This window comes from Gopherus flavomarginatus, chromosome 4 (genome assembly GCF_025201925.1).
Source record: "Gopherus flavomarginatus isolate rGopFla2 chromosome 4, rGopFla2.mat.asm, whole genome shotgun sequence".
Lineage (NCBI taxonomy): Eukaryota > Metazoa > Chordata > Testudines > Testudinidae > Gopherus > Gopherus flavomarginatus.
Genome location: NC_066620.1, coordinates 117,495,002 through 118,524,476, shown reverse-complemented (window position 1 = coordinate 118,524,476; position 1,029,475 = coordinate 117,495,002). Strand labels below are relative to the sequence as shown.

At 41.6% G+C, this 1,029,475-nt stretch overlaps 6 protein-coding genes across 26 annotated transcripts in view; 1 reads left to right on the top strand and 5 right to left on the bottom strand.

Annotated features, from left to right (window-relative positions):
- The window catches only part of PTPRK (protein tyrosine phosphatase receptor type K), a 616,176-nt gene extending 511,354 nt beyond the window's left edge, over positions 1–104,822 (bottom strand). For 5 of the 12 annotated variants that reach the window (XM_050949447.1, XM_050949436.1, XM_050949438.1 and 2 more), the window contains exon 1: positions 104,652–104,822. In XM_050949447.1, the coding sequence (XP_050805404.1) occupies positions 104,652–104,754 (103 nt within the window). In that variant the 5' untranslated portion in view covers positions 104,755–104,822. The remainder of the gene's footprint in view (positions 1–104,651) is intronic. The other 7 variants (XM_050949439.1, XM_050949440.1, XM_050949442.1 and 4 more) reach the window with 2 other exon arrangements.
- LOC127049316 (histone H2A type 2-C-like) lies at positions 61,412–61,801 on the bottom strand. Its single transcript, XM_050949966.1, has one exon. It carries the CDS (start codon positions 61,799–61,801, stop codon positions 61,412–61,414), a length of 390 nt encoding a protein of 129 aa, XP_050805923.1.
- A 67,977-nt stretch (positions 104,823–172,799) lies between the features above and the next one.
- LOC127049214 (vesicular inhibitory amino acid transporter-like) lies at positions 172,800–213,840 on the bottom strand. The gene is made up of 2 exons (XM_050949788.1): positions 213,760–213,840; positions 172,800–173,978 (listed from the first exon to the last, which is right to left on the bottom strand). The coding sequence occupies exons 1-2, from the start codon at positions 213,826–213,828 to the stop codon at positions 172,827–172,829; spliced, it is 1,221 nt and encodes a 406-aa protein (XP_050805745.1). The 5' UTR covers positions 213,829–213,840; the 3' UTR covers positions 172,800–172,826.
- Positions 213,841–259,094: 45,254 nt separating this feature from the next.
- Positions 259,095–774,833, top strand: LAMA2 (laminin subunit alpha 2). Of its 5 annotated transcripts, none has more exons than XM_050949373.1 (64): positions 259,095–259,210; positions 415,507–415,680; positions 420,081–420,193; positions 456,432–456,674; positions 481,460–481,639; positions 486,737–486,826; positions 488,152–488,269; positions 489,958–490,136; positions 492,458–492,557; positions 497,109–497,269; positions 503,986–504,126; positions 505,590–505,763; positions 567,939–568,040; positions 568,633–568,844; positions 576,097–576,208; positions 580,623–580,736; positions 589,139–589,266; positions 594,169–594,255; positions 602,238–602,449; positions 607,236–607,342; positions 608,034–608,297; positions 611,573–611,753; positions 616,133–616,269; positions 618,976–619,212; positions 620,576–620,719; positions 625,869–626,048; positions 626,909–627,097; positions 627,190–627,323; positions 631,543–631,660; positions 641,340–641,474; positions 642,548–642,672; positions 647,150–647,236; positions 648,531–648,586; positions 657,793–657,935; positions 658,472–658,570; positions 665,410–665,521; positions 671,685–671,847; positions 673,344–673,554; positions 675,234–675,350; positions 677,079–677,242; positions 681,683–681,821; positions 687,469–687,571; positions 710,825–710,941; positions 714,379–714,561; positions 716,682–716,836; positions 719,623–719,766; positions 721,119–721,252; positions 728,133–728,292; positions 734,526–734,650; positions 736,368–736,530; positions 738,307–738,451; positions 739,602–739,740; positions 744,106–744,226; positions 747,165–747,341; positions 749,202–749,350; positions 752,810–752,986; positions 753,660–753,891; positions 762,643–762,755; positions 764,012–764,201; positions 767,124–767,279; positions 769,701–769,854; positions 770,165–770,295; positions 771,121–771,343; positions 774,279–774,833. In XM_050949373.1, exons 1-64 carry the CDS (start codon positions 259,102–259,104, stop codon positions 774,434–774,436), a joined length of 9,540 nt encoding a protein of 3,179 aa, XP_050805330.1. In that variant the 5' UTR covers positions 259,095–259,101; the 3' UTR covers positions 774,437–774,833. The 5 variants fall into 5 exon arrangements, with proteins under 5 accessions (XP_050805330.1, XP_050805329.1, XP_050805331.1 ...); XM_050949372.1 differs by having other exon boundaries at positions 648,531–648,724; XM_050949374.1 differs by lacking the exon at positions 608,034–608,297 and having other exon boundaries at positions 648,531–648,724; positions 774,279–774,832.
- Positions 774,834–805,932: 31,099 nt separating this feature from the next.
- On the bottom strand, positions 805,933–941,537 carry ARHGAP18 (Rho GTPase activating protein 18). Of its 6 annotated transcripts, none has more exons than XM_050949610.1 (16): positions 904,850–904,947; positions 878,924–879,219; positions 862,484–862,683; positions 860,192–860,427; positions 857,189–857,264; positions 848,693–848,862; positions 846,039–846,204; positions 841,306–841,397; positions 837,122–837,199; positions 834,725–834,884; positions 832,754–832,836; positions 830,832–831,038; positions 829,778–829,924; positions 821,886–822,010; positions 820,490–820,551; positions 805,933–808,455 (listed from the first exon to the last, which is right to left on the bottom strand). In XM_050949610.1, the coding sequence occupies exons 2-16, from the start codon at positions 878,935–878,937 to the stop codon at positions 808,364–808,366; spliced, it is 1,908 nt and encodes a 635-aa protein (XP_050805567.1). In that variant the 5' UTR covers positions 878,938–879,219; positions 904,850–904,947; the 3' UTR covers positions 805,933–808,363. The 6 variants fall into 6 exon arrangements, 5 of the variants coding, with proteins under 5 accessions (XP_050805567.1, XP_050805564.1, XP_050805563.1 ...); XR_007773889.1 differs by lacking the exon at positions 878,924–879,219 and adding an exon at positions 813,269–813,429 and having other exon boundaries at positions 808,362–808,455; positions 904,850–905,477; XM_050949607.1 differs by lacking the exons at positions 878,924–879,219; positions 904,850–904,947 and adding an exon at positions 941,308–941,537.
- A 16,525-nt stretch (positions 941,538–958,062) lies between these two features.
- Positions 958,063–977,838, bottom strand: TMEM244 (transmembrane protein 244). The gene is made up of 6 exons (XM_050949967.1): positions 977,806–977,838; positions 969,685–969,770; positions 969,011–969,084; positions 961,814–961,939; positions 960,008–960,052; positions 958,063–958,157 (listed from the first exon to the last, which is right to left on the bottom strand). The coding sequence occupies exons 1-6, from the start codon at positions 977,836–977,838 to the stop codon at positions 958,063–958,065; spliced, it is 459 nt and encodes a 152-aa protein (XP_050805924.1).
- Between the last annotated feature and the right edge of the window lie 51,637 nt (positions 977,839–1,029,475).

Genomic DNA, 1,029,475 nt, shown 5'->3' with positions numbered 1-1,029,475 from the left:
TTTTATTCACCTAATAGAATAAATGAAAATTATTTCAATGGACAATAAGTGCCCTGGGGCTTGTACTACTTGTCACTGTATATAAAAAATCCTTATTAGGAGAGAATCTCTTATTGTTCTATATTGTGGTCTAAAAAGTACAGAACCAGTCTCTTAGTTTTCCTAAATATACAACTCTGTGGCTAAAATACCATATACAATATGGAGCAAACATAACAGGGAAATGCTTCATAAAGATCAGAAATCAAAAAAACTGTAAAAATGTTTAATATAAAAATCAATATTTAATAACTTAATACACACATAATGCAGACCCAATAAAGAAAGTTGCAAGCATAACAACTTTGTGCTGATTTTAAACAGACACATGGAAGCACCAAAAAGATATTCACAGCATATAATAAAATCATGCAGCCTTCAATTGATTTTTGTCATCCTATATGTGACAACAGTGTGAAAGGGGCTGGGAGGGTGGGGCAGCTCCTTGTTCATTGATGTCAAATTACAGTGTATTTCCAAATCAGCAGACAACAAGCACCACATAATTCAGGAGTGTGAGAAGGAAGATGTAAAGAACTGAAAACAGGTCACTTTGACACAGTGAACCACGCTCTTCTTGAAATCTTGTCCTCCCTTTGCTTGAGTGACTATCCTTTCCCAATTCTCCTCCTCTCTCTCTGTAATCACTCTTTCAGCATGGTCCTTCAAAGGATCCTTTTCATCTCCCCCTGAAGGTCCTGCCACCTTTCTCTGGGTGTTCCACAAGGCTCTGTCCTTGGTTCACTTCTCTTCTTCTACATCCCTAATCTCACTTCTCTTCTTCTACATCCCTAATCTCTGGTAATCGTACCAGCAAACACAAATTGAACTGCCATCTCTATGCTGACAGCTCACAGATCTACCTACACTCCAGACTTGTTTCCTTCTGCCCAAACTAAAAGCTCAGCTTGCCTCTGAGATCTTCTCATGGATGTCTAGACATCAGCTCAAGTTCAACACAGCTAAAACAGAGCGCTAAATGCATGGGCAGCAGATCGCATAGGTTGGGGGAGACACTGCCTCCCCAAACAGCCAGGACTGTGACTGCTCTCTGAGTGTGGCTCCATTCCTCCAGCTCCAGCCCCCCCAGTGCTCCATGGCTGGGGCTGCACGCCGCCCGTCGCCCCAACACTCCTTTGGGGCGGGGGGCTAGCTGCAGGACTAGGTCAATAGCTGTGGGGGTGGGGGCCTCTCGCCTCCGGTGAGGGGGGCAGAAGGTGGGGCTCCAGGGGTGTAGCTTCATGCAGAAGGGGAGGGGCTGGAGGCTAGCCTCCCCAACCGGCAGTTCACGCACTGCCCATGTCTAAATGTATATTCCTTTCTTGACCAATGTGGATATCACTACCATCCTGCCTGTCATTCAGGGCCAGAACCTGGGCTGCATTTTAGACTCTGACCTCTCCTCCAGGTTCTCAAATCCAGACTGTCTAATCCTGCAGATTTTTCCACATAACATTTATGATAGGCCATTTCTATCCATCCACACAGCTAAAACTCCTCTCCAGGCTCACATTGACTTGTGTCTTCCTTACTGGAACTTCTTTTTCTCTGGCATTGACAAATGCAGTCTTGCCCAGCTAATATCCATTCAGAATGCTCTTGCAAAGATCATTTTCCTAGCCCAACACTTAGACACTGTGACCCCTCTCTTTGCATCCCTTCACCAGCTCCTCCTACTCCACTGTATCAGTCACAACCTGCTTGTCTTCACTTATAACATCCTTCACAGCTGATCCCCAGGCCCAATCACCTCTCATTCAGTAATGAAATATCCACTCCTGCCTCTAATTTACCTTTGACACCAGCCTCCATGATTCTTATTAAGTCTTCAAAGAGCACCTTCATGCTTTCTTTCATGCTGTCCCTCACGCTTGGGCCTAAATATCCACAAAGCTGCCTCCTTCTAAACCATCCTTTACCATGATGCCTACAAAAAAAAATTGACAATTATAGGGTCGTTGGTGTGCTGAGACCACTGTCTATGATGCTGACCAATACTGTCTCGTTCTTTCCTTCTACTCCCCATTTATCTGTATCCATCTGTTGTCTCTTATATTTAGATCTCTATACTGTTGTCTTATACTTACACTGTAAGCTCTCTGTGAAAGGGAATATCTTTTTTGTTCTGTGTTTGTACAGCACCTAGAATAATGGGGCCCATGGTCAATGACAAGGGTTCCAAAGCATTACAGTAAGATAAAATAACAGAAGTACACATTTTAATTCCTTCTCTGAACAATAAGGGACCCAATCTAAGGAATACATTTACTTATTAGGCAGTTGATGACTAAGGGAGTAACTAACTCAATTCATCAAAGAAATGTTACTCATATGCACAAATGTTGGCAGGATTGGGCACTGGTTGATTACCAAACTGCAAAATAGGACAATACTTTTTTGGGAAAATATTCTCCGTTTTTTCCAAGTTTAAAAGTGGGGGGAGGGTGGAATAGGTGTTACAAAATAAAACAGTAACCAAAAAATCCCCACACCATCAAATGTATCTGCAATATTGAATGAGTTTCACTTATCCTTTTAAAAAAAATGTGCTTCATCCGCTTGCAGGATGTATTAGGAGTCACCATTAATGTTTTTTTAAATCTTGTATTTAGTTTTGTTTGTTTGTTTTAAACAGCTCCTTTAAACAGTTCACTCTTTCCTGTTCACTCCTTAGAGCAGGAACTATCACTAACTTTTGGCAGAGAACCAAATTCCAACCTAGGCTTCACCATCAATGGATGTGCTAGTCAGCTTCTCAGGATTCTATACCACCCTAGAAATGAGTTTTGGTCTCCTCTCTTAACCCATCAATTAAAGCATCATTTCCTACAGAGAACTGCACAGCAGATACGAATGTTCTGAAAGGGCCTCAGTGAAACTGCAGCCATTTTAAGGAGGCTCACAATATTTTAAAACTACATAGGAATGTCTGTTACAGCTATCCCCTATTCCATTTTGTTTCTTACAGCTGTCCCCAGACTCCATTTTGTTTTCTCTTCTCCTGTGGCCGCCCTTCCCTGGCTGTTAAGTTGTTTACCAGGGCCACTGCTCTTCTCAAAGGGAGGGCCCCTTAAGTTGTTTAACAAGAGCCATTGCCCTTCCCAAAGGGATGGCCACTTGTGCTGCGTGCTAAGTGGGACCACTGCCCTGTTCAAAGGGTTAGTCCTGTTATCACCTCGTTGAGCCTGGGCTTGGTGTAGGGTAGGCAATGTCCAGAGCTGCAAGACCTAATGTGTTTTTAAGATCCTGGGCATGAGTCATAGGCCTCATGTGCTCTTGAGTCACCTATTGCACAGGACTATGTCCAGGCATGTCTCTGGGCTTACCTTCTGTTTTTCCCCGGTGCCCCCTCCCCTGTGACAGAGGGAGCCTATCAGGATTACTGGCGGGAAACTGCCCAAGTTTGCCTTTAAAACCAGACATTTTTGAAACACACCTCAGAAAGGTTCCTGCATTGCTGCCTGGTCTGATCAGCCAGGGGTTCTGGGGGGGTCCTTTCTCCGCTCTCGTTTTATTTTTGAGCGTACCCCCGTTTTTTGAACGCCCCCCCCCCCCCCCCACGAAGAACGAATTGCTACCTGAGAGATCTTCTGATTATTGAGACTGTACTGAGCCCTCCTTGCCTCTTCTGATGTTGCTGCTGCTTCTGCCTTTGCTGCTGCCTTGGGGACTGGTAAGAATCCCTCTGTAAAACTTTCTATACTTTTATTTTATTATTTTAGCTGCTGGCTCTGTTTCCCCAGCACACAGACTCAAGCTAAACCTTGGTCTGTGTCTTAAAACCTCTCAAACTCCAGAGCTCTTTGCCGCTAAAAATAAGTTTGTGCCGCTGCTAAGCTCTGCTCCTGTGGGCTTTGCCTTGGGGCTCTCTGCTTTCAGCTGTATCCACCGCTGTAGCCACCATCCCTTGGCTTCCTTGGGAGCTGGGTCCTGGACACATACCATTCTGCCCTCTGTAACCTCCCCATAGCATAAGGTGCACCATAGGTCTTGTTTTTTTAGTTTAATAAGTCATAGTTTGTTAAGATTGTAGAGCTTCTAAGTTTCAACTGCCTTGTTATAGTTTACTGTTTTGTTGCTCCGTATAGTTGCTTGTTATAGATTTGCTTTGAATTGTGATATTTGTTGTTTTGCCTAGTCGTTGGTTAAGATAGATAAGGTTTTTTGCTGCTTAAATTCGCCTTCCTGCTGTCCCGATCTCTCCCTGAACTTTCCCATGTCTGTTTTTCCCCCGCTCCAATCTCCCCCTCTGTGTGCTCCTCCATGTCTCCCTGTTATAACCCTTTGCTGCTTTTCCCCCGCATCTGCACTCCCTCCGAACTTCCCAACCCCTTGCTGCTTCTCCCCCTGTGAAACTTCCCAAACCCTCTGCTGTTTTTTTTTTTACCTTGGTTTTTGGTGTCCGCTTGTTGCTTAAACCTCTCTCTAGCCCTTCTTTACACTTCTCCGCTGCCTCTCCCCTACTGAAGATCACCATCACACTGCTCCGTTGTCCTTGCCCTGCAGGGCTTCAGAGTCTCTCGCTGCTTCCAGCCACTCGTCTGCGTACCACTAATCACTCACTCCCCCTCCCCTCCTGTTTCTTGACCCAGCCTTTACATTGATATTGTATTGTTGTACTGTAACTCAACATTGTACTTGTAATTATAACACCCCATTGGTTGCCTCCACTTTTCTGATATACTTTGTATTTACATTGATGCCACTGTGTTACATTGTGTATCTAGCTATTAACTCATATAGAAGCTACCATTTTATTTTGCATTTCTTTTGGGTACGCTTTGCATTTCCACACTGTATCTAGAGTTGCTTATTGACTGTACTGTATCTCATTGGGCTGAACCCCACTTGCTGTAGCCCACTATTAGAACTCCCTACACTGTTCAATAAGAAGAACCCCCCCATCGTTGTCTATTATAAACACCCTATACACCCCATCCCATCGTATTTTATTATTAAATTCCCACCACTTCCTTTTTTTTCCTTTAATAAAGAAATTAATTGGAACCCCAGCTGTGTGGTAATTGCTCCCCAAGAACCCATATACCTGCAGGCAGGGACAAGGAACACAGGAATTACCATATTAAATACAACCAATGGTTCATTCAATCCTCTCTTTGACATTGTCATTCAATTCTCTCTTTGACAGTGCAACATGTCAGCTCCTTCAGATGAAGGCGCGACACATTAGGCAATTATAGGACACTGTGCCCTACCAGGGAAGTCTCTTTCTACTCCCCAGTAGAGGTTGGCTAATAGTCTAAAGCATGACGTTTTATATCCCTTCCAAAACTCATTTTTAATTTTTAATATTACTATTATATATCACTTGATATTCTTATTATCCATACTAATATCTGTTCTTTTTTAATCCTGCCAAACTGATATCCTAGGTCACCAAGGTCCACTGGTTAATCAGTAAATCTAATCTTTGCTGTGTGAGTGCTTTTCCCTGTGTTGTCAATTCATGATTTTTTATGGGTTTTTTTAAAGCCCCGTCTCCTGGTGAGATGTTATTAAATGAGAATCTGAGTTATTTTAAATTATGGAAGTAGAGCTCCTGGCCCTCATGGCTGTGGAGAAAAGCTTCAAGATGTGAACCCTAAAGGCTTGAAAACTCTCAACACAGAGATGGCACATAAGAACCACCCAGCATTATTCAACAGTTTTATGATTTCTTGTGGCTTGATGCACAGCTTCTGAATGCCTGGGGTTGAAAACAGTGCTTTTACCTGCCACCACTACCCCCTTGTCACACTTCCATTTTAAAAAACACATAAAACATCAGGAAAATCAACATTCCAAGCAAATATTTTCTTTTTACATACTTCGGTTGCAACTTCCCTTTGAAAATGAACTGATTTTCCCTGCACACATCTATACAGAAATTAATCTCAGATATGATACATTAAGAATGTGTGTGAACATTAGATTTTCCTACTTTACTCTTCCTGTCAAGTATCAGAGGGGTAGCTGTGTTAGTTTGGATCTGTAAAAGCAGCAAAGAGTCCTGTGGAACCTTATAGACCAGTGGTCCCCAGTCGAAGGACCACCGCAGCAGTGGAGCACCTGCCGAAATGCCGACAAATTTCGGCGGCGACGCCTCTTGATGACGCCGCTTGCCGTCGACAAGCAACGTCAGCGAGAGGTGGAGGTGCCGAAATTCGGGAGAGACGCCTCTCGATGACATCACTTGTAGACGGCAAGCGGCGTCAGCGAGAGGCATCCCCGCCGAAATGCCGGCGGGTGCTCTCCCGGGGTCCAGGACGCGGGTGCATTAAGACATCCCCGCAGGCGCCATGGCGCCCACGGGCACCGCATTGAGGGCCACTGTTATAGACTAACACGTTTTGGAGCATGAGCTTTCGTGGGTGAATGCATCCGACAAAGTGCGTATTCACCCACAAAAGCTCATGCTCCAAAACGTCTGTTAGTCTATAAGGTGCCACAAGACTCTTTGCTGCTCTTACAGATCCAGACTAACACGGCTACCCCTCTGATACTTAAGTTCATTACAGTGAAGCATTACAGTCAACCAGCGTAATACAGAAGTGTATTTTTAGAAATTCAATTAATTACCATGCATATATACAGTAGCCAGTCTTCAGTGTAAACAAGCCATTTTAAAATAAAGAATACCATGAAGTTTATGTTTATTTTAGTAAACTATAGAGCCCAATTACGTGAAATGCGATAATCACCTTTTTGCTTCCTGCCCCCCTCCAAGCCTGTCTAGCTTAAAAATGCTGAAATCCAACTATCACTTTCCAATTGCTCTCTTATGTTACATTTAGTCCACAATAAATTTTTTACAGTGGTCTTTGAGCTTGAACTCCTGAGAACACTCAGGCATAATGCAGTATGTTAGGGATTCTTAACTTTAGTAACATTAGCAAGTACTGATTAATATAATAAAAGGGAACTAACTGCTGGAGAATTTAACATATCATTAGAAATGGATTTCCACCCTCATACATTATACGTCTACCAATATTCTTAACAGAGTAAATATTTTCAAATCATACTTAGGCTATGTAACTCTCCCTTCTGTTCCATTTGAAAGACACAATTATTCATGTGAAAGGAAAAAAACAAAAGGGAAAGATAACTCCTCAAGAAAATTATGATTCTACCAAATTCTTCAAAATGTTTTGTAATAGTAATTTTGGTAGTCTCAGACTACAATGCTTCTTGATCATCCAATAAACATAATTAACTTGTATGAGTCCCACAACTCAGTTTAAGAAATATTTTTCCAATCACTCACAATACACAAAATGTAAAAAATGCAAGAACACACAACCTCACACTATAAAGAATATATAGTCAGAAATACATCCTATTCAGAGACCATTTCAAAATACTAGAATTTGGGGAAAAGGGGAGAAGGAGTTGTGGATATTTTCTTTAACAAAATATTTTTAAGGTTAACCTGAAAGATATGTATTTGCCAAGTCCTGACTCAGGGTTCCGGTATTTTTCCCTCCAAACACTGTATGATATCACCGCACCTAAAATAGAAACATTTGTATTTCTTTGCTGCTTTTAAGTGAAACAAAGAATTCGGCACTGTGGTTTTGGAAGGTAAGCAAAGGAGGATTCCATTTTAGTTATATGAATTTAAGTTCACAAACATCCTGTAAATTATTCACGTTTTAATTGAAGAAATGGTCAGTTCATGTTATTCTGAAATGCAACTTGTAGAAGATATCACAGGACACTTAAGTTATCCGCTACTCCTTATTCATGAAAAGCATAGGTTTAGCAGATTTTCTGAAAAAAAGTGGAAAAATATAGCCAAATATACCAGTTCATCTTCTTCTATAAAATATAAAATACCAAGCATATAATGAAAACCTCACTGCTGTCAATGAACCCCGCCACGATTCAGGAATTGCAGCAGCAGTTCTCAGCATAAGGGTTAATAACGGAAAAGTACTCTGATTGGCCAAAGGAGATGCCAATCTCACAACTGTAGAATAACCACCACATGGCTCTAAACTATTAAGCCCAACCCTTTCTATCCAACACAAAACTAACCAGTGGATCACCTCACTCTGTGTACATGATCTGAGGTAACTGCTAGAAGAACTTGGCCTTGTACCTCATAACTGCGCACCTCACGTGTGTGATCTCAAATAACCATATACTTGGTGAAATACTATTCTTTGCATTTATACTATAGGCACAATTATCACCATCATTCTGAAGCGAGCAGCTGAGGGGAAGAATATCCTTGCAATTCTGGACCAATCTGTTGCTTTGCATCAGGATTTGAGCCTTCAGCATTGTGGCTGACGTAGAGAATTCTAAAAGGGAAAAGGTCAGCTACCAGATTAAGGTGAGTAAAAAGCCAAGGTGCCCCACTCAGAGAACCTAATACATATCTCCTCTGAAGTATTCAGAATTCTCTTGTCACTCATCTTTAATTGAAAGATGTAAAAACATGAATTAATAACTAGTTTGTTGCCCTGGCTTAGGCCACGTCCAGACTAGGAAATAAAATCGATTTTAGATACGCAACTTCAGCTACGAGAATAACGTAGCTGAAGTCGAATTTCTAAAATCGAGGTACTCACCAGTCTGGACGGCGCGGCATCGATGTCCGCGGCTCTCCGCGTCGATTCCGGAACTCCGTTCGGATTGATGGAGTTCCGGAATCGATGTAAGCGCGCTCGGGGATCGATACACCGCGTCCAGACTAGACGCGATATATCGATCCCCGAGCAATCGATTTTAACCCGCCGATGCCGCGGGTTAGTCTGGACGAGGGCTTAGAAGATATTGGTATGAGGGACAGAAGTACAGACTGCTAACCAGATTGGATGACAACTTTTTAACAAAGTTTTTCAGCGGAAAAGAGGTGGTGAACACTAGGTTATCCCCCCTGCACATACATATTTTTAGAGCAGCAGGGTTTTTGTTTGTTCCTCTCTTTCTTTTTACGTCAGCCACTTTAAAAAACTGAAAGGAAGCATGAGTGGGAGAGGAGAGGAAGATAGCATGGTCTGACGGCAAAGAGACAAAAGAAAAAACAGGATGAATTTTAATTTTATTTATTAAGACTGGGAAAGTGTATGGAAAATGCCACATAGATTATGTGGCAAATTCCCTCCACAGATTCCAAACAAAGCTTTATTTTTCTCCACATCTGAATAAGCAGCAGCATCCTTCTGTAAACTGACAGGATTAAAGAGAGAGGGATCTCAATCAGCGATCTTCTCAACAAACATCCAGACACATTTGCAGTAAGTGGCTGATGTGAAAGCATTCGTTGACTAGAATATCACTGGTACTTTCAAAACCAAAAATCTTCTGGCCTGATTTCCTTTGTTTTTTCACATGTGCCATTAATAAGGCAAACCAGGATGCATTCATTTTAAAAAAATAATTAAATAATGTAAACACTGATACAAATTCAGAACGCATATTGTGCTAAAGAATGATACCATCTCTTTATGCAAGCCAGGATGGGGTGATGTAAAATACCCAGGATATAATGCAAAATGTTCATGTCAGGAGGAAAATTTTCAGCCACCCAACGCAGATACACCCCTCCAGCGATTAAGTAAGGAATAACAGTTGCTGAGACACACTGGGCTCGACTTTCATGTACCCTAAGTGGCATCTTTTAGACCACTCTGGCACTATAAAGGGGCCCTTAAAGTAACTTACTTGGGTTAATTTACACTGCCAGGATGATATAAAAGGGCTTTCATGTAGACGAGAATCTGGCTCACTGTGTTCACCCCCAAAATGTTATGGCAATGAGGAAAAAAGAGGATGGAGGAATGGAAAAAAGGAGTGCTGATAGTGGCTGAGCTGGCGAGCAGAGAATGAGTCTGAAGAATAAAAGACCAGGAGTACTTGTCGCACCTTAGAGACTAACACATTTATTTGAGCATAAGCTTTCGTGAGATACATCTGATGAAGCTTATGCTCAAATAAATTTGTTCATCTCTAAGGTGCCACAAGTACTTCTGTTCTTTTTGCGGATACAGACTAACATGGCTGCTACTCTGAAACCTGAAGAATAAAAGTAATTTGAAGCTTGGATTTTGTGTTTTATGACTCTCCCAGTACTAAGTAGGTCTGGATCCAGTTACTCTTCTGAGTAAAAACACCTTGCCCATATTAGCCAATACCTCATGATTCCTACTTACTGGTCTGTGCAAACAGAAATGCATGTACAGTGCTAAGCAACCTGCAACAGCTAACTACCTTATGCCACAGCGCCTGCACCTGGAAACTAATGGGGCTGCATGTATAGCCAGATCTGCAGTACCAGTTTTAAAAGCAGAACATTTTACTTGAGACATTAGATGTAAACGAAGGTTTTAATCTTCCTGTACTGTGATTTACAGTTTAAAAACAGCTTGACACTGTACCAACCCCCAGAGCTGTCTTCCCTTTAGAAGCAAAGGCACCACCTTCCTAAAACAAATTTCCTCCTTTTGAGGCTCTTTATATTTTAAAGTTGGCCGAGAATGGCATGCCACCATTACCAGTATTTTTTTTTTTTTTTACAGAAATTTCACCTTTATGACAATTTATTCTGAAGTCCCTATACACAGCTAATTCACTGACAATACCACAGAGCAAAAGATTATTCGAGACTTAAGTTTTCTGCCACTGAGATATCACATCATTCATGCATTACAAATTGTGGTATGTTGTCAATTTGAGGTAGGGGGTTGGATTTGCTCTCAATCCTGATTTTTTCCTTTCTTAAACATAAAATAATTTACACTTAAAGGGCTAGATCCTCAATTGGTTTGAATTGGCATAGGACTATTGAATGGAGCTACACCAATTCACACACTGGACGAGGATCTGAACAGAACAAAAAAACCTCAAAGTTACCCTAGTGTTGGTGCGTAACAAGAACACCAGGAAGAAATATTACAATGGATCCTTTAAATCACTGATTCAAAAACTCAGCAAAGTACTAATGACAACTTTGGATAAACCCAGGTTGTCGGAAGACCATTTCTTGAATCAGGAAGTGAACCCAGCAAACAGAAAGAGATGTTAAAAAAGAAGATCTCTCTCTGAACCATGGGATGAGGGGTGTGTTTTTGACCTCCAGGGAAAAGGAAAAATCTCCATGGCCAGCTGAGGGCAACAGAAAGGGAAAGATATGCAACAAGAACTGGTACCAAGGCCTACAACAGAAGGTATACATGATGCTTCCTTCTTAGAAGATGAATGCATCTGTGGCCCAAAGGAGGAAGGGGCACCCTAGTGCAAAAGATAAGGGATCTCTAGAGTTTCTTGTTATCAAATTGATCTATGGGAGGAGTATTCCAAATCTCACAGGCTAGAGTTAGAGAAGGCTGATGCGTGCAGTAAGAGTGACGCACACAGGTGTGCTGCTATAAGACAAATTTCTTGACCTCAGCTACATGCCATTGGTCACTTACAAGTTACAAGGCAGTCACATGGCAGGGGGTCAGTGGTCGTTCACTCCAGTACCTAGTGCTATGATTTTGTGCAGTGGCCCTCTCTTGCTTGGATCTTAGGTTGACTGCAAAACAAGAATTATACTCCAATCCCAAAGGGCAGCATCAGGTATAAATTACTTCCCAGAGGCCCTGCAGTGATATAATTTCTTTCCCCAAGTCCCCACACACACCTTTTTAAAGATTGTTTGTATTCTCACCAGTGTATGAATTCCCAAACAATGTCAGAAAATTTCCCCAAGATCTACCATTTAAAGCATTCCATTCACCTTTAGGTCCCACAGCAATTATATTAGTACTGAGTGCAGTAATGGCTAGGACTGTACTACAGTACCAACTTTATGAATTGTGTCATTATCCTTCAGTGCATCAGCACTATCCTTTTCTAGACTTGTTCATTTGTACAATCTCTGCTAAGGGACTGGTACACCATGCCTTATTTTCTGAAGGGAAAAAAGTCACTCAGGTGGAATAATTGTTCATAAGAAACCAGTTTGCTTTTCTCAAAGTTCATCCTGAATCCAAGGTATGTCATAAGACTCACTGAACTCTGGACTGCTGCAACAACTACTTGTTAGGATACTGCTGCTAATAACCAGTTTTTCTGGCGTGCCAGAACATAAAATATCTAATCATAACAACTCACAGCCACTACGTTGGAATCGCACCAGTGATGAATTACAGCGACAAAGCTTGCTAGTAAAGATGCAGCCAGGGGAAATAAAAGTATCTAATTGGCTTTAAAATAGTACAAACAATAAGGCAGAAAAATATTTAGGATGTTCTATTTTTACTCTTACAGGCTATTAACATGATAAAAAAAATCGAGTGCAGTGTGCTCAGATGCCACACAACTAGCCCCACATAAAAAACCTAGGTATGTAGGTTGAAGCTTAATACTATAAAATGTCAACACAACCACCTATTTAATAGCTCAGCCTTCTAGCAGAGAAACCATTGTAATAATAGTAGCAGATGTGGCATGAAAAACAGCATGAAATTACTGAGGCAGGAAACAGTGGGGCAAGGTTTGCTGGATTGGTGTATAAGGGATTCAAACTCCACTCATGTCAAACTTAACCTGCCTACAACTTGCCCAAAAAGAGGAGAGAATGAAAAGATGCATGCCTTCCAGAATCCCAAACTGGAGTTCCCATGTTTTCCTGGGTGAAAAAAGTAGCAACTACTCTCTCCCCAGCTATGAAAACCTCATCTTTCTTTAAACTATTTTTACAGTGTTGTTACTGATTGTCAATATGAAAACTTGTAACATTAAAATTTGGGGCAGTATAAAAAACTGAATTTATTACCAAAATAAGATGCTGTACTGAACTGGAGAAACAGTTATGCATAATGTAAGGGTTTCCACCACAATTCAGGGATCCCTCCTACATAACATGCAACATGGCTTTGATCGTGATAGAGGAATTACACCTCTTAACACAATTTTTTCAGTCTGATTCATAGCTAATATTATACAGTAAATGGTAGAGAAGAATGAACAAACAACACTTCCGACTACATTACAAATCCAAATACAACATCCAGCATCTACACAAATCCCCTTGCATGTTGCTTAGTGTAAGAGAAGCTTACCAGAAGAGGCAGAGATTATGGAAAATTGTAAAATACTGAGAGTGCTATTTCTCTTGGACTATGGCAGGGAATATTTCAATTTCTGTGGCACCCTCAATATGCAGCTATGTTTTCTATTATCTCCTCATCTCAAGAAAAGATATACTGGCATTAGAAAAGGTTCAGAGAAGGGCAACTAAAATGATCAGGGGTTTGGAATGGGTCCCATACGAGGAGAGATTAAAGAGGCAAGGACTTTTCAGCTTGGAAAAGAGGAGACTAAGCGAGGACATGATAGAGGTATATAAAATCATGAGAGGTGTGGAAAAAGCGAATAAATAAAAGTTATTTACTTGTTCCCATAATATAAGAACTAGGGGCCACCAAATAAAATTAATGGGCAGCAGGTTTAAAACAAATAAAAGGAAGTTCTTCTTCACACAGCACACGGTCAACCTGTGGAACTCCTGGTCTGAGAAGGTTGTGAAGGCTAGGACTATAACAGGGTTTAAAAGAGAACTAGGGTAGATAAATTCATGGAGGTTAAGTCCATTAATGGCTATTAGCCAGGATGAGTAAGGAATGGTGTCCCCAGCCTCTGTTTGTCAGAGAGTGGAGATGGATGGCAGGAGAGAGATCACTTGATCATTACCTGTTTGGTTCAGTCCCTCTGGGACACCTGGCACTGGTCACTGTCGGTAGACAGGATACTGGGCTGGATGGACTTTTGGTCTGGCCCAGTATGGCCATTCTTAGGTTCTTATTAGATTGTGATACACCACAGATTTAGAGATTTCATCCAGCTAATAAAAGCCACTATTGCACACAGTTAAAAGTTATTCACCAGTCCAAATGGACTTTCAGCCAAGTAGAACACCCAACGCTCATATCTGGAACTGGACTTTATTCCCCAACCTTGGTAGATGTCAGACATAACAAAAGGTATCTGCTAAGTCTAGGTTGGGTCATCTGGCCTTTTCTTGCCACAGCAGCCCAGAGATGATAGTATGCGCAGTTAAAACAACCATTACTATATGCCTGGTTGTAGGTAAGGAATAGGAGTAATTATTCATACTTGAGATTTGGGGATCAAACGTGTTAGAAGTGCAACATGCTTCATAACTAATATAAATTCCCAGGATCACAATGAAGGAAATATTTTCAATTTACAGAAAGGAAATAGCCTCTTCAGAGAAAGGCTAATGTAGATGCAGCCAAAGAGTGAATTGAAGATGGAGCTGGTGTTCACAATTTTGTTGCTAGTGGCTGAAGACCTGTCAAACAGACAAAGTAAACAAGATTATAATCTCCACAGAGGCCGAAAATTATAGTTTAAATGAGAATTTAAAGGAAACATGGTGAAAGCTGTAAGGTTAAAAATGACCTTGTGTTTGGTTTGTTTCTATATAAAAAGTAATTGCTAACATACACTTCTTTCCTCCAGAAACAATAGTATATAGTCTCTTTTTTGTATTGAAAAATAATATATCTAACCCTTACAAACAACTCTTCAACACAAATATGACAGTAAAATACTGGTAAGGTACCCCCGTTTTTTCAGTTAGACGTTCCTGAGTTTAAAAGACTGAGTTGAAGTCTAAGACTTCTTTATTTCTATATTTAAGATTTGACAGAAAATGTATACAATACACTTTTTTGCAGTCTTTACTTTCTCATGATCCCACATTACATAAAACAAACATCAGTCCTCTTAAATGTGACAGCCTGTCAGGAAATGTTAAAAACATTAGTACTCAAATTTTTAGCAGTAAGTATTTTTGCTATCCCAATCACTCTAAAAGCAATTTTGTCTTCTTTCCTCTAACTGGAATCCCAGCATTTCAAATTAAGAGAGCCCCTTCTGGCTAATAAGAAACACAATAAACTATATTATATTTACTCATTTAATATACAATTTTGCCTTTTGATACAGAGTTTTTTTTTTGGGTGATAGGAAAAACAGCCCAAGTTTTCTTCTTAGGGCAGAATCAGGGTAACATAATAAAGCACTCTAAAGCTGTGCCTACACTAGAGAGCTTACAGTGGAATGCCTGTACCAATGCAGCTGGGCTGCCATAAGATCTCTCATGTAGCTAATCTATGCTGACGGGAGAGATGTCTCCCTTCAACATAATTAATCCACCTCAATGAATTCTCCTGCTGACGTAGCGCTGTCCACACAGGCGCTTATGCCAGTGTAACTTATGTCACTCCGAGAGTGGCTTAGGGTATGTCAACACTGGCAGAGTTACAGCCATGCTCAGAGAGCACTGAAGGGAAACAGCTGTTTGTTCATACTGTCAGCTACTAGAGCAATAGCGTGTTCACACTTGCGGTATTTGCAACGGTATTCAGAGCGGTGAACTCTGGACAGCTATCCAACAGAGCATCTCTTCCTTTTCTGCAGCTAAGAGTTGTGAGAAGGCAGATGGGGTTGCGGGAGATCCTTAGTCCTGTCCCAATGCCCCGTGATGCACTGCTTCGCATCCCAGCAATTCCTGTGTTTTCATCCGCATTTGGTGCCATCTTTCAATGGTTTGTGTACTGCGCGCTCTGCTCTGCCTCTTCGGTCTTCAGGAATGGATCCTGCATTGTTGACAAATATGCTGCTCATTCTCACTAACACATCACAAGTGGCAGTAGAGTGACTCCTTAAACTACAAGGGCAACCGCAGTTTGACACTGATCTCACCACGTTTAGTAGCTACGACACAAGATTGCTTGTGGCACTCGTAGAGGTGCTGACCACAGTGGAATGCCGCTTTTGGGCTCAGGAAACAAGCACTGAGTGGTGGGATCACCGGGGGGGGATAGCTCAGTGGTTTGAGCATTGGCCTGCTAAACCCAGAGTTGCGAGTTCAATCCTTGAGGGGGCCATTTAGGGATTTGTCCTGCTTTGAGCAGGGAGTTGAACTAGACGATCTCTTGAGGTCCCTTCCAACCCTAATAATCTATGATTCTATTATTACATTGTGATGCACGCCTGGGATGACGAGCAGTAGCTGCAGAACTTTCGGATGAGGAAAGCCACGTTCACGGGACTGTGTGATGAGCTCACCCCAGCCCTGTGGCACAAGAACATGAGAATGACAGTTGTCCTGCTCCTGGAGAAGCATGTGGTGATTGCACTGTGGAAGCTGGCTACTCCAGACTGCTCCCCATCGGTCACTATCCACTTTGGAGTGGGAAAGTCGACCGTTGGACTTGTGTTGATGGAAGTGTGCAGAGCCATTAATCGCATCCTGCTCCAGAAGACCATGTCTCTGGGCAACTTGCGTGACATTGTGGATGGCTTTGCACAAATGGGCTTCCCTAACTGCGGAAAGGCAATAGATGGCTTGCATATTCCAATACTGGCACTAGACCACCTAGCCACCGAGTACATTAATCGGAAGGGGTATTTCTCTATAGTTCTCCAGGCACTTGTGGATCCCTGTGAGCATTTAACAGACATTAACACAGGCTGGTCTGAAAAGGTGCATGACGCATGCATCTTTTGGAACACTGGCCTGTTCAGGAAGCTGCAAGCCAGGACTTTGTTCCCATTGTGATCCTGGGAGACCTCGCTTACCCCTTAATGCTGTGGCTTATGAAGCCATACACAAGGCAACTTGACAGCAGCAAGAAGCAGTTCAACAACAGGCTGACAAGTGAAGAATGACTGTTGAGTGTGCTTTTGGCCATTTAAAAGCCCACTGGCAATGCCTCTATGGGAAGCTGGACCTGTCCCCACACTTTTCACAGGTTGTTCTCATTATGGAAGCTATCTCACAGCTGAGGATCAGCAGGAAATAAAGGGAGGGTCTTCTCCAAGGCTGCAGCTTCCACCCTGGCCCTTATGCAGCTCGCTTGTGTGCAGCAATGGTGTCCCCCCCCCCCATGATGGCAGAGTAGCACAGGAAAGTTACCCGTAATGGAGCAAGAAACAAAACAACTGTGACAAAGAACCTGTGGCAGCAGATTGCCCAGTATCTCCAGGAGAGTTTTGTGGAGATCTGTGAGGCAGATGCCCATGAAGTGAGGGAGTCACACAACACCCTGTTCCACCGCTCGGACTAGGCATGTGGTGGTACGCGCATCATACAGACATAAGCCTGCTTTCTGAAACCCTTCTGCCCCCAACAACTTGCTTCAGCAATTCCCAAAATCAAAGCCACTTACCAGGGGCCTCCTCTCCTGTTTGCGCTTTGCCAAGCTCCAACAGCTGTGACTGGCTAGCCTCCTTCAGGGTAGAGAAGAGCTCCTGGCTGCATGCATCTCTGACCTCCGAGTTGTCCTGCCTCTGAGACCCCTCCCCTTCCACATCCTCCTCCAAGATTTCCTCCTCCTGGATCAACCCACTCTCAACTGCCATGCGAGCCACCGAAGTATTCACAGTGGTCTTCGCAGTGGAGGTGGAGTCACCACCGAGTATCACGCCCAGCTCTTTGTAGAACCGGCAGCTCGTAGGCACAGCACTGGAGCAGCGGTTTGCCACCTGCGCCTTGTGGTAGGTGTTCCGCAGCTCCTTCACTTTGACCCTGCACTGCAGTGTGTCCTGGTCGTGGCCCCTTTCTGTCATGCATTGTGAAATCTGTCTGTAGGTATCATAATTCCTATGGTTGGAGTGCAGCTGGGACTGGACAGCCTCCTCTCTCCAAATGCTGATGAGGTCCAGCAGCTCGGCATTGCTCCAAGCAAAGCATTGCCTGGTGCGTGGAGCAGGCATGGTCACCTGGAAAGATGCATGGAGACCACTGCATGCATCACCGAGCAAACAGCAAGGAGACTTTCAAAATTCCTAGGGAATTTAAGGGGTGGGGCTCACCCTGAGGGCAGGGCAGTAGAGCTCAAACTGATGACAAGAGAGGCGAGAATAGGCATTGAGGGACACTTCCCGGAGGCCAATCACAGTGCTGTAATTGACCAGGGTGTCTACACTGGCACCACTGTAGCCCCAGCACAGAAAGGTCTACGCCACTCATTGGGGTGGGTTATTATTTTTAAAACAGTGCTGCAACTGCGCAGTTTCCACGCACTAAGTGTTTAGCAGTGTGTACACCTCAGGAGTTACAATGCAGAAAGCTGCTTTACTGCACAGAAACTTGCCAGTGTAGACAAGGCCTTATTCACATCCCTGAGCAACATAAGTTACACCACCATAAGTGGTAGTTTAGACATAGCCTTAGTTTGACTACTACTTCACCTATTATTCAAAAGCTTATTTGGAAAAAAACATCACTTTCAGTTGAGAAGGATCTAAGGACATGTCTACATTTAAAATACTGCAGCTGTGCTCATGTAGCGCTTCAGTGAAGATGTTACCAACACAGACAGGAGGGCTTTTGCTATCGGCATAGGTACTCCACCTCCCCGAGAGGCAATAGCTAGGTTGATGGGACAATTCTGCTGTCTACCGAGTGCTTTCTACATAGCAGATTACGTTGGTTTTACTGTGCCGCTCAGGGGTATGGATTTTTCATGCCCTCTGCAACAGTTCTATCAACCTAATTTCTTAGTGTAGACCATGCCTCAGTCGCACTTCCATTTGTTTATCCCGTTAACTAATTAACAGGAGCAATAAGCCTTCTTTGAGAGAACAAAACACAGTTTCAGCTGGAGAGCTAGTTTCCATGAAAAGCCAGTGCCTGAAGAACAATCAAATCATATTCAAAAAGGCAGGAAAACCCAGGGCTCCCATTTACATTAACAAGCTGTCTTTTTGTAAGAAGTTGAATTACCATGTAAAAAAAACAGTCTTGGGGTAAAGCACTCGGACGCCAGGATCACTACATAGTAGTAGTCACATGTGGGGGCACAAACCTAGTTCAGAGCTATCCATGCCCCACAACAGTGATTACCAACTCAATTAAAAGCTGGAGTGCAGACAGTGTTCTAGAGGATACATTAATAAGCAAAGAGTTCCCTTGGTAAGTGATGTTGATCTGTGGGGATGGATGCTTTGATCAAGATATCTAAAAGGCATCTTTTGAATGGTCTGAAATGAAACCAGTACCAAACAGTGCAGCTACTGCTCACATAATTTTATTTGGCCAGAGAGTTTCCAGTTATGATTGAGGCCCTTCAAAATAAGGATCTGAGCCACTAGCCACCAGTGGTGCTGGAACTAGGAGAGCTGCCGCATCCCCTCCCACAGCTTGAAGTAGTAACAACAGCTCAAATACATGGTTTCCTTACCAGCACTCCCCCTATAAAAATTTTTCCAGCGCCCCTGCTCACCATGTACGAAATACCTTCTCAGCTCTCAAAGAGTTCGTGTTTTCTCCCTCAGTTTCTGGAAAATGCTCTATACCACCTTTGAAAATTGTATTATTCATTCAGATGTGCCACCCTGAGTACCTGAAATATAGATTCAAGGTGACTGTGAATCTACTGTTCCACAGCAGGTGGGGCACTCCAAGTAAAGCCTGTCTACCCAGGGGAAATTTTCTAACTGGATTTAAAAGTGATAACTAACACACTAACAACATAGCTTTAGCCATCTTAAAGGTTGCCTTACCCATTTTTACTGAACCAGTTTCTTAGTAGAAAACAGGTCAGATTGCCTACCACAAGGACCATACTACAGCTCTGGCCAGTTTTAAAACCAGTTGGGAAACTCTCAATGTAGACAGCCCCAGAGGCAAGGTAATCCATTTAAATCACCTGGCGAGAAAAGAAAGTGAATCACAGTGCTATCTGAGCTCCCTTTTGCTGGCAACAGTAAAAGGTCAGTGAAACTTGCCTTATTGGCACATTGCAAGGGAGAGGTGGTAAAATGAAGAAGAAATTAAGCCCATATGAGATCTGAAGTTATTTTGCTAGGGGCTGGAGGTAAAGGGAGAAATGGGTGAGGGTTTTTTCCTACCAGGCTTAAGATTCACCTAAGCACAGAGAGAAAGAACCCATATGGTGAAAGCTTTGAAAAGTAACATATTGAAAAATGGTTTAATCTAATTTCTCCTCTTGCACAATTACCCAACAACCCCTTTAAAAAAACCTTCAAGTTTAAAGTTTAAGTGAAGTGACAGTTCTTTATATGGGAGAACTCAATTAGAAGATTAATAATGCCCTGCTGGCTACAGACAAAAAAAATTAAGTGTTTAATTTTTGGACTTCACCATGATTTCTGAAAACTTTATTTTTCTGTTTCTACTGCCATTACTTAAATAGTGTGTGTAGGGTTGCAGCATCTAAGACACTGTTAAAGTGGAATCTGCAGGGCTGACAATATAGTCTTTTTCCCAAAGTACTATTAGTACAAGCCTCATGACAACTCTAATAGCAAAGTCTTTAAAAACAAGGCAGAGACTACTTCTGCACCAGTTAATCAGATTCAATCTCATGGAACACTTAGCCAAGGTGTGGCTGAAAAGACACCGAAAAGCAACAAGGATATTTCTATTTAAAACTCTTTTGTTATTTATATCAGAATAAAATTTAGAAGTGCATAAATCGATACCCAAAGTCCACTGGTCTATACAGTTATGTCTATTAGCAGTTTTAGGCTGTGAATAAGGCTTTCCAAATAACTACATTTTCCGCTGATACCTAACGCTGATCTATACCCCTGGCTAAACAAGCCCTCTCGACATTCTTTTATAGATATGGGTGCTATATTCAGCATGAATCAGGGACTCTAGATAAGTATTCAGACTAAGCCATGAAAAGGCCATAAAGGTAACATGGAGGTGAAATACAATTCAAAGAAGATGAACGTCATAATATGATGCATCTGTTTGCTATACTCACAAAGAATGTACTGCAAACTGCCATAAGCAGTCAAGTATTTGGCATTATTACGAAAATTTAATTTGACAAAGAATTCAATTAAAACCATGCACTGTTCAGGTTAGGAACAGTGGCACGTTACAGCTAATGCAGGATCTGGATTCTAATTGAGCTAAAGATGAGAGAGTTAAGTGGTCTCAATGTCGTATAATCTATAGCAGATGCCTGCCAAACTGTGGAGAGTTTTTGTGGTATGGATGATTATCTCTATTATTAAGCAGTTCAGAATGCAAAACCGCAGGTCAGACTCAAGAGTCTGGCAGAAAAGTATACACTGCACCTGCCTATGCCTCTGGCTCTACTCATTGTTATCAATCCTTCATTTCAGTAACAGCTAAAACTACCATCTTTTCCTACTCACTCTTCATGGCAAAAAATGCATAAAAATCTGTTCCTTAATATTCTAACATCATGTTTCATGTTATACGATATTCTTCACTCATTAAGTGCCAGAGTTTCTTTGATGCTCTACGGGCTTTCATCAGAGACATTACCCATCAGTAGCCAACTCTCAATTTCAATTCATTAATAGACATTTTACTTGCGCCATAAAGCACATTCAGGAAAGGTTTCTAACCACAAAGTCATACCTCTATTTCTGTGAGAGATCAAGGTCTCAGTTACTGAAACAGGTTCTCAAATAATATCAGCTAGGACAAACTTGTCTCCTTCACACGTCTGCTTTTTCTGTTCTGCTGCTATTTCATTCACTGTTGTTCTATTTATTGGATTCCAACTGACTACATTAGCTTGCCAACACTGTATCTGCTGAAACTAGTTATTGAATATGAGATCATGACCTACTAGCACTAAACTGTCAGCCCATGTCTCCAAACACTACATGTAAGTGCCCCAGGCTTAATTGTTTTTCCTTTAATGAGGCAATGGTTTCCTGTGAAAGTTGAATTTAGTACACGAAGCACATAAAAGAGCTAAATGCTCATCTTAAAACCAGCTTAATGACACCACAGTGCTGCCAGGTGAGAGATGGAGGTTTGAGAAGTTGGAATGACCTCTGGGCCAAGTACAATGTAGCATGCTCACTGGGATGGACGGGGAAATGTCAAAGAATCAGAGGGCAGGGTATGTGGAAGAGCCAACAAATACTGCAGACACAAATTTAAAGGCTCAACAGCAAGGCCTAGTACAAAAAAAAAAATTCCTTTACGATGAAAAGCCCATTAAAAATGGTTTCCCCGCCCCCCGCCTCTTTCCACTAGTAGTAGACTATAAGTGATTCGAGGATGAACATGTTTGTCTTGAGGGATGTGTGTGCTCTCCCATCTATCAATATTTTTGTGGACCGCCAACACTCCTACTGGTATATCTTGAAATTGGCTTAGTTTGATAGATATGCTTAAAGAGTTTTGTTGTTCCTGACTGAGGATAAACTAGCCTAAGGGAGAAGTAGGGTAACAGCACCGTTTAAGTCAAAAGGTATGATTCATTAAAAGGTCAATCAGCACATCTAGATCAAGTCACAGAAAAGCAGAAGAAAATGGACATTTTTTGAAGGCTGGATCTTAGTGCCTTACTGAACTATTTTAAAGCTACTTCTGCACCACAGCTGGGACTTTTTTTCCCAAGGCTATTCAATACGGAGAATTTGTACTCCTTCCAGCTGGCTGACAGTGGCATGAAAGTATATTGAGAGAAGTCAAGGCTTTTTTGATCATCTCTACTCCCAGTGCAACCAGTGGTTCAGCTGCAGTGACAGGAGCCCCAGTGTAGATAAGGTCCTCGCAGCTTCAAGCATTTTAACCACGTTAGTCAAAAAACAGAGCACTCCAGTCACTGAATGATCCCACTTAACATGCAGGTACACTTCTCTTGTGACTCAGTTCAAGCAGTGGGAAGGATTTTCCAGCCAAACAGTTGACCCAGAGGAGCAATGAATCAGTTGAACTCACTACCATGAAATCAAAGTAAGCAGATGAGGACCTCACGACACAACTTATGAGGAGTTGTGTAGAAGGCAGTAAGGCATTCCAGTCAACAAGGCTGGGTAGGGCAATCAGAGGGAGAAATGCAGTCGGGGAGAAGAGGGCTAGCTAATATGGAGCTTTAGAAAGGTCATGCTAATTAACCAGGACAGACACCCCTTAAGAGTCCTGGGAGCTCAACTGAAGAGGACAAAAAAACCCACACATGTTCACCTTCTCCCAAAGCCTATTAATTAGTAGTACGTAAGAAGGGTCTCCTGAGAGAACTTTGATAGCCCAGCAACAGTGGATGCACCAAAGAGAAGGTCCAGCAGTTAGCGAGCAGAGCTGCTTACAAGGAAAAAACTGCCTGAAAGTGAGAGTACATGTTAAGGAAGGGTGGGGAACCTTTTTTCTATCAAAGGCCATTGACCCACAGGAAAAAAAAAAAAAAAAAATCAATCGCAGGCCACACAAAGCCCCATGTGGGGGGAGGCGGGGTTTGAGGAGGCTCAGGGCTCCCCCTAGGCTCCAGGGTGGGGCCAGAAATGAGGGGTTCAGGGTGCAGGAGGGGGCTCCGGCTGGGACATAGGGTTGGGGTGCAGGAGCGGGTGAGGGTTCCGACGGCAAGTGCAGGCTCTGAAGTAGGGCTGGGGATGAGAGGTTTAGGATGCAGGAGGGAGCTCCAGGTGGGGCCAAGGGGTTTGGAGTGTGGGAGCAGGCTCAGGGCTGGGGCAGAGGTGCAGGATGACATTCGGGGTGCAGGCTCAGATAGAGAGTTTGAGTGCAGGAGGGGGCTCAGGGCTGGGGAGGGGGTTGGGGTGTGAATGCGGAGTCTGGGAAGGAGTTAAGGTGAGGGAGGGGGTTTCCTACTTGGGACAGGGGGTTTGGGCTCCGACCGGGTGGCGCTTATCTCAGGCAGCTCCCACACAGCTAGGCTAAGGTAGGCTCCCTGCCTTCCCTGGCTCCACGCTGCTGGGGGAGGGATCAGGGGGCTCTGCGCGGTGAGCACTGCTCATGCCCACAGGCATCGCCCCTGCAGCTCCCATTGGGATTTGCTGAGTCAGCGCTGGGGGTAGGGGCAGCGGGCGGAGCTTCCCTGATTGCCCTCGCTCCTAGGTGTCGCAAGACATGCCAGTCGGTTCTGGGAGCAGCGCAGAGCCGACTGGACTTTTAACACCTGGCAGCCCCAGCTTTCCCCCACAACAGGGCAATCCGGCGCTTGTGGCTCCAGCCCCATGGGTGGGGGGCAGGGGCGCCAAGGCTCGAGGCTCCTGGCCCATGGTGCAGAGACTTGATACAGGTCGGATTAAATGAAGCAGCGCGCCACAGGTTCCCCACCTTGTCTTAAGGGTTTAGAAAAAATCAAAAGTCAATGCCCAGAATAGAAACCCTGAACCTAACGGCTTGTCTACCCTGGGGTTTTTGCAACAGTATATCAACAACACAGCTGCACGATTGCAAAAAACTCAAGATGCAGCACACCAGAAAAATCGAACAACTGGCACAGGGTATCCAAGTTTCAAGCAGTGCAATATGTCAAGTTCATGGGTTTTGCACTAGTGCAGCTACATCAGCACAAATACAGACAAGTCCAGAAATAGGATCCTGTAAGAACCAAGACAGCATAAACCATACACCCCAACCATTCAAGCACAAAACACATGCTCAACATCTGCAACACACAGCATGAATAGCATTTCAGAAGCTGGGACCTAGTCTACACGTAAGCTGCCTTACGTCAACCTAACTGTGTAGTTGTCTACACTACGATGTTCCTCTTGATGCTGTTTAACTCACCCACTATACCAATATAATAAATCCACTTTGGCGACAGGCATAGTGCTTAGATCTACATCGTTAGGGAGACACAATGTCAATGTAGACACTGCATTGCTTATGTCTACTTTATAGCCTCCGGGAGGTGTCCCACAATGCCCTACTGTGACTGTTCTGGTCACTTTTGAACTCCGCTGTCCAGCAGCCAGATACACAGGTGCACACCCCTCCCCTTTTAAAATCCTGGGGATTTTTAAAATTCCATTTCCCTGTTTGCTTAGTCATGGAGATCTAACATTGCAACTGCCCAGCTGACCACGCTGGCTCCACACAGCAAACACACTCCTGCCTCGAGTACGCCACAGGTGGTGGATCTCCAGGGTCTCTGGGGAGAAGAGGCTGTGCAATAACAGCTCTGATCCAGCTGTAGGAACTTTGACATCTATGGCCAGATCATTTGGGGCATGGTGGAGAAGAGCTACAAAAAGCTACCAGATGGCAAGAGAGGCAAACAGTCGCTTTGGTGCATATGTAGTAGTAGGATTTTATGTTTGTATTAATATAATTTAAAATAAAAGATAGAGAAGAATAATGTAGCATGTATTAAATGTATTGGTGTATGATTTATCATATCCTGCCAGCCAACTTTTTGAATGAAAAAAAGGAAGGCCAAAATGACCATTGGTAGAAATACATAAGCCAGAATCTGTATCTGATTTCAAGGCAGCAACAGACCTTTGAGGGTCACCAATTTGTTGTAGGTTTAGCTTTTTAAAATCAGGAAAAGAATGCAATGATTGTCTCTCTTTTGCATTGCAATCTGATGTTCGTGTTCAAAATGTTGTGTAAATTAATTCTGTTTTGTGTGTGAATAAAAAATTTGTGTTAAAAAATAAGTGCAAAGGCCATCACTGAACCAAACGTACTAGAAAAGAACCAGAGACAGACACAAGGGCGCCAAAAGGCTCCAACATGTTCCTATTGAAATGTCAGAGGAAGGCAAATTAATGACCCTAAAAATAAAACAGGCACCTATCAACGGAAACAAAATAGCTGTAATAAAAAACAAAAATGAAAAATCAAGCACTTGTCAAACAACAATTAAATACAGCATAACAAAGCAAAACTCATTGATCCCAATAAAGGAAAATCACTATATAAACAGGGTGCCTTGTCATGAAACTTTGGGCTTGCCAAGACTTCCCCGGAGCATCGTGTCACGACCGATGGAACCCAGCTCCTCCCTACCGATGATCAACCCAGCTGGCCACCAGGTTGATCCAGACGGTAACTATAACATCGACTGGTGGGACAGTGCGTACGGTGTGTGTATGTATAACTAAAAAGCATATGCTAACTACTGTATTCTCAATAAATGCAGTGTGTTGCCTTCTCCCCTATAAAAAAAATCTTGTGTGCTTTGTATAAGCATAACATTTTTGGTGACAATTGCAAAAAAGAGGCAAATAATACTATAAATTTAATACAAATAGGTCTGGTAAACCTAAAAGCAACATAAAATATGTGGCAGTGGCTAAACACCATCTCCTGGCTGCTATATAAACAACAAATAAAAGTAAAAATTAAAACTGCCTTGGCCATAAAATGTATTAAAATGCAAATTATTAGTTTAGCATCACTTAAACACAAAATGTTTTAAATCTTTTAAAGGAACAAAAAAGGCCCTTGTTTAACAGCTACAAATATAAATACATGCTATGTTTCCACCATGGTTAAGCCTAATTTGTTATTAAATCAAATTATTGTTAAAATTGCTCACCAAGTCTGTAAAAACAAAAATATAAAAAGTAAGCCCACTCCCAAAATTAACCATGGGATCCCTTTAGCTACCCTGAGTTAAAGGTCAGTAAGCATAAAAAAAAATACCCAAAGATGAACAAAATAAAGCCCTCAAAAATGGGTGTGTTTATCACTATGTCACCGCAAAACCATATGGGGGACAGGCATCCAGTGGCCTGGCGAGACAGGACCTGTTTTTGACTCTTGAGCAGTCAAGCATTACCAGCAGTCCAGTTCTGGTGAGCCAGATGCAGGAGAGGGGACCTCTGGTAAGTACTCTGTTTGCTTCAACATGGCAGGGACACATCTTTTCATATAAATATATTTTTTAATTAGGCTAGAAGAGGTAATGAGATAACCTCTGGAGGCACAGTATCAGAGGGGTAGCCATGTTAGTCTGGATCTCTAAAGGCAGCAAAGAATCCTGTGGCACCTTATAGACTAACAGACGTATTGGAGCATGAGCTTTTGTGGGTGAATACCCACTTCGTCGGATGTAGCACAGTTGCTAGCTGCTTCCCATTCCCCTGTTCAGCAAGGCAGAGGAGGCTCTGCAGAACAGTTTATGTGCACTGGGATGTCCCATGAACCCTCCGCAGAGATCTCTAGGAAATTACTCTGCAATCCTCTGCCTAAGATTTCTGGGAGGGCTGCCGTAATTCTTCCTCTCCAGGTAGAACACTTCCCCATGCCAGTCAGCAATTACTTCAACAGGCACCATTGCAGCTCTGGACCCGCTCTGCATCCAGACACAGGCAGTAGCTGTTCCCTTTCAGCCTCAGTGACCTTAATGAGTGAGGTATTAGCTAAAATCACCACCACCTTTGGAAAACGGTGCAAGCATTCAGTTCAACCGCCCTATCCACCTGTACTGATGCCCGAGTGCTACCCCCGCTCTCCGCCCAGTAACTTATTGTACCGACTCACCTCCCCCTCCCTGGGCCAAACTCATGAGGCTAGGACTGCTACCATGCTCTATGAATCCCAAGTGGAAGTGGAATGTTGTGCTTTTAAATCAAGGGGAGTGAATGTACTCACAACAGTACCTCTTGTCAATTGTTTCTTTAGCAACTGCAAAAGTGCCCTTGAGGGTCTCTCCATCCACACCAGTGGAGCAGCCCGGCCAGACAAGGAAGAGAAAAAGGTCAAGGGAAGACATGTTCCAGGATGTCTGCTAGCCTCTGGTGCTTCAGGTTACAAGCAAAGGGATTGGAGGGTCACTGTCGGTGACAAAATTTAGAGGGATAGTGAGGGCCGGAGAAATGGTCAGCAAGAGATGACAGCATTGCTAAGGGAACAGACATGCTGCAGTCCCTGGTGGAATTCAGGCTGAACACAGCCATGCTCCCCTCCCCTTGCAGCATATAGAGAACAGCATTCCAGGGCCTCCCCACACTTACCCCCACATTCCACGTATCTTCCAGAGCCACAGCAATACCACAGCCACTCCCCTGCACGGGAGAGCATACACAACAGCTGCACGTATACCAGTGTAGACTCTCAGCTGGGTGTGAGTGTTTGTGAATTCCCTGTTCCTTCTCCTTTAAAAGATACTTTTACCCATGTATATGAAGTTTATTTCTGCTTTAAACAGGTATATCTGCATGGGTGGAATAGAAGTCTATTTTTGAAAACTTAATTCATCTTTATTAGTCTCTAACATATGGTGACCAACATACAAAGATAACATCAACAGTTGCATTTGCATTGTTATATTAGCACACACAGATCACTCATTACTAAGTTCATAGCACAGTACAAAAAATAAAAAATGCCTGGCACAGCATACTACAGCAACACATATTACTGTGGTTCATTGTTAAAATGCTCCTTCAAAGCCTCCCTGAGCTGAACAGCCCAGCCCATATCCATTCTCCTTGGCCATCACTGAGCCCTTCTTATAGCTCTGATATCTGGGTGCTTAAAATCAGCAGATAGCTGATCCACCTCCGTGCTCCATCCCTGCACAAACATCTCTCCCTTTGCTTCACAGATATTATAAAGCGCACAGCAGGCACCTATGACCATGGGGATACTGTCTTCACTGAGGTCTAATCTCTTGAGTAGACAGTGCCAGTGACCCTTCAAACAGCCAAAGGTACATTCAACTGTCATTCTGCACTTGCTGAGCCTGTGGTTGAAGTGCTGCTTGATGTTGTCGAGAGGCAAGTATGCAGCTTCATTAGTCGTGGGAGTAAGGGTAGGCAGGGTCTCCCAGGATCAATACTGGCATTTCAACATCACCAATGGCAATCCTTACATCTAGAAAGGAAGGCCCTGCTTATAGCTTTCTATACAGGCCTGTTTTCCTAAAGATCAATGTGCCATGCACCTTCCCTTACCAGCCCACACTGATGTCGGTGAAAACCCCAGTGATCTCCAAGTGCTTGTAACATCATAAAAAAGTATCTTTCTGTTGATGTACTCCATTGCAAAGTGGCCTGATGCCAAAAGAGAGATGTGTGTTCCATCTATCCCCCACAGTTGCAAAACCACCACCTATTTCCAACATATTTTCCAGAGTCACAGTCTTCATAGCAGGATACCATTAATGGCCCTGCCCACTTGTACCACCACAACCCCCAAGATGGATTGATCAATTCCAAATTGATTACCAACTGATCAGTAGCAATCTGACATTATCAGCTTCTACAAAGCAATCGCCACTTACTTCTGCACTGTCAGTGCAGCTCTCATTTTGGTGTCACTGCGCCAGAGGGCTGGGGTGAACACTGCACACAATTACAGGAATATGGCCTTGCTCATCCGAAAGTTCTATGGCCACTGCTCATCATCCCATACTTGCATAATGATGAGATTCCACCAGTCAGTGTCTGTTTCTCAGGCTCAAGACCACCATGTGCAGCTGCTCCGTGAATGCTAAAAGCAATCTTGAATGGTTTCTTTCCATGATGCAAAGCAAGGCAGTCACCAAGGAATCATCATCAGACTCGCAGCTCATGAAATACTGCAGGATCATTTGCATTGTGTTCGTAACGCTCAGCACAATACTGAAGAGCAGCACAGGATCCATGCTTCTCACAGAGATGGCAGATGTGCAGGGTAGCTGAGCTTTTGAAAGTGGTGTCAAACATAATAGGACGTCCTTGAAATGGAGAAAACTGCATCATGAGACACTGAACCCATGTCCCCAGTCACCCTTTCATGATACATTTCTATCCATGAGGCATTGCAAAACCTTCCCAAAACACCCCACACTAGATAGTAGCAAGGTGCACAGTGGGATAGCTATCCACGGTGCACTGCTCTCTGTGTCGATGAAAGCACTGCTACTGTGGACACACACTAGCTATACAAGGAGCACAGCATGGACGTGCAACAGTGGTTTAATTGCTGCAGTGGTTGTGCATCAATGTAACTTAAGTTGACTTAATTCTATAGTATGGGCAAAGCCTCAAACTATTGGGTGTTTATTTAAAAAGATGCCATTCAGAGCTCCTGCTCTCCCATGAATATTAGCATCAGAAAGCAACAGTTAATGGGAACAGTTGAGCAAAAAAAATGGACTTTGGTGCCAAAAATATTTAATTTACAACTTGGAACCATTTAGAACAGAGACAGGTCCTAACACAGCATTAGAGGTATGGCTGAACCACACAATTAAAGCAAAAAGGTCCATTTTCTGCCTGAGAGGGAGGACTCAGAACAGTGGTGTATTTACTGAAACTGTTGAGGCAATTAAGAAGGGAGGGAGAAGAGAGTGTTCAGGATCCAACACTCTCATTCATTCATTGATTGACTACTGCATTTGCAAGGCACTAATTTCAGTAATTAGGGTGGGAAGTCCATTAATACACTGTTAAATAATGATCAGTAACCTTAATGGCTAATTGAAAATTACAAAAAAGATTTATTGTAGAAAGCATTCAAATTCAAGTCAGCATCAGTACAGAGACCAAACATTTATATGTTGTGTATTTTGAGGTATATACTATATACTGTTAATCATATACAAGCACATACACAGACTCCCAAACGTACATTTTACAGAAGGAGCAGACTGTACTTCAACAACATTACGCTAACCTAAATTCAAAGTGTTCCTTCTAAATTTTAGGATGAACCCTGCAAACTAGCAAACATACAAATTCCTTTCTGTTTGCAATGTTATTGTAAACGTGTTGGTCCCATGATATCAGAGACACAAGGTGGGTGAGGTAATATTTTTTACTGTCTTAGCAACTGCATGTAAACAGACCTCAAGAGCTTTACGTAGGTCCAAAGTTTGAGACTCTCACCAAGCAAAGCTGGTCAAATAAACAATACTACCTCACCTATTTTGTCTTTCTAAATTCCTTCCTAGGCATTTTGAATATCAGACAAAATAGTAAACAGTGTTCAAAAAAAATGAACTAAGTCTTCTAAACAGATATTCAGGTACATGTACATACATAAGCATATAATATAATTTTTGTACTGCACATGGAGGCAGATTTATATAAAGATGAAAAAAACAGCCAGTAAAAACTCACCCTTACAGATTATTCTTCATCCATGGTCTCATGCACTCTGACTTTCACACACACAGTTCTTCCAGTTAATAGAAACTCCGTTTAGATTGCCATAAACTATCAATTTAATGTAAAATATGTATCCAAAAAAACATATAAAGACATATTTAGGCTTACATTTCCTTTTCTGGGTTATTCTTAATTCTTTTTTTAAATTACTAAATTGACATGTAAAAAGTTGACTGGCAGGCCATAATTACCAATATACTCATTCATAAGCTGAATATGTTTGGTAAAAAACTGATGCATCAAAGAGCAGGGGTCAGCTTATAAACGGGTCTACACCAAAATTTGATTATTTTAAACTCTATGGAATAACTGAATTGAATATCTAATACATTGTTGTTTTGTCTACCTGGAGCGTCTGCAGGCATGCTGCCCCTCAGCTCCCTGTGGCCACAGCTCGCCGTTCCCAGCCAGTGGCGCGCCACTACCCACAGCTCCCATTGGCTGGGAATGGCAAACTGCAGCCACTGGGAGCTGAAGGGCTCCGTGCATGTGAGCACTCCAGATAAACAAAACATCCAGGCCCGCTAGAGGCTTACCCTAATGGGCCAGGAGCCAAAGTTTGCCAACCCCTGAAATAAAGGGTCAGCTTATGAAAAATTCTCACAGTTTTTGCTATTTTTACCTAGCCACCTAAACGAACAGGCTAATAAACGAGTATATAGGGCAATTTAGTTATGTGTACCCAAAGAAAGTTTATTCAGGACCTGTTTTTTCCACTGACTTCAGTGAGCACAATATCTTCTCCAAGGGCCTGATTCTCTCTTTGTACTGGCTCAGTTGACAATCCTGTGAAGAAGTACTACCTTGTGTACCTATAATAGGGAGCTATTAAAAAGGATTCAAATAGATTAAAAATAATTACAAAAGAGTAAACCTATTCAGGAGCCAAGGTAACAGTTCTTACAAGGCCATCCCTAGTTATCATGGGAAAGAAGATTTTGAGTCCCATGGTAGTTCCTAAGCCCATGGGCCAGGAAGAGCCAGAATCATAGCAAAAGCAGCTCCATCTACCACATAGCAGGGGCTATCCATGCTGATTCACTTTCAACATTTGATAGGCTGCTGAATGAGCTTTTTCTAGGCCATTTTGTGTAAAGAAACAGTCCAGCCCAATTAAAAGGAAACCTTTATACACTTAAGAGAACAAAGCCAAAGTTGTTGGGAGGCAGGAAGAGGGAAGCAAAGAGGTGGATCTTACGTTCTGCATACTGAACTTCGCAAATTCTACATTCCTGCCTACACCGCCACCATAAGGGAAGTGACAACATAGCAGAAACTCAGGCTTGGTCTACACTACAGAGTTTAGATAGACGTAAGGCAGCTTATGTTGACTTAATTATGTCAGTGTCTACACTAGAATGCTGCTTCCACCGAAGTAACTGGACTTCTACACCAACGTAACTCTACCTCCATGAGAGGCGTTGTGCTTATGTTGGTGTAGTTATGTAGTGGGTGACGCTGCATTATATATATCAGCCGCTGGCTGTTGTTCTTGTCAATTTCATGGCTGCCTCCAGCTAAGAGAAGCAGCACAGGGCTCAATGTCACTGCTGGTAGACTCCCTGCTGTGAAATTGAGCCCCATGCAAGGCTCTCAGACGCCCCCTACCCCAGCCAGCAACCAAAGGCTGGGCTCACAGCTAGAGCCCCCATTCCCGACCCTGGGGCGACAGTCGAAGCTGTGAGCCCAGTGTGGGGCTCAATTTCACAGCAGGGAGCCTATCAGCAGTGAAATTGACATTCTTCTCAGTTTCATGACTCCAGCTGTGAGCCCCATCCTACTGCTCTTAGATGAAGGCAGTTGTGAAACTGAGCAGGGCCTGGCTCAGAGCTTGGGCTGTCACCCCAGGTCAGGCAGGGGGCTCCAGGTGTAAGTCCCACATCAGTCGATGCAAGTGTTCTACGCTCAGCTGTCAGTGCCACACAATGCCCCACTTCAGTCGATGCAAGCACTCCTGGTGAGGATGCTCACAATCAGCAGAAGGAAGGCCATGTGGACACCAACAGCCAACTGAATTACTGCCGTGGCTGTAGGTTAACCTAAACTAAGTTGACTTAATTTTGAAGTATAGACAAGTTGCTAATTGATTTTCTCTTTTTAATTTGGATCAGAGGAGAGCCAACAATAAAAAGGCTACGATAAACTATTTTAATCACTATTACAAGACTAACAGCTTTAAAAATACCTTTAGAATTTATAACAAATTGCTGAAAGACCAAGATAAGATCTTCTCAATAGAAAATTTCACTGAAGGGCTCATTCATCTCATGAAAACACACAAGGCTAATTCCCTCAAACTAGGCTTTGTCTACATTAAAGACCTTACAGCAGCATTGCTGCAGCTGCACCACTGGAATGTCTCCCATGTAGCCACTCCATGCTAGCAAGAGAAAGCTCGCCTGCCGACATAATTAAACCACCCCCAATGAGTGGCAGTAGCTATCTTGGAGGGAAAGCGTCTTCCGCCGATATAGCGCTGTCCACAGCAGCGCTTTTGTCAGTGAAACATTTGTTTTTTCACACCCCTGATCCACTAGTAGGTGACAAGAAACTTTTCCATCCTTATTAATATCGAAGATAAGATCAAGTAAAGGAATGTTTGGTCATGAATGCACAAACTGTGCAGTAGGCTAATTTCAAACTCCACTATCACAAATTTAAAAAAAAAAACACTATTCATTTAAAAACCATGTTTAAATGCCATGTTTCTTCATTTAGAAAGCATCTTTGTTTTGGAGCTGCCCTCTATTTATCACTGTATGGTAAGCAATTAAACTTAATGGAAGCTATGGTTCCCAAACAAAGATAAATGGTATTTTGTAATTATCCCTTCTAAGCTACTCTTATTCATATCCTGGCTATTTTAAGAAATTATTTCTAAATAGTGAAGCATTGTCTCTCGCACGCACAGCATCCACCTCAATACAGGTATTATCTACAGCATTTTACTTTGCATTCCCCCAACCACCTATGCAACTTCATTGGGGCGGACAAGCACTAACAAACATGGCACCAGCATTTTCACAAACATGTCACAGTAGTGACGACACTACTGCCCAGTCTACACCAATGCTCCCACCATTGCTACCATCACTGGAGCTCCACCAGCAGCAATCTTGAAAAGAAAAGATAGTGTAAACACAGTCAGATTATTCAGGCTTTGTGCAAAGAACTGTGTGGATTTGGGAGATGGAATGCAAGCACACTCCTGCCAACCCCGAGAAAAGCCACAAGGTTTCAATAACCCCTTCCATTGCCACAAATCCAATTTATGATCTGAAATAGTTGCCAAAGCTCCTCTAAATCCTTCTATGTAGGTGACAGGACTGCTGGATCCACTTAGGCGCACTTCTTGTGGTCCCTCTCCCTGGCCTATTCCCTGTGGTACACTCTACACTAAATTATCCACAGCCTCTCCCCTCTCATTCATGCAGCCACACCGTGTAAGTCAAGTGATGGAGAACTTTGTGTAGACCCACCACATTTGTGAGAGTTTCCCCCCCCGGTGAATAAGAGAGTGAATCCCGTACTGCTGAAACTCCAAATGATCAGATACACATGTACTATTTCCTATACAGCAGTGGTGGGCGACCTGCAGCCCATGGGGAGCATGCAGCAAATCAGGGTAATCTGACTGCAGGCCATGAGACATTTTTCTGATGTTGACCATCCGCAGGCACAGCCCCCCACAGCTCCCAGTGGCAGTTTGCCGTTCTCTGTGAAGGGGCCATGCCTGCGGAAAGTCAATGTCAGCAAAATGTCTCGCAGCCCACAATCAGATTACTCTGATGGGCCGCATGCAACCTGCAGGTTGCCCACCACTGCTATACAGGCTCCAATAAAAAAAGAAAAAAAGCTTGTTACTGAGGAAAGTAATGCCATGCCAATCATGTGCAAACTGTCAAACTTGAACAGCAAGGAGGCTTTAGCACAGACAACAAATAATGAGTGGTTGGCACGTTTGGGCTGGAATAGAAAATTGGCAGCTCACCCACCTAAATGCAGTTAAGTTTCCATTTAACTAAATTACAAGGTTTGAAATTAGCAATGCTTCAAGAGCCCTAGGCTACTACCCCCACTAGAGCACTTACAGCTTTAATACCTGGCCCAGCCTGCAGAGAAGACAGGGAAACAGACAGTAAGGCAAAAACTTCAAATTAGATTTTTAACATCTGCCTTGTTTTATCATAAACATCAGTACTGGCCATGCAAACTATATTATATTTATATTTAAATCGTTCAGCTATCCGCAGTACCAAAAATGACCAGAAGTTTTGCTAGCGGCCTGACTGGACTATAGTACAATGCTACAAATACTCCCCTGTCTGTTAAAACTTTGCTATTACATAACAGCCCTAACATCCCAGGTATGGTCATGTGTCTGTACTGGGCTTTCATCTTTCTAAATGAGGTTCTATGAACACTGTTCCAGTATGGCTTGGCCAGATATGAAATCATCCCATATTAACCAAAACACTAGTTAAGAATAATGCCTTCAATTAGGAGAACAGAGCTTTTAAACAACGGCCTTGTCTTCATTGCATGCTAACCTTCTGCTCAACCCTAGTTTTCTACTCTTAATGAAGTATGCATTTATATACATCCCCATGGCCAGGCAGCCTTCATGTGCTCCGCTATAGGGTAGACCAGGGGTCGGCAACCTATGACACATGTGCCAAAAAGACAGCATGCGAGACGATTTTTAATGGCACGCTGCTGCCTGCCGGAGTCCCGAGGACACACAGCCAGTGAGGGGCAGAGACCGTGCCCACTGAGAGAGGAGCCGCCTCAGTGGCCTGCCCATGGATTCCCGTCTCCCCTCACCTGGCAAGGAGCCCTGCCCAGGGGTGTGGAGGGACCTCTGCCCTGACCCCCCCCACACACACATCCAGCCCTCTGCCCTGACTGCCCCCCTACACACACCCAGCCCACTGCCCTGAGCCCTGACCCCCCCACACACACATCCAGCCCTCTGCCCTGACCGCTCCCCTACACACACCCAGCCCTCTGCCCTGAACCCTGCACACCCTCCATGCCCATGACCTGAGCCCTGTGCCCCCCACACACCCCAGTCCCCTGCCCTAAGCCCTGTACCCACCTCATACACACCCAGCCCTCTGCTTGACTCCTTCATCCCCATGACCCCAGCCCTGACTCTGGCACCCCCACACATATCCAGCCTCCCCGACACCCTGACACTTGCACCCCCCTCACATGCCCCCAGCCATCTCCCCTGACTCTTGCACCCCCTACATACTCAGCACCCCCCCCCATAGCCCATGCACACACACCCCAACTCCTGACTCTTGCACCTCCCATATCCCCTGCCCCCGAGCAACAAACGGGAGCTCCTGCACACACACACACCCCACCTTCTCACCTGCACTCCTCACACCAAATGGGAGCTGCCCAGGTAAGTGCCCCACACTCAAACCTCCTGCCCCAACCCTGAGCCCCATCCCTCATTCTAGCTCCTGGCCAGACCCTGCACCCCCAGCCCTGTGCTCAGTGCACTCCCACCCTCAGCTCAGTGCAGAGAGAGGAAGAGAATGGGCCAGAACCAGGGAGAAGGTAGGTACTCACTGTATGTGGGCAGAGCCAGGACCCCAGACCAGCACTGGGCTAAGGGCGTCCGGCAGCCGGGATCCAAGCTGGCAGAAACCAGCAGATGGAATCCATGAGTGGCAGTGGGCTGAGCCGCTCAGCCCATTGCCAGTCTGGGGTCCCAGCTGCTGGCCCCGCACAGCCCGCTGCCAGTCTGGGGTCCTGGCTGCGACACCCTTGCCAGCCGGGGTCCCAGCCGCAGGCCCTGCTCAGCCAGCCTAAGTGAACAGAACCCCAGACCAGCAGCGAGCTGAACGGGCCAGCAGCATAAGATCAACATTTTAATTTAGTTTTAAATGAAACTTTTTAAACATTTTGAAAACCTGGTTTATTTGACAATACTACACTAGTTTAGTTATATAATATATAGACTTATAGAGAGAGAACTTCTAAAAAACATTAAAATGTATTACCGGCACGCGAAACTTTAAATTAAAGTGAATAAATGAAGACTCGGCATACCACTTCTGAAAGGTTGCTGACCCCTGGGGTAGACCACGAGCAAGCTTACTGAGGGTTTCTACACAGTATTAATGCAGTGAAAATGTGCAACCAGGGGCATCTACAATTGAGATATCATGGTCCTCCAGTTCCTTCCCATAAGCCTACAAAGGCCCTAGAATCTTGTTGCAGCTTTGGGCTGCAGAGAGAAAAACCCTCTTTGCACTATATAAATAATGGAACATTGATCTATTAAGTATGTGTCTCGACAGCTGCTGGCCAATCACGGGATGGAGTAGACTGGACAATAGCGCAGGGAGAAGATAAGGGTGATCAAGATGAGCTACCAGAAAGTCAGAAATAATAAGAAGAAAGTTTAGTGATTCTCATGCAATGTCTGTTTTACAATGGAACGGACCGTGTTCTGAGTACCAAACACTGCCATTTCAACATGGACTCAGCTACACAGCTGGATGGGTATGGGTCTAGAACTTGGATGTCTGCAAAGACTCAACCCAATGCACACCACTGCGGCTGGAGCCCCGGTCCCTTTAATTAGTCCTGAGCCCTGGGGCTCTCAGCCACCTCTGCAGCTAGTAGCTCTGGGATGATTTAAAAGCCCTGGGGCTCCCAGCCACAGCCAGAGCCCCAGGGCCTTTACATCTTGAAAGGCCCTACCTCTTCCTGTTGAGACCATGCCCCTGCTCAGGACTCCAGCCTACCAGTAAGTTCTTTAAGTTACTTTCACCCCTGCACTTCCGTGATTTTTTTTTTTTTTAAATTGCCTGCGACCTGTCTATGACTTTTACTAAAAATAACCATGACAAAATCTTAGCCTTAGTTATAAGCATTGGCTGAATACTCACAACTGGATCAGGCCCAGAAGACAGCTTCTCATCATGTATGACTCCAGAGGGGTTAGGAAAAGCTCTAACAAAGAACCCCTAGTAAGCCCGGGGCGGGGGGGAGGGGGTTAATACACTATAATAAGTAAGTGAGGACAGTGCTAGTTATTAACTAGCAATACCTGAAGCAGTTTAAGGCTGCACTCTGCTCTCTTCACGGTTCTTCCCTTATCTCACTTTGCCATATTTTTTCTCCCAACTACTGGATGAAGCCTTTCTAACCAATTACTTACTGCACCTGGTGCCAAATTCACCATGTTCTCTTTATTTCCCAAACCTTAATGTGAGCCTACAGTCCTACATTGATGTAGGCTGCCATCTTTATTGTTATTATGAAGGATATTACAAAGTATTTGGATGGGTTCTTAGCCTAGCTGCTGCCTCAGTTGGGGGTAGATGCTGAACCTTTGCACTTGCCAACCCTACCCCCACTCACATGTCTAGACAAGCAGAGATAACAATGAAACGTGGCACTTTACTGCAAATCAATCAATAGGGTGGGTTTGGTTTTTTCTTCTTAAATGGAAAGCATTAATATAAAACGTTTGTGACCATATTCTGGCTAAAATATAAACTGCCATAAAACAGTGCTTAAAGGCACTCACTGCCATCCCAATTCACCTGCATTTTAAGACTCTTTGCCACTAATGGAGAAACCAGCTTACTACACAACTGATAATGGTCCATTCCTGGACAGAGTAATAAAATAGAATTTTTCACTCAGTAAAAGTTCCAGGTTGTATCTGAGACCGCTTGGAAAGGCAAGCCACCTATCGCCACTTTTCTAACTTGCTATTTCTGTCACGAAGATTTCCTTGATGTAAATGGAGGGTCTCATCCCCTATGAGTAGCATAACTGGCCTTCCTTCCTTTTACAAGCCTGAGGGAGGGGGCTTTTGTATCTTTACATGAAAAGGTGTCAGTGATGTGGCCCTCGTGGTGATCTGAGTTTAAGATCCCTGCACTACAGCCTTGTCCTGCTGATAAGTGCCCTTCTACACCGTCATAACTCCACTTTCAAGAGAGGCACAGAGCTTCTGTCGGTGTAGTTAGGGTGACACAGGGTCTGTGTGGACACTGCATTACCTATATTGGCTGTCTTGTCAATTTCACAGCTCCATGCCGTGAAATTCACAAGAAAGCCAGGCAACTACAGCCAGGCTGCTACTCAGAGACTCCCTGCTCAAGGAGGCAAGAGGCCTGGGTGGCTGCCCCTCCTTGTTCCTGCCTGGGAGCGGAAAGGCCCCCACACTGCCCCTCCTCCATCATTGGGCGCACTCTTGGTGAGGACCCATATCACCGACAGGAGGGTAATGTGGACATCATTTGACAGAGGACATGGAGCTATAGTTTAGATATGCTCTCAGATTGGTTTAAGAGTGAATAATATCAACTTTGCTTAATTTTAGCTAATGGGGTTTAGGGAATTTTTTTCTTACTTACTGTTTTAACAGTGCTCTGAAATCATGCCAGAGACATCCTCAGAGGACTATTGGTAGCCTTTCAGCATGGTTGTTAACAACACAGTTTAAGCCATAGTAGGACTAGCCCTAAGAGGAGCTTTTGTGAGAAAGCGCTCTAAAGAGGAGTATGTGTTTTGTTCTCATCTTGCTATGATGATTTTTTCCCCCTCCAGCCGAGTAGCTGGAGAGGTTTCATTTTGACTGAACTACTGCCATGCCTCCAGAAGGCATTGAGGTTGGTTTATACAATTTTAAGAATTCCAAACAGAAACATTCTTTTGTTGTTCAAGCCCTGAGACTTCTGAATGAAGTGTCTATGTGTGGATTAGTGTTCCGTTAGCGAGTATTCTCCCATGATTTGTTGCATTTAATTGGACTCCATTTGGCGCTGGTGTGTTTCTCCCCACCTCTCTTGCTATGTCTCATTTCTTTTAATATGAAAGATTAACAGACTGAAAGGAATAAAAAAAACCATTGTGGCTGAGAATCAGAGGGAATTGAGATAAAGTATTTGATGTTGCAAGCAGGGCAGGATAGACACAATTTTAAGAAAAGAACATGCAATAAGGTTCAAATAGCCTTCCCAATGTAAATATATGCACAGCAGTTATACTAACCCCTACCTTGCAGCCAAACATGGATGTTAATTACACTCATCCAAACTAAGCTCATAAGCTGTTGGAATGTTTTAAATTTCCAAACACAGCCAGTACCTATTTACAAGTCAATATTAATCAGCAACCACTAAGTAGAGTCTATCATCCTGCCAGTCATTAATGGCTGCCCATGTGGATGTTTAAAGATGACTTGTAGAGAAAACAGAGAGAGTTTTCTGTGCACCTTTTTCTGCTTTTATATAGAGGTAGTCTCTCTCTCACACACACACACACACACACGTACGTTTACCAACTTAGAACTAAAGGAACATACTTTGTTGCTTCTCTAGGCTGAGTGCACTGCACACAACAGGGTCTCTCTATGCAGCTTTTCATTCCCCGCCCCATAAGCTCCTTGTTTGCCACTCTCCCATACTCTTCTAGTCCAGGGACTCCCTGTGACCCCACCCTTTCTCTCAGGCCAGGGACTCGTATCCCCCCTTTCCCACCTCCTGCACCCTCCCCCATGCCAGTAACTCTGTGTGCCCCTTCATTTCCCAATACCCCCATCCCCTCCCCCCAAAATGCCAGGGCTCTGTGTCTCTTATCACCCCTCCAAAGTACCTTTTCTTCCCCTCAAACTGAAGGGACAGACAGATAGCTGACATCCTTTCCCCCACAGCATGGAGCAGACTTTGTGGAGTGCAGCAAGCTAGGAGGGAGGAAAAACTGAATCTCGTTCATTCTCTTCTCCCTCTGGCTCCCCCTGCTGATTGAACATTTCCCCCACGCCTGTTCTCCCTGTTAATGGTTTTTAGCCATGCCAGAGGTCTGTGCCATTTGCCCCATATTCCTCTAATCCCATCATTCCTCCCCCAGTTGTGCCTTATTTCTTGTCATCTATAGTGCCAATATTTTGAACTTAATTGAGACAAAGGACAAAGATGAGATGGGAAGTGCTGGTATGCTAGAAGGTGTTAATGGCACAATCCGTCAAACTTCCTGTGACTTACAGACAACTGCAGATCTGATTACACCTTCTGGGTCTGCTAACCAGATGCCATGTGTTCCCCATTTTCTCCTTCCAGGTTTCACAAAAATTAACAGAGGTCTGCCTGCCCATTGATGCTAAGAGTATTCCCTGAAATTCTGTAATTGACCAGATGTGGCAATCACGTTACAGATAAACCAAGAAACGTCACCCATTTGAATATATGACCATGCAAGCCAGTCAAATACCTGGTCTGTCCTACTTTTGCCAGAAGACTTCTGAGACCCTAAAGGACTAGATAGTTGGAGAAGAGGAGGACTTCTCCCAACTGTTCATCAGGAATGTAATTAAATTTAAATCATTGATAAAGCAAAAAAGTTTTAAATAGATAGTCTAAATCTCCCCTTGCTTCTAGCAGGTTTCACTCTGGTCTCTTGAGATATTACAATCCCATTAGTTCTACAGTTGACCACGGAGTCCTCCAGCAAAAACTAAGTAAATATAACCTGATATTCTTCACAAACACCAGGAAAATAAAAATATTCAATAATCCTGTATGCATTATGGTGAAAGAAAGAACAAACAACTCTTGACTTTTCCTCTGAAGATCATCTTTAAGTGCAAATGGCAAGAATACATGGCTGATGTCATGAAAGGCCAGCCTTAATTGTCACTGTAAAAGACTGCGATGTCCAAAGATCAGATACTTACCACTGAACTCACTATAGCTTCTTCATTTCCTTCCAAAAGCCCCTACACCTGCAATTAGGGCCTGGGCTATGCTTAGATTTTGTCCCAGTGTAACCATGTCAGTTAGGAGGTATAACTGTTTTACCTGTCTAGTTAAAGCAGCACAAACGCCTGTAGTGTGGGCACAGTTATATCCCAGACAAGTACCTAACACCAGCAGTTTATTCCCCATCCCCCCCATATACTGGTATAACTGCTTCCACACTATGAGGGGTTGTATCGGAGGACACCTGCACGGAGCCTGGGCTGCAGTCTGCCTGAAAGGAGTCAGTTGCAGGATGAGGGCCGTAGACATTTCACTTCCATACATACCCTCAAGGCTTTCAGATGTATCAAACTAGAAAGACATTAATTTTACTCTAGTGTCAAATAGAAAAATCCTGACAAGTCTGGAAATTACAGATGAGTAACATTTACATGAGCCAATTTTTTTTTAATTATTCCCTAACACCACATTAAATGAACCACTGGGCTTCTCGCATTTTTTTCTTTTGTGTCAGTCTTTTAGACTGCGAGCAACTTGTGGTAGGAATGGTCGTCATACTGTTCATACACAGTGCCAAGCACATTGTTAAAGAAATATAGTAAGCTAATTTATTTGCAGTGGAAGCGTGGTTAAATGTCAAAAGTAGCAAATGTAACCCGAGAATACCATAGCCTGGAAGCATCAGGTGACTCACTAAAATTTCCAGCTTTGAAAGATGTGCCCACTTCCGGACTTCGGTAATCATGGGATGTTCTTATGAGACTGTTTTGGTTTTAAGATGACCCTTTGTGTATATTTTTTTCAAGACTAACATTGTGAAGTTTTGGCTCCGCAGAGTATATTTCTAAGTACTTCTAAGTCTTCTCTTTTTGAACTAGTTCTTCATCTTGACTGAAGTCAGATTGAACGGAAACAAAACAAAACAACCCCAAAACACTGAGCAGCTTTGGTTTTGTATCACTGTTTAGAAGCCAACAATGAAATCTAATGAATTAAAAATAACCACATTTTTCTAAAAAAGCAAACTTTGAAGACAACACATGCATGTGCTGTACAAGCTCTAAATATTTACCAGTGATTGGTAAATATATCAAAAAAAGTGAAAATGCTCAGGTGTTTGTTCCAAACAGACAACCTGCACTCACTTTTAAAGTCAATCAGCGATTAAAAACAAGTGTATTATGTAACCATAGGCATAATTCAAGGCGAGTTTCAAATGTAGTTCATTTAAATTTTGTTGCCAAACTGGAGCTCTCGTAGCTAATCAGTCTATTCATTCATATATTACAATACCTTTCTTTAGTAAAAAGACGTAAGGATAAAAACAGACATGCCCTCGTTTGCTCTTCAGCATCTCTAGTCTCGTGACATGTTATATTAAATTAAATACAAAATAAATTACTTGTAATTTCCCGGCCTTTTTCAAGTGTGTGTCACAACCTTTAACAAATGTTAATGTAAAGCTGACATTTGGTTCTGTATTCATGTCATGCATGTACAGAGTGTGGGGGAGATGGAAAGCAGAACAAAGAGTTTAGGACAGAGCGTCAGCTCTGAATGTTTGCCTGGATTTTGTCAATGTCTGTCGAACTTCAGCTTTATCTGGCTTTTGTACCAAATCAAAAAACAAAAACAAAAAATCAGACACTTATTAGCTGTGCACTAAAAATCAAGAGACAACTAGTGCATTTAAGATAAACGTTTGAAAAAGACAACAAGCCAAGAATTTCGGATTAATTCTGGTCTGTCTTGTCAATATATCAGAGGGTAGCCGTGTTAGTCTGGATCTGTAAAAGCAGCAAAGAATCCTGTGGCACCTTATAGACTAACAGAGGTTTTGGAGCATGAGCTTTCGTGGGTGAATACCCACTTCCTCAGATGCATGTAATGGAAATATCCAGGGGCAGGTATATATATGTGTGCTAGCAAGCAAGCTAGAGATAACGAGGTCAGTTCAATCAGGGAGGATGAGGCCCTGTTCTAGCAGTTGAGGTGTGAAAACCAAGAGAGGAGAAACTGGTTCTGTAATTGGCAAGCCATTCACAGTCTTTGTTCAATCCTGAGCTGATGGTGTCAAATTTGCAGATGAACTGAAGCTCAGCAGTTTCTCTTTGAAACGGCTTGCCAATTACAGAACCAGTTTCTCCTCTCTTGGTTTTCACACCTCAACTGCTAGAACAGGGCCTCATCCTCCCTGATTGAACTGACCTCGTTATCTCTAGCTTGCTTGCTAGCACACATATATATACCTGCCCCTGGATATTTCCATTACATGCATCTGAGGAAGTGGGTATTCACCCACGAAAGCTCATGCTCCAAAACCTCTGTTAGTCTATAAGGTGCCACAGGATTCTTTGCTGCTTTTGTCAATATATGTTAACTCTTTAGGAGATCATTAATCCAGTAGAGTGCAACATCTTCCAAGCCATTTTGTACTCTGTGACAGAAACATAAGGAACCATAATTCCATTGGAAAATACATGGAGCAACATCAATGCCAACTGGTATTCAAAATATTATAGTTCAAGTTATTGTGCATGTACATATGTAATGAAAAGACAATGGGGCTGCAGAGGTGTAACTGAGAACCTACTTTGGCCTGCAGAACACTTATTACTGGTGAAGAAGTTGTGCATGAAAGTTGAGATCCCACTCCAACTGGCAGATCCTAACTTGAGTGTGTAAGGCTGACAAATAGAAAAAACATTTACCGCCTATAATCTGAGCACACTTCACATGGAATCAACACCACAATCATGGAACCCCACATTACCATTCTTACAGAGCTGCTTCCCAGAGTAAAAGTTACACTTACGGCAAGTCTACACTATGGGGCTAAGTCAACCTAAGTTATGCAACTCCAGCTACATGAATAATGTAGCAGGAGTCAACATACCTTAAGTTGATTTACTGCAGTGTCAGTCAGACAGGGACTGACCGTTTTGCATTGAAAATGTATGATATGCAATAAAGTTCTCCAGAAACATCCATTTAAATCAGCCCATCCATGGAGATGGGGCAAAAAGAAAAACTAGGTAACATGCACAGGTCCACAGGACACACACCTTCCTCTGACAAAAGACCAGTTGCACTAGAAGTACCGGTGTTTTTTCCATTCGGTCTAAATGAAGATCAGTTTGAATTACTAAAAATGTCCCCCACCACCTCCATTAGCTTACTTAAAAATTATACTCAAGCTGACCGTTATTATTACTTGCGTTATTGTTAGCATCTAGAAGCCTCAGCCCTGGATCAGGACCCCTTGGTGCTAAGCGGTGTACAAACCAGAACTTAAAGATGGTCCCTGCTCCAAAGGGCTTACAATTACGTATAAGACAAGAGATGACAGATGGATACAGACAGATGGGGGAGTACATGTAAAAAAAGAGACAGAATTGGCCAGCATGATAGGCAGTGATATTCCACGTAGTCAAATTCATAAAAACTTCATTTCAAATTTAACTACAAATTCAATGGAACACTGGAAAATGAAATTAATAACTGAAGCAGTGGCACCAACACATTTTTCTCTGGATAATATTTATCAACATATAAACCTCCCTTCTGAGTTTGTGTACGTAAGTGTAATTTCATCAGTGAGAACAGAACATCTGTAATGAGGTGACCAATACAAGGACATATCCTAATTGGAACTCATTATAATGCCCTCAAACATCAAAAGCATTACAGACTTAGCAGCAGCTTGTCATGGCAATGTCTCACTATTGCAGTAACTCTCAACCTAGAGCACCAGAACTACCAATAAAACTACCCAACTCTCTGTCCTTGTCACTCTTTCCTAGGCCAGTAAAGAAAATAAGTTATTAAACTAAATTTCAATATTTTATGTGTACTTTCTGCAAATAAGAAAGCATTTATCAAATGATTTTCAGGTTTGTAAACCCTTACCTACCAGGAGAAATTTAGCTATTGAAATGTGCATTCTTCTCCCCACTGGTAGCAGATTTCCTCTTTAAAGGCACTGAGAAATATTTTGAAAAGCACTTATGTCCCACTGACTTTCAGTGAGATTTAGGCGACTTAAGTGCTAGTGTTAGTGTAGGCATGGCCTATGTGGGCAAAACTTTTGTTGCTTAGGGGTGTGAAGAAACATACCCCCAGCGACATAAGTTTTGCTGGCATAAGTGCTCGTGTGCACAACGCTGGCAGCAGGAGAGACTCACTCACCAACATAGCTACTGACACTCATTGAGCTGGTTTTATTACGTTGACAGGAGAGCCCTCTCCCATCAGCATAACGTGACTAAAATGAACGCTCTTATAGCAGCACACCTTTATCGCACAGCTGTACTGCTGTAAGCTTGTAAGTGTAGACATGGCCTCTAGTCACTTAAAATGTGACTTGAGAGAAATTTTCAAAAGCATCTATGACTAATTTAGATTTAATGTATTTCCCATCCCCCAAAATAAGGAGACAATAATAAGAGGGGAAAAGAGAGCAATATCTATGACATTTCTGATTTTACACTACATTAAAAAATAGAAAATGTTTGTAAGGGGGAAAAAAATCTTCCAACTATACCGACTAGCATTTCCCACCCCCCGATATGTTGTTTAATACGAATACCCCTCTGACGAATTTATGAAGCCAGTATAGAAAGTGATAAACTTTATAATCTTCTTCCATTATCCGCAAGTGCTGTCATATCTGAGCAGCACAGTTGCCAACTTTCATGCGGTAAATACGCACCCTACTTTCACAATAAACAAAAAAACAAGCTAATCCCATTTCAAAACAAGGCCAAAACAAGCCAATCTCCCTAAGAATCCCAAAGCTCTATATGACTAGATCCCCCTCATGTGCATTTTGGGACGGTGATGTGCCCGCTGTGCACCCGACTCTCTCCCCAGCCTTATGCCCCTTGCCCCTGTTTGCTGGGAGCTGATAAAAAAAAAAAAGAAGCTACAAGCAACAAGCCGAAAACTAGCCAAAAGGCAACTTACAAACCAATTAAGCCAAAAACAAGCCCAATTTTTGCCTTTTTTGCTAGTTTGACATGTTTGCTGAGCAGGTTTTATTAAGCCAATATGGGTGCCTGGCAATTTAACAATTATTGCCCAGAAGCTAGTTATCTAAAGGATATAATCAACAAGACAAAAGTTTATGTCGAGCAGATAGCTAGCACTAGACTTACAGGAGTAGTCTGTAGTTTAAACTTAAAAGAGTTTGCATTAACAATCTTTCCTCTTTTTACCAACTGACCCAGATCTAGTGCGGCGTGAATATTGCAAAGTAATTTTTCGTGAGAAGAGCCATTCGCTTAGTGATCAAACTCCTCATGTTTTCTTTGAGTCAGCATTTTATTAAAGTTTACTTGCAGGAACATCCACAGAAGCAGCAAATTCTAAAATACTAGGGGAATAGTTACAGAAAGCAAATTTTGAATATTAACAAGAATATGCACTGGTAACTTGATTTTAAGAATTATTTGTCTAGTCTGAGACAGAAATATGCCATATGAATTATGTATCCAAGAAGTGTGGAAATTCATAAACTGATCAAACCAAGTGCAGACCAAATTATTCACAGACGTTAGCTAAATAATTTAAAACAAATACAGTCAAGAAAAGAATTTTCTAGTGGACACTTCTGAGGTAAAATTTGAATGATCTATTGTAAGTTATCCATCCTTGTAAGAATATGATCCCAAGACAGACAGCAAAACAAAATAATGAAAACAGTGTAAGAGGGACAAATGTAGAATACATAAATTAGGTAACGTTTAGAAGAATAGAATGCAGTTATTTGAGGAAAATGCTATTTTGTGAGGCTTCGCAGAGGATCTGGAGTGGGTGAAGAAAGCCAGTCACCCTCTGCTGACAGGACATAGAACAAGCTAATGGCTTTCATAAAGGCAGGAACTAAAGCTACGTCTATACTACCCATCGGATTGGCGGGTAGTAATCGATCCGCGAATCAACGCCCGTACTCCACCTCGGCAGGAGAAGTAAGCATCGATGAGGAAGCTGAATAGTGGCAAATAGCGGCAAATAGCATAGCTGAAGTTGTGTCTCTTAGTTCACTCCCCCACACACACCCAGTGTAGACCAGCCCTTAGTCACACCGATGACAGAAACTGCTTGGTTGTACCCCTGAAACCTAGCTGCAAGGATAAGTAAATTCTATGTCAGGGTCTGGAGACTTGCTGTGATCACAAAAGCTTACTAACCAAATCTCTGCAATTACTTCTGATGCTAATTTTCCCCACCCTCTTACACTTTGCCTTTTGTAAGATGTATTTGAACATATTTTCCTCCCAACTACAACGAAATTTCTTGTAATTTAATGTCCTATGAAGTCATATATATGGAATTGTGACATCACATTTCATGGAAAAGGCCAATTAAAGACCAAGCAGGCATACATAGGCTGCAAAAGGAAAAATATTTAACCAACAACTTTGATAATTAGCCAAAGTGTAAGGTGAAATTATTAAGCGTGGAAGAGAAAGGGATCTAAGACTTGATCAAGATGTAACTGGATTTTCTCCCAAGCATGAAACTTCTGGCCGACTGTCTCCCCCCACCCACCCACACACCTCTTTTTCAATTATTTCTTGCCTGGTCTACACTACGCATTTAAACCGAATTTAGCAGCATTAAACTGATTTAACCCTGCACCCATCCACACGAGGCCCTTTAAATCAATATAAAAGGCTCTTAAAACCAGTTTCTGTACTCCTCCCCGACAAGAGGAGTAGCGCTGAAATCGGTATTGCCATGTCAGATTAGGGTTAGTGTGGCCGCAAATCGACGGTATTGGCCTCCGGGCGGTATCCCACAGTGCATCATTGTGACCGCTCTGGAAAGCAATCTGAACTTGGATGCACTGGCCAGGTAGACAGGAAAAGCCCCGCGAACTTTTGATTTTCATTTCCTGTTTGCCCAGCGTGGAGCTCCGATCAGCACGGGTGGCGATGCAGTCCCAAATCCAAAACGAGCTTCAGCATGGACTGTACGGGAGATACTCGATCTGATCGCTGTATGGGGAGACAACTCTGTTCTATCAGAGCTCCCTTACAGAAGACGAAATGACAAAGCATTTGAAAAAGTCACCAGGCTATAATAGACAGAGGCCACAGCACAGTGCTGTGTGACAAGCATAACGGAAAGCCAAGGAATCAAATGGACACTCATGGAGGGAGGGAGGGGGTACTGAGGACTCCAGCTATCCCACAGTCCCCGCAGTCTCCGAAAAGCATTTGCATTCTTGGCTGAGCTCCTAATGCCTGTAGGGTGGTGGTACAGGGTATATCTCGTTAATTTACCCCCGCATGAAAGAAAAGGGAAAAAAATCATTTCTTGACTTTTTTCAATGTTACCACATGTCTACTGCATGCTGCTGGTAGACGCGGTGCTGCGGCACTGAACAGCAGCATCCACTCCCCTCCCTTCCCCGGTGGCAGACGGTACAGTACAAAATGACTGATAGCTGTCGTCATCCTGTGAGTGCTCCTGGCTGGCCTCGGTGAGGTCGGCTGGGGGCGCCTGGGTAAAAATAGGAATGACTCCCGGTCATTCCGGCAGATGGTACAGAACAGCTGGTAATGGTCTTCATCATAGCAACTGGGGGCTGAGCTCCATCAGCCCCCCCATTTCATATCTAAAGAAAAGATTCTGTACTGCCTGGACTATCATAGCAGCTGGAAGCTGCCTCCCCCTCGTTTTATCTCACTAAAATCTCAGCGTTGCTTATTCCTGCATTCTTTATTACTTCATCATACAAATGGGGGGACACTGTCATGGTAGCCCAGGAGGGTTGGGGGAGAAGGGAAGCAACAGGTAGGGTTGTTGCAGGGGCACCCCCTAAAATGGCATGCAGCTCATCATTTCTGCAGGATCTGATGCGGAGCGCCTGTGTTCTCTGGTTCTCTGGTACGCTTGCCCCATCTTCTTGGCAGGACTATTTTTAGATGAAACAAAGGAGGGAATGGCCCGGGGAGTCCAGCAGCAGACAGTACAGAACGAGTGATAACCATCATCTCATCGCCAATTTACAATGGCATGGCAGACTGTACAATACGGATAGTAACCGTCTCTGCTACCTTGCAAAGGCAAATGAATGCTGCTGTGTAGCACTGCAGTACCGCCTCTGTCAGCAGCATCCAGTACACATACGGTGACAGTGACAAAAGGCAAAACGGGCTCCATGGTTGCCATGCTATGGCGTCTGCCAGTGCAATCCAGGGAAAAAGGGCGCGAAATGATTGTCTGCCGTTGCTTTCACCTGAAGAAGGATTCATAGATTCATAGACTCTAGGACTGGAAGGGACCTCGAGAGGTCATCGAGTCCAGTCCCCTGCCCTCATAGCAGGACCAAATATTGTCTAGACCATCCCTAATAGACATTTATCTAACCTACTCTTAAATATCTCCAGAGATGGAGATTCCACAACTTCCCTAGGCAATCTATTCCAGTGTTTAACTACCCTGACAGTTAGGAACTTTCTCCTAATGTCCAACCTAAATCTCCCTTGCTGCAGTTTAAGCCCATTGCTTCTTGTTCTATCATTGGAGGCTAAGGTGAACAAGTTTTCTCCCTCCTCCTGATGACACCCTTTTAGATACCTGAAAACTGCTATCATGTCCCCTCTCAGTCTTCTCTTTTCCAAACTAAACAAACCCAATTCCTTCAGCCTTCCTTCATAGGTCATGTTCTCAAGACCTTTAATCATTCTTGTTGCTCTTCTCTGGACCCTCTCCAATTTCTCCACATCTTTCTTGAAATGCGGTGCCCAGAACTGGACACAATACTCCAGCTGAGGCCTGACCAGCGCAGAGTAAAGCGGAAGAATGACTTCTCGTGTCTTGTTTACAACACACCTGTTAATGCATCCCAGAATCACGTTTGCTTTTTTTGCAACAGTATCACACTGTTGACTCATATTAAGCTTGTGGTCCACTATGACCCCTAGATCTCTTTCTGCCATACTCCTTCCTAGACAGTCTCTTCCCATTCTGTATGTGTGAAACTGATTGTTCCTTCCTAAGTGGAGCACTTTGCATTTATCTTTATTGAACTTCATCCTGTTTACCTCAGACCATTTCTCCAATTTGTCCAGATTGAGTGATGACATTTACCCAGAATCACCCGCGACACTGTTTTTGCACCATCATGCATTGGGATCTCAACCCAGAATTCCAATGGGTGGGGGAGACTGCGGGAACTATGGGATAGCTATGGAATAGCTATCCACAGTGCAACGCTCCAGAAATCGATGCTAGCCTCAGTACATGGACGCACACTGCCGAATTATTGTGCTTTGTGTGGCCGCGTGCACTCGACTTTATACAATATGTTTTACAAGACTGGTTTATGTAAAATCGGAATAATCCTGTGGTGTAGACGTACCCTCAGAGAAGCTCTCTTTTTTTAAATGTTAAGTCCACGTAGATCACTTGGCCAGAGCAAGTTATTTTCCTTTGCTTAGTTACATTTTTCTTGTTAACTTTTGTGAACTACATTTTATAATATAATAATATTTTATATATTATATATGGCATAAGCAAGCTCAAAATAAGTTAATGTGAGAAACAAACAAAAAACCACTAACAGGATTACGGACTTAAAGGATGTCTGCAGGATGCCCAGGTTCTCTGATAGCTTCCGAACACACATGCAGGGAATAAAAGCAAATGAGCTCCATGCTTTCTGTCACTCCAAAGATATGTAATCACTATTAGCCAAGAGAAGGAGGAGTGTTTGCTTTTCATGTCTCTACTCCTTCACTTGTGCTTAAACATTAAAAATAATAGACACTTTTTTTTTTTTTTGGTCATTAAAGGCTACCTCCAGAGGTGCATGTAAGTCTCTTCTATCAATAGGGCTGTAATTAGCAATGAACAATCATAACCATACACTTCATAGTTTTAAATATATTTTAGGTCCCATCAATGTATAAGCTTTTTGGTTCACCACCCACAGCTACTTCCTATTATCTTAACAAAGAATAGTTCTTCTCCACTGTAAGCTATTGACACCATCTGTTTAGCCCCAGTACTGTAGCATTAAGACATAGCACATTAACTCCCTAACAATCCCATGTCCTCACACTTCTTTAAATTCTCAAAGACACAGGCAGAGCAGAAGGCAGGAAAATTGGCTTCCCATTATTTGTATTCCGTTTCCTCCAATGTAACTGCGCTGCCAGGCTCCACAGGGATTTACGCAATCTGACAATTTCCCTCCACTTCACCTCAGAAGAATAATGCCAGTTGTCAGAATCGGCAATAAAAAACATCAATCACATACACTAATCAAAAAAAAAAAAAAAGAGTGGGGCAGGAGGAATTTATGCAAGTCGGCATTGCTTGTCATAGGAAATAGGCTGGTTCCACCAACAGCAGTCAAATACAGCAGCACCTGAAATGTGTCTATAGGTTGAAGCCAGCCTCAGAAAGCCAAAAGATTCCCCCTACTTGTGTTGAAGCAGTGTTCCCAAAATTTCTTGAAGGCAAGTCCCCCTCTTCAGGAAAACTGAACCAATCACACACCCTTCAGCTTCACCATGTGGTACTAATGCATACACACACACACATATCTTTCACACTCTCCCCTTAAAACCAACATGCTTAATTTTATTAAACTTTTACAATGTATTCTCTCCCAAGAACTCCAAGAAGTTTGGTTTTGTAACCTTGGTTTATACTTTCAGGACTACAATATCATCTAACCAATGACGTTTGAAAATTGAACACCTCTTTCTCCTCATCTTTTAAATCACCTTTTGTTTTATTTTGGGAGGTTTGGGGACACTTTTTAATAATTATTCCTTTACTTGTCAGAAAAGAGACAGAAGGTCAAGTAATTTAGTCTGACTGTACATATTTAACAGCGGAAAATGCTAAATTGATTAAATCTCAACACATATGGCCAGTGTAACCAAGACAGCATCTAACTATTCATTAGTGTTGCACACAGGCCCAGTCTGTGTAGAACAAACTATAAGATCACCACAGCCCAGTGAAATGGATTTGAGAGAAGCAAGTCGCTCAGCCTCAAGTTTAGAAGCTCCCAGCCACTAAGGTCAGGGGATAATATTGAAGACCCACACACAATTTTAGAGAGTAGAAGCAAATATTCTATATTGTCATATTTCCTGCTAGTGAGACAAACAAAGCAAAACTGAGAATTCAGTGCAAAGACAGCACAACTGCCTGTCTGCCATCTCAACTAATGGAAAAGTACCAACCAGCAACACTATTTTCTACAGAGGATGATCTCAATGAAAGATGATACAGATGTTAGCTGTCATTTGGCCTGTTCCTCTCCTTTCCCTCCCACTAGTTTCCCCCAGCAAGGCCGTAATAAGTCACAGCTTTGAATAATTATGTATCCACTAACCTGGACTACATGAAAAAGGCTACTCAGAATTTATTTTAAAATGGTGTTTTTATTTTCAAGAAACCTTATTAGAATGATCCCATTTTAAAGATCAATAATTTTGCTGCTGAAAGCTGAAAAAATTTGCCACATAATCCTTCCATGAAAGAGAATCAATGTTGCCAAACAGTCACACTGCACAATGTAGGGAAAATTAAACTGATCAGTTTTATTTATTGTCAGTTAGTTCAATTATAACATTCAGCTTCAGAACTTAGATCTTACATTTAATTAAAACATTTCATTTGACAGGCAATTGATATTTCAATTAATCTGAGAGAGAGATACCTGTAACATAACCAGTCTTCCACATATACACTACCTATCTATTCATAAAATCAGCCATGGATATCTTATTAATTAACCATAACTCATCAAGAAGATGCCCATGAGGAAGCCTAAGGAATAACAAGGAACAAAGAATTCTGTCCAAAAAAATGGATACAAATGAACGTAGGCAGCCTTTTTCCCCCAAAAGCTGTTGCCAGTTAAAGCACACCCCAAATGTTGACTTGTTTCATACAGAGCACAACATTTATGGCTGACTGATACACAGAAATTGATTAAGAAAGGCACCCTCCACACCACAGCCTAATCAAGAGCCTTCTGTCATATGTAGCATTAATCTTCTATTTCTCCCTTTTATGAATAAAGCTACTCTCTGTCCCCTCTTCTTGTTACCTACTTCCTGCAGGCCAAGCCTAGAGAAATATTGACATCCACCAACAAGATTCCTGTGAGTCTCCTGTAGTCAATATAGCTCTACATGTTATTGCTGTTTCTGTTAGTTTGGGAATAGAATTACCTGTACTCGAAGACATAATTTTTCCTTTCTGGGTAGCACATAGAAATGGCAAATTATCTGGGAGGAAAGTGATTCACAATGTTTTTATGACAGATGTATTACATATAACCACAGCAGGATAATACAATCTTTTTCCAGACAGCTCACTAGTACAGTCAAACTTCTTGGAAGATAACTCCATTGAAATTTGTGCCAAAGATGTGCAGTCAGATTAAGTAAACATGCATGGAATGGAAAACACCTATTCATTGTTAAATAATCTCCTTGGTAAAAAAGCCCCTTGTTACAAATACAACAGCATTTTTATTTTAAAAGGAAGTGTCCAGTTGGATTTAAAGCAAACATTAAAAGAAAAACCTAAACTCTAAGAACAAATACATTGTTTCAATTTACACAGAAAGCCTGTAAAATATCCAAGTCTTACAATGATGTGAAAACATATAATTACATAAGTCTTTTGAAAACAATACCACACAAAGTAAAATTCTAACTGATGCAAGTAGAGTGATAGTAAATCATTTTTGAGAAACATGCCACCTTAAACTTTAGTTAATTTTAGTTAGTGTCTTACTATAACCACTTCATTGGCGGTTTCACATAGTTATCTTACAAAACTACAAAAAAAAACCTTGCTTAATAAGCCAAAACATTATAGCATCTTTCAAACACTACAGATTTTAGAATTATATCACCCAAAAAGCAATCACTTTATGATGCCAAAAATATTAACTTTATATTTGTACCAGTTTCTACCTTTTAACAGGAGAATAAATCCAACTCATGGCAGAAAAACTGCAAAAACTCTCTTAGCGTAAGTGCAGGAGAATGGATTGTGGGTTTTCGGGGAAGGGGAAAGAACACAGGTTACATAAGGTTATGAACTGAAAAAATTAAATCCAATTTCTTGGTCCTCTCCTGGGTTAGTTTTCTACATTGAAAAATGTTCTCTAAGCTTTTGCCACCGGCAACAATGCCATGATCTCGAGTATTAAAAGACCTGCCGAAAAACAAATACGACCTTTAGTAAAGCAATCAAGTCAAATTTATATATCCCAACAAAAACAATTTGGAAACTTGAGTCAATTGAACAACAGTTCCTGGCTGGGAACGGACAAAAGCAAGAAGGAGATAGAAAAAAAAAGTGGCCTGTAACTACTATGACAATGTAAACTGTCAGTAGAAAGCATACAAAAATGACAGCTAAGCAGAGTACAGATATTCCAAAGTACCAGCAAACACTGTCAGAAGCATTTTTCAGTACTTTTTTCTCCAGATTTTAATCTGACAACTGTTACAAAAACATACTACTCTGTAATGCAACATCACACTTATTACATAACAAGTAATGTAGACAAAAGTTTGCTTCATTACTGCCTTTTCAAAAGTTTTTTTTAAAACCATCTGTAGCCTTTATTTAATTGAATGAATTGATAGTTCTGCGGTAAATTACAGTGAGTCCAGCTCCTGTGATGCTACGGTTTTAAGATCAATACGGTGGAAATCATCCTTAGATTTGGAGGCTATAGGAACACACAAACAACAAATACAGTAACCAGAAACATAGTTATAATGCAAACAAGATTTTTTACTTGTAAGTTATTACACTCACTCACCCATTTTCTCAACCCAAGAGAGCCCAAGCAATAGCCAACGCTGTATTCATCCCCACATACCCAAAGATATTATAGAGTCTGGTGGATCTCTCAGCAGGTGGTCATCAATAGAGGGATGGCTCTTTCTGGGATCTTCCCACCCTATCCATACAAGGGAACCCTTTTATCTTGTTATGAGGATTCCAACCTACTTTTCCTCATCTATACTTCCACACCACATAAATCTTGGGGTGCCCAGCTCTTCATAGGTTGTCCTGTTAGTTCCCCTTTTTCTCATGGACATTTATGTACATATGTTATCATGGTAACACCCAGCCAGAACAGAACTTTCAGTGATGTTACAATCAGGTGTCCTGCAGTCTGAACGGGTACATTGAGGTCTAGATGGGTACATTGTGATATATTTTCCTGGATCATCACCTATTGGCACATCCTTTACAGTAATCTTATTGGCATAGAGTCATTCGTGGATCACCTACTCATGTCAAATCACCTTAGGCCTGAGGCCTACTGTGGCTGAGCTGAAACCTTGCAGGCCTTAGCCTGTAGGTCTTGCATTACTGCCTTACCTTACTTTCATATCTAATACACACTTGTCACTCCTAAATACTTGTCAATCTAATATTCCTACAGTCCTATCCTACTTATATCTAACTTTTATACTGTATTCTCAAAGAGCATCCCATGTCTGAGCACTCTGTTCACACTTACTGAATGCTTACACTAGCCTCTGCTTTCAAAGCTGTTAAAAGAATACCACCCCCAATACCTTCACCCACCCTAGCCCAGATTCACTTCTAATTGCTGGTAACTTTCTGCTGTTTAAAGCAAAAAAGGAGCAAGTGATTTTATGCTTCTACCTCTGTCACCATCTCCCTTTCCACCTCTCCTACCCCCATTTTGAAAGCATTCCAACCAATTTTCAAGTCTATCACCTCATTCTAATCCCTACCTAACACAGCAGGGTCCAGCCTATGGCCCTCAAAGGCAAGCATGTCAAGAAAAAGAATTACTTGATTATTTATTTGATTACAATTTAAAATGTGTTCCTGGAGCTGGGTCCTCAGATTCTGATTTTTAATCTACCCCGTTTAAAAGGGAAGGTAATCGAGGGCACAGCTTTGCATGGTCTCTCCCCTGTTAACATCAAGAACAGCTCTGATGCGAGTTGGGGTTGCTGTCCTTTTCCTGCTGCAGCTGCTCCTCTGCAGGCTGTCTGCTACATCACAAAGGCTTTAGAAGTCGTAGGGAGAACAGGATATGACCTCAACTGGCTCTGCTTGAGTCTGGGGAGTGTTTAGCAAAAGATGGCTCCCTTCCCCTACACAGCCATCAAGGGCAGCCCAGAAGAAAGTTAAAAAAGAAGCCAAGAAACCACCACGTTTTGGCTTCTTTTGTACTCTGTCTGTGGCGCAGGTATAGCAGAGTCCAAGCTGCCCTAACATATACCAGCTAACCTGAATCCCCAAAAGGACCATCTACTAGTTGGAGATAACCAAGGTACAGTCCACTGCACCCACTCCCCTTCCCTACCTCCAAGAGGACCCCATATCCTTTAGGTTGCAAGGAGGGAGGCACAGAAGCCAGCTCTATACCTGTCAGGAATTCACCCAGAGTGGAAGAATTTTTAACTGGGAAAATGCAAGTGATTTCCACTCCCTCTCGACTGTCTGGATGGTGCAAAACAATCAAAATAGGATAGAGAATCTGCCCTCAAATATTGATTGAAGCTCCCTGGCCTTGAAAATGTTGCACACCACTAGTCTAACTGTGTCCCATATTTACCTGGTGGACACCACAACAGCTCAAAAGTAATCTTTATTTGCATGACAGATTACAAGTACCTCAATTCCTCCTCCCCTCCCACATATACTTTAAAAGCTTTTTTAATGTAGGCCTCTAATGTTCAGAATTTGGATTTGGATTAGCGTTCTCCTGTTTAAGCATGACAAAGTCCAAAAGAATGAATATTGCAGTTGGCAATTTATTCATACCAGAGGGTCACTGTTTGTTAGAGTATAGCCTGGCAAAAATATCCCATTAACAGAGTTTTATTTCAACTATATTATTAAATCTATAATCAGTAAATCTATAATCAGTATATTAACAATTATAAAAACCACTACTCTCATACCCAAAATATTCCTTCTCCGTGTCTTTACTCTTGTGGCCTCTGAGCACACAGGTTTTGGTTCAATAAGCCCTTTGATATCCTAAAAGAGCTCAATAAAAGTATAAAAATTAATGCAACTGAGAACTGCTGTGTTTTTAAACACCTAGGGGTAGATTCTGATCTCGCTGACTTCAACTAAGTTACTCTGAATTTATATTTTATGTACCCAAGATCACAATCTGGATCCTAGCCCATAAATTACTACTCTTTACAGCTTCGTTAAATGAGCTTTAGAAAACAGAACAGTTCTTCAGGGTGCCGGGGCAGAGGCAGGGGAAGTTATGCTATACGATTTTTCCTCCTGTGTATGAACCAGTGCAAGTTCTTGTCCACTCTCTAGATAGGAGATTATTTCCTTATTCTTCTGGGGGCTTTTGGAAATCAAAGGGTTTGATTTTGTTTTCTCCTCTTGCATCTTCAAAAAACAGAATTCCTAGGGAAATCAAATCCAGTTTTTAATAATTCAGTATATCTGGTGTATGGAAAACTTCCTGGGATTCAAAAGTTACTGTTTTAATCAATAAAAGTTTTACAAGACTGGAATTCAGTGTTAGCCACTAACGTAACCCAGTTTTTAATTGTTTTGTGGCAGCAATATTTATTTGTTTTGAAATTTTATTTAATGTTCACAATGGCTAAGCTGACAACTGAGAATACGTACGAGTCTTCCATTTATCCTCTAATACTAGGGCAACACAGGAAATGGAAGCACAAACTGCCCTATTCCATTTTGTTAGTGTGTCTGTTTGTGAAGGGATTGCCTAACAGGCAAGAAGGAAATTTAGCCACCATGTCCATTCCTTGGCCTCCATGACCAAAACTGTTAATTAGTATTAATTGTGATGGCATTTTTGTGTCATCTCATTTCACATAAGCTGCCTAACAGAGGTCGCATATTAACAGCTGAATGTGCAACAGATGTGAATGTGTGTTCTCAAGGTGAAAGGTTCTGTATCCCATTATCTATCCCCTATAACATTTGTATGAAATTTGACAAATGCTAGGTTGGCCACCATGGATTCAAATAAAAAGCTTTACAGCAAGTTCACTGTGACAAATTAAATGGCCTAGAAATGTGCTCTCATGCAGTCAAACTTACGTCTCAAATTTATGCTAGACAGCTTTCTATAGCTCTGTCCATCAGAATTCAAGTGCCTTGCTAACACTCCGAACAGCAGAAAAATCACCTCTTAAGAGCAAGACAGCCTCAGGCAAAGGCAGAAAGGTAAATATCTTCCTATTGATGTACAGTTCCATCATATTCATCTCAAGAACTAGACAGATGCCCAAAACCATCAATGACAACAAGGACAAGAAAACACACAGCAGAAAAAGTATCAAGAAAAGAGTATACAAGTCAGACCAGAGGGATCTTTCATTAATCCCTTAATGATTAACTTTAGACAATGAAGTCTATCTTGATTTAGCTTTGATGAACAATTCTGTGTGGACAGAATAAAAAAAAAAGTCTGAGAAGTCTTGCGTGAAGTTCTTCAGATAAACAGCCCCAATATAGACACTATATTTCTATATGAGAAAATCATAGTGTGGTAAAAATGTTTTTATAAATATAAATATCAGTTTCAGAGCCACACTTCAGAAACTTTCAAGTGGAAAATCAAGTCTTATGACAACCCTCCCCTTGGAAAACCCGGAATCTTCACTTCTACTGGTAAGAAATCTCCCATTTCAAGACCTAAATGGACCATGAAATATTGGACCTGCAAATCTATCGATTTAAAAGAGTTCTGGATAAGACCAGTAGCCATAAGCATCTTTTTTAAAACAGTAAGTCATAAATATGGGTGTAGTATAGTACAGACTTCTTAGAACATGAATGGAAGTGCAAAAAAAGTCCCAAAAAGGAACTAATGGTGCAAATGGCCGTTTTAATGTCTTGCTAAATCGAAGTAAATTTATACCAGACACCTTAAAGAATATTTATTCCCAATCTCTCCTATTCCTAATCTCTCCTGTGCCAGAGCTCTTCATTCAGAGATAGCAATTTGGGGATTTTTTTGTTGTTGTTTGAAGTACAGTACTCAAAATATGTGTCTATTTATCTTCTAAACAGAAATAGCTGAACTTATTTTCTAAGACCTTCCAAAACAAATAATTTCTGAGCAAACACATATGCAAAAGCTGTCAAATTCTGAAAGATATAATGAACTGAAAATAGGGGATATAGTAGGAATTATAAGGGAGGCAGTGTAGCCCAGTGTATAGAGCACAGGACTAGGACTCAGCTTCTTATTCTGTAAAATGAGGATAAATGATCCCTACACCTCCTTTGTAAAGCACTATGAGATCTACTGATGGAAAACACTTTGCAAGACCTACCTATTATTATGGTAAAATTTACTACAGGGATCAATATTAGTTCTTCTCAGACTAGTTTTCCTAGTGGAAGGGTACATCATTTCCTGCTGCAACTGTACTTTTCAATCTTTTCCAAAAGGTTGCATCTATATACAGTCACTGTACAAATGGAAGTCAAAGAGCTTCCATGCCTAGCTAAAGTAAACACTCAAAGTTTTAACAACAATGTATATAACTAAATGCTTGAAGATTCCAAACTGTTGTTAGGGTGCTTTCCAAAATAAGCAGTCCACAAGCAGCCACACTGAATTAAAAATTTCAGGAAACCGTGGAGTGCATTCAGAAAGGTCAAGTTTGTTAGTGGCTGCTAATAAATGTTTCACCTACCTATGGGTCAGGATTAAAGGGTATGCTACTTTAACTTGTATATTTGTAATTGAAGGGAGAGAAGATCTTAAGCACAGCAACATCAGATTGCCCACAGCAACCCAAGAAAAGATCAAGGAAACGAGTACTTGTGGGCATGCAAATTGTAAAACCTCCCATAATTAATGTTGCAGTGAGGATTAAATGTAACAAGGGCATTGTGGTAGCAGCTGCACATTGAAGTAATTCTTGATCCACATCCTAAACTTTGTAAACCAGAGATAAATGTAGCCTTTCCTTAGATCTGCTTTACCAGCCACCAGCAAGAGAACTGATCCTTCACTCGCGGACGGCAGAAACAATAGCTGCAGTGAGCCATCAATCCTTTTGATGTCATCAACAGATTAAGTTGTACCATTTCCAGCTCCTGGTAGGGTGGCACCACCTGAACTGGTGTGAACTATTAAAGTGAGAATGGTAATATTACTTACTGCAATTCAATTTTACACCAAAAGGCTTATTTACAATAGCACAAGTGTAAAGTACATGTTTGTATTATAAAAAGGACTTATCTAACGAGAGAAAAAACAGAGGAAACAGTTTCCTTGCGAATGACATTCATCATTTTTACTGAGACGTGAGTAGGATCTCTCATTTTACAAGTGACAGAGGCTGAACTTATCTTAATGAGAATATTTAATTTATGCTGGAAAATGGCCAGCTAAGTTTAAAGTGTTGTGTTATATAATATTCAGGCAAAAGTTCTCGGGTTCCATCCACACTCTCAAATGATAGAGCATTAAAGATAACTAGAAACAAATTTAAGAACAGAATAATTAAGTTGATAAAGAATAAAGGGAGTCTCACCTTCGTTCTAAGCTTACTATTCAATTATAGAATTGTAAATGACAGAAAGAGGAAAATTTACATTCCAAAACATCTGTTTGTATATCTGTTACTTGCTTTTTGCCAAAATATTTTCTACGTTCCTTTTCTCTTTGTCTGAAAATGCATACTGAGTTCAGAGAAGTGAGATCCCTAAAAGGTAGAGCACCTGACAGAATTGTTCCTTTTGGACTGAAGATTTTTGCTTCTTCCTGATTACCTTCACTTGCTCTTGGCCTTGTGGCTCTCCATTTTCTTGGGCAGCAGCACAGCCTGGATGCTGGGCAGGACACCTCCCTGAGCGATTGTCACTTTCCCCAGGAGTTTATTGAGCTCCTCGTCATTATGGATGGCGAGTTGCAGGTGACGAGGGATGAACCTGGTTTTCTTGTTGTCCCGAGCAGCGCTGCCGGCTAACTCGAGAATCTCAGCGGTCAGATACTCCAGCACTGCGGCCATATAGACCAGAGCTCCAGCCCCCACCAGCTCAGCATAATTACCTTTGCGGAGCAGCCGGTGCACTCGACCCACCGGTAACTGCAGCCCAGCCCGCAAGGAGCGAGACTTTGCCTTGGCCCTCGCTTTCCCTCCCTGCTTGCCTCGGCCTGACATTGTAAATCACGAGAAACAAACTGCTATAAGAGTCAGCAAAAGTTCATCAATAACTCACTCTTTCTACACACAGCAGAAAAACAAATACAAGTGACAGAAAAGTTCAGATTGAAACCTTTATAATCTCTAAATCCTTAAATGTATGCCATTAATGTTTGTTTTAAACCAACTCCCCACACTCCAATGTTAAATCTTGTTTTTGTTTAAAACAGAAGTGTGTTATAAAAGAGAATATAAACTCATGATCAAGTTGCAATCTTAAAGGATTTTAATTCTAGATAAGTACAGAATACATTTCTGGGCAGAAGCACTGAACGTTACACTTCAAATAAAAGTACCTTTTACAAAAATATCAACAGAATGCAGGCCATAAACAAGGCAAAACTAGCCCCTTTTTTCTGTGCTGACCATTACATTGTATTTAACATGTCTGAGAATAGCATGCACTCAACTGTAGCAATACATTCCACAGCTGACTGTACAAAGAACATTCAGCAAGCGTTCAGGGTTAAGCTATCACAGATACAGTAAATTGATTTTCAAGCCTGGCTTTTTTTGGGCCAACTCAAATTTCAAAATGGAGAGGAAAGAGTAACTAGCAAAATTGCAGTGTCAAGTTCCCCTGCTCTTGTGCAAACAAACTATTAATGGTCCTGGGAAAAAGGACATAAGGTAAATGGATTATATTTGAGATTCTGCTCAAAGTCATTACTAGTATTAAAAAAAAATCATTTCCCATGACCCCAACAATTACACTGTAGACAACACTCAACAGTTCAACTATTTCTACAGATGTGAGTATTTAAGTTATTCTATTAGCATATATATTTCTTAAGGTGATTACAATTACTAAGTATACGTAATTCAATGCAAAAAATCTAAGTTAAGCAAATGTTAAGGTGCATAGTTAAGTGCATAGTCAAGATATGTCAAAGCTAAGGTTGCATGTGCAACACCCAACAACTTCAGCTACACAACAGAATAAGGAGTAATGATCTTGACAGAACAAGGAGTAATGGTCTCAAGTTGCAGTGGGGGAGGTTTAGATTGAATATTAGGAAAAACTTTTTCACTAGGAGGGTGGTGAAGCATTGGAATGGGTTACCTAGGGAGGTGGTGGAATCTCTTTCCTTTGAGGTTTTTAAGGTCAGGCTTGACAAAGCCCTGGCTGGGATGATTTAATTGGGGATTGGTCCTGCTTTGAGCACAGGGTTGGACTAGATGACCTCCTGAGGTCCCTTCCAACTGTGAGATTCTATGATTCTATGAACTATTTCAACTTTGAAACTGAGAAAAAATATAAAAAGTAAAGAATAATTTTCCCTAAATTTTCCTCATACTCAAAGCAGCTCAACTATTTTTGCTCAAACTTTCATTAAGAATAATTAATCTTTGGGAAGAGATAAAACCTTGAAAATTTAAGGTCAAAAGGTTCAAGTTTTGTGAAGTTGCAGTCAAGGAAGAAGGGGAAGCTAGAATGGAAATGTTTATGCAACCTTAACTAAACTCACTCTCTTTCTCTCTGCATTATATAAACTCCATTTAACAGCATTTCCTCATAGAGCTGTTCAATGTTTTGTAGCAAGAGGACACTATGAGAATATTCTATATAAATTTTAACCTATCTTCTCACAATTTGGGCTGCTACCATCTTTGAAAAATCATGAGAGTTTTCCAGAGCATTTTGAATGGCAATCATTCAGTAATCAAATCAAGAGGTAAAACATAATCAGAAAGATGTGTAAATACTAAAGCACTTTTACAGTCCTGAATTTTGTGGAAACGGAGGGGGGCCAGAGTACACGAGACGCAAGTTAAAGCAAAGAAGCGCAAGCGCTCGTGTGAGTGTGTGTTTTCTGCTGCCACCTGCTGGCCACAATCTGATCTATTTAAGCACAAACACAACAGAGGCTGTATTATTTTAACGGTTTTCACAAAAATATAAAGTTGACAATTTGTCACGAAAATCAAAATCTTTGGTTAAAAAAAGTCCAATTCAAACTTATTGCCAGTTTTTTTTCTTCCCATGCAAATAAAAACAGGCAGATGGAGATGAGAACACGAAACCAAATGCACTGAGGTAGGGATGACTGCAGGAGGCAGACAGGGATGATGCCTTGTAAGAAACAAGTTGGCCTGCTCTTGGGCTGAGTCCACAGACCAGAGCACAGAAAGCAGCAGGGGAAGGAAGCATAAGACCCCCCCAGAGAATATAGTATGGTTCTCTCATAATATGGAGAAGGATACACATTTCTGCCACCTAAATTCTTTGGTTTCCTTCTCGATATTCTCACTGGTCTAGTTACCAGGGCAGGTGCCTTTGTTTCAGCAGCCTGTCTACACAAGCAGCTCCCCTACAGCAAGCAGGGTGGATAGTGCCTGCTTCCTTTCCTGCTTGGGACTGAACTATTCAGATATAGGTGGGTGCAAAACTGGTTGGAAAACCATTCCCGGAGACAAAGTGAGTATTCACCCATGAAAGCTTATGCTCCAATACTTCTGTTAGGCTATAAGGTGCCACAGGACTCTCTGTCGCATTTTACATTCCCAGAGAGTAGTTATCAGTGGTTCACATTCATGCTGGAAGGGTATAACAAATGTGGTCCCGCAGGGATCAGTTCTGTGTCTGGTTCTATTCAATAGCTTCATCAATGATTTAGATAATGGCATAGAGAGTATTCATATAAAGCTTGCAGATGATACCAAGCTGGGAGGGGATTGCAAGTGCTTTGGAGGATAGGATTAAAATTCAAAATGATCTAGACAAACTGGAGAAATAATCTGAAGTAAATATGATGAAATTCAATAAAGACAAATGCAAAGTACTTCACTTAGGAAGGAACGATCAATTGCACAAAATCATTCTGGGATGTATTAGCAGGAGTGCTGTAAGAAAGACACAAAAAGTAATTCTTCCGCTCTACTCCACGCTGATTAGGCCTCAACTGGAGTATTATGTCCATCTCTGGGCACTACATTTCAGAAAAGATGTGGACAAATTGGAGAAAGTCCAAAGAAGAGCAACAAATATGATTAAAGGTCTAGAAAACATGACCTATGAATAGGGTGACCAGACAGCAAGTATGAAAAATCAGGACAGGGACTGGGGGGGTAATAGGAGCCTATATAAGAAAAAGACCCAAAAATCAGGACTGTCCCTATAAAAATCGGGACATCTGGTCACCCTACCTATGAAAAAAGATTGAAAAAATTGTGTGTGTTTAGTCTGGAAGAGAAGCTTGAGAGGGGACATGATAATAGTTTTCAAGTACATAAAAGTTGTTAAAAGGAGACGGGAGAAAAATTGTTGTTCTTAACCTCTTAGGATAGAGAACTTCAGAAGCAATGGACTCAAATTGCAGCAAGGGAGGTTTAGGTTTGACATTAGGAAAAACTTCCAGTCAGAGTGGTTAAGCACTGGAATAAATTGCCGTGGAATCTCTATCATTGGAGATTTTTAAGAGCAGGTTAGACAAATAACTGTTAGGGATGGTCTAGATAATACTCTGTCCTGCCATGAGTGCAAGGAACTGGACTAGATGATCTCTTGAGGTCCCTTCTAGTTCTATGAAATGGGGGGTTGGGGAGAGGACAAAACTCAAGAACTTCTAGACTCTCCCCAAACCCCTAGAGAAAGCAAGGCTATAAATAGTAACATTTTCTCATGGTGAATTTTGCTTACTTTTTCTTTTTTTTAAATACTCCTTGCCTCCACTTTTTAATGGCTCTCTCTCTCTCTCTCTCTCTCATGGCAAACAGGCAGACACCATTGACAGATGTGGCCTCTCCGTGCAAACAAACCTGGTTCTGCTTTACAGCAAGAGTTACTGTCCATGTATGAATACAATTTTGAAGCAGATGCAACAGATTTTAAGTCGGGACATTTTTCTCCCCTATTTCCCACTCTACTGTAAAGAAGAGCAACATATCGGTGTCTGGGTATACATTTAGCATTTTGTGAAGTAGTCCAGTTGATCATAAAGAAAAGCTACAAGTGATCACCATTTAGAAGCTTCAACATGCACTGACAAGAGAAAATTTGATTCTTCTGCGGGCTACACCGTAAGTAAACAGATGGCTAAAATAGTGGCACAAAAATAATGCACCAAGCCACCTTTTTGGTTAATATTAGGGTTATCTTTATAAATAGTTTATAAAGGTAATAAATGATTAACAGATAAGTGATCTGTATATTTTATGAATTCCAATAGATTGCTTGTAATCTTGACTTATAAACATCTACAATGCCTTTTTCTGATGTTCTTACCATCATCAGAATACATACTACAGGTCTGTAATATGCTTATTACTTATTTTAATTGTTTAACTCTTTATATAAAAGATGTATTTATAAATGTCTTACCAAGTATTACCACCTTTTATTTGTTAGAAGTGTAACCCCCAAGGAGATTACCTAGATTCCTGGAGCTCTGTCTGCTGGCAGCTCAGGGAGGGGGAGCCAAGGCAAACCCAGAGTCTGCCCAGAAACCAATAGGGAGTGAGATGATCCTCCCAGGGAGTTCAGAAAAGAGGAGAAACCATTTTGGAGTCTGTTTGGAGCCAGCCCAGGGCAAGGGAGGACTGGCTGTGTGGGGAGCTGTTGAGTCCCAGGCTTGCATGCAGGGTTCCCCCTGAGAACAGGCCTCTAAGGACCTGACAGCAGATCCCTCAGCTGGGTTTTTTCCTTCCCTACTGATGATTCCCAATGTGTTGCGTTTGCTGGGAAGTTTCCCCAGTCAGGCTGAGTTCACCCTCCAGCTCCCTAGGGGAGACTAATCACCACATGGTCAGCTCTGCTCTGGCCGCTAGTCCAGGGAAACTGTCTGTCGAATGTGTGACTGGAGGCTGGGCTAGGAGGCTACAGTTTGGATGTTAGGGTAGTTGTATAACCTACACCTTGAGTCCTGCACCCCTTTGTGGTGAGGGGAAATCCTGGGACCGACGCAGCCTGAGTCCTGCCTGAGGAGGACCCCTGCCAGCAGACTGCAGCCCCTCTGCAGTGACTGAGGAGTCCAGCTTCATCTTCAAACCTGAGGATCATTCACGGAGTTTGTGAGTGCACCATCTTTTAGTCAGTCAGTCAGGGAATTTCTTTTGGGGACATGCTACTCCCTGAACTGTGTCCTCAAGCCAGGGAGTAAGAGTTTGAGGATTTTATAACCTGCATATTACACCTGTGGAGGGATTTACCCCCTCTTCCCACTTGTGAGTCCTTTGGGATGTACTGAAGCCAGTCAGCCACGCTGCTAAACCCCTGCAGAGAAGAATTTTGTGGTTATAGGTCATCAGGGGCCCCAGCAATGCACGCATACCAACGGGACACTAATTTTACATTTGCTATATCAAGTCATGGGTATTTTCAGTGTGGGTACTGGTGACCCTAAAAATAGTGTTTCACCCTGTTATGTTGTATTTGTCTCCTTTTTAATATAATTATTGTGTTGAATATATTTTTGTGTGTTCATGTTATTTCTTGGAAGCCTCCAACTATCTGGCAAGTAAGTGGGGATTACTCTGTAGTTAGAATTTTCCACCCAAGCTGCCCTGGTGACCCTGCCAGGAAGGAACGAGGGGGGTGGAGGCACAGCCAAATAATTTCATAGGAAAAAAAAGCAACAAGATACACCCTGCTGAGTGGGTGGTGGGATCCAAAAGAACCCAGATCTGTCCATCAAAACCTGTAAGCGGATTGGCATTAAAGGAGGTAACCGAGTGGACAGAGGCGCTACAGAAGTATTTACCTGTATAGCATAGGTAACCCAACTCTGCATTCCTGCCTAAAGACAGCTGATTTCTGCTTTCTTAAGACAGATATTCCAGAGCCTTGAAGTTGATTTTACTGAAGTGTATTATTGAACGAGTTATCTTTGGATTATTAGAAAAAAATCTAAGAAAAGATACATAATCAGAAGCAAATAGAAGTTAGAGATTTCTTTGGAGGTCTACTGAAAAGTGTATAGTTCTTTATAAGTCACTGCCCGGCTGACTGACAGCTTTTAATGAGGATTTATGAAATTTAATGTTGCCCCATAAAATTTGCCACTTTGCTCCATGAAGAACAGCTTCCCACACACTTCCCACCCCTGAAAATTAAAACTGTCTTACCGTGTCCCCCAGTAGCTAACATAGGGCAAAAAGCCTTTTGCTTAAATGTTTTGGCGCAGAAGATCCTAAATACATCTAATCTCCCATGCTGCATGTATAGTTTGGCCTTTAAATGACAATGGATCTTGACCCAATAAGTCACATATTGCTACTCCCTGACAGAAATTCTAACTACATAGTCCATTACAGTGGGAAGCAGAGTTTCCCTACACCACCTTATTGAAACATACTGAAGACACCTGAAAACAAAACCATGAATTCTAATGTGCTTAGTTACCTGCAGTTCCTACTTCATTTTCCTCACCTACATTCCCAACACCCTCCTTAGATAACTGCTGATCCATGCATTGTTTTGTCCCTCAGATAGTAAACTCCTCAGGGCAAAGGAATGTGTCTTATTCTTTGTTTACAAAAGTACCATTTACATGTGCAATACTATATAAATGATTAATAACAGGATCCGCACAAATTGTTTTAACTGTTTTGGCCAGTTTAAGCATGTAAATGTAGCATCTGTGCCAAACAATGCAATTTAGACTCACTCCATGTCTTTCTTGGCTGCTCGCCAATTTCTGAGAAACAGCAGAGTAAATGTGATAGAATCTCATCAGATTCCCTGCTGCTACCTAAAAGTTACAGGCCACTGTAGCCAAGAAATTCCTAACAGTCTTGTAAATTTCAGTCTGCTACTTGTAGAACAGCAGAAGTTACAAGAGTGAACTAGGGGCATCCAAAAGACAGATCAAGGAACAGAAAGCAAATATAGAGCAGTTTGAAGCTCAGCGCTCCTCCGCAGCTACAAAGGGTGATTGAGAGAATGAGAAGCAACTGGAGGGGAAGAGGAAGAAAAATTAATCTATAAACCAAAAACAAAACAAAAGCACAACTGGCCCATTAAAATAAAGGACAGCTGCCTCTTGTGAGGCCTACTGAAACCCTATTGAGAGGAAAGAGGTGGTTGTGCACTGGACTTGGACTGAGGAGATCTCAATTCTATTTCTGTGTTTGCCACAGGACTACTGACACACTTTGGACAAATCACATCACCTCTCGGGACCTCAGCTCCGCATCTGTAAAATGCAAGAGGGGGTGGGAGAAGGGTGTTATGAAGTCTAATTGATTAACGTTTTGAATCATTCATATACCATATTCATGAGCATAAAAGACTCCAGTAAATAAGACAGATAAATTTCCGTTCCCAGGCACTAAGAAGAGGCACATTAGGGCCAAGTCTATAGCCCTTGAGCCACCACTATCCTCAAGGACTAACTAGAATTCCTTCAACAGAAAAATCTGATGCAGGAATCTAAGGATATGGTGGACAGCAATCAATCCAGCAGAGGTCGATTTATTGCATCTAGTCTAGTCGCGATAAATCAACCCCCGAGCGTTCTCCCATCGACTCCTGTACTCCAGCACCGCGAGAGGTGCAGGCAGAGTCGATGGGGGAACAGCAGCAGTCAACTCACCGCGGTGAAGACACCACAGTAAGGGTACGTCTACACTATGGGATTATTCCGATTTTACATAAACCGGTTTTATAAAACAGAGATTGTATGAAGTCGAGTGCACGCGGCCACACTAAGCACATTAATTCGGCGGTGTGCGTCCACGGTCCGAGGCTAGCGTCGATTTCCGGCGCGTTGCACTGTGGGTGGCTATTCCATAGCTATCCCATAGTTCCCACAGTCTCCCCCACCCCTTAGAATTCTGGGTTGGGAGCCCAGTGGCTGATGGGGCAAAAATCATTGTCAGGGGTGGTTCTGGGTAAACGTCGTCAGTCATTCCTTCCTCCGGGAAAGCAACGGCAGACAAATCATTTCGTGCCCTTTTTCCCTGGATTGCCCTGGCAGACGCCATAGCACGGCAACTATGGAGCCCGTTCAGCCTTTTTTTTTTTTTTTTTTTTTTTTTTTTTTTAAAACAGTCACCGTATGTGTACTGGATGCCGCGGACAGAGGCGATACTCCAGTACTACACAGCAGCATTCATTTGCTTTTGCATGATAGCAGAGCTGGTTACCAGTCATTCTGTACCATCTGCTGCCAGTGTAATTTGGCAATGAGATGACGGTTATCTGTCCTTCTGTGCTGTCTGCTGCTATCATGGGTGCCCCTGGCTGAGATCGGCCGGGGGCACAAAAGCAAAACTGGGAAAGACTCCTCAAGTCAATCCCTCCTTTATGGTTTCTAAAAATAGAGTCAGTCCTGCCTAGAATATGGGGCAAATGTACTAGAGAAGCAGTGTATCAGACAGTACAGCTGCTCTGTGTCAGATCCTGCAGAAATGATGAGCTACATGCCATTCACGGGGGGTGCCCTTGCAACAACTCCACCCGTTGCTTCCCTTCTCCCCCAGCCTTCTTGGGCTACCATGGCAGTGTCCCCCCCATTTGTATCATGAAGTAATAAAGAATGCAGGAAGAAGAAACACTGAGTTTTTAGTGACATAAAATGAGGGGGAGGCAGCCTCCCGGTGCTATGATAGTCCAGGCAGGACATTAAGCAGTGTGGGGGAGAGGAGCCCAGCATCCCACTGTTATGATAGTTCAGGTAGTACAGAATCTTTTCTTTTCACATGAAAGGGAGGGGGCTGATTGAAGCTCACCCCCCAGTTGCTATGATGAAGACTGTTACCAGCCGTTCTGTACCATCTACTGGGAATGACCAAAAGTCACTCCTATTTTCACCCAGGCGCCCCCGGCCAGCCTCACTTGAAGCCAGGCAGGAGCACTCATGGGTTGATAAGGACGGTTACCAGTCCTACTGCACCGTCTGCCACTGGGGAGGGGAAGGAGCGGATACTTCTCTTCACTGCTGCAGCATCACGTCTACCAGCAGCATTCAGTAGACATAGGGTGACACTGAAAGAAGTCAAGAAATGATTTATTTCCCTTTTCTTTCACGTGGGGGGGGGGGGAGTAAATTGACGAGCTATTCCCTGAACCACGCCGGACAATGTGTTTGAACCTACAGGCATTGGGAGCTCAGCCAAGAATGCAAATACTTTTTGGAGACTGCTGTGGACTGTGGGATAGCTGGAGTCCTCAGTACCCCCTCCCTCCCTCCATGAGCATCCATTTGAGTCTCTGGCTTCCCATTACGCTTGTCACGCAGCACTGTGTAGCCTGTAGATTTTTTTCTCTTTGCTTTGGCATTTCATCTTCTGTAACGGAGCTTTGATAGAACAGATTTGTTTCCCCATACAGCAATCAGATCCAGTATCTCCCGTGCGGTCCATGCTGGAGCTCTTTTTGGATTTGGGACTGCATTGTCACCTGTGCTGATCAGAGCTCCATGCTGGGAAAACAGGAAATGAAAATCAAAATTTTGCGGGGCTTTTCCTGTTTACCTGGCCACTGCATCCGAGTTCAGAGTGCTGTCCAGAGCGCTGTCCAGAGCGGTCACAGTGGTGCACTGTGGGATACCGCCCGGAGGCCAATACCATCGATTTGCGGCCACACTAACCCTAATCCGATATGGTAATACCGATTTTAGCGCTACTCCTCTCGTCGGTGAGGAGTACAGAAACCGATATAAAGAGCCCTTTATATCGATATAAAGGGCCTCGGTGTGTGAACGGGTACAGCGTTAAATCGGTTTAACGCTGCTAAAATCTGTTTAAACGCGTAGTGTAGACCAGGCCTTAGTCAATCTAAGCATGTCGGCTTCAGCTACATTATTCACATAGCTCAAGTTGCGTAATTTAGATCGACCCTCCCTCCTCCTCCCCAGTGCAGACCAGAGCTAACAGAGGTCTGACAAGATAGCCTAACATCCTTGATTTTAAAATATACCTGCTACGGCACTGGGCAATATTCAAATCAAGGATCCTGGAGATCCAGAGTAATTTTGATCTCTAAGTAAGGTAAGAAGAATTTTAGAAGATCTAGAGTTGTAGTTCTAGAAATGATTTTGTAAAAAGAATTGAGGAAATACTCGTTAAAGAATGCCCTATCAGGAAACTGCATTTTTTTAACAATTAAAAAAAGATATTTTGTTGCTTTAACTATCATACACTAAACTTCACCGTTCCCTTTCCTATCTCCTTTGGCAGCATCTTTTCACTGATTATAAGCTTTTAGGGAAGAGAGCCCATTTTCGCTAAAGGTGAGTCTCTAAAGGTATGACTATACATTTTAACAGTGACACTGCTGACCACAACTTAGTGTAACGTCGACAGACCACGGTCGTTGGCATCAAACCTGGGACCTCTTGAGTTTAGTGCATGAGCCTCTACTGCATGAGCTACCAGCCAACTGGCTGGTAGCTCAGGCTGTGGAGCAGACTCATTAATTACTCTCTAAATGGTCTTGGTGCCACTATATGGGACAGAACACCACACCCAGGATGTGTCTAAGTTAAATTAGCACCTAGAATAGGCAAGAACAAGATAAACTCTCACCACAGCCAGCTAATATGTTTTAAAAACACAACTAAGGGCAAAATCATATTTAGTATTGTTAGTTAACACAATTTTCTCAATGAATAGGAGGCCTTAAATATGTCACACACAACCAGTAGTCCTCCCACATCACACACACAATAGGGAATTTCCAAAACTCACCCCCCTTCCTGGGGTCTGCCTTTATTTGTAACTAAAGAAGGAAAGCCCAAAAGCCAGATTGCACTTACAACAACAAAAACTTTTCTCAGCTAGATTTCTATTTCTTTATAACCTTCTCTTCTCAGAGAGCCACTAAATCTCTCATACCACCATGCTGGAGCTCAAGAGACTCAGCTGACCTGGCTTCTAAGGTGAATCAGCAAAATAGCTCTGCATCTTTCCCATATGAATTTACAATCTGAAACCCAGACCTATGCATCAGTAGTGATGCTATAGTTTGTTTAAAAAAAATTAAATTAAATTAAATTTAAAAAACCCACCCTCATGCCCCTCCCTAAAAGGAACACAACAAAGAGTTTTTCATACCACTAGATATACTCTACCTCCAGTTTCCCCAATGGCACAAAAAAATATCAGCTAGTTTTCTACAGAGTGTTGGGAGTGTGGTGGTTTAAAGCACAAAAAGCCTTTGAAACCCAAAGCATAGGGTCACATGCCAAGTTCCAAATCATAACACGATAAAGGATATTATTTTTAAAAAATGAAGCCAGAAAAAATAAGACTGTGAAAGTGATTTTATTGTTGTCCATGGGTAGCTTGTCAAAAGTATATACTATCATGCATACCAAGGTCAGGGGTGAATATGAAAAGAGCTATTTCCTGACTAATCTTCTGTAAAGTAAACTTTAAAGGCCAAAGCAGCCACTGGTGAATGGCTTTTCCTAATGGCTCTAGTAAATACAATCATGGTAGGATGCTAATGGACGATACTGCCAGTAACACAAAAAGGCAATATGAAGCATTCCCTCTCCACATATTTCTGTTAATAGGAGTATCGAAATGACTTTAATTAGCATAGTTTGCTTAAAATCTTTGCATAAAACAGAATGTCAACAATAAAACTCAGTTACAAAAAGTCACTTTTTGTACTATACAACTAATAGACTGCGGTCCCTTATCACCCAACACTACTCTGTTTTCTCCTCCCACAAGAAAAAAAAATTGTTCAGAAGTACAGTAATTGTAATCTGGTTTGTATCTATGCAACACAATGTACATGAAACCCATAAAAATTGAAGAATGATTAGAAAAAGTAATCTGTGCCTCTATATAATATTTATAGGACCACGAATTCAGACAACAGTCTCTGAGCCACAATTAAAAGAATAATAATCGAATAATAAACACTGATCATTTGCATCTTTATTGCCATCCAATAATAAATACCAGCCATATAATTACAGCTGAAGCATGTAATTAGGAAAATTTATTCCAATTAACTAACACTTACAGGTTAATATTTGTATAAACCACTGAATTTTCTTCTGTTCAGCTTATAACATACAAAGAATGGGTAACATTTGTATACACACCTATTTATTATAAAAAACACTAGCCCTAAATTCCCAGATAGAAATCACACTGTTAGCCTTTACAAAGTATTTATTTTGTCCGAGGCCTCCCACGAAATCATCTTCTGTAAAAATAAAAATTATTTCATTTAACTGTTTTTTTAACCTGCCCTTTCTAAGTCTCTCAGCATAAAAATAATGTCATCAGTAACAGACTGTTTCCCTCTCCCTAGATGTCTAACAATTTCTGTGCATTCAGAAGGATCACTGCAAGGCTACATCTACTCTGCGAGCTCCGGTTGCAAATACCCTCCTTGTGTACACATACTGGAGTTAGCTCTCATTAAGCTGGCACAAGTATAAATAGCAGAGTAACCACACCAGCATGGATAGTGGCAGCAGAGATTCCGATGGGTTTGTGCTCTGCATGGCGCAGCCACATCTCTGCTGCTACTACCTGTGCTCCTGCTGCTATACTGCTATTTATACTCCTGCCAGCTCAATAAGAGCTAGCTTCAGTATGTGTACACAAGCAGGGTATTTGTACCTCTAACTCATACTGTAGATGTAGCCAAAGACACTCTCTCACACACGCAGACACACCCCTTTTTAGGTCATGTCCACAAAAGTAAAAGCATTTTCAACATGTGTTAACACATGCTAAAATCCTAGTGTAGGAAAGGCAGTTGTAGTTTTAACATGTTAGCTGGTTAAGGTGAGGTACACACACAAGCTGTAGACTTGTCTTCCCTATGAAAAAAACTAGAGTTAGCACCATGAGATAAAATCCTAATGAAGACAAGGCAGTCTCTATTTTTCACATAAATTATCAGTTGAGTTAAACCCCTACGCTCCCCCGGAATTTATCTCAACCTACTACAAACTCTTGCTTTCACTAGGATTTTACTTCAAATTAGCTAACTTGAGTTAGGAACACACCTTTTATCATAGCTAACACAAGGCCTATGTCAGTGTTGAAAGACATACCCTTTTTGCAATGAAGACCTAGCCACAGTATTATTACCATATCATGTTCATTGATTGCCAATTATCTCGTTAATAAGGGCTATTCTGGACATTCCTTAAACTTTTTTTCTGTCAATACAAACTTAGGATAAAATACAAATGTTTGTATCCCAGAACAGACATTTGAGGAGTGTCCAGACTAGCCTTTAGAAAGGTGTTCCTGACAATCAATTCAAGGTTAAAATCTCTAGTGAAGACAATCTTTTATGCTGTGACAAGAACATTCTCTTCCATGGTTTAAATTTTGGCAGGTATTGTAACTATACCATGCTCTCCTTAGTAAAAGATTTCCAGTAAATTCCCTAGTATAATTAAACAGACTGCCTTACTATAGTTAAATAAATTATCCAAAATTGGGCAGTCAAATTCCTGACACTGACCTTTTATTTCATTGACTGAAAAAAAGCCAGCAGCACTGTATTTGTAGTGTTCTTAGTCCAATAAGAAAGCTTCAAACTGTTCAACAGCAACCTTTTAAGCAACCAATTAAGAAGGGGCATCAATAAACTGTGAAAAAGAGGCCATAGTGGCTGTAACACAGGGTTTAGGATGCCTTCACATACAGCATTAACTTGAGTGACTGGCAACTGGGTCAGCCTAGGCCAGGTGGGAGCAACCCCATTTTAGTTAGTTTAGTCCCCCACCCCTGGGTGCCTCACTCACCCATGTGTGTCACAAGGACTTCTGGGGGGCATATCCCGTGGTTCTTTGTGCTTCGCTTCTTCCCCAGTGAATCGCGAGAGAATGTGTCTGTCCTGAACACATGGGGGGGAACTAGAAAACTATCATCACTCAAGTGGTTTAGCCTGTGTCCCCACTGCAAAGTGGATGGTTGCCAACCCAGCCGAAAGCAGAACCTGGGTTTTTAGCTACAGCCCCTGACGAAACAGCTAGCCCAGATTGTAAGCACCACCAGACTCTGGTGAGAGAAGTTTGTGTGTGAACAGGAATGGGGTTGTTAGAGGTAAATCCCATGTAAGCGCCCAAGCTAACACTGCAGTGAAGGCATACCCTAATCTTATGGTGTTAGGAAAACAAACAAAATCTGGTATGCAGAGGACACAGTCATTTTAAAATGACAAATCTTATCAAGCATAAAGAGATGGTAAACAAAGAAATTTACTATAGGCTTCTACTAATTGAGAGCATTAAATCTACTAGTCTCCAGGATCAATCCTTTAAGACAAGCCTAGTCCCTCTCCACCAGACAAAGAGAAGAATAGAGAATGCTGGGATTTGTACATGGATACTATCCCTGGACTTTGCTTTCATATCGTCTCAGGCTCTCTTACCTGCCTCTGGATACCAGCAATCTAATAAATTCAACTCCACTCTCATCCCTTACTAGAAAGCAAGGAGCAGCTTTCAGTCTTCAGCCTCATGCAGGGCCGTCCTTAGCCATAGGCAGAATAGGCAGCAGCCTAGGGCACCACTAGGTCTGGGGGCACCGCTCTGCCAGGAGCCCAGACAGATGGGAAGCAGTGGAGCATGTAAGAGCAGGGCTGCTGGGTCCTAGAAACAGCAGAATGCTGCACAGTCTGAGGAATGGGATTGGCTGCTGGGGTCTCTGGGAAGGGGAGGGGGTAGGGGTTGGAGAAGGAGCTCACCTGTAAGTGTGACTCTTTCCCCCCGGCTGAGGTGAGGTGAGGCAGGCTCTGCGGCTCTGGAACCAGTATCCTTTGTTGTCCCCCATAACATCCATTCTTCTCCCCTCCTGCCCCACGGAGCACCCCCTCCTTTCTCCCTCCTCCCCAGGAGCATCCCTCTCTCTCTTCTCCATCCCCTCCGTCAGGGCTGGGTTGGGTGAGGTGCTGGGAGGTAGGTGGGAGGAGGAGGCTGGCTGCTTGCTGAGGAATGAAAGTGAAGGTAACTCACTTCCTCCGCAGTGAGCCAGGATTGGAATGTCACACAGGGCTGGGTTGGGGTTAGCCAGATGTGTGAAAAATCAGGACAGGGGGTTGGGGTAGGGTGAGCAGATATCCCTATTTTATAGGGACAGTCCCAATTTTGGGGTCTTTTTCTTATATAGGCTCCTTTTACCCCCACCCCCAGTCCTGATTTTTCACACTTGCTGTCTGGTCACTCTAGGTGGGGGTAATTGGTGCCTATATAAGACAAAGCTCCAAATATCGGGACTGGCCCTATAAAATCAGGACATCTGGATCTGGTCACCCTAGCTGGGGAGCACCTCTCCCCCAGGCTGGCAGCTGCCAGCGATCCATCTCATCCGGGGGGAGCTGCACAGGGCAGGATGAGCTGCTGTGGCTCCATGGGTGACCTGTCTGAGATCAGATGCTATGCTAACTTCACCATGGTCCATAAGGCTGGTGGTGGTGCCCATTGGCGTGTGATTGGACCTCAGGGTTTGCTGCTGCTGTTGCCACTCCGCATCCCAAGAGCTGGATTTTGGGGTCTACTGCAGCTGTTGGACCAGCAGGCTGGGGGGTGAGCCAAGCATGAAAGCAGTACTGTGTTGCCATTTAGATTGTCATTTAACAACTTTGTTTGCCAAAAATTCTTGCTAACAATCCTGAATCCAATGTCAATATTTAAAAAAAATCTTAGCCAAAAACAGAAAATTAAGTTGTTGACAATTATTAGTGACAGGTTAGGTTTGAGGCAGGGAGTGGGCCAGTTTTCATCTGGGGTCCGGCTGCTGCCCTATTGCCAGCTGGGATACCGGCTGCGGGCCCCACTCAGCACCTGCTGCTGGCCTGGGGACCCCCAAGGAACCCCAGGCTGCCAGCGGGCTGAGCAGGCCAGCTGAACCACTCAACCTGCTGTCAGTCTGGGGTTCCATTCACTCAGCTGGCAGCAGGCTGAGTGGGCTGGTGGCGGGCTGAGCAGGGCCGGTGGGGGTTTGAGTGGCTCAGTCTGCTGCCAGTCTGGGGTGCCAGCAGCACTCAGCCTACTGCTACTCCAGGGTTCCGGCTGCCGGCCCCTTGCCAGTCAGGAGCCCAGCCGGTGGCCCCACTCTGCCTCCTGCCAGCCTGGGTGAGCAGAATCCGAGGCTGGCAGCAGGCTGAGGGGGGTTGGCGGCCGGGATCCTGGCTGGCAGGAGTTGATGGTCAGAACCCCAGACCAGCAGCGGGCTGAGCAGGGCATGGGATCCTTGTCTAGGGTTCCAGCCACCAGCCCCACTCAGCCCGCTGCCGGTCTGGGGTTTCATTTACTCAGCTGGCAGTGGCCTGAGCAGGACTGGTGGCCAGGACTTTGCCACTTGTATACCACTGAGTGTACATTCTACTTCTACTTTTAATTCTAATTCTGCATTCTACTGAGTGTACATTCTAATGAGTGTACATTGCCACTCATTCTACTGACAATTCCTGTAACAGTAGCATCAGGAGAACGGAGTTTCTCAAAACTAAAGCTCATTAAAAACTATCTCCACTCTACAATGAGTCAGGAATGCTTAACTGGTCTTGCTATTCTTGCAATCGAACAAGACACGACTTTGTCTTTGTCATACGGTGACATTATTACTGATTTTGCAGCCAAAAAATCCAGAAAGATTACTTTTAATTAAAAACGAATCTTTGTTTCAATACCTCTTCACATAAATTTCCAATAAAATTTTGACAAATTAAAAAAATTATATTATTTGCATCATTCTGTCAAATCAGAATTTTTTTCTATATTGCTACTTCTTTAGTGCTAGTGCATCAGCATTACAGTGTGCTTAATTAAGTTAAACTGGTTTTAATAACATGAGTGTTGCAAGTTTTCCAGTACTGTATGCTTATATTTGTGTTGCTAAGAGCAGATCAGGCACAGGGGCACCAGTTTAATAATCTCGCCTAGGGCACCATAAATCTTAAGGGCAGCCCTGGCCTCACCGCTGCTTCAAAGGGAAGCTAGGTGTCCTCCAATCTCATAGTTGCTCTGGCAGAGTGGGGGAAGAAGAGGTAGGCAAGAGAGAAAGGTCTCTGCTATCCTACCTAACCCACAGCTACTGCTGCTTGAAAGGTCCTCCCCTCTAACTACAACTCTGATGCCTGCCTCCTGAGGCTGCTTATAGCATTCCCAAGCAACAGCAGCATGAAACTGAAACTGTCAAAAAGCATGTCACTTTTGCCCAAGAGGTTCTGAAGAGCAGCTGTGAAACTAACCAGAGTTAGTTATTTCATACTGCTGCTGCTCACAGCTTTGCCAAGTAGCAGAACCACTGAGGCTCCCTCAATACAGACTTAGGAAGACATTATTGCACCAGCATATATTCAGTTGGCATTCATGAACTTTCATAACCAGAACACATGTAAGTGCCCCCCAACACACTTTAAAGGAAGCTTAAATTCTGTGGAATTCAGTGGTTTAGGCTCCCTGCACTCCCCACCTGGTGAGCAAAACTCTGAGATTAGGTGCCAGTTTGTTTTTTTATCTTTCAACAGTAAAAGCAATGGGGGAAAAAAGCTCAAGAATCAGAATACAAAATAAATGTTTTAAATACAAATAATATACACCATAGCACTCTATTTTCTCATAGAAACATGTGGAAAGCATTTTATCCACAAACACATTTTACGGACATTTTGCATGAACCAGGAATTATCTGTAGATAAAGGAAGGTTATTTTTAAAAGTTGATCTGATTCTAGTGCTTATTTCCCCGATTCATGCACAATAATATCCACAGCAACAAACTTACATGAAACAGGCATTACAATTTCAAGTAAGTAATAAGAATATGAAGCCTAAATAGTATCTTGTTTTGTTACTGTCCCCAGTAATAAGATGGAAATAATTACATATAGCCAGGATTGTTTCTAAACAGTATTTTGTTTTTAAATTTTACCATTCAGCAGCAAACTGCTCTGTAAATTACCACATTGAGCACATTAAGAGCCTCTTAGCACAACTTTGCCTGAAAACACATCTTCACACTTCTGATGTTTTTCCCCTCCGTGTTCAGCTGAAAGTATGTAATATACATAACACATAAGGCTAAATAGTGAACTGTGAATTCAACGTACCACTTGACAATGAAGAGAGCCCCAAGGCCCCTGTTTGCAAGAATAAACCAAATCATACTAATCTGGCTCTAGGAATTTAAAGATTGGTATCATATTGCAACTGGCTAAATACGTAAACATGATTTGCTCCTCAGGTTTTTCCTTCCACCTTGTACTGTTGGCAGCGTTAATCATCTCATTCAGGCAGCATGTACAGCTGCTACACCAATTCAAACAAAAAGTACTCGACACTGTATACATACACACAAAACTACAGTGAATTAACCTGAATTAATTTAGAACTATGCTAACCAATTTAGTTTTCACTAGTGAGTTGTAAGTCTTAATACTGTGCTTGAAAGCTTGTCTTGAAAGGTTTTTGTTGGATTTCTTTTAAATAAACCAAGAATGAGAGAGACTTCCTTAGGAATATGAAGAGAAGTTTAAACTAGAAACCACAGTGTTTATTCTAACCACTACAGGACTAGCCAAAACATTTTCTGAACAGGTTGCCTGCATCTGCAGAATTAGATGAAATGAAAGAAGGCAGGGAACACTAATTAAAGTTACAGCATTTTCCCAGGAGTTCAAGAGAATGCTTTAAAAGGTGCGTGTGTTCTAATCTACAAGACATAATAGGTCTAGTATTTTGAAAAAGGATACAGAGCATAGAGCAAAATGAAATATTAAGTTTATTGGCCTTATTAGAAAGGACTAGTGCTGATTAAAATCTTCCCCTTGCAGAGTAGTATATCACACATTAGGGACTTCTGGTGTCACAGCTATGCCAGTCAGTGAGTTGTGATCCTTGCCTGACATAGCTATTCCAGTGGAAGTCCCTAGTGAAGACTTAGGGTATGTCTTCACTACCAGTCGGATCAGCAGGCAGCGATCAAGCCAGTGGGGATCAATTTATCATGTCTAGTCTAGACGCGATAAGTCGATCCCTGAGCGCTCTCCCATAGACTCCTGTACTCCAACTTGGCGAGAGGCGCAGGCAGAGTCGATGGGGGAGTGGCAGCAGTTGACTCACCATAGTGAAGACACCGCGGTAAGTAGATCTAAGTACATCAACTTCAGCTACATTATTCACGTAGTTGAAGTTGCGTAACTTAAATCGATTCCACCCTCTCCCAACCCCCCAGTGTAGACCAGGCTTTAGTTATACCAGCAAAGCTGAGCTTTTATCGGTATAGTTTATTTTATCGGTATAGTTTATTGGAGCGGCAGGAGGGGCTTACCATGCAAAGCACAGCTCTGCCAGTATAGCTGCATCCACACTAGGAGCATCCCATACCAATTAAGTGTTTCTCTTGCTGACATGGCCTGTGTCTTACACATTTAAGGACAGTGCAAAAATCCCTTTGGGGTGACCAACACATCTTAAGGAATTTCCACTTCTCAGTGCCTCCCCATGAGGCTCTCTAGTATTCTAGGCAAACCTTCTTTATTCTTAAAGGTAAAAAGCATTGCAGAGAAAACACTTAAACAACAGAAGAACCTGCAGGCATGCTAGTAAGCCTACCAGAGTTCATCCCAAATCTCACACGGACTCTAAAAAGTGTCAACGCCCCACCCTAAGGCTTCCTTGTGCTTACAAGTTCATCAGAACTAGTACCTTCCAACCCCACAGAATGGACTGAGGTCCTCCATGGACCAAGGGTCCTGCCTGTTTGCCAGATCAGGAAGAAGGCCGAGTCAGCCTAAACTAAGGGGGGTTTTTTAAATCCAAAAAATCTTTCACTTTGTCTATGGGTCTCTGGAGAATCCAGTTTGAACCAGTATATGCATCTCTCTCAAGGGGGCTTCTAAGGCTGATAATGGAGAAACTTTATTAGTATCTCCCTCCCTACTAGAGAAAGTACCTCCAGGTCCACATCACTACCACACAACTGTATTTTTAATACAATGTTCTCCGAAGGTGTTAACCGTAATTCAACAAGGCTTAATTCCATACGTTTGTTCAATATATTACAGGATATTGTCAGTCTTTCATACCTACTCTTGCAGTGGTCAATATGCCACAGATTTTTGTACTGATGTTGTTTGAAGAAAGTTGGAGGCTTTAGTTGCTGGGCAGGCAACAGTTGCAGCTTTGTACAAGGGTACCTCTTTGGTACATTTTGGGATTGCTGAATACGCACATTAGCTGAATGTTTCTGTTAGAATGATCAGCAGTGAAAGATAGCATTTGTTCAAAGTGGTGTCATGATTAGGTTTCAGGATTAGCATAACAAATGAACAGGACAGCTGAACTCTTGTGCCAAGGCTTCTGCAAAATCAGGAAGACATCACTCCACTATGTATCTTAAATTTGTTTTTGCTTTGTTGTTTTTTTGTGGGGTTTTTTTTTACAGTTCATTCACAACAATGTCAAATAGAAACAGTTGGGGGGCTTTTGGGGTTGGAAGAGAAGTTAAATGAAAATTCCAATTCCGAAGCACAGTTCTGCAGCATAGAGTGAATTCTGTAAAAAATTCCTTGGCCAAAAAATACAAATAATAGAGGTGGCCTTGTTCAGAGTAACCCAAACAATATATTCTGGAATATATCTGCAACATTTTTATTTTTGTTTATTCATCATCTGCTTCTAAATAGTTAATGCTGAAAATACCATTAGAATGATGAGGAAATTGTTCTTCTGAATAACAATTCCAAAAGCTGGTTTTAATATAACATGCAAGTTAAGTTATCACATGCAAATGTATATTCTTTATCTTAGCTCTCCCCCATACAACACACTTGTTTACATGTTGATGTCTCCATACAATCACCTCAGAGAAAATACAGCCACAGAAATGGCTCAAACTAGACTTCATCTCTCAGGGCTCATCTCCACATGGACACCGAAAAATTAAAATTAAGTAATCCCCTTTGAAGAGGCATTAAGCTAAAGTGAACTATGGCCATTTGACTTCTGAATGAGAGCACACGCTCAGAGATTAAATATGCTTTAACTTTACACCTTTAGTTAATTAGTCCTAACATCCTGAGTGTTTCCATGTAGACAAACTGTTACTAATACTCTGAAAGAGCATCCTTATGAAATCCACACACTTCACATAGCTATCTCTGAACCGTAGAACATAAGGATAATATCCTAAGCAAGCTCTACCTCCCTCCCCCCAGCCCCCCCAAGGATTTAGGAAACACCTGCACTCCAGACTAGAATTAACACCTTAGTAGATTTATGAGGGCCTCTCTGGATACTCAGTACTTTGAAAGGTAATTTTAAAGAAAGTAGAGGCCAGCCTTGACAAGAAGAATCATTTAACAGACTTCTACATTGTTTAGTTAGAGTCTGCATAGATCAAGAATCAATCCCCTTAGAGGAGTTAGTTTGGATTCAAGCCTCCTTAAGAGGAAAGTTCTGACTTCAACAGTTAGTTTCTACTTCAGCATAGCTCACTGAGGTCAATACTATACTCCCTCATTTGGGGATTATGTCAATTAGCTATGTTGAGGCAAAAAGTACCATACCTTGTCTCCACTAAGATTTTACCCTGAGATATCTATCTTGACATGAAAATATGCTTTATTTGCAGTTGAGAGAGAAGCTAGGAAACACCCAAGAACCAGGGACAAGGCTCACTAGACCTGCATCAAGAATTCAAAATAATCAGTGGAAAGTGTTCCCAGCCCACTGTATTATTAAAGGATAGTTACAGGTATTTTTACCACCATGTCATCTAGACATGTTGTTTGAAGGATTAGAGGATATGGTGGTAAAAATGCCAGTGTTCCATATATGTTAGCACTCCCACTGTCACTACTACTGGTGCAGCAGTACCGATGCTGCAGCAAGGACAGAAGTTTTAGAAAATGACACTGCAGACACAGCCTTGTTGTACAGGTCACTACCCAGCTAGCACCTGTGTCACACACAGACTCATACATAAAAGAATGTGAATCAGAAAGCTCAGATTTCGAGTACGAGTTTGGCTGCAAGCCAATCCTCTGAGAACATTCAAGGAGAGCTGTCAGAGGAACCTTTTCTTCTGAATAAACTTTTTTTTTTTTTTTTAAACCAGTGGGTAGCATTTTACTTGATCAAAACTGGATTTGGGAAGGAAGTGGTGTCAAAGTACTTTTGGCTGTATTTGTGCAAAAAATAAGAGACTGAGAAGAGCAGAATAAAGAACAAATGTTTACATAGGAACATTTCTGAATCAGTTAAAGCAGTGTTTCCCAAACTTGGGACACCACTTGTGTAGAGAAAGCCCCTGGCAAGCCTGGTTGGCTTGTTTATGGCTCCCACTGCCATAGTTCACTGCTCCAGGCCAATGGGAGCTGCTGGAAGCGGCAGCCAATATGCCCCTCGGCCTGCGCCACTTCCAGCAGCTCCCTTTGGCCTAGAGCAGCGAACCGTGGCCAGTGGGAGCCGCAATCGGCCAGGTCGACAGACACAGCAGGTAAACAAACCGGCCCGGCCCGCCAGGGGCTTTCCCTACTCAAGCGGCGTCCCAAGTTTGGGAAACACTGAGTTAAAGGGAAAGGAAGAAACATTTTAAGTAACAGTGGGTATGTCTACACTGTAATTAGATACCAGCAGCTGGCCCATGCTAGATGACTCACGCTGTTTAATTGGGGTGTAGATATTCTGGCTTGGGCTGCCGCCTGAGCTCTGGGACCCTCCCACCTTTCAGCATGCTAGAGCCTGGGCACCAGCCTGAGCCCAGACATCTACAGCCTGAGCCCCATGAGCCCAAGTCAGCTGGCATGGGCCAGTCTCAGGTTTTTATTGCAATGTAGACATGCCCAGTGTGACAAAGTACAATGGGTGACATGTCTGAGTAGAACAAAGTTTTAGCAAAATTAAGCATAAGCATGCAGAGGAACCTTGTCATCTTTCTAGAAAAAGTACAATGTAACATTTAAATTTTAGATATGATTGAATACATTCAGAACTCAGGTTTCTAGAGCTTTTTCTACAGGGGATGGAGAACTTACAAAGTCTCAATTTTTCCCACAGGTATTCTAATTTCTGAAACGCCTCTATGCTTTCAAGACATGTTTATAAAATGAAGGTAAAAACTGTTTGACACATTTGTTGAATAATGGTATTGATCTTTCATTGCTTAAGAAAAGTACTTGGAATTTTCATTGCAACATTAACAATCAATTTTAGTTTTGTTTTTAATCATGCTAAAAGTAACAAGCCCTAATTACCCTGAGGGGATATTTTTTTAAAGGGACAGTAGTAGCCTTTGAAAGAAAGTAAAGCCTGTTTACTATGCAAGTGCTATAGGATCATCCCCTCTTCTGGTTAATGCTTCTTTATCTCCTTTCCAAATCAGATTTCCTCTATTCTATATGATATTAATCTCCATGGGGGCGAACACCTCTGTGAAGATGCAATGGCTCATCCCCTTCTTCCAGTCAATTCTTGTTTTAATCTCATTTCCAGATCACAGTCTTTGTATATAGTGTGATATTAATCTCCATGAGGTGGACATCTCTATAGATGCCTTGGCTCAACTCCCCCAACCAATTCTTGTTTTAATTCTTATTTCCTGCTATTTATACACTTATTTCAAGTTGAATGTGTTCCTCTACATTTACCTCACTGAATTCCTTAACCCTCCCTCCTCCTTTTAAAGGTTTGGCATATTAGTATTGGCTCAGTTTGCATCCCCTTAAATTTATTTTAAACTGGATATGGTACAGGTAGGTCTTATTACCACAGACACTATTTATCCTGGTCTCTGATAATGCTCACTTTATATATGTGGATCAGCTTTCTATGCTGGACTTAAGTTTTACATAGCCCCATTTCACATAGACTTTTATTTTACTTGTTCGTTAAGGGAGGAAGGTTCACTAGTTATCATGCTAGCTTGGGACATGGGAGAGCAAGAAATTGAACCCAGATCTGCCACTGACTTCCTGCATGACCAAATCATGTAGCCTCTCTGTTCCTCAGTTTCCCATCTGTAAAACAGGGATAAGAGCACTTCTAACTCAAAGGTGTGTTTTAAGGAGATATATATCAAAGACTGTAATTCACTTAATTCTTACAATACTTGGGGCCATTTTAGATATGCGAATAGGAAAGAAAAAATACAAAAATTAGCCTTGGTCCCATCTGGTCTCAGTTACTGCAGCCTTCTCCTCTGCTCTCAATAACAAGATTTTGCAGAGAGTGAAGGGGGCAGAGATGCGATGCGATGCTGGGGAATCATTGTCCTTCTTCACATCAATGCTATTATTATTATTATTGATTGTTATGGAAGCACACAGCAGCCTTAACCAGGACCCCTGTGTGCTGGGGCCTGTACATGTAAAATACAGTCCCTCTTCCAAAGAGCTTACAGTGTAAATAAGATCAAGAGGAAACAGCTGAGTGGAGAAGGAAGGGAGTACTAAAATGGGGACAGTTAGTACGACAAACAGGAATACAAAGTTGCATAGATAACCATGTGTGTAATTTACAAGGTGTTTTTAAAAACAAACAAACAAGTAATTTTAAAGGATCTGGAACAGCCTCTCTTCCTCAGACATAATCATATCACATCTTTTCTTGAATTGTCTGGTGCTCATTTCTTCTTTATTTTCCCTACATTCTCTATTTCATCCCATACATTCTCTCTCTCCTCCCTCTTCACCACCACAAAACCTCTCTCTATTCCTGGGGTGTCAAACAAACTCATCATCCATATTTGGCCCTCAGTCTCTGTTCAAATGTACAAAAGGTGTCCAGCCCACAGCAGTCTGTCTGCTTCAGCCTAACAGGGCCAGCAGGGACCCACAGCCAAAATGGAAGGAGGCAACAGCTCATGTCTGATTCCACACAGGGAACAGATTCCCTCTTTCCCAAGCAGGAGCTCTCAGTACAACCACTTGGGGCACAACTAGAATTTTGCTAAGGAGAGGGCTCTAGATTACTTACCTGGCTTCCCCAAATTTGAGTGGCATTGCAGCCAGTTGCAATGCCACTCAATCAAATTTAGCCCCTCCTCCAGTCAGGGCCAATACGGGATAAGGCGGGCTGTCCCCCCACAGCCATTGGTGGCAGAACCACATTGCTTTCTGACTCCCAGCTGAGAGGACACTCCTTTACAGCCTCCCTCATCCATTGTCACCACTGTGAAACCCTGCATGAGGGGACCTCTTCTTCCACCGACTTCTTTACCCATGTCCCTGCCACCAATGGCATGAGAGAAGCTTCATTCCAGCTTTCCTCCATCTCCCTGCTGCCCCCACAGCTGAGCTTACAGGGAAGTGGCTACTTCTCCACACCCACATACCCTCCTTCCCCAACCAGCAACCCCAAGATAGAGAAACCCCCAGGAGAGAGTTTATGTGCATCCACAGTGGACAGGGAGATATCCAAAGTGTGGCAGAAGGGAGGAAAGGTACAATTCACACAAAGGCCACAGGGTTGACTCGTTGGGAGAAGAACACATGGGGGACAGAAACTTCAGTGCACGTATTTGCTTTTTGCTTCTCATCTTTAATTGAAAGGGTAGCCAGGACCTCACTACAGAATGAGGGACCTCCTAATCTATACTATACACAGTACTTCTTTTAAAACTTAGTATCTCCCTCTCACCTCCAGCCTGAACTGGACAATTTTATCAGACATCTAGTAGCCAGAGGACTAAACCTAACAGGAACAGATGGATATAAACAAAATGGAGACACTCACTATTTAGGAGCAACTCCACCCCTCCCCTCAGCTTTCTAGCTACTGAAAAACATTTCTTTTGCTCCTACTTTGATTTTTGCATCTTCCTCCACAGTAAGTTGTTCCTGTGCCTCCCTTGGCTGTTACTCCTAGATTTTCCAAATCACAGAAAACTGACCCTATTACGGACAATACTGAAACTGACAAAGTTCTGAATGGAGTTGGTTGGGACCATTTCAGTGAAGTTTAACTGGAAAATGCCATTCATTAAACCTGAAATGTTTTGAGGATGCATCTCAGGTTCAATGAACTGTCACCTAATCATAGGCATGGTTACAGTGGAAACCACTTTGGTTTCCTGGCAGGCTGTAGAGGAGCCTGAAGCCCTAGAAATTCCTGTTCTAACCAGGACTCAACTCCCATCTCCACAGCTCAAATCCGTTTTCTTAGGTTCCCTGCCATGGAGCTGGGAGACCTGAAGTCTTGAAATGGGCTTCCAAGGTCTATTGCTTCAGGACAGCCATGCCATGAGGGCAGCCCCAACAACGCTGGGGTAACCCTCCTAGCCTCTGACTAAAATTTACATGATTCTTGTCAATTTCAGTGAATAGCTGCCCAGATCCCAGAAACATATTGAATTTTGGAAACTGTGTGTGTTTTCAATTTTTTTTCAAAATTTCTCATGAACAGGAAATCTCAAGTTTTGGCGAGCTCTAATTCTGGTTAGTAACAGTGAAAACAAACAATACTTTTCAGTCTTCACTCTGTAGTAGCTTACAAAAGCTCCAAACAACAACAGAGGCATTGGAGCAGTCTGTCCTCCTAAGTCTGCAGATGACACTATCAATTTAAACTTTGTTTTGTCTTTGGAAAGTTTGCTCTGCAGCTTGCCGGGGGGGGGGGGGGTATGGGGGGAGAACTGAAGAGGGAGGATGACGGGGAGCAAGTTCTAGGGACCATTTCCTACTCAACCAGAGTAAGTGGATTTTCCAAGCCTCCATATGCAAACTTTTGAAAAACAATATGAAAGTTACACATTACATAATTTGTTCTCTATGCACTAGACTGTTAGTTCATGTAATTACATCACGTATTTCCATCTGACACATAGTCCTTGTAATTGCCAACTTGCCAAGCCACTCTACCTTTTGCAGCAGTTCAGCCTGTCTCTAAAACCTCTGTTTATGGCTAGTGTAACCCTTCTATCTTTTTCTTAAAACGGCTATTGGATAATAATTAACCAACTGGTCATATGCACTTTTTCTCCCTCTGCTATTACAGGAATCTCACGTTTCCTCCTATGTGCCAAAATTAGTAAAACTTTGTGTCTGAGAACAAATTGCTCCATTATTTACAGGAAACTACCAACCACATGTTAGAGGAAATAGGGATACTCCAGGGATACCATTTTTTTTCAGGTATTTGTATATCTTAAACAAGTATAAAAAATATATCCATCAAATAGCTGTTGGGCCGGTTTATAAACTAAAAAGCTATAATTTAACATCTACATACAATTTAATAACTATAGCCAACATTTAAAATTTATATTGCTAAAAAGAGAGATAAGAGTCACCTAAATAAGATGCTCACCCAGAAAATTATCACCATCAGCTAAAAAAGGTATATATTTTCATAACTGAGAAATTCTACTTCACAATTGAGAAAATCTGGGGTTTTTTTTTTCTTGGACTCTAGAGCAATGAGTGAGATGACAATCACAGTAATATGAGACAAGTTATTTGATATATTAAAAATAGGCAGGAAAGAAGTACTCAACCATCTTTTTACGTCAAAGGAGCAGTAACAGGCACAAATGTAAGTTACATTAGTTTCTGCTTTTGCAGTCCACCTTTAAAATCTTAATCTTATTAGTCACTGGTGCTTTACAGACGAAAACCCAATTGATTACCTCAAGACCTTTACAGTACATTTTCAGGATTCAGTCTCATCCTCCTTCTCTTCATAATTCCAGATTCTCTTTTCTCCAAACCCTTTCAGTTTTATTTCCATAAATATAAGCAAGAGTGCTACTTTAACATGAGTTGTGAATCCCAGTTAGTCCACTGCTAAGTGATATTTTACAAGGCAATGTAAGTCCAGTGTGGAGGAATAGGGGAGAGTGAACTGGGATTTTAAATGGTTTTAAATAATTTCTATTGCAAAATTAAATAGTTTGTTAAAAATAGCCTGACTCCATGAACTTTGCATAATAATTAGTGACCTGCTGTGACAAACACATATTATTGTTTTGTTATATACACACACAGGTTTTGGGGCCCCAGTGTGCTAGGTATTTTGCACATCCGCTCCCGCTCCCCAACTTTTTTCTCTGTTATGCTTTAACAACCCTTTGTTATGAGTCAAAATAAGACATTCCTATTTGTCCCAAGGTTCAAAGTACTCAGTCAAAATAATGCTTTGAATTTTTTTCCATGTTACAATTTTGTTGTGTTACTTTTATTACAACTTTATACATGTAGTTGCCGGGAGATTTCTATGTAGCCAAAACTATGAATTAAATATCTATTATGTAATCAGCACCAGCCCTCTGATAAAGCCTCAACACAAATCAGGATATTCTTCCAGAAAATAACTAAACATTTACTAATTTTATTCATTACTTGTTGGATCCTCCAGGGACCATCAATATAAGCTAATTAAATTGGGGGTGGGGAAGATTGGTAGTATTTTCATCAATTCTTGATTGCCTAAAGCTTCTTAGTCATCAGTACTGACGCTGATTGCTTCATACTCAAAAACACAGATTTCTCCGCTCAATGCACCATGCACATTGTTCCATTTTAAAGATTTTTCTGATATTAACTTCTATTGTCTTAATTATGCTGACCTTCACAGTTTATCTTAGTTACTTACCCAAGAAAAGGATCCTAAGAGAAAACAAGACAGTATACTTGTAAGAAAGTATTTTACCATATTTTACTTTTCATGAAATATGGCCTTTTGAAACACAAACGAACCTAATACTTATTGTTTTCATTTCTGCACTTAACTATAAACATCTCATCACTGACTGCTATCTGGAAACTGTTATTGTGCACAACCATCTATCTATATTATGTCAGTATTTCTAAGGTCCACAAATGTCATTAATAATTATATATTCAGTTCTTCCACATTCACAGGATCATGTAGCCCACAAGCCACAAACTCTAGATTTTAACATACAAGGTTTCTGTCAATTTACAGATAACGTATACCCACTTGAATGCTTGTAAGAAACACGTAGGCACACTCTCTCTGCTCTAAATGAGCATACTGTGATAATCTCCCCCAAAAACTTACTGATCACTCAACACAATTCCTTATTCCACAACTGAGAGAAATGCAAATAATTAAAGCTACATGTCTTCTGGTGGTTTAAGCCATGTCTACACTACCACTTATGTCAGCAAACTTACGATGCTCAGGAGTGTGAAAAAACCACACCCATGAGCAACCTAAGTTATGCCGGCATAAGTGGTAGTTTTCACAGTGCTATGTCGGTGAGAGAGGCCCACAGACATAGCTACCGCTGCTCATTGGGGCTGGTTTAATTATGTCAACAGGAGAGATTTCTTATCGGACTACAGTGGCTATACAAGAGATCTTACAGCAACACAGCTGCATCAATACAGCTACAGCAGTGTAGACACATAGCCGCAGAAATGCAACACACTGATATAGAGGAAACAGCTGAAGTATGGAATACCAAAAAACGGTTAAGTACATATGCTTGAATGTGGTTTAAATGGTGTATAAACTGACCCAGCTGCCTAATGCGGTTATGCAACCACAGGGCATACAAACCAGTTGTGGGGTCTGACTCATTATTTGGAGGGACTGTGAATATGAAAGCAGTCCATACCTCAAGCTACTCAAGTATGACCTCATGGAGAGCAGTGAACAGGCGCTGAAAAGAATCCCATCCAGTCCTTAGCCCAAGTGGATATAGGAGGACTTCAAAGCAATGTTTCAAGGTAGAGAATAATCAACTCTTTAAGAAGTATGTGGGATCTTCTCCCTCCACTCACACAAGATAGCATCAAGGCTTAAACCAACATCTTTGTCAAAGAAAAGCAAACACGCTAAACAGACTGAGCATATTTATTGATTTAAATTGCTTTTGACATTCATCACCAATACTAAAATACTACCCATTGCCAAGGTCTTATCCAGGGCTTAAATAGTAAACTTGTAACCAAAGAAATTCTCCTTCCCTTTTGTCTTCACCCTATATTACACCAGTCTAATTATGTCATTTCAACAAAGGAAATTATGTTCCCTTTCAGACTGAGCTTTTTCAACCCATTCAGCAATCCAATGGTTATACCATTAAAAGAACTTTGCTTTCATCCACAGCTAAAGCAGTTGTTCCTTGCTTTGAAAACAGAGTTATCTTTTAGACTAAAAAAGAAATTGAAAGATGTTTGAGTGGGGAAACAGCTATGTCCTGATCCTGCCAGTGAATAACTTGATACAAGTAATCCTACTGAGCTGAACCATCACTCCACCCCCAGCCTGGCCCACCCCCAACTACTCATGTACATAAGCATTGAGGCCCTAGTTTGTAGTTCTGTGCATTACCACCAATTCAGTTCCTGGTACAATTTAGGATGGACTACCAATATAACGTAATCTGTAGCAGAGGGCAAAAAAAATTTGGGCTTGTGCCTTTTTGCTTCTTTAAACTGTATAAGGAAAGGCTGAAAGGTTTGTTCAGGTTTATTTTGGAGGATTTCCTTTCAAAGGGATTTTTCCCCCTTGGGACCTGAATTTCTGATGTTAAAAAAAAAAGTCCATCTAGCCTAAAAGAAACTAGAGAATTAATGAAGTGACTTCATCATAGGAGCCAAGGTAAAGAAAGCTGAGCAATGGAAAAGGGAAGTGGGCTTCACTCATACTGTGTATTACAGTGGAGCACCAATTCTACTATAGTTAAGGTTAAGATCAGCTTTCTAAGCTTTCTTTTTGCCCAGATTGCCTTAAAATGTGGTGTGCCTTAAAATGTGGTGTGCCCCATGAGGGTCTGAGCTTTGGTTAGTGATCCAAATTTGGAGCCATCTGACTAAGTGGTTCCTAAGATACAGCCTCCTGAAAGAAACAGCTTTTCCTGAAGTTGACAGGTTTTCACAACTGTTTTTGCTCACAGGAAGAGACCACACCCGGACTGAGATAATCACACCAGGGTCTCAAATGCTTGAGTTATCCCAACAGAGTGCATGCCACCCACTATTTCTTTGGGGGAAGCCAAATTACATTAATAGCTGAAGATTTCGGTTCTCCAGTTAGGCAATTGCCCAGCAGTTCCAAGGCTCACACACCAATAGATCGTACTGTTCTGGACACCACCCCTCAGGAAAGTTGCAGACAAATTGGAGAAAATCCTGAGGAAAGCGACAAAAATGATTGAAGGTCTAGAAAACATGATCTTCAAGGGTTTGTTTAGTCTAGAGAAGACTGAGGAGGAACATGGTAAGTCTTCAAGGATGTAAAAGGTTGTTACAAAGAGGGTGATAAATTGTCCTGCTTATAAACTGAGGACGAAACAAGAAATAATGGGCTTAAACTGCAGCAAAAGAGATTTAGGTTAGACATAAGGAAAAACTTCCTAGAGGTAAAGCTGTTAAGCACTGGAACAAATTACCTAGTAATCTCCATCACTGGAGATTTTTAAAAACAAGATAGACAAACATCTGTCAGGGATGATCTAGGTAATACTTAATCCTGCCTCTGTTCATGGGACTGGACTAGATGACCTATCCAAGTCTCTTCCATCCTACATTTCTACAATTCTATGCTTAAAATTACCGTAACCACCATGTAATACAACTGCCAAGTTCTTGGGACATACATAGGCCAGACCTGAGATTTCTCTCACCAGCTGCTGGCAACCACATTCTCCAAATATTTCAAATCAAGACCACTTTTACCACTCCACTGTAACAAAGGATGGGGGGTGGGGAAAGGAAGGGAGAGCACTTAGGAATCACATAGCAGTTGTGTGGGCCTACTAGAGAGAACAATGGACTGGAACTCAGAAAATCTAGCTCTATTTCCAGCTGTGCCACTAGCTCACTGAATGACTTTGGCCACATCAGTTCACCTCTCTATGCTTTACTCTCTTTGTACAGATGGAGAAACTAATAACGTTTCTCTTCTTGAAATCTACTGATGAAAAAGGCTATTTAAGAGATAGGTATTACTTTACCACAGGAGTGTCTGAACTGCACACATACATGATAACTACTACTGCCTCAGTGACCACCACCGTGTACCAACACTATTTTTCTGTCTGCTCAAAGAACTATAAAATTAAAATGGCAACAAAACTTTATTAACCTACCTTGGGATTTCCTCCGAGACCTCTTTCCCATCAGCTTCCCAAGAATTCAGTTCAACTCCAGATTTGGTCACTCAGAATTTTTTATTTGGCATACAGCAAAGCTCCAATGAATTAATCAGACTCAAGTATGGGGGTGGGTATAGATGTACCACACATTCAATGTACATAATCATGAATCAGTTGATACATGTCTACACTTAATGCATCATATCACACACTTTACAGTTGGTCTACCAGTTTTCGTAGGCAATTCCCATCTAAACCATGAGCTGTTCACATGCTGCATTAAATGCTAAATCACAGCTGCATGTTATCACACATTTACTATCCTACTATTTATTTTCAGTTAGTTACATTTTTTACATATTGACAAAGCTCCTGTAAATTCGTGCTTTGTTCATTGTTTCATGCCCTTGCTCACAGTAGACCTACATTCTAGAGTTAAGGTTGCCCAGCAATAGTTCATGCCCTTCCAGAACTGCACCATTCAGATTGGGGAAAACCAGGAAACACAGGGTTAATGTAGACACCCACACAACCTTAAATCTGCCCTCTCTGAGAGCTCCAAAACACCCATACTTTCACTCTGCATTTTCACTGTAAAAGAAAGATGCAACCTGAACCTACCCTACACTCAACCACTTAGGACAGGTGTACACTAAGAAATTAGGGATGTATAACTACATTACTCAGAGGTGTTAAAAATTCACATCCCTGAGCAATGCAGTTAAGCCTATCTAACCTCCAATGTAGTCAGCACAAGGTTGATGAGAGAATTCTCCGTCAACATAGCTACTGCCTCTTGGGTATGTGGAGTACCTGTGCTGATGGGAGAAGCCCTCCCATCTATGTAGGTAGAATCTTTGCTGCAGCGTTTTAACTGTAGACTTGCCCCTAGTCTACTTTCATGACAAAGTACCATGTTTAGGAAATTTAACAACTCTTCACACTATCTCACAGAATATCATCTAAACCTATACTTTCTATTACCCATTACTAAATCTAGAGACTTATCTCATATTCTACGTCATTACTGATCTAATTATGGTGGTAAAAACCTCCCCCACTCCACCCCCATACCTTGGTACTGAGACAACCTGTACAATTTTGCAATAGCTTGTCAAGATACATATGCTTCCTTTCCTTTACTCAGATACGTACTGGACACAAATTCTGATCTCTTCATATCATAATCAGAGCTCTGGCTCTTCACGCTAATCCCCATCTCTTCAACAAACAAACAAATCTCTAGCTACCTGTTCCACCCACTGCCTCCACCATTCAATAAGCACCAGTTCACACTCTGAATGCAGCTGCAGTACATGCAGATAATTCCCAGTGCTTATTGCCTGCTCTAGGGGGACAGAGGTAACATTAACAGGACATGTTCCTTAATTCTGTATTTCCTGGTTTTTCATAAATTTGAGTTTTGCTGTACTTCACGTTCTGGAAGGGCACGAACTATCACCAAGCAACCTTAACTGTGGATTAATTATTTTTATTTCTTTGCCATTTAATAGCTGTTTAACTTCAGTGACTAACAAACAGTTCACAGAAAGGACATCTATGACTCAACGTCTTCTCCCTTCACTTAAGGTGCAAGTATTAATATTTATCTTCTAAGGCTCTTCAGAAATCCTCCCGCAAAACCTGGGAAGATCAAAGTTGTCATTCCTTGTATTTCTAAAGGTTAAAAAAAAAAAAAAAAAACAAGCAGAGGGGAACAAATAGACCCACATCTTTCAGGCCTTTTTCATCTCTAAAGCAGTAAAGAGGCAGAAGCCTATTATATATATTTATTTGCAGGTCACTTACAACAAGGTAATATTCATCTCTCTGAAGAAGCCCTCCTCCACAGGAAGGAAAATAGAGAAAATACAGAAACTGTGCTTTCAGAGGGAAATCGGAGGTTAGCAGTTGTACAAAATATAAAATTGCCTTCTACACTTTACATTACTAGGTTTTGATGACTTGCCCTTCTACTAAGTACTGAGTGCTGTCTCACTGCTAAAAATCAAAGACTTACCCCTGTATTTCTATAAGAAGGTGAGAAAAATTCAGCTGTGCTCTCTCACAGAGACAGTATCAGGAGGAAGCCTCAAGAATTGCAAAGATATATCTAGCCTCCCATTCTGATTTTAATCCCCCAATCACCATGCAAAGCCTGAAAGATACCAAATGACAAGCTGTTACAAGTGGAAAAATTGTTCTATTACCAGCAACAGATACAGGATGAAAATGACCCAGTTTTTGTAATTTTCACTTGCCACTCTTGATGGGATAACAGGAACCATCGAGTGAAATGTTCGAGTATTAAGGCACTTGTCCTTATCAACTGTAAGGTATGTCTACACAGTAGCAGGGAGCTTGCTTCCTAGTGCAGGTAGGTAGATGCTAGCTCTGCTTCAGCCAGAATGCTAAAAATAGCAATGTGATTATAGTGGCACAGATGGCAGCACGGGCTAGCCACATGAATATTTACCCACAGGGTTGTTCATGTTTGTGCTCAACTAACTAGCCTGGTCGCTGTGGCCACGCTGCCATTTTTAGCATACTAGCACACTCCCAACTTCTGTATAGACATACTCTTAGGATGATGTATGCACTTAAAGTCAATAGGTATTTTAAGCCAAGCTACTAAAAACTACAGAAAAAATAATACATGGAAATGCTACTTAGCAATAATCATAATTAAAAGCTACAACATTTATAAAATTTAGCGCTTCCACTCTACAAAGGACATAATTTATCAGAAGCTGTTAGAAGTTATTTTAATTAGAATCAAATTTGTTTTGTCATGGCATTTTTCTCTGCCAGTTAGTTATCTTCAAAGCCAGTAGTATGGTTATGCTTTGTTATTACAGTAAGGGACTGTGATATCTATATGTATATTTCTCACACATACACACAGAGCATACAACTCAGTGTAGATATCGTATTCAATGTGCAGTAAAAATAACATGAATATGCCTCCATTAAATTACAGAAGAGAGAAAATTTGGCTTTAAAACAAAGGGATAATTCATACGTACCCAAAGTGAGACAGTTGGGAGAGTGGGAAAATATTGCATTTTTCAATTACTTTAGACAACTGTATGATTTTCTGGGACTTGTAGCAGTATTAAACCACATGCTTACAAATTCACATCTTTCAGGGCTCAATCCTGCAGCCACTTACTACCAAAAATGTAGTCTTTACATGATAGCAAGCTTAGATCCAAGCTCAATAGTATAATCATTCCATAAATATGTTACTCAATTGCTTCACTGACAAAACAGGGTTACGGCTATGCCAATATGCATTGCCATGGTATTATGTCAACCAAACCCATAAAAAAAAACCTCTCTCAAGGCATGTAGAACAGCTGTAAATCAATATATTCTCTCTTTCTCAGATGAGATTTAAAACTGTTTTTAAGAGTAAAAACTAGTGTGTGTTCCCAGAAAACAAATTTTAAAAGTTTTGATAAGTACTTTTTGAGTCTATAAAAAAAAATGAGGATTTTTTCTTTGTTTTGCTGGATAAAATCTCTCACTGATTCTGGAAAGTTGAAAGTATTTGTTTTGTGTTAAAAACATGACAGCCAATAAACCAAGACTCTCACTAAAAGAACTTTTATATTTGGGATAGAAGTTACTGAAATGAGGAATCTCACTCTTAAAATACATGGATTTCACCCTTAATATGTAATGGTCCCAATCCTGCAAAATGGACCAAAGGCAGAATTACACAGCTGGGGGTCATACGAGGTTGCAATTAAATTCAAAGAGAGCTGAGGGGTAGTGTCCACAACCTCAGTGTATTCTCAGCTCTGCGTACTGCTGCCAGGTAGGAGACAGGCGGTTCTTAACTTGAATTTTCTTGTTTTCATTTGTCTGTGTCAGCAAGTATCTTTCAATCTATTCAGTATTTTAGAACTGCCAGTGAATTGTTGAAAGTAAGACAAAATCTTGACTCAGACAGGGATTTGGCTATGGAAATGGACACAACAGAGCAAATGGACCATTTAAACACACTTAGGGTATGTCTACATCTACAATTTTGCAGCGCTGGTTGTTACAGCTGTATTAGTACAGCTGTATAGGGCCAGGGCTGCAGAGTGGCCACACTTACAGCAACCAGCGCTGCAAGTGGTGTTAGATGTGGCCACACTGCAGCGCTGTTGGGCGGCTTCAAGGGGGGTTCGGGGAACGCGAGAGCAAACCGGGGAAGGAGACCAGCTTCCCCGCGGTTTGCTCTCGCGTTCCCCGAACCCCCCTGCAAACCGCAGGGAAGGAGACCTGCTTGCACGGGGGTTCGGGGAATGCGAGAGCAAACCGTGGAAGGAGACCAGCTTCCCCGCGGTTTGCTCTCGCGTTCCCCGAACCCCCCTGCAAACTGCAGGGAAGGAGACCTGCTTGCTCGGGGGTTCGGGGAACGCGAGAGCAAACCGGGGAAGGAGACCTGCTTGATTACCAGAGAGGCTTCCTCAGGTATGCTGGGATACCTGCTTATTCCACGGAGGTCAAGAAAAGCGCTGGTAAGTGTCTACACTTGATTACCAGCGCTGGATCACCAGCGCTGGATCCTCTACACCCGAGACAAAACGGGAGTACGGCCAGCGCTGCAAACAGGGAGTTGCAGCGCTGGTGATGCCCTGCAGATGCGTACACCTCCTAAGCTGCAGCGCTGTAACCCCCTCACCAGCGCTGCAACTTTGTGATGTAGACAAGCCCTTAGAGATTCGTTAAGAAAAAACACACCTAGAACTTTTTGTGGAAATTAATTTGAAGAACAAAAGGCAAAACAAAGAAACACCACTGTTCCTCTGGATACAAACCAATCCATGGTGTCAGTGCCCTAAACTTTTACATTGATTTCCCCAACCCACCCCTATTCTGAACAAACAAAAGCAACCAAATTGCACAACTACCTGACAAGTGCTAAACAAAGTAAATGGAACTCCTTAAGTATGTCAACAATCCTCACAATGGTTAACTGTGACCTTACCCTCCACAATTCAAAAAAGATTACTTTAAGAGTCTACTGAATTGCTCAGCACCCATATAAAAGATTAAATAAATATTAAACAAGCAACCTGGGAGGTGGGTGGGTATTGTTTAACTAGAACTATAAACTTTGGCCTCTAACATAATATTGCTGCTGTGCAAGCATAAAGAGCCTATTATTTTAGGAAACACTGCACCTAATGTTGCCAACCCTCCAGGACTGTCCTGGAATCTCCAGGAATTAAGACTGTTGTGTGATGAAATCTCCAGGAATATGTCCAACCAAAACTGGCAACTCTAATTGCAACATGTTTTTTATTCTCAGGCATTTGCATAAATTGCTTATTCTGTTATTATTTCAACAGCATTTTAATAGTTCTTCAAAGTCATATACACTCAATGTGCAATAACAGAGAAAATAATTCTCCCCTCCTGCTTACCACCTACCAAAGTGTACAACACAGGAGCAGCAAGAATATGTTTTGGGCTCTACACTTGATCAGTGAAACACAGTTTCTGCTATAAGGTTTACAACCAAAATTATTTTTTAATGTTATATGCCTCATTTTCTGCCCATCCACCAGTTCATATGACCTATGTTAATGAAAAAAGCATGCACCACAAATAGTAAAGCAACACCATTATTTCAGATGATATCTACGTTTTTAAGTTTTAATAGATGGAAACTAATTAGTAAGTATCACTAATGTCTAGCTAATACAGACTACACTCTGGAACTCTGGAACCACAGCTCACAATTGTAATAGTTTGTCCATTAATTTTGGCCCCACTACTCCAAATAATTATGCAAGATTGGGGCCTGGGATAAACAAACCCACATACAAGAAATTCCAACATACAAAGGAGAATGCAAATACAGTCCATGACAACATCACCTAAGCAGTTTATCAGTTTTTAAACTATTTTTTTTAAAATCTTAATCTTTAAAATTTTATATACACATACAGACTGTGTATATATAACATTTGACTGTATACTACACACAACTTTGAACATAATCAGTAAGAAAATACCAACGAGACTTTAGCTCCTTTAATACTAGAAGGGTCACTCTAGTTTCAAAAACCTTTAATTCCTAATTTAGCATTTTTTAAAAATCTTTTAGTAACTACCTAATCCTTTTACACAATGAGATAAAAATGAAACATTAACAATTTCATTTTACTAAGCCTGGCTAAAGTTTTTGGTATGTTTCCCTATATCAAGGTTAGCTCTTAAATTATTATAAATTCCTTATAAAAGAAATAACACTTCTGTTGCTCTACTATATCAGATTTCGAAGATAGTGATGTTCTTTCTTGAGAAAGAAATTCTATTAAACTTTAAATGAACATTTTAATCAAGGGCCTAATCCTGCAATCCTAACACATTTAGCCTTTGCTCATCCAGAGAGCCCTACTTTGTAGAGACTACTGTCATGTAAAGTTTGCAGGATCATTCCTTAAATTTGTAATATTTTACAAAGTCTTGACCTTTTAAAATACAAGGACCTTATATTTAAGTTGTTTTAATTGTCCCTATTTAAAAACATGTTCTGTGAGATAAAATTTTAAATTTCAGAGCTTTAGGCATATAAGGCTGATCCATCTCTAGGAATTTTAGTCTAATGTGTTGTATTTAACATACTATAAAATTATAAACTGTTGTAATGGATGTCACCTCAGGTAATATAATTATATTGCTATTAAAGCTGGATGAAAGCCAGTAATTATTTTTTTTAAATTTAAGAAGTCTTAACTGCTACTATTTAACAGCATTAAGCACCATCTGTTTATAATGAACAAATTGTGAAATTGATCAGTTCCTTACTGAACTGCAAAAATCATAGATTGAAGAATGTGCTGTATATGAAATAGCTTGACTTCTGTGAACTTCAGGCACTGCCAGAATGTTTTAGCCCAGAGTGTGACAGGCACATACCAAGTTGAAGGGCCATTTCCCATTACATCTTAAAAAAGAAGAAGGATGGAAAGAAACATCAGCATAAAGAAACAGCATATTAAGGGACAGAAATTGTTAAAAATGTGTCTGCCTGCACCATTGCAAAGAAAAAAATTAGATACCTACCATGTGTCATTTATGTATGATGGGGCTGGGGATTCTATGACAGAGAAAATTTCCATCTGCAGCTATTTCCTTTCAAAATCCATCCTGCTCTTTTTTCTTTGCTGTTCTCATTTTCCCTGCATTTCTCTTTAACTTGCTCCACCTCATCTCCTTTCCCTGTGCTTTCGTAGAATACATAGGGAGGGAATGCAGGCATAACAAAACCTATTTGGAGGAGGGCTGCTTTTAACAAGACTGTGGGCCACAGTTTAGCCAGCCATAAAGCACATCACACAATCCTACCTGAATTTTAACTTAAATTGTCTTGAATCTGGCCACTGTTCATAGATTGAAAACTGTGTGAAGGACTTATAAAACAAAAGAAAATATCAATTTGACTAATACGTTGTTGAGGTGTCAGTGGGGTACTTCAGATATTGGTAGCAGACCCAAACTGAGTCAACATCTTTATTAATAATCAGGAAGAAAGGATGAATAGTAACATTGTTTTAAATTTTTATGAGTCGGCAAGTATGAATACAAATACAAAGGAAGCTGGAGTGGAATTAGAATGAGCTTTAACTTGAAAATGGCAGGCTAATACACGGGGAGGGGAGCAGGAATCAGTCAAAGGAATGTACTCAGAAAGCAGTAATGCTGCTAAAAACTTTGGGGTGCTAGTCAGCAGCTAAGTGGATGTGTTTTTGGCTGCATACACAGAGGTATCTCATCGTGGGCTAGAGAGAAAGTCTGTATGGCAGCGGTACACCCTCACCTTGTGTACTGCATATACGTTTGAACCCTTTGGTACAAGAAAAATGTCAGAATTCTGAAGACAATTCAGAGAAAAGTAGTAATTAAGGGGCTTCAGAGACTGGCTTCTGATAGCGAAAGAATAAGTGTGTATAGGTTTACTAAAACTGGGATATTCAAAACTAGACTAAGAAAATTCAGGAAATACACAGTAAGGAACAACCCTGCACTGACAGGCAAATGGACAAGGTGATTTAACAGGACTTTTCAGCCACAAGTGTCTTGATTATGATGCATAAACACAAAATCTTAAACTTCCACATTTTGTAGCTGATGCTGTCAGAACATGCTATTTTTCTTCTAACCTTTAAAAGAGTCTGACTGAGCAGGCTTCTAATTGATGGAGTTCTGATCAGTACAATACATCAGCACATCCTATGCTAAGCACTAGAACATGAAGGCATTAGCTACTGCAATACTCAGTATATGATATAAATTAATCCCATGTCTTTCTCCAGATGTGGTTCTTCAACTCACTCAGGCTTTGCCTACTGTCAGAATCCTACATTCTCTTCTACTCCCTACAAATTCTAAGGTACAGACAACTTTTTGTGGTCTCCGTTAAATACCAAAAGGGTTTCATGTCACATTCTAAGACATGAAATATAATGGGAGCCTAGGACACACATGCGACTACACTTCTATGCAAATACACAAGCTTGTGAAAGCAAGGGTCTTGAAGCAGAAAGCTATATATATACACAGTACATTGATATAACACTGTCAAGTCAGTGTCATTTCATATTGCCATAGCCAAATCATCAGTCTAATTTCTATAGTATAATGCATACATAAAGGTATTTTCTGCCTTAGCATAATACTTTAGCCAGCCCTGTAATATCAACTGTAAGGAAAACAAGTGCTGCACATTTTGTATTCCTCTTCTCTTTTCCCCAGTGAAGACCTTTACCACATAATATATCAATGTTTACCTTTACTAACAATTTCTGTAAGCATATATGAAATTATTATACACCTCCAAGTCAGTCACATAGAACACAAGCCTTGCATATTAGCACAACTTCCATCTTCACCTTATCTTTCTTTTTTAAAAGAAAATTGCAAAGGTTCAAATCTTCTAACAAAGAGGAAGAAATGTATTCAGGAGAACAGAACACCACCTTTCTCTTACAATTAAAATTTTACACTTCAGCTGCAATGACAACAGTGTTTCATATTCTCATGAATACATATACCTTCAATCATAGCAATGTTCTAGTTCAAATTTTTAATCAAGGAACTAAGGTCCCAATAGGATAGGGCCCAAACATCTCTTAAACTCATGCACCCAACTGGGGTGGGGGGGGGGGCAGAGGACAAGGGAAGATGAAACAAGAATCTTCTGTACAGTTCTCCTATGTAACGCTTCACATGAAGAAACCAGTCCAAAATGTGACTTCCATCCTACAGTAGAGATGCATGCACCACATTTACTATTACACTACTTTCTGATCATACACTAAACACAGCAATTGCATTCCGCATATATCACTCCTTGTCTAACATGGTGAGAACCTCTTTTATTCTGTATGCTGTATTTCAAGATCTTTGCTTGACTGAACCTCATGCTGTGCATGCGCTGCCACCTAAATATTCACCTCTCTCTCCCTGGTTGGGTTCCCCCACCTGCACCCCCTTTTGGTGTTGCTTTGCTTTTTAAACTGGGCAAGCCCCACATGTTTTCATTGTGGTGGTGGTGTAAACTCGCATCAGTTATCCTAAGAACAGCAAAAATCTATACACTCCTCTGAAATGTGAGCTCTTCCACGGTCTCATCGTTTTGACTAACTCTTCCGCAAAACCAAACGAACCCACTCCGAGCGGAAGGCACCATTCAAGTGGTTACATGTGAAGGTGGGAGCTTGGCCAGGAAAGTTCTTAGTTTGGCAGACAAGCGCGGACCCGGACCCCTCCTGTTATTTACAAGGTAAACTATGAAGGCTACCACCGCCCAGAGGAGCAGACAGCAGAAACCAACAGCGCTTCGGAAAGTTGTCCCAACACATATAGGAAACCACAAGTGCAAGGGGAAAGAAGAAATCAGCCTGATTCGGGACTTGTTTGCTTATTAAAATCAGACTGCGACGGCCCAATCTCTTTTGGCAGCTCCCTCCCTCTCTTTCGGAGGAAGAGTGGGCGTGGGGGGTTAAAGCTATGTTAATACTGGGATTGTTACAACCCAGTCAAATACCCGCCACCACCCCTTCGCGTTCCAAAGCTGAGAGTTGCAGCTGGGGTTTTCCACCCCTTCCTATTCACACTTCTTGGAGACGACCAGGAGCCCAGCCCCACGGCAGGAAACTTCAGGCTGATTTGCTTTTACATCCCAGATTCCCTGCTGTGTGTAAAGCACAAGCCCGAAAGGAAAGAAACTAGACTACACCAATGTCCAGAACATAGGGAGCTATTCCCCCAGCGCTGGGGCCGGAGAGGAGAAAGTTCCACGAACAAAGGGAGCAGCAAGAGCTCCGGCACAAACGCTACCTGGGAAACTGGTTAGATGAGAGGGAGAGTTTAGGAGACATTTAAATGCCCATGTCGCTCGCTCACTCTCCAAGCCCCGCAGCAAGGAGGCGCAGGCCGGTGAGATCCTCTTGGACACCGAGAGCCCCCCAAGTCCTGCCTTCACCCCGTGCGGAGCTGGGGGGGGGTGCGAGCCCCCCAGCGCCCAGGAGGAAGGGAGCTGCTGGAGGCGAACCCAGGCGGTCTCGCACCGAGCCGGGCTGGAACGCCCAGTCCCCACGAGCCCCGCAGCTCCGGCGGGAGAACCCCAAGACAATGCCCCCTCCAGGGCGCCGCCGCCAGCCACCTTCCCACCCGCAGCTGGACGCCCGGGGGGCTTCCTTACCTGAGCTCCAGCTCCCCTCCCGCTGCTCCGATCCCCCGGGGGAAGCAGCCCGGGCCGGAGCGGGACACCACAGCCCCTCCCCCAGCGCAACAGTGCACCTTGTGGGCGCCGAGCGCCAGCGGGGCTCTTTCCCCAGGGCACCCGCCGCGGGGCCACTTACCTGCCGCGAATTGGGCTCGGGCTGTTCCGAGCTGGGCCGGCCAGGGGCCGGCCAGCAGCACGAGCAGCGGCAGCCAGGCGGCGGCTCCGGCTCCCGGCTCCATGGCGAGTTTGGAGAAGTTTGGGGAAGAGAGGCGGGCTGGCCCCGAGCCGCACGTTCCGCGGGCAGGGCTCGCCGGGAACCCCCAAGCAGCTGCGGCCGCCTCCGCCTCCTCCTCCGCGGCCCTCGGGCCCGCCCCCGAACCACCCCGAGGGCAGCACCAGCCCGGCGCGTCCACGCTCGGCAACTGCTGCTCCCCGTAACTCCGGAGTTACTTTGCTGCCGCTCTGCGAGAGGGGAGGGAGGAGCCGCGCGCGCACGTCAAACCCTCCGGTTCCCAGCGCTGGGCAGGGGGAATGTGGGACTCCAGCCGGGAGCCCAGACGCCGCCAGAGCGGGGCCCACCAGCGCCTCCTGCTGCAGACACGCGGACATGCAGCCTGGCGGGCGGCCACTGGCACACCAGCTGCTGCTGGAGCCTCCGGCCGCCGGCCTCTCTCGTGTAGCAGCCTCCTCTCCCGGAGAGCGGGTGCAGTTCCAGCGGGAGAGAGAGATGGGGAACGCTTCTGTCTCGGGCGATCGCGGTTTGTTTTCTCCAGCCAGGGGAACAAAGGGGAAAGAGGCTGGATCACAAACGCCCCTGCACTGGCAGACCGGAATCATCCTAGCCACGGGTTAGACTTACTCCGCGCTCTCAGTGATTTGCTTTGGCTGGAGTTCTTGTTCTTTCAAAATATAAATATTGTACTGAGGGGAGGGTATTATTTCAATGAAACCCCCAGATGCAAAGCTCGATACATTTTGGAGCCAGTCTGTTATATATAGTTATCATTGGGATGGGGGTGTACATATACACATTCTCTGGCAACACATGTAGCTTGTAATGCCGTTAAGTCTTATTTAACTGCATTGGCAATGGAATAAACCATCTACTCGATTATCTCCATATGTACTATATAGGGGCCTGATCCTATCTCTCACGTGTTGTTCCATTGACTTTAACAAGACTGTGCCAGAGCAGGAATGTGTCTGTTTACAAGATCCAGACCTAATATATGCTATGCAGTAAAAATCCTGATCCTCCTGCACCACTGAATGCCATGGGAGTTTTGCCACTAACTTGAATGGGCACAGGATTAGGCCCTTTAGGTAAAGGCATCAGAGTTCACATTTATTTACACCAGATGACATTTCCCCCCAATTTTTAAATGTGAATTTGCTTACTGAAGTGTGTTTTCCTCCTTGCATAGTAAGTTATAATTAGGGATGTTACGAAATGATTGCAACAAAACCTGAAACCACTGAAAACAGACCGGTTTTGTTACAGGCTCGAAATTCAGCCCAGGTTCATCAAAAGGCTTACTATGGTTCAAACCCCTTTCCAGCCAACTTGTGCCAGTTGATAGGTTTGCCTCTGTACCCTGCAAAATTCATGGTTTCACAGCAAAACCAGGTGAAACACAACATGTCAGATTATTTTCTCATTATTTGAATACAAAGCACACACAAGTGTGAACTCATGTAAATAAAAATCAAATAAAATATTCTCACAGGTCCTGTGTGAGGTAATGCCAAGATTTCTTCTGCTCTTCCTGACCCTTGGATTTGTGAAAGGGAATTGGAATACAATTAACCTACACCAGTATAGCTGTAATTTAAAATCTAGGCCCTAGTCATTTGATCAGTCTTCTCAGGATCATGGCTAATGTTATTAGCTTTCAATAAATGCACAGAAAACCCAACACAAAGATTTTCTCTAAAAAGGAGGTGTTGGCTTTTAAGACTTTTACTGTGTAGAGGATCAGATTATTGTGCCCAGGTAAATGTTTTATTTGGGTGGAGTGATTGAAAACCAATCCAAATGTATTTCTGTGGAATACAAATAACTGCACTTCAAAGAACATTGAGGCTTTGTTTAAACTGACAGAACCAGAGAAATTCAGAGTTATGTGAGGGGGACACATTAACTTCTGATCTAAGTGCACTGGTATTCTAGGTGTTGCAGAAACAATGGGTCATCTACTGATTTTAGATACATATGCTGCAGTTCCTATGAGGAAGGAGAACCGAAGACACTTTGTTAGCTCTAATTTTGAATGTATTGATTTAAATTAAATCATAATATTATCTTCAATTCAGGTTTTTGTATATATACAAAAATAATATATATATTTATTTCAGGGTTTTGTATATATACAAAAACCTGAATTGAAGATAATATTATGATATATATATATAAAGTTGTAAAGTTGTTGATTAGGTCATCTAGACCCCAGTCCTGCAGCTGGATCCCTGTGGCAGACCCCTGAACCCATACTGGCAGATCTCATATTGCCACACTAGCACAGGGGTCCTCCTTTGTAGATCCACTTGCCTGATAGGGGCCTGTAATCCATTCCACTGCCAATGAATACCTGAAATACAGTATATTTACAAGTGATTTATCCAAACTAGTTTTCACATCTTCCAATGGTGGCGTCTTCTGATTTCCTCTCTTTCCTGTCACTCAAAGGCTTCTCATTACAGTCAACATTATTCAGGTTATGGAGCAATAAATGGACCTTCTTCCTTCAGAATGAATTCTGCTTCTTAATTGAGAGGAGGGGTCACCAGTGAATAGAGCAACTATGAAGTATATGGCCTTTCCTTCCCCAGGATATGAGCAGAGAGTCTGTGGTGCTCAGATCCATGTTGGCTCAGAGAGAATTTTTTTTTAATGTGTAATAAACACACTTAAAAATACTGACATTGACATATCAAGTTTGAGATCATTAGTAGTATGATGGGAATGGATTCATTATTCTTGCTTTCACATTGTTATGGCTGTGAATGTTTGCTGCTCTTTACTTTGAATTAAGAGCAAAGTACTATACATTTAAATTTACAGCTTGCACTTCTTTAAAAAAATCTTCTGAGCTAAGAGACCAGATGTCAAGTGTAAGCGTGAGGTCAACCAAAACAGCAGAGAAATTCTCAGATGACTTTCCCCCAGAATCCCCTGGAGGGGAATTCTGCATTGCATTTGGAGCCCTGAGGAAACCACCATCTTTAATCCCAGATGATTACAGTCTCCAACTAAGGTGCAAAATAAATCTCCCCAAACTAGAAAAAGCTTAAATGCTTCCAGAACTCCACTGGATCTCCCCATCCTTTATGTATTTCTCATTAAAGCCCCTCCATTGCACTGTTGGATGCCACTAAATCAATTGGAAACTCAGGAAACTGTGACACAGACAGACTAAAGAAAACTTTTTAAAAAATAGCCACTTTCACAAAGGATGAATTTCTTTCTCTAAGGAGTTGGAGAATATTTTTCCTGATTATGAAAAAAAGCACTTTACTATATGTATGAACCTTGGTTTATCATTGACTTGTTTGGTCATTGACTGTGTGTATAGTAGGTGGTCTTTGTATAGTGACAGGCTGTGGATTCATAGCTACTTAGTTGACTTGCAAATTACTCTAACTGGGGGGCTTTTTATTTCTACCTGTCATCATCTAAATCAGATGCACTTAGATCATACTCATCTGCTGATGCAAGGAAGTGCAAATTCCACCTCTATACTAGTGAGGGCCACCATTCCTGCGAGGGAATCCACCTCTGGCTAAGGGAAGGCAGAATTTCCACTGCTGCCTTCCCCCTGGGGGTTTTGGCAGAGAGGACAATTTTAATCTCTGCCATAGGTGTCATAGAAGCCCCACAAATGGAGGCTGCAACAGGAATATGATGGATCTGCACATCTCTGTTGCCCTGGCTAGAAAGGACATTGTAGATTACTTGTACTGCTGCATTCCTCCTCCAGAAACATTTTTTGCTAGAGGGTATCTTTACTGGAGGAAGCTGACATAGACTGTCAATGAATTTTGTCCCACAATGCCTAGTGAAGGGTAAGTGAGAGATTTTCTTATAAGCCCAAAACCACTTTCTCAGTGTCAAAGATCTAGGATGCACACCAGTCAGGTGCTGCTATAATAATCTAAACAAAGATGCTAAACAGCTGATAGGTATTTTTTGCAAAATATGGTTGCCCTATTGCAATGCAGACAACAGCAAAAATATTTTTTTCACTTAGAACTACCTGCTGTCTCACTGGGATGTAGAAGAGATTCCAAAAAGGTTCAAAGGTATTTTTTTCAAGTGTCAAACTATTATGATTAGATTTTCAAAAGTACACAGCACACAATAGCTCACATCAACCCTTCCCTCTCCCCTCCATTCATCTCCCTCCACTTCATTTAGGTGCCTAAATGGGGTCTGAGCTGTTGTAATATCTGGCCCTTCAAGGCTGCATTCAAGAGCCTTTTGATGGAGACACTCAGGAAGAGAGAGCATTATAGCGATCCAAGTTTTCTTGATAAAATCTAATATTCTCAAGGCAAGGTCTTCGTTTTATTCTGAACTCCGAAAAGAACATCTCAGGAGACCTAGACAAAAAATCTCAGCTAAGTGGATTAGTTTATTGTCCAGGACTCAAGCTAGAATTTTTGAAATTCACTAATTCCATGGACGGTCTATGGCTTAGAACAGACTGCTATAAAGGCTGGAGAAAAGGTGGCAATGCTCAGAATCTACCTGTCCCCTCTGAAGGGACTTCTGCACATCTTCACACAATGGGTTTTTCACAGCAAAGTAGATGAAGGATGGGAGCGGGGCTGGGAGTGGGCTGCTGCACATTAGTGGGTACAGAAGGACTGCAGAGGCTGCCTGAACTTGAGGCTGGAGTAGTTGTCACTGGACAGCTCCACTGTTACTCCATGAACTGGGTGAAATTAATCCTCCCAATTTAGAGCTTCCGTATACGTGCCCAGCTATTCCAGCTGAGTACTGGGAACTGCATTTTTACACCTGAGCAGTAATGGAGTCATCTTATGACTATTCATCCATCTTCGAGGCTAAGGAAGCCTTTGCAGCTCTTTCACATGATCCCCTATCATTACATGAGAATCAATGGCTGTGTGTGTGTTCAATTATAGAGAGGGCTGTGTAAGAGTTCCCATTCCAAGCCTCTTGTTCTGTCTTACTCATGATTCTTTGAAGCAACTTTCAGGCTGAAAGTTTCCATTCTCTGCCGAAAGGTAGGGTTTTTGTTTGGTTTGTTTTCCTTTTATGAAGCTTTGATAAAAAATGATGCAGTAATTTTTAAACAGGAAAATGAAAAAATATGCTTTTCCTATTATCAACCAAATTCTTGCAACTTATCTTTGAGCAGCTTTGCCACCAAAAAGGCTGAGAATTTAAATTTAGCATGGAAATAGCCCTCACAGAGGAGCAATGCATGGTCTTGGTCTGGAAGAAAGTGATTTTAATTTGATTGAGCAATGTCCATTTAGAAATCACAGATCGAGAATGCACAATTACACGTTTTTCTGTAATTTAGAGCTCAATCCTGCATGGTGCTAGTCAGTGGGACTTCCCTTGGGCTGAGGTGTTATTCAATGTGAGTAAGGGTATCAGAATCTGCCCCTTACAAAGCAGCTAAGAAGTGAAGCACGGGGCAAGTATACACAGCTATAGGTACATTAAACTCCTTACATTTCATTAGGTTTTAAACCAGTTCCCACCTAAAGTTTTCAGTATGATTTGGTTTAAACTATTATGTTTCCCCACAGCTCCAAGGAGTCTTTAATCTGTCTACTTCTAGCCCCTAGCCGCTGTGTCACAGCTCCTAAGAAGCATCAGAGGGTATTTTGTAATGCATGCTAGGTAATAACATCAGAGAACTCCCTGTTTCTAAAACTAAACCGGCTCTTTTCGGACAACTATTTACAGAGATGCTGCAACTGAAGCTAGCATTCAAGCCATACGTATACAGATTGATTTCCTGATGCTGTCTCTAAAACCCTTCCTTCCTGCAAACGCTGCTTCACCATCCAAGTTCCAGGAAGACTTCTACAGAAGGAGCAGGGCCGGTGCAACCATTTAGGCGGACTAGGCGGTTGCCTAGGGCGCCGAGATTTGAGGGCGCCAAAAAGCGCCCCCAAATTTTTTTTAAATGGTTGAGCAGCCGCTGCTGCTGGGACAGAGAGGGAGTCTGAGCTGCCGGTGGCAGCCGGCAGCCCAGGGTGTCCCCTGGGTCAGGGCGCCGCCGAGGCAGCCGGCAGCCCAGGGTGTTCCCTGGGTCAGGGCACCGCCGCGGCATCCCACAGCCCAGGGTGTCCGGAGGGGGTGGCAGGCAGCTCCCGTGGAGCTGCCGCCGTCGTGCCTGCGGACGATCGGCTGCTCACGCGGCTCCAGTGGACCTCCCGCAGACAACACTGCGGCAGCTCCACCAGAACCGCGGGTTCAGCGCGCGGGGCGGCGAAATTGCTGTCCGCCTAGGGCGCTCAAACCCTAGCTCTGGTCCTGAGAAGGCGCCTCACTCTGGTGCACTTTATAAGCTCAGCAATTGGGAAAGGCATCAGCAGGAGAGGGGCTCCCTTATGCGGACTTCCTAGGGTATATTAGCTAAGTGACATTTCAGTGCTAACTTGCCAAATACTTCTAAATTATGGAATTTAGAAGTGCTATTTGCAGTTGTTTGCAAGCCAACAGAGCTTCAAAGCCCTAGAAACTGAAACTTTCATGGTTTTTTTTTTAGTCTTTTTCTTTTAACCCATCCTATCATCACCCTCCAAACATAGGAAATTCCATACAAAGAACTGCATTAAGAGAGCATTAACTTTTCATGATTAGGCACTCAAAAATCCAGAAGTGCCCATACAAATTCAGTGCAAATTCACTGGCTAGGAAGGTAGAATAAAATTCCCAACTCAGCCCCAAACCCTTTCCTCTATGCTGACTTAACTTTCAAACGAGTTACGAAACAAATAAACTCAAAATACAGGCTAATAACCATCTGAGGTATTTTCAGATTCCATCAGCTGGGAAGAGAGAAACACCTTTCCCTCTTAGTAGCCTTATCAGGCTATTATGGAGAACCTAGGACTTCTTTGACCCTGGGTTTCTTCTATCTGCTGCCCTACCCCTAAGGCAAGAATCCTTATACAGTACCTGATTTCCTGCATGTCACATGATTGCTCCTTGTCATTCGTCTGCAACTACAGCTCCCAGTTTTAAAGGGCCTAAGTGCCATAACAAGTGCGCTGGGGCATGTACATGTGCCCTGAGGGCCCATGTGTTGTTATAGCCTAGTTTAAGGTTGCATATACAAGTATACTCCTTTGTGCATATCGATTAATTAATATTTTTCAAAACACAATATAACAATGCAAATTTTCTGTAACCTTAACTACACATGTAACTTCCTGTACATTTTAGTTTCCTGTTTATTTAGTAATTTATAGCCTCCAAAGTGTTCTGGGTACTTCACGGAAGACTTAAAAAACTACAGTCCCTTCCCCAAAGAATTTATAAATGGAAAGTTTGATCTCGGAAATACTTGTGCACATGATTAACTTTAGCCACATGATTACTCCTATTGAAGTCAATAGTTCTTCTGACTCTGATAAAGGTTTGGGGGGTCATGGTGAATAATCAATTGAACATGAGCACCTAGTATAACACTCTTGCATCTGACAAAGTGGATATTCACCCACAAAAGCTCATGTTCCAATACGTCTGTTAGTCTACAAGGTGCCACAAGACTCTTTACTGCTAGTATAACACTGTGGCTAAAAGGGCTAATTCAATTCTTGGATGAATAAATAAGGGAATCTTGAGTAGATGAGGAAAGGTTATTTGAGGCAATACAGTGTCTAGTTCTGGCGCCCACAAATCAAGAAGGATGTTGATAAATTGGAGAGGATTCAGAGAAGAGCCATGAGAACCATTAAAGGATCAGACAACATGCCTTACAGTGATAGCCTTAAAGAGTTCAATCTATTTAGCTTGAAAAAGAGAAGGGGTGACTTGATTACAGTCTGTAAGTAACTACCTTGTAAACTGGACCACCTTGTAAACTGGAGTAATAGTAATAGGATGAAATACAATAGTGAAAAGTGCAAGGTCATGCACTTAGGGATTAATAATAAGAATTTTAGATATATGTTGGGGACGCATCAGTTGGAAGCGACAGAGGAGGAGAAGGACCTTGGGGTATTGGTTGATAGCAGGATGACTATGAGCCGCCAATGTGATACGCCTGTTAAAAAAGCAAATGCGATTTTAGGATGCATCAGGCGAGGTATTTCCAGCAAGGATAAGGAGGTTTTAGTACCGTTATATAAGGTGCTGGTGAGACCCCATCTGGAATATTGTGTGCAGTTCTGGTGTCCCATGTTCAAGAAGGATGAATTCAAACTGGAACAGGTCCAGAGACGGGCTACTAGGATGATCCGAGGAATGGAAAACCTGCCTTATGAAAGGAGACTCAAAGAGCTTGGCTTGTTTAGCCTGGCCAAAAGAAGGCTGTGGGGGGATATGCTTGCTCTATATAAATATATCGGGGGTTTAACGTTAGGGAGGGAGAGGAATTATTTAAGTTTAGTACTAATGTAGGCACGAGGACGAATGGGTACAAACTGGATATAAGGAAGTTTAGACTTGAAATTAGATGAAGGTTTCTAACCATTAGGGGAGTGAAGTTCTGGAACAGCCTTCCGAGGGAAGTAGTGGGGGCAAAAGACTTTTCTGGCTTTAAGACTAAGCTTGATAAGTATATGGAGGGGATGTTATGACAGGATAGTTTAATCTGGGCAATTGATCTTGGATTATCACCAGATAGGTCTGCTCAATGGTCTGTGGGGAGATGTTGGATGGGATGGGAACTGAGTTACTGCAGAGAATTCCTTCTTGGGTGCTGGCTGGTGAGTCTTGCCCACATGCTCAGGGTTTAGCTGATCGCCATATTTGGGGTCGGGAAGGAATTTTCCTCCAGGGCGGATTGGCAGGGGCCCTGGAGGTTTTTCGCCTTCCCCTGCAGCGTGGGGCATGGGTCGCTTGCTGGTGGATTCTCTGCAGCTTGAGGTCTTCAAACCAATTTTGAGGATTTCAATAACTCAGTCCTGAGTTAGGGGTTGTTATAAAAATGGATGGTTAGGGTTCTGTGGCCTGCCTTGTGCAGGAGGTCAGACTAGATGATCATATTGGTCCCTTCTGACCTATGAGTCTATGAGTCTATGAGTCTACATTGGGAACACATATGTGTTAATGGTCTCTTTAATCTAGCAGAAACAGGTAAAACATGATCCAATGGCTGGAGTTGAATCTAGACAAATTTCATCTAGATATAAGGCATAACTTTTTAACAGTGAGAGTAATTAACTATTGGAATGATTTACCAAGGATTGTAGTGTATACTGACCATTTTAAAATCATGATTGGATGTTTTTTGTAGAGATCTGCTCTATGAAATATTTTGAGCAAGTTTTATGGTCTGTGCTATACAGAAGTTCAAACTAGATGATCAGAATGGTCCCTTCTGGCCTTGGAATCTATGAATCTATCTTGGAAAGTTAGTTTCATATATTTGCAGGATCAGAGCCAAAATTCTGGATATAACAGAGGGGAGGTTGTCAAAAAATAGGGAACATATGGGGTGAGGATTGATGAGGATAACTAGAATACAATCACACAGAATACTCAGTTGAAGGCATGCACTCATCTTGTGCACAAGCTCAGGAAGGGCATGTCTTCTGTAGGATGCAATATGAAAAAGGGTGCATAGAGGCTTGTGGGAGAAAAGGACGAATGGCCTCAAGGCTGGAATCACTGGTAGAATGGAAGGGCAAGGGGCAATAAGATGAGAGAAAACAAAAGTAAGGCAGGGTAAAGTTATGCAAGGTCTTGTAGGCAAGCACAAGACATTTCCATTTGAAGCAATGAAGACTAAGGAGCCACTGGAGAGATTAAAATAACAGAGTGATCTAGATAGCTTGTCTGTCCAGGAAGATCATGGTAGCAGTTGCATTTTTGGATGGATTAGAAAGTGATTGTCTGGGATATCAAAGAGGAGGAGATGTGGTAATGTAATGGGATATGAGAGCATGGAAAAGAGTTGTAGTTCTCTGGACAAAGAGAAAGGGCTGAATCTTCTAAATGGTATGAAGCAAGAAAGGGCAAATTAAAATGGTAATTTATACTTTATTCTGGTATAATTAGATATATTACACACATCCAGAGTTCTGGCCACTCAGCCATGAAGAAAAGTGGGTAGCAAAGTAGGTGTGTGTATTTGTGATAAATGACAAATACACACAAATACACACACCATTCAATAGATCTGTACATAACATTTTGTAACATTACATTTAAGAAGATATACTGCATAAGCAGCAGGCAGCAAAACTAATATGCCTCTCCTAATGCCAGATCTAATATGCTATTAACAAATTAATATAAAGTTTGCAGATTATTAAGGCTTTTCCTTACTTCTATTTTTCAAATTTTGGACTGAACTTGGCTTAATTTTCAGTGGTAAAGATTCAGTTTTGGAACGTGTTAATGAAAATAGAAATTTCAATTCCGTTGTAAACATTTAATTTCATACAGATTTGGTAGTATTTAGTTTCTTCCATATCTCCACACAGTGACAAATCTTGTCTGGCTGACAAATGGGGATGAAGGGAAAGTGGCTGACTGAAACAGTTATGTAAAGGCACCAGACAGATTCTGGAAGGAAAGGGGTGAATGTTGCCATCAGCTGAGTAACCTTCATGGGTTGTGAGGCATCTCACTACTACCTCCCCTTAGTGTGAGGAAGCCGTTCCCCAACTGCACCAGCCTCTGGTAACACAAGCATTACCGTCCAGGCCTTCTCAAGTCCCTTTCTCTTTTTACCAGTAACAAAAGGTACACTCCAATCCCTGACTCCTCCACACATCCCTCTGGAGTGGCCAGCCCTTGTTCCACTGGGTACTTACAGAATTGACAGTTCTGCTGCTCCCAAAGAATAGTACATACCAGCTTACCACTTTTATCTCAGGATCATCCCACTGCTCAACACACACCACTTAGATATGTTTATAGTAAAAATAAGAAGTTATTAAACAAAGAACAGAGATTCAAATAATAGCAGTAGATGGAAGTATCGGAAACAAAGGGTTGCATATAAAATAAAATCATAACATGCATTCTAGAATCTAGTATTGCTCACTAGCATTTTTCAGAATGTGATCCTTCTTTCCCATGAAACAAGCCACTCTCTCAGCTTGTCCTCTTGGTAAAGAATGCAGAGTGTAACTCTGTTCCTACAGTTATAGTCCAAAAATCTATTGTCTTCATTTGTAAGCAGGATTACCTTCTGCTGGTTTCTGTCTTCCTGTAAACTCCCTCTCTGGAAGATTTCGCAATCCCTTCATTAGCATTTGGCTCGGATTGTAAATGGGTGGACCATACCATACTCAATTTACATCTAGCCAGACTGATAGATAAAACATCTCTTGCCTGAAAGAACCTTGTTTAATACCTTTTGGTGACCAACCCCAAGTCACAGGTCTGCAGAACATAATTTTCAGTATATATGCAAAACTCTTTACATATTATCCATGCATACATTTCACAATGATTATACAGACCAGTGTGACACCGGCTTTCACTGGAGACCTTACATGACACTTTTTGGTAAACCTGTATGTAAATATCAGACCCAGGGGATCCTTGTCATCCCTATGCACCTCTGAGCCCTCTATCAGTTGGCACCAAGAAGTCCATGAGTCACACATACTTTGCACTTCTCTTCTACCTTTCAGTGAAGGATGCCAAAGAACTAATTTATTAATTAATTAAACTCCACAACAGCTTGGTAAACATTGGCATAGAGAAAATAAATGAGTGACTGAAGGTCACACAATGAATCATTAGCAGACCCAGAAGTAAAATTCAGGAGTCCTGATTCCCAGTCTCCTACTGTAATCAACTCTTCACCTTTGTGATTCTTACTTTTGTTAGTATAACTGAAATCTCCAAGTTCTTTTGTTTGCCATACAGAGTAGGATTTTCAAGTGAATTCAGTGTTGACTCCACCCTTATCCTATTGACTTCAATGGGAGTAGAGTTAAGCCAACACTGAATGCTTTGAAAATCATACTCCATTGACTTTTTATCTCTCAACTGAGTAAATACTTAATAATGGTTAATTTATTCTATAAAGGTAGTCATTGTCTCTGCTCACAAAATATCCATATGCCAACTCTGATAGCTTTTCATTTACTTATTCTTCAAAATTATTCAAGTATTTTTGTGTGCATTTTTTAAATTCTATAGATTGATTATAAAAGCTGTCTTTGAATATTTTATATTAGATATTCACTGTTTGAGCTGTGTTGGTTAGTTGTGATTGGTTGGTATTGTTACTGTTTCTTGGGTAGATGAGTGTGCATGTATTTCTGTGCAAGTACCTGCACGTGCAAATTTAAAATTCATGCCAGAAGAATGTGAAGAATTGTTTGCAGAAAGTGAACTCAGAAATAAACATGGAAGGAGTGAATGTATTAGAAATCAAATCAATATGCTCAGAAATTGTTTTACACTGTTCATCCAACTCTAAGCCCTAGAATATTGTGGTTCAGACAAACAGCATTCTAAGGAGATTTTAAACTCATCTCCCATACTTATCACTTGTGTAAGCAGGTAGAACTTCACTTAAGACAGAGCTGAAATAGGGGTAAATGTGACCTAATAGATGGGTCATAATATGAATTTGACCTCTCACTGTGCAACTCCTATTTACAATTATAGTTATCTAATTATAGGGAAGAAGGCTGGTGTACTGATTAGGGCACCAGTGTAGGACTTGGGAGACTCATGTCCAATTCTCTGCTCTGCCAAAGACTTCTTGAGTGATCTTGGGCAAGTCATGTTATCTCTCTGTGCAGGGGCAGCTCCCGGCACCAGCACACCAAGAGCGTGCTTGGGGCGGCAAGCCGCGGGGGGCGCTCTGCCAGTCGCTGCGAGGGTGGTAGGCAGGTTGCCTTCAGCGGCATGCCTGCAGAAGGTACGCTGGTCCTGTGGCTTCGGCGGACCTCCCGCAGGCTGCCACCGAATCCGCGGGACTGGGGACCTCCCGCAGGCAAGCCACTGAAGGCAGCCTGCCTGCCATGCTTGGGGAGGCAAAATGCCTAGAGTCGGCCCTGTCTCTGTGTCTCAGTTCACATCTGTAAAATGGGGAGAATAGCACTTCCCTACCTCTCTGGGGGGGGGTGGAGAATGTTGTGAGGATAAACACATTAAAGGTTGTGAAGCACTTTGAAATCGGCTGATGAAAAGTGTTCTATAAAAGCTAGATATGATTACAGTTAAGAAGTTAAAATTCCGTGCATCAAGCTGAGAATTCTAGAGGTCAATACGTTTAGCATTTGGGAAGACCAGGCTTAAGTCTTGGCTCCATAGAAGTCAGTCAGGGGGTTGCCATTGCCATTGATTTCAACAGAACCAGGATTGGAGTGATTCTGTATGTTTTACACCAGGGATCCCCAACACGGTGCCCGCGGGGGCCATAGCACCTGCTGGGGTGTCTTAAGTATGCCCATGTACTGGCCGGCGGACGAGCATCCACCAAAATGCCACAGAAATTCGGTGGCATTTTGGCGTCGATGTCTCTGGATGATGCCGCTTGTCAGCAGCATTTCGGCAAATGCTCATCCGCCACCATGGTCCTCCGTGGCTCGTCGTCTGGCGCCCGCCAGACAAAAAAAGGTTGGGGACCACTGTTTTACACAACGAGGGAATGAAGAACATAAGAATGGCCATACTGAGTCAGACCAAAGGTCCATCTAGGCAAGTGTCCTGCTTCCAACAGTGGCCAATGCCAGGTGCTCCAGAGGGAATTAACAGAACAGGTAATCATGAAGTGATCCTTCTGGCAAACAGAGGCTAGAGATACTTCAGAGCATGGTTTTGCATCCCTGCCCATCCTGGCTAAATAGCCATTGATGGATCTATCTTCCATTAACTTACTTAGTTCTTTATTGAACATTCAAAATGTAGACAGTTTGTGAGCACTGGTCAATCTGAAATGTCAAACACTTTTATACATTTCTCACAGCTCTTTTATATAAAGTCTAAATGACTACAAGATCACAGCAGCGACATCTTAGACAAAATAGACACCAGAAATGCATTTGTCTGTGTCACAGCCTGGCCCCATTATTAAGAAAAAATCCTGAGATTCATTTTAAAGGTGTGATTTATCGAGCGAAAGTAATGACATCGAAGTTGTCCATAGCCTCAAACCTTTCACAGTGCTATTTCGTCCAGTGGTGCTACATCCAATGATCAGTTTGTTAAGGAGCCTTGGGGGCCAAATGAATTATTTAGCAGTACAATCAATTGAGAAATCAGTTCTTCCTCCTTTAATGCAAATAGCATTCTGGAGATGACTATTAGGTATTTAACACCACATTTTGCTGAACTCTTCTCCAAAAAGAAGAGCATTTAATGTAAACCTTAAAGTGAAATAAAACTTATGAATCAAAAGTAACACAGGAACTGGCTGCATTTAAGCATGTTGGGATTGGTAGTAACTTTGTTTGGCTTATAGAGGCATAAATGTCCAATATAGGTAACTTAAAAGCCTATTAGTGAAATGAAAAAAATCTAGATTTGGGTTGGAGGAGAGTAATTACTCTCCCTAAAATAATTGTTACAGTTATATTGATAGATTCAAGACCTCCTTTATAAAATCCAAATTCTTTCAGCTTTCCACCTCTGGTTAATTGGAAATTGATACATCTCAGGATAGCTGCAGAGCCTCCCTGAATAGAAAATTATCTAAAGAAAACGACACTGAGCACAAAGAAGCTGGAGTTAGTGACACTATAAAAAGCATTATCCATTCCTCTGGCACATTTATCTATTTAAAGGTTCTTTCTGTTAACCAAGGGTTGGCCATGGTTTGAATAAAAAAGAGGCCCAAGGATCCAGTACGATTCAGTCATACTTTCACACATTTTAATGACAGCAGGGGATGAAAATTGTCCATACTCTAGGGATGCGAACATGATTAATGACAAAGGCCAGAATTTTCTTCATTTTACCAGTGCAACCCCACTGACTACAAGCTGAAAACAAAACTGGGGCCCATGTCTGTAAACTGGTGTTCTGTAGCAGTTCTGCTGGTCAGCAGTGGCCTAACAAAGGAGGGTTCCCATGGTCCACGTGTGACTTCATCTTCCATCCATTATTTTGCAATAAGGAATGGATACAAAGGGCCAACCCTCTTTAAGTTAAAGTGCCCCCATCTCTCTTTGGTTCTGCTAAGTGGATTCTAACACTGGGAATGTAGAATATGTTATCTCTTTCTTCCTTTTCCTCTTATACAAACTGAAATTTTGAAAGTTATAAAAGGATATTTGAAGAAATGATTGTTAACAATTCATGGGTGCCATCTTTTCTATCATTCTAGGCAGATTTTAACCCTGAGGGAAATTAACTCAAGTCACATTAATATTTACTCAGCAGATTCACAACTCATTACTGGTTTCCTGTATAGTGATTGCTAGTGTCATTTCAGATAATCTTTCTCTCTCAGAACAGTCTTTTATAAGATACTGCTAAACTTCTCTTCCAGTCCAGGAAAGTCTTAACAGATAAATTTTGCAAACTCATAAGGACTCTGTCTTTTGGGTCCAACAAGGATTTTCTGATTGCCTTCAGAATATTACTGCCTGAACACTACATATTTTTACTGCAAGGTACAGTGTGGCTTTCATATATCATCCTTAAAGAGCAAGGTTTCATTCTTTCCTTTCAAGAGCTAGAATATTTTCCTCAATTACCCTTTGAAAAATAGGCTATTCAATTGAAAAGGGTCCCAAATACTCCAAAAAATAGTGTGTGTGTGTGTGTGTGTGTGTGCGTGTGCGTGTGTGTGTGTGACATCCAAAATACCCCATAATTTCTACCCTATAAGGTTAGTGGCAGTTAAATTACTATGTCTTCTTTGTATTTGCTGGGTGTCAAGTGACTCACTCTGAATTGCAATACATCAGCATATTGGAATCACGTTTAAAAATATTCTATCAGGTTTTTTTTTTTAACTTCTAAATTTAAAACTTACGTTTTCTAAAATCTAGGTACATGCTGTCTTTTAGCTGGAATGTCCCTCCCCACCATCTGCCACACTGCTAGATCTCCCATGTTTTAGAGCATAACCTGGCACACAACTTCAGCAATAAAGGTGAAAATAGCATAGGGAAGGCCAAAACTGTTCAAGACCGAATAATAAAGTTTACCTTAGTAGGGCCAGAAACAAGTGGAGAGTGTTGAAAAGCAAAATCCCTGTAGAATGGAAACAGTGGAATTCCTTAGGAAATTTGCATTTTACTCTATTGTTTTTGCAGAGAGGGAATGATAGCTTTTATTAGAAAAAAGTGTTTTACCAGTCACTATTGTATACTCTAGGTCTAAAAATATATCCCCATTGGCTTAAAAGTTCTTTTGACTTCAATGGAAGTAGGATTATGCCTAAGAGGACAGGTTTCGGTTTTCCTTACATAGCATTTCAAGAACTCTGGATATATTTTTTCCTTACTGTAGTAAGATGGCATGTTCAAGGTATTTTTCTGTCAGTTAAGAATTATCACCATCTGATACTGAAAACTGCTCCTAAAACATTATTACCTATTTTAAAATCAACAGTGGTGGACTTGGGAACAGCACTGTATGCTGCAGAATGGAAGGCCCTGATTCAAGAGCAATTATGGTAATGGAAGCTTCTTGAGGCAGGCAGAGTAGGCATTACTTAACCTGTTACAGACAATGTAACATTATCATCCTTACCTGGTGCGGTAAATTAATTCTGAGCACACCTTTACACTTCTGCAGGTTTGCCTCCTACTTTCAGCCTACATTGACCCATACAGCTCTGGTTCCCTACACTGCAGTGCCTCAGCTGCAATACAGAGGTGCATCTTCTTTGCAGACTTTGATGGCATGTGGGAGAGAGTGGTTTTCATTTGCTGTATGACTGATAACTGACTCCCCCTGGCTGTTTGTCATTTCCTTTCTGTTATTTCTTCTCCTACACATAGATTAGAGAGAAATATATTTTTCTTCTATTTTTCCACAGGCTTACTTTGTGCATTTTACAGCACTTAGTCTAGTCATTTTCATGGTTTCAGGGCTGCCCAGAGAGGTGTGGGGGGGCAAGAGGGGCAATTTGCCCCACGCCCCGGGCCCTGCAGGGGCCCCCACGAGAGTTTTTCGGAGCCCCTGGAGCGGGGTCCTTCACTCGCTCTGGGGGCCCCAGAAAACTCTTGCGGGGCCCTGGACCCCGGAGCTTCTTTCGCTCCCAGTCTTCGCTGGCGGGGGATCCTTCCGCCCCAGCGGAAGGACCGCCCGCCGGCGAATTACCATCGAAGCAGGATCCGCCACCAAAGTGCAGCCGGGTCTTCAGCGGTAATTCGGCGGCGGAGGGTCCTTCCATTCCGGGGACTCGGGGCCGAAGTGCCCCGAAGACCCACGGCGGGGACCTCTGCCGCCAAATTACTGCTGAAGACCCGGCTGCACTTGGGCAGCAGGTCCTGCTTTGGTGGTAATTTGGTGGTGGGGGGGACCTTGCCGCGGGTCTTCGGGGCACTTCGGCAGTGGGTCCTGGAACGGAAGGGCCCCCCGCCGCTGAATTACCACCCACGTGGGGGCCCCCTGCTGCCGAAGACCCCAGGCCCCCGGAATCCTCTGGGCGACCCTGCATGGTTTCCCTTATATAATCAGCTAGGGTCCAATCCTGTAAACGCGATCAGGCTTAGTACTTACCACCACGAATAATCACCATCAAAATCCATATCACCCTTACTAGATACATGTCTCAGTTTCAGTTATAGCTGCACCTGTTTCTCCCTCCATGCTCCACTCCAGGAGGGTCTGGTAAGTTCTCAGACCTTTAGCCATAGAATGATAGAAATGTAGTGCTCAAATGGATTTTGAGAAGTCATCAAGTGCAACCCGTGGCACTGAGGCATAGTAAACATAGTAAACCAAGTAAACATCCCTGACAGGTTTTTGTTTAACCTGCATTTAAAAACCTTCAGGAATGGGGATTCTACAGCGTCCTTTGGAAGCCTATTCCAGAGCTTATTTTTCCTTATAGTTTCTAATATCTAACCTAAATCTCTTTTGCTGAAGATTAAGCCTATTACTTCTTGTCCTACTTCCAGGAGACATGATGGACAATTGATCACTGTTCCCTTATAACAGCCTTTAATATATTGGAAGACTTATCCGGTGCCCCCTCAGTCTTCTTTTCCTAAGACTAAACATGCTCACCCTTTTTAACCTGTCCTCATAGATCAGGTTTTCTAAACCTTTCCTCATTTGTGTTGCTCACCTCTGGACTGTCTCCAATTTGTCCATGTCTTTCCTAGAGTAGGATGCACAGAATTGGACACAGTATTCCAGCTGAGGCCTCACCAGTGCCAAGGAAACCAGGACAGTTACCTCCTGTGTCTTACATATGACGCTCCTGTTAATATACCGCAGAATGATAATAGCCTTTTTAACAACTGCATCATATTGTTGACTCATTTTCAATTTGTAATCCACTCTAACCCCCAGATCAGGGGTGGGCAAACTATGGCTCGTGGGTCAGATCTGGCCCATCAGGGCTTTGGATCTGGCTCACAGGACTGCCAGCCCCGTGGCACTGTGGGGCTAAGGCAGGCTCCCTGCCTGTGCTGGCACCGCGCTACTTCCAGAAGTGGCTGACACCACGTCCCTGTGGCCTCACATCCCCAGGCTACCTCCCCTGAAGCTCCCATTGGCCATGGTTTTCTGTTGCTGGCCAATGGAAGCTGCGGGAGGCAGTGCCTGCATGCAAGGGCAGCGCGCGGAGCCGTCTGCTCCCCACCGGGACCACGAGGATATGGTGCCAGCTGCTTCTGGGAGCAGCACAGTGCCAGAGCAGGCAGGTAGCCCGCCTTAGCCCTGCAGCACACTGCTGCCACCCCAGAGCCACTCCAGGTAAGCAGCGCCAGGCTGGAGCCTGCACCCCAAATTCCTCCTGCATCCCGCATCCCAACCCCCTGCCCTGAGCCCTCTCCCACACTCTGCACTCCTTCCTGCACCCAACCCCCTGCCCTGAGCCCCCTCCTGCACCCCAATATCCTGCCCTGAGCCCCCTAACCCCTTGCCTTGAGCCCTCTGCCGCACCCCTCTTGCACCACAACCCCCTGCCCAGAGCCCCTGCTGCACCCTGCTCCCCTCCTGCACCCCAACCCTTTGCCCTGAGCCCCTTCCTGCACACTGCACCCTCCCACACCTCACACTCTCTCCTGCACCCCAACCTCTTGCCCCAGCCCTACATTCATGGCCCTCCATGCAATTTCCCCACCCAGATGTGGCCCTTGGGCCAAAAAGTTTGCCCACCCCTGCCCCAGATCCTTTTTCAGCAGCACTACCGTCTACCCAGTTCTTCTCCATTTTGGAGTTGTGCATTTGATTTTTATTTCCTAAGTGTAGTACTTTTCATTTGTCTTTACTGAATTTCATCTTGTTGAATGGCCAATTCTCCAATTTGTCGAGGTCATTCTGAATTCAGATCCTGTCCTCCAAAGTACAAGCAATCCCTCCTACATTCGTGTCATCTGTAAATTTTATAAGCATAGTCTCCCCTCCATTTTACATGTCATTAATGAAAATATTAAATAGTACCAGACCCAATACCTGACACCCATCTGGGACCCTACTAGATGCGCCCTCCTAATTTGACACTGAACTATCACCTGTCTCTAGGCATGAACCCTTGTCTCCCTCCCATCTGAACAGTAGTTTTAAGGCTACAAAGTCCCCTGCCTTGCACTGTGATATCCCCAGCAAGCCCGTCTGCCTAAAGGCCAGCCCCTGTGCTGGGCTCTCTCTCCTATGGGTATGAACAGTGTATTGCCAGCAGTTCTAAGTTACCACACAGCTCTTTCTCAGAGTATGTTTACATTAAGGACAAAAGCATGACAGAGAAAGCGTATAAAAAGTCCCATAAGTTTACTCAATATACCAGGAGTCACCCATCTTCCACATGGGGAATCTGGTAGGCCAATGTCCTTTCCAACCCTCCAGAGTTCGAGCCACCTAATACCAAAGGTCCTGTCTGTTTGCTGAATCAAAATGCAGGCCTTGAGTAGTATTTAAACTCAGCTTTTCATATCCAAATCCCATTGTCTCTTGGTCTCTGGAAATCCAGTCTGAATAAGCATATAAAAGCCAGCCAAGAGGGTGGAATTTCTCTGCAATTGTTTACAGTCCCCGGGGTAATCACCTTCTGGAGCAGCTGTGGTAACCCTCCCTCCATGGAATAGAACACAATCATACATAACCCATTCATAAGCTTAATACAATTGTCCCCAAAGATACTGAATAGGGTTGCAATATCTGTCACAGTCTGGTAGTAAGGGTTCCTACGATTGGACTGCTAGCAAGTTTCCCCTGTTGTTTGGGGTCTCTTACATAGAAACAGAGAGAGAAAAATATGTTTGAAAACCAGGAAAATGTGATTGCAAAACTACAAAAAAATGGCAGGAGGACTCAGTGGCAGGTGTAACACTTGAAACTACTTTTCAAAAGTTTGGTTAAAGATTGTTTTTATTGTAAGTTGTGTGTGGTGTGTAAATCACAGAGCCGTGTCATGAACCATTTAAAATGAAATTTGAATGTACATCAGCTGCAGAAGAGATGTTATTGGATTGGCTTATATCAATTGACATATATTCAGCAAAGTTGGAAAACCCCTTCTTGTAAACAAAGAGTGAGTCATTGCTATGACCTATGGTATGTCTACATTGTGATTAAACACCTGCGTCATCTGACGTGGGCTCACAGGGCTTGTAGTGTAGGGCTGTAAAATTACAGTGTAACTGTTCGGGTTTGGGTTGGAGACCAAGTTCTGGGACCTCACAAGTATGGAGGGTCCCAAAGCCCTGGCTCCAGCCCGAACCAGAATGTGTACACCACAGTTTTACAGCCCCGCAGCCTGAGCCTCGTGAGTCCAAGTCAGCTGATCCAGGCCACCCACAGGTATTTAATCTTAGTGTAGACACACCCCAAGAGAAACAAAATTATCTAACCAGTCATAAATTCCAGGTAGTCTCATTTACTTATTTCATTTTAGCACATGCAAGGTTTTTACCATTGTTATAAAGGACAGAGTGCCTGGCATTGTGCACAGATTCCAAAGTGGTTTGTGATCGCCTAATCCTGCTGTATTCAAAGTTCTAGGGTGTCTTGAAGTGAGCATTTGATGGATAGCACACAGTGCTCTGCCACCGGGCTCTGTGAATCATATCACTGTTTCTCGTACTAGTGTACTTAACTTGCATCAACCATCATATCCATACAGACACCTAAATGTTTCTTTTTCCTGTCTCTAAGAGCAAACTTTCTGAGTTTTACTTTATGTTCTTTCTTCATGACTTCTGAAGTGAAATAGAGTTTCAAATATGAAGTTTGCTTTTTACTCTTTTATATAGAAAAATAAATCCTGATTTATGATGAGTTTCTATTTGCAGCGTTCTTTCTTTTATAAGGCAATACCTGTTCTCTCTGTGTGTGAAAGATGACAGAGTGACAGCCCTGGGAGACTGAAGTTCTCTGTTTATCCACAACACGGGCAGTAAAAATGCAAGTTTTTTCCCTATCTGCATTGCTACTGGGAATATTTGTGGGGTGGGAGGGTATTTTAGTTTCCATGGCCATTCAATCTGTGGCCTTTGCAGAGACTGTCCACAACCATGATGGTAGTTTTTGTGATGTAGATACCTGAGAGCATCAGCTCCTTTCACATAGCCATTGAACAGTCATCAGAATGAAGTGACTTTCATTGAATACTGACCTGAGCTGCATTTGATCCAGTGGTTTACAGATCAAAGCCTTTGTGTCTCATATCCAATCCTCTGTGCCATCCAGCTAACTTGAGTGTCCCTCAAGGCTATTTCTGATTTGAAAAATAAAACAAAATAAAAAAAACATAAAAAGGATATATTTTAAATTTCTTGGATTGTTGAAGAAACATTATCTGATGATACATGAGAATGAATGCACATACTTGACTGCCTTCATGTCCTGGTGAAATTAATGATACTGAAATATTTTGCTTTTTTTGCATGCTGCCACCTTTCATGTTGCAGTACCTTTTTCCTTATTCCCCTCTACATCTTGGGCCTGATTTTAAAATCCTTGCATGACTATGAATCTCAGTAAGCACACCTATCTGCGGAGCAAGCAGATGTGTCTGCATAGAATTTTCAAGGGGAATGGTTGGAGGCACCTGATGTGCCTGTGTTAATGGACAAGGTAGTGAAAGGGTGGTTCATCACCCGTTGCTTATTTTCAGATTTGCGCAGGGCCAATTTAGGAGGATTTAGATCACAGAAAATATTGGCAAGTGCAAACCAGGAGGTGTAGATTAGGGAAAGTCTCCATAGTGCCTTCTCTTGGTTGCTTGGCTGGCCCATTCAAATGGAGCAGCAGATAAGGTTGGGGGGATGACACTAAAGTGTCCCTTGCATCTTAGGGCATTGGAGAGTTTCAGGGTGACTGCAGACAGGGTTTGATAGTTGCATCAGGTTATCATACAGGGCTTGGGGAGTCAAGAACAAAATGGAAATATTTTATCTGTGGCAAATGAAAGACAAAAGGCAGGAAGGAGATGCAGTGGGAGGCCCACCAGAGAGCACTAGCATCATTGGGGGTGAGGTGGAATTAATTTAGTTACCTCAACCAAGTTAATCAAGTTTGGAACCTCCTATTTCTCCTCCAAAAACCCAGATGTTAGCTGGCCATGTTATAGACTAAGAAGGAGCTACATCATGACCAACTAATATTATTATTTATAGTAGTTAATAGAAGAGGTATCTGAGCCTCTAGCTATTATCTTTGGGAAATCATGGGAGACGGGGGAGATTCCAGAAGACTGGAAGGGGGCAAATATAGTGCCCATCTATAAAAAAGGGAAATAAAAACAACCCAGGAAACTACAGACCAGTTAGTTTAACTTCTGTGCCAGGGAAGATAATGGAGCAGGTAATCAAAGAAATCATCTGCAAACACTTGGAAGGTGGTAAGGTGATAGGGAATAGCCAGCATGGATTTGTAAAGAACAAATCGTGTCAAACTAATCTGATAGCGTTCTTTGATAGGATAACGAGCCTTGTGGATAAGGGAGAAGCGGTGGATGTGATATACCTAGACTTTAGTAAGGCATTTGATACAGTCTCGCATGATATTCTTATAGATAAACTAGGAAAGTACAATTTAGATGGGGCTACTATAAGGTGGGTGCGTAACTGGCTGGATAACCGTACTCAGAGAGTAGTTGTTAATGGCTCCCAATCCTGCTGGAAAGGTACAACAAGTGGGGTTCCGCAGGGGTCTGTTTTGGGACCGGTTCTGTTCAATATCTTCATCAACGATTTAGATGTTGGCATAGAAAGTACGCTTATTAAGTTTGCGGACGATACCAAACTGGGAGGGATTGCAACTGCTTTGGAGGACAGGGTCAAAATTCAAAATGATCTGGACAAATTGGAGAAATGGTCTGAGGTAAACAGGATGAAGTTCAATAAAGATAATGCAAAGTGCTCCACTTAGGAAGGAACAATCAGTTTCACACATACAGAATGGGAAGAGACTGTCTAGGAAGGAGTATGGCAGAAAGAGATCTAGGGGTCATAGTGGACCACAAGCTTAATATGAGTCAACAGTGTGATACTGTTGCAAAAAAAGCAAACATGATTCTGGGATGCATTAACAGGTGTGTTGTAAACAAGACCCGAGAAGTCATTCTTCCGCTTTACTCTGCGCTGGTTAGGCCTCAACTGGAGTATTGCGTCCAGTTCTGGGCACCGCATTTCAAGAAAGATGTGGAGAAATTGGAGAGGGTCCAGAGAAGAGCAACAAGAATGATTAAAGGTCTTGAGAACATGACCTATGAAGGAAGGCTGAAGGAATTGGGTTTGTTTAGTTTGGAAAAGAGAAGACTGAGAGGGGACATGATAGCAGTTTTCAGGTATCTAAAAGGGTGTCATCAGGAGGAGGGAGAAAACTTGTTCACCTTAGCCTCCAATGATAGAACAAGAAGCAATGGGCTTAAACTGCAGCAAGAGAGATTTAGATTGGACATTAGGAAAAAGTTCCTAACTGTCAGGGTAGTTAAACACTGGAATAGATTGCCTAGGGAAGTTGTGGAATCTCCATCTCTGGAGATATTTAAGAGTAGGTTAGATAAATGTCTATTAGGGATGGTCTAGACAGTGTTTGGTCCTGCCGTGAGGGCAGGGGACTGGACTCGATGACCTCTTGAGGTCCCTTCCAGTCCTAGAGTCTATGAGTCTATGAGTATTTTAGTACCGAAGAGTCCCAATCATAGACCAGGACCTCATTGTGCTCGGTGCTGTACTAACTCAGAACAAAAAGGTAGTCCCTCGGCTGCCCCAAAGAGCTTACAATCTAAGACAAGAGACAACTAGTGTGAGTGTCTAGATGGATATTGGGGGGATGTTTCTTTTATGTTAAACTAATTCAATTGCCCTAACTTGAAACTTTTTTGCATCTTCTAGACATAATCTTTGCTGTAGAGAGACTCTCAATCTTTTACGATCCAGGGCTGGAGCTATTAAGATCTACCTGGCCTGGTTGCTAGGGTAGAGCTTAATTCTCTATCTCCATGCGGGGCTCTAGAACCTGACAGCCAGTCCAAAGGTTCTCAGGGAGGATGAATCAGAAGAAATTACTAGCACCTGGGAAAGGGAGTTAGAGATCTTAGAACAGGGATCGGCAACCTCTGGCACACAGCTCGCCAGGGTAAGCCCCTTGGCAGGCTGGGCTGGTTTGTTTACCTGCCATGTCTGCAGGTTCAGCTAATCGTGGCTCCCACTGGCCATGGTCCACCGCTTCAGGCCAATGTGGGCCGCAGTAAGGGCAGCCAGCACATCCCTCAGCCCGCGCCGCTTCCCGCAGCCTCCATTGGCCTGGAGTAGCGAACCACGGCAGGTGGGAGCCATGATCAGACGAACCTGCGGACGCGGCAGGTAAACAAACTAGCCCGGCCCACCAGGGGGCTTTCCCTGGCGAGCTGCGTGCCAAAGATTGCCGATCCCTGTCTTAGAACTAGGCTGATATACTGAAGCCCCTTTTCAAGATATCTCCGTGTGATTACAGTAGGTCCACCTGCTAGAGCAGGTGCTTCCAGTAGGACCAGTGGGAGGGCACATAGGTTATAAAGAGAGGAAAGAAGGGGGCACATAGGTTATAAAGGGTTGGAGAGTGGCTCAGTGAGAGCAGAGTTAGGGCTTGTCTACATCACAAAGTTGCAGCGCTGGTGAGGGGGTTACAGCGCTGCAACTTAGGAGGTGTACACATCTGCAGGGCATCACCAGCGCTGCAACTCCCTGTTTGCAGCGCTGGCTGTACTCCCGTTTTGTCTCGGGTGTAGAGGATCCAGCGCGGGTAATCAAGTGTAGACACTTACCAGCGCTTTTCTTGACCTCCGTGGAATAAGCAGGTATCGCAGCATACCTGAGGAAGCCTCTCTGGTAATCAAGCAGGTCTCCTTCCCCGGTTTGCTCTCGCGTTCCCCGAACCCCCGAGCAAGCAGGTCTCCTTCCCTGCGGTTTGCAGGGGGGTTCGGGGAACGCGAGAGCAAACCGCGGGGAAGCAGGTCTCCTTCCCCGGTTTGCTCTCGCGTTCCCCGAACCCCCGTGCAAGCAGGTCTCCTTCCCTGCGGTTTGCTCTCGCGTTCCCCGAACCCCTCTTGAAGCCGCCCAACAGCGCTGCAGTGTGGCCACATCTAACACCACTTGCAGCGCTGGTTGCTGTAAGTGTGGCCACTCTGCAGCGCTGGCCCTATACAGCTGTACTAATACAGCTGTAACAACCAGCGCTGCAAAATTGTAGATGTAGACATACCCTTAGAAGGGAAGAGATATGCATGCACAAGACTGCAGGGAGTAAGAAAAGCTCCTGTAGGAAAAGACCCAGGTGCCAGAGTAATTTAGAGGCCATAGCTCAGTGAGCAGGAGGCTTCTGTTAGAAACCCTGACTGGTTTTGACAGAAGATGCCAGCACTAAGTATGAACTCTTGTGCTGTGGAAATGGGCTTTATTTTGGGACCCTGAGGACTGTTTTGATCTGTTTCTGTTATTAAGCCAGCCCCAGGCAGAGGTGGTGTTAACCCAGAGAAGCCTACCTGCAGTTCTAAAGGGGCCTTGAAGAGGGGGGAACAGAGACAGGGTGCTGCAGAGTGATCTCTGGCACAAGAGGGTGCTAAGGAGGTGGCTATCTTTGTTATAGTGCCCGTGACACTTGTGCATGCCTGAACACTGGACACACTCCTGAGAGGCCAAATTTTCAACTTGCCTTAGAAACTTGGCAGCTTTCTGGGAGCACAGAAAAGTGACCTCCAACAAGTGGACAACTAATTCTTTGAAAAGTTGCCCCTAGTGTCTAGCTGATCAGATACACAGTTTTATAAAATGGCTACCCTTCCAGTTTGGGGATGCAGGCAAAAGAATTATTTGATCCCTGACATCTCTTCATCTGCAGCAACCATGGGAAAACTCTTCCTGCCTCTTCTATATAATTAGGAATATCTAGTCCAAATGGGAAAGTCTTTTAAGGAATCTATTTTATGGCTATGTGAGAAATATCTTTGCTACCTCCTTGTCTGCTATTTCATATGCAGTACCTGTTAGTGAGGCTATAAATATGCTGACTTTCTGAAATAACTATGTTGATTTTCTGAAACTCTTGCAATTTGGATACCAGGTCTAGTGAAGCTTACTTATGGTATCCTTTGCATTTCACATGCTTTGCTGAAATATGCAAATTCTTTGGTTCTCAAGACCATCTTTATCAGAAAAGCAGTGCTCATTTACAGATACATTTTATGATTTAATAAAATTGCCATTAGCATACTGAAGTTTTCTTGATGCTGGTAAACTTTTCTATCAGCTCAGCAAAAGATTTAAAGCACTAATTTAATTACTATCATCTGGTGTGTAAATACTGTACTTCATTTTTCCTTTGTCAGGCTATTCAGCGTTTGGTATGATACACACAAAGAAAAGCTATATCTTTTCTGCACTGTAATTGTTTTCATTTCCATTAAAAGAGAAAGGCACAAATAATAGGGAGAATGAGGCGTGCAATCTATGGCATGTCAGTAAATCCTCAATGTCTATTAAAACCCCACCTAAACTTGCAATTCCCTTGACAGAGCACATAGGAAGGCCTTTCTCCCTCTGCTGTTTGGCTGATGAGATGCCAAAAGTCTTTACAGATAGTCTTATAGAAAGGGATGGAAATAAAACTACAAGGACTCATACTCTTAAAGGCAGTATTTCAAGAAAAGGTGAGTGGGTTTATGTATACTAGATCATTGCACAAGGGATGATTTCAAATGATGTTCATTAAAAGTAAAAACTTTATTTGATTGTTATATATTGGTATATATCTAACGGATGTATGAAATGTCCATCAGTCACCACTCTGCTGATTCAAACATCTTCTTGCCTTTAAACTTGCACTCTAACATAAAGTATTATTTTATATTGTTTTTGTTAACTTTTAATAAATTTGTTGTGAGTAGCTTAATATAGTTATTTTAACCTGACCACCACTGCATTATATACTGATTAATAAATGGGAAGCCTATTAAATATTTTAAAAAGTTAAATCTCAAAACAGTCCCAAACGTTTGCTTAATTCTCTTGGAACTTTTCTTTTTTATAAAGAGGTATTACAGCAGAAGACACTACTTAGCTCATTACTACTGCACTGGTATAGAATTAATGTATTTCCTGGGAGATTGCAATAATAATTGTATCATGTTTCTTGTAACATGGTCTAAATTGAAAATCTCTAGACCCAATCATCCTGACATCTTTGAACATGTGTATTGACTTGACGTGTGTGTGTGTGTGTGTGTGTGTGTGTGTGTGTGTGTGTGTGTGTGTGTGTGTGTGTGTGTGTGTCCTTGTCCTTTTTTATTTCTTTTTAAAAAAAGAAAAGACAAATTGGCTTTAGGGTAGTTCCAGATGAGGATTTCTTTGTGGCCATAGTTATTTCCTCAAATTAAAGTACACATCCTTTCTTAAATGCATCAAGCTGCTAAAACAACGCCTATGAAAATAACACTGTCTTTGTGGTTATGGGTGATACATCTTCAGTGTTCGCAGATATAGGTGTAAATTGGCACAGACTAAAACTAGCAAGAGAAAATGGTAAGAATGAAAAGACAGTCTTTGTTGTTTCATTTCCTTTACTACCAAATGCAATCAATACTCTACAACAGGGTTAATGTGCTCTCTTCAAACATGCTATTATTCTTTCAAAAGAGAACAATAACTTTATTAGTTATGCTGTCTGCAGTCTTTCTAATGTGACAAGACTGTGTGGGCGTTCAGCTCATGAGTAATTCTTAGTGCCCTCTGTTGGAGTATTTTCTGTGTACACTAACAATAGCAGCTAGCACTACACAGCTGCTGAAAACTTTAATGGTGGAAGTTCTAATTTTAATTAGTATAATTAACACACACATACAAACCCACACAGAGACTTACTGTTTCTGCTCAGTATTTATTGAATATTCAGATTCTACATCTGCCAACATTTCCCTATTCCTATCTTCTTTCCCTAGATTTGAAGGAGAGCTCTGTGTAAGCTGGAAAGTTTGTCTCTCACCAACAGAAATTGGTCCAATAAAAGACATTACCTTGTCTCTCTAATATAGTGGGACCAATATGGCTACAACAACACGGCATATTTTCCTATTCAAGTGAGGCTCGTGTTTATTTTTTCCTCCAAATACAGTGGCATTGCAGTGCATTTTAAAAGGAGTTTTAAAACACAGCATAAAGACTCTCTGATAAATGGATCCTAATAATAACTGTTTGTTTTACTTTGGGAAAATAACTATTGTGTAAGTAAATAAAATATCTAAGTGTTAGACAGGTGCTCTTGCAATGTCACTTACATACGATTTCAGATGTAAGAAATTACTAGTTCAGAAGGAAAAAAACACCCACCCACACCATACAGTTGGAGAGTGCTTGTATGTGAGAACCACAGTGGGGCGAAGTTGGGAATAGTTTGCATGTGCCAGACACCCTATTGAATTCCTGACTGAGTGTTTGTCCAGCCTTGAGGAGGGTGTGTGTGTGTCATCTTGACTTATTATTCTGGATGACTTCAATATCCATGCCATGTGAACTCTCAGGAGTTGGTTTCTGATCTTATGTTTGCCAGAACAATCAGGAACCCACCCTGGCCAATTTTTCTCTCTACACCTAGGCCTGGGTAAAATTTGAAGTCAGGGCTCACCATTGCTTCCATTTGGGTGGAGGATCTAGCTAAGTGGTTCACCCACAGAGGCTGATGGACCCAACTGGCTTTCAGGATTGAGAAAGAATACCTTCCAGAAGAGGAATGGGATAGCTCAGTGGTTTGCACATTGGTCTGCTAAACCTAAGGGGGGCCACTTAGGAATTTGGGGCAAAATCAGTTCTTGGTCCTGCTAGTGAAGGCAGGGGGCTGAACTCAATGACTTTTCAGTTCTATGAGACAGGTATATCTCCATATATTATTATGGCTGGGAGTCCAGTTTGTCATTGTCATGGCAGAAAATTATAATAATCTTTTGTCCCTGGCCAGAGATGTGGTGGTTTCCAAGCATTATCTACTTAGGAATCATCTTCATGTTCTTAGTGGTTCCCAGACTGTGATATCTGGGTCAGAAATAGACAGTTTGAGCATATCCAGGTATGTACACATGTGGCATATTCTCTGGTAGAATTTAAAGCTTCTTTTTGCAACCTGCAGCTGAACCTATGCCCGTTGTGGTTTGTAAAAGCTAAAAAGGTCTCCTGACAAAGGAGCTTGTTAATTGTCTCTCTGAAAAGGGTAAAGTGATAGCATCCCTCAAATGAGCAGTAGTTAGGCTCTTACTCAAGAACTCATCTCTTCAAGATAACAATTGTGCAGTCTGTTGCCCTATTTCTAATTTTCCCTTTATGGAGAAGGTCATGTTGTCATAAGAAGTACCTAGAGTTCTCTGTCCCTTTTCATTCTAACTTTAAGTCTCAAAATGGCACAGAGATACACATGCATCTGACAAAGTGGGTATTCACCCACAAAAGCTCATACTCCAATACATCTGTTAGTCTATAAGATGCCACAGGACTCTTTGCTGCTTTTAGAGATTATACTAGTTCAGTAGATTATCTCCCACTAATTATGGACAATGCTTGAATGTTCATGCTTATTCTTTAGATTTTTGTTTCAGTCTTTGATATCATTATCTGAAGGCTTATCTATTTTTGCCTGCAGTTGATAGCTACATGGAAGCTGTACTCCATTCTTTCCTCTCTGACTGACCCCAGATGGTGGTTTTGCAACGGCTTGTCTTTACCTAGCTCTTTACCTCAGAAACTGAGCAGCAGCCGTCATGTCTGATGATTGGAACAGCAGTGGTCAGGTCTAGTGGTCAGGCTGGACTGGAGTCAGGGATCAGAGCAGAAATCAAGGATGGGGTTGAAACAAGACTGGAGCAGGAATAAGCACAAGCTGGGTCTGGGTCTTGGACTGGGGCAGTAGCAGGCACAGGCACAGTCTGTCAGAATGACCAGGCAGAGGGGTATACTCCCAAGGGGTAATGATATTGAGTTGACTGGAGTAGCTGCTCTCATTGGGAGCCCATATCCCTGGCATTGGGATGTCCTGGTTAGACCTTGGCCTGTCGATTGGCTGAGCCCTGATAGATTGACATGGAGTCTCAGGTACTCAGGGTGAGGGATAACTCATCAGGATTAATGAGCACTCATGATTCTCAGAGATGATTCATTACACTACTACTCTCTTGTGTGGGGTTCCACAAGGTTCTTTTTTGTCACCTTCTCCTGTTTGTGAACCTGCCCAGGAAATAGTGAGTCAGTTGCAGCCTCATTAGTAAGTAGATGAGACACAGCTCTGCCTCTTTCTCATCAGAGCAGGATAGTGCAATTCTGGACTCTACTTTTCCAAGTGACTGGACAAGATAGGGATCTGAGTTGCAGCAAATAGGCAAAGACCCCATGTGGACAGCTGGAAATTGTGGGAGGGGGAAGTTTTCAGGGAAGGACCTGGTGGTGATGGTTCTTGCTATGATTACTGAGGATTATCTGCAATTTTGCCAAAGGGCTCATATTTCGGTGGTGCTCCTGAATCTACAGTCTCTGTTAGTGAAATTTGCACCTTCTCACCTCTAGACTGGATGACTGCAATGTGTTCTATGCAGGGCTACTACCTGAAGACATCTGAGATGCCTCTGCTAGTTCTCCATGCAGCATCTTCTGCCTTTGTAACTCGCAACTCATGTCTTTCTTAGCTTTGTCATCAGTTTTCTCACTTTTTAGGGTGCAGTTTGAGCATGATCTTTCTTCAGACATTTGCCACAGGACATAGATGGGTAAGGTTATGGGTTGTTTTGTTTTTTCCTGAAAAAGGGACTAAAATTGAAATGGCTTTTTATATGTTCATCCGATAAAAATAAAAATGTAGCTCTTGATTATGTTTACAATATACAGCATATAAATAGATGGGTATTGCTATTTCTTTTGCATTGAATTGTATAATGCTAGCAAAGAATGTAGTGAAACCAGTATTTTAGTTGTGGGTAACCAGGAGACCATTTAGGAAATTTATTAAATGGATTGTAATTCACACAAGATCTATTACACCAGTCCACCAGCATCAAATGGCCTTAGTGCAAGTCAGAATCTGGCCCTGCATTCTCAATTATTCACTCTTAATTGAGTAGCATACCCACCTTCCAGCCCTCTCTCTTTCTCTCTCATTTCTCTCTCTAATTTTTCCTCTCTTTCTCTAATTTTTTTTCCTTCCAGGGATACACTATATTTTCAGGAATAAACAAATGAAGCATCACGTGTAATTACAGCCGTTTTTACACAGCTAAATTTGTGCAAATGAGAATCATCCCACCAAGTTCAGAATATTAAAAAGACAAAGTTATTAACTGAATCCAAATACATGACATTATTGTAGTGTTTTCTGTTTTCTTTTTCTTTTTAGCCTGAAAATGGAGAGTAGTAATCATCTTTAATAGATAGTTTTGAGGGAAAATATATAACCCAAAGCTAGTGTACCACATGTTGAGTTGCAGCTAGTACTTATTTAAAGTACTAAATAACACCTATGAGGAAACAGCACGACTGTCCAGCTCCCATCACAGTTGTCTAAGAGAAATTCTCTTTGGAAAAAGGAAAATGTATGTGTACAACAGAGTTCATCAAGGTATATGTCTCAGAGTGATCACTTGTGTTTTCTGAACACCTGTATGGAATGTTGGTAAGACTATAGATGTACTCGCAACATCGGCTCTGTAGAATGGCATTGTGCTAGATATATTTTTAATGTTTTTGTTTTTTCTATAATCAGTCAGATTTTAATCTCTTAACTCTAGAAGCAATATGCTCTAGAAGCAATTTGACACTATAATTTTCACTAAGTACTGGTTATTGTTTAAAAAACAGGTAGTGAGCTTTCATGCTCATAAAAGTGAGAAACTGATAGTGTAGATCAGTGCTAGGCAAATTAACTGATGTAGATCATCAACATAACTCAGCTGTGAGCTGCAACATGCTTGTTACACCTGTCTCGGTTCTTTCCAGAATAGTAGTTTTATGCTGAGGATTAATGTATCATATAGAGTCGTTTGGGAATACAGTCACACTGTCTGGAGTGGCTCATCGCTGTGAGTGCCTGTTTCAGGGACGGCTGTCAGAAAACAAGGGCAGACACCCCAAACTGGTGGTATGTTCTATAATTAGATTTCACTAAGCCAGTAACAAATATGAAGGCCTGGATTACTATACCAGTCTTACCATAGAGTCACAGATAGTTGCCGCTTATCTTGCACCCCAGACAAACTGAATGTTGTGATAAAAGTTTATTTAAACCTAAAATCACACCATAGCAGGTTGCTCCCAGTTCCAAAGGGCCAACCGGTCATCCTCGATCAATTGGTATCTGGACCTTACACCAGACAACACTGGCAGAACCCAGTTCTATAGTAAACTAACTATATGTTTATTAGCTAAGAAAAAGAATGAAAGTAATTAAGAGGTCAAAGCAGGTAAAATATAACAACAGTAAATCACAGTTTGTAACTCCAAACAGTAGCAGTAATGTAACAGGCTGACAGTTTCACAAAAGTTTCTCCCAGGGCTACCCAGAATAATTCTGGGGAATCCCTGTCTTCTTGTTCAGTTATTCTGCCCTGTTAGAACCCAAACAGTTCAGAGATAAAGGATCTTCCTTTGAATAAGTATTTATAGTGTCTTCTCCAGATAACAATCTGATAAGTGTTTTTACTCACACAATGGCCAATTGCTTTGAATTTAGCACTCTTCTTCATTTGCATTTGATCAGTTATTTTGTTACAGGGATATACACTTGCCATTACATTATAATAAGAATAGATAAGTGAAAACAATACAAGTAACATTCCATTAGTTTTCATCAAGTTCTAACACCTGAATACACTCTTACAAGGTTATTTAATTACCAGACATGCATAATGTAAATGTAATGTAATAGTAAACAACAGGATATAGATAGATGAAAACAATGCAATCAACATCTCCTTGGATCTCTATTAGCACAAGTGAATTTCCCTGAATATATACTAATATATTTAACTCCTTTTGATATTCACACACAACTGAATTGGCCTACGGCTCTGGCCTGAGCTCATCTATCAGAATCACAAACAGCCAATATGATGGCTCTGCAGTAGAGCTGCTTGGAGCATTTTTTACTAAACCAAATTTCACTGAAGCATGAAGACATTCTATATCCTTGTGAGATGGGTATTAAACTGAAGAGTGGGAGATCCAGGTTCAATTCTCTACTCTAGCTGATTTCAGATGTGAGGTGTTTTTGTTTTTTTTTTTAAATCTCAGATGTCACTGACTCAAGCAAAGCAGGGAAGTGAACTTTGGTTTCTTTCATTGTAGGCCAGTATCTAAACCATCAGGGTGCATACTCAGTTCTGTAGTCCCAAACTGAAAAGATCACATTTAGATTTTAAAAAAACCACAACCTTTTTCAACACAATTCTATTTCTGAAACAACATTCAATTGTTTTTTATACTGCACTGGGACAAAACCCAAATTTGAAACCTCACAAGCTCTGCGCTAGTCAGCCCCATTCTTCAGTTGCTATTTTGCTGACTGGATGAGTGAACGTTCCTAGACAAACACAGCAGACAGCTCCCACCCATCCCACCTCCTACAGGAAGGATCCTGAGATCAGGAAGTACTTCTGATATTTGGTGCTTTTTTCTTAAAGCCCCAGCGTCTAGACTGCTGTGAGTGTGAGATTCTCAGCTTTCATCTTAAAAAAAAAAAAAGTTTTTAGCTTTCCTGAGAAAAGTTTGAAAACATGACCCCTGTGCACTCTCAAGGCTCAGAAAACCACCAGACAAATAAACACACACAATGTAACTCTTCTTAAAAATCACATGAGTTGTGAGTGCTTGGGACTGGCAATACTGGGAAACTCATGGATGTGTCTGTTCTGTCCGCTTATGAAACACTGGACAGCATTAGGTAACTTAAACACCTCCAGTTGGAGAGGCACTGCCTCTGTATCCTCTTCCAGTAAGTAATAGATGTGGTTCTCTTGCTTACTCCCCACAGTATTATTGTGAGGATTGTGCCTTTTTGGGGGACTGGATCACAAGTTCTGGGCACTATGGAGTTGGAGGGTTTTTCTAGCCAAAATTCACTGCAGACCCAACTCCCTTTTGGGGCCTTCCTTTTACTTTAAATGGAGTTACACTCAGGGTGAATTTGGGCTATCTTCAGGCCATTAGGAAAATAGCAAGAAGATAGCATTATCAGTGCCAAGAGGATCCAGTCATGCATCAGAGCCCCAATGTCCTAGGCACTGTACAAATAGGGTAATGGTCTACTGCCCTGAAGAGTTTATAATCTATAACATGAGAGACAAGAGGTGGGTACAATGGATGGGAGTAATAGGAAATGTAACTATACTGGCTGGCATGATAGGCAGTGGTCACAGCACACCAAGCTGAAATCACTACTAACTTTTTTTTGTAGGCTTCACGGCAAAGGATATGTACTGGAATAGTTCCAGGCACTTCTCAAGTAGTCATTTTCGTGGCGGCAGCCCTGAGGAAGAAAAATAGCTTAGAAAAAGCACTTCTAGGCACACGAACAGTACGTTCCTGACTTTGTCTTTGGTGGGCCAGCAATAGTTGTAGGCTTGGCAGAATTCATTTTTTTAAATACAATTTCAACTCATAGTATCAGATTTAAAGCATTTTTTCAATTTTTATCATTTAAAATTTTCAGTTGCAGAAAATTATTGAGGGAGCTGCCAGGTAATAAATACCAGTAGTTAATGGCAGACAATGAGTTTCACAAAGTTAAAGCTTTATAATCATTACAATACAGATTTTCAACATCATGTTAAAACATATAATAAATATCCTTAAATCAAACTCTGAGTTCTCAAGCATCATTTTTCTTATTTTTGCCGGTCTGTAAATTTCATTAGATGGAAATGGTTTTCCGTTTGTGTGTGGTGAAATCAACTTTTACCAACATCTACTAACAAGAATCTAATCCTTCCACTCCTAAACACTTGCAAAACATTTTCTCACTGCCAAGCATTGAAGGAAGCCTCTTTGTTTGAGTTTTCTGTTCCTGCTTTTAACATTCTATTTGTGCTTTGTCTCTTGACTTATATAGAGTTATTTATATTTTTTTCCTGGTATAAAAATGCATGAGGGGCTGAAAAATCAAAAGTGAAGCAGTGGAAAAAACAACATGAAAAACCAGCGCATTGCTGCTCCTGCTGGTACTAATGAGTTGATTTCTGCAATTAGATGCTTAGTCTTCTCAGTACCACTCTCTTCTCTTCCTCTCAGGCTCTGTTGTCACTAACATAGAAACCATAGGCTGCATATGTACTGCATATAAATGTAATCTATTTACCTTTTTACAGTGAGTATGCATACGTGCCCATGACACACTTCCATATGGGTAAACATAGAAGGCCAGAACCTCAGCTGGCAGGCATATATAGTTACTGTAGATACATTGATATTAATACATACAGTAAAAATATATTAATGCAACATTATAGCTGCGAATTAGCATACACATTCAAAGATAGATAGTAAATTGCTTCCTTGTACATACAGTATGTGCCAGACTGATGCAATGGCGAAGCAAATGGCTACCAAAAAGAGCCTAACAAAATGATCTACTTCCCCCTTTGGGGATTCATTCTTAACTGACAGCAGTGGGAGACTATTAATTTTCATATCCTGATTGTATTTCATCCTTGGGTAATTCCACTTTATCTGTGGGTATTGCATACTTACATTGCAGCTTCAGAGCTGTGACTATTCATCCCATTTTGAAAACTCTTTGTGGATTGAGATAAATATGGGGAAGGATTTGCTGTTAGGTTTAGGTATTTAAATGAATTGTGCTGATGGTCACCTATGCAAACTTCTCCCACCCCAATACAAGGGCCAGATTGTTCCTCTATCTGGTAATACACAAAGATGGCAGGGTCTCCCCAGCAAGTCTCCTCTGCAATCTTCCACTCGGAGTGAGGGGAGGTTCCTCCTTACATAGAAGAAACTCAGGATCTGGCTACAAATCCTGTGAATCTCAGAGATCCCTAGGGCCACAGGACCATCCTTTGCAGCAATCCTTCTCCATTCTCAGGACCCCCTTGGCCACAGCTATCCCTGGGGCTCCCTTCAATAGATGTTTTGCCATCATGACGGAGGGACTGCAGCAAAATGAATATAGCCTATAACTTCTCTCTAATCTCCAAAGGGCTGGTGATAGACCATATTCACCCACATTGCCCTCAACCCAGTACATTCACCCTTCCCTACCTATTCCTTGTAGTTTTTGCTTTTTACATAACACAAATAATAAGAAACTACAGAGGCACAGTTGGGTCCAAAATAACTATGCTTACTCATGCTACACAAAAATGCCAGAGCTAGCTATATTCGTACTGCAGCTCTATCTGATGTCTTGCAGCATAAAACAGTGAGCACCACTCAAGTGCTCACAAACTATTTAAAGGAATACTGCTCTTTTCTATAGTCTGCATACTCCTTCCCCTTTAATATATTTATATATTATAAAATAAAAGGATATGAAAAGTTACAAATGCATTATTATCACAACTATCACTAAATATATAACATGATACAAATTAGGTCTGAGAGGTAGTAGTCATTCAGAAAGAATCTAGCCTGACCTAGTCAATGACATGCTAGGACCCAATAGATTTCACAGTTCAAACTGCTGATATTTTAGGTATTTCTTTTAAATCAGTAACCAGTTTTTGATCTGAAAAATGGAGAAAAATGAAATCAGACCCATGAGCAAGTACCTCCATAAGAGGGGCTTGACGCTAAAGGAAATCAGGACGTGGTGGCAGTGCTGGGGAATGATGCCCCTTCATATGCCATAGGTTTTTGTTGAAAAGACTGCTGCTGAATTTAAGTGAGGGAGAATCAGCACTGAGGATAAGCTAAGGTCAATTTCCTCAGTCTTATCAGCCTACTCCCTTCTTCCAGCAGGACCTCACCAGATTCCCTAAACCATCTCTTCAGGCCTTCCCCTCTACAGGAACCTATTTTGCTCCTAGCTGGTCCCTTTCTAGCCTGTAACAAGCTTCATTTTGGAACTCTCCCCCTCCAGTTTGATCAGCTCCCTGTCAGTCTCTCTGTGTAGGGGTGGCCTTCCTTCTCTGCAATGTCCCTCTTACTGAGTTTCTAGCTCCCTTTACGTATTTCCCGCCCCCTTCCTTTCTATACCTGGGATTAATCACCACAGTTAAGCTCCCTTACTGGAAGGATACTCTGAGGAGCACTGGATACTGCCGGGGGCTCTCTGCTTGGTGTCCCATTTCCACGACCTGATTTTCGCCTTCACTCCCATCCTTGTTTTTTCATTTGTTGTCCCTAGTATTCAGTTGTGGCCTGGGTTCACTATCCCCTCTCGCCTCAGCTAAGGGGGAGGTCCTTTAGTTACAGGCAGGCTTAGGCCTACCATTTTTCTGGAGCCACAATAGGTACTAGGAAAGGTACTCAAATCAAAAGCCCTTGCTCTGGGCTTAATTAATTATCTTAAGAGGTGTGCTGAGCAGGCACAAGTGCAATGACCCAATCTGACCATCAAGGGCCAGTCACCCCATGACAGGCAGTGGTTGTGATGATTTTTTGGGGGGAGGGTGCTAAGCTGGCACATTTTCTGTGTGCCCCATTTTGTTGGAGTGTCCATTGGGTTTCCATTTGCACTGGATTGTTATTTCCCACAATGAAAGCACATGGTCTTTGCATGATATTATGGTGTGTTTTCTGTTTGACTTGCCAGTTTATTTGTTGCACAGATTACACACTGCTGCTACTACAGTTCTCTGGCATCTTTAGTTGCTGTCTCTATTGATACAGCAATTATGATATCCCTTTTTTCTTCTTATGAGCAATTTACTTACATTTCCAGAGTGCAGGACACAGTTTTCTTTTAGATTCACTTTAAACTGGCCTCTGCAGTCATTCTGTATTGCACTCTATTCTTGGATTAGGATCCCATCCTTGTCACCGATTATGTCTTGTTTCAATTTGCACACCAAAAAGTTGAAGAAATCACACAAACATGCAAGGCCTACTTTCAAAAATACTGCTGCTCTGACAGCTACTAATGCACATAACACAGTGAGCACCGCTACCTGGCTCACAACATATTTTAAGGGATACTTCCCTATACACTACACTCCCCTTTTCCCATGTTCACCCTCTATGCTGCCTAAGGGAAGGGTAAGTGGAATTCTTGTGTGGAGGTATCAGACCTACACCCCTCTCCTCCCACATTCCATATGGGTAGAGGCAGATCCATATGAGGAGAATCCCCTTGGTGCATGGAGCCAGAGGATGAGATCAGGCACTTTTTTGTTGCTGTTTGTTAGGGTAGCTGCCATTGATCTGCCAATTCCTATTAACACAGTCTGCATTTGGAGTGTTTATTTATATTGCATATACTTTAGATGGCTGCTCACAGCAAAAAGGAAAACCGTTTGAGTTTTTAGTTGCATAATTTACCTGTTTTCATGCGTGTATGAAAACTGTTGTACCCAAAAGCTTTGAAATCATGTAACCTTAATGTGATCATGGTGTAGCATTATTCAGTATAATGTGAAAATTTGTCCCTTTCAATCTGTGAATTGCACAGATCTGTCAAGGCCCAGTTTAATCCACTCCTTCTAATAGGATTTGTCTGTAGCTTGAGGAAACAGAAGGTTGTAACACATGGGGCTTACTAAAGAATAGGATGAGAGCGATTTGAGATTTACAAAAAAATCTGTTATATTATCAGTGTATATAGTGAATAGGGCACAGAGGGGCCTAAGCTTTTCACATCACATCCTCTCTATACCTGTCATGGTATAATCCCTCACTCTGAACCTTAGCGTCCAAAAGATGGGGTACCAGCATGAATTCCTCTAAGCTCAATTACCAGCTCAGTACTTGTTGCGCTGCTGCCAACCAGGAATTCCAGTGCCTGGTACACTCTGGTCCCCCCAAAACCTTGCCAGGGGACCCCCAAGACCCAGACCCTCTGGATCTTAACACAAGGAAAGTAAACCCTTTCCCTCACCGTTGCCTCTCCCTGGGTTACCCTGGAAGATTAGTGTGATTCAAACTCCTTGAATCTTAAAACAGAGAGGAAAATTCACCTTTCCCCCTCCTTCTCTCTCCCCCTCCCAGATTCTCTCTGAGAGAGAAAGTAATCCTAACACAGAGAGAAATTAACCTTTCTCTCCCCCTTCCCTCCTTTCTCTCCACCAATTCCCTGGTGAATCCAGACCCCGTCCCCTGGGATCTCACACCAGAATAAAAAAAACAATCAGGTTCTTAAACAAGAAAAGCTTTTAATTAAAGAAAGAAAAAACAGTAAAAATTATCTTTGTAAATTTAAAATGGAATAGGTACAGGGTCTTTCAGCTATAGACACTGGGAATACCCTCCCAGCCTAAATATACAAGTACAAATTAAAATCCTTTCAGCAAAATACACATTTGAACTCCTTCCAGCCAAATACACATTTGCAAATAAAGAAAACAAACATAAGCCTAACTCGCCTTATCACCTAGTACTTACTATTTTGAATCTGTAAGAACCTGTATCAGGGAGATTGGAGAGAAACCTGGTTGCACGTCTGGTCACTCTCAGAACCCAGAGAGAACAACAACCAAAATCTAACAGCACACACACAAACTTTCCTCCCTCAAGATTTGAAAGTATCCTGTCCCCTGATTGGTCCTCTGGTCAGGTGACAGCCAGGCTTACTGATCTTGTTAACCCTTTACAGGCAAAAGAGATATGAAGTACTTTTGTTCTATTAACTCTTACTTATCTGTTTATGACAATACTGTCCCAGGGAAGAATGATAGCAAAAATATGCTACAGCTATTATGCGAGAACCTGGGTCCTAGCCTCCTTCAAAGTTAATATTTATGCAATATAAAGGCTAAACCCAGAAGTCTCTATTCTTCCCTGCTTTAGCTTCTAACACCATTTCCTTCAGAAAAGTGAAGGAACAAAAGCCAGTAATTTTGACTTCCATTTCTCCTACTCTAACCACTGAGCTGCATTCCTGCCCAGTTCTGGGAACAAGATTTATGGGGGTGTGATTTCCATGTTTGTAGGAAACCTTGGATGCAACAGCTTATATTGCTTCCCTGGATACGTATGCATATCCCTTATGCCCCTAATTCTAAACAGAGCAAGACACAGCTGTTGAAATGAAAAAAACATTTGATCCTGTAAACTGCTTCACTTCCTGTGTGACCAGTAGTGAGACAGTTGAAAGTATTTTCAGTCCCACACCTTACTCATCTCATCTCTGACCATCTTGTCAGGAAGCACAAAAATGAAAAGCTTTAATTACTTTTTTTTAAAGGAGTTTTTGATTCTTTAGCTTCGTGGAGTAAAGTTTGTTAAAATTGCCTGTTACAAAGAAGATTAAGAATTGATGATGCCTAAACTTTAATAGGACCACAGCGAAGTTTTCTGCTGGATATGCAACCTAGAAGCCACCAGCATTTGGAAGGAACTATTAGGAATGGAACTTTCCACTTTACATGCCCCTGAGCACTCTGATTCATTACAGTAGAAATAGGAGTAATGTAACTAAGGGTACGTCTTCACTACCTGCCGTATCGGCGGGTAGCAATCGATTGCTCGGGGATCGATATATCGCGTCTCATCTAGATGTGATATATCGATCCCCGAACGCACTTATATCGATTCCGTAACTCCACCAACCCGAACTGAGTTGCGGAATCGACAAGGGGAGCTGCGGACATTGATCCCGTGCGGTGAGGACGGTGAGTAATTCGATCTTAGATACTTCGACTTCAGCTATGTTATTCATGTAGCTGAAGTTGAGTATCTAAGATCGACTTTCCCCCTTAGTGTAGACCAGCCCATAGACACCTCTGCCTGACATCTCCATGCACAGTGATACCACCACAGCCTTAGTACAAAAGTCAGTCTCAAAGACCAGAATGGAACTCACATTTGCTAAGTGTCATTATCAGCCTATGTCTCCAGTAACTAGAGTGATTTAATATGCACACATCCAGTGAGTTGAAACAGCTTGCAAGTTATATCCTTACCTCTAGGGAGCCTACCTTGTAGGAAGTTTAACTGTTTACTCCACTGACTGATATGACTGTGTCTGTCTCAGAACCTATATTCAGATTGCTGATTGAGTCTCAAGTTGCACCCTAAAGTTTAGTGAGTATTCCTTAGACTGTCAGGGCAGGGGCCTTTTCTCTCTTGGGGGATGGTCGCAATTAGTGAGGCAGCTTTAATTTGTTTTCCTTCTGTCACATGCAGAATTTAGCTAGGATGGCAGAGATGGGGAGAGGGCAGCAAATCTCCTCTGAAATTTTTTTGAAGTTAAAAGAGGGGCTTTGGGATTGAAAATTATTGAAGGACGTTGCTATTTCAATGTGAATAACAATAGAAGGAAGGTGATGAAACAAAACGTCATTTTTCCAGAGAGATTTTGCCTAAGAACTTTTCCTTCAGTCAACTAAAAGAAGAAATAAGAATTTCCTTTTAATTAACATGAGTTAATTTAGAAAATAGGGAGGTTCAATTCCTCCTGGAAAGCAATTTGGCAAAGTGATTAGTTTTGGGTTATAGCTCTGACAGACAGAGGAGGAAAGGATATATGTGGTCTTGAGTGTGTATGTTTGAGTTAACATCACGTAACACTGTGGCTTATTGTTTGGAGACAGTTAGGAAATGCACTCTGTGGAGAGATTTAGGTTACCTATCGGTCAAATGTATTCCACTGAAGGTTTTCCCCAGGACCAGGTTAGCAACAGGAGGCTTTCAAGGAATCCAGAGATCCATTAGGGAGCTTGGAAAACGAATCTCAGAAAAGCAGCAGATTGGTCTACTTAAATCATTATTTTGTGCAGTTCGCCTACTCCAGGCCAGAAGACTTGTATGCCATGGGGATTTTAACAGAAGTGTAATTACTTTAATGCAACCTCCAGTACTGATGCTTAAAATGGGGCATACACCAATGCAGCACAGCTATACTGGAAGTTTAGCATTGCGTTTCAATCTTGTTCCCTTGAGCTCCTGAGCGGTGTCCACTTGGTGGTTTCTTTTCTTTTCTTTTTGGTTGGGAACATGGGATATGAAGAACCATCACTATAAAGGTTCTGTGATGTGTGTCTACAAACTCCACATTACACAGGCAGGAAGGGGTTAAGAACCGTCCCTAGCAGCAGGCTGCAAAACAAGCCCTCCTTCAGCTGTGAGAAATGTCAATTATGAAGAGACACTGTGACCTTAAGCACATGCCAATGCCTAATGGCCAGGATTTCCCTGATATGTAACAGTAAAACTCAGCTGGCCTGACCAGCTCAATACATCTTGTACACCTGTTTCTAAAAGGTGTCTTGTAATATATCATTTGAAAACTAATAACAGGTTAGTCATTGATATCACCATGAATTGTATGTAATGGCACTATGTGAAATTATATATACTCTCTGATATTAGGTTTTGGAGTCTGCAAACACACGAAGGAAGCAAAACAGGTTTTTTACACCTTTTTGGCTCAGTTACAAATCAAGCCAGGTGTGGCCAAGAACAATGGGCTATTCATTTGTGCCAGGGATTTCAGGAAGAAATTGTAGAATCACAGGAGACTGAAAAAATTAACATGGAGTCAACTCCCTGGTGGACACAGAAAGCTGAGCCCCCCAGGACTTTGAAAATAAAGATAAACTTGGAGGATATAAGGAACTGCTGAAAGACTTTGGGGATCCATCACTTAGGGGACAAAGGGAAAGCAGTATCTTTTGAGTTCATGCAGAGTGGATCTTCTTGGCCTGGGCAGCTAGAAACTGACTATAGATGAGAAACCTGCTTAGACAAAGATTGTAACTTGATGAAATTTAAGTTGTAGTCACAAGGAAGCAAGTTTTGTTTGGTTTTACTGGTAACCATATCTATCTCTTCTAGTCTTACTTATTATCACTTAAATATCTGTTCTTTATTAATAAACTTAATCTTATATTATACAACCATCTCAGTGCTGTGTTTCAAAATGAATGGTAAAATCCTCAACCAAACTAACAGATGTGTGCATATTCCATCTCTTTGGAGGCAGCAAACTTGAAAACTTCTCTGAGAGTCCAGTGAGAGGGACTGAAGGCTGCAGGGAAGACAGTTTTGGGGAGACTTGGGCAGGGCCAGCCCACAACATTTTGGCACCTGAGGCGAGGAGCTCAAATGACACCCCCATGCCTCCTCGCTTGGGCCAAAACTTTGAAAGGTCTCAATTCTGCCTTCTTCCTGTTCTAATCCTCTCATGGTATTGCTCCACTACCTACGCCGATAAAGGAGAACTAACAATTTAAAATGCCTTGTTCAAAAATTTTAAGTAACACTTAACTTTCAAACACCTGAACAGCAAATGTAACTTTTCTTATCTGCATAGTAAACACTGGCATTTTTATCAGTTTGAATAATCAAAGTGGTGCTTTCCATGCCTTCTTGGTTGCAAAGATTTGAACAGCTTCCTGAATGTCCATAGTCTGGGCCAGCTCATGTTATATTGAAATGGTTGTAAGGCCCACCAGCTTCTCCTGTGTCATTGTGAAGCGTAGTTGTGTTTTTATTAACTTCAGCTTGGAGAAGCTGCATTCTCCACTGGCAACTGTTACAGGAAGTGTTAGAAGTATGCACAGAGCAACAAAAGCATTTGGAAAGAGGGCAGCCATCTTATTTGTACACATATATTCCAGAAAAGCCTTTGGAGTTGATCCTGCTGAAATGTATCTTAAAAGGGCTTTTAGTTCATAACCTAAATCACTCGCATCAATATCACGCATTTCATCATGTGTCAACACTGTCTCTAGTGCCCTGCATTGCTGCTGTAGGTCTTCTTCAGGTATAGTGAGGAGTTTTGGAATATCATACAACATCCCAAATATACTGCTGTGTTCCCTGAGCTGCATGAAACGTTCTTCAGCTGACTATTGCACAGTCTAGCACCTGGTTAAAGAATTAAACTTTGAATTGTTGTTTGGGATCTCTTAAGGGATTACCCCATGCCTCGTAATGAAAATGTCTTCTTCTTTGGTGACTCTTGTATACTTGAATGGGTGGAAAATAACTTCAGTGTGAAGTTCCTCTGCCAGCTTCTGTGCACTCTTCAGAACACTTTGAAACTGGTAAGACTGTAAGTATGACTTTGCTTTGTCCAGTTGTTCCATTGCTCCAGATATATCAAGGTCAACACCTTGGAGTCTCTTGCTCACAATAGTATGTCATGCCACAACACTAAGCCACGCAGAAATTTGAAGTTATGTATGTTTCTGGTGATTCCATTTCCCTTTGCCACTGTTCTCCCATGAATAATTCCTGTCATAGTGTTATCCTTCATAATGGCAACTATGGCATCATCTATCTTCCCAATTTGGTGTTTGATAGGCTTTATTGCCTCCACTTGACTTTCCCATCGTGGGGCACTCAGTGGTTTCAGTGTCAGAGAGGATGTTCCCAGATGTTGCTTCAAAATGTGCCATCAATGAGTTGATGCAGAGAAAAATACATAGATGTTTTGAATTACATTAACAAATTCAGCAGCCTCACTAGAAACTGATGCTGCATCACTGACCACCAAGTTCAATGAATGAGAACTGCATGGGACAAAAGAATCTCAAGGGTTTAACTCTCGGATCTGTGTCTACACTCCTCTGTCCCTGCCCATCCTGGCTAATAGCCATTGATGGACCTCTCCTCCATGAACTTATCCTCCATGAACTTATCTAGTTCTTTTTGAACCCTGTTATAGTCTTGGCCTTCACAACAACCTCTGGTGAAGAGTTCCATAGGTTGACTTTTGTTTGTTTTAAACCTGCGACCTATTAATTTCATTTGGTGACCCCTATTTCTTGTGTTCTGAGAAGGAGTAAATAGCACTTCCTTATTTACTTTCTCCACACCTATCATGATTTTATAGACCTCTATCATATCCCCTCTTAGTAATCTCTTTTCCAAGCTGAAAAGTCCCAGTCTTATTAATCTCCCCTCATACGGAAGCAGTTACATCCCACAAAAGGTCTGGAGAGACTAAATAACACATCACACTCAAATAAAGCCCAAAGTGCATCTTTCTAGAAAAATACTTGACTGATGTGAAAAGAATGTAAAAATTGAGTTGTAGTAGATGTGAGAAAAATCAAGGAGCAACAACAACAACAACAGAAAAAAGCATGATCTGGTCGAGTTCCATAGCAATAATAGAAAATCAGAGCTGCAAAGTTACAATATTTCTGAATACAAATAATCTTAAGGCATATAAATGAGAACATTGCCACCATGAAAACAGAAGTTATTGCTAAATTGACTGAATCCATTAATGCTAGAGGCTCACACAGGATTTTGGCAAATTGTATTTAACGGGGCAAATTTAGTGTTGAGTAATACCCCATATAGTCACAACAATGGGAGCGTAAAGCTGTTCAGAATTCTATCAGAAAAGTCTAGGCCAGACTTTTCAAACATGAGCACTAAAAATCAAGGCTCCTAAGTTCTAAAGAGGAGGCCTGTGTGGAGCCTCACTTTAGAGATCATCATCAGCATCTGCCTCCTCAAATGCTGTAAGAGGGTCTCCACCCCAAGACAAGAGGTGGGAGTTTGGAACTTCCAGATAGTGGAGCCCACTCCCACTCCTGATTTTTAAACTGCTGAGCACTCAGCAGTTCCTGCTGATTCCAAAGCACTTTTGAAAATCAGGCCACTTTTAAAATGCCTACTTATAGATTCAGGAGTTTAACATTAAGGACCTGTTGAAAATCTGAGCAGTAGTTTGGCCAGTACAAGTTTATAAGACTTGCACTTGATGTAACATCAGTATTAGCAGTACTGCAAAAAGGACATAAACTTTTTACATGACTAAGACTAGAAGGCACTGAGATAATAGTAGGCAATATACACACAGTAAGTAGAACATACCATACATTCCAGCTATAAAGGCACAGTAGTAGTAATTGTAGTAATAGAATTAGACTGAATAAAGCTGACCAACAGGAAAAATTACAGTGTAGCCTACCAGTCTGTAGAATAGTCTCCCAAGGGAAGGAGTGTAAGCCACATTGCTTTAAGTAAATAAAGACTAGATTGGACAAACTGTTTAGAGTATAGGGGTGTGTGTGTGTGTGTAATGTATACTTACAATGTCCTGTGCCCAGTAGCACATGAGGCAACCCATTTTCCACCACTGATGTCTGGAAAAACATTTGACTCCATTGTGAGTTGTCTCCATCATAACAGCATCCCTTTCCATCATTCTATGGCAGGTCATTCTTTGTCCTCCATGGCTTCTTTCCTCTTCAGGTGGGATCCGATCTAGGACATTCCTTGTGCTTCTGCCATGGGGTAACCTCATGACATGGTCAAACCGTCATAGCCATCTCTGTCTCATTATTGAGGCCACTGTCTGCTGACCAGTGCAGCACAACACTTACGCATTATTTACGAGATCTTTCCAAAGAATTCCCAAGATTTCTTCTTAAATGATGCTGGTAGAGTGCCTTCAGCTTCCTGTTGTGTACTTCCATCTGCCACATTTCCAAGACGTACAGTAATGTTGAAAGGACAATAGTGTTGTCCAATCTCATTTTACTCTTCCAGATGTTTGACAAATGGGAAAATGATCCATGGGCTTTGCTGATTCTTGCCTTCACTTCTTTAATGAGCCAGCCATTAGCAGTTATTGTACTTTCAAGATAGATTAAATCATTAACTCTTCTGTATCCTTCTCCGTCAATCACACATCTGCCAGTGTTGACAGCATTCTCTATTATCTGCAATTTTGTCACAGTAAAATTATGCGCAAGTCACTGCACAGTCATGATAAAAAATAGATAATTCTTGCTACGGTCACAGCAACAAAATATTATATCGGCTGTCACCCATTAACAGTGTATTAGTTTACTTTGAAATGGGACTAGATAGAAGTGTCATCCCTCTCCAATTATCACAATTTTTAGGAATTTTTGAGGGTAACCCCTCTTCTCTAGTTTTCAGGACACATCTAAACATTTCAGTATCTATCTGATCACATCCTGGTGCTTTACTATTCTTCAGTTGGCTTTAAACAGGGTGGAATGCTCAAAAGTTAGGACCCTAACTCCTTTTGAGTATTCTATCCTTAGTTACCTCCTCAGAAGCAATCACTTCTAGGGATATAGTTAAGTCTGGTATTTCTTTACATCACTCAGTTTGCGCTAGTGGTTCTGGCTGGTTAAGCACATCTGGGAATGTTTCATTCAATGAGCTCTCTATCCTTCCTCTGTGGTTAAAGTTGTATCATCTCGAGCTTTCACAATATCACAATGGTTTGAGAATTGTAATGTCAGTTTAGATACTAGAAAAGGCTTTTTAGAATCCCCTGTCTTGTACACCTCCTAAGCTTCTCTTGTTTTATTTTCCATCCACTCTCTCTTCTGGCTGATCTTTTAACTTCTTTGTCTTTGTCTGCATCTTCTTGTGGCAGAATATCTCTCTTGCTGCTGTCTCAGTCTTGTTGAATTCTCTTCTTTAATTCTCTCCTCTGTTCAACAAGCTTCCATGTATTTGGTTGGAGCTGTTCTTCTTTCTTAGATCTTCTCACCCTCACTGTGGTCCTGCCTGCATTCACCCTTGCGTCTTTAAAAAATTGCTATTGTTTGTTATTCTATGCCATTCATCAGTGTCTAACTTCAGGTCTCTTACTGAACTGTAGTTTGAAATGCACATTAGTGGCTGACTCTACTAACTTTCTAGTATACATACCCTCTGCCTTGTGTGATGATACCTTCTTTAGTTTTGTTTTGTTTTATCCAGTAATGTGATGCTGCTAACATTAGCACTCGTGTACACCCTGGAATACAACAATGATCTTTTCCCAGTGCCTACTATTGGCAACATGGTCAAGTTGTTTCTGGGTGCAGCCATCGTTTAATCTCTATGTCATTATGTCTCTTCTGTGGAAATAGTGGGCCCCCAATGCCAAGACTACATAGGTCGCAAAGTTTAATATGAAATTCTCCATTGTCAGTTTGTCCCGGGATGCCATGTCTGGCCGTAATATGTTCATATACAGTATTATGCATTTACATCTCCCATGAGAATAACAATGTCTTATATATTGATCTTGTCAAGGACACTCTGACATCTTTTATAGAAACAGTCTTTGACCCATTTGGTGCTATTGTTTGTTTCACATAATGCTGAATTATGACTTTTGCCTGGTTTGTCAGAATGTGAACAGTCAGTATTTCTGAGTTTATAGGTCCCCATGCTTTCAGTGCTTTAGTGGCTTGCTTGCTCAGTACTAATCCTAAACCTCCCCTATGTCATCCTCTTTTCCCAAAGATAAACAATTATGTGTTCTGATGATATTTTCTCTCATCCAGGTCACCTCATCTCAATCAAACGTATATTTACGCCAAAGATTTTTCAATTATTAATAACTTGTATCAGTCTACCTGTGGCCGAAAGTGACCTAACAGCCCAACACCTAATTCCTACGTTAACTTTACCTGTGAAGCTACTCCATTTCAGATGAAAAACTTTCTTGTGGCTTTGATTCTCCATCATTATAGTGTCAGCTGGATTTGCTGGTTTGCCAGGTACTATATTGTCTTACATTCAGCAGATTGTGCTTCTCTACAGTTGATGTTTCTATTTGCGAGTCTGTCACAGATTCATCTTGCCTCTGGGTTGTTTCTGTAACATTTTTACATGGAGAAGTTGTTAGCCTGACTCACAACCACCTACCCAGAGTACTGGTGGACTCCCTTTAGCCTGGTTCCTCCCCTTTGACCTGTCTAGCTTGAGTAGATCTGGCAGAAGTTCTAATATCATCAGCATAGCTCTTAGGGTCATTGTAGCATGACCCATCACATCAAGCCTCAGTACCTGGGGAGGGTCAATATAATGGACCTATCAGGAAAATCTTATATAAGAGCTAGGAAATGCTTTTTTTTCACACTCTTGGCATTTTCTCAGAATGTTATAATGGGGGTTCAGGTAATGGATTCCTCTGAATCCATAGTTCTGTCAAAATAATCTCAGATCTCTAGAAAATAGTAGGAGGCACGAATATCTACATAGTTGGCCCCCTGAGCTGCCATGTGGTTCCCAGTGGCAGCTTCTGCAAAATTCTCCCTTTGGAAGTGGGGTTTGCAACTGTGCAGGGACAGCTTCTTCTGCCTGGTTCAACCAGCAGTAATTCCTGAATGGATTTCTACTTGAAAACTCAACTGTTCCATCAGGGACCATGCTTCACAGTGTAGATATCCCACAACTACTCTCCTGCTAGGGTGACCAGATGTCTTGATTTTATGGGGACAGTCCTAATATTTGGGGCTTTTTCTTATATAGGCACCTATTACACCCCAACCCCTGTCCTGATTTTTCACACTTGCTATCTGATCACCCTGTCTTCTGCACTGTCCCCAGAACCCTTCCTCCTTCCAACAGAGACTGTCACTGTGTTCCTCTTTGAGGGCACTCATAGAGCTAGGACAGGGCTTTTGTACTCACCCATCCTCTGCTCCACAACAACCAGACAGTCTGCCACACAGGGTTGTTCATAGGAGACAGAATCCATCCCTTCCAGGATTGTCAATGAAGGAAAAGAAACCAATGTAAATAAACTCTCACATGGACATTGTAGGGCTCTTTTTCCTCAGAGAGCCCTTGGCAAGCCATGGCCTCAGTCCAGCTCCCAGGCCAGTCTACGGTATAGTTCAGGGAGGGAACCATCAGGCAGCAGCCATTCAAGAAGCTTCTGCTTTCACCAAACCCTTCTCCAGGACCTGAGGACTGAAGGTCTGCTCTTCTGTCTGGCCTGCCTGCAACTGTGCAGTGTTCTCTCCTTTTAAGCTCCTTCCATCAAGTCTGACATCTGTCACAGTCAAGGTGGGACAGGGTGGGTTGATCTTTGTACACCTGACCTTCCGATTAGGGTAAATTTTTAGGCCCATTATCCCAACCTCCTGAAATAGCTCATTAATCCTATGTTGACCACTATGGCATTTGTATACCCTATCACAGAGACCCAGACATATGGAATTTGCTCTGTGATGTTTAATGGATTTGTGGGCTTTTCAGATACATAGTTCTTCTTTCGGAACTGCTGCTGAAGGTAGCACATAATTCCAAGTATGGGATATTCTTCCATTGTCTGGTGGCTAGAAAAGGTGACCTGCCAGGCCTTTGCCTGCTCTCCATTCCAAGAAAATGGATGAACCTTACCAATTATTTGAAATAGATTAGTCCGAGGGTAACATCTGCAAATAAACCTCAGTGGAGTTGCTAGAAGAGCAAATAGAATGGACATCGACAAAAGCACAGGTTGCTTCTTATTAAAAGTTTAAATCTCTGCCTCATATGAGATACATTAGATAAAATTCAGTATTTTAATACTGAAACCCAGAACTATTAATCTGCCAGTGAATACTTCATGAGCATAAAGAGTATGCTTCAGAGTTAGTAACCTGTGAGATATAGTTCTAGATAGTTCTTTTCAAACTTCGTTAGCTATGTGCGATATTAAAAGGAAATATTTGTTTGTAGATCCACATGCTCAAAACTCATAATTTCTCTATGGACAAAAAATAAAATAATTATAATTCATATTGGAAATGACCATAAATTCATAGTCAGCCTGTTTAAATGCCAGGTGCAGCTACATCCACAAAAATTATGTTAAAAGTATAAAATATGATGTGAAGGTCCATTATTTCTCTGGCAAAAGGGTGTACACTACAGACACTCTGAGCCAAAGCATGGTTTCTGAAGCCTGAAATGAGAAAAAAACAAAGAATATGGGAATACATGATCTGCAGAGAAAAACTGCTCAAATGTAAAGAGGAAGCAAGAATGGTTCATATGTCAAGAAAATTGATTAATACAGTTTTTAGAGGTGAAACATAGAAAAACTCCTTAGTCCAGAGGTAATTAGAATGACAGATTAAAGAAATCTAAATGACCTAGTCTGAACATTGCAAATTGTTATGTAGAATTCAGTCTTCTTGGTATTACAGGTTCAGATTATTATGAGGGAATCTCTCATTCCCACTGGCGTACAGTGACTCCATGAGTAGTCTTATTGACTCCCTGTTTTAAGGAGTTCATAATCTGGGTCCCAAAATAAGTGTGTGTGTGTGTGTGTGTTTATATTTATATGTATACACACTCAGGGTCAGATTAGCTCTCCTGTGTGCCCGGGGCTATTAGATTTTGTGAGGCCCCAGTATACAAGTCTTTTTCCTAATTTAAAACAAAATTATCACAATTATGGCATCACGACTATACTAAACTTGCCTTTTAATTAACAGAAAGGATTTAGATGGTAACTCATTTGTGCATATTTTTTGCTTGCTTTAACCTTTAAATAACTCTCGTTTCTCTTTCCTAGTTAATAAACCTTTAGATAGCTTATTACAGAATTGGCTGCAGGCGTTGTCATTGTAAGATCTAGGGTACCAGTTGATCTGGGGTAAGTGACTGGTCTTTCGGGAGTGGAAGCACCTGAACATTGCATTATTTCTTTCTCTTTTTTGGGGTGTAAGTGACCATTTACTACTAAATCCAGTTTGTCTGGGTTGCAAGATAGACTGGAGAGCCTAAGGAGGCTGTCTCTGACTCCATGGTAAGACTGGTATCGTGATCCAGGAGTTTATGTTTGTTACTGGCTTGGTAAAATCTAGTTACGAACATACAACCCATTTGAGGTATCTGCCCTGTTTTTGACAGTCTGCCCTGAGGTAGGCAGTCATGGTCATGAGCCATTTCACACAGTGTAACACGGGCAAGGGAGAAATAGAAGGTGAAATTCTGGACCCATTGGAGTCAATGTCATAACTCCAATTGACTTGGGGCTAAGGTTTCACAGACTTCTAATTCTGTTCTGCTCCCTTGGGATATTATTATTATTATTATTATTTAAAGGATTTAGATAAGGGGCATATGCTAAGAATTTGAGACAAAGGTTCTCTAGTGCTCTGAGTTGAGCTCTGTGCATGAAAGCCTATAAGGGAACTGATTACTGCTTTCTGATTTTTAAAAGCAAAGGGCCTGGGACAAGGTCTACTTTACTATCATAACATTCTTCTTGAGATATAACACAGAAATAAACATTGCCTGTTTTAATCAGAAGTATGCAAGAGTGTGCTTGTTAAATTTGTTGCGTACCTTGGTTTTTAGACAGTTCAACATTATATTAGAAAACTTTTAGAGCCTTCTGGGGAATTTTGCAAGGCTAGAAAATGGTCACTGACAGCTAATCTTTTGTTTGCTGGAAATTAATATCAAGCACTTTTACAGTGTGGAGCCTAGGCAGGAAATTGCTATGCCGTTCTGTAGAAAATTGATTGTGTAGCTCATTACATTCCTTTTGAAAATTTGTATCCTATGACTCTGATAAAGGTAAGATCTACAGTCTTTTTTGTAACTAGGTGAGTCATTGTAGTATGGATGTTTCCCACACATTTTCTCTGGACAGTGGTTCTTTTATATGGTTGAGCACATGAAAACACATTAAACCTATCTGAATCTTGTCTGTAGAGCGTTCAAGATAAGCATCATATGAAGAACTTTACCTACCGTTTCTTCTGCAACTCACAATCCATGGCTTTTAGCCATTTGCTTGAAATGTTTGTTCTACTCTATCAGAATGCTATATGCAGCATCTGAAGCACCCCAAGGTATTTTGTTTCCATTAACTTTCTATTGATTTTCATTTATGTGTATAGATTGCAGCATATACATGAACTGTAGCTCAGAAAAGTTCTGACTTACAAGAGTTTTATCTTAATGACAGTGCCTTTGCATCTAAATATTAATCAAAAGAATCTGACTCCTTAACATTTAGGGCCGGACAGTGACATATAGGTGAATCCTAATACCAGTCACATGGACTCAATCTACAGAAAGTAAATAAATCAGAGTGAGGAATGTAGCATTTTATACGAAAGTATGGACAGAAAGAATTCAGAGGGCAAGAAGACATGGATAGAATGGCAAATGAGCTGAGGCTGAGTAACATGGCAAAAAGGTAAACTATGAATAAATCAGTCTAAAAAGTAGTGAGGGAAAGAAGAAAAGCACATATGAAAAGGTAAATGAGGTTAGAAAAGGGACAGTCAAGTGTTTTTTTCCTCCAAATTTCATTTTTAAAAAAGATATTGTTTTAGAAAACCTAATTTGAGTAGAAAGTTGTTTTAAAAAGAAAATCAGTGAAAAACAGTTTTTAAATAGTGAATAAATGAAAACCTCTCTGATTTTCTAATCTCAAACAAAAAACATTGAACTGGCCTAATGATTCAGAACCAGAAAATGAAACTGACTAGAAACGTGGAATGAAATGAACCAGTTTTGTTTCATTGTCCAAGCTAAGTGAAGCGTGAAAAGCAAACATAACATAAATGACAGAAAGGAATTTGTATTTTGTAGTGACTAAGGTGGAAAAATACATCTTGACTGTGTGCTAATACATTTCCCCCAGTAAAGTCCTACCTTGTTCAGCTGGTATTTAGGCCAATTATTTAGGTTTTTTCCTTGTCATAGTCTCTCAGTTAATGGGTGCACACTTAAACATGAAGTAAGTATTCAAGTCTGGTGGCTTAAAAATACTTTAAATATCATAAACTTAAACCCTGTTATTGAATAATGGGGATGATTGTTAGCCACTTAGACCTATAGGAGTCATTTTTTTCATATAAATGTTAAAATATGAATGAAGCCTGAACTGTACAATACTTACTCACATTAGTGAGCAATTATCTCACACTAATATTTCTATTATAGTTGTAACCTTTTTGCCAGGTGTTGTCGGTGGCCACAAGGGCAGGGTTCACACAGCTAGGTGTTCCTCTTAAAATTAACAAAACACCCCTGGCTCAAGCTCAGATCACTAAATACCGTCCCTGTGCTCCCTTAATAGACAATACCTCCCCACTTGCAAACATTGAGTCTGCATATGAAGCAAAGAATTTTATTAGGGGCAAACAGAATACACTATCAACGTAGGGAAGCACAGTTACAGTAAACCTATATGAATGGGTAAGTAAAATACTCCCCTATGTTAACTTTGGCAATAATCTATTAAGTTGGTTCCCCACCCACCAGTGTGAATGTCTTGGAGGGAAATATCTCTTTTCCACATCCCTTCCCCATCTGCAAAACCCCACTCATAGTTTGGTGTCTATGGGTAGCATATTCCCAAGGTGCTTGCAGGCAAGCCTGGCTCCAGTCCCTGGGAAATGCTGCTGGTCCTGTACTGAGGTGCCACCATTTAATCCTTTCAGCTTCATTTAGTGGGATTTCAGCTTTATTTAGTGGCTGAATAGGAGGGGGCTCAACAGAGTTCACTCAGCGCTGGTGCTGTCCTGTGCCACTTCAGCAAAGAACCTTCTCTGTGTTGCACCAGTTCTTGTCATCTCTGACTCGCTTTCATCTCCTACCGCAAAGCGCTCAGTCTGCATCATCTCTCTGTGCAAAGTCCTTTCAACAGCTCAAGATCTTCAGTGGAGGGGAACCAGTAGTATCTAGAACCCTGGAGCAGAGCCCTTGCCACAAAGTAGGAATTGTTTTCTCCTGTCACCATTCAGTTCCAGTACACAAGCAGTCTTGAGTTTGTGTAGCTCCCAAAGTGTCACTAGAAACATGTTGTGTAGAAAGTTTATGCAAATGAAGCTCTCTGTAGCCACATAGTTCACCCTATTCACCACTAGACAGGGACAGAGAGCAGCCTCTTCTCTAGAGCTTTTGTCCATCTGGAATTCTGAGTAAATTGCTTATGAAGATGAAGCAGCTCTGTGGGCCTTGGTGGTGTTTAGATGTTGCTTGTAATTATTAGAACTGGGAGCACAGGCTGTTGGGAGTCTGAAAGGACAGGAAACAGGAAGAAGGGGGGAGGCAGAGGGAGAGTTACAGAGGGTGCAACAGCAGCTTGCAACCCATCCCCACTCCATGACATTCACTGCCAGCTCAAATGTGGGTGGAGGGTACTTGCTGACTCCTATATGTGTGAATACTCTACGCAGGGGTAAATGGGGATGGGGGATTTTAGTTCATATGTCTTGTGTAGGACTGGGTGAAAAGTCCAAGTCACACTCTACTCATCAGTCATTATGTATAAAGGTGGCCAGATGCTGGGATAGAGGGCAGAGGAACTTATGCATGTTCTAAATACTGGACCTCAAGGGTTCATGCTATTTCATTAGACCCTGGTTAAGTCTACATCGATTTTAACAAGAATTTTCTTGAAACAGTAATACATCAGTTTTTGTGTTGATCACAGTCCTACCCCACTTGGAGTACAAGGTTCTGCATGACAATCAAATATCACAAAATGTAATGAATAAAATCAGAGTTAAACCCAAATGCAGAGAATTCTTCAAGCAACTAACACCTGAAGATGAGAAAAAAATCCCAGATCATTCTTGTGTTTGGATGTAAATGTCTTTCAGCATGCACCAAGCTACGGATAAATCATCTTCCCCAAGGTCTAATATCTATATATCCCTGTGTCATTACAGGGCTTTGAATTCTATCAGGAAAGAACTATGACAATAGAATGCTGTCACTGAGTCGGAGCTGAAATGTTGATTTAGCAAAAGGCCTTCATGTGGCATGTGTTTGGATGTTCCCCACAGATGGATTCCTGTGCAAGTGAGGAAAAAGAAAAACCTCTTTGTCACTTGTTTGTACTTTCACTTCCGATGAGTATTTGACTCTCATGACAACCATTGCATTCAAAGTAAAAATTCACAATGTAAGCAACCAACATCTGGTGGCTTTTTGGGAGCATGCATGAAATGAGTTAGTTGTCTTATTTCAGTTCCTAGTGGGCAATCTACATTCAAACAAATTAGCACAGTTAGCATCAGTTGACATCTTTGTTGGCTGTGTCAAAGAGTGACTGGCCCCTGCAAGAATGGGTCTGGTGCTTGTGGAACTATTAGGGACTGCCCAATTAGGCTTAAGGGAAGGCTTCTGGGCTTTATAACCTGCAGACCATGCACAGAATAAGGAGGCTTCTGTGGGGCCTTGAGACAGCAGGGGAAGGTACCAGCTGAGAGAGCCTGTGGAGAAAGCCAAACTCCACGCAAGAGGTGCTGGGAGAGCAGGAAGATAGACTGTCAGGGAGGACAGGCTGTGCCCAGGCTGGGACTGGGATGAAGACTTCTGAAGATATAAATTTCCTTTTAAAAGACTTTGTATTGAACATCATAAACTGGACCTCAGCCAGGGGAATGTTTTGAATGTTTGGTCTGTGTGGACTTTTTAATGGGAGCCTGCATTAAGGAAAAGCTCTGGCAGGCCTCAGTAATGCTACTTGTGGTCAGAGGGGAGTGCTACAGGGCAGGTGTGACTTTTGATAGGCAATCTCAATGAAAGGGTTATGGATTGAATGGTCTAAGGTCTGAGCTTTCCCATTCTCCCTAGTGATAGTCCCTCTGGAAAAGGTTAAGTCTAGAGTTTGGAGACAGTGTGTACTGATGCATGGATGCCTACAGCTGTATTTTAGATAATTGTATAATAAGTGGATAGTGCACTGGACCGGGAGTCAGGAAACCAGATTTCTATTCCTAGTTCTTCAATTTGTCTGCCCTGTGACCGCGGGCAAGTCACTTCACAACTCTGTGCCTGTTTCCTTTCTCACCTTTTCTCTGTCTGTAAGAGAATGTATTACTGGCACACGAAACCTTAAATTAGAGTTTAATTTTAAATGAAGTTTCTTAAACATTTTGAAAACCTTATTTACTTTACATACAACAATAGTTTAGTTATATATTATAGACTTATAGAAAGAGACCTAAAAACGTTAAAATGTATTTTAATGTAATTAGACTGTCAGCTGTCTGGGGGCAAGGACTGTCTCTTACAGTCTGATGGCACAGTGTTTGTATAGCACACGGGTCAGCGACCTTTCAGAAGCGGTGTGCCGAGTCTTCATTTATTCACTCTAATTTAAGGTTTCGTGTGCCAGTAATACATTTTAACGTTTTTAGAAGGTCTCTTTCTATAAGTCTATAATATATAACTAAACTATTGTTGTATGTAAAGTAAATAAGGTTTTCAAAATGTTTAAGAAACTTCATTTAAAATTAAATTAAAATGCAGAGCTCCCTGGACCCAGGTGGCCAGGACCCGGGCAGCGTGAGTACCACTTAAAATTAGCTCGTGTGCCGCCTTCGGCACACGTGCCATAGGTTGCCTACCCTTAGTATAGCACAATTGGTTTCTGATATCAGGTGAGGTCTATAGGCACTACTGTACTGTACTGTACATTAATACAAATAAAGTGGGTCCACAAAGTTCTGGGGGGTTGATTTGGTTCATTACTGAGAGAGGGGCTAGTTGCAAAGTTTGGAACTGGAAAGTTTGAGGGTATCTGAATCCAAGGTTTAGGCTTAAGTCCATCTCTAAGTAAATTGAAACAGATGAGGTAGTGTGGAAAAAGTTTGCATTACCATTGGCTGCACTGTACGTATCACTCTCATTGTAGTCAGTGGGCAGCGTTCACTCCTAGGTCTGTGCTGGCTTCCGTCAGCACAGACTGTGGTGGAATCACCAGCAATGAAAAGTCCATGAAGAAAACTATAGACGGCCAGTGAAGCCCAAACAGTGGAGGCTATTGGCTAGACAGTCTGGAGATGGGCTGATTCAGTACCACCTCTGAGCAGCCCCTATTGACGAGCTAAGAGTTAAGCTCTGACCACAACTAAAGCATTCCTCCTACCCAGCATATACCCAAAAGGGAGGGTAGAAAGGGGCAAAACGAACTCCCTTTCTTCAGGGTGATATATATTTTTTTAATGATTCAGAGGGATAAACTGGTGAATATAATTTTCTCCTCCCTCTGCCAGCTAGTGCCTATGTAATAAGAACAGTAGATCTGGGCTCTAACCCAAAAGTACTTCATTTTGCAATGGCAATGTTAGTCTGACACACTTCATAACCACTGGTTTTTAAAATTAATTTTGAAATAAGAAGCAAAAAGCTATGATGGATACACAGTGCCAGCAACAAGCTAATAGGAAACAGCCTTTACAACCTAAAGTGGATGAGCCCTCATTTGCCAATCTCACACTCATTCCCCTGTTGGCATGATTGGATTATTTCCCAGATGGGCATTAATGTGTTTTAGGGCACATTCAGTTAAAGGGTCAAGGTTTATTGAAGCTGCAGATATTGCATTTGCTCTGAGCATATAATTATAACAGCAGATTGCTCTGTGTTCTGCCTTTCATATAGTGAGTTTTATTATAAAACAGCTCTGGATAATTTCACCACCTGCTTTTGTCAAGAGCTTTAAACTAGCATATAATATAACACTCCTTATTTGAAATGAAATTGTATTTTTCCGTAAACCTCATTTCTGAAGATTAAGATTTATATGGTAGACTGTGAGGTGAAACATCATATTCCCTCAGAGCTCCACAACTTTGAGTTCTGACTTTGGACTTCTCCTCAGAGCTCACTGTTCCAGTGTGTAGTATTTCATTTGGTGAGATCTTCAGTGACAGAAATATGTGATCATAGCAAATCCACAGGTTTTCTAACCAGGTGGTATTGGACATACACAGTCACATAAAAGCAAAGTCTGGATTGTTAGTGAACAGTCAAGATCTTACCACACTTTTTGTAAGAACAGGGTTGGTAACTCTTGTGTCCTGGCTAAATTCAATTTTGGGCACATCCATGCTGTCTTCCTAAATGATCCTTTCAGTGTCGATTGGATACAATATTCTTTGTCATTTGCTATCCTGAACTGTTCTGTTGCATGGCTGCATGTTCTATGGTCACTGCTATGTTCCGTTCTAAGGGGACTACAGTGCAGTGGTGAATGAAGTGATTAGAAATTCACTCCTGAGATGCAGCCATCTTTTAAACTGTAACTGTTTAACAGCATAAAGCAATACAATGCAATGACCCTGGACAGAAAATATTGTATCCATTAGCTCAACTCAGCCTTCCTACTCATCCAGGCAAAGTCAACACATGCAGACTCTGCCTCCCGGCATCGTCAAAGATAAAGTCTTAGAGCAAGATCCCCAGCTACAGCCAAGGATCCCTCAGTTAGGATTATGCAAATAACTGATTTTTTTTTTGGTTCAGTGACCAAACAAAAAAAAATTGTTTGCATTATTTTGTATACCAAATAAGTAAAAAATTGTTTTGGGTTGAACAAAACACTTCATTTGAACCAAAACAAAATATTGTATATTATTTTGGGGGGGGGTTACTAACCTTCTTTTAAAAAAAATAAAATCCATGTACAGTTTGAAACAAAAGGCATTACACATTTAAAAAATTATACATTTTGTTTAGAAAAATGTCAAAACTGAGCATTTCTACTGTTCCAGATATTTTTTCCAGCTGAAACATTTTGCAGATGTCTAAGTCGACCCAAATCTGTGTTTTCTTAGGTGGGGTGGGGTGACTTTCAGTTGAGAAATTTCACCCAGCTCTACACTCCACACAGATGAGGAGGTGAGTGTAAAGGCCAGCTTTGTGGCCTCTTGATCCTGGTGCTGTCAGGCTGCCAGGTCTCTGGCACAAGTGAGAGCATTGTGAAGTCTTTAATTTGTGCTGGATGGCAATAACTGCAAGGAATCATTCCAGCAACAAGGGATCACCAAGGAATAAAGAAGCCCTAGTCATTTTTCATCCCCCCAGGCAACCCCCCTGCAAGAGCTGGAATGGGGGCTGTTGAGGAGCTGCTGTGGCATTTCTGGACTATACAAGGCTCCCCCGACACAACATCTGGGGGCTCCTCCTGGGCTGCATTTGCTAGCTTTAGTGCAGCTGAGATGCACCAGTGGACAATGTCATAGATAAAGTCAACTTACCTGGATGGGCAGAGAGGTTAGGCATGTAAGCTGTTACCCTGAAGTGGCATTTGAGGATTTCTAGTATGCAGGGTGGGGATATATGAGCAGAATTTTGGGATGTGCAATTTGACACTTTACTTTTGTGCATTTATTTAGGAGATGTACTTCTGAGCTGCTTACATGGAGTGTTAGGATGCTGCAGGATCTCTGGTTTCTGCCCTGCCCCTTATTGACTTGTGGTGCTGAGAAGCCCTACAGAGTCCCTGGCTTTGCTTGCCCTGTGCAGTTTAAGAGTGGTCATCATGATGATGAACATTAGGGGATGGAGCCATGCTCTACATTTCCCTTACTTCCTGTTTCATTAGGAGGAGTTTTTGCCCCATGCTCAGTTTGTTATGATATAGTTGAATAAAGCAGGAAGTTTTGCAGCCTCCAGTCTAGTAAGTCGTGGTGTTCTTATTCCACCAAGCAGACCTCTTAAAAGGAACACCATAGTTTGCTTAGTTATTCCTGTGGCTCCACCCTGGAACAACCATTAGACACTCATCAAAGGTTCACATTCAGTAGGATTATGTTGACTGGTGAAAGTGACTGTGGATTTTTCCATTTGGGTCAAATAAGAAAGTTCAGGAAAGCATAAGAAAATGACATTTCTGGAATCCCAATTTATACTCAAGGGGTGTAATCTGTTTCATGGTGCTCAGCAGTGGGGAAATATGTAAACTGAGTAGTATCAAATCAATAGGCTAGTAAAGTTCACACAGTGCAGACTATCAGGTGTGTAGTCAGCACTGCCGAGAAATGCACAGCTGCTGTGCAGATAGCCTACAAGAATACAGATGAGGGTCATACTTACCTGCAAAGTATGGATATCTGCAGGATGCCAGTCTGTATGGTTCATAACTTTTAACAATGCATGCACAAAAGAGCATGTTAAAATAGCAGCAAAGGGAGCATGCCCAGTGTGGAAAATGCCTTTTCTCTTATATAGTTTAGTGTACGTGTTTACAATGTAGAACTGGGCTCAAGGATCCACTAGTTGCTGTCATGTTATGCCGCAGTTAAGTCCTTGCCTGTGACATGGTTTTTGTTACCTTGATGCTATAGGTTGGGCATATAGGTCCCATTGCAGGGTGAAAGGAGTGGTTACTGAATGACTGGAGATGATATAAGGAGTCAGCTATTTTTTATTGAAATGATCATTCATCATAATTCCCCCTCTCACATTGTAGTTGACAAGTGTTCAGAGGTGGGTTTAGTGTTTACTAAACAACTGATGACTTGATGCATGCTCTGTGCTCCCATTTGATTCCTTAATGGGCTACCCAATCCCATCTGTGGCATTGTGTGACCTGCTGTGACTAGTTACCAGCAGATTACATCACTAGCAACTGCTTTAGGGTGCTCATGTTGATGTGTGGCTCTCTAGATCTGTTGGGCTAGGGGGCTAACCCCACTGACAGGTGCTGTGGTAGATATTTTCTGCTGATGGAAGTTATGTCTCCTCATGCACCTGAGTAGCTCACTCTGAGTGTTATGTACAAAGATCCCAGTCACAGATGGCAGTGGGGGTGCAGCTGTCCAAGTGGGGCTTAGTATTCCTGAGGCAGCTATAATGAGAATTTGGTGCTTGTAATGTGGCCTGTGTGCTTAGTGTGCTCCTCTAATCTTGCTGCCTTCATCTTATCTTTTATTACATTATTACTGTATTTATTATACAAACTGATTATTTGCTAAGCTCCAAAAATGAGTGGCAATCTGCGGACATGGACACTGGCCCAGGTGTTCTGTGGGTTCCTGGCCTGCTGCAGCCTTTTGTTCAATGTTGATTACCAGTTAGTAATGCTGCTTCTCTCTGTGTTCTTATTTCAACCAGGAGTGGAAAGTATTTTATGACTAGAACAGATGTGTCAAGCTCATTCTAAGGAGAGAGAGAATTCCAATGCTGGTCCATGGGGCAGGGCATAAATTTACATTTAAGTACTTCCTTCAGTCCACAGTGCAGCTCCCACAGAAGTCAATGAGAGTTTTGTACAAGACCAAGGGTAAGATACTGCTTTTATGTAACAATTAAATATCAGTTATTTTTAGATAAATCACATTCAGTTTCACACGGTAGGAAATTAGAACTACCACCCTTTCTTCTTTTGTTTCATCTACTTCCTTATCCTCCTTTCTCTCTTCCCTCTCCCTTTCTTTTGTCTCTCCTCTTTTCTTCCACCTGCATTTCCTTTCCTGGAGCAACTTCCTAATTCCTCCCCCTCCCCCGTAAGATTCATTTCCACCCCATTTCTCATTCCATTTGGTCACCTCATAAACTATTCATCTCTGATCGTTTGAGTTGTCACCCTTATGCTTTAGAGTGAATTTCTCAGTGTGACTGAGGAATGAGGAAGTTCACACCTCCCGGGGCCATTGTTTCAGGCTGTTTGCAGATTTAGGAAGGCAACTTTATGTCTGAAAGGATAACTTTGCAACCATGAGGACTAGAAACTTGCTTTTTTAAAAAAATCATATTTTGCAACATCTGAGCCTGTCATATGGGCCATATGAATATATATCAGCTAGTCTGGATTCAGCCTGGGAGCTGCGTGCTTGGTACCTTTGACCTAGACACCTCTCTGTAACTTATGGTAGGGCTGTGCACAGTAAACTCCACTTCACATTGAAGCTTACACCAGTTTCTGAGGAACATTCTTATGTGCCCATCTCTAGGTACATTTGAATTAATGCACCACTTTATATAATTGGACTCCTGTGTGTATATTATCTGCTTTATGCAGGGAATTAGTCCCTGCCCCCACAGCTTTTTGCAGCCTTGATTCTGAGGCTTCTAGAGACTAGTTCAATACTTGGTTCATGTTAGGACAACCCTAGGGGCTGCTCTAATTTGTTCCCTGGCTTCCATGGCCCTTACAGATGTTGTGGCATCTGAGAAATAGGATCACCACATTGACATCCAACATGCACCTGGCCTGGCCAGAACACTCTCTAAGTCCAGGGATTTTAGGGGGGGTGCAGTGCTGACTCTGCACCCAGCTAAGAGAGGTTCCCTGCACCAGTGACCTCACTGCAAGGGGCTTTATTCCTGCTTTATGGTCCTTTATGGTGGTGCATCAGGAAAACAATGAATTGGGCCCAGTGGGTATTCGTGAACTTATAAAGGTGGGGAGGAGAGGGAAGAGCACTCAGAGGAAGGGATATATAATAGACTGAAGAGAAATATAGATTTTTAGAACATTTTTATTTAGCAGTTTGTCAAAAGCCTTTGGAAAACAGAGAGCATTAAACATAGAGATCAACTCAAAGAGCTAGCAAAGATTTTATTTTAAAAGTTCCAAGCTCGTGAGTGCTTTGGGGGACTGAACAAATGGAGAACTGAACCCATACAGGAAATAGCTCGCACCAGGCAGCAAAGCTTGAATTACTACTAGCAGGTAACTGTGATCAATTTCTTAGGGTGGTGGGATTCCAACACTGAAGGCAGCTCCCCGTCTTCTCTCTCATCTTCTTTTGTCACTTTTCTCTTCCCTTCCTTTCCCCTTTCTGCCCTTCTGTTTCCCTCATTGTTCCCGCTGTCTGTCCTCCCTTCCTTTCACTTCTTCGTTCCTCCTCTTTTCCCATTCATCATCTTTATTCTACCATTTCCCTGTCTCTGGGTTCTTATCCATCTCCTTTTTTCCTTTATTTCTTCTAGCTTCTATTTCCTCTCCATCTTTCTTTCTGCTCTTCTTTTCCTCTTCCCCTCCCTTCCCTATTTCCCTTTAAAATATCCTTCCTCCCCCATCCTCTTGTATTCATTTCTTCAAGAAAAGAAAAGATTGAGTAGGAAGAGCAACATTAGCATAAATGGTGTGGACCAACCTCCTATATAGTTCACCATATTATATACCGTAATCTCAGGGGGACATAAATTGGCAGAGGAGAAGGAGGAAGGAAGGGGAGCTGCCTCTTATATTAGAACCCCACCACTGGAAGAAAGGATAGTCTGTTGGTTAGTGCATTAGAAACCCATGGAACCTGGGATGTTGAATTTCTTGCTCCACCACAGAGTATTGTGTGACCTTTACAAAGTCATGGAATCTTTCTGTGTTTTGCACCCTCATCTGTAAAATGGGGATAATAATCCCTAGTTCACAGAGGTATTGTGAGGATAAATACATTATTTTTATGATTCTCTCAAAAGACTGTGAGGTGATCAGGCACTACAGCAATGTGGGCTATATACATACCCTAGATGGATAGCTCACAAGTAGCTACAGATAGCTAAACAGTGGACAACAATACTTAAAAGTTTTCAAATGGTGTATTTTCAAATACATGACAAACTACTACAGAACACAGTAAATTTCCTAACGTTTTATTTCCCATGTGAGCTCTTAGGACTGTAAATCTTAAAATACCATCAGAATACTTTTTTGAGCTTCATTTCCTTTTCAACTGAAATTTGGAAGATTAAACATTTTCTAGCGGTGATAGATCATCCAGTTATTAATGATAATGCAGAAGAACAGGGTAAATGATTTTCAGCAATCAGTCACCAGTTTTTAAAGTTTTATAGTTCATGAATGGGAGTACTGAATATTGAAATTTGATTTAGTAGCAGACTAGTCTTTAAAGCCCAGACAACATACCTTATTTCCTTCTACTCCACATGCTTTTTTTTGTTGCACTTTTTCAGAGTAACTGATTAGTGTAGAATGAATTTTGTATGTGTGATTCAGAATTCACTTCAGAGAATGAAAAGCAAAATGCATTATAATCAGGGGTGAACAGATAATAAAGTGGTTCTGGCCTCAACACTGGCCTTTTAATACCCTTTCCTGATCTATTGCTGATGTTCTGTTATCACTAGCAGCAGCAGGGAACACATTTCTCATTGCTGAAAGAGGAGAAAGAAATATAGTGGTGGAGAAACAATTCCCAGTTAGGAAGTGAAGTGATTTAAAATGGACTGCAAAGTTTTTGTTACAGAATATCATTAACAAATTGTAGGTGTGATCCTGGTTCCACTGAAGTCAATGACAAACCTCCCATTGACTTCAGTGAGTCCTGGCTTTCACCCTACGTGTAAATTTAAACATTAAAATACACTTACAGAGTCAAAGAAAATGTTTGGAAGCTGTTCCTATTTATAGCTCCAGTTCTGGGAGGTACTTAAACACATGCCTAACTTTAAGCATGTGAGTAGTCCCAGCGGCTTGAGTGTGCTTAAGTATCTTCCCCAACTAGGATGTATATGTGCCAAGTGCTGAGTTCAGGGCTCTGTTTCCCTTAAACCCGCTGATGATGCCACAACCATCTCAAAATTAACAGGGAGAGATTGTTTTAGCTGGTACTAATGATATCATCACTGAAGGGGGAACTTGGAATCTTGCTACCGGACAGATGCTGCTAGGTGCAGTTAGTAAAGGAGGAAAACAGTTGGTAGATATATCCTTTCAAGACTATATTTATTTGCAATTTGATTCTCATCACTTACTCTGATGGATGTTCCAGTTAATGCTGATCGTTGGCTCTTAAAACAAGTTTTAATAAAAGACTAGCAGGGTAGTGGATTGGAACACCAAGTAAGTCTGTCTGTCTGTCTGTTTTTTCTAGCTGCAGTGATTTTAGTTATTAGTATTTATTCAGTGCCCGACTGTGTGCTAGTCATTTCACAGACATATAGCGTATCCATATCCCTTAAATGTCCCAAATAGCTGTATGGTGATAGACCCTGTAAGTACCAATATAACTTTTTCTTTTTGAAATTGAAAAGTTTTTGTGTATTGGTTTTTCAGGGTGGTTTTTTTTCTCCTTTTTTCCCCACACATTTTCAGTGGCAACATAGGAGTGAGGGAGGGGACACAAACAGCAACTGAAAAACAAAAAAAACTGAAAACCATAATATTTCCATTTTCAGTTTAGAAAAAAACAAACCAAAATCATTTTGGGGGGCATTTTGTCCAAAAACTAAAAACATTTCAAAGTGTTTGCAAAACCTTTTGAGAAAAACTGAGGGTTTTGTTTTGTAATTTTTTTAAAAAAAATTCTTACTACTTTCCAACCAGTTAAAATATTCAAATTCATGTGAAGACTTCCGAGTGGTACATTCACTGAGGCAACTCTAAGAAATCTCTGAAGAATAAAAGACAGAAAGCAATAAAATAAAATGGGATAGAAAAAAAAAGCCTGTGCAATTTGGTTTGGAGATTTGTTGAATAAACTAAGCTCAAGAATTCTTATGCAACACTTCAAACTATCTTCTTATGTCCTCAGACACATAAAGGATAAAATATAACTAATACCGTTCTTGCATGTTTACTTATTTGAGAATGTTCTCCACATAAAAAAGTAATGATACCCTTTCATTGGCATCATCCAAGGGATAATATCCTTTTGTCTATGTCATTGGGGGTAATAATAACCTTTCAACTACTTCAGTGAGCAGCACTTTTTTTTTTTGCCATTCTACACAAAAATGAAAAGACTATACTTTTAAAAAGTAGATAGGGACAAATATTCTCCTGTTTACACCTCCATCAATACAGAATAACTCAACTGAAGTCGATGGAATTAAATTGGTGTAAATGTGGAGCAAATGAGAGCAGAATTTGACCCATAGTTTTTAAGAGTACACAAATGCTAGAAGACTCTAGTTGCTTTCTTGTTTGTGCTGGGGGTTTTGTTATATAGCAATTTTGTTTTCATAATTCATTAGCGTCCTATATTTAATGCTCAAAACTTGACAAGTGTATGTTATTCCATTAGTTACCAGAAAGAATACAAAGGAACAGACTGATATACTTGGTCTTATCAATAGTGTTGATCGCTTAAGTTTAATTGTGGACCATTTATCATTGAACAGGTTAGCCTTGAGAAGCCACTGTCGTTCCTGCGGGCCAGTAGCATTGCTGATAAGATATTATAAAGAAAAATATTGCAGTTAAACAGTTATTGTTGAGGTTTCCACTTTGTGCATGCCAACATATGGTTGAATCAGATTCTCCTTCATATGACTCAGTAAAGGGTTGCATGAAGCTGTTCATACTGAACATTTTAATTTTCTTCTTTCAAATAATTACTTTAATTCCTAACTTAGCATAGCTTTAGTATAATAAGAGATGTATTCATTAAAGTGCCCTGACTAGATTGCTTCCTATCATGATGACTTTTCACTAAAGTGAAATACATTGCAATGCTGATCTCTTTATTAAGCTAATATCTTTTAAAATTAAAGATGACGGCAAGTTATACAGGATATTAACTATGTGTCTGTTTGTTGAACTTGATTTACTTCATTTCAGCTTTTAATTTAGTCAGATAAAATAAAAAGATCAAAGAAATTTTCTGCCTAATATAGAAAGTGAACTGCAGATTAACTTCTTCATTCTAACAGTAAGACATCTTGTAATCCAACCAATAGGATAATTGCATTGCAGGGGAAGGAATCTTAGAAACTGACTTCCAGGAAAACTGCACTGATTAGCTAGAACAGATATACACATAAATAACTATGAATTAAAAGTGGGAATGGTCTATTAAAAGTGCTTCTGTTTTTCTTGTTATAGCGCTGTTAATGTTGAACGTGAGAGCAAATGAAACTCCCATTTCAATTCAATGACAAAATATTTCAATTGTAAACCAAGTTGTTTTTCTTTCTTTACTCATTTTAAAAACAAGTAATAGTTCTTATATTAAAACAAACTTGAAAGTCTCTGCTGTATGATATATTAATTTTGGAATTGCATTCGCAGTGGTAATACTCAAGAGTATATTATCAGATTTTCAAGATGGCCTTTCTACATTCTTCCAAGTGCTTCAATCAGCCCTTTTATTGAGCAGGCTATACCCGCTAAGCTGCAAAGGAAACCCACAATAAAAAGAGAAATGGCTGCACATTTCTCCAAGAACACTAACTTTCCCCATTTAAGTTTTAAGTGGAAAAGAGAAGGAAGAAGAAAAGTCATAGCAGCACCTGTTACACTGCCTGTTAAACCCATTAGCAGAGCAAAATGTGGTATGAACAGGGCCATCAGCAGAGTGAACAAGAGGGCCAAGCCTCTTAAAACTACAATAAACAGAGGGGCTCTGTAATCAGAATGATTACTGCTAGATATGCAAGTATGCAGTATTTCTGTGACTGCAAAAAAGGGCAATGGGTAAGACAGAAGAGCCTTGGCTAAGAAGCACAAATTCACCAGGGTTTTCAGGGATGATGGCAGGTTGTCAGTAATGACTTCCTTTGTCTCTTCGCCCCAGGTCAGTAATGCAGTCAGTGCAAAGGCTGTCTTGAAGAGACAAGCAAAAAAGTGAGTCCAGTTCAACATACAGCTAAATTCTTTTGGGTTTTTCATGTTCCCTTCAAGAGTAGGAAGAAATATTTGTGAAGTGTAACTGAAAATGATCACCCCCACTGAGACCAGGAAATCCTCAAACTCAATAGAGAGTCTAAATCTTGTCCAAGACCACTGATGTATTTGTGTCAGACAGTAACTCATCACTATGAAGATGATAATGAAATGGACTAAGGAGCAAAGCAGGCTGAGTTTGGAAACAATGCTTAGAGTTTTGATAAACACACAAGGCAGCAACGTTACAAATGCAATTACAGACCAAGTTTTCTCCGTCACTCGTAAATATGGAAAACTATGTGACAGCAAGTTCCCACTAACAACCAGATACAAAATGCACGTCATGATCAGTTCCATCACCTGGATTACATTGACAACTATGCCACCTAGTTTGGGAAATCGCTTTTTACAGCAAGCATTAGCAATGTCTTCATAGGTGTCTCTCATTCTTATGATGTGCCCATCTTCATTTTCTTCGTACAAGCAAGCGATTAGAATTTTGCCAGTATAGCAGCAGAACACTGCAGCCAGGATAATAAGAAACAGCCCACTGTATCCACTGTGGAGAAGAGCATATGGCAATCCTAGAACAAAAATTCCCTGGAGAGAGAAAGAAAGAAAAGATAGGACAAAAAGCCTTGAGGCAAAATGTTTACCAGAAGCAACACTTTCAAACCTGCATCTGTTGAGCATCACCTTTTCCATGGTGGGAGACTTCTAAATAAATAACAATAGCAAAAAAAGTGTTTATTTAGGATGAATGAAGTTATCAGCAGAAATAACTGCTCGCCCAAACACACATGTACAGATAAGCTAAGAAAGAGAGAATGCAAGCAAATGGTAGAGACGAGTTCCTGTTTAATATTTAATGCTGATGTGATTAGGAGCATATTTTAAAAGGTTCATCGGCAGTTATTCAGTCAACATGCATATTAATGGAGCAGGTTCAGTAATAAAATCGAACAGCTGTAGCAGCTGCTGTATAAGTTTCATCCAAATATTAAAATAGTATCTTAGGCAAATCCAATAATGACACGTGGCTTTGGTTTAAAGATTATACGGGGTCATAGTTAACAGTCATCTAGAAATAAAATGCCATTAGTGTTTGAATGGGTTACTTCTGCAGCAGGCTGAAACCTTATGGGTTCTTTGCTGTTGTATTCATTCCTGACGTGAACACTCTTGTAGCTGAGTGGCTAGAAATCTTGGCCTTATTAATACGTCTAAAAATGTATGGCAGGAATACACATACTTTTCTTTGAAAATTTTCTCAGAGGAATTGGATTATATTCGTTTTATCCAATGCACAGTCCCACACTTCAGTTTCATGAAACACCATGTTCATTGTCTTTTTCAAATGTGTTTTTATTGCTTTTTAATTCAGATCCATACAAAACTATCAAATTCTTGAACCCAATAGGCATGCATACAAAAGATTCAATTTAAGCTAAAAGGTATCCCTGACATTTCTCTTTTTTCCCAGGTGGCAAAGTTGAAGATATACAATGTACATTTGTCACACTCTCATCAGTGTTTTGTGTTCTTGGTAATTAAAATAAAATAGAAGGGAAGCAAAATAAAGCTAAATTCATTACATTATTTTATATTATGTCTTACAGCATTATAGGTAAGAGTAAAATGTAAGTATTAACACATTTAACCAGGCCCGGTGGCCCAAATCATGAGATCCTTGCTAAGAGTCATGTGCCATCAATGAGGCTATATGCAAAGTAATCAGATTAAATCTCTTGGTTTGCAAATGCTTAAATATATTCTTAACGTTACTCACATGTGTAGTCTCTTTGTGTACAATTAATCATACATATAAATGTTTATATGATCAGGGTCTTCATTTGTGCTCAGCATGAGTAAAAGTGGCAGGATATGTGCCTCGTTATTTACATAGGGCCTAATTCTGTCACTCTTATTCAGTTTGTGTGGTAGTTTACTCAGTGATTACATTGAGAGTAAGCTATTACTCAAAATGAGTAAGGGTAGTGTAATTGGGCCTTTGCACCCAGAGTCTCAAAGGTGTTTAGGAGCCAACTCCCTTTGGAATCAATGGGAGTTAAGCATCTAAATATCTTTTGAAGATCAGGGCCTTAGTCCTTACTCAGGCCAGCTCCTGTGGATTTCAGTGGGAATTTTAAAGATCTCAGAATTAGGTCCATCATGAGGTTTAGGTGGGATAAGCACAACTTGTATGTTATTTGTAAGGGGAAAAGGTAGAAAAGAGAAGGTAAGTACAGATCTAGATAACAGGTTCAGGGGTAGGGGAGAAGAGAAACTAACGGTAAACTATTGAATGTAATAGAAAGCTATCTCCTTCTTGTCTCCCAGCCATAAACTAACATACATTGTAAGTCAATGGCTACAGGGGACAGTCAATAAAGGAGAAAGATGGGCAGCCAACAAATTACAATGGCATCTTTACACTAAGTTACTAAGCAAGTTAGATCATTAGACCAGTGGTATTTATTTTACTTGACTTTACTGTAGGTACAGATACCTCTAAAATACAGTTGAATTAAGACTGCAGGATTACTCTTAAAACATGGGTACAATTAAGGATGTATTTAACTGTGTATGCATTACATCTCTTATTATTGCTCAAACTGTTGATTGCACTTTACTTGGGGTTGGGTGGGGGAGTGTTTTTAAGTCTTTGGGAAAGCCATTTTATTGAGGTATTGTAATGTTTGATCACCTGTTCATCCCACTCTTCACAGTCACCAGGACTTTCCAAAGCCAGACAGTGACTGCAGTCAGTGTCTTAATTCAGTTCTATTTAGGTTCTTATACAGTCCTCATTACCATAGTACCTGAGTGTCATAAACAGATAGCTAAGGGTTAATGTCTCTTTCACCTGAAGCACCTGACCAGAGGACCAATCAGGAAACCGGATTTTTTCAACTTTGGGTGGAGGGAATTGAGTGTCTCAGTCTTTGTCTGCCTGCCTGCTTGCTCTGAGCTTTGGAGAAGTAGTTCTACTTTCTAGTCTTCTGTTTCTAAGTGTAAGGACAAAGAGATCAGATAGTAAGTTCTATGGTTTCTTTTCTTTGGTATTTGCATGAATATAAGTGCTGGAGTGCTTTGATTTGTATTCTTTTTGAATAAGGCTGTTTATTCAATATTCTTTTAAGAAATTGCCCTGTATTGTGTCATCTTGATACAGAGAGACTATTTGTATTTTTTCTTTCTTTTTTATATAAAGCTTTCTTTTAAGACCTGTTGGAGTTTTTCTTTACTTCAGGGAAATTGAGTCTGTACTCACCAGGGAATTGGTGGGAGGAAGGAATCGGGGAGATCTGTGTGTTGGATTGCTAGCCTGATGTTGCATTCCCTCTGGGGGAATAGGAAAGTACTTTTTGTTTCCAGGATTGGGAACAGAGAGGGAGATTCACTCTGTTTGGATTCACAGAGCTGGTGTCTGTGTATCTCTCCAGGAGCACCTGGAGGGGGGAAGGGAAAAAGGATTATTTCCCTTTGTTGTGAGACTCAAGGGATTTGGGTCTTGGGGTCCCCAGGAAAGGTTTTTCAGGGGGACCAGAGTGCCCCAAAACACTCTAATTTTTTGGGTGGTGGCAGCAGGTACCAGGTCCAAGCGGTAACTAAGCTTGGAGGTTTTCATGCTAACCCCCATATTTTGGACGCTAAGGTCCAAATCTGGGACCTAAGGTTATTACATGAGTGGCAGCGGTGGGAGATAGACAGAATCCAGAAGCCAGTAGAAATATTGTATTTTTCTTTTCTCTGCTAAGGGCTTTTTAGCAGAGAGAAGCAGTTGGTTTTAAAAGGGAACCAGAGAGAAATTTTTTTTTTCTGCTCTCTCTGGCAGTTTGTGGCTTGCATGTTAAGCAGAAGTCGTTAAGGACTATTAACAGTCTTTTGTCACACAATAGCACTCCCATTGAGAGTCATACCAGCACTATATGAATGCAAATAAAGTGGTTTTTCAGGTTTACTTGACATTGAAGATTAGCTAGAGAGAGAAAAGGAAAAAAGCACTGTTGCTAGGCAGACTTCAGGAGGCAACAGAGAACCTGCAGTTCAGAAGATAAACACCGGAGGGCACCCCAACACAAGAAAACAGGAATCATGACTTCTAAGGCAAAAATTGCGGCCGAAGAACAAATCAAAGAAGCTGAACACAGGCGACAGATGGAGATGAAAGAAAGAGAAGAACAGATCAAAGAGGCAGCCAAAGAGGCAGCACACAAAAGAAAACTAGAAGAAGAAGAGGTGGCCCACAGAAGGAAGCAAGCAGAAGAAGAGGCAGCCCACAGAAGACAGATAGAACTCCAGAGGGAAGCCCACCAACAGGCCATGGAATTAGAAAAGGCTAAGCAACAGACTCCAGCCAACCCTAACAACCCGGCGCCACATATTGCTCCACAGCCCAGGAAATTTCCCACCTACAAGGCAGGTGATGACACCGAGGCCTTCTTGGAAAATTTTGAAAGAGCCTGTCTTGGGTACAGCATTCCCGAAGACCAGTACATGGTAGAATTGAGGTCACAGCTCAGTGGACCTTTAGCAGAGGTGGCAGCTGAAATGCCTAAGCACCAAATGAATGACTATAAACTTTTTCTAACCAAGGCCAGATACAGGATGGGGATAACCCCAGATCATGCCCGTCGGCGTTTCAGAAACCAAAAGTGGAAACCAGAGGAGTCATTTCCCAAACACGCCTACTACATTGCAAAAAACTATGAGGCCTGGCTAACAGGAAACAACATTCAAACCTTGGAAGAACTGAACCTCCTCATACAAATGGAGCAGTTCTTGGATGGTGTTCCTGAAGACATCACACGGTACATACAAGATGGAAACCCCAAGAATATCGCTGAGGCGGGGGAGATTGGAGCCAAATGGATGGAACTGGCAGAAAGCAAGAAAGCTACTGTCAAGGGGAACGATTACCACAGGGGGCACACAGACCATAAACCCTACAACCGAGGACAGCCAAAGACCCCACATACCACCCAAGTAAAGCCACAGATACCCTACCCTTCAACCTCACCAGTCTCCAGTAACTCACCTCGGCCCAGTGACCCATCAGATGGAAGATGCTTTAAGTGTAATGAACTGGGACATATCAAGGCCAAGTGTCCCAAGAACACCATGCGAGTGCAATTCATTACACCACCATCACACCAAAGATCCCCAGGCCCGGATGCCTCTCAAATACCCTTAGAGCGAAGGGAAAATTTGAGAGTGGGCGGAAAGAAGGTTACTGCGTGGAGAGACACGGGGGCACAAGTGTCAGCTATCCACCAATCCTTCGTTGACCCCAAATTCATCAACCCAAAGGCCAAAGTTACAATTTACCCCTTCATGTCACAAGCTGTAGACTTGCCTACAGCTCAACTGCCTGTCCAGTACAAAGGCTGGTCAGGAATGTGGACTTTTGCAGTCTATGACAATTATCCTATCCCCATGCTACTGGGGGAAGACTTGGCCAACCAGGTGAGGCGGGCCAAAAGAGTGGGAATGGTTACACGTAGCCAAACCAGGCAAGCTTCCAGACCCATTCCTGTTCCTGAACCGTCCACAGAGGCCCCGTCTGTGTTACCAGAGACCCAGACAGAGGTAGTGGACCCGGATTCCATGCCTACCACTGAAACAGCCACAGCATCTCCAGTCCCAGGCCCGGAACTGGAACAGCAACCAGCACCAGCAAGTGCAACTACATCTTCAAACTCAACGCCAGAGGGCGCCAGCGAGCCAAAACTGGCAGAAGCAACAGACAGCCATACCCAAAAGGCTCAGCCAGAGCCTGAAATACCCTCAGGTGCACCAGCGGAGAGCGGTTCACCAGCAACGGACACAACCCCATCACCTACATCGCTTCCAGAGGGACCAAGCCCAAGTCCACAGTCTGAGGAAGAACTGGTGACCCCAGCCTCAAGGGAACAGTTCCAGACTGAGCAGGAAGCGGATGACAGCCTTCAGAAAGCTTGGGCGGCGGCACGGAGCACCCCACCGCCTCTCAGCTCTTCTAATCGATCCCGGTTTGTTATAGACCAAGGACTTTTATACAAGGAAATTCTTTCTGGTGGACACCGGGAAGAATGGCAGCCGCAAAAACAGTTGGTGGTTCCAACTAAGTACCGGGGGAAGCTCTTAAGCTTAGCCCATGATCATCCCAGTGGCCATGCTGGGGTGAACAGAACCAAGGACCGGTTGGGGAAGTCCTTCCACTGGGAGGGGATGGGCAAGGACGTTGCCAAGTATGTCCGGTCTTGTGAGGTATGCCAAAGAGTGGGAAAGCCTCAAGACCAGGTCAAGGCCCCTCTCCAGCCACTCCCCATAATTGAGGTCCCATTTCAGCGAGTAGCTGTGGATATTCTGGGTCCTTTCCCAAAAAAGACACCCAGAGGAAAGCAGTACGTACTGACTTTAGTGGACTTTGCTACCCGATGGCCAGAAGCAGTAGCTCTAGGCAACACCAGGGCTAACACTGTGTGCCTGGCCCTAACAGACATCTTTGCCAGGGTAGGTTGGCCCTCTGACATCCTTACAGATTCAGGGTCTAATTTCCTGGCAGGGACCATGGAAAAACTGTGGGAAACTCATGGGGTGAATCACTTGGTTGCCACCCCATACCACCATCAAACCAATGGCCTGGTGGAAAGGTTCAATGAAACTTTGGGGGCCATGATACGAAAATTCATCAACGAATTCTCCAATAATTGGGACCTGGTGTTGCAGCAGTTGCTGTTTGCCTACAGGGCTGTACCACATCCCAGTTTAGGGTTTTCACCATTTGAACTTGTGTATGGTCACGAGGTTAAGGGGCCATTACAGTTGGTGAAGCAGCAATGGGAGGGGTTTATGCCTTCTCCAGGAACTAACATTCTGGACTTTGTAAGCAACCTACAAAGCACCCTCCAACACTCTTTAGCCCTTGCTAAAGAGAACCTAAAGAATGCTCAACAAGAGCAAAAGGCCTGGTATGACAGACATGCCAGAGATCGGTCCTTCAAGGTAGGAGACCAGGTTATGGTCTTGAAGGCGCAACAGGCCCATAAGATGGAAGCGTCATGGGAAGGGCCCTTCACGGTCCAAGAGCGCCTGGGAGCTGTAAACTACCTCATAGCATTTCCCAATTCCTCACTAAAGCCTAAAGTGTACCATGTTAATTCTCTCAAGCCTTTCTATTCCAGAGACTTACAGGTTTGTCAGTTTACAGTCCAGGGAGAGGATGCTGAGTGGCCTGACGGCGTCTACTACGACGGGAAAAAAGACAGTGGCGTGGAAGAGGTCAACCTCTCAACCACCCTGGAACGTCTGCAGCGGCAACAAATCAAGGAGCTGTGCACTAGCTTCGCCCCACTGTTCTCAGCCACCCCAGGACGGACTGAACGGGCATACCACTCCATTGATACAGGTAATGCTCACCCAATCAGAACCCCACCCTACCGAGTGTCTCCTCATGCCCAAGCTGCTATAGAACGGGAGATCCAGAACATGCTACAGATGGGTATAATCCGCTCATCTACCAGTGCATGGGCATCTCCAGTGGTTCTGGTACCCAAACCAGATGGGGAAATACGCTTTTGCGTGGACTACCGTAAGCTCAATGCTGTAACTCGTCCGGACAACTATCCAATGCCACGTACCGATGAGCTATTGGAAAAGTTGGGACGTGCCCAGTTCATCTCTACAATAGACTTAACCAAGGGGTACTGGCAAGTACCGCTAGATGAACCTGCCAAGGAGAGGTCAGCATTCGTCACCCATGCGGGGGTGTATGAATTCAATGTCCTTCCTTTCGGCCTTCGAAATGCACCCGCCACCTTCCAGAGGCTGGTAGATGGTCTACTAGCTGGACTGGGAGAATTTGCAGTTGCCTACCTCGATGATGTGGCCATTTTTTCAGACTCCTGGCCCGAACACCTACTACACCTGGAAAAGGTCTTTGAGCGCATCAGGCAGGCAGGACTAACTGTTAAGGCCAAAAAGTGTCAAATAGGCCAAAACAGAGTGACTTACCTGGGGCACCAGGTGGGTCGAGGAACCATAAACCCCCTACAGGCCAAGGTGGATGCTATCCAAAAGTGGCCTGTCCCACGGTCCAAGAAGCAGGTCCAATCCTTCTTAGGCTTGGCCGGATACTACAGGCGATTTGTACCCCACTACAGCCAAATCGCTGCCCCACTGACCGACCTGACCAAAAAGACCCAGCCAAATGCAGTTAAGTGGACTGATGAGTGTCAAAAGGCCTTTACCCAACTTAAGGCAACGCTCATGTCTGACCCTGTGCTCAGGGCCCCGGATTTTGACAAGCCATTCCTAGTAACCACGGATGCATCTGAGCGTGGTATAGGAGCAGTGCTCATGCAGGAAGCAACAGATCACAACTTCCATCCTGTCGTGTTTCTCAGCAAGAAACTGTCTGAGAGGGAAAGTCACTGGTCAGTCAGTGAAAAGGAATGCTATGCCATTGTGTACGCCCTGGAAAAGCTACGCCCATATGTTTGGGGACGGCGGTTCCAACTACAAACTGACCATGCTGCACTAAAGTGGCTTCATACTGCCAAGGGGAACAACAAGAAACTTCTTCGTTGGAGTTTAGCTCTCCAAGATTTTGATTTTGAAATTCAACACATCACAGGAGCTTCTAATAAAGTTGCTGATGCACTCTCCCGTGAGAGTTTCCCAGAATTCAGTAGTTAAAAAGTGTTCTTAAAATGTAAAAGTCTGTTAGTTATATACTTAGGAGTATATGTAAAGGTGTATGTGTTGTATTAATCTGTTTATTTTCAAGTTCTAAAAGGAAATCGCCGCCAGTGAGCTTCCCCACTGTCTGCAATTTGGGGGGCGTGTCATAAACAGATAGCTAAGGGTTAATGTCTCTTTCACCTGAAGCACCTGACCAGAGGACCAATCAGGAAACCGGATTTTTTCAACTTTGGGTGGAGGGAATTGAGTGTCTCAGTCTTTGTCTGCCTGCCTGCTTGCTCTGAGCTTTGGAGAAGTAGTTCTACTTTCTAGTCTTCTGTTTCTAAGTGTAAGGACAAAGAGATCAGATAGTAAGTTCTATGGTTTCTTTTCTTTGGTATTTGCATGAATATAAGTGCTGGAGTGCTTTGATTTGTATTCTTTTTGAATAAGGCTGTTTATTCAATATTCTTTTAAGAAATTGCCCTGTATTGTGTCATCTTGATACAGAGAGACTATTTGTATTTTTTCTTTCTTTTTTATATAAAGCTTTCTTTTAAGACCTGTTGGAGTTTTCTTTACTTCAGGGAAATTGAGTCTGTACTCACCAGGGAATTGGTGGGAGGAAGGAATCGGGGAGATCTGTGTGTTGGATTGCTAGCCTGATGTTGCATTCCCTCTGGGGGAATAGGAAAGTACTTTTTGTTTCCAGGATTGGGAACAGAGAGGGAGATTCACTCTGTTTGGATTCACAGAGCTGGTGTCTGTGTATCTCTCCAGGAGCACCTGGAGGGGGGAAGGGAAAAAGGATTATTTCCCTTTGTTGTGAGACTCAAGGGATTTGGGTCTTGGGGTCCCCAGGAAAGGTTTTTCAGGGGGACCAGAGTGCCCCAAAACACTCTAATTTTTTGGGTGGTGGCAGCAGGTACCAGGTCCAAGCGGTAACTAAGCTTGGAGGTTTTCATGCTAACCCCCATATTTTGGACGCTAAGGTCCAAATCTGGGACCTAAGGTTATGAGCAACTTCCAGAAGCACATTAAGAACACGATTAGAATCCCATATGTATATTTAACACAGATTCTTTGGAAATGTCCAAAGTTTTCCCCATTTCTGGTCACTACTCATCTTTATTGAAAAGACTACAAATCTGGCTATCCACAAAATGCAAAAGGTGCATGTGCAACAGCATTTTTTGAGATCATGCCCCTTTCTGGTCCATGCTTTTTATTGGATGCTGCTGGTCAGGCACTTCCCCAAAGAACAATTTTCCTTGACTATGAAAACAATCTACAGGGATTGCCCCAATACCAGAATGGGTCTGATAGCATCTTAAAGAAACCATGTTCGTAAGAAAATCAGTAGAAGAATCTAGACATGGAGGCTTTTTTTGTATCAGCATGCAGACCATGCTGTTTCCTTAGTTCATTAGCGTGTAGTAAGCTTCTCTCTTTTCTTCTGCATTCATAGTATTTTTTTTTTTAAATTATGGAATCCCAAGCTGCAGTTGGAAGTTTCAAGCGTATCTGCTGACCCAAAAAGATGACAATATAATTAAGCCACAGGTAGGTGTCAGAACAGGCCTTCCCCACACAATAGCTTCTCCTCTGCTGAATTTAGTCCATTAACATTTATATAACTCTCCTGATCCCAGACTAAAGCGTAAGTCTTTCAGACAACATTATCACATCCCACAGCCACTGACAGCTCTCCCCATAGTTATCTGTTTTCATTTATTTAACTGTTACTTTAATCAGCGCATGGCATAACTAATTTCTAAGATCCCCTTGCTATTTACTTATATCTGATGATGTTTCTTTGGTTGCTAACTTGGGACACAGTTGTGACCAAGGCCATATTTTTCTGTCTTCTGAGCTCAGGCCTAATTACTCTTTGGAAAAGCTGGAAGAACAGTTACATAGAAATAATCTCAGGATTTGGATAAACTGTCTAGTCTTTTTTAAAATAATCCACAAAAGATTGCCAATTCAGTGTACCTAGAAGCTAGATTGGAGTTGATAAATGGAAGTTTATACTGAACATTTCCACAGTAAGCCAAGTTTTTCTCCGCAATTGATAGTGTCTGAACTCCCTCTTTTGCTTTTATTTTTTAAAGGTATGAGTATGGAGGATGGTGCTCAGAGATTCAGGGACTTACTGTCTCTGCTTCCTTCAGCATCCTTTTGATAACGGAGAACAGCAAGCCTCTAGCCTCCTGGCCATAACTGGCTGTGTAGTCTTTTCAGTACAGAGGATGATTAGTAACCAGAAATGAGCATTTGGGATACATCCATAATGTATGTGTTAAAATAAAAAGTGGCACTGCCTCCATTGTATCTCCAGAATTTGTTTTATTACTGACATTCCTTTTTAAAAACATTTTCACCAGTGTCCTTTGGCAGAAGGGTGTTGGTTTTTTACCATACGTCCAAAAGAGTTAATGATGAAAAGTGAGAGTCCAAATAAAGAAGGATCTCAGCCTCAATCTCCTGTTCCTAACTCACTACAAGTGATAATTACTGCAAGGACACTTTCTGCATGTCATCAAGTTTAAAAGTAGAAGTTTCAAAGGAAAAGATACCTCCAGTAAGCACTTTTTCAATGACAATGTCACATAACTGCAGAGATAGCAGGCCAGATTCTGTGATTTGTTAAGGCTGTTTCATTGTAAAGCAACCTGAAAAAGCTTAACTTGTCCATGGAAGATTCCTCCCACATAAATAAAACCTCAGGTGTAAGGGTGTTGTAACAGCTCCTATGCTACTGTACTTCCCAGACACGCATATAGGGGTTGAGTCTAATGGAAGGGAGGGGGGTTAGTGTATCTCAAAACCCTGGTGATCATTGGCTGCTGTAATGGGGCCATAGGCAGATAGGCATAAAGTGGAATACACGCTGGGGTTTAGACTGGCGATTAGACAGCCTTTGCAACAAGGACCAGCAAAAGTTGATTAAAGCAAGGGAGCATGAGGCAAGCCACATCCAGAACTCAGCCCTCAGCTAGGGGCCATCAGCTCAACCAGAGCATTCCCATCAGGAAGCGGACAGATCTCCCAGCCATCCCCAGAGGCACCAACCCAGTCACAGTTCCCTGCCAAGTCCAGGACAAGTAGTAACCAGGGTCAGAGTTAGCTGGATGCCAGTCCAAAGAGATGACAGAGTCTGGCAGGAGCATGGCAATCCTACAGCTTATTCAATGCTGCAAACTTGTCAGGCATTAGTTCTGCTCACTAGTTTGCCTTAGTCAGTTATGTAAATAAGGTGATACATATTCACCAAATATACAAATTAGTGTTATATCATTTAAAGAAACTCTCCAGATTTCTGAATTTCCAGCCTTAACAGGGCTTTGTCATGCATGTCATACCGACTACTTAATTTTACAAGCGATTTCAGCCTATAATGTACCACACTCCTGTAAAAACAAAGCAGTATCCCTCATAGGGAGGGTAACCTGGCAGAAAGAGAAGAGACCAAATCATGCTAGGAAGAGAATGAAGTGAGAAAGGAACAAAAAGAATGATGTAAAAAATTGGTTCAACCTTAGGGTTAAATTAAACGAAAAAATAAAGTAGGAAGTGAAGTAAGTACAAATAAATGGATAAATTAGTTAGTAACAGGTGCCCTGAATATCAGCTGTATTGGCTTAATATCAGAATAGATGGCAAAAAGGCCAGAATGCTATGAAGGTGCTAGGTTAATTCTAATAAATCGTCCAACATTTGCAAATATTATACAGAAGTAGTATCATAGGCTAATCCTAATATTTCTGCAATCATATACTTGGGTGTCTATGTGAATCTGGGTTAGGCATCTCCTTGGAAGGGCAGGGGGATGAACCTATGACCCCCCCCCAAACATACTGTCATACAATGCTAGATTAAGTTGTTTAGGGATATCACCTCAGATATGTTATTTTTCCTGTATTTACACAAACATACACTTCCACACTATTTATATAAAAATATAAATAAGCGCTTATTTGAACCAGAGCTAGGTTTTGAAATACAGCAAATCCCTTAATCTTGTGCAGTTAGAACAGAGCCATTTGTAATAGAACCTGGGTTTGTTTTGTTTTCTTAGCCTCTTCAACAACCTACTTGGACATATCAGTGTCTTTCGCATCATCATTGTAGAGGGACTTGTGGTTTTCTATTTTATTTTTAATTTTTAAACAGTAACTCCAAGAGCATCACATAGAACAACTTGAATTTAGCTTTCCTGTTCTTTAGTTTGTTTTAAATAGGGATGAAGGCTGCCCTGCAACTCTGGGTCTCCAAAATGATGTCTGAGAAAAGAAACTCAGGGCCCTAGTAATTTTAAATTTAGTTCTGTAAAGAAAAAATATAAGTACACATTTTCTGTGCTGGTATTTCAAGAATTTAATTCTTGTCTTAGCTTGCATTATTTGTGACTCAGAAACCTGTCTGAGCGATAACTGTGCCCACTGGAAATAATAGCAGAAAGAGCATTTTTATGTAGTCCTCTCTCAAGCTTCCAGAGATTCTTTTCCCCCCAAGCTTTTAAGGCCAGAAGGAGAAAGTAGTTAAGGACATTGAGGTCAATGGTAATTGGGACAAATTACAACACGGTTTTACTAAAGGAAGATCGTGGCAAACCAACCTGATCTCCTTCTTTGAGAAGGTGACAGATTATTTAGACAAAGGAAATGCAGTAGACTTAATTTACCTCGATTTCAGTAAGGCATTTGACATGGTTCCACATGGGGAATTATTAGTCAAATTGGAAAAGATGGGGGTCAATATGAAAATTGAAAGGTGGATAAGGAACTGGCTAAAGGGGAGACTACAACGGGCCGTACTGAAGGGTGAACTGTCAGGCTGGAAGGAGGTTACTAGTGGAGTTCCTCAAGGATCGGTTTTGGGACCAATCTTATTTAACCTTTTTATTACTGATCTTGGCACAAAAAGCGGGAATGTGCTAATAAAGTTTGCGGATGACACAAAGCTGGGGTGTATTGCTAACACGGAGAAGGACCGGGATATCATACAGGAAGATCTGGATGACCTTGTAAACTGGAGTAATAGTAATAGGATGAAATTTAATAGTGAAAAGTGCAAGGTCATGCACTTAGGGATTAATAATAAGAATTTTAGATATACATTGGGGACACATCAATTGGAAGCAACAGAGGAGGAGAAGGACCTTGGAGTATAGGTTGATCATAGGATGACTATGAGCCGCCAATGTGATATGGCCGTTAAAAAAGCTAATGTGGTTTTAGGATGCATCAGGCGAGGTATTTCCAGCAAAGATAAGGAGGTGTTAGTACCGTTATATAAGGCACTGGTGAGACCTCACCTGGAATACTGTGTGCAGTTCTGGTCTCCCATGTTTAAGAGGGATGAATTCAAACTGGAACAGGTTCAGAGACGGGCTACTAGGATGATCCGAGGAATGGAAAACTTGTCATATGAAAGGAGACTCAAAGAGCTTGGCTTGTTTAGTTTAGCCAAAAGAAGGCTGAGGGGGGATATGCTTGTTCTTTATAAATATATCAGAGGGATTAATATTGGGGAGGGAGAGGAATTATTTAAGTTTAGTACCAATGTAGACACAAGAACAAATGGGTATAAACTGGACACTAGGAAGTTTAGACTTGAAATTAGACAAAGGTTTCTAACCATTAGAGGAGTGAAGTTCTGAAACAGCCTTCCAAGGGGAGTAGTGGAGGCAAAAGACATATCTGGCTTTAAGACTAAGCTTGATACGTTTATGGAAGGGAAGATATGATGGGATAGCTTAATTTTGGCAATTGATCTTTGATTACCAGCAGATAAGTATGCCCAGTGGTCGGTGACGGGATGTGGGATGGGATGGGATCTGAGTTACTGCAGAGAATTCTTTCCTGAGTGCTGGCTGGTGAGTCTTGCCCACATGCTCAGGGTTTAGCTGATCGCCATATTTGGGGTCGGGAAGGAATTTTCCTCCGGGGCAGATTGGCAGAGGCCCTGGAGGTTTTTCGCCTTCCTCTGCAGCATGGGGCATGGGTCACTTGCTGGTGGATTCTCTGCAGCTTGAGGTCTTCAAACCACAATTTGAAGACTTCAATAACTCGGACATAGGTTAGGGGTTTGTTATAGAAGTGGATGGGTAGGGTTCTGTGGCCTGCTTTGTGCAGGAGGTCAGACTAGATGATCACATTGGTCCCTTCTGACCCTAAAGTCTATGAGTCTATGACCCACTAGATCATTTAGTCCAATGGTTTTCAACCTTTTTTCATTTACAGATCTCTAAAAATTTCCAATGGAGGTGCAGAGCCCTTTGTAAATTTTAGATATAGTGTGCGGACCCCATAAGTTGAAAACCACTGATCTAGTCAGACTCCTCTGTAACAAAGGCTATAGAACCTAGTTACTCCTGTAGTGAGCCCAAAACTTGTATTGGCTAAAGTATACTCCCAGAAAGGCATCCACGCTTGATGGGAAGATAGCCAGAGATGGAGAATCCACCATTTCCTTAGTAGTTTGTCCCAATGGTTAATCACTCTCACTTTTAAAAATGTCTGCCTTATTTCGAACATGATTTTTTCTGGCTTTAACTTCTAGCCATTAGTTCTTGCTAAAGTATGGAGCCCGTTAGTGTCCGCTGTTTTCTCCCTAAGGTACTATACATCATAATCAAGTCACCTCTCCATTTTATTTCTCATAAACACCAGACCAGCTCTAGGCACCAGCAAACAAAGCACATGCTTGGGGCAGCACAAATCCAGGGGTGGCATTCTGGGAGGCTTTTTTTTTTGCTTCGGCAGTTGCCCTCTCCGAGGTTTTTTTTTTTTTTTTTTTTTTTTTTGCTTGGGGCAGCAAAAAAACTAGAGCCGGCCCTGGCTAAACAGATTGTGTTTTTTCACTCTTCTCTCCAGCCCTCATGTCATTACTGTATCTATTCTCTTCATTTTCTCCAATTTTTCAACATCCTTTTTGAAATGTGGACACCAGAACTACAGACAGTATTCTAGTATCAGTCTTACCAATGGCCATATATAGAAGTCAAATCACCTCTGTAGTCTTCTCTTTATACCTCTAGGCTTTGCATTAGCTCTTTTTGCCACAACATCACAATGGGAGCTCATATTTAGTTGTTTGTCCACTATGACACCTAAATCCTTTTTAAAGTCACTGAATCACAGAATACAATCCCCCATGCTGTAGGTGCGGCGTGCATTCTTGGTTCCTAGATGCATAACTTTGCATATGACTGTATCAAAACACGTTTTGTATGAGTGGGCCCAGTTTACCATGAAATCCAGATCATTCTATACTGCCCTGTCCTTATCATTATTACCACTCTGCTAATCTTTGTCACCAGTCATTTTGTATTTACCTCTAGGTAATTGGTAAAATATTGAATGGCATTGGGCCTGGTACTGATCCTTGCATAACCCCATTCAATGATGAATCCACATTGACAACTACTTTTAGAGATCTATTAGTTAGCCAGTTCTTAATCCATTGATTGTGTGCTTTATTGGTATTGTACAGTGCTAATCTTTTAATCAGAATGTTGTGCATTACCAAGTCAAAAGCCTGACAAAAGTCAAAGTATATTACATCTACAGTTATCTTTATCGGTCCAACTTGTCATCGCATCAAAAAATGAAAGCAGGTTTGTTTGATAAGCTGTTTTCCATGTTTCTAGCCGTTAATTCTGTATTGATTGAATACTATAGCAGCTTTTCCATTATTTTGCCTAGAATTGTTCCATCCCATTTATCCTTTTTGAATACAGGCAGGATATTAGCAGTCTTCCAGCTTTTTGAAATTTCTCCATTATGTCAAGATTTATTACATGTATTATTGTTTTTTATTTATTTATATTACAGTTGTGCCTAGGATCTCTATTGTGAACCAGGAATGTGCTAGATGTTTTGCAAACACAGGACAAAACAATGACCCCATCCCCAAGGAGTATACAATCTTTACTCATCAGCAGACCACAGGTTTCCTCAGCCAATTGCCCCTTCACTTTCTTGCTGAACAAGGATGGACTTTTAGTTATTTTCTTGTGTGGGGAATTGTGGCTTTCTAGCCATCTAATGAAGTCTTCTTAAACAACTCTCACTTTTAATTCACATTTTTCTGTCTACATTTTTATTCCCAATCATTTTTGCTATTAATTTTCATCAGCTTTGGGGAATTAGCCCTTTGGAAGCACCAGGAATATATATTTGATTGTTTGAGACTGTCCTCTGTTTGCCCATAATTAATGTAATTGAAGCCAATGGTTAATTCATCTTCATGTATCATAATGAGGTCCAGAACTGAATTACCTCACACTGGGTGCTACACCCGTTGTGTTAGAAAATTACCAAATGTGATTTTTAGAAACTCTAATATTGTTCTACTACTGGTTGCATGAGATCTCTGGAATATGTCCCTCAAACTGAAGTCCCTCATAACAGCACAGGTTTCTTTAAACACTTTACAAAGAAGCTCTTAAGAAGCAACTCATCCTATTCTCTGGTTTGATTCAGTGGTCTATAACAGCCCCCACCAGTATCCTTTCTTGGTTTAGTTACTGGGAATATTGATCCATAAGCATTATTCTGATTTATCAATAACTCTGAAACAGGTAATGGTGTCTTTAATGTACAGTGTCATCCCTCCACATAAACACACATACGCCACTTCTTTTACCCACTCTAACCTTCCTAAACTGGCTGTAATCAGTGATTTTAACTTTCCAGTCATGTGACTCAGTAATGTCAATTATATCAAATTTCTTCTCATCAGTGAGAATTTCCAATTGCTTTTGCTTGTTACCATACTCCTAGCAGTGGTATTTAAACAGTTGAAAAACATGTCATCACATTCTTTGCCACCTCAGTTCAATTTGTCCATGACACACTGAGTCTGAGTTTGAAAACACAAGGAGGAGTTCTCCACAACCTCAGTTTGTTCCTGGCTGGTATAATCTTATGGATGGATCCAGCTCTTTTTAATAATAATTGAAAGACTTCAGTGGGAGTTTGATTAGGCCCTTAATTCCTAACAATATCCCATTTTTTTCCTGATATTTCTGCTCTCAGCCAGTACAAGCCTGTTTCCAGTTTCAGGGAGGAAAGTGACACGAGTGTTTATTCTGTGATTAATGCCTGCAATTACTTCATGTACTGAGAGAACTTTGTTCAGAGCTGTTGGTCTGTCAATTCTTCAGCTCATGTAAACAGGTACAGATTGTGATGAGGCAGATAGACTGCTTGGGATGGTATTGGAGGATATTGAGGGAAATAAGCTGCTTGGTCTGCATTCATTGTAAAATGTGTACGTCCATTTGGTTGATACAGTAATCACTGAGTTTACTCTTCCATGAATAGCCAGAATTATTTGTGAGAGTCTCCACTGAGATTAAAAGGGGGAGGGGGAGAAAGGAAATGTCTCAACAAGAAGTGATTGCTGCTGTTAAATGCAAGAACTTCCCTCCACCAAAGAAGTATGCTGGTTTTAAATATTTGTTCTAAAATTGAAATAATATGCTTGTGGCTTAATGCTGCATGATTTCATGGAAAATGCTAGTGGTGCAAAAGTTCCCAGTTTTCTGTCAGAATATACTGAATCCCACAAAATATAATGTGCGAGCAAATTACTTGTTAAGGAGAATACATTTTTCCTTTAGTCCCAGAGGAGAAGGCAGGCACAGTAGATACTGTAGCTAAAGGAATTTGAGAAATGGTATTATGCATTGCATATGGAAGCAGGGAAAAGAGAATAAAGAGGAAGGTAAATTACACCCATAACAGCCATCACTTTTGAAAGTGAGTTGTACCTAGCAAGCTGGTATCACTGTCCACTCATCTGATTCAAATTCATCGGTTCATAATATACTTATATAATAATTGACAGGAATAATATAACATTACAGTTATATGCCTTTCATCCAGAAGGTTCCCAAAGTACTTATAGACTGAACCAAATCCTCTCTAGCCACTACTGTGAGGAGGAAGATGGATGTTGCCAGGTATAGCCTCCTCTCTAGGTACCATGCTGGCCTGGACAGGAATCAGCATGGGCTATTGAGTGCATCATAAAAGTTAGCTGGCTGGATATAGTGCATACCTACAGCCTATGCTGCTCCATTTCTCAGCACAGCCCCCACACTAAGGGCACCCCTCAGTAGAAACCTGTCCTGGCCAGCATGATCCCTAGAGCAGAGGATATACTGGCAGCATCCCTCTTTCTCCTCACAGCACCAGCTAGAGAGAGTTTGGTCCAGTCTGTAAAGTACTTTGGGAATCATCTGTATGAAAAGCATGTAGCTGTAAAGTTATTTTGTTCCCATTAATTATTATAAAAATGTTTTGTGAATTGATAAGTCAGTATGCACTGCCATGGCTGCTACATCTCTTCTGGAATCCCAGGGAAATATCTGGCTGTGCAATTTGAATAGGGAAGGGCAGAAGTTCTCTATACCCTCTTCTCCTTCTCCCCCCTCAGACCTCAAAGGGCAGGAGCTCACCCACCACTAAATACAGCCACCTCTGAAATTAAACACAGCAGCTGTTCTTACTCTACACAGTTTTAGGATAAGAAATTATGGAGTGAGAGCAGCTGCTCTAAATTGAGTTTGCAAATGAGTTATAGGCCCAGTGTTGGGCCTCTTCCTTCAACAAGCAACAAAAATGTCATATTGGCATCAAAATTGGTAGGTTATATCTGGGGACAACATTGACTATTTTAACAAAATGCACATCCTAAAATAAAGAGGGGAAAAATAATCAGAAAACAGGAAAGAAATACAACTTAGTTTAATGGACTCCCTAGCTGAAATCTAACACTCAGTGCCAAAATAGAGGGTTTTTTTTCTTTTAATATTTTTTTTAAACTAAATTCAGGGAACAACAAATGATCAAACAGGAATGGGAATGAGGGTTACAGGGCCATAAGCAGGGACACTGGGTTGCAGAGCATGTACTTTATAAAAGTTATTACCTTTTGAATTTGGAATGTTATGTACTGCCAGCTCTGGCATATGGTATATCAAATGTCTGCTGAAGACTTAGCCTTGCTTTAAAAAATAAAAAAGTCTCAAGTCAAAGTACACTTGGAAGGTAGGTCTTTCAGGCAGGAACTGTCTTTTCATCTTTGGTGTAGAGCGCTGGGGTAACATGGTCCTGATCCCTGGTTGGGGTCTGTAGGTAATATTATAATACAAATCCTACTACTTCTAAAACAATCAGTGTGGAGGCTTGTCAATTAAAAAAGAGAATTAAGAACATAAGAATGGCCATGGTCCATCCAGCCCAGTATCCTGTCTTCTGACAGTGGCTAGTGCCAGATGTTTCAGAGGTACTGAACAGAACAGGGCAATCTATTGACTGATCCATCCCCTATCATCCAATCCCAGCTTCTAGAGCAGTGGCTCTCACCTTTTCAGACTACAGTACCCTTTTCAGGAGTCTGATTTGTCTTGAGTACCCATAAGTTTCACCTAACTTAAAAACTACTTGCTTACAAAATCATACATAAAAATACAAAAGTGTCACAGCACAGCATTACTGAAAAATTGCTTACTTTCTCATTTTCCATATAATTATAAAATAAATCAATTGGAATATAAATATTGTACTTACATTTTAGTGTTTATATAGAGAGCAGTATAAACAAGTAAGTGTCTGTATGAAATTCTAGTTTGTACTGACTTTGCTAGTGCTTTTTAGATAGCCTGTTGTAAAACTAGGCAAATATCTAGATGAGTTGATGTACCGTCTGGAAGACCTCTGCATACCCCTGACTGAGAACCACCGTTCTAGAGGATTAGGGACACCCAGAGGATGGGGTTGCATTCCTGATCATTTTAGCTAACAGCCACTGATGAACTATCCTCTATAAATTTATCTAATTCTTTTTTGCACCCAGTTATACCTTTGGCCTTCACAACATCCCCTGGCAATGAGTTCCACAGGTTGACTATGCATTGTGTGAAGAAGTACTTCTTTTTTAAACTTTCTGATTGTTAATTTCATTGGGTGACTCCTGGTTCTTGTATTAAGTGAAGGGGTAAGTAGAAATTCCTTATTCATTTTCTTCACGCCATTCATGATTTTATAGACCTCCATCATATCGCTCCTTACTCATCTTTTTTCTAAGCTGAACAGCCCCAGCCCTGTTAAGCTCTCCTCATATGGAAGCTGTTCCATATACCTTAATCATTTTTTTGCCCTTTTCTATACTTTTTCCAATTCCAATATACCTTTTTTGTGATGAGTTGACCAGAACTACATGCAGTGTTTAATGTGTAGATTTACCATGGCTTTATGTAGTGGCATTATGATATTTTCTGTCATATTATCTATCCTTTTCCTAATGGATCCTAACTTTCTGTGACATTTTTTTGATTGCCACTGAACATTGAGCAGATGTTTTCAGAGAACTATCCACAGTGATTCCAAGATCTCTTTCTTGCGTGATAACAGCTAATTTAGACCCCATCATTTTATGTGTAGAGTTGGGATTGTTTTCTAGTGTGTATTAATTTGCATTAATCAACATTGAATTTCATCTGTCATGTTGCCCAGTCACCCAGTTTTGTGAGATCCTTTTGTTACTCTTCATAGTCAGCTTTGGACTTAACTATCTTGGGTAACTTTGTATCATCTGCAATCTTTGCTACCTCACTGTTTACCCCTTTTCCCAAATCATTTATGAATAAGTTGAACAGTACTAGTCCTGGTACAAATCCTTGGGGGACCCTACTATTTACCTCTCACCTTTGTCCACATGGTTGTTGCCCCTTCAAACAATTCTAATAGATTGGTGAGGCATGATTTCCCTTTACAAAAGCTGTGTTGACTCTTCCCTAACATATTGTGTTGATCTATGTGTCTGGTAATTCTGTTCTTTACTATAGTTTCAACCAATTTGCTTGGTACTGAAATTAGGCTTACTGACTTGTAATTACAAGAATCACCTCTGGAGACTTCAAAAAAATTGGCATTAATGTAGCTATCCTCCAGTCATCTGATGCAGAGGCTGATTTAAGTGAGAGGTTACATAGCACAGTTAGTAGTTCCTCAGTTTCATACTGGAGTTCCTTCAGATCTCTTGGGGGGACACTATCTGGTCCTCTTGATTTATTACTGTTTAATTAATCAATTTGTTCCAAAACCTCCGCTACTGACACCTCAGTCTGGGACAGTTCCTCAGATTTTTCACCTAAACAGAATGGCTCAGGTGTGGGAATCTCCCTCATAATCTCTGCAGTGAAGGCTGATGTAAAGAATTCATTTAGCTTCTCTGCAATGGCCTTGTGTTCCTTGAGAGCTCCTGTACCACCTTGATTATCCAGTGGCCCCACTGATTGTTTAGCAGGCTTCCTGAATCTGATAGTATTTGTATCTTTTGCTAGTTGCTCTTCAAATTCTTTTTTGCCCTGCCTAATAATACTTTTACATTTGACTTGCCAGAGTTTATGTCCCTTGCAATTCACCTCAGTAGGATTTGACTTCCAATTTTTAAAAGATGCCTTTTTTTGTCTTTAGCTGTCTTTTGTACTCTGTTTAGCCATGATGGTATTTTTTTTGATCCTCTTGCTGTTTTTAAAAAATCTGGGGTATACATACAGTTTGAGCCTATATTCTGGTGTTTTAACATTTTTTAATGTAGCTTTCAGGCATTTCACTTTTGTGACTATTCCTTTTAATTTCCATTTAACTAGGCTCCTCTTTTTTGTGTAGTTCCACTTTTTGAAGTTAAATGCTATGGTGGGGGGTTTCACTGGTATTTCCCCCCTGTGATGGGCTGTCCACCCCACACAAGGCTTGAAGGGGTTAAAATGGCCAAGGGGGCCTAATAATCATCTAGGCTTCTCCTGGAGGAAGAAACGGGGAGTAATGAGGGAGCTCAGCTGGATAGGAACAGGAGGGCCTGTATAAAGTTCTGCAGCTGAGAGTAGAAGCAGGCTGCAGAAAGAGAGATGCTCAGTTACTGTCAAGGTGAGACGACAAAGTAGAAAGTAGCCCAGGGATACAGTAGTAAGGGATAAGATTGTGCTGACCTTGACTGCTATTTGTAGGGTCCCTGAGCTGGAACCCAGTGGCATGGTTAAGGTTGCAATGAAAGAGAAGACTTAGATGCATGCAATATCCTTGGAGGGCCAAGCCAGAAAGTGGGAGCAGTTGAATTCTAAGAGAGTGAGACTGAGAGAGTGACGGGGTGCAACTGCAGGAAGCGGTGTTGACCTAGCAGAGCTAATCCCCAGATGCTGCCAGAAGGAGGTGCTCCAGTAATGCGTGAAATGCCCAGTGACACCTCCCCCCAAGGATAGTAAATTTAATTACATTATTGTCATTATTATGAGCTGTTCAGCCATGTTCACCTCTTGGACTAGATTCTTTGTGCGTGGGACAGGCTGTACCAACCCCATACTGATCAGGCAGGGGTTAACCAATTACTTTGGGCCCAAGTGGCCACTCCCTCTTGCCCTTGCTGTGCATGCTCCCAGTGGAGGGAGCATATAAAAGGAAGCAGCTCAGCTTGGCTCAGTTTGGTATGGCTGAGGAGGAGAGCGAATGTGTGCTGTAGGCTCCTACAAGACTCCAGATGGCTGAGACCAAGGACCCTGTCTATGCTGCAGAGAACCAGTTGACTGCAGGGATAGAAGGGGACACCGAGCTGCTGCCAGCTGAGGAGATGCCTGAGGTGAGCTCAAGGGTAAGAAGCAACCCAAGGGATGTGTCAGGAGACATGCAGACCTGATCCTTCCTTTGAGGTGATTGGTTTCATAGAGCCTTGGGTAAGAACCTGGTGGAGTAGGAAGGGCTTGGGTTCCCCTACCCTCCCTGCACTGCTTGGCCCTGCTGTCTAGTAGTATTGGTACTAGAGGCTAATGCCTTGGACTACTGATACTGGGCATTGCTTCCCTGAGAGAAAGGGTGGCCTCTGTGGACATGTGCCCCATGGCATTGCTGCCCTGAGAGAAAGAGCAGCCTTGGGGACCTTTACCACTAGATGTCACAACTACCACAGAGGGGGCAGTCCCCTGTGGACCCTCATGGCACCCCCTGGATAGTGCCACTTAGGACTAAATCAAGAATCACCTCTCCCCTTGTGGGTTCCAGGACTAGCTGGAGTTTTCTGCTTTTGTAGCCTCTCTAACCACTACCACAACCGCCCCCACCACCAGTGTGACCTACTATGTCATTTCTATATAGTTAGTACCCTGATATCACTGTGTCCCATTGATTATCATCATTCCACTAAATTTCTGTGATGCCTATTATATCAATATCCTCATTTAATGCAAGGCTTTCAAATTCACCCATCTTAATATTTAGACTTCTTGCATTTGTACACTAAGGCTTATGAAAATTGTCAGTATTTAGTTGTCTGCCTTCAAGTGACGTAATTGAATGGGGCTCTTTTTTGTTTGATTGCTTCTCTTCAGTATCTACTTGTACTATATCAACTTCTATCCTGTCCTCTTTAATGGGATATAGAGTATCCCCTTTAATAAGTCCTCCCCAAGGGATGCATCTGAACTGTGTGCTCCTCCGCACCTGTCAGCTTTCCCCCAGCCCTCAGTTTAAAAACTCCTCTCTGACCCTTTTAATTTTACATGTCAGCAGCCTGGTTCCATTTTGATTTAGGTGGAGCCCATCCTTCTTGTATAGCCTCCTTCTTTCCCAAAAGGTTCCTCAGTTCCTAATAAACCTCAATCCTCCCTCTAAACATCATTGTCTCATTAACCCATTTCATTCACCCATTGAGACCCTGCAATTCTGCCTGTATTACCGGCCCTGCACATGGAACTGGAAGCATTTCAGACAACACTATCATGAAGGTCCTCGGCTTTAATCTCTCACCTAATAGCCTAGATTTTGCCTCCAGAACCTCTCTCCTACCTTTCCATATGTCATTGTTACCTACATGTACCATGACCAGCAGCTCCTCCCCAGCACTACATATAAGTCTGTCTAGATGTCTCAAGAGGTCCACAAACTTTGCACCTTGCAGGCAATTCACCACACAGTTTTCCTGGCCATCACAAATCCAACTATCATTCTGATTTTTCATGCAAAGGTTTGCAAGTGGATGCAGATGCATCTTCTAAGTCTGGCTGGGAGATCTGCCCCTTTGCAGATCTCAGTATGGCCAGCTGTCATGATTTTATTGCCTGTCTTGCAATGTTTAGGCTTTTTAGGGGTTCACATTAGTGTCTAATGTATGCTTTGAATCTTGTGAAGTTTCGCCTTTCTCCAGAATGGCTGTCATCTCCCATTATTGTCTTTGGGACTGAATCCTCCGCATGCTGGCTCCTATGTCTCATTAATGTTTGCAGGTGGAGGTGAGACTGCCCCCAGCATTGGCTTCCCTCTCCCACTGTTTCCAAAGGGGCTGAGCGGACTGGACTCAGGAAGGATGGTAGCCTGGTAGTCAGCATTATGAGATCCAGACATGGGACAAGAGACTTTGAAAGTGACAGGAAACAGATTGGGGGGAGGGGTGTAGCTGGGAGTGGAGAGGCACAGGACAGGAAATTATGAGGAATCAAGGGGAAGTGGATGGAGCAGGAGGAAGAGTGAGGTGAGTGGAGGGGGATATGGGTGGTAGTTGGGAAACTGATAGATGTAGGGGAATGTGAGGGTAAGAGGCAGTCTGGGGGAGCAGGGGAATGTGGCATAGTAGAGACAGAGAAAGTGATGGGTAGGAAACTAAGGGAAATATGGGAAGTAAGTGAATGTAGGGATAGATGGGAGACAGGAGGCTGCGTGGGGCCATGGAAAGAAAATACAAATAGTGCAACAGCTTATCCTGCCTAGTTAGTGTGTGTGTGTGAAGGGAGGGGGGAGCTCCCAGCAGCCAGGGGATAGCAGAGGGGAGGTAAAATCCCTCCCTCGCAAGCAGCAAAGAGGGATGCCTGCATTTTGTGCACATATTTTAGATTGAATTTTAAATCTGAGATGATCACCAACAAATTGGAGGTGGGTGACTACCCATTAGAGGTGGAAAAATCAGAAGGCAGCAAAAACAAGAAGAATGGGAATGGAGAGCCCTAATGAGACACCCCATGAAAAGTAATTTTTCAGGCTTTAGACTTGGGATTTCCATTAAACTTCTAAGTCTCATAAGAAGAGCACCGAGCTGCAGAAGGTCATGAAGAGATATTGAGGAGATTTTAAAACAAATTGAGAGGGAATACCCGCTCAGTGCCAAAACCCAAATGTGGGGCAAAGACTGAAAATGAGAGGCATGATGACTATTAGTATAGGAAAGTTAAAAGGATGTTGGAGTCATCCTTTGTTTTATCCATACACATTTTTTCTCATTTCAGTTGAATTATTCATGATTTCTGCGATCCATATATGTAGATTACAGTAATCTAAGGAAGAACAACTGGTCCATGTGGAACACAGGTACATTTGGGTATCAAAATAAGGGATGTTCTTCATACAAGGGACTGTTGAGTGGTACATGAGCGTGGACCCAGCTTGAACAAAACATGTTTCTGGAGGGGAAAACAGAATGATAAAAAAGTGTTTGTCACGAGGGGCAGCTCTCTTGTAAAAGAAAGGGCTGCAACTCTTGCAGCAGTTGGCACCATACAGCCACTAAAATGCTAGCTGAGGGGGCTGACAAAAACATCTATTTGTACTATAATTTGTCTCAACAGAGGAAATAGCCCGAAAGAAAATGAATGTACAGATAATGTGTATATGAGCTAATATGTGTTGTTTCATCCACTTGGATTCATGTATTTATGTTTTCGTGAAGTACATATTAGATTCAGATGTTGAGCTGGCTGTTTGGTAAAAGCTATATTTTCCATATGGCATGATGCTACTGGCCAAGCAGACAGGGATATGTTTCTGCCAAGTAAGAAACACTGTCAGGAAAAAAAGCTTTGATTTCTTCCATGTAGCTTTAGGTGCATTTCATACAGCTCACTATTGCTGAGTCTAGGGTACAATTTGTCATCCTCAATAAAGTGCGTAATCAGTGTTTGGGGCTTTTCCTTATTTTCTTGAATAGCTCCATTTGCTCATTGAGGCAGAGCTTGTGCCTTTTCTAGTGAATCTGCTGCTGCTAGAGTTACACGCCCGGGGTGAATTGTAGACTAACCATGTATGCATGGTGGGGAAGAAGTTTTGCCATTTGGAAATTCTTTTAATATAGCACTAATACTAATTCTACTAATAATAGATAATGTAGTAATTTAGGTGCATGTCACTTACAGCATTGAATTCTTCAACTTCAGCTTCTGTAATGGGGAAGATTGTTGGTTTGAATCAATCTTTATTTCTAGACAAACACTAGGGGTCACCCTTCTTTATTTTAAGACCTTGTTCACTGCCCAGTTCCCACAGACAATTTGTTAATTGTAGGGGAGTGTGTTACTATAGAGTAGGAAAAAATTCTTGGCTGTAAAAGTGCTAGCCTTTCTGCTGTCTATCACTGTTTTCTGGCATCTATGTTCTTTAGCTTTACTCTCTTAAGAGGAATGAATTGTGTGTCTAAAAGTTGTTCATTAAAACAGATTAGTTCTCTGAGATTTCAGATAGGATATAGTTCAGAGAGTAAGAAGATTTATGGTTTCAATCAAATGTAGTTGTGTACCAATGTGGTTTTTGGCCTGCAGAAGTGCATGTGTGCACACATATATATCTGAGGTGTTTTATAGCATAGCTGGAGGACTGCGTATGAGGAACAAGTAATTGTAATTTTGGCTTTCATCTGAAAGAAAACTAGATAGGCCACAACATTCTTAGTAAGAGAGGAGTTTCTTGAATATCACAACTGTAAAAGGAAGCAGGTAAAATAAATATCAGTTACAGAAATCCAAACTTGCCTGTTACAGTACTATAAAAAGCCTGGAGCCAACTGAGAATAAGAGGGAGAAAAAGTGCCAATTCATTTTTATGCAGCTTCCTACAAAGGTTACAGAAGACTGATCAGCCAGAAATGTAGGCATTACAGTGACTTTTGTTTTTCTGCAGCAGAAATGTGGATCAGCTATTTCCTTGGGTTGAGGGAGTGAAGGATCTCTTTTCTGCACCAAGTCCTAGTGTTTTCAAAGTTGGGAAAGCCTTTGGAATGAAGTGAGGGTCTCTTTAAAGTTTGGGGCTTTGACCGAGTGATCTATTCAATCCAAGCTTACTCTGTCTATAGATCACAGCACATTTATTGTCTGTGCAAAACCCTTGTCATGGTACGTGAACACTAGTTTGTCCTGTTTATGATTTTTACAGTTTTAAATGGTGTAATGCCTATAAAATAAAATGTCTATTACTGCAATGTTTTGCACTCATTTGATGAAAATCTATTTTAGCCATTACTTATCTTAACTATTTTGGGCTGAATCTGCCACCCTCTTCTCATGTTGACTATGTGTTCATATAAAAAGGGAATCCCTATCCTGGCAGCAAGATATTCTAAAGATTGTTCTATCAGTAGCATGCTCTTATACATATAAGTTCCTTTCATTCCTCCTCACAACAAACTATGAATTGCAATGGGTCACACTTCAAGCACTTCAGAGTTAAAAAATCTGGCATTGCCTATTGTCCAAGAAACCTTCATTAGGTCCATTTGTATGTAAATGAGTTTACTGAGTGCAAGGTAGTTGGGATTAGGTCCACTCTCTTCAAGAACGCCTCCTGGGATGGTCTCCTCCTTCCTATCCTCAAGCACAGGTCTTGTCTACATGAAAGATACATGTGTAGCTACACATTGCAGTCCCTTTTGTCCCTGTCAGAATCTTTCACTGCAGCAGGGAAAGGCTCTGGCCGTGGGACACTATGCTGCTGAAGTTAGCAGTGTAGATGGATAGGGAGGCACTGCATTGGCATGCAGAGAGCTGTGTAGGGTCCATATCTTAAGATACATCTTTACTGTACTCCTCTTAGCTGTGCCTTGCTGTCTACACTGCTGTTTATACCTGTGCTGAGAGGTCATGCAATACATGTACTCTACATGCCACCTTAAGTGTAGACACACCAGAGGGTGAGGCATGGCAGAAGAACTGCAGTTCAGCATCAGAAATACCATCTTTATAACATCATCATAACACTGCTTCCAGCTATTGCTATCAAAAAGATGTAACATTAGATAGTTTTATTCACATAAAAATACATTAAAAATAAAAGATTTGTCTTAAATCAGCAATAAAGATATTCAAATTTAAAACTGAGCCTGCATTTTAAATTCAATGTACTTGTATTCAATATTTATCAGACCTCTGATAACTGACTTAAACTACATAGCAAAAACAATTTGATTTACCAATGGAATGGTTAGGTTTAAGCCAAACCCTGAACATAATTGGAGTTCCTGTGTGGGGAAAGGTTATGTAACTTTTCCGTTTGCATATTAAAATATAATGGAGTTGGCCTATGGTACAGGGTAGCACAATCCTGAGGACTGTGTAATGGCTTTTATGGGTGATTCTAGTGGCTGGAAATAGTCAGAGCATTGGAATACCCTGGCAAAATTCCTTCCCCTGACAATACTCATGCCCCATGAACTGGTGGCATCAGTGGGGTGGCATAGATCTGTCCAGAATCCTTGCCCTAATAGAACGTATGTAATGGTGGGCTTGCCCTTTAAGGCTTGGAGGCCTAGAACTGACCATCCCTGTACAATTAGCCCTGCCTGGCACCCCAATGGAGTGTGGCATTTATTTAGTAGTATGAGCTGGGTATGGAGGAGCTGATTCTCCTGTAAAGAGCTGCAGGAAGCTGCAGAGAGAGAGACTGCAGAGTCTGCGACAGTGGCAGAGGCCTGCTAAAGCAGGGAACGTTGGCTGGGAGCAAGTAGACTCCAGCAGGGGACCCTGAGTTTTCAGGGAAGAGGCCCCAGGAAAGGAAGGCCTGGGAGACCCACAACAAGAAGACTGGGAGCATGGACTTGCTGAGATTTGAGAACTTTTATTTTGAATATTTTGTTATCTTAATAAATCAAGCCCCAGGGAGCTGGTGTTGAACTTAATAGTCTGTTTTGGTAATTTGACTGAGAGAGCCCTGGCCTTCGGAGGTGGCTGGCTTGTTCACAAGGGAGAAGAGAGAACCAGAGACACAGCCTGCAGTCACGGTTCCCTCATCCCTGAAGTGATGTTATGTTGACAATGTATTACATAATGGTGACATTCAATCAGAGATTGTAATACAACTCTGATTTGAGAAAGGTGCTCTCCGGGCCCCAAACTTTGTTAGGATTGCTGATCATAGATGTACTCTGAGTGCAAACCTGTAAAGCGTGGAGGGGCCAATATTGCCAGGGCTGGTTGAGGTAGATTCAGGTTGATTGGTCTCTGTACACTGCATGCACATTACTCTGGGTTTGGGCTTTGCTTTGTGCAGGCCATCTTTGGGAACTGAAATGTTTGTTGATTGGCTGCTTCTGGATCAGACTCTAGGAAAGCTGATTGTTTCTATCAGCAGGAGACCTCTCCGTTTGAATTCTCAAAACCAGCCCGTGATGGGAAATGCTGTTGTATCTTTATTGCTCAGGCTTCTATAAATTCTTTCAAAGTATGACTGACTTACTCTAATTTCAGTGTGTAACCCAAACGCTGCAGTAGCTTTACTTACTGCTCTGGTCAGAAATACTGGAGTGGGCCCTTGTTCTTCAACTTTGAATATGGAAAATGAATAATTTGGGCCAAGCTCTACAGTGGAGTTCTAAGGGGTATAAATTAAGCCCAGGTGTGTAAACTACTTGAATTTAAGGAGGAAAATCTATGTTGGGATTCTGTGGTGCAATTAAGGACCTGGGGACAGATTTAAAAGGCAGCTAAAAATGCAGATAGGCACCCTGTGGGCTTTAGGGTTGCAAACTTTCTAACCTCAGAAAACTGAACACCCTTGCCCCACTCCTTGCTGGAGGCCCTACCCCTTCCACATCTCTTCTCCGATGCCCCGCCCTTCATTCATTCCATCCCGCATCCCTCTGTCTCTTGCTCTTCCCCACCCTCATTCACTTGCTCATGTTCACTGCGCTGGGGCAGGGGGCTGAGGTGTGTAAGGGGGTGAGGGCTCTGGTTGGGGGTGGGGCCAGGGATGAGAGGTTTGGAGTGTGGGAGAGGGCTCTGGGCTGAGGAAAGGGATTGGGGTGTGGGAGGGGTACAGGCTCTGGGCTGCGGTGCAGGCTCCTGGTGGGGTCAGAAATGAGGGGTTCAGGGTGTGGGAAGGGGGATCAAGGCTGGGGCAGGGAGTGGGTAATGGGGGAGTAAGGGCTCTGGGGTTGGGGGTGCAGACTCTGTGGTGGGGCTAGGAATGAGGGGTTTGGGATGGAGGAGGTGGCTCAGGGATGGGGTAGGGGGTTGGAGTGCAGGAGTGGATGAGCATTGTAGGTTCCAAGCAGCACTTACTGGGCATGGTTCCTGGCCAATGGCAGCTGCGGTGCCAGTGCTTGAGGAGGGGGGCAGCACATAGAACCACCTATGCCTACAAGCCAGAGGGACATGATGGCTGCTTCCCAGGAGCCATGCAGAGCCGGGTAGGGAGCCTGCCAGCCCCACGCCATCTGCACTTTTAATGCCCTGGTCAGCGGTACTGACCGGAGCTGCCAGTGTCACTTTTTGACTAGGTGTTCCAAGTGAAAACTGGACACCTGGAAAGCCCTACTGGGCCTGAATGTCTGTGCAAACCTGATCCCTGGTCCTTGGAGGTGCAGGTCCCCTGCACATTCCATTTGTGGTGTTCAATGTCTCTAAGGATTTAACGTTATCGCTAGTGTGATGAAGGCAGCTGAAACCATGGAAGAAAGAGAAATATCAACTATCACATCTACTCAGGTGAACACCATAAAAGGTCACAGATAAAAATTTATCATCATATACCCCTATATGGAAACTATATTCTCATCAATGAGAACATTAAATATTAAAATTGGATCCATGGATTCCTTTTGTTTGTATGCCAGAGATGTTGTAACTGTATGAATTCTTTATAGCAGTGGTTCTCAAACTATTGTACTGGTGACATCTTTCAGACAGCAAGCGTCTGAGTGCAACCTCCCCCCTTATAAATTAAAAACACTTTTTTATATTTAACATTATTATAAAGGCTGGAGGCAAAGCGGGGTTTGGGGTGGAAGCTGACAGCTCACAATCCCCCATGTAATAATATCATGACCCCCTAGGGGTCTTGACCCCAGTTTGAAAACTCCTGATTTATAGCTACAAGTTCAAATGCATATATAAACCAGATATAAAAATATAAAATTGATACTCTGACTATGGTATCATTATCCACAAATGTAATACGATTTAATACTGCATCTATTGGAATGTATTGTTACATGAGACAGGTATAAAATATAATCAATACATTTTACAAAACATATAGAATAAGGTCTTAGGCTGCTGTCAATCAGTAGAGATCCATTGAACTCAATGAAGTTCTGCTACTTTACACTAGGTAAGGCTCTGGCTATGTATATATGGTTAATATATTTTCAGTAATTGAACATTTATACATTACACTGTTGTGACACACAGGCACCCCAATATTCACCACTCTCATGTAATTAGAATATGTTTTGTACAAAGTATGCCTTGAGATATCATTCTAAAATTCTTGATCTGCTAGACATTAATATCCTGCTGGAATGTATGGGCTATCGTTGTATGTGAAGTTATGAAGTTTAGCTATGTATGTGTTACTGAAACATGTTGTGAGGTTGAAAACACCCACAAGCAGCCTTTCAGGTACAACAGTAAAAAACACAAACAATGTTAATGGCTTACTGAGGAAATGCACACAAGCACAAGTGGATGGGGTACCAGCATGAATTCCTCTAAGCTCAATTACCAGCTTAGAACCTGTAGCGCTGCCACCAACCAGGAATTTCAGTGCCTGGTACACTCTGGTCCCCCCAAAACCTTGCCCGGGGACCCCCAAGACCCAGGAACTGTGTACAATAGAAATCTCTCAGAGATAGCACTACACAATAGGAGCTGTTTGACCCAGGTCACAGCAAAAGAGCTTTCCAGTTAGTGGGAAGAAAATATAAAAGGGTGAAAAGGACAGCATAAGGGGAACTCGCTCTCCCTACAACAACACACCTGGAACCACATGAGGAATAAAGACTGAACGGGGGGGAAGTGATGTTCCCAGGCTAAAGGGATTTCTAGTCTGTGTATGAAAACCTGGGAAATCCAAGCTGGAAAGCCCAGGCAGCTTGTGCCTTAAGAATCTGCCAGTCTATCACTCAGGGTAAGGATTTGCTAATTCATATCTGTCATAAACGGATAGTTAAGAGTTAATGGAACAGAAGTACTTCATATCTCTTTTGCCTGGAAAGGGTTAACAAGAACAGTGAGCCTGGCTGTCACCTGACCAGAGGACCAATCAGAGGACAGGATACTTTCAAATCTTGAGGGAGGGAAGTTTTGTGTGTGCTGTTAGTTTTTGGTTGTTGTTCACTCTGGGGGCTCAGAGGGACCAGACGTGCAACCAGTTTTCTCTCCAATCTCTCCGATACAGGCTCTTATAAGTTCAGAATAGTGAGTACTGGGTAGATAAAGCGAGTTAGGCTTATGGTTGTTTTCTTTATTTGCAAATATGTATTTGGCTGGAAGGAGTTCAAATGTGTATTTGGCTGGAAGGAGTTCAAATGTGTATTTGGCTGAAAAGATTTTAATTTGTACTTGTATACTTAGGCTGGGAGGGTATTCCCAGTGTCTATAGCTGAAAGACCCTGTACCTATTCCATTTTAAATTTACAAAGGTAATTTTTACTGCTTTTCTCTCTTTAATTAAAAGTTTTTCTTGTTTAAGAACCTGATGGTTTTTTTTATTCTGGTGAGACCCCAGGGGACTGGGTCTGGATCCACCAGGGAACTGGTGGGGAGAAAGGAGAGAAGGGGGAGAGAGAGCTTAATTTTCTCTCTTTGTTAGGATTACTTTCTCTCTCAAGGAGAGTCTGGGAGGGGGATGGAGAAGGAGGGGTGAAGGTGGATTTTCCTCTCTGTTTTAAGATTCAAGGAGTTTGAATCACAGCGATCTTCCAGGGTAACCCAGGGAGGGGAAGTCTGGGAGAGGCAACGGTGGGGGGAAAGGGTTTACTTTCCTTGTGTTAAGATCCAGAGGGTCTGGGTCTTGGGGGGTCCCCGGGCAAGGTTTTGGGGGGACTAGAGTGTACCAGGCACTGAAATTCCTGGTTGTTGGCAGCGCTACAGGTTCTAAGCTGGTAATTGAGCTTAGAGGAATTCATGCTGGTACCTCATCTCTTGGACGCTAAGGTTCAGAGTGGGGAATTATACCATGACAATATCCTACCTATCTAGTATATTAAGCTCAGTTTGTGATTTTGTTTATTTACTAGGTAATCTGCTTTGAACTGTTTGCTATCACTTATAATCACTTAAAATCTATCTGTTTCTAGTTAATAAACTTATTTTATATTTTAATCCAAACCACTGTGCATTTGACTAAAGTGTCTAGGGAAAATCTCAGCTTGATTATCACTAGTGTGTCTTCACATTGACGGAGAGGCAGAGTGGGTTTAAACCCATATTCTGTCCAGATTTGACCAGGGCAGGATGGTACTGCTCTGGGGTCCTAGGGTAAGTTCCCTCTAAGCTGTATGGCTGCACAGCCATGCAGTTGCCTATAAAGTGCCATGCAGGCGCTCAGGGCTGTGGTGGGGAGAGATGCCTCTCTCCAAGCCCTGAACCAGCTGTGCTGCCCCTCCCCAGGCCCTGACCCAGCCCAGCCCCAGACCTGCTGCGACCGGGGCATAGGTGCCCCTCCCCCAGCCCTGACCCAGCCTGACCCTGAACCTGCTGTGGCTGAGGGACAGGCACTCTTCCCCTGGTCCTGACCCAGCCCAGCCCTGAACCTGCCAGGGGACAGGTGCCCCTCCCCCCCAGCCCAGGTGCTGCTGCAGGGAGAGAGGGCTGGGAGGAGTCCTCTCTCCCCACCATAGCCCTGGGGAGCCCCACTGTACCCCAAGCTCCTCAGCCCCATCCCAGAGCCCACACCTCCAGATGGCACCTTCACCTCCCCAAACCCCAACCCCCTGCCCCAGCCTTGAGCCCCTCATCCCTGGCCCCATCCCAGAGCCAACATCCCTATCCACAGCTCACCTAGCCTGAACTCCAACCCTCTTCCCCAGCCCTGAGCCCCTCATCCCCAGCCCCACTCCAGAGCCCACACCCCCTGCTGGAGCCATCAGCCCCTGCACCCCAACCCTCTGCTCCCAGCCCTGAGCTCCTTCTCGCACTCTGAACCCCTTGGCCCCAACCTGCTACATAAATTTTGTTATTCTCACATCACACATTACCTCCATATTGGTGAACGTAACAAAATTCATTCCACACATCAATGGAAAAAATTAGAGGGAACACTGGTCTGAGGCTGGTGCTTAGAGAGCTTGTAAGTGACTGCAGCTGGGTGTGTCCCTATCTGTGTGAATGCTGGTGAAAGTGCAAGCTTGGAGGGGCTTTGCAATTTGTCATGGCAACATCGTGTGAGAGGGAGCCCTGGCTGGTGGGTCAGATGGCTCAGTGATACCCCAGTTCCAGGTGGCACCTGGAGGGAACCCATCCCAACTATATTTTAAATGTAAAAAGGAGTGAGTTTCACACTATTGAAAGCACTTTGAAACTGTTTGGTAGGACAGATGAGTTTTCTGCAGCCCTGAGCTTTGTCTGTGCTGCTGAGAGTTCTGGGGAAGCCCATCTCAATTGGGTTATAAGTTAAAGTAGTGATGGGATACTTTATTTTACATCTTCCTAATAGCTGTTTTCTGCCCACTTGAACTACTTCAGGACACAGTAGGCTTAGTGGGACTTTTATTTTGACATTATTTTTCTTTGGCACACCACGTCATCTCTTCTGAATACACTCCTCTTCCATGCTGTTGGTATCTAAAGACTCCTTTGGTACACCTCTACCTCGATATAACACGACCCGACACAACACGAATTTGGATATAATGCGGTAAAACAGTGCTCCGGGGAGGTGGGGCTGAGCACTCCGGTAGATCAAAGCAAGTTTGATATAATGCAGTTTCACCTATAACATGGTAAGATTTTTTGGCTCCTGAGGACAGCATTATATTGAGGTAGAGGTGTCCTACCATATTGTTAGAATCTAGACTACTGTGAAAACCAGTGTAAAAGTTTGCCATTTTGTTGCTAGCTAGAAGTATAACTTGAACCGCTCTACCAGAGTATACTTTTCTTCATTCCTTTATTTTATAATTTTGGGTTATGTCTTTTCTTAAATGTAGTTTTAACTGCACACAGGTTTTCATTTGCATGTACAGTGGAAGAATATGAAACATGTTTCCTTGGAAACTTTACATTTCTGAAACAATCATTTACATAAACAACGCTATCATCAAAATTTCACATTCTTCAGTTGAAGGAAAAAACTTAAACATTTCTAATGCAAATAAGTACTATTTAATAAGCAATCTAAAAGAGTCCCCTTTATTGAATTTCATAATGACCAAAAAGTTACTTATCTTTAAAATAATTCCAGATTATAATATAATTTCATTTGTGGATTAATTGTGTGCACTTAAATAACTGCTTAGAGTGTTTTCAAATTCAACTTAAACATTTATCTCTAATTGCCATGCAAAATATCATTGCCCTTTCCTCTGGGTAAGGCAAAAACAACTGTCATTCCCATTTTAACAGAGCTTGTTTCCACCTGTCAAGAGCATTCTGATTGCTTTAATCAATCTATTCATAACTCCTGGTTTTTCCCTTATAAGGTTTGCATAGAAATTCCCTCAAATTCTTATATGTTCAGTGAGCTGTGTCAACTCAATATTTTTTTCTGCCTTAGATACCTATTTTATAGTATTCCCCTAACCAGACATAAAGTTTTTTTTTCATACTTCAGAGAAGTTCAAGAAAACACAAAATGTATTTCACATCTGCTCTGTTGCACTTACCCACATACAATATATCCATTAGAAAATTCCAACCGTGTTAGTAAATAAATAATGATTCCCTACTTTGCCACCTTCATGCTCCCCCATAAACAAAACACAGAAAAACTGTAGCTTGTCCCCTTTTGCTGTTGTGTTCTGTTTTAAAATACTGGACCAAACAAGACTAAGTAGCAGGGTTTAAAGCTGTAGACACTAAGGGCACATCTACACTGCAACAAAACACCCACAGTTCATCTGGGTCAGCTGACTCGGACTTGCAGCGCTTGGGCTGTGGGGTTATAAAATTGCAATATAGATGTTCAGAACTTCTGCTGGAACCTGGATCTGGGACTCTCCTGCCTCGTGGGGTCTCAGAGCTGGGCACCAGCCCAAGACCAAATGTCTACACTGCAATTTTATTGCCTTACAGCCTGAACAGCCCTCCTATCCTGGCCCTCATCTGCAGGGGTGAGCTGGAACCGGTTGTCACTGGTTCACAGGAATGGTTGTTAAATTTAGAAGCAGTTTTAGAACCATTTGTTAACTGGCTTCCCTGCAAGAGAAGCTTTGATGGGCTCGGGCTGGGAAGCCTGTATTCCTCTTCCCGGTGGCCAGGGGGCGCTAAGATGCACTGCGGGCTGCCTCCTGGCCCTGTTGCTGCTGCTGCTCCTTGGACCTCTGGCGCTGGGGCTCCTGCTGCTCCCTGGTGAGTCCCCAGCTGCGTCCTGCTGCTCGGACTGCTCCCAGCCACTCTCCCTGTGTGAGTACCGCCCCCTCCTGCCCCCTGCCCACACCCCCTCCCACAGCCACCCTCTGCCTGCAGCCACCCGCAGCCACCCCCTGCCACAGCCGCCCTTTGCCCACAGCCACCCGCAGCCAACCCCTGGCACAGCCAGCCTCTGCTATAGACACCCGCAGCCAGCCCCTGCCACAGCCACCCTCTGCCTACAGCCACCCCCTGCCACAGCCGCCCTCTGCCCACAGCCAGCCGCTGCCGCGGCCACCCCCTGCCACAGCCACCCCTTGCCACACCCCCTGCCCGCAGCCACCCCCTGCCACACACTCTGCCCGCAGCCGCCCGCAGCCAACCCCTGGCACAGCCAGCCTCTGCTATAGACTCCCGCAGCCAGCCCCTGCCACAGACACTCCCTGCCACAGACACTCCCTGCCACAGCCACCCTCTGCCTGCAGCCACCCGCAGCCACCCCCTGCCACAGCCACCCCCTGCCACAGCCGCCCTCTGCCCACAGCCAGCTGCTGCCACGGCCACCCCCTGCCACAGCCACCCCCTGCCACACACTCTGCCCGCAGCCACCCCCTGCCACACACTCTGCCCGCAGCCGCCCCCTGCCCACAGCCGCCCGCAGCCACCCCCTGGCACAGCCAGCCTCTGCTATAGACACCCGCAGCCAGCCCCTGCCACAGCCGCCCTCTGCCCGCAGCCGCCCTCTGCCCACAGCCAGCCGCTGCCGCGGCCACCCCCTGCCTCAGCCACCCTTTGCCACACCCCCTGCCCGCAGCCACCCCCTGGCACAGCCAGCCTCTGCTATAGACACCCGCAGCCACCCTCTGCCTGCAGCCACCCTCTGCCTGCAGCCACCCTCTGCCTGCAGCCACCCGCAGCCGCCCTCTGCCCGCAGCCGCCCTCTGCCCGCAGCCAGCCACTGCCATGGCCACCCCCTGCCCGCAGCCGCCCCCTGCCCACAGCCACCCGCAGCCAGCCCCTGCCACAGCCCCTGCCCGCAGTCAGCCCGTCTGCATCACCTGCCCACAGCCAGCCCCTGTTGCAGCCAGCCCGTGTTACACTCCCTGCCTCCAGCTAACCCTGCCCCATGCCCCTGTCTGCAGCCAGCCCCATGTCCACTGGTGCCCGCAGTTCTCAGGGCAGTAACCCTGCACACCTGCTTCAATGAGGGGGTGCAGGGAGCAGCTGGGACCCACACATGTGCACATCCTAGGGTGACCAGACAGCAAATGTGAAAAATCGGGACGGGATGAGGGGTAATAGGAGCTATATAAGAAAGAGACGCAAAAATTGAGACTGTCCCTATAAAATTGGGACATCTGGTCATCCTAGCACACCCCCTTGGAGTGGCAGCGACCCACACATGTGAAACAGAGCTCAGTTCTAGTTCAAGCCCATCTTTTTAAAAAAGAACTTTAGGTAGGGTTAACATACATCCGTATTTTCCTGGACATGTCAGGCTTTTCGGTTCTTAAATTGCTGTCTAGGAAAATTCCTCCTGGGAAAATACGGATGTATGGTAACCCTATTGGTACAAAAAGTACATGCTGTGGCACATCCCTTAAATCAGAACTTTTTATAGGGAACTGGTTTTTAAGATTTTAGCAGCTCATCACTGGTCATCTGCAAGCCTGAGTGAGCTGACCTGGGCCAGCCACAGGATATTTACTGCAGTGTAGCCAGACCCTCATTGAAGCCCTTCTTCCTGAACTGATTAGCTACTTTGTCCTTTTAAAAAATCTTTTAATAATCTGCCATATGTAAGTAGTATTGCTACTGTATTGCTAAATATCTAGTTCTATACTGGAATCTATAATAATTAATAATATGTAATATAATATTATATTTAAATAGATCCAGGAGTCTTAAACTACTTTGAGCGACTGAAATTATTACCTACATTTTTCAGATGTGGAAACAATAGTAGAGAGGTTAAGTGACTTGACAAAAGTCACACAACAAGGCATTGATAAAACTGGATCTAGAAACAAAGTCCCTTAATCTCAAAAGTGAAATGGTTTCATTAAAGTCAATGACAAAACTCCCATTGACTGTGCTGGGGCCAGGATTTCACCCCGAGCCCATTGTGCTGATTGACAGACCATGCTGAGAGGCTGCAAGAACTGACTTGTCACCAAAATATATTTCCATTGTTGTATTAGGATTGCAAGTCTATGTTCCTAGTTAAACACATTTAGAATATGATATGTTGCTTTGACTTAAATTTTATTGTATTTGTATTCATTTTAAATTAGATATAGCATGGAAACTTCATTGAGACATAGACAATGTTTAAAAGATTGGGGGGGGGGGGGGTTAGAAGAGGATGAACAAAAAAATGTCCATTAAAGTTATCAGAGTCTCAACAACAGTGGAAAAACTGTTTTTTTTTGTTTTTTTTCCATATTTAAGGTGTCATGAAAATTTGCAAGCAAGCTACTGATTAGTGTATAAACAATGCTAAATGTGAAATATATCTGTAGACATTTGTTTCTTACTGTATGATGTCTCAAATGAAAAGAAGGTGGGAGAGAAAAAGCAGTTTTTAAAAGAAATGTATGGATATGAAAAAAACACTTTTTCCATCAAGAAAATTATGGAACCAAGTTTAAATCTGATGTCTAATAAAAAGTGTTATTTTATTATTATTCTCTTTGGTCCAAATTCATAGTCATCAGTTAAGTTAGACCTGGGATGAAACTGATCTTAAATACATTGTCTCTGGTTTTGTGAGATTTACATATTGTATCTCAGATTTATTTCCACCTTCTTTAACTTGCTGATTTTCTCTGAATACAAATGTACACATGGAAAGGCAATTCCAAACCCACAGAAGCAGTTAGCATCTCTTTATTTTTACTTTGTTTAATTATTTTCAGAATCTTTCTATCTTTTGATAATGTCCCTACTTCCCCCAGGACTCCCTTTTGACCTTTGTTCCCTGTTTTAAAAGTGTGAGTTTCATGTAAAAAAAAGTTTAAATATGTCAGTAATAAATTAATTCACCATCTGAGATGAAATAAAAAACCTTCTGAATGTTGTGAAATGATGATATAGTTAAAGCAAAACAAAACTGAGTAAGTGTTTAAAATTATGATTAATGTGAATAGATAAGCATTTTACCTGAATAGCATTGGTAACATTCCATCCAGCTTCCCAAGTGGTGATCAGTTTGATCTGGGCACCTTGCATGTGAGCCTTGGATTGATATCCTGGGTCCTGGTGGGAGACATTAAACTCAAGGGTCACGGTAGCATCTTGTTCCTCTTTTTCCTCGCTGTGGGTCTGGTTAAGCTCATCCCTTCTGGCAAAATTCACATTTTCTTCATCAGCATCTAGGCAACCTTCCCATTTCACCAGCCTGAAAAATAGGGATTGTGTACCCCTAAAGCAATGGGGAAGAGATGAAAGAGCCTGCTTCAGGTAAGCCATCCTGAATACCAGCTATTAAAATAAAATCTTTTCCTGGCTGTCTTTATTTTTTGCAGTAGTTGTGTGTTATTAGTCCCTTTGTTAGATTGGCATTGACACTGTAGCTATGATTTATGTGGTCTGTTGGCCTTCAGTCTTTTATTTGTGTCAGTTTCAAATGCCAAACTAAAGGAACATCCCCAGGGTCTTCAAGGTGCTACTCAGAGTCAATGAGGTTTAGTAGCCTGCAAGCTGAAATTTACAATTCAAATCCTTTTACTTATGGTAAGTACATAGATCAGTCACTCGTGAAGAAGCCACAAGTGGTTGCAAGAATCTGTTTCTGGAAATTATGCAAGCATGTTTTTCAATACAAGTAAATATTCCTCCAAAAAAACCCCAACCTACTGCATTAAAAAGCAGCACTGACTGACTGATACAAACAAAATAACTGTAATATACATAGAAGTTAATAGAGCAGGCTACTGCTGGGTTAAATTAAGGTTTATTACATTGTCCATGAGCTAAGTAGTCCCATCGTATTTAGACCAAATTATATCATTCATGTGTAGAGTTATAATAGCACAACAACTTTAAAAAGAATAATTTATTCAAAATTAAATAGAGAACAAGGGGAAAATATGTATAAATAACTACCTACTTCTCCAGATGTGAGAATTTTCTGCTCTTATTTAGTGTCTACAGAGGTCAGTAGAACTTTAAAAATGTTTTAAAAACATAAGCTCAAAGTTTAAAATCTTCTAGCATATTGATAACCATTTCTATTTCATAGTATTTTTCTGAGGAGAGAGAGCAGAATTTTTTTAATGCTGTTTAGCTCTGTCTGTTCATTCCAGGGCTATAAATAAAGTCTTTACACACCATAAGACCATAAAAACGATATCTATTTTGTTTCCCTTACTTTCATGGAGAAGCATCTGAGATTTGTGCAAGGACGGAAAAGAAAGGGAGTGTAGCTGCAGGATTCACTGATTTTTAGTGTCACCTCTGTCCGTTTTCTGCAGAGAAAAGCAATCTTCTCCTGTGAGTCTGGTGTTAAGGAAATCTGCCAGTATCCCTTTGTTAAATCCAAAGTGGTGATATACTGGGCTTCTCCCAGTCAGTCTGAGTTCGTCTACCCAAGGCATGGGGTAGACATCAAATTCTGAAACTGTTAACCTTTCTGAAGTCTTACAGAAATGTAGTGAGTCATCTGACTTTGGAACCAGCACAAAAGGACTTCTCCAGTCACTTTGGGATATCCCAAGTTCTGACATGACCTTGAACTCTTTCTTGATAGCCCTCCTCAATTTTGGGGGGATTGGTTGCAGCTCTTCTGTATTACTTTACTGGGTTCCATATTAATGTGATTGTGGCCCATGTATATCTTCCCAGGGTGGGCTGAGAATATCTTTGTAAAAGTGGCCACCAATTGGAGTGCCTGTTTTTTTTTTTTTTTGCTTCTGGTTAGGTTCTCTCGGAGGGTCACTGAGCTTTCTTTCAGGCAATCTCTAATTTGAGGTCCCAGTTCCTCAGCATATGACATGATGAAGTGGCATTCCCTCGCTTCAGCAAATTTACATGGTCATTTTGTCATTCCTTCACACCATTCCCTGCTTTTGTCTGATTAAATAGTTTGCAGTTCCTACCTCCTTTACCGTTTCATAAAGGCCTTGCCACTTGGCCATCAGCTTTGATTCAGAGATTGGAAGAAGCAATAGAACTCTGTTCCCGGATTGAAAGGCACATAGTCATGCCCCTTTATTATAATGTAACTGTTTTTGTATGTGTGCTCCTTCCTGTAGCATAGGGCCCCGTAGCTTCCTGTCTCTCATGTAACTTTAAGACATATTGTACAAGGTTTTTGGTGCTTGGAGCCTGGCTTTCCCATGTCTCTCTCACCAGGTCTATTATACCTCTTGGCGGTTGCCCATATAGCACTTGCAGTGGTGAAAATGCGGTCAAAACTTGTGATACTTCCTTAATGGAGAAGAGTCAGGAGTAGTTGGTCCCAATGTTATGAGTCTTGGATAATGAATTTCTTGAGAATTCTCTCTACCATCTGATTAAGTCTTTCCACTAGGCCATCTGTCTATGGATGGTACACAGATGTGTAGGGGCCTTACCAAATTTGCAGCCATGAAAAACGCGTCACAGATCATGAAATCTGGTCTTTTGTGTGCTTTTACCCTATACTATACAGATTTCATGGGGGAGACCAGCGTTTCTCACATTGAGGGTCCTGACCCAAAAGGAAATTGCAGAGGGTCACAAGGCTATTTTTTGGGGGTTGTAGTATTGCCACCCTTACTTCTGCGCTGACTTCAGAGCTGGGCGGCCAGAGAGTCGTGGCTGTTGGCCAGGCACCCAGATCTGAAGGCAGCGCCCCAATAGCAGCAGCACAGATGTAAGGGTGGCAATGTCATACCATGTCATCCTTACTTCTTCCCTATTGCCTTCACAGCTGGGCGGCCAGAGAGTGGCAGCTGCTGACTGAGGGCCCAGCTCTGCAGGCTGCAGCGCTGAAGAATGGCAATACCATTACCATGCCATCCTTACTTCTGCGCTGCTGCTGGCAGTGGCCCTGCCTTCAGAGCTGGGCTCCTGGCCAGCAGCCGTTGCTGCCCAGCTCTGGAGGCAGTGCCGCCGCCAGCAGCAGTGCAGAAGTAAGGATACCAGTACTGCAATCCCCCCTACAAGAACCTTGCAACCTTCCCCCACAACTCCTTTTTGGGTTAGGACCCCTACAATTCCAACACTATGAAATTTCAGACTTAAATAGCTGAAATAATGAAATCTGTGATTTTTAAAACCCTACGATTGTGAAATTGCTAGGACCCTACAGATGTGTATAATGCTTTGACTTTTAGTAGGCCACAGAACTCTCTTATCAGCCAGATTGTAAAACCGGTTCCCTCATCCATCAGGATCTCTTTGGGAATCCCTACCCAGGCAAAGACCTTCAGCAGCTCATTAGTGATAGTCTTGTCATTCATTGTATGGAATGGTATCACTTCTGGCTATTGGGTGACAAAATCCATGATAACAAGGATATGCTGGTGTCCAGAAGTACTCTTCTCTAGGAGGCATATAAGAATGATTATTGTTCATTTAGAGAAGATCTCCATCAAGGGAAAGGGTACTAGTAGAGTCCATGGGACTCCTTTGGTGACCACTAGTTAGCATTTGAAGCATGACACACATACATTCTCAACTTCTTTAAGGACCCTGGGCAAAAGTATTGGGTCAGGATCCTAGACTTTGTCTTATCCTTCCCAAGGTGTCCTGCACATAGTACTGTGTGCACTAACTGTAGGAGCTCAAGATGATATAACCAGGGCACAAGTAATTGCATCCATATCTCATGCCTCTGCTTGTCCTGGTCTAGATGTAGTGTTCTGCATTTTCAGTTTTTATTTGTAAAAAAAATTCAGGGAATTTGTCAGTGTTTATTTTCCAAACATTAAAACCAGGATGAAATCAGGTTAAAACTAGAATTAAAAAAATCGGGGGAGTGGGGAGGAGAGACAGGGACTTTTCGTAGTATACACATTTTACTACAGTATAATCGAAACCTTTTTTTAATGTTCAAAGGTATTTTTTGTCTCTCTGAGCTAGGAATGTTTCCAGAAATCCTGGTTTGTATACCCTTGCATAATTTTCTTCAAAGTATCCTCACTCATATAGGGCCTCTTGCTGTCTTGGAGGTAATCCAACTTTGAAAATAAGTGCTCTGCATCAATAGATCCAGGGGGTACACCCAAAGCTCACCTTGCCAATTTGCTGGAGATGGGAAATGTGTTTTGATGACTGGTCCAAAAAGCCAGCACATCTAGTTTCATATTATCAGGGTTAGGCATGTTCAGATTTGAGATTTCATCTTTAGTGGCAAATAGTTGAAACATTCTGGAACAACAATCATGGTCTGCTGCAAAATTCACCTTGAGGAAGGGGTGCAACACCTGGATGACATTCCAAAAAGAATCTTTAGCACCAAACATTTTGGGGATCAGTTTATGGGCTACAGTCATCCCCCATTTCTTGTAAGCATTGGTTTTGAATGCATTTTTGGTTTTCTTGTGTTCTCGGATCATAAGGATTTTCAAAAACAGCTGGGTTTTCTCACTGTATGTTTCTCTTGAAGCTTTTGTGCTCATTTCAGCTGTGATTTTGGTTGTCAGGATCTGGAAAACATCTGAATTGGCAAACGTTGACAGTAATCAGAGAAAACTCCAATGTTTTCTGTGTCACATGGTGATTCCAAGTTTTCAACAATAAATATTACCTTGGTGTGCAGAGTCTGGTGGTCATTTTGGTTATTTGCAAGTCTCTTCAGAGTTTCTGCTTTAGAACCAACAAACTCAGGATGCTCCAGGAGACACATTAGCGCAGTCTGTGCATTATTTACAAGACAGGCAGCGAAATACAAGCTCATTCACCTATGTGGTACACCAGGGGTAATTGGCAGTTGGCTTTGCACTCATCTCACACTGTGTAAAACAAAGCCTTAAACTTGTTTGCATGCTTGAAAATGGCTCCAGATCCAATGATGCAAGATTTCACGTCTTTCATTTCTTCTGTACCAGTAGCTACTGACAGTGCAATACTAATTAGGTGAGTAGGGCAGGTAGTACAAAGCAGCTCCAGTTTCTGATTGAGTTTAATCTCCTGTGCAAATTTAGCCATGTAGGAAGCAGAATCTGTGTTAGTTGTAGCCAGATTTTCCCAAGTTAGTTGGTACATATCAAACATGTCAGTTATTGCTGCATTGACAAAATGGCTATCAGCAGAGAGGATGAGTGTCACATCAGCACAAAACAGTGCAGGTTTATTCACTTTGAAATCAAAAACAAAAGGCCAAGAATTGCACAGTTCAAAGCATCAGGAGACTCATCAAAAATCAGACTAGACGCCATATTTCCATCAGTTCGTTCCATCAGTCTACATACTAAAATATCATCATTTTATTTCAGATACTTACACGTGAGGTTGTCTGCATTTGGAGCAATTTTTGCTGCTGCACAGTATTATCTCACAAAGTCACCAATAGGCCTCTACAATTAACAGCGATTGTCTGACAAAACAAAGAGCATGCACAAATTCATTGACACAATCATGCTGTGTCTTCTCCCTTTCATTAAAGCCGCAGTGAAAGCCATGGTGACTGTTTATCCCAAAGTTCACTTTCTTCTTTAAGCTTGCTTTCGACATGCTCCTTTATTCTGTCAGCACGAGCACTGACCTCAATGCTGCAGTACTTGCAGCACAATGCATCCTCTTCACTCCAGTCTACTTTTCTTGAAATTTTCTAAGCACTAATTTTCTTGTTGGTATTCAAGCATAGATTTGTGTTTTCACCTCATCTTTACCTTTTTACCTTATCTTTATCTGCAGATGATTGATTATTTGAATTCAGCACCACGCTAAATGGACTCAAAGAAATAGGTGGGCAACATCTCCTTGTGAGCCAGTCATAGTGTGATAATAACATTGTTTGATTTTTCAAACCTCCACCGTGTGTGTTCTATGTTTTACACCAGGGGTAGGCAACCTATGGCACGTGTGCCGAAGGCGGCACGCAAACTGATTGTCAGTGGCACTCACACTGCCTGGGTCCTGGCCACCGGTCTGGGGGACTCTGCATTTTAATTAAATGAAGCTTCTTAAACATTTTAAAAACCTTATTTACTTTACATACAACAATAGTTTAGTTATATATTATAGACTTATAGAAAGAGCCCTTCTAAAACTGTTAAAATGTATTACCGGCACGTGAAACCTTAAATTACAGTGAATAAACAAATTTGGCACACCACTTCTGAAAGGTTGCCGACCTCTGTTTTACACTGTAGAACTGCTTCAGTCTCAGAGCTCCAGGACATAACAATCGCATAAAGCATTCATTTTTTTTTTTAAAAAAGTACCCCCAAAAATATTGAGTAGATTGATAAAATGGTATAAAGCAGTAAAAACCAAACTCCTTTAATAAAAAACCTCGTAATTTATTGGTGAAAATTGGTGAAAACTGAAAATGCAAAACACTATCTACATGATATGACAAGTCTGTTTTAATGACAAAAATGAGGGTATGGCCATGCTCTCAGGCGGTCCACCTTCCCATCGTCTATCACTGCTTCTTGTTCAATGACCCGGCTCAAAGTATCATAATTTTTTTGCTCCATGCAGAAATCCAAGAAGCCTGTTAGCCTCTCTGGGTCCAGTTGCAGAGAAGCTGTCTCATTTTGGCCTATGGAATGCTATTCTGAAGCATCTTCTGGATTGACTATAGAGTCTGTCGTCTTCATTATGACTATGAAGGGGGTTGCCTTTATCACCTCTCTCTCTGGGACTTCTTCCTTCTAGGCCAGGAGGTAATTAGATTAGGGTCCTTGTCAGTGCATGTTGAAGCTTCTAAATGGTGATCACTTGTAGCTCTTCTTTGTGATCAACTGTACTGCTTCACAAAATGCTAAATGTATACCCAGACACCGATATGTTGTTCTTCTCTACAATAGAGTGAGAAAGAGGGGAGAAAAATGTCCTGACTTAAAATCTGTTGCATCTGCTTCAAAATTGTATGCATACATGGACAGTAACTCTTGCTCTAAAGCAGAGCCAGATTTGTTTGTTTACACCAACAGTAGCCACATCTGTCAATGGTGCCTGCCTGTTTGCCATGAGAGAGAGAGTGAGAGTAAACCATTACAAAGTGGAAGCAAGGAGGATAAAAAAAAAGTAAGCAAAATTCACCATGAGAAAATGTTACTATTTATAGCCTTGCTTTCTCTAGAGGTTTGGGGAGAGTCTAGAAGTTCTTGAGTTTTTGTCCTCTCCCAGAACCCCCATTTCATAGAATCATAGAACTGGAAGGGACATCGAGAAGTCATCTAGTCCAGTCCCCTGCACTCAAGGGAGGACTAAATATTATCTAGACCATCCCTGACAGGTGTTTGTCCAACCTGCTCTTAAAAATCCCAGTGATGGAGATTCCACAACCTCCCTTGGTAATTTATTCCAGTACTTAATCACTCTGACAGTTAGGAAGTTTTTCCTAATGTCCAACCTAAACCTCCCTTGTTGCAGTTTAAGCCCATTGCCTCTTGTCCTATCCTCAGAGGTGAAGAGGAACAATTTTTCTCCCTCCTCTTTGTAGCAACCTTTTATGTACTTGAAAACTGTTATCATGTCCCTTCTCAGTCTTCTCTTCTCCAGACTAAACAAACCCATTTTTTTCAATCTTCCCTCATAGGTCATGTTTTCTAGATCTTTAATCATTTTTGTTGCTCTTCTCTGGACTCTTTCCATTTGTCTACATATTTCCTGAAATGTAGCACCTAGAACTGGACACAGCACTGCACTTGAGGCCTATTCATAGAATCATGATTATTACGGTTGGAAGGGACCTCAAGAGATCATCTAGTCCAACCCCCTGCCCAAAGCAGGACCAATTCCCAAATGGCCCGCTCAAGGATTGAACTCACAACCCTGGGTTTAGCAGGCCAATGCTCAAACCAGTCAGCACAGAGTACAGTAGAAAAATTACTTCTTGTGTCTTGCTTACAATACTCCTGCTAATACATCCCAGAATGATGTTTGCTTTTTTTTGCAACAGTGTTACACTGACTCTTATTTAGCTTGTGATCCACTATGGCCCCCAGATTCCTTTCATCAGTACTCTTTCCTAGGCAGTTATTTACAATTTTGTATGTGTGCAACTGATTGTTCCTTCCTAAGTGGAGTACTTTGCATTTGTTCTTAGTTAATGTCATCCTATTTACTTCATACCGTTTCTCTAGTTTGTCCAGATCATTTTGAATTTGAATCCTATCCTCCAAAGTACTTACAACCCCACCCAGGTTGGTATTGTCCACAAATTTTGTAAGTATAAAATGGTAGACTTCACCTATTAACAGTCCTGGGCTGTTGCATCTTCAAGTCCCTAAGATGCTGCTTGGGTTTCCTCAGTGAGGAGTGGAGCAAGCCAGATTGCCCACTTGGCTGGGGGCCATTGAGAGGTCATGGTCACTCTTGCAAAAGGTGCCAAGAATGAGTGGTTCCCTGAAGTGTAGGGGAAAGTGGTGGGACCCTGAGGAGTTGCAGCTGGTACCAGGTCCACCATCCATTGTAACAACTGTTGCTGGTGCAATGCCATCTGTCTGAACAGTTGTTGCTGCCTCTGTTGTTGCTGTGCTTGAGTCAGACAGCCATAGCAGAAGCTGATTGACCTCCAGAGCTTCCCTTTTCTGCTGAGACAATTAAACTCAACCTCACTTCTGGTACCATAATGTAAAGAGCTCTAGAGGCAGTCTCTTTAGAGGTCCCAGTTTTCTCCTAGCTGTTTTTCCTCTATTCATCTCAAATTAGCCCTGTCCATCAACTTAACCTGACATGAGTCAATTAGCCTGTGACTGGTGGACTAAGTCCAGAGGGCCCCTGATGGAGGCTGCATGGCCTACCTCACCCAGCCCCAGAAAAGAGAAGAGGAGAAGTCCTCCAGGCAGCCAATCAGAGGAGCTACTGGAGCAGCCAATCAGAGACCATAAGTGCCATATAAAAGGAAGCAGCAGTGGCCAAGCTGTCAGTTACTGCCTGGAGCTTGAAGAGGGACAACTAGGTGCTCAGAAGAGCAACAGGACCATGGATAGTTCACTGGACGCAGGACTTAGCCCAGGGAAGGCTGACAAAGACTATGTGCCTAGCTGTCTGGAAGAGCAGCAGACCATAGACAGGTCAGTCTGGGCAGACTGAGCCCAGGACCCAGCCAGACTAGGTGAGGGTACTTTGATTGGCCCTACCGGTCTGGTTGAAGACTGAGCTCAGGGAGGGCTGTCAAAAGGATATGAACTGCAGGTACTGAGGTACTGTCCTGTTAGGCTATTAAAGAAGACAGTGCCACTGGGGAGGATACCTTGATGCTATGGCCCAATACCAGAGCCATGTGAAAGAACTAGAGACTATACACTCCAAAAGGGAGGGGAGCAGTGTGTGTGACTCAGCCAGAGGACTGAGTCATTGAAGACCTGTTGTACAACTATTGGTCAGGGGGATGCTCGTGAGAGTTGAGTGCCACCCTATTGTAAGAACTAAATGAAAATCTGGCTCACCCCTGATCAGAAAGAGGGTGCCTGTAAGAGGTGGTGCTGATGCCATTACACAGCCCTTAAACCCCAGGGCTTGCAGTCTTCCTTTATCTCCTAGACAGTTTCATAGAGTCACTCTGGCATGGGAGCTGTTGCCTTCTGCTATCCCTCAGGCCTTTCTACCTTCCCAGTGCTCTCTCAATCTGTTCTCTTTCCTTTATAGCTGGGCTTGTTTTCCATGTTGGTCCCAGCTGTGAGTGCATGCCTCCAGGATTGGCAGTACTGGTCGCTGTGCTGGGGTGTGCCCAGCCTGGTTGCCTGTAAGCAGGGAAGACTTTCCTCTCCCTTCTGTCTGTGCTCAGTATAGGGTTTGTAAACCCCAGCAGAGTCTAGATCTTTCATGCCGACAGGATTTCCAGCAGCAGATCTGGATTTTAACAGCTATTCTGTATATATGGGGCCAGACTAAGGTCTGGTTTAAGTGAGTGCAACTGCTGATTTCACTAAGAAGTTTACCTACCTATACTAGCTCTGAATTTAACTTCATGAGGTCACATTATGCCCTTATTTGAACCAATGTAACCAAACTGGTCTCCCAGTTAGCTGTAAAATCTGTCCTATCCTGTACTGAACACAGAGGTCATTTGTATTATCTCCCTGGCAGATGTCTTTGACCTGAGTGTTCCTCAGGACCTGCCAGCTTTCCCAATTCCTAGTTTAAATCACCCCTTCGCGCCCCCCCCCCCCCCAAGTGATCCATTTTCTGTGCCAATCATGCGTTTCCATTTACGTTAATGTGGAGCCCATCTCTTCTCTTCTGTGCAGCCCAGGCTCTTCCTTCTCCAGCTTTCCTCAGGCTAATAAATTGAAATGGCTCATGTTTACACCATCTTCTCATCATTTCACTGAAACTCTGAAGAACCTCCCCACCCCATTTGGTTGGCCTCATGCATGAAACTGGAAGCTTTTTTTAAAAAAGGTACCGTAGAGGAATTGGACCTAAGTCTTTTCCCTAGCAATCTAGATTTAACTTCCAGGACTTCTCTCCTACACCTCCCTATGTCAGTGGTATAAGCCTGAAGGGTGTGAGTATGTTTCCAAGTACATACTGTACACAGCTCTCTAATCATCCAAGATGTACCTCCCCAATTACACTGATATTTTTATCCATGTAATGTCTAGCTGCCTCACAGCTGTTGCAGCCATTCTCCAGAAATACCCTAGCAGCAGGGAAATGCTCTGGTTGCAGGGAGGCAATGGAGAAAGGCTCTGGCAGCTCCCCACAGCTGGAGCCTTCCTCCACCACAGGAAAATACTCTGGCAGCAGGGAAAAAGCTCTGGCAGGAGGAAGCTACTGAACTTACTGAAACCTTTCACTGGCATGTGAAACTACACACTGTGGTGTGGACGCAGCCAGCTTTTCACTGCAGTGTGTAGCTACGTATGCGTAGTCAAAAGGGGTGCATAGTGTAGATGTAGTCTAGATGTCTGGTGAAATTCACCAGTTTTGCTCCTGGTTGGCAAACAGTTCTCATGGTCACAGTATATTCATCTGTCGATATTGCTAATGACTGAGGCCCATACTGCGATAGCCTGTCTGCATCTCTCAACCATATCAGCATCTCTTGGAGTAATCTCATGGGTGCATGAAAAATAGAAATAAAAAGTTGGTCATCTATCAACTAAGGGAATTTGTTCCTCCATTCACCTTGGTTCCCTCCCATCATGACACCACCTTCCACAAATGAAGGCTCAAGGTTGCCACTTTTGAAGTCAGTTACTCTATAGTGTCCCTCTGTTTCTTATGTTCAACAACTCCGGTCTCCAGATCTGAGAAGCGGAGATAATGCTGGGTTGAATTCACCAATGTATATAGTGTGCTTTGTATTTCTATAGTACCTTCCATTTAAGTATCTCAAAGTTATGATGTACCATTCAATGTTGTCTTTCTAACTAAGCATTGTTGATGTAGATGTTTACATTTCTGGGCAGAAAACATTTGGTTGATTCATTGACTAAGCCTTCTGTGGAAGGTATAATCTGGTGAAACGTGATTAGCATTTTAAAAGCCTTTTTTTTAGATTAAATATGGAGAACTACTTTACCACCCTTCACTGAGAATCTGAATTACATCAAATGCAGCACTCTTATTATTCATTTTACATTTGATATATTACATGAAAAATTGTAGTTCGCCCACTGCTTATAGATGGATTTATTTGTGCTGTTTTCAAAAGAAGTCCTAAAGATACCAATCAAAGTGCTGTTTTGGTCACCTCCTCCTCCCCCTTTGCAATATGTTCAGTATTTAGTGTGGTTATCTTCATTGGGGAAAGAGCAAATGGGCTCAGAAATGATCAGATACTTCTGAACACAGAACTACTGTATTTGCCTACCTGTGGTTAGGCCAGGTGTCTAGGCCACTGAAGTCAATGAAAAGAGTCCCATTAACATCATCGGGTTTTGGATTAGGCACCTTGATTACTTGCTAGCCAGTTACATACTACTAGGTCTGGTAAGGCAGAATAATTTAACAACTATTAAAAATACGTTTTTCACTTTTTCATGATGACATTTAAAACCTATTTTAATAGCGACATTCTGGTGGCTTTATGCAAACTTATATGAAACACTTTTGCGAAGGCTCGTGCCTTCTGGCTACCAAATACATTGAAAGACAGAATAGAAGGGTACATGCTTAAATCTGAATAAATAGAAAACTTCTGGGATTTTTGGACTAATCTCCTATTGAACTAACTTCATTAATCTGTCAGAGTGAAGAGCATATCACAGTATAGCACAGGACAATACAGCCCAGCATAGTTTAATGATTTTATCACTATTATTTATATTACAGAACTGCCCAGAGGCCCCAGCTGAAATCAGGACTTCTTTATGTTAGGTGCCTTAAAATCAAATAATAGTAGACAATTCCTGCCCTAAAAAGTTTACGATTAAATAGACAAGACAGAGGCTTGTCCTTATTCTTTGACTACTGGACATGGATTTTCCATTTTATACATAGGCATATCTCCAAGAACTGGAAGGGACCCTGAAAGGTCATTAAGTCCAGCCCCCTGCCTTAACTAGCAGGACCAAGTACTGATTGTCTCAGATCCTTAAGTGGCCCCCTCAGTGACTGAACTTGTAACACTGGGTTTAGCAGGCCAATGTGCAAACCACTGAACTATCCCTCCCCCTTACATCAGTCACCACTTTGGTTTCATAATCAGTGGTCCAAATTCTGTTCCCAGTTACACCAGTGCAATTCCACTGGCTGTTTCATTGACCCAAATAACAGAGGAAGGAAGGAAGGAAGACCAAACCTTTTTCTGTTGTGTTTTGAAAGAAATGTGTTGGTAATCTTGGGCAAATTTCATATTTATTATGCTAAATTTACATAAAATCTTATACTCTTAAGCAAAGAAATAGTAAATTCATATAATTCCTGAACTGGGGCCAGTCACTCCTAGAGATGGCCCCAGCCTGGCCCCCTTTTGAGAGGAGGTAGGTAATCAGCATGTGGAATTCACTGCTGCAAGAGGTCATCAAGACAAATACTTTGGCTGTAAAACTGGACAATTTTATAACCATCGACATCTGGAGCTACACAAACAAAGACTATGTGACTAATTAAACCTCCATGCTTTGTCTTGGCACAAGTTTCTTGATCTATGGGAGCCAGTAAATACAGCTGTTATCATCCTCTTTGGCTACAACTAATCCACCTCCACCCTTGTCTATTTTACCACCTATACTCTTCCCAAGATTTAAATGGGAGCTAGTTACAAGTCAGGTTGCCTTCCTCGAATGATCTGCTAGTCCCTTTACTAACACACCAGCTGGTTGAGTTGTCTTCTGTCTTCTCCCCCTTTAAATCCAGGCCTTGCTTCTTCTTTCTCTGTTCTCAGTTATCCTTATTCTATCTCCATGTGTATTCTTACACTTTTCTAACCCTTTCTACAGCTCCCTTTTCTCTTCTCCTTTTCTCTCCAGTTTCCTCCATCTTTTCTCCTGTCCCTCCACCACAGAAGCTCCTCTTATCCCCTTTTGCAGCAGAGCCAATGAGACACCCCTGATCCTTTCTCAGCTCTTGGTGAACAGAGTACCTTCCCAGACAGAGCTGAGCTCAATTGAATCATCCAGCCTGGTCTCAGTTAGAGAAGCATAGCTGAAGTCTCTTCCACGGGACTGTGCTTTATCCACTTACTCCAAGCTGCCTTAATCATGGGGTGGCTGGGCATAATCTCATCCCCCAATGAAACTGTCTGATAGTGTTCAGTTTGGCACAGTCAGTTGGCTTCAATGTTTCGTTGGGTCACTCACTCCATCTGTCACTCTGCTGGGGAGATCCCCAATACACAATGGGATTTCTAAGTCTTCCTCAAGTCACATCTTCAATATACAGCAGGAAGAAGGGAGGAGCACAGAGCCATGGATTTCAATTTGGGAGAGGTGAAGTTTGATGGCTGCAGAGGAGGTAGGTAGCCACTACTAAATTGGGGAGAAGACCCTCTCCTCTGTACATGCTTTGGAGATCACATGGGTCAAAATCTGGCCCATACTAAATAGTGTAATGTTTAATAATATACTATGAAGTCATGTTTATCGGGACCTAGTTTATTGGCACTTACCAGCTTCATCAGTACTCACATCAGACTGAATATTCTAGAAACATCTAATTCACACTGAGTAGCTTCATAGGCTTAGCACAACCAGTACCATAACTACAACATAAGTAAAATGACACCTCCTATAAATAGTGCTAATTAAATCTATTAAAATACACTAATAGTTTGGTATTAAAACATGTTACATGGCCTTCCCAGGTGAGTCTGGCTACCTGTGTGTCTAAGACTTGTACGCTGTAATGTTCATTTGCTTTTTTTGAGTGCTTGAGTTCTTTTATTAATAACAGCACTGTTACAAATTCTACTACTGTCTTTAGTCATTTCAGATGAAATAAATACTTCTGCCCATCGTGTTCTAGAAGCTGTTATTGAAGGAGTGGTGCAGCATGAGTCCTGGAAGGACTCACCACAAGCTGATGCAGATGTTTCTCTTCAGGTGGGTGGATTCAGCTACTTCCATAAAGGCTCAATGCCAGACTTCTGCAGCTCCTTTTCTGTGAGGGTGAGGCAGGCCGGCAGCTGCCTCAGTGATTCCATAAGTTGGACAAGTGCTAAATTGCAGAAATGGGAAATATGTGCATAGTGTTGAGAAAGCTAGTGCTGCTGCATGCCAGGATTGGATTTATACTACGGCATTGATTGGTGGGCTGTTCCAGCAGAAGCCACTGCCATCTTATGCTGATGCCGCAGTGGAATGATGTCTAACCTCACCATGCCTGACACAATTCTAGGAGTCCTTAGATGATAATGGGAAATGCTTCATCGATATACCTATATTAGCATGTTTAAATGCTTTTAATTAAACCTCACAAATGGGCTTTAGGAATGCTTCAACACTGGCACCCTGTTGTGGTGATTGGGTGGAGGGGAGGTGCTGATGTTTATAGAGGAAGGAACAGATACTCAAAAACTCAGTTCAACCACAAGAGCTTTGTTTTTCCCTCTTATTGTGACAAGATTTGTGGAAAGTCTTGTGCAGTTTCTACTCTTGGGGGAATTTCTGTGCAGAATTTTAAAATATTTTGCATATCTTTGTTAAAACACAATATAATCATGCCCGTTTCAATTATTTTGGTAACTTATTTCAAAATACCTTTCAGCAAATATGTCTGTAACAATACAGACAACAAAAAAGATTCTGGCAATGTGTTTTTGACAAATAGATTCCTTACTAGGCATATTAATACAGAATTCTCAGTAATTCATTTAAACAGTACAGAAACGTATTTCCTGCATGCCTCAGAAACAGTGCAAAAGCTTGGGAGAGGGTTAGGGTAACAGAGGAGCTGAAGAAGGGGAAAGTAATTGCTGGGAAGGAGCCTGGGAGTGAACCTGAAGGGTTGTTGGGTGTGGGTGGGAGAAGTATGGAATAGAATTTTTTTTTTTGGGTGGGGAGAGGGATTTTTGGGGAGCCTCCCTCATGCAGACCCTGGCTGACCCCTAGCCTCTCCTATTCAGTCAGGCACATCTGCCCCTGTCCCCATCTGTCCCTGCACCCCCCACCCCTATTCCCATGTGGCCCTGCACCCCCATTAAGCTCATGTCCTCCACTAGCCCTTCTGAACCCATTACCCCAGTGACCTCCCCCAGTAGCCCTGTGTACCCCATTCTGTCTGTTCCCCCGCCCCATACCCTGTGCCTCCTAACCTGGTCTCACAGGCTGTGAGGAACACTGCTGGCTGCTACTGTCGGTGCTCTGTTCTGGTGCCACAGCAGCCCCGGGTGGCATAACTGCAGCATCTCTCCAGCAGAATGTATCTGCTGCAGAGAGAAAATCTGCAGGGGACATAAATTCTGAGCATATGCAGTGACGCAGAATTCCCCTAGGAGTAAAGTTCGTGGGTTCCCTCTGCTTGTTCTTATATAGACTTAAGACTCTTGTGGAAGAATCCAACCAAGTCAGGTGACATCAGTCAGGCTTCTTATATTAGTTTAATTTAGAACTGACTCTTTGAGACCTAACCTTCTTGTACTATGAGCTTTATAACTGGTGCAACAGCAGATTCTCTCCAACTGCTGTATGATCGAGCAACCACATTGTGAACAGCACAATTGGGCCTACATTTTTGAAAGTGTCCACTTTTTTTTAATCCAACATGAGATACCAATGGCCTGACATTCAGAGCTGCAGAGCACCCATAATTCCAAATGAATGCAGTAGGATGTGTCTTTCTACTCTGTTGTACTGATTACCTCTGCCAGTTTCATGTGAACTGCAGACCTTGCTGAATATTTCATCTTCCATATCACTGCGATTAGAGTATACTGTGAAAAGTACTGGGCTAAACACAGGGTCTATGGCATTATGCTTACCATCTCTCATTTATCTGATCTATAACCACTGTTCTTTGGCTCTTGTTATTAAATTTTTATAAAATATGTTTTATACTCTCCCATGTAAATCACATATTGTACCAAAAACTGTCTTGATGTTCATGAAAATTATCTCCCCTTCTTCACAACTTTCTCAGAACTTCATAAAGTGATATTTCTTTACCTTTTATTAAGCAGTTGTGTGACTTTATTGATATGGTTACCGTCTTGCTACATGGCGCAAAAGAACAGAATTCAGTCTTCTATTCTAGATTTAGAAACATACTACTTGAGTTAAAGGAGACACTCTTTTTATAGAAGAACTTATATCATTTTAATTTTTTTCGTAAACTTGTTTCAAATGACTGAGTAATTGTATTATCTTTTGATGAACTCCCTTTTCTTGCTCCCTCATTTCCCACCCACTATTATATTGCCCCTTCTCTGAGTCTTTTCTAAAAGTAGACTTCAAACTCTTTGGGGGCACAGATCACTTGTAAAATTTTCAAAAGCACCTAAGGCCCAGATTTCTAAAGGTAATTAGGTATTGCTGTGCACAGCATTGTAACACCTAATTGATTTAGGACCCTAATTCTCATCTTCAAAAGGATTGAGGAGCCAAAATCCTAATGACAGTTGATGGGATTTTGACTCCTAAATCAACTGTCATTGGGATTTTTGGCACCTAAATGCTAAACCCTTTTTGAAAATGAGATTTAGGCTCCTAAATCAATTGGGTATTGTCACACTGAGCACAGCAACCCCCTGTGTCTTTCAAACTCTGGGTCTAAATGTCTTAAGAGTCAAAGTCCCATTTTCAAAAATGACTTGGATGTTGTCAAGGCAGAATCCCCACTCTGGCACTTAGAGTACAGAAGGTGGGGGCCCGTAAGGATTTTTAAAATCAATACTGGCCACTCCAGGTTTGTATTGAACTCCCAAGGTGATAACTTTTCTCTGACATTGGCTTGGTAAATGCTGCCACCAGCCAAATGCCAAAAAAAAACCCTTGGACCCAGGAAGGAGAACTTGGGAATTCCTCCCTCTGGGGTACCCTCAAGCCCTTTTGCCTCCCTCCTGCTCCAGGAAAGAGCTGAGAAAGAAAACAAAGGAAATCAGCTGTTGCCATCAGCTAATCAAACATGCACAAACCTCTTAAAACATCAAAAATCCAATCATGTTCTTAAAGGTATTTTTATTAAATTTACATCTGGAACTTATGCTTTTGCTAGATTTTAAAAGAGCAATTCCAAAATAAGCAACCCAAATAGCTTTCTTGGAGGTTAGATTAAAGGTTACAAGCAAACAAAAAAGCATCTGGGGTTAGCACAGAGGCATCCACAAGCCTTAAAAAATAAATGAAATAAACCTAATTGCATCTTCCTAAACATTCATAATTTACTTACATATTTGGGTTGTTAAAAGTAGTTCTAGATATGATCTGATGGTTTTCATATCTTGTTCAAACTTTACACAACATTCCTGCTGCCCATCTCTTCAGACCAGAGAGAACAACAGAGAGGGAAAGTTTCTTTCCCAATTTTAGAAAGTTCTATCTTCCCATTGGCTCTTTTGGTCAGGTGCCCATTTTCTTTTCTTTACCTGGGGGACTTCTAACCTTTTACAGGTAAAGCAAGTAGAGAACAGCTACCAAGAGGGATTTTACTGATAACTGGCTGGCTGGGTGTCCATCAAAGGGAGCTCTCCCCACCTCTGCACTTCATTTATCACAGAAGTTTTGACTCGAAGTAATTTGTTCTTAGACTTGTAAGTCACTTCTGAAAATGGGACTTAAGCTCATAAGTCACTTAAGCACTTTTGAAAATTTTACCTCTTGTCTAGTTTTTCTATCTGATGAGCGTAACTTTGGCACCATAAATATATTAAATGTCCTGAAAAAAGGAAAAATCTCAGTAAAGTGAGACATTTGCCATCTAAAGACTTGTGCATGTCATTTGACAGGTCTTCAGGGAGAAGCCTATAACAAACACACTCATGCTAGTTCTTAATCAAAATATATTACTACTTTTTCTTATTGGCCCCACTCTGCAACAGCACAATAACGCCTCTTTTTCAAATGAGGGATGAGTGAATAGTTGACAATTCATGATTTATCTAATAAATTTAGCTTTTCTATTCATGCAGGATCCTCAAGTTATTAGAATATCACTGAATGTGTGCATTATTCAGTTAAACCCCTGAATTGATTGATTTCAGTCACAACTTAGATTGTAGGCTTCTTGGAGCAGGGACAGTCTTTTTGTTCTGTTCATGCAGTCTCTAGCACAAAGGAGTACTAGTCCTTGCCTGGGGCTCCTAGCTGCTATGGTAATACAGAGAACAGCAGCAACCTGGGCCTGTCCTAGTCTTAGGCACATCTGTTGTGACTAGATCCAACCACTGAAGCCTACGTGTGTTAAAGTACCCTGGGTAATGATTGGTCACTGTTTCTGGCTCTGGGGTCTCAGGTATAACCCCAGGTGCAGTTCCCATGTCTGACACCCTTCTTGGGCAGTGGGATCCTACTGTCCAGCCACCTAGATCCTGGAACTTGGGCCTTAGCCCTCTCATCGAGTTCCTTAGATGTGTTCCCTTCCCCTGAATTCAGCAGGCTGAGAGCTCCAGTTAAGGCTTTCATGGACATTGTGGCAGCCAAACAAGCAAACAGACTTAGCAAAGGAATTTCTTAACCACAAACATTAACTTTTAAACAGCACGAGTGTAACAGATATTAGGAAACAAACCATCTCCTAAATGCAGTCTCTTTGAGTCTGACCTCATTGACCTTGTGAATCCCAGGTTTGGGCTGAATCCTAGGGACAGACAGCTCTTATGCCTGCTTTGCCTGTTATTCTGCATGTGTCCTGTGATGGGGTAGTCTGCTCCTTAATAATCTCCTGTGATGGGGTAGTCTGCTCCTTAAGGAGCTCCTTACTGGTCAGTCCTCGCTGTCATGTGACATGACCCTTTAAGAGTTTGTGGTGGTCTGATACACAACACCTGAAGAGATATGGGAAAAGTGGAAAGGGGTCCTAGGAAGAATTAGCAATTAGAAGGAATCACCCAACCAATATGAAATATACTGGAAGGGGCGAGTATAAATGCTGCCTCCTTCATACTGGTGCAGCTATCTGTAAAGTGCTACAGGGAGTGAGAAGATTTCTGCAGGGCCCTTTGTTAGCAGAGATAAGATAGTAGTAGGGGAAAGTCTGCCTCCTGAGCCCTCCTAACCTGAGGGTGGAAGGGCTGGCTGGGAAAAGGGACAGCTGAAGGAGAAGTTACCTGAGGCTTTATAGCTGACCTAAAATACAACTCCAGCTCTAAGGAGTAAAGCTTGGAGACTCCTATGCTAAGAAAAGGGAGAAAGGGATTGTCTGAAGCAGGGGCGGCTCCAGGCCCCAGCATACCAAGCGCGTGCTTGGGGCGGCATGCTGCGGGGGACGCTCTACCGGTCGCCAGGAGGGCAGCAGGCAGGGTGCCTTTGGCGGCATGCCTGCAGAGAGTCCGCTGGTCCCACGGCTCCATTGGAGCCGTGGGACCAGCGGACCCTCAGCAGGCATGCCTGCGGGAGGTCCACCAGAGCCACGGGACTGGAGAGCAGCGGAGCACCCCTCGTGGCATGATGCCGTGCTTGGGGCGGCGAAATGTCTAGAGTCGCCTCTGGTCTGAAGTACAACCCAGCCTTGGGAGAAGGCTTGGGACCTGCAGAATAGGGAAACTGCCCAGGAGTCTTTCATGGATCTGAAGTGGATGTGAATTTGAGTGGCTAAATAAGTGTCTTATCCTCTGCAGACTGAGTGACTAAACCATTCCCCATGAAGAGGGTGTAGTGCGGTTTGGCCGCAGTTTGTCCCTCAGCGGGGGTGTGGGGTATCCCACCGCCTCGCTCTAGTCCGACGGCTGGTGGCTCCGCTGTCCTGGGGAATAGTGCACACTCGATTAGGGGGGTTCAGACCCCGAGTGGGGCTGAGTCACTAGTCTGAAACAGCTCAGGCCCTAGGTCAGGGCGGGACAACAAACACTGAGAATGCTCAGGCCCTCAGGCAGGGCTGAGCAATAGTAGTTAGGTAGCAGCCCAGGCCCTAGGTCAGGGCGGGGCAGCAAACAAACAGTCTGGGACTCGGGCCTTTCAGCAGGGGCTGAGTCAATAGTCAGTTAGCAGGAGGTCCTAGCCTCCCCAGGCCAGGGAAAAGGGGGAGTCTGCCACGCAAGGAGTGGGTGGCAGGGGGGACGCAGGCCCTCCCACTCCACTGCATCCCAGCCTGGGGCCCTAGCAGCGGCAGAAACTCGCTGCTGTCAGTGGGGATCCTGGCCGCAACACACTGACACTGGCTCTGGCAGTGTTGCAGCCAGACTGGGGTCAGCTGCCCCCGGGCTACTTCCACACTCCCCCTTGTCGGGTACCTGAGTCGTCGTAGCATCACCGGCGGTCTCCAACACCATCGGTTCTTCTGGGTAAGTAGCCGATGGTAGGCTCAGCGGCTCCTCAGGGTAGCTGGCAAGAGGCAGGCTCGGCCCTTCCTTGGGGTAGCGAGCGCGGGGCAGGCTCGGCCAGTCCTCCTCGGGGTAGCAAGTGCGGGGCAGGCTCGGCTGGCTGGGTGCAGGCTCCGGCTGGCAGCGGCCGCAGACATCTGGTCCCTGCAGTGGCTGGGCCTCGACTGAGCTCTGCAGGCGTCCTTTTATACTTCCAGGTCTGTGCTGTGACCTCTGAGGGGCGGGCGCAGGACCCAGCAGCTCCGCCCACTGTGGTGGTAGGGGAGGTTTGTCCCTCAGCGGGGCTGTGGGGTATCCCACCGCCTCGCTACAGAGGGGTTTAACTTATCTGGTCTGGGTAATTGACTGAAAAGACACACAGGGTGTGGAGTGCTATGGGCCTGCAGGGCCATGACAGGCCACAATGGAGCATGCTACAACAACTCTTCTCAGAGAAGCAGCCTCTATCAATAAAGTCTCTGTTCTGTAGTGAGTTGGTCAGGCTGGGCAACTGCAGATTCCAGCCACGTACTTAGACTGGGGGACTCCATCCCACTCTGCAGAGAGGTTTCTATGTCAAGTCCATTGCTTCCTACTGGCAGCAAAAAGAAGAATTGTTCAGAGTTAATAGCTCTTTCACATTAACTCTTTAGAAATTATCCCATCCCCAAGTCTGAGCACACAATGTCCCAGAATAGAATGTCTTTATCTGGACTTGATTGTCTTGCAACACCATTTGGATGTCTTAATCTTAACCACAGATTCTTAGATTCCAAGGCTGGAAGGTACCTTGATCATCTATTCTAACTCCCTGTATAAGACTGGCTATACTGGAGGTTACAATGCAAAATAAATGTTACAGAAGCTTATACTGGTGATCAGACTAGATTATCTCACTCATCCCTTCTAACCTATATTTTATGAATGATTACAGGGAAGGTTACAATCAAAATGGCATTCACAAAACAAAATGGAGCTTATAATTTGACAGACATACCCCCCTATCTGTCAGTTACCTGTGAATATTCATTCACTATTTGCACTATTGGTTAGTTGTGATTAAGATTAATCACGTGGTATTTTTTGTCCTAATACAACACTTATGGCCAAAATATTCATGCCTGCAAAATGAAAATGTAACTTCTGTGACTACTCAGATATGTGACTAAAATTTATTTTCTGCAGGCAGTGTGCAAGTGAAACTTGATTGCATGAATGATTGTGAAAAGCAAATACAAAACAGCCATAGAACATGATGAGAGGTAATGTAATTATACATATGATTGTATGTTTGGGGAAAGGTTGTTGCAGCATTTGATAAGCTCCATTTTTAGGCTTTCAGGAGCGCTGCCTATAACTTGCTTCCAATATATTTTTCTACCAGCTCTTAAAGCAGTTCTTTCAAAATTATTCTGCTTATATTTTTAGAAGACTGTAAATGTACATGGCACTTCAGAAGTACATAAAAGATGAGGTCCCTACCCTTAGGTGCTTAAAGTGTAATTCAGTCAGACAACAATTAAGGGGATAATTTAATACAAGATGGTAGGGTGGATGTCAGTGAACAGTTAAGTACTGGGAGGCTTCTTGAAAGAAGTGGATTTTAAGGGAGGATTTGAATAGAATGGCTCTTGTCAGATGAGAAGTGGGAAGCTATTCAAAGCCTAAGGGACAGTGTGAAAGAAGGCGTGAGAGTGGGACAGACAAAGAAAACAGGGAAGAGGATTGGAAGAAGCATATATATGGAGAGAGTGATTAGGAAGAATGACAGCAGAAGCATACAAGCAGAGGAGAAATTACATGGAGTCCAGGCTGAGAAGAGGATGGTCTAACAGTCAGGAAACCACTGAGATAATTATAAACCTGACAGCAATCGTTAATATTCCACACACAATGTTATAATAAGGAGTACAATAAAAGTCACCATATTAAATAGATTACTGAATATTATTTTCAATGACTGAATCCTACAGTCTCTTGTATGCTAATATTAGTTCTGTCTCTGCTATTGAATTGGAGGAAGCAGAATCTATTCTGGGAATTGTCATAGAAGGGATGACTTCATTGGAGGAGGGACTTCACTGGAGGAGGGATGACTTCACTGTGGCTCAAGTTGAGTATTGGCTGTCCATCCCATCACTCCTCTCTCTCTCTCTCTCTCTCTCCCCCCCCCCCCCGCCCCAGAGAGAGAGATTTCTATCTCTGTGTTGAAAGTTAAGGCTACAAAGTCAAGCACATCAAAGATAGGAAAGTGCACAGGCTGCATGGGGCTCGGGGAATGAATCTGGGTTATGTAGTGAATGAATCTGGGAATTGCAGGATGAGAAAGAATGGTCTCATGGTTAAGGCACCTGAATACTTACCTGGAGAATTGGATTCTATCCCTGCCTCTGCCACAGAGCTTCTATGTGATGATGCTGGATAAAACAGTTTTCACAAACGGCCACTATGGGTATATCCAGGCTGCACTGGGACTGTGCTTCTAGCTAGACATGCACTAGCTCTGCTTGAGCTAGTGCGCTAAAAATAGTATAGCTGGGGTAGGATGGGCAGCATCCTGGGCTAACCACCTGAGTACAAAACTGCTGAGTCCCCCTGGGTATGTACTTAGAGACTAGCCTGAGCTGCTGCCCGTGCTACACTGGAAGCTCACTCCCAGCTGCAATGTAGACATGCCCTTTGTGTTCCTCATTTTTTGGGTACCCAATTTAAGATGCCAGGGTTTGACTTGCAGAAGTGCCAAGCACTTGCAGCTGCAAATGCAGTCAATGAACTGTGCTTTGAAAGTATAAATGCTAAGAGCTCTGAAAAAAAAATCATATCATATGCATCTCAAATTGGGCACCCAATTAGTTGATATTTTTGACACTCTTGACTTTAATCTCTGCCTCAGTTGTAAAACGGGGATAATAATGCCACCTCACCTGATAGGCATGTTGTGATAATAAATTCAATAAGGTTTGTAAAGAACTCATACCTCTATGAAAGCACCATAGAAAAGCCCATAAGGAAATTAATAATTCTATATTCAGTGCAGGGTTGAATAGTGTGTAGTAAGTTATCCATGAGGCCACACACTGAACAATGAGGATAAAAAGAAAATACTGCCCATTCACAGAACACTGTCCATCTTGTACAGTCAGGGGTCCTGTGAAAAGTGTGTGATCATGTAATTAAAGACAGCATCATAATGCATACACAGAGGGGGACGAATTCAGGTTGCACAAGCATTCTTAATTCTGGACCTTCCTAACTTTTGAGCACCTGACTTTCCAAATGTAACTTCAATGTAGGGTTTTTTAATATTATATACACATTTGAGGGGAAGAGGAAGATGGTTCCAGCTTGCAATATAGCAAAGATCTGTTTTGCCACTCTTGTAAAATTTTACTTGTCACCTCTCAGGGTGAGTAATTCTTTTAATGAGTGGGTAAAATACCATTCATTTGGTCAGTAACACCCGTTGTAGTGGTAAAGGGCAAGCTAGTCACTTTTGTATCTGGAGCTGGATAACTTTAATGACAGTTTTGCAAGGATGAATTAAATGTATGCATATATATAATAAAATTTGATAATGTAGAGAGGGGGAGAGAGCAAGCCTGAAATATTGTGCTTTAGCTCAACATACACGGACTAGTATACCACTCATTGCCAGTCTGAGAAATTGTAGTGAGGGTAACAGTATCATAGGTCCACTGTCTCTTCACCTACCTCCTCTTCTTCCTCCATGAAATAAACTCTGAAAAGAACAAGACAGTGTTTGCTAATTCATAGTGTCTAATTACAGCCCAAGCAATCTGCCACCAGTACAGAGGGATAAGAATGTAGTGTGGTATAAAATCAGGCAAAAAAAGTGAACATGGTGTCTATGCTTCAAGTACTGAGCCTGTTATGAAGATGATACTGTAATTACTGACATTGGGCATGAGCAACTCTTTTGTAGTATATGCGAAGGTATTTCTTGCTCGTTATGAAGAGCTGGTATATGCAGTCTGAAATGCCTGTTAGATTGCTGTGTGTACATGTGATCTGCAGCATCCATCACATATTAGATTCTTTGCTTTGACTCAATAGTAATGGGGACCTTCATGAGAGAGAGATGGCCCCAGCAGGCATGCTGTTTTCTGGGGGCACCTGGACTGGTACATTCTCCAGTAGCTTTCCTTCTTCCAACAAGTTCTGGCAGCATCTAAGCTCCCCTACTCAGCAAATCAAATCTCCACCTGCATTGCAAGCTTCTCTTCACTTGAGGTTTTGTATGGGATCCCTTCAATGTAGTGTCCAAAAGAAATATGCAAGTGGGTTCAGAGAGGATTTTACACCAATCGTATTGTTATGTCTGTGTGCTTCATTTGGTGCAGTTTGTCAGTGAACCATCATGACCTTTTCAGTTGGGGAAGGCAGTGTGTGTCAATGTGGCATCTCCTGCTGGCTGTCCTAGAAACTAGCTTACTCTGCCCATGCACCCTCATCTGGTGACATCTCACCACTGTCACTTCTGCCTCAGGAAGTGAATTGTTCCAACAAACACCATGTCTTCCTCAGGACACAGCCCTCCAGCTGTGTCACCCTCAGTTCTCACCCTTCCAGGGGAACCATAGTCCACTGTCCAGCCACTTCCTCAGTGGCAAGTAGGGGTGGGGGGGACCCTAGGCTCACCCATTACTCCAGGTACCAGCCCAGGTACACTGTAGATGGCAGTCACACGCTGTGTTCCATCAAACCCCGCAGTCTACTTCCCTGGGCCACGTCCCTGCAGTCCCAGCACCTTCTCCACCCTTGTCTCAGGGCCCCAGCAGTCAGCCAGGAGCTGACTTTCACTCCCCTGATTCTGCCCAGCACTGCCCTGTCCAAGGTGCTTGCTGCCCTATGCCTGCAAGGCAGCCACTTGTCCCCTCTCCCCAAGCTCCAGGGAGTGACTGAACTACTTTGCCCTGTGGCTCTTCTTATATGGGTCAGACTGGTCTTGATTGGTTGCTCCTCATAGCCCTTTCCAATTGGCTGTCTCCTGCACAGTCTCCCTAGGGTCCTCCCCACTTGGCTGCCTGTTGCGCAGCCTCCCTAGGATTCTATTAACCCTTTATGGGCTAGTGTGGGGCAGACACCCCATCACAAGGTGATTTATAATGTTCTACCAGCTCATAGGTATCTTTGCAGTTAGGAAGTTTACCTAGCTAGACCATGCGGAAAATTTAGATGATTAAAATAAAAAAAATTTCTGCCAAGTTTTTGATTCTTTCCATGGTAGGACAGAGAGAAGGGTACAATCTTTGCCTTGATGAAACAGTGGTTAGAACAGGAGAGTGGAACACTTGTGATGTCCCTAATGTCAACTCCTAGGATGAAGATCAGGCCTAGCTTGCATCCACCTGAGTATAAACAAGAGGAATATGACAAATATGGTGTCCTTAGTGTTAGTGTTGTCTGAGTAGACAGGGCCAGTCCTAGGCATTTTGCTGCCAAGAGAAGAAAACTTTTTTGGAGCCCCCATAAACTGACTGGCTGCTCAGCTCTTCTTTTTAACCCTCAGTGTAGTGCTCCCACTTGCCCCCACCCCCTCCCAGATGCTGATTTGGTGGATCTGGAAGTTGTTGTCCAGGGCAACTGCCCTGATTGACTGCCTCTAAAGCTGGCCCTGTGTGTGGGGGTTACTCTGTTCTTGGTAACTGTATCTTAGCAACTCAAACACTTTAAGGGACAGCAAGTTTATTACTTCCTCCACAAAATCAGCAGACTCTAGCAAAAGTTCGAGGTAGGGGGTGATTTCAACACTGCCGATGAGTATGTTAAGAAATACTTTATCAGATGATGGTACTAATTCGGGCCCAAATTCTGAGATCTTTCCTTATTTTCCCCCCATACTCTTACTCAAGCAAACTCTCACACTTTGGACAGTAAAGGGATGTGACACTCTTTACAATCACTTTCTTTTTTGCCCCATTCTTAAAGTTGATCAGAAACCTAATTCTAGACATAAAAAGTGGAATATTGATTATACGACAGGTGGGACCAAATATAAACACGTTAGACAAAGATCACTGGAAGGGTACTCTGATAAAGAAAGAACTGCAAACCATATAGTTGTCCTTTGTTTCCACTATGAACAGATGTGACCAGGTGCTGAGCTTGGTCACACTTTCCCAGCAGAGGCTGAATAGCTGCACTGCTCCTGAACTAAAAGAAAGTGCCTTACTATTACGCTAGAATAGCAGAAACATTATGCAAAGATTAAATTGAAAGAAAGTTAAGGTTAAAAGAAATTAAATCGGAAATAAGGAGTGATAAATAAAGCAAAGATGTTTGCAAAATGGAAGATCAGAATGGCCTTCCTCTGCTTGCACTCACTTTTATTCCATACCCTCCTGTCCTCTGCTCCCTACATTAAAAATGCATCAAGGCTTAGAAGTTCCATCACTTTATTTTTTCCCTTTGAATGGTGATTTTTTTCCCCTTATCAAGAACTCAATTAAGAAACAATATCTTTTTATTTCTTCTGATCTGTACATCTCTTGATGAGTTTCTTTAATCCAGTGCTCCTTTGGTAAATGGAATGAGGCAATGCTTAGTCCAATGCCAGGCAGTGCTTTCTGATTATTTGCACTGGTGCTAAACATGTGACCCACTCTTGTCTAAGTACTGGGCATATTAGGTTGCTGCATTATGTTCAAGTGTTTGTGGGACGGTATCTGCAAGTACTTTGGCAGAATCACAACTGCTGTCTCTCAAAAGAGGAGGAAAAAAACATGAGAAAAAACAAATTAGTATTACTTCTATGTCTCTAGCATGCTTAATTTACAAGAGGAAATATTTTCTCAAGGCTTCTTTCTTAGCTTACAACATTACCACAAGGGTACATGAGATGTCCAGCTAAAGGAATGTCTTAGTCTGGTTAGAAATTTACTAAAGCTAATCATTGTAAAATGGTTCTGCTGGTTCCATTTTACTAGGGTGCACAAACATTCTGCAGGCTTTTTACATTGTCTTGAAGTCATTGTGCACAGCTTTGATGGCACTGTTGAGAAACTTCTCTCCCACACTAAAAAAAAAAAAAAAGATGTTTTCCATTAAACAGACCATTAATAATTGTTTTCAGAAATATTTCTGAAGATTGATTCATGCATAAAAATGCATTTAGTCAAGGATTTCTTGTTTCAGCAGGGTTTTTTAGCCTCAGAATTTTCCTCTTGAAGAAATATCTTTAATTACATTGGGCACTAGACTGGGATTTATGCATATATTGTAATTATGTACTAGTAAAACTAGAAAGCTCTTTGTTAAGAGAAAAATCAGACACATGACAGCACTTCACTACTGAGATTGGAAGAGGAATTGTGTGGTGGTTTATTATCAGTATTACATAAATAAAATGGCACTCTACATATTGCCTTTGCTGACATAGTGTTTTAGGAAAGAGTAGGCTGGCTTTTATCATTCAGAGGAGAGTGCAAATAACCTCCAACAATAAAACCAATGTAATTAATTCCACATATTAATAATATACCACCTATGCTACTTACAGCATGTAAATGGTAAACATTTTCCTTACAAGCCAGTGATTTTTAAAATTGTTGAATGTGTGTGTATGTGTGAATATATATATATAATACAAAAAGGACATAAGCTAGGAGGTCTGTTCATCCCTAGCCTCTTGAGCATGAGATCTAAGTCACCACCAATGTGCACATGTAACTCCTATTATTGTTAATAGAATTATACACTCCTAACATGGGGAGAATATATACCATGGTATCTGTTTAAATGCAAGACTTTGTAATGAAGGGTTTTTCCAATGCTGTAAACAAAATGAACAGCTGGAGCACAGGCTTTGTTACAATACATTGTAATGATAATACAATAGGCATATTGTTGGTTGTAAAGATTATGTATAAAGAAGTTATTCAGTTTTAAAGCATGGAGTTGCAGAGGGCTCATTACCAGAACTGCAGACTGGTGCACAACTCCCTCTGAGTTCACAACCTCACTGCTTTTCACTTCTTAGGCTCAATCTTCACTGTAAAATAACAAAATAGGTTAGGCTCACGAAGCTGTTGGGCAAGCAATGGAATCTGGCAGCTGACTCCAAACTTCCAGGAGGCAACAGAGGACTAGGTTAAATATGTGCCAAATTTAAGTCAAAATGCAAAATGCCAAAATGCACTGCATACGAGAGAGACAATCTGTACACACTAGTCCAAATTCTAAAGTCCTTACCAAGGTGGCATTCCCACTTGGCCAAATCCTAAGGTTCTCTCTCATTGTCTGAAGACCATGTTATAGGCCACTTATATCAGATAGAATAAAAAATATGATGTCATAAAGATCTAATGTCTTGGGCCTTCCCACCTTGACCAGCATGGTACTTCCTAAACTATTCATTTTGAGCTAGATTGAGAGTCAGGATAGTACCTTGATTTCGTAGGGACTGCTTGTGGAGTAAGGTACAACTTGCTGTGAATATCAAAATGTGGCCCTGTTTGCAAGAAAATATCATCTCATGCATAGCTTGAGTATCACTGAAGGATGAATAAAAAATCAAGTATTTACTCATCTTTGACATGTCCCCTCTCTAATACTAGTGACAGATGGCTGCAAAGATAGGTACTTCCAGCTTCTCTTAGACTGGCTTAAAAAAACTCACCGTCTCAATATATTTTTGCTGCCATAATTATTTACCTTTTAAAATTATCTATTGGCTTTAATTAACCTCTCCTGGCTCACAGACTGGCAATCTTTTAAACTTTTTCCATAATCATATGGATGTATGGCATACACACAAGAACAGACATACCTCAAGCATTCATTTTCTCCATATTAAGGATGTTTAATGCCAAATTTTCCCCCTGCTATGACTCCACTGACATCAATGGAGTCATAGCAGGGTTGAATTTCTCCATTTGTGTGTGCACACGTGCGTGCCTGCTTTAGAGGCAAAATTTTGACAGAGAGACATGTCAGTTTGAATGAGAAGTGCAGTGGTGGCAACCCTGGGAAAGAAAAGTTAAAAATGATCATTGTGTTGCAGCAGTTCATCTGTAGAACACAGGTTCCCAAACATTTTAGTAAGGCAGCCCACCACTTGCATTTTGTCTTTTTTGGGAGGACCTATCATTTACCCTACTGCCCCTTCTCCAGACTCCTACTTGACCTTGTTTTCCTAGCCTGGCCCCTGAGCCCCCTGCTTGGCTCCCCAAAGCCCCTTGCTCTCACTGTCCCAACCAGATTCTCTCCCTGTGGCTGAGCCACAATCATTACCAGGCTGCTGACTGTCTGCTCACTGCCTCCGGCCGTGTCCTCCACACTACAGCTGCCCAGATCCTGCTCCCGACGCTGCTGCCCGATGTCCAGGGAAAGTGAGAACATGGTTGCAGGGGAGGAGAGCATCTCCAGGGCATTCACAAACCACGTAGACCATTCCTGAAACCCACTGGTGGGTCAGGACCCACGACTTTGGAAACGCTGATCTAGGAGATCTCCAAAGGCCATTGTCACTCTTCCCAGCTAGAAGTTCCTGGCTGAAACCAGGAAAATGGAGGGTTAAAGAGGCACCAAAACCTAGCAGCATCTTGGGGATCTGTATGAGATGCATAGAATTGATGCAGATACATCTAGAACAGAAAATTAAAACCATGTATTACAATTACTACACCAATATGTATATAAACACATACTTTATATTTATTAAAATGTAATACATGGTATTATTCATTTAGTATTTGTATTAATTTCTATTGCATCAGATATACTGAACACTGCAAAACTAACAGTTTAATTATGTCATATACCTCATTACCCATATATATAGAAACAAATATATTATAAACTCAGTAAGTGGATGAGAGCATGAAAAATAGAAGTTTCAAAAGTGGCTCTAAATTGGAAGATCTGCAGTACTTAAGCAAAAACCTGTAAAAAGAAAAGTAATTTATGAAAGAGTGCCTCTTTTTTCATAAGACCATCCACAACTTACAAGGGAAAGGATCATAGTATCTGAATAACAGCCAACTGGCCATATGCACGTGAACTGGTTAGCCCAAGACCAAAAAGTAACTTTCCAGCTGTCACGGTTGCAGGGAAATGATGCAAAAAATCTTCAGCCATTGCATCTGCCTAGTACAGATCCTCACTGGCTACAGCTGTTTCTTTGCAGTTCAGACATAGGGCTAGCCAATCTATAGTCCATATAGAGAATTACTACTGAACAGAAAAAAAATTATTGAGATTAGGACAAGCACAAAGAAGAAAAGGATTTGGCACAAGTACTTTAAATATGGGGGGAGAGGGATGAACAATTGTGACAGCACTGTTTCTCTAGGGCAACAATACAATAAATAAATAAATAAAACAATAATTGATGTAAAAAATCACAGAAGAACTCAGTCTAGAATAAAGGAAAACTAAACATACTCTGCTCAATCCACCACCTTTTACAAACTCCAAGTGAACAGATAAGCCTTGCAGCATGTCCTGAAGGTCAACAAACTTGGGTTCTACTGGGCCAAGTGTGAGAAGCAAATTGCAGACCTGACATCCCTCTGAGAATGTCCTGTCACCAGCACCACGTATACAAATCTAGGATGTTGCTTGAGTATCCCAGTTGTTGAACAAAGGCACAAATAAATGATTTGTAATATACCTAATGCCCCAATCATAAAGGACCATAAAGATAGCACATGACTTGCTATCCAGCTGTTCCACCAGCAGAATTTCCTCCATATGATTCAGTTTCTTCAACATTTTCATTGGCTTGGAGTTCCAGAAGATGTAAGGAATGCCTTTGTATCAGATCCATAGCTACATCTGTGGGTAAAGCCTTGTGCTTGCCACAACATAAGCTAAATATTTTGAACAAATTTGGTTTTCATCAAATCCACTGTAGGATAAATTCCAGACAAAACAGGTTCTTAGTTCCCTTAAACTGAAGACATTACTTTAATCTGGCCATTTTAAAAGTCTAGTCCCAGAAATCTGACACAATGCTAAAATAGTGGCAATATATTAATGATTGGTATTCCTTTCATCGGAGAATTTCATGTTGTAGCAGGGTGGTGACCCTGCTTGGGCTTGGAAAGGGTTAAAAGCTGGCCCTTGAAGAGGGTTGGGGCTGAAAGCAACTGAGAGAGGCTGATTGGGTAGGCAGCCACAGGTGTGGCCACACCCAGTTAGGGTCCAGCTGACCCCGATAAAAGGGCTGGGAGCTAGATGGTGGAGTCTCACTCCACTGGTGGAGTGGGAAGTACTTGGCTAGAGTAAGGTATCTCAAACAGTGCAGTTCTGGGGAACTCTGGCCAGGTGAGTCCCCAGGCTGAGTCTGTGCTAAAAGGGTCTGTGGTGGTACTGAGGCTGAAGCAGTACAGTTAGGCCAGGGAAAGGCAGCAGACCCAGACCCAAACCCCCTTGCCAATGATGAGCAGCCATTTTAGGCTACAGTTTGCCCCTGTGACTGGAAGGTGGTTCCCCAGGAAGGATCCCTTAGTGTGGGGGAACTGCTGTGGGGCAGTACCCCAGGGAAGGGGCACCGTGGACCAGGAGGGACATGGAGCCTGAACTAAAGGGGTACCTGAAGAAAGGGAGAAGCAGATGACAGCAAGTGAGACACTGGCCAGGAGGAGGTGCTCTGAAAGAGCTAATTCCTGGACCAACCAGCAGGAGGTGCTGTGCAGGTGAGTGGTCTGCTGTACGACACATGTTAAATTAATTTACTTAACTTCATGATTCCCTGCAAGATAAGCAATATTATACACAGCTTCTAAATGAGTAAAATGACCCACAGAGAGTGTTGTGTGTCCCAGGTCACAGAGTAAATCCTGGGTCATAGACCCATTTTCTAACCAGCAGACAACATTACATCCTGTCAGAGAGATTACTGCCCTCAGAATTCTTTCCTTTGCCTGTCTTTCCTCCTCAACAATTCAGTAGTACTGTTCCACAATAATTTTCTAACTTCCAAGTCAAGTGGAGTAAGAATGCAAGAAGAACTAAAGCTCACTGGCTCAGGAGCTTCTGTTACTGTAGGGATATGTACAAGTGTAGTACTGAGGTTGCTGATAAAAGTTCTGTATGAGACAGACCTGGAGGCTGCTTTGTTGGTGCAACGTTATGATGTTGTGACAGGAACTAACTAAATCCAGTTGTGTTCTTTAGTCACAATGAATAATTATACAATTGGGCAACAATATGACCTTTCCTTCTCTTGACTTTATTCTCCAGGATTTCCCAACACAGTCATATGAAGTGTGTAGTCTTACATGAAAGCTGTTGCAAAACAGGTGAGAATGACTTTAATGTCTGTCATTTTGGAGTATGTCTTCAAATGTCCTTTTAAAATACTCTTTCCTGGCATCATAGCTATCTGTTAGAGATGCTTGGGACTGAATTTACTAAGTCCGTTGACAAACTCACCAATAGTTTAAAGAATTCATTATTTTTTTAATTATTATTATTTATTTATTATTCCTAGGCACTTTGCTGAGCCACAAGCTTCGTCATGCTTACTGGTCAAACTAGCAAATGTACAAAGAACAACCAAAAACAAATGTGAAAGAACGATATACAAGTTTAACCATAATTTCTTATAATGTAGTCTGTATCTTTTTTATCTGGTCACTAGATAGAAATAATGTACATAGTGTTGGATTACACAGCACTTTCTTTTCCACTGATCAAATGCCTCAGCTTTGCACCTGCGTTTAATTGAACACAAGTACCACTTATTGCTTTGTATATTGGAATGCCATGGACATTATCCTTTGTATAATTGAATTATTAAATCTATGTGAAATGCTTATTGGGAATGTAATTTTAAAGATTGCAGTGTGATTTTTACAAATCACAGTATGGTGAAATAATTTAGGTATAATAGTGTGAATTAAAGACAGAGGGCCAAATTCTGTTCTCAATTACATCATAATCAGCAACTCATTAATTTTGTTTGAATGTTCAATTCTTTCTTCTGTAGCTGTAAATCTTATTAATACAAAAATAACTGTAGTTTAATGTAATATATATAAATACAACACCACAAACTGTACTAACATCTTTGGATTAAAGTACTAACATTAAAATACTAGCAATGATTTGGATCTTTTTACTCACAATTGATTTAGTCAAATTAAAATATTTTTCTGGGTAAAAAGTGCACCATAAACTTAAGGGATTTATGCAGTGTTACATTTTTCTGAAGATGTAAAAGTTTTTCATAGATCACGTAACTTTTCAATACAGAGTTTCCTGTTTGTGTATAGTCCTGGAGCATGAGTCTGATCCCATAGTCTAAATGTCCTATAGAGACGCTAGTGAGAGTATGACAGGCAGTAAAGGACTCAATCCTGACAGATGCAATGTACTATGGCCCAATTCAGTAAAAAACTTAAGCATGTGCCTAAATTTGTGTGTGAATAGTCCCATGGATTTCAGTGAGATGCAGTCTCATTGACTACTCACATACTTAAAGTTAGGCACATAAGTGCTTTGCTAGACTAAGGTATGAGGCCTAATCCAAAGTCACTGAAGTCAATGGAAAGAGTCCCTTTGATTTCAGTGGGCTCTGAATCAGGCCTTATATGACTATCCTGTTATAAAGCCCCTGTGCCTTTGCCAGTTTATTATGTGTGAAGTTTTTGCTTTAAAAGAGAAGTCTTTAGAGAACATCAGAACTTTGTTCAAAAATGTGCCTGCCACTAAATCTAACTAATAAAAATGTATAGACAGAATGACTAGAAATTAAAATGCAAGCACTGGAGTATCATCCACACCTGAAGAAGTGTTTGGAAGCCTAACACACGGTTGGTATTCAAAGCATAAGTTCTTAACTGAACCTCTGTTTATTTACAGTTATGCTGCAGTGTCTTTCCCACATGCTTCTTTGGTTTCTCTATTTTACTGTCTTATTTTTTCTGGAAAATAAATGTAAAAACAAACACAAAGCATATATAGTTTATCAAGCAGAATTGCTTTGTAATAAAAGGAGCCCATCATATGACTGCTGAAGACTTTGATCTCCAAACATATGAACTTGAAATGTAGCATCTTGTGAATTGAATCCCACTCTCACATCGCTGCACCTGCTCATGGACAGAATACTGCTCCTATTTGGGTAGATTTTCATTGCAAAGAAGAATGTCACCAAAATAATCTTTAGGACACCAGCAATACTTTGAAGTTGAAATGTGGAGAGGGAAACATATGGGCAATATCTGGAATTTTATTTGTCAGATATTACCCATCTGCTTCTCTCCCTGCCTGTATTCCTTGCAGTAATATCAATTTTCAGGAAGGCAAGTCAATATAATCCTATAGAACTGATTTAATTCCCCCCACCCCACGAAACTCATCAGCTGCTGGCAAGGAAATATAAAACCGAGACTTGATGACTAAGCCAAACAATCCCCATGTCCATTCCAGGAGAGGCAAAGATATAGATCAGGGTAAAATTAGTAGACAGAAACTCCCCTTGTTAATGATATCTAGCAATTTTGGCAGTTTCTCATGCAACAGACTTACTAGTTGAAGACTATTTTTAAATATACTTTTAAATTGAAAGTCTCACAGATCATTCAGAGTGGGTTATAGTTTTCCTTGGTGAATAAGTCTATGAAAATCAGTACTTGTTCTTTGGCAGTTATCTGATAATATAAAAACATACTCATTGAGTTCTCTGCAACAAGTGAATATTTGCTTAGGGTGAGTAGATGTTTTGTTTGTAATAATTAAATGTGTATTAAGTAATCCTAAGACTTGTCAGCTGTTTATTAGGTATCTTTTCCTCTTTCAATTGGCCCAAAAGGGCAGCAAGTAGATTGAAAAGGGACTCCTCAAGAAGCCAGGAGTATGGCTTTTGCCCTTTTTGGATGCACAATCTGAGATCAGGCAGGTCTACCACTTCTCTCCCCTACTTATCTGCATCTACAGTATAAGAATCAACATGGTTTAAGTATCATGTTTCATAAATGCTGGTGCACATGGTAGGAGAGTAGTGGCCCAGGGTGAGGGGATAGTCCTAATGAACAGTGGGGCTGCAGTGGGTCATGGGGTGAGTTGAGATATGTTTAGATAGCAATGGAAAATGTGGGGCTTGAGCTGAGAGGGGCCTGGAAGAGAAAAGATCTGCACTTTGAGCCATCTGAACTTTGTCAGACCACAGCAGTTCTGAGCTTCACTTCTCCTCCTCTTTGCTATGCTCTCCTTCACTCAACCTGTCATGCCCACACATTCCTATTCACCTCACTTGACCCCTATCCCAAAACCTACTCAATTCTGTCTCTCCTCCCCATCTTTCCTCCCATCTATTTCCTCTTTCCTTTCTCCTCTGAGATCATAACCTTTCCTTGTTTCCCACCCATCTTGAAACAGGCTTCCTCTTGTGCCTCTCTGCACCAACACATTCCAGAGTGCAACTCTGGTGGGATTAGGGAAAAGTGGTGATGCTGGCCATGGCTGGGTTCTTAGCTACCTGCATATGACAATGGTGCAGCGACAGGCTCAGTGGAGTTTAATGTACACATTAGGGAGGGCTGGATTGAGGACTCATGTAGGGAGAGGTCAGATAAGCAACATATGATGGCAAGAGTGGGGGCAAGCTTGAAAGTGCCGACCTACATAGCCATCCTGCTGTTAGTTTCAACTTTAGAGATTTGGAAAACCTGACACTCTAAAATTTTTCTAGAACTGACATGGATACTTAGACAAGCCCTGAAAAGGCAATATTCTCAGTTTTCAAGGTCACATAGTCATCTAGGAGCCAGCAACCTGGGAAGTTGCATGAGTAAGGAAGTGGCCAATACACCGTGGAGAGACTGAGCTATAGGAAGCTCAGAATTGGCAGCAAGAGAGCAGCAGGCTGCTTACAATAATGAATTTATCCCCATAGCTTTGGATTTTAATAAGAGGTTGATGGCTTTTGAGTGTCCTTGAAAGTAATACTATAACACAGTTTGGCTTTTTGACCCCTATAGAGGCTAGATCACATCTGAGCCTGCTACTGCCTGTTAATAGACCTTCCTTTAGCTCAAGCAGTAGAGGCTCATGCTTTAAGGTTCCAGTTTCAATCTCCAGTGACAATTCATCCACAGTGAGCAGATAGCAAGTGTGAAAATCAGGACAGGAGGTTGGGGGAGGGGGTAATAGGGGCTTATATAAGAAAAAAGTCCCAAATATCAGCACTGTACCTATAAAATCAGGACATCTGGTCACCCTAAATCCATCCAGCATTGTGACAAACTGTAACTAGCACAAGCATTTGCACTGCTGTGGACCTCTGTTTGGGTTGAATGTTCCCAGCCGGAGGGAGTATGCAATCCATGCTAACATGGTGTGGCCAGGGGTGAAAGTAACTTGCAGGACTTACTGGTACTGCTGGAGTCCTGAGGGGGCATGGCCTCATCTGGAAGAGGCGTGGCCTCTCAAGATTTAAAGGCCCTGGGGAACCAGCTGTGGCTGGAAGACCCAGAGCCTTTAAATCAACCAGAGACTCCCAGCTGCAGAGGTTGCTGGAAGCCCCTCAGGGCTCAGGGGCAAATTAAAGGGCCCAGGGCTCTGGCCACCAGGGGGAACCCTGAGCTTTGCGGGGCAGGGGCAGGGATTTAAAGGGCCCAAAGCTCCTGCTGCTGAGGGAAGTCTGGAGCCCTTTAAATCCTGGTCCCAGCCCGGCTGTGTAATAAACAGATAGCTAAGGGTTAATGTTAACCCTTTACAGGTAAAAGAACAAAGGGAACCAAACACCTGACCAGAGGACCAATCAGGAAACAAGACTTTTTCAAATATGGGTGGAGGGAAGCTTTGGGTGTGAGTCCTTTGTTCTTCATCTGTTCTCTTTCTCATCTCTGAGAGTGATCTTTCTATCTCCAGGCTTTCTAATTTTCTGTTTCCAAGTTGTAAGTACAAGGATAGTAAGACAATAGTTTATATTGGTTTTTTTTGTATTTACATGGTTTATTCCCCTTTGTTGTGAGACTCAAGGAATCTGAGTCTTGGGGTCCCCCAGGGAAGGTTTTGGGGAGACCACATTGAGCCAGACACTGGAATCTTCTGGCTAGTGGCAGCGATATCAGATCCAAACTGGTAATTAAGTTTGGAGGTTTCATGCTAGCTTCTCATGTTCTAAACTCTAAGGTTCAGATCTGAGTAGGACAGTTATGACATGGTGGCAGAGGTGGGATAGATAAGATCCAGAAGCCAGTAGGAATATTATTTTCTTTTTCTCTGCTAGGGCTTTTATGCACAGAGAAAGGGTGGTTTTAAACAGAGCCAGAGATAATTTTTTTTCTGTTCTCTGGTTGCAGTTTGGCTTGCATATTAAGCAAGGAACTATTAAGGGTCTTTTGTTAAACTATAGCACTCCGATTGAGAGTTAAGTACCCAGCACAACACACATGCAAATAAAGTGGTTTTTCTGGTTTACTTTACATTTAAAAGATTAGCTAGAAAAAAAAAAGGCACTGTTGCTAGGCAAACCCCAGGAGACAACAGAGCCAGCAGTTCAGACAATAAACACTGGAGGGCACCCCAACACAAGAAAACAGGAACCATGACTTCCAGAGGCTGGTAGATGGTCTACTAGCAGGACTGGGAGAATATGCAGTTGCCTACCTCGATGATGTGGCCATTTTTTCAGACTCCTGGCCCAAACACCTACTACACCTGGAAAAGGTCTTTGAGCGCATCAGGCAGGCCGGACTGTTAAGGCCAAAAAGTGTCAAATAGGCCAAAACAGAGTGACTTACCTGGGGCACCAGGTGGGTCGAGGAACCATAAACCCCCTACAGGCCAAGGTGGATGCTATCCAAAAGTGGCCTGTCCCAAAGTCCAAGAAACAGGTCCAATCCTTCTTAGGCTTGGCCAGGTCCTACAGGCGATTTGTACCACACTACAGCCAAATCGCTGCCCCACTGACCGACCTGACCAAAAAGACCCAGCCAAATGCAGTTAACTGGACTGATGAGTGTCAAAAGGCCTTTACCCAACTTAAGGCGACGCTCATGTCTGACCCTGTGCTCAGGGTCCCGGACTTTGACGAGCTATTCCTAGTCACCACGGATGCATCTGAGCGTGGTATAGGAGCAGTTCTCATGCAGGAAGCAATGGATCACAACTTCCATCCTGTCGTGTTTCTCAGCAAGAAACTGTCTGAGAGGGAAAGTCACTGGTCAGTCAGTGAAAAGGAATGCTACGCCATTGTGTACGCCCTGGAAAAGCTACGCCCATATGTTTGGGGACGGCGGTTCCAGCTACAAACTGACCATGCTGCACTAAAGTGGCTTCATACTGCTAAGGTGTCATAACATTTCTTCCCAGATCTGGACCTTAGCGTCTAAAATATGGATGTTAGCATGAAAACCTCCAAGCTTAGTTACCAGCTTGGACCTGGTATTGCTGCCACCAGCTAGGAATTATACAGTGCCTAGCTCACTGTGGTCTCCCCAAAACCTTCCCTGGGGGACCCCCAGACTCAGATGCCTTGAGTCTTACAACAAAGGGAAATAACCCCCTCCCCTTGTTTCCTTGTTTCTTCCTCCCAGGCTCCCCTCCCTAGACGACCCTAGGAGATTCCCTGCTTCCAGTCCTGGAAACACAAGTACCGAGAGATCTAATCTCTCTTCCCCCTCACCCAGAGGGTATGCAAAGTCAGGCTTAGTAAATCTAATGCAAAGAGATTTTCCCCCTGACTTCTTCCTCCCACCAATTCCCTGGTGAGCTGCAGACTCAATTCCCTGGAGTCCCCACTAAAGAAAAACTCCAACAGGTCTTAAAAAGAAAGCTTTATATAAAAAGAATGAAAAAGGACATTAAAAATAGTCTCTGTATTAAGGTGACAATATACAGGGTCAATTGCTTAAGAAAAAAAGTGAAAAAACAGCCTTATTCCAAAGAATACAATTTAACACATTCCAGCAACTACACACATGTAAATACAAAAGAAAACAATATAAACCTATTGTCTTACTATCCTTGTACTTACAAGTTGGAAACAGAAGATTAGAAAGCCTGGAGATAGAAAAATCACTCTCAGAGCCGAGAGGGTCAGACCCAAGACAAAGAACTCACACGAAAAACTTCCCTCCACCCAGATTTGAAAAAGTCTTGTTTCCTGATTGGTCCTCTGGTCAGGTGTTTCAGGTTACTGTTTGTTAACCCTTTACAGGTAAAAGAACATTAACCCTTAGCTATCTGTTTATGACACAAGGGGAACAACAAGAAACTTCTTCGTTGGAGTTTAGCTCTCCAAGATTTTGATTTTGAAATTCAGCACACTTGAGGAGCTTCTAACAGAGTTGCTAATGCACTCTCCCGTGAAAGTTTCCCAGAATCCAGTAGTTAAAAAGTGTTCTTAAAATGTAAAAGTCTGTTAGTTATATACTTAGTGGTATATGTAAAGGTGCATGTGTTGTATTAATCTGTTCATTTTAAAGTTCTAGGAGGAAATCGCCGCCAGTGAGGTTTCCCACTGTCTGCTATTTGGGGGGCGTGTCATAAACAAATAGCTAAGGGTTAATGTTCTTTTACCTGTAAAAGGTTAACAAAGGGAACCAAACACCTGACCAGAGGACCAATCAGGAAACAAGACTTTTTCAAATCTGGGTGGAGGGAAGTTTTGGGTGTGAGTCCTTTGTTCTTGGTCTGTTCTCTTTCTCGTCTCTGAGAGTGATCTTTCTATCTCCAGGCTTTCTAATCTTCTGTTTCCAAGTTGTAAGTACAAGGATAGTAAGACAATAGGTTTATATTGTTTTTTTTTGTATTTACATGTGTGTAGTTGCTGGAATGTGTTAAATTGTATTCTTTTTGGATAAGGCTGTTTATTCATTTTTTCTGTTAAGAAATTGACCCTGTCTATTGTCACCTTGATACAGAGACCATTTTATGTCTTTTTCTTTCTTTTTTATATAAAGCTTTCTTTTTAAGACCTGTTTAAGTGTTTTTCACTGGTTAAGGCTAAGAAGCGAAGGGAGGAGGAATATCTCTTTGTGTTAGAGTTACAAAGCCTGACTTTGCATACCCTTTGGGTGAGGGGAGAGAGAGATTTGATCTCTCGGTACTTGTGTTTCAAGGACTTGAAGCAGGGAATCTCCTAGGGAACCCAGGGCAGGGAAATCTGGGAGGCGGGGGAAGGGAAATGGTTTATTCCTCTTTGTTGTGAGACTCAAGGAATCTGAGTCTTGAGGTCCCCCAGGGAAGGTTTTGGGGAGACCACATGGGCCAGACACTGGAATCTTCTGGCTGGTGGCAGCGATATCAGATCCAAGCTGGTAATTAAGTTTGGAGGTTTCATGCTAGCTTCTCATGTTCTGAACTCTAAGGTTCAGATCTGAGTAGGACAGTTATGACAGGCTGCCAGAGCCGTGGCTGCGGTTCAAAGAGCTCTGGGCTGCCCGTAGCCACGGAGAGCTCTGAGCCCTTTAAATCCCTGCCCCAGCCCAGATGTCAGAGCCGCGGCCAGGATTCAAAGGGCTCTGGGCTGCCAGCAGTGGCGGGAGCTCTGAGTCCTTTAAATCTCAGCCGCAGCCAGGATTTAAAGGGCTCTGGGCTGCCCGCAGCGGCGGGGAGCTCTGAGCGCTTTAAACCCCTGCCCTAGCCCAGCCGCCGGAGCCACGGCTGGGATTCAAAGGGCTCTGGGCTGCCCACAGCTGAGTTTAAATTGTTCTTTTGCAGGCAGCAGCAGCAGGCATCTCAGCCAGTCTCCCTACTGCAAGCTAGAGCCTAGAGGAGAACCCCTGCTGGCAGAGGAGGGAGGAATGCAGAGCCTTATCTGCAGCCTGGCTGGAGAAGGGAGAGAGAGGAGACAAGAAACCAATGTGACAGTGAGTTTTCCCCCTCCACTTGCTTTTATTAGCTCTGGATTTAAGCTGTGCAGCCAAATGCTCGTATTTGTTGTGTATATTAGTATGAGAGAGATCCCCTCATCCCGGGGGCGAAAGAGGACTGCCCTTGCCATGGTCAACACACCCTCCCCTCAGCTACTGTGAGTGAAATTAACAAGGATGCCAGAAACCTAGCCCTGAGGGCTGAACCATCAGGGAACAGCCGAGTTTAAACTAATCTTATGCATGGAGCAGGCTTCTTTCTCCCTCCCTCAGTCAGTCTTCTTTTCTTACCGGTCCTCCGTACTGGCCTGTACCAGCTTACTTTCACCTCTGGGTGTGGCTCTTACAGCAACTTAATGAATGCAGCTGTAACTGCCTCTGACTTAACAGGCCTGGTACTTTAGCTTATGTAGTTGAGACTCATTCTTATATGAAAAAACAAGTCCTTATGGCACTTTAGAGACTAACAAATTTATTTGGGCATAAGTTTTTGTGGTCTAAAACACACAAGCTTATGCCCAAATTTGTTAGGATACGTCTACATTACCCGCCGGATTGGCAGGTAGTGATCGATCTATCAGGGATCAATTTATCGCATGTAGTGTAGACACAATAGATCGATCCCCAATCGTTCTCCTGTCGACTGCTGAACTCCAGCAGTGCAAGAGGTGGAAGCAAAGTCAACAGGGGAGCCACGGCCATCGATCCAGCGCCGCGAGGATGCAAAGTAAGTAATTTTAATTCAATCTAAGATACATTGACTTCAGCTATGCTACTCTTGTAGCTGAAGTTGCGTATTTTAGATTGATTTTTCTCCCTCTTCCCCTCCCCACTCTCAGTGTAGCCCAGGCCTGAGTCTCTAAGGTACCACAAGGACTCCTCGTTGTCTTTGCTGATACAGACTAACACGGCTACCACTCTGATTCTTTTATGAGTGATGCGAGTAGTTTTCAGATGCCCTGATTACAAAATGTGAACTGCTCCATTTTGGAACTCCAGGGAATATATGTGCAGTGAACAGCTTTGAGCTTTTAGTTACCTTGCATTTCAACAGTGTACTTTCATCCTCATGCTACTTAGCAGCCAAAGTTGTGTGTCTTGTTCCCTGTTCCCTGAGAGGGATCAGCAAGAGATACTATTTCCCATAAAGCTCTTAGACTAAAATGTGACAGTGAGACTATGCTAGATTGGTCTGACTAATTTCCTTCTAACATGCCACTTATTACATACACTATTGCAACAAAGCAATTAACTTTCAACTGCAGAACTATCAATGCTAGTCTTGAATTTGGGTTTTCCAGTAAGATCTGCAGAATGCTGGTACCTCATCACTGGGAAAGTGGAGGGTACAGTGTTTTCTATTTACTTAAGAGTGACAAATGGCTGACAGTTGAAGGAATTTAGCTGTTCTCATTTTACTGAGAGAGAATGTGTTGAATGTATTAGAAGTAATGGGAGTTTTCAAAACAGTGCACATACTCGAGCCATGTTATTTTCAATAAAACCTCAAAATGATCAGTTTTTGCAAGGACAAGAAACAGCTCTACTAAATGTGGAGTAATAGTGAAAGAAATGCATGGGCTGCATTGTTGGATATAACAGTACAATCTATTATCAGCAAAATACAGTGCTCTCTTGAGTGTGAACCTGAAATGTCTGAAAAAAATTATCAACAAAGAAGTTCATGACTTTAAGAGATGAAGTAGGCATACCCAGATTTGTGGGACTATGGCAAACTTTCCATGTCTGAAATTGCTTGACAAATTCATTACCCAAACTCCATTTAAACAGGAACTGTCATAGGAAGTTCAGATAATGATTATGGACTTCAGTGCATAAACACTTATATGAGGGTGTATTTATGCCTGACTTGAGCAAATACATATAATTGTTTAATCTGAAATCTGAAGATTAATTTTAAAAAAGTTAAGAAAACTTTATGGATGCACTGGTAAGCATTCAAATCAGGAAGTAGTTGAAAGTGCAATCTTAACTACTCAGTTTTGTGTGGATGAATCATAATGCAGTCTCTACTTGCATTATTAAATTCCATTTTTCTAATGCAATCTATTATACATTTTCTACTTCAGATACACATTTGTAGTAACTTTTATATGTACACTATTTTCATTGTCAGAATGGCTTAACCTGTCTTTGACATATTCAAGTCAACAAAATTGACTTGAAGTTCTTTTTCCCCTTTCAAGGGATATAGTTTAATTTTAGTCATCTGCCATGTATTATACATTTTATTTTAATCCAATCTCACAACCTTCTTTTTGTGCACTTCAGGAGATAAGGCAGTTAGCTATAGAGGGCACTACTTGTAAATTGATTTTACAATGCCAGCAAATTTTGAAAGTTGTAATTAATTTGTAATGCTGTGTAAGTATTGATTAGTTTGTAATTTTCATAAAAATGTTTTTCATGGCTCTTTCTGACATATGTATAGTAGTATGCACAGATGTGTGTCTAAGATAGCAGGAAAATTATACATGGTATACTTGCATTTCCTGACTTTTGATTGCTTGACTAGGTAACTTTAACTTTCTCTTAATTTAGCTTTTTGGTACAGATAGGATTTTCCAATTATTTTAAAAAAGGAAAATTAGAAGAAAACACTTTAAGAGGAGAAGCCCCTCTCTCCAGCTCTTAGATACTCTGCTGGCTTGCCAAAGATCTGTGTGCTATTAAGCCATCACTGGAATACCCTAGTGAAGGTTGGTGGAGAAGGGGGTGGCCCTGCACAGGATTAAAAGTAAAATGCTGTTGCACCCAATGCAAAGCCTCCTTACTCAGCCTTTGTATGGGGTGAAGCAGCATTTCAAAGAAGATTAGGCTTGGAAGAGACCTCAGGAGGTCATCTAGTCCAATCCCTTACTCAAAGCAGGACCAACGCCAACTAAATCATTTGACCTTTAACCCTGTATGTGCCCAGTTCAAGCATATACAGTGCTCCATGTACCATAGGAAACAAGCCCAAGTGGCAGGGAGATGGATTCCATGGCATGATAGGTCTCTCTTCCTTAATTTCCACGATTCTAAGACATGACTGGAGATGGGCTTTGCACCATATTCTGTTGATAAATAGTCCAGCATAGCCCAAACCTGGTAGGGGAAGCAAATTCCGGAGTTGAGGGCCCTTCGCAGAGAACTGTCCCTCCGTCAGCCACAGACAAACATGAGAGCTGCCAGGTCATGCCTGCTGTGGCTGGGGACTCAGGGAGAAAGTAGTCTCAGCTTGGGCTCATGACTGGGCAACACCTTGGTTTTCACCTGGCAGTGCAGCAGTTCCCGGAGAAGCAGGGTAGCCCTGGGCTGTGGCTCGCACCGCTCTGCAGCACGCTCTGCACGCGCTGAAGCGGAGACCAGGGGCGCCCCCTGCAGAGCCCGTTGGCATCCCCTCTAGCGGCCCCCAGACAGTGGGAGAGCCCGGGCCATAGCTTTTGCCTCTCAGGGGTCCCTCACTCCTGGGGCTCGCCTCGCTTTTGGAGCCACCCGTCCTGGCCGGACCCGCAGGACCCTGTGCCCTAGAAAGCGCCCCTGGAGGCTGGCTGGCCCGTGCCCCTTGCGCGCCGCAGGGCGCCCCTCGGCGTGGAGCAGCTGCAGCAGGGCTCTGCAGGACAGAGCAGGGAGGGGAGGACAGGGGTGTGTCTCCCCCCCCCCCGCCCCGAGGCTGTAGGGTCTCTGCCTCCTCCCTCCGCTCTCCCAGGCGGCGGCTCACTCGCCTCGCTGACCGGGGGAAGAGGCAGCGGCTCGGGAGCAATGGCACGGGGAAGTCTGGGTCTCCTCCTGCTCCTCAGCGCGCTGGCCGGCCGGTGCAGCAGCCGAGCTGAGCAGCAGCAGCAGCAGACGCCGCCGCCGCAGCGAAGAGGTACCGGAGGATTGGGGGCTGGCGAGTTGCCGCCGAGCTCTGAGCGGCTGGGCTCAGGGGCGCCTTTGCCCGCAGCTCAGCACTCCCTGATTCCGGGGCAGGCGGGGACTCGGGGACCCCAGAGCTGGCTGGGTGGTTTAGCCGGAGTGGCGCTGTTGGCATCGCCAGTGGGAGGAGGAGAGACTTTGAGGTCAGGCTCCAAGTTTCCGGGCATTAAGCTGGGAGGCAGCGCGCTAGGGTCCGACCCAGCTCAAGCCAAGCGGCAGTCGGCTTCTTGTCCTGGTTTCTCCCGACCTGCACTGATCGGAGCAGGTTTGGTTCTGGTTCCCAGCCCTCCACCCCCACCTGTGCTGTTGACTGACACTTCAACTTTCCAGGCACACCGTGCAGTGCAGGCTCTTTCACGTGCCAGCTGAGAACAAATCTGATTCCCGACTAATTCCCTCCCGCCCCACAACACGCACGCAAATCCCTGTTTCAGGAAAAAGCCAATGCCAAGCATTTCTCCTTATTCTCGTTTCAAAATATAGGGGAGATACAGCTCCCAGCACTGAGAGTGAGCATTTCAGACACAACACCGAATGGGATTATTGCTGTTTGAGAAATATACTGCCTATAGCTCCCGTATCTCTAACTCACTAACCCCCTCTTTTTGTCCAGTGACTGCAGCGGTATTAATGCAACTATGTCTTGAAAGGTCCCTTACAGTATGTGATAACTACTTATGCTAAACAATCCGTTCCACCTTGCATGTCCCTGTGGTGCTGGGAGTATCTTTCCCAAACCTGAGGAAGAGCTGTGTGTAGTTCAAAAGCTTCTCTCTCTGGCCAACAGAAATTGGTCCAATAAAAGATATTACCTCACCCACAGTATGTCTCTGAAATACAGGGATAGTCACTCAAAGTGTGATATTTTCTGTTATACTCAGGTAGTTTTCTATTGGATTTGGTAGGGATGGACTTGAATATGACTTCAGTTCTCCTCTCTTCTGTCCAGCCCATGCCTCATCTAACATACATCTACAGGCATCTCTGTGATTGTAATGAAATACATATTGAGATCTATGTAAATACATGCAGTCTTTATATGGCATTCCACTTTTAAGCAAGATCGTAGGCTGATGCGGTAGTTTCATGATAGTTTAGAAGACATGGTGGTGTTATTCAAACTCATATGCATCCGACGAAGTGGGTATTTATCCACGAAAGCTCATACTCTAATACATCTGTTAGTCTATAAGGTGCCACAGGACTCTTTGCTGCTCAAACTCATAGTAATTTTTAAAATAGAGAATATTACCTTCGTGGAAGTGGGATCATGCCCTTCCCAGGTACACAAAATGCTGCACCTATAGTAATATTTTTTCAGCTATACAGTGCTTAATTAGTAACTTTAAAATGAAAGGACTAACTTTTTCTTTCTTTTTTCTTGCTAAGTCTACTACTGTAGGTGGAAATAAGATATGAAAGAAATGTTCATAAAAAGCTATATAAAAGAAATAAGCTAAACAAAACTTCTAAAAGTCTGTTTTCTAGTACACACTGTATCACTTCTAGAGCCTGTTCTTCCTACCCTAACATTTTTAGCTCTGCTATTTAAAAAAAAAGAAAGGAATTCAGTAAGGAGATACCATGGGTGTGTGATGATAATAAATCTCTGATTAAAATAGCTAGAATAACAATGAGCTCCTAAATGACCTTGATATCATGCTATAGCCTGAGAATAACACACAGCTTCAGATTTGTCTAGGGTTTTTTCCTCCATTCAGGTTTTGGGTACAGGGATTTGACACCTACTTTATAAAATATGATGTATTGTCTCAAGCAGCTGACTCCTTAATGCTAATTTTAACTCTGAAGATAGATGACAGTTGACTAAACTTCTTCATAGAACTTAAATAGTTGTAGTAAACCAAGAAAATCTCACCCAGCCATGCTGACTACATTTGGAACTTGACTCACTGTAAATACTGAAGAGTAAGGAAGATCTTCAGAAAGTAAAGATACAGCACTACATGCATTTGCCATAATTTGCTTTTGCTCCAAAGAATTTAATTCTCAGCCAAAAAGACACTCATTTTGGCAGGGTTTCATTCCCCACCCCCACCCCCCAACCATCTCTTATTGCTGGGGAATGTGCTTTTCTTTAATCAATGTTTTTGGTTTTTGACCTCCATGATGAAGAAACTTGCTCATTACTTTCCTCTTAGGAAGGAAGTGGGAGTCTTTGGTTTTAATCTACTTCAGCTGTTCTGATTTCATTGTATCCGACCCCCTTCTGACAACAAAAATGACTATTCCACCACAGGAGTAGGGGGCTGAAGCCTAAGTCTACCTGAGTCCCACCACCCCGCGTTAGGAGGCCTGTAACCTGAGCCGTGCTGCCCACGGCTGAAGCTCTTGGGCTTTGGCTATAGCCCCAGGCAGTGAGGCTCAGGCTTTGGATTTGGCCCTAAGCGGTGGGGCTTGGGCTTTAGCCCTACCAAGTCTAATACCAGCCCCGGTGACCTCATTAAAATGGGGTCCTGACCCACAGTTTTAGAACTGCTGATCTACTTTATTTTAGGCTGCCACACTGTTAGTGTTATGCTGTATGAGTCCTATTAATTCAAAGAGGAACTCTAGTACTTCTTGTAATGGAATGTTAAACTAAGTGTAAATGGGACCTTTTAGACCTCACTGCTGAATTCCAGTACTGGACTGACAGTTTTCCACTTTATTTATACTTGTCTCTAATCTCTTTTTAAGCTGCGCTACAGCTGCTAGGAGGTTCTAACACACTATAGAGAGATTCTCTCTACTGCTGAAGAATGATAGTCAACTGTACTGTGATTTTTAAGGTCCGAAGTCTGATCTCTGTGAAATCCAGTGAACATTTTAACACTGACTTCAGTCGGACCAGAACTGGCCTTAAGTTTGTAAGTTTATGTTCACAGTTTTTGTTTTTCAGTTAATTCTTTATTTAATGAATAATACTGTATGGCTAATGCTACTCTGTGACTTTGGCAGCGATCTGAGATTTTGGAGGGGAGGAGCAAGCTATGCAACATGTCTTAAGTGCTATTTTCCAAATTGTTCAAGACCTCGCATGAAAGTTCCATATTGCCCTTTAAAAACGTAAAGTTCAAGAACATCTTGTACCTCAAACATGAACAGTCTGTAATTCCATATTTTAAACTGCTTGGAGATTTACTGTGGTCAGAAGCCTGGAGTTAATTTTGTATTTTGTTCTCTGCTGCAGATGTTGTTGTTTGTTCTGTAGACTGAACAGTAAGTATTTTTGTAGAATTCCTCATAAACTGGCAGCATCATGTCTGGCTCACAATAAGCTCTGGTCTACACTACAGAATTAGGTCAACATGAGGCAGCTTACATTGACCTAACTCTGTGTCTACACTAAAATATAACTCCATCGATATAACTCTCTCACAACACTGACTTAACTCCACCTCTATGAGAGGTGTAGTGCTTAAGTTGATGTAGTTGCTTAAATTGACAATTGCTGCCTTTCAGAAGCCATCCAACAATGCTCCACACCGACAACTAAATTGGTGCAATCACTCCTGGTGAGGGCACGCACTGCTGACATAAGGCACATAATGTGGATGTGTAAAACTGATTCAATTACTGTGATGGCTGTAAGTTGATATAACTTAGGTCAACTTAATTTTGTAATGTAGACTTGAACCAAGTGTTTTTTACAATGCTATTTCTTATAGGTTTGGGTATTTTATAGTTCAAGCAAAAATGCCAAGCAGATAGACAGTAGCCCTTTTTAACACCCAACTGGGCTTCATTCTCCTCCAGAATATTAGAAATAGACACATTGGTGGGAATTCAGAAAGGAGCAACAAACATCCCTGTGATCTTGGAGAGAGTGATTTTAACAAGGAGAGATTGAAAAACTAAGTGTCTTACTGGGGAGTGAACATAATCCTGCAATAGTTGAAAGGTGTAAGCACGAAGGACCAGAACCTGAGACTTATGCTGAGGTGCACTGTACTCCTTACTTGTGGAGTAAGGTGTCCCTGAACATGACAAATGGCATCAGAATCTGAGTCCAAATTACTTACAATGCCACCTATATGAAATAGGAAGATATAATCTATATTTCTCTTTCATTTAAGTATCAGGAAAAACATCCTGAGGCAACTCTATTAGGAATGGAACAGTGATACTTGGTCAGTGGTTCTAGAGTTGTATGCAGTTCTTTTGTGCATCACATAGGGTTTTCCTGGAGTCTGATGAAAGCTCTTCTGTGTGCTGGCCTGGTCTCATGTCATTGTTGATACCTGGAGTCACTAAAATTCCTTCCTCCTACTGTCAATAGGAAAGAGGAAAGGTAAGAGATAGCAGGCTTGACCCCACCCCATCTCAGTTCCAGTAGACAGGAGTATGCATCAAATGGAGTTGCAAAGAGCCATGAAGTATGCTGTCATTTCATTGTGATGCTGTCAGTGCACATAATAATGCAGAGTAACAGTGATCCCCACAATTATTTTGTCGCTATCTGCAGCTCCATTTAATGGCATTTCTGTGATTCTACTTCATGTATTATTTCTTTGCCTTCTCTTATCTACTGGAAATGGTGTAAGGAAGGGGACAAGCCTGCTATCTCTAACTTGTCCTCCTTCCTGACTGCTGACAATAGCAGGGAAAACAACTTTCCCTAGTCTCTATACAGATCCAGAATCAGATGGCAGCCCACTTGTTTTTATTGTTGCTAAGGGTCTGTGGTTTTCCCGACCTGTTCAGAAAAGTTATTACTCTATTTATATAGAATGACTGCCACACAGCCTATTCATGGGTCCAATTCTGCAGAACTCCCATGAGAACTCAGATACCAATGCAGTGGGCACAGTAAAAGAACCCAGATATTAGGATCTTGCCCCAAAGCATAGAAACTTCAGGGAGATGGATTAATAAGGATACAGATATATCTGTTAATATGAAGGTCCCATTACAAATATTAAATCTTTAGAGTATTATGTGGATTTAGGCTCTGAAGCATCTGGTATTGATTGGTGTTTTAGACAGAATACTAAACTAGATGCACTATTGCTCTGACCTACTAGGGCAATCCTTATATTCTGATATAGAATACTCTCTGGAGGATTTTATTCTGTCAAAGAATGTTAGAATCTTGTAACAGATCTAATCCTGCTCTGATATGTTACATGATACTTAACCCCTTTGCTGCTGCTTCCTGGTGCAACATTACTTGGAAGCATTGGGTTTCAAAATGACTACTTTCGGTATGTGAAGAAGTACTTTAGATGTTTTTAATTCTATGTACTAGGCATCAGTGAGAAACTGTATATATTTTCCTCACACTGGCATACTGAAATTAAAGCAATCAGTTCACATCATGGATCTTAGAGGAGCAAACTCATTTGGCACAATCTTTTGAAACTGATTACTTCTAGGATGAGCAAAATACAGAATTCTTTGAAGTTTCTTCATTCCATGTGGAAACCTGGTCCAGCTTTTTGAAGCAATAGATAGATGGATTTGACTTACCTCAGTCAAGGGGACAAAAACAAGTCAGTGAATCTCCCAGTTTCCTTCTTACCCTGTGGATGGTTGGATTTGGCAAACACTAACTCCCCCCCCCCCCCCCCACACACACACTTGATGCCCTTCCCTTACTATTCCACTAGCTGCAAGAGACCAGAATACCAGTGAAGGAAGATAAAATAAAGCACTAAACTAGAGTTCAGGTCAAGTTCCTTTCTTCAGGTCTGGCTTTATTAACAACCACAGAAGCTGTTTCAGCACATGACCCCCCCCAGATCCTGTTGCCACCACCTCAGTAGTCACCATTGTGGTAGTTTTTATAGCCCCATCCATGTGCTAGTCAGTGAACTTGCATTCTACATGTAACTCCTTTCACACTGGAACCTATGTAGCACCTGTATACCTTGCCACACTCCCATTTATACTCCTGCATCAATGAACCCCAGGCCCTAAGAGGAGGAGATGCTGTGGGAGTCTGATGAGAAACAAGCTAGTTTACTGCTGCCACATCATTGCAATTGTTGGTGGTGGTTTTGTTTAGTGAAGAAAGCAAGCTTGAGGCTGAATCTTGTTGGATAAATGTTGGTGCTCTCTTTATTAATGTCTATCAATGGCTCTTAGGCAGGAATGGTGTACCTAGCCTCTGTCTGCGAGAAGCTGGGAATAGGCTACAGGGCATGGATCGCTTGATAATTACCTGTTCTGTTCATTCCCTCTGGGGCACCTGGCATTGGTCACTGTTGGAAGACAGGATACTGGGCTAGATGGATCTTTGGTCTAACCCAGTATGGCCATTCTTATGTTCTTATTAGAGGGATTCCAGCAGTCTACTCCAAGCACTAATTGCTCATGCACTAGAATAACTTTCACTAGAACTAAGATTCCAGATTATAGTTTGGTGGCCTTAAAGGGAACATATCATAACTGCTTCCCTCTGGTTGCTGAGTAGCTGATTAAGGCTCCATGCCTCCTCCCCTTAAGGGAAGCTGCTTCATCTCTAGGGAATATAGGGGAAGGAGGGAAAAAGTAGCACAAAGAGTGGAAAGGCTGAGGGGGAAGCCCACTATTGGCGATATGAAGCAAAGGTGGTTCTTGGGTTGACTACCACTGCCTCCAAAGTTAGTGTCCATCTGCACCTCCAGCTATAGGAAATCAGCCTCTGGCTACAGAGAGATGGGTTGGGTCTGTGTTTCTAGATGAGCAGCAAGAGCTCCCAGTCATCCTCAACCTGTCTTCCGCTGCCTAGTCATGCTAAGTGCGTTTCCAAAGTGAGAGGAAACTATCATCTGGTCTACTGTCTTCGTTTTTGCACTGGAAAGGTCTGGCCACAGATACCTTTCTTGTAATTTAGCTTAGTGCCTCTGCTTAACTTTCCTTCCTGGTCACAGCATGGGTAGAGGAATTCAGGGATACTTTGCCACTTTTGAAGATGGCACGGGAGTGTGTTCATATTTTCCCACACCTGACCTGGTATGTGTATCATAGGCAATGTAATTGTATGTTTTAGTTTGGTGACTTATGTTAATACTCCCGGTTTTATCTTTTGTAGTATTGGCTTGTGGAGATGACTGCCATGATAGTTCTGAGGAAAATCTGAAGACTTTAAAATTTAAAAGCTCAGATTTTAGGACTAGAAATGGGTTTTGTCAATCAGTCTCAATTTTTTTGCCCCTCAAATTGATATTTTTGAGATTACACATAGCACAAAACAAATTAGTGTGAATTTTATTATTTTTCACCAGTTTTGCTTTGTCCTGTTTGTAATCATGTTCTTAAGGCAACTATATATCTTTGTCTTTACTACATACTGAACATTGGGAGACATCTTAAACTTTTGGAAGCAGTTGACAACTTCCTGAATAGATTGGTTTCTTTGAGGTTGCTGATACCAGAAGCAATAGTTCTTTAGAACTTCAGAAAGATTTTTTGGTGTCACCTTTCCTCTTTATATCCTTTAGGCACAGCAGGTCCTGGTTATCTAATTCAGAGAAAACAAAAGATACTTGAAAGAGTCGAACAAAGGCTTCTTCTGATCTCAAGAGATCAGCCACACAACCAGGTCAATATATAACTCCGCTCTTACTCAATAATCATGCTGTTGCCAATCCTTTACTAACTAAAATCTAAAGGTCTAATTTTAAGAGAAAAGAAGTAGAGAGTTAACATAGTTCAGGAAATCCTGTACATACAAGTGACTGCAAAGTTCTTATATCAAGTTCGAAGCATTGATTGAAGAAGCTGCTAGTTTGCAAAAGTCTCTCTTGAAATTATCCAAACAGCTTGAGGGGTCCCTCCATTGTTCAGAGCTTTCCTGTTAAAAGTCCAGTCCAGAGAAATGAAAAGGGAAATGATGACAAAATGGAGATGTTTCTAGAGTCTTTTATACCTTTTCCCATGTGGATGGAATTTTACTGTCCCAAACCAAGCTCACAATGTAAGCATGTGGAAAATTACAGGCACAAGCTGGAGTCCAGGGTCACATGCCCTTAAATGGCTTTGACTCACAGGAGCAGCCATTGCCCACGTGGAGGCTAAGGCATCCACAGGAAGATTTAATGGGAGGGACGAGTTTCTTCTGTGGCTCATTGAGAGAGCCAATTGCCTTTGATGGACCATCAGTAGAAAGCTGTCTGGCTTCAGTGTTGGGTTTTGGCTGGTAGGTGTTACCCCAAGAACAAACACATTTGGGATACAGATCTATGCCCAATAATCATAACTTCAGATACAAAAATACATGCATAAAAACAGGATAATCATACTTGGCTAATCATGACTTTTCCATTGACACCTTACATGATATACTTTGTACAAATTTTGCTGCAATTGTCTAACAGTGGTAGCAACAAAAATATACAGTAACTGCTCATTTAACATTGTAGTTATGATCCTGAAAAACACTACTTCAAGCAAAATGATGTTCAGCAAATCCAATTTCGCCATAAGAATTATTGTAAATAGGTGGGCTTTAGATTCCAGGGAAATTTTTTGCCAGATGAGACATATATAAACACACAGTATAAGTTTTAAACAAACAATTAATACTGTACATAGCAATGATTGTGATGCTTGGGTGAGGATGGGGGTGGAGTCAGAGGGTGGGATATTTCCCAGGAATGCCTTGCTGCTAAATGATGAACTAGCACTTGGCTGAGTCCTCAAGAGTTAACACGTTGTTAATGTAGCCTCACACTCTACAAGGCAGCATGAACAGAGGAAGGAGACACAATAGCCCATGGCAGTGGTTGCAAACATTCCCTGTGGAAACTGAATGGGATGATGAACCCACACTATCCCACTGGAACTCCCCACTCCCTCCACTTTCCAAAATGATGGGGGGTGCATGTGTATGTGAGAGACACACATTGCCCCTTTAAGTATGCTGGCTGCACTCTAAGTACACTGCCTTTTTAAGTAGATCATCAAGTTGATACAGCAGCTGCTGCTAGCAAGCTCCCTCAGTCCTGAGCCCTGTCATGTCCCCTGCTGCTCTGTGGAGGTGGAGTACAGGAGTGGGGGGCAGGAGTGTGGGGAGGGGGACACCCTGACCTCAACACCACTCTTCCCCCTGATCTGCTGCACAGCAAGCAGGAGGCTCCTGGGAGCAGCTCCAAGGCAGAGGTCTGGAGCAGCACACAGGACACGTGAATTGCCTGGCAATTTATAGCCTGCTGAGCAGCTGCTGCACAGGGAACTTAAGGGGGCTGCCAGCCCACCCTGGTTCCAAGCCCCAACCAGCTAGCTCCAATGGGCTGCTCTTCCTGCAAGAGGTGGAGAAAGCAGGCAGCTGCCAAACAAAGTTATAAGGGAGCATTGCACAATTTTAAATGAGCATGTTCTCTAATAAATCAGTGAGGAGTTACTGTATATGGTCACATTTCAATCAGAGCATCACCGACAGTTGAGGCTGGACAATAGGAAAAACTTCCTAACTGTCAGGGTAGTTAATCTGTCATTGGGGGGTTTTAAGATTAGGTTAGACAAACACCTGTCAGGGATGGTCTAGATAATATTTAGTATTGCCATGAGGGCAGGGGACTGGACTAGATGATTTCTTCAGGTCCCTTCCAATCCTTCAATTTTTTTGATTCTCCTTTCTGAGATTTACACTGCAGTTTCAGACAATTTGTCCCTTTGGTTAATAAGTGTCCAATTACAGCATCCACTAATTGCTTTTAATTAATTCAGAATGAAGGAAGGAACTCCACCCCCACAAATGCCTTCACAGTCAATCTGGCTACTTGGACTGATAGTACTTGGAGAAGATCATAATTCTGAATAGAGGAAGCAGGACTTTCTCCTAAGTTCCAAATGCAAGGGTGATAATGCTAATGAGCCTCAAATATATGTATAATAAAATGTATATATTTTGTCTCCATCTCTCCCATCCTTATGTTACTTGTCTTTTTAGACTGTAAGCTCTTTGCAGCAGAGGCTTTCTTTCTTTGTGAGGGTGAATCATGTCAAGCATATTTCTGCTAACACCCACATGCTACTACTAATTGAGGTTGCTGTCAAGGCTGAAACAGAACACCCCTCCATTGTAAAATAAACAGACAGAACGGACTGCAATCTGTATATTAAATGTCTTTGAAGCAGCAATGGGACTCCTTTACTGCTGCCACTAATCTAGTTCATAGTAAGCATCCTACTAGGAGCTGCATATCATTGTCGCTCCAAACCAGCTTCTGTAAGCAATCATAGATGGCAGCTTGGATGCCCTTGTCAATCAAGATGAGCATATAGTAATTGATGACATGTCCCAAAAGAATTTGATAACTCTTAGAATATTGTTGCACTGTGTGTGAGATAAAGAGTGAAACTGTGGCTAGCTTGAACATTATAATTGCTATTACACCAGTGTTCTTACTCAGGCCTTTTCTATTGACAGGATTTCCAAGAAAAGTAATGTAAATTAATGGGGTTTTTTTGTCCTGTCAAGTAATAAGATAACTTAATATATAAAAGTCATCTGTCATTGCAATCAGTTATTTTAGCAGAGATTACTCATCATCATCATCAATAAGACTTTGACAAGGACTGAACTCACTGCCAGATTCCTCCAGCAGAAAATCTGACTCAGTGTAATGTCATTACAAGGTCTGCAACAGCTGGAGCAGCGATATGCCAGTGAACACTTGTGAAACTTTATAATGAATAATAAACATTCTTTTACAGGATCCTATCCAAATGCTACTAGTACGCCTTGTCCTACTCCTAACTGCCAATAGTACATGCATGTATTTGGTTGACTTGGGTTCATGGGTTTGAGTCATAGTCATATTAAAAAAAAAAATCAAGCAAAGTTGAGGTTTGACTTCATGCCCATAAGATCCGGTCGTTCTCCACTGCTTCAGGAATAGGCACAGTTACTTTGGTGGCAATTAACAGTGGAGCCACCATTAGACTTACCAGTCTGTAATTGCCGGGATCACCTCAAGTCCTTTTTAAATATTGGTGTTACATTAGCTATCTTCCAGTCATTGGGGACAGAAGCTGATTTAAAGGACAGGTTACAAACCATAGTTAGTAGTTCCGCAATTTCACATTTGAATTCTTTCAGAACTCTTGGGTGAATGCCATCCATTCCCGGTGACTTGTTACTGATAAATTATCAATTAATTCCAAAACCTCCTCTAGTGACACCTCAATCTGTGACAATTCCTCAGATTTGTCACCTAGAAAAGTCAGCTCAGGTTTGGGAATCTCCCTAACATCCTCAGCCATGAAGACTCCACACCTCATCTGTCTCAGATTGTGGAAAGCACTTCAGATTCTTAAACTTTGGGTTGAGTGCTGTAGCTATCTTTAGAAATCTCACATTGGTACCTTCTTTGCATTTTATCAGATCTGCAGCGAAAGTGTTCTTAAAATGAAGAACATCTGTGGGTTATCATCCGAGACTACTATAAGATGAAATATATGACAGAATGTGGGTAACAGAGCAGGAGACATACAATTCTCCCCAAAGGAGTGGAGTCAAATTTAATTAACACTTTTTTTAAACGAGTGTCATTGGCATGGAACATGTGCACTGGAATGGTGGCTGAAGCATGAAGGGGCATACAAGTGTTAAGCATATCTGGCATGTAAATACCTTGCAATGCTAGCTACAAAAGTGCCATGCACATTTCACTTGACATTGTAAATAAGAAGCAGGCAGCATTATCTCCAATAAATATAAACAAATTTGTTTGTCCTAGTGATTGGCTGAACAAGAAGCAGGACTGAGTGGATTTGTAGGCTCTAAAGTTTTACATTGCACTCAAACAAAACAGTTATGTAACCAAAAAAAAATGTCTAGATTTGTAAGTTGCACTTTCAGGATAAAGAGATTGCACTATAGTACTTATATGAGGTGAATTTGAAGTCTCTATATTTTTACTGGAAATATTTCCACTGTAAAAATGATAAAGTGAGCACTATACACTTTGCATTCTGTGTTGTAATTGAAATCGGATGTTTTACTCCATATTTATGAAAACATGCTTATAATATGAATGACATAACAGATATACCTTACGCAAGATGGCCATGCAAGAGGTAATTGGAAACATGATGATTTATTGAATGTGATTATCCAGTCTGTATATCTGTCATTTCTATATCTGAAGTTGCATAGTTAATATTCTATCTGTATTTCAAATGTGTTACTTTGGGTATCACCCCAACCAGTCCTTGAGGTACAACAATGAAAAAGCCAGACAGGGCTAATGGGCCATTAATAGAGACAATGGATTGTGAAGAAGCATAGTCTTCCTGTGAACGCTCCAGATGGCCTACGAGTAATGGCTGCCACAGCCCTGCAGAGACATGGGTCTGAGTCACCTGGTACTGGTGACTGGTTGGCCACAGCATCACACTGGAAGCTCATGTTCAGCTAATTATCCTCCATGACCCCAAATCTTTTTCAGAGACATTGCTTCCCTGTTGGGAATCCTCTATCTTGTAAATATAGGCTACATTCTTTGTTCCTAGATGAATATGTTTACATTTAGATATATTAAGACCACCCAGTGTTTGCTTTTGCCCAGTTTACTAGGCAATACAGGTAGTTCTGAATCAGTGACCTGTCCTTTTAATTATTTGTCACTCCCTCAACTTGTCATCTGCAAACTTTTTCAGTGATGATTTTATGTTTTCTTCCAGGTCATTAATTAAAATGTTAAATTGTGTAGTGCCAAGAACCTATCCATGTGGGAACCGCCTGGAAACACACCTACTGGATGATGGTTCCCTGTTTTAAAGTTACATTTTGAGACTTAGCAGTTGGCCAGTTTTTAATCCATGTAATGTATGGCAGGTTAATGATATATTTTTCTAGCTTTTTAGTCAAAATGTTATGCAGTACCAGGTCAAACACCTATATTACATTAACACTGTTACTGTTATCTACCAAACATGTAATCTCATGGGGAAAAGAATACCAAGTTAGTTTTGACAGCATCTACTTTTCATAAACCCATGTTGATTTGCATTAATTGTATTACCTACCTTCAATTCTTTATTGATTTCCAGATCAGCCAGTCAATTATCTTTCCTGGGATCATTGTTATGCTGACAGCCCTTTAATTACCTAGATCAGGGGTCGGCAACCTATGGCAAGTGTGCCAAAAGTGGCACGCGAGCTGATTTTTTTTTTTTTTTTTTTTTTTTTTTACTGACACGCTTCTGCCAGCTGGGGTCCCGGCTGCTGGCCCAGCTCAGCCCGCTGCCTGCCTGGGTAAACGGAATCCTAGGCTGGCAGTGGGCTGAGTGGGGCCAATGGCCAGGGCCCTGGCTGGCAGGAGCTGGGGGCCAGAACTTCAGACTGTCAGCTGGCTGAGCCGCTCAGCCCGCTGCCGGTCTGGGGTTCCATCCACCACCCCACTTGGCCAACTGCCAGTGTATGGTCCTGGCCACCAGCCCCTTCCCAGCTGGGGTCCTGGCCCTGCTCAGCCTGCTGCCATCGTGAATGGATGGAACTGCCGTCTGGCAGTGGGATGAACGGGGCCGAGACCCCGGCTGGCAGGGGCCTGCAGACAGAACCCCAGACCGGCAGCGGGCTGAGCGGGGCCGACGGCCAGGACCACAGCTGGCAGGAGCTGATGGACAGAACTCCAGACCAGCAGCGGGCTGAGCCGCTCAGACCGGTGGCAGGCTGAGGTGCTGGACCCTAGCCCTGCTCAGCCCACCACTCGTCTGAGGTTCTGGCTGCTGGCCCCTGCCAGCCGGGCTCTCAGCCCCGTTCAGCCCACTGCCGGCCTGGATGGACAGAACCTGGGCCAGCAGTGGGCTGAGCAGGGCTGGTGGACGGAACCCCGGCTGGCAGGGGCCGGTGGACAGAACCCCAGACTGGCAGTGTGGGTGGCAGACGGAACCCCAGGCCGGCAGCAGGCTGAGCCGCTCAGCCCACTGCGGGTCTGGGGTTCCGTCTGCTGACCCCTCCCCGCCTGGGTCCCTGCTGCCAGCTCCACTGACCGGGCCGGCTTTAGGCTGATTTCCTGGATTATTTTTGTTCCTAATATATTTTAAAAACTCCTTTTTATTGTCCTTAACTCTGATGGCCATAGAGTTCTTCTTGTGTCCCTTGACTTCCCTTATTAATTTTCTACTATTCCTGATTTATATTCATTACTATCAACTTCCCCTTTCTTCGATTTGTTTTGTTTAATTTATAAATATCTGCCTTCACTTTCTGTCTAAGCCTGGTTGATATTTTTAACCAGCATGGTCTTTTCCCTCAGTTGTGAGATTATGGCTTCTTAATAAGGTGTTCTTAAATGATTCCTAATTATTGTTCACATTTTTGATGAAAGTCTTCTTCCCAGCTGATTTGGCTTGCAATTGTTTTCAGCTTTGTGAAATTGGCCCCATTAAAGCACCAAGTATATGTATTACTGGTCTGGACTCTATTCTGTGTGCACATTATAAATGTGATCAACTCTTGATCACTTGTATCCAAGTTACCATTAATTTTTAGTTTTGTGATCAGTTCTTCTTTATCTGCTAGGACAAGGCCTAATATAGAATTCCTCCATGTTGGCTACAACACTTTTTTTGAGCTCGGAAATTGTCATATATAATGTTTAAAAAATTCCAAGGATGTTTTAGTCCTGACAGTATGAGATCTCCAGCATATGCCACTCTAATTGAAGTTCCCCATGATTACAGATTTCTCCCCCTCTACACATTAAAGATAAGTGTGCAAGGAGGTGGTCATCCTGTTCCTGAGTGTGATTTGGTGGTCTGTAGCGGACACCAGCTAATACCCTAACTAATACACTAACATGACCCAGGTTCAAGCCTCTGCTTTGCCCCACACTTCATGGGCTGGAAAAGGGAGTTACATACCTAGGTTATTTTAAAAATTCTGCTTGGCTTCTGCATCTTGCATCTGCATCTTGAGGTGCTTAAATACCTTTTAAAAACTGGCCTTTGGTTGCTAGTTACCTCAGTTCCCATCTGTAAAATGGTGGGGTTTATAGCACTTCGCTATCTCACAGTGGTATTGGGAGTAAATCAGCATGACTAACTGTTTGGTGTGGTGTTTTTTTTTTTTTGTTTTTTTTTTGTTTTTTTTTTTTTTTTTTGCTAAACTGAGAAATTGGGGGTGGGGGAATCATTTTGTGTTGACTGGAAATGAATTATTTTTGACAAACCAAAGGAGTTTAATTTTTGTTTTGGCTATTCAACCCAAAGTGAAATGTTGCTAGGTTTTTTCCTTTGAGTTTTTAAAAATTAAAATGTAAATAAAATTGAAAGTAAAATTTGAAATAAAGTCCTTTATGATAATAAAATCAAAACTGCTCATTTATATAATGTTGAAATAAAATGTTGTGTGTTCTCAATTTTTTTTCTGGATGAAACAATCCAGCACATTTGATACAAATTTGCAACATATTTCAGTCAACCTGAATTTGCATTTTTTTGGCAAAAAATGGTTTGACAAATTTTTTTGGCCCAGCTGCAGTTCAGAGAATATATACATTAAAGATTGTGAGGCACTCACACTATGCTGTGACAGGGCATGACTCACTAGTACAGTGCCTCCTGCTGGCTATCCTGGGAATTAGCTCAGGATTGCCAGTGTGTCCCCCTCCAGGTGGTGTCTCATCATTACTCCTGTCTCCACATCCAGAACCCATGTTGCTCTCCAGACTACATCATCCTCTTCTGGACACAGCCCTCCAGCTGTGCCCTTCTCAGTTCTTTCCCCCCTTCCAAGGGACTGACAGTCCTCAGTGGCAATCTGCAATCCAGGTTCTACCCACTCATCTCAGTGGCAGACTGCAGTTCATGCAGCAGCCACGTTCCTCAGTGGCCAGTGGGGGCAAACCCAGGCCTGCCTGCTACTCCGGGCCCCGACCCAAGGACCCAATAGCCAGCAGCCACAAACTGCCCTTCCTCCAGCTCTCCTGTCTTCTTCCCCGGGTGACTTCCCCTGCAGCCCCAGAATCTCCTCTGCCCTTGTATCAGGGCCTTAGTTTGGCAGTCATACTCTGGAGCTTTCTCATACTCTATTGTCCCTGCCCAGCACTGCTCTGTCCATGGTGCTCCAGCTCTCTAAGGGTACGTCTACACTATGGGATTATTCTGATTTTACATAAACTGGTTTTATAAAACAGATTGTATAAAGTCGAGTGCACGCAGCCACACTAAGCACATTAATTCGGCGGTGTGCGTCCATGGTCCGAGGCTAGCGTCGACTTCCAGAGCTTTGCACTGTGGGTAGCTATTCTGTAGCTATCCCATAGTTCCCGCAGTCTCCCCCGCCCATTGGAATTCTGGGTTGAGAGCCCAGTGGCTGATGGGGCAAAAATCATTGTCGCGGGTGGTTCTGGGTAAATGTCGTCAGTCATTCCTTCCTCCAGGAAAGCAACGGCAGACAATCAATTTGCGCCCTTTTTCCCTGGATTGACCTGGCAAACGCCATAGCACGGCAACCATGAAGCCTGTACAGCTTTTTTTTTTACAGTCACTTATGTGTACTGGATGCCGCGGACAGAGGCGATACTCCAGCGCTACACAGCAGCATTTATTTGCTTTTGCATGATAGCAGAGACGGTTATCAGTCGTTCTGTACCGTCTGCTGCCATTGTAAATTGGCAATGAGATGACGGTTATCTGTCATTCTGTACTATCTGCTGCTATCATGAGTGCCTCTGGCTGAGGTCGGCCGGGGGTGCAAAGGCAAAAATGGGAATGACGCCCTGAGTCAATCCCTCCTTTATGGTTTCTAAAAATAGAGTCAGTCCTGCCTCGAATATGGGGCAAGTGTGCCAGAGAACCAGTGTATCAGAGAGCACAGCTGCTCCGTGCCAGATCCCACAGAAATGATGAGCTGCATGCCATTCACGGGGGGTGCCCCTGCAACAACCCCACCTGTTGCTTCCCTCCTCCCCCAACCTTCCTGGGCTACCGTGGCAGTGTCCCCCCCATTTGTGTCATGAAGTTATAAAGAATGCAGGAATAAGAAACAGTGACTTGTTAGTGAGATAAAATGAGGGGGAGGCAGCCTCCCACCGCTATGACAGTCCAGGCAGGACATTAAGTGGTGCAGGGGAGAGGAGCCCAGCATGCCGCTGCTGTGACAATCTAGGCAGGACAGAATCTTTTCTTTACTAAGAAAATGATGGAAAATGATGGAGCTCAGCCCCCAGTTGCTATGATGAGGACGGTTACCAGCCGTTCTGTACCATCTACTGGGAATGACCGAAAATCATTCCTATTTTCACTCAGGCACCCCCGACCAGCCTCACCTGAAGCCAGCCAGGAGCACTCACGGGTTGATAACAAGGCCGGCTAGCAGTCCTACTGCACCGTCTGCCACCGGGCAGGGGAGAGGAGTGGATACTGCTCTTCACTGCTGCAGCATCGTGTCTACCAGCAGCATTCAGTAGACATAGGGTGACACTGAAAGAAGTCAAGAAATGATTTATTTCCCTTTTCTTTCACGTGGGGGGGGGAGTAAATTGACGAGCTATTCCCTGAACCACGCCGGACAATGTGTTTGAACCTACAGGCATTGGGAGCTCAGCCAAGAATGCAAATACTTTTCGGAGACTGCTGTGGACTGTGGGACAGCTGGAGTACTCAGTACCCCCTCCCTCCCTTCATGAGTGTCCATTTGAGTCTCTGGCTTCCTGTTACGCTTGTCACGCAGCACTGTGTAGCCTGGAGATTTTTTTTTCAAACGCTTTGGCATTTCGTCTTCTGTAACGGAGCTTTGATAGAACAGATTTGTTTCCCCATACAGCAATCAGATCCAGTATCTCCCGTACAGTCCATGCTCAAGCTCTTTTTGGATTTGGGACTGCATTACCACCCGTGCTGATCAGAGCTCCACGCTGGGCAAACAGGAAATGAAAATCAAAATTTTGCGGGGCTTTTCCTGTTTACCTGGCCACTGCATCCGAGTTCAGATTGCGGTCACAGTGGCGCACTGTGGGATACCGCCCGGAGGCCAATACCATCGATTTGCGGCCACACTAACCCTAATCTGATATGGTAATACCGATTTTAGTGCTATTCCTCTCATTGGGGAGGAATACAGAAACCGATTTAAAGAGCCCTTTATATCGATATAAAGGGCCTCGTAGTGTGGACGGGTACAGCGTTAAATCGGTTTAATGCTGCTAAAATCGGTTTAAACACGTAGTGTAGACGAAGCCTAAGCAGCCAGTCCTCCTCCCTCAAACTCCTGGGAGTGACTGCCTTGTTTTGCTCAGCAGCCCCTTCTTATATGGGCCAGCCTGGCCCTGATTGGTTCTCCCAATAAACGTTTCCCTAATTGGCTGTTACTACAAGCCTTTTCCCTATTGACTGCCTCCTGCACCGCCTCCCTAGGGTTGCTTTAATCCCTTACATACCAGTGAGGCGCAGTCGCCTCATCACATATACTAATAGTGTAGCATATAAGTACCTAAAACAGATAGATCTCATTTTTGTTACTGAGGACTGGTCTACACTAGGAGGTTAGGTTGTCATGGCTATACTGCTCGAGGGTGTAAAAAGCTCACCTCCCTAAGACATAATTAAGCTGACCTAAGCCCCAGAGTAGATAGTGCTAGTTCAATAGAAGAATTCTTCCATTGACCTAGTTAGAGCCTCCTGGAGAAATGGATTTACTACAGCAACAGAACCTCTTCCATGGCTGTAATATGTGTCTACACTGCAATGACGCAGCTGCAGTACTTCAGCTATTCTGCTGTAGTATTTCTAGTATAGACATAACCTAAGACCATCTCTACTGGGTCACTACAATGCTCCCATTACTTCCCTGTTGTCGTTGCTATCTTCCTTCAGTTTCACTGCTAATTAACATTGCAATCCATGTGTCGTATTTTAAATATATTTTCCAAGTTTTCCTTATATCACACAAATTAAATTTCACACTGTTGGCACTTGGCCCAGAGCATATTGCGTAGTGAGGCACTTTCCCACGTGTATACTAGTAGTTCTAGTGGAGGGCAGTCAGCATTAGCACCCTGGTCATCTGTGCTAGCTGCTGAATGGTCTGTATCCTGTTGCAAAGCAATATGTTATGGCATCCTGTATTACTGGTTGCATATATACGTGGCATGCATATATGCATGTAAGGAAACATATCACATAATAACCTATTTGGGACCTTCCCCTGTGCTGCAGGCATCTCTGGTGGATGCAAAACTATTGCTATAAATTTGTTCTTGAATATTTTTCAGATGTGGAAAAATAAATATACAACTTTTTTTTATTCTTTATATATGTGTATGCAAAAATACTCATTACAGCAGCATCTATTATACATGTATTTTCTAAATCTCAAATGCTAATGGATGGTTGTGTAGAAGCATGGAATTCCTCTGGGGGAAGAGGGTGCCATGGAATAAATTGTAAACCTTGCCTTTTAAATAAATGTATTGTAGTATGAACTAAAATATTTTGGGTTTGATTTAAAAAAAAAACCTATTAGGCATGCAATACTTGTGCCTGTGTTGTGTGAGCAAATCCCAATACTGTTCGTGCAAATGACCAGGGTAGTGATTTATGTGTGAAGTCATTGCAATAGCATATGTGAATTCGGGGTGCAATTGTTTGCATATTTTGTTGAGAATCCTCATAAGGTGGTGAAACTGACAGAGCAGCATTAGAGGTGTGTTTTACCTCTCAAAGCATGCAGTGGTTATAATTGTTTTTTTTTCTTCGTGCCATTTTCAGACCCTAGGATGGTATCTAGCCCCCACTATAATACTTTTTAAAAAAACATAACTGAAAAAAGTTTACAATGCCAGATACAATATGAAGCAACAGAACAAACCATTCATTAGCAGTAGAGAGTTGTTTTCTGTTAATGATGTAGTACAGTATAACTGATCTATGATGCCACCACATGTATTAACCCCTCTCAATATGTGTCTTAATTGAAAATGCATATTTAATCGGCAGTGTATTTTCAAATAATCTAAAGTTTGGAGGATTTCTCTTTTGAGCAAGTTGAGCTTTTTGCAGGTCGGCAGAAAGCCTTCTGAATTAGTACCATTGTATTAAGCTTGTATGTTGTGTGGGTTTTGGATCTGCTTAAATGTGCTTCTCCCTCCCAGTCATTTCTTTATGGATGTACAGTAAATATGGCAAATATTTGCTACATTCAGAGTGGGCGGGCAGTTTTTACATGCATACCCTATCATTATTGATTATGCATGGGGCTACAGTTTTCCACGTCCCCAGCTGCAGATTGAATGCAGAGTGAGACATTAGTTTTCCAGCAAAGCATATGAATATTTTGTTCCACTTTTATAGCTTGGGGAAAACTCACTCAACTTGTTTGTCTTATTGTAGGCTATGGAGTCATTTAAAAACTTTGTAGTGTCTTTGGATTAATTGGAAAAACAGCGTGTGTGTGTGTGTGTGTTTTAAAAGCAATGATAATCCAGGCCCAGGGCATTTTCTGGAGGATTAATGGCTGTCCAGGAGAGATGATGACACAAAGTAAGACTAAAGCTATTGTATCCAGTTATTCATTAATTCCCCTGGGAAATCCCCCGCATCATAGTCAGTATTGCTACCAGATCATCATCATTATGTTCCCACCCCACCATCACCATTTCTCTTCCTACAGTATAGCTTGGGAAATACAGTGTTTTGAACAATTAGTGGATCCAACTGTCCTTTGTCAACCTGAGAAGGTCTAGTGCATACAAACAGATGGTGTAGAATCTTCAGAACAGGGACCATTTCTACATCTGTTTGTAGAGCACCAACAGCAATGGAACCTGTACCCTATCTGGGGCCTCTGAGCATTGCAATAATAGGCATATTTAATAATTTGTCTGATCAAACGTGATTATGGATTCTTATTGCAACTCTCATTGTACCCCCTCTGTGTGGCATCCACTTGTTGTCTCTCATCTTACATGAGTCCCATGGGACTAGTCATGGAAGTTAAGTTAAGCATGTGCATACTTGTTTGTAGGATCAGAGCCTTTGACTATCTTTTTGGTATATGATTGTACTGTGCTTTTCACTATGGATTCCTGTCCTTTAGTTGCTACCAGAACAACAACAAGAACATCTTTATTTTTAAAAGAGAGGGAAAATATCCTTTGAAAAGTTGTTCATGGCTTTTCTTTTTAAGCCCAATAACATACTTGGTTGATATATATAGTCTGTCACTGCTTATTCCTAGAAGTGTTATTGTGGGGACAGGCAGTGCTGTTTATTGGCTATCTGAGGGGAAGAACTGCAGAAGAAACATTATCCTTGCATTTTTTGCCAATAGTATGTCTCTAGGAATGAAGATCAAAAAGAGTTAGAGGTTCTCTGAACAATAAAGACTGCTAACAAACCAAGCTGTATGTGGCATTTTTCTTGCCACTTTAGGTTTGTAATAAATAATTATAAATGGAATTGAATGCTGAGACACAGTTCAAGCAATCTGACTGGATAATAGAAGGCATTAATTCTCCAGAAATGCCCTGTACAGCACAGAGCAAATTAAAGTGATTCACCTATGTACAACAAAACCCACTCATAACCTTTTTTTCTTTTTAATCTTACAATAGAAGTAGCTACCTTGGTGCAGAGCAATTCATTGAGAATTAATGATGGCCCACTCTGGTTAATGGCCTGAGACACAGCCAAGGGCCATCTTCTTTCCCAGCTGGTCATTAATCCCTAGGAAATGCCTTATACCTTGACTGTAATTGCTTAATTATATTCTAACAATCTAGATGTAGAATGTTTAATTTTCATACTATCAATCCACATTTATTCTGAATACTGGGCAAGTCTTTCTTCTTTTACAAGCAGTGCCTCTTGTGCATAACTCGAAAGAAATAAAACCATTTAATAAAATATTGGGTTGTGTAAATGATTAGAGTGAAACAAAAGATTTATGAAATTAGTTTCAACATCTCCTGGTTGGTGAAGAGTATTGCCACTGTGTCTTTGGGGACTGCAGAATTGATCACTCATTCTAAAGACAGGCTATCCATTGCTCTTGATCATTTCCAAGCTGCTAAAGCTTCATCCAATAATATATAGTACAAGATCCCAAATACGAAGTTTAGATCAGATTTTAGGAGGAGGTCTAACTGGCTATAAGAAAATGATGTCTAGGGAATTTCTCTGTTTGGCTAAACTAATCTACTCATAATCAGGTGAAGTCAATTGGGGTGCTGGAAAAATGTGTGCAGTGGGAGTGTTGAGAGCCATTGAACCAAACTGTAAACCCTGTATATGACAGGAACCACTTCAAGCCAGGGGTACAGCAGCACCCCCAGCACTCTTAGTTCCAGCACCTATAAAGTCAATAAAATGAGGTGTAAATTTAAGAAAAATGAAGCTCCTTCTTTTAAGTAAAGGAAAACCTTATATAATCCCTTTTTAAAAATCATGTAGTGGGTTGCATGTCAGTCATCCTTTTTCTGTCTGCTTGTTATTGTATCTGTGGAGACCATAAAAATTGCAGAGCAAGGTGGGTAGGTACTAACTACATACCCTGTATGAGTTGTGAAAGATGATTTAATCTTTACTAGAGAGATTAGGAGATTTTGGTAGCATTTTAAGCATGTAAATTATATTTTTTAAAGGCCTTCTTATTAGAATTATTAGATTTATCATCCCAATAAACAGGACAGAATTTTATACAATGCTAACTAATGTTGATTGCTTCAGGAAGGAATCTTTGCTGATATTGGGTCTATTTTAGTCTCTTCCTCTCTAACTAGTATCGATTTTGGAATGTAATACAGTACTACACTGCACATGTGAGATAGCTCAGGTAAATGCAAGGGGGAAAATTGGGATAGTGAGCAACAATAAATTACATGTATTTAATTGATGACTGTGCTTGACACTGTGGAGGACATAGTGAGTTCTTACCACAAGCAGCTCAATCTAAGGGCTTGTCTGTATGAACACTTCATTAGCAGCAAGCTGGGGTGTAAATCTACCCGATACTAGGCATGCCATATACGAAGTGTCTGTGTGGAGCCAGCTGCCGTGCACTAAAAATTCTCCAGTGCACTTTGATCTACTGTGTTTTGAAACAGAAGTAGATTAAAGAGTGCTAGGGAACTTTTAGACCATGGCAGCAGAGTCCACATGGACAATTAGAATGGAGCTGGCTAATATGGGGTAGATTTACACCCCATCTTGCTGCAGACTAAATGTTTGTATAGACAAGCCCTAAGAGACAGACACGGGACAGAAATGCTCACTCCAATAAAGTTGTAAAATATAGGATTTGGCATGGTAAGTTTGGGACGCAGGTTAGGATTAGAATAGGTTCATCATCTCGTGGTAGGGTTATTGTGTGGTGCCATTTGATGGTCTCAAAATCCATACCCAACACCAATTCCATTCTAAGTTTGGGCTAAGGTTAAAGTTATTGCAAAGTTATGGGCTTTGACTAGCATAAGGGCTGTGGGCAGTTCAAGGGTTTTGACTAAGAATAGGTTTGCCTGGGATTGGGTGAAATTTAGAGCTGATTGGTGGAGCTAGATTAGGGTAAGTGTTGCAAACTGTTCACTGTCGAATGGTAGGGTTAGCACTGGGGCTATCTGCAGTAGAGCTGGATGAATAACTGATTTTTTTAGTTTGCTGGCAGATCATGAAAATTAAAAAAAAAATTCTGTTTGGGTTGACCATAGGCTGGTTACTCTTGTTCACATGCAGCATTCCAACTGATGTCAGTGGTAGTTTTGGGCAGAAATACAGGGTGGAATGGCTATCCTAGCAGTTTATAGATATAGGCCTATATCCAGCAGATGGATGTCTGCGTATAGACCCCTGTGCCCCATTTGGAGGTCCTTTGGGCTTTGTTCAGGCACACTGCTGTGTCTGCATGCAATTAATTGCAGAATCCAGGCCCTAAATTCCTATGAAAATGACTGAGTTTATTATCACGATTCTGTGTCTCTCAGTGTTAAGAGTTATGGGAATTGTGGTCATAGACTGAGAAAATAAATTTCTAACTCATTACTATATGAATTGTTAGTAATGCCTCACCTGAACAACATTTTTTGTTTTTTTGTCAAGTGACTCACAGTACTATTATTAGACTCATAGAATAATAGAAAATTGCATTGCTCAAGCTTGTGTTTTGCAAATGCAAATAATTATTAAATCACACATTTACATGCCAATACACTTCCCAGAGCAGAGATGTTTTTGACTTATTTTGAAATTGCAGTTTAAAAATATTAGCACCGTCTGCCTTTTCAAATAAAGAAATAATTTTATAGTACTAGTGAAGAGGAACTTGTTAATTCCTCTTCATAGATGTATACTAGACAGTGTCCATAAGGCATCAAGTGAAAAGCAGTATTAAAGAGAAGAAATTCGTTTCATTTCTGATTATTAGAATCTGAAATTTTTACTATGATACTTTTCTTAATGTGACATACGAGTTAATATATCAGGTAGGTGCTATCAACACATGAAGGTGAATCTTGGCCTTGCTGTAGTCAGTGGCAAAACTCCTATTGACTGCGATGGAGCCAGGATTTATTCCCCAGTCTTTATGAACTAAGCCATATAGTCCAGAACACTAATTCTGTTATATCCCAATTATCCATTGAATATATGTGATATATACAGTTATTTATTTCTACAATAATCAAATGAACTAGAGAATTCAAACTGGAAGGTCATGTAGCTATCAGCAAGAACAATGTAACATGGAGAATCAGTTGTAGTTGAAGGCTATAGAAGAATAAATCTTTACAAACAGCTATTAACAAAGATTTAGTCATTTCCTATGTAAGTGACAGATTTAGCTATTTTCTCTCTCCAAATTGTATCAGTACTGTAAATATTATACTTAGTGGTACCAAAAGGACAATAAAAAAACATTATGTTTTTAAGAAATAAACTTAGCATGGAAATGGCATATGAAGGGAATGCTTTAAAGAAGATATATCAGGTTTAATAGTAATCAGTTTCCAGGAATTAAACCACTTTTGAGTCTGAGTTGAAATCTGTTCCTAAAATATCAGCTGGGCCTAATAAACATCTGGCTTGAAAGCTCTAAGGAACAAAAATATTGATCAGTATGTCCTCTGACAGCACTACTGGCATCCCACTGATTTGTTTCAAGGATATAATTCATATACATGTAATTTAAAATGCAACCAGCAACAATTTGAAATATGCACTCTGTTGTTGGTTTTTGTATAATTTTCCCCCTCACTCCTTTGATAAAGACATTTGTAGTTTCCAGTAGTGCAGCAATGAATTATTTGCCAAATTCTTCTCTTCAGAGACCATCTGTGACATTCTACTCAGGACACCCAGAACCATAAGACACTGCTGCCTCAGCAAGAATGAGCTTGGTTGTCGATTAGACCGTGTGTCCTCTCCCTGTCACAAAAGTCTATCTACTTCATCAGCCAATTCCTTGAAATTCTGCCATTATACACCTTGCCTTGTCGGTAATATACAGTGAACCCCAGTTTCTTAGTTTCCCAGTTTCTTAGTTTCTCCCTCCTCTCACTGGACACTCACAGAAATTAAGTTCACTGCCTCCAAAGAGACAGAGCATATACCAGCCTATTAGTTTAGTTAAGGACACAAACCGACGACAATATAAGAGCAGTGAAATTGTTTATAGTAAAACTAAGAATAAGTTTACTAACAATGAATAGAATTGTAAGTGATACTAAACAAGAGGAAAAAGTGACTGGTTTAGTTACAAAGAAAACAAAACAAAACACACTTTCTAGTGACCAAAACTTAATTTTAGTAAGTTACAATATTTGCCTAAGCTGTTTTCTTACTGACAAGTACCAACAGCATCCTTAGCCCTCAAGGCTAAGGGACCCAACTTTCACAGGCTCAGAGGGTGCTGTACTCTGCCCCCTAGGTGATGGGCTATTAAAACGTCTTTTTGCTTCCTTTATATTACCCAAAATCCATTGTCTCTGCCTCAAGAGCTAGGAAGCATTCCTGGAGTGCAAATTCTGTTCCCTGGCATGTTTGCTAAACTGTCTTCTTTGCCACTCGTTGGCTTGATGGCTTTGCTTACCTTATATATAAATGTACTTTTATTGTCCTCTGCCTGTAATCAAGCCAGTCAGACAGGGGAATACACATTCCTTTGTTTAGGGCAGGCTAGGTTTATGCATTGCCACCCAAACACGTTTTAAGAACATATTTCTTGCACCGATCTATAACTGTTTGTAGAAGTTGTATACAACTTGTACATACAACACACAATGATTCTTCTTCGAGTGCTTGCTCATATCCATTCCAATTAGGTGTGCGCGCGCCGCGTGCACGTCCGTCGGAAGATTTTTACCCTAGCAACACTCGGTGGGTCAGCTGGGTGCCCCCTGGCGTGGCGCCGCTATGGCACCGAATACATACCCCTGCTGACCCGTCCGCTCCTCAGTTCCTTCTTACCGCCCGTGTTGGTCACTGGAACAGTGGAGCACGGCTTAGCTGATCTCCACCTCCTTAGCTATTCACTTGTCCTAATACTTATTGTGTATATAGTTTATTCTCTCTAGTTCTAGTTAATACTTTTAATACCTTTTCATAAACGTAGTTAGTGTATATAGTTCAGAGGGTTGGGGATTAGCCCTTTCCCTCACCCGGTGCCCAGACCCATGCCTGGCTCACCAGGTTTCAAACCGTGCTCGGCTTGCCGCCGGCCGATGCCCACGGGAGACCCTCACAACTCCTACCTCAAGTGCTTGGGGGAATCCCACCTTGCAGACAAGTGCTGGATCTGCAAATCCTTCAAGCTGCGGACGAAAAAGGAGCGGGACTTTCGCCTCAAGCAGCTCCTAATGGAGGCAGCCCTCACTCCTCCACCTTCGGCACCGGGTGCTGGACAGTCCGTGCCGGGGAGAAGTGCCTCGTCGGCTCCGGAGCGCTCCAGCACCACAAAGACATCTTGGCAACAGCCGTCACTGGCCCAGAAACCTGCCCGGCACCGCTCCCTCTCCCCGCGTGCCAAGAAGCTCAAAGATCCTGTGTCTCCACTATCTGCACTGCAGTCTGAGCAGCAGCCTAAGTCGAGCTGCCCGGCACTAGTAATTGCCGTGGCACCAACAATCTCAGCACCGTTGATTCCGCCCACACAAGGGCGGTCGAGTCCGGTACATGACAGTTGCCCAGTGCATGCCTCGGTAGAGCTTATCATTCCCACTATGCCAGAGACATTTTCTACGGTGAGGGAACTGATTGCATTAACGGAGCCTACCCTGCCTCAATCCCCGGCACCGCCGGAGCGGGTTATTCAGTCAACAGGCAAGCCTGCCATGGTAAGACCATCCTCCGTCGGCACCGCCGGGAGGCATCACTCAAGATCGAGGTCCCGCCAGCGTTCTCGATCTCATCACCGGTCCCGATCCCGAAGCCGCTCGCAGTCCTGGTACTGATCCCCTTCTCGGTACCGGTCGTACTCGCAGCACTGCTCGAGATCCCACTCACCGGACCGATACTCCAGACACCGGTCCAGCTCCCGGCACTGTTCGCGCTGCAGCTGCTCTCATCATAGAGCTTCAAGATCCTGGTCGACCTCCCAGCACCGTGCTGGTCGCAGGTCCCGGTCCCACTCCTGGTGCCAGTATAGAACCTGGTACCGCTCTCAGGTGAGGCATGAAGTACGGTACCCTGGATGCAGGGCTCCTCCTCAAGCGGTCTCCGCTCCGCCATGGCCATCATGGCATGCGTCTGAGTCATCGCATGCTGATAGTGCCTCCTACAGGGATTCGGAGACACACAGCCGTGTTCTCCACGAGGCTCAAGGTCCAGACCAAGGTCCTCATCAGTGGTCCTTTTGGACGCCTTGTGCATATCACCAGGCCCAAGGCGAACCCACGGTACCATCACATTCTGCCCCATCAGAACATCGCACACTGGAGGCCACTGTTAGCCGCCCCCCTCCAGTGGGTACAGATGAGTCTCCTCTGGCACTGGACCCGCAGGTCCTCCTGGACCCGCAGGTCCACCCAGACCCTGACGTACCTCCTGACCAAGAGTCCATACATGAACCGCTCGTTCCGGGTCTGTCATCTTCCTCTTCCCCAGACGAGGCAGTAGCCAGTACATCCTCATCAGGCCCGCCCCCCCATCGACCTCCGAGCTCACCAGGACCTTCTGAGGTGAGTTGCCTTAAATATTAATCTCCAGGTAGAGGAGGACCCGGAGGTTGAAGACCCGGTGATAGACATACTGTTGGTGGATGCGCCAACTCGTGTGGCTTTGCCATTCATCCACTCCATATAAGCCAAAGGGGACACCATCTGGCGATCCCCGGCGTCTATCCCTCCAATGGCTAGAGGAGTGAAACGAAAGTACATGGTACCTCCAAAGGTTACGAATACTTATATACCCACCCTCCACCATGCTCTCTGGTGGTTCAATCCGTGAATGAGCGGGAGCGCCATGGCCAGCAAGCCACCACCCCAAAATCAAGGGAGGCTAGACGGATGGACCTGTTGGGACGTAAAGTCTACTCTGCCGGGGGCCTCCAACTCAGGGTGGCGAACCAACAGGCCCTGCTTACAGATATAATTATAATACCTGGCAGTCGGTGGGCAAGTTCACTGAACTGGTCCCACAGGACTCCCGCCAGGAATTCCAGGCCCTTCTGGAGGAAGGAAAGAAAGTGGCACGGACTTCCCTCCAGGCCTCACTCGACGCTGCCGATTCGGCAGCCAGAACCGTGGCCTCTGGAATCACGATGAGAAGGATCTCATGGCTGCAAGTATCAGGCCTACCTCCTGAACTGCAACACATCATCCAGGACCTGCCGTTTGAAGGCCAGGGCCTTTTCTCTCAGAAAACGGACCCTAGGCTGCCGAGTCTCAAAGACAATCGGGTGATTATGCATTCCCTCGGGATGCATACCTCACAAACACAATAAAGGTCCTTCCGTAGCCAGCCTCAGCACCCTTACCCCCCACCCAGGCCACGACAAGACTTTGGCAGAAGGCACAGTCGCGGTAACCGCAGACGGCAATCTGGGACCAAAGGGGGCCACAATAACGGTCCCGCCAAACCAACGATGGGCCCCAAACCGAACTTTTGAAGGTACGCCCGAGAGCAGAGCACCAGTCCTTCCCCAAGATCCCCTTCAGTTTTCCAACCGCCTTTCCTCCTTCCTCCCTGCGTGGACCCAATTAACCTCGGATCGTTGGGTCCTATGCATGGTAGAATTTGGATACCACCTCCAATTTATTTTGCCCCCTCCCTCTCACTCCCCTTCCCCGTCCCTCTTCAGGGACCCCTCTCACGAGCAATTCTTCTGGCAAGAGGTTCGTACGCTTCTCTCGATCGGGGCTGTAGAGGAGGTACCGGAGGAATTAAGGAGCAAGGGATTTTACTCCCGATATTTCCTAATCCTCAAGGCAAAAGGAGGTCTCCGACCCATCCTGGACCTGCGAGGACTCAACATGTTCTTGAAGAAGTTGAAGTTCTGCATGGTATCCCTGGGGACCATCATCCCATCCTTGGATCCCGGAGACTGGTACGCTGCTCTCGACATGAAGGACGCATATTTCCACATCACCATTTATCCCCCGCACAGACGGTACCTACGGGTTTATGGTGCACCGCCAACATTTTCAATTTGTGGTCCTTCCGTTTGGCCTCTCTACGGCCCCTCGCGTGTTTACAAAGTGTATGGCTGTAGTGGCCGCCTTCCTCCGTCATCGGCGAATACATGTTTTTCCTTACCTAGATGACTGGCTTATTCGGGGGACCTCCGAGGCCCAACTCACCAGGCACATGGCCATCATCATGGACCTATTCGAGCGACTGGGCCTGATGATCAATCTAGAGAAGTCTGCTCTAGTACCCACTCAAAGAATAGAATTCATTGGGGCCATTCTAGTCTCCAAACTCGCAACAGCCTGCCTGCCACTACCCCGGTTTCAGGCACTAGTTTCAATTTAAAAAAGCCTCCAAAGCTTTCCGACGACCTCAGCTCGCACCTGTCTCAGCCTCCTCCGTCACATGGCCGCATGCACCTTTGTAACCAAGCACGCCAAACTACACCTGCGTCCCCTTCAAACCTGGCTCGCCTCAATTTACCGCCCAGGCAGAGATACCATAGACATGGTGGTCACCATTCCTCAGAGCATCTTAGGCTTCCTCGACTGGTGGCTAACACCCTCCCTGGTGTGTGCGGGAGTGCCATTCCATCCGAGGCAGCCCTCAGTATCCCTAACGACGGACGCGTCATCTCTCAGCTGGGGGGTCACCGAGGCCATCTTCACACGCAAGTCCTCTGGTCATCTGAAGAGCTAGCATTGCACATAAATGTCCGAGAGCTGAGAGCAGTCCGCCTGGCATGCCAGACGTTCCAGCAACATCTGCAGGGTCGTTGTGTTTCAGTGCTTACGGACAACACAATGGCCATGCACTACATAAACAAGCAGGGAGGGACCCGATCCTCCTCCCTTCATCAGGAGGCGATCCAACTGTGGGAATTTTGCATAGCCCACTCAATAGATCTTGTAGCATCCTTCCTCCCAGGGGTCCGGAACACTCTGGCAGACCATCTCAGCAGATCTTTTCTGTCTCATGAGTGGTCGCTTCGCCCAGACATTATACATTCCATCTTCCAGAAGCGGGCCTTTCCCCATATAGACTTCTTCGCTTCCCGCGAGAACAGGAAGTGCCAGAGGTTCTGCTCCTACCAATGTCTCACCCCGGGCTCGATATCGGATGCCTTCCTAATCTCATGGAAGAGCCAGCTGCTTTACGCCTTTCCACCCTTCCCACTAGTGCACAGGGTTCTCTTAAAGCTCTGCAGAGACAGGGCTCGCTTGATCCTGATCACCCCTGCGTGGCCCCGACAACACTGGTACACCACGTTGCTGAACTGCTCGATAGCCAACCCGATCCCCCTGCCTCCTCATCAGGATCTTATAACTCAGGACCACGGCAGGCTTCACCACCCAGACCTGCAATCTCTCCATCTCACAGCGTGGCTCCTGCATGGTTAACTCAATCGGAGTTATGCTGCTCTGCCCCAGTGCAAGAAGTACTCCTGGGTAGCAGAAAACCTTCCACTCTGTCTACATACTTGGCCAAGTGGAAGCGATTTTCCTGCTGGTGTCAAACACTGAATGCCACACCCACGGAGTTTCCCATCCCCACTATATTGGACTACCTCTGGTATCTTAAACAGCAAGGCCTCGCTATCTCATCATTGCGAGTGCACTTGGTGGCTATTTCTACTTTCCACCCAGGAGAAGGTAGTCACTCTGTCTTCTCCCACCCTATGGTCTAGAGGTTCCTCAAGGGTTTGGAGCGTCTATACGCCCTAGTATGAAGCCCTGTCCCTTCTTGGGACTTCAGCTTGGTCCTGACGAGACTTACGACTTCTCCATTTGAGCCATTGGCAGCCTGCTCGCTCCTATATTTGTCATGGAAAACAGCCTTCCTTGTAGCCATCACATCGGCTAGGAGAGTCTCTGAGCTTCGGGCTCTGATGGTGGACCCACCGTACATGGTGTTCCACAAAGACAAGGTGCAGTTACGTCCACATCTGGCATTCCTCCCCAAAGTAGTCTTGGCCTTCCATCTCAACCAAGACATATTCCTCCCGGTCTTCTTTCCCAAACCACATACATCTCGTTGGGAGCAGCAGTTACATTCCCTCGACGTCCATAGGGTGCTCGCCTTCTATATTGACCTAACAAAGCCCTTCTGCAAAACGCCCCAACTTTTCGTTGCAGTGGCAGACCGGATGAAAGGCCTACCCTTCTCTTCTCAGAGGATTTTGTCCTGGGTAATGGCATGCATCCGTACTTGCTATGATCTAGCTTATGTCTCTCTGGGACACATTACCGCACATTCTACCACGGCTCAGACCTTGTCGGCCGCCTTCTTAGCTCGAGTACCTATCCAGGAGATATGTCGAGCAGCTACTTGGTCTTCAGTGCACACCTTTACTTCCCATTATGCCCTGGTACAACAATCCAGAGACGATGCTGCCTTCGGCTCAGCGGTTTTGCATTCTGCAATATCTCACTCCGACCCCACCGCCTAGGTAAGGCTTGGGATTCACCTAATTGGAATGGATATGAGCAAGCTCTTGAAGAAGAAAAGACGGTTACTCACCTTTGTAACTGTTGTTCTTTGAGATGTGTTGCTCATATCCATTCCAAAACCCATCCTCCTTCCCCACTGTCGGAGTAACCAGCAAGAAGGAACTGAGGAGCGGACGGGTTGGCAGGGGTATATATTCGGTGCCATAGCGGCGCCATGCCAGGGGGTGCCCAGCCGACCCACCGAGTGTTGCTAGGGTAAAAATCTTCCAACGGACGTGCACGCGGAGCGCGCACACCTAATTGGAATGGATATGAGCAACACATCTCGAAGAACAACAGTTACAAAGACGAGTAACCATCTTTTTTTCAGGAAGAGTGTGTCACCAGTTTTCATATGACACTTTTAATGACATCTTTTAGATACATATTATGACAACAATGTATTGAGGGTAATGAGTGTGTCAGGCTTGATGGGTCCTGTGCCAGTTGGCATTAGTGGAATACACAAGAAATATTACCTCAGATCCTGAAATCCTTAGCTGTTTTTATTCAGTCCTTCCTCAGACAAATCTTGTATTAAGGATCAATAGAAGTTCTTTATAACCTGAATTGCAAATTGTACATTATGGTGTGCTGGGGACACAATTGGGGAATGTGATTATACCACTATATAAATTAAATTTCACTCATCCAAATTAAATACAATTGGATGTTAACATTTGGAATAACAGGTGTTAGTAACCGTAAACTATTATACTCTTATTAAAATGCTGTCTACATTTATTTTCCAGGAATTTCAGTTTTAGGGAAATGCCACTGAGAGAGGAGTGTGTGTGTGTGTCTCTGTGTGTGTGTATATGTGAGTGTGTGTGTGTATGTATATATATATTAGGCTGAAGGAAATTGTGAATAATAGAGTTTCACTGTATTTTTACTTTTAATTTTATAATTAAAACTCAGGGTGAGAGACAGACAAAACTTCCCATCCTTAACAGCAACCACTTGTTTTCTTTATTTATCCCATTATTACATCTTCCAACTTTATTCTCCATGCATTTCCCATGCATAACTTCCATGAATGGGAAATACTTGTACGCATCAAGAATAGATGCATTCTTGGACGGTTGACTCAATTGTTCTTTTCTAACTCCAGGGAGGAGACAGTGATTGTGCTATTTGGGTAGGTACATAGCACTTCCAAAAGGTTAAATATGTAATGTGATATTGAATGAATTTGCAACAGCACCTCCATGAACATTAATAGTAGATGCATAGTTTATACCCACATATTGACTTCCATCCATGAGCTACACTTGGTTCAAGATCTGATGAGGTGGTTAGAGGAGGATGTATGCCATCCTTCCCCAATTATTTAGGCCAGCCTGGAGGCTGAGGCTAACTTAGACTAACTTGTAATGGCCCCCTAAGGCAATGTTTTACATCAGTCAGGCATTTCTGGACACAAGCAGCTTTGGCTATTGCCACCTCCCTCCCTGATATGTACCTAGTATACCCACAGGGTAGGGTCCAGGTGTGGGTAACGTAATGCTGTCTTCACAGTAGGTATGTATTGTTTAGTTGTTCGTTTAGTGTAGTGTGGACCAGATTTCATCCACTGTGTTCAAGATTTTAATGTCTTCGCCTCTCTAATATGGTCATGTTCTTTTGGCGCAGGGATTTTAACTTGACCAGCTACGGTATCTCTTTAGAACATAGTTTTTCTTTCTCCCACCAGTGGCCCAAACTGTCCCTTTTGGTTATGGGAGTAGAAAGGTCTTAGTACAGATGATGGTCTCATTGACTAAGCAGAAAGTTTAAGTACTGTTTGTGATATTGTACTCCACAAAGACTCATAATTGGAGTTGGTGCTTTCTAGGCTTGGAGTACAAGGCAGGAGTAAAAGAGAATGAGCAGCTCGCCAGATGCTGCTGTCTACTCAGCCTAGGGTTTCTCCATGTTGAAATGTAGGAGCTAATTAATCTTGTTTGAAGCAGCATTATCTCCTGAGAACTTATTTTTCTTGCTGGCACAGAACTAAGTGAAGTGAGGAATGATAGTGCTGCTGCTTCTGGAACTGCTGCTGTGGGGAAGAGGAAATAGGGGTACCCTTCCCAAAATGTTTTCCACAGGAGAAGGGAATCTGATTCACATTATAATTTTTAAAATGTCATGTTTCTGATAAGACAAACAACTTTGCATTAGAATATAGACTCTTGTCTACCTTTCGATTTGGCTAAACTTTTCAGCCTTGACTTTTTACACTTCCAATCTCTTTCATAGTAGCAATATCTGTCCCTGGAACCTCAGCTGAAATGGCAGAGTGCCAACTTCTAAACCTGAAGTTTCAAGGATCAGGCAGTAGGCACTGCTGAAGAGTAAGATGGTTGGCTGCCTTTCTTTCCCCATCTAGTTTCCACCTCCTCCCCCCAGATTCTAAGTGGTTCACATAAAAGATATGCCCTAGTTTCACCACAAGTTATCAGGCTTTATGCAGGAAATGCTGAGTGAAGTTCTGCAGATTGTGTTATGCAGGAGGTTAGACTTTATGATCATATTAGTTCGTCTGGCCTTAGAATCTATGTATCTATAATTGGTGTGTTTGGACCCTGTTGATCCAAGAAAAGAGAGTTTGGAGTTCCATTTTCTCTTCAAGTCTCAGTGCTTTGACCACATTAGGATACTCACCTGATTAAAGCTATTAAGAAGTGCATGATCTAGTATCATGCTATTTCAGAACCTCTGTTGGAGTTCAACTATAGTAGACCTTAATTACCCTAGAGATCGCTCCTCCATACAGATAAAGTTACCAGCAGAATATCATCATGATGAGTTATGTAGGTTTACAATGAAGTAATACGTACATTATGGTAATACTCAAAGGCCTTAAACATAAGTGTTTCCAGGATCAGGACCTAAAAAGAATGGTAATACATGAAGGGTGGGGGACAGTCATAGCCTTCTAGGTCAGGTCAGGGTGAATCTTTTTGTTAATAAACAACTGTAAATTTTGAATTAGAACAACATACACAGGAAGTTATAAATTTAAATAATGGTTACAAAAATAAAGTCATAGATTTACATCTGGATTTTGTTACTAGCCTCAAGATGCTACTCAGAGCAACTGTAGTATAACATACTGGAAATCTGATTATGTTATACAAGTCAACATCATGCTCTCTAATTTGGAGCATAGTTTCCTGCAGTATTGCTGATATGCCAGATAAAACAAACACGTGTCCAAAATCAACCTCCATTATAACTGAGCATTCTTTGTAGTCCCTGTCTGTGCTGTAATTTGCTATTAACTGTTCACTGTCATAAAAGTGTAACAAGAATGTTTTTGCCTGCAGTTGTGTGTGTAGTCTGAGCTCACTTCTGGATGAAAAAAACAACTGTGGTTTATATGATAGTTTGGTAAAGATAATAGACTTAGTATTGCTTTTCTGTGATGGTTAAGTATACAAATACTTTGATTCATCAAAGTGTCACAGTAACTGTTAACTTTCATGAAACTGTCATGTCTTCTCATCACCCTGACATAAATATTACTGTGACCAAGGTTCTGCAAAATAATAAGCATGGTTATTTCTCATTCAGTTAAAATGAAAAGTAGGGCAATCTATGTTATCTATAGAATTTAACTGTCATGTTTTGCATAAGCAGACAAAAATTATTTGTTTTGCTCTTTGTTTTTTTTCCTCTGAAAATGTTCAGTAGAAGATACCAAACCTTTTTCCTTCTAACCCTAGACAGAGTTTTTCATTTGAAGCATTGCAGTTTACACTGGGGTTTGTGAAATGCCAAAAGTGACATTTTGTAATTCAAGAACTAAGAGTATGTCTACACTGCGATCAGGGTGCGTGACTGCCGCATGTGTTCACATACTTGAGCTGCTCGAGTTCCAATAACAGTGAAGCTATGACAACACAAGCTTCAACATAGGCTGTACTAGATTAAAGCTTGTGCATGTATGTCGACACATGCTGCAATTGCAGTGTGGCCATACCCGAAAATAAGAGATGTGCAGTGTTTTCCTGCAGCAAAACTGCAGTTATACTACAGGTGTATTGGTCACATTTAAAGTTTCTTCCATTTTGAAAGGTTCAAAATGTTTGAGAGAGATTTGCTGTATTTAAAAATAGGAGACTACTGCTGTAACTGGTGGTGTATCTCAAGCATGGAAATCTTTAGAGGTGTGATCACTGTATTACAGTATTTCACCGCGTTACACTAGTAGCCAAAAGTGTATGGAAAAATATCCTCCTCCTTATTTCTCCCCTGCCACTCCCCAACCCCTGGCATATGGTGCTATTTGACATCAGCTATTCTCAGCAGAGCAGACAAGTAAAGGAGACTGAATTATCATGCTGCCTTTAGTGGTCCCTCCAAGCTAAGGGTGAGCTACATAGGTGGAACAGTAGGAAAAAGTTTGCAGTAAGAAAGTGGCAGTGTGAGAGAGCTTGTTTGGACTGCACCTGTTGCATGGAAAAAGTAGGGCTAGGTTTTTGGCCCTTTAAGAATGCTAAAACCCCGTCTGTGCAATGAAATGCGTGCAGGTGGACTCCTGCATCCATATGGAGCCCCGCTGAGTTCACTGAAGCTGCAAGCACAGGAGTTTGCCTGCGCACATCTCGTTGCAGAATTGTGGCATGAAATAGGCTAGTAATAATTTGCACTTTGGCACCTTCATCCAAAGATCTTGAAACATACTCCTGGGGGCATTCCGTGCCAAAAAATTAAAAATTCTGTGCATAATATTTTAAAATTCTGAAAAATTCTGCAGATTTTATTTGTCAAAATACCACTACATAATCACACCAGTTTCAAATATTTTGGTCATTTATTTCAAAATACCTGTCACCAAGTATGTCTGTAACAATAGAGAGAGTGACACAAAAATTCCCCCAGGAGAAGAGAATTAAAGAAACCTCTATGACAACCCAGTTGCTGTTTCTCTGCCCCTCCCCCAAACCCAGATGGGGGGGGGCAGACACCCAACCCCCTGAGCCCACTAGCCCAGATACCCGCACTCCGTCTGCCCCAGAGCCCAGCCACAGGGTCCCTCCCACCCAGATACCCACACCTCCTGCTCCCAAGAGCCCAGCCGTTCCACCCCCCCACCCGGGTCAGATACCCAGTCTCCTGTCCCCTCAAAGCCCAGGGATCCAGAGGGAGAAACAGCCTGATGCTGGGTCCCAGGCTTGCATGGAGTGTCCTGAGTGCCACCCTCTCCTTCTCTCAGGGCATGCTGGGAACTGCAGCTGTCAGGAACCCTCTCTCTCCCTCCACCCAGCAGACTTCTATGTGCGAGCTGGGCTCTGCAGGGTCCAGTGGCCCCTAGTGGCAGCTAGCAGCACTACAGCCAATTTCTCCATGGGAAAGGAAATTCTGCATGCACAATGTCCATTTCTGCAAAAGTCTGCATTGCCCAGTGGCACAGAATTCTTCCAGGAGTAGAAACACTAAATAAATACTAACCCTCAAAACACCTATGGAGGTACTAGATTTGCTGACTTTAGGTGCATGTGTTTTTTTCCTTTTTCTTTTTCGTAAAACAGCTGCTCATGGACAGCTGTGAATCTCTTGTGAATTTCTGCCCTTATACAACATGGATGTCATCTTAGCTTTTTTATCTTGGGACTGAAGACGGGATGCCCTCATTGAAGACAACTGCTCCCTCATTTTCTCAGAGCTTAAAGTTCCAGAAATGAAGAGAAATCAAAGCTTGTTGCTTACCCCAGAGGCTGGAAAAATCACCAGGCAGACCAAAAATGTAATTTATTATTCTTTGATTAAAATCTCACATGTTTGAGCACTTGGGCATGGCAGTACTGTGTACACATCATACTGCTGGATAAACAGAGGCACAGGAAGGTTAAATGACTTAACCAAGTCATTTACTACTGAAAAGTTAGTGGCAAAACTGGGAATAGAAACCAGGAGGCCTAACTACCATTGTTGTGCTGCTACTAAACATTTTTGTCACAAAAATAGAGGGAAAGGTAGCATAAAATCCCTCTTTGGCAGCTGTACTGAATTGCCTTACCTGTAAGTAGTCCAAATAACCTAGTTGGCACCTGACCGGAAGAACCAATGAGAAAAGAAGATACTTTCAAATCTGGGAGGGGGAAGGGTTTGTTTGTGCTCTCTTTGTTGTTCCCTCTCCGAACGGAGGGAGAGACCAAGCAGGTATAACATCTCCTGAAAATATACCTGAAATAATAGATCTAAAACTGCAGAAATTGTAACTAGGGCAAGGAAATGCATTAGGTTATCTTTTGTTTTAGCTTGTGAATTTTTCCCATGCTACAGAGGTAGTTTTATTCCTGTTTTTATAACTGTGAAGCTGAGCTGGGGGTGGGGGGAGGAGAGGGGAATCCTCTGTGTTTTTAAATCTCTTTATTATCCTGTAAAGTTACCTTCCATCCTGATTTTTCAGGTGTAATTCTTTGACCTTTTCTTTATAACTAAAGTTCATCTTTTAAGAACCTGATTGATTTCAGTGTCCTGAAGACAAAGGGTCTGGTCTGTGCTTACAGTGCTAAGGCAACTGGTTGGTATATTATTCTCAAGCCTCCCTAGGAAAGGGGCTGGAGCTTGGGGGGGATATGGATTCCAAGTGACCCTTCCCTGAATTTTTGTGTAAATCCCTTGGTGGTGGCAGCAATACCGTCCAAGGACAAGGAAAGGAATTTGTGCCTTGGGGAAGTTTTAACCTAAGCTGTAGAAGATAAACTTAGGAGGTCTGTACTCAGAGTGGGGAGAGAATCTTGACAATTTCACCTCTCGATATAAACCAATTTCCTGGAACATGAGCCACCAAGGGGAAGCCTGCCACCAGCTACTTCCTCCCCTAAACATTCCTTTAGCTCTGTTATGGAATAACTGATGAACTGATACTCACTGTGTTCCTGTGGATGCCTTGCTCTCCTAGGTTCAAGAGAGGCAGGTGACCACTTCCTCATCTTGTCCCTTTGGGGGTACCAATTTTTGTTGTTACTTTCCCAAATTTCCAAGGGTCCAGGATATGGCCTGAAATCCTGTAAACCATATTTTACTGTATCAGAATTAGTATTCAAGAGATAGTATAAACTGAATTAGTGTATAACTGGAGGATGTGGATGAGAGAATGAAAATTCGTCTTCGTTTGGGCAGCCTGACAATGCCTGACTCTTGTTTAGAAATGTAGCTGCAGCAGCAGCTGTAGTCTTGGGTACCTTCTGAGAGTAGGTGTGGTTCACACCCACCAAACCCAGCAAGACTGTTTAGATTTATTTGAAAGGAACTTGGCTCTCTTGCAAATAAGTTTGAATAAACAAAGGGGGGGAGGGAAAAAAGGAAAAAGTACAAATTTTCCTGTGAGATTTTCTTGTTCTTTCTTCTTAGAGCAATGAGCCAAAAAAAAGGATCGTCTGCCTTAATGGTGACAGACATGAAAAACAACCCTTGTGGGGAAGTTCTGTTTTTCCTCTTCAGAATATTGGAACTATACATATTCCTGAGGTCAATGTTCAAGGCACCACTGCTATAACAGATCCTCAAACACAGGTGGCCATGTAATCTGTGGTGCACAGTGCTTAATTTGTGCGTGGAGTTGTAGGGCTGAGCTCTGGCACTTCTAGGCTTGGCAGTTCATAGCCCCAGCACCTAATTGCTTGAGCTTCGGCACCTCTTTCATTACAAATGAAGCACTGGTGGTACCATTTACTTCAGTAAAGTTCAATGGTGTTGAAATGCTGTTTAGGACCAACTGCTGTCATAATGGAGAGGGAATGGGAATTCTCTACATCTTAATGCTCCAGTCCTGCACACGCTACTTCAGGTGAACTTTCAAGCATTTAATATGAAACCACTGATAAGCACTTGCAGACTTGAGTCTTGGATCTGAATTTGTTTGACTATAGTGAATACCCCCATTGCCTCAAAGAAAAGAAACCAAAAAAGGGGAAAAATAGTAATCAACATATCTAAGCAAAAAACTGATGCTTATCTGAATGATATGAATAACTCAGTCCTTTTGCTATTAACATAATATATTAACCAGGCCATGCTGCCACTGCTGAGACTCACAAAGGTGCTCAAGCTGGAGCACCATTGGTATAAAAAAGGGCATTCTGTGTGAGCGTCCCGCAGTTTTGGAATTTGTTCTCCCACTTGGATGAAGCAGCCTGAATCTGATGCCCTTTGAGGCGTGTTGCAAAGCTCATTTTTCACCCAGGGATCTGAAAATGAGCTGAGGAATTGTGGGAAGGCCTGCGTGTTTTCTGATGGGTTTTCTTAAATTGCTCCCTCTTGTATTTTTAAATTATGTCAAAGGCCCAATTGCCTTTTTTGATCAGTTTTATAAATGCAAAAATAATTGTATTGAATGTTTAAGAAACACTATCAGTGTTGGCAGGCCTAAGATGTAATTTCTCCCATTATTTACTCATTTTTATTGACCCACCATGAGGTGAACATATCAGCCAAATAAGAGGCTACAACCTTGTTAAAATCCCAGATCATAGGCTGAGCAGTCCACTACTAATTGATAAATCTGGGACATTGGGTTGACTGCAACTTGTGATTGAGTGCACTGATTCTTTGACATTATGGGCCTCTAAAGGAAGGTCATGCAGAATCACGATCTACAACTAGATTTCTGTATCTGATTTCTGCTGTGGAGTGTCCCAGTGTGCCGAAAGTTATTGGAGGAAGCCCTAGGCTGCAGGCGAGCCTAGTTAGGCTCCGAGCCTTAGAAAATAGCTGGGATCTTTTTCAGAGAATAAGCAGATGGGGGTGTTATCTTAGAAGCTAGGACAAGGAGTTCTGGAGAGCTGCTCTGTTAATATTGTTTTGGAGTTTAGCTGCAAGAAGGGAATGTGGCCAAGGATTTAGCTAGTCTTTTTTTATTTTAGTTGTACCAGAACAATGTATAAACTGGAAATCCTAGAGAGGGCAGTTTTTATGCTTAACCTCTGGCTTCGGCTTTCATTTCTGACAAGTTGTGCAGACTCTGGCCTTCCAACATAGTTGTTCATGCTCAAGCATATAAAATAAATGATGGCATCATTCTTTGATATTGCTGTAATTTTTACCTGTGTTTTCCCTAAGTACTCCCCCCACGCCCAGCTTCCACTGCTGCCACTTGTATCTAAACATATAGCAGGCAGTAAAGCCATGTAATTTATTCACACGTGGGGAATTCTTTTGCCCCATCAAAACCCCCAAGGTGAGAGGAGCTACACTCTTCATGCTTGTTGTGACAGTTTAGAGATTCCTGCCCTTCCCCCCCCCATTGATAGTTCTCCTTTTATCTCCCTTCCTCCACCAAAGACTCATAGGACTGGCTTCAAGGGACAGCTTCCTGTTCTGTTGGATGAAGGTTACAGCATATTGCCTGCTGCCATTTCCATCCACATTCCAGATCCCATCTGCATAGGGAGAAAAGGACATTTGCAGTTCTAGATTGTTTTATCTTAGACCCAGTCTCCACTTCAGAGCATCTTTCTGAAGACATCTTTGATGCTGAGGCAATTTCTTTCGCACTACAAATCTGTCCAGATACTTGCTTCACTGGTCCTTGATACAGGGACCAGTGGTGGTGGGATGGATGCTGTATTGACATAAGTACCGTGAGGTGTGCATTTTTCTTCTCAGGGAAGGCCTCTGAATCTATGGCATCTTAACCTTCCTCTCCAAGATTAGGATCATCCTTGTCCCATTCCTCTGGCAATCCTAACACCTGGAAGAAACTTTTGTGCAATTCCTCATGAACACAAACCTCATTCCCACTCATAAGGTGAAAGATACCAGACCTGAGAAGCCAGCTGAGTAAAGAGAGTGATCCAGTGGAAGGTGGTCAATTCTTGGGACCAGCAGTGTAGAGGTTTAAAAAACAGAAGAGGGTAAATGAACCTAAACTTCATATTTTCCAAATGAGAAATGGGTAAACTCAGTTTATCCAAGTTTACTCTCAACTACACCACCGTGTGCGGTCCTTTCTAATGATGTTGGTCTGTTTGGAGACTGACTACAAGTCTGAAAGTTGGGGTTGCCTATCAGAGGCCTGGCTGAAAAGAAAGATTTTCTCCTTTGCATATATTGTAAAATATGTCATCCTGATAGCAGGGCAGATGCCCTGTGTCACTACTGGGAATGAGAGGACTGCAATCTGCTGCTGGAGTATTGCCCCTTCAAGGCCTGGAACTGAGACGTCTAACATCCCCTCTGATGGGCTTGAAGTGATCATTCTTGGCAAGTAGCCATGCCTCCTCCTGTGGCAAAGACATCTCTTTCTCTGGCAGAGGTAAGAAATGTTCAAATATTTGTCCCCTGGCCAAAAGGGTTAAACCTCTGAAAGCAATCTGGAGAGAGTCCCTCTAGTGTTTACAGAAGATGCCTTTGCCAGATCTATCCCTAGCAACCATAAGTGGGCTCTCTCACAGTGTATCCAAGTCTGGACAAAATATTATATCTGGTCAGTGCTTAGATATTATGGTGATGGGTGCTATAGAAAAATAAGATTAGACTCCACTCCCACAGCAGCAAAAAAGTGGATTACAGGTGATTTAGAAGACACCCCTGCCTCCAGTCGTTCCACGCAAGGCAGCAAGGAATTATTTAATGCCAAAAATCCACTTGGTACTGTACGAGATCAGACAGACACTTCTTACCCTCGGGTATTCTCCCAAAGATACCAGCCCCAGGACACAGAGGTAGTACCACAAGATAATTTTTATGCAGGCTACACAAGCTGTATATTACAAGTTCTAGACTTGGTATAAATTTGAAATTCTGAACCAGTTCATACTGCCCAGCCATTTAAAATGTCTTCACAGCCTAGAACGTTCTAGGATGTCACCTTGTAGTTATTTATCAGAGTAATAAAAAAATTCTCCCACTCTTTAGCACATGGATTTTATGATCTTTTCCTCCTCATCTTATAGGAAGTGGTATGCCTCACAAAGCATGGAACAGATACAGAAACAAGTGAGGTCTTTCCCATTTCTCTTGACTTTCCAGATGTTTTCTTCTGAAGATATAGTTAGTTCAAATTAACCACTAGTTAGAATGTCAAACAAGTTAAGTCTATGTCATCTATGGGCTTGTTCACGTTATTGCTTAAATCTACGTAAGTTCCATTGCCCAGGGGTGTGAAAAAGCCCCCCCCCCGAGCGACGTAAGTTGCATCAACTTAAAGCGGTGTCTACACCATGCTATTTCAGAGGGAGATGCTCTTCTGCTGGTATAGCTTCCACCTCTTGTTGAGATACAGTAATTAAGTCAAGGGGAGAGCAATTTCCCATCGACATAGCAGGTCTTCACCAAACCTGCTACATCGACATAGATGCATCAATGTATCTGCATCAATGTAGTGTGGTATGACGACAAGCCCTATTTTGTCTTCATATTCAGAAGAATTTTTGTTACTGTTGTATCTTTCAAAAGTTTTAGCAATTTGTTTTTACTCCTGTTATGAAAAGAGGTATCTGTTGTTTATAACATGTTTATCTGCAATATGGAATCTTCTGGGTATTTAAGGTATGTGTGTGTGTGTGTATTCATTTTACTTCTGGGTGTTATTGTTATCTATGTCATCTGATGCAGCCTTCTTTTTCGTGTCCATTTAAACGAATTTCCCATTACTTTGGATATAAAGACCTTAACTCCAACCACCTGATGGATTTAACAGTCAAGATAATACCCATAAGTAAAAAATAGCTATAGTTAGTGCATATGAAGAGATGTGCTTATTCATAAAATCAAAAATATTCAGGCTACTAAGGGAGACATAATAATATAGACTAAATTGGTTAGATTTTGTCAGGGGAGATGTTCCACCACCTTTGCAGTTACATAAACTACCTTTCCAGGAGAATAGCTTCAATTACAGCCAAGAATGTATTGAACATTATAGCAGAACTATACTGATGTTAAATTGCATTTTGACAATGTCAACAAGTCAATATAATATCGTTGGCTCTTTCCTTTCCCTCTGCATTTGAATAGTGGTAAGTGAAGACCTGCTGTGAAAATGCTGTTAAAGTGTGTTTCTCTGCAGATAAGCTCAGCAGTACTCACATATGACAGGCACCTAGTCGGTAGTTCTGATATATGGCAGTTTTTACTTAAACCGCATGTGTATGTGGAACACATTCCTTTAGGTATCTACATAGAAACATAATGTACAGTTCTACATGATGTATATACAAGGAGGTTTTCTGACAGTAGATTGATAGTGTGTTTAATGGACCTCAAGATTAAAATCTAAAATTTAATACCACATTAGAACACAACACAACATTTCTAGTTCTAATGTGACATATTTAGGTACTTACATGGCTACTTGCTGTACTATCTGAGCTATTTGGATATAATGTATCTATTACTCTTGGGGGAATTCTGTGCCACTGTGCATGCACAGACTTTATGTCCCCTGCAGATTTATTTGCTTCCCTGCAGAAAAATGACTTTCTGACAGGGAAGCAAAGGGAAGCCACAAGCAGTCATGCAACCCTTCCCAGCAGTATGTTTCTGGGGCCCAGGGAAGCCAGTAGAGAGGTAAATCACTGTGAGGCAGGAGGTGGGACTGGGGAAGACCCGGCAGGTGGCTCCTACCCTGCACTGGGCTCAGCTGCTGGTCCCGACTCAGCTGGGGAGGACAGGACTTCCTCTTCCCCTGCACTGCATCCAAGGCCAGGTCAGACCCACCCTCAAATTTCTTCCCCTGCTGCAGGAAGCTCTGCAAACTCCCATCCACCTGCTTCCTGCACCCATTGCTCCTTAGTTGCAGGGAGAGGGATCCCTGAAGAGTGAGCTTCTCCCCATCCACCCAGCCCCCATGCATCGAGACCTTGTCATAACCAGACCCTCCTGCCTCACCTCACCTCCCCAACGAGCCATCCTCACCCGGATCCCCACCCCACTGAGCCCCAACCAGCTGCACCTGGATCCCCACCCCAGAGTCAAACTCCTCCAGCATCTGGACCCCCCACTGAGACCCCACACCCAGACTCCCCTGCCCAGCTTTACCCCCCCATGCCCAGACCCCCCTGCTGAGCCCCAATCACCTTCACCTAGACCCCTCTGCAGAGTCCCTCAATTAGATTGCACCCAGAATCCCCCAACAAGCTCCAGTGCATCCAGATCCCCGCCACACCTGGATCTCCCACTGAGATGCCTGCACCCAGAGTTCCCCACACAGAACCCAGATGGGATGCTTGCGCTGTGCCAGGGTTGGGTGCAGCTTCTCCGCTGAGTCTGTGTCCCAGGAGAAGCAGTGATTTCTCACCTCTGTGCAGCCAATGACTTACTTACTTGTCACATTTATTTGACAAGCAGAATTTTGCAGAATTTTAAAACATTGTGTGCAGAATCTTTTTTTTTTTTTTGGCACAGAATGCCCTCAGGAGTAATCTATTAATGACTATACTCAAGATGGTGAGCTTTTTAAAAAGAACTAGCTTTGAAATAGACAAAATCTGTCAGCGTAAATTAACAGCTTTTTCTGCATTTTTGTTGGTGTCAAGTAACTGGTTTCAGTTTCAGCATTGGTTGGTGGTTTACGTATTCTCCTTGGAGTTATTCTAAATAAGTGGCTCTCAAACTGTGGGTCAGGACCCCAAAGTTGCCAGTGCTGGCTTAGACTTGCTGGGGCCCAGGGCTTCAGCCCTGGGCAGTGGGGCTCAGCTTACAGGCCCCCTGTCTGGGGCTGAAGCCCTTAAGCTTCAGCTTTGGCCCCCCTGCCTGGAGTGGTGGAGCTTGTGTTTTGGTCCTCCCACCCAGGGCAGCAGCACTCAGGTGGGCTCAGGCTTCGGTGCCCTCTCCTGGGGTTGTGAAGTAATTTTTGTTGTCAGAAGGGGGTCGCAGTGCAATGAAGTTTGAGCACCCCTGTTCTAAATAATACTGATGTTGTTATATAGTAACAAATGACTATTGCTTACAGGTCCTATACAGTGGAATCAGGGTAAAGGTTAAAAATGAAACTGCTGTAAGCTGCTGCGTGTAGTTAGTGGCCTTGATTTTGGACCCTGCTTGTAGGGACTGATTCAGTGCTTGACACTACATAGTGTTCTCCTACAATATATGCTTCTGATAAATTAACCCTTATTAATCATGCTTAAAACTTCTCCTCTCTTTGCTATATTTACAACTGGGTTTGGAATAGCAGCTACTCTGTTCAGACTTGCACCTAACCAATGACTTGTCTTGTTGCTTTGCAGTATCACAAAGAACAGAAGGCTAAAAACAAATAAACTCTGCAGATTTAAAAAGTTTTCATGTTGCTTTCTTTGCTGTTGTGCCCTACTGACAATATCCTACTTATTCATCATTTAATTACTTGGCAACTTAGCAGCATTTCCTTGCTCACCTTAAGTTTACCAAAGTTGTATCCAGCCAGGCCAGTGAAATTTGACCTGATAAATAGTATGCTGTTGTCTAAAAGATAGTGGAATCAGGCTTTTCTGTAGCGTGAATGCTGCAGCATGTGTTGCATGTGTTGCTGCAGCACCAGCCCAGCACTCAGTCACACGTGGAACAAAACTCAGATGCTGTATGGATCAGTGTGACCCATGTTGGTTGACCCACCGAGCCGCTAGGGGGTGGTGGGGAGCTACTGTCCCACTGGCCGGCCCGCATCAGGCCATCTGTCACTAGGGAATTAGCGGAGGGAGGGATGCCGGCAAAGGTCTATAGCGCGCCCCTCAGGCAGGGGAGCGCCAGCAAGAGTCTGTAGCGCTATCGGGACTTTGCTACCCAAGGCGGGTTGGCTGGGGTAGGGGAATGCAGGCCCACCCAACTCCACTGCGTTCCAGCCCAGGGTCCTGGCAGTGGCGGTGTGAGAGTCCCATCAGCGGGGTCCCTCCGCAACACGCTGACCAAACAGACTCACTGCACTGTGCAGTTCTGTCCCTGGGCTCCTTCCTACTCGGTCCCTTGAGTGAGTCCCTCTGGTCCTTCCAACTCATCCGCGTATTCTGCTGCTGGCAACTCCAGCTCCCCCTCTGCCTCAGATCCTTCAGTTCCTCCGGGTACTCGGTGGTGGGTAGCCTCTGTCCTTCCTCCAGGTCAGGTTTCTCCTGGTCCAGCAGGAGACCGGCAGCAGGGTCTGAAGGAAGCAGCCAGCAATCTGCGTCTGCCTCCCTCCCTGGTGCTGCCCTGACTGGGCTGAGGGCCCTGCCCTTTGTACCTCCTGTTCCACGTCTCCCATTCAGGGGGGTGGAGTAAGCTTGGTCTGGCCCTGCCCCTTCAGGCTGAGAGAGTGGCTCTTTACTCTCAGGTTCAAAGAGAAGCCACCCTGGCTTCCTACAATCAGATTATGGTTAACACTCTTTGCCAGTTAATGGAGAACACGTAGGAAGGTGGGAAGAGGATAGCATATGTAAATATACCTATAATCCCAGAAAAGGGAGGCCACATTTATCTCAGCATTGGCATAGATAATGCTGTAAAGATGTTGCCTCTTGGGTATTAGGAAAAGGACAAAGGGAAAGAAACAGAGAAACATTACAATTTTGGCTTACATGGACACATACACAAATATGTACATGTTCTGTGTCTGGCAGTTGGGAGTGGTCTTTCTGCTACTGCTGGTACTTATCATAGCAGGGCTGCATACAAGCAAGAAAAGAATAGAGACTGTGCCTGCAGTGCACAAACTCTTCAAAACGTCTCACAGCAACAACATAATGTTCAATAAGTGTGGGAAGTAATTGCATTTCAATTTCAGGGTCTTTCCTCAGCTGGGTCACTGTGTACGTGAGTGCTTATTTTTAAGTTTTGGAATGTTTTTAATCTTGATATAGACTGTCTTTAGTGAAAGGTTCTAACTTCCAAATCTGTGGCTGAATTCCTATTCTGTTTGAGTACAGCACATGCTGCAGCAGAAGCACATTCCAGACACTTTGATGTCCTCTTCATGTCCCCTAAAATGAATGTCCTAACATTATGGACGTGGGTCTGACATTTGTCTGAAGCTCACAACTAGTGAAATTCTTTGTATTATTGTTTATATGCGTGAGGCTAGGTTGTGCATATAGGAACAGCCCTGAGGAAGGAGTGGTGGTATAAGCTGTGCCACCCCAAGAGTAGCCTCAGGAAGCACTCAGAATCACAGTTCCCTGCATGCGTCCCCCTCACTCTGGAAGTGTGTAGGCCAGTAGGAAATTACAACATCTCATGCTGGCTAAACTGTGCTGACTAGCATATATGGTAGTGGTGGCCAAACTTTTCCAGTATTGCCCCACTTATCAGTAATGGAATCTGGCTGCCCTTCACCCCCATTACTGCACAGTCAGGGCTTCCTCAGCAGCAGAGCTTGGGCTGAAGATGGAGCTGGGAGCAGAACTGGGGATGTGGGAGGAGCTAGGGCTAGAGATGGAGCTCCAGCTGGGGGTGGAACTGGTCTGGGGGCACACCGAGGCTGGGTGCCCACCAGAGTGCCCCCCAAACATTCCTCTGCATTGCCCTGTGAGAGTGTGCCCCAAAGTTTGGGGAACCACTGATTCATGGGGATGCAAGGTCAAAGCTCTGTCCCTCCTCCATCCCTCCCTGGGAGGATGTAAAGTAAGAGGGCACATGCACCTGAACCCTCAATCTGAGTAGCTCTTACTTATCTTTAAGTGGTGGGTTCTTACCTTCCTGGGCAGGTGAATAGTCCAAACCACAAGTTATCCTGCAGTCTATTCTCTGCCTTTCATATGAAAAAATGAACTCTATAGCCTCATTTTAGTATTGACTGTTATAAGTAACAGGATTTTTTTCATATATTTTTACATGAATTACACAGTGTCATTACTTTTTGGTTTTAATATAGAAGCTTAATGAATTTTTAAATAAAACAGCGTATTCTGTTGTGGGAGGGAGAAGGTATTTTCTTTTAGCAGCTGTCAAGTGTTCAGCAAAGTGGGTTGAAAAGATGTCTTTCTGTTACTGCAATGCACAGTTTGTCACACTTCTTGCAAATGATGTAACATGACATTATGCTTGAATTTGCAAGTGAAAAGATTGGAAACATTGCATAAAGCAAATCCAACATTTGACAAAAGAATCCACTTTCTGTACTTCAGTAAGCGTTTTCATTCCTTCCCAATGCTCTGCCCTCACTTTAACCCAACATGTACCTGATACACAAAAGGGGTTGGGGAGGCTGAGACTGTTCTTTACACACTCACATTCCATTGAAACCACTGAAAGCTTTTGAGTGAGTGGAGGATGCAGCATTGGGCCCCGGTTGTATTGAGATTTTAAAAATTGCCCCTGCTAAGGCAGCATAAATTACAAACCCAGGTAAAATATCTAAAATTGTATCTTCTTAGCAAATACATCATGTTCTAATATCTAAGTACACATCTTCAGAATCAGAGGCAGCCTAAGTAACTCATTTTGCTGCAGCAAAAAAACTTCAGGACCAGACTTCAAAGAGAAACTGCTGAGCTTCAGTTCATCTGCAAATTTGACACCATCAGCTCAGGATTGAACAAAGACTGTGAATGGCTTGCCAATTACAGAACCAGTTTCTCCTCTCTTGGTTTTCACACCTCAACTGCTAGAACAGGGCCTCATCCTCCCTGATTGAACTGACCTCGTTATCTCTAGCTTGCTTGCTAGCATATATATACCTGCCCCTGGAAATTTCCATTACATGCATCTGAGGAAGTGGGTATTCACCCACGAAAGCTCATGCTCCAAAACGTCTGTTAGTCTATAAGGTGCCACAGGATTCTTTGCTCATTTGCTTGTTTTCCAAGCACTTCACACCCATCTCAAAAGATATCTAGGTGGCATTTACATGTCATAGCCAGTGACCTAGCTGAGAGAGAACCCTCAACTCTGGAAAGTGTGAAAATGTTCATTGTAGTATTTTGTATAAATACTTAATGATCTGTTGGTTGTTTGAAATTTTCTGTGGAGAAATGGGTTATTATACATGAGCTGAAGCATTAAAGAGAGGGGGAAGAAAAATTACTAAAACTGGGAAACAAATGCATTCTAATTTTCATGATTAAGTATAGTATGCATTTTTTCCATTGGCAAATGGGCTGCTAATACTGCATTTTAATCTCTGCAGTTTACACAGTCTACCCATGCTGTGCTCAGTGAGTTAAAGATGCAATAGCTTTATGTAACTGGGGCATTTTATCACTGAAACTCGTAACTATACAAGGAATCACCTTAAATGCTTAAGCAATTGTATCCCCAAAGGGATTAATGACTTAAATGTGCTACTGTGCTAACTTAGCTGCAAGAGAGGTAAAATAAAGAATTCATCACTGAGGGACAGGTCTTCAAAATAAATTATATGTCTCCAAGTCAGAGATGTGTAGGATTGTGGGGAGGGGAGCACGGAAAGAAAACTGGAAATTGTGATGGGAAGAGACCTGAATAAGCTGAAGGGGTACAGTGTTATTTTTATACCTATCCTCAATTGTCTGGGACACTACTGCACTAAGAGCTTTGCTCACTGCTCTGTGGCTCTACAGAGCAGCTTCATGCAGTCCTCTGAACAGTATCCATCTGTCTGATGTGGAAGGTCAGGCAGAGACTAGAGTGTTACAAGAAGGACATGTGTCCTCCCCTCTCTGTCTAATCATCAAGAATGCTCCTGTGGTGTTCCATTCCCACTGTTTTGTCCATCTGTTTCAGGCCAATTGGGATGCCAATCAGAGGCGTGTCAGTTGTGATCTCAAAAGGAGACCCCTAATTTTGATTTTCCTCACAGGGACTTGAGTATGTCTCTATTTTGCCTGCTACAGGTGGGTTTATAGTTTAGTGCAGAAATGATACATAAACCCAGCAATTTAATGGTATGATCCCGCTCCCATTGAAGACAACGGCAAAGCTGCCACTGATATCTATGAGAGCCTGATCAGAGTCTGTTAGAGGACTCTATTAAATATACTGATTAAGGGATAAAAATATGAGGGCAAACCTGGAGAAGAAAGAGCAAGTGTGTCGTAGGCTGCTGACTTGAAACTGCCATATGGTTTTGACTGGATTTATCCTGAGTTTGAATGTATATTGCTGGGTAAAATAAAAGATGATAGAGAAAGCTGGAAGGACGAATTAAAGGCAGATATAATCCATATCTATACAAAAGGCCATATTATGTTTTCTCATGTACAGGATGAATGGAGTGGAAATCTTCCTGCTTTGGTCCAAAAATTTTTGTGTTTTTTTTCTGTTAAGAAACCATGTTGTTGCAGACTGAACATAGAGAAGCAAATTATAATTCCATTTTCCAGCTAATTTGTTTTCTGTGTTTCTGTTGAAACAGCACAGATTTCCACCCTATCTAGATTTTTAAACTCTCATTTTAGCTGGGTTGAAGAGCAGCCTAACAAATTTCATACAGATCATAAGGAATCAAACTGAAGAAGTAGAAAAGGGAGAACTAGTTGATGGGAAAATTCTGGATGGTAATTGGTCATTGTCCTGTCAGAGCAAGCACTGAGGAATAATCCAACATCTTCACTGTTTTGTATGAAATACAGATAGCAAAATAGCTGGTAATTGGCAATATAATTTATTTTCATTGAAGAAAACAGATAGTAATGCTACTTTGAGAGTGGTAACTTACTTTTGGCAAAAACAACACATTAGTTGGCAAAATAATATTTCAATGAATGTTGACACATACGAGGATTGTTGGCAAAGGATTGCAAAAGGCTTGGAAAAGTTTACTTATTATCATACGTCTTTACTTCTTACTACAGATTATTATTATTATTATTTATTATTTATTTGTATTATTATAGTGCTAGGAGAAGAAAACCTGGGATCAAGGTATTATGGTGCTAGGTGCTCTACAAACACAGGGTAGGAGATTCCGCCATTTGAGTAAAGCATTGCATTTTCCAGCTAATTATGATTTTCCAGATGTTATGATAGGATCGTTAATTTGGGCAATTGATCTTGAATTACCACCAGACAGGTCTGCTCAATGGTCTGCGGGGAGATGTTGGATGGGATGGGTACTGAGTTGCTGCAGAGAATTCCTTCTTGGGTGCTGGCTGGTGACTCTTGCCCACATGCTCAGGGTTTAGCTGATCGCCATATTTGGGGTCGGGAAGGAATTTTCCTCCAGGGCGGATTGGCAGGTGCCCTGGAGGTTTTTCGCCTTCCCCTGCAGTGTGGGGCACGGGTTGCTTGCTGGTGGTTTCTCCGCAGCTTGAAGTCTTCAAACCAGTTTTGAGGATTTCAATAACTCGGTCCTGGGATAGGGGTTGTTATAAAATTGGATGGGTGGGGTTCTGTGGCCTGCCTTGTGCAGGAGGTCAGACTAGATGATCAGATTGGTCCCTTCTGACCTATGAGTCTATGAGTATGAGTTTAGCATGGATCACACAAAGGGAAAAATTGTCAAAGCTAAGAGGTGGCATGGCTAGAAACACAAAATGAAGATTATAGCCTCTATTGACCTAATTCAGACCAGGTGTATTGGCCCATCTCAATTGACTAAACTTACACCTGATCTGAATTTAGCCAGTTTTGCCTATAATGTTCTGTGTTTCCAGTCATTATTTTTTTTCCTCATGACTGGATGGTGTGATCCATGTTAACTTACAGTTCAGTTGTGTAATATATCTTTGAGCATCTCGGCCCTTTACTTCAAGGTTTATATGGCTCCCAAAGAGCAGATATTAATTTTTTCTTTGGAACTAACTTTCACCTGAGTTCTTGCTGGTACAACATCTGGCTACTGTCTTCACAGTTGTTACAGATTTTAACAATAGCCAAATCTATCAAGTAAGGGTCTCCATGATTTTTTTATAACTCATTTTTCACTATAAAATTAATATTAGGTAGATATCTACGTTGAGAGAATTCATTTGCCTGGAGAATTGTATTGCATGAGATACATAAAAACTGCGCATTGATGACCCTTTCAGTTGGTGATAGTGGAAGATTTAATCTTATTCATATTAGCGACTTGAAAAGCTTACACAGTCCATGAAGTAACTATTTTACCTTTATAAAGGATGAATTGTGGCTTCTATTTAGCTAGGCCTGTTTTTATGTTGAGAGCTGAGCAAATAATCAATAAAAATTATTTTCCTTTGTTGTGATTTCCTTAAATGTATTTGCTTGGAAGTCCTTCCTTCCTTTCTCCCTTCCTTCCTTTAAATGTTTTTAACTCCATAGATTGACTGTGACCAGTTCTCTACAATATTTTGCTATTTGAATAGTGTTGATTGGCTTCTTCAACTTTTGAAGCCTGTTGTGGATGGTTGGATGAATAATATGTTGTTGTTTCTGATGTCTAACTGGATGAGGAAGCAAGCAATAGTGGCATGAATTTAAAATTGAGTTCTATTAATAGTTGCACATTCAACTTTGAAATCTGTTTTCTGTTGACATTTATGTGAGTTAAACACAATCACTTAAATATTTGTCTGAAGGGAACATAAAAAGAGCATGGCCAAAATTTTAAATTAAACATTCACACAGTGTTAAGTTTTTCAAAGATACAGAGAGTAATTAGGAACCTAGTTCCATTTGTGTCTTTGAAAAATCTATTCCAAATGTTTTTTGTAGTGTTTTTCCAGGACTGGCTTTTTCAGATAATTTAAAATGTGCCACATTTCAGTTTTGGTAAAATATTCACCTTGAATTGGGGAGACACAGACAAAGACACTTCAGCTGCTTGGTGTTAAAACAATCACTGTAGGCAATAAGAGCTGGCAGAGAGGTTTAGTACTCATAATGACTGTACTTTGAGTATTTTGAGGTTGGTAAACATATGGAAACAGTGAATTTCTTTGCTTGAAGGAGATGCTGTTAAAGAGGCTACATTCTAATTTGTTATGAGATGTTGGTAACAATTTCCCAGTGAATATATCATGAGAAGAATACATCCCTATTTATTTCCATTATGTTATATACAATGCTGCTGTAAAACACTTGTCCCAGTACAAGGTGTGACCCATGATCTTTTGAGCATTATTTTCCTGTATGTTAGTTTCTTCAGGTTATGCCATTTTGTGGGGTGAGCAACAAAGGAAAACCATGTGTCTGTGGATTTGAAGAGAGTTAAAAAAAATCTATATAAATGACAGTGACAGCATATTATAAAGAATGGAACAATCGTACCTTTACTGTAGCACTGGGAGGACACACTTTAGGTAGGGGGTTCAAGAATACATTCAGATAGGAAAAAAGATTGAACACTCGCCCTCCACTAGATATTCCCACCGGCCCACTGCCTATGCTGCCTCAAATATTTGAAAAGTACAAAAGATACAACCTTGTTGGTGGAGGCATCGGGGTGTATTCTGTTCACAGTATTTCTTTGCTAGGGGAATACTAATATTAGGGTCTCTCAGTAACTGCCAAACCAGCTTCTGTGATACTACTTAGATAGTGCTGCACATTGGATAGTTCTTGCCCCAGACTTTTGAAGAAAACAATAATAAAGTAGACAGCCAAAAAAGTGAGGGAAGCACAAAAGTATACAATTTGAGCAGAAAGGACACAGACACATAATTAAAGACAAGTTTATAATTCAGAGATGTTTTGCCTGTAATTATATCCATGCTCCCTACAAAATGTCTCAGTAAAGGACCACAATCCTGAGGGAGCTGTTATCCAAAGAACTCTGCAGATGAATGGAACAATTAAACTGTCTGCACAATGTGTGATCTCCCTGTGGATTTTTTTTTTGTTATACTTATTCAACTTGCCTGTTTCACATGGCTGTTTCTTGTAAAGTTTGCTCGTGTGAAACTGTAGATAGTGTTTAGGGGTTAACACTCCAAGAGCCATACAAGCATGCAATCAAACAACCTTTCAGGTTATGTTGTCAGGTGCAGTTATGTTGGCCACAACTCAGTCAAGCTGTTCTGCAAAACTTTCTTTTGGAGTCCAACGTAACCTGCAAATTCTTTGTGGATTTGAAGCAATTTTGGAATGTGGCCCTGTATATGTAAAATGGGTGCTGCTTTTCATCACAGTTACCTAATTTGCCAACATAAGTGCGTATTGACCTGTACAATGAAGTGTTGGGGTCAGGGGAAGGATGGGGAAATTTCACTTTAATTAGATAATTACTTGGTCTTCTATACAGGTTAGTAAGTCTTCCATTATTAGTAATCAATCCATACAAATCTGTCCATAAAGAAAATGAAGTTCTCACAAAACACTGTATAATCTGTCAGAACACAGCCAAATCATCCCAGATAGCGTCTACCCAAACTTTGGAAACTCCTCTGTTAGTCCAATTAACGTTGTAACCAACCTCTCATAAATTTGTCATTTTTTCATAATACAGCCATTGTTTTTTAATGTGATGGAAATTGTTACATGTGCATAAAGCTACATATGTCCCTGATATAAGATACTAATGAATTTATTCCATCAAGTTGCATTGACCCTTCAGAGCTACTTTGAGTAAGGAAGAAGCAGAAGAAAAAAAAAGATGTTCCCATCATGCTGGCCTTTGCCAGAACTTTAAGCTCAGACAGCAAACACGTAAGAGGATCATATTTTCATGTGATTTTTCCTTTTCCTCTCCGAATTATGAGTTTGTAAGAATTCCAAGTGACTCAGAACCAGGGAGATGGTTTGTTGCATTGATATAAAGACAGGCATAGGTCATACAAATTGCCACAGAATCCATCCCATGCTATAGATTTTTTACCACGGAAACTAAGCTTTCATTGGCTCCTTCTCCCTCTAGTTAATTTTAGCCTTCATGATTCATAGATTCCCTGTCCAGAAGAATGATTTTATGATTTCACTACTGATTATTTTAGCAGAAACATCCAGGTAACATATTCATCCCATAAATACAAACTGCTTCCTAGGCCTTGTAAGATGACATAAGCCCCAACTGGTTCCTACCCATCTGACAAAATCTCTAGCTACTCCATGATAAATTCTACAATGTACTTAGAGATGACCAGTAAAAAAAAAACCCTGTAGCACATAGAAACTAAAAATATGGGCACAGAATAGAACTGAGTATAATACCAAGATAACACCAGGGCCGCTGTGCTGATTTTATTACTTTTTGTATTAAATTAACTTCAGTTTTTTTGTTTTATTTAAATGAAGCTGCCACATGCAGTTTGAAGCAAAACACAAATCCAGCTTGTTTAGGAATGTAGGAAATGCCTTGCTGCATCAAACTTGAGGTCCATCTTGTCCAATATTAAGTCTCCAGTTGTTGGCCACCTCAGAGGAAGGTGCAAGAAGCCCCACAGTAGGGACATATAGGGTAATCTTCTCTGCATGAGACTCTTGTTACACCTAATAATTAGGGTTGGAAGCCTGGAAGCATGGTGCTTTATATCCTTATTAAAACTATTGAAGAGAAGATTTACAGTTGTAGCTCTTATTATTCTTGTTATGCATATAAATATCCAATCTCACTTTGAATCTTGCTAAGTCATTTCTTTAAATAATATCCATACCAAATCTAAGGTTTTCACTTCCTTTACTTTTTTGTCTTTAGGTCCTTTTTGACTAGTCTCCTTTTTTTATTGAAATCTCCCTTTCTAAAGTTTAGTGTTACTGTGTCACTTTTTGGTAGCCTACCTCCTCCTAGTGTGTTGAACTTAGTCATGTTTGTGATCACTATTACTTACTGGCTCAACTATTGTTACTTGTGGAACGAATGCTTGCACGTTACTTAGGACTAAGTCAAGATTAGTCTCTCTTCTCATGTAATCTAGAACTAGCTGCTCTAAGAAGCAATAATTTAGTGTTGAGAAAATGCTTCTTTATGCTATTGACTGCTTCATATGTGGACGCTTGAAGTCACCTACTATCATCATTTTGTAATTTGCTGCTTCCTTGGTCTCTCTGAGTATTGTGCCCTCAGTGCCCTTTTCTTGATCTGGAGGCTGGTGGTATAGCCCTCCAAGTATATTAATAGTGTAAATACAGTAGTAGGGATTACCACAGAGTGTGTTTGGCCTTGGGAATAGGACAGTCTGTGCTATAGGAAAGCAGATAAAGTTGACCTGATTAGAAATGAGTGAGCTGGTTTGACTAGAATAAGAATTGTCCTGAACCTTATCCTAATTGAATCCAGTTTGGATAAATGAAATCCCCTATTCTGCCCCCCAAAGTGCACTCTTTCAGTTTGATAAAGCTGCTTGGCCCTAAAACTCTCACATGTTCTATTCAGCACTCTCTAGGTTCTCTAGGTGTTACACTGGAAATCTTGAGCCCAATAGTGAATGATCTGTCTGTTGACAGAGAAATCCATGAGGAATGCAGAATCTGAATTCAGAGGTAACAGGGTTCATCTCGGGGACTGATACAGTTGTTGGACTGTTGCTTGTTTGTTAATAAAAGAAACGGGGGCTATGTACACATCGGGGAGGCCACGAAGCCTTTGAAGGTGATGGAGGCAGTATCCTATTGAACGGAATAGGAAGACTAGTGGATTGCCAGGAGACTGTCCTGGAGCAGGGGTTGGGAAGATAATTTGTAGGAAAAAGGTTTGCAGACTTGTGATAGCCTTTCACAGCAGGTGCACAGAGTGAGGAAATAAAGGGTGTGCCTCAAGGGTAGCTCTAGGTTGCCAGGAGTTTGTCAGGATGGTTACAGCAAAGAAAAGTAGTAGATGGCTAGGACCCTGCCTGAAGCTGGGTAATTAGGCATAGTGGAGCAGGAAGGGACAGCCTGTGTGGCGTTGTAGAGAGTCAATTTTTATATTAACCCCAAAATGTTTGGATTCTAAATTGAGTAAATCTTGTTCTGAGGTTCACATGCTAGTCTTAACTAGCAGCTATCTGTCTCTACTGTTGTGCAGTATAATTAGGTTCGCCAATTTTGGTTGGACATATTCCTGGAGGTTTCATCACATGACATAATCATTAAAATTAATCTTTAATTCCTGGAGACTCCAGGACAATCCTGAAGGATTGGCAACCCTCTCTGTAGTACATGCAGATATAACAATGATTTTTTTATAAAGAAAAAGAGAGAGATGAACATGTCATAGCTGGGAAATAATACATAGTAATAATGCATTGTGTCAGTGTTTGAATTTGCCTTTGCACTGGGGAAACTTGGCTTAGTAGGCTTTATAAGTAGATGTTTTGCATTCTGTTGGCTCTCTCTGTTATGAATGACTGTTTCTAACTGGAATGGTGAATTAGACATGTATGGTTCACAGCAATGATGACTTGTTCAGTAGCAGAAGTGTACATCTTTGATAACCCCATCAAGAATGATATGTGTGCATTATAGGCATAATGTAGAGTAGAAGGGCTGTGTCAGTTTAAGTTAACAGTGTTTCCATGGTGGAGAGAAAAAACGATTTTTCTGATGAAGGCAATAATTTTTCCTCAGACTTTATAGTTTACAACTGTGACATTCATCATTAATTATTTTTATGCAGCGTTCCATGTTAAGTAAGCAAAGACTTATTCTCTCTGCTTCAAAGCATACTTTTACTTAATCCTATAGGGGATTTGTTTGGAAATCATATCCTAAAATTCATTACCTATTTGAAGAATGGATTGAACTAGTTCTGAGAAGGCTAGAATCAATCAGAACATCCAGGTCATCCATTGTCGCCTTGATCTGATGCCTTCCCAGCTATTGACTTCCCTTGTTATTAATCTCACACATGATGTTAGGTACTTATATGGCCCCCATTACCATGGTGTCTGAGTGCCTCATAGATTTTAATATATTTATTCTCTCACCACCCCTGTGAAGAGGGGGAAGTACTCTAATCCCTATTTTCCAAACAGAAAAAACTAGGCACAGAGAGCTTGTCTTCACTGCAGTGTTAGCTCAGGCTTTAACTGAAATGTAGACCAAAACCAGCTCCTCTCTACACAAACACATAACTAGCTCACATTAAGTGGTATTTTAAATGTCAGCTAGCTGGCCTGTTCGGAGGTATGTGTTGAAGTTTGAGTGCTGCTGATGCTTGAGCTAGTAATACAATGGGGGTGCACCTACAGCAGTGGTGCTTAAACTTTTTCAGTCACATCCCCCTTCCTTACCAGTAATGGAATCTGTCCGCACCCCCACCTCCATTACTGCACAGCTGAGACTTCCTCAGCAGTGGTCCTTGGGCTGAAGGTGGAGCTGCAGGCAGAACTGGGGACAGGGGAGGAGCTGGGGCTAGAGGCAGAGCTTGACGGCAGGGAGGGAATGAGGGCAGAACCCAGCTGGGAGCAGAGCTGGGGACGAGTGGAGCTGCAGCTTGGGTCAGAGTAGGTCTGGGGATGAAGAGGCAGTGGAGTGGATCTGGGCCTGGAGGCAGAGCAGGACTTGGGGCTGAATGGGGTTTGGGGAGGAATGAGGCTGGGAATGGAGCTGGTCTGGTGGAGAAGTGGGGCTGGAAGCCTGGCTCTACTTCCATGCTCTCCGTGGGGGCTAGCCCCAACCCTGCTAGGCCCCCCCAAACACTCCTCCATGGACCCCTGGGGGTGTGTGCCCCACAGTGCGGGGCCCACTGACCTACAGGTTACAGCCCAAGTTAGAACAACTGATTTTCTGCTAATCCAATCAGTGGATCTTGATTGTTGTTTTGCAGTGTGGACTGAGCTAGGCTGGCTTGAGTGGAGTAACATCAGCTAACTCTTTCAGTAAAGAGGATCCCGATGTGACTTTCGAAAGGTCATGCATGGACTCTGTAGTAGAGCAGGGAACTGAACACAAGTCTAAGTCCCAGACTTTCATCATCAGATGCAAGCTCCTCACAGACCAGGAGACACTAACTCAAAGCAGCACCAACGCTGCCCAAACAGATCTGCAGTTTGCATCTATCTCCCCTGCTACCACGACCAACACCCCCAATAGCACACCTTTCAAGATACAGATGTGTGGGATCCATGGATCACAATATCTGGTGTACTTCATCTAGTTCACTAAACCCCCCAATACCAACTATGTAGGTGAAACCAGACAATCATTATGTTCTTGAATGAACTCACACAGGAAAATGATAAAAGACAAAAACACCCTATCACCTGTGGGTGAACACTTTTCACAAAGTGAACACTCCATATCTGACCTGTCTGTCCTTGTCCTTAAAGGAAATCTGTGCGACACCTTCAGAAGACAAGCCTGGGACCTTAAATTCATAACTTGCTAGACACTAAAAATCAGAGATTGAATAGACACTGGATTTATGGTTAAGGCTAAGTTTTAGTCACAGTCCAAGACTTTTACTAAAAATACCCGCTGTGACTAAAACTAGGGTGCGGGGTGGTGCTGAGGGAGGTGGCCTGGGGCATTTGGAGGTGGGGTGCCACAGCCCGGGACCATCGCTGGTGTGGGGAAAGAGGGGTTGGCGGGGCTGGCAGGGGCTTCCTACCCAGCTCCACATCCCTGCAGCTCCTAGGCAGTGGAGGGCTCAGGGTAGGGGCTCTGCTGCTATTGCCAGAAGCGTTGGCTGCTGCAGCTCCCATTGGCTAGGAATAGCAGTCAATGAGAGCTGAGGGATTGGGGCCTGCAGGCATGGGCAGTGCACAGCGTGGAGACCCCCCCAACCCAGCCCTCTGCTGCTTAGGAGCTGCAGGGCCATGCCAGTGAGAGCTGGGGACCCCTCCACCCCACCCTGAGGTAAGCATCCCCTGCACCCCTCAACCCCCTTCCTAGCCCTGAATCCCCTCCCAGACACCCAAACTGCTGCTGCTGGTCCAGTTGGACAGCCCCTGAGCCAGTTCCAGCCACTGCAGAAGTCACAGAGGTCATGGAAAGTCATGGAATCCGTAACTTCCATGACCTCTGTGACAGACTCACAGCCTTATTTGTGGTTTATTAAAATAATCTGTAACCCACAACCAACTGCTTCTCCCCCCTTCTTTCCTATGACTGGAGAGGTGTTAATGGGCTGCTTCACCTTGAATGGTCCCTTGAAATATATGTTCACTACTTATGCTAAACAATCTGTTCCACCTTGTATTTAGCTATGACACTCTGAGTATTTTTCCTAGACCTGAAGAAGAGCTCTGTGGAAGCTCGAAAGCTTGTCTCTCTCATCAACAAAAGTTTATTCTACAAAAGATGTTACCTAGCCCATCTTGTCTCTCTAAATTGTAGTTAACACATTTGTCTCAATCTCCCATCAAGTCCTGTCTAACTCAACTGTGCCTGTCTTTTAAACCATAAATTCCTTGGATTAGGGTCTGTCATTAATTTTTGTCTTGATCAGCATGAAGCACATCATTGATACTTTACAAATAATAAATAACCCTCATCCAAAATTTGAACCAAACATTTTTTGAGGTTTAGAAAAAGTTCCATGTTTCATTCTAACCCACAATTTAATATTCATCCATTTCTGCACTTTCTGGTTCTGGCTAGATTTGGAAGTGCAGATGCCATAAGGAAGTACACCTTTACCCCAATATAATGCTGTCCTCAGGCACCAAAATATCTTGCCATGTTATAGGTGAAACTGCGTTATATAGAACTTGCTTTGATCTGCCGGAGCGCGCAGTCCTGCTCCCTCCAGAGCGCTGCTTTACCATGTTATAGCTGAATTGGTGTTATATCAGGTCACGTTATATTGGGATAGAGGTGTAGTAGAAATTTCTTTAGAAAATTCCTAACTCTTTTATTTAAGCTGAATTTTCCTTGCCCTATTGTTTTGAAAAAAACAATACGTGTACCAAATTATCTCTGGCTGACTTTTGTGCTGTTATGCCACTCCTCCAATGTTTACTGTGTAATTTTGTCTTTTTTGCTTTTATGGGAATATTTTGTGTGCATGAAACCTTATGGTTACCAGGTAATCTGTTTTTTGGAGTTCATGTCTTCCTGACCATTGGAATTATATTTTCTAATTAAGTAAAAAAAACAGACTTTGTGTTAAAGCTGAAACGCGTTTGAAGTGCTAAGATGTTGGCAATAACAAGCACAGAAGACATCAAAGGCTTATTTTGGAAACAAACTCTGTAGTTCAGAATGACACTTTATATCATTGTCACTGCTGAGGATGGCTATCATTTTAGCTGTTATAAAACAGACAAAGACATCAATGAACATTAAAATATAATGCTTGCATTCACCATAACATAAAATTAAATAAGGTGAATACATGAGCATTAGTTTTTGATCTGAGAAATTTAAATAAGATTTATTTATTTTTGATTTTTTTGTGATATATCATTATCTCTGGGAGAAACAGTAAACTGTGTGGCAATCCTTTGTGTCTCTGATTTAAAGAAGCTTTCGGTTTTTATGGAATCTTTAAAGAAACATAATGTACCAGTGTAAGTCAGTTAAGAGTCATCAAAATTGATTTTGTTTTGAATATGTTATGTTCACCCCAGTGGTTTTAATTTTTTTTGGTTGGCTCTTTTATGTTGGTGATGACTCATGTTGATTTTTGCTTTAGCTTTTGACATGTCACATGGTGTAAATCAATGTGGTAAAGCTCTGGTAGTCAGGTAAATGGTAGAAGATAAATTTCCATGAACAATTCTACAAAGCACAAGATAAGGAAAGGATCTGAATAATTCTTGTAGAACACTTACAAAGGTTAGGATCAGTGGAATTTTTTTGCTCTTAGTAATCGCTGAGGATCAATGTGTTGGCTTGGAGCCGCAGGCTTCTGCAAGGTGCTGTGTGGGCAGATGCTGCCTCAGTTTGGAAGGGTGCAATGTGCTCTTCTGTTTATTTTCCTCATGCTTTTTAGGGAGGCTATCAGTTCTGGCCTTGCACTGACTTTGCACAATGCGACACTTTCTCAGAGTATCTAGAACTGTAATTCAACCTATCGCCTTTCGGCCTTAACAAAAGAGAAATTTGTTAGTGCTACACTATGTGACAACTCCCTGCCACCACAATCTGCTGGCCAGCCAAACAAACTCCTTAAGACTCTGCTATTTCCAGCTTTGCCTTGCAGGTTAACCCTTGTGTACTTCAGTTCCTAGAGACTTCCCAGTCTCTGACACTGGATGCCCACAGTAATACCATGTCTGCTGTCTGCAAAGAGGCAGAATACACACCAGCCTGTCGGCTCAGCTGGGGATGCACTCCTCACTTGAATGTAACAACACTGAGATGAATTTATAATAAAAGAAAAATAAGCTTTTTAGTAAAGAACAACGATGTGAGTGATACAAAGAAGAAATAATAGACATAGAAACAAAAAGATAACATGCTTCTAAGAGACTACATATAACTTTAGCAGGCTCCAAGCTTTGTCTAAAGCAGTTTTCTTACCTACAGCTACTTCTTGTGCCACCATCCCATGTGTCTGGGAATCCACCATTCACAGATACAAAGAGCGCTGACATCCTTGTTCCCAAGTGATGGATAACAAGATGCCCTTTTGCTTCTCCTTATATTCCCCAAAGTTCCCCAAATAAAGTTGTTTGTGTCTCAAGATTCAGGATGACCCCCTGGGGTTGAGACTCTCACATGTCCTCTGTTGTGCTGGTGCTATGCTGTTTCCTAATCCTCCTGGTAACCAGTGTTTACCTCAGATGCAAATGAACTGCCCATTGTCTCTGGCTCACTCTGCTTAATTTACATTCAAGACCCAGTCAAACAAGCAAATCAACATTCCTTTGTCGAAGACAAACTTGTTTATCAATTCTGCCTTCAAAACATTTTTTAAGAATGTATTTCCAGCACTGATACCTAACTCTTGACACACCATCCAGCCATAAATCACTCAATGATATTAATGACTGGTGTGTCACCAGCTTTCATTTGCTACTTCACATCATATTCTTTATAGATAAATATCAAGACAGCAAGACGTAGTGAGTTTGTCAGAAGATTTGCTGCAACAGAGTAGAGAACCACCAATGAGCCTCTGTGTCACACATGCATTCAAGGACCAGCCCTTGTATAGAGTATAAAGAGCGAATAGGGGAATACTACTTGTGCTGGATTTTGGCATTAGTGTAGATGAAAATCCTGCATTAGTACATGGGATGGACCAGGTGATCCAAAGGGCTCAATTCAGTTTTGACATCTATAGTGTCTCTTCTCCTTTTCAAGGGTTAAAAATCAAGGGCAAAATAAACTCCTGCAAATCTGTGATTGCACCCCAAAGGTCAGAGGTTTGCTTCCAATACACAAAGCAGTCAAGTGAGACTTGCATAGATTGTACACAGGGTTCTTTAGATTAAATCTAGCTAAACACCTTTAAATAAACTAGGGCTTTGTCATGAAGTCCATGTAGCCAGTTAGAAAAATCCAGCTGTTGAGCTCAGATGTCACATCCTGAGAGAATTTTCTGGAGAAAAAGTATTGCTCTTTCTGAACTATGAAGAACAACTGCATTTTACTTTAAAGTTCTGCTATCATGATTGGCAGGCCCTGTGTTTTACCAAACTTTCATTTTTTATATCTGTTTTCAAAGTCCATGTGCTACAATGTTTCCTTCAAAAGCAAATGCTTTTTATGTTTTTAAAAGGAAGCCATTGCTAGCTTTTGAGTACTTATGAGCAACCCTATAATAATAATAATAAACTAATTTGCATGTGTCATGGAGGAAAACTCTTCAGGGCTTTATTTTGCAACTCTTACTCATGCTGATGAGCATTTACTGGTACAGTGAAAAATAAATTCATTTCAGTGGGACTACTCATGTGAGTAAGTGCCCACCAACATGAGTAAGGGTTGCAAAATGTAGCCTTGAGCAAGGAACTGGATTTCAATTTGCAGCTTCCAAAAGGCTAATAGAATAGCAAAGTTATCTTAAGAACTATGGAAAATAGCTTGTCAGTGTCCTTTAATATTAGGTTTATTAATTCTATATTTGTAGTTTACAGTAAATAGTCAGCTCTCATAGTTGTCCTGTATTCTAAACTGTTACAGAGAGAAAAGAACTTGTGTTAACATCCTTTTTAATATAACATCATCACAATTATATTATGCTTGCCATTTTATTCATAGTAAACTTCTGTCTTCGGAGGTTTAAAACTTGCTTGAAAAAAGTCTGAGTAAATTTGACACACAAGATTTTCCACCAGACATAACTTTGGCTTTAAAAGATAAACTAAAGTGTAAACAAGACATAGTTAAGAATTTTGGATTATTTCTGCGGTCAAATGACTAATAAATGTTTTCCATTTAAACAATAAAAACTGGAAAAATTCATAATGGGCCAGCTTAGTCTTGGTGTAAGCAGCTACTACTCTAAAATTCAAAGGAAGTAATAAACCTTATGCAAATTCTATTAAGCAAAAATGTCTCCGTTTTGGGAGGAATAGAGGACGAGAGTGAGGTGAAATATCGTAGGGTGTATGCAGCTATATTCTATTTGTTTAAAAAAGGATTAAAATAGCCATTGTTTTAGAACCACCCTGTATATTTGGAGAACCCCTCCATTCTTTGCCTACAGGATAGTCTAGGGTAGTCCTGCTTCATCTGCATCTAACCATTTTACATGCAATGTTCTAATTGGTCAATGAGACAAATTTCAAATAGAGAGTGATGAGTAGGCGGTATGGAAGGCATGAGTGTCTGCTGCTCTTTATGCTGCTGTAGATTGGGGATGTGAATCTACTTATTTTCAAACGTCATCCAAATATGGTTACAATTTTGTTTTATCCATTAATATTCAGGTACCACATTTTGGTTATGGTGCAGTTGCCTTGTAAATGATTGTGTAGGCCAGCCACCAAAAAATGGCAATGGTTCCTTCTAATAGCTGGCTGAGATTGGCTATGACTCCTATTTAACAGAATATATGTACTAAGCAATTTCATTGTAAATCATACAAATTGTGCCCCAGAACTACTTAGAGCTGAAAAATAATAGCACAGGAAGAAAGAAGCTTAGGAAGAAAGGACAGTGGCAAAGCCATGGCCCGTGTTAAATGAGCAGAGAGATCATAGTCAGGACTGAGAGAAGATGAGTTGCTTCTTAAAGCCTCCCTGATTGTCCTCATGATTAGCCATGTCAATGCTGTAAAGCCATATTTATGCACATAATATGTCTGAGAATTAAAACTGTTTTTAGAAACTCAGTTTTCACAGCTTCTGATGCTTCCATTCCTTTGAAATTAAATGAGAGGAAAAAATCAAACTATGTGAATAATTGAGACTTGTTTAAGATAACTTTACAAGATGCCCCAAAAAACCACAGTTTCACAATCACAAAAGAAGTCTTTATTGGTTAAAAACCATCCCAATAAAACAGCAATATTTAACAAATGGAAAAGGGGAAATTTGACAGCAATGGCTATAAACTAGCAATCCTGAAATGCGGACAATTAATGATGAAAGCTACAAGTATCAATGAAAAAAAATCAGGCAACTTAAGGCTAAGGACAATAAGAAGGAATTTTAAAAATATATCAGGTTTAAAAAGAAATCCTAGGAATTATATAGATTTATTACTATTCTAGGGATTGGGAATGGTAAAATGACATTCTGAGCCACTGATATTGATATTTAGCAAATCTTACAATACTGTAGAAATTTGAGGACTAGAGAAAAGCTATTCTTGTGCCAACATTTAAAAAGAGTAAATAGGATGACCCATGTCACTATAGTCTGGTGTGCTTTACATTGATACCAGTAAAAATCATGGGAAGGCTGACATTGGAGGCAATCAGTAAGGAAGAGAGCATAATTATTTCTAGCTATCATGTTTCTCTGAAAAACAGCCCTTGTTAAATGAAACTCAAACTATTTTTTGATAAAATTAAGTTTGGTGGACAAAGGTTGACATAATATAATTAGACTTCTGTAAGAAGGCATTTGTCTTAGCCCTGTATGACATTCTGGTTAAAGAATTAGCACTCTACCAAATCAGCACAGCACATATCAAATGGATTTTAAAAGTGGCTAAGTGATAGATTTCAAAAAGGAATTGTAAATGGGCAGTGCACATCCAATAGAGATATTTCTAGTGATGTCCCATGGGAATCTGTTCTTGGACCAGTATTGTTCAATATCTTTACTATTAATTTTCCCTCTGCTGATACTCACATCTTCTTGTCAACTGTTGGAAATGGGCCACCTTGATTGCATTGGCCTCATTAACACTACAAAATTAATTTCCCCTCCCTTGGTATTCACTCCTTCTTGTCAACTGTTGAGAATAGGCCACTTCCACCTTAACTGAATTTGGCATGTTAACACTGACCCCCCCACTTGGTAAGGCAACTCCCATCTTTTCATGTGCTATGATATATATTTTGCTTACTGTATTTTTCACTCCATGCATCTGATGAAATGGGTTTTAGCTCATGAAAGATTGTGCCCAAATGAATTTGTTAGTCTCTAAGGTGCCACAAGGATTCCTTGTTGGTTTTTTTAGATTGCATAGTAATGTAGGATCTCTTGAACAACATGGCTTTTTAAACGTCTAAATCTAAGGTCATACATCTAGGAATCAAAAATATAGGCCATATTTATAGGATGGTAACTGCATTTTGGAAAGCTGTGTTTCAGCAAAGGATTTAATGGTCACAATGGGTAACCAATTGAACATGGACAGACAATGCAAAGTGATGGCTGAGAGCGCATATGTGATTCTTACAACTGAATTATTTCTAAAATTATTTTATGCATTCATATTAAATATATCTGATATGCCTTAATCCTAAAATACTCCTCCATTTATTCTGTTTTGTTATGATCATTCTTGTTTCTCAGGTGACTGTAGTACAGCCTCAGAGTGGGAGCTGTATGGCATCACTTAGTGAGTGAAAGCATACACAGCATTGATGAAACAGACATATTTCTTTGTTTCTTCGGACAATTTATTTAAGGAATTTAGCACTTTTTTTGTACAGATTTGCTGATTATTTGAAATTGCGTGCTGAATCATAGTTATTGATTACTGATGCTACCATTGTATGAACCACTCTACAAATACAAAGTCACACCCCAAAGAATTTACAGACTCAGACAGCACATTGTTCTTTTACTGTTTTTGGTGAGTCTTCATTTGATTGTGGAATATCCCTAATTTGTGTTCAAGCTTTGTGACTGCCATAAATCATATCATCATACAATGTAGGGCTGGAAGGGGTCTCAAAAGATCATCTAATCCAGCCCTCTGTGTTGAGGCAGAACCAAGTAAACCTAGGCCATCCCTGACAGATGTTTGTCCAACTTGTCCTTTAAAATCTCCAGTGGTGGGGATTCCACAACCTCTCTTGGAAACCTATTCTGGAGTTAACTATACTTATAGTTAGAAAGTTTTCCTAATATCTAATTTAAGTCTTACTTGTTGTAGATTAAGTCTATTCCTTCTTGTCCTACTTCCAGTGGACAGGGAGAACAATTGTCCTCTTTAAAACAATCCTTAACACATTTGAAGATTGTTATCAGGGGGGTCCCCTCAGACTAAGCATGCCTAGTACTTTTAACATTTCCTCATAGATTGTGTCTAAACCTTTTCTTGTTTCTGTTGTTCTCCTCTGGATTCTCTCCAATTTGTCCAAATCATCTTTCTTAAAGTGTGCAGTTTCCCAGAACTGGACACGGTACTCCAGCTGAGCCTTACCAGTGCTGAATGGAGCAGAACAATTATTACCTAGTTACTTGGTATTGTTTGTATTTCCTTACTGGATGCCATAACCTTAACAAACTTGCACTTTTGTAAGATACTAATTTTGTTTGTTTGTTGAACTAATCTTTGCTATAGTTAGAACTGGACAAAATATTTCAGTAAAAATTTTTTCAGCAAAACATAGCTGTGTGAAATGATGAAATTTTTCAGGGAATTTTTGAATCCCACTACAGAAAAATTTCATCCAAAAAGAAAAAATGTGGCTAAAATCTGATATTTTTCTGATTTTGACTAAAATGTTCATTTTTGATACCTGAAAACAAAACTTTGTAGTCTGAGGTTTTTGGCAAAAATTTTGCAGAAAATTTTCAATGAAAATGAATTTTATTGTTTTCATGGACATATTCATGGAAAGATAAAACATTTCCCCACCAGCTCTGTGCTAGAGTCCTGAAGTTTGCTTTCAATGAACACCTGTATAAACAAAACATCCGTTCACAAGTAGTGAAGAGTAGAGACAAAACTAGGATGAATCAAAAAATTATCTTTAAATTTCTTGTTTTTACACTATTTGACCAGCTCTTCTCTGCTCCATACTGGGCCTGCCCCAGCAGTGTCCTGTAGGTTTAAGACAAGTTTGACTAATTGGAAGTCTAAGCTATGTTGGTTCAGTATGACAGGTTCACTGTCTTTTAGCTGTTTAGTGATTTATTATGAATTATTTATTATGACATCCTCTCAGTTCACTTTTTCATATACAATAAAATTGCTGGCGAAGTTCACATATATTTATGCAAATAAAAACTTGATACAGCTTAGTTCCGGGATAAATATTTTTGGTAATAGCAGGAGGTTTTTTTTTCCCTCATGAAGATAATTTAATAAACTATTTCATAAGTTCCCTAATTTCCTTGCTCAGTAATCAGGGTAGCTACAAGAAAGACATCTGTTGTCTCCTGAGAGATGTAAGAACTTATGTAGTATGGTTATCATACAGAGATTTCCCAGGGCTTCCCGTGGTCTCCGTGAGTGTTTATTATAACTATAAAGAAACTGTTGTCTGTTCCAATCTGGTTTATTTGCTTACTTCATTTTATTTTTTGGACAGGTTATACTAATGCATTCCTCTAATTCCTCACTGCTTCAAGAAGTCATAGTAGCAGAGAATAAAACCAAAGAAGTGGAATTTATTTATTTTGTGTAATCATAAGATCCATTTAATCTTTTTTGGAGAGGGTGGGATGTGGGGGGAGAATGAACAAAGTGAATATTTTCCCACTGATAGAGGACTCCAGTGAAGGAAAGCAACTCTCCACAATGGCAAAGTGGAATCCCTCCCCTCTTATAATATATACAGGGGCAGCTGTAGGTATTTTGCTGCCCCAAGCACGGCAGGCAGGCTGCCTTCGGCGGCTTGCCTGTGGGAGGTCCCCGGTCCCACGGATTCGGTGGCATGCCTGCGGGAGGTCCGCTGAAACCGCGGGACCAGTGGACCCTCCGCAGGGAAGCCGCCGAAGGCAGCCTGCCTGCCGCCCTCGCGGCAACTGGCAGAGCGCCCCCCATGGCTTGCCGCCCCAGGCACGTGCTTGGCGTGCTGGTGCCTGGAGCCGCCCCTGAATATGATTTGGAAGACCAGAAAAATTCCAGGTGCCAATAGAATGACCACCCATCCCAAACTGGCTGGGAGAGTTCAAGTCCTGATCCCTGGCTGAATGATTCTGGGACAGCATTTGTCCTGAATTCCCTGTGGCACTGCTAAGCACCTGCCCAAAGCTGAGGGGTAGCACCAGCCTCTTCCTGGTGGGAGTGGGGACTCAGGTGGGCTTTAGCCCTGCCCTGCCCTGTGATCCTGCCCCCTGCTTCTCCTCTTTCCTCTAAGGCCCCACCCTGGCCAGGCTGGGAGCTGGAGCTGGGCTGTGATAAGAGCCACCCAGGGAGCCCAGGCCACTCTGGGGAGACGTGGGCCTTCTACTTGCCCTGGGTGTTGTACCCTGTGGCGGGGGGGCATTGGCTGAGGGGATGCTCTCGGGCAGGGCATCAGAGGAAGAGAAGGGATAGGAAGTAGAGTCACGGGGTGGTGGGGCTTCTACGTGTCCGCTTTTGTCTTTTGAAAAGGTGGTCACTCTAGATGCCATATTAAAGAACTACAGACATCAATGTACTAAAAACTAGCTCATCATTATGGTCAGATCCCTTTCTGACTAGTGTCAGAAGTGAAAGCTAAGAAGTGCCTTTGCAAAAAACCAAGCACATATCAGGTTAAAAGTTATTTTGTTCTGGTCTAGGCCCCATCATGCAATATAGGAAGTGAAGAAAAAATTAAAATTTGCACACTATGGGCATTATCTTGACTGCTTTACACAGGCAAAACTGCTACTGAAATCACTGGAATTTTTGTCAGAAGAAGGACCAAGTGAAGAGTTCAGGATTTGCCACCATGTTATTAAAGAGAGATAATTATCTTCTGCCAGTGAAGGCTCTTGAAAGACCCTGTGTTAATTTTAGTCATAGCAGAAACAGAATTGAACTCACGTGGATGCAGTAAATGTTTTGGCTGATAGGGCAAAAGGCTTTGCTGGCCTAAGCAGCCACAACTCCATGGAAATGAATGCACCTGCTCATACGAGCAGTGACTGTGTTCCATAATCTTTCAGCTAAATAAGTTGTGAGTATGTTGACCTTTGCCATTTGACCTTCTCTCTCTGACAATAAAGTATGATTTTTAAGTGCTTCTCAGGGCTACCATGTTGACAGGTTTTGGGGTAATATTTTAATATCTATTTTAAAAAACTTTATTTTAGAAGAGGTATTAAGATACCCAATATATGACATTAATCCTTATGCAACTTTTTTAATGCATGGACCTCAAAGCACTGTATAAATATTTTTGAATTAAGCCTCTCAACACCTGTATGAACTATGTATATATTGTTGTTTGGGTGAATGGGTAGTGGAAGCTTAGCTTGACATTTTTCAAAGGTGGTAGAGGAGCCAAATATCTTAGGAAGTTTTAAAAATCTCTGTTGAAAACACCTGCTCAATGGTATTCAATGAGTCATTAATAGAGTGAAGACTAGAACCCATGACTCCTAAGTACTATATGGCTGCTCTAACCACCAAACCAAACTTTCAATCAAGGAGATAGTGATTGATGACGTATTTTTATTGTCAGGAACAACTCAAATAAAACAAATGATTCTAGCACAAAATCTATTCAAGTTGTCAAAGAAAGCAGACAGTTCATGTCACTCCAACAGCTAAATAGACCCATCATACTTGCATGGTAAATCCATGTGTGCTTTTGCTAAGGTCAAGATGCCTGCATATTATTAATGGACATTGGCACAGAGATAGAGGCAAAAATAACAGTCAAGTTCACATTTTAGTTGATGAAACAGTCATTGAAATGTTATCTCTGTAAGTAACTGGGAAACTCATCATTAGGAAGTTAAATAGGCTGAATTACAGTACAGGAAGAACATAATCTACCAGGGGAATTTATCTTCAGCATCCAATTGGCCTAAATTAAGTGAAAGTGCAGATGTTTATAATCTTCATATGTGGTATCTCAGAAAAAGGATCTTCAGTTTAGCTATTCTGTTTATTTTCTGAACATTTTCACACAAAGACTTCAATTAAGAGCAGATTAGTTCACAAGTATTGTTTACAGTTTTTCCTTAGTGCAGAATTACTAGATAATTGGATGGATGGGAAATGAGATGAGTTTTCTTTATTGCATTAACTATGTACATATGGATACCTTAAAAAAAACAAACGACTGTAGCAGTTTTTATTCCTGAAGAAAAAAAAAATCCTGCTTTTAAACTGGGATATGGCAAATTCAAGTTTTTACTGAAGTAGTTTAAATTGTATATGATGCCTGACACAGTAAATAAGAGGAAATAAGCGGAGATGTAAATCTTCAGAACAGCTGCATTAGCCTGCATTGGTAAAGACTAGCTGTATTTTTAGTTAAGTGTTATAGATGTGTAAAAGTTGAGTTTTCATGCACAAAATGATACTTGACAATTTTGTAATCTATTCCATCTTTATTTCAGTCTTAAAAAAAACGCACTTGTTAAAGCTGCAAAGTGAAGCACTCAAAAGTTAGGAAATGCTATAATGAAGGTTGTCTGTGCAACTTTGATTTGCCCCCCTTGTGCATATACATCAGAGGTCGGCAACCTTTCAGAAGTGGTGTGCCGAGTCTTCATTCATTCACTCTAATTTAAGGTTTTGCGTGCCAGTCATACATTTTAACATTCTTAGAAGGTCTCTTTCTATAAGTCTATAATATATAACAAACTATTGTTGTACGTAAAGTAAATAAGGTTTTTAAAATGTTTAAGAAGCTTCATTTAAAATTAAATAAAATGCAGAGCCCCCCGGACGGGTGGCCAAGGCCCAGGCACTGTGAGTGCCGCTGAAAATCAGCTTGCGTACTGCCTTCGGCACCCGTGCCATAGGTTGCCTACCGTTGATATACATTATGATACAGTCTTTGGGTATGTCTAACATGTTACTGTGGTTCTAAAAACCCAAAGCTCTTGGTAACTATTACTCTTGGTGAGGCATTAGCAGGAAATAAATGAGTGGAGACGTCTGTCCGACCGATAGATGGCTGGCACAAACAGTACACCACAAGTGTGCTTTCTCTTAAAGCTCTACTTTTAGTCACGAGCACTTACTAACCTGCTGCAGATACGTGTAAAACACGTCCAAAATCAATAATTACCAAAGTCTGGCACAATCTTCAAGTGGCACAATGACAGCTATCTGATTGGCCAGTCTTTCAGCTGCTATTGGAGACACTATGATGTGTCCACAAAGTGTTCCTGAAGAGCCCAACTACCCCATACTTTCTCTCTTTATTTATTTGGGTTAGTGTAATAATAACAAGTTAATTAAAAAAAATTTGTTAAGCAAACAATTTCAAAGTCTAAGCAAGAGATTTCCTCAAACCATTAATTAGACAGATGTGTTTTTGCAGAGTCTGTTGTCTTGTGGGCCCTGACAAACACATCCCAAAGGGCAGATATGGATAAGCTTCCTGTTTTTCTAAAACACAAACCTCAGCAATTTCAACAGAGATCTTGTCAGGAAGGACAGAGGGTCAGTCTCCCCCCAAGCCCTCCTGACTGATTGCTTAGTTATGCTAAGGCCATTGCAGAGGCCTGCTAAGACTACTGATTTATCTGCTTTTGGCAATAAGCATGATAATCAATATTCCAATTATCTGTAGTGGTCTGGACATTTTGCTTGTCTGCCAAGATCTCCCTGTACATACACTGCATGCTTCTTTCAGCAGCAATTAGAGTACATACCCATATAGCCCACCATAGGTGCTGATTCTGTGGGTGCTCTGGGGCTGGAATACCCATGGGGCAGGCCCCCATCTACCCTCCCATCCCCCAGTGCCTCCTGTCCTCTGGTGGGCCCCACAGATCAACGCCTCCCCCTCCCTTCCAGTGCCTCCTGCCCTCCACGAACACCTGTTTTGTGGTGTGCAGGAGGCTGTGGGTGATGGGGGAGGAAAGAGGATGTGGTGCTCTCAGGGGAGGGGGTGGAACTGGGTGGGAAGAGGTGGGGTGTGGGTGGGGCCTTGGGGGAAGGGGTGGAGTGGGGGTGGGGCCTGGGGCAGAACCAGGGGTCAAGCACTCCTTAGCACTTTGACAAGTTGGTGTCTGTGTAGCCCACCCAGCATAGGTGTAAATAGTAGTGTAGCTGGTGAGGCATGGCTTAGACAAATAACGACATGCCTGAAAGGTGTGGGTATGTTTGCAAGTACAAACCGTACACGCTTTCTCCTCCACAAGCTGTCCCTCCGCATCTACACTGCTATTTTTAGCATCATAGTGTCTTGCTGCCTCCCTGCTGCTGGAGCTCTTCCCCTCCACAAGAAAAGACTCCTCACAATAGGGAAAGGCTCTGGCAGCTGGGAGGCAGCTGAGAAAGGCTCTGCCAGCTCCCCACTGCTGGAGCCCTTCCCCTGCTGCAGGGAAAGACTCCAGCAGTGGGGCAAGGCTCTGGCAGGGGGAGGAAGTGGCAAAAGGCTCAGCCTTCCAGCCTCCCACCTGCCTTTCCTCACCTCAATGAAAGGCTCTGGAAGATGGGACCTGCTGAAGCCTTTCCCCGCTGCCTCCCCTCTACCAGATTATTTCACTGACATGTAGCTACACACTGGAGTGTAGATGCAGCCTGTTTTTCAATGCAGCGTGTAGCAACGTGTACTGTACATGCCGCCGCTGCCACCAGTGGTGTGTTGTGTAGACTTAAATCACGTGATCACATTCAGTTTTTCCCCAGAGCCCCCATCTTATCCAGCGAATGGGTAGTTATTCAATATTTCTTTTTATCATCATGTTTGGCCCCTGGCCTTATTCACCACACACCATTCAAACCCTGCACTGATAAGAGGACTGATAATTTCATCCTGGGCATTTCTATAGTGCTCTCACTATAGTGTTTGAGTGCTTCATGAGCATTAATGAATTTATCTTCTCAACATCCCTGTGAGGTTAGGTGGTGGTATTTACCCCCATTTTACAGCTGGAGAACTGAGGTACAGAGAGATTATGGTAAAAATTGTCAGAAGCGTCCATTAATTTTGTGCGTCCAACACAGACATCTAGGGACTGACTTTTCTGAGTACTGGGATGAAGCATGCTCAGTGTAGATACAATTTTAGGAGAATCTTGCTGGCAAACTATAAGCAGTCTCTAATGAGCATGTGTGAATAGAGATTTTTTTTTTTAAATGATGGTTCAAACTTGGCTAGATTTGGACAATTGTTAAGGCACATCCATGACACTGGGGTGACTCCCCTGCCAAATTTAATGTACCTGCTCCAAAGCATGAAGGCACTTGTGCTTTTCAATGGAAAGGATGTAAGAAATTAATATGGGAAAAATATGTTTCCCTAAACTTGTCCTGAGAAACATCTGAACTGTTTAAGACGAAAGTTTCCAAAAAACTAATCCCGAGACAAACCTCTGGCATGGAAGAGATCAGCCATATAGTTAAGCTTGGCAAAGGTATAAATAACTACAAATAGGATCTTGTAATGGAACTCTTAATTATAAGCAGTGCTAACATCTTCACCTATAGTAAGAAGGGTTTTGCCAAAGTATTACTACTCTGTAAACTTGTGTGTAGGCTTGTTGGTGTAAGATTGCTCTTGTCCTTCTTCTTTTATGGGTTTTCTTAGGGTACTCAATGGTGAAACTATGCAGAATTATAATTTTTAATCTTGAGTCTGAGGGTCTGGAAAATGTGGTATTTTAGTTTTAATAAGAGGTCTCACTACAAATAGGATAAAGAAAATAAGTGGTGTCCTTGAAATAATCTAGTCAAGTCAACCCTCCCTTTTAGATAAAATTATTTATCTCACTACAAAATTGCTGGTGATTTTATTAATTGTTCTAGTGTGTTTTAATTGAAGCTTCATTACACAGTATTTTGGATGTATATTACTTTTTTGTCATCATAGCGCACTGTTCTTCAAAGTACTTAGTAATTAATAACAAAAGAGGATGTTAAACAGCATTTAAAAGGGATAAACACTTTAAAATCAGCAGGCTTGCTGGATAACTTGCACCCAAGAGTTCTAAAAGAGTTGTCTGAGTAGATTTCTGGCTTGCAGATGCTAATCTGTAATACATTTTTGAATAAAAGGGAAATTGCAGAAGGCTAGAAGAGCACTAATGTCATGGCAATATTCAAAACGGGCAAGCATTAAGACCTGGGTAATTATAGGCCAAATAGCCCAACATCAGGCCAGGGCAAAATAGTGGAAAAGCTGATAATGAACTCAACATGAGCTCCCAGTGTGATGCTGTAAGAAAAAGAGTTAATTTGACCCTTGCATGAATAAACATGGGAGTAATGAATAGGAGCATAGAGGTGATTTTACCTCTGAATAAGGCAGGTGACACTGATATTAGAATACCGCATACAGTTCTAGTGTCAACATTTTAAAAAGGATATGAAGAATTGGAGAAGTATAGAAAAGAACCACAAAAATTATCTGAGGGCTGGAGAAAAGGCCGTACAGTGAGAAGCTTAAAAAGCTCAATCTGTTTAGTTTATCAAAAAAAAAAAAATAATTGAGAGGTGACTTGATTAGATGAGTATGAGTACCTACACAGGAAAAAAATACCAGATATTAAAGAGGTTTTTAATCTAGCAGAGAAAGGAATATCAAGAACCAGTGCTGGAAGCTGGAGCCAGACAAATTCTGATTAGAAATTAGGCACACATTTTTAACAGTGAAGGTGATTACCATTGGAATAAACAACCAGGAGGAAGTGATGGATTCTCCATCTTTGAAGTCTTCAAATCAAGACTGGCTGCCTTTCTGGAAGGTGTGTTTTAATCAAATACAAGTTATTGGGCCCAAAACATTGACTGAAATGTAAAGGCCTGTGTTATACAGGAAGTCAGACTAAATGAACTAATAGTCTCTGTCATAAACAGATAAGTAAGAGTTAATAGAACAGAAGTACTTCATATCTCTTGTGCCTGGAAAGGGTTAACAAGATCAGTGAGCCTGGCTGTCACCTGACCAGAGGACCAATCAGGGGACAGGATACTTTCAAATCTTGAGGGAGGGAAGTTTTTGTGTGTGCTGTTAGTGTTTGGTTGTTGTTCACTCTGGGGGCTCAGAGGGGGCCAGACGTGCAACCAGCTTTCTCTCCAATCTCTCCGATACAGGCTTTTATAAGTTCAGAATAGAGAGTACTAGGTAGATAAGGTGAGTTAGGCTTATGTTTGTTTTCTTTATTTGCAAATGTGTATTTGGCTGGGAGGAGTTCAAATGTGTATTTGGCTGAAAGGAGTTCAAATTTGTATTTTGCTGAAAGGATTTTAATTTGTACTTGTATACTTAGGCTGGGAGGGTATTCCCAGTGTCTATAGCTGAAAGACCCTGAACTTATTTCATTTTAAATTTACAAAGATAATTTTTACTGTTTTTCTCTCTTTAATTAAAAGCTTTTCTTGTTTAAGAACCTGATTGGGTTTTTTTATGCTGGTGTGAGATCCCAGGGGATGGGGTCTGGATTCACCAGGGAATTGGTGGGGAGAAAGGAGGGAAGTGGGAGAGAAAGGTTATTTTCTCTCTGTGTTAGGATTACTTTCTCTCTCAGGGAGAGTCTGGGAGGGGGATAGAGAAGGAGGGGGAAAGGTGAATTTTCCTCTCTGTTTTAAGATTCAAGGAGTTTGAATCACAGTGATCTTCCAGGGTAACTCAGAGAGGGGAAGCCCGGGAGAGGCAACGGTGAGGGAAAGGGTTTACGTTCCTTGTGTTAAGATCCAGAGGATCTGGGTCTTGGGGGTCCCAGGGCAATGTTTTGGGGGGACCAGAGTGTACCAGACACTGGAATTCCTGGTTGATGGCAGCGCTACAAGTACTAAGCTGGTAATTGAGCTTAGAGGAATTCATGCTGGTACCCCATCTTTTGGACGCTAAGGTTCAGAGTGGGGATTATACCGTGACAGTCTCTTAAGAGCTTAAAATCTATGAACCCATTAAAGGTACTCAGCTAGCATTGGACTGGATTCACATTTTATTCCTTACAGGACTGGAAAACATACAATACTCTAATGCAGTGTTTCCCAAACTGTGTTCCATGGAACACTGGTGTTCTGCATGATGTGAATAGGTGTTCCGTGAAAGAATCATAATTAAAAAAAAAGGTCTTTAAATTTTTTTTAATTTTAAATTTGGCATATTTGAAGCATAGTTTACAACTCTTTTTGAATGACTATAATTTAACATAAAACTCTTTTTCCGGTTATTGATAGATCTTGTATTGAATATCATGGCATAAAGAGAACGTGGCACAGAAGTATGCTGACGTCTACCACTTTTCGGCACGTTTCAGTTAGTGACGTCATACCCCTTCCGCTTGAGGCTGCGCGAACTGCAGTGGTATGCACACACCATTCTCTTTACGCCATGTTGAATATAACATATTCACTCAACACGTTCAGACCTGTGGGTCTTTACCATGTGTGCGGTAAGCACAACTAAACTAGTTTCACTTGAAACAATATAAATATTTGTGACAAACAAAATTTGACAAAAATCAGTATTTCTAAATATTGTTACTAAACCTAATCACCATTGAATTGTGGCTAAAGAAGGAACTTTGAAAAGAAAAGCAAGTTCTTCTGGTAGTCCAACTGTGGCTGAAATAAATGAGCAAAATATTGAGACACTTCAAAGTGAGGATGAACAATCACAGTCCTTTGTTGCCAAAAAATCTGTTAGTACTAGCGAGTTATCCAAGGTTATAGAATTTCTACCAAAGTATATAAAAAAACAAGAAGAAGCAGGCGTTAAAAGACCGCAATGAAAGTATGATGAAAGTTATTTGTCTTTTGGTTTTACGTTTGTTGGAAATAAAGATGTTCCTGATGCACAGTGTGTCGTGTGCAACAAAATACTAACAAACAGTTCATTGGCTTCTGCGAAACTTCGTAGGCATTTGGAAACCAAGCATGCTGAATACAAAGACAAACATAGGAAGCATGACTCACTTGGAAATTGTAAACTTTCAATGATTAAAATTGCTAAAACAGACAACAAAAGTGCAACAGAGGCATCTTATCGAGTAAGTAACTGTATAGCGCTTACCAGAGAAGCTCACACTATTGGAGAAATGCTTATCAAGTCTTGCGTGAAAGATATAGTAACATGCATGTTGAGCGAGCAGTCTGGTAAAAAAATTGATTCTGTACAGTCGTCAAATAATACTGTTGCATGCCATATTAAAGATCTTGCCGATGACATAGAAAAAGAGCTCATTTGCTGAGTGAAAATTTGCCATGACTATTCATTGAAGCTAGATGAGTCCACTTATGTTTCAGGACTCGCTGTGCTACTAATATTTATCCAATATAGATGTAATAATATTATTGAAGAGGACCTGCTCTTACGTGAATCTCTGCAGAGCAACACAACTAGAGAAGAAATATTCAACTACATCAACAATTTTATCAGAAAGCATGAAATTAGTTGGGGAAAATGTATTGATGTATGTACTGACAGGGCTCAGGCAATGATCTGGAAGATGAAGGGAGCTGTAACGTGAATCATAAGTGTGGCACCAGAAAGCACTAAGAGCCATTGTATTCTACACAGACAAGCACTTGCAGTTAAAAAAATACCAGCATATCTGAAAATTGTGCTCGATGAAGCAGTACAAATTATCAATTTTGTCAAATCTCGACCACTTCAATCCAGGTTATTTAAAATTTTGTGTGAGGAAATGGGTCAGCACAAAGCGCTTCTTTTACATACAGAAGTTAGGTGGCTATCCAGAGGAAAAGTGCTTGTGAGGCTTTTTGAGCTTCGTAGTGAACTACTGGTGTTCTTCACTTCAGATAATTCAGGATGGAAATTTAATGACTGTCTGACAAATTCCTCATGGCTAATGAGACTTGAGTATCTTGCAGATATTTTTGCAAAATTAAATGAAATTAATCTGTCACTGCAAGGAAAGAATGTGACTGTTTTTACTACAACAGATAAAAATTCGTCTTTAAAAAAGAAACTGGAATTCTGAGCATCTTCTGTAGAACAGAATAGCTTCGACTGCTTCCCTACAGTACAGAATTTCTGACTGAAATAAATTCTACAGTCCATGAAGAAGTTTCCAGCACCATTTTACAGCACTTACCTGACTTGCAGACCTCTTTATTAGAATATTTTCCTATAACTACTGATGATAATGCTTGGGTTCGGAATTCGTTTGTAATTACAGCCAAACCAGTCAGCTTTACTGCACACGATTATGAAAGCCTAATTGACTGACTTAATTTCTGACTCTGATTTGAAACAAAAGTTTAAGGATCTTCCGCTGAATTAAATTTTGGAGCAGCCTAATAGAAGAGTACCCTAATGTTGCTAAACGTACAGTTTGAGTGTTCCTTCCTTTTGCTACAACTTATTTGTGTGAGACGGGATTTTCATATTATACTGCAACAAAAACCAAATATAGGAATAGACTTGATGCTGCGCCTGACATGAGGATTCAACTTTCCAGCATTATTCCTAATATTAAGCAAATTTGTGATAGAAAAATGCAGAAACACTATTCCCATTAAATTCAAATGTGTATTTCTGTTTATAAAAATAGATTTTCCTAGTAAAAATCTAATTTGTTTGGTGTTTGTGTATGTATAAAAACAGTTTTTTTAAAGTAGAACACTGTTTTTAATTTTGACTGTTGCACTTGTTTTTTGTACTACTTTATACACGCTTTCCAGTTAGAAATTTAGTTCAAGTTATTTTAAATTTGTATTTTTGCTTTGTTTTATAAAATAAAATATATTTGAGCATAAATAATGCAATTTTTTATTTGAAAACCAAATGACTACAAAATAATATTATAAGTGTTCTGTAATAGGCTAGTATCAGAGGGGTAGCTGTGTTCGTCTGGATCTGTAAAAGCAGCAAAGAGTCCTGTGGTACCTTATAGACTAACAGACGTATTGGAGCACGAGCTTTCATGGGTGAATACCCACTTCGTCAGATGCATCCGACGAAGTGGATATTCACCCATGAAAGCTCATGCTCCAATACGTCTGTTAGTCTATAAGGTGCCACAGGACTCTTCGCTATAATAGGCTAAAAAGTGTTCCATGGCCAAAAAAGTTTGGGAAATGCTGCTCTAATGTTCCCTTTCCAAAGAAATATTAATACACCCAAAAAATCAGCAGAGCATGAGTCTGATTCAGAGTAAATGAATGAAAGTGTCTTGGAGGCAGGGCCTCTTATCTTAAAATGAATTTGTAGGGTGCCTAACATAATCAGGGGCCTTGCTCCTGATTGGGGCATTTGGGCTCTACCAAATCATAGATGATGGTGCTAAATCTGTGTGATCCCTTTATTTTGAGATGATGATTTTATGTAAATCTTTCTGAAAATGGCACTCTCCTCAGGAATCAATAAAGCAGAGTGTCCTTTTGCAATTCACTTCTTTTGTTCTCTAGGAAAACAGAGAACACTAAAAGATGCAGTCTTTTAGTTTTTGAGCATCCTCATGTCTAGGCCAATATTTCTGACTTTTCAAATAAATGCTCTCAGGAGTTGTTGTGGCTTGCTCATTAAGACCTCAGTCCTGCAAACAGTTGTGCCCATAGTTAACCATTGGGACTACTCATGTGTTAACTAAGCATTTGTTTAAAGTGTTTACTGAATCAGAGCCTAAGGACCTGATTCTGTACCATTGTCATCTTGCCCCTGACATTACTGGGAGCAGGAATAGTCCCTGAAAGACATTTATTGTCGAGTCCCCAAAAGTATGCAAGGTGCTGCGCAGTCCCTGCCTTTGACGAATATACAGTCTAAAGAGACAACCCATAGAGGCCAGGATGGTGGAAAGGGGAGAAATACATTAGTGAAATGATTGAGATGAAGTTCTTGTTAGTTTCACTATTTTCAAAATAATAAGTCCAGCTCTTTTCTTTTCCATTCACCCCCCCGCCCCCCAATTTCCCTTTTGCTACATTGTGGCAGGAAAATCCTATTTCCTGTCCTCATAATTGTTTTTTCTCCTTCAACATGCACTAGGGATCAAGGGGTGAAAGAGTCTACATTAATCACAGTATCTCTACTATTCAGAGCGTTTCTAATAGAAATCTAGATGCACTTTTTTCAAGTGTGTCCTCTTACAGGGTGCTGCTCTGAGCAATCTGGATGAATGGCGATATACTTAATGTAAGACATTTGCAGTGGTGCATATCAATATATTATAAAACCTTTTGGGGGTTTTAGACTAAGATCCACTTTACTCATTCATTTTTTGCTAGGAAAGACAGAACTGAATCTTAAATTGTAAGCCTCTGAGTGCAGAGGCTGTGTAAAGCTCTCTATTTGTGCAGCGCCCAGCATAATGGAATCTGACCCTGGTCAGAGATTGTGAGTGTTATCATAAACTAAATTATTCATAAATCCAACACAAATCACCCAGATAACATCAGTTAATACTGTATTACAGAGAGAGAATAATTTAGACAGCAGTACAGGTGAGGTAAACAGATTGAACATTGGAGAAGCAAGGGCATTAAAGTATGATTGTGGTGGTATTTCAGCCTTTTAGTTTCTTCTCTTTTTGAAGATGTATAATATTCATCTTTATTTCATTAATATCTGTCTTCTTTTCTTGCTTAGCTTTGAGGATTAGTAATAGAACTGTTGAAAAAACAGAGTTAGAAATAATTTAAAAATTCATAAACCCAGATAAGACACTTACAACTACACCTTCTGAATATTTAGTCACAGGAAACAGTCAACATTTAAAAAAACTCAGCAATTGTCCTGACAGTCTATTACAGTACTTTAGCACAGAGAAAAATAAATTCAGTCTTCTGTAGTACTTCTTGATTTTTCTCAGTAACAGTAGTTATTAATATATATATATCTTCTTACAGATATACTGCGCACAGTAAAATGAATGATTTCAAATACACATACACACAAGATTATGGGATGAAGCTTCTCAACCTCATAGATCTTCTTTTCCCCAATGGCCTTTAGAGGTGAATCCTTCAAGTGTCTTTTTATTAGAAGACAATCAATTAATGCCCAAGGGGGGGAGGGTATAAAAGCATCTAAGTCTATCCACAGGGGGAAGAAAAGCTGGAAAATGTATGGTGACACGCAAAATAGAAGAGCACTTCCCAAAATACTTTAGGGATATTTGATTGCTGAGGTATTATAGAGATTATTTATAATCTGGTATACGAGAAACTGAGATCCTCATAGCCCAATGGAAAAAATGAAGATTTTTTCTGAGAAAATGTGATGCTTAAAAAGATGAGGCATGAATAAAGAAATGAATGCTGACTTTTCATATTTTGTTGACTTTTGCACTGGGTTCAACATGTGTTCTGAAGTAGAATGACTAGGATGGTTTCACTTCAGTCACTGATGGACATTGCTTTGGGAAAGTAAATTATTGCACAAATGATGCAACATTGTTGACAGTCTCAGAAGTCTGCCTATCATGGAAAAATTTGTCACCCATAGACTCTCTAAATTCAGTTTGTAATCACTGAGGTTCCTATCTGAGATAACATTGTTGTCATACTTTTCTTCCCCTGTACTCATTTTGAGCCACTCAAACCAAAATAAGAGTGTTACACATGCTTTATGGCTAAGTCTACACTATGAACTAGGGGTGTGATTCCTCTGCTTGCATACATATACTTGCACTAGCTCGTGTATAAATCATAGTGAAGCCATGGTAACATGAGTAGCGGTAGCAGAGGCAGACCTTAGCTGTGACAATTACAAACCCACCTGAGCCCTGTGGATATGTACTTGACATGGCTAAGCCATACCTCTGCAGTCCATACCCATGCTACCATGGCTGCACGGCTATTTGTAGCTGGGCTAGCTTGAAGAGAGCTACTATGTGTATTTGAAAAGGGATTCACACCCTTCATAGTGTAAATATAGCCCATAAACATGCCTTTAGTTAAACTAATGCAAGTTTGTGTGTAGACAAGGCCTTATTTCTTGATATACAGTATATGGACAGAACTCTGCAATCCTTATTCAGGCAAAACTCTCAATACACATAAACTGACACAAATTAGAGACACTTCAGTATTTCTGATGGAGCGGTTACAGGTTTATTCTATGATGCCTACGTATTTAGAATAACAATTTATGGATAGCTGAAAACTGCTACCCAAGCATCAGCAAGTTAGCATTGTGTGCTAGGATCCTAAATTAACCATGGCTGATGAAAAACATGCCTGTGGCTCTGCCCCAGTATTAATGCGTTCGGTATCCACTTCCCAGTGCTCAACAGTTCAGCTGGCTTCAGGACTCAGTATTTCTCTACTCCATGTTCTTTTTGCATCTTGCCCTGGCTAGGAGATAAAGCCCACACACAGGAAGGAACATGGCCAGACATTAGCTGAGCTGCAGCTTCAAGATTATTTTCTTTCTCTACAGGCGTTTTGTTATGATTTATAAAAAAAGGAAGAAAAAAATTGTGTGGTGCTGGCTAGAAGTTGGGTCAAATTCATCACTGGTGCAATTTAGCTGGTGTCTTAGCTGTTACACCTGGCTTATTGTGTTTATATAATCTCTTCTCTTAATCCGTCTGTCTGTACTACACAGGAATCTTCATTAAGGCCCTGATTCAGCAGTGCACTTAAGCATATGCTTATGAATAACTGAAAACAGCTGCCTAAGTATTAGAAAGTGAACCTTGTATGATGTGATCCTTAATTATATCTGTCTGTCAGAAGACATGTTAGTGGCTCTACCCCAGTGATTAAAATCCACTGAAATCATTGTAATTTAGGCTTATATTTGAAGTTAAGCATATACTTAAGTGCTTTGCTGAAATGAGGCCTAATTTACTGGTGCAATTTTTTAAAAAGCATTTGAAAAGCCTGCTAACGGTAGCCAAACATATTAGAGCTGCTATTCATGCATTAGTTATTCATTGGGATAATGTTATTACTGTACTTAGTCCTGCCTGGAGTGCAGGGGACAGGACTAGATGATCTGTCGAGATCCCTTCCAGTCCTACACTTTTATGATTCTGTGTAATTTATTATATTTCTTTTTCTTATTAGTGTTCATTTTTATTAATGATGTTTGTTATTGTAGAGACTAAGGTCCAATCAAGAATGAGGCCCCTTGTGTTAGATGCTGTACAAACACACTTAGATAGACAAGATAAGACCAAGGGTTGGGGAAGAGGCAGAACCCACAAGCTGAGTGAACAGTTTGATGGCAGCAAACAGCATGTTAGTGCTATGATTTTTTTTTTTTTGTGGTGGAGGAGGGATTAGGAGGGGATAAATTAAATGGAAAGAAGATAAGGGAGAGGGAACATGGAAGGGAAGGGGATGGGGAGCAGGGAAGAAGACGATAATAGGGGCAGATGTGGAGTGAGGCTAAGGAGAAGGGAGGGAGGGAGAGAGTGGAAGGTTTGGAACGAGCAGCCAGGCAGCACAGGGCAGAAAAGGTCCTGTCAAAATACATGGAAGCAGGATCTGAGTGAACTCTCCCTTGATATCTTGTGACGCACTGGCGGAGGGGCAGAGAAGACTTCAGGAGCAGACTGTGTTTGCATAGACACGCCTACTCTGCCTAGGAGTGCAGCATAATGGAGTTACAAAAATTACCAGTTTTGGCTGCTTTTGGGTTACGGATCATTCTAGTGTTTGAATGCAGGGATTATGGAATATTGTTAACCTTATTATATGAGTAAAGGGCAGCAGAACTGTGCTTAGTATGCCTTGATTGATGGGGTCACTCTAAACTGAACCTCACTGGCTAAGCAGGAAGTACCAATGGAGAGGGGGGAAAGGGAAAAGAGGTGCCTATGTTCCTACTTGGTGATATGCACTCTACCTAAGAGTTCTAGACATCATTTGACCTGTCCATCTTTAATGTTTAATGGCACAGCTGTAGTAGATGCAATTAGGAGTTCATGTTTTCAGTTGGTGATTTTTAGAGCTGCCCTTACATCTGAGCAAGTCTAGGGGCTAAGCCTCAGATGTTGTGTGAGAACAGTGAAAGGCAACACAGAAGCTGCACTGACAGTAAGGTTCCCCACTACCTGCTGAAATCACTGGAAGCTGGGTTAAGTTGTGGAATCTCAGAATGTGACATCACAGCAGCAAGCAGCACTGGCCGCTGGTGGTAGCAGAGAGACAGTGACAGTGGTGGTAGATAGCAGTGGGAGAGAGACAGCAGTAGCTGGGAGTCAGTTGCAAAGGCGGCAGCAGCAAGGCATTACTCAATACCCCACCTTGTGAACACACCTCTGAACTCTGGGTCACCAACTGTGAATGGGGTGCCGTGGAGGGAGGGAGAGGGTTGTGGTGTGTTAATGGAAATTTGTTTGTTGGACTTTCACACCACAAGGTGAGAAACTGAGGCAAAGGACACTGCCCAATGCACTGTGGGGTGGATGTTTGCCTATGGTCACATGCTTTTGAATTGTGGCTTTGGTGTTTTCCCAAATTAATGCAGGGTCCCCTTTTCCCTTTTAATAAACCTTTTATTTAGTTGTGAATGGACCCAGTGCTTGCAACAGGGGAAGTATTGCCTCTGAGAGGTGGGAGGTGGTGTTTAATTTTCCCAGTTTACTGGGTGGGGGGTTCAAATTGGTTCTATTTTCAGTTGTTAAGAGAAACCCGTAGTCATTGAACATAGCCCTTTTTGCTGCTGACTCCATCTGGCAGAATGGTTACATGAAGAAAATTCTCTAAGACCTGGTCTACGCTGCGGGGGGGATTGATCTAAGATATGCAAGTTCAGCTATGAGAATAGCGTAGATGAAGTCAACATATCTTAGATCAACTTAGAATCACTTACTTCACGTCCTCGCAGCGCGGGATCGATGGCTGCTGCTCCCCCGTCGACTTCGCTTCCTCCTCTCGCCGAGCTGGAGTTCAGCAGTTGATGGAGAGTGATCGGGGATCAATTTATCGCGTCTACACTACACGTGATAAATCGATCCCCGATAGATTGATCACTACCCGCTGATCCGGCGGGTACCCTTAAAGTCCCAAAGTGCCCTGCTTTGCCTGTTTCAGTTGTTAATCCACCTGGTGGGATTCTAGTGGGTCCCTCCCTGCAGCTTTTCTCCAAAGTCACAAGGCAGAGGGGAGGCATCCCTGTGGTGCTAGTTTGCTCATATTGTTGAGGAGGCATCTCCCCTGTACTGTCCCAGATCCAGGGGGGTGTGGTTGGAGGATAGGTGACGCCATCTGGGCACCATTTTACCCCCCTCACTACCAATGCAGCAGTCTCTGCTTTGGCAGCTTCTGCAGCTGCTGTTACCAGGGGCTGGAGTTGTTGGCTGATTCTATGATTTTTACTTACTTTACCCACAAAAACAAACTTCCAATTAACGATCCATCTTCACTGTGCTATATTTTCAGTCAGACATATTTTAAGTGCCATGGACAACAGAAAAAAGTTTCTAACAGGGCATCCATATTTCAATTGCATAACATCTCTGGAGCCCTTTATAGCTTCCACTGTTTTATGGACACTGCAAGCTTTTGGGGAATTGGTAACGAGTATCCTAACTGTAAGGTTTTCTCTCCCACAGCACGGAAATAGACTGTACAGCTATTTACAAATTTGGTTCTTTGATTAGCGGCTTCTGTATATTTGATTTGTTCTTTAGCTAATCTCATTTGTATATAGCATTACAGGGATACTTAAAATCAAATAAGAGACTTTAAACATTTCTGATGCTTCCCCCCTTGACTTCCCACTTACTTACTGGCAGAGGCAGCTCTAGGCGTTTTGCCACCCCAAGCACATCGGCGGCTTGCCTGCGGGAGGTCCGCCGAAGCCGCAGGACCAGCGGACCCTCTGCAGGCAAGCCGCCGAAGGCAGCCTGCCTGCTCCCCTTGCGGAGACCAGCAGAGCTCCCCCAGTGGCTTGCTGTCCCAAGCACGCGCTTGGCGTGCTGGTGCCTGGAGCCGCCCCAGCTTACTGGGTACAGTACATAGAAGATAAAGGATGGTAAAATACTTTTGTTCACCTTGGTATTTAGCAGGAAAGCCCTACTTTTCAGATGGAATACTCTACCCATTAATATTAGTAAAAATTAAGTAAAGGTTGATATTTTCCCCTTAAGATTATCTGTGCTATCTGCTCCTATCACTCTTTCTGGTGGTATTTGCAATGTTCTGAGGATCCTTTTGGAGAAAAAACTCCTCTCCATCAGTTTTAAATTATAACCACCAATTTTTGTGGTCCCTCTGTTATGTGAACAGATCTCACTCAAACTCTTGTTACAGTCATTTTAAATACACATGTACCACAATGAAATTCCCTCTTGCTCTCATCTCAAGGCTAAATACAATCTACTCTTGAAGACTTTCTTCATAAGAGTGACCTTCTAATCCCCAAATAAACCTTGTAACTCTTAAGAATGTGAATATCTTTTACAGTTATCACTGAGTCTCATTTTTTCATCCTTATTTGTACGTGTGCTGGAGAAGTATTATTTTTTAAGAATGGTATTGTACCATAGAATCTTTATGGACAGAAATTCCATGCTTGAATAATGAGAGCATAGCAGTAGGAATATACTGTTGAGCACTTGACCAGGATGGTGATGGTGATTATAAAATGCTCACGGTGATTAGAGAGGCTACGAAAACAGAAAACCCAGTAATAATGGAAGATTTCAATTAGCCTCATATTGTACATATTGTACATATTGTTACCTCAGGATGGGATGCAGAGTTAAAATTTCTAGACACCATTAATAATTGCTTCTGAGAGCAGCTCATCCTGAAACCCACAAAGGGAAAGTCAATTCTGGATTTAGTTCTAAAAGGACCACAGGATCTGGTCCAAGAGGTGAATATAGCTGAACTACTCAGTAACAGAACCACAGTGTAATTAAATTTAACTTCCTTTTGGGGGAGGGGCATATCAAAGAAACTCATCACAATAATATTTCACTTCAAAAAGGGGAACTACACAAAAATGAGGAAGCTAGTTAAATGAAAATTAAAAAGTATAGTCACAAGAGTGAAGTGCCTGCAAGCTGCATGGAAACTATTTAAAAACACCATAATAGAGGCTCAAATTAAATGTATGCTCTCAATAGTATCATTCCCAAATCTGGACCTTAGTGTCCAAAATATGGGTACTAGCGTGAATTCCCCTAAGCTTAATTACCAGCTTAGATCTGATAGGCTGCCACCAATCAGGACTTAAGAAGAGCGCCTGATAGACTCTGGTGTCCCCAAACCCTTCCCTGGGGACTCCCAGGACCCAAATTCCTTGAGTCTCACAACAAAGGGAAATAAACCATTCCCTTCCCCGTCTTTACCTCCTCCCAGATCTTTCCTGCCCTGGGTACCCTAGGAGATCACCGTAATTCAAATCCTTGAATCACCACTTCCCCTCCCTCTTCCCCGGAGAGAGATACACAGATAAACGCCGAGAGCAGGCTTTTCTTCCCTCCTCCCTTTCCTTTCTCCCACCAATTCCCTGGTGAGTACACAGACTCAAGTCCTTTGAGCCTTAACTAGGAGAAAAAAATCAAACAGGTCTTAAAAGCAAAACTTTTAATAAAAAAAGAAAGAAAAAAGTAAAAGGTTTATCTCTGCAATTTAGATGGTAAACAGTTACAGAGTCTTTCAGCTTATAAACAATAGAAAGAAACTTTCTCCAGCAGAAACACAATTTAAGCTACTTCCAGCAAGTACACATATGCAAATAGAAAAAAACAAATTAAAAGACTATGACCGCCTTTTCTTACTTACAATTCTGAATAGATAAGAGACTGTAGCAGGGAGATTGGCAGAAACCTGGTTGCACCTCTAGCCCCATCCAGGACCCAGAGAGAACAAAGCCAAACCCAAAACCCACAAACAAAGGCTTCCCTCCACGAGATTTGAAAGTATCTTGTCTCCTGATTCGTCCTCTGGTCAGGTGTTTGCAGGTCACTGTTTGTTAACCCTTTATAGGTGAAAGAGACATTAACCCTTAGCTATCTGTTTATGACAGAGGGGCATACCAAAGAAACTCATCACAATAGTATTTCACTTCAAAAAGGGGAACTACACAAAAATGAGGAAGCTAGTTAAATGAAAATTAAAAAGAATAGTCACAAGAGTGAAGTGCCTGCAAGCTGCATAGAAACTATTTAAAAACACCATAATAGAGGCTCAAATTAAATGTATGCTCTCAATAAAAAATAATGAGGACCGAAAAAATGCCACCATGTCTAAACAACAGAGTAAGAGAAACAGAGACAAAAAGGCATCCTTTAAAAACTGGAAGTCAAATCCTATTGAGCAAAATCAGAAGGAGTATAAACTCTGTAATTCAAGTGTAAAAGTATAATCAGGCAGACTCAAAAAGAATTTAAAGAGCAAGTAGCAAAAGACACAAAAACTAACAGCAATTTTTTAAGTACATCAGAAGCAAGAAGCCTGCTAAACAATCGGTGGGGCCACTGAATGATTGAGGTGCTGAAGGAGCACTCAAGGAAAACAAGGCCATTGTGGGGAAACTAAATGAGTTCTTTGAATCGTCTTCAGTGCAGAGGATGTGAGGGTGGGGGATTCCCACACCTGAGCCATTCTTTATGTGACAAATCTGAAGAACTATCCCAGATTGAGGTGGCAGCTGAGGAAGTGTTGGAACAAGTTGATAAATTAAACAGTAGTAAGTGACTGGTATTCAGATGGTATTCAGCCAAGAGTTCTGGAGGAGCTCTAATTTGAAATTGCAGAACTGCTAACTGTGATATGTAACCTATTGTTTAAATCAGCCTCTGTGCCAGATGACTGGAGGATAGCTAATATAACACCAATTTTTAAAACAGGCTCCAGAGCTGATCCTGGCAATTACAGGCTGGTAACCCTAACTTCAGTACTCGGCAAATTGGTTGAGTAAAAAAAGTAAAGAAAAGGAATTCTCAGACACATAGATGAACACGATATGTTGGAGAAGAGTCAACATGGCTTTTGTAAAAATGAAGTCATGCCTCATCTATCTATTAGAATTCTTTGAAGGAGGTCAACAAGCATGTGGACAAGGCCAGTTCATTGGATAAAATGTTCTTGGATTTCAAGAAAGTCTTTCACAAGGTCCCATACCAAAGGCTCTTAAGCAAAGTAAGCAGTGATCGGATAAGAGGGAAGGTCCTTTCATGGATTAATAACTGGTTTAAAAAAAGATAGGAACAAAGGCTTGGAATAAATGATCAGTTTTCATCATGGAGAGAGGTAAATACCACTATCGCCCATGGATCTGTATTGTACAACGTAGTCATAAATGAAGGAGGTGAACAGTGAAGTAGCTAAGTTTGCAGACAATATTGAATTACTCAGGATGGTTAAATCTAAAGCTGACTGCAAAGAGTTACAAAAGAGTCTCACAAAACTGGGTGACTGGGCAACAAAGTGGCAGGTGAAATTCAGTCTTGTAATACATATGCAAAAACAAAATTCCAACTGTACATACAAAATGATGGGGTCTAATTTAGCTGTTATCATTCAAGAAAGATCTTGGAGCCATTGTAGTTAGTTCTCTGAAAACAATTGCTAAATATGTAGCAGTAATCCAAAAAAGCTAACAGAATGTTAGGAACCTTAGGAAAGAGATAGATAACAAGACAGATAATATCGTACTGCCTCTATACAAATCATGGTATACCCACATCTTGAATATTGTGTGCAGATGTGTTGCCACATCTCAAAAAAGATATATTGGAATTTGAAAAAGTACAGAGAAGGGCAAAAATGACAGCTTTCATATGAGGAGAGATTAAAAAGCCTTGGACTGTTCATTTTAGAAAAGAGATGCATAAGGGAGGATATGATAGAGGTCTATAAAATCATGAATGGTGTAAACAAAGTGAATAGGGAAATGTTACTTATTACTACACAATGCAAGAACTAGGGGTCACCCAATGAAATTAATAGGCAGCAGCTTAAAAAAATAACATAAGGAAGTATGTCTTCACACAATGCACAGTCAACCTGTAGAGCTCATTGCCAGAGTATGTTGTGAAGGCCAAAAGTATAACTGGGTTCAAAAAAGAATTAGATAAGTTTGTGGAGGATAGGTCCATCAATGCTTATTAGCCAAGATGGTCAGGGATGCAATCCAGGCTCTGGGTGTCCCTAAACCTCTGATTGCTAGAAGCTGGGACTGGATGACAGAGGACCGATGACTTGATAAATTGCCCTGTTCAGTTCATTGCCTCTGATGCATCTGGCACTGGTCACTGTTGGAAGACTGAATATTGGGCTAGGTGGACCATTAGTCTGATCCAGTATGGCAGTTATTAACTGGCATCTAACTTTCACTTAATGGTGGTGCACTATTGAAGTAGACTGTGATTGCTGATGAAGCAGTTTATAGTCTTCACAGCTCACAAGGAAGAGTGGTGAGGAAGGGACTGGAGCTAGCAGAAGCAAGCTTGCTATCAGGCACATGATGTTTCCTCAAACAGTCATATGATAACCCCAGAGAGATGAACAACGGTTTTGTCCTCTTTCATGTTTTTCAATTTTTTTTAGGCGACTATCCAGTCTATAATTCATAGGAGACCTTGGCGTATTGTCATGTATGTTTCAGCCCCACTCTGTAAGAGACTGAGATGGGAACATTTAGCCCTTTTTTGCTTAATTGTAAGTTGAACCTGAAGCTTTTGCATTCTTCACTGACTTTCCCAGCTAAACTATTGCAGGAATATTACTACAACTAACAGTGAGTACTGAGCAAGAATCTAGAGGTGGTCAAAGTTATAAAAACTATAGGTGCCTTTCACTTTCATTTCTCCCAGAACTATGTCATAACAATGAAGCTGCAGGCTGTCTGATCCTCCTGGAGAATTGGTGTTAAAGGCAAAATGAAATGCTAGAAACTACAGATTACTAAAGGGAATGAGAAAACACTAAAAAGATCTCCTGAAAAGCAAGGATCACATGGGAGGTGAACTTATTCTAAGAACACAGTGACTCTCTTCTTGCAAGAGAAAACTGTTACATAGATGCATTCCAGCTTGTCTGATAGACAAGGAAGTTGTTCACACAATACAGAGTCAACCTGTGGAACTCATTGCCAGAGGACGTTGTGAAGGCCAAAAGTATAACTGGACAGAAATAAACAAACTTGTTTTTACAGTGTCAGAATGAGGGGTAATAATCAGATGCCATGTAAATAGCATTACCACCAGCTGTAGTGTCAGTCTGCTTATTATACATGTGCTTTGTTTGAGGCAATCTTTTCAGTTTTCCTGATTTAAAAAAAAATCTTTCTTGCATCCGTGCTTATTCTTATGATTTGATAAACCAATATTTCATACATCTGGAAGGCCACAAAGCTGATATTTTGGGGTGTCTGGAGTCCATACTTCCTGTGAAGAAGATTTTTTTAAATCAGGTCTTAATTCAATATTTTTTTATTATTACTTGTTTCATATTTGTGAAAGATGTTGGAATGGTGGCCCTAATGACAGGAGTCCCCTGCATAGGCCTGATCCAAAGGCTCCCATTGATTTCAGTGGGCTTTGGATTAGGGTCTATAACCACAGAACAGATTCAGCAAGGATAACAATGAGGCAAACTTTCCTGCCACCATACCTTGTTTCTGAATTGGCGGGACCATTTCTTGGTTTGAGAGTTGCTCATTCTCTATGCCCTTTTCCCTCTCAGCTGAGATGCTAATAGTGGTCTTCTCGTAGGTTTTTGTGAAGTAAAAATGGGTTTGAGGTCTGTTTCATATGGGTCACTGATGAGTTATGTCATTTGTATTGGCTTTTTAAATTTGTTGTTTGCCCTTTCTTTCATGCCATCTTTAATAATCAACATGTTTCTCTTGGTCTTGCTTACAGGCAGAGGGGCCACGTGTGTTCTGCTTTTACTAATAGTGTTTGTTTAGCTAGTTGGGAGGCCATGGTGGGCAGAGTGTGACTGGATATGTATGAGAACTGCTGTGTGAATACTATGACTAGTACGCTTGCCCTGAAGACCGAAATAAATACTCTGGGTAGGATTTGCAAAGTTGCCTGTGGATTTGGGTGCTCATTTCCTGTTAGTAATCTAACAGCCAAATCCCAGTCCCACCCTTTATTCATGCCCATACTCCCTCAAAACACAGCGTGAAATCCTGAGCTTGTGTTTATTATATGTTTTTGTAAAACACACTAACTTTATCAGTTCCCTGTAATTATACACATTCCAACCCAGGTGCATCTAGTCTTGATGTGCTGATGCTGTCACTTTGAGTCATGTGCAACAAATGATTGCAGGGGAGTTGGAAAATGTACTTTCCTGGAAACTGCCATAGAACACAACTCAAAATGTTGAGCACTTTGAATCAATGGCAGCTTGTCATAAACAGATAGCTAAGGGTTAATGTCTCTTTCACCTGAAGCACCTGACCAGAGGACCAATCAGGAAACCGGATTTTTTCAACTTTGGGTGGAGGGAATTTTGTGTCTAAGGTCTTTGTTTTCTGTCTACCTGCTTTCTCTGAGCTTTGGAGAAGTAGTTTCTACTTTCTAGTCTTCTGTTTCTAAGTGTAAGGACAAAGAGATCAGATAGTAAGTTATATGGTTTCTTTTCTTTGGTATTTGCATGAATATAAGTGCTGGAGTGCTTTAATTTGTATTCTTTTTGAATAAGGCTGTTTATTCAATATTCTTTTAAGCAATTGACCCTGTATTTTGTCACCTTAATACAGAGAGACCATTTGTATGTATTTTTTCTTTCTTTTTTATATAAAGCTTTCTTTTAAGACCTGTTGGAGTTTTCTTTTCTGGGAAATTTCAGGGAAATTGAGTCTGTACTCACCAGGGAATTGGTGGGAGGAAGAAATCAGGGGGAAATCTGTGTGTGTTGAATTTGCTAGCCTGATTTTGCATTCCCTCTGGGTGAAGAGGAAAGTGCTTTTTGTTTCCAGGACTGGGAACGGAGAGGGGGAGTCACTCTGTTTGGATTCACAGAGCTTGTGTCTGTGTATCTCTCCAGGAGCACCTGGAGGGGGGAAGGGAAAAAGGATTATTTCCCTTTGTTGTGAGACTCAAGGGATTTGGGTCTTGGGGTCCCCAGGGAAGGTTTTTCAGGGGGACCAGAGTGCCCCAAAACACTCTAATTTTTTGGGTGGTGGCAGCAAGTACCAGGTCCAAGCTGGTAACCAAGCTGGTAACTAAGCTTGGAGGTTTTCATGCTAACCCCCATATTTTGGACGCTAAGGTCCAAATCTGGGACTAAGGTTATGATACAGCTGCATTAATTTTACAATGTACTCTTTTTCGACCCTTAGCAAAAAATGTATTGTAAATCTTTCAATATTGCTGAGAACTTTGAATATTCCACCCTACATTTCTTTGGTGTAAAAGCCTATTTTAAATTTGAGTACAGGTCTCTGAAAATTAGTTACATCCTTCAGATTTTATGTACCTTTTTAGGGGTCAAATTCTGCCTCTGGATGCTCATAGATTGCTCCCATTAAAGTCACTGGAAGATCGATGCACATGTGTGAATTTTCTGTCTGGGGCCTACAACAGAATTACAGCCACTGGGAGCTGTCTTGCGGCCTGCCAGCGGATTATCCTGACGGGCTGCATGCAGCCCACAGGCTGCAGGTTGCCCACCACTGGGCTAATTTATAAGCCTGTAGGTGGGGTAAAAGTCCCCTGACTCACACTATGACCCATATCGTACCATCACATGATGAAACACATAGGAGGGGAACAGAGGGACCAAGAACTCAGGCTACGTCTAGACTACCCACCGTATCGGCGGGTTAAAATCGATTGCTCGGGGATCGATGTATCGCGTCTCATCTAGATGCGATATATTGATCCCCGAGCGCGCTTATAACGATTCCGGAACTCCACCAACCCCAACGGAGTTGTGGAATTGACAGGGGGAGCCGTGGACATCAATCCCGCGTGGTGAGGACGGGTGAGTAATCCGATCTTAGATATTCGACTTCAGCTACGTTATTCACGTATAGTATAGACCAGCCCTCAGTCAGGATTATTTTTGGAGTTTCCTTCAAGTGCTTCTAATAGGATTAGGGGCCTGGATTGGCCTCAGAGGGAATGGACTAAGGCCTACAACCCCCCAGGATCCAATCCTACCATGATTCTCTAGAAAAGAATGAATGCCAATTTTGGGCACACTTTTCTCATTGTTAGTATTCTTGCGCATGGTGAGGGGACAGTAAAGAGTAGGAATTAATACTGCTTCGAGCAGTGATCATTCCTGCTGGGTTAGCCAGTAGTATGAGGACAGAATGCTGCATAGACTGGCTGCTCTATTCCCTACTACCAAACCACAAGCATTCACATTTGACTTTGGAATTCTGGGCAGGCTTCTTGGGAACCGGGATGAACCTGGCACTTGCTCTGCTTTGCTCCTCGTTTCCACTTCTTTTGGGGGATTCTGTACTTCCCCTAGAGAATAGAAGAGCCTAGGTTCCAAATAGTGGTATCTCTGGGATCCTCTGTAAAATAAACAAACAATAATCATCTTCACAAGGGTCCCTTCTTCCCACACTATCCTTCACCGGACTTTCCTGTTTGCTCAGTAGAAAGCATTCTTCTTATTATGAACACTGTTTTAATTCTCGGCACTATTTCTTTTTTTGTACTGTTTGTCCAAAGCTCACCAACTCTGATATGAAGGCCTTTCTCTAGTGATTGGAAAAGAAGCTTCAGGTAGTTACTGAAGCATCTCACTGAGGAAAGAACTGAACACGTTTTTTATTAGATGTCAATTAAAATGAAACAGATTGGGGCAGAGAGCAATGGGGATGTTTTAACCTCAGGCTATTGGATTCCATTTTCATATTACACTATAGTTTAATCCCGAGAATCAATCGCTTGCTGCAGACAACCAAGTTTTTGATGTGTTCTTTGTTGTGTTTTCATTTCTGTAGGGCTAGCAGGGTGCCTAAGTTACTGTTATGAAACACAAATTGCATTCCTGAACCTTAGGAATCAAACATTTTGAAGCACTATAGTGTGTTAAACATAAAGGCATGATTATTTCACTGTTATCTAGAAACTGTCTCACTTGCTCCCTTCTGTAGAATATTCTACAAATTAATTAGTTGGCGGGTCTGAATTACCTGTTTTTTATTACATATGCAAAGACAGAATATCACATTTTATTCTTTTGATGTAAATCATCGTGTAGTACTCTGGAAGTACTGTACTGCTCATTTTCCCCCCTTGTTCATAACCTATTTCATCCCCTTTTGATTTATGTCTGTTACATGTGTGTGGTCATGAATGCAAAATGTATCCCTATGAATGAAAATAGGTCAGTTGCTTGTACAGATCTGGGAGAAATTGATGCCTTTGTAGGCTCTCATCTGAAGAGGTCAGGTCTAAAATATAGATCAGTTAAGACTGACAGTGCTGCTACCAGATAGAACGCGTGTAATGGCTGTGAAGCTTATACTGCTTAATATTTTGGGTCAAATCCTTTGCTTATGAGGATTATCTTTTATTTTAAGGATTGCTGGGATGGGGCTGGGATCTTGTTCATTCTCTGTGTGTTTGAGTACAGACCAACATACTATGTGTTGTTTTTGTAAGCCTACTTCTGATCATACATGGATGTTACTTCCCTTACTTTTATTTCTACCATGTACTTCATCATTGATTACTGAAACCAAAATAGCATCACAATTTTATCTTTCTATGCATGATTAGTAAATTAACTACTATTGTCAATAGTACTGCCCGCCAAATAATCAATGGTCAGGTGAAAATCAAACATCAGTTATTACAAACATATTTACAAAACAATTTAGACATTTGAATACCGAAAAGACAGCTGAGACATCTTGCCAAAGGTTCTCATACTGCGTTATGTAGATCCAAACGTGTTTTTGTATACCCCCAAAGTGCATCTATTCAGGGCTGGCTCCAGCTTTTCTGCCACCCTAGGTGGCCAAAAAAAAAAAAAGCTGATCAGCGGCAGCTCTATTGTGCTGCTTCATTCTTTGGTGGCAATTCGGCGGCGGTCCTTCACCCCCTCCCTTCTCTACAGTGGCAGCTTAAAGTGGAAGAAAGGGACTGAGTGACCCACCACCGAATTCCTGCCGAAGACCCGGACGTACTGCCGCAATACCAGACGGAGTGCCACCCCTTTGTATTGGCCGCCCCAAGCACCTGCTTCCTTAGCTGGTGCCTGGAGCCAGCCCTGCATCTATTATAAATAATGTCAGAGACTTTCCCACACAATAAACAAACAATTCAGATGCAAGTTAGTCTGTATTCTGGGCTGTATATGCTATATCCATTGCATGTGCAGAAACTCATGATAGGGCTCAGAAATCTCTGTTTCTCTGACCAGGAATGGCAACTGCAGTTATGTTTTTGCAGGACAGTAAAACTGAGTTTATATAATCTCACATTTTGATCCAGTTCTGAGGGTTCCCTCTTCTCAGGAGATAGGTGGAGTTATCAGAGCTAACTTGATCTCAGGTTCAGTAATATATTCAAGGGTAAATATCTGTCAGATAGAATTCAGAGGATTCTGACATTTGAAGATAATCCTCAAGATATAGACACACACAACATAATCCATTAGCTGACTTTTACAGAACTAAACTGGCAGGATGAAGAGGCCTGGGTGACATTCAGAGTACATTTTCAAAATGCTGTGCAGGTTTTTAGCCATGCTACTCGAATTCGGGTCAATGAGAGCTGCACATCTAAAGCCTCGGACAATGCTTTGAAAACTTAGCCTCATGTGTTACAGGATGGAATCTCAACAATGCTTTCAAAACCTTTTAGAAGGTGGCAGAGTTAAGTGTTAAAGTAATGGAAAGGGGGGAGTCAACTTTCACTCCTCTTCTAAAAGCGGATGAGTGTTCCCTTCCTCTCCTTGACTTGGGCAAGCAGACCACGCTCCCATGTGCAACTCCCCCTCCTCATTGGTTGGTGTAGTGAGCTCTCCTCCCTTTTCTTTCAATCTCCTTTAACCTCTGGGTTGGAGGATGTCAGAGGACACACTTTAAGAGCAGGCATCTCAGAAAGTTCCTTGTCAGCTAATGATTTTGGGAGGCTCAGGCGTTTGAGATGAATATTTCATTACAAACAGGACTGGCTCATCAGCTTAGGAAAAGGAGGCACAGCCTAACCAAGATTTCCTAAAAACTACAAAATACATTTTGCATATTATTTTTAAATTGATAAGTGTATAGGGATTTATGGTCAAATTATGATTTGATGTAAATGTCACAACTTATTCTCTCTCCAGTAGCCAAATGAAACACCAGAAATTTTGAAGTTTGAGGTGCTAGGTGAAACTTGAATCTTGGTTTAGCTAATTGTGCCTCACAAAACTGCCTCATTACCAGGGCAATTTACCATGCCCCAGAGTGATTTTGTAAGGGTATTGCTGTGGTAATCACTGCTTGGTAGGGACCACAGCTGGATTGTAGCAGTTAAGTCTGGACTACGAAGTGCTTGCAGGAGGTGGAAATGGGGGCCTGTACCTCTCTGGCCCTCTTCCCCATGGGGGCAGGCCTAATGGATGTGCGTGAGGCGCCAACAGTGGTGGCTTCAACTCTCAGGTCTGCCTGCTGCTGCTTCACTATTAATAAGGTAGACTTTTAATAGCTAGTAAGTTATACATTGGGTGGGGGAGGAAATAACTAATTGTGATTTGTGCCTCACCTGTAAAAAAAAGAAAAAAAGGCACCAGCCACCACTGGTTACGAATCTATTGTACGAACTGGTCATTTGTTTTCTGGAAATGGCCAGAAATAGCATAGAACTTGTGGGTTTATTTACTTTAATTATCCTGATTTGTATCAGAGCACATCCTCACTCATGGAAAACTTCCACAAAGCATATAAACATCTTCTTGCTACCAACCTAAGTGGGGCCGCACCATCCTGGATTAGGAAAACCTGTCTCAGGGGGTGGTTTTCCTGGGACCCGGGGAGAGCTGTCACATATGAGAACCTCCAAATCAAGTAATAAAACTAGTAGCTCAAACTACTCTGCTCTCTGGTCCACTTCTTGCAGGAAAACAGCCATCAGTTCCCCTGTTTGGCTTAAGCTGCTGCTGCTTCTCCCAGAGAGAGAGCAGAGAGGATCCAGTTCCTGAGGAGCTAGGGCGAAGGGGCAGTAAAAGGAGCTGGAGCTGGGGGCCAATGAATTTGTAAGGAACAGGGGCTCTGCTCCTTCCTCCCTTCCAGTAAGACAGCTTTTGCTTCTCTTAGGTCTGAGTTATTAGTTTCACTGGAGAGGAAGATTAGTAGCTTGTAGATTGTTATAATAAGTCATAAATCCAGTGTGTGACTGAGGTCTGGTCTACACTACAGACCTAGATCAGTATCCACATCCTGAGCAATATAGTGACACCGACCTCACCCCCCATGTAGACAGCACTATATTGGTGGGAGAGCTTCTCCTGTTGACATAGGTAGTGCCTTTCAGGAAGGTGGATTAACTATGCCAACGGGAGAGCTCTCTCCTGTCGGCTTAGAGCATCTTCATTAAAGTGCTACAGTGATGCAACTGCACTGATGCAGAGTTTTAAGCATAGACATGCCCAGAGATTGCCAATGGGATGGTGTAAACATGCATGTGTATGGCACAGCTGCAAGCGCTCCTGGGTTTTGAACATCTTTGCTGCAGGACTGGAATCCTGGTCAGTACCCCAAGGCAGTGCCAGATGGCAGGCTCCTCATGGTCTGCTCCCTGAATCCTTTCAGTAAGACAACTAGCAACTCCTGGTTTAAAAGGGGCTGTTACCTTTACTGGCGGGAAGAAGGAAGCAGAGAGCTCAGGAGTTTGTGTGTGTTTGAGAGGGAAAGGAGCTGGAGCCCTAAGTGCTCCAGGGCATCCTGGAAGCAAGAGCTAACTGGAGAGCATCCATGTGTTGCTGTGGCTCTAATTCTCTCCCCCATAACAACCTGCGTAGGGGCTTGCTGGGAGCAGAAGCTGCAGCATCATGGAGTAAACAGATGGAGAGAGAACTATACACATCCCTCCCACTAACCCCTGTGAAAGATGGGAGGGATACCCCTTGAAAATACCAGAGTGGAGAATAAGCCTGAGGGGATTGCAGGCTAGTGGTCCAAAGAAAACTGCAGATCAGAGCAGGTACAGGCCTATAGGGAAGAAGGTTGGTTGAGAAGGGATGGGCTCTCCATAGTTTACAGCTCCTTAGCTAAACACTCCAAACATTGACAGATTCATATTTAAAATAATTCAAAATTCCCTAGAAGGTACAATTCTCCCTGTTAAGTACAGAGGGTGGTTTGAGATATTCACATGGTGTTGTCTTGTCAGAATTTGGCCCATAAGTGGCAATGAAATAATAAAGTGTCATCCATTATCCAGAACTTCTTCTTCGAGTGATTGCTCATATCCATTCCAGTTAGGTGTGCGCCCCGCGCGTGCACATTTGTCGGAAGACTTTTTACCCTAGCAACTCCAGTGGGCCGGCAGGTCGCCCCCTAGAGTGGTGCCGCCATGGCGCTCGATATAGACCCCTGCCGGCCCACCTGCTCCTCAGTTCCTTCTTACCGCCGTGTCGGTCGTTGGAACTGTGGAGCGCGGCATAGCTGTCCTCCACGTCCCTAGCTCTCCTTCGTTTCACTGTTCTCGAGGCACGTCAGAGTCACAGGTCCGCAACCACGTCCGCGAGATCAGCAGACTCTTTGGAGCGTTAGGCCTCATTATCAACGTGGACAAATCCACTCTGCTCCCCACGCAGAAGATAGAGTTCATCGAGGCCATTCTGGACTCCACCTTGGCCAGGGCCGTTCTGCCACTACCCAGGTTCCAGTCGCTGTCGACCATCATTCGGTGCCTACAGATGGCACCCTTGACCTCTATAAGGATGTGCCTAACCCTCTTAGGCCACATGGCGGCCTGCACCTTTGTTACGGGTTATGCGCGGCTTCGCATGAGGCCCCTCCAGTCTTGGCTTATCGCACAAACCGTCCGGCCAGGCATTGTTATCACCATCCCCCAGAAGGTATTGGATTCCCTCCGGTGGTGGCTAGACCAGTCCGTAGTGTGTGCGGGGCTCCCGTTTCATCCACCCCAACCCTCGGTATCCCTAACAACGGATGCCTCCGACCTGTGCTGGGGGGCCCACCTCGGAACCCTGAGGACACAGGGCCAGTGCTCCCCTCAGGAAGTGGCCCTGCACATCAACATACGGGAGTTGAGAGCGGTCTGTCTTGCTTGCCAAGCTTTCTCCCATCAGCTTCAAGGTCTCTGTGTCTCGGTATTCACCGACAACATGACGACCATGTACTATATCAACAAGCAGGGTGGCACCAGATCCTCTCCCCTATGTCAGGAGGCGATGCGGCTCTGGGACTTTTGTATAGCCCGCTCCATTCACCTCATGGCTTCCTTTCTCCCTGGAGTACGGAACACGCTGGCAGACCATCTGAGCAGATCCTTCCTTTCACACGAATGGTCCCTTCGCCCGGACTTCGCCCTCTCACTCTTCCAGAGGTGGGGTTATCCCCGGCTGGACCTCTTCGCGTCCAGAGGGAACAGGAAATGCCAGATGTTCTGCTCTTTTCAAGGGCGGGAACCAGGGTCGGTAGCGGATGCCTTCCTTATCCCGTGGACGACTCACCTGCTCTATGCGTTCCCTCCGTTCCCGCTTGTCCACAAGGTCCTTCTGAAGGTGCGCAGGGAGAGGGCCCGCTTGATTATGATAGCTCCAGTGTGGCCCAGACAGCATTGGTATCCGATGTTGCTGGACCTGTCTTTGGCCGACCCAGTCCCCCTGCCCCTTTACCTGGACTTGATCACCCAGGACCACGGCAGGCTCCGTCACCCGGACCTCCAGTCTCTACACCTCACGACGTGGCTCTTGAGTGGCTGACCAGGTCGGAACTACGGTGCTCTACCCCTGTACGTCAGATACTACTGGGCAGCAGGAAACCTTCCACTAGAGCGACGTACTCGGCCAAGTGGAAGCATTTCTCCTGTTGGTGCACGGAGAAGGGTTCCCTCCCTATGGAGGTTTCTATCGCCAGTATTCTCGATTACATCAGGACCACGGCAGGCTCCGTCACCCGGACCTCCAGTCTCTACACCTCACGACGTGGCTCTTGAGTGGCTGACCAGGTCGGAACTACGGTGCTCTACCCCTGTACGTCAGATACTACTGGGCAGCAGGAAACCTTCCACTAGAGCGACGTACTCGGCCAAGTGGAAGCATTTCTCCTGTTGGTGCACGGAGAAGGGTTCCCTCCCTATGGAGGTTTCTATCGCCAGTATTCTCGATTACATCTGGTCCCTCAAGCAGCAGGGCCTGGCGATATCGTCCCTTCGAGTTCACCTGGCGGCTATCTCCACCTTTCATCCGGGAGGAGACGGCCGTTCGGTTTTCTCTCACCCTACGGTGACTAGATTCCTCAAAGGTCTAGAACGTCTCTACCCCCAGGTTCGACCCCTTGCCCCTACCTGGGATCTCAACCTGGTTCTGACTCGGCTCATGGGCCCTCCATTTGAGCCGTTAGCGACTTGCTCCCTGCTCTATCTCTCCTGGAAGACTGCTTTCCTGGTGTCCATCACCTCAGCCAGACAGGTGTCAGAACTCCGGGCCCTCACGGTAGATCCCCCGTATACGGTCTTCCATAAAGACAAGGTGCAGCTGAGACCACACCCTGCCTTTCTCCCCAAAGTGGTCTCAGCCTTTCATGTCAACCAGGAGATCTTTCTCCCCGTCTTTTTCCCAAAGCGCCATTCGTCCCACAGGGAGCAACAACTCCACTCGCTTGATGTCTGTCGGGCACTCGCGTTTTATGTGGAGAGGACCAAACCATTCCGCAAATCCCCCCAGCTCTTCGTGGCAGTAGCGGACCGAATCAAAGGGCTTCTCATTTCCTCACAGAGGATATCCTCGTGGGTAACGTCCTGTATCAGGACCTGTTATGACTTGGCTCACGCCCCTACGGGCCGTGTGACTGCACATTCCACCAGGGCACAAGCATCATCGATGGCTTTCCTTGCCCGCGTGCCCATCCAGGAGATCTGTAGGGCGGCGACCTGGTCCTCCGTCCACACCTTCGCTTCCCATTACGCCCTGGTCCAGCAGTCCAGAGATGACGCGGCCTTCGGCTCTGCAGTGCTTCATGCCGCGGCTTCTCATTCCGACGCCACCGCCTAGGTAAGGCTTGGGATTCACCTAACTGGAATGGATATGAACAATCATTCGAAGAAGAAAAGACGGTTACTCACCTTTGTAACTGTTCTTCGAGATGTGTTGCTCATATCCATTCCACACCCGCCCTCCTTCCCCACTGTCGGAGTAGCCAGCAAGAAGGAACTGAGGAGCGGGTGGGCCGGCAGGGGTATATATCGAGCGCCATGGCGGCGCCACTCTAGGGGGCGACCTGCCGGCCCACTGGAGTTGCTAGAGTAAAAAGTCTTCCAACGAACGTGCACACGCGGCGCGCACACCTAACTGGAATGGATATGAGCAACACATCTCGAAGAACAACAGTTACAAAGGTGAGTAACCATCTTTTTTCATCTATTGATACAATAAATGCACGTTCAGTTACTACCACCACTCACTCTCTGGTGCTTGAGAAGCAATTTTTTTTTCTATACTCTCTCTCTATTGCTCTTTTTTATGGCTCAGACTCTTACAGTGTTGCTAACCTTGAAAATCATGAATCAGGCCTCAAGACAATCATAAGATTTTTTTAAAATAATACATTTTGGATTCTTTTTATTTGCCTGATAGATGTTGAGCCTTCAGGATACATTCGATTCACGTTTTCAAGAGTTTCTTTACAATCATGAAGACAAGAAAATTACTTTTTAAAAAATGGAATCTGAAATTCTCACATAATAACCTCCAGGAGCTGAGGCTTTAAGAAAAAGTACCAAAGCAAGAATCGCAATAAAATGAACGAAATTGGTAACACTGTTATAACGGAGACTTATCATACCAATTTTGTGATACAAATGCTGGTAATGCAGTGAAATATTGCCTTATTATAAATGAGCACCTTTTAAAACTCTTCAGTATAAAGTCTTCTCTCATGGAAACAGGGATGCAAGTATCATGTCAGCATATTAAGCTGGTGTGAGGGGCAAGGCCAGATGGCTACAGTAAAGTACTGAGGAACCGGTATGTTAGCCCCAGGCTAAACAAATCCCTAGGACCATGGTAACCAAATGGCAGTTGCTCCAGGTTAATCAAGGCACCTGGGGCCAATTAAGATCTTTCTAGAAGGCAGTGGAGATAGCTACATTGATTAGAACACCTGCAGCCAATCAAGGCAGGCTAATCAGGGCAGCTGGGTTTAAAAAGGAGCTCACTCCAGTCAGGTGGAGAGGAGCCAGAGGAGAGGAAGTGCGTGTGAGGAACTGGGAGCAAGAGGCGCAAGGAGCTGAGACTGAGAGGGTGTGCTACTGGAGGATTGAGGAATTATGAGACAATTAAGCACTATCAGACACCAGGAGGAAGGTCCTGTGGTGAGGATAAAGAAGGTGTTTGAAGGAAGCCATGGGGAAGTAGCCCAGGGAGTTGTAGCTGTCATGTAGCTGTTACAGGAGGCATTATAGACAGCTGCAATCCACAGGGCCCTGGGCTGGAACCCGGAGTAGAGGGTGGGCCTGGGTTCCCCCCAAACCTCACAACTCCTGATCAGGCACAGGAGGAGTTGACCCAGACTGTGGGTTCCACCAGAGGGGAAGATCACTGAGGTGAACAAATCCGCCAATAAGCGCAGGACCCACCAAGGTAAAGGAGAAACTTTGTGACACTGGGTAACATACAGTGTATGTGAAACATAATTTTTATAAAAATATCAGATATGTAAAAAGCTATTGTTTATTCCTTTGGGCTTAGACATTAAGTATTTTACTTTTGGTCTTTGAAGCCAGAAGCTTTGAATGAAGTTCTCTTATTGCTTTAGCAAAACCCATATGTTAAGAGATTTGGGTGTTGGTAAACACTACATCATACACTCCTTGTGGTTTGCCATTCTTGAGACTAGATTTGCTAATATAATAGAGACTATATATAAAAATGATTAACATTAGCCCCCAAATTAAATTATCTGCTATTTTTGCTCAGTTGAATAAAAATGAAGACATCCCTTGCTGCTCCCCCCAAGCAAACAAAAATTCCCAGAGCTTTCAAATATTTATGACCACAAAAACAGAGTATATTATGCACATATACTGTTGTTATAGTTTGTATATTATTTACATAGGACTACCGGTTATGATATATGTTTCTCCCCAAAGATTTATTTGAAAACCCAGAAAGGAGTTAAAAACACCAGCCATGTAACCTTCAATTCTAATTTCTCTTTACAATTGCTTTAAAGTAGCAACATAGCTTTTAGACTTGTCTATCTTGATAAGCTTACCTTGCCCCTTGGCCTGCACTGAAGAACTTTGGTGCAATCCAGATGGTATCGTGATGTAAAAAGCAATGCATGCTGCCATTGGAAAACTCAAATAAAGGTTGATACATGATTTATTGCTAGAATCATAGGGGCGCATGTTCTGAATATATGGAAAGAGTTTCTGTCCACAGAAATCTCTTAGTAAAAATGGGCTGTATAAATTGATGTATGGTACATCCTCCACTCTGAGAGAAAACTGCAATAATCTACAGTGGAGGTGGCTGCCAACACCTGTTGAAGAGAACTAAAAAGTTTCTTTCTTTTGGGAGGATGAAGTGGTGGAGTTCAACACAATATGGTGCCATATGTGGAAAGCGGCTAATGCATTTGTAACTATTTAATGCTTAAATAAACTTGTTTCTTAGTGTTATATATGACGAGTACATACTGGCTAATGTTCCTCTGTACATTTAGAAATCTGGGGAACCATTTATGACGTCCCACATAATTTTGCGGATGTTTGCTGCTCTCAGCAGCAATAACTTATTGTGTCTCTCTTATAATAAATTATGCTTTTTCAAGATATCAGAGTAGGTTTTTTGGACTTTTCCCACATTTCTGCAACTACACCTTTCTCTATGCTTTGTGGATCTATTTTTAGCATCTTCTGCTTGTGACTATTTTTGTGCAGTAATTTGGTATAACATGGGAGGTTTTGGTCTGTGGTCAAGCTTTAGTAGTAAGTAGCTATACTTTTTGGTGAATAGTCCATTATAACACTCATAGCAAACAAACCAGTACAAATATGCCACCTCACACAAGTGACTTCCAATTATGAATATGTCTGTGATCTTAAAGATGTGGCAATCTGATTCCACCAGAGCTATCCAGAGCACCATGAATACAGCTGGGTCCCACCCAAATTGCAGTCTCAGGGGTTTTGTCTTTTTTATTGCATATCTTCATAGCATTCAGATTGTTCAAGATTGTACTCCGTAAAGTTTTTTTCCCCTTGTGTCTAGGCTGACAGATTTGTGGCCTACTTATAGATATATGTATCCTCGTTGAGGGCCTGCTTCATTTTATTGCTGATTCTGAAACTGTTTTGCATCCTGAAAATGAAATATTATTGCTTTTTCTGATACAAGTGGTGCTATCAAAACTTAATTTAAGTGGGTGAAAACTGAGCCATCTATCACATGAAAGCAATACTCTCTTCATATTTTTCTTTTAAAAAAGTATTTCAAAGCATAACACTGTCAAGTTTCCAGCAACCTGTAAAAATCTTAAATTTCTAGAGTTCCACAAAATAAATTGTATGATATAAAATAACCTTTAAAGAAATATTAATACAATGTGTGTGACTGTATTAGTTCCAAGAGCAATTTTAAGTGTGCTGTGTTGCCTAAGCTCATGGAATTATAGGTCAACCAAATAAAACTGTATTGAAATTCTGGTCTTAATTCAAGAGGGCAAAACATGTAGAAGTCTGACTCCTTTCCATATAGTATTTCTGTATTCTGTAAAAAGAGAATGCAACCAGGAAGAAACACTGTGAATATACCCTTGATTACTGTTCTGAAATTTTGAGCCTTACTACTAGTAGTAATACAAATAATTTTTAAAAATTGTGTAACTTTTCACTGGTTTATTGCAGAAGGGTAAGTTATCCATCTGGTCATAAAAGACTTGTTTAGATCTCAAAGACTCTTCAAAAGCTATGCATGACCTGTTAAGATGCATACAAAGGTCAGTCATGTAAACAATTAAGCTAAAATATACTGTAGAAAAATTAATGAGACTGAGAAGATTAAAAGGAAGATAAAACATGTTCAAAGGGATTTTTTTACCACTCTCCAGTACGTCAGTTTTGTGATTAGAAATATATTAGTTACTTGGTAGATAGTTCTTCATTGAAAGATGCTTGTGAAACCATTGTGCTGTAAGAGTGAAATATTATGTTAGTGTTAAAAAACAGAAAATCAGTTTTTCAGATGGTTGCAATTAGAATTACATAGAATGCTGTATAATATGGTGTACATTGTCGCATCTGTGAATGCTATTAAAAACTGATGGAGCAAATCAATGAGGAATGACAAGGAATCTTTCTAGGACATCTGTGTGTCTGGGATGGAAGAAACTGTCATGTGGAAAGAGCAGCATGTTATCTAATATTTTCTAGGGAATGCCAATGAACACTAAAGCACAGACCAGCAGAGCACTCCTTGGGCATATCACAGATGGCATAGCTAGCTGGGCTTAGTATTTGAGGAGACAGAAAAAATGGTTCAGTAGATGAAGTGGTCCTAATATCTAGTGGTTGTTGCCCATCTGCTTCACCTTAAACCGTTAGCAAAGACATGAGGCAAATTTCCTACTTTTGTCTCCAAAAATAAGAAATAGAAAGACTACAAATGCCTTTGAGGTTTGACAACCTGCAACATGGTAGCATAAGTATGAGAAAGTGGTTACCATTCATGAACAAAATTTACTGGGAATAAAACAATAGAGCATACTGATGTACTGTTTCAAGTGATCAATTTATCTGAATAAATCTTTATAGTTTTGCTTCTGACTATCAAATCCATGCCTGAAAAATCTATGGTTCAAGTGCCACGCACTCCAATCCTGTCTCTACCCTAACCATGGCCTGGTCTACACTAGGGAACAGGGTCCATGTAAGATACACAACTTCAGCTACGGCAATAGCATAGCTGAAGTCTATGTATCTTGTTCTGACTTACCTCCTGTCCTCATGGCGCGGGATCAACGGCCACGACTCCCCCTGTTGACTCCGCTACCGCCGCTTGCCCTGGTGGAGTTCCGGAGTAGATGGGAGCGCATTCGGGGATTGATATATCGCATCTAGATGAGATGCGGTATATCGATCCCCGATAACCCGATTGCTACCTGCCAATCTGACGGGTAGTGTAGACATACTCCATGAGTAGGTAAGATTGGCAGAGAAATTGGCTGTGATAATTAGTTGATGTTTTTATCATCTGAAGTAAAGGAGGATGGAACTTAAGTGTAATATGCATGGGTTTTATTCACCTCAGAGCAGATAGTGACAACATTAACTATCAGATGCTATAGACAATACTGAAGCTACTTGAAACAAATTCTGCAGAAACTTTTGTCGGCAGATGTATGAAAGAAAAAAATGAGAGGTTGGAGTCAAAGGGGGGATGAAGCAAACCAGTTCAGACTAAAATTAGAGCTGAATATAAGTGCCTACTTATTTTTGTTCTCTTGCTTTTGTCATGAACATTCCTGTCACCTGCAATGTTCATATTAATTTTACTGGCAAATCAGCTGCCACCAGTGAGAATGTGTAATGTGCCAGTGCTGTCATTACTTCCTGCTGTGAGAGGGGAAACTAAATGTTCTTCACACCATCAAAGCTGATTTGGATACTGAAGTTTGTCAGTCTGACAAACGATACTGAAGATTGAGGGCAAAAATAGTCCAAGTTGCTGTATAGCTCCTGTACAAGTGGTCTTATTTTGCAACTATGTACCAGACATTTCTTAATTATCAGGATATGATTTTATATGAACTAACCCTTTCTCATGATTAGGAGGTGCTGTAAATCCATGTGTTGTAGGGCTAACTGCACCTCTGACCCCCTTTTGGTCTCTCTGAGTGCACCTCCTTAGCTGTCAGGTCCTAGTACTATAGGCAGCTTAGACAAGTCCCTGGCTATTGTAACCTGTATATCAACTATGCTTACCCAACAGGTGTTACTGAGTCTGAGACTTGAAGTTCTTCCCTTCAAGAGTCTGAGACTAGTGGTGTATGTTGTGACCAGGCAGCCTCGTGGAAGCTGTTTATTTTAGAGAAGAAGGATTTTAAAATGGCAAATAGTATATTCACATCTACCTTACCTCAAGTCTTATCCCTAGGCAGGCCTAACTTCTTCAGACATCCCCCGTGAGTTTCTATGTGTCAGTCTGATTCCTCCTTACATACCCTGCACAATTCACTGAACACCTGCAGCCACTTGAAGAAATGTTCCTTTTTCACCTGCTACAGTACTTTTGATCTTCTGGTTCCCAGGCCTTGAGCCTCATCATCAAAACCAGTTTTGTAAACTGGCTAAAGCCAGGAGGTAGAATTTCTTGTCTCTTAATCACCCTCAAGTGTTTGCTGAGAATTGGCTTATCTTAAGCCATCTTCTCTTCCTGCTTGTTTTCCATACAACCTACTATTAAACTAAATCAATACATTCATACCATGAACATCCCAATAACTAAGTCAACATACAGTATATATAGTCCCCCAAAAGGCTAAAAGCATGTTCTCTATGTACAGTTTATCATTAACAGAAAGACAAACATGTTTCATATATAACTTCAGGTGCATGGAGAGGATTCAATTTCAGTACTTTGTAACACTGTCATTAAGTGCAAGTGATGGATCATTTTGCAGTGTAATAGCATTACTTCAGGGACATCATCCACCTAGTCTTTTGGGATTTTTCCAGATTCATGCTTAGCTGATCTGCTGGGAAATACTTGAAAGATGACACTAGATGCTTAGGTCACACCAGACGTGAACAGTTGGGTGTTCTGCTATTTTACATAAGTTGACTAGATTCCCTCACTGACCATGCAGTTGTTATCCAATACAAACAGTTTGGAATGACTGGTTATAGGAATTCCTGCTATGCTGCAGAAGAAATTTCAATAAATAGATCTTTCTTTGTGTTCTTACTTGCAAAAGTAGATATCTGAACAAACTACAGAATTAACATTTGAACATTTTCATCCTAAGATACTCCCTGTCATGAAACTGGAAGTTTGGGTGAATTACATGCATATAGTCAATTTGAAAAACAAATTTCCATCTGAAATTGTGGAAATACATTTATACCTATAGATGCTATAACTGAGCGATTAAGGGAAATTATTTTTCTTTTTCTCTTTTAGTCAGTTTCACTTTTAAGGAGGGGGTAGGAGTTCAGTTGTGCATCTGGTCGTATGTATTGCTAGGGAGTGAGCTCACAGCTCACATACCTTGCAGATCATGCAGGATGATGCTTGTCAGTGATACACAATCATATCTGAAACTCAACAGGAAGCAGTCAGGATTGTGCACAGTAAAGGGAAGTGTAAACTCAAATTATATTTGGCAATGCAGCACAAAGGCTCACCCAAAAGACTCTTCTACACTAACAGGAGAGCAGAAAAAGCCCCTGTAAAATGTTTTTTAAGGAATTTATTGAAAAAAGTATCAGGACATGCTATTGAAAGAATTTTATATTAAAATCTTTGATTTCAAAAATTAGTAAAAATATTTACAAGTGTCCCTGAAATTTCAGAGAACCTGCACCCTTATTCTAGGCTATTTTCCCATTATATGGGATGTGGCACACCCTTTCCTTTATAACTATGCTCATAGCATACTCTTGTGCTCTTTTCCTTCTCTAACCTATCTTACTTGAACCTTGCTTTCACAAGGTATCACCTCACTCTTAGATGTCCTGAGAATCACATCCTTTTGGAGTCCCGGTGTTCTCTCTGGCAGCACATATTGTGCTAGGATTTTCAGAAATAATGAGTGATTTTGGAGGCCTCAAGTTTTTGGGTGTCCAGCTTGCTACTCCTTGAAGGAGTTTGATTTTCAGAAAGCAATGAACATCTACAATCTAAGGATCAGTCCTTTTAATCTCAAATTAGGAACCACTGGAATCCATAAAGTCTTCAGACAAGCTGGAAATTTATTTTCTAATGCTAATAAAATACTTTATAGTCAGGAATATATTGTTACTATTTTAGTCATTTATTATTTTTACAGGCATGGAACCAATCTCAAACAAATGGAGAGTTCTACATTTCTGACTATAAAATGTGAAATTACATATACATGAGATATATTTATATATATCTAATAATACAGCATATATAAAATGCATCACATTTTCCTCTCTGCTTTCTGGTTAAAAAAACAGAACAGGTCTAAACCCAAGTTCAGGGAGAAGCAAAAACTAAATCAAGGTGGCTTTGATGAAAGGGAATTAGAAATTTAGTATTGTAAATAAATTTTTATTAAATAAAATATTTTCATTAGACCACAGGACTGTTACTTAAATATTAGGCCTTTATGTTATATTAATGTCTGTTTTCAATGTGGGGGCAGTGCTTAGAGCACAAACTGATTCTGTGCAAAATCAAGGTTAACTGAAGAGGTTAGCTTTATATTCCTCCTGTTGCTGATTCAGATTGCAAATGAGCACTTTTTTGAACTTAAGACTCTTGAAAATGGTAGGTCAGACTCTGAGTAAGTTTTTTTTATTTTTTCTTCTAATACTGGTCTCACAACCTGTAAGCTGGATTCAGTTTTCAGAAGATGACCTTCACTGTAACTTCCATATATAACTCATAAAATGCATGGCTCTGGAGAACAATTATAATGATGGCAGGATGTGCTTTCATGATTATACCGTAGGGTCCTGTTTCCCACCTCTGTTTTTGGAGGCTATTAAAGGAAATATTAAAAATGCTGCAGTTGTTCTGCTTGCCTGATTGTAGCAGTGAAGGAGACAAAATTGATTCCAGCTTACGGCACTGTGTTTCAGTGTTGTTCAGCAGCACCTGTTGGCTGCCAGCTGTTCGGCATTGTTACAGGTTTCTTAATCATGAAGAGGGTAGCAGCAATAAAAACTCAGATTTAAATTAGATAATCAAGGGCTTTGTTTAAAATACTTAAATATTTTTATATTTGAAGATGTTAATTTTAATTGTTAAACTAGATATCTTGATAAATACAGGCAATTTTTATTCATATACCAATATCTGTGGGTTGCCTCTTAGATTCCATCATCACCAAAGGAAAAAAAATGTCAAAATCAAACACAACCTGTAAGCAGAAAAATAATTTCCTTTCTGACCTTTAAATTCATTGTCTGGGTGAAATGAAGGGTACCTCATCCCGTGATTAGAATTTCTTACAGTTTGTCTCTCTCACACACATAAGGATTTTATTTAATCAAATCTCCATTTTGTGAGAGGGGCTCTTTGCAATGAGAATCAAGATATTTGCAGAAGAGTTGGAGAGTAATTAAATGCCATATTTACCGTTTCTGTCAAGAATTTGAAGATTAGTGTTGTAAAGTCACTAATAGACTTTTTCTTTCTTATTGTTTAACCACAGCCATCATAAAATGATATGTACATTTCTTGGAACTGGGGAGGGGATGATAACTTTATGGCAAGAACTGATACTTTGCAAAAGACTGTCGTGTTTGATTATTTTATGAAGTTATAATACTTCAGATTGGTTTAAAAATGCAATTTTGTTGAAAAACTTCCTAGGTCTGTATTTTTCCCTAAAAGCTGAAATATATAATATGATCGTGGCTTTTGTTTTTAAAATGTTTTAGTTCCTTTTGGTTTAAAAAAATGTATGGTTTTGTATAACAGATTGCCAGGTTTTAGATTTTTGATTTTGCTTGGTAGGAAGGGGATGTTTTTGATTATTTCAGAAGCACTTCATGTGGTTTTGTGTGAAAGCACATCTGTTCCTGCTTATTTTACTTTGTTCTTGAATAGCTGTTATTTTTCCACTTACATCTTCTCTTACTAGCACAGCATACAGATCCGAGGGCAAGAAAGGTTGCCTTCTGAAAAATAATTTAAGTTAACAACAGACATCATTTTGGTGGCAAACCACTTAGCAATCTCTTCTACTTATTGAAGGTTTTCACCCCTTCCAGTTACCATGAGTAGTGAATTTTGTGAAAGGGCTTCATAGAAAATAATCTTTTGATTGCTTTGCTATTTCAGTTGCTTTTCTTCCCAGGTGTATGCCTCTGAAATAATACTAATTTATCCCTTTACGCTTTCTCAAGCTTTCTAATGACTGAACTGTACCTAGGTGAGTGGAAGTTCTTTTGTGCTGTGCACAGGTGACCAGTCCATCACTGAGTCTCATAAAGCATTTCTTCTTACCATCATTGTGCTCTGCTTCAAAGAACTATGGATTAATCTTATGACCTCTGGTTCTGAGAGCAACTATTTTGGCTACACTACCATTCACTTGGGTGTTTTTGGGCATACCGGGAGACTTTATGTCATGAGTTATGATTAAGAAATTAATGAAAGGTTGTAACAGCAGAGAAGTTGTTGTGAGAAGATCGGGATGGTCTATAGCTTCCTGAGATAACTACACTCGCAGATAATCATGTGGTCCATTAAATAAAAGATCCCTGTGTGAAAATATCTTGCCACTTTTGGAACAAATATACTGAAAAAATAGGAATGTTAGTCTTAGAAATATTTCTGCATGTTATGTTTGCTTTAACTTGTGTTTCCTTAGGTAAGTAATATATTACCACTTCATCAGTTGATACTCAATAGTATACTCTTTGTGTATGTAGTTGTGTATAGCAGAAAAAGCCTGGAAAGAAGGGAGAAGTGCAAAATATGATCCCACTTGAGTCAGTTTAACATCAAGATTCACTACAACTGAAATCAGTGACTTTATATCAGGATTAAATTCAAACACAGCAGTTTATTGGTTTGTTGTAAAAATAAAACAAGGATATTAGCAAAAGGACATAGGTTAAGTGATACCGAGTAGAAGGAAAAAAAATAGGTCTTCGAATGTGTATTTTTATTTTTGTTTTTAACCATTCCTAACTTAACAAACTACAGTCTTTGTTCAAGGTAGTGTCCTCACCAATCTTCTTTTTCCAGCAACAGCTGACTAACTCTTAGCCACAATCCCCACAGAGTCCAAGGCACTTATTTCCCTTGTCTCCTCAGGTGAAGGATAATCCAAAGTTTTTCTATGTGTTCTTATATCTGAAAGTCTGCTTTTTTTTCAAGGGTCAAATTGATCCCCTAGGATTCAGTCTTCCATCTTCTCCAGGGAGCTGACTCTATATTTATTAAGGGGCCCCTTGATCTGTTCTAATGTGATGCTTCCCACTAATGTTTTACAATGTAAATGTTCTCTTCTTGCAACCTTTGATAGCCCATTGAATTTGGACACACCTGATTTAAGATGTTGGCTTCTTTCTCTTTTCTTGAGAAAACCTGTTTATCAATTCTCCCTGACATGCTTGGTTTAATCATTTTTGAGTCAGAGACTTCAATGAGTGAGTATCCATAATTCCACACACAGCATTTGTCTCGTGCATTTCAGAATGATATTATTGACCAGTGTGTTATAAGTTTTCAAATAATAACTCACATGGCATATGTTGTACAAATATCATTGCGGTGGCGTGCAGGGTGTGAACAGAAAGGGTGCCTAGGGTCACACTAACATATTGCATTTAGTCATATTTTTTACACTGTATGTTTTTACATTATTTGCACATTTTATGCCAAATTTATAAAAATTCATAGTTAAAAATATGGGCAAATCTTAAAATCAGAAATTTGGATGAGCCTGGAAAATTTTGAGGCTGACCTAAAATGGATCTAAGCCATTTTTGAAGTCTCTCTCTCTTTCTTCCTCGTCACCTCCTACTCTTCTGCCTTTAGTGACATTCCAGCTGCATATCCAAAGAAGAAGGAGTGTGTTTCAATTTGAGATTTATGTTGAGGATTGCACCAGTTCTTTTTAGTCTCAGACTGGCTTCCCTCATCCCTAATTCTGATATTTGTCCAAAATTTTACCTCCAGTCTAGACTGCTGTAGCTCTTCTCTATTAGACCTCCTGTCATTCAGAATTTACTGTATTATATTCAATTGATTGGTACTTTTTCACTTTGTTATGTCATAGTTATTTTTGATGTTGGTATTGTAAAGTTACGTCAAACGTGATTGGGGGTAAGGATAGGTGATATTTTACTGTTGTGTGTATAATAACAGAAGAAAAATGAAATAAATACTAGACTTACAGGTTAATAATCATCTTATATTGCTCTGGTTTTCCACAAGAGGTGCTAGTTTGTGCTCATATTAACCATTTTGCTTTTAATGTTGAAGGCCATTTTTCATATTGGACTTTATCTGCATAATTGATTACATTTTTATCACTCGCATTTCATGCTCTGTTTACTTCTAACTTCTTATCAAACTATAGTTTCTGTTACAGATGATGAGTGCTATGATTTCATATGTATATATAAGAGGGATGGCTAACTCAGAAAACTGTAATAGTCTTTCCACTTCTTTGGCAGGGGTTCTCCTTTTGTTTATTGGATAGAGCTGCTCACTTTGTATACTATCAAATCTTGGACAAATAAAAATAGAATCAATTTCCAGATTCATTGTATAACAAGTTTTCCACTCTAAGCAGGTAACTTGGAAAATATGCTGTTTTTGAAAATACCAAGGATAAAACCAAGCAGAATTTTTGTCTTTCATTTAGATGCATAGCAGACCAAGAATCATTATAGGCTAACTCCTGCTTGCCTTGCTCAAGTCTGACTTCAGTGTGACTATTCATGTGAGTAAGAAAAGCATGATTTGGCTATAAATGGGTGAGTCATAGCAATCTGCCCCATATCTCTGATTGGTTTTTGCAAAAATACACACAGCATAAGGCGATTTCAGGGCCACTCAGAGGATTCGGGGGGCCTGGGATCTTTGGCGGTGGGGGAATTGCTGCTGAAGACCCCGCACTTCGGCGGTGGGTCCGGGGCGGAAGGACCCCCCGCTCCCAAATTGCTGCTGAAGACCCAGAGCGGAATAAACTCCAGGGGCCTGGGCCCCACGAGAGTTTTTCGGGGCCCCCAGAGCAAGTGAAAGTCCCTGCTCCAGGGGCCCTGAAACTCTTGTGGGGGCCCCTGCAGGGCCCAGGGCCTGGAGCAAATTGCCCCACTTGCCCCACCTCTGGGCAGCCCTGGGAGATTTATAGAATGAACTTCCAGATAAATTGTTATCTTGATACTGTCCACTATGGATACAGTATCATAAGCTAGATTCTATGATAACTGGTTCTTTATAAATGGCGAAAATAGAATAAAAGGGCTTATTTATGCCTCTGAAGAGGCTGAATGATTCATAGGAAGAGGCAGTGCTGTGCCAAGAGGCAGTGCCTGAAAGCCCAATACCTTGAGATGCACGCAGGGGAGTGGAAGTGGGAGTGGGCTGAAGACTTGATAAATTTGTTCAGCCAGTGTAGACAGTGCTCTTCTCTCAGCTTAATACAGGGTTGATAGTGTAGGAATGATGGGATGTGTGGGGAAGTGACAATGTCATGGTCTTGCCTAGACATGTGCTCACCAGCAGCACTAGTGGAGCCCTTTTCCCAGTACCTGCATCCAAATTATAACTCCTTCCTGCCTGGGTATCCTGCTGAGTGAAGGACTCCCTGAATGCTTTCCATCCTAACACTCATACTGTAATTAGGCCCATAGAATTTAGAGATGGAAAAGACACTAACTCAGGTTCTGAGCATTGAATATAAATGCTAGTAAAATCTGTCATTGGTGAGTGCTTCTGTAATATCTACTAATTCTTTTGTATTTTCCCAGCTGTGAGGGTTATCCCAGTCTTAAACAGATTGATCCATATCCAGGTCACATTCATCCATGCCTGTTAGCCAGTGATGGGGGGTTGTTCTCTCCAACGGGGCGGTTTCAAAGGGTATGTCTACCCTACAAAATTAGTTCGATTTAATAGAAGTCGATTTTTAGAAATTGATTTGATACTGTCGTTTGTACGTCCCCACTAAGCGCATTAAGTTGGCAGTATGAGTCCACAGTACCGAGGCTAGCGTCGACTTTCTGTGGTAGCTATCTCACAGTTCCCGCAGTCTCCGCCCCGTATTGGAATTCTGGGTTGTGCTTCCAATGCCTGATGGGGCAAAAACATTGTCGCAGGTGGTTCTGGGTACATGTCATCAGGCCCCCCCCTCACTCCGTGAAAGCAATGGGAAAAAATCATTTCTCACCTTTTTTCCTGGGTTACCCTTGCAGACGACATACCACGGCAAGCATGGAGCCCACTCAGCTCACTGTCTCCTGGGTGCTGCCGACAGAAGTGGTACTGCAGTGCTACACAGCAGCAGTTCCTTGCCTTTGGAAGTTGGCAAAGACGGTTACCAGTCACACAGTACTGTCTGCTGCTGTCTTGGGTGCTCCAGGCCAGCCTCAGTGAGGTCAGTCGGGAGTGCTTGAGCAGACATGGATGCTCAGGGCCGGCCTTGGTGAGGTTGGCTGGGGGCTCCTGGACAAAAATGGGAATGACTCCCCAGGTCATTCTCTTCTTTAAGTTTTGTCTAATGGAGAGTCAGTCCTGCCTAGATTATCAGGCAAGCCTACTAAAGAACCAGAGAGGCAAACGGTCACTCCGGGTCAGAGCCCCAGACATCCTGCAGAAATGATGAGCTGCATGCCATTCTAGGGGGTGCCAGTGCAACAACCCCACCCATTGCTTCCCTCCTCCCCCACCCCTCCTGGGCTACCTTGGCAGTTATCGCCCCTTTTGTAGATGAAGTAATAAAGAATGCATGAATAAGAAACAACACTGACTTTATTGTCTCTGCAAGCAGAGAAGTAGATTGAACCACCATTCTGCACTTGCTCAGCCTATAGTTGGACATCTCCTTATTACTGTCCAGGCTTCATGAGCCATGGGAGCAAAGGGTAGGCATGATCGCATGGTGCTGCCGACTGGGAGAGCAGCCTGAAGCAGAAGCCTCCAGCTGGCATGATATTCCAGGCAAGACTGAATCTTCATTACACAAAACTTAGAGAGAATGACCTGAAGTCATTCCCATTTTTGTCCAGGTGCCCCTGACCGACCTCACTGAGGCCAGCTAGGTGCACCCATAGGACGACGATGACGGGTACCAGTCATACTGTACTGTCTGCCGTCCACAAGACAAGGCAAGGGGATGCTGCTGTGTAGTGCTGCAGTACGGCGCGTCTGCCAGCAGCATCCAGTAGACATACAGTGACAGTGAAAAAAGGTGAGAAACAATTTTTTCCGGTTGCTTTCACGGGGGGCTTGGGGAGGGGCTGACGACATGTACCTAGAACAACCCGTGACAATGTTTTTGACCCATCAGGCATTGGGAGCTCAACCCAGAATTCAAATGGTTGGCGGAGACTGTGGGAACTGTGGGATAGCTACAGTCATCAGACGCCCCTCCCTCCATGAGAACAACTGCAGACAATTGTTTCACACCTTTTTTCCACCACAAGCATGGATCCCGTTCAGCTCACTGCAGCAGTTATGAGCATTGTAAACACCTTGCGCATTATCGTGCAGTTTATGCAGAACCAGAAGCTGAAAAACCAGGTGAGGAGGCGATGGCAGCGCAGTGACGAGAGTGATGAGGACATGGACACTGACTTCTCTCAAAGCGCGGGCCCCGGCAATATGGACATCATGGTGTTAATGGGGCAGGTTCATGCCATGGAACACCCGATTCTGGGCCTGGGAAACAAGCACAGACTGGTGGGACCGCATAGTGTTGCGGGTCTGGGATGATTCCCAGTGGCTCTGAAACTTTCACATGCGTAAGGGCACTTTCATGGAACTTTGTGACTTGCTTTCCTCTGCCCTGAAGTGCCAGAATACCAAGATGAGAGCAGCCCTCCCAGTTCACAAGTGGAAGTTTGCAACACCAGAGAGCTACCAGTCAGTTGAGAATCAATTTGGAGTGGGCAAATAGACTGTGGGGGTTGCTGTCATGCAAATAGCCAATGCAATCACTGAGCTGCTGCTATCAAAGGTAGTGATTCTGGGAAAGGTGCCGGTCATAGTAGATGGCTTTGCTGCAATAGGATTCCCTATTGCAACTGTGGTGAGGAAATAGACGGAACTCATATCCCTTTCTTGGGACTGGACCACCAAGGTAGCCAGTACATAAACTGCAAGGGGTACCTTTCAGTTGTGCTGCAAGCACTGGTAGATCACAAGAGATGTTTCACCAGCATCAACGTGGGATGGCCGGGAAAGGTTCATGACGCTCGTGTCTTCAGGAACTCTATTCTGTTTAAATGGCTTCAGGAAAGGATTTACTTCCCAGACCAGAAAATAACTGTTGGGGATGTTGAAATGCCTATAATTATCCTTGGGGACCCAGCCTACCCCTTAATGTCCTGGCTCATGAAGCCATACACAGGCACCCTGGACAGTAGTAAGGAGCTGTTCAACTATAGGCTGAGCAAGTGCAGAATGGTGATAGAGTGTGCATTTGGACGTTTGAAGGGTTGCTGGTGCAGTTTACTGACTCACTCAGACCTCAGCGAAACCAACATCCTCATTGTTATTGCTGCTTACTGTGTGCTCCACAATCTCTGTGAGAGTAAGGGGGAGACGTTTGTGGTGGGGTGGGAGGTTGAGGCAAATCACCTGGCCGCTGATTACACGCAGCCAGACACCAGGGCAATTAGAAGAGCACATCAGGAAGCGCTGTGCATCAGAGAAGCTTTGAAAACCAGTTTCCTGACTGGCCAGGGTACTGTGTGAGAGTTCTATTTGTTTCTCCTTAATGAAAACCCACCCCCTTGGTTGACTCTAATTCCCCATAAGCCAACCGTCCTCCCCCCTTCGATCACAGCTTGGAAATAAAGTCACTATCATTTTAAAACCATGTATTCTTTATTAATTAATTATAAAAATAGGGAGATAACTCACAAGGTAGCCCGGGTAGGGTGTGGGAGGAGGGAAGGAAAAGGCCACTTCAATACTTGTTGAATGACAGCCTTCTGTCTACTGAGGTGGAGTGGTTGGGTCCCCAGAGCCTCCCCACCCCACATTCTTGGGCATCTGGGTGAGAAGGCTATGGAACTTGGGGGGGGAGGAAGGGTGGTTAAATAGGCTGCAGCGGCAGTCTCTCCAGCTGACGTTTGTGAACCTCCACCAGATACCAGATCGTGTCTGTTTGTTCCTGCAGTAGCCCCAGCGTTGCATCCTGCCTCCTTTGATCTTCCTCCTGCCACCTCTCCTCACGTTCACTGGCCACTTTCCTGTCCTGTGCTATTGTGTCCCTGCACACTTTCCGCTGAGCTCTTTCAGTGTGGGGCCCCTGCGTGAGCTCAGAACATTTCATCACGCATGCTTTTTTTTTTTTCCACTTTATCTGAGATAGCCTTTGGAATAGATGAGGGAGGTTTGAAACATTTGCAGCTGCGAGAGGGATAAAAAGGGAGATAAGTATTTAAAAAGATATATTTTACAGAACAGTGGGTATACTCTTTCACAGGGAACAACACTATTCACATTAAATAGCACATGTGATTTGGGTACAAAGTCATTTTTTACATCTTATACTGAGTGCCTGCACCTTTGGTGTCAGAGATCAGACACACCGGGCAACAGAATTCGGCTTGCAGGTGGCCATGGTAAGCCATAGTCTTTCGGCTTCTGCAACCTTCATAACAGCAGCGCTCTCCTTTCCCATACCAAGCAAAGCCCATTGCGTTGTCCATTTAGGGCTGTGGTTTTCGTGTTAACGTGCAGCAGCAGAAACCAAACTAATCCTTTCCCCCCACCCCAAATCCTTTCCTCTGGGATGACCACTTTAACCCTCCCCCCACCACACTGTGTGGCTGGTATCAGGAAGATATCTGCTAGCCAAACATGAACAGTTCAGTGCCAATGCCCCCCCAATCTCTTGGCTAACTGTGGGGAGGATTTCTTTTCAGTCACAGGCAAACAGCCCAGTAGGAACAGCCACCGATGAATGTCCACTTAATTAAATTCCCATATTTCAACCAGGTTACCATGAACAATATCACTCTCTTGAGGAGATAAAGAACGGATGTTGCTTGAATGCCAGCAAACACTAGGACCATACGGTGCCAGGCTTTGTCATGCAATGATACCAGATTACTTGCTACATGCATGGTGTGGTAAAGTGTCCTACCATGGAGGACGGAATAAGGCTTCTCTCTCCAGAAACTTTCTGCAAAGGCTTTTGGAGTACCTCCAGGAGAGCTTCATGGAGATGTCCCTGGAGGATTTCTGCTCCATCCCCAGACACATTAACAAACTTTTCCAGTAGCTGTACTGGCCACAAATGCATCTAAAGTCCTCAGGGGAAATTAATCATTAAAAACACTTGGTTTTAAACTACGTTTTATGTTGACGAAAGTTACACTCACCAGAGGTCCCTTCTACAGCTTCATGGTCTGGGATACCATGTTGAGAGGAAATTTCAGTCAGGATGAGGAGAAGATCCTAGCTGTTGGGGAGAACAGAGTGCTATGTGTCCTCCTCAACCTCCTCCTCCTCCTTCTCCTTACCTTCCCCATCCGCAAAATCCTCAGACATGGTGACTGAGAGTACCTCATCATTAGAGTTCACGGATGGGTGGAGTAGTGGTGGCGCCCCCCACCCCAGAGAATTGCCTGCAGCTCAGCATAGAAGCAGCATGTCTGCGGCTCTGTCCCGGAGCATCCCTTTGATTCTTTCTGGTGCGCTTGTCTCAGCTCCTTAAGTTTCACGCGGCACTCTGGTGAGTTCCTGTTGTGGCCTTTGTCCATCATGGCCTTGGAGATTTTTTCAAATGTTTTGGCATTCTGTCTTTTGGAATGGAGTTCTAATAGCATGGATTTGTCTCCTCATACTCCGATCAGATCCAGTACCTCCCGTACTGTCCATGCTGGAGCTCTTTTTTGATTCTCGGACTGCATGGTCACCTGTGCTGATCAACTCTCCACACTGGGCAAACAGGAAATGAAATTCAAAAGTTCGCAAGGCTTTTCCTGTCTACCTGGCCAGTGCATCCAAGTTCAGATTGCTGTCCAGAGTGGTCACAATGGTGTATTGTGGGATAGCTCCCAGAGGCCAATACCATTGAATTGCGTCCACACTAACACTAATTTGAACCGGCAATGTCGATTTCAGCGCTACTCCCCTCGTCAGGGAGAAGTACAGAAATTGATTTTCAGAGCTCTTTGTGTTGACAAAAATGTCTTTGTTGTGTGGACGAGTGCAGGGTTAATTCAATTTAACGCTGCTAAATTTGACCTAAACTTGTAGTATAGACCAGGCCAAAGAGATGGAAGTATAAAGCTGTGTAGCCATCCTATTGAAGACAATGCAACACATAGTTTCTCACTAACTTCTCTAATGCCCCATATACTTATTAAGCAAGAAGTGTGACAAGGGGTCTCATATGAGAGTGCATTCGTAAAGCACCAGTCACTGTCATTCACTATCATTAGTCTAAGGTGGTTCCTGGGTAGATTCCCCGGTGAAGCAACCATCCCAGCATGGCATTTGATACTGCAGTCTATACTTAGGCAAAACTTATTGTAGCCAAGTCAAGTGTGCAGGATCAGGCCAAAAGTCCATTCAAATTGAGCCAATTAAATGGAATGTACTGTCGAGCTATATCTACACAATATATTACATATAAAATTAATAAAGGGAACAAAGTTATTAGCTAATAAATGGTTCACCATGTGATTCAGTAGCACAGATAACAGCACAGGTGAGGATTTGCTAGGTATGTGTCATTGGGGTCACAAATCCATATGTCCAAAGAAAAATTAGTAAGAACAATCTGTTACTTTTCTACTGTATTTTACTATTCTAAAATTGATGTTAAAATTAAATTAATGTTAAGAAAAAGCCAAAAAGGCTCCTTAAGCCCCTATGTCATCTGAATTTGATGCTTCTGTCCCCTTTAAAGTACCCTTGACTGGGGCTAATGCTGATCTCAGCAGAAAGGAAAAAAATGATAAGTTTTTTAAAAGCATTTAAATTTAGTTGCAGCTGGCTCCTTGGGGGCGGGGGTAGAGGTACGGTGCCTGTAAGTTAACTATTTTTTTAAGCTTACAAAGGCAGGAGATGCTGCAGAGAAGGCAGCAGTGTCTTCTGCCTTTGAAGTGTATATGCAGCACTTTTAGTCATTAATATATTTTCATGGATGTCTGGGTTGTATCTAGAATTATTATATCACAGAATATATTAAACTGCTTTGTGAAGAGCCCCAGGATGTCTTTTCTATGAAAGATGGCACATAAGTGTTCATAGTATGGTATATGTACGTACTGACATCATTTGTTAAAAAACAAACAACAACAAAAACCAACTTTACCTGTCTGAAGTTCATTATGAAGGGCTTCTATTCTATATAGGTTCTTATACCACTCATCACCACAGAATCTGAGACCTTCCAGTGCATTAAGTGATGTGACAAACATCTGTCACATGTGATTTGTTCTTCCTCTCGTTCTCTCCCAAGGGAAGAAGACCTGTGTGTGCAGTGTAGTGTTTTTGTTTTGGTTGAGGTTTGATTTGCAGTTCTTTATTTAAATGTACATGCTGCTATGTGTGTTAGAGAAAGCAAGGTCAAAGAAGGGTATCTTTCACTTGGAATGGAAAGTGGTAAGGTTTGTGATGCTCCTTAGTTCTTACAGGAGTTGGTTCTGCACTCTTGGACTGGCCCTGAAAAAGTTCTGTCAGAGACAAAATTTACTCTTTTGATACAAAGTTCCATTAGGCCTGAGGACTGGAGTAGTTGACCTCAGTCTTCACCCAGGAGCTTTAGGTGATAATTTGTATGTATACGGGACCTAGGCATTGAAGATAAAAACCATGAACTTGACTCTGTAGCCTATGATCTCTTTGTAGATTGTGTTGGTGAGGAGACATACTGCAGTGTCCTGTACTATTTGGAGTTTCCTACGGCCTGACGGCTTTATACCAAAATATACTGCATTACTGTAGTCTTCGTGGCAGATGACAAACATATGTATAACTGATGCCAGGTCATTGTATGCCAGGATCAAGTTGAGTCTCCCTATACACCTGGAGATGGCAGAAAGCATTACTTGAAATAGCACTTTATTATTCTAAGGCCAAAGTCCTTCATCCCGATTTGTTATTTTGGTGCAAGTATATTCTATCGTGAGTAGGAGAAAGAGGATATCACCTCCAAAGTATCAGTGGAATAGATGGTAGTGAAAGAATGTGTATCTGTGCAATAGCCTCAGCTAGTTTGTGCTAAATTAAGGTACCAGCCAAACATGTCTACTCTGTCTAGATATCTGTTCTGTGCTTATCACCTTGGTATCTGAGTACATATTGAACATCTTACTGTTGACATGGGGATTCCACCACAAAGGGCATTAAAGGGAACAGTAAAAGGTTTAAAGCAAGCTAACTTTTTATGCTATATTGAGTAACAAAAAATAAAGTTATGCACAAGAACGGTGCAAGAACTGCCTCATACTGGTCTATGCTGGTTAACTCCATCTACCCACAAAATGCCGCATTCAAATAAGCTGATACAGTTTCTATGGCTGGGAAAAAGGGCACTCTGAATCGTCATCTCAAAGTGAGAAAAATATTTTTTTTTGGTTCCTTAATAACTTGTGCTGAAGGTCTTTAGACTCTGCTTCTACCAATTTTTTGACAAGAACACTTTTTCATCCAAGGATCTCTATAGGCTTTACAAAGGTGGGTAAGTATTATCCATGTTTTACAGATGTGCAAACAGAAAGCTTTCCACAGATATACAGAAAGGAAGTGACTAACTCAAGGTCTTGCAGCAAGTTAATAGAATTGTGAATAGAACCTATATCTCCTGGCTTTCTTTAATTTCAACTAACCCCTTAAAATGCTGCCACTTTCTTTATGATAGTGAAATTTTTACAACTTAACCCCAATGAGAGATTCTAGATGGGATTAGGAACAAAATCCTGCTTCTCCTTAGGCTACTGCGTGCAGGAAACTCATTTTTTCTTGTTTTATCCTCACAAAGTTATTTGCTAAAGAAAAAGTGAACATGAAGTTATACTAAAGCAAAGCAGGTTCATATTTATCATAATACACTGGAAACTGTAAAGGAACAATGCACTTGTATTTAAAGATGCTATTCTGTTGCCAAGGTCATCAACACCTTGGGTTACTTTTCTCTGTAACCTACTGCCATTTGCTCAAGTTACAACCAATGGAGTCTAAGGCCTGGTCTACACTACGCGTTTAAACTGAATTTAGCAGCATTAAACCTATTTAACCCTGCACCCGTCCACACAACGAGGCCTTTTATATCGATATAAAGGGCTCTTTAAACTGGTTTCTCTACTCCCCGATGAGAGGAGTAGCACTGCAATCAGTATTGCAATGTTGGATTAGGGTTAGTGTGGCCGCAAATCGACTGTATTGGACTCTGAGCGGTATCCCACAGTGCACCATTGTAACCGCTCTGGAAAGCCATCTGAACTCGGATGCAGTGGCCAGTTAGACAGGAAAAGCTCCGCAAACTTTTGAATTTCATTTCCTGTTTGGCCAGCGTGGAGAGCTCACCATCATAGGTGACCGCGCAGAGCTCATCGGCACAGGTAACAATGCAGTCGCCTGAGAATCGAAAAAGAGCTCCAGCATGGACCGCACGGGAGGTACTGGATCTGACTGCAATATGGGAAGAGGATTCTCTGCTAACAGAACTCCGTTCCAAAAGACAAAATGAAAAAAATTTTGAAAAAATTTCCAAGGCCATGATGCAGAGAGGCCACACCAGGGACTCAGTACAGTGTCGTGTGAAAGTTAAGGAGCTCAGACAAGCCTACCAGAAAACCAAAAAAGCAAACGGAAGGTCCGGGGCAGGGCCGAAAACATGCCGCTTCTACGCTGAGCTGCATGCAATTCTAGGGGGTCCGCCACCAGTTCCCCACCCCTATCCGTGGATTCTGAGGTGGGGGTGGTAATCTCAGCCATGGCTGAGGATTCTGCGGACGGGGAAGATGAGGAGGAGGAAGAGGAGGATGAGCTTGCAGAGAGCACACAGCACTCCATTCTCCCCAACAGCCAGGAGCTTTTTCTCATTCAGACGAATTTACCCTCCCAGCCCTCCCAAGCCACTAGCCCAGACAATGAAGCCATGGAAGCGACCTCTGGTGAGTGTGCCTTTGTAAATATAAAACATGATTTAAAAGCAAGCTTTTTTTAATGATTAATTTGTCTTGAGGACTTTGGATGCATTTGCGGCCAGTACAGTTATTGGAAAAGTCTGTTAACATGTCTGGGGATGGAGCGGAAATCCTCCAGGGACATCTCAATGAAGCTTTCTTGGAGGTACTCCAAAAGCCTTTGCAGAAGGTTCTGGGCAGGGCAGCCTTATTCCGTCCTCCATGGTAGGACACTTGACCATGCCATGCATGTAGCAAGTAATCTGGTATCATTGCATGACAAAGCCTAGCTGCGTATGGTCCCGGTGATTGCTGGCATTCAAGCAACATCTGTTCTTTATCTCGCTGTGTTATCCTCAGGAGAGTGATATCGTTCATGGTAACCTAGCTGAAATTCTGGAATTTAATTAAGGGAACAGAGATGGCCATTCCTACCGGGCTGTTTGCCTGTTGCTTAAAAGAAATCGTTCCTTGCAGGTAGCCAAGCAGGGGGAGGAGGGATTGGTGCTGAGCTTTTTCGCATTTGGCTAGCAGGGATCTTCCCTGCTACCAGCCACGCGGTGGGGGGGGAGGGGGTATTTAGCAGTGATCTTCCATGATACCAGCCACGTGGTGGGGGGGAGGGGTAAAGCGATCATCCCAGAGAATTGGATGGGGGTGGTGGTTTCTGCTGCTGCATGTTAACAGGAAAGAAGCAGCACAGAACGGGATTTGCTTGGTATTTGGGAAAGGAGGGCACTGTGTATATGAAGGCTGCAGAAGCCAAAAGACAATGGCTTACCATGGACGCATGCAAGCTGAATTCTGCTGCCCGGACCTGCGTCTGTGAGATCTCTAACACCAGAGCCACAGGCACTCAATATTAAGATGCAAAATGCAACCTTGTAGTGAAATCACATGTGCTATGTAAGATGAATAGTGTTGTTCACCGTGAAAGAGTATAAGCATTGTTCTGTAAAATGTATCTTTTTAAATACTTCTCTCCCTTTTTTCCCTGCCTCATGCAGGTGCAAATTTTTCAAGCCTCCCTTCTTCATCCCGAAGGCCATCTCAGATAAGGCGGCGGAAAAAAAAGATGCGAGACGAAATGTTCTCGGAAGTCATGAAAGTGACCCGCAATGAAAGAGCTCATCTGAATGACTGGAAGGATGTGGTATCAAATTACAGGAAAGATGCTAGTGAACTTGAGGACAGGAGGGACGCTTGAGATGAGAAGTGTTGGCAGGAAGATCTGAGGAGGCATGACACAACGCTGGGGCTCCTGCGTGATCAAACTTACATCCTCCGACGTCTGGTGGAGCTTCAGGAAGAGCAGCAGGATCACAGAGTGCTGCTGCAGCCCCTGTGTAACCACCCTCACCATGTTCCATATCCTCTTCACCCAGACGTGTAAGAATGCTTGGGGGAAGGCTTCGTGCACCCGCCCACTCCACCCCCGTGGATAGCCCAACCAAAAGGCTGTCATTACTTTGAAATATTTTTAGTGGCCTTTTCCTTCCCTCCTATCCTCCTCCCAAACCACACCCGGGCTACCTTGTCAGTTCTTTCCCTCTTTTTATAATGAATTAATAAAGAATACATGATTTTTAAATGATAGTGACTTTATTTCCTTAGAAAGCAAGCTGGAATCGAAGCGTGAAGGTGAGTTGCTTACAGGGAATGAGTCAATCAAGCAGGGATGTCATCAAGGGGAAACAAACACAGCAGTCACACTGTACCCAGGCCCGTGATGAAACTCGTTTTCAAAGCTTCTCTGATGTGCACCGCTTCCTGATGTGCTCTTCTAATCGCCCTTATGTTTGGCTGCGCATAATCAGTGGCCAGGTGATTTGCCTTGGTCTCCCACCCCACCATAAAGGTCTCCCCCTTACTCTCTTCGAGATTGTGGAGCACATAACAAGCAAAAATAACAATGGGGACATTGATTTGGCTGAGGTCAGAGCGAGTCAGTAATGTGCGCCAGCGTGCCTTTAAACGGCCAAATGCACATTCTACTACCATTCTGCACTTGCTCAGCCTGTAGTTGAACAACTCCTGACTACTGTCCAGGCTGCCTGTGTATGGCTTCATGAACCATGTCATCAAGGGGTAGGCTGGGTCCCCCAGGATAGCTACAGGCATTTCAACATCCCCAACTGTTGTTTTCTGGTCTGGGAAGTAATTTCCTTGCTGGAGCCGTTTAAACAGAGTAGTGTTCCTGAAGACGCGAGCGTCATGAACCCTTCTTGGCCATCCCACATGGATGTTGGTGAAACGTCCCTTGTGATCCACCAGTGCTTGCAGCACCATGGAAAAGTACCCCTTGCGGTTTACGTACTGGGTGCCCTGGTGCTCTGGTGCCAAGATAGGGATATGGGTTCCATCTATTGCCCCCTCACAGTTAGGGAATCCCATTGCAGCAAAGTCATCCACTACGACCTGCACATTTCCCAGAGTCACAACCTTTCATAGCAGCAGCTTAATGATTGCTTTGGCTACTTGCATCACAGAAGCCCCCACAGTAGATTTTCCCACTTCAAATTGATTCCCAACTGACCGGTATCTGTCTGGCATTGCAAGCTTCCAGAGGGCTATCGCCACTCGCTTCTGAACTGTGAGGGCTGCTCTCATCTTGGTATTCTGGCGTTTCAGGGCAGGGGAAAGCAAGTCACAAAGTTCCATGAAAGTGCCCTTACGCATGCGAAAGTTTCGCAGCCACTGGGAATCGTCCCAAACCTGCAAAACTATGCCGTCCCACCAGTCTGTGCTTGTTTCCCAGGCCCAAAATCCGCATTCAATGGCTAGAACCTGCCCCATTACCAGCAGGATCTCCAAAGCACAGGGGCCCGTGGTTTGAGAGAATTCTATGTCCATGTCCTCATCACTCTCGTCACCGCGCTGCTGTAGCCGCCTCCTGCTCACCTGGTTTTGCTGGTCCTGGTTCAGCATAGACTGCACGAGAATGCGTGAGGTGTTTACAATGTCCACGATTGTGGTCTTGAGCTGAGCAGGGTCCATGGTTGCTGTGCTATGGTGTTTGCACAGTTCACCCAGGAAAAGAGGCATGAAACGGTTGTCTGCTGCTTTCACGGAGGGAGAGGTGAGGCTGTACCCAGAACCACCCACGACAATGTTTTTTGCCCCATCAGGTACTGGGATCTCAATCCAGAATTCCAAGGGGTAGGAGAGACTGCGGGAACTATGGGATAGCTATGGAATAGCTACCCACAGTGCAACGCTCAGGAAATCGACGCTAGCCTCAGTACATGGATGCACACTGCCGAATTAATGTGCTTAGTGTGGCCGCGTGCACTCGACTTTATACAATCTGTTTTACAAAACCAGTTTATGTAAAATCAGAATAATCCTGTAGTGTAGACATACCCTAACTCATACAACTGACCCTTTTGGTGGGTTTTTAAAATTTTGAGGCCATTTGCTCTGCAAGGGGCTGTCCTCTAGTCTTTTCTTTTTCTCTATTCCCTACATATCTTTATAATTGTACATCTTCCTAGTGCTTGAATATGTCAGATGTGTATTATATTATTCATTCCAAACCACATGTGACAGAATACCTGTTTTGCATCCACTGGCTGGGAGAGCTTAATTTTGCCATTTTTTCTGAAAGGAAAACAGATTTGCTGTGCATGCTGTAGCTCTGCTAGGAATGCTTGTCCCTTAACTAAAAATTGTCTGGAGGCTGAAATATTAAAGGCCTTCTGAAATTTTTAACAGTTCATTTCACAGTATGATTTAATAGCCTGTAAAACAACTATAATACTTTCCCTACTTCCATAAATTGTTCCCTATTACACACTTTTTCTCTCTCTTACCTGTAAGGATGATCTTTTCATGTCGCTGATGAATCCATTTATTTTTAGACTATGTTGCTTTTTTCTGTTGTTTCGATCCCTATTTGTGTTGTCAGTATGAAGTTCATTTTGTCATGTGATTGTGTGTTTATCTTTAGAACTGAAGGGAAATTTAGGGCTTAATGGTTTTAAATGATGAGAGCACTCAGAGAAAAATCAGCGTAAAATGATAATGTTGAACAGAATTGAATAAAATCTGTCAAATCATTTGATAAAAGTTGCTGAGATGATTCCAGGAGTCCAAATTTCAGACTAAATTAGAATTATAAAATCATAAAAGTATCGTTCTAAGGGTACCTGTTACATCCCCCTGCATTGAGGCAACGCCAAATTGTTCTTCAAGCAGCTCATTCTAGCTTTGTTCCTCACATTAAAGGGAAGGTCTACTGTTGTAAACTGTACCATAGCATGAGAATTCTAGCATGAGTGACTGCTAGAAGGAGGGAAAGAAAGATGTAAGGTCAGAACCTGGTTCTATTAGATTTGCAGGAGAGATTTACTATAGACTAGAGCTGGTTGATTGTTTTCATTTAAAACATTTTTTTAAAACAAAAAAAAAAGCCTTGTTTCAAAAATGATTTTTTTATGGAGAATTTTCAAAATTTTCAATGAAGTCCCCAAACCTGAATTTTTGTTTTTGTTTTTTCCACCTCTCTTCCCCTTCTTTCCTCTCCCTTTCAGAGTAAAATTGGGACTAAAAAGAGTGAAAGGGGAGAGAAGGAATTGCGGGGGAGACTGTAAAAACTGATGAACTAAAAATTGAAACCTGAAAAATGTTTGGGTTTGAGGTTCTTTTAACTGAAAAAATCTAAAAATTGAGGGGGTTTTTAAACATAGGTAACGTTTTCCAACCAAGTGGTACATAGATTTAATGTGGGAGTTGGATCAGGTCCTGATGTTTTATACAAGAGCTTTGTTGACAGGATGTAAAGGGAGGTACAATTAATTCTCCTGGGTCAATAAGTTTTCTTACCTATTTCAATGCCTTTGGAAGTGGAGAAAAAAGAGAAAATGTGGCAATTCTGTGCGAGTTCTTCACAAAAAAGCAGAGGCCTTGGTACATTTGCACAAACAAAATGATTATTAGAGTTGGTCCAAACATTTCCACAAAACCTTTTTTCCAGTAGAAAATGACATGTGAGAAACAGAGATAAAAACACCTCGCACCCCCAATCCATTTTCATCAAAAACCAAACACTCAGAAGCCAAATTGTATTTGTTTTTTTACAAAAATCTGAAGCACTTCAATTATTTTTTCATTTTTGACATTTTTCTGAGCACCAAAATAAAATAAAATAAAATAAAAAAATTCCCAACCAGCTTTCCTAATCACCTATCTACCCATCTTGCATACTGCATACTTGGGTTCCCTTCCTAAGCCACTGATTTTAAATATCTTCCCCAGCTAGGCCACTGAGGAAAATCAGGCTGAAAGACATGTCAATTGGGTTTTTGATCTGCAGAGCTCAAGCACAGCAGGGCTCCCTGATGCTTTAGAGGGTGTCAGAAGTGAAGGAACAATAAGAAGAGCTTGCAGCATTAAACACCCTTACTATGAGAGCTCCCTGAATGGATGACCTCTGTAAAATAATAACACAACAATTTTTTTTCAGAAACTTGAATACAATTACTTCATGGCCTTTCATTATTTTAAGGCAGGGATTATAACATTCTTATATTTATTGGGGGAACAGTAGCCATTATAGTGCAAAGAAAAAACTTTCAGATCTGTCAAAAAATCTGTAGAATGGCAAATGTAGGCACAAAAATGTGGAACAAATCTATACCTAGTTTAAAGTAAAATTGTATTGGAAATTTAAATTACCACTTCACAAACAATCATGATTCTACTCCATATTGGGGAGAAATTGGGGTGCTGGTACAATTTGTATAGTGGAGGTGCAGAGAGCCATGGAACCAAACTGTAAACCCCGTATATGATGGAAACCACTTAAAGCCAGGGGGTGCGGCAGCACCCCAGCATCCCTAGTTCCAGCACCTATGTAAAGTTATATAATTGTCTCAGTCTAAGAATCATAATACACCTCTACCCCAATATAACTCAGTCCTTGGGAGACAAAAAAAATCTTACTGCGCTTACACATTATATCGAACTTGCTTTGGCCCCCCCATTCCTTGTTCCCTGACTGCCCCCTCCAGAGACCCCTGTCCCTAATCACCCCCAAGACCCCACCCCCCTACCCAACCCCCCTGCTCCCTGTCTTCTGACTGCTCTGACCCCTATCCATGCCCCCACACCTCTTCACAGGCACTCACCGGCAGTGGCGGGAAGTGGAGCAACGTGGCCCCAACCCGCTCCATTCGCCACCTCCCAGCTGTGACTCTCTGCTTCCCACCACCGGTGAGTACGGGAAGATTGGGGAAAGGACGGCCCACGTATTCACCTGCAGCGGGAAGCAGAGGCAGCTGGGAGCTGGTGGAGTGGAGCAGGCTAGGGCTGGGCTGCTCCGCTTCCCGTCGCTGGTGAGTGCAGGGAGATTGGGGAAAGCATGCCTTCCGCACTCACCGGCAGCAGGAAGTGGAGCGATGCGGCCCCAGTCAGCTCTGCTTTCCTTGCCCCGGCCCCATCTAATCACCGTTAACACGCTGCTCAGAGCACTGTGTCAGAGTTTTACCACATTGTATGTGAACCCGAGTTATATTGGGTTGCGTTATATTGGTGTAGAGGTGTACTAGAGACAGATTATACAATTACCTACTTACCCAGTAATATAACTATAGGCTTTGATAATTTACATTCCGTACCCTCCCAATTTACTTATAATAGTATTTTATTATAACTTGTATGGCCCCCAGACCTGTTGATTATTGAGATCTGGGTCATCCACACAGAGGGTATGTCTACACTACGGGATTATTCCGATTTTACATAAACCAGTTTTGTAAAACAGATTGTATAAAGTTGAGTGCACGCGGTGTTATCAGATATGCCCATTACTTTGGGTTAGGCTCATTTATATGGGTTACTTTTCTGGGGAAGGGGATTCTGTAATTCTATCAATGTACTGCTTGTGTCACTTGTGTGTTCATGTGGAGCTCTACTTCTCCCTTCCCGCAAGTCCCCTCCCAATGGAGCTATCCTGCAGGACCCAGGTTCCCTAGGGCTGGGTTTCTCCAGCTCCAAAACCAGATGAGCACACACCCACCCACACATACATTAACAGAGCAAGTCTGAGCGGACCGGGTCAATCAGCACTGTCAAGCTGACTCCTTATATGTCCCTGGACTCACTGGCTGGACGAAGCAGCACTTTCAAGCTGACTCTCCTCATATGCCCCATGGCTCCATGGACTGGGTCAAGCAGCACTTTCAAGCCGTTACCCTTATGTGTCCCAGATTCAGCACGTCCCTTTCCCCACCTTCACAGCACAATTGTACTGGCAGTAACCTACTTGATGAGCAAACCGACAGTATTTTGGGCACTGCAGGGATCTTTAGCTTAGGTAAAAGAAGCGTTGCTGCAGAGTGAATAGGGGAAGCTAAAAACACAAAAGAGTAAGGTTCAGCAAGAGAGAGAGAAGCAACCAGCTTAACCATACAAGTTATTTATTGAATACAGGTGATAACTACACAACATACATTATTAAAGGTTAGTACCTAAGGTAGAAAGGAAAAATGAAAAGAGAAAGAGAGAGGAAGGGGATCTCACCACTCCCTGAAGCTTGAACTGGTTGGGGTTCCCAGATGATGCTGGTAGCAGAGGGTCCTGAGGGCAGGAGGGAGGCAGAGTCCCCAGCACGATCAGTCAGGAGAGTAGTGGAACTGGTGCAGTTGGATCTGAGCATCAGAACACTGACTGGAGAGTGAGTAGGGATTTTTGTAGAGAAAGTACAATTGTTCAAGGGAGAACAATAGATTTGTTTATAGGTGAGGCTGATAACTCAAGGGTTTTCTTTAGACTAGACAAAAGGAGCTGATCACTCTTGGCTATGGGTGGTGTTTTCTTCCAGGAAGCTCACAATGCGACTCACAATGCGGCTTTACTATTTGGATATCAATTAAGGATTCATTACTAGAATTGGTCTGATAATTGCTGAGCTGGGTATGTGCAGGCCTAGGTTCATTAGCATCTGGAGCAGAGATTCCCATGATGCAGTATTTCCCTGCTTTTTCTAGTCCCAGAATTCAGTGTGGTTCTTGCTTCTCCATTCTGTATGCTAATGGAGATGTCTTAATCTTGTCACTCTTGTCAGGAGGGGTCTAGGTGTGTCTCCCAATGCCCTTCACTGCTCTCTTCAAGTTCTTTTCTCTGATGGGTTTTGGTTTAAGCAGAGGCTGAAGGGTGGGGGTGGGAGTCTTTCATGAGTCAGGCTGGATACTGCACCCTGGTTCCCCAAGAACACAGAGGTGTTTGGTATCAGCGGCCACACTAAGCACATTAATTCGGCGGTGTGCGTCCATAGTCCGAGGCTAGCGTGGATTTCCGGAGCGTTGCACTGTGGGTAGCTATTCCGTAGCTATCCCATAGTTCCCGCAGTCTCCCCCGCCCATTGGAATTCTGGGTTGAGATCCCAGTGCCTGATGGGGCAAAAAACATTGTCGCGGGTGGCTCTGGGTAAATATCGTCAGTCATTCCTTCCTCCGGGAAAGCAACGGCAGACAATCATTTCGTGCCCTTTTTCCCTGGATTGACCTGGCAGATGCCGTAGCACGGCAACCATGGAGCCCGTTCACCTTTTTTTTACTGTCACTGTATGTGTACTGGATGCCACTGACAGAGGCAATACTGCAGCGCTACACAGCAGCATTCATTTGCCTTTGCATGACAGCGGAGATGGTTATCAGTCGTTCTGTACCATCTGCTGCTGGTGTAAATTGGCAATGAGATGACGGTTATCTGTTGTTCTGTACCGTCTTCTGCTGTCATGGGTGCCCCTGGCTGAGGTCGGCCGGGGGTGCAAAGACAAAAATGGGAATGACTCTCTGAGTCAATCCCTCCTTTATGGTATCTAAAAATAGAGTCAGTCCTTCCTAGAATATGGGGCAAGTGTACTAGAGAACCAGTGTATCAGAGAGCACAGCCATTCCGTGTCAGATCCCGCAGAAATGATAAGCTGCATGCCATTCTAGGGTGTGTCCCTGCAACAACCCCACCCGTTGCTTCCCTCCTCCCCAAACCTTCCTGGGCTACCGTGGCAGTGTCCCCCCCATTTGTGTGATGAAGTAATAAAGAATGCAGGAATAAGAAACACTGACTTGTTAGTGAGATAAAATGGGGGGGAGGCAGCCTCCAGCTGCTATGATAGTCCAGGCAGGACATTAAGTGGTGTGGGGGAGAGGAGCCCAGCATCCCGCTGCTATGATAGTTCAGGCAGTACAGAATCTTTTCTTTACACGTGAAAGGGAGGGGGCTGATGGAGCTCAGCCCCCAGTTGCTATGATGAGGACAGTTACCAGCCGTTCTGTACCATCTACTGGGAATGACCGGGAATCATTCCTATTTTTACCCAGATGCCCCTGCCGGCCTCACTTGAGGCCAGCCAGGAGCACTCACGGGCTCATGACCAGGACGGCTATCAGTCCTACTTCACTGTACCGTCTGCCACCGGGGAGGGGAGGAGAGAGGATGCTACTATTTACTGCTGCAGCACCGTGTCTTCCAGCAGCATGCAGTATACATAGGGTGACATATAAAAGAGTCAAGAAACGATTTTCCCCCCTTTTCTATCACGGAGGGGGAGGGGTGGTAAATTGACGAGATAGACCCTGAACCACCCCGGACAATGTGTTTGACCCTACAGGCATTGGGAGCTCAGCCAAGAATGCAAATGATTTTTGGAGACTGCGGGGACTGTGGGATAGCTGGAGTCCTTGGTACCCCCTCCCTCCCTCCCTCCATGAGCATCCATTTGATTCTTTGGCTTTCTGTTACACTTGTCACGCAGCACTGTGCTGTGGACTCTGTATTATAGCCTGGAGATTTTTTTCAAATGCTTTGGCATCATCTTCTGTAACGGAGCTCTTATAGAACCGATTTGTCTCCCCATACAGTGATCAGATCCAGTATCTCCCGTACAGTCCATGCTGGAGATCTTTTTGGATTTGGGACTACATCTCCACCCATGCTGATCAGAGCTCCACGCTGGGCAAACAGGAAATGCAATTCAAAAGTTCGCGGGGCTTTTCCTGTCTACCTGGCCACTGCATCCGAGTTGACATTTGCTGTCCAGAGCGGTCACAGTGGAGCACTGTGGGATACCGCCCGGAGGCCAATACCATGGATTTGCGGCCACACTAACTCTAATCCGATATGGTAATACCGATTTTAGCGCTACTCCTCTCGTTGGAGAGGAGTACAGAAACCGATTTAAAGAGCCCTTTATATTGCTATAAAGGGCCTCGTTGTGTGGACAGGTACAGCGTTAAATCGGTTTAACGCTGCTAAAATCGGTTTAAATGCGTAGTGTAGACCAGGCCAGAGCTTCTGTGCCTGAAAGGTATGTACTGCTGTGCAATAGCCTACACTACCCAGCATAAGGAAAGAATGAATCAGCAGGGACATTTGTACCTTTGAGTCCGTTTAAAGCTGCACTGCCATTCCTCTCCTCATCTGAAGAGTTAGATCTGAACAAAGCCCCAGCTTGTGGAGCGTATAGAACGTGTGTGTAAAAATACAGCAGGTCTTGTGCAGGAGTTGTGCTGGGTCTAGTTGGTCCGCATTCAACGGTAGTCAGTCTATAGAAGAGTTAAATGGTGTTTAATGGAATGGTCATAACACACATACACTTTCCCTTGCAATTTTTTAGAAACACCTTCATAAATTTAAAATATAAATAAACTGGTCTTAGTACATGGGCTTGATGACTTGAGAAATGACATTTTGCTGTTGGGTCAAATGAACTTTTATTTACACAAAGTGACAGCAGTAGTATAGATTTTGATGTTTGAAAGCAAAGCTGACTAGAAGATGTAGCAAGAGGAGGAAAATAAAATCAGATTAGTGCTGAGTTCTGAGCTGCCACTCTAAATTAAATAAGAGTATGGAAGGCTGGGGGCTGGGGGTAGCTTAGTGGCCTAAGCACTGGATTTGTAATACTCCCTGAAACTACCAGTTCATATTCTAGTAGGGTCATCTCAGTGTTTCATCCATCTGAGGTGGGTAAACTGTTTAGCATGCAGTTCACTATCTGGGTTTCTTTTAGATGCGGCCATAAGAACTCAAATCCAGTCTAGTGGGGGGACGTTAAAGATTCCCTGTCACTCTCTTGTAACAGAATGCTGTCTCCCTCCCACTACTTTCAGATGAATTGTACAGTATACATATTATCATCAAGAGTGACCAATGAAAATGATGGAAGAAGTGGGGTTAAATCATAGATACACACACACATATACAGAGAGAGAGAGAGAGAAAATATACAACTCTAAATAGATGATATACAAATGTTACACAGTTCAGCCAAGCCTTAGAACAAGATGTATTAGGTAGTAGCACCCCATAAAATCAACGGAGAATGAAAGTGTTGCCAGATGACAGCAGAGGTGCTTTCCTTTGATCACAGTATTGCCAGAACAACTGAATTGTAATTTAAGACTGAATAAAACCTGGTAATATTATTTTACATGAGAGAATATTAGCAGTGAAAAAGCCTTCCACTGCCATAACAATATTTTAGTGATATATGAAATGTACTGTATGCAGGCAAATCAATGAATAGAGATCTGTATGGAACGTTTGTATGTAGTTTTAATTTGGGTTGAATGGTAAGATAAAGAGCCTGAGAATACTTATTAAATGTGAAGAATTAATTGAAATATATACTTCTGCTAGCTCTACAATAACTGCAAAACTTTTTCTAATCAAGAAACATTCTTCTCTTACAGGAAATTAAAGAGAGCTATTCTGTTTGGACTTTTCCATTGCCCTGCCTCTTAGTTACTTCCATTTGTAGAAGAAAATCAGGGGAAAAAAGTATAAATAGATCAAAATCATTTTTAAAAATTTGAGACTGCTTTGTGTGGGACTACAGTCTATGCCTGACTGCACAGCATGTAGGGCAAGTTTTAGCTGGCTGGGGTTACATAGTCATGTGGAAACCTGAGTTTTAAGGCAGAGTCCTGCTAACATTGGTCTTGGTCCAATAATAGCTGGATGCACTGTTAGCTTTTCATATACCTAGAGGTCAAAGCAAAAGCAGTAAGAGTCTATGTTAACTAAACCATTAGGGGGAGTTCTCAACAGTTCCTGAAGTGCAGAGCATGGGTAAGAGGGTTGTAACATGGAAAGGTGCTAGTCAGATAAGACCTAACAATCCAAGGGAGGAAAGATTTGTTAGTCTGTAGTGAGACCATACGACATCCATAGGAGCATGAGTAAGGCATTCTAGTGTTTGTGGTCCCAGATTAGAGTAAACTGATTTGTAGGCACACATTTTCTTTTGTTGTTGGTGGGTTTTTTGTTTTAACTCTGCCCTGCAGTGACACAATGAGACGAGAAGTTTAAGTGTCCTTTGTGGAATTCTCTGAAGAACATTATTCTTCTGTCTATGATGAAGAAACTTTCATTTATGAAGAATTAAAGCCAAAAAAAGACAAACCTAGAAACCCCCCACACCTGTCAATATCAAATATAGCCTATGTACATAACTTCAGGGAAGTTCAACTAGGAGAAGTTTGAAGACACTGCATTACTCTATTATTAAGACTACTTGGTTCTAAATTTCTTAAAGAGCCCATTTTAAAATTAACTTTACCTTAAACTAATTTTTACAAGTAAATTCTCATAAAATTCATTAGTCAAAGAGCTTGGTATTATAATTTTGGGGAGGATACACCGTATTATTAATACATAACAGAAGATGAACCTTTGGTTTAAGGCAAAGCCCAACTCAGCATTAACTGCCACCTCTATAATGAAGGAAGTATCTAGAAAAGGATGTGCTGTTTTCTCCTCAGTACAATGTAAAATTAAGTGAATTTTTAATATGAAAGTTTTAAAGTTGACAAAAAATCTGCAAGCTCTGCATTCAGACACAGTGGCTAATGCATAGTTGGAAACCTCCTTTCTTCTTTGAGGAAATTACCTTGAAGAAAATTCTGTGTCCCATTGTACCTTCAGAAATGATAGTGATTTCCTACTTGAAGTTTTGCCAGTCCACTTCTCAAAGTGATGGCTCCTCCGTATACGAAGAAGCCAATGAGACTATGGAAGGTGTGCAGAAAAAAAGGAATTCCAGAATTGAGCAGTACTGCCTCTGTTAACGAACTGGAGGAGCTGAAGACAACCTCTGTAAATCTGAAGACCAGGTAAAGCAAAAAGCTACTGCTGAGTACACAAAGCCACTAGAGACCAGTAAAATTTCGCCTGCCTCCCCACACCACTTTCCTACTTTCAGAACAACAGCATAGCCCCCCAAAAGCAAACTCCAAGGGAAGCAGAGTTGCTTCAGAAAAAACCATTTGTCCCCAGGCTGAGAGCCCATGATTGCAATGCTTACTTGTGCACTTCATCCCTTACTTTTGAGAGTAGTGTCATTGAAGCCAATCAAAATCCTATGCATTTTTAAAGTATCATCTGTAAGCAGTTCCAACTTATATTAATGAAATGTACAAATATGTTCAGCTTTGAGTCACTTAAATTCTACAAGAGGGTGAGTTTGTATAAGGGAGGACTTCCCTAGTAAGATTGTCCCTAGCAGATATGATTACAGTTTAATATTCCTGAATGATAAAATAAATATAGAGGAACATTACAATGATTTCAAGCCAGATATCTTTTTGGCATTTTATAAGCAGGAACTCTGAACTGTGTACCATGTTGCATATTTTTGTGTACTAATTCTCAGCCTTGGTATGCAGTCATTGGTTTGCAGACAGCCATCTGCTCAGACCTCATTTGATCTTCCCGTTCAACTGCAGTTTGAATTTGGTGGGGCGGGGTAGAGAGATGGAACGATATTTTTTTGGGAGAATATGAGGTTTTGCATAGATCCTGTGGAAACTTGTGCTTTTAAAATATTATTTCTTACTAAATGTGTCAAAATAAAAATAATAGAAATGAGCCATTCTCTTATAACATAGCCAGATGTAAGGTTTGATATCTAGAAATGAATAATGTAAGTCTTATAAGATGAGGGACGACTGTTATTCAAATGAGCCCACCTTACTGAGCAATTCAGATTAGTAAGCCTGACTGACCTCTCTCCACCATTATTTACCATTCCACCAATTTTTGTGTCACCTTTACATTTTACCTGCAGTTATTTTATATTTTCTTCCAGATAATTAATTAAGATATTGCATAATATTTGATCAAGAACAGATTCTTATGAGACCCCACTAGAAGCACAATTTATCTATCTATCTGTGAGTGTGGCTATGAGGCAAAAAGCAAATAAAATATTACAGTAGTAGGTAATGCATATGCAGCTTGATTCCTCATCCTGTTACAGAGAAAGCAATGACCTATGTAACAAATTGCTACAGTTCAAACATATCTGAATAAAAGCAGCCAGAGAAATTGATATAAAATTTTCAAGTCTTCCCACAGTATTATGTATAGTTCAAGAGCTTCTATGTTAATCAAAGTACAGTAAACTCCAATATGTGTTAGTGCACAATCCATTTAATATGCAGTTTAATTGTGCACTTTTGGAAGGCTTCTAGGTACCCAGCTAATTGCTGCCTAACAAGTTGGTGGGAAGAGTGGGTAGAGAGAAAGAGATTAAATCAAATAAACCTTTTCTATTTAAAATTCGGAGACTGTGTTTCAGAGTTTAGAGCAGGGAATGGGGTCTCATGGATTCCCTAGTTCTATCTCTAGTACTCTTGCAAAGCTTTCTGCACATCTGCTAGCATGGAACAGCTTGCAGATTGGGAGCCTTATGGTATGACCTAAGAAAAGTAATGTCTCTGTTCTGCATTTTAATAGTTGTAAAATCAGGCTAAATAATAACTACCTAGCAACGCTGTGTTGAAGTTTAATTGATTTGTAAAGGCTGTAGAGATCTTCATATAGAAGTGACTATAAGAATGCACGGCATTATTGGTGGTTTTGTATTATGAAAGAGATGTGACTCTCATTTGTTTTCATCAGCATGTATAAGTATAGCACTATGGTAGTTTTTCAAAATGGCCACAGGCTATTAAGGATGAGAAGAACATAAGAACGGCTATACAGGGCCAGACCAACAGTCCATCTAGCCCATTATCCTGTCTTCTGACAGTGGCCAGTGCTTCATGCTTCAGAGGAAATGAACAGAACAGGGCAATTCATCAAGTAATCCATCTCCTGTTGTTCAGTGCAGGCTTCAGGCAGTTAGAGATTTAAGGACACCCAGAGATTGGGGTTGTATTCCTGATCATCTTGATTAATAGCCATTGATGGATCTATGGTCTATGAACTTATCTAATTTTTTTTAACCCAATTATAGTTTTGGCCTTCACAACGTCTCCTGGCAACGATTTCCACAGGTTGACTTGCACTGTGTGAAGCACTTCCTTATGTTTGCTTTAAACCTGCTGCCTATTGATTTCATTGGGTGATCCCTGATTTTTGTGTTATATGAAGGGGTAAATGATACTTCTCTATTCATTTTCTCTGCCATTCATGATTTTATAGACCTCTATCGTATGCCCCCTTAATCATCTGTTTTCTAAAATGAACGGTCCCACTCTTTTTAATCTCTCCTCATATGGAAGCTGTTCCATACCCCTAATCATTTTGTTGCCCTTCTCTGTACTTCTTCTAATTCTAATACATATTTTATGACATGGGGCAACCAACACTGCACACAGTATTCGAATAGTGGCATTATGATATTTACTGTTTTATCTATTCCTTTCGTAATGGTTCCTAAGATTGTTAGCTTTTTTGACTACTGAGTAGACATTTTCAGAGAACTACCCATGATTCCAAGATCTTTCTTGAGTGGTAACAGCTAATTTATATCCCATCAATCTGTATGTATAGTTGGGATTATGTTTTCTAATGTTTATTACTTTGCATTTATCAACATTGAATTTCATCTGCCATTTTGTTACCCAGCTTTGTGACATCCCTTTGTAACTCTTCGCAGTCAACTCTGGAGTTAACTATCTTGAGTAGTTTAGTACTGTGGGCAAACATGCTTCTGATGTACTTTAAAAAATTTGCAACTAGTTTTTGTCTTTGCTAGTTGCTCTTCAAATTCCTTTTTGGCCTGCCCATTTATACTTTTATACTGGACTTGCCAGAGTTTTTGCTCCTTTGTATTTTCCTTAGTAGTATTTGACTTCCAATTTTTAAGAAGATGTCTTTTTGTCTTTAGCCACTTCTTTTACTCTGTTTAGCCATGGTGGTGGGTTTTTTTAGCTCTTTTACTGATTTATTTTTAATTTGATGTATACATCTAATTTGAGCCTCTATTCTGATGTTTTTAAAGTTTCCATGCAGCTTGTAGACATTTCACTTTTGTGCCTGTTCCTTTTGTTTTCCATTTAACTAGCTGCCTCATTTTGTGCAATTCCCATTTTTGAAGTTAAATGCTACTGGGGTGGGTTTCTTTGGTGTTTTCCCACTAAGTAAGGATGTTGAATTTAATTACATTATGGTCTTTACTCCTGAGCAATTCAGCTATATGTACCTGTTGTCCCAGATCCTGTGTGGTGTGTCACTTTGGACTAAATCAAGAATTGCCACTCCCGTTGTGGGTTCCAGGACCGACTGCTCCAAGAAGCTGTCACTTATGGTGTCTAGAAATTTGATCTCTGCAGCTCATCCCAAGGTGACATGTAGCCAGTCAATATGGGGCTAGTTGAAATATCCCATTATTACTGTGTTGTTTGATTTTGTAGCCTCTGTAGTCTCTCTTAGCCTTTCATAATAACCATTACAGTTCTGGTCAGATGGCTGATGGTATATTCCTACCGCTATACTCTTATTGTTCAAGCATGGAATTTCTATCCATAGAGAATCTGTGGTACAGTCTGAGTCATAATTTTTTTATTATATTTGACTCTATGCATTCTTTCACATACAGTGCTACTCCTCCACCAGCACAGTCTGCTGTCATTCCTATATATTTTGTAGTCTAGTATTACTGTGACCCATTGAGTATGATCATTCCTCCGAGTTTCTGGGTTGCCTAATATATCCATAGGTGTTGGAACTAGACATGTTCAGGTGCTGTCACATCGCTGGCTTGAAGTGGTTTCCATTATACAAGGTTTACAGTTTGGTTCAATGGCTCTCAGCACCCCCACTATAAGATTGTTCCAGCACCTCTAATTATATCAATATCCTCTTTTAATTCCAGGCACTCAAGTTCAGTCATCTTAGTATTTAAACTTCTTGCAGTTGTATACAAGCACTTATAAAATTTGTCAATATTTAGTTTTGCCTTCATGTGAAATAATTGAATGGGACTTGTTTGTCTGACTATTCCTTTTCCAAAGAGCTTGGCTTGTTTAGCCTAACCTAAAGAAGACTGAGAGGAGATATGATTGTGCTCTATAAATACATCAGAAGGATAAATACCAGTGAGGGAGAGGAGTTATTTAAGTTAAGCGCCAATGTGGGCATGAGAACAAATGGATGTAAGCTGACCATCAACGAGTTTAGACTTGAAATTAGACGAAGATTTCTAACCATCAGAGGAGTGACACTCTGGAACAGCCTTCCAAGGGAAGCAATGGGGGCAAAATGCCAAACTGACTTCAAGACTGAGCTTGACAAGTTTTTGGACGGGATGGTATGATAAGATTGCCTACAATGGCATGTAGCTGGTCTGTGACTGCTAGCAGCATATATCTGCAATGGCTGGTGATGGGACACTAGGTGGACAGGGCTCTGAGTTACTACAGAGAATTCTTTCCCAGGTGTCTGGTTGGTGGGTCTTGATGAAATTCTCAGGGTCCAACTGGCCACCGTATTTGGGGCTGGGAAGGAATTTTTCCTGGGTCAGATTGGCAGAGACCCTGTGGGGTTTGTGCCTTCCTCTGCAGCATGGGGCACGGGTTACTTGCAGGTTTAAACTAAAGTAAATGGTGGAGTCTCTGTAACTTGAAGTCTTTAAATCATAATTTGAGGACTTTAGTAACTCAGCCAGAGGTTATAGATCTATTACAGGAGTGGATGGGTGAGGTTCTGTGACCTGCAGTGTGCAGGGGGTCAGACTAGATAATCATGATGTTCCCTTCTGGCCTTAAAGTCTTGAGCCTGTGAGTTCCTACCTGTCCTTTGTCAGTTTCTGTCTTCTCTTGGTTGCTAGGATATAGAGTATCCTCTTCAATAAATCCTCCCCTAAGAGATATATCTGTCCAAATCACATGCTCTTCTGCACCTGTTGGCTTTCCCCCAGGCCTTAGTTTAAAAAATCCATGACCTTTTAAATTTTATATGAATGAATAATAAGCGAATAAGTTCAGTTCAAATAGGAAATGACCTGAATGTTTACACATCCCTCAAACTGAACCCAGACTGATGAAGCTCAGTTAATTTAAAATTTCCCATCTCTGCTCCCTGCTGTCATTTCCCCCTGCATCTTCCCATAAGCAAAATGTTCCTCTGCTCTTTCCAGCCCAATCAGAAACAGAACTGTTGAAAATCTCTCAAGGAAGCCTGTTATTCCAGCACAGTAGCTAATATTTGGTGAAATCCAATATAAACCAATAGTTTAGATAGCAAACTGGGAGCAGGGAATATATTTTTGTTTGGAAGAAAAGCAAGGGTAGGAAATAGGTAGCCTTCTGACTAGTGCTGTACGAGATTTCACTTTACACCTATTTGCATGTCAGATTTTGGTAAGTATGCTTGAGAACTCATATTTGAATATATACTAAAATGTATGTTGGTGCTTTGAAGTACAGAGACAAGTTATTTAATCATTTTTGCTCAAATAATTGGGGCTTCATAGATGTAACTGAGGTGAGTTCTTTTTCCTATGAACAAGAAAATTTTTGCCCTGGAGATTTCTGGCAGTGAAGTCACCTTTCTTTTAAGGAAAGATGTTTTAGTACTACAGAAACCAGTGGAAAAAATAAAGGTGAAATGGCATAGGGCTTGCTTTCCACACCTGCCACGCACATACAACTGCAGTTGAAGTTAATGGAAAGTGCTGGTGCTCAGCATTTTTTAAAATCAGACTCCCAATGGGAAAGTGTTTTTTATGGCTGAGTAAGTGGTGAGAACTTTTTCAAAATAATGGCTTCATCCTACAAGATGCAGGCTTGGAATGTGGCATAAATAAGAGCAGGGTAACAAGTAGCAAGCAGCACAGAGAGCCTATTCCTGAATTAATGAGAATGAAGCCACAGGGCCACCAGTTTACTCCTGGCTAATTGGAGGACTATGGACAAAGACTCCGTCTCTGTACAATAGAATCAAAATAAGATAGTTTTCTCTGGCATGAGTCTTCCACTTCTGTGCTCAGTCTTGCTTGGGATTTTTCTTCAATGCAGAGGAACTGCAAGTGCTTGCTTTTTACCTGTGCTCGTGTGTTGCCTTCACCCCTACTCGCACTGGAACAGAGCAGACGATCAGGCCACTCTGGGTAACTTGCAAAGATTTGCAGGTCAAGTACCACAGTGGTTCGAATTCTAGTTCTGCAGTGGTTCGAATTCTGGTTTCCCCAGGTGGATGGCAGTTTAGATGGTAATGTCAAGGCTGCACAAATGAAGTATAAAGCTTAGTGTTTGATATCTTTCCACATCCAGGAGGACAAGCACATAATAGTGCTTTCCCATGCATAAAACAATAGCTTTGTCAAGACAAGTGGGGAGTATATCTAAACAAAACAAAAGGTGCTGTTCATGTGGAAAATGAAATGTCTCTAAAAGGCAAAATGTGTAGATTTAAAGAACAACATTTTGATTATAGGCTTAAGGCTTTGCCAGAGAGCAACTTTGTCTGTGGCGTTTTTTCTCCCTTGACAAACTCCAGTTCATGTTTTTATTCTTATTCATTGTCAATGCGCCATATCAGTTATTTTGTTTTGTAAAGTTGGAATAGAATTCAGACAGGCCTCGTTTAGCCATTTGGGAAAACCACAGAGTGTCTCCAGGAGAATTAGCATCTAAGGGAGATCCAGAAAACTCAGTCATAGCAGCTACACAAAGACTGGAGCCTTTTCATGAAATATAGGGAATGTGTAAGCTGCTGCACACTAGATTAGAATAAGAGACCAACACAAGTTTGGGATTCCTTCAGCATGTCCCACATAGCTCAATACAATCTCTCAGAGGTCCTTTCAACTTCTCCTCATTAGGCTTAGTTGGCTGATCAGAACCATGATATTACTCTCGTGTGGGCTTCAAAGACAGTCATGGAGCTGTCTGATTAATAGCTTTGAACATGCTGCCATTTTCTTCAGATACTCTTTTGATAGTTATTGCATTTTGCATTAATAGTTTAATTTCTACAACAATATGTATATAGGGTGAGATTTTCAAAGGTGCCTAAGGGAATTGGAAAGTTAATGTGGTTTGAGTACCTCACTCTCTCAGGGTATGTCTACACAGCCCATGGTAGCAAGCCTCCCAGCCCGGTCAGCACATTCGGGTTAGTGGGGCTCACGCTAGAGCTCTAAAAATAGCTGTGTACACAGTACTTTGAAGTTGTGGCTTGAGTTGGAGCTTGGGCTCTCAAGCCCAACCCCACCACCACCACCCTAGGCTTGTGTAAGTGTACCCTTATTCTCCCTTGAAAATCATAGCCTGAAAGTGACCCTGTTTCATGCTTGTATGGTCTTTGGTATATAAATATTCTGGTGATCCCCAAAAGAAAACCAATGAGATGCTCTAACTGAGCTCTAAATATGCTGTTAAGAATATTCTTCCACTGTCTCGATGGTTTGTGAGGACAGAATTCCTGGGGAGTTTTTTGATCTTCAGTATACCTTAGTCCCAGTCATATCAGGAAGTTCCATTGCTTTTATTGCTCCCTGCATGGGACAAGACAGGATAAATCGGTAAAATGATGGTGTAATAGGATATATTTTACTTCATGAGTGCCTCCTCCTGACCAGGTGTGGCATAGCAGCTTTCTTCCTGTATTGCCACTTCTGCTGATGGTCATTCCATGACTGCAATAGTCTCTTTCCCCATAATTCATGGTGCTTTCTTTTTGTGACTCAGCTCTGACTAGGTCATTTTATGGTTCCCCCCACTTCTGGGGTACCAAAGTCGTGCCAGGCCAGCTGTCCAGATGGAACTTCCAGCAGTCCTGCACCACTTCCCCGTGGTTGGGAGGAGGAAACCAGGCCCTTCCTCTACACTGGGTTCCAGTCCAGAGACCCTATAACCAGTAGCCAAGGTCTATACAGTCACTATCCATGCTGCTGGTTCCCTACGCTGCCTTCTCAGGCTTTCTTTCTTCACAACTACCCAGGGTGACTCTTCTTCCAGGGCTAGGATCCCAGACTTATTCTCCCACCTGGGTTTCCTCCTCCCCAGTCTCTCTGCTCCCAGAGAGTAACTGCAGACCCCCCTGCTATAGCCCCCTCACTACTACCAACTTCCTGTCTTTATATTTTTTGTCCAATCTTTGTTGTTGTTGTTCTTTAATCATCATCTCCCCCTGCCCCCCCCCCCCTTCAGGCTCCATCAGCATTAGTATTTATAAATCTCAGGGCTTCCCTTCAGTGCAAATGTGAAAGTTAATTGGCCTCTTCTGGGACACCTTAACCCCTTCAGGTATGATGTGGGGTGAATACCCCATCACATATGGGTTATTGGGTAAAGTTATGGCTCTGCTGATCTCACTGAGTGGTCCGTCATCGACTGCAATAGGGTCGAGATGTCATCCATTTTCTGTTTTGCCTTCTATGCTTTGTAAACCAATTTGCTGCCACAGATCTGAGAGATGAGATCTGGGTTCTTTTCGTAGCTTTGTGGCAGACTTCCTAGGGGGTGATCAAGTATCTATGTGACCCAATATCTCTTTGTGACTCGGTTTCCAATCTGTGAAATTGGGGTAACTGAGGTGTTGTATTGCTAAACCAATGAAGTTTCTATGGTCCTTTGAGATACTTGGATGTCAGGGGCCATAGAAGTGCACTAGAAGTTATCACTAGATAATCAATATTTCCTTTTCCAGATGCCCCCACTAGTTATAAATATTGTGCGCAGTCTTGTTTAGTGCTAGAAAATGCGTTACTTTGAGTTTCATGCTGTGTATTTTGACTTGAAGATGAAAATACTCTTTCTAAAAAGGTATTGTCCTACAGTACAAAGAGAGACATTTTCTTTCTTTTGAGGGATAGAAGAGAATGGAACTATTTAATACTATATGAACTGTTAGAGCAGCAAACGTGAACTAGAACTACAGTATGTGCTCTCTGATTTTGTCTGCAGCTGTTCAAATGGGCTTAGTGTCATTTTTTCCTGTCTGCAAGCACTGTCATGTCTGGACAGTTATTTTTTTCAAATTGGAGTTATTTTCCAGTTGTATAAAACTCTTAATCTACATTGTGGATTGAGTGCATTAAGTTACTCCCTGTGGTGCACAGCTGGAAACCATTCTTTGCTTCAACATTTTGTTTTGTTTTGTCCTAGTTTTTTTCTACCCACTGTGTTCCCACACACTAGCATAGCTTAGTACTACAACAGACAAGTATCTCTTTTTTTTCCACTGACACTTCTTAGAACATCTTAAATTGGCATGTTCTCGTTTGTCTTTTTAATACAAATTCAGTGGCAAACGACTCGGCTTGCTTGCACGAAGATTTCAAAGTACTTTGCAGACTAGGAAGACTGGTTTGAAAAGTTAGATACATTTAGGCAGACTGTTTTCTTTTGCTGCTTTGAAGAGACGAGAGGTGTTTTGAGAAAAAGATTGGAGGAAGTACACTGTGTCCAATAGTGGTGTGTTAAAAGAAAGCATGGGGACACAGGTCTCAGTAGAACTTTCTTTAAGAAAAAAATGGTAACAAAACCCTTCGGTTCTTTATGAGATATTAAAGAACATATATATATAGTAAGATCTTTAGGGCAGGGACTGCTGTTTTCTGTCTGTTTGTACAGCTCCTAGCAAAATGGGATGCTGACCGGGTTGCGATCTAGGTGCTACCGGAGTCTAAATGTTAAATAATACCTACACGTATATAGTACAATCAAATGTTCCTTAGTACTGAATGTAAGGCTTTCTCCATGAACCTCCCTGTGCCATCTGCCATCAGCCAAATTAAAGGCAATGCCTAGGGGCCTGGTCTGACTGCAATTATTTGCAATGAACTGGTTATGTGAAAAACAAAATAAAACCAAAAAATATGTTCTAAATGTCAAAATAGCATATGTTAGAGTGGTTGGAAGATTAATGTGAAAGGTATTTTTTTTATTTACTTGGATTTATATCCACATTTGTAAAAAACAGATTTCAGTAGGTGCTCCTTGACATAATTTAAAAATAGTTATGCTAGTAGATTGCTACAGAGACCACCACCAACTTGTGCCCAACAATTAACATATAATCGTCCAACAGTTGAAAACATACACCTCTACCCTGATATAACACTATCATTGGGAGTCAAAAAATCTTACTGCATTATAGGTGAAACAGCATTATATCGAACTTGCTCTGATCCACTGGAGTGTGCAGCCCTGCCTGCCTGGAATGCTGCTTTACCGCATTTATCCGAATTCGTGTTATATCGGGTCAACTTATATCGGGATAGAGGTGTAGTTAACATATTTCATTTACCACCAGAGTCCTCCCAGTCCCTCACAGATAGGAAAATCAGCTGGGTTTTTCAGGGGGTGCCGAAGGTCAATCAGCTAGGACTATTTTGGACCATGCTGGGAGTGAGTTGAACAGCTGAGAGGGATCCTTACAGAAAATACCCTGCACTAGCTACTCCCTCCTTTTATAAGTGGGGCTCCAGATCAGGTGCCTTTGCTGATCTCAGCTGTGGTCTTGTAACATAGGAAGAGAGGATCTCCTAGATAAGTAGGTAATAGGATAGTGCTAAGACATCCATTTCATTGGGGGTGAATTTTACATGTCTGGGGTACTAAGAAAGCCTTAAGTAGATAAAGGAGAAACATTTGAAATCTAGGTCCTTCTGTTTCCTTCTACAGTGAGGCACAGAGAGCAGCAAATACAAAATAAAATGAGGAGAGTAGTGGATGGGGGAGAGCAGTATCTTTTGTAGCATATTCCTCTTCTTATGGAGCAGGTAGCAAAGTCAGTGCTCCATTAATGTGCAGGCATATTGTGATGTGAGGGAATGAAATGGATAAGAGTCACTCTGTGACATAATGACACATAGTAAGTATTAGAGACAATAGTATTGTGGTAGCACCAAGAGATCCCAAACAAAACTAGATCCCCATTGTGCTAGGCACTGCACAAACACATAGTGAGAAACAGTCTTTGCCCTGAAAAGCTTGCCGTCTAAATATACAAGATAGAAAAGGGTATGGGTATTTGGGTGAGAGGAGAATAATTGACCAAATTTGTGAGGCCTTAGACTCAGCTTGGTGGCCTTTCTCTGTTTGGATGTATTGTGATAACTTCTGAATGCTGCAGTTAATCAAGTCCAAAAATTTGGGGGATGTTCTAGGCAGAATGGGTAGAATCATACTGATTTTGTGGAAACTGGAAAACATGAAAGGGAAAGTGGGGGACACTCATAGCCCCTGGCATATGGCTAGCAGACACATCAGTTTCAACAAGGTCTGTAATTGTGTATAGATCAATGATCTAGTTCATGGCACTCTTTAACACCTTCCATCAGCTCCCATCTCAGCTCTGTCTATCTTTCCAATAGAGTTTTAAAAGTCAACAGCCTGAAAATGGAAAGAAAGGAGGAGAATAAGAATGCTGTGTGTGGGGGGGGAGGATGGGGTAAGCACAGGGAGCTCCTGGTGGGGGGTGGAGAATGGGACACCTTGCTGTGAGAGAGAGTTGGGGGGGGGGTCACACAGAGGCTGTGGTATAAGAGGAAGAAGAAACTATTATTTGTATTACCCTAATGTCTATGGGGCACCTGCGCAGAATGGTTGGTGCAGAGAGAGAATAGAAGACATGACTATGGGAGAAGGGTGTGCACACAGAACCCCTGTCAGTGGGGAAAATGGGGGGGCATATAGAACTGCTGGTGGAGGGAGAATGGGGGACCCTGGGATGGGGTGCAAAAGGGAATGGGGGGCCACACAGAACCCTTGGCATGATGGCATTGCAGGGAGACCTTGACATAGAATGGGATGGGAGGGTGGCACACAGGGAATTTGTGGGGCAGCGTATGGAGGGATTCAAGGAGCCCATGGTGTGCTCAGTGAGCTCAATTTGCAGAAGCAACAAAGTGTGTGACCCTTGCCCCCTGTTATCCTCATTTTAGAGATAGGCAACTGTGTCACAGAGACCAAGTGACTTGCCCAAAATCACACAGACTGTTGCAGAGCCAGAAATTGAACCCAAATCCCTTGAGTCCCAGATCAGTGGCTTAACTACAAATCTTCCTTCCTCTCCTGCCCCCAAGACTAATTGTCAGAATTTGGCAGGTTTTTCACAGTGAAGCTGTTCTCTGCCAAGGGCAGGAGGGAGGGAAAAGGGGGAAGGCCTGACTAATATGTCCATTGCCCGCCTGGGTGTTGAGAGAGCTAGGCTGACAGAGGTGAGCCTTGACCTCCAGGGCCTGACCCTCCAACACTTGGCACCACATGTGGTAGTTTTACATGCACTGTGCAAATGGGTATGAAACATTTTCATTCCTATTCAGTAGTACATTAAACCCTCTTTGCACAGGTGCAAATGACTACCTAAGGATCCAGGCAGTGATGAATCAGGTCCACCGAGTAGAATTGAAGGATTGTTCCTAAGCACCAAGGACTTTAGGTCCGCAAGACTGGAATTTCCTTTTTCTGCAGATTCCCAGATTTTCCTTCTCTTTATTGGAGCTCTCTGGGTGAGTTTCCTTCTGAGAGACAGTTTGAAAGAAACTCCACAAGGTGAGCCTCAGTATGTAGGGATCTCTTGTCTCTTTCTCACTGACTTTGGAGGGAGAACGTGATGTGAACCTTTTGGAAAGTATAAACAGTCTGGATCAGTACCACAAATGTGTTTAAATCTTCGTTTTAAATTCAAAGAATCTGTTTATAAGACTCAAGCCAACCAGTGCTTTCCATTTGTGAATTGCTAGAATTGCACACTTGTATCGTAAAAGTATGGTAGATCCTGGGTGCTATGAGTCGGTCTAAATAGCCAGGCTCCCCACTTCAGCACACTTAAAAGCACAGCAGTGCTTTGGGAGGCAGTGGCTGCAGAGGGGCATTGTTGCAACGAGAGCTTGAATTCTTTCTGTGGCTTGTGGAGAGAACTTGCTGCTGTCCTGTGAAAGGCTGCATTGTGAACAACCTTATGTGCCTGGAAAACCCTGCTGGGTAGTTCAGAAGAAGAGACTCACCCCTTAGTTTGGACCAACTCAACATGGCTGAGAGGAGCTACAGCTACATGCTAGGGCACCATTAATGATGTTAGGCTCTGGAAAAGGAGCAGAGAGGAACTGTAGAGCATGGACATCTGATCCTACCTCTTCCTGCTCCTTTTGAGGAGGCTAACATCATTGATAGTGCTAGTATAGAGTCATGCCACTCTCCACCATGTTGGGGTGGCCCAAACTAAGCCATGAAAGCTCCATATGCCCGATCCCATACATCTGCACAAGGGAAAAAAGCAGGATAACCATATATCTGGGTTTAAAAGCAGGTTCATATTTTGTCCAAATAATTTATAAATAAATTGCAGTACATAAATTCTGGGTGCTGTTCATTGGGACTTGCCAATGTCTTCTGCATCCATAATTCAAAATGCAAATTGGGGGTCGCAGAAAGTGCACCCTGAGAAAAATGTGTTTATTGCATCTCAATAACAAAAGCATAACAGGGCACTTTAATATTAAATTGCACAAATGCAGCCCGAACTGTAGGAAAGATGACATTCATTTTGGCTCCAAAAATGGCCTCTCTTGCGATCTTGAGGCTGACAGGCTTTTGTCAAGAGAGACAATCTGTGATCTGCCCCATAAAAATTACACTTCCTGTTCTACAATGTCAACCTAAACGAAAAAATAACCAACACCCTTTCAAAAGAAGGGCTGGCTGCGTAAAACAGTATGCAAATATGTTTATCAACTGTGATAAAATTCCAGCTCCAAAGCTGAGTGACTCACTAGCAACAAAGCCCAAGTGCCGGGTATGTGGTAGAAGTATGCATGCATTTTGTGCAACTTCTGTGCTCTTCCTGTCAGCTCTATTCTTATGAGCCAGCAGGGAATTGAAAGTGACAAGTTTTCTTCTCTCTTTGAAGCACTGGGACCTTAACAGTGTCTCTTTAATGAAACATCTAACAATATGATGATTAACTAGGCGCTGCCTCATATAATAATAAATATCTAGCTCTGATATAGCGTTTTCACTAGTAGGTTTCAAAGTAGTTTGTGTGTGTAAATTTAACATACACAACATACATGTGCATATATAAAGTGTGTATATAAATAAAATATAGTATGTGAATGTGTACAACATAGTGTGAATGTATATTTGTAAAAGTGAGAGACAGGCATGCTGTAGTCTTTTTCTGCTGCTATCTGTCACCTTCTCCAATACTTCTCAGGGTTTATTTTCACCAGATCATGTGCTGGAATTCTTTTCGTACAGTGCCATATTCTCTTCTTATGCTGGGATCCCATTAGAGGAAGCTAGTTGCTGTATTCAAAACAGAGTGCCAGTGTCATATTGTGGCTAACTGATCACTGGCTTTTATGTTATTAACATTACACAGCCCCAAGATGGAATAAGGAGGCAGTAAGTCAAAGTGGTTCTACAGCGGTTCACAATTCATATGCGCTTGCAACGCTTACCCAGTCTTGAGCATGCAACCCTATTGTAGATAGCAATAAATATCACTGAGTGCTTTGAACAGAAATACAACGGGTATAACAATATAGATTTTAAAATGCAATGAAAATGAGCTGTAATCTGTAAAGAAGCAGCAAGCTGCAAACTCAATAAAATCCCAGCTATTGATTGACTGACTGTACAAATTGGACAAGTGGCTAACTAATTGGATGCCTTACTCGAGCAATATGTTTAACATTGTTTTGAAGTGAGCTGGAGAGTCACTAACTTATGTCAGAAGATAACTGTACCATGACCACTGAGCTCTGTAATTAAATGGCAAACAGGTTAATTGCAGGGACAGACAGGAGAACAGAGTTAGCAGGTCAAAAGGAATCAGCTGCATGATGTTGTATTAATTCAGCTAGCACAGTACATCAAGGAGAAAGAGGAGAGTCATTACCAAAGGAGTTTCATAAATGTGCAAAAATTTCAAGACCAGTTTTAGCAAAGGACCTATTTTGAGATTAGGTTTATGCTCTTTAAAATTGCATAAATTAAAGCTGATTAAACTGCCTAGAACCAGGCAAGGGGCAGGCAGACATTGGTGCAAATCTCCAGATAGATCTGTCAATGTCCCAATCCAAACTACTTCCACCTGTGTTTATTTTTGTTAAATTGCAGTAATGGCAGTTTTGAAGAAGCAAAACTGCTTTCTAGCATGAAAGGTTAATGTGTAAGTTCAACCCACCACATCAGTTTGCCTCAGCAGATCATTTTTTTTCTACAGCTCACTGGATTTGATCAGCATTTGGTGGGAAGGGGAGTAGACTTTACTTAATGATTGTTCCTCAAAGGATTTGTAATCTTCATTACTTGCCGTGTTGTTCATCGTATAGACCTTGATTCAGCAAAGCACATGCTTAAGTGCTTTGCTGAATGAGGATCACAGCGTGCAATACATATACCAGCATGTACATTATACACACACAACCTCCCCTCCCAACAACTATCAAAACAATGCTGCACACACAATTCTCTCCCCGAGGAGAGGATGAGAGAGAGAACCAACCACACATGACAGATATTAGTCTTGTTGCTGCATGACCTATTGAAAAGTGCTCAGATACAATAGTGATGAAAGTTGTATAAGAACCTATATAGAACAATAATAAAGTCAAAATGTAACACAAATTATACAGTGTATGCAAGGCAAGATGGGTAATGTTCTGCCACGGAGATGAAAATAGAGTGTAAGAAGTTGCACAGGTAATTTGCAGATGTGATTCAAATAACGTCCAACTTGTCAGTCACTGGAGAGTTTGAATTGCTTATAATATCATTTCTTGATGATACTTTGAGTAAGCTACTTTGCCCAACCTTTCAAATAACACAACAGTACTATGTTTTCAGATTTATGTAACGACAAGATATTTTTTGTAATCAGATTTTAGAATATAGTAAGCATGATGACACTATTAGTAATGGCCTTTAACTAGATGTCTGAAAGCTAGATTGAAAAATGGAAAGGTGTTTGCATTCTTCAGTATATATACAGCCATTGAATCTTAGGTCTTTTGCTTTATTGCCTTAAAAAGTATATATATTTCTGTTTGTGCTACTGAACTCGTCCTGTCCTCACTTCTGTTGTTTTTTTTCCCCCAGGATTATTTCCAGCAGTGCTGAACCTGGCTGCCAATGCTATCATCACAACCAATGCTACCTGTGGAGAAAAAGGCTCCGAAATGTATTGCAAACTTGTCGAACATGTACCTGGACAACCAGCAAGAAACCCCCCACAGTGTCGTATTTGTGACCAGAACAGTAGGATTCCACATCGTATGTATGCAATTTTGTTACCTTAATAGACATGCTCTTCAGAAAATATTTCTATGAGAGTTTTGTCTAGGATCATTCATATTTAGGGACTTCGTGACCAAATGACTGGCAATGGATGGGGGAGAGGGGCGGAGGAGGAAGAATAAACTCTAGCTTATTGGCTTGGTTACTTTGGAAAATTCCTCTTGATATGAGTAAAACAAATTTTTCGTGCCTGGGCTAGCTTTGCAAAATTCTTACCTTTAAATTAAATTAAACTCGTTGGGTCAAAGAGTGCTTAATGTTCAGCAACTGATATTAGAGTCTCTGAAGCTCTCACTGATTCATACGGATTTGTGATTGCTCAACACTCATGAAAATCAGGCCATTTTTTAGGTACCTAAATATGGGATTAGGTCCTTAATTTTAATCTGAAAATTCTGAGTTTTTTTTAATAATTTACAAAATTTTAATTTGGGGTTGAGGCCAATTTTATTTATCTTAAGCTTGTTCTGTGATTTTCCCGCACCTCCACCCCTTCTCAGCTTGATGTTAATTCTAATTTCACTGACTAAAAAGCCCTCAAACCACTGAGTTTTTTTAATACTTCATTTTTTAACACTATAATTGATCATTGCTAAAATTATTTTGTTTTAAAGACCAGCCTCAGGGTAAAATCAATGTTCAAGCATTAATTTATTATCAGGCACAAGGAGAGTTTTGTACCTCCTACACGATAAGTACATACGAGGAAGACTAGAACCGAGATAGAGCTGTATGGTAGTATTCACATATTTTCACCCGCTCTTTCAGTGACGGAAATGAACAGCATATTAGCACTATTCTCCAAGGTAAATCTGAAGAATTTCTTGTATAATTAAAATCACATCCTCCATTTTGGGAAGAGCCAAATATGTTGTTAATAATAAAAATACATAATCTGTGATCATTCACAAGGCAAACCAAACACACAGTGTGAGGAATAGATTTTGGGTTGCCACATCCCTGTGCCCTGCTCCAATCACTGGACAGTGCTGTCTCGTTTATATATCAAAACAAACAAGTGCTATAGGGTTGTGTGTCTTTCACTCTTATTAACCTTCAACTGTCTGGTGTTAGAATGCCTGGTCTTTTGTAGCCAGCCACATCTCAGTTTAAGGTTTTCCTAATGTTAATCCGGCAGTTTGAAGAGCCTTATTTAAACAGAGATGACTCATTAATCAGAGTAGCATGTAATGTAACCAGACTTTAAGTGATCCCCTTGGAATCTGTGAGTCTGGTGTGCCTCCCCTTAAGTACTGTAGGAGGAAATGAACACAGACTCCCTCGTTAATCGCAGGTGAGCCCAAATTAAAGGAAACAGTGGGATGGGCTTACTTGAGGTGTGATTCCCCTTATCATTCATCATTCAGGTTAGTCCTTGGAGTAGCTTTTCAGTCCTGTCCCTTTTGCAAATGTTATATTATTTTCTCTCTCATGTTAAATAGGGAAAACATGCCAGCAACTAATCAATGTTTTCAGATTAATTATGATTAAACTTTCATAATGGAGATTAAAGTTAATTGTTGGTTCATCTTCCAACTCCACTTTTCAGGACTAAATCTCTCATCAGTTTGGCTGGAGGAGACTGATATCAAAATTTCCAATTAGACAACTTCTATCACAATCACCTAGGAGCCCTGAGTTGAATTTACAGATGATTTTTGCAAGCACACATTTTAAGACCGGAGCTGTAATGATGATCAGAGTTGTTAGCTTTGACAGTGCCTAGAGCATCAGCTTTTCTCTCTCTCTCTCTCTGTGTTAAATACAGAGATGATTCCAGTTGTCATGGTCCCTGGATAAGCTGTCCTGCAGAGGCCTTTTTTCCAGTCCTCTGTGTTTTGAGTGGCAGGCCTTGCCTCCACTCTGTTTGGGACATGGCTCTGTGGCACAACCACTCCCTAACTGGGTCTCTGTATTTCCCTTCCCTCCCCCCAGGTAGCCTACCATAATACCTAGCAAGCCCGATGGACTTGTTACTTGCAAGTGCCCTTGTGGATAGCGATAATATGCAGTGACATTTTTCAGAGTGTATTTTTATTGATTTTTGAGTATTTTGTAGATGTGCAAAAATTGGAGTTTATATTGTACATATACAATGGTATATACTGTAATGAATAATCTCTTTGTAATGTTGCCTTATGCACCTTAATGTAGTACTGTTTCAAACAGCACTACATTAAAGTGCAGTAGGGGAATCTTTAGTGCACGCCAGCAGGGTCTGCATGCACAACAGATTACTGAACAATTAATTAAAGCACAACATATTATTGCACTTTAGAGAGCACATTACGCCTCCTTCTAGACAAACCTTTAGATACTTAGAAACTGGAGTTTTTACATTGTTTATTGAATAAACCCTGATTTTAAAAAAATATTGTATTGGAGGTATTGATTGGTTAATACCTAAAACCTAAACCTAAAACCAGAAGCCCTACCTACTTTCTTGTTCCTCTTGAGGCTCCAGTTTGACATGACTTAGCCTTGAAGTCCCACATTCTTTTGGGGACCAAACTGTAGCCAGCTTGCTGCAGCAATCTCTCTCTCTCTCGCTCTCTATCAGCTTTTGATCCCTCCCATCTTGGCCTGAGCCAAATAGCTCTGTTGCTAGAGTGGGATCTGAGCAGTCCCTCTTCATGGGTATAAACCTGACTATTGTATTTGAGGGGAGGCTTCTTATCTGGGCTGTTGCTTTATACTCCCTGCCTGATTTCTATAACAACTGCCTCTGATCTAACTGTATATTCAGGCAAATATTTCCCAATTACCTACACCAATTATGCTTCCATTTGTACCACTAATATTATAACAAGCAAATGCTAGTGCTTACTGGTGCCGCTGAATCATTTGATATTTAAATACACTTCTGGCATTTGCAGTTTTAAGGACTGACACCTCCCCTCACTCCCACAAAACACTTTAATTGTTTCTTTAAATATGTTCAGACATTCTGGCTTTCATTAATGAGGCAGGATTCCTGTCCTCCACAGGCAGCTGACGTGATACGAAACCTCAAAAAAACAGACTTTCAATCTGCTTGGTTGACTTAAAAACAAATAAAAGGTCGGTAAACTCTCCAGTTTGATTTAGTCCCCTAGGAATCTAAGAACAATAAATAACTTCTTTTTCTTCCCATTTTATGTATCTAGCAATGTATTTTTTAGGAAGTCATTCTAAGTGAAAAGGTAACATTTATCATGTGCTTGATACCACAAGAATAATACATTCTCTGACTGTGTATAATATCTTCATTATCTAGCAGCTGGGGGAAGGAGACACATTATTGTGTAAATAATTTCTGATTTTTTTCCTCCTTTGGATGTAGTCTTGCTCCCAGGTAAATCAGTGATTTCTGTGGGTGCAGGATCAGATCCTTTAGAATTGTGGGTGGGCTACTATCCTGTATGCACAAGAGCAGATCCTCCTGAACCATGGATAGACAAAAAATACTCTTTGCAATTACTGGGTGATGTTTACCCAAATGCAGAGAATGCAAGCAAGACCCTATACCTTCTAAATACCATAACATAAATAGTTCAGAGGGTCTTGAGGAGAACCTTGAGGGGAGAGAGAGAGATGGAAACCTCTTAAGCAGTGGATTATAAAGCACTCAAATACTACAGTGGTAGTTCTTGGATGAGCTCTGTGTAGAATAGAATAAAATTTCTTTCTGCATGAAGACTGCATGATTGCATATGACTTCCAAACACAAATGCTAGCACATGAACCACAGTACCTTCTCCTTCACCTGCCTGCCAAGTCCTAAATTCCTGGTTTGTGTTCATTACATTAGCTGATGATCTCACACTACCTGTCTGGAGATGCTGGTTTAGGTTGCTGTGGTCTTCTTGGAGGTTGCAAGGCAAACATATAATATCAAACTTCCTTCAAAAGTAAAGATGATCAGTTATTTTGTTTTAATGTACTACTTTGTCATTTTAAGTCTATACTTGTATTCTGTTACTGATTTGGGGGTTTAAAAAGTCTTTTTGATTCTTATTTCATAATAACGCTTTGTGGTTCACCTTTAATAATAATAGGAGATATACCTATCTCCTAGAACTGGAAGGGACCTTGAAAGGTCATTGAGTCCAGCCCCCTGCCTTCACTAGCAGGACCAAATACTTATTTTTGCCCCAGATCTTTAAGTGGCCCCCTCCAGGATTGAGCTCACCGCCTTGGGTTTAGCAGACCACTGAGCTATCCCTCCCCCACAGGTGGAGCATGTTGCATACTGCGTCATAATACCAACAAACACATGGAAGTACTTTTATGTACAATATTATATTCATATCCTGTATTAACTAAATGCGACCACCAAATCACTGCTGACAATTCTAAAGATGTTTTTCTTTTACATATTGCCAATGGTCCAATAGAACGACACCCAATAACTAATGCAATTGATGGGAAGAACACTTGGTGGCAGAGTCCCAGTATCCAAAATGGGATAGAATACCATCATGTTACCATTACATTGGACCTTCAACAGGTACTGTTTGTTCTTTGTTTCTGCAAACCTTTCTCACTCACATAATTGCTGTCTCATTCATCATTCCTTATTTTGTCAGTGATGCTTTTGGATCATAAAGATACTGCCAGCTTCATTATAACATACTGAGTTATATGGACTATGCACAATGTAGCTTATTCATTGTAGCATAATACATATATGGTTTTTTTTTGCTTTTTTTTTTGTTTTTTTTCATAAAGATCAGATTTCAGTTTATTTGTTTTTAAGACATTTTGAATTAGTCTAATATGAAGTATTCAATGTTTGTTTCAGCTGTAGGTTTAGATCTTTAGAAATAAGTCTAATTAAAATGGTATGTGTGGGGGCAACAAATTTATTAAAGGTTTAATAGGTTTAAAATGCTGCATTTTTTAACTACTAAAATAATAAAGCACTAAGAATGTTTTCAGCTTTGATAAGGATAGGTGCACTTAAAGTTGTTTTTTTTTTGTTTTAGTTTTTTTGAGGGGGCTAACAAAACCTTTAAAAAAATTGCTTCTCGTTACTGAAGGCTCTGCAAGCTGTCAGCTGGTTTTAAATTAAACCTGGGCTACTTGGAGTGTTAACAAGGCTTGTTGTATTTGCATAGACTCAGTAGGAGTAGCCTCAGGTTTCATGTTGCATCTTCTGCCAATCATCTCTGACTTTTTCTATGGTATTCTTGACAGCTGTAGTTTTCTGGAATACCGTTATTTGATGCTCACAGATCTGCTGGATTATGCCAGACATGCAAGCAAAAGGATTTTGGGTGCTAGAGGAGAAGTAGTTTTATTTGTATTGTGCTAATGCAAATACAGAATAACTATCCGTCACCAGAAATACACATCATGCTATTAGACTTTTCATCCTGCTACTCAATATCATAGAAATTAAAGATGGACTAGATAATCCAATAGGCTTTCACCTTATCCCCAAAACAATGGAATATTGTCACCAGGTTCCCTCAAAGTTCGCTCTTTTCTGTGATCTATAGGCTTGTCCCATATACCAAGATTATTTATAGGATGGGCTAATGTGAGGAAAATGCAGTTCTTTTTTCCTTTGTAAAAGCAAAGGGGGAATGTCCCCATCTCTCCCTGGCTTGGGTAAGTAGCACAGTCCTCACAAGTTTCCCTTCTCTGTAGCTAAGTGTGCAGAGATCCTCCTACAACCTCCTGATTCAATCTACTTTAATCCCTGGGTAGGATTTCTTGGTTTATGGCTTTCACCCAAAATCTGAGTGTTGCATATCCTCAATTATTACTTCTCAGAAGGACCATTAACCTTGCCACAGGATTACAGGAGTTTGTAGCTGATTATCCCAGAAAGAGTCAATGGTCCAAAAAAAGCCTAGAATAAAACACAGTTTATTAGAAAATAAAATGAAATCAAATGTAAGAGTACAAGAAAAACATATCTAGGACTAGGAGTCCCTAGCCTTGTCTAGTTTGGACCTCACCCTTGAAGTTAATCAAAATCCATCAAAATATGATGCTTAATTTTCTAGAATTCTTTCTTTCATTTCCTCAGAACAGACAAACCACCATCTACATACAAGGCAGTAAAAATGCTTGTGGTTGTTTTATATTAACTTTCCCTCTAGCGGTGCTGCAGCGGTCGGAGTATTTGAGACAATGGATTTGCAGACATGGTCCCTTGCTCCTGTTATACCTTGGAGACGCTCTGAAGTTCAGGTGTGAGTTCCTTCTATCATTAGCATTCTAACCCTGGAACCACCTTTGTCATTACTGTGACATTGCACTCCGTATGTTTTTATGAAAATATGCTAATGAGTGTGAATATAATGTAACTGGAATATGCTTCATGCAAAAGGTCTCTTGTGTAAGATATCATTACAAAGCTTATAATCTATTGAGTGTGTTCATCCTATTTGTATGAATGAATCATTTTTGTATTTGAAACTAGAAATATGAAATATAACTCTGAGGTCCTATTGTAATTATGCAAAGTATGGGCCATTAATGGTGGTTTGGAATCTTGATGGCTCCCATTAACCAGGACAATTTACTGTAGATGGCTCTGTTTACTTGCAAGCCTTCCTGTGAGTTAGGCAGGGAAGAATGAAGGCTTGGGGTCTTATAGGACATGTGACCATGTCACCTAGTATTGGAATCCATCTTAAACCTGGTGCTTTTCCATTTAGAAGGAGGGATGGGAACCCAGAGAGACAAAAGATTCCCACCTTGTGCCAAAGGCATAAGGCGGTGGAACAGAACAAAGGGGGCTGCAGTTATGAGAAATCCTCTAGCTACCACCTGAGCTGGAACAAGGACTGTACCAGGGGAAAGAATTGGGCCCAGACTAGAAAGGAGTCTAGTCTGTGAAAGAAGCTTATTGAAACATCTCTGAGTGTGAGATTTTATCTGTAATCAGTTCCTTGATGTATTAGGCTTAGACTTGCGTATTTTGCTTTATTTTGCTTGGTAACTTACTTTGTTTTGTCTGTCGTTACTTAGAATCACTTAAATCCTACTTTTTATATTTAATAAAATAACTTTTGCTTATTAATTAACCCAGAGTAAGTAATTGCCCTCCTAGGTATTAAACAGCTGTGCATATCTTTCTATCAGTGTTACAGAGGACAGACAATTTAAGAGTTACCCTGTATAAGCTTTATACAGAGTAAAATGGATTTATTTGGGGTTTGGATCTCATTGAGAACTGAGTATCTGGGTGCTAGAGACAGGAACACTTCTTAAGCTGTTTTCAGTTAAGTCTGCAGATTTTGGGGGATGTGGTTCAGACCTGAGTCTGTATGTGCATCAGACTCGAGAAGGCAGAGTTCAGAAGTCCCAAGATGGCAGGGAAAACAGGTTCTGTAATCCAGCTCGTCACAATTACTATATTGAAAATGACGTTGCTCCGGTCACTCACCTATGTCATCGTCTCATATCCCTGGCCCAGTGTCTAATGAATATTTTTATTTTATCCAATAAGATATTTGGTTTTTGCTTGAACAGGTTTGATTTTAGCCTTCTGCCCTTTAAAAATGTTCCTTTGACCTTACAGGTACTATTACCTGCCTTCTCCCTATACATTGATTTTCTGTCTTGCTGGCTCGGATACATTAACATGCAAATAGCTTTCATGTATCAGAAATAAATTAACATCCTTACCCTTCACCATTCACCCTCCCCAAGACATTCCTTCTCTGATTGTTAGATAGTAGGATGGTTTCATTCAACTACAGTTTTAAGAATAAGGCTCCCCTATCTGCCAATAATTCCTTTATGTCAAACCCAGCCCCATAAACTAGTACATCCCCTTTAGTGCTGGTATCCAAACTGTGACAGGGAAAAACCAAGAAGAGTTTTATTTAATTATATATCTTGCTTACATAAAAAGGGCTGTGGTGACTATAGAGTTACAGTGCCTATACTGAAATGTACATGAGATGATGGTTTGACTGTATTTAAGGAATTTCTGCAGATACCAATAGCATATTACAATTAGCACACTGTGACCTCTATATTAGTTTGCTTAAATAAAACATAAGTGTGTGATGGTGTGCAAGGGGGAGATTGTACTGTTACCCCTAGCCTATGGTCGCTGCACAATTAACTGTTCCAAGTATAGCCCAGAGAAAGCGTAGACCAGTATCAGATGACTTCTTCTGCACCAGCTCAGCTGTGCAGTCGGTGCTTCGGAGGAGCAGATTCAAAGATCTGTCCTTTCATTCCCTATCCATCTTCACAGAAGTGGGGGAAATTGTGAAGCCTGTGCTCTCCCCATGCTCTGTCTGGCAATGTGAGTAGTCTGTGCAGTTAAGGAGGCACCTTCTACCACTTACCACCTTGCATAGGCCAAGGGATAATTTTGCTCCCCAACGGTAGTGATATATATCAATATTCATGGCTTTAAAATGTCAAATATATAGCTCTATACTATAAGAAGTAGTTTTGATTGTACACACAGAGCTGTAGGCTTTAATAGAGTATTCAGTAAAAAATGAGATGTCTATTCCAGCTGAGGTCACAGACAGCAGTCACCATGAATGGATGAAGGTCACAAGATGCCTCTGATGCATCATTTAAAAAAAAAAAAGATTTTGCTCCTTATCTTTGTTGGCAAACATGAGATTCAATAATTGCCAGTGATTTTACTGATGTATTCTTGCTGTAAGTACAAAAAATATGTAACTTTTTAAAAACAGATTTGTCACATTATTTCTTCAAATAATGGACTGTAATTTGCAGGAATGCATTAGCAGTATGTTCTATTACTAATAATTATGACTATACATGGAATGCTTTTAGCAAATTCTAATTTTATGAAGAAAATTAGGAAAATAATTACTATTTCCTTCATTAAATAATTCCATACTTTTTGAGGGCAATTGTATTATTTTTCTATTATGACTGCACTGCATAATAAAGTACAAGAACCAATCCATGCAACAAACCTCGATGCCAACTCTGCCCATATATCTACACCAGCGACACCATCACAGGACCTAACCAGATCTGCCACACCATCACCGGTTCATTCACCTGCACGTCCACCAATGTAATATACGCCATCATATGCCAGCAATGCCCCTCTCCTATGTACATGGGACAAACTGGACAGTCTCTACAGAAAAGGATAAATGGACACAAATCAGATATTAGGAACGGCAATATACAAAAACCTGTAGGAGAACACCTCAACCTCCCTGGCCACACTATAGCTGATCTTAAGGTGGCCATCCTGCAGCAAAAAAACTTCAGGACCAGACTTCAAAGAGAAACTGCTGAGATTCAGTTCATCTGCAAATTTGACACCATCAGCTCAGGATTAAACAAAGACTGTGAATGGCTTGTCAACTACAAAACCAGTTTCTCCTCCCTTGGTTTTCACACCTCAACTGCTAGAACAAGGCTTCATCCTCCCTGATTGAACTAACCTCATTATCTCCAGCCTGCTTCTTGCTTGCATATATATACCTGTGCCTGGAAATTTCCACTACATGCATCCGACGAAGTGGGTATTCACCCACGAAAGCTCATGCTCCAAAACTTCTGTTAGTCTATAAGGTGCCACAGGACTCTTTGCTGTGTCTGCATAATAAAGTAATGGTGCATCATAGTTAGTAATAACTAATGAGTTATTTGAATAGGTGACACATCTAACTTAGAAGAAGCAGAAAGATTATCATACATTTAAAAATGGCAATTATATTCTTTTTGCATTAATTAAAGAAAAGGGGTAAAATATTTTTAAAAGGGCTTACGACCTGGGAATTAAGCTCTTAATTCACTCAGGTGCAGTTAAAAACTTTACCCATAATGCCTTGTGGTTAGAGTGTGTTTTAGGAATCAAGACTTTTGGATTCTGCTTATGACTTTGATACTAATTTTGGGGGGTAGCTTGGGATGGCCACATAACTTCTCTCTGCAAGAGTTTATCATTGGTACAATGGTGATTACGTCATCATTTACCTCCTCACAAGAGTGTTTTTGAGGTATGAGTCATATTTATAAAGCATATTGAGATTCGTGGATGAAAAGCATTGTACATATATTGTATAAGATTTATTATTCTGTTACAATTAATAGCTGATCAAAAATATTCATTCAATGGAATTTGATAAATGTAAATGTGCTTTGTGCAGACTGTTCATATGGCAAGTTTGCTTGGGGATAAACACACTTACATTGGGCTGGCCTGATAGTGTAGTAGGAGCAATTATGAATTTGATTTTAACTGGACCCTTTATTCCATGTAGTGGGAGCACCATATCTATGAAGTGTGCATCACATAGGAACAGGGAGTGTTGTGCCTTCTGTATGTGGTTTTGTTAGACACTGGGTTTTAGCTTTAGGAGCAAGGGGTAGTTTTGCATTCATCCTCATAATGCAGCAGGGGAGATTCTGATGCAATGAGATCAGTTCCAGCACAATGGAAAGTATTCCTTTTCAAAAGGATTACACCCTTTCATGAAGGGCAGGGGAAGGAAATAGGGAAAAGTTGGAAATACGTGGACTTCCATCGAGGTCTGGAGTTGCAAGTTCTACTCCTTGTGATATTGATTCCCTTAAGTCCTCTAATGGTCAGAAGATACTGTGAAAGATTAGCAGGGTTTCTATAGGGAAAACGGGCAAATCCATGGGGAAGCTGATAGGTGGATGCAGGTGAGATGGTCATCCCTTCCAGTTCTAGTCCTGGAAAAGAAAAAGAAAAAGCAACATAATTTGAAATTATTAGAATCTCAAAATATTTCTTTCAAATTTGGTTTAAAAATGAGGTAGGGTCCCTAGTTAAGCTCCCCATCACCTTTGCTTTCCTACTTCTAAAGACTTCTGATAAAGGTTCTGTTCTATTGTTCATGTTTTGAGTTGTATTTTAGCTGCTAGTGCCTTTAGAAAGCAAGCTTTCAGAGGCAGAGACTCTGCTATTCAAATAGCATGTTTAGTGCTTTGAACAGTGCCAGATACACCATGTGGAGCGAGCTGTATAAAAAATAGAATGGCTGGGAGTGAGAGGGAGACATATTACTTCATCTGAAGCAGTTCTCCCATTCCCAGTTATGAAATGCATACAGCACTTTCATGGATGTATACTCTGAACTCCTTATTTCATGATTTTGTGTTGCTCAAACATCACTTTGAGGATTTTCATCTGGTTCAGTATAATCTTTTATGAAGTGAACCGGTTGATTATCTTTTGGAACAGAACCAGTTGATTTCCCATGAGTGAAACCACAGAAAATGAACTTCTGCCTTATTACTCAGTTCCTCCATAAACTTAATAGGAATAGTGTCATGAAGAAGAAAATTGCAAAAGGGAGAGTTATTTGTTTGGTTTTGTTTGGTTTATATACATGACATTGCAGAACTGGGACACTACATGCTGAAGGAGAGACATGATGGAGCTAGGCAACTGTGAAAAGTTAAACTGAGAAAGGCTGGAACGTGAAAACAACAGGATAGAACTCAGGCTAGTACTATAAAAACTCAGTATAGCAGTCGGTGGGAAAAACTCCTTAAGAGACACTGCTGTCAGTGGAAGGCAGGATGAAATCAAAGCAAAATTTTCTGCAAAACAACCACCAAATTAGAAAAAAGTCATTATGGGGAGAGAGATGAATAGGAAAAAATAATTTAATCCATTTTGATTACTACAGTTATGGAAAGGAAAAGTAAGACCAATAGAAATAGGATATGATAATGCCTTTAAGATAATTTTTCACAGCTGTATTGTGGGTTCCACATATAAAAATGGATGGTTTCATCATGTTGGTAAAGTACTTTTTTTACTTACAGACTTTTGTAAAGCTTGAGCATTTAGGTTTGTATGCAATGGAGTTGTTTATGCATCTGCAGCTGTGTTTTAAAATATATCTGTAATATGGGCTATGATTTTGAACATTTGGAGCCAGATATAAACAGAGCTAAGAAAAATTATGAATATCAATGTTTTGTGAGTACCCAGCCTGATCAAAAAATATCAAAAGCCGTTAGTATCAAGAACCTATTAATATTTATCTACCCCAGAGCTATGTTCCAGGATGGTCTAATGTAGTAGTATTGCTGATTCATGCTTGAGAGAAAGAAACCTTCTGTGAAGGGGCCATGCACACTCTCTCCTCCTTAACTTGTGTCCATCTAAGGTCTGACTGGCCCTAATGACTGCTTGGGAAGAAGTTCCCTACAGCCACCAGGGCAGGATTCCCATAATGCACACCACAGAAGGGATCCTGGAGTGAAGTTCAGCTGTTCTTTAGAGCTCTTGGTCAACAGAAAGCAAAGAGAGTCACACTTTCATTAGAGATGTAGCTTAGGCTGAGACACCAGTTTTTTCAAACTTGGATGCCTAAAATTGGGCACATAAACCCATATTTATATATCAAAATGAGGCCTGTTTTTCAGAGATGTTGAGGAGCATCAGCTCCTGTTGAAGTTTGAGGGAGCAGCAGTCAGGGTCTTATTTAGGTAGTTGCATGCTCAAACCTCAGTGTCTCAAATTAAGCTCTTAAATCTGTACTTAATTTTCTCAATAAACTTAGCCTCATTTTCAAAGATGCTGAGCACCTACAAATCCCATTTGACTTTGGGATTTGTGGTTACTCAGTACAAATGAACATTAGTGCCCTTTTATTTATGTTCCTAAATAGGGATTTAGGATCATAACTTTAGACATTCATGTTTGAAAATATTAGTCAGAACTTTCCCCCTAAAAAGTGTTTGAACAAGAAAGTTACAAACAAACTGGAGTTGGAACATGTATGTAAGCTGAAAAACATTATGTTGTTTTTTCTGAAGAGCCACTGCTGAAGTTTTTAGTAAATAAGTCTAGGCCTTTCTGCTGTCCCATCTCTGTTCACAGCTGTATTCCATAGGAACTGTGTGTACCATGGTGTAAATTAAGTGCCAGATGTTTGGAATTTATTAAACCAGTGTCTGTGTCCACTTATTTCTCTCCTAAAAGAGATACAACCCACTTTTTGAGTCCTAAATCTTAATGATTACACAAAAGTTGTGGCATTATTTTGGATTCTGAAAGTAGATCTTTGCAGTCTCAGTTCAGAGACCCTCTAATTTAGTGGATCAAAGCCCCTTCTGTTGACCTGCCTCTCCTGACTCAAATCACATGGTTGGGACTTGTTAAACTAATACTTTAGGGAGCAACGTAGACTCATAGACTTTAGGGTCAGAAGGGACCAATATGATCATCTAGTCTGACCTCCTGCACAAAGCAGGCCACAGAACCCTACCCATCCACTTCTATAACAAACCCCTAACCTATGTCTGAGTAATTGAAGTCTTCAAATTGTGGTTTGAAGTCCTGAAGCTGCAGAGAATCCACCAGCAAGTGACCCATGCCCCACGCTGCAGAGGAAAGCGCCTCTGCCAATCTGCCCCAGAGGAAAATTCCTTCCCGACCCCAAATATGGCAATCAGCTAAACCCTGAGCATGTGGGCAAGACTCACCAGCCAGCACTCAGAAAAGAATTCTCTGCAGTAACTCAGATCCCATCCCATCCAACATCCCATCACAGACCACTGGGCATACTTATCTGCTGATAATCAAAAATCAATTGCCAAAATTAAGCTATCCCATCATACCATCCCTTCCATAAACTTATCAAGCTTAGTCTTAAAGCCAGATATGTCTTTTGCCCCCACTACTCCCCTTGGAAGGCTGTTCCAGAACTTCACTCCTCTAATGGTTAGAAACCTTCGTCTCTCTTCCAAAGTAACTTACGGTAGAGTAGTAGGAAATGTTACTCACACAATAGGGTTTCTATTTTGTTTATTATTTTGTTGCTGTAATTGAAAATGGCTATCCAAGGGGTGGTTGGTGAACCAGAATCTGTTTTGCTTCACAGCCATATTGCAGTGACGCTTGACACCATTGATATGGTCCATGCTGTAGTAGGTAGAAACTAGTCCTAGACATCTGTGCCAAACTTTGATCTTAACACTGTGCTGTAAGCCATTTTCTTGCCTCCAAGGAAGGGGAGTAATTTTTCTCAGAATGAAATTTTATGTGATGTAATAAACCACCTTTTCATATCTGAACTTCTGGCCTCAAAGATTAGGGTAAGGAGGCAGAGAATAAAGGATTGGTTTTGTTGTGTGCTAATCTTCATGCCATTGGTTTAGAGTGGAGATGGTAGAAATTATAATAGTCAACTTTAATTCCACTGGGACTTTGTGTGTTAGGAATGTATTTACATCCATGCTTTTTACATACCTTTACTTAGATATCTGACCAACGGGGAAGAAAAAAGCCAGATGTCCTGGGCTTTAGATGTTTTTGACAAAAATCAAAGTATAGTTACATAAAAGATAAAGCCAGCAGCTTCCCTCCACCCCAAAAGCAGAGTGTAACCAAATAGGGATTAGATCAAATCCAAATTGTGCATCTCATTACCAACAAATGCCAGCCTCTATTATACTGGGATAAAGAGGGCAGTGTGCACCGAAAATCAACCGAGTAAGTCCTGGGACACAAGAAAGAGGGCTCCGGAAAAGAGAGAGAACTAAGTTTGGAATATTGAAAGAGATCTAGCTCTGGAGGCCCTGAGAGATTCAGCCAGGGCCTGCAACTCAGAGATTGATTTTATATAGTTGTTTGTATTTTTTGCAATGTAGTAGAAGTAAATTAAGCTAACTATTTAAAATATTATAGTTTTTGAGAATTTGGAAACTTTAAGATTCTTGCAAGGAAGCCCTTGATTCTTATATACCTAAAAGCGCCTTTACACCAGTCTGATGATGTATGGGTCTTAAAGTGGATGTGAATTACATTTGTTACAATCATACTTACTCCTACTTGAGACTCTCTTATTTTGCCAGAATGGTGAAAAAGAGGCCTAGAGTAAAAGAATGAGGACCTCATTTCTAAGAAACATCCAGCCAAATTTCTCACACATGAGAAGCTTTTTTAAGCCGTTGAACTTTTGGATACTTATCAGAATTTAAGATGAACTCTAATCCTTTTGAAAGTCGCTTATCACTACTTCAGGTTTTTACTTTGCTGGTACTAAGGGACATAAACAAAATAGTGATCTATAGTATGTGGCAGATTATATTTTCCTCCTGAGTTCTCAAGGACTCTTTCTCTGAAATATTTGCCTGCTGGAGCTGAAGTTATTTTATAATTGTGCTCATTGTTTCTGATCATTTAAAGCAATTCTGCCATCAGTTTCTGATAACAAATATGCTGAGGATATATAATCATAAAAAATATTTTTTAAAAACAAACAGAACTGTGGTAAGTGTTTTGACAACATAGTTAGCTTTTTAATCACTACCTCTGTAATGTGTATTATACCTAGCATATCTCCTACTCTGTATTTTTCCCTGCCTTTCCCTCTGTTTGTTTAAAATATGCTTTTACAAAATTCATAACGATATACATACATTGCTGATAAATGTCAACCCCAGTAGAGTCCTGCCCCAGAACAATACAGTATTTACTATTTCCCCCACACTCCTACTCCTCAGACAAATGTCCAAGCAAATAGATTAACCTTTCATCAAGATTAGCAAATGCAGGTTCTTCCGTACCACCATGGGAAAGGAGTTCTAGAGCAAAGGATTCTCCAAGAGAAGCTCTTCTGTTTTTAATGGCTGAATGTCTAAGACATGATTGTCAATAAAACCAATCTAGTTGATCTCTACTTTTGTGACAGTACATAAGAAAGACAGGCTTCTCTTGGATAGCCAGGAGACAAAACATACATAGGGAAGCCATACCTTTCAGTTGCAATCTAAATTGGTTAGGAAGCAAATATATCCCTCCAAGAAGAGTCGTAATATCCTCTGTGTACAGAAAACACAGCTAACTTGTTAGGTAATTGGGTTGCCAATAAATCTCTTCGGAATTATGCTCCCCAATCTCTTGAACTCATTAATGAGTCAGACTACACAATTTTTATTGCCTTGTGGTCTGGAAGATTTCGTACTAACTTGTTTTTCTCACCCCCACATCAGAACATATACTGGCAAAGAACAAAAATGCTTCAGAATTTTCAGAAAGAGAAACTCTTTCAGTTTCTTGTTTCATTTTTTTCCCCAGATGACGGAAGTATTGATTAATATTATGTAAGCAGAGTCAGGATGAGCTCTACCCTGACATCTGGTGGAAAGAATTTCAGAGAGTGTATTTGCATAGCCACGCCTACCCCATCCCAGGCTGCCGAGCTGTGGGACTGATTTATGACAGAAATGACTCAACCTCAGTTGGGTGGTACTCACTAGACAAGGGACATGGGTTCCAAAACCCTGTGAATTGAGAGAGGCTGGGGACAGATATCTGTGCCTGGTGGTGCAGTCTCCTTGTGGAGCCAGAAGCACCAGTTCCACCCCCTCCTCTCTCCACTGTGGAATGTCAGAGTTGATTTTTTTATTCCCTCAATAATCTAGATACAGGTTACTGAGCTGAACTCACTTTGGGCTCATGGTGCACTAGCACTGGGGCTCCCCTACTAAGAGCTGAGATCACTAAGAGTTGAAATCACTAAAGAGCTGAAATTACTGAGCTGAGAGCACTGAGTACTGTGCTAACTAGTGGGGGAGCCTGAAGCTATACTGTGGAACAGAGCAGCTGGCAGAGAGGAGCAGTTTGTGGGGATGGCTGGAGCGGATCACGGGACAGCTGGTGGAGCGGAGCGGCTGGCAGAGCGGAGTAGCTGTGGGACGGCTGGAGCGGCCCACAGTGTGAGCGGAGCCGAGCAGTTTGCAGGGAGAACTGGAGCAGCTCATGGAGCAGAGCAGCTGGTGAAGCGGAGCAGTTTGTGAGGATGGCTGGAGGAGCAGAGCGGAGCGGCTGGTAAAGCAGAGCAGTTCGTGGAGAAGGCGGAAGCAGAACCCACGGAGAGGCAGGGAAGTTGGCTCCGGACCACGTAAGGTGCCCCTTTCTACCCAGGCTGGGGGGAGGGACCTCTACAGATAAACTCTTGAACTCTGGGGTGGCATTGACCAGAGACTTTTGGGTTGTCGGACTTTGGGGTGATTGGACTTAAGACCCTAAGGGGGAAAAAGGACATTGCCAAACGTACTTGGAGGTGGGTTTTTGTTTATGGTTTGTGTTATAACCCTGTTTGTGGTGTTTCTCTAATGGGATGCCGCATTGATTCCTTCCTTTTGCTACACTCAGACTCTGTGCTTGCGAGAAGTGAAGTATTGCCTCCTAGAGGCTTCCAGGGGGGTATGGTATGTAAGTGTCCCAGGTCACTGGGTGGGGGCTCGAGCCGGTTATGCATTGTGTTACTGAAACGGAACCCCTGGATACTGAACCCGGCCCTTGTTGCTGCCAACTCAGAGGGGCAGAAGGGTTACAATTATTTTTCCTCCTTCCCATTCTGACTGTTACTATAGTGGCATTTACCTTTCTATCAATGGTCAGATAGTTTCAGGATATGTGTCCTGGATACTGTGTTGTGTCTCTATATCCCAGATGACACACTGTGACCTAATGCACACCTGTATTCATATCCTGCACACTATTGTAATAGTCTTTGTCCAAAATATGCCTTGTGAGGTATCATTTGAAAACTAATAACTCACTAATCAATAATATATGGTAAAATGTGTAGCAACATTATATGTAAAATTATGAACATAAGCTGAAATTATGACTGAAATGTGTTTGCCAATCAAATTTTACACCTGGCCAGAGGCATTAGCTTGTCCTTTGTCTTTGAGGAATAGGTTTAACCCCTCCCCAGATTTGTCTGGTAATCACCTGTCAAGTGGCCATTCTTTGGCAACAGAAGGGAGCAGGAACAGAAAAAACTGCATTTTAACAAACCAACAACATGGAATCTCTCTCACCACAAGACTCCATATGTCCATCCTCACAATGGGAAGGAGTTTTATCTAGGGTAACCTTCAAGAAAATGCATTTTAAAGGGTGACTGGACTAGGAGGGGGAGAGATAGCTCAGTGATTTGCACATTGGCCTGCTAAACCCACAGTTATGAGCTCAATCCTTGAGGGGACAATTTGGGGCAAAAATCTGTCTGAGGATTGGTCTTGCTTTGAGCAGGGGGTTGGACTAGATGACCTCCTGAGGTCCCTTCCAACCCTGATATTCTATGAATGTAGGGTCAAAAACAACATAAGTATTCTCTCTGTCTCTTGCTCTCTTTCTACAAAGAAACCAGCTTTTGGATTTTCGGTAGGCATTCTGACATGAGAATTTGGTGAGCCCTGTTGCTGGAAACATGTGGTAAAGATTTTACCTTGAACCAAGTCTGGTTGTTAAATTTTAGTTACTAGAAAGAGTTTTATCTTTATTTTTGTCACCATTTCTTTAATACTTGTACATATACTCACTTAAAATGTAGCTCTTTGTCGTTAAATAAACTTGTTTTATTTTTTAAGCAATACTAATCCAATGTTGTGTTTAAACTGAATTGTTTGGGTAACTTCAGTTAAAGTAGCAAGCTATTGCATAAGCAGCAAAGAATCCTGTGGCACCTTATAGACTAACAGACGTTTTGGAGCATGAGCTATTGCATGTTGACCCGGTATAGGGGCAGTGAACCTATAATATCTGAACAGTCTAGGAGAGGGCTGAAGAGTGCAAAACACATGTTTTGGGGGAAAATCCAGGACTGGAAGTGTGTTGGGGTCACCCTGCAAGCGGTAACCAAGGCTGGTGGAAGCTAGAGTGTTGACTGAGTGTTGCTGACAGGCTGAAGTGATACACAGAAACTTAGGGTATGACCTGCATGCTGTTTGGCTGTTTGTGAGGGGGCTGAGGTTGGGCGCTACAGCAGCAAAACATTGTGAGGCACCAAAAGTTGCGGAACATTTGGTAACACAAGTTCTCATTGATCTAGATTGCACCCCAGAATGTGATACACACACACACACACACTGGTGCATTCCAAAATGATTATATTTATGACTGTGTTTTATTAGCAAGTCCTCTACTGAACAGAGTCCACAGAGAGTCTGAGAGACTGGTAGCATGACAGGTAGTAGAGGAATCTAAGTCTTGGTCAGATTTTGCTCCTCTTGCTGAAATGTGTTATAACTGCACAGTTGTCAGTGAATAAAAAACAAATTCTTAATAATTGATTTTTCTGGTGTACTATATGGGAATGCTGATGGTCATAAAATATGGCAGTGGTACCATTACAGCAGCCATTTATCACAAAATCATTATTGAAATGTAGGATCCATGCTAAAGCTAAAAGAAATTTAAGAGCAGCAAGATTCTGTGGTAGCTGTTGTGTCACAGGTGATGCATGTGTGTGTGGTGGGGGTATGTGTGTGTGGGGGTATATGTACAGCCGCTCCTCAGATTTCTACTTGGCCTCATGTAGGGGAGGGAGAGGAGCTCTGTCCTTCTCCCACTGCACCTGCCCCCCCGCCATGCTCGGCTCCTGTCCCCAACAGGTAGGCCCGGGCAGGGAGCAGAAGGAGCGGGAGCAGCCGCTTCTCATGCTTGCCATTCTGGCTTGCTGCTGTATGCAGCGTGGCAGTTGGCTGCCAGAGCACAGATGGGGAGGCAGTGCCTTCTGCCCCCAGCTCAGGCCCAGCTGCCGGGGACACGGGCTGAGTGAGCTGGAGCCCTCCCCCTGGCAGATTTCCAGCTCTCTTGGCTCCTGTCCCTGGCAGCCGGGCCCAGGTGAAGAGTGGGCCACTGCCTCCACAGCCAGGCTCTCTCTGTCAGGCAGCTGCTGTGCTGTGTGGAGCAATGACATAGAGCAGACAGCTTCAGCTGGTTTGACAAGTGGCTCCCTCCCACTCCCCACCTGGGCCCAGCTGCCAGGGAGAATGGCTGAACATGTAGGGGGAGAGGGAGGCGCCCCATTTTCCACAGGTAACTCTGGTGGGGTTGTGATGGTATCTTTCCCCAATCTGAACTTTAGAGTCCAAAAGTTGGGGTACCAGCATGAGTTCCCCTAAGCTTAATTACCAGCTTAGATCTGATACACTGCCACCACCCAAAAATATATAGTGTTTTGGGGAACTCTGGTCCCCCAAAAAACCTTCCCTGGGGATCCCAAGACCCAAATTCCTTGAGTCTTACAACACAGAGGAATAAGCCATTTCCCTCCCCTGCTCTTCCCCTCCAGGTGCTCCCTCCCTGGGCTCCTGGAGAGAGAGACAGATTCAAGCTCCGTGAATCTAAACAAAGGGATTCCCCCTTCTCCCCTCCCTTCCCCTTCCCTGTTAAGTACAGACTCAATTCCCTTGAGCCTCAACAAGGGGAAAAAATCAAACAGGTCTTAAAAACAAAACTTTTAATAAAAAAGAAAGAAAAAGGTAAAAGTTATCTCTGTAATTTAGATGGTAAAAGTTACAGGGTCTGTCAGCTTCTAGAAACTGGAGAAAAAGCCTCCTCCAGCAGAAATACAATTTAAAATACTTCCAGCAAACTACACATTTGCAAATACAGAAAACAATCAAAAGACTATAACCGCCTTCTCTACTAAATACTCACTATTCTGAATATATAAGAGACTGTAGCAGGGAGATTGGCAAGAAACCTGGTTGCACATCTAGTCCCTTCCAGGACCCAGAGAGAACAAAGCAAAACCCAAAAAACACAAACAAAGGCTTCCCTCCACCGAGATTTGAAAGTATCTTGTTTCCTGATTGGTCCTCTGGTCAGGTGTGTTTGGTTCCCTGTTTGTTAACCCTTTACAGGTAAAAGAGACATTAACCCTTAACTATCTGTTTATGACAGGGGTAGGGAGAGCATGGTGGCCCCGGGCTAGGCGCAGGGTGGTGGGTGTCACTGGGCAGAGAAGACAAGAGGAGCAGTCATGTGTCCTCCCCTTTAGATTGTCCTCCCCCCCCGCCCCTGTTATCAGGAAGTACGAGTCCTCTATATGTGGTGTTATGAAAGTCCATGATGATAAAAGCAGGATGATATCAGCAGACCTAGTAGAAGGTTGGTTATTGATTGATTAAGTTGCTTCTGGTGGTATATTGGCTTTATGGTCATAGGGCCTAATTCTGCAATGAGCACTCTAATGGAAGTTCAGGATGCTAAACAACTTGCTGTAGGAATTCAGCAGCTTGCAGGATTGGGTCAATAGTAATAAAATGACCTACTGACATTTGCTTTATTTCCTGCCCTTTTTTGTATTAGCTGATTTTGAACTGTAAATATTATTTTAAATATTTAATAAGATACCACCATCCCTGACAATATGGGTTACATGCCAGGACATCGCCTAGGCCAGACCATTGCATTTGAAAAGATGACTTGCCAGCAGCCTCAACCCAGCAGTGTTCTAGAACCACCCCAAGGTAATAATGGTGTAGTGATAATAAAGTAAACATTTTGGCAGAACCTGAGGTTCTTCTTCAAGTGATTGCTCATATCCATTCCAGTTAGGTGTGCGCGCCGCGCGTGCATGTTCGTCGGAAGATTTTTACCCTAGCAACTCCGGTGGGTCGGCAGATCGTCCCGTGGAGTGGCGCCACTATGGCGCCTGATATATACACCTGCTGGCCCATCCGCTCCTCAGTTCCTTCTTACCGCCATGTCGGTCGTTGGAACTGTGGAGCACGGCATAGCTATCTTCCGCGTACCTAGCTTCTCCTTGTTCACTCATTGTATATAGTTATCGTTAGTGTATAGAGTAATTAGTTCATAGTTGTCAATCAGCTATTGTGTATAGTTTAGCGGGTTCGGGCTCCAGCCCTTCCGCGCACCTGACACCCGGGCTCATGCCCAGTTCGCTGGCATTCAAGCCATGCTCGGCCTGTAAAAAGCCGATGCCCACGAGCGATCCCCACGATACCTGCCTAAAGTGCCTGGGGGAATCGCACGTATCTGAGAAGTGCTGCATTTGTAAGGCCTTCAAGCCACGGACTGAGAAGGAGAGAGACCATCGTTTAAAGACTCTCCTTATGGAGGCAGCTCTTAACCCTCCTTCCTCGGCACCGAGTGCCGACACCACTCCTGCACCGGACCGCACCGGCACCGCGAAGACGCCTTGGCACCGGCCTTCCCCGGCGCAGGGTCCCGACCGAAGAACATCGGCTTCCTCTACTCCTGCGAAGCAGGCTCATGCGGACCGCCCGGCACCAACTCCTGCTGCAGCCTCGACACCAGTGATACTGTTGACTCCGGCCCCAAGAGATTCGTCGAGTCCGGTCTTGGAGAGCTCCCCAGTGAGACCTGTGGTCGAGCTGACGGTCCCCTCTATGCCAGAAACATTCTCTTCGGCCAGGGACCTTATTGCTCTGCTCTGCCTCAACCTCCGGCACCGCCGGTGCGGGTTCTTCAGTCTAGAGGCAAGCCTGCAGCCATGAGACCTCCCTCCCTGGAGTTGGTGGGCCGGCACCGATCACCTAGGTCCTGGCACTGCTTCAGGTCCGTGGAAGATCTCGATCGAGGCGCCGCTCGCTGTCCCGGCACCACTCACCACTGCGGTACCGGTCGTACTCGCAGCGCAGATCCACCTCCCGGTGCTCTTGGCACCGCTCCGGTTCTAGTCATCACTACCGGCATCGAGACTTCCCCAGCCGCTCACGCTGTCGGTGTTCCCGATCTCGGTCGACCTCCCGGCACCGAGCTGGTGGCAGGTCCCGGTCACGATCTCGGCACCGTCATGATTCCCGGTACCGGTCTCCGGCACCGAGGAGGTCTCCACCAACGGGGGCGAGGGACCCATACCAGCCTCATTCTGGACCCCCACCCCCCGGCCGTCCCGCCAGCCGTCTGTATCCTCTCAGGCGGATACCCTATATGCCGTGGACACGTACGTACCTGCTACCTTGTTCCACGAACCCCAGCCTCAAGAGCATGGACCGCAGCAGTGGGGGTTCTGGACGCCTTGGGCGTACCATCAAGCCCAAGGCCTTCAGCCAGGTCCCTCACGTTCCAATGTCTCGGAGCACAGGGTTCCTGAGGCCACGATTTCCCGTCCTCCTCCCCCTCCCACGGAGGAAGGATTGTCCCAGCCTCAGAACCCCGAACCCCCTGCGGAGTTGGACGCAGTTCTTCAGGCAGAGCCCTACGCAGACCCGCTCCTCCCAGGTCTCTCCTCTTCATCCTCCCCGGACGAGGCTGTGGCTGGAACATCATCTACCAGCCCGCCTCCGCTTGACCTTAGGGCGCACCAGGACCTTCTCAGGCGTGTTGCACAGAACATGAACCTGCAGGCCAAGGAGGTCTCGGAGATACAAGATCCAGTGGTGGACATATTGTCAGTGGATGCCCCCACTAGGGTTGCCCTTCCGTTTATTACAACCATTCAAGCTAACACCAGTACCATCTGGCAGTCTCCGGCTTCTGTTCCCCCTGCTGCGCGAGGGATGGAACGTAAATACATGGTCCCCTCAAAGGGGTACGAATACTTGTATGTCCACCCTGCCCCTTGTTCCCTTGTCGTCCAATCTGTGAACGAGAGGGAGTGACATGGTCAGCAGGCCCCAGCCCCAAAATCCAAGGAGGCGAGACGCATGGACTACTCTGCGGGGGCCCTCCAGCTCCGCGTCTCCAATCAGCAGGCCCTCCTTAGCCGCTACAGCTATAACACCTGGGCCGCAGCGGACAAATTTAAGGAGCTGCTCCCTCAGGAAGCACGTCAGGAGTTCTCCGCGATCCTCGACGAGGGCAAAAAGGTCGCGAGAACTTCCCTGCAGGCTTCCCTAGATGCCGTCGACTCAGCTGCACGTACTCTGGCGTCTGGCGTTACTATGCACCGTATCTCGTGGTTGCAGGTCTCCGGCCTGCCCCCGGAACTCCAGTATACCATTCAAGACCTCCCATTTGAAGGCCAAGGCCTGTTTTCCAACAAAACTGACCCTAGGCTCCAAAGCCTAAAAGACAATAGGGTCATTATGCGCTCCTTAGGGATGCATACACCCGTAACCCAGCGCAGACCCTTCCGGCCACAGCAACAACACCGGCCTTACCTCCAACCCCAGCAGAGGCAAGACTTTGCCAGACGGCGAGGCAGGAATGGTCGCCGCAGACAATCCGGCAACCAAGGAGGCCAGAACCAGAACCCCTCCAAACCTTCTTCCAGGCCAAAACCTTCCTTTTGAAGGTGCGCCCGAGGGCGTTGTACCAGTTTCATTGATGGATCCGTCCCCCCCTTTTTCCAACCGTCTTTCCCTTTTCCTCCCTGCGTGGTCCCAGCTAACATCGGACCGCTAGGTCTTACGCACTTTGGAACTTGGATACCACCTGCAATTTGTTTCAAACCCTCCCTCCCACCCCCCTTGTCCCTCTTCAGGGACCTCTCTCACGAGCAACTCCTCCTACAGGAGGTGCAAGCGCTCCTTGCCAAAGGAGCCATAGAGGAGGTTCCCGAGCTCAAGCGGGGCAAGGGGTTTTATTCCCGCTACTTTCTAATCCCCAAGGCGAAGGGAGGTCTCAGACCTATTCTCGATCTGAGGGAACTCAACAGATACCTAGTAAAGTTGAAGTTCCGTATGGTATCCCTGGGAACCATTATCCCATCCCTGGATTCTGGAGACTGGTACGCTGCCCTCGACATGCAAGATGCCTACCTCCATATAGCCATCTTCCCACCCCACAGGAGGTTCCTCCGGTTTGTGGTCAACCGGCAACATTTCCAATTCGCGGTCCTCCCGTTCGGCCTATCTACAGCCCCAAGAGTGTTCACCAAGTGTATGGCTGTAGTCGTCGCCCACCTTCGCCGCAGTCGGATACACGTATTCCCATGCCTAGACGACTGGCTTATCCAGGCGCAAGTCCTCGGTCACATCCGCATTGTCAAGAACCTTTTCTTAAGCCTAGGTCTAATGATCAATGTGGAGAAATCGACGCTAATCCCCACACAGAGGATAGAGTTTATCGGCGCCACCCTGGACTCCACTCTTGCCAAAGCCTCTCTGCCTCTGTCTAGGTTCCAAACTATGGCAGCCATCATATGGAGACTGCAAGCAGCACCCCTGACCTCGGTGTGCACCTGCCTTACCCTCCTGGGCCACATGGCGGCCTGCACGTTCGTAACGAACTACGCAAGACTCCGCCTAAGACCCCTCCAGTCCTGGCTCAACGCACAATACCGTCCGGTCAGAGATTCTATCGATATGATTGTCACCATTCCCCAGGACATCTTTGTTGCAGTGGCTGAACGTGTCAAGGGGTTACCCGTCTCCTCGCAGAGGATTTCCTCGTGGGTAACATCCTGCATCCGCGCCTGTTATGACTTGGCGCACGCCCCCCCGGGCCACATGACTGCGCACTCTACCAGGGCTCAAGCCTCATCGGCTGCTTTTCTTGCTCACGTGCCCATTCAGGAAATCTGCCAGGCAGCAACCTGGTCTTCTGTCCATACCTTCGCTTCCCACTACACCCTGGTTCAGCAATCTAGGGATGACGCAGCCTTCAGCTCCGCCGTGTTGCACTCTGCGACATCTCTCTCCGACCCCACCGCCTAGGTAAGGCTTGGGAATCACCTAACTGGAATGGATATGAGCAATCACTCGAAGAAGAAAAGACGGTTACTCACCTTTGTAACTATTGTTCTTCGAGATGTGTTGCTCATATCCATCACACACCCGCCCTCCTTCCCCACTGTCGGAGTAGCTGGCAAGAAGGAACTGAGGAGCGGACGGGCTGGCAGGTGTATATATCAGGCGCCATAGTGGCGCCACTCCAGGGGGCGACCTGCCGACCCACCGGAGTTGCTAGGGTAAAAATCTTCCGACAAACGTGCATGCGCAGTGCGCACACCTAACTGGAATGGATATGAGCAACACATCTCAAAGAACTACAGTTACAAAGGTGAGTAACCGTCTTTTGTTGAAAGGCACCCAAGGTTTATTGATTCAAGATGAGGAATGTGTATGTGCGCCTTTTTCCATTAAAGATGGGAAAATTCATTTGTTGCTGGCACTAATACTCTCTGTTTCTGCTCAGTTAAATCCATGTGCAGCAGTGTGCTGCAGAAGTGCTTGAGGAGTCACTTTTCAGTGATTCAGTTTAAACAAAAAGAAAAGACACTCATTAACACATGCCTCTTGCTCTTTGATATTCTAAGTCACTGAACATACTTAACAAGGAGGATATTTATTGTGTCTCTTCTAAACACCAAATAGTAGAGGTTTGGTCTTTCCTTACATAAAGTTTACAGTTTTATTGCCAAGGAACAGCTTTTGCTTGACTCTTGATCTTGAAATATTACAGTTTCCTAGGGAAATTATTTTTATATGGATGACATAATTTCTCTTAATACTTTTTCATCTGAGAGTCCATTCTTTATGGTCCTTCACCCCCCAACCTCATCCATGCTATCTTGTGCTTATATTTAAAGTAGTCCTCAAAGTACTTTGAAAATATTTGGTTCAGTTAAGCACCCAAAAATTCAGATGCTTAGCAGAATGTACACAAATTTCTCTGAACTGCAAATCTCATAACCCTTTTTGTGTGAAATTTCTAATGCTCCCTGGCATCAGCCGGGTTGGAAACACTGCCAGAACTGTCTTTTACAGTATTTCCACTTCCAGTCCCAGGTGAAGCAAAGAAGAGCAGAGATTAAGAGCCATTAAAGAAAACAAACAGCTATATAATTTAACTTTAACAAAACTTTTTCTGGTCATATGACAATCTGCAGTTTGAGTTGGAGATTTGTTTGAAGGTTTGTGTCAGTTCAGTAGTACTTCTTCTATTATTCAGTTTATCCATTCATATTATTATTATTTATGTGTCTACATAAATAATTTCAAGTGTCTAAATGATATAGGAGCTTAAATCCTGTTTTCAGAAGTGTCTTAGGGCTGGTCTACACTATGGGGGAAAATCGATCTTAGATACGCAACTTCAGCTACATGAATAACATAGCTGAAGTCGAAGTATCTAAGATCGAATTACTCACCGTCCTCACAGCGCGGGATCGATGTCCGCGGCTCCCTCTGTAGATTCTGCAACTCCGTTCGGATTGATGGAGTTATAGAATCAATATAAGCGCGTTCGGGGATTGATATATCGCGTATAGATGAGACGCGATATATCGATCCCCGAGCAATCGATTGCTACCCGCCAATATGGCGGGTAGTGAAGACGTACCCTTAGGCACATAGGAACCTAAGTTGCATGGAAAGTCAATGAGACACAGGCTCTTAAATGCCTAAGTTACTTTTGAGAATGGGACACACACTCCTAAGTCACTTAGACCCCTTTGCAAATGTTATCCCTAAGTTAAAATGAGTCTTTTGGATTTGGTGTTTTAAGAGTACCCCTCTCCTCCCAGTCTATTTGAAAACAGTTGGATTTTCACTAGAACAGTCTAAGCACATACTCACTAAGATTTCAGTAGAAACATACAAAGATTTTAAATGTCAATTATATTAAAGTTGCTTTCTGCTCAGTGGTACAGAAGTTTCACAGACATGTGCTGTATCCTTTCCAAAGTGGGTAACAGATGAGTGTCACCTCAGATTAAAAATAAGCATTTGTTTATATACTATTCATGTAATTTTTTTCCACTGAATAGAAAAGTACAGAAATCATAAAAATGAATAAAATCTTTAGATTTCACATTCATAAAACTGTTTAATGTTGTGCGAACTTGCTGTCACTTGTACATAAAGCAAATCCTAAACAATTTCAGTGAGAAAATTAGGCTTTCTTTGGGTAAAATAGCTTAGCGCATGTTGTACCTTTATCTGACCAAAATAGTTTTATTTGTTTCGATGTTAATATTAAGGTTCCTGTGGTGGAAATAAAGCATACATTAAAGTGGAGGATATTATTGATGGTGTTTTGAGTCATTATTGGAATCTAAATGATCTTTCATTGTTGTAGGGTTGACTCTGTAATCAATGCTGAGATTGAGAGTGACATTGTAAATAACTGGAACTCTTGATCAATGGATTCCAGAAGGTTTCAAATGGCACCTGTAGAATTGCTGCCATCACTGCCAACAACTCAAGCATTCAGACAACTCACTTTGGAATGAAGTAGGTGAGAGGAGCCCCAGTGGAATTTCCATTAAAGCACATGAAAACTCTCATTGTCTTTAATGGGAGCTGGATTGGCCTCAAAATTAACATCCCTTATTCCCACTATACCCCACCATGAGTGCAGTTCTGGCTTGCAAAGAAAAAAAAAAGCATCCCAGCCTGTCTTTCTTGAAAGTAATAAGAATATAAGAATGGCCATACTGGGTCAGACCAAAGGTCCATCTAGCCCAGTATCCTGTCTTCCGACAGTGGCTAATGCCAGGGAATGAAAAGAACAGGTAATCATCAAGTGATCCATCCCCTGTCACCCATTCCCAGCTTCCGACAAACAGAAGCAAGGGACACCATCCCTGCCCATCCTAGCTATTAGCCATTGATGAACCTATCCTTCATGAATTTATCTAGTTCTTTTTTGAACCCTGTTATAGTCTTGGCCTATTGCACAACATCATCTGGCAAGGAGTTCCATAGGTTGACTGCGTTGTGTGAAAAAAATACTTCCTTTTGTTTGTTCTCTCCATGGAAAGAAATGTAGAGCCATAGGAAATAAAGAAATGTAAGTTGCTTTCTCCCACTGTCATACAGGGGAAGTGACTGGGAAAGACTAACTTTGATCCTAAACTCTGGTTTGATAAAGGCTAAAGACAAGAAGCAGCAAAAGTTGTCCAGAGACAGCAACTAATCCTTTATAGGCCTTGACAACTAAGCAGTAAGTTCAGAAAGTAGAGAGAATCACAAAGAACTGAGGCTGCTAGAAACTATGCTGGCACTTATGCTACTCACTCAGCTGAATGTGTCTCTCAGGCCTGGTCCACACTACAGCGTTAAATCGATTTAAACAGCGTTAAATTGATTTAACGCTGTACGTACCCGTCCACACTACAAGGCACTTTAAATAGATTTTAAGGGCTCTTAAAATCGATTTCTGTACTCCTCCCCAACGAGAGGAGTAATCCTAAAATCGATATTACTATATCGATTTAGGGTTAGTGTGGACGGAAATCGAAGTTATTGGTCTCATTCTTTTACTGAGCTACCCAGAGTGCATCGCTCCGGAAATTGATGGTAGCCTAGGACCATGGACGCACACCACCGAATTAAGATGTGACGAACTGGAAAAGTTCTTAATGTTTTCTCTAAGTACTGTGTTGGTGCCTCAGTGTCCCCATGGCAGTTCTTAAGTATCTGGCAGAGCAAAGGGCCAGTGCACCTAAATGTCTGACACTCTGTCTCCCAGCAACTGACGGCCTGGGCCCCTCCTCTGCAAAGGTGCCAGCTGGAGGTGTTGGAGACAAAGGAATCAGGTGACCTCCTGGCCCGGGAAAGGGGCTGAGGAGAGAGAAGGGGCTGGGAGGGGTTGTTAGTCTGAAGCTGGCTGGGGTCAAGGGTGGAGGGCAGACTTGGGGGTCTGGCTCACTGCTCCCCAGAATGGACCCAGCCGAGGGGTCCGGTTCGCTGTATCTACAAGCTCTGTTTTAGACCCTGTTCCTGTCATCAAATAAACCTCTGTGTTACTGGCTGGCTAAGAGTCACGTCTAACTGCAAAGTGGGGGTGCAAAACCCAGTGGCTTCCCCAGGACCCCACTGAGGCGGGCTCGCTGTGGGAAGCACACGGAGGGGCAGAGAATGCTGAATGCTCCAAGAAAAGACCCAAAAGGTAAAAACGTGTAAGCTTCTTGCCCTAAACAAGTCTGCTCCAAGGGAGAGAAGGCTCCCCAAAGTCCTAACTGGCTTGGTGGAAAGCAGTTTCAGAGCATCGCCCGGTGACTTCGTAACAACTGGTGGCAGAGGTGGAATATACTGCACCCCGTAAATGGCGCTGCTTGCAGTAAGTGACTGGGGAGCAGTAAAACAAAGAAGAAATAATGAGGACCAGGTGTGCTGAAGGCTCAAAAAGGAACGGTTTCAGGGGGTAGTTAACCTCTGGAAGTGTGTGACCAGTGAGAAGAACTGTTGAAGTAACGGGGTCCCCCTGAGGACTGCAGCAAGCAGTCTCAGGGGTGGAGGAGCTTGCTGCTTGACCCTGAAAAAAAAAAGATTTTGCAGTAGCAGGGTTCCCCTGGGGATTGCAGGAGCAGTCCCAGGGGTGGAGGAGTCTGCAGCTCAACCCTGGCAAAGAGGTGGTGATCACAAGAAGGGCTGGCACACCAGGGGTTCTTCCTGAAAACCATGGGGGAGCCAACAGCACACAGGCCTGTGAGTCCAAAGCCACTTGGAAACGGTAAAGTAATGGCCTATCACCATCTCCTTAAAAAGGACATTGTAATCCTGTGCACAAAGAGAGGGTTACGCATGGGGACGTTCACCAAGGCACAGTTAATCGTGCAGTTAAAAAAAAACCGCTCTAAGAAGCAAATTCCTGGCCCAAATGGGGCTACAAAAGAATCTAAAAGCAGCTAAAGCATCAGCCAGGCATCCCCGAAAGTCTGGTCCCCAATCAAACTAGGGTCTTCACAATTGGGTTCCCCATCAGAAAATTGAAGACGGATGAAATGGGACCAAAGCCCAAAAGAGCGAAAAAACCGTAAAAGAGAGCAAGAGCCCAAAAAAAAGCTGCAAAAAAAGCAGCAGCAGCATAAACTGGTAATGGTGGAGCAAAAAAACATAGGGGGCTGCCCAGGGGTCAGTGAAAAAACATGCCTGCGGGGGCAAAACCCTGAAACAAAAAAAACTGTGGTGGTTCAGCCCCAAATGCTAAGGGACTGTGGGACCTGGGTAAAGTTCCCTGGGGTAAAGCCCCTCGCCCTGCCTATGGCCCAAATCCCTGTGCAAACCCAAAAGGGGTCAGGCTGGCTGGTAGTTGGGGTTCTCCAAAATATCGGCTCAAAGGCCCTGTTGGGGGGTAACTAACTCCCCATAAAACAAAATCCAGGCCCCACTCCTGTAACGGCCAAGGGTTTAAATTCAAATCCAGGGAACCAATTGGCTAGGACGCGTAAAATCGATTTTATAAAACCAGTTTTATAAAACCGGTTTTAATAATTTCGATTTTATGCTGTAGTGTAGACGTGGCCTCAGGGTATGTCTCCACTAGGGGATTATTCCAATTTTGCATAAACCGGTTTTGTAAAACAGATTGTATAAAGTCGAGTGCACGCGGCCACACTAAGCACATTAATTCGGTGGTGTGCGTCCATGGTCCTAGGCTAGCGTCGATTTCTGGAGCGTTGCACTGTGGGTAGCTATTCCGTAGCTATCCCATAGTTCCTACAGTCTCCCCCGCCCCTTGGACTTCTGAATTGAGATCCCAGTGCCTGATGGGGCAAAAATCATTGTCACTGGTGGTTCTGGGTAAATGTAGTCACTCATTCTTTCCTCTGGGAAAGCAACGGCAGACAATCATTTTGCGCCCTTTTTCCCTGGATTGACCTGGCAGACGCCATAGCACGGCAACCATGGAGCCCGTTCAGCTTTTTTTTACTGTCACCGTATGTCTACCTGATGCCGCTGACAGAGGCGATACTGCAGCGCTACACAGCAGCATTCACTTGCTTTTGCATGATAGCAGAGTTGGTTATCAGTCATTCTGTACCGTCTGCTGCCATTGTAAATTGGCAATGAGATGACGGTTATCTGTCGTTCTGTACTGTCTGCTGCTATCATGGGTACCCCTGGCTGAGGTCGGCCAGGGGTGCAAAGGCAAAAATGGGAATGACTCACTGAGTCAATCCCTCCTTTATGGTATCTAAAAATAGAGTCAGTCCTGCCTAGAATATGGGACAAGTGTACTAGAGAACCAGTGTATCAGAGAGCACAGCTGCTCTGTGTCAGATCCTGCAGAAATGATGAGCTACATGCCATTTTAGGGAGTGTCCCTGCAACAACCCCACCCGTTGCTTCTCTCCTCCCCCAACCTTCCTGGGCTACTGTGGCAGTGTCCCCCCCATTTGTGTCATGACGTTATAAAGAATGCGGGAATAAGAAACAGTGACTTGTTAGTGAGATAAAATGATGGGGAGGCAGCCTCCCGGTGCTATGACAGTCCAGGCAGAACATTAAGCGGTGTGGGAGAGAGGAGCCCAGCATCCTGCTGCTATGATAGTCCAGGCAGTACAGAATCTTTTCTTTACACAGGAAAGGGAGGGGGCTGATGGAGCTCAGCCCCCCAGTTGCTATGATGAGGACAGTTACCAGCCGTTCTGTACCATCTACTGGGAATGACCGAGAATCATTCCTATTTTTACCCACGTGCCCCCTGCCAGCCTCACCTGAGACCAGCCAGGAGCACTCACGGGCTGATGACAAGGACGGCTAGCAGTCCTACTGCACCATCTGCCACCGGGGAGGGGAGAGGAGCGGATACTGCTCTTCACTGCCGCAGCATCACATCTACCAGCAGCATTCAGTAGACATAGGGTGACATTGAAAGAAGTCAAGAAACGATTTATTTCCCTTTTCTTTCACTTGGGGCGGGGAGGGAGTAAATTGTCAAGCTATACCCTGAACCACGCCGGACAATGTGTTTGAACCTACAGGCACTGGGAGCTCAGCCAAGAATATAAATATTTTTTGGAGACTGCTGTGGACTGTGGGATAGCTGGAGTCCTCAGTACCCCCTCCCTCCCTCCATGAGCGTCCATTGGCTTTCTGTTATGCTTGTCACGCAGCACTGTGTAGCCTGGAGATTTTTTTCAAACGCTTTGGCATTTCGTCTTCTGTAACGGAGCTCTGATAGAACAGATTTGTCTCCCCATACAGCAATCAGCTCCAGTATCTCCCGTATGGTCCATGCTGGAGCTCTTTTTGGATTTGGGACTGCATCGCCACCCGTGCTGATCAGAGCTCCACGCTGGGCAAACAGGAAATGAAATTCAAAAGTTCGCAGGGCTTTTCCTGTTTACCTGGCCACTGCATCCGAGTTCAGATTGCTGTCCAGAGCGGTCACAGTGGTGCACTGTGGGATACTGCCCGGAGGCCAATACCATTGATTTGCGGCCACACTAACCCTAATCCGATATAGTAATATCTATTTTAGTGCTACTCCTCTCGTCGGGGAGGAGTACAGAAACTGATTTAAAGAGCGCTTTATATCGATATAAAGGGCCTCGTAGTGTGGACAGGTACAGCGTTAAATCGGTTTAACGCTGCTAAAATCTGTTTAAATGCATAGTGTAGACCAGGCCTCAGTATTCAGCAGCTGGGCAGATTGGGAGTCAGGTCCGGTTTTGCAGTGCTCTGGCTTTTAACAGAGTGCTTGTTTTTTGTTTTGTTTTATTTTGGTAGACTTCCCCTTTAAATGTTACAATAATGAGATGAATTCTATTGCTCTACTGCTTAGAGCATTATCAAAATGTGAGAGCTGTTATGTTAGTAAAGTATCTAGTTTTCTTAAGAAGAACATGTTTTTTAGAGGCTCTGTGGTCACTCTGATGGTTAAAGGTGGTGGTAGTGGAGAAAGCTGGAACCAGGAAAAAAAGCATTTTTATATTCTTATTTAGGGTACATTTCTCAAATGATACATTTGATTGTATTGATTAACAGAATTCAAATGTCCATTTGAGTGAATATTATTGTTTCATGAGGAAGATAAATACAATTTCTAATTGGAAAATGGATAGATTTACAGATATTTAGATTTTTGGGGTTCACTATGTCAAAGCTTTTCCCACATTTGCCTCCAAAATCTGTTCACTGGCACCTTATCTTCTGTGACACTCTCCTCATGATATTTTAACAGGACAAAGAGTCCCACCTTCATCAGTTGTAACTAGTGAAGTCTGTCACATTATGGAGAAACTACCTTGGAATCAAGCATATGCTGCTTTAAGTCCAAGCTCCCCATCTGGTAGGAGCATTTCAGCTGGCAGCAACTTAGATGAGCAGGAGAGAGTTACTGTCATTAGAAGGCAAACTACAGCATGGTACGGAGCTGTTCGGTTCTCTAAATTGATATTAGTTGACTCCTGCTAAGCATCTTCTTTCCCCATGCTGGCATTTTCAATTATAGCTTCTCTGACTGTGAGAGCAGAATGTTTGAAAGTGATGTGACTGTCTCTCTCATGACAAAGTGTTAGCAAGAAATTTACATGGCAGCTTGAGGAGTTTTGAGAGAAATGCTATTCTTAAATGAGTTTCTTTTCCACATCTGAATTGGGCTTTATAGTTTTAAAAATTGCTGACGTGAAGAAAGCTGCTAATTTTATTAAAATATCCACTACTTTAAAAATTCTGATGTGAAAGATTCCTATCTTCTGTCAGAAATGAAAGAGGCACATGATTTAAACTCTTGTAATGGTCTCTGACCACATGCCATAACCGACAAATGACTTCTTACATGGGGTATAGGGAACTGAGTGCATGATGGCTGTCTTCAAAAGCATGAGCTGCTACACCAAGTACTAATCAAAAACCAGCTTAATAGCTATCAATAGTAGTTGGATTTAGTATTTCTTTCAGATGTAAAAGCCATTAGAAAGCAAAACTATTACAAAATGACAAACACTGCAGGTCTAATATTTCATCCAGTGGAGAGATGTGTTGTTCTGCATACCAAGAAAGCAGTATACACTGTTAATGATGATTTTAAAATATGGATAGGAAACTAACTGTGTAGTACAGGAATTGACGTATTAATTTCATTTGGATGGGGATTATATTTGGATTTCTTGATGCACGGGTGATGTTCGGCACAAAAATCTGACTATTAGAATACTATTATTCATCTGAGGACTCCTTACTCTCTCACCCCAGCTACATCCTTCTGCAGCTGGCTCTGAGATCCTCTCTTACTAATATATGCATTTCAATATTACTCATCACCAAAGTATCATCTGGGCTTGGACTAGTCCCTCCTTTTTAATCAGGGTGAGGTGTCTACTCTTCCCATGTCCTCAGAAGTAAAGGTCCTCTGCAAGGCATTCTGCAACAGTGGTAACAGGAAATGTTCTTGCTGCTAATGTCAGCCCTGATTCACTGGCTCCAGGCTGAGTTGCTTCATGAGCTTATGTGTGTTGCTGCTAGCCCAGGGGTGGAAAAACTTTTTGGCCTGAGGGCCACATTGGGGTTCTGAAACTATGGAGGGCCGGGTAGGGAAGGCTGTGCCTCCCCAAACAGCCTGGCCCCTGCCCCCTATCTGCTCCCTCCCACTTCCCGCCCCCTGACTGCCTCCCTCAGAACTCCCGACCCATCCAACACCCCCTGCTCCCTGTCCCCTAACCACCCTTTCCCGGGACCCCTCTCGCCTGCTTCCGGTCCCCTGACTACTCCAACCTCTATCCACACCCCCACCCCCTGACAGCCCCCCCGGGACTCCCACCCCCTATCCAACTGCCCTCTGCTCCTGGTCCCCTGACCACCTCCTCCTGGAACCCCCAGCCCCTAACTGCCCCCGGGATCCTATCCCATTATCCAACTTCCCCTTCTCCCTGTCCCCTGACTGCCCTCCTGACCCCATCCACATCCCTGCTTTCCGACAGGCCCCCTGGGATTCCCCTCCCAACCCTCCCTGTTCCCCATCCCCTGACTGCCCCCCCAGAACCTCCGTCCCATCCAACCGCCCCTTCCTCCCTGACTGCCCCCCAGGAACCCCCGCCCCCTTACCCAAGCTCCTCCCTCCCACCCCCTTACCAGCAGCAGGAGCTTGCAGCCATGACACCTGGCCAGAGCCAGCTGCGCTCCTCACACTGCTCAGCAGAAGCAGCGGAGCAGAGTGCGGCCCATGCGGCAGCATGGCTGTGGTGGAGGGGGGATAGTGAGGGAGGGGCCAGGGCCAGGCAGGACAGTCCCGTGGGCCGTAGTTTGACCATGTCTGTGCTAGAGAAATCCCAAGTTTTCTGATATGGGCAACTTAAATATTGAAACATCCGTTTGTCCTGGTTCATAATCCACCACTGCATCCAGCATTAGTATATGTTTCTTGTAAAATGATCAGCAGTAAAACAGTTAACAATGTTGACATCCCATTTATTATCATTGCATTCCAGAGTTAATGCATTATTGAGATGAATGGGTAGTTCATACCTATCAGAGTTGTTTTAAGTTGCCTGTTTGTAAATTCAGGAAGATGAACTGACTATAAACAATGCTAGTGTTAAGTTTAGGAGGATATTTTTGCAACCATAAGGTTTAAAAATTAATTATGTATGGAAAAAAAACCTCTTAGATTTATCAACACAATTTGTGGAATGAGGTTGATTATGTTCATACATCTTATGCATCTAAATAAGAATATAAACCTTTGTCCAAATTCTGAATGCCACATGTATGTTACAGTTTACCTGATTGATGTATAGAAGAAAAATCAAAGAGAGAGCTATAACAAGAAAGAAACAAGTAAAGAAACATTTTGCCTCAGATTGTTGGTATAACTTTGAGACATTAGCCCTGTTTTTCGGAATGAGGGTTCTGAGATTTTGGGCAATATTCTATATAATTGGTCATTATAATTGGTATTTAATTTGTGATGCTATTCTGAATTACAAAAAAAATGCTATTAGCTGATGGATTAATTTTTGAAATAGACGAGCTGGTGGGAGTAACACACAAGGAAATTCCTGCTTCATTGGCTAACCTTATGCAGGTTAATGATTCACTTCAGCACAATCTGAATGATATTAGTGTAGCGAATTATCCTGGACAGTAGGATACACTTTCCTATATCTTCTGAGCCATTCTTGAGAAGACAGTGCTATAACATATGGAAGTGTGTTTTTCAATGTGTGTTTTGAAGACTTTGCTGCTGAGATAATTAGCAATGAAAATGAGACCCAAGACTCATTTTGTATGTCATCATGAGGCCCATTCTGTCTATAATTTGGGAAAGACTCAGAGGGCTATTTAGAGTATTCCCCTACTAATTATGTTATCGTCACATGAATGAAGTAACTGGAAACAGCTCCATCTATACAGTGGCTGCTGTGCTAATTGGCTACTATATGCGACTATGCAGTTTGGTACTGCTCTGCTCTTTTTTCACATTCAGATTGGCAAACGTTGATTACCAGGTTGTATTCCATAGGAATTGTGTAAAAAGAGAGATGCTCTAAGATTGAACTATTGTGATATTATTTACATGTATCAGCCTACTGATCCGATCAATCAGAAAGATGTATTCCATGAAATACCCTCTGGGAACAAGCTCAGAGTGAACATTTCGCTAAGAATTTTGACTCCAGCTAGTAGAACTGGTTCACTTTTTGTGTCATTGTGAAATAAACATGATGACAATGTGACATAAGTGCAGTAACGCTCAAAAATACTTTAGGTTTTATATGTATTAGAGCACACAGTCGCTGAGTTCCAGTTGGTTGTATTGTGCTAACAGAAGCACCATTGACAAGTCTACCCACACTAAGGTAAGGTTGCACTCACACCAGGAGTACCTTACACTAATTCAGGTGGGATGGCTGTCGTCTTTGACAAAGATGACAGCTACCTGAACTAGAAAACCTCGTTTATCCACTAGCTGAGAGTTCTCTCTCAGTTACCCATCTTGCCACACCCCACTAGTGCCCCACAGTACCCCCCTCAAAATCTTCCTGAGTCCTGGTTTCTTGCCAAGCCTCCCACATTATCCACTGAAAATTCCCTGGCTTTGTGTTTATGGGTACTGTTCAATCATGTTTTGTATGTGTGTGTGTATTTTCAGATGGTGTTGATCAATGGAGTTTATTGACTTACACCAACTGAGGTATCTGACACTGAACATTTACTTATTTAATGGTGCGTATTGTAGCATTGCCAGCCTGCTCAAAAAAAATTGTTTCTCCCTGATCTCCTACTGGTGTGCACTTCCACAACTCTCCCAATGCATGTCTATGTCCAAATGGGACCATTTAGTCCACATTCTTTTGTGGGGTTAAAGAAAAGCAGGAATAAATTAATTTAATTCCCAAATTAGGCTTTTCTATTCTATTGCATGGCCCAGCCTGAAGGAATAATCTTGTTTTATTACAAAGACACCCTCTTTTGGGTCAGCTGATGAATGGAGACATGAACTAGAAAAATGGAATGTGTTTCATAACTCCATGGAATGTAAATAATTTGGCATCATTTCAAAAGCTACTTCTGGAATTCTCAAATCAAAGGCAAGACAGAGACAATGCTCTGGATCAGCTCAAAACTCTAACTAATGTGTGTTTAAAAATGAATCCTTATGTACTACACTAAAGTGTTTTCTTAAGTTAAGAAAAAAATTCCATGAGCTGCAGCATGTCAACTGTTTATTTTCTTTCCCTTTATATTTTCTTTCAAACTTTATTGTACTTTTCTTAACACAAACAAAACCAAAAGATATGTAATCAACTGATAACTCATCCATAATGTGCAATATCTCAATGGAATACAAGAGAAAGGAATTAGGATAAGTCTTCTGCAGTATACACAGGACACTTACTAAAGTATGATTTCAATCTGAAGAATGATTATAAAAATGGCACCTTCATACTCAACAAGTTTGCTTACTTTAGTTGTAAAAGCAACCTTTTACTTTCCTTTATTCCTGTTAGCCCTGCAGAGCCCAACACAACTGAGAGTGTTAAGTGAACACTGGCAGCAGTTTTTGCAGCAATGAGAACATCCGTTTGAGCGATGATGATATTGGAAAGTGACGGTATTCAGCACTAGAAAATACTCCTAGTCCATCTCTGTTTTTCAGTGAATACTGTAGGGTTGTCAGACCAAACAATACACTTCTTATTTGCTATCATGTATTTCAGTGAGATTGCACAGATTTCAGCAGTTCTGCTGTTGTCCTAATATCTGAGCTTCGAGTATAAACTCAAATACTAAAGCATTTGTTAGGAATATTTCACATTGAGATCTCTGGACTGGATGTTTTGAGCCAAAAAAGTTTACATGGCTGGACTAGATAAGACATATTAGTGTAATATGAAATTATTTAGTTCAATGGAGCCATTACCCATGCAAAAAAAAAGTCCAAAATAACTTTCTGAACAAATATATCAGAAATGGTCTCCTAGACAATGCAGTTTTTTCTTAACAATTACAATATGATGTTTGAAAAAAAAAATTATTGAGCACTCCAATTAGATTGTTTCTTTCCCAACAACATAATTTTGTGAGGGGAGAAAATAAAGTTTAGCTATTTTTAAACCATCTTACACCATTTACAGTAAATGACATATGTTAGTGTGATCTGGTGTGGCTGTAATTTATGGCTGCAATCCAATCTGTCAGTAAGTGGGAACAATGAAGAGAGTAAGGGGCATGAAATAGGAGGAGAGTGATTGAACGAGAGCAATGAATAGTGCGGTTAGTCTTTCCTAGCTCAGGGGTTTGTTGGTTTATATGCTGATATACATCCACCAAGAATAGTGTTCATAACCAAGTTCTAATGCCATGAGTGGACACAGTAATACTCACCATCTAAGGCAACCCTCAACAAATCCACTCCCATACACATGTTTTTCAAGTTGAAAAACAGATGGCAAGTGCTGTGACAGTATGGTGCTTGAAATTACTGCAGGAGTTTCTTTTTAAGAGGGCAGAGAAAAGGGAGCTACTCTTGCCTGCCCCTAATCCCATCCCAAAGCTCTGCAAGCATTGTTAATACTTGGGCTTCACAGAGGGCAGAATTCACCTCTTGAAACTGCACTATGGATTTTAACTATTTTGTTCTTGGTATGTGCCTGGAGGGCAGAATGATGGAGTTGAGGTGTAGATCTGATAATTTTTCGTCATATATGTTCTTCAGAGTTACTCTCCCAAATCCAACATTGAAGCTATTAAGCCAGAAATTAGCACAATATTCTCCCTCCGGCCTTCTTCTGTGTGTGCTCACGACATTACTTTATAGAAAGGTGACTCTAACTATTAATTCACTGTGCATTCATCACTTCTAACAGGGACCTATGCTGTCACTCCTCTGCTTCATTGTTAGCGCTCTGGTATCTGTATGTTATTAGGGGAAAAGATGCTGCATCATTAGCAAATGTCGTTCTGGAGCTACAAATGTAACTATTGTTTGTGGCTCGAATCCCAGCAACCAGAATAGCAGAAAAAAACCTTGATAAATCAACTGGAAAGACAGACGAAGCAGACAATAATAAGTGTTGATTACATGCTATTATTCTGTTTATAGTGACATTTCATAAGAACATAAGAATGGCCATACTGGGTCAGACCAAAGGTACAGCCCAGTATCCTGACTACTGACAGTGGCCAATGCCAGGTGCCCAGAGGGAGTGAACCTAATCAAGTGATCTCTCTCCTGCCGTCCATCACCACCCTCTGACAAACAGAGGCTAAGGACACCATTCCTACATTTAAACTCTGTTATAGTCCTAGCCTTCACAACCTCCTCAGGCAAGGAGTTCCACAAGTGTATCATGTATCTCTATCCTATAAGGCTTATTTATGGCAGCTGTACAGAAACCATGTGATGTGGCCAAGAATGTTTTATGGAGAGATTTCATATGACATGATTACCCACTAGTGTCTTAACCACAGAGTTTCACTTAAAAGAGAGAATCATAATCGAGTTTGGGAAATGGGTAACTGTTACAAAAGGAGTGTGTGTGTATGTATGCACAAATGCATGCATATATGCACATATTGATATATAGTAAATTGTACACATGTAAATACCGTATGCAAAGATAAAATTTTGAATATTTCAAATGAAACTGAAGGAGAAGCTTGGCAATTCTCTAGTGAGTTAGATTGACTCTGGAGGGTTATTTTTTACCACACTTCAAAAAGTCTGGGCTGTCACAGTGGAACTTTCTTTCTTGCAGAAATTTTACTGGAGAAGGGATATTTTCACTGTCAAAGAGTTTCACTGCAAGGTGTTGCCTCCTTTCATTTTCAGGGAAAAATTCTCAAATGAGAATTGGCTATATTTAGCTTTTTTACTTTGGCAGAAAACGAATATATAAATACACATTTACGTATATTTTTAATTGGTTCTCCAGGTATTCCAGATTGCTTATGTTATTGTGAAAGCAGCTAATGCCCCTCGACCTGGGAACTGGATTTTGGAGCGTTCACTGGATGGTGTTAACTATCAGCCATGGCAGTATTATGCTGTAACAGACACAGAATGCTTGACACGTTACAACATTCATCCGCGCAGAGGGCCTCCATCCTATGCAAAAGATGATGAAGTTATATGCACTTCATTTTACTCCAAGATCCAACCACTGGAGAATGGAGAGGTAAGATGGGAAATATACTGCAGCAAACATGCCAACAGAAATATTCTTTTGCTTGATTGATAAGTATATGCCTTGTGCAGACAATGTTTTTGTATGGGCTTTATATATGAAGGATGGGGCTCTTTTCCTTATATATGCATCAATAGAGGTTGCCACATACCCCATTAAACAGGGAGAAATGCACACTAATAAACACATGCAGTGTGAGTGAACTGTGTGGACCTTAATCTCTAGTACTTGCAGGCAACTCCTTTGTAGTTAGATAGGCAGCAATTCCAATAAGAAGCAAAGAAAGATACTGGGTGAAACTCCCATTGACTTCAGGGGGGTTATAAATTCACTCGCTGCATTTAAATGTACCACTTACAGCTGTAAGCAGCTTTCCCCTTCCCTTTTCTTATTAAAGTGGCAAGAAATGAATATTTTTCACAGAATAAATTTTCATATTTATTAAACTTACTCACATCCTGATAATTCATAAAAATAAAATGACAGTTGAATATGAAATAGATTTTAGGCAACACATTTTGGTGTACATTAGTCACAGAGTGGGATATTTTTCTATTATTGTACTGACTCTGATTGCTGAGTAATTCCTAACTATCATGCAAAATCTCACTTTTTTTTTTTAAACCAAAACTGCTTTTGAGTTTGTGGAGCTTCTGAACTTTCAGCTTTTCTTCTTTCATACTCCGTGCCTATTTCACCTCAACTATACAACTCACTACATATCCCAGCTAGATTTTTTTTTTAATGAATGGAATGGCATAGCTTCTAGTTATGGGTGACTTTATTGCATTTTTTTTTCAGTAGTTTATGTTTCAAGGCCCATGGATGCCTGACATGCTGCAGTCAGGAATGCTCTCTACACACTTTTCACAGTTCTGGACAATACTCAGAACATGCACATTTCTGAGCTCTCAAAATGCTATCTGTCTAGAGACACAGGGGATTGAACTCAGAAGCCGGAGGTCTGCACGAAAGAATTTGTGTATTTGCAAGCTTATGTTTGTGTAATTACCATGATTATCTGTGCAAATTGGACACTGAAGCATGGAAAAAGGCCATTTCCTAATGCGGTTGCAGAAATAATACATATAAATGTAAGCATGGAAATTACACAATTTCTTGCAAAGAAATTTTCAAAGGGATCTAAATCTGCCCTTCTAGCACGTGCAATCAGATGTGTAATCAGTTGCCCACAAGATACAACTCAAGACAGACACCATTTGTGTTCACTTTTCATGTGAATTAGAGTTTACACATGTGTGCACAGGTGTCATATTTCTAAAATATTTATGAGTAAATCCAGGGAATGAATAGGGGATCTGAAGCATCAATTTTACTAATATAGACATTTCAGACAGTTTAGTTTGATGAGAACATATGTATAGTTAAACCTGATGCCACCAGAACCCTTTCAGCTTCTCAGTTGATTTAAATTAATTCTCTTTCTTTAAGGGCATAATTCTCTTCTGAGACTTGCAGGCAAATCTTAACTCCAATCTTCTGCTGTCCCATGAATGAAACTGTTCAATCAGATCCATGCCTCCTTATGTTCTTAAAGTAGATTAAATTGCTTTCAGTGAGCTATGGGCTCCTAAGTAACAAAGGGCCCCACTTCAGTAAAGCACTTAAGTATGTACTTAACTCTGAACACATGCTTAAGTCTTATTGACTTCAGTGGAATTTAGCACATGCTTAAAGTTAATCACTTGCTTTAGTTCTTTGATGAATTGGGTTCCATGTGTTGTTAGATTGGGATGTTGCATCAAAGCTCATAAAAAACACATATCAGTGATTATGATGCTTAAACAGGGTTCTGATTTTAAGAAAAGGAGACCGGTTTGAACAAGGGATGTATTCAGCATGATGTCCAGCTAAAGCAATTCTTATCCAAAAACTCTAGACCACTCGAGGCATAATTATAAAAATATCCCTCTGGAAGCTTATCTCACACTTTTTAAGTATCCTTCCATGATGCATATCTATATGGAAAGTCAGCTATCTCCAGTGGAGAACATCCAGTGGAGTTTGCACAATCATTGGAAGAGTTTGATTCCATGCAAATTAATAAACATAACCTGTAGCCTATACAAAACTGTTACCATATGTGTAATGTCAATCTTATCTATTTTATTTATTACAGACAGCACTATGAAATAAAGGACAGCCACAGCCAGTTTTTTAATGTTCAGTCAAAATGCACATGGGGTGGGAGAAATGATAAAATAGAAATCCATACAGACTTCATAGCTAGCCATATCTTACATTGCGGAAGATTTGATTGGCCTGGTCTTTCAGCAGAGCTAAATACGTGCATTACTTATTTCACTTTCCAATATAGAACTGTGATCTATATACTAGTTACTGAAACCAAGATTTGCATGCATGACTAGTGATTGTGTGTGTCTTCATATCTTGGTGTCCTGCTTGGGATACCTTGAAGGAGCCTGATTTTCAAACAGTGTGTTCTCATCATCAAGCCTGACCACATGCAGGATGTGTATGGATCTACAAGACATTGCCAAAGTCAGATATATGCTCCGGTATTACACATTTGTTCATAGCAACATTTGAAATTAAAACTGGGCAAATTAGAGGGGGGAAACTCCTGTGTTGGAACCCTTTTAGTGCACAGTATCTACATATATTTTAGTCGATGAGTTTATTGATGATCATATTAATGGAAATGGCAATTTTAATTAAATATTAGATATATTAATTAAAATGCAGATTTGGAATTCATTAACATGGTATTTGCTCCAGAAACAAGTTTGTAAGATATATTCTCAGCCAGTCAGGGAATAGAAACAGTACCACATGACTTGTCTCCAAGCCAGCCTAGCCAACACAGCTGAATTTCATATATCAGATTCTTTACAATCAAGTGCTTGTAAACAATCTACAGGGAAAGAATTATTTACAGAGATGATTCAGTGACTAATTTTTTTAACAAATAAATTTGAGAAAATCAAAACCTGCTCAAGAAAATTTGCTGGATTACTTGATCAGCTCTATTTGAATAGCACCCTGAAAAATGTTGACTTAATTAAATACATCGATACCACTGAAACATTCAAATCCACCACACATTTCTGAAGTCATTGGGACTCATGGATTATAGCAGGGGTCAGCAACCTTTCAGAAGTGGTGTGCTGAATCTTCATTTATTCACTGTAATGTAAGGTTTCGTGTGCCAATAATACATTAACCTTTTTAGAAGGGCTCTTTCTATATGTCTATAATATATAACTAAACTATTGGTGTATGTAAAGTAAATAAGGTTTCAGAATGTTTAAGAAATTTCATTTAAAATTAAATTAAAATGCAGAGCCCCCTGGACTGGTGGCCAGGATACAGGCAATGTGAGTGCCACTGAAAATCAGCTCGTGTGCTGCCTTTGGCACCTGTGCCATAGGTTGCCTACCCCTGGCTTATAGGAAAGGTAAAATGTTAGTCACACTCCACTGCAAAGACTGTGACGTTTTGGTTATTGCATGTTTCTCAAAGAACATCAATACATGAAAGGACCTGCAGTATGGTGAAAGCTTATTTTCAGTATGAAAACATATCTTCCAGTATCTCAGATATTTTCAGATGAGGGTTTCTTTCACATATATATTAGTGGATGGCATGTTCTTTGTTTTTAGAAAGCAGGTTCCTTGATTTAATTTTATTTTGTTTGACATCAGTCGGAGGATATATGAGGAGACTGTGACTGCCATGTTTTGGTGTGGGGAGAGGACCATAAGAACTGGACCATGTTTCTTCTGGTTTCATGACATTTCCACCTTTCCTTGCTGGGATTACTACTTTTGATTTCCTCAGATCATCATTAGTCTGAGAACTAAAAATTAATAGTTACCATAGTGATTTTTTGCTTCATTTCCCTGGCACAGACGTCTATTATTTACATCTAATTTGTTCCTTTTTTACTGCAATGACTTTCTTGTTTTTCTGGACTGTAACCAGTGCCTGGACTTCTGTTTGATGCTATAAGGTAGATATTGATCTCTGGAACATTATCTTAGTACCACTTATTTTTCTGAGGACTGTATAGAGTTTTCATCTATTTTGATGTTCTAAACAGCATGTATAATGTCACATACTGTAAGTTTTATACTTAGGCACATGACGTTCCCCCATGTATCCTGTCAGTCTTCGCTAGATGCTCCTAAGTGCATCTGAAGAAGAATGGGAACTGAGATGCTTCTGCCTCTCACTGTAACTCATTAAATGTTTTTTAGACATTTTCATCAAAAATGACCTTTTCTGCTGGGCTGCAGCTTGATTTGGCATGGGGGCAAAATGGGGAAGTCATCTCTTTTCACCTCCACCTACAGAAACATTCCCTGAGGCACAGACAGATGTTTCAAGCCTATTATAGGAAACAGGCAGAAAATTAGGGGAAAATAAATTGTTTTGCCATTTTCTACATAACCAATTGTCCCTGCAAGCAGAGCTTGCAACTCTAATCTACTGAAAAAGGGCAGAGAGAGCTCTACTCGTGGTCTGTGCCAAAAGCATTCAGAGTCACTGGTGAAGCAATAAGAGGGATAACTCATCATCAGGAGGCTGCATGCTTCCTGATTGGGCTTTCAGCCTTTGGCAACTCCTATAAAAGGGAAGATAGGATTTGAATTTAGATTCCTCCTTTGGCAGTGATGAAGGAATCTAAATCCAAATAGCCATTTGACTACCTGGTTCACTTTACTGTGATCCCATACAAGAGATCTGAAAAACTGCTTTTCAGAAGATATGATTAATATTGATGCACAGCAATTATGTAAACTTGCAAGGAGGAGAAATATCTCTCCCTGTGTGAGTACAGTCTGTCTTCTTGAGCTATTGCTTCAAAGTATCAGTCTGCAGTAAGTTTAATAAAAATGGGAATAGCTGAGAGTACATATAAATTGCAAAAGCTAGTTCAATTTGCAGATTTAAAAGGTGCACAGATTTGTATATGAGGAAGACAGGATCAGGAAATCAGAGCTGGAAATGATTCTGTTGTGAATGGAGAGTGGGCATGTCTTGGATTGGTGACATGGTCACTTAGCATGAATGGTGGGCCAAGCCACTAGGGGAAAGAAGATAGTTTGTATCCAGAGACCCTGCACAAGGAATAATTATTGTTAAGTCTCTTTTTAAAGTCCAACCCTGCCCCACCCAGGAGGCATGAATTTTCAGATGTAATGATCCCTGCTGAGGGGAAATCGGATTAATTCTGGAAAGCCACACAGCTGGCTTTTCCTTGTACACATTGCACTTACCACGTCTCCTCTTCATTAGACCCAGCGGCAGAAAGGCAACAATGTTTAGGCCCCTGCCTATTATCCTGGACTGCTATCACAATTGGAGCCATTTTTACACCTGATCTGTTAGACATATGACCTTGACAGGTCAGCACTAAGCATGGAAGGCAGAGGAGTTGGTTTTCAAGCAGAGCCTAACTGTGTGGTGCATAGTGGAAGAGAAGTGTGCATAAAGCAGATTAGCTGACTCTATCCCAACATGGAAAGAAGTTGCTAGAATGGAATCATCATGTTAAACTGCAGCTCTCTGAAAGTCAGAGGAGAGCACAGCCAGGTGTAAGTCACAATCACTTTACTTTTGCCTTTAAGGCTCATATGCAGGGGGCTTATTTAGTCACTGAAAGTTCCCTCTCACTGGTTCCCTCCCTTCTCTGTGAGCACGTTCAATTTACTAATACTGGTCAGTCTTCTATATATTGGAAAGAATTACTTCTTCCTAGACTGTAGTCAGGGGAAGGTTGTTGTAGCCCTGGCTCTGTTCTGTGACAGCAGAGCTGAGACTTTCAGTTTGTCTTATAATCCTAAAATTTCATGCTTCAAATTTTAGCCAGTCCTCTGCAAAGGTCAGAAATGGATCACCTCTGCCCCCCTCTATCCCCCCGCCCAATTCCCCATGTATTTTGGCTAATTTTTTTGTCTCTTTCCTCTAAAGTATCAGAGATGGCTAAGCTGGAGATGGGACACTGTACGGAGTGGGCCAGTGGTCTGAGGTGATACTGAACATTCTCTTTCAGGTGCTTAGCTGACTAGTTCTTGCTCACATGCTCAGGGTCTAAGCATATGTAGGATTGGTAAGGAATTTTCCTCCAGATCAGATTGTCAGTGGTTGGGTGGGTTTCACCTTTGTCTGCAGTGTGGGGTGCAGATCACTCTCTGGGATCATCTCAGTTAATCATTTCCCTGCCATTGTGGGGACCTCAGCTATCAGTGCTCCTTGGTCCCTCCTATTCTCTGCTAATGGTAAGTACTAGCCTAGTCTCCTTTGCATTGTAATACTTTAGTCTAATGTTGGGTGTTGAATTTAGTGTGTGGGTGCTGGGTGGTGATGGTGGCCTGTGATATACAGGAGGTCACACTAGATGATCTGGTGGTCCCTTCCTGCCTTAATCTCTATGACTTCACATGGACATCATTGCTCTGGAAAAGCAATCTGAGAAGTAACAATTTAGCTAAGCACTGATGCATGCTTTTAAATTAAACCTTTCACAGTAATAATAATAATATATATATTCTTTTTTCTGTCACACTCCTTTCCCCCTCCCCCATCACCTAGAGAGTAATCAAATTAACTAGGATAATTGCGAGCTTTTCTGCTTTCCATCGCATTGTAATTTTACTATGTTCTATTTCATTTTTCATGACAGTATAAGCTTCAGTGTTCAGATTAGTTATGTCAGGATTGTTAAACATCAGTCACTGGTAACCTAATACAAAGCCAATATGGTATCATAGCACAGAAAACACGAGTGCATACACTCATCTCACCCCTGCCCCAACCCCCACACACATACAGCACACAACATGTCACTAATGGGGAAAAAAAGCATTCTGAAAGCCACACGCTCCTGAATCTGGAGTTGGTATGGGAGAACTCAGAGTTTCAGGCACTAGGAAGTATATTGTGATAGAGATGGGGAAATTATTACTGTTGATAAATACCTAACCCCCTTGTGGGAGATGCTTTTCATTAAGAAAATTAAGTCAGGAAGGTTTAATTTTGGGATGTCTTCCATTGTCTGTGGTCTTAACCCTTCCCTCATTTATATTTCTTGCTGGGGGTAATACTAGTATTTGCTGATTCCCGGAATCTGTAAAGTTATGAAACTTTTTAGCTGTATTTTTGCAAGGAATACCTGCCTGGGAATAGGAATCTGGCATAGATGGATTTTGACCATATTTGCCATTTCCTAACATGTAGGCCAGGAATTTCAGTTCAAACCTAACATCTCTTCTCTGATCTTTCTGAGCCAGTGACAGTAGATCAGTAGCATGCTGGAAGCAAAATACCTGTCTGTAGATAAAGTTAAGCATACAGTGGACTTCCTAGGATCTGTAAGCAGATACTGTATTTTCTAACCCATTAAAGTTACTTACTTGATTCTGAGCCATTTCAGCCCAAATGTACCTTTAGTGGGTCATAAGTACTTAAGCAGTGGGTTATTTACTTTAACAATGTCAAGCTACTCTCACTGTCTCATTTAATTTGATAAGTCTGCAGTATAATGGATAAAAGCATGCTATCCATGACCAGATGTACAGTATTAATGTAATATTGATTCTTCATAAATAGAGCAGGGAAATAAGAGGGGTTTAGAAAGAAGCTATTAGACGTCAGAGACAGCAAGGCAGACAAACAGGAGAAGAATACTGGAGACAAATAAAAGGACATGTATTGATCATGCATTCTCTCACAGTCACTGTGTTCTGCCTGATTTGCTATTTGGAGAACTACAGTTATTCGTTGTGGGAACCACATATATTCACTGGCTTATATTTTATGCAATCTTATGTATAAATAATGCTTCAGCTCCATATCTGCTCCATAAGCAAATATGAAATTGCAGAACTACTAAGTGTGGTATGTAACCTATTGTTTAAATGAGCCTCTGTACCAGATGGCTGGAGGATAGCTAATGTAATACCAATTTGTAAAAAGAGTTCCAGAAGTGAGCCTGCCAATTACAGGCTGGTAAATCTAACTTCAATACGAGCCAAACTGGTTGAAACTATAGTAAAGAACATAATTATCAGACACGTACAGGAACACAGTATGTTGGGGAAGAGTCAACATGGTTTTGTAAAGGGAAATCATGCCTCACCAATCTATTAGAATTCTTTGAGGGTGTCAACAAGCATGTGGACAAGGGTGGTTCAGTGGACATAATGTTCTTGGACTTTCAGAAAGCCTTTGACAAGGTCCTCACTGAAGGCTCTTAAGCAAACTAGGCAGTAATGGAATAAGAGGGAAGGTCCTCTCATGCATCAGTAACTGCTTAAAAAAGAGGAAACAAGGATTCCCCCAAGGATCTGTACTGGGACCAATGCTGTTCAACATATTCATAAATGATCTGGAAAAAAATCATTCCACAGATACAGGGGCCACTTTAATAGTATTGTGCCCCTAAATTTTGTCCCACTTGGACCTCATTCTTTCACTTTCTGTCTTTGGCTTTTGCTGTTAAGATTCTTCTTCCCCCACGTTGTTGCCTTCTCTCTTTCATTTCTTCATCCTTATTTGCTTTCTACCTCCTCTTCCCTTCAGACTTCTTGTTCGTGCTCCCTGATTTTTTGGCTGCTTAGGATCTGATTCTTCATCTCACAGAAACATTTGGTAACTACACTTCTCTTCTTCTTCTCTATAGTTGTTCTTGAAGCACTTGAGATGCCATGGTAATAAGTGTAGTACAAATGCCTAGATATGTAGATCGATAAAAATGTAGTGTGCCAGTGTCTCATAGATAACTGTAACAAGGACTATAAAAATGTTGCTGATAAGTTGAGCCAGTGTGTGACATTAGCCAAAAAAGAAAGGCCAAAAAGAGTGAAGGGAAGAATCTCAGAGGAAATGAGGAATTTGCTAGAGAAGCAGAGGAATATGAAGCAAAATGATGGTGACAAACTTGAGTACTCTCTCCTATGCAAGCTGCTAAGAAGAAGACTAAAAGAGAACTTTGAGAATCACCGAAATGTAAGGGTCTTAAAGACATCTGAAGATTGCAGAAGCCTCAAAAAATGCAAATGTGAATTAACGCTGTACAGGTTGACAATAATGGTGCTGAAGAACAAGGATAGAAAAGCAGTAATTGACAGAACAGGGATGGAAGTGATCAGAAAAGATTTCTACACTGAACTCTTTGTGTCTCATATTAATGGTCCCACTATCAACACTTCAACAGACCAATGAGCGCGTACTTCCAGTCCTTGTCCGCAAAGTTCAACATGCAATTTACCAAATGAAGGATGGAAAAGCTCCAGGAAAAGATGCATTGACAACTGAAATTATAAGAACTGGAGGTCATGACCTCTGGAAAACCCTTGTTCAGAGGTTTAGCTGTTACTTGGAAATGCAAAATATACCATCCGAATGGAACGAGTCCAACACCAGTTTGCTGTACAAGAAAGGCAAACATGAAGATCTAAAGAACTATCATCCAATATGCCTCTCACATCTACAAGCTATTTACTAAAATAATAACAAATCAACTCTCACAGAGTCTAGATGAGCAGCAGCTAAGAGAGTAGGCATGTTTTCAAAGGAAATTCAGTACATTGGACCTTTTCTTTTCTATAAATCAGCTATTAGAGCACTCAAGGGAATACAAATTCCATTTATGCGTTGCCTTCATTGACTATGAAAAAGCATTCGACAGCATAGAGATCAGTGCAATGCTGCAAACTTTTGCAGAGCAGGGCATTGATACAAACTACATCAAACTACTAAAGGAAGCAAACTCTGACTACTATGGATATAACTCTATTTGACACTTTCCTTCTCATCCAAGTCAAAAAAGGTGAAAAGCAAGGAGACACAGTTTCACTGAAAATCTTCACAGACTGCCTTGAAATGGTAATGAGGTGGATGAACTGGAAGGGAGGAATCAGCATCAATGGAGAGCAGTTAAGCCACCTCAGATTTATGACTGATATTGTGTTGATTGCTGAAAACACTATCAAACTACAGAAAGTGCTGCGAGAATTCAACACAAAAAGCAGCTAAGTTGGACTGAAAATGAACCACTCTAAAACAAAATGTATGTGATTTGATGCCTTGCCAAAAGCCCAAATATTAATCAAAGGAGAACAAATAGAAGAAGTTGAACAATACGTCTATATAGGCCAAGAAATTAACATGCGCCACGACCAGGAAGGGGAACTCTCGCAAAGAAAGAAAACCGGTTGACGTGCATTCTGTTCTATCAAGGATGTCTTCCGAGGAAAAATCAAAAAGGCAACGCACATCAACCTCTTCGACTCAACAGTACCGCTGGCAATGTTGTACGCCAGTGAAACATGGGTGCTGATGAAGATAGAGAGGACAGTGGAAAGAAGAATTCTGGGGATTTAAATCTGTGACTGAGTTCCCAATGAAGAAATCAGATAGCAGAGTGGAATGCAGAACATCATTGTTCAAACCAGGTACAGTAAAATGTGATGGGCCAGGCATATAGCTAGGCTCACTGACAATTGATGGACTGCAGCTGTCACCAAGTGGTACCCACAGGAACTGAAACGGCCTCTCAGCCGTACTCCAAAGAGATGAGAAGATTTTATTGTGAAAAGGCATGGCTACACATGGAGAAGGTAGGCCAGGATAACAGAAGAATAGGAGACCTGTTATGATCGGTGCAATCTATCTGAGGGCTGAAGGACTGATTGGTCAAGGAGCCAATGTAACAATTTTGGTGGATTGTGTGGGTATTTCTCATCTCCCCACAACCATCATTGACATGATTTTCCTGTTAAAACAAATGTCAGATATTAGAATGAAATATCTGTCTCTTCTACACTTCTTGTAACTACTGTTTCCAAGGCACATAGTGCTAACATATTTAATAAGCCCCTTTTGGTGTTCTGTAAGAGCCTGCCTGTGGAAAGTAAAGATTTGGGAAGAGAGGCAATCCGCAAGAGGATCTTTCTCTCAAAATATGGGAGAACCATTGCTCTGAACTACCCATATCCTCAAAGCCTTCTGAAAAGGATTTCAATTATAGATTCCTAGGAGGCACAAGCTGTTCTACAAATTACTGAACACTTAGCAGATGCAGCTTCTTCAGCTGTTTTTTAAAGCATTGTTTGTGTTAGATGGGGAACAGTGTTTTGAGGATATTTTCACAAAGAAGTTAATACCTCAGTCTTTCATTTTCCTGGCAGTGGCACACAGCAGTGTAGTCTCCTGAGGACTAAAATACTTTAATTTAACTGAAGCATTTGGTCTCAACATAGGGGTATTTGGATGAAATATAATGGCATGTGATATGTAGGAGGTCAAACTAGATCATCCAAGGGTCCCTTCTGGCATTAAACTCTATGAAACAATGAAATCAATATTTCAATTTTCTAGAGCCCCTTCCAGATGAAGATTCACTGATGTGGGAAAATGAGAGGCCAAATGACTTTCCCTATGACTGACATAGGGTGATCCAGGAATAGAAACCAGTTTTTTTGGATCCCAATCCAAGGCTTTAATAACAAGACTTCCCTTCCTCCCTAAGATCAGTTGCCAAAGCCAAATGATAAACTGAGGATGTAGAGGAGGTGATGTAATCTTCTGTTGTCATTTTCCTTTTCCTTCCCTTTCCTCACATGAGTTTTCCTGTCACTATTTTTACTATGGTGAGAATGTTGATATAGCGATGTTGGCAACGCTGTGTTGCTACCTCAAACTCTTTACTCCATGGTCTTCCTGAGATGGTAATAACATAAGTGCCAAGGTCAAGAGGTAATTTCCTGTTTCTGTGCTTAAAAAAAAAGGCTGATCTGACAGAACAGATGCATCAGTCTTTGTTTATTTCCTCCATACAAGTGGAAGCCTGAAGTACACATTAAGGGACTGAAGGAATATGAGAATCCTTAAATAAACAGAAGAAAAATATGCTTTCATTAGAACAAATTTAGACACATTTTAAAATTACACGTATGGCTGCAGCTGAGAAACAAGTGGTTTGATTTTAAAATGTTGCCATTCCATTAACTTGCCATGTGTTCAACTTCTATCTCATTGCTCCTTCTTCCAGTCCTCTTTGTGTTGCAGGTACTGATCCCTTGACTCCCTCAGATATTTTTTGGGGGCTAAGTGGAAATTCCTCTCCCTCTGCAGGGACTTTGTTCCAGTCCATGATCACTTTCCCTCCCACAAAGAGATGATGGGTTTTGCTTGGATGGGGAGCCTCCCCTCTCTCTTACACGCTAAAGGCATGAGCTGGTGTCTCTAACAGTTGAGTTCTTGGTGGACTCCCCTGCACTCTGCTTTACAGGTATAGACTCCTCATGCATCAGGTCACAACACTATTTATTTGGCCCAGTTACTTCTCCATCTGGAAGAGGAGTGGCCAGTCAAATTTCAATGGCGTCGCAATGCCGCACATTGAAATTTGGCCCACACTCCCCTCTGTCTTTAGGGAGGGGTGGCTGGGTCCAATTTCAGTGGAATTGCAATTCTCAGACAGTAGCCATACTGATTTAATACAGGTCTGCTTAAAACTGGCTGGGCCATGGCACCTCCCCCGCCACTCCTCATCCCCTCGGCTCTGCAGCCTATAGAACTTTGAGCGAGTGCAAAAACTTGGGAGGCATTCACCCCATCAGTCCCCTTTCATAAGCACCACTGCTTCCAAGACCCCACTTATTTGGGAATTTACAGCTCCTCTGTGCTAGTATCAGACCAATTATGTCAAGAGTGTTGAACTCTGCCACTGCTCAATACTTGCCAACAGTACTCAAAACTAAAAGGTATTCAATTCAGTGCCAGTGAGATTGAAAATTTGCTATGACATCTTTCTACCTAATAAAAGATAACTTGGTTCACATAGTGATTCCAGCATACATAAAAAGGGGTTTTGCATAGGAATTTATGGATAAACTCAATCATACCTACGTTACTATTTCCATTCTTACTTTGACCTTCTGAGCATGCAAACTGCATTTTGTATGTTGTCTTTGCCTGTGGGAATCTGACTCCAGACCTTGAACTGTCAATTTGCCTTGAGTTGCTACCATAGTTCTCTGCAACAGCAGCAGGTACAGAGAAGATGCCTGCAACGTGAATAATAATGCAAATAATCTCTCTCTCCATGGGATCTGTTGCAATCTCTCAAGGCATTTCTCATGGACATGAAAAATTTCAATTTCTCTGAAATTATTATACAATTAAAAACAAGACACCTGTACTGTGCATTCCCCTAGAGTATTTATTTGTAAATGTGTGCACAGAAAGATGTTACTTTGCACCAATATTCAGTGAAGACACAGGGTACATCTACACTGCAGCTGGGAGTATGCTTCCCAGTTCAGATAGACAGATATTCACTAACTTTGCTTGACCCAGCATGCTAAAAATAGTAGTGTAGGTGGGGGTAGCACAGCTGGCAGCCTGAGTAACAAACCCACCAGAAACCCCTGTTACGTACTCATGCTGTTAATCTGAGCTACTCATGCTGTTAATCGGTGCTACTCTGGCTACACTTTTAGCATGGTAGCCCTGAGCTAGAGCATGTCTGTCCAGCTGGGAAGCATGCTTCCAGCTCCATTATAGATGTACCTACTTGTTTGTTGCACAAAGGATAGTGGGAAAACTTGTAGTAACAGTCATTTATTATTAACAAATTCTGAAATTTGGCCTGGCTGTCCTAAGCATTTCCTTCAAACAATTTACACTTGAGCAAGAATCAGACTCTAGACACAGGCAACCTGGTCTCCTACATGTAACTTGGCACTTGGGAGTCCTGAGTGCTAATCCTGACTTTCCCACTGACTTGTTGTGCAGTCTTGGGAAGACAATTAATGTCTCTGTCTCAAGTTTCCCACCTGCAAAACAGAAATTTTAGTCATGTTATAGATATATTGGACCTAATCTTAAGTCCACTGTCGTTAACAGAAAGACTCCCATTGACTTCAGCGGGCATTGGATCAGGCCCTCATTCAATGCTTTGAAAATATACAGTGCTATACTAACATAAAGGTGTGGACAGTGCAATCCGTACTCACATTATTTACTAGAATGAATAGTTCCATTGATTTGAATAGGATTACTCATGTAAATAAGTGCTTACCTGTGGGAGTAAGAATAGTACAAACTAGCCCAAAATATTAAGTCTGCAAAACTGGGCTGGAGACCACCCTTTCTTCCAGTGTTTTGGCATTTACACTTTTAGCTGGAGTTAGAAAGTTCAAATGAGAACACAAACATGAAAAAAAAACCAAATGTACAAAAAGTTTATCCAATCTTTTCCCAAACTAATACGAGGCAGTGCAGATGAGTTTTTGGCAAAGGTTCACACCTGGCTCTACTATATTTTTTGTCTCATTGAGTAAAATGGAATTTGAGTGACCCACATAGAAATATCTATCTGTCTATCTCTTACAAATGAGTACCATATAAGAATACATTTTACATATTGGACTTCCACAATCATATATTGTCTCTTTAACTAATATGGAAATAATGACTAATATTTCATATAATGCAGTTCACAAACATGTAACATATAGTAAAATATGACATACTGTCTATGTATGTGACACATTTATGCTTGTTCCACATGGGGAAATTGTCTGGGCAAACTTTTATTATGTGGAAGGACCTATAGGTACTATTAAATTACAAATAATGATAATAAATCAACTGTTTAACTGGTGTGCACCTCACTACTCTACATTGTAGCAAGCTACACCCTTTGGTGTTGAGCCAGAAGAAGAAAACTATACTAGTTGTCTCTTCAAAATTTTGTGCTATTTGCAGAGCATTAGCGTCTCTTTCTTTGAATTAAACCTGGCTTGTGACCTTTTCAACTTGTAAAATGTAGTGAGGATATACAATTATTATTAGATAAGAATATTTAAATTATGAACCAGAATGAAAGTGACTCTTAAAAGATATTAATAAGCTGGACAGCAATCTGTCATTAGTTTGAAAACAAGGGGGAAAGAAGTTTGCTGTCATTTCCCTGGGGGCCAACTTGGAATAAAAACTTCCTCCTGGTAGCACATGAGACAATCCATTTTTCCATTTTGGCGTTTCCTCTGTTCTTCAGCAGACACTCTGTTGTAATTTCTGCCATTTGTGGAAAACAGAACAGTGATTTATAACATGAATCATAAAGCTTTCTGGGATAATGTGTTGCAAATTATTTAAAAGTAACAATTTACGAAGTACATACTGTACAGAACAAGGTTTCATAGTTTGGGAGTGGAGGATAGAAAGGATTAGATAACCTGTTTGGTCTTTTCTCTGCCTAATTTTTATGATTCTATTGATTGTAATTATTAACTGGAAATTGAAATCTTACAAATAGCTCAGATTTATATAAATATCTGCCAATATCACCAAATAATAATCCAAAGATTTATACCTATACTTGCTAATCATATTTGTATATCATACTTGAAACCTGACTCACTGTTTTAGGGCTACGTAAACTTGAGAGGTTCCTGAGGGAAATGCACTTCAGAATTTCAGCATTTACTTGGGTCATGGGGATGACAATTGCAATGCTGCTCTTTTTCTTTTAGGCTGGCAGCCATGCTGTGGCCAGTGGTTGGTTTCATTCCAGCAGAAGAATATCATGGTGCACTAAGCAAACTATACATATTTTTTTCTTCTTGTGCATGAGAGGAAGGAATTTAGGGTCCCTAAATAATTACTTTAAGGGAGTGGATATCTGAATACCCTGCACCGATGTCTGAAATATACAGTTGAAAATGTCATGTATATTGAATAAGATCATTAATTAATTTTCAGAACCTTTATGTCTCTCTCTCTCTCTCTCTCTATCCTATAGGGCCCCAAAGTGAACCAGCATAGAGGAGAATGTGAAAGAGTTAATGTGGTTGATTACTTGTTTCATTTTGTTGATTAGTAAATTCTAGGAAAGACTTAGTGCAGGGCTGAGAGAGGGTTGGTTTGGTGTTGGACATGTGTGTGGTAGGGTGACTTGGAGAAAATATCAGAAGATAGATGAGGGGATGGGAGCCGGGGAGATGAAGAGGAGGAGCAGGCATTCATTAGCACCAGGTGAGAGAGGAGGTAAAGGAGAGTGAAACAAAGGGCAGGAGAAGGACAAGGGATCACTTTTTTATACATTTATAGTGGACTTTATGTCGTATTCTTTTAAACATAGAATTACAAAAACTCATTAAAAGTTTGACAAAACCCTCTCAAAACTTGTATTTATATCCACTCTGAGTAAGTACTCCAATTTTTGTAATATTACAGCAATTAGTGAAAGAAGTCAGGAGAAAGATATAATTATTTCCATGGCTTTAATTTTTAAATCTGCTATATTTTAAATTAGTTTGTTTAGACAGATTTATGATACTGCTGCTGATCTTTGCTGTTCTCTCTGTACTACTTTGAAATGGATTTGTTCTGTTTCTTCTATTAGCCCCCATAAAATAACACCAAATTTGGAAAGGCCTGGATCAGAGTGGGAGAGGGATCAAAAAAATACTTACGTTCCACAGCAGAATGTCTTGTGTCGTCTCCTGTTTTGTTTTTAAAACATCTGAATGATTTAAAAGACATTGAATGCTTCCCATTCAAGAGCATCCCATCTGTTTTTTCAAAACTATTTGTCAAGTTTATGTTCCATTTGAAATAACAGGTTCTGGAACTTTGGATAGAGCTTAAGCTCCAGCATTGTAGTGTAATTGTAACTGGCTCTTCCACATGTGGAACTGAAGTACAAAAACAAAGAAAAAGCACAATGTATTACTTAAATTTCCCCTGATCCATCATTCTTGCAAATCATAGCTCGAAACACGCATGGTTGGTATAATGTAAAGGCACATCAGTGCAGTTTATGTAACAATATTCTGTAGCAGGTGTATTTGTTTGGTGTTTTAAAATGTACTGTTTTTGTACTATCCTCACCCTCCTTACCCTTTATTAAAGAAAAGATCATTCAAATCCTCACACTCCTCATCCTTTACACCCTATTTGGGATCCCCTCAGAACTGCTTAAAAATCTGGTCACGATCAGGTGGGTTCTTTCCTCTAGTCATTGTCATGCTCTGGCCATGAATTGTCTGTGATCCCACAGTGCACACAATAAATGCTCTCTTATCAGAAGGTATGCTAGGACATTTGTGGAATATGCAGTGGGATCACAGAACAGCCTCACGGTGAACAAGTGAAATCAAGACTCTGCACATTTGGGGAGTATGTTGGGAGTTGGGGAGGAAGAGAGGTCTCTTATCATTATTTAGATCCCCTGTTGGTTAAACTTGTGAATCAGTACTTTTCTTTTTTTAGTATTCCCCTTAAGAAAGCTTACAATTTAATAAATACTTGTCTGTTTTTGTATACCTTTGCTTATGGAATGGTTTGTTCTTTAACAATCACTGTCCAAAAATATCAAAGGGGTAGCCATATTAGTCTGGATCTGTAAAAGCAGCAAATAATCCTATGGCACCTTATAGACTAGCATACGTTTTGGAGCATGAGCTTTCGTGGGTGAATACCCACTTTGTCAGATGGATGTAGTGGAAATTTCCAGGGGCAGGTATATATGTATATGCAGGCAAGCTAGAGATAATGAGGTAGTTCAATCAGGGAGGATGAGGCCCTGTTCTAGCAGTTGAGGTGTGAAAACCAAGGGAGGAAAAACTGGTTTTGTAATTGGCAAGCCATTCACAGTCTTTGTTTAATCTTGAGCTGATGGTGTCAAATTTGCAGATGAACTGAAGCTCAGCAGTTTCTCTTTGAAGTCTGGTCCTGAAGTTTTTTTGCTGCAGGATGGCCACCTTAAGGTCTGTTATAGTGTGGCCAGGGAGGTTGAAGTGTTCTCCTACAGGTTTTTGTATATTGCCATTCCTAATATCTGATTTGTGTCCATTTATCCTTTTCCATAGCGACTGTCCAGTTTGGCCGATGTACATAGCAGAGGGGCATTGCTGGCATATGATAGCGTATATTACATTGGTGGAGGTGCAGGTGAATGAACCGGTGATGGTGTGGCTGATCTGGTTAAGTCCTGTGATGGTGTCGCTGATGTAGATATGTGGGCAGAGTTGGCATCGAGGTTTGTCGCATGGATTGGTTCCTGAGCTAGAGTTACTATGGTGCAATGTGCAGTTGCTGGTGAGAATATGTTTCAGCTTGGCAGGTTGCCTGCGGGCAAGGACTGGCCTGCCACCCAAGGCCTGTGAAAGTGTGGGATCATTGTCCAGGATGGGTTTTAGATCCCTGATGATGCGTTGGAGAGGTTTTAGCTGGGGACCGTATGTGATGGCCAGTGGAGTCCTGTTGGTTTCTTTCTTGGGTTTGTCTTGCAGTAGGAGGCTTCTGCAAGACTTCAAAGAGAGACTGCTGAGCTTCAGTTCATCTGCAAATTTGACACCATCAGCTCAGGATTAAACAAAGACTGTGCCAATTACAAAACCAGTTTCTCCTCCCTTGGTTTTCACACCTCAACTGCTAGAACAGGTCCTCATCCTCCCTGATTGAACTACCTCATTATCTCTAGCTTGCCTGCATATACATATATACCTGCCCCTGGAAATTTCCACTACATCCATCTGACAAAGTGGGTATTCACCCACGAAAGCTCATGCTCCAAAACGTATGTTAGTCTATAAGGTGCCACAGGAATCTTTGCTGCTTGTCCAAAAATAATAGTAAAAATAAGCTTATAACTATCAAAAGAAAATTATTGTGAACTAATGAAAACTATGTCATATTAGTAAAATGTGCCATTTATTTTTTAAATGAATTTTTTAGTGCTTGTGAAAGATGCCAGATTGACAACCCCAAAGACTAAAGTACTTTATTTATAGAGTACAAGGTAAGAGGTAGAGTAAGCACACTAGTGTTATCTAGTGTACTTCAACCCTGTGAAGAGGGACCACTTGCAGGAGGAAGAGCTTATTTAATAATGTTCAGAGGTGCTATGCGCCTACAACTCCCACTTGCCATGAAGCAGTAAATTAGTACAGTCTCTGTGTTCTCTGTGGGTATGTCTACAATTAAAAATCTGTGGCTGGTCTGGGTTTGCGAAGCTTGCCCTAAAAGGGCCATTTAAATTTAGTGTAGCTGTAACACTGACAGACCCCGGTTGATGGCAGGGGAGATTGAACTTGGGATCTAAAAGCCATATACTTCTTAGCTAAGGTTGTAAAGCAGACTCATTAATCTCTCTCTTTAAATAGTCTCGGTGCCACTAGATGGGACAGAACACCACACCCAGGAGGTGTGTGGGTTACATAGACATTTGGGCTTAGGCTGGGGCTCTGGTTCTAGGATGGTGGGAGGGTCCCAGAGTTCAAGCTGCATCCTGAATGTCTACTCCGAAATTAAACAGCCCCCTAGCCTGAGCCCTGTGAGCCTGAGTCAGCTGGCACAGGCCAGCCACAGGTGTTTAATTGCAGTGTAGCCACACCTTCAGTCCTTAGCCTGACTGCTAAAGCTACCAGTTTAGGCAGTAGTTTTGCGATGTTGACATCTGTAAACTTGGACTGACACCACCAATTAATTTTTCAGAGGGATCAAGGGCCTGATCCCCAATATCTTTAATAGAATTTGGATCAAGCACCAAATAGCCAACAAACGATAATTTTGAATTGCTGACAAACTGACAAAGGTTCAAACTGGCAATCTGGAGGTTGAAGATTCTAGAGCCTTTTACCAATCTCCTTAAAAAAAACAACCCAATTTAAAAAGGGCTTCAGAATTTTGCATTTTTGAGAAAATTGTACTTCCTGTAAGAGATGAGCCTTCAGGCTTTTTCCCAACCAATTTAGCACATTCTGCTGTTTAGTCTTGAACAAAAAGGCAGCAAGAGCCTTTTTTAAGGGTTTAAGGAGTCTCCAGAGTGATATGAATGAGATTTACATTTACAAGTATGTTCTGAGAAGTCAATAGTACAGAACCAAGCTGTACTGTCTTTGTAAGAGTATGGTACCTCGTATCTATTGGCTAAATCCTTTATGGGTTTAGATATGCACAACTGTTGCTGAAACTTTCAACCTAATGTAATATTTCCTCTTAGCTGCTGCAGCAACAAAGGAAAAATAAAAAAATGAAAACGACAAATATGCTTTCAGGAGAATTGAATTCCATATTATACTATGATTTATTAATAATCATTGCTTTGACAAGGAACAATCTGTTTAAATATCTCGTGGAGGACAATGTCTCTGACAAATTATTTTTCATCCAAAAATGACAAATATGAGAACTGCAGTACTGTAAAAGAGGAATGGCTAGGGGAAGCAATTTAAGTTTCAGGTGCAACTGGAACTAGAATATGTGAAAAGCAAGCAAAGTAGAACTGAAGAGAGGAAGTCCTACTTAGCCTAAGCTGTAGGGCATAGCTGTCAATGACACAATAGTATTTGCTAAACAGTTCATTAAGCTGATATTTGCGTGTATTCTTTGGGGGAATGAGTTAGCTGAGGTAGAGTCTTCATGCACAGCCGTTGACATTTTTCTGCAAGTTTAAAGCATTGCATTTCAAACAGCTCTGTACTCATTAACAATACATAGAACAGGAACTGGTCTTTGGTATAATAAACTATTAATTTACTAAGAGAGTCAGATGTTTATTAGAAATGCTGTACACTCTGTTTAATACACAGTGTATTATACAGAGAAAGGAATTCTAACTATTTTATGTAGGAACATTATGACACAGGCTGTGAGAAATCATCTGGATAGAAATCATCTGTTACATGTGCTTCCAGTCTATTTTTTTTTCTGTTTTGAAAACAACTCTAATGATGTCTGAAATTATGAGCTTAGGCTCCTAATTTAAAAGCTCATACTAAGAAACACCCACAGAGTTTTTTCTTTAGGCTCCATGAACTAGCTGCTAAGGGATTGATTTGCCAATAGTAATTTAAATGAGTTGAAAATGAATTGTTTACAATGGGTTTATTCCATCATTAAAGGCTGCAGCAAATAAAACTACCAGTAGAAATAATTGGGAAAAAATGGTGGATTAAACCAGATATGTTGTAGCTGAGCTAAAATATTTGGATAACCAGCAAATGGGATCTACACAAAAAACTGTATAAAACTCATTTGACTGTTATACTGCTTATTGTCCATCTTCATATATTTAATACTTTTGCATAATGTTTCAGGATTATTTCACATTATGTCTTGCTTTTAATAATTTTAAGAATAAAATGTCTGCCTCCCACTCCTCAATAATTTATTGTTATGCTTCACGACAGAAGCTTCCTGCAGGGGCCAGAAAGGAATTTTCCCCTCCATTGCACTACTGGTAAGGTGCATAAAGGAGGATATTCATCTTCCTCAGAAATATCTCAAGTACTCCCGACTGTCTTGCCCTAGGTAGAGTACTGGGCTTGATATGCCAATGGCTTTACTCTGAAATCCAAAGCAAACTGGTGAGGAGTGGAACAAAAGGGTGCTATGTTGGTAAACAAAGGTTATTTTGAAGGTCTGGTATTCTCCTAATGCATCTCTGCGACAGGTTCCACTGAGATGCATTCATCTTTTACAAAAGAATTACAACTTCCAGTAAAATCAGGACCTAGACTAGTTTATTTAACCATCAGCAGATAGATATGAACCAGTGAAAACATCCCAGCCAGTGGTTTAGTTTATTTGAAAGGAAAGTAAACATGAAGATTTCAAACAACATAGCCAAACAGCTGGGGTTTTTTTTATATCCTCGAAACAGCTTGGGACTGACTGCACTCAGTAGATGGCTTGGCAAAGTAGCTCACTTCAAATTCCAAAGCTGTGAGTAGAAGAAATACTGTTTTGTTGAATTCCTCGAGTAGCTTTCATATGGTTTATTAATTTAAATGAGAAAATGTGCATGATTTAAAATAAGAAACAACCTTATTTGTTGAAATATGCGTTGATTTTAAGCTGAAACCATACTGCCATATGAAGCACAAGTGTTGTGTCTATTTTATTAATCTAAACAAAAAGAGAAAAAGTCCCCTTTGAAACTGCAGGTGCTTTACAGAAAGCTTTAAGGTCATCATTGGGATTTTTCTCTACTCCAAGCACAAGATCTATTAGAAATGGAAGAACAAGGAACGGTAAACGTGAGTAAGGTTTAAGCAGACGATATGCAGTAGTTGTAAAAGAGCTTAGACTCCAAAATGAATCCAGAAAAGAGTTTATCTGGTAGCTATTTGAGGACATACAGCTGTCACTGCAGATATCAGGCCAGATTCTGATGCCCTTGTATTGAATAGTACCTAATTCAGCAAATGCTCCATTGAAATAAACGGCCTGTTGAATAAATTATTAATCAATGCAACTGCAAGATGAGAAAAGCATGAGGTGTTTTGCCATGGTGGCAAACACCTTGGGCTGACCCTGGGCAAGGACCACATCTTCCTTTTTCATTGATTATCATCCAGCATGCTAATAGTGCTTTCAGTAAGTGCAAGAGTTTGAAAAAATGAAAGTATGCTCTTGAGAAACACTAACATCTTATTATAAAATTGTTAAATTGAAACAAAATTTTATCTGTCTAGAGCTGAAACTTCTTTTTAAAAAATACCTATTTAAATGAGTCATAGTTAAAATTCTAGCTTCATATTCCTGATTTAATGGCAAATGTTTCCTGGGTACTTTTAGTTCTTTCCTGTTCTCTTCTAAGAAGTAGGAACATCTTAGTTTGCACTATTAATGGAGATTCTAAAATGTTTCTTGCGGGAAATTAATGATTTCTTCCCAGATGCTGAAAAGAAGGAGAAATTATTTGGGTAATTACATTTTGCCTACCTAAAATTCCCCCTACACATTCAATTTGATAAAATAATACTCACTTATTCTCCTATACCGAGGTGTAGTGTTTGTATGCAATGTTTAACAGGCACCACATTTCACCAAAGAGGTGACTACGTTTCATTGGGCATGTGAAGTGATGCCTATATAGATTTAAAATTGGATTATATAGTACTTAATGATCATTCTGTATGAAGGATGCAGTATAATTGGAAATCATTACTATTACTGTGTTAGCTTGCAGAAGAAGTGGGTTCGTGGCAGATAGACCTCTTGAGCCTTTTAAAGTGTAGTTTTATTCTGAAAAGGCATTCCATAAAACTACAGTTATGGGGGATCCGTGTCCATGTCACAATGACTTCCAGAGTCAACTTGGTCTTTTTGTAAGTAAAAAAAGTGTCATTCCTAGTTGCTAACTGTATTGGTTCTCGGACATCTGTAATCTCTCTCCCAGTCTCTCCTGTAGGCACTTTCTCCGCACTCTTCCCACAAGGCTACAGAAAACCCCATTCCCAGCATGCTGTCACAGCTACGGGCTGAGTGGCATCTTATACAGCCCCTTTGCAGCTCCTCTGAAGGGTATCCCTCAGGTGGCAGGTTCTGCTACCTTCACCACTCTCCAGGTGGTGTCCTACGATTCTACCACTCTCTGACTAAATACCAGGGTGTCAGCCTCCCTCTTTCCAAATGTTTTGTTTATTCATCCAAAAGTACACAACAGGCAGATAAGTGTTTAAACAACAAAAATCTATAGGTATCTGGTCTCACCTAAACTTTATCCTTCCCTTGCAAGTTTTGGTAGTTACCACCTAGGCCAGCTAACTTTGTCGCTGGGCTGGAAAAGAGAGTCTGGAAGCATGTTCCCCTGCAGTTCTCTCTCTCTCACATTCACGTTTTCCCTCTGAACAGCTGCTGCCTGCTCACACCTCCTTTCTCTCAAGGTTAGGCTCTTTAATAGTTTAGTGCCCCATTGATCAGAGGTTCAGAACTGAGAAAAATTAACCTGCCAGCATGCTTGGAGACACGTAGGTGGGCATTTCCCAACAAATAGGTCCCCTGTTGTTTCCATAAAAACCCTTGATATGCTCTCTGGTGGTAACTGATCTTGGTCCTTGTATTGTTCTCTGTTTGCATCCCCTCTGGCAGCACCCTTTGATTTAATTCCATTCAGTCAGGCAGGATTATATCAAACAGGTGAACTCAGGTGAATAGGATAGTCATAAAAATAATACAGACAAATCCTTTGTAAAGCAACTGCTCAGTCCAACAAAACAAGACAGGACTGTAGACAGGAATTTGCTTTATTCCACTGCCTCAAAAGTGTGTGTGGGAGGGAGAAAACTCTTACTTTCAAAACAGGAAGTCAGGGAGGAGTGGTGCATGGCTCTATATCCTGTAACAATCTGGGCAACCTAGTTAACCCTATCATGATCACTTAACTACAACTCCTTCATTCTCCACTCCAGCCCTGCATATTCAGTCTGGGATCTGAAAATGCAGTCATGTTCTTTTTGTTCATCAGCTAGTAATAGAATAATAGAATGTAGTTTCTGGAAGGGACCTCAAGAAATCATCTAATAAAGTCACACCAATCAAAAGTTAACACTCCCGACCATAGAGTAAAATGTTTTGGTTTTCCACAAGTGCTCAAGAATAGTATTTTATTACATGTGATGTTTTCTTCTGGCAGAACTTTTCCTAGAACACTTCCCCTGTAATCCCTTTTCTTAAATTTCTTGCTTAAAGACTTAATAGGAGATCAGTCTAGAACAGGAGAAGTTATCTGCCTTAGGTTTGGACATATTATTATTTATGATTTATATATTGGTTGGAGTCAGTTGTGCTAAAAGCTGTTCAATATACAATAAATAGTTTTTTGGGTGGGCAGGGCGATATTTGCTTTCTAAAAAAGAAAATGTTTGAAATAGTACATGCTCACCTGCCTCCTTATCTGGTTTGACACCATAACCGTGACATTTGCTGGTATCTTCACAAGCAATATTCATTTAACCTGATCATTTCAATAATTCTGTCTTTAGATTCACACATCATTGATCAATGGACGACCTAGTGCTGATGATCCTTCCCGAGTATTGCTGGAATTCACCTCAGCTCGCTTTATTCGACTGAGGTTTCAGAGGATACGGACACTGAATGCTGATTTAATGATGTTTGCACACAAAGATCCCAGTGAAATTGACCACATAGTTACAAGGAGGGTAAGTTCTGGTAAAGACGCAGAATTGTATAATAGATGCTGGACTATCCTTACTAATACTGTATCTGCCTTTGATCACCACAAGAAATCTTGGCAGAATATGAATAACTTCAGTTAGCTGTCAAACTCGTAGTGGCAAATAAATGGTTCCCCTTTCTTCAGTTTTTTTTTTCACCTTAGCAGAAGGGAAAGTTTGTTTATATTTTCTGTTTAATGGTGTTATTAACTTGAAGAACCAGTAGCAGTGCAACTCTGGCTGTAAAGATTTGTGGGATTATTGTGCAGATGATCTGCAGGAGATTGTTGTCAGATAATATCAGAGGGGTAGCCGTGTTAGTCTGGATCTGTAAAAGCAATCTACATGGGAGGTCCACTTCCTAGACACCACGGTGCAAATAAGTGATGGTCACATTACCACCACCCTATACCGAAAACCTACCGACCGCTATGCCTACCTTCATGCCTCCAGCTTCCATCCCGGGCACATCACATGATCCATTGTCTGCAGCCAAGCACTGAGGTACAACCGCATCTGCTCTAACCCCTCAGACAGAGACCAACACCTACAAAATCCACCAAGCATTCTCAAAACTACAATACCCGCAGGAGGAAATAAGGAAACAGATCAATACAGCCAGACGTGTACCCAGAAGCCTCCTACTGCAAGACAAACCCAAGAAAGAAATCAACAGGACTCCACTGGCCATCACATACAGTCCCCAGCTAAAACGTCTCCAACGCATCATCAGGGATATAAAACCCATCCTGGACAATGATCCCACACTTTCACAGGCCTTAGGTGGCAGGCCAGTCCTCGCCCACAGGCAGCCTGCGAACCTGAAACATATTCTCACCAGTAACTGCACACCACACCATAATAACTCTAGCTCAGGAACCAATCCATGCGACAAACCTCGATGCCAACTCTGCCCATATATCTACACCAGCGACAACATCACAGGACCTAACCAGATCAGCCACACCATCACCGGTTCATTCACCTGCACCTCCACCAATGTAATATACGCCATCATATGCCAGCAATGCCCCTCTGCTATGTACATCGGCCAAACTGGACAGTCGCTATGGAAAAGGATAAACGGACACAAATCAGATATTAGGAATGGCAATATACAAACACCTGTAGGAGAACACTTCAACCTCCCTGGCCACACTATAGCAGACCTTAAAGTGGCCATCCTGCAGCAAAAAAACTTCAGGACCAGACTTCAAAGAGAAACTGCTGAGCTTCAGTTCATCTGCAAATTTGACACCATCAGCTCAGGATTAAACAAAGACTGTGAATGGCTTGCCAATTACAAAACCTGTTTTTCCTCCCTTGGTTTTCACACCTTGACTGCTAGAACAGGGCCTCATCCTCCCTTATTGAACTACCTCATTATCTCTAGCTTGCCTGCATATATATATATATACACACACCTGCCCCTGGAAATTTCCACTACATGCATCTGACGAAGTGGGTATTCACCCACGAAAGCTCATGCTCCAAAACGTCTGTAGTCTATAAGGTGCCACAGGATTCTTTGCTGCTTTGTCAGATAATGTCTTTTGCTCCTCATGCCATCCCCTCAATATCCTTTGGATCATTGCACAATACTGGCTTTAACATTTTAATTCAAGAGCAGGGGCGGCCCAAGCACGGCGGCATGCCGCAGGGGGCACTCTGCCGGTCACCAGTCCTGCGGCTCCGGTGGACTTCCTGCAGGTGTGCCTGCAGAGGGTCTGCTGGTCCTGCGGCTCCATCGAAGCCTGTGGGAGGTCCACCGGAGCCGCAGGACCAGCGGACCCTCCACAGGCAAGCTGGCAGAGTGCCCCCAACAGCATGCCACCCCATGCAAGCGCTTGGCATGCTTGTGTCAGGAGCCACCCCTGTTCAAGAGATTTCTCTCATTATTATTAATCATATCAGTTTTAAAACACGTTTTAGTGTATAAGAAAAGGGGGCGTGCAGTGCTTTCATTCTCATCTCTGCACGGTTTAGTGTTTTACTCTATATGTTGTCATTTCGAAGACATATTCCATTTGGTAACTGAAGTTTCAGGACTTTGGTGTTACACTAGTGCTTGTAGGAAACTTCCCAGCTGTGTGAACACCAGCTAGCAACTAGGTAAACTTGACAGTTTGGGTGTGGGGGAGAGACTTGAAATAATTTTTATGAGGGGAAAATAAACCTCGTAAATCCTAAGGTCAAAATCTGATTATCCTTCCCCACTTACTGACAATATGTCTTTAAGGTGAAACAATGATTCTTCCATTGCTTGAGTGTTATTTATTTTAATAGTTCTTAACTGTAGACAGTAATATTCTGGAAGCTAATTGCTCATATCTCAAGACAGGATGCACAGCTGATCTAAACTAAACAGGTTTGACAACTGAATCCTCTAGCTAAGGCCGCCTTGTGCTGCTCAAGCCCCAGTAGGAGATTCACAGGTAGTTAGAACTAGCACAGTGGTTTCTATACTACTTCCTACCTGTGGTTGCTGCATCCAGATGTTGTGGACAGGGGAAAGATTCCCTTGTGTCCCATCCACCCATTCCCTGCTGCCTGAACAGCCCCTTTGGGGCCATATTGACTGACACATGTTTAAAGTAAACTTTAGGCTAAGTGACAGAAAACAAAGGTTAGGCAAAAATGGTCAATTTTCAATATGGCAACAGTTTAACAATTTTCAATATGTGCCCAAGGTTACATACTAGATCTTCTATTGTTTAATGTATTAATGACCTGGAAAAGGGGATGAGTAGTAAATTAGCAACATTTGAAAATAACCCAAAATTACACAGGCTAGCCAAGATTATAGAAGAATGTGAGGTGCCTCAGTGGATGCTAACCAGACTAGGTGAATAGTCAACAAGATGGCAGTTGAAATTAGCTTTTGACAAATGCACAGTGGAAGGAATTATTTGAACTGCTCATATATTTTTGCTGGTTTAAAATTAATTGTAACTACTCATGAAAAAAGACATTGCAATAGCTCAGTGAAAAGGCTTTCTTCAAGATGCACCAGTGGTTTAAAAAATGTTAGAATGGAAAGTAATACTAATAGTATTATAATGCCTTTAGGTCGAGGTGGGCAAACTTTTTGGCCTGTGGGCCACATTGGGATTGCAGAACTGTATGAAGGGCTAGGTACGGAGAGGCTGTGCCTCTCCAAACAGCCTGGCCCCCGCCCCCATCTCACCCCTCCCACTTCTGGCCCCCTGACTGCACCCCTCAGAACCTCCCACCCATCCAACCTCCCCTGCTCCTTGTCCCCTAACTGCCCCCTCCCAGGCTCCCACACCCTCTCCAACTCCCCACTCCAAGTCCCCTGACTTCTTTGACTCTTACCCACAGCCCTGCCCCTTGACAGGTGCCTCAGGACCCCACGCCTATCCAACCCCCCCCGCTCCCCATCCACTCACCCCTATCAACACCCACCCCCCCTGACAGGACCCCCAGGACTCTCATGCTTATCCAATCCTCCTCATCTCCTGACCATCCCCCAGAACCTCCACCCCATCCAACCACCTCCTGCTGCCTGTCCCCTGACTGCCCCTCGGGACCCTCCACCCCTTATCCAAACCCCTGACTCCCACCCCCTTACCATGCTGCTCAGAGCAGCATGTCTGGCAGCCATGCCCCCTGGCTGGAGCCAGACACACTGCCATGCTGCTCAGTAGGAACCTGAGTGTTGCCCATGCAGTGGCGTGGCTGCAGGGGAGGGACCAGGGGCTAGCCTCCCCACCTGGGAGCTCAAGGGCAAGGCAGGACAGTCCTGTGGGCCATAGTTTGCCCACTTCTGTTTTAGGTAAATCAGTGGTGTGTCCTCATTTGAAGAACAGTGTTCAGTTCTGATCCCTCCTTGGGAAAAGGATATGGCAGAAATATAAGATGTGCAAAGACAGGCAATGACAAATATCAGAGTAATGTGAAGACTTCCATCTGAGGAAAGACTAAGAGTGAGTGTGTTCAGCTTAGTTAGGGGATATTTTCAGTGTAATTAAGCTTGGTGAGAGGTCCCTGCCAAGCCAGACCTTGTCTTCAGTCTTCTACAGAATCTTGTGCAGCTATGCTACTGCCAATTAAGTTTTGTATGGTTATATGCATCTGGGGGTTCTAGTGTGGAATCTGCAAGACCAGCCATAAATCTCTCTCATATATAAGCAGTTTAGCCCTACTGAAGCCTGTTTATGTGAAGGGTCTTGCAAGTATTTTTTCACTACCATGGATGCATTCCTGGCTTTTGTCTGGGCCATTTAGCCCCACCAAAATCAGAAGGGAATCATCAATGGGTGGACTGACAAACTATAAGTATGAGGATAGGTTATTGGTTTGAGATTGGCCTACTAAACCCAGGGTTGTGAGTTCAATCCTTGAAGGGGCCATTTTGGCGTCTGGGGATTGGTCCTAGTTTGAGCAGGGGGTTGGATTAGAAGATGACCTCCTGAGGTCCTTTCCAGCCCTGATATTCCATATTATTAAACAGGAGAGGGAACTCTCCCTTCTCTCCACCCCCATTTCCTATCAGGTCAATCTGCAGACCAGCTGGAAATTTTAACTGTACTTCTCACTGTCTGGGGCATGCCAAAACATTACCTTTTGAGATGACCAAAGGCCTTTGATAGATAGCATTTGTTTAAAAAAAAAAAGAGAGTTCTTTCTTTAATACATAGTATGTATTTGCTGAGTAATTTTGTACTATTACTATCAGTGTATTTTCATCATGTGTTCTGAGCTTTCTTCCTTCACAGGTGTAAAATCTACATATATGACCTGCTTTTTTATGTTGTGAATATTTAGCCTTTATTTTTTCTATATCTGTATGCTGTATATAAACTGTGAGCCAAATTCTATGGTTTATAAATTGGTGCCTTTCCCCTGACTTTAATGGAATAATGACAACTTACACCAGCAGAGAATTTGATCCCTTTTCTTTTTCACTGAGGCCCGAATCTGATGTTCAGGAAGCAGTTACCTATCTACCATCTGCTGTATTTATAATACATAAAAAGGAAATAAAATAAGCAGTTTCAGTACTTGGCCACCTGCAGCTTGCAATCCATTTGGCAAATCCTTCTCTGTTTTGTCTTACAGTATTACTATTCTGTAAAAGATATATCTGTTGGAGGCATGTGTATCTGTTCTGGCCATGCAAGGGCTTGTCCTTTGGATCCAGCAACTAACGTATGTATATTTCTAGATTCCTTGTTCATGGTGTAGAAAATGAATATTCCCCACTGACAGAGTTCTGTGAGTTGATGTCTGTTCCCCACAATATAACCAAAACCTGTGCCAGGGTGAAATAACATTGGCAGTCAGAATGATGAACTTTGAAATCCACCATCACGGTAACAGTGAACGATTTTCTCTTAAAAAAAAAAAGATGTTGAATAAATCCATTCATTTTGAAAACTCTCCAGCTCTGACAGCAAGTTACATGATTTAGCTTTGGAGACTGAAAGCCCTCAGTCTTTCTATTCCTTCCATGGTATTAATCACGATTCTTCTTAAACAAACAAACATCAACAATTTAATGGTTATAATTTCTTCTATATTTTTAGCTTTCCACTCAAGTTCAACTCTATCAGAACATAATCAAGTAAAGAATTCAGTGTAAGACTGATTCTCCAGCTTCTTCCCAATTCCATACACATGCGTGAAATGAAATTGCTGAATTTACTATAATGCTACTAGCATGCAACAGGGTGAGATCACACCCAGGTTTCCTTTATGGAGAAATCCTGTAGAATTTTATAGAAAATAATAATCTTTATATAGGATTCTGAACCATCCTATATAATTTAATAGAAAATCATATCCCTGCTATAAAGTGAAATAGGATATTTCAAAAGCCCTCTAGAAAAATCTTGTTCTGTAAAAATATCTATAGTTCTGAATAATTTCTATAGAATCCTGTTGGTTTTATTCTTATAAGCCTTTTTCATAAGATCTGCATAAGAAATGCTGCACCATTTCTGCAGTTATTCTCAAAGAACAGCTGTCATACTACCACCAGAACCTTAGAGCTATGCCTATCCATTGGGCTTGCCTTGGAAGAGTGATGGTAACATTGCAGACTCAGAAAGGGTTCTCTAGAAAATTCTGTTTCGATGTTCTGCCTATGCAACACAGAGAGGGGTTGCAGTGGGATGAAGTATCCTATTCTGCCACTATGCAAATATTTGTCCGAATTGTGTTAAATAATACATAGAAAAAATAAATGAAATATACATGGAATCTGGTGTAGATCACTTTGTTTGCAATAATTTGCATAAATGTATTGCTGGAAGGGGACAGGTGTCAAATATTTAAGATCATTATAAAAATATGATGAATAGATTTTAAAGGACCACTGAAGAAAACAGGGTAATATAAGAGAGAGTGTCAGTCAAAGGTGGGCTGGTTTGCATGTATTCCTAACCTCCACCTGTCTCAGAGCTCTTCTCTTTGCTTTGTTCTAACATCATGCTGTGTTAATACTTTGTTTTCTTTTTTTTAATGTCAATTAGAGATCGACTTGTCAATGTGAGCACAACACATGTGGAGAAAGTTGTGATCATTGCTGTCCCGGTTTTAATCAAAAGCCCTGGCGAGCTGGGACATTCCTGGTCAAATCTGAGTGTGAAGGTAAGTTATAAAAAAGCAAAGCAAAATAAAAAAGTGTTAGCTTAACTCCTGATCAGCTCTGAGTAGTATTTAGTCCTTAAGACTCTGCAGAATTCATTTAACTTCAAAATAACACTTGCAAATGATTGTAAATGTAAACCACATGTTGTTCAGATCCACTTTGCTATTTTTTTACCACATAATAAATACATGTGGTTGAAAAAGTTTTGATTAAACAGATTTCCACCAAATAATGGAGTTTTGTCAAAATTGAAATGTTTTCAGAATTGAAAATTTAATCAAAATTGGCACAGGAGAATATCAAACCAATTTGTTTTGACTTTCTCATTTTGTTTTGATAAGGTAAAGATAGTTAATTTCAATTCAGTTCATTTTGACTAAGATATTTATATATTTATATGAAATGTTTCAACATTATCTAATGAAATAATTTGATATTTCCAAATCATTTTTTCAAAATTTACATTTTGTGAAAAATATTGATATTCAACTTTTCATTCTGGTTTGAAATAAAAACAAGGTTCAAAAAGCTGGAATTTCTCCCATCTCTAATAGTAATAGTTAACACTGATGTTCACAAACTACCTTAATTTCTGAACCTATTAAAATGCAATGCTACTACTGTACATGAATGTTCATATGGCTACAGGAGTGCAGATGCATTTATTCTAATGCTTTTTGCAGCCCTTTAGGTCCAGGGCTATACCTAAATAGTGCAAATGAGCCCATAGGGTCTGATCCAAAGCATGCTGAAGTCAATGGAAAGACTCCCTCTGAGTTCAGTGGGCTTTGGATTAGGGATTCCTCTTTATTAAAATTTAGAAATGATAATTACCAAAATTTTACTTATATACAAACCAGGCACCAAACTTGTTTATAACACACAGGAAAATATTAGAGGTTGGCCAGGGAAGTGGAATTTAGATCCCGGTTAAGTTGAGCCTAAGGTTGGGGATCTGAGGCCAAATCATGGTAAAAGGGTTGATTCAATAGTGCTGAAATCTTGCAGACTGTTTTACACATTTTAATACTGGAAATCTCATGAAACAAACCAGAATATTGTTCTCCTGTAATTTTGGGTCCAGCATGGAACAAAAGCCAAAGGGGGCAATTTTGGATCTGAAGATTCAAATTTGAACTGCCCTGAAATTTGAAGGGAGTTGGATTCAAAGTCTCTGTTCTGACCATCTCCAACATGCATTATATGTAGATGAAGTACTTCCATTGAGCTTCCTTTTTAGCTTTTGATGAGTATTAATATAGCTAACAGTTTTAACATTTCAATAGATTCTTTGTAGTTCTTGTATCTTCTTCTTGTCTTGTACTATCCAACTTTCTCATGAGCAACATGTGCATTCAGCAAAATGTTATGAGATCACCAATTTAAAATGGCATATTGCAGCATTTTTTTTTTTTAAAAATGAGCTTTTAGGGCTTTTTCCAAAGACAAGACTCCTAGAAAGAAATATTATCTGAAGGAACTCCAGGCACCATTTGTGAGTGGACCTTATTATATTTAAGAGCTGAAGAAGTGGTATGCTCATGAGTAAAGGTGCTATTTGTTTCAATGTTCATGGCATAGATGTCAAAAAGATGAAATAATGCTGTTAAGACTTCAGTAAAAATTTTATTTCTGAATGTCTGTAGCCTGGATGTGAGGTTTGCTATTATAGTTGTCTCTTTTTCAGAATGCAATTGTCATGGGAAGACTAAGGAATGTTACTATGATCAGATTGTTGCAGACAGAAATCAGAGTTTGAATATCCATGGAGAATACACTGGGGGTGGAGTGTGTATTAATTGTACACACAACACTGCAGGCATAAACTGTGAGACCTGCACTGATGGCTACTTCAGGCCGAAAGGGGTAAAGTATGCTCTGCTATCGCTTCTGTGTAGTTCAAGCTATCACTTCTGTGTGGGGAGTTAGGTTATTAAGTAGAGAAGACACACTTTTGATTGCTATTTTATGAAGGTTAAGTTCTAAATCTGACAGCAAACTAGTCGCCTTTCACAGTTGGAAATCTGTAAAGTAGATGTTCACAGGAATATGAAAGCAAATTGTGTTGATATGAAGGAATGTACTTAAGGTCAGGGCCTCCAGCTAATACTTCAGTTTGAATTAAAGGATGATGAACTCCTGTAAACACAGCTTTTGCATCATAGAGAATTTCAGCATACATTCTCAGAAAGCAGAGAGATATTTCTGTAGTTGTTGGGGGTAGTGAGGAAATTGGGAGAAAAGAGAATCTCTAATTTGTTTAAGATCTTAAAATATAATGTAGTAGTACTTCTAAATCAATCTGTTAGCATCTCCTGACCTTTATCAGGCATGGCCAAAATGCAGTTGCAAACCAGACATAATCAACAAAATTCTACAATGTATCCTGGGGATGCCTTCCACTTCAGTAGAAAGAGATACGGTCTGTGGAAATGCTACGCTAAATTCCAGAAGGTGATGCTCCATCTCAGTTTGAATTGAGGCCATGAGAAGAAGCATGACATACTGGGATCGATTAGCTCCATGGGCTGTCGTCACTCTGTATTAAAGATCCAGAGAGCTGCTCTCTATTCTGTTTATGTGTGCCTCTTGGGTGACTGGAGGTTCCTGGTACATTATCATTGTGGCCCTCAGTTCAGCAAAGTTTGGCCACTGGGCCTGATTGTTCTTCCCTCTACTACCATGGAGACTAACAACAAATGAACAAAATTAAAAATTCCCCCTATATAGCAAGGTTGGACTTTGTCTTTAAAGCATATAGAAGAAAGAGTTTTGGTCTCTGGATGGTTAAACTGATTTTGGAGCAAAATATAAGCAGTCCTCCAACTACTAATTTTTGTGTCCACAATCAACTGCGAGTATAGAAAATGTGGACAAGCTTTTGAAAATACAGTAGGAAGGCCAGGCTTTTGAAAATGTAGGGCTAAATGACTTGTCCAAGGTCACAAAGAAAGAGTATGGCCAGCCTGGGAATAGAACTCTCACGTCCCAAGTCATATGGTGGTATTTTCAAAAATGAATGAATGACATATAGGAGCACAAGTTCCATTAACTGTCAATAAGAATTGTGCTTTGAAGTCACTTAGGCACTTTTGAAAATACCACTCTAACGTCTTTGTCTTAACCACGAGAATGTTCTCTCTTCCTAATAATGGAAAAAGACTGTGAAAACATTCTCAAGTTTCAGTGTGGCTTTAGCAGCTTTCAGTGTTCAGAGATGCTGGTTTATCAGTGGTAAAAATGCTGAATCTTGGAATAAGGGTGAGGATACAAAGGGTTCAATCTGTGCTGGGTCTTGTCCCCTGAGTTGTTGGGGATCAGGCACAGAATGGAAGTGTTAATAAGCTTTTACAACCAATATGATAGCTCTTTACTGCTTGTACCCTATTCATCAGCCAACGCCAAGTAGAGGTCAACTGACCTTAAGGACACTTGAAATGAACAGCTACATAGGGTCCCAAAATGATGGAGGTACTTACAGAGGGAAATATGTTTGCACTTGCCAGTCATAATCAATACAAATTCCATCCCCTTCCATGTAAATCCTCTGCTGCCCTCAGGAAAAAAAGAATGATGGAATCTGGACATCTAGAGTTCTCTGAACTTTTTACTTTTTGTCCCAGGCATAATAACATCTGGGTCTTGTCTGGTTCCTTTTCTAAGATGAAAAAAGGGAAGGTGAAAGCAAATTGTTCAATTGTCTAGTGTTCATTTTTCTTCATTTATCCTGTAGTTATTGTTTTTCACTCATCTTGGACTGTGTAACTGAACTACTAGAAACCAAAAAAGCTTTAAAAGCTAAAGCATGCTTTCACTCACCGTAATTAAAAAACAATAAAAATATTTCTGTTAACATTAGTTTATATACAACTGTTTTTCTTTAACAAACTAAGTTTGGGACCTCAATTACTTGAGTGTCTCTTTGGTAAAAATTTGCTGAGATTAACATGCAGACTGAATAACAAACTAATAGACTGAATGAACAATGCTGTTTCAGTGTTTGTTAAAACTTGCACATTTATTTGAAACAAACAAACAAACCCTAAACCCAGTATGATTCAATCCTGATTTTGTTGTTGTTGGGTTTTTTTTAAATTAAGTACCAGTTTCTAATATTTAAAAGGTAAGATTTAGCTTTGAAACTCACTGGGTTTTGTTTTTTGTTGTACTTTTATTTATTTATTTAGGTATTACCAGATGACCCTAACCCGTGCCGGCCATGTTCCTGTGATCCAGTTGGGTCTTTACATACTACTTGTGTCAAGGATGAGAAACATGTGGAAGGAGGTAAGATTACAGTTAGATTACAGTTACAGTGTTAAACATTGTGCACAACATTGTTAAAATGAAAGCTAAATCATCTCCCTTCACTAAGCCAGCCCTCACAGCAGACCAGTGCTAATTCATTCACATGGTCACTAATCCGCCTGCGCTCTCACAGCGTTCTCTCATACTGTCTTTCAGTTTTGCAGCCTGCAGGCATGTGCACGTTGGGAAGAATATTCCCAACTGAACTCTCTTTATGTTGGCTTTTCCCATTATTCCATGGTTCTCTGAAATGTAATAGATACTGGCATTCAAATGTACACACACACTAGACCTCCCCCCAAACTCAGCCTATAGCATGTCTCCTGATTCTGTGCTGGGAAGCAAGATGCATGCATGAAGCACACAGCATGCAGTTGCATCCTTGTAAAGGATTTTCTAGTCCTCTTGCCAACAGCAAAGAGCTTTCTCTTTCAGAGACAGAGATTAAAATAAAGCAGAATCTTAATCTTATCCTCTCTTTTCTTCTGAGTGCCTATTTGCATTTGAAAACTAGGAAAAGTCCCTTTGAAAGATGTCACATTTACCTACTATCTCTATTATTACTGTAGGATTATAAATTTTTCACCTTAGTTTCTTTATAAGAGCCATCTTCAAATAGAGAACATGCTGCTTTCTTGTAGCTTGGAAACAATGTTTTTGTTGTTGTTGTTGATTAGCATGATTAAAGATTCTAGATAGAATGATAGAGTCTGATTAGTACAGAAGTGAAAGGAACAGTATATCACACAGATTAATAGGAAATTGTGTAGAAACTGAAGAGAACATGACTCCCAGGGTTAGAAAAGACACAGCAAGACAATGTGATGTCTTTAGCAAACCTGTGGATGAGAGTGCACAGGTTATAGATGAAGGGTTTAAAAAACTAAAGGCTACCTTCATGCTATTAAAAGGGATACCTTTTATTCAAACATCTGCTACTGCTGATGTTCAGTCTCTTTAGTAAAATAATGAGGCTATCATTTTGAGAGAAAAAGGCCTGAAATTAAAGAAATGTGGTGCCATGCATGCATGCATGTCTCCAGGTAGCTGTCAGCTACAGTACAGTTTATTTTTCATACCTGCTGAACGAACCACAGGGGGCATTCTACAGAGTTTTGTACTGCGGTAATCAGGATTTTAAACCTGATTCAAAATAACTGTATCCACCATGCCCTTCTTGAAACCTTGTCCTCCCTTGCTTTTGTGATTCTTGTCTTCCCCTGGTTCTCCTCCTGCCTCTGTAGTCATTGCGCCAGTGTTTCTTCTGATAGGTTCTGCTGCTCCCCTCTTCCTCTTTCTGGTGGTGTCCTTCAGAGCTTTATCATTGGTCCACTTCTCATCTTTCTCCACGGTCACTCTCTAGTGTCTCAATCCATCCAATTCCATATTTCAGTGTCTCTCTTTAACACGTCTACCTGGATGTCTTGACATTTTTTCCCTCTCTTCACACCATTAAACCTTTTGTCTAGGCCCTCATCATCTCCTAGCTTGACAGAAGCTCCTCCTTCCTGACAACCCTCTTCAGCTCCATCTAGGTTAGAACACTCTTTTAGTTTCTCTACTGGCTCTGTCTTCTCTATCGTATCAGATACAACCCCAACCCCACCCCCCTTTAAGGTCTCTAACACCTCTGTCTCTCCTTGCTTACTTGTTCTTGTAACTTGTCATATTGCCCTATAACTCTTAATTCTTCCAGTGATGCCAGCCTCGGTTGTCCATTTGTCCACATCTCCAACAAACTCCTCCAGTCTTTTTTTCCATCTCAGCCTTCATTCATGGAATACCGTCCCTGAAGCAATCCATGCGGAAGGACAGAACACCTTCCCTGAAAAAGGCTGTAGAGCCACTCTTCCTCCTTCCTTGAAGTCCCTCCACAAGATCCTTTTATACTATGTTGCTTATGGAAAAGGACAATTTGTGATAGCTGGCTAGAAGGCCAGTAAGGGAGTTCTGACACTTATCTTATATATATTTAAAATTAGCAAACTCAAAACAATCTGTGCATACAACTAGGCTACATAATCACATTTCTGGCCACAGTACCTATATCCTTGCTCCCCTGTTACCTCCAGTTATTTGTTACTCAATGCCTGTTGTCTTAGATTTTAAACGCTTTGGGACTGGAACTGTTGGTGGTGCTATTGTTGTTAAAGTATTTGAAGTCTTGTTTGATAGTCTCTTAGATGGGATCAAGGATGATGATAATTGTCATCCCATGTGGTGTTTGGGATTCAGATGGAGCTAGTAGGGGTGCGATGTCACCTGGGTCCCTCTCTTTCTGGCCTGTTCTGATCAGGATTAGGATGATGAAGGGCTGGGTTCCCAGGAAAAGGTGGAGGTGGCAGCCATGATGGTGAAACTCATTCCAATGAAGTCTGACTGGTTTTTCAGTCTGTTCTTTGTTTTGTTCTTTCATACTTTCCCTGCAAAAATCTTTCTTTTAAGAACCCCAAAAGGGAGTGATGCGTGGAATAGCCCATCCCATTATTACTTTGTCCTCCAATTAGGCCTAATATCAGATATACCAGTTTTGGCTCATTAACCTCTGGTTCCAAGTCTCCTATTTTTAACAAGTATAATTTTAACACAATCCTTGAATCATATCAACTTGTCATGTTATGTTTAGACTAATTTAGTTTCTCTGTGTGATTCTCTTGCACCTGTTTATAACATGTTTTATTGAAAATAACATGACCTACTTTCCATGGTAAATTCCGAAGTAGGCAAAAGTTGTAGACCAATTGTCACACCAGCTCTTATACTGCAAGCATCGTAATATCTAGGCACAGATCTAAACTTTTTTCCTTACAGATCCCTGTTCATTTCTGTCTTGAATATGTGTTCACTAGCTCAATGAAACACTATGTACTTAAAAAATATATATTGTACCCAGCCAATTGTGAAAGAAGTACTGTGTATCGAGCCCATAATATGTTACCTTGACAGAATCTCTATTTCAGTGAAGATAGCAAAAAGCCTCTCATCCAAGACAGCAACTGAAAAAAGCCAATTTACTTGAGTATTTGTAAACTGAAATGAGTCTGTTTCTTGTCTGAATGAAAGGCTGAGAAACATGATCAATTCCAATGGAATTTCTCTATATACTTGCAAATCAGAATGAATACACATTAGATATATTGAAACACGTTCCAGAGGAGCTGGCTGGTTGTTTAACGAGAAATTGTTTGCATGGTGTAAAATGGAAATCTGCTTCTGAAGCATGTGGCACACCAAGCAATAAACAGGTTATAGTTCTTAAATTTAAATGGGAAGATTATGATGATTGGGGGTGTAAACTAGTAATGAGTGATTTTCACTGAGATGGAGGTTGCAGGATGAGCACTCTGGGTATGTCAAGGCTGAGGATTATTGGATATGAATATGTTCCACTGATAATCCAAAAGGTAAATAATGATGCTTCTGGCATAAATAGCACATTTTAATACACCTCTACCCCGATATAATGCTGTCCTCAGGAGCCAAAAAATCTTATCGTGTTATAGGTGAAGCCGTGTTATATTGAACTTGCTTTGATCCGCCTGGGTGTGCATCCCCGCCCCCCCGGAGCGCTGTATCCGTTATATCCGAATTCGTGTTATATCGGGTTGTGTTATATCGGGATAGAGGTGTATTTGAATCTCAAAGTGCTCATCAAACACTGATTTTCATAATAGTCCTGTGTGATAGGTTTATGTTCAATATAGATAAGGGCCAGAACCAGAATCTTTTATGAAACTGTACCCTAGCTACAACCTTTGGTATGGATAAAATGGAGCTCTGACCCAAACAACCCTTGGTTTTGGATTTGAAAGGCCATAATCCATGCAGATTTTTGCCAGATTAAACAGTGACCTCTTTAGCCCATCTGTAATCTGTGTTACCAGTGGATATTAACTGAAATACAGAAGTTTAAATGATTCAGGCCATAACCACTCAATTCAGTGGCAGAGCTGGTATCTCTGAGACCTGGACCTCCCAGTCCACTGCTCTAAAAATTAGACAGCAACCTTTGACTGAATCTTCATCCAAGGCACTCTACTTTGGGGTGAAATAAATAATCTCCTAATAATTTAGCTTTTAAACAAACTGTAACAGCTCCAGTGGTTGGATACTTCCTGAATCAGAGACTCCGTCATGCTGCCATTTTTTTTTGCATGCATATTTGTATATGTAATGCTAAATCTCAATTACAGCAGTTTATTTTAAATGTAAAGCCTGCTCAGACAGTGGGGGGTAAATAAGACCTAGAAGCTGCCTCCCTGACTCACATTTAGTAGTACTTTACTCAGGGAGCAGTCCCATTGATTTCAGTGGGGTTTCTTGTGGGGTAAAGGTGCTACTCAATAGGAGTAAGAGCGGCACACTGGCCCTAGATTGTCAGCTTTTCAGGGCATGGTCTGTGCACACAATTTATACTTGTACCATGCCTAACACAAGTGTGGCCCTGATCCTTGCAATCATAGTACAAATAACTAATAAAGATAAATCAATAATATATGGATTTAGTGTTTTCTCTGACTTTTTCCATAGGCATGCTCCCTGGATTCTGCAACTGCAAGACTGGCTATGCAGGTAAAAGCTGCAGTCGATGTGCATTGGGTTATAAGGGTTATCCTGACTGCGTGAGCTGTCACTGCTCTGTGAAAGGCAGCTTGAATGATGACCCTTGTATAGGATCCTGCATCTGCAAGGTATGAGCGTCAAACTATTTTCAGCCATAGTTAATCACCATTGATATTATGAGAAATTAAAACTCATTATCCTCTACTGTCATTGCAATGTTGTTATGCTGTTCTTTTTCTTCGAGTGATTGTACATGTCTGTTCCACTTTGGGTGTCTGCATACCTTGTGCACAGTTTTCGGGGATTTTTCCCCTAGCAGTACTTGTCAGGGCAGCATGAGCGCCCTCTGGTGCCTCATGCCACTGCACACAAGTATAAAGGGCTGTGTTGCCCCCGCCCTCCTTCAGTTCCTTCCTACTGCAAGTGATGGTTGTTGTTGGAATTGCCATCTTTGATTCATCGTATCTTCCCCTGCTTAGTGTAAATAGTACCTGTAGCATTAGTTTGTAGTCTTGTATAGCATATCTGTAAATAGTTAGTTTTAGAGATACGTTTGGAATATAGTCTTTTCAGTATACAGTTGCTGGTGCCTGATTGGGTACTGGGCTTGGTACCAGACTGATGCCCTGTTCCTCATGTAACAGGTCTAGGCCAGTGTGTGACCCATACCCCAACTGCCTTAAGTTTGTGGGAGAGGTGCATGTAAGTGACAAATGTCACATTTGTAGAGGGTTCAAATCCTGTTGGAAAAAGGGCAGGGCTGCCAGACGCAAATATCTGCTCGATGAGTCTGCACTCTATCCATCATCAGAACCTTCCCCCACTCCAAATGGGTTCAAGCATGTCCGAGTTTCCTAGGAGTGCTCCTCCTGTTCTGACAGAGTCCTCAGGCAGATCCATGTCACAGGAGCCTAAAAAGAGACTGTGGGAGCCTAATAAAGATTTGGTACCACCACCCTGTAAGGAGAAGCACTACGTGTTCACAGGACCTCAGAGATGTGCTCAAAAAAAATTCACACCCCTAGGAGCAGGGTGGACCAGGAAGGGTCAGATGAGACCATTCCCCAAAGGATTGGCACCACTTGTGGTACCTCAACAGGAGCCCATTCCAGTGCCGTTGACACCTGAGGCTTTCGAGTCAACCTGAGAGTTGCTTAATTTGTCAGTACCAACTTCTCCTCTGCTCAGTACCAGTCACTTCTACTCTTGCAGTACCTCTATGTAGGATTGCGTCTACAGGCAAGCCAGCACTGATTTGGCTGATACCCACTTCCCAAGACTTGGAACTCCCTCCTTTGCACCAATGGGTTCAGCTCCCCAATGGTCAGAGGAGATAGACTCCTCCTTAGACTCAGAAGTTGTATCCTTTGGGTCCTGACACGAGCATGCCCAACAGCCCCAGTGGGGTGCCTGCCTGTTGTGATACTGTCCACAGGCTCACCATCCTAATAGCCAGTGGTCTGCACATCATCCTAATAGCCAGTGGCCCAACCTCCATACCAGTAAACCTTCCAGACCTCTTGGGGCTTCCCTCCATGTTCCAGAACCTCTCTCTGTTGCCTCCCCACACTTCTATGTCAGTCAGTTGCAGGAGCATCTGCATGAAGGTCACCATCTTCCTTCCCCTGGTACCAGTATTGGTACCATGCAAGTGGAGCTGCATGCTCAGGACTCCCCGATAGGGGGATTGGAGGAGGTACCTCCTCAACCTTCAGCCTCTTCCATGTTGCCTGATGAGGTGGTATTGACTGACTCTACCTCTTCCCCTCCTGATGATTTTAGAGCTCATCAGCCATTTTTGAGTTGGGTGGCTGTAGCTCTGGATATCCAGGCAGAAGAGGCACAAGAAAGGCTTGTGGGTATTTTAGGTTCTGCGGGCCCCTCTATGGTAGCTCTCCCTATTAATGAACCTATCGTGGAGCCTGTCAAGATTTTATGACTTACCCCTTCTTTTCTGCCTCCCACTCCCTCAGGGTGGAGAAAAGATATTCTGTCCCTTCATGGAGGTTCGAACACTTTTACAACCACCCTTTTCCAGGCTTGCTGGTGGTTGCAGCCACCAACAGAAAAGGAGAGGCAAGGACACCAGGCCTCTACTCTGAAGGGAAAGGAAGCAAAAAAATCTAGATCCACTTAGCAGAAAATTTTATTCCAGAGGTTCATGAGTTTACAGCTCAGGATTGCAAACCAGCAAGCTCTGCTGGGTTGATAGGATTTCAGCCTGTAGGATAATGATAATATGCTACTTTGCCTCATCAAGAAGCTTGTCTTTGAGCTGCGGGAGTTACCTTCTTTGGTGGAGTAAGGCAAATTAATTGCCAGAATGGCATTGCCGGTGAGCCTGGATGTTGCAGATTCCGCAGCTCAAGTTATGGCCTCTGCCATCATGATGAGGCATTTATCTTGCCTGCAGGTATCTGGCCTTCCTCCAAAGGGGCAACACACAATTCAAGACCTCCCATTTGAAGGCTGTTGTCCAGTAAAACTGATCAGAGGCTTCATAGCCTTAAGGATTCAAGGGCAATCCTTAAGTCTCTGAGGATCTATGCACTGGCAACAAAAAAGAAAGCCGTTCCACCTACAACATTCCCAGTGGTTTCAGCTCTTCTTTACACATTTCCAGGACTTGCTTAAAAAAGGGAAGGAGTTACAAGATACATCTTCCTCCTCCACCCTCCTCTGCAGCTACTAGCTCTTCTAGGCAATCTGGATTATCTAAGCAATGATTTTCACCTGCTGGTTGAGGACAGTATACACTCCCCATAGTGCCATCTTTCCTGAATGCTATTTTTGCCAACTGCTTATCCTACTTGCTAAGCATTTGGACCCACATCACTATGTATTAGTGGGTCCTAAGGAAGAGGAAACTGTGATACACCCTTCAATTGATTTCTACCTCTCTTCCCTATCCCTCTTCAGGGACCACTCTCACAAGAGGACCCTACATCAGGAGGTCCAGTCTCTGCTTCTCCTGGGGGACATACAGGAAGTTCCCATATTGTTCAGAGGGAAGAGATTTTAGTCCTATTACTTTCTGAACCCAAAGGCAAAGGGGTGGGGTGTCCTCAGGGCTATTTGTTCTGAATTGCCACTATAGCATCATCATATAGACATAGTGGTTCAAGAAACCATTTGGGTCTTATCCTCCATGGACTGGTGAATGTTCGCAAGTAGGGGCCCAATCCACAAAGTTATGCAGGAGGCAATCCTCCTGTGGAATTAATGCTTCACCAGTTCCATCAGCCTGAGAGCTGCTTACATTCCAGGAGCTCAGACTACTCTGTGTTAGCAGGTCATTCACAAGCCAGCATGAGTAGTCTCTTGGACAGACTTTTCCAGCTCCATTTTCCAGCAGTGGGGAACTCCTCAAATTGACCTATTTCCAACAAGAGAAAACAAAAAAATGTCATCTTTGTTGTTCCCGAGCAGGTCACAGCTCAGGTCACTGACAGATGCTTTCCTTCTGCCCAGGTTGAGAGCCCTACTCTATGCCTTCCCTCCAGTTCTGCTCCTGCCCAAAAACTTATCCAAAGTCAGCAAGATTTCATGCACTTTATTCTTATAGCTCTAGTATGGACATGTCAACATTGGATTTTGACTTTATTAGATCTATCAGTCAGACTTCTGCTGTTGCTCCTGATAGATGTAGATGTGATATCCCAGGATCACGGTCGCCTTCTTCATTCCAACCTTCAGACAAAAACCAGTTACCTACCTTTCTATAAATGTTGTGTTTTGAGATGTGTTACACATGTCTATTCCATGACCCACCTTCTTTTCCCTCTCTATTGGAATCTTGCTGGTAGGACAGAATGGAGAGGGGTCGGGGCAGTGCAGCCTTTTTATAGATATGTGCAGTGGTGTGAGTCACCAGAGGGAGCTCACACTGCCCCAGCAGGAACCGCTCAGTGAAAAATCTCTGACAACTGTGCACGGGCTGCACACACAAGCATAGTGGAATGGACATGTGCAACACATCTCAAAGAACAACTGTTGCAGAAAGGTAAGCAACTGGTTTTTAGCTGTGGTGATATGTGTCAAAAAATTGTGACTCCTTTTTGGGGTTAATGTGTTTCTGGTCTGACTGTGACACTTCAAGTCTTGAGTACAAGTCTTAAAACAAGTAATTAGGAATCAGCTGCCATTCAGTTAAGCCCAATAGAATTATACTCAAGATAAGATATTTAAGACATTCAGAAAGCTGTGAATTGCTTATTTCAAATTCCAACCGCCATCCGCCCAGGAGCTGTACATTAAAAGTAGCTGAGTACTGTCAACTCTAAAAATAATCTGTCATTTTTTTTTTAAAAACAAATATTCTGAACTATTGGTTAAGGGGAAATGGCATTTAAGACCTCTATTTTACAGGTTGTTATGTAGTATATTTAGTCATTCTGCTGCCAAAGTTTGGACAAAGGAGATTCTCTTTTCCATTTTGGTCCCTTTGTTTGGAAACCTCCAAGGTATTTCTTTCAAATATGCTGTTAAAATCTGACTGCTGAGGCTATATGTGCTGTAGGCTGAAGTTCTTAGTGCTGTGTGTGTGTAAATTCAGAAAGCCAAATATTGATATAGCTTTTGAATTAAAACACTATTTTAAAATGATAAACAACTATTTTTAATTTAAAAATATCCTCAGTACCAATAATGCACATGAAGGTCCTGTTGTCCAAAAGATGCAGCTTACATAAGAAATAAGTCATCCTGAATATGCTCAGCAGAGAGCAACATGGTAGATACTGTGGGTTATTTTTCAATAATTTGTTGTGTGTGTTCCATTTGGATGTTTAATTTACAGACTCTGATACATGTGTAAAAATGCTTCTATTAAGTTCTCAAGAGCACAAGTGTACAAAAAACTTTCATTCTATCATCTGCTATTGAATACACTCATAAACCACCAGTGTGACAGTTGAACAGCACTGAAGTTAGTTCAGAATATTAATCTTATCCTCACTTGGCACATATATAACACTCAAATGTTCTCTGTCAGAAGTAAAATCACTTTCTATCAGGGTTTTAATTTTTAAGCTATCGTGTCTAGAGGATCAGACTTGGGGCACATTTCATTATGCTCTGATTTGAAAATGAGCTTTGATGATGAGTTATATATTCAAAATATACTTTACTGTAGGAAACAATTCTGTACTGGCGGAGGGATGGGTTACATATCTTTTTCCACCTTCCGGGTTTAGGATTCTGTTAACTTACTGTCTGCTCACAAGAATTGTGTAGATTACTTGCAGTTATAGAGTAAAATTGTGCTCTGCTTTGTTACTGAAACTTTTATTATAACAAATACATTTATTTTTCAGTCCTCACTTTTCTTTCCTCTTCCCAGCCTGCTCATAGTAACACATCAGCAATTCAATTGGATCATATTAAAGGAACTCTTAGGGCCAGATTTTCAAAGTGGTTTCAAAAAATTGCAGCTGCAAACATTTGTCTGCATAGAAACCACTTGCAGAGGCCCATTACAGTTAGAGTACAGTAGTACTACAGCTTAAATTTTCGGACCAACAGCCTTGACAGTTGCTTTAAGCTTTTGATGTACAGACTCCAAATGATGTTGCTGGTTGGCGAGAGACAATGAAAGCAGATAAAGGAATATATACAGAATTACCACATAATTGGTAATAACATCCGTATTTGAATCTGCCTTTGCCTGTTTTTCATTAGCTGTGTCCTGTTTTTCTCTCATTTTTCCCTCCTGTCTTCTCTTTGCCCTTTGTGTTTCTGCTTTTCTCCCCCTTCTGCCAATTATCCTTTATTTGCCTCACTTTTTCCATCTCTCCAGCATCTCTGACCAGAAGGCAGGCAAGTGGCTTTTAGGAAACTTATTTCTGTGCCGCAAAGCCAAGTTGATCCTAATTTACTTGTGTTATGGGCAGGCTTTCCATAAACTATTCAGCCTCTGCTGGCCTGGAGCCAATGATTCTGGTACATCTGTGCACATGTCATAGCGCGGTGTCCAGGATTAAAGAGACCATGTGCAAAATAATTTGGAGAGAATACTTTTAAGGATAATTCTTCTCTGGGGTATCTTTGAAAAATACTGTTGCATTATTCAGCTCCCAGCACAGTGTGAACCTTTTTGTAATGCACCCCATGTGAAGGAGCGGCATCTCTGTCTCTGCATATGGGCCAGATTGATTACAAACTGGTAACTCAGCATCTCAACTAGTAAAATAAACCTTTGCTGTAAAACAAAATTACAAAATGCTGCAATGATCTGGCACTTGGGTCCTTTGCTCCAGCTCTCCATAGGTTCACAGATCATCTATGTGGTTGGCAAATACTGTCAGTCATGGAGGGAGAAAAACAGGCCTTGCCTATACTTGGATTAGCCTTCATTTCAGCAGTCAGTGGCCAGCTACAGGAGTAGCTGCACTGGTGCAAAGCCCAAGCATAGACAAGAAGAACTGAAAAGCTGCATTTTACGCTGGATGAGCATACCCTGGTTTCGAGTAGCTATTGCAGTTGTTAGACACTGATTGCTGATTTCCAAGAATAGGCAAGTTGTACCCCATATTTTCCTTCCTTTGGCCATCCATGTTTTAGAGGAGGTTTATTAGATTATTGTGAAAAAATAATATGTTCATGGAAAAGGTATAAAGTTAAATGGCCAAATTCTACCTTCAGTTGCACACATGTAATCCCTTTAACTTTAGATGGGTTGCACCAGCTTAATTGTTTGGAGATTTAGGCTCTTATATTGAAAAATTAGGGGACAGTTTCCCATAAATGTCTTCCTTTAGCATTGTTGTATCAAACCAAAAGAGAGCAAAAAGCCTTTAATTTTAATATGTGATAGCTGAAGTAATATTCTAATGTGCATTTCCAGGAAAATGTTGAAGGAGAAAACTGTGATCGTTGTAAACCAAGTTTCTTCAACCTGCAGCAAGATAATCCCAGAGGCTGTGAGGAGTGTTTTTGTTCAGGGAAAACAAACATCTGTATAGACTCTCACTGGACCTACAGCAGTGTAAGAAAAATAATAGTAAACATCATAGCAAAAATATGTCATTGGTTATGCTGTCTTTTAAAATGTATCGTGTACAACACGTTATCCTAAGATCTGCAGGCACATGATATACCATGTAAGTTTTTTCAGGTATCCAAAAGAAAAGGATTTTTCACACACAAGAACTGATCTTTGTTTTCATTGTGAAAATGTTCTAAAATCAACATTGTGATTGACATAGAAAGCAATTCAGAAATGTCTGTCAGAGATGAAGCTGTGTGTGTGAAACAGTCATGAAATGTGCTGATGATGAAGTATGAAAAAAGAGAGTAACTCTGAGGTGTCCATAGGGCTGCCTCTTTTCTGGGTGTGTAGTAAATATCCATATAGACACACATGGATTAATTAAGAGTTTGCACTTACAAATACACAATTTGTGTGAGAAATAATATCCTTTATAGGGGAATGTAAACAGTGAGGGTCTTATGCCTCTGGTGAATTTCTTTTGTACAATATGTATATAGCATTGAAGCTAAGTGTGGGCTGACCCTTCCAATGGTCTTACTTGCAAAAGCACATTGTAGAGAATATTTTTTTTTTGTACAAGCATGCCCTATACTTTCAATAAGGTCTCAAAGTCTGGACACCAATTTCTTTATAAAGGGGCTATAATACATGTCTGTAAATCTAGTTTGGGAAAATTTGTTTCAGGTTAAATAGCTACTTGTTTTGGCTGTTTGGTATATGGGAACTCAGGGAGTAAAGCGGTCTGTCTGGTGTACTCTGCTACTTACTAGTATCCAGAAAGCTTTTCCAGCTCACAGCTGAGCCATTTCATAGCTCTGCTGGTATCTAGGCATCTGGAAAGCAACCACAAGCCTTGAGCATGCTTGTATGTATATTAAGCTCTTCTGTACTGGTTAGTTTTGTGACAGAGGATTTCAGAGATTCAGGATCTGAGGTTTTTGATCTTTGCTAGCTGGTGCAGTAGAACAGACCTTTGAGCTTCTAAGATACAGGTCTTTTGAACAATAATCTACATTGTCTATGTCCGAATAATATCTGTTCAGATTTGTTGAATTCACTTCAGGCTTCTGTACCATGTGGGACTTATATCACTTACAGAGTATTTGTGTTGTGTGACCTACAGTGTAAGTATGAATGGCTCTTATTCAAATATTATTGGGAACTCTCTCTGTTAAGCCACTGGGAACAAATATTTACCTATGGCATCCCCTAACTTTTTGGCAGCCTAAGTGGCTGGCTGTCCAGACACAAAAATCCAAGAGCTGGTATGCATACAGTAGATTCATTTTCCTATGAATACTCTCATGTCACTGAATATGATTCTTCACTGAGATTAATCAAGATCTTAAACCAAATGAAGCTGCAGAAAAGACAAAAAATAAAACAGAGGCTGGTGGGTGCTGGGACTTTGATATCTTGACTCTCCTTCCAACAGGTATTTTATTCTGTCATTATAGGTAGGAGACATGAATGGCTGGTATCTGACTGACGTACCTGGTCTCCTTCGAGTTACACCTCAGCAGGACAGTTTTGGTGGACCTCAGCGGCTTAGCATCAGTAATGTGGCTGCCAGAAGAGTGCTGCCGCTGATTTATTACTGGAGTGCACCTAGTCCTTATTTGGGCAACAAAGTAAGTGCAGATGGTCCTTGCCTGTATGATAATTTAATTTATTGCTAAAGAAAGATGTAAGCAATTTTTTTTAGTTCCTGTTGAAGGGAAGATTAAGTTGGACAGATATTTGACCAGCAAAATTGCTTGCTGAAAAGAACTGAGTTATGCATGCAGAGAATCCTTATGAGACTCGAAGTATCAAGGGAGAGCAGAATTAACTAAGTACTTCAATTCTGAGACCTCTTGAGGCCTCTGCTGTCAGGTCTTAGAGAAGCTCAGATAATTTGCAATGTTGTTTTTTGAACAAAATGGTTGGCATATAAATATGTGTTTCAGGTTGTCCTCTTCTCTTTCCGTCTCTTCCTTGGATATGAAAGGCTGTTTCCTATCCTGCTTTTCACAGATGCAAAGTGTATATCAGATGATGTGAGTTAGGTTACAAAACTTCAATGCTTGGCATAAACTTGTGTAGGGAACTCTACCCTGGAACTCAGAAGGTGCTGTACTAAACTTTGTGCCAGTTTCACTGCTCATCTGTATTCAGATCAACTCACCCTGCCACCCCCCACACAAGCACATAAATATATAAACATATAAGTATCTGTCCCCTGAAGGTTACTGCACTATGTTACTTTTAAAAAGATCTCCCTGACTGCCTTAGTGGTCTGAGTATCAGGCTTGCTATCCACAGACTTTCTGTTATCACAGGTGGTGTGTTCTTAAAATGAGTTTTCTGTCTGAAATTTCTTTGGAATTTGGGACTGTGTTAAGAACTTGAGCTTTTTTCTGATTATGGTGAAGTATGTGGAACTATAGTGTGCTTCAGCACATTTTTCATTCTAGTCTCTTCAAGCTCATCTGCCCATTTTTGTCCTGTTGGCTGGAAATCAACATGACAAAAGGTAAGTGAGCATGTGAAGATTAAACAGCCTAATTTCCAAAGAATGTGGGCATCCTTTTCATGACTATAAAATGCTTAAAGATAGCCAAGCCCATTCACCTGGGGTAAGGGACATTTTTTTATAGCTTCCATACACAGTGAACTTTTTCTGTACCCTAGTAGAAACTTTACACAGACAAACTTCTTCCTTTTCCATTTAGTGAACAAAATAATGGGAAGAGTGTGTGCAAATTGTCTGAACATAGAAGACATTTTTTCAGCGTAATTTGAAGGTCCTTTGTGGTTTACTGTCAGACATTTCTGTATGAATGAAACAATTTGCCTTAATAACTGAACCATATAAATTTTTGATACTACAATAATACTGAAAGCACTCACAAATTACCACAGTACATCTTAACTGTCATGTTATATCATGTAAATTATAGTCATGATGACATGCTTAGCTTGGATGATTTAGTGTATTGCTATGGAAATGGAGTATTGTAGGTTCTTATTTGTAAACTCAATATAACATTTCTCTAAATAGCTGAAACTGAATTAAACCAGCCCTTCTCAATTATGACTGCTAGCTGTGTTACAAGTATAATAATTGCTGTTTTAGGTTAGGTGTGCTTTAACCTGCCTTAAAAGTATGCAGAGAAAGGTTTTAAGAAGTTTTATATCAAGACATTTAAGTTTAGTATAATTCATAACTCTGGGATCCATGCTACAACTTCAACCCCCTTTCTTTTTGTCTCTACCCCTTTCATTAAAATGTTCTCTCTAAAAATAAATTTGAGTAAAACATGGGGACAACTGTCCCTCTATATTGAGAGATCCCAGTTTTCAAACATACCCAAAAACCTTTATTTGAAAGGCTTCTTTTAACATAAGGCTGGCGTGTGGTGCACATGCTGATTTCCATATGTATTCTAGCTGCACGTTTTCAACCCACCTACAAGTGCTACTTTCACATGACACAAGAGTTGTAATATGGGATGATACTGAATTTGTAACCCTGAACTTTGCTTACCAATGAATGACACTGGAGTTTGTTCTGTGGCAGATTCTGGTTTCTCTAAAAAGGTTGGGCTACAAAGTGAGTAACGGGAGACTGTAGGTAACACTCTTAGGACTCTTGTTCATGTGAAAGTGACTGACTGTATGACGAGGGGACAAGAAAGCAAGAAAATGATTGTAACATCTCAGTTGTTGTTGTTCTTGTTTTTTTAGAAAAAACAGAACAACAATAACAAAATACTACTGCACTACAAGCAACATGTCAGAAGTTAGGTGAAATTTTACCAAATTAAAAATATAAAATACATGCAGTTCTTGTGTTATATAAAATGCAGATTGTTGGGGGTTTTTTAAAACAAAAATAAAAGTTTTCAGATGCTTGTTTTAGCATATATTGATTTAAAATGAAAATTTGAAGGCGTGGTTTATTCATCAGAAGGACTGTTATTTGGATTATTCTGAAACAATATAATTTTGCAAACTGCTGGATTATTTTATTAAGAAGAAAGTTTTTGCTTGGCTACTATTAAGATTTAACAGGAATCATATAATAGCTTTTCTGTCTATTTTATGGATTCCAATTTAATTCTGGATTGAGGCAGTCATAAGTACTTGGTAACACAATACTCTGTAAGGGTATGTCTACACTGCAATTAGACACCTGCGGCTGGCCCGTACCTGCTGACTCTAGCTTCTAGGGCTTGGGCTAAGAGGCTGTTTAACTGTGGAATGTAGAGATTCTGGCTGGGGCTGCAACCTGAGCTTTGGGACTCTCCCACCTCACAGAGTCCTAGAGTCTGGGGGCTTGGCTACACTACAGAGTTGCAGCGCTGGTGAGGGGGTTACAGCGCTGCAACTTAGGATGTGGCCACACTTGCAAGGCACGGCCAGCGCTGCAACTCCCTGGTTGCAGCGCTGGCTGTACACCCGGTCGAGCCTCGGGTGTAGGGGATCCAGCGCTGGTGATCCAGCGCTGGTCAGCAAGTGTGGACACCCACCAGCGCTTTTATTGACCTCCGGGGTATAAGGAGGTATCCCAGCATACCTTAGAAGCCTCTCTGGTAATCATGCACACTCCACTGCCCTGGGCTCAGCTGACCCCTCCTTTAAATGCCCCGGGAATTTTAAAAATCCCCTTCCTGTTTGCTCAGCCAGGTGTGGAGTGCAATCAATCATTCAATCAATCAGCGACCATGCCTCCACGCCCCAAACGAGCCCCAGCATGGAACAATTCCGAGCTGCAGGACCTCATCAGTGTTTGGGGTGAGGAGGCTGTGCAAGCACAGCTGCGCTCCAGAAGGAGAAATTATGATACCTATGGGCAGATATCACAGTCCTTGCTGAAAAGGGGCCATGAACGGGACGCGTTGCAGTGCAGGGTCAAAATAAAAGAGCTGAGGAGTGCTTACTGCAAAGCCCGTGAGGGAAATCACCGCTCAGGAGCTGCCCCCACAACCTGCCGTTTTTACAAGGAGCTGGATGCCATACTTGGGTGTGACCCCACTGCCAATCCGAGGACCACGATGGAGAGTTCACAGCAGGGAGAAGTGGGGGAGGGTGTAGAGGAAGCCGACAGTGAGGCTACTGGCATGGAGGGAGACACCCCGGAGTCCCAGGAGGCATGCAGCCAGGAGCTCTTCTCAAGCCAGGAGGAGGCTAGCCAGTCGCAGCAGCTGGAAGTTGCTGGTGAGGAAGAAACTGAGGAGCATGCTCGGGGTAAGTAGATTTTTATGTTTTGGGAGAGGAGGGTTTGGGTTATGGCTGCCTGCATGCATGCCTAAACGTGGAATAGCCCATTGATTTGCTCTATCACGTCTCTGTAATCTGCCTCGGTAATCTCTTGAAAAGTTGCAGCCAGAGCGTTTGCAATTTGCTTTCTCAAGTTGATCGGGAGAGCCACCATGGTCCTTGTCCCGGTCAGGCTAACTCGTCCGATCCACTGTGCAGCGAGGGGTGGGGGGACCATGGCTGCACACAGGCAAGCTGCATAGGGGCCAGGGCAGAATCCACATTGCTGTAGAAGACCCTCCCTCTCTTCCCAGGTAACACGCAGCAGTGATATATCTGGCAGTAGGAAACCCTGTTGAGAATTTAGGGATACTTGAGTGCAGGGCCCCAGGTTTGCGGTCCCACCCCCCAGCCCCGCGGTGCGCTCCGGTCACCCCCTCCTTTCCCAGCACGTTTCTAGCCCCGCGGTGCTCTCCGTTCTCCCCTCCCCCTTCCCAGCAGGCATCCAGCCCCACGGTGCGCTCGGGTGTTCCCCCACCCAGCATGTAGCTATCCCTGCGGTGCGCTCCGGTGTTCCCCCACCCCTCTCCCAGCAGGCATCCAGCCCCGCGGTGCACTCCGGTGTTCCCCCACCCCTCTCCCAGCAGGCATCCAGCCCCACAGTGCGCTCCGGTGTTCCCCCACCCCCGTCCCAGCAGGCATCCAGCCCCGCGGTGCGCTCCGGTGTTCCAAGCACGTTGGTAGCCCCGCGGTGCGCTCCGGTGTTCCCCCACCCCCCTCCCAGCAGGCATCCAGCACCGCGGTGCGCTCCGGTGTTCCCCCACCCTTCCCAGCAGGCAGCCAGCACAGCTGTGCGTTTCCCCCCCCCCTCACCAGCAGGACGGCATTAACGCGGACCCCCCCCGCCAGCAGCTCGCCACCTTCCTGTTCAGTACTGTCCCCTGTGCAGGACACCAGCTACGTCCTGTACCCAGTGCAGATAAACCCCAGTGACCCATCGGTCAATTCCCCCTCCCAAGGGGAACTCGGGGGAAAAACACTCACCCCATTGCTCGCCATGACTTAGCTTCCCTGGCCTCTCTGTGTTATGTGAGGTATGTGCGAAGGATGCTACCAAAAGTCTAAAAACTCCTTCACTGTGTGATAATAAACAATGTAGCCTCTGTGTATTACATGGTTCTATCTTTCTTTTTTCTAGTGACCTTGACTAATGCAGCTAGATCACTGGTCTCACGTCGATAGCAGAACTTGAGAAGAAATCCCCGAAAATCAAAAGAAGAATTGATCAAATCAGTTATGAATCACTACAACAGAGAAAGTAGGAAGACACAGGAATGGAGAGAGAAAATGTATGAATGGAGAGAGAAAATGCATGACTGGAGGCAAACAGAAAGCAGGAGAAAGGAATTGGTGATCAAAAAAACCTCAAAGCAGATGATAAGCCTCCTGGCTCGCCAAACTGAGTCTTTTGAGTCTCTTGTAGCCATGCAGGCAGATATGTACCGTAGTAACCCACAGCCCTCCCAAAGCTCTCTTTCTTGTTCCCCAGTATTTGCACAAAACACCTTTCTCCAGCAGCCAGTTTCTTATTACCCCCATCTGCCCCCAACACCTGTACGATCACCTACCAACCCTGATAACTATAATTCTTACCCTGTGCACTCCACCCCCATTACCCTGCAGCATAGTAATCCTGAAGTGCAGCAGACATTGAACAGTAATCCAAATAGGACATATTCAAACCTCTGAATGTACAGTCCACCACCCTAACCCCCCTTGCCTTTTACGTACTGTATGTTGAATAAAGGATTTTATGTCTTTTTCAATACGTTTTATTATTGCAGGAAGTGGTAAATATTGTACCCCAAGGTAGAACAAAGCACAGCAAAGGCACCAAACATTACTGTTGGCTCTCAGCATCAAATTGCTCCCTTAAAGCATCCCTAATCCTTGAAGCCCTTTCCTGGGCCTCCCTAATAGCCCTGGTCTCTGGCTGTGCAAATTCATCCTCTAGGCGTCGAACCTCGGAGGTCCATTCCTCACTGAATCTTTCACCCTTCCCTTCACAAATATTATGGACGGTACAGCACGCGGATATAACAGCGGAGATGCTGCTTTCCCCCAAATCTAGCTTCCCATAAAGACAACGCCAGCGGGCTTTCAAACGGCCAAAAGCACACTCCACAGTCATTCTGCACCGGCTCAGCCTGTAGTTGAACCGGTCCTTGCTCCTGTCAAGCTTCCCTGTATACGGTTTCATGAGCCATGGCATTAAGGGGTAAGCGGGGTCTCCAAGGATCACAGTGGGCATTTCGACGTCCCCTACTGTGATCTTGCGGTCTGGGAAAAAAGTCCCGGCCCTCAGCCTCCTGAACAGGGAACTGTTCCGAAAGACGCGTGCATCGTGCACCTTTCCAGGCCATCCTGAGTAAATGTCAGTGAAATGCCCACGGTGATCCACAAGCGCTTGCAGAACCACGGAGAAATACCCCTTGCGATTAACGTACTCTGATGCCAGGTGCGGTGGTGACAGAATAGGAATATGCGTCCCATCTATTGCCCCTCCACAGTTAGGGAAACCCATTTCTGCAAAGCCATCCACAATGTCCTGCACGTTCCCCAGAGTCACAGTTCTTCTTAGCAGGGTGCGATTAATGGCTGTGCAAACTTGCATCAGCACCATTCCAACGGTGGACTTTCCCACTCCAAACTGGTTCGGCACCGATCGGAAGCTGTCTGGAGTTGCCAGCTTCCAGATTGCAATAGCCACCCACTTCTCCACTGGCAGGGCAGCTCTCAATCTCGTGTCCCTGTGCCGCAGGGTAGGGGCAAGATCAGCACACAGTGACATGAAAGTGGCTTTTCTCATCCGAAAGTTCTGCAGCCACTGCTCGTCATCCCAGGATTGCAGGACGATGTGATCCCACCGCTGAGTGCTGGTTTCCCGAGCCCAAAGGCGCCGTTCCACGGTGCTGAGCACGTCTGTTACTGCCACAAGCAATTGAGTGTCTTCAGCGTCAGGCGTTTCAATATCATCGTCTGACTCCTCACTGTCACTTTGCAGCTGAAGGAATAGCTCCACTGCCATGCGTGATGTGCTGTCAACATTCATCAGCAAGGTCCTCAGCAGCTCAGGCTCCATTTATAACAAAAATCTCAGAAATAGCGCTGCAGAATCACAATGCCGCCAAAGTGCTCGGAATGTGTAGCAAAGCACCACAGGGCGTTGGAACAGGAAGCGGAAAGACCCCCACACTTCCTTCCCCTTCCCACAAGCCACAGCGCCAAAATGGGACGAGGTGCTCTGTGGGATAGCTGCCCACAATGCACCACTCCTAACAGCGCTGCAAGTGCTGCAAATGTGGCCACACTGCAGCGCTGGTAGCTGTCAGTGTGGCCACACTGCAGCGCTGGGCCTACACAGCTGTAGAAACACAGCTGTAACTACCAGCGCTGCAAAACTGTAAGTGTAGCCATACCCTGGGCTCCAAGCCCCAACATCCATACTGCAATTAAACAGCCCCTTATCCCAAAGCCCATGAGCCTAAGTCAGCTGGCATGGGCCAGCCCCAGATATTTAACTGCAGTGTAGACATATCCTAAGACAGAGATCGGCAACCTTTGACATGCAGCCTGTCAGGGAAATCCGCTGGCTTGCCAGGACGGTTAGTTTACCTGCAGTGTCCGCAGGTTTGGCTGATCGCAGCTCCTACTGGCCGCGGTTTGCTGTTCCAGGCCAATGGGGACTGTGGAAAGCGACATGGGCTGAGAGATTCTGCCTAGTGTAGAAAATGCTTTTGTTCTATTAAGCAGGTTAATATTAAACATTTTAAAGCCCCTGTTTGGTAAAACTGCCTTTTTTAACAATTGCTTCCACTAGGAATTTATTTTTGATTATCTTTAAAAGAAAAGGGAATATGTTAATATAATGTTAGCATTCTGTCTTAAAGTTCCAAGAGCCAAAAAATTGAATTAAGGCTAAAATTCCATCCATAACTCTTTCCACTGTGCATAGGTATTATCCTGTGTAGGCTCCAGAAGAATGGCTGTTTTGTCCCATATGATCTGTATCAGCAATGCAGCGCAAGGTGAGGGAAGGGCCTATTTTTAGCCTTAATTAGTTTTATTCCTTCAGTAGGTTTAATCTTTAGGGCTAAACCTTAGAATATTTGCATCTAAAGGTGTTCCTGAAAAAATACTGTGCGACTACGCCAAGGAAATTGAGCAGGAATGATGTCCCTGGCCTCTGTTTGCCAGAAGCTGGGATTGGGTGACAGGGCATGAATCACTTGATGATAACCTCTCTGTTCATTTCCTTTGAGGCACCTGCCATTGGCCACTGTCAGAGAACAAGATACTGGGTTTGATGGACCTTTGGTCTGACCCAGTATGGCAGTTCTTATGTTCTTATGAAATTGCCCAAACAAATGGACAATTGCACATGGACAAATAACTATTTACATGGGCAATTATCTGATTGTTTGCATATGCGTTGCCATGTGCGATGTATAAAATAACATCACCATAAAAATGCTATGACTTTAAGACCCTGTGCTGCTTGGTATTATTTGCAGCAATGGCAATTTAGGCCTTGAAAACGACAGCAGTTACAGCTTAGTGAATGCTGTATAATAGTACATCACCATAGTTTAAGGAAAAACAAAAACAGCGTAAGTGTCTTAGTGCTCTGTGTATAACAGGGCTTTGTCATAAACAGATAGCTAAGGGTTAATGTCTCTTTCACCTGAAGCACCTGACCAGAGGACCAATCAGGAAACCGGATTTTTTCAACTCTGGGTGGAGGGAATTGAGTGTCTAAGTCTTTTGTCTGTCTGCCTGCTTTCTCTGAGCTTTGGAGAAGTACTTTCTACTTTCTAGTCTTCTGTTTCTAAGTGTAAGGACAAAGAGATCAGATAGTAAGTTATATGGTTTCTTTTCTTTGGTATTTGCATGAATATAAGTGCTGGAGTGCTTTGATTTGTATTCTTTTTGAATAAGGCTGTTTATTCAATATTCTTTTAAGCAATTGACCCTGTGTTGTATCATCTTAATACAGAGAGAACATTTGTATGTATTTTTCTTCTTTTTATATAAAGCTTTCTTTTAAGACCTGTTGAAGTTTTTCTTTACTTCAGGGAAATTGAGTCTGTACTCACCAGGGAATTGGTGGGAGGAAGAAATCGGGGAGATCTGTGTGTTGGATTTGCTAGCCTGATTTTGCATTCCCTCTGGGGGAATCGGAAAGTACTTTTTGTTTCCAGGATTGGGAACAGAGAGGGAGATTCGCTCTGTTTGGATTCACAGAGCTTGTGTCTGTGTATCTCTCCAGGAGCACCTGGAGGGGGGAAGGGAAAAAGGATTATTTCCCTTTGTTGTGAGACTCAAGGGATTTGGGTCTTGGGGTCCCCAGGGAAGGTTTTTCAGAGGGACCAGAGTGCCCCAAAACACTCTAATTTTTTGGGTGGTGGCAGCAGGTACCAGGTCCAAGCTGGTAACTAAGCTTGGAGGTTTTCATGCTAACCCCCATATTTTGGACGCTAAGGTCCAAATCTGGGACTAGGTTATTACAGGCTTTGCGCTTTCTTTATTTCCTTCCATTTGTGTTCATTTTTGGTGGAGTTCTGGTCCAAGAAACAGAATCCTGCAAAAGAAATGACAGAATACAGATCACACAGAATCCCCCGCCCCGTAAACCAGCATAAATAATACAATGATGGACTGAAACAGAAATGCCAAGATCAATTGTCCTAAATTATTAAAGCATCTGGACCCTCAAAACTCTATCTAGTATTCCCATGGTTTAGCTTCAGATAGCAAAAATTGGAGACTGTTTCTAGATCATCAGACTTGATAGCTGCAATTTGATACCAAAATATGAAAACATTTTGGCTTTTTTTCACTGCAAGCCTGGGAAAGGACAACAGTCTCTGCTTGACACTTCCTGATGGTTGAGATGACAGACAAAGTGCTATTAGAAGCTAATTTTTTTATAAGCTTTTCTTTTGAGATCTACTGGCACTTCTTGGAAAACCTTAAATGTTAACAAATAATATTGATAGCACTACGGTATGTCATAACTGATCGAGTGAATTTTGCTCAATTATTAATAACTCTAGCTGCCCTGATATATATATACACACAACACCCTTTTAAGTTTATTTGTTTATTTATTTAGAGCTAATCAGTTCTGATGGATAACATGTCATACTTATTTAAATGGAAGTAAAATCAAATGAGTGTCCAGCAAGGTGGATAAAATTGAATTGTTATGTTTCAAATCAGATGTTTTACTTTATTTTTAAACTTAGATTTGTTTAAAATTAAAATTTGAATTTACAACTGTGCCTCAAGAACCCCTTAACCAGGGCCGGCACCAGCGCAGCAAGCACGTGCTTGGGGCGGCCAATGGAAAGGGGCAGCATGTCTGGGCCTTTGGCGGCAATTTGGTGGCCGGTCCCTAGGTTCCTCTCAGAGCGAAGGACCAGCGCTGAATTGCTGCCGAAGAATGAAGCGGCGATTGCGGGGTTATTTTTTTTTTCTGCCGCTTGGGGCCGGCCCTGCCCTTAACACCAGTTGGCAAGGGGGTGCAGAGGGGTTACAGGGATTTCCCGACTCTAGTATATACTAGAATCATAGAAATGTACCCCCCCTCAGACTTCTCTTCTCTAGACCAAACAAAGCCAGTGTTTTCAGTCTTTCCTCATAGGTCATGTTTTCTAGACTGTTAATGATTTTTGTTATTCTGCTCTGGACTTTCTCCAATTGGTCCACAATTTTCCCCAGGTGTGGGGCCCAGAGCTGGACACAGTACTCCAGTACATTCTAGTTCACCAAAGAATGTCATATGAAGTCTCAAAAGCTGATGTCAAATTGGTCATCGGTATCACTGTGGAAGGAAATACATATAGATGCTTAAAATTATATTCTTAAGATCTCTGTCTAGGGACTGGTTGCCAGCAAAGGTGAAAAAAACATTTCTTGTCTAACAGAAATCTACTTCTATTTGTCTGTTTACATGTCAATTAAATATTGTATGGTTCACAGTGAGTCTGAACTGAATGCTAGTGAAGGACTGTAAAAATTTCAAGGAAAGAAGAATAACAGGAAGAAGTAAACAGTGGGGTGGGGAGAACCCTGTCTTGAGGTGTGCATCAAAAGCTTCCTCTAGTTCATTTGGGGGACAAAGACGGACACTGTCATTATTCATCTACAGAGTAAATGGATGGTGAGTTTGCTCATTCAGGCTTGGTTGAAATCACCGGAGAGAATGTTGTGTGAGACAACTCTGTTTAGATAAGAGTATAATAATTCTTATTATAATGATAATTACTTAACAAATTAAAAAACAGAAAGCATAATTCTATAAATTATCCAGAAACCCCAGTGTTTAAAAAAAGTACATGAACAATTAGACCATGGCAAGGAGGGGTGTGAATCTATCCCCCACACCTGCTGCAGACTAACTGTTGTTCCGCTACAGTTTTCTGACATGCGTTAACAGTTCGTTAGAGCACTTTGATCTAGTCCTCTCTGAAATGGGACTAGATGGACTAGACAGGCCCTGTCATGGTACAATCCCCCACTCTGAACCTTAGTGTCCAAAAGATGGGGTACCAGCATGAATTTCTCTAAGCTTAATTACCAGCTTAGAACCTGTAGCGCTGCCACCAACCAGGAATTCCAGTGCCTGGTACATTCTGGTCCCCCCAAGACCTTGCCTGGGGAACCCCAAGACCCAGACCCTCTGGATCTTACCACAAGGAAAGTAAACCCTTTCCCCCACCGTTGCCTCTCCCAGACTACCCCTCCCTGGGTTACCCTGGAAGATCACTGTGATTCAAACTCCTTGAATCTTAAAACAGAGAGGAAAATTCACCTTTCCCCCTCCTTCTCTATCCCCCTCCCAGACTCTCCCTGAGAGAGAAAGTAATCCTAATACAGAGAGAGAAAATTAACCTTTCTCTCCCTCTTCCCTCCTTTCTCCCCACCAATTCCCTGGTGGATCCAGACCCAGTCCCCTGGGGTCTCACCAGAATAAAAAAAAACAATCAGGTTCTTAAACAAGAAACTTTTAATTAAAGAAAGAAAAAACAGTAAAAATTATCTTTGTAAATTTAAAAAATGGAATAGGTACAGGGTCTTTCAGCTATAGACACTGGGAATACCCTCCCAGCCTAAATATACAAGTACAAATTAAAATCTTTTCAGCAAAATACCAATTTAAACTCCTTTCAGCCAAATACACATTTGAACTCCTTCCAACCAAATACACATTTGCAAACAAAGAAAACAACCATAAGCCTAACTCGCTTTACCTACCTAGTACTCACTATTCTAAACTTATAAGAGCCTGTATCGGAGAGATTGGAGGGAAACCTGGTTGCACGTCTGATCCCTTTGAGCCCCCAGAGTGAACAACAACCAGACACTAACAGCACACACACAAACTTCCCTCCCTCAAGATTTGAAAATATCCTGTCCTCTGATTGGTCCTCTGGTCACGTGACAGCCAGGCTCACTGTTCTTGTTAACCTTTTCCAGGCAAAAGAGATATGAAGCACTTTTGTTCTATTAACTCTTACTTATTTGTTTATGACAGGCCCAAAGTAAGCTCTATGAGGCAGATCCCCAGCTTGTGTAAATTGACTAAGCAGATTACTTAACAGGGCCTGTTTTTCAGAGGATGGACGTTCAGCACTTTCTGAAAATCCTTCCTTTAAGGTGTGTCAAGTTGATCACCCAAAAATCAAGGCACCCAACATCACTAGGAACTTTTGAAAATCTTTGCCTAATAGTAAATAATAATGATATGATTCTTCCAGAAGTTATCCAAGCATTCACCTAGCATTTAGCATCATCAATATTCCTGGAAGAAAATATGATAGGCTTTTGAGAGCTCAGCACTGAAAACTAGAGTTTTCTGATAGACTGAAAAGTGGTCATTCCTTTCCTGGACTAATAAACAACTTTCTGTGTGAAATGGTAAGAAATAAATGCCAGTCAGAGCTGATAGAAAAGCAACAGACCAACAGGAAACTTGAAAAAACAACAAGGAGTCCTTGTGGCACCTTAGAGATTAACAAATTTATTTGGGCATAAACTTTTGCAGGCTTATAACCCACTTCATCAGATGCATGGAATGAAAAATACAGAAAGCACTATATATATTACAGCACATGAAAAGATGGGAATTGCCTTACCAAGTGGGGGGTCAGTGCTAACCAAGCCAATTCAATCAAGGTGGACGTCACCCAACAGTTGACAAGAAGATATGAGTATCAGCAGAGGGAAAATTACTTTTTGTAGCGACTGATCCACTCCCAGTCTTTATTCAGGCCTAATTTGATGATGTCCAGTTTAAAAATTAATTCCAGTTCTGCAGTTTCTCGTTGAAATCCATTTTTGAAGTTTTTGTTGTTGAAGAATTGCCACTTTTAAGTATGTTATTGAGTGTCCAGGGAGATGAAAGTGTTCGCCTACTGATTTTTGAATGTTACAATTCTTGATGTCTGATTTGTGTCCATTTATTCTTTTGCAAAGAGACTGTCCAGTCTGGCCAATGTACATGGCAGAGGGGCATTGCTGGCACATGATGGCATATATCACAGTGGTAGATGTGCAGGTGAATGAGCCCCTGATGGTGTGTCTGATGTGGTTAGGTCCTGTGATGGTGTCCGTTGAATAACTATGTGGACAGAGTTGGCATTGGAGTTTGTTGCAGGGATTGATTCCTGGGTTAGTGTTTTTGTTGTGTGGTGTGTAGCTGCTGGTGAGTATTTGCTTCAAGTTAGGGGGCTGTCTGTAAGCGAGGACTGGCCTGTCTCCCAAGGTCTGTGAGAGTGAGGGATCATCCTTCAGGATAGGTTGTAGATCCATGATGATGTGCTGGAGAGGTTTTAGTTGGGGTACAGTAGGTGACGGCTAGTGGCATTCTGTGACTTTCTTTGTTGAGCCTGTCCTGTAGTAGGTGACTTCTGGGTACCCTTCTGGCTCTGTCAATCTGTTTCTTCACTTCGCCACATGGGTGTTGTAGTTTTAAGAATGCTTGATAGATCCTGTAGATGTTTGTCTCCGTCTGAGGGATTGGAGCAAATGCGGTTGTATCTTAGGGCTCGTCCAGACTAGGGGGGGGGAAATCGATCTTAGATACGCAACTTCAGCTACGTGAATAACGTAGCTGAAGTCGAATATCTAAGATCGAATTACTCACCCGTCCAGACGGCGCGGGATCGATGTCCGCAGCTCTCCGTGTCGATTCCGGAACTCCGTTGGGGTTGATGGAGATCCGGAATCGATATAAGCGCGCTCGGGGATCGATATATCGCGTCTAGATTAGATGCGATATATCGATCCCCGAGCAATCGATTTTAATCCGCCGATACGGCGGGGTAGTCTGGACGAGGGCTTAGAGCTTGGCTGTAGATAATGGATCATGTGATGTGGTCTATATGAAAGCTGTATATATAAAAGTCAGTACAATTCTGGTAGAGGGTGGTGTTTATGTGAACATTGCTTATTTGCACTGTAGTGTCCAGGAAGAGGATCTTTTATGTGGACTGGTCCAGGCTGAGGTTTATGGTGGGGTGGAAATTGTTGAAATCCTGATGGAATTCCTCAAGTGCCTCCTTCCCATGGGTCCTGATGATAAAGATATCTTCAATGTAGAATAAATAGATATGGGGCACTAAGGGATGAGAGCTGAGGAAGCGTTGTTCTAAGTCAACCATAAAAATGTTGGCATACTGTGGGGCCATGCGGGTACCCATAGCAGTGCCGCTGACTTGAAGGTATAAATTGTCCCCAAATCTGAAATAGTTGTAGGTGAGGACAAAGTCACAAAGTTCAGTCACCAGGTTTGCCGTGACATTATCGGGGATATTGTTCCTGATGGTTTTTAGTCCATCTTTGGCTACGTCCAGACTACCCGCCGTATCGGCGGGTTAAAATCGATTGCTCGGGGATCGATATATCGCGTTTCATCTAGACACGATATATCAATCCCCGAGCGCGCTTATATCGATTCCGGAACTCCATCAACCCCAACGGAGTTCCGGAATCGACAGGGAGAGCCGCGAACATCGATCCAGCGCGGTGTGGACGGGTGAGTAATCCGATCTTAGATATTCGACTTCAGCTATGTTATTCACGTAGCTGAAGTTGCGTATCTAAGATCGATTTCCCCCCCGTAGTGTGGACCAGCCCTTTGTGTGGAATGTTGGTGTAGAGAGCTTCTACATCCATAGTGGCTAGGATGGTGTTTTCTGAAAGATTACCAATGGATTGTAGTTTCCTCAGGCAGTAAGTGGTGTCTCGAAGATAGTTGGGAGTGCTGGTAGCATAGGGCCTGAGGAGAGAGTCCACATGGCCAGACAGTCCTGCTGTCAGGGTGCCAATGCCTGAGATGATGGGGCATCCAGGATTCCCAGGTTTATGGATCTTGGGTAGCAGATAGAATACCCCTGATCAGGGCTCTAGGAGTGTGTGTGTGTGTAGATTTGTTCTTGTGTTTCTTCAGGGAGTTTCTAGAGCAGCTGGTGCAGTTTCTTTTGATAACCCTCCGTAGGATCATAGGGTAATGGCCTGTAGAATGAGGGGTCAGAGAGTTGCCTAGCAGCCTCTCTTTCATATTCCGACCTATTCATGATGACTACAGCTCCTGCTCTGTCATCCTTTTTAATTATAATGTAAGAGTTGTTTCTGAGGCTGTGGATAGCATGTTCTGCACAGCTGAGGTTATGGGGCAAGTTATGCTGCTTTTCCACAATTCCTACCCATGCATATTGGCAGTAGCATTCTATGTAAAAGTCCAGTCTGTTGTTTCGACCTTCAGGAGGAGTCCACACACAATCTTTCTTTTTGTAGCACCAATGGGAAGGTTTCTGTGGTTAGTGTGCTGTTCCAGTGGTGTGTTGGAAATATTCCTTGAGTTGGAGGTGGCAAAAGTAGGATTCTAGGTCACCGCAGAATTATATCATGTTCGTGGGGGTGGTAGGGCAGAAGGAGAGGCCCTGAGATAGGACACACTCTTCTGCCAGGCTAAGAATATACCTGGATAGATTAACCATATTGTTGGCTGAATTAAGGGTACCACTGTTGTGGCTCCTTGTGGCACGTAGGGGTTTAGATAGTTTAGTGTCTTTTTTCCTCCGTAGAGAAGTAAAGTGTGTGTTGTAAATGGCTTCTCTTGTTTTTGTAAAGTCCAGGCATGAGGAAGTTTGTGTGGAAGGTTGGTTTTTATGAGAATCTCCAGTTTTGAGAGCTCATCCTTGATCTTCTCCTGTTTGCTGTATAGGATGCTGATCACGTGGTTCCTCAGTTTCTTTAAGACTGTGTGGCACAATCTCTCACCATAGTCTGTGTTGTATGTTGATTATAATGGATTTTTTACCTTCAGTCCTTTTGGTATGCTGTCCATCTGTTTGTATTTCGAAAGGAAGATGTCTGTCTGTATCTGCATGAGTTTTTTCATGAAGTTGATAGTGTGTATTTCAATTGTGTTCTTTGTTTTAAAAGTTTCTAATAACATGAATTACTTATGCTTTGATCTGATCATCTAACATCTGATGAGAATATTGTGTTTTTTAAAAGCCCTCAGGCCCTTGTCTCCTTTACTCTATCATTACGTGCCGCAAAGGATTTCTGAATGAGTCCAGACTGCTTGGTTAATCCCTGGAATGCAAGCTGAGCTGCATTCCCTTAGGATCCCATTAGCTTTCACTACCATATTTTGATCCTCAACAGGATGGTAAGGTGGGGCCAAAGATTTTGTTTTTCAGAGAGATAATTGAACTAATGACAGCAAATTTCTTTAGAAGGGAAACCTCGGTAGAGATTTTAAATATACAATAAGTCTATTGAAGCTAACTTTTTTTAAAGTTCTGTTTATTTCCATGGGCCGAAGAGATGGAAGAGTTAAGACCAGACGTTGAGCAGATTGAAAGGGGAGTAATATGATAAAACCCCAATTTGAAATGTGATGAATTATTAAACAAGCAGTTTGTTGAGTGATTGAATATTACCTGCAAAGTACTGCTCATCTCCAACTCCTTGAGGCACATCCAAAGCTAACGGAATTGAGCCAATTAGACTGACTGTCTCTTCAATGAGTTGTGACCTATCAATGGTAATAGCTTATTATGATGATAAATGAACCCATCTCTCAAACTGAAGCCTGAGTACACAGTTCAGCAGTTTCCTTGAATCATGGGGCCATTACCTCTCAACTTCAGATTGACAGGAGCGACAGCAATGAGAACAAATAGCATGCATGGATAGACACAGATGATTGTTTTACCCAAATGAATATATTTACAGTTATTTTTGGTGAAGCTGTTTTTTTTTAAATATGGACCTGTCAGAGCATTCCCTGTTTCCCTTGGAAATATATATAGCATTTCTCACAATTTCTGAAGAACACCACCCCCATCTCGTGAGATGGCTGGATGAATTTCTCATTGGTATCGACATACCTTTTCAATCATCAGGGTTTCAGAGGCATTGCTATATGGCAGAATATCTTTTCTGACTGAAAAGTTTGCTTTATTTGTTTAGTCCCATTAGCCCTTGTAATTATCGTGCCAGAAGTAGTCCACTTTGGAGGTGGGGAGAGAGGAAGGAGCAGGAGAGTTGTAACATCAATAACCTTTTGTTTTTTTAATTAATTTATTCTTGCTGTAAAGAAGTTTTTTGAAACTTTCAAGAGAAATATCATGAGGCATTTGAGAGTTTTCTGGAAGAATTTCATTTAGTGAAGAAGGGACATTTATGTAAGAACAGCATGTGTTTACAATAGTTTTCTTTCTTCATTAATTTGCTCATGTTTTGAGTAAGAATTCAGTTTTATTAAAATGGTGGAGCCAGAGGTGCACAGGGTACATTCATAAGAACATAAGAATGGCTATATTGGGTCAGACCAATGGTCCATCTAGCCCACTATCCTGTCTTCCAACAGTGGCCACTGCCAGATGCTTCAGAGAGAATGAATAAAACAGGGCAATTATCAAGTGATCCATCCCCTGTCATCTCTGTCAGGAAAGATGACTGATTGACAGCCTCCAAACTGTACTTCTTTTATCCACCAGATAGTTACTTTGACCTGGAGTGACCACCTTCTTGAATGAAAGTGTAGTTCAGTCTCCAGAGCCAGTCAGTCAATTGTGTATATATGGTGTGACAGTCTTTAATTATATGATCACATGCTACTCTCAAATAATACAATTCATTTCAAAATATCTCCTGCAGAGCCCTGTATCATTCAAATACACACTTTATTGTGTATTTAATGAGACAGGACTCCTACAATTACATCTACATTTTTGCATTGCAGAATTACACAGCATGTCTGCAGAGGTATTTGTAGATGTGGAGGTACTCTCTGCAATTTATCCACCAGCTTTGCATCTTCCACCCTAAAGAACTCTATAGCAGCAATTATCACTTAATCTTCTGGTTCCTCAAAGGTCATACAATCAAAGTTTCTTTTTTCTTTCTTATAGATATTTTATCTAGAACTAAACACAGCTGTACATTTTAATAATAGTCATTTTAGTACAGTACATAAAAATATGAAGAAATTGGTCAATATTGTAGTGTCCATGGCTTTGGAAACAAGATTTCCTAACTGGCAAGCCTATACAACCAAAATTAATAACATTAATTGGCTAAAAATACTTTATTTAACTTATGCCATAGGTCTGAGACAACAGATGCCTTTAAAACTAATCAAATACATAAACACAGTGATATTTGGTCAGCTGTGTCTTCTGATTTAAGTGTTTCAGTTAACGTTTAGTCTGCTGCGCTTGAAAGACCTCTCTGAAAAGAAAGTTTATACTGCATTGCTCCGTGAGGTCTTTTGTGACATGAAGTGAAGTTCAGTTAACTCTTCATTTTTTTTAATATTGGTGTAAGATATATGCAGAGCTCAGGCAGAAATACACAAAAATCCCATTCTGTGTAGCATTCCTCTTGTGTCTTTCATGGTATGTTGTGCAATCACATTTTTCTTAGACTGATGTAAGTAACATATATGTCTGTATCTATATAAATGTAAGTTAAATCTGTCTAAGAAAAATATGATTGCATAACACACAATTAGAGACAAAAGAGGAACACTACACCAAATGGGATTGTAATTTTTTAAAAAATGGAAACTTACAAATATAAGATAGGAAGAACCCAAGTGCCACTAGTTCCTGTTGTGAATGTGCTTTATGTTTATGTACTGGAATTGGTTGGGGTTTTCCCAGCCGAATATTTCCATGCAAAATTCTAATTTTGCCAACGATAGGGAAAAATCAAAATTAAATTTTTTGTTTCAGGTTTGGTCAACCTGAAATGAAATATTCTGGTTGTTGAACTCAATCAAAACATTTAGTTTCAGGTCACTTTGACATTTATCTGTCTCTGCCTGAGCTGCTGCAGTGCATCATGGAAGTTATAGTTGAGGTGCCTCATGCACCTACTCTCTTCTGAGGATTGAAAGGGGGCTCTGAAGGAGTAGAGAAGGTGCAATATTTAGTGACAGAAACACCAGCCCACAATCCTTGTTCTCATCCCCCAGTAAAGATTTGTTGCAGAAGGCATATCCCAGGAACAACCTCCTAGTGGATGGTCAGGCCCACAATGTCTAGGCCTCCCTAGACTCCCATGTAACAAAAAGCCCAGTCAAGGATCTGCAAATTGCATTGGTCAGTGAGACAAGCATTGGCCCAAAATCTGTTGACCCTTCCCAAAAATTGGGGGTCAGGAAGAGTGAAACAGATCAGCAGCCCTATCGAGAATCCTATAAGCAGATGGTCAGTCACACAATGTATTCTGGCCTAGCCCCATTCCAAACCCAAACAGATTAGCAGTTTACCTTCTGTGACATGCAGAACAACTGAGCCAATCATATGTTTTTCTTCAAATGATGGTCCCTGTTGTATTCCACTGAGGGTTATATGCATGCACCTGGAGTCAGAGCTTTTCAAAGTAGTAGTAGTGTCTGTTGGTCCCTGCATGCACCCTTGTGCTACCATTCCAGCTCTAGTTCCAAATCCAGTTCCAACTGTGGAACATGTACCACTGATGCTAGGAGGATCAAATTGGCCCTCAGGCCTCATGAACTCTTTGCCTTGGAGATAAGGTCTCCACCTCTTCAGGGGGTATGCTCTCCTACATTATACTTACCTTGTTTGGGTCGTGTTCACACCCACTCCCTTACAACTCCTATGATTCTGCCAGTACTGCCATTTGAACTGGGCTCTGACTTCTCAGAATCAGAGGACTTGAATTGAGTGCAGGGTCTACCCCTCCTGTGCCGTTGATGTGGCTATTTGAAGGTTCTACCAATTTAGTGGCAGTGCTCTCCTTTTTCTCAGCAAAGGAATCATTGATATCCCACTCCTTGGAGTCCTCTGCAGCAACCATTGGATTCACCTTGTTGGCTGTCCTAGGGGTCTTGTCCCAGTATTCACCTTAGGAAACTTTCTGCTCAGCTTCCCCCATTTCATCTCTTTAACTGTCATTGAGTAGACATTTAGAACTGGTATTAGGGGAAGAACTGCTTAGCCTGCCAGAAGTGGAGTGGTTCCTTTCCTTGTCCCTGGATGCAACAGTGTCTTTGGCTCCCTCCTCACTTCCGGATGACTACCGCCAGTTCCAAGACCTATTACGATGGGTGGCCAAGTACCACCACATCCCACTGGAAGAGGTAGAGGATTAACACAACTAGCTGCTTGACATCTTATGTGCCTTGGTACTGACCAGAGCAGCTGTACCGATCAACGATGCCTTTCTTCAACAGACTTGGACTGTCTGGCACACTCCAGCCACTGGCACACCCAGAGAAGAGGTGCTATGTACCTACAAAGGGATCTGAGTGTCTGTTCTCTCACCTAGTTCCCTTATCATATAGGTGGTGACAGAATGAGTTCGGCAACAGAATGAGTTTGGCAACCCACTCTCCACCCCAGTAAACAAAAGGGAAAATGCCTGGATCTTCTGGGTCTCAAGGTCTTCTCTGCCAGCCTTCAATTTCTAATCCAAAATTACTTGGCTCTATTCACTAAATACAACTTCCTTACCTATGGCAAGTTAGCAGACTTTGCAGACAAGGTTCCCCAGCAAAATGATGCCACTTCCAGGCTATCACGAGGACAACACTTCAGGCCATGGTGGATGCGGCAGACACTTCTTTGCACACAATGGCTGTGGGGATTGTCATGAGGAGAGAATCATGGCTACATTTGTCAGGTTTCCCAAGAGGAGTCCAGAATACCATAGATGGCCTCCCTTTCAATGAGTCTCATCTCTTCAGTCAGAAGATAACTGTTTCCCTCCATTTCTTCAAGGACTACAGAGCCACTCTATGATTGCTGGGTATCATTTACTACATGAACAAGTGAGGGGGCATTTGGGGATTGGTGCAATACCCACAAGATCCTGTTGTGAGTAGCATATTTTCCCAGGACTCAGAACATAACCACAGACTCTCAGCAGGAAATTCATGGCAAATCATGAATGGAAGCTCCACAACACCATGCCTGCTGACATTTTCAACCACTGGGGGACTCTGACTAGGGATCTTTTTACTTCCCATGCCAAAAGCAAATGCACCCAGTACTACTCCTGGGGAGTGAGGGTGGGGAGGCTCGGCGCCCTTTCCCTAGAAGATGCCCTGGTCATCCACTGGGCAGACCAGATCAATTATGCCTTTCCTCTGCTACTGCTCCTGCCACGTGTCTTACACAAAATCAGAGAGGAGTGAGTGATGATCATTCTGATCACTCGATTCTGGCCTCATCAGATCTGGTTTCCTCTCCTTCTCCACATGTTGGCATGTCCCCTGATTCTGCTGCCAGCTTTCCTGGAGCTCCTCATGCGGCGTAGTGGCAGGATCAGGCATCTGGAACTGCAGATGCTTCACCTATGAGTTTGGTTTTTGGATGGGCATCTTCACTAGAGCAGGACTGATCATCAGCAGTTCAAGACATCCTCTTGAGAAGCAGAAAAGAGTCCATGGGGTGGTCCTATATGGGCAAGTGGATGCATTTCACCTCCTGGGCCCAGCAGAGTGGTTTTGCCCCTGAAGACATGGACATCTCTCTTCTTCTGGATTACTTTTGTGCAGTAAAGTATGTATTTAGCTGATTTTTCAATCTATATAGCTTTCATGTTTTCATATGGGTAATCAGTACATACATGCTGCAGGTTTTATTTAGCAGAGTCATTGGCACAGAAAAAAATCTTATCTTTTCAGGAGTATAATTGAAGGAAATTTCAAAAGTATTTTCCTAAATGCCCACTATTTTCTCTGAAGACTCTTTGGAAATTGTAAAATATGGACTAAATTCTCTTACTCTCAATGCAGATCTCTCTTGATCTCTCTTGCATGTTCTGCACAGGTTTTACTCTTGATATCCCATTAAAATTAGTGATAGTTTTGCATATGGATAGGATATACAGAATGTGCAATTGTGCCTGTTTGGTAGGGAAAAAGGGACATTGCTGATCAAAAGAAGAAATTTTATTTACAGACAATGTCTGTAAATAAATAACCAGGGACTCTTGAAGTAGAGCTGATAAGCAGCAAATTCTTTTCTCAGTGACACCTGTGCAACATCACTAGTTTTTTTCCCCTTTGGTTTCAGTTAAGTTGCATGGTTGTAATAGAGTGCAAAATTTGGCATAGTTCTCTAGCTATCCATCGCATTATAGTCTGTAGAATCCTGCTCTTTGCTTAGACCATAATGAAAAGTAGCTGTGTGTGTTTTTCTGAAAGGTTCTTTGCAGGAATGTAGAAGACTATTAGGCTTGATGTGCTCCCTGTGACACCCAAAATTCTATTGGGGAGAAGCTGTACACTGCCAAAAAAGCTACGCAAAAAATATCAAAGCCTACACTGTGCTGTAGTGCCACTACTGTTTCATGTCTTAGGGCCACAATTTTCAAAAAGCTGAAAACGTAGGCATCTAACTCCATATATGGGTATCAGCTACTCTTGATGGTAGTGAAACTCAATGTTTATTTAAATGGCTAACTTCAGTCATCTGTGTTTGAAAACTTAGGTCTGAGGATTCCTCTTCTCTCATTGTCAATCATCACTCCGTAGAAGCAAGCTGATTTCATGTAGAAGAGGGCTTAAAATTTCATAAATAATAAAGCAATGCTGTAGTATGTGTGTTTTCAGTGAAGTATTACATCTCACTTGTAGAGCTTTGGGATTGCCAGTATCCCTTTGGACTACCCTGGAGCATCCTGAGAATTTAAGTTACCACTGCAAGGCAGGGTTTCATCTTCCCTAAGTAGGCAGTGAATACCACTTTATAATAAGTGAACATTAATTAATGCTCAAATACAATGGAAGTATTATTGGAATTATTTTTAAAAAATCCGCTTTATTACTGAAAGGAACCATCATAATGAATGCTACAATCCATGTTGAATTACGGTGTAATGCTTATGGAAGGGTATATGTCATACATTAGGTATTATAATGGATGTCATTATGGTCAATGTTAATACAATGAATACCAAATTAATTAATATGAAAGGGACACTAAAAATAAAGTATAATCATTAGCTATGTTAGTGAAGATATGCAATCTTATCAGACAATTATCCAGACACCACAGCTTACCATGCACTTGTTGTGGGTGATCTGAGAACTTTAGGAAAATGTCTTTACTTTGAAATTTGACTGTGCAGTAAATCAGGAAATTATAAACCACTGAACCAGAAATACAGCCAAATGTTCTATGTAAAATATTAAAAATGCTAAGAATGTGGTACTAATTCTGCCCAAAAGGCAATAATGCATCTTCCCTTTCTTTGATATGTGAGACAACCTACACAGAAATCCCAGCAAGCTGGCAATAGAAATTAAACAAGTAAACATTTCTGTTTGTGTGCTTTACAAAGTTGATTGTGTAAACAAAAATGTGAATTCCCAGTGACTTGGCTTGCCCTTATAAATATGCCTCAATAGGACAGTATTCAACATTTTGTTTGGAGCAGAGAAAAAGGGTCCCAGCAAACTGGCCCAACTATTAATATGTATACCCGAAAGTTCAGTGAGCTCTTCGAAGTTCTAAAGATTCTTGTTGCTATCCCTTGAGGCTTATTTTTCATTGGAAGTCATAAAGTCTTCTGTATGCGGTTTTTTATAATTATTATTAATGTGCCACCAGGACATGAGGAAATTCAGATTGCTCCAAAATCAGGAGACCACAGGCTTGTGGAAGAACAAAGTGATACTCAGAATGAGAGTGTTACACATGATCTCATTGAGCTTTTCATTTTTTAGCTCGGATGAGGAAAAAGAGAGGGGTGGGGAAAAATTGTAGAAACACATTGATTATCAAAGAACTCTTTCACAGTATTTATTTGAGCATCTAAGAAAAGAAAGAAGGAAAAGATTATTTTAGCCACAAAGAACAAAACATTTTCCTTTTTTTCTTGAGTGTCTAAGAAGCTACAGTTAAAATTCTGCTCTTTGATATACAGTGTGGATCTGTATTAGATATTCTACAGTAGCTCTGAGGGAAGAACTTCCTCTGTCATCACTGGGAGTTTTGCTCATGAAACAGGTACACAACATATAATGTAGCTGCAAACTGAAGCCAGGAGATTCACACTGCCGTGAAAAAGGGAGTATAGACTGAAGTCCATAACTACTCTTGTGCTTATTTTTTCTTGACTCTTCATAGGGAAGAAGCAGAGGTATGTGGTAGGGATTGTAGAATAGTCTCTTCTCAGGACATAATGCTTGGTGCAGGAATTAAGCACAGGCATTAAAAGGAGAATATGCACTTCAGTTCCTGGTGTCAAGTCCTGTGCTCAGAACTGCTTTCTAGAGTACGTGTTTGGAGGCCCTAAACCGGGCATTCAAATACTGAAGAAAAAGGGGGACTCTGAGGGGTCTGAGACTGAAATCCTGTCTCATTGCTTTCTCCCCCCTTAATAATTAATTTTGTATTATTAGAGAAAATTGTTTGAGGGTATTGAAAAGATCTTAAGCTCAGGAACAGCCCTTTCCCACAAGCCTCAAGAGCATCTTTAAATGTTCTGTTGTCTTGGGAGCAGAGTGTGATTGGCCTTAGTATGGTTCTGCCAAGGAATAAAAGTGGAGTAGGACTCCAGATCCTGCATGGTTGTGTTAGTGCTTCTCGTGGCGCTAGCACAGCTTTTTCATGAGTCCTTCTCCTAAGTGGCTGGGTGGGGTAGGATTGGAGAGATGCAGGCCAGCTGAGCTGAGCTGGCTTAGGGGGCTGGGGATGGGGAATAAGATCTAAGAGAAGGACTGCAGCTAATTAGTTTCCCCTGGGAGTAGGGCAAGAAACTGTGACGCATTTCCTCTCCAGATCTCCTCCTTAGGCAGGACAGCTACAAGCTGAGCATAAAGCTAAGGTTCAGTCTAGCCAGTTTGGGTTTGCTGTATTATATCTGACACCAGACAGGGAGAAATAAAAATATTTTTGAGACTATAAATAGTAAAATTCTTTAATGCCTTTGTTCTTGTTTTTTCTTAGTGACTTATTTTTGCCTCCACATGACATTCCCTTCAGTAGCTAATCACATCCCTTGTGTCAGCGATGCCTGGAATCTAGATGATTTTAGGATTTAATCTGTCTTTTCCTGGATTGGCTTCAAGAAGATTGTAGCATTTTAAAATTCTTTAAAATGCTCGGAGCAACATCATGCACTAACGCACCATTTATTGTTAGAGCATTACACTAGTTCCAGGTCTTAACTTCAGTACACCCATCACATGCTGCTTTTTGTGCTCAAGCATATGGATCAAGGAGAGAGATTTGAAGTAATATGGGTACCCAGTCTTAAAAATTGCTTAATGGGGTTGAGTGAAGGGAAGTGAAAGGACAAGGCAGGCAAGGACACAGAAGGATCACTGGTACAGGAACAATCTCATTACTAATAATTTTATTCTTTAAAAGGCCTTCTCTTGAATGGGTTTGTACAAGGGGAGTAGAGAGAGGGCACAGCAGAGATTGAACATCTATACTTGTTCTGTGTTGTGGGCAGCTAGGATCTTGAACCTTGTATTCTCTGCTGAACACAAGATTGGGTTCCTTTAGGGTCATCAGTTATATGAAACATACAGGAGTGTATGGCCATCGCCTCAATACTTTTCTGCACAAGCTGGCAGTCTAAGACCAATGCTTGTGGTAGCACTCTGTGTGCCCTTTTATTGATGTAGCAGTTGCTGCTACTTCGTGCACTATCCCAAATACCTTGTGGTATTTTAGTTCTTAACCATGTAGTACGTTTGTAACACACTCCCAACATAGCATTGGCTTTGAAAGCTGCAGTCTAGACCATAGAATGCAGATACACTGAAAGCCATAACAACCACAAATAAACTCAAGAATCCAGATCTTTAGCTGGTGTAAACTGGCATGGCTTCATACAAGCCAACACTACTCCATAGAATTATACTATCTGAAGGCTGGTGCTAAAGTGTCTAAATACTGTACTGCTAGTGTAATATTGTTGGTCAAATTATAACCCAGAGTAAGAGAGTGAAGTGGTTGAAATCTAACTGATGTGTTTAGAGATTGTGTTGTGACACCAACTTTAAAACAAAACCTCTAAAAATTGAGGCAACTTTACTGGACACAACAAAGTCCTTAGTAAAATTTCAAATCTGTAAGAGCTGTGGAGTTCATATAACTTGCAGAATGATTATGGGAGTCATATAAATAATTCCATTGTACAAAAATATATCACATAGGCACTATAACAAATTAATTACTTTGCAGCAGTTCCTAAAAGTGGGTTACATTAGCAGATTAGTGATATAAAAACAAAATGACCAGAGAAATCCTCCTGCTTTAGGGACTGAGTATTAGGTCTGACCGTACCAGTCACTTAAGTTAATACATTCTCACATCTGAAGTTACATTATCCACTTTTCTATCTTTTACAGAATCCAGCTAGGCTAGATCAATATCCTGAGGAAATGTAGATTTCTATTTTAAGATGACATTTTCTTACTTGGCAGGATGATATCGTCATACAGCATGTGTACCATATGGTAGTAATTTGGGTCTCTATGTGTTAGTCTGGGAAAAGTCACCCGACTCTTACTATAGTGAGTCGGGGCTTAACTCTTACTTTTACATTCTTTAAAACACTTTTAGAATATTGTACTTTTCCTCCTCCTTAAATTATTGTCAGATGATATTGAATGAGTGAGAGTGGCAGGCAATCACAGAGTCTGCTGATGTTGCAATACTGTGATAAGGGCCTACCCCTAATTCCATAATGAAATTTTCTTATCAGGGTGTCAAATTTCATCTGGACACTGAAACTGGGCACAAAAAATTCTTGAGGTCTTTGTGTCTATATTCGGCAAGAGGGTCAACTACACGGTATGGTTTGATGTGGTTTTTTGTGTCTAGAGATTACCTGTGAGAAAACTAATGTGGAGGTTAGTTGGATAGTAGTTTCTGAACTAACCCATCAGAAGTATCATCAATGTGGATACTGAAGTATCCCAAGACATTTAAAGTATCAGAGGGGTAGCCATGTTAGTCTGGATCTGTAAAAGCAGCAAAGAGTCCTGTGGCACCTTACAGACTAACAGACGTTTTGGAGCATGAGTTTCGTGGGTGAATACACATGCATCTGACGAAGTAGGTGTTCACCCACGAAAGCTCATGCTCCAAGACATTTAAACTTCATCACCATGTCACATAGGAGATGTCTACACTCACAAAAATCCCAGGCTCTGACTCAGCCCCCCTTCCATCCACCTACAAATTAGTCTTACTTGGGTCAGCAAGCATTCAGAACCCAGATCTTAGGACCCTCTCGGGGTGGGGTGCAGTGGTGTTGGATGGGATGGGCTAGCGGAGGGATTCGGGGCAGTCAGAACCTGAATCCCACTGATACTCAGGTCCAAGCCCTGTCATTTTTCAGTGACACAGCTCAAGCCACAGACCTGAGTCAGAAGGATCTGTGTACTGAAGTATGGATGCGCTAGCACGACTGCGAGACCAAGGTCCAGCAATTGTAAGCCCATGTTTACAATGCAGTGTGGACACCCTAGTGTGGGCTTGCTACACTGAGTCCACTGGTCCGAGTCCCATAGACATGGGATTACAATGCTGTGTAGATATAACCATAGTGTCTCTGTCAGCTCCTCTGGGAAGCCTTTGGTGTCGGGGTATTTGAAGATTAGCAGAATACCCCAATTAGGTTTGTCTCTGGAATCACAATTTAAGCAAATACATTCAGAGGATTTTACCTGAAACTGATACTATGTCAGTAAAAACTTCTTTCTCTCTCTTTCCATCTTTATGTTCTGTCCTGCCCTTCCACAAAGACACTTTGCTGCTGGGTCATATGCAAAATACTACTTTTCACATATAAACTACTTCCTGAACTAATCCTTCTTTTCTGTTGCCTAAATAGGGTCCTATGGGCTAATATTTTTACCTTTCAGATTCAAGCAGAGCTGAAATTTTGCATCCAATTGATCTTAGGCCATGGCTACACTTACAGTTCTGCAGCGCTGGTAGTTACAGCTGTGTTCATACAGCTGTGTAGGGCCAGCGCTGCAGTGTGGCCACACTGACAGCTACCAGCGCTGCAGTGTGGCCACATTTGCAGCATTTGCAGCGCTGTTGGGAGTGGTGCATTGTGGGCAGCTATCCCAGCATTCAAGTGGCTGCAACGTGCTTTTCAATAGAGGGGGGTGGGTGGAATGTGACAGGGAGCGTGGAGGAGACAGACAGAATGGATTTTTGGAGCTGACACTGTTCTCAGCTCCCTGCCTTGCAAGTTCTAAGGACTGGAAGACACACAGTGCCTACCTTCAATCATTTTAAAAGTTCTGACCCCTTCCCCCACCCCTCTCTTATTCACTAAATGCAAATTATGCACTCCTAAATAGCCGTCAGACCAGATAAGCATCTGCTCAACATGGACTTCCCCCTCCCCCTCTGCCGTGTGAGCGTGCTGTTTCTCTCTTCAAGCAAACAGCTGTGAACATTCCAAAGTAATTCTCCTGCCTGCTTCCGCTCGCTCAGCAAACAGGAGCTGTGTTTGTTTTTTAAATAAGCAGTTTGGCTGAATTCCGAGCTCCCCCTTTCTTCCGGTTTGTTGTGGACAGGAATTCTGGGATACCTCCTTATACCCCGGAGGTCAATAAAAGCGCTGGTGGGGTCCACACTTGCTGACCAGCGCTGGATACCCGCGCTGGATCACCAGCGCTGGAATCGCTACACCCGAGGCTCGACCGGGTGTACAGCCAGCGCTGCAACCAGGGAGTTGCAGCGCTGGCCGTGCTTTGCAAGTGTAGCCACATCCTAAGTTGCAGCGCTGTAACCCCCTCACCAGCGCTGCAACTCTCTAGTGTAGCCATGGCCTTAGAGCAATCCCAAAGCACCATTAATAGTTTGATGAAATGAACTCCACCAGAGAAATAGTTCTATGCACATTCTGATTAACTACTACTCATGTAGTTTGTAAAAGGAGAGTCTCTCATATTAGAAATGGGAAAGACCTGTTAGTCCATGCTGCTGTGTTGGTATGGTTCCCAACAATAACTGAAAATAACTCAAGTATCAGAGGGGTAGCCGTGTTAGTCTGGATCTGTAAAAAGGAACAAAGAGTCCTGTGGCACCTTAAAGTCTAACAGATGTATTGGAGCATAAGCTTTCGTGGGGGAATACCCACTTCGTCAGACGCATGTAATGGAAATTTCCAGAGGTATAAATATGCAGGCAAGAATTAGTCTGGAGATAACGAGGTTAGTTCAATCAGGGAGGGTGAGGTCCTCTGCTAGCAGTTGAGGTGTGAACACCAAGGGAGGAGAAACTGCTTTTGTAGCTGGCAAGCTATTCACAGTCTTTGTTTAATCCTGATCTGATCAGCAGTTTCTCCTCTCTTGGTATAAAAACAAGATAGGTGAAGTAAAAGAGGTAAATGTTTTCAAAAGGAGCAGCATCCCTAAAATTGAAGATGAATTGAGAAGAATTTCGAGTAGAACAAAGGCAAGTGTGTAGGATGCTGATTTTTTTTTTTCAAAAGTCATCCTCTGCCTGGATAGGTTTCAAGAAAAACACAGTTATTTAACTTGCGTGGGAATGAATTTAAAATTAAAAGTGTCTAAAGCTGTATAAATATTTGTACCACCCGAGAGAGTGTGAGAATAGCGGCAGACTACATCCTGGTGGATAGTCAGTGCTTTCATGCCCTGCTTTGAACTCTTAGCAGAAACTCCATAACGTCCTGGGGCCTGCCTTTGCAGAGCAGAAACTCCTGTTTTCTTAGAAAACAGCAAATAATAACACACAGTCAAATATAATAACAGTCTGTCCTGAGGAGACACCTGTGATTTATGGTACATATCCAGACTAGAAGGAAGTCATAGAAACACTTAAATTATCTAAATTAAGAAGGCTATAAAGATAAATATTCCACACTTTGATGTTCATAGTCTCTTCACCCTCTCACTCCATACTGGAGTTAGATGTTTAATCTGCAGAGGGAAGGTCATGATTTGCACTATGCATAACTCATATGCACTGGAATTTTAATTTTAATTTTAAGCACTAAAAGATACAGCCAGTAAGAAAGAGGATCAGAAATGTAATTGTCATAAACAGATAGTTAAGGGTTAATGTCTCTTTTACCTGTAAAGGGTTAAGAAGCTCAGTGAACCTGGCTGACACCTGACCAGAGGATCAATTGGGGACAAAATATTTTCAAATCTCGGTGGAGGGAAGTCTTTGTTTGTGTTGTTTGTTTTGTTGGTTGTTTGCTCTTGGGGCTAAGAGGGGCCAGACGTGCAACCAGGTTTCTTCAATCTTTCTGAAACAGTCTCTCATGTTCAAAATAGTAAGTACTAGCTAGAAAAGGCAGAGTAGTTTTATGTTTGTTTTCTTAACTTTCAAGTGTGTATTTTGCTGGAAGAATTTTTACCTCTGTTTGCTGTAACTTGTATCTTAGGCTAAAGGGGAGGGAGTCCCTCTAGTCTATTAAGCTGAAGACCCTGTAAATATTTTCCATCCTGGTTTTACAGAAATAATTTTTACTTTTTCTTTCTTTAATTAAAAGCTTTCTTTTTTAAGAACCTGATTGCTGTTTTTCCTTGTTTAAGACCCAAGGGGATTGGGTCTAAACTCACCAGGGGATTGGTGGGGGGAAAGGAGGTGGGGGGAAGGTTAATTCCTCTCTGTTTTAAGATCCAAGGAGTTTGGATCAGTGTAGCCTCTCAGGGTAACCCAGGGAGGGGAAAGTCTGGGAGGGGGACGGAGGGGGAATGGTTTATTTCTCCTTGTTTTAAGACCCAAGGGGTTTGGGTCCTGGGTCCCCCAGGGAAAGTTTTGGGGAGACAGGGAGTGTACCAGACACTGGAATTTCTGGTTGGTGGCAGCGCTATCAGATCTAAACTAGGAATTAAGCTTAGAAGGGTACATGAAGGTCCACACTTTTTGGATGCTAAAGTTCAAAGTGGGAAAAATACCTTGACATGGTGCGCAGCGATTGGGATTTCTGGGACCAAAAGCCAGTGAGTTTTTTTTCTTTCTCCTTTCTGGCTGCTTGAAAGCAGGCTGAGAGGATTGGGATTTAAAAATCAAAGCCAGTGAGTTTTTTTTTCCTCTTCTTTCTAGCTGCTTGGATAGCAGCCTGAGGGCAGAGGTGTTAAGTTTTTTAACAAGGGTCTTTGTTAAAAAGGAGGCTCAAGCTGTGAGCCAGTGAACAACAGCACAAACAAAGACTTCCCTCCACCGAGATTTGAAAGTATCTTGTCCCCCGATTGGTCCTCTGGTCAGGTGTCAGCTAGGTTCACTGAGCTTCTTAACCCTTTACAGGTAAAAGAGACAACGTCCAAAACATCTGTTAGTCTATAAGGTGCCACAGGATTCTTTGCTGCCTTAACTATCTGTTTATGACAGTAACAATATGTGAATAGGCCCTGAGCACATATTCAAAGGGCTCTTCTGCTCCTTGCTCCTTCTTTGCTCTCAACATTAGTTTTCCCTCCTGCTCTTGCTCTACTCCTCCCATGAAGGCCAGTCAGAGATAGGAAGAGTAAAGATATTGGAGTCTTACCGTAGTTCCTCTGGTCCCAGATAGCAGTGGTGCCTCTTGCAGGGCCCCTATTCTTGCACATGCCCAAGCATGATATTGAAAAGTGTATGCCATTGTGGAATGTGAATGCACCCCTAACTTATATTGTTTGGCTTGAGCGTGCCCCAGTTACCAATCACAGTGCCACTGCAAGAAGCTGACTCATTGATAAAACATTTGTATTGGCTTGCTGAACCTTACTTAGATAAAACTGAATTAATTTGGAACATCTTGTACTGAAAATCCTTGAATTTTACTTAGATTATTGTTAACATTTAATATCGTAGCTCAATCCCTTCTGTTGCACTTCAGTGAAGTGCTACCATTTAATAACAATGTGACCCCTTCCACAGCTGAGGGCTCAGACAGAAAACTCTGTGTCAATGTGGTTGTCATTGGACCTTTTTTTTTGGTCTAAAGTAGTAACTAAATCTAAAACTTTCATGGCATGTTTTACATAAGCAAGAAATACAACATTGAAAAGATATTAACCACTTACCACTGAACACTGTTTTACTAACCTTACAAGCACTACTCACAAGAACAAACACTTGTTTCGTTGATTCTTCAATGCTTATGAGCATATTGTGATGGCTCTTGTTCTCTGATTTTCTGGGACAGATCTTTTGAGGTGCTAGTATCCTGAGCTCCCCTTAATTTCAGTTCAGTTTACTGAATTGAGTTCATTGAACTGATTTCAATGACAGCTGAGGTTGCTCAGAACTTCAAAGGCTCAGAGTCTGTACCTTCAGGTCTTTGTCAGTCATTCATCTCATGTGAGAAGACCAAGTTTTCTCCACAAACAGTAACCAAGATGTCACTTACACTGATTTTTACCTGTTTCTGATAGGAATATCATCGCTATGCAAAAGTAATCTCTTAAATAAATCAACTATTCCAGTTAGATTATGAAAAGACAATAGGTTTTCAATTTCTGCTAAAATACAGTATAATGAAGAAAACATTCAGTTTTAAATCCTGAAGTTTGTACTCAGGCAAAACTCCCATGGAGAGTTTTTTTTTGTCTGAAGGAGGCCTGATGAAGGACTTCAGGATTTGACCATCTGAAAATAAAAAGCATTATATGTATTGCATTCTATCCTTTCATGCCAATAGAAATCTTAATTTTGGTAAGAAAAACTAAATTTAGCAAAATATCTTCTAGTCTAGTTGTAGAAACATCATTGATCCTCTATCCCTAGCACCAATGTTTTGTGTGATCCCCTTCCAAACCATAGTGTACACTTTGTGCAGGCATATATGATAACAGTATATAAGGCACTGGAGAATCAGATGCATAAAGTGTTGTATGGGTTGGAAAGTCAGCAACCAGCTGTATATCCAAGGGCTTAAGGTGAGCCAGATCGCAGCCCAACCAAACTAAATATAGATATGGCTCTCAAGCAGGTTACTTGATGGCGACTGGGGTATTGAAGATGTCTAAATCCTACAAGTTTATTAAAAACAAAGAGTGGGATTTTCAAAAGTGCTCAGTGTTGGCCAGACTCTCTCCCACTGAAGTCATATGGAGTTTTACTATTGATTTTCAGTAGAAGTAGAGTTAGACATACATTGCACATTCCTGAAAATCAAAATCCTGAAGCAATGACAGACCTGGTACTTCTTAGAGACAACTGTAAGCCCAGTGGACAACTACACACATCACACTACAGTGCAGGGCGGGTAAAGAACATTTTTGATTAAGGATTCTGGGGAAAGCCCTGAGTTTTATTAATGGACCTTTACGATCATGTTGACAGAGAGTCTTAAACTGGCTTCCATGTGTGCACAAAAACACTTCTCAGTTATTAATACCTGCCAATGCAGTTTATAAAATTACATGCACAAAACCCATCACAAGCACACAAGATGGTAGAGTCTGTGCAGATGCATGTTCAGTCAGAGGTGGTTGTTCATGCAGAGTTGAGACACACAAATGGAGGCTGTGTTTTGTAAATTTGGCATTTTTATTTCCCATGTAGAGCACACGTCAGTTTAAAAGTCCCACCTGACATCCTACATATTAGAATTGTATAGATTTTGCTTGGAGTGGCAAAAAGCCACTCACCCTGTCAGTGCACGAGCCAGGATCCGCACCCCCTGCACAGCCCGCTTGGGCGGGGAAACACCGTGCTGCCCTGGGCAGACTCAGAGCGGCAGCGGCAGCAGGACCCCTCCTCCTTCCCTGCATCCCAGGCCACGCTTCCCTCCCTCTCCAGCTCCTCACACACTCTGGGAGCCCCTCTCGCAGCTGCAGCCCGGGCGTGGCTCCCCCTCCCTCTCTGGCTCGGGAGTCCCTCTCGCTGCCGCCACAGCCCACACTCAGTTCCAGGGGCCAGGCTGTGGCTGTGAGAGGGGCTCCTGGGGTGTGTGAGGAGGTGAGTGGCCGGCTGGGCTCGTCGGTGCTGAGCAGGTAGCCCTGCAGCTGGAGATCCTTGCCTTCCCACCAGCCAGGGCTGGGCCAGAGCACGGTGAGGCTGAAGAGCAGCAGGTCCAGGGGGTTCTCCAGGTCCTCAGCCGCCAGCATGTCGGGGATGAGGGCAGTGAGCCCGAACTTATCCGCCTTGGCCACCAGCAGCGCCGCAAAGCCCAGCGAGGGGGCCATGTTCTCCGTGCCACCCCGCAGCTGCACTGCCACCTGGAAGTACTCCCACTCCATGCTGCCAAGCAGCTCCACCCGCATGGGGATGGAGTCATGGCTGGGCCAGGGCTCAGCTGCCATGTGCTGGTAGCAGATCCCATGTTTGGGGGTGGGGAGCCAAGTGCTGAGGCGGCAGGGGTGGTGGGTGGGTGGGTGGGGGGAGAGAGAGCCCTGTGGTGGGAGGGTGCACTGGTGGACGGGGAGGAGCCCAGGGCTGAGGGGGGCAGTCAAAATTTTTTTTGCTTGGGATGGCAAAAAACCTAGAGCTGGCCCTGAGTGGACTGTAAGTTTTATAAAAGTTAATAGCTGTGAACCTGCAAGTCATATAGTAGCTGGAGTCCCAATCTTGCAAACACGCATGAAAGTAACTTTACACACAAGATTATTCTAATTTAAATCAAACTATTTTACCTATGTGTAACAATTTATAACATATTCTTATTTCTCTGTTGTTTGCTGGCAAAGGTGATGGTCTAAATACTTGTGTTACATCATGTAGACAATTGTCCTTCATCTAACATACGCTCTGAACAACCCTAACTTAAGTTCAACCCTTTTAATCATTTTTCTCTTAATGCTATTGTCAAGCAATAGCTCTTTTATCCACATTTTGTCTTCCATCTTAAAGTTAATCATTGCTTCAGACTACACTATTTGCATTAAATCTAAGGCACTGTGGAACCCTGCTGACTATTAAAGAGTTTGAAACTGAAGCAGAACATTTACGTTGTTAGTCAGGACTTGTTTTATTAGGGCCTGGCAGCCTGATTTACATTGAAACTAAGCAGAAAATACACTTTGCCGACAGACAGAAGGAAGGCATAGTGCATTGGAACACTTTAATTAAAAGAAATTTATGTAAGAAATATATAAATCACACTCTGTGGACCTCGTGTTTATATATTACATATGAACTAGACCTACAACAACTACATTTTGACTTGAGTTGAAGTTTAAAGTTAACTGTTGCAACATGAATTGAAAAAGTGATTAAGTTTAATTAAAAATGATATGCTGGAATAAAGATGGAATTTTCCCAACAGCCTAAGGGAATTATGTCTGACTCCCATTAGGCACTTTTGAAAACCTCACCCTGAGTTCAGATGTCTCAAATACAGTGGGTGAAATTCTAGTCCCATGGAAATCAATGGCAAATCTCCCACTGACTTCAGGAGGTCCAGGATTTCACCCTTGCGCATCTGATGAAATTCTGTACTGAGGTGTCTCTGTTTTTGGCTGCCAAATTATATGACCTTAAATATCTTATACTAAAGAGGCTCTCACTGCTGGGAAGAAATGACAAAGGTAAGAAAAATGCTGGTAGGAGTCTATTAATGGCTAGCAAGATTGCATATTTCCCCTCTACTTGATTGGTACAGAAGATGCAGTGTTATGGATAATTGTTAGTTTGGAATATAGATTTGCAGAAGGTTTTCAGTGGTAGTGAAAATTTCACATCTTTATCTTGTACTGCTGTATATATGATGTCTTATACAAGGTTTATCCTGTATATCAATTGTAATCATATTGTATTTTTAGAAACCAAGAGGTTGTAGCTTTACACTCCACTATAAAAAAATGATTACTTTTCTGCCATGTCTGATAGTTTCCAAAAATTAAATAGTTGGAATGTAAGGAAATTTGGACAATGGATGGGGTGAGTATGTGGCAAGGAAAGGTGGCTATTGAGAAATCTCTCACACACACTTTAATGCACATGCACACACGTGTAGTTCCACTTCAATAAGCTTTGCAATATATCCATATAGGACAGGGCTAGGTTGGTAAAGAAGGCAGGCCCGGGAACTCAGGGAGGAACTTGAGAACATTTTCTCTAAGCAGAACATTTCCCTACCTCTGTGGAATAAAATCCTTATTATAACAATATTACTTTAACTCACCTTGTGGAGCTTCAGTCAACGTGAAGGGGAGAGGGCAGAGCATGGATTGTGAGCTTGGTGGGCTTGGTGTGTTTAGTGGGCATCTTGGTTCCCTCTAGATACCCACTTGCCACTCATTTTCTTAGCACATTTTCCTGCTAGCAATGCACCTTCATCCTCCTTGTGGATGGTGCTACTGCATCCAAAACACAATGCAAAGCCACAGAATTTCTCCATTATATTGCCCAATGTTTTGTCCATGCATTTTTACACAGGAGGAAAACATACAGGTCCTTTTTCCCTCAATACAAATTATATTACATGATTGTAATAGACAAAATCTTCTAAAAAACAATGAGGAGTCCAGTGGCAGCTTAAAGACTAACAAATTTATTTGTGCATAAGCTTTCATGGGTAAAAAAACCCCACTTCTTTAGATGCATGGAGTGAAAATTACAGATATAGGCATAAATATACTGACACATGAAGAGAAGGGGAGTTACCTTACAAGTGGAGAAGAAATGTGGACAGGGCCAGTTCATTCAGGGTGGCTTCAGTCCACTTCCAATAATTGAGGAGGAGGTGTCAATACCAAGAGAGGGAAAATTGCTTTTGTAATGAACCAGCCACTCCCAGTCTCTATTCAAGCCCAAATTAATGGTGTTAAATTTGCAAATGAATTGTAGCTCTGCAGCTTCTCTTTGAAGTCTGTTTTTGAAGTTTTTATCATTAAGTATGGCTACTTTTAAATCTATTATAGAATGTCCAGGAGACTGATGTGTTCTCCTACTGGCTTTTGTATGTTACCATTTCTGGTGTCTGATTTGTGTCCATTTATTCTTTTACGTAGAGACTGTCCAGTTTGGCCAATGTGCATGGCAGAGGGGCATTGCTGGCACATGATGGCATATATCACATTAGTAGACGTGCAGGTAAATGAGCCCCTGATGGTGTGGCTCATGTGGTTGGGTCCTCTGATGGTGTCACTAGAGTAGATATGGGGACAGAGTAGGCAACGGGGTTTGTTACAGGGATTGGTTCCTGGATTAGTGTTTCTGTGGTGTGTAGTTGCCGGTGAGTATTTGCTTCAGATTGGGGGGCTGTCTGTAAGCAAGGACTGGCCCGCCTCCCAAGGTCTGTAAGAGTGCAGGATCATTTTCCAATATTGATTGTAGATCTCTTGTAGGAAGTGGATCTCTTGTGTGGGCTGGTCCAGGCTGAGGTTGACGGTGGGGTGCAAATGGCTTATCTTGTTTTTGTAAAGTCCAGCCACGTGGAAGTTTGTGTGGAAGGTTGGTTTTGCATGAGAGTCTCCAGTTTTGAGAGTTCATTCTTGATCTTCTCCTATCTGCTGTACAGGATGCTGATCAAGGTGGTTCCTCAGTTTCTTTGAGAGTATGTGGTACAATCTCTCACCATAGTCAGTGTAGTATGTCGATTGCAATGGATGTTTTACCTTCAGTCCATTTGGTATGCTGTCCATCTGTTTGCACTTAGAAAGGAAGATGATGTCTATTTGTATCTGCACAAGTTTTTTCATGAGGCTGATAGATTTCCACTTCATACGGCTAAATTCAGTGCCTTGCATGGTATCAAGTATCAGGGGGTAGCCATGTTAGTCTGTATTCATAAAAACAACAATAATCTTCTCAGCAACTGACATCATACGTCCTTTCATAAGCCATATTGCACAAGCCCACAGTAGGAAAATATTGCATTCTTAGGAATCAATGATAAGCAGAAGTGACAATTTAAGTTGGTCAACAACAAAATAATCTCATTATCTCCTGATCAGTGTAACCACTGCAGAACAGATTTCTTTTTGCTGTGGTGGTGTTTTGAGTTGTTTGTTTTAAATGAAATAATAGTAATAAAATGACATTAAAGGTAAGAGACACAAACAAACAAAAGCCAGGAAATTCACAGAGATAGATTATCCTTATAACGCCCCAGGGATTTCACATGTTCAGCTCCCATTAGTGTGAATGGGAGTTACAAGTATAAATTCTCCCATGTATAGAAACAAAAATATATCCTTATTTAGGGCTAATAAAGCATTCCTATCTCACTCTCCCTTGTGCCTAGAAATAAATTCAGTCATCCTCACTATCTCTTTCCCCTTTATTTCCCCTCTAGAAATAAACATAGTTTTTTCTACATTGAATTTGATACATAGGGAAGTTTATATAATTTGATCTAAGAAAAATAAATTTAAGGAATTCCTCTAATGAACCATATTGTTGCAATGCAGGGAAGCTGCTATAAAGTAACAAGACTCTGCAAGGATTTTAAAAACATTTTTTTTAAGGTGATATTCATCACATTTTTTAAAAAGCATGAATGGTTGCTTGTATGTTTGTAGTTAGGCATATTTCCTACACATAATTTATAGAGACTAACACAAGCCAAGGTTTGTTTATGTATACTACAAAATTTTTCTGGACAAGTAATCCATAGATTACCCTGGAAGATATCCTGGGTGTCAAATTATCTACTTGGAGGACACGGATACAGTGCAGCAAGTGGTTTGTCTACTCTGTGATTTTTAATTGTGTTTTAACATGTTAACTTATGCAGTTGAGTTTTAGCTACACTAGACTTTACAAACATTTGTTCCTCGTGTAAAATGACTATTAAAATTCCCAGGATTTCTACACTGGGAAAATGCACCATATTAACTGACACATGTTTTAACTTGCACAGTGTTAAACAGGATTTTTGTTCTTCATGCAAAACAAAAACAGATGTGCTCAAATGTGTTAGCCAGTCCTGGGTTAATATAGTCAGAGAAAGGCTATAGTGCACACAGGCTCAGAAAAAGTGGCCATACATTTATTTATGACAGATGATTGGCAGTAGGAGCAAAGTAACTCAAAAAGTTGGTAGTGCAAGCTGAAAAGGGTGTATGATCAGAGCATCTGAGTGCTGATTCACTGATACCCCTTAACAGCTCCTGCTCTCATAGGCCGCTGGTAGGATTTAAATTTGGGGCTTTCCTAGAAATTCCAGGAGAGGGCTGAGGCAGGAATACTGCATAGGGGGATTCATTTATACTCCGAAACAGCTTTCCTGAATTCGAACCATCAGCAACTTGTTCAGTTAACTTTTTTAAAGGGTTGAAGTGTACAATATTGAAATTTAACTTTTTCATCTCAGAACTAGTGTCAATGAGTTATGGTAAATGGTGACATGTTTTTATCATTTTATGTTTGTTTAATATTTCACTGTTTATTTTTATTGCTTATTCTTTTGTTGTATGGTCCTTAGAAGTCTCCATGATATATAGTGATGTTCTAAATAAGAATATATATAATAAAAGTGAGTCACTGAAATGCAAAGTTCTGGACTTCTCAGAGTCGTATGTGGTGTTATAGGGAGGAGTGGAACCTGCATTAAATTGGTGGCTCTCTTCTTACAAAACCTCCCACTTCATTTTTAAGGAAAAACATATTTACAGCTAACATAGGGAACTTCTAATGGACAATGTATATTCTCTGTCAGAGTAATTTACAAGATGGATGCTGTAGTTACATGAGTCTTGTCAACTGGAAACATTAATCATAATAAATAATAATTTATATTTATGCATTCCTTTTAATGAATGATCCCCAAGTTCAAACTATGATATATAGTCATGAATCACTTCTGCAGCCATTTTGGGGTTGGTATGCAGCAGAACGTAGCAATATTACAAAACAGCTTAGAGCAAGGAGATAGGAGTAACCATTTCAATTAACTGTACAGAAGGGAATTAGATAAGTACTATAAGTATTATTTATTTATACTGCAGTAATGACTAGGAGCTCCAGTCATGAACCGTTGTGCTCGGTGCTGTACAGACACAGATCAAAACGCGGTCCCTACCCCAAAAAGCTTACAATTTAAGTAGGTAAAATGTAGTTACCCAAAATGGAATTTAGTTAGTATTTGCATTTACTCATGCAAAAACTGACTTTACCTCTCTGCTTAACATGATTGTTTGGGACCTTGGTTTCACATTTCTGCATAATATGTATATATTGACTGCCCCCAAAGACATGACAAGGCTGAAGACAATATGTATCATCAAAGGTGCTATTTTTAGCCATCTTTTAAACTGTTGTTGACCCTAAAGACAGTCACTATTTGTTTCATTAGCCCCTGGGCTCTTTTTTGTTTTGTTTTTATGAGAGATGGCAAAATCGGAGTTTGCAGTGGGATGGCTTCATGCAAGGAACCTACAGAAATACAGGTTTCCTTAAGTTTTGAAAAATATATATGCATATTTTTGGTTTTAGCCAGAATCTTCATGCAGGAATACAGGGATGATGCATCAGCTTTTGTCATTTGAAACAGGGGAGTTGGATGCAGACAGACATTCTTGTTATTTTATTTTAATATTACAGGAAGACATTAATTGATCTATCGGCCGTAATTTGGCCATTTGAGGTCTATGGCTCAGGAACCGATAAGTAAACAGTTGGTCAGTGAGATTTAGAATTGTTTTCGGTTATATATCTGTTGGCAGTTTCAAGACCAGCAGTAAAGTTGTGCGTAGTTGTCATTTGGAAATGCTTGCTGAGGATATACTATTTGGAACCAAAGATGAGACTCAGGAGTGGATAACCAAATTGCTGAGTTTGATTTGCATCACCATTGGTTGTCTGTAACCTCTCCAACACTAAAAGAAAAAGTGGTACTTTATCTAGACCACTCCACCCCCACTAAATTATTGTTCATTAAGGGAATAACAGCTGTTGCAAAAATCTACTCAGCAGCTGGTGAGCTTGTATTAGGTTTTTTTGCAGTTTAACTACATTCAGACAGGGAATAGGAGCTTGGATAATATTTGTAATTCTGATGAAGCACTTAATAGATTTTTTAATAGCCCTTCTTGATGAGGGCCTGGCATATTCTATAGCAGGGCCACATCTGTTGGCATTTTTTTGCCAGACTGAGTGGCTTCCAAGGCCTAACTCAGACTATTTGTCACCATAGTACTAGAGGATGTGAGTATATTGTACCTGAATTATGTCCATCTAGCTAATATTGGCATAATATATGGTTTAGTTTGGATTTTAAGAATAAGTTTGAAGCCTTGATCTAACTGCAAGCAATGTGTGGGAGTAGTGTGTAGGAAGGACACAACCACGTAAGGTATTTTTAGTTATATGCAAAGCAGCTAACGACAAGGAGTATAATAGTGATCTTACACTATGTATTTCAAGAGATCATAATTGGCAGAGAGGATCTTTGTCACAGGGAATAGGCTGATGAGATGGACTGGAATCCCTACTCCCAATATGAGAATATAGTAATGAGAAGCAGGAGTGGTGGCAGTGCTTTGTACATTCATAGTACATGCATTTACAGCAAGATGCACATTTTACAGTACCCAACAAACAGCATGGGGTTTGGTACTGCCACCCTTATGTAACCCATGCTTCTGTCATGGCTCCTTTGAAACAGCAGTAGTCAGTTTTGTTTTTTGCCAGAAGAGTGGCAAAGCTCTCCACTGACTCCAGCTAGTCTGGGATGGGTAGGTAAACAAAGGGCAAAAAGTTCACAAACTCTTGAAGCATGTTTAAAAGGGAAGCTCCAAGAGTGGAGGCCAATTCCACTCCCAAGTATGTCAGAAAAAAGGGCACCAAACTCAGTTAGTTCAGCAAGATCCAGACGGAGGCATACTGGAGGGGAGGGGAAGATTGCTACCCTGCGGACTGATGCTTAAGGCCTGCTTTTTTACTAACTGCAGGAATATGTTGGAGCCAAACTTAGTTAGGGATTCCCTGTTAGGAATTGTTGTTGTTAGATGTTTAAGAATACTGTATTGTGTGTGTTTGAGACATATGTTTTATGTATGTTAACTTTAGCACCGTCGTGGCCAAGACGGAGTCTGCTCTGCACGCAGCTCTGGCCAAGAGAAGACACATGCAGGAATGCAGCAGGAAAAATCCCTTCCACCTCAGGGGCACCTGTTCCAAACCCCCCAGAATGAACACACACATCCACAGGAAAAGTACAATGGATATAAGAAAGAGAGATATTTATTTACAGAGGGATGAGAGGAGAAATACAACAAGGGGAAATACAGGGGGAGCAGTAAAACAGGGTTGTATCCAAACCATGGCCCCATGGGCCCAGTGGTAGCACAGTCTGGAAGGGCAGACACTGAGCAATGTGTCTGCACACAGAGTTCAGGAGTCCTGAGCAAAGTTCCAGTCTAGTGGTGAGTCTTGGGTGCTCCTGGTCGTCTTCAGCGCCAGTGAACTTTCCCCCAACAAACCCCTCTGGTGCCCTCTTCTGCTGCTCTCTGCAAAGCCACACAGAGCGACCACCTCCCCACTTAACTAGCTACAAACTCCCTCCTTGTTCCCAGTGCAGAGTCACAAGCCCCAGTACTCACAGCCCCATGCAGCTCTGGGCAGCCGTGATACTGGATCCAGCTCTGGCCTGTCCTTCTCAGGAGATTCCTCCATGGCACAGGGCTTCTCCTGGCTCCTGTCCTGGGGTGTCCCCGATCGGCCTCTCTGTCCTTCCCAGGCTTCAGGCAAGTTCTCTCTGCTTCCTTTGCAAGGGCCTGCGGGCTGCTCCCTTTCTGTCCCTCCGAGCTCCAGAGCCATCCCCTGGAGTTTCCCTCCTTTTTTCTCACTCTCCCACTTCCCACTAGGAAAAAGATTTAAAGGGCTATGCTCTCTAAACCCCATGTGGGTAGGGTTTTCAACTTACTACTTGCACAAAACTGAACACTCTTACCCCTCCTCCGAGACCATGCACCACCTCTGAGGCCCAGCCCTTGCTCACTCCACTCCCCCCTCCCCCGGTCACTTGCTCTCCCCACCCTCACTTGCTCATTTTCACCAGGCTGATCACTGGGGGATCAGGGCTGGGACAGGGGGTTGGGCATGTGGGGGGCAGTGAAGGCCCCACCTGGGAGTGCGGGCTCTGGGGTGGGACTCAGGATGAGGAGTTTGGGGTGCAGGAGGGTGCTCCAGGCTGGGACCTAGTGGTTCAAGGGTGGGATGGGGATCGGGGCTAGGGCAAGGGGTTGGGGCACGGAAACAGGTCAGGGATGCAGGCTCCTTGTGGTGCTTACTTCAGGCAGCTTCCGGAAGTAGCAGCATGTTCCCCCTTCAGCTTCTACGTGGAGGTGCGGCCAGGCCAGTCTGCACGCTGCCCCATCTACAGGTGCCACCCCTGCAGCTCCCATTGGTCGCAGCTCCTGATCAGTGCAAGCTGCAAGCTAGTGCTTGGGGAAGGGGCAGTGTGTGGAGGCCCCTAGATGCCTGTAGGAACTGGAGGGGGGGGACATGCTGCTGCTTCCGGGAGCCATGCAGAGCCACGGCAGGCAGGGAGCCTGCCTTAGCTGCACTGTGCTGCTGACCAGACTTTTAACGGGCCTATCAGTGGTGTTGACCAGAGCTGCTAAGGTCCCTTTTCTACCAGGCGTTCTGGGTCGGGACTCTTGGGAAACTGCTATAATACATGTTCTGTTCCACTGATTTCAATGGCACTACTTGTAGAGAAAGTTATTACTCAACAGGAATAAAGGTGGCAGAATGGAGACCATAGCAATCACGACTGAGAAAATGATGTCCTACAAATCCTCTCTTCCTAATGAATGAGATATTGTACTCAGATGGTAAAAAAAATTCTCTCAAAGTTCCATTATATCATTGTACGCTTTGATGCTCTACAAAAGGTGTATTATATACAATAAATTGTTGAACTTTATTTAGACAAGTGAGTCTTTTTTACTTCCAATGAATGATGTAGTCTGATTCATTTAAGAGTAGCAGGTAATGTTTATACAGTATTTCAATAAAAGTGAGATTGGGCTGGATTTATATGTATAATTTAGAAAATCCTCAGATAATAAGCTTTTTATTGAATTACTTAATCTTTTCCATTGAAAGATTTCTCATTATGGCAGATATATTGAATTGAAAGAGAGATGTAAGACAGATTTTTAATTAATGTTTATTGCATGTGACTATCTGTCTGTTCCAAATGTAAGGTGCCCAATTGATACAAGAATTTTGATAGTCTTGTTCAAGATAGTAAGCAGCACAGACCACAGCTCAAGTGGCTGGGCCTCAATTCTTCTGCAGCAGGAAGCAAGAATAGATGAGACCTGAAGATCCCTACACATACATGCTGCAGATATTAGTATTACTGATGTACTCATATTAGAGTAGCACTAATAATGTGTTTGGCACTGTGTAAGCATAGAATAAGACATCAAAGTAATGGTTAGGGGACTGGTGATGGGAAATAGAGCCTTTTATCTGTCCAGTTTGAGTCTTGCTTGGTCTGAAGAGAATGAATAGATGGGTTTCTGTGACCTGTGTCAAGGGAGCTGTTGATCTCTTCCCATTTCCTAGTATACACAAAGCCACCACTCCAGTTGGGACTCCAACAGGCACTCTTATAAATGAGGCCATGATTGCACAAGTATAGAAAGTAGACCAGTGGTTCTCAACCTCTTTACCATTGTAGGCCGCATATGCAGCTCTCTATGTGCTAGGTGGGCCGCATCCACACAATATATATATACTACCTGTACAGCTACACAAAAAAGGTTTGGTGTTTGTTAAATGACAGCAGTATGATTCAAACTCATTTAGTACCTTTCATTTCAACACTGGCAAATGTCTACCAAGAGCATTTGCAATTCGCAAAATAAATCAAAACATTAACTGTTAAAATTAACTAATTTACTGTAAGGGTAGCACAGCATAGTGTATTGCCACCCTCACTTCCGCATTGCTGCTGGCAGTGCAGCTGGGCTGAGAGCCTGGAGAGAGCAGCTGCAGAGCCTGCCTACAAGGATTGGGAGTCCTGTCCACTGCAAGGTGCCCCCTCAGCCAGGGGCTGTTCCGCCTGCACCCAGCCCCCCATCAGGGACAGTCTCTCAGTATCCAGCCCGCTCAGCCTCTTCTTAGACTGCCGTCCTAGGCAGGGAATGCCCCACTATCACTCACCCACCTCGGGACTGTCCCCCCCCTTCATCCAGACCCTCCCTCAACACTGGGCTGGCACATGTGCCTGCCCTGCAGAGACAGGATGCCCTTTCCAGGGCAGAATGCCCCCCCTCAGGACTGCCCCCCCCCAGCATCCAGTCCCCCATCTAGGAACTGCCCCCCAGCAACTGTCCCCAATCATCCCCCCCAAAGGACTGCCCCTAGCACTCAACCTCCCCTCCCCTGCCTCCAGGGACTGTGTCCCGGTATCTAACCCCCAATCCAGGGACTGTCCCAGCCACCAGTTCCCCCTACCTAGAGTCTGTCCCCCATGCACCAGCTGCACCCCCTCCCTTCAGCCCTAGCCCCGTGCATCCCCTCCACTTGCCCCACCCCCCGTGCCCCCTTCCCCGCGCCTGCTGGTCTCCTACCTCGGCTGCGCATAGCTAAGCCCTGCAGCCCACCCTTCCCATCTGCCATTGTGGTCCTAGTGCCACTCCACCCAGGGTCACTGGATCTGCGATCCTGCAAGGGGGAGGCACTGAGCATCCTGGCCTCCTGCCAGTGCTGCTGGGCCTGATTCTGCCAGGGGGAATGGTAGGGGGAGAGGGTCTGATGCTTGGCCTGATCCAGTGCCACCCCATTTTTGCATCCCCACCCACGCCCTGTCAGCTCTGCACCTGGTGCAGGTGCCGCCCCCCCACTCCACCCTAGTTACGTCCCTGAGGATGTCTCATGAGCTGCAGCTATGTGCTGATTGGGCTGCAAATGGGCCACGAGTTGAGAACCACTGAACTAGACTATCCTTAGGAACATGGTCAAGGCACATAAGAAGTGTTGTGTGGGAACTCTGATTTGCTGTTCCTTCTCTGTGAATAGAGGATATCATTCTATTAGGTTGCCTTCTATATTCATTCAAAAAGAGAAGAGAAAAGCAGAAGAAGAAACAGATTCAGTATATTTTTTTTTTTTACTTTCACTGCTGGGAAGCAGCAAAACATTCAGGGGTCTTGTGAATTCTTGAAGCTATTGTCCTTTATCTAGTATCTATGTGCACTGTGTAAAAAGGCTTATTTTATGAGTTTTGTGAGAAACTTTTATCTTGATTTGCCATTAAAATCTTTTGAGTGGAACAGAGGGGATGTGTTCTCAATGATGTTCTTTATAATTGATGTTTATCCTCCCTAACATAGAACCTTGGTATGGTAGAATTAGTTCTGATAAAATGAATACCCACCCTGAACAAAATCATTATTAAAGTTTAGAAGAGTTAATTGTACTTCCAGGCCTGCCTAGGGGGCTGGAAGTGAAATATTAAAATATGAGTGTATAGCATAGTATTTCTGACATGGTTTCAAAAAAGAAGTAATGGAAATCCTTTGACTTCCTGAACTCATGAGATTTCCAGTCTGATTTGTTGATCAGAGAAGTATGTTCAAGTAAACTGAAGGTTGCTACTAAATGGTAATTTTTAATCATGTCAAATTAGTCTGAGTAGTTTATTTTGTAGAAAACCACTGACAGATTTGACGAAAGCTTCAGGACCAGGGAATATAGTAGTAGGTCTACAATGTACACTGTGGAAGTGTATTCCTTAAGAACACTGTGTTCTAAAACATTTCTGGCTGTTCCAATGACTGTTCTGGAGTATTATTTTGAATGAATGTAGGTGATTTTAATGTACAATTCAGCTTGTGCAGATATAGAATTATAAAGCATTCAGAGTATTCCTAAATAGTAAACCTGTATAAGACTAAGGGCTGGAAATGTCTTTTGTTGTGCACTGTTATTGCACCCAACAGACCGATTGGTGGTGATTGGAGGTGGATTCCATTGCACAATATAAAGACTACCTTCCTAAGAAAAATATTTATAGGAGGCAAAAACTCTAAACGGTGAGAAAAAAGTGAATCAGAACTATACAGTTATTCAAACAGAGCCTGGCATTACTGCTTTCTCCTTTATCTGAAACATTAATACAAACTCTTGGCAAAGTTTATGTATGCTTTAAATTCACGTCCTATCTAGGGCCTGGTCTACACTGGGCAGGGGGGTGTCTTCAGCTACGGGAATACTGTAGCTGAAGTCGAAGTATCTTATTCCGACTTACCTCCCATCCTCACGGTGCGGGATCGACGTCCGCAGGTCTCCCATCAACTTCGCTACCGCCATTCACTCCCGTGGAGTTCCGAAGTCAACGGGGAGCGCGTTCGGGGATCGATACATCGCATTTAGATGAGACGCAATATATCAATCCCGATAAATCGATTGCTACCCGCCGACACTGCGGGTAGTCTGAACGTACCCTAAGATAGTGGAGACTAGTTGCTCTCCTTCCTAACAAAATGCAACTTGAATAGATCTAAAACAGTGAGGACCCCACTGGAATTTCTTTCTTGTCCCTTCCCCCACTCCACATACATGCACACCAAATGCAACACTAAGATTGAATCAACCATACCAAACTAAATTTCCTTTGGAGTTTTCAGTCTGTATTTGTTTTTTTTTTTTTAAAAAAAAAACATTAATCCAGACCTGAGCTGGATTAAAGATGGAACGTTGCCTTAAACGTAACAAGTAAACTCAGGACAAACACATGTTTGGACAATCCCATCTGTGAATCCTGCGCTCAGTAAGCCCATCCAAGGCACATACATAAACTCTTTGTACTTACATCCATCTGTTAAGATGGCATGCTGTCCAGTCCCCACTTGTCAAACCCAGTCACTATAGCATAGGTGCCAGTCAATCATGGATTGAGGAAACAGCCTATGGAACACTCTGAGTGCTACTATTTTGGGGTGGATTTCTTCCTCATTGCAACCACTGATGTACTGGCATCAGATGTCTCTATATTTGCTAATACCTATGACTTAAAAATAAATACATACCTGAAGAGTGGATGAAAGTGAGACAATCCAAATAATGTGGATTGTATATAAATGTGGTTTCAGTATCTCCCGGCATTGTGTGTAAAGAAAATCTAGTGGCAGATACTGCCACTTGTATGCTGACAGAACCCATAGAGTACTGAACAAGTTGTCAGGTGTCAGAATTTGGGACCATGACAAATGATGGGAAGTTCATTGGCATGAAAGGGGAAAAAATCTTAATAGGCAACATTTTTTCTTAGCATGCTTAGTTAGTGTCAAATGGTTGGTGTGCGACACCTTCCCAACTTTGGTTTGCTGGAAGTAATTTGGAGAAACTCCTGATTAGAACATTCTTCCTATTAATATATTGATGGTAATAGAAATACCGTTGCTTCTTACATAGCCTAAGTATACCATACAAAATGTGTTATCTAGTCAAATTTTTAAATCTTGGTGATGGATACAAATTGTTAAATACTATCTCTAACCATTGAAAAAACACGTGTAACACTGCTTTGATGACTAATCTGGTTTCTGATTGTCTAAAACAAAGGATAAATTTGGTCTTGGCAGCTACAAAAATAGAGGTTGGGGTCTGTGTCAGTAAAAGTGAACACCGATATTTTAGTACCTTATTTGATATCTCTCATTCATTCTATTTTATATCTGTGTAATGGCACCAATGCCAATTGAATGTATGTGTAATAGTCATGGAATCACTGATATTAGAAATGGAAAAGACCTGCTGGGTCATTTTGTCCACCTTTCTGCCAGTATGCACTTCTACCCCAGAGTGTATTCATTGCATTTCTAAAGCCATGTACTGTAAGTAGTGAAATCCCTGAATACATAGCATGAGTCCACTTCGCTGCAGTAATTTCCTTCTGCTTTTAAACGTATCATGTTCTTTTGGATTAGGTCAGAGATTAAAGCCTCTCTGAAAGAAATCCATTCTGAGGCAGGAGTTTTACTACTAAATGCACCACTGCACTCATGGGCAAGGTACATACGTTTTATGTTCAACATTACTATATCAGTGCTTTTACTGAGAGGTTTGGGATTTCTTTTGTGTCTTCCTAGTTCATTTTCACTGCCGGCAACAAAGGAAACTTTATAGAACTCACCTGAAACATCTTTCTGTAGAAAGATGTGAAAGCGATGCACCATATGTTAAAACCTTTTAATGTGTATGTTTTAAATGTATATAACGTTTGCTAAAGATTACTGTCAGAGTTCCAGGGCTAGCTGCACCTCTGTCTCCTTTCTAGTCTCTCTTAGTGCTCTCCTTCAAACATTAGGTCTTGTGCCCTGACCTATCTGAGGGTGGAAAGTCACAATTCTCCCTGTTAGACCAGGGTCTGCATGCAACACCTTGTCTATGCTAGCTTATTACTGTGCAGGTCTGACTGGACACCTGTGTTTCTTCCCTTCGGGAGTCATCACAGACTCCTGAAGGGAAGAAACACAGATGTTCAGTACATAGTGATATAGTGAACAGCAGCCTTCTTAAAACAAACGAGTTTATTAGCAAACAGAACAAAGTATTAAAGAAAACTATTTTAAAACAACAAACAGCTGACACTCATATCTAAACTCATTTAATCTTGTGGTTCATTACGAGCTCATCTAGATGGGCTTCCCTTTGAGTTGCAGGAACAGAAAAGACCCAATTTACTTTCTTTACCCAATTACTACATATCTCAATGGATTTTCTTAGGCCATGTCTACATCTAAAATTTTGCAGCGCTGGTTGTTACAGCTGTATTAGTACAGCTGTATAGGGCCAGCGCTGCAGAGTGGCCACACTTACAGCAACCAGCGCTGCAAGTGGTGTTAGATGTGGCCACACTGCAGCGCTGTTGGGCGGCTTCAAGGGGGGTTCGGGGAACGCGAGAGCAAACCGGGAAAGGAGACCAGCTTCGCCGCGGTTTGCTCTCGCGTTCCCCGAACCACCCTGCAAACCGCAGGGAAGGAGACCTGCTTGCTCGGGGGTTCGGGGAACGAGAGAGCAAACCGGGAAAGGAGACCAGCTTCGCCGCGGTTTGCTCTCGCGTTCCCCGAACCACCCTGCAAACCGCAGGGAAGGAGACCTGCTTGCTCAGGGGTTCGGGGAACGAGAGAGCAAACCGGGAAAGGAGACCAGCTTCGCCGCGGTTTGCTCTCGCGTTCCCCGAACCACCCTGCAAACCGCAGGGAAGGAGACCTGCTTGCTCGGGGGTTCGGGGAACGAGAGAACAAACCGGGAAAGGAGACCAGCTTCACCGCGGTTTGCTCTCTCGTTCCCCGAACCCCCGAACAAGCAGGTCTCCTTCCCTGCGGTTTGCAGGGTGGTTCGGGGAACGCGAGAGCAAACCGGGAAAGGAGACCAGCTTCGCCGCGGTTTGCTCTCGCGTTCCCGGAACCACCCAGCAAACCTCAGGGAAGGAGACCTGCTTGCTCGGGGTTCGGGGAACGCGAGAGCAAGCCGGGGAAGGAGACCAGCTTGATTACCAGAGGCTTCCTCAGGTATGCTGGGATACCTGCTTATTCCACGGAGGTCAAGAAAAGCGCTGGTAAGTGTCTATACTTGATTACCAGAGCTGGATCACCAGCGCTGGATCCTCTACACCCGAGACAAAACGGGAGTACGGCCAGCGCTGCAAACAGGGAGTTGCAGCGCTGGTGGTGCCCTGCAGATGTGTACACCTCCTAAGTTGCAGCGCTGTAACTCCCTCACCAGCGCTGCAACTTTCTGATGTAGACAAGCCCTTACAGAGCCTACATGTGAAGTCTTCTTTTAGCCAGAGACGTTTTTCCCCCCCCAGGTAGCCAGCCAGAACATCTCAGATAATGTCCCTATGATGGGTGCTCCACTGTTTGGCAATTAGACCTAATCACCCTTAATGGCCTGTATGACACTCCGGGGTGCAATCCAGACCAGTGAGGGGCTGTCTCACACCTGTCCTGCAACCTGGGGTGCCTCAAAATGCTTTGCTGATGAGTCCAACCTGTGCAGCCCAGGTTCCTCACAAACAACCTAACAGCATGGAGGTTACACCCTAAGGCCTGGTCTACACTACGAGTTTATTTTGAATTTAGCAGCATCAAACCAAATTAATGCTGCACCCATCCACACAACGGAGCCCTTTATTTCGATATAAAGGGCTCTTAATATCAATATCTGTACTCCTCCCTGACGAGGGGAGTAGTGCTGAAATCGGTATTGCCATTTCAGATTAGGGTTAGTGTGACCGCAATTTGATGGTATTGGCCTTCGGGAGCTATCCCACAGTGCTCCATTGTGAGCGCTCTGGACAGCAATCTGAACTCGGATGCACTGGCCAGGTAGACCGGAAAAGCCCTGCAAACTTTTGAATATCATTTCCTGTTTGCCCAGAATGGAGCGCTGATCAGCACAGATGACCATGCAGTCCCAGAATCAAAAAAGAGCTCTGGGCATGGACCGTACAGGAGATACTGAATCTGATCTCAGTATGGGGAGATGAATCTGTTCTATCAGAACTCCATTCCAATAGACGAAATGCCAAAACATTTGAAAATATCTCCAAGGCTATAATGGACAGAGGCCACAACAAGGACTCGACAGAGTGCTGCGTGAAACTTAAGGAGCTGAGACAAGTGTACCAGAAAGCCAAAGAATGAAATGGATGTTTACGGAGGGAGGGGCGACTGACGACTATAGCTATCCCACAGTTCCCACACTCTCTGAAAACAATTTGAATTCTTGGCTGAGCTCCCAAAGCCTGAAGGGTCAAAAACATTGTCGCGGGTGGTTCAGAGTGTATGTCGTCAGCTGCCCCCCACCATGAAAGCAAAGGTGAAATAATTGTTTCTCACCTTTTTTCAGTGTCACCGTATGTCTACAGGATGCTGCTGGCAGACACGGTGCTGCAGCGCTACACAGCAGCATCCCCTTCCCTTCCCTTCCCTTCCCTTGCGGATGGAAGACGGTGCAGTATGACTGATATCCATCATCATCGTCCCATGAGTGCTCCTGGCTGGCCTCGATGAGGTCGGATGGGGCGCCTGGGCAAAAATGGGAATGACTCCTGGTCATTTTCTTAAGTTTCGTCTCCTGGAGATTCACTCCTGCCTGGAATATCATAGCAGCTGGAGGCTGCCCTCCCCTCCCCCTTTTATCTCTGCTTGCAGAGGCAATAAAGTCAGTGTTTCTTATTCATGCATTCTTTATTACTTCATCACACAAATGGGGGGATAACTGCCACGGTAGCCCTGGAGGGATGGGGGAGGAGGGAAGCAATGGGTGGCATTGTTGCAGGGGCACCCTCTAGAATGGCATGCAGCTCATCTCATCTGCGTTATGTCTGGGGCTCTGACCCGGAGCGGCTGTTTGCCTCTCTGGTTCTTTAATAGGCTTGGCTGATATTCTAGGCAGGACTGACTCTCCCTTTAGACAAAACTTAAAGAAAAGAATGACCTGGGCAGTCATTCCCATTTTTGTCCATGCTCCCCCGGCCAACCTCACCGAGGCCAGCCAGGAGCACCCATGACAGCAGCAGACAGTACAGAATGATTGGTAACCGTCATTGTCAACTTGCAAGGCAGCAGACGGTACAGTAGAGCTGGTAACCGTCTTTGCTAACTTGCAAAAGGCAAGGGAATGCTGCTGTGTAGGGCTGCAGTACTGTGTCTGTTAACAATATCCAGTAGACATATGGTGACAGTGAAAAAAGGCTGAACGGGCTCCATGATTGCCATGCTATGGCATCTGCCAGGGTAATCCAGGGAAAAGGGTGTGAAATGATTGTCTGCCGTTGCTTTCACGGAGGAAGGATTGTCTGACGACATTTACCCGAATCACCCACGACACTGTTTTTGCCCCATCATGCATTGGTATCTCAACCCAGAATTCCAATAAGTGAGGGAGACTGCAGGAACTAAGGGATCGCTACGGGAGAGCTACCCATAGTGCAACGCTCTGGAAATCGATGCTAGGCTCGATACATGGACGCACACCACCAAATTAATATGCTTAGTGTGGCCGCGGGCACTCGACTTTATACAATCTGTTTCCAAAAACCGGTTTCTGTAAAATCGGAATAATCCCATAGTGTAGACATACCCTTAGTGTCTGTGTATAGTCACAGCCCTGGTCCAGCACCTGTGACCCCAGCAGCCTGCTAGCAAACACCAACCACACACTAGCTTCCAGCAGCCTTGGTTACTACTTGCAAGGTGACCCCAATGTACTCTCAGTCCTGGATTTTCCCTCCAAACATACCTTTTACACTGTCTAGCTCTCTCCTGAACAATTCAGCTATATTAGGTCCATTGCCCCTCTTAGGGGATCAATATACAAAAGTCTGCTACCGTAAATGGATTTACCCACACTGCTCACAACACTGGATTACTTTTGATCCAAGAATAAAACTAGTATAAAGCATTAGAAGTCAGAAATGGTCACACGAAAACAAAAGATGAAATGGGTCCTAGTACTAAACTTAACAAACTAGACTTGGTTCAAGGTGAAATTCTTACCACAGGTTCCCAGTAACACTGCTTAACCAGTTTCAGGTCAAGATCTGCTGCAAAGTCCATAGGCTGTTTCTTTTGTTTTCTTAGGTGAACAAGAGATGGCTAGGGAGAGATAACTTGAGGTGGTTTTGCCCCTCACTTTTATAGTTCAGTCACCCTTTGAAATGTATTTTCTTGAGAGTTACCCTGAGATAAATTTCCTTTCAGCTGTGAAAATTGAGACATGGGGTCTAATTGTGAAAGAGGTTCCATCCTGTTTGCTAAAATGCAGATTTGCCTTGTTTCCCTCTTGCTGTTTCAAGGACCTTGTTTATTATTTATATGTAAATGAGGTAAACACACATTTCTTTGTTTAAGTTCTGCTTGACCAGTCCTGCCTAATCGGGGCTATGTGGATTTGAAGTGTGCTACCAACAAAATTCAGGGGAATTCATAACTTTATATATATGTTGCATTTCTCCATATTATTGACTGGTGAATTATTAGTTTTCAAAATATATCTAACAAGGCATATTTTGTACAAAGATTATTACAATAGTGTGAATATAGAATCATAGAACTGGAAGGGACCTCAAGAGGTCATCTAGTCCAATCCCCTGCACTCAAGGCAGGACTACGTATTATCTAGACCACCCTGACAGGTGTTTGTCCAACCTGCTCTTACAAATCCCCAATGATGGAGATTCCACAACCTTTGCTGCAGTTTAAGCCCATTGCTGCTTGTCCTGTCCTCAGAGGTTAAGAAGAACAATTTTTCTCCCTCCTCTTTGTAGCAACCTTTTACGTACTTGAGAACTGTTATCATGTCCCCTCTCAGTCTTCTCTTCGCCAGACTAAACAAACCCATTTTTTTCAATCTTCTCTCAGGTCATGTTTTCTAGATCTTTAATCATTTTTGTTGGTCTTCTCTGGACTTTCTCCAATTTGTCCACATCTTTCCTGAAATGCGGCACCCAGAACTGGACACAGTACTCCAGCTGAGGCCTAATCAGCACAGAGTAGAGCGGAAAAATTACTTCTTGTGTCTTGCTTACAATACTCCTGCTAATCCATCCCAGAATGATGTTTGCTTTTTTTGCCACAGCATTACACTGTTGACTCATATTTAGCTTGTGATCCACTATGACCCCCAGATCCCTTTCTATAGTACTCCTTCCTAGGCAGTCATTTCCCATATTGTGTGTGTGCAACTGATTGTTCCTTCCTAAGTGAAGTACTTTGCATTTGTCCTTATTGAATTTTATACTATTTACTTTGGATCATTTCTCCAGTTTGTCCAGATCATTTAAAATTTTAATCCCATCCTCCAAAGCACTTGCAACCCCTCTCAGCCTGGTATCATATGCAAAGTTTATAAGTGTACTTTATGCCATTATCTAAATCATTGATGAAGATATTGAATAGAACCGGACCCAGAACCGATCCCTGTGGGACTCCACTCATTATACCCTTCCAGCATGACTGTGAACCACTGATAACTACTCTCTGAGAATGATTTTCCAACCAGTTATACACCCACCTTATTGTAACTCCATCTAGGTTACATTTCCCTAGTTTGTTTATGAGAAGGTCCACACGGCTTGTTACCCTGTCAAAGAAAGCTATCAGGTTGTTTGACACGATTTGTTCTTTACAAATCCATGCTGATTGTTGTTTATCACCTTATTATCTTCTAAGTGTTTGTAGATTGATAGCTTAATTATTTGCTTCATTGTCTTTCCAGGTACAGAAGTTAAGCTGACTGGTCTATAGGGGTGCATTTGGTCACAGCTTTCAATCACTGGCCTTTTGATAGAGGGGGGACTGCGCTGAAATTGTCTTGTCCCCTTGACATTCCTACACACCACCTCAAAAATCCTATAAAACAGTTTGGAGTCGTAGTCCATATTTACCAACGAGGGCCCTCCTCCCCCATCCATTATATTTATCTTCAGGTTTGGTAGTGTTTTCATTAGTTGTATCATGTATAGTAAAGCTTCACATTAAAGTGCACAAATATCACAGGAAAATTGGAGTTACCAAGCTGGCTCCAACCAGTGGTCTATCTCAGGTCCATTGAACAGGTTTTCTGATTAAATAATAGCCCAAATCCTGCTTTCCATCTGTATTTCATAATTAGGCAAAACGCCTATTGACTACAATGGCATTGATGGAAGTTTATCTAATGATTAAAATACCAGACAGAAAATAAAAATATCACTTAGAATGTTATTCCATGAAATGTTAAAATATTTTATCTTTAATAGTCACTCTTAAAATCATTGTTGCCTTAGCTAACTAAAATGTGTCATGTCAGTATTTGCAGTATTCCCTATATTATTAAAGGCAAAATTGTGGGATCCAGAGTTGCCCTACTTTGTGTTCAGGCTTGTATACGTTCAGATAATTTTGAATAACATTAGATTAAAAAAGTTTATTATTTTACTGAGATATTTCCTTTTCACTTGCTCTGGCTTGAAGGTGTAGTTAGAAATAGTAGGGCTCTCCTCCTAAAACTCCAGGTCAATAACAAAGTATTCTCAGCTAAAAAAAAAAGTACCAAAAGGATAAAAATATATCAAAGATATGGACAGAAGAGAAAACTGAGATGAGTATAAACTTAAAACACTAGTTCCATCGGTCATAAATATGGAAGATAGGACACGTCTATTTAAAGTTTTTTAGTTTATGGATCAAAATTCAGTGTCACTCATTTTTTCATGAATGAGTGCTACTAAATAACTACAGATTTCAGAGTGGGAGCTGTGTTAGTCTGTATCAGCAAAAACAATGAGGAGTCCCTGTGGCACCTTAGAGACTAACAAATTTATCTGGGCATAAACTTTCATGGCCTAGAGCCCACTTCATCAGATTTCTACAGCATTTCTTAACACATGCTTTCAGAGTGAGCTTGTCTGAAACATTAAACAGCCAAACAAAAAGTATTTTTCAGTTGCAATATAACTTAGGGCATGATTCTGCAACCTGCTGAGCAATTCCTGGGAGTGCTGAGCACTCTGTTTATCTTGAATTAAGTGCGATTTTAGTGAGCTTGCAGGATGGAGCCTTAACTCATCATCTGGCACAGACAGAAGAGGAAAGATTATAGCGTTCTTTTGTAGAAAAGTTTTCTCCTTGCTTAATCATTCTCTTCTCTATTCCCCTTTCTTATTCTTCTCAGAATTTTTTTTTCCAGAAGATACTTTGTGATCTCACAGCTATACTACCTTTGGCATTACCATATATATGTGAAAATCTGTCTGCCTCATTAAATCCCTAATGCAGTGTGTTGTATATGTACCATATTATTACTGGTGACATCAGGTTATATTGCTCAATAATTGTAAAGTTACTTGTAAATATGTTGTTTCTTCCCCTCCAGGCTAATTAAGACAAGTGCACATGGAAAAGAGATTCTTGTGTTTTTGTTTTATTTTAATTGGCTGAACTTGATACTCATGATAACGAAAGACTTGCAGTACTAGCTTACCTTTAGGCTTAGTGTGGACTGGTGCTGTGCAGTCTTTTTCTACAGATCTAAGGTACCACACCTGAATGCTGACTAGCTTCATGTCTCTTATTTCTGTCCTTGAATCGCTCTTCAGCAAAGACTAGAAATCGTGTCAAATCATACTAACCTGTAATATGTGCTATTGATATGTATATAGTACCCAATACTTTACAACATTTGGAAGATATAAGGAGAGAAATAAGGATGCTTCTTTTTACCTCTGTTGATATACATGGAAATATATATAAGAGCTTTTTTGCAGGGATATAGTGGGAATAGTGAAAATGTTGCTAAAGTACTTGTTCTAACCATGGCTTCTAACTTGTTGGGATCCCCATGGTTCTATTCTGTTATCCCTTCTGTTTGGTATATATGTAGAGTGTTGTTGCTGAGGGAGAAAATGAGATGATACAGTATGCAGTGCCAGGAATATGTGGATGGCACTTGGTTGTACATCTTATGTTGAATCTGGCTTCTCTAGTCTTCTCTGTTAACAGTGTGTAACAGAGAACATATGAATGGCCATACGGGGTCAGACCCAAGATCCATCTAGCCCAGTATCCAGTCTTCCGATGCCCCAAAGGGAATGAACAAAACGGGTGATCATCATGTGATACATCCCCTATCACTCATTCTCAGCCTCTGGCAAACAGAGGCTAGGGACACCATAGATAGGGTTCTGTTTATGCCAGATAAGATAGAAGCCATTCTGCTGTGTAGGGAGAAATGGAGAAGTCTTGCTCCATCATTTGTTGTATCTGCATTCTCTGATGTGCCCCAGTTAATCAAAATTCTTAACTTTAAGTGCGGGAGTAGTTCCGCTGATGCTTACATGGTTTTCTAGATCATGGCCATAGTTGCAGCAATTTGTCATGCCTATTGTCATCTAGGTTTCCCCAGGAAGCAGTGGCCCTTCCACTCAGATGCAGACTTTGCTACACGAGCTGGTCAGAAAATTTTGAAATTTCATGAAAAATGGTGATAAGAGTTCTGTGGGGAAAAAAATACCAAAAAATTCTTACCAATTTTTTAAGCAACAGTGCTTGCCTCAGTGATCCGTGCGTTTGTCACCATCAAGATAGACTATGAAATTGTGCTGTAGTTGGTGTTAAAAAGAACTCAGAAGATGATCCTTGAAAGAGGACTTAGATTCTTCAGATGATGCAGAGTGCAGCAGTTGTGCTGAATGTTGGGTTGGGTTTATATGAGTATTTTTCACTAGTGCTCCATGCCATGCTTAGTTTGTACCTGGTTGAAAGCACTTGCAGGTACCCAGAAAATAAAATTTCCACAGCTCAAGCTGGGTCTTGGAGGGGCACACATTTCAGCCCTGCCTGAGGGGTGGACAGGGTGTGTGTGTGGAATTTTTTCTGATTGGCTATTTTCACCAATTCCCTTCCCTCAGGAGCCAAACTTCAGGAGGGGAGGAAGGAGCTCCAACAGTTGCTGGAGGAGCAGAGGTGATGCACGGGTGGGGGCTGGAGCAGGGTCAAAAGAGATGTGGGGTCAGAATTTATAGGGGACATGGGTCAGAACTGATGTCGAGCCGGGGAGCAGAACAGATGTGGGGGTAAAATTGATAGGGGGTGGCTGGACAGCAGGTGTGATATTGCTCTCATTTCTGCAGAAAATGATAGAGCCCTCCCATTTCTTTCAGACAACTTTAAGTGCTGGCTCTATGCTCTTCTCAATCTTCCTGTTCACTTCCATATGCAATTTAAAAAGTGTTGGTTACAAAATATTTAGAATCCCTAATGGTCTAGGATCCAAATTTGTGAGAAATTCCCTACCATCCTGTGTCCCGCTGCAGAAGTTAAGATCTGATGTGTTTCTCCTCCTGACTGGATCTGGAACTTAATTGTTTAAGACCAGTGATAAGTCATTCTCGGTTGAGAGTAATCAATAGGACGATGGGAGCAGGTGTGGCCTAGCCAAAGCTATACATGTAAAGGGCTCATGAGAGCAGAGAAAGCCCATAACAGAGGGAGTGTGAGAGAGCATAGCAACTGAGTTAGTTGCCAAGGTAAGAAGAGTTTAACTGTAGGGAGAGGGGTCCGAAGGATTTAACAATTAGAAAGGCTCCAAATTCCCAAGAAAAGTAACTGATGGAATAAAGAGATCCCAATACATTTCACAAACATCTGAACTTAGGCTGAATAAAAAAGCAGATCGAACACCAGTATCAGAGGGGGGCTACCCGATTTATTGCACTGAGTGCAATGTGTATGATTACCTGCTTCACAGGCAGATGGCGTATGTGTGCATGCAATTCAAAGCCCTCAAAGACAGAATATGGGCTCTGAAGGCAAAGGGAGACAGAGAGGACATAGAGCAGTCCCACCTCTTGTCCAACAGCCCTGTACTATTAAGGAGGATGAAAGTCTGGGGCTGGAGACCATTAAGCTGGAGTGGAGGGAAATGATCCCATAGTTGGGAAGCATCTTCTAGATAATGTCATGGTATCCTGAGGATATCCCTGTTGGGGAGAGGGCGGGGGGAGATGGGATTCTAATTATTAGGAAGACACAGGCAATAGCAGTGGAGGAGTCAATTTTTAGAAATACAGATAGCTGAGTTTGTGATGATCAGGAGAACCACATGGTAAATTGCTTGCCAGGTAAGAAGGTAGCAGAACTGCCCTGTTCTGTACACTTCCCCGTGAGGCCCTAGTATGGGCCATGGTCAGAGAGACGGTCAGAGAGAGGATACTGGGCTAGATGGACCTGGTCATACTCAGTATGGGAATTCTTATGTTCTTATGAGGCATATTTGTTTATGCAGCACAGCGATGGCAGGACTACAGTTCATGAATTTAAACTGATAGCCTCAAAGTGACTATTTTATGTCATGAAATTTTAAATGTGTTATTAAATTGCCCAGATGCTATGATGGTAGTTCATGAAGATCGTTGATATCAGACAAAGACGAGACCACACATTCGTTTTTACCCATGACTTAAATTGTAACTAAATCTAGGTTGCAACAGAGGAAGGCTAGTACATTCAAAAACAATGGCAAATGTAAGCGATAACTTCTAGCATGTTGTGAGACTTCAGTTGTATTGTTAACCACTTCAGTATTACATAGAATACCAGGTAAAATACACTTCCAGAGCTGACCAAAGTACCTTGTAAGTGCCACTTTGAAACATTAGAGAGACATGGTGGATGAGATAATATCTTTTATTGGACCAACTTCTGTTGGTGAGAGAGACAACATTAGTTGGTCCAATAAAAGATGTTATCTCACCCACATTTTCTGTCTAGTATCCTGGGACCAAAGTGCAGCTACAACAACAGTACATACAACTTTGAAACACTGCCGTTCCTGTGCTACCATTATGGTGGCATTTAAAGAAACTCTTCTAACTCTTCTTAGCTGTGGTGGCACTATGTGTAGAAGGGGTGACCACTGAAAATTTATATTGCATCCATGTGTTCATTATCTGTGCTAGCTAAAAAGGGATGGGTCAACTAGAGAAAATAAACTGACCTCATTCAGACCCTTTCTGAAATTAACTAGACAAAATAAGAACTGATCTGATTTAGATCTTTTCTGAGGTTGAAAAAAGCTTGACTATATTTGCTTTCCTATTGCTTTTCATTCTCCTAAATCCCTTCAGGCTCAGTCAGGACTAGAAGCAGAAGTGCCAAAGCATTGCATTAGAGTTGCATTAGGGTTTTTTTAGGTGTTTTTGGTGTCACCAGAGGCTGGAGGTAGTTTTGTAGACCCGACTGGTCTGGATGACATTTGGCTACACATCCAAACTTTTGGTTGCTAATGAATCCTGGGAGCCTTTTGTAGTTTTCACATGGCTACTAACTATACAGCCTGAATCCACAGATTTTTATACTTCCATATGTGATCTAAAATGGGCTGAGGCTGCATCTTAAATAAGGAGATTGATTTCCCCCGCCCCCTTTTTTAAAATACAGTGCACAGGAAATTTGCTTTCTGTTACATGTGTGCAAACACGCTGTGTAAAACATCCAGTATGATGAATGATAGAATACAGCATATTGTTCCCTTGGATCAGCCTTGTGAATAACCACACTGTTCTCTTTCCTGCAGAATACTCACAAGACTGCTCTGTGGTCAGCTACATGGATTGGAAGGGCAGGGAGTTTGCTGTTTTAGGTTGTTCATCTCAGAGGAGGTGTTACACTGGAATACAAAACAGAGATTTTTTTCATATTTTTTTTTTAAAAATTGTTGGGTGTTTTTTTACAGTGTTTTGGTGCAATAAGCAAAGAAAAACTGCTGTATTTGCAGTGAATTCAGTCATTCATGATGGTAGTTTTGATTCCTGTCCTAAAAATGATCTATACGCGTTGTGATTTTTCTCCGGAAGGTTATTGTCAGGGCCCTGAATTTGGGTGCAAAAACAGACTAGGAAAAATACACTGAAATGACATGATATGACCTGAGGTTATTAGCCTCTTATTATGGAGAATGACTCAGGCTGAGATAAAGAACCATAGCATTCCTTTGTTTGACTGCATGAGGACAGATTATTACATTCCTCTATTTTAGGTTACAATTGATATGAAGCAAAACTCTTTTTCCTTTATAACAGTTTGCCTTATGGGTATATTTTGCATCAGAATAGGAGCTGCTGTATCCATTATTAATTATTATTATTGTTGCTTATTATTTGTATTATGGTAGTGCCTAGCAGTTCTAGTCCTGGATCAAGGGGATCCTATTATGTGAGGTGTTGTACAAAAGGCTGGTTGGTTGATTCTTAAGGAGGCAAGGACCAGATGTGGGCTAAAGTGGCTGAAAGACATTCAAAACCTATCTTTGAAACAGCTATTAACCTTTTACGGTGCAGTGTGAAGGGAGATGTATTTGCACAGATTTCAAAGCTGTTTCTGAAGAACTGCTGCTGCTTGGTTTTACTGTATTTGGGGTGATTTGCAACCTTTGCCTGGCACTGGGGAAAATATTAGTAGGTGAGAGTGAGTCCACTCATGCTTGGGGCTGGGAGGGAATGGCTCATGAGAACTTCCCGCTTGAGGCACTAGATCATCCACATCTCCTTTCACAACACTGGAAGTCCGTTTCCTGGAAATATTGTCATAGGAAAAGAGTAACCCAGGATGGTTAAAGACACGTTTCCTATCATGTAATAAGCATTTTTCTGCTTTATTGTAGATAACAGCTGCTGGAGGGCATCTGAAATTTACCATCTCCTATGAGCTCACAGGGCAGGAAGAAGCTGTTCAAACAATACTGGAGTCTGATATCATCATAGAGGTAAAGTATTTCCATTTCCAGCAACAGACTTTTGTCCATCTCTTCTGTGAACACTGAAGGCTAATAGCATTCAAAAGTGAGCAGGCGAAACTGACATGTACAGGTGTGTCTGCAGCCAATTTACAGCAATAAATAAGGATCAGAGCTTAATGACCTAAAACTAGGTAGGCAAGAGTAAGTACTTAGAAAATATTGTAGAACATTTGTAATAATGAGCAAGAAAAATGAAGAAATATAAAACATTTTTTGATTGAAATAGCATTTGCAGACACTTTAAACCAGTATCACACTCTGAACATCTGGGCTATATAGTATCATGTATACTGTGCTTCAGTGGGTTATCTGGATTTTCTCATACCTATGCAAAGCCATGCCACTGGGTTCCAATTGGGTTACCTGGATTTTGCATGCACGACTTTCTGCAACATAGTTCATATCAGGAACATTGGAAAATCCAGTGCATTCCTGATATAGACTGTTCTTATAAAATATGTTTTACAGTTCTTCTTTATACCAAATATCTACAATGATACAGCATCTTTTCTACCCTTTTTAATATTTAATTATATCCCTAACACATTGATCTCTCTAGGGAGCTGGCTTAAGAATCAGCACTTCAAAGGAGGGCATTCACCTGCAGCCATTTGAAGAACACACTGAAGACGTTGTGCTGAAACCGGACTTATTTACTGTGCACGGCACTGACTCCCCAGTCAGCAAAAGGGAATTCATGACTGTGCTGGCAAATATAAAGAGGCTCCTCATAAGAGCCACATTCAGCTATGGGATCGCTGCCATCTACAGGTAGATGTGGGAACTGCATTTATGACAATGTTCTGCAGGCCCTCTGATGAATGCTTTTATTTTCTCTTTGTGCAGGGCTGAGGTTGGTGTACTTTAGAAGGATGCTTATTGTTATTTTTCCTCAATTAAATCTTTAACATTTATTTAAGTCTTAAAATTTTCAAATAGTCTGCATTTTTCCCATTCTGACTCTATTTTTTGGCTTCTACTGTCAAACCCACAACAAAGTGAAATCATGTGGACTATTAGAGAGAATCACAATTCTATAAATATATCTGTTTTGAAGCACTGAAATTCCCTTGTATATGATAAGTGATTCTGATGGCTCATAGTGCTGAGATGCCTTGGATATGAGAGGAAGATCTTAATTTTTGTTTCCTCATTTAAAGAATAGACTATGCCAGGATGTTCAGACCATGCATCAGAGAGGTGTCTTTTAGCACTCAACATGAATAAAAACCAAATTGACAAAATGTAGCTAGAGGGATTTTTTAAAAAAAATTGGCATTGTATCTACAACTAGGTAATCCCAAACCTTTCCCCCTGATTTATGTCAGATTATTCTACTGTCTGGTCTTCTTAAAATCAATGGTTTCATTTGAAGTCTTCTGAACTCTTTCTATAAAATGAATGATGTGTGCACTGAGGAACTTTATATGAGCTGGCACAGCAGCAATCCCATCTAGGTGGCTGCAGTGTGCAGTCTACAATACCTATAAAACTCTGTGTTTCAATCTATAAATCTAGCATTGGATTTGAAATTTCTGTTAGTGCATTAGTGGACACTGCAGGTGGGCCAAAAGTCAGCCTGGTTCCTGGTACTGTAGATTTATCCTTTGTTATTATACTATTGCTCAGGGACTTGAATCATGTTTGTAAAACTTGGTACTGGAATTAATTCCAATTTATGTTGCATTGTGGTTTTCCACTCATGGAGTATAATATCTGAAGTGTAGACTAACCCACAGACCAGTCACTTCAGTGATCTAAACCAACCGGAGGTAGAGGAAGCTGACTTCACTCCTGTGATTATTTGCCTTGAAAGAAATATTATATGGAAGAGGAGAGTAATCGAAATCTCTGTGTTGCCCTGTTCCACTAGAACACATTCCTAGATATAGTACATGGAAGCATCTGCTAACATTTCCAATACTTTCCAATTTCACACTTTTGCTTAGGGAGCTCGAAACATAATCATTTTAAGTGGTATCTAGCTGAAACATGGCAAATAATTTGAAAGCAAATAAATACCGATTTTGCAACTGTGCAGAGTGTCTTAAATCACTAAAGCCATTTTTAAATTCCAAGTCGGTTAAACAAAGATTCCAACCTGTAGATGTTGAAATGCAGGTCATGGCAAGCATACAGCATACAGCTTGCTGACATCAACTTTTGTACAGATGTCCAGGGATATTTGTCCCTGTAACATTTGCTTCTTTAATCTCTTCCTTCCCTTTCTCCTACTTTGTTACTTAAAAAACTTTTCTGTGTCTTGCTCCTTTAAACTTGAGAACAAGTTAAGCTGCAAAATTTGGTTCTAGATCTAAATTTTCTTCAACTTAGTGTTTGGATCTGGCATTTTAGTTTGACCCATTGTGGAGGAGAGAGCGTGCCGCCATGTTTAGCTCCAGATCCAAACTTCAGCAAAGGTCAGGGGATTTCAAATCTGAGTATCTTGGCATGGGCAAGTCTCTATTTAAAACTTTCTCCTACCAACTCCCAAGTACTGTCTAGAGTCCTGCCTGCCAAGTACCAAGTTTCCACTCCCCTTTTGATTCCCTAGTCATCTTCTTGACAGAGAACTCCTTTTAGTATTTAAAGCTAATATGCTGATTCATAAACTGTGCCATGCAGATTAAATATGCTAGCTAAACATTGTGAAAAGATGCATAGACCCCAAGACTCTCAGAAACATGGTAGTATTTTTCTTATAAGCACTTTTTCTCAAAAGCAGATCTCAAAGCACTTTGTAAAAGAAGGCAAATATTATTTTCCCCATCTGTAAAATGGGGCCCACTGTTGAAAGGACTTACCAGGGCATTCCAGAGGCTGCTGGCAGAGCCCAAGACTCCTGATTCCCCGTACAGTGCACTATCCACTAGGTCACACTGCCTCCCCTTTAAAGGAAGCCCCTTTGTTGCTGAGACGGTGCAAAGCATTTTGGGGGCACTTGAAAGTTTCATGGAAAAAGGAACCACTCTGCTGAGAAGTATCCTTAGGGAAGCTCACCAGGAGAACATATGGGTGGGTCAGAATAAAAATCCCTAATAAGTGCTCTGCACGTTTGTGGCAGTCTCCCTCCGGTTGCAATGGGATTATGGTTGGAAATGCAGATCCCATAAAAGCTATGATAAAAAAGTAGCTGTTAGTCATTTAGAAGAGTGTTCTCTCTTTTTTTATTGTCTTTGGCTGAAAATTGACTTTGAGTGACTCTCAGTCCATATCTCTCACCATCTCTGGGGATGTTCTGCCTGCATTCACCACAGACATACTACTCCTAATCAGTGCTGATGGTACAGCCTCCCTTTCACACACAGCAGTGGCTGGTAAATCTGTGATCCATCCATTAGTATTGTTTAAAGTAGCTTTTTGTGTTTGTTTATAATACCACCAGTATCATGCAAAGCCTTTCAAACTCTGAAGATAGTAAACCATGATAACCAAAGAGCAAGTTGAGTGCCATCAGGGTGCTCAGTGCTGTACAATACAGAGGAAGACATGGTGTGAAACCCATGCTCTCACTGAAGTCTACGGGAGATTTGCTACAATTTCACCCAGGACCTCTGTAATTAAGTTGATCTTTTGCTGTCCATTACATCACACATGTATGGCCAATTTCCAGTGAGTGCCTAGGTCTGACTGTGTTATTTTCTGTTAGATTCCATTTCATTCTAATAAAATACTGTAGGCTCTGGGGCTATGTGGTAATACTCTTTACTATCTTGCAAAATACCTGATTCAATTCTCAATTGGCTGAACACTCAATAATAATCTTGCACATTAAAATAAATGTATAATATTCTGTTCTCTCCATAAAAGATTTGGTTAAACATCAACTTTATTTCCCATTTCCTTGGCCCTACAAGTCTTGGGAAAAATCTTGAAGAGTCTGTATGCTTTGTGTCACTCAGCAGTGACTCTTCTGGCTGTTTAAAAACTAGTGTTGATGGGTTCTGAAGGAAGTCAGACTTCCCCAGAAAGCTCAGATAGCCCCAAGACTAGGAGTGTGAAAAAAGAAAGTGTATGTGTGAAAATGTTCCTTGGGGGTGTGACAGAGATGCAGAAGTCCCCTCCATCTGATAAGCATTTGAGGGTTATTAGGTTTCTCCAGTGGGTAAGTTCTACCTCAAAACAGCAGCAGAAATTCAGTAGCTTTAATACCCTATTCTTTTAAATAGAGCAAATATTCAAACTTCCAATGACATCACATCTGCAAGGATTTTCAAGGGTGATTTGATAGTTTGTGTTTGAGAATCTCTCCACAGAGAGAATAAATGAGTTGCATAAAGTCAGACAGAACTGAGAATTGAACCCAGGTGTTATGAGTCCCAGTCAGCCTAAGCCTTAACCAGAAGATCATCCCCACTCCCCTCTATTTTTTATCCTGACAGAAGGATAAAAAAAAAAGCCAAAAAAAATTCAATATTATAATAATTTGAGGATACTTCCAATTAACGTGTAATGACTAATGTGCCCTTGACTAAGCAACAGCATTTGATCTTGAATGTCTTGTGGATTATTTTAAAGCTAGGGATGCAGTTATTACTCTATCTCATGATTAGGAAGTGTCCTCAAATTAACATCTAAATAAAAGCCCATTTAGAGAGGATAAAAACATGAGGAGAAGAGTGAAATGCAGCAGAGGGTTTGAAAGTAATTGTTGCTTTTCTGCCTAAATGGGGAGACTCTGTTAGAGCTGGTGGAATCTTTCAAAGTGATCAAACTTTTAAGTGCATCTGCTGTAGTTAGGCAGAACTGAAAAGCTCCGCTGCGTCATGTTACTTAATCCAGTATTGTTTAGACTCTGTTCCAAGGAAGCCTGTAGTAATAACACTGATTCTTCACTGTTAATATTTGCCATTTCAGATAATGTAAATGTGGTGAAGACTGAGATGGGCACTGGAGAGCAGTTCTAGAAACCCTGACCAAGACAATGTATTACTTTCAATCTGAAATAGACTCCTCACTAAAATAGAGGGGAAAAGGATGGGAAAGGCAAAGCAGTGGGGTCCCCTAAGTATACATAATTAGCTAAAAGACAAATAAACAATGCTCAGGTCAGTACCTCATGTTCCTTACGCAGCTGATGTGATTCAGATGCTTGCCATAGCAGGCAGTAAACTATGCTGATACTGTCTGAAATGTCTCCTTCCTTTTTAATCTTATTTGTATTTAGAAGTCAGCAGTTGTCTGCTGACAGTAACAGTCAGCTTAAATATTTGGTCTAGATGGTGAATCTCAGATTGTTCATGTATCTCCAGGATCCAGTGCTCTATTACTGCCAGCATTATGTATTTTAATGAATGTAGAATGGCACTGAGGAATAGAAATTACAACAATGAAGTGGAAAAAATGCACTGTAGCTTTCTTCAATGAGTAAGCATTTAACACTAAAAACTGTTAAACACATTAAAATCCCATTTAGCAAACAGCAGAACCTAATGAAAACTGGAAGTATTCAGTGAATACAAGTATGGAATAATATTAGGTGAAATGTTTCTGTGCAACGGTTTCTCATTGTTCTAAATTATATTACACAGAGCTGGGAGCAGACCAGCTGTAGTCAATAGGCAAATGAGATTCAACATTTCACTGGCAATTTTTGTTTTGTTTATAGGGCTTTAAATCAAAGAATTTAGATTGATTCTGTGCCTTTTTCTAGCTTTTCAGTCATGTTTCTTTACTATCTGAAGGGCTAGGGATTGTTCATGGAAAGTAGATGTAATTGCACAACTGATTTGTAGCAAGGAGCAGGGTGGAATAATGAAGGAGAGAGGGAGCTTGCTGGAGACTCAGGTGTGAACTCAGCTCACCCTCTCTGGGTTTAATTTTATTGCAGGGTTCTAGGTTTTGTCTGAATTGACCCCACTTTGGCATACGTCTCTAGGAGGGGGTGCGGGCTCTAAGGTGGGGCTGGAGATGAGGGATTAGGAGTGCAAGATGGTGCTCCAGGCTGGGACTGAGGGGGATCAGGGCTGGGGCAAGGGGTTGGGGCATGGGAGGGGGTCATAAGTTCAAGTTCCAGGTGGCGCTTACCTCAAGCAACTCCCAGAAGCAGTGGCATGTCCCTGCTCCGGCTCCTGCACGGCCAGGTGGCTCTGTGTGCTGTCCTGTTTGCAGGCGCTGCCCTGCAGCTCTGATTGGCTGCAGTTCCTGGCCAATAGGAGCTGTGGGGCAGCGCTTGGGGAAGGGGCAGTGTGCAGAGCCCCCTGGCTGCTTCTACATGTAGGAGCCAGAGCAGGGACATGCTGCTGCTTCTGGGTGCCGTGCGGAGTGGGGAAAGTCTCTGACCCCACTTCCCGGTCAGAGCTCGAGGGCCGGATTAAAACATCTGGAGGGCCAGATGTGGCCCCCAGGCTGTAGTTTGCCCACACCTGTTTTAGTAGCTAATCCCTCTTCCTTTCTTTTCATCTGTTCCCCTCTTTCTCTCTGGGAGCAATCCATATATGCCTGGTTGGGGAAATAGATTTTTTTTTTCCTGTAGAAAATTTTGACTGTGTGTGCGCATTTTTTTAAATCAACATTTTTTTTTCTGTTTTTGGCAACCAAAACACCAAACTTTTTTGTTTGAAAACCAAACAATTTTCAGTTTTTCAGTGAACATTGATTTTTTTTTCACAAAAATTACCATTTTGTCAAAAAAAACCTATTTGCCTTTGAAAATGCAGTGCAGTGGAAAGTTTGCAACCACCACTAGTAACAAAGGCCTCCTTTATGGGTGCAAAGTGAAAATAGGTCAGCTGCACCTCACTAATTCAAATGGAATACCTCTGAACCATAGGTGTAGTTTGACTTCTATGTTTGTGGGGAGGAAGCAGCTCCAGTTAGGCCAATGGGGCCACAGGTATGAGTGTGTGTAGGGGGATATTCTGTGCCTGCCTCAGGTTGCAGTTTTCAGGGGCAGCAGCCTCCTGTCCCCTTCCCATCCCAGACTATGCCTATGCTCTGAGCCCTGGCTGAGAATCAACCTCACAAATACAAGCCTGCTATCTGCCAGAAGAGTATCTCTGAAACAGGGTGCAGCAGGGACGCATGGTCCCTTCCTGGACTCATCAAAAATTTTGCATAGTCTGTCTCAATGTACAAGGAGATGGGGTCACTTACAACTCAAATTAGTATTAAAATAGCTGTCAGCTGTAATGATGTACTTTCTTGATTTGCTGATTTATACGTTTTTGAGTGAAAGTTTTTTAAATAATAAAAATAATACTTAAAGTTTTGCCAAATCATTTATGGAGAGCACAGAATATTGGAGTATTTTCTCCGACTGGGTAAAATGATGATTATTTGGCTCCTTAATTTTTTCAAAGGAATAGGAAGAAAGTTACTAGTGAGGGGTTTTAGAGCTAGTTGCCACTGAGATAAATATCAGCCATATCGTTAAGATGCCAAAACAATTCCAAGAGAGGTGGACTTAACATTTTCTTTCAGTTTTCTGCTGCAAGATTATGGAAACAATCAAAACTTCCTGTGTGTATCTCTTCTCTTTTTGTGGCATTTGGAGAACGGTAACTAATGACTCTTTCTCATGTGCAAGGTATAGAATTCTTCCTGCACAGAGCTGATAAGTTGAAATCTTTTTCAAAAGGGCAAATCTGCAGAAGAAAAATGTCCTATAATCAAAGCTCGGTAATGTAATGTTTTAAGCAGGAAAAAGTGATTTCACAGTGTAAAATTCTTTGCTACTTCATTTACGACAAGCAGGCTATTTATATGTACCTCTGTAATGGAAGCTAAAGCATGTAACTTGCATGCCAAGAATAGCCTTCCTCCTACAGATACAGTATTGTGAGTTTTCAAGTGTGTGCTGACCATATTCTTCTTCACATGATGAACAGAAATAGCTACAAGCTTGCAGACATTAGGCTAGGAAATAGAGACAGTGGATAAATATGAATGCCTTTCTATATTTAAGCAAATAAATGAGAAAAGCACACTGAGTCTCCCCTTTTAGTTGCATCCAAGTGTACTGATGTGCCTTCTATATTTGGTTTGTGAGTTAACTATTTTATTTTTGTTAATCTAAACTCAGGTTGAGTGGGGTTAGCCTTGAAGCTGCTGATCGTTATTCAACTGGTAGGAAGGTGGCGGCTGCTGTGGAGGTTTGTCAGTGTCCTCCAGGGTATGGTGGTACTTCCTGTGAAGTGAGTATCCATGTGGAGCTGAGAGATATATCTCAGTACAAATCACTTGTGCTAATGCCGCAGTCTATTGGAGCTGCCTGTTGATGCAACATACCAACTGAACCATCCCATTTAGTAGATTCACTTTCGCTTGGACTTTGGATCGAATGGGCAATTGCTGCTTGAAATTTCAAGTTACAGTCTTGTGGTGGTGGTGGTGGTGGTGGTGGTTGTTGTTATTCGAATATTACAATTTTCAAAGTTCCCTAAGTATTTACAAAACATAACTTTTGGTTCCCAAGTGCCTCTTCTGTAAATCTGGTTTGGTCCCTTGTGTAGTTACCCTAATTCAAAAGCAACAGACTCATTATATATGATAGTATTCCAAAGATGACATTTTAGACCCTAACAATGATTTCCACATTATGGAGTGGAAAAGTATTTCTCTAGAAAATTTTCTTGTGCTCTTCAAATCATTTGTTTTGCAACTGCAAGATTTAGAGACATTACACGTGTATGTAAGATATTGCTTGGCAATAATCTTATAATTTGTGAGCATGAGCAGGTATCAACCATTATCAGACTTTGGCCATGTCTGGATTACAGATGTCTGATAGCATAGCTATGTCAGTGAAGGAGATGAAGAAGTGTGATTACTGACCGACATAGCTGTGCCAGTAAAAGCCCTACAGTAGATACGGTTATACAGCAGAACACATTCTTTCCCCACTATAGCTTGTTTCCATCTGTGGGGCCAGAATTACCTATTCCAGCAAAAGGACAGTTTTGCTGGTATATGCTGCATCCATCCTAGGAACACCTTGCTGGTACAGTGTACCAGTATAGCTATACTGGCAAAGCACTTGTACTATAGACTTGGCTGCAGTGTAGTCATGGTCTGAGTGTAGCTGAATTCCCACTTTTGTTTCCGCTGGCTCTTTGCATGAGAACTGTTCAGGTTTTTCCTTTTGTTCAGTCTTGTTGAAGGTTAGAGGAGTAACATACATATGCTCTCAGAACATGCCTATGTTCATACAAGCTCGCTAATGCACACTTAATGCATGCACACACATGCACTTATGCTTAACTAAGAAAGGCATGGCTTGAGGTAGATTGGAGCGCAAAAGTCTTCAAAAGCTGTGCCTCTAAGGAAATGGTTTCAAACACCAAGATGCTCTGCTTCACAAAACTACAAACAATATGCCATTTACACAGACACTCTAGGCATTTGCTTGTCAGCTCTCTTTTTCTTTAAATAACCCCATGCTTATATATGATATTTAGGGCTTTGAGTCTTGTTTCATGCCAAATGCTTTTGCTTTTTGCTGCGGCTAGTAATACTAATCTAGAAAGAAGACCTAAAGGAATTCACAGAAGCTCATATCACTTCCAAAATGATATAGATAGGAACAAAATCAAATGAGACCATTGCTTAGCTAGATAGATGCAGCTTTTACAGCCTGTCTCCAGTACGTACAATTACTTGGGGAAGCACAATTGGCTGAAACACCATTATTCTGGACACTCATGCTTCTGACTCTGCCATTACTCTTTTTAATTCAGACCTTAACTTTGATTTCAAGGCCAGAAATTTTAGAGGCCTCTTGACTGCAGTTGTGTCTAATTCTGCCTACTGCCAACTTTGGAACACTGGCAGAGCTCCTACTTACCCTGACTGTGCTGAAACTCTGACTCATGCTTTAACCACGTCTCATCTTCCTAGTCCTAAATCCCTATCTTCTGATCTCCAGGGTGTCCCAGCCAGACCATTCTCTTGCTCCAGAAAGTCAAACTATATTACCCTCATATTCTGTCTCCACATCCAGTTCATAGTTATTGCTCGTTTGCAACACTCCTTATGGATTTAACATACATAAAGGCCAAGATTCTACAATTGACAGTACATGTGCAAATGGCTGCACTGTCACAGAGCCCTAGCGGAATCCATGGGGCTCTGCGTGGGTTCAGCAGTCTGCTGTGTTCTTTCAATTACACAATTGGAGCCTTTTTGCTGAGCAAATAATGTGCTGTGGAAAATTCTGTTTGACAAGTTTAGCCTTTATTCCTGCTGACAGAATGCCAGTGAGCAGATCATGATTTCCTTATATTTATTTATTGAATTGACTGTTGTAGCACTCCCTACTAGAGATTCAAAGTCTGAGCTGTGTGCTGGCTAATTGAGATTGGTCAGAAAAATCACAAGGTATTGTTTCTGGTCCCTGACTGCATGACTATGACTCTTATAATCAGGAGACATGAGAAGGAGCTGGTGGGGCTTTGAATCTCCCAGGGAGTATAGCAGTTGAGAGAGTGCAGTTAAACAGGATTTTAAGGAACTTTAACCTCTTTCTTTCTCTGCAACATTGGGCCTTGCCCAAAGCTTTGTTTCTTCAGAACTGAGGCTGCTGTAGATTTACTAATATGGTGCAGATTTTAAATTTACCTTTCTCTCATCCTGTTTATACAAGGCAATTGCATGTGCGTGTACAATACAACTGATAAATAGGAACTACAGCAATATAAATAATCACAAGAAGAAAAATAGTTCTGAAAAGTGAGGTCAGACTCTTGTCTAGATCATTTAGTTGCACCCATGCTAATGCTCTAGTGAGGTGTTCGGGGAATCCAGTTTCCTTGCTGTTCTGGAAAGTATCCAATCCCATATTGAAGATGTCACCACCAGGGAGAATACTTAAGTGCATGAGCTTAAATTCACTTTCTACAAGAATTTGGGCAAGGAAAATTGTTCAGTTAAATGTTCATGGCAAGAAGCATGGGTACAAGTGGATCAATTTTTAAAAATCCTAAAATGTTCATGCTTGTGATAATCACGTAGTTCTGCCCATGTCACCGCTCTGACCTTATATCCACCTGTTTCCTTGCATACTCACTCCTCCCCGTGGCCTTGGCTTCTTGCTGACTTCTCTGCGAATCTTCCACTGTGGGGAGTCAGTGTCTCACTTACGTTGCCATGATTATATGGGATTCAGTGCCCATCCTCTGAAACAAAGTAATTTCCTCTTTTTAAATCTCATCCCATAAACTCTTTCCATCTCTTTGGTGCAGTTTCTTCAATTTATGCTTTGAATCTCGTCTTGGATGTCCCACCACCAAACCAGGCTGGGATTAGGCATCCACATCCCTTAAATGTCTGAAAATGTCAACCTTAAATACTACAACATGGTCCTTCAGACTAGATTAAGTTTCTCAGACAAATTAAAAACTGTATATGCAGTTTATAAAAGAGGGAAATATTAGAACATAGAAGGTGGCTGCTCAGGAACCTACTGATGTGTCTTGCACAGCAGGAGAAAAAAAACTTTTTGTTTGTTAACACTTTTTGTTCTTAATTTGACATCTACAGTTTATCTTGATTAAGAATGCCTAGCCAAAAACAAAACAGCAACAAAAAACCCATCATCTTTTTCTGGAATATTTCTCAAAGAAAATCTTCCTTTTCTAATTAATCTTCAAAGCTATCTCATGTTATACAGGAACATGACTAAAAACCATAAAAATAAAAAGCAACACCCCTTAAAGGGGAAATGAGATCACTTGTCAACTGTAGGTTGTTTGGAAAACATTTTTTAAAATGTAGGATAATTTTATTATAAATATTTCTGTTTCTGTAATGCTACTCCCACCTTATATAAGGCTGGCTCTTTCCAAGGTCAATATAGTATGTCATGCACCTATTTACAATATGCAAAATCCTTGGATCACATGAAGAACTTTATAGAGGAAGAATAGTTTGTGAAAACTGTAAAGCCATTTTTGAAATATATAGTAAGACAGCTGCCTGACATCTTATTATGAATAAGTGAAACTGCTGAATTTTTGCTGATGAATCAGTTGTAAGATATCACCTTTGCCAAGAAAAATCTAGTCATGCATTTATTGGATCTAAATTTAAAGTAAATAATTTCAGACGTGAAACTATTATACATGCATGAAGAAACAAAATTTGCAGATAAAGGAGCCTGGTTTGTTTTCAACCTATGTTGTAATTTGATGCAGTCTCCTGTTAGACTTGGAACAAAAAAAATTGAAGGATATCTTAGTTGTACATTGTTTGCAGTTAAGCTTCTCAAAAAAAGTCCTTGCTTTTTTCTCTCTCTCTTTCAGTGTTTTGTCTTCTGGCTATTTTTCAAACTGTACCTCTTGCTTTGATGCTGTCATATTTCCATTCTTCATTTCTCTGCTTTATTTTACCATTTCAGAAGAAAGATCAAGTTAATGCTTCCTCTAATCTCACACCTACCAATAAAACTAAGGTCAGTGCAAAGCCACAGTGCCAGGAAGAATAGGTTTCCAGAAATATTTCAATATTTTTAGACATTTAGCAAATATATTTTCCGAGCCTGTCTATCAAATTCAATACTGTTTAAAAAATAAAGTCACACACTAACTGACAAATTTGTTGTCTTTCTTGCAGTCTTGTTGGCCTAGACATAGACGAGTGAACGGCACTATTTTCGGTGGGATCTGTGAACCATGCACATGCTTTGGTCATGCAGAATTCTGCGATGACATCACAGGAGAATGCATGGTAAGTGCTGCTGCCTATGGGTAACCTGACTGGTGGCACCAATAACTGCTCAATATACCAATACAATTGAATTAACCACCATTGGGACCTCAAGTACTTGAGGAAAAGAAGCAGTGATTTGACAGAAGAGATCTTTATATTGAACTGTTTCTGAATGCCCCTATATCAGGATAAAGTAGCTTCTGCAAATAAAGAAAAAAGAAGAGTTTATTCACTTTAGTCTGAAGTGGTAAAATAGGATCAACAGCATATGATATGGCATGATGGAAGGGAGCAAAATATATCAATAAGCTTTCTATGCAAGATTTCCCATCATCTCCCATCCCTGTCCCCTGCTGTGGGGTTATTCTGTTTATTGTCTCTATAAGGTAACTTTGTAAATTCTGTTATAATATGACAAGAAGGTATTGTTGCTGGCTTCCTCCTCCTAGCTTCAAAGAAATGCTTAATAAATCAGGAAACTTTTTTTGTATTTAAAGCATATGGTTCAGAGTAAATAGAAACCATCATTTTTCTTGCAGAATGCATATATTCACTATAGTTCCTGGCTAATTCAGCAATTAGGTCCACACTATTATCCAGAACAATCTTACCCAATATACAGCTATTTCCACCCTGCTCTGTAGCCTTTTGGAATGGGAGAATTACGCTGAATAGACTGTTCTGATTAACTCAAGGGCATTTTAGTTTTATATTCTCTGACATGGCATGAAGCTTGAAACAACATTTCTCATTTCATTAGTCTTGCAGAAACACAATTTGAATCGGTGCCAATTTTGTAGGATATCATACTCTCATTATCCCGGAGGATTTCAAGCAGACTCCGTATTGTGCATGTTTCTAAATGTTCCCTTTTCTTTCCTTAAGAAAAAGCTTCTGGGAAAAGTCCAAAATGAAAATTCAGGGTTTTTACAATGTAATTTGGCATTTAGAATTACCGCTGGTCTTCCTGTTTTCCCCCATACAGGATGTTTAATTGCCTTGCAGTATAAAACAAGTTAGCCTTAATTTGTGGATCAGTGGATTTTTCAAATTGCTTTTCCATGAATAGCATTTTAATTATACAGTAAGTCTTAAAGATGTACCTAGGAAAACATAACCCTCCCGACAGTTACATTTTGAATCCTTCACTTTAAATGCAATGAGAAAAATTCATGACTATGCTGATACGGGTTTGTCTTTCCTTACACAGATAGGGAGAATTTAGTATATTACTGATTATAGCTCCCAGCCACAATCTCTGTAACATCAATATGGGACAGTCAGTTAAAAAGAATGAAAAGGGAAGGCTTGCCAGTGGGTCAGTGTTTAAGGCTCCAGAAGGTAAGTCAGCCGCTCTGAGCTATTTTGCTTAGAAGTGCACGGCTGACTGGATCCACTTGCTCAGCCAAAACAAACCAATAACCTAGGATTTCTCTTCATTTTTCTCTACCAATCATTCACTTACACTCTTTTATGGGGAGTGACTGAGTATTGTGGAGCTTGTGTAGTCCACTGATTTTGATGTTCACCAGTAAGTCAGTGACTGAGATTCGTATGGGTTCCCCATCAGATGTCCCTTGGAACACTACTGTGAGAATAGCACACTAGTGAAAAGGACTTGGAAAATACCCAGTTGAAAAGAATAATAATACCTAATCTACCTACATTATCAAATGTTTATGCTGTGCTCATCACTGTACTATCTGTGCATGTACTGTATCATTCGGTCAAGCGAGAGGGCACAGAAGGGCTTAACAGTCTGTCTGGGGATTTCTTGTGGCTTCCATTAAGTGTACTCAAAGGGCTGGTCTACACTACGGGGGAAAAATCGATCTCAGATACGCAACTTCAGCTTTGTGAATAACGTAGCTGAAGTCGAAGTATCTAAGATCGAATTTCTCACCGTCCTCACAGCACGGGATCGATGTCCGCGGCTCCCCATGTCGACTCCGCAACTCCGTTCAGGTTGGTGGAGTTCCGGAATCTAGATGAGACCCACTATATCGATCCCCGAGCAATCGATTGCTACCTGCTGGTACGGCGGATAGTGAAAACGTAGCCTAAGTGAAGTTAGATTGGTTAGTATCCAGGCAGACTGTTAAATGCTGCTGTTCACTTTGGATCCTAAGGCTTTTGAAGTGAAAGAGAGAGAAGTTTGAGTGCTGAAAGAGAGAAATGTTTCACATCAAAGGCATTCTTTCTATTGAGATTTACACAGCCTTTTGGCCTCCTTATTATAATTCCTGGTGTTTTTTCAGTAATACAACAGACAATTTAGGCACCTAATTTACAGATATGATACTTCTTTTTACTCTTCTTAAGCTTTGAAATGTGGTTGAAAAGCAGCTGAAATATGTTTTTGACTCATGATAAAAGCTTAGATCATCTGCTCCAGCATAGGCCTGTATAAAAAGCTCATTTCTAACACACATCTTGCAATAACCTGCAAAGCCCTTTGATCCCCAGAACAACTATACAGAGAGCTGTGTGCTATATCATTCACATTACCATTGTGATATACATGATAACTGCTTTGGTAAGCAGTGCAAGTTCTAAACATGCAGAAATCCTCTTTTGTAGTGGTACGAGAGCACAGTTACTATGCAGCATTAGGAGACTGGTTAAACCTAGTCCTTGTGAAGAACAAAAGCACTCAGTGGCGTTAATATTCACTGCAGCTTACAATATTTGTAATGGAATATTAAATCCACTAGTAAGTTAGGAGAAAATAGGCCCTCTGAGATTTTGTTTTGAATTTATTTGTGTTGGTGATAGTATGGTTACCAGGCTCCTCTGGGAAACTGGCTTTCGTTGTTTCTTCAATCATCTATAAATGGGGCATACACCATGAGGACCATAGCTAGGAATAGGCAAGGATTGGAAGATGGCTGGAAGGATCATGGTGGCCAGAAACACGCTAATTTAATATCTCCTCTCACTATCCTCTGCTAGCTTAAAATAACAATGGGCATGACTCTCTATGACAGAAATCCAGAGGGAGGGCAGCAGTGCACAATCGTTCTGCTCTGGCAGGCTAAGGCGGGCTTAGTTTAAATAAGACATAGGTTCTTAGTATATAGCGGTGTTAGTGTTTATGCATTAGCAAAGTTATCTTGAGGGTTTGGGGTATTATTCTGTACCCTGACAGAAATTTTATTGTGTGAGCTCCAGGACAAACAGTATAATACTTTGAGTGCTATCTGAACCTGGTACCTATTGGCAACATTGTTGTACTGTAAGTCATCACCTCATCTGGTCCTGGCCACTTTCCTATTAAATAAAATCCATTTCTTGAACATTACTTATGGCATTCATGTTGGCCTTTTTAATTTACTGCATGGTTCTTCAACCTAAGTTTTTTAAAATAGCTATGCACATCTGTAAGATCACATATGGCATAGAGTTGCTATATCAATTTACAGTTGTTCTGTCTTTGCATTTCACATTGATTGCAGTATTGTGTAGGATGGAATAGATGCTGGTGAGAAGGGTAACTGGTGGATAGGTGTGCTAAAAGGGAAGGCTAAAAGAAAGGAATAGGTACTTGAAAATTAAGTTGCTGAGCTGAAGATGGAACTTCAATACACAGCAGGAAAGGAAAGATTTGTTCAGCATGGGAGGCATTTGTCTTTACAGGTCATTTAGGAAGTCAAGAAATGCCAGGGTAGATGGCATGTTAATTAAATGATACAAGGTAATATATTCATCTGATGTGCCTGCTGGTGGATTCTGGCAAAAATCAAAGAATTTGCAAATTTGTGTATGAATTTGTAAATATTGTATGTATACATCATTTAATGTGTAGCCCACTGATAGACATTGGTAATAAGGTACTTTTGATGCTGAATGTGTTTGTGTAAGATTCCTTTATTACTACTAAAGCCAGTCACAAACAACTCAGGAATAATAAAACACCAGGTCTTGACAACATTCCCACTGAATTATTAAAAACAGAATGGAATAAGGTAAATCATAATGTTTGCAAATCCCTTTTTGTTGGTTTGGAGATATGAAAAAATTCCAGAAGGATGGAAGGAGATGGTAATATATCTGATTTTGAAAAAGAGATATAAAATGGAATGTGGGAACTATCATTATATATCCCTCCTCCTTACAGCCTATAAAATCATGCCTTTGATACTCTTAGATAGACGTACTTTGTGCATTGAGGAGATAGAAGGAAATTATTGTTGTGGATTCTGAAAAAATAGATCCACTGTGGATAAAATATTTTCAGTTCACCAGGTACTTGAGAAAAGATGGGAGTACGATCACAACACACAAATAGTTTTATACACTTTAAGAAAGCATATGAATCCCTAACAAAATCATAAGGATGGGTTAACTTGCATTTGTGGTTCAAAAAGTAGAGTATGAGTAGGAAGTGAAATCCCATCCCCATTTGACATCAGTACTGGACTAAGGCAGGGAGATGCATTTTTCCTGGTACTCATAAACTCATACTTTAAGGTCAGAAGGGACCATTGTGATCATCTAGTCTGACCTCCTGCACATTGCAGGCCACAGAACCTCACTCACCCTCTCTTGAAATAGACCCCAACCTCTGGCTGAGTTATCAAATCATGGTTTAAAGACTTCAAAATTTACTCTAGTTTAAACCAGCAAATGACCCATGCTCCATGCTGGAAAGGAAAGCAAAATACCCCCAAGGTCTCTGCCAATCTGACCTCGGGAAAATTCCTTCCCAACCCCAAATATGGTGATCAGTTAGACCTTGAGCATATGGGTAAGATCCAGTAGCCAGACACCTGGGAAAGAATTCTCTGTAGAAACTCAGAGTCCTTCCCATCTAGTGTCCCATCGCTAGCCAATGGGGATTTTTGCTACTGGCAGTTGTCCATGAGTGACATAAAATTGTAGGCAGTCCCATCCTATCATCCCATCCATAACTTAACAAGATCAGTCTTAAAACAAGATAGGTTTTTTTGCCTCCACTGCGCCCCTTAGAAGGCTTTTCCAGAATTTCGCTTCTCTGGTTAGACACCTTCGCCCAATTTCTAGCCTAAACTTGTTGATGGCTAATTTATAGCCACGTGTTCTTGTGTCCACATTGGTGCTTAACTTAAGTAACTCCTCTCCCTCGCTAGTATTTATCTCTCTGATATATTTATAGATTCCAGTCATCTCTCCCCTCAGCCTTCTTTTGGTTAGGCTAAACAAGCCAAGCTCTTTGAGTCTCGTCTCATAAGGTAGGTTTTCCATTCTTCGGATCATTCTAGTAGCCCTTCTTTACACCTGTTCCAGTTTGAATTCATCTTCATCTTAAACATGGGAGACCAGAACTGCACACAGTTGTATTCCAGATGAGGTCTCACCGGTGCCTTGTATCACTAAATCTTAAGGTTAAGATTTTGTCATGGGCATTTTTAGTAAAAGTCACAGACAGGTCACTGGCAACAAACAGAAGTTCACAGAAGCCTGCAGCCTCTGCCTAACTTTTATTTAAAATATCTGGCAGAGGGGGGGAAGATGAACAATCCTAGCCGTGGCTGCTACTCCAGGGCTGCTGCTCCAGCTGCAGGGGGCTGCTCTGGCCACTGCGGAGTGACCCAGTGCCAGCCACTGCTCCAGCAGTGGGAGCTGCTCCTGCAGCTAGTTCTGAACTGAAGAAGTCACAGAGGTCCATTAAAGTCACAGAATCTGTGACCTCTGTGACCAAATCATATCCTTAATAATGGTATTTACACCTCCCTATCTATACTGGAAGTGCCTTGCCTAAAGTATCCTACGACTGAATTAGCCTTTTTCACAGCCGTGTCAACCAATACACCTGGGTCTTTCTCCTCCTGTGTTGCTTCCAACTGATAGCAAAAATTCTTGTTGTTAGTCCCTAAATGCATGATCTTAAACTTTGCATGATTGCATTTCATCCCATTTCTATTACTCCAGTTTATAAGGTCATCCAGATCTTCTTGTATGATATTCCAGTCCTCCTCTGTATTGGCAATACCTCCCAACTTTGTGTCATACGCAAATTTTATTACCATAGACTCACTTTTTATGCCAAGGCCAGTAAGAAAAATGTTAACCAATATTGCTCCCAAAACTGATCCCTGAGGAATTCCACTTATAACCTTTCTCCATCCTGACAGTTCATCTTTCAGTATGACCCACTGTAGTCTCCTCTTTAACCAGTTCCTTATCCACCTTTCAATTCTCATCTTAATCCCCATCTTCTCAATTTAACTAATTTCCCATGTGAAACTGTATCAAGTTCCTTACTGAAACCCAGGAAGATTTGCATGCATCCAATGAAGTGGGTGTTCACCCATGAAAGCTCATGATCCTATATGTCTGTTAGTCTATAAGGTGCCACAGGACTCTTTGCTGCTTTTATAGATCTACTGCATTTCCTTTGTCTTAAATGTGCCTATAGGAAAAAGTGATATGATCATTGCAAAAATCTCAGAATGGGGAGAATTGAAATGGCCTACCCCAACATTTTGGATATGCTGATGACTTGGCTATCATAGGAGAGACAGAGGATATGGTTCAAAGGATGACAGGAGATTTGAAGGAAGCAGCAAGAAAAACGGGTCTAAAGATTGATGAAGAAAGAAGCAAATATATGGTTATGAGCTGATGAGAGAAAAAGGGACATGTTTATGTAGCAGTCTATAATCATAGGTATAATCCAGTTAGACAGTTTAAATTACCAATAACAGTATGGTGAGTGAGGAGATTAAGGTATGGTTTCAGAGCAGGAATGCCTGTTACCTTTCTGAGCAAAAAAAATTCAGCTCCAAACTACTACTGAGAGAGACCAAGCTTCAGATATACAAGATCTTGTTTTATGTGGATGTGAAACCTTAACACTGACTAAGAAGGAAGAATGATAGCTAAATACCTTGAAAAATAAAGTGTTGAGATGAACTTTTGGGCCAATAAAGGAGAATGATGTATGGAGGAGAAGTTCTAATAAGGAACTGTCAAAGGCCTATGGAGAACCAGGTATAGTAAATACCAGCAACTGCAGGGCGCAGGTCACCTAGTTAGAATGACAGAAGACAGACCAGCTAATTGTCTCATAGACTCATAGACTCTAGGACTGGAAGGGACCTCGAGAGGTCATCGAGTCCAGTCCCCTGCCCTCATGGCAGGACCAAATACTATCTAGACCATCCCTAATAGACATTTATCTAACCTACTCTTAAATATCTCCAGAGATGGAGATTCCACAACTTCCCTAGGCAATCTATTCCAGTGTTTAACTACCCTGACAGTTGGGAACTTTTTCCTAATGTCCAACCTAAATCTCCCTTGCTGCAGTTTAAGCCCATTGCTTCTTGTTCTATCATTGGAGGCTAAGGTGAACAAGTTTTCTCCCTCCTCCTGATGACACCCTTTTAGATATCTGAAAACTGCTATCATGTCCCCTCTCAGTCTTCTCTTTACCAAACTAAACAAACCCAATTCCTTCAGCCTTCCTTCATAGGTCATGTTCTCAAGACCTTTAATCATTCTTGTTGCTCTTCTCTGGACCCTCTCCAATTTCTCCTGCCAGGACATCCTTGTGGTGTCCAAGGTCATGGTCGATCAAGGAGAAGATGGAGGGACAATAAATATTAAGCAAAATCTAAGATCTCTCAATGTGAATTACTCTCAATGGGAAAAGTTATGCCCTTGGCAGAAAAAGGTAGGGACAAATTGTGAGTGCAGCCCAGGACCTCCATGATCTATAGAGCCAGGGATTGAATAAGTCACTCACTAACAAAGGAGCATGCATGGTTGGTTGAGATTCCATGTTTTGGGGGTCAAACATATAAACCCAGTTTCTGCCTTCTAATTAGAAGTAAGACTTGAAGGGAATTTCAAATCTTACTTCTACCTGCAAATCATAACACCGATCCTGTTATATAGTATAAGTAATAAATTACCAGGGATCAGCTTCTGATCCAAAATAGAATGGATTGCCAACCACAGACCTTGTAAAATGAGTGACTGTACTTAGATATGCAACTGATACAGTTATTTGTAAATGACTGGCTGATATATTGTGTGCTGTATATGTGAGATCAGCATCTGAACCCTTTAATTTTTCATCAAGAGTATAAAGTATAAGAGTAAGGCTACAATAATAAACCTTTTCACATTGCTAAGTGAATCAGGCCCTCTTTAAAATATGCCAGTTCTAAACAAAAAACAAGGAGATATAAATACTCTTTTCATTTTGCTAAGAAAATCTCTCCAGAAAGAACATGAACATAAATGTGTCTTTGAACCACTGATTGTAAGAGTTAGTTCCCCGCTAAACAGCAAAGCAGTAGAATGTGTACTGTAGGAAACAACCCTGCACTAATGGGAGAATGGATTAGATGACTTTACAAGGTCTTTTCCATTGCTAGATTCTTTGATTTTGAGATTGAATTGACATTCTCTACTTTCCATCTGCTATTTAGGACTGCAAGTACAATACAGGTGGCCCATACTGTGATAGATGTCTTCCTGGTTTCTATGGCGATCCTACTAAAGGGACAAATGAAGACTGCCAGTTGTGTGCCTGCCCATTAACTATACCTTCTAACAAGTAAGATGCACATTTACTGTATAACAATCATTTTTTCATACATTTAATAAATTGTGTTATTGTTGTGTTGAGTGCTCTTGCTCTTTTGGATGAGGATCTCCAAATGCCCCTTATTTAAAGTAAAAACAACTATAATATTGTACAATAATGATCTAAACCATGTAATCTTATAGTACTGCTACTGACTCATTTGGGCCAACTAATGCTGTAGAATATTGTCTCACAGGAGTTTTATGAACAATAATAAATATCATATGACCTCAGGTAAGTATTAGTCCCACTTTAAAGATGGGAAACGGTGCCATAGAACAGCTGAGTAGCTTTAGTTATTATGCTAGTTAAGGCTGGGGCCAGAAGTAAAATCTAAAATTCTTAATTCCCTGTCCTCTGTTCTCACCACTAATCAGAATTCTTTTTTATTAAAGTCCCTCTTCTCACTCTGCCCTCCCCTACACCTACACGATAGCTATCCATTTAAATAGAAAACTGAAATTACATATTTTGTATGTGTTTTTCTTAGGAGTTGAAGTTGTTTTTTAAACTTTCTGTATACTAGTTGGATAACCAATCTGGTTGAGATTCCTTCTGCCTTTTTCTTTTAAATTGGAATTCAAATAGCTTGTGGTAGCTGCTTATTCATTCACAATCAGATGTACAGAACAGAATTTTCTTAGTTGAATTCAGCCTTGTAACTTGCAAGTTAAGATAATCTAACTCATTTATAAATATTTCTTAGAATACTTACTATGAACTTGTATTGTTAAATGTTGAAAAATATTGGTGAGATTGTTAAATCACAGTTAGCAGCAAAGAACTCTATTGTTTTGGTAACTACAAATATTTCTCTGTGATGCTTAAGTACAGGCAATTCAGTAGACTGTGTGCTTTGAAGGACAGTTCACTGGGTTTAGCCAGTGCAATGTCCTGACAGTTCAAAATACCAAAATTCTATTGATACCGTGTAGTCCAGGAAAAGTTCTCCTCGCACACCCTCATATTGGATCTTCTGACTCTTCTATTCTGCTTATCTCACATATGAAGCCATATTTTAAAATAAATATGTGGGTTCAAATTAACTTCTTTAGCATATTCCAACCACAAGCTGATTTTGGCCCTCTTGCAGCAAAGTGTCATTGTTAGTGCCACCAGCATTTTAGGAGCCCAATGTTGAAGATTTTAAGTCAATCTCCAATCTGCTTTAATATTTAGGAGACAAAGATGATGATCATTTCATAAGAACTTTAGGGCTAAATGATTTCTCTATGGGGCAGAGCTCTGCAGGGAACAGGGAGGGAGGGCATCACCTGAACGGCAATCTGCCTGCATAGGTGGCCCAGTTTTTGTTCTATTTACATCCATCTAACTCTGACTTCAATGACTTTGTTCCACATTCACATCTCATTTTAAATCAGACCAAAAGTGTGTGGGGATCCTGGAGAAAAGTGGTGTACAACTTTCCCTCTCAACAGCACTGTCCTAGTGGTGGTGCTGCTCTTCAGTGTACATGTTTCTACACCTACCTGGCCCAATATGATCCCCCTGGAACCACTAGTACTGGCATGTCACCTGGTACTCCCCAGCAGAGCCAGTAGATTGCCTTCGTCTAGCATGGGTGTACTGCAGTGGAAGGGCTTCTTGCACCCTCATCCCGTCTAGCACACACATTTGTGCAGAGCACCTTTTGCTTTTCCTTGGTATTGAACCCTCAAATTGCCCTATGGGCCTCAGTTTCCCATAACTACACAGTTTTGAGCACTCCACAGGCTGATTCTAATAAAGAGATGTCTATATTGCAATCACTGGGTGTAACTGCAGCTTGAGTAGACATACCTGAGCTAGCTTTAATCTAGTTAGCTTGGTTCCCAGAGCAGTGAAGCCAGGACAGCATGCTTTTCAGCGTGGGCTATTCAGCCCTGCCATGGAACCCTGAGTAGTTCCTCACATGGCTAGCTCTCCCTAACGGGCATGCTGCCACAGCTTCACTGCTCCTGTATGTTGGCTCAAACTGCAGTCACACCCCATGATTGCATTATAGACATACCTGGCTTCATTCATGTTACTTGTACTTGGCTCCATGCTCATGCTCACATATGATAAGATTGCAGTAGCAGCTGCTGCATAAACAGCATGTGGAGCTCCTCACTATGAGAGTGGAAGTAGAAGACTGAAGTAAAGCTCCCTACTGTAGCAATATATCCTGGAGTACAGTCCTGCCCTCAGTTAACCAGGGGAGTGCTATAAAAACAATACCAGAATTTTATATTGTGCAAGTGTAGTGGCCTAAATCAAATCTTGTGGTGGGGTTAGTTTTCACTGGCAAAATGTCTGCAACAAAATGCCTATATCAGATATTTTACTCGCTGGCAATATGCTTTTCTTACAACTGGATGATGAAAGCGCTTCTTTCTATACAGAGATCTTTTCCTTAAAGATATGGGCCCAAACCAGCATGCCATTTGATCACTCCTAAGCTGTGGTGGAGGAAGGAAGTGTTTGGAATCCAAATCTGGAATCAAATTTTGCAAATGGATAGAGCCAAAACTATAGATACAAACATTCCTAAACTTTTTTGTTTTGGTGCAAGTCTGAGCTCTAATTTTACTGTTCAGGGCCAGCTGTAAATGTGTTTCATGATATTAAAACAAAATAAAATAGTAAGAATGTCTATTGCACTAGGGCATATTACGAGATTTGTTTAAAATATTCATTTTTCATCATTACTGCTTTTATGTCAATATAACTTGGCTTTATTTGGTGACATTTTTTTTGGTATTCATAATCTGGCTCCTGTAAACCATTCAGAGAGTAACAGCAAAATTCCTTCAAAGGTGGCTCAGAAGAAAGATCAAAACATTTCCAGCAACTTTCTGCCTTTCTTCACTAACACATAATTTTCCCCAATTATTTATGTACCTAAAATTTGCTCAAAATCTCAAGGTTCATGGATATTGATCCACCAAATCTGCTTGAGCACACTCCTGTATTCAGTGTTGTTGTAACTGTGTCTGTCTTGGGATATTATAGAGACAAAGTGGGTGAGGTGGATCAATTTCTGTTGGTGAGAGAGACAAGTTTTCGAGCTTACACAGAGCTCTTCAACACTTTGACTATGTTTCCCAGACCTGAAGAAGAGCTCTGTGTAGTTTGAAAGCTTGTCTCTCTCACCACAGCAGTTGGGCCAATAAAAGATATTACGTTACTCACATTGTCTCTCTGAGCATACAGTTAATACACAGTTTCTGTTTTTAAAATATAATTTAATCCATTTTTTTTGCGTTACATGATTTAGTTTTCAAGAACCTAGGAAGTGGCCAGAGTATGTATTATGTACATACAAAAGTCTAAAGAGTATTCAACTCATCAAATTACTTGATTAATTGGACATCCCTACCTCTCACAATAAATCTGAGTAAAATGTGTCTGGTACAACTCAACAACGTCTATGCAAGGATTTTCTGAGCAGGTCTTCAGACTTAGCTTACTTTTTTAAGTCACAAAAAGAAAACTTGAAAAAAACAGATCTGAGTGATATTCTTCTGATAATTAAAAGTGTGGAAATATGTTTATACTACTAATTTTATTATTACTTCTATATTACTATATAGTAATATATTGTAATAAAATAGCTGCTAAACTATATAATGTGAGCCAGTTTCACATGACTGTAAAGGTGCATTACATAGGCAATAAAAGGCATCACAACTCTGAAATGCCAATTTCTATAGGAATGAATTAATTATTATGCAGTTCTTTTGGCTTCTCACAGATTTCTAGATCACTTTCAGAGTTTGATACATGGCTCATAATGGTGTAAACAATACCTACCCCCAGGGAAAAAAGAGGAAATTACAAATCCTTGTTCACATTTACTAACCCTACTGCACTCATTCTTTTCATGGAGCTTTGTCCTAAGGCTGCTGGACCACTGGTGTGTCCTGCGGCAGCCAGAGTGGTTATAAATAGAATTAAATTAATCTATAATTGAAACAGAAGAAAGAATAATTGAGGGCAGATTGCTTTAAAGTGGTAAAGCGATGGATCTCCTGTTGTTCTAAAACTGTTTATATCTTTCTGTGTGCCAGCAGATTACCTCATTACAGTGTGTCAATCATGTAACTGGGAGGAAAAACACAGAAAACAAAATGCTACAGGGCAGATGAATACAGCCAGGGTAAAACACCATCAAAGAAGGGTTGTAAGCATGCAAATAACTGCATTGCCAAGATCTGACTATTACCTCTGTTATATAAAACCACTGCTAAAAATGTACATGAAGTAAAACTTAGTAGTCTGCAGACCATTCTGAAATAGCAGTGTGACTGGATGGCTTGTTGATACTGCTATTGCCACTAGGTTTGCTCAGATAAAGCTCTGGCGGAATTTTTATCCTGAACTGTGTTGGAAGTTTTACCAAATATTTTCCTTTAGCTGCCCCCCCCCACTCCCTTTTTCTTTTTGTGCATTGGGTTTCTTTTACGCTCCACGTAATCTATGTTAATGGAGCTTTCCAAACAATTGTCCTTCAGTACCAGAGACATTTAGCTGGAGAGCGTAGTCCGAGGTTTCATATATGCCAGGCCCTCAGGGGCTCAGACAAGCAGCTGTACATTCCTGCTTTTTAATGGTGTACTGACTCAGTGAAAGGCTAACGTCCCATAATAACATGACATTGGAATGGTGCCATCAGTTGTGCTATATCCAGTGTCGGTAGAAATAGCAGTGTCACTCCAACTTCTATTGGCTGGAGCCAATCCTAAACTCCATGTGCTAGAACAGAAGGACTTTCCCTGTGCTCTGTTTTCAAAGTAATGCTTTCTGAAGAGGGAAGGGAACTAAAACGCTAATGATTTTGTTTTTATGTTTCCTCCTTATCCCCGTTCTTGCCCAACATCAACAACGTAGCTTTAGCCCAACATGTCATTTAGACCGAAGTCATGGATTAATATGCGATGAATGCCCTCCTGGCTATGCAGGACCACGCTGTGAGAGGTAAGCAAGTGCCATACAGCTCTCTTTTTACCGGTTCTCCCTTAAAGTCTAAAGCAAGAGTGCTTTTCACACAGGATTATCATACCTGTTTGTTCTCCCTGTGCCCCCCAAACTTGCAATGAACTCTCCAAGGAGGTACCTGTTCATACTTCTCTATCACAGAGTATACGTATTCATGTAGTTTATTTATTCTCTATACTAGTCTTCTTATGTTGCTTTATATATCAGCTGCAAAAAAAGGGATCATTTATGATTTTAGGGTTAAACACTGAGCTACAACTTCAAAAAAGCATTTGTCAGAAAGCAATCAGAGTTTTTAATATTATCTTTCTGTCTATTTTGTGCCTCTTTCGAGTTTTCATAATTATGTGTGTCTCTTTAAAATGTAAGTCAAATGCTTAGAGCATGATGAATCAATTATTTAGTGCATTGCTGTTGCTTCTTTTTAAAAAGTCAGGGTACAGCCAAAATGCAACTTTTCTAACAGGATTTATTTGTTGTGTTAATTATTTTAAACCAATATTTAAATCTTTGTTGCTTCTAGATCTCTAGTGCAGTACCTTACTTAGCAAGTGGAGCTTTTAAATAGTGACAGAAAAATATCTGTTACAAATATTCAGCAATGCCTAATAAATAATTTAGAGACTTTTCTGTTGCTTGAGAATATTACATTTTTAAGCTATATAGAAAAAGACAAAAAGAGAAGTTTTATGTATAAGAACAGAGAATGGCCATAAGTGGTCAGACCCATGGTCCATCTAGCGCAGTGTCCTATCTTCCGACAGTAGCCACTGTCAGGTACTTCTGACAGAATGAACAAAACAAGGCAATTTATCAGGTGGTCCATCCTCTGTCATCCAGTCCCAGCTTCTGGCAGTCTGGTGTATTTTGTGTATACTTGGTCTTAGTCTAATTTCCCTCCATGAGCTGCTGGTATTGAGAGAACCTAAGGCAAGTGTTGGCAACCTTTTAGAAGTGGTGTGCCGAGTCTTCATTTATTCACTGTAATTTAAGGTTTCGTGTGCCAGTAATACATTTTAACATTTTTAGAAGGTCTTTTTCTATAAGTCTATAACATATAACTAAACTATTGTTGAATGTAAAGTAAATAAGGTTTTAAAAATGTTTAAGAAGCATATTTTAAAATTAAATTAAAATGCAGAGCCCTCCCTGTCCCCGCCCGGAACCAGTGGCCAGGACCCAGGCACTGTGAGTGCCACTGAAAATCAGTTCGCGTGCCACCCATAGGTTGCCTACTCCTGGCCTAAAGTTTGGTGAAGGCCTTCTTCCATCCCCCCCATCTCTTTTCTGGATTGTACTGAAAGAGCCAAATTTAAATGGCTGTGGAAGTTACCATTGTGTAAATTGAGATGTTGGGGTAAAAGCATTTGACTCACTAATGCTAATGCTAATCAGGGAGGTGCATACCACAGGGAACAATTGCCCATGAGGAGATTATCATGTATATGGGAAGGAAGGCAATGTTTACACTGTCACCTCTTTTAGGGGCTTCACCATAGAGGACAGCTTTTAAGTTAGGCAGTGCTAAATCAGCATATCCCCAGGCACCCTGGCCACAGCCCCTTGCTGTCCATATCAACCTGTTCTGCAGGGCACTTTCTGGATCCTGGATCCTCCATGATGCCCCCTTGACCTTTCTTTTGGTGGACTTTCTGCCAGTTGGGACTCACTGCTAGTTTCGTCCAGCATCTTCCAGCACAGACCCTAAAGTGAATGAAGACCACTGAGTGTAAACTGATGTATGTTACAGGATGAGAAGTGGGAGAATGGGGTTGTAGCAAGAAAAATGACAAACAAGAGGTTAAAAGAAGGCAAGGGGCCTCCTTTACACCCTTTTTCACCTTCCTGTATATTTATCCTTGTATAGCCTTGCCTGTCCAACTTACAATCATGGTGACTTCCCCTGAAATCCCCTACAGTGCAGTATTTTCCCTGCACCACAGGGAGAGAGACAGAGAGAGAGAGAGAGAGATTCTGCAGGCTGTCACCTGTTCCCACCCATCCTCACTGTGGCTGCTCCTGCTGAGTGCTATTTTTGCCTGTCTTTTCCTGTCCGCCTTGGACAGCATCCTCCTCCTTTCAGCTGGGGGCTACAAAGTTAACGACTGCAGGAGGTAATCACATCAGGAGCACTTTGGTAGCAGTTTGTCAATGCAAAGTCATTGATAGTTTCCATCGGCAACAAGTGCTATTTCAGAGTGGAGCATAATCCGTATTTTAGTGCCCAGGATGGAATCTGAAAAAGTGGTGTTTTTTTTTTCGAATGCAGCAAGTTGTGTAGAACAGCTCACGTCCATTGATTATATTAAACATTTAGAAGGCAGAAGAAAACATGTTGTATTTGCTATTAAAAGTGTATGTGTAATTGCCCAAAGATTGTACATGAAATTCTTTTTTATTTTAGCAACTGCAAGCTGACAACAGATCCGAGTCATATGAAACTATTAATTTAAGAGTCTCAAATGATCATGAAGTAGCTTATATACAGTTCTCTCTCAAAACAACAGCCTCATACCTTTTCATTCCTACAGCTGCCCACAAACCTGCTTTTGCCTGTTGTAGGGGGATCTGGTCAGCACTCCTTTATTTAGGATCCATAATACTCTCCATGATAAAGGATTCCCGGGACTTTTTCATTGTGAAACATCAACCCCTTCATTGTTTACAGCAGGTCTTATACTCAGCTGAGAAAAGCTCCTCCCCCTGCCCCCTCCCAGCTTCTCAAGTGCCTTTTATTTGTCCTATGAAATTGGATTCAGATTTAGCAGAATAGCAAAGTATAAGAAATGACTGTCAGTTCTCACTGTCAGTTCTGGGCTTGTCGGGAAAATTTTGGTAGCCTGTCAAAATCACTGAACACTGAAAAGTCTGGCCTGTGTCACTACCAAAACAGTGGCAGCAGAAGGAACTGCTCTGAGAATGCTTGGGAGCTGCCAGACGAGCTGTGGGTGGGGAATGTGGGGGAGACAGCAAGGCTAAATTCCCCTAATAATCCTTCTTCCCCAGACTTCCATTTTCTCCTTCCTCAAGGGTGTGGTATAGGGCTGGAGCTCTCCCAACTCTCAAAGGGGCGAGAGAAAGCCAAGCCAAGATGTCCCATAACCCATCTCAACCCAATACATGGCCAAAGTCACAATTCACCTACTCCATTCTGGGGGCATGACATAGAGCAGGAGCTCCCCTGACTTTTGGGGGAGGGAGGCAAAAGAAAGCCAAGTCTATCTTCCCCATAACTCTCTGCACCCAGCCCGTAGTTTCAGCCATCCATCCTCCCCTCTGGGAGCATCACATGGGGAAGGAGCCTCCTATCTCACAAATCGGGGAAGAGAAAGAAGGACTGGGTTCCCCCAGACCACCTCCTGGACCAAGCACATAGTGCCAGCAGCCTGTTCCTTCTCTGTGATAACAGCTTTTTCTTGCTGCCAGCTAACAAAGGCTCAAGCAGTAGCAATCTCTGCAACAATGCTGACTGGTCAGGGATCAAACCCTGATGATGATGTTTGATGGGGGGGATTACCATAGCGATACAAAATAGAATGTATTTTTTACCTTTGTTCTTTTAAAAATACAAAAACAAAAAACAAAAAAAACCACATCTATGTTAAAAGAATGTTGTTTAGGTTGCAAAGCCAGGCACTCAAAAGTTAGGATTTAGCCATTCTGTGCATATTCATTATGATGGTTAATCACATGATCACATGCTATTTTTCCCATGGCACCATTGCTTTATTGAGTAAATAGGTTGAAAGCACAAGGGAACCAAATTAAGGTTGCACAGGCAACCATGAATCTAGTATTTTCCTAACTTTAGCTTTGCAACCTAAACAATTTTTAACAGTTTATAGGGGTTCTTGGATCAAAGTAATTTTTCTATTGGTCGGAAATTAGTTAATAATTGCTACTTAGGTCAAGCTTAACCATATAGTTGGAAGAGGCAATAACCAAGCAACTGGAGTAGTAAAAGATTTAGCATGAGTTTGATTCTGCATGTTTCTCTAGTGTTGAGTAGTACCGAAATCCATGAGCAGGCCTCTTTATATGAGAAGCAAAATCTGGTGTTCTGTGGCTCCTTGTGTGAGCGCAACCTGCAGGTGGTGAGAGCAGGAGTTATATATTTTCTAGATTGCCTAGGGCTGCAGCTACCACTGGCTATATGTGCCAGATAGATACAGAGGATGCCAGTGACTTTGTGGTTGTGTTGGCATCCTTTCGTCTGGGAGAGACGGTGGGAATTGCAGCCTATGATGTAGATAGTTTGCAATGTCTTGTGACTGAATAAGCCATTTTGAAATTTGCATGATCTTTGGCAGTTATTGCAAATGTATGTATCTTAGTTGAGAGCTACTTGCTTCCCATGGGCTCTTTTCTCCTCAGGCTGTAGGAGCCAGCTCCTGTCATGGACTTTGATACCCTGATGGAGATGACGGCACCACTTGTTACGATCACTGTCAGAGTTCCTTCCCTACTCTGAACTCTGGGGTACAGATGTGGGAACCCACATGAAAACCCCCCTAAGCTTATTTTTACCAGCTTAGGTTAAAACTTCCCCAAGGCACAAATTCCTTGCCTTAGTATTGCTGCCACCACCAAGTGATTTAACCAAACATTCAAGGAGGGCCACTTGGAGCCCTACCTTTCCCAAATATCCCCTCAAGCTCCTACATCCCCTTTTCTGGGGAGACTTGAGAATATTCTCACCAATTGGTACAGGTGAACACAGACCCAAACCCTTGGAACTTAAGAATAATGAAAAATCAATTGGGTTCTTAAAAGAAGAATTTTAATTAAAGAAAAAGTAAAAGAATCACCTCTGTAAAATCAGGATGTTAAGTACTTTACAGAATAACAAAAGACTCAAAAACACAGAGGATTTCCCCTCTAGGCAAAACTTTAAAGTCACAAAAACAGGGATAAACCTTCCTCTTAGCACAGGGAAATTCACAAGCTAAAACAAAAGGTAATCTAACACATTTCTTTTAGGCTATTACTTACTACTTCTACAAAACTAGATATTTAGTTCAGATATAGCAAAGGATATGTATTTTCCCCTGCCCTGTTTCCTGGCTGGCTCCAAGAGACACAGACAAAAAACCTTCCCCCACAAATTTGAAAGTATCTTCTCCCCTTATTGGTCCTTTTGGTCAGGTGCCCCCAAGTTATCTGAACTTCTTAACCCTTTACAGGTAAAAGTGGAATTAACCCTTTACAGGGTAAAGAGGGATTTTATGCTACCCTTAGCTGTATGTTGATGACAATCACATGCCAAGATTTCCCATTGATCAGGATCAGTTCCAAATTCCTTCATATCTCTCTTGCATGTGTCTTTATAGCGAAGCTTGGGACATCCTGTTCTTCTTGTTCCCTCTGATAGCTCCCTGTAACATGTCCTTGGGTATGCATCCATCTTCCAACCTACTCAGATGGCTCAGCCAACGCAATCGTCTTTGCTTGAGCAGGGCTGTCACAGTTGGTAAATTTGCCCCTTGAAAACCTCTGCACTGGTGACATTATCTTGCCATTTGGTGTTGAGTATGCGGTGTAAACAGCGTAGGTGGAAACTGTTCAACCTTTTCTCCTGATGAGCATAAGTTGTCCAAATTTCCTCACCATACATGAGAGTGCTGAGGACGCAAGCTTGGTACACTAGCATTTTGGTCTTGATGTCAGTCACAGGATACATATTAAGTGGAGAGTGCAGAAAAGTGAGTGGAATGGAAAGAAGAAAAATGCTGAAAGAGTATTACAACAATTCTTTCTCTCACTGTATCCATAAAGCTCTTAGTCATTAATCAGCATTTTATAAGATTTTTTTCCCCTTAATGCAGGAAGTTTACTTTCCATGTCACACAAAGTTTTTCTCTTCATTTACATGAGCCTTCCCAAAGGCACATAGCACACTGAATCAGAGGAGAATAGCTGAAGTGGAGATGTTTTAAAGAAAGCACATACAGGTTTAGTGAAAGTGGATTATTTTAATGGTCACCTGTAACTGTTGGGGAGGGGGAAAACACCTTAGTTCTGTGCAGAAGATACCCTAGTTCAGGAGTTCTCAACCTTTTTCTTTCTGAGCTCCCCCCCCTCCATATACTATAAAAAACTCCATGGCCCACCTGTGCCACAACGACTGGTTTTCTGCTTATAAAAGCCAGGACCGGCATTAAGGGGTAGCAAGCAGAGCAATTGCTTGCTGCCCCATGCCACAGGGCCCCTGTGAAGCTAAGTTGTTTAGGCTTTGGCTTCAGCGCCAGGTGGCAGGGCTCAGGGCCCCAGGCTTCAGCCCCTTGTGGTGGGGCTTCGGCTTTCTGCCCTGGGCCCCAGCAAGTCTAACACTGGCTACGGTTGGAGGTCCCACTGAAATCTGCTCACGGCCCCCCAGGGGCCCCCGGATTCCTGGTTGGTAACCACTGCCCTAGGCTTCCCCCTACTTTCAAAATGTATTCATGGTTCAAGATAATATATGCATGTATTACCCTGACTGGCCACATGCAGCCCCTGGGCCGCAGGTTGCCCACCACTGACCTATACAGATAGTCCCTTCTGGACTGTTCGTGTGAGTAAGGCTTACATAATATAGACTGTAATAGTTTTCAATTTGAGATATGATGAGAATAGGAAAAATTATATTTAAATTGTATAGCATCCTGCTACAGAGAGATATTTGATCAGATCCAGATAGAATTTGCTCTCCAGTCTCAATCATCCAGCACTTTATGAGCTCTGTTAGTATTGACACTAATAACCATTTCATAAGACAGTATTACAATAGAAGTGTTAGGATCCCTCTAGAAACCTTGGTGGGATGTGCTGAGTGCAAAGAAAGGGTGAATATGAAGGAAATGAGTGAAGTTGTCCCTGAAGCTCTGAGAGGGAAAGTGTAGTGGAGATATATGGATATATCCAGGCATGATGCACAAAATCCTTGCTCATGTATCCTGCCCAGTATGTGATGAGATGGAGCTGTCCGCTAGTTGGAGACACTGGCTTAAATAACATGGCAAGTAGTAGAGTTTTATCGTTCCTTTATGTTAGTCTGAATTCTTATGAGATGACATGAACAACAATATTAGCCTGAACTAGGAGATTTTTACATTCCTCCTTTTACTTCTCCCTATACAAATTGGTCTTACTATGAAGTGTGAGCAAATGCAATGGAAAGGGAGAGCAGACCTGAATATAAATAGAAAATGGGCTGCAACGGTAAAGATACACTTTCAAAACATGCAGTAATGTTCATTCGGATTCAGTAATGTTTTACACGGTACCTATAGAAAGCAACTGATAGGTCAATTGAAAAATAGGTGACTTTTTTAACATCCCTATTTTGAAATTTTCAATGTGCAGGATATCTTACTTAGCTACAGCTACATGCTTCCTGCATTACTGAGTTCATTCTGCATGACCTCTGTGTGACAGACATACATCCCTCTAACATTAAACAAATTGTTCCATGTAGCAGATTTGGTGTTTATTGCTTTGTTTTATTTTATTTTATTAGGAAAACAAATACATTTGCTGCTCTATTATCAGGTGAACTTGTTTCCCAAAAAAGATTTTATGGCTAGGGATTGAGGTGGGGGTGGGGAATTGTCAGTCTTCGTGATTAGTGAGTACAGAAAAGCAGCCTACTTGGATAGCTGCACATGATGTGCTGTACAAAGGCTTTCCAGCATGGACCTGAATTCCTCTGGAGTAATAGATAGATTTCTTATTATGCTTTTGTCTCATCTTCATTGCCAGTGACAAGATTCCCCCACCCCCACTGAAATCCAATTACTAGCAGAGCTGGCAGGATTTCAGCTGATTCTGTGTCTACAGTGCTGTTTTTTTAAGGCACTTAAAAGAAAACAAATACTTGAAAGCAAATCAAACCATCCTTAGTGATTAGTGAGACAACAAAACTGTAAACATTTCTCCTAACAGGACTATGTAAGTACCTTGATTGATAGTATCTCTTGTCTTAGGTGCGCAGACGGCTATTTTGGACAACCTTTAATACCAGGAGGATCATGCCGGCCCTGCCAGTGTAATGACAACCTTGACTTTTCCATTCCTGGCAGCTGTGACAGCTTATCTGGAGCTTGCCTGATATGTAAACCTGGTATAACAGGTCAATACTGTGAAAGGTGCGCTGATGGATATTTTGGAGATGCTCTTGATCCAAAGAATTGTCAATGTAAGTCCTGAACTCTGGCTGCTCCTGACAGAACTGATATATTCCATATCCACATAACTAATGAGTACCTGAGATATGTGTGTGTGAGGGGGAGGCATACATGGGAGTGATTCAATATATTTATATAAGTAAAAATGATGCTATATATCTATATCTATGTATATGGAAGGAGAGATTTCAGTGAGTATATAGAAAGTAGAAATTGTTGAAAAGCATTCTGCTACACGTGAACAGTGATGAGTATAAATCTGTGTGTTTGGTATTGCAGCAGGGACTACATTTTTAAAATCGTGTTTTAAAAGATACAGTAATCGGTAAACACAACTGCCATTTACTATTAAGACCATGTGTTTTTCAGGCCCACTAGTTGGACATTTTACTTCATTTAGGACTTGATTCCCCTCTTTCACTGGGATAAATCAGAAGGGCACAGAGGCCTATTTAGTTCCATCGGTGTAAAACTAGTGTAAGTTAGAAGAGAATCAGGCAATTGTTTTACTGCAGTGTGCTGCATAGGTTGCAGTTTCTAGAGCATTTGACTAGAATATGAAACTTTGGGTCATCACTACTACTACTGTGTTTCGTAGTTTTATCTCATACTTACTTGTAGTTTGATCATGGGAAAGTCATTTAGACACACAGTTTCAAAAGTGGTCTGTAAAATTTGAGTACCTTAGTTTGGGACCCCAACTCTAAGGACTCTTTCCCATATGTTCTGCGCACCACCAACTCCCTTTGAATTAAATTAGGATTGTGGTCATTACCCCTGAATATCAAACCACTTGTATTTCAAGTTGGATATCCCAAAATGAAAGTACAGGGAGTCCTCGACTTTATGATGTTTGGCTTATGATGAATGGCACTTACGATGCTTCTGAATTGACACCCTGATTCAACTTACATCACTTGGTTTCGACTTTACGACACTTGGTCCCACAATGGCGAGGATTGCGGTTCTGAATTACTACATTTCGATTTACGATGCTATTTTCAGGAACCAATTGTGTCGCAAGTCCAAGGACTGCCTGTACCCCAAATGAGAGGCCTCTTTTGACAATGTTGGTCTTTATTTAGCAATATATTTAATTGGTGTACAATTATAATACTTCTCTCCATCAGGGGTTGAATTAATTATTGTAAAGCATTTTGTTCTTTGTGTATAGCTTGACTTTTATGAAGGATTTCAAAGCATTGTTATTGACAAGTTATCAAGTTTTTCCATTGTGTGGATATACATGTGTGTCCATAAGCCGTATGGATGCATACAAATATTTTGTGTGTGTATATAGCTAAAGATATGATTGGATATGTATGCATACCAATCTCTATACACAGTATGTATATGCAAAATTATAATGCTAATATCTAGCTTCTGTGTAGCACTTTTCCTCATTAGATCTCAAAGTGCTTTGCAAATATGGTCAGTATCATTCTCCTGATTTTATAGATGGGGAAACTGAGGCACAAAGCAGTGACATGACTAACAAAAGGATTTCCCAAATATTCTACACCTAGACAGTGCTAAAATTCAACATTCACAAGTGGTCTCAGAACTGGTTAATAATTCATGGGTTTGATGTCACATGATTTAAGACTTTAAGTATACAATGCCACATAAAAAACAGTGCATTTCACAAATCAAACTACAGGTGCAGTCACAGCTCCCAGTACTGCCTTGCCTTCCTTCAGACATTGACATGGCTGAAGCTTTGAACATTTCTGCAACAGTGGCAGCTGCAAAGGGGAGGTATTTGGAGTATGATGAAAACATATAATAAAAAATAAAAAGTATTATAAAAACATTTTAACGCATAATTACAATCGTTGCTTTGGTAGTTATGATGACAGTAGAGCTTTCAATGTATTCATATCCTTGTGTTCACAGTTAGCTTGCCTTTATTTTCTCTCCATTTTTCATGTGGATTTTCTTTTTGCATAAGATTTTATATTTCTTTAGCAGCATTCCATGAAGTTTGCCCTGCAGCTACAATATCAGAGGGACTATGACTTTACTTGGTTGTTTTCAATTTTCACTTTTTATCAAAGAGCGAAATCCAAGAGTACTGCAAAGCATGAATTTTGCTCTGAGATTATTGTTTGAAATGTTTCCTGCTCTTTCTTAAGTAGAATTCTATTGTCATTTGCATTAGCCATTTCAAATGATGGCCCAGCTGTATATTATCACAGCATTTCTGAATTTCATAGTGTATTTTAAACAAAAATTCAAATCTAAGAATATTGAACAAATGTCCGAAGCCTCTTTAATTTGATTCTTCTAGGTTGGTTTTTAGTGATGGTAGTATGAAACAGCACAATCTGGCAGAGAAAACAGCTAGCAATTATCCTGGTAATATCACAGTTGGATGAGATGAGAACAATTGCATAATGATGTGTATGTGTGTGTACCATACTGTAGATAAAGATAGATGAGTGAATGTTTGTGTATATGATATGACCAATGTAATTTAGGGGGAAATTTCCATATTTGCTGGAAAGAATAAAACATTTCCCTGACAGGCTATTTTATTAAATGGCAACTTTTTGAAGTTGCTCAGAGGTTTGGATAGTAACTGTGGAGGTGAATCAGTGAGCAGTGTGTAAGTGAGAGAAATACAGTTTATTGCATGGATCTGTAATTTAGCAGAGGAGACTACTAAATACATGCTACTCCTACTCCTACTCCTACCCAGTGGCAGAGCTGGGAAAAAGAACCAGAGTCTTGACTTCCAACTTCTGCCCTGACCACTGTATTACACTCCTTCTCAAGAGCTCATCTGTAGTCAAAGTAGGAGGACTCTGTGTGGAATTTTGAGTATGATGATATTAATAACGTAACCTGATTTGTGTAAAAAGTCTAATTTCTGTCTTAAATTCTTGAGATACCATATTTGGAAAAGTGTGACATACAAAAATCCAATGAAGCCCTCAATAGACTTACTATATATATATATTACATGCTGACAATCTGTGTTATGCTTTTAAGAAGGGAGGTTTACAAATGTATCATCTTACACTGTTGACCTCAGAATTAGAAAGCCATTTTGAAGCAGATATGTAATAATAATCATTATGTATCATTTTTGGAATGTAGATACTTTTAAAAAGTAAACAATCTGAGAGGCAATAAGGAGGAATGGTGGATACAAAGGTGAGGGAAGTGGGCCAAAGATGCACCTAGAGAAAAAAATCAGGGAAAAGTGGGGACAAGTGATATAATCTACAGGAGAAGGGGTTTTAAGTATTTGTATTATATTAAATATATCCCAAAATGTAAGTAGATTAAAGCATTCTGAAGACATTAACAAGCTTTGCTTGTTACAAAAAAGACATTAGGATAGTACAGTTTTTAATTTATGTATGTATTTATTCCAGTATGTGAAGTGCTTATTTAAAGACCTAGGAAAATGAGACAATGAATAGACTCACAAGTTATAAAATCCGCAGTCTTTTGTTTTGAAGTGACAATCATCACATAGCACATCAAAAAAAAAATCAGAAAATACCATTCTGTATAAGAGCTAGCATTTATCTGCAGATCTGACACAGTCACGTGAGACTACTGCAGTATTTCCCCATACATAGACTAGGAACAACTGCAGTATCTGAAATGCCATGTGGTGGTACGTGAGATGCTAACTTTTTAATAGTGATCACAGTGTGTACTGTTGGGAATACAAGTGTTTCTTAAAATGAAACTGTCAAGGTGGGTTGAGAAAAGGACCAGAAACAGGCATTCAGGGAAGCTGGCAGGGGCAAAAGATACTGGAGCAGGGACCTGATAGGCAGAGGGAATTTACGCTATAAAAAGTATACGCACTCCTCTCCTGGAGAAGAAGGGAGACAAATGGTCCTGTTCATGGAGGGGAAGGGGGATGTGAAATGTGTCTATATGGTCACATTCCTCACCATCATATTCTCTGATCTGTGTGACTGAGAGGCATAATCAAAGGGAGTGGGAGGAGGAGTTGGTACAATAACCTCACTGTGCATCAAGTTCTTCCTTTCTCAGGGCATCAGAACTTAGGATGTAATGCATCCGAAAGTATACTGCCTTAAGAAGCAGTAACTCCTTTGCATAGCTCTTTCAAAGCAGGATTGGACGTGGGTTGGATGGGGGCCAGGCAATGGCAGCAGGGAGCCTACCTGAGTTACATTGCCTGTTGCTGAGATGGAGGCATGGAAGCATATGATCTCCAGTTTTATCTTTGGGCATTACAACAAGCTACTCTCTAAAACTCAACCCTGTACCTTTCCATTGCTACTCATCCACCATCCTGCTGATATGAAGATTTGGTACAGTGGACAGGCTGCTCTTTAAAAGCAGTGAGTTTCAGCAGATCTCTTTTCCTCATTCCTCAGCTTTCCATGAGATTTTGAACATATAATCTATAGAGTGGGAAGTAAAAGTTTCAGACCCTTGATTATAGATGAACATGTGCATAATAGTATGCTCTCCTTCTATTTTTGGATTCTGGTGACATGCAAATGATTTGGTTTATCTGGAAGCAAAATTCCTCAGTGTGCATATAGTTTTGTAATGTACAGTTAGAGGTGCACTAATCCTAACATAGGGTTTTATTCTATAATGTGCTGAGTACCCTGAATCGCCTTTATCTTCAATGAGAGTCTAAGGTGATCAGTACTTCATAGGACCTTGCCAGTTATAAGTCTAATACTCTAAATGCTTGGCTTAAAAAAACCGTTAGGGAATTGGAGTGTAATCTTTCTCTTGTTATGCATTTCATGTCCTCACAAAGTGCATTGTGACAACTCTGTTTCCCTGTAGCGTGTCAGTGCAACATCAATGGCTCATTCTCAGAGATCTGCAACTCTCAGACAGGGCAGTGTGAGTGCAAGCCCAATGTTGTGGGGCGTCGCTGTGATGAGTGTAAGGTGAGTATTCAGAACTGGGATTTCATGTAACTCTTCTCCACTGTTTGACATGACTAAGTGCTTTTTCACTTAAAAAATATGATGGATTGTTCCAGGCAAAGAAAAACAAAAGTTAAATGCTTTTATTACTATAGCAGGAGATCAGTGTGTATTCAGGGAGTTTTCTGGAGGAAAATTCAGCACTAAATAAATATGCCACTTTCTGTGTAATGAACATGTATACCTTTTTATTCTAAGTCACCTGAAAATTATATATCAATACTTAATGTATATGAAAAAGGTAATACATATGAGAGCCCTGAGGAAAAAATTACTGCCTCAAAAGAGATTTGCAAAAAAGCAAATGCTTATCATCTTTGCATTTAATTTTGTGCTTTATGCATTGTGAAGATTTTCAAGGGGGCCCCACTGATATCAGTGGAACTTACCAGGTGTAACAGAGGGTAGAATTTGTCCTTTGCTGTTCAGTACGCACGTACAATAATTAAAGCTAGTTAATACTAACCATAGAGTTTATATTTTAGTTCCCATTATGAAATGCAATGTTTTGTGTATTTTGTTTCATAAGTACATTATCAGATGATAGATGCAGAGCTAATCTTTGTTTAATGCTGCACTTTTTTGTCAACATCTTTCCATATCACTTCTCTGCCTTTGTTGGCTAACTATCTTTTGCCTTTCACTCCTAAAGCCCAACTATTTGTGGGCCCCAGAAAAGCAATTCTGCATACCCTGTGGCTGCAGTCCTTTAAGATCCATGTCACTGCGCTGTGATATGTCGGGGAGATGCATCTGCAAATCAGGATTCATGGGTAAACGCTGTGAGCTCAGCAGACAGATGCATAAACGGAAAGAAAATCCACGGGCCACTCAGAAAATCCAAGTCCCTTCTCAGAGATGGGGCTTCAATGGTACCAGCGGGTGCCCCCGGGGTGCTTACAGGCCTGTCGCTTTGGTAATCAGAAAACCTGTGTGATGCATGGGCTGGATTTCAGCATTTGTTTGTGCATGAGGACTCCAAATTGTGGTTGGAGGTTTTTACACCCATTCTGTGTTATGCTAAATTAACAGTTTATCAAGAAGCCATAGGTTTAGGAATATGACATGGTACAAATGCAGACTTCTAAAATATTTACACTTTTTCAGGATTGAACCTAGCCCAATGCACAATATAGGCAAAATCATAAATACCAAAATAAGTCTCGAGATAACATAATCAATAGTGACACACACAGAAATTATGGGTGAAATCCTGGCCCCATTGAAGTCAATGGGAGTGTTACCACTGACTTTATCTGGGCAGGATTTCACCCTATATCTTTACTGATTCCAGATACCAAGAAGTTTAGTCCAAGAAAAGGATCAACCATGATGATGATGAACATATGTAGGAATTCTAGAGCATCATATGTAATAGATTTTGAGTTTTCAGTAATTTACATGCTAGCTCCTTGGGCTGACTTCTTTTATTGGCTAAAGTGCTTATTTGAGGAATCTATTTCCCAAACTGAAAACAATTATCAGGAGAGTCCTGTTATTTTTCATGTCTAGTCAAAGCAGCCTTATTTGAAGCTGGTGTAATTAGAATGCCCTGTTCCTAAATGGAAGTGTTTAGGATATAATTTTGTTACCCTAGACCATATACACACATACTATTTGCACATATATTACACACACACAAATATCCATCATAAGGACAAAACATAATAGTATATTCAGAAAGATTCAGCACGCTCCCTTTTTTTTTTTTATCCAGGATCTTGGAAGTGAGAAATTTGCTTCCTGTTAAATGTGATTCTTATAAAATAGAGTCTTATTTTCAATATATAAATAGAGTTTATTGAGGATTAATCTGGGGGGGACTGCATGACTTATCAGAATGCCTTTCACTCTGCAGAACTCATCACTGTAGAAAAGACAGTATGCTGGTGATCCTTCTTTCCTTCCTTCATGCTGTGCAGTTCTAGCCTGTGAGCCAATTTTACTGTTTTTCACCCTGATAAATAGAATTTATTAGATCTTATCAAACTTTTCATTGACAGCTGAGCTGCATGCTGGGTTATGCTTACTTTGCTGCATTAATCTGAATGTCTGTCCCGAGATTTTGCATATTCACATTTCTTCTTTTGAATTCTATTTCTTCCTCTTATGAAAGAAGTCTTTAAAGATGGTCTGTAGATTTAATTGAACCTGTTATGTTTCATCATGGTAAGGTACATACCAGTGTAGCATATCACTATAGAATTTGGAAATGAAAATTTGGATAATTACTCGTTATATGTATGATCCTTCATTAGTTTTCACATGATTCTTCCAGTTGACCGATGCCCTGTTCCAGCAATCTGATCCATGTCGGTGATCCCTGTGGCAGTGTGGAATCTGAGGATTCCTCCTTCCTGGATCAGATTTCAGTACGCAGGCCTTAGTTGCTTGCATGGTATTTCATTGAAGACAATGGAGTTTCACACGTACAGTAGAGGGTTACAGAGTTTGCCTCAATAAGTCAGATCCTCCTGTGCTGTAACTTCATTGACTTCAACCAATGTACACTGATTTACACCAGCTGAGGATCTAACCCTATCAATCTAGGTTACACAGTAATACATTTTTTCTTCTTTCTCCATAATTTAATGTCAATGTGAAATTATATTAACTAATAGTTTTAATTATTTTATATCTAATTTTTCACTATCTCACTGAGAATTAGCAAGCTAGCTACCTGGATTTTTCCTTAAATGTTGTTCCGTAACATGAAATCCACAGTGTTCTGGAGTTTAACATTCTCTGAAAATCAACTCAGCTAAACAAAAATACTCCTCCTCTACAGCCTCGTGCACTTTAATGACAAAATCACTATATGCAAAATTTGTTTTTCCTGTGATATTCACAGTAAATGTATACCTAATGTAAAAATTGAACTCATAATACAAATAATTTTGTGCTGCCATAGAACTTCTGTTCAGCTGATTCAGTGTCAGCAATTTAACCTATCAGCCAAAAGCTCAGTATAGATCTGTCCAGAGTGATATATATTAAAGCCTTATCTTCCTTTCTTCACAAGTATTTTCATCTTATACAGATTGGGTTAAGGGGGGAAGCTACTTAGTGTTATAACCACTGATATTCAACTTTTGCAGAATATTTGTCTTCAGGTTTTGATTTTGGAAGGCCCCATAGTGGTTAATGCAGAAAAAATAAAAGAATAAAAAGAAGAGAAACAAAAGGCTCATTGGATAGCTTTATCTTCAGCTGTCAGAGCTATTTAATTGCCCTGAAAATACTGGACAACACTCAAAACTAGAATAAAAGGATGCAACTCACATTGAAGTAAATAAAGTTGTACTTGCTTATACCATAGCTGAATTTGGCCTGTGAATTTTACCCTGATGCTTCCTTCTCCCCCCCCACCACCCCCATTTTGGTAGCAAAACAGAGGGTTCAGTTGTTTTTTGTAAGTTATCTCTATGCATTATTCACAGAGTGCTGTAGTCATATATACAGTTTGACAAATGTGTGAGAAATGGTCCTTGGCCCAAGAAGGTGAAATCTATCCTTCCACTCCATCCTGTTTCCCTTCTGTGGGAGCAAGAATGGGCCTTAAATCAGACAAATGTAATAAAAATCATAATGATAACGTACAAAGCGTATAGCAGACTGTGCTGAAGCACAAGTCAGTATTTGTATTTATTCAGTTAGCTTATGACTATAACCTTCAATAATATCACAATCCAAATATACTGTTCAGCAAGATGGAGCCGGCATTCCAGCCAGCTTAAATGGCAAAGTTCTACACGTGATCTTTTAGAGCAGACTTCAAAATCTCCCTGTTGAAATAAATTGCTATACTTAGGGATGCCTTATGAGTATGTCTTTGGGAAGTTGTTTGCAATCTGATTGCCTTCCATTTCTGCATGTGTAGGAAGGCTCGAGAAACAGACATCATAGGAAAATTCAGCAGGCTTACACAGCGACACAAAGTGCCCTAATTATAATGAACATTGGATCAAATCCTTAAGTCCTTACTCAGATCAGAGCCTGCAAGATACGTCATGTCCTCAGGCTTTAGGGTCTGGCCCTTTATTTGTAATTTATTTCAGATTATTCTTATTGCTGTTGAGGTGGAAAGAACTCAGATAAACCTTCTGCCCCCAGCACTTTTACTGTTCAACTCTTTGTTCTGTGGACAGACCTTGCCTATACTAAATGATCTTCCTCTGTCTTATGTGGCAGCCTGGAACATTTGGTCTACAGTCGTCTAGAGGATGTGTTCCCTGTAACTGCAATTCTTTTGGTTCCAAATCCTTTGACTGTGATGAGAACGGACAGTGCCATTGCCAGCCTGGCGTAGCAGGAAAGAAATGTGATCGCTGTGTTCACGGATTTTACAACTTTGAAGAAGGAGGGTGCACTCGTACGTAAACAGTCAGATCCCATTTAATGGCTTGTTGCAGACTTTTCCCTTCTCAGTCTGTAGCATGTTCTTCCTTGGACTATCCTATGCTATATCTAAAGTGGGGCCATTGCCATGAGCCGAGCTGCATACAGAGAGAAAACAGGATAATATGGAGTGAGCCACTCTTACTTCTTTTTATAGCCAAGCTGCTGTAACATGAGTAGGCATAAAAGGCATAGGGACAGAGTTGGTCAGGAATTTTTAAATTAAACAATTTTTGATTGGAAAATGGTGATTCATGTAAACTTTTTGCGGAAATGATCAGTCGGGAAGGTTTCTCAGATCATGGATGGAATTTCTGGTCAGAGAGTGAGCCCTACAATGTCCCAGTGGCTAGGGAACCAGGAATGTGTGAGACCCAACTTCAAGTCCCTGCTCTGAATAAGGGGTAGAGAGAGTGAAAAGGACACTGTCCTGGTAGCTAGGGCACTCACCTAGGATATGGTATACTCACTGACTAGCCATGAAGTAAGGAATAGCTTCAGCAGATGAGACTGAGAGAAGACCCACACCAGACTATCCCATATTCCAGCGGCTTGGGCAGTCTTCTGGATGGTGAGAGACCTCTGTTCAAATTTCCTCTCTACATTAGTCAGAGTGGGAATTGTATCTGGGTCTCCCCCATGCCCTAATCACAGGGCTAAAGTTATAGGGAGGGCAGCAGCAGTACCCCTTCCTTGTTAGGCCATTTTGTTAAATAAGCCCTTGAAAGGAATGGGAAACAAAATCAGTTTTGTTTACTCTGAAACTGATTTTTTAAAATTCACCTAAATTTTCACAATTTTACCCTTAAGTTCTACCTGAAATGATTTTTTTGTTCATTTTTGTCAAAAATTCCTATGAACCAAAAAATCAGTTATTCACTCATCATTAACAGTAACTGCCATCATCAGGCTCTTAGCATGTAAAACAAGAGAACTGTGAATGGATTTCATGATTGGTAGAGCTGGTTAGGAATTTTCCAACAAAATATTTTTTGTCAGGAAATGCCAGTGTGTTGAAACAGAAACATATCAGTTTCAGCAAAGCTTCTGTTGAGAAAGATTCTCAGCTCAGTATTTCTTTGGGGAGAGGTAGAGAGAGCTCTAGCCAGGAGCCTAGTGTTTGGGGAACTCATGTGGGATATGGAATATCCAGGTTCAAGTCCCTGGTCCAAATCTGGGATAGTAGAGACTTGAATTTGGCTCTCCTGCTTCCTAGGGAGCACCTAAAACACTGGGCTGTAGAATCAGGCTCTGCTTCTGTTGATTGGCCCTGTTGGAGCTATTACACTTCGTGTAACTATTTAACTATTCATTGGGGCAGAGCGAGGTCCTGACACTTATAGCCCAGTGGTTAGTACATGTCCCAAATCTAGAGTTAGTATCTCTGTCTCTAGCTCAGTTTTGAAAGTTTTGGTTTCATTCCACATTGGAGCAGAACCAAATGTGGAAACTTCAAGGTTTTTCATTAAATGGAATTCTTGTTTTCTGGCCAACCCTAATGATTGGTCTCTTCTTCTAACAGTCACAGAACTAGAAAGCACATCCCTTTTGTGAAATCTTTCTGTCTTTAATCATCCTACAGATAATCAGAACACTTAAATACATGTTTTCCCCACTCATTACAAAATGTTTTTATGTAGTTGGGCAAGGGGCATGAAAGGACAATAAATGAGATTTTACATTACAATCTTACATTCTGTTTCTCCAGACACAAAAAAACAAAGTTTAAGACAGTATATTAAGCTGGGAAAGCAATCCAGGTAAAAAGGGAGTTTTTTCTTTTAGGAAGGGTTTTATTTTTGTTTAGGTTTTTTTGACAGAAATATATTTGTTTTGTACCAGATGAGAAAGCCGTTGAAAAAAAAAATCCAGCTATTTAAAATGTTAGGAAGACTCTAATTTTTAGAAGTTCTAAACTGAAGAAAACAGACAGGAAGGAATTCTGTTAAAAATGTAGTCTCCCCGCTTCCCCATTTATTTTTAGTAAGCTTTTTAGATGTTATTTCAAAAGACAAAAAATACAGGAATTGAATAATGAATCATGTAGAAAAGATGGAATGTTTTTAAGTATATCAAATCATGCTAGAAAAAAGTCCATGAAAATGAGCACCAAAGAGACAGTTCAGTGTAGAATAAAATATGGGCCTCTTTTATCTAGCATTTATCCAAGAGGAATGTAATTTAGAGATTTTTGGCATAATAAAAAAAACGTAAAACCTACAAAGATATATTATAGAAAAACAAAGTATCACAATATATTATTGAGATCCATAGAGAAAAGATGTATGAGATTTCTACATGTGAATCCAGTTCTTCACTTACAACAAATGAATTCTGCTTTTATTATTATTATTTATTTTATTAAGGTCTCACTCTAAAATTATTGTGTATTATAATATCAATTTATTTTTAATTAAATAACATTTGTAGGGAATAATACTAAAGTCTGGAAGTCCAGAGAAGAGAATTCAAGTGGCAAAAACTCAGTCCATCAGTGAGCTCTGCATGGCTGGGCCTCTATGCCAGCATGGCACAGGAGTCCATCTGCATGAAGGTCATTGTAGGTTCAAGGCAAAAGTTTAATAATTTTCTGCAGCAGTTGATTTGTTTTAGAGAGATCAATTTCCACCAAACCCCAGCCAACTGTTACATCTTCATGCCATGCTCATTATCTAGTTCTGGGTGGGGTAGAAATATTACAATATAACAACAGAAGGCTTTTTATTGGTATATTTTATCTGTTCAGTGAGCAAAATAGTGATTGTGCTACAAACCCTAAGCAAAGGGTAGTGCATTCATAGAATATCAGGGTTGGAAGGGACTTCAGGAGGTGATCTAGTCCAATTCCTTGCTCAAGGCAGGACTAATCTCCAGACAGATTTTTGCCCCTGATCCCTAAATGGTCCTCTCAAGGATTGAACTCACAACTCTGGATTTAGCAGGCTAATGCTCAAACCACTGAGCTATCTCTCCCATGCACATTGTTGTGCTGCCCTAGAAATAGACCAGGGAACATTCCCTTTCTGCTGTAGTGGGGAGTGTGGGAATTAGGGTGGTGTTACCTGTGCCAACCCTGAACCTGCACTATCTATATTTTTAACAATGAGTATCAGTAACCATTGGAACAACTTACCAAGGTTGGTGGTGGATTCTCCATCATTGACAATTTTTAAATCAAGACTGGATGTTAATCTAAAAAATATGCTCCAATTCAAACAGGAATTAATTTAGGGAAGTCCTGTGGCTTGTATCATACAGGAGGTCAGACTAGATGATGCCAGTGGCTTTATAATCTGTGAATCTATGGACCTGGAGCAAAATACTTCTTCCAGCACACTGATGCAGTTGCATTGGTTAGAGCCCCCACTCACCCACCTGTGAAAGCAGCTCTCCCACCCAAGATGCTATCCATGATGTATAGTCAAGAGTTGTCCTGTGCCAGCCTTCATGAAAGTGTTTGATTGACCATAATCTAGCCCATTATATTTTAAGATGACTCAGTTCCAGCCAATAAAGTTAAAAGAGCTGAAACTTTAACTGATTGTTCTTCAATCACAATTAGTTGGGAATACCCAGAATCCAAACATTTGTAGATTTGATAATTTTTTCCATAAATTCTGGTTTACTATGAATAGAACATTATCTCTGATAAGTGCTCCAGTTAGAGCTTTAGTGCTATCATTCTCTTCATAAAAATCCTGGATTTTATCATCCAGCTCATTGATTTATTTCTTCTATTGCTGTACTACGTTGTTCTAAACTTACTATTTTATTTTAAATCAGAGTCTAATTTTGTTTGAAGAGTTTATTACAGAGCCATTAAAATCAGAATGTGGTGAAGAAAGAGAACTGGATTTCTGTTCTACTGATTTAACTGCTTCTGAAGCAGATGCAAGTTAAGGGGAATACAGTGGCAAATGTGGGGTTTCTACGGTCCACAGTATTAGCGCCGCTTGGAGTGGCAACCAGTTCAGTGGTAGGATATTTGGTCAGACTGCCTCCTTTTTTTATCTTTCTGTCACCTCTTTGGAGCCAAAAGGATGAAAAGAAGGGGAGCCAGGAAGATTAGATTTTTTTTTTAATATCTCCCTCTTAAAATAGAAATGCTTGGCTACAAGTAAGCCTCTCTGCAGAGAAATTCCAGAGAACAACAAGAAATGGAGAGAAACCCTTAGACTTCAAAAGGGAAAAAGAGGAAGGAATAACTTTATTTCATATAGATATAGATATGACAACAGAAAAGTGTCATGTAGTGAAAGCTCTGATGAAAATGGACTTAACCTTGCTCTCTATATGTCAGGGAGGGAGAGTGACTTCATCTCTGTTTTATTTCTCTCTCTCTCTCCCCTGAAGCTTGTGAGTGTTCTCACCTTGGTAATAATTGTGATCCAGTCACTGGCCGCTGTGTGTGCCCTCCCAATACCGTAGGAGAGAAGTGTGATAAATGTGCACCAAATTACTGGGGTCATGACATTGTCAGTGGGTGCAAGGTGAGTGGATCTCTTATTTTCTCTCTGTGTGTTCCATGCTTTCTATGGGGTAAAGTACAGTAGTTTGAAGCTACAGTGCAATTCTAGGCTTGTAAAGAGCCACACGGTTGCATTTGTGAGTTTTGGTATCAATCAGGGCAGGTGCTAATGACCTGTATCTGGATACTGCAGACTCTGTCCTGGCATGCAATCTGTTATTTGCTGCATCAGCATATCTGTTTGTACCATACGTTCATCCATGCTGAAGCTGTTGGATATTGTTCGTTTATGATTTCTGTATTATAGGGAAGATTACTGTCACAGTTCAGGGCAACTGTACCTGTATTCCCCACTCTGGTCCATCAAGGGCACCCACTCTTAGTCTTGTAGCACTCCAGTGATCATCTCTCTTGGGCGGAGACCCACATTTCTCTCCCTACTGATGGGCAGGTTGCACAGCTCCCTGCCTGCACTGTGAATTCATCAGCAACACAGACTGACTCTGAAAGCCACTTTGCCTTCCTTCCTCAGGAACTATAAACAGCATAACTGCCCACAGTTGAGTTACCATGCAGCTCTTTCAAAGCAAGTGCATTTCTCCTTAAGATGAAAGCACTACAGAGAAAACACACTAAAAATAATAACAGAACCTACACACATGCTAATAAGCTTACCAGAGATCACACCCTGACTGCAGGAAGGGCTCTGGCAGGTGACCAGCCCTGCAAACTCCACCTAGGGGGTTGCCAGTGATTACAAGTTCATAATCACCATGGCACACAACACTCATGAATCTGAGAGCATCTCCTTTATACAGTCTGGGTCTTTGACTTGGTCATAATTGGCAATTAAAAAGTGCTTTCTAAACCGGGTTGTATGCTCTTATTTTAAGAGATGTGTAAACCTTCTTATGAGCATCTAAATCCCACAAGAGTTTGTCACAAGAGTTAAGAAAGAGAAAGAAGGGAAGGAGAAGAGAAGAAAGGAAAGGGAATGAAAAGATGAGAGGATGTGAGACAAGCAGGGGGAGGATTTGAAAGATATGGTAATGACATGCACTGAAGTAAGGTGAGTATCATTCAGACAAGGCTGAAAACTAGTGACAGTGAATATTATGCCACATTCAAATATCTGCTCCTCTCTGCCACTCACCTTGACAAAATGGGGTTTAATACTGCTGCAATTATGCCAGAAGAGAGAGCATTGCCTGAACATAGTCATATACCCATTAATGACCTTCCTTAAAGGGTTGTTTCTCATCTAGCTCAAGCTGCTAACTAATTATGTAGAGTCTTTTCTGTGTGTGTTTAAAGCTCCTCTTGTAAAAATCTTTGTCTTTCTGCTACAATATAGAACGCTTGGCTTGAAACTGGCCTAATAGGGGTGAAGACCCTTGTCTGAGTTGTGGAATCCATTCTCTGTTTGTGTTTTGTATGAGTATATTAGCATGGCAGCTGCTGTGGCACTACCTAAATTAATAATGATATATCAGTCACATCTTCCCTTCTGGCGTGTTGCAACTAATTTCTCCAAGGTGAGGTGTGAATGCCCACTCCACTTGAGCTCTTAGTAGAGCAGGTTTCAGAGTCTCTCATAACTCTCAGGCTGCAGAATGCTGCATATAACTGGTTCCTTGTAAAAGAAACATATGTGATTGTTATTTAGGTTTTGATATTGTACCCCGAGCTATCTCTGTGTGTGGTGAACAATTTGTTCTCTGGGATTTATCTTCCAGCATAACTTATTGAATAAGCCTACTACTTTGAAAAGGTTTTAATTCTTAGACTATACAGCAGCCTGTCAAACATTTGCTAACCATTAGTGTTTCTGTTGCAGTCAGTAAAGATTGAGTGCATGTCTGTCATATAAATGACCTGTGCTGTGAGCAGGTCTTTTGAATTCAGATGGGATGCTGTAGCTAGTCATGTTAACAAGATTTTAATTTTGAGTGGAAACTAAATCTGCAAATTTTGTCCCTCTCCCTGCCAGCTTTACTTCTTTAATTTTAGTGAGCGTGTGTCCATGCCAGTTACTGTGGCAACTTGTACTATTGGCACTGGAACAATGTTGCTGTTGCAGGCAAAGTTTTCTTGATATGAGGCTCCCATCCTACCACTGATTAAATTTAATGTTCTCTGCTAGCATTACCGATACTACTGAGGGATTGATTCTTCTACTCTTTGAAGGTCTTCAACTTCTCTTACTACCTGCTTTTCTATAGGACCCTTTATAAAGTCAGTTCTGTCTGCACTGTGAAATATGTTGTCCATGCACTGGAACATAATTAATAACCATTGCACTAGCCCTGGTGAGATTCAATGGCATTGGGATTGAGACCTGTGACAGCTGCAGTTCTGGCAGTGTTGTCTAAGACTGCCCTGCACCAGATGTCAAGATTTGTTTGTGGGTTTAACAAAGCACATTATATTTCTCGCTCTGCTACCTCACACCCAGCTACTAGACTGGTTCATTTACAATGCATAAGCCTCAAGTGATAAATAAAATATGATGAAAACAATATTGTAAATACATGTACTTTCACTCTTGGCCCCTCCCTTATCCGAACTAGATTGCGGCCTTCTGATACAGATGCACTGCTGTTAACACTGGAAATACATTCATGTATATGAACTCCCAAGTAACCTGTGTTCATCTATGGCTGCAAATGACAAGACTTCCTACAAGAAATGTGATTAAAATCTATTGTGGTGTTTCTCTTCTTGATAGGCCTGTGACTGCAGTGTGGTTGGATCCCTCAGTTTCCAGTGTAACCTAGATACAGGGTGCTGCTCCTGCCACCCTAAATTCTCTGGGGACAAATGCACGCAGTGCAGACCGGGATACTGGAAATACCCACAGTGCATTCCCTGTGACTGCTTGCTGGCAGGGACTGATCCTCAGACTTGCGATGCAGAGATGGAACAATGTTCATGTGTTGATGGTACAGGGCAATGTAGCTGCAAGGTAAGGTAATGAGGTATGCAAGCTGACTTAATGGTGCCACTGGAACCTGCTTCAAAGTTAATGGGAGTTAAGTGTTACATTATGTTGCTCTTTCTTCTACTAACGTTTAATAAAGCACGTTCCCAAATGTGGCCTCAACATAGATTTTTTTGTTCAGTAAGGGCTATAGAATTTGTCACATTAATACTCATCTCATTGGAGTGACTCCATTTTAGGATCCTTCGTTCTGTTTCAACATCCAGACGTGGAGAGAGTAGAGAGCTAGTGATTAAGGAAGAGGGAGCTGAAATTACTATTATTGCTTGAGAATTCTTTTACCAAATGGACATTAGTTGACACGTTTTAAGCCTAAAGTATAGCTCCCAAAGGGAGAAAGGGAGGTTTACAAAGCCTTATAAAGAAATGTTTTCTCTGGCTGGTTGGTTTTTAAAATTTTGATGAAAGCAGTTGTTTTAATTTATGTGATCCTATATAAGAACCAGAAACCGTAACTGAGTAGGAGCAAAAGCAGTGACATTGACCATTTAAGGCTGATAGAAAAAAAGTTAAACAAATGGTGTAAATGAAATTAGATAGTCAGTATTATTTCAATTTTAATACTCTGATCTGGTGTTGGTAATAGAAATAGAGATTTTTTTTCCCCTGGCATGTTTTATGTTGACATTGTTCTTTAAACAAAATATTCAGCTCTTTAATGTTGCCTGTGAGTGTTAAAATGCCACAGAATTGGTATAAAAATCCTTTCAAAAAGGCTCAGTGTAAATGATGGGTATATCCAGTGCTACACAGTCTAGCTTTCTTTATTGGGAATAATGGCGTAGTGGAATTAAAAGTATTGACATTACAACAGTGAATAGCTGCACATTTCAGCCCTTTAAATATTATTCAATGATGCAGAAAAACAATTAGACGAAGAAAGAAAGTGGGAACATTTTTCCACCCTTGATATTTCTATAAAAATAAATTCCTCAGCTAGTACAGTTAGTACCATACCTTAATTATTCTGATGTGTCAAGATAAACTCATAGCAGACAAAAGATTTGATTAACCCATCAGTTTTGGAGGGCATAATTTCACTGATTTTATCAATAAGCTGTTAAGCACTCCATATCAAAAGTGCAATTTGTTTTTCTACAAGTACCTCTACCAACATGGAGCCAGCATCCTCTGCCCATACTTATTTAGTGGATAGAGGAATGAGATATGTGTGATTGGAGGCTGAAAACCTTAAGCCTTACATTTTTCCTTAAACCTACTGTTCTCATCCAAACCCCTTTATTGTACGTGGGATGTGGGGCAGGGGGTTGGTTTTGTTTTTTGGTGTGTCTAAATAAAGCTTTTCCCCATGGTCTTTCTCTTGCAGGTTAACGTGGAAGGTGTCCGTTGTGACAGGTGCAGGTCTGGAATGTTTGGACTCTATGCCAAAAACCCACTTGGCTGCAACAGCTGCTATTGCTTTGGCCTAACTACTCAGTGCAGTGAGGCAAAGGGGCTGATCCGCATGTGGGTGAGTAGGGAACTGCTGAGCCGTGTAATGTGATAATGTTGTTTCCTGCTGGCTTCTTTTAGTCAGGCACAGAGAGGTAGCTAGGAAATGGCAACACGTTTAAGCAATCTTTTCCCCTGAGTACTTTGAGAAGTAGAGAGAGGAGCATGTTCCATTAGACAATCAGGGTCAAAGTATTAAAAGAAAATTGTTTGATAGTGTAATAGATGTCAAGCCAAAGTAAAGCTATTAAAACCCAGTAAAAAGCAGTGTACTCAAGTGTGGGAAAATTGTACTGTGACGATCCAGTGCAACAGAGCACTGACACAGAGATGAGAATCTGAACTTGTTGCACAGTTTCCCTAACCATATACCAGGGTCATTGTTGCTTGTTGTTAAATATGTCAATTTGTTTTGATTAACTTCTCATTTTTCCCCTTATAAATTTTTTTTAAAGTCGTGCTTCTGACAGATGCTAATCTATTTAAATCCTGGGTTGGTGGGTGGAGCCCACTTGAACAACAAAAGACCTATCCCCTCAGAAGAGAGGGGTACCACAGATCCCATGCTGGATTGACAGTCCTGGTGACTGAAGTCCGCTGTTTATCTCTAGCACTTTTTCTTTCTCCTGGTAGACGGAGAGAGATTCCAGATGAGCTGTGTTGGTGCAGCTTTTTCATCCAACATGGGTTGGGTTGAAAGAAAGGTGATAAAACCAGTCATGCAACAGAGCTAATGAAAGCATCAATCCTTTTGCAAACTTTGTTTTGGTCTTTACATGATGGTATAAAGCTGAAGCGTTATTTAAAGCTGTTCCCTTTTCTTTATTCGCCCTTCTTTGAATTCTGAGATTTAAACAGGACTTTGCAGATTCACATTGTAGGCTACCTAGGCCTTTATAGTTTTGAATACTCCAGTCTATCTCAAAACAGAGTCATTGCCATTTGAAAAGCCACAAATTCACAAACTTCATGCAACTGATGAAAATCTTTAATGTAGTTCACATATGTAAACCATTTTCTTGCTGGCTGATGTACTTGGTGAAAGGTGGCAAGACCCACCTCCAGGAACATGACTTTGAAGTTGGCAGATGGAAAGAATGCTTCTGTGTCCTGTCACTGCACAGCAGCTCCTGAGAATACAATCAGCACAATAATTGAATACCATGCTGGGCCTCTCCTCTTCCTCAGTGCCCAAATGGCATCTTGTGAAACCCAGATGTGATTTTTCATTAGCTTAATTGTTGTTCCTTACTCCTTAGCATTATGTTGTCTGCATTTCTGCTTTTTATTTTATTGTTCTCTCTGTGTTTGTCCAGCTTGTCGCATGCTTTCTATGAACAATCTTGGTAATTCTGGGCAGAAGTTTTCTTTTGACCACAGCAGTAATTTGGATGGCATATTATTGATTTTCTTTCAGTGAGGTTGCTAACATCTAAATAGTTGTAGAATACCATTACATTATTCAATCTGTAACTTTGGGGCTCACACAGTTTTTAGTGTGTTTGAGAACACAGTACTTTGAATTTTAAGTGAAAGAGATGCAAGTGGAGCTGCGCAGTACAAGAGTTCATACACTTGCCTGAGACCCAAAACAGATTAGAACTGGAAAAGGAGATTATTTTTATTGTGATACAGGTTCACATAGACAATTAATCAGCCTACATCTTGGAAAAACTTCCTCATTCCCACTCCCCCTTCCCGCCCTAAACCTGCTGAAGCATGCTCAGAACAGCCTTAGGGCTGCCAACAGTAAATATGTATTCTCACACTGGCCACTAGGTTTCACCAATCATAACAAAAATACCTAAAACATTATACTCCTTTCCCTCTTAATCATTAGTAATAATAACCATAAAGCATTAACACTGCAACAACAAAACAAAACATCCTGACTAATTGGCTGGGTACACTGCCTCAAACCTCAGGCAAGTGCAAGGGATTTTTCTGCCATCTCTAGCATAATTGCCTTACCTTTGGGCTCCCCTGAAACCCCTTCCACTTGGTTCCCCAAGAATTCAGTTTTGTTACTCAGGTTCTTTTATTTGGCATACAGGAAAACTACAGTGAGTTGATCAGACTCAAACATAGGTGGGTGGAGGTGGGTCAGATCTCACATCCAACGTTACACAGTAAACTTCTTACTTTATTACATTTACACATGACATTATATTTACTATGCATTGCATCGCATGTTTTGGATTGGCGTGGTCACTTTGTAGGGACCAATCCCTGCACAGCATGCTCTGTCCACACACTGTCCATGCACAACTTATTCCTTACTTCATCTTATATTTCAGGGATATCTTACCCATTGTTATCTTGACCACTGTAAATGGTTCCCTGGGTGTTCTCCCTTATTTTAGTTAGAACAGACATTCTGTTTCTAGCCTGCTGATCCATTTACCTCCTTAATTGCATCTCCCAAGAAATGAGTCCTCATCCATGTCCATTACTCATGTCAAGCCAGGCCTACACCTTACTAATATAAGTCCAGTCTATCTGTAGGTTTGGGAGATTTTCTGGAACTGTGCAATGGAAACACCTGTGATCCTTGATCAGTAACAGGTTCAGAAGGACTTTCTGATAATACAACCATCTCTGCAGACTTAATGTCCAAGTCTTTTCTAGTGGTTGATATGAGGTCCACAGCAATTTCACTATTTCTGGATGTAGCAATTGAGTAGTCCAGGGGTCCCCAACGCTCCCTAACGCGCCCACGTCCTTGCCGGCGGTCGAGCATCTGCCAAAATGCTGCCGAATTTTGGTGGTGACGCCTCTCGATGACGCCACTTGCCGCTGACAAGAGGCATCATCAAAAGGTGTCACTGCCAAAATGCCACTGAAATTCGACGGCGTTTCAGCGGATGCTCCACCACTGCCACAGTCCTTCATCCATCAATATCCAAAGGAGAATTATCTACTGGTGACGTCTCATGGTACTGCAGATGAACATGATTGTGATATGTATGAATGTGCCTCCCATCTGATAACTCAGTTACCCAAGAAAGTGGTTTTGCATGTGCTGTGATGTGAACAGATAACCAGTTCGTGCCATAAGACCATATACCGTATTATGTGCACCTAATGTTCTTGGTGATGCTCAGACATCATAGCATAACTTTTGTGCTGCCTGATTTTCCTTCAGCTTAGCAGCTTTAACAGTGTAGAGTTTCAAAATGAGTTCTTAGTTTCCTTCCCATTAAGAGTTGCTGCAGGAGACTTTCCTTTTTTGGCTAGTGACATCATGCAATAGTTGAAAAGAAGACTGGCCTGTTTGGCTTCTATGTCATCTTCTGCATTCCTTCTTCTTTTATGATTTGGACAGCCCATTCTACTAGATCATTTGAGGAAAAGTGTTTGGTGCAGTTCTACTGTATTTGAGGCTGTTCCCTCCCCCCCGGCCCCGATAAATTCCTGAAATACAACACTAGTGAGCTGGGGACCATTGTTACTCGTCACTGTCTCAAGCAATCCGAAAATGGAAAATGTAAGTCAAAGTTTATCTAGTGTAGCCTCAACTGTGGAGGAGGGAATTACGTATGCTTCAGTCCATTTTGAATGAACACCAATTATTATTAAAAACACTTTCTCCATAAATGAACCAGCATAGTCTACATGAAGTCTCGCCTAGGATCACTGAAGCCACCCCTATGAGTGCAAAGGAACTTTCATTGGCGCATGGCAGCTAAATTGTGCAACAGTGTGTGGTTTGCCAACAGTCTCGATTTTCTGATCCATTCCCGGGCTCCACACACAACTGAACGTGACTCCCTTCATGTGAACAATGCCAGGATGTGCTTCATGTAAAAACTACAGTACCACTGATGTACTTACTGGAGGTATGATCACTCAGAACTGTAATAATAAGCACCCAACCTGGACACTTAAAGAATCCTTTAGGGAGTAGTAATATTGGACCTCTGTGCTTACTCTCTCTGTCCAGCCAGTTGTAACCATTCTCTGCACTCATGACAATAATGGGTCTCTCTCTCTGTCTCTCTTTTTGTCTCTGCTGCCTCAATTAGAGAAGTGGACAGTAGTACAATAAAGAGAATGGTTCCTGTAGGTTGAGGTACTCTGGGCTGGCTATCCGGTAAAGGAGGTCTACTCAGAGCATCTCAATGCTTTTCCAGTTATATAATCAAACTCATAATCATAAGCTGATAAGGTGAGAGCCCATCTCTGAATTCTGGCAGATGCTATCGGGGGTACAGGTTTGTGTTCACCAAACGTATCTTTCTGAGGTTTATGGTCTGGGTATAACAAAATGCCTGCCATATACGTAAGAGTGAAAGACTACTGCTAGCCCTTCTTATTCTGGTTTGGGGAAAAAATTCTGCTGGAACTAGTGACCTTGTTGCATAACTAATTGGATGCTCATACCCATCTCATATTCAGTGGGCTAGTACCACTTCCATGCCATATGATAAGGCATCACAAGACAATGCCTGTTTTTTCTTTTATGCTTTTATAATGAACTAAAGAGTTTGACTGTAGCAATTAGAACTGAAAAAGGAAATATTTTATTGTGGAACAGGACCACACAGACAACTAATCAGTCTCCATCTTAGAAAAAAATCCTCACATCCCTCCAACTCGGTGGAACATGCTCAGTACAGCCTTAGAGCTTCTAACAGTAAATAGTTATTCTCACATTGGCTGCCCGGTGACTGTAAGTGTAACAAAAATGCCTATATTACACCTGTCTACCCTGTAGGTCTAGCTCTTAAGTGAAAATAAGAGGTGTGTTTCATCTTAATATAAGATTCTCAGACTCTGAACAGAGGTGAAGCCCAGAACTGACATAACAGACATATAAAAGTCTTATAAACAAGCTGCATTGGCAGAGGTCTGTGAAGAGCTTGCAGATGCGTGCTCATATCACACTGTATTTGGCTCTAGCCAGTGCTGCTTTTTCCTCACTTTCATGAGCACTAAATGCAAAGGGCTAGATGCCGGAACTCTTACAGTGCGCAACATTTGCTCAAATAGTTCTATTTAGTGGGACTACTCACATGACTAAAGGCTCCACAATCTAGTGTGAAAGTATGTACAACCAGTTTTTAAGAGAATAAAAAGTAAAAGAATAAGAAGACTTTGCCTACGTGAAAAAAGCTTGAAAAAATAAACTGTTGGTTTTTTCTTTTTAATCCCTTTAATATGTGCAGCTGACCTTGAAGCCGGAACAGATGGTTCTGCCACTGGTAGATGAAAACCTTCAGGACAGTACTACCAGAGGGGTTGTATTCCAGCATCCAGAGATAGTAGCTAACATTGAACTGGTGATGCAAGATCTCCAATCAGAACCTATTTACTGGAAACTTCCAGAGCAGTTTGAAGGACGAAAGGTAAAGACGATTCCTTTGAATTCTAACAAAAATTGACATTTTAGAAATGCTTCTGATTCCTCTATTGGAAAAATCACAGCAAACTGGAAGGTTCTTGCAAAGAATAAATATTTTTGTCATTACCATTTGTCATGGCAAAATTGTCACAAAAATAATAGGAAATTCTATTAATTGTCATCAAAACTTGGAATCCCGTAACATCAATACTATCTTAAACTAGATATTTAATCATACAAATATATAAGAAATATGCTACTAATGGGAATTTTATTGTCCAGGGCAGGCAATGATAGCCAACAGATCTGTCAGGAATTCCAGATTTTTGCTTGTGATTTTATTTATTTGCAGAAGATGGAGCTTTTCACAAAACTACTATTTAAAAAAGCAGAAGGATTGTATTAAGTTAATATTTCACTCTGTTGACTCCCTGCCTCTCCCAATCTGACAGAAATGTTACACAAGCTTTATATGTCTTGTGTAGACACAGTTTGTTGAAAATGTTTGAAACAGTGTTCTCTCTGGGCCTTTTGCACCTCTGTGGCTCTATTGTGTGCTGCATTTTGAAGTCCCCTGATTGGGCTCATGGGAATGTTGATATTCCTACAGACTCTCACAAAGAGGGACATTTGTTTTTACAGTTCTGCAGAAACAGATTACCTTCATGTATGTCTGTGCACAATCCTTGATCTCCCTGTGTTCCAAGTAGCACATGCCTCTGTATAAACACACACACACAAACACACACACACTCACAGTCTCATGTATCTATTCATCCATTTGTAATACTTACATATCCATCAGGTATGCACAGAGATATATTTGTAGCTAACTGTAACTGGTATCTCTGTTTGCTTTGTTAGCTGACTGCCTATGGAGGGAAACTGAAATATGCTATCTACTTTGAAGCACGTGAGGAGACGGGTTTTGCTACCTATAATCCCCAGGTCATCATCAAAGGTGGGCCTCCCACAAGTACTAGAACTATCATCCGGCATATGGCTGCCCCTTTGATTGGTCAGCTGACAAGACATGAGATAGAGATGACAGAGGTAATGTTTCAGTCTGTTCTGTTTCAGAATGTTAACCCTTGGTTCTGTTGATTCCGTTAACTGATTGGCTTTTGTCCTACTGTTTCCTTCAGCATGAATGGAGATATCATGGTGATGACCCAAGAGTCAGTAGTACTGTGACACGTGAGGACTTCATGGATGTGCTGTACAACATTCATTACATTCTTATTAAGGCTTCTCATGGCAGTATCATGAGACAAAGCAGGTAACAATTTCATGCAATAGCCTGAAATACTGCAGTCATCCCAGCTAATTCACTTGAGACTTCAAACTGAATTTTTAATCCAGGCACAAAATCAGTGGGACGTAAAGCTGGAGAAGTTGGAGAAAGGCACTGTTTTAAGAGAAAACCATAAGTATTGTAGCCAAATGAGACTTATATTCTCAGTATCCCAAAGCCAAGAAAAAACCAAAAAATGTATTTTGTAAACAGATTTGAATGCTATGCAAATATTGTGCTATTATATAAATATGAATTTTGGCCTGTGAAACATTTGTCTCTTGGCAATCAGTAGTGAATAAGTGATTAGTGATTCAAATAGTGCCCACTTAAAAAGACACTTATGCCAATATAGTAGAGGCAGATAAAAGTAATAGGCTACAAATATCTCTATCTAGATATAGAATTTCAAGAAGGTACTACTATGGTGGTAGAACTAAAAAGATGTGTAACTTTGCAATATTTGTGTAACAGAGACATGGGAGACTAGTAGCAGTGCCCTAGAAGTGATAGAAGCAGATGGTTGCTATTTATTATTAATTAAAAATTTTTGTAAGTAATTTTAAAGGAACTAACCAACCATTCTCCAAAACTTGGATGTCCCCCGCAGCTGCAGGTGTCACAGTCATTTCAGATTTTCTATTTTTGGCACGTTCAGTTTACAATATTGTGTGATGTGCACAGGGAAACTTCAGTTTAGAGGAGTGGGAAAGCAATTATGATTTCTCATGGGAAACTTTGAAAAGCATTCTCTTTGCTCTGGAAAAATATTCCATCTACTTATATCAATCACTGTTAGCAATACAGAGCCCAGCTCGAATATGGAGAATGAGGTGAACTCTATCCTGGCTCATGCATCATAAGAAAAATTGCTATATGATTTCCATTTTCAGAATCTTTATGCTGGGGTGTAGAGAGATGGACACCTTATTCAAAGCTAGCTACACCAAAGCATAATGCACCTTGATTGGATCTGGGCTACCCGTGATGATGTGTAAATCAAGAGACGAGAAATCGACTTTCCAATTTCAGGGTGTGTTTGCAGGGATAGCAGTTACAAAATTAAGGTGCCATTTTACAGAGTCACATTACAGAATATAGCCTTTTATATAGCAGCAGGACTTGCTAAAGAGTTAATCTTTCCCCCTTCTGGTACCTCTCCACCTGTGTATGATATCACAATTGATGTGGAGATGATTGTCACAATAAAGTTTTATGATATCTGTCTAGGCATTTATGTAATGCTCATCACCATGATATTTGAAACATTAGGTGGAGAATTAGCAGGCAAACCCCTGCAATTGATACTCAAACAAAATGCCTATTGATTTCAGAGAAAATTTCATTTGAATAAGAACAGCAGAATCAATCCCGAAAAGTCCTTGGAAGTCATTGGGAGATTAGCCTAAGAACTACAGACTTGGATTCAGGAGAGAAGTTAAACCACAGACTTAAGTCCATCCCTATTCTGAACAGCCCTTAAGCGCATGTTTACCTTTGAACATGTACTTAAGTCCAGTGACTTAAAGTTAAGCATGTGCTTTAGTTGTATCCTGGATGCTTTCCTGAATTGGAGGCTAACTCTGAACAAGCAAAGCCTCTCTTCTCATCTAGTTGCCATTAGAGGGAAGAGAGTTATAGAAAAAATTATTACAAAGGACTACTGTCAATGTTTTTCAAAGTGTACAATGAGGAGTTAATAGTTCTTTAATTCTAACATGAAAATTCTTTCAACTCAAATGTTCGAAAAAGCAGAGCTGTAGATGACTGATATACTGTAGAAAAACACTGTCAATGAAAATTTGAACCAGACCCAAGTGTAAAATAGCTTAATTCCAATGTTAGCCCTATATTAGCCAAATAATTTATAATTTGTTATTGCAAGAAAGCTATGCTATTAAGGAGAGTTATTTAGAGGTTTCTACTAAAAATCCAAAGGCAAACATTTTTCTCCTACTGTATTCATTTTGTTGTTCTCCTTTTTCACATTCATCACTCAAAATTGAAATATTTCTTTCATAGATTCAAATTAGATTTTGTTTTGCTTTTCAAGCAATTGGATTTTGATAATAAATTCGTTTGGATTGGAAGCATGTTTTCAATTTTACTGTTAATTGTTTCAGAGTACTAGATGCTGATCAGGTAGCAGTGGTTAGACTGGTTCTCCTTAGACATGCTTCAGGAAGCAACTGAACCTAACATATTTTAAGTAGCGCTTTTACCCAGACAACAAGTAGCTTTGTGGTCCCAAAGTATATTGTTATGTAAATTCAGCTCTGGGACAGTATATAGTTTGTGCCTTACGCAGAGCATTACCTCTGGTTTACGACTACACTGCAGTCTAAGGGCTTCAGTGCAGGCTGTATAGGCATGACAGGGACCTTGGATTCATACTTGCATTACTAGCCTATGCTAAAGCCCGTCTCTTCATGTACACAGCTATTTTTTGCTGTGCTCACATCATACCATAGATTGCAGTGTAGGCATGTCCTGTATCTTGAAGATGATGAGGAAGCAGATTCCACTCTGTTTTTATTTTAAATATACAGGGAGTTCCATTCAAGCTTGTGTTGATACTCCATACAAAAACAATAATTTTGGACCTTATTTATTTTGCAGTCCATTGTTTTTTCTCCTCCTTGTTCTAATTCTTGATTCCAGGTGACCCTCCTTCTCAAGTAGGGACAAAGGTATATGGGCTGGAGAGTGCTGCTGTCACTTAGGATATTGCATTTACTCAAGATATTAGTGGTGAACTCTGGATCCCATTGAAGTCAATTGCAAAACTCACATTGATTTGAATGTATCTGACGAAGTGGGTATTCACCCACGAAAGCTCATGCTCCAAAACGTCTGTTAGTCTATAAGGTGCCACAGGATTCTTTGCTGCTTTTATTGATTTGAATGGGTCAGGATTTCACCCTAGATTTGCTTATGGCCTTCCTGGTGTTGGTGGCTATATACCAAGATGACAGGTGCAATAGATGTGCCTAGACAAACAGATCAGTATAATTGGGGAAATGGGGGAGCAGGGGAAAAATCTGTGAGTTGGGTCATTTGGGAGTATGAACAGAAGCTAATTATTTCCCTAAGTTTCTTTGTACTAACACCTACACACAGATATTTAAAAAATAATTTCTGGCTGGATTATCTTCTTTATTTTGATTTAACTCTTATTATAAGTATTCATATTCACTGATAGAAGAGACAGAAATTTCCTCTCCTTGGTTAGATTTGGAATTATTTTTGGAAACTTTAAAATGTACATGGCTTGCTCTATATTTTTTGCTTATTAAAGAACAACAAATGTTTTCACAGTTTAGTATTCATTTAAAAAAAAAAGAATGAGAGGGCTAAAATACCTCCTTTCGGCAAAGCAACAATTTTGCAATCCCCTGGGATAAACTAATGCTTTAGAAATGTCTTCTACTGTCATTGTCCATGCTTCATTTGATGCCCTTTAGAATCATTTGTCTGTTCAATGTATGTGGGGAGGATAGTTGGGAGATGAGGGTATAAGGTATTTATATAATGAAGTGGACATTTGGGGAGGGAAAGAGTTGGCTGTCCCGACATGAACTGACATTAACCAACTTCTATGTATTTCTTTGTTTTAAACATTTTACTTATCTATCCTTGTGATTCTGAGGGAGAAAAAATGAATTCGAGCTAAGGTCTTAAAATTGCTGCTAAAAGGCAATTAACTGTCCAATGTCTTTGAAGTCTGTTCTATAGCTTGTTAGCTTGCTTTAGTTGCTGGGGATACATTTTATTTTTAAAAATGCCTCATTAGAAGCATATTTAGTGAATAAAGTTATCATTGCACTCCTGTGAATTGTAAACTGAATCCAGGTTTAGTGTGAAACATCAATTTCTTACTGATCCGTTCAAATGAGAAATCAGATATGGGCTTTTGTCAGTATTTTGGCTGCAAAGAGAAAAGAGGAGATGGAAGTAAGAAGAGTAGGCAAGTTAGTTAAACTGCAGGGTAGAAATGGAAAATCAGATTGAAGATATGTTGGGTTTGAAGTTTCCTTAATACGTAGGCAAAAACAGAGCAGTTTTTGTCTCATGTTGATGAGGCCAAGAGGGTTCAAGACTGCCAAATGAAGCTTTTTTCTCCTGTACTGGCTGACTTTGAACCTGCATTGAAACAGTGCTTTATGGAGTTGATAAGCTTTGTTTGCTGGTTTGTGTTTTCCAGAATTTCTGAGATATCGATGGAAGTTGCTGAAGAAGGCAATGTGTCTGGAATGAGTCGTCATGCTCACTTGATTGAGAAATGTGACTGCCCAGTGGGCTATTCTGGCTTGTCATGTGAGGTACAGTTTTTGGTTAACCTTCATAAAATGTCTTTACTCTGTATTCGTCTTTCATCAGTAATGGTATGAGAACAGTTTCAAATAATAACTATGTTTAAGTAAGCCGCCCATTCTCCCTTGATTTTATTCCCTCTGTTCCTTCTCTCCCAGGTCCCCATCCTTCAAAGCCTTTAAGCCAGGAATAGGCAACCTATGGCACGCGTGCCGAAGGTGGTACTTGAGCTAATTTTCAATGGCACTCACACAGCCCAGGTCCTGGCCACCAGTCTGAGGGACTCTGCATTTTAATTTAATTTAAAATGAAGCTTCTTAAACATTTGAAAAACCTTATTTACTTTATATACAAGAACACTTTAGTTATATATTATATACTTATAGAGAGAGACCTTCTAAAAACATTAAAATGTATGACTGGCACGAAAACCTTAAATCAGAGTGAATAAATGAAGACTCAGCACACCATAGATTCATAGATTCATAGATTCTAGGGTCAGAAGGGACCAGTGTGATCATCTAGTCCGACCCCCTGCACAAAGCAGGCCACAGAACCCTACCCATCCACTTCTATAACAAACCCCTAACCTATGCCTGAGTTATTGAAGTCTTCAAATTGTGGTTTGAAGACCTCAAGCTGCAGAGAATCCACCAGCAAGTAACCCATGCCCCACGCTGCAGGGGAAGGCGAAAAACCTCCAGGGCCTCTGCCAATCTGCCCCAGAGGAAAATTCCTTTCCGACCCCAAATATGGCGATCAGCTAAACCCTGAGTATGTGGGCAAGACTCACCAGCCAGCACTCAGGAAAGAATTCTCTGCAGTAACTCAGATCCCATCCCATCCAACATCCCATCACCAACCACTGGGCATACTTATCTGGCGATAGTCAAAGATCAATTGCCAAAATTAGGCTTTCCCATCATACCATCCCTTCCATAAACTTATCAAGCTTAATCTTAAAGCCAGATGTGTCTTTTGCCCCTACTACTCCCCTTGGAAGGCTGTTCCAGAACTTCACTCCTCTAATGGTTAGAAACCTTCGTCTAATTTCAAGTCTAAACTTCCTAGTGTCCAGTGTATACCCATTCGTTCTTGTATCTACATTGGTACTAAGCTTAAATAATTCCTCTCCCTCTCTAATATTAGTCCTTCTGATATATTTATAAAGAGCAAGCATATCCCCCCTCAGCCTTCTTTTGGCTAGGCTAAACAAGCCAAGCTCTTTGAGTCTCCTTTCATAAGGCAGGTTTTCCATTTCTCGGATCATCCTAGTAGCCCGTCTCTGAATCTCTTCCAGTTTGAATTCATCCTTCTTAAACATGGGAGACCAGAACTGCACACAGTATTCCAGGTGGGGTCTCACCAGCGCCTTATATAACGGTACTAAAACCTCCTTATCTTTGCTGGAAATACCTCGCCTGATGCATCCTAAAACCGCATTAGCTTTTTTAACAGCCATATCACATTGGCGGCTCATAGTCATCCTATGATCTACCAATACCCCAAGGTCCTTCTCCTCCTCTGATGCTTCCAACTGATGCGTCCCCAATCTATATCTAAAGTTCTTATTATTAATCCCTAAGTGCTTGACCTTGCACTTTTCACTATTAAATTTCATCCTATTACTATTACTCCAGTTTACAAGGTCATCCAGATCTTCCTGTATGATATCCCGGTCCTTCTCTGTGTTAGCAATACCCCCCAGCTTCGTGTCATCTGCAAACTTTATTAGCACATTCCTGCTTTTTGTGCCAAGGTCAGTAATAAAAAGGTTAAATAAGATTGGTCGAAGAACCGATCCTTGAGGAACTCCACTAGTAACCTCCTTCCAGCCTGACAGTTCACCCTTCAGTACGACCCGTTGTAGTCTCCCCTTTAACCAGTTTCTTATCCACCTTTCAATTTACATATTGATCCCCATCTTTTCCAATATGACTAATAATTCCGCATATGGAACCGTGTCAAATGCCTTACTGAAATCGAGGTAAATTAGGTCTACCGCATTTCCTTTGTCTAAATAGTCTGTCACCTTCTCAAAGAAGGAGATCAGGTTGGTTTGGCACGATCTACCTTTAGTAAAGCCATGTTGTACTTTGTCTCAATTACCATTGACCTCAATGTCCTTAACTACTTTCTCCTTCAAAATTTTTTCCAAGACCTTTCTGAAAGGTTGCCGATCCCTGCTTTAAGCACTTATTTAACTTTAAGCAGATGAGTAGTCCCATTGAAATCATTGGAATTATTCATGTGCTTAAAGTTAAGCACATTAAACTTTGCTGGATCAAAGCCTCAGCACCTGAGTTGTGTGAGCAATGGAAGTCATTGGAACTTGTTGAAAGAGGTGAGGTTTATACAGTAGAGCCTCAAAGATATGAACACCAGAATCACGGACTTATTGATCAACCAGATACCATGTGGAACTGAAAGCGATCAGTCAGGCAGCAGTGGAGACCAACCCCCTCCCCAGTAAATACTGTACTGCCTCGGGCTTTACCTCTGGGGTTTAGGGCTTTGGCCACGGGGGGTTACGGCAGCAGCTGCAGGGGGTTCCAGGGCTCCAGGTGGGGGTGGGGGCCTCAGGTTCTGACTCTTGGGAGCACCAGGGCTCAGGGCTTTAGACTAGGGGAGCCCTGGGGCTTGGGGCTTCAGCCCTGCAGTTCAGTTCCTGGCTTCAGCCCCACGGGAGGTGCTGGTGCTTGGGGCTTCAGCCCCGCAGCTCAGTTCCTGGCTTAAGCCCCGTGGGGGGGCGCTGGGGCTCATGGCTTTAGCTACAAGGGGAGCACCAGTTTCAGTCCCAGCGGTTCCCCCATAGCTAAAGCCCCGAGCCCTGTCCCCCATCCCCGGCTAAAACTGGGAATGGAGCTCTGGGGAGCCTCAGTGCCTGCTGCAGGGCAGAAGTCAGCAATGGAGCTGCCGAACTGACGCCCTGAGCCCCAGTACCCACTGTGAGGCTGAAACTGGGAATGGAGCCTCAGGGCTGAAGCCCTGAACCCCAGCGCTCCCCCTAGGTCTAAAGCCCTGATCCCTGGTGCTCCCACGAGGCAGAAGCCCTCAGTGCCCCTAGGTGCCTCGAGGGTCAGAAGCTCAGTACCCTCCCACCCGGGGCCCTGAGACACACACACACACACACACACACACCCTCACCCTGCAGCTGCAGCCCCAACCTTACTGTGGCTGAAGTCCATAACGTCTTGTTCACAGTTACAGACCATTTCAGAGTTATGTACATCCTCCATTCCCAAGATGTCCATAACTCTGAGATTCTACAGTATTAGTAATACCTTGGTGGTTATGCTATCACTCGCTTCTGGAGGCTAGCTTACAAATATCCCTTCATGACTATTTCTTAAAATGCTCAAATACTGCCACTGGCTTGGTATTTTCTTGGCCAGTTCTCTGCAATGAATTTGAAGTTAAGTACTTGGCAAAACAGCTATGAACTGACAGAGTATCACACATTCTTATTTATCACTGTAGCTAGGTAGATGCAGCCAAAAATTGTCAGTGACTTTTGAATGTTTTAAAACAAATTCCTTTTAAGTTCATTCACATCCCTTTTGCTTGTATTTTAAAAAAACTCTCTCAAATGCAGTTATAGGCATGAATGTTCCCCCAAAACCAAGATTTTTAAGTGGATATTACAAAACCTTTTCCTGTAGTGCCTTTTGAATTTATACCTGTGCAGAGTCATACTGAAAAAATTAATCTAAGTGATGCATTCATCCAGTTAGGTAATAGAAACATTAGGTAGCCTCTGGGTTCAATAAAAACAGCTTGAATTTTGAATATTAAATATTCACCATGAGTCATGAACAAACTAAAGACTAACAAATATGCACAGTAGTTATTTGTTGAATTTCACTTAATTTTCAGCTCATGACTTGTCCACAAACAGATAGTAATTTCTTTGAAATTTTTCACCAGATAGTTATTTATTATTACACCCCAAAAAACTTCATTAAAAGAACACTGTTAAGGTTTAAAAGTCAAACACCCAAAAGTAGAGCTGTGTAGAGGATGGAAGTTCCATTTCATTAAGTATTTTGAGTTTTGGAAATTGGGCTTTCATCATAATGCCCAGAATCAAAACAATTTTTTTTGAATTAGGTCAAAATGAAACCTTACTGACTCAAAAAAAACTGACTCAAAATTCTTTCAACTTTTCAATTCTCTGCAAATTTTGTTTTCATTTTGAATCAAACCAAAACTTGTTTTTAATTTTTCAAATTGCAAGCAAACCAAAAAATCCATTATTCGCCCAGCTCTTATATGTGGTAATGTAATTAGAACAGTATCATAATGCATACTTTCTGGGGAGGAGAGGTAAGGTTGAAGTTACAGAGTTGCCATTTCCTGCTTAATTGTTCGATTTTAATACTCTCCCAATATATATTTTAATAGAATATTCTATAAAGGATTAAGCCCCCATATTCCAGTAGGAAAAGAGAAAGATCTGATACCCAGTTGCTTTTTAGCACATGCTAATAAGTAGTAAAGCTTGTCCTATCATCTGGAACCATTTCTACTGCTTGGCTTAATCCATATCCCAATATTGCAGTTGTAGGAGCTATGCGTATAGTATTTTTGCCTCCGATATTTCAGAGGTGACATTGAAGTCCAAAGTTTGTATTCAAGTGCGTGCCCAAAATATAAGGATAAAAGAGACCTTTCCTGATAAGCACTTGCTGGTATCTTTCAGAAATAGTTGTGGAAAATGCATTCAACATCCTCATAATTTACTTCATATTATAACCATATTCTGTGTCATTTCATAATTTTCGAATCAATACAGATGAGAACAATGTCAACAGTGTATTAAGTATCAGAGGGGTAGCCATGTTAGTCTGGATCTGTAAAAGCAGTAAAGAATCCTGTGGCACCTTATAGACTAACAGGCGTTTTGGACCATGAGCTTTCATGGGTGAATACTCACTTCGTCGGATGTGTCTAGCATATTAGACAAATGAATTAGAGTTTCAGCTTAGGTGAGGACTTACCAAAATTGCATGTTTGTACCCTAATCCTAAGGGCTCTCAGCACTTGTAAAGAGTTCCACTGTACCAGTTTGTTTTGGACAAGGACATTTTTGAGGGGAAAAACTAAGAATCTATAGTAAGGAGCAAAATTACTTCCACTTGAGATTATTCCTCTAAATTAGAATTCCTCACAAGCCGTGGTAAAGGCAGATAAGCTGTTTCTGTGCTTCACTGATTTTAACATATTCTAAACCAAAATAAAAGTGAGTTGAGATTACTTACTTCTGACTTTAAAGAAAATAATTGTGTTTCTACTTTCTCTCTTACTTAGATTCTTGAATGGGTCACCAATGATTATAAACTTAACATACTGCTACAGGCTTTTGTACAAGCATAGTCAAGCACATGTCAATTAACACTTCACTCAAATATCCTACTTTTGATAGTGCAAAGCTGCTGCATAGTCTTTACTTCAGTTTCCCTTCTGTTTTACTTTGCATCCATTTTACTGCCATGTAATGGAGGCAGAACTCCCACCCCTTCAGAAAAGCCTAAAACCTCATCAAGAGTAGGACATGACCTCATTAAGACACCCTTAATAGTATTTGGTGATCTGTTCTGTTGTACGTTATACTATAAAACTGAATATCTTATCTATGAGGACCAAGGTAGGTGAGGTAATGTCTTTATTGAACTAACTTATATTGGTGGAAGGGGCAAGCTTTCGAGCTTCACAGAGCTCTTCTGCAGGTCTGGAGATGGTAACCAGAGTGTACAAGCTGAATATATGATGGGATAGATTGTTAAGCATGAGGGGTTGTAGACCACTTCAAATAAAGTGGCCAATTAACACTTCTGTAGTCATAGGTGAATGGAGGGTTAATAGGCAGCAGGGTGCATTACAGATTGTTGTAATGGGCTGTAACATTAATGTCTCGGTTAAGTCCATGGATTTTAGTGTCCAGCAGAGTTATGAATTTTAGTTCCCAGGCTTGTCCTTTTAAGGTTTTGTGCAGATTTCCTTTGAGGATGAGGACTAAGAGGTTAAATATGGAGTGGGTTAGTTTTATACCCCCCCTCCTTCCCCCGCCCAAAAAAAGCATTTACCCTCAGCTGATAGGGTGTTTTTATCTTTTATCATTTTTCTGTGTGAGTTCATTTGAGAGCGTAGCAATTGTCTGATTTCACCCACATAGATGTTGTTAGGGCATTTGATGCACTGGATGAGGTAGACCACATGTGCACTAGGCATGTGTAGTATCCACGAATCTTGAAAGATGTGTCGTGCGAGGTACTGATCATTGTAGCACTGGAAATAGGTTTGCAGGTTTTGCATCTGTTGTTCTGGCTTGGTCTGTCACTTTGAGTTGGTTTGTCCTAGTCTGTGGGAGCTTCCTGCTGATGATTAGCTTGGCAAAGTTGGGGGGTTGTTTGAAGACCAGAAATAGGGGTTCAGGAAAGATTTCTTTCAGGATATGGTCCCTCAAGTATGGGCTGTAATAGTTTGATGATACTGTCAGGCTTTCTAGAGTGGCTCACGAACATAGATGCCAACCTCAGGGCACACTGCCAGAAACAAAGGCACAAACCTCAAACTGTTTTTTGTTCTATCTTACCACCTGGCAAGTCTGCCTTTTTGATAGATGGTCCCTTACACCATCTATCACAACAATATTCAGTATGCAGTGATGTTGTAGCCGTGTCGGTCCCAGAATATTAGAGAGACAAGGTGGGTGAGGTAACATCTTTTATTAGACCAATTTCTGTTTGTGAAAGACAAGCTTTCAAGCTTACACAGAGCTCTTCTTCCAGTCTGGGAAACTTATTCAGGGCTTATCTTCATGTGCACTTTAGTGAAGACGCTACTATGCTGTCAGGGGAGCTTCTTCTGTTGCCACAGTGCTGTTTACATGGGGGTGGGGGGTTGAGTCAGTGTAACTAAGCTGCTCAGGAGTGTGGATTGTTCACACTCCTGAATGACATAGTTATACCGATATGGGTCTATAGTGTAGACGTAGCCTGAGTCACTGCTAAAGTTTGTTTAGCATATGTAGTTAACACATGTTTCAAGGGACCTTTCAAGGTGAAGTGGACAGTTTAATTACCCTCCCCCCAGTCATAGGGAGGAAAGGGCAGGGTGGGAGAAGCTGAGGGGGGTTGTTATTGGCTATAGGTTGTTGTAATAAGCCATAATAAATCCAATCTCTGTTCAATCCATGATTTTTAGTGTCTAGCAAAGTTATGAGTTTATTGTCTTTTGAAAGTGTTGTGCAGGTTTCCTTTGAGGATAAGGACTGATGTCTAAGCATCTTGGAGATCTCTTGTTTATGCGTAGAAGTATTGCCATCTCCAAATTCCAAGCAGCATAATGTTACAGAATCTTTGGGTCAGGGATTTTTTTTCCCTTCCCCCAGAGTTCAAACTGTGATGAGATGAGGGTTTGTGCACATCCCCTCTTCATGGGTGTTAGGGAAGCAATCAACAAAGTCTTCTGTCTGCTGATGTTCCACAATGGTCTGTCTGGTGTCTATAGGTCTTCTTTTGTTGGACAGGAGACTGCACCTCTTGTGGTAAACTAGTATTTCAGACTCAGTAATGCTTTTCCTCTGACTGGGTGGGTGGGGTCTTCCACCTTCATTGCGCATATTCTTATACTTACAAAGCAAACACTTAAATATTACCTTATAACATGGGATACAGATATTGTAAGTGAGACTAATGCATCCAGCAACTCACAAGCATTTCATGAAGTCCAAACACCAAACATAGTGCTATAAATCAAATACCTATTTTAACAACACTAACACACAGGTGAACCACACTGGTTTTCAGCCATTCTTTGTCAGTCTTCAGTGAGACTTAGAGGCCTTGGCATGAAATGGCACCTGCATCTGCTAGCATAACAGATACCTTATATGTGTTTTGATGTTGGGTGACAGGTGATAACTAGGAGTGTGCAGTCAGTGGGGTTTGTTTTCTGCACTGAAGCAGATTCTTTGGGGATATTTGGGTGGCTCATTCTATGATGAGATCTATTTCTCTGGTGGTGTGTCCTTGTTTGATGAAGGCTGCTTTAAGTGTGTTTAGGTATGTATCCTGGACTTTTTCTTCAGAGAATTTCTGTGGTATCTCAGTGCCTGGCTGTAAATAACAGATTTCTTAGAGTGTCTAGGGTGGTTACTGGATCTGTATAGGTAGATGTAGTAATCTGTGGATTTCTTGCATATAGTAGTCTGTAGTATTCCATTGTTAAAGCTGATGGAGGTGTCCAGAAATTTGATACTGGTGTGGAGGTGTTCTAAAGAGAGTTTGATGGATGGGAAGTGGTCGTTGAAGTTGTGGTGAAAATTTATGAGGGAGTTTGGGTTGCTTGTCCAGAGGATGAAAATATCATTGATGGATGTGTGTTGCATTTGTCCAGAAATTCTTCCTCAAGGAGGCCCAAGGAGAGGTTGGCATACTGGGAAGTGATCCTGGAACCCATGGTGGTTCCCATGGTTTGGACAAAGTGTTGTTGTTAAATGTAAAGTTGTTTTGAGTGAGGAGGAAATGGAAGAGTTTGGCAATGTGTTTGGAGTGGATTTCTGAGCTTTGTCCATTGTCTTGTAGATATCTGAGGCAAGCAGCAATGCCGTCATGGTGAGGGATGTTGGTGTTCAGGGAGGTGACATTCATGATGGCAAGGATGGTGTTCTGAGGGAGGTTGTTAATGTTGTGGAGTTTCTGGAGGAAGCTGGTTGTGTCCTGGAGGAAACTGGTCCTTTGGGTGGTGAGTGGTTTCAGGATTGTTTCTAAGACCCAGTATTCCTTCAGTAACAGGGCTGTTGCCTGATATAAGGGTCTGCAACGGTCCTTTCTTTATCTTGAGAGGCATGTAGAAGATCCTTGGGGTGGGTTTGTGGGGGTTGAGGTTGTAGAGTTTCTCTTATCTATGTGCACTTTCTCCTAATGGGATGAAGCTCCAAAATAATCCTGTTTTGGTTAGGATTTTTTGTAGTGTCATAGCTGTGTGATTTCAGAGATCCGCATTGATATACTTACATAACAATGTAGATGAGGGGTTTGATCTTAAAATGAAGGTGGAGTGATTGATTTTGATCATGTCAGCTTAACTAACAATATTTGGTGGGCTCTCAGAATTTTATTACCAAGTGGAAAAAAACAAATCAAGAATAAATTTTGTTAGAGATTTTATTATTTTTAATTCTTTACTTTTATAGTATTTAAATTATACAGATATAAATAATGCAGTCATGAAGACATTTTTTGCTCAGTATCATTGGACATTTGCTTGTTTTCCATCAAGCACATATTAGCTTGTCAAATCTGAAAAACCCACCTAGGACAAGGGAAACTGAATCCTCCTGCTTACTCCTTGTAGCTCATGCAACAATCTTATTTTGGAAATAAACCTCTTTCTCAAGAAATGAAGGGAAGGATGCTTGATGCACAGTGAGAAAGACTGGGTATTTTGCATGTGAATGAAAGGTCTCTTTAGCTGTAGATTGAAAAGACTGATGCTAAGGCAATGTTCCAGGGATTTTGCAATAATTCCAATTTTTGTTGGTTCTGCTATTGTAAAGTACTGTATATTGTTTCTAACACAGCTGGAGGCCTGGCAACTTGTAAAAGCTGCTGATGGTGAAGATGAGCTTGCCGTACAGCCAGTATCTGTCCATTATGTGATGATCTGTTTTACTTCTTGTAGGCATGTTCTCCAGGATTTTACAGACTGCCTTCTAGATCATCTGGTAGGAGACCTGGCCCAACCCTGGGCACCTGTGCCGCATGTCAGTGCCATGGACATAGTAATATATGTGACCCTGAAACCTCTATATGTCAGGTATAAATCGTAGGCTCTTCCTAACCTAGCGCGCTATGTTCTTCTAAAATTAACCTGCTGTGTGCCAAAATTAAAAATCTGGAGGACATATTTTAATCTCTTGCTTTAAAAAGAGGACATTTTCAAGGTTGCCGGACCAAAAAAATTAACCTATCTTCAGAGTTTTCCCAGAATGACCTTCCTGAATTAGGGATTCCAGTCATGTAATGTATTTTTTCTCCTCCAAACTACTGCTTGTTGAAGCAGGAAACCTATTGAAGAAGGTGCTCCTCTCGAGGCTGGAGATACAAGAGAACCTGGGCAATGGAGATAAAAGGGTCTGGGTCAAAGCGCCTAGGGAAATAGCAGAAATGGACTGGAGTAAGAAGTATGTACCTGCTGTTTATAGGGTTCCTGGATGGAATCCAGAGTAGTGAGCAGGCCTGGCTTTCCTTGCCAGCCACAGGTAAAGGGGCATAAACCCCAAGCAGGGGACAGGCCTAATTTGGGAGCTTGAACAGAAGGGGTTTATTTGAATTTTCTGAGTGGACCACAGGGCCAAACCACTGAAGACCCATCAAGGTCAGCCAGCAGCATGCAGGAGGCACCAAGGGTGAGAAAAGGACTGTGATACTGCACTTTGCCACTTGGAGGCTCTCCAGAGGTGATTGTCCCATTATACCTGGAAGCCCAATATGCAACTCACTGTTTGTTTCACAATAAACAACATGCTATTCTGATAGACAATAATGTGCCTGCATTGGTGACACATTAAGATGGAGTGTTAATTGTTTCTCCAACTTTGACAGCTGGAGCAAAGAAAGAAAGGGAAAGATAGATGAACAGGATGGGAAACTGCAGGAATACATGTGGCTAATTGCAGGCCTCCATTCCTCCTCCATGTAAACCCATATGTAACACCCACAGCATGTCTTCTGGAGAGTCTCAAAGAAGGCAGCTCCGGTGACAACTGCATCAGAGACAATAATGAAGAACTCATTCCGGGAAAAAGATCCCTTGTGTCTAAGAATGTTTGACTCCCTTGGGCTGGGAACAAAATACAGTCTACTTTCTTTCTCCCTCCCTTCTCACAGAACTGCAGGCACAACACCGCTGGCGATCATTGTGAGAGGTGCGCAGTTGGATTCTATGGGAACGTTCAAGGATCTCCAGAGAACTGCCATCCTTGCGCGTGTCCTCTGACCATTCCCAGCAACAAGTAAGCCTGTGGCATTAAGCTGCCTCTTCTAGCCAATAATAACATTGTCTCGGTCTCACTCAGTGTCCTTAGTCAGCTGTACACAGTATAAGTGCATGCTAAAAAGTGTCCAATCCACTTTCACTAATTGATCTTGCTGAAAGAGTCAGGGACTGCTCCCTTGCTAATTAGTGATGAATAAATTAATAATGGGTGCAAAATGCAATGCTCCACAGATAATGAATGTGTGTTACAAAAGATTTCTCGTAAGTGAAGCTAGAGTAGAGCTCAAGTACAATGTAGCCACGAGGGAATTGTAAATAGTCTTTTGCTCATATATTGTGTTGGTATAAATGTATTACAGTGCCTTTTTCTTTCTGCTGTGCAATTTATTGATTCCTTATTTAATGTTACATGAGTTTTAGGCAATTTGTGAAGGATAGAATAGTTTATTCGCAATGCAGTTATTGAAGTATCCACTTTATTGGTTGCTTTATGCTAATGAACCTTCCCACCTCCCTCTCTCCTTGTTTCCCACAAATGATACTTGAGATTTGTTTGTTATTGTGATGGGAGGCCCTAGGTGCCATCGGGAGTCATTCTTTGTTGCCTGTATAAGAGGTTTATGGCACATGATCTTTCTTTTGAAAGACTGAGGGCATACAGCTTTCTGCAAAGCCACATTCTGTGTTCTTTCTCACTGATTGACTTTTAGGATGTGCTAATAAGTACTCTGGTCAGTACACTTCCTTTTTGAGATGTCATCTTCTGTCTTCATCATTTTATAATTTTGGGGATGGTTTTGGTTTTTTGGGTAGGAATGTCTCCTGTTTCCATCCTCAATACCCAAGATTTCATTGATCTTTCATGTGAAGCAAACGCATCAAGAATTCTTTCATAGTTCATAGGTGCTGAGTCTAGATCAACCAAAGCTATTACTTAAGGATGATTCAAGATGTTCCCTTTTCCTCAGGAAATTGCTGTGCAACCTCCATAGCTCTTCAAAGTCTTATCGGCCCAGCCAACGAAAGACTTGAATGCAGCTTGAATCCAGGTTTCTTCTGTAGCAGTGCAGAGCTTTAACCCCCGGGACATGGTCCACTTGCCTTATTTATAACAGAAAATGTTTTTTTGTATTGATTAGTTCAACCTTAGATTTGATAACTGCCAGCCTGATTATATTTGTTCCACTTTCTCGCTACAAGCTCTTTGAGATAATATTAGGGCAGGGGAATCAGATTCAGCCACTCTATTGTAGCCCCATAATAAAACTACAGACATATAGGTGAAATACACACGAGCTGGTAATTGGATGACACAGATTGACATGAGAACATTTTTTGAAGAAATAGAATTTAATTATTTTTAAAGTTTGACAAGAACACAACTAAGTTTAAGGCTTTAAGTTTTTAAAGATGTTTTTGTTTTTCTGCACAATCAGCATTCAGCTTCAAATATGATGAGCTGAAAAACTGGAGGGAGTAAGTTGCTTATGGGTATGTGGATCTATTTTTATGCAGTTGAAAATGTGTTGGATAATGAGTTTATGAGTAGTAGATCAATTTATTTACTTTTTATGCAAAGGTGTAATTTTTATTACTCATTCAAGCACTATTGATTTAATGCATTATAAGGATGCTGACTGCAGTATACCAAATGGAGGAGTTCTGGGTCACCACCACCTCAGTGCTTTTTCAGCATTAATCTGGTTTGGCATTTCCCTGCACAAATACTTGGATACATTTTGTAGCACTGCACCATTTTAATGCTTAGCTTAGCCACCACCACCCCTCTTTTGTTTTTTAAACTGTGAGTACAGGATCCTGACTTACTAATATCCCAATAGTACGCTACTATACACATATTTCACAGGTACACACTACGGTCACCAATTTACCATATGCATATGGCATAGCGAACAGAACTAATTACATTCTGCATCTAAAATACACACATTCACTGCTTGAGCTAAAAGAAATTATTCTTTCATTAGGGTAGTATTAGGGCAAGAATGTGTGATCATCACAAACAATTTTGCCAAAGTCTTTAATGACCTCTTCCTAGTCAAAGCTCAGAACCAGTATTCCATCCCCATGCTCCTTGGTCTGTTAGCCATCTTTGACATCATCAACCATGCTTCTCTTGAAATCATATCCTCCCTTGGCTTCTGTTACTCTGTCCTATCCTGATTTTACTCCTCCCTCTCTGATTGCTCCTTCAGAGTGTCTTCAAGAGGCTCTGCCTCATCCTGCTCTGTCCTGGGTCCCCTTCTGTTCTCCCTCTACACCATACCTGTGGGTATTTTCATCCACAAATAAAAAATTAGCTGTCACCTCTCTGCTGATAACTCACTGATCTACCTCTCTACTCCAGACCTGTCTCCTTCTGTCTCAACTGAAATCTCATCCTCTCTCTAACATCTCCTTGTGGATGTCTAGCTGTCAGCTCAAACTCAACATGGCTAAAACAGAGCTCATAATCTACCCCTCACCTCCGAAGGCCTTCTCCCAAAACCACCATTCTGCCTGTCTCTTAGGTCGAAACCTTGGCATCAATTACCCATGAAGACAAGCCCTAAGATAATGGCCTTTCCTATCCATGCACACAACTAAAACTCTTGTTCATCTCATGTCTTGATTACTGCAACATCCTTTTCTCTGACAAACATAGTTTTGTCCTGCTCATATCTATTCAAAAATGTTCCTGCAAAGATAGTTTTCCTAGCCATTCACTTTGACCATGTCAACTCTATTCTTTGCATCCCTCCACTGGCTCCTTTTCTCTGTCACACCAAACTTAAACTACTCATCTTCACTCTTAAGGCCTTACATGGCCTCTCCACCTGCTGCCTATCATCTCTCACCCATTATCAAGATGTCAACCCCCACCTCCAAATCAGCTCATGACGTCAGTCTCCATTACCCGCTATTTAAATTTTCAAACAAGCACCTTTGTGCTTTCTCCCTTGCTGCCACTCATGCTTGGGAGGCACTCCCAGTAAACAGTCTCAAAGCTACCTCCTTATACGCCTCCAAAACCCTCCTTCAAACTTTCCTTTGCCATGATGCCTACTGAAAACTTGACAACAGTTAGGTTGCTGGCTACTCCTGGGGGAATTCTGCATCACTGCACGTGTGCAGAATTCATGTCCCCCACAGATTTATTTGTTTCTCCACAGAAAAATGACATCTGATGGGGAAGAAAAGGGAAGCTGGAAGAGTATTCACCCATCCCTCCCCAGCAGCACAGGCAGGTTGTTTCAGGTGCCCGGAGCAGCTAGTAGAGACATAAATCACTGCTGGGAAGGGAGGGGGACTGGGCAGTCATACGTGTGAGAGAGACATTCTGACCCTCTTACTCACAATTGTGGCATGCTCGGCGTGAAGGGACAGGTCTTTGGGGTGTTTCTGAGGAGGTAGGCATGGGGCAGGCTCTGTCCCCTTCGGCAGAGCAGAATGTAGCAGCCTGCCCACTTGGTCAGTTGTTGCCATTGTTCTTAGTGAATTCCCCCAGAAGTATAAAACAGGGGTAAAAGTTTTAAGTCTTCTTCACATTGCCAGAGTGGTATAAAGGGACAGTATGGCCTTATAAATGCTTATGGTGCTTTAGTGATTAGAACTCATTTAAATTTTTGGACTGAATAAGTATGATCCATGAACTGTTTGCTACTGACCTATCTGGTGATGGTCATTAACCAATGTAAATTGTGAGTTTGATTCCCCAGCCCTCACTTGCTCTTCAGTTGCCTGTGATATAACACTGAGCATATGGCTGCATATATTGCTTGACTAATAACTAGAAATTAAGGGTCAAACTTAGCTACCTTACTATTTGGGGTTTGGGGATTTCCTCTAGTGCTCCTCGCTACCATTCTCCAGCCATTGTATTGTAGTTTAAAAAAATTACCTAAGTAATTTAAACCAGTGTGATTATATTGACCATCCACAGGCATGGCTGCCTGCAGTTCCTAATGGCTGTGGTTTGCCAGAAGACGGAGCCTCTTTTTGTTCTGTTTGTACAGCACCTAGCATACATGTCCACAACTAGAAATCCTAGTCATTATGGTAATAATAATAATAAATAATAATCAGAAGAAGAAGAAGTAACACTTCAGCAACTCTGATTCTATCCATTAGAGAGCAGAGGAACCCATACACACCACTAGGCGCTACAAGGACCAGAGGACATGGAAATCAACAAAGTGTGGCTGAGGTGGGAAAATTTACTGTTGCTGGAAAAATAGCAGAATTTTTCTCTTCGCTGCTCACCCTTTGACACCATTCACATCACAGCTAGGGACTTATAGAAGAATTGTTATCACTGATGAGAATCTCTCCACTAGATGCACATAGTAGGTACATAGTGGGCAAGAAATTCCTGATATTAACATTGAAGAGCAGACTCTATTACTGGCCTTGTACAGCTGCTTAGAGTGAGATGGCATATAAATGGAGAACAGTAGAAATGGCTTTTTATTCTTTTTTTCCCCCTGGTTTAGCTTTAGCCCTTCTTGTGTTGCGGAAGGTCTCAGTGATTACCGGTGTACCGCTTGCCCACCTGGATATGAAGGCCAGTATTGTGAAAGGTATGGTAATTGTGTGGTCTGAGATAGAGAGAGAGAATTAGATAGAAAGGGAACAATGTAGAAAGAGGCATAATGCCTTTCAGTGGATGTCAGTAAACAACTCAGCTTCTTCTAAATATGCTTATTTTGATAAGTTATTTCCTCTTCTATGTATGGTTTAAAAACTGGATTTATCAAGTAGTTTTTCAATTTCTATTGTAAATTGACAGTGGATAAACTCATTATTATTAATGCTAAAATTCTATTGGCTTAGTTCAGGGGTCAGCAACCTTTCAGAAGTGATGTGCCAAGTCTTCATTTATTCACTCTAATTTAAGGTTTCATATGCTAGTAATACATTTTAACGTTTTTAGAAGGTCTCTTTCTATACGTCTATAATATATAACTAAACTATTGTTGTATGTAAAGTTAAATAAAGTTTTTAAAATGTTTAAGAAGCTTCATTTAAAATTAAATTAAAATGCAGAGCCTCCCAGACTGGTGGCCAAGACCCAGGCAGTGTGAGTGCCGCTGAAAATCAACTCGCATGCCGCCTTTGGCACACGTGCCATAGGTTGCCTGCCCCTGGCTTAGTCTTTTTTTACTCCATGTTCTTTTTCATTGTACTCCAAGATCTAAAGAAAATGATATATTTATCTAAAATTATGTAATATATATATATATAAATTGTCCTGATCTCATCCTAAAATTCCCTTTTTCGCTGTTAGTGAAGCCTTCTTGACCTTGACCACAAAGAAGAAATTTACAGTTAGATTTATTAATAACCTGAGAGACTGCAGTTGTTCTACCCATAACAACAAATGGCTGTATAACACAGTATGAATAAGCTGATCACAGTTAGCATGAGATTATTAGTACAAATTTCACCTTTAAACACAACAGCCAGGTGGTCTCTTGGGGAGAATTTGGAAGTCTCTTGGTAAAAGGTAGATCATGGAGGGAGATTTCAAGTCAGTCTGTTGTAGAGTTTTACCTTTGATGGGGCTTGAGTATCTGCAAAACTTTCACAGAGCATTAGGCCTTGGCACCACTTTTGCCCAACCCTGCTGCCCTGATTGAAACCCACATATTGATTACAGAATTGTGCCTATAATTAGTTGGTCAGGCAGTATGCAAATTTTTTCCTTACATAAATATATATTTGTTCATAGAGTGCCAAAAAAAAACCCAAAACTCAAAACTTGTGCTTTCGGGCACTCAACTTGGTGTAGTCTTGGCAACTGCAGACAAGATAAATATAATACACTATGCATTCTTAAGAGGCCAAATCTGTGTTCATATTTATAATGTCTAGATGTTCCTCTGGCTTCTCTGGTGACCCACGAACTCCAGGAGGGTCCTGCCAAGAATGTGAGTGTGATCCGTATGGTTCACTGCCTATCCCCTGTGATGCTGTCACCGGACAGTGCACCTGCAAACCTGAATCCACAGGGTGGACTTGTGCAGGCTGCAAGCACCAGCATGTGCGTGATGGCATGGAGTGCATTTGTACGTATACTGACATTACCTTGGGGGTCAGGGGGTGTTCATGGTGGTTTGTGTTGCAGCTCCAGAGCTGAATCTTGCTGTGGTGCCAGTCGATTCTGTAGCTGTTTTGGTTTGTTTTTCTGAAAATATCCACCACACTTCTCATTTCCCTAGCCTAAAGCTGCTCGGAAAATCTTCAGTACAGTTTAATAGCATAATTGAAAATCCACAACAAGGCTCTGAAGGACTTCTTTTAGTCAGTTTCAAAGTTTGCAGTTTTGCCAAAGGTTGGGGATGCTACTGTGACAGATTAAAGATCTGGGTTTATTGAATATTTTAGTATGGTCCTAAATGTTTAATCAGCAGCTCCACTGCTTTTTGCCATGAATCATACATAGACTCTGAAAAGTATTCATCAAGGCTTATAGAAAGCCTTGGACATGCTGGTTCACAACCTCCTGTTGAAATCGAGAAGATAGAAGAAGTCAGGGTACAATCTATTCAGGAACAAAGAATGTCTTTTGTTTAAAAGATAAAATGAATAGCCAATCCAGCCTAAAACACCATTGAGTTACATTATACAAAACTCATACTTTTTGCCCTTGCTTTCAGTTTTTATGTGTTACATTGTCTTCTCCTTTATTATTTTTTGGAATTTGGTTTCCATGAATTTGGATATTATGTTTGTTCTGAGCTCAGAGTTTCATTTTTCTATGATAATTCCTTATGTATTATCAAACGCACGTAAAAATCAGGTTGCAGAACATATTCTTGGACACTTAGTCAGTCATGAACTGACATAAGGCATTTTCTTTAAAAAAGAAAATGAATAGGAACTAATTTAATTGTGATTATTTTCCCCCTCCAGGCCTTCACATCATTGTTCCATTTAAAACAGAATACAGATAGGGATCCAATAAGCCCTGGTATATAAGATTTTTATTCTGTGCATACTTGAATATATTGGCAGGGCACAATGAACTGGTTTTAATGTTTTATCTGAATTTTATCTTATATTGAATTTTAATTGAAGCTTTTTTCATTTTGTGATTATCTTTTCATGTGAGGCTCATGTAACACCAAAGCAGATAGGCACCGTAAAACTCAGATTTATTTCCATGTTGGGTAAAATCCTGGAGTACTCATTTAATCATTACCATTAAACCAGCTAATATGTAATCAGGACGAATTGCAACCGTCCAACACAAACAATGCAAAATAGCCTAAAATTGACATGGAATAATGTAACAGCTCCTATCCATCAAGAGCTAAGTATGTCTTTCAAATAGCGGAGTCCTGTTTTAAGTATACTAGGCATAACAGGTCTGATGCTGTCAGGTGCAGAACATTGCAGTCATTTGAGCTTTCAGCATCTCTCAGGAAGTGCTCAGAATCTGGCAGAATGAGATTTATAAGTGTGCATACAGTGCTGGCTCTGTTGAAAGTAGTACTCCCACTGCACAGGAGCCAACATTGTCTTGTCAGTGAACAGAGAGCTAGGTGGGAAACTTCAGTAAGTGCTGAAAAAGGACACTACACTCTCTGTATAAGTCTGTTAATATCTTCATATATTAGAGAGAATGATAGACAGACCCAATATACCCCAATGTTATAGGGCTTGGTTCTCTGTTGTCCTGCACCTTGTCTTTTCATTTACATCGATGCAATGTGAGAATAAAGTGCATGTAAAATGCTACCAAATCAGAATGGCAGTGTTCTACACCCTCTCTTCAGTGTTGTCAATGACAGCACAAGGTACAGGGCAATGGACCATCAAGCCATGCTGTATACAGCTACTTACCTATAAAACATTGACCGCATTTTCCAGTGTGGCATCTAAAGTAAGCCATCTAAAGCCATAGGTAGGTACCTAAATGGCAGAGGCCTAATTTTCAGATGTGCTGAACATCCAAAACTCCCAGTTAAGTCAATGATAATTTGTAAAATACAATACACTGTATTCATACAATACTAGGGAAAAATAAGTCTGTGGTTATTGTGTTACTTATTAGTAATATAGGCAAAATTGTCAGAGCAGCCTCAACTCAGCTTGTTTTTTTGTGTATATGCAAATGACTTGCATATATACAAAACAACATTAGAACTGAGTTTGCATGTGCAAATGGGTTTTAACATTTGCACACACAAAGCTCAAAATTGCATGTAGAAGTGCCAACCTGCAAATGTAAAAATAGAGGTATTTTCTCTAATATGTTTGAATATGTGACCCTCATTATTCCTAGTTGTGCATCAGAGGAGATTAGTATTGAATAATATAAATAAGATATCACTCTACTCCCCATTTCCACAGGTCTGCCTGCTCCAGTGGCAGGTTGCCTATTCCCTAACCATAGTGGAAACCCCAGGTAGCCTAGAAACAATATAGCCAGCTCTATGCTTCTCCCTCCTACCCCATCGAGGGCATTCTAGGGGCATAACAGACACAAGAAGTATTGGTGATACACTGCTGATCTCCACTGATCACCAGCTGTCAAAGGGCCCACCATGAGCCATTGCAGAGAGGCATCATTTAGAGAAGCTCTGAGGCTTTGTCCTCCTCCCCAAGCCCACAGCTGTACCAAGTTTAGCTCTGGTGCAGCTGAGGATTTGGCCCTTTTATGTTGTTATCCTTCAGCTTGCGTGTATAAAACATTTTTTTTTCAGAAAATGCAATAAAACTCTTATGGCTAACCACTTTCAACTGTAATAAAACCATAATAATATTGATTAAGTAACTAATAGTGACTAAAATAGAGCAAATTAATGCCCCATAAGGAATATTATATACATTCAGTATTTCAAACAAATGATATGAGAGTATTCACCTGGATATTTTTCTTCCCTTCAATAATTTCATTTTAAATATTGGTGCATTGGTGATAATTGTGATTTAAAATCCTAAGTTATTAGATGGTTTAAAAATGGTTTAGCTTAATGCAAATATACATACACACACATAAAAGTAATATAAATTTAAAGCATAGTCCTGCTAAACTATTAACACTTTGGTCTATCATATTTAATATTTGTCCATTGATTTTGGATCATTAACACCAAATGATTTCTACTAATTAATTTTTTGGAAGCTAAGCTAAACATCTTAATGGTGGAACAATTTAAAGTGACTAGGCAAAAAACAAACAACAGAGAGGTGTGCATTTGTATTTAAATAATCATATTTTTGACTGAACATAAAATTTATTTATTTACAATATAGTGTCATCTTGTCTAGCAACTATTTCATAACATCATTTTTGTTGCTTAGTAGCTGGCATTTTTGTCTGTGTTGTTTTGTAATAATTCTATTTTAGAGAGCCACAGGCAGAATGGAAAAAAGGGGATTTTTTAAAAACATACAATTGTTGTACAAAGGGAAGAATTTGTTTACAGTCACACAATAACAGAAAGATAATTACTTGTGGATAGCATAGACACATGGAATAAAGCTCCTTATTACACTTCCAGAGCAAAACAATGTTAGGTCCAGTCTGATGAGCAGGTAGAGCAATGATGAGAAAAATTATATCCAAAAATAAATTTCTTCTGAGAAGTTCAATAGTCAAAATAGCCTAGTATGCTTCTGAATTCATTCTAAGCTATTTATTTATTTTTAAATGAGTAATTTTGGCACTAATATCATTGCCCCCAATTGATTGGTTCCAGCTGAAACCATCAGATTTTCAAAAATTCCTGGGAGTGAAGAGTTTGTATGCTCAGTGTCATGCTGAGGAGGCCTCCATACTAATTAATATACATGATCTTTGAAATTTGTGTTCTCATGTAGTCCAGTTCTAATGTCTTATTGTCCCCTTTTTGTTCAAACAAACAGTAGCCTTCATAACCAATTAGAAAATTAGCAACAGAGCTTATTTTTAATGATGCTGGGAACAAATTGTTTAATTTCAAATATGAAAAATTTCCCCCCAGATTTTCTCTAATTGCTCACATATATTAGTTTTCATTTGTAATAATTTACTCTGCTTAGGCACCCCTATGATGTTAAATAATAAAAATATCTATGCATTTTTCACCACTATAAAATGTCACCATTGACTGACAGCTACCACAGCCCAGTGTCAGAGATACAAGCAACACGATATCCTACTTGTAATAGACATTAGTTGTGGTATCTCGGGTATGGGGGTGTAAAAGCTGACCTTTTGACAGTGACCACTGTATTTCAGAAATATGTACTTCTCTGTTGGAGTTAAAAAGGGATGACCGCAATCCTTTATGCCCATGAGTAACTCAGTGTATGGGTGTTGTCTTTTTGCAGCTCTCTGCCCTTTCACCTGCATTAGTTGGTTTTGGGCATAAAAACTTAAAATTGTGCACATGGCCACAATATGTAACTCGGAGTTCCTAAAGTTCTCACGCTTGTCCTCCCTCCCGCTTTCTCCTCCTATATGGCTTGAGCCAAAGCCTACTGAAGTCAATGAAAATATTTCCATTCATTTCAATCAGATTTGGACTAAGTCTATAGTCTGTTGTATCTTATCTTAAATTAGATCCTGATCCTGCAAAGACTTAGACATGCTTAACTTTACGCTCTGTGAGTAGTTCTAGAGACTTCAACTGAACTGCCCAGAATGCATAAAATCATGAGTGAGTCATTGGAGAATTAGGGCCTTAGACTGTAAACTCATCTGGACAGGAGCTAAGACTTTGTGTGTTTGCACAGTGGCTAGCACAATCCTGATTGGCCCCAATCCTGATAAGAGCTTCTAGGCTTTGCTGTAATACCCATAAAAATAATAAAATAATAATTCACCTATTAATCACTTTTCAGGGGATCAATTATATGTACAATTCAGACTCATCTGTAAAAGTTTAGTCACAATATTTTGAGATCTGCAGCAATATTTAAACAACAAATCCTTATCCTCAAATATATGCTGCCAACATGGTACTAATGTGCAAACAAGAACTTAAATGAAAGGGTGAAAAATGAAAGGGAAAAAATGTACGACAAATGGAGAAGCTGGAAAAGAATTTAATTATATAGAATTTTGTTTATTTAATGTAACCCTGTGAAAAGAGATGGACATTGCGCTACGCCATGTAGACAACAAACCTGCACTCTACTACTGGAGAGAGAAAATTTGGGTAAATGTCCTGCCATCAGCCCAGCAATTCCCAAATTCCCCAGCAATGGTGTAGCATCGTCAGCAGCTGGAATTGCAATCCTGAGTGAGGAGGATGCTTTTTTTCTCTACAAAATGGCAGACTCCATGTGGCGTCTTCACATGTATGGCTCATGTGAAGTCACGCTGTGCAGAGGACAGCATTTTGTAGAGCAAAATACCATCCTGCATGCTTTCTGGGGTGGCACAAAGCAATAAGTCTGAAAATGGGGTTATGAAAGCAAAAAGTTTGAGAACCACTGCACCAGCTTCTGCATGTTTAAATCTTGCTAGCTACTGAGTCTCAGCCATCTGCAACAAATGGGGGATTATGAACAGTGGAGAATAGAAATGAACCTGAGCCATTAAATTTTGACCCAGATCTGGGTCTGAGTTTTCCCAAAATTTGCAGACATAGAGATCACAGGTGAAATCCTACCTCCAATGAGGTTAATGGGAAAACTCCAAATACATTAAATGAAACCAGGATTTCACTTCTTTTTCTGTAATGAAAAAGGGGTAGAGATTATATAAGATTGATTAATTTAGTGAGTGCTCTCCACTATCAAGAAAGACACTTGGGATTGATTCCAGGTTCACCCTCCCACTCTCTTTACTGGCAGTGCCTGGGATTTCAGAAAGAGGAGTAGATAGTAGTCAACATTAAAAAAATCAATAATTATCAGAGGTTGCCATATAGTGATATCAGAGATTCCATGGATTTCCCTTATACTTAAACTGGGAAATAACTCTGTGTAATATGATGTGTTGACACTTGGTTGATGATGATAATATTTAAGACAAAATTCTGGGTTCAGTTACACAATGCCAATTTCAGCCATAATATTTTGCCCTCTTTTGTCATGCAGAACTTACACTGATGTGAATGGGTTTTCTGCACACGTAGGGAGAGTGGTATATTAGACTTTTTGTAGTACTAAGAACAAAATTATGCTCCCAGACACTGGGTTTGCCTTGCTCTAGAGCATTCACTTTTGCAAAAAAGTATCAGCATCCATCACCTCAGGAGTGAATCCGTCTCTGCCCTACTCATCCAGAAAAAACCTTTAAAAGATATAGCTCTGATAATGATTCCAAACACTTGAGCTTACAGTGGTTTTACTACAGTGTTTTGGATCACTATTAGAATATTCCATGTGGGTATTTTTGTAATGGAAATTCCATGTCATATGAGGGCTTGAAAGTTAAGAAAGGGAAAATAAACAGAGGAAAATGAGAGATCTTGTGAGATCTTTATGCCATACAAAGGAATTCCAGAAAAAGGAAGACTTGATGGAGAGCCTTTAAAATATGATCTGATCTGTGTGTATTGAAAAAAAATCTGATTCCATTATCATTATCTTTTGCTTTTTTACTTAAAATAGGTAAGTGGGTAGATGTCTGTAAAACATATATATCTTGAAGTGTCATTTATTATGAGATCAGTGTTTTTTGAAACTATTTTTCTTTGGCATACATGCTTTCTGAGATGCTTTTCACTAGGAGGTAAATCAGAATATTTACAGTACATATTATGCATGAGAGATTGTGGTGAAAACTGAAAATACAATATTTTGTATTAATTGCCAGCCGAAAAGATTGTAATAGTGACGGCATGATTTGCCCCTTACACTTGTGCACTGTTATAATGATCTGAATTTAAAGTTGCATTTGTTAATATTAGACAGTGATTTATGCTGACAGTTTTATAGCTAAAGCTTTGGAAACATTTAGTCATATAAAATACATTCATACTTTTGAAATATTTGCTGTTGCTCAAGTACATTCAGACTGTGTATTGGAGTAACTGTCTCTTCTCCTCAGCTGTGGTCCTGACTTGATGTAGTTCATCTTTTCAGCCCAATTATCAAGCAAGAGGTGTTAATTCATATCGCTTGCTCACAGAAAACTTATCAAATGACAGCTGTTTATTCATTGAGAATACTTCATTTTATAAGCTATTCAAATTTTTCCTGTTACGGTAAATTAAGTTTGGTTATAACTTGCAACCCATTTTAATTTCTAGTCTCTTCAAAAATATTGAGGGCAATAAGAAATTTCTTATTGTCTTATGTAATATGCAGAATAAAATAAATCAGAATAAAATAAAATATCCCTAAAAAAATTCCCACACTTTAAAAGAACACTGTATTTCTCTTAGGCAATGGATTTACACCCTCCAAAATGGCTATCAGATCTGTGTGTCTTCTTGACCAATTAGGAGACAGATGTTGGTATATAGAACACATAGCTTGCTGTAAAACATGCCTTTAGCTTATGGAAATATGTTTTTTGTCTCTAAACACACAGATGACAAGAGGTGGGTCAGTAATAAGGTTTTTGACATACAGGCATAAACCAAAATATAAGAGCCTTCACTAGAATAATTATAATGCACTTCATCTCAAGCAACAAACTATTGAGAAGTAGGGGGAACAATTAAATGAAGAAAGTATCAGAGGGGTAGCCGGGTTAGTCTGGATCTGTAAAAGCAGCAAAGAGTCCAGTGGCACCTTATAGACTAACAGACGTATTGGAGCATGAGCTTTCGTGGGTGAATACCCACTTGGGCAATACATCTGTTAGTCTATAAGGTGCCACAGGACGCTTTGCTGTAAGGTGCCACAGAACTCTTTGCTGCTTTTAAATGAAGAAAGGAACTCATCAAATAACAATCTCTATCCTCCTTCCAGTGTGGCTAGCCTACATACTTCTTGCTGCACTAAACCAACATCCATTTTCTGTCATGCCTCTCCAAGTAGCTCCTTGGTGTATTAAACCGGTATCCATTCTTCTTTCTACATCCACAATTGGACCAGCCCCCTGCCTCACCTGATTTAGAATGAGGGAACATTCTGATGACTGTGACTGAATATTATGAAAAGCAGAGGAGATTTAATCTACATGGAACAATAGATTTCAGATGAAACTGTCATTCTGCATTGAAAATCATCTACCAAACATCCTATTTTTACAAAGATGCACATTTTGCTTAATGATTTCCTACCCATTAGGCAGCTTAAAAGGGTGTTGTTGAGTGAGATAATTACATCCTTGTAAAATTTTAGGCATAGCCCTCTGTGTCTCTTGGCATCCCCAGTGTATTCATTGTTTCACAATTACTCCACCTTCCGAAATGCTGTATAGCTTTACTGAACCTATGTAACACGTTTGTGCATGATGATGAGAGACTCGTACTCCTAGAGAGGCATACCCATAATTTTCTGTTTACAAGGTGAATAATTTTCTGTCTACAGGGTGAATAACATTAGACTATAAGGTTAATTGAGCTTCTTTTAATGGATGATATAGTACTGAGGAGAAAAGATTCAAACGCCTTTAAGGCATATGCAGTACACAACAGTCACATAAATTATAATCTGAATAATGAAATGAGGTAGAGGAAAGCACTAAATAATGGGAAGTGATCAGCATTTTCATACTGACCCTTTTTGCAATCTGCATTGCAGTTTAACTTGTTTGACCATGGTGCTGTGTGTGGTGTGACTATAAAGTACATAAATGACATGAATTCAAGAGGTTTGCATCTATTCAAATACATGGCAGCACAATCCATAGTTCTTTTCTTTTAGTGCTCTTTAGATTTGCTGAATTACCTGCCTGCTTTCTCGATACTTCCTCTAAATTGCTCGCCTAAATTAGGATTTTGTACAGGCTAGTCTATAATGTGTAATTTTTTCCCTCTTTATCCCAGGTAAGACTACTAATTTAACTTTGTAGGTTTTATATCATACTGTCCCATTATCAAGTTCTAGGCAATATTCCCTAGTTATTGTTTTCATATTTTTTTCTAGTACCAGACATTTGTTGGGTTTAATTATCTGAGATTGGTGGCATTATTGTTCACAGAATTGTAAGTGTACTGTAAAAGATTTCTGATTCAAACATCTGCCTTAAATGCTTAGCAGGAATAAATATGCTTTACTATCTCTGTCCTTCCCACAGTTTGTGATGATGAATGCATAGGACTCCTTCTAAGAGACTTGGATCGACTAAACCAGATGACTCTGAGTGTCAACTTCAGTGGCCCGCTGCCTCCTCCATATAAAATGCTGTATGGCTTTGAGAACACAACACAGGAATTAAAGGTATATGCACAGCACACATACATCAATCCAAGGATTCAGTGCAAACATGTATACATTTGCCTGTACACATAACCACAGCTAGAGAGAGGGAAAAAGAAAAATTAAAGGTTTAATTACTTCAAATTTGTCACAGTTGGTGAATAGTTATTAAAATTATGTATTTTGACTTATGCTAATAAGTAAATCATGCAGTAGTAATCTATGTTTGTTCACTTGGATGGAAGGAAATATATGGCAGGCACAGAAACAATGAAAAGAAATTCTAGTAAAAATTAATAGTATTCTTGTTAACAGTCCATAGAGCAGTTACATTGTAGTGAGTGCACTGTATACTCTACCACATGCATATATTTTATATCCCACATTAAAAGATTTAAAGCTGTCAGGACCTCTGAGTAAACAGTTTTGAATGAGTGTGACATTAGTCATTAATGTCAAAAAAGGAGTTGCATCTGCAATGAGAAGAGAGCTTTGATGTTTCTTCCCTCCATTATTTCTGAAGCCCTGAAATCCATGAAATGCTTTCCCCCCCTCAGCATTTGCTATCACCTCAGCGAGCACCAGAGAGACTCCTTCAGGTGGCACAAAAAAACCTGGATACCCTCGTGACAGAGATGGATGAGCTACTGACAAGGGTAAGTCTATAGCATTCTGAGGTAAAGGTAGAGGTTGTTTGAAGGGATGCTTCTAAGTGACAGACAAAATTCTTTTTGAAGATGAATTAAACATGAAGGAATGGCTGAATTATAAATCACTTTTCACTCCCAAAGTGCCAGTTTCAAATCGTTCCCCACCCCTCCCCGATATCGTCTTTTTTGGGGAGGGTAGTATGTTGAGATGTGTTCTTTTCACAAACATATAATGTAAGCAGAAGCAGGTACTCAGCAAGAATGAAAGGATTTGAAAAAGATAGTGCTAAACAAAAGAGAGCCATTATTGTGGCAAATATGAACAAGTCTCAAAAGAGTTGCTGCTAGAAGTTATTTTACAAAACCAACAGGTTAAACCTCCAGATTATCACAGACTGACTCCTGTGGCTGGAGCCTGTCTTTGGAAAATAGAGTCCTTCAGCAAGTGAGTTAGTAGATTTCTCTCATTTCCCCTTGCATTGAAGTGTTGCCTCTTGAACAGTCTTTGGATTTTTGCAGAATCATGTAACACATAACACACATAATAAATGGAAGGAAAGGGAGGTTGATGGTAATGAATATAAATCAGAAGTTAGGAATTGTAGGAAATTGATAAGGGAAGCAAAGGGAATGGATAAAAGGAGAAATCTATGGCCAGTCGAGTTAGGGACAATAAGGAGGAGTTTTTAAAATATATTAGGCACAAAAGGAATCCTGACAATGGAATTTGGTCCATTACTAGATGGAAATGGTAAAATTATCTATCATAATACAGAAATGGTAGAAATGTTCAATAAATATTTCAGTTCTGTATTTGAGGGAAAAGAGATGATATAGTCTTATTGTATGGTTATGATAACATTCTTCCCATTCCACTAGTATCTCTGGAGGATATTAAACAGATTATACTAAAGTTAGATATTTTTAAAGCAGCAGGTCTAGATGACTTGCATCCAAGAGTTTTAAAAGAGCTGGCAGAATTTCTCACTGGACCTTTAATGTTGATTTTCAATAAGTCTTGGAGCACTGGGAAAATTCTGCAAGACTGGAAGAAAGCTAATGTTGTGCCAATTTTTAAAAAGGGTAAATGGAATGACATGGGTAATTACAGGCTCGTCAGCATGATATCAATCCTAGGCAAAATAATGGAGCAGCTCATATAGGATTCAATTAATAAAGAATTAAAGAAGGGTAATGTTATTAATGAAATCAACATGAATTTATGAAAAATAGATACTGTCAAATGAACTTGATATCTTTTTTTGATGAGATCACAAATTTGGTTAATAAAGGTAATAGTTTTGACGTAATATACTTAGACTTCGGTATGGCATTCAATGATATTGCATAACATTTTGATTAAAAAACCAGAACGATATAAAATTAACATGGTACACAGTAAATGGATTCAAAATTTGCTGACAAGTGTCCAGGTGTAATTGTAAATGGAGAACCATCATCAATCTTGCGTGGGATCCTGCAGGGATCAGTTCTGGGCCATACACTATTTAACATTTTTATCAATGGCCTGGAAGAAAACATAAAATCATCACTGATAGCATTTGCAGATGACACAAACGTTGGAGGATTGTTAAATAATGCAGAGAGTAGCTCACTGATTCAGAGCTGTCTGGATCACTTTGTATTATGGGGTGCAAGCAAAAATAAGTGTTTTAATATGGCTAAATGTAAATATATTCATCTAGGGATAAAGATTATGTAGGCCATAACTACGTGATGGGAGACTCTATCATGGGAAGCAGTGATCTGAGAAAGAAATGATGTTTGCAGTGGAGCTGAACATGAGCTCCCAGTGTGACACAGTAGTCAAAAAAGCTAATGTGATCAGGAGATGCATAAAGAGGAGAATTTTGAGTAGCAGTAAAGAAATTATTTTACCTCTGTATTTGGCACTGGGGTAACCGCTGCTGGAAGTATATAGGTTTGATTACAGTCTATAAGTATCTACATGGAGAACAAATATGTAATATTGGGCTCATTGGTCTAGCAGAGAAAGGCATAACATGATCCAAGGGCTTGGAAGTTGAAGCTAGACAAATTCAGACAGGAAATAAGGTGAATGTTTTAAATGGGAGCAATTAACCACTGGAAGAAGTTACCAAGGGTTGTGATGGATTCTCCATCAATGACAATTTTTAAATCAAGAGTGGATGTTTTTCTCAAAGATCTGCTCTAGGAATTATTTTGGGGAAGTTCTATGGACTGTTACACAGGAGGTCGGACTAGTTGATCACAGTGGTCCCTTCTGGCCTCAGAGTCTATGAATCCCTTTTCAGAGGGGTAGTCATGTTAGTTTTTATCAGCCAAAACAATGAGGAGTCCTTGTGGCACCTTAGAGACTAACAAATTTATTTTGGCATAAGCTTTTGTGGGCTTATAACCCACTTCATCAGATGCATGGAGTGGAAAATACAGTAGGCAGGTATAAATATACAGCACATGAAAAGATGAGAGTTGCTTACCGAGTTGAGTGAATGTGGCCTATTCCCAACAGTTGACAAAAGGGGTGAGTATCAACAGAGGGAAAATTATTTTTTTGTAGTGACCCAGCCACTCCCAGTCTTTATTCAGGCCTAATTTGATGGTGTCAAGACAACGGATCGTGTGATATGGTCTGAATGAAACCTGGAGGCATGTAGGTACGTATAGTGGTCAGTAGGTTTCCAGTATAGGGTGGTGTAATTCTTTATGAATCCCTTAAAAGCATAATTTTCTCTTTCAAATCCCCTGGGCCTGAATATTTCAGAGAAATAATACACACATTTGTGGGATTGCCTCTCACACACGGGTACCACAGGTTCACTCAGTGTTCATGATGGAGTTTTAAAGTGCCCAGGAGATCTCAGACATATTATAGAAAAGGTTTTGCTGTTTATGCATTTTGGTTTGCCTGTTTTAAATAGTCACATGATCGGTTTGTTGTGGTTGTTCATTTCTCATTAAGCTGTACAACAAGTGGTTCTCAATTTACCATTGTGGGCCACATATGCAGCTCTCTGTGTGTCATGTGGGCTGCATCCACACAATATATGTATTACCTGTATGGCCCTGAGAATGTAACATTGGCCGCAGCTGTGTGCTGATTGGGCTGCAAGCGAGCTGCAGGTTGAGAACCACTGCTATAGAGCACTGTGCTATAAAGCTGCTCTCAGCACTGAGAGTTGTTTCCATTCCCAGTTAAGAAGCAAGACAGAGAAATTTCTGATTTAAAATCAAATCTACTTATCACAAAGAGTCAATTATTGGGGCTATCAAAATGGCAATCGCATTTACAGTGATAAATCAAATAATTTTTAAACCACCTTTATTTTGACAAGGTGAGGGTCTCTGGATGTCACTTCTATGTGCTAGTTATTCTTTTTATTAGGAAAGCTTTTATTTCAGATTAGAGCTTCAGTGCAGAGATTGGAATATTGTTAGATCATCAGGGAGAATCTGAAAGGAAAATAATATAAAGTGTGCCACCTAATGGTCGAGAATTCTGAGAAGAGAAATTGATGTCAGCAGTGCTGAAGTTCAAGTATTTGATGGAACATTAATATAAAGGACTGGCAGACCTGGAGACATGATATTCAGCAAAGTAGTTGAATTGCTTCTCTGGACATTAATTAACACACACACACACGACACTGAGAGATGTATTGCTAACATCAGCTGCTGAGTACGCACCTGAAATTTTGAAAGTTTCATGTAATTTTAAAAAGTGACAAAAGTGAAAATAAAGTGGCACCTTATAGACTAACAGACGTATTGGAGCATACGCTTTCATGGTTGAATACCCACTTCGTCAGACGCATGGGTATTCAACCCTTTCCATCAGCTCATTCTTTTCTCCCCACTTTGGCTCTCTATTTAACTTTATTCTCCCTCACCCACATTTCCATTCATTCATTTCTTCCAGTCCACCCTCACTGAGACTCAGGTGGTGCATTGGGGACTGCACTTGTAAGAGCTGAGCTTCCCAGGGAGAATGTCAGAAAACCTCTTCACTCATACCTTACCCTGCAAATCAGGATGTCCCTATGTCCATCCATGACAACCTCCACAACTCAGAAAACCCTGTTACTGGATCTGGAAAAGTAGGCGGCCGAGGCAACTTTGGCTGGGGCTGTAGGTAGGAGAAAGTGCTTGAAGAGGGGGTCCAAAACCTGCCTCTGTGCAGTCAATCTGAATTAGCTAAATATATGTCTATATTGCATGTTCACTCCACCTGAAGCATGTGTTCGGTAGAAGCTCTTAGTGGAGCTATTTCCCTGGTGGCATGCAGCAGGGTGGAAGCAGCACCACAGTAGGAGTCCCTTCAGTCGGAGAAGATGGTATTAGAAGATCCTATCACACAGAGGGAGAAGTAGAGCTGAACACAGATGCTAATATTTGTATGGATTTTAGATTTGGCAGAAAGAGATCCAAATGCAATGGAGAATAAAGATTATATATATGGAAGTGTGCCACCTGGGAACCCTAGCCACACAAGATGCTTGTAAGGACTGCAGGACTTAAAAACATTCCCTCTTCCTGAATTTCCATGGGATAGAACCTTGTGTCTTATATTCTATAACATTTGAAACCCTCCCCCAACCCTGTTTAAAAACTCATTCATGGATATCGCTCTAGTTCTTATCTGGATGGCTTTGGTAGTTTCTCAGAAAGGAGTTTGAGATGTAACTTTCAACATAAGCAGTGTTTTCTTCAGTTGAAGCCTGCCCCTGTAGCTATGGGGAATTCCAATGAACTCAATACATGGAAAATAGTTAGCACTTTATTTACAAACAACAATACCTGATTGTCTATGTTATGGTGAGACAGCATCTGAGTGATGCTATCTATTGTTTAATTTGGTTTGTAGAGTTGAAGTTAGACCAAAAAAGAGAAAAAATAAAGTGAAAAATGTATTTTCCAGTACAGCAAATTATGGTTGAATACAATAAGCATTCAGTGGAGCTGAATGGGTTTAAAGAGGTAAGGGAATGGTCACAGAGGGGACATGGAAACTATTGAAAAACAGATTAATGTGTGCCAAAATGTAATACATGCCATATGGCAATAAATAGTGAAAGTAAAAAAAGGCCAATCTGGATTAATATGAATGTGAAAAAAGTAATCAAGGATAAGAGAGGCATACGCAAGTTATAAAACATCATTTGTAGTGAAGGACTAGAACATTATAGAACAAAGTGAAACTCATGTAAAATTCTAGGAAAATCAAAGACAGAGAATAAAAGGATGATTGCTGAAGATGTGATGATAAATAATAGGACAATTCTCACATACAAGGAACAAAATGACATCAGAAATGCCATGCTGGATTAGACCAGTAGTCCATCAAGATAAGGCACATCCAACAATCACCCATACTGGATGCCCTATATAATTTACTAAGCCAGTTCTGCCTCTGAGGCATATTTTAAAGGTTTGATCATCCAGTAACATAGGCATAACTTGCATAGAAATGATGAGCCCATGTTCTTTTAATGGTCAGGGTAAGAAGGAAAGACTGGTGCTTCTACTCACCTCTACCATTTTTAATGTAAATTACCTATGTTGTAATGGCAGTTCAGTATAATAGATTGAAATCATCCATGGATTTTATTTCAAGGACAAATTTGGCCATTTATGCTTCAAGTACCATAAATTATTACATTTCTTGGATTTTTAATGCCATTTCTGTGCAGTGACAAGTACTGTACTCAGCTTTCCTGAGCAGATTTAGGGATTCCTGAGCGAGATCTAATGTGATAAGTAAGGATTCACACACAGCCAGCTTGGACAAGATTCAAAGTTTTAAAGTGTCATTAATTTCCCTGGACTAGATTACTGCAGTGCTTGTTTGGATCTGAGAAAAGGGTTTGCGTAGCTGTAGCCAGATAAAATGTAAGCTTGTTCCAAATCACATAGATCTTTCAACCCTTTCCAAGGAACTGGAGAGAGCATGATGCCCTATTGCCAGGGACGTTCCTTCTGGGCAATCAGATTCCTACACACACAGCTTATATTCCTCCATGAAATAGTATTTACACTCAATATCTGAACTGTTTGGAAGAAATGGTCAGATATCATATGGTGAATGTAGGTGTATTATAAATAGGGATGTTTTAAATGTGAAAATAAAGATGAATGCATTTGGATGTTTTTTTCTGGCTAGTGCTTTGTCAGACTTGTGTTTGATGTTCATCTCCATCCTGATATGTTGTGATTCATTAAGACTATAAATCATGTAGGTACTCATAGTCAAAACTGTATTGATCACTTGAAAATGTTATATACAAAAGATTTTAAGCAAAATGAATGAAAGTGATTCTTCTTCCTTTTTTTCCTCTTTTTTCTTTCTTCCTCCACTTAATTAATGTATTGATTTAAAAATCTACTAACTTATTGAAACAGGCCGTGTCTTCTTCAAAAACACCTCAGGGGATGTAACAGGTAGGGAGTGCTGTGTATACTGCACTCTGTCATCAGGAAATCAATCACATAGTGAAACTAGTGGAAGTACACCCTGAAGTATCCATTAAAAGCTTTTGAACAACATTGCTTTAAACACATTCAAAGAATGTTCTCAACTTGAGTCCCTTTGTGTGCTGTTCCACACAACTAACATTTCCAAGAACTAAAAATAAAGCCCTCCAATTTCCATGTAATGGAAGAGGAAATAAAATGTAATTGTGTATTTGAGCAGTGTGTGTCATTTCCAGTACATCTGATCAATAATTCATCGATTGTCTTTTGCCTGAGGAAAGATTTGCAAGTGGATTCAGCCCGTGGGAATATCTCCTGGTGCAGTCTTGTCATGCCCATTAATTATACTTTTCCTCAATTTGGATCACTAGGCTACCAAGGTGACGGCAGATGGAGAACAAACAGGGCAGGATGCTGAGAGGACTAATGAGAGAGCCACGTCTCTTGGACAGTTCATCAAGGACACACTCCAGGCTGCTGAAGGTATTAGAAAAAGAAAACTATGGCAGTTGCTCCTCATGGAAATTGAAAGACAGTAGGGAAAGAGACAATGGGAGAGCGAGAGAGCATTAGCTGGTAGACGTCCTGTGATTTAAGAGTCAGGCTAAGAAACTCCAGCAAACTATCTGCAGACTTCTGTAATCAACAGGGTGCAGTTCATAACAACAGTTAGTGGATTGGTAATTATGAGCACAGACTAACAAGAAATTGGATATGTTCCTTCAGGAATGTTCCAGTTCTTGAGAACAGCTATTATGATTACATAACTAATGGGTGCCTTCTGCTAAGTTGTTGTTTATTTTCAAGGCAGTTAAAAAAAATTCATTTGGGCAGAACAAAAAATCCTCATATAATTTTATCATTTCACTTGGTGCATTGAGGCTACATCTTAATTTCTCAGAATGACTTCAAAAATACATTACTACTTGCTGCTAATGAACATCTGCTGCTTGGAATTTGCGAACGAGTCCTAGCCATGAACAATAGCATTGAGCCAGTTCTCCCCCAAGAATTTAATTCTCTGCACCTACAAATGCAGTTGAGAATCATGAGCAGAAAGATAGCAGCCAGCTTCAGGAAGCAGAGCCTAAATACTCTACAAAGCTATAAAAAAAAAGAGAAAGGTAAAGACATTTGAAAAACCTGGCTTCTTATAATTAACTGTAGTTTAATTTGAGAAATATCGGGCTGCATTCTGCTCTCCTATTAGACTCTTACTACCCCTCATTGTTTTCAGTGGGGTTGCATGGGTGTTATTTACAGCAGAATATAGCCTATCCATTTAAAAAAAAATTGTCACCAGACTATACTGTAGATTAATTTTATATTGACTTTCATGTAATGCATCCCAATGTGCTCCACCTGGTAGAACTAATCAGTTATTTAAAATATCTTTTTATCTTGCAACCCTGACATAAAACAAGTGTTAAAAAAACAACAGGAAAAGATCTGCAGTTTTCAAAAGTGAATTTAAATAGAATTAGGCTGAGCTCCTTCCAGGCTGATCCTGTTGGTCAGATAAAAAATATTTCCTCACCCGGTTTGTGTCCCTAATATCCTTGGACCAATTTGGCTACAAAAGTGCAGACTCCATGCTCTTAGACTAAAGTGAGTTTGAAGGATGACAAGCCAAAGCTGTTGCTCCACAAAGTTTGTGTCCAATGTTTGGAATCACCACAGAAGATACTTCCGGCAGGTTTCCAGGAACAACTGGTAACATAGAATTAAAAGATTTTGATGGGGTTGAAACAAATACACATAATATCCTAGAAGTAGAGAGAGTGTTTGACCAGTAGCCAAGTCAGTATTTTAAGAACAGATGAAAATGTGCTTCTGGCACCAGTTTTTCATTATAAACCATTGCTTCTTTACCAGTCAATCGACATCCAGGGTTAACCAACATTGTGAATCAAACTTAAGGTCAAGTTTTGCCCACAAATACATCTGTGCAAACCTGGCAGATGTTAGGCACTAAGGCCAGGAGCCGCAGAAGGACTTAGGTGTTACAACACTAAGCTTCACAATGCCTAATTTTATCCACCTAGGAAATTGCAGGAACAGCACTCTGATCCACAAAGCCTGAGTTAGGCACCTAGGCTTCCCATATAATTAATGAGGAGAAATAGGTGCCTTAGAATGTGATCCATAAAAGCAGCATGTTAGACAGGGAGCCGCCTAAGCTAGCCAATGGGAGATATTGATGAGAGGGGTGTATCTTAAGCCCCACCCCTTTCATAGAGATAGGCACCTAAGTCAAGACTGGCAGGGAGGTGCCTGTCTCTGCTAGTCAAGGCTGTCCCTAGGAGGGTGCGGGGCTCAGGATGGAAGTGTTGAATCCATCACTTCTGGGACTGACCCGTCTCTTCCAGGACTGACCGTGCCAGCCAATCACACCGGCCTGCGGGGGCCTCCAAAGCGCAGGGTCTGGAATGGTCACCCCGATTCGCTGTATCCAAGGGCTGCTAGTGAGCCACAGCTGGGTGCCTCTCTCCAGGAGTCAGGCAGCTTAGCAGCCTAAATTGTTTGTTGTGAGAATGATTGATGTGCCTGCCTCACTCCACACAAAACTGCTGTTGGTGAATAAATACTTGAAGAGCCATTGAGCCACAGACAGTGAGAGTGAGTAACTCTTAAGCCTGGGGGTTAGCATATCCATCTGTGAGCCTTTTAAAATCTTTTCTTCCTATCGAGCAGAGGGGGGAATGGAACAAGGATCTCCCATATCCCTTACTACTGGGCTAAAATTTATAAGATGGGGACCCCCCCCCCCCGAGTTTTGAATGGTACTTGGTCAGACTGGATCTCACATGCACGTTAGGGGCTGAAAACCTGTCTTCCCCCAGTTTGTGGCTCTCTCTGGGGCTTAGGTGAGAGATAAGTGCCAGGACACCTACAAGGAGGCAGCAGTGCACATGTCCAGAGGCAAAAACTGAGGCTCCAAGGGAAGTTTTACTGTAAAAAAGCAGGCACTACGTGAGTTCAAGCACCTAGAGGAGTAGGCAGCAGCTGAGCAGGAGTTTTGTGGATCTCAGTGGAGCATAAGTCTGATGGTTAGGGGTTAAGTACCTCCATGGACCTGAGCTTAAAAATCTGATCTCATGAAGTTCTCACAACCTTGAAGATTCCTGATTGACTATTGAGGAGTGAACAGTAACTTTCCTGAAAGTGGAACATTCCATTCTACCAGGGTGCTCTCTTAACAAAAGCATTCATATAAACAAACAGGCAAAGGATAATAACTAGGAATAAAATGCCGCAATGATTCTATTAAGTAAATATGTACTTTTGCATACTGTGGCAAATTGCCGGCACTATTATGATGGGTCTCACACTTTCTCTTCTTTGGAGGGGGTTCAGGGCGCCATTTCTTGCCCCTAAATTGGAATATGAATTGCCCCACTAGTGTCCTAGAGGAGGGAAGTGGAGAGGGAGGGACCAGGGCCCACCCTCTACTCCAAGTCCCAGCCCAGGGCCCCTGAGGATAGTGGTGAACCACTTGAACTGACGGTTCCTTCCCCTGGGCTACTTCCCTATCCTGCCCTTCAGCTTGTAGGGGGCTTCCTGCCCTCCCTCTGCACAAGCTAGGTGCTCCTTACCTAGGATCTAGGACTTCTTAGCCCACCACAGCACTTCTCCAAACTTTCCTCTGCTTCCCTTCAAACTGTTCTCTGCTCCAACACCAATCCTTTCTGCTCCAACTCCTCCAGACTGTTCTCTGCTCCAACACCAATCCTTTCTGCTCCAACTCCTCCAGACTGTTCTCTGCTCCAACACCAATCCTTTCTGCTCCAACTCCTCCAGACTGTTCTCTGCTCCTTTTTGCTCCAACTCCTCCAGACTGTTCTCTGCTCCAACACCAATCCTTTCTGCTCCAACTCCTCCAAACTGTTTTCTGCTCCAATACCAATCCTTTCTGCTCCAACTCCTCCCCGTCAGATTGAAGCAGGTGGGGTTTATCAGGTCACTGGCTTCAGGTGCTCTAATTGGCTTCAGGTGCTCTAATTAAGCTATAGCAAACTTTCTTCCCTCTACAGGGAGTAAGGCTCCCTTCTAACCCTCTCCTGCTGCCCTCTGGCCATGCTGTATCACAATACTTATGGCAGGATAGTTCAAGAAGTGTTTTGTTTTCTTTCATAGTTTTCACCCATTCTACTGACAAGATGCCACCTTTATGGCTCAAGTGATATTCCCATTTCTAGGTATTGATTTATATAAAGAGAGTGCATGAACTGGCATTTATACAAAACCTTACTACCATGTGAACCAGCAGACACTCACCTTGTCTGGGATGAGAACAGAATGTTTGTCAGATAACTCAAAATATTTAATAGATAAAAGCTATGCTTAAGTAGGAAACATACATATTCTGTCTAATGTAATATTTTCTGTGGTGGTGGTGATAAATATAGAATATATGGCTTTTGTTGTGTATCTTTGCTTCATCTGCACTATGTTCACTAACCCATTTCTATAGGACTACTTCTCACTTTTCAAGCCAGTGAGTAGTTGTATACAACCATCTTTAAAAACCACAACAAAATGTGCCAGTAAAATGTTTCTTTTTTTCTCCTCAAATTTTGAATTTCCCCCAAATAGACTCATTGCCGTTCATAGACAGAGACTATCCAGCCCCGAAGCAGTAGCATCACTGTAGTCTGATAATTTGCAACTCAGCAAGATTACGACATGCAGGTTGTCGTCTTTACAGTTGGATGAACAACATTTGCTTCTAACCTTTGTAGGTGTGAAATAAAACTTATGTCCAGTAATTTCTGTTTTAGGTAAATCTTAGTGAATTCCTAAATTATCTATTTCTTTCCATTTAAAAAAAAAAATAAAATTGGGTGCCTATCCACATCCTTGGATGCCCTGACCATATTTTTAAAATAACAGTCCTTACAAGGAATAAGCACCCAGTAGCATAACACAGTCCATGCCCCCTCCCCCGCCCAACTTTAAATTAACCAGCCAGAAATTTAAAACAACAAAATATATACCATGTCATCCCAAAATCCCATCCCTTACCCAAACCTCAATTCTTCCCTGCAGACCTAGCAAATAAAGAGTCCTTGCAGTGTGCCCTATAGTTCATATAATTGGTTATATGCTCAGACCTGTACGGTTAGACTAATAGTAAGGGGGACTAGTCCTGCAGTGAGCTCTGTGTGGGCATTCCCCTGTACCTGCATGGAGTAACATTCAAGTCAGTGAGGCTCCACGCAGCTAGAAGGACCTGCCCACGTAGCAAGGATTACTACTGGCTTCTCTCAGCAGGTCTCGAGCATACAAAAAACAGTGACACATCTATAATAATTCTCTGATGAATTGTAAAATAGCTTTTGTTATTGCTTTTTTGTTAAAGCTGTAGGATGAAAATTTCAGAAGTGATTACATCCCAGTTTGAACAGAGACTGAGGGTATATCTGCACTGCAATCCCAGCTGTGACTGCAGCACATGTAGACATACCCGAGCTAGCTTTGAACGAGCTAGCTCAGACAATAGCAGTGAAGCTGCAGCAGCATGGGCTAGCCACTAGAGTACATATCTGAGGTCCTAGGTAGGCTTGTACAGCCTGTGCTACTGCAGCTTCACTGCTATTGTTTTTAGATGAGAGCTAGCTAGGGTATGTCTGTCCATGTTGCAGTCACACCTCTGACTGCAGTGTAGACATATTCTAAGGCACTTTGCATCCTAATCTTATTGAAAGTCAGTGGAACTTTTGGTCCTAAATGCCTAAATCATTTTTGAAAATGGGGCTTAGGCAGGGCCACCGAGAGTGAGTTCAGGCCCAGGTGAAAAAAATTTTTCAGGCCCCCCAGCAAGGGCGTACCGGCTAAACAGGGTCGATGAAGCCGGGCCCCCTTCTGGATTGCCGGGCCCCAGTAATTTGTACCAGCTTCTCCCCCATCTCGTCAGTCCTGGTTTAGGCATATAGGTGCTTTAGAAAATTTTGCTCACGGTATATTCTGAATATACCATGGGGTGTTATGTCATAAATATTCTATCAGTACTAGAATGAGATGCCCTGCAGAGTGGCTTTGGCATTTATGAGTAATTCAACCATCTTGAACACATGCCCATAAACTTTTATACACACCACTGTGCAGTCTATCCCTTTTTGCCCCCTTCTCCCCTTCTATGTGTATAAACACATAAGCTTGCACTCTTTCACCAGTGCTCGCTCGCTCTCCATTTTCAGAGAGAGATCGTCATTTATTCTTCTTATCATTAGTAAACTTGAATTTTATAAGCAGTAAACCGTCCTCTAAAACTCATTTACATTTCACTTTTTCTTTCAATTTCTTGCTCCACCCCCTCACTCTCTGCTCAGTGTCCCAAATTATCATCTGACATTTCAAGCGTTTGGTACCTATTTTCTATATGTATTTCTTACTTTAGATATAAAACCTTCTTACTTTAATTACTGTGCCTGAAAGTGAAATACAATAAAGGATTTGATGGAACATATAACATTTTCTCATTTGTTACTGATCATTGGATTAACTGCCCTTTATATTTCACAGCAGGAATACCCATTGCAAATTGCATTTCCCTTGGTGATGATGATGATGTGCGGATGCTGAAAGTCTCTGTGTCACTTTTATTTACTTATTCCCTATATGTGTTTTTTACCCCCCTCTGCAGCTGTAAATGAAAATGCTGTAAAACTGAATGAGACACTCCAAATCCAAGATAAGACCCTGGAGAAAAGTCTTCAGGCTCTGCAGAGTGATATTGATAGAATGATGAGAGAACTGAGGAGAAGAAAGTTGAACGTGCAAGAAAGGGCAGCCCAAGATGAGTTAAAGTAAGTAGAAGGGCCATAAGCTTCTACCTCCTGAACCCAGTAAGATAAGTCTGATTAATGTAATTGTAATCCATTCCGATGGGATTTCAAAACTGGAGGCCACTGAAACATAAGAGGAAAGGATTCTGATATTTCATGTCTATTTTGTAGCTCTTGGATTCCTGAAAGTGCTAACATTTGAGTAAAATTATCCACCAGCAGAGGCATTCAGAAGGATACGTTTTTCCATATTTGAATTATTATAGGCCAAAAGGACTTTTGCCATTGACTTCAACAAAAGAGTTGGGTAAAAATTAGCATTACTATAAAAAAAATTGTCTGGAAATTCTCTGCTCAGACTCTTTCTAGAGTTATTAAATCTTTCTATAAGGGAAAGAGATACAAATGCTATCCTTAAAATTATGTATTTATACTTTTTGAAATTCATAGTTTTCAGGAAAAAAAAGCCTTTTTGAAACATTTCCATTATGAAGGGGACTGCAAACTCTTATGAGTACTTTGAAGTAATTAATCATGTTTACTCTTTTATCAAATGATTTTGGACAGTCGCTGGTTCTGGCTGGCTAGTTTTCAGGATTCTGGCCAAAGAAACAAGTGACTAGGATCTCCCCCTTCCCTGTGTTTGCCATGAAGTTCTACGTGCTAAGTGAGGAAGAAGACTGTTTTAATTGTTCCCTTATAGTTGTCTTCTTGCTCCTATAGTCAGCAGAACTTTACTTGCAGTTGTTGCTTTCCCTCCTCCCCCCCTTCTTATTTCAGTGTTTAATTGAATTCAGGTCTGTAATCCTATTCCTCCCAGTCCACGTGAAGGACACATTACTGAACATAATTAACAAAAAATCCACCACTTTCTCATCAAAAACCCCAAACCTAATAACTACACAAGAAGTTTGCCCACTCTCGTGATTTTATGAAGAATCTTATGAGAGTTGATATTTTTCTTAAAGCGCCCACTCCTGGAATCATGAGACTATGTGATAATCTCAATTTTAATTTAAAAAAGTGTCTAACCCTCTAGAGGTTGGTTGTAGCAAAGGAAAAGGGAACAGACTTAATTATTTCAAACCGACTCTCACAGCTTGTCTGAAGCTTTGCTTTGAGACTGCTTCAGATCAGGCATGTCCCCTCCATTCAACGTAATGGACCACTTTGTGACAAGTGTCACATTAATGTGAATGAGCGGATGCTTTTTGACAAGGGTAGTGATTCTCAAAAACTCACTTTATCAGTCAGATTGCAAAAATGACAATATAAAAAAAGACTTCCCTGAAGACCATTTCCTAAATAAGGATTCAGGGCGAATTTAAAATTCCATAGGAAAACCTAATATGAACTTATCCGTTTGTTTTACTAACTGTGTACTCTCTTCAAAGTTGTTTTCCACTTCTATTTAAAATGAATATTTCAGCTGTATGGAATTAAAAATGATGTGATTACTGGGTGTGGTGAAGATGGATTCAATGTCTGTTTTTTGTTTGTGTTGGTGGGAATTGCAGAAATGCAGAAGCCCTTTTGAACAAAGTGAAGAAATTATTTGGAGAGCCCAGAGAGAAAAATGAGGAGCTCAAGAATGAGGTCAGGGACAAGATGGCAGATTACAAAAACAAGGTTGACGATGCTCGAGACCTGCTGAGAGAAGCCAGTAGTAAAATTAGGGAAGCCAATCGCTTATCTGCAATCAACCAAAGAAACATGACAGTGATAGAGGTTAGTGCTGATGATCAGATTCCCTTGACTTACCACCATCTTGAGGGTTAGACCAGAATCTAGAACTCTGATCCCTTTGGTTCGCATGAACCTTTTTACAACCAGCAGAATATATATATATATATATGCTGTGAAGAGTCCCTTCAACTATCGGTTTTTGCTCTCTTCATCATTCTGAGATTTATATTTATATAAACCTATTAATGTTTTCTTATTAGTTCTTCTAAAAGCAAGTAGGACCCTAAGAAATTTCAGGTGGAGAATGCCCTGGATCCCCATAGTGCATGTGGGGTGAAATTCATCCAAGTGCAAAAACCCAAAGAAGTCCCTATGCAAAATTTAAACCCTGGGTTAAGGGTTTTAGCAAGAGACCGATTACAGTCTTCACCCTCCTCTATTTGCATCTTGTAGCCTTGCACTTTCAACTCCATATTCCACCTCTAGAAAGAAATGAACTGGGTGTGTAGCTGTTAAAGAGTAATAAATCAAAGTATATCTTGGGTAGTTAGTAGCTGTTATAAATGATCTCCCTGGTAGCAGGGGAGTCTGCTTCTGATTTAATTAATTGCAAAGACTTGAAAAGCACATTATACTTTTCATTAACAAGCATTTATCCAAGACAGAAAGAGCAGAGTCAAATGTAAATGAAGATAAATGTTTCAAACTCTCATTGCTCTCGATGTGCTTTTGCCTAATATACAGTGATGAGGTTAGAGTTCCAGGACCTGAGTTTTCATCAGAGGTTTGTGCGCTTGATTGATTTACAGAGAGATGCTATACTGTAAAGAAGTTAGAAAATATCAGTTTCTCTACATTTCTTTTCCAGTGGGGTTAGAACAGGGAAGATGGGGTGATTGTTTTTTATCTAGGTACTTATGCATTCCCTAGCACCATAGATTATACGAATAAATAATAATATAATAAAAATAATAACAACAACAATTATCTGAATGCTGTGAAGAGTCCCTTCAGCCAATGGTTTTGCTCTCTTCATCATTCTGAGATTTCCATCTTTTTTGCCTTTCTCTTAATTCGTGGTCATCATAGCACTTTCCTGTTTGCCCGAATGGTGCAATTTCATGGCCCGCTGTCAATCTACTCTGTGATGCTTAATGGCTCTGTACACGTTGTAGCTAGTACTTTGAATTAGAGAGAAAGGAGGTGCCATCCCTCTTGTGCATGTATGCAGTATCCACTAGTTGGAAACATGAATGTCCCAAGGTTGCTTCGCAAACTAATAAAGCACTGGTGTCAAAAAAACCAAACGGGAAACTTTTATTAAATCTGGGATCAACAATTAAAATCAAGAATGTAAATTAATATGGATACTTCAGGAATCTTCACAACATTTTGGTTTGGACTAATTCACTGTCATGCTTGGAGAAGATAACACTATCAAAAGAAGAGGGAGGGTTGGGATTTCTGACTTCTTGAACTCATTCTACTCTAATACCACAGTCAGGCAGTTTTGTGCTGGGGCAATATAAAACTCAGATATTGATTATCTTTGCCATTGAGACATGCTGCATTTGTATTTTTTGCTCTAATATTTCTGAAGGTTTCAGAAATTTCATGTGGGGGGCCCCAGAAAAAAATGCAAGGTGTTGGAATGCCCAGCCACTCCTGCTTTACCTTTGCTTAATTAATTTATTTCATTGTGTGGATTATTCAACCTATAGAAAAGGAAGCAAGCTGTAGAAAGTAGCAGACAAGAGGCTGAAAAAACACTAAAAGCGGGGAATGACATCTTGGATGAAGCCTACCGTCTTGCAAATGAAATCAATTTAGCTGTGGAGGTGAGTGTTTTTATTTTTATTTTGTTTTTGAGGGTAGGCACGTTGAGGCAGCTAAGTGGATAATTAAAGGGACACCTAATTAATCCAACCTTTATCAGTGCTGGAATATTTGAATTGGAAGCACTTGGCTTTCCACTGTTGTGTGTACTGCCTGGTTGTAAAGGATAAATGATTATATAAACTGATCCAGGTTGACCCAATCTGATTGTATTACACACAAATGCACATATACACATCCCTCACTTTTTGCAGACTCTGTCTGCTTCTGTATGTGTGGTATTAGGCATCTAGACTTGAATAAAGGATAGTAGCCTTAGAATAGCAGGTGCAAAAAGTCTATAGGCAGCGCTACCCTTGGCTTTATTGTCTAGATGCACATGTACACACACAAAAAGAGTGTGAAACACAACAGAGAAAAGAAACATAAGAAATTATTACGTAAGGGCCTGTGGCTGCAGCCCTTGGGCTAGGTAGATCAATGGGACTTGCACACCTATCTCACTTGAATGCTTTTAAAAAGCCCCCCTAAAATTTATATGGACATGAGTTTGGGGGGATAGTCAGAAGTAGTGATGGAATGAAGGAATTTTTCAGACCATTCCAGCCAATAAAACATTAGAGCAAATCATGCCATCATGTATTCTTCATATGCCATATTGCCTACAGAAAAATACCTTCAGAAATATTTGAGAGTTTTAACTTTAACATCATTATTTTTGTATCAGTTTTAGGCTAGTTTAGCTATAACTTTATTTATTTCATGCAGTTACTTCTGATTTGCACCAGTGTAAGCTAGAGAGACCTTTAATGGAGAAAAATGAAAATAAATATATTTTAGAAACCTCTAAATTTCTGTTATTGGGGAGGGATAGCTCAGTGGTTTGAGCATTGGCCAGCTAAACCCAGGGTTGTGAGTTCAATCCTTGAGGGTGCCATTTAGGGAACTGGGGTAAAAATCTGGGGATTGGTCCTGCTTGGAGCAGGGGGTTGGACTAGATGACCTCCTGAGGTCCCTTCCAACCCTAATAGTCTAAAATAACTGTGCTATGATTTTACAGTCTGATACTTTAGTAATATACACTCCCATTTCTATCCCTGATAATTCGCAAAATATTGAAATTCAAAACAGCCACTGGTCCAAGAAATGATATTTTCTGTCTTGCACCTCAAACAAATATAATTTTGGGGAAAATTCCTTATTTGGGGGGGCAGGATTAGAAACCCTTTTGAGGTCATTTCTTTGGGGGGAAAGTGGTGGGTATTTCAAAAGTGTAGCCCTTATTGATATGAATTAATAAGCAAAAGTGCAGGTGAGTCAGTCAAAGGTGCATGATAAACAGAATTTGTCCTATGGCTGGGCAGTTTATCTCAGGGATATCACCCCAGCATAGTATAAATATTTCTGCATCCATAATTTAGAAAATATCTCCCTAAGTGTGTGAGTGTGTATGTGTTGTGTATGAAGTGTGTTTTTATCTTTTCTCATCCATCATTAAGAAATAGGGAGGAACACCAAGTTCAAGACAGTCAAGTCTTCAATGGAATAGTGGCTTTCAAAATAGCCTAATTGTCCCCATATTTCAACACTGTTGTGTTTTTCCTTATTAGTTCACTGACATTTTATTAAATGTCCAGGCACATGTGATTACATCTCATAGAGAAACAATATGCGAAGGACTATGATGTTTGCATTCAGCTCTTTAAACACCTTTGTTTCATGGCTTTCAGTATGTAGAAAACTTGGGGGATAAGATACAACCAATCACTGATGAGCTGAAGGATAAAATAGACGATCTATCCCAAGATATTCAGGATAGGATGCTTCCAGAAAAGGTGTTGCAGGCTGAGAACCATGCAGCCCAACTGAATGAATCATCTGCAATACTGGATGGGTAAGACAGCCATTTCTTGATACTTCTAAAACTCTGATAGCTTAGTGTCTAGAATTCCCTGACAGAAATAGAAGAGGATTACTTTCAGACTTTAACTTCTGTGATTATGAATATACAAGACTCCAATTCTCTATATAGAGCCCAATTAGGAGAGGCTAGATTCATTTCTTTGGAGGAGCATCAAAAGGCTGAGTTAGATATGGGGCTTAGGAAGGTATTCTACATGTTTTGGGCAATATACAAGATAATCAAACCCAAACATTTCTGAAAATGAACCAGTAGATAGAAAGTACTGACACTTTCGCAAGAAGTTCTCCTATTTAAAAAAATATATTTTCAGTCTGATCTCTCCTGTGCCTTGTACCTTGTGTTGTCATTTACACCAGGGCAAAGTGAGTGCAAACTGGTGTAAGATGCTACCCTTCTGATTTAGTGGCATTTTTTACAGTCACTTTTCCACAGTAATAAATGACACCGCAACAGGCAAGGAGAAGTCTGTTTATCTTCGTATGTTTGAAATTGGCAGCCTTTAAGAGTGTGCACTTGCTGACTCTGGGGTAAAGGAAGCAATTTAAGCATCACTTTCAAAACAAATTGAGAATACCTAAAACTTATTCCCAAAAGCTTTGGTAGATTATTGTTTAGAATTCAATTGCTGAGCTCCCTCATGTAATTTGGAAAGAGTCATACAAACTGATGTGATGTGCAACAGACTGTGGAGAGGAAAGTACACACAAAATACTGTTGGCAAGTAAGTTCCTGTGGCCATTACAGCATAGAAGAACAGAACTCATAGCATCTGCTTTAGAAAGTGCAAATTGCTACAACTTAAAGTGAAGGAAAGTCTTCCTGTAACAGGGAGCTGTTACCCTTTTGGGGCTGGAGGACCTGGAGCTAGACAACCCTGATTACTAAAGGAGTCACACCTATGTGACAGTGGTTGATTCCCCTATGTAGTGCAGCAGGTGGCTGCAGTGAGAGGGGACGTGTGTGCAGGAAACAGAATCCTGAGATGCTATAGCTGATTAGCAGCTGCAACCACCAGTAATGGCTCTTGCAGAGACATTGAATTGAGCCCCAGTTCTGGGAAAGACTTGGGACCATGATGAGTTTGTTTGAAGAACTCTGAAGAAGAGGAAAGCAGAGATGGGGTGAGTGGGAGACACATAGCAACCTCTAACTATGAGGAGATGCTTGTCATTCCCTGCTGTGCCTCCTTATTTGCTGGTAATCATGGGAGGCAAGGCTTGTAGTCTCTCCTCCTTTGATAGAATAAGCTAACTCAGAAAAAGGCACATGTATCAGTGTGTCCAGATGTGGCGCTATTGTGAATAGTTTGTTCTGCATTAGCTATTCCAGTCAATTTCTTCATGTAGACAAGCCCTTCATCCACCAGAGGGTAAAGAATTCAGGGTATAGAACCAGTCAGAAATTTTTGACAATTTTTGTTTTCAGTCAGGAAAGTGCTGATTAGTCAAACCTGAAACTTTTCACAAAAATGTTCCTCAGATTCAGGATGGACTTTCTGGTGAGAGAGTGTGTGACACCAAACCATCCAAGAATAGCCAGTTGGTTAGGACACTGAGGTGAAATGTGGGAGATCCTGATTCAAGTCCCTGATCTGCCTGGTTCAGAGCACCACCAGGCTATAGAGTCACTCTCTCAATCTCTCAAGATCGAGCTATTCCACTTTGTATACATAATTAAATATTCACTGAGTTAAAAAGAGAAAGACTCTGACTCTGTAGGTTAGATCCCTCACCTGGGATGTGGGTGATTTGGGTTCATAGCTCTGCTCTAAATCAGGCAGAGCAGGGACTTGAACCTGGGTTACCAACAGTCTAGGCTATTGACCACTAGGCTACTGGCTATTCTGAAGTGGGTTCATCTCTCTTATTTTTTTTGCAAATTTTTTTGAAAGATTTCAGTTTTGTTCCAGGGCAGAACTAAACACATTTCAAAACCTAAAAAAAATTTCTCAGCATGGAATTATTGTTTCCCATCCAGCCCTACTGATAAACTGATAATCTTGAGAAGGTTGATAGACTATCCGGTAGATGGTGTTTATACAGAAACACCACTGAGTCTCATACAAATATGTCACTCAGAATATGGTTCGGCTTCACAGAAGGGACTATATAAAAATAGCACTGGGGGCTCCCTGTTTATTGTGTCTCTTCAATTCCATATCAAATTTAATGAATTCACAGATGAAAAAAATGCTCTTTTCTACTTGTTAGCCCTTCAAACTTTGGTCACCATTTTGACAGTCAAGCTGGGCTCCTTCCTTCTCAAGCATCATATCATCGCTGGTAATAAATATCCTACAAACCATATGTTATGCTCTTTGTTACATTTGTGCAACTGCATTGTCTGCAATTCGTGCCCTCACTTGTACCTGAAGTTACAGAGATATAAAAGGGGGCATAATTTGATCTACCAGACATTTATTACCAGTGTTGATGTATCAGAAGGAAAGAACCAGCTTTCATTTTCAGAACCCAGAGTGAGTTTGCAGGGCTGGCAATGGGGGGAGGATATTTTCATATGTAAGTTGAGCAAATTTGATATGGAATCAATGAGACACACATCATGGAGTTGCCTGTTGCTATATTTTCTTAATAAAGCCCCACTTTGAAAAGGGAAACGATCCCCAGGATCTCAAAGCACTTTCCAAAGTAGCACTGGCCAAAATGTTCAGACCTCGGTAGGTCAAGTTAGGCTCCTAGATAAAAGTGGCCTAAGTGCGCATCCAACTCCCATCAACTTCAATGGGATTTATGTGTCCAAAACATTTCTATAACACCTTCCAGATGAATGTTTCAAAATCCTTTACAAGCAATCATGAATTTAGTCTCACAACGACACTGTAAGGTAAGTAATAGTTCATAGATGGAGAGACTGAGGATATGTCTAGGCTGCAATCATTGGGTGTGATTGTGGCTGGAACAGACATCCCCGAGTTAGCTTTAATCTAGCTAGCTGAGGTCCCAGAGCAGTGAAATTGCTTCAGCATTGGCTGTACAAATCTGCCCAGAACCCTGTTGCAGCTTCACGGATCCGGGACCCAAGCTATAGAGTAAAGCCTATCTCAAGTATATTTACCCACGCTGCAATCACACCAATGATTGCAGTCTTAGACATCCCTTAAAGAATGAAGAGGAAGAGCGATTTGCTCAAGGTATAGCACTCAGAACACGGACCTTTTGATCCCCTGTAGTCTGCTGTAACACAGCCTCCCATCTTCGGCCATTTTTGTTTTTTCAAAGCTGCTGCATGGATAAAATCACATCTTTTTAAGTGTATATTTTTAAAATTCCCACAGTAATTTACAGCTTTGGAACAAGCAGTTTATCTCGGTGCCCACATCTTTTGTAGATAACTAGCAGGTCCAGTTCTAAAGACTTGTGAGTAGAAGCTCTTAGCAGCTATTTCCATGCCAGGGTACAGTATCTCTGGGTAACAAGTCACACAATTACCTCAGATAAAGTATCTGATTTGATACTTGCAAAATTACCGGTTTTGTATTCAATGGAGTCATATCTGAAAAGTAATCTTTAAAAATTGAAGCTTTTAAGTGGTCTTATGTGTGAGATCAAGAGGGAGAGGAATTACACAGTCTTGTGTGGGGATATCCTGTCACCTTATGTCAGGATAAAGATATTTACCTCAGACGCTTAAACACTAGACAGTTGTACTTTCTATTAGCTATCTATGGTATTTATATGGACCTCATTACCATAGTATCTATACGCCTCACAATCTTTTTTATGTATTTAAACTCAGAACTTGGCTAACCTCACAGGGTGTTGTATACCAGTATTGCTAAAACACGGAGAGACTAACAGTGATTGTACACTTAGAGCTGAAAGTGTACTTTATGACCCCAGGAGACATACCTATACTAGCTCTGAGCAAACTAACATGCTAAAAATAGCAGTATAGCCGCAGGAGAAGCTCACCACCCCGAATACGTCCTCAGGCAGCTAGCTGCTGCAGCTACATGGCTATTTTTAGTGAGCTAGCATGGGTACATCTTCTCAAGATGGAAATAACATCTCAAGCTCGAAGTTTAACTGTACTGTGACTTGCTCAAGATCACCCAGGAAGTCTGTGGTGGAGCAGGAAATTGACTGTGGGTTTCCTGAGTCATAGTCTAATGCCCTAACCACTGGACCATTCTTCCTTTCAACGTGAAATATCTCCTTAACCCACGGTATACAAAACTATTATTTCTCCATGTGACATTATGAAAATAAAATTTGACATCCCCCCTTAAACACTTAGCACCCACACTCTGGAAACCTCAATTATGGTATTGTGCACTAGAGCCAATCATTAGAAATCTGGGCTGTTTGGCTCAAAGTGCCAGTGCATTTTGCTCTGTTGAGCTACAACTGCAGTTTTTAATGATTTGCTCTACCTTTTCTACCCTAACAGAATCCTTGCTGAAGCTAAAAACCTCTCATTCAATGCCACTGTAGCTTTCAAGGCATATAGCAATATCAAGGACTATATTGACGAAGCAGAGAGAATCGCCAGGGAGGCCAAGGCCCGTGCAAATGAAGCTATGCAACTGGTAAGAAAATTGAATGATGTCTGTTGGAAGGGAAGCTCAGGCTGCTTCTATATCCCAGGCCCCCTGCACTCCCTTCATTCAAACCTCCATGCTCTACCATCCTACTGCTCTATCTATACCCTCTCCTACTGCAAGAGCCCCCAGTTCTGAGACTATATCTCCACATACTCCTAGTCTATGTCCCTCCTAATCCCATTTTCTCCTCTGTGCCCCCTATGCTATCCTTTTCTGGACTACTTCCCCTTTGTTTTTATTCCTCTCTCACACCCTTCTGCCCATGACTCCCCTCACCCCCCATCCCTGACTCAAGCCAGCAGCTGCTGCAACAAAGCCTCAAGAAGGGAGCAAGTCAGAAGAAATCTTTATCTTGGCAATCCCCTACAATAGCTCCTTACAAATATTTAAGGGCATTTCACCACAACAAGGCCATTGAAACAAAACAGAACTGGAGATGGTGGGGCCAGTCCTTTCTGCAGATGTGATGAGCCACACAAACTTAGGAAAACTTTTGGGGAAGGAATGGCAGAATGATTTTTAAACACTGTAAGCAAAAAACTGCATTTCCAAACTGTACCAAGCTTCACAGAAAAGCTTCATCCCCAAGATGAGTTGCAACAAGTAAAATTTCAGGGGGTTGGTTCTTTGGGAGGGTCAGGGCAACTAGAGGGATTTTAAAGAGGTGTTATAATGGGAAGCTAGCTCTTAAACTTCAACTATGCAGGAACTACCTCTGCTCTACAACAAACTCAGCAGAGGCAAAAAGCCAGGGATATTTTGTATTGGGAGTAATGGAGGAGTTAAAAGCTTATTGATGGAGGCAAATATGTGACCAACTGACCTGTGCCTCACAGACACACAGGCTGAAAATACCCCTGCAGATTACAGAAAACAGTGAAATTGGAAAGTCCCTATTCAAGATAAAGAAATTGCGCTGATACAAATAGCTAGCAGAAACAATACAAATCCCTGTGGATTCAGAGTTACAAGGCTAGAAATAAAGACAATGTGACCAGTCCATATTCATGAATAAGATAATAAGGTCTGGATTTTAAATCAGTGGTGGTTACATTTTTGGCAACTTCAAATATTAACTTACTGTTCAAGTAGCACTAATTATTGAATTTATCTCTTGATGGGAAAACGGTGCCTCGCATATTGATATGTGCTGGTGATCTATAAACATTGTTCCTTCTATCAGAATTACCAATTTTAACACAAAGGCAAATAAAGAGTAGTAGGTTTGTTTTCAGAATAAAAAAAAGAAAAATATCTAATAATAATAATGATAAATAAATAATAATAATCTCTATCTTTTGGTCCTTCGATGCCTCAGAGACAGTGAGGGAGACAGATATTATGATGGTTGAACGGGAAAGGAGATGCAATAGTCAGGAAACAAAGCAGGTGATTGCTATATGGCTACAAAAGGGCATATGTCAGAGAGGCAATGAACCAGCTGATTATACTATAGAGAGAAAAAGGATAGATAATTTGAAATGGAATGAAGAAAGGATGTGGATAGTGTGATATAAATAGAGACAAATGTTTAGCAAGTAAGGAGACCAAGGCATGATTAAGGCAGCATATTTAAGGGCGTTCATTCTTATGGACTCAAAAGGTATAGCCTTATTTGTTATATGCAAGTTGTGTAGAATAGAGATCTAACTGATAGAAGAATAGGAATGTGGAGGAAACTGCTGCCCTTTTTCAAGTAATGAGTTTAGGGAAGTTCTTCTTGCTACGTATTTGCCATTCCTGCCCTACATAACATATAATAAAATACCTACTTCTGTAACACACAGGTTCTTCAATAGAAGTGTGATGTGTGGCCATTTTAGGGTTTTATTTATGTTAATGGAAAGGATGCTTTCTTTTAAAATGAAGTTGACTATTAAAAGCTAGAACTAAAGAGACTAAGAAGCATTGAAGTAGCAGGAAGCCTGATTGATGACTAGAAAATATAATCCATATTTAAAAATATGACAGAAGAATTCCTCCCATTTTTTTTATGATGGATTCATTCTCCCTTTTAAAAGCAAAATAAATTAATCACTGATGCAGCTCTTCCAGTATTCAAGCAGCTTACCACTGCCCATTACTTAGCCTGGGTAGCGATGGTGATCGGGTTATCTGACTGAAAAGTTAAGTCATGATAAAGTGATTTTTTAGTTTTAAAGTGATGCTTCAAGAGATATTTTAATGTGATCATATTTTTTTGAAAGTGCAGGTGTGGTCAAGATCAAGGGACTAGGGCTTGCTCTATACTACAGAATTAGGTTGACATAAGGCAAGTTGTGTCAACCTAATTATGCCAGTTGCTCCCACTGACGCAAGTGCCATACTACACTGACATCCTAACTCCAGCTCCTCGAGAGGCGTACGGCTTATGTTGGTGTAGTTAGGGCGATGCAGTGTACAGGGCCGGCTCCAGGCACCAGCTAAAGAAGCAGGTGCTTGGGGCAGCCACTATGAAGGGGCGGCACTCTGGCCACTATTGGGGCAGCACTTTTGGGTCTTCGGCTGTAATTTGGCAGCGGGTCCTTCAGTCCCTCTGAGAGCGAAGGACCAGCTGCCGAAGAGTAGAGCAGCGCGATTGCACAGCCACAGCTTTTTTTTTTTTTTTTTTTGCCACTTGGGGAGGCAGAAAACCTGGAGCCGGCCCTGGCAGTGTAGTAGACACTGTATTACTTACATTGGCTGGTGACTGTCATTCTGGTCAGTTTCACAGCTCCAGCCATGACAAGAAAGCTTGGGGCCCCTTGGTGGCCTCCAGGTAGAGCCTGGCTGCTATCACAGCTCCTTGCTCCCAACCACGCTGCTGCCTGTGCTCCCCACTCCTGCTGGCAGCCCTGCTGCACCTGGGCTCACTGCTCCCAACTGTGCTGCTGCTCCGACTCCTGGTTCCTCGATCAGGGAGCCGAGAAGTCTGGGTGGCTGCCCCTGCTCCTGGCAGGGAGGCAGTTGGGCTCCCAGTAGGGAGCCATGGGGAGCTAAGAGCTCTGGCTCTCAGCCCCCCACACTGCCCCTCTTCAGCTAGTGGAAGTGCTGTGGTGAGGATGCACACCAACAACAGAAGGAGGGTAGTGTGGACATGGTTCGACAGTGCTTTCCTTTTTCTATCATCCATTTTTTAGCATATGAACTGATACAGGAAATCTAAACACTGTATCAATCCATATGTCTAAACACACAGTATCACCTGCTATTAAAACATGAAGGAGTTCACCATTACACATTTGCCTACACACATAAACACTCACGTTGCACACAGTAAGTTATTGGTAATGTCTGTGCTTTTCGTTACTTCAACATCTTATGAGCCACAAATCACCAAAATGCACACTTTGTATAAGATGCTTTGATTAGTTGACTCTTTTTGAATAGCATATTTCCTTTTAAATTGTTTTCAATCTGTACATCTCTATTTATCTCTGAAAAGGTCTTTGTAAATATTATCTTTATGCTGTATGCAGTGCAATCAGGATTGCTGGCACAAATATCGGCATGGCCCTAATTACTCAGCCCCTTATTCAACCCACATCTTGTTTTTGCATTGCAAATGCAGCCTTTCCAATTCATTGTATCTATTATAAACTGCTTTAATAGCCAGTCAAGCAAGCCCAGCAAATTGTTAATAACAACAAAAACGATCATTAAATCTGAAGTTCCATGCTCACAGAGTGATCATTCCCTAGCTTCTGAAGCTCAAAAGGAAAAAGAACATAAAAACATAATCTGATTTGACAGGTATATCTGCTGCCAAAACTGGCCAAACATGCCTCCTTCAGGAGCAATTCCCTTATTGCATTGGAGATCAAGTAATGATTGCTCCTGGATACTCTTTTTAAGGGATTATGGGTATCATTTTTTACTACATGTGCAATGGATTACATTAGCTGTTACTCTGTTAAAAATAGATATATAAAACCCAGCTCTGCAGCTTTTATGGGTATGTTGAAATTAGCTGTTCCGTGTGCACGGTGACTGCAGACCTTGGGTCTGTGAAGCCTTAAGTGAGCTTGGAAGTGTGGAATACTATTGCACAATAATGCAGTCGCCTGGATTTTGTTTCAAGAGAGCACTTAAGCACATGCTTTAGTCAGTCCCTATTCAGGAAAGCACTTAAGTATGTGTTTCATTCCTATATGATAACAACGAGCCTGAAGCGGGTAGCTGTGTGTATATAGAGTACAGCACCATAAGAAGTAAAATGCTCCCTTACAGAGAACCACGCTGTGAGAGTGTATTGAATTTCCAAAGAACCCAGGGCTTCTGACAAGATTTTTATATGAGCAGGCAAATGTATGGGCTCTAATGTACAACAGAGAAGTGGGAGAAATCTGCGAGTGTTCAAAAATATGACCTCTGGGCTTTATGGGAATATAAATATTAAATAATAACACTGTCATTTAATTGGCATGTAGTTAATTTTTAAGTCCATGTATCTGCCCTGGAAAATGAAAAGTGATTACTTCTTAATTACGTACTAGTTACAAGGCTATGACCCCTGAATAATATACAATGTTATCTGGCTGTAAGGAGTATTCTCAAAGAAATGCAGTCTGTATTATGGAGTGACCAGAGTTCATTCTCTCAAAGTGAACAGTAAATGATTCAGATTCTAGAGTATTTCCTAGCAAGTTAAAATACTAATTTAATTTAGAAAAACAGTTTTTCCTATCAGTCAACCTTTGAAGTGTAGGTGCAGCTTTCCGCGTTTCTCAAAAAATGAGATTTTTAAATAGTATTTAGTAGTTAAGAATTTCAGATTTAACTACACCTTACCTTTTTGTCCCTCTCCAAAGCCTATTTTCGTTCATTTCACCTTGACTGACTTGGTTTGATTCAGGAAATACAATTGCTATGAGAATATCTCTGTGGTCTATACTAGAGTCTGTGTTGTGAGATCTAGTCTATTTATTAAATATTTTATAGCTGTTGTTAGGGAGAAGTACTGAACTGTATTATATTATTGTGTCCATAGTTGCAGGAAGAAATCCAGACTGAAAAAATATGTTTACAAAGATTTGAAAAAAATCTGTTCCCAGATTCTATTCTGCTAATTGATTCTACTTCCCTATGTTAAGTTCTCCTCACACCTTCTATGGGTCATCTCAATTATCACTTGAAAGGGTTTTTTTCTCCTGCTGATGATAGCTCATCTCAATTGATTGGATTCTTTCAGTTGGTATGCTTACTTCCACCTTTTCATGTTCTCTGTATGTATAAATATCTCCTGTCTGTGTGTTCCATTCTATACATCTGACGAAGTGAGCTGTAGCCCACGAAAGCTTATGTTGAAATAAATTTGTTAGTCTCTAAGGTGCCACAAGTACTCCTGTTCTTTTTACATTCAGAAACAATTTCTCTTTCTCTCTCTTTTATTAACTTCATCATTGACACTCCAAGGAAGCCCTGGTTTCTTGTAAAAATAAAAGTAAATTAATAAGTGAAAAGTATTTTATTACTCTCTGTTGGAGGACCAATGTAATGGCAACAGCATATAATTCAGAGTACATTGAAGACCGCTTAAAATTTCAATGATTCTTCAGCTAGATCTTCCTCCTGTACTTTTTATTACTTTAAACTTGCCCTGAATCAGCTTAAAAATACTTTTCTGTAAATGACACTGCTTGTTGGCCTGCAGGCATCTGGTCCTCAAGGATCACTGAAGGATGGTGCCAAGAACTCACTTCAGAAAAGCTTCAGGGTTCTTAATGAGGCCAAGAAGTTAGAAAATGATGTTAAAGGTATGTGTACTATATATGACATTAGTTTATGTTGATAAGCTACTAAGATCTGGTCTGTTCCTGGTGCAAGGAAGACACATCAGTGGGAAATTAAAAAAAAAAAAAAAAAAAAAAAAGCTCAGCAGGGGACACTGTGGCCTAAATGCAGAGCCTTAGACCACTAGGTCATCCTGATAGCATGAAATGAGTATAATGTGTAACTTTATGACTATTTATTTAAGACTAGCTTCAAATTCTGACTGTTGGTCCATGCAAAGTCTTAATGAAGTAATATATGCCACCATGGGCTACCTGGCTACGGTAGGGCTACTTGCTCCCTGATACTGGTGGGCAGATAAGGCGGGGTGGGTAATGGTGGAGCCTTAGTTTCATCACTGATTCACTGGCTACATTAGATGAGCCAGTATTATAGATGGTGGGTAGTAATTTACTACTGTTACAAGCCAGCAATAAATTACTACCCCACCACCTAGGAGTAAGGATGAAGCAATGTAGGTTTTGCAGCGAAGAGCGATGTCTGAGTCATAGTGTTTCCCTGGACTACTCATGGCTTGGTGTTAGAGCTAGGAAGAGAATTGAGGGTTTTTCCACTGAAAAAAATGTTTATCAAAATTTTCATAGGAAAATTCCAACTTTTCATTTAAAAATTATGATGTTTCACTTTTCAATAACTGAAAACCATAAACATTAAGCCCTAAAACTGCAGATTTGGGGTTAACAATTGTCAAAAACCAAACGAATTTTAGTTTTTAGCAAAAACTTTTTTGCTGTTTAGTTTTCAGTATTCCAATGGAAAAAAATCAAACATTTTTGAGGAAATGAGACACTTTCAGTGAAAATTTTCATTGAATCAAATGCAATTTTCTATTGCAAAGAATTTTCAACATAAAATTTTGACCAGCCATAGTTGGTGCAGCTGATACATTATTTCTTGCTGAGGGCTTTGCTTAAAGTTGAATACTAGCCCTTAAAATATGTGCATTACCTTAATATATAGTAAAGCTGGTCAAATCATATTTATATATAATGTATTTGAATATTTTCCTATCAATTATTGAATGTATTATTGGTTAATATATTTGTCATTATTTGACCAGTACATCTTGCAGCCAGTAGTAGCCTACTTCCAGAGCTTTTTATCCAGATAAATCCTAAACTGTTTTATAAACTACTTAGAGTATACAAAATCACTTCTTGTAACACTAATGAACAGGGCTGGTGCCACCATTAAGGCTAACTAGGCAGTTGCCTAGGGCACCAAGATTTGAGGGGGCCAAAAAGCAGTGCCCCTCAATTTTTTTTTTTTACAGCGTTCCTCCCCGAGCGCGTGGTCGCTGCTCCACTTCTCTCATCTCCCAGGCTTGCAGCACAAATCAGCTGTTTGGTGCCGCAAGCCTGGGAAGAGAATTAGAGCGGGGGAAGCATGCTCAGGGAGGAGGTGGAGCAGAGGTGAGCTGGGGTGGGGAGGTGCCACACAGCTCCAGGGGGGGGGGCACCTCAGAATGGGAGGAGCGGGGGGCTGCCACAGGGCTGGAGCGGGGGGGGCACAAGGTGGAAGTTTCACCTAGGGTGCAAAACTTCCTTGCACTGACCCTGCTAATGAAAGCCATCTGTGGATGGAGCAGAATATAACATCTGTTTAATAGTTGTCAACAACTCTCCATAACAGCTTGGGATAGAAAGTGAAGAAGACCTTATTGGAATGAAACTGAAGGGGAAATATTTGGTAAGCAGAATACAGTTAGCCACTTTGAATTTGGCCAGTACTCTGAGGTTCTTCTTCGAGTGCTTGCTCATATCCGTTCCAATTAGGTGTGCACGCACAGCGTGCATGTTCGTCAGATGATTTTTACCCTAGCAACACCTGGCAGGTCGGCTGGGCGCCCCCTGGCATAGCGCCACTATTGCACCGAACATATACCCCTGCCGACTCGTCCACTTCTCAGTTCCTTCTTACCACCCGTGTCGGTCGTTGGAACAGTGGAGCGCAGCTTAGCTGATCTCCACTTCCCTAGCTATTCACTCATTCTAATACTTATTGTGTATATAGTTTTATAGCTGTAGTTAATACTTTTAATAACCTTTTGTTAACGTAGTTAGTGTATATACTTCAGAGGGTTGGGGATTAGCCCCTTCTCCTCTCCCGGTGCCCAGGCCCATGCCTGGTTTACCGGGCTTCAAAACGTGCTTGGCCTGCTGGCGGCCAATGCCAAAGGGAGACCCCCACGACTCCTGCCTAAAGTGCCTGGGGGAATCCCATCTTACAGACAAGTGTCGGATTTGCAAGTCGTTTAAGCCACGGACAAAAAAGGAACGGGACTTTCATCTTAAGCAGCTCCTAATGGAGGTGGCCCTCACTCCTCCGTCTTCGGCACCGAGTGCCGCACAGTCCTCGCTGGGGAGAAGTGCCTCGTCGACACCGGAGAGCGCCGGCACCGCCAAGATGCCCCGGCACCAGCCGTCACCAGCCCAGAAGCCAGCCCGGCACCGCTCCCTCTCCCGGCGTGCCAAAAAGGTCAAAACTCCTGCTGCTCCAATATCTATACCGCAGTCTGAGCATCAGCCGAAACTGAGTCGCCTGGCACCAACAACTGCTGCGGCACCGGCAATCTCGGCACCATTGATTCCGGCCATGCAAGAGCCGTCGAGTCCGGTGCATGACAGCTCCCCGGCACACACCTTGGTAGAGCTTATCGTTCCCACCACGCCAGAGACCTTTTCGACGGTGAGGGAACTCATTGCCCTAACGGAGCCCACCCTGCCTCAACCCCCGGCACCGCCGGTGTGGGTTATTGCATCAACAGGGAAGCCTGTCCTGGTCAGGCCACCTTCCATCGACACCGCAGGCAGGCACCACTCGAGATCGAAGTCTCGCCAGCGTTCCCGATCTCGCCGCCTGTCCCGATCTAGGTGCCGCTCGCAGTCCGAGTACCAATCTCCTTCTCGGTACTGGTCATACTCACAGCATCGCTCAAGATCCCGCTCTCCGGACCAATACTCCAGATGGTGGTCCAGCTCCCGGTACCATTCATGCCGCAGCTGCTCTCACCATAGAGCTTCACGATCCCGGTTAACCTCCCGGCACAGCACTGGTCGCAGGTCCCGGTCAACCTCTCGGCACCGGTATGACTCCCGGTACCGCTCTCCGATGCGGCACGAAGTACGGTACCCTGTGCACAGGGCTCCTCCTCACGTGCTCTCTGCTCCGCCATGGCCATCACGGCACCCATCTGAGTCTTCGCACGCTGATAGCGCCGCATATGGGGATTCAGAATCGCAGAGCCATGTCCTCCAGAAGGCTCAGGGCACAGAACAAGCGCCTCAGTGGTCCTTCTGGATGCCTTGCGCATATCACCAGGCCCAAGGCGAACCCACGGTTCCATCTCGTTCCGCCCTGTCGGAACATCGTGCACCAGAGGCCACCATTAGCCGCCCTCCTCCAGCGGGTTCGGACGAATTGGCTCTGGCGCTGGACCCTCAGGTGTTCCCGGACCCTGATGCTCCTCCAGAACAGGAGTCACTAAATGAGCCAACCATGCCGGGTCTGTCATCCACTTCTTCACCAGACGAGGCAGTTACTGGTACTTTGTCATCGGGCCCACCCCCGATCGACCTCTGAGCCCACTAGGACCTTCTCCGGCGAGTCGCCTTAAATATCAACCTCCAAGTGGAGGAGGTCCCAGAGGTGGAAGACCCGGTCATAGACATACTGTCAGTGGATGCCCCAACTCGCGTGGTTCTGCCATTCATCCGTTCCATCCAAGCCAAAGCGGACACCATTTGGCAATCTCCGGCATCTATCCCTCCCACCGCCAGAGGCATGGAAAGGAAATACATGGTACCCTCTAAAGGGTACAAATACTTATATACCCATCCTCCTCCATGCTCTCTGGTCGTTCAATCTGTGAATGAGCGAGAGCGCCATGACCAACAAGCCCCTGCCCCAAAATCGCGGGAGGCTAGAAGGATGGATCTATTGGGGCGTAAAGTCTGCTCCACCTGAGGCCTCCAACTGCGGGTGGCTAACCAACAGGCCCTGCTCAGCAGGCATAATTATAATACCTGGCAATTGGTGAGTAAGTTCGCTGAACTGGTCCCACAGGACTCCCGCCCGGAATTCCAGGCACTTCTGGAGGAAGGGAAGAAAGTGGCACGAACTTCCCTACAGGCCTCACTCGACGCTGCTGATTCGGCGGCCAGAACCGTGGCCTCGGGAATTACAATGAGGAGAATATCGTGGTTGCAGGTCTCAGGTCTACCTCCTGAACTGCAACACACTATTCAGGACTTTCCATTTGATGGACAGGGCCTTTTCTCTCAGAAAATGGACCCTAGACTCCAGAGTCTCAAAGACAATCACATCATCATGCGTTCCCTCGGGATGCATACTCCGCAAACCCAACGGAGGTCTTTCCGTACCCAGCCTCAGCGCCCTTACTCCTCACCCAGGCCACGACAAGACTTTAGCAGGAGGCGTGGTCGCGGGAACCGCAGACGGCAGTCGGGTTCCCAAGGGGGCCAGAATAACGGTCTCCCGCCAAACCATCAGTGGGACCAAAACCGAACTTTTGAAGGTGTGCCCGAGAGCAGAGCACCAGTCCTTCCCCAGGATCCCCTTCAGTTTTCCAACCGCCTTTCCTCCTTCCTCCCTGCGTGGGCCCAATTAACCTCAGATCGTTGGGTCCTACGCACGGTGGAATTTGGATACCACCTCCAATTTATTTTGCCCCCTTCCTACCCACCTTCCCTCCCCGTTCCTCTTCAGGGACCCCTCTCACGAGCAATTCCTCTGGCAAGAGGTTCGTACGCTCCTCTCCATCGGAGCTATAGAGGAGGTGCCGGAGGAGTTCAGGGGCAAGGGATTTTACTCCCAATATCTCCTAATCCTCAAGGCAAAAGGAGGTCTCCGACCCATCCTGGACCTGTGCAGTCTCAATGTCTTTCTGAAGAAGTTGAAGTTCTGCATGGTGTCCATGGGGACCATCATCCCATCCTTGGATCCTGGAGACTGGTACGCTGCTCTCGACATGAAGGATGCATACTTTCACATTGCCATTTACCCTCCGCACAGATGGTACCTACGGTTTATGGTGCACCATCAACATTTTCAATTTGCGGTCCTTCCATTTGGCCTCTCCACCACCCCGCACGTGTTTACAAAGTGCATGGCTGTAGTGGCCGCCTTCCTCCGTCATCAGCAAATACACATCTTTCCTTACCTAGACGACTGGCTTATTCGCGGCATCTCCGAGGCCCAAGTCACCAGGCATGTTGCCATAATCACGGACCTATTCTAGCGGTTGGGCCTGATGATCAATCTAGTAAAGTTTACTCTAGTACCCGCTCAAAGAATAGAATTTATTGGGGCCATTCTAGACTCCAAACTCGCAACAGCCTGCCTTCCGCTACCCTGGTTTCGGACACTAGTTTCGGTCATAGAAAGCCTTCAAACTTTTCCAATGACCTAGGCCTGCACCTGCCTCAGCCTTCTCAGTCACATGGCCGTGTGCACTTTTGTAACCAAGCACGCCAAACTACGCCTGCGTCCTCTTCAAACCTGGCTCGCCTCAGTTTACCGCCCAGGCAGGGACGCTATAGACATGGTCGTCACTGTTCCTCAGAGCATCTTAGGCTCCCTCAACTGGTGGCTAACACCTTCCCTGGTGTGTGCAGGAATGCCGTTCCAACCGAGACAGCCCTCAGTATCGCTAACGACGGACGCGTCGTCTCTCGGCTGGGGGGCACACCTAGGCCATCGTCGCACACAAGGCCTTTGGTCATCTCAAGAGCGAGCATTGCACATAAACGTCTGGGAGCTGAGAGCAGTCCAACTCGCCTGCGAGACATTCCAACATCATCTGCAGAGCCGATGTGTTCTAGTACTCACGGACAACACAACAGCAATGCACTACATAAACAAGCAGGGAGGGATTCGATCCTCCCCCCTTTGTCAGGAGGCGATCCAACAGTGGGAATTTTGTATAGCCCACTCTATAGACCTTGTAGCGTCCTTCCTCCCAGGGGTCCGGAACATTCTGGCAGACCATCTCAGCAGATCCTCTCTCTCCCACGAGTGGTTGCTTTGCCCGGAAATTCTACATTCCATCTTCCAGAAGTGGGGCTTTCCCCACATAGACCTCTTCGCTTCCCGCAACAACAGGAAGTGTCAGAGGTTCTGCTCCTTCCAGGGTCTCGCCCCGGGCTCAGTATCGGATGCCTTCCTAATCTCTTGGGCGAACCACCTGCTTTACGCCTTTCCACCCTTCCCAATGGTACACAGGGTTCTCGTAAAGCTTCGCAGGGACAGGGCTCGACTGATCCTGATCGCCCCTGCTTGGGTCCGACAACACTAGTACACCACGTTGCTGGACCGCTCAATAGCCAACCCGATCCCCCTGCCCCTTCATCAGGATCTGATAACGCAGAACCACGGCAGGTTTCTCCACACAGACCTGCAATCCCTCCATCTAACGGCGTGGATCCTGCATGGTTAACCCAATCGGAATTATGCTGCTCTGCCCCGGTGCAAGAGATACTCCTGGGTAGCACGAAACCTTCTACTCGGTCCTTACTTAGCCAAGTGGAAACGGTTTTCTTGCTGGTGTCAAACGCGGAATGTCGCACCTATGGAGGTACCCGTCCCCACTATTTTGGACTACCTCTGGTATCTTAAACAACAAGGCCTCGCTATCTCAACTTTGCGAGTGCACTTGGAGGCAATTTCTACTTTCCACCTCGGAGAAAGTGCTTACTCCATCTTCTCCCACCCTATGGTCTCAAGGTTCCTCAAAGGCCTGGAATGTCTATATCCCCTGGTACGACGCCCCGCCCCTTCCTGGGACCTCAATTTAGTTCTGACGAGACTTACGTCCCCCCTCCCCCTTCGAGCCATTGGCAACCTGCTCACTCCTATATTTATCATGGAAAACAGTCTTCCTTGTAGCCATTACATCGGCTAAGAGAGTCTCTGAGCTTCGGGCTCTTGTGGTGGACCCACCATACACGGTGTTCCACAAGGACAAGGTGCAGCTACGCCCACATCCAGCATTCCTCCCTAAAGTAGTCTCAGCCTTTCATCTCCACCAGGACATATTCCTCCCGGTCTTCTTCCCCAAACCACATACATCTCGTAGGGAGCAGCAGTTATATTCGCTCGACGTCCATAGGGTGCTCATCTTCTATATTAACCGTACGAGGCCCTTCCGCAAAACGCCCCAACTCTTTGTTGCAGTGGAGGAGGGGATGAAAGGCCAGCCCGTCTCTTCTCAGAGGATTTCGTCCTGGGTAACAGCGTGCATCCGGACTTGCTACGATCTAGCTCATGCCTCTCCGGGTCATATTACCGCACATTCTATCAGGGCCCAGGCCTCGTCAGCTCGAGTACCTATTCAGGAGATATGTCGAGCAGCTACATGGTCTTCGGTATACACCTTTACTTCCCATTATGCCCTGGGGCAACAATCCAGAGATAATGAAGCCTTTGGCTTAGCAGTTTTGCATTCTGCAGTTTCTCACTCCGACCCCACCGCCTAGGTAAGGCTTGGGATTCACCTTATTGGAATGGATATGAGCAAGCACTCGAAGAAGAAAGTAGCCGGCAAGAAGGAACTGAGGAGCGGATGGGTCAGCAGGGGTATATATTCGGTGCCATAGCGGCGCCACGCCAGGGGACGCCCAGCCGACCTGCCGGGTGTTGCTAGGGTAAAAATCTTCTGACGAACGTGCACGCGGCGCACGCACACCTAATTGGAATGGATATGAGCAACACATCTCGAAGAACAACAGTTACAAAGGTAAGTAACCGTCTTTTCCCACCTCTGCGCTTGTGGAAAATGCTAGGCGTCTTTAATGATCATAAGTAGTCTTGACTTCTGTTTTTATGTCAGCCAAAGAAAAACACCTCCAGAACTATAGCATTTTGGGTCAATGGTTTAATAAAAACTTGGAAAGAAGAGTGCCACCTCCTGAATCAGCCTTTGAAGGCCTTCTATCCAAGTACTAACCAAGTTTAGTTTAGGATTATGAGATATGATATCAAGTCCAGGTGGTAACTTTGTGGCTTATTTCAAATTAAGATCCAGTAACTTTGACATGGATTCCTTTGTTATAGTTTGAAATGTTATCCTGGATCTTCTGGAAAAAAGCTATGTGCAATGATCATGGCATCTCTTGAATTTTGAGTAATAAGCTTGATCCGACTATGTCATGATTAACTGGCTGAAATTATCATAGCAATCTAGGGACACCTGGAAATAACCATGAAAACAGGAATGTTATAGTCCTTGGAAGCCTGTGAGAAGAACCAGATATAGGGCCTGCAAGGAAATAAAACATGACTGCACCCTGTAAACAGAGAAACTGACATGATTTTTCTTGCTTACAAATTGCAAGCTCATCATAGTATCTGACAATCAAGATGATTTCTTTGCTTTATGCATCATCACTAGAAAATCACCAACAATAAGATTCTGGAATCGGGTCATAGCTGGTTATTTCCTTGATGGTGCCTAAAGCCATCCGTAGTGCCAACATTAGTTATAAATTGTTTTTGTTAGAACGTAAACAACTTTTGTTCAGAAAACGTTGGGTCCAGTCCTTTGGTCCTTTTCCTGCACAACTCCCACTGACCTCATGCAAGTTGTAGCACAGAAGCATAAGGTCTAAGGGATCAAACCCAGAGGAGGTAGAACTTAGTGTGTCTTTTTTGCTTTTTGCACTTAGACATATTTTGGCAGCCCTAGGAATTCAACCAACAGAACATATTTAACATGCAGTAAGTAGCTGTTAGGTTTGAAGAGATCATTTATTATGTTTTACTATCATTCTCTTTGGGAATTAACAACATTTTATTACAGTCTAAAAGTGCAAGAGATATGAACATTTGTAGCACTGATAGCTTGTAAAGCTGGATGTACATTTTGGTTGCCCATTCCATAAAATTCTATTGTGTGTCTTGACTGCAAGATTTAGTAAAGATATAGTTCATTATTATATATTATGAAATTTGAGAGCAGTCCATAGTAACATGTGGTGCAGATCCACCAAGCCGCTGGAGAGTGGGGAGCAGGAAGTAGTCAGGTGAGGGAGGAAGGATGCCTATCTCTCTAAACTCACAGGCATTCAAGCAGTAAACCCCTTTCTGGGATACAGCTTACTCCATCATGCACTGTTAGCCTGTTTCAAAGACCTGTGTATATGGGACATTAGAGATCTGGCTCTATCTCCTCCCCATCCACTTTGATGACCACATTTATTTTGAATACGCAGTGCCACAAACAGTGGAACACGGTCCATAACAATGATTGATATGTTATGACTATTATGATATGGGATTCTATGAATAAAATTAATGCTATGGGTTTATGGAAAATAGATCCTGTCAGACTAACTTGATACCTTTTTTGATGAGATTAGAAATTTGCTTAATAAAAGTAATAGTGTTGATGTAATATATCAAGACTTTTGTAAGGTGTTTGACTTAGTGCCGTACAACCTTTTGGTAAAAAACTAGAACAATCTTAAATTAGCATGGTACACATTAAATGGATTAAAAGCTGGTTATCTGATAAGTCTTAAAATAAAATTGCAAATGGGGAGTCATGATCGAATGGGTGTGTTTCTACTGGGTCCCACAGGGATTGGTACTTGACCCTATGCTGTTTAACATTTTTATTAATGACTTGGAAGAAAACTTAAAATCATCACTGATAAAGTTTGCAGATGACACAAAAATTGGGGGGAGTGGTAAATAATGAAGAGGACAGATCACTGATACAAAGTGATCTGGATCCCTTAGCAAGCTGGGTGCAAGCAAACAATATGTTCTTCTTCGAGTGCTTGCTCATATCCATTCCAGTTAGGTGTGCGTGCGCCGCGTGCATGTTCAGAGATTTTTACCCTAGCAACACTCGGTGGGCCGGCAGCCTATCCTAGACCAACAAGGACTGAACAAATTCATCAAAAATTTCAAGTTCCGCATGGTATCCCTGGGAACCATCATTCTTTCCCTGGATCCCGGAGATTGGTACGCCGCTCTTGACATGCAGGATGCATATTTCCACGTTGCAGTTAATCCCCCGCACAGGCAGTACCTGCGCTTTGTGGTAAATCATTGACACTACCAATTTACTGTCCTCCCCTTTGGCCTCTCCTCGGCCCTTCGTGTCTTCACAAAGTGTATGGCAGTCGTCGCTGCTTCCCTACGCCGTCGTCAAATACACGTCTTCCCTTACCTCGACGACTGGCTTATCCGAGGGGCCTCCAAGGCACAAGTCATCAGCCATGTGACCATTATCAAGGACCTGTTTATGCATCTAGGCCTGATCATCAGTTTAGACAAGTCCACTCTGGTGCCTACGCAGAGGATAGAGTTTATCTGGGCAATGTTGGACTCCAACTTTGCAACGGCCAGTTTACCCCCCACACCGGTTTCAGGCCATAGCCTCCCTTGTCCAAGGTCTTCAGAGTTTTCCAACAACCTCTGCTCGCACTTACCTTGGTCTCCTCGATCACATGGCTGCATGCACATTCGTCACAAAGCACGCCAGGCTGCGAATGCGTCCTCTCCAAATCTGGCTCACCTCCGTCTATCGGCCGGGCAGAGACGCCATAGACATCATTCTGACAGTTCCGCCAAGCATTCTCAGCTCCCTCGACTGGTGGCGAACGTCATCCCAGGTGTGTGCAGGTCTGCCGTTCCATCCTACCCAGCCCTCCACATCCCTAACGATGGACGCGTCCTCCCTGGGCTGGGGTGCTCACCTAGGGCACCTGCGCACCCAAGGCCTTTGGTCGTCCCAGGAGTTGACGCTACACATCAATGTCCGAGAGCTGAGAGCGGTCCGGCTGGCATGCCAAGCGTTCCAGTGCCATCTACAGGGCCGTTGTGTTGCAGTATTCACAGACAACACAACGGCTATGTATTGCATAAACATGCAGGGAGGGACACGGTCCTCCCCCTTGTGTCAGGAAGCGATCCAACTGTGGGACTACTGCATAGCCCACTCCATAGACCTAGTAGCCTCCTTCCTCCCAGAAGTCCAGAACCCGCTCGCAGATCGTCTGAGCAGGTCCTTCCTGTTCCACGAGTGGTCCATCTGTCCGGACATTCTCCATTCAGTTTTCCGGAGGTGGGGCTTTCCCCACATAGACCTGTTTGCCTCCAGAGTGAACAGGAAATGCCAGGTGTTCTGCTCCCTATAAGGTCACTTCCTGGGCTCCCTGTCAGACGCGTTCCTCATTCCGTGGACAGGTCACCTCTGTTATGCCTTCCCACCATTTCCTCTCGTCCACCGAGTTCTACTCAAGCTCCGCAGGGACAAAGCCCGTCTTATGTTGATCGCTCCGGCTTGGCCAAGGCAGCATTGGTACGCCATGCTGCTCGACCTGTCTCTATCAGACCCGATTCCCCTGCCACTCTGCCCGGACCTGATCACGCAGGACTTCGGCAGGCTGCACCACTCGGACCTGCAGTCCCTTCATCTGACAGCATGGCTGTTGGCTGGTTGAGCCAATTGGAGTTGCGTTGTTCCGCCACAGTGCAACAGGTGCTGCTGGGAAGCAGAAAGCCCTCCACGCGATCAACATACCTCGCTAAATGGAAGCACTTCTGTCACTGGTGCGCCCAGCAGGACCTTTCTCCGCAATCTGTATTAGTCCCCACTATCTTGGACTATTTATGGTCTCTCAAAGAGCAAGGTTTAGCGATCTCTTCTCTAAGAGTGCATCTTGCAGCTATTTCCACCTTCCATCCTGGGGAGGCTGGCAGTTCCGTTTTTTCCCACTCTATAGTTTCCAGATTCCTCAAGGGATTGGAGCGACTCTACCCCCAGGTCAAATGCCCAACCCCTACCTGGGACCTGAACCTTGTCTTAACCAGGCTCATGAAGCCCCCCTTTGAGCCTTTGGCCACATGCTCGCTGCTGTACCTGTCCTGGAAGACAGCATTCCTAGTCGCTGTCATCTCGGCTAGACGAGTCTCAGAACTTCGAGCACTGACTGTGGATCCTCCGTATACGGTGTTCCATAAGGGCAAGGTGCAGCTGCGACCACACCCGGCGTTCCTCCCTAAGGTCATCTCTGCCTTTCACGTTAGTCAGGATATCTTCCTGCCAGTCTTTTTTCCAAAGCCGCACTCATCACGACGGGAACAGCAGCTGCATTCCCTGGATGTCCGCAGGGCTCTCGCCTTTTACATCGAGAGGACGAATCCCTTCTGGCGTTCACCTCAGCTATTTGTAGTGGTGGCAGAACGTATGAAGGGCATGGCAATCTCTTCCCAACGGATTGCATCTTGGGTGACATCCTGTATTCGGGCATGCTATGACTTGGCTCACGTTCCGACAGACCATCTCACCGCCCACTCTACTCGGGCTCAAGCCTCATCTGCCGCGTTCTTGGCCCATGTTCCCATACACGAAATCTGCTACGCGGCCACCTGGTCTTCCATCCACACCTTTCCATCACACTACGCATTGGTCCAGCAGTCCAGAGATGATGCCGCCTTCGGCTCAGCAGTCTTACATTCCGCAACGTCTCGCTCCGACCCCACCGCCTAGGTAAGACTTGGGAATCACCTAACTGGAATGGATATGAGCAAGCACTCAAAGAAGAAAAGACGGTTACTCACCTTTGTAACTGTTGTTCTTCGAGATGTGTTGCTCATATCCATTCCACACCTGCCCTCCTTCCCTACTGTCAGAGTAGCCGGCAAGAAGGAACTGAGGAGCAGATGGGCTGGCAGGGGTATATATCAGGTGCCATAGTGGCGCCACTCCAGGGGGCGCCCTGCCGGCCCACCGATTGTTGCTAGGGTAAAAATCTCTGACGAACGTGCACGCGGCTCACGCACACCTAACTGGAATGGATATGAGCAACACATCTCAAAGAACAACAGTTACAAAGGTGAGTAACCGTCTTTTTTTTTTTAATATGGCCAAATGTAAACATCTAGGAACAAGGAACACAGATATACAGATACAATGGAGGACTCTATCCTGGGAAGGCTCTGAAAAATATTTGGGTATCATGGTGGATAATCAGCTGAACAAGAGCACTCAGTGCTATGCTGTGGCCAAAAGAGCTAATGAGATCCTTAGATGCATAAACAGGGGAATCTAGGAGACGTTATTTTACTTCTAGATTTGGTACTGGAGCGACCTCTGCTGGAACATTGTGTCCAGTTCTGGTGTCCACAATTCAAGAAGGATGTTGACAAAGTGGAGAAAAGAGCCATAAACTGATTAAAGGATTAGAAAACATGCCTTATAGTGATGCTCAAAGAGCTCAATCTATTTAGCTTAACAAAGAGAAGGTTAAGGGGTGACTTGATTGCAGTCTAAGAACCTATATGGAGAACAATGGGCTCTTCAGTGTAGCATCATATTGGCATTCCGTGATCCAATGGTTGGAAGTTGAAGCTATACTAATTCAGACTGGAAATAAGGCGTACATTTTTAATTATGAGAGTAGTTAACCACTGTAACAGCTTACACAGGGTCATGGCGGATTCTCCATCTCTGATAATTTTGAACTCAAGATTGGATGTTTTTCTGAAAGATCTGCTCTGGGAATGATTTGGGGGAGGTTCTCTAGTCCATGTTACACGGGAGGTCAGAGTAGCTTAGAATGGTCCTTTCTGGCCTTGGAATCTATGGCTATCTGAAGAGGTTACACAACTATATTGGAACAGTCATTTATTATGGACACTGCTTCACAGTGCAAGACATCTTGTGCTCAAAGTAAAAAGTGAGTACAGAGTTTAGCTCAGATATGAGTGAATTCTATATGCATATATAAGCATATCACTTGGCCCTGAAAAAGCATATTACAATATAAATTATATTTAGGGGATGTTTTAAAATACACTTCAACCAAAGTTTCACTCCTATCAAAATTCACAGAAGTGAAAGTGCAAATAGTGTAAAGTATTTGCAAGACAAATTTCAAGTGGAAAGGGACATTTATAAATTCACAAACTAGTTTCTCATCTACACTCATGCAACCCCACTGAAACAGATGTTTTTTCATTAGGATTCTTTAATGATTTATAGTAAAATTGCTTTGTAGAGGCATGAAACAACATTTCATTGCATGGATTCTGAACATAATAAAATATAGTGTCAAATTCCACCTGCCCTGCAGAAATCAGTTAAAATTTGTGCCCTGAATGCAGATTCAGCAGTAAGATCAGTGAGCAGATTTCCCACCCCCACCCCCCTACTTTTACATCAAAATAATGATGTTACTGGTATTAACATAATCCCTCCTGTATGTGTTGGCATTTCTGGGATGGAAAGTGAAAGCTGAGATTAAAACTAATAGAATGAAACCTCCTTAGAATTCTTACAAAGCTGCCCTGTTCAGAATCCCTACTGGAAATACAGAAGTGAAAGATGGATGATGGGCACTCTATAAAGAACTGGTAGACAGAAGTGATCATTAGTTTAGAATTTCTCTCTCTGCACTACAGGTAGTACATTAGTTAAAGTGATGAAAACCTGTAAACCACTCAACTAATCTATCCTCCAGGAAGCCAGGCCTAAGCTATGACAGATGAGAATGTTTTCTTGTTACATTATGACATTCTCATGATCTGTGGCCAATTACACTAGTTATAAAATGGCTGTTAATCAGAAAAATGCCATATATTACTTCCAAAAACTGCTGAAATAGTCCTTATAGAGCAAAACTTCTGACAGCAGCTTTTACAATGGAGGTTTAGTCATTTCTCTCTCTGTGGGACTGAGAATTAGAAGAAATAAACTTGGTGGGAGAAGTAGATTCTATTTGTAGTGCTTTGCCTAAGTGTAGAGCTTCAAGAATTTGGCTGTGAGGGAGTGAATGCAGCTGCCTGCCAGCTGTTCTCTGTCTGTACCTTGACAGATTCTCAGCTTGCCAGGAGCATTTTGTCTTCCTTAAAATTTTGAATTTACATTTTAAAAAATATATGATTGCTTCTGTGCAGATGAGGTTAAATATGGAGTTTAGTCCGAACAGATCAATGAAAAGTGAAGTAAAATTATGTACAAACTCCCTTTAAGCTGGAGATGTAAAGTCAGGTGGCCTTTTAAAATCCAGCTCATATCATTTTCTTTAGTTTAAGGAGTGACAGCTTGAGGAGACTACCTCTGACAGATGAACTTTTTTAGCTAAAACATTTCATGTCTGAGAAGTACAGGTAAGTCTCACGCAGGGAATTTGTCCCTACATGAAGTGGATTTTAGCTGATCTAGTGTGTTGTAATCACTAAACTGTTACACATAGTAAAGCTCCTGTATTAATTTTGATAACCAGCATACTCCTCAGTACAAACATTACAATCAATACTAAACATACAATTTTTTTTAGTAAAGATTGACCAAGACAGGTTGCATCTCTCAGTACATCTCTATTTCTTCTGCTTATTCCTATCTACTCTCTTGCATATTCTGTAAATAAAGAATTAACTTGGGACTCATAATCCTCTTTATAGGATAAGACAGTGGGGAGCAAGAATTCTATTTGCGAAGGAGCAAAACAAATGTAATAGAAGCAGCAAGATATACACATAATTTCACCAGCTAATTTGGATGGTACCCAGTCAACATTGTCTACTGTGTATGCAGTTTCTATGGTTTTAAAACTACTCTTTAAAAATAATCTAATGAAGCTTCCTTTCCCGTTCTTTGAAGTCACACATTTAACTATGTGTTCTTTAGGATGGCATCTTGGATAGTTTCCCATGAGAACATGCATTAGGCCATGTTACTATAAGAAAACTATATATGTTAGCAGCCAAGTTAAGGTATTTTAATGGTGCCATGTCATTGGCAGTTAATCAGTGTCCCCAATATATAAAATCTGCAGAGACCTGAAGTATTCCTTAGATATATAAATTTATAAATCATCCTCCATTTATATGTAGCTCCTTAATCACCCACAATACTCAGGCATATATGGTGCCAGATTAAAATGTGGGGAAATGGTTTTGCTCTTATGACTTCTTTACCTTTGTTTCTTTTTCTGCTGAGTAGACAATGCTTTATCCCTTAGTGCTATGTTTAACAACAGAAACATAAAAATGATTTGGCCATCTTAATCCAAGTCACAGGAACAGGTGTCCATGGCACAAAACAATCACAGCCAGCACTAATTGGCATTCTTGTGCAACCTCTTCACAGAGGCTAAGAACTGAATGGGTACACAGGGACCAATCCTGCAAAGCATTCAGCCAACTCAATTTCAGTGAGTGTTGAGGGTGCTCAGGAGCTTACAGGAATGAACCCATTAACTCCTCCCAGGTCAGAGGTAAAGCACTGAGCAGTGTGGGCAAACTTGTAATACAGCTGCTCATGTTGTACCTATTCTCTAGCTAATTGAAGGATTTTGGTCTCCAGCATCTTTCAAAACTAAATATTTAAAGGGGAGGAAAAAATTCCATGTTAAATTAAGCCAGAATATGTCATGATTAATATACAATTTACCTGCTCAGTGCTTAATAAAAAGTACTGTCTGAGTGATAGATTTACAACAGGTTACTTCCCAATATGGCCTTTAAGAACTTTATTACTAGGCAAAATTTTTAAGAGAACTTCTCATTAACAGTAGTTTTAGAAGCTCCTCCCTTTCAGCCAGGGACTGCCTTAGGGCATTTATTTATGGCTTTATTCTTCTAATACTAGGAAAACAATTAAAAATGCATTTGATAAATTAAAAGGAAAAATATTAAACAGCTGGAGTTTGAAACTCCTAAATTTGAATATTCAGAGGGACCGAACTTATTAAAATCCATAAAAATTAGTTTGATGCTATGGTTACAAAACTGGAAACAGAGGTCTGGAGACACAATGCTTCAGAAATATAGGAGGGCAATAATTGGGATAATTTCTGGATCTGGCAGGCTAGAGGGAAGGAGAGGAGATAATTTAAGACCACACAGCAAAATTACTAGAAATACTACCTGAAATGAATAAAGTATGTCAGAATTATTAAAAAAATTATACACACTAATCTTCCAGAAAGGGACCAAAGACAATGGGGAAATATCAGGCAAATATAGAAAATTAAATGGATCTAATTAAAGCTGTTTGGAAGCTGATCTTAGTAGACAAGAAATTAGCTTTGCTACATTCTCTGATCATTTAGGACTAGATTCTGATGCCTTTACTCTCATCTAGAAGCACCTTACTAGTAGCCCCACTGAGTTGACTATTCAATGAGATTAAGAGTTTCAGAATCTGATGCTTAAAAGTACAAGGCACCTGGGCATCCAAGTTAACCTTTATACTATAGGTCAAACAAGATCTTTCCTGGGGCTTACTGCATCCTCAACTCACCTTCCTATCTCCCTCAGCTTGCCCAAACAGGGAGGCTACCTCCTGTTCTATGTGAGGCACTTCCCAGGAATGAAGCCTTAACTCCACCCAGCTCAAAATATTCCCCACTCTCCTACCTTAAATAAGAGGAGGAGATTCTTCCCTGGTTGACATTTCAGACAGTCTTGCAGCCCAAAATGTATCTCCCACTTACATGCCCCCTCAAACATTGCCCCTCCCACAACAGCAGAAGAGGTAAAAGGTGGGGGCTTCTAGTGCACAAGGGCTTGATCCTGCAATATGCTGAGTGCCCCCAACTCTCAATAAGTTGAAGGTGCTCTGCACTTGGAAGGATCAGGCCCTACCTGGGTAGTTAAATGTTTCTTTCAGGGAGCCACAGATTTGCTTGGACCAGCTCCCCGTCTACACCCACTTCGAGGCTGGCTCCTAATCCCTTCTTTTTTCATCCTCCATCAGGATGAATGCTCATGCTCCAGTGGCTGCTGTCCCTCAGCCCCCTTCCTTTCCCACCTGTGACTGTTTCTCTCTTTCTGTCCTTTTTGCGCTGCCTGTCCCAGAGGTTATGCGGATGCGTGTGCTCTTTTGCTCTCTTTTCTTCCCATTTTTTAAAAATGCAACTTTTTAAAAAGCAATTTTAAAAGTGCAAGCTACTAAAAAAAAAAAAAAAAAGAGCCTCACTTTATAAGGCCAGTGTTAATACTGTTCAAATAAATCACCTGGAAGGGAATAAAAAAACCTGAATACATATCTGGTCATTCATTACAATAATTGGTCAATCAATCAAAGAGATAGCTATTGTGCAGCCATTAGAATGCATGGGATCAAGCACAGAGTATATCGTCTAGCTAAAGATTTTCAGTATCCAAATGAATACTGTACACTTGGCCAGTTAATTAAGAAATCAGGAAAATAAGATTTTTTGACACACAAAATCATTCGATTCACTGATAGTAAGTGATTAGCTAGTTTTGAGAGTTACAAAAAATCTTCAAGCCTTTTCATAATCTACAAAAATGCATATCTTAGTTTTATAAGTAATGTACAGTTTTTAGATTTTATTTTTAAAAAATAACTATTTGTCTTCCTATCTGTACACATCCATCTTTGAGAGAGTTTAATTCTTTATAATCTATTGACTAGTTTCTCTCAAGCCACATCCAGAAAAGTTAATACCCATCAGTCCTGAGAAAAGCAAATATGCTTTCTTTTTAAAAAAAGATCTTTGTAATAGTCACTGAGAAAATTAGAAGTAGTTAACAAAGTTCTTTAAATCCTTTTGTCTTACTATACTGTTCTGTATAGCAGCTCAAACAGAGGGGTCCCAACCTGTTCCAAGCCACTATGTGTCACTGTAATACAAACAATATTAATAATAATTGTTTCAGGTCAATGTAAGACAGACACAACTGCGACACTGTTTGCATAGATAATAGAGTCAAATTGCTCACACATTCATTCTTCTAATAGTTTGGTAAAGTGGACAATACATCAAAACTATTGAATTTGATGTTGAACCTTAGGTAGGGCTGTATGAGATTTTTCAGTCTGCCACCAATGTTTCAAGTCTCTCCGGTAATTTAACTCGCACTGGGAGCATTTTTGACCCTCAGTCAGCCTATAATCAGGGGACCAGAAAGGTGACTTTCATCTAGCCTGGTAGGCACCACAGGCATCTGTTTGGATAAGTTTTCAAAGTACTGTGACAAAGTTCCTCCTCTACCTTGGTGGGTCCTGTGCTTATTGGCGGATTTGCTCACCTCAGTGATCTTCCCCTCTGGTGGAACCCACAGTCTGGGTCTACTCCTCCTGTGTATGATCAGGAGTTGCGAGGTTTGGGGGGAACCTGGGCCCACCCTCTACTCCAGGTTCCAGCCCAGGGCCCTGTGGATTGCAGCTGTCTATATTGCCTCCTGTAACAGCTGCAAGACAGCTACAACTCCCTGGGCTACTTCCCCATGGCCTCCTCCAAACACCTTCTTTATCCTCACCACAGGACCTTCCTCCTGGTGTCTGATAATGCTTGATTGTCTGATAATTCCTCAATCCTCCAGTAGCACACCCTCTCAGTCTCAGCTCCTTGTGCCTCTTGCTTCCAGCTCCTCACATGCACTCCTTCTCCTCTGGCTCCTCCTCACCTGACTGGAGTGAGCTCCTTTTTAAACCCAGGTGCCCTGATTAGCCTGCCTTGATTGGTTGCAGGTGTTCTAATCAAAGTAGCTATCTCCACTGCCTTCTAGAAAGATCTTAATTGGCCCCAGGTGCCTTGATTAACCTGGAGCAACTGCCATTTGGTTACCATGGTCCTATTGGTATCCAGCGGGGGTGGGCGGGCAAAGCCCGCCCACTTCTAAAGGGCCTCCCCTCAGCCTAAGGGGAGGACCCACAGGTCTGGGACACCAAGTAATTACGGGGGACAACTAATGAAAAAACAGGATCGGGAGTGAGGTCATAGGGCTAAACGAAGGGAACCCAATGGGGACACCGAGCAGAGAACCCCGGACAATGCCCACTGCTCCTCGAAGGCGTCAAGGGAGCCAGTGGATGCCGCCCAGAGGAACTCTGCCCGGATGCGTGAGCAGACGGAGGAACGGAAATAGGCCCTACAGTCGCAGGAAATCCCGTCGGCCAACCTCCTCTCCGTGGTGTTGTAGATGGCCAGTTTGGCCAGGGCCAAGAGGAGGTTGAGAAGGAGATCCCGCGACTTTGTGGGGCCACGGATGGGGAGCGTGTAGATAAAAAGGTGAGGGGAAAAGTGCAACCAAAAACGCAGGAAAATATTCAGGAGGAGCTGGAACAGGGGCTGCAACCTGGTGCACTCCAAATAAACGTGCGCCAAGGTCTCCTTCTCACCACAGAAAGGGCAGGTGCTAGGGACAGATGTGAACCGCGCCAAGTACACGCCCGTGCTCACGGCTCCGGGAAGGAGCCGCCAACTGATATCCCCGGCGGGCCTCGGGACCAGGGCAAAGTACAAGCTGGCCCACCGGGGCTCCTCACCCTCGAGAGGCGGCAGGAGGTCCCGCCATTTGGTATCGGGGCGGGACGCGAGGGTGAGGTAGTGAAGGGTATGGAGCACGAGCGAGTACAGATGTTTCCGTGGCGCGGTCTGGAACAAAACTGGCTGCAGATCATGCAGCCGGCTGGCAGTGAAAGGGTGAGGGGGCTGATTGGGTCCACGGGGCAGGGGCCCGATAAAAATGTCCACGGGGCCTGGGGTGGAGGGTGGGTGGGGCGTGCCCTCTCGCAGGACCCGGTCGAGGTAAGCCCGAGCAGCAGGCAGTAAAGCGGCCTTCACCTCCTGAAGTACGCGCTGGGGAGTACGAGGTCTGGAGAGCCCCATGCGCTGAGCAAGCGTCGGGATCCAGCCAGTCTCCCTGGTCGTAGTCCAGGAGGTCTCTGACCCTGGTGACTCCCGCCGAGACCAGCCTCTGGCACACCGTGGGGGACTCCGCCACCTGCACACGAAGCTGGGGATTGTGTAGCAGGGGCTCCGCGAGGAGGTCAACTCCCACGGTGGCCGCCACGGACCTGGTCGTTGAAAAGAGCTTCCAGGTCCGGAGGAGGTCTTGGTAGAAGACCGGCAGCCCGGAGAGGTCTCGCGGAAGACCTCTCGGATGGAGGTAAAAGAGCTGCCGGTCGTATCGGAGCCCTCGGAAGCGGCGGAGGAAGGCGTGCGCCAATACGCTCCACGCCGGACTACCCGCACCAAACAGGAGCCTCTGCAGGGTCTGGAGGCGGAAGACATGGACCTGAGCGCGTAAGCACTTCAGGCTCTGCCCCCCCTCCTCCAGGGGCAGGTGGAGGACCCCTGCAGAGACCCAGTGTGTCCCTGGCCAAAAGAACTCCAGAATCGCCGTCCGGAGGTTGGCCAGGAAACCCAGGGCCGGGACCAGGGTGTTGAGCCGGTACCAGAGCATGGACAGGACCAGTTGATTAAGCACCAGTGTCCTCCCCCGAAGGGAGAGGCACCGGAGTAGTCCTGTCCATTTCCGGAGCCGCTCCGTCACCCTGCCCTGCAAATCCTGCCAGTTCTCTGGTGGAGACAGATGCGTGGCAGAAAGGTAAACGCCAAGATAGAGCAGCGGACCCGCGCTCCACCGGATGGCCTGAAGCGCGGGTGGGAGAGAGCTTGCCTGCCACCGTCCCCGACCACCAGGCAAGAGCTCTTGACCCAGTTGACCCGGGCGGAGGAGGCCGCCGAGTACACAGCCTGGCAAGCCTCCACCCGCGCCAAGTCGCCCGGGTCCTGGACCATGAGGAGCACATCGTCAGCGTATGCCGACAGGACTAGCCGCAGCCCCAGCTCCCGGAGCACCAACCCCGTCAACCTCTTGCGGAGGAGACAGAGGAAGGGCACCATGGTCCTAGGGATTTGTTTAGCCTGGGGGCTAACATACCTGTTCCTCAGTACTTTACTGTAGCCATCTGGCCTTGCCCCATCACAGTACTAATGTGTTTAATTTCACTAAACGTCTACACTTTTGAAGGTCACAGTTAGAGTTTATATCCCATCCCCTTTTCTACAAATTATTCTCCATCTTCTGCAATCAGTTCAATCAGTTATTCTGATTCAGGGAGTGCATTGGAGCCAAGAAATTCCCACCTTTCTGTTCCTCAGCCCCAAAGAGCTCCATAACAAAGGGAATAAGTGATTAAAAATGTCCCCCCCAGTAGGTGTTTTCAGACTTAACTAGCATTTTCTTTCCCAGACTCTACTCTGGACTTTTTGAAATAAAGATTTCTAAATAACCTCAGTTGGAGCCTCTCTCTGCAGAGTCTGAAAAATCATTTTTATGTAGCATGTGGTTCCAGCAAAAATATCATTGTTATGCAAAACAGTCTGTGAAGAATATCGACTTATCTGTGAAGGATAATGTCAGTTTCATCCTTCATGTACTGATTATCACATTACTGTTCCTCTGATTTGTACTAGTTTTTCTGTTTAAACAAATTTTGATATATGCTTTTATCTACAAAAAAGCCCCCCCCATCAATCTGCATATTTCATTCTAACTTTTTCTTGATGTAGCCTCCTAATATTGATCATGATGCCGCTAATATGGTTTCATGCACTTTCTCTGAACATTGTATCAGCAGTTGTTGCCTTACTGCCTTACCAACATTGCCTTGTTGTCCAGCAAGAACTGGGAAATAGGCATGCGAATGGTGATAGTACACTACCCTGATTGTATTGTTTTGTCACACAAAATGGATGAACCACTGGCCCAGGGCAAACACCTGAAGAAGAACTTGTGAGGTTACCATAGAAGAGTTTAATGTAGCCAACCTTTAAAGCACAGGTCTGGTAGTTTGGCTTCTTGGGTTCTTTGCCCGGTTTGCCATTGACTCACTGGGTGGCCTTGGGTAAATCACTTAGCCTCTGTCTGCCTTATTTTGTATACATACCTTACAGGAGCATTGTGTACATAAAAGTGCTTTGAGAGCCTTAATAAAATCCTTCTATAAGCACCAAGTATCAGTAGTCTAAGGAAATCAAGCACTTGGATACAAAGGAATTAGGTGCCTTTAATATACGGAAGATAACATTAGTAAACCCTGGAACTGAGTGTTACATATGTTCATTGCAGTAACTTAGTAAATTAATTAAATATATGTATATTGATGACAAATGGGTAGTTCATGATCTGTTTTATTACCGTACATACTAAATGAATGTGTAAATGTAACCTGTGCCTGCTTGGTGCAGCACTCTGTCCCTGTCTAATGGCACCTTGGCCAGCTACAGATTGATGAGTCTGTTGCAGGCTTGGCTAAGAGCCAGATGACTTTTGGCTCATGCAATAGAAGCTCATACAGTAAGCTTCAGAGGCCCTGGGTTTGAGGCTGCTTGCTGACGACCAGGGTCTGTCTGTGTTACATAAACACAGCACAGTGAAAACAATGAGTTAAAGCTTTTTCGTATGCGTACTCTCTGCAGAAAATGGGGATAACTTGAATAGTATGCAGAACAAGTTGAAAAATGCTGATGAAAAGAATTCTGATCTCCTGAGAGCTTTGAATGACACCTTTGGAAAGCTGGCAGCCATTCCTAACGGTAAGTACAAAAAGTGCTGAAGCACTGGGCCCAGCTGTGCTTTACTGTGTCATCTTGCATCTTTTAAAAAATGTGTATAGGTCTTATTCTTTGTCTACATGCTCTCTCAGCCACAGTGCCCCTTTCACAATGAATGTACGCTGTGTGTGAGAGGGAAACTGAACTGAACGCAAATGCTTGGGGTTCATTTGTATTTTGGACTTTTAGGGACTGCCATGTTTTTGTCATTCTCAGATGGCCCACTTCTGGAAGATAGTACTTCTGGAAAGGAGTGATGGTGTACTGTTAGCCAATCAGTCTTTTTCAGAAGCTGTGAGTCCATCCTGATAGTACTTCTTGTCGGAACAGTGCTTCCCAGAATGGTAAGAACAAAGATGATGGCATCAACAAACAGTTCAAAGAGACCTGGGATAAATAACAATCTCAAATTGCCCAAAGGACTCCAGATAGTCTGTATCTAGAGAGACCCAAATGAGCGAGTCATTTTGGTCCGTCTATACTTTAGAATACTGCTCAGTCAACAGTGAATCATGGTAGTTTCTGTAAATAGTATATCATTTTCCCAGCACTATCATTTGTGAATTAAATAAATGATTGTGTATCCCACACCAATGGCCCTGCACTTCTTTATACATAAACATTGATATATGCAGAAATAGAATATATTCCCACACTAACGAACTATTGCTCTGTTACCTTAGGACTTGTCTAGATGGGGAAATAGCTCAGAATAGCTGTTGTGGAATAAGCATTCTGCACTAGGTCCCCATATAGACACTTATTCCACTTGAAGAGTTCATGGATTAAGCTAAACTGTACAAAGGCATTTTTAGTGCAGAATAAGAATGTCCACAGACAGCTAGTGTGGAATTGCTTTTGCACTTTTAATTCACACCTGAACTTATTTCACAATCATTTCCCAGTGTAGACAAGCTCTTCATGAATGATTGCTCTAGTAATTATTGTTAAAATAGCTTAAGAGTGTCATCCTCAGCATCTCAGTGGCTCTCAACTTTGTCCTTGCTCTGCCCTGTTTCTTTTTTTCCTTCAACATCCCATTTCACATCCTACACTGTACCTTGTTGCCCTCTCTTCTTTCTCATACTGGGGCCTCCATGACTTCTTGCATGTTAACCCTGTCCCTGTAACTGCCTTCCTGCTCCAGTGTGCCATCTGTCCTCACTTTCCTTCCTTAAAATTCACCTCCTTCATTAGTTGTCCACCACTGAGTTCTGCTGCTATGTCACCTGCTCCGACTGTCATGCTTGACCTTCTTTTCCCAATCTGAATAAGGAAGAAAAATAATATTAAATAATACGAAGAGTAAAACACAACATTGATAAAAATTAGAACTAAACCCAACAACTTCAGAAACAAAACTGTGTGTGATCCTTATTTGTTGTATCTGTCCTCCATTCCCCACATCTCTTCAAACCGTTGTCTTCTGTCATTACTTGCTGGGCTGTCTTATTTAGACTTTAAGTTTCTCAGGACCGGGACAGGCTTTCTTCTATTATCATAAAGTGCTATGCAACTTACGGTTCTTTATAACTAATAGCAAAGAGTCTTTCATACTCATTAATGTGCAAGAGCTCCATATATTTGATACCTTTTGTGGTGCTAGTAAGGGACAGGGAAATACATTATAACTTCATTATTGTGGACACTTATACACTGAATGCTTGTTTATGATAAACAAAAAATCTCTATCATCTATTTCAGAATGTAGTTTGCTATGCCTGCTCTCTCTAAAGAACTGCTCATTGTTGTTATGAACTGAAAAAATGCCCTGGAAATGTGCACCAAAGAAAAGTTATAATCTATCCATTTTGAGGTCTTCTCGAAGTACGGACTGCAGACAAAGCTCCTTGCAAAATTTTTCACCAATTCATTTCATGCATTTTGCATCTTCCAGATTTCACGTAACTGTAGATATTCTATTTTATTCACCCAGATCCTTGAAATCTTTCATTCAAGAGACTTTGTGCTATGTCATGCGCAATTTAGTTACTGCAACAGCTACTGGTGTGCCTGTGTGCAGATAGATGTCTCAATCAAGCAGAATGGACCTCAGAAGGCCGTCATCCTTAGGACTCGGAATACTAAACACAAAGAAAGCATGAGAAATATGAAGTATGCAATCAATGGCAATGTAGATTACAGTTAGGGCATGCTTGCTCTTGGGACACGGACACACATGCACGAATGGCGTGCTTTGTAAATATGATTCAAAGACTAAAATCTGTAGCAAATAAATGTCAAAGATAGGAAAATGTAGTAAATTGGTTATCAAACAGGGGAATTAACAAGGAAAAGCAAACAGCTCTAGTCATATCCCTGACTCATCAAAGATTCAACAAAACAGAATGGCCTGAACTAATACTTCAGGCTTGACCAAAAAAAAAAAAAAAAAAAAAAAATCTCATCAGGAATCAAAGTAAGAGGGCAGTTCACTTTAGGAAAAGGACCGTATGCTTAGGAATGAGTGTATTTTATAAGTGTGCTGAAAAGTAAGTACAAAGTATGCAGTGAATAAATGTCAAATTAAAGCAACACAGTGGCCTGAATTTACATTATTCTAAGGTAGATATCACACAAGGAAGGTCAGAAGGAATACATTCAAACACCTTGGGGAAACATAGGGAAAGAAATAATCAGATCCCATTCTTTTGCCTGTAAAATATTATTAATAATACTAGTGTTAAAGAGTTCAATTGTATTTCCAAAGCAAAGCTGGCTTTTCAGAACCAGCCCACCCAGAGGGAGCTCTGGGCAGTATCCTTCCTCAAAAAGCATAATTCCTCCCAGAGTGCAGCCTAAGGTCAAACAGGAAGTCTGTGGTGGAACAGAAGATTGAACTCTGATCTCCTGAGCCTCAGTTTAGTGCCATAGCCACTGAGCTCTCCCCTTTCCTAATCAACAATATCTAATAGCTTCCACAGCATTTTCACACCTAGCACTGAAAATCATCTTGCTCAGAACTTTGTTGCAAAAGGAAAAAAATGCTCAATTTAACAGAAGTTCAGGTAATTTGTCAGGAGCCACATTTTGATGAGAAATATTATTACCACAAATATTTCACTCAGCTGTACTTCAAAGTAACCATAAACTACAGAGCAGCAGCTGAGTTATGTGGATCATGTAGATTAATGTTCCGTACTCTCTTCACCAACACATCAAAGTGCTCCCTCATACCATGGATTCTGAAGATCATCACTTTCAGTCTCAAGGTTAATCAGATATTTCTGGCACAGGGAAAGGGTCCATAGAAAAATTAATCTGGCTAAGAAGATATTTCATTCTCTACATTTAAACAGGGCTGGGTTTTTTGTTTTCCTTTTTAAAGATGCAACTGTCAGGTCAAGAAATACAGAGGGTCTGATTCTGCCATCTATATTCATGATTGGTCTGACATTTTGATCTTTTCTTGCCCACAGATACAGCTGCAAAAGTGCAAGCAGCTAAAGATAAAGCTGGACAAGCTAACACCACTGCAAATGATGTACTGGCTAGGATTAAAGACCTCAACCAGAACCTCCTTGGCTTAAAAAACAACTACAGCAAATTAGCAGATGATGTGGCCAAAACAAATGCTGTTGTGAAAGATTCCACCAAGAACAGTAAGATCTTTATTTTGTTTGTATGCTTTTCTCTTCATCCCCCCAAAAGAAAGAGCTTTCCCTGCTGCCGTGATGTGATTTATAGCGCATCAATATAGTTTTTATTACAATTCAGTACATGATCTTACTAGAGTACACTGCTGTAATAGGAATCTTTTTGTATAGCCTCCATATTATTATACAGGCCTTAAAGATGGAAAAGCCTTTGAATCTAAAGGATTGCTGCTGGTAACAAAAACTATTCTTTAAATGGATGGAGGTGGGAGAAGAATTAAAGAAGCTATCATTGATTGGAGATGCCACCTCTAGATTCATCAAAGCTTCCCTGTCCACCCCTGTGCTAGGTTAATCAGCTAATGAGTTCTATTAGGGATACACTTAATGACACCTTTTGTATTGATCATTGTCTTCTTTATAGAGCATAAAGGCAGTTCTGAGGCATAATAATTAAAAGGGACTTCCAGTGAGGTTGTTTGCATGTATTTTAGCATTGAAGTGACTCCTGCTATCATATAGTGATGATTGTGTTAGAATTTTCATTGGAAGACCCTTTGTGTTTAGTGGAAAAAGTTCAACAATTTAAATTGCAGCATACTGTATAGTTCAATAAATCCTAGATATAATGTCATTTGTTGTGTTCAGAAACATGTTGTCTCAACAAAAAGACAAAAAGATCTGTCACTTAAAGTTGGAAACCTAAATTAGGTCACATGATGAGTGATCAGATTGGCAAATAGGCACCCGTTTATCCTGTTTAAATGACAGTAAATCTTTCCAAGTTTGATAACTAAGTTCTAGTTGTGTATTTCTGGCTGTGGGGTGAGTAGTGGGTAATGAGTTTCTCCAAAGAAATCCTGTCTTGTAAGTTACTTGACTTTTGTGTTTTGCACCCTTTTAAAATGTTATATTGCAATATTTTCTTTTGTTTCTCTCTTGTCTCTATACCTTGCCTACAGAAATCAGTAAGTGTGTATGTGTGTTTATATAGGCATTGCCTAGACAATGAGGCATCAGATATATACTATATATATATAATGCATGAGTGTGTGTGTGTGTATATATTGCTATTTTTCAGTATCTGCTGCCTCATTGCCTACTGCAAAAGCTTTTGCATAGTGCCACATTTTTGTGCTGCATTAGAAAATTTACTTTTTTAAATGTTGCAACAATGGAACTAAATATTTAAACAATTCTCGCAGGATGTACCATAAGAAATATGCCTTATCTCAAAGTGAGGAGAAAGAGATTAGCATAGGAGCTCTCATTGTTTCTTAAGAACCTGGTGTCTTGTGCCTAATGCGGAGTGAACCTTATATATCTTTATTGTTCAGTTTGGATAAACATCCAAAATTTGGATATCTGTTTGGACCTTATCCAAACTTTTTGAGGCTGTCTTCCTATTACTGGTTTGCCCCCCTACTATATCAGCCACACAGACTCTCCTTCCTGGACACTAGCTGCCATGCAAGTCAGATGTTTTACTCTACAGATCTTCTAGAGGTTGAGGGAGATTGAGAAAGCTGTGAGACTATTGGATAGCTGTATGTAGGAGGGAATTTCAGCCATTCTAGAACTCAAGAAAAGAGGGAGAGGAGGTGAGATCCTTATGTGAACTAATGGAGTTCATCTGAGAGATGGGAAAATATATGCAGTGGCTAATATTCTGTACAATATTTTTAATCACAATTATCATTGCACATGGGATAATGTGAAACTTGTGATCAGGATCAAATTTTTCCTAGTTGTGACCATATAACTAAGTTAAAAATTAATTCTCTAAATTTTGTGCAAATAACTAATGAATTGCTTTTTTAATCCAACATGTTTCATTAAAGCAGGAGTAAAGAAGAAAGGTAAACTCTGAACTTGGAGCTGTATTGTACCACAGTTTTTTCTACCAGTACCAACCTCAGACATAACTACTGATCCATACCTCTACCATTTTTTCACATTGCAATGTTTAAATCAGTCTAAAACATTCCTAAAGTTATTATTGCCATGGTTGTCTCAGGAAGCTGAATTTTCTGTAAGAATTTTCTTGGATTTTATTATTGTTGTTTGTGTCCACTCTATCAGACTCTCCCTTCTAAACTTCTGCTTTTTTTTTTTTTCGTATGAAGTTGCTGATGCAGATGCCACTGTAAAAACTCTAGAAAAAGAAGCAGATCGGCTGCTGGATAAGCTCAAACCAATCAAAGAACTTCAGGATAATTTGGGGAAAAACATCTCTCAGATAAAAGAACTGATAAACCAAGCCCGGAAACAGGCCAATTCTGTAAGCACTTCTTTTTCAGTAACTCTATCTTGTGGGTAGTTTGTATCCTTTCATCCAGCAAAAGAAGCCATCCCAGTCCAAAATACCTATGGCAAAGACTGCTGTATAAATATCTAGGCAGATAGAACCCAGGATACCTGATATCTGGTTTTTCCCTCTGGTTTGCTCCTCGTTTACAACACAGTCCTGTTGCATGAGGAATACCTATAGGAATGTTAGTACTATGGGACAATTGGGGGGGTAACTTGGATAAGGGTACAGGGAGGGGTCACGGAGGAGAAAATACCCCTTATTCGATAGTTGTGCACAAATTAAAACTGAAACAATACCAAAAAGATGTTTTCTGTCTCAGCATGGGTATAGGTATTTAAAACCTAATTTTGTAGGAGTTTCATTACTTATGAAACATGTGGGTTTGGTAGCAGCAGATTTGGCTGCTCTTTGGCCCCTTGTTGGACCATCTCAAGCTAACTGAAAATGTAGAGTGCATGTGCGTTCTCATTTTCTTGATATTTACTTCTCCTGGTAACAACTGAATAGACTCTCGTGCTTGGGTTACGAGCGTATTTCCTTACCTGGTTACTGAGTCCCAAGTCTGTATCTCCCATGTAATTATATTTTTAAACTCAGGAATCAACTAGTGATGATGAACTTATTTGGATTCTGACCTGCAATAATCAAGAAAACTTAAAGAAAATCCTAAGAGATGAACATTCAGTAAGCTCCTATATAATTCAAACAAAACCAACATACTAGAGCACAAATGGCTGAAAGGAATGTATGCACAATAATGGAGCACAGTAATGACATGTCTGCTCCATCTGATAAAGTGCATTTTGTATTCTCATAGAAATATAGGTAACACAGAAGGGCAGGTTCTTCTTCATCATCATCCTTTCCCCCTACATAACATATTTCATCCAAAGACTTCAAAGTACTTGGCCTCTCAGCCAGGGGCGGCTCTAGGCATTTTGCTGCCCCAAACACAGCAGGCAGGCTGCCTTCGGTGGCTTGCCTGTGGGAGGTCCCCGGTCCCGCGAATTCGGCGGCAGCCTGCGGGAGGTGCGCCGAAGCCGCGGGTCCAGCGAACCCTCCGCAGACATGCCACCGAAGGCAACTTGCCTGCTGCCCTCGTGGCGACCAGCAGAGTGCCCCCCATGGCTTGCCGCCCCAAGCATGCGCTTGGTGTACTGGTGCCTGGAGCCGCCCTTGCTCTTAGCATTTCTGTACTATTGTTACTGTCTGATAACTATTGTTATCCTTATTCTATGGATGGGAAAGCTAACATGGAGGGAAATTAAATGACTTGTCCAAATTCTCATAGCACTATGTCTGAAGGGCCAGAAATGAGTCTGGATCTCTAGATTGTCTTTCCTAACCAGTAAACCGTGTTCTTTTACCGTCCTTGATCTTTTATCCTTTCAGTGTTTTTTTTTCAGGTTCATAAAAAGCTCTCATAAAACACATAAATGGTTGCCGTCATGCAGGCTCCTAAACCTTTGTGAATGTAGCATGATATATTTCAGAATAGTTAAATTTTATAAATTAGTATTTTAAAACTGTCTGGAGGCTGCAATAGGACCCTATTATAAGCGTACACTCCTGAGACAAATATAGAATAAAAATATCAGTTGATTAAAACTAAATGATCCATGAACGCAACAAAACTTTTAGTGCCCCCCAAAACATATCTCACACATGACACATACAGACCCTAGCCACTCCTCTCTGCTGCCCTTAGTGAGGTACTGGGTTCCCTCAGTTCACCAAACCTGAATTCTAAGTAGGCCCTGATCCAGCGAATAACTTCAGAACCTACATAACTTTAAGCACATATGTAGTAACAATGACCTCACTGAGACAACTCACATGCTTAAATTTATGCAGGTACTGCAGTGATTTTCAGCATCAGGGCTTTAATTCATTTCTGTACCCAGAAAAGACATTTGACTTGGAGAAAGCAAATAACAATGTTTGTTTGCTTGCTTTCGGTACCAAGAATCCAGAAGCCATTAAACGACCCACGTAATTACTGTGGAATTTTTTCTTTAGTGTGTATGCCATTCACCTTAATACCCCATGAGTTGATCATGGTTATTAATATTACAGTCAATGTCAAAGGAACTTATGATCATCACTAATAGATTATGATATTTAAAACTTAACAAGGATCCATTAAAATGGAACTAACAATATCTGACAGGAAAAGGAATCTAATCTTAATATAAAACAAGGAAACCTGGAATATATAGTGGTGAAGAATGTCTCAGTTGGAGGCTACTTCAGAACTATGCAGTTATGAAACCAGTTATTGCTAGAAAGTGCTTTGAGATCAACTGATGAAAAGTGCTATATAAGAGCTAGGTATTATTACTATTTTTTACTATTTATTATTTATTAATAGAGAAGCCATACAAGCCAAGATAGTGTCTCTATTCTTTTATCTAGCCAACTTTTTAATATCTCCACCACCTGAACTACCACAGCTTCCCCATTATCTACTGTAGTAATTCTTAATGTAAAATAAATTTTCTTCTGATGTCATATCTGAATGCCAGGTAAAACTACCACTGCCCTTGATCACAATCCATCCTCCTAAACAAGGAAATCACATTTCAGTGTTCCAGATACTGAGTGGCAAGCACCAATGCCTACTCCTCAGTAATACATGTGACACAGAAATGAAACAAAAGCACAATCTGATTGCAGTTATTCTGAAACACCGTAAGTTTTCTCTGGAATAATGAGCTGTGACTCGGGTTCTCTCTGCTATGTTTTCTTTGAAGATCAAAGTCTCTGTGGCTTCTGGAGGTGACTGCATTCGCACATACAGACCAGAAATAAAGAAAGGAAGCTACAACACTGTCATTGTCAATGTGAAGACAGCAGTAGCTGACAACCTTCTTTTTTATCTTGGAAGTGCCAAATTTGTAAGTGTGGTTTCAGTTTTCCTTTGTCAGAGTTTCTCAATCAAACTGGATCACTGAAATACAAAAAGGAGGAGAATATTTCTTCCCAGAGGCTTCAGAGAAACAGCATAGAGCCTGGGAATTTTACTGGTTCACTAGTTAGTTACTGTTTCTCATAGAAGAAGCAAAAAATATTTCCTTTTATATTAATGTAAATTTTTAGAAATAACATAGGTGGCAAATATTTTGTTTCTAGCTAGAATCAAATCTGCAACTCCTATATGAACTGTATTAAAACTGTAAGAACTGCCGTATGATGGGGGTGACTTTTGGTTTGTTTCTCATGTATTTTCCCTTGGAAATGAAGTAGATAATCATCTTAAATCTGTCAAAGATCCTACTTAATATGACTTCAAGTCAAGACTATAACTTTCTCCACTGGAGAAAGTGGATATGGAAAAGTTATTTACTTATTCCCATAATACAAGAACTAGGGGTCACCAAATGAAATTAATAGGTAGCAGGTTTAAAACAAATAAAAGGAAGTTCTTCTTCACACAGCGCACAGTCAACTTGTGGAACTCCTTACCTGAGGAGGTTGTGAAGGCTGGGGCTATAACAGCGGTTAAAAGGGAACTGGATAAATTCATGGTGGCTAAGTCTATAAATGGCTATTAGCCAGGAAGGGTAAAGAATGGTGTCCCTAGCCTCTGTTCATCAGAAGATGGAGATGGATGGCAGGAGAGAGATCACTTGATCATTGCCTGTTAGCTTCACTCTCTCTGGGGCACCTGGCATTGGCCACTGTCGGTAGACAGATACTAAGCTAGATAGATCTTTGGTCTGACCCGGTACGGCCATTCTTATGTTCAGGAATGTGTAGTGATGAAAGATTCAGTTTTCCGTGAGCCCTCCAGCAGACAGGCTTCTAGAAACATCAACAATAATTCAATGAATGGAAAAAGGGTTCTTTTCCTAACATCCTGAGCTATGCGATATTTTCCTACTATAAATGAAGATTTAGGATGGCAATGTATATTAGCCTATAAAACGCTTGCATTTTCCATTGTAGGATTGCTGTCCAAATGAATGTTTGTATAGTATTTCAGTTAACAACTTGAGAGACAGTCAATGATCCACCATTGTGTGGACACACATCACTTGACAAGATGGGAACCTGGGGCTAAGAGGTGGAGGTCTGAACTTAGGTCTCTCATGGGAGTATTTGTATAAATTTTGTTATGTGAGCATGGGTCTCGAGGCCCATTAGGTTACTAATGATCTTAAGAAGCTTGAAGGGGTAGGGATTTACAAGGATTGTTCTAATCCAAGTATTTGATTCCTTATCCCATAGATTGTTTTTTGTGTCTTAGACTGACTTCTTGGCCATAGAGATGCGTAAAGGCAAAGTGAACTTCTTGTGGGATGTGGGATCTGGCGTTGGACGAGTTGAGTATCCAGATCTGACCATCGATGATGCATTTTGGTACCGGATTGAAGCCTCTAGGCAAGTACTCAATTAATTTGCAAGCTTTAGTTCTTACCCCCCAAAAATGATGAAACTGAGCAAGCAATCTGTCAGGTCCACTCTCTTCAGAGTCACATTCTTAAATACAGCATTTGTAACAGTAGTTTTAAAAAAGAGGTACCTTTGACTAAGATAAATATAATTCAGTTTAATGGATTTTTGAACCTGTGTCCAATAGTCCGTTATCAGAGAGTTTGTAGCCAAAGAGATTATAAATGTGTTACAGTGTGTCTCTCTGACTGCTATTGAAATATATTACGCATGTTTAATGTCCATAATCTTTTACCCGTGTACTTCTTTGCCCTTCCTCCTTCAGTCCACACAAAATCCAACTACTAAAAGCTCCCCTTTTTGTACTCCTCATGTTATAGCCTCTTGTCATCTCTTTAAGACCCTTCAGATCTTTGCCTCTCCTTCCTTAGCCACTCTTGTATTTTGTGGGAGCTCCCAGTCCCCTATTCTGTCAGTGATGCCAGTCTTACCCCCATTTCCACTTATCTCAAATTCCTCTTTGTGCTGGGAAGACCTTTCCTCAATGAATCTGTAAGACAAACTCGCTCCTCTAAACTTCTTCTTATGCAGGGGCGGCTCCAGGCACCAGCACACCAAGCGTGTGTTTGGGGCGGCAAGCTGCAGAGGCACTTTGCCAGTCACCGCGAGGGCGGCAGGCAGGTTGCCTTCGGTGGCATGCCTGCGGAGGGTCCGCTGGTCCCACGGCTTCAGCAGACCTCCCGCAGGCTGCCGCCGAATTCGTGGGACCGGGGACCTCCCGCAGGCAAGCCACTGAAGGCAGCCTGCCTGCCGTGCTTGGGGTGGCAAAATGCCTAGAACTGCCCCTGTTCTTATGACACACTTCTACCATGAGACCTACAAGAATTTAGCCAAATAACTGTGGGTTGGTAGACAAGACTTTTGGGATAGATTATCTAAAAAATGCAGTTGTACGTGCTGTTCCGCTCCCCTTTTTTTTGTCTGTTTGCTTGTCAGAGTGTAAGCACTTCATGTCAGGGTCTGTCTCTTCATGTGTGTGTGTACACTGTACTGTGGGCACTACTATGATACAAATAAATATTGATAATAATGTTTAAAAAGTTACTCATTAGCACAGAATCATTTTTAAAATGTTTAAAAGTTAAAGGCTATTCTTGCACTCAAACTGAAAACTATATTTTTCTCTCTGGCTTTTCAAAACCTCTTGGTTTGATGCGGTATTGGGAGTGGATGGCCTGTCACATCCCAGTACATTGATTCTTACTCAACTTGCCAACCTAATAGGCACAACGCCCCTTCATGCTGAAAACATTTGAAAAGATGTGGTTTATGGGAAGTCAACATTAAAAATATTTTGGTCCGTTTAAACAACACAGATTTTTTACATATTTTGAAAAAAAGCAAGTGTTGAATGTTTTTAATTTTAAAAGTTTAGATAAATTAATAGCTGAAAATTATGTTGGCTTCTTGATATATATTTGGAGGCACTATATTGGTATTTCCCTGAAGCGCATACCATCTGGTACGGCAATTAAGGCAAAAAAAAAAATAGGTTAGCTTAAAAAAAAATTGATGTGCATACTATGTATTTACCATAGCATAGGCACTATTAAAATCTTTATAATTTTTGCTTTGGTAAGTAGATAACATCACTGCATTTAGCATAAGGAACGCTATATTTCATGCATAAAGAATATCGTGTCAGCACTAATTATTTGCAAAGGGAGCTGTAATATTTCAATAGAAAACCATGCTAGATGTGTGTACTATGTATATGATGTGTCCTTTATTTGCTAGTGATGAACAAACCCCTATAATTTATGTAATATCAGATCAAATGAAATCAAAAAAAGAACATGAATCCTAATTTGAATAAATCTTGTCCCATCATAATATGTTAATTTTATATAATGTGTTAGACAGACAAAAGATAAAATAGTCATCAAATGAGACAGGAAGAAAAAATAGGAGTTTTACTTTCTATTATGTCCATAGCTTTCAGAAGAGGGAAATGATGTTCAATTTAAACAATTTAATGAAATCACAGAATAAGCCATTCAAAGCAGAGAGCTAAATAAAATTACAGCAGAGTGTTCAAATGCTGGCTCAATTAAATCTTATAGCTGGGAAAACACAAAGTGGGATATGCGAGATCTTCATCAGGTTAGTGTGGTTTGAGTTCATATTACACATACTGAAATAGCTGCACGTCACAGTAGTACAGGACTTTCATTTACAGGAAAACTATTTCAGCAGAAAATGGAGTCAGGACATAATATAGACATCCTAGAAATGCACATTGCTTGTTAAGCTGTTGTTCATGATATATAGGGCATTAGATCTAAAGCAACTGGAACAAACTGCTAAATCAGCAAGGGAAGCAATTACAGGAGCACAAATCTGAGGACTGGAGCAGTGTTTAGAAGAATTAGATTATGGAGACACTAGTTGGATTTTTAGGATCAAGATGAAGAACTCAGGACTGGTTTTGAATTCTTAAAGCAGAATTCAGGAAGCACACAGTGAATACTTTTAATTTGCATCATTATTGTATCACTAAGAGCATTCTTGCCTCCCTTGATAAAGGTCTCAGACCAATTGCACCAATTTCACTTTCTCACCTTCTGTCTTTACATTTTGGCCAGATTCAGCTGCATACTTCTGAATTTACCTGACACTACTAACAATATATCCAGTGGCGGGGATACTCGCTTCTCTAATGGGCTCCCTGCAACCTCTGAAGCTTTGGGACTTTGTCTGGGGAGCAGAGAGGAAGAAGATAGTACACACACACACAAGCCTTGGGTCTCTAGGAAGGGTCTAGGTGGGTGTCACTTACCTGAACAAAAGAGCAACTGGAAGAGACTGCTCAGTTGAAGGAGCAGACCAATACATGCACTGGGGGATGGGATGGGATGAGGGAAGGTATTTATATTCCACTCCTATCAGCCATAACCCCCTCTTCCATGAAAGCAGCTCTGTAGGTGTGTGTATATGCACAGATATGTACATATACAAATGATCAAGTTGCAATTTTAGAATTATACAGCACCTCTTATACAAGGATCCCAACACATTTTAAAAAGGAGCAGAAACTGACATGCAAAGATGACTGAATTGTTCAAGTTCACTCAGCAGAGTGGGAAGGGGATATTCTTTCTCTCATTTTCAGGCAGCATGGTCTAGTGGTTAGAGCAGGGGACTGAGGCAGATTCTAGCTTGGATAATTTGCTTAACCTCTGAGTCTGGTTTCCCAATGTGTTAGATGGGTACAGTAATGATTGCATATGTTTTGTAGAGTATTTTTTTAATTACAGTCTAGAAGGACTTTTCTATGTTTATATGTTTAAAGTATGTCTATATATAAATATACATACACATATACAGTATGTATATGTGTGTGTGTATCACCTTGAAAACTTAATATTGTTGCAAGTAATTAAACTACAACTTATGTTATTCTATTGGTATTCCCTAGTGCAGGGACTGTTATGTATATTGTGAGTATGTTATTTACTTGTAAAGGTAAAAACTAACTGGGATAAAAATCCTGATCAATGAAAACACTGAAAAGAAAGGAAATTTACATAAAGTTTTACTGTATGAGAATCATGTTAAACAAGTTATCAATACACAAAGCAGTCAATTCTGTGACACAATCAAATACAATAAAGACTTTATCCAAAGTCCAACAGAGTCAATGAAAAGATTCCCAGTGACTTCACTGGGTTTTGAATCAGGCCTAGTCTAATTCTTGTTTTACTCAAATACTATTTAGATACCACCTCATTATTATTCCTTAGAAATCTTGCTGAGAATATTGAAACTATGTCTTTTCCATTAAGGGGAACCCTAACTTTCTGTTTGGAATAATCTTCCCTCGAGGAAGAACAGCTGTAGAAAGAGATGTTTATTTTAGTCACATACACTTTACTGCCAGTCCACTTTGCTCCTTGTAACTCCCATTTCAAGTGGGTCAAAGAGCAAGTATTTATATGCAGTGCTACAAAAGTTATTCAGATGTTGATGGCTAGTGCAAAGTGAAGCCCACTTGCTCCATGCATCTCTTAAGTAGTAAGCGTTTATGAATAATGTAGTATGCATTTTTCAGATTGTCAGTTACCAAGGTGCTGGTACATGTTCTCCAGTTTGCCAAGTATCTCATAGGAACCCAGCTGTCACTCAGAAATATCATTCAAATCCTATTAATGTCTCTTATCCTGACAAGTTAGTCAACTGTTCTTCCTTTAAAGCTCACTAGCCAGGGCCGCCCAGAGGGGGGAGCAAGTGGGGCAATTTGCCCCAGGCACCGAGCCCCACAGGGGCCCCCACAAGAGTTTTTCGGGGTCCCTGGAGCAGAGTTCTTCACTCGCTCTGGTGGACCCGAAAAACTCTCACGGGGCCCAGGCCCCTGGAGCTTCTTCTGCTCCAGATGTTCGGCAGCGGGAGGTCCTTCCATCCTGGGACCCGCCATTGAAGTGCCAGGTCTTCGATGGCAATTCAGCGGCGGGGGCTCCCCACCACAGGTCTTCGGGGGGGGCACTTTGGCAGTGGGTCCCGGAGCAGAAGGACCCCCCCCACTGCCGAATTACCACCGAAGCGGGGGGGCCTCCCGCCACCGAAGACCCCAGGCCCCCTGATTCCTTTGGGCGGCCCTGTCACTAGCCCTTCTCAAATGAGAGAAAGAGTTATTTAAGGAGGAGGATCTGTTGTTAGCACTTTATTCTAGTTAGAGATCAAAGATCGCCTATGCTGTTTAGGACATGTGAGAGCTCTTAAAAATGTGTACCATATTCTGCTCAGTGATTTCAGATGTATTGAATTTGGTCTTTCACTCTGGTTTTACTAAATATTGATTTTAATATATTAGTATTTAAAAGCACCAAACATCTTTCAGTGGCCTCCAAATATGAGTGGCTTTCACCAGTTCCTGTACTGACTATTTCTACCCTTTTAGGTATATAAGCCAAAAGTCTATACATTTTTTAGATAATAAAATTCAGAGTTTCAATGGAAATGAGATTTGTATATTTACAGGAGTCTTGCTCTCTTTCTTCACTCCTCTCCAAAACCTTGATTCAGTAGAGTGCCTAAACTCATGTGTCATTTTAAACACAAGAGTAGTCCCACTGACTTTCATGGGACTACTTGCGTATTTAAAGTTATGTACAGGCTTCATTGCATTACTTTGGATATGGTCCTGAAGTAAAATATCAGATAGTGCTAATGACAAGTTCTTTCTAAGTGGTGACTCTTAGGTTTACTGCTTACTTCAGCACTCACAGACATCTTTTCTTTTAATGAGAAAAAATTGATTTTATATGTTTAAATCCAGACAATTTTATGATGCTTTGTAAAACGAAAGGAAAGTTTTGATTTGCCAGCTGAGACATGATAAAGGGGTGGGACCAGTGGCTATTTTTCAAGCTAGAAATGCTACCTGGGAAGGCTTTAGGTGAAATGTAATTTTATTACATCTGTCTATCTAGAAACTCGCTTGTATTAGAAATGCAAATATCAGTTCTGGTTTCTGAGAAAAGGTCATTTAGCTTTGCTTGCAAATAGTTAGGGAAATATCTTTTAGAATACAATGGGATAGCCCACAAAGATACAAAAGATAAATAGCTAAACATTATTCAATTAGCTAAGCAGTAATTCTTGACAGATATAGGAAGTAAGCAGCAGTGGGTGAAATTATGTGTGGACTGTTATAGAAGAAAAAGACAAGTTATAGTAAACGCAGTATGTTTCCCTATTAATCACAGATAACGTAAGTTAAATATGCTCCATATAACCCCATGAATTCATATTTCAGTCTATTAGGATTGCATAATGATATGCCCATATTACGAATGCCCACATTATCACGACATAGATCATATGTGAGATCCAAGATCTAATTGTAAAACTAGAGGATTTACCTTTCCAACGATTTTGGCATGAAAAAAACCTCTTAATAACGTAGGAGGTGTTCACACATGGCAGTTCAAGGTCAAAGGTAAAATCCCAACGGTCATACTTTAAGTACAGTATTGAGACATTGTTGCAAATTAATAGGAAACTAACCTTTCCTTTGAAATAATCTTTCCATAAGGCTAGTCTGTGGGGGAGTTCATACCTTATCGTGCAAAGGTTCATAAAGTGGTTTCCATTAAGTTATAAGTATTGGCCAACACTTACCACACCAATATCTGAGATACTGCATTTATTTTCTACCGTGAATACAGAAACAGAAAACACTGAAGAAACTGTTCACAAAGCGGCAAATCATATTATAAAATATAAAAAGGCAATTTTAAACACAACAAGGCAGCCATTTTAAACGTAATGGGCTTGTGCCTGAGTATAATAAAAAACCAGGGAGCTCCTTTGTGGAGGATGCAAGTCTCCTGCATTACAATGAAATAAATTAAAGGGCTTTGTTATATGATCATCCACTTCAGAGGAATAAAATTAATCAAATATCCCATATGAAGTTCAGAAAGGAATTTGAATCATAGCCTACTTCATTTGTTGTCAAGATACAATTACACTGTACTATTCTGGTCATAGAGAATCTTCACTTCTGATAATTACTATTTTAGTGGGTGAATGCACCATGTAATGCATGCATATAGTGAATTGTATGCACTGAGGATACTAAGATGAGAAGAAACATCTGTTATGTGATCAGATTTGGCACTTGCACAGGTATATGAGAGCTAAGAAACCTCTATTGATTTGTATTAAAAACTGAATAATACCAGGTTACAAACGGACCAGTAGTGCATGTCACTGGCCAAAGATGTCTGGAAAATATGAGGCTTTATTTGTTGTGGTTTAACAGCAGATTTATTTACTTATTTATTTGCTTTGGTCCAATTCGAAGGACTGGAAGAAATGGCACAATTTCAGTACAAGCTCTGGAAGGTCCCAAAGCAGCCATCATGCCAAGTACCTTCAGTGCAGCCTCTCCGCCTGGTTATACTATTCTGGATGTAGATGCAAATGCTGTGTTGTTCGTTGGTGGTCTAACTGATAAAATTAAGGTAACGTACTTCCTCACTCATGGTGCTTTAATCCTTTGCTTTGGTTATTTACATGGGCAGTGCCTGCTATTATAATTAATGAATGTATATTTATTGTAGTGAAAGCATGTGACTCGTGGCCAGCACGGATTCCCTAGTGACTGACTATGGCATGGCAGACTTTTCTCCTTTTGTGTCCCCTGCCAAAAGCCATTTTGTCCCAGTGATAGTCTGCTGCTTCTTGCGACTTGGCCCTCCATCTGGGTCACATAGAATCCCACCCATCCATGGTAAACCATTAGTCGCACAAATAATAGTTGGTCAACTTCACATTGGACCTTCAGTCAGACTCCAGACTCACTAGTCCTTACCCCTGGTGTCAGGGGGTTTCAATAGTCCTTACCCATTCTTAAGGAATTTCATCTTCACCTTTCTCCGTGGGCTGGTAGTGGAATCTAGGTCATCCCTTTCTACTGGGTTCTGGTCAAGGGACTCTTGAATAGGCAGTCAGTGCCTGACTGCACAGACCACCCTAGACCACTTCCTACATTTTCCTGTCTTGCTTCTTTGCCTTAGCTTTTTCCTGGGCTCTCATGTATCTCTCTGTTCTTGGTAAGCCTCCTCTCTGCAGAGCCTTTTAGAACTTTCTGTTAGCCAGCTGGTTCTGCTGCAGAAGAGTTTTCTCCACTCCCTCACGGGGCAATCCCTGAATCTGTAGGAGTCTTTCTACTCCCTGCCCACCCCTCCACCAGTGTACAGAATCCAGAGTGGAATCATGTCCTGCTGCTTTCTGCTTCAACTGCCTTGGGCTCCCTGCTGGAGACCTATCTACCTTCTGTCTGCCAGCAGCACAGCTCAGCTCTCTGACTCTCGCCAGGCTTCTCTGAGGGAGAGCTCCAGGTCAGTCCTTAACTGAGCCATGTTCAGCCCTTTTAACTCCTTCCTTCTGGCTTGATACCAGGTGTAGTGGGGCGAGGATGATTGTGCCTACAGGCTCTCAACCCTTTCAGCCTTGTTTGGGGTTGGTACACACCATCACCTAAACACTGCAACCAAGTTAGGCCCTGTTGTGCCAGGTGCTGTACAAACACACACACAAGCTAAGCTCCTAAAACAATACTAGCCCCATAACAGGGTGTATTCATTCTATGAATTTATGTCCTTTCCACCAAGTCTCTCCTTTTTCCTTTCTGTATTCTAATCTGCTTTTTGCTTTATCTTTCTCTCATTTGGACACTAGTATGTTCCACCTAATCTTTTCTAGAACCCCTCTTCTTCCAGCTGCTGACATTTTCTCAGTGTGTCTGAGACATCTTCCATTCTCCTTTCTGTTGGCTCCTCCTCTTAGTCTTATCCTGTGGATGCTCCTCCGTATCCTTAGTGCCTCCAGCTCCAAGGGATTCAGGATAGAGATCAGGAAGAGAGAGATTAATATCATGAGAGCTGTAAGAAGTTATTTTTTCGCCTACAATAGAAGGTGGTGCACAATATTTGCAGCATCTGGGTTGCATTGGTAAGTTACCAGGAATCCAAGGGCTGCACTTAACTTAGATATAAATGCAAGTGAGATTTATTCTGACTAGAGATAGTTGAAATTTTTCTACAGTAAAAATTTCCCAACAAAATAAGTATTAATTAAATTAAGAGGTATAAATTTTTAGTGAAATAATGTTTTGCAGGAAAAAGTCATTCAATGAAATTTTCCAGTTTCCAGGAAAACTTGAAATAATGTTTAGTTTCAAATATATTTTTACCTTTTGAAATGGCAAAAATGTCAATGTCTAAAAACAAAATATTTAATTTCAGTCAAAAATGTTGAGATTTTTTTTATTTAGACATTTCCAAACTAAGAATTTTCAAGAACTTTGTTTCACTAAAATTTTTAATATTTCAGCTTTTTGGGATGAAAGCAAATATTGAAATATCAGAATTGCTTGTGGCATGGAACTTCTGTTTTCTGAAGTCCTACTCTAAAATATGCAGCTAATTGCTATTGTTTTTTACGTATAGAGTGCTGTAAGTGCATGTTGTAGGCTTGCATAAATAGCAGCTGTTTAACATAACTTTGAATATCAGACATTTGACAAGTATTTGTAGAAATTCAGAAAAATTCTTATAAGAGATTTGGATTGGGGATTTGTAAGTCAATCCTTATTGGCTGAACTTTGATTTAAACTCCTTCTGCTTTACTAAAATGGCTCTGCAAACAACCTGCAAACTTTATTCTTCTTTGAAAGTTTTCTGAGCTGTTGATGAAATAAATCTTGAAGCTTCTTCTTGAATCATTAAGTAGAAAAATAACTGTCACCGTAAGTTCTTTATCATTTGTTTTCATATCAGAAAATAGGAAAGGCAATTCCACTGAAGATGTCTGAAAAAAAGGCTAGTGACAGACAACAGCCTTTGCTACCATCTCTCCCCAGGCTTCCCTAGCAGCTGCAAATGGCGGCTCTAGCTTGCTTTCCATCTCCTTGCTTTCACAGCAGCTGAAAAGAAAGATTTAAGCTTCCCCTGTGAGCCACAAACAAGAATCCCTTCAGCAAACACCCAATAATAATATTCTGCCAGCTACTAAGAGTCCAGAGGGGGCTTCAAACTTGCAGAGAGTATTGAACCTTCCATAATTACCAGCTGCTGAACCCCTGCCAAATCTATCTGACTATTTATCACAGCAACTCACTACCTTTCTTCCCTATACTCTGCTCCTTCAGGGAGACACAGTGAGTGTCCAGAGGCTACAGGTGGTACATCACACACCTAATATGGCTTTTTCTCTACTATCTAATTTCTGTGGTGTTCGGCCGTGATGGATAAACATCATAGCTGGATATTTCTGCTATAATGCTCAGCAATAACATATTTAATAACGTTGTGATGCCAATGCTCATCATTAGGCTTCAGAGTATACACTTCATTGAGATGCATGGAAACAGTACTCATTTTTCAGAGACATAGCCATAATCATCAAACCCCCAATTAGACACAACTAAATTAAAGTCAGTAGAACTGCTTCTGCCTGTACCAATATTGAATTTGACCCATTGTGTCAGTCTGGCTACAAACACAATTAGACAGCAGCACATCTGGGTCAGGTCACAAGGGCTAGGACTCTGGTTCAGATAAGCATTTAATCATGTTGGTGCTTAAGTCTTTCCCTATGCATTAACTTAAGTCCCAAGGACCTGGATGGGGATTTCAGCATGCTTAAATGAGTGGTGCTTTCCTGAATTGGACCTAGAAGTTTAATTTAAAACAAATCCAATGTTTACATTCTGCCAGAACTGAAAAGCTATTAACAGACTTCAAGAAGCCCCTCAGCCAGCGTATTTGGCCTGTCGGCCAAGAGTGGTGCACCACAGCACTCAAAGCTGCAGCACAAAACTAAAAACTAAAGTTCAGTATATGGTTTTAGTTCATTTCAGATTTTTTTTTTGCGTTATCAAAGCACAAGTGAGTCAAGCACTCCCACTAGTTTGTTTTTATTTGTACAGCTCTACCATTTTAAAATGTCTGCACATATATTTTGGAGCATAAATCTGGAGAGGAAAATGTACTCCCAGACTGAGCCTTTGACTTATGTTCCAGCTTGAAACAGAAGTAGATGTCTAGGTTTTAAAGTCTGGAGAATCAGAAGGCTGTGGAAAAGCGCCACAGTCTTCACTGCAGCTGTGCTATCCGATACAGCTTGTAGAAGCAAAATCACTAGTACTGGCCAAAGGCTGCCAATGCAAGAGGAGTTCATTTAATTAAATAATGTTTGTACTTGGTATTAAATTCTGCAGCAATATTGTAAAATGTCAGCTGTGTTTCTTTACAGAAAAGATTATTTAAAAGGTATGAATCTAAGAGACCAATATCTATTTGATCAATCATGACTTTTTAATGGAAACTATTGATCTCACTGTACTGAGTAGTATCTTGAGAGTATGCTACTGTCACTTAAGTAGGATATCTGCTGTTACCCAATATTCCAACTGCATACAATATTTAATAATTGCTATAACATATCAAACTTTATTGATATCATAACTAGTTTAACTTGTCATATATATACTCTTTCCTTCCCTAACATATTTATGTGTTCACTCCACAAAACAGTTAATAAGAATAACTTGCAAATGATGCATTATAAACTATGTACCATATAAAAACTAAAGAAAAGATTAAAAATCTAAAGTAGGATCCTAGAGGGAAAAGAGGTTAAGGGGATCTTGAAGGTGATGAGCCAAGAGAGATTAAAAAGTTCTGGCCCTTAGCAGGGTTCAAATCTGAAAATACAACTGAAAAATAAGTGCTCTTGTTTGGTTTGGTTTTTTCCAAGTTAGGAAGGTTGGGATAAGGCAGATGTGCAGTGGAAGCAATTGAGCACTTAACTTAAAGCATGTGCTATCTGAACTGGGGACTCTAACGTCCCAGGCACCCATCAGCATGAGGCATAGAAGTGAAAACCCCAAAGTCTGTCTGACTGAGACAGAGTCCTACCCAGGATGAGATTTTGGCAAAGGTTTTTTAATAGATCTAGTTTCTTCCCTTGGTAGCTGGGCTATCTTGAAATCCATCCTTCACTGGCAATCAGGGTCAAGAGCAGCAGTCTGGCATGACTGTTGGATTTTGAGGTTATATTTAAGAGTCAGAAAAATCAACATTTTCAGTGACTGTACTATATTCTAACAAAGTCTGAATAAAGGAGAATACTGTAACCTTGATTTTCCTCTATAAGAGAGATAAGGTGGGTGAGGTAATATCTTTTATTGGATAATTTCTGCTGGTGTGACCTGAAGAATGGCTCTGTTTAAGCTCAACAGCTTGTCTCTCTCACCAACAGAAGTTGGTCCACTAAAAGATATTAGCTCACCCACCTTGTCTATCTAATACCCTGGGACCAACGTGGAAATAACAACTTTGCAACTTCCTCTGTAAGTAAGTTTAGTTGTTAATTAGACAAAATGAAGTCCTGCAAAAACTTATATATTTTCATATAGCAGCTTGTATAAAAAAGCTGAAACTATTTGGACATTCATCAAGATCAATGATACTTTAAAAGGCTCTTTCTTGCTCACAAATCTAATATTTCATTTCACTGGGTCTCAGTCTGGGTGATCAGACAGAGTCACAGATTTGGCCCAGGATATAATACGAAATCCCTTGTTGTTTGTGTGTCTCGGCTTCTTTCATATCACTTTCCTACCCTGCAATGTTTATAAAATGTTCCTTTTAAGTTTTAAAACATTTGTCTTACTTAGACATCATGAAGTTCTCATAAGTAACAGTAAATTCATACTTGTTGATCATTAAAACATTTATGATTACCCCGGGAAATATCACCAGCACATCTAGACTTTCAAATCAGACTCTTCCTTGAAAGTTTTCAAGTTGTTCTTCTCCATGTTCTTGCGGATTAATATTCTTAATATTGATAACTGCTTCATAGAAAGCAGCAGGTGCTTGTATGTCTCAAATTCCTAAATGCATAGATTTTAAATCCGCTCATACTGAAGCAAAACTTCAAATGAAGTTACTGGTAGATATTTTAGAAGAATGAACTGAGATGAGATTTCTGTGCTCTGTCATTTATTCGCTGACTATAGTCTCATGTTAATTTCAGTTAAATAAAATGAGCAGGACCCCAATCATTTTGTGTTAGCCTAGCTTAGCCTAGTAGGCTTTTGATATTTCAGGGTTTAATTTTGCTTTGTTATGAGTATTTTTTTTAAATTCCAAAATTAAATGATTGTTTCCCCAGGTTTAGCCAAGTGGGTTAGTGATGCTCATTATGCTAACTTGGTTTGTTTCCAGTCTTTACTTTCCTGGCTTTCAAGGACAGAATATAATGTGGAAACAACACATTTACCATATTGTGGAGGAGATTACACAGTCCCTACCATGATCTGTAAAGGAAAAACAATGATAAACTCTGAAGAGAGTCTTCCATAGGTGGAAGGGTAGTAATTATCCATGAGTACCTGGGAAGGCAGGTGGAGCAGTGGGATCAGGAAGAGAACCAAGAGTTACTGTGCCCAGACCTTTTCCCTAACCTTATATATCTTGCCTCTTCAGTCTTACTACCCTCCCACACTAGCTCATCTATGCCCTGCCACTTATTTAAAAAAATAATTTGTGGGGTGAGAATGATATTTCATTAAAAATCCCCAGTTTCTTTCAATATTTGCTTTATCCATTACACAATTATGCTTTGAAGATAGCATATCACTTCAAGCTGCATTCTAACAAGTTCCATACTTTCCTGTTTGCAGAAATCAGATGCTGTAAGAGTCACTACCTTCACTGGCTGCATGGGTGAAACTTACTTGGACAGCAAGCCCATAGGACTGTGGAATTTCAGGGACACAAAGGGTGACTGCAAAGGATGTGCTATCAGGTTGGTAATGGACTGGCTTCTTTTTATGTTCCTCACCCTTTATGAACCTGTCTGTGAACATGCCCTATTCTGTTGTGGAGTAAAACAGGAATATCTACACCAGCCACACCCCTGTAAGTAAGCAAGTACAATATGGTCTACTGCACTTAAATCAATAAATTAAAAGGAATATTAAAAATTAGATTATACTAATGCCAAGAGGGAGTGTGTGTCCCCTATTTCATGAAGGAGGTTAGCAATACCTTCAGTAGAGTTAAGACTAATGGGGAGAGAGTTCCATGATCTGAGCATAGTAAAATCTTGCTCCAAAAACATTGAAGTTGTGGAAAATCTCCTGTTGACCTTATTGGGCTTTGGATCAGGCCAATACAGAGTAATCTCATTTCTCAGACACATTGGTGATAATCCTGGACTGCTTGATTGGAAATCAAGAGAAGGAATGAAAAAGAATGTTGGGGCTAAGGAATGTGTAGGCAAGTGCAAACTTACAATATGAACTTTGAATTAATCACATAAAATTGCTCTCCTGGAAAATATACTTGAGAGCAATTTGCCATTAAACATGGCTATGTGGGAGTTAGAAATCTAAATCCAAGGTCCTTTTTTACATGTAAAAATGGGGGAACAGCATGCATAATGAAGCATTGCATGAAGACCTATGCATGCCAGTTCTTTGTCTCTAGATCACTGGTTCAAATCTAGATGAACTTAGTAGTGGCCAAAAGCCAGTGGTTGTCTGTCTGACAAGAGTGGGCAAGAATCCACATCACAAAAATCACCACCATAGTAAGTTGACATTAATTGTGTCTCTTGTTGGAAGTCTCAGAAGAGAAGCCACTGTTTGAATGGCAAGGGAAATTGAACTATCTTCTCCCTGATACATGGTCTCTTCTTAATTGTCATGACCGTGGTGTGGGTGGTCTAACCTAGTGTTCGGAGCAGCTGTTGGGGGTCAGGCTGAGTCCAATACGAGGAGATCAGAGTCCAAGACAGGCTAAACCAAGAATTAGATGTCAGAAGGTAGGCAGGGTCAGGTTACAAGAAGATCAGCAGCGGGCTGTAGAAGTAGGTATCTCGGGGAAACAATCTGAAACAGAGGGAACCCAGTTTCACAGACAGCTACCTGTGCCAGTGCATGGTTTATATAAAAGCTGTGAACTAACCAGGAGGCCCAGCAATCAGATTCCAGGACTGGGGTCCTTGGTCAGAGTTCAGCTCCTAATCTGACAACATTTAGCAAGTCACTGGGTGGCAGGTTGGAGATTGCTAGCTCTGAAAAGTCCATGGCCCAGGGCTCAAGGCCTGTGGTCTCTGACGTTAACAGAGTTAAGACACTGTGGCAGAACAATGTGGGGAGATTGACCCGGCTGTTCTTGTGCTGTATGTCATCTGTGACGTACAGTCTCCAGGTCTGTCAATGTGATACCTACTAAAATCACTTAATAATAATATGAGAGATTACATAATACTGTCATGAATCTTTTCACAATAAAAGATACAAGATGAAATTATATGGACTATGAAATATACAAAGCAGACATGTCCCCTATCTTTCTCCTAGACTACTTTCCACATCACGTGGACTGAGTTTAAGGGTTCAGGTGTCAGAAAACATGTTTGTATAAAATTTGGCTTCCCTCAGATTCCCATGATTCCCTTTTGCCCCAAAGCAGCCGGAAAAACTGGTTGGAATATGAAGAATTTCTTTCTTTGATAGCCCACAGGTGCCAGACAGTGAGGGAACTGTTCAGTTTGATGGAGATGGTTATGCTTTGGTGAGCCGCCCAGTTCGCTGGAACCCTAATGTTTCTATGGTCATGTTCAAGTTCAAGACCTTCTCTTCCAGTGCTCTGCTGATGTACCTTGCGACACATGACTTGGTAAAAAATAAAAATCTCTCATCATGTTTCTTGCTGTCTTTAAAATTACTGAATATCTTTTACTCAAAAGGAGAAATGGAAATTAAAAAACAAATGTGCTGTTACAATGCTGATTATCACTTCAGTACTGAAGCTAGTGGGTTTTATGGCTTGTGAATTGTGTAGTCTGCTTAGCATGCTTGAATATTATCATATACAAATCGTTTCAGACTCCACAATTCACAAGCCATAAAACCCATTAGCTTCTTCTGTTTGGATGTGAGGAATGGGGGCAGCAGTGGTGTGTGTTCAAGTGAGGAAAATGTCAAGGGTGCAGTCCTGGCCTCATGGAGTCAATTACTTTAGTGGGGCCAAGATTTTACTTCAAATTTAGAAATGTTCAAATTAGCAGAATTCTTTGATTTCTCTCCTCCTTCCCCCTCCCCCGTTATGGTTGATGTTTTGTGGCTGAAAATATAGTGCATGGGAAATGGATAGGCACAAGAAAGGACTGAGTACAGAATGCTTTGCATACAAATTAAGAACAGTAGTTTTTGCCCAGTGTAAGCAGCAGGATAGAGACACTATGTATGGAGCAGCCAACAGAATGTGATGCTGGCATTTATTTAAAAATATTAGTTAATATTCTCACACTACAGCTGAAATGGATAATTTCAGACATTTGTTTATTAAGGTTGTTTAACTTATTCATTTGTCTGTATTGTCAAGGGTCTGTGGACAGCAGGACGAGGTTATTCCTAAAGACAGCTGGCCAGAACCTGATCTCATTTACGCCGATAGTGTAAATTAAATCTGGAGTAGCTCGAGTGAATTCCAGTACAGCTGCTCCAAATTTACAACATCCTAACTGAGAAACACAATCCAGCCCACATTATCCTTCTAACATGGGTTGTGATCTTCAGTACAAGAGCTTTCAGAACTGTGTTTCTTGAACCTTTGCAAAACTCTTACTGGTGGGCATGTGGCACTGGCTGATCACATTGTGCTTGCCTGTTTCCAGTCACTGAACTGCATTAAAAGAGAGCCAAAAATAAGTTGTTTTCATAAGATTACTTTTTCATGTAAACAACTGTGGTAGTTGCTCTAGGGTTGTTTTGCAGTTGTGAGTAGGAGGCTGGGTGGGCGGGCCATACAATGGGAACACAAGTAGTCCATGAAATCATTTCTCTGTTAAAATGTGGTCTCACACTAGGTTTGGTAGGAGCAGCCATGAGAGAAACAACAACTCAAATTATAACTTCTCTGATGGGCTCATGCCACTGGATAAGTAGTTCCCCATTTCTCAAGTCCTACCTTCCCCATTAGCCTGGTCTCTGGCTCCCTCGTGAGCTAGTAATTGTTCCCCCTGCATCCTACCACCCTTTGTTTGCCCTGGATATTGTAGTTTATTGTACCACAGGTCCAGTCAGCCACCAATGCTGCAACTTCAGGGTATTTAAATATCAGCACCAGTGGTTGATAGGAATTATAGCAAACTGAACTACTCAGTTCCATTTGGGGTAGATCACTGACTAGAAGAAAATCACCCACCACTTTAGCCAGTGACCTGCATAAGAAGGTAGGAAGTAAAAAAACCAACTCTTTGACAGTACTTTTCAGTGTACTTGAAGTTAGGCACAATAAATATCTGAGGAGTTTAACAACTTAAATAAAACCCCTGTACATTGTCACTCAGAATATAAACAATTGTTTCATGTTAAATATTGCTTATCACAGAGAACAGGAACCAGTCTTCCAGTGTGTCTAAACAATGTGTCTAATCTATCTCATTAACAGAAAGATTTCATGAGCATAGAGCTCAGTGATGGGCATATAAAAGTCAGCTACGATCTAGGTTCAGGTACAACTTCTGCTATTGGCAACCAAAACCATAACGATGGGAAATGGAAATCGTTCACCCTCTCAAGAATCCAAAAACAAGGTGAGTTCCTACAGTGATAACATCAGAAGTGCTCAAATTACCCTATCCAGCAGAGCTAACCATCTAATCACAGGGAAGATGACGTACAATATTGCTGGATTAGAAAGTTCTATAAGAAAGTGATTTAGCAACTTATTTTGCTTAGGTTGCAGGTGGCTTAGGTTAGAAATGACTGATTACAGTGTCAACCAGGTCTTTTATGATTTTCTTTTGAAACCGGTTGCTTAATTTTCGGGCATAATTCTACCTAACAGCTGGCTAAATTACATTCTAAAATGCATTTGAGTGAAAAATGTTTTCTTCATGCAGTTCCCTGATGTTGTTTAAAGTTCATAAAACAAATCTATGTGGTTTCTGTTAGAGTAGAAATTGGTTTTAGGCTTTACAATGCTTTTCATACTCTGGGTATCCCAAAGTGTTTTAAAAAGTAATGAGTTAAATACTGATCATGCAATAATTATGTAAATAAACACAGCAACTATTATATATTCAGTAACATCTTGCACAGTGTCATGACACTGGAACCCAGACTGTGGAAACTAAGCATATTTTCAAATAGTGCCGTAGATTCTTTAACCTCTACTGGTATAAAAGCTATAGCTAAGCAGGAATTACAAGGCTGAGAGGGGAATTTAGCCTCCATATCCATTCTGTGTTTCACCTTGGTTGAGAATCCTGGCAATTGTGTGTGAGATGGGGTTTGTTTTGTGAGGTAAGTATATGTCCAATAGGACTTGAACTGAGACTCTTATGACACTCAGCAACTATCGTATGGTAAAAGCTTTTGCTTACTTCTGTCCTGCATTGGATTCAAACCAGCGAAGTAGATGTGAAATGATCTCCCCATTCTTGATCTTGTCCTGAACTCTTCGCTGAATAAAGTACTGACACTGAAGACAGACCAGTTAGGGCTGGGGATAGAACATATTTAAAAATAAAGCATACAAGATTACTATGGCATTTTTCAGATTGTTATGGCAACAGAGAAAAATGTTTTTTTCTTCCACCCAGCTAATTTATGATTTGGAAATCCAGTATCTGACCTGCAAGTTACTACCCTACTTCCTCCAAAAAAAAAAGTTCGTTCTGTTTTTTTCCACTGGGTAATATATTGTTCATGTCTAATTTTCAACTTGTTAATCTTTTCCAGCCAATATATCAATTGTAGACATAGACACCAATCAGGAAGAGATCATAGCAACATCTTCTACAGGAAGCCATTTTGGTCTCAACTTGAAAGCTGATGAGAAAATATATTTTGGTGGATTGCCAACTCTCAGAAACCTAAGGTAATTGGACTTAAAACAATATCTTTGCCTATTGGGAGAGCAGATAATATAAGTTTATTTATGTACCTATTTCTCCTCAAGTTTATTTGCCAGGAGAATTGTGAATTCCATTCCCAATGCAGGATCAAAAGTACCTGACATTGATACTCTTGAGTGATATTTCTTCTGTAAGTGCCATCTCACACCTTAAGGTGGATCGAATTCTTCGCTGCTCCATTTGAAATACACAGTGAACTGCGATTATACTACAGTAAAGGCTCCTGATGCTGTGTATGGAACCATAATGATGTAACTGAGCTTCTCTTTCTCTGTACATTTCTTTGCTTCCTGTAAGCATGGAATTTGCAGCTCAGAACCTATAGATCAGAATAAAGCTCAAGTCCTGCAATGACTTAAGTACATGTTTAACTTTACAAACATCAGTATCTCACTAAAGTCAGAAACTACTCATTTGCTTAACATTAAATGATTGCATAAGTCTTTGCAGGATCATTGACTACTATACTTTCAATATGTGTTACATAAAATTTATGGCATGTTGTACTAATTTTAAAATCTATTTGAAGACAGAAGTTCCATTCTTGAACCCTTCATTAAGATAAAATTCCTTGTGCTCGAGAATTTATATTGAATAATTTAAAATATCATGCAGTATATTTAAATGCAATGAAATGTGGTTAATTTCATTTTATTTTATTTTTTCTGAGTCCAATCCTGAACTGCTTACTCAGGAAAAACTCCTCCACAGTAAATTTCATTATGTATAAAATATATTGCATGTTCTTTTCACTATACTTAAGTATTTAAGAAATGGGATTTGAGATGCTGGAATTTAACTGAGGACTTTTAAATAATCTGACAAATCTTGTTGGGGTTCAATGAATGCTCAGCAATTTCTGCAACGCAAAAAATCTGAGCTACAACAAGCAGATGAACTATAACAAAAACAAGCCTATTAATCTGTGTCAACTTCATTTACGTTTCATAATGACAGTCATAAAGTCACCTTGTGCACCAGGAAGCATAGCTGTAGTTTAGTGGGCTGTTTCACAACCAAAGGGAGAACAGGCATATTTGTTAATTTATTATGTTTAATTTACAGTACCTCTGATATCAGTTTGCCTTGTAATAAAAAACCAAGCTGTTTCCCTCATGAAGTCTCACATTGGATTATGTAATTGTGAAGTCACACTGGCATGTGCCAAATTATGTGAAGAAATTACTCCTAGGCATATCCTTTGTGGTTGCTTAGGAAACCAAGAACACCCTAGCTATTTGAAACTGTGCGAACCATTGTGCCTGCAGCTGTGATTCATCAGTTGTGACCTGCTGCAAGATGCATATTACAGTAAATTGCTATCAAAGATAAAGATCATTTGAGCTGCTGCAAGCAGCAGACATTGAGATACCTGTGACTTTATAAATGCCAGGCTGTATCAGTCCCAGAACCATCTCCTGCCAGTTACTTTTATTATTTTATTTTACTGATGGCTAATTGTAGCAACATATAATAAAATAATTTACTGATCTATATGACATTTTTCATAATGTGTGGAGGGAAATAACACTGTTAATTGTGCTAGCCTATTAAGGCCTGTTGTATATTTATTTATATTAAAATAATCTCACCAACCAGCATTTGTTTTCACTGGGAGATCTAGATCTAATTCAGTCTGAAATGTTCTGAATCTTGATAATGAATATCATTTTCTACAATGAATGTAATTAAAAATAAACTTTTTTTTCCCTCTCTTTTATCCTAGTATGAAAGCAAGGTAAAAATAATTAAATATCTGCATGACTTGCATGCCTTGAGTAAGTGCAGCTTGGTTCAGGTGGCAGTGGAGGAGCTGTGGGTAGCATTTACACCAGCTGTTCCACTGGAGCTGTTAATTGAGCAAGTTGTTCCTGCTGCAACAGGCAAAGCTGCTCCTAAGTGCTTAACACTCTCTTGTTGCACGCTGTGCACACACATACCCAAAAACCTTTCTCGCCTCTTCACATAGCTGCTTGTTTCTGCTGTTGTTTTGTTGGGTTTTTTTAATTCGATCAAGATCCTAGTTAAAGAAAGCTAGGTACAGGTGATTTCTGCCTACCGTAGGGCAATTTAGTAGCTCAACAAGTTCAGGGACCAGAAATGCTGTTTTCCAAGGCAATGATTTAATTCCTAAAAATGGCAAGAAGGTTAGCAGCAGATCTGTGTGAAACTTGCCAGTTTGGGCCAATGTGGGGTTGTGACACCTTTTGTGCATGTGTGTTTCAGTTTGGGTGGGTTTGTGTTCTGGAATTTTGCATTGACTTTTCAGGTGTGAATTCAATTTTGCCCAAACCTCCAAGTTAATACCTGGTTTTGAGTCAGAAACATGCAATCCCCAAATTAACAAACCCCAATGATTAGAACAAAGCCATACATTTTCCCCTGGAAGCTGCCTTACTTCAGGGAAATCCTACTCAGGATCTCCTGAAATTCAGCCCAGGTTTTCAAAAACTATTGTGAATCTCAGAAAATCTTTGGATGACCTTTGATCTTGTTTCACTGAAGCCCCAGCATGAAAGCAGAGTTAAACTTTCATAGTAGAGGTAAAGTTCACATAACTCTAGTTAGGAGTCTGAAATTGGAGATGTCAGTGAAAAAGGGTGGGAATGTGGAATTGCTGTTTGGATGACAGAGACATGCATGTGGGTATTTGTATAATCTGGTTGTGTTTGGGCAACTGAAAATAATTGCTGGCAATGAGATTGCAAAACAGCTCTGCAGCTGTAAAGGTAAATTTCTAAAGAGGCATTGATGGGATGTAAAGAATCAGAAATGAAAGGCTGACTATAACTGAATAAAGCAGAGTTTGGATTCTTTTAGTAAACCAGAGGGTTAGTCTAATTTAGATAAAGGATGCAAAATTGTCCGAATCTGTGCTGTGCTTCCTGAGATGGCTATAATGCAATGAATGGCTTTCAATTAAAAAAATATTTATTTGAAATGATCTGTTTATATCAAGTTATTTTGTACTTAATGGCCTTGAAAATCATACTAAATAGTTTTTTTTCCAGGATTCTGAATTTAATGCCCTGGTTTTCAGTTTTAATTCCCCAGTTATAGTTCCCTGTTATTTTCTAAAAACATTTTTTCTTTTGTTTGGTTGGTCAGGTTGTCCCCATGTCCCAGTAAATGTTTTATTGTCATCTCCAAAGACTGTAATAACATGAATTATTAGTGAATTCTTCATTCCAGGTGAATTAACTACAGTATCAGTGAATTAGCTATAGGTACTGTTGCTCCTTTTGGATTTAGTCTCCATGGCTTGACTAGCTGGGGGGGCAGTTTCAGCCAAACTGGGGATTATGGAGCAGTTCATCCTTGCTAGATTGGTGGCTAATGACTATAATAAAGGGCAGACTTGGCCACGAGTCTTGGGGCTTGATTTAGTGCCCTTAGAATTGAGGTTTCTGAATTACTTCCACACTAACATGGTAGTTATGGTGGAATGCTCAGCGTTTTTGTCATTTCCCCTGGCACTGAAAGATTATGCAAACCATAGCACAGGAGTTTTGCAATTACATTAGGATACCTTTCACGACTTGGCTGTATAATGAAGATCCAGATCAAAACCCAAGTGTTTTGTGGGGGAGAGAATTAACTGGCTGGGAAAGCTGAAATAATACCATGGCTTTTATAGAATGGTATTTGGAAAAAATTGGGGATACGTAAGGAATGAATCTCAGCCTATGAGAGCATAATGGCTTCCCAAAACAAGAAAACTATTTTAGTCAGAAAAATCCAAGACTCGGAATGAAATATTCTTGCAGTTTTTAGCAAATGTTTCATCCTAAACTTCTTCAAGTTACAGAAGTCCCTTTTCCATCAAGATCTAATGTATATATGAAAGAAACCTTTGTCTTCCAGTCAAGGTCTTTCCCTGTTGTTATGATTTCCAGCCTGCATCTTTCAGCTTTGCCTGGAGGACAGCTACCTACTTATTTCATAGTTTATTGCATTTAAATGTCCAAGGTGACAGCACTCCTTTAAAAAAAAAAAAAAAAAAAAAAGGAGTAAAGCCAAAGACTGTTCTTGTTGGGGGATGAGTGAGAAGAACATCCTTTTACACCCCTATGGATGATGGTAGCCAGACTATAGTATGTGCTCATGGGTGATGGAAAGCAGGATGTGCTTTGTGTGTGTGCGCACACAATGCTCACCCATTCAGATGTGTGCCTGGGCTTGAAAAAACATTCAGTAGGGTATCTTTGTGCATATGAATGCATGAGTGTTTGGGTCTGATTGATAAATTCTCTTTAGTGGGCGTAGAAAACATGTTGCATGTTAACTCACATGATGAGCGCTATGTTTTTAATTTTATTTTTTTACAGGCCTGAAGTGAACTTAAAGAAATATGCAGGCTGCCTCAAAGATATTGAAATTTCACGAACACCATATAATATACTGAGCAGCCCTGATTTTGTAGGCATAACCAAAGGATGCACGCTGGAGGTTGGTTAGTCTGTCACATATTTACTTTGAGTAAAAGGGTGAAGAAAAATATTTTTTGTTTTTGTGAACAATTCAAGATATCAATCACATACTGCATGCATAGGGTGGGATTTTCAAAACCACTTAGCATTGGCCTACGTTTGCCCCAACCTACTGAAGACAATGGGAGCTTTACTATTGATTTTAACAAGAATAGAGTTAGGTCAACTAGGTATTAGTTACTGTTTATAGCATCTTTCATTATAAAGGATCCTAAAGCACTTTACAAAATACAGTACGTACCATAGATTGAGGATAATTGAAATTCAGCTACTTCTAGGTGACAACCCATTAATGCACAGTTCCACACAAAGGACTCATACAGTAAGCTGCATAAAAATAATTGTTTCTGTCTCAGAAAAAAGAAGGATTGAGTAACCTACCAGGATTTAATAATATACCAGTACTACATAGCACTTCTGAAGCACTTTCTATTTGAGTGTCTGAGTCCTTTAGAAGCATTCATTAATTTAGAATTGTAACAGTACTGTAAGATAAGTATTGTTATCCCCTTACTGTAGATGAGGAGACTGAGGTATTGAAGAGTTATAAAGACTATGGGCATGTCTACACTGCAATTCAAAACCCTGGGGCTGGCCTGTGTCAGTTGACTCAGGCTCAGACTGAGGGGCAGTTTAGTTGTGTTATAGACTTTTGGACTTGGGCTGGAGCCCTAGCACTGGGACTGTCCCCCTCATGGGATCCCAGAGCTCAGCCTCAGCCTGAATGTCTACACCTCAGTTCAACAGCCCATTAGCCCTATCTCAGCAAACCCAAGTCAGCTGACATGAGCCAGCTGATGGTTTTTAATAGCCACATAGACATACCCTTACTCACAGTCATTCAAAAGACTGTGGCAGAACTAGGAATAAAATTCAGGTATCTTGAATCCCACTCCTGCTCTTGTGTGGTGCCAGGGAGTTGTAGGTGTTTGAAACAAGGAATGAATTGACCCTATAGAAGTCAGCTGATGGAGGGTTTCATGAACCAAACCTTGAAGAGTCTGTTTACAGGGACTGGCCACAAACCCAGCTTACTATGCCTCCCTACTCTCCGCTAAGTTCACTTGTGGGGGAAGTTTCTGTGGAAACTGAATATCATAGAAACCTCACAAGGCCACAGAATCCACTTAGGATGTTCAGCTTTTGTGGACCAGATCTCAGGTTCACTGATTCCATTAAAATCCGAACCCACTGTAATGGTTTCAGGTTGGTTCAAGTTTGGAGGAGAATTAGTCTTGAAGGGTTATTCCCACCTGAGACATAGACCACAAAGTCATCAAGATTTCAAATGTGAATACAAATATATTCTAATTTTTACATGTGACAGACATGCAGGCAAACACCAGTCAGTTCTATATAAAAAGTCATTTATTTTTAATAGTCATCAACTGAACTATTAGGCATGTTATGTGTAATTCTCTAATAATGTAATTGTTATCTTTAATAATGTAATGTAATTTGTTTAGAATGTTAAATATAGATATTTATTTTTAATAGTTGTTGCTTCTAATTAAATGAAAAGGCTTTTAATCTATATGGAGCAGAAAAAGAATCAGATCCCAGAATTGAGCGTAGGATAATATCTTTATTCTCCAGACATAGGAAGAGCCTCTGACTTGAAGGAACGATACAGAATTTATCCAATATTTAGATAAATTTCTTTTCTTCTAATGAATAGCTTTTACTTCTTCTATAGCTAAGGATAATTTTGTTACCTGATGGATGAACTGAACGTTCAGTTCAGATAAGAATCCAATAAATCTGAATAATTTAGAGTTTGTCTGACTTCGTCCAAACCTCTTTGGTCTCCAAATCAAGTTAGAAATCTCGTTAGAACAGTAGTTCTAGTTTTGACCAGGCCAGAAATACAACAAAATCAGCCTTTTTTGTGGTATTTTGTTGCTTCCAATTCTGCCCCAAGCCAGATCTAGAAAGAGCAGAGGTGTGTGACAAAGTTAAAATAAAATCAAGCACAATTACACAAACTCTTTTGAATCTCACAAATTTTGGGTTTTGTTGTAAATTTTACAATAAATGGACGATACTAAATAAAGGAATGGGATAGGATAATAAAAAAAAGGAAAATATGAGGCTTGAAATAACAGTCAGCTAGTTAAATGCCCTGGAATTTCAAAGAAAAATATTGCAGATGTCTGTCTGCCTCTCTCATTTGGCACAATCTACTACATCTCTGTCTGAAGGCAACTCCACTCTACTGACAAAAAGGTAAGTTATTTTAGAAAGTCAGTGTTTCTAAGAAATAGTCTCTCCTCCTCAGTTGGAATGATGCGCAAATTGGCAGCAGTTACAGAAAACCTGATATAAAATGCATTGATTTATTATTTGATGACATACTGCATGTCTTTAAATTGTGCTACTATCTGACAGTGTGCAAAGCAGTTGGGCCATGGGCAATACGTGCTTCATTTATGAGTTTGTCTCATCAGTGAAGCAATAGTGCTTAGCAGATGATGAAGCAATGATGAATGATTAATAGAAAGTATATTCTGGTCAAATTTGATGAATAATAGAATCCAATGTATGTTCATATTGGTTATTGTTCTTTACTGGATCGATTTGAAAGTGAAAGGAAAACAGGAAAAGGAAAAACAGTCAGATAAAATAACAATAAGCAGTCACTCTTAAATCAACTGAATATTCTGAAATAAGGCTGCAATTACGTAAACCATTCTTTCCCTCTGAAATTTAGTATTCCAGAAATCGTATAATAATGATTGATGGTACAGATTGATTAATGCTTGTTCAACACTTTGAAAATGTAAATTGCTAAGTATTATAGTCTATCTCAATAGTATGCGTTAGTAATTATAACTTTATGGAAGGTTCGTACTTTGTTTTGTGTCATACCAATTCACCTTCTCTCTCTCTTTCCACAGAACCTTTACACAGTTAGTTTCCCTAAACCAGGTTTTATGGAACTACAGCCAGTCTCATTTGACATGGGTACAGAAATCAACCTGTCCTTTAGCACCAAGAATGAGTCTGGGGTCATCTTATTTGGCACAGCAGGGACACCTATACCCCCAAGGAGAAAACGCAGACAGACTGGGCAGGTAAAGAACAATACAGTAGAAGATACGGAAAACTCATAACTTCTGCTGAGCTTTTTTCACACAGCTTGTTGTACCTAGCCACTGCATTGCCATGATATATTTATGATGAAGTAGAAGTCCAGTGCTGCTGAATGAGGTTTTCTTTCCAAAGCTTTTGTTTGTTTGAAGGAGAAATAAAATGAAGGGGTCACAATTTACTTTTGCATTGAAGATTGGCTTTATTGAGGATTTGGGGGGGGTTAAGTCCTCAGAATTCTGGTTCATGTTTTCATTTTTGGGGTTGGATAACACAAAGCACTAATATTGCACAGGGTTGTTTTTCTTTGGTATAATGATTTGACAGTATTTTCAGATCAGTTCTGGATTTCTCTAATTGACTGCTACAATAGAACCCACATTTTAGCCTAAATACGAGATTTATTTTTGTGTCCTTTATTTGCTTTCTTTTTTTTTATCAGACCTGAGTGACAGAGAATATTGTTCTTTGGCTCTCCTCAGGACTACTCAGACAATGCTTACATGCTGGATTTAATTAAATGATTACTGCAGTTTCTACAGTAATTTTCCAAACCCCCAGCTTCTTGTGGGTCCCATTCTACTTTCCTTGTGAACCCACACCTCCCATTGACTTAAATGCCTCTTGAATGTTACTAGTGTTTGGGGCTGTTATTGTAGAATACTGTGTTTGTTTTTAACACAAGGTGCAGCTTAAATGACACCTCAATTTCCCCTTCCTCCCCAAAATACAGGCAAGTTTAAAAAGCTTGGAGATTTTGGATTAACACCAGGAAAGCACAGTTTCTACACTACCCTAGTGACTAATTAGCAAAACTACAGAGGTAGTTTGAGATTATTGAAATAGTGAAACAAAATGCTTTGCTATTTTCCTTGTACGGTACATTTGGTAATTGATTTTCCACTGCTTTCCCCCATACCTACAAGGATGTATTGGAACAGAACACTTGGTGGCTTGAAAGAACATATTCCAGAGTCAACATGTTTAAAAGGCTCATCCGTAAAGAAACATACATGATATTAATTGTAGGGTGGGAGCTACTTCCACAACTTTCAAAACTCTTCAGGACACAGACATGAACATGACATTGATTGCCGGAGTGACTGTGGGATGGATCCTGGAAATCTGCCACAACGTGATACTGGTCACTGAAGTAACTATTGCCATCATTTTGCAAGCCCTCCATACACAGAACTCCTATTGAGATCCATGGTAATTCTGTGCATGGAAGGTTTAAGATCAGGCTTTGTAATAACAAAGAACAAGGATGCTTTGGAGCTGAGACTCTCTTTTCTTCTCCCTATGTGCATGTAAAAAGAGAAAAATATTTTTAATGGCACTTTCTACATTCCTTGTTGCAAAATATCATGAAAGATGTTGCTTATGAATCTTAGTCCTTCTGAATATAACAGCGAAACTGCAATGGTTATATCTTAACTCCCTCCAGGAGTATAACAACCATTCTAGCTGCCAGGATTTGAGTATATTCCTGATTAAATTAGACTCTTTCAGACCACTGTAAATGTAAAGTAAAACCTTTGGCTTCAAAAAAGTTGCTCTTGATTCATAATAGTGTATGATGGCAGAATTTGATCAACTATCCTCAGTGGCTGGAATTCTAAGTGCAGCCTCAGCCGGTTACTATGTTTTTGTGCCTTAAGTAGGATAGTGGCACAGTTCTTGAGGAGCCTGTAATGAGGTTAATTCCTACCAGCAGCAACAATAGGTGGAGCAAAGGAGAAGGGATATGCTTTATTAAGGGATAACTTGGGCAAATGTAAAAGTAAGAGAAACAGTTCCCTTCTGAACATGGCTTAGCTTTTAATAACTGTTCCACATTACAGGCCTATTATGCAGTGTTCCTGAATAAAGGTCGATTAGAAGTGCATATCTCCACTGGAATACGAGATCCACGCAGGATCACCGTCAGGCCTGAATCCAGTGATTTTCATGACGGTAGAGCACACTCCATCCGGATAGAAAGAATCAAAGGGTAACAAACAAGGACTCCAGAGTGCTACACAACTCGTAGTACAGTTAATTCAATCACCATCATAAACAGATAACTAAAATCAGTATTCCTTTTTATGAAAGGAGGAGAGTATAATATGTGCATGGTTTCCTTACTAAAAAAATAGGCAGTTTCTGACTGCTAATTTTATTACTGTATAGGCTAAGGTTACATGCTTTAGTGAGGTTATCAGGCAGCTCTTCTTAAGATTATCATTAATCAAAATTGCTATATTTAACCTTTTGGTAGTTGGCAAATGTATTTTATTAATCTAATTTATGTAGCTGAGGAATAGAACTTCAGAACAGTAAATCATCTTTGCAAGAGTTGCGGAGAAAGACAGCTTTCAAAACAGCAACAGCAGCAGATAACCTTTCCCAAATACCATATGCTCATTTTAAATATATGATTACAGTGGTGTCCAATTGAGTGAGTTAAGAAAATGAAGATACATAGTAGTGGATTAACACTAATGTTTCTTTATCACAATTAAGCCATTGCAGATATTTCAACTGTATTCACCCCTTCACTAGCTCAACGTCCCTTACCACTTTTTCAGAGACATGCACCCAAAAGGCTGTTAAGGAGATGCACATTACCATTTATTAAGGATACCCGCATTAGAGACAATAAACATATTGTCATCTTGATGTGTAGGGATTTATGCAGTTACTATTATTTATGTTCTGTTACTGCCCAAAGTCTAGGCCCAATTGTGGAATGTACTGTACAAATCTTCAGGGGACATGTGCACACTAAGAGAAAAGATGTTTTTTTTAAACGTTGTAAGTGACATGTGATAGCTAGCATGTTACGAATTCCAGTATATCTAGGGCAGGTTGTAACTGAACACGTTAGCTGATCGAGGTGAACCGTAGGCACATCACTATGATTCACCTAGACTAGCTAATGTGTGAAAACTACAGGTATGGTCATCTAGTCTAAACTCCATTTATGACTTTGTGCCTTTTTCCCAACTGCCTAGAAGAACCTCCTCTTCCATCTAGTCGCCAGGTGCTTTCCCTCCCCTCTACTTTAAAACTCACTTCTTTTGGCTTTGTCTTCTTTCACTATAATCTCTGCTCAGGAGAAATTCACTGCCTCTTTCACCTGTTTATTGTAAATAATCCCCTACTGCAATTTTGTTCCCCAGCATTTCCCATCATTTGTTTGTTGTTAGATGGTAAATTCCTTGGGGCAGAGATTTTTTTCCTCTATTAAAAAAAATAAAGAAACCATCATGCTCTCTTGACAGACTAATGTTACGTGATGATGATAATACAAATTTTTAAACATACAGGTAAACTCTTTTAACTTGAATATCAAATAAAACTGCTTAGAACAAAGGTGGTAGTCTGTTACGTTAAATCAATACATAACTGCTCTACAACGCCATCCAGTGATGAGAGATGCATATGAGAATCAAGCCTTCAAAATTTGTTTTGTAACAGAGCTACTGAGAAAATTAAATGAAGACTGTGCACTTTATGTAACACAGGCTGGATTGGAAATGAAAAGATATAAATTATGAAACCTAATCCCTTTATCTGCTTGTCATCATCTCAGGCTTAAACTCTTCAAGTAGCTAATTGTCCATATAATTATAAACTAATTGCTTTCCATTCCAGGATAATTATAGGATAGTGTTCAGGACCAATGCACTGTATGGTAGTATTCTGTTGCAAAACATGTATATGTTTTCTATGGTAATCTGAAGATGAGATAAAGTACTTGGCTGATGGTGTCAATAAGCAACAATATACAGTATAAGCTATTCCTGCAATAGAATAGAATCTAAGAAAGGCGTACTGTACAACTTATGTCTTTTGATCAAAATGATGCTACCTGTAACTGTGAAGGGACTGGATGTTTTGCACACAGTAAGCCTAATTTTTAATTTGTGTGCATGCATTTGAGGGCCCATTTCTCCATATGAGCATCCAAATAACATGTACTTGGATGTCTTAACTTTGAAAATTGGCCTCCCCTGGGGAATGTTTTTTTTAAAAATTCATTTATATTCTGTAATTTACAAGAGTTGTATTATTTGGTGAGGAGGGAGTGAGGAGGAAGGATTGAATTTTCTTTGTTATATGAATCTATAGTTGAGAAAATGAGGTAACTTGCCAGAAACTGACTCTTTCACAGTGTGCTGTGAGTGCTCACTACTTCTGAACAAATGAGACTGATTATTTAGGCACCTAAACATGGATTTAGATGCCTAACTCCAGGCACTGATGTATAAATATTTAGGCCCTAATATTTAACTTCTTGTGATCCTGAAATAGAGACTTGACTCAGCATCTCTAAAGTAACAGCACACTTGATAACCTGCACCAGAGTCTTCTAGATTTCTCTCTCTCTTTTTGTTGTCTTTACTCTCTCGTGGTTAATGTCTATTATATCCAGTACAGCAATGTAAAGAAATTATTTCAAATAGAGTTTCCCTTGCAGCTTCAAACATACTGAAGTTCTGATTTACCTTTTGGCTCTGAGTTCACATTGAGTTAGACTTGTTAAATTACGGTAGCCTTTGCTCATTTTATCACTCATCTTCCGATTGTCCCAAAGACAGCAACAGATAGATGACTGACCCTGGTATCGTTATGCCTTATTACGTTATGTTTATCACCCATCAAAATAACTCATTGTCTCTCTACATCTACATTCTCTGTATTAGTACCTGTTTCCCTCTTTTTAACATACAGGTTCCTAACAACCTAGATTTCTCTACCGTCCTAGCCTTGTTATAAATATGGTAAAAATCTTTCAACAATTTAACGCTAACATACATGAGTGTATGCCTCTATCTCACTGCTCTGTAGCATTGTCTTTGTGTGACCTCTTCTCTTATATTTGGACCATGTGTTTGCATAATTACAGTGAACAATCCACATGACTTTCTCCCTTACCGCCTTCCCACAAAACAGGCTAACCATATATTTTTAAAATTTACAGTATGTATGTACTGTTGATTCCTGCAATCAGAGCACTCCAGAGCATTGTTTGTCCACTAGCAAGAAAATAGCTAGTACAAGCCAGAAAATAAGACCCAACAAAATGTGACCCCATGCTGTTATATCCCACTGAGCCCTATATGATTATACATAATGTCATGTACAGCAGGCTTGACTTTTACCATGTCAGTGCTGTCATGCTTCAGACTACTATTTTCAGTTCAACCAGAAGCTATTATTACTGCAGCTCCACTGTCTGGTGTTGCCAAGCCCTGCTGGAGAATTAATGAAGGAAGCATTGTAGTGGCTGTGAACCTGTTAGTAGCTAATATTTGCTTAATGTGGTGTTGCTAATCATGCAATTTGGGTTCACCCAGTTTTATAGCGGGTGCAGCAATAAATGGTGCCTGCAAAAAATGATTTTAATGCAAGCAATAGCCATGATAGATCCTTTTTTATTCATTTGCTTTTAATCTTTTCATAGGATGTTTACTGTTCAAGTAGATGAAGACAAAAGCCAGACTCAGAGGCTACCTACTGATCAGTCTATAACTGTTAAAAAACTCTTTGTGGGAGGGACCCCGCCTCACTTTCAGGTTGCGCCTATCAGGAACATACCCCCTTTTGAGGGTTGCATATGGAATCTTGTCATCAATGCCGTGTAAGTAGGTCTAACTAGTGCTCACAAATGTTTTGGTTACTGAAGCGATAAGCACCTCAGCTGCCAAGAGAAAAGTTGCTGTCAAAAGCTAAACCTACACAAAAGGGTATCTAAAAACTGCTTTATACGCCTTTGTTCTTTTTGATATATCAATATACAGTATGTACATGACAGGACATAGGTCTGATTTATTGAAGTCAGTCTTCTTCTGGGTGCAAGAACCAGTGCCTGCCCACAAAAAATACCACCTACAGTGTTCTACAGCCACATTCCAGACCACAACAACTTACCCTAGTAATGCTTTGGTGTTATAGGCCATTCTTATGGAACTCTGTACCATTGTTTTTAAATAAGGGAGAGATTCTGGGCTGTCAGATTATGGGAATTAGTATGCTTAGCATGGAGCCTTACCCATAGGAAATGTTCTGCTCCACTAGGTTAAGTAAGCTGCACCAGAGTCTGTCCACCTGGTACACGGAGGTACCAGGTGGACAGAAAAAAAAGGAATGGTGAATGAAATGGAACTTCTGCAAAACAAATCACTTTGATGACACTTTAAAGCAACAGACAGTGCTTGGTCAAGTGTGAACTTGGAGCAGTACCATAGCTTCTTCAGTGACAAAGAGAGGCGGAAGAATTGATGAGAGCTTTTGATTTCATTGTGTCTCCATAGCCCCATGGACTTCGCTCAGCCTGTGTCCTTCAAAAATGCAGATATAGGCCAGTGTCGCACTCTGGAACCCGACAGCAGACTTCCTGAAGGAGAAGATGAAGATGAAGCTACCCCTGCTTCTGTCTTGATCCAACCTGAACCTGATGGTAAAGAGGAGAAAGAGAGCACAACTGCCACCCCCAGGTTTTCTTCCTCTCTTCCTCCACCACCATCACCTTCACCTCCTACACATGTAAGTATATATTGCGTCTATGAAGAACAGTTTTAGAAGAGAAGTCTCTTTTATGTGGGAAGAGGAGAGGAATTAGTAATGATGCCTTAAAATTATGATGTGGGTGTAGATGGCTAGAGAATATTGAGTAGTTGGGGTATCTACACTATTATAGAGTTCTGGATGTTTCATCCAGCTTGTTAATGAAGCAGATTATCAACTAAAGCTCAGGACAAGTTTGAATCCTGAATCATTTTATTTTTTTCCTCAGCAAAAGCTTAGAATAGGATGATCATAGCATCCTGAGTCACACTGAGGTGATATGATTCTGTTATATATCCCCTTTCTCCAGCTCTCCCCTCTCTAATCTCCCAAGAACTCCAGAAAGCCACCATTCCTTCATTCTCAACTCCAAAGAGAATTGCAAGGTTGGATAGGCCTTTTTTGTGTCATTTATGTCTTTTCTTTTTCTTTTTTTTTCATGATCGAGGATGGGATCAGACTGAATGATTAAAAGCTCTTTTATAAAAATGCATGCATTGCTATCGCCATATTAAGATGTAATGCTTTGCACACATGTCACATACATGTATGTATGCTCTGCATATATGTGGACTCTGCTCACATGCTGTATTAACCCTACTGAAAATATAAAAAGGTGATTTAATTAAAATCAGAATCTATTTCAGAAGACTGGAAGGTAACAGACGTTTTTTAAAAGGTGTGATAGGTAATTACAGACCAGTGAATCATACTTTGGCTTCCAGTAAATTAGTTGAAATTGTAAATGAGGGCCAGATTTTTCAAACTAAATTAAAACAAAGGGAGCTGCTCATTGGTGACTGCTTTTGAGAACCTGGCCACTTCACTGAAGTGCCTAAGTAGAAACGCAGATCTCTTGAAAAACTAGCCATAGAGAAAGATTAATGAAACAGCTGATTGAACATCATCAGAAATTCATGCCTCTCTGATCTACTCGAGTTCTGGGAACATATCAGTAAAATAATGGACAAAAGAAAACTGACTGATCAAATTTACTTTGTTTGTCAAAAATCTTTGTTGAACTCCATCACAAGAGTATGTTAAAGAAATTAAATAGTCACAGGTTGAGAGTTAAGGGTGGGATTCCTCATGCTTCAGGATATAAAACAACAACTAACTGATTGGAATTAGAAAGAAGCTTCCCCTATGGGAAATTTATCTCATAATGCTGTTCCTTGCACCTTCCTCTGGTATCAGCCACTCTCAGTGATGGGATACTGATCAAGGTGGACCATGAGTCTGATATGATATGATGATTCCTGTGAAATTTTATAACCTTAGCCAAAAGACTGCTGAATCAGAGAATCATAGGACTGGAAGGGACCTCAAGAGGCTATCTAGTCCAGTCCTCCGCACTCATGGCAGGACTAAGTGTTATCTAGAGCAGTGTTTCTCAAACTGGGGCCGCCACTTATGTAGGAAAAGCCCCGCCAGGCTGGGCATGTTTGTTTACTTGCCCCGTCCACAGGTCTGGCTGATCGCGGCTCGCACTGGCCACGGTTCGCTGCTCCAGGACAATGGGAGCTGCTAGAAGCGGCGGCCAGTAAGTCCCTCGACCCGTGCCACTTCCAGCAGCCTCCATTGGCTTGGAGCAGCGAACCACACCCAATGGGAGCCACGATCAACCAGACCTACAGATGGGGCAAATAAGCAAACCAGCCTGGCCCACCAGGGGCTTTTCCTACACAAGTGGCGGCCACAGTTTGAAAAACACTTCTCTAGAGCATCCCTGACAGGGGTTTGAATGACCTTCTCTTAAAAATCTCCAATGATGGAGAATCCACAACCTCCCTAGGCAATTTATTCCAGTTCTTAAGCACCCTGACAGTTAGGAAGTTTTTCCTAATGTCGAACCAAATCTCCCTTGCTGCAATTTAAGCCGATTGCTTCTTGTCCTATCCTCACAGGTTAGTAAGAATATTTTTTTCACTCCTCTTTCTAACAACCTTTTATGTGCAGTAACTCCAGTAACAGTGTCCTTGCCTGCATCATTGTCTGCAGAGGGCTGTGCCTGTGTAGGGTAAGCCAGGGGCACTTCCCAACCACAGTACAGTACAGTACTGTATAGTATATAATGCCTTTTGTCTGCCCCAAAAATTTTTCCTTGGAACCTCACCCCCGCATTTACATTAAATGTTATGGGGAAATTGGATTTGTTTAATATTGTTTCACTTAAAATTGCATTTTTCAGAAACATGACTACAATGTAAAGTGAGGAGTTACTGTATTTGAAAACTGTTATCTTGTCCCCTCACAGTCTTCTCTTCTCCAAACTAAACAAACTCAGTTTTTTTCAATCTTCCCTCATAGGTCATGTTTTCTAGACCTTTAACCATTTTTGTTGCTCTTCTCTGGACTTTCTCCAGTTTGTCCACATCCTTCCTGAAATGTGGTGCCCAGAACTGGACACAATATTTCAACTGAGGCCTAATCAGTACAGAATAGAATCTCAGGCTTCAAACTCCTGGCAATGCAAAACTGGGTGTTATTGGTGCAAATTTTAAAAATGTGTATCTCAGTACAGGAGTTCAGATGATTAAACTGATTGAGAAAGTTGTTCCTGCTCCAATACAGTAATATTAAAAGTTGGCACAGCATTTCCTGGCTAAATAGTTCAGGTGCTTGAAATAGTAAATTGGAAAGTATTGTGAAAAAATCCAGTCTTGAGTTTGTTTTGGTACAAACCCAGAAGTTTGTTGCAACTTGTTAGGGGGCTTATTCTTTCACTTGCCTGGTCCTTCTCGCATGAATAGAGAGCAACAGTACCCGAAGTCTGAAGATGCAAACAATTCAGTGTTTATTGGGGTGAACTTCCAGCAAGCATGATTCCAGTTTCCTTCCTCAGTGTCCCCCTTCCCAGCTCTGACACCACAGAGCCTTGCCTGGGTCCCTGTTCCCATTCCCTGTTCTCATTCCCCCCCTTAGCAAAACATGATTTCAATTCCCCCACCCCCATTCCCTGTTCCCATTCCCCTCCCCTTACTTCCTGATTGCTTGCAGACTATATAGTAAAACTTGAGGTCTGCTTAGCTATACCTTAACCAATCATTTTACTGAAATTTAACTAACCAGTCCTAACATATTATAACATGATTATTTAACTAATCATATCCCACCACCTTAATTGGTTTACACCCAACAAAATTAATTATATAGCAGACAGAAACAATTACAGAACCAGACAGAGATTATACGGACAAACAATAAGGAAGTGGAGACTACAGTGATAGAACAATACAGAAATGAAGATTTCGCATCCCAGCTATTAGTACGTGAGTTCGCCAGACAGGATGCTATCAAACTAAGTTTCCTTTTACATCTAGACTCTTCCCTTTCTCTGGAGGTGATAGGTATGTCAGGACAGGATTATATTTCTAACACCCCAATAGCACCTTATTTCAATGTGACTAGTTTGGAATGTAAGGATGTGACCATACATTTCCCAGCTTATGGCTGCCTCTGCTGTTTAGCCAAAGGCTTAGCCTAAGAACAGGGCCTCAGGCCTTGGCTACACTTGAGAGTTACAGTGCTGGTGGTGGCTTTACAGCGCTGTAACTCACTCCCTGTCCACACTGGCAAGGCACATACAGCGCTGTATCTCCGTGGCTACAGTGCTGCAGGTACTCCACCTCCCCGAGAGGAAAAAAGAGAACAGCGCTGGGGTGCCAGTGTAAACAGGAAATAATCTTACTATGCTGTAACTGACCTCTGGAAGCTTCTCATAATGCTTTTAAGTAAAGATTACTATCTTTGTTTTGTTGTGATGCCTCTGTTTGTTTTGTTGTGAACTCCGGGCTCCCGAAGCTGCTTATCAAAAAAACAAAACACAGCTACTGTTTGCTGTGAACGAGCTCCCTTTGGAATGCCCACAGCTAGTGTTTGCTTGAAGAGAGGGGGCTTGAGGAGAGAAGTAGCATGGTCTGTTTCAGGGAGGCTGCTTATCTGGTTCTTTCAGTGAGCGAGAAAGGTGGGGGAGGGGGTCGGAACTTGCAGCTGCTGACAGTGTCAGTTCCAAAAACCCACTGTCTCTCTCCCTCACGCTCCCTGTCACACTCCACCCCCACCACCTTTTGCAAAGCACGTTGCAGCCGCTTGAGTGCTGGGATAGCTGCTCATAATGCACCGCTCCCAATGCCGCTGCAAATGTGGCCACGACAGTGCACTGGTAGCTGTCAGTGTGGCCAGATTGCAGCGCTTTCCCTATTCAGCTATACGAAGACAGGTTTAACTCCCTGCGCTGTACAGCTGCAAGTATAGCCATACCCTCAGACTGTCACAGTAAGAGAAGGACCTTACACAGACAGTGATTTTGATTCTTTCTTTTATACCTCTATAACTAGCTAAGTGATAAGAATACAACTAAATTTTTAAAGTATAGGCCTTTGCAGACAGCCTGAATATCCATATCCTAACACAACTCTGTAGCTGTGTTGTCTGAGTTGTCTGATCACCCTTATAATTTCCCACAATTGTGAAAATTTAAATCACTAAAAATAAAAAAAATGCTTCATACCCATAATTTGAGCAGTGGTGAAAATGTAAATGGATACAAATTTTAAAATGCTTAAAATAAAAACATATTACCTATTGAAATTATTAAAAAAAAATTAAAATTGAATTCTGCCCAGCCTGTTTATATAGGAACTATAGCAACACTTTTGACTTCTACCCACAAGATGGCGAAATTGTAACATGATGAAACTGATACATTTCCATTTTCAATAAAAAAAAAAATTATACAGTTCAAAAACACTGAGTCTATGACACAAATATTCAGAGCAAAGGAACTCCAGAATAAAGGTGATAATCCATTCTCCCACTCTCGTGAAAGAGAGAAAGTCAGGCTGCCATAAGCATGTTGTTTGAGAGAAGGGTTTGTTTCTTTTTTTATTTCTTTATTTTGCTTCCATTGCTTGGCTGTCTTCTGTCTATAAACCTGAGAGACACTTTCCACTGCCTGGGTCTATGTGTATTTATACTAGCCATTTTTCAAGGGCAAAATTAAGAGGAATAATTATTAGTTAAATCTTTAATGTTATTTACAATAATTGTTATTATTTAATTTTGTTGTTTAATAAAGAGATGGGCTTTACACATGAGGTACATGGAGCCATGGTGAATCATGTAATCCACAGATATTGCCCAGGGTGACAATCTTGGGGGGGGGGGAGGGGGAAGTGTGAAAACACACATACCAACACCCTTGCAGTTTCTCTTTTGAAAAATAAGTGTTTTCTAATTCTTCATATTCAAAAGAACCTTAAATCATTTTGGGCTGACTCACAAATTTATTAAAAATTTTCAGCATATCAAATATAATTTTAGGTTGTGCACAAAATGTGTTTTGATTTTGAACATTTTAAATCATGTAGATAGACATTTTCTAAATTAAAAGTAATTTTGAATCAAAAATCAAAATGTTTCATTTTGAAAATGTTGAAATAAAGCATTTGAATTGTTTTCAGAATTTTTTTAAATGTTTTTAAGGGAGGGATTTAATTTTTGTTTTTTTTGGGGGGAGCTAATGCAATTTGCTGAAATTTACTTCAGCAAACATTTGTGACTTCGCCAAATGTTTCAGCGTTGCTGAATCTGTATTTTTTGCCAAAAATGTGCATTGAAAAATTTCACTCAGCTCTATTGCTCAGTATTTGCTCCTGCAACAAAGAGCATAACCATGGTTTATATTGAAACAGCTGATACATCATTCCTGATTCAGTAATGTAGTACCTCAAAGCCATTCTGGAAGAATCTTATGTGCAAATCCAGTCAGCACAGAAATTCACTCACATGCAGGGGGGCAAAAAAGACTATGCTATACTTAAATCCCACCCTATTCTTAAGACTTAACTACTCATGTGCTCTCCATCTCCACAGTAGTGAGTTGAACTCTTAATGAAGAAGTTGTATTTTAAAAAAAAAGACAGACAGGACACAGACTAGTCAGGTAGTTTAGAAATACTGTAGTTGCCTGTTCTCTGCTTTCTTCCGCTAGGATTGTTAAAATGTGTCTTGCTTGAGAGCAATGCCTTGGTAACTGCTGCTTCTGCCTCATATTATTTACTGCTTCTCAGGACTTGTTTGCCACTGAAGTGAAGAGCGCCAGCATTACAGCTGACTTTGACGTCATCACGGTATCTTCCAGCATTTTCCCAAAATGGTCCCCAGTTGTTTCATTTAACACTATTGGGTGAACTGTGGTGCTGCCTTCTTCCTTTGCTAATAAATGATTTTTCTTGTGAGTGCTAATGCAGCGTCATTTGTAGAGGAATGTGTGAGACAGTTGGACAGTGAATTTCCTATTTGCTCAGACAGATCCACTAAGGTTATCAGTTTTCTATGATATGCATGGCTTCTGCTGATGTTTCCTATCATATAGAGAATAGCGAAGTTCAAGTAATTAATTAAATTGTTCAATTTTGAGGCTCCCAGGTGATGTTAGGGTTTATTAACTGGTTGGGCTTAAATGTGGGACACCTTAAGGCTATGATACAAAAATATAGAGCCAGGAAACTCCAAGTTGGGCTGATAATCCATGCTTTTAACTCACACACTTGTGAAAGAAGTAAAGTCAGACTGTCAGAGATAAAGTCAGGTCAACCTTTGTTGGAGATAGGCATGTGAATAAAGCCTGAATTTTCTAGAACAGTTCCCTTGTACAATTTTTTCTCACTGACACTTCCACCTCCATACAGTTGACTATTTTAAGCTTTGTTTTTAAGGGATATATGAATAAAGGACCAATATAATGACAAAATAAATTAATAGGTGTGTTAACCTATTATCAAATCCCCAGCAACATTTGTGGCACCTACCATTAATCCCTTGTCCTCCTACTGTGCCCCAGCATCAGTGCTTACTGACAGTAGCAAGTAACTGAGACAATTTAGTAATATTTGATATCTGACAGAATCAAATTTTTCCCTCACTGAAATCATTGGAGGCCATAAATAGACAACTAAGGGCAGACTTTTGCCCCTTAACATTGTAACATGCGCTGGTGTGCCATTGAAATGTCCACTTTAGGTCCATTTTTTTTCATTCTTCATCTATCTGCCAATTCCAGATTTCAATTTATCTCCACGTTTAAACAACCGATGATGGATATATTATATATACAGTACTATTACCAGTTGTTAAACTATCAGGCTAAGATTGTAACTGTTAAAACAGCTTTGGACATTAGCCAGCATTATAGGAATATTAATTTGCAACTACATCACCTGTATCCATTTGTTAATCACTGAAAGACTATCATCACACATTCATCACTCTTGTTTTGTGCTGTTGAGTTACATTTTTCTCCCGTTTTTCTTTTAATTGCACATTGGTGTGTACTTGTCACAGTGCATGTTCTTTCACTGTACATGGAGGACTGTCATAATCAGAACAGAGTAGTTGTGGAAAATGTTTTTTAAAAATTCTCCACTGTTGTGAGGATTTCTTTGTGACTTGTGAAAGACAGAATATCACATTACTGAAGAGGGGAATCACAGAGCGGGGAATTTCCTCTTTGCAATAGAAATTTCCTGTTTCCTGAGGAATCATGCATGACATCTTGAAAATGCTTCACAGAAAGAACACGTTGGCAAGAAAACATGGCACATTGTACTTTGATGGCCTCTGCTGAGTCAGGGCTCAGAGAGAGGCTGTGGCCAATCCAGGACTGTTAAACACAGTGCTTAAAAATAGAGCTACCAAAGTCTGTTTTTTCCTGTGGTGGTATTGTCCTGAGATGATGATGTCTTAGATCCTATGAGAAACTTCTTCACAGTATACCCCAAGTGGAGCATCGGGGGAGATAATAATTGTTGTGGCCCTTTCATTGAACAATGCTACACTGTGGCTATATGATCAAGGTTCAAAGGGACACAGTCAAAAAAAAAAACACTTTTGCCTGAAAATGTTCTACCTTCTGTTGTTACAAGTAACACCTAAGAGTAATGTAACTGGAAGAGACCATTGGTAAAAACAACATTTTTCTTTATTTCTTTGGTTTGTCATGTCTGTGTATTCGATAGCACAAAGTATATAGTACCTGTTTCTCCTCCATATCAGCCAGTCAGTTTTTCTGGTATCTGTGTGGCTCTTTCAAACAGCAACCAGGGGAGAGAAAACATTTTGAAAAACAGCGAAAGAAACCTGATTGTAAAACAAACCATAAATTGGCATGGGGACTCAGTGGCAGGGGTAGCACCTGCAACTACTTCTATCTACTTTTTTTGAAAGATCGGCTAGATTTCAGTTTGATAGTGTCCCATTAAGATTTCGGTCCTGCTTAGACTCTAGGAGACAGCACCCTAAAGTATAAGTGCCAGTGAGCTACATTTAAGGATGCACTGAGCTGCACATAAATCATTTAAGGGTCTGGTGCGCATACCCTGATGACAAAAAAGCAGTACATAAGTCTAAAGGAGCTCTGCTTTTAAAATGAATCTTCATTATATTGCCTGCTAACTTTATTTTACATGGAGAGACAAAAGACACTGGGATGTTGCAGAGCAAAAACCTATAATAGGTAGCATATTCCCAAGTGCTCCAGGGTAAATGAAGGAACTTTAACTCTTGGACAGATGAGGTTCAGAATGAGAAGTTCTTCTTGAAAAATATTACTAGCATCCCTAGGAGATTATAGAAGAGGTTTTTTATTTTCTGATGTATGCTTTATACTGCTGTAAAGCACATAATAAATTAATATGCTTGATCAATGGCATGATTTATATTTTGCAGGACACTTGTGCTGCTGATACAGTGCCAGCTGTTTTGGAGGGTGGCAAACAATTTGGTCTTTCAAGGAACAGTCATATTGCGGTAGCATTTGATGATACCAAAGTGAAGAACAGGTACAATATCTGATTTTTGTGGTGAAGTAATAAAAGTGAGGTCTTACGTGGATGGCTGACAAGCAAAATACTCTGGATCATATTTTCAAAAACTTTAGGCACATTCTTGAGTGCAATTTTCTGTGGTCCAGTTTTGTACATACAAGAACACTGGTTAGTGCACACAAATACCATTTAGGCATGAAAAATGGGTAATGATTAGTCTGTCTGAGTAGTATGCCCAAATTAATTTTGGGGGCAGGAGAGGAGAGAGAGAAAATCAAAGTTCAGGACATACAAAACTGGCCTGTGAAGAAAGGTTATGTGCACAAAAGTTGTTCTCAGTTTTAGAGGCCAGGTGTGGCCCTTTTCAAAGTTTGGTATCTTGGTCCATAAATAACACAATTAGGAGTAATATTATATTTGTTTGTTTTGTTCAAACAAAGCATAGTGCAGCTGAATGATATCAATTGCCAAGAACCAGGATAGCCGGTTCATACAACAGAATTAATATATTGCACATGGTGTGGAAAGTGAAGTTCACTGAATCACAAACTAAATTATTTTTCTTGTAATGAGCAAGTCCCTTTTTCTCTTTTCTCTTTGCATCTCATGATTAAAATCAGCCACCAAGGTTACCTGTTGCACATCAGGAACACTGCCAAGCTACGCACCCACACAGAAGAATTAATAGAATTACTCCTTCTGAAAGTTATAGCTATGCACTGGCTGGTTCTAGCTATTGGACCAGAGATTCTGGAGTAATACTTGGTTCATTGCTCACTTTTGCAGTGAAAGAGTGTGACAATTAATAATTGTTTCAAGTGAAACTAGTGAATTTTGTTCACCTTCCTTTGATTGCACAGGCAACTTGAATTCTGACATTTCCTAATTCTGAGTGCTTGACTTAGTACATTTAATGTTATTTTAACATAGTGTTTGTGTGTGTAATTTCTTAGTTTAAAAAAAAACACGGTGAAAAGACAAACTCCATTATATAGCATCACTTGAACACCTACATGGGTCATCAGCAGGCTTGCTGTATTAGACAATATACATCTCCACAATAGGTGTTGGACTAACAAGTAAAATGCAGCTCTCAGATATGAATGATGTTTAAGTTTTGATGGACAAACAGAAGCACTAGTATCTGGCCTCTTAACAATTCATTTTTCTGAAAGGGAGGAAGGAAGGAGGGAGAGAGAGAACAAATTAATTTTTCCTCCGTTTGATTTTGAGAAAAATTTTTCTTTGGTTCTGTTTTTTTTCCTTTTCAGGCTCACAATTGAATTTGAAGTCCGAACAGAGGCTGAATCTGGCTTGCTTTTTTATATGGCCCGGATCAACCATGCTGATTTTGCCACTGTTCAGATAAAGAATGGCCTGCCTTACTTCAGCTATGACCTGGGAAGTGGGAACACCAGCACAATGATTCCAAACAAAATCAATGATGGCCAGTGGCACAAGGTATACAATGCAGTAGGATACTTAGAAGTGCTAGAGAGATCCTTGACTTGTTCAGGAGATCTGCCTGAAATCTAGATGAGCTGAATTTTTAGATACTGGCACCTAAGTTGTTCTTGGAGAATTTTTGCTTTCAGATACACACACGTAATTGTAGCTATGTTTACACATGTTCATATTCTGCTGGGTGCCGATATTTGAAAATTTGTCCCTCAGGTAAAGACGTATTTTGGGTCACATTTAGAATATACAGTATATGTAGCTGGGAAACTCAGAGAAGATTATAATGTTCTCTTCAACTGTGTAAGTTATGTAAGTAATGAGGCCCAGGTGACGCTCAATGAGACACATCATTAGAGCTAACAGTCTTTTGGGGTATCACTGTGGCTGAAATGTGATACAGTTAAAAGACCAAAGAACTTTGAAAAAAAATCAAGTGAAGTTAATTTTGTTTGCACTGTTACCTCAACTCATTGGGGAGCAAATATGATATTCACAGACATGTTTGCAGTGTTTGTGAGCTTTAGGAAAAGAAACACTTATGAATATAAAATGCACTTGGTCTCTGGATAACGGGTAGGAAATCATATCACAACCATAAATATGGTATATACTGAACAGAGGTAGCAAACACATTATAAGTTACTAGCTACACGGAGAACTGTCCTAGGAGATTTACTAAATTTGACAAATCTGTTCTGCTAATCACAACACAAACTAAAGTAAATTAAAACCTGTCACTAAACAAGAATAACCCTAATAACATTTCACCTTAATCATGGCTCACAGTACCCTAAACCCTGATCCACAGCAGGGCTTTAGAGCTGGTCTGAAGATAGTTTTCCCTGGCGGAAATATTTAACAAAATCAAAAAATATTTTGTTTTCATTTAAAGTTTCCATGGGAAATTTTGAGTTTTCAGTGAAAATGCAAGACTGAAAGATTTCAGCCAACAATGAGAGATGTAGAGCCTCATGGGAGTGGTATTTTGATCCTCCTGCCCCCATTGTTCTCTATGGGCTGGGACCCCAAATGGATTACATCTCCCATAATGCCTTACTGGTCTCCCCTTTTGGTAAGAAGAAGGAATGGAGTCCCTGGCCCTGGGTACATTAGGGGAGATATCGTCCAACAACACCTATGACAATTGCTTGGCATCAAAGGGGAGGACCATGTTTTCAACATGGAAGTCCTGGAAAAATCTGGTGTTAGACCTCCTGGGTGTAGAACCCAGGCCTGCTGGGCTGGGGACATTGCCATGCTGCCACCCAGTAACAGCTGTAACCTTCTTGCGCTCCATGACCCCATGGCTTGCTGTGAAAATATCCTGCATCAAGGGGTGTGACAGGCAGCAGTCTCATGGCTCCTGATTGGCTCCCCATCCTATATTGACCCAAGGGATGTTCCAGGAAGAGTCTAGGCAACAGCTCAGATCTTCTGTAGCTGCCACAACTGTTTCTGCTCCTTGATCCTAAACTTCTGGCTTTGATCTTGGCTTGACTTGGACTTCATCTCCTAACCCTGAAACCTGACTCAGACTCTAACCTTTGATATTGACGCTGGCCTGGAACCTGACTCCAAATTCCTCCACTGTTCCCAGCCTCAGGTTTGCCCCTGCTCTGACTCTTGGTCATTACTGCCCTTGTTGGGATCCTGACATCTGGTTCAGTCAGCTTCAAGACTCATTTGATCTGCACCGAATTGAGGTAGCCTGGCCATGTAATTAGTATGCCTGAGACCCGTTTGTCAAAACAAGTCATATTCCAAATTAAGCTCCAGCAATCGTAAACATGGACAGCAGATGAAATGTTTCTAAGACACCCTGAAACAAAATGTGTGAAAAACAAACATTTCTGACTTGACCTTTGAGCAACTGGCAGTTGATCATATTGCATGGCGCCGCGTAGTAAGAGTGAGCATCCATGACTTTAAGAATCAAGTTGAGCAGCTACAAGCACACAAACAAAGTGCAACTCAATCACCACAACTAGACAAATGGCTCTGTGGCCAGTATGGTAAATGTTCTTCCCAAATTGGAACTGGAGTCACATGAATGCCCGTTAGTACAAACTATGATTGTCAAGGTTGTCCTTGAAATCGAAGTCACTAGCATCATTGTCATCACCAGGGTGCTTTAAAAATGTTACCTTAGTTTAGCTACCATGTATACTATACATGACATTTAGTCTTCTTAATACATAGAAACTCTGCTGCAGAAGTTACTGGGGAGTCTGATACATATCTTTGGAGAGAGAGTGGTTTAGCAGTAGTTATGGGCAGTTTGAACAACTCCTCAGCAATTGTTGTTCCTCCATATGAGTCATGTCCTATTTGTCTAAATAGGAATCTTATTAAGCCTGGGTGTGTTACATTTACTCCATCCTGAACTATAATCTGTAGCAAGTATAAGCTAAAGCAACAAGAAACTCAGTCATGGAATATGGTTCTTAAATATGTGCTGTAATAAACCTTTATGGTGGATCCCACTAAAAAGTCAACATTTAGCATCCCAAATGCCTGCAGTTAGCACAGGATCTTCCTATATGTAGAAGAAGAGATGCAGCAGAATTGCTACCACTTTAGTGAGGCAAACACTAAGTTTTCAAATGGCATCCCCTCTGCATTTAGTAATTCTAATACAAATACTCATGATGCTTCCTGGCATATTTGAATTAAAAGTTTAGTTCTGTGGTTGTGCAACACACAGAACTGTGGAGTCCTGGTGCATGACTAGGACTGCTAGGACTACAGCTATACAAATAATAAGTAGTAATAATATTGTCTGCCTTATTCTTTACGTAGAGGAAGTTTTATTTGGCTTAAGGTGGAAATCTGAAGTTGCACTTTGAAAAGCATCCTTTGCTCCAAGGTTCTCTGGTACCAGAAAACTCTCACTAATGTGCTATATTTTTGTCTTATTTCTAGGTAAAAATATTTCGAACCAAGCAAGAAGGAATCCTTTTAGTAGATGGTGTTTCAAACAGGACCACCAGTCCCAAGAAGGCCGATATCTTGGATGTTGTGGGAATGCTGTATATTGGAGGATTGCCCATTAACTATACAACACGAAGAATCGGTCCAGTAAGGAAGAACATTTAATAAGCCATTTTACAGTCTCTAAATATGTGTTGTCCGGTATCACGATTTACATTGTTTTTCCAAAATATAAAGGCAAATGCATAAAAGGGCCTATCCAATTCTTCTTTAAGTCGTTGGAAGGACCTGGGTTAGAATACAGCCAGTACAAAGAATTGAAACTGGCCCATAGTCATTACTATGGGAAGAAGGAAAAGCTTTACAGTCCTGGACCCTTACAATTCCACTGTTCTGCAGGGGGAATTCAAGTTTAAAAATACACGTCTCCCTTTTGGCAGGATTCTTGGAATTTTAAGGCTCCAGCATGGTACAGAGGGCTTGTGCAAATATAAAAGCTCAGTGAGAACTTCAGATAAAACTTAGTATCAGAGGGGTAACAGTGTTAGTCTGTATCCACAAAAACAATGAGGAGTCCGGTGGCATCTTAAAGACTAACAGATTTATTTGGGCATAAACTTTCATGGGTAAAAAACCCCCACTTCTTCAGATAAAAGTTGTCCATTTCTCCGGTTCATCTGAAACTGACAAGTTTTGACAATTTTACCATGAAGTAGGCAGGTTTTGACATTTTGGTAACAAAATTCATTGGTTTGGGAAAATTTTCATTAAGTGTTTTCCTAGAAATGACCAAAAGATCTATTCATGCAGATCTTGGCTGAATGCACTGGTGAGTCCAAAACTACATTCACTAGGATTTTTTTTCAAATTTTAATTAAAGTTTTGCACATTTCTAATTAACAGTTATGAATTATATCTTACAAAATACCACAGCAACAAGATGAGTGAGGTAACATATTTTATTGGAAATTTGAAAGCTTGTCTCTCTCATCAACAGAAGATATTACCTCACCCCCCTTGTTTGTCTAATATTCCAGTACCAATGCAGCTACAACAATACTGTGTACAAAATACTACAGGACACAAAACAGATCCAGTGAATAGGGATTTCTTATATAAAAGATTGTGCAAAGAAAATATGAATAAAACTGGAAAGGTTTTAGAAATTCCATTGAAATCAGTGGTCTTAAGAGACTTACATAGGTGTTACTGAGAGTAAGATTTGTCCCAATGTGTGTGTGTACCTCTCTTCCCTCCTCCCTCCTCAATATCTGCCTCCTTCTCCTTTTCCCCCAATCTCCGTGTGTTAGTGTTTTTTCTCATTCTCTCTTTCCCCCCTCACACCAAATGCATGAGTGTGTGCACAACTTTTGTTCTTCAAAGTGTGTGTTTGACATTTACCCTTCACTTCCCCAATATTACCACATTCCAGCATCAGCCAAGGCAGGGCTGGAACAATTTTTATAGTGCTGATGATATAAACCATGTATTTGGGGTTTGTTATTACTACTTCAAGTCAAGGGGTGCGGCAGCACCCCCAGCACCTCTAGTTTCAACACCACTGGGCCAATGGCTTTCTTTAGAGCCTGTAGGCCCTCCATGCTCCTGAGCTTCCTCTCCCCAACCTCTGCCATCACTAGTTGTCCAGTAGGTGGATGGACTCCCAGGCCTTCTTCAGGGAGGAGAGAGGAAATGCTGCTCTGCACAGCGTCCAGCATCAATGGAAAGAGACATTATCTGAGATGGGAGCGGGGGAAAGTGCTAGTACGGCGTACCAGCTACACAGACTCATTGCAATCCCTGATGCTTCTTCCTTTAAAGGTCATCCAATGACCAGCATAATAATAATACCTAGCTCTAATAGTGAAGGCTTGTTAAATTGTAAAACACAGATAAAGATGCAAGAAAATCATGCATATAATATCTTAGCTACAATCACACAATAGTTGTAGATAAGGTTATGTGGAGAGCCATATGATGCCATCAGAATTTATGTAAAACTTCCATTCACTTAAGCAGGAGTTGCACATTTAGATGGATGTGGCCCAATATAAGCACAACTTTAATATGTAAGGTTAGCCCCTCAATGGTCTGAGAAACAGAAAATGTAGTAATGTTACAAGTTATCTTGAGAACACTTACTATACTCCATGCCTTTGTCCACCGGCTTAACTAAAAAGTACGGACGCTATTCAATTACAGAAGTAAAGTATGGGCTATTACTTTTCTGCATTGCCTGTGCAATTTGCTGTTTCATTATGCAGTGCATTAGTTTATGCCTCTTCCATTAAGCCAAAGAGATGAGACTTCATTTTGTGAGATCTGATCCCTAGAATTTCAGAAAAGCAACATAATTAGTCTGTAGTGTGATGGAGATTAGATTCTTATTACAATCAGATACTGTGGATTAGCCATGTAAAGTTCAAGACTCATTCAGCTCCACACATCCAGCAGCAAAACACAGAATCAAAAGAAGGGATACTTTCTGATGCCATAATTGAACCTTTCCATACCAGCATTTCTGCTTGCTTCTCATAACAACATTCTCTGTTTGAAAATTGCACCCAGGTCACCTACAGCATTGATGGTTGCACCAGAAATTTTAAGATGACAGAGGCTTCTGTTGACCTGGATAATCCAACCTCCAGCTTCAATGTTGGCAAATGCTTTACCAATGCAGAGAAAGGAACATACTTTGGTGGAACAGGCTTTGCCAAAACAGGTAATAAAGTACAATTTTACTAGTGCTAAAAGAGAAACAGTTATAGCACGTGGGATTTTCAAAGGCATTCAGCATTGCCTAATTCCCATTGTGGGATCAGAGTTAGGCCAGTTCTGACTCTAAGCACTTTTCAGAATCCCATTCAGCATGTTTAAATGTTACGCCTGGTGTTTGATCGTGTGTGTTTCCAGCAAGATCTCAAATTAAGAACTGGTACCATGAGCCACTATTTTACACTCGATTTCAGTTGGACTAAATAATAGTTTAGCTGTTTTTCTAAATGTATTACTGTATGTTTTCCACTCCCCAGTTGGAACATATAAAGTCGGAACAGACTTACTAGTGGAGTTTGAATTCCGTACTACTCGAATGAATGGTGTTCTACTGGGAATCAGCAGCCAAAAAATGGATGGACTCGGTATCGAGCTGGTAGACGAAAAAGTGAGTGAAGGCATTTTGCAGTGAGGGCATCATCTGATACATTCTGGATATCTGTAGTGCATTTGTGTGTCTTAAAATGCATGAACAAATTTAAACTCTGATTTAATGTCAAGACGTCTCAGTCAAGATCACAGCCCCATGTATGTCAGTCAGTCCTTCCCCTTCCAAATTTGTCTCACTTCTAGTTTTGCTAAGTCATCTTAACATGTTGTTCTGCAACATTGCTCTGTTTCCTGTATTACAGCATTGGGCCTATGTTAGCAGGAATGTGCAAAGTTGTGGGCACTGTGTCTGTCATGTCATGAATATCAGTCCCTTGTGTGTGTAACTCAATGTTGGTACATAGTTTAATCAACCACTCAGCTGCACTTAAAAGTAAATAGCTCTGTTTTATATAAGACCACCACAAAACCAATATTTTTGTCCTTGTATAGTTTCACAACAGAAAGTTGGCAAACCATGCCCACAGCTTTGCACATTCCTGCTGACCTAGGCCCCAGTGCTACACATGGATCTACACACATGTGCTCTGTTGACTTTAGTGGGTTCTGTACAGGTGCAAGGATCCACCCACACAGAACTGGGTGCAGGATTGGAGCCATAGTTACTAGATTCTGGTGATGGAAATAAACACAAGGGGGCTGAGCTGGCTTGTGTTGATTTTGAAATGTAATAAGACAATTTATGTTTAACTCTACATTTATTCTAAATCTATATGTAGCTTTTGGAAAGGTCAGATTTGATGAAAACTAGCTCGCCATGTTCTGTATAAGTATTATTTTGATAACTCGTCCTTTCCCCTCTCTTTCATGTTACATTCTCCAGCTGTTGTTCCATGTGGATAATGGCGCAGGCAGATTCTCTGCCATCTATGAGCCTGACAAACCAGGCAGCTTGTGTGATGGACAGTGGCACAAGGTTACTGCAAACAAGATCAAGCACCGATTAGAATTAACTGTGGATGGGAATCAGGTGGACGGAAGCAGCCCAAATGGAGTCTCCAGTTCTGCGGACACTAATGATCCTGTCTTCGTTGGAGGATATCCTGGTAGGTGTCCAACACACAAACAGGGCATTATTCACGCTCTCTAGTAATGAGGTGTTGCCAATGTCTTAAATATAATTCGGTTTCACACATTAATATCAATGGAGATAGCCTGGTTATGAATATCCAAACTTCTCCACAGTATAAATGTCAGTTATCTAGATTTCATTCTTGTGCCTTTGAATAACAGGAGCTCTGCAGCACTGAATTTCAGTCATGTGCTGCCAATATTTCGCCAAGGAAGCCTATAGTTCTTTCCCTTGAGCTTATAATAAACCCTCTATCCAAGGGAATGATGCACTTTCAGAGAGGAGCAAAAAGACTCTATTCCTTTCTTATCACATTTAAACAAAAACACTTTTTCACAGCCAAGGCAACAGCAACAGCATTTGACAAACTTGAACTGCCAGAAATGTTTAAACATGGCTACTGGAAAAAAAAGGTAGGCTGAGTATATTGATCATATAACACAGAGCTCAGCCTGTGAAAATTGATTTAGGGAATGTGGGGAATAATCTGTAGAAGATAAGGCTGTCCTCCCTCAGGAATTTTTTAAAAAATATTTCCATTTGGTGCCATCTGGTTTATTTTTAAAGGCAAAACAAACAGGAGTGAAAGGATCCAGAGCCCTTCATACTTATTCTACTGATAGTGAATATTGACAACCAACTGTTCACAAACAAACAACAGACAAAGAATTATTTGAGGAATAATTTAATATTGAAAATCAAAAATTTCAGAAATTTATAAAATGCTCATAGTATTGGGTTTGGGGTTTTTTTTTTTTTTTTACTAATTCTGTAGCTAGTGCTGTTTTGTACTAGCTTGTGAACAGAGAAGCTAAATATCAGATAAGGGTGCCTATTCCAGTGTCCATTGAAGTCAATAGAAGGCCTCCCATTGACATCTGTGAGCATTGCACTGAGCTCTGAATTATTTTCTTTGCATTTTTCCTCCATTCTAAATGATGTAATACAATGTATCCAGTAACACTTAGCTTTCAGTTCCTCCAGATGTTATCTGGTGTATTTCCTGAATTGTTTGATATGTAAGAGAAAGCCAGGCTTTGCCACACTGGCCTAATTTAGAATGAGTGTTGTCCCATAAAGGTGTTCCCAGTGTTGTGGTATTTTTACATAAGAACGACCGCACTGGATCTAACCAATAGTCCATCTAGCCCAGTGTCTTATCTTCTGACAGTGGCCAATGCCAGGTGCCTCAGAGGGAATGAACAGAACAGGTAATCATCACGTGATCCATCCCCTGTCACCATTCCCAGTTTCTGGCAATCAGAGGATGTTTTTACAGCAATCCTTAGACTCTAATATAAGAACTGGTGCTAAAGAAGAGTTTCCAGTGACGTGCATAATGAGTTATGAGCTGCATTTAGCCAAAAGAAGGGCAATCAGAAGTAACACAGCAGTCTATATAAAACAAATCCACACCACTTGCATTGAAATGATACCCATGAACTGAGTTAAAGCTGCATACTAAATTGTGGATCCATGTGATAAATAATTTATCATGCACCTTTGACCATCTCTCCTCCTTCTGTTGACTAGTCCATTTCCCCTTGTTTATTCTAATATTCCAAACACCTCAACAGTCTTGCACACCTGCCTCTTTTTAATCAGCCTGCCAGAGAAATGTTTTGTCTTCCTCCAAATGTGGAATTTTCCCAATTTATTCTCGCCTGAGGCACAGAACAGGCAAGATTCAGTCCAAGACCTGTGGCAGCATTTCTGTGTGTACATATGTCACAAATTTAACATCCGTTATCCATGCGGTCTGGATTCAACAGTCCACTGAGGTTGTGTTATGCTTCATTAAACCATCTGAAATTGGCTGGTGGAGAATTCCCTTGGGTAGGGGAATTTTCCACCAGCAGAAAGTTGTTGAGATCAACTGTCACACATCCCCAGTGTAAGGAGAAGGAGGGGTCAGAGTTTTGGGGTAGAAGAGGGCTTGTAGTGGAACAGAGCTGTGCTGTGCCCAATCCTCCATTGATGTTATAATGTCCCTGTGAATCCCTGTCTTGCACTAAGGCTAGGCAGCCCTGAATCAGGAAGCACAACTGGCTCCCTGTGGCCACTACTTCACTCAGAACAGAGATGAGAAACAAGGCTGGGAACTTCAAACAATTGTTAAGGGGAGATTCCCAGCTTCCCAATGGGACTAACACTCGCTTCTAGCCATCAGGGTTCCCAAGATGGCAGACTTTAAAGTTGTGACATTTTTAGGTGTGTAAAAGCTATTTGGGGTCATTTTCAGTATTTGGCTCTATCCGAGCCCAGTACAGTTGGACTCAGCGTAGCTAAAGCCCCTGCCTTTACAGACACAAAGATGCAAAATATAATCCAAAAATAGTCTTTCCATAACATTGCTAATGTAGCCTCTCTCTGATACCTGCAGCACATACAGAATAGACAGTATGTGCCCTTTGGGGATGCAGAAGTCGCCCTGACAACTTTGCTACTTGTGAGTAAATTCATCCATCCCAGACTCATACTGATAACTCCTTTATACCACATGTAAACAGACTACAAGTTGCAGATGCACAGAACCATTATTTGTCTGTTGCATACCATTTGTTAGTACTGTAGGAAAAATGCCATTTGGATCTCTCAGGAAGGCTGACGGCTGTTTTATTTAATGTCATGAACATCACCTGAACTGAGTTGTGTGATTTAAATGGAAGATTTAAATACGTTTTGATTTTGCCAGTGGCACATTGTGAATGAAGAAAGAGACTGATTAGATAGTTGCCACCAAATCAAGCGTTTATCAAACATGCTTAGAGGTTTAACCACTCTCCTGCTAAAAAATGGGAGTGCAGCCAATAAATTGTGAAGAATATATATATTTGGGAATGCAAGTGGGAGAAGAGATTTGAAGAAGAAAAATGAGGTAACAACATTGTTTTGTTTTGTTTTTTCAGATGGTCTGAACCAGTTTGGCCTGACTACAAATATCCGTTTTAAAGGATGCATTCGCTCGCTGAAGCTCACCAAAGGCACTGGTAAACCTCAAGAGATTAGCTTCAGCAAAGCTGTGGAGCTGAAGGGAGTTCAACCTCTATCATGCCCTGCAAACTAACATGAGATCATTCAACTTTGACATGCATCTGATTGTTTTAAGTGCCTAAACTTAAAAAAAATGTTATATACAGTACATTAATAAAATGTCTTTGTGCAAGTATTTTGAGTTCTGTCTGTGATATTTAAATGGCTCTATTTCAAGGTAGCTCCAAAAGAAGATTAAATTAGTAATCATTCATTTCTTCTTTCTTTAACTGAATAAAGCAATACATTACTCTAATCTTTTGTGCTGTTTTTCTGTAGTTTGAAATGGAATTGTTCAGCATAGTTTTTTGTGAGTGGGACTGTATAATATGGAGAGGTGTGTCAGAGAGAGAATGTACTTTATATAAAAAAATGTGTTAATTCATTTCAAAATTCAGTTTTATTTTGGCCACTCCCAATTTTTTAAAAATGCTTTTAACAGAAAACTCTACTTTGGATTAATGGACTGGTTCAGTTCGGGGCCTGGAACAAAGATCATTTATCATTGCTGGTTAGGGGCAATGCTGGGTGCCTATTTAATTTGTGCATTGTTGTTACAAAGACTATATTAGACTTAAATTCTCTAATATATCATTTGAATAGCTTTGGAATGTAATGTGTGTTTTTTGTTTGGAGATACAGAAATGGGAGCAAATTGACGTGGGGGATTAGTGTATTAGCATTTCACGCCTGGAGACCTGGATTTAAACAGGCCACTAGTGAAAATGTTTAGTGACCATCTCTAGTATACATCCTATACACACCATATGTGGCAGAATTTTCAGACTTTTTTTCACAACAGAGGCCTAGAACTGCCATGACAACAGTGCTGCAGCAAAATGGAGGTGAACTGGTAGATCAGCAGAGGGAGTTTGCACAGTATAGGTCTCTTTTCTTGACCATCCTCTCTTTATTGGACTACTAACCAAATACTTAATTTACAAGGAGCTTCCAAATTGAGGTGATTTTTTTCTCTAATGCCTCTTATTGCAGCTGCCTTTATCAGCAGTTGAAAGAGAAGGATGCTTAGATACTCCCGAAATCCCACTAGGAGCCCAAGTTCATCTTTAGGCACCTAACTACCTTTGTCAACCTGGCCCTGTAGCACTGCCCTACCTCACAGAGGTGTTGTGAGGATAAATACATTAGAAATTGTGAGGTGCTCAGATACTACCAGAGGCCATATAAGTCTTTTAAATAGGCAAACTGTGGGAGCCTGATTCTTAACCAATGTAAGTTGATATAACTGTATTGACTTCAATGTCACTATGCCAATTTACACCAGTGGAGCATCTCATCTTGGGATTCCACACAGGTGCATAGGTGGACCCATACGGATCCAGTTGCAGGATCAGGGGATTTATCTCATCCCTAACAGGACCTTATTAGGGCTGTCAAACTATTAAAAAAATTAATTGTGATGAATCACAATTTTAATCACATTGTTTAAAAATAATAGAATACCAATTTAAATGTATTATAAAACTTTTTGGATGTTTTGCTACATTTTCAAATATATTGATTTCAATTACAATGCAGACTACAAAGTGTAGACTTCTCACTTTATCTTTAAAGTGCAAATATTTGTAATTGTTAATAATAATATAAACAACAAAAGCATGACAGGGCATACAAATGTTTAACATATTTGGCAAGTAAATATCTTACAACGCCAGCTACAACAGTGCCATCCAAATGCCCATTCTCACTTTCAAGTGACATTCTAAATAAGAAGCTGGCAGCATTATCTCCTGTAAATTTAAACTAACTTATTTGTCTTAGCAATTGGCTGAATAAGAAGTTGTAGTAAGACCACTTGGTCTTGTAGGCTCTAAAGTTTTACATTATTTTGGTTTTGAGTGCAGTTTTGTTAAAAAAAAAATCTACATTTGTAAGTTGTACTTTCACGACAAAAAGATGGCAATACAGTACTTGTATAAGGTGAATTGAAAAATACTATTTCTTTTGTTTATCTTTTTTAGAGTGCAACTATTTGTACCCAAAAATAATATAAAGTGAGCAGCGTACACTTTGTATTCTGTGTTGAAATTGAAATCAACATATTTGAAAATGTAGAAAAAAATCCCAAAATATTTATACTAAATTTAAATTGGTATTCTATTATTGTTTAGTGGCATGATTAAACTGTGATTAATCATGATTAATTTTTTTAATTAAGTTCAATTGTTTTGAGTTAATCACTTGGGATAGCTGCGATTGACAGCCCTAGTTCTTACTACTACTACTGCCTCTGCCCCCCTTGTTCCAGAGATTTCCTTTCATGTCACTCTTCCTTGTTTGTTTAGGTTTATGTTAAAGTCCTTTCTTCCCTTTAGGGGAGGTCCTCCACATATTTCCCCTCTTAGTTTCACTTAACAAATGCCCTGCCTTGCAGAGACCCAACTCGCATAACTGGAGAAACACATTGGTGTATTGAAATCAATGATGCAATCAAAGTCTTTTTTATTTATTTACCCACTAGATAGGAGCTTTTTCTTCAAAGGGACAGAGGAATCACTCCAGTGCAATGTGAGGGACTCCTTCTCCACGAGCTGAGAGTACTGTCTCCATGGCTCCTGCTCCCCACTGGCTTAGGAAGCCAGAAACCAAATTGGTTCCCACACTGAGATTCCAGAGCAGCTCCTCTGGTCTGTGTGTGAATGACTGATTAAAAAGAAGCAAAGCCTTATGTATTGTCAGAGATGGTTATCTCCACTAGCTTGCACAGTGTTTCATCTCATGCCATTGATAAAACCTTTCTTCCTGATTGGACTCAGGGGAAGTCAATCTAGTAGTTTCTCAGATACTGTGATTGCATCCAAAGTTAATGTTTGTTAAACTGTGCCATTAGTTGCAAATCTGCAAGCTCTATAAAGCAAAGAAATGATCAAGGGACATAATGAATTTAGCGACTGCTTGTTTAAACACCATTTGCAAGATGACCTGTTTAAATCTTGTGGATTAGCTCAGGCAATAATTTCTGCTCTTTAAGCACATTTGTAGACAGGGCAGTGTGCATCACAGTGGTGTACATTACTGGTTTTAATGAACACAATCAAATACAAGCCACAGGCCTGCCACCTTGGAAGATGTTGAGCACTTCAGCTCCCACTGAGGTTAGTGACTTAACTGACAATTGAGAGTGTGTGGCACCTTCTTCAGTGGAATACTCAGCACTATACAAGATCAGATCCTGAAATACAAACATTTCACCTAGATTTTGGCATGGTCCTTTTTGAAGATGCATAAAGATAGCATGTTTCATCTTGATCCCTTTCCAAAGGGCCCAGGACACAGGTGCTCTCTACATGAGTGCTCTAAACTACGCAGCACTTGTTTCTTCAAGTCTGATTTAACCCCATTTGTGACCACCTTTTAGGTCAGGAATAAGGAGGCAAGAATATCCAAGGAACGTTCTTGCTTTGCGTTTTTCTGTAGAGAAGCTGGGGTTTGACGGCCCCATTGCTACAGGAAAGGATTCTACTAGTAGTTTTTGCAAAGGAAGAGACTAATCTATTGCCCTGAGACATGCTGCACTGATGGGAGAAAAATTATTGGAAATGAAGCAAGGGGCAAGGCGGAATACATGATCCTTTTAACATTCATGCTGTTCACAGCACCAAAACTGGATGCAGCAAGATGCTGAGCACTCAGGCCTAGTGGTGCTGGAGCAATTTTTATAATGGGGATGCTGATGGTGGAAGCCATTTATTTGGGTTGTTATTGTTACTTCAAGCCAGGGAATATGGGAGCACCTCTAGTTCCAGCATCTATTCAAAGTCCCCCAAGTGTGCATTAAGACAAGAGGGCTCAGCACTTTGCAGAATCAAGCCCATGTGCACATAAAAGCCCTGGTCCAGTAAAACATGTCTTTCTTTATGCTTGTGAGTACTTTTATCTGCTGGATGGGAGCTTTAATTTTGCTCACAGAGCCTAGTTGGCAGAGGGCCTGCTGCCCTTCAAAACCATTGCACTTTATGCTACAAAAGGCAGTGGGGGTCATTGCTACTCTAAGGAGCAGTCAAAAAAGGTGGAAATTTTTGGAATAATAAAGTTTTCCATTGAGTTAAAAAAGAGATACCTATTTCAGAAGAAGAAACTTTTCATTAAATCATTTTCAGCTTTTGGCTAGTTGGTGTGTTTTAAGGAAACTTCGATGAAAACTTTAGCTAGGTGTTCACTGACCTCATTGTTGGATCTTGTTTGTCATGTGTTTTAGTTTGTTCTTTTTCAGTTTTCAATTGATGATTGCAATTGGCCAATGTAGTCATATGAGTGAGATTTTTTTTCAAAAGCTTGAAAGTATCGATTTTGAAACAACAAAAGTGTTGATTATAATTTCTGCAGAAATTTTTTTTAAAAAATCAATAATGTGTTTTCCAGAGTCTGCCTCACCCTCTTTGACTCTGACTATGTACATAGCAGGTAATAGTCCTGGGGGAATTCTGTGCCAAAAAATAATAATTCTGTGCACAATTGTTTAAAATTCTGAAAACTTCTGCATATTTTATTTGTCAGAATAATACAATGTAATTTATTTCAAAATACCTGTCAGCAACTATGTCTGGTTTTGGGAGGACATGGGGACAGCCTAAGTTCTGTGGGAAAAACCCTTGTTGCTTGTGCTGTTTCCTAAAACTGTCCCCTTACCTCCTCCCCTTGTCCTCTCCACCTTGCCAGAAACTCTACTTGCAGTAGGAGAGACTGTCATGAAACATAGTGGGAGAAAGGGCTGTAGAAGTTTGTTCTCTTAAACACGTCTGGATAGGTATGGCCTTGACAATGAATTGTAACATTCTTCCTAACACTATTTCTCTAATTTAAATAATTCCAAACTATATGTTGTGAACTAGGTTCAAGAAGGAAAAAAAAAGAGTATTTTGGTTTTGTAACTGGTCAAATGCAAATGCACTTAAAAAACCCTAAAGCGCCCCAGGAGAATTTTACAATCTTTTTACCTTTTACCAAATGCAAGGTACTGTGTACAACATCATCTCCATATAACAGTTTGCCTGTGCTAATGTACCCATAGCAAGAACCTTTTTAAATGTGCCATGAGAACCAATTTACCTCACACTGCTTGAGCCCTAACTGTAATTTGCTTAAATGCAGGGACCCAAATTGACTAAATCAAATGCATTTCCACAAATTCAATAAACAGACCCATTACCCTTGGAAGTGCACAAGTCATTTAAAGAATCAAATGCTTCCTGACGATGGAATAGTTGGTTCAGGACCCATGCACGGCTTCAGCTAATCACCCATGTTGCTCACTAAATATCATTTGCTCTGCCAAGGCCTCCATAAATGTATTTAAAGGGATCACAGCAGGATACACAGCCTTATCAAGTAGAGCAACCAAAGCTTGTTTTCCAGTCTAATGGTATGGAACTAGTGGAGAAAAATACTTTTAAAAATCTCTGTGAACACAGCCATAGTCATTCTTAAAGATCTCAGCTATCTATTAGATTGTTTCTACTTATGTGGAAGGTAATAAAATGATGGGAGCACTTATACCATTACAAGCATTTTATGGACATATAATTTGGTTTAGGCACATTTAGCTAATCTCTGTCTCAATGCTTGAAAAAGGACATCTCTTTGCAATGTTAGAGTGATCATTTTAAAACAAATAGGTCTGCCTCTGTCAAGAATGTATTAAAGCTGCTCTGACTCTACCATTAATAACTAAGGGCCAAATCCAGATCCCGTTGAAGTTAATGGGAGTTTTGCTATGGACTTCAGAGGGACCAGTATTTAGCCCCAAACATTTTAATAGCCTGATTAATGTTATATCAGTTGGGTTGTATTTTGAATACAGTGATAAAGACAAGATAAAGCACTAAAAATGGATTAAATATTTTGTATTTTTCACCAGTTGGACCAAAACTAATTTGAAAGTATTCCAAGCTACAGGCCCATTCATATGGTTAATGGTAATATGGTGGTAATAAACTTATAAACCATAGCTGTTTGGTTATATTGGACTTAACAGTGGTATAGCAGGGCTGCTACATGAAGGAATCTCATGATTAAGACTCACATCTTGAGGACATGATGCAAGATGCTTTTGTTTGGTTTAACAGCTGGTTAAGTTCATTCTTGGTTTCAGTTTGAAAGTCGGTGATTGTAAGTGCCTAGCTACCATGAGGAGAAATTGACTCTAGAGTTAGTAAAACAACAATTACTACAACATGTGTGAGAAATAAACTCAGTAAATTGCTAGGGCTGTTTAAGTTTTAACTTAGCACACTGTAATTTGTAAAACAACCGGGGAGTGATATTATATGACTAAGAAAATGAATAAAACTTAGGATTTATAAAAAGTTTTTAATCTTTAAAGTGTTTTACAAATATTAACACCTTCATTATGCTATTAATACACAAAAAAACCTTGGTGTGAAGCAGTTAGGATTTCTACAATCAACATGCCTGACAAACCCACAAAAGCAAGGAAATGAAGATGTAAGCCATCTGACATTATATATCCTCTATGTCTCCACCCACAAATGCACCTTACCATACCTCAACTACCAGCCACTACAGGCCACGCATTGCAACCTTCGCTTCCCCCTTCTTTCATCCTTCTGCACACACCCCTTTTAAAGATTACTTTCCCCCAACACTAATAGTAGTTGGTTGTTTTGGGAGAAGGTAGTTAGCTAAAGGGTTATTTGCAAAGTGTGGTTAAAAGGGGTGTTGGAAAGTTGAGCACCCTAGAACATGCCGGTATAACTCAAATTCCAATTGCAGTGCATGGTCTGTGGTGAATGGTCATTGTGATAATGATAAGATGTGAGTTTACGGATGAATGTGAAATTGGTACTTACTGCTATGTAGCGTCATTTCTCCTTGCTTTTCTGAGTTTGAGTCAGGCACATGTGTTGGTGTGGTGTACTAACGATAGATTTTTTGGGTATTAATTTCATATAAATGCTTATTAATGCTTGATTGAGTCTGCTGTTAAATGTGGGAAGGACAGTGGGGAAGCAGAAGTATAGCCTCTAAGATTATTTTATCCATTAGCATCTGCCTATGAATCCTTCTCTGTTATAGAATAAAATCTGAGCAAGAAGTATAGCTCCTGCTAGAGAAGATTTTGTGTGTACCTCCATCCCTCACTAACCAATAAGAGTTATGAGTACACAGTCCCACCATCCAATCAAATCTCTGTGTCCAACTCCCCGCTCCTCCCATCAATCAGGTTTGTGCATCTCTAGCTCCCATTAGTCAGGTTTGAAAGCACATAAACTTTGTTATAATGTGGCTAGCTATAAATGACCCTTTGCAGCAGATCTATCCAGGAGCCACCTCTGCCAAGTTTCATATAGAAAGACATGGATTTTAAAGAGATTTCTGTAGAAATAATAAGGTTTAGTGGCTAGAGCACTACAGTGGGACTCAGAAAATCTGGGTTCTGTTCCTAATTCTGCCACCGAACTGCTGTGTGAACTTGTTTGAGTCATGTTGCACCTCAGTGCCTCAGTTTCCCCAACTGTAAAATGTAGATAATGATACTGATCTCCTTTATAAAGAGCTTTGAGATGATGTAAGAGTTAGGCATTGTTGTTATTTTATTAATAATGAAAAGTAGGGAAAATGAGCCAAATTCAAAAACTTTCTATTCAGAGATTCTGGAATTAACCAGAAATTGCATTGTGTGAAATTGCACGGCGTTTAGCAACCTACTTTTAAAGAGCAACAGAAAAGTATGCCCTAGTTTATGTCCATTTTGGAATGCAACCCTAACTGTGGAATCACCACTGTATGAAATGCAACAACTGAAATTATGACTAAAATGTGTTTACAAGACAAGTCTGGAGAGGAGATAATTTGGTTTCCCAAAGATAAAGGACAACTCTAGCCATGTGTCATCACCGTTGATAGGTAATCACCTATCAAGTGGTTATTCTTTAGCAACAAAGCCAGAGCAGGAACTGATCCCATCTGCATTTTAGCAAGCAACAACATACAACCTCTTTCACCACTAGGTCCTATGTCTCTTTCTTGGAATGAACTTTATCTAGGGTAACATTTCAAAGGATGACTGGGCTATAGGAGTGAGGGGCAAAAACACCCCAAGTTTTCTCTCTTTCATCTAAGACAGGGTTTCTCAAACAGGGGTCGCCACTTCTGTAGGGAAAGCCCCTGGCCGGGCCGATGAGTTTACCTGCTCTGTCCGCAGGTCCGGCCGATCGCGGCTCCCACTGGCCGCGGATTGCTGCTCTGGGCCAATGGGAGTTGCTGGAAGTGGCGGCCAGTATGACCCTCAGCCTATGCCACTTCCAGCAGCTCCCATTGGCCTGGAGCAGCGATCCGTGGACAGTGGGAGCCGCGATTGGCCAGACCTGCAGATGGAGCAGGTAAACACAGAAGCGGTGACCCCTGTTTGAGAAACCCTGATCAAGATGACAAAGGAACCACCCCTTTGACTTTGGGAGGGATGCTGACCTGATAATTTGGTCAGCCCTGTTGCTGGGAACATGTGGCAAGGGTTTTACCTTGAATCAAGTCTAGCTTGTTAAGTTTCAGCTCCTAGGAAGTGTGCTTTCTTTATTTCTCTTGTAACCATTACTGACTTTAGTACATTACACTTGTAGTCACTTAAAACTTTTTTCCTTTGTAATTAAATAAATCTGTTCTATTTTTACTCTAAACTAATCCAGTGTTGTGTTTAAAATGGGTTGTTTGGTAACTCCAGTTAAAGTAGGAAACGGTTGACTATTGATCCTTTACAGGGGCAACGGATCTTTAATATCAGAACTGTCCAGGAGAGGGCTGGACAGTGCAGAGCACGTTTTTAGGAAAATTCAGGACTGGGAGTGTTTTGGGGTCATCCTGCAAATAGTAATAAAGTCTGGTGGAGGCCAGAGTATGGCTGATGTGTTGCTGACAGGCTGCTAGTGTCAGAGTTATTGGACCAGGGCTGTGGCTATACACAGACACTCAGCGTGTGACCTGCATGCTGCTTGGCTGTTTTTGAATGGCTCTGGTTGGGAGCTACAACAGCAAAGCATTGTGAGGCACCCAAGGTCACAGGGCAGATAGTGACACAACCCCTCACTGATTTGGATTGCACTCCAGAATGTGACAGCAAGCCAGAAGGAAACAATTAGGAAGGTCTAGATTGATCCAACCCAAGATTTTTCCTGTCACTCTGCTAATTCTCCTTGTATGTTCCTAGGGACCAACCCAGAATGGGCCACTTGTGCTAGACACAGTACAAACACAGAATAACAGATAGTCCCTGCCCCAAAGAGCTTACAATCTAAATAGACAATATAGATAAAGGGTGGGGGGGGGAAGCCAGAACACACAAGAATTAGCAGAGTGATGGTCTACAAATTTCATGTTGGCGCCATAATATGTGTGTTGTGGCAAACCCAAGACAAATGGCTACAAAGGGAGGGGTAGTAGTTAGTCCCAGGGAGTTAAAAGGCTTCTCCCAATCCACTGAGGAGAGATAACCAGGGGGAAATATGGTTCAGATGGAACAGGGGTTACCAGGGAACTAATTAGGTTCAACTGCTGAAGATCTTTTTAAACCCTCCCTGGCATGGAGGCAGGGGGGAGAGTGAGAGAAGTAGGGAAGCTTCCAGCAAGTAAGGTGCAGCAAGGCTCTGAACCTTTCCAGCAAAGAAGGCTGTGCTCTGTCCTCAGAAGGGGAGAGAACAAGCACAAGGGATTGACTGAGGGAAGGATTAGCCAGACTCTGTGCTACCTAAAAGGGTTTGCTTTGCCCAAGCCTGTGTCTCCAAGGCTAAAAAGGACTGAGCCTGCTGAGGAGAAGAAGGTACTTTGCCACAGTGTCTTTGTCACTGAAATCCTTTGGGAGAGATTTAGTGAGGAGAGGATACACTAAGTAGAAAGATAAATGATGTGAGGGGACAGGACACTGAAGGGATAGGGCAGCTGAGGGAAAGGAGCACGGAGGGCAAGCGGAGTGAAGTTCAGGTGACAAGACTGGGGGTAGCCAGGAGAAAGTGCTGGAGCAAACAGCCAATTAGCACAGGGAAGCAGATATTTCCTGGAACCCTTGTACTGAGCAGAAGTGGGAGGTATTCCAAATTTCCTCTATTCACTGTTTGTATGTCCAATTTTAATTTCAGCAGTTATAATTATTTTTAAAAATGACTACAAAAACTTCTATTAGTTTAATAAAAACCCTGGAATTGCAAACAGACTGTACGGTTCCCTACCATACATCTACAATTTACATTAATAGATTTGAAAATCACTTCCTGCTTAGCTAACCTTCCATGACTTAAGTTCAGAATCCTGTATTGCCCTTGCCAACTGGTGACACGTGTTAGTTCAGTTACAGCAAGGAAAACATTTGCTCAGGACTCTGAGCATCAGTCTTGGCTGGCAAATAAAGGAGAAATGAATTTCCAAATATTTTAGTGACTTTTACACATGTAATATGTGTACATGCATTGTTTATATATAAAGAAACAATAAATGCTGCTGTTGGATGGTGCTGTGCAAAGGTTTTATTGGCCATATGTGTGATTAAGATTAATGCTTAGACAGATGAAACTGAACACTGTAATGAATTCAGGCATGCAGATGTACCTGGATAGAAAAAAATAAAACCAGTTCCACAGAAACAATATGTTCCCCAACCTTCCCACATCTTCATGTACTCAGAGCAAAAGCTGTTTAGAGACAGAGAACAGAGGTCATCTCAACAGAACCACTTGGTCTTTTTCCCATGCTGAACATTCTGGATGAAGTGACAATGGTTTTGTAGGTGAAAAATATATCTTTCTCCATCTCCCCCAATCCGTTCTTGTTATTTCACATACAGGATTCAACAAATGGAAAGAAACATTTGGAATTCTTTATGTTCCAGTGTGCATGTGCAGTTTTGTCCAGTGGAAAAAAGACAATGTATTTGTAGAGTAGAGGTTAATGTGGCTGAGAAACAGACAGATGGCTTACTGCAGAATGATCCTGAGGAGAAAGTAGGGATGTGTGACGTTGCACTCTATATGATTTTATGAAAGTATGCTGATGAGTGTGAATATAATGTAACTAAAATATACTTCAGGCAAAAGGTCTCTTGTAAGGTATCATTATAAAACTTATACTCCACTGAGTGTGGTCATCCTGTTTGTATAAATGTATCACTTTTGTATCTGAAACTAGAAATATGAAATATAACTCTGAGGGCCTATTGTAATTATGCAAAGTGTGGGCCATTAATGGTGGTTTGGAATCTTGATGGCTCCCATCAACCAGGACAATTGACTGTGGATGGCTCTGTTTGAAGGCCGTCCTTCCTGTGAGTCAGGCTGGGAGGAATGAAGGCTTGGGGTCTTATACTGACATATGATCATGTCACCTGAACACAGGATTCAAGATGTAAGAGTATCATGGATTTATATAGTGGCATTATGATATTTTCTGTCTTATTATCTGTCTCTTCCCTAATGGTGCCTAACATTCTGTTAATTTTTTGACTACCACAGCACATTGAGCAAATGTTTTTAGAGAACAAACCACAATATCTGCAAGATCTCTTTCTTGAGTGGAAACAGCTAATTTTGTATGGCTAATTGGGATTTTAATTTTCCCAAAATAAGAATAAAGGGACATCAGACAATTCAGAGGAAAGTTGACAAAAAGTTAAGGACCAAACCCTAACTTATTTTGGTCCCAATTGGTTTTTCAAATGTTTTAGATAAAATGTGAATGTTTTGGAAAAGGCTATCTATACTGATAGTTACTGGTATGGCAGTTATGCAGCTATTACTTAGTGTTAAATAGCCAATGAGAAAGTAAAAAATATTTAATTATGGTTAAAAGGTAAATATAATGCAAATTAATTAAGAGGTGTTATTTGAATTGATTACCAAAAGGGTAGTATGTCAATTTTAGGTAGGTGCATCCATCTACCATCAAAGTACCATGGGAGAAAGAATTATATCCATTCTCATGCATGGACTGATCACCCTGAATGCATCATTCCATCTTAGAATGTGAGTATCAAGACAATGTATAGTGCTTAACTATCTATTTTATATTAAATAAAGTTTAAAATTTTATCACTTATTGTGTCTTTCAGAGTTCTCCACTACAATAAATTATCTGTAACCTCTCTGGAGGCTCAAACCTTAAAGAATTCAGTTTGGTTCTATTCCTTATTTTTAAATTGCTAAATGGGAACACATAAACCAAAGGTTACACACATTACTGCAAGATAACCCACCATTAGTAAGCACCCAGATATGAATCATGGATTACAGGGTGTCCTGCTTCCAATAAAAACCTGCAATCAAGTGGGGGTAAAGGGAAGCAATCAGAGGCCATTAACAATTGTTATAAATGTGGCCTCTTATAAAGAACTGTCCTACATATGAGCAATAATTCTGAAGATGTGGCAAACAGAATCAATTTGCCAAAATATGCAACTCTGGAAAACAAAAGTCGCAAAGCAAGCATATGTTTATCCACACAGAAGCAGAAGAGCACTCATCAAATCTGTTCCTCAGTGTGCTGAGTAGTGAGCCTCCCAAGGACAAGTGGAATGGTTCATTAAAAATCACAAAACTGTGAGTTTTAAAATTCATTCGGGGTCAGAGGCCAAGGTGATATCCATGAAATTACATATTATTTTAAGGAATGAACCAATTTGCAGCTCAAATATCCAGCTGATAAACTACTGAGGGGGAAATCTGCAAGTGCTGTATGTGGTAAATGCAACTTGGACTGTGAGTATCAGGATAAGAAAGCATCGCTGGAATTTCAGTTGGTAGAATTTGACTCGCAAGCCATACTGGGCTTACAGGCTGTGACAAGTTTCAACTTAGTTAAAAGAATCGTTATGGTACAGGAAGAAACAGAAGACATCTGGGATGTATTTAAAAAATAGAAGGATGTATTTGAAGGTTTAGGGTCCTTGCCAGGAAAGCACACTATAAAGATGAACTCACAAGTATCACTCGTAATTTATGCACCTCCATAAAGTTCCAGTGGATTAAGGGACAAAGTAGAAAAATAATTGTGCCATATGGAAGAGTTGCAAGTAATAACAAAAGTGAAAGAAACTACAAAGTGGGTCAGTTCTACAGTAGCTGTAGATAAAGCAGGTTGAGATTAAATAAGAATGTGCTTGGATCCAAGAGATATAAATAAAACAATACTAAGGGAACACTTTCAATTGCCTACAGTAGGAGAAGTAACCAACAAGTTGGCAAAAGCTACAGTTTTTACTACCTTCAGTGCCAGTAGTGGATTTTGGGAAACACAGCTGGAAGACAAAAGTTCTACACTGTGTATGTTCAACGCACTGTTTGGCAGGTATAGGTTCACCAGACTTCCTTTTGGCATTGGTTCAGCTCCTGAAGCATACCAAAGAGTGATCCAACAGATATTTGAAGGTGTGGAAGTTGTTGAATATTACATAGATGACAGACTGGTGTGGGGAAATATCAGACGAGAACATGTTTAATAGCTGGACAGGTGTCATGACAGAGTTCTGGACAGGTGTCATGAAAAGAACCGGTAGCTGAACAAGAGCAAATGAGGCTCTGATAGAGATAAAATAATTGGGGCTTTATCAGGACAAAAAAAAGGTCTAAACCCTGACAAGTCAAAACTTGTGGCAATAATTGAAATGACAGACCTGCAAATCTGAATTACAAAGATTTCTTGGAATGGTTACATACTGTGGGAAATTTATCCCACATATGTCAACAGTAGTAACTCCATTAAGATAACTGTTGGGAAAAAAATGTCAAGTTCACTTGGACAATTAATGAGGTGGCATATGAACACTTGACAGTATTGCTTACAACAGCACCCAGTGCTGAAATACTTTCATGTCAAAGAACCAGTTACTGTGTCAGTGGATGCAAGTCCTATTAGGTGCTATATTGCTGTAAAACAGGGCTCCTGTTACTTATGCCTCTAAAGCGTTGACAATTACACAACAGAACTATGACCAAATAGAAGAAGAAATATTGGCAATAGTATTTGGCTGTACTCAGTGTCATCAGTTTGTCTATCTATGGGGAAAATGTAGTTGTGGAAACAAATCACAGGCCATTTTCAGAAAATCTTTTACAGTGCTCCACCAAGGATTCAAAGATGATGCTAACACTCCAGAAACATCAAATGGACATTGGAACCAGGGAAAGAGTAACTAGTTGCTGATGCTTTATCAGCATATACATGTTGCATGGTGAAAGGAGTAGATTCATAGGAAGCTAATGTCACAATACAACTCATGATGTCTTATTTGCCTATTTCAGAACAGAAATTGAAGGAATGGCAAGCAGCTACAAATAATGTTCTGCAAACCTTAAGACAAACTATTTTGCAAGGATGGTTGGACAAGAAACCTGAACTACCAGAAGATGTCCATGCTTATTGGTCCCATAAAGAGAAGTTAAGTGTGCAAGGTGAATTTACAGTGGGGGAGGGATAGCTCAGTGGTCTGAGCATTGGCCTGCTAAGCCTAGGGTTGTGAGTTCAATCCTTGAAGGGGGATCTGGAGTAAAAATCTGTCTGGGGATTGATACTGCCTTGAGTAGGGGGTTGTACTAGATGACCTCCTGAGGTCCCTTCCAACCCTGATATTCTATGATTCTATAATTTGTCTTCAAAAATGACAATCATATCAGAAAGGAGATTGTGCTCTTATTCCTGAGAATCCTCTGGGAAGGATGGGATGAGAGTTTGGGATGTTGCTATTGGCCAGGCATGTGTAGTTAAATTGAGGATATGCTACAGACTTGGGACACATGTCAAACCTTCAGAAACAAACATCACCAGGACCCAATGCTAGCACACAAGGTCCCAAGCAGACCTTGGAAGATGCTTGAAATAGACCCTATTTGAGTTTCAAGGTTCCAGTTATCTTATTCTGGTTGCTTATGATGCAAAATACTTAAGTCTGTTTGCTTCGGGGCACCACCACAACTGCATCTGTCATCAGATAAGGCAAGTCTACACTTGCAAGGTCTGACATACCTGAAAAATCTCATTAGTGACAATGGGCCATAATTTTGCTCCACAGATTAAAACTTTTTCAAAGCAGTGGGTCTTTGTTCACAAAACATCAAGACTGTTGTTCCCACAATCACATGGAATGGCTAAGAGAGAAGTTCAAACTAATAAGGATTCTTAAAACATCTAGCCTGGATAATAAGACATATCCCTATGTTGGCCTGCTGGACTATCAGAATACACCTATGGAAAATTTAGGATTGCCTGCTCAACTCATTTTGGGAAAATATCTAAGGACCAGATTGCTGACTTCATCACAGTTTTTGCAACCCAAAATGATACAAGCAGACATGCAACCTAGCCTAAAATCAAGACAAGCAATGCAGAAATATTTCTCAGACAAAAGTGCAAAACTTTCATCACTGGACAGTGTGAAGACTGTATTTGGCAAAAGGGAGCATGGAAAACTGCAAGGGTGTTTGACCACCACACTGCTCCAAGATCTTATCTTGAGACAGAAGAAGGAGATGTCTGTAGCAGAAACAGAAAGGATTTGATGCGCACTAAAGGAATTGTGTGGGAGGAGAATTAAAATATGGAAACAAACACAAATTGTTTCAAGATCCAACTCAGAAATATAAGCAATACCAGCCCAATCTATTGAGTTTCAAGTGATCAGATTGAATACTGAAAAGGAAAAAACAATAGGACTCTGATACTCCTGTTACTATTGCTAAAGGTAGACTGGTTTAAAAAAGCCCAACACCTTGTTTGATACAGAAACTAATTGTTTAAGATTTTTTAAGGATTCAGATTAGAATTATGAATGCTAAATTAAGTTCCTACAATTAAGTACAAAGTTGAAATTTAATTAAATTGTATGTATCTAGGGTTTTTTTTAAAAAAGAGAGAGAGATACTGATAGTAGGAACTTTGGAGTAGGGCCCAAAGTTACCCATGGTGTTGTATGGGGGAGGAGGGAATTATGTAATGAGCTTTATCAGCAGAAGCAGATTGCTTACATCTGGAGCCAGGCAGGCAAGCTAGCAATGCTGATTTGTACAGTTCTCAGCAACAAGCTCAGTAAAGTGTTTACTGTTACTTACAAGTCTCCATACGTTATAATAGCAAGTTGGCAACAGCTATTACTCTCTTCATGCGTTAGTGAGCAACTGCATGAGGAATCTGTCTAAGGCACGAGCGGTTATAAGGAGAGGTTTATAAGGAGTAGTGGCAGCCTTAGAGTGCTGATGTGCTTCTTTTCATTTTGCTGCTTAGGCCATCTTATTTCTTTCTTCCCTTTTTTGTTTTATTTTATTGCACCTGGAGTCTTTACTCACCTAAATAACAATTTGGCATGTTGTCTGCCAACCTAATTTGAATGAGCTGATAGAGGAACAACTGTCCCTTTGAGGCAAGTAAGTAATTAGAAGAAAGAAATCAGAAATGGCAAATATATTTAAGGTAATTCACTGTGAATAGACTTCAGCTGCTACCATCCATTTTATGATTGCATTTCTAAATTGCTTTCTCACAGTTCCCTATCAGGCACTCTATTCAATCTCACTATATTGTTTTAAGGATTTGTCCAAAGTAATGCAGGCTGACAGTGAGAAGTAATTATTTTATCTGTGGTACATGTTATGCTTGTCACAATGCCTCTTTCTTTATTAGGAACCTGGGTTAGCATTGATGTGTGTAGGAGGGCACAATTCTGGCCGCCTTCTGGCTCACCTACAGTAAGTGGACAATTTTCTTTCTCTAGCTCCCAGGTATTGCTAGAACATTCTCTGTTTCAAGGTCAAACTCTCTACAGCCCTTTCGGAGGGGGAAGGTTATCTTGCCTCTGATTTGTGGACTCTCCAAACTTTTTAAACCTTAGAAGTTGGCAAGTGGGTGATGGGAATGTTGGCACTGCTATAATATAGCACCTGCCTGACATGATGCTGTGACAGAGTGCAGAGGCCCTTGTGAACAAGGGATTAAGTCCACCTCAGTTTCCTCCCTTCACTTACGCAGATGCTTAGGGCTGGGTTATAAGAGTGCTTGGTTGGTAAGGTACAGTTCTGTACCCATGGCATATAGGAGTGGGCTGAACCACAAGGTGGGAGAGTTTTTTCTGCTTATGTTACCTTACTTTACTTTGTTGTTATATTATGTGCACATTGTTTTCACTTTAAGCACTGCATAACCTTCTCAACAGCTTTGGCTTGGCATTTATTTTTGAACCTAAAGAATTTAGCTCAATGTCACCCCAAGAATGCCCTACTAGCACTCTTTCCACGAGGCCTTTCATGGTAAGTTTTCAGTTGGGTGCACAGAGGAATCAGATGTGAAGTTCCGTATTAACACAGAGCAGAACTGCACATCTATTGTGTTCCCTACTGTAGCTTGGTGCATCTGAGAGGCAGAATCAAAGGCTAAGGCTGCTTTTATCTCTTCAAAGAACTGGCAAATCCCTTTGTGAATGAATTGCAAATGTTTGAATAAAATTTGCTTTTTTGGCCAAGCAGTTGAAATGACTATAAAGGTTCAAAATTGGCAGACATCAATAAACATGATAGCCACACTTAACATATCACTGAGCAAACACAATATTTGTGAGGGAAATTCTAAGCCCTGTATTACATCTTAGTAGCTCCTTGTCCCTTTTGAGTGTATAGTTGAGTCAGCTGATTGTGGTGCATGGGCTGCTTTGAAGAGGAAAGCTGACAGTTCCAAGGTCTGCAACCTGAATCAGAGTTCCCCTTCCATGATTACATCCCTTTTAAAACTCTTTGATAGTAAAGTGGGGCATTACCACTGCTGTTTCCTCTTCCCTTCATTTAATCAAACTTTACACTGTAATCCACCCTTTTGGGAGTATGATTTATAAATAGCAAGTTCAATACAATACTTGTCCTTAAAACAGCCTTCCTAATTGTCTCACAGTGCAGGTCCTCGTTCTATGTCACATGACCTTTATGCTCATTCTCTCCAGCTGTGAGATGGGCTAAACCTGGCATAGATGAGGTTTAGCCCCAAGCCCCTTAAAGGGCCATTTCATCCTGTGATAGCATTAATTGGTATAACTGTGGACATTCTTGTTACCCATATATAATCTTGCTAAATTCTTGGTCTCGACGACATCCTGTGGCAATGAGTTCCACAATCCAATTACATGTTGAATGAAAAAGTGTTTCCTTTTATCAGTTTTAAATCTGACACCTTTCAATTTCATTGAGTCTTCCCTTGTTCTTGTGAGACAGGGGAAACAGAAGCTCATCGATCTCCGTTGTCTAAATCATCAGGATTACATTTTACAATGTGGGTTCCTTGGGTCCCTAGGTTCTACATTGCCCTGTGGAGTTTAGGCGCAATCCCATTGTTCATCTGCTTCTGAATGATCTGCATATACACCACACATTGGGCCATACAGAGTTTATAAAGTGCATATTTTTATACCAAATGATAAAAATGATTTGTGTGCGTATTTTTACAAAAAGAAAAAAAAAATAAAAATTTGTTAGGTTGTAATAGTATTTAACTGTATATGAAGTCTGCAGATGCAGCTGTGTTTTTAGACACAAGTACCCAAAAGAGTTAGGCACTTAGAGTTAAAAATTTTAAATGAGTAATTTTTAAGCAAACATCTTTATAAATGGTTTGGCCTGTTGCCTTCAGACTTCCTCCACCACAGCCCCACCCAAAAACCCCTCCAGTGTACTATGAAATTAATTAGGAAAATACTTTTTTCAAGTTATATGGGGAGTGAATATAAAGCTGATCATAGAAAGTGGATGACACCCTTGCTTATGCAGTTGCTACCAAGTGGCTCTACATTCAGACTGATTTTTTTAATTACCAGTCATTCAAACATAGTTGGAATTTCCTTCAAACTCTGCAGGGCACAAAAACATTTGGGAACAAATCTATTTATACAAACACAAACAGTTGTTAGATAAACCATTCAAACTTCCAGGGAAAGGATTCAAGCCCTGCTCCTTAAGCTCCAAAATTATAGACCTCTCCTACTTGAACAAAACAAAACCAACCACCCAAAAACCAAACAAACCTTCTCTTACAGTCTCAGGATCAGATTTTCAAAAGACCTCAGTGCCCATCAGTTCCCAGAGTGACAATTATAGCCTGAGGTCAAAGGAACACAGCATACAACATGCTGAGTTATTTTGAAAATCTGGCCCATAATGTTCTCTTTAAGGTTCAACCAGCCATCAGAGCGCCAACTGCTCCACTATAATTATTACAATTAAGTTTAATAATTTTGCTTAATTTACATTGTCCTTTCAGGACTGGAATATTTTCCTTTACTTGCACACACGTTTTCAAGGAGATTTAGCTCATGATGTGGACAGTCTGAAGGGGAATACTAACAGGGTATTTCTGAGTTGGAAGGACACAAACATAGGATACGTATTAAAATTTCAAATCAGGGTAAATTTGCAATCACCTATAACTCAAAAACCATTTAACCAATTTTCTTTGACCTCCGTAGTCTTCTGAAAAATGCTACATTTATTCTGGCTAACCCAATTTTTCTAAGCGTACATGTCTCAGTGGCTAAAAATAGGGCTTATAACGCTCTGGCTGCCACTTTAACTATGGTGAAACTGATATCTGTGCATGATTCTATAGGTTTCTATTGCCTCTGATATATTCTTTTCCTCCCCACCTTAGTGTAGACAGCAGGTGCACTGGCAGGGACCAATTAAATGCGATGAGTCCAAAAATAGGCAAAAGCTACAATGACACTGAGTAAATACTTAAAAGTGCTATAGATGGCTGGAGGAGAAATAAATTAGCAGCCTAAGAAAAGATCATTTGTGCCCCCGTTTTTTTTCATTTGAAACATTGAGTGGCATAAGAAGAATGTTTGAGCAGAGCAAAGTGAACACACAGACCAAGAAAAGACTCATGGAAGACTGGATAATTATAGCTGTTGCTCAACACTTTCTGTGCAGGTCCGTGGATTACTATTTAAGAGAAAGAAAAGACTAAGGCTGTCAAAGGGCTGCAGAATGAGGAAGGCTAATATGTTCAGTGTCTTCAGAAACCTGAGTTACAAAAAAACCTACAGCCATCAGCCTCTCGTCAGCTCTAGTGTCTCTCTCTGTACTTTAGTATCAAATAAGTGCCTTTCACATTACTGTGGCACTGAAACAGCACATAAGTCAGACTGACTTACTGAGAGGAAATCAAAGGGGAAAAGGAAAGGCATCTGCAGGAGGGAAGACACGAAGAGGGAGCATGAGGAAAGCCAGTCAAGGAAAAAACAAAATAACCAACATAATAATAATCCAATTAGGAAGGGAAAAATGCATTCCAGCAGCTCAAGAATTTTTTTGGTGGTAATCATATTAATGATGATCAAATTGACATTGGACAGAGGGATGAGCACATGCATGAGATACAGGTCTTGGGGAGGCAGATCAGAGCAAAGCAACTGCCTAGGTCCTGAGAGTGGCCTTTGGGTGCCAAAGCCTGAAATACCCAGTGAAAGAACCACTGGAAGAAAAGAGCTCAGCAGAAATGTTGGTGCTGCCGTTCTGCTGCAGACATTCTATCTTAAAAACAAATAGCCAAACATGCAGTTACACCATATTAAATAAAAAATGTTTGCAGTTTGGGTGGGGATGTTTGTTTTCTTTTTGTTTTTTCAGGCGGTGATGGTTGGTTTGTTTGCTTTTTGATCCTGTACTAAGTTGAGTGTGTGTGTGATTTGAGATTTGAGATATGGGGTTCAGATTTGAGATATAGGGTTCAGATTTAAGGAGGCTTCAGCTGTGATTAAAACCCTAAAGCAGGGTTATTGTTAACCTACAAAATGAGCACTGGAAGCAAAACAAGAGTAGCCCTTGCTTCAAAGCTGTCTCTGGTACCTTTTGGCTCAGTCCTGCAACAGTCTGAGTACTTCAGTGGAAGCTGCAGGTGTTTGGCACCACTGAAAATCAGCTCACTGAGGGTATGTCTGCACTGCAGTGTGGACGTTGTGGCATGGGCAGCATCTTGAACTAGCTGTGCAAGCCTGCCCAGCCCCCTGGGTCTGAGCCCCAGTGGTGAGACCAAGACACCACCTCTGCAGCCACACTACTATGTTTAGTGTGCTTGCTGCAGCATACCAAGTGCAAGTTTCTCTATCTGCAAGTCTCTCTATCCTGGCTGGGAATCACACCTCTCAGCCACAATGTAGACATGCCCTTAGTTAGATGCCTAAAATTAAGCACATAAATTTATTTGAAAAAGCTGGTTTGTAGCTCTGTCATGCAGGGACAGAAAGTGCCATAACCACTGCCCTGGTTCACCCAAATATAGCATAGTGTAATCTGATACAGGAACATCAGTGGCACTAACTTGCCAAGACTAAGGGTCCCTTGTTAACTAATGTCTGTGGGACTGCTCGGGTTCTTAGAGTTATGCATGTGCTTGAGGGCTTTGGTGGACTGGAGTCTAACTGAACAAGGAGCCTGGCTAATGGAGATGGTTTTCCATTATCTTTCAGCCTCACAGACATAGTTAACAGGGAGCTGTGTGTGTGTTTGGGGACATCACGCTTACCAGAGAGAAAATGTTATGTGCAAATAGAAAATCTCAACAGCATATGTTTTATGGAAAGCTGCACTGACAATGTTACTGCAGAACTTTATGCATTGTTGTGTTTTACAATTAACATAATGTACAGCACTATAAAACACGGTTTGCAGGGTGTTAAATGCATTGTAATCCATGTATTATGGACAAAGTAATGTACCTTATGTTATTTGTAAAACATAATAATGCATAAAGTCAATGTTGGAGTAGGACATTATGCCATGGGGTCACTTCACTTGGGTGAAGCAGGCACGGGTGGATTCCATGCCTCAGCTGCTTGTGTGATGACATGGTCCTGAGCTCACCAGGCCTCTCTTGAAAGCAGTATTTCTTAAGCAGATAGGAAAAGCTTCAGCCAAATCAATGCTAGAAATGTAAGCCCCCTACAATGCATGCAACAAGAAAGGGCTATGAAAATGAATCAGTGGTTTTTATGTACAGTAACTCCCCACTTAACGTCCTCTCGCTTACGACCCTGATCAGTTACAGAACATGCTCCATTTAAAGTTGTGCAATGATTCGCTACAACGTCGTTTGGCTGCCTGCTTTGTCGACAGCTGGCAGCCCTCCCCACACAGAGTCTCCCACCCACCGGCAGATCTCACAGATCAGCGCCTTCCCCCTGTTTCCCCCAGCAATCAGCTGGTTTGCGGCATTCAGGAGGGAGCGGGGAGAAGTGAGGACTCGGCGCGCAGGCTCCCCCTCCCTCCCCTGCCTGCTGAACGCCGCAAGCCAGCTGACTGCCATGGGGGGGGAGGTAGGGGGAGCCTACATGCCGAGTCCTTGCTCCTCCCCCCTTCCTCCTGCCCATGGCAATCAGCTGGCTTGCAATGTTCAGGGGGCAGGAGGGAGGGAGGAGGAGCGAGGACTACACCTGCACAGATTTTTGTCAGGACTACAGTATAATGGCTTGAGAAAGTCATAATCATCCTTATCGACTAGCTGCTGCTTTTTCAAGATCATGGCATTTTAAAGAAATTTTCACTTTCTCGCATTAATTCTTTAACTTTTGGATACCAGCTAAATCCCACATGGATATCACCTGGCTAAGGCCAAAGGTTTGACAGAACCAGAGAAAGGGCATTGTAGCGAGGCCGGTGTGGCTCCCCTCCCACTCAGGGAGGGTCGAGCCTTGTCAGTCAGCCACGGGGGCGGGGCCGCTGAGTGGAAGTCCCGCCCCTCAGAGGGTCAGGCGGCGACCTGGAAGAATAAAAGCCGGGCCCCAGCCTTCAGTTGCAGGTCTGCCACCGGCAGGAGCAGACGTGTCCGCTGATGCCCGTAACTGGGAGACTGCCCAAGCCAGAGGCCGAGACCAGGAGCTGCCAGAGCTGCCTCACCCCTACTACGGCCCTGAGGAGCCCCCAGACCAGGCTTGGCCCGAATTCCCTGAAACATTACCGGACCTGCCGCCCAGCCTGGACTGGGAGGAACCGATGGTCCTGGACGTCCCCGGAACAGAGGCCCCAGACCAGGTAGGAGTAGAGGGGGAGGTAGGAAGTAGCCCGGGGGCACCTGACTCCAGTCAGGCTGCAGAGTTAACTTTGCCAATGTCAGTGTGTTTTGGTCAGGACCCCCACTGACCACCGGCAGCGGTGACAGCCGCTACCAGGGCCCCGGGCTGGAACGCAGAGGAGTGGGTGGGCCTGCGTTCCCCCTGCCACCCGTACCCGGGTGGTAGACTCCCCCTCTCCCCAGCCTAAGGGCCACAGCTGATTGTAACTGTGTTTGGTGCCCCGCCCGAACCAAGGGCTGGGTTTGACTTTGCCACTGCTCTGCCCTGCTCCAAAGGGCCAGAGCTGATTGTAACTGCAGGGATGACAGTGAGGCCAGTGTGGCTCCCCTCCCCCTCAGGGAGGGTCAAGCCCCGGCGGAACCCGTCTACAGGCATGCTGTGCTGGGAGGGTATCTAGGATAGGAAATGGGACCAGATTGGGAATATTTGGTTGAGTAACACTTGCTCCAGCGCTACTTGTAAAAGGGCCGGGTGGTGTAAAGGGCCCTAGAAGCCCTAGTTCTGGGTGAAGGAGGAATTACCCAGTGCAGGCTCTGAGAATCCCCCTCACAGGCCCTGGCACAGGGTTTGTGTTGGGACAGAGCCATAAGAGATTCTAGGCATCATCGCAGGTTATAGGGCATCCCCGGGGAAGGCTGCTGGAACATAGCCAAGCCCCCATGGTTGTCTACATTATGTGGGGAGGCCTCTCTAAGCTTTGGAGCAGTCAGGATCATGAGATCACAGAGGTGGCTTAAAGCTGCTTTAGCACACTCTTCCCCTTGGGCTGTGAGTTGTGTGCTGCACCCTTAGAAGTGCTCAACTTGTGCTTTTTCTTACTTTGTCAATTTATCCCCCCTTGAGGATTTCTCCTATGAAAGAGGAATGTTCAGCTGCCTATTTAGGGCATTAATTCAGCCAGGTACTTAAGTACTATCATAACTTTAAACACACGTAGTACAATTAGACTACTCATGGGCTTTAGATTGGGCACATGCTGAAGAAGAATTAGGTCCTTTGGCAGCTGTCCAGCTACTTTCCTCTGCCTCAGCAGTACACAGCAGCTGAACCAGGGAGAGAGTTTCTGGTCAGTAGATAGAGAAACACAGGAGATGATCTCAGCCCAGGTTAACAGAATTATTTTATTTTTGTTCTTATTGAGACAAGCAGCCTCCAATATTAATTTTGTAGAAGTATCTGCTTTTTTCTTTTTTTAACGAGTTGCCTTATTTTGCTGGGCTTTGTTTATTGGAACTGAATGAAATGCTCTGGTTTACCACAGACAGATGCTTATGTAACTTTATAAAAGCTTAGCTAGACTGAACTGAGCCCTCACTTAAAAAATATTGCTCAGCAAAGCACAACAGATTCTTGTTAAAGGGCCACCATTGCGCAGCTCTTGCAATTCTTCTTAGCGTATGTGCAAGGCACTTAAGGTGGCATGCGACCAGAATTCATCACCAAATTTGGGCCTCTGGTTAGATCATTAGGTTCCCCAGCTTGGGCTTGGTACTGACGGGGAGTGCAATGTGATCCATGCCCCCTCCCCACTCTTGCAATGGGCAGGTAGTATTGCAGTCTCTATGTTCTGGGGAGCGCAAGGGCTGCTCCTTCCCTATCCCTCAGGGATGGCACAGCGCCTACAAGTGGCAAGGAGGAGGCAGGCAGATCCATTGCTGCATCCTGCATACACTATCCACCACTCACCAGAACTGGGAATGGATCCCACAAATGGTGGTAGCAATAGACATGAAGCCTCTGTGCTCGTAGGCAGTCCAAAAGAATTCTCTTCCCCAGTGTTTCCAAAACTTGGGACACCGCTTGTGTAGGGAAAGCCCCTTGTGGGCCGGGCTGGTTTGTTTCCCTGCCGCATCCACAGATCCGGCCGATCATGGCTCCCACTGGCCCAGTTCGCTGCTCCAGGCCAATGGGGGCTGCTGAAAGTGGTGGCCAGTACATCTCTCGGCCCGTGCCGCTTCCCACAGCCCCCATTGGCCTGGAGCAATTGCAACTCTCCCTGATCTATGTCTTGAGGATGACAAAGGTTCCCCAGCCAGCTGGCCTGTTTCATGCTCTTTGTGTTCGGTAAGTGTTCTCTGGCATGTAACCACTATCTACGACCACTTTAGCCATATGTACCAAGATTTTATACCATGAATAAAAGAATGTCAAACTTCTCCCATTCCAGTCCACTGCTGATGTATTGAGACACTGAAGAAGAAAATACCTGAGCAATACTGCCACCTATTGGGTTGATAAGGAGAGACCTTACATAAAAAGAAGGGATACTGTAAGCATATAGAAAAGAAGAAATTGGAAAGTGCATTTATGGAAAGTCACACACAAGGAAAAAAACAACAACATTTTATTGCCTAGAGTAGTTTACAGGGATTTTATAGAAACACGACATCATTCAGACAGGGAAATAAAGATGTGTATATTATGACACTAATCTGCTATGCCATCTTCCCAAATGAGGCAATGAATTATAATAGACGGCAAATGTATCCTGATGTAAGAACCCAATAGTAGTTCCACTGTTTTTGAGACACAAGAAAGCCCATGGGATAAAAACACAGAATTAACTTAACAACAAAGGCTCCGATCTTGAAATTTACAATGTGAGCAGACTATTGTGCCTACATTGAGCTGTGTTGAAGTCAACAGTCCTCTGCAGGATTAGGGCCTTGTAGACATAGCTTGGTCTGGGAGGTAGTGTTTATCTAGTAGACTGAATACAGGACTGGAACTGGGGTCTTCTCAGTAGTAGTACTATTTATTTGTATTACAGTAATACCCAGAAGATCAGTGTCTCACTGTGCTTTACCACTATTATGGAAAATAATCACAATCTTTCCATGGCTTTTTTGAACCAGAAAATTGGAATAGAAAATTATATTCCTGCAATAGCTTTCTACAGAATAAGTTAAAAACTCTATAGAGAGGGTGTCATACTGCTTTTCAGTGTTGCCAACTATGCCAGTGATGTAATTTTGCCCAGGGCTGGAGTCAGACTCTCCCTACTGGAGAAGTTCCATACCCTCTAATCATATTGGTCACATTGGTCCATTACTAGCTGGAAATGGTATAATTATCAAGAATAGACAGAAGTGTTCGATAAATATTTCTATGATGTATTTGGAGTTAAAAACAGATCATGTAGTCATATCTTAGGATCGCACGCTTTCCATTCTACTAGTATTTTAGAAGGATGATAAACAACTGCTACTAAAGTTATAATTTGCATTCAGTAGTTTTAAAAGAGCTGGCTAAGGTGCTTGCTGGACTGTTGATTTTGCTTTTTTTTTTCAGTAAGTCTTGGAACACCAGAGAAGATTGGAAGAAAGCTAGTGTTGTGCCAATATTTAACAAGAGGAAATGGGATGACCCAGGTAATTATAGGTCTCTCAGTCTGACCTTGAACCTAGGCAAGATAACTGAGCAGCTGATACACAACTTACTTAATAAAGAATTAAATGACAGTAGTATAATGAATGCCAGTCAACATGGTTTTATGGAAAATAGATCCTGTCAAACTAACTTGGTACCCTTTTTTTTGATGAATTACAAGTTTGGTTGATAAAGGTAACAGTGTTGATATAATAAGCGTAGACATCTGTGGGGTATTTGATTTGGTACCACATGACATTTTCATTAAAAACTAGAATTGTATAAAATTAACAAGGCACACATTAAATAGATTTAAAAAGTGACTAACGGATATGTCTCACAATGTAACTGTATACAGGGAATCATCATCGAACAGATGTGTTTCTAGTGGAGTCCGCCTCAGTTCTTGGCCTGAGGCCATTTAATATTTTATTAATGACCTGGAAGAAAACAAAAAAATTGTCACTGATGAAGTTTGCAGCTGACACAAAAATTGCGGAAGTGGTAAAAAATGAAGAGGACAGGTCATTGATTCAGACCGATCTGGATCACTTGGTAAATTGGGCTCAAGCAAACAATATATGTTTTAATATAGCTAAATGTAAATGTATGCATCTAGAAACAAAGAATCTTGACCATACGTAGAGGTTGGGGGACGCTATCACTGGAAAGCAGTGACTCTGCAAAAGCTTATGGGGTTGTGGTAGATAATCAGCAGAACATGAGCTCCCAGTGTGATGCTGTGGCCAAAAGGGCTAATGTGATCCTTAGATGCATAGACAGGGGAATCTCAAACAGGAGTAGAGAAATTATTTTACCTCTGTATTTGGCACTTGTGCAACAGCTGTTGGCACCCACAATTCAAGAAGGATGTTGATAAATTAAGAGGATTCAGAGAAGAGCCACAAAAGCAATTAAAGCAGTGGTGGGCAAACTACGGCCCGGGGGCCATAACCGCCCCTCTAGATGTTTTAATTCAGTCCTCAAGCTCCCACCTGGCAGCAAGGTCCAGGGCTTGCCCTGCTCTGGCACTCCAGCCGGGGTCTTGCCCCACTCCACACAACTCCCGGAAGCAGAGGTATGTCCCCTCTCCGGCTCCTATGCATAAGGGCAGCCAGAGGGCTCCACGTGCTGCCCCTACCCCAAGTGCTGCCTGCCCCCCGCAGCGCCCGTTGGCTGGGAACTGCAGCCAATGGGAGCTGCAGGGGCGGCAATTGTGGACAGGGCAGCATGCAGAGCTGTCTGGCCACACCTCCATGTAGAAGATGGACCGGGGACATGCTGCTGTTTCTGGGAGCTGCTTGAGGTAAGCACTGCCTGGAGCCTGCCCCGAGCCCCTCCCATGCCCCAACACCCTGCCCCACTCTGATCCCCCTCCCACCCTCTGAACCCCTCAGTGCCAGCACACTCCGGCACCCCCAACCCCTCATCCCCAGCCTCACTCGAGCCCGCACCCCCAGCTGAAGCCCTCCGGACCTCCAATCCCCAATTTTGTGAGCATTCATAGCCTGCCATACAATTTCCATACCCAGATGTGGCCCTCGGGCCAAGAAGTTTGCCCACCCCTGAATTAAAGCCTTATAGACATAGTCTCAAGGAGCTCAATCTATTTAGCTTAACAAAGGGAAGATTAAGGGGCAACAATTACAGTCTGTAAATGTGTAAATAGTTAAAAAATATTTAATAATGAGCTCTTCAATCTAGCAGAGAAAGATATAACTTGATACAAGGGCCGGAAGTTGAAGCTAGACAAATTAAGATTGGCAATAAGGTATAAATTTTTGACAGAGTAATTAACCAGTGCCACAATTTACCAGGGGTCGTGGTAGATTCTCCATCACTGGCCATTTTCAAACAAGAGTGAATGGTTTTCTAAGAAATACATTGTAGTAATTATTCTGAGGAAGTTCTCTGGCCTGTGTTGTACAGGAGCTCAGCCTAATAACCCCAATGCCCCTGGAATCTATGCATCTCTTCTAAATTTCAGTCTGGACTGGGGGGAAATTCCCTCTGATTGATTGGTTTCCTTCCCTAATCAGGTCTATAGCTGGAGGCAGCTCTCCTCACTTCTCCTCCTAACACCTCCCCCCACCCCTTCCAGGAGCTGAGAAGATTTTTTTGGGGTAGAGGAGGCAGAGGGAGAAGCCGCCACCACCTTCAGAGGAGGGAAGGGAGAAGAAAGAGTGCAGGGCAGCTCTCATGTTAATGAAGGGTTAGCATCTCTCCCCATCCCCACAACCAGACCTGGGAAGTAGGAGAGGGTGTGAAGAGTATTTGGAGCTGCAGCCTGCCCCAAGCCTGGGAAGGGGGAGAAGTGAATGCTTCAGCAGCTGCCCATCCCCACAGCCTCAGATGCTGGTAATGAAAATACCTCAAGAGCTGCACAGGGAGCAAAGGTGGGGCTAGGAAGGCCAGAACTGAGTTGGGAGAGGGGCTGTGAAGTTCATAATTAAAAGCTGGGATGGGGGGACAGCCAGATATGGGGTTAGAAGGACACAGAATTAATGAGAATTCTGGGGTTTGGTGAGCAGCTGGAAGCACCACACAATCAAATAGCCAGCAAGAGCTCCTGCAGTGTGGGCTAGAATCCCCTTAATCAATAAATTTGGGAGAGCTGGCAACACTAATTGTCTCTCTCTCACAGCCACACAGCAGATGAGCAGGAGTTCAAAAATGAAGCCAGGGCACACACAAAGATCACACTGCAGGCTTTAACAAAATCTCATTATTTTGGGGGGAGACGGTGTCTGACTCATGAGTTTTGAACTTTTGGCATTGGCAGTAGCGTATTAAATTCTACTGGATTTTTTACAGCAATTGCTGAAGAGCCCTATTGAATTGCTTTCTATGGCAATTCCCCTTTTGGACTTAGGGCAAGTCACTGAAACAGTTGCCCAGCTGTAAAATGGGGATGATACCAATTTAGCTGCTTTAGAGGGGTTTTATGAGTACAAATTTGTACAGTGCTTTGCATCATTTAAGCACTATGCTGTATAAATATTACTGGAGATTAAAAGCATACAAACTTCATTCTTTTGAATGATTGCTTCATTCCAAAAATTGAGACGTAATAGAAGGCTGGTGCTTACATATGTTTAGGTTTGGCACAAAGGACATATATTCATTTAGCACATCTTTTATTTTATCCGGTTAGTTTTCCACTGCATTTTAACTTTTGATAGGCTGGAGGTGTATTATGCAAGCAGCTTTGTTCCTTTATCAGATAGTCATCTTAAAACCATTTATATGCTGCCAAAATTTTAACACACAGCTTCCTAAAATTTTCCAGCTCAGAAGCCAATCCACTTGATATTCACTGGGTAAAATACACTTCCTTATATCAGTTGCATGGGTGTTTCTATCATTTTGAGGTGGTGGCTCTCCCCTGCCTGGCACAGGTCTCCCCTGGCTGGTGTGTGCATTTGCTCCCCAGGCTGGTGTGTGTATATGTGTGTTTAGAGGGTGGAGCAGGGGAGCTGGACTATTCTGGCTGATGTTTGAGGTGAGCTGGGGGTCAGGGGGATTAGCAGGAGGTTGGAGAAATAAGGCCCCTGGCTTTCTCCTGTTTGTGGTTATTTATTCATTTGGCTGGATAGGCAAACATTGGTCCATAGCGAGATGGCTACAGCCACAGGGAATAGCAGTCCTGGTTTAGCTGGGACACACCTGGGTTTTTAAAACTCACCCTGGCTAACTGGTGTTGTAGCTAACGTCTAAGGTCTGCTTGGCAGAAAGAGGTGTCTCTTCTAAAGCATCCAGCTCCTCCCCCCACAGCAGAGCAACAGCTCCTGCCCACCCTCAGGCTGCTTCTCTTCTCTCAGCAGCAGCTGACCCCAGCCTTTCCCCTGCTGAAACCTGCAATTTTAATATGCTGAGCTGGCTGAGGTTTCTGGGGAGTATTAAAGCGATATCTCATCCTTTGAGACACACTTTTAACATAAAGGTTGCGGTGTATCTGTTGGAAGGGGGTAAGAAGCTCGATAAAACAATTCAAAATTGTTTGAACAACAGGCTGCTGGAATACAAAGAGGATCCTCGAAGTATGAGGCCCTGATGAATTCCACCAGGCTTTAGTCTATAACCTCCTCCTGACACCAATTCAACTAGCTCTGCACTAATGGTGTGAATGTTAAGGAAAGTATATCCAGATCTCTTACCGTTGTTTAAGAACTGCTGGAGTGGGGTTAGATTAGGAAGCACCAGAATGAGTTTTGCTTGAAGAGGCTAAATGAGATTTCTCCATCATCAATGGATTAAGAGCTCAATCTGCAAAATTCAGATCCATATTTCAAAACTCCACACAGTGTGGAAGTGTTTGGATTTGGAGTTCCAGTTTGGACCCATCTCTAACATAAAACAAACATCCTCTCTCTCTTTCCCACCTGTTGAGTTTACAGCAAATAAATGCTATAATTGCCAAGTATGAACTTCATATCTTCCAGTGTGGTAACTATTCTAAAAGTAGGTCAGTTCTCTCACTGCCCCACTGTGGTGCTTTCATGAAGCGATTATTCTGGAAGACGATTGCATGATTTTCAGCCTCATTTATGTCACCTATTTTATGCCAGGGTTAGATGAAGTAACCTATCACCTGGATGATGCACTGCAGTACATCGCCAGATTCAGACAAGTGAAGGGCAACTGCCAAATTACTTTGGCTGACCAATCACTCCAATACTGTCTTTTCATTACAAAGGGATTTTATCAGCTCACTCCCATGCTCTTCCGTCTTCACTTAGGCACTGGCTGCATTTTACAGTTAAGTCTTGAATAGTATTTAGAGGAAATGCTGGAGGTGACTGCTTCATTTTATATATATATATATATATATATGTGTGTATATATACACACACACACTGTAAGTATATATTGTAGTTTGGTGGGTCAAAACCCACACCAAGACTGCAATGTAGACTAAGATGGAGCACCCCGATAAATAAATTTCCTGTTTAAACTGAGGTCCCTGGCTGTTGTCCAATTGGGCATTCAAACCTCCAAGGCTGCGTGGCCTATTACAGGGCACATAAAAGTAACACATAAGGAAATATGGACTACAGTAAAACACTAAGTGTGTTCATAAGAAGAAAAAATACCAAGTAAACCAGTTTTCATCTGAAACATCTCTTTTATATATAAAGCTATAGACTACCCGTACGGATTATGAAGTGAGGCAGTCAAAACAAAAAGTTCGTTCAACAACTAGTCAGAATTGCTTCTGTGTACATTTCGTAGGCATAATAATTAAAATACGAGAATTAAGAACAAAACATTGAATTATAAAAATTCTTTTTAAATAAAAAAAAATGTAATGGCACTAAACCAGCAACAAACTTATTTAAATTATCTAGCCACCAGGGTGAAATTTTACAGCTGTTCTTCTCATCAGCACTTTGTTCCTGATTAAAATAACATCTAGAGTTCCAGTAACATGTAATCTGTTTTTTAAAGAATGACAGATAAAGTATTATGAACACACACAGTTTGTTGTATTACACATCTAAATTGCCTTAGATTCATTACATTCTAGACTCATAAATATTTGCTCAAGCATTTTTTTTTTTGTTTCTTACTCCTTCCTTTGTATTTGCAGTATAGTCTCTGTTCTAGCCACAAGACTACTTGTGTTATAGAATCCCTGGGAACAATTCTTCCTGCCCCACTGCAATATTCTCTGCTGTTTTGATTAAAAACAAAACCAGAAAAATACCAAAAACACACAAACACAAATTGTTCATATGTTGTGTGTCTTATCTAAATGGAATAACTAACCAGCAGATGTGCACAAAACTCTTTCTATAAATAACACATTCTATAACCTTTACAGTTATATTCTATTGCAGATCTATGCTGCTGATGCAACAGATAGTTCTAACAGTGTAATTTTAAGTTCACTTGTGAATAATACAGTGTGAGAGCCTGATCCAAAGCTCGTTGAAAAGATTCCCTTTGACGTCATTGGGTTTGGATCAGGTCCAAAAGGCCTGATTCTTCCCTTGGACATGTATGCAAGACTCCCTTTGAATTCAATGAGATCAATGTAAGTGTGTCCAAGGGGAAAATTTGGTTCAGAGGCTATGTTTTCGCTGCAGAGTTAGATCAACCGTGTGGCACCAGCACTGATCTAGCTCAGGTGAGTAGCCGCACTCAAGTTACTGGGTCTCCATTGGTGCTGCACTCATGTGTGTGTGGCCTAAGGGGCATATCCCATGTTTCTTCACTTCTGGGACTTGTTTGTCCTTCTGGGGACATGGGGGGGAATTGTGGGAAAGCACTGATGGACTATGAGCTCTCAAGTGGTTTAGCCTTTGTCCTCGTTGCAAGGTGGACAGGTTACCAGCCCAAGTGAAAGCAGAACTTGGGCTTTAGCCTATACCCCAGGATGGGCCAGCTAGCCCAGGTATAAAGCACCACAGTAGTTGGGTAAGAGGGTTTTGTGTGTGGTCAGCAGCCAGTTTAGCGGCAACACCAAGCAAGAGCCTGGGTTAACTCTGCAATGAAGACATGCTGTGGGGGATGGGGGGTTGATAGTTTGCTAAATGTGAATTTCAGACCACAGTTACTCATCGCAGTTGTTTTATTTATCCCGAATGTTTGTGTTCTGCAATTCATAAGTAATTGGCAGTTTTTGGCAGTTCGCAAAATGTTTTGAAATCTGTCAGATGGTCTAAGAAAATCCAAACTAGCGTACACAATGTCCCTGTATGGCACCGTAAAACAACTCAGTGCCTCTACATTGGATACTAACATTCCAATATTAGAAAGGACACTACTAAGGGTTGTAGGCTTTCAAATGGACCTTGACATGTGGTCCCATTTAAAAAAAATTTACCATCAAGAATAAAATCAAATCACCAGACCAATAATATAAAAGGGTGTGCAACTTAGTTTGTCTAGCAGGAATGCTGGGCAGAAATAGAAGTTTTCACAAACAAAGTCATTATCAGCCAATTTTCATCAAAATATACCCCAGAAGAAAAAAATTGGGGCACACTGATTAAGACAGAGACAGGATATATTACATTACAGTTTGTCTCCTTTGAATCTCACAGTGACCGAGGAAACTTTGTCTCTGGAATCATACTTTTTATTTAATATTTATATTACTGTAGCACTCAGAAGCCCCAGTCAAGATTGGGTTCCCCACCGTGCTAGGCGCTATAACAAACACATAGACAATATAGATCTCCTTAGCGCAAAAAGGTTATAGATACGAACATAAGACCTGCCAGATGGGACCATTATCAAGGTACAGTGGTTGTCACTGAAAAGTCAACATTTAACTTCAGTTACCATGCAATTACTCCTGAGTCTAAATATGCGTGGCGGGGAAAGCTAGAATCTCAGATATTGCTGTGTGGTGACTGTGGTAAATGTTGCCAAGTTAGTGGAAACTACTTGTAAGTGTTTGAATAAGCTTGACAATATTCCTTTAATAGTACAATGCATTTGAATGATAAAACAACATCCTGTCCTTTTAGAATACACAGTATTACGAAGTTCAGTTCACAGATTTTTCTTTTGTAATTTATTATGTGTTTAACTATGCCTGCACTTTATAACCCACTCAGCATTTGGGTTGAGTTGGTACAGGTCCTTCATGTAGGTATCATCATCAAGGCAGCGTTCTCCTGATAAAAAGAGAAGTGTGATTAGATTTAGTAACCTAAAAAAAGGAATTTACTTTCATCATTCACAGAACCATTCCAATCCATTTAAGTTTTTATACTGTGCCCATCACCATGGTATCTAACAAAGCAGAGGAAAAGTGATATCAAGAATTACTCTTATTTTTCTCTCCTGACTCGAAGGGGCTGTACTTTAATTATCTTGTCCATAATTAGGTTAGATCCTTCGGATGATGTAAATTGAGGTATTTCACTGACTTCAGTGGATCTATGCTGATTTACACCAGCTGAGGATTTGATGCTACTGGGGATAAATCAAAAGGCTTAGTTTTACATTTAGATCTGAAGGCTGTTATATTTATGGTTATTTTCAATTCCTTTGGAGGGAAGTTCAAGAGGTGGGGCCTCTGACCAAGAAAGCTGTGCCCCTTACTACTCCCAGCTCTTACCAGTCTTAGTCTTGTTGTTAACAGTTCCTTTGTATCCAGTGTGCACAGCTGTGTTGTGATAGGTCAAATCATGGAGAGAAAAGCAGTTTAACTTCTGCTGATATTTTATCCTAGTCTAGCGTCTAGTAGCTGTTACAAAAATAATAATTTAAGCATAAATGAACATAAGAGTACTGCAGTGATTAGAAAGGCAGCAAGTTAATATTAGTAAAGGTAGAACCATGAATATGTCGCCTTGTTTGGGTTGTAGTCTTCTATGTTTCCAAGTTCTTCAAGGAATTAATCGGCTATATATACACGTATTACATCCGCAAACTATGCTGAAATAATATTATTAAGGTTGCAAAGTCAAGCATTCAAAAGTTAGGAAATGCCAGAATTAAGGTTTGTGAAAGTAGAATGAATTATATTATAAAAATAAGAATGGATTAAAGAAATGTTGTATGTACCTTTAAGCAGAAATAAGAAATGTTGAAATAGAGGTGCCAGGAAAAGAAACATTAGGCATAAACAAGGGTGCTAATGGCGAAACATTAACAGAAGATCAGTAATAGTTTAGTAAGGAAATAAGATATGCATGCCTAGCCCAGGTAAACTTATCAGATTCTGCTTCCTTTGTTATCTTGTTAAGTGCTCGCCCTTTTATCTGTATAAATAAGATAGTTTGTGTCTTGCATGGTGCTCACATTATCTAGGTGTTATTAGCAGAGCGCTGTGTTAATAAAACAGAATGGTCTGACAAACTGTGAGTCCTGAGTCTAACTTTGACAATTTGGAGGTCCCACCGAGATGGCAACCGTCTTCACTGGGGCCGTGTGATTCCTGACCGTTTTTGTAGGATGACCGTGGCAGCCGGCACCTGGGCATTTGGCCCGAGCGGTCCTCCACTAGAATGGGAAGGCGCACAATCACAGTGAAGTCTACGCCATCGAACCTGTTGGTTCCCACTCTGTTCTGGTAGGGATCCTGGGATCTGACATCAGGAATCTGGTCAGGTAATTATTTCTGTGTTTTGTCCAGACTGAGGACTGTCCTGACTCTGTGTCTATCAGTCTTTCTGTGGAGTGTTTGAGTCTGGGTGCATTTCCGTCCAGGGATCGGCCGACCAAGGGGTTCCTGTCCCGGCAGTCTAAAACCCTTGGTGTGAAAGCAAGGGCGATTGAGGCAGTAGCCTGTGGGCTCCTTTTGTGTGTTTCATCTGATGAACCCAAATTTCCTTCTTGTGTGATTGGTGTGTGAAGTCCTCCTGTATGGGTAACCAGACGTCTAAGTCAGGACAGTTCCCTAAACGAACGCTGGCTCATTTTATGTATTTAGGATGGGTCCGGACTCCTGTAAAAAGGGTCCAGACTCCCGTAAATTTCTGGAAAAATGGTCTAGGCTAACTCAGGGGGATCCCAAAACTCAGTGGCCACTGTTAAAATCTTGGAACAAAGACCAAGTGGACGTCTTAAAGGACAAACTCGGCCAACCTAAAACTAAATTGGCTAAAGGAGAGGTTAATTGTTTCATGCAGTGGTGGGAAGAGGCAAATCGTAGGTGGACAAAATCAAAACTCGCCTCTCTCAATTATTCAAATAATAAGTTAAAAGCTTTATTAAAAGTCTCCTCTCCTACCACCAGACCAAGCGTTCCCCTTTACCCCGTTCTCAAAAAAACCCCACCCCGGATCGATCCAACCCCCTTCATACTCTCATCTCATTGTAAAAAGGACAACAAGCCCCTTGCTCTGTTCCCCTTTGTTGTCTGCCTCAGAAACTGATTCTTTAGTGTTCCACTACAAATTCAGCAACGGGGGAGGGGGCTCCTCAACTAGCCCCCACCCTTCCTGGTCCCTTTCCTTGAACATTTCTTTCAAAATTGTGAAATGACCACAATATCACTCACAAACGGTTCATTGGAAAAAAGCAGGATCGGGCCCAGACAAGCAGGCAAGCAACAGATAAAGAAACTGAAAAACAGGTTGAAAGCCCTAAGGGAATAGTGTCAGGAGTAAGAAAAGCAGTAAGTGCAGGCATGAACCCCTGGAACAATACTTAAAATGGTGAAATCTGAGGTGATAAAGGTGTCATTTTGGGACATAAACAAGTGATTTAAGGAAAGAGAGTGAAAAGTTAACTCTACAGAGGCTGGAGAGAATTAAGCAGTTAAACTTTGTGAAAATGTTAAAAAGGACCATGTTAAAGAGAGAGAATTCTTGGTTTCTTTGCAGCCATTCTGAAGGGAAAATGGGCCCTTTTCCAGAAGAATGCCTATAAATAATCCAAATATATATACAGCTATGTAAAAACAAAGCATGTAAAGGAATGTTAAGGAAAAGAAAATGTGTATGTATCTATTTGTCTGTGAAAATATGTAAAGTTCTAAGAATCTAAACCAACACATCTGGTTTGTAAAACTCCTGTTTTCTAGGTGTGAGATAAATTGGTTTTGTTTTTGTTTTTAATGCCACTAAAAATTCATTTGACTCTTTAATTCAAAGTTGCAAAACTGACAGACCTTTTTGCAAGACACAGGTAATTAGTGCTGTTTGGCTTTGGGATTTAGCATTTAACCCTTAAGGGGTAACTTGATTCTTTACAAAAATTAAAATGTTTTTTAAATAAAGACCAAGTCATGGCTGCAATAAAGGGCAGTCAAAATCAGGACAATAGGGAGAGATTCTGAAGTCTTTTTGTTTGGTTGGTTGGTTTTTTTGTAACAATAGCAGATAAGAGCTGTACTGAAAGAACAAGAAATTAAGAGTGACCCTCTGAAGCAACAGCAGAGGTAAGGTACACAAAACAAAAAGAAGCAATGTTAAAAACACTGAGCCTTAAAATGGCTCTGTGTAATCAGACTGTCACTTTGATAAGAGTACATGAAAACTCTGTAAGAACAAAAGAAACAGTTACAACTTATGTAAAAATTGATATGGCTAATGTTTTTAAAAAGTTATAGTATAGAAAGAATGTGCATTTTCCCTAGGACATGTGCAGTGTATATTGTAGAAAGGGGTAAAAGAAATGCAAATGAAATGTGCTGCTGAATTAAAATCTTATTAGGGCTCCAAAGAGAGCTGCAATAGGCTGTGTTTTCTTTTTCAGATCCCTGTGTGTTAAGATTAGAGGCCTTGGCTACACTCACACTTTACAGCGCTGCAACTGGGGTGTGAAAAAACACCCCCCTGAGCGCTGCAAGATACAGCGCTGTAAAGCGTCAGTGTAATCAGGGCAGCAGTGCTGGGAGCGCGGCTCCCAGCGCTGCACGCTACACCCGTAAGGGATGTGGTTTACCTGCAGTGCTGGGAGAGCTCTCTCCCAGTGCTGCCGCTCCGACTACACTCACACTTCAAAGCGCTGCCGCGGCAGCGCTCCCGCAGCGCTGCCGGGGCAGCACTTTGAAATTCCAAATGTAGCCATAACCAGAGTCTCTGAGCTCTGCTGATGGCTTTGAATCGAAAAGTCAAGCCTGTGTTGATGCAAATTACCTAACGGATAAAGAAAGGTGAGAACTGCCAGCACAAAAGAAGCTGCAAATAAAGAACATACCTGGTCAGCAAACAAATTGCCTACATAAAAAGCATGGTATAACAAGATACCTTTAACAGATTTGATGCTAATGTTATTGTTAATATTAAACATTGAAATAAATTTAATGTTAGTAAGTACCCCTGTAACAACTTATAGGGTGTATGATTTTTGGAAAAATCCTTTAAAGTAATATGGTAATGATGCTTCTCAGCTATTACCTGTGAATAAACTTAAAGCTTAACACAGCAGGAAAAACATTACAAACTTGGTCTGCTATATAAGAAGAAAAACTTCAGGTACACCACCTCATGAATTTAATAACTAAACAGAGGAATAATTTCCCCATAGCCCTTAAAAAGTAGAACCAATTAAAACCTGGTCTGCCTATAGAACAAAAAAACACAGGAAAATATGGAGGTAATTCCTCCGTTTTGCCTGCAATCAGCAAGGGTATTTGTAAAAGAAAGGAATCTTTTAAGCGATAATCAATGCCACCCCGAAAGGGGTAGAAAAATGATATTTTTGTCTTTCAGAAAATCAGAAAAAGCTAATAGCAGCTACAGAACAACCTATTACAAAAACAAATGAAAATAAAAAAAACATACTGCAATAGCTATGGAATGTACTAAAATGCAGATATTTAGAACATAAGATGTTTCGGGTAATATCAGAAAATATTAAGGTTTTGATGCATCTGTTAAAGCAAAGGAAAAATCGTTGTTTCATACCTATCAATATAAATGAATGCAGTATGTCTCCAGTACGGTGAGACAAAATTTGTTACGTGAAGAAATTGTTGTTAAAAGCACTCTGGAAGCAAAGATATGGAAGGTTAGCCCACTCCCCAGATTGCACCTGGGATCTTTCTGGCTGTCCTGGACCTCAAGCCAGTGGACTGTGAAGAAAGGGAAACTATTGGACACCAGAGGTTGTACCAAGTGGACTCCTCAAAAGTGGGTATGCTTATCCATGCCTGTTGCTCCAAAGACCTGTACTAAAGACATCTCACTAGAATCCTGTATGTGAAATAAAATTAATAATGAGACCAAAGTACTGTATAATGGGCTATGTATATGTGTTAATTCTTGGGAAAAATTATTTAAAAAGTGTTAGTAACCCACCAGAAGACAAATGTAAATGTAATATAAGTACTGTGTTTACCAATAATCATATTTACTATTTGCCACAACAACAACAAAAGAGTCTCAGCTTACTGTAAGCACTGATTTAGCTGAGTTCTCTATCAATCTTCGCATTGAATGGCAAACAGTTACCAATCATCTGTTAAAAGGTAAAAAGGTAACATAGTTCCTAGGAAAAAAAAATGCGGAAAACTGGACCATTCATATTATACACACAAATGAGGACATGTTAAGAATTGCCACTGCAGAAAAACATAACAGCTTACCATTGGTATACCATATTTTCTGGATGGTCTCCCACAACTACTGGCATACTAATGTTACTACCCCTAATTGTTTTTGGTTTTAAATTGTATGTGTTTAATTGAAATGTTTAAAATGTGCTGGTGGATAAAACAAATATATGCAAAGCTAAAGCCACAGGCCCAAATCACCTCCCAGTATTTTCTATTACGTGGACTAAATAAGAAGTGACACTGGTGATTAATAATCAGTGTCAAAAGGGGGATATGTAGGAGCAGGATTTTATAATGTCCCATAGGAATTAAAGTATAATTTGATTTCATCCTGCTAGCCACCCTTTTTAAATAGCAGAAAGAAATGACCCCCTGGGACTATAAGATTCTGTTTTCCCATATGCATTACAAATTGGGCCCTCTCTAACTGTTTGTTTTAAGATTTAGGTAGTAAGGGTATGGCTACACTTGGAGGTGTGCAGCGCTGGGTACAGCTGTGTAGGGAAAGCGCTGCAGTGTGGCCACACTGACAGCTACCAGCGCTGCAGTGTGGCCACATTTGCAGAGCTGTTGGGAGTGGTGCATTGTGGGCAGTGTTCAAGTGGCTGCGACGTGCTTTTCAAAAGAGGGGGGCAAGGGGGAGTGTGGGGGAGACAGAGAGTGTGGATTTTTGGAGCTGTCAGCTCCCTGCCTTGCAAGTTCGAAGGACTAGAACATACACATCACCAAGCTGCAATCATTTTAAAAGTTTCGAGCCCTTCCCCCACCCCTCTCTTATTCACTAAATGCAAATTATGCACTCCGAGCTCCAACACGGATTCCCCCCTCCCCCTCTGCCCTGTGGCTTCTCTGCTCAAGCAAACAGCTGTGAACATTCCAAAGCAATTCCCCGCCTGTTCTCGAGCAAACAGGAGCTGTGCTTGTTTTTTAGGTAAGCAGCTCCGGGGAGCCCCCGGTCTTCTGGTTTGTTGTGAATAGGTATTCTGGGATACCTCCTAATACCCTGGAGGCCAATTACAGCGCTTATGGTGGCTACACCTGTGGAGCAGCGCTGCATCACCAGTGCTGTGATCGTTATACCCCAAGCAGACCAGGTGTACAGCCAGCGCTGCAGCCAGGGAGTTGCAGCGCTGGATGTGCCTTGCAGGTGTGGACAGTTACTAAGTAGCAGTGCTGTAAACCCACCACCAGCGCTGCAACTCTCCAGTGTAGCCATGGCCTCAGAGACAGGATTCTCTATTGTGTCTATGTTAAGTAAATTAGAGAAACATTGAAGACCTGGGTCTCAATGTAAATTGTCTTGGTTATTAATTGTAAAACTTAGCAAGGTTTAATTTGCAATGCTTTTTTGCTCGATATAAAATACTACTGTTTGTATTCTCAATCTGTTTGTGTGAATGAGGAATGTATGCATCAGGAAAAGATAAGGTGTGAAGGCCATTGTTATAGCCAGAGGAAGAAGTAGTAAAGAGACTTAAAGAACATCAAAGAATCATGAGGCACTGCTTACTACCCAGACGGCTGTTAAACTGTCTGGCATCTCAGAGTGGATACATGCTTCGCAGTGTAAGAATGCACCACCCCCAGCGAACCAATCATCACCTCAGGACCACGCAGAGTCAATTGTGACTCCAGAAGAAGACGTAGAGGAACAGCCTGCAATACCTTACAATCTACGTTCTCGTAAGGGTTGCCAGAAGCAGACGACAACCTAAAGCAAGGCCCAAGAAGAAGCAGTAGTGAGCCTAGCGCCTGGTGGACATAAAACTGTGACTGCAGTTTCCTCAGTTGAGGCTGTTGGAACCAGAAGGGCCCTGCCTCCAACATGCACCTCTGGTGGTGCCTGTTCCTCGACTGCTGGTGTCTTAAGGTCTGGGGAGTCCACAATGACAATTCTTTTATCCAGCAGCAAGTATGGATAGCTCAGACCCTTATTATTTCTAAATGCTGGGTCTGCAGCCACATCCCAGCCCACTCTCAAACCAGTGTTCCTGTCCTGGCTATCCCACTCAATTCCCCAGACCTCACTGGAGGACCTTGTCCATTTAACACAATATGGAACAGTAATGACACCTGGGAAGAGGCTATTGGCAGTTCCTTTATCCCACCTGGGGGGAGTAATACACCAGGCAAAAAGGCTCCTGAGGTTACAAGCAGTAGTTAAAATAATGGCAAATAAAACCGGAGAAAGTTTAAGAGCCCTGGCCAAAGAAACAGGGGTGATCCGACAGGTGGCCCTCCAAAACCGTCAGGCATTGGACATAGTGCTGGCAGCCAAAGGAGGGACCTGTGCTCTCACTGGAAAACAATGTTGTGTGTTTATACTTAACGATACCAATGAGGTAATAAATCGCTCTAGCCATTTAGAACAAATCGCATATCTTCCCCATGTAAAACCGAGTTCTTTATGGAAGTGGCTAAGTAACCTGTTCAATTTCTCTGGCATAGAAAACTGGTTGTTTCAGGGAGCCCTGACTATCCTGTTTGGAATCCTAATAATTTTTGTATGTCTTCAGTTAATCTCCTGTTGCATCCAAAATGGTGTAAGACATGCCACACAGATAGCTGCCCCAAACCAGAGTGCTAATATGATGATTTTAAATATCACTGATGAAGAAATAAAGAACGATTGATTTGTGGAACCCAGTAAAATGTTGGTCATGGTGTGAGCTTGACCAAAAGGAGGGATTGTGAAAGTAGAATGAATTATATTGTAAAAATAACAATGGATTAAAGAAATGTTGTATGTACCTTTAAGCAGAAATAAGAAATGTTTAAATACAGGTGCCAGGAAAAGAAACTTTAGGCATGAACAAGGGTGCTAATGGCGAAACATTAACAGAAGATCGGTAATAGTTAGTAAGGAAATAAGATATGCATGCCTAGCCCAGGTAAACTTATCAGATTCTACTTCCTTTGTTATCTTGTTAAGTGCTCGCCCTTTTATCTGTATAAATAAGATAGTTTGTGTCTTGCATGGCGCTCACATTATCTAGGTGTTATTAGCAGAGTGCTGTGCTAATAAAACAGAGTGGTCTGACAAACTGTGAGTCCTGAGTCTAACTTTGACAGGTTGCATGAGCAACTTTAATTCAGCCCCCGCCCCCGCACATGCATTATGATACAGTCGTTAATTTCGTGACTGTGTCCCTGACACAAAGGCTGCCCTCTTGCAAAACTTCAAATCCACGCTTCAAACATGAAGGCACAAAAGCTTCTCAAAAAAAGAGGTTAATGTAGGCCGTTTTCTCTAACCTTGTTATCAGAAATAGCCTATCCATTTAGGATGAAATTTCTCCTCCCTCTCTCTGCTTCCCCCCATTCCCCCCCGCAAAAAAAGAGATCAGCCTGAGGCAGACACACAGCATGGAACATTTCAGCCCGAACTTTTACATTTTTTGCAAAGTTATTAGCAACTGAAAACAAGGTCTTATAATGGGTAGTGTCAGGCAACCTGCTGATGCTACCAGCCCTGCACAGAATATACATGAAGGAGGAAAGACTCAGCAGCAACAGTCAATAATTAAATATATTGGTCATGTTGCTGCATTTCAAAGTGAGCTGTTGGTTCTTTCCTCTTCTGTGCAATCTCTGCATGAGTTTGCTATGTCATGAAGAAAATGACTGCCAAGAGAAGAAGAGCCAGGACATAGCAAATGAAAAGAGAGTCAGCCTGTCTGCCTGCCCAATAGCTTAAAGTCAGGACACTTCTCTTCACCAACCCCATAGTAACTGCTACAGTAATTAAAAGTAGAAAACACAGGGAGTGATAAAATGCAATTATCACAAGGGTTTATTAGCAAAGTGCAAGATTACTCAGGAGGCTTCCAGCATTCCACTATATGCCATAATAAGCTTGCAGAAAATCTCCAGCTTGCCACATCTTCACTTTAACAGGCACATAGAGTATCTACATTTCAAGTAGAGAGACTATTCAATAAACCAGTTTCTTCATTACAAAATAAGCAACCAGATATAAATTAGCAGTAAAAATTTCTCTCTCTCTCTCTCTCACACACACACACACACACACACACACACACACACACACACACACACACACACACACACACACACACACACACACACACACACACACACACACACACACACACACACACACACACACACACACAGCCCTACTCCCACAGAGCTTCCCAGTATTACAAAATATGTGTACTCAGATTATATACTATCATTACACACATACATGCAAAGCAACTCAGTGTTATTTATATACAAACATTATATACTACCACAATATACCTGACGTAGTACCATATAGGTCTCATTTCCACTAAAGTCAATTACAAGCTCTTTTTCTGTATTATTAAAATTGCTATAAAGTAAACAAATGCTCCTCTCCTAAAAACAGCCTTATGGAACTGAGAAGACAGTCTTACTTGACAGATACAGAGAATCTGTGCAGACAGACAAGGAGAACCTGTACAGTCATTTGATATAAATGAATACTATTTTTTATCAGGCATTAGGCACAGAATAAAAACCTTTGTGACTAGTTGCCCTGATAATGCTGTTTTAGAAAAACTGAACCATGTCTATAACATATTGTAAATTGTGCCTATAATAAAAGCTGATAATTGTAATGATTTTTGGTTTTGATATAAATGTTTAAACTATTTTTAAAGCAGTAACATTGTAGAGGAAAAAATAGGTTAGCATCTTGCCGAGAGTACAAAAGTATTAAGTTTTTGCTTCAAGATATAAATTTTGGTAAACTTAACAGGCCACAGTTAATAGAAAAAACAAAGTAAATCTAGTTCATGTTGTCTAGTTCATGAATGATTTTTTAATTTGCTCAGCCCATTAAAATGTGTGGCTAGGGAGTGATTCTCAGTGTAGACTTTATAAAGAAACACTTTTTTGTTCATTAAAGAAAAATTCTAGCACTGCATTCAAAATGGTGTTCTGGCAATTAATTATACTAAGCCACTCTCTTGTTTTAATAGCCTGTTATTCAGAGCTGGGAAACTTCCATCACGGGAAGGCCAGGGAATCTTTCCCATTGACAGTGACTTCCCCTGTGTTTGATGTGGAACACAGGAGTGAGGTTGTAAGGGAGGCTCAAACAGTAAGCATGAAGAGAAAGACAGTTTTATTGTTCAGTGCCCTTAAATATTTTTCCTTTTTAAAAATAACTCATTAGGAGAAGCTATGACAATGTCTCTCTCATTATGGCGAGATTATAAGATGCTATGGGCTATGGTGCCACCTACATGCTGATGACACCAGCGCTGTACTTCCTTCTCACTAAGGTCTCCGTGATGCTTATCAGAGTAAACTAGGGCCATGGATTAAAATGCAGCTGATTCAGGCTCATCCCAGGCAAAACAGAAGTGATGCCAGTTGGCAGGAGACAGCACTTCAGAGAAATGCAAAAGCCTGTGACCATGATCTCATCTCTTCTCCACACTCAAAGCTTTTGGACTCTTTTCTGTTGCTAGACACTCAGACAGCAACAATGTTCAAAATGTTCTTTTCTCCTCTACGACTGAGCAGGAATTGGTGGTAAGCTTTCGTGCCAGAAGAGAACCATGCTTTCATCACCTTCAGGCTTGACAACGCTTATAAAGTACACCTGGTAAATACCAGGAAGGCTGCCCAGTTATTACAGTTTGTATGGTATTTAGCAGCCTAACTGCTGAACAGGACAGACCAACTTTGCCGGGGTTGCCTGTGCTGCTCTGGGTCCAATTCCAGGTTCTGGCCCTCATCTAAAAGCCCTGAATGATGTGAGCACATTACTTCAGTGACCACCACTCTCACCTCACAGTGGCATGGAAGCTGCAGTCAGTACTCTTCTGCCCAGGGTACAACTTGTAGGGGCTGGGAGAGAATGTTCTTTTTAGATGGCATAAAATGACAGAATCTGCTTCTGCTGTGGCTCGGACAGAGGCCATCGTTAGGGTGAGTTACAGACTTCACTTCTTCGTGTCTGTAATGCTAATATATGTGGCATGGGGGGGATGGGGGAGGACTGAGAGTTGGGCCCTTCAAGTAGGAAGTTATGAAAAAGGAATAATGGACAGTTTCTGGTTGGAGCATGCCTTGTATATAAACTTGTGGGTAAAAATGTTCCTATAACGACGATGGGCACTTTAGAAATGCAAATAATCACAAATAAATACTAATAGGAATGCCAACTTAGCATATATCCATGATATAGATTATTACATGCTTTTGACCTACCTCTTACGATCCACTTTGGGCTTGATTCATCTGCCAAGGAGGACTGTGATATGATGTGCACCCTTGCCCATGCAACCCTGACGCACAAAAGGTCTTTCCCCAGACATTTTTGCATGTGGGAGCCTTGACAGGATTTCATAGAACCCAAGCCAGCAGAGGGTGACTGTGTTGAATCACTGAACCCTCTGGATATGAATATTCTGGCCCCTACTCCCTTTCCTTCCAGCACTGCCCACCTTTTAAGCTGTGCCAGGTGGTTCTGCATCAACATGCAGTTACTGGGGTCCGGGGAGCTACTGGTGAACCCATGGAATGAATGAATCAAGCCCATAATTAATTCTAAACTTTATGAGCCAAACTTTTGCCTCATTCATATCTACGTGCACCCACAGCGAAGTCAATAGGAGTCATGTGGATGTAACTGAGGGCAAAGTTAGGCCCAAGCAATCTCATTTCAGCAGGGGAATCTGTTGAGAAATCATCCTTACCAATATTTCCTCCAATTTCATACAAAAATACCTCTTCTTTCTTGAGAGCTTGGACAACTCCACTGTTAGGAACAAAACAAAATGATTAGCTATCCCACCAAATAGCTTGCAATCAAACCACTTAAATGTGCCTGGGAAATGTGATGGTAGTTAAGGAAACTGACAATGCATCGAAATGATCTCTCCATTTCTATTTTACCCATCTCTGCACACACAGAAAGGAAAAGACTATCACACCAGTATGATAATGCAAACAAGAGTAATCCTGCATAGTAAACTATAAAGAAGAAGACTAAATCAAACTTGACGGAATTGAGACTTTTAGAAAAGATTAATCTTTTTGACAGTTGGTGGCAGCCTGACTTTGTGCTCCTTAGCTCTGCTCTGAATTTTTTTATTTTATTTTATTTTATTTTTACTGTTGCTGCAAAAATGAGTGCTCCCATCATACATCTCTGATATAGCAGCACAAATGTGTAGGGGAAGGCATAATCATGCTCTTATTTTCCTTTTTCATTTTTCTGTAACTAAAAGGGGGGCAAACCATAATTTTTTCCAAAACTGGTGGTGAAACCAATAAAATCCTCATCTGATTGTGGTGAGATGTGCCAACTTGCAGCTGAAAGGAATTTTTTGCCAAAATCATAAGCCCCTTTAAAAAAAATAATTTGGGTAAGAATAAATTCTTAATCTTAAGAAGAATGGAATGCTACTACATCATCATTAATAACTCTATAAATGATGTAGAGACTGAGAAGTTATTTTGCATTACCTCCCTCACACTCTCACACACACACAAACACAGTAGGATCCAAAGTCCACCTAAGTTAATGATGTTAAAATCCACCTAAGTTTCCAATGAAGTCAGTGGAATTTGGATTAGGCCCAAATATAGATACTGATTTACATTTGTGTGTGTCTCTCTCTTATAGATGTAAATATATTTATATATGAATTAATGTTTTTTCCTGAAGGGGTTATCTTCTCTTTTCCCCATTTCTTTTTCTCTTAGATTTCTTTTCTTAGAGTTCCCTACTAAATTCTCCACAGGAAGATATAAAAACTTACTGTGTTCCATGGATGCCATTCCTAACCCAGCTGACAAAACAGCAATTAATTCTCTACCAACATACTGCACTTTGGCATATTCCTGAAGGCCTCAATATGTAAGGATTTAGGCTGTAAGGAGAATTAGAAGTGCTTCTTGGAACAATCCAAATCGTTAGTTCATCAAATGTTTATTTGGACAGGCTAAATTCAGCTCACATGGTCATTGAACTCACCTTAATTGTTAACCATATCTGCTCTTTTGTCAAACTATTTAATGTTTTTTGTGATATGAAATACTAAAAGCCACTTATTCTGAAATGTTAGTAAAACAAAAAGGGATTTGTACCTCTTCTGGCTGAGAAACCTGGCTACTATATCACTGGCTTTTAGTTCTTCCGTCAGCTGTATTGCCATGGAAACTTTCGAAAGATGAGGCGCTTGCACCCGTATCACTCCCTGAGGAACATCAGCCTGCAAAGCAATAATGAAATTGGAACAAAGCTGCTAGCAGCTGGCTTTGATGAGTTTCTCCAAATACTGCATGGAATAAGTAATTTAGTACAATGCTCTGTAAGTATGCTTAACTACTGTCTACATCACTGCAGAAAAATGTTAACTATGTTGTAATTTACTAAATTACATCAGACCCTCAAATCTCTTTTTAATGGCAATAGAGAACTTTATAACAAAAGAACAGTAAGGTTTAATTATTTTCCATAGATGTTATGAATGGTAACAGTAACGATTATTGCTATATTAAGAGACAATTTCAGCGTGTTATGAAGTTTGTGTGTTTGATATAGTAATACATGAACCAGATTCAGAAAGGAGATGTTGTATGCACTAGCATCAGGCAAAAATTTCCAGTTTCCTTTAATCTGAATTTCACAAAAGATCTTACAAATGTATTCACAGATCTGCCTAATTTGTTCAATTGATTTTTTTAACAAAATCTTTTCCCTTTCATATACAGACACTCACAAATGATTTGTGTAGCTTTTATCATCCTTTTCTTGTTCTCAAGACTTTATTCAGCTACTCAGCATGCACTTTTGACTACATAATGGATATATTTTATTTCAATCTATAAATCCTGTGGTGATGAATATCAAACTTATATCAGTGCAGAGAAATGATTGCTTTTTCTATTCAATATACAATACTGACATTTGGCATTACAAGAAGGCATAATTTATTTATATAGTCAGTCCTAATTTTTATTCTTAGAAAACTTAGATAATTTTTCTGTACACATAAACTACCATTTGCCTGCCTCCAAATGTCCTTGTTTTGATAGGAAAAGTAGTATGAGTCAGGGTTACTGCAAAGAAGTATGAGGAGTTCTGAGAGGTCATTCTTTTTTTTCCCCCTAAACACTGTGATTGTAAAGCTGAATGTTTGTTATTTCATTATCAGGGAATAATATCAGAGGTACAGAGGTCAAAGAAGTAAGCCTTGAAATATTCACGTACACCGACATGAATCTGGAGCAACTCCATTGAAATCAGTAGAGTTAGAGTGGTGTAGAACCAGTAGAAATAAGATTAGAATCAGACCCATAGGTTACTGAATACAAATGTCATCAGACTGTAAATTGCACCATGGTGCTGAGTTCTGCAGTGATAAAATAAGTCTGATCTTAAACCAGTGGATTAAGAACAATCACAGCTTAGGCTGTACCCCAGCTGCTTTCACAGTCTTTTCATGTATTTTACAACTCTCAGAATTGAACTGCTGGATTTAACACCTAGTCATGTCTGAAGAATTTACAACTGGTGAATCAAGAGTCTGCAAGAAACTACTAGCAGTGATAGTGATCATGACCATAAGCATCCCTCAAACTGTATACACAAAGTTAACTAGCTCATGCTTAAATAGCTCTTGCCTGTCTTCAGAACTGTTATGAACAAATTCACTGTCAACAAGGGAGCAATCTTGAGGGTGGAAAGGCTATTATACTGAGAAGCCTTTCACTGTGTTTTGCATAGTAAATTTAAATCAGCCTTCATTTTAGTATTCAGTTGGATTATAGTGATTATATGATGGATGTGCGTGAAAACTGCTTGGCTTGATTGTGTGAGTGGGAACAAGTGTGTTAAGAATTTCCACAATATTGTGACATCAAGGTCGTAGGTCAAATGGAAAACTTGTTTCATAGCTAAGGAAAATGAACCTCTTGTCATCTTCAACTCCTAAATTTCTTGGAGGAGTTCATGTTCAACCACACCTACATTGAGGATACCTTACCTGCAAAGAGTGATCCTCAGCTGCACCTAGCCTATGTTCAATGCAGCTGATAGAGAAGAGGGGAGGCAAAAGTGGCTTTAAAGTATATTTCTGCTTTTCCCATCTCTGAGGCTTATCATAGGATAAAATGGCTGCTACAAGTTACCTTGAGTGACAAGGTGAGGGAGACAGAAGTTGGTACAATAAAAGATATTACTTCACTCGCCTTGTCTCTAATATCCTAGGACTAACACAGCTACAACAACACTGCATACAGCTAGGTTACCTTGGACCATTACGCAGCCAAGGACTGCTCTGTCCTGCCTGTGACATGACCCCTCTCTGCCATGTAATGTCCCCTATGCCAAAAGAGAAGGGATAGTGGATGACATATAACTGGCTATGCCATCCAAGGATTTTCCTACCTCGAGGGAAATCCCAGTTGCCTGACTAAAGCTGATTTCAAGTCCAGCTTGGTCCTTGCACTGTAACAGCAAGGAGACTTAACCAGAGCCATGGATCTGGCCCACACAGCAGTAAATATGGATGTTTTGGAAAGCAAATAACCCTCAGGAGTTTCTAAGTAGTAGTCATTAAAGCAAAGCCTGTCTAACACTTAAGTCCTACTTAGCCCCTATTCTGAGAGTGGAACTTAAATGGTGCATAGGGAATGCGCTCTGCAGAAAAGTGAAGATAATCGCCCACACACAGGCTATAGGGTGAAAGAGAGACCCTACTGCCATTTAGAAACTATCCTGCACATATTACGGTAATTTTAAAATTATGGCATTAATTTATAATCCACACACTGACACGCACTGTGGGACTGCACAGTATGTAAATTGTGTAGACATTCGCCCCATTTATTTAGAAGTCTAATGCTGCAAACAAGGAAACAGATGGACAATTAAAGACGTGCTCCTGAGAGTCCTGAAATCTCAGTATTCTACAGTTATCTCTGTTATTTCAGTACTCTAAAGAACAAGTCCAGACGTATCACTTACTGTCTCATCACTGTAAGAAGGCATTTAGTGTAATCAGGAACTATACATTACAATCACAAGTCTGAATAATATAAGATATCCAAATATGAATACTGTGCTTCCCTGCATCAAATATTATGGAATGCCTTGTACAGGTAACAAGGATTTATGAAATAAACTGAAATTAGATTTTTCAGTAACCCTACAGAGCCTTTTCAGACTTAAAGCCGGTACTTGAAATAGTACAGGCATATTTACAGCTGGGTTATGATCCGTTACATGAAATCTCAGTCCTAATTCTTAAATGGCTTGTGGGGAGCGGGGGGAGAGAGACACAGATGTTTTTGACTGTAAATACTCAGCACCACCACCATCAGTTAAAAATAAAAAAGATCTAAAAATAGTGATTGATTGAACTACTTCACTATATTCTGCTGCAGTTTCTGTATTGCAGCAAATGATGGCAGCATTCTTTTAGGTGCCAACATCCTAATTGTACTGAACTGTTTTCAAAGAATCTATATGCCATTCCCATTTTAAATGATAAGTGTAAAGGAATTATATGTTAATGTTTGGCTATCTCGATTTTAAAAGATAGATAGATGGAAAAATCACTGTTTGCATGTGTATTTGGAAGGAAAGTTGAGTGGTGTCTGGGGAATCAGTCTGTTTTGAAATTGTGTCCTGGTCGGGGATGTTTCAAATCCGGCATCAGCCCTCTGAATATAGGTAAGAAATGTTGAAAACTCTAGCCCCCATCTTGCAGTACAGATGCTATGTTGCAGATTCTTTTACCTGAATGGAGTTCATTGTATACAAGGGTCTGCACTGATCCATTTGTTTGCAGGATCAAGGACTAACCTTTTGCCTAATGGCAGAAATGCAGTCAAATACCATGCCTGCAAATGCCACTTCTGAGCCACTCTATACAGGACTTTGAAATGCTGATTTGTTAGTGGCACAACACTGAGACCAGAGCAACCATCTCTAGAGGTAGCACTTTTGCAAAGAATGTCGCACAATGACCATTCTTCAGATGGGTATTTTTGGGGTGACTGTGTGGAGAGGACTTTAATATCCCAATATATCTAGTTACTGGTATATTTCTACTTCCTAAATTATGGCTGCCTTGCAAATACACCATCAGTTTTTTTAATTCAGTGAAGAAGTGGACATCTAAGTTTAACTGGCAAGTTATTTAATGTACCTTTAAATGTCACGTGCATACTTCAGCTTTTCCTAAAAAAATCTCTAAATTACACAAATTAGGGGTTGTTTTCTTGTAAAAGTATATACTTCTCTGTTACATCACCTTGAAACAAACCCCCAGGGTTGTGTTTTTGTACAAGTACATAGACTTTTATGTGTACATTCTTTTCAGCCTCTCTCCAGTTTGCCTGCCTGTTCTATTCCTGTGAGAAAATAGGGAACTGATATAAACATGAATCCTATGCTGCAATGTGCTGCGAAAAAACTAAATCCTGTTACCCAGGACAAAAGAACAAAAAAGACGGGAAGATGAGAAGGATGTTGCAACATACACATGTGGCATAAATCAAACAGCTGACAGGTCTAATTTTTGGCCTAATGGCCTTGATAAACTTGCTTACCTAATGGCCTTGATAAACTGTAGTCCTTATGTATCAAAGCTTGCCCACAGCCACAAATGAAATGGGAAATCAGACAATTCAGGCCAGTGCAGTTTTACAGCCTTCCACAAGATGTCTCTAGCTCACTGAAATCTGGAATATGACCTCTGCTAAGTAGATCTGTTACAGTCATCCAAGTCCAATTTTTATTCATTATGATACAAGGGAAACACATATTTGGTGTTACTTGGTAATGTGTTTAAAATATCTATTACCTTCACAGGGTCTTTTTCAGATACATTAAATTTAATAAAGTAGATTTTACTGGTAAACAAACTAAAAAGTATGTTATATTTAACTAATTGGAAATAATGATGCAACCTGTGTGTTTGGGGTAAACACCCCACATTAAGAGTGACAATCCAATTAGAAGATCCAATGCTTCAGACCAACAGGAAAAAAAATCTCCAAAACCCACATACACTTTAAAATCAAAATGTGTTTATGCTGAGTGGCTGTTACATTGAAATCTATCCTTAGTAATCACATCCAGGACTGACAAAAATTGGTTGCTTAATGAAGATGGGGCTGTAATGAATATGAAGCCAAATTATACTCTGTATCAGGGAATACAATGGGATGGAATCTTAAGACAGTGGAAACTTGGACAGATGACTAGGGAGGAGTATAGAAATATTGCTCAAGCATCGAGGCCAAAACACAACTGGAGTTGCAGCTAGCAAGGGATGAGAAGGGTAACAAAAAGGGTTTCTACACGTATGTTAGCAACAAGAAAAAGGTCAGGGAAAGTGTGGGACACTTACTGAATGGGGGAGGTTACCTAGTGACAGATGATATGGAAAAAGCTGAAGTACTCAATGCTTTTTTTGCCTCTGTCTTCACAGACAAGGTCAGCTCCCACACTGCTGTCCTGGGCAACACAGTATGGGGAGGAGGCGTGCAGCTCTCAGTGGTGAAAGAACAGGTTAAGGACTATTTAGAAAAGCTGGACATGCACAAGTCCATGGTCCAGATCTAATGCATCCGAAAGTGCTGAGGGAATTGGCTGATGTGATTGCAGAGCCACTGGCCATTATCTTTGAAAATTCATGGCGATCGGGAGTGGTCCCAGATGACTGGAAAAAGGCAAATATAGTGTCCATCTTTAAAAAAGGGAAGAAGGAGAACCTGGGAAACTACAGACTGGTCAGCCTCCCATCAATCCCTGGAAAAATCATGGAGCAGGTCCTCAGGGAACCATTTTGAAGCACTTGGAGGAAAGGAAGTTGATCAGGAACAGTGAACATGGATTCACCAAGAGCAAATCATGCCTGACCAACCTGATTGCCTTCTATGATGAGATAACTGGCTCTGTGGATATGGGGAAAGCAGTGGACATGATACATCTTGACTTTAGCAAAGCTTTTGATACGGTCTCCCACAGTATTCTTGCCAGCAAGTTAAAAAAGTATGGATTGGATGAATAGACTATAAGATGGACAGAAAGCTGACTCAATGGGTAGTCATCAACAGCTCGATGTCTAGTTAGCAGCCGGTATCAAGTGGAGTACCCCAGGGGTCAGTCTTGTGGCCGGTTTTGTTCAACATCTCTATTAATGATCTGGATGATGGGATGGATTGCACCCTCAGCAAGTTTGCAGATGTCACTAAGCTTGGGCGGAGAGGTAGATATACTGGAGGGTAGGGATAGGGTCCAGAGTGACTTAGACAAATTGGACGATTGAGCCAAAAGAAAGCTGATGAGGTTCAGCAAGGACAAGTGCAGAGTGCTGCACTTAGAACGAAAGAATCCCATGCACCAGGCTGGGGACTGACTAGCTAAGCAACAGTTTTGCAGAAAAGGACCTAGGGACTACAGTAGATGAGAAGCTGGATATGACTCAGCAGTGTGCCCTTGTTGCCAAGAAGGCTAACAGCATATTGGGCTGCATTAGTAGGAGCATTGCCAGCAGATCAAGGAAAGTGATTATTCCTCTCTATTTGGCACTGGTGAGGCTACATCTGGAGTACTGTGTCCAGTTTTGGGGCCCCCACTACAGAAGGGATGTGGACAAATTGGAGAGAGTCCAGCAGAGGACAACGAAAAGGATCAGGGAGCTGGGGCACATGACTTACAAGGAGAGGCTGAGGGAACTGGGCTTGTTTAGTCTGCAGAAGAGAAGAGAGAGGAGGGATTTGATAGCAGACTTCAAGTACCTGAAGGGGGGTTGCAAAGAGGATGGAGCTCAGCTGTTCTCAGTGATAGCAGATGACAGAACAAGGAGCAATGATCTCAAGTTGCAGTGGGGGAGGTCTAGGTTGGATATTAGGAAACACTATTTCACTAGGAGTTTGGTAAAGGACTGGAATGGGTTACCTAGGGAGGTAGTGGAATCTCCATCCTTAGAGATTTTTAAGGCCTGGCTTGACAAAGCCCTGGCTGGGATGATTAGTTGGTGTTGGTCCTGCTTTGAGCAGGGTTTTGGCCTAGTTGACCTCTTGAGGTCTTTTCCAACCCTAATCTTCTATAATACTATGACAGTGATTCTATAAGGGTTGTGTCTTGTACAGGTTCTACTGTATATTCGGTTACTTAACAACTTGACAATTTGTCCTCATCTCTGTTTAAAAAAAAACAATAATCCTCTCAGTCTACTAGATTTTAAAAATCCCTTTCCTTTCCCCACCCAGATATTGTATTACAGTGCCTGACAGGTGTTTCACTGCACTTGTTATTGACTGTAAGTGAGTTGTGATCACATTCCAACATGGCTACCATCTGACCTGATAGTGTCCAGAACTGAATAATATGCACTACATATAGTTGCTGAGTGTAGCTTTACATAATGAAATTATTATAAAGAAGAATGTGGTGCATAGACCTTTACGCTTTTGTGGTTGCTTTCCACTGCTCTATTCTATGGTTCACCATCAGTTAACATTGTGCTGGAATCATGATCACGTACCCAGAAAATTCAAAGAGCAGCAGAAAAGGTATTTTCTACCTGAAAACACAATCAATTCTGTGCATATTTAGCAACAATCATAATATATACTTTGGGAAGTTTAACAGTCTCCAATTAAGCCTTTGTACTATTTGCTAAAAGATAACGTATGAACATGTTTTAAATGTTATTAGGATATATAAACACAATAAAAGAAGACAATACTTCAGGATGAGATTTTCAGAAGTATCTAGTGATTTTGTGTGCTTGTTTTTTTGAGTATCCAAACTGAAAAAATCCTAATGGCACTTGATTTTCACAGGATGGGTGCCCAGCACTTTCTGAAAATCAGGTCCCTTTAAGGTGTGTCTAGTTGGACACCCAAGAATTGAAAGTCACCTGTCAGTTACATTGAGGTAAATCAATTCACTTCTCTCTAAGTAAAAGGAGAATATGGCCCAATAACTATGATTTGACAAGAGCCTATTTTCTTACATCATTGGGGCTCTTGTCTTGCTTTTCATGTTTTTCCTTGTCATAAGCCATCTTTTTCAGCAGTTTCTTCATAGCTTTGTCCTTTTTCTCCTTCTTCTGACGTGCAGTGTTTTGCTTTCTCACTTGGTTGACAATAAATTTAGGAATCTGAAAGAATATGCATCTTAATTATCAACACACATATAACTTCCTTGAAATACTAAACACCTACCAAAACTTTCTAAGTGACAGGCTGTCAGATGGGCCTTGCAAAAGCTAATATTTATTTCCAGTAACAAACACTCATACAATCTAAGGCCTTGACCCCACATTTGGGATCTGCTGGTGTTGAAATTAATGAGGTTATTTAAGGAGTAAGATCTCAACATGAGTATGATTGGCAGAACTGCACCCTCACATAGTGTCTCTACTTCCCAAAAATCAAAAAATATTAAATAGGGAATCTGTATTACAGAGTTTGCCTCATAATAATTCTGTAAGTGTGAGACTGTTGGAGATTGTTTAACGTAGCTAGTGGAAAACAAAGCCCCAAGTTTCACAGGGCTGACCTATATCCTGATTGTAGGTCTTTCATAAGAACTGTCATGACATAACTAATTTTCTCAAAGGACGACTGGCCCTATACAGCAATACATTTCAAAACAGGCGACAAAGATCTTGAGGTTGAAAGAAACAAATTACTCATTAGATGGGTCATTGTTATAGACTATACACAGGTATCCCAGATGACTTATCTTTTAGGTCAGGTATTCTACATAGATATATAGTCTATATATCACATTAATAGTCAAACTGAAAAAGTGTAATTTTTCTCTCATCTATAATGATTTTACCATTTGTGTAACTTCACTGAAAATTACCCATCAGCTAGGGCCCAGCTGTGCCCTTTGCTGCCTCTCCCTCTCTTCCCCTATCCCACTCCAGTGTGTCAATCTCATCTCTACATCACTGGCAGGGGTTCAGATGCCTCCTCGCTCTTTGAAAGCAATGATGGTTTGATTGTGATTTTGTAAGACTTAGGAAAAATGCATATTTTTTTAAAGAACAAACTTACTGTCCAAAGAAGTTTTTGGTATTTAATCATAAAGCGCATGACGTTTGCTGTTCCAGCAGCCATAACAAACTCGCTTTGTTCAATAGTCTTTGAGCCTAACCCATGAAATGTGAAGAGGTTTGGGGCCATCACCACTGCAACATTATTTAAAGTCATTTTATTTTTATCACGATGTTCAATTACCCTTTGGAGGAATTCAAGCAGCATCTGAAATGAAAGTAGCACTTGAAGGCAAGTTCTGCACATGAAAAAATCATATAGAATGAAGCATCATGTTATGTATTCTTTGAAAAAGCTTTTTATGTCCTTGTTAAAAAACAGGGTTATATAAGAAAGCAAACAATGATGGGAAGTGCAGATGGGTTTATGCACAAGGCTGCAATATGAACCTCCTTACACCACTTTACTGATGAGGTCAAACCCTGACTTGAAGCTGAGAGTGTGAAGAAGTAAATCATTCTTCATTAGCTTTGGGGTAAAATTTTCTAAGGCATCTGAGGGTATGTCTACACTGCAATTAGGCACTGGCCGCTGGCCGCGCCAGCTGACTGAGGCTCATGGGGCTCGGGCTAAGGGGCTGTTTAACTGCAGTGTAGACATTTGGGCTCAGGCTGGCACCTGGGCTCTGGGACCCTAAGCTGTGCTGAAAGCCTTCTTTATTTACTCCAGTCATGCAGACTACAGATGAGTAGAGCAGTGCTTTGTGAGCCACAGGTAGTCAGTGGAACTGCTTCTGTCACAGTGGCAAAGCACCTGTCAGTCTCTAAGCAATGACACTTTCAGTTATCTCTAGCCCAGCCTCTGTGCATTTCCAGTGGGGGTTTTGTCAAACAAGACTAAAAAAAAAAAAAAAAAAAAAAAAAAAACCTATCCAGGCAACTCTGCACCATATACAGCTCTTCTAAAAATTTTCTTTGTCTGGTGCAATTTCAACAGTGACCAAAACCAAAGCTTAGCAGAGGAGAACAGAGCCAAACAGCAAAGTGATCTGGAAGGTTTAGAGCAACGGGGGCAGCTGGTATCAAAGGGAAATCCTACCTTGCAAAGAGGGAACATAAACAGTACAGATAAAAAATTGAGATATAGGCAAACAACCGCATTCATCACATTCAAGTGAGTTTATTTCCTTTTTATTTCTATGCTATTCTAAAATTGTTTTTCCATGGAAACCAGCAATAGATGCTGCAGAAAAGGTACTGAATTGGGATTGTGATTAGAAGGTTTGAAGGAGAGGTGGTTTATTACAAGATCATTATTATTAGAATCTCTCGTAAAATTTTCAGGAGTGCTTAAGGCCCAGATTTTTAAAGGTATTTAGATTGTAACACCTAATTGATTTAGGAGCCCGAGACTCATTTTCAAAAGTGACTTGGGCACTTTAGGAGTCTAAGTCCTTCAGAATTTCAATGAGACTGAAAGTATGTCTACACTGCACTCTGAAGTGTGATTACAGCTCAGATAGACATACCTATGTTAACGTGACGAAAAATAGTTGTGTAGATGCAGCAGTGTGAACTTCAGTGTGAAGTGCACAAGCCAACCAAGGACCCTGGATACCTACTTGCATTGCTGAAGCCTGCTCCACAGCATCTACACTGCTGTTCTTAGCCCTGCTAACTTGGGTAAAGCTAGCGCAGGTATGTTCACCCAAGCTGCAATCACGTCTGGGACTGCAGTGGAGAAATAACCTTAGACTCCTAAGTGCTCAAGTCACTTGTGAAAATGAGACTTAGATTTCTGAGTCACTTACACACTTTTGAAAATGTTACTCTCTGTCTTAAGTTACCTCAAATATGAAAAAAGTAACAACCAGCTTGTTAAAATATTAAAAGGTACTTGAATTTTTCACACTAGGTACATTAAAAATAAGCTCACTTCTCTAATGCATACTTTGTTTTAAAAGAGCGAATAGCCAATCTAACCTTCAAAATGTCTCTGTTTGCTTCAGGAAGGAGTAGTACCAAAAGATTCAATGCTTGCAGTTGATGTTTCTTAGTTGGAAGATCTGCCAAGGAAGCATATACATCTCATTTCTTTAAAATTTTTATTTTTTTCCTCCAAAAAAGGCATGATTTTAAGTTAAATATTCTTGTAAAATGTCAAGTTTATCCTGTTCATAGATTTTCTACGTAATGTTAATGAGCAACAGCAGTCGCAGCAGTGACCCAGCAGTGATAACAATAGTGATAATAGCAGTATTGAGGATGGCGTTGATAACTGTCAGGACGATGCTCCTATTCTCTAACCATTGTACTTATTTTATTGCACATGAACCTGCAGAACAGGCACATTTAAAATAAATAGTTATGCAAATGAATGATCCTCTGGTCTATTTTGCACCATCATCCTTAGCATAAAACAGACTTAAATGTTGTGGATCTAATCTAATCATGTGAGGATTCCTTGGATGTAGTAGAGCCACCATAGGAGCTCCTATATGACCCTCTCCTGGCTGCCGATATGGCTAATGGAATGAGGCCACGGACAGTGCCTTCTTAGTTCCCAGTAATCCCTGGTTGTTGGAACAGCCCCCAAAGGGCTACTGGCAGCCCACACAACTTAAAGCATCCCTGGGGCAACTCTAAGTTGCAACTAGGAACTGACCTATAGCTCACTCGCTGCAGAATAAGGGGTGCACAAAGGTGGCTTAAACCTTTACCTCGACCCCCTCATAACTTATATCATGTGCTCTAGAATCTTGGCCACTTTCCTGTGACATGTGAAGAGATTTCGTGTGTGTGTCTTGCTCTCTTGCCTCTTTGGGATCCTCTTAATGCCTTCCTCCAAAAGTGACCAGTTCTTCTGGTCATGGACAACAGGAAATGGATTTCTTTGAAACCTGTCAGGACTCTCCTGCGTTGGCTGGAGGAGATAATAAAAGAGGGGATCCCCACACCTGCTGGACTTCTAAGGAATTGCAAAATCAGTATTTCACACACTCTCTTTTTAAAGCAACTGGTGTGTGTTCTTGCCCAGAATGGTGCTTTATTAGCCAATAGACTAAGTTAGAGTAGATTCTCACAGTAACTGGCTGATTATTGGGGAACTGATGGTAATCAACAGCTCTGATTTTTTTTCTGGCACATAGATATCAAATATCCTCCAAATATTAGCAGAAGCAGCATCTTTTATCTTCTGGTTGATTTCCTGCTGAACTGTAACTTCCTCACTGTTGCTTATTTAAAGAGAATGATCATTTATAAACTGCTACTATCTTAACTGTAGTTTTTTTAGGGCTTGTTTCACTGAAACAGAGAGCTTGAGTTTCCCAATCAAGCTAGCCTAGCTCCAGTGATGAGCAACCACACTGAAAAACAACACTTGTGCTACACCAAGTTATTGGCTCAGCAGATGGCAAGTTGTTATACAAGCTACTGCATCCCCACTGCATTCCTAGTTTAGGTATCAGCATCACTTAAGTATCAACTCACATCTCCTTGACAAGCCAGCTAGCTCTAGCATAAAGCACCACTTAACTCAAGCTAGAGAATTCTGTGTGTGGATGAGAGTCGGTTCTGGGGCAAAACTCGAGTTCTAGCTCTAGCTAGCAGTGAGTGAAGGCAACTCAGAAATCATGTTTGCCTTATAATTCACCTAGTTTTTTCCAAATACTGTGATATAAATCTGCGTGTTTTCTTTCCCATGTATCCTAATAGATGAATGAAAAATGTGAAAAATGTCTCATTTGAACACCAGCAAAGCAACAGCCAATCTTTTCTGGACAGAATTAATCCTGTTGCTATTAATGTATTGCTCAGGCTCTCATATTGTTAGAGAAAATGGTTTCACAGCCAAGGTGTATTTATTGAGATAACTCCCTTCTCTGTGTTTAATACATTGCTGTTTGTGGTGTTGCCTCTGCAAATCTGAGACCCAGAAGGGACGCTGCTTACTCTGCACATCCTGGAAAGCTTTGAGATATTCCACAGTGAGCAGTGGCTGAGGCAGTTCTCGGATGAAGAGTTTTAAAAGACTTGCTGCATCATGTTGCTTTATACTTTCCCAATTGAAAGTCCCTTCATAAAACTTTGCTTCCAGTTCTTGGCAAAGACTCTGAAAGATAGCAGAACAGAAAGTACCACCAATGTGGAGTTTTATTCAGGCTGGTGGAAGATGTGTGCATTTCCCATATAGCAATTCCTTCCACCCTTTGAGAAAAACACATCTGAAATTATAATTCAAGCACCACCTGCTATTGCTACTTTGCTACAAAAAGAGAAACTCTAGACCAGAAGTATTAGAAGTGTGCAGTTAAAACCAAATGCTAATAGGCACCAGACAGCATAGCTGTTCCCATGGCACTGGCATACGCATAAGGCCAAATCCTGCAGTCCTTCCTCAGGGTCATATGATGCTTTGTGCAGAAAAGGGCCCGATAAGAGCCAGATAATTATGCAAGTTGAGACTCAAAGAGTCTCCTACTGATACCTTCCACTGAGGCAAAGTTGGCCCCCTCTTCCTCTTGCAGCACAGGGAAATATCCAAACCTGTGGATGGCCTGACATCTGTAGAGAATCTCAAACCAACCGTGAGGCATGTTCAAGTCCCTACTGAATGGCTCCCATGGGAGTCTTCACTAGTGTTGGACCTTAAACCTGCCCTTTCTTTGAGGTGGGGAATGGGTTCTCCAGCATGGAGGGTAAGCAGCATCAAATAACACTGACTGCTTCAGCATTGTCTTTTGCAGATATAACTGTGTGGTTCTGAGGGGGAAGGCTGCTTTAGCCATCACCACCCTTTGACAACCATACTGGAGAGTCTTCAGGGGGGTTCAGAAGGAGTGGGAGCATGTCACAGAGCTGCTGTTCCGGATTTGGGCCTCCCACTTCAGATTTCACTCCATTAATTTCTTGCACTACTGGATGGCTCAGGAGACCTGGAGACACCAAGAAAAAGAATCCAGGACCTGACTCATGCCAGGAGAGGGGAGAAGCCACTCCAAATGTGGGTGATAACAAGCACCAGGAAAAGGGAAGAGCTTCAGCCACACCCTGAGGGAAGGACTATCCCTGTATATAAAAAGATTGTGTTTTAGCTGACGGGCAAGTGTGCTTCATAACAGATGAAATTTAAACTGTCCACCCAAAAGAAAAATTGTGACAGAATTTAAAAGGAAGCATCAACCTAGACCATTGTTTCCTTACTAGAGATTTTCTGTACCAGCCTATAGAATTCTAAAACTATTCTATAATTCTCTACTGATTTCTAGAGGACAATAAAATTTCAAAGAAACCACAAAGAGTATTGTTTTCTGTTAAATTCTCTGCTGTTTGTGTAAAACATTGATAACGCTCAAAGTTTTACAAAAGTAATAGGTTCGTTCCAAGGGGGAGTTCTTCCAAATGTTTGATCCTCATTATTTTTGCAGTTACTTAGTGAATGATTTCTTATCTGGAAACACTCCCGCTATTAAGCAAAACAAAAAAACAAAGTCACTCCAAAAATGTGAAACTGTTGGAAAGTGGAAATGAAGCACTAAGCAAAGTCATGAAGCATCTTAGTTACTGGTAAATCAACAAAGCCAGTTTCCATAATATTCTTTTGCTTCAGTTGTTTCTAATGAAGCAGCTGTTGGACAAAGTTCTACATGACAGAGACTGGCAGACATCTTGAGGCAGCTGAATCCATTTAAATATTCTTCCCATTTAGAATTTAAGGTCTCTTTAGACCATTCCTATAACAGGCCGCATCTTAGTGTAAATCACACCATGTACTTGATTTTCTGTATTAAAGCAAATACTGAGTTATGGTTTGTGTGTAGTTGGCAGTCACTCTGTAATGCGAAGAGACTGTGAATAGTGACCTGAGCAGTGTATAATGTTGTTTGTAGAGACAATGGGAGAGACTCTCTATGCAATTTGGCTGCTCAGTGCTATTCTGCAAGTTGAATCTGGCCCTTAAAATGACCTAATTAGGCCAGGGAATATTATCCTCCTGTGGCATACAGCCTACATAGCAGCCCACTAGTCATCTGGCTCAGGGGGCTCACCTGGTTCATGTGCAGACAAAGAGGTTGGAACTCTTGTGAGAACAACTCATGAGATTTTAGCACAGCAGAATCTGGATCTTAGCCTTGATTAAGCCTCAAACCTGACCTCCTGACCTCTTCCCCAAACGTAATCTGGATCAAAACACCATCTCCTTGGCTAGTCTAAATCAAATGTGTTTTATGTAGTTTTATTAAGATTTCACTGCCAATCTTGCCATTACAAAAGTGTTAACAAGACAAAAGTAAAAATGGCAAATGAGTATAGGTTTTCAGGGTTTTGAGAGTCCATGCAATATTGTACCTTTACTCTTGCTGCTACTCCTGGTATTCGAAGAAGTCCTTCTGTATCCAATCTTGCCTCTTCTATCTGAGAAATCAGCTGTTAATAAACAGAAGCCAAGGTGCTAATTAAAATGTTACTGGAAGATAAATATGGAACAGTGAAATCTGTTTTTGAATACAAATGATTGCAAAGTGGATTATCATTGATACAATTATATGTGTCCTACAAGGAACACCTGATACTGCTCCTTTATTTTTCATGTACACTATTAAGAGTTTTTTTAAAAAGGAAAATGTAAAGTCAACACTTTCTACAGAGATAGGGAATTATTCAGATTTCAAAAATAAACCACCAACTGCTTATCACACTAAAAATCTGCACTAATAAAAACTATTTACTGTAGTACGAAAGACCCTGTATTAACTTTCACATACACTGTCATTTACCACTTTACCAAGGAAGATCTAATCACTGAAAAGACTTCAGGTTTACTAATACTGATGGTCTCATAACAGACTCAAATGAATTGCTAATCCTATGCATGTTTTAGATGAATTAGAACAATCACTGTAAAAGACTTATACTATATTACATGTATGTGACTGATATGGCAATTTCCTGCAAGATTCTTGGAAGACCTTGTTGTATTAAGTTTATGTATTAGTGTGAGCTGGGATTATATGTAACCTCTCTAGGGGAAGAGTGATAGATGTGAGACCTGAGAGTTCAAAAGACCACACTGAAAATGTGCCAAAGTAGTATGGACTTTTTGGACAATAAATGTGAAGTGCATTTCCTGGGAAATGCCTAGAGAGAGGTTAATGCAAATTCCCCAACTTCTACTATGCAAAAACCCAGCCTGTTGAAGCTATGCCTGAGGAGAGAGTCACTGTCTGCCTATTACCTGTTACAGAAGGCAAAGACCAAAGGCCTCAGCTGTACAAAGAAATGGTTCATCTGCCCAGCCTCTGTTCTGGTTCTGGATGTAAGATGGATTAACTTGTAACCATGGAGAAAACCTAGTTGTGGGTGTTGAAAGCTGGAGTCGGGGTGACCTCTGTTAAGCTTTCCAGCACGTGTAGATTCTTTTTATTGTTTTAATGTTTTCTCTGTAACACTTTTACTATACTAGTAAATGTGCTTGCTTAGAAAGGGCTGTGTAGTAACTTGTAACTACGGGCAATACACTGGGCATAGCTCTTAGAGTGAAAACAAAGTGGAGGTGCTGGCTTGTTAGGCAGTCTGGCTTGCTGGGGTATCACAGTATAAGTCAGAGAGATGTGCAGCCTTGTATCTGTGGTCAGAGGGGATTGAAATCCAGGATTTCACTTAGGGGAGGTGACAAATAGGAGTCAGAAGCCTTTAAGTGGGCGCCCCCCAGAGATGGCAGAGGGGGAGCTACAGGTACAGTGGCCCTGAAACTGTGACAGTGTATTGGGTTGGATAAAGGATATAGATGATTGTGCTCACAAAGGGATAAATCTAATTATCACCCAAAGAAGTCTGTAAGTATCAAATGGTTACACCACCTATTATTTCCTAGATCAGTGTTTCCCAAACTTGGGACACCACTTGTGTGGAGAAAGCCCCTGGAGGACCGGGCCGGTTTGTTTACCTGCCGCATCCACAGGCCCGGCCAATCACGGCTCCCACTGGCCGCAGTTCACTGCTGGAAGCAGTGGCCAGTACATCCTTTGGCCTGCACCACTTCCAGCAGCTCCCACTGGCCTGGAGCAGCGAACCGCGGCCAGTGGGAGCCGTGATCGGCCGGGCCGTGGACGCAGAAGGTAAACAAACCAGCTCGGCCCACCAAGGGCTTTCCCTACACAAGCAGCGTCCTAAGTTTGGGAAACACTGTCCTAGATTAACACTTGATGCAGTGTTTAACTTGGGCAACACTTGTAATGTACATGTTTCTGTGACAGCTAAGGTTTGAACTATAAACTATGCTGTACAGCAGCATTTTTAATTGCACAAATAAAAGGGGATTATTTACTATTCAATGAATTTATGTGATTGATACAGATCACGAGAATGTAAAAAAAGCCACCAAAGTTGGAATACATCATAAAAGTTGATTTGTTCAGAATATATTTTCCTGGTTAAAGACTTTACTTATTAATACTCATAGATCCTGATTTCCACATCCAAGTTGCGCTTGGACATAATGGACAAAGACCTCCTGATCCTTGCAGAAGTTAGGCCAGCAGCAGGACTATTCTAACTTCTGCCACTGGGTCTTATGCCAGTGATGGATCAAATTTAATGGACCTCTGCTCTCCATGCCCCCACCCACCTACATCCATTCTGGAACATCTCTATGCCAGAGGTGAGATGTAGCAGCTGGCACACCACCAGCTGTCCCCCAACTGAGTTTCCCTGAATGAGAGGAATTGTAACTGTCTATGTCCAGCTGTTTTAAGGGTGCTTTGCACTGCTCGGTGGTGCAAAATGGCCTTACCAGACCAGATAATCAGTACCATAGTCTTTCTGCAGATCTCCCCATTGATATAGGGAATTCCATATACATATTCTTAGTGTTGAAGGTTAGTAGGGACTGTTATGGTCATCTGGTATGACACCCTGCAGAACACAGGCCATAGAACCTTGCCCAGTAATTTCTAATTAAGTTTATAACTTCTGGTTGAGCTACAGCAGATCTTTTAGAAAGACATCCAGTCTTGACTTAATGACTGCATGTGAGGGAGAATCCATCACATCCTTAGGGAGATCTAGGAGAGTCAGGTTCCATGCTTCTTAAAATTTTAACTAGTTTGAAAGTTCTAATATAGGAATTAGCTTTTCAAAGTTTGGAACCCAGCAGGCCATATCATGCCATTAGTTTTTAATTAGGACTCTCTACTGAAATCATATCTATAGGACGTTCTTAAAAAATGATGTTATGGTATCATCCAATATTTATAAAATTCACAAAACTGGAAGTAAAAATGACAGAGTTGGCATTTTGTTTTTTAGGGAGGTGGAGGTTGGTTTTTTTTTTTTACAAAATTGATGCTTATTTAAAAAAAATCTTCCTGTTGAATTGGTTTGTTTCAGTGATGTGCAAGCAATATTTTAAAATTCCTGAAAACATTCTCTTAATTTGTTATGAACCCCCAAGTCCAGTAGTGGATGTGCTGCAGAAATGAGAAGGGAGAGATGGGAAATCCATTCGCATATTTTCCCATTTAAACAAAAAAGGATTATAATCAAGATGAGATCACACAGCAAATAAATTAAGTGTATTTTCTAGAAAGGTTTATCTAGAACTTTCTTCCTGGAAAACTATCCTGAATAAATCGATGGCATAGCGAGGTAACCAGCATATATCATTTGCAGTGGAGTAGGGTGAAGACCTATTTGGAGGAAGTGGGGACTTTTTTTTTCTCTTTTTTTGTTACTGTCCATTTGGTACAATCTTGTCCACAGAAAAGGTAAAAAAATTGTTCTTCAGAAGTGTGTTTTGCTTTGTTTTTGTTTTTTATAGTCTCTAAGAGATAATTTCTGGCAGGAATGATATAGCAGGAGTCCCTAGAGAGGAGTAGGAAATTACTATAAGTCTCCTTTTGATCTGGTGGGAAAAAATAACAAAAAAGCCCTCAAAAACCTCTAAAAGGCCTCTCTAGCACTTCAATTATTTGTCTTGAAAAATAACGGCCTATTCTCCTAGGAATACATTTCTACAACTCCTGTTAAACAGAATTTGGCCTGGAATGGTGTTAGATGTTGGACATCTAGTTTCCCGGGCTTACTAATAAACCCTGATCAAATCATGGCTGACTTAATACACCTTAGTAATGTATTTTTCTAATAATAATTCACTAGATGTCCTAATTAATTACTCTACTCTAGCATTGGAGCATGCCAATGGCAATTCACAATACTTTTAATGTAAACAACTTAAAATTACTTTCTGAACTGTATTCTCTACTCCACTAACTCAACTAAAGTAAGTTAGTGGAGTAGAGAACGGTACAAAGGCCATGTATCCAACTTAGTGCATTAATAGTACAAAGCACAGCCCTTAATAAAAGCTACAGTCTCTTCTAATGGAGATGAATGCTACATTTGAGGTTCACAGTACAGCGATGGTATGTCACTGTGAAAACTTGATTATAGTGAGTATATGAATCCAGGACAAATGCTATCACCTCTGCAATCCAGTAGGTTTGTAACAAACTGACTTGTTCATGCCTACTCACTTTGTGAAAGATCAGTGGTATCCTGGTGCCTGGTACTTTCTTCTGATCCTGTTCCAGCAAAACTGACAGTGGGACACCAAAAAGACCAGAGTCTACACAAAGAAAAGAAAATAGAGAAACTATCCACATCTGCTCGAATACATGAGATAAGTGGCACAAAACACATTTTCAAAGAGATAAGCCCATTCAATACATTCAGAGCCATTGATCTTCTCTTCAGCATATCTGAATGTCTTCATCAATCAAGTCATTCAGAGCATGATTAAACAAAGCACTTGGCTAAAAGCAAAGCACTTGTTCATCTCCTCCTTCACCCATAAATGTGGAGTCCTCTGTTTTACCTTCAAATTGCCATCCACACACTCTGCAGTACAGTGAAGGAAAATGCATAAATGAACCATCTGCGTGATTCTCATTTGTGGAAAACTGTTGTGTTGATGGCCCAGAAATGCAGATCTACAAGTTTAGATGCCAATAGCTTTAGTAAGCTTCCCAAGAATTTGGCTGCTAAAATGAAATAGATGTAATTATACTGTAATCCACTTTTACTCTAAACAGTCCTCTCTCTCTGTGTTTTGAAAGAAGAGCTAGTGAGCATTCATTGTGCTTTTTTGCATCCTATAGTGTAAATAGGTTGATAGTGCATCTCAAAAAAGAAATATTTTAATATGAAAATTAAAGTCAAGCTTGTTCCATGCTCGTTGTAAGCCCTCGTTAAAAATGGCCATTATCTCATCTTATCTAACTTTACTTTATTAAATGGTCCTATATGTTTATGGTAAGAGTGTTCTGCCTTAGATAAATACTAATCAGAAGTGAATGGTTTCTGAGAGAGTGGTACACTGGCAAACTATTGAACCTTAAAGACTTGTGTCTTGTAACTACTCTGCTGGGATAAGGTTAATGCCCACAAAGATCATTTTTCTGGAACTGCATATAGAACAGTGATACAAGGTAAGCGGACGAACTTCTGTTGGCGGACAGAACAAGCATTAAGCTTCACAGAGGCCTTCCTCAGGTTGAAAGAAGATAATCAACATTTCCCAGCCTAAATACAAGGTGAGAAAGATAGTTAGGCATAAAGTGTTCACACATGCTGTAGAAGACCACTTAAAATGAAACAGGCAATTAAGAGTTATAAAATAGTAGGATGTGTTATAAATTGTTGTAATAAGCCATAAAACCAGCGTCTCTGTTAAGTCCATGGTTTTTAAGTGTCTTGCAAAGTTATGAATTTAAGTTCCCAGGCACATCTTTTTCAAGGTGTTGTGCAGGTTTACTTTGAGAACCAGGACTGAGAAGTCAGCTATGGAGTGACTGCTTTGGGAACAGCGTTCACCCACAGGTGATAGGGTGTCTTGTTTTTTTATCATTTTTCTGTGTAAGTTCATTCAAGAGGGTAGTGATTATCTGGTTTTACTCTCGTAGTTGTTGTTGGGGCATTTGATACCCTGGATGAGGTACACCATGGGTTGTGATAGGCTTTGTTTGCCAGAAGCTGGGAGCGGATGACAGGGGATGGATCACTTGATGATTACCTGTTCTGTTCATTCCCTCTGGGGCACCTGGCATTGGCCACTGTCAGAAGACAGGATACTGGGCTAGATGGACCTTTGGTCTGACCCAGTAGGGCCATTGTAAGGTTCTTATGCATAGTAGTTCCAAAACACAAATCTTTAAGATTCAATAATTTTCCAGTGTACCTCTCTCAGAAACCATCCACTTCTGATTAGTATTTATCTAACAGAGAGCAGTCCTACCGTAAACATATAGGCAGAATATAGCAATGTAAAATTAAATGAGACGAGATAATGGTCATTTTTAACCAGGGCTAACAAAAAGTATGGAACAAGACTTGGCTTTAACCTTCATATAAAAACATGCCTTTTTTGAGATGCATAATAATCACCTGGATCTCAAAAAGTGTGTTGCGGGGGGTATTGATCAACATAGCAGTGGAGGTATTTCTGCATGTTTTGTATCTGTTGTTCTGACAGCCTCTGGTGTCACTTTGAGGTGGGGAGCTTGCTTCTGATAATGAGCTGGGCAAGGCTCAGGGATTGCTTGAAGACTAGAAGAGGGGGTTCAGGAAAATTTCTCTCAGGATGTGGTCCCCATCAAATATGGGTTGTAACTATTTGAACCTGTATGGGTTCTTATCTGGGATGATAGGTGACATCCAGCGGTGTGCAATCAGTGAGGTTTTTTTCTGTACTGAAACAGGTTCTCCCAGTCATTTGGGTGGCCGGTTCTATGATGAGATCTACTTCTCTGGTGCAGTATCCTTGTTTAGTGAAGGCAGTCTTAAGTGGGTTTAGGTGTGAATATAGAACCACGATATCACCTCTTATGTCAATGTAAGTGTCAAATGAGTCACCACAAGGAGTTTCTTTAGAATGTGCCTTATTTAGCAAGTATATCGAAAAAAGGCCATTATCTGTAAAATATGTGCACTCAGAACGACCCACACACACACACACACACAAAAATCCTTCCTGTGCATGCTCGCTGAGCTACTAGGTAGCAGAACCCATGTGGGTCTGCTGTGGTGAGGGATGAGGTGCAGGCTACAGGAAGCCCATGCAGAGGTCTCACCCCCTCTTTTTGCAACAGAGCTGTGAACTCTCCAGCATCTCCAGCCACCCAAACACAAAGGGAAATGGCTAGCGGACCCACTACCGTATGAATCCAATGGCTACACCATGTTGCACGAGGTGGGAAGATGGAGATGCTGCAGACCACAGGTCTGCTGCAAACAGAGGTGTGAAAAATCTGCATGGACTTCCTGCATCCTCCCACTATTGCATGGATGCTCTGACCAAATTACATTGCAGGTGAGAGGGGAGAAAGACAGAGAAGCTACAGGTATGTCTACACTGAATCTGGGAGCAATCCTCCCAGCCTAGTTCCTTGTGCTAGCATGCTAAAAATAGCTATGTAGACTTTGCTTTCATATTGCAACTCAGGCTGGGGCTGGAGCTCGGGCTCAGGCTTTGAGTTACAATATCAAAGCAACATCTACACAGTTATTTTTTGGAAATTGGTGCACGCCCCTTTAGCATGAGTCTGGGCCTGGCTGGGGGGCTTGCTCCCACATGTAGTATAGACATCCCCACAGAGGGTCCTGCACCCTTGAGGTGGGAATAGCAGCTGTCAAGCCATTCCACTTGTTGGGAGGCAGGGTGACCCGCTATTCCCTCTTTAGGGCCCCTAAATCAAGTTAATCTTTTTGAGTTGAGTGCAGGACAAACAATTTTAGCCAATTTACCTGTTTTTCCCACTGGCAGTCATTTAAAAAACATAACAGAGATAATGTTACATTAAAAACGACACAGGTTTGGTAAGAAGACCTATTCAAATACACAATAAAAAAAATCAAGAGGAAAAAGTATTTTGCTTGCACACCATTTTCTAATGGTTGTCGCAGAGGAACTTCTGCAGGGTGGAAATTCATCTAGGAATCAAGGTCACAAAGAGGGTTGTGTGTATGCTTTTGCATTTAAAAAGTTATTTTCTTCTACTGTAAAGTGAAGAGTGTATTCAGAGGAATCACTTGCATCCTGCTGTATGTCTCTCAACACTCTCTGTTGCTTTCAATTATTTAAAGGGAGCTATTTCACTGTCACATCCACTGAACCTTGACAACAGGGTTTTGGCCAAAGTGGGTTTGTGATTAACTGGTAATACATTTTGAGCTCTTGTAAAACAGTTAGCAGAAGGTCAGAAAAGCAGACAACTACCAAAACACTGAAAATCTCTTGCAACTTGAAATAGGTTTCCACGTATTTCTAGTTTTTGAAAAGGAGTCAGGATCACACATAGGCTCCAGTGGCTTGATGCCACAGCGACTTGCTACAAGAACTGCCTCAGCAGACTCCCTCCCCTGCCCCCTAGTCTGTATGATGCCATGCCAACACACAACACAGAAATGGGCCAGAAAAGGAGATCTGCAAATGCCAAAAAGAGGCTGCGATCTGAGAAATGCAGGATGTGTTAGGGCACATCAATATTAGTTACTACAGGAAAAAGATGGCAAATTATTGCCCTGGGCAAGAGATGCAGGCTGAATGCGGAGAGACCATATAGGGTGGTACATTTTGTGCCTTACACAGAGCTCGGCACAATGCAATAGATGAGGATAAGGGTGAAGAGGAGATACCTACTCCTAAGCAAATCCTCCCATCCTCATGAAAAGGGGCTGCTTTAGGGACTATGGAGCAGATTCTCGCTATAGGGCTGGAGAAGTGCTTTCGTCAAGCCAAACACAAGTTATCGGGTTCACAAAAGGAGGAATTACAATGATATTCTATGGCCTGTGTGATACAGGAAGTCATCCTAGGTGATCTAACGGTCCTTTCTCACTTTGGAAGCTCTGAAACTATGAATCTCTGAAAGGCTCTGAAGCTATGCTTCCATCATACTGTAGTACTATCCAGAGGATTCCTTTCCCTTGCTCCTGAAGACATCTGCCCAGTCCCTGGCCTAGAATGCCTGGCCTCGTACTAAAGTTAGCTGCCAGAGGATTTTAGTCCTAAAAATCCTCCTTAGCTGGAACAATTTATGCGCATGAGGCTGCTCAAATGTAGAGAGAGTCTAGAGCTCGGTGACTACAGTGTAATGCTGAATCAGGGCCTATATTACCAGCTAATGTACGTCTCTTCTTTCGGAATAATTTAAGAACAACCCCACAGAGACTCGTTTGTTTCTAAAGAATTTATAACTGTATTACTTACCTTTTGTTTTGATTTTTATGGCTTTTTGTTGCTTGAATTCTGTCCCGAGTAAGTCATACAGTGCGGTCAGCTCAATCAGTGCTAAGGAATAGACTTTCTTCATGTCCTGAGGGGCCAGATCACCAATCTTTGTGGTACCCGTTTTGTCCTTTGGCAATCTGAAATTCTAGAACATAGGAGTTGCATCATGGCAAATAAACAATCTCAACACATTGAAGGGCAAAGAAAAGTGACAAGTATAAAGGCCATTCTGCTGCGGTGGCACTTTTGTAATGAAACCCATTACTACAGATGGGTGCCACAGGAGAGTGACATAGTTAAAAAAGCAGGCTGTCTGCAGCATGTAAATTTCCTATGCTTGTTGCATAATCAAACTTGCCTGGCAAAACCTATACACTGCAATGACCATATCTGATTGCAAAAAGCAAATCTCTGATGGATAGAACCCTGTCGAGCACACACAATTTGATCAGTATGCACTTCTGGGTGGTATCTCTTTCCTTTTTCCCTTTTTTTATGTTGTCTATTTAGGTTCCAACTTCACTGGGGCTTTGAGTAGATGCAGAAGTCTGCCTAGATGCAGTTGACTGTAGGATCAGGGTCACAGATGATAAACTATTTGGGGCAGGAACCTGTCCTCTTATGTGTGTGTTTACACCTCACTCATTCTTGGGTGCCATATAAAAAATTAGTAATAGGAGGCTCACTGTTGTTCCCTCCTTCATTATTTACTAGTTGTATTACTATACCACCTTGGACTCCAGTCACGGAACAGGGGCCATTGAGCTAGGCATGGTACAAACACAGAACAAAAAGATAAGCCCTGCCCCTAAGAGCTTATTTGACTTTACTTCTGCTTCCTGTGATACAGGAAGTCTAACTCTAGCAGGTAAGGGCTGGTTGCATCTCTTTTAAAGTATAACACATCAAGAACCGGGCAAGAGGATTACTCAAAAGCTAGACGTGGCATTCTTTCTGCTGGAAAGGACCCCAGATACCTTCATTGTTCTCTAGCCTCTGTTGGCTCCGAGTATAGCTGAATTTGAGGTTGAAAACTCTGTGTGGCTGCTGAGCCAGCCCTTATTTATGATTGATGGATGTAACCAGCTTCCTGCTTGGGATTTAATTAACACACTTCATACTCTTCTCGTTTCAAATCAATATATAAGACCATGTGAATGTGTGGGTGAGGAAGGGAAAGTCGGTACAGATCACACATATCAATCGTCAGATCATTCCTTTTCTGAAATGTTTTGCTGCCTTAGGATTGTTCACCCCTAAGGTTATGGAAAAGGCCATAGCCACTTTGGTGTGTAGACAGTCAAAAAGTAAAACTCCAGTAAACTGTTCTTTGAATATGTAAATAATGTGTGACTCTTCTACAGTTGAGTCAAAGACATCTCATAAGCCAGGCCACGGTTTCCATTCCTATTTTTCTCTGCATTACTGAAGTGTGAGTCAAACATTTTTCAAAGCCATTTCTCAATGTTTCATTAGTGTCAGGTTTATTGTATTAAAACTAAGGGAACGTTCAATAATTATTACTGGCAGAAATGTTTGTGTGCTTATCTAAACTGAGTGTTTGAAGAAAACTGAAACATTATTATTCCAAGCATTGAGTTTACTCAGACATGTTTGCACACAGTGTTTGACAAAAGAAATTGCTATTTTTTTCACACTGGTTATTAATTTGTAGTTTGTGTATGAGTGCATGTTTCTAATGTTTGTGAAATTCTAAGGCTGTTAGTATTGATTTAGCCTTCTTAAGAACAAGACACATCTTTGAGAGATGGGAATGTGAAACCAGAGAGAAACAAATCCTCACATTTTGGAAAGATTCCTTGACTCTTTGTTATAACAAAAAATAAATCTTTTCCGAAGGGTTAAAACGCCTCATTCCTATACATGCTCATGTGTTATGTGCTGGGCATCTTAGCAGGTGCCATAAACAGTATGCTTATGCCTAGAAAATGTGAAATCCAGAAATGATCAATGTATCTGTTGAAAAGGGACCCACCCCCAACCTGTACATCTCTATTACAAGTGTAAAGATAAACTCATTCTTCATTCTCATCCTTTCACCTCAGTGGCCACAAGACTTCTGCTGGAGTCCATTAATGCTCTTTAACCAACAAAAGAGGTCTCTATTAAGTGATGCAAGGCACCTCACCCCTATTAGTGTAGTGATCAAGGAACTAGGGCCAACACTAAATGGGGAAGATCCTCAGCTGGGGGACCTTGTCAGAATTTCATTCATGTCTAGCTGAGGGTCTGCCCCAATAAATATAACCTGAGTTTTCTGAACTGCAATGAAAATAACTATTACTGAGCAGACCATGTCAGGCTAAAGTCCTAATTTTTAAGCATTACTAGTCCTCAATTTCTTTAAGATAAGGTACAGTGTTGAAAAGATACTGGCATATAGTAGGCATAAGAATAAGATTTCCATATTTATTAAGGGCTGAATACTACTCTCCTAAAACACACACACTGAAGGGACCCAATCCAATGAGAGCAGGACCTTTACGGGCCTGAAAGAAATAAAGCTATACCATTCTGAATCTTCCTGTTCCAACCAATATCACAGAAACAGTGTCAAAAAGGCTAAAATGAAGTTTATGAAATGACTACCACAATGAATGAGAAACACCTACAGGAAGTTGCGTATCGTCCTCTTTGCCTTTGCACATTTTGCCTATTGAGTTGTCTTTGAGATTGGCTGCCTGCTCTGCAAATGAAATCTCTAAATTGATATCAGTTTCAGAAACTGGCACATCCTCAAGCAGGGTGGTCTCTTCACTGATACCAAGGCTGAACTCCGGATCTGAAAACAGAGGGGGGAAAAAAGTCATCAGCACTTTCAAATATTGCCTCTCTTCTCCTCTGTTTTGCATGCAAGTAAATATTTAGGACTCCAGACAGGTTAATCCTGTGTAGGGGATGGAAACTCTTGGGGCGAAATCTCTGCTGGAGTAACTCCAATGGCTGGAGTTATGTCAGCCGAGAATTTTCACCTCATGGAGTTGCCATGGAATAATTCTACCACGGGGCACAGTTTATTCACTCTTTATCCCTCATGGAAAAGACAAAGCATTCTATCTCAAATAAACCAGAGTTTTCTGGGGTCTGCCAGAACCAAGCAGCTTCTACTCAGAAGTCCTTTGCCTCAGATCTGCTTCCCATCCTCCTCTCTTCCTCTGGTGCCCTGCAACCATTAACTGCACAAGTCCATCAGCAGCCAAGCTTCGCGGGGCAACCCTGAACACCAGTTCTTTGTACTGCAGGTCTGAAACTGGTGTGTGGGATGGGGGTGTGGGTGTGAGAATTCAAGAAAGCATGACTGAGTTCTAACATTCCCATCGTGTAGCACCCAAATCTCTCAAAGCTGCTACAAAGACGCTCCTGGGAGGAAGAGGCAAGCAGAGAAGAGTGGGAGCATGTAATGGTGGCATCACTTCTCTTTTCTTGTTGCCCTCAAGAAGGAACTGGGCACTTAATAAACAATTTAGAATAATAATTCTTTTTTCGTTTTGTTTTTAAAATAGAAGCAGATCTTTTACCATTTAACTCAGAAACAGCCTGCTTTTATAGGTAATTACCAGGTTTTTTCATTACCAATGGGTCACCAGTATCAGGTGACAAGAGAAGGGTGCAATGTGTTTTCAGGGGAAAAAATAATTTTAAATATTCTATTCTGTAAAAGAAAAATTCCAGTCAATACACAAAACAATTTATCTTATCACAAAGTACCAAAGAGAACTCACTCAGTCAAGGGCTCTGACTGGGTGAACATTCTGACATCTTCACCACCACCACCGTTGTTATTTGTAATTTGGTATCGCCACAAAGCTCCCCATCAGGATTTTGGTCCCATTGTGAGAGGTTCTGTACAAGCACATTGGAAGACACTCTGGCTCCACTGACATCAAAGGCAAAATTCTCAGTGACTTCAATAGGGCCAGGATGTCACCCTCTGGTCCCTGCCCCCACAAGCTCACAATCCGTTTAAAGACAAGATGCTGCAAGTGAGTGTGAAAACTAATGGAATGGGAAGTGGGACGGAAGGATGAGGAAAACCATAATAAGAGCATGTGTTTGTACAGACTAGCTGTAGTGTAATGAAACACCCAGTAGATGCTTTGTTTTCACCACTGTGGGAAACTTAGGGGTGCCAATTCTCAGATGTCTCTGAATTCCCTACCCCAAATGGGGCAAGCCATGGCCCCTAGGAAATAGCCTCACCTTGAGCAACTTCCCTATACTACTTCACTCTCACTGACCCTAGTGTAAGGACTATGGTGGGGACAGGCTGGGTAAGGGAAAAAGTGCAATTGAAACGCGGCTGCACTCCAGCTATTCTCTGCTCTCCCTGGCCCACTGAAGGGCTTAAGCAGTACTGCTGTTTCCCAACACTGCAAACCCAAACAGTGTGGGAAAGAATAAGTCGTAAAATAAAACATTTTGTTTTATTTAAAAAAATTGGCCCGCACTGGTTTGAAAAGTCTATATTTAAAGTAAAACTATTTGTGGAGTGCTTGGAGTTGAGACCATCCCATGCAAACTGCCCCAGCCAGGGCCATACCCTTGGAATTCTTCACGCTGAAGGGCTGGCCTTAAGATCTTCACGTTGTGAAACCAGCAGCATCAGTTTCAGAGTAAGCCATAATGTCTAGCACTCGGTTAGGCCTTTGAGGTCCATTCAGCAGACACTGAATCAGCTCCAAAGAGAGGAATGGTTTTAATTGGGGGCAGTATGCTTTTATTCTACTCACAACTGAGTGTAAAGCTATGAGAAGCAGAATAAAAGAATTGTAAAATACACATATATGACCAGTTTCTCTCTTCCGAGTAGCTTCAGCCTGAACTGTGTTAGAACCTCAAAGGCTTCACTGAGCAGATGTGAAAACTCAAGCTGAAGCTGAAACTGGAGCTGCTGATTTCAGAAAAGCGATATAAAATGTCTTAGAATCGCAACACTTTTAGGGCCAAATTCAGTCCTACATCAAGTCTACTGACTTCAGTTGGATTACACCACAGATATATTTGGCCCCAATGTTTAATACATTTAAACTGATTTTTTAAATGGTAAAAGGGGAAACAGGGTTCTTATTTCTCTATTATTATTTTTATCAGGATGTTGTGGTTAATGTGGCTTGTCTGATCCATGCATCTTTTGCCCCTTATCAGCTTGGAACAGCACTGTTGCTAGCAAAAAGTAATGCAGTAGTTCCTGTTTCAGCCCTCTGTTTAGATGGAAGTTTTGGGTTTGTTTTGTTGTTGTTTTTTGACTACCAATGGCTTTGTAATGCTATACAAGCTTCAAAGACATGTGGAAATGCTGCTGTTCTTATTTGGGGGTTTGATGTTTGTGCAGCCCTGATCCTACTGCTTTGTGTTTATTAACTAGGAAACAGCTGTAAGAGGAAGTAGATTTGCTGTGCTGCCAATTGTGGTCAAAGTTTCGTATGACAGAAATGTGAGCGTGATACAAAAAAAAAAGTAAATACTGGATATTAAAGGTGTGTTTTAAAACTGGGCCTGCATCGTCATTTTGCTTCCCTGTGATGTATAAAGAAGACTTGTGTTTAAAAAAAACTCATGGGAACATCAGAAAGGTTAAGTCTGGTCTTTCCTGGAGAACATAATGGATGTCCCAGAGGATGTATACTGTATACTCTGACTTATGTAACCGTTAGGTCTCAGATTTTTATTGGAGGGGTGGAGTGGTTTCATCTTTAATTAACATGTTCTTCATAAAAAGGATAATTGGTCATTGAATTTATACACACAAACTAACAGACAGTTTTAGACTGTCATTGTTTCACTAGCTCTCCAAACAGAGAGTCTTTCAGGTAGCACAGTCATTTATTTCTAACATTTAAAAAAAGGTAGAAAGAAAAACTTTTGAAAAAATGTTTCAGGCCTTATTTATACACCATAAAGAAGCAAATAAGGGCACAGTTCCATTTTTTCCTTTAAGTTACCTTCAAGGAGATTCAATTCTTCCTTCAGTTACAAGGGTACTACTGCCACTGACTTCAATGACTTATGTAATTGAGGCAAAAATAGACCTTATTTTGGGGTTTGGGTGATTTTTCTCTCAATTTGGAATAGGAAAACTACTACACAGAATGTTTGGAGCCTGATCCTACTTCCATTGAAGACAAAGGGAGTTTGGCCACAGTCTCCTATGGGAGCAGAACAGGCTCCAACACAGTAGACTATATTTATGAACAGTTTGGGAAACAAATGTTGTACTGTGTGCAGTAAGCTGAAACTAGCAAACAAACATCTCTCACTTTTCCATCATTCCCTCTCTTCCATCGGTGCTGAAAGGGGGGATTAGGGACTTCTAGGAATCACTAGGGCATTTTGTGGGCCTCCTTGCTCCTTCCTGGACAGATACATGGGGCAGTCTCCATTTAAAGAGAACCATTCTCTCCCACTCCCAACCATGCCTCATTCTTTCCTGACTGACATCCACATTCCTGGGGCCAACCTGGAAGAGTTTATAAATGCTGCTGACCTCAAATGTCTCACAGTGGACATGTGTCACAGAGGGCTGAGTCCCCCCCTTACCCTGAGGCTAGGCCTGGTGCAGAGCCTGAGGGAGGTGGCTTGCCCCACCTCTTGCCTGCCCTGAAACACTTCCTGCCCCAGGAGCACCTGTGGAGTGTGTGTGTGGGGGGGGGGGCATTCTTCACCTAGAAATATACCCTGGGGGGGCGGGCTGCTTTGTAGCCCCTTTGTGCTGACACATCCAACACAGTGGGCTTGCAAGGCAACCATGAATGGGCCCAGATGGAGCACACTATGCCACTGGTCTACAGTCTGTATATTAGTTTCCAACTAGAGTTGTTTGTGACCTATATAGGTTACATCCATGTATCATATCTACTCGTGTACTAGCGCTGCAATCAAACTCAGAGGAGGTTCTCAGGCTAACAGTCACCCAGGAAAGAAGGAAAGAAGCTAGTGATGGGACAGTGGCTGGAAAAGTGTCTATAGGTTTCTTTTGGTTAAGTGATGGTAAACGTCAAGCAAAGGAGTCAACTGATGTATATAAGGGATGTGGGAATTTGCATAATCAGAAAACAAGGGAAAGACATGCCCAGCTGGCATAGGATCTAGTCTAACTCCCTTTAAAGCCAATGGATATCTGTCAGTGAGTGTTGGGTCAGGTACTAGACACTTCAAGGCCATATTCCCAGAGCCTATTTATGAGCACAGTTTTACTAAAATCATTGGAGCGTTGCCAGCTGAGGATCTGGCCCTAATTCTGGAAATTTCAGAGTGTCTTTCAACTAAGCTCTAGTCCCTCCAGGTCTTAGCTGAAAGTCCCTTAGCAAGATCTGTTTTCTAACTGCCTGATCATTATGCTTTGGGTTTACCCTTCCAAAAGCATCTTACTCAGCATGCTTACCCTGGAAGCTGGCCCTTTAAATCTGGAAGAAACAACCAGCTTCAGCCCCACATTAGTCATTTTGTCTCTGGCTGTTGCTACTCTGAGTGGTGAGTTCTCAGATTTTTTTTGTTTTTTTCTTAGCATATCTTTTCCTGAGGAAGTAGCACATGTTCTCACTATCCTTAACTCAGCTCCTGTACACAATCATCTAAAGAGCACTGCATCTATTTACCTTCAGGGCATGCTGTGATTTTTTGTTTGGGTTTTTGATAAAGGAGTGAGGGTTGTTGATGGTTAAATATGTGAGATTTTTATAATTTCTGTTACGCATAAAGCAGGTAGCCTGGTAAATGATGTTTGGCAGCTCAATACATGTCCTTTGAATTTTATTTTTGTTTGTTTTGTAGATACACACACAAAAGCCATGGAGATAGAGGTTTCAAGAAATCCAAATAAATGAACCTCCCCATGGATACTAAACATACTAGGACTAATTGACTAGATTGAACTGTCCCCCCTGGATTGGGCCAGTCAGGAAAGAACAAAAAATGTGAACAATGGGGACCCTTTCACGTTTGCTGATATCTGTTCAACCAAGGAAGAGTTTAGGTTAGGGTAGAAGAAGAAGGAGAGTGGAAACAGGCTCAAAGAATCTCAGTTCACCTGCTCCATGGAATTTTCAGTGTAATTATCAATAGCAGTAGTAGGCAGAGTGGCCTAGTGGACAGAGCATTGGACTCAAGAGACCTTAGTTCTAGTCCCGGATCTCCTACTGGCCTGCTTGTGATCGTGTCTCATTTTCCCTTCTATAAAATGGGGCTAGAGATCCTATGAACACCTCTGTAAAACAGGTTGAGATCTGCTGATAAAAAGAGCAAGGTATTATTATAACATCACCATCCTCAATTTGGCACTCTTAACGCTCTTGAGAAATGGATGCTTCAGATACCTAACTAGGAGCAATCATCGCTTTCAGAATATGACAAACCATAGATTTCACATCCATTAACAAGTTTAAAAAAGTGGAACATAGAAAACAGAGGCAACAGTATTATTTAAATTTCTAAAAAGAAGTAAAAATCTATTATAACAAATGATACTAGTGTACTTTTCAGGTAAAACTGGTAAAAGCATTTTAACTTTACATAGGTATTTGGTGTCATTCAAACCCCAGACAATGTTTATTTATTGCCTTTAAAGCCAATCACTGTTTACATAACACCATTAGTCTTGAAGAAAGGGATCGTGGCACAACCCTGAAACAGGCGCAGCAGTTTTTATTGCAGCTCAAGTTGGATGGCTTTCCTGCAAAAATGAACTGATTTTCTTCTTGTTCTAATTTCAGGAGCAGAGCCCACTTTGGCATGTTGGCAAAAGCAGAAGTGTATTAGGATGTAAGTAGGCTGCATTTGCCTTGCCTATCGCAATCTGTGCTGGGGAGAGCTAACATATGGAATTTGCCTTTCAGAACTTCCCATTTCTAAAAAGGTTCATCGGGGCTACTGAAAAAAAGCACCAGATGTGATAAAACACTGCAATAATTGCTTGGTAATCTTCCAGCCCCAAATTTTAGTGTAGTTTATTGACACAAGCACCAGGCTTCTCTTCCTTCCTTTGTGCTGACCCAGCATTTTGGCAGCTCTCCCAGTTGTTCACAGTTCTTATCAACAAAAGGTTTGCTGAGATCAGGAGAGGGTAAGATTAATAATGCTTCTGGAAACACAAGAATTGTGTGGGTCTCACTTCTATCCCCCCCTCTCTCTTTACATTGTTTATGTTTTGTTATTCATCGTTCCTGTTTTTATCCCCGTTAGCTATTTCTCCAAAATACTTGCTAAAATTTGGAGGTGGTTAATCAGTCTTCCTGTCTATGTAGCTACAAAGTGTTCAGCATAATATCCAGATCAAGGGTGGGAAAACTACAACCCACGGGCCACATCTGCCCTGTCAGGGCTTTGGATCTGGCCCGCTGGATTTCCACCCCAGTGGTACCGTGGACCCAGCGCCGAGCCCAGCAGCAGCCAGCACCATGTCCCTGCGGCCCCCAGGGGCAGGGGGCTCCATGTGCTGCCCGGGCCTCCAGGCACCGCCCCCCACAGCTCCCATTCATAGACTTTAGATGATCATAATGGTCCCTTCTGAGCTTAGTCTGACCTCCTGCACAACACAGGCCACAGAATCTCATCCACCCACTCCTGTAGCAAACCTGTATCTGAGCCACTGAAGTCCTCAAATCATGGTTTAAAGACTTCAAGGTGCAGAGAACCTTCCGCGGCCAATGGGAGCTTTAGAGGAGGTACCCACAGGCAAGTGCAGCACAAGGAGCCCTCTGCCGCCACAGGGACATGGTGGTGGCCGCTTCCGAGAGCGGCGTGGGGTCAAGGCAGGCAGGCCGGGAGCCTGCCCTAGCCCCCCATGCGCGCTGCGCTGGAGCCGCTCCAGGTAAGCGGCGCCAGACTGAAGCTTGCACCCCTCCTGCACCCCGACTCCCTGCCCTGAGCCCCCTGCCACACCTTGCATCCTCCTGCACCCCAAAGCTCCACCGAGCCCCCTGCCACACCCCACATCCCTCCTGCACCCCGACCCCCTGCTGAGCCCCCTTCTGCACTCTGCACCCCTCCTGTACCCCTGCCCTGAGCCCCTTCCTGCACTGTGCACCCCTCCTCCACCCCAGCCCCCTTCCCTGAGTCCCACATACACCCTACAACCCTCCTCTGATCACACCCCCTCCCACACCCTAACCTCCTGCCTTGTCCCTGCATGCAATTTCCCCACACAAATGTGACCCTCGGGCCAAAATGTTTCCCCACCCTGATTTAGATGCTCTCCAATCACTTGTTTGTTTGGTTTTTTTAAGGAAAAAGAGTAAGTCTCTAGAAAAATAGTAGAAGTATTTAGAGCAAATTCAGGACTTGAGCGGCTGGAACTATGACTTCATTGTACCTTTATGGTCCAGGGTACTGTTGCAAGTGGTGAGCAGCTGCATAGCTCCAACAGGAGCTCCAGGAGTCATGCAAACCAGCCACAACCCCTTACTACAGGGGCTGATGAGCTACTGTCAAGCACAAGGGGTGAAATCTGGATTCAGTGAAATCATTGGGAGTTTTGCCATTGATTTTAGGGAGGCCAAGATTTCATTGAAGGGCTGCAATTAGGCCCTGTCCCTGTGTGGGCTGATCTTTATGCCCTCTCTCTGTACCTGACCCTGTTGTTCAACTGGACAGGGCAGGGCAGAACCTACCCCTAAAGGCAGGGAACTCTCCCCTGCTTTCTGTTCTCTCCATGAATATAGTCAAACACAATAATTTCTCTCACTTTGAGCCCTAACTATATAGCAAATCCTTACATTCTTCTTAGTTCTTTTGCTTTTGCTCTGTCCTCTTTACTGATCAGCTTATCCACAGCTTGTTTCTTGTGTTGAAAGTGCAGAAGAGAGACAACCAAAGGGATAAAAATGAAGAGCTGAGAATCCGCTATTAGAGCGGACCTTTATCAGATTGTTCTGCTGTAAAATCACCACAAGATTTACCAGACTTTTCAAAGGACACCATCCATAAATGCATTTTAAAATGTTACAAACTTGGAAAGATGTGGGCCACAGCTACATTCATACAATTTATCCAGTTGCTTTTTTTCTCTGAAATGTTACTGAAAACGTGGACTTGTTTTTCAGTATGCCGTGAAGCTAAGACACTATGGAACAAAAAAAAAATAAAAAAAGAGCATAGAAGCTGCTCAGCATTACCATCTGTCACTTCATCTTGAGCTTCACTTTTATTCTCTCTTGCTGTCACAGATGAGGGCTCACTCTCACCAGAGACCTAAAAAAGCAAAAAGAAATCAAACCATCTCTAAGCTCAAATACCAATTACTTATTACAGCAAATGACAGAATGTAAGCAACTCCTTTGGCCCTGATCCTGTGTGTGGGTAGACTTGCAAGTCAGGAGAGCCCCTCTGAAGTCAATGGGACTCCATGGGGGTGCAGCAGTCCACCCATGGACTGTCAGTTGTGGGACTGGCGTGTTTGATAAGAGCCTCTTAATCAGACATGGGACATAAGAAATTAAGTCTCTCAACCAGAAACACAATTAGACACAAACTTAGTTCTGGTGTCACTACTGCTTCACCATAATATGCAAAATGAATGGGAAAGGCTAGAATTTGAATTAAAGCCACAGTCTGCACTGGCAGGGATGTAGAGGGGAGATTATATATAATATAGGCACAGAACTGGGACTCAGGAGACCCGAGTTCAGTTCCTGGCTTTGCCCCTGGCCTGCTGTGTGACCTTCGGCAAGTCACTTTAACCTCACAGTGGCTCAGTTTCTTTATCTGTAAAAGAGGCATATAACGCTGACCTCCTTTGTAAAGTGCTTTGAGATGTATGAGTGAAAAGCACTATGTAGGAATTAGGTATTATTATTATTTTATTTCAATGGGAGCTCCCAGGAGGAATTCTGATTGACTCAGCCCAAAAGTGCAAGCTGCAGCAGAAGCACTGTCACCCTGGTGCAGAATGTAGCATCCACTCCCTCCTGTAATGTGATGGGTCCAGGACAGCTCTAGCCCTGCTGTCATCCCAGTCCTTGTGGGAGGAGGCTAGCAATGTTAGCTGAGCATACTGTTTGCATTCCCAGCAACAGCAGGGCTGGGCCATTCCAACAGGGCCAGCTCTAGCAATTTCGCCGCCCCAAGCACGGCGGCAAGCCGCGGGGGGCGCTCTGTCGCTCGCCGGTCCCGCGGCTCCGGTGGACCTCCCACAGGCGTTTCTGAGGAAGGTCCGATGCTCCCGCGGCTCCAGTGGACCTCCCGCAGGTGCTTCTGCCGGTGGAGCAGCTGCAGGCGTGTCTGCAGGAGGTCCACCAGAGCCGCGGGAGCAGCGGACCCTCCGCAGCCAAGCCTGTGGCAGCTCCACCAGAGCCGCCTGACGCCCTCCCTGCAACCGGCACAGTGCCACCAGCAGCGTGCCGCCCCAAGCACGCGCTTGGCGTGCTGTGACCTGGAGCTGTCCCTTTGTGGAATGCAGGGCCAAGAGGGAGGGAGGACAAAGGCCACTTGTGCCATTTTTGCTCCCATAGTGCAGCCTTGCAGGGCCAACTACAATCCAGCCCTGAGTTTGTAAACAAACAAGACTTCTGAAGTTCCATTGCTTGTTTATGTCTAAGATTACTACGGATACAGTATTCGGAATTTGCCAGGAAATCTTTATACTCTTGGTCCATATAGTTTCTTATTTCCATATTAAAGTTTTATTAACTCCCTGAACAGCCCTGAATGTTTACCAGATGCTGTGTGATCTAGCTCTTGCCTAGCATTTTAGATAAGTGCTGTACAGCCCAAGACTTGGGGAGAACAGTGAACTGCAAAACTCTGGTAAAAAAGCAAGTCAGGTTCATTTTGTTTTAAAATCCAAGATCCTGAAAGGCAAATCCTACTCCTACCTCTGTGGGTGCAGAGAGCGCCAGAACTACTGCTGTTCCCCAGCGCTGGAGTGGGGCAGAGCAGGAGGTAGGGGGCTTTTGAAGGGGATATGCAATCCCAGTGCACAATGAGCATAGCTCCAGAAGGCTCTCAGTGAAGTCACATAGCTGCTCTTTGAGGACATGGCAAGGAAGGATGTCATGGAAGGATCCATGACTCTATAGCTTTTTTCCTGTCCTACCTCTTTACTGTTGGCAGAGGAGGGATACAAAAGACGGGCAGAAGCTGTATTAGGTTGGAGTATCAGCAGCAGAGTGGCTTCACTCCTGTTTTGTGGCATGGAAGGGACAGTGATAGGGAGATTTTTCTTCTTTTTTTTTTTAAATTTAGACCCTTCTCTTTGGTACATGCTGCAGGATTACAGGTACTTGTTTGTGCTGCATAACTTATGGCTTGAATACAAGAACTTGAATGTCCTTTTTCCATGCTGAATTAACATAGTTAAGAGTGAAATGACACTGCTCTAAAGTGCATTTGATCCCACCTCTGCGACGTAACAGTATAACACTGTATAACATAAGAACACAACTTCACTTTTTGGTATAACCTGTTTCATACAAAATGGGCCTCAGAATGTTTTGCAGAACTAACTGTCCCAAGTCCCATATTCCCCTCTCCATCCATACGCAGAGGGGAGCTTGATCTTGGTGAAGGGGAAGTTCTGTCTCTGCAGCATGTATCTTACAAACTTCCTCTGGAGAATTTTAGTTCCACGGTGTTAGAAGGGATGAGTCAAGTGTGGGGGGAAAATCAACCGGTCTCAGTTTCTCCACCTCGCTGCCACCACTTGAAGTACAATGCTCAGGAACAAAAATGAGGGCAAGTGGCCACAAAGTAAATGTCAAGGAACAAGGCCTCCATGTGGATGGCCCTGTGCCACCATCAGATCAGTGTCTTCTCCCAGTTGAAGGCCTAGCTGCTGCCTTGGCGGGCTGGAGGGGAGAAGAGGTCAAACCCCAACTCTTTCAACAGAAAAGTTACCAGGCAACTCCCTAAACTGAATCCAAGTTTCTTCTCCCATGTGTGGCTTACTCCTGTGTAGGGAAGAATAGCTCTTCCTTTTTATGCTTAATATTTTCTTTTGAAAACTCCACTCTATGTGCTAAAAGTATTCAGCATTGGCCTAACCTTGCTGCCACTGAAGTCAATGGGAGTTTTACTATTGACTTTAGGGAGCAGAACTATGCCAGTACTGAATCCTTCTGAAAAGGCCAACCAGTGTTTTAGCAGAGCAGAACAAAGACAAACCACCCTAAGGAGCTTACTTTTTCCTTTGAATCACTTTGTTGCCTGAAGATATCTCTGACGTCAGGAACCTGGTACGGCTTGTTTTTTTTCCTCAGGGTTTGTGAGACAGTCTCCACTCGCTTCTGTACTGCTGCTGTCTGAGTTCGCGTCAATGTGGACAGAAACACCATGCTGTCTAGGGACTCTCCTGTGCTCTCACTAAAAAGGTTTGACAGTCCAGCTTCCTTTAACCACTCTTCTTCCAACTCTCCCTCTGTGCCAGGAGAGAAGAGAAAAATCAAAGGACAAATGCTAGATTTTGGGTCTGAGCTCTGTAGCGGAGCACAATGAGTTAAAGTCACACAGTGTAGTCTGTGTGAACCTACAGGAAAAGGTCCAGGAGGATCTGCAAGTGGAGTGCAATTCTTAGCATGGTCACACATTCTATTAAGGGGATGCTTATGGTGTCTAAACAGTTAATAGGTGATGAACCTTTTTTAAAAAAAAATATTTTACTGTAGATTGTGATAGAGTCTGACAAGTCAATAGGTGGTTTATAAGAGTCTATAACACCTTAAGATGAGGTGCTTATAACCATCTATCTCATAACAGGCTTATTAATTTTATGAATTAATCCTTCATAAGCATTTATAAACATGACCCTTACTGCGCTTCACTGTTTCAACTTCTAATTAAGCAGTAAAGATCTGTTTCTCTGACAACTGTCCCTATTCCAGTGGAGGCAGTGGGGGGGGGGGAGAAGAGGAAGCTTGAAAGCCTTTAACCAGCACCACTTTATTTATAGTTCAGTTCTCAATCTTTTTATACCATTAACTTAAATTTGTTTGCCTTGTTTTTCTAGTACATTAATTCCTATAGCTTTTCACTAGTGTGATCTAGTTCAATTTGATCAGGGGTGATTCAATCTAATAGGCGATTTTAAGGCAATTTTTAATTATCTCTACTGATGCCGTCTATTATCTGTACTGATATCCAGTAAGATGATCATTGCTTTGTTGTTTCTAGCTGATAATGTATCTTAAAGCAGAAGGCATCTGTTAATTATTGCAATTGACCAAGAGTGTAATATAACCTGTACGCTTCAAACAAATGTTACATAATGGTGCTTTTTTAAAAATTGCTACCAAACCCTGTACTGATGTGGAGTGGATTGTGCTGACCTTTCATGTTGCCCTCAAGTTTTTAATGGTCATTAAGTATATAGAGCTGGAGTCTCATCTCAGTTAAGTCAATGGAGTAGCCCTGGACTGACATCAGTTTATCTGAGATATGAATCTGGCACATACTCTTCAATATTGTTATTCATTGTAGCCTAGTTTCTCTTAAACCCCGGTGAGCATCTTTGCATTCATGGACAAATGAAAGAGTAGAGTTCTTACTGAACAGCAGTGGAGTCTGTATTAAGCATTTGTTACTGCATTGGGGCCATTGCCTGAACTTGTTACTCTGACAAAACTCAGGAAAGAGTGCCTACAGGAGCTAGTATGAGCCCAAGGCTCCCTGAAAGTCTATGAGACTTGTGCTCTTAACTCCCTGATCATCTTTGAAAATCCCACCCCAAAACTTTAATTTATCATTTTCAGAATTGTGTGGGGGTTTTTCCTAACAATTTTGTATCTCTGGGGGAAGCCACGCCATATTGTTGAATATAAATCTTTACTTTACATTTACATTACTTTTACATTCTGGTATTCAGGGCTTTGGATCTTTATTGGAAAAGTCGGCGGTTGCCATATTGGATCAGTCCACCTCGTCCATAATCCTGTCTCCAACAGGAACTTGTACCTGATTTTTTGCAGGAAGGTCTAAAACCCCCATCATAGATGATACCATGTCACAAGCATAGGAGTTGTTGCTTCTTAAACCCAGGCAGTCAGTGGTTGGCTTCTGTTCTGAAGCATGAGATTGTATGCCCATTATGCAATTTTATCTTACCTATTGTAATTACGAATTGTAGTAACAAATCCTTTTCTTCTTACAAGAATATAAATCTGTCTATAAAGTTTAAACTAGAATAATTTGAAAATAAAGAACATCTGGAAATACCTTTTAAGGAAAAACAAAACTGGTATTTTATCTCTTCTGGCATAACTCTTTAAGGACAGATTTTTTTTTTAAAGCAGCCACTAATTTTGGGTACCTCATTTTTTGGGTGTCCAATTTAAGGCACCCAAGGCCTAGTTTGTAGAAGTGCTGGGTACGTCCTATTGACTCATTTGGAGTTGTTGGATCCTCAGCACCTCTGAAAATAAATCCTAAGATGACTCAAAATCAGTGGCCACTAAAATAATCATTCATCAAAATGTTACCATCAGGCTCTTTCACCACAATCACTTCTTGCTCTCTATGATTATTTTTGCTGGTTTCATGGATGTTCTCAAGTTCTTTCCAATAGTCATCCATAGACAACTCATCCAAGGAATCCTGGGAACTTGAGCGGTCAATTTGTGGCCTCTCTGTGGACTTCTTAGAGTTGTCATGGTTCATTGTATACTGGCCAGATCTGCGGCTATAAGAATACACAAACAAATTAATCTTCAGTAAATGATTCAGAGTGCAAGATACAGAGATATCAGAACAGACAATTAGTGTTAACTGACAAAGATATAAAAGCAAACTTAACACTGAAATGAACAAGAAGACACTAATTACACTTTGTCTGGTATGTTTTAAGTTAACATCTCCACTATGCACATCTTCTAAATCTGGAAGCCCAACAGAGCATTTTCATGGAGGCCAAGTATTGGGGGAAGGGAGGAGAGAATGGATTCCAAGTTCTCTGAAATTAATCTGAGTTTTATTAAAAAAGTTTCACTAGTTTTAACAATATCCCAAATTTAGCTCCACGGATGTTCAATAACAGGAGATGTTTTTCCAGTAACTAGCAATCATTTCTCCTCCAGCTCCGCTATGAATTACATCTCTGTCCATGAGTGTCTGCATATAATGATAAACTTCTAAAATATGAGCAAATTCCCAAGGGTGATTTATGTTGAAAAACAAGCTGCTTGATAATTAAATGAGGAAGTGCTTGGTATTCAAATTGTGGATAAGGCATTACCGCTGCAGCTTCTACTGATGAAGATACTGACTACTTGTCCTCAATAACATTCAGAAGAGGCAAGGTTCATGGCCTAATACAACTGTTCTGGCTGAGAGGGAGGGGAGTTTTTACATTAATACGTGTTTTAGATTATTCATAAATTTCAACATCAATTTTGCTACTTACAATGTATACTAAGCCAGGATTTCCCATCCAAGTAACACGCTAATCATAGAATATTAGAGTTGGAAGAGACCTCAGGAGGTCATCTAGTCCAATTCCCTGCTCAGAGCAGGACCAACACCAACGAAATCATCCCAGCCAGAGCTTTGTCAAGCCAAGCCTTAAAAACCTCTAAGGATAGAGATTCCACCACCTCACTACGTAACCTATTCCAGTACTTCATCACCCTCCTAGTGAAATAGTGTTTCCTAAAATCCAACCTAGACCTCCCTCACTGCAACTTAAGACCAGTGCTTCTTGTTCTGCCATCTGCCATCACTGAGAACAGCCGAGATCCATCCTCATTCGAAACCCCTTCAGGTACTTGAAGTCTGCTATCAAATCCCCCCTCACTCTTCTCTTCTGCAGACTAAATAACCCCAGTTCCCTCAGCCTCTCCTCATAAGTCAAGTGCCTCAGCACCCTAATCATCTTCATTGCCCTCTGCTGGACTCTCTCCAATTTGTCCACATCCCTTCTGTAGAGGGAAATAATCACTTTCCTAGATCTGCTGGCAATGCTCTTACTAATACAGCCCAATATGCCATTGGCCTTCTTGGCAACAAGGGCACACTGACTCATATCCAGCTTCTCGTCCACTGTAATCCCCAGATCCTTTTCTGCAGAACTGCTGCTTAGCTAGTCAGTCCCCAGCCTGCAGCCGTGCATGAGATTCTTCCTTCCTAAGTGCAGGACTCTGCACTTGTCATTGTTGAATCTCAGATTTATTTTGGCCCAATCCTCCAATTGGTCTAGGTCACTCTGGACCATATCCCTACTCTCTAGCATATCTACCTCTCCTCCCAGCTTAGTGTCATCTGTAAACTTGCTGAGGGTACAATCCATCCCATCATCCAGATAATTAATAAGGATGTTGAAAAAAAAAACAGCCCCATGATACTGCTTGATACCGGCTGCCAACTAGACATTGAGCCGTTGATCACTACCCGTTGAGTCTAATGATCTAACCAGCTTTCTATCCACCTTATAGTCCCTTCATTCAATCCATAATTCTTTAACTTGCTGGCAAGAATACTGTGGGTGACTGTATCAAAAGCTTTGCTAAAGTCAAGATGTATCACATCCACTGCTTTCCCCATACGCACAGAGCCAGTTATCTCATCACAGAAGGCAATCAGGTTGGTCACCATGACTTGCCCTTGGTGAATCCATGTTGACTGTTCCTGATCACCTTCCACTCCTCCAAGTGCTTCAAAATGGTTTCCTTGAGGACCTGCTCCATGATTTTGCCAGGAACTGAAGTGAACCTGACTGGTCTGTAGTTCCCCAGGTTCTCTTTCTTCCCTTTTTAAAATATGGACACTAGATTAGCCTTTTTCCAATCATCCGGGACTTCCCCCGATTGCCAGGAATTTTCAAAAGATAATGGCCAATCGCTCTGCAATCACATCAGCCAACTCCTTCAGCAACCTTGGACGCATTAGATCTGGACCTATAGATTTCTGCATGTCCAGCTTTTCTAAATAGTCCTTAACCTGCTCTTTCCCCTCTAAGGGCTGCTCACCCTCTCCCCATACTGTGTTGCCAGCGCAGCAGTCTCGGAGCTGACCTTGTCTGTGAAGATAGAGGCAAAAAAAGCATTGAGTACTTCAGCTTTTTCCACATCACCTGTCATTAGATTGCCTCCGCCATTCAGGAAAGGTCCCACACTTTCCCTGACCATCTTCTTTTTCCTAACATAGCTGTAGAAACCCTTCTTGTTACCCTTCACATCCCCTGCTAGCTGCAACTCCAGTTGTGCCTTGGCCTTCCTGATTACACCCCTGCATGCTCTAGCAATACTTTTATACTCCTCCCTTGTCATCTATCCAAATTTCCACTTCTTTTAAGCTTCCTTTTTCAGTTTAAGCTCACTGAAGATTTCACTGTTAAGCCAAGCTGGTCACCTGCCATATTTGCTATTCTTTCTGCACATCGGGATGGTTTGTTCCTGTGCCCTCAATGAGGCTTCTTTAAAATACAGTCAGCTTTCCTGGACTCCTTTCCTCCTCATATTAACCTCCCAGGGGATCCTGCCCATCAGTTCCCGAAGGAAGTCGAAGTCTGTTTTTCTGAAGCCCAGGGTCTGTATTTTGCTACTCTCCTTTCTTCCTTTTGTGAGGATCCTGAACTCTATCATCTCATAGTCATTGCTGCTCAGGTTGCCACCTACTTCTACTTCCCCTACCAATTCTTCCCTGTTTGTAAGCAGCAGGTCAAGAGGAGCATGGCCCCTAGTTGGTTCCTCCAGCACTTGTATCAGGAAGTTGTCCCCAACACTTTCCAAAAACTTCCTGGGTTGTCTGTGTGTTGCTGTATTGCTCTCCCAGCAGATGTCAGGGTGATTGAAATACCCCATTAGAACCAGGGCCTGTGATCTGGAAACTTCAGTTAGTTGTCTGCCGTACTGAACAGTTATTTTCATAAACCTAGTGCTTCCTTTGAACTGGACCCTGAGCAACCAATCACAGGAAAGATGGACTGGTACTTTGAAGATCTGGGCTCAAGCCTCTGCTCTACCACAGACTTAGTGCGACCTTGCAGTGTTAGCTTGTGGCATAATTTGAATGTTGCCTCTAACCAGACTGTCCTCTGCACACACAAATCACTAGCTCAAGTTAAATGGTTTTTTAAACTGTGAGCAAGCTGGCCCATCAGTGGATGTGGGTTAAACTGCTAGTGCGGCTGGAGCTAGTAATGAAGTGGGGACTTCGCTACTCTATGCCGTTATTCCAATCACTGCAGGTAGCCCGAGTGGCGTTTTGCAGCATGGTTTCTCATGCTCGAACTAGCCTAACTCAAGAGGAGTTAACCAGCGTAGATAATTTGAGCTAACGCTGCAGTGAGGATGAGCCCACTGTCTCTCTGTGCCCCAGTTATCTGCCTGTAAAATGGAGATAAAAGTACTTTCCTACTTCAGTGTTGAGGATAAACACATTAAAGATTGTGAGGTGCTTAGAAACTATGGGCTTGCCAAACACCAGCTTGCCACACAGTAACATCGTATGTGGACATTTTCAAGTAGTGCCAAGCCACACTCTGGGACTTCCTGTGAGCAATAACAGCATCCACGTGGACTTTGCTGCACAGCAACCTGGTGCGCTGCAGATTCATACCCTGGCTTGCTGCACAGTAACCTGCAGGGTTGACAAGCTCTAAAATGGACAGAATCAAGTTATTTTATAAATATATCTCATTCTGACAAAGCTTCAGTGTGTCGTGGGGGGAGAGGGTTATACAAGACATGCTGCTCATTTTGAAGACTGGGTTTCTCTGTCACAAAGCAACATCTGTTTCTCCATAAAAACGTTCAAGTAGTAAAATGTCTGCTAGTATATAAAAATAAATTTTTGACTTAAGGACTGGCTGAAAATAACTGATACAAATCACTACATTTCTGTTTATCTCCTCAAAACATGAAGTTTGCTTAGTGAATTATATGAGTAATGTGTTCATTTTGACTGGCTGCAGCTGAGTTCAGTGGGAAGTATTGTTTGCCTCTAATGAACCAGCTAGATAGCATCTGGATATGTAAATATCTGCTTTCTGATTGCATTAAAATATGAGTATGAACTTTATCTCCCATATGTAAATTTAAATTTAAAAAAAAATCAAAAGCATAACTGGTTTTTTTTTATTGCCTTAATGGGAGAAATATCCAGATATTTCCAACTAAGACATTCAGAATGAATGTAACAGCCAAATCACTTTATGCTATAATGAAGACAGATCTTCAAAGATAAAATAGGAACAGGCTGGGTCAGTACATGAATGGGATTTCTCCAAGGGTTTGTGGAAAGTTGAGGACTTGATACTGTAGATAGAAATTTCCCCTTGATTCTGTTCTGGACTGTCTATATTGAATTTTATCTGCCATCATAAAGTTCACTCAGCTAGCTTTGTTAGGTCCCTCTTAAGTTCCTTGCAGGCTTCTCTATGGGTGACCTAAATAATTGCATCTGCAAATTTTACCACTGCTGTTGTCCTCATTTTCCAGATAAGTAATACATGTTCTTACTAAGATTCCTTGGGAAACCCTGCCACTAACCTCCTTCCATGCTTAAAATTGACAATATATGCATACCCTGTTTTCCATCTATTCACAAGTTTCTAATCAAAACAAAAGTTTGCCTCTCACTGGATGACTGCTTTCTTAATAGGTTTTTTAACAGCTCAACTAGTCTCTAAGTCTTTCAGTACTCCTGGATTGATACCACCTGGCTCCATTGATATTGGATTTTAAGGGTTTGATCTTGCTCCCACTGAATTATCAGTTTGTTCTAGGACAGTATGTCCCCTTTAACTCCTCAATCCCTGACAGTGCCTCTTCTTTATTACCTTTAACAACAAGCTTTGGGATAGCTATCTACCACTATCTGTGGTAAAGAATTTTTCAAGGGTTCATTTTTTGCTTGAATAAACTTTTTTTGTCTTGCCATTCATCCACATGCTTTTCCTTTGCCCTCCTGCTTCCTTTATTGTTTAAAGCTATGCACAATTTCTATAACCTTAATGATAGTGGGTGTGGTTTTCATGGGGACAGGGGAAGTTAACACCACTATAGTTAAGGTTGTTACCGTTTGCTAAAGTAGTCCTCATGATGAATCTAAGGCCATGTCTACATCTAAAATTTTGCAGCGCTGGTTGTTACAGCTGTATTAGTACAGCTGTATAGGGCCAGCGCTGCAGAGTGGCCACACTTACAGCAACCAGCGCTGCAAGTGGTGTTAGATGTGGCCACACTGCAGCGCTGTTGGGCGGCTTCAAGGGGTTTTGGGGAAGGCGAGAGCAAACCGGGGAAGGAGACCAGCTTCGCCGCGGTTTGCTCTCGCGTTCCGCGAACCACCCTGCAAACCGCAGGGAAGGAGACCTGCTTGTTCGGGGAACGCGAGAGCAAACCGGGGAAGGAGACCAGCTTCGCCGCGGTTTGCTCTCGCGTTCCGCGAACCACCCTGCAAACCGCAGGGAAGGAGACCTGCTTGCTCGGGGGTTCGGCGAACGCGAGAGCAAACCGGGGAAGGAGACCAGCTTCGCCGCGGTTTGCTCTCGCGTTCCCCGAACAAGCAGGTCTCCTTCCCTGCGGTTTGCAGGGTGGTTCGCGGAACGCGAGAGCAAACCGCGGCGAAGCTGGTCTCCTTTCCCGGTTTGCTCTCGCCTTCCCGGAACCACCCAGCAAACCTCAGGGAAGGAGACCTGCTTGCTCGGGGTTCGCGGAACGCGAGAGCAAACCGCGGCGAAGCTGGTCTCCTTTCCCGGTTTGCTCTCGCCTTCCCGGAACCACCCAGCAAACCTCAGGGAAGGAGACCTGCTTGCTCGGGGTTCGCGGAACGCGAGAGCAAACCGCGGCGAAGCTGGTCTCCTTTCCCGGTTTGCTCTCGCCTTCCCGGAACCACCCAGCAAACCTCAGGGAAGGAGACCTGCTTGCTCGGGGTTCGGGGAACGCGAGAGCAAGCCGGGGAAGGAGACCAGCTTGATTACCAGAGGCTTCCTCAGGTATGCTGGGATACCTGCTTATTCCACGGAGGTCAAGAAAAGCGCTGGTAAGTGACTATACTTGATTACCAGCGCTGGATCACCAGCGCTGGATCCTCTACACCCGAGACAAAACGGGAGTACGGCCAGCGCTGCAAACAGGGAGTTGCAGCGCTGGTGGTGCCCTGCAGATGTGTACACCTCCTAAGTTGCAGCGCTGTAACTCCCTCACCAGCGCTGCAACTTTCTGATGTAGACAAGAAATGTATTTAGCTTTTGTTTCTTGTCTCTTTCTAGCTTGCTTCTTCACTACTTTTAAACTCACCCTTCCAATATAGTTTGATAGTACAGTCCTAGATTTTTGGTACAGTCCAGTAAACAATTGTTCAGAATTATAATTTACAGTTTTTGGAAAGTGCAGAAATCTTTTACATTTTAAGTGGTAGAGAAGGGAAAACTGCTGAATAAAATGTAACATTTAGTGAGCTGCTACCTCCAGATTTACTATTTAAGCAAGAGTGAAATCCTGGCCCCATAAAGCCAATGGCAAAACTCCTACTGACTTCAGCAAAGATTTCATCCTACGGGTGCAAAGTTCACTACTATGTCATTCAAGTTACAGGTAATACTTCCTGCCAGTTGAATACACTAATCAGCCAACAAACTGATACACAATTCCAGGAAGGAAATACAGATGAAATGGGTTATACAAGGATTTCGGAACAACTTTAGAAGTCCTACATGTATGTGTGTCCAATTCACGATTTCTTTTATACCATAGGTGCCTTTGCAAATTATGCTTTTGAAAGTGCTTGAGTGTCTGATAACAATGCAGACTATTTATGGACTTTGCCTCCGTAGCCTTAGTACTTTTGATGATGAAAAGCACTCACTACAGAAATGTTATTTTCCCCTCTCCATGCTCAAGGTATAAATTAATTAATGACAATTAATTGCCACCCAATATATCCACCACTACCCTTCTGCTCCCCTTCTTTGGACTGAATGCTCAGGACCTAGAGGTAAGAAATGTGATTTGACTGGCCTACCTGCAAAGATGAATACTCTTGGCTGGAGAAAGAAATTGCATGGGGGGGAGTGTAAGGGTTTGCAGGACCTTGTGTATCCACACAAGGTACAGGACATTCCAAACACTTACAAACACTAGACTAGTGTCCTAAGGTTGGCTTTTGCAAGGCAAAAAAAAAAAAAAAAGAGGTATTAAACTTTTGGCTGTTGCAATGTATTGTTAGTTTATGATCAGTTACATGCACCTCCAGGATCACAGACGACTGATAACTATAATGAGTAGATCCAGTAGCAGGTAGCTGGAGGATTTTGGGAAAAGGCTATCCCAATAAATGCACCTTTCATGTGTCTGGTTAGACAACTGTGACCTTTGTCATGGGTTTGGAACTTGCCATTGTGATCCATCCTCTTGTGACTTCTTGATCTATTGCTATAATGAGATGTTCATGGGGTTACACTTGAAAAGCACTCAGAAGCTAAAGCTGATGCAGGATGCAGCTGTGCACCTACCTAGTAGGTTTAGCATCAGAAAGATACTGGACTCCTGAGCAACTGCACTGGCTTCCTGTTTCCTTCCTGGTTTAGCTCAAGGTGCTAGCTTTGATCTCTAAAGCCCTTAGTGGTTTGAATCCATCTTAAACACAGTTTCTGTCCTCAAACTGCAGCAGCAGGTGAGGATAACATTTGAGCTAAGAGTCCCTTGGGTATGGCAGCGCTTTGAAGTGTGAGTGTGGTCACAGCGCCAGCGCTGGGAGAGAGCTCTCCCAGCGCTGCACGTACTCCACATCCTGATGGAGTTTAGCCTGCAGCACTGGGAGCCGCACTCCCAGCGCTGCAGCACTGTTTACACTGGCGCTTTACAGCGCTGTATCTTGCAGCGCTCAGGGGGGTGTTTTTTTCACACCCCTGAGTGAGAAAGTTGCAGCACTGTAAAGCACCAGTGTAGCCAAGGCCTTAGTTAGCTAACTAGGCATTCAGTGGCAGCCCTTCCCTTCAGAAACTCACTCCTCCTGCTGGGCCAACAAAGCACAGTTAACCTTCAGGGGGAAGTGAGAGCAGAACAGATAAAAGGAATCAGACCTCGAAGCTTACTGTGGGTCTAAGGTGACTCTGGCCCTACTGAACATTTTGTAGCAGTCTGCAATCCTGTGCTAATAATAATAATTTTCAAGTATTCACCGTATTGGCAAAACAAATAAAGTCCCCTATATAGAAGCTTCACACTGCCAACGACAATCCTGCATCTGATATTTATTGACATTTATACAAAATGCTAAAGCCTCTCTGTCCAGGGCTCCAGGAACTTTTGCCATGTATTAAAAATATAGTCAAGACCCTGTAATTTTTGGTGTAAGTTACATTCGTCACATGAGCAATAGACAGAAACATCAGGCAAACTGTGCCAGAAACGATGAGACAGAGAACTATGGAAAACAAGCAATGCTGCAGACTCCAGAGAAGGACGGCTGATAGAGCTGCCTAGACACAGATCATCTGGTCTTGTCCTGCTGTCCCCCTCATCCTACCTCCAAAATTCCCCTCCACCGCCTCAGAAGAATCCCCTTTGGAGCTGGGTTTCTGCACCAGTTCCAGGCACCCTGGTCTCTGCATGTCCAGTGTGCAGAGGCACAAGTAAGAAAAGTATTTTTAATGTAAAAAAAAAAAAAATTAGTGGCAGAAATCCCATCTCATCTGCAAGTATACAAGGGTGGAGTCAGAGATGTGTTTAGATTATTTCATTCTATACTCACAGCAAAGCTTTTTTCTGGCGAAAAATTATAATGGAAAAAAATTGTCAAAATGTAGCATATGCCCCAGGTCGAGAAGCTGCCCAAAGCATTCTGGAGGACTGCTTTCTTAAAAGCAATCAGACCACAACACACCTGTATAAGCACTAAGCTCACTCCACTATGAGCAGGGCCCTACCACATTCACAGCCATGAAAAATATGTCACAGACTGTGAAATCTGGTCTTCCCCTGTGAAATCTGGTCTTTTGTGTGCTTTTACCTTATACTATGCAGATTTCATGGAAAAGACCAGTATTTCTCAAATTGTGGATCCTGACCCAAAAGGAAGTTGCGGGTGGGGGTGGGGGTGGGAGGAAGTCGCAAGGTTATTTTAGGGTGGTCACGGTATTGCCACTCTTACTTCTGAGTTGCCTTTAGAGCTGGGCAGCCAGAGAGCAGCGGCTGTTGGCCAGATGCCCAGCTCTGAAGGCAGCACCCTGCCAGCAGCAGCACAGGAGTAGGAGTGGCAATACCATACCATGCCATCCTTATTTCCCCAGCTGCCCAGCTCTAAGGGCAGCAGCATCACCAGCAGCAGCGCAGAAGTAAGGGTAGCAGTCCCGCAATCCCCCTTACAATAACCTTGCGATCCTCCTCACAACTCCTTTTTGAGGCAGGACTCCTACAATTACAAAACTGTGAAATTTCAGATTAAATAGCTGAAATCGTTAAATTTATTATTTTAAAACTCCTATAACAGTGAAATTGACCAAAATGGACCACGAATTTGGTAGGGCCCTAACTATGAGAATAGTAGAGCTGGTTGGAAAATGGAGGTTTCTTCATCAGAAAATTTCTATGAAAACAAAAATAATTCTGTTTGTAAGTAAGCAAATATAAAATAAAACCCAGAAAATGCCTAAAAATTTACCAAAACATCAAAAATATGTGGGTGTTCAGTTTTCCACCAAAAGAAATTTGAGGGAAGCAGCCACTTTCCATCAAAAAAAAAAAAAAAAAAAAAAAAAAAAAACAAAATTCAGTCAGTCCTGGAAAATACCATCTCTTCCAAGTAATCTTAAAAGAAGGGATCTATTTATTTAGAGTATGCCTTAACTTAGAGGAAAGAATATAGATAGTTTTAACCGTCATCTCCATTCAAACCCTAGAAACATCTACTTTCAGTCACAATAAATATTTTGTTCTTTAAAGAATTTGATTGGGAACAGTGTGATAATCATATCTAAAATTATATCATCTGTAGGCTCAGTTCTGCCCTCTGATAAACGGGCACAATGCCCATTATAGTCAGCGAGACTTTCGCCTGCTTATCTGAGGACAAAATTTGACCCCAGCTATAAAGTAATTGTTCTATATGCTTAAGCACACTTGCATTGCAATCTTTTGACAGAGCTAATCTTCTTTCCCACCAACTGGAGAAGTATTCATTTATGTGAACCATCAACGACACAGGGACAAGAACTGCCATGCTCTTTGGGGGAACCCAGGGGGAAAAAAATCCCTTCCTGTAATGAATAATATTCACCGTGCCCTTTGTACAATTATGAGGCCACAATTTACGTGAAAAGAAAACTGATTCAGACTGGCATTGTTAAACATTAGTTATGCTAAGCACTGAAGTGAGAAGAAATGAGTGTAAATATTATCTCAGGATTTTCCTTTGGCATTTGGCTGCTTACTTTTCTCAGCCTGCAAAATAAATATGACCCTTAACATTAGTCAGTGTCTTATATACTCATAACAGCAGCTTTTTTCCCTTCAAATTCTTGAGGCCTTTATTTTGATCTCACAGCTGTTCTAAACTGATTGAGTTCCACTGACTTCAGTGAAATTACTCCTGAATTACACTGGTCTGAAATCAAACTCTTCCTGAGTGTTTCTTAATCATCTCCTTCTCAGTAGTTCATATCTAGCATCAACAACGTTCAAGGCACACTGACTGTTAGCTAAGTAGCTTCTCAGTGTCAGTGACTGCTTGAGAATTACCAATTAATAAAAAGGTGCCATGTTACTGGATTTCTATGTTTCAATCCGCTCACTGAAGGATAACTCTGCCTTGGGTTTTAATTTTTCTATTTTATAAAACTGGGCATTGTGGGGTTTTTAGGAGAAAGTTGTTGGAGGAAATAATTAATGGTCGGGAAAGCAATAGACTAATAGCATGTGGCTGAACCAGGAAATGTAGACTGGCATTGTAGTAGTATAGTATATTATTGGTAATATGGCAGTTAAGCCTAGGGACTCCAAGCAAGGATGCTGAAGTAAACAGAAGATTGCTAGAAGTAGGAAAAAGAAGAAGACAGTCCCTGAGCCTGTAATCAAGGTTTATGACTAGAGTGACCATATTTCCCTATGCTGAATACGGGACACCTGGTAAAATTACTCGTATTCAAGCGAGTTCAACGACAATCAGTCAGAACATGCAGTACAAACATTCAAATTAACATCAAGTTGACTGAACCCCTGTTAAAAAGATATACTGCAGAGTTGGATTCTTTTTATTTACCTTCGTATCTTTAAGGCTTTAGGGTTCACACAGGGAGGGGTGACACACACATCCCTCCCTGCCCCCAACACACACACAGGGAGAGGTCTCACACACACACATTCCCGTACACCTCTCCCACATATGAGGGTGGGGCGGGGAGTGACATACCGATCCGACCCTCCCTGCCTGGCACTGTTCGCCCTCCGTGCCTGGCTGGGCCCCTGGGATGGGCCCACTTCTCCTGGTACCTGGTGCCATGCCTTCCCGAGGCAAAACGAGAGAAGGCACATAGGGTCACGTATCTCCGTATCCAGATTTTAGCCAGGGCTCATACCAGAATGTGATCAGCGTCAGCCTTTCGGCACTGCGCAGGAGGGAAGGGACAGGAGCTGATTCCAGCTGCAGGGAGGGAGGAGTGGAGTAAGGGACGACCTGGCCTGTGTCTTTGCAGAGCTCATCTCTTAGGAGGACCCACCAGTACCGATGAGGAAGAGACAGAAAATATCGGACAATTTTTTTTTTTTTTAAGAAAAAGTCAGGACACCTGCAAGAGGGCTTAAATATGGGACTGTCCCTTTAAAAACAGGACATCTGCACACCCTAAATTATGACAAGATGCAACTGTGAATGAAACACAAATGGGGACAGAGAAGGCAGGAGGATGAGGTAACAGTAAAGCAGGCATGTTTTGCATAATAATCAGCAGTCTCCAAGTTTTTCCTACACAGGGAATCTGTCAATGCTCTACAATCTGGCTTAAAACATCTGTTCCAGTCCTGGACTGCTCCTGAACAGAGAATTAAATGATGTGATGGTTTTGTGATGTACAAAAAAGGAGACTATCTAATTAATTTCTGATTTTGACCTGAGTTCAGTGGACAAATGGGTTTAAACCTGTTAGCCTGGCTCAGTAAGGCCTGGAACCATAGCCCATTGAAATCAATGACTCTTCCATCAACTTCCACTGGGCTTTGGATCAGGCTCTAATTATTGCTCCTACCAGGCTGAATGTTTCATGAGACATTTACTTTAGTAACTGTTTATCAGTGAGATAAAGAAGAAACAAAAATTCACCAATCATATTTGTTTTCCATGACAGCATTTAGTCAGTTTTACAATCCTGTATCAGGCCCTTTAAATTCCACTGAATCTTTGTAACCAGAAAGTTCGAGCGATCAGCATTTAAACACTGTTTGTAGCGTTAAAAATATATATATATCAATAATGCAATCTATTAAAGTAGGTGAATTTTGTTTGTAATAAATAGTAATTTTACTGATGCAAGAATTTCACAGAACCATAATTGACATGATACAAAGTGTCTGGATATAATCCCGGCCTCACAAAATGGTGCCTGAGTGGTATTGACATAGATGTAGAAAACAAATGATTTTAAGATTTGTGTATGTGCATCATCTTCCCATCCTCTTGGGCAGTGCTAGCCTTTCAGATAAACTCAGCAGCACACCAGTATCTGTCTAGGAGTCTCACAAGCCCCTTATTACTGTAGTAACTAAACACCTCAATCTTTAATGTAATTATCCTTTTAACATCCCTGCAAGATAGGGCTGTGCAATTATCCCCATTTTACAGATGGGGAACTAAGGCAAGGGAGAAGGCCCTGTGGTTTGCCCAACGTCACCCAAAAACGTCTCTGCAAGAGCATGTTATTGAACTCAGGTCTACTCAAGTCATAAATTAGTGCCCAAACCACTCGCCCATCCTTCTATCTGCCAGTCTGCTAGCTAATTTGTACAACATGACAGAAAAACTAAACGTGACTAAATCCATCTACAGCATGTGAGTAATAAAATGCCTGTACTGGACAGCTAAATTCTGGCCCCCTTGAAAATCAATAGGAGTTTTGCAACTGACGTCAATGCTGTTTTTGTTTATATTATGGGAGCAGCTCGAGCTGCCTCATCAAGATGGGGGTCCCATTGCATTAAGCACTGCACACACATGTAATCTGTAATGTCAAAATGGCTGAGAACTTAAAAAGTGGATGGTAACAAGCTGTGAAACAGTGATGATTCAACCTGGTGATATTCTGAACGAGTAGAGCTCTCAGCTATGCTTGCAGCTGCTTCCATCACTTCACTCTGACTCTACAGACATTCTAGGCTTCAAAGTGACACAGGGTGACAATCCTGGAATCTCTTTATATAGGCAGATGGGGGGGGAGGGGAATAGAGTGGGAGTGGAAACAGAGGCACAGATCTGAAGTGTTTTGCCAAAGTTCACACACCAGTGAAGTGGCAGAGCCACGAATACATCCCAGGTCTCTGCAGTCCCAATTCACTGGACCACGCTACTCTAGGGGATCAGGCTTTGACCTATAGTAAACTGATAGTTAAGAGTAAGCACTAGCATGTTTATGACAGGTTTCAGTTCTTTGTTTATAAACAGACTGAGTGACACTCTTAAAGAGTGCTATTCTGTTGATATAGAAATGATGACACACAGCAGTGATTCACAGAAGTGATTTAAATTCAAATTTACCTACAGGACAAGTTGTAATTGCCTTAACTAGATTTATATAAACATAAAAATGTTTGGAGATCCATTGTTCCATTATGAAGTTATTCTATTTACTGAGCAATCAAATCAGCAGCAAGGATGAGGTATTGTCTATATATAACAACAAACCAGTACCTTCCAACTCTAAATAAAACCAGGAATTATGAAGATTTGGGGAGGCAGTCAGTTTGGTCTAGTGGATAGCACACTGGACAGGGAGTCAGAAAATGGGGGTTCTATTCCATGCTAGCCACTGATATGGTTTGTGCAGGTCATTTTGCTTTGTGCCTTCCCCACTTTGCCTTGTCTATTTAGACTGTAAGCTGTTTAGGGAGTATCATCTAGAAGGCCCAGCTGAAACCAGGGAACCATTTGTGCTAGGTGTTGTACAAACACACAAAGGTTCTTCTTGTGTGTTTGCACAGTGACTACCACAATGGTGCCCTGATCTCAGCCGCAACATCTAGATACCATTCTAATCCAGATGATCAGTAATAAGGAGAACATATGACCTTGAGTCTGAGGAAGGAGTTGACTGAAGAAATCCTCAGTGCTCAAAAAAAGGAAGTAGAAGTGACACTGCTGTGAAAGGGAGAAGATCCATGCACTGAACCACTTTTTCTAGCTGGGTGAAGTTTAGAAATTAAGGAATCTTTTTCTGGTACTTACAGTGTTGAAGATTATGCAGTCATCGCTTTAAGTGTCTTTTCAAGTCTCCTATTAAAGTTACCAAGCATGCAGCTGTGAGAGCTGGCTGTTCTGATGCTATTGTACACAGGGGCGGCTCTAAACATTTCGCCGCCCCAAGTGGGGCGGCATGCCACGGGGGGGGGGGAGCTCTGCCAGTCGCCGGGAGGGCAGCAGGCGGCTCCGGTGAACCTCCCACAGGTGTGCCTGCGGAGGATCACTTAGTCCCGTGGTCTGCTGGTCCCGCGACTTTGGTGGACCTCCCGCAGGCATACCTGTGGGAGGTCCACTGGAACCACCTGCCGCCCTCCCGGCGACCGGCAGAGCGCACCCCGCGGCACGCTGCCCCAAGCACACGCTTGACGTGCTGGGGCCTGGAGCTGCCCGACTGTACATAAGGCAATGGAGCAGCAACACTTCCACATTGAAGTTTATGAAGAAGTTGTCGAATGTCTTGGTTTTTTATATTAATGGCTCAATGTATTAAAGATTCTGGTATGGTACTTGGAATCTCAATCTCCTGGCAAATGAAAGCTGATATCATCAGTGTTTGCAAGCAGCAGGCATGCCTTGGGTAATTGCTAGTTTAGAAACAGGTTGTGGGCATTTGGGACCCAGCACAATGCTGTGCTATTTCTTGCCCCCTTTAAAATGCTTTATGATCTCTGGAAAGCATTAAAGAGATCTTATACCAAGACTGTGTTTACATTTTGTTGTTAGCTCTAGTCATCCATTACAGTGATTGTAACCTTTCCTTGCATTCCTTTCCATTACTTACCTTATTCTTTCCATTACTGACTGCAAGTCCCTGTTCTTCTTCTCAGTCCTTTCTAACAGACATACTTGAACATACCAGGTAACAATTAGTTGATCAAAGCCAAGAAAAAAATGATCAGTTTCAGGATAACTGCACTGTATCCCCCTCTCTGTGGTCCAGTCCAGGAACTCCTAGATCTCCATCCAGCACCTGTGTCTCTGGGTAGAGCCCCTTATCCCACTCCCTTCTGACCTGGGAGATTTTAAGGCTGCACAGGAACCTGCCTTCCTCTGTGATATCTCAGCAAGCTAGTCTACCTAGAGGCCAGCACCTATGCTCTGCTTTCTTTCTCTAAGGGCTATGAACAGTGTATTGCCAGCAGTTACAAGCAGGCAGGCCATTCACCAGGTTCTTAACCAGACAGTCCTGTTTTGGTAACTTTTGTCCCTATCTGGTACTGGATGCAGTTTTGTCTGGTATCAGAGCATGCTGCTCCTCCCTAGCTGGCATGAACTCGCACGCACCATGCATGCTAGCTCAACACCACATGGAGGATGCCATTGTGCATGAAGTGCCATCCTGCCCCCACTGGCAGCAGCAGCCCATGCCATGCTGGAAGTATCTGGATCTCTGGTGTTCTGAGGATGTATCAGTGGCCACCCTAGTTCCAAGTTACCACATAGCTCTTTCTAAGCAAGCACCTTTATTCTTAAGGCAAAAAGCTTTACAGAGACAACATATAAAAACAACAGAAGTTCCTATATTCGTGCTAAAAGCTTACCAGAGATTACTCATCAGTCTGGTAGGTCAAAGTTTTTCCAACCCTTCTGCAAGGATTGGGATCCTTGCACAGAAGGTCCTGTCCATTTGCTGGATCAGAAAGAAGGCCCTGAGTCAGTTTAACTGTAGCCTTTTTATGCCAAAAGCCCTTTGTCTTCCCAGTCTCTGGAAACCCAGTTTGAACCAGAATATGAGAACTTTTCCAGGGGAGGTCCTTCTCTGAAGGTATTTATAATGTGATTCAATGTAATCACTTCCCACTATTTTAGTTCTTGATAGAGCTGTGGTAACCATCACCTATGGAATAGAAAACAATCATTCATACAATCACCGGCCCACCATGATACATAAACTTCATGCAGTGAGTTGCCCCGAAGATACTGCATGCAGTCGCAATATCTGTCACAAACAGATTTCTGGTTAACTTACCCCAGGCTCCTTCTCCCACAACTTTAGAGCTGTTGTAAAGATATTGTGTGACCTTCTGGGAGTTGGCATCGTGAACGTCACTTGCAAGTTCAGACTTGCCCAAGTAACAAGGCGGGGGGGGTGGGTAGATCAGAAGCAGAGTAATGTTCACTTCTCAAATCTTTGGAAACAGTGTAGTAGTTTTACACTCACTTTGCACTTGCTTTGTAAGTGACTACATAAGCTGCAAGGCAATGGAGGACCAGGCCCTTGGGTTTTCTAAATGCCATCAGCAGCTGTCAATGCTGATTCAAAAATGCTTTGGAGATTAAAAGAACAATATAAATTCTTATTATTCATTTACAATTTTCAAACACTAAACTAGAAATGTGCCAAACTGAGATCTCGGGGGTTTTAGAAGCTTAGAGTTAGTGTGTCTGTTAGTATAACTACACTGCTGCCTGTAGATGCCTCATTAGTGCTCTGCAAAACTTAAAATGCTGCTTCTCCCCCCCTCCATTTTCCTGGGAATCTACAGCGCATTTGTGGAAATGATACTTAGCTAATTCTCTAATGGATAGTGCTAGAAAGGCAGTTTCTAGATATGAAGCCATAATCAAGCAGCACAGATTGTATGTATAGTACAATATTACCAAGGGCATAACTGTTGTGAAATGGTTTAACCTTAAGCTATCAAGGACCTGCCGTTCATGCACCACCATCTAAACTAATCTTATCACAGAATGGAAAATAGGTGTCAGCCATCACTACGATAAGTTGCTAGTCTCCCAGACTTACACTTTTTTCAGTCTCCATAAACTAGAGGCAAGTCTACATGAAAGCATACTGCACAGCAGACTTTGGTGTAAATCTACAATGCTCCAGCATGCCATGCACTGTCTGTGTGCCATGTACTTCACTGCTTGACGCACAGTGAATGTTCACATAGACATGCCAAATGTTGTCTACAGAATAACTGCATATTTAGAGAGGCCAAGGGAGTTCTACTCAGTGAGCTGGCTGATACAAAACACATAGTATCCAAAACAGCATATTAGTAGCACATAAGTGGGCCACAGGCCTTGTGTGAAGCCCTAAGCATGTACAGAGTGAATCTAACCCAAAGAGCTTTCAGTGTTGCCAGTCCCAGGCATTCAAGAACCATAAACCAGCCCCCACTCCCAAAAATATCCTGAGATTAGATTAAGGTATGAGGTTTAAAAATATATAGATATATGTTATTTGCCTTCTGCTTCCTGAGGCTTTAGAGTGATCTTGGTTCATGTTAAATTCTGCAACCAGGAGGGCTAGAAACTTGATTTCTTTTTTCAAATGCAAGATGAAATTCTCATGACTTCAGGAGCTGGGCCTTGAAGTAAAACACCAAATATCACAAGACTCACAGTAAAATTATGACAGTTGGCAACACTGAGAATTGTTTTTAGAAATCAATTCTCTTTTTACCTTCAATTTGATAACAGCGACCAGGCTTTCATGCTAGATGTCATTCTAATCTCCCTTCATTCTTGAAATAGTTGAACAGAGAAATTCTTGGGCTTTGGAAATATTTTCCTTTTCTATACAAATGCATAGAAACTCCTGCTCACAAAGGGTTTCTGTTCTTAAAATGTGAATTCATGTAGAGTCACAGACTTCTCCAGATATGCCTGGGAACATTTCAGCAACCTGCCAGGAGGACAAGGAGATAGATGGAAACCACGGCTGACTAATACATGACCTTTGTGAAGTGTAGGTCATGTAATTGGTAAAAATTTTCAAGAGTGCCCAAGTCACTTAAGAGCCTAAGTCTCACTGAAAGAATATGGGACTCAGACTCCTAACTCCTTTAGATATTTTTGCATACTGTTAGGAAAACAAGAAAAATAATATAACCAGATCCTATTCTCCTATCCTTCTTTCAGCCTTTTGGCATCCATTTACCAAATTGCCAACTATGGTATCTATTAACCTCAGCCGTTGATTGCACACTCCACAGCATCTCTCACCCTTCCTAACTCTTTCTCTAATCCTTTGTCCTAATATGGATACAACTACAACCCCATTCAATATTATTATGTTTCTTTCTTCCATTAAAGTCCTTCTAAAAAACTGTCAATCTTTAATATTCAGAACTTTTATTCTACTTATTGAGAAAATTAGCATGTCATGGGCACATGTTACGTGTTATTTTCTGTTTTGAAAAATTCTGCCATCATCTGAGATCTAACCCCTGGATCTGATAATATGTCTAAGAATAGAATGAAACCTAAGGGTGACCACTGTACTGTGCAAACTCTGCACACATCGTGCAGCTTGGTTCTGCAAATATAAAAGAATAAGTTTGGAGGTGATATTGGAATCACAAATACTGTCCCTTTCTTGAGAGAAAGGGCTGAATGCTCAAAAGAGTTATTTGCAGTGTTGTTGTACCTGTGTTGGTCCCAGGATATTAGAAAGACGCAGTAGGTGAGGTAATATATTTTGTTGGAACAACTGGAGTAAGACTCCTAACTTTTTTGCAGGCTCCTAACCTGCATTGATTTTAATGGAGGTTAAGACCCTAACTCCATTTGAGCAGTCAAAGAGCCTAAGAGCACCTCAAAATATTAGTCTTCTACTCACAGTCAAAAAAAGTCATGTGAAGAATGTTCAGTTACTTTTAAAAAAATATCTTAAAGTCCCTGGCCATCTAGACGAGCATGGTAACATCCAAGAAGGTACACTAGGGTCCCTCATAACTTCAGAGCAATAGTGGTATAAAATTGGTGTACTAACAGCACCAGCCCTACTGCATTAGTTAAAGGAGATTTTCCATTAGCTATTCTAAGTGTAGGACTTACAGCCCAGATTACTACCTCCAATTCCATCTGAAGGTCAGTAGTGCACATACACAGCCAGTTTATTACAGTATAATTGCAATAGCCAGATTAAGTTATAAATGAACTTTTGTGAGCCTTCCCAAACAGGGTTCAAGGCAACCCAGCTCTCGAAGGTGTTTTTATTGTCCAAAGGAGAGCCACAAGGACAAACATGCTGTCACAGGAGCTGGAGACCTGCCTGCAGAGCAGGAAGCTGTGCAGGCTGCGGCTGGATGGACAGCCTCATCCAGAGCAGGCTGTGACTGCTCAATGCTGCAGGGGAAAACAGGTCTGTGCAGAATTTGTAGGGAGCAGCCAAGACTGAGCCAGGGGTCTACTAAAGAGGAACCGACTGAGCCTGTCAAAACTCAAAGCCAGAAGCCAACCCAGGCTCTTAAAAGGCCAGCAACTCGAAGGTTTTTTCAAACAAAGTGCCAAAGATCACTGTGCTCTGACTACGTGTTTGGCCCAAAGAGAAAATGCTGCTGTAACAGGCAACTACATACAGCCAGGGATTGCAGGCCCTGTAGTCCAATTGCTGCCCACAGTTTGCTAGTAGGATCTGAGCAGGAAGCACTTCAGCGATAGCAGAATGACAATACAGAGCCCGCAAAGAGAGACACCACAGAGTGATCCAGATAAGGAAAACTTCCAGGTTGCTTAATTTCTTCTAACACAGGAGTGGATTGGAAAAGGCCCTCTGCCCCCAAGAACCAAGCTAGGAATAGCTGTGTTTCATTTTGAAGTGTCTTAAGCCATTGTGACCCATGAACCCCTCAATGCCAATTGGGTTATAAGAATATCTTGACTCTGGTGTGCACACACTAGTTCACCAAAGACTGTTGTATGTGAGGTCTTAAATGAAAGCCAGGGTCACACTGGTCATTAATATTGTGAGGAAATGTGTGTACAGATATTACATAAGTATGTATGTCTACTGGCAATATGTTCCTGAAGTCTGTGTCTATGCACAGCTGACAAACAGGTTTTCTGCCAGACAAAAGATTATGTACCTCTCTCTCAGCTGGCACGTAAATTAAGCTTTGTAAGTCAACCCAATGGGAGCCCCATTGTGATGGGGTGTACTCCCCACAGTGGCCCTGCAATCAGCCCATTAAACTGCAAACAGGGGAGATTCAGGGGAAAAAAGTTAATTGGCTCACCTGAGAGGAAACAGGCCAGGGCTTATATAAGGACAGGAAATTGGAACCAGAGAGTGCTGCAGGGAGGCAGTCTGCAGTTGCTTCCTGGGAAGAAGGAGTTGCGTTTGGGGGCTACAGAGACAGAGAAGTAGCCTATGTTACTCCCTGTGAGGAGGGTGTTGAGAGGCTGGCAAACCCAGAAGTGTATGGAGGGCCAGGAGGTAAGAAAGAAGCTCTGGGAAAGGCAGCGAGGTGAAGGAGGGAACCATACCTCAGCTGCTGTTTAGAGTGTCTCTGAGCTAGAACCCTGAATAAGAGGTGGGCCCGAGTTCCCCTGCCAGCCCCTGAGGGAGTGGCACCTGGGGCAGTGAATGGGTCAACTGCCTGAGACTGCCACTGAGCAATCTACAATTTTATAGTTCATATGAAGGTTTTTTGGTAAAGTAATCTGGGAAAAGGTCATAATTAAGGTTGAAATGGAACCTGTAGATTGGTGTAAGGGGATGGATTCTGACTGGCCACCTGTTTGGGAGTGAAAAGTGGGTGAAGATTCTACAAGCAGAGTATCCCAAAGGAAGAAGGGAATTGGGGGTAAAGAGGAGGCACCCACAGGATGGAGGACACGCACAGGCACACAATGCAGGGCAGGTGAGGAAGAGAGTCTGCCCCTCCACCCAGTCTGGGGCAAGATGGCACTGCACTGCCTGCATTCAGAACCTACCTAGCACAATTTAGCCCTTTCTGTATGTATTTGAAGATACACTCCATTCTCAGTTCATCCCTCACAGTATCACAGAAATGTAGGGCTGGAAGGGATCTTGAAGTCATCAAGTCCAGCTCCCTTCACTGTGGCAAGACTGAGTAAACCTAGACCATCCTTCACAGTTATTTGTCCAACTTATTTTTGAAACCTTCTAATGACAGTGACTCCACACCTTTCTTTGAAAACCTATTCCAGAGCTTAACTATGCTTAGTTAGAAAGTTTTTCCTAATATCTAACCTACATCTCCCTTGCTGCAGATTAAGCCCATTACTATTTGCCCTACCTTCAGAGGACATAGAGAACAATTGTCACTATCCTCTTTATAACAGCCCTTAACATATTGGAAGACTTATCAGGTTGCCATGTAGACCTCTTTTCTCAAGACTAAACATGCCCAGTTTTTTTTAACCTTTCCTCATAGGTTAGGTTTTTCTAAACCTTTTCTCATTTGTGTTGCTCCCCCCTGGAGTCTTCCCCATTTGTCCACATCCTTTCTAAACTGTGGTGCCCAGAACTGGACACCCTACTCCAGTAGGGTCTCACCAGTGCTGAGTAGAGCAGGACAGTTACCTCCTGTGTCGAACATACAACAGTCCTGTTGATAACTCCAGAATCACACTGGTCTTTTTTGCAGCTGCATCACATTGACAATTCTGTTCAGTTTGTGGTCCATTATAACCCCCAGATCCTCTTCAGCAGTTGGACCGTTATTTTGTAGTTGTGCATTTGATTTTTTTTCCTTCCTGAGTGAAGTACTTTACACTTGTTGCTGAATTTCATCTTGTTGAATTCAGATCAATTCTCCAATGTCATTTTGAGTTTTAAACCCATTCTCCAAACTTCTTGCAACCCCTTCCAGCTTGGTGTCATCTGCAAATTTTAAAAGCATACTCTCTACTCCACTATCCAAGACACTAATGAAAATATTGAATAGTACCAGATCCAGGCCTGAGCCCTGTGGGACCCCAATAGATGTGCCCTCCCAGTGTGACAGCAAACCATTAATACCTACTCTTTGAGTACAGTCTCCCAACGTGTAACGCACCCACCTTATAGAAATTTCATCTAGACCACATTTTCCTAATTAGCTTATGAGAACATCGTTCAGGACTGTGTCAAAAGCCCTACTAAAATCAAGATACTGTATATCATGTCTACCGCTTCCCCTCAATCCAGTAGGTCAGTCACCCCATCAAAGAAGGAAATTAAGTTGGTTTGGCATCAAAATAAGGAACCTGGACAAACATTGGTGAAGTCCAGCCATTTTGGGTGGAGAGCTGAGAACGGGTGTACTTCATGTATACCCCAGACTGTAAAGCACTGGGGGGGGGGCACACTCGCTTAGATAAATGGGCATAGCTCAGAGCTATTGTCTCAGGCTGTATTCATCTCCACGGGGAATTCGCCTTCAGCTAAGAACATCACACTGAGATAAATGGGCCACTTCACACCTTTCAGAACTCCTGTGCTGCAGATGGATGTGTAGAGAAGCCTTTCCCACCACAGTCATTCTGTACTTCCAGTTTAAAGGACCATGCTTCCAAGTGCTCTAAAATGGCATGCTAACACACATTTTCTTGAAATTTGCTTGGGTCTTTTAATAGTGTTAGATGGAATGCTGTGCATGAGTGAATGGATGGTAAAAAGGGGTGCGGAGCTTGTACATTTCAGCAGCTGTGGGGCTGGAGCAGTAAAGGTATGGGTTAATGGGCATATTGGGGCATTGCTGGAAGAGTGCAGATTTAAGGTTGCATGGGCAACCTTACCTGAGCATATCCTGGTTTTCAGAAAGTTGAGTTTTCCTTAACACATTTTTATGCAAGGGGACAATATACCACCAGGCAATTTCAACTCTGTTAATCTAGATTTTTTTGCCATTTGCCCTGCTAACCCTTACTGAAATGGACCCTCTGAATTACTAGTATTTCTTCCCTGTTTGTTCATGTTTTTGGAGCCCACTTCTTTAAAGTCTTACACTGGCATTGTTCCCAGCACATGACCTCCCATGGAATTCAGTGGGAGCTGTGTCAAAAGCTTTAGCACAAATGTTTATAACAAAGTTTGCATATCCTAGAGGTTGAGGAAGTCGTCATTTTATGGGGATGGTAAAGGAAAAAATGTTTGCCTGCGTTCTTAATTATTTTAAAGGCGTTGGCAGAAGCAAGAGTGCAGTTAAGCTGTGTACTGAATGGGAAGTTTGCAAATGATCAGCTCCAATTTGAACTGAGCATGTAATCACTTGAACACATACAAATATTACTGTATTTAGAGAAAAACTACCTTATACATTAGATGCATTACTGCAAGTCATTGCCTGATAAAAGTAACAACAATGGCTATGGGTGAAGCAGCTTGGGATGGCGATGAAGTATCATGTCAGGCTCTGTCATGCTGGCTCAAAAGAAGATAGTTAAAAGTTAAGATCGAAAACCGTCATTCAGCTACCAGTTGTTGTGGCCTATATTATGTGTTAAAAATCATCTTAAATTTTTATGACTCTGACAAGTTAAATTTAAATCCTGTTACTGTTCTATAGAGATATTTAAACTGCAAGAAAATATTAGCATAAAATTAATTTCCTTTGCTCAGTGGAGAATCTAGGTGTATTTTAAAACTAGAGGTGCAAAGCAAAACTAGAGTCTAAAAGCTATGCAAAATTTCATATTCATAACCAATACAGCAACAACTGTAAAAATGTTTTTCATTCAAAATGAGGGGCATGTATTTCTAGCAAAAAAATAGCAACGATACCTCATTGTGTAACAACGCGTGTGCAAAATAATTCCACAGCATTATGAAGGGCAAGAGAGTCTCTCGAATATTAGTGACTTCCAGAAGAACCTGATATTAATGATGTTTTCCCGGCTATGTCTCACCTCAGGGTAATTTTTGTTTCTGAAAAGTTTGATTAAAAACAATAAGAGACTTGAAAGTAATCATGCTTTGAAAACTTACCTGATAGAAATTTTTAAAAAAATTTCTAACTCATTTTTACTCAAACATCAAGTAGTTGTCCTACACACCCTGAATTTCTAGTTATTTTTGTAGGAAGTAATGCCATAGTACATGTTAGTGTTAAAGTATATTGGAAATGAATTACTTGAACAGGACACCTTCTTGTCAAGGGTTTGAAATGGGCCACCTTGATTGCATTGGCCTCATTAGCACTACAAAAGTGATTTTTTCCCCCTCCCTTCATATTCACCCCTTCTTGTTAACTGTTGAGAATAGGCCACTTCCATCTTAATTGAACTGGCTCATTAGCACTGACCCCCCACTTGATAAGGCAACTCCCATCTTCTCATGTGCTATGTATTTATACCTGCCTAGTGTATTTTCCACTCCATGCATTTGATGAAGTGGGTTTTAGCCCACAAAAGCTTATGCCCAAATACATTTGTTAGTCTCTAAGGTGCAACAAGGACTCCTCGTTGATGTTTTTTTGAATAGGAAACTGGATTTTAATCTCCTGATTTGTTTTGACGTTTGCATATATTTGCAAATTTCACATGGCAATGTTTTATTGGGCAATATAAACTAAATGGGAGGATAGTGAATGACAAACTTAAGAACTGGCTGGCTCCATTAACTGTTCAATTTCAAACAAACATTCAAATATTTGGATTTCTTAAGATGTAGAATTTTTGAAAAAGAATGTGTAATACTTTGGAGTATTGGCTAGACTCCACTGAAAAAACATTTGCAACTTCAACTTTTTAAACAGTTTTTTATCTAAATATAGAAAGCTTTACTGTAAAGAACTGATTTTATTTTCTGTGGTTCTTGCACAGTGACCTTTCTTCCTGATCCTTACTTTGGAACTTTAAATCCAAACAAAATGAACAGGAAACAAAGAATAAGGAAAAACCAGAGATTGACATGCATAAACATATATGCTCAACCAACCCCAAAAGTATAATCTCTCATTCTGAGAAAAATAGACATTTGCTAATGCAGAACTAAATTAATCATAATCTGATGTACATAAACACATGGTATCCTGGCTCCACTGAAGATAGTCATCCAATTCCCATTAATTCCAGTGAGTCCAGGACTTCAGCCATGGATTTTGTTTTTTTTCCTTTTTGAAAGAATGGAACTAAAGAACCTCCTTTTAAAACAAAACAAAAACCCCTTATCATTGCCAAAATGTAGTAGGCCAAAGGGCTATGAAAAAAAATATATCAAAATTGCTACCTACAGTCAACACTGGCCTATGCCAGCAGCTAAATGTTGACTATGTCCCCAACACACCAAATTGCACTTTGAGCTCAGCATATTAAATTACAAAATTATTTTAAGGTAGGTCAATTCCTCTTGCAGAGGAGGATTAAGATATGTATGAATTTACAAGACTAATGTATTATACACACTGAGATGATCTGCATGCCTATATGTAAGAAATTTTACAAATAGAGCAAACGCATGTTATTTTATTACATAGCCAGGCTTTACTTTAGTTATTCAGCAAAATAATCTACTTGGTCAAACATTCTAGCATTATTTGAAATCCTTTAAAGATTTATGGCCAAACTGTATTCTCCTATGGGAATAGCCATGGAAGAAGAGTTGGGGGCAAAGGAGACGGAAGATATGTGAGGAAACCCCATGAAATTAACCTTGTGGGAATTTTCCTAAAAACTTACACTAAGATCCTGAGGTCCACACAAAAGGGAACTTCCAGTCTCAAAGAGGGTTGTTCCCTCTGCACTGTTCTGCTTCCCTCTAGGAGTTATGCCATTGACTATGCACTTAGTGCCTGTCTGAACATCACTGTACTGGTACAAATATTACTAAGTTAATATTAAGTCAAGTGTTAATAATGTAAATATATCTGATGAGTTATCTACACCTTCAGAGGGGATGTCTACAGAAAGCTCCTACTACTACAACCCATTTTTCCTGCAAGCCTAATGAACCTGAAACCACACACGACTTCAGTAGGGGGAGAAGGTTGCAAACAGTCGCACAGAGCCTCCAGTGAGACTCCACCTAATCAAACTATGCATTCAGCTTTGAAAGCTCTCTTTTAAAAAAAAAAAAAAAAGGGGGGGGGGGGGACTAAACAATTAAGCCACAAACACAATTAGTAGTTTAAAATTATTCAGAATATAGACACCTTTAGCTTCTGAAAGTGGCATTAAGTTCCTGTAGAACTATAAATCGAGACATACTGAGTTTGCATGATTTGAAAGACTCTGGTATAAAGGGGAGTTTCATGCTTGCTCTGAATCACATTTTAGGGCCCTGTCTTGAAATTGGCTCAGTATGGGCTCCACCATGGATCTGATTGCAGAATCAGCGCTCTCACTGTTTTTTTCAGATTGGCTAATTATGCAGCCACTTAACTAATTCTTTTAAGTATACGTACCTAGAATATTAATCTTAATCAGCACATTCTGTTCTTGCTTATTCTTTTCACACATGCACCACAGTAAGAAACAATGCTGAAATCTTAGTTCCTGAACTATAATTAAACCAGGTGGCATTCACTGAAATTCTGAATTTTTCTACTTCTGGTGGTGCAATTTAGAGACTAAAATAAATAAAAATATTTTATTGTTTTGAAGATTATCAGCAATGTGGTAAGTTTTTACAGTCAGTGTAGACTAGTGTCTTAAATACATGGAATTCTGTCAACCTGGTGACTATTAAGTCCCTCGCTTCTTTAAACACAAAGATTCAAGAAAGCATCCTTAAACCTCAAATGGTTTCCTGCACTGGGAGAAAATAGATAATGCAAATATCCCAGGGTACCCTTTCCATCCCAGAATAGAGGAGCACTATCCGCTCCTCTCTGACAATCTTGCTAAAAGTTAGAGAAAAGTACTGAAGCACCATCCAACAGATTTTAACAGCCTACAGTTTCATGAACAGTGTTTTCAGATCAGAGATATAAACTGCTCATGTGAAAATTCTAGAGAATTGAACTCCCATTAAAGTTAATGGAGTTTCATCAATGTGCAACTCCTGCTTTAACCTGGTGCGAGCAAAGTTGTGATTTTTGGATCTTGCATGTGATTAACTTTCACAGAAATTCAAATATATATTCATTTTTTTCCTCAATGAGCAGTAAATGCTGAACTTTTAATACAAGTATGATTCTCCTTCTCTGAAGGGGGAAGAAAGAATGAATTCAGTTTTAAATTCTTAAACATTTTTTAAGAAAAGCTAACCACATTCAGTCTTTTTTCCTTTAATTTCCATAGTAAGGATGTCGCTGGGGTGAAGATAATGGGAACATACTCAAGTATTTCTTATACTTAAATCACAAACAGCTGATTACACTTCACATTTATGATGTGCTTTGATGTATGTCATAAAACTAATCTCTCTGGTGTAAAGTTCAAAACCAACTAAGGTGTGTAAAGTCTCTATATATTAACCTACCTTTGAAAAAAACTCATTGACCACACTATCAGCTAATCCTGTGATACAGACTGGGCACAGTTGCATGTTGCATTTCATTGTACATAGTTCTGATGGTGGTGGTTTGATTCTTTTGGTGAGGCATTGTTTAAAGCTCAGTGAGCAATGTTCAGCTGTTCTGAATATTGCGTTTTCTATCATTACAGTGCTGCCTCTACCGTTAGAAAATAATTCATATAGCTTGCATGCCTTCCATTCCACATTATACAATATAATTAAGCATATTAAAGGTAGTAATTCATGGATATTATCAAGGATTGCTTCTTAAAATTTCCATTAAAATAAATCATGCATATTGCCCAAAGACAGGCTCCAGCAGAGTACCAAGTCAATGGGACACTGGCTTTTGCCCACTGTGGAGGTAAGCTCTCAAAGCTTCCATCACCTGCACAGCACTTGCAGCGGTACTAGTAACCAACCTACTTTCAGGCTGCTTGTGGACAGTGTGCCTGCTGAACTCCTCATTCTCCACCATGTCAGAAGAATTGCACAGATTACACAATGCACAGCATCCAGCAATAGCTATTGGGATAATTTTTCTTTGCTGAGATCAAGCCATGCCAGGAGGCATCTCCAGCTGTCCTTCAATCCCCCAGATGCACACTCCACAGTCATTCTGCTCTGGCAACAGCTAACCATCCCTCACTTATGTCCAGACACCTGGTATATGGCTTCATAAGCCAGGGAAGTAAATGGTTGGCAGGGTCACCAAGAATAACAAATGGCATAGAAATGTCATTAATGTCAATTGGTTGGTCTGGGAGAAGGTTCCAGCTTTTGTCTTGTCAAAAGTCCTCTATTTCTAAAAATCCAAGTGTCGTGGACAACTTCTGACCATCCAACAATGTCGTCTGTCCATTGCCTATAGTGGTCTACCACGGCCTGCGTAATCATAGAAAAGCGCCTTCTTTTGATTATGCACTCAAGCTATTCAGGGGTGTGTAGTATGGAGATGTGTCCCACCTAAGCCCCAGCACCATGTGGGAAGCCCATGCCTTTGAATCTATTTCCTGAACCCTGACCAGCCATATTGCTCTGTACAGCAGGATACACTTTATGGCTTGAGGTGGGGTATCCACCCACACAAGGCCTGAAGGGGTTAAGGTGGCTAGCTGGGCCAATCAACTCTCCAGGTTGCACCTGGAGGAGTAGCCAGGGAGCAGTGAAGTTACTACACGTGAGGCTCAGCTGAACAGGAAGAGGAGGGGGTCTGTATAAAGCTCAGGAGCTGAGAACACAGAGGGACTGCAGGGAGGTAGTCTGCAGTCACTCCTTAGGAGAAGGGAGGTGTGTTTGGGGGTTACAGAGCTAGGCAGCCTACAGTTATGCCCTGGGAGGAGGGAGTTTGGGCTGACAAACCCTGAGAAGGGAGGAGACCCAGAAAGGTAGGAAAGCTCAGGGGTAAAACAGCAAGGTATGGGATAGGACAGACCTTGGCTTCTGACAAGAGGGCCCTGGAACCTGGAGTAGAAGGTGGGCCCAGATTCCTCTATCAGCCACTGGGGAAGTGGCATGGACCAAAAAGCGAACTGCATGAGACAATTTGCCTTGAAAAGACTTTGATATCTCAGAAAGGGAGAACCATAGTGACCTCACTGGAGGACCAATTTGGAAACAGGAAGCCACAGCTCCTGGAGCGAGAGGGGCCACAGCATATGAGAAGACAGGTGGAGACATTGCCAGAGGCAGGCACAGCACCTGGAAAGAGCTAATCTCCAGAGTAGCCTAGTAGTGAGTGGACCCCTGTAACATGGCCTTACATGCCTTGATAATAACCACCCACATGTTTTTTTTGTGTGTGGGGGGGGGTTCCTTCTCTTTTTTCAATGCCAAATTGCTATCTGTCAGTGGTAGTCAATCTGGGGTTGCATGCTTTCATATGGCTATCGCCACGCTTTCTCCACTACCAGGACAGGAACACTAGGACAGCTGTCCTGCAGGGCTGGATTGAGTTTAGTACACAACTTGAGGAAAATGCCTTTCCACATCTGGAATTCTGGGTCCATTGCTGGTCATCCTAGGCTTGCATCACAGTCTGGTTCCACTACTTGGTGCTCATAGGAGTAGCTGAAACAAACTGTTCCACCATGTACAGTTGTTCTGTACCAGTGAGTCTGATGCATTCAATGTCCACTCATCCCCAGCTGACTGAGCACTGCAGTTTTGCAAATACAACTGAACTGTATGCCCTGTACTTAAATACGGAGAAAAGTGATGTATTGCATCCATGTTTGCGGCAGAGTTCAAAAACATATCACTAGAGCAGAAGATTATGGGAGGAACAGAGGGAGTTGTGGGACTTTGACCCCAAATTTCCACAGCTCCCTAAGAGTGGCTACCTGTGCTGGCGCACAATGTGAATCCACTCTACTGAAATAGCTTTGTCAGTGACACTATGCTAATAGGACTTTTGCTCGTACTACTTTCTAGTGTAGCCAAGGTCTAAAAAGCACTCTGCAATGCTATATTATGTTTATAATACTCAAATATTCAGGGACATAATCCACTATTATCTCCCTTCCAATATCTGTCCTCAAGGGAATGAGGAAATGTTTCCCAAGTATGCCATGCCTTTGGAGTAGGCCTACAATCAAGCACTTTGAACCCAGTCTTTCTAATAACATTTTGTGCAGAACAGGACACTTATTAAATTGAACATTACAACAATTACCTTGTCTCCAAACAAAACAAACTTCCACAATGTCCTGACTATTACACGGAACTGGTTCTCAGCTAATCCTAAATTATACATAAAGGTCAAATAATTCTCATCATCCCTGTGAAGTATTTACATATGATTTTGATTTTTAAATGGGAAGTTGAGCCAGAAAGACTGACTTGCCCAGGGAAAAGAGTAAAGGCCATCTCAGCGTGTTAAGACTCAGGAGCAAGGAACAGGAGTTCTGTATGCTGGTAGGCCAGAGAAATTTTTGTACTGACATTCAAATAAAACAAAAAATAGTATCTCACCTCACATAACTTGGAGCCAGGAACAGGTAGCAGGATAGTAAATGTGATCCTTTGTGTGTTTAAAGGAGGCAGTGATATAAAAGTAATACCTTCTCATGTACAAGCTGCTTTGAACAAACTTCATGAACATATTAGAAACAGCCCAAATCAATTTCCCCTAAACATGAAGTATAATTGCCACCTTTCTTCCAAGCATTTCTGTCTTCCAAAATATTTATTGTCGATACTGCAGGGTGAAAATTTTATTCTGTAATATTTTTATTTACTTTCTTAGAGCAACTCACCATTGTGAAAGTAAAAAAATCTTGCATCCACTTGGAAAATGCAGTGCTGGAGAACAACTGACATTGATCCCAAGTTAGCCTGGGTAGCAATGCCCTATCATGGAAAAATCCTCAGATGATCTCTCTCCGTAAAAAAAATCTTGACGTTTTCATTTCCCACTAAATCCACATTTCTATAAATCACTGGACAAACTGCACCCCAGAGATCAGAGTTTGGTTGTGTATTTGAACATAGGTTCAACAGAATGGGAAGCCTATGCATAAGACTCAGAAGAAAAATGATGCATGTGCAAATCAACAAAATATCAATGATTGTAGAAGAGCAAAGTTAAATACTGTACACAGCTGACCACGTGTAACATAACTGTAGTACAAATTGTAAATAGTAGAGCTTACAAGCCAAGATCAGGGCACCGTTGTTCTAGGTATAGACCTATCCAAAGAGCCAGTCCCTCGCCAAAGAGCTTAACAGATAAAAGGTGACTAAAAGTAGTATTCCTGTTTTATAGATGCGGAACTAAAAGACAAAGATTAAATATTTTAAAGACTAAGAGCCTGTAACTGAATGCAGCTCTGAGTCATAGGCCAGACTATCCTTCCTTCACTGAATTCCACCTCCCTCAAAGGAAAGGTCCTTTCCTGTGATGTATTAAGGACTGTTTTGGAATTGCAAGCTACCACTTTAAGAGTGTTTGGGAGGGGGAGGATTTTCCTAGCCCTGCTTGTAGGCAAGGGGGCTTTATAGTAAAGTGTGCAATCGAGCAAGACTAGCAGCAGTTAGTCTGAAGAACCAGTGTAGAACAAGGTGGGATGAGTTGTACCTCTCTGCCTTAGGGAGCAGCCTGCTCTCTCACGTTCTCGCTCTCTCTCGGTTGCTGTGTGCTGTTCTGGATTCTAAGACTAGAAGTAACATTATACTGCAACCGTCCTGCAAGAGTATTTGATATTTTCACCTAGCTTCTGTCTGCATGCTATGAACACAATGCTGGAGTTACTTATCTTTCTTTCCCTGTGACTAGAGAGGCCAGGCCCCTCGTCAGGCAGATGTATGGGCTGTGGAAAGTTGTAGTGGAGGGTGACTAGCTTGGTAACATTGTTTTCCTCCCTGGTATTCCAAGGAATCCCATCTTTTGAAGCTTCACAGGGTTGAAACTCCATGGGTTGGGTGTTGGGGAGAGGACAAGAGGAATTCCAGTGCACAACCTTCCCCCTTCATTGGGGATGGATATTTAACTGGATAGCCACACCTACATTAATCTTGCTCTGCCAAATACATACACGGGGAATTGGTTTAAATGTTTTATAGAATAAACTGGTTTTGATGGGTTTTTTACATCTAGATTCTTAAATACTTATTTCTACTTTCAGTTTGGTCTGATTTTTTTTTTTAAACTCTCACTAATAATTCTGAAGTCAAGATTCCTGGGCAGAGATGGGTTCATTAAAAACAGTACTAATCATGTAGCCTGTCATCTTGTTGAAAATCGTACTATAGTGGAATCACTCTTTCCTCAATCATGTTCATTAACAGGAATCTACAGAACCATTCATGGCAAGAACTTCTCTGTAGCAGAGTTACTGTAATTGTGGGCTCAGCGTGTAGTATTCTGATTCACAGAAAAACGTGAAGGTACATATTAACTCGAGTGCAAACATTAATTATAGAGAAGGGTGTTCAAGTTCAAGTTACAAATGTTTCTGGGGCACCTATAAATAGCTTTTGTGAAAGCCTTACAGCTTTCAACTCCAACTTGTCTAGTCACACCTCATTTTGTTAAACAATGATACAAAGAGAAGAATATTGGCAGTGACAATAGTTTAACAGTTTTGCAAATTCTTACTGAGGCAATACCAGCAGATTGACATTAGGACTCATTCTAAAACTGGGACTGCAAGTGTAACTATTCTGATCTTCAAAAAGATTTCTAGGTATATATTTCAAATAATTACATAAAATGTTAATGCACCATACATAACTTACTGAACTTTAATATTCACTCTAAGATATAAAGCAGGCCTCTGTATCTTTCCTCTTAAATTTGTTACTTACACTCTGCTGCTGAATAAAATCTAACTTTTTCAACAGCATGTCATTATTACATTTCATATCTATCTAATCATTCTATATTTACTAATAAGTAAAAATCCAGACCTCTTAATTAAAAGGTCTGTTAGACCCTATATTCCACATATAAACAGAAAAGGGCATAACATCTTGGTTTTTTGTATGTCAGAAATAACATACATGGAGTACTTGTTGCACCTTGGAGACTAACAAATTTATTTCGGCACAATCTTTCATGGGCTATTTTCCACTGCACGCATCTGATGAAGTGGGTTTTAGCCCACAAAAGCTTATGCCCAAATAAATTTGTTAATCTCTAAGGTGCCACAAGGACTCCTTGTTCTTTTTGCTGATAACACAGCTACCACTCTAATACATGGAGTCCTGATTCTGTCCCACTGGTTTGACACTGATGTAACTCCACTGACTGCGACTGTTACTTCTCATTTATCGAAGTCCACTGAACTGAAAGGAAGTTGCTCCCTTGAATTCAATGCGCTTTGGTTCAAGTGTTGAGTAAGGTGAGGTCCTATGGGTAGGAGGAAAAAGAAGTGAAAACTATCTTAAGTTGTGCAGTTTAAATAGCGCTCATGTCAATTAGTTCGAGATGAATTTGTAAGATGAGCATCAAATTGGGTGTGGTTTAAATGAGCAGGAAGATCCAAATAAGAGGACATTTACCTATCTGCTGTAAAAACTACATGTACAGCTCTGCTGACACCACATGCAAGACTGCAATGGTTAAGTGCAATCAGTCTTGATGTAAAAGATCTTTTGTTTTTGTACGGGGAAAAGGTAGTGCAAGGCAGCACATGTGAAATGGGATGTATAAAATACTAGAGAAGCATAATGAAAGAGGTTACAAGATTTAAAAATAACCTGTATGGTGAATGTAGGGAGACCTCCGCCTCAGACATCTGGTAGAATAACAGATTATGAAAGAACCCAATGTGGGTGGAAAGGCTCCATCAATATAAGTTGCACCAATATAAATTGTATAAATCCGTGATGGTGCTTCTATGTCTCATGCAGCATTTTACTGTGTTTGGAGGTTGAGCAAATCAGTGGTACTGCTGTGGCTACACCGCTTCTCCTTGCAGGGATGGAAATAGACACAGAGGGAGGGCCTGGATTCATACTGACAACCGCATCTTTTTTTTTTTTAAGATGTTTTGGGATGTAAGTGATTCAATATTCAGATTAAAGTGAGTAAATATTGGGACACGTTGTCTGAAACCTATTCTGCTGATGAGTAAACCTGTCCTTGGTGTATGTGACTGCTGTTCTGTCTGATCTATCTGTCATGGTCAATATTACAACTCCCATTTCTGGTGGGGTGATACATAATGCAAGTCTGTCTTTAACCTTCCAGACTCAAGATGTTCCTACCTTCTGACTTCTTTTTAAGGGAGACCAAGTAGCAAATGAGTCTCTTTATGTGGCAGTGTTTGTATAACATGTTGACAAAGTGATAGTGTTCCCCTTTAGTTATGGTTCAGAGTGGATAAGAGCTTACTACTGCTGTCAGCTAATACAGTAAGTCATTTTGCTCAAGTGGTGAAAGCGTGTATTTTTGTTGCTCAGTCTCGGGTTCTATCAGTGCTGACTGAGATCTGTGGTGGAGCTCATTTCAAAGCCTATATGCCAGACTTTGGATGATCAAAGGGGAGCAACATATTGAATGGAAAGGACAAAGATAAAGGAGTAAGGAGTGGGCTGTCAATCCAAAGGTCCTCCCTCCTGCAAGAGAACACAGAAGGCAGCAGTGGCAGGAGGATCAGGGGAAGGACCCATCCATGACGATTCCCTTGCTCTGAGGGAGCACTGGAGGTTTAGGAGCTGATGGGGATAGGGAGAAGAGTGAGGTCTGACCTTGAAAGCTAAAGTTCAATTTGCTCTTTCCTTCTCCACTGGCAGCTTAGGAAGGCAGTAGTAGCTGGAGTGGAAGCTAGGTGGGTGTGTAAACCCCACACCTCCTGGGTGTGGTGCTCTGTCCCATCCAATGGCACTGAGACCACTTACAGGTTAATGAGTATGCTCTACAACCTTAGCTAACAGCCACTTGGCTTTTAGCTCACGCAGTAGATACTCATGCACTAAGCTCCAGAGGTCCTAGGTTCTATCCTACTGGACAACAACCGGGGTCTGTCAATATTACAGCTGCACAGGAAGGCTGAGTGACAGTCAGTAAGCTGGCTGAGTGAGTCACTGTAGAGAAAGGAAGACTCTGAGGGAGAGTAGGACAGGAGTAGAGAAACAAAGGATGGCAGCCTAGCTCTGAGAAAAGAGAGTTGAAGAAAAAAGATAGGAATGAGGAGAGGGGGGAAAGTTAAAAATGAGAAGGGAAAGGAGGAAAAGCCACAATTTCATCATATTCCTATCAGCTAACCTGTGTTTTAGGCTTGGCTCTCAAAGATTGCAATATACAAATGTTGCTTAAATACCTTAATTTTTTCTTTTTCCTATGGCACCAGTGAGTGCACAACTAGTGCTGCTGCATGCAATCACTTGACTTTTTGCTCTCTCATTCCCTGTCCTTTATACATGCTCCATTTAGACCTTTATCCTGCAAACCGTTACCTGTGTGTAATATTTACATAAAGGAGTAGTGCCGTTGAACTCAGACTTTTCATGAGAATAATCATCTGCCAGATTGGGGTCTTTAATTGTAAATTACTCAGAGCAGGGACCTCTTTCTTCTTACCTGCCTACAAAGCACCTCATGTACTCTTGGTCAATATGAACCATAAGTGACATAATTAACTTATTTTACCAGGGTGAAAAGGCAGCAGGGATACTCTAAATCACATACGAGCAATTAATCCAATGATAGCGGATCCATGCTGTGGATAAATGTGGCCGGCGGGGAATGAAGCAATGTGGACAGAGGATAGTTGTTTAAAATGGAATCTGACACAGCGTCGGCCATCTGTTACTTCTCTCAAAGGGGTCTGAGACAAAATTGAACCAGGGTTAGAAACCACACACAGCTGTTACTTAAAATATATAAAGGAGAAGAGACTACCAGTTGTTATGGTTACACTAGACTATCACAGGAATAAACATACTAGATTTCTGTGTGGTAAAATATAGGCAGCATTTATAAGATCCTGGCTGAAGGAAATACTGCTGGATTGGCAAAAATGTTAAAGTGACCACATAGAAGCCTATTCTAAATTATTGCCTCCTAAAACCATACTCCGGTAAGCCTGTTCTAGAGAAGATATGTGACAGATTTTTTTTTTCCTTCAAGGACCAGCTTGGAACAGGCTTACATCTTTCATCCATCAGCATGGCTTTGATCTAAGTTTTGTAAAGGAAGACTTCTCATATGTCTGCAGAACTCAGAGTGAACTGGCTTGGCTATTTTTGCATGGGTATGATCTCTGGAGCACAGTAGTGTACTGCTCCAGTATTACCCATTTTGAAAGGAGGATTCCTTAGATGAGCACAAACCTTAAGGTAAGTAGGCCAGTAGGTTGCAAGTAGGTTTCCAAGGGCTGGCTGACTATTTGAAATACTAGCAGTCACAACTTAAATTTAAATGCTCCAGGAGAATGATTCCACATAGTTGATTATACTGTACTATAAGAAAAGAATGCTTTGATAGGATAGTCATCACTTGAGATTGTGACGGTACAAGCAGTGTCCCAGTGGAGAATGGACCAAATCATTTAGCCACTTGCTGAGTCACACTGTTAATTGAATGGTGACCAAAATATTAGTAAGAGGAATATTTAAGATAGGTGATTCAGTCTCTAACTTGGCAACGTTTTCTGGACTCAAAGTAAAACCAAATAAGTGACTTTCAAACCAGCACTAAAGTTACACTATCTGGAGCACTGAGCTGGTACATGCCTATTGCAGAACAAAGCAGAAGCTGTAGATAGGGCATCAAATTCTACAGAAGATCTCAGTTTCATTTATTTGGATGTTTCCTGCATAACTGTGGCGCATTCCTACACAATCTGGCAATGCTGAGTAGAGCTGGCCAGAAAATGGAAATGCCGCTCCAATTTTTTTTTTCTTTTTAAAGGGGGGAAAGTGTGAATTTTTTTCCACGGGAAAGGATTTTCAGAAGAATTCCATTGACAGAACAAGAGCAGAATTTTTTGGCTGCTGGTGGTCCTCCTGGAAGGCTCTCGCCAATTCCCTGCAGGCAGAAAGTGAAATTGAAAAAGCTTTTCAGGCAGCCAGCAACCTCTTTATATTTTCCTGATGGAAAATCAGTTTTTCCTCCCAAAATTGAAATTTTTCCTTGGAAAATTTTAAATTTTGTGAAATACACAACACTGACGACAGTGGGGATACTTGCATAGCAAGGCACTATTCAATATGCCAAGGGTGTGAAAATCTGGATCAAATGACCAGTGAGTCAGAGAGACCCATAACTCTTTCAAAAGTTAAACCAAATTATGCCCAGAAAATTTAATGAAATATCCACCAATCTCTGCCTGTATTATGCAGAAGTTAGGGTATGTAATTACAGTTGCATAAGTATAACTTAATAATTATCCACACGCAAACCCCTACACAGCTTGTGCTATATGACTTTAACATGTATAAGTGACTCCTAGGATGTGTATGTAATGTGGTGTCCTAAAAGGTGAGTCATTCCTGTGCAGAAGGCCAACACATTGCATGAAGCCCACAAAAGAGGGTGTAAGGGGGATAGAAAGTGGTACAAATACTTTGTAGCTGGCATTTTGTATAAGCGTGGCTTTCACCCAAAGTCCGCAATGAGCAGCAGACAGCATAACCAACCATTGATAAGAGAATACAGTATGATTCTTTTGGTATCAATATGACTAGTATCTAATGTTTGTAATGCACTTTGAGATCCTCAGGAGAAAGGTGTTATAGGAGGGCAAACCACCATTATTCTTACGTGCACTGATTTGCTGAGCAGCTCTTATACCAGGATTTTTCAAAGGCAGGGGGTGGACATATTTTTCATTCCATGTTCCCCTAGATTTAGTAACAAATTCCTAAAACTGAAGTTATTAGCAGCCTGGTTAAACAGTTTGTTTTGGTATTGGTCTGAGCTGTCTGCTCACTTAGTTTAAATACTTTGCATGGTAGGGAACCCTAAACTAAAAACACATCCACAATATATATTTTGAAAAAGTGACAGATGCCTAAATTGTACTGCAAAGATTTCTTATGCATGAAAAAAGAAATGTACTGCTGCTATGTCTTAATGTCATTTAAGCTCATGTAAACAGTGCTGTAAAACTAAGGATTGGATTATCCGCTTGGAGGAAAGCCAAATAAAGTACATTCAGACTGGGGGCAAACTAGAAAGCGGGATCGAGAACTCCAGAGCATGTTCCCCTTATTTCCACCATCCCACAGAATCCTAGTTGGGAGTCAGGCTCCGGGGGCAGAGAAGTAAAAGCACTAGGGAATGACTGCTCATCACATTTGATGCCCCCCATGTGGCTTCTCCGTGTAAAATAATTCTGATGGCATCAGAATTTTGTGGTAACTCCTCCCACTCAAGGGAGCATTCGGGGCAGCTGCAAATTAGTGGGGACCACGTGGGAATGCTCCTCCTGAATTAGGTGTGTTGCCGTGGGGAAGAGGTTCCCAAGCAACAGAGCAAAGGCCCTGAGCCTTTGTGCATTTGAACAACTGCAGGTGTAAGGCACCAAACTTCCAGCCCACCGTTGCACAGCTTCTAGCAGAACATTTCCCCTTCAAAAGTTCTCTCTACGGAGTGGGATAACGTTTTTCATCCTGTCCTTCCAATAACATGAGAGAGTTGGCCAAACTTAAAAAAAAAGTCATTACAAATACATAAGAAATCAGGATCCCTCCCAACATGGCAGTGGGGTTTCAGTATCCTTGTCTCTGCTTTCACTAGTTTTAGCACCTTTAGACACATTCAGAAGTAAGAATAGGATTGCACTACTGTGTCCATGGATCTCCATGTTTATAGGAGTGCACCAGCCTTGCAGTGTCCTCAGGTTTATACCCATGAATATCAATGGAATGAAAGCAGAGGAGCAGATGTTAGTTAATATGGGGAGAGGGGTGGTGGAAGTCATTAATCTATATAAAACCAGTTGGTTTTCAATAACCCAAACAATATCACACTTAAACAGCTCTGGTGATCTAAACAAAATGGGCAGATAGTCTAACTCCTAACAGGGAAATTAGCAACACTACAATGAAAAGAGAGATGGTCTTGTGGTTAAAGCACTAAACAAGGAGCTGCGATTTCTGATGGCAAATCCTGACTCTGCCACAGACTCCCTGTGTGACCCTGGGCAAGTCACTTCACCTCTCCTCAGTTATCTATAAAATCAGGATCCTAGTACTTCCTTCTTCCCACCCTTTATTTGCCCTGTCTATTTAGACTGGAATCTCTTTGAGGCAAACACATGTACTTACACATGCACATAGTAAGACAGTGCCATGCTCAATGGGGCCCTCAATAGTCTACGTATTATAAATCTCACCACTGTTGCTGGCACTTTTGTTGACTCAGCAGAGAAATGGTAACTGATCAGAATGAACCATGGGGACAGTACTCCTCACTCTCATAGGTGATTTCTCTACAGATCTTTATGGGGGTCGATGTGGAGAAGTCTGCAATGCTGCTGCCTGTGCTAAACCTGTTCTATGGAATAATCTGAGATCTTCAGTCTGCATGTCAATCTGACACCTTTCCCATGCACCAGTTTTGCTTTTTTTTTTTTTTATGGTGGGGGGAAAATACTAAATTGAAAGATTTTTTTCCTCTTTATCAGCACCATCCTTTAACTTACCTAGGGGTGACGAGATGTCCCAATTTTGGGGTCTTTTTCTTATATAGGCTCCTATTACCCTCCGCGCCCCACCGCCTGTCCTGTCACATTTGATGTCTGGTCACCCTAAACTTACCACATACAAAGAACAGAGGAATACAATACATAAAGGCCCCATGAAGAGTTGTACAGTGCTTAAATTGAAGGGCCTGATCTTGAGACATGTCGTGCTACAACTCCCACTACCATCCATGGAAACTGGACATGCAAAGTGCTCATCAGACTACAGGCCTAGGTAAAGGTGCACAAAGAACTGCAGCTGTTGTGTTTTTAAGTAATACACACACACGTACTAACTGAGTTATAACAGCATTCACTTTACAAGCAAGTTTTCCACTCAATGACTTGCGCTGCTGTGAATATTTACTATTTCCAGCACACACATTGAAGCAGGAAACAATTCACCAAGTACCGAGGTAATTAAAAAAAAAATCAGGAGGAGGAAAAAAGAACAAAGTACCAAAATATGGGGGTTAGCATGAAAACCTCCAAGCTTAGTTACCAGCTTGGACCTGGTACCTGCTGCCACCACCCAAAAAATTAGAGTGTTTTGGGGCACTCTGGTCCCCCTGAAAAACCTTCCCTGGGGACCCCAAGACCCAAATCCCTTGAGTCTCACAACAAAGGGAAATAATCCTTTTTCCCTTCCCCCCTCCAGGTGCTCCTGGAGAGATACACAGACACAAGCTCTGTGAATCCAAACAGAGTGAATCTCCCTCTCTGTTCCCAATCCTGGAAACAAAAAGTACTTTCCTATTCCCCCAGAGGGAATGCAAAGTCAGGCTAGCAATCCAACACACAAATCTCCCCGATTCCTTCCTCCCACCAATTCCCTGGTGAGTACAGACTCAATTTCCCTGAAGTAAAGAAAAACTCCAACAGGTCTTAAAAGAAAGCTTTATATAAAAAGAAAGAAAAATAAGTACAAATGTTCTCTCTGTATAGATGATACAACACAGGGCAATTGCTTAAAAGAATATTGAATAAACAGCCTTATTCAAAAAGAATACAAATCAAAGCACTCCAGCACTTATATTCATGCAAATACCAAAGAAAAGAAACCATAGAACTTACTATCTGATCTCTTTGTCCTTACACTTAGAAACAGAAAATAAGAAAGTAGAACTACTTCTCCAAAGCTCAGAGCAAGCAGGCAGCCAGAAAACAAAGACAAAAACACTCAGTTCCCTCCACCCAAAGTTGAAAAAATCCGGTTTCCTGATTGGTCCTCTGGTCAGGTGCTTCAGGTGAAAGAGACATTAACCCTTAGCTATCTGTTTATGACACAGGCCTAGGTAAAGGTGCACAAAGAACTGCAGCTGTTGTGTTTTTAAGTAATACACACACACGTACTAACTGAGTTATAACAGCATTCACTTTACAAGCAAGTTTTCCACTCAATGACTTGCGCTGCTGTGAATATTTACTATTTCCAGCACACACATTGAAGCAGGAAACAATTCACCAAGTACCGAGGTAATTAAAAAAAAAATCAGGAGGAGGAAAAAAGAACAAAGTACACAGAGCCTATTTGTACCTCAGTAATCTATGGAATACATGTTCCTCTCTCTCCCTCTATGTAACCACATCACCTTGTGACAGGGAGGAGACGTTTTGTTTGAGTCAAAAACTTGTTCTTATGAACGGTGATTATATTTTATACAAACACACACGCGCGTGCATGAATTGGGCACAACTAATGTCTCTTCCACCACCCCCCCAAGTGAAAGCGCAGCACTCCCCCCTCTCCAAAAAAAGCAAAGATCAGGTAAGCCCAGTGACTGAGGGGAGTTTTTTGCTGCTTGACTCTTAACACATTGTGTTTACCAGTTAAGAATAGTAACTTTGCTGGCAGAAAGTGTTTCTACGTGCTGTACACAAAAGGCATTAAAGACTCCCAACCTGTGGGAGCTCATGTGCTCTCTCTGCAAATGCACCTGTTCCAGACGTTGTTAATTCTCCAAACCACGCCCTGCACCTCCTTGCAGAGAGCAACTTCTGACGTTTTCTAAACTTTGCTTCTCTGATCTGTAACCTACAGACTGCACCCCCCCGAGCCTTTGTACTGAACCCTGGGACAGCATTCCTGCGTCAGCAGCTTGCATGGTAGTAGCGGCGGCGTCTTGCCCCAGCTGACTGCCTCTGCACTGTTGTTCTCCCTGCGCAGGTGAAGTTTGCCGAGCGCTCTACCTTACCTTGAGGGGGACGTTTCTTCGCTCTCTTTCGCGTGACTCCCGGCATTGTTGCCGCTGGGGTGGTAGGCTGTTAAAACGACTCCCGGGGAAGCAGACAGCCAGTTCATGGTGCGAGTCGCAGCATAATCTTTGCCAAGATACTAAGGCAAAGAAGGGTAATGAAGTTCCTGCTAACGCTCACTTGGCAACTCAGCTTATTAGCATCCGCCAGCTCCTCCTCTGAAGATCAGCGTTAGCAAAACAGAAGAGGAAGGAGGGGAGGAGTTATTTATGTGAAATGCTTCCTGTCTCTCCAGTTAGACTCTCTGATTCATGAGTATTGTTAAACGAGGAAATTTCTTGCTCCTTTTCAGCGTTTTACTATTATCTTATTTAATTACTTAAACATCTAAATAGGGTACATTCAACCAGTCAGAACAAGTGTAGAAAGAAACTTATTCTCTAGATAATACTAGGTCCCAAGAAAAGATAGTTTCGTTTTCCAATTCCTGTTTCCAGATGATGAGGTTTTGTTGTTTTTTTCTGGCCACTGCAACATGAGTTGCCACTTTCCTTAACCCCTTGCTGACAGGTTCAGAACACATACAGCGAAGGCAAATATGAGTACAGCATAGAGGAGCTGATATAACCAGATTCATATAGATCTCCCAGCTCAGACTGTACTCATAATGATTACTCAGCTTAGCTTTCCAAAATACAGCAGATTCTATTTTTGTCAGTTTGAACCGTTAAGAAATTTACAGGCTGCTTATCAAGCCAGTCTGCTCCACCCCCAATATGCGCTGGGTGTATAAAATACCAAAAATAGAATGTATTATTTTATGTGGTAGTCCAGGGTAGGCAACCTATGGCATGCATGCCAAAGGCCAGTAGGTGAGCTGATTTTCAGCAGCACTCACTCTGTCCGGGTCCTGGCCACCAGTCTGGGAGGCTCTGCATTTTAATTTAATTTTTAAATAAAGCTTCTTAAACATTTTAAAAACTTTATTTACTTACATACAACAGTTTAGTTATATATTATAGACTTATAGAAAGAGACCTTCTAAAAAAATGTTAAAATGTATTACTGGCACTCAAATATTTAAATTAGAGTGAATAAATGAAGATTCAGCACACAACTTCTGACAGGTTGCCGACCCTTGTGGTAGTCTGTCAGGATCCGGATCCCATTGTGGTAGGTGCTGTGGAAACGCCAAAATTGACAAAGTTCCTGCTCTACAATCTCAGGCTCTGATCCTGCACATTTTTTTTCTTTTTACTCGTGATGAATCCCACTGACTTGAATTTGATTACTTGTGTTAGTAAAGTTATGTGCACAAATAAATGTTAGCAGGATCAGGGTTAATTTATGACTCGACACAACTAATTATTGTGACAAACAAAGAGTAGGAAAAGGGAGAGAGGGAGGAAGAGAGTAACAATAATAGTTGTTTCCATAGGATAGCAATATTTGTAAATCAAAGGTTCTGAATCCGTTCATTTCCATAAAATATATAAATGAGTTTATAACAGCAATCTCCACTAGCCTTCAATGTAAGATGGCTTTTAAAAGCCTTAACACAATATTATTAGTTTAGAATTAAAAGGATGCAGTCAACTGAAAAATCAGACTTCCCTCTGCAAATTTTTTACCTGTTACAAGTGATACCCTAAGAGTGCTATAGCTAGAAGATGAGAAGAAAAACATATTTTTCTCTTCCATTGGTTTACTTTATGCACCAGACAGCACTTAGTGCACAGTCTGTCACTGAATCACTATAGACAATTTCCCTTATTGGCATTTTTCACGAGTTTTATTTAATTAGAAAAAATAGTAAATTGTAAAACTACAGTAACTGGCAGTGGGAAGTAAGGGTGGGTGCTTTGTCCCCAGCATGACTGAGAAGCTTCAGGGCTGTTCCAACTTGCACCCAGCTGCTAATAGCTCCAAGGCAACATTTTGACAATCAGGGACTAATTGGGGTAGCCAGAGTGCAGGAGGTCCCTGGTCAGGCCTCTTTCTCCTAGACATACCACCTGCATGGAGGGTTGCGTGGGGAGGTGCTATAGCTCCATACCATCCATGAATTCTCAAGAGTCCAGATCTATGGGCTTTTCAGTTGCTTTGTGTTGGCATATCAGAAAATCAGAGTCAAAGCAAAGGTTCTGTCCCAGTGTGTTCAAAGCTATGATTTTCACAATTCTAATGAGTCCCTTTCTGTACATGTGTATAAGTACTTACATCATAAACTTCTTATCTAAATTATGTTTCTGTGTACCATAAATGAATTCCTTGATGTCTGCATATTGTAATTTCCTAGGGCTTTAAAAAAGAAAAAACAAAGATTACACATAGAAATAAAAGCTCCTATACACATGTGTGTGTTAGTGCGTGGTTAAATATTTAATGACTTCAGTGCACAAAGCAAGCTGTTTGCTAGCATGCAAATACCTGGAGTTCTGTACCTACATTTATTTAAATGATCGCACATTGAAATAAACATCTATGGAAATGGTTAGTCCCTTTTATTTTTCTGCCTGGCTGATCTCCAAAATGGAGATCCAATAACTTTGACCTATGGCCGCTCTGAAAGCCTTCCCTAGTTGAGAATCAGCCAGGGAAGAATGTGCCCTCATGTTTGAACACTGGGAGAGTCACTAAGCAAGATCAACATGTCCTTCAGAAACATAAGATCTCTGTGTAAGCTCAAAAGCTTATCTCTCTCTCACCAACAGAAGTTGGTCCAATAAAATATTACCTCACCCATCTCTCTGTAATATCTTGGGTCCAACATGGCGGCAACAACAGCACTGCATAGAATGTATCCTTCAGAGTCAGTCTTGAGCACAGCTGCTGCTTATAACCATTGATCTGGCAGAGTTAACAAGTGAAATCCTGACCCTGTTAAAGCCAATGAGATTTTTTTGCCAATGGGACCAGGACTTCATTCAATGGTTTCTCTTTTGGAAGGGTAGCTACAGAATATCTGACTGCATGGTCTCTCACTGGTGGGGAAGGGGTAATATCCCTGTAGAACTGAGAAAAGCTGCCCAAGGAAATTCAGTTGAGCATCTGTGGGCCAGCAATTATAGAGGTTCCTTTCCGCTATGCAACCTTTCAGGGCCATCTTCTGCCTGGTCCGTAGATATTTATGCAGCTGGGTTTTTTTGTTTGTTTTGTTTTTTGGGGGGCGGAGGGTGTAGAAGTGAGGGGGAGTAATTGCAATTCTACCTGACCCTAATGTGGGCTCTGTAAGGAACTTTCTACCACTATGCTGGTATGCTGCCTGTGTAGGGCTAGCAAGCTGGTTGAAATGTTTTCAACTGAACATTTTGTGAAAAATGGCCATTTGTAAATGAATTTTTGTGTGAAACTTTTCATTCTTTGACTTTTACAATTGAAATTATCAACATTTGAATAAAAATTCTTAATCTTTTCCCTAATAATGGGATTTTGTTAAATATTTCTGAGGAAAAAGTAGAAGGTGGGGGAGGATAAAACCAGTCCATTCTGAACCCTTTGAAAGTTTGTTTTCATTCTTAAGCCAGGTGTATCATGCAGAACTGCACCCCATATCCAGAGGGGAGAGCACAGGCTGCTATCACCTTATTCCCCTAGGAATGCCCAGCACCCCAAAGGAGATAGGGAGGGAAGAAAGCAGGACCACTGCTTCACCTTACAACTTGCCCCTGCTAGTGGGAGTGTAACTTCATGCCTCCAAACCCTAGAGGAGTATAGCAGCAGGGGTACTGCCAGAGCATATCTTGGAGCTGTGAAAATGCCTCCTTAGTGCTCTCCTTGCCCTGATGCAGCTCCACAGCATATCTTATGGGCTCTATCTTAATGGCACAAATTGGGGCCTGATTCTGGTCACACTTAGCTGACAATTGGAGTTACTCGAATTTTACACCAGTGTAAAACCAGAAACTATAGCCCTGTTAATGTATGTCAGTGCACCTACCATATCTGACTTTTACCTACTGCTCTTTTTATTTTAATACACATGAAATAATTAATTGTTAAATAGTCCCTTTTTTAAGCAATGAAAGTTCTTTTGCATTATTTTTCTTTTTAATATTGAAAACATATATAAATACTAAGATCTTCAGGACTTTGTGAATTTTTAAAATTTCAGGATAATGAGTATATGCCAAACATTTTACTCAGTTACAAAACATCCTGTAAAAACTAAATAAAAATATCTAAAGTACTGTATGTTGACTTCATGCATTTCAAAGTAATTTGCCTGAACAGAATACAGATTAGGTGCTAAAAGAATAAAAATGTAAGATGCCTTTTCTTTGATAAGCATCCTAAAAAATGCAATAATTAAGGTATAATGCATAGTGCTTCTTCTGTAAAGGAAGAATACAGGAACAAGATGCAACCAATGTGGTGACACTAGGGACTGCTCAAAGAAAATTGTACTGCAAATGGAAAAGGAAGAAGGCAGACAAAGAAGAATATTCACACTCTATTTAAGGAGTGCAGGCAAAAGATTGGGATAGTAAAAAACATTGAATGAGTTAATACTAGCAAAATAGAGAATAAGAACTTTATTAAATATATTGGAGAGGGAAAAGTTATTAGAAAGAGAGTAGTTCCATTAATAAATGACAGTGGTTGAATTAATGATGACTCAGAATTAGCAGAGATACTGAAATCTCCTCTTAAATCTCTTTAACAAGACAAACAAGTTTGCCCCAATAAATTATTTGATTTTTTTCAAATGTGCTGAGCACACAACAGTTCTTGTGGTCTTAAGAGCTTAATTCTAGGGGATGCATTTTAAAAAAAACCTTGGACACTGCATTTGGCAGTCCGCTGGAACCAAATGCCATTCTTTTACATCAGCGTAAATCCAGAGTGACTCCACTTCTTTTATATCCAAGTAACCAAGAACAGATTTATATCAAAGTAACCAAGAACAGAATCTGGCCCTAAATATGTACAGGTTATGTTGTACATTTTCCTCCACTAATGTAAGTAAAGTATTTTCTCCTAATAGAAATATTGTGTTCAATAAATACTGAGTTTGCAATAAATATTTCTGTTCTTACCCAGAATGGAAATATGCATTTGAAAGAAGGCACACAATTTAGTATTATCAATCAAGTATTCTTGAGGGCAAGATTGAAACATATAGCCTTCAGCCACTTGAGAAATATGACTTATTTGCTGTCTTGTATCAATCTCTTTTGCTATGGAGCCCAAGACTTTCAAATATTACAGTACCTCCTTTGATGTGCATTGGTAAAACATGACTTGTACACAGTTACATTACCCCATCAGATCACACAGATTCTGAACACCAATTATAAAGTGTTTGGTGTGAGATCTTTACAGAGAAATTGTATCTACAGTAATATTCTTTATTACTATTTTTACAGAGCATATGTATAAATTAGTTTGAACTATATATTATCAGCAGTTCACTATGTAACTGAATTTTATTCTTTCATTTTCTTTCCTTTTTTCCCCCAGATACTGTCATTGTACAGATTTTTCCACATTGATGTTATGGATGATTTTCAGATTTTATGTCTTCTCTAGATATGACATCACCATTTTAAAGGGATGACCACTAAGCAACCCTGTCTTGTGGTGCCATGTCAACATGAACAGGTTCCAAACTGAATTCTATGGCATTACACCAATTTATTCCAGTTGACGCTCTGACTATACATATAAATGTCCCAGGGCCACAAACAGCACCACAATGAGATCACAAGTTTGTTCAGTGACTCACTAGGTATATTTCTAATGATCTGGTACTTGGGAATCCCTATCATGAAGATTTTTAAGGCCACGTTTTACAAATGCATGGCAGGGATGGTCTGTGTATACTTAGTCCTGCCTCAGCATGAGGGAATGCTCTAGATGACCTCATGAGGTCCCTTCTAGGCAGTGATGGATTAGCCAGTGGACCAATAGGTCCCATGCCCAGGGACCCTGGCCAATTGGGGGGGGCCCAAAAAAATGGGCACCCCTGCATCCTGACCCACCCACCCAGCACGCCTGTCAGGGAGCGGGGTTGAGGTGTAGGGGCTTGCCCTGCTCCGCCCACCTGGCGCTCCTGCCAGAGTGTAGAGCAAGCCCCCTGTGCCCAGAGCCAGCTCCCTGGCAGCAGTACTGGATGGGGAAGGGGCAGAGCAGGGCAAGCCCCGCACTCTGATCCCATTTCCCCAGCAGGAGCGCAGGCCATGTGGGGACTGCAAGTAGAAGGGGTGGGGAGAGGTCACCACTAGCTTTGGCCCAGGGCCCCACAAAAGCTTAATCCACCTCTACTTCCAAGCCTGCATTTCTATAACCCTACCCATAAAGTATTTTCTTCTCCTAGACAGTGTGGGTTTGCCTAAATTAGCCTAAACAAATTTTAAACTGAGCTGAAATCGTCCCATCACCCCTGCATCCTGATCCACATTCATATAATACTGTGGCAGCCTTTCCTTTTTCCAGTTTGTGTTTGTGGGTTCCAAATAATAGATGAAGGCATGAAATGAAAAGCTGCTCATATAGTATATGCTGAATACAATCCTATATTAAATTGGCCGCTTGATATGGTATTCCGCTCTATTATGTAAAGATCCTCATATGTTAATACTATTCCATAGCTGCAGAAAAATACTAGAAATAATTTAGATGAGGTCTTGTAGAGAATGCTTAATATGGTTCTGTGACACCGGCAAATAGCAAAGCAGATTCAACAGTTTAATTTAGCTGAACATGTAGCATGTGGTACATAAAAATCAGAGTAATCAAGACTTTACTGATATACTGTACTGGAGTATAGGAGGTGATTTAGATCAGCATAGTTATGCAAAGAAATTAAATCTGGGCATGAAACCACAGTCTTTGTCCACAGAGAAGCTGATCACATGTTCAGTAGCTGGCTTGTTATGTGCATTCTTAGGGTCTGATCCTGACAGATGCTGAACACCCTAAACTTTCATTATATTGATGTGTTGGAGTTGCTCAGCAGTACCCAAGGATAGCTCCATACAAAGGGAATTTTTCGTGAGCAGTATATGACTGACACAGCAGCAGCGAAATGGTACAAGAGAATAAACACACTTTCTGTTCTCAGAGAGTCCCACCAGCCTCCCCTTCATTTGTAATCTTTTTATACAGATAATTAATTATTTTTTCTTAATTAATCTGTATAATTAAACCAGCAACACTTTTCACTGTTCCCCTTCCTCCTGGAAACTGTTCTAAAATGCATGTGGTGCACTCTGCTGGATGCTTTGGTAATTATTATTTTTCAATGAGTTCATGATCAATTATTGGTACATTTTTTGAGAATATTCTTATGAAACTAAAACACACATGAATTAATCTAAAACAAATCTCCCTGTAGTTTTGATTGGATGAGGTTCTTGTTTGATTTGTTGCTTTTGGCTGATACGTAGCTGCTCTGTTTAACACAGAGGTGGCCATGTTTCAATGGTGGGTAAAGTGCACTCATTTATCTGCTTTTTACAACAGATGTCTGGGAGAAGTGGTTATCCTAGTAGCTAAGCATAGGACTTGGGAGTCAGTAGTCCTTGGCTTCATTCCTAGACCAGTCATTTACTTTTTTTGACCTTGTACAAGCCACCTAACAGCTCCCTGCCTCAGTTTACCTTTCAATACAATAAGATTAATAATATGCATATTACAGCGCTGTCTGAGGCCTATTTAATCCTTGTTAAATTGTTTTAAAAGTCACTCCCTATGTGCAAAATATTGTTATTTGTTAGTCTTTTCGTGCATGTTACATTGAGGATAAAATGATGCTGATTTGGACTGAACTGTCTGTATTAATGAGGGCAGGGTAATGTCTTCAGGAGCAAATGCTAAATCTACTGTGCTTGAGTTCTGGTCAGTGACTTTACCTGAGATACAGGAAGTTTGGGGAGAACTATATGACAAAACCTATGCTTTGGACCCAGGTCACTTCTGGCTAGTGAAAATCAGTGTTGAGGAGCTAGGTCCTTTTTCATTGCTGACTGTCAATACCTCCATTACAGTGGGCAGATTGCTGCCTTCTCAGTTTTAGTTCAAGAAACTACCACGTGGCCCTGACAAATGTGGCCAATTATAATGCTGAACTAAATCTTCTAATTTTTGTTAAGACAATTCTTGTCATCTTGTCTTTTCAATATCCAACTGCTTCAATCTCCTTAACCCAGCCAAGTCTGGGTTTTAACCTGGGTATGGCATGGAGAGTGCACTGGTTGCGTTAGTGGCCAATGATGGATGCAGATCAAGTGTCCATTCGAATACTGTTCTCCATGAGGAGTTGTTGATTTGCCGGCAGACTGTAGCAGGTATGGGGGAGACTGCTCAGGTACTTTCTTACTGTACGTTCCCAGAGGAAGGTTTTTATGCACTTCCTTTCTTGCGCTGAGGATGCTCTCACATGGGGTTTCAGAAGCTTCTATTTTATCTCCCTTCTTGTACAATAGGTGTATGGGACCATTGTCAGGGTCAGTGTTAGGCAGAAGCTGTAATGTATTCAATATGCTGATAACTCAAGTCTGTGTCTCATCCAATCCAGGCAGTGAACTGAATGCTGTATCCAGTGTCTGGTGGATACAGTGGGAGTTGGATGAGAGTTAGTTGGCTCAAGCTTTAACCAAGTCAGATGGAAATGATGTTGGTAGGTAGAGAGAAGCCATCTGAAAAAATCCAGATGCTATCTGCTGCTTTGATTAAAGATGTGTGTCTGCCACTTGTTAATATTCAGTTCACAGGAAACCTGTGCATACAACTAGTTCTCAGGCCGGTCTTGGATGATCAGGTCTGAGAGGGGACCAGGATGGCTTTTGTCAATTTACATCTGGCTAGGAGTCAGCAACCAATTATTTCAGATGCTCTCCAAGTCACTTTGCAGTTTGGCTCTGTCCTCTTTTCTTTGTTACCTCTCCAATTTTGCTGTTGCCTGTAAATTTGATCACAGCTGAATGTACACCAGAGAAACACCTTTTAAAGTAAAACATGAAGCAGCCAGGCAAGATAGAAAGGTGTTTTGTTTTTTTTAACTTAGTCAAAAAAGCCTATGAAAATAGTGAGTTCTGGACTGGGGCACAGCTATCTGGAAATGTCATTGAGTGAAGATAATAGACACTTCAAACTGCGAGAGAAGCAATTGCATGGACTACCATTGGTCCACTGACCACAGTTTGAGAATCATTGCCCTAATGAGGAGTCCGGTGGCACCTTAAAGACTAACAGATTTATTCGGGCATAAGCTTTCGTGGGTAGTCTTTGTTGTTTTTGTGGATACAGACTAACATGGCTACCCCTCTGATATATTGCTCTAATGGGATAATATCTGTTCCTCAGAAGTATTCCTCTGATCTACTACTGGTCTTAATGTCCTAGGGAGCTGAAGTCCCCAAATTGCTGCCAGTCTTGGGTTTCCTGACAAGTTGCCAGACTCATTCTTGCTACACTTGCAGATGGTAGAAATGATCAAATGAAGAAATCCAAGTACAACATTACCATGCCTTGGGCATAAATTGGCTCTGACAGCACAGCTGAGCATTCAAATTTTACAGTTAAGTTTGATTATAAGTATCTAACTTCATGGCACCTTGTTTTTTTGATTCTGGAATTAAAGTCTTAGTACAATTTCTTGTAGCTAGAACTGGTCAAATATTGAACAATAATATTCACAAACATTCATCAGAATAAAAACTGGGTCTTTCCTTTGATACTATGTGTCCCCTTTTATTTGCTTTTCACAAGCATTCATCCGAGTGAAATTTATTTCATATGAATATTCATAGGAAGGAAAATCATTGTGAAGAATTGTGCAACCATTTGCACTAGAAATCATGACAGGCATATGCAGATGGCTCTTTGTGGGTTTGGGAATCAGCCAATCAGAGCTGAAAAAATACCACTAATACAGCATGAATTGTGAATCCTCAAAGCGACAGCTATGGAGAATTGTGTGTAAGCTAACACACAACCATGTAAATTATTCACAAATAATTTTAAATAAGTAGCAGATTTGTAAAAGATAATCCTGTTAACAGTCAAAGATTAAATTTTTGTTTGTGGCTATCTTGTCCAGCTCTGCTTACAACTATGCCCACCCTATTGTGATAGGATAGGAAAGCAATGTGATAATAGTATAGGAAGGAATATAAAAATATAGGGCACAAGAACATATTATTAATGCTGAGTAGTAAATTGAGTTACAAAAGGCTAATTTAAAGAGTTTACCTAGTTCAGATGCAAACTGTGTGCTTTCTGCAGAGACAACTATTTTTAGGGTTTACTTGAGATTTTCACATAAAAGAGTTTCTGTGACATTAGTCAGACGTATTTTGACTGTCAATGTAGTAGCTTAATATTTCCTGGCTCTCGCACTATCATATATTTACACGAGAACATATTGCTAACCCTGAGTACAGCAAACAGACAGCAGAAAAGATGAAACATTTGTTACAAATTTTACTAATCTGCATGTGCATATATTGCAATATATACACACACACACTATAAGGGCAAACTCACCCTTCCAGGAGGGAGCTAAGCAGAGGGCATGGAATGCTGCTGAGTGTTTAGTATAAGGGACTACTGCGCTCACTGGCAAGCAAGACTCAGTGAGCAACTGCAACATGCTAATGAATGCACTTCTTTGCCTCACTTTGGAGGATTAACCACATGCATCCCCCTGACCAGCACATGCTGCTGATTCCACCACAAGTAATAGTAAATTGGGAGTATAATACACATCCTCCCTAACCAGTGGACTAGATCTTTCTGTGACAGGTGCAGTGACTGGAACTGTAGTTAGCACCCCTTCCCACAACTCTCTTCAGTGCTGTTGTCAGGGTTCCCTCCCCACTCTGAACTCTGGGGTACAGATGTGGGGACCTGCATAAAAGACCCCCTATGCTTATTTTTACCAGCTTAGGTTAAAAACTTCCTCAAGTCACAAATCCTTTCCTTGTCCTTGGATGGTATTGCTCCACCACCAAGTGATTTAAACAAAAATTCAGGTCACGTGGAGTCCCTTGTTCCCCAAAATATTCCCCAAGCCTCTTCACCCCCTTTCCTGAAGGCTTGAGAATAATATACCAACCAATTGGTTACAAAGTGAGCACAGACCAAACCCCTTGGTCTTTAGGACACTGAAAATCAATCAGGTTCTTAAAAGAAGAATTTTATTAAAAGAAAAAGTAAAAGAATCACACCTGCAAAAATCAGGATGGAAGGTAAATTTACAGGGTAATAAAAAGATTTAAAACAGAGGATTCCCCTCTAGGCTCAGCTTCAAAGTTACAAAAAACAGGAATAAAACTCCCTCTCAACACAGAGAAAATTCACAAGCTAAAACAAAAGATAATCTAATGCATTTCCTTGCCCTTGGTTACAATTTTTGTAATCTTAGATGCTCATTTCAGGTATGTTTTCAGAAGATGTTTTTCCTGCCTGGTCTCTCTCTCTCCATCCAGAGAGGGAACAACAAAGAGAGCACAAACAAAACCTCCCCCCTACTCCAATTTGAAATTATCTTCTTTCCTTATTGTTCTTCTGGTCAGGTTCCAACCAGGTTATTTGAGCTTCTTAACCCCTTAGAGGTAAGGATTCAGTGCAGCTGCTCTGGAGGGATTTTATGCTACCCTTAGCTGTATGTTTATGACATACTTTTACTTTTTTTACTTTTGCTGTTTCTGTTGACTGTCTTTTCTGACTTCCCCAATCTGCAAAATTTTAGTTTAGTTCGTTTAAAGATGTTATTGCTCAAATTTTCATGGAGCAAGATTTGAAATAAGAATGTATTATAATTTTTGTAGAATGTAGTATTTAGAAAGTAGATGTTAAGCCTGCTTGCAGCCTCTTTAACCACCAACTCAATTACCCCTGAGAGAATCTAGCAGTTATTCATTTTGCTTTGATTTGGAACATTTTGCAAAAGTACACATATGGAGGCAATAATTTACTGTAGCTTTAATTTGGTTGCCATGTGCTGGCTGAAATATCAAAGCTCCAACCAAGCTGAAGTACCCCTGCTTTACAAGAGTCTGTAACTTTCTCAATTCATAACAATGCATTAATGAATATCATGTTGTATTACGTTAGCAAAGCGTTTCATGGGGTAATCCAGTCACATTCATATGAAAATGATATTGCTTTGTTTCCCCCCCACCTCAATATGGTAATACCATATTATCTGGATTAAAGAGGGCAAACTACAGTATCCTGAGTTAAAGGTTAAAGTCCAAGAGAGGTCTTGACATGTCTCTTGCTCACTCATGCATGTCTGTCTACACAGCCTACCTATCAGCGGAAGTTTACAAGTAGAGGGAATGTTTTAACTTTTTGCAAATGCCATTTGTAAAGATTTAAAAAACAAGCAGTCTATCATGCATGCAGATAGCTATTGGAGTACAATGAGTTCATTGCTACATTTTCCAACAGCTGGTTGTTGAAAGATTAGTTGCCATATTTTTGCAGATTCTGAAAATCTGTATTTGCAAAGAAGATTGTTACTGTTCATTGCATCAAAATAGGAAGTTGTGGAAATGAAATAGCCTAATTCAACTGTCTTGTTTTATAAGCTTGTCCACTTTGAAAGACCTCAGAGAAATCCTGGCCCCATTAAAGTCAGTGGGTAAAACACCCATTGACTTTTAGTGGGGTCACCCACTTCAACACCAATCAATCATGTTTTTAGTATGTTCTGATCCACATCTGACTGGTTCCAGAACATACTAAAAATATTCTTGCTTGATGGGCTAAGTGATGAAAAAGCAAAGCAGTTGGTGAATCTGGTGAAAGTGAATTGGTGTCTAAGAGCAGATACAAGAGACTGGTAGGCATAAGTAGTTAGCAAACAGTGCACTCCGATATGTTCTTGTCTTTCTAGCTTTTCCTTTGGGACAATATTTTTTCAGTCTTGTTTGTTTGTTTGTTTCTGAGGCATAAGTGTGCTTGTGAGATGAATCACATAGTATGTTCCTGGATTTCACCTCATAAAACCTTTGTGGCATTTTTTACTGGATATGTCAGTGTTTTTAACTATTTGTGGGAAATGGCACCAATCCTGCAAATAGCTCAGATCAACCCTGTGAGTCCCTAAAGCAATGGTTCTCAAACTTTTGTACTGGTGACCCCTTTCACATAGCAAGCCTGTGAGTCCAACACCGCCCCCCACCACCTCATCAAAACCACTTTTTAATATATTTAACACCATAATAAATGCTGGTGGCAAAGCGGGCTTGGGATGGAGGCTGACAGCTCACGAACCCCCAAGTAATAACCTCATGACCCCGAGGGGTCCTGACCCCCAGTTTGAGAACCCCTGCCTTAAAGCAACTGAAAGGAAAAAGCAGTAGGAAGTGGGGCGGGGTGAATATGAATGTTTTTAGAAGGCAAGCTTCCCTTTTTTGTTTGTTTGTTTGTTTGTTTTCCTTTTCTCTTGACTATCCACTGATCCACACTGCCAGGGAGATGAAGATAGTCCCAGAGGCAGCACATGTGGGAGAAGAGCAAGGGCATGAAACTCTGCAAGGTTTCACTCACTGAATTTTCCCCAAATTCTTCCACTGAAGGGAGGGAGAATCAGGATTTATTCCCTCTACTATCTTCTCTCCTGGAGGAAAAACTAAAAGTTCAGGTTGGGATTTTCTAAAGCACACTCATGGGGCATAGATGCTAGAACTAGGGGTACTGGGAGTACACTTAGGGGCATAGATGCTGGAACTAGGGGTACTGGGGGTATGGAGGCACCCCCTGATTTGAAGTGATTTCCATCATATACAGGATTTACAGTTGGGTTCAATGGCTCTCAGCACCCCCACTATACAAATTGTTCCAGCACCCCTGCTTAGGAGCACAACTTCTGTTGAAAATCAGTGGGATTTGTGCTCCTAAGGACTAATCTACACTTCAAAGTTTTGTCCCTGTAACTATGCCAAGGTAGTTAAATCAGAAAACAAACCCAGTATAGATGCAGTTATACCATTATAACAGTGTTTATACTGGTATAGTTTATTCCAAGGGTCCCCGACGCGGTGCCCACGGCGCATCTAAATGCACCCGCATCCTGGCTGGTGGTTGAGCATCTGTCAAAATGCCACTGAAATTCAGCGGCATTTTGGTGGCAACACCTCTCAATGACGCCACTTGCTGCTGAAAAGTGACGTCATCCAGAGGCATTGCTGCCGAAATGCCGCCGAAATTCGGCACTTGACCGCCACCACAGTCCTTCGTCTGGCGCCTGCCAGACGAAAAGGTTGGGGACCACTGGCTTATTCCAATTCAGGAACCAAAATAAACTATACCAGCATAAGACACTCTTATACCTGTAAACCTGCATCTGTATTAGGGGTTTAACTGGAATAACTATGTCAGCAAAAATCACTCCCCCCACACAACCAACTGATATAGTTATGCTAGTAAATCTTGAAAGGGAGACCAGTTCTGAGTCACTCAAGGTGTTTTGGAAAATCCCACCTTTCGGCATCAAAGCCTGTGGCTGTAAGGGATCTGGCAGAGGCAGAGGGCCACCATGCCTGTGTGCCCCTGGGACTATCTTCATCTCCCTGCTAGTGTGAATCTGTAGATAGTTGAGAAAGAGATGAGAAGCTTGCCTTCTAAAACCATTCATTCCCCCGCCCCAATGCCTACTACCTTTTTCCTTTCAGTTGCTTTAGGACTCACTACAAATTTCATTAAAAGTTGTTGTCAGAAATGATTACAACAGATTTGACACTGAAGAGCCCTTCCTTTTTAAAGCCCTAGCTTGAGTATGATCTATTTGTGGAATCCTCAGGTTCTACACCTTAATCTATGCAAACTGAACTTCATTAGAATAATCATAGAAAGATATTTTCATAAGGAATCAGCACTCTGCATAATGTGTAATATAACATTATGCAGAAGTGTATATTTAGTATGTATGCAAAATAGTTATTTCATTTCTTGAATGCTGTCTAACGTACTTGTTACATAGGCAAAAGGGCAGCTCTGTTGTTGCCCCTGCAGCAGGTACATAATTTCTAAAGTGCTGACATGCGAGTGGAATTCTGACACCGTAGAACACTGTCACATTCTGCCTCCGAGAATGCCTGCCTCTAAGGGGTTAAATGTTCTGCTTGTGGATATTTGTGGAAATACTTTACATTCCCCACCCTTAACTCCCTTTTATAACATGTAACCTAGTTCAATAAACCTGATTCTTCTGACTACAACTGAAATTCTTCTAGAAGGCTAAGGCTAGCACTTCCTAAAGGTGCCTTAAGGTAGTTAGGCCCCTTCTGAAAATTCCAGTCTAAATTTTTGTGCACATTTTGTGTTCAATGTTTTTCCCATTTGGGCCACTGAGGACAACGTGGTGCACAGATTTAACTCTGGTCAGATGTGCACTGAAATCTCCATTATAAGTCAATCGGAGTCTTACTTTTACCTTTAATGGGAGCTGAAGGCTGAACCTGGGACCATTTAGCTTTTATTTGAACTGGTATCACTGCAGTTTGTTTCACTGGAGTTTGTTTTGTTAAAAACCACAGAATGTGAGCCATTGTCTTTTTATTTATCTCTGAAGTGCCACACTCACTTATGGCACTGTATGAAAATTAGTACCCAACAAGAGTCTTTAAAATTACTTTATATGCCTGCAAACAGGCCATTGTTCTTGGATAGTCCACCACTCAATTAACTATTTAAGAAGTAATTCCAAACAGAAAACTGTTATGAGAATATAAAGGTTGCACAGTTAAGCACCCAATAGTCAATAAATGTAGTTTTCATGCTAAGACTCAACTCTTCCCCTTGTGTGTGCATTACTATAGTCTTTATACTTCTCAAATATTTACAGTATAATGTATTCAGGGGTGAACATAACATAAATGTCTTACCAGTACGGCCCCCAGCTCTGGGCCTCCGACTCCGGGCCCCTGGAAGGGATGTGGCCTCAGGTGGAAGGGGTGTGGCTCTGGACAGAAGGAGTGGGCTTGGGGGGGTCAGCCTCCACAGCCAGCCCTCCCTTGCTGCCTGGCCCGCCCCATCCAGGGCTCCAGCGGTGATTTAAAGGGCCCAGGGCTCTGGTCACTGCCATGGCAGTGGTGGTGGCAGCTGGGAGCCCTGGGCCCTTTTAAATCGCTGGGCCCCAGGGCAGCTGCCCCTTTCCCACTCCACCCTCAGCGGCCCTTGGGGGGACAAAAGAGGCAACGACATTAAAGCGCTGCCACAGCAACACTTTAAGGAGGGTCCTTAAAACACTGCCACAGCAGCACTTTAATGTCAGCTGTACACAGGCCTGTATGGGCGGCCACTTCTTACCAGTATGCCTTACCAGCCCACTTTCACCTGTGAATATATTCCACAACTTTAGAAACTCAGGAGTAGCATTGGCTGTGCTTTACTTTGTGTATGTCAGGATCTTTTAAAGTCACTTATATTACAAAGTACACAGTGAATTGTTCTTACACAACATACTCCAAATTAAGGACAACACCACAGAGTAATAGTGAAAAACTGTTGGCATATATAGGCTACCTGATTTCACAGCCAGGTCATTTTTCTAGTTAATTTTCCTATCCCCCAATTCCAGCTAATAGAGACTGGGCTGATTATTGAAAAGAAAATATATCAGTCATGATTGCTGATTTAGGGCCTAATTTGGCAACCCTTGCTTATGCCAGTGATGCCAATGCCAGATACCACAGTGACAGGAGCAGTACAATGACCTGAATAGCACAGAGTAAGTAGTAATCGAGTTGCAGAATTGGTCCCTAAATTAATAAAACACAACATAGCTTAGAGGAAATAGAACTAATTGTATCAATAGTCTAAGTGAACAAGGACGTACATTATTTTCATTGTCATCAGGATCTAATAAGTGTACAAGAATAAAGAAATTACAAGTATCTAAGCCTGTAGTGAAAACTGCATGTTATATTTGTATTTAAGAAATATAATCAAGTCAAATTAACTTGATAAAAGTAACGCTTTTAAATGTTTTGACCATAAATTTTCTTATTATACAGAAGTGCATTACCCATGCAAAGAGCCAAAGTCTGAGCACATTTAATCTACTATCCCCAAGAGCAGGATCCTAAAAGTGACTCCCAAACCTGGATTCTCCCTCAAGTGATGTTCAGTTTGACCTTCCTTGCAAGAATAAAAGCAATTCTACAGCTGCATCCCCTGTAGCTGCAACTTTTTAAATACAGAATTAACATTGTCGGCATACTTATCTCCAGCCTACAGGCTTTTTCCCTAAACTGCAAGCCAAAAATTTAAGCTCATAGTGAATTTTCAATGTTATCTTAATTTCAGTGAATTATGTATTAGCACAGTAAATATTCTTTTAAATTTGAACACATTTCAGTGAGGCCATACTGCAATATTTTATGTTCAGTTTGTAAAGGTAAATGTCAGAGTTGTTAATGGGGAAACAGACATTGAGAGATGCAATGCCCTATTAATTTTTGACTGTTTTGGTCAGTTGAGTCCACCTAATAGAACACTTGTTAAAGGAATACAACTGTTTAAATATATTTTACTAATGTAAAATATAAATGCCTTGAAGACCATTACACTGAGCACCTTAAAAAGGGACAAAACGATTAACTATAAAATACCCATATAACGGTCAGCTTCTGCATTCTGCTGAAAAATTAGACATACACACTGAGTGAAGCCTTATCCTGTTACTGTTGATTTTTCTTTTCTTTTTTTGTCAGTAGGATTGGAGCCCAGGGATATACGTTAAATACAATTATATTTCCTATATGCCAAATCAAGGTAAATGTCACAAATCAAACAAGCCCTCTTAGGAATACTTACAAAACCAACACCTGTTTAAAAACACATTGGCTGTGGTTTTATTTAACAGGATTTTCGTATAACAGAACATACCATGTGTCAGACATGGTGGCTTGACTCCTAGAACAATTTCTACATTCTGCAATATCATAGAATCCGTGACTGACCCTATTATTATCTGCTATGCTCTGTGATCCTTTTCATTTGCCCCAACTGTTCATGCATCTATTCTAAGAGTCATTGTTGGGAGCAAGCTATTAATTATATCGAAACAGTACTGCTATGCAAACATTTTTCACATGAATGTCATCACTGTGCATCCAAAGTCTTGCTAAAATGCAACTATTTTCCATTTACAAGTGGGTGGAAAGTTCAATCTACATGCCCATTCAATCCGTGGCCTCTCTGCTGAAAGTGGCAACAACTAGCTCATTCAGCTGCTCGGAGCATTCCTTTCAAAAACAAAGGACAAAATTCTGGCAGGTGCAATAGGAAGGAGAGGAGGAGGAGGAGGAGAAGAGGAGCCCCTTCTCCCCTTCCACTTAGGAGACAGCCATGATCAGCCTGTCTGAACTCCCTGATTGCAGAGAGAGTATTGATTGCATTTCTGGCAGTGCACAGTGGCCAAAAGAGGGGCATGTCTTGGCAGGGTATGGCTATGGTCCAATTGTCCCCCAGCAACTATTGGGAGCACCTCAGTGGGAAGGAGTCTAAGAGCCACCACTGAGCAGCCTTCCTCAAGTCATTTGGGTTGCTCCTGACCATTGTGGGTATAATGCCTTCAGTCATTGCTGCTCACACAATTAATTTCCTCCTCCTCTGTGTCTAACGCTCTGGAATCCTTAGTTTGGTCCGAGACTATGTACCTAACCTACTCTTGCACAAGTCTGGTATTGCCAACGGTAGAAGGTTACCACCTGGATTCAAGTTGGGACTATTTCTTGGCTTTATTGGTCTCCAAAAATAGGGTTTTGAATAAACAGGAGTATACTGTACCTATTCCACAAACCTCCACTTTGTCCTAATCCCTTCCTTGTCCTCCAAGTATCTCATGCTGGGGAATAAGGAAGGGATTGCTGTAACATGGAGGTTTGGGTAATAGATTAGAGACACCTGACCAGGGCTATGAGGAGGAGGAAGACGATGGGCCTTTGGCCACAGAGGAGGCTATCCTGCTGCTGAATGACTCCTGTGGCAGCGCAGGGAGCCCTCTGCAGCTTGCTGGGAATGAGTGAGTGGGGCTGTGACAGCAGGACTGCAGAGGGCTCCCTGCACCATCTTAGGGTGATGACACCAATCCCTGTGGGTGCAAGGTGCATAGAAGGCTGTAGTCCTGGCAGGGAATCAGAGTCCTGTCTGGGAGTCCCTGCTCAGCCCTGGGTCTTGCAGGGGTTGGGTGTCACCAACCCTTTGGCAGCATGGGGAGCCCTCTGCAACACCACAGTCATGGGAGTTGGTGAGTGTGGCAGAGCAGAGACCCCCAGCCAAGACTGTGAGGAGAAGGAGGAAGATGAGCGCCCAGCTTCAGGAAGGACATCTTGCTGCTGAATGGCTCTCGTTCTCTTGATTATCCAAATAAAAGCCATCTCCCCCATGCTAATTGGATAATGGGGAGTGTGCTGTAGTCTATATTTTGAGATCAAAGGATCTCAGTTGGAATTAAGCTGCCTACATTTATGGAGGCTTACCTTTATGGAATCTAATCTTTTATCATAAGAAGTGCCAGGGCTCTGCCTTTAAATCCACGGTTCTGCTCTTACAGGTTCTGGAATATTTTTTTTTTTGCATAAGCCTGAAATTTGCCACCTTTGTTCTGTCTCCTGTATATTCACTCTGTCTTTCTCACTGTGACCCCACATCAAATGTACAAAACAGCTCCTTTCCGTGTTAAGGATAATTTCTGCCAATCCATGTATATGTGGCCACCAGTCTGAGCACCATGAACTGAAGATAATGGGAGGAATGGAGGTAATACTTTAATTATATTCAGCATTAAAGGGCATCACTAACCCCTCCAAAATCAAGAATTGTATCTCCTGCACTATTCTACAGGAGAATGTTTTTTTTCTGTTTAAGAACAGATGGTCTCTAGTCAACACTGAATATCAAATATAATCAATACATGTCATTAAGACATCTTGCAGGGATGCTGAACACAGAAGAGACAGATAAAAAGAGGTGTCATCGCCTTCTCCAGCTCCAATTCAGGATGTAACATCTTTTGTGACTTGCAGAGGGTCTACCATCTACCTCTGTCAAACCTGCAAATGACTAAGCAATATGATATGCATTTCCTCTTCGGCAGTACTTATTTTGTATCTTCCACTTGAACTAGTAGTCCATGGCTCTCCCATGACTCATTTTGGATTCTGTTGTGCCAGATAGCTTTATTCTTAATTCATATATCTTGAAGAAAGCTTTGGTGTAGAACCACATCCTGTTTGGGGATGCATACTAAAGTGGATGCTAAAAAGAAATAAGAATGTATCGTGTGCAATAAGGCTATGCATTTAACTGATTTCTACTGTAATAAGGAACCCAAACTTATTAAATACAAAACATGGCAGCAGCAGCCACTAAGCTCAACATGGTGCAGGCAGCAATTTGCCTGCAGTTTTCCCATTTAATTAAATAGGAAACAGTTGATAGCTGTCTAGTTGTAATGTGAATATTGTTGGAAGGGAGGGATTACAGAATTCTAGTCACCTTAATACTAGTGCATAAGCATTAATGGCAACTTTCCTTGCATTGCAAATGACTAATGTGGAGAAAACTGACATTCGCCTGAGCTTCTGAAATCTTAACTAAGATTCTGTTAGCTGTGTTATAGATAAAGTAATGTTTCATTTAGTAAACATGTCATGCATGGCTTACAGGACAGCCATTTTTTTGTTTTCAAAAGCCTTTCAGATGGATGGCAACATTTAAGCTAACACATGTCTAATCAGTATCTGCATACCGAGTTTAAAGACACATTTTGAAAGAGAACATAGCACTCCTTAGTGGAAAAATACTGCACTTAAATCCATTATATATGGTTCAACATTATTTCCTCATAAGCAAATTATCTGTCTTTGGGGCTGACCTTGTACGGTGTATGTTCTGCTTGTTGAGTGAGCAAATGCATAGTAAACTGTTGAGAACTGGCATTCGTGAGAGTGAAGTTAAGTGTGCACAAGCTATCCTGGCCTAGTAGGAGTATAGTTCAAGAGGGGAGTGAATACCCCAGCACCATAAGCCAGTTTTTCTCCAGACCTGCCTGTTCTCCAACCAGATCTCATGCCATTTTTACCCTGCATTCTAGAAGGTAAGGGAGTGAGTCTTTGTGGATCCTCTGATGTACTATGTGTGTTAAATATCTCAGAGAAATTGATCGTGTATTTTTTTAAATAACTAACCTTAAGACATACATTACATTAGCTTGTATCACCATTGTATCTGACAAAGGTAGTTTTTGGTTTAAAGGCCTTTACTAATATGAACAGATACTCCTAAACTTCACTTCTTTTTAAAATAATCATTTAGATCCTTTCAGCAACTGATCTCTATAATTTGCCCCAGCTAACAGCATGGTTAACTAATTTTGTTTCACTGATAGCAATATTACATGTATCATTTAACAGAAAGAAGAGTACTGCTATGCCATGGGTGGTGGAGGGGAGAGGAAAGCCAAGGACCAACTTGATACTGTAGGTAGATGAAAGGATTATCACATAGTCTAGTCCTTAAGTTTTATTAGAAATTGATCCCTTAACTGACTTAACTGTCCACTGCAGGCTTTTTCCAAATCATGTTTACTTCTTAAGTTTGGATGGTAACAGATGGCAGTCTTTAAAGGTTATTGAAGGTATAAAGCATTCCATCTTACATAATGACAATCAATATTGGGTCTCTAATTCCCAGATAACATGTTCTTTTCTCTGTGACTCTGGTGTGCTTGTATGTTCCTGAGGCTAGTTCTAATTGCACTTAATGGCATAAAGGCACAAAGCAGCTGTTAGCAGGAGTGTTGATCTTCAGCCAAAGGTAGCTACCAAACAGAAGGTCGTACATAACACTCTGCTGTAAGGAACTGAGGGGAACAAAGATGATTTAAATGGAACAGAAACATTCCCATTGAAGTAGATGTGGGAATCAACACCTCTCTGCCATTTCCCTACTCCACTTTTGGCAGCCCAGTTGAGTCTTCACAAGTAACTTTGAGGAATGTGTGCAGAGGAAGGGCTGTCATGGAGTGAAGGGGCTAAGACTTGCCCAAAACATACTCTGTTCCTAGCTGGTGGAAATATTGACTTATCAGTTCTCTTTCCTGCTCTCCTGATCTATCCTGCAGTGCAGATTGTGGTTAAAACTCATCTTCTATTAATCACAAGTTCCATTTCATATCTGAAGCATTACTAAATACTTTTTAAATTTTAGGTCCAATATAGTAAAGGTATGTATGGCCTTTTTATTTGTAAAAGTCCTGGGAATTACTTTCCAACAGTGATGATGTCATGACTGTTCTCAAGAGCTCCTCCAAAAGAACACCAAATTTTGTACTTTTCTAATAGTCAAGAATCTAATAGCCATCCCCCCTCTTAAGTTTTCACTGGTGAAATATTTTGCAAGAGCACATAGGGTTCTGATTCTGCTATTCCTGTGCCAACTGTACAACTTAATGAAATGATTTTTTATGTTTGATTTAATAGTGACTGCAGCAGAATGTCTCTTTGACTCCCACAGTCAAGAGTTAAATATTTATTTGCAGTATCAGTGATTTCTGTGCCAAAATATTGTTCCAGACATTCAAGTACATTCACTTGAGTTGAAGTTTTTCCAGAAATACTTTGTTTTTTGCCATGTTCATTCATTTCAGAGATGCTGCTCGTTTGGCAAGGAATAATTTTCTAAATGTCATTGACATATCAAGCATCAAAATAAATTTCATTTAGTGCTCCTCTCAATACAGCCAAAGGAACAAGATGATTTTCATTGTTCATACCCACTAGAATGGATGATAAAATGGAGTTATTATGGACAGCTTATGACTTGTGATAAAGAGCCTGAATTTTCTGAGTTTGAGACCACAGCCACCTCTTAGGTCAAAAGTACTTATGGCAGTGTCATCAATCAAGCCAGCATTATTACAACTCCCAAGAGATACAGTCAGATTGTTTTATTTAGATTATGTCTACACTACCTTGGGATCGATACTGCTGCAATCAATGCACCAGGGGTCAATTTAGTGGGTCCAGCGAAGAGCCACTAAATCGACGGCACAGCGCTCTCTAGTTGACTCTGGTACTCCATAGGGAATGAGAGGAATAAGGTAAGGTGACACTCTCCCAGTGACCCAGCACGGTGTAGACCCTGCATTAGGCCAACCTACGCTGCATCAACTCCAGCTATGTTGTTCACGTAGTTGGAGTAGCGTAACTAAGGTTGACTTACCAAGACATAGCCTTAGTGTGAAAATTACCCCACTGTTGTGGCCCTGCCCTAAGACCCAGATTGTGAAACTTAGCCCTAGTCATGAGTATAAGATAGCACCGTGTCTCCAATAGGCTGCTTTTGGTAGAAAAAGGAAAGGATCATGGGAATAGATATTGCTGCTTCCCTTTCTTTAGCCCATGAGAAAAGGGAGAGAAGATGCCCTAGCTCTTACAAGAAGAACCTACAGAGCATGGGGGTGAGTGAGCTCGAGGGGAGAGGTGTGTGTAGAGGGCATTGGAGGGGCAGGTCATTGGATTTTTGGAGGATTTCTTGGCTCTTTAGGACTGTCTCAGAAATCTCAATGTTGCCCATAGCATCACTGCCATGGGATGCCACTGGTACAATGCCTACAAGCATTGCAACTGTGGAAGCGACATTAAATAAAACAGAATAAAATAGACTCATAGACTCATAGACTCATAGGTCAGAAGGGACCAATCTGATCATCTAGTCTGACCTCCTGCACAAGGCAGGCCACAGAACCCCACCCATCCAATTTTGTACAACCCCTATCCCAGGACCGAGTTATTGAAATCCTCAAAAATGGTTTGAAGACCTCAAGCTGCAGAGACACCACCAGCAAGCGACCCGTGCCCCACGCTGCAGGGGAAGGCGAAAAACCTCCAGGGCACCTGCCAATCCGCCCTGGAGGAAAATTCCTTCCCGACCCCAAATATGGCGATCAGCTAAACCCTGAGCATGTGGGCAAGAGTCACCAGCCAGCACCCAAGAAGGAGTTCTCCGCAGCAACTCAGTACCCATCGCATGCAACATCACCCCGCAGACCATTGAGCAGACCTGTCTGGTGGTAATTCAAGATCAATTGCCCAAATTAACGATCCTATCATAACATCCCCTCCATATACTTATCAAGCTTTGTCTTAAAGCCAGGAAAGTCTTTTGCCCCTACTACTTCCCTCGGAAGGCTATTCCAGAACTTCACTCCCCTAATGGTCAGAAACCTTCGTCTAATTTCAAGTCTAAACTTCCTAATATCCAGTTTATACCCATTCGTCCTCGTGGCTATATTAGTACTAAACTTAAATAATTCCTCTCCCTCCCTAACGTTAACCCCCTTGATATATTTATATAGGGCGAGCATATCCCCCCTCAGCCTTCTTTTGGCCAGGCTTAACAAGCCAAGCTCTTTGAGTCTCCTTTCATAAGGCAGTTTTTCCATTCCTCGGATCATCCTCGTAGCCCGTCTCTGAACCTGTTCCAGTTTGAATTCATCCTTCTTGAACATGGGACACCAGAACTGCACACAGTATTCCAGATGGGGTCTCACCAACGCCGTATACAACGTACTAACACCTCCTTATCCTTGCAGGAAATACCCCGCCTGATGCATCCCAAAATCGCATTTGCTTTTTTAACAGCCGTATCACATTGGCGACTCATAGTCATCCTGCTATCAACCAGTACCCCAAGGTCCTTCTCTTCCTCCGTCGCTTCCAACTGATGCGCCCCCAACGTATATCCAAAATACATATTATTAATTCCTAAATGCATGACCTTGCACTTTTCACTATTGTATTTCATCCTATTTCTATTACTCCAGTTTACAAGGTGGTTCAGATCTTCTTGAATAGTATCCCTGTCCTTCTCCGTGTTAGCAATACCCCCCAGCTTCGTGTCATCCGCGAACTTTATTAGCACATTCCCACTCTTTGTGCCAAGGTCAGTAATAAAAAGGTTAAATAAGATCGGTCCCAAAACCGATCCTTGAGGGACTCCACTGGTGACCTCCTTCCAGTCCGACAGTTCACCTTTCAATACGACCCTCTGGAGTCTCCCCTTTAACCAGTTCCTTATCCACCTTACAACTTTCATATTCACTCCCAGCTTTTCCAATTTAACTAACAGCTCCCCGTGCGGAACCGTGTCGAACGCCTTACTGAAATCTAGGTAAATTATATCTACCGCATTTCCTTTATCTAAGTAATCCGTCACCTTCTCAAAGAAGGAGATCAGATTGGTTTGGCACGATCTACCTTTAGTAAATCCGTGTTGCAATTCGTCCCAATTACCATTGACCTCTATGTCCTTAACTACTTTCTCCCTTAAAATTTTTTCCAAGACCTTACATACTACAGACGTCAAGCTAACAGGCCTATAATTACCCGGATCACTCTTTTTCCCTTTCTTAAAAATAGGAACTACATTAGCAATCCTCCAGTCATACGGCACAACACCCGAGATTATCGATTGCTTAAAAATTCTCGCTAACGGGCTCGCAATTTCACGCGCCAGTTCCTTTAATATCCTCGGGTGGAGATTGTCCGGGCCCTCCGACTTCGACCCATCGAGCTGTTCAAGTACGGCCTCTACCTCAGTTGCAGTAATATCCACTTCCATATCCACATTCCCGTTTATCATCCCTCCATCATCGCAAGGTTCCTCACTAGTCTTATTAAAAACCGAGGCAAAGTACTTGTTTAGATGTTGGGCCATGCCTAGGTTATCCTTAACCTCCATTCCATCCTCAGTGTATAGCGGCCCCACTTCTTCTTTCTTTGTTTTCTTCTTATTTATGTGGCTGTAGAACCTTTTACTATTGGTTTTGATTCCCTTTGCAAGTTCCAGTTCAATGCGGCTTTTAGCCTTCCTCACTTTATCCCTACATGTTCTGACCTCAGCAAGGTAGCTTTCTTTACTGATCCTGCCTTCCTTCCACTCCCTGTAAGCTTTCTGCTTTTGTCTAATCCCCTCTCTGAGTTGCTTGCTCATCCAGTTTGGCCTGCAACTCCTGCCCATGGTTCTTTTCCCCTTTCTCGGGATGCAGGCTTCCGACAGTCTCCGCAGCTGTGACTTAAAGTAATTCCAGGCCTCCTCCACATTTAAATCCACTAATTCCTCCGTCCAATCCACTTCCCTAACTAATTTCCTTAACTCTTTAAAATTAGCCCTCGAGAAGTCGAAAACCCTAATCGCGGATCTACATTTGTTTATCCTTCCATCTAGTTTGAACTGAATCAGCTCATGATCACTCGAACCAAGGTTGTCCCCTACCACCATTTCTTCTACGAGGTCCTCACTGCTCTCCAACACCAAGTCTAAAATGGCATCCCCTCTCGTAGGTGCTTCAACTACTTGATGAAGAAATCCATCCGCTATCACATCCAGAAAAATCTGACCCCTATTATTTGTGCAAGTACTCGTCCTCCAGTCTATATCCGGGAAGTTGAAGTCCCCCATAATCACACATTTCCCCTTTGTGTTTACTTCATTAAAGACATTAAAGAGGTCTCTATCCATATCCCAATCCGATCCCGGCGGTCTGTAGCACACCCCAAGCACTATCTCAGGGGAAGCTCTAGTTGCTTTTTTACCCAGCGTGATTTTTGCCCAGACGGACTCCGTCTTATCCATTCCATCGCATCTTATTTCGCTACATTTAATTTCATCATTGATGTACAAGGCTACTCCCCCACCTTTGCCTTTCTTCCTGTCTTTTCTGAACAGCACATAGCCTTCAATACCCGTGCTCCAGTCATGAGTACTATTCCACCAGGTTTCGGTAATCCCTATAATATCCGGCTTCACTTCCTGCACGAGTAACTCCAGTTCCTCCATCTTGTTACCTAGGCTCCTCGCATTAGTGTACAAACCTTTTAATTTTCGGCGTTTGGCGTCAGTGACATTCTTTCCCCCGTCGTGCACAAACTGTCTGCCACCAGCATCACCCGTTACTCTGGTTTCTACTCCACTATTCCTCCTTGGATCAAATCTTGGGGCCGCAAGGGTATCCCCGCTCACTTTGTTTACTTCCCTCTCCAGGTTATGTTCTGGCGTGGAGATCTCCCGAACATTTCCCAACCATCTCCCCCAACTTTCTAGTTTAAAGCCCTCTTGATGAGGTCGGCGAGCCTCCATCCTAGAATCCTATTTCCCTCCTTGCTGAGATGAAGTCCATCCTGAGCAAACAGTTGTCTATCCGTAAATGCGTCCCAGTGACCGTACATCCCAAAGCCCTCCTTATAACACCACTCCCTGAGCCATCTGTTGATCGCCATAATCTTGTCCCTCCTTCGTCGCCCCGCTCTAGGAACCGGCAGAATCCCACTGAAGATCACCTGAGCCTCGATGTCTTTAAGCCTCTTCCCCAGTCTGAAATAGTCCTCCTTGATACAGTCCAGTGAGTAACTAGCTGTATCGTTCGTTCCCACATGAAGGATAATCAACGGATTTTTTTCCCGCTCCCGCTAAGATCGTATTCAGGCTCAAGTCCACATCCTGTATCTTAGCCCCCGGCAGACAGCACACTCTTCTGTTCTCCCGATCCGGTCTAGTTACAGGCCTGTCTACTCTTCTCAGTAGAGAGTCTCCAATCACGTAGACTTGCCTTTTCCTGGTGACAATGCGATTCTCCGGTCTATCCCCCACAGCAGCTGGCCGTGATTCCTCCTGATTTGTATTTGACCTCACAATCCTCCTAGGGCTCGTACTTGATGTTGCCTCCACTGACTGCTCCCCTCCATCTGCAGGACTAGCTGCTTGCCTCTTCTTCCTTGCCGTTACTCCTTCAGCAGCCTGCTGTGTTCCATCTTCATTTCCCAACTCAGCAAACCTATTCCTGAGTTCTATTTGTCCATCGCTGGCCCGTCTTATCCTCTGTCTGGTTCTCCTAGTGACATGCTTCCACCGTCCACTTTCCTCACCCAGCAGTCCCTCCTCAGAGTCCTTAGGTCCTGCTTTTGTCCGCTCGCCTGAGCTTGTCCCCTGTGCCTCATCATGTCTGTGTTCCATCATCTGCTCAAATCCCCTTCTAAACTCAGCCAGAGTTTCCACTTGCATCTCCAGTCCCCTTACCTTTTCCTCCAGCAGCTCTATCAGACGACACTTCATGCAGATGAAACTCCTTTCAGGTGCTCCCTCTAGGACCATGTACATGCCGCAGCTGCCGCACCCAGTCATCCTCAGTGTGTCTGCACCTGCTGCCTCTGCCTCCATCGTAGCGCTGCAACTCTGTGCCTGGCAATCCACGCCTCACACCGCACCGCAGGCCACCGACCAGCGCAGGGCTGCCTCTTCCCTGGTCTGCCTTCCCGGTTCCTCTGCCTTGGTCTCCCCTGCAAACTCCCACTGAAACTCCCATTAGCCGCTCTGTTCGCCGCCTCCTGTGCCGCTGCAGCTGACTGTGCCGCTGCCTGAGTGCCTGGCTCCTTATATAGGACCCCTAATCAGGTAAGCCCCGCCCCCAACTCAGGGCTCAGCCTCGCTCTCAGCACACAGCCCCTAGCAGCCTGCACACACACTCACTCACTCACACACAAACACCACAAACTACAAAAACCACAAAAACCTGCTCCTCCAACAGCACTCCCACTGAAACTCCCCTGTTAGCCGCTCTGTTCGCCGCCTCCTGTGCCGCTGCGTCCTGTCCTGTCCTGTCCTGCCAAGGCTGACCACAAGGCAGACGTTTAATGAATTCTTAACCCCACAGTAGTTTTCATAAGTGATTTTTTAAAATCAGTTTGTGAGGTTTCTTTTCCCCTTTTCTAGAAACAATCACTTTTACTGCATGGCTGGCACCGCTCTCCAAGTGCTGGACCTCTTCATGTCAATGGTGCAAATTCAGATATTTTTAGAGGGGTGAAGGGTAAATTCCAGTCCCCACCCTTCCCTTGGGGGGGATCCTGTTCTAATTCCTGCTCATCCCCTGCCTCCTCGGAAGGGACCCTGGATCTCCCTTAGCCTGGGAGTCTCCCTTCCTGGTGGCTCCCCTGTGCTCTGCTGTACACGTACAGATTCCCCATGCACCAGGTCATGATACCATTTGGCCTGGTCTCCCCTCCATCGGAATGGCAGGGCGGCCAGGCAAATTTGAATGATGTTGCAACCCTGTGCACCAGGTCCCAACGCCATTCACTGAAAATTGCCCTGGCTGCCCCTTTGTCTGCACAGAGGGGTACCTGGGTCAAATTTCAGTAGAATTGTGACTATGCAGCCAAAGCAGCACTCCAGGTACTGCACACTAGCAAAAACTGACTAGGGCTTTGTCTACATGGAGATTTGAACCAGGTTAAAGGTATGGATTTGAATAAATTGAGTGCATCCTCCTGGGTGAAAATTCGTATTTTGGTTTGAGAGGCTTTTTTTATTATTATTTTGCTTAAGTTGATAAGGAACAGCTTTAAGCTAAACTAAGGTAAGTCAAACTTAAACTGAACTAAGGGTGCAAGTTTGTGTGTAGACAAGACCTAATCCCTCAGCTCTTATGGGCTTGTCAAGGGCTTCTTCTTGTGCTCAAGAACCTCTGAGGAAAAAGACATGGGAGGAGTTGTGAGTACCTCAGTAAAGATGACTGACCACTGTGCAGCAACTTCAGTTGAAAAAGCAAATAAATGGCTGGGCAGATTCATAGCGGCCCTGGGAAGAATACAGAATTATAATAAAAGCAAAAAACCTGTTTAAAGAACACTAAGGTTGTAAAATTAAATGGACAAGAGTAAAAACTTCCAAAGTTAATGGGTAGCCATAACTATGTCCCCTTGTTCATAGGCATTACAATTCAGTATTTTAATTGTGATCACATACAGTTTCTCAAACAATGCAATTAAGGGCCTTTAAACCCTAATACTAGCAAGAAAGGACTAGTAATGTGAGTCAAATTTTCAGGGTCAGGCTAACACAATTCTGTTTTTTCTATAAAGTAAGGGCCAGAATGTGGCCTGTCCGGCATGCCAGTGCAAGGCAGTAAGGCTGTTTAAGGTTCCCCATTACTCCCCGCATTACATGCCCCACTTGTGCAGTTGGGCCAGAATGGGAGGGAATGGCTGGAAGTGGGTGAAACCTTGACTCCAGCCCCACAATATGGCCAATGGCATAGTTACACAGACCAGTTGGGGAACATACACTTTGCCAAGTATAGATCTCTTGCCATGTACTTCCTAGCAAGAGCAGCTGGGAGACTGAGAGGGTTATTTCTGCAAGAGATGCACCACAATGCTGAGCTAGCTCATAACATCATAATCTACCCTAAGTGGCACATCCTACAGTCCTTACTCAAGCAAAACTCTTGTCTAATTTAACTGGAATTTTGTGAGAGTGTAAGAATTCAGGACTGGAGCCAGAGGTTGAGGGATGAAGGAAGACCTGACTTATGGCACAAAGAGAAAAGAACATTTTATTCTCTGACCCGTTTTTCTAAAAATATAAATAAAAAGGGGAAACTACAAAATCTGGCACTCTTGTGACCACTCCACAACAAAAGGCCTGGCCTTAGTACTGGCTATTTCAATATATAATCTTGCAGCATTTCCTAAATTCACGTTCTAAGCCACTTTATAACAAAACTTACAATTAATGCAAAATAAATACTAACATAACATTTCTAACAAAATAAGTCTTCCTCTTTAAATATATTTCACAGTCTTGTTGTTTTCCTATTTCTTTAGCTTAATGAGTTTTAAAAACCTCCTAAAATAAAAAGAAATAGGACTCCCCCATAACCATGCTCTCATGAATGTACAGTCTCCTTTATATGATATGCTGGAGGTATATCTTTGGTAGCATCCAATGGCCATTCTCTCCATGAATGCTGTCTTGTCTTTATGGGTTTATTATGTCTTTGTAGTCTTCTGTTTGTTTAGTGTTTCTTGGTGTTGTGATATGGGGCTGTTCTATCTGCTTCTGTCTCCTTTGTTTGTTGTTCTCAAGTATTGATGCGCATCTGTTTTGATTTATTTAATTATATGTTATATTTTCATATGGTGCAAAATATTTATTCTCTCAGTAAATAATTATTACAAAAAAGAAAATATATGAAACCATCTGACTTGTGCTGAGTTTTATTTTTTTCCAAACAGCCAATTCTCACAGCACAGTCAGCTATGGGAGCCTGATTTAGAGTTGAGAAGGATTTATATTTTTATTGAAGGATTAAAATATAAAATTGTTTTGTTATCTATTTATTTAAACAGATAGCAAGACAGTAATAAAGGTTCATAAAAATCACATCACTGGCACAGAACCTAAATATTTCCTTTTATAAAACATGTTGTAACAAGATTTTAGAAAAAAATCTTTTCCTAATAATAATAATAATTAATAATCTGATTAACCATGAATTAAAAATAGACATTATGGCCCAAATCCCAAAATGTGCTTAGGCACCTAAATCCCATTGAAATCAATAGGTGTTTAGTGCCTAAATATCTTTTGAGGATCAGGACCCAAGTGTCTGATCATGTCCCACTGAAGTCAATGTTAATTTTACCATTGATTTCAATAGGCACTTTACCATTCACCTCTTATTGAACTTGAGCCTATAACATCATCAGTCCAAGTAGGTGATTGTGACAGGTATCTATCAATAGTCATACCTGACCTGCTTATATCTGTTAAAGAGGTATGTTTATTTTTGTTTTTGTTTCAGGAAGGATATTTTTGAGAATGTCACGGCATCAGGCAATATCTTGTTGTTCCTGCAACTATCACCTGTGGGACCCTATTTCTGGGTATATTAACTACAGCAAAGTTCAAAGGTGAATCAGGTAGGCAAAAATCCAAACATCCTTACATTAGAAGGTGCTCATAGTTCTCCTCAGTAATTGTTCCTATGTGGTGGTAACTTCATTCTATTTTTCAGTAATTACTGAATGTGATCTCCCTATGACAATCATCTGTGATATCTGTGCTATTTCTGTAGCATAGACTTATCTTGTCACAAATTATGCAGTTAAAATCTTACAGGATAGAATCCATGTCATCCAAGTCCTCACTATCCAAACATCTCTTTCTATTGAAATGCCAGTGTAATGTTTGTTGTTTACTTGCACTGTAGTAGCACCTAGAAGTCCCAGTCATAGACCCCACTGTTATAGACAATATAAGCTCTTCGGGGAAGGGATCATCTTTGTGTTATGTGCTTTTACAATCTAAGTATAGGGCAACACACACACGCTGGATACAGATAGATGGGGAGCAGAAGTTAAAAATGAAACAATGCTGATCAGCACAAGGCATTGGTCTCAGCAATTGCCCAGCCATTCACCAACATAGCTTCCTGTTCTATTGATTCTCTGCCTATTCACTTCCAACCAGCACATTCTGGTTTAAACAGACATTATATTGCACAAATTTTGGGTAAGCAGTAATCTATTAAAGGTTTGTTGTTTTTTTTAAATCATGGCTCATAAATGACTTTTTTCTCTTAACTTCCAGTGATACTTTATTAGTACATGTCTCCTCTTTGCTTTATTGTATTCCGGGTTTATTCTTATTACATTACAAGATGCTAGATAGTTGCAGCAAGTACAAGCACAATTTTACAGTGAGCCTAAACTATTGAAACTGAGTACTGTTCAACTAAGTTTAGATAATAAAATATCAATGTTTATTTTTACTCTTGTCTGTTATACAATTAGTATCTTTTAGGGTTGCAAGTTTCTTCTCTAATCTTTACTGGGAGATGAAGGGGACACACCCAAAGCAGTTTATTGATTGAATGTGGGTGCATGGCAGGTCACTGCTGCAAGGTGACTCTACCTACCTCATAATTAGGGCCCTACCAAATTCACAGTCATAAAAAATGCATCACAGGCTGTGAAATCTGGTATCCCCCCATGAAATAGTGCTTTTGTCCTATACTATGCAGATTTCACTAGGGACCAGCATTTCTCAAATTGGGGGTCCTGACCCGAAAGGGAGTTGCTGGGGGGAGTCACAAGGTTATTTTAGGGCATCATGGTATTGCCACCCTTACTTCTGTGCTGACTTCAGAGCTGGGTGGCTGGTGAGCAGCGACTGGTGGCTGATCGCCCAGCTCTGAAGGCAGCTGCGCAAAAGTAAGGGTGGAAATACCATATCATGCCATACTTACTTCTGCGCTGCTGCTGGCGGTGATTTTGCGTCAGAGCTGGGCTCCCAGCCAGCAGCTGCCATATTCTGGCTGCCGAGCTCTGGAGGCAGCACCGCCGCGAGCAGCAGCGCAGAAGTAAGAGTAGCAGTACCACAACATCCCTTACAATAACTTTGCAAACCCCCCCCCCCCCACACACACACACATATCCTTGTTGGGTCAGGACCCCTACAATTACCACACCATGAAATTTCAGATTTAAATAGCTGAAATCATACTTTAAGATTTTTTAAATCCTATGATTGTGACATTAACCAAAATGGACCATGAATTTGATAGGGCCCTATTTATAATGCTTAATCATGCCAGCTCATGACTGTCTGGCATGGTTAAGACATGGATGTCCTTATCACTTTTGTTATGTGGATGGGACAACAAGATTACATAACTACATTAAAGAATAAGATTACAGGCTAAGTCTAGACTGTAATCCATGCAGGCTCCTTGGGGATGCTTGAGTAACCTTCCTTATCGTGTTATAAGTCAAAGCATGAGCTGTACCTTCTGCTGTATATTGACTCAAATTGCACCTTTGTCTACCTGCTTTCAGATATTGCCATCCTCCACTGCAACAAAACATTGTTTTCTAGCTGCAGTTTTGCCCCACTCATGCCCATTCAGAATGCTGCTGCAAAGATCATTTTCCTAACCAGTAGCTTTGATCATGTCTCCCCTCTGTTTGCATCCCTCTACTGGCTCCCTTTTCTCAATCAGATCAAAAATAAGCTACTTGTCTTCATTTGCAAGGCCCTTTGTGGCCCATTCCCTACCTACCTGCCATCTCTCATTCACTATGGAAATGTCTGATCCCACCTCCAATCAGCCCACAATCCTGGCCTCCAATGCCCCCTTTTGCTTTCTGTCATGCTGCCCCTCATGCTTGGGAGAAGCTCCCCATAAACATTAACAAAACTAACTCATTATGCTCTTCTCAAAAAACGTCTCCTTTTCACTAAAGACTACAAAAAACTAGACAATGGTTAGGCTGCCGGTGTGCTCAGACCACTGCCTATCATGCTGACCAGCATTGCCTGTTTCCTTGTATTCTCCCATCCTTCTGTCTGTATCCACTTTTTGTCTCTTGTTTTATACTTAGATTATAAGCTCATTAGGGAAGGGACCATCTTTTTGTTCTGTGTTTGTACAACTCCTGGTCCATCGCTAGGGCTCCTAGGGACTATGGTAATACAAATAATTAATAATAATAATAATAATTAATTAATCCAGAAGCTACAGAAGGCCCACATTGCAAGGGAGCTGAGATCAGAAGGACCACATGGGTTAACTGTGAAGCCATATAGCAGGTCTCCATAGTGACCCATTCCATTGGAGTGTGGAGGAGTGAGGCATGATAGTGGAGGTTGGAGCACAATGAATGGGTCTGCACATTTCACAATTTTACTAACCCACAAATATACACAGTGAAGGAGCAGGAGCATACAGCTGCAATTCCTGCCCAGTACCTGCATTATGTACTGATTTGACAAAAACAGAGCCAGATTTTCAGTTAGACTTGTGCAACTTCACAGATGCATTTGCGTGCTCTTAATTATTTGGGCAAATAGGCAAAGTGCACTTTTGGATCATGTATTTTTGCATACATGTTCCCAATTAAATGCCCAACTGTACGTGTGAGTGTTCATGTGCAAGAGCAGCCGTTTACCTGCCTGATTTGTCAGGATAAAGTGCATGTAAGCAAATGTCTGCACACATTGTGTGTTTCTAACTTTGAAAATGTGTGCCCTAATTTCTCTTTACATATAAGATTGTGCTCCCCACATCCAATTCTATTCTTAGAAAATATTCAAGTCCATGATTTTGTAAGTATTGATATGCTCCAGTTAAATATAGAGAATACCAATTTCAAAGGAGTGTTGTAAGGATTCATTTGTTGGACTCTTAATGTTTTCTTGTGACATCAGATTGCTTGTGCAATTATTCAGCACCTTTAAACTTCTGTAAGTAAACAGCTATTGTAGCATCAGACTAGAAGCAACTCATATTATGGACAGTTAATTCCCTTTTGAGAACAGTGCCCATTGTAGTTATTTAGGGCCACTGACTTCAATGGCAGTTGAGGACTCTCAGCATCTCAGAAGAAGCCCAGCACCTTACAGGAAACTTTGCAGAATCAGTTTTATAAAGTTATCCAAAGTACATACTCTAATCACTTCACCGCCTAAGAAAATGAAGTTAAGTCTCTGGTGGAATGACATGCCTTTACAATCTATATAAAATCACTGTTAATATTTAAAATTTATTTTAAGACAGCTATATAGCAACATTCCAGGAATGCAGCTTAAAAATAACCTACAAAAATAACTCAAATTGGCCACTCAATTGTTTGTTTGGTGGTGTTTTTCATGTATTCCTTTTAAAGATAACTTATTTTTATAAGTAAATATTTTAAGTTAAATCCAACATTTTAATGCATATTTTCTGTTCTGAAAATGTTTCACCACAAATGTCACTGCTTTTAGAAATTGGATTTCTTAACAGGAATATGCTCCCTTAAGTGTCTTGTAATTCTTTTGATCTTTGACTATTGCAATATATGATCGTTTACCTGATCACACTATACACACTTGTGTATTTGTACTCTTACTTTCTGTCCATGGGAATCAACAATATTTATGTTTGTATTTCAGATTCTAAAGGGAGTAGTTTTAAGAAAAATTGGCTTAGCAATGTTGTCTCTCCACAGCTATATTTAAAAGAAAAAAACTGAAGCAAGCTTATTTAATCCATTTTGTTATAAGCCAATTACACTATTATGCTGATCACAGACCTGTGATATAAAACAATAGCTATCACATTTTTAAAAAATCTTTAAAAAGAACTAATTATTATAATGAGTTTTCAATAAGCTAATCATATAGTATCATATAATAATATATTAAAGCAATTAAGTCTAACATTTGTACTTTTTTCTCCTTATAAATTAATGCCCTTCACAACTACAGGATATGACATGGAAAACGGTTGTGATTTTTCACCTGTATTTCACTAAAATAGAAGCAAGTGAGATGACAGCTGCAAAAGTTGCTCTCCAGTTTTCTATTTAGGAACAACCAAGCATGCGGAAAATAACCTACCAGTTACCATTGTATTTGCAAAGCTAGTACCGTATAGGAGGATCTATCCCAGGTTGCATTCAACCATCATCCCAGGAGAGAGTGGGTGGCTGGTGGTGGCAACTGGATGCAGTGTATTTTGTAGGAAGAGTGTGTGTCTAGGCAGAGTGGAGGTGTGAGTGGGTGGCAAGGGATGTTTGGATGTTTGGGAGCAAGTGTCTGAGTGTGTGTGTGTGTGGGGGGGGGTGTTAATAGTGTGTGTCTAAGAGACAAATGTGTCCTCTCTTACCTTAGATGCAAGTAGTGCACCAGCTTGGTTACCACAGTAACCATCTTGCTGGAGTCCAATTTCGCAGCCTATGGCACGGGAATCCCAGGACCAAGAGACGGTCAAAGCTGCCAGTGGACTCCTCCTCCCCAGGCGGCTGGCTCCTGGCTGCTGCCTTCCTCCTTTGTCTCCCTCAGGACCAGGCACTACGGGGACAGCGGCGGCGGCTTTGCCTCTGACGCTTTCACCTGCCCTGCATGATTAGCGCCGCTGAGCCGGTGCCTGCTGCTCATCCCTGCCGCGCGGACAGGACCCGGAGAGCAGAGGGAGGAGCGGGGCTGGCACAGCTGCGGGCTTGTGGCAGGAGCAGCAGCTAATCCCCCCCCCACACACACGCAAAGCTGCGCCTCGACCCTACAGCACCGCCTCCCCCCCTCGGGGGCAGCCCTTTGGACCCCCATTAGCACCCAAGACCCCAGTCCATTTCCTCCGCAGACACTCTTTGGCGCTGGGCTTTGGCTCAATCAGTCAGATCAGACCCAGTTAGGGCTCCAAACGCTTTCATTCAGCATTCATTTAAAATGCGTCTAGCACTATATTAATATATTGCACCTTACAGGAGCAAAGGTTAAGCTGGCATGACTGAAATCTTCACAAGTCCACTTTGTGTTGTTATGGGAAACACCCTCCATCCCTTCCCTCCTCACCTCTCAAACTAAAACCCAGGCACCTGTACCCGGAAAAGGGAGGAGATGATAAGATTTGCAGAGTCAGGCAATAAGCCTAGCAGTGGCTGGAGTGATTTCTAACCAACCATCCCATCTTGAGCACCTGAAAGCTGCGTGTACTTGTTGCCTACTTCACTTTATATTGTGCACCATAGGGTGCCTGATAGGATAGATGTGTATCTATAACAGCTTTTGCAGTAGCTAAAACTATAGATTAGGTCAAGATTTTCATTCTCCACCTGTTCTGGCATGCTCACAGCTTGCAGTAGAAGTGTAAGGTATCTTTCTTTCCCAGACCTGAAGAAGAGCTCTGTGTGAGCGCCAAAGCTTGTCTCTCTCTCTAACAGAAGTTGGTCCAATAAGATATTATTTCATCTACCCTGTCCCTCTCTCCCTCCCCTCACTCTGTATAGATATATATTACAGACATAAAAATTAGGTTAAAATATATGCAAGGATATATAAGCAGGGGAATACCAAGTAGAAGTAGGAAGGTATTGTGACTACTGTATATGGAATACTGTATCCAGTTCCAGTGCCCACACTGTTAAAAGGATTTGGAAAAACTGGAAAGGGTTCCACAAAAAGCTACAAGAATGATTCAAGTTCTGGAAAACCTGTCCTACAGTGAAAGATGAAAGAAGTTCAATCTATTCAGTTCAACAAAGAGAAGGTTTAAGAGGTGACTTGATCATGATCTGTAAGTACCTACAGAAGGAGATTTGTGATAGCAGTGATCTCTTTAATTTAGCAGATAAAGGCATAACAAGAACCAAAGGCAGCAGAAGCTGGACAAATTCAATCAGAAATAAAGTGGCGATTTTTTGTTTGTTGGGTTTTTTTACAATAAGGCTGTTTAACCATTGGAATAATTTACATAAATATGTGGTAGATTCTCTATCACTTAGTCTTTCAATCAAAATTCAGGCATCTTTATAAAAGACATACTCTAGCTAAATCAGGCATCTTGAGCTTGATGCAAGAATTACAGGGCAAAATCTATGCCCTAAATGATTGTAATAATGGTCACTTCTGGCCATAAAATCTATGAACATCAATTTAAAGCACTCAAAAGTTAGGAAATGTCAGATTTATAGTAGTTCATGGATTTTAATTCTGACTTCTTATGCATCCTGTGTACTGAATGAGGCAGGAAAAATAGAAAAAAATAGTATGTAATGCAATTAAAGAGTGCATCATAATGTATATACACAAAGAAGAAGAATTAAGGCTGCATGGGCATCCGTCTGGCATTTTATAACTTTAGATTGCTTGACTTTACAACCTAAACAATGTTGTTTTAACGTAGGTGGGGTTGTTTAGAAGTAAAAGCAAATTATATTATTAGGGCTGTCAAGCAATTAAAAAATTAACTGCGATTAATCACCCTGTTAATAATAGAATGCCATTTATTTAAACATTTTTGGATGTTTTCTACATTTTCAAATATATTGATTTCAATTAAAACACAGCATACAAAGTGTATAATGCTCACTATATATTTTTATTACAAATATTTCCACTGTAAAAAGAAAAGAAATAGTACTTTTCAATTCACCTAATACAAGTACTGTAGCTCAGTCTCTTTATCATGAAAGTTGAACTTACAAATGTAGAATTATATACCAAAAAATAACTACGTTTTATTTTTGAAATGTAAAACTTTAGAGCCTATAGTCCACTCAGTCCTACTACTTGTCATTCAGACAAACAAGTTTGGTTACATTTGCAGGAGATAATGTTACCCCTTTCTTGTTTACAATGTCACTTGAAAGCAAGAACAGGCATTTGCATGGCACTGTTATAGCTGGCATTGCAAGATATTTATGTGCCAGTTGCGCTAAAGGGTCACACGTCCCTTCAGGTTTCAACCACCATTCCAGGGGATGTGCGTCCATGCTGATGACAGGTTCTGCTCGATAACGATCCAAAGCAGTGGAGACCGACTCATGTTCATTTTCATCATCTAAGTCAGATGTTACCAGCAGAAGGTTGATTTTATTTTTTGGTGGTTTGGGTTCTATAGTTTCCACATTAGAGTGTTGCTCTTTTAAGACTTCTGAAAGCAGGTTCCATACCTTGTTCTTCTCAGATGTTGGAAGGCACTTCAGATTCTTAAACCTTAGCTACAGCACTTGATCCATCTTTAGAAATTTCACATTGGTACCTTCTTTGCGTTTTGTCAAATCTGCAGTGAAAGTGTTCTTAAATCAGCAAAGAGTAGTAGACCACAAGCTTAATATGAGTCAACAGTGTGATACTGTTGCAAAAAAAGCAAACGTGATTCTGGGATGCATTAACAGATGTGTTGTAAACAAGACACGAGAAGTCATTCTTCCGCTTTACTCTGCGCTGGTCAGGCCTCAGCTGGAGTATTGTGTTCAGTTCTGGGCACTGCATTTCAAGAAAGATATGGAGAAATTGGAGCGGGTCCAGAGAAGAGCAACAAGAATGATTAAAGGTCTTGAGAACATCACCTATGAACGAAGGCTGAAGGAATTGAGTTTGTTTAGATTGGAGAAGAGAAGACTGAGAGGGGACATGATAGCAGTTTTCAGGTATCTAAAAGGGTGTCATCAGGAGGAGGGAGAAAACTTGTTCACCTTGGCCTCCAATGATAGAACAAGAAGCAATGGGCTTAAACTGCAGCAAGGGAGATTTAGGTTGGACATTAGGAAAAAGTTCCTAACTGTCAGGGTAGTTAAACACTGGAATAGATTGCCTAGGGAAGTTGTGGAATCTCCATCTCTGGAGATATTTAAGAGTAGGTTAGATAAATGTCTATTAGGGATGGTCTAGACAATATTTGGTCCTGCCATGAGGGCAGGGGACTGGACTCGATGACCTCTCGAGGTCCCTTCCAGTCCTTGAGTCTATGAGTCCTGTGGCACCTTATAGACTAACAGACGTTTTGGAGCATGAGCTTTCGTGGGTGAATACTCACTTCGTCAGATGCATGCCACAGGACTCTTTGCTGCTTTTACAGATCCAGACTAACACGACTACCCCTCTGATACTTGTTCTTAAATCGAACAACATATGATGGGTCATCATACAAGACTACTATAACATGAAATATACGGCAAAATGCGGATAAAACACAGAGTTCAGTCACAAATTTAATTCATGCATTATTTTTTTAATGAGCAGCATCAGAATGGAAGTTTGTCCTCTGGAATGGTGGCCAAAGCACAAAGAGGCACACAAATGTTAGCATATCTGGCACGTAAACACCTTGCAATGCCTGCTACAAAAGTGCCATGTGAACTCCTGTTCTGACTTTGACATTGTAAATAAGAAGCCGGCAGCATTATCTCCTGCAAATGTAAAAAAACTTGTTTGTCTTAGCGATTGGCTGAACAAGAAGTAGGACTGAATGGACTTGTAGGCTCTAAAGTTTTACATTGTTTTGTTTTTGAGTGCAGTTATGGAACAAAAAAATCTACATTTGTAAGTTGCACGGTAGAGATTGCGCTAGAGTACTTGTATGAAGTGAACTGAAAAATACTATTTTGTTCATTTTTACAGTGCAAATATTTTTAATAAAAAATAATATAAAGTGAGCACTGAACACTTTGTATTCTGAGTTGTAATTAAAATCAATATATTTGCAAATGTAGAAGAACATCCAAAAATGTATAATACATTTCAATTGGTATTCTATTGTTTAGCAGTGCGATTAAAACTGCAATTAATCGTGATTAAATTTTTTAGTTAATTGTATGAGTTAACTGCAATTAATTGACAGCCTTATATATTATATTTAACTATAACAACCAACCAAGCAGAAGGGCCACTTCCAACTCCTCTGAGAAGTAGAACATACAGAGGTAGATATGTAGCATAGGTTCATAAACATTTTCTAGTGTGGATCACTCTTCTGATTCATGATCCCATGCCCATATCCTTCCATGCCACATGGACCACCTCTTCTCCCATCCATAATAGCTTATTATCTCTGTGTGAACTACAGTAATTGCTAATGTACACAAGTAATATTAGGGAAGAATCGTATGTGATTTTTTTATTCTTGTAATGAAATTCAGTTTATAGAAACAAAGAGCCGGAACCATATCATCATCCTGGTCTTTATTAGCAAGTAATCCATGAACCATTATTTGAAAACACTTAAATGTGTAATCTCATGCAGATAAACTTTTAACATTATTTGAAACAGTGTAGCTAAAAGCAGGACTCAAACTGTGGCGCAGTTGTCATTTCTTTTTCAGAAGTGGTTTAGACTCTGTACACTGCATTGTAGTTTGTCTGGGATAGCCCATTGGAAATACCCAATAAACCACTGGAATTTCAGTTTATAGTTTGTGGTCTGTTGTATGCAGCAATAACCATCTCTTGCAGCCCACATACCTTTGGCAACACTAAAATAGTTGTATAAAAAACATCAGATTTGGGCCTTGTTCTGGATCAGTAGATTAATAATACATATAATTAAAATTATAGCTTTTTATTATAATTTATTTGCAATGGTTTGTAGTATTGTTTCTGTTATGGTCCTTGTATCTCCAACATTCAGCCTTCTTGTTTTCACTGATAAGGTCTTTCTAACTCTGCCCATACCTCCTGTACTTCTCAGCTCTTGTCTCCAGCTGGTCCCACCTATGTGCCCCTCATTCTGCCTACCCTGCTTATATTGATGCTCTTTGCGGTCTTAATCCACTTACATTTCTTCTGCTGCTTTTCTTCTCCCTCTTTAGACTAGCATAGCCTGCTTCTTTTCTTGTGCTTAATGAGCTCACTGTGCTCCTTCAAATTCTCCCTCAAAACTCACTATTTTTGCTAGTGTCCAACAACTAATCTCCATGGGGTTACTATCTGTAGCTACTTCTGCCCATAATATAATTATAACACAAAAACATTAATATTTAAAAAAAAAGAACAAGTATTATCCATAATCTAACAAATCGCATGATCATGACTGAAAGTTGCTGTGCACAGAATACAGGGGTATATAGGAATTAGATAACTGGTACAGCTGGTTGAAACTTGGAATTTCCATTCCCCAGAAAATTCTGGCATTTAACTGTCCTTTCTAACTAGAATTGGACAAAAAGTTGAAATTTCAAAATTTCCTGTGAAACAAAATCCCCCCACCCCTAAAATATCTAAGCAACCTTATTGGAAGGTTTCATTTTGGAAAGGTAAAAGCATTTTATATTATAATGTAATAGTCAAAATTAAACACGTTGACCTTATACAAACTAAGCACTTCTATAATTCTTCATCAGATTTTGACAAAATTGATCCATTCCCACTAAACATTTGATGCCACTGAATTTGCATTTTCTGGTGGAAAACTTTTATGTTGGGAAAATTTTCAACCAGCTCTTACAACTGGTCCATTTATCCCAGTATCTTCACTATGTCAATGCCAAGTACCAATTGCTTCTGAAGAAGGCACATGGAAGCCCATAGTGGATAATTATGGCATAATGTGCCCACAAGGGAGATTTGTTTGTAATCCTGTTATTTAGTAGTTTATTCCCTAAAACCATGAGTTTACATCCTTTAAAAAAGAAGCTTTTGACTTACTTATCTAATGTAACTGTGGAAGTTTTTGTTATTTCTACATTTTCGGAGCGATGCTTATGATTCTCATTGTGTGGTCCATAAATGAGCATAACAGAAGAGACAGAGATGATGTAGTTGTTGAAGAGGAAGTTCATTATAACAGACAGATAATTTTAAGGCTAATATAAACAAATATGGGTAAACCATTCAGAAAAAATTCTAAAGGCAAACCAGGAGAAGCACTCTCAATTACTACACAGTAAGACTTGCTCAGTCACAGCTGTGGCTGTACATACTCAGAAAGGGATTCTGAAGAGCTCCATCCACAGGAGGAATAGAGCCTTCAAAAGTACTGATCTATTGAACAACAGGTTCATAATATCATTACTGACTTTTAAAGAGATCATGTGGTTAAAATTTTTCAAAATCTAGGGGGAGTATATGTGATATCACAAGTATTGAATTGTTATGTGCTCTCACAAAAAAAATCCAGTTCCTCTAGGAAACTGACATCCATTATTTAATACAATCTATGGATCTAAAGAATAGGTAGAAGCAGATTCCAATAGCAAAACTGAATTGCTTTTTGTAACTTGAAGCAATTTACATTATTTGTAAGAGGCTTATGTTCTATAGCAACAGTTGTCATTATGAGCTTGTACGGTTTATGTGGGATTTACTCTTGGTACTTTTTGCATTCTGAAGAGTTTTTAATAGGGATAACAGGCTTCAAAATAGAAGCAAACCATAAACTAATAAGTGTACACAATGTTCTGTTTTTGCTGTAGCTTCAAAAAGTGACCATTTTTAGTGAAGGTTGTATCATGGCATTTTTATGGATAACAGGATATAAGTAAATAGGTTATTTCCTAGTAAAAGCAGACAGCTGTTAAATGGCAATTTGTAATGTCTATTTGCAAACTGGCCTTGTAAAAAAACACAATACTTTATAATTAGCTTTCCTCAGTAATCTAAAGGACATATTTCAAATGTTAAAATGGAATTACTGTTTAGAAAAGACAATTGTTTTAAAAAATCTGGCTTTCTAAGAATCTCTCATAGCATATTTATTGATTTAATTCCATGAAAAGCATGTGGACCATAGTATTTTCTAAACTATTTCTGTATAAATGATTCTTGTTTCACATTTGTCAATCTGTTTCTTTATTGGTAGTCAGTTGTCACTTACATTCGCTAAATTCGCAAGATGCAAGCAGAATCCATATGAAAAGAGCAATCTAACACTTACATATAAAATAAATCTTCAGGGGGAATTTTGCAAGGAAAAAGGTGCAGTCTCAAGGTAACAGCAAGACATCAGTTCTCAGTGCTGGAAATTAACAATGTTTTACATAATGATACACTTTACTGATCATTAAAAATAACAGTTACCTGGGCAACTGGAACATTCTGCTAATGTTAACTAGGGATATATATCTTTATTTTTCATTAGCTTAAGATGCACCTCAGTTCATCTGAGAGCTGCAACCCAGAGATCCAGTCCGAGTGGTTGTACCATGGGGTCCACCCAAAGCCTGTCACCTGAAGGGTGCACTAAAAGGAGTCTAAAGCATAGCTCATCCTGTGACTGTGAGAGGCTGTGTATGTCAATATCTTAACACAAAGTTACAGGGCTCCATCCTTGTATATCCAAAATCTCTCATTAACTTCACTTTCAATTTTGGTTGTGCATGGGATGTAGGATCAATTTAGTATTTTCCTCTTTTTACTTCTGTTTATATGTAATGGGAAAATCCATAGAAAACATGAGATAAGCAAAAAAATATTTTACAAGAGGCAAGGTTTCTTAATTGAGTGGGTCAATACATTCTAGTCTTTCATTTTCACTCTGGGGGAGAGAACCAACTGAAAATCTAGTAAAAAGCCATCTCCAACTACATCTATCTATTTCTAAGACCCTGGCCTCACTCCCCAGTCAGGTTTCTGGTCAGCACATGGAATGGAAATGGCTTGCTGATTAAATTACACTGCTCTACAGCCAAAATGCTTCTGAAATAAATGTAGTCCAACTTTACTAATTCTGGGTCACTGAGAACAAAAATGATGTTTAAAATTGTTGATTGGCTCTAGTTTTCAAGATATGCTATTGGGTCAGTATATACGACCCTTGACTTGGGAATGGTGGAGGATAAGTGAGTTATAAAGGGAAGGGATCTCAATTTAAACCAGAAATGACTAAAATACATCTTTGACTGGATCTATGAATAAATCTATGACTGGGTTTGGACAGTACTTGCTTTTTAGGCAAAACAATGAATGCTGCAATCTGAAGCTGGTATTGCGTCATACATGATATGAATTGCATCATGTTATTCCTAGAAGTCATGGATGATGCAATCATAACGAAGCTTACATCACTCTGCTGAACAAATTGCCCTATATCAGCTCTAGAAATCATACAGTGTCGTGCTTTCTTATTTGTCAGTGTTTGATTTTGCAAAGGGACACATTTCTGTTTAGCCAAAGTGAACAGAGATGCCTCATACTTGTGTGAACAGTGCAGATAACTTCTGCTATGTTTGTGATGAAGTGACTTTTGCATCACAAAAGCGCAGTATAACCACTATGGTTAAGAAAGCCTATCACCTTTATTTTGGCTGCAAAATTGGAGATCAGGACAAGAGGTGGGCCCCACACATATGCTGCAACACTTGTGCAACAAATCTTCCCCAGTGGTTGAACAGGAAAAGGAAATCTATGCCTTTTGCAGTGCCAATGATTTGGAGAGAGCCAACAGATCATACCAGCAATTGTTACTTCTGCATGGTGCCTCCAGTTGGGAAAGGTGTGTCAAAGAAGAAAAAGTGGACTGTGCATTATCCAAACATTCCATCAGCTATACGCCCAGTACCCCACGGAGAAGGACTGCCGGTTCCTGATGCACCAGAATCATTCTCACTTGAGTCAGACGAGGAAGAGGAAGAGGATGAAACTTCTGGTCCTGAACCATCAATGTCACAGGACCCACATTTTCTCCCATCCTCCTCCTCTGAACCACACCTCATAACACAAGGTGAACTGAATGACCTTGTCAGGGATTTGAAACTACCCAAGAGTAAGGCAGAGCTGTTGGGCTCCAAACTACAGCAGTGGAATCTCCTGGCAGGCTATCAGGGCAAATGGAGCCCATCAATGCTTGCAGACTATTGCTGGACAGTGACAAGAGATGCTCCATTTAATGAATACAAGAGACAAGCCAAGAAGCACCAAGGAGACACTGAATAGGACTAAACTATGTACATAATAGTTTTTTGCCTTTTGTTTCATAATAAATTTTATTTATATAACCCTTTTGCTGATTTTTAAAGTGTTACATACACAGGACAGGTGAAATATTATCATGTAAAGCAACCATAAACGCATGAAAAGACCTAGGTTTACAATTTATGATTAAAACTCTACTATCTACACAATATACATGGACATAAAATGTAAAAACTTAAATATCTTAGAAACAGTAGCCAATCAGTTGTTTTAATTGTCATATTTGAATTCAGCACATCAAAATACGTAATAAATATCACATTTTATCTCTGAAGCAGACGACTTCTCAAAAATTGTAGACCGGTGTTATTTCTTGCCCATATATGGGGGATAAGGTCAGTTCTCATTATTAAATTGTTTTGTAGCATTCAATGGCCAAGATGTAGCTTTCTGAGAAAGTACTGAGCTAGCTGAGATCCTTACTTTCAGCCTTCAACCTTCCTGGGAAAGAGTGATGATGGGAAATTTCTCTGCTACTGGCTTGCTCATCTGTAGAGTCCCTGAAGACATCCTCTTAAATAGCATGAAGCCACTAAGGCATTCTGGCTTCCAATGTTACCGGGCTCTCTCTTTCACTCTTTCTGACAATAATAGTACTATTGCCGAACATCTCAGTGCCTGGCAAAGATTGGCAAATGGATGAAAGGCAAATGGCTGAAGGTAAGCTGAAGTAAAACACAAGTGATATAATGTTGGTGGAAAAGGTAAGATGGTTTGAAGATCTAGTCACCGCTGTAGCATCTTCCACGACTGAGGGAAACTGCCTAGGTTTCATAGCCTAGGATTTCTTCTAAACTTCTCATTCCTGGGCACTCAAAGTGCTAAAGCACCTTCTTCATCTGCCCTTTCCAAAGAGATGTATCACTTGCTGTCAGATGCCACCTTTCCTTCTTTCACTATTACTGCTAAATTTAAAAAAAACCCAAATCCCACAGAAACATACCTTTTGAGATAGTGTTATGTTAACTGTTTAGAAGATGGCTTAATTTTCAATAGTCATAATCAATAAGTCAGCTCATACCTGATTTTTTTTGTCCCTTTTGAATTCACTTACGTAAATAATGTGACCACTTACTAAGTCAGGGTTCAGCAACCTTTGGCATCCGATCATCCGGGTAAACTGCTGGAGGGTTGCCAGACATTTTCTTTATGTTGACTGTCTGCAGGCACAGCTCCCTGCAGCTCTCAGTAGCTGTGGTTTGCCATTCCTGGCCAATGGGAACTGGGGGAAGTGGTGGCCAGCATGTCCCTGCGGTCTGTGCCGCTGTCTGCAATGCCTGGTAATGGCAAACCGTGGCCTCTGGGTGCTGTGGGGAGCCATGCTTGTGGACTGTCAACATAAACAAAATGTCCTGCAGCCCACCCGCGGATTACCCTGGTGGACTATGTGCCAAAGATTGCTGACCCTTGGACTAAGTTATCCCTTTACCTTAAATAGGAGGCATCTACAATTTTTGCACAGTCAACCTGTGGAACTCCTTGCCAGAGGATGTTGTGAAGGCCAAGACTATAACAGGGTTCAAAAAATAAGTTGATAGGTTCATGGAAGATAGGTCCATAAAGCTGGGAATGGTTGACAGGATGGATCACTTGATGATTACCTGTTCTGTTCATTCCCTCTACGGCACCTGGCATTGGCCACTGTCGGAAGACAGGATACTGGGCTAGATAGACCTTTGGGCTGACCCAGTATGGCCATTCTTAAGTTCATTTACTGCCATATGATCTACTGAGCAAATTTATTTCATATTTATTATTTTAGCCCCTATTTAAAAGTATTTCTATGTCAGAGCCCACATTTCTTAGGGATCTTGAAAGTGGATCAAATTGAATATTCTCTATATATATAAATCTATATATATAAAAATCTATATACGGAGAGATTTGATATAGATTTCAATTTAGATGTACTTTTGACACAGAGATAACTATAGACCTTGATGTGAAATGGGGAAGACATTATTTTGTCCTTTTCCTCACATATGTTTTATTTAAATGACATATCATTACTTCTAAAAGACTGATGGTGGAATAACTAACAGAAGAAAAGAGATATAAACTAACCTTGCGTACTGTCCTCCTGTTGGAGTTAATGGGATCTTTGCCATTGGCCTCAATGCGTATGAGTACATAGCAGCGGGGAGGTGTGATTCCCAGTGCAGATAGACAGATTTGCTCCAGCTAGCATGCTAAAAATAGCATTGTGGATGTTGTGGCACTGGTGATGGCTCAGGCTAACCACCCGAGTCCAAGCCTGCCTGACTTCCAGGGTCCAAATTCAGGTGCCTAGTCCTGCCAGTGCCATACTGTCTACACTGCTATTTTTAGTGAACTAGCTCAAGCTGAGTTAGCCCAAGTCTGTCTCCCCACACTGGGAATCACACCTCCCAGCTGTAGCATAGACATAGCCAATGGGAGCGGAACCAGACCTTTTGTCTCCAAGTCTTTTTCAAAGAGGATGGCAAATTAGTTAATTTAAGGATATATTTCTCTGATCCATATGGAAAACTAGGGTTAGATTGTTGTGACTAGCCTTTAGGTAGGTGCATGGCAGTGAGGGACACTCCTTCTCTTGCATGCCCCTCAAAAGGCCCAATCCCTCCCTTGGTCCCCCTGGGACAGTGTGACTCTGCACCACTCTGGGCTATGCCTTTAAAGGAACAATCTAGCACTGAAAGGTTTAAAGCCAGTAACTAATGTATTAATTGCATCATCAAATATTACAGTCATTGCTAAGACTCTTATCCTCTATGACACCTAATGACAGAGTGGATACTGTCTGGGGCGGTGATTACCTGACAAAATGGAGAGATTAAAGCATTAGTCATTACCTGAGCAGATGGGTCATTGCATAGGGCCTTAAGCCAAGAAATAAACATAATAATTAAGTCACATTTTCGAAGGTATAAAGTATTAAGATAAAGTCTTAAGTATCTATAAAGATTAATAGGGACCTAATGTTATGATGTAACTATATGCACATTGGATTAAGATATATAATATGCATAACGTATCATCATCTTTTCTCCATTTAACAAACTTTGCTTGGTCGACATTGTTATTTCTAGATCAGATTCTGCGGGCCATATGGTCTTCTGCAGGAATTGCCTGCTTAGGAGACTGCAAACTCCGTGAAGTGCCTTATCCATTCATTGCTGATTACCTTTACAATTCAGACTGTTTTACAGATACACTGGTACAGTGTTTGATTCATTGTTTCATGCATGCATTATGAAGACAGATTGATGTTACTGCAGATAAATTGGCACTGACTACACCTGTACCTCGATATAACGCTTTCCTTGGGAGACAAAAAATCTTACCGTGTTATAGGTGAAAAGGCATTATATTGAACTTGCTTTGATCCACTGGAGTGTGCAGCGCCCTCCACCCCCCCACCCCCGAGTGCTGCTTTACCGCGTTATATCCAAATTCGTGTTATATCGGGTTGTGTTATATCGAGGTAGAGCTGTAGCTTTTTTACATTTGGACTCATTGCTGCAGTCCAAAATATAGAGCTACAGTGATATTTGATGATCTAGCATATGACAGAGATATGCAGGTTGACTATTGACTAACTAGTTCTTTACAGCTATAAGCTTAAACACTGTCTAGATATTTTCTCAAGTGCATTCCAAATCAAATACTTTATCTCACTGTTTATATTCTGTGGCATGTTATTTTACTGATTGGTTGGTTAGAACCCAAGACCAGAATTAACTGCTTGTGTTTACTTTTTGAAGTGTAATATAGTTTAGAGTTACAGTAGAACCTCAGAGTTACTAACACCTGAGTTACAAACTGACTGTCAACCACACACCTCATTTGGAACTGGAATTATGCAATCAGGCACCAGCAGAGAAAAAAAGAAAAAAAAAGTAAATACAGTACAGAACTGTGTTAAATGTAATCTATTTTAAAAAAATAAAGGGAATCTTTTTTAAAAAAATATTTGACAAAGTATGGAAACTTTCTATGCTTTTCATTTAAATAAAGGTGGTTAAAATCAGCATTTTTCTTTTGCATAGTAAAATTTCAAAGCTATATTAAATCACCATTCAGTTGTAAACTTTTGAAAGAATAACCATAATATTTTGTTCAGAGTTTTGAACATTTCAGAGTTATAAACAATCTCCATTCAAAGAGAGTGTTTTTATCCTGGTAAAATAACTGTCCAAATTATTGTCCAAATTTACGTTCTTCTTCATAGATAGGCCACTATAGCACATGAAGAGGAAGTTAACACAGCCATTGGAAGGGTGGGTCCCTGAATTGGGAAAAGGTGTGATCCCACTCCGTGGGTAGCTGGACTGTGTGGAAGGAGATGGTATTCCCTTAGAAATCTTTAAGGTCAGTTCTACTCTTAAAAGTGATTGTTAGCCTGGCATTGTGAGGCTCCGTGTTTAATCTCATTGATTTCCATGCCAAATGTAATCAGTTTACAACTTCGAACTTCCTTTCCTGCAAACTCAATTTGGGATCTCAGAATGGAGATGGGCTCACTCTTATTCACCACCAGTAATGAAAGTTCTTCCAGCCAAATTGTGCCCTTGGCGATACTCTTAGAACAGTTTTCCCTATTGCTCCAGTAGCTCTGCTGTCAGTGCTGCTGGAGTGACTGTGGAAGTGGGAACAGAAGTAGCAAAGATTGGCAGAATGTCATCATTTAACATTGCCACCTCACACACATGAGTTATTAGCATTTTATATGAATTGCAATCTATTAAATACTGCAGCTTAAGCTCTATTACTAAGTAATGCATACACATATGCATTAAACGGTTTAATAATTTTTGGTGATAAAAATAATGTATACGTGAGCAGCAAGATGAAATAGCAGAAATAATGATGGGTTTTCACACTGCTCACTCCTTTTGAAATACTGCAGACTGTAATGGTTTTCAATAGTAGAGCTACAGTTTTTAAACCTTTTATGGATCTTCTGATCTGATCCTTTCCTTAGCACTGGCCTGGTTGTACACACTTTAGGGAAGTCCTGTGGCTGGGCCACTTTTCCCTATAAACCAGCAATGTTTCTTGCTGCTGATTTGTTTTGATGTTTTAAATAGAAAACAAAATTTGCACAACCTATTGAAAGCTGCAGCTGGGTTGCACTCTTACAGTAAAAGCCTGCCAGTTTAAAAATAGAAACTTGTTCCACTCATGGATTAATTTGTATCCTAATCCACTAATACACTGTGCCACATAGCTCCACTGCCCACACACAGACTGTGTATAGACAATGTTAAAGCCAGTGCAGATATATTATTTTATATTAAATTGTATTTCTTCCCTGTCCAAGTATTAATACAGCTTTAAACTGGAACAAATAATGCAAAAACCTTCCATAAATGCAACATCGGTTGTAGTTACTTGGACCCTAATATTTATAAAGATGTGGCATTCTAAGAATGTTCTGGGGGTCAATCTAAACCTCACTGAAGTCTATAGAAAGACCCCCATTCAGACTGGATCAGGCCCCTAATAAGCATTCATTTGCTGTCATCCTATATTTGTTTTGTTTTGTTATAGCATATAATGGCATGAACTTTGAGATATGATTTGTCTCTAAATATACCTGTGTGTCATTCATAAAAGTTAAATACACCTTGTTTGGGGAGCCCTCCGGAATTTCCCCTTTACCATGTGCACACACATACAACAATACAAGGTTTAGTACTCTAAAGCAGTGGTTCGCAAACTACTTTGAACACGCCCCCCTTCTTTGTGTCTGTAGTTTACACCCTGCCCCCACCATACAAGTACATATACAATAAAAAAAGTCAAAATGCAACTCTCCCTAAATATTAAAAACTGCAACGCATTGATTCAAGCAGAGCCAATGATTCATTGTAATAAGAGCAAAAGCAAAACTGTGATTGTGGTCAATCCTTACAATTAAATGTTTATACCATGTCGTAGCAAACGGATTAACGTACAAATGGCAGTGACTTTGTATAATGCTGTGCAAGCCTAACCAAAATCTGTCAAAATGCACAGCGCCATCTGAGAACCTGATATGTCTGGAGGAATCAGCTATGCTAGTTATTCAGTGCTGTGGGTAAAATGTGTGCAGTACATTTTTTTTCCCCCTTAAGCATCTCATGCCCCACAGAATACATTCCATGCCCCCACAGGGGGCCTCCCCCAGTTTGAGAACCTCTGCTTAAAGCAAATGTGAGCATTTACAATGGTCTAGTCTTGCTACCCTTACTTAGGCAAAACTCAGGCCAAATTCACTCCTGCTGTATGTCTACTCAAGTCACTGGAGTTACATGTAAGATGAATTTGGATCACTGGGAGTTGTGCTTAGCATGAACTGCAGGATCAAGCCTATTATATGTAAATATATGAAGATTCATGTCAAGGCATTATTGTGATTTTTAAAATAATTACTATCTACAGACTAGGTCATAGGGATTGGTCATGTACCTGGCATAACTCAGGGAGTGAGAAAGGGATGGGTGCAAAAATGGCTGTAAGTTACCCTTGCCTTTCCCCATTCTAGCACCGCCAAACATTTAGTGGATCAGCAGTGCAAGTTAGAGGACCCTTAGGGCTGCTCTATCATACATTCCACTCTCTATGCCTCCCTTCTCCATGCACTACTCTGGAAGTCACAGATCAGCTGGAGGTTGTTGCTCACTGGTTATGTCCCTTTTAGTCTTATATACCTCCTGGAAGAGGACTGCAAGATGTGGTGTACAGAGCTGGCTAAACTAGCCCTATGCTATTCAGGGATTCCCCTGTGTGAAGGAGACCCACAAAGCCAGTGAAGATGGTTTTGAAATTTCTTTGTACCACTGAAATGGCACAAAGAAGCCTTAATCAAGAGCAGACTCCAGCCCAAGATATACTGACACTTCATGAAATAAATTTTATTTCACAATTTACCAAAAAAAAACCCCTAGAAGCTTGAAACTGATGTCTCATTGCTTACCAATTTTTTTCCTCTCTTCCTTGCATGCACACTGTTTTGCGCAGGGTTGTACATGAGTGCTGTGCTGCTTTTTCTCACTTTTTGGTTGGTTTGTTTTTAGGAAAAGGGGAGCATATTTAAATATTTGCTACGGGGAAAATTCCCCCACAAACAGCTAAAAGTAATTGCATGGAGTTTGTAAACGAGATGTAAGAAATAAATGGTACAGTAGGCTAAATATTAGTCTTTGTTAGTAATATAAATTAGATAATAGAAATAATATAGACTCAGATACAAATGCCTATTTTTCGCTTTTCAAAAATCATCCAGGACTGGGTAAATGAAGTTGTCCCTGAACAAGCAGTATGCTAATACCTGTCCTCCACAGATCATCAAAATTAAGCCAGATCCTGAAAGGAAATGTAAGAATATTCTGTATTACTGTTAGTCCTGGCATATAAAATTTACAAGAATAATTAAACTCATCCTATTTTTATAAGCAACTGTATTTAAAGAGAGCAGTTTTTGTTACTCACACCCTTCTCTGGTATTACAAAGAAGAAAGTGAAAGTCCTAATGCCAATGACTTCGTTTTTTCATTTTGAAAACAATATTGATTTTTCTCTTTTATTTCTAATAACGAGGCCTTTTATTCTTATCTTTTTGGCCTGATCCCTCAAATGGCTCCATATGGTCACTGGGCGTCTATGCAGAACAAGTTGCAGGTCCAGGATTTTGTCTGTGCACTGCTGTCACTGGGGGTTTCAGCATAGCTCTGCATACTTAATTGCTCCTGAAGAACTGGCTTCCACAATTTTTCTAAATCTCAAAGTAGTGGATTCCCACATAGAGGGCAGGGATCCCTAATCTTACACTGAAATCAGTGGGAGTTTTGCCATTCACTTCAACAGAAACAGGATAAATCAGGACCTGAATCTTATAGATTTCCCTCTTTATCAAATGTATGGTATGGTGTCTGATGGTGGACACCCCTATCCCAATCAGAAGAAGGCTAATGAAATCCTCTGGGCTCAACCACTACCAAATAGGCCCTTCTGCAGGGCCTGCTCTGGCTAGAGGAAGCAAGCTTAAGAAGCAGCTTGTCACAGGAGGGTATGGTAAATGGTAACTAGGAGGAAAAAGCTGCCATGCTTCTGATCCTCTGGGCTCATGCACCTTATAGTTGCAGTCCTGTTGACTTCATACTGTTTGGTACAGTCCACTAGATCTGTAAATGTGACTTATTAATGTACATAAAGTGAGCAGGATTTGGCCCTAGAATATAAATTTTAAGGCTTGACAAATGTTAGGTCTGAACGACTTGCCTGAGTCCTTTTTAAAAATAGTATCAACTATTTGGAGTGCATGTTACCATCTTTCTTGTTTGTTTGAACCTGTTAGGCTGTGCATGAGGTCACACAGGTTCAGGGTCTATTCTCCCTTCAAAAGTCCTTTCCCTACTTGGGAAATTTACTCCAGCCTTTCTGAGTTCTCCACTGTGGGGGTCTCCCACATAAGGGTACATTCAGTCTCTGAGTTTCCTAAAAAAGCTCTGGTTTATTTATATATGGCAGCCTGGCACAGCTGGACTCCCAGTCAAGTTTTATCTTCAACCCCTGCCCCACAGTGATCAGCTTGTCCTGGTCTGGTAAGTCTTTGTAAGTGGGGGAGGTTTGTCAGCTCTTTCCCTCTCTGCTACGAGCTATAGCTAGAGTCAGCTATTTCAGAAGCACGGCAGCTTTTTCCTCCTAGTTACCACTTACCATACCCTCCTGTGACAAGCTGCTTCTTAAGCTTGCTTCCTCTAGCCAGAGCAGGCCCTGCAAAAGGGCCTATTTGGTAGTGGTTGAGCCCAGAGGATTTCATTAGCCTTCTTCTAATTGGGATGGGGGTGTCCACCATCACATACCAGACCATACATTTGATAGAGAGGGAAATCTCATAACTGGAGCTGGATGAATAATGGATGTTTCAACATTTTCAGTGAATCAAAAAGTAAAATAAGTTTGTGTTTTTATAAACATTTTTCATTTTAAAAAATCTAAAGGAACTTTCCAAATGAAAAGTCATTATAAAAAATTAAAATGTTTAATTTTGACAGGCGGTTTTTTTGTTTGGTTGGGTTTTTTTGACTAAATGTTTCTGTGTCATTGAATCTACAGGTTTGATCAAAAAAATTCACCCAGCTCCACTCATAACTACAAATACTATGAATCTACACAGTTTGTGATTATTTCAAAGTTAAATAATTGACCTGTACCTAAAGCCATCCACCAGTGCAACCTCAGAGGGAATTCAGACATAACTGTAAAATGAAAAACATTACATCATAAATTATTTTAGGGTTGTTTCTCACATGAAGAAAAGCTGAGTCTTCTAAAATAAAAATATAAATTTAGATACAGTTACTAAGATTGTAAAGGTTAATGAAATGTAAGCTCAGATCCTGCAAACACCTGCCCACTTGATTAACTTTACTACTGTTAGCTGTCCTCTTGAAAGTTAAAAATAGGTGTAATTATTTGCAGGATTGAGGGATTAAAATGTAAACTCTGAGGCAGAGATGTCTCTCTTTTGTTATATGTTTATACAGTACCTAGCACATCGGTGGATACTGATCTCACAGAGCCCTAAAACAACTTCAGCTAGATTCACAAATGAGATGTAAATGTTGCAACACCTACAGCTCAATTCACAAAAGGATTTAAGTGCCTAACTGCCACTTTAGGTGCTTAAATCCCAGAATCCGGCCCCATCAGGATTCACAAAATCCCCACTCAGCAGCCTCAAAACTCTGTAGGCGTCTAAAATCACTCAGCAGTAACAGTTTTAGCAGTAACAATTCCTTTAGCAACTATGTTTCTGCAGCACAAATAAATAATAGTAATCTAATTATTTTGTTTTATTTTCTTAAAGAAGATCTGAATAAGATACATAAGATAACCATGGAAACCAGCTTCCTTGGTAACTCCGATATGGTACAGAATTTTTGTAATTTTTCTAAGGAAGGAGAAAATTATTTAGCAGGATTAATGGGGATATAAACTGCAGTGATGGGATGAAATCCAGTAAAGGAAATATTATACCCTGATCCTGCAAGGAGGTATTCCAAGTAGAATTCATTGCAGGATCAAAATTTTTAGTCTGTATCAGGAAATTGATCCTAATAGTGAAGTCTGTTGATCTCTGGAACAATTTCTCATGGGAAATGATGAAGTCCCATCCCCTGGGTTATTTAAAACCAAACTGGACAAAGCACACAAAATAATAACCGGAGCCATTGTGCATTGGGAGGGATAGGTGATCTAATACTTCTTTCCTATTTCTAATTTCTAGGATAACTATAATAGGATGGATAGGCGAATCCCCTATAAAAGCATTGTGATGAGATCAAGAGATCCCATGTTGGCTCTGGCAAGGATGGGGTTAAACATCTCTCCCAATCACCCATCCCTGCTAACCAACATGAGTAGATCAGCAGGTGTTCCCAGCAAGAACTGCTGATGAACCTCATTTGCAGCATGCAGCTCTTTCCTCAGAGGAGAGAGAGAAAGTGACAAGTGAGGATGCTGGAGCGTATCATAGGCTCTGTTTTTGTTGTTGGGATTTAGCTGAAATGAGCCCCAACTTAGACCTTTTGTGTTGGACTTGGCTGAGGCAAGCTTCAGTATTACATTGAACTAGGGCGGGGTATTTATGTTTGAGCCTTAAAGGGACAGGGCATTGAGGGCAATATTACTTTGGTTTTATAGCTGTGCACACCCTCCAAGCTGCAACTGCAGGCAAGCAGGTTTCTTTTCTTGGCTGCCTTGTTGCCAATAAAACCTCTAAATATACTGCAAGATAATTTAACATTTGGAAGTTTTTGCAACAAAAATGTAATAAGATTTTTAAATGGCAGTAACTCATCTACATGTGGCACTTGAATGCAAGAAAGATGAAAATTTGAGGGAGAAACTTGAAGAAAAAGGCAAATTAATCCAATAAAAAAATTAGATCAATAGTATTTGACTAACTCTATTCAATTTACTGTACTGCAAATATATTTAATAACATTCGCACTTACCAGCTGCAGTTATGATGATATGAATAGCAGTAACTGTTATAGCATAATCCCATACCCATTCTTCCACAATCAGGACAAACAGCAGTCCACAAATAGAGTAGGTTATCTCCAATGAAACCAGGAGAACTATAAAGGAAAACAGGGAATTTACTCCCAGCAGAGTTTTGGAAGGGTGGTTCCCATCCTTGCAACTAATGGCAATAGGCAGTTCTGATTTCTGAGGTTAACCTGTGGCCTAGTCTACACTAAAAAATTAGGTCAGTTTGACTACCTCAGTGAGGGGTGTGAAAATATGCAGCTGATCAACAAGTTTTTCCCCTTAATGGCTAAGCTGTATCCCCACTCCCTTGTGTGGAACAACATAGGCCATATTGTTTCATCAATTTCTAATGCGAGATCCCCACTGAAGCCAATGGTAATTCTTAAAAACCAGTGGCACAATCACCCAGTGGCTCCTTAACAGAAACAATAGCCGCTATAATGAGGAGGGACAGGAATAGTGTCAGGTTACCCTATGTGTTAGGTTTTTGCGTTCCTCCCAGTGAAGTGGAGGGGACCTGTAGTGGGGCAACTGCCCCACTCTCGCAGAACAGGGGTTAAAAGCAGCCCTGGAGAGGCTGGGAGGCAGCCAATCAGGGCTAGGCTGGGCCCTATAAAAGAGCTGCAGGGCCAGAAGGCAAGGGAGTCTCGCTCTGGCCTTGGAGGGAGACAGACCTAGCTGCGTGGGGGAAGGGTACTGGGAGCAGTGCTAGAAAAGGGCAAGAGGCGCTGAGAAGCTCCAGCCTGGCAACTCCCCAGACTGAGGCCTTGGTCAAGGCCTAAACTGGTACTGGGGCTGCAGGAATGTAGCCCGGGATTAGGCAGAGGCAGCTGGTCCAACCCCTGTGCCAGTGATGAGTGGCCATTACAGATTGCAGTCTGCCCCAGTGAGCGAGGGCTAGATGATGACTGGCAGTAGCCACTGAGGCAAGGTGGTTTTAGAGAGTTGGGGGTTCCCCAGGGAGGGGATACCCAGAGAGTGGGGATACTCCTGGGGCATAACCCTGAGGTAAAGGGCACTGGGATCCAGGAGGGACATGGGGCCAGCGGCAGGCGAGACACCTGGCCAGCAGAGGGTGCTCTGAGACTGGAAAAAGCTAATTCCCAGACAACCAGCAGGAGGCGCTGCACCAGTGAGTCGTTGCTTTGCTACCGGACCATAGGTTCCCAGTCTAAATATGAAGCAGTGACCTAGAAGGGAATGGCTCTATTATTTTATTACTAATCAAAAATCTCTGTTACAAACTTTCTTTTGGGGGGCAAGCGGGCGCAGGCAGGAAACATTCTGGCCCTTTCTCAGTTACCCAACAACAAAAAATGAAGTACAGTCCATTGGTTTCAATTTATAATTTGGTTTTATAACTTGAATGTGCCTTTGTTTTCATGCTAAAATGGCACAGAACTATCGTTTGTATTGCAAACTAGTAATGTTGGGTTTATATGTTTTTTAAACCACAACTTTGTATGTGATCATGTCTGCTGCAGATGAGCACAGTTATGTGCCGGATTGACAGGAAGACATCACTAAGTAGGAACTAAATGGACAGACATATCCCTTAGTATCCTAACTGTCCATAAAATAAAAATAAAGCTGTCTTTTAAGAAGTCACTGATAAGGATTTTATAAATGTAACTGTTCAACAGCAAAATCAGTTAGGAAAATGAAATGTTTTTTAAAGAGCCAGTATTTAGTCTGAAAGTACTTTAAGGCCCTGATCCTGCATATACTTATGCATGTGCTTAATATTAAGTATGTGATTAGTGCCACTGAAGTCAATGGGACTATGCACATGCATAAGTGTTTGCAAGACAGGGCCCCACAGAATGGGCCATGGCAGCTACTTTGTTGTTGGTAGGGAGCTTTCAAAATAGAATACATTCTTTTTCTTTTTAAAGGGACATGGTCAACTTAAAAAATCAGACTTCAAATGTTTATCCTACTGTTACTGCAGGTAACAGATAAGGTTACTACGACAAAAAGAGAGTAGAGAAAAATATTTTTGCTTCTTCAGTTTAATTTGTGCATTTGTATATTGCCAGTTTCATTCTTTCCCTTATATAATAATTTTTTAGTTTCCACTGTTGTTTTTGCAGATCTTTCACCCAGCAATGTGAGAGAAAGAAAAAAATTAAAAATCAGGAAAAGGTGATTGTAAAACCACATACCCAAAAAATGACAGAAACACTTGTGTGAATGGAGTACCTGAAGCTATTTTTAGCTCTTTTTTCTTTAATTGACTAGACTTCAAGTTGATTATGTCCCTTTAAATTTTACTAGTCATTTTAGTGGTCATGAAAATGGGTAACTAATTTGAGCCAGGTGTAGTGCAGGGAGGTGCTGTATAAGCTTCCCAACACCAACACCTCAGTCTTGACATCTCACCTCCATTTTCAGCTTCAGGCTTCTCTTTCCTTTGGTCACAACTCGGTTTTGTAATGTGCACAAATGAAGCCTGCCATAATATGAGCAAGATCACATTCATTTGTGACCTCAGTCCTACACTTGAATCTTCTATATCTCTGTGTCAACAGACCTTCAGCAGCTATTGTTATAGTTTTTGTTTCACACTGTTCTGCTAACAGATAAATGCTTTCCAAACTAGGGTGACCAGATGTCCCAATTTTATAGGGACAGTCCCGATATTTGGGGCTTTGTCTTATCTAGGGTCCTATTATCCCCTCACCTCCTGTCCTGATTTTTCACACTTGCTGTCTGGTCATCCTATTCCAAACAGAAAAGAGACTAGTGAACTAACGCATTAATCTCCCAGTCAGATTTAAAAAGGGATCTTATTAGTAAGTTAAGGTACACACCAGCTAGAAAAATTTTATAGCTACAACATTAGGCACCTATATAGTGGTCAATGGTGCAGTTTTTCTATATCACGTAATGTTTAAACATTATCAGAATCAGGAAAAATAGTCTATTTTTTTACCCAAATTGGTAGAAAGCTTTTAAATACATTTGATAAGGCAATCATGTCCTCAAAACAGTACAGTTTTGGAAATTTGGGAAATATTTCACCCCAGATTATATCTTGTATGTATTTTCCCATACTTTTTTGCCTTTTTGTCTGTAGTTTCACGACAGTATGAGCTTGTTTGTACCATGTTCCAGTGTGGTCATGTGGTTTACGCTAGATGGGGTTGTGTAAATGTAGTAGAGTCAGACTTCTGGAGGAGGAGAAGCCAGCTATATCTCATGCCTTACTAGATAGATGGGGAGCAGTATACTGGACTGCCAGACCTTCCAGTGGTGTACGGCACAACATGGCCATCAAGCAAGCTCTCAACAAGGACTGTGGGAAGCATGAGCATCTTTGCACAAAGGAGAAGGCTCTGACCAAGTATTACCTGACTGCATTATACGATAGCAATAACAGCTATGAAACAACAGATGTGTGGAATGCAGCCTTCAGCAACAGATCTCCACAAAGAAGCTACCACAAAGTGCTTGACTACAGATGACTCTGTCATTCTTTCAGTCACATTTTTTATATCTTGGACAGCAAAGTCTTTTAGCACTGAACTTGAAACAAGGTCAGACAACAGATAGCCACCTGTGAGCATTGCAAGTGCAACATCTGCTGTGCCGCTACCTGAAACTGCAGAAAGTTTATGCATGATAAGAAAGACTGTCACACAAGAAGTGAAGCAGTTTGTAACCAGTAGGCTGCAAAGGGATGAGATAGACTCTTTGATCCCATAAAAAAGGCATAATCTCAAATAATTTGGTAATCTCAACAAAACAATTGAACAACAGAAGCACAAGCAATTGGTTGTCAGATATTCAGAAAGCTGACAGTTATTGCCTAGTCCAGAGATGCTGATATCCAGGGTTTGATGAAGTAGGAGCTGGCACCTGTCCCATTTCCATCTTTATCTTGGACAGATCTCTATGAAAGACCCAAAAGAGCAACACGCTGGCTTGGCTGGAGAAAAATCAATCAGTATTTGAGCTATCAGCATCTGATGAGCCAACATCAGCTATTATAGATGGTATGATGCTGCTGCAGATGGTATGCACTGATACTGCCAAGTGCAAAACTTTTGGGGAGCTGTCTGATCAGGTATTGAAAATTATCCTTGGACTAAAATGTCAATACACTGCTGTTGTTGGTGACAATTTTATGCAAATAAAGAATCAATCAAATCTGGTGAGAGCCTGCAGAGGGAACGTCCAAATGCAAGACATTCAGAACCCTACTGTGTTAACACCACTACCAAAGCAAAACTTAAGATGATATCAAATCCACAGAACAAATCAAACATTGCAAACTTTTTCCTCCAGGGGACTGGATTGTGAAGCATGACCAGAGATTGCCACCTGGTCATGAAGTGTATTTTGCTGGTGAGTTTCATGCCATTGCATAAGCAGTGTAAGTAGCACCTGGCACCCACTCTGCAATACCAAAACTCAAGGCAGAAGACAAGGAAGAATATTCATGCTATTCTTGTATGTTGCTCATGCAAAGCAAATACTTGGATTAAACAGGGTGCTAATGTGGAGCTTGGACACTGATGTTGCATCTGCATGCCCATCTATTCTTTGGATAGATTAATTCTGTTTCAAAACTGGTGTTGGCCAAAAGAAGAGATTCATTGTCATGCATAGAATGGCTATGGAGCTGGGAAGAGACTTTGGCAGTCTTATTCTGCCAAATATTCATGTTGTCAGTGAATGTGACTCTACTTCAGCTTTCAGTGTCGGGGGGGGGGGGAGAAGAGATGGCTGAAGACAGCAGCTGAGTATAGAGGTCAAGGAGGGTCTGAAACATCTTGGGAGCAGTGCATCTCAGATAGAGGAAGAGACAGAAGCAGCCTATGTCTCACTAGTATCTTGATCATACTGTGGTAAGAAGCATCTTCGGATAATGTGTGCTGTAAATTGTTTGCTAAGAAGAATAAAACAAGTGAGAAACTACTATCAGTAATGGACTCCTTCAGGCACCACCTGAAATGTGCAAATTATCTTTCATATATGTAGTTATGCAAACAGTTCAGTATCTTAAAGTGTCTCCTGTCAGCAGCAAGTAAATGATAGATAGCATTGGACATCTTGTTTCTAAAATAATGGTGCTGCCACCTGCTCTAGAAGTCATCCTCACCTTCGTGCGGCATGGCTGGGAGAGTACCTGTGTAACAGGGAAATGCAAATGCCACAAGGAGGGTTTGGAGTGGTCCAATGCATGCAACTCTGACAGTGTGGCAATGGAGTACTGAACACATCAGATGCAGAGTCTGAGGGGGAGTAGAAATGTTTCAACAATCTGCAAAGTACTGTGACTATTTTGTAGGTAAATATAGCTTGAAGCAGTATTGCATGACACATTCAGCAGCTCATAGTTACATGTAGGGGTTACATAAGAGTACCTGGTTATACTTTTGTTATTCACACGATATAATCACACGATATTCTACAGCCCTTACATGAATTGTCATTGTATTCAGTGATAATTACAATTATACCAGGCGTACTTTCTGCTTATGTCTCCGGCTGAGCAGATAACATCAAAAATATGTTTTTATAATTGGGGGTAAGTTGTGTGCATAACTTCATAAAAATAGCAGCTAGAAAAACTTTTCTCAAATCATTCCATTCTACAAATAATGACAAACAGTTTGATGTAGTACATGGTATAAACAAGTCCATACTGTGATGTGACTACAGACTTCGGCTTTAACTGAAGGCAAAAAGTATGGGAAAATGCATAAAATATATTGCCTGAGGTTAAATATTTCCCAAGCTTTCCAAAATAGTACTATTTTGAGTACATCATTACATTAACAATTGTATTTAGAAGCCTACTGCTAATTTTGGTCAAAATTAAACAGTTTCTTTGAGTTATGGCCCCTTTTGTGATTTGATTGATTTTTTAGATTGGATGGCTGATAACATTTACTTTAGACGTTACATGATATAGAAAAACCACACCACTTCTGGTATCTATATCCATCCTTGTGATGACCACCACATATGTGCCTACCATGGTAGCAATGACATTTTTCTAGCTCATGGTTTAGCCCATAGTGCCCAAAATGGGTCCAGGCTGGTAGACTATAATGCACAAATGGGTTAATATGTTTTTAGTATATCTTGTTTAACACCCTGCACGTGAAGGCATGTAACAAACTATTATATTATAATTTAAATACAAATCCTATCAATCATGTTGATATTCTATATTTACATTGGCATTGTGCAAATGCACACTAGTTCAAACTGTGTAGGATTTATATTTTTTCTAGTAACCCTTTTTCCTGCTAATCTAATTGAAATGTTCTTTTTTTTTTACATCTAAAATCAAATCAATAATGGCACTGAACAAGCATCCCTGCACTTTCTATTCCTGTAAGTGTTTAAGATTATGATCTAAACAATTTACATTTGAACAGCTCTAATTCCAGCTGATGTGGTTTTTCTTTGCAACAAATTCCAAACCTGATGAAGTTTAATTTATGTAAATGCTTCTTTTTTTCCCCTACAGAGAGACAGTAATAGCTTTGGAAAGGGTCACATTTTTTAAGATCTTGGACAAATATGTATAGTGATTTGCATTCGCTCAAACTATACTTTATTCTCCGTTAGTACACTGAACTGCCATTGGGCCAAATCCTGAAGTCTTATTTTACTTTGTATTGACTCCTTGCACTGGCAAAGTTGCCATTGATGTCAATAAGAGGTTTATGTGACTTAAGAATTTGGCTTATTATTTATGAGGCCCTATTGGAAGCTGGTTTGAATATGGATAATAGGAAGCTTTACTGTAGTAGAGACTAGATTCAGTAACCTTACACAGAATAATTAATAGTTTTATAATGAAAATGAAACATCTTCATGGTAGAACAATTGGTTTCAATTGAGAGATGCAAATTTGGAAGAGAGAGCATGGGAAAGGCTATGGGTTACTGAGAGGACAAGAAATATGTTAATTTATAAAGTGACCCTGTGGAAGAGTTATGGGGAAAATGAGCAAATACTTAAAATTCAACACAATTAAAACATCATTAAAAATATTGAAGCTAAATGGAGAGGCATTATTAGAATGTTTTAAAAATACTTTGCACATATGCGTGGGGATGGAGGGGAATTTGGGTTTATGTCTACAAAGTATCTATTTTCTTAGTTCTGCAAAAACTAAAACAAAATCAAGGTACCTAAGTAATTTGGGTTAATCCATGAGGGATTTGTCTTAAAATCAAAAGGTGCCAAACCGTCCAACATTTCCAACCTGTGGAGATTTTAAAAAAAAAAAAAGTTAAATCATATGCATATGCTATCAAATTAATGTGTTAGTTACATTATATAATGTAGTTTACTCTATGAGCTCTTTTAAACAAGATTCCAAAGCGAGTAATCTGGAATAGAGGAGTTCACAGGTGTCCGTAGTTTGCTGCCACTGTGTGACGTGGGCTTGCCTTCATACGCTGTGTCTATACTCTTCTTTAACATCAATTTGACATCCCAAGTGCTCTTAATGACTTTCTGAAGCAATACAGCTAGTCTTTTTGTCAGCCACAAAAATCTTTTTTGAAAAAAATTCTTTCCCTGGTGTTCAGGTTTTCTGTTAGTATATGTATGTCAACTGGTTTGCTCAAAAATAAAGTGTGAGCCAAACTGGCAACTATAAGTATTTTTGTCTGTCCAAGTGCTAATTTGTTCATTTAAATGGAAGCTCAGGCACTCTAGCATCTGATGCTGAAAACTGTGCCTACAATATAACTGAGGTCATATTCTAGACTTCTCCCCATGCTCTGCTCCACCAGGTTGTAAATCATAAATGCCCCTTTTATGTTCAGTCACATTAATTATGAATGCTAGAAATTCTTACCTGAATGCTGTGAAACAAATGCTTAGGATCACATAGTACACAGTGTAGAAAACTACTATACATATCAACAGGTTCAGCAGCACAATCTGTAAAGAAAAGATGAAATTAAACCTACTTCCTTATCTGCATTTGTCACAGGGGGTGCCAAGCAAGTGATGCTAGATTTCTATTTAGGAAAATTTTTTTTAATGGTTAAGGGGAAAGAAGTATTTGGGTATGATTTTTTACCTCATCTTATATAAACTCCTGAAGTAAATGACACAATTTTGTTATGTGTTTTCAAATAACCCAACCCCTAAAATTTATCAATTTTTTCATATTTTTGAAAAGAAATATACAGTGTAAAGAACATTCCTTTCTTATTATGTATCCACAGATTAACTGCTAGAGGCCTATGTAATCAAAATGTCCAATGGAAAGCACATTTCCTGGCAGTTAATGATCAGCAGGAGGAGTTGAGAGCCTAAGAAGAAGATCCAGAGGTTTAATCAAGTATAGTTATTAACCGCCAGGAAATGCCCTCCTTATAATTGCCATCATGAGGTGTATGCATACATACATATAGTAAACCATACAGTAGTAATGCTTTTATCCTGTCTGTGTCTAGAGAACCATATGATGCTACTATATAGTTTCATTGGCAAGGACATAGACTCTGAAAGGACATCTCTCTTAAAATATAAAACAATGTAAAACCTTATTGAGGCTATTTGTAAAAAAAATCCAAGTTTTCCAAAGCAACCATTATCTAATGGTCAAAGCAAAGTTCTGGGGGGAAAAAAGGAAGGCTGGATTCCATTCCATGCTTTGCTACAGACTTCCAGAGACACCTTGGGTACATCATCTAATGCTTGTGTTCCTCGCTATCCTCATCTGTAAAACTGAGGTAACGCTACATCACAGCGGAGTTCTGGGCCTTAATTTGTTAACATGTTTAAAGTGTGTTAAGATCCTCTGGTGGAAGCTGCTAGAGACATGTAAGGTATAATAGTTCATAGATTAGAAGGCCAGAAGGGACCATTGCGATCATTTAGTCTGACCTCCTGCATAACACAGGTCGTAAGACTTCCCTGAATTAATTGCTGCAAGTATATTATATTTTATAGGCTAATATCTTTTGATAGTAATAACAGATGCTGGCCACTGGAATCCACTTTGGTTTCTGTCATTCTCACTATTGTGTATGATGTGCTCTGAGGTATCCATTCACCCCTATATTTAAAAAAACACACCTTGAACACCCATCGAAAAGTCAGGGATTTGCATGCATAAAAATCTGGTATGTGCATTCGTTTCAAATGCACACTTAGGCCACGTCCAGACTAGGTATTAAAATCGATTTTAGATACGCAACTTCAGCTACGGGAATAACGTAGCTGAAGTCGAATTTCTAAAATCGAGGTACTCACCCGTCTGGACGGCGCGGCATCGATGTCCGCGGCTCTCCATGTTGATTCCGGAACTCCGTTCGGGTTGATGGAGTTCCGGAATCGATGTAAGCGCGCTCGGGGATCGATACATCGCGTCCAGACTAGACGCGATATATCGATCCCCGAGCAATCGATTTTAACCCGCCGATGCCGCGGGTTAGTCTGGACGTGCGCTTATAAAACCAGCAAGCAAAATGTTTACACCAGCAAGCACCAGATGTTTACAGCACAGTGTGGTGGACTGGATCATTCTGGAGCAATAGAGTCAGGAGATACATGTTTCTCTCCCTCAACTTCCATACTGTCTAATGTTTTCTCATGCTGGTCAGTGTTTATGTCTCTCCCTTTCCTTTTCTTTAAAAAGCAGCTTCTTCTTTCCTCTCACTGTTACCCCTTTCAGATTTATCCCCATGTTCCCTCCCATTTTACTTTTATTCTTTCCCCTACTTCCTTCATTTTCATCTCCTGTATCCTATTGTCTCTACTCCACTCCTTCCCAGCTCTTTCTCTCCTGGCCTCTGCACTCTCTGCAGTTCCCTGTTTCTTTCTTCACACAGGGGCACCTTTTTCTTCCTACAGAGTCTAACCCTTCTCTTTTCCTCATGTTCTTCATCCCCCACCCTATCTCTGGAGAATAAATATAGGTGTGCATGTTTAATTCTGCCACATGGTCAGGTGTCTGCCTTTTTCTAGCTCTTGCTTTGACAGCTCCTGCATTGTGCAATGACTGAGACAGATACATGCTGAGCGGGAGCAGCAGACAATGAGTGCAGCAGGAGAAGGCAACTGACACTCATCTACCTGCCTTGTAGTTGGACTGGTGGATGAACATTTGTTAGTTTACTGAACCTAGTTTTTCTTCCATTGCTGTCAAAGACCCGTACAAAAACCAAAGGGAGATTAGAGCTGAGTGTTTTTACGTATTTGCTATTAGTATCAAATTTGTACAGAGCTGAAGGCAGCTTGGTAAATTCCAGTAATTTTTTATATTAGTAGGCAAGAAATGGGGTTCATGCTCTGGGCCTAATTCTTCACTGCTTTGCACCTTGGTAACCATTTACACCTGTGCAAAGTGACTGTAAACTGCTAATATTCTGGTAGCATTTTACACCCACTTTGCATTGGAGTAAATGACTGCACAAGGTGTCAGGTGATGGAAAATCAGGACCTCAACATAATCATGTTAATCTTTGTTACCAGGAGCTGCCATCTATCCTGAGGGGAGATTGACTTCAATCCTACTGGAAACAATAGGAGATGATGCCCAGTTTTGCTTGTTAGCCTTTAGCGTAACTCTTATTGAAAGCAATAGAGATGGCAGCAAGTTTGAAAGAGGGCAGTACTTAGTGGAATTCTTTGTAGAGGAACATTCTTCTTCAGCAAGAACTACAAATATTTAACAGAGAAGGCAGGCAAATCAAATTTGGGGGTAGAGTGAAGGGCAATTTGCAGGACAGGAGCGAGGGTGAAGGTAGGGGTTGGCATATGCACAGAAAACTGTGGAGGTCATGAGATGGGGAAAACTAGCGACTTGTTTTGGTTGCTTTGTTCTGATCCAAAGTGGCGTAAAGCTGCCAGAGTATTCTCATAAATCTGGAACTAAAAGTTTTTTTGTTTTGTTTTTTAAAACCTACAAGCACAAGTTTGGTGCTTGAACTGGTCAGAAACGTTTTTTCCCCACAGAAAATGTCAATGTTTTGTCAAAAACTGACATTTGTTTGGTTTGCAGGTTTGCTAACAAAAATCAAAAAGTGTTGAGTAAAGCAGTTATTTCCCATGAAAATTTCCATTATGTCAGAAACTCAATTTTCTGCAGGGGGGAAGTTTTGAGGGGAAATTTTTGACCAGCTTTGCTGGACACTACATGCATGGTTAAAAACACACACACACAACCTTAACTTTGTCTTGTAATGACAACACAATGAAAAACCTGAACAAAAGTCTGTCTTTAAAATTCAGTTTAATCTAATCTGCAACTGCAAACACAACTATACACTACTTCTAATTTCATGGTTACTGCCTGGTATCTCTAGAGGAAAGAATTAGGGTTGTTTGGGTGCTTTAGAAGTGCATTTCAGTAACTTAATATGTTTGAATTTCTTTTGAATATAACTTTTAACTCTGAATAAAATATTTGGTAACAGTTGGCTAATGTGTTCCGAGCTGAGTTGTTCAGTTTCTGAAAACTCATTTCTATGAGGCCCACAAATGTTAAGCCTTATTGGCATTATGCCATGAATGTTGCACATTCAGGATCCCAATTTAAAACACAACCACACTGGTGTAAGTTATTTCCATCATCTAGGTCTGCTGGTGAGTTTTAGTCTCATCTATTCCTGTCTTTTACATAGTCCCTGCCACAGAAGCTAACCATGTCTTCATCTGTGTCTGGTACAGTTCCAGTGCTTAAAAACTAATGTATGCTGTACAGGGTTTGAAATGAAGGACTGCAGGGGGAAATAGTTTCCTTTTTTTTAATTTACTATATGTGAGGAGATGAAAGGGAATACAAGTTCCTTTCATTTAAGTCTTGCTGAAACTTTTGAACTCCTGCTAGATTCCCACACATTCATAACAATAACCAATAAACAGGAGATTCTTCCTTTCATAATACCGTAATTAAAGAGGCTTAGAATTTTCTTTCTTAAAAATTACTTGATATGAATGTTTGCACTTAACTTCTAGGTAAAGAACATCTCATCCAGCATACGGAGAACAAGAGCGCTATATGAAATGAAATAGATAGATATCTATATCTATATCTATTTCATTTCATATAGTGCTCTTATTGTCCATATGCTCGTGTGTGTGTGTGTGTGTGTGTATGTATATATCTCTCTCTCCTGCAGAGGTAAATAGGTCACAATGTCACTCTGATAGTAGTTTATGTAGATTAATTTAATGTGGTTATTTACAGGTATGGGATGAGTTAGACTAAGGAAGATTTAGGAGTACTCTTTCAAAGAGATGTATGACACAGGCACAAATCCTTTCCTTTCTTAATAAATCCTGGGCATGTAACATCCAACATTCTTCTCTGTACCTTCACTTCAGTGAAAATACCTCTTGTCTTGCAAAGAAAATGATACTTGCTCCCTTTATTTTATGAAGAGTACTCTTCTGTTACATCTTTTCTACTACCTTTAGCTGAATCATCATGTTTGTTTGGTTTCAGCACCCTCATGATCTGACTCATGGAAAGCTGTAGAAGTTTGTTCCTTAAGAGTACATCTTAATACATACTAGAAAACTGATCAGCCAATCTAAATGGTAGTTGATAACCTATCAAGACATCTTATGTTATTATAAGTAATCTGGGAGTCTCTGAGGCCACTGAATTTCTAAGATGAATGTTAGTCTTCTTTAACATCCTTTAAGATCAGAATGGGGGGGAAGCACATTAACTAATTATATTTGTATATGACACTAAGTGAGAACAATAACAATATACAGGCATCTAGAGCAGTTACTGGTATGGGGCCTAATCCTGCAAGTTGCTGAGCACTTCTGTAAAATGCCAGACATGCTCAATTCCTAATATTAGCTGAACTGAATTGACATCAGTGGGAGTCAGGAAGCCTCTATATCTTTCTGGATCAGGTCTATGGGCAGCAAAATAAACTGAGTTTCAAACTGGAAAGATGCAAATTGGTATAGAGAAAAAATCCAATGACAAATAATCAGTGGGTAGGAATTCCAGGAAAAGGAGCTATGCAAAAAAAAAAAAGACCAAGAAGTGATAGTATTCAGGAATTGGCTATGAACTTGCACTGCAACAGGATGGCAAAAATAGGTGAGAATATGATGACATGTTGCAGCAGAGACCAGAGAAGTGAGTCCCTTTCTGTGTGACATTGATGACACCACACATAGAACAATGTAAATAATTCTAGGCAACACAATACCAGACAGACATTAACAAACTGGAGGGAATTTAGAGAACAGCAGTAAAAATTAATTAAGGGCTGGAATTGACTTCTGAAGAAAGAGTTAAAATTAAATGTGTGTAACTGTGTATTTAATATTTGAAGAGGGACAGGAATTGTTTGGAGTACAATTAAGTGTCATGGGAGGAAACAGAGCTGGTCAAAAATAAAAATTCATGAGACATTTTGAAATGTCAAATTGTTTCCATTTTGTGGAGATTAAAGGGGATTCATTTTATTTTGATCAAATTGTTCAGAAATAATTTGATCAAAATCAGTTACTGAATATTTTCATTTCCCCTAAATAGGATTTTTGGCGAGCAGAACATTGGGTTGGTCTTAAAAAAAAACCAAAAAACTTTAAATACATTTTCAAATGTTGCTAACACATTTACCCAAAACCAAAAAAAGGAAAAAGTCAAGTTTGTAACATAATTTCTTAGTTTTGAAAAAAGGCTGTTTTCCAACAAAATTCAGCCACTTCCGAAACTTAATTTACTTTGGTAATTATTGCTAGATCTTTTTGAATGATCTTCTACGTAGTGGAAATCATTCCTACAGAATGGGGGACTGTATCCAGGAAAGCAGTCACTCTGAATAGAATTTAAGGGTAGTACTGGACAAACAACTGAAGACGAGCTCCCAGCATGATGCTGTGGCAAAAAGGGCTAATGAGATATTTGGATGTATAAGCAGGAGCAGTGCGTGAGAGAGGGGAGGTGATTTTTTACCTCTGAATATGGCATAGGTGAGACTGATACTAGAATACTGCATCCATTCTGGTGTCCACAATTTTAAAAGGCTGTTAGAAAAGGTACAGAGCAGAACCACAGAAATGATTCAAGGGCTGAACAAAAATGTCTTCAGTGAAAGATTTAAGAAGCTTAATCTGTTTAGTTTTCCAAAAAGAAGATAGAGAGGCGACTTGATTAGGTATGGGGAGAAAATAGCACGTACTAAGGGGCTCTTTAACTTAGTGGAAAAAGGCATAAGAAGAGCCAATGTCAGGGAGCTGAAGCCAGACAAATTCAAATTAGAAATAAGGGGCACATTTTTAACAATGAGGATGATAGTCACTGGAAAAAACTACCAAGGGAAGTGGTGGATTCTCCATCTCTTGATGTCTTCACACCAAGACTAGATGCATTTCTGGAAGATAGGCTTTAGCCAAACATGTTATGCTCTTAGTCAAACACAATTAATTAGGCTCAATACAGGTGGATGGAGCTCTATGGCCTGTCATATACAGGAGGTCAGATTAGATTATCTAATCATCTCTTTTGGCCTTAAAATCTTTGATTGTTTGAGTTACAAAGTGCTAGAGAATATAAAGTGAACAATCCTGCATTGGCAGAAACAGGCAACATGAACCTAACATTTTTTCTGAAAGGAGAGCAAAATAAATCATATATTCTGGTGCATGGCTTTCCCTCCGAAAACTTTTGTCCTAGCACAGTAGGACAAAAAGCATACTCATCATGTCTGAAACAGGTTGAATATTTTTGTCAATCTTTTATAATTTTGTGCACCAGCCAACGAAACAAGCAAGTAAAATTCATTTGTCCTGTACAGTCTGGGACTGAAAAGCATAACCTCCCACTCCTACCCTGTGGCACTTCTCCAAATTAAAGTTGGCTAAACATCTCTTATGATCTGGTCAATTCCATATAATCCTCCAACTTTTGCCTAAATGTAATGTTATGAGACTTCACCACATCCCCTGGAAGTCTATCCACCACGCTACCAAAAAAAAAAAAAAGGACAATCTTTAATACAATTTTGTGGATGTAGTTTACATTGCACTTAACTAATTAGATATGCATTTCATGGAGGTCTTAACTTTATGTTAGCAGCTGAATTAGGATGGGATTACATCTTATCAGCCTGTGATACAAGATTGTACTGTAATGAAAGCTGTGATGCAGGGGGAGGAGACATGGACTTAAGTGAAAATATCAGCTCTAGAGGAAAGGTGTGAGCTGATGTCCTGTTGACCCTTGCGTATCCTCGATTAAATTCTGACTCTATTGAAGTTCATGACAAAACTCTCATTGACTTCAGTGGGGCTAGGATTTCACCTTTTGTCCCCAGCATATCCTTAGCCACTACTTCAGGAATGGAGTTGTCTGTTTTGCCTTGATTATGCTCAAATAGGCTAAGGAAATGCATTTACTTAGATGCCAGGAATTTACCACTAAAAGAATGACATCAACAATTAAAGATCTTGGAACATGTCCAGAAGTATTAAATTCTGCTTCAGTTTTTAAAGACGTATTTTGCCATTGGAATTTAACAAATGTAGTTGTTAAAAAGTCTCAGAAATCCAACATTTAAAGTTCCACATATTTCCACCCTTTTTTAAAAAATATCAATTAAAAATGCATTTTCTTTAAAAGTATAACCCACAAATAATTTGTGAGTCATAGTTATTTATTTAAATGTTTATGCAATTTAAGGAAAGAATGGAAGAACCTGAGGTGATATCTTGGAGAGCTCAAGGTTAGGGTTTTATTAGGCATTTATAAGAATTATATCTAGCAAACTGCACCCTCTTTACATCTGTATCAGATGCATGTTGTAGTATTCACTGTCAGTACTATAAAGGAGGTAGTGCACTTTTCACTTGCTTTTTCAGAAACTGAAAACTGGAAAGTATGCTGTCACAACAAAGGCAACTGTTTAGTTTTAAATGCCTACTGTAACTGCATAATGTCATAAGTACTATAACATGACCTAAAATGTAATATAAACTCAGCTCTTTTTACCTTGGTCTCAGGAAGATTGATCTTAAGAGCCATGTACGCATCATAAGTAAAAGGAAGTGATGCAGTTACATTCCTTGTGTCAATGTCAGCTGGAAAAAGAAGCTATTTTTCACTCAAAGTGCTCCTGTAGGTGCAGTATAAGACTGAGTAAAGCAATATTATTGGATTAAACTGAACCAAGACACAAGCCATCTGTGAGCTAACTGTAAGCTGCTGTGGCCCAAACAGAAAATCCTTACTAGCTCATTAAATGCTCATACTGTTTGTAGAAATGGTCAAAACATGTATGTCTCGATCAAGTCTGCAAATAGAAAGCAGCAAATGATAATTTCTATTTTCTATGCAATGTTCTTTGACTACAGGTAATAGCAGTCTCCCACCTCCATTTAGTTTTACAGTCCTTAAAATTAATTTTATATTCCTATTTACTTTAAATCTTGAAGGGTACATTCTTTTTGTTCTTTGTTAGCACTTTTCTGAAAGCTACATTGTATTACATCAGCTATAATTCACATTTAATCAGGTATGGTTATGTTATGTTCTGTGAAGAAATGATAGGCAATATTACAAGACTCTCTCTTTCCTGAATCTTATTTTGTTCCTTGGGTGGCATGGAATTTAGCAGGTTTTGTAGCAGATCCATCCATTACTGAGCAGTTCTTTAATGGATCTGAATTTCAATTTTGACAAGTGACAGCTTGCTATAACATAGTGTGACAGACCCAGACCAGTGGGTGCAGGAGTCTGGTCCTATTGGTATCCAGGAGGTGGGCGGGCTTTGCCCGCCCACTTCTAAAGGACCTCCCCCCAGCCTAAGGGGAGGATCCACAGGTCTGTGACACCAACTAATTCCGTGGGACAACTAATGAAAAAAACAGGATCGGGAGTGAGGTCACAGGGCTAAACTAAGGGAACCTGATGGGGACACCGAGCAGAGAACCCCGGACAACGCCCACTGCTCCTCGAAGGCATCAAGGGAGCCAGTGGACACCGCCCAGAAGAACTCTGCCCGGATGCGTGAATGGATGGAGGAGCAGAAATAGGCCCCATAGTCGCAGGAAATCCTGTCGGCCAACCTCCTCTCCCTGGTGTTGTAGATGGCTAGTTTGGCCAGGGCCAAGGAGATCGAGACTTGGTGGGGCCACAGACGGGAAGTGCATAGATAAAGAGGTGAGGGGAAAAGTGCAACCAAAAACACAACATAAGATTCAAGAGGAGATGGAACAGGGGCTGCAATCTGGCGCACTCTAAATAAATGTGCACCAGGGTCTCTTTCATGCCACAGAAAGGGCAGGTGTTAGGGACAGGGGTGAACCGCGCCAAGTACACGCCCGTGTTCACGGCCCTGTGAAGGAGCCACTAACTGACATCCCCAGCGGGCCTCAGGACCAGGGCAGAGTACAAGCTGCCCCACCGGAGCTTCTCACCCTCGAGAGGTGGCAGGAGGTCCCGCCATTTGGTATCAGGGCAGGATGCGAGGGTGAGGTACTGAAGGGTATGGAGCACGAGCATGTACAGATGTTTCCGTGGAGTGGTCTGGAACAGAACCAGCTGCAGATCATGCAGCCGGCTCGCAGTGAAAGGGTGAGGAGGCCAATTGGGTCCACGGGGCAGGGGCCTGACAAAAATGTCCACGGGGCCTGGGGTGGAGGGTGGGCGGGGCGTGCCCTCTCGCAGGACCCGGTCGAGGTAAGCCTGAGCAGCAGGCAGTAAAGTGGCCTTCACCTCCTGAAGTACACGTTGTGGAGTACGAGGTCTGGAGAGCCCCATGCACTGAGCTAGCGTCAGGGGATCCAGCCAGTCTCCCTGGTCGTAGTCCAGGAGGTCTCTGACCCTGGTGACTCCCGCCAAGACCAGCCTCTGGCACACCGTGGGGGACTCCGCCACCTGCACACGAAGCTGGGGATTGTGTAGCAGGGGCTCCACGAGGAGATCGGCCCCCACGGTGGCCGCCACGGACCTGGTCATTGAAAAGAGCTTCCAGGTCTGGCCGGAGGTGGTCTTGGTAGAAGACCGGCAGCCCGGAGAGGTCTTGCGGAAGACCTCTCAGATGGAGGTAAAAGAGCTGCCGGTCGTATCGGAGCCCTTGGAAGCGGCGGAGGAAGGCGTGTGCCAATACGCTTCACGCCGGACTACCTGCACCATACAGGAGCCTCTGCAGGGCCTGGAGGCGGAAGACATGGACCTGAGTGCGTAGGCACTTCAGGCCCTGCCCCCCGCTCCTCCAGGGGCAGGTGGAGGACCTCTGCAGAGACCCAGTGCATCATTGGCCAAAAGAACTCCAGAATCGCCATCCGGAGGTTGGCCAGGAAATCCGGGGCCGGGACCAGGGTGTTGAGCCGGTACCAGAGCATGGACAGGACCAGTTGATTAAGCACCAGTGCCCTCCTCCAAAGGGAGAGGCAGCAGAGCAGTCCTGTCCATTTCCGGAGCCGCTCCGTCACCCTGCCCTCCAAACCATGGCAGTTCTCCGGCGGAGATGGATGCGTGGCAGAAAGGTAAACGCCGAGATAGAGCAGTGGACCCGCGCTCCACCGGATGGCCTGAAGCATGGGTGAGAGGGAGCTCGCCTGCCACATTTCCCCGACCACTAGACCAGAGCTCTTGACGCAGTTGACCCGGGCGGAGGAGGCCACCGAGTACACAGACTGGCAAGCCTCCACCCGCGCCAAGTCGTCCGGGTCCTGGACCACGAGGAGCACATTGTCAGCGTACGCCGACAGGACCAGCCGCAGCTCCAGCTCCCGAAGCACCAACTCTGTCAACCTCTTGTGGAGGAGACAGAGGAAGGGCTTGATCGCCAGTGCGTACAGCTGGCCCGAGAGGGGGCACCCCTGCCGCACTCCCCGCCCAAAGCTGACCGGCTCGGTCAGGGTCCAGTTGAGCCTGACCAGACACTCCGCAGAAGCGTACAGCACCGGAGAAAACCCACAAACTGGGGTCCAAAGCCGAATGCTCGCAGAGTGCCCAGGAAATACCCGTGATCCACCCTGTCGAATGTCTTCTCCTGATCCAGGGACAAGAGGGCGAACGACAGACCATCCCTACACTCGAATTCCAGAAGATCCTGGACCAGATACAAGTTATCAAAGATGGTGCGGCCCGGGACGGTGTAGGTCTGGTCTGGATGGACCATGTCCACCAGCACGGACCCTAGCCGCATCGAGATGGCCTTCGCAACAATTTTGTAGTCCGTGCTAAGGAGCGAGACAGGACACCAATTCCGTAAGTCGCGGAGGTCCCCCCTCTTCGGTAATAAGGCGAGCACGGCTCGCCTGCACAAGAGAGGGAGGACCCCGCTCTGCAAAGACTCAGCCCAGATGGTGACCAGGTCTGGGCCGAGGACATCCCAGAACACGTGGTAGAACTCCACGGTCAGCCTGTCCAAGCCCGGAGATTTATTGGAGGGCATGCGACGGAGGGCTTCCGAGAACTCAGCCAGAGTGAGAGGCAGCTCTAGCCGGTCCCGGTCACCCATGCTGACCGTCGGGAGTCTGTCCCAGAGCACTCTGCAAGCATTAGGATTGGTCGGATCCGGGGAGAAAAGAGTCGCGTAGAAGGCCCTGACCCTCTCGCACATCTCCGCAGGATCCGTGAGGGGGGTGCCGTCCTCCGCCAGGAGGCAGGTGACATTCTTCTTGTCCCCCCTCCTTTTCTCCAGGGCGTAGATGAAATGGGAGCCACGATCCATCTCCCGAAGGAGGTGGATGCAGGATCAAACAAAAGCACCCCGGGCCCGATGGTCTTCAGGGGCCTGGAGCTCCTCCCGCTTCTCCCGGCACGCTCCGCAGAGGGATGGATCCTCGGGGCTGGCGGCCAGACGCCTCTCCAGCTCCAAGACCTCCCGCTCCAACTGCCCTATCGCCGCATCCCTCCGTTGGCTGGCGCTCCGGGTGTAGTCATGACAGAAGAGCCGGGCCCGCACCTTCCCCAGATCCCACCACCACCGCGCCGAGGAAAAGGCACGCCTCTGCCCTCGCCAGGCCAGCCAGAACTCCCGGAAGGACGCCACGAAGCCCGCATCCTCCAGCAAACTATTATTAAAGTGCCAATAGGCCGGCCCCGGCCTCTCTGCACAAAGAGAGGTCGTCACGGTGGCAAGGTGGTGATCCAAAAAGGGGGCTGGCCGAAGGCTGGAGGAGTGGACCCGTGAAAGGTGGAAACGCGACAGGTAAATACGGTCCAGCTGGGAATGGCGCGACCAATGGGCCTCTACCCGAACAAAGATGAACGTCGAGACGTCGTCCGGGTGGTGGTCACACCAGACGTCCACCAGGGAGTGGCGTTCGACGATCTCCCTGAGGACGTCCGCGGCGGCCAGGCACTGCTCAGTCCCCGAATGGTCCTGTTCCTCGAGGGTGGTGTTAAAGTCCCCTCCCAGGACCAGGCACTCACGAGAATCCAGGGAGCCGAGGAAGGCGGATGCCTGCTGATAAAAATGCAACCTCTCTGGGCCCAATGTCGGGGCGTAAACATTGACGAGATTAACCACAAGCCCCTCCGTGCGGACCCAGAGGTGCAGCAGGCGACCCAGCACAGCCTCAGCGACCCCCAGCACCTCGTGCCGTAGGTTGGGGGAGAACAGGGTCGCCACTCCAGCCGCGCAAACCGAGAAGTGGCTAAAGTAGGCCCCGTCCCCCCACTCCAGTCGCCAGCTAGCTTCAGCGGCTGGATCCGTATGGGTCTCCTGCAGGAAAACCACAGAGTACCCCCCCTCCCGGAGGAAGGAGAGCACGTAGCTCCTGCGGAGACCCATCCTACAGCCCCGGGTGTTTAAAGTGGCAAAGAAGATCGGCGCCATAAGGAGGGCTGGGGGGGATCCTCATTGGCAGACATGCCCACTGCCTCCGGCAGGCCGCGCAGCAATCCGTGACCTACCCCGTAGGTGAGTAAAGAGTCACGGAAGACACGGACCAGCCGGTAGGCCACGGCGGCCTGCTTCCCGGTCCTCTTACCCTCCCCCATGAGGGCCCTCGCGGCCCTGATGGAAATCACCCCACCGCTGGAACACAAGATGGACTTTGTTACAGGAGCCAAGGATGTCCCCAAGGAACTCCCGCAGCTCCTTCCTCAGCGCATGAGGGGGTGGGGTCACTGATAGATGTCCCCCAGTGGGGCCCCCTTCACAGCCCCGTGGCCCACTGAGGCGGGCAGGCAGGGGGCAGACCCATCAACAGAGTGCCACCCGCAGCCGGGTTGATGGAAGATTCCAGGGGACCCTCAGAGGTGGGAGCAGAAGCAGCGGTTAGGGGAAGGGAACTCGGGGACAGGGGGGCCGTGGTGAGGTTGCCCAGATTGAGGCCCGCCGGCAGAGGGTCGTCCTCTCCCTGCGTGACTGGGGTCAGACCCAGGGCCTCGATCTCCTCGTAGATGAAAGGGAGATCACCGGCCACCACCCCAGGGCCCTCCCCGACAACACCTGAGGCGATACCCAACATTGCGCTCGCAGAGGCGTCAAGTGGGAAGGGGGCGAGAGAGGCTCCCTCAGGGGCTTCCACGGGAAGGGACCCCGGAGGAGGGGCGGTGTTACCTTCCGGTGCTGCCACAGCATCCCCAGCCGGCACCACAAAACGGGAGTCATCAGGGGGCAAGGCGGAAGACTCGTCATTGGCGCCCCCCTTCCTGCTCTTCTGGGGGGGCTCCGAATCCGAAGAAAGTAAGGAAACTCGAGCTTTCCGCTTGCCCCGCTTCCCCTGCACTAAAGACCAGCCCTCCATGGCATCATCCAGGGGCTGGCTAACGGGTCGGGTCAGGGGGCAAGGGCAATGGCTCAGCGACTCGGGGAGGCAGTGGTGGGACAGCAGAAGCAACGTAGGATTCCTCCTGGGACGAGCCCTCTCCCACATCTGGCGGTATCTCCGCCACACCCTTCTCCACAGAAGTGGACCGAGAAGGAGGAGGAGGGGCATCTTCTGGTGCCGGGCAGCCAGAGGTACCGGCGATGACAGGGCCGGCTCCTTGCCGGGCCTCGGGGGTCCCAGACGCTCCTCCGTGCTGGGCCAAGGGGCAGTCCCTCCGGACGTGCCCCATCGCCCAGCAGAGGTAGCACCAGGCCTCCCCCGTTGAATAATGCACCCGATAGTGGGCTCCGTGGTAGGGGACCAGAAAGGACCCCTTGAGTGCCTCTCCGCCACGCGCCGCCGGCGGCAGTTGTAGCTGCACTTGCCGGCGGAACGAGAGAACATGACGGAGGGCGGGGTCCTTGCAGCCCAAGGGGAGAGGGCTGATAACGGATATGGGGCATCCCAGGGCAGAAAGGGCGGGCAGCAGGGTGGCATTGGGCAGGAAGGGAGGGACGGAGGTCAAGATTATGCGGACCCCCAGGTCTTCCAATGGCTCCAGGGGGATGAACATGCCCCCCACCGCCAGGGCCGTCTCTACCGCCTCTTAGCCGGCGGCCTCTGATGCCAGGAAGAAGACCACCTTCCCGTACATTTTGGAGGCTGCCATGATGGCTGTGGGCCCCACCACCCTCGCCAACGCCCGCACGTAGGTCTCCACGTGGGGCGAGGCAGGCACCAGAAGGCAACGGATGCCGTGCTTCCTGGTCAAAGTGGGAAAGGGGCCCCGGCCACTGTAGATGGTAGCGGAAGTGGCGGCAGGCGGGGGGGCCGCCACCACCTGGGCGTACGCCCTGGGGGCTGGGGGAGGGACACCTGCAGAGCTGGCGGAGGGAATAGCAGGGAGGGATGCCACAGCCGGTAGTGGGGCCGCGGCAGCAAGGGCAGTCGCCGCCATGGAGGGCCTGGCCTTTCTAGCGGGGCCCTTACCCTTCTTCCCACCCCGACCCTTCCCACCGGCCGGGGGGGCTCTTCCCGAATTGGAAGGGGCGAGGGATGTGGCAGCAGCGGAGGTCTCCTCAGTACTCAACGCTGCCAGTGCCCCAGCAGGGGCGGTGGTAGGTGGATTGGCAGCGGCGGCCGAGGTAGAGGCTTGGGCAGTGGACACGGGGGCAGGTGGAGGAGGGGCAGTGGGAGCATCGCGAGGGGTCTCCCCTGCCGCGTTCCCCGCCATAACGAGAGCGGGAAGGGGGACAAACAGGGAGGGGAGGGGAAGGAGAGGAGGCAACCACTCCTCCCCGCTAGGCTGCAGGCAGGGGAGGAGGGTGCCAGAGAGGGAAGGCTAAAGGGGCGTGGAGAGCAACCAAGGACCTAGGAGTGGGAGGGCTTCAGGGCACTGATGCAGAGGGGAGTTCTGGCTCCTCTAGTTGCACTAGGGGATCAGGGGGGACAACAGCAGAGGGGGGGGTGCAGTGAACAAAGGGAAACCAAATGGAGAAGGGCACAGCGCATGGGAGGGGGCGTGGGCGCATGAGGGGAGGGACCAATCAGGGCTGGGGGAGCACAGGGTGTGGGGGGGAAAGGGCGAGCTGGGAATGCAGTAGAGGGACCAGGGGGACAGCTGCAGGGCTGGGGCAGGACTATCAGGGCCGCAGAGGGAAATGGGTGGGGCAGACAAATGTGGCAAAGGGGAGGGGGTCAGACCAGGGGGGTGTGTGCGCTCACAGGCACTTGTGCCAAAAAGTCAATGGTTGGCTGCTGCTGCTGCAGGCCCAAATGATGGAAGTGGGCGTGGTGAGCCAGGCGAGCAGCTCAGACCCAGAGGCAGGAGTCCGAAGCAGAAGGAAAACAGCCAGCGGCGGTGGTGGAGGGGGCAACAATGGTGGTGGGGGCGAAAGTGGACACAGATGGACCGGGGGCAGGCTCCACACCATACCCCTGGCATCCCAACAGACACAGTCCAAACCCCCACCACAAGAGCACAGTGTGAAAAAGACTCAGTCCAGAACAGCCCCCTCCACAGTGGTCTTCACGTGGTCTCCCAGCAGCAGGCGGTCCTCTTCTACTCCTCCTCCTCCTCAGGGCTCCAACAGCTCCCCAGCAACAGCCACAGTAGCATCAGCAACTCCAGGTGGTGGTGGTCTGGTGTCCAGGCAGGAGGGACCCCGCTCAGATGGTGTCCTCAGCAACAAGAGCTGGGGTCCCTCACTCCCCTCCTCTCTGGGAAGCAGGCCAGCAGCCCCCCCTCTCCCCCAGGGGCTGTGGGTGGAGTAACAGCAGTAACTGAGGTGAGGGGGAACCACCAGCCAGCCAGCCAGCAAACAGACAGCAGAGAGAGGGGTGGGTGGTGGTGTCTAGCCCACCCAGGGGAGCAGCAGGAGCAGGAGCAGGAACAGCAGCAGCAGCGAGGGCCCAGTGCCCAGCAGGAACAGCAGCAGCAGCAGCAGCCCTCTCCCTCCTTCCTCTACAGCAGAGCGGGCTAAGGGAGAGCCACTACTGGCCCCAGGAGGCTTCTGCTCCCTGAGTGACCAGAGCAGGGGCTGCACTAGAGTAATCAGGAACCTGCTAAAACCAATTAAGACAGACAGGCTGATTAGATCACCTGCAGCCAATCAACGCAGGCTAATCAGGGCATTTGGGTTTAAAAAGGAGCTCACGCCAGTCAGGCGAGGAGGAGCCAGAGGAGAGGAAGTGTGTGTGAGGAGCTGGGAGCAAGAGGCACAAGGAGCTGAGAGTGAGAGGGTGTGCTGCTGGAGGACTAAGTAGTACAAGCGTTATCAGACACCAGGAGGAAGGTCCTGTGGTGAGGATAAAGAAAGTGTTTGGAGGATACCATGGGGAAGTAGCCCAGGGAGTTGTAGCTGTCATGCAGCTGTTACAGGAGGCACTATAGACAGCTCCAATCCACAGGGCCCTGGGCTGGAACCTGGAGTAGAGGGTGTGCCCGGGTTCCCCCCAAACCTCCCAACTCCTGATCAGACACAGGAGGATTTGATCCAGACTGTGGGGAAGATCACTGAGGTGAGCAAATCTGCCAATAAGAGCAGGACCCACCAAGGTAGAGGAGGAACTTTGTCACAATAGCTATATATATTTTTAGGGATGAGACAATACAACGCAATGGTTCCAGAAGCAGAAAATGAATGGATTATTAATTGAATTTCTTTACTGTCCTTAAAATCTGAGAAATGATCATTAAAATGTTTGGATTTTTATGAGACAAAATGATTTATTTTAAAACATAATCTATGATCTTCAAACAAGAGTTCCTGCATGTGTATTACACCTCTCATGGTATGTATAATCTCATGTTGTAAATACTATAGGGAAATAGTTACATGTTTGTGGGAAATTCCCCCCAGGGCCAAAGGCCAACACAATGCCTATGCATCTCTTAAGGCCTAATCTGAGGATATAAACAGTGCCAGGACCTTGTTCTGGACCTACAGGAATAGGTTGTAAACAAACATAACCTGGAATTAATTCACAAACTGTAGGATTAAATAGCAAATTAATTAGTAAAAATCATAATGAATTAGTTTGTAGTAATCTGACTGTTTGCAAACAGAACAAAACTAATTTTTTTCACAAAGAACCAATTCAACCAAATTGTAAACTGAGATCTAGGTGCCCAACTCTCATTGAAATGTAATGGAAGTTGGGTGCCTAGTTCCTTAGGCTTCTTTAGAAATCCTAGGTTCAATTTACTTTACACAGTGTCAGAAATGACAAGATATTTAGTAAGGCGGCAGCCTGAGGTAGACTCAGAAAAGCCAAATATTCGTAGAATGCCTTTGATCCTAAAAGAGCCTAGAACACTTAATAAAGTATATACAGACACCACCACTGACATAACTGTAGTCAGGTGGCATAAAAAATGCTGCACCACACTGAAATTTTCACCAAGACTCTTATGAAGATCCTATGGCATTTTCACATATGTCGACATAGAATCCAGGTCTTGTCTGCCTTGAGGTGTCTTAAATATGTTTGTTTATTCACAGTGAAAAAAGTAGAGATGGGTGATTTTTTTTTAATGAATAGTAATGCATATTTTGGATCACCAATCTATTCATAAATTTTGAGTTGAATTTGTGAATAATTTCAGCTGAAAAAATGGATTTTTTTTAAAGTTGAAATGGCTCATTTCAGCTGTTTCAGAATGAAACATATTGAATTTTCATTTTGGAACAGCCTTGTTTAGAAATTGAGCTTTTTAAAAAAAACAAATTTGGAGGTTAAAAAAGACCAAAAAAACAAGAAGAAAACTGAAAAAAAATATTATTTCAGATCAAACTAAACATTTTTTTTGTTTCAGCAAGAATAAGTGGGGAAAAATCAGTTTAGTTCAAACCGACCCATTTTTTGGTTTCTTCAAATGTTTCAGTTTGGCCCCATAATGAGGCAGAGTGGCCTCATTCTAATACAGAGGGGATTAAATCACCCTATTGGGCTCAGCAAATTCCGTGCTGCTCCCCTCACAAGAAGTGTTGGGGCGGGGCAGTAAGTATAAGAGCAGGGCCCTGCAGCTCAGTTGGAGCCAGCCATCCCTCCCAGGGAGCAGAGCCCATGACCGGCTGTGGCAGATGATGACTGCTTTGAGCCAACCTGGAAAGTAGACAAACGGCTGCCCCAGGAGATGGAAAATCCCAAAGAGGGAGTGGAAAGCAGGTTCCCCAGTAAGGAGACTGGGAACCAGGTCCTAGTACCCATGAAGCGGCCCCACCAGATACTGATAGGTGGGAGCCCAGGAGAATGAGATATTGGTCCTGTTGTGGTGCTGAGAGGTGTGGCAATGACCCCGTATTTTCCCATCATCCCTGTGATGGGTTCACCTGTCGCTTCTAGGTCTCTGGGTTGGGACCCAGTGAAGCAGGATGGGCCTGGGTCTCCCTACCTCCAGCCCCACACTTGAACCCTGAGATCGAAAGCCTGAGCTGCTGGTTCCTCACAGCCAATCAGGCAGTTCAGATATAGCACACTTGTGTTTATTAGTCTGCCTGGAGAGTGAGCTAGCTAGTCTCATGCTCAGCTGCAGGCCTTCATTCTTTACACCTTCCTAACTTGCTGTCCAGACATATCGTTTATACATTTTATGAGTATTTCATATAAGCCCACAACATAGTTTGGTCTGACAGTATCACAAAACTAGTCAATAACTAAAGGAACCATTCCTGTAGTCATACTACATATATATCTCATTGAAGCTAATGGATGTTTTGTGCTATGCAGCTCCCTAGCAGCAAGATATGGCCTAAGATACAGAGTTAAGACCAGAAGAGCACTTGTTTGCTAATGTCAATAAACTAGATGTACCTAAACTAATGGACAGACCTCTAAATATAGAAATTCAATAACATGGAGGCACTAAAAAAAAACAAGGGTCAACCACGTGGAGATTATCCAGATTCTGTGGTGGTAACTTGCTAGTGTTACTAAAGGATGGTAACATCAGAACACAGGTACGGCTATCTCCATATGCGGATAGGGAGGCTCTACACCTACATATCTAGAGTAGCAGAATATAACTTGAAAAGGAAATTTAGTACCTGCTAATTTTCTGTTTTTGTGCCAGTGACTGGCAGATTCTGGCAGCACAGCTGAGGGAACATAGCAAAAATGCATGTTTTAAGAATAATAAATAAAATTTGACTAATCTGTATGTTGAATCACTATCAGGGATGGCCAAAGTTTAGCTTATAAAACCACAGACTTCTTGGTTGTGACCTATTGCCGATGAAGATTGGTACCAGGCCACCCAGATCAGGATGGAAAATTGGGGGTATTTTTTGTAGTGTTGGCAGGTTGTACCTTCATATAACATATTTTAATATATTCTTCCCCGGGTTGCAGGTGAGTATAGTTTGAAAGAGGGTGGGAGAATGAGAACTGAAACAAAGTGCCCTTTTGGTGAGTGGGTCTGCCTGAGACCAGCTCTAAGGGAGACAGGCACTGTTGGGTGAGGGCTCTGGCTGCATTAAAATGTTGTTGGACTGTTTTAGGCATTGTGGTCTTGCCTCAGTCCTTCTAATGCCTTTGATGTTAGAGTATGAAGGCGGCTTCAATATACTCCAAATTATGTTAATAAGATGTGGCTATCAGGCTCAAAAAAAGTTTTCAATTTGGCCTCTACTGAAGACACTTCATGATCTCTACTGCACCCAAGAAGTTAAAAGAATCAAATTTAACTCATAAACATCATAATAAATTTTTCATTTACAACTTGCAAACAAATAGGATTTTTTTTAGTGAAGAATAACCTCAGTGGGTTATCTGTCCCTTAGGAGTTGACTTAATAGGAAAAATAGAAAACAGCATCTTTTGTTTGGTTGGTTACTGACACTGCTGGAATTACATTTTCTCTGAACAATTTAATTGAAGGCTTTGAAAACATTGGTTGAAGAACTAATTCCACAGGAGTTATTTGTTCAAATGTAGAAGTAAATTTTGTCGTTTGTGAAAGGTGCACTATTAACAGCACTGAAAATGAAGTCTTTTGTTTATCCAGAGAGAGGAGATAGTACTGTTGCTGTAGTGAAAACTATCTACACTGGCTCCCTCCTGTGTGCCTAAACACAAGTTAATTATCCATGTCAGAAAATTCAATATTTGGCCTTTCTGCTGAGATTCCAACCAATATGCTAATTATCATAGGCCCAAATTCTGAAGTCCTTATTTTATTCTGACAGAACTCCCATGGATGTCAGGGGGACTTTTTATGAGGAAGGACTAAGGAAAAAATTAAGGAAGGGGCTTCAAGATTTGGCTCACAAAAGAGAAGAGATGTGGGTAGCAAAACTGCTGATACCTGCTCCATTCCTCTGTCAAAGTTTGCATCTCTCCTTGGTTTGGCAGAGCCAGAATCTGGCTGTAAGGACAGTGGGAGTGAGAATGAGATATATTTGTTATGCTGAATACCCTAAGGGAGTTCTATTTTCTGTTAATGTTCGCTAGTTAATACTAGTATTGTTTTTAATATTTGTACATGTGCCCAGAAACAACTGTGATGGGCACAAGTTTAAAGTAAATGAATAAAATATAGATCCTTGAACCTGTAGGTAGCCAGTTCAAATCCATCCTAGGTTGGTAGTGAGTGGAATTTACTACCATAGGATAGTTGTAGAGGCTATGTGAAAAGGCCTGGGGCACTCAGTCTAGTTTATAGTACACAGGTGCCCTGCACAAAAATACACTGCAATAAGCACTGCCCTTTTTGGCACTCTAAAACTAGAAGTCAAGGTTGATCAGGCATGAATTCCTTTTTTATTCTTCAAGGTGGTCCCACCAACTCAAGCTTTGAGGCACATTGATAGGACAATATAGGGAAGCTTGCACTGCTAATACCCATGGTGTACTTGTTAATAAGTAGCAAGTTATCCTTTATTTTCCTCCATTAATGTTTTTGTCTTTGTTCTCATAAGCAGGAACTTAAGTAAACTTACTTGAGATCTTTTACTCTGTGCTTTTAGGATACATAGTAAATTGCACAGTACCTAATTTGCCCCTTTCATGCTATCTTCCTTTTGTTGTTCATTGTTAATTGGCATTTGAGCTGGGTGATTGTTCTAGAATAGCAGGTCAGTGAGCAAAAAGAGACTGCACACACCCAGCAGTGATCAGAACTGTAAATTTTTATAAAGTGGAAAACCTCTGAAGGAGACAAGCATGCATATTTATGATTATTATATTATGATTCTTGCCTTGAGCTCAGCAGTTTAATTTAAGGTGATAAAGAAACTATCGACTTGGCTTAGGCCTAAAGTGCTGCAGCATAAACTATGTCAGAAATTGAACTGAAAAAAATTCTCTTATCTTTAATTGCCTCGATACATAGCTATACTGCTCTTAGATTGAGAATGAAAATGTATATGGCGCCTTAAATTGGCAGTGGGTGCACTCATGCACACTTACTCACTCTTGTCTCATACTCAACAGGTCTGAAACGTGACTGTAAAAATGGCTTATAGATCAAATTTCTGTGGTTAACAGAAACAAACTCTTTTTACTTAACGTTGAGTCCTGCAAACTCAGCTGGAATCTGAAAGTCAAACAGTGTTCTCTGTGCCCATCAACAGAATACAGACCAATTCTGCCCTCAGTTCCACTTGTTGAACTTCAGTTTCTTCAACTTTGCCTTCAGCTGCGTGTGTTTATGTGTGGGTGGGTGTATAAATAGACAGATAGGGCCCTTCATTTTTGGTTTTTATGTTTAATTTTTTCCAGGAAGAAATCCATATTTATTACTACAACAACAAAAACAACTGAAAATAGGTTAAAAAAACTATCAATAATTTTATGGGTACTATCAGGGTTGACGTAAGGACAAGGGAAAAAAGTATTCAGTAGATTAGTTCTTTGATGAATGGAATTCAATGTGGTCTGCTGCAGAACTGAAACAGAATCAAAACACAATGCCACCTCTGAGTTTAAGAGAACAACCTCAAAAAAACTTTTCATTTGAATAAATAGTTCACTGTTGTAGACTTAGAATTATTAGCCAATAAATACTTACATTTAATTGGGCCCGATATTTTAAAATATTTATAAACATTCAGTGTCTTATGGGAAATCCTTCAGTGTAATTTCCAAAAGTTCAGTGTAGTGTAGGCTCACAGCAATCTTTTTAAGGAGTCTTTTTCAAGGCCCATTCTCCTACAGTCTTTGATGTAGCCAAATTTCAAAAATATTCTTGCCACATCAGGTGAGCCAGGTGGGACACTGAGGATGCGAGAAGCATCCTAGCTCATAGTTGGAAAGTTGGTGTGGTGGATTTTCCACTATACAAAAGGAGTGTTGGAGCGGCTGTCCAGGGAAGTCACTACCATGAAGGCATTGAATTCACTTTTCAGGTTTGCATTTTCTTCATTTAAAAGCTCAAAGGGGAAGATTATATGAGCATTCTCTTTACATTTATCATCTGAGGCCACACTGTTACAATGAGGGTCAAATAGTACCATGATTTTCCAGAATGATAATTCACTGTGAAAAGCTTCAGGGGACATATTGCAAGTGACAGTAGCTTCCCACTTCTTAGACCGCTCTTTGTAAAAACTTTTGAAAGCTTTTGCAAAGTTGTCCTGCTCAGTGACTGGCAAGACAGAGAAAAGATCTGTTTTTTTCTGGAATCTCCCCAGATGTGCTTTTGCGAGAAAGTTTTGAAGAGATATTGTTAGCCAGAATCCCATACACCTCTGTATTAGAAAATGTGCTGTCTGTTAAAGGATTGGATTCCAATTTCTTCTGCGCTTCATGTAGTGGTTGAAGTGTTTCACTCAGGAATTTTAGTTTTGTTCATAGATTTTGCCTAATTTCTTGCATAGTTCCTTGAGAGTTCAGCTTTTTGGCTTTTCCACTTTTGAACTCTTTGTGATCTAAAAGTTACTCTAAGACACCCCATACCTTCCGAACAATCTGTGCAGCCAAATACAGACTAAATCATCTCTTCACAAACATCATAGATGGTTTTTTGTTTTAATTGAATGCTTGAAAACTGCACCAGCATCTATTATTAACTTTTTAAAATAAGCCATTTTGGGAACACCTAGTGCATGAGAGACAGCAACATGGAGTGGGTGAGCTGGGCAAGACAAACAATGCAATTCCAGGTTTTTCATTCAGCTTCACATCTTGTGTGGACTTTGTGCAGTAAGAAGCTGAGTTGGAATTCACTGTTGCCACGTACTTCCAGGTAACTGCATATTCATTTAAAGTTTTACAGACACAAGCTGCAACGGTTTGACTGTGTGCTGACTTTACGAACTCCAAATCTGCCAAAATGAGTTCAGGCTTCCCCACAGCAAATCAAAAAAATGAAAACAAAATCACCAGGATGGGGCAGTCGAACATCTGGCAAATCGTAAAAAATCAAATAACTATATTTCCACTCAACCTCTCTTTAATTTTGTTGGTCAGAGCAACACCATTCTCCTCCAAATATTTCTTGGTCAGATTGATTGAATTTGGCAAGGATTTTGCAGCTGGATAGAAATTTCATACAAAGTCCCTCAAAGGACCATCAGCAAGGCCTAGCAGCTGCCCTGAAAAGCAGAGGGTATATATAAATTCACTTACTATATCATGTTGATCTCACTCTTTCTGCCATGCCTGAACAAATACTGATTCCAATATTTTCTTGTATCTATTTTCAATGCCTTGTTTTAGTCTGAAGTGTCGTTCGCTCTCCAAATGTTCTCTAATTGGGTCAGCCCGAGTGTCAACTTTGATGCCACAGCATTTGCAGCACATACACTCAACTTCATCCTTTTCTCCTGTTTGTTTTTTTTTAAACTTTCAAATATTTTCTCGTGTTCTGAAATGGATTCTTAAACAGATTTTCATTTTCTTTCCATTTTAGTGTGTCAAATCTTTAAACGATTATCTGCTAATAGCTTGAAATGTGTATATGGTGGGCATGAGATTCAACAGTATGTTCAAATGTGCATGCACTTCAGAGCTTGCGTGCATGCCTGTTTGTTTATTGTGTGTATCTTCTGGACTAATACACAGCCTTACTTCAACAGGCAGCTTTGCATATACACACAAACTAATGTATTATCATAATACATATATCTCATGCAATGTATTGTATTTTCCTAATAAAACAAGTTTATATGTATATGTATAGATAAATATGTATTATTTGTAAAAGCAGCAAAGAATCCTGTGGCACCTTATAGACTAACAGATGTTTTGGAGCATGAGCTTTCTTGGGTGAATACCCACTTCTTCAGATGCATGTGGTGGAAATATCCAGGGGCAGGTATATATATGCTAGCAAGCAAGCTAGAGATAACGAGGTCAGTTCAATCAGGGAGGATGAGGCCCTGTTCTAGCAGTTGAGGTGTGAAAACCAAGAGAGGAGAAACTGGTTCTGTAGTTGGCAAGCCATTCACAGTCTTTGTTCAATCCTGAGCTGATGGTGTCAAATTTGCAGATGAACTGAAGCTCAGCAGTTTCTCTTTGAAGTCTGGTCCTGAAGTTTTTTTGCTGCAGGATGGCCACCTTAAGGTCTGCTATAGTGTGGCCAGGGAGGTTGAAGTGCTCTCCTATAGGTTTTTGTATATTGCCATTCCTAATATCTGATTTGTGTCCATTTATCCTTTTCCGTAGAGACTGTCCAGTTTGGCCGATGTACATAGCAGAGGGGCATTGCTGGCATATGATGGTGTATATTACATTGGTGGATGTGCAGGTGAATGAACCAGTGATGGTGTGGCTGATCTGGTTAGGTCCTGTGATGGTGTCGCTGGTGAAGATATGTGGGCAGAGTTGGCATCGAGGTTTGTGGCATGGATTGGTTCCTGAGCTAGAGTTATTATGGTGCGGTGTGCAGTTACTGGTGAGAATATGTTTCAGGTTGGCAGGTTGTCTGTGGGCAAGGACTGGCCTGCCACCCAAGGCCTGTGAAAGTGTGGGATCATTGTCCAGGATGGGTTGTAGATCCTTGATGATGTGTTGGAGGGGTTTTAGCTGGGGGCTGTATGTGATGGCCGGTGGAGTCCTGTTGGTTTCTTTCTTGGTTTTGTCTTGCAGTAGGAGGCTTCTGGGTACACGTCTGGCTCTGTTGATCTGTTTCCTTATTTCCTCATGCGGGTATTGTAGTTTAGAGAATGCTTGGTGGAGATTTTGTAGGTGTTGGTCTCTGTCTGAGGGGTTAGAGCAGATGCGGTTGTACCTCAGTGCTTGGCTGTAGACAATGGATCGTGTGATGTGTCCGGGATGGAAGCTGGAGGCATGAAGGTAGGCATAGCGGTTGGTAGGTTTTCGATTTAGGGTGGTGTTAATGTGACCATCACTTATTTGCACGGTGGTGTCAAGAAAGTGGACCTCCCGTGTAGATTGGTCCAGGCTGAGGTTGATGGTGGGGTGGAAGCTGTTGAAATCATGGTGGAATTTTTCCAGTGTCTCCTTCCCATGGGTCCAGATGATGAAGATGTCATCAATGTAGCGTAGGTAGAGAAGGGGCGTGAGTGGACGAGAGCTGAGGAAGTGTTGTTCCAGGTCGGCCATAAAGATATTGGCATATTGTGGGGCCATGCGGGTGCCCATAGCAGTGCCACTGATCTGGAGATATATATTGTCATCAAATTTGAAATAGTTGTGTGTAAGTATAAATGCACAGAGCTCAGCAGCCAGTTGTGCTGTGGCATCATCAGGGATAGTGTTCCTGACAGCTTGTATTCCATCTGTGTGTGGGATGTTTGTGTAGAGAGCCTCTACATCCATGGTGGCTAGGATGGTGTTTTCTGGGCGGTGACCAATGCATTGTAGTTTCCTCAGGAAATCAGTGGTGTCACGGAGATAGCTGGGAGTGCTGGTGGCATAGGGTCTGAGTAAAGAGTCCATATATCCAGACAGTCCTTCAGTGAGAGTGCCAATGCCCGAGATGATGGGGCGTCCAGGATTTCCGGGTTTGTGGATCTTGGGTAGTAGATAGAATAACCCTGGTCGGGGCTCTAGGGGTATGTTGATTTCTTCTGGTGTTAGTGTAGGGAGTGTCCTGAGTAGATGCTGTAGTTTCTTAGTGTATTTCTCAGTGGGATCTGAGGGAAGTGGCCTGTAGAATTTGGTATTGGAGAGTTGTCTGGCGGCCTCCTTTTGGTAGTCAGACCTGTTCATGATGACAACGGCACCTCCTTTATCAGCCTCTTTGATAATGTCAGGGTGGTTTCTGAGGCTGTGGATGGCATTGCGTTCTGCACGACTTAGGTTGTGAGGCAAGCGATGTTGTTGTTCCACGATTTCTGCCTGTGCACGCCGGCGGAAGCATTCAATGTATAGGTCCAGACTGTCATTTCGACCCTCAGGAGGAGTCCATGTGGAGTTCTTCTTCTTGTGCTGTTGGTGGGAAGGCACCTGTGTATCAGTGCACTGTTCAGTGTTGTCCTGGAAGTATTCTTTGAGTCGGAGACGGCGAAAGTAGGCTTCCAGATCTCCACAGAACTGTATCATGTTGGTGGGGGTGGCAGGGCAGAAAGAGAGTCCCCGAGATAGGACAGACTTTTCTTCTGGGCTGAGTGTGTAGTTGGATAGATTGACGATATTGCTGGGTGGGTTATCTATTATTTGTTTTTCCCCCCAGTTTTCTCCCTACTTTGGTATCATTCAAATTTTATATAATTTTTTTTCAGTAAAAATAGTTTAAAACTAAAAACAAAAGGGCTCATATAACTATTTTTATAAATATGCAAACCCACTGACTTGACCCATTTGGCCCTTCACTTGGAACTTAAGTTAACAATTTGAATGATGGTGCACGGGCCAGAAAGGAATTGATGTCATTTTCTCGAAGCTGGGCTGGCTCTGCAGGGCAAACAGGTACAGAAAGTAATGACAAAAGAAGTTTGTTTTTTACTAAAGTAGACATAAGTCACTGAACACAAAGGGAGCAGTTCAGTAAGTGGCACTTGCTACATAATCACTTTCTGAACATAACTGTATTTAAAAGTGATGTATTATTGAGCCCATAAACTTGATGAATTCTCTCATCTGAGTAATCTTTTACACAATGTCTTGTTGCTACTCTGACATCAGATCCACCCTTTATAGACTCATAGACTCATAGACTCTAGGACTAGAAGGGACCTCGAGAGGTCATCGAGTCCAGTCCCCTGCCCTCATGGCAGGACCAAATACTGTCTAGACCATCCCTAATAGACATTTATCTAACCTACTCTTAAATATCTCCAGAGATGGAGATCCCACAACTTCCCTAGGCAATCTATTCCAGTGTTTAACTACCCTGACAGTTAGGAACTTTTTCCTAATGTCCAACCTAAATCTCCCTTGCTGCAGTTTAAGCCCATTGCTTCTTGTTCTATCATTGGAGGCTAAGGTGAACAAGTTTTCTCCCTCCTCCTGATGACACCCTTTTAGATACCTGAAAACTGCTATCATGTCCCCTCTCAGTCTTCTCTTTTCCAAACTAAACAAACCCAATTGTTTCAGCCTTCATTCATAGGTCATTTTCTCAAGACCTTTAATCATTCTCATTGCTCTTCTCTGGACCGTCTCCAATTTCTCCACATCTTTCTTGAAATGCGGTGCCCAGAACTGTACACAATACTCCAGTTGAGGCCTAACCAGCGCAGAGTAAAGCGGAAGAATGACTTCTCATGTCTTGTTTACAACACACCTGTTAATGCATCCCAGAATCACGTTTGCTTTTTTTGCAGCAGTATCACACTGTTGACTCATATTAAGCTTGTGGTTCACTATGACCCCTAGATCTCTTTCTGCCATACTCCTTCCTAGACAGTCTCTTCCCATTCTGCATGTGTGAAACTGATTGTTCCTTCCTAAATGGAGCACTTTGCATTTATCTTTATTGAACTTCATCCTGTTTACCTCAGACCATTTCTCCAATTTGTCCAGATCATTTTGAATTTTGACCCCGTCCTCCAAAGCAGTTGCAATCCCTCCCAGTTTGGTATTGTCTGCAAACTTAATAAGCGTACTTTCTATGCCAACATATAAATTGTTGATGAAGATATTGAACAGAGCCGGTCCCAAAACAGACCCCTGTGGAACCCCACTTGTTATACCTTTCCAGCAGGATTGGGAGCCATTAATAACTACTCTCTGAGTACGGTTATCCAGCCAGTTATGCATCCACCTTATGTAGCCCCATCTAAATTGTACTTTGCTAGTTTATCTATAAGAATATCATGCGAGACCATATCAAATGCCTTACTAAAGTCTAGGTATATCACATCCACCGCTTCTCCCTTACCCGCAAGGCTCGTTATCCTATCAAAGAATGCTATCAGATTAGTTTGACATGATTTGTTCTTTACAAATCCATGCTGGCTATTCCCTATCACCTTACCACCTTCCAAATGTTTGCAGATGATTTCTTTAATTACTTGCTCCATTATCTTCCCTGGCACAGAAGTTAAACTAACTGGTCTGTAGTTTCCTGGGTTGTTTTTATTTTCCTTTTTATAGATGGGCACTATATTTGCCCTTTTCCAGTCTTCTGGAATCTCCCCCGTCTCCCGTGATTTCCCAAAGATAATAGCTAGAGGCTCAGATACCTCCTCTATTAACTCCTTGAGTATTCTGGGATGCATTTCATCAGGCCCTGGTGACTTGCAGGCATCTAACTTTTCTAAGTGATTTTTTACTTGCTCTTTTTTTATTTTATCTTCTAAACCTACCCTCTTCCCGTAAGCATTCACTATATTAGAATCACTATATTTGATGTTCATCTGTAAAATAAGGAATTCATTTTAGAGAAATGAGTTTTGTAAATGCTTGTGAACATTTCTTATTTGACAGAATTCATTGTTAACTGGCTTTCCAAAGTGTGATATTCAATGACATCCTCTAATACAGATCTCAACTTCCTGAATCCTCCTCAAATCCACCCTTTTAACCATGATACTGCTTGAGTCCAAAGCGATTTTAGGATTCCCCTGCCTACTTAGGAAATTTCTAATATTGGAGGACTGGCGTTTCTCTCTGACCTTTTGCCACCCTTTGTTCTCAGCTATTTGCTTAGTTTAGCTGCAGCCAGTTATTCAGCATGTCTTCCGTATTGATTGACGTCAATTGTCTTTCAAGTATTTAGTCTCCATGATTATGGAATCGGCTCCCAGTAGAGTTTAAACATGCAGAATAAATACCTTTTACTCTTTTAAAATTAGAATGAAAAACTGAAGCTTGATTTTTATTTTTAATAGTTTTAACTTGTTGTGAAGAACATAGGGACTATTTGTGTATAAAAATGTGCTCTGCACTTTATGTATCTTGAGGAAGGACGGTTCAGTGGCTTTAATGCTAGCTGGGACTCAGGAGACCTGTGCAATGTTGGCACTTGGTTGGTCAGTGACACAGTTCCCCATCTGTAAAAAGGATAAATGCTATTATTCCCACTCTCCACTGGGGTATTCCGAGGATAAATACATTTTAAAAGTGTGAGGCTCTGAAATATTACAGTAATGGAGGTCATGGAAGTACTATAAATATACATTCCAAAAATTACATGGCTAAAGAATGGCCAAAATTGGTTTAATTATGTCTAGAATTAAAGGTATAGAGAAGAACTGCAAGTACTATGCTTTACCGAATTATGCTTATGTTCTGGGTTCTGCCAGAGGAGTCCTCAGCTGGCCAGCCACCACCAAATTCTGGCTCCTTTTCATTTTCTGAGCAGCTTAAAAGGAGCTGGGAGGGTGGAGAATCTGTTTCTCTCTAAAATTCAGCTGTGAATGTTCTGTGAGCAGAATTCCATTGTGTCAAATCCTTTAATGGCCTCTATCTAATACAAACCATCAGACGGGAGAAAATACTCCCTGCTGTAACCATGTGAACTGTCGCTATTGCAGTCAATGGTACTACCCATGTGAGTAAACAGAACTTGATTTTGCCCAGTTTCAGGTAGTATGATCAGCTGTAATGAACAGAATCACTTTTTGTGGCTCTCAGTTAGGAGGACAAGCATGGATTCAGTGTGGATAATTTTGGCACATCTTCATTCATGAAAGACACTGTATCGAAAGCATGGCCCAGCATTATGTACAAATAGCAATACTGCAACTGTTTGAAATGTTTTAACAGCAGATAGCCTGAGTCAAGGAAAAGCTCCCCCATATGAATACACAAAGTTGGCATGAGGATGCAGCATAAATAAACTCAAGTTGATCTTTCCCTTCATTATGATGTATTATGAAAAGCTCTGGTAGGCTATAAAATGGCTTTGCTAGAGTAGCTAAAGTCTTTGCAAACTTCAGATGTTTTCAAATGCATGTTGTCATGTAAAATAACAGCTTCTGCTAGTAGTGTCAAGTTGTGATTTTGTGTTCAAAATAGCTGCCACTAGATGGCAAGCTGATTGTATATAGTGGGCTATAACAAAGGAATTTCTCAGAATATGCTGTGCTGCCAAGTATACATATTGCATCAAATTCATCCCTTATGTAATTCCACTCAGTTCAGTGGAATTGCATTAGGGAAAATATGGCTTATTGAGCTCTGGTACTGCAGCACCTATGTAAGATCATCCACTGTCAGATAATGTGGCAGAAGACCATATCGGCTGCTGTTTGCTTGTTAAGTCTGTTATACTGAATTGTTTTAAATTAAAAAGATTTAGTAAAATGCAAGAGGTAGGAATCTAAATCCATTTTTGGCACCTAAGTAACTGGCCTCATTCTTCAGAAGTGCTGAACAGCCACAGCTCCTATTGACTAATAAGAGAAAAGAAGCTTAAAGATTCTTAATGGTTCTATTATCATATTTAACATACGTATGGGGCCCAATCCTTCAAGCTGCTCCATGTGGATGGACTCCTGTGCCTCCACTGTTTTCAGGGGGTCTCTGCCTGGGCAGAGAGGTCTAGCCACACAGAGTTCTACCGAGGACAAGACTTTACTATGTTGTCCCTTCCTTTCCTCCGACACTGTTGCTTAGGAGAGACATTCTATTATTAAAAGATCTTGTGATTACAAGAGCCTACAGATAACAACATTTTCATGCATATGTGTTTGTGCATATTCTCATGTGAAAAAAGCATCAGCCTAATCCTGATCTTGTTAACATTGTTACATGTATACAACTGCATATTTTCCAGTTTATGCACCTTACTGTTGGTTCACTCATATTTTAAAAACATTGAGAGTATGCATCATCAGCTGTATTATTTTATGCCTCCAGATATGCAATTGTACAGCACCAGCAGGAAACAAGTGGAGGCCACCTCTGAAAAGCAAGAATTGACCAGGGATTTCTTTCTGTAAAATTAGCATCTTGCTTACCATGTTTCTGTTCAATGACATTAATGGAAGAGCTGCCATTATCTTGTGGATATAAAGGCAGAAATATCTTTGATTGGCTTCAGTTTGACAGCCAGATTCTCACTTAAGAGTTGTACATGAAGCATCCAGTGCATCAGTGGACAGTCTCTACAAATGCTGAGGTGAACTAAATAGTTCCTGAAGGCAAAGGATCAACAGCTGCTTCATAGTTTTTTGTTGTGGAAACAAAGTCAAATTATTCTGTTCTTGGTTAGATTTTTGATATCACCTTGGCTTGGTGGGCTTTCTGCCACAATGCTGCCTCACCAGAGGGCAGATTGGGATCCTGGTGCTGGTAACATTTCTCCTGGGGGTGCAACTTGACAAAGTTAATAATTGACCAGAATTTGGGGCCAACAACTCAGTCCAGAGAGATTGTCTTGGCAGAAATAGTAAGGCATCCTGGTACAGATCTCAGATATATTTAGGTAAATAAACCTGCTAGAGCATATACTAAATACAAGTCTGTGTTCAACTGACCAAGCATTACCACACAAGATCCTGTATATTTGCAATCAGAAATAGCTGATCTGCTACAAGGTATTTTGCACCACGGAATTACATAGATTATTTTACACAGTTAGAAATAATTGCCTTAAAGGAGAAAAACAAACTCTCATTTCCTGCTGCACAGATTAAAACTGCTTGTTTGAGAAGAAAGAAAGCTAGGTGGTTATTTTTTTCCCCTCAAGCACAAGTCAATCTTTCCAAGCCTTCTCCACAACTAGTTATAAAGGCACACAGCAGCTGAAACTAGCACGTTTTCTGATGGGTGTATCATAATGTTGAAGCTGAAATATCCAGATTTTCTGGTCAAAAATCTAGAACATAAATCTATGTCATAGTTTTGGCTCTCTTCCCTTAAATATCCCCACGTCAGTTCTGGGAGAGGTCTCCCCTCTTGATAAACTCTCCTTTCTGTGGAAAGGATACCACGTGTCCCGATCCAGTTCTCTCTTTCAGTTTCAGGAAGCTCTTTTAAAATAAAATGTTCTTAAAAGCAACAGAAGGTATATGGAGTCCAAGAGTAAATTATTTCTCAGGATGTTGTTTTCAGTCCAAGGAGCTGTCCTGGTTAGAGAAAATCTCCTATAGAAAATCTACACTATACTATTCATTTCTATACTGTTGTGCCTGTGACCCCTAGTCCTGGATCAGATCCCATTGCACTGTGTGCTTCGCAGACACAGAACAAAAAAACAATCCCTGCCCCAAAGAGATTACAATCTAAGTATAAGACAAAGGACAACAGTTGGATACAGATAGTCATGGGAGAGAACAACAATGAAGCAATGTTGCTCAATGGGATAGGCAGCGGTCTCGGCACACCAGCAGCCAAACCATTGTCAAGTTTTTCTAGAGCAGTAGTCCAAAACACTACCATCTGCAATAGTGTTTTACAGTGGTGTGTTTTTTTGTTTTGTTTTTAGTATTCGAAGCAGACTGTAGTCACTTTTTAAATGGGAGATTGGTAGCCTTTATTCTGATATGATCACAGAACAGTATGTGCACATTTAATTTAACACTCACATGCTTACTTGGTATAGCACCATATACTTCTTATTATTAGGCTTATTTCTCAGCAGCCATGTTAGACTGTACTCGCAAAAAGATCAGGAGTACTTGTGGCACCTTAGAGACTAACAAATTTGTTTGAACATAAGCTTTCATGGGTTTATGCTCAAATAAATTTGTTAGTCTCTAAGGTGCCACAAGTACTCCTAGGATGGTTGCCTAATAAGAAGAAGACCAGAAGGGGAGGGTTTGGCCTTATGTTTAAAGCACAGAACAAGGAGTCATGAGTTGAGCTTTTTACCTCTGGTTCTGTCACAGACTCTTTGTGAAATTGAGCAGGTTTCAAACCCTCTGTGCATCAGTTTAATCTTCAATAAAGTGAGGATGATACTTCGTCTTTCATAGGCAGGTTGAAAGGCTTAGTTCATTAATGTATGAGAAATGATTTGAGATCCTCTGATGGAAGGTGCCATGGTATGTAAGTGTGTTAGACTGGGTACACTTTAAAATGAAGGGACAGAAAAGCTGCTCGTTTGGGTTCTTAGCACTGTTGCTACTGTTTCAGTACAAATCTACACTAAACAGCCAAATATTGTTTTGTTACCTCCAATCCCCTTGTCAGTGGATTGACCATTTTCTTTAAATTTGTGGGTTGTTAGAGCATGACCTGTAAATATCACACCAACATTAATGTGCCCTATGTGTCTGCAGTTTTAGCAGTTTAGAATCAGCCATGTTTATATTTCTCCAGGTAAGCTAGTCTTTCAGCATGAGAGCGGAAACAGCATGAGTTGACAGAGTTATGCAGTTAGGCACTTAGATGAGTGTGGTAATATGAACCTAGACAACTAAACAGATATAGGAGACTGTTTGGAACCTTGTCTTTAGACAATACTACAAGAAATTCTCTTCCCCCTCCTCTCCCTTCCGCTCTCTCCACACACACTTTTGGACTGAAAACATTGCTGTTTGCTATTACTTTGGAAACCTCCAATGTAAAACTGAGAACTCAAGTCTAGTCTTCCTGAACTTGAAAATGAAATGAATGTGCAGTACATAAACCATTGTTCCACCAAAACGATTGTGTACAAGTCATTTTACTGGAACTCCAAATCATTCTTTGGTTTCTGTCCAAAAGTGGAGAGTTCTATTTTAGTTACAAAACTAATTACACAGGTTATTCACTAAAAGCTAACTATAATGGTTTTCTCATTCCAGAACCATTGTTCTCTCCTTCTGCATTTAATCCAAGAACCTAGTTGATCCCCCGTGTGAAATGAATAGCCAGATAACCAAAAAGCTGCAAGAAGCCCCCTAGGATTTAGCTAACTGTTCAAGCTAGAATAAACAAATCACTGTAGTCATCCATCCATAAAATAATTGTTTATTGAGTTATTCAACTGTGAAATAATGAAATTTAAATTTTGTCTCTTTTGAAAGAGATCTGACATTGCACTGTATTTTTAGGTTTGTAGTTACTGGAAGAATAAGACTTATACATAAGACAAGCATCTATCAGTTTCATCTGTCTTGAAGTCAATGAGGGACACCATTTTCCACATGAAACTAGGCATGTTATGGATTTATTCTTTAGTGGATTTACATGTTTAACTGATTACAAGTTGGATGTTTGAATTAAATTGTATATAATGTGTATATGTATATTAAACTCACAAAAACATGTTAAAATAACATTATCAAAACTGTGAAAACTAGCAATCAAATTTAGCAAATGATAGAATTAAGATTGTCCATGCAACCTCAGTTTGGCCCCTTTTGTGCATATGCATTATGATATAATCTTTAAATACACGATCACATACTATGTTTTCCACAGGACTCCTACCTCACTCAATGCACAGAGTGGATGATGCTCACTTATTGAGCAGCTATTCAGTATTTTTTATTTTCTCCTCGCTGCTCAATATATGGCTCATGCCTTATTTACTATTCAAACCCTGGTCTGAAGACAGAATTATTAATGGAATTTCCTATAGCACTCATAACTATAGTATCTGAGTGGTTCCCGCACATTATCTATTTTTCACAACATTTCTGTGAGATGGGTGGAATTATCCCCGTTTTATAGGTGGAAAATTGAGGTAAGAGAAATTATTCACTAAATCTAGTGCCCAATATGAGACATGTAGGACCTAATTTTTCAGAGCACTTAGCATGATATAGAACTTTGTGTTCAAAGTAGGGCTGGTGATTAATCACAGTTAGCTCTTGCGTTCAACTCAAAAAAATTAATTGTGATTATTCACAGTTTTAATTGCATTGTTAAACAATAGAATACCAATCGAAATTTATTAAATATTTTGGATATTTTTCTACATTTTCATATATATTGTATTATGTGTTGTGATTGAAATCAAAATGTATATTTTTATTATAAATATTTGCACTGTAAAAATGATAAAAGAAAATATTTCATTTAACCTCATACCAGTACTGTAGTGCACTATTTGTCATGAAAGTGCAACTTACAAATGTAGATTTTTATGTTACATAACTGCACTCAAAAACAAAACAATGCAAAACTTCAGAGCCTACAAGTCCACTCAGTCCTACTTCTTGTTCAGCCAATCACTAAGACAAACAAGTTTGTTCACATTTACAGGAGATAATGCTGCCCTTTTCCTATTTACAAAGTCACCAGGAAGTGAGAACAGGCATTTGTGAGACACTTTTGTAGCTGGCCTTACAAGGTATTTACATGCCAGATATGCTAAACATTCATATGCCCCTTCATGCTTTGGCCACCATTCCAGAGGACATGCTTTGATGATGATGATGATGATCATTTAAAAAAATGTGTTAATTAAATTTGTGACTGAACTCCTTGGGGGAGAATTGTATGTTCCCTACTCTGTTTTACCAACATTCTGCCATATACTTCATGTTCTAGCCGTCTCAGATGATGACCCAGTGCATGTTGTTCATTTTAAGAACATTTTCGCTGCAGATCTGACAAAATGTAAAGAAGGTACCTGTGACTCAAGGGTGCCTGGGGCAGCCCTCGCTGGACATGCCAAGGTCATGGCAGGCTGCAAAAGGGAGAGCAGATACTTCCAAGACTGGTGGGTAACACTGAAGTTAAACTCCCCAACCAGTCACAAACTGTGTTTCTGATTCCCCACACTGGTTATCAAGAAGCAAAAAAGAAATCACACAGCCCCTTTTAATGAATTCCAGTCCTCTGGCTCCCAGTCATCACAGAGGTCCTGTACAGTGAGAAGTTATTTGGAAAAACTCTGCTCACATATACAAAATGTTCTTCTGACCCCAAAGGGTCAGCCACATTATTAGGTGAGTATAGATTTGGATCTTACAAAATATCACACTGTCAGCCAATCCTTTAGTATCTAAAACTAAAGGTTTATTATAAATTAAAAACAGAGAACAAGAAGAGATGTTAAATGGTTAAAATAGTCACATACATACAAAGACTCCAAAGTCCATATATCAGGTTCCTAGCAGTATTGGTGAGTTTGCTGGCTTGAAAGTCCCTCTGGAATTCATCCACAGCTTTGATGGGTCATTCAGTCCTTTGTTCAGAGGTTCAGTCTGTAGCAAAGTTCCTCCAGAGGTAAGAAGCAGGTCTGAAGACAAAATGGAGATGATGCAACTGTCTTTTACAGTCTTTTGACATGTGGCCTGTGATTCCTTTGTTTCCAACACACTGCCCATTCATGGTTTGCAAGCCTTTTCTGTCCATAGTCATATCCATGCATGCCTTGCTGAGTCATAAGGTGTATCCTCTGCTTTCTCTCAATGAGTCAGTTGTGTAGCTGATGGTCCTTAATGGGCCATCAAGCAGCTAGTCAGAACTGATGCCCAAACTGTCTTGGGGTGACAGCCAGAAGCATAACTCAAGTTTTGAAATACAGACATAATATATACATACATACCTATAACTCATAACACAAAAGTGATACAAACATAGAAATGAGATTATCATATCTGGCAAATCATAACATTTTTGCAGATATCTTACATGGCATATCTGGCACAACTCATTGCAATTTTACACTATTGGTATTCATAGTATCCTAAAGTGTCCCCCAGATTCCATACAGTGTCACAGTACCAATGTGAGATTTCTAAAGACAGCTACGACACTTGACCCAGAGTTGAAGAATCCGAAGTGCATTCCAAAATCTGAGAGAGGAGGTGTGGAGCATGCTTTCCGATGTCTTAAAAGAGCAACACTGTGATGCAAAAACTATAGAACCCAAACCATGAAAAAAGAAAATCAACCTTCTGCTGGTGACGTTTGACTCAGCTAATGAAAATGAATATGCGTCAGTCCTCACTACTTTGGATTGCTATCAAGCCGAACCCATCATCAGCATGGACGCATGTCCCCTGGAATGGTGGTTGAAGCACGAAGGGATATATGACTCTTTAGCACATCTGGCACGTAAATATCTTGTGATGCCAGCTACAACAGTGCCATGAGAATGCCTGTTCTCATTTTCAGGTGATATTGTAAACAAGAAGCAGGCAGCATTATCTTCTGCAAATGTAACCAAACTTGTTTGTCTTAGCGACTAGCTGAACAAGAAGTAGGACTGAGTGGACTTGCAGGTTCTAACATTTTACATTGTTTTATTTTTTAATGCAGTTTTTTGTACATATTTCTACATTTGTAAGTTAAACTTTCATGATAAAGAGATTGCACTACAGTACTTGTATTAGGTGAATTGAAAAATACTATTTCTTTTATTTTCTGACAGTGCAAATACTTGGATTAAAAATAATTATGAAGTGAGCACTGTACACTTTGTATTCTGTGCTGTAATTGAAATCAATATATTTGAAAATGTAGAAAACATCCAAAATATTTAAATAAATGGTATTCTATTATTGTTTAACAGTGCGATTAATCACAATTAATTTTTTTAATCACCTGACTGCCCTAGTTCAAAGCACAGTGTTCATTAACTTTAGTTGCAGCTGTAAGTGCTCAACACTTTTTCATATCAGACCCAGGCATCCAGAAGATGAGGAAGACACCATTAGAGCAGCAGCGTATTATCTCCTAGGCCAACAAGGCCTAGGCCTGGGGTGGCAAATTTGCAGGGACGGCAAATTTGCTCACGCTTTCTCCCCAAGTCTGCCCCTTCCCCAAATCCCCGGCCGGCCGGCCTCCTCCCCCAGGCGTGCCGGGCTTCCCTCATTCCTCCCACCGCTGCCATCTCCCAAGTGCACCGCAACTCCTCTTCTCCCCCCTCCCTCCCAGGTTTGCCGCGCGAAAGCGCTGGGAAGGAAGGAGGGAGGGAGAAGCGAGTATCAGCACGCTTGGGGGATAGTGGAGGTGAGCTAGGGCCAGTGGGGGCAGAGAGTAACTTTTCGTGGGGGGCAGGGAACTGCTCCCGGCCCCAGCTCACCATCACTCCACCTCCGCCATCCCCCGAGCGTGCCACAACTCCCCTTCTCCCTCCTCCCTCCCAGGCTTGCCACGAGGGAGCAGAGGTGAGCTGGTGGGGGGCGGCAATTTTTTGTGGGCCTAGAGATGGCAAATTTGTTAATCTGCCACGATCAACACTCTGTTCCACTGTACTGCTTAGCTGCACAGGACAATGTCCAGCACAAAGAAACACAGCCAACCTTCTATATTTCTATACTCTCAACCCCTCTCCACACTTTACAAAGCAAAACCACTTACTAGGGGGTCTCCTCTTTTGCTTCTTGCTTGCTGGAGTGCAACTGACGAGATTGGCTAGACACCTCCGGAGTGGAGAACAGCTCCTGACTGGATGCACCACCAGGTGACCCCACTGGGGGTTCCACATAGTCCACTAATGCCACCTCTTCATCAATGACTTCGTCCTCTGGGTTAGATCTACTTCCACCAGCTCCAGCCCTGATGACGTATCCACGGGGCTCTTGGCGGTGTAGGTGGGGTTGCCACTGAGGATAGCATCCAACTCTATAGAAATGGCAGGTCTTCGGCATAGCACCAGAGCGAAAGTTTGCCTCCCTTGCCTTCTGGTATGCCTGCCTCAGCTCCTTGATCTTTTCTGTGCACTGTGTATCTGGATCATAGCCCTTTTCACACAAGCCTTGAGAAATCTGCCTGTAGGTATCGATATTCCTATGGCCCAAGCACAGCTGGGTCTGTACAGCCTCGACTCCCCAAATACTGAACAGGTCCAGCAGCTCTGCAGTGGTCCAAGTGGGAGAGCATCTGCTGCATGGAGCTGCCCTTGTCAGCTGAGAACATTCAATCTGAACACCCTGAGTAAACTGAGTAAACAGGAAATGGAATTTCAAAAATTCCCAGGGCTTTAAAGGGGAGGGGTGGATGGTCATTTATCTGGCTGCAGGGCAGCAGAGTTGGAACTGTTGACCAAAGCGGTCAGGATGGGCATTGTGGGACACCTTCCAGGGGGCGATTAAAGCAATAAAATCAAGTGCAATGTCTACAATGGCACTTCGTCCACAAAACTTTTGTTCAAAAAGCCTTATGTCTCTTGTTGAGGTGGTTTTATTTTGTTGCCAAAACTGAAGAGTTTTCTCGCCAAAAGTGGCGTTGCAGTGTGTACACCTCCACTGTTTTGCCACCAACAGCTGCCTTTTGCTGACAAAACTCTGCAGTGTAGACAAGGCCTAAAAAAACAACGTTAAGCTTGCAAAGTCAAGAATTTAAAAGTTAAGAAATGTCAGAATTAAGGTGCTTGTATGCATTAGCATACAGTCTTTAATTACATGATCATATACTCCCTCCCTCACCCAGGCCCCTATTCCATTCAGTATGCAACACTGACCAGTTCTGAGGATGAACCAAGTTTGCATAGTGAAGGAGACTGTTGTCTATCAGAACATGGCTTCATTTTTTTACAGAAGTTGGAAGGGTTGTAGGGAATGAGGCAGTAAATTACAGGAAGAGGAAAGATGGTGTCATGAAGACATCAGGAGAATTGTATTGCATCCCGGACTTTGCCACAGAGTTCCTCTGTGATGCTGGGCAAGTCATTTACACTGAATTTTTCACAGATGGTGTCTAATGCAGTGGTGGATTAACAAATTTGCCGCCCCTGGGCCCACAAAAAATTGCCACGTCCCCTGCCCCCCACACTAGCTCACCTCTGCTCCCTCGCAGCAAGCCTGGGAGGGAGTGGGGAGAAGGGGAGTTGTGGCGCGCTTGGGGGATGGCAGAGGTGGAGTGATGGTGAGCTGGGGCAGGGAGCGGTTCCCTGCTCCCCACGAAAAGTTACTCCTTGCGCCCGCCGGCCCTAGTTCACCTCTGCAATCCCCCAAGCGCGCTGATGCTTGCTTCTCCCTCCCTCCCTCCCTCCCAGTGCTTTTGCGCGGCAAACCTGGGAGGGAGGGGGGAGAAGGGGAGTTGCGGCGCACTTGGGAGATGGCAGCGGTAGAGCGGAGGTGAGCTGGGGTGGGAAGCAGTTCCCGGCCCCCCTGGGTTACTCCCCGCGCCCGCGGGCCCCAGCCCACCTCTGCTCTGCCTCCTCTGATTGCACCGCTACTCGCTTCTCCCTCTCTCCCAGTGCTTTCGCGCAGCAAGCCTGGGAGGAATGAGGGAAGCCTGGCACTCCTGGGGGAGGAGGCCAGCCGGGGATCTGGGGAAGGGGCACACTTGGGGAGGGGGCATGAGCAAATTTGCCACCCCGGAAATTTGCCACCCTACGCCTAGGCCTTGTTGGCCTAGGCGATAATACACCGCTGGGTGTTGAAGTACACCAAAATTTCACGGGAATACTCCAGAGAGATCTCTAGGAAACTTTCCTGGAGGTACTTGGCAATCCTCTGCCAAAGGTTCCTTGGCAGAGCTGCTTTGTTCCTTCTTCTATTGAAGGAAACTTTTCCACACCATTCTGAAATCACTTGTGCAGGGATCAAAGCAGTACACAGGCAACCAGCATAGGGACCAGGTCAGAAGCTGCAAGCATGCAGTAAATGCACCTTTGCTTCTTTGCTTACTCTCAAGAGTAAGATATCTGCTACAATGACTCGGGCCTGCAGGAAAAGATTTGAAAATTTAGAATATTATGCCTGCACTGCAAACCTTTCATATTGCTTTTTTCTCCAAGTATAATTGTGACAAATTGGGGTTTTATTCACCTTGTTATGTGGCATGAGAGTCTTGCTGTCCTACACTAATACAGCATGTACCTCAATTTCCCTTTGTATTGCACCCATGCCTAATCAGTGGGAATTGGGTGTGAGACTTTTGCTGAGGCTCTGAGGACAGGTGAGGCTATTCAGAGATCTGCACATAGGTGATGTCGATGCCCTTTGTAACATGAGATCCAGGAAGGGGATGCGACCAGGTGACACCTTTTGCCCAGGAAGCAGGACAAAAGACCGGAGAAGCAATGGGCATGTCGGAGGCCAGGCCGGGGGATCCAGGTCAAGCTGCTGTGAAGGACTGGAAGATGAGGGAGTCCAGGATGTCTGGGCTGGGGTTCCCCGCAAGATGGACTCTGTTGAAAGTCACTGACTTCTTAGCTACCAAGCTTTGTGCTATGCTGTGTTCCTTTTAACCAATAAACCCTTCTGCTTTACAATGCTGGCTGCAAGGCACTGAGGAGTTGGAGTGCAGGGCCCTCTTGCTTCTCCCACCAAGGGGAAGTGTGCAGTGTGAACAGGGGTGCTGAATGCTCCAAGGTCAGACTGGGAAGGACGTAGCTGAGGAGGCTTTTTGCCCTGGACAGCTTGACCTGAGGGGAGCCACGCTATCCAGAGTCCCAGCTGGCTTCATACCGAGCAGTTCCAGAGTATCAGACCTGTGACTCCGTCACAATGTCCCCCCCACCACAGTAAGCTCACCATGCTTGGGGTGTTTGCCAACATGTGTGCTTGTCAAGTGATTGGTATGTTACTAGAGGTGTATTTTACTATACTGGTTCAATGTTGTGCGTGTGCTTAACAATCATGCTTCTCTGTATTGCTTCTTGTGCTTCTGCAGATGTGGCCTTCAGAGGCATCCCATACACACTGGCAGTGGCAGAGTGCCTCCGCCAGATAAGAAAGCGCCCAAGACAGAGTAAGGAGGACATGTTCTGGGAGCTGCTGCAATATTCAGCTGCAGAAAAGAGGGAATGCAGGCAGTGGAGGGAAATCCAAAGGTAGAACAAAAAAGAAAATGAGGCCTTCGTTAAGGATACTACTGAAAGGATGATTAAAGTTATGGAGGAGCAAACTGAGATGCTGAAGTCCCTCATAATGCTCCAGACTGAGCAGATGCATTCCCGCCTTCCTCTTCAGCACATTCAGAACTCTTCCCCATGCTTGCCTTAAAATCCACCTGTGCATTCCTTTCCACTTTCTGGGACTTCTCGCTTTCCCATTCACTCCACCCCCTGGACACCTTTTCAAATAATAGCTGGACTTACACACAGCTCTGAAAGTCAGCTCTCCTCTGATGCTTCCGCTCCCACCACCAAGTGTGTGTGTGTGTCTGTGTGTCTGTGGTGTTTTCTGTGCAATAAAAGCAAAGTTTTTGAATGATAAGTAATCTTTATTTGTTTCCTGCAAATTGTGATGCAGGTGCCAGTAACACATAAACACGCAGGAAAAGGCAGGTCTACAGGACTCCTTACTGAGAAGAATAGACAGGCCTATAACCAGAGCTGATCCAGAGAACAGAAGGGTGTGCTGTCTGCTGGGTGCTAAGATATGGGATGTGGACCGGACACTGAAGAGGATCCTAATGGGAGTGGGAAAGAATCCACTGATTGTCCTTCATGTGGGAACAAATGATACGGCTGTCTAGGAAAGACAGAAATAAAGGCAAAGGTGGTATACTAGCATTGTATATAAATGAGGAGGTAGACTGTAAAGAAATAAGAAGCGATGGAATGGATAAGAAAAAGTCTGTCTTGTTGATCTGAATTTGATGGGTTAGTTTTTATGGATTGCCACTCATCGCATCCGACCAGAAGATTTATAGGTTCTTCTCCAATTCAGACTACAGAGTTCAAGAATGCAGAGAGTTCTATATCGAGAGAGGATTCTTGGGGTGCTTGGCAAGAACACATACAGTGAGGACAAATTGATATAATCTTTATTGAAATTAACATAAAAATAAGAAATGCAATGAAACTTATAACTGCAAAACAGTAAAAGAATTCCAAAACTCCTGGTGGTAACATTTCTATTATAAGTACCTTAAACTAACATACTCACACCCTTCCTTGAGAGCGCGGTAATGGGAGGTGAAGAATCAGTCTCACTCCTGACATGCCCCATTACACGATGGTGCTGGCTTCCCCAATGGTTAGGAATGTTGAGTAGTTATACTATACTGCACAAGCTGAGCTGATAGTATGATAGAAGATAGAATAGATAGACAGAAGAAGAAAAGAACTAACTCCAAAGCAACTACAAGAAGGTTTAAGAAAAGAACTCCAAAGCAGCTACAAGAAGGTTTAAGAAAAGAACTCACTAACGTAACTGTCTTACAAGTTATTTTATAGGATCGTGTCCTATGTAATACAGGCCCAAGCTACTATACCCAAATCTTGTTTCCATACCCTAAAAAATGCATGGGTACTATTCTCCTATAGGTTAGTGGATTATGACACTTACTTTCTAAATATATTAATAAAGATTATCTCACTCCAAAACTGTCAACCTAGGCTCCCTTGATGACCTCAAGTTGTGGAAGCCGGATAAACCTGTGATGTGATGTGAATAGTTCCTCCCTTTGGTTTCCCAAAGTTCAGGGACCATTATTATCTGTGCCAAAGGTTGCCAGCTTTTATGCTGACATATTTATAACTAATTCTAATTTTTGCTATATTGCAGATCTTACCGGCTCTTACAGGCCAGTAGGCTTCTTGCATTTCAGCATTTCAGCAAAACTTATTATTAGGAAACACATGCCTCAACACATCCTAAATTCCAAGGAATTAATACTGATAAAATATAAGAATAAAATGGATTAATTTGAGAAAAAGAAACATATTAATTGATACTCCTGTCTGGATTAATGGGATATAATAGCTACAAAATAATTCTATGGGCTACAGTCTGGGCAAAAATCACATTGGGGAAGAAAGCTACTAGAGCCTCCAATGGGATAGTGCTTGAAGTGTTCTATAGACCACCAGGATCTGATCTGGATATGGATAGAGACCTCTTTAATATTTTTAATGAAGTAAATACTAATGGGAAGTGTGTGATCATGGGGGACTTTAACTTCCCAGATATAGACTGGAGGACATGTACTAGTAATAAAAATTGGGCTCAGATTTTCCTGGATGTGATAGCTGATGGATTCTTTCACCAAGTAGTTGCTGAACCAACAAGAGGGGATGCCATTTTAGATTTGGTTTTGGTGAGTAATGAAGACCTCATAGAAGAAATAGTTTGAGCAATCATGAGCTAATTCAGTTCAAACTAAATGGAAAGATAAACAAAAATAGATCTGTGACTAGGGTTTTTTATTTCAAAAGGGCTAACTTTAAAAAATTAAGGAAATTAGGGAAGTGGATTGGACTGAAGAACTTGTGGATCTAATGGCAGAAGAGGCCTGGAATTACTTCAAGTCAACCATTGCAGAAACTATCAGAAGCCTGCATCCCAAGAAAGGGGGAAAAATTCATAGGCAGGAGTTGTAGACCAAGCTGGATGAGCAAGCATCTCAGAGAGGTGATTAAGAAAAAGCAGAAAGCCTACACGGAGAGGAAGATGGGAAGGATCAGCAAGGAAAGCTACCTTACTGAGGTCAGAACATGTAGGGATAAAGTGAGAAAGGCCAAAAGCCATGTAGAGTTGGACTTGCAAATGGAATTAAAACCAATAGTAAAAGGTTCTATAGCCATATAAATAAGAAGAAAACAAAGAAAGAAGAAGTGGGACCGCTAAACACTGAGGATGGAGTGGAGGTTAAGGACAATCTAGGCATGGCCCAATATCTAAACAAATACTTTGCCTCAGTCTTTAATGAGGCTAATGAGGAGCTTAGGGATGGCAGGATGACAAATGGGAATGAGGATATGGAGGTAGATATTACCACATCTGAGGCAGAAACCAGACTTGAGCATCTTAATGGGACTAAATCGGGGGGCCCAGATAATCTTCATCCAAGAATGTTAAAGGAACTGGCACATGAAACTGCAAGCCCATTAGTACGAATTTTTAATGAATCTCTAAACTCAAGGGTTGCACCATATGACTGGAGAATTGCTAACATAATTCCTATTTTTAAGAAAGGAAAAAAACATGATATGGGTAACTACAGGCCTGTTAGGTTGACTCTGTAGTATGCAAGGTCTTGGGGGAAAAATTGAAGGAGAAAGTAGTTAAGGACATTGAAGTCAAAGATAATTCGGACAAAATACAACATGGTCTTACGAAAGGTAGATCATGCCAAATCAACCTGATCTCCTTGTTTGAGAAAGTAACAGATTTTTTAGACAAAGGAAACACAGTGGATCTAATTTACCTCAATTTCAGTAAGGCATTTGATATGGTTCCACTTGGGGAATTATTAGTTAAATTGGAAAAGATGGGGATCAATATGAAAATTGAAAGGTGGATAAGGAACTGGTTAAAGGGGAGACTACAACAGGTCATACTGAAAGGTGAACTGTCAGGCTGGAGGGAGGTTACTAGTGGAGTTCCTCGGGGATCAGTTGTGGGACCAATCTTATTTAATCTTTATATTACCGACCTTGGCACAAAAAGTGGAAATGTGCTAATAAATTTTGCGGATGACACAAAGCTGGAAGGTATTTGCCAATACAGAGAAGGACTGAGATATCATACAGGAAGATCTAGATGACCTTGTAAAATGGAGTAATAGTAATAGGATGAAATTTAATCATGAAAAGTGCAAGGTCATGCATTTAGGGATTAATAACAAGAATTTTTGTTATAAGCTGGGGACTCATCAGTTGGAAGTAACAGAGGGGGAGAAGGACCTTGGAGTATTGGTTGATCGCAGGATGACTATGAGCCACCAATGTGATATGGCCGTGAAAAAAGCTAATGTGATCTTGGGATGCATCAGGTGAGGTATTTCCAGTAGAGATAAGGAGGTGTTAGTACCATTATACAAAGCACCTCATCTGGAATACTGTGTGTAGTTCTGGTCTACCATGTTTAAGAAGGATAAATTCAAACTGGAACAAGTACAGAGAAGGGCTACTAGGATGATCCGAGGAATGGAAAACATGTCTTATGAAAGGAGACTCCAAGAGCTTGGCTTGTTTAGCCTAACCAAAAGAAGGCTGAGGGGAGATATGATTGCTCTTTATAAATATATCAGAGGGAGAGGAATTATTTAAGCTCAGTACCAATGTGGTCACAAGAACAAATGGATATAAACTGGTCATCAGGAAGTTTAGACTTGCAATTAGACTAAGGTTTCTAACAATCAGAGGAGTGAAGTTCTGGAACAGCCTTCCAAGGGGACCAGCAGGGGAAAAAGACATATCTGGCTTCAAGACTAAGCTTCATAAGTTTATGGAGGGGATGGTGTGATGGGATAGCTTAATTTTGGCAATTAATTGATCTTTGACTATTAGCGGTAAATATACCCAATAGCCTGTGATGGGATGTTAGATGGGGTGGGATCTGAGTTACTACAGAGAATTCTTTCTTGGGTATCTGGCAGGTGAGTCTTGCCCACATGCTCAGGGTTTTGCTGATCGCCATATTTGGGGTCAGGAAGGAATTTTCCTCCAGGGCAGATTGGCAGAGGCCCTGGGGGGGGGTTTTTTGCCTTCCTCTGCAGCGTGGGGCACGGGTCACTTGCTGGAGAATTCTCTGCACCTTGAAGTCTTTAAACCATGATTTCAGGACTTCAGTGGTTCAGACATAGGTTAAGGGTTTGTTGCGGGAGTGGGTGGGTGAGATTCTGTGGCCTGCGTTGTGCAAGAGGTCAGACTAGACAATCATAATGGTCCCTTCTGACCTTAAAGTCTATTACTCTGACTCTGTTATGTGTTGTATTCACACATATACATTATAAAGCTGAAGTCCTATCTGTTTTAATTTGGATGTTCACCCAACTCCAAATTCTTTGGTAGTGTTTTGCAGTCAGCTTCAGACGAGCCAAAGTTGGGAAGTTTCCATTTCAGCTCCTCTGGACAAGGAGTCCACAAAATCATCAAATGGGTGAAACATTTTATGGTTCTGCGGCTTTCAGGGTGAGGATTGGCAACTATCAAGCTGTTTTGGCACAATACACTATAACGTTCACCTTCCAAATTAGCTTAAATACATCTGGATAAGATAATTTGTATGCTTCAGTCAGTTTGTAACTCCCACGTATAGTGGATGTTGCTATAAAATACATTGTGTGGTTCCATTTCCCAAGCTATTGTAGAGTATTACAACAGGAATAGGCTGAAAGCTCTTTTAGAAGAGCAACAAAGCTTCCTATATTTTGCATGTCTGACCAACAATACTTCATGGTTTTTCTTCTTTCTGGTAAGAGGCCAAGTGGGTCAAATCCTCATGGTCAACATAGCATCAATTTGGGTTGCCAAAGGAGGAACAGATATTCTCTGTTTTGCCAGGAAGCACTTATTTTATGTAATTTGAGTATCAAGAACTAGGATTTTCTTCATGAATATACTTGGCTGAGAAGGAGAACTACTTAGCAGGTGAGATGAGCTTCAACGGCTAGAGTCAAAAGGAGCAGTCTTTAAAAGAATCACATTCTTCCCCATCTCTAGTGACAAAATGCTCTTGGATGGTTCTGTGGCCTGAAGGACAGTGAACAAGTTAACCAACGAGTCTCGGTTTTGAGGAGATAATTTGTTGTGAGAAACACTAATTGCTAGTAGTACCTCCTTTCCATGTTCATAGAGCATCTAACTTCACGTTTGTGTCAGGGTATTTTTAAAAGGATATAGTTGAACTATAACCAATATTAAACATCAAAGCCATACCCCTTACTTTTATTATCACATTAACAAATATGAAAAAAAAAATAGATTTACTTCTTGGCTTTGATGCTGGCTGTTTAGATTTTCCATTCAGCTTAAACTGTGTTCTTTATCTATTTAGGGTTTTTTTCCCACCCAGTAATGTTCTCTTAGTATCCAGTTCTGGTAGGAAATGTTTAAATAAAATTGTAAACCCCTTTTCCTTTGATTTTTTTTTTAAATGTCATTACAAACCTTTCTATTAATTAGTTCAGGGGTCAGCAACTTTTCAGAAGTGGTGCGACGAGTCTTCCTTTATTCACTCTAATGTAAGGTTTCACGTGCCAGTAACACATTTTAATATTTTTAGAAGGTCTCTTTCTATAAGTCTATAATATATAACTAAACTATTGTTGTATGTAAAGTAAATAAGGTTTTTAAAATGTTTAAGCTTTATTTAAAATTAAATTAAAATGCAGAGCCCCCTGGACCAGTGGCCAGGACCCGGGCAATGTGAGTGCCACTGAAAATCAGCTCATGTGCCGCCTTCGGCATGCGTGCCATAGGTTGCCTACCCCTGAATTAGTTTATAAAAATAATTTTAACTTTGTGGACTAACCTACTTTGAAAATCTCTTTAAACTGTTCTTAGTCTCAAAGTATATCTATCTGTCAAGATCCACTAGTAAGACTTTTCTTCATATTTTTGTGATTAGTTTGTTGTATGGCTTTTATCCTTTTCGCCTTCAGAATTCCTGGTTTCTAATTTGTCGGAAGTGCAGACTATTAAATTTTAGCAACTGAATTCCCTTTATATAGGTAGAAGATTTTGCTGCAGAATAATTCCTCCTATGTTTTCCACTCCTCATACCTAAGCCTAATTGTAATTAAAAATTTAAATTGGCAGAATGAAAGTTATACTTTGGTAATGGAGGTGCTGGAACAATTTGTATAGTGTGGAGGTGCTGAGAGGCATTGAACCAAACTGTAAACCCTGCATATGATGGAAACCACTTCAAGTCAGAGAGTGCTGCAGCACCCCAGCAACCCAGAGTAAAGTGAATCTTTCAACAGGCTTTTTACTTAGCTTATGTTTTATTGTTTGAAATATTTCCTTTTTTAGACATCTGTCAATTAAGGCTTCACAAAACTTTCAGAACTAATAGAAAAGGCATATAAAATGTATATTATTCATTGCAAATGTTTTCTAGAGAATGCTAAATAATCACTCTGTAATGTCTGAAATCTGTATTATTGTGATTTTGAGTCAATTACTTTATTTTATATACCACCCTTAGTGTCAAATACTATAGTTCTTTATGATCCAAAATAAGTTGCCAGATGAACATCTATGAAAAACACAACAATAAAAATACACATTTGGTTTAATCTTCAAAACAGTTAAGGAGTATTTCCAACCGCAAAAGTTCAAAAGTATAAGTCAGACCTCTAAATCATGAGATGGGGCCCCAAAATCATGAGATTATATATATTTTCAAAGTGTTTTAGTCCCATATTTGGAAAGGTATTTAGGTGTTCCCATGCTCAACATTGCAATGGCTAAGTATCATTTTCAACAGGGATTTAGTCTCCTCAGTCACTCTGGTGCTTTTGAATATTTGCCCTCAATCATGTTTTGTCTGATTTTTTTTAACTACCCTTCCACCTTGATTGTGTGTGTGACCATTACAATGTTGCTGACTCTCACAAATATATAGGGAGTAAGGCAACTGAGTCATTCAAGAGATTGACATTAAGACAGAAATCCTTATGTCTGCGGGAGGAGAGAAGGGTGCCATTTTTTAAAAAGTCAGCATTTAGCCAGTTTCCTGTTTGAATTATAGGGAAATACTGTGCCATCTGATACAGCGTGCCAACTGTTAAAATGTTCACTTATAATGATAACCACAATAGATTATTAGTTCAAATCCAGTCCAGGTCAGTAGTGAGCAAAAGTATTATTTGATGACTCTTCAATATTGTCTGTATAAAATGTAGTCTTGATGTAGTCCTCAGAGAAAAGGTATCCATACTACAGAAAACATCACTACCCCAGCTGGCACTCTTGTTGGCAGATGTTCAGCTGAGATGCCAAGGATTGAATAGACAGCTACTCTCTTACCCCTCTGGGGTGGTCCTCCTTAGTCACAATTAAAGAACATTGGCTGGACAGTGTGTGGGAAATTTGCACTGCTCTTTCTATGCAATACTTGTTCTGTTAGATCTACAATCGATTCTTTAGTCAACCAAGATCTGAGCATATGCGTCTGTTTCTATAAGCATGTGCTGCTATATTATAAACTATTATAGCAGGAGAGGAAACAAGGCAGCATGTGCAATAGTTAAGGTTCTGTAACAACTTCCATTCTAATACTCTGGTTTTCAGTCACTCATAATTTACCTATTTATCTTTGGAGAGAATGACCAGAAAAATACTTTTTTCCATTAAAAAATAATTCTTGCCATTTTTTTAACCCACACTACTACAGTCAATGTGGCTCAGGTTTTAAAAATAGAAATTGGCATGGAAATAGGCATCGCTGGGGAGCAGGGCATTGCCTTAGTCTGGGAGAAATTAGTTCTGATTTGACTGAGTTATAAGCATTTGTAAGTTGGTTTCTGAGCATATGTAATAATCTTTAAATTTCTACAGATTGCATATGTGTGTGAAGCTAATTTGAGGGCTGACCCTGAATGGTACAATTGTTTCTGGCTACCAAGAAGCACAGGATGCCCTCAACTCCCACTTTGCCACCTTGCAGTATCTAGCCTTCAGCTTTTCAGTGAACTGGAACTTTAATTGGTTGTAATGTATAATGACAACTGGGACTTAGCTAAGGACACCTGCAGACTTTGAAAGGTGCACAGGGATAGAGGCAAGAGTTCCTCTGGAGAAAGCAAGAAATGCACCTACTAACTCTGGTTTAAATTTTAACTGAGCATGTAACATGGCTGTGTTTATTCTCAGCCAGCTTGCCTAGGTGTAACTTCCCCAGCTGCATATTTCCTGGTACGTGCAGAAAAGTGTCTTCTAGAGATATGCCATGATGTATAATAATGTACATAAAACTGTGCAATATTAGATCTCATTTGAGACATAGCTTATGATCAGAACTAACTCAGATTGTATTTTTGTTATTTTAGGTTTCCACTTTTGGTCAAACCACATCCCCTTTCATGGGCTCTTTCAATGCAAATTCAGGTAATGATATTCAAACTTGGAAATCAGTCTGTTTTGTAGTGTGGCATTGTACGAGAAGAGCAAAAAGTTGATGTGAAGGCCGTTCACTGGCATTTACACAAGAAAACTGTGAAATTTCAAAGATCCACAGTATAGATCTCATATTATATGGGTTTTTTAAAATATAAAAACAGTTATATAGATACTTTCTGATTTAGAGAAATGCCATTTTATTATAGTGTGATCCTAGCACTATAGATGTGGGCTGGCCTCTTTTTATGGGAGCTTATATAGCTCAGCCAAAATATCATCTGTTCTCAGCTGAAACTTGACTTATAGTCTGTAGAGGGGAACAAACCTTTTCCTGTGACTTGGAAAAAAATATTCCAGCATTTTTATATATTTAAACCCACTATAATTTTAAACTTTTCTTCCTCATTCAGATACTTTTGGCTCATATCCCTTATTCCCTGAATGGATGCTTGGAGCTTCCTCATTCTTATGCCGGTCAAAGCAAAAGTCTTGTGGGTGGGTAGAGAACATCACTGTTATGGAGTCTGGTTTGTGGTGAAGATTGGTAGGTTGGAAACTTAAGTCCCCAATTCCACAAGCACGTGCTTGTGCTTAACTTTATTCACATGAGTGGTCATATTGACTTAATGAGTGTAACATTAAGCAACATGTGCACAGTGTTCCCAGCATATTCAAGTTCTCACCAAAACTACAAGTCACTTCCACTTCGGCCCATAAGGGAAAAGAAAGGAGAGAGGTATCCCATGTTTGCTGCCAAAAGCCTGAACTGCTTCTTGGATGCCAAAGATCTAAACTGTCTTTCATACCTTTCTGGGTGCTTACAATCCTAACTGTTCCCTGACCATTTGCCAAAACCTCCTGCTACAATAAATGTATGCATTGTCAGTACAAATACCTATTGAATATAAAAAATGCGGAGACAAGGTAAAATAGGTTAGATATATCCAGCTGAATAGTGCAGTACCATAATGGTTATGTTATTCATTTTAGTATTCAATCAAATCCTCCAATTTTTTGCAATTTACTTGGAAGCTTCCAGAGAATTTTCATTTTGCACAAGAATCCCTCACTGGGGTATTATTCAGAAACCAGGAGTCTTTGGTGCAGAATTTAAGTGAAGTTTGCTGCTGACCATGTGAAAATAAACTACTTTAATAGCTGTCTTTTCAAAAGTTCAGTTCCTCTGGAACCCTTAGTATGTAACAGTTTTGTTGTCACTGGGTACTACATTCAAGGTAAATTGTAAAGATAGAGTTACATAACATAATGGAACAGCCTATTGTGTGTACATTAAAAACACAGACATAGAAGTACCCTAACTTGATCTCTATGGGAAAACAGTAATACATACATCTAAGGCTGCTTTGTTTTGGTAGGTGTGATAAAATGAGGCTGAATTCTCCACTAGAATGTATTGGTCCCTCTTGACTACTGTGGCAAGATTAATTCATTTAAGCTGCCACACTGGAAGATCATTTCTAATGTTTAAGTTCCCTATTCACACTATGATCATAGTCTAAATACCAGATGACATTTTGGCCAAATTTCATCCTTATATGGCAGGTCAGTGCAAAGCCTCCTTGCCAATAAAGATTCAGAGTAAAATCCTGGCCCCACTGAATTCAATAACAAAACTCTCATTGACTTCAGTAGAGCCAGTATTTCATCCCTGGTGTGTCTACTCCATTCCACTGCAGGAAATACAGAGAAGCAGTCACTATTCTGGCCCAAAGAATTCTTAGTTTCCTGCACAAAACCTGATGACTCAGACTTGGTGACAATTGTATGTAATTTTCACCCATTCTGAATAGCCAGTATACAGGAGGCAGAGGAAACATATCCCACTAGGGTTCTTTGTTTACTGCCTGTCAGAGGCTAATGGAATGTTATTTCTGTGTATGCATGTGACATGACATCATTGGAAGAATGTTAACAAGAAGGGGAAGTGCTTCCTGTTGTTCTATATTGGGTGCTGGGTTTAATAACTGGCAGAGGATATTTTGTTTTTATTTTTCATTAAAAACACATTTCATAGTCCTAGTGGATACCTTTCTTGTCCTGATTCCAATTCTGCAGTTCTTACGGAAGCAAAAGTCCTATTAATGTCAAGCAAATCTTTATTCATCTTTGTCATGATTATGGGTTGGCCCTTTTGTTGGTCTCTTTTGGTACTTCCTCAGGTATTCAGCCTCTTGCCCTTACTCATCTTGATTCATCTTGGGGACACTACCTCATGTATACCAGCCACTTTTCACCCTATAGGCCAACTGTGTTTTGGGCACTTGCATTTCCTCCCTTTGGAAACTTGTCACCTGTGATATAATTACCAACAGCCTTCTTAAAACAAACTATTTTAATTTAATGATTGGAACAAAGCATTCAAAGGAAAAAACGATATAAAAACAACAAACAGCCCTGTGTGCATACTTAAGTGTCATCTAATCTTACACTTCGCTACAAGCTAAATTAGATAGTTTTCCTCTTAAAATATAGGAGCAGAACCAATTCACATTCTCCTGGCAGGCCCAGATCTTCCTTAATCTGTGGGTTTCTCAAACTGGTTCTCTCCATCTAACCCCCTGTTCAAGTTGGTTTCATTGCTCCCCAAAGAGAAGGGGATAGAGCCATTAAGGTTACCTGCACTGTTATTTCTTAATGACCTTTAAATTTAAGGGGTTAGATGACTATTATGAAGGGCCTTCTCCTTCTTTCCCTCGGTAGATAGGCTCTGCTATTCTGTCAGACCCCTAAGGTAAAATATCCATTGCCGTATATGGTCCAGATTCACTATTCTTAGTTATTAAAGAGCACCCCCACATTTGTCACAAATGTCAATGGGAATTTTTGCTGAACGTGGACTGCAGGACAGAACCCTTATTAATGCAACTGTGCCCTTGAAAATGCTGTTTGTCCCTGTGCTGCCTCATCAAAATGCCTTTCCTTTCATGTATTTAAAAATACAGAGCTAAATTTTCAAAAGTGACTAGTGATTTTCAGTGACTCAGTTTTGAGTGCCAAGTTTGAGTAAATCGGTCAATGTCATGCTCTGCCGCATAACAGATGTCTCATATGTAGGGTGACCAGATAGCAAGTGTGAAAAATCGGGATGGAGGTGGTGGGTTATAGGAGCCCATATAAAAAAAAAAGCCCCAAATACTGGGACTGTCCCTATAAAATCGGGACATCTGGTCACCCTACTCATATGCAGCTGGAGGGAAGGCCTCTAATTAAAGGGAAAAGATATTGGCTTTTTAGATCAGCGGTGTCAGGGTACAGGGAGATGAGTGGTTGCTTTTCCATGCACTGCCTATGTGCCTGCTCCCTTTCCATCAGTGAAAAGAGCAAGAGAGGAGGGAGTATTGATGGAGAGCCCAGTGAGGGCTCTCCTCCCATCCCCTGAGCCAGCTGCTGATCACTGCAGCCTTCTTTGAACCTGGCCTCCCACAGCCTACCTTTGAAGTCTGCAATTCACCCCGCTCCAAACTCTCCCAATATACACTCCCCCACCCCTCAGGCAGTTTTTTGTGCCTTCTCCTCTTCCTCCCACCCCCATTCCAATGCAGTAGGCTTGCCCTCAACTACTCCCTAACTACTCCTTGCTCCAGGCTCCCCAAACCCTCCACTTTCCAGACCTACCTCCCAATACCGCCTAATCCAAGTCCCATAATCCTCCTGGGCTCCCTTAGATCTCACCCTTCTCTGGGTTACCAACCCTCCTCCCACACACATTTTCTAGACCATCCCTCACTTGACTCTGCCTGATCCCCTCAGATCCTCACACTAATCCAGGCTCTCCTGATACCCATTCCATTTGTCCAAGCTCCCAGCCTCACCTTTTAGTTTAGTGGTGAGGAAAACAACCTAGTTGCCTTAATACTCTCCCTTCAGGCTCCTGGGGGTGACTGGCTAGCCTAGCCCCATATTAATTCTCATGGGGCCATGAAGCTGAGGGAGCAGTGCCCAACAGAATGGGAATGGTCCTAGCGCCTTTTGCTCAGCAAGCTCCCACACTGAGCCAGTTGAGTTCTAGGCCTGACCTTCATAGGCTGGGCCCTGTGAAAGCCTCTCCTTAGCAGGGCAAGTATGGGCAAAGGGGACTCCTGACCACTGGGAAGAGGCTTTCTTAGGGCTCTGACTATCTAGACAGGCCCCAGCACTCAGCTCTTCCTTACCTGTTTTGAGTCAGGTTGGAGAGATGACTCCTTCCTCAGCCTGACTGGGTGGTGAATCCCTTACCCACAACACCTCAGTCTATTCTCTAGGGATGGGACTGAGCCTTTGTGCCTCCTTCCAAATGTCTTCTTACTGTCCTTGGAGGCACTCCCATGGCAATAGCAGCTCATCACTTCCCTAGTCAGAGCAGGGCTACCCTGACTGCTCACCTCAGTTGCCTCACTCCCTGCAGCACCACCTCCCTGCCCTGGGGTACCACCTCTTCCCATGGTCACTGTTGCTCATCCTGCCTGCAGTGAGTGAGCCTATGGTCCTCATCTGCCCCAGGTCAAGGGGCCCCTAGTGCCTAGTAGAAACAGAAATAGCAGCAGCAGGGTTTCACAGAAAGCTAGTGGGAACATTAATTGCTTTTTTTGAGGGAGAGGGCAAAATTTGAATTTTTGTGAAGCAGGGCAGAGGCAATAACTTCTTGAAGGGGAAGAGATATTCTGGAATTCTCCATACCCCACCAGGCATAATTTGTTGCCTTCCTAAACCCTCCCCACTTTTCTTTGCCTGGCTACAGGTCTGCCTTGGTGGAGTGAAGGACAGCTCCCTTAGGTGTGCTGGGAGTTCTGTGCATCTCTATGTATGACAGTTTTTGCCAGTGAGAGTCCCTACTACATAATCCCCCTACTAAGTTCTTTTTCCCATCACCCCTGAGCTAGTGAGAGTGGGGGGAGGGTACCATATGGAGAGATCAGCCACAATCACTGCTGTGAAAATCACATACGGAACTGCACAGAACTTGGCAGCTATATTGAGTGACCATAAATGGGCCTGATATTCAGAGGGCTGGTGCTCAGCACTTTCTGAAAATCAGGTCCTTTTTAACACATTTCCAGTTGGGTGTCTAAAAATGGAGGCATCCAAAATCCCTAAGTCATTTTTGAAAATTTAGGTCATATTTCTTTTTCTTTGATTTATCTTTAGATATTGTACAGCTCCCATCTCATTATATAATGACATAGTTCTGGTATCTAGCCTTAATTGGTAATACAGACTTCTTTTATCATCTTGGATGGTATTTAAACTAAGCTTTGGGATTTTAAATATCAGGGTTGGAAGAGACCTTAGGAGATCACCTAGTCTAACCCCTGCTCAAAGCAGGACCAATCCCCAAACAGATTTTTACACCAGATCCCTAAATGGCCCCCTCAAGGATTGAATGCTCAACCCTGGATTTAGCAGGCCAATGATCAAACCACTGAGCTATCCCTCCCTCTGTTGTAAGCAGATGTTCATGCAGGTACTCTTTAGAAAACTAATCAGTATTTGGCAACAGCATCGACACAAACACCTATTCAACTAGAATCAAAAATATTTGCAGGAAAACTAAATGTAGCTATTCCAAAAACTGTCAATAACAATACTCCCAAAAATCACTCTACCCACCATGCAGGTATTCAGGAAATAAGCGTTCAGCATTCTCAGTATTCTGAGTACAAGTGGAGTACTTGGGTTACATGAAATGGTAATGTTAAAAGAACACATTTAAATAATTAATATATTCTTACTCACTGTCTATAACTAACCCATTATTTTGTTACCGTAAATTTGTTGGATTGCCAGAATAGGAATGGGGGAAAGATGGAAGAAGAGATAAAAAAAACAGAAGAAAGAAGAAACTTTGTTCATCTCAGATTCTTTTTCTCTGATCAAACAGACATCTACTAAAAACTGCTGAGGCAAGATATTTTCTGTGATGCAACATTCAGGCCCAAGTTTAAATACTTGGTTTCAGTTCTAATTTTAAATGTACATCTCTTTGGGGCTTCTTTGACCTTTATGACCAAATTCTGTCTGTGGATGCACTCTCCTGGCTTCGATTGAATTAAAAAGGAGCTAGGCTTGTATATGAAGGCAGAATTTGGACCTGAGTGTAGTTGTTTGTTTCATTATATTCAAAAATAATCATATGCATAGCTTTCAGACTTGCCAATATTAATATTTTGAGAAATGTTTAAGCATGAATCAACATACTTTTTAAAACTAGTGAAATCTATATTTTATACTAGTGAGTTAGATTAAAATAAAACAGAAATTCTTAGAAACATTACTGAAGTTTTCTGTTTGCAATCTTCAAAGAAAAAAGATGCAAAATATTTCAAACATAAATAAAATGTGTTGAGTACCTTATCGGACATATTCCTTACACAACTTAGTAAGAAATGCACCACTGTGATATGACATAGAAGGGAAAACCAAAGTGATAGACAGAAATTATCAGTTCACGTGGACTGACCTACACACTGGTTAAATAGTATAGAATTCTATCACTTTTAAAAGGTGATATTTTCTTTAGGACCCAGTTAATTTAATACTATTAGAGAAAAATGTAATTATTTGGTACCTATTTGCCCACATACATCTTAGTAACACTGGGCCCAATGACTTCAGCTGGAGTTACGGGTAAGACTATGATTATGTTACGGTGGTCACGGAATCTGTGATTTCCAGAAACCTCTGTGACATTTTCTGCTTCAGCCCTTGGGTTGCAGGGCTGGAGCTGTCAGCCAGCAGGGATGCCAGAGCTCTCAGCTGCGGGGGGTCCGCAGCTCCAAGCTGCCAGCCCTGGAGCTCTCAGCTGTGGTGACCCTCCAAGCCCCCTCAGTCCCCGTGGGCAGTGAGGGGCCCAGCAGCTCCCAGGCACCTGCCTGGAGCTCCAAGACACTGGAGCTCTGAGCCACAGCATGGCCCCCCACAGGTCTGAGCTACCGCAGGCGGCCCCAGGAGTTCTGAGCCACCACAGGATGTGGAAGCCTCCGGAGCTCCCAGCTGTGCAGTGGCAGGTGGTTCCCAGAGCTCCAGGTAACAGTGGGGTGTCCCCCAGAGTTCCAAGCTGGGGCAGGGGCCCAGCTGCTCCCAATCGCCAGTCCTGGAGCTCCAAGCCTCCACGGGCAGCGGGGGTCCCACAGCTCCCATCTGCTGTGAGCAGCAGCAGGTGGGTGCTGGACCCTCCCCCCCACCACTCCTCATTTTGTCAGGGTTATTTTTAGTAAACATCATGACAGGTGCATGATGTTTACTAAAAATTACCATGACAGAATCTTAGACTTAGTTATTGGTACTCAGTATTTTTGAAAATCATTTTCTGCATAAATTTAATCTCTTCATTTTTCACTGTGTTAAAGTAAAAAATATTCTCTCTTTAGTATCTTTTGGATCTGTGCTCTGTAATAGTTTAAATCTATGGATTTAAAGTATGTCAATTATATAATTAAGCTAATACCTTTTCTGTAATTTGTTCCTTATTTCATGTTTAATGAATGGAATTGATGATATACCGTGTATCTGACCTAAACAGCTATAAGAAATGTCAACCATGACACAGTTGTGATGGGCAACACTAAGGCCCGAATTCTGCAAATGTGTGGGGGCTTGACTTTACTACCATCAATGGATCCACCCACGCTAGTAAAGTTAAACAAATGTATAAGTCATTGCAGGACAGAGCCTTAGTATGGCTCTTATTCAGCAAGGTACTTAAGCATGTGCATAATTTAAAGCACTTGAGTAGCCCCAAGTTAGTATATTCTTAAATAAATATCTTGCTGAATGGGGCCTAAGATTGTAAGATCTCCTTCTCCTGGCAAGGACTGTGTAATGTTATGAATGTATAGTGCCAAACACAATGGAGTCTCAGTCTTGATTGGGCCTCCAGGTGTCTCTTGCAATACATACATAACAAACACTATTTATAACAAAGGTAGCCATTTATTATTTTTTATTTGTTTTCTGTGTAGTCCTTTTAGCTAGTTATCCTTGACCTTCATGGATGAGCACTTATTGTCATGTGTTAATTTGTTGTTATTGACATTTAATGCTGATACACTTGTCATACACTTGAAATATTTATTCCTGTTCATTATGAGTTGTGATCACTTGGGCCTGATGCTGCCATTGACTTTATTTGCATTTCCAAATACAGAACAATGGAAATTTTGAGTGTGGCTCATTGGCAGGATGAGCAAAAGGAAACACAAGATACAAGAATAACAGATAACAAAATATTGAAAGCTGAAAATTTACTTTTGATTACTTATTTTTCAAAATTAAAGGGAAAAGTAATTTTCTGTCTGAAAAAATTCTACTTATGCATCTGACAAAGTGGGTATTTACCCACGAAAGCTCATGCTCCAATGTTTGTTAGTCTATAAGGTGCCACAGAACTCTTTGCCACTTTTACAGATCCAGACTAACATGGCTACCCCTCTGACACTTGTTGTTAGACCCCCTATGATACTGTAACTACAATTATTGTTCTCTTTTTTCAGTTTATTTACTTTGTACATTTGAGAGCACT

Bases quoted from the DNA above. Each gene is read 5' to 3' on its own strand.
- TMEM244 (XM_050949967.1), bottom strand. From the start codon at position 977,838: ATGGCTCTTAAGATCAATCTTCCTGAGACCAAG. The intron at 969,771-977,805 runs GTAAAAAGAGCT...TTTTCTTTACAG, and splicing joins TCAATCTTCCTGAGACCAAG to ATTGTGCTGCTGAACCTGTT. The intron at 961,940-969,010 runs GTACCTTGATTT...TTTCCTTTATAG, and splicing joins GATTAACCCAAATTACTTAG to TTCTCCTGGTTTCATTGGAG.
- ARHGAP18 (XM_050949606.1), bottom strand. From the start codon at position 904,956: ATGAACTGGCTGTCTGCTTCCCCGGGAGTCGTTTTAACAGCCTACCAC. The intron at 834,885-837,121 runs GTACAATATTGC...GCTATCTTTCAG, and splicing joins GAGTAGCAGCAAGAGTAAAG to AGTCTTTGCCAAGAACTGGA. The intron at 829,925-830,831 runs GTAAGTTTGTTC...ATATTCTTTCAG, and splicing joins ACCAAAAACTTCTTTGGACA to ATTCCTAAATTTATTGTCAA.
- LOC127049316 (XM_050949966.1), bottom strand. From the start codon at position 61,801: ATGTCAGGCCGAGGCAAGCAGGGAGGGAAAGCGAGGGCCAAGGCAAAG.
- LAMA2 (XM_050949372.1), top strand. From the start codon at position 259,102: ATGGCACGGGGAAGTCTGGGTCTCCTCCTGCTCCTCAGCGCGCTGGCC. The intron at 677,243-681,682 runs GTAAGACAGCCA...CTACCCTAACAG, and splicing joins TCATCTGCAATACTGGATGG to AATCCTTGCTGAAGCTAAAA. The intron at 767,280-769,700 runs GTAAGGAAGAAC...AATTGCACCCAG, and splicing joins CAACACGAAGAATCGGTCCA to GTCACCTACAGCATTGATGG.
- LOC127049214 (XM_050949788.1), bottom strand. From the start codon at position 213,828: ATGCAAGGTGCCCAGATCAAACTGATCACCACTTGGGAAGCTGGATGG. The intron at 173,979-213,759 runs GTAAAATGCTTA...TTCTCTCTCCAG, and splicing joins ATGTTACCAATGCTATTCAG to GGAATTTTTGTTCTAGGATT.